At 40.2% G+C, this 1,153,433-nt stretch overlaps 1 protein-coding gene and 1 pseudogene across 1 annotated transcript; one reads left to right on the top strand and one right to left on the bottom strand.

Moving 5' to 3' along the window:
• Positions 1-219,284: 219,284 nt before the first annotated feature.
• CDH18 (cadherin 18) lies at positions 219,285-1,029,455 on the top strand. The gene is made up of 12 exons (XM_088468265.1): positions 219,285-219,348; positions 437,860-438,325; positions 640,834-641,128; positions 678,071-678,190; positions 803,191-803,358; positions 832,166-832,347; positions 924,749-925,002; positions 949,921-950,057; positions 951,523-951,641; positions 1,018,696-1,018,813; positions 1,021,830-1,022,081; positions 1,028,619-1,029,455. The coding sequence occupies exons 2-12, from the start codon at positions 438,098-438,100 to the stop codon at positions 1,029,107-1,029,109; spliced, it is 2,364 nt and encodes a 787-aa protein (XP_088324391.1). The 5' UTR covers positions 219,285-219,348; positions 437,860-438,097; the 3' UTR covers positions 1,029,110-1,029,455.
• On the bottom strand, positions 996,544-1,000,988 carry LOC148532128 (uncharacterized; annotated as a pseudogene).
• Positions 1,029,456-1,153,433: the final 123,978 nt, after the last annotated feature.

The raw sequence follows: 1,153,433 nt of genomic DNA, 5'->3' as shown, positions 1-1,153,433 counted from the left end.
AAATGCTATGTCTGCTCACATTTGACATTGTGTTACTACAGTGGGTATTACAAATATCTGTTCTGTTAAGAATGATCATCATTACCTATTTCCACTGTCATAAATATGAGTATAAAGGGATCTTGTGTAACCTATTTGCCGACTCTCGAGAAATGTCCATGAAACTTCCAAAACAGCATCTGATTTCTCAGTCAATCAAAAAGTTCTAGATAGCTATGTAATCCTGGATAGACAGAGTAGTATTAGGAAGAAAACAATGTGATAATATGACTTGCATATTAATGATCCAGCTATCATTGCATGATGATGCAAGTCACATATATCAAACATCACCCAACCACAATTCTTCTGCATATCCTGGATGGAAAAAATGTAAAGTTGTCAACTATGGTGTAACAAAGTATATTTGGAGAGATGTATGAAAGCTTGGAGAGAGATAAAGTGGAGAGAGATAAATTACCAACCAATCAGCTCCTAACTGTCACTTTACAGGCTGTTTGGTTTGTACTTTATCTCTCTCCACTTTATCTCTCTCCCAGGCTTGATACTGCTCCCCCATTGTGTCTGAACTGAGCTCTCATCAAAACTAGAAATGAGAGTTTCAAATTTTACTTTGTTCTTTTCACCAAACTATCACAGGTCTGGATCTGAAAGTGAGGCAAAGCGTCATCTCTCATGGATGTTTTGGATATCCTGTGGCAGAAAGATGACCTTTTGGCTAATTTTTAGATCTGAATAAACCAAGTCAAATCTGACCCACTCATCTCTACTCACAAACCCTGCTACCCTTTCCTAGCACATTTGGGATCCCACCTTATGGTTTGTACATATCTAAAATGAGTATGGAATAGGCAATGGGCTTAAGTACAGTAGTTTGAAGAATTTATCTAGATGAGCAAAATAATAGGTTTTTATTTGAACAGATAAGAAAATAGCATAAAATCATTTTTATTATTGCAAAAATATAACAAAATTCAATTTTATAAATACAAAGTGACTTTCTGCACACATATAAAAAATGTGTTTACTGAATGATACAATTTTGTATTAAATTTGTGAATCCAGTTAAATAACATGCATTGCATGTGTGACACAGAAGGTCAACAACCAGTGAATTTCCAAACATTATACTAAGAACACCCATTTTAATTTGAATCATTATCCTTTTAATGCATGATTAGAAAGCAAACTTTACATTGCATTGTGCAAAATGTCACTTTGTAGTTATAAAGTTTCATTGTGAATGTTATATTGTTGCAATTATAAATATACTATGAGCCATATTTAATTAGCGGCAAAAACTGCAGTTTTTTTCACCACCCATGAAAATGGTTGTTTTTCACCAAAAAATGCTAAATATTTCCCAAAAAAAGGCAAAAACAGCAAAGAGGTGAAATGGAGAAAAAAACCTGGAAAAAAATTTCTCCATCTCAGACCAGGAGAAAAAAAAATGCAAAATCCCTATTATTGGCTAAAAATATAGGGATTTCTTTCAGAACCCTTTGGACTCCAATTATAAATTACCCCCAATTTTTTGTATGTTGTGTACATTGCCAAAAAACAGCTGCGCAAATTTTGGAAAAAAGGCCATTTTCAATGCCATTTTCAATGCGAATTTATGTCTAAATTAAATTGTATTATTTTGCTTAACTCTTTTAATCCTCAACATCACATACTCTCCATACACCTTTTACAACTACTGTATAGTGTAACAGTTGGACCTACTTTGAGGATCAGATAAGTAGACAGCCAGCATTATGAAATCCCTTTTGTTACCAGTGCATTTGCTCCAGAATGCCTTTCATATTGAGTGCAAAATCAGCAGTCATCTTGCTGTTCAGAAACCACTACATCACAGTTGTTTGGCCAGCTGAGAAAGAGGAAATACATTTGATGGATCTGCAGAACCAACCTCAATGCTGGAGGTTAGAGCAGGACAGCACCAATTACATAGGATGAAACCATGTCAAGGAAAGCCCATCTGGACATGTGACCACTCCAGTTAAGTGGTAAAGTGAACAAACAAAGAAAGGGGTAAACATTTAATTTTTTTTTTAATTTTACATATTAAAATATAATAATCTTACTCCTCTAAATTGTACTTTAATCAGTAGTATATAATAAAATCATAGTGGAAAAGGGCCTGTATACTCATCCAAGTTTATTCACACTTACAGTAACTGTATATGTACTACATGTAGAATTCCCATTGAATTGAATGAGCTATAAAATGAATGACAGAAGCTCTGAACATCAAATAAAATATATACTATACTAACAAATTCCTCAAAGACCATTTGCACTTAATATTCTGATTTAGTTCCCACTAACAATTGGGGAGACAATGAGCATGAGATCCGCCTGATGTAGTGGAAACCAGCCCAAGCTGATAATCATGGTGGATGAAGGATCTATAGTGAAGCCACAAAATAACTGTGAACCCCCCCACACAAACGCACACACACAACCACATAAATAAAACACAGACATTTTTAATATACTTAAATTAGAACTAAAACATCCCAATCTCTCGTTCGCTAATAACAAATTCACTAATGTGATTAGCTGTCCTGGAAGAAGTGCTCATGCAACACAGTGTTGCCATTATGAATCACTGAGTTGAGTTGTATTGTCCTGTGGATTGATACTGTATCTTTAGTAGTGTTATACCACATCCATAGGTTTTGGCATGTTAAAAAATAAAAATAAAATTCTAATAAAGATAGATAAAAATGTGTGAGTTACTTACACTTGCATAGCTTAATATTATATGTTGATGAGTGAAGTATAAAGAGTAGGAGGTGAATAAATAAAATCTGATGAAATAGAATAAAGAATTGCAGCACAATAAGTGAGACAGGGCAAAAAGGAGAGCTAAGAGAAAGAGAAAATAAAAAATGAGATACAGAAGAAACAAGTGTTAAGGAGGGTATAGTAAGGATGAAAACAATTATACATGAGTTTGAAAACTGTTGGTAAGGAGTGTGTTGACCACAACAGTAATACTTACTATAGAGACAGAATGCAGATACAGAAAAAATCAAGAGCAAAAACTATAAAGCATGCATAAACCTACAAGACATTTAGGCACACTGTTTATTCTTCTAGTTCACAGAAAATGTTCTTACATTGTAATCCACAGGATTTGTTTTATAAACTAAGGGAATTTGACAGGAAATAAAAGAAGATAATGTTTTCTCATGTTAGCTATAAAGATATTGAGTGGTGATGTGGGGAATAAGTTATAGCAGAGCTAAGCAACCTGTGGAACTCCAGCTGCTACGGAACTACATATTAGCAAAACTATGGCAGAGCATGCTGGGATGTGAGGTTTCATAGCAACTGGAGTGCCACAGGTTCTCTACACCTGAGCTATAAGAATTTATGGATTATTGACATGAATGTGTAAAATATGGGACAATATTGGTATAACCATTAGTGGATATATAACCAATGCACTGCCATAGATATCAATTTATTTTTTCAGCAGGTGACATGCTTTCAAGTTACTATTATATATAAAACCAACTTCCATCAAAATGCTGCAGTGCAAACACAGTCAGGCACAAGTGCAAATGCAAAAAAGTATGCACTCTTAATAGAATAGAACAGAATATAGTAAACTAGAATAAGTTTTACTTTTCCATACATTTGCATTATTATTTACCTAAATAAATGAAAATACATATATATATATATATATATATATATATATATATATATATATGTTATGTTTGAAATGACATATTTATTTATATTAATTATATTGACATATTCCAATTTTATGGAGGCTTTTGCAAGAACCCCTAACAAAGGCAAAAAAGTTTACAAATAAACTATAAATATATTTTATGTCAATTAAATGTCTTGAACACTGTCATAAACAATTATAGTTATGGTTTATTTTTACATCTTCTTGGTTAAATAAAATAGTTTTGACTGTAAATTGGTATATCACTATGATGTTTATCCATATTAAATGCCTCAACTGTAGAGATCTAGAGATTTGTGTGAGTTCAAAAATTATCTATATCCAAGGTCTCCAGTTTAGTTTAGTTTCTTTTTTCAATTTATTCCATGCGTATAATTTTGTCATGTTATTATCTAAATGTCAAATTGCTGCATAACAGTTTAAATCTAAAACTGTAATGATATTATTTATTCTACTAACTAATCCAAACATAACTAATAATTAACTATATTGCACATTTTAATCATTTCCACACTTGTTTACTGCACAGGAACCACAATTTATTTAGTCTCTTTATTTTATATCTCATCTCTCATTTCTGATAATTTCTCAATGAAAACAGTACATTGCATGTTGTCAAGATTTTTATAAATATCTCTTTATTTTATAATTTAACTTTTGCAATTCACTGCAGCTACTAAAGCTGACTCCAGCTCATAGGCAAAACTGGGAATTGGTCTTAGGGTGGACAGGACCACCCATTAGCCCAGTTCACTTAAAAAAAAGCCCCCTGGGGGAGCTGCTGCACATGCCCAGCAGCAGCTATTCCGTCTTCCCACAAGCAGTAAAACAACAGAGCAGCAGGTAACTGATGGCGACTGCAAGGAGGGGGGATTGGAGCTTTGCACAGTGCTGAGGGGGGAGGGGGGATTGGAGCTGTGCACAGTGCTGAGGGGGATTGGAGCTGACTGCAAAGGGGGCTGGGGAGGAAGGTTGGAGCTAACTGCACAAGCCTGGGGGGGTTGGAGCTGACTGCACAGGGCTGAGGGGGGAGGGGGGATTGGAGATTACTGCACAGTGGACTGGGGGTATGGTTGGAGCTGACTGCACAGGGTGTGGGGGATTGGAGCTGACTGCAAAGGGGGCTGGGGGGTAAGGTTGGAGCTGACTGCAAAGGGCTGGGAGGATTGGAGTTAACACAGGGCTGGGGTGACATGGGTTGGACAGTGACACTGATCCAAACTGTGGCTGGGGGAACTGGGCAGAGAGACACACACTGGGGCCAGAGGAATGGTTCTGAGAGATGCATACTAGGGCTGAGAGATGCACACTATGGCAGGGAGAATGGGGCTTGGATACACACTGGGGCAGAGAGACGCACACTGGGGAATGGGGATGATAAATGCACACTGGACCTGAGAAATGCACACTGGGGTTGGGGAAATGGAGCTTAGAGAAACACTGGGGCAGAGAGATGTACACTGAGGTCAGGGAAATGGGGTTGAGAGACGCACACTGTGGTTGGGGGAATGGGGCTAAGAGACACACTGGGTCAAAGAGCTGCACACTGGGGCTGAAAGATGCACACTGGGGCTGGGGGATTGGGGCTGAGAGACACACTTGGATGTACACTGGGGCTGAGAGACAAACCCTGGGGTCGGGGCAATGGGGCTAAGAGACACACTGGGGTAGAGTGATGCACACTGGGGCTGAGAGGTACACACTGGGGTCGGAGGAGTAAGGCAGAAAGACACACACTGGAGCATGGAGACTGGGGCTGAGAGACTCACTGGGGGAGAGTGATGCACACTGGGGCTGAGATGCACACACTGGGGTTGGGGTAATCTAGCAGAGAGATGCACACTGGGGTTGGGGGAATAAGACTGAGAGAAACACTGGGGCAGAGTGATGCACACTGGGGCTGAGAAGCGCACACTGGGGTCGGGGGAATGGGGCAGAGAGACGCACAGTGGCGCTGGGGGAATGGGGCTGAGAGATTCACTGGGGCAGAGATATGCACACTGAGGCTGAGAGACATACACTAGGGTCGGGGAAATGGGGCTGAGAGACTCACTGGGGCAGAGGGATGCACACTGGGGCTGAGAGGCACACACTGGGGTTGGGTAATCTAGCACAGAGATGCACACTGCTGCTGGGGGAGTGGGACTGAAAGATGCACACTGGGGTTGGGGGAATGGGGCTGAGAGATACACTGGGGCAGAGTGATGCACACTGGGGCTGAGAAGCACACACTGGGGTCAGGGGAATGGGGCAGAGAGATGCACAGTGGCGCCGGGGGAATGGGGCTGAGAGATGCACACTGGGGCTGGGGGAATGGGGATGGGAGATACACTGGGGCACAGAGATGCACACTGGGGCCAGGAGAATGGGGTTGAGAGACTCACTGGGGCAGAGGGATGCACACTGGGGCTGAGAGGCACACACTGGGGTGGGGTAATCTGGCACAGAGATGCACACTGGTGCTGGGGGAATGGGACACAGAGATGCACACTGGGGTTGGGGGAATGGGGCTGAGAGATGCACTGGGGCAGGGATATGCACACTGAGGCTGAGAGACATACACTAGGGTCGTGGAAATGGGGCTGAGTGACACTGGGTCAGAGAGACGCACACTAGGGCTGAGAAATGCACACTGGAGCAGGGGGAATGGGGCTGAGAGACACACCTTGGGGTTGGGGAAATGGGGCTGAGAGACACACTGGGTCAGAGAGACACACACTGGAGTAGAGAGATGCACACTAGGGCCAGGGGAATTGGACTGAGAGATGCACACTGAGGCCAAAGAGATGGGGCTTAGAGACACACTGGGACATACACTGGGGTTGAGAGATGAACACTGGGATCAGGGCAATGGGGCTGAGAGACACACTGGGGCAGAGTGATGCACACTGGGGCTGAGAGGCACACACTGGGGTCAGAGGCATCGGGGAGAGAGATGCACACTGGGGCTGGGGAAATGGGGCTGAGAGACACATTGGGGCAGAGTGATGCACACTGGGGCTGGGGGAATGGGGCTGAGAGATACACTGGGGCAGAAAGGCGCACACTTGGGCAGAGAGATTAACACTGGGGTCAGGGAAATGGAGCTTAGAGACACACTGAGATGCACACTGGGGTTGGGCAATGGGGCTGATAAATGCACACTGGGGTTGGGGGAATGGGACTGAGAAACACATTTGGTCAGAAAGACACACACTAGGGTTGAGAGATGCATACTAGGCCATGAGGAATGGGGCTTAGATACACACTGGGGCAGAGAGATGCACACTGGGGCTGTGAGAATGGGCTGAGAGATGCACTGGGGCAGAGAGACACACACTGGGGCTGAAAGACGCACACTGGGGGTCGAAAAAATGGGGTTTAGAGACTCAGTGGGGCAGAAAGTTGTACACTGGGGCTGAAAGATGCACACTGGGGTTGAGAAAATGGGGCTGAGAGATGCACACTGGGGTTAGGGGAATGGGGCTGAGAGACACACTGGGTAAGAGAGATGCACACTGGGGTTAGGGGAATGGGGCTGAGAGACACACACTGGGACTGGAGAAATGGGGCTTATAGACACACTGGGTTGGAGAGACGCACACTGGGGTTGGGTGAGTGGGATGAAGAGACACACTGAGGCAGAGTGATGCACACTGGGGTTGAGAGGCACACACTGGAGTCAGAGGAATGGGTCAGATAAATGCACACTGGTACAGGGGTAATGGGGCTGAGAGATGCACACTGGGGCCAAGGGAATGGGGCTGAGAGACTCACTGGGGAAGAGGGATGCACACTGGGGCTGAGATGCACACACTGGGGTTGGGGTAATCCAGCAGAGAGATGCACACTGTGGCAGGGGGAATGGGGCTGAGAGATGTACACTGGGGCAGAGTGGTGCACACTAGGGCTGAGAGGTGGACACTGGGGTAAGGTAAATGGGGCAGAAAGATGCACACTGGGGCTGGTGGAATAAGGCTGAGAGCCACAGCTGGGCCTGAGGATGGAAAGATGCAGGGTGTCCTGGGGATGGAGAGGCCCAGGTGGCCTGGAGATGGAGAAAGACATGGAAGCCTGGAGTTAAAGAGATACAGAGAGCCTGGAGAACCACAAAGGGGCCTGAGGATGTAGAAATTGTGGGGTCTGGAGTAACACAGGGGAGCCTGAAGAGACACAGAAGTTTGATCAGGGAAATGCACATTTTTCCTGCACAAAAGCTTCTGTTACTACAGTATATATTATCTGGTAATGATAATGACATGGGTTATATATATCTACATAAACAGACATCTTCCAGACAATGTTATCTCCTACATGAATAGTGAATACTGGCTGAAGACGCTGCCCAGTTAGGCTCAAATTCCTCAGAGGTAACCCGTTGCAGAGAAACCACCATATAGGTAAGAACAGACTTTCAAAATGACTGGGGTCTAAAAAACCCACCTAGGGGTGACACCAAGGTGACAGTAGCCGGATACTGCAGTGTATTATTAAATGCAGCACTCGGCTCCTGACAGTGTGAGGGAGACGGCACTGCACAATGCTCACCCGTACTTCTTCCACACACCAGACCACTGGGGTTCAGGCTGCAAGGCCATTCTCCCTTAAGTGACCACACCCCCTGTTCACAAGTCCTTGCCCCCTTTTTGGTGCTGTGCACACAACATGCCACCCTACACCGGGTGACACTATGGGGATGGACGCCACTGGTGTTTTTCTTCCAATATCTGACATGGTGCTAAAACTGGGAAGCCCATTACCAGATCTCTAGTTTTGCCTATACTCCCACTGCCATAGGGCCAAATGTAATAGACCATGATTTGTGGGTGCTGGCACAATGCCGGCAAGATAGCTATTAGATTTAAAGCGGTATTAGTTTAATGCAAAACCACGTTGGTTTTCCCTTTAAACTTATTCCCGCTTTAAATCTAGTCACTAGTTTAACATATTTGTGACGGCTCTTGAAAATAGTGGGCTTTTACTGAACATTTGACCCATAATCTGTAAATACATCTCTACTGAATTGATCCTGTTGTGCAACATTTGAAATGTTGCCTGAGTTATTAACCTTTCTGCCACCTTGCTTTTTTACATTGGAATTGACTTTTTTTTCTCACTTTAACACTGTTTAATAATTTAGTTTATTTTGAAGATTTTTGGAATTCACATTTTTCAAACAAACTGTATATTTTTAAATGTTTAACATTAATATACAAGTGAACTGTACTCTTAAACATAGGTAATGTAACCAAAGTAAAATTGAATAAAAATGCATTTTAAATCATCTTTATTTTTTTATTTCTACTTATAATTTAAATAAATGTGTGTAAAAGTCTAATCTATCTTGTGCAACTGAAATTCTCTCTGGTGTTACTGAGGCAGAATCCAATATGTGGTTTAGGCAACACTTTCAGTTACTTGAGAACAACACTGTTACTTATTATCTTGCATCACTTTGAAAAATCATAAGCTCAATATTAAACAAAACAATAATAATGTTGGTGGTACTGAGAAATATTGGCAATGTTTTTTATATCCATCCCTTTAGTATGTAAACTCCTATAAGCAGGGTCCTCCTGTATCATCTATGTCCACTCCTGCTCGACAGTGGCACTCTTCACTTCCTTCATGGGCTCTCTGCCCTTTCTTTGTTTTTGAATCACACCTCCTTCATTGGCTCTAAACTTGTTTGCAGTTTGCTCTGAATATTTACCCTTCCTCAGGGGTGGATTGGCCATTTCCTTTAGAGGGGAAAATCCCGGTGGGACAATTTTTTCTGTGGGGCCACTTCTCAACTTTGGCCCTGCACCCCGAATCGCGTCACCCAGCTAACATGCTTTTTTTTCCCTTAGCATCACAGGTAGCCCTGAGCTGTCAGTTGCCGTGGCCCCAGGCCCAGTGACAGGGGTGCAGAAGGGTACACCCCACGCCTCCCACCACCCAAGGTAAACCACTGGGCAATGGCCATGTCATCCCTACTTATTGAGTGTGGCACGGCGCTAGCATGTATCACTTCATAATGACACTGCGCGGCTGTGTAAGCCCTCCTTACCGCATCACTGGCCTGCCCTGCCACTGCGACACCTGGTCCATCTACTGAGGAGCAGGGAGGCCAGTAGGAAGTGTAGTCATCCGCAGCCGAGAACTCAGACAGGCCAGCACACTACTTCAAGCCACTGTCTGTCCCAGCATATGCTTGCGGAGGTAAGTGACACCCATAACAGACAGTGGCCCTGATTCAGACCCACTCGCAAGCGGCTGTCTGCTCGCAAGTGGGTCGATGGTCTGCACTGAGCATGCGCACGATGGAGGGAGCTCCGTCGTGCGCATGTGCCAGACGCGACGAGCGAAGGAAAGTCCTTCGCTCATTGTGTCTGATCAAAGGGGGCGTGCTGTCGATGTTGATTGACAGCACGCCCCCTTTGGTGGGCGTGCTGGGGGCGTGCCTCCCTGACGGCGGCGTTCCCACGGGAACGCCTCCCGTCAGAAGCCGGCCCACTGACATCACTAGTGATGTCAGTGGGAGTGATTTTGGCTCTGATAGAGCCAAAATCACTCCAGGGCTTGCGGTTGAAAACCTCAACCGCAGGCTCCGGCTCGCAGTTTCGATGGTCGCGATGGTCACGACCATCGCGCCCATCAAACTGCACACTCGTATAGGCTGTGGGTGGTGACCCACAGCTTTATGAGCGTCCAGGAGGACGCTCCATTTTTATGGAGGGCGGCCCTCATTCAGAGCGTGCGCTCTGCTCAGAGCGTACGGCTCTGAATGAGGGCCTGTGTTCTTTATATTATTTTTGATTGATATTGACAAAGTGCCCCTCTTCTTACTTTTACATATACCTGTAGCTCTGTTTTTTTTTTAATATATGTGGAAGTGTGTAGGGACAGCGCACAAATACAGTGATTCCCTCAAATGAAATATAAATGAAATGTGATGTGAATGTGATGAAGTCATTGGAAGAAATTATTTTATAAGTCACTGATCCTTGTTTAAAAGGCAGCAGCAGTCTTCTTAGTGTTCTGCTTTGGCCAGCGGATGGGGTGATTCTGAAAAAGGGGGTTAAAGAGACATGCGCCTGGTAGTGTAGTAGATAAATTAAAGTGAAAATTGGTGCTCAAAATTAATGTGCGTACCAAAAAAAAGAACTTTAAAGCTTAAATGGTTTCCATTGATATATGGCTCATATAGGGTGAAATATATGGGATGTCATCTACTGGAACACCTTAAGATGGGCTCATTCTAGCCCAGGAGAAAAAAGGTGATATAGTGTAGTTTGTTTTCACAAAAGTACCAAGACAGAACTACAATTAGCTGCGTACCATATATTGTTGTAAATTAGCACTACAAGAGCCAGCATGCCCTTCATTTGGAGGGCATTCTGGCTCTTGTAGTGCTAATTGGAGTTCCCAGGGGTGACTCCCAGCTTATGCGTATTGCATATTTCTCCAAGAAGCACTAAGGAGAGAAGAATACTGGCAGTTAGCTTGGATATATACTACATGCTTGATTTACAACAATATATGGTATGCAGCTAATTGTAGTCCTGTCTTGGTACTTCTGTAAAAACAAACTACACTATATCACCTTTTTTCTCCTGGGCTTGAATGAGCCCCTCTTAAGGTGTTCCAGTAGATGACATCCCATATATTTCACCCTATATGAGCCATATATCATTGGAAACCAGATAAGCTTTAAAGTTCTTTTTTTGGTACGCACATTAATTTTGGGCACCATTTATCACTTTAATTTATCTACTACACTATCATGCGCATGTCTCTTTAACCCCCTTTTTCATATATATATATATATATATATATATACATGTCTGTATGTATGTATGTATGTATATGTGTGTGTATATATAAATGTATGTATGTATTTGTGTGTATATATAAATGTATGTATGTGTATAAATATATATATATATACGTGTGTGTGTGTGTTTATATATATATGTATGTGTATATATTAATGTCTGTGTGTATGTGTGTATATATGTATGTGTCTGTGTGTATATATATTGTGTGTATATATATATATATATATATATATATATATATATATTAATGTCTATGTATGTATGTGTATGTATATATATATATATATATATATATATATAAAAATATATGTGTGTGTAAATATATATATATATATATATATATATATATATATATATATATGAAAGTGGAATTGGGAAAAGCATGCGCCTAATAGTGTAGTATTTCAAAACAGTGATGTACTTGCTCAAAATAAAATGTGCGTACCAAATAATAAATCTTTAAAGCTTATCTGTGTTGTCTTTACTGGGGTTCCATATGGTGGGGTGTGTATGGTCCTCCAACAAATCAGGAAAACCTTAATAGGAAAGGCTCAACCAGAGCCGGATAGAACACAAATATAGTGTAGTATTTTTGTTTAAATATAGCACATATAATTAAATAATATATATATATGTATCCATGCAGACAGAGTTTGGAAACTACTGGAATAGGAAATCCTCCCGTACACCTCATACAGATACAGAGGAATATAAGGCTAAACCTTATCCACCAGTGCGCAGACCATGAGGTTGTCCATGGGATCCTAGAGGAATATCAGAGTATTACATGCAGATGTCCAAGTATCCTTCTGGTACGCAATATATATTTAATTCCTGGGAATGGCGAGTGCAGGTCTGCACCCCAGATCTAGGAGTGGCGAGTGCAGTGGATTTCTGACTTTGTTTATGCGGTTAATTTTTATTAACCTTTTGTGATCATAGCTTTCTCATGCACTCCATGTGCATACTCGTTTATATTAACCTGTGTCAGCTGACTTTTTGGTAGTGTGATAGAAGCTATGTCAGGAGACTGCCTTACCTTTAAAAGCCATTAGCTGGCTGGTGAGCTTTAAACCAGGTAACATTTTTTCAGTCTAAACTATGTGATAGTAGCTAACAGGTTTCCATCAGTGTGACGGATAGTGTAGGACCTGCAGAAAGTGGGGTCCCGTGATGTGGGCTGCGGGCTTAAATGCATTGATCAATCCATGAACTAAATCCCCATTATTTATTTACTTATTTATACATCATTGTGAGTGTTTAAACATGGTGAGTGCTGGGTTTTCTGTTTTTATTTATTTAAGCAATGTGGTCACAGGCCACTTGCACCCCAGTCCTGGGAATGGCGAGTGCAGGTCTGCACCCCAGATCTAGGAGTGGCGAGTGCAGTGGATTTCTGACTTTGTTTATGCGGTTAATTTATATTAACCTTTTGTGATCATAGCTTTTTCATGCACCCAATGTGCATACTCGTTTATATTAACCTGTGTCAGCTGACTTTTTGGTAGTGTGATAGAAGCTATGTCAGGTTACTGCCTTACCTTTAAAAGCCATTAGCTGGCAGGTGAGCTTTAAACCAGGTAACATTTTTTCAGTCTAAACTATGTGATAGCAGCTAACAGCTTTCCATCAGTGTGACGGATAGTGTTGGACCTGCAGAAAGTGGGGTCCCGTGATGTGGGCTGCGGGCTTAAATGCATTGATCAATCCATGAACTAAATCCCCATTATTTATTTACTTATTTATACATCATTGTGAGTGTTTAAACATGGTGAGTGCTGGGTTTTCTGTTTTTATTTATTTAAGCAATGTGGTCACAGGCCACTTGCACCCCAGTCCTGGGAATGGCGAGTGCAGGTCTGCACCCCAGATCTAGGAGTGGCGAGTGCAGTGGATTTCTGACTTTGTTTATGCGGTTAATTTATATTAACCTTTTGTGATCATAGCTTTTTCATGCACCCAATGTGCATACTCGTTTATATTAACCTGTGTCAGCTGACTTTTTGGTAGTGTGATAGAAGCTATGTCAGGTTACTGCCTTACCTTTAAAAGCCATTAGCTGGCAGGTGAGCTTTAAACCAGGTAACATTTTTTCAGTCTAAACTATGTGATAGCAGCTAACAGCTTTCCATCAGTGTGACGGATAGTGTTGGACCTGCAGAAAGTGGGGTCCCGTGATGTGGGCTGCGGGCTTAAATGCATTGATCAATCCATGAACTAAATCCCCATTATTTATTTACTTATTTATACATCATTGTGAGTGTTTAAACATGGTGAGTGCTGGGTTTTCTGTTTTTATTTATTTAAGCAATGTGGTCACAGGCCACTTGCACCCCAGTCCTGGGAATGGCGAGTGCAGGTCTGCACCCCAGATCTAGGAGTGGCGAGTGCAGTGGATTTCTGACTTTGTTTATGCGGTTAATTTATATTAACCTTTTGTGATCATAGCTTTTTCATGCACCCAATGTGCATACTCGTTTATATTAACCTGTGTCAGCTGACTTTTTGGTAGTGTGATAGAAGCTATGTCAGGTTACTGCCTTACCTTTAAAAGCCATTAGCTGGCAGGTGAGCTTTAAACCAGGTAACATTTTTTCAGTCTAAACTATGTGATAGCAGCTAACAGCTTTCCATCAGTGTGACGGATAGTGTTGGACCTGCAGAAAGTGGGGTCCCGTGATGTGGGCTGCGGGCTTAAATGCATTGATCAATCCATGAACTAAATCCCCATTATTTATTTACTTATTTATACATCATTGTGAGTGTTTAAACATGGTGAGTGCTGGGTTTAGTGGGTGGTCCCAAAGGCATTTGTGTAATGGACCCCAAGATTTCTGTTGCTGGCCCTGTGCGGCCCACCTCTATCGCGAGAAGAGGCTTTCTGAGAACAGCTACGTCAGTCAGATGCCGCACCAGCCCGCGCGCCAGGACCTTGGAGGAAGAGTGCTCAGACGCGGGGGTCTGCATTCAGCAGCAGCAAGTGTGGTAAGTTACAGGGCTGCCCAAGCAGCCAGCCTGATTGTCTCCTCTCCACTCTGTCCCCTCCCCAGGCTGTGAAGTGTGATGTTAAGGTTTAACTTTACAGCCTGGGGAGGGGCAGAGTGGAGAGGAGACAATCAAGGCTGGCTGCCTGGGAGAATCAGGCAGACCTGGGTTTGGTTTAAAATCATGAGAGCCCCGGGGGAGCAGCAGTGCAATGGATACAGACGGGGATGGGCTGGCTGACTGGCTGGCTGCTTGGGAGACTTCCATTGGCACCTGCAGCATGCAGGAGTTGGGTGACATTTGTTTCTTTTAAAGTGACTAATAGGGATATGGGGCCACAAAGAGATTTTTCTCAGGGGGGGATGTGTGTGTGTGCGAGGAGGTGGATAATGATGATTTGAGAGGGGGGTTATTCTGTAATAAGGGGAGATGATCTATCTATGGGGGAGAGAGCTATATTTTACAAAGGGGAGTTGATCTGTCTGTGGGGAGGGGTAATTCTGTGCTAAGGGGAAATGATGATCTGTCTGGTTAGGGCTTATACTGTGCTAAGGGGAGTTGATCTGTCTGAGGGGGGCTATTCTTTGCTAGGGGGAGATGATGATCTGTCTGTGGGAAAGGGCTATTCTATGCTAAGGGAATATGATCTGTTTGTGGAGGAGGTGGGCTATTATGTGCTAGGGCAGGAGGATGGTGCTGGGGAGATGCAGGATCTGGCACTAGGGAGATGCAGGATGATGCCACTGAGGAGACGCAGGATGTTGGCATTGGGGACACCCAAGGCAATGGTGCTGGAGACATACATAGAGGATGGTAGCATCACTGTTACTATTAGATGAAAAGACTGTGGGACAATAATTTTCAGTAAGACAACAATTCTAATTAAACCATATTACTGATGCAAATGCTTGATATGGGAAACTCACATTTGTCCTGCCCCAAAACATCTGTTACTATCTGGTTGAACCTCTCTTCAATGATAATGACATTGGCTTTATTGCAACACAAACAGGTGGCTTTCAGACCATGTAATCTACTGCATGAATAGTACTGAAGACACTGCCTGTCCAGCAAGGATCGATTTCTTCAGAGGTTCCCTCGTAGCAGGGAAATCATATAGGTAAGAAAATACTCATTCACATGCTTTATGTGCTTATTCACTGGAGAGAGGGACTGTGGGCATGGTTATCAGCTCTTGGAACAGTGGGCATGCCCCCAGCATGATGAAAATGGGGGGAGTGGCTTGCGGGCAGAACTTTTCACATTAGGCCACACCCCTAACACAAGGCCACACTCACTTTTCAGGCCTAAGGCGCGTGCACATGGGGCCACTTTCTAAGTATTTTCTAGTGCCACTTTAAATTCCCAATCCTCACCTGCCCTTCCCCCTTGCACCCGTCACTGTCAAGTGTTGTAATACTATCTATTAATTTGTATAGTGTATTGTACTGTTTAATGTATTGTTCTGTCTTGTTGTTTCCCCCTCTATATGGCACTGTGGAACACTTGTAGCAGCCTATAAATAAAGAACAATAATAATAATAATAATAATAATAATAATAATAATAATAATATCTTTATTTTAACACACACTCTCACAAAAATGCACGCATATAGATTTTTAAGGTGGGGGTATTGTCCCATAGTTGATTATTACTTGGGGTCATCAGAATATCAGCACCATTAACGTTTTAGGATCATTTTCTTCAGTGTCCAATGAACCTGGGAGTGTTGTGGGGCCTTCAGCACCAGACAAACATCTATTAATACTGGGCAAATAAGAAGTACTTTGTGTCCAGATCCATTTTATACATGCCACAAAGGTATATCTATCAGCACAGTTTAGTACATATGGGTTTAGTGTAGGCAAAATTGGCCTCATTTAGCGTTAGGAGCAAATCCATCATAAGGGTGCAGGTTACATCTGTTTGAGATTCACAAAGAAGGGGGGGGAAGGAAAAGAAAACTATCATATTAGGGGCACACTATATCAAAAGGTTGAAAGATAGAGTAAAAATTAACTTTTATTCAAAAATAATTAAAATTCTTGATATCCGTTGGGAAGCAGGAAAAACAACAATTGACATGACATGACAAAAAAATATTAAATGAATATATAATAGTAAATTAATTCACAGATCACCTCTATATAAGGACCAATAGATATTCTGAGGTATATAAGAAAATGTTATATTAAAGTGCACTATGCACTCAGGTGTTAGGTGCAAATAAATAAGACCTTAAAATACAGTCCAGTTTCACAATAATACAAGGCGGCTTTAAAGTGCATTCAGCAACCATTGATCACTGCCAAAGATAGACCAATGTTCATAAAGTGACATGTGCAAGTGCAAAATATGATAAATTGTAAATTATTACACCAATGACAGAAATTGAAAAAGCGGCTTTGAAACACATTCAGCAACCATTAATCATTGCCCAAAAATAGACAAATGTCCATAAAGTGACATGTGCACATGCAAAATTTGATAGATAATAGATTGTTACACAAATAAAGAAATTTATTAAAGCACAATAAATAAATATATCAACAAGACTATTATCGATCTCCTATATTAATATAAAACCTCAAATAAATTAAATGGTAAATAGTTTATCATATATATTGAAACCAGATTACCAAAATGTAAATTAATTTATATATACACACGTCACTGTATCAATATTGTGATCATCCGGATACAGTGACTACCACGTATTCTATTAATCTGTCCCTATATGGAAAACAAGCTTGTAAGGCGTCCCTTAGTATATAGACAATTAATTGACATCTCATTTGCATAGATATGATATATATGGTGATAGACAAATCTATCATTGATTTAATGCTGATGCAAGCCGAGTATTTACTATGAATTGTAAATAATGATTGATATTTATTTGACCTGTATTAACTTCGGCCTGAATCTTCCTATTTAACGTTATGAGAGCAATGTTTTTTCAGCTGACGATATGGTAATTGGCTGACTCAACTGCTAATCACATTTGCTGGCCAATCATAAGCGAACCGGGTGTATTTACATCGGGTTTGCTTAGCAACACGTGTGCCTCCTTGAGAAAGCCGCTTGGCAAAACGCGCATCGGGCCACGTCATCAACAGGAGTCCCTAAGCGCACGGGGACTCCTCTCACCACGATCACCAAGAAACAAGCGGGCGCTCTCTCCTTGCTGTCTGCGGTCAGGTATCTCTCTCTTCTATTCACTCACTAGACTCTCATCAGCTGCTGCCTCTGTAAGTCTCACCCTGCAATGCTGATGTAACAGGGTGACTACACTGCCTGCGCTGACAGCAGAGAAAGTACTGCTCTATTCTTTCACTGTGCCGCAAGAAAGGGACTCTCATTACCAGCCCTATGCATTAGTAAGACTGGTAACAGTAGATCTCTGGACTGATAAGTACACAGGTACTATTATTTCTGCCTGCCAGTATCTTTACAATGGAGATGTCAATTAATTGTCTATATACTAAGGGACGCCTTACAAGCTTGTTTTCCATATAGGGACAGATTAATAGAATACGTGGTTGTCACTGTATCCGGATGATCACAATATTGATACAGTGACGTGTGTATATATAAATGAATTTACATTTTGGTAATCTGGTTTCAATATATATGATAAATTATTTACCATTTAATTTATTTGAGGTTTTATATTAATATAGGAGATCAATAATAGTCTTGTTGATATATTTATTTATTGTGCTTTAATAAATTTCTTTATTTGTGTAACAATCTATTATCTATCAAATTTTGCACGTGCACATGTCACTTTATGGACATTTGCCTATTTTTGGGCAATGATTAATGGTTGCTGAATGTGTTTCAAAGCCGCTTTTTCAATTTCTGTCATTGGTGTAATAATTTACAATTTATCATATTTTGCACTTGCACATGTCACTTTATGAACATTGGTCTATCTTTGGCAGTGATCAATGGTTGCTGAATGCACTTTAAAGCCGCCTTGTATTATTGTGAAACTGGACTGTATTTTAAGGTCTTATTTATTTGCACCTAACACCTGAGTGCATAGTGCACTTTAATATAACATTTTCTTATATACCTCAGAATATCTATTGGTCCATATATAGAGGTGATCTGTGAATTAATTTACTATTATATATTCATTTAATATTTTTTTGTCATGTCATGTCAATTGTTGTTTTTCCTGCTTCCCAACGGATATCAAGAATTTTAATTATTTTTGAATAAAAGTTAATTTTTACTCTATCTTTCAACCTTTTGATATAGTGTGCCCCTAATATGAGAGTTTTCTTTTCCTTCCCCCCCCTTCTTTGTGAATCTCAGATTTATTACTCTCAGGGAGCACCTCTGTCTATATAGGTGATTATAACAATAATTCTTTCACCTTCATCCAATCTTCATTATTTTGAATTTATTACACTCATAACAATTAATTGCCTTAGTGCTGCGTCGCTTTTTCCCTCCCCCATTCCTCCCTGTATTCATTACATCTGCTTGAGCACAGGTGACTTAATTAGTACCTCAGACTATTGGATTGAACCATCTGGACTCAAGCATGGATATTCTTAAAACCTGGACTGTTATGGTAGACTTTGGGTGCCTCTGGCATACAACAAACAAATACTCTGGACTGTTATGTCAAGTTCAGCTAGCATGTACAGCCTATATCTTTGTATTTTGAATTAGAAAAATATAGATTAAGTTATTCAACATTTCAGTGTTAAAGTTTCCATTATTTACTCCTCAACGTTATTAATTATTATTTTTAAGGTAGTTTTTGAGGAACAGTACATGCTGATAGATAAGAATGATATAAAAGTTTGTTATGACAAAACATATAAAATTAATTTGCTAACTATTAAATATATTAAACTATAGAATATTAAGTTATTAAGTCAGTTTATATAAATATTAAATGTATGAAAAGATACTGTAATATACTGTATTTCCATAACTATGGAAAAACATGGTAAACATTACAACTTATTTGCTAAGGTTTTTTTAATGAAAATAAGAAAGTAGAAAAAGACGATGGAAATCAGGAAAAAAAGAAAGAGGAATCTTGGAACTGGAAGGTCTTGTCAAAGAAAGTATTTGCCAATTTTGAATAATAGAGAATTAATAATTTCATGCTTTAAAATGTTTTCATAATCATACATGGTTTCTTATGCTATTGTTTGAAAACATCATATTCTGCTAATTGAAGAGGAGCATTCAGGAGATAACTATTTGGAAGCAATTATGCAAGTGGCTGCTGAGTAGATGCGGATCTAGTTTGTTAATGATGTGTATAATTTTTGATTGAGACTAAGAAAACCTTCTGAGAGTGACAAAGTGGCTGATTTACAGTATCAAGCATTTTAAAGAGTGGAGACATGTACCAGTAGAGATGATGCCTAAAGCAACCAATCAACAGAGAACATACAGTACAGAGTGTTGGGCATAGATCAAGAGCTGTGCTTTTTTATTTTCTGTAGACAGGATTCTACTGTACCAGTAGAGTGTGTAGTAAAGGATTACCACAGTCGGTGTGTGAGTACTGTTTTTCTTTATTACTTTACAGTGGAACTATAGGTGCCAGTGGACCTTTACTGTCTGGGCATGCTGGCACGTAGGGTTCTCCAAGCACGGATTCCAGTATATGCTTGCTGGGACCTCTAGGTATGCTGATTGAATCTCCAAGGATTATTTAGAGTAAAATAAACCAAACAATGCACAGCGCTGGGAAGAGTGTGTATCAAGTTATAAATGAGACTTACTGGTAGTCTAAAAGTAAGCTGATTTATTAATAAATCTTATAAAACACATAAAATCAAGTGTTAATGAAGAAGACAGAATACATATACTAATGTATGTATAATAAATAGCAGAGTCTAACCTACATGGAAGAATACAGTGAGGGAATAATAACACTTTATAATAATAACACAATAATGCTATTCATTATATGTACATTGCTATATGTATCCTGCTTTTTTCATTAACACTTGAAGTTATGTGTTTTTATACCATTTATTATTAAATCAGCTTACTTTTAGACTACCTCCCAGTATCATTTATATATACCTCATAGATACACACCTTTACCAGCACTGTGCATTGTTTGGTCCATATAAACAGAGCTGCCTGGGAGCAGCATGTTTGCCCAAAGCACTGCACAGATGCAGGATTATGTATTAATTAAAGGGTTTTACACCACTCCTCAGAGCTGCATCACAAATACAAATAGAACCATTACAAATACAAATATATTTGGTGTGATTTTTATAATTTTGACTAACACAGTTTTTAGTAAATCCGCGATTTATGTTTGAGTCACAGTTAATGATACAATGTGTGGTGAAAGTGATTGTATCTCACCTGAATTACCCACATTCTGGTGGAATCAGATCCCTCCAAGGGAGGCTGGAGTGAAACCTATGCATTCTGCATTAGCAGTGGAGGTGTGGAAGTCCAGAGTTTCACATTTACTCTCACACACCTGATGCTCATCCCCCTGATTCTGATTATCAGCCAGGTTCTATCTAGGGATATAGGACCTCAAGCGGGTCGATGTTTAGGCCCTGCACACGTGCAGCGGCCGCACTGCGCGTGCGCAAGCCCCGGAGCGAGATAAATTCTCTCGCTCCGAAGCTCACTACAAACTGGGCGGCTGTCAATGTTGATCGACAGCTCACCCCATTTTGTAGGCATGGGGGGGTAGTTTCACAAATGGAGCATTCCATAAGGAATGCATGCCATTTTGTGGGTGGCCGCACTGACATCAGCAGTGATGTCAGTGGGGAGCTTCCTGCTCGATCAGAGCAGGAAGCTCCCTGGGGCTTGCGGTTGCCGAGACCCAACCTTAGAGTCTTGTCGCAAGCCCCGATGGTCGCAATGGACTTGACCACCATGACCATCAACCTGGTCGGTCACTAAAGCTGTAGGTGGTAACCCACAGCTTAGCTAGCAACCAAGAGGCCGCACTTCAAAACACAAGTGGCCACCCACATTCAGAATGAGTGCTCGCATTTTGCAAGCGCCTCTGAATGAGGGCCATAATGTTGTAGTGCCTGGGTCCAAGGGCTATGCTGGGAGAGCATGGACAACTGTAGCTGCAAACTACTGATGACTGATTAGTACAAGGAGTGCTGTGACTATCATGTTTGTTTGTTTATTATGTGTTATGTGCCTGTATGCGTGCAGGTATTACTCACGTATGCTAAAGTGCAGTGTCTAGTGCCAATAAAAGAAACAGCTTTACCGAGTACCCGCCTGTCTGGATTCCTCATTTCAATAACCCATGTTACAAATTTTTGGCCAAATTGGTATAAGTCATGTTTAAACTGTGAGTTGCCATTCATTTGGGCTTTAGTAAATCTCTGATTCGTAAAATCACACCCAAATTGCAGAAAAACATGAAATTGACCAAAAATGGATCTTAATAAATGTACCTGCTAGTTTCTATATGCCATACAGCACGAGATACCTGGCACAAAAGAGCAGCTCTGAAAGATGTAGAGCACCACTTTTATATTTAAATGCTGCTCACAGTGTACCAGAGATGCTGGGCTGTGACTTTCACCTCATGGCAATTATTTTTAAACCTGTTCAAAGTTACAGATGAAGCACTAAGGAACTTGACATGAGAGAAAGCCGCAGCTGCTCACATCGTAGCACATTGTATACAAATTTTGACATATGGTTTTTTACAGAGATGGAAGCAATATGATGTTTTCACAAATGGGTGATGGTTTTTCTACTGCACATGCATCAGAGTCGCACTCTACATGTACCAAGATGGTCTAGGGACAGTGGTCGCAGAGTGAATTTATTAGAAAACTGGTTGACAGTTGGACCATTTGTAGGCGATAATGGGGAGTGGCTACTCAAATGTAATGTCGTGACCATTTTGGGTGCATGGCACAGCCTGTAGCTATGATACCATATGTCTTAGTTCCATCTGTCATTCAATGTGACCATAGGATTACTGAGAAGTTCGATTATCGACCGAGATTTGTCCATGGGTTGCCTCTTTGTACACAAAGGCCGACTTGAGATGCCACAAGTGAGCATCTGACTCCAAATCTAGGTGGCTGCAACATTTCCATATTGCTGCATATGGGATGGCAGCAGCAATGGCACTGTGTTAATCTCTTAACCTGGCCTTTTATTCACACACAGATGTACAAATGTTGCACATCAAATTTATCAGTGTCATTTATCAGTGTAGCAAATTAGTTTTGTTACTTCCAGTTGATTTATTTCTGCAAATAAGATGGAGCATTTTGAGCAAAAAAGGGGGTGAGGCTGTTTGGCCTTACTGAAGCCACAGAGTATGAATACCCATCTGTACAGCATGTTGAATACGAAGGCAGTCCTTTTGGGCCACTTTCATCATGTCAGGATTAGAAATGAGGATGATGTCTTAAATTTGTTAAATGCATACACACTATCTACACTTCATCTAAGAGTGCCGTTTTCTAGCCTATTTTATTTAGGAATTTAAAAGCCATGATGGTGTATTTCTCCTAGGTTAATATCTGATCATCAAAACATCTGGGAGATGTCCCTTTCAGTCCATGACAAATGAATGGATAGGTGATTTACAGGCATTTTGTCTTTCATTGTCTTCTATTAGACATGCTCTGTTGTCAGTCCTTTATGTGGTTATTGGATGGTTAGATTTTAGTCCTTACAAACTGTCAACTTCTCATTGGCATTTTAATGTTGCATCCCTTGAAAATGTAAGCTCGTGTCATGTTTTAGAGATTTCTGAATAAAGTTACAAATGTAAGTACAAAATCCAATTCAGAATAAATGTTCATAATATTTTTCTGATATGGATTTTCATTTATTTTCTATTGATCAAAATACAGCTTTTGATCTAATGATACATACATATGTTCTCCTTAATATTGGGTTTCACATTACTTTGGTCAAAGAATATAATTTTCTTCATTGTTAAGTATAATGTTTAGTACAACTTACTGTAACTCATTGATCACTGCACATGTATTATTCTTGAGAGCAGTAAGAAAAAGCTGTCCTTTCCTTTTCTAAAGAGCAATTTGGTGCCATCTTCTTTACAGAATCACTGAACTAATTTTATATAAAACAAAATTGAGGAATGTATTGTCAGTGCACACTGATGGAGCTTTATTGAGACTATAAAGCCAGCTAATTAGACATAGTATTATTTAGGCTCATTTCCTCATATTAAACTGATTTCAGAACAGTAAAAATGCCTACAGTCAAGCAAAAACTAGTGAGACTATACTACAGTTAACCCCTGGAGTTAACCACTGGTGTGCATGTCCAATATTAATAAAAACACAGGAGGTTCAGATGAGAGTTATAAAATCAATACTCACCCCTTTAGAGGAAAGATTCTTGAATAACAGACTTCTGGATGACTGAAAAGGATGGGGAACAGAAAAAATACTAGGCTGAGGAGCTGTTGTGCTGTACAGATCATGTGGCAAAGAATTCCTCAGCAATGAGACAAATCTGAAGTCAGCTGATCAAAATAAAATGGTGGCACCCATGCCACGATGGCATCAGGAGAAATGACAACACACAGATACTATGTTTTCACAACATGTGCACTGTGGTATGTCTTGCCAGTGGGAAAATGCCAGCCAATGAACTGGCAGTGCAGGGTGCAGTGAGAGGGTCTGAGAGCTCGCTGTGTAACACAAGCTTCTTGGAGACCTCAGTCTTGCCCATAATCTCTAGACTGTTATTTTAGACAACATATACCTGGTGGCTAAAACTGGAATTCAGAACTCTCAGACATCTGACAGGATTCCAGATTTCTCTTTGACCACTGGGATAGCCACAAAAACCTGTCAGAACAATGGATTTGTGGCAGATACCTCTAAGAAAATTGAAAAGGAAACAAAAAAATCATCATACCCAAAGGCAAGGGTAGACATGTCCTCATACTTGAAGGCAAGTGCAAAAATGTTCTCATGTCTTAGGGCAAGTGAAAAATTATCCTAATGCTCAAATGAAAGGGCAGAAATGTCCTCATGCATTAAGGCAATGGCAGAAGGTTCTGGTGACTCAAACTTCACTGTCAGCTAGGACATCTCAGGCAAAAAGACACTCAGGATAGGAAGCAGTAACCGAACCCACAGGACAGGAGGCACTAACAGGAACTTTGGTACTGGAGGCATCAACTGAAATTCTGAAATATACACAATGGCTCGCAATCTGGAATGGACACATTTGGGCTGAATCTGAGTTTGGAACAAAGCAGGTAAGAACAAATAACTTTGCACCTTGGCAAAACCATGCTGTATGGTAGGTATGACAGATTGAAAATGCGCAAAGAGGTTTAGATCTAAATTGCAGTATTAAAATAAAGCTGGCCAGCATTCATGGGCTACATCTAAAAGCAGGCAGTATTTATCCTGCATGCAAAAAAAACATTAGCACTACCAACTTACTATCTTCTTCTGCTTTACTCTCAACTCAGAATCAGCCCCATTTACTTCTCACTCTGGAATGGACACATTGGCTTCAGGGCCTGATTCAGAGCCGGACGCTCTGACCAGAGCGCTCGCTCTGAATCAGGGCCCTCCTACCTAAAATTGGAGTGTCCTCCTGGCCGCTCACATAGTGTGGGTGACCACCCACAGCTTATGCGAGTGGCCAGGAAGATGGTCGCGATGGTCAAGACCATCGTGACCATTGGGCTTGCAACGAGACCCTGTGGCAGGGTCTCGCTGCCGCAAGCCCTGGGGTGCTTTTGGCTCTATTAGAGCCAAAAGCATTCCCACTGACATCACTAGTGATGTCAGTGGGGCCGGCCCCAGACGGTAGGCATTCCCATGGGAACACCTCCGTCTGGGCAACAACGCCCCCAGCATGCCCACCAAAGGGGGCGTGCTGTCATTCACAATCGACAGCATGCCCCCTTTGGTGCGAGACCCATAGCGACAGCTTGGCTGTCACTATGCGGGTCTCGCGCATGCGCACTACTGAGCTTCCTCGACCTGCTTGCGAGCGCTCGTGAGCGGGTCTGAATCAGGCCCTCAGTCTCTGGTATAGACACTATGGGCCAAATGTAATAGGGTGAGAATTTAGAAGATGTGAGAGTTTAGCAGTAAGCTCTCACATTGGTAGAGTTTTATCTTCAAAATGGGAAAACGTCTGAATGAGATTTTAAATTGTGAGAGTTTTTTGAGTCTGAAAAACATGCAAGTTTGATCTGTTGATTTGTTCTCAGACTCTATTACATTGGCCGAATTTCAAAAGTGTGAGAAAATGCTCACATTTTCTAAATTCTCACTCTATGACATTTGGCCCATTGGCTTCAGTCTCTGGAATGGACACATTGGCTTCAGTCTCTAAAATGGACACGTTGCCTTCAGCCTTGAAATGGACACATTGGCTACTCACTCTGAAATGGATACATTGGAGTATATTTTCCAAAGTGAGTGTTTTAGAAGTTGAGATGTTGCCCATAGCAACCACTCAGATTCTAGCTATTATCTCCTATAAGGTGCTAAATAAAAGTAGATTCTGATTGTTTGCTATGGGCAACATATCCTCTTCTAAAAACCCAAAATTTAGTAAATATACCCTCCTGACTTCAGACTCTGGAATGGACACATTAGCTTCAGTCACTGGAATGGACACATTGGTTTCTGACTAGCAATGTACATTTGCTTTACACTCTATGTATGAGTATGAGGCTGAATGGGATTATAATGTATTTGATGGAGCAGAAAACCCATTTATGGAGGCTTCAAAAACATGTATTGACTTTTTGAATGGACATTTAAATGAAACATTGGCAAAAAGAGGTGGCAACTCTATGGCTTCTTCTGTGCTCACAAAGTCTTTTGTGGATAGAGTTAGTCATTAAGGCCTTTGAACCAATTATTTCACAGAATATCAAAGTTTTGTGAATTTGATAATCATTAAACTTATTGCCTTTTTAAAATACATGTGAAACCGGATAATTGAAATAACTGAATAGCCCTAACTAAGAAAATAAAGAGTAGTTTTCAGCCAGATTGGTAGCAATGTCAAAAGTGATATAATGCAATGCAACAAAACAATATGCAACTGCAGATAATGTATATTAATACAGATCAGTCTGTTGCAAAATAAGAAATACTACAGTATATACCATAGATTCTAATATCGGACAGCTGATGACCACATGCAGGAAACAAGTTCTCTGCAGCAGGTTCCATATTGGTTAGGCTGGTCATAATGTTAGGCATACAAAAGCATGCAGTCAATCCAAATAGATGTTGTGAAACAATAGTTTTTTTATTATTAAAACACAGACACACTAGAGACATATTAAAATAAATAGAGATATATAAAGAGGATCTAAGAGGATCTAAGTGCGCTGTCACTTTGACCTGGTAAGAGGTGGTTGGCAGTGACGTAACTAGGGTCTTAAGAGCCCAGGGCAAATTTAAGATTGGAGTCCCCCAATACCAAGACCTCACCTAAATTTATCGCACCTTGGGCACGCTGCAAAAAATGGGTGTGGTCAAATGACAAAATGGGTGTGGCTACTGAAAATGGGCCGAGCCAAGATGACACGCCACCAATATCTTGTCAGTCTGGGAACATACCATTCTATTCCATATGCACCTTACCTATACGGTAGTTTCTCACAATGTGGAACCTTTGAAGAAATACATCCTCCCTGGGATGACAGCGTCTTCAGTTGGTATTCACTATTCATGTAGGTCACATCATCCAGAAGAAGCCTGTTTGTGTAGGTATATTAACAAGGTCATCATCATGCGATAGCGGTTAAATGAGACTCTTTCCCCCTGTGTAACTTCCTTCCCTCTGCGTCTCTCAGCCACAACATCATCTTACTGCATCATCTCAGCCAAACCATCATCTACCTCCATGTCATCTCTTATTAGCCACACCATCGTCTCCCCCCCGCGTTGTCTCTCAGCATACCATCATCTCCCCCCTGCATAAACTCTCAGCACACCATCACTCCCCCTGTGTTGTCTCTCAACACACAGACACACGCTGACAAATACACACAGACATATACACACACACTGATACATATACACACACTGCCATAGATACACACTGACACAGATACACAGACATACACAATCTACCATAGATAAACACTAACACATATTCACACACACACTGATGATATACATACATACACACTGACACATGCTGACACACACTGACATATACACACACACTGACATATATATATATATATATATATGTATTCACACATATACATACACACAAACACTGACACATATATACACACACTGATAGATATACACATACACCATGACACATACTCCATGACATATACACACACAAAGCCTATAAAGGCACACACTTACACAGAAAGCCTATACAGACATACACTTACACACACTCAGCCTATACTTACACACACAAAGCCTATACAGACACACTTACACACACACACACTGAAAGCCTATACAGACACCCTTACACACACAAAGCCCATACAGACACACTTACACATACAAAGCCTATACAGAGACACTTACACACACACTGAAAGCCTATACAGACACCCACACACAAATCTAATAGACACCCTTGCACACACACAAAGCCTATACAGACACCCTTACACACAGCCTATACAGAAACTCTTACACACACACACAGCCTATAAAGAGACACTTACACACACAGCTTATACAGAGACACTTACACACACAGAAAGACTATACAGAGACACTTACACACAGCCTATACAGAGACACTTACACACACACAAAGCGTATACAGAGACACTTACACACACAACCTATACAGAGACACTTACACACACACAAAGCCTATACAGAGACACTTACACACACAAAGCCTATACAGAGACACTTACACACACACACAAAGCCTATACAGAGACACTTACACACACACAAAGCGTATACAGAGACACTTACACACACAACCTATACAGAGACACTTACACACACACAAAGCCTATACAGAGACACTTACACACACAAAGCCTATACAGAGACACTTACACACACACACAAAGCCTATACAGAGACACTTACACACACACACACAAAGCATATACAGAGACACACACTTACACACACACAAATGCAGCCAGCAGCCCCCCACATAAAAAATTAACACCCCCCTCCCCTCCAGCAGCAGTTTAGCCATCCAATACAGCCCCCCCAGTGGCAGTTTAGCCATTAGCCACCCCCCCTTCCCCAAAGAACTTACCTGTAGTGAACGCAGGCAGTGGTGATGGAGTGCGCTTGGGAGGAAAGAATCACTCCTCACCCGGCATAGACGGCAGCTTTAGTCCAGGACTCCAGCAGGTCAGGAGGATAGAGCTGGTAGGAAGGCTGCCTAGGAGGGGCTGTGAGCCTCCGCTGTTGCTCCCCCTACAGGCTGCCAAGCCAACAGCAGGCTAGCAGGCACACTTGCCTGCTTGATAAAAACCAGACTCAGGACACAATGGTGGTGCGGGGGAGGACATGAGGGTATGATGCCCTGGCCGGCAGCGCCCACCTCTGCAGGGCTTGCCATGGTGCCCAGGGCACGTACCCCGCTCGCCCTGCCTTAGTTATGCCACTGGTTGTCGGCTTCTAAAATGGCAAAGCTAAATAAATGTCTTAGACCCAGCACTTATTAGTTGCACATTTTATTAAAATAGAGAAACGGATGCATGGAATAACATAACAATTCACATTTAATATAATAAAAATTATTACATACAGTAATATCATAAAAAAGGAGCTCAATACATGGTTATATGTTATTAGCTACTAGGTAGACTCCTTACTGATTGTGTTTAAACTTATGGTAATAATTGCTCTTAGAAAGTCTCTCAGAGTTTATAACCAGCAAATATTTACCAAGTGGTCAATTGATGTTGAACAGTCCTTTTCGTGAAGAATTTGCAGATGGTTGGTCTATAGTAGCAATCCACGTGTAGCTGTATAACTAAATGCAGATAGAACAATACCATCCAAAGTGCACAGTCACATTCCCACAAAAATCAGGTATTGGACCAAGTGTTTAAGCAACAATGTTAACATGTAAAAATTGCTTAATGCATTTTGCTGGATAAGGGACATCCAGCTTCATCAAAAGCATAATTCAAATGCCCCATGGAGACTTCATATATACAGTATCCCTTAGATTGAGGAAATAGAAATCACCTGTACAAACATTGTAAGTACTAATGAACAATTATCCATTTCTCAAAAAAAATATTAATTAATCTGAAGGCAATCGAACCCTATCTCCCTAGCAGGTTAGAGAATCAAAAATAAAAATATAACATACCTGCTTTTCTATGTAGTTCAATGATCAGCATACAAGCCAGGTAGAGCTTATTTCTCCAATGCGCTAGGGCCCTGGAAGTGACGTGAGTGAGGGCGGAAGTACAGTTCCATGCCCATTAAGGCCACCTTAAGAAGAAAGTTGTCCACACACAGGCTCGCTATGCTCATCATTCTTCAGACTCGGTGGTTTGCTACACTCACCACAAGGTTATATCCCCCCTCTATGCCCACTTGGATGGTAGGGAATGACGTTGGAAATTAACTGATGATGTCAGGGTCCTCTCCATGTAGGGGATTTAGGCCCTCATTCAGAGCCGTACGCTCTGAGCAGAGCGCACGCTCTGAATGAGTGCTGGGCTCCATTTTCATGGAGTGTCCTCCTGGATGCTCGTATAGCTGTGGGTCACCACCCACAGGCTATACAAGCGTGCATTGTGATGGTCGCGATGGTTGAGACCATCGCGACCATCGAATTTGCGAGCCGGAGCCTGCGGTTGAGGTTTTCAACCGCAAGCTCCGGAGTGATTTTGGCTCTATCAGAGCCAAAATCACTCCCACTGACATCACTAGTGATGTCAGTGGGCCGGCTTCTGACGGGAGGCGTTCCCGTGGGAACGCCCCCGTCAGGGAGGCACGCCCCCTGCACACCCACCAAAGGGGGCGTGCTGTCAATCAACATTGACAGCACGCCCCCTTTGATCGGACACAACGAGCGAAGGACTTTCCTTCGCTCGTCACGTCTGGCGCATGCGGACGACGGAGCTCCCTCCGTCGTGCGCATGCTCAGTCCATAACATCGACCCACTTGCGAGCGGACAGCCGCTCACGAGTGGGTCTGAATCAGGCCCTTAGACACTACCATATCAGCCATGATTGTGCACTTTCCCAACCATGTGACCCTTGGTCACATGATCGTGAGCAGCCAATCACAAAAACCTTACCATATGTTTATATTGTTGCACGGTAACAGCGAGCTCTCTAGCTACGTTCTGTATGAAAAGTCCCTCTATCTGGCCTATCATGAGCCAATACTCTATGTTTATGTTCATAGTGTTGCCTGGAAATGGTCTGATCTTCAGTACTATTCCACCAAGCAAAATATCTCAGGAATTATTATTACATTTTATTCAGTTTCTTAACTCATTAGTCATAAAGTTCTGATTCCAGCAACATGAGTTTTGTAAGTCCTATCTATCTGCTCCATATAACAGAAAATTATAAATCATATCCAAATACCACACCTTCTCAACTATGGATAGTCTGAAGCTAGACAGACTGATGTACCCATAATTATAGAACCTGTGATCAGGTTGTAATTAGATTTACAATAAAAATGGAAATAAAACAAGTTCCCTGTAAAATATAAACAGTCTTGATCACATTGTCTGTTGTAACCAATCAGAGTATTGTAAATATAATCTAGTCATAAGGGGAAACATATAGTATTTATATTAATCAGTAATTATTTGAAAATTATTCCAGGTAGTGTACATTAGCTAATATTAGATTTTAACAGACTTTAGCCTGGCAGTCTTTTCACAGAAAGAAATAACAACTTAAAAAAAGAAGAAAAAGACAGAAAGTACATTATGTTATGTCAGTGGTCCTCAAGACCCCACACAGTTTACATTTTTCAAGTCACCTAGCAAGTGCACAGGTGTATTCATTAATCACTGACACATTTTAAAGAACCACTGATGGAGCTAAAGATTTCACTTGCGATTCTGTGAGACCTGGAAATCATGCACTGTTTTTGGTTCTGAGGACCAAGTTTGAGAACCTGTGTGTTGTGTGATTATCATAATACTGAGTTTAGTTCTATGGTCTCATTTAGGCCCACTGGATGAAGATAATTAAATTGTAATATCCAATAAACTTCTTGATGACAAAGTATATTGTACCTGTCCCCTCCCCTAGCTGTACAGGGTATTGTTTCAATACCCACAATAGAAAGACAACTAGGGTCTCCTTTATGAACAAGATTATAATACCATGGAATACTGTGGTTTGTATGTCGATTTAGGATATTTTGTCTATGTTACATTAATCGTATCTGTAAAGTTATAATGGTTTGGACTACATAATGTAGGCCACAACCAAAAATAAGTAAATATATGATGAACTGTGTGTATGAAACTTTTCAGAATGCATTTTTCTTCCAGTGTGGGTAAAGAGATTGTGGTAGTCCTTCTGTCCACGTGGGCACATGTTACATCTGAATTTACCACATTTGAAAAAACCAATGGCCTTTGTATAAGCTAATCTGAGCTCCCTTCCTTATTACATCTCTTTATTGTTTTTAAATGACTAGGTGCTAGAATTGTCTTGAGATTTATTCTTTGTGTAAAAGTTTACTAAGTATATGATCTTGTGTCAAAATCTGTTAATTATTAGAATTTTCTTAGTGTCTGTGGCCCGGCTGTTAAATTTGCAGATGAAAGCTAAATATCTGTCATCACCACTAGTTGATCCATCTTTTGGATGGTTTAGGTTGGAGTAGTGTTTCTCTCTCCATTGTTATTACCTCAGTATAGGCCTGTACCAATATGTTTTCATGATACCAACATTTCCTTAAAGAATCTAGCATATCCTGAGCTTGTACCAAGAATGTATTTAATGGTGTACAATTGCCTCTTAAGTGCCTAAATTGGTCTTTCTGGGATGATTTTCTTCCATGAGCCATAGTGTGCACTTTTATAGTGCAAATATGAATAAATATTCACATATTTCACAAAGTTAGAGGTCACAATCTTATTATCAATGATTGTGAGGGTCACATCCAGGAAGTTGATGCTGGTCTTGTGATAACAATGCGTGAATGATAGGTTATAAAGATTAGAATTAAGATAAGTGACTAAAGAAGTGACAGAAGATAGATCCCAATCCCATTTTATTTCATGCATCAGTTTCTCCGTTTTAATAAGATATACTATAAATAAATAACATGAAGCAGGAATGTAGTAGTTAATGTTTGCTCCAGCCCACAGTAGAATGAGTCGAGAGCAAAACAATAATACAAATTCTCTTATACAATTTAATCTGGTAATGTTAAGAATGGTACAAGCAGATAATATGCTGTAGTAACAGTCTAGGTAAAAACATAAAAAAACATTAAAAAAGTCCCAAAAAGATACAAAAAGTTAAAATGGATGCAAACCTGATGTACCAGGACAAAAAGGCTGTTCACACTCATGGTGCTGTCTGTGAACAGCCTTTTTTGTCCTGGTACATCAAGTTTGCATCCATTTTAACTTTTTGTATTTTTGGGGGACTTTTTTAGGTTTTTTATGTTTTTATGGACTTGTATAACTCTTTTTGTGTCTCTCATGTATGATTGACCATTTGTAGGTCATTATACTTTTTAATATATGATCACTCATTGCTGCCATATTCTATGGGCGATCTGTTGCAATAAAATTGGATATTTACACTACTGTTCAAAAGTTTGGGGTCACCCAGACAATTTTGTGTTTTACATGAAAACTGACTTTTATTTATCAAATGAGTTGCAAAATGAATAGAACATATAGTGAAGACATAGGCAAGGTTAGAAGTAATGATTTTTATTTTAAATAATAATTTTGTCCTTCAAACTTTGCTTTGGTCAAAGAATGCTCCTATTGCAGCAATTACAGTATTACAGACCTTTGGCATTCTAGCTGTTAATTTGTTGAGGTAATATGAAGAAATTTCACCCAACACTTCCTGAAGCACCTCCCACTAGTTGGATTGGTTTGATGGGCACTTCTTGCATACCATATTGTCAAGCTGCTTCCACAACAGCTCAATGAGGTTGAGATCTGGTGACTGTGTTGGCCACTCCATTACAGACAGAATACTAGCTGCCTGCTTCTTCCCTAAATAGTTCTTGCTTAATTTGGAGGTCTGCTTTGGGTCATTGTCCTGTTGGAGGTGGAAATTGGCTCCAATCAAGCGCTGTCCTCAGGGTATGGCATGGTATTGCAAAATGGAGTGATAGCCTACCTTATTCAAAATCCTTTTTACCTTGAACAAATCTCCCACTTTACCAGCACCAAAGCAGTCCAAGACCATCACATTACCTCCACCACAGATAGCGTCAGTCACTCTTCCAGCATCTTTTCACTTGTTCTGTGTCTCACAAATGTTCTTCTGTTTCATCCAAACACCTCAAACTTCGATTCGTCTGTCCATAACACTTTTTTCCAATCTTCCTCTGTCCAATGTCTGTGTTATTTTGCCCATATTATTCTTTTCCTTTTTTTGGCCAGTCTCAGATATGGCTTTTCTTTGCCAATCTGCCTAGAAGGCCAGCATCCCAGAGTCAAGTCATCTCTTCACTGTAGACGTTGACACTGGCGTTTTGTGGGTACCATTTAATGAAGCTACCAGTTGAGGACTTGTGAGATGGTTAGAGCTTGTTTGTGCTGTTTTCTGAAGGGAGTAGTACACACCGTTGTAGGAAATGTTTAATTTCTCTCATGGAATAGCCTTCATTTCTAAGAAGAAGAATAGACTGTCGAGTTTCACATGAAATTTCTCTTTTTCTGGCCATTTGGAGATTATAATCAAATCCACTAATGTGATGCTCCAGATACTCAACTAGCTCAAAGGAAGGCCAGTTTAATTGCTTCTCTAATGAGCAAACCCATTTTCAGCTGTGATATCATAATTGCACAAGAGTTTTCAAGGATTTTATAATCATCTATTAGCCTTCTAACGCGCTTAGCAAACACAATGTACCATTAGAACACTGGAGTAATGGTTTCTGGAAATTGGCCTCTATATACCTATGTAGATATTCCTTTAAAAAACAGACATTTGTAGCTAGTATAGTCATTTACCACATTAACAATGTATAGAGTGCATTTCGGAATAATTTAATATTCTCTTCATTGAAAAAAAACAATGATTTTCTTTCAAAAATAAGGAAATTTCTAAGTGACCCCAAACTTTTGAATGGTAGTGTATACTCACTTGGATTTTACAAAAACATTTTTTTCTTGGATTAACATATCATGGAGAGAGTGTCTGTACATGGAGAAAAATTATTAAGGAAATCAATAAAGAAACCTTTATACGTTTGAAGTCTTCCATACTTACTGTGAGTGGGGTATGATTCTCATTTGTGAAGGTTACATAAAGATACCTTGATGCAGCCTACACTCTTATACAGTAGTGAGTACACCACTTTCTCTTTTTTTCTTTCTGGTATGGGCTATATAGCTATTTAACACGGAGGTGAAATTAAAGAAACCTTTTGATGTATGAAACTACACCGAGTGTGAGTTGGGGTATGCCTGCACTCATTTGAATGAACCATTTTCACTATAAAGAATTTTCTAAACACAATTTATTTATATGAAACTGTATTACACATACAGTATGTATATGTTTTTTTGTTTTTTTATGATATCACGTATATACTGGAGGATAAAGAAGGAAGAACTCTCCAGATTTCCATCATGGACACTATTTTCTTCTAAAGAATGTAATATTTCCTACTTTCTACTTTTTTTTTTGCTCTAGCACCTCTACTTTTGAGTCACATAATTTTTGTTCATTTACTTGTATTGAAATTTGGTGAGATTTCATGTTCACTGTATAGGCTGCTTTCTTTTTGTGCCATTCACTAGGGGTTCATCCCATTTTTGATCTTGGAGATGATTATTAGATAATATAAAAAAGTCTAGAATTAATATTGCTGTAATGAGTCACATAGCAAAGAATGCCAAAATGTAACTGAAATATGAAAAAGCCTCTGGAGTTTGCTTAGGTGCTGCAGAGTTCCAGATAGTGAACCAATTATGAAGAGTCATTCAGCAGGGACATAAAAGCACATGTGCTGGAAATGGGTGCAGTGGAGCTAGGGAGTTGATATCTGATATGCACGGTCAAGGTTAAAAAAACATAAGCGGTTCAGACTAGAGTTTTAAAAGTAGAGTTCTTTTAATTCATGTTTTACCTCCTCTATTACCTGTAATTTCCTTCCAGAATACTGGCTACCATTCTACACTACAGATTTCAGTAAAGACAAAGTTGTATTGTCCTCACTGTATTCGATCTAGATACGGAGTACTGTTGCTGATTTTATTTTTGGAGGATTTTACATCTTTCAGTTTTGGTGCATATTGAAAGCATTTTGCACATATCTCTGCTGCTTGCTATTTTCATGACATCCTTTTTTCAAGTTTACTTTCAATAGTATTTATTTTTTAGTTATTTTGTAGTTTACTAGCTGGAGTACCCGGTGTTGCCCAGGAGTTTAAGAATGTTCATTTACACATCATCCTCCAACTAACCTCTCCTTAGGCAGGCCTCACAAAAAGTGTGAAAGACTTCCCCATCAACAGTTCAAAGGTCTTCGAAGGAAGTAGGACCTATAACAGTGTAAAGCAAACTTCAGAGATAGAAGCATTCAAAATTTGTAGGATATACAGTGTAAACACGGCCAAGAGCTTCTGTTGCTCTGATACCAGGATGACCATCTACAGTGACTCCCTGTTTTCTGTGCAGAAAAACTTTGGGAGAAGCATTCCATGTGTAATATTTGGCAGCTCACAGTAGAGCAGTGTCCTTGCAAAGTCATAATTTTGACACAGTTGGAAGAAAGAAGTAAATGTTGTTGCATAATTTGGTATAGTCAGAGAGCTAAGAATGCGGGCAAAGCCTGCTACAGCCCTCTTTGATAAGAAACATTAAGATTGAACAAAACATGACAACACAAAACGCTTGCTCCGAGGCCCTACCCATATGCCGTGAGGCCCCTCAATGAGCGTCCAGCAAAAATTGTGGTTTTAAATTAATTAAAAATTAATACTAATTAAATTTGATTTTAAAAATGCTTTGTTGCCTCCACCATGTTTTAATACGCTCGTATGTAAAATGTCATGATCTTTGCTTGTAAACTGTGGATTTGTATAGAAAGACAGAAGTACAAAATAACAAATTTTCGCTTTGATAAAGTAGAGAAGATAGAAAAGAAAAAATAGTAGATAAGCTAAATCCTCTTCTAATTCCGTACCCAACCTGTAGAGGGTGAATGCTATGCAAAAATTGTGTTTTTTAATTAATTAAAAAGTAACAGTCATTAATTTCTATTTCAATTTTTTTTAGTTTGCCTACGCCGTGTTTTAATACACTTGTATGTAAAATTTCACGATTGTGGCTTGTAAACTGTGGATTTGTATAGAAAGACAGAAGGACAAATGTTCACTTTTATATAGTAGATTGATTGTTTTTGCTGCATTTTAATCTACCTTTTACTCCAAAATACTTTGTCTTAGAATATCTCATTAGAAATTTTAAATTTATCATTACAACTTTATCATTATAAATTCATAAAACAATAGTTAGCAGGAAATTATTTTTGGCTTGTGTTGCAAAGTTTCAAACCCTTGCTCATAAATGAGCTTGATTTTTTGAACACAATATCTACTGGAATTATTATTTCAGAATCAGTGGTCATTGTGGAATGTTTTACGGTTACTGTGACATAAAGATGTAGCCATGCTCATCTAACCTCGTTATGGCTTACAGTGTGATAACTTAGTTGCACTGTGCCTGGTCGCTGGCAAGCATATTACTAGTGTTCATCCACCAGATGTCACTTTTGAAAATCACAACTGCGCGTGCTAGAGTTCTACATTGAAATACTATACAATACAGCTCTATTGCACTGTGCTCCACAGTATGATTTACTGCAACCATACCAGTTAGTATAGTCACTGAGCATCATTTTCTGCAGTCCCAGGACCCCCACTTTATAAAGTCCTCAGCAGCCGAAATAAAAAGATGAACTTCCAAAAATAAAACCTAGCAATCTGTGTTTAAAAGATGCACGGAGTAAAAAAAACATTCATACTCTTCAACCTTACTGAGATTGTATGGCTCACTACATCCCCCACCAACATTCACTTCTATTCAAATTGTCAGGTCTCGAACCTGGGACGCCCACTCTGCAAGGCGCTCACCCAAACTTCTAGCCCATACACGCCACCCTTGTTGAGAGCTGCACCTGTCATGTATGTAAGGTGATGTGTGAATTACAGAAGGAATTTTGTGTACAATGTCAATAGTGGGCTCAGCATACGGTGGCATTGAATAGAAGCAAATGTTGGTGGGGGATGGTGGTAAGCAATACAATTACTGTAACTCAGTGAGGTTGAATAGTAATGCGTGATGGTGGGGTGGTGGTGATGAAGGGACTTGGGTGGCCATACACATAGAGACGGCCCTGTAATGTGTACAATACAATGTCTACTGCATAGTGGTTTAGCGTAAGATGCAGCTACAGGTGGCATACAGTAGCATATAAATGCCAGTTGGTGAGAAGTTGTGGGAAATGTATTCAGTTCAGTAGACTTGGATAAGAATACTGTAATTTAATTGCTCAGGCTTTTGTTCAATGCTGGGTGTGCATCTCCTCATCAACACAGATACTTTACCTGTATATGTGCATATAAATGGCAGAACTCTCACACACCAAGTGATGTATTTTTAATCCTGTAGTGAAGATTTAAAAAAATTAAATAAATAAATAAATTGTCAGGTTTCAAACCCGGGACGCCCACTCTGCAAGGCACTCACCAAAACCTCTAGCACAGAAAAGCCACCTTTGTCAAGATCCGCACCTGTCATGTATGTGATTGAAGCGAATGTTGGTGGGGGATGGTGGTGAGCCATACAATTACTGTAGCTCATTGAGGTTGAATAGTAATGCATGATGGTGGGGGGGAGGTGGTGATGGGCCTTGGGTGGCCATACACACAGAGATGGCCCTGTATTGTGTACAATACAATGTCTACTGCATAACAGTTTAGTGTAAAATGCAGCTACAGTAGGTGCGGTGACTACATTGGAAGTACCCAGACTGGGAAGGTAATGCTCTATAGGGGGAGCAGATTAATAGCCCTATATGCAGAACAGTTTGCCTTGCTTTAAAGGTCTTTTATGTACGCATTCATTTTGTGTGTTTTAAACTTTAAATAAAACTGTAAAGATTTTACAATATTGCGGCAACCCTCTTTTGTCTTGCATGTAAGCACATCTGAAAAATCTGCACAGAGAAGGTTGCAAATTGATGAAGGATTCATATCTAATTGTGGAGTGATGACCTGATATTATTGGAGCCATGGTGAACTATTGGATTAACATTGATACAGGAACATTAGACTACGTCTACTTAGTGGTGCTTTATCACCGGAAATTGACTTTATATCTTCATATATTTGGTTCATAGGGAACTTCTTATCATTTCCCATTAGGTGCGCTCGAGAGCATTCTTTACTATTGTGCATTTTACCTTTGTGACCAGTGAAAGTCACTTTTAATCTCAGGCAACCTATTTAATGTGGATTGCGATTGTGATATATATATATATTTTCATTGTAAAATTAATAACAGAGCAGAATTCTACATGGTTTTAAAAAACTGTACACAAAAGTGACCTTAGCAGGAACTGAACCCTTGGGAAAGGTTATGGCAATCATCGACGATACCTCTAGTTTCCATCAATGGAGCAATCACCACCCAATGGTGTAATTGTGTGCTGTGGATTCTCTTGCAGCTTAGTGTGCCCTAGTCCACTTTAGTTTGCCAACCTGCACTATTTTTATGGCGTGACTAGGCTGTCTGTATGGCATGATAGCAACAACGATTAGTGTGGCTACATCTGTACTAAACTTTATATTTAAAGATTTAATTGTATTTTCTACAACTAATATTAGCAAGCATGTGAATTGACCTATCTGTACTTTATCTCCCTTACTATGAAAGTTGGGTAAAACTACTGTACATTCATCTGTGACATACAGTAACTATGTGCATAAAATTTAGGTAGAACCAGTACCAGTAAACACATTAAGTTATATGGGAAACTGGGCAGTATTTAAAGGTGAATGTAACAAGCCTGGATATCACTGCTGACCTAATGGTGCCACTGTTAACCTTTACAGTCATACACTAGAGCAGATTATCAAAAGATTTAAGCTTTGCTAAAAAATTATATTACTATTACTTCAATTTAGTACAAGTTTCAGAAATATTACATTAACTGTAAATATTTATTTGTCTGTAATACCGAGTTTTGCAAAAAAATTTTATTTAGCTTCCATCCTCCATGCTAAAGAATTAAGAAGTGTTTTAATTTTTTAAATATGAACAAACAACCCAGATAATGAAAATATCAAGAAGAAGAAAGATAATTCAAAATAGTTAAACATATGGGACAAACATGGGGCTATTGTAAGGACTAAATTTGTAAAACAAAATAACATACAGTACATGTAAAAAATTGCTCCACTGTGTACAACATTGACATTGCGTCCATTACTGAATTAGGCCCTTAATTACTATACTGATATTGTGTTCACATTCATAACTTTAGTCAATTACGCTGTCTGGTGTTCAACTTGTTTTATTTAGTTATTTATTTGTTTGTTTGTTAAATTATTTAGGCCCCTATGTATGTTTATCTCACTGTGATGCTAGAACATGTTTTGTCTTAAAAAAAAATATTCAGAGATTTGTTCATAACAATTAACAAAAGAACTATTTCTGAACAGCAGAAATGCCACATAGAAAGGTGCAGTTGCTAATGAGAGGTCAGTACTAATACCACTCTAATCCTAATTAGTTCAACAAATGAGTAACAAAATAATCAAAGGAAGCTATTAAAAGAGCAAATTAAAATGAAAATGTTATTCTTTTTTTATCATATGAGAAATGTGCAGGCCACTAAGTGCAAATACAAGTTATTATTCATTTATGGTTTTCTTTGTGCTTCTGTAAACTGAATTTATATTTACTATACATTAATCAAGAGTAGTAATGTGTGTACAATAGTATCTTACAATAGTATCTTACAATAACTTGAGTGCATTTGTATAGACACTCTAAGAGTATCACATAAGCCATCACTTAATGGATTCAGATCCGAATTAGCATTTTTTTCTTTTTGTACACAGATTGGATATACAATGACACCCTTTATATATATAAGCTGTATAGTGCTGTTTTAATTATAAGCTAATATACATAAGTACATCTGCATTCTATTACATTAATAACTTAATTTAAGGGAATAAAGTTGAATGTGAGAACAGACAGTCCTTCAAAGAATAATTCACATATATGGGGCCAATTTATCAAGTTCTTCTGTTTTGATAATCATGAGGAAACTGTTGTTTTGCATGAAGTAGTCTTGTTTAAGTATATTATGACTCATCAAGCCAACGCAGGAGATATATCCAGTATTACTGTCAGGATCATAGCATACTACTATCCCTACACAATGGATGGGGACATTGTGATTGCAGTAAATTTACTGCTACAAAATTTTAAATTGCAATCATGCAATACAACACAAGCAGTAGCAAGTAAAGGCTTGGACCATGGCCTTTCTTTGCAAAGGGTGATCCTGCTATTACTATTTCATGCACAAGAATGCCTATTATGAAAGCAAGGGCTAAACACAGTCATGCATATTCTGCTACCTTACACAAAACACCTTCTCACGCTGTCTAAATGTGTCATCTTTTAAACAGGCAAATCATGGCATAAAAATTTAAAAACACTAAGGTTAAAAAACAAACTATGTGTCCACAAACTTCACAGATCCTTGAGTAGAGTGTCCATGGGTGCTATGTGTGAGACTGATATTTCTGACACTGTAATCATAGAGGAGCCTCATTTCACCATTTCTGAACACTCTGCAAATGTGAAGATAAGTAGTAATAAAAGTAATGATGATGACATGGAAATTGTGGATGCTACTGTTTACTTAATTGTAAACTGATCTTGTGCGGACTCGACTTTTGTATATGGATGATACCGTATACTGTGGAAGTGCATCAGAATGAGGGGGATATTTATGTATCTCACACTAATGAGGATGTTGATGAATGTGTTAGACAAGAAGAAGTTAATAAAATTCAGGAGTAATGTTGTTTGTGTCAAAGTAAGTCAGCCACCAGTGGCAGCCATTCTTGCCAGTGATAAGAATAATACTTTTTTTCCCAAACCTGACAACATTTGTCAAGGAAGCTGTACTATTTGTAGGGACCTGTATTTTGAGACCTAGTACTGAGGAGTGGAGTCTAATGTGCTGGTGGTACTCACCAGGGACCTCCAACATGCAGTTCATGGCCCTCAGACTTTATTCCCTTATATGGGTGCTGGTGTGCTCTGAATTGGAGTAGAGTATGATGCAGATGTACAACATTGTCAACAAGCCAGATCAGAATGAAATGGACTAGAAGGTACCAGGGAGCAGACGTAAGCAAGTCATGAAGGATAGCCAAGGGTCAAAACTGGAATATCAAATGTAGTACCAGGGATGAGAGAGAATCAGGTTAGTAAAGTTTGGGAGCCTAAACTCTAGCACAGAAATGTCTGCAGGAACTTCCTTATAACTAGTGCTGATTGTCCTGTATGGCCCTATGGCAGCCAAATTTGCTGTCAGGAAGTGAAGAGGCAAGCCGCCGAGACTGCACCACAGCTTACCCCGAGTGGCTGCAGAGAGGATGAGCCAGTCGGACTATATAGCAGTAGGTGCCAGGTACCCTCTGCCCACTGCCTCACAGATTACCAGCACCACCCGGACCCAACACGCTGTGATACAACCTCAAAAATGATCAAAGGTAGTCTTCCTGAATTAAATTTTCAAAAGAAATCTGAATCCTCTTTTATCCAGGGTTTCCAAGAAGTATCCTTTTGTGCTAGGACTGCTGCTGCTGGGGGGGGTGAATCTTCATCACAGAAGGGGACCAAGAATACTAATAGTTTCAAACAACAATTGACTGTGAAACAAGTATTTTCAAGAGGGACCAAGTATGACAGCCTCCATCCTGTTCCACAGTTGTTCACTAAAGCCATGACAACTATTTTAGTATTAGATCTTTCATCCAATATCCACCATCAATGCATCTTGGTGTAGACAATTAGTTGAGGTCATGTGCCCCCGCTACCAAATTCCATCTCAATTCCATTTTTACTAGAATATCAATTCCTCACCAGTACTCAGATGTCAAATAAGTTATTCTTGGCCTAGAAAATACCATTGTAATGACTATACCCTTAACTACAGTTATGTGGACAAGCAGTACTGGTCAAACTAAAGATTTCATGGCAGACAGCCCACTGGGTGCGTGTATCATCTTCAGTAGAGCAGCTGTATCTAACATGCAGTTTATTCACAGGCAGGCTACTTTCTGTATCACCGGTTTCTCAAAGAGTCATACAAATGTCAATCTGTTGGAAAAACCCAGGGATGTGATAGCAAAATGGCTTACCCATTAACATTTTCTTCAGGATTTGTAATTTCCAATAATGCTAGTAACATTGTAAGAGCATTAGAAATGGGTGATTTTGAACGTGTACCATGTTTTGCACATACAATAAACTTGTTGGTTCAGAATTTCTTAAACAATTACAAATGCAAGCAGGATATGCTAACTATGGCTCCACACAAATCTGAGCATTTTGGGCATTCAGCGATTGCAGTGGCTGCAGCAACAGTATAACTTTCCATGCCACAAACTGATGCAAGAGGTAGTAACTAGGTGGAATTCCACCCTTTATATGCTTCTGTGACTGGAAGAACAGAAATAAGCCATCCAAGAGTACATGTTGAACCATGATATAGGGATAGGCGGAGCATGTTACCTTAGCCCAGTACAATGGATACTACTCTGTTTTATGCAAGCTACAGATGCCATTTGAAATTGTAACCAATGAAGTGAGTACAGAAATTGCCAGCCTGAAACAGATCATACCATTAGTTAAACTACTGCAAAAGCAGCAAGAGAAGCTGAAGGAGGAGATGAAACAAATTTATTCTGCTAAGTATGTTGGACTTGTAGATCAAGTTATTTTTTCCTTTATCATGACCAAAGGGTTTGCAACATCTTGCAACTGGATCAGTACATTTTAGCAACCATAATGGAGCCTAGGTTTGTCATATGTAATGTCTTTATTTCTAACTGTCACAGATCTTAAGAAATGCAAAGAGCTCCTGGTGAGCAAGTTGTCAGCTCAAGTTGCCCTGACTCGAAAATTCCTCCTGTATCAGTTTATCTCACAAATACTGATGCCAGAAAAAACTGACCTTTTGCAAGAAAAACAGTGGTGATGATAATGAGTCAACTCAGCACACCACAATAAAACATTATAATATCTGGTCAGGCTTGAAAGAGTTGCCCACAAGTATTCACACCTCTCTGTGACTCAATATGCTACACTAAGCATTAGTAGACTGATGGAGGTTTATTTAATTGATATTGAAAAAAATAGCATGTCACACAGTCCCTTTAAATAATGTGAGGAAACAAAGGCAAAGGCAAAACAAGCTTTGGTTTACTTAAGATATACACCCTCCATGGTGCACTAGTAAAGAGTGTTTAGTACAGCTTGGAACCTCATGACCTACCAGCTACTTACTAAAATTGTGAAAAAAACTGATGCTCATAAAAAAGGAAGACCTTTGCCACCAATTATAATAAAGTAAAGAGACTTCTATAATGGTGGATCTGAGTGAGGTTAAGCTAATATTTTGTGAAGATAATATTCACAACACTGGTGAAGGTGATGGTGACATCTCTCAATTATAACAATGATTAATAAAACTTAGCTTCTTTAAGCCCATTGGTAGCTCCATTTGTGGGAGGACACTACTTTTCAATATGGGCTTTGCCAAGATTGTGTATGTTTGATATGCACTGTACTGTAAATTACTGTATATTACTGGGGCATTCATGTTCCTTTGTATCTTGCAAGGCCATCCATCACCAGCTTCTCATTTAGGCATATAGGTCTAAATTCCTTGAGTCTAGCTGTTATTATAAATTTTAAAGACATCCAAACATTTAAGGACAGGTTTGCCAAAACCAAAATACAAAGATTTAGACTGGAAACAAAACACGGGGGTCCATGCACATCTCTATTTTTAAAGATTTTTGTATGAAACACAATTCAGACCCTTCAAAATTAAAAGTCAATGCAATTTAACATGAAATGCAAAAAGAGGAGGAGTTAGAGATAAATTACTCTCTTAAAGTGAAATGATTTGGATTTATGAGTAAGGATTTATGAGTTATTTTATTTTGGACGTACTGATTTTTTTCGATATAGCTAATTTTTTAAAATAAATTATTTTCTTCTAAGGTTTTTTTAGGAATATCTACTGGTTTATGAATGTATATTTTAAATAATTTGAAGGCATTTTATTAAACTGTTATACTAAATTGATAAAAGGACAATAGTATAATATTTACAGATGTGTACATTTTGATAAACAACTCAATGCTCTTTCTTATATAAGAGAAAATGTGTAATTAACAGGATGTTGTCTTTTAATATATTAAGCTTTCAAAACCCACAAAATGGTGTCTGTAGGAGACTATTTTTAGAAATGGATTATAACTATAGGTCTTAATAACCAACAAAATCACATGCTTTATATAAGGGACAAAATTTTTTTTTCTAGTTTTATAGATTGTATTTTCTAGCCAACATATGAGCTTCTCCAATAAGACTGTTTACAATAACTGATTCTATCTATATGATTTTCATGTATAAAGATTAATATTATTATATGTACATTTTCTGGATATTGGAAATATGTTTATATGTCCTGTATGTTTCACTTTATAAGCTGATTCCGATTAATGGAACAGATGAAAAACAGAAGTGACCTTGCATATGAGAGACTTAAATATGTGAGCTAACATAATTAATAGTTTGCAAATTGGACATTGTCTTATAGCACTGGTGGAAGTAAACTATTTATACCAAGTTCCTCAAATAATAGGTGCCAGGAACTGGAAGTGACTGTTTTTTGCTATTGCAATTGTGTAAAAATTAGGTACAAATTCTTAATTTGATTGGGATGATTATACTAATTAGGTATCACACATGGTATAAAAAGTGTCTCATTTTCTGTTACTTATTTCCCCCTGAGAAAGCTCTACAGACTAAACAAATTGGGGCATATTTAGCGGATACTCAAATTAACACTTATGACAATTCAAATTGTTGAATATTGTTTATTATTTTATGCATATTTTGTTTGGAATATAAAAAAACATGTTTTATTAAAACTGTATTGCAGTATATTTTGCATTTCTTTCTTTTTATATTCTGAGGTATACCAACAATGAGCAATTTAAGAATTTCTGAACACATTAAGAGATACCATTTTAGAAATCTGATTGTCTATCCATCTATCATGAGCAGATAAAGAAATAAAACACATTTTTTTTTCAAAATATTTTATGAACTTTTTTTCTCAGTAAAGAAGTTGAAGAACATTTACAATAATTTGAATGTCAATAATGTTTCACATGTTGGATTTCTTCAAATATAAATTTCAAAAGTATGAGCAAAGATCTGAACATAAATTACAAGTGTGTAATGTTAAATGGGGAGGGTGGGGGCAGACAAAGGAAAACAGAAGAGGATAGAGAGGGCACAAGGAGTTTATACAGAGTCTGTTTTAGTAGTCATCATATTGATTTGGCATATTGTCAGTATAAATATATATGTAAGTTATGAGGATATATTAAAGTTAGGTCAATTGGCGTAGAAGGTCCTAAAATTTAATCCTAAAATTTTGAATCTATTCTAAACTTCCTCCATAGTAACTTTATCAAGGCTATTATCAGTCTCTCCCCTCACTTTTTTTGCCCCGCCCCACCCCAGCATTTTCCTTTAAAAACACTGTTAATGATTACAGAGAGGAGCATTGTGACTCCACTTTATTCTCTAAAACAACAATAATTAAATCTATAAAGAACATTCAGTACTTAGTCATCATCATTTACAAGAAGATAAATTTATAAATGTACTCATTTTCAAGCGCAAGCACATTTTTTCTTGTTGTAAATTATAATCTAGGGGTCTATATTACCCCCAGGTGCCCGCCGCTGATTTACTTCTTACAGAGTAAGCACAGGTTCTTCTCATTTAACGAATCTTCGTAAATTTACCCCTAAAAATCCAAATCTGCCACTTAGTAAATATACCCAATGAAGTTAAAAGTGTAGTGAGAATTATATTAATGCAGAAGGTTGTGGGTTAAATTCAAAGTTTTTTGAAAAGAGGTGCCTCCAATAGCGATCTAAAACAATTGCTTTCAAACCCGTAGATACAGTAATTATGCTTAGTATTACAATGTAAATCTGATATACATTAAAAAGATTTGGTTCAGTTCACAAGTTGCATAAAATATAACTTATCTGAATCAATAAATCAGTTTAAAAAGAATACTTGAAAATTGCATCAGTACCAATTTAAAAAAATTAATAAAAATAATGTTGTGAATGGATATTGTGTTGAAGTTTCTGTGTTGGATCAATGCAGCGCTGTGATCACTACTCCCCTCCAGTTAAGCTCAGGCCAGCAGTGGTGTAGGGTAAGTGTACTGTACTTAGTTTGATGTTTTTCATCTGACACAGCATTGGACTTCATCAGGCTGCAGTTTTTCCAGGTTACAATGTCTCTTAATTAGTGGTTATTTCTCACAGCTGGTTCCTTTTGTTTATCCTTTAGTGGTTCAAGGCTAAAATGTCTCTTTTCTAAGTCTTCTTAGGTATTATGTTGATTCTTCATTATAATCTTCTTATGGTTTGTATCATATAGTATGTTGGAATTTTACATGATGCAACTTTTCGCTTATGAACTTCCAGTCAGTGGAATTGACCAATGACTTGACCAATGATATCACTTCTGGTTGACAAACTTTGGTTAATGTAGCCTTTGTTTAAGTGTGGTAAATGAATTTGCTTTCTGAGCTATTATTATCGATGAGATATTTAGACTTATAATAGAAACCTAGAATTATCTATTGTTTACTGTACTTTATATAGTTTTTTTATGTGTTGCTATTTCCAATATACATTTGAATGTATAGATTCCCTTTGCTTTGCTGATGTATTTACACTTTCTCAAGGGAATCCTGTATAACACACTGGTATTGTTTTTATAGTTGAACATTTGTCAATTTGAAGTAGATCACATTTTCCATTACAACATAATCTGGTGAATGTTTTGATATACATATAAAATATCTGAATCAATAAATCAGATTAAATTGAACATGCATGACAGTAAAATAATTCTTGATCACTACTCCACTCTGGTTAACCTCAGGCTAGCAGTGGTGTTGGGTAAGTGTCCTGTACTTAATTTGATGTTTTTCATCTGATACAGCATTTGACTTCATCAGGCTCTGTGCTGCAGTGTTTCCAGGTTACAAAGTCTCTTAATTAGTGGTTATTTCTCACAGCTGGTTCTTTTTGTTTATCCTTAGTGGATAAAGGCCAAAATGTCTCTTAATTAGTTTCTCACTACTAGCAGGCTTGCTGTTTTATCTTGTTGCTGATTGTATACAGCACTAAGCAGTTTCTAATTGAGGTTTTGAGATGGTACATTGGAGAGGACAGCTGAAAATGGTACATTGGAGAATATTTTTTAAGCATTGATTTGGGTTTTTTGCAATCTGCTGATTTACTAAATGCAAATATTATGTGACCCAGTCAAAAATACAAACCTTAGAACACAATTAAACATCGCCTCTCCATCGGTTTTTAAAGAAAATATTTTCTTTAGTGTGGGTTTAGAACCTGATATAAAGCCAACAGAAAACCTGCCAAAATAAAAGACCTGCCTCTTCCAGGCTAGTTAGTGACAAGCATTGCACAGTGTTTAATGGGTTAAATTGGAAAAAAAAATATTGTGGAGTTCCCCTCCCCAAGAATGATAAGCCCAAGGGCAATTAACCTAGTCCAGTATTAAAAAATAATGGGGACAAATAGGGTTAGGGCTAGGGGGGGAGAGGTGAGGTTAGGGTTAGGCACCCCCCAGGAGAGTTAAGTTTAGGTTGCTGAAAGGGGGAGTTAGGTTTAGGCACCCCCTGGTGGACTTAGGGTTAGGCACCACCCTGGGAGTTTTAGAATCAGGCACCACCAAGGGAGGTTTTGGGGATGGAAAGGGGAATGTTAGCCTACTTACCAGCTGGCGTCGGGATTCTGAAGAGTCAAGCTTCCAGGGTAGGGATTTGTACCGGCGGCTCTTCAGCAACTGTTATTTCATACCCATCCTAGTTTCTTTGATTCACTTATCAGGAATAGGGCTATGTTCTTAGATATCCATCAATCCTCTCTATCAATCATCATCAACCCTCTTTCACACTTTTCTTTAGGAATAACATTTACTTGAAATCAGGTAAAAATGTGCATCAAAAGGTATCTTTGAACATTGATCACCCTTATAACCTATCATGGCAAGTATTTGCTGATGGGTTCCTAAAAATTTAACAGTAAACAGCAACTCCCCTATAAGATTTGCATCCCAAAGCAAAAAAAAATTGCAACGATCCAATTCATCCAGTTAAAAAATAATTTATAATAAAAAGTAGCCCATAAAAAATCCAATGTATGAAATATCCGTTCCTCCAGATAAACAAATATCATGGAGAATTAATCCTCCTTATACTAGGGATGGGTGAGGAGACTGTGACTGCAGAAAGTTGGAAAACTTACCATTTCACCACCTACGTTTCAGATAATAATAATAATAATAATAATAATAATAATAAGAGAATGGATAAGGTTTTATTTTTATCCTGAGTTTAAAAAGGGCACATTCTGGCAGTGCTATTCTGGTATTTATACCCATATGCTGGGTTTGTAGCATTTGAAGATGCATCAAATTATTTTCCAGTTGCATATGCATAAGGTTTATGTTTGGCATACTTGAGTTACTGTACATAACCATTGGAATCTTCCAATGGCTACTATGCTTAATTGAATTGCATTGCATACTTTTACCTCCTCACATGCAAATTGAATCAGGCAAAAAATATTTTTACATACCTATTGGCTTTTGGAAATGAACAAGAGATGAGGGGTTCAGTTTTTGAGTATACTAAACACACTCGAACTTTGGGATTCCGAGTTGAACTGACTCCTAGTTCAGAATCACTTTGGGGTTCTGGGTAAAGCAGAGGTCCGACTTTGGTCTTCTCGCAATTCGGAACTCAGATTTAAAAACTGGATCTCCTGTGTTTTGGATTGCATTTAAGTCATTGTCCCCCTCATGAATTCAGGTGCTGCGCGGTGGTCAAAATTGATTGGACATTAATGCTATTGTTATTAAGTTAATAATGCTATAGGTACAAAAACAGATCCAAATAAAATTATTTTAGCTGTTTTTATGCATTTTTAAAGAAATACAAAACCAAAAAGAATCAAAATACTTGAGGGTGGTTTTGCCAAAACCAAATCCTTTGAAGGTGCTTTTGGTAGAACCAAAACCAAAACACAAGGGTCTTTGCACATATCTACATTCGACCAAACAGAAGTGGATAGCTAGTGCTGGTGACCATCATCATCTTCATCAATATCATTAGTTTGCATTCCCAACAGCTCTCAGGCACAGGGTTGGAACTCCAGAGGCATTTAAGGCTGTTTTCTCCATGCATCAGCCCTGAAGAGGGCACCTCACCTTGATTGTTATAGAGCCCAAAGCCACTGCTCCATTACTGATCTTACAGGAACTCAGTTCAGCTCAGCTTTATTGGTGGCCCCCAATTTTTTATTGAAAGGCAGTCTAGGCACTGGGGTTCACTGTGTCCACTCCAGACATGTCCTTTTACAATCTGACCACCTGACAGTGAGTGGATTGTTTCCTTGGGCAGACCCCCCCTCATGGACCAGTCTCCTGCTTACATTGGATCCATCCCTTTCCTTTCTGTTACTCTCTAACCTCTTCTTTCCAACTCCTCTCCACCCTCAGTTCCCTTTCCTTCCCCACCACTCATGGCAATCTTGACACCACCCTCTCCCACAAAGGTTCCCCTTTCCTGCTATCTCTCACCTCACAGCTCTAACCTCCCCCCAACACCACCACAACTGGCACCCCCTCCCAATATTAATATATGTTATATGTTAATATATTTCAACAATATATTAGAAATGAAGAGCACAGGAGGTCATGTAGTTATCATGTTGACATTTAGAATGTTGATACCATAATGTTGAGATTATTTTGACAGCCAGTCTGTTAACATATTTAGGATTAGGCTTCAGTCAGTGTTAGGCTGCAGTTAGGGTAGAGTTAGGATTAGGCTGTTGTTAATGTTAGTCTGCAGTTAGGGTTAGGCTGCAGTTAGAATATGGTTAGGGTAAGTCTGCACTTATGGTTAGGATGTGGTTAGGGTTAGAATGCTTTTACGGTAGAGTTAGGATGGGCTGCAGTTAGTGTAGGGTTAGAGTTGGGCTGGGGTTTGGGTTTGGCTGCAGTTAGGGTTGGGAACTGGTAGGATTAGGCTCCTATTAGGGTTGGCTGCAGTTAGGCTTCATTCAGGGTTATGATGCAATTGATGTGTGGGTTAGGGTGCAATTTGGGTGAATGTTAGGATAAAATTGCATTGTCAACATTTTGACTGTCGACATCTGAAAGCGATAAGAGGTGGAGCGCTGCAGATAGAGGTGTATCTCTAGAAACATCAGGGGCCTTTAAAAATGTTGCTATGGGGCTGACAGAGTTCTTGTTACACCCCTGCATGGGAGGTCAGACTGACATGTGGGGGGTAGACATTACTGTATGTCTGGAGGGGTATCTAAAGTACTTGAAGTGGCTAGTTATTGATGGGCACAGTGATGTGAGGGGCACATTAAAGAATAAACAGAAGGAAGGGTTGAGTAGCACAAAAAAAGAAAAACAATGGGAGGGGGTGTCAGGAGCTCATTTTGGTAAGCACCAATGGGGGGAACTTACTTATGGGGTAAGGAGTTAATTTTAATAATCACTAATGGTGGAGAAGCACCAAAATCTATCTTGCCTCCAGGCAACTGTAATAAAGTTATGCCACTGCTCAGGCACCCACATTTGATATGGCTACTGACAGGCATCTCTTTGAGGATATGCCTTAGTTTACTCACTTCCTGTACTTGGACAGTGTTTAAACAACCCTTCCCACCTCACTCTGCCTCTCCAAGAATAAGGATGTGCAGGTACCAAATTTCTATCCATGTATAATGTGAACTTTTATTGGTGAGCAGATGCAGTACAAATTTGTGAAACTTAAGATAAGCAAAATAATCAAATAAGCATATGTCCAACTGAGCATATGATCCATAGTATGTAAAACAGTGAGTGTTTATAAAGTATACAATACATTACATAACAGTAAGTTGTTGAATTGGTTATGTGCTTATGATATATAATTTTGCATCTTTCTTTTTCATATAAATTAGGTAGTGTTTACTTATTTCCATAAAGGGGATCTACTATTTAACCTTAGGGCATACTTGTAATTTTAGCAATATTTATTAAATGCACTTAGCAAAGAACTGAAATAGTGAGGGAGTGGCCAAACCTTCTCTGATAAAGTGGAACTAATTAAAATGAAGGCAGGAGGTACGATTTCTGAAGTATCTATTTGACTCATGCTGCATTTAAACACTGTTTAAAATGTAGAAGGCAGACAGAAAAAATCAGAAGGTTATTTTAAGTAGATAAAAATAAAAGTAAATTAAATAGTAAGATAAATCAAACCTTTCTCCTGACATTAAATGATGCATGGATGAGTATTAAAGTTTTCAGTTGGGAGTACAGTATGTTAGATGTTGATTTTTAAAACCTGCTTTATTCCTGGGATTTGTATAATTATAAACATAAAAAGATCTTGAAGTACTAAAGCTGCTACATATAATTGTACTAAGCAATATTTAGTTAACACAATTTTCAAATATATGGATGCATAATAAAATGTTTCTCATGTAATAGACAAATGTATAAAGATCTTGACCTGGCATACATGTATTAAACCAATGAAGTGACCATTGGCAAGAGTTTTATGAGTATATCAAAACTGACCAGCTGTTATACCAACACTACAATGGAATATACAGTATTCAACATTTTCTTGGTAGGATAAATGGCCTTATAATGGTATATTCTTGTAGTGTTTGTCTGGAAAGTAAGGTATTTATGAATATAGGGCCTGATTCAGACCCGGTTGCAAATGCTGAGCACTCGCAAAGGGTCAATGGTGGCCCAGATTGCATGTGCACGATGGAGCCGGCTCCCTCGTGTGCGTGAGTGAGACCTGGATAGCGACGAGCAATCGGTCGCTCTGGGTTTTGTACCAAAGGGAGTGTGCTGTCGATGTTGAGTGACAGCACACCCCCTTTGGTGGGCGGGCCGGGGGAGTGGCTGCCCAAACAGAGGTGTTCCCATGTGAACGCCTCCATCTGGGGGCGGCCCCACTGACATCACGAGTGATGTCAGTGGGAGAGATTTTGTCTCTGTTTGAGCCGAAATCTCTCTGGGGCTTGCGGCAACGAGACCCTACCACAAGGGTCTCATCGCAAGCCCGATGGTTGCGATGATCTTGACCATTGCGACCATCTTCCTGGCCGCTTGCTATAGCTGTGGGTGGGTGTCTATTTACATAAGACTCCTCCCGTGGCTTTTGCATAATTTTGCACAGCTGTTGTTTACACATTTGAAGCAGATGTGCTATTCTGTCTCCCCTTTACACATAAGTGATTCAAAGTTGGCAACATTGTGCTCTGTTGCTGTACTTGTGGCCATTTGCAAAACAGCAATAGTCACTTTGTGCACCTCCCAGATATCTCCCAATGTCACCTTGTCTGAAGCTTTCAATTCAGTGAACTCTTAATTGCCCCTTTAATCTCACTGAATATGGTCTGGTTAAGTAATTGACAGTATTCAAGGCACAAATGGCAACAATGATGTACTGAGTTCATTAAAAATTGCATTATATATATGCCAGAGTGGGCATTTCAGGAATAAATTACAGTACTAGCTGAAGTTACTGTATGGGGGGACTGCTTGGAATCCAGTCCCGGGCCCAGAGAGACATTGGGCCTGGGTGGCAGTGGCGCACAATGCACCAGGTGGCAGACAGTCATAGAAGACAGAGCATCGGTTGTGCTAGAATGAAGTATTGAGACGTCCGCTAGCCAATCATGGCTTGCGGAACAGCAGCCGATCAGGTGGGGCTGGTCCTAATTGGCTCCCATTCCATGAGCTGTGTTTGGCTCACGGCTGGCTCCATATTCCAAATGCTGCTACTTGGTGCATTCTGCACTGCTGCCACCTATGCCCCCTCTCTCTCCAAACAAGGTATGTTAACCATGCCCTGTGCCCCCACCCCAGACCAGCCAGCCTGCTTTCCCTGCCTGCCGCCCCCCCCTGTTTAGCCAGCCCTTTAGTCTGGACAGCCTGCCATCCCTGCACCCAACACAGGTCCAGCCACCCACACTGTCTTCCATGCCCCAGTCCAGCCAGCCTTCCCTGCTCCCCACCCCCAGTCCAGCCATACTTCCCTGCTCCCCACCCCCAGTCCAGCCATACTTCCCTGCTCCCAACGCCCAGTCCATCCAGCATTCCCTGTGTGCCCCAGTCAAATTTGCTTTTCCTGCCCCCACAAGTCCAGCCAGCATTCTAGTCCAGCCAGCCTGTCTTCCCTGCAACCCCCTGTCCAGCCAGCCAGCCAGCCTCTTCCTTGTTCTGGCATAGTCCAGCCCACCTTCCTTGAGCTCCCCCAACAGTCCAGCTAGCATTCCCTGTGCCATTCCCTCTGCCTTCCCTGTGCCCTCCTCCAGTCTAGCCAGACAGCCTGTCTTCCCTGCCCCAGTCTAGCCAACCCTCCCTGCACCCCCCAGTTATAATAACAACTGCCCCCACAGCCCAAATGTTGATAATTTTTAAACTGGTTTATGCACCAGTTGATGCCCCTCCAAAGTAGCTCCACCCACATTATCCACAGCTCCACCCAAATCTGTCACATACCCTGGGGTGGGGCCCTGACTATTTTGTCAGTGCCAGGCCCCACATTTTCTGATGACAGCCCTGGCAGTATGCATGATGCAGAGCTGAGTACAAATTAAAATCTTTATCTGTTGAATTTTGAAGGTGCCAGGTACATAAAGCGCTAAATAGTTAAGGCGGCATTGAGAGAAACCCTTGAGCTTATATGTGGAGAGGGTAAATTTGTCTAATAGTGGGTTTAATATGACAATGAAGTGACTCAATGATCAAATTACCCTGACTCACTCGTTGAAAGGCTTCTGCAAAAAATAGGTCCTGGTTTTCATTTGAAGGATATAGTGTAATCATTTCAGATCAGAGAGTTCTAATAACAGTCAAGAAATGACCCTCAGGGTCAGCATAAAACTTATGACTGAATAAAAGTGGCCCTACTAAACTGAAGTGCTAAAGTCATGGGATAGTGTTATGTAAAGGTAATTGTAGGTGTGATGTCTTGGAAATTCCAAGACCTGCATTAGTTGTAATCTGGCATTTTATGAGTCAGCTTGCAAACTGGCCTGGCTGCTCATGGTAAAGCAAATGTAATTATCAAAGTGTAAACAGGGCATGAGAGTGATTGCCCAATGGATGAGACATTCTATTTCCAAAGTTGTTTGGACATTCAACATTCTTTGATCTATAGAATCACATATGTACCATGAATACCTCATAAAAACATTACCACCCACCATGGACAGCATTACGGCTTACCACGAGTGCTTAATGATCGTCTGGCCAGGATTATCCATGGTAACAGACAAGTGACACTGGCTCAAATCACATCCACATTTAATGCAGGAGATACCAGATACTCTTGTTAACACTATGACACCAGACACATTGCCTTATCTAAGCTTATGAGGTTGCTAATTGGACCCTGGAGGGCTAACAACATGTGTTGTGGTCCACTGAGTTACAGTTACAGTTTTTTGGGGTTTGGGTGTTGTGCAGACAAAATGAGGGACTTCTGTGTATATAGCAGGATCACACACCCTAATTTTTTTAATCAGCAGAAGCAAAAAATGTTTGTGAAAAATGATTACCTTGGAGCCTCGAGTGTCAACCAATGAAATTAATCTCAAGCAAAAAAAAAATATCTGCTTTCTCTCACCTGCAAAAACAAAAACCACCGTCCATTTCCTTGGTGAATTCAAACCATTCATATTAATGGACAGTATTTTCAGGCCATGGGACTTTCAGAGGGGGGTAACTCTGAACAACATGCTGCAGCAGACTAATTGTGGAGAAATTAGCTAAGATCAGCTCATCTGCCATGAGATGGAGAAAGATTAGGAAAGGAAATGTCCACAAAAGAAAAAGCAAAATAAAAATTGTGAGGCATAAACTCTTACATATGCAAATCCAACAAGTTAACATGTTGTGAGGTTTTGAAGTAATCAATAGTACAGTAGTTACAAACTACACAATGATGTGTGGGGGTGGAGCTAACCAAAGGAAAACAAATAAAATGGCAGTAGCACATTAACTATCACCACTGAAAAGTGTGAATAATGTAGGGTGCACAAATGAACCAGAACAATAACATGGGGATATTGGAAACATGGACACATTCACTATGGTTCAGCATCTTGTATCTCCTAGTGTCTCACTTTGGATCACAGTTCAGGCAATGCATGCAAATTTGATTAACAGATGAGAGGACTGCTTGACCTTTATATAATGTTTTGATAAAAGGGGAGTAGACAGCAAGTATTTGGAGCTGAAAAGTGAATCTTAATTTTTTGTGTTGGAAAAGAATTCTGGTGATCAGTTGGTGAAGCCAACATATTGATTGGTAATAGGAGCTAGATCTTGAAAGATCTGTAGGTCTTGGAACAATATATCATGAATGGACTGTGTGATTGCTAGAATATTTTACTAGCTGTGATAATAATGGAGATTAATAATAATGTCTCTGTGACATTAGTCGGTGAATGGATTGGCCTTATGCTTTCTGTTGGCTCTGGCAATCAGTACAGTAGCCCTCAGTTGGACAGATTCAGGAAGATTGCAGATCCGTAGGTTATTTCTGCAACATCTCTTTTCACTGTCTTCCTACTTTTACTTCGGGCCATTTTTTAAACCATTTTTTTATTTTTTATTTTTAACGAACATATTAATCATTAAAACACTAAAATCTCTTTCATACAGGAGATAAAACTCAATGGGATAAATTTACTAAGTGAGAGTTTTTAGAAGTGGAGATGTTGCCCATAGCAACCAATCAGATTCTACTTAACATTAAAGAAGCACCTTCTAGGAGATAATAGCTGGAATCTATTTGATTGCTATGGACAACATCCCCACTTCTAAAAGCTCTCACTTTAGTAAATTTACCCCAATGTCTCTTATGTTGCATACACACATAAAGATTTTTTGTCCAACCATCCAACTAGTTGATTGGTTGGAATGAAAATCTGATAATGTATGAAAGCAAATGACAATCAGCAATTTGCTCCCAAATACCAGAAAATGGATAAAAACTGTTGTTTGAACAAATTGTTTAGATCAAACATTTAACAAACTTGTCTGACGACCATTTTCATCTGTTTTCTGGCATTTAGACCAAATTGCTGATCATCATTTACTCCTATACGTTAACAGTTTTTCATTCCAACCTATCAACTAGTTGGATATTTGGACAGAAAATATTTACATGTGTACTCAGCCTTAGAAAAACCTGTTTTGCTTAAGCTAGCACACAAAAGCATAATATAGTAATATGTGCCCAAGTGATGAAGAGATTACTAACCAGCATCAGTGGAGCTAATGTCTTCATGACCAGAGTTACATTTCTATTACGATATGTATATACAGTATATATATATATATATATATATATATATATATAATGTATCATTTTTATAGTTTATTACATGAAATCATGTTTGTTGCTTTGTTGTTTAAAAAAATTAACCTGCCTTACACTTAGAATGTTACATTTTCTGCCATTACTATTATACTAGGTTTCATTTAGAAGTGCAGCTCTGCTTGATTCTTTGTTTTCAATGTTAGTAGTTTTGGTAGACCTTTCACTTGTTCTCACTTTGGGATTTGCAGCTGTCTTTTTTATTTTATACATTCTGTATTTATTTATATATCTTTGTGAAACATTTATTCTCTTTGTTTCTTTTTTTTTAGCACTTGGGTTTCCTTTGTTTTTATGATTTGCACCTGACTCTAAACACTGTCAATAATTTGACTTTCTCAGGAGAATAAGTGTATTTGAACTTGTCTACATCTGCCCTTACTATACTTGGTCTACTTTAGAATAGAGATGAGCAGTTCGGTTCTGCTGAAATCTGTATACACCCAAATTTTGGGGATCTGACTCTAACGAATCCTGACTTGGATCCTTTTGAGGTTCTGAGGTTCTGTGTAGAATAGAGTCCTGAATTAAGTCTTCCAACCAAGTTTGGAACTCATATCTAAGAACCAGTTCTTGCGTATGTTGGATTGAATTTATCTACGTCCCTTGGGATTTCAATTGCTGTAAAGTACTGGAAATTAATTATATTAATACTATAGAAAAAAAAAGGTCCAAGTTTCATTGAGGGTGGTTTTGCCAAAACCAAAACACAATGATGATTTAAAAATAAAACAAAACACAGGGGTCTGCAAACATCTCTACTTTAGAGTGGCCTGTTCTGCCTATTAAGAATCAACCAACTTACAAGGGAAAATATACAAGTAGAGTGTTTTCTGGCCATGCACAGTATTATTTTAAGAAACTAACACTATACTCTCTGGGCTTAAATTGTGTGCAGTCTCGTACACTAGTTAGAGAATAGTATAACAGTGACCAGCACTCCCGTCTTTGCGTATAGGAGATATATACAGTTCCAGTCTTCTTCTAATTTATTGGTTTATTGTGTAATGTACTGCCTGCACCTATCCCCACACAAATTATGTCGATTGTAAAATACATGTGTACTCACCCCCCTGCATGCTACCACTGTATATCAACAGGTTAACACTGTGATTAACCAATAAAACCCTTTTCTCTATCCATTAGTTAACCCTTCTTACTTATATATACACTCCACACCTGGTTCACCACCACATTCATGCAAAGACAATCATAAATTACATATATAGGGACTGAGTGTGATAACACTTGTTATAATTTGTACTTATTTGGAGGTGTATGGGCTTTCTCCCATATCAGCAGCACAACTTGAAACAAATAGGACATATCCAGTGTATAAGGATTACCTTTATCACTATGCACTTATGCACAAATATGTGGGCAAGTGGACTGGTCAAATAAAAGATTACATGACTGTGACAGCCCACTGGGTGGGTGTTTCACCTTCAGCAGCAGCATCTAACACACAATGCCAGCTCATTTACAGGCAGGCTACTATGTGTTTCACCAGCTTCTCTAAGAGGCATACCAGTGTCAACCTGTTAAAAATACTCAGAGAAATCAAAGAAAAATGACTTAGCCTGCTGGGACTCTGCTAAGGATTTTTCTTTTCTGATAAAGCTTGTAACATTGTGAGAGCATTACAACTGGGTGAATTTGAAATAGTCCCATGTTTTGCCAACACAATAAACTTGGAGGCTGAATTTTTTTTTAAATGAATGAGGTGTGCAGGAGATGCTGTCTGTAGCCAAAAAAAAATCTGGACTGTTTTGACATTCAGCAACTGCATGTAGAAGATTGCATCGACTGCAACAACAGTTCAATTTGCCATGCCACCAAATGAAGCAAGAGGTAGTGACTATGTGGAACTTCACCATTTGTATGCTTCAGCGAATTCAGGAACAGCACCAAGCTATTCAAACTTACACAATAAGCCATTAGATAGGGAGAGGAGGGGAAATGTACCTTGGTCCAGCACACTGGAGAATACTCTCTATTTTATGCAAGCTACTCAAACCATTTGAAGTAGTAACTAATGAAGTGAGTTCAGACACTGCGAGTTTGTGTCAGGTGATTCCCTTAATTAAACTACTATTAAATAAACTAGAGAAACTGAAGGAGGAGATAAAACAAAGTGATTCTGCGAAGTATGTTGGACTTGCAGATCAACTTCTTTATTCATTTAACTAGGACCAAAGGGTTGTCAAGTGTTGCAATTGGATCACTACATTTTGGCAAGCATGCTTGATCCTAGGTTTAAGTCATACATATCGTCTTTTTTCCAACTGACACAGTTCTTAAGAGTTGTAAAGAGTTTCTTGTCAGCAAGTTGTCAGCTCAAAATGCACATGACACAATGACATCTCCTGCATCAGTTTCTCCTATTGCCAGGAAAAACCCTGATCTTTTCCAAGAGACCCACTGTGGATATGGATGACAAGCAAGTCAACTGAGTGCACAAAAGTGAAATACCATTTTGACATTTGTTCTGGCTTAAATGAATTGCCCATAATTATTGTCACATCTATCATGATTCAATCTAATACACTAAGCATCAATAGGATGGTTGAGGTTAATTTTAATTACAAATGTACAAATTAGAACATCACACAGTCCTTTTAATTACTGGGAGTTAAAAAAGGCAATTTTAAGCCCCTTTTGAGCTAGTATAAACTAGCTTTGGCATACTGTACTTAAGCTGGCCACCCTTCATTTTACACTTGGAAAGAGTGTTTAGAACAGCAGGGAACCTTGCGAGTGTTCAGTGTAGACAGCTACTTCCTCAAAATATGGAAAAGTCATGTTCATAAAAATTAACTATAAATTCTATGAGGTATTTTAAACAATTGAAACAATTGTAATGGTGGCTTTAAGTTGGGATGAGCAAATACTCTGTGATGATGATGTTAATACTGATTAGAATGAGGAGGGTGAGCATGATAATGACCCAGTCTAGAGATGATTAACAATGCTTTTAGTTACCTTTATTCTGATAGCTAGTTTTGTGGGGGCCCAAACAAACCAAGCACTTCCACCACAAAGTGGCAGTCCCAGTTGCTGAACAGCTTGGTTTGTTAAACTGTGCATGTCCTTTTTAATATACAACATAAGGGTTGGTGGGAGGGTCCAAGAACAATTACAAGAACAATTACATTGTGGTCCACTTTTATTTTCATTATGGGCAGTTTGGGGGCATTGGTGACAGGCTTTTTTGCATAGTCAAACATTTTAAATGGTTAATGCTCTAAGAAATTACTAATTAATAATGTGGCGCCTCACAAAATATAAAAAAATAGAAATATGAAGCATATTTAGTGTTATTTGTTATTATGAACAAGAAGATACAAGGTAACATCTTTTTTTTTTAAATAATCAATCTTTTTACCTGCCTTCCATTATATACATAATCAACCTCAGTTTCCCTCTGAACTAGTTACCCTCATAAATAGACTCTCTGTAGCACCTCATAAATGTACTATCGGGGTGTGTTACCAAATTAGTAATGAGGAAGGAGGGGGGTAGTATGGCCAGGGGCATAGGGAGGGTGTTTACAGTGGAGCGCAAGCTCCGGGCACCAAAGTTGTCCAAAGGTGCCGCCTGCTGTGTACACAGCAGCTGTCTAAGCTGACAGCCTGCCAGGCAGAGGTGTCCTGGGCCAGGGGGCAGGGTGCCATGTGTCCCCCAATCCACAGTGCCATGTGGGCCACAGGTAGTCTGTGTCTCTGTGATACAGCTGCACCATGCATGACAGTGCTGGCAGCTGTGTGTTTGTTTTAATTAGCAGCCAATGAGAGTCTGTCAGGCTGCGCCCACTGCCAGAGCCGGGCTGGAGCTCACTCATGAGCTCCATTTCCAGCTCCTGCAGTGGGTAATGGGAGATGTACAACTATGGGGGGGCACTGCATAGGGGTACCACTACCGGGGGCACTATATAAGGGTCTTACTACTAGGGACTTTGCACAGGGGGGACAACTACTGGGGGCACTGTATAAGGGGCACTGCATAGGGTGGATAACTACTGGGAGCACTACTGGAGGCCTGCATAAGGGAGACCTGTCCTGGGGCACAAGGGGCACTGCATATGGGCACTACTACAGGGGCATTGCATAAGGGCTCAACTACAGGGGGCACTGCATATGGGCACCACTACAGGGGGCACTTCATATGGGCACCACAACAGAGGGCATTGCATATGGGCACCACTACAGGGGGCATTGCATATGGGCACCACTACAGGGGGTTGCCCCTAATCTTTATTTTTACTTCTCTTTACTTTAGTCCCATATGGACCTGCTTCCTCCCTGGAATACTTGAGGGGGAGGGGTGCTGTAGCACGCACCTGCTCCGGGCACCCTGGCTACATGCTACTCCTCTGAGTATGGCAAGCTTCTTTTGCATGTCAGGAATCCTTGGCTATTAACATTGTATCATTTTATTTATGGCCTTTTCTCTTCTCAAAATTAACTGGAACAGACTACAAATGAATGTTATTAAGGTTAATAATAGTGTAGGAAAAAAACAGGCCTAAATTAAATGATTTAGCTGTTTTTATCGTTTTTAAAAGAAAAGAAAATTCAGATCTAACACCAAAATCAAAGCATGTGAGGGTCGTTCTGGCAAAACAAAAACCAAAACATGACAATGGATTAGAACCAAAACCAAAACACGGGGCACATATCTATTCTAAACTGATGGTCATTGATGGTAGATTTTAAACAATTTTTAACATATTTACTATGCATCAAAAAATTACTTTAGACACTAAACCATACTCAATGCCCGCCAGAATTGAAATGACATCAAAAATGATGCTTAGTAAATTTACCACCAATTCACATTTCAGACAAAGTGATAAGGTACTTTTGCATTATGCTACTAGGCTTGCCACTGAAGTCTAGTATAAAGCATAATTAGGCTTTGGTCTATACATTGAATGTGATACATTTTATTCCTTCCATATGAAATTTATACTAATCATATTTACAGAGACAACAAAAGTAGAATGTGGCAAACACTTACGTAGGAACTACTGTACATGGCCAATAATACATATTTGCACACACCTAAATCAGTTTCCCAATTTCTTCAACTGGTCAATCCACTCTTTATGTACTTATATCATCCTTTAAAATGTCTATAATATTATCATATTTACAGTAGGCATACTGTAGCATATAAGCATCCATTTATTTTCTTTTTTTCTAATTATTTTAAAAATGTAAGCTCTCATCTAAAGAATACAAAATCAAGTGATTTACATCATTCAACAATATAACACACTTGTATATTTGTATTTTTTTAGGAAATGTTTGATATTTATTGAATGTATTACAAAATACAATCAATACTTCTTCCCTATTATGCAGCAGTTCTCTTTCTGTTTATTTGTAATTCATCATATACAGTATCCTCAATAAAACTCAGCACTGAGCTCAGTATATCCAAATCCCTAAATCTAGCTAGAGATGAGTGGGCCTGGTTCCATGAGAACCAGACCCACTCGAACTTCCAGTTCCAAGGCGAGAACTGAGTCTGGCTTGGGTTTTCCTGCCAGATTCAGATCTCAAAGCAAGGCAAAATGTTATCATCCTGCTTTCGGATTCTCGTGGGTTTTGGATTGTATAAAAGTCCCTCCCCATGGCGATCGTCGCATTTACTTGCTGAGTCCCAGGATTTCAGGGCTGTGCTTCATCCAAGTGGGGCTTCAGTGTACATCCAGGGGTTGCTATGTCCATCTAGGGCAGTGGCTTATGTGTCCATCCAGGGGCTGCTGTTTCCATCCAGGGGTTGTTGTGTCCATCAAGGGGTTGTTGTGTCCAGCTAGGGCAGGGGCTGCTGTGTCCATCCAGGGGCTGCTGTCTTCAACCAGGGGTTGTTGTGTCCATCTAGGGCAGGGGTTGCTGTGTCCAACGAGGGTCTGCTATGTCCATCCAGGGGCTTCTATGTCCATCCAGGGGCTGCTGTGTCTGTCCAGGGCTGGGGCTGCTGTGTCCATCCAGGGGTTTCTGTGTCCATCCAGGGGCAGGGGCTGCTGTGTCTAACCAGGGGTGTTCTGTCCATCCAAGGGTGCCCAGTGTATAAAAAAAAGCTAATAATAATATAATCAATAAAAACATAATATATATATTTTTTGTGCTGTACCCCAGTGTACTACTGTATATTATTATTTGTTTTTACTGTGATGCTGCCTGTCAGATTGCAGTGTAATATTCATACATGTATTGTTTGTGACATTGTAAGTGGTAGCACAGTGTATAATAAATATTGTGACATTGTAAGTGGAAAATGCAGTGTATTCATAAGAAAAATTGTCACACTGTGAGTGGAAAACTCAGCGTATTCATAAAAAATATTGTCATACTGTAAGTGAAAAACACAGTGTTTTCGTAAAAAATATTGACACTATTAGTGGAAGCAGTGTAATTGTAAAAAATATTGTCACACTGTAAGTGGAAAATGCAGTGTATTTGTAAAAAATATTGTCACAATGTCAGTGGAAAACACAGTGTATTCATAAAAAATATTGTGACAATGTAAGTGGAAAACGCAGTATATTTTAAAAAAATATTGTCACACTGTAAATGGAAAATGCAGTGTATTCATAAAAAATATTGACACTGTTAGTGGAAACGCAGTGAATTCATTAAAAATGTTGTCACACTGTAAGTGGTAGCGCAGTGTGTTATTCTTTTCTTATTCATAAAAAATCTTGCGACACTGTAGATCATTGACACCACAGTGTAATATTTAAAATTGGTACAAATTGATGTGTGTGCTGTACCCCACTTCATTCATGTTTGTTAATATGTAGAATGATCAGTTGAGAGGAAAGCAGGAACCACATACTAGTGGTGGAGCTGCTGCCAGTGCCAAAGTCATGACGATACTAGTCCAGCTACTAAAGCCGATGACCAAGGGCATACAAGGCTTAAGTCAGGGCATCTAAAATCAAGCAAGCAATGTTTTACGGCATTAAAGAGAAAAAAAATTAAAGCTAAGTTAGCTGCAGAGAAGCAAAAAATTGGCAATATGCCATTTACTACATGAAGTGGCAAGGAAAGGATAAGGCCTTAGCCTTTATTTATGACTGGTGGTTCTGCATCTTATGATGATGTAAGCCCATCTCCCTGTAGTAGTTTAAAAAAAAATTAAAATAGCTAATGCACATGAACCAGCTATGTGCTCAGAAAAGTTACAGATGCCCTAGGAGAGTCCAAGTGTGTCGGCTGTTGCAAAGTGTGAACCTGACCTTTCTAATACTATACTTGAAGAGGATCCTCCATCAACCATATGTGTGCCCTCTGCAAATCTAGGGATGAGCAACACAAGTCAACATGCTGATGTAGAGATCGAGGATGCTTCTATGGAATTGCACCAGGAGGATAAGGAGGATTTTTATGTAGTTGGCGCTAACAAGGATGATGAGGAGGTTGATGATGATGAGGATGTTGATGCCGAGGATGTTGTTCAGGCAACAGTTGTTGCCAATGGTAGAAAAAAACCATTGTTGTCATGCCGGGGCAAAAGAAAAAAAAATTCACTTCTCATGTGTGGAATCATTTCTATCCAAATCCAGACAACATTTGTCAAGCCATCTGTAATGTTTGCCAAACAAAAGTGAGTAGATATTTTGACCTTAATCACCCTGTCACGTCACGCAGCGCATTCATCAAATTGAAAAGTGTTTTTCAAATTCAGAAACTTTGGCTAAAAAAAATTTACAATCAGTCCAGTGTCACCTAGCTGCTCCCTTCTCTTTGCTGGATCCAAGTGCCTGCAATCTCAGCCACCAACACCTCCATCATCATCAACATCCTCAATCATGATCAGAGGTAGTCCTGCATCCAATTTCATAATAATGACTGACTCTTCTCCTATCCCTGATTCTTTACAAGGACTCTTGAGTGCTACGCCTGTTGCTGCTGCTATTGGGAATAGATCTTCATCGCAGAAGAGGACCAGGAAAGAGACTACTTTTAATAGTTTAACAAAATAATTGACTGTCAAACAATCATTTGCAATGGAGAATAAGTATGACTGCAAACACCCAGTTGCACAGTGGATTACTGACACTATAACAGCTATGCTGGTATTAGATGTGTGTCCAGTATTCCCCATTAATGCAGTGGGTTTTAGACAGTTAATTGAGGTCCTGTGTCACCGCTACCATGTCCCTTCTAGATTCCACTTCTCTAGAATAGCAATTTCCTGCCTGTACAAGGACATAAAAAACGTATTAATGTCCTCCAAAATTTAATTGTGCCCACTGTCCACTTAACCACAGATATGTGGACAAGTGGGACAGGGCAAACTAAAAATTACATTACTGTGACAGCCCACTGGGTAGGTGTATTGCCTCCAACAGTGCAAACAGCAGCAGCAACATCTACCAAATGCCAGCTCATTCAGAGGCAGGCTACTCTGTGTATCACCGGTTTCACTAAGAGGCATACCACTGAGAACCTCTAAGATTACCTCAAAAAAATCATTGTAAAATGGCTTTCCCCCACTTGGACTCTTCTCGGGATTTGTGATTTCTGACAATACCACCAATATTGTGCGAGCATTACACGTGGGTGAATTTGAACACATCCCATATGTTGCTAACACAATTAATTTGGTGGTGCAACATTTTTTTTAAATGACAGGGGCATGCAGTAGATGCTCTTGTTGGCACAAAAGATTTTGGGACATTTTTGACATTCAGCAACTGTATGTCAAAGATTGCAGCACCAGCAAGTACTGTTGAATTTGCCCTGGTATCAGCTGAAGCAAGAGGTAGTAACTAGGTGGAATTCTACTCTCTATATGCTTCAGCAGATGGAAGAGCAGTAAAAGGCCATCCAAGGCTACACAATGGCCTATGACATAGGGAAAGGAGTGGGAATGCACCTTAGTCAAGCGCAGTGGAGAATAATTTTTGTGTTGTACAAGGTACTCAAACCCTTTGAACTTGCCACACATGAAGTTAGTTCAGACACTGCCAGCATGAGTCAGGTCATTCCCCTAATCAGACTTTTGCATAAGCAGCTGGAGAAACTGAAGTAGGAGCTGAAATGGAGACATTCCGCTAAGTATGTCAGACTTGTAGATCAAGCCCATAATTCCCTTTGCCAGGATCCAAGGGTCATCAATCTCTTGAAATCAGATCACTATATTTTGAGGTCATACTTGATCCTAGGTTTAAGTCATATCTTGTGTCTTTCTTTCCGATGGATATCAATCTGAAAAGATACAAAGAGCTGTTTGTGAAAAAATTGTCAGCTCAAGCGGTGAAAAAATTGTCAGCTCAAGCGGCACGTGACATGGCAGCATCTCCTCCTTCAGTTTCTGCGGCTGCAAGGAAAAAACAAAATTTTCCTAAGAGACCTACTGCTGATGGTGATGCAGATCAGTCAGTAAAACCTAATGACATCGTGTTGGGTCTAAACAAACTGCCTACAATGAGTGATATGTTTACCATGACTTTGTGTGATATGGTCACTATTCAGAGAATTGTGGATGATTATTTTAGGGATAGCATCTAAATAGGCATGTCAGACAGTCTGTTTCACTACTTGCAGGAAAAAGAGGCAATCTGGAGTTCCTTACACAAACTGGATTTACTTTATTTAAGTTGCCTACTCTCCAGTGTGTACTCTGAAAGAGTTTTCAGCACAACAGGGAACCTTGTCAGTGATTGGCATAGGAGGTTACTTCCCCAAAATGTGGAAAAGATGATGTTCATCAAAATTAATTACTAATTCCGCGAGGAAGACCTTTACCGGCAATTAAGGAAAAACAAAATACAGAGGTGCATGTAATGGTGGATTCCAGCGGGGACTAATTAATAGTGTGTGATGAGGAGGATGTACACACTGATATGGATGATGATGATGATGATGACAATGACATCTGATATAACCTATGTTGTAAAGCCAGTTTGTGTATGGGATCATTGCCACCAATGTCCACTGCGCATTGGCAGCTTGTTTTGTGGGAGGTGCAAACAAACCAATCATTTTAGCCACAAGTGACAGTCTCTGTCGCTGAAGTGATTGGTTTGTTAAACTGTGAATATCCTGTTTTGTATATACAACATAAGGGTGGGTTGGAGAGCCCAAGGACAATTCCATCTTGCATCTCTTTTCTTTGCATAATCTGCTGTTTGGGACATTGCTGCCTGACATTTTTGATTTTACGGTTTATGAATGTCCAGAAATTGTAATGGCCACAGACAGCATCTCCTGCATGCCCCTTTAATTTTTTTAAAGAAAATTCTGAACCACCTATGGATACCTCTTTAAAACCTTTATGCAATCCTGCTATACCTTCTAACATCCTGCCTATACCTTCTAAAATTGTCGCCATTTAGCGTAATGAGTCAAACAGTAAATAAATGCTTTCAGACTTTGAATGTGGTTCCAAAGCACAAAAAGTTACTATTCAATATAAAAACAGGTGGTTACACGCTGTGATCTAAAGACAATTAGCGCACATAAATCATACAGACATCATACAGACCCAAAGTACAGTTGTTACATACGCACGTGCTCTGGGCCCAGATACCGGCATCAGCATTAGAGACCTAAATCAACAGCACAGCAAGAAGACTCAAGACTGGGGTCAGAGAGCATACATATATACTCTTACAGGGATAGGCAATACAATAGACAAGTTTGACATGATTCCATTGGTTCTTCTTAAAGGTGCGCCTGTTACAGGATAGTTCATAGGTCAATTCGAATGGATACAAACAGTCTCTAACAACCCTTTGTGTCCTTTTTCCCGCTGCATGCAAATCTAAGCTGCTAACATTACAGAGTACATTTTAGTGTTTTTACTCTCTATAGTCCATAGTTTGCAGAAACATGTTGCGATCTTCTCACCGATGACACCGGAAATCTGTGGAGACACAGTGGATCAGTACAACACCAAACACGGTCTGCTTACCATGTACTAAACCTTAGATATCAAATAACCTTTATTACACAACATTAATAATTACTGCATAAACCTTGGATTTTACACTTTAATGCTAGGGATCCTTTTATGTAAGTGTGCAGTGTGTAAGTATTGGGGAATTGGGAAAAGACGCTAGTTAGCGCTGTGCGACTATGTGTTTTGTGGAGCACACCATGGAACGTGTTTTGCAGGGTTAATAATTTTATTTGTTTTAGTGGCTGTCTGTATTTGCATGGTGAGGACTTTTAACTTCTTTGTATTGCATGGGAATCGCACAACGCTATATAATAGCATCGCCGTATGTACTTATAATGGTGTGATTCTCTTAAATGGCGCTGAGTGGCCAGTCGCAAAATGGCGTCTTGTTGCCATTCGCAAAATGGCATCATCCCGATCTAATTTTACACCAATCCTGCCAGCCAATTATCCGGCTTCGACAGTCCACCTTTTGAAAGCAAACAACAAGCTATCATACTCTGATTTTAAAATTAATTTAGGCTTACATTATGACATATTATTTAATGTTATATTATGGGATGGCACAAGGTGGTTCTTAATCCATCAATAATGTGTCTCTAGGAGGGGACATAAAACTACCCCTATATGGACACCATGGATCTTGGGAGATCATGGGAAAGATGTGGGGATGCACCAATCCTATAAAGGAAGTCTTGAGGGGGAATAGGGACTTACATTATTTAAGATGTTTTAAAATATCATTTTAATAATACATTTTATGCATGTCTAAATCTTATACATTATACTACTGTACCTTCTAGTTCAGGGTTGTAATGCAGTTCTACAATTACATCAGTATTCACATTGTTACTACTGACCACTATCATAATTTCATTCATCCGGTTTACCTTATCTTTACATTTTCCCCTTTTCAACACAGTAGGAACACACCTGATACATAAGCCAATTACTATGATGACAACCAGTATGAGGATCAGGAGTTTACCTATGCTCGCAATCATTTCCTGGACCCACTCTCCTAAACTTGAGAACCATTTCACTGGGTTCAACCATGAAACCCATTCCTCTGCCGTCTCCTCTACTTCAGCCACTGAAGCATTATGGTTCTTTCGAAATTCCCATTTTAGCTGCATTATTTCATCCATCTTCTGGTCTATCACCTCCTTGGGATATCTGGTATCGTTTGTAATATAAGTGCAACATTTTACACCAAATTGGGTGGCTAAAGATACGCAATACCCTCCAGTGACAGCTGTTAAATAATTTAAGACTAGTCTGTTTTGCACCAATTCTTTCTTGTACGCTTGCAATTCCCTACCTGTGTACCTGAATGTGTCATCATACGGTACATCTCGGTGATATTATCTATTACATTAGCGAGATCTTGGATATATCTAAAATTTAGTGTACCCCGAGCGATCCTGTGGGATCCAATGCTACCAAAACTTGAAATCCAGTTGTCTCTCTAATTAACTGTGTGGCTTTATGCACATCACCAGGTATCATATTTCTTTTGTCTCTGTGTTCATACTGTGTGTGAAGATATGGTGATGGTGTGTCTTTATGAAGACCAAGCATTTCACCATGTGTGAGGGTCACTTATACGCTTTCCTTCCACATATAAAATATACATCATTGGGGAGAATATAAGGAATAGTAAACATCATTATCATCATACACATTTCCCAGGCAAGTGATCCTACTTCAGATTCTCCCATTTGACTCATACAAGTTTTGGTTTGTAATATCTTGGCACAATAATCTTCTGGTACCCTACCAATCATTTCTTTGTTGGGACTCAGTGTATATTTATACTGGAAGTGTCATCCACTCGATCTAATTGTGCGTAACAGTTCATAATTCATAGGCTCATGATCTGCTCTTAGTGAGAAGGTCTTCATCTGATTATTCCCAGTCACCTCCCAACTTCCTGGTTCATTGGAGTTGGTGATGTTTAAACATAAAAGTGATTTATCTTCTTGGTACTGGTGAAGTTTAAAATGGGGTGGTTTGGTATTAAGAAATTTTCAATCTAGTGCATGTCCTCTTTGTGATTCTATAATTTCAGAGACATTTAATGGGAATGGCACTAATCCTACATTGTGCTGTCCTTGGGGTATGTGAGAACACACCCAACAATCAGTTTGGTTTAAAAAATTTTCCCACCATGGTGTGATAGTCCTCTAAAGGATACCCAACCCAATACTTATTATACTTAGGTTGACACAGTTGGATGCAATTCTCATCAATCACGGACCCAGAGAACTCACACATACAATAATCCTCAGACAATAGACCTTCACATTGTCTCCGAGTATCCAAAATAGCAGATCTCTTAACAATTACTGTACTAAGATTGGTCAAACACTCCCCTGATTGGCATAGCACTCCTACTCTCAACTACACTCCATCAATACTGCCATTAGCTCCCATCTCCTCTATCGGTCCCCGTCATAGAATCCAGAGATCCCCGAACAAACCAGTATGATGTAAACTCTGGAAGAGATTACAAAAATGAACACAGCAGACCAGTCCATTGCCGTAGCAAGGACCTGCAAATTTCAGTAGTTCAGATATCTCACAGCAGCCTTTTAACCCTCCCGGAACAAGCTCGCGATCAACAGGTCCACGTTATCAGCCTCATCTCCACCTTGTTTCTCCACTGGTTGGTTGACCTTCTTGCAGTGAGTGGAATGGACCCAGGTATCTCTCTTGGCCACCTTCAAAGATGTAGTACTCATCAGCAACACCTGATACGGACCTTCCCAATGATCAGTCAAACAACCTGAATGCAAGAAATTTCTGATCATAACATATTCTCAAGGTTCAACATCATGACAGTTTGTTTCAGGCATATCATGGGACAACAATTTCAGTTTCTACTGTTGCTGTTTGAACTGTTTACTCCTTGTTGTAAGATACCTTACAGTTAACTCGTTGTTACCTTTCAAATCTTCCTGCGGACTTATAATCAAATGAGGTTGTCTACCAAACAGTATTTAATCTAAGCTGCTAACATTACAGAGTACATTTTAGTGTTTTAACTCTATAGTCTATAGTTTGCAGACACATGTTGTGATCTTCTCACCGATGATACCAGAAATCTGTGGAGACACAGTGGATCAATACAACACCAAACAATGTCTGCTTACCATGTACTAAACCTTAGCTATCAAATAACCTTTATTACACAACATTAATAATTACTGCATAAACCTTGGATATTACACTTTAATGCTAGGGATCCTTTTATGTAAGTGTGCAGTGTGTAAGTATCAGGGAATTGGGAAAAGACACTAGTAAGCACTGTGCGACTATGTGTTTTGTGGAGTACACCATGGTATGTGTTTTGCAGGGTTAATCATTTTATATGTTTTAGTGGCTGTCTGTATTTGCATGGTGAGGACTTTTAACTTCTTTGTATTGCATGGGAATCGCACAATGCTAAATAATAGCAACGCCATATGTACTTATAATGGCGTGATTCTCTAAAATGGTGCTGGGCAGCGTGTCGCAAAATGGCATCTCATTGCCATTCGCAAAATGGCGTCACCCTGATCTACTTTTACACCAATTATCCGGCTTCAACACACCAAATTGATAGGGTGGGCAAATATGAGCAGCAGCAGCACAGAGCATCTTCCTGCCAGGATGTGTGCAATAAAGTGCACTGCAAATATGTTTAATACAAAAATTAGTTGTGTAAATTGGTCACTTACAAATATATTTACATTGCACATACAGTGCGTAAAGCAGGCTGAGGTAACGTGTAGCATGCCACCTGTTGTTGACAAATAACTTCCAGTATGCCCAGAAAACATCACAGTTTCTTGGAGTTCTAATTCAGCCGAAGAACTACAGGCTGCTTTCCTCTGATGTAAACAACAATTCTTGGTCCCATTATCCCTAACAACCTCCCTGAGTACATACTAGTAAACGTCTGTTTACAGTATGTTCTAGTAGCACCTCCACAAGCAAGACCATCTCTTTTTTTATTAGATCATGATGTATAAAAAAATTAAAAAAACCTCCTCCAGATCAAAAATGTCTATTAGATTGGTCTTCCCTCATAATTTTTTTAAGAATCAAAACATTAAATGAATTAAATTAAAAAGTAATCAATAAATTAAAAACTAATCAATAAATTAAAAACTAATCAACTCCGTCGGGCCTCTGACCTAGTTAAGGAAAACATTCTTGGTTTTTAAAATTCCTAGGGGTCATATAGCTTATTTAACTGCCATCCTGTCTACCACTTCAATGACACTCTGTGCCATGTTTGAAGCTGAACCACCACATGTTAGTGCCACCCACTGCTGTTGCTTAGCTTAGTCAGCCAGCCAGCTGGATGCAACCTTTTGGCCCTAAACTAGATGAAAAAAAATCAATATTGTGAGCTGTGATGTGGTCAAAATTAACTGGAAATGTCTGGAGATAAATGTTATTGAGGTTAATAATACCATAGGAACAAAACAGGCCCAAATTATGTGGTTTTAGCTTTTTATGATTTTTTAAAAAAAGTACAGATCCAAAAACAAAAACAAAATACGCAATGGGTGGTTTTGGCAAAACCAATCTAGATCCAAAACATGAGAAGATACAGATCCAAAACCAAAACATGGGGGTCGGCGCACGTCTCGAAATCTAATACACATTATTATCTTATGTAGTAAGCTGCAAAGTCTGAACCTGCTAGCCTCTACAGCATTTCTTAAAACACTGCATGGGATATATATATATAGACTGCCATTAGTTCTTATTTCATTCTTATTAGTTAATGAGAATACTTTCATAAAGACGCAACTTGGAGACATGTCGATTGACAGGAGAAGGTCTGATTTAATTAGGTGGTGTGTTTGGCATGAATAGGGACATAGGGCATGGTTCAGGTCTGGATTCAAAGGTGATTACACAGAGTGCTTAAAGTGGTCCTAGAGAAGTGGTGGAACTCACCGCCCCCCCTTGGTGCTTTTTCAATAAAGGGACAGTGCGTGCTGCAGGTGCATGTTGAAAAAAGGGCATGGTCTCAAGAGAAATGGGCATGGTCATGCAATAGCATTTCCAATTAAAATTATGCCACACAGTAGCACAATCTTGATTCACTTTACACCACAGAGTAGTGTCCCTTATTCATGTATGACACACAGCAGTTACCCTTTTACACAATGCTCACATTTGTGTCCCTTATAAACAATGCCCACATTTGTGCCCCTTATACACAATGCACACAGTAGTAGTGCTTCTTATGCAATGCCCACAGCAGTAGTGCCCCTTACACAAAATGCCCACTGTAGTGGTGCCCCAAATGCAATACTCACTGTAGTTGTGCCCCTTATGCAGTGCCCCCAGTAATGGTAGTGCCACTTATGCAATGCCCATAGTGGTTGTGCCCCTTATGCAGAGCCCATAGTAGTTGTAGTGCCCTTTATGCAGTTGCCTCAGTAGTGGTGCCCCTTATGTAGTGCCCCCTGTAGTAGTGCCCCTTATGCAGTGCCCCCAATAATGGTAGTTCCCCTTATGCAGTGCCCACAGTGGTAGTGCCCCTTATGCTGAACCCACAGTAGTGGTAGTACCCCTGCAGTGCACTCTGTAGTGGTAGTGCCTCTTATACAATGCCCCATTAGTAATCCCCATATAATAGTGCCTCCAATAGTAGTGTAACTTTTGCAGTGCCCTCAGAAGTGGTGCCCTTTATGCAGTGCACCCAGTAGTGGTAGTGTCCCTGCAGTGCCAACAGTGTAGTGCCCCTTATGCAGAGCTCACAGCAGAGGTAGTTCCCATACAGTGCCCACAGTGGCAGTGCCCCTTATGCAGAGCCCACAGTAGTGGTAGTTCCCTGCAGTGCCCACAGTGGCAGTGCCCCTTATGCAGAGCCCACAGTAGTGGTAGTGCCCCTTATGCAGTAGCTCCAGTAGTGGTAGTGCCCCTACAGTGCCCACAGTGGCAGTGCCCCTTATGCAGAACCCACAGTAGTGGTGCCCCTTATGTAGAGCCCCCTAATGCAGTGCCCCCTATGCAATGCCCCCATTAGTAATCCACCTGTAACAGTGCCCTCAATAGTAGTGCATCTAGCAGTAATGCCCCCTTGTACTGTCCCCAGTAGTAGTGCCCCCAATAGTAATACCCCCAATAGTAGTGCCCCCTGTGTAATGCCACCAATAGTTATTCCCCCAGTAGTAGTGCCCCCTGAGTAATGCCCCTAATAGTAATGCCCCACAAGGAATGCCCCCAGTAGTAGTGCCCCCTGAGTAATGCCCCCAATAATAATGCACCCTGAGTAATGCCCCCAGTAGTAGTGCCTCTGAGTAATGCCCCAAGTAATAGTTCCCCCTGACTAATGGCCCCAGTAGTAGTGCCCCTGAATAATTCCCCAATAGTAATGCCCCCAGTTATAGAGCCCCCTGAGTAATGCCCTCTGTAGTAGTGCCCCCTGAGTAATGCCCCCAATAGTAGTGCCCCCTGAGTAATGCCCCCAATATTAAAGTCCTCTGAGTAATGCCCCCAATAGTAAAGTCCCCTGAGTAATGCCCCCAGTAGTAGTTTCCCCTAAGTAGTACCGCCAGTAGTAATGCCCCCTATAGTGAAGCCACTTAAAAAAACAACCTAATAATTACCTTAAGCCCCACTCATGCATCTGCTGCTGTCTGGTCCACGTGGCTGGTCCTCTAGCTATGAGAGAGATGTCATGCACTACGGGAGCTGACGTCTCTCCCATAGTGCACTACGGGAGTCGACATCTCTCCTATAGTGCACTCCAGGAGCTGGAAGCCAGATCTTAGGAGTGAGCTCCAGCCTCCGGCTGCCACTGGTGCTGAGGGGAGGGAGCAGGGTGCCCGCTGGTAACAAAATCTCAGCATGCACCCGGCAAATGGAGCCTCCATGTGGCATCGGGTTAAGGTGGGTTGGAGGAGGCGGAACTTATTCTGTCTCCAATTAGAAGTGACAGAACACAGTTCAACCCCATTCCAGACCACTTTAACCCCTGATTACACACACAGATCAAGAGATTACTTGCTATCTTGCATGCATATAAGCAACACTTTGCATGAGCAGTGATCGCATCATGACTATGGACACACAGAGGAATCCATTGTAGAGTGAGTGAAAGGTCTGTCTGTTTTAATGCCATTTCATGGGTGTGCATACAATAGCCATTGTGATTGCATAAACAGCTCTGCGTTTCAGACCTGCTGCAAGGGCATGATGGCTGCTCGATATCGATGATGTTACCAATATTTATGCAGGTAAGTGACCTTATATGCATATGAGAAGGCAGCAGTGGGTGTCCTTATGCTTGGTTAAGCTCTGCAACCATTAGCTTATTTACGCATATAGATCAGTACGAAATCGCAGCTACGATTGAATTTGTGTGCATCTCTGAATCAGGCCCATATATAATAGCCAAGATACAAAAACATGTCAGTGAGCAGGTAAATGACGACACAATGAAACTCCAGCTTCCTCATAGCCTTTACATAGATATAGTATAAATTACATCTAGCATATGTATGTACTGTATTCCTCTGTACTTCTGAGGATATAAATATATTTTCGAAGTTGGCATGCTTTTAATTTAACTGTTTCTAGACTGAACATTTGTGTTATTTATAAAAAGCAAAGATTACATTTCAGCTATCTTCTATAGCCCACTTCCTCCACACACACACATACATCCCTACCCTTCAGTATTTTTTTTTTACTTTTTTTACTTTTTCTGATAAATTAAATACTGGGCCTTACTGTATTGGAGCACCTTGTTTTTTTAACACTTTTGCTTTTAGAGCTTCACCCACCTCAGTTCTATATGTCTTTTTAGTGAAAGCACATGGAGCTGTCATTAATAGTCTGTGCATGGTTCCTGTTTCCCACAATTATAAATATATTTTACAGTGCTGCTTTAACAATGGAATCTAACAGCCGGTGTCAACGTCAAATGAGATGTGGTATGAAAAGTCAACATTCACAATGTTGATAGTTAGGTTGACAATAGAATGTTGACAGGTTTAGAATGATAATAAAAATGTTGACATACACAAATGGTGACATGGTCTAAATGGCAACATGTTTATGATGTCTACAATTAACATGTTGACACCAGACTATCAACATACAGTTTTTGATTATTTTATCCTAACCCTAACTCGAAATCCAAACCCAAAATATAACACCAAAATTAACTGTCATCATTTTGATCATTACTAGATTATATTATAATAATATATTTTAATATTGATCGATATTAATTCCTGGAAGCACCACCAACAAAGAGGTATTATTAAAGGATAAGAATCCCGATACATTCATTTATTGTTGGTTTTTGTATATCGATTTTCATAATTTTTCCAACTGCAAAGTTCTGTGCAGGAATCAATCCCCTAACACTTTTCCCCAAAAGTTATTTTGATCATGACAACTTTTGTGACTGTCGACATTTTACATTATGATGGTCGATATTCAGAACCTTGCAGGAACAAGAAAATGCAGATGCACACTCTAAGCACTAAGAATACTGGTAATAAAAATCATTTTAATAAACTCTATAATTAATATGGAGTATAAGTGAGTTTCATAAGTGCTGTACATGTTTGGCCAAAAATACTTGCCCATTATGGATTTAGTTTGGAAAATCCAGTGCTATTTAGCCGTTGATAGCAAATGTGATTGAGATATAGGTGAAGACTTACTAAGGAATAGTTTAAAATCCACCACAAATCCTTTTTCACGTTGGTTTTCAGAGCCTATTTGCAGGTTTTTGTAGCCAGTGGTTTGGAGAATGGTAATCACTACACCAATACCTACAGTATTTGGAGAACTGTTTTGGATGGTTGTTGTTATGGTGATGAACCAAATACAGGGTCTGAGGATTATGTATAATGGAATGAGGTAGTTAGTGATTCTGTAGAGAAATGCCACGGGGTGTAGTATGTTGTTTTATGAAGCTATGTAGGTTTGGGCAGATAAGATCAGGATTGTAATAAGTGGGTGTTGGTCATGAAAGAGGTAGGTTTAATAAAAATGAGTCTATTCAGCAATGATTTTCTTACATAAAAAATGCGGAAATCATCATTTCCGCATTTTTTATGTAAATCCACTATTCAGCAATGGGTTAATGGAGAAGATAACTCAATTATCTTTTCCATTAATTCCCATATCATAGCCATTGATCTCTACAGTGTTTTAATGCTTTTTGCTATTCAGCAAAGCAAAAAGCGTTAAATTACTTGAAAAATCCTTACTTTATATAACACCATGTCAGAATGGCATTATATGAAGAAATTACATAAAATTCCATGAAAACTGCAAGGATAGGGGGACATTTTCCCTTAATACCCTGCAGCATCATGTAACTCTGCCCAGTCTTCGTCCCTGATTTGCCGTGGCTGCGGACAGGTAAGTCATTCTAAAACCTGCTAAACCTGCCGAAAGTGATTGATATGTGTATACAGGCTTTGTACTAGCCTGTATACATGTATATTTATGTGATATTATATTTAACATTTATATATAAATGTTAAATATAAAAGCACATAAATATACATGTATACAGGCCAGTATAAAGCCTGTATACACATGTCAATCACTTTGGATAGGCTGGAGATGCACTTACCCCTCTGCGGTCACCTCAAAGCAGGGATGGAGACTTTTCCTGAGTGCATGACTGAGCATGTGCAGCAGTAACAGAAGGTATTGTTTTTGGAAACTAATAACAATGCCTTCTGTAACATCACAGGGACAGCGTGTTACCGCAACTGCTGTCCCTGCAAAATAAATTGCTGAATAACTTCCATAAGTTTCAATAATTGATAAAAAATTGTTATGATGTTGCCCAATAATATTGTGGCAACATCGTCACTATTGCTGAATAGACCCCATAGTGAGTTAAAATTGGAGAACTATTGGACAAATATTTATTATATGTAGTTACTCTTAGCCTTATGTGATACTAGAGAATGGTATATACAGTAGTACATGGATGATGAAAATACACTAGTAGGGAGATGTTGGCAATTATTAATGACAGCTAGGTGAGGGAGAAAATAGTGACAGGTCTTGATTAAAACCAGTGACTGCATAGAAATATAATATCTTAAATATCAAACCATAGTAGGAATCATACAAGGGCTGATTGAAAAATAATGAGACTGCCTCTGCTTTTTCTGTCCCATAGGTAGACGTGGCAACACTATGCTGATTATTGTGAAGCTCATACAGTACATCGATGTGTCTGAACCTGTGGTTGGACTGCCCTAGTCTTTTTTGTTTGGTCACAGCAAGTTAAAGATCTTCGTACATTTCATCATGGCGGATGAGGAAGAAATTTTCTGAGAATACGTCAGAGATTTGTGATTGAATTTTGTGTTATATTTGGAAAAATTGGAAATTATACTCATAAAATGTTACAGCAAGCATTCAGCGGAAAAACAATTAGCTATGCTGCAGTTTTTCGGTTGTGGAAACACTTCAAAGAAGGTAACACGCGAGTGACTGACAAAGCACATTGTGGGAGACCATCCAGAGATGTCAACATTGCCAAAGTTGTGGGAATGTTGCAAAATGACAGAAGGTTAACTTTATGTGAGCTTTCTGCTTCACTTGGCTAATGCGAATGGGTTCAGCATATTGTGAAACAGAAACTGAAAATGAATCATGTGTGTGCCAAGTGGGTACCCAGAAATCTCACAGAAAAGCAGATTTGATGACAAGTTGAATCATGCAAGAACACCATTCAAATGTCGGAGAGCATAACTGATTTCCTGATATCTATTGTGTCGTGTGACAAATCATGGATTCGTCATTATGATCCGGAATCCAAACAACAGTCCTCCACCACATTTGCTGAAGAAACAGTAATTTTTGCTCCAAGACAATGCCCAACCACATAATGAGACAGCACTGGAACACCCTTCATATAGCTTGGACTTAGGACCCCATTCAGACCCAGTCGCAAGCGCTGCGCGCTGGCAACCGGGTCAATGTTTTGGTCCTGCGCACGCGCAGTGGCCACACTGCACGTGCGCAAGCCCTAGAGCGAGAGAGAAACTCTCTCGCTCTGGAGTTCACTACAAAAGGGCCGGCTGTTGATGTTTAATAGTGTTAATATAGGGGAAAGACCAGTAGGTAGTGGATAGAAGAAATGTAAAAATATTTGGAAAGGATATTTTGTTAGATTTTTTTAAATAGTGAGGTAAAATACAGTGGTATAGAAGATTATCATAGAACAATATAAAAAAGATTAAAAATTAAATGAATGGTTAAAATGAAAGTTTAAATATAAATAAATTAAAATGATAAAACTAGATTTTAAAAATATATAAATAAAAAAGTACATATGATAATAAAAATACAAATAGAGATATATATTAAGTACTGTGGATTGTAAATATAATTAAAAGAGCTAGTAGGCACTACTTCAAATATAATTATTAGAGCTACAGTAGTAGGCACTACTACATTATTTATATAAAGGGGTCACTACTCCATATCAATTATATAAAGGGACATTACTACTGTATATACAGTAGTTTAAATAAAAATTGTTCTACTCCTTTATTTATCTAAAGGGGTCTCTACTCTTTATTGTTTATATAAAGGTGTGCTATTGCTTATTCTTAAATCTAAAGAAGACACTACTCTATAAAATATTATTTGGAGCAGCACTTGTAGTGCACAGTATTTACACAAGCATTAGCTTGGAATAACAGTTGTGGGCTGTCAGTTCATGTTAACACATGAACCAAAAGTAGACACAATACATTTTTACTGCATTTTCTTGGTACCCACAATCTAGTGTTACTGGAATGGGTCAATTTATATGCAGCATTGGGCCAGTACGATCTAAATGTTAGGGCCCCAGAGGAACAGGTCTGATGCTGAGTAAAATGAACTGTTAAAGAAGATACATTTTTTATACTTTTTTTATTATTATACAATTATGACAGGAAAGATAGTTTAAACAGCAGGAGGTTATTATATAAAAGAACATGGTCTAAAAAAAGTTTGGAAAAGAGATAAGCTTGCATTGTTATATATACTGTAGGACCAGCTACATAGCATATAAATACCAATATGGATACAAAACAAAAATGCAGTTGTTATCAATTGTGCAATTATGCGTGTTTTGCATATATAAAGTAAAATTAAAGTATTCATATTTTCACTAAAATATTTAAGCACCAACATACCAATGAATGACATTGTCTATAATAGCTTAAATAGAAAATAACATGCTCACACATGGTTAAAATACATTATATAAAAAGACAACACCTAAATGCCCCTTTTATGTAACTATATTAATCTAAAAATAATATTATTCACCAAAGTAGTCCAAACAGACACTTCATCATCATGTAGTGTAAAAAAAAAAAGACAAAGCCTATTAGATGGTCACTGCTTCTTACAAACAAGAGCCTTTATCATTCAGTTAAGGACAAGTAGTTCTCCCTCACTGGTTATTTGTGAGTTATTTGTAGGTTAGTGAGTGGGCGTTGACCCTACTGGTCAGTTCAATGCCATGGTTGGGTCTACGTTTGGTGTTCACTCATTTCTTTTTTTGCACCCCCCCCCGGACATCATTCTTGTACTGAAAAGGATGGAGTTAGTTGTCATTGTGTAAAATGGACTCCACACTGTGTGTTTAAAATATGATTCAGCCCAGCTTGAGAAGCCGTGTGCTAGTTATCACTAGAGCAGAGCAGAGCTATATTCACTGTCTACTACTTTAGTAGGAACTTGCATGTGTGAACCTCTAGGTTCTCTGTTTGTGTCTATTGCTTTCTTTTACCGTTTTCTCTAATTTTGTATGTGCAACTCTGACTTCCCATCTCTCTATCTTAGTGCCGGTTTGTTATGAGAATAGAGTGGGTGGAGCAGGTGAAGCTCATGCTCTGGGTGCCAGAGTCAGCTGAAGGTGCCATCTGTTACTGCTGCAGACACGCTGCATGGATGTCTGCTGCCTTCTGGTGTTCCAGTCAGGTTCAATATCTGACAGCAATTTAGAAAAATCTGGTAAATACTAAATTCATTGCAGGGACTAATCTGGTGTGCAGTGGAGACATGTTGGTGTACAGGTGAGAGGCATGTTGTTACAGGAGGGATGCATGTGTGGTATGCAGGAGGGGAGTTTGTGTGGGGGCTTCAGGTGACAGTCATGTCGCAGGCATACTGGTGTCAAGGCCAATGTTGGAAGATGCAGTTAATCTGACCCAGGCTGACAAATTCCGACAGACATTCTGAGCAACCATAAAATTGATTAAAAGTCCGATGGTGTGACCATTGTACATTTAATGGTGCGAATTTGTGTGCATCACATTGGATTAGAGCTGCAGTTGGTGGGCATCTCATTAGACAGCCCATCAGCTGTAGTATTAACATAATTTTGAAGAAGCAGCTGCAACAAAAGCCACAGTCGCTACTGCCTTGAGTTCATCTATGAATCACCCCCTATAATAGAAATCTTGTCAAATGTGAAACCATACTGTAGGTGTTATAGGAAGAATTAGACAATTATTTCCAGGCATATCCCCACCACAGTAGCATGACTTTTAAACAAATACAATATTAATTTTAAAGGATTAGAATTGTTTTTCTATTACAAAACATTTCACAGCTAACTTGCATTTTTTAAATAGTAGCTTATTTCATTCTTACAGCACTCTGATACATTCTACTCAAAAGCAAAAACTCTGTATAACAGTTAATCAGATATAAAAAAATACTCCTGATAACAGGACGGTTGAAAACCTTTTATTAACCTGTAATCAGCTGTAATGCACACAGTTGTTAGGTTTTGACTGCAGTAATAATTAAGCTTTGATTAGTACCTTTCCAAATACAGGAAGAATCATTTTTCTAAATTTGTTTCAACAGATGTAGGGTGTTGAATATATTTGTATATGACAACATTAAAAATTATCCCTTTTCAAGCATAAAATTAACTACTGTAGGAAAACTGCATGACAGTACTAGCTTACCAAAACATACTAAGGCAGTACTTCCTCACTATAAATTGATGCTGTGCTATCACTGACCATAACTATACAGTCAATATACCGATGGATGGGAAGCCATCTGTCGGAATCCCGCCATCTAAATCCCGACATGGGACTAAAGACAGGCGTCTAAATCCAGACGCCTATCTTTAGCCCGACAATGGAATCCCGACAGGACGGGTTAAGGTAAGCGGGGACACTTAGTCGTTAGCCGCGGCGGGGGGGAGTTAGGTTTAGACACCCCTGGGGGGACTTAGGGTTAGGCAGTGAGAGGGTTAGGGTTAGGCAGTGAAGGGCAGTGAGAGGGTTAGGGTTAATCTAGGGGAAGGGGGGTTTAGGGTTAGGCACCACTGGGGGAGGCTAGGATTAGGCACCCCCCAGGAGGGTTTGGTTTAGGAGAAGGGAGGAGGGTTAGGTTTAGGCACCTCCGGGGGGGACTTAGGGTTAGGCACCACCCTAGGAATTTTAGTGTTAGGCACCATTAAGGGAGGTTTAGGGTTAGGTGGAGAAGGGTACTTACCTGCTCTATCAGGATTATGCATGTTTTGGATTCTGCATTTTACTCGGTGGCTATTCATCCACCGGGATTTTATACCCATCCCATCTTTAGACATCCGATCAAAATTTCAATGGAATTGGCTTCATAAAGTGTAAGTGCTTTAAATGCAACTCAGTTTCTATTATATACGTTTATAAACAGTACATAATATAACAGTAATAAACTGTTATTATTTTGTTTTTGCTTACTTTGAAGTTTATTTCTGTATAACTTCAACTTGAATGCCATGTGAAGTAATGAGGCAGTTTTAAAAAATTGATAACTCATTATATATCAAAAAACTATACATTGCAGGTCAACTGTGAGGTGTCTATGTATTACTAAGTAAAATACAGATAGAGTGGAATATTATGCTATAGAGCAATGGGTTTCATTAGTCAAAATACCTTTTTTGTGTCTGTTCTGTCAATCTATTTTATCTCCCCATAAAACAAGGGTTGGAGCCTGATTCTGATTCAGTCACAACCATGTCCATGTCTGCATCTTTTGCCTATACAAAGCCTTTCCATGGTGTTCAACCGTGTGTCCAAATGTGCAAAGACTGAGATGCCCATTTTCAGCATCCGTAAACACTCTAATAACGTTTGGTGCTTCTTTAGATGCCCCATCAGTTGCACTATAGAAACTTGCACCAGCCCTATTTTCCATCTGAGTATGTCCTCCAATGTAAGAGATTAAGCATCTGTGTATGCAAACTCTTCAGTGACTTGCCTATGACACTCCCATAACACATAAGATGGACCTTGACTGAACATCTGAATAGGCAACTCCCAGACACTGCCCAGGAATGAGCAATACATTTTCAATGTACCTCTCCTTGTTTGCATCTAAAATCAAAACAGCAATTCTGTGTGCATACATTCTGAACCTATGTGAAGTGTGAATTAGACGCATGAGCAGTACAAAAATTGCACAACTACATCCTACATGTACATAGCTTGCAACTCAAAATCAGGCCCTTGGTCTATGCATCTTCTAGTGCTCATTATTAGCAGGTGGATTGTGTGTTCCTGTCACAGCTCAGAGTCAGACAGTCACTCACTTGACCCATAGGTGGGACTTCTGTCCTTGTTACATCTGGTATTTGAGGACAGACTACTGCAGACAGCTCACAGCCATTCAAGTTCTGTGTGCTGCCTGAGCTCTCCACAGTGGTGGGTGCTTGCTGTTGAGTGTTGAATTTGCCTTCTAGTCAGCTGACTAATGACATCAGTTGTGCCATGCCTATTTAAACCCCATCTGTGCACCATACTGGTGCCAGAGTATTAGGTTTTCATTCTATGCTCCAGTGTTTCCTCCAGAATGGCTGATATATTTTCTGTGTACTGACCACAGCTTGTCCCTTTTATTGCTCTTCCCCTTTGGCCCTGACCCCAGCTTGCCTCTTATTTTTCCTCTGCCTGTGACCCTGACATTGGCTCTGTCACTTATAGTCCATCTCTGCCTGTGACTCAGACCTTGGTTTGCTGACCTGCTATTCCACTGAGAGGGACACATCTTTTCCTGGCAGAAAAGTTAATTGTGCCTTGTGGCAGTTTTTGGCTAATACTGGGGGGATTCGTTAGACTCCACTCATTGACTGCGTCATTGTTAACACTGGTATGACTGAATTTTACAGATGTGTCCACATAACCTGTCGTTTTTGCGCTATATGGTGCAAGATGCTTGGTGAGTCTTAGACTCCCCAGGAAAGCTGGGGTTGTACATTTGCATTTTGGCATCTTTTTTTGCACTGCATAGATCTATGTCCCACCACAGCAACATACAAACAGACGTAAGGTGTACCGGAGACTTAGTATTTCCACTTTTCTTTCTATTATTGCTGTGTAAATTTGCATAATGCTGCACGGCAGGATGCATAGCATGATTCAGACATATATCGCTTTCCTGAGTTGTAGATGAGTGTCTTTTTAACACAGCTATAGCACAAAAATACATTATATATAATGGTGTACAAGGATAAAGTAACTTACCTTGCACTTTTATCACATTAGCAATGCATTTTGAATAAAATACTGATTAAAAAATTCCAAAGAGCGGCTGCAGGCTATTTGGCGTGATTTAAGTAGAAGTGCATGTAGACACATCTCTACATCTGTGCAGTGCAATAGTTCCAAAACTTAAAAAAACTATTATGTAGCAAAGTTAGTCCCATCCATACAAAGGCGATATTTCCCTTTTGCCATGGGTTTAGAAAGCTATTGAAACAGCAACACTTGCATTATTATTGACTGCAGCTATTCCATGGCTGCACCATTCATGCTGGGCTTCAGAGGATAATTCCTGCCCAATAATTAACCTTCCACTCAGATTCTGCTCTTGTACCCTTACACTCTAACCATTCTCTCTTATAACTAGAGATGTGCGCCGACCCCCGTGTTTTGATTTTGATTTTGGATCTGTATCTCCCCTGGTTTTGGATCTGGATTGCTTTTGCTAAAACCTCCTTTCTGTGTTTTGTGTTTTGGTTTTGGATCTGGATTTTTTTCTTAAAAAATTATAAAAACTGCTAAGTTCACATAAAATGGGCCTGTTTTTGTTCCTACAATATTTTTAACCTCAATAACTTTTATTTCCACTTGTTTCCAGACAAATTTGACCACCTCACAGTTCACAATATTGTTTTCATCCAGTTTAGGCCCAAAATTTCCACCAAGCTAGCTGGCTGACTAAGCTAAGTGGCAGCAGTGGGTGGCACAAACATGTGGCATTTCAACTTCCAACATGGCACATTAGGAAACAAATTTTTTTATTATTAAAGAGATGCCTGAGGGAGTTGGAGTATGTATGTAGTTGAAGACAGGGATAGGAAGGGTTGATTGGTAGTAAATTGAATTTCATTTTTTGATTCTGAAGTGAATTTATGAGGGTGGAATATTTTACTCATTCACATCAGTCCTTGCCCCAGAAGAATCCTTGAGTGCCATGCCTGTTGCTGCTGCTGCTAGGAGTGGATTTTCTCACCCCAGAATGGAACCAGGAATACTTCTACTAGTGCTTTCCAAAACAATTGACTGTTAAATAATCCTTTGCAAAGCTTCCACATGAAAAAGGATTTCCCAACTTGTACAGGGACATTAAAAATAATATTGTTAGTTAGTGGCCTCCAAACTGACACATAACTAGCACAGATATGTGACAAGCGCAAGATTTAAGACAAAGGGGTACATTTAATTTACTAAAGTGAGAGTTTTTACAAGTGAGTTTTAGAAGTGATGCTGCCCATAGCAACCAACCAGATTCTACTTAACATTTACCTAGCACTTTCTAGAAGATATTAGCTAGAATCTGATTGGTTGCTATGGGCTAGCAACATCACTTCGAAAACTCACTTCTAAAAACTCTCACTTTGGTAAATTACATTTACTACTTAAGTTCTTATGTTGTGTCTTTCTTAAGAATCCTGCACCTGCTTCTGCTGCTAGGAGTGGATTTTCATCCCAGAATGGGACAAGGAAGAGTGCTACTGCTTTCCAAAACAATTGACTGTTAAATAGTCCTTTGCAAAGCTTCCACATGAAAAGCATTTCCCATCCTGTACAGGGACAAAAAAAACTTAGTTATTTATTTATTATTTATTACCAGTTATTTATATACATATACTACAGCACTTTATTTGTCCATTCACATCATTTCCTGCCCTAGTGGATCTCACAATCTATATTCCCTACCACATGCACACATTTAGTGGCATTAAAACTGATGTTATAACACTGGGGGTCATTCAGACCTGTTCGCGAGCAAAGGACGCTCGCAAAAGAGTCGATGTTGCACCACTGCGCATGCGCATGATGGAGGGAGCTACGGGTCTCCTACCAAAGGAGGCGTGCTGTCGATGTTGATTGACAGCACGCCCCCTTTGGTGGGCGTGCCGGGGGCGTGCCTGCCAGCCGGCCCCACTGACATCACTAGTGATGTCAGTAGGAGTGATTTTGGCTCTGATAGAGCCAAAATCACTCCAAGGCTTGCGGCAGAGAGACCCTACCACAGGGTCTCCATCGCAGGCCCTATGGTCATGATGGTCAAGACCATCGCGACCATCATCATGGACGCTCGCTATAGCTGTGGGCCAGCTCCAAAAAAAGGTAAGGGGCCCTGATTCAGAGCGAGCGCTCTGGTCAGAGCGTTCAGCTCTGAATCAGGCCCTCTGTCCACTTAACCAGAGCAGATATGTGGACACATGGAATAGAGCAGCAAATGCAACATTTCAGATTTAACCACTTAACTGACAATTTTTTTGTTCAAAAACCGCTCCGAAATTGTCGTTTTTTTTTTATGATTGAATTAGGTCAGGAACAGTCTTTTAAAACTATTTCAACGCAATTTTTATTTTAAACACTATATACCATAAAAATTTAAATTTTTATGGTATACTGTAGTTCTGGTCATTGACAGCTGTACCATCGATGGCCAATTGGTTCAACCATCGATAGAAACAATTGATTGTTTGACATCAGTTGGGGCCTCCACACACACACATATATATATATATATATATATATATATATATATATACACACACATACTGTATATATATATATATATATATATATATATATATATGTACACTGTGTATGTGTGTATATATATATATATATATATATATACACACTGTATATATGTATATATATATACATATATATATGGTATATATGCGCGCATGCACACACCTATATATACTGTATATACACAGTATATGTATATATCCATGTGTATAGATCACACGTGTGTATGTGTATATATATATATATATATATATATATACACACACACATTATATATATATATATATATATATATATATATATATGTAGAGTCTGTGTGTGTATATATATATATATATATATATATATACACACATACACAGCATGTATATATATATATATATATATATATATATTTATATATATATACAGTGTGTGTATATATATATATATATATATATATATATATATTTATATATATATATATACAGTATGTGTGTGTGTATATATATATATATATATATATATATATATATAATATACATACACATACATCTAAGCCTTTGCATTTATATGTGGGGTGGGGCTTGCAAACATGGAGGAGGGAGAGGAGGGGTTGGCTCTTTGGCCAGCGCCTGCTCCCTCTACTATTTGCAGCCACTGGCTGGTGGGGTGGGGGCAGAGAAAAGGTCAGCGCTGATAGCGCTACCTTCTGTTTGCCCGGTGGCTGCTCTGTCAAGTTTGCAGCTGCCAGGCTGCTGCTAGTGGGGTTGGAGGGAGAGAGAAGGACAACGCTAATAGCGCTGTCCTTCTCTGCCCGGCGGCTGCTCGGCTCTACCATCAGCCACTGGGCTGCTGCTAGTGGTGTTGGAGGGAGAGAAGGACAGCGCAATCAGAGCTGCCTTCTCTGCCCTGTCAGCAGCTGCTGGGCTGCTGCTCTCCGGAGGTGGGAGAGAAGGACAGCACTATCAGCGCTGCCTTCTCTGCCCTGTCAGCAGCCGCTGGGCTGCTGCTAGCTCCGGAGGAGGGAGAGAAGGACAGCGCTATCAGCGCTGCCTTCTCTGCCCTGTCAGCAGCCACTGGGCTGTTGTCGGGGGTGGGTGCACCTTCGTTGGGCTGTCCGATCACTGCTAGCAGTGATCGGCTGGTCCACGGGGAGGGACAGTGTGCAGAGGGACCAGGAGGTCCCTCTGTGATTGGCGGCTGCAAGAAAATTATTTTCCAGCAGCCGCCCACAGAGCTTTCCTGACTGGTCGTATCACATACAACCATGTCATGGAAAGCCCAGTCTGGTATGGTCGTATCTGATACGACCGTGCCAGGCAAGTGGTTAAGGATTGTCTTACATTGTATCTTTCTTGAGAATTCTTGAGTGCCTTGCCTGCTGCTGGGAGTGGATTTTCATCCAAGAAGGGATGAAGATATTGTTTCATCTTCCCAATGGACAAATATCTGAAGAGATGTAAATAACTACTCGAAGGAAAAAGAGGCAATTTGAAGGCCCTTACACAAAACTGCCTTTGCTTTATTTGAGCTGCCCACCTTCCAGTGTGTACTCAGAAAGAGTTTTCAGCACAGCCTGGAACCTTGTCAGCGATCGGCCTGAGACTACTTCCCCAAAATGTGGATAAGATGATGTCCATCAAAACGAAGTACACATTCTACAAGAAAGACCTTTAACGTCAATTATGTGCAAAAATTACAGAGTCACCTGTATTGGTGGATTCCAGCAGGAACAAATTAATATTGTGTAAACAAGATGATGTATACATCACCCCAGATTATACCATTACCCAAGTTTATATCGTCAACCCATCCTGTGTTGTGTATAAATTACAGCTGCGCTCCCTGTTAGATTGGGGATTTATTGTCCACTTTTAGAGGATGTGAGCTCCATTTTATTCCATATTATCACCACACCCCCTGCACATCTTCTGACCTGGGCTATAGGATTAGCAGCTGCACTCTGGAATATGCTTGCATGGAGTTGCCTCTCTGACTCACTGGAATTCAGGTAGAGGGGCCATGAGTAGGGACTGGGAGTAGGGATGCTTCAATCAGAGAATGCAGTTTTAGCTGCTTTATTCTATATTTTAAACCATACCCTCTATTTTCACCTTTATAAAATGTTTATGCAAATCTCAACTGAGGCATTTGTGATGTCATGGCTAATGTGCGCACACACACACAGAAAAAAAAACACATTAATTGATTGTATTCATTTTTTTGGCATTGGGGGAGAGCACCCCTCAACAAGACAGCAGCCCCTTCATAAATGACATATGCAGCACCCCTGTGCAGCTGGTTTGCTGGTGATAAGTGTGGCTAATGTGCACACACACAGAAAAAAATCACACTGATTGATTGGATTAATTCGTTTTTGGCACTTGGGGGCAGAGCACCCCTAAGCGAGGCAGCATCCCCTTGATAAATGACACAGGCAGCACCCCTGTGCAGCTACATTGCTGGTGATAAGTGTGGCTAATGCACACACAAACACAAATAAAAAAAACACATTGATTGATTGAATTAATAATTTTTTGGCTCTTGGGGGGAGAGCACCCCTCAATGAGCCAGCTTCCCTTTGATAAATGACACAGGCCACTCCCCTGCACAGCTACATTGCTGGTGATAAGTGTGGCTAATGCACCCACAAACACTCAGAAAAAAAATACATTGATTGATTGGATTAATTTCGTTTTTGGCACTTGGGGGGGGCACCCATCAACGAGGCAGCAGCCCCTTGATAAACGACACAGACAGCACCTCTGCGCAGCTACATTGCTAGTGATAAGTTTGGCTAATGTGCACACACACAGAAAAAAAAACACATTGATTGATTGATTGGATTAAAAACAATTTGGGCACTTGGGGGGAGAGTACCCCTGAATGAGGCTGCAGCCCCTTGATAAATAACACAGGCAGCACTGTGCAGCTACATTGCTGGTGATAAGTGTGGCTAATACACAAACACACACACAGAAAAAACACATTGAATGATTGATTAGATACATTTTTTGGCACTTGGGGGAGAGCAGCAGCCCCTTGATAAACAACACAGGCAGCACCTCTGCGCAGCTATGTTGCTGGTGATAAGTGTGACTAATGCACACACACACACACAAACAAAACACATTGATTGATTGGAATAAAAAAAATGTGGGCACTTGGGGGGAGAGCACCCCTCAACGAGGCAGCAACCTCTTGATAAATGACACAGGCAGCACTCCTGCGCAGCTACATTGCTGGTGATAAGTGTGGCTAATGTGCAAACACACAGAAAAAAAACACATTGATTGATTGATTTGATTAATTTTTTTTTTGGCACTTGGGGGGAAGAGAACCCCACAATGAGGCAGCAGCCCCATGATAAATAACACAGGCAGCACTCCTGTGCAGCTACATTGCTAATAAGTGTGGCTAACACACAAAACCACATGCGGGACCTTTTATACAATCCAAAACTGACAGTGGGATGACAACTTTTTGCCTTGTTTTGAGATCCGAGTCAGGTGGGAAAATTCGAGTCGACTCGGATCTCGTCTCGGATCGCTAAGTTCAGGTGGGTTTTGATCTCTGAGATCCGAACCCACTCATCTCTACTTATAACCTACTGGTGTCATTTTTATTAAATCCCCATACCTCACTCCTGAATTTGCACTGATCTAAGGCCAGCAAAAATGATCCCAACAACATAGGAATATTTTCAACCTTCAGAAACCTTCAAGATATCTTTTATCTTCCTTTAACCATTTAACTGTCTATTTTTCCCCCAAACTGGTCAGAAATTGTAATTCTTTTTTATTTAATTAAGTTTCAAAAGTATTTTAAAAAATATATTTAATTATTTTATTAAAAAAAATATATGCCCACCATCCCAAGTCCGAAGGCCCTATTGTAAAATTACCTCCCACCCCCATTGACAATAGATCCACCAGTTACAATTGCTATCCATTAGCATTACTCTAAATTCCCCTAGTGATCATAGATACCTATTTGTGTAACCCCCCACCCTCAGTGTAACCCCCTCCACCATCCGTTTAACCCCCTCCACCAGAGTAACCCCCTCCACCCCATGTAAGAGATTCCAATTTTGCATGGCATTTTGAGACGCAATTCCTGCAGTGATGACAGTGGTCACGGACAACCACATCACTGCAGGGGGGGATGAATGAGCAGGAGCAAATTTGTTCTGCAAATGTTTAGAACACATTTCCTTGTTAAAAGCCAGGGAACGCAGTGGGGCATGTAGTCTCATGGGATGCGACCATGTAAGCTGAATCCCACGGGCTGCAGTTGCATCCCATGTGACCATGCTAGTTGAGGGGTGAACAAGATTTGATCAATAACTATGAATAAGACATTTATTTCACATTCCACTAATATATTCTAAAATTGACCCTTAACTCATTTCAACACCAATGCCTGAATTATCTTTCAAATAGAGGCTTCATATCTTCCATATAACATTTAATATATGTAATGGTAACCAAAAAGATTTTCATGAAATAAATAGTTTAAATCAGGGTTTCCCAAATTTAGTCCTCAATGCAGCTTAATAGTCTAGGTTTTAAGGCTATCCATGCTTGTGCACAGCTGGTATAAACAAAATTACTTCGGTACTGTTAAAGTTATCTATGCTTAAGCATGGTCATCCTTAAAACCTGGTCAGTTAGAGTGCTTTGTAGGAACATCCTTTGGAGCCACTGGTCTAAATTAAAGACTTAATTGAGGGTTTGGATGAAGAAGATTTATTAGACATATGGAAAGGATTTACAAAATCTGTGATTAATGTGCATGGGAAATCCATATAAAAACCTTTATACTGGTACTTTGTCCTAGTCAAGTAAAAGAAGAAAATATCCTATTTACACCTCTGTTGGAGAGGCTGTCAAGAACTAGAGTCATTTCTCCACATATTGTTAGCTTGCCTGATCATACAAAGTTTTCGGTTAGAATACAGAAGATATATAGTTTCAACAGATGTCTAATAGCAACCAAAATAAACCTAACTCTCATTATTATTTTTTGACAACCTAAATTTGGTTGGGTATGTGATGCTGGTGCTTGGGATCCTGGTGGTCAGAATTCTGATACCAGCATCCCGACAGGTTTAGGATACCGACACTTCCTCACTGCTGCCTAAACATAACTCTCCTCCTAATGCCAAAACCTAACCTCCCCCCTCCCACATCCTAAACATGACCCTCCACCCCTAGTGCCTAACCCTAATCCTCCCCCTAGGGCCTAACCCTAAGCCCTGTCAAAGATGGATAATTGGCTGAGACATAATCTGTCTAAAATTAAATCTGCACAATACCATTTTGCGAATGGCCGCAAGACGCCATTTTGCGATTGACCGCCCAGCGCCATTTTAGCGAATCTCACACATTATCAGTACATATGAAGATGCTATTATTTAGCGTTGTGCGATTCCCACACAATAGAAACATGTTAAAAGTCTTCATTATATAAATACAGACAGTTACTAAAACATATTATATGAACAACCCTGCAAAACACGTACCATGGTGTACTCCACAAAACACGTAGTTGCACAATGCTAACTAGAGTCTTTTCTTAATACCCCAATACTTACACTCTACACACTTACATAAAAAGGTTCCCTAGCATTAAAGTTAATATTTAAGTTTTTATTAATTATCAGTAATGTTGTGAAATACATGTTATTTGATATCTAAGGTTTAGTGCATGATAAGCAGACCATGTTTGGTGTCATTCTAAACCACTGTGTCTTTGCAGATTTCCGGTTCCATCGGGGAAGAAATCGCAGCATGTGTCTGCAAGTTATGGATCATAGAGAGTTAGGGATTGAAATGTTTCCTGTAATGCAGCCAGTCTAATTTGTTATGCAGTGGGAAAATGGACACAAAGAGCTGTTGGAGGTTTGATTGTAACATACGAACTGACCTATGAACTATACTGTAACAATAGAACCAGGAAGAAGAACCAATGGAATCATGCCAAACTGTTCTATTGCCAAACTGTTCTATTGTATCCCAGTAAGAGTATATATGCAGGCTCTCTGAAACTAGATGCTAGTCTTCTTGCTTTGCTGTTGACAGATGTTTCATCTTTGATGCCGGGATCTGGATCCAGAGCACGTGCATATGTAACGACTGTACCTTGTGACTGTATGATTTATTTGCTCTAATTGTATTTAGATCACAGCGTGTAACTATCTGCTTTTATATTGAATAATAACTTTTATAACACATATTTCTTATGCGACTCATAACGCTAAATAGCGACAATTTTAGAGTGTATAGATAGGTAGGAATCGATAGTTGGGGGCTCGCAGTGTGGAATCACGCTACCAGTCACGCGGTAACACTCGATCAGCGATCTCTCAGCAAAAGGGTGGAGGCACCATAGCGGGAAAGAACGCATTGTGCCTTCGAATACCTGATACCACTTTGATGCTGAGAGTCCGCTACCCGTTATTGTGTGAGTTCAAGAAGTGCTGATTAGAATCCAGGAACAAGGCAGGAAAAAGTATGTTTTCCTTCGTTGATAGAATTTTCATGTTAAAAGGGGAAGTCACACAATAGCATAAGGGTAATAACACATTTTGTGTAGTAGTCACATTAATGTGTTTGCAAAAGGTAGCACAATAGCGTATACGTATTTCCTGTATTGCTGCCACATGTTTTAAACAAAGCCGTTGAGATTGCATTGTGATATTGATAGATAGCATTGTTGTAAATATCTTGATCAGTTTTGCCATAATCTTGGAAAACATTTATTTTTCTGCACAGGAAAAGGGTATGTAACAGTGAACATTTGTTGGTAGGGGTAATATGTTCCCTAGTTAAGGGTATCGTAGGACCCTTAAGTGCTAGGCGCCTGGTTTTGGCCTAGTGGCTCGGTAGTAGATATCGCAGTCTATACACATAAGCAGGTATAGTTGTTGTCTTTGTTGTAGGTATCAGCTCTCAGTGTGATTGCAGTATTCAGTGATCAGTTAGGGTTATTTGAGCATTGTAATTGAACCGCAAAGATGTGGCAAATTGTAATTGTGAACTGAGCAGAGGGTGGACAAAATCACTGAAAAGGGTAGGTGCTATTGGAATGCCAACATCCTAGCAGTGAAAGGTAGTCAAAAAGGGATTAGGTGCATGGAAGCAGCCTGGTTATTCTTCCATAAGTGTGTGGGTGCATCCTGTTAATATCGTCCACAGGTAAGTGAAAGTAGCCTTGGTGTTCTTTCACCGGTCTAAGTCTCTATTGAAAAGTTTACAGTTATTTTCCCAAAGATGGGAGGCAAACAAATGGTAGATATGTTAGATGATGTGCTGCTGTTGGAAGCGCCACTTGGGTTGGCATGGCATATTATGCATACTACGTACGGTGCTTATGCAACTAGGTACTGTGATGTATGGTTTAAAATGATGAGGAAGAGTGTTAATCCATTTCCCAGAATTGGCAGCTTTGATAAGAAGGTATTGAACAATGTCCGAGATAGCATCTGTATGGTGCACTCTTGAATGAAAAAGGTAAAGTAAAACTAGTGTTTAAAGTTGTGGCAGCACGAGCGAGATACGTGGCTTAAGGGTGTTCATGCGATGCAAAGCAGCATCGCGTGCACGATGTAGGAGAGTGCGCACGCAGTGCTAAACTGTGGTGCATGCTTGCCACGAAATAGCACGCATGCACAGCAAGGTAGCGTTGCAGAAGGTATTGCCAGTGGTTCACGCACACCACCCTATACGGATGGGGGTGGAGGTACAGTCAATGTAAAAGCTCATAAAAATGTAACAAGTAACTTGTACCCTCTCTTGAGTAATCACAAAGAAAATGTTTATAATGCAGATGATGAACCTGTCATTATGTCTGCCATTTCCCATGCTGTACACATGTTAGATGCTCCATCACAACAAGCACAAGTGGTGCCGCCATCTTCATCAGTGATAGTACAGGAAGTGCTAGCATCCACTGCACCCGTAGAGGAATTTGTTAACCCTATACGTAGCAGTAATAGGCTAAATCCCCAGCCAGGTAACAAGGTCAAAGGTAACAGTTTGTCTGGTCTCCATCCCATCCAGACAATAACTGTTCCAAATGGGAATGCAGATGCAAATGGGTTAGTGCTCACAAGGGAGGTAGCAATGCATTGTCCTTGGTCAAGAGCTGAGCTAAATTCCATAATGAATGATTTCCCTGATCTTAAAAATGAATTAGCAAAATGTCAAAGATTTTTGAAAAATGTGGGTAATGCTCACGAGCCAACCTATAAAGATTATCGAGTGGTGTTAAGGGCTTGTCTTCCACACAATACCGACATGACAAAATTTATCACGGATTGCGTATTGGATGGAGATGGTCCCTTAACAGACGAGGGTAACCAAGGTAACATTACACGCATAATAACTCAATTGGGTGTATATTTTCCAGTGGTAGTTAACTGGAGTAAAATTTTCACCATAAAACAAAAAGAGAGTGAATCTGCAGTGGATTACTGTACCCGAGCTCTGCAGGCTATCACCCAGTACATTCGGATAGAAGATATTAAAGATATCACTCATTGCAGGGAAATGATCATCACGGTACTTATGGATGGTCTTAAAGACAATCTAAAGACCCGAGTCCAGACCTCACCACCTGGCTGGAGGGGAGTTACTGTAGACACACTCAGGGAATCTGCTATTGAGCATGATAAAAACATCCTTAAGAAGAGAAAGACCCAGAGCAAGAAACTAATGGCTGTTAGTATTCAAGCTCTAGAAGGAATGAATGTAACACCACAACCACCAGACATACCTACACCTGCACCTGCACAGCTACACGCCCTCACCAATCCTGCACCACCACAAACACAGCCCTACCCCACTTATCACACACAGCCACAAAACCCATACTATCCACAGCCACCATATTACCCTCAAAATCCCTATCCACACCTAAAATCTTTCTCTACCACTCAACCCACACCGCAACCCTTTCACCCACCCCACTCATGATGGTGCTTTAACTGCAACCATGTGGGACATGTAAGTAGGAACTGTAGGGTGAAGAAGGTAGGACCCCTTAACCATGGAGTACCTGGATATCCCCATAAGGGATATACACAGAGTACAGGAAACCTACAACAGTCACCAGCTCCAATTGTGGCCATAAATGTTGTATTGGAGAGTGAGAGTCAACGCTTGGGGTCAGGACATACCTGTAGTCTACAGATAGTCAGGTTAACAGGAAGTACTATGGAAGAACCGGTATGATGGTGGATGTAGCTGGTACTAAACATCCTTTTCTTGTAGACACAGGAGTGACCAGATCAGTGATAAAATCTCCAGATAATTTACAGGTGACCAGTGAGACAGTATCAGCAATGGGTGTAATGGGTAAAGTGCAACATTATCCTTTAATCAAATCCACAGAGTTTACTATCGGGCCATTGCATACCGGGATTCTTTTCTCCTGGCAGTGGCTCCTTCTAACCTACTAGGAAGGGATTTGTTATGTAAGATGGGATGTGTCATATATTGTACCCCTGAAGGTATATTTCTAGATATCCCAGAGAGAGTTGCGCATGAGGTGAGGGATATGTTGGACACTACCCAAAGGATAATGTACCACTCTACCGGTTCAGGTAAAAATCCATCTCAGGTAGATCAAATGTTATCCCAAATTCCAGATTCACTTTGGACCAAAGATGGACAGGACACTGGATTAATGGAAAATGTAGCTCCCATAATGGTAAATCTAAAAACTGGTAGGCATGCTCCAAAAATTCCCCAGTACCCATTAAAACAGCAGGTCGAGATAGGGGTGTATCCAATAATTGAGCAATTATTACAGCAGGGAAGTTTAATCCATACAGAAAGTGTAGCCAACAGTCCCATCTTTCCTGTGAAGAAAATTGGTGGGAGGGGTTATAGGCTGGTACAAGACCTTAGAGAGGTTAATAAGGTAGTAGAGAGCCAATTTCCCTTAGTGCCGAATCAGCTGTCATTCTTATGCAGATCCCACCAAATGCAACCCATTTCACTGTCATTGACCTCTCTTCTGCTTTGTTCTCTCTACCTCTTCATCCTGACTGTCAGTACCTATTTGCTTTTACATACAGGGATGTACAATACACATGGACATGATTGCCCCAGGGATTCATAGACAGCCCCAGTATCTTCTCCCAGGCCTTACACGACTATTTACAATCTTTTAAACCTACCAATGGATCTGTTCTAATACCATATGTGGATGATGTTATGTTCTGATTCGTTTATATCATGCTTAAATTATACTAAACTTTTATTGCTTCACCTCTCGCAAACAGGACACAAGGTTGCTAAGGACAAACTACAATCATGACAGTCCACAGTTATATACTTGGGACATTGCCTAACCCAGGAGTTACGACATCTGACCACTGACAGAATCCAAGCCATAGAGACCATGACACTGCCGCAGAACCAACAGCAAATCCATACCTTCTTGGGAATGTGTGGATACTGCAGAATGTGGATCCCAGGTTTTTCTATTTTGGCCTTGCCAGTACAGGACTTAGTCTATTTCTCAAAGCCCGATCGTGTCATACACACAGAGGAATCAGAGCAGGCTTTCCTTAACCTTAAGGATAGTCTGATAAGAGCACCTACATTGGGAATACCTGATTATAAAAAACCTTTTCATTTGGATTGTATGGAAGCTAATGGTTGTGCAGCAGGTGTCCTCACACAAAAACATGGTGATGCTAGTAGGCCTGTAGCATACTACAGTGCACAATTGGACACTGTGGCAAGATCACTCCCAATGTGTTTAAGAAGTGTAGAAGCAACTGCTCTATTGGTCAGTAAGAGTGAGGATGTGGTATTAGGCCATGATATGATTGTCTATACTCCCCATGCTGTATCTGTTTTACTAAAATCTGCCCAAACCAGACATGTCTCCTCAGCTAGGTTCACAAAATGAGAACTAGCCCTAATAGCACCTGCAAACATCACCATCAAAAGGTGCAGTACATTAAACCCAGCAACGTATTTACCATATGTGCATCATGATGCTCAAAGGCTGGAGAGAGGTGAGTCGCATGCGAAAGGTGAGTTCTGCAGGTATATTGATCCACATGATTGTATGGAATATCTGAATCAGACTTTTACTACAAGACCTGACATACGGGATACACCTTTAGAAAATGTAGATGTGACATTTTACATGGATGGGAGTTGTCATAGACAAACTGACACTGGAGAGTTATGTACAGGTTATGCTGTGGTAAATGATGAAGATGTCATAGAGGCCAAACCTTTAGGTACACCACACTCGGCCGAAGTGGCGGAACTGGTGGCATTAAGGAGAGCGTGTGAATCATGCAGACGGTAAATCTGCTAATATCTACACTGACTCTAGGTACGCCTTTCAGGGTGGTACACAATTTCGGGTCTCTATGGCATCTGAGAAATTATATGACAGTAGCAGGCACAACAATCGCACATTCAAGACATATAAAAGGACTACTGACAGCAATCCAATTGCCGAAGACAGTGACAGTAATTAAGTGTAAAGCCCATACATGTGAGGATGACCCAGTGTCACTGGGCAACAACAGGGCAGTTGAAGCTGCCAAATGGTGGCAGGGTTAAAAATTAATGTTCCAATTAAATAAATAATGTTTCAAACGATTAACATGCTGAAATTAATTGAGATGCAAAATTTGTGTTCCCTCCAGGAAAAGGCAGTGTGGAAGTCCAAGGGATGTGGGCAAGAGTCTTCTGGACTCTGGAGAGATGGACAAGGTAAGCCAGTGGCTCCCAAGGCATACTACCCAAGCCTGGTTGAGGCAGCACATGGTCTGACTCACTTGTGAAAGCAAGGTACTGTATGTGCAAATTGGTGAGAGCATACTGGTGTGCACCAGGTTTTTCTTCTCAAGTGGAAAAGAGAGCAATGTCCTGTTTGACCTGCTTGAGGAAAAACATTGGGAAAACATTCCCTACTGAACCATCCTACATTCCTCTGACCGACGGACCTTTTCAGGTAATACAAATTGATTTCATCCAATTACCACCTTGCTGGAATCTCAAGTATGTATTAGTGTGCACTGATATGTTTTCTAATTGGGTTGAGGCATACCCAGCTGCCACTAATACTGCTGCGTTTACTGCTAAGAAACTGGTTCAGGAGTTTGTATGCAGATACGGTATCCCTAGAATCATCAAAAGTGATAGGGGTACTCATTTCACAGGTGATGTCTTCCAAAACATGTGTATGTTGATGGGTATTAATAGTACACTTCATACCCCCTACCGACCGCAAGCAAGTGCCAAGGTGGAGAGGATGAATGGTACTATTAAAAACAAATTAAGTAAAATCATGTCGGAAACTGGACTGGGTTGGTCAGAAGCATTACCACTTGTCCTCTACAGTATCAGGACAACTCCTAGACCCCCTCTCAATCTGTCCCCCTTTGAAATACTGTTTGGTAGACAACCTCATTTGATTTTAAGTCCACAGGAAGATTTGAAAAGTAACAACGAGGTAACTGTAAGGTATCTTATAACAATGAGTTAACAGTTAAAACAGCAACAGCAGAAATTGAAATTGTTGTCACATGATATGCCTGAAACAAACTTTCATGATGTTGAACCTGGAGAAATTGTTATGATCAGAAATTTCATGCATTCAGTTTGTTTTACAGATCGGTGGGAAGGTCTGTATCAGGTGCTGCTGACGAGTACAACTTCATTGAAGGTGGCGGAGAGAGATACCTGGATCCATTCCACTCACTGTAAGAAGGTCAACCAACCGGTGGAGAAACAAGGTGGAATCAAGGCAGATAACATAGACCTGTCAATTGCAAGTCTGTTCTGGGAAGGTTAAAGGTCACAGTGAGATACCTGAGCTAAAGAAATTTGTAGATCAGTGTTTTCAGCAATGGATTGGTCTGCTGTGGTTATCTTTGTGTTTTCTCCCAGAGTCCTCATTGTCTTGGGTTGTTTCGGGATATCTGGTTTCTGTGACGGAGGACAGAGAGGGGAGTTGATGTTGATATCAATGGAGTGGAGTTGGGAGAAGGAGTGCTAAACCAATCAGGGGAGAATCTGACCAAACCCAGTGCAGTAATTGTAAAGAGATCTGCTATAGTGGAAACTCGGAGACAGTGTGAAAGTCTATCATCTGAGGATTATTGTGTGTGTGTGAATCCTGTGGGTCCGTAGTCAATGAGAGATGTATCCAACAGAACCAACCTAAGTATAACCAGTATTGAGGTGGGTATCCTTTAGAGAATTATCATACCATGGTGGGCAAAGCTATAAACCAAACCAACTGTTGGGTGTGCTCTCACGTGCTCCAAGGACAGCATAATGTAGGATTAGTGCCATTTCCATTAAATATCTCTGAGATTTTAGAATTACAAAAAGGGAAGACACTGGATGGAAAATTTCTTAACACCAAACAACCCCATTTTAAACTCCACCTGTACCAGGTAGATAAAACACTTTTATGTTTAAACATCACCAACTCCAATGACCCAGGAAGTTGGGAGGTGACTGGGAATAACCAGACGATGACCTACTCAATAAGAGCTGATCATGAGCCTATGAAATATGAATTGTTACGCACAATTAGGTCAGTTGGAAAACACTTCCGGTATAAATATACATTAAGTAACACCAAATAAATGGTTGGCAGAGTACCAGAAGGGTACTGTGCCAGGGTTATACAACCAGAAACGTGTATTAACAAGATGGGAGAACCTGTGATAGGATCATTTGTGAGGGAAATGTGTTGGATGATCATGATGCATTCTATTCCTTATGTTCTCCCCAATTATGTATATTTTATATGTGGAAGGAAAGCGTATAAGTGGCTCTCTCCAAGTTCCAAAGGTTTGTGTTATCTGGGAAGAGTACTTCCAGAGGTTATGACCCTTACACATGGTGAAATGCTTGGTATTCATAAAGGCACACCATCACCATATCTTCACACACAGTATGAACATAGAGACAAACAAAATATGATACCTGGTGACCTGGTGATGTACATAAAGCCACACAGTTAATTAGTAAAACAACTGGCTTTCAAGTTTTGGTAGCATTGGATCCCACCAGGATCGCTCGGGGTATACTAAATTTTAGATATATCCAAGATCTTGCTAAATTAATAGATAAAATGACCGAGATGCATGATGACACATTTAGGTACACAAGTAAGGAGTTACAAGCTTTAAAGAAAGAACTGGTGTGACACAGACTAGTGTTAAATTATTTAACAACTGTCACAGGAGGGTATTGCGTAACTTTGGCCACCTAATTTTGTATCAAGTGTTGCACATATATTGCAAATAACACTAGTGACCCCAAGGAGGTGATAGACTGGAACATGGACGAAAATCTGCAGTTAAAATGTGAATTCCAGAAGAACCATAATGCTTCAGTGGCTGAAGTAGAGGAGAAGGAAGAGGAATGAGTTTCATGGTTGAACCCAGTAAAGTGGTTCTCCGGTCTAGGAGAGTGGGTCCAGGAAATGGTTGTTAGTATAGGTAAACTCCTGATCCTCATATTGGTTGTCACCATAGTAATTGGATTATGTGTCAGATGTGTTCCTGTTGTGTTGAAATATGGAAAATGTAAAGATAAGGTAAACCGAAAGAATTTAATTTTGATGGTGGTTAGAAGTAACAATATGAATACAGAGGTAAATGTAGGACTGCATTACAACCCTGAACTATAAGGTACCATCATATGATGTATAAGATATAGACATGCATGAAATGTGTTATTAAAATGTTATTTTAAAACATCTTAGATAATGTAAGTCCTTATACCCTTCAAGACTTCCTTTATATGATTGGTGCATCCCCACATCTTTCCCATGATCTCCCAAGATCTGCGGTGTATGTATAAGGGTAGTTTTATGTCCCCTCCTAGAGACACATTATTGATGGTTTAAGAACCATCTTGTGCCATCCCATAATATAACATTAAATAATATGTCATTTTGTAAGCCTAAAATCATTTTTAAAAAGTGTGACAGCATGTTGTTTGCTATCAAAGGGTGGACTATCGAAGCTGGATAATTGGCTGAGACAGAATCTGTTTAAAATTAAATCTGCGGAATTTTGCGAATGGCCACAAGACGCCATTTTGCGATTGGCCACCCAGCGCCAATTTAGCGAATCTCACACATTATTAGTACATACGGTGATGCTATTATTTAGCGTTGTGCAATTCTCATGCAATAGAAACATGTTAAAAGTCCTCATTATATAAATACAGACAGTTACTAAAACATATTATATGATCAACCCTGCAAAACATGTTCCATGGTGTACTCCACAAAACACGTAGTCGCACAATGCTAACTAGCATATTTTCTTAATACCCCAATACTTACACTCTACACACTTACATAAAAAGGTTCCCTAGCATTAAAGTTAATATTTAAGGTTTTATTCATTATCAGTAATGTTGTGAAATACATGTTATTTGATATCTAAGGTTTAGTGCATGATAAGCAGACCGTGCTTGGTGTCATTCTAAACCACATGTCTTTGCAGATTTCAGTTCCATCAGGGAAGAAATCGCAACATGTGTCTGCAAGTTATGGATCATAGAGAGTTGGGGATTGAAATGTTTCCTGTAATGCAGCCAGTCTAATTTGTTATGCAGCAGGAAAATGGACACAAAGAGCTATTGGAGGCTGCAATGTGACCATACGAATTGACCTATGAACTGTACTGTAACAGAAGAACCAGGAAGAAGAACCAATGGAATCATGCCAAACTGTTCTATTGTATTGCCTATCCCAGTAAGAGTATATATGCAGGCTCTCTGAAACTAGATGCTAGTCTTCTTGCTTTGCTGTTGACAGAGGTTTCATCTTTGATGCTGGGATCTGGATCCAGAGCGCATGCGTATGTAATGACTGTACCTTGTGACTGTATGATTTATTTGCTCTAATTGTATTTAGATCACAGCATGTAACCATCTGCTTTTATATTGAATAATAACTTTTTGTGCTTTGGAACCACAAAGTCTGAAAGCAATTTATTCTTGTGCGACTCATAACGCTAAATAACGACAATTTTAGAGTGTATAGATAGGTAGGAATCGATACCCCTAACCAGGGATGTCTTAACAGCAGTGTGGTCCCTGGACAAAGCAATGCACTGGGGCCCCTACCCACCCATTCATGGGAAAAAACTGTAAATGGTCAATAAAATTAAACCCTCCTGCATCCCCATTAGACCTCCCACACATGCAGAGATACTCTGTCTGACTGCTCTGAAACTGGCGGATGAAGTGAAACTGGGACTGAGGTGAGTACTCATCACCAGGGGGATGGGGTGGGGGAGGTTAGAGCAGAATACAGTGCATCGGCAGCAGGCTTATAAAAATATCACAAATTTATCAACTGGTCGCAGCTGTAGGGGGGTGAGTTGGTGGGCCCCTACAAGCTACGAGCCCTTAACTGCCCAACAAGCCCGACGGAAGAGATGCCCAGCCCCTATCCCTCCCCCTAACCCCACTACTTACAATCAGGATGCCGGTGGTCAGGATTCTAATTGGTGTTGGGATTTCGGCACTGTCATTCTGAGCGATGGCATCCCGACAGCCGGAATAGTGACTACATCCCCTGAAACACCTAAATAAATATATCAAATAAATAATTTGAGTGAACCTAAAGGAAGGGGTGTAGGGGAGTATAATTTGAGCACAGGATTTGAAAATATTGTTAGATAATGTTAACATAGGTCTGTCCACAATTGTCATAGTTGAACCCTAAACTGGGTATCGTAAATATCATGCGTGGAGGTGCTCCCCTCGAGAGTATATGTATGTAAGTAGTTGGGAAGAGAAAAGGAAACTCTCTTTTTGGGGGCACTCTAATTGTAGTCATATATGAGTCAAATTAATAATTAACTTTTTTTGAGTATATATTAAAAGATCATACCAGCCGGAATGCATATGTATGGTTAGATCATAAACATAAAATATCAAATATCATAAAATATCAAATATCAAAACACAAACAACATTGAGTTTAATTAATATCACCCATTAAGAGAGCTTCCAGTGAAATATTAACGTTTGTGTTTTGATATTTTTTATGTTTATGATCTAACCATGCATATGCATTGCGGTGGGTATAATCTTTTAATATATACTCAATAAAAGTTAATTATTAATTTGACTCATATATGACTACAATTAGAAATAATGTGAATGGCCAACTATTTAATGATCCTTTAAACATAAAATCCTGGGGAAAAAAAGTCTGTTAAATACTTGGAGCGCATGGCCATCATAGTAAAGAACTGACAAATAAATTATATGCCAGGTTCTTGAAGATTCTGGAAGTACATAATGGCAACTCTGCATTAAAAGGCTGCATTAATAAAATTAAAGTCAAGTACAGGGGGTATATTTACTAAAGTGAGAGTTTTTAGAAGTGATGTTGCCCCTAGCAACCAATCAGATTCTACTTAACATTTAACGAGCACCTTCTTGAAGATAAAAGCTAGAATCTTTTTGGTTAATATGGGCAACATCACTTTTAAAACTCACTTCTAAAAACTCTCACTTCAGTAAATTTACCCCCAAGTCTCCTGAATAGTATGGCAAAATATAAACCACAATTTACAGTACTGTTCCTTTATATCTGTAAGTAGTCTAGATGAACTGTTAAAATGTACAGTAGATATCTGGGATCGGCAGCTTGCTCTGATTTTACCTGCACAAGGGGTTTGTTTCCATACAGGACTAGTTTCATAAGAAATGTTTGTATTGGAAAATATAGGTTTCTAATAATAATGCAATTTAAATTCAGTTGGTGGCTCTCGCTATAGTTAATATGGAGGTCACGATCGCTACTCCATTCATGATGACACTATTTTTACCACTATCAAATATGATTACTATATCTAAAAGTCACACTTAGTGGACCTCATATGTTATAAGTAAACTTGGAAGGATGTTTCTTAAATTGCTATTTTCCAACATATAGTTTAGAAAATGACATTTGATAAACTTATTGATAAAGTTAACATCATATCCTCTCTTTCTCTCGAGTCACTGCTGTATTAACTATTTGCTCACATTATAGTGAGCTGCTCTGTGTGTGTCTGCTACTTTGACCACACTACAGCAAACCAATATGCAATGTTTATATACTGTATATTGATTTTTCATGTCCATGAATCCTACTGGATGATTGATATGTTCTTCATATTGTTGTTATTTTTATATGCTGCTCTGGTAATTTAATTAGTTTGATCACATAACAGGTATCTGCTCTGCCTGTGTTTACACATCATGTAACTCAATGCTCACACTTCTTTGTAGATGCCTTACATTTCCATCATTTGGCTGATATACAACACATACTGTATACCACCACTCTCCCTGATACCCTTCACTACTCGCTATCCCCCAAGAGTATACACTCTCTATCAAGGTCCTTTGTACTTAGCTCTATGCTAGAAGCTTTTCATAATACTATATGACTCATTTATGTTTATAATTCCTGCACACTCTTTGGCATCATAAAACACAGTGTTGTAGCTGATTGGACACATGAGACGTCAATTAACACATAAACTGTCTCCTTTCATACTATCATGCTATTGACCATTTTTTGTCCAGATGATATGACAATTCAGTCATTTGTTGCTCCCTTGAATATTTTTTAACATGGACAACATGGAGACATTATAAGGCTAATTGCTAATTGTGTTCAATTCACATCCAGTCAAATGGGCATACTGTAATCACCAGAGTCCACATGTACATACAAATGGGACCCATGGATCGACTCTATCTGAAATTTCCACCTACAGATTATGGGGGTGACTAAGAGGTGGAAGTAGTTGCAGTAGCACTTGCATCATTTGCCTCAGCTGCTACTGTGTATTTATGGCAATGTTATGGCTGATGGGCACCCTACTGCGTTGCCCACTGGCTGTTTTGAGATTTTGATGATGTGCATACAAAGACGCACTATTGGGGCACCTTTGGCCTGACCATCGGACATTGTAGAATGTCCGACTGACCATGGTCACTGGCATCAGTGCAACTGCATTTTTAGATGCAGTCGCTGACACCAGCACACCAGCTAGTGCTAGATGTAACAAACCTTGGAGAGAGATAAAGTGGAGAGAGATAAAGAGTCTGATACAGATATGTATGTAAAGCCAATGATTTATGTACATCTCCAATGTTTCCGGTTCTGCGCATGCTGTTGTTGTATAGCTATTTGTGTACTGAGCTATTCTTTTAAATTTGGAATGTAGTAAGTTTTATATTTTTTGCTAGTTTTCTCCTCTCTGTTCTTCTTTTTGGTACTATTCCAAAAATGTTGGTCTACCTGAATGTTATATATGTTACTACTATTTTTTTTAAATCCTGGCAAGCTTGAATGGAGCTCATGTGGTACAGTGGAAGCATATTAAAATGACAATTCACCCTCTGCAAAGGGAATCGGTATGATTTACAGCCGGATGCATGCTGCCAACACCAGCATCCCAGCAGCAGTGGAAATCCTGATTGTCCTCAGGTAAGTATTAGCTAACCTAATTCTACCCCCTAACCCTAACTGTCCCTTAGGGGTGCCTAACCCTAACCTCCCCCCAGTACCTAACCCTAATCCCCCCTCTAAGTGCTTAAACCTAACCCCCCCTTCCCCTAGCCTAAACCTAAGTCACCCGGGGGGGTGCCTAACCCTAACCTCCCCCCCGGGGGTTCCTAACCCTAACCCCCCTTCCCTAGCCTAAACCTAACCTCCCAGGGGGTGCCTAACCCTAAATCCCCCCAGGAACCCTAAACCTAACCCTACCCCCCTGCTCGGCTATCCATGCTCGACACCTGGTGTCCCTTTGAACGGGATGCCAGGCGTCGGTCTCCCAGCGTATTTCTAATGGCAGGCGGCATATCGGCTCCTGTCTTTAGACCCTTGCCAGCATATGACTGTCGGGAAGCCGGCTGTCGGCATTAGGTCCGCCGGCTTCCCGTTTGCATACCCTGCAAAGTGATACAATTTTAATTTAAAAATAAAGTTAAATCAAGAAAAAAATAAGATATACTGTTGGTAGCATGTGGCTCTCAATTATTATAGAAATACAAGCCAAACTATACTGATAATTCAACAAAAGCTGAAGCACAGATTGCCTTCTTCTGATTTTAACCCTTGCTCTCAGACTAGTATATCTACTTGCAGGTGTGCCCTTAGGTTGGGGTATGCCCAGCAACCCTGCTTGGTAAGCACATAGCCATCATGTGCTTATTGTCTCCTCTATAACTTCAGGAGGCACCCAGATGCCAGATCCTAACGGGAAAGAGGGTGAGCACCTCCAGTTTGTCTGTCTGACATGTCAGTGTGTCTATATGACCTCTGAGCTTGTCTTCTAGCGCTGTCAGTGTAACTGTACCTCACACCTGTATATTTGTCTGTCCTGTAATTGTGTCTGTCTCTCTGACCTGTGGACCAGTCTTTTAGCACTGTCAGTGAGTATGTCCTTTAGTCATTTTTGTCTTTCTGTCTGTCCTGTCACTGAGTCTGGTTTCCAGTCCTGTCTGTGTGTCCTCCAGTCCTATGTGTAGCCCCTGAACAAGCTAGGTAACTTTTATGATGCAGAGTGGCAGCCTAAGACCAAGCATGGCTATGTGTAATGTAATTTTGGCTGTGATTGTATATTTGTAATTTTATTTAATCATTTATTAACAGTTACTTGTATAATGCAATTTATTTATGCGTGAGTTTTTAGAATCAACATTTAACTAGCACCTTCTAGAAGATAATAGCTAGAATCTGATTGGTTGCTACGGGCAACATCTCCACTTCTAAAAACTCTCACTTTAGCAAATTTACTCTTAAGGGCCCTATTCAATTATGAGCAAAAAGACATTTTTGCGTGTTTTTTTTGTGATATTTCTTTTACTCCGTATTCAATTCCATTCTGTTTTCGCCCATGCGAAAAGTCAAGGCACTGAAATAGGCGCTAATTTTTCTCCATAGAATATCAGGTGAAAAAAAGTGTAAAATCTATATTTTGCGGTGCAGATGTTGGGAAACCACTCAAAACCCTTGGCACACCACCCCAAAGGACAATTCATCCCAAAAAAGATTTAAAAAATACCAGGAACACCCCAATAAATGCCTTTGAAATTTTGGACAAAAATAACAAAAGTGGGGAGACAACTTAAAAAACTAGCAAAATAAGCTTCTGGGGGTGCTCTAAGAAGGGGACAAGTGTTCTTGGGATTGCAGGTGCTTTTATGATGGAGGAATTTAACTTTTCTAAAACTTCACATTAGAGACATTAAAATATGCTAGTACCCATTTTCAAGTACCCCAATTTTGACATGACTACTTATTTTCAACAAATAATACTGCTTAATGCCATTCATCGCCACTTTTACAAGGACGCTAATAACAAGGATTTTAAACAACTTCAGTACCCCAATTAGTTTTATTAGGGCTATTGGCAGGGCCACTGCAGGGTGCCACTGGATTGATGTGTAGTGTGGACTGCACATAAGTGCAGTCCGCACTACACTACTAGTAACATACACTAGTAACTAGTAACATACTAGTGTTTGTTTTAGCAGCAGATGAGAGTCAGACAGACTCTCATCGGCTGCTGTGCCCACTGCAGGAGCCGGGCTGGAGCTCACTCATGAGCTCCATTTTCCGGCTCGCGCAGTGGGTGATGGGAGAGATGTCATGATGTCTCTACCATCATGCAGAGCGGGCTGGTCCGGGAGCATTCCAGACGGAGGAGCAGATGCTACAACGGGAATTACGGTAAGTGGAGGTTTTTTGTTTTTTTCCCGTGTGTGTGTGTCTCTCTAGCCAGGGGGATGACTACTACTATGGCCACTGCTGGGGGGGACTACTGCAGGCACTGCACACTGGTGGGACCACTCACATTGCATAGAGGGAGATTACTACTAGGTGTAATGCTGGGGGGACTACTACTGGGGGCAATGCTGGGGGGACTGCTACTGGGGGCACTGCTACGGGGACTATTACTGGGGCACTGCTGGGGGGGACTGCTACTGGGGGGACTGCTACTGGGGGCACTGCTGGGGGGACTACTCCTGGGGGCACTACATAGGGGGATTACTACTGGGGGCACTACATAGAGGGGACTACTACTAGGGGCATTGCTGGGTGGAGAAGTACTACCAGTAGCCCTGCTGGGGGGGACTGCTGCAGGGGGCACTCCTGGGTGGACTACTACTTGGGGCACTGCACTGGTGGGACACTACTGGGGGCACATCATAGGGAGGGATTACTGCTGGGGCACTGCTGGGGGGGACTACTACTTGAAGCACTTCTGGGGGAGGACTGCTATTGGGGACACTGCTGGGGGGAGACTACTACTGGTAGCACTGCATCGGGGGGGACCACTACTGGGGGCACTGCATAGGGAGGGTTACTACTGGGTGCACTATATAAGGGGCACTGCATAGGTGGGGGACTACTACTGGGGGCACTGTATAAGGGGCACTACTGAGGGCACTGTATAAGTGGCACTATATAAGGGGCATTATATTGGGGCACTGAATGGGGGAACTACTACTGTGGGAACTGCATAGGTGGGACCACTATTAGGGTATTGCAAAGGGGGGACCACTACTGCCAGCACTACTGCTGGCACTGCATAGGGGGCTACTACTGGGGTCACTGTATAAGGGCTTGTGTAGCTATCGAGGGTGGGGGTGGGAGGGGGCATAACCTGAAGAAATGCCTAGTGTGGAAAGAAACCTTGCACCAGCCCTGGCAATTGGGACACTTCTCCAATGATCCCCATTGTTAGTGCATCTTTTTTTGAGGGTAAGGCTGATTTCCCCAAGTCTGACAGTACTTTCCGCCTGTTCTGCATTCTCCACTTGCCATTTTTACCTGATTTGGAATTGAATATGGTGGTTTGCAGGGACACACATAAAAAGTTTTTGCATCCAAAACACACGATGAAGGTGAAAAGTCGGGCAGGCGGATCTTTTTTGCGGATGCAAAACTAATTGAATACGGCCCTAAGTCTGTACAAAGGAACTTGTAGTGAAAAAAAGCTATGGCCCCTGCATCGTAGCACTTCAAATACAAGTGTGGCTTATAAAATTTTGGGAATCGGTTTTGTCACAACATGTTGTGACTAGAGATGTTCGCCGACCCCTGTGTTTTGGTTTTGGATCTGGATCTCCCCTGGTTTTGGATCTGGACTGATTTTGCCAAAACCTCACATCCGTGTTTTGTTTTCGTGTTATGGTTTTGGGTGTGGATTTTTCTTAAAAAAAAAAATAACAGCTAAAATCACATAAAATGGGCCTTTTTTGTTCCTACAGTATTAATAACCTCAATAACATTTATTTCCACTCGTTTCCAGTCAATTTTGACCACCTCACAGATCACAATATTGATTGTTTTCATCTAGTTAAAGAGCCAAAAGGTTGCATCCAGCTTACTGGCTCAAAACTGATTGATATAATTGTTAATAGAGTTGAGGACTGTGAAAAGATGATGGTTGGAATACCCTTGAGGAATGAAGAATTGATAGTTGGTGCAGCCCCTGGCTGTAAAATTGATAATTAATTATTTCATTGGTGCAGCCCCGGGCTGAATAATTGCCTAGGGTGCCAAGAAACCTTGCACCAGCTTTGGCTATTGGAACATTTCTAAAATGATCCCCAATGTTAGTGCATCTTTTTTGGGGGTAAGGCTGATTTCCCCAAGTCTGACAGGACTTTCCACCTGTTCTGCATTCTCCGCTTGCCATTTTCACCTGATTTGGAAATGAATATGGTGGAAAGCGGGGACACGCATAATAAGTTTTTGCATCCAAAACACATGATGGAGGTGAAAAGTCAGGCAGGCAGAACTTTTTTGCGGATGCAAAACTAATTGAATACAACCCTATGTCTGTACAAAGGAACTTGTTGTGAGAAAAAGCAATGGTCCCTGCATCGTAGCACTTCAAATACAAGTGTGGCTTATAAAATTTTGTGAATCGGTTTTGTGCATCACGCTGTGACTAGAGATGTGTGCCGACCCCCATGTTTTGGTTTTGGTTTCAGATCTGGATCTCTCCTGCTGGATTGGTTTTGCCAAAACCTCACCTCCATGTTTTGTTTTCGTGTTTTAGTTTTGGGTCTGGATTTGTTCTTAAAAAATTTAAAAATAGCTAGAATCACATAAAAATGGCATTTTTTTTGTTCCTACAGTATTAATAACCTCAATAACATTTTTTTCCACTCGTTTGCAGTCAATTTTGACCAGCTCACAATATTGATTTTTTTCATCTAGTTAAAGAGCCAAAAGGTTGCATCCAGCTTACTGGCTCAAAACTGATTGAAATAATTGTTAATAGAGTTGAGGACTGTGCAAAGATGATGGTTGGGATACCCTTGAGGATTGAAGAATTGATAGTTGATAGTTGGTGCAGCCCCGGGCTATAAAATTGATAATAAATTGATTAAAAAACAATTAATTGGTGCAGTCTGGGCTGAATAATTAATTATAATTTAATTTAAAAAGTAAAAAATAATTAATTGGGTGCAGCCCCTGGCTGAAAAATTAATAAAAATAAATTCATTGGTGCAGCTCCTGGCTGTAACATTAATAATAAATTAAATAAAGAACACATCATTGGTTCCTAAACCAACCATAACATTAATTTAAAATGTCAGGCAGCAATACCCCAACCAATACATAATGGAAAGGAAAAAGGTGCAAGGTGGAATAGTTCTTGGGCCCTCCCACCCACCCTTATGTTGTAGACGAAATAGAACATTCACAGTTTAACAAACCAATCATTTCAGGGACAAGGACTGCAAATTGTGGCTGAAATTATTGGTTTGTTTGGACCCCCATAAAACAAGTTACCAATGTGCATTGGACATGGAAATGAAAATTATCCCATACACAAACTGGCTTTACATTACAAGTTGTCGTCATCCTTGTCCTCGACATCCCCATCAGTGTGTACATCCTCTTCTTCACACAATATTAATTTGTCCCCGCTGGAATCCACCACAGGCGCCTCTGTAATTTTTTTATGTAAATTTTGGTAGAGGTTTTCCTAGTGGAATTTGTAACTCATTTTAATGAACATCATCTTTTCCACATTTTGAGGAAGTAACCTCATACGCCGATCACTGACAAGGTTGCCAGCTGCACTGAAAACTCTTTTGGAGTACACACTGGAGGGTGGCCAACTTAAGTAATTCAAAGCCAGTTTGTGTATGTGACTCCAAATTGCCTCCTTTTCCTGCCAGTACTGAAAGGGACTGTCTCACATGACTATTAGGATGTTTTCTCTGAAATAGTCCTCCACCATTCTGTGAATGGAGACTGTATCACACATAGTCACGGTAGAAGACATGTCACTAGTAGGCAGTTCTCTCAAGCCCGACCAGATGCCATTTTGTGGTGAACAATCTGCATGACCAGCAGGCATTCTGTAAGGAAAATTTAGTTTTTTCCTGGCAGCTGCAGAAACTGAAGGAGGAGATGATGGCATTTCATGTGCGACTGCAGCTGACAATTTTTTTACAACCAGCTCTTTGCATAGTTTTAGATTTCGGTCTGTTGGAAAAAAACTCACAAGGTAGGACTTAAACCTAGGATCCAGAATGGCCGCCAAAATATATTTTTCAGATTTCAATAGATTGACGATTCTTGGATGCTGGTGAAGTGAATCAAGGGCTCAATCCACCAGTTCGACATACCTTGCGCAATTGCTCCATTTCAGTTCCTCCTTCAATTTCTCCAGCTGTTTTTGCAAAAGTCTGATGAGGGGAATGACCTGACTCAAGCTGGCAGTGTCTTAACTTCACGTGTGGCAAGTTTAAAAGGTTTTGAGAACCTTCCACAACACAGAAATTATTCTCCACTGCACTTGAGAAAGGTGTATTCCCCCTCCATGGTCTATGTCATAGGCCGTTGTATAGCCCTGGATGGCCTTTTGCTGTTCCTCCATCCACTGAAGCATATAGAGGGTAGAATTCCACCGACTTACTACCTCTTGTTTCAGCTGATGGCAGGGCAAATTTAACAGTACTTGTTGGTCATGCAATCTTCGGCAAGCATTTACCAAATGTCTAAAATGTCCAGATATATTTTGCAGGCCACCGAGAGCATCTCCTGCACGCCCCTGTCATTTTTAAAAAAATGTTGCACCACCAAATTAATTGTGTGAGCAAAACATGGGACATGTTGGAATTCGCCCACATGTAATGCTCTCACAATATTGATGGCATTGTCTGAAATCACAAATCCCGAGGACAGTCCAAGTTGGGTAAGCCATTTAGCAATAATTTCCCTGAGTTTTTCTAAGAGGTTCTCAGCAGTATGCCTCTTAGTGAAACCAGTTATACAAAGAGTAACCTGCCTCTGTATCAGTTGTCTTTTTGTAGATGTTTCTGCTGCTGTTGCTGTTGTAGGCAATACCCCTACCCAGTGGGCTGTCACAGTCATGTAATCCTTTAGTTTGTCCTGTCCAACTAGTCCACATATCAGTGGTAAAGTGGAAAGTGGGTACAATGGCATTTTTGAGGACATTAATAATTTTTTTTAATGTCCTTGTACAGACTTGGATTTGCTGTTCTAGCATAGTGGAATCTAGAAAGGATCTGGTAGTGAGGACACAGGACCTGAATTAACTGTTGAAAACCCACTGCAGTAATGGCAGATACTGGATGCACATCTAATATCAGCATAGCTGTTATGGCATCAGTAATCCGCTGTGCAACTGGGTGATTGCTGTCATACTTTTTTGCCCTCGCAAATGATTGTTTGACAGTTAATTGTTTTTTGGAGGATACACTACAAGTAGTCTTCCTCCTGGTCCCCTTCTGGGATGAAGATCCACTCACAGCAGCAGCAACAGGCATAGTCATCGAGGATCCTTCTGAGGAATCACAGATAGGAGAGGAGTCAATCATGCTTTGAATAACAAGACTGGATGCAGCAGGACTACTCCCGATGATGAATGAGAATGCTGATGATGCAGGTGTTGGTGTTGGAGATTGAAGGTGCTTGGATCCCACAGAGAGGGAGCAAGTAGGTGACATTAGACTTGTTATGTTTTGAGTTTTGGAACTTGGCAACATACACTTTGATATTTGATGAATGCGCTCCAAATTATGTAACAAGGAGGAGGTTCCGAGGTGGTTTAGGTCACTCCCTCTACTCACTCTTGCTTGGCAATGGTTACATATGGTTTGACAACTGTTGTCTGGATTGGGGTGGAAATAATTCCACATGTGAAAAGTGGAGTTTTTTGTCTTTTGTCCCGGCATGACAACAATGAGTTTTGGCTTTTTCAATCCATGGGCAACAGCTGTTGCCTATGTTACACAAAGGACATCCTCGGCATCAACATACTCATCACCAACATCTTCATCAGCAACATCCTCATCGCCAACATCTTCATCATCAACATCCTCATCATCCTTAGCATGTTCAACTACCAAAATATCTTCCTCCTCCATGTGCAATTCCACAGAAGCATCCTCACTGACTACGCTTGCAAGATGTTGACTGCCCTTCCCCACATTTACAAAGGGCACACAAATGTTGGAACTTGGAGGATCCTCCAGTACACTAGTATTTAGGTCTGGCTCACACATGGCAACTACTGACACACTTGCACTCTCCTTGGGGATTTGTGATTTTGATTTCTCAGGGCACACAGTTGGTTTTTTCGGAGCTGTCTTATTCTTCTTAACATCTTTCAATTTTTTAATAGTACCACCACCACTACTACTAAAAGTAGAAGGGCCATCAGAACCAGCAGTCATCAAGGCCTTATCCTTTCCTTGCCACTTCATATACTGAATGGCATATTGCCAATTTTTTGTTTATTTAAAGGCAACTTCCATTTCGATTTTTTTTCTGTACTACAGTAAAAGTAGCTTTACCATATCCATGGCATGACTAAAGCCCTTGGGCATGGGCCTTCATAGAGGACAAGAAAGTTTATGGATTTGCATTATCATGATGACTGCTGGCGGCAGCTGCAACATGAGGTTCTTGGCCTTGCTCTCCTGTCATGTGACAGCCCTCTGTATTTTCTGTGGGCTTGACACAGTGTCACAAGCACCAATAGTGTAGCCAAGGTGCAGTTACAAAATCCACACACGTGCAGTCGTGCGCACACAGACAAGAAATTGAATAAAAAATACGCTATTTGTTTTATTTATTTTTTCGGGCCCACAACTTGGGCCCAGAGCACTGATTGATGATGACTGGAGAAGGGCAGCACTATGTTGCTGCTGTGTCTTGTGCTGCTAAGCCTAACATGCACACACAGTAAAAAAATTGACAAAAATGACTTTATTTGTTTTATTTTTTGGGGGTCCACAACTTGGGCCCAGAGCACAGATTGGTGATGACTGGAGTCGGGCCGCACTAGGTTGCAACTTGTGTTGCTGGCTGTATCTTGTGTGGCTAAGCCTAACACGCACACACAGAACAAAATTAGAGCAAAAAAAAATACACTATTTTTAAAAAAAAAATTTCAGGTCCACAACTTGGGCCCAGAGCATCGATTGATGATGACTGGAGTCGGGCAGCACTATGTTGCTGCTGTATCTTGTACGGCTAAGCCTAACATGCACACACAGAAAAAAAATAAAAAGACAATATATATGTTTTTTGGGGGGGGTCCAGAACTTGGACCCAGATGGACGCAGCAGACAGCACAGCACCAGCCCAGATGGATCAGCACAAGCCCAGATGGATGCAGCAGACAGCACAGCAACAGTCAAGATGGATCAGCAACATCCCAGATGGACACAGCAGACAGCACAACAGTGACAGCACCAGATGGATCAGCAGTGCACCAGCCCAGGACACAGCAGACAGCACAGCACCAGCACAGCTCCAGCATATCTCCCAGCCCTATCCTACCATCTCTCCCTGTCCAGTCTACACAGCCAGAGTGAAATGGCTTCCTCCACGTGGTCCCTTATATACAGCATAGATCATAGAGATGAAAGCTCGCGAGCCGCGAGATTTTTGACTATGATTTTGCCTCGGCTTTGGGCCACCGGAGGAACCAAACGCACGTTCGGTACTCGCCCCGGATCTCAAAATTTGGGTGTGTTCGGATCTCTGAGATCCAAACCTGCTCATCTCTAGTTGTGACTATGATGTACATTCAAATGAAATAGTTGCTTGGAGCAAATGGAATAGAGACTTACTTACACTTACACTCACTGAGAAGATGACATGTTGATCAGGAAGATTTTGTCTTTATGATAAAATATAAACAATTTATATTTATATATGTACCTAGTACTTCATTCACCACAGATCGCAAATCTGCAACTGCACGCACCAGCATGCTGCAAAATTATGCAAATGAATGTGATTGCAGCACTATACAAAGATGCTGTAAAAAAGAGGCTTCCCATTACATACATCCGTAAGTCAGCAAAAACATTGGTAACATCGAGTAACATTTGACCCATATGCACAGTTGTGGTTGAGCTGACCCTGGATCACAAACTGCAAAACTTCCTGTCGCCATCTAGACCTCTCGCTGTGTATACAATCACAGAGGCTTAATTATGTATGCCTTTGTAACGGCATTCAAATGCACAGGCACACCTGCGTTCCTTCGACCACCACCACCCTCTCCACCCCCAAACGGTGCTTTATGCTAATCACTCTGTGATGGCTCTGCATTTATCCGCTGTGTTCGTTTTCGTGATCGCAGCAGCCGGTTCGTGCACATACGCTACGGTGCATATGCATGCGCAGAACGCAAACATCGACTGGTTTCTACCTCCGCAGACTTGCGATCCAAGCTGAATAAGGCCCAGTTTTTTTTACAAGTGAATTAAACAGAACATCTATTTCAACTTATCCAAAATGATTTCAGTAGATTTTTTTTTTATATTTGTAAAAATTTATTTTTTCAAACATTGGAACATCGGATCACCACCATCGGAACAATAAGAACATCTGAAACATTGCGACCATTGTGACTTTCCTTTTCACAGAAGCTTCAGGCACCAGGTAAACTATAGGGGGTGAGGGGGTTAATTATCTTTTTCCTAGCAGCTGCTCAACTCTGCACCAGTGATCGGCAGCATGGCAGACACTGGGGGAGGGTGCATGGAAGCAGAGGGACAGGAAGGTCCCTCTGAGAGCAGCATCTGCATAAAGAATCTCTTCCTGCAGCTGCCCACACTGTTTATTTGACTGGTCGCATTATTGTGACCAGATCAGATAATTCACAGCCTGGTGTAGTCTGAAAAATGCGACCATGCCCGGCAAGTTGTTAAAGTGTTGATTCGGATTCCTACTTTTTCGCCGTAAAACTTCACCAATCATTGCTATTTTCTGCTATAGAGCAATTGATGAAATTATGCTGAAATGCTGTGTCTTCATTATCATATTCATTCTAAGCATTGCATATTTAAAATTGAGATAATACTGTACCTTTATTATCATATTGCTATCAAGCACTGCTTAGTGTTTGATACAATTAGTCAATGAATTAACTAGAGTAGTAAGAATGCTCTTTCCATCACTGCTGCAGAGATTCTGGTTGCAGGGTGCCATTTTAGGCTCCCTGCTAGCCATATGCAGGTAGCCATTGGCAGTGGAGGCTATTTGGCACCCAAGGCAAGATGAAAAATGGCTCCCCCCCAAACTGTGTGCGAGTGCCAAAAAAAGTTGGTGAGGCTACCTGCTATGAGGGGCGTGACCACTGAAAAATGGGGAATGTCAACATGACATGCCACCATTTCTCATCACTCTGGGAACATTCCTTTCCATTCCATATGCAACTTATGGCCCCAAGTAGTAGTGCCCCTTATGCAATGGCCACAGTAGTAGTGCCCATTATGCAAAGTACCCTAGAAATAGTGCCCCTTATGTAATGCTCACTGTAGTAGTGCCCCTGCAGTGTCTGCAGTAATAGTGCCCCTTTTGCAATTCCCCCAGTAGCTGTGCCCCTAATGCAGTGTCCCCTTTAGTATGTCCCTTATGCAATGCCCCCAGTAGCAGTGCCCCTTATGCAATTCCCTCAGTACAGTGCCCCTTATGCAACGCCCCATGTAGTAGTGCCCCTTATGCAGTGTTCCCAATAGTAGTGCCCCTTATGCAATTTCCCTCAGTACAGTGCCCCTTATACAATGCCCCATGTAGTAGTGCCTCTTATGCAGTGTCCCCAGTAGTAGTGCCCTTTACACAGTGCCCCCAGTAGTAGTACCCCTTATACAGTATCCCCAATAGTAGTGCCCTTTATACAGTGCCCCAGTAGTAGTGCCCCTTATGCATGCCCCCAGTAAGAGTGCCCTTTATACAGTGCCCCCAGTAGTGCACCTTAGGGGACCAGGGTTGAGCGTTTTTTCTGCTGTGTTGTGCATGTGACTATAGGTGGTGGCATGATATCATAGGTCATGCTGCTGCATGCTATCTCACCCACGTACATGGTGCAATTGCAGCCAGTGCAGCCGATAACACTGAGGTTGCTGCTGCAAGTCGGTGATATGGCAGCCTAAAGGCAAGTCAGTGACCGGATCACTGATCCTATAGATCATCATGGAGCATCTCCTAAAACTTTCCCTGCAGCTTTGTGATGTGAGCTCACTCAGTTTTCTGGAAGGGGTGTGGTGCAATTAATTAATGTATGCTTTATATTTTTTCCTGTGGGGACAATGAATTAATGTATGCTTTATATTTTTTCCTGTGGGGGCAATGAATTAATGTATGCTTTATCATTTTTTTTCTTTGACAGACAGTGGACTTCATTCAGAGTCGATCGCTTACTGCAAGCGATCGCTCTGAATGAGGGCGGCCACTTACTTTTTTAAGTGCCACCTTCTGGTCAATCGCTAGGCTGTGGGTTATTACCACCCACAGCTCAAGCAACCGACCAGGGTGATGGACCATCGTGACCATCGGGGCTTACGACCAGACCCTAAGGTTGGGTCTGGGCTCTCGTAAGCCCCAGGAAACTTCCTGCTCTGTTTTAGAAGGAAGTTCCCCACTGACATCATTGCAGCAAACGGGGCGAGCTGTCACTTAACACCAACAGCTCGCCGCATCTGCTACGAGACCCCTAGTGATGGAGCGCCTGTCGCTAGCTGGGTCTAGCACATGCGCACAATGGAGCCGGCTCCATCATGCGCATGCTCTGTGGGGACCATTGACCTGGTTGCGAGTGCATTGGTGCTTGCGACCAGGTCTGAATGAGACCCAGTGTGTGTGTGTAGATTTCCTGATGGACAATGTGTGTATTTTTTTCTCCTGTGGCGGATATTATGTGTATTATTTTTTCTGTGGCGGACATAGTGTGTATACTTTTTTCCTGTGGTGGACATAGGGCCTGATGGAGCAAGGATTGCAACTGAGATTACATTTGCAATTGGCAGATTGTTGCGTTCGGCACATGTATATGCATCACAGTGCGTGTGTACGAAACAGTTACTGCGTTCGGGAATGTGATCGCAGAGACTTAGCAGACCCATCATAGAGTGATTGACAGGAAGTGAGAATTTGTTGGGTGGTGAAGGGTTTGTGGTCGGAGAATCGCAGATGTGCCAGTGCGTTCGAACACCATTGCAGGAGTGTGCATAAATTAGGCACTGCGATGCCTTACGCAGCTCGAGTGCTCAGTGCATGCAATGAGGTTAGCAATTTCTGAGTAAGGTCAGAGCTTTTGCAAGTGTGCATGAGGCTGTGATTGTACTCGATGTTACTGTTATGGTTTCGCAGTATTGCTAAGTATTACGGATTAGTGTAAGGTAAGGTGGGCATTCTTATGTTGTGCTGTGATGGCATAGTGATCGCATAGGATTAGCATACTATCGCAGTCAGACAGCTTGCGTAATCGCAGCCACGATCCATAGTGGACCAGGCCCATAGTGTGTATATTTTTTTTCCTGTAGCGGAAATAGGGCCTGATTCAGACCCGCTCGTGATCGCATTGCACTCATAAGTGGGTCGATGGTGGGCATATGCATATGTGCAGCATGAGCAATGTGTGTGCGCAAGCACCGTAGCAAGTGAGAAATCACTCGCTCTGGGCCTCACAACAAAATGGGGCAGCTGTCGATGTTGATTGAAAGCTCGCCCCGTGTTGTAGGCAGGGAGTGGGGGTTGCTGTATAAACGGAGGCCATTTGTGGGTGGCCCTACAGACATCACTCGTGATGTCAGTAGTGGACTTCCTGCTCTATTGATAATCGCGACCATCACTAGGACGCTCACAGAAACTGTGGGTGGTCACCCACAGCTGTGCGAGCGGCCTGGAGGCCAGAATTTTATTAAAAAAGGGACACCCTGATTCAGAGCGAGCGCATGCAAACAGCGTGTGCCTCTGAATCAGGCAAATAGTGTGTATTTTTTCTCCTGTGGTGGACATAAGGACTGATATGCTATTTGCGAGCACTCACCCTGAATCAGGGCGGAATTTAAAAAAAAAAAATCCGCCTCCAGGCCGCTATGCGCTTGCGAGCGGGTCGATGTTAGGCCACTATGCTTGCGCACGCCAGAGCCTGCTCTGATGTGCGCATGCGCGGGACCTGGCTAGCGACAGGCGCTCCGTCGCTCTGGGTCTCACACCAAAACGGGGCGGCTGTCGATTTTGATCGACAGCTCACACAGTTTTGGAGGCGTGGCATGGGGGTGGCTTCACAAATGGAAGCATTCCCATGCGAACACCTGCCATTTGTGGACGGCCCCACTGACATCACCAGTGATGTCAGTGGGAGAGCTTCTTGCTCTATTAGAGCCGGAAGCTCTCTGGAGCTTGCGGCCATGAGACCCTACCATAAGGGTCTCATTGCAAGCCCGATGGTCGCGATGGTCTTGACCATCACGACCATCATCCTGGCCGCTTCCGGCTCTGAGTCAGGACAAAAGTGTGTTCAATTTTTTCCTATGGCGGACAATGTTTGTGTTTGTTTTCTGTGGCAGACAATGTTTGTATATTTTTTTTTCTGTGGCAGACAATATGGGTGTATTTTTTTTCCTGAGGTGGAAAATATGTATTGGCTACTTATCTTCTGTGAAATAATTTGTTAAATTTAAAAAAATTGATTGTTTGAGGGAGGGGGTCCTCCCCTGTATCCTGCTTAGGGCCCTATGAGGTCTAAGGACCTCATTCAGAGTCGGTCGAAGCAGCCGCTCGGTCGTACGGGAAAAGGGGCCAGATATGCAAATGATTCCCTCGCAAGTTGCGTCCCTAAGTTCGGATCGATAGCTGGCCGACCAAGAGGAGGAAGCGGCCGCAAGACAAAAAAATACGCCCCCTTCTCGTACGCATTACACATCATCTCCGGGCATATAAGGATTAATCGAGACCATCGGGAACCATCGGAACTGGTCGTAGAGCTTAAGGTTGACCATACCCTCTCTTAAGCTCTACGATCATGTCAGTGTAAAAACCTCCCATGTCACATGTGCCATGATGCTACTTTGTTAATTATGCACTCCCATAAAACGCCGTTCGCATAAATAGGCACGCCTGCGTTTGGATCTCCACTCCCCCGTTTTCAAGCACCTTCCCCTGTTACCACCCACAAATGCCTCAATATGTCACTCAAACTACCGACCTGGCTGTGTTCAAGGAGAGAGAAATTTCTGATCGTAGCGGCTATTTGCGCATGCGCATTGCGAACTTTACGCATGCGCAGTATAGCAAACATCGGTGGCGTACGACCGTGCGGCCGCTTCGACCAACTCTGAATGAGGTCCTAAATCCGTCCCTGGACATGGTTAGCATCGCTGTTGCATATTTGGAAGCTGCAACAATTCTAATATATGCTAATGTTGCAGATTAGTTTAATCGTACTGATATCTTAATTTAAATTGTTAAATTCAGAAAGATATGAAATAAGAAATTGCAACATAATGGAATTAAAAATAAACAAAAACACAAACATATATATATATATATATATATATATATATATATATATTAGGGGTGAGCGGGTTAGGTTTTACTCGGTTTTACTCGGTTCTTATCGCCACTTTACCGCAAATTCGGCTCGATTTTATTCGCTATCCAAAACACGTGTTCGGCGATAGCCAATAAAAAGATCCGAGCAAAACTGAGTAAAACCGAACCCACTCACCCATAATATATATATATATATATATATATATATATATATAGTCATAGGGTATGTCGCAAATTTATATGTGCCACACAACTTTACTGAAATCCCTCTATTGAGATAAATAGTATTTTGCAACTTATATTACAGATTTACACTGGGTGATACTGAATACTGACACCATTATATCAGTCTGAATACATTTTTACTCTGCAGGGCCGTAGCTAGGGTAATGCAACCTGTGCCATGGCAGGGGACACTGTATGGGGCTGTCAAATTTCTGTTTATTATCATTCTCACTTGTAGCTTCCTCTTATTTAATCCCCAGTATCTCCTGGCCTCCCCTATCTCTTCCTTGGCCCTTCCCCAGTAGGCCATGGCCCTTTTTCGGTTGTGTTATCACCCTATTTAAAAAATAGGGTGATAACACAAATAAAAAATCGTACGTATAAATTGCACATTGCTTTCACTTACCCCCAGTGCCATTTGCTCTTAATTTAAACTTTCTACAGTGTACCTTACAGGATGGTAGCCCCTTATAAAAGTAGAGCAATTGGGTTACCCTATAATCAACTCATAATAGGTTGAAACTGTCTACTTGTCCATGATATTTACATGGGATGTTTTTCCTTATGTGTAAATGCCCATACCTTCCCACTGAAACCAGTTCAGCCATGGGCAAGAAGCAAATGACTCAAAATAAGTTATACAGTAGATGCTTTAATTTGCTTTTGTATGCCACAAGACATGCCAAGTTTGCTGCCATATTCTAAATTGCATACTATTCCAAATTAGGTCCTACAGAAAATATTTATAAACATTAAGGAGCTGATGTCAAGTAGTTCTGCCTTCATAACTATAATTTCTTATTGCTATGTATCATGGAATTAAAAAAATAGTTTTTGTTGGGACAGTAATCAAAAAGTCTTTTTTTCAGCACACAATGCTACATTGCCTAACACTATCTACAATTGTTGTTAGCTATCGGGGCCAAGGTCCAAAAAAGAGAAACATGAAAAATGTTGCACTTTCTCAGTCCTTTTAGAGATGTATGTGTAATATTGCTGTCATAAACAGAACTACCACAGCAATTATCTTTACTACTTACTGTACCTGGTACCCTCTTGATAACTAGCCCACTGGATTCATAATAATCAGAATGCAGAACAAGGATCAGGTAGAGATCAGGTCAAAAACAAAGCCTTGTCGATGCATAGGAGTTTATCATGCAACTGAATAGGGACTACTAGGGAATACTGGAGCAAAGCTGAGGAGTTTATTACTCTGAGACATCTTACTGATATCAAAGCAGAGTTTCTGCATGTTTTATTTGAATTTGGTGCTATGATGTAGTCAGTGGTCATGTGACTACAAGTACCAAGTTCAGAGAAAGACATACACCTTCTCTTATTGCAGAGGTTCCCAAACTCCGACATTACAGACCAGGTTTTAAAAATATCCATTCACCAGCTGATTATATCAACAAGAAGCGCAAATATATGTTGTATTCAGTATTTTAATTTCTATATATACACATATACACTCAATTTGTTACTATAAAAGTGCACTTAATATTAGTACAAAACATAAAAAACAACAATGAAAATACATACAAAAAATTCAGATTAAAATCCAACTTTTCCGATAAAGAATTATGCAGCTGATATAATTATTGCAAGATCTCCATCACTTTAGCCTTTTGTCTCCACAATATTTATTGACATGTAAAGCCCACAATCTCAGTTTTAAGCTCACCCAGTTTATGCGGTATATGTTAATTTCAGTCCAAGAGCAATGTCTTTTGAAATCTGCTCTTACCGCTACCGATGCTCAGGCTTTGATCTCTGGGTGTCAGGTACCGATAGCACACTGCGCCATCACTCCATTGAGAGAGGAATTATATCCATTTATACAGACCTCTGTCTGGTATAGCAGCATGCAGGGTACTGGAGTTCTCCGGCTGGTGGACAAGAGGCAGATGTGAATATAATATAGAGCAGCTGCATATTGGTGGAATAGTCCCTGGTCCTTTACGCGTTTCTCCGCCGTGTAGGGTGGCGGTTTCTTCAGAAGGAAAAAAATATCCATGCTCAAGCACACGTAACTAAATTAGTACCTCATTCAATTTGCTTTAACCATCTAGACTCAAGCATGGATATCCTTTAAACCTGGATTGTAATGGTGTCAGTTTGGAACATCTGCTCTTTAGAGAAAAAGAAAGACTCTGACAAAACAGATAAGTTTGTGGGGAGGAGAGTGGATGGAGCAAGAAAGATAAATGATGCCAGTGGACATATGAAGCAGTGCTGAATGACAGTATAATTGATGCATTTGTGCATTAGCAAATAACATAAGGATGCATAATGTAATCAAAATGGCAAAAAAACAAGACTTATGTTTAAACTTCAAATATCTAAAATGATGGAAGAACTTTGTATTTAAGCCATGATTTCATACTGTATGTAACACTGACACACTAATAATTTATGTTTTTCCCTTTCACAGTCTCCATCTACATGGAAAACTGTTTGTTTGGTACTGGTCCAGCCATACCTGGAGGACATCCACCATCACATGAGTGTCATCCAGCCAGAAGGTGAGGTTTATTCATCTACTTCTAAATTTAAAAAATCAAAATGTAAAAATTGAAAATGTATTTAACATATGTTAGGTGAATTTAATTTCATGTGAGTTGTTAGAGGTACAAACTCAATATTAGATATATATATATATATATATATATATATATATATATATATAAATATATATAATGGGGTGGCCATGTTGCTCACAAGACAATAGAATAACCTCCATTATATGAAAAAGTGACTGAAAGTGGAATTAATCATTTGTTTATCAAGTCTGGTAGAGAACAGAAAGACATATAGAAGAGTAGACAAAAGCTGTCTAGGCTTGAGGATAGATAAGAGTACTTTTTTGTTGATTGATTGAGTATGATAGACCCGTTGCTAGGTGGTACACTCTATTTGTTTTGTTTTCAGTTGGGACATTTATAAATTTCATATTTACTACTGCAATTCAATTAATATGTGTGTGTCTGTTTTGTGTGAAAATAAAACATAGGGGGTGCTCCATCGTGCAAAGATGAAATTACCATGGCCACGTATGTCAGGAATGTGACCACCATGTCAGGGTGCAAAGCCCGCTCAGCTGCATTACGTATCTCCGGTCTCTGGTTCTCAGGCGCTAAGTGTGGGACCCTTCATCTCAGATCTTCTCTTCTGTGCTGACTGATGCTTCTCATGCAGTGATGCGTCATCCTCCAATACTATCAGCAGAGACTCTGGTTCATGGGCGTGGCCATCTTGCTTCAGTCATGTGATTCTGGATCTTCCAGTCAGATCAGGTTCTCAGGTCAGCAGGGAATCAGTCACCAATCAGCGACAGGCACTGCCCATATAAACTCTTAAAGGACGTTTATTCAGTGCCTGTACAATGTCTTTTCAAGTCATAGTATTCGGCTCCTGTTACTTTCAAGTCTTGGACTTCCTACGCATATCTGTGTCTTGTCCTTTGTCCAAAGATGCTACCTCGTCTACTATCTCAGAGCACCAAAGACGCTACTTCTTGTACTTTCCCGGGGCACCAAAGATGCTACTTCGTGTTATATCCCGGAGCACCTAAGATGCACACCTGCGTATTAAATCAATATCCAGGGAAGCATCTTGGTGTACTGCATCAGGAGTTACGATGCACCTTTGTGTACTCGAGTTCATACACTTACTACAAGCCAGCATTACCGCACAGTCTATCTGGCTACACTTCAATATCTTTGACCAAGGATCTCCATCTCGTCTATCTGGGTATACCCCGGTGATTATGACCCAGGATTCATTCACCCGTATAACTGAGGATAATTCAGTGTCATCTGACTAGTGTTCTGCTTGTCGCTGTGTTCATGCATCGGTACCAGTTATCCTACTCCTTATTATAGTGTTACCTTCTAGTAACAGATTCTCATTATTTATGTGCTAAAGTAATTCTTTCATTCTGGACTATTAGTTCTGCTTCTACTACTCATCCTTCCAATCAGTTCTCTGTTACTCAATAAAGCTTCGTATTCTTTATCATCAAGTTTGGTTATAATCGTTTTCTTCTATGAGGAAAAGCTATCTGAAACCTCCTCAGTTTCTGTTGCCAGTGTCCAAGCCAGCAGTCTGGTCCATCACAGGAGGCCCCTTTTTCTAGAGTCGTGACAACATATAACCGATAGCGATAACTATTCAAGGGTACAAAGCTGAATGATGTACGTTACCAGTTATACACGGCTGCAGTAATTTACTGTTTGAGAGTGATTACAATACATAAACAGAGGATCCACTGCTGTGAGGTGTGGAGATTGCAGCAAGGTTATTAGACTCCAGAGTGAATGTAGTGATATGTAAATTTACACTGTAATCTTTGGTATGAGTTGAATAGAGAGATAGGGCTTTTAATAGAAACATTATTTGTTAATAAAACTTATGCACAGATTTTTGTGGGCTCTCAGGATTCTTATATATTGAATGAAACTGCAGACCTTATTCTATCGGATTCTGGTGCTATTTTACAGATTACACTTAGTATGTTTTCAAATCGGCTGATCACGGATGATATATTGGATGGCCGATTCGCAAACGATGGCGAAAACTGCCGATTTTGCCTCTACTTAAATACGGCCTAAGTCACAGTAGAAGTGTCAATAATTGTGGACAATTCTTTTAAGCCTGACCAGACGGTATAATGTTGTTTCACTCTGGTGGCAGTGGAGATGACTTATCATCATCAGCTGTGAGTCTCTTGGAAAAGGTATTTTTTTTTCCTGGCAGCCATGTTTGCAGGAGAAACTGAAGCAGGAGATATCATTGTGTCATGTGCTACTTGCCAGGAGCTCTTCAAGGTAGCTTCCCCCCTCTCTCTATGGTTTGTTATGTACAGTACGCTTGGATGGCTTGCTGCTCCTTCTGTAGTTGCTAAAGCATATAAAGGGTGGAATTCCACCTAATTACAACATCTTGAATCAGTTGGTGGCATGGCAAATCTAACTGTTGTTGAAGCCACTGTAATCTTCTACATGCAGTTGCTGAATGCCAAAAATGCCCAGAATTGTTTTGCCCTGCATGCACTTGTCAGTTTTTATGAAATTCTGGACCACCAAGTATATTGTGTGAGCAAAACATGGTATGTGTTCAAAATCACCTAGTTGTAATGCTTGTACATTGTTGCTTGTGTTATCAGAAATGACAAATCCTGGGAAAAGTCTTAGGCCCTCATTCAGAGCCGTACGCTCTGAGCAGAGCGCACGCTCTGAATGAGGGCCGCCCTCCATAATTATGGAGCGTCCTCCTGGACGCTCGTATAGCTGTGGGTCACCACCCACAGCCTATACGAGCGTGCAGTTTGATGGCCGCGATGGTCTTGACCATCGCGACCATCGCCACTGCGAGCCAGAGCCTGCGGTTGAGGTTTTCAACCGCAAGGCCCGGAGTGATTTTGGCTCTATCAGAGCCAAAATCACTCCCACTGACATCACTAGTGATGTCAGTGGGCCGGCTTCTGACGGTAGGCGTTCCCTTGGAAATGCCCCCATCAGGGAGGCACGCCCCCGGCACGCCCACCAAAGGGGGCATGCTGTCAATCAACATCGACAGCATGCCCCCTTTGATCAGACACAACGAGCAAAGGAAAGTCCTCCGCTCGTCGCGTCTGGCGCATGCGCATGACGGAGCTCCCGCCGTCGTGCGCATGCGCAGTGCACAACATCAACCCACTTGCGAGCGGACAGCCGCTTGCGAGTGGGTCTGAATCAGGCCCTTAGTCGGGTAAGCCATGTTGCTATCAAATACCTGATATCTTCCAATATATATGACTCTTAGTGAATCTGGTGATACAAAGAGTAGCCTGCCTTTAAATGAGCTGGCATTATGTATTAGTTACTGCTGCTGCTGCTGCTGCTGCTGCTGAAGGGTTTAAACCCACCCAATGGGCTGCAACAGTCATGTAATCTTTTGTTTAGCCAGTAACTCTTGTCCACATATCGGTAATTACAGTAAGTGGATAGTCAGTATAATAGCATTTTCTAGACCAAGAATAACTTGTTTTTTAACATCCAAGTACAGGAGAGGAATAAATGTTTTGGTAAAATGGAATTGAGATGGAATTTGGTAGCAGGGACATATAACATCAACCAATAATCGTCTAAAACCAGATGCATTGATGGTGGATATTGGATGCATTTCTAATGCTAACATGGCTGTCAGTCTGCTGTTCAACAGGATGTTGGTTGTTTTACTTGGTCCCTTTTCACATGCTTGTTTCTAAGTCAATTGTTGTTTGAAATAACTAGACTTCTTGGAAGACTCACCCCTAGCAGCAGCAACAGTCCTTGTGTGCAGGGAATCTCTATGGGAATCCTGGATAGGAGAGGAGCCATTCAGGCAGAATTGAATGCAGGAGGACTACCTTTGATCAAGCAGGTTGTTGATAAATGTGTTGCTGTAATCTATCCATGCTACTGGCAGATGATTCAGGACTGCTTGTAATTATTTTACTGGATTTTTTAGATTGTGCTAAATAATTTGCATGAACTACTGTAGCTGCAAATGACGTAACAGGGAGGAGATGGCTAGATAGAAACATCACTTACTCTACTTGCTTTGGTCTTACAAATAGTACAGATGACTTGATAAATATTGACAGGATTAATAAAAATGATTACTCGTGAAAGAGGTGGCTTTTTTGGTTTTATGCCCAAGCATGACAATGTCATTTTTCTTATCACTAGTAAGAACTGCTACTTGCTTTGATAAAAAAAAATCCTCCTTCTGAATTTTATCAACTTCTGCTTGTCTAACACCTTCATCATCAACATTTTTGTTAGCATAAGATACACAAATATCCCCTTCTCCCTATGCACTTCCACTGCATCCCCAGTTTCTATTTTGTCATCATTACTTTTACTACTAGTCATCCTAACATTTGCAGAGGGTTCAGAAATGGTAGAAGGTGACTTCTCTACAATTACAGTGTCAGAAATGTCAGACTCGCACATTACATTTCTGGACACCGTTAGGATCTCCTAAGGGTCCTGTACATTTTGTGACCACACTGTTTATTCTTTAGCCTGTCTTGTTTTTGTGCACTGATTTGCCTGCTTTAAAAGTAACACTCATAGGCTCAGAGTGAGAAGGTGTTGCATGCAAGGTTACGCATATGCTGTTGCAAAAAAATCACTCAACTACATCGGTATTGCATGTGGCTCTGAGTCCAGCCTAGAGTGAAATATGTAATTTGATCAGTGATGCCCAGAAAGAAATGGCTAATCAATACTATTATATTTATTCTTAGTAGTAATTTTACTAGTAAAATAGTAGTAGCAGTGCTTATATGGTATAGTGTATATCTTCACATTATTATTAGGAAGTGAAAGAAGCAGATCAGGGATGAGTGAGGGCTTCAGATGTACATGGGAGAGTGGGACTGGGAAGAAGTGCAGGGGCTGAGCTGAGACTAGAGGGATAAGGTCTCTAGTGAGAGAGGACTGGATAGATTGGGGATATGTGCAGAGGGTGATCAAAGACTGAAAGGAGCAGAGTTATTCCAATTCCGCCAAGCATAGCAGACATGCTAATTTGCAACCCTCTGCTGACCAGATTCTTCCTCTGGTGGACCTGATGTTCAGTTCATAATCTGGGCTGCCACCTCTCCTTTACTATACCATCTGTGACTGTTAATCTTAATCAATTGAGTCCCTAATCCACCACCATCCTCTACACTGTCCCTCAGCCCTCCCCCACTAAATCACCATTAAGCCACCACCTTCCTCTACAATGCCCACTGTGCTTCCCTCCTCCTCCCCCACATATATATCTATAATGTCACCTTACCCATATATCTTAAGTGTCCCAAGCCCTGTTATTCATTTTACCCCTTTGTGTCCTTCATCAACAGTCCCCCAAACCCTACTCCCACCACATGGAATTACCCTCTCCCCTCAAGGCTGTCCCTTCCTATAGTGTCCATCAAACTCTATTCTATCCCCCACACTCTCTGCCAACCCTTCCTACCAGTGTACCAGTGTCCCAACACACCTTCATCTTCTAAGTTCCCTGAACCCTCCATAGTACCCTCCAACCATAGTGGACCTCAAATCTCCACCAGTAGTGTCCTTTAATCCTCCTTTTATGCCACATCAGTGTCCCTCAACCAATTACCTGGGGTGCTGTAACCACATAGTGGTAATTCACCAACCAGAGTGTCCCCCTAAGTTTTAGCAAGAAGTGTGTGACAACGTTCAGGTCAGTAAGCTGCATGTGACAGTGACCATATCAGTAAGCTATGTTTGATACAGTACAGCTGTGAGGAGGATGCAGTGGACAATTTCAGGCTGTCTGAAAGCTGCAGGAGCCATGGGAAGGATGTACTTGGTGTGCAAAGAATGCTGTTGTCTGTAGTGTTCAGGAGACAAAGGAAGGCTATTTTTGTGTGCAGGGGTCACTAGAAGGCTCTTGGATGTGTGCAGATGAATTATAATGCTCTCAGCAGGTTGCAGGGGACACAGTTAAGCTGTTTGTAGAGTGCAAGGGCCATGTGAAGGCTCTTGGGTAGAGTGCAGGGCTCACTGGAAGGCTTTCTGCAGTATGCAGTGATGGAAGGCTGTCTATTTGTTGTATGTGACACTGAATGGCTGTTTATATGGTATAGAGGCCACATGAAGACTGTCTGTAGGGTGAAGAGGGCACAAATAGGCTGTGTGAAAGGTGCAGGGATCAATGGAAGGCTCACTGTATAGTGCTTGAGTCACTGGAAAGCTTGTACAGTAACTGAAAGGGTGAAAGGGAAACTGGGAAAGCTCTATGTGGAAAGAAGCGAACACTGGAAGGCTTTTAGTAGGAACCAAGACACTCAGGAAGGCTGTCTGTAGGGTGCAGGGGGCATGGGAAGGCTGTCTGTAGGGTTAGCAAATAGTGGTATATGATAGAAAAGACAGAATGTACTATATATGAATTGAGTCATTGGGCTTTAATTACTGTAACACTGAGTATTAAAATGAGGACTCCAGACAGGCAGGTACTTGGTAAACTAGTGTCTTTTTAATTGTAGCAGACACTGTACCTTAGCATATGTGAGGTTAGGCATGCACACATACAGGCACATAACATAAAATAAACAAACAAACATAAAAGTCTCAGAACACCTTGTGTTAATCAGTCAGCAGTGGTTTGCAGCCACAATTTGGGCATGCTCTCCCAGCATAGTCATTGGACCCTGGCACTACAACACTGTCCTTAGTTCCTGGCTACTACTCAGCATCAGGACAATGAGCATTAGGTGTGTGAGAGTTTTAAACTCTTCCTGTGCTCCAGTGATTATTCCAGCTGGTTGTGTGTACATGTGAAAACCTGGATTTCCACACCCCCACTGCTAATGCAGAATGCACAGGTTTCACTCCAGCCTCCCTTGGAGGAAGCTGATTCTACCAGAATGTGGGTAATTCAGGTGAGAGACAACCCTTCTCACCACATTACTCTTATTTTATTTTAAAACATACACTTAAAAATACCACCTGATCTCAGTAACATCTTGGACATCACTTTTCATGATAGACTGTGGACTGTCTGTTGATTAACTTGAAAAAGCAAAAAATATATACATACTGTTTCAGTCTTGCAGTGCTGAGATCCTAATGTCCAAATAGTCTTAGGCAGTATTATATATATATATATATATATATATATATACATATATATATATATATATATATATATATATATATATATATATATATGAACAAATACTCCTTCTGAACAAATTAAACTTGAAAAAACCCAACGAAAAAAGGATAATGACACCAATATATCTTAAAATCAAGGATGTACATATACTCAAAACTGGAAAGAAAATTCAAGATGATGATATTCAATATAAAATAGACTTTAATAAAACAACCTAAAAATACAATCTTCTTACAAATGATGCTTCTGTTATATCCCAAATGCAAGGATAAAGCTTACTGGACCTGAGAAGACCCAACATACATGACACAAAGAATATCATCTAGCTGTACGAGTGCTTGCACCAGGAGAAATCCTATAGTACCCGGTGGTAACAGGGATGGTATTTCACCTAGATGGTAAATGACCTGTTTGTCACAGCTCTAAAACCTGGGACCTACCAATCACTGCCAGCACTCCCAATGATGCGCACATGGTCTATGTCTATGAAGCTCCTGCTCTGTGTGCAACAGTTAGTATGATGATCCTTCATGCTATGGCTCTCACCCAACAGCTGCCACCTGTCAGTTCTGCCCTTTCTTCCACTGGTCTCCCCTCAGATGATGATCATATGGCAATAAAAGAAAGTTGTGTATAGCCACCGTTCAAGTCAGCTGCATGCCGACGCATTTCTACCCTCCACGAGTCTTTGTCAAGGCACCTATACAGCAATTATGCAGACTGTCTGTGTAGGGGCACAACACATGTAATGATGTAGGGAACAGGAGATAAATCAAGGCAGTTGCATAGATAGGTTGTGTGGAGAGGACAGGAAACACTAGAAGACTGGCTATAGTGAGCAGGGGCCACAAGAAGGCTCTTTGTATGGTGCAGAGGCCACTAAAAGACTCTCAGTAGGGTACAGAGGACATGGTAAATACTCTTGATAGGGCACTGGGGATACAGTAATACTCTACGTTTGCCACAGGGGACATGTTAAGGCTATGTAGGGTACAGTAACTATGGATAAGCTGACAGTAGGATGCATGTGACACAGTAAGGCATTTTGTAGGGACCAGGAATGTAGAAAGGCAGTCTGTAGGAAGCAGGGACAATGTGCAGGCTGTGCACAGGGGCCACTACAAGGCTGTGTGTATGTGCAGGGGACACATGAAGGTCGTGTGTAGTGTGCCAGAGACACATGAAGGCTGTGTGTAGTGTGCAGGGGACACGTGAAGGCTGTATTTAAGTGTGTAGAGGTCACAGTAAGACTATGTGTAGTGTGCAGGGGCTTGGGAATGTTGGGTGTATTCTGCAGTGCACAAAGGAAGGCTTTCAGTAGGGTGCAGGAGTCATTGAATGTCTCTTGGTATTGTATGCAGTGAAGGCAGTTACTGCAAATGTTACCATTCCTGTGAAGCCAAAAGTAGTGTAGGAGATACAGATAAGAGGAAGGGTTAATGGGGGGTTTATTACAAAATGGTAGTGGATATGTAGATTAAGCGAGAAACAGATGTGGTAATGGCAAAGTAACTCATACATGCCTACTCTCCCGATTTGGCCAGGGGCCTCCCGAAAATCAGCTTCTGCTCCCGGCCCTTTGGAAAAGTAGGCAAGTCTCCCAGCCTCTCATCAAATGCAGCCACAAATACCCGCGCGGGAGGGCTGATGACATGATTTCCACTGAATCGCGTCATCATGACCCCACCCCTGCTTCACAATGCCAGATATCTCTGGCCAAAATATTGCAATCATGTGACCACACCCCCATTACTAATTCCAGTGTAATGTGCCCGGCCATGCACCTCTATACTGGCCCCACCCCCTGCTAAGCCAACCTGGCTATTCCCTCCCAGGAGCAACTTAAACTTGCTTGGTTAATTGGGATTAAAATATAGTTCAAACTAGATAGTGTTTCTTATCTGGTGTCATATGTTATGCTTTTAAATGTTAAGCCATAAATAGTTTAACGTTACAGAAAGCTATGAAATGCCATAGGTAACAAACCTTAACATGTACTAGTAAAGCTCCTTAAAGATGATGTCAAATGTCAGATAACTACAGAACCTCTTCTACTCAAACTGAGAAAAGCAAAAAAAATGCACTCATGAAGGCAGAAGCATTAATGGATGTGTCTCTTGTGCCAAACAGTTGTAGTATGCCATACCATCCTTTGTTTAGCTGCCGGTTCAGAACTTTCATGGCATCATTCACAAAATGGTGAAGCTGCTAATTCATAGATTGGTATAGTCATTGGACAAAAAAAAACATTTGAAAATACACTGCTTAGTAAATAGACCATAACCAATAGGTTTTGATGTACTAAACAAAAATCTCTTGTATTACATAGGTACTCTTGAAAGTGCTAAAGTACATAGGCTCTGATTCAGAGCCGGACGCTGTGACAGAGCGCTTGCTATGAATCAGGGCCGTCCTTGATTTTTAGAGCGCCTCCTGGCCTCTCGTATAGCTGTGACCACCTACAGCTATAGCGAGCGGCCAGGAAGATGGTCAAGACCATCGTGACCATCGGGCTTGTGACAAGACCCTTGTGGTAGAGTCTCATTGACGCATGCCCTAGAGTGCTTTCGGCTCAAACAGAGCCGAAAGCACTCCCACTGACATCACATGTGATGTCAATGGGGCCGGCCCCAGACGGTAGGCGTTCCCATGGGAATGCCTCCATCTGGGCAGCCAAAGGGGGCGTGCTGGCACTCAACATCGACAGCAGCTATCTAATCAAGAGAATATGCAAGGACACTTTTTAATTTATGAAAACTGAACAACTGCCACAATTTAACAAGTTGCAAATTAATGCATATGTACTTTATTTTATTGTCCACTCTGCATTTATAAAAACACTCATTTCACCTTGCTAATTTTTAAGTACTTACTTGTGTTAAAAAATCTACAACCTATTTAACGATTGCTGCCTATCTTTATCCAGCCTATTAAGCTTTCATATTTAATGGTATACCTATAAGAGCTAGGATATGCTGTCTGTTTTTCTATTAAAACAGACAGCAAATCCAATGCTACTACTCAATGCTACATTAAGGGTATGCAGTCAGGAAGCCAATGGTTGAAATGCCGGCCGCCGGCTTCCCGACTGTGGAATACTGACAAGGGACTAATGATTTGTGTCGAAATCCCGACGCCTATCATTATCCCTATGCCAGGAGCCTGACGCCCGGCATACCTAACGAAGTTAACCCGGGTGGCGGCCACAGACAGGGGAGGGTTAGGTTAGGGGCTCCCAGGAGGGACTTAGGGTTAAGCACCCCCCAGGATGGTTTGGGTTAGGCTAAGGAAAGGGGGTTTATGGTTAGGCACCCCCGGGGGGAAGTTAGGGTCAGGCACCTCCCTTGGAGGGTTAGGTTTATGCTGCGGTGATGGGGGGTTAGGTTTAGGCACTTATGAGGGGGGTAGGTGCTAGGGGGGAGGTTAGGGTTAGTCATCCATAAGGGAGGGTTAGGGTTAGGGGGATAATGGTTAGCGATAGTGTATTTACTCACCTGTCGGGATTTTCTCTGCTGATGGTCTTCCGGCATTGGGATTTGAACCACCGGACATAGGTCCGGTTGTCATTCATACCAATCCCACTCCAAGTACTGTAAGTACCATAATGATAATGACACCTTTCTACAATGACACCTTTCTTATCTGAGCCTGTCAGTTCCATGTGCTACACAAGAAGCTGGCAGTTTACTCTATCAACCCACATTACCTCATACTGTAAATGGCGTATAACATTTTTTGCACCCACTATTCTTGACAAGAGCTTATTGGTAGCATCAACTGTTCTTTTGGAGAGCCTCATGGTTATTAGGGAAACCTTTTATTATCACTATTATTATTATTATTATTATTATTATTATTATTACCAGTTATTTATATAGCGCACACATATTCCGCTTTACTATACCCAAAGTGGTAGTTGCTCAAATCAATTTGTAAGTGAAGCAGGTGCTAGAAAGAGGTGTTTTCTAGAAAAGAAAAACACAAACTTGAAAATTCCCTCAATGCACTGCTGTTAACCAGTAAAAAAAAATATAACATTCTATTTGTAAAAGCATTGTTATTGGGAAAAAAAAGAAAAGATAAATGCCATTCTCTAAAGTAAATAAAACATGTGCATATTGTGCCAAAAAAAATGTATTCCTTTTCTTCATGGGTATATATATTTTCATAAAAGATGAAGCACTGTCCTTGTTTTGAAAACATATTCACAGTGTCTGTGAATTATATATGTATTATATAAAATTAACGTTCACTCCTTTCCAAGTAAAAGAAACATACACATAGATCTAAATGGAGCTATGCAGAAAAAAGGAGTATATTAAATTGCAGCATAAATACATGCAAACGCTATTTTGTTAATTTGCTTTTTAACTTGGATTTTGCATGAACCTATTATGTAAGTATATAAATATGGTACAGTAAAAATTGTTACTTAGGCATACAATTCTAAATAAAATAATTTTACCCATCACCAAAGCTCATTGAAACCTGGTTAGGTTAGAATCTTGAATCACTTCCCTGAATTTGTTTTATGTTACTTGTCGATTACAAAATTAATGCTCAAGGTTAAACATCCCAATCTGAGTTAACATTCTGCGTACACAATTAGACGTTTTTGTTGTTTTTTAAATAGCATAAAATGTAATGTTGAGTTTATACTGTGCAATGGAGAACAATTATGACATCAAGAATACTCTATTTTTATTGTAATTTGTATGCCATGGTCATCTTACAAATATAAGTATTGCTAACCATATAGTACAGGACAGGTAATGTAAATTTAAATTTAATTTTTACCCTAAAGCAGCCCATCAGATATTTCATTTCATATTGTAAACTGTACTATAAATTTAGGAGCTAATATCTGACTGATTTCTATGGCTTACAATCAGTGATGGTTTAGGAGTGACAGGAACCCTGGGCAGTACAACAACTACTTATACTCCCATGCCTACTTTTGCTTCTGCCTTCTGTATGGATCCCTAATTCCAAAGACATCCACTGTAGAACAGTGTTAGATAAGGATGGCTTGTTATACTGTTAGTTGAAAAGCAAAGCAAACAATTGCATAAACTGTATTGTACTATAAGATACTGTAGTCTTATCCAATTGTCCATATAGTTGTCTTATTCTTGTCATCTGAGAGTTATTGTTTCCTGGGTTACAGAGTGGCAGAATTACTTTTAAGAGTTTTGTTGCAGTACACTCATCGGTAGTCAGGACTCCCACTTTCTATGTATGTGCAGTATAGTTATCATTAGTACCTTAGTGTTTAAAACACTTTCCTTTGAAAGTTCCTTCCAGACAGCTCCCACCATTGATGGCCCAGTAGTGTGATGCACATCCTACAGTGCCAAGGCATTTTGCTAGATGAAATAGAAAGATTATATTTATTTTTGACCCTTTCTGTTCACATCCAGGCATTTGTGCTTATCATGACACAAAGAGGATAGAATGATTACTGCACCAGAAGCAAAATAGTGTTAAAATTATATTTTTGATGAAACCCCATATGACTCAATAGAAAATTCCACCTGAATGTTGTTCTAGAGTAAATATTATACTGGAGGTGCAACCTACTGACAACTAATACAAACATTCATATTTAAAGAGCAAGAAATGGTTGTCTTTTTTATGGCGCACTAATGCGCCATCAAAAAAGACAACCCTTTCTTGCTCTTTAAATATGAATGCTTATCATGAAACAACCCTTCTTGGGATAGAGTGAATGATCATCGCTGGAACACTTGGCCTCAGATCTTGAGGTATTACCTATAGATGTTTGCACATTAGGTGATACTACAAGTATACACTAAAGTGTAAGGTCCACTGGTGCCTGGAAGCAAGAGAGATGGGAAAGAATGACATAACACAGAGTACACTCACCATCAGCCAATCTACCCCTATTATAATCACCAATTGATTACAACTTCTTTTAATAACAGTTACTTGTATGGTTTTCAAACATTTTCTGCAATATATTTTAACTATTCATAAACAGAAATTTGGGAAAACAACCAACAAAACTTGGTCTACTTAGCAGCAAAAGAGTCTTTGGGCCTGATTCAGAGATTTACGGAAATGCATTTGCAACTGAATTCTCTTATGGATCACAGTTGCAAAAATATGCCAAAGCTTAGCCGAACAAAGGGACGCCCACTGCTGCCTTCTCATAGCCGTCAGATGATGTGCAACAGCGTAAACATTGGTACCATCAATGCTCATCATCCAGTCACACAGCATATTAGTTAAGTCTGACCACAAACACAGCAGCTCTCCTGACATGCAGAAAGCTCTAATGTTGCAAAGGTGATCATGTGATCATGCGCAATAGCAAATAATCACTTGCTCTGTGAAAATATCAGCATTGCGTCCATCTCTGAATCAGGCCTTGAGTACAAGTATGCAACTCAGCTTCTTATGGTCTCATTGAGAGCCACTGGTGGTATTGAAGATGGAGGGAGCAATAACAGAGAGACACCAGATGTACGGAAGAAATCCTGTCGGTGGTGTGAAGGGGAAGAGGGAGGGAACTGGCATAATTTCTATATCCCCAAACTAAATCACGTGGACTGTGAAAAGTATTGGGGGAGAATTGTAACAAAAAGATATCTATGATATATCCTGTGTTGCATGAATGATGAATGAGTCTCGCACTTAATTTATAATAAAAGTGGGTGAAAATGTTAATTTAAATGGAATAAATGGAGTCTGGTATGACAGTGAATCAATAAGAATGCAAATCAGTGTGATTCACAGTCCAGCAGGGTCGTTACTATGGCAGAGCTTAGTCTTATGAGTATTACTACAAAGGATATAGGATGCTGTCATACAGTATAGAGATAAAGACAGGAATATGTAACTACAAAGTGACAGAAAGTGAAATGCTACTAAAGTGATAAGGGATGTAATGTGGTGGGGAGAGAAATTAGTAACTATGGAGGTGAGAGAGAGTGACATGTTACTGCATAGGTGATAGAAGGAAATGTATTACTACAGAGGTGAGAGAAGATGTGTTTCTGCAGAGGCTAGGGAGTATATGTCACAGCATGGATAGTGTGTTCCCTATAAAACATAACCACACCCACTACATGCGAAGACCATGCCCCACCTCTGGTAAATCACATTACATTTCCAACTGGGATTTTTTTTATAACAATGTTGAGAGAAATTACATAACTCAGGTACTGAATGATGACATGATATATACCATTGCTAATCTCACAAATAGTTGTGCACCTCAGACATATGCTATCAATTTTGTCCCATATCTATATAATGTCAGGGCTCAGCCGGGGATCGGCTCCCGCTTACCGCGCCGCCGGCATCCCCTATCATCCTGGGTGGTCGGGCAGCTGGCGCGGTGGTGGGGGAGAAGCTGAGCATTCTCCCAGCATGCAGTGGCTTCCTGGTGGGCTGGTGTCTGGCATCGCAATTCCGGACATGGGCGCCGCCATGACAGTCGGCCCATGTGACAGTATCTTCTTCCCAGGATAGGTGAGTGATCAGCTGATGCTGTGCATCTATCAAAGGGTTCCCCTGGGTATATAACTGTTCCACAGGTTACAGGAAGTTGCTTGAACAACGGTTGTCTCCTTGCATGCCTTAGTGAGTTTCCGGTCCAGGTTCCTAACCTTCCTTACAGCAGCCGTGTTACCATTTCTACCTGTGTGCTTCCCGTCTCTAGTGAACATCCATGCAGCAGTGTATACCATCTCTACCTGTGTGCCTCCCGTCTCTGGTGAATATATTCGTGCAGCAGTGTACACCATTCCTACCTGTGTGCCTTCTATCTCTGGTGATTTCTCAAGTAACCGTGAGTCTCTCTCCACTTGAATTTCTTATTGATATTTGATCTACGTGTCAAGGTATAGTTACTGTACGGTTAGGGTATTGCTAGTGCCTATCAAGGCATAACTTCTCTTGGCCATGGGTGTTGTGTCTCTATTCCCGCAGGGCTTGGGTACCTGGTCAAAGGACCATGACCTGCTCATGGGGTGCAGCTAAGCCCAAATCCCAATTGGAGGGGTCACTGGCGAACACCATCCTGTGGGTTAGATTCTGCACCTTTGCCCAGGTCTCACCAACACTCAAGACCTGTGGATGAGGAGAACATATATCCAGGCCCCTCATCTCTGCTTCCTCCCACAACCTAGGCCCACCACGTCTCCTACTCCAGTCTCAGACGTGACAGTTTGTTCAGGCCCAATGGAGACTGCAGGATGCCAAGGTACTGGGTCACTACAAGAGTTGAGCTCTCAGATGGACAACCAAGAGGCGGCCCAACAACAAGTGGCTCAGTATTTACAGGAGCTCTCGAGGCAACTGATTTCTATTCAAACCACGTTGGCTTCTATTCTTCCGGCTCCTCCAGCTGCAGCTCCCGCACCTTCTCCATCAGTCCCTCCACTGGTGGGACCCCTACCCCAAAACCCCTACTCCAGTTAGCTACTCTGGAATAGTTTGATGGTGATCCCAGGCGGTGCCGTGGATTATCAACCAATGTGAGATCCAATTTGAATGCCTTCCCCAGAATTTTCCCACATCTCGGGCGAAAGTGGCATATGTGATATCACTGTTAACAGGAGCAGTGTTAGACTGGGTCTCCCCTCTATGGAAACGGGCTGACCCCATCATATCTACTTATGAGGAATTCGTTATAGCATTTAAGAGAATTTTTGATGAGCCAGGCCGTTCTTCATCTGCATCTTCTGATCTTCTCTGTGTGCGTCAGGGCACACAATCCACAGGGCAGTATGTAGTCCAGTTTCAGACCCTGGCATCGGAATTAAAATGGAGCAAGGAAGCTCTTAAAGCGTCCTTCCTTCATGGACTCTCTGAGAGGATGAAGGATGAACTCACCTCCAGAGATTTGCCAGAATCCTTCGCTGATGTTATCTCTCTCTGCATCAAAATTGACCTTCATCATCGGGAAAGGTGGGCTAGTAGGGGAAGAGGTGAACGTCTACCAGCTCGTTCTTCTGCTGCCAATCCACCTATGCCCACCTCAGCTAGTGAAGAGGAACCGATGCAGGTCAATAGAACCAAACTCACCCCAGCAGAGCGCAATAGATGCTTCCAAAATAAATTGTGTATTTATTGCGCTGCACCTAACCACATTCTGAAGAATTGTCCTCTACTTGCGGGAAATGCGAGACCCTGACTGAAGTAGGGAGCATTCAGTTGGGGGTCATTCTCAAGCCATCCCAATTATCAGAAAGTCTTCTAGTAGTGTCGCTTTCCCATAAGTCCAGGACAAGAAAGGTCCATGCTTTAATTGATTCAGGAGCCGCTGGTAATTTTATTGCAGAAAAATTGATTCACACTTTGGGTGTTCCAGTCGTTCCCCTACCTAATAAATTGTTACTGTCCAGTCTAGATGGTAAAACTCTGGTGGGGCTACCCATTTCTTCGCTCTCTTATCCTGTGACTGTCCGAGTTAGATGCTTACATCAGGAAATGCTGGAATTTTTTGTATTACCCGAATCCTCCTACAAGCTGGTATTAGGATTGCCCTTGTTGAAAAAACACAATCCTGTCTTCGACTGGGATGCTATGCAAATCCTATCCTGGGGCTCACATTGTTTTCAAAATTGTTTGACCAAGGTCATTCCAGTATGTAACCAAGCAACGGTTTCCAACTCAGCTAAGAAGTTCCTCCATTCTGCGTCTCCTAGACACCCCCCCTGCCAGGGTTGCCCGAGGCTTATCAAGAGTTTGCTGACATATTCTGTGAACAAGCCGCAGATGAACTTCCTCCACATCGACCATGGGATTGCGCTATCAATTTACTTCCCGGGAAAAGTCCTCCACGTGGCCGTGTTTACCCCTAATCCGTGCCCGAGATCGCGGCCATGGAAGAGTACATTAAGGAAAACCTTGCTAAAGGGTTCATTCGGCCCTCTTCTTCTCCTGCAGGTCAGGTTTCTTTTTTGTAGGAAAAAGGATGGAGGACTCCATCCTTGCATAGATTACTGAGGCTTAAATCAAATCACCATAAAGAATCAGTACCCCTTACCTTTAATTTCAGAACTTTTTGACAAAGTCCAAGGGGCTCAGGTCTTCACCAAGCTGGATCTACGTGGCGTGTATAATTTGATTCGAATTAAAGCTGGGGATGAGTGGTAGACCGCGTTCAATACCAGAGACGGGCACTTCGAGTACCTTGTAATGCCCTTCGGTCTTTGCAATGCACCAGCTATTTTTCAAGGTTATGTCAATGAAGTCTTCCGGGATATTCTTCATAAATTTGTTGTGATTTATCTCGATGATATCTTAATTTTTTCCAGAGATTTACAGAGCCATCGTCTTCATGTACGGGAGGTATTGTCCCGCCTTCGTGTTCATCACCTCTTTGGAAAACTATCCAAATGTATGTTTAATCAAACTTCGGTATCTTTTTTGGGTCATATAATCTCCGGGAGGAGTCTCCAGATGGATCCTGATAAACTAAAAGCAATCTCTGAGTGGCCCCTGCCTACTTCTTTAAAAGGTACTCAGCGCTTCTTAGGATTCGCAAACTATTATAGGAGATTTATTCCACACTTTTCTACGCTGGTAGCACCCATTACCTCCCTCACAAGGGAAGGAGCCAATCCTTCTAAATGGTCTGTTCCAGCAGTACAAGCCTTTCAAAACCTAAAAAATGCCTTTTCTAGAGCTCCAATCCTCTGCCAGCCTCAAATAGACAAACCATTCATTGTGGAGGTGGATGCATCCTCTGTTGGAGTAGGGCCGGTATTATCTCAGACTGCTGAAGATGGGAAGACTCATCCCTGTGGATTTTTCTCCCATAACTTTTCTCCTGCAGAAAGGAATTATATTTTAGGCGACCAAGAACTTTTAGCTATGCGTTTAGCCTAGCAGGAATGGCGGTATCTTCTTGAAGGGGCTAAATTTCCTGTCACGATTATTACAAACCATAAGAATCTGATCTATCTGCAAACTGCACACCGGTTGAATGCCAGGCAGGCACGATGGTCACTTTTCTTTTCTAGGTTTAATTTAAAACTTCAGTTTCGTCCAGATGTGTTGAACAAAAAAGCTGATGCATTATCTCGCTCCTTTATGACTAAGTTGGAGGAGGAGTGTTCTCAAGTTTGTTCCATTTTGGACCCAATTGTGTTTGCTCCTACTCAAGTAGTGTCTCTACCACCAGGAAAAATTTTTGTACCTCCTAATTTATGCAAAAATCTACTGGTTTGGGCTCATGCTTCCTTGTTCACAGGTCACACTGGAATCACCAAAACCTACAAGTTCTTTCTTCGATCTTACTGGTGGCCTACCATGAAGAAGGATGTTAGGGAGTTTGTCCTGTCCTGTATTAAATGCGCCCAACATAAGACTCCATGTAGAAAGATGGTTGGTCCTCTATGTCCCTTATCTATCCCAGCTGCTCCATGGACCCACATCTCAATGGATTTTATTTCTGAATTACCTTGGTGCAAGGGGCATAACATGGTATGGGTGGTTGTGGATCACTTTTCTAAAATGGCACACTTTATCCTGCCGGTTGCCCTTCCTTCAGCCCCTCAATTAGCAAAAATTTTTATTCGAGACATCTTCAGATTACACGGTCTCCCAAAGGAAATAGTCTCTGATCGAGGTGTTCAATTTATAGCCAAATTCTGGAGAGCCCCATGTAATACTTGTGGATTCAAACTGAACTTTTCCTTGGCCTACCACCCACAGTCGAATGGTCAAACAGAAAGGGTCAATCAAGAGCTGGAGACCTTCATTAGGCTCTTTGTGTCATCCTCCCAGGATGATTGGGTGGACCTCCTACCCTGGGCTGAGTTTTCTCAGAATTTTAAGTACCATTCTTCCTCTAAATCCACTCCTTTTTTTACCGTTTTTGGTAGACACCCACGAGTTTCAGATTTCCAAAAGCTTCCATCTATGGATGTTCCGGCCTTGAACCAAGATATCCAATCCTTTTCAGTTTTGTGGAGTAAAATTCATAAATCATTAAAGCAATCTTCAAAAAATTACAAGAAATTTGTGGACAGGAGACGTTTGGCTGTTCCACTGTTGAGAGTTGGGGGCAGGGTTTGGTTGTCCTCCAAGAATATTCGGTTAAGAGTACCGTCCATGAAACTCGCACTATGTTTTATTGGGCCATATCGTGTCCTTAAGGTAATCTGTCCAGTAACTTATAAATTGGAACTTCCCCCTCAAATGAAGATTTCAAACACTTTTCACGTTTCTCTTTTACGACCTCTGCTGCTCAATCGTTTTCAGAGTTGTTCTCCTAAATTACCTCAAGTTAAGACATTACAAGGCACTGAATTTGAGGTGGAGAGGATCCTAGATTCTCAGCACAGATTTAACACCCTTCAATATCTCATTGATTGGAAGGGCTATGGCCCCAAGGAAAGGGCCTGGATCAAAGTTTTCATAGGAGATTTCCAGATAAGCCTGATGGGTGTTCAGTGCCCACCCTGAAAGGGGGGGTACTGTCAGGGCTCAGCCGGGGATCGGCTCCCGCTTACCTCGCTGCCGGCTTCCCCTGGGTGGTCGGGCAGCTGGCGCGGCGGCGGGGGAGAAGCTGAGCATTCTCCCCGCATGCAGTGGCTTCCTGGTGGGCTGGTGTCTGGCATCGCAATTCCGGACATGGGCGCCGCCATGACAGTCAGCCCATGTGACAGTATCTTCTTCCCAGGATAGGTGAGTGATCAGCTGATGCTGTGCATCTATCAAAGGGTTCCCCAGGGTATATAACTTTTCCACAGGTTACAGGAAGTTGCTTGAACAATGGTTGTCTCCTAGCATGCCTTAGTACAGGTTCCTTACAGCAGCAGTGTTACCATTTCTACCTATGTGCCTCCTGTCTCTGGTGTATATCCGTGCAGCAGTGTATACCATCTCTACCTGTGTGCCTCCTGTCTCTAGTGAACATCCATGCAGCAGTGTATACCATCTCTACCTGTGTGCCTCCCATCTCTAGTGAACATCCATGCAGCAGTGTATACCATCTCTACCTGTGTGCCTCCCGTCTCTGGTGAATATATTCGTGCAGCAGTGTACACCATTCCTACCTGTGTGCCTTCTATCTCTGGTGATTTCTCAAGTAACCGTGAGTCTCTCTCCACTTGAATTTCATATTGATATTTGATCTACGTGTCAAGGTATAATTACTGTACGGTTAAGGTATTGCTAGTGCCTATCCAGGCATAACCTATCTGGGCCACGGTTGTTGTGTCTCTATTCCTGCAGGGCTTGGGTACCTGGTCAAAGGACCGCGACCTGCTCACGGGGTGCAGCTAAGCCCAAATCCCAATTAGAGGGGTCACTGGTGAACACCATCCTGTGGGTTAGATTACGCACCTTTGCCCAGGTCTCACCAACACTCAAGACCTGTGGATGAGGAGAACATATATCCAGGCCCCTCGTCTCTGCTTCCTCCCACAACCTAGGCCCACCACGTCTCCTACTCCAGTCTCAGACGTGACATATAATATCATTTGTCAAAATGAAGCCTGGCACATACACACAGATCTTTGTGAACATGCACATTATGCCATAGCACCATGGTGAGTGTGGTGTGTTCTGTATGAAAGGCAGGCCAATTCATTTATGGGGACACTAGAGGACCTGTTGTGTCATGGTTCCACACAATTATTGTAATGGTTGCCACACCTGTAATCTGGTTCTGGTATGGTACATACAAAATAAATTACCAGTTTTTTATAATACTAGGTTATTGGTGAAATATCTAAATGTCCAACTCAAATACAGTGGGCCTGGTGGTACATACGATCCTAGGAAAGTATGTTTATGTTGAACAGGGATAGAACACTTGTATTGTGATTTATGCATCATAGACTATTGCCTACAACTTTCTTAGCAATATATAATCACAATCTGTAAGCACAAGCCCCATATGATAATCCATCATAAATTTGTGTTAACTACATGTAACTGTTGAGTTTACATTCAACTGGCAAATGCAATTTCAGTGCAAGCTGTGGATATGTGGTGACAGATGGCTAGGAAATCATATACAAATGATGATGATGATGATGATGATGATGATGATGATGATTTACTTATATAGTGCCAGCATATTCCATTGCACTTTACAATGGGGAACACAGTTTAATAAAACAAGACTGAGTAATGACAAACATAGAAGTAAGAGGGCCCTGCTTACAAGCTTACAATCTTTGGAAAGTATATTTCACTTGTATATTATGTTAGGGGGCCTATTCATCATCACTTATTTTTCACAAAAGCATGTAAATGTTCACATACATAATGTCAGGGCCATTCATCAAGTTCCAAAAAAGCATTTTTTTTCAGAACTTGACGGTGTTACTGAACTCCACTCTGGCATTCAACCCCTGATAATCTTCACAGGCTGATGTTTACATGGCAGCCTGTGCAGAAACACCTGCCAGCAACAGCAGAGGGAACAAGTAAGATCCCTCCCTGCTGTGTCTGCACTGCAGAGCCCTGGACACCCATGGGGGGGAGAGGTGGGGGTTCAGGTTGGACACCCACAGGGGGGGAAAGGGGGCTGGGTCGGACACCCACTTGGGGGTAGGGTGCTCTGAGGCACTGGAGGACACAGTTGGGGCAGTGAGGGTGAGACATGCGGTGGTGGTCCGGGCACTGCAGAGACAAGAATAGGAGGTCAGGGCAATGAAGCAGAGACACAGGGAGATGAGGCAGCCAGTGGGAGGGGAGATGCGGGGAGCAAGTGCTAACAGGTGCTGGGAAAGCGGAGAAACTGGGGACAGGCTGCGGGCAGGGGAGCTCAGGGAGAGGTGACACCAGGGGAGAGGAGGGAGGCAGAGGCTTCAGGTTGGCATAGGGGAGACTCAGGGCAGAGGCAGCTCACTGGGAACGGAGACCACACAAATTAATGGGAAAAGTATCACTTTTATGAAAAGCTAACTCTGAAAAAAGAGCAGCTTTTCGGAATGATACTTTTGTCAGGTAGGAATGATGAATGACTACAAAATATATTTTAAACTTGCAGCACATTTAAAACATAATTATCACTAGTGATAATTATGTAATTATGAATAGACCCCTAAGTGTTTGATAATAAAGAAGTTCATTAAAATGTATAATTTAATTCATACATTTTATTAATTTTAAACTATACAATTGTTGGGTCAGTATGATCTATCTATCTATCTATCTATCTATCTATCTATCTATCTATCTATCTATCTATCTATCTATCTATCTATACACTTACTTATGTGTAAAGCAATATAGACAGACAATGATTGTTGCAAATGAGGTAATATGTTATGAATATACAGATCATGTGTTTCAGAATCAGTGTGAGAGAAATAACTGTAATTGCTGGATAATACATTTAGTGAAATTATGCTTTTGCAAAAAAATTCTATATAGAGAGAATGACGTTTAGACAGAACTAGATAATAACATATTGACCTTTTGATCATAGCTAGCGGTGGAAAAAAAATGTTTTAAAGCCATTTAGTTTTACAATTTTTTCTTGTGTGTGTCAAACAAAAGAATTAAAAGGTTGCCATTGTAAATGTATTTTCAGAAATAATTTAGCCTTTTTGTTAAATTTCTTAACAATGGCTTAATAGTAAAGTTGCATTACATTTCTTCATATTGACTCAAGTAAAATAAAATAGTCATTTTGAAAAAGCATTTTTGATCTTTTAATACATTTAAATTTATCTTATAATGCTGATTTTTTTTTTTGCTTGAAAATAGAAAGGATTATTCCAACATTGTTCTTAAATAAAATTAGTTTAGATCATATGTAATTTAATTTCCATTGTCTCTTATTTGGTAAATTATACTTCTGAGCTTGGGGAAGTTTAGACTATATATTGGTTCTAGAATCTCTATTTCTACTAGGAAATTCTTTCTGACCACATGTACAGTAAGGGGAACAATTAAATAATACATAGACTAGGCTACATAGATAAAATACTGACTCTACCCTCACTGTTATTTGATGTGACAAGTTGATCATTTGACAAATTAGACTAAACAATTAAATTAAAACAAAAAAATAGAGAATGACAGGAAGAATTTTATCACAAATCTTTTTTGTAATGCTTCAAATCTCTTAGAGCTATTGCTTTTTTGTTATGCACAATAGCAAAGGAACCACTTTGCTGTTTGACCCTGAAACATAGAATTTAGGACCTCATTCAGAGTTTCTCGCTAGGGCACGCTCACTCACTGGGAGCGATATATGCACATCTGCGCTTGAGTATAATTTACAGTGCGCATGCACAAGTCATTCGTTGCGATCTGATTTTGGCAGCTCGCAAGCCACTTTCAGGTCGCTGCTTTGAGTGACAGATAGTGCCGTTTGTGGGTGGTAACAGGGGAAGGTGCTTGTGAACAGGGGTGTGGATGTGCGAATGCAGGCGTGTCTGACCATTAGAATGGCGTTTAATGGGTGTGCATATTAAGCAAAGTAGCATCATTGCACACGTGACTTGGTTGTTTTTTAGCCTGAACTGCTCACAGTGCTTGGGGTAGGTTAGGTCAACCCCAAGCGCTGCGAGCAGCTCCGATGGCCCTCGATGTTCACGATTAATCAGACTCTTCCCGGAGATGACGTGTGCTGCGAGTGACAGGTGGGAGGTTTTATAGTCCAGCATAAGCTAACTGCCATCGCTCACTGAGACATAGAGGGCGTCCTTACAGCACAAAGAGCGATTGCTTGATTTGCATACCCGTCCCCTTTTTGCAAGCGAGCAATCGCATCTTGCGAGAGACTCTGAATGAGGTCCTTAGAATGGTTGTCCTTTTATCCTGCTAGCATGCACCATAATAAGGGCAATAGATAATCATAATCAAGGATTGGATTCCAAAGTCTGGTTACAATGCATTTGCATTTTGGCAGTTACCACCTGGGTGAAATGTTTAACAAACTCAAAATTGTGACTTACCAAAACAAATGTTATGACTGAATAATATTTTCTGCTTAATTCATATTGTATTTTGTTGTGTATTTTTGGTGCAGAGTATCCCGGTATGGTTCCAAAGAGGAAAGAAGAGACAGTGGATCTGAGTTAAGCAAAACTCTGCTTACAGTAACGATGAACCTGAGTTGCCCAGAGAGTTTGTAGATTAATATACTTTATGCATTTCATTGAATGAGTCAACTTAATCAGAGTCAACTGAGCATTTTTAACAGTCAAAATTGATCCATATACTGTGCATCAAACTAAATTGATTCATTGATTGCACATTAATCTTTAGGAGAAGGGAGAGGTTAGTACTTGCACAGTAGGTTTGCAAAGAGATGTTCTAAGAGCTAAACTTACAGGCAAATTTAGATCTTATGAATTGCACAAAGAGGAGGAGACAAATTTATTTTTGTATAATACAGAAATTATTCATAAACAAAAACATGAATTCATGAAAGGATACATGAGAGGAGAGTGACATGTCTCTGTCAGTGATATATATGTTAAATATAGGTGTGGATGATTGGCGCTACTATCCTTATGTGGTCTTATAAATGAACCAAAAGAAGGTGCAGCCTGGAATAATCGGAATTTTCAACAGAGATCCGGATAAAGATAGTATTTCTGTATAGAAGTATTCCAGCACTCCCAAGGATCAGTGTTATTTTGGGGAAAAAAAAGAGAATGGAAAAAAGTAGTGCAAATCTGTGATAAAAAACAAAAAAGAAAGTATATAGACATATGCTCACCCTTTATAGGTGAGACCAGTACAATGGACACAAATCAACACCGTGGTCCTACGGTGGTTGCAATAGCAATGATGAATCAATCTGGATGGGTCTCAAATCCTGGCAGTAGTTGTTATGTGAAGAAAATAAAACATGCCTCCATAGTGCAAATCAGTTATCATTAATTCAGAATAATAGTAAATAATATCCTGCTCACCTTATTCCAATTGCATAAGCGCCTTAGACATTCATTTTAAATCCTGATGTCCGTCGGTAGTGAAAAAATATATATCTCTTAAAAATTATTTTATTTAACTTCCATTCAAATAAGTTCATATATGGCCATACAAAAAAGAAAATCAATAAAAATATAAAATATAATATAATTATAAATTATAAAATAACTATAAATAGTGCCAAACCATAAGGTAAAAAATGTGAAGAAGGCACCAATAGCTGCAATGAGTTTAATAGACCCTGTGTCTGCTTCCTCAGGCTGAGGATTTAGATTTTCTTTTTTTGTATGGCCATATATGAAATTATTTTAATGGAAGTTAAATAAAATTATTTTTAAGAGATATATATTTTTTCATTACCGACGGACATTGGGATTTAAAATGAATGTCTAAGGCGCTTATGCAATTGGAATAAGGTGAGCAGGATATTATTTACTATTATTCTGACTTAATGATAACCGATTTGCACTATGGAGGCATGTTTTATTTTCTTCACATAACGACTGCTGCCAGGATTTGAGACCCATCCAGATTGATTCATAATTGCTATAGCAACCACCGTAGGACCACAGTGTTGATTTGTGTCCATTGTACTGATCTCACCTATAAAGGGCGAGTATATGTCTACATACTTTCCTTTTTGTTTTTATCACATATTTACACTATATTTTTTTCCATTCTCTCTTTTCCCCAAAATAACACTGATCCTTGGGAGCGCCGGGATACTTCTATACAAAAAGTGATATATATGTAACAACACAATATAAAAGTTAACTATTTGGACCATGCAAATTAGAAATGTCAAAACTTGGAATTAGTTATTACAAATTTGTATGTGAACAAGCCCACTCTCTTAGCGAAACGCACCTCATACCACCGACTTCCGGTGACTCATGGTGCACACACCGGTCCCAGCTTCCATTCACTAAGAAGGGAGCAGCATGTCCTTCCTAACGCAGCACATCACAGATACATATCCTCAGCATCCACTCATCAGGGGGGACACTAACATCCACTCATCAGGGGGGACACTAACACTACCTTGCAATGTCTATTAATACCAAGGCAGCAGTGTAGCGGTAACCCTGACAGCAGCAATGCTATCTTTTTATCAACTCCTTCTGGTCCTATCAACTGTTCTCTCACCTCCTGGTCAATGTGCCCACACAAACGAGAAGGCAGCAGAAGCGGTTGAACTTAATAGCACCAGACTTTCTCTCACATTTGGACTTGTTACACTGAGAATTTTCTAAGTTACATTTTTTGATGAATGCTAAATATTTCCATTTTGGAAGAATACCATTGGATGCCTTGTAATTTCTCACTGATTCTAAAAAGCAATAACTGAGGGACAATGAAGATCATAGTATATGCCAAAGACATCTTAAAATTTAAAGTGACAATTCATATGAAAAATGCTATGTAGATGTGTTATGGATAAAATGCTTATGATACTTCATGTTTAACTCTTATGAGGAAAGTTTATTGGTAGAAATAAGATTACAATATATAGTAAAACATGATTATGAGATGTGATAAAGAGTCCATCAGTGAGTCATCTACCTGGGAGGACTACATATGAGGGGCACTTCTACTTATATAAATCAGATACATTGTTGCTGTCTGCTGCTTCTTAAATAAATGTTATTTGTTATGATGCAATATGCTATGATGTTATGTGATAAGAGATGACTGACCACTATATGCATTTTCTTTGTTTGAGACAAGGATACTCTCCTATCTGAGGATTCATGTATTGCATGAATTGCTTGTCTCAAGGATGTATATGAAAGACAGTTGAAACACTAGCTATCTCCATCTAGAATTCTTAGTGCTTGATTTCTCCACTGCTTATTTGGATGATAATACTTTAGAGTGGTATATAATTAAATTCGAGTATTTTCTCTTTTTATGCTGTATTTCGCCACCATTATAGGTAATTATTCAACATTTAAATGTTTGTTACATACTAATGTAGAAAAGTGCACATTTTCATGGAACAACTTTTTCCTTTTAATATATATATTTTAATTATTAATGATTAAAATTTTAATTTTAAGATTAACCAGGGTGCCCCACAAGGAGGTTGTCTGCATGGTTCTTTCTCTCTTGCAAAAACAAAACTCCCTGGTTATTACAAATATGTAAATCATACAAGTTGTAATATAGAATTATTGTTGACACTTAAGTTGGTAACGAGATACTAAAACTTATTTTTTCAAAAATATTTAACAAAGGTTATGTATAATGTCAATGAGAATACAATGGGACCCTTGATATATTGATGTATAATATAGAAACTTCAGTCATATTTATGTTGTTTTCTCTATTCAGAGTGGACACGTTAAATGTAGGCTTTTATATGAATCAGTTTGTCAACATTCTTGTCAGAAAAATGAATATAGAGTATGTAGAACATTATATCAATTCAACTGATAAAGCAACATGCAATAGTACTATCAGTATAAATGTACTGTACATACAGAATACAGCAGCTTGATTTCAGCTGTATCTCATTAAACCAAAAGATTCAATTCTATATAGCAGGGATGGTAAATGACCAAATAAAAATTATTCTACAGTATATATCATGAAAAGTGGTAAAAGAGGTTTGGAAGATAATTAAGCATTTGTGACATTAATACACGTATCATATTATTGCATAAATATCTATAGCTAAACAATAATAATTCATTCCTCCCTGGGAGGAAAAATAAAATGCAAGAAAAAAGCAAATAATAAAAATAATAAAAAAACCTAGAAAACAGATCTCAAAAGAAATTATCTTTATAAAACTTGATTGTACAGAAATATAAGTATGTTGGTATTTCATAGTTAAAATGTGGAATTATAGTGCATATATCTCAAGATAAAGGGAACAGATAGACACACTGAAACAGATACACACACGCTGAAACAGATACACACATGCTGACACAGATACACACTCTGATACAAATACAGACACACACACTGACACATATACACACACAATGACACAGATACACACACTCTGACACAGATACACACATTGACACATATACTTACACACGATGACACAGATACACACATTCTGACACAGATATACATGCACTGGCACAGATACACACACGCTGACACAGATACACACACTCTGACACAGATACACACATGCTGACACAGATAGATGCATGCAGACACAGATACACACATGCTGACACAGATATACACATGCTGACACAGACACATACACACTGATACAGATATACACATGCTGACACAGATACACACACTGATACAGATACACACACACACTGACATAGAAACACACATGCTGACACAGACACACTCAGACACACATTGACACAGATAGACACATGCTGACACAGATAGACACATGCTGACACAGATACACACACACGCTGACACAGATACACACATGCTGACACAGATACACACACACTGACACAGATACATACATGCTGACACAGACACTCACAGACACACACTGACACAGATACACACATGCTGACACAGATACATACTGTACATACTGACACAGATACACACATGCTGACACAGATAAACACACACTGACACAGATACACACACATTGACACATATACACACACGCTGACACAGATACACACACGCTGACACAGATACACACACTCTGACACGGATACACACACACTGACATAGATACATACACTCTGAAACAGATACACACACGCTGATACAGATATACACACGCTGACACAGATTCACACACTCACACAGATACACACATGCTGACACAGATACACACACACTGACACAGAATCACACATGCTGACACAGACACACACTGACACAGATACACACATGCTGACAAAGATACATACTGTACATACTGACACACATACACACACGCTGACACAGATACACACACGCCGACACAGATACACACATTTTGACACATATACACACACACGCAGACACAGATACACACACTCTGACATAGATAAACACACGCTGACATAGATACATACACTCTGAAACAGATGCACACACACTGACACAGATACATGCATGCAGACAAAAATACACACATTTTGACACAGATAAACACACGCTGACACAGACACACACACTGACACAGATACACACATGCTGACACAGATACACACACACTGACACAGATACACACACACTGACACAGATACACACATGCTGACACAGACACACACTGACACAGATACACACATGCTGACAAAGATACATACTGCACATACTGACACAGATACACACACGCTGACACAGATACACATGCTGACACAGATACACACATATTGACACATATACACAGACACGCTGACACAAATACACAGACTCTGACATAGATACACACACACTGACACAGATACATGCATGCAGACAAAGATAAAAACATTCTGACACAGATAAACACACGCTGACACAGACACACACACGCTGATACAGATACACACATGCTGACACAGACACACACTGACACAGATACACACATGCTGACACAGATACACACACACTGACACAGATACACACATGCTGACACAGATACACACACACTGACACAGATACACACACACTGACACAGATACACACATGCTGACACAGACACACACTGACACAGATACACACATGCTGACAAAGATACATACTGCACATACTGACACAGATACACACACGCTGACACAGATACACATGCTGACACAGATACACACATATTGACACATATACACAGACACTGACACAGATATACACACATGCTGACACAGAAACACACAGACACACTGACACAGATACACACATACTGACACAGACACATACTGTACATACTGACACAGATACACACATACTGACACAGATACACACACATTGACACATATATACACACACACTGACACAGATACATACATACTGACAAAGATACACACGCTGTCACAGATACTCACAAACTGACACAGATACACACACATTGACACATAAACACACACACACTGACACTGATACACAAACACTGACTCAGATACACAAATGCTGATACAGATGCACACAATGACACAGATACACACACTCTGACACAGATACACACATGCTGACACAGATACATGCATGCAGACACAGATATACACATGCTGACACAGATATACACACGCTGACACAGACACACACACACTGATACAGATATACACATGCTGACAGATACACACACTGATACAGATACACACATGCTGACACAGACACACACTGACACAGATACACACATGTTGACACAGATACACACACACTGACACAGATATACACACATGCTGACACAGAAACACACAGACACACACTGACACAGATACACACATGCTGACACAGATACATACTGTACTACATACTGACACAGATACACACATGCTGACACAGATACACACACACTGACACAGATACACACACATTAACACATATACACACACACGCTGACACAGATACACACATGCTGACATATACACACACACTGACACAGATACACACATGCTGACACAGATACATACTGTACATACTGACACAGATAAACACACACTGACACAGATACACACACATTGACACATATACACACAGACGCTGACACAGATACACACACGCTGACACAGATACACACACGCTGACAAAGATGCATACACTCTGAAACAGATACACACACACTGACACAGATATACACATGCTCACACAGATACACACACTCACACAGATACACACATGCTGACACAGATACACACACACTGACACAGATACACACACAGTGACACAGAATCACGCATGCTGACACAGACACACACTGACACAGATACACACATGCTGACAAAGATACATACTGTACATACTGACACACACACACACGCTGACACAGATACACACACGCTGACACAGATACACACATATTGACACAGATACACACACACGCTGACACAGATACACACAATCTGACATAGATACACACACGCTGACATAGATACATACACTCTGAAAAAGATGCACACACACTGACACAGATACATGCATGCAGACAAAGATACACACATTTTGACACAGATAAACACACGCTGACACAGACACACACACTGACACAGATACACACATGCTGACACAGATACACACACACTGACACAGATACACACACACTGACACAGATACACACATGCTGACACAGACACACACTGACACAGATACACACATGCTGACAAAGATACATACTGCACATACTGACACAGATACACACACGCTGACACAGATACACATGCTGACACAGATACACACATATTGACACATATACACAGACACGCTGACACAAATACACAGACTCTGACATAGATACACACACACTGACACAGATACATGCATGCAGACAAAGATAAACACATTCTGACACAGATAAACACACGCTGACACAGACACACACACGCTGATACAGATACACACATGCTGACACAGACACACACTGACACAGATACACACATGCTGACACAGATACACACACACTGACACAGATACACACATGCTGACACAGATACACACACACTGACACAGATACACACACACTGACACAGATACACACATGCTGACACAGACACACACTGACACAGATACACACATGCTGACAAAGATACATACTGCACATACTGACACAGATACACACACGCTGACACAGATACACATGCTGACACAGATACACACATATTGACACATATACACAGACACTGACACAGATATACACACATGCTGACACAGAAACACACAGACACACTGACACAGATACACACATACTGACACAGACACATACTGTACATACTGACACAGATACACACATACTGACACAGATACACACACATTGACACATATATACACACACACTGACACAGATACATACATACTGACAAAGATACACACGCTGTCACAGATACTCACAAACTGACACAGATACACACACATTGACACATAAACACACACACACTGACACTGATACACAAACACTGACTCAGATACACAAATGCTGATACAGATGCACACAATGACACAGATACACACACTCTGACACAGATACACACATGCTGACACAGATACATGCATGCAGACACAGATATACACATGCTGACACAGATATACACACGCTGACACAGACACACACACACTGATACAGATATACACATGCTGAAGATACACACACTGATACAGATACACACATGCTGACACAGACACACACTGACACAGATACACACATGTTGACACAGATACACACACAATGACACAGATATACACACATGCTGACACAGAAACACACAGACACACACTGACACAGATACACACATGCTGACACAGATACATACTGTACTACATACTGACACAGATACACACATGCTGACACAGATACACACACACTGACACAGATACACACACATTAACACATATACACACACACGCTGACACAGATACACACATGCTGACATATACACACACACTGACACAGATACACACATGCTGACACAGATACATACTGTACATACTGACACAGATAAACACACACTGACACAGATACACACACATTGACACATATACACACAGACGCTGACACAGATACACACACGCTGACACAGATACACACACGCTGACAAAGATGCATACACATTGAAACAGATACACACACACTGACACAGATATACACATGCTCACACAGATACACACACTCACACAGATACACACATGCTGACACAGATACACACACACTGACACAGATACACACACAGTGACACAGAATCACGCATGCTGACACAGACACACACTGACACAGATACACACATGCTGACAAAGATACATACTGTACATACTGACACACACACACGCTGACACAGATACACACACGCTGACACAGATACACACATATTGACACATATACACACACACGCTGACACAGATACACACACTCTGACATAGATACACACACGCTGACATAGATACATACACTCTGAAAAAGATGCACACACACTGACACAGATACATGCATGCAGACAAAGATACACACATTTTGACACAGATAAACACACGATGACAGACACACACACTGACACAGATACACACCTGCTGACACAGATACACACACACTGACACAGATACACACACACTGACACAGAATCACACATGCTGACACAGACACACACTGACACAGATACACACATGCTGACAAAGATACATACTGTACATACTGACACACATACACACACGCTGACACAGATACACTCATGCTGACACAGATACACACATATAGACACATATACACACACACGCTGACACAGATACACACACTCTGACATAGATACACACACGCTGACATAGATACATACACTCTGAAACAGATGCACACACACTGACACAGATACATGCATGCAGACAAAGATACACACATTCTGACACAGATAAACACACACTGACACAGACACACACACGCTGATACAGATACACACATGCTGACACAGACACACACTGACACAGATACACACATGCTGACACAGATACACACACATTGACACAGACACACTTACACAGATACACACATACTGACACAGATACATACTGTACATACTGACACAGAGACACACATACTGACACAGATACACACACATTGACACATATACACACACACACTGACACAGATACATACATACTGACACAGATACACACGCTGTCACAGATACACACACACTGACACAGATACACACACATTGACACATATACACACACACACTGACACAGATACACCCACACTGACTCAGATACACAAATGCTGATACAGATGCACACAATAACACAGATACACACACTCTGACACAGATACACAAACGCTGACAAAGATACATACACTCTGACACAGTTACACACACGCTGACACAGATACATGCACGCAGACCAGGGCCATAGCTAGGGTAGTGTGGCCGGTGCTATGGAAACAGGGCACCACAGGTCAGGGGGTGCTGTTCAGACCTGTAAAATTTCAATTTATTATCATTCTTGCTTGTAGCTTTCTCTTATTTCATCCCCAGCATCTCCTGGCCTCTCCTTTCTCATCCCTGGCCCTTCCCCATGAAGTCATTGCCCTTTTTTGGGTGTATTATATCAATTTGAAAAATGAGGGGGGCGCCAATGCTCTTTCTGGCACAGGGCACCAAAAAGTCTAGTTACAGCTCTGACGCTGACACAGATACATAGACTCTGACACAGATACACAAATGTTCACACAGATAGACACACACTGACACAGATACACACACACTGACACAGATACACAAATACTGACAGAGATAGACACACACTAACACAGATAAACACATGCTGACACAGATACACACATGCTGACACAGATATACACATGCTGACACAGACACACTGATACAGATATACACATGCTGACACAGATACACACACTGATACAGATAGACAGACACTGACACAGATACACACGCTGACACAGATACATACATGCTGACACAGATACACACATGATGACACAGGCACACACACACTGATGCCGATACACACATGATGACAAAGATACACACATGCTGACACAGATATAACACGCAGAATAAGACACACACACGCTGACACAGATACACAAATGCTGACACAGAAACACACTGACACAGATACACACATGCCAACACAGATAGACAGACACTGACACAGATACACACACGCTGACACAGATTTATACATGCTTACACAAATACACACATGCTGACAGACACACATATGCTGACACAGATACATCACAGATACACACATTATGACACAGATACAAGAACACTGACACAGAAACACACATGCTGACACAGATTCACACACACTGAAACAGATAGACATACACTGACACAGATACACACACACTGACACAGATACACAAATGCTGACACAGATACACACATGCTGACACAGATATACACATGCTGACACAGACACACACACTGATACAGATATACACACGCTGACACAGATACACACATGCTGACACAGATAGACAGACACTGACATAGATACACACGCTGACACATATACATACATGCTGACACAGATACACACATGCTGACACAGACACACACATGCTGACACAGATACACATACTCTGACAAAGATACCCACACGTTGACACAGATACATCACAGATACCCACACGCTGACACAGATACATCACAGATACACACACGCTAACACAGATACAAACACATTGACACAGAAACACACACGCTGACACAGATTCACACACACTGACACAGATAGACACACACTGACACAGATACACACATGCTGACACAGATACACACATGCTGACACAGATACACACAAACTGACACAGATAGACACATGGTGACACATATACACACACACTGAAACATTTACAAACATGATGACAAAGATACACACATGCTGACACCGATATACACATCTGACACAGATACACACACCATGACAAAGCCTACACACACCATGACAAAGACTACACAGACATACACACATTTCACACCAATGCAGCCATTATTAGACAAATAAATACAACATATGCAAATGTCATCCTCTTCCCTGATCCTCCCTATCCCCCCAATCCCCCCATCAACAGCTTCAACTCCCTCAACCCCCTTCTGGCACCTTCCACCCCCCTGCCAGCACTACACACTAATGCTTAGCTGTGGTGCAGCTACAGAGTGCTAGAAAAGGAGAAATTACTCTCTGCCAGGTATCATCTGGTGCCAGAGACAGCTCTCAGGATCAGCATGCAGAATGATAGGAGGACTGCATTGGAGGGGCTGCACGCTTCTGCTGCAGCTCCCCCTACAGTCAGCCCCAGCAGGCAGAGTTGCTTGCTGCTCAAGTCATTCACTACAGTAGACCTTATTGGTCTGGGTGCAATGGTGTTGGGGGAGAGTGGGCGGTGCGGGTATGCCCCCTTCTGCTTGGCCTGCCATGGTGCCCAGGGCACAAGCCCTGTTCAACCCTCCCTATTTACACCACTGTTTGTGAGAGCAGCACCTTGTGGATTATACATCATTTTGGTAATACCCCCTTTATTTATTTTGTTTATTTATTTAATTTTTGAATGTTTGACTGCTGGGCCAGTGGAATGCAGTACATCTGAACAATTTTCTGAAAAAATTGCATAATACATAATTATTTAAAAAAAAAATAGAAATTGATCTATTTATCCAACAGTATGAGTGGACCAGGCAATAGAAGAGTCAACTCTGACTTGACACTAGAACAGTGGTTTCCAAACTTTTTTGAATTATGGCGCCCTAGAGTATCATTATTGTTTTCACAGCACCCATAAGCCAAAAGTTTTTTATTGGGAAATTCAGAAAAAATTTAGTAAACTAGTAAAGTGAAGTAAATTGAGCTGACCTGTCATCCTTAGATTCATTTATGTGGTTGTGGACAGGTTTGCGCTTCTGTTTGTCCACATATTTACATTACATTGACCAAAAATAATTTGATTTGGTGTTAGACCACCATCCTTAGCACCCCTGCAAGTATCCCAAGGCACCCCAGGGTGCCACAGTGCAGAGTTTGGAAACCACTGCACTAGAATTTGTCACTGTGTTACAGTTATGATCCTACATATGGAGCATTGCAGTATGGAGAAAGTTCAATAACATCATGTGACTGTATTCATCTCAATAGCACAAGATAGTGGTGTCTTTGGTGAGATTTGGGCAAAGTTAAATTAAGACACATATGTATTATTAATTAAATGAATGAACCTTGAAGAATAAAATTACTTCTAGTTCATCTTTATAAAATGTAGTCCCATCTGGTCTTCTTTATCTTACATATCCACACTGTTGATACTCTTCTCTTGCACACTCCCTTGGCCTTTGTAACACAATGTGTTCCTGATTTATGTACCACTTGTCAAATTTCTTTTAGGGGCTGATTCAGAATTGCACACCATCCGCAAACACCACTAACACAAATAATATTATTTTCCCTTGTAAACATAATAATGCCCCAATATTGTGTTTTATTATTATTACCCTTTGTGTTGGAGTCATGTGTTCTGTGAGAAGAATCAGATGAATCTATTGTTTAGGTAGCTATGTAACGGTGCCCATACATGGTGCAATTTGTATACAATGTGATCTCATAAAATTTCCCTTGAAAATTCTTCCCTTGAAGTTCTTTATGATTTGTGACATCAAATGGTACAATTGTACAAGTGAGCATATAATTAGATGTGTCATAAAGTGATTTCAAATCATTTAAGATATATTGTATGCAGCAAACAACCTCATGATGCATCTGATGGAATCTCAATAGGGGAATAGGGGAGGGCTTATATAGGGGGTATAAAAAGCAGCATCCATGTTAGATCTGGCCACAGTCTGCTCTGTGACTAATGAGACTTGGGTTTATACCCTGCTGAATCCTGTACATTGCTATTGTGCTTTGCTTTGTTTTTGTTTTTGGATTGCCTTTAACAAAGTGTGTTCTATACTACATTCTGTGGTGATGGATTCTAATCGCTATAAGCTTCTTCTAGCCTATGGCTATTTGAAGCTCAAATGTAATGGAGTTGAGGAGAGGAAGATGATGTGGTCGAGCTGGACGAAGTAGTGTATGATGAGGAAGGAGGCCCGCTCCCATATGTGCCTGTTGATGTAGATTAGGGAGAACAACCCAGATGATTACCACAAATACCTGCATATGGATGATGCCACCTTCCAGGAGTTGCTGCATCTGGTGACCCCTTATATCCAGAGGCAGGAAACTGGCATGAGGAGGGCCACCCCAACTGAGGAGAGGCTCATTGCTACCCTGAGGTACCTGGCTACAGGAAGGTCCTTTGAAGACCTGAAGTTTGGGACCCTCATTTCCCCCCAGGCTTTGGGGCGCATCCTCCCAGACACCTGTGATGCCACTGTCAATGTCCTTAAGTTCCACTACTTTAAGATGAGTAAAAACACTACACATTTTTTTTCCAGGGGAAAGAAAATGTTTTCTTTACATTTTTATTTCTTCACACTGAGGGGAAAAAAATCTACCAACATGGCTGTAAATATCAACAAACGTTTTTCTACTTAAAAGCAAAACCAACATAGCTGCTCTTTAATGTTTTCCAAAACCAACATGGTTTTTAAATGTATAAAAACTGCTATGTCAACAAGATTTATCTCTCCCAATAGCTATGCAGCTGTATGGTATATGGTGCGTCAGATGATGGATTGAATAGGCCAAGAAGCACATAGCGCAATTCCAGATTGAGGCGCCATCATTCCCCAACCTGTCTTTATGCCATGCATTTAGTGACCCTGTCCAATCCATGTCATCCGAATAATATATACCATGAATTAGCTATTGAGAGAGATAAAACTTGTTGATATTGTAAATTATCATTTTAAAAATTCAAAAACTGGGGTGGCTCATCATCCTCTACTAACATGGCTCTGTAACAAACCTCTGAGGAGAATGTGGAGGGATTGGTGGGTTCAGGAGTAAGGTAAGTGGGATGAGTTGTAGGATGGGATGGGGTTGGCACCAGTTGTGTGGCCTGGTAGCTTGGTGGCGGGTAGGAATGGGATAAGGATGACCCATAGCGCAACTGCACTGTTGTCAGGGACAGAGGCTCATCGGTCAGCCTTGTTGTGGTGCCCATCTTCTTCAATCTCCCCCAGAACACTGTCTAGTAGATGATCCAATGGGCATGGATTTGTTGGCATTCATACATTTCCCAGAGACTACTACTTGTTTAAGGAGTGGATCTGGCTGCGCCTGTGTCTTGCGCTGATACCTACGCCATCTTGAAGCAGGCTAACAAAATTTGGCCTCGCTCTCACTTGGCCATTTGCAGACTAGTGGTGAGTTTGAGGTCTGGTGTTGTAGACTGCTGGAGGAGAGAGATAAAAGAATAATGTTAATAACATGTTTTGTAATGTTTTATTCTAGTTCCCAACAATGATGGAGGAGTGGCAAACCATTGCTAAGGAATTTTAACATAGCTGGAAATTTCCCCAACTTTAATGGAGCCATTGATGGCAAACATATCTGCATTAACCCACCTGCCCACAGCAGATCCTTTTATTACAATTATAAGGTTTTTTTAGCATAGTGCTCATGGCGGTGGTGAACGCCAATTACGAGTTTATTTTTTGTTGATGTGGGCAAAATAGTAATGCTTTTGATGGAGGCTCTTTTAAACAAACCCTCTATCTATGAGAGACTTAACACCAACCATCTGAATTTGCCAACTTCAGTGGCAATGAAGCATGGCCTAAACTACAGTATGTTTTTGTGGCTGATGAGGAATTTGCTCTCCATGAACACTTGCTGAAGCCATATGCGCAAAGGGGCCTGATGAAAGAAAAGTGCATCTTCAATTACCATCTATCCAGGGCACAGAGGATAGTTGAAAATACCTTTGGCATTCTCTGCAACTGATTCTGAATTTTCCATATGGCTATAAATCTTTGTGTGGACAAAACAGATTCAGTCATCTTGGCCTGCTGTGTCATCCTCAATTTCCTCTGCAAAATTGTGTCTATACAACAGAGGACAGTAGACACAGCTATGGCAGACAACCATATGTCATAACATTGGCTGGGACAGTGGGTAAATTGTGTGTGTGGTGGATATTAACCATTGATGGGCTAGTACATTGGCAGCATAGGATACATTGGGGTGCAATGATTAATACACATTAGGGGTGCAGTGGTTAATACACATTGGGGTGCAGTGGTTAATACACAATAGGGGTGTAGTGGATAATATGCATTAGTGGGGCAGGGGTTAATATGCATTGGTGGGGCAGGGGTTAGGATACGTTGGTGGGGCAGTGGTTAATACACATTGGGGTGCAGTGGTTAACATGCATTGGTGGGGCAGTTGTAAATACACACTGGGGTGCAGTGGTTAATATGCATTGGTGGGACAGTGGTTAATACACATTGGGGGTGCAGTGGTTAATAGAATACCATGCAAAGATTGATGTGATTTCTCCTTCTCTGAAATTCACAGGTAAATTATCACTACTGCTCCCATAAGATGCTGTTTTATTGATTGCCTCAGCACAGTTTTGAAACATTCTTACTAGGTAAATTATCACTACTACTATATTAAGAGCAATTTATATAAAGGAAGTTAGGAATATATTGTGAATCTGTGATGGTCCACTCCCTTCTCACAAATTGTTTATCTTAGACTTTTATTGCATCCCAATTTAGTGTGTTGAGCTCTGGGGGTGGGGTCCCAATCAATGAGCACGCAGAGACATGTTTGTAACTTTAGTTATTAGTGCTCACTAAGGCTGCATAGACGTAGGCTGTATTAGATTCAAAGTGTGAGATTATAAGTGTAATTACAATTTGATAACTAAGTCGGAGTTACGTCGGAGTTAAACTGGAGGAAAACTTAGGGCAAACAACCGCAAAACAAGAACACTTTCTGAATGAAATCAAGCAAAATATTTAGGTGAATTACCAAAATCACCATCTTCTGCTTTAAGAATATCCAGGAAACTCCTTACTGTACTCACTGCTTGGACATTGCAAGTACTCCCCTTTCTGTGTGCTGCTATGGTTGATTGATCTTTGTTGATCATAACACTTTGGACTGGATTGGCTTTGTACATTGTAATTTTGCCCTCATACTACATAAATTCTTGTTTGTATTGCCTTTTTCCATTGTGTCACATCTGTCCACTTTAATAATTTGTTTAATAACTAATTCCTGCACACACTACTCACATACCTCTCTTTATATATCACTTTTGGAGCTGCACTCACACATTAGCAGCACTGTTCTTTTATCTCTATTTTTTAACATTTAACAACTTTTATTCACACTGTCCCTACATCACACAGCCTCCACTCCAGTTTTCATCTCCCTTTTTACCTCATCCACAGCATGAACACCCTTACTTCAAACACCCCCCATATTCAGTGCCCACATAATCCTCTACTTTATCCACCCCCATCCTCCCCCTCTTGTCTCCACTTGTTTCCCCTCTTTTCTCTCATCAGTCTCCCTTCCAACCCTTTGCTTCTTTCCTCCCCCTTTCCTGTTCCTCCACTCTCAGCCACCTCCCTCCCTCCATGGACTTGTTTCCCCACCACTATGCCCACGTGGTTCTGCCTGTCACCTCAAGGGCTGCCAAGAGAAATTCTAGACCTGGGTACTGCAACATCCTGTGGGACCACATCATGATGGGCATGGCTGCACCCATTTGTGGGTGGGTCTAGTATTTGAGATGCACCCACTCACAGGAGCATGGCATAGCACCCAGCAGCTGGGACTAAAGTATTTACTACTGTATTAGGATGGCAGGACAGTCCCATAATAGCTGCATTTTTATCAGGATGTATTTAGATGCTAAAATGTAACACAATAATTAAAGCGCTACTACTTTATTTTGTACAACTCTCATGTAAATAACACATAATTAAAATCTATTTTCTGTCATAGAGATAGATGAATGAAGGACTTAATTTTGACATAACATCAGGTCATCTTATACACACACATTCCGCAGCACATATCCTAACCCACTGCTCCATGCTCCTTCCTCACTATCTACCCCATTTGTGTCACCCCTGTCTGTCTGCCCCTCCCCTTTAGAATGTAAGCTCTCATAAGCAGGGCCCTCATCCATCATGTGCTTCTCCTCTCCCTACTTATAATATAATTTACTCCTAACTCCCCACAACGGCACCTAACACCTGGTTGCTCATGTCCTGCTGCTTGTGTTATGCAGCTATGTTTATAAACCATGTCCTTGTCCTGTATTGTTTTGTATTACTTTTAACTGTTTTTCTTGTGTGCTCATTTATGTACTGTGTAAGGCGCTGCGGAACCTTTGTGGCGCCATATAATTAAAGGATAATAATAATAATAATAATAATAATAATAATACACATTGGTGGGGCAGTGTCACAAGCCACAACCACATCTTGTTGGATAATGGTGCTCCTGACAATTTTCTTAGACCTGTTGCTGGGAGATGGAGATGCCACACTGTGAACTCATGAAGTCCTCCCATTTGGCTGTAGGCATTGCTCAGTTTCCAGTGATAGCGTCTTACACATGTTTCTGGTTCCATAGAGTTGGTATCTCTCATTGTGATTGTCAGCGTCTCCAGTCTTGAGTCTGTCATATCTCCTGTTGAATAGCATCTCAGCAGCATTAATTGCACTGCAGCATTTGGTGCTCCAGCATAACATTGCAGCTATCTCCTCTGCAGAGTGCTTCCAGCCTTCCAAGTGCCGTGTCATATTCCGGCAGCACAGTGCGCACTGCTGCTTCTGAGGGTCTCCAGCCTTACATCACAACTACCTCCACCTCATCTCCCAACTGCCACACCATCCCGGTGGCATTAACCACAGTACAGCATCTTCAGTCATCACATTGCTGAACCATCCCGGTGGCAATAACTGCAGTGCAGTATTTGAGTAGATTATATTTTATACCAAGATTATCTCTGCTGCTCTGCCTCTCAGGATATCCCTCAAGGCTACTCCATGACTATCAGGTCACCATCTTGCCAAGTATCTCCAAGCCCTCAAGGCTGTTCCATGACCATCAGTTTACCATATTGCCAAGCACCTCCAGCCCTCAAGGCTACTATGTGACAATCAGATCTCCACCTTTTTCTAGCACCTACAGCTCTGGGTTACAACTGCACTAACCTTCTGAAAAGAATCTCCCTGGGATTCATTACAGGCAGTGGTTAATATGCATTGGTGGGGCAAAGGTTAATACACATTGGGGGTGCAGTGGTTAATATTCATTGGTGAGGCAACGGTTAATACACATTGGGTGTGCAGTTGTTAATACACATTGGGGGGTGCAATGGTTAATACACATTGGTGGTGCAGTGTTTAATACACATTGGTGGGGCAGTGGTTAATATGCATTGGTGGTGCAATGGTTAATATGTATTGGTGGGGCAGGGGTTAATATACATTGGGGAGCAAGGGTTATTATGCATTAGTGTTGCAGGGGGTATATGCTTTGGAGCTGCAGGGGTACATTGATGGTTCAGGGTGTACATAGTCGAATACAGGCAATTACTCACTTTTTATATGCAAACCTCCGCAATGCTGCTGATTCTCTTCACATCACCCATCGTCTGTCACAAAATGGAGGAGGGGAGAGGCCAGTGACATCGTATCACACATCGCAATCATACATCAAGCAAAACATCATACAATGTTTGTCAAATCCTACACAATAGGTCAAAATCTTACTGCAGGTTCGGTTGATCTGCGATGTCGATACACAATGTCATTGCCATCATAATTGTACTGGAATACACCACTTTTTACATGATTGGACATTAGAATGATCAAAAACGGCCAAATCATGTAAAAAATTGCACTGTGTATGGGCACGTTAAGCTGAACACAAAACAGGAAGTTTATGTGTATGGCATCCTGTAGCCAGTGCAATTGAGTGAGACAAGGACCATATGCTCAGACTTTCTGGCACTGCAGAGTTTTGTGGTACCTTAAGATAATTAACTGATCATTAATAGTTTTAACAAGCTAGAAATGGTAGGGTTTCACAATTCAACATGGAGAGCACTGGGAAAATTGAGAAGTAACTAAAATTGAGGTATAAAGTTCTCTCAATTGCATTTGGATATTGTGATTTTGCTTAGGTCAGCAAAGTTAGAAATTGTATGTACAGTAGTCTTGCAGTGAAGGCTTTTCTCACTCACAATAATCATCTAAAACAGAGTTAAAGTGCAATGTTGCTGGTACTGCACCTCAAAAAATGTCAATTTCACAATTCTGAAATGTTATTAAGTAAAAACAGTAATAGCATAAGAAAAGGAAACATTATCATTGTGATGCTTTGCAGTGTCCAACACAGATGTATTTTATTCAAGTGAAGTTTGTGCATTCAACACGTTTCAGGCTTATGTAACGCCTTTCTTAAGGATGTTTCTCAAGCAAAGTTTATTTGATCACATTCTCCATTGTTTGGTACTCTATATTACTAAGTGATAAAGAGTTTTATTTATCATTGTGTATTAAATGTTGCTCATGAAACAAGAGCTGTCAGTTGCTGAAAAAGGAATCACCATGATATATGTTGGCTATACAGAGGGAAGTTGGTATTACACTTTAAAATCAGCTTTCTGTGGCTGGTCATTGACTGTCTAGTGTAGATGGTATGTGTGAAACATTGAAATATAAAGATAACCAGAGAAATGGCAGCTGAAATTTAAAATAGACTAATGTACATTTATCCCCCAAGACCTTGATAATGATTATGCTAATTACACATTAAATGGGATACAAATAAATAAATTGGTGATGGAAAATAACTATTAAATAAATCTAAAAATACATCTGAACAGCAGAACTTACAGTAGTGCCAGGCATTTTCTACATAGACTAATATTTGTATACATGCACATGATGTTTAAGTCACTAGTCAGACCACATATTAAATTTGGAGTACAGTTCTGGTCACCTGTTAAACAGAAATTCATATCACATCTTATTGATTAATATGGTGGAGAGGTTATAACAGAAATAAATACTACATTTTTATTTTTATTTATTAAAGATCATATACAATCATTTAATTAAATTTAAAAATCTTGACTGACTTTCTTTCAACTCATGAGATCATATTTTATGATTATTTTATTTTATGATTATCAGGAGTTGATCCCAATAATTATAATTTCTTATCACTGCCTATTATTCCAATAAGAAATGAAAGAACACATTGATTTGGCATTAATCATATGCAGGAACAGGGACTTCAATAGTAGCCCATTCTTGCAATGTGTTAGTCGTTAAATGATTGCAGATGCTATCACTTTGCTTCTGAGATTGGGTTCCCAGATGCTCTACTGTGCACGAGTGGTCATCAGACTGCCCATGTGTGAGCAGAGGCTGACAGGAAAGGATCCTACAAATTTGTCTTCCAAAAAAACGTTTGCAGAATGTAGCCCATATGCATACAATGGTTAATAGTACCATATGAAGTAAGTAATAGTTGCTAAAGCTTGGTAAATTTGGATTTTAGCAGCCCCCAAACAAACCTATGAGGGCTGCTTTTGTTGTTTAAAATGGGGCAAACTTCATGAAATTTGCTCTTTCTAGAAAAAAACTAACCATGTAACAATCTACATATACTGCAATGAGTTGGTCCAATACTGCAAAGACTACAAGATTTAGTTGAAATTAGATAAATGATGATGAAATATGTGTGTTGAATAGCTGTAAACATATGCAACAGTATTGAGTGGATCAGGGAACAGTGCACTAAATGTAGACTGTAGGCATGATATTACTTTATATTAGCATTTATTATTTCTCTGATTACATTTGTCAAACCGTCTAAAGAGGACAAATGGAGGTGTTACACATAGCAACCAATCAAATCCCTAGTTATCATTTATAGAGTACATTCTGTAAAATGATAGGCAGAAATTCATTGCTTGTTACAGGCAACGCCTCCACTTGTCCTCTTTAAATGGTTGGTAAATTTTTTCCTATAATCACCTAGCAAATTTCATAATTTATAATGTCACATAGAAGAATAACACATAACATATTTAATATGTTGTTACATCACTGATCACTGACATCAAACACCATTCCTCTATAACCTATATGCTTCTGTAATCACCTTCATAAAACAAGACACACTAATAGCATACAGTAAAGTATTGTATCATTCTGTAACCACATCTGGTAGCACAGTATGTTATTTTTATTCATAAATAATCTTGTGACACTAAGTTGTAGCAAGTGTGTTATTTTTATTCATAAATAATCTTGTGACAATGTACGTTTTAGTGCAGGGTGTTATTCTTTTTCATAAATAATTAATCTGTGACACTAAGTGGTGGCGCATTGAGTTATTCTTATTCATAAATAATTAATCTTGTGACACTGTAAGTGGTAGCACATTGTGTTATTCTTATTCATAGATAATTAATCTTGTGATACTAAATGGTATCACAGTGTGTTATTCTTATTCATAAATAATCTTGTGACACTAAGTTGTAATGCAGTGGGGTATTCTTATTCATAAATAATTAATCTTGTTACACTGCAAGTGGTAGTGCAGTGTGTTATACTTACTCATAAATAATTAATCTTGTGACTCTGTAAGTGGAAGCACAGTGTGTTACTCTTATTCATAAATAATCTTGTGACACTGTAAGTGACAGTGCAATGTGTTATTCTTTTCCTATTCATAAAAATTCTTGAGTAACTGTAGCTCAATTATACCGCAGTGTAATATTTAAAATTGGTACAAAAATGATGTGTGTGCTGTAACCCACTTCATTTTTGTTTGATGACATGGAGAACAAACAGTTGAGACTTGAGAGGAGAGCAGAAACCACATACTAGTGCTGGAGCTGCTGCCAGTGCCACCAATCATGACAATACTAGTCCATCTACATTTTCAACTAAAGCCAATGCCCAAGGGCATACAGGGCTTAAGTCAGGGCATCTAAAATCAAGAACCAATCTTTTACAGTGGTAAATAATAAAACATCAAAGGGAAACTTAGCTGCAGAAAAACATAAAATTGGTGATATACCAGTTCCATCACATGAAGTGGCAAGGAAAGGCCTTGGCCTTTATTTATGACTGGTGGTTCTGCCTTTTATCATGATGTAAGCACAAGTGAACATGCTGACATAGAAATTGAGGATGTTTCTGTGGAAGTGCACCAGGATGAGCAGGATATTTGTGTAGCTGATGCTAATGAGGATGTTGAGGATAAGGAAGTTGAGGATGAGGATGTTGAGAATGAGGATGTTGTTTGTGTAAATTAGGCAACAGTGGATGAAACAGTTGTTTCCCATGACAAGGAAAAGCCCATTGTCATACCTGGGCACAAGACAAAAAAACTTGGTTGTGTAGACTCATTTGCATTACCAGTGTTTTTTTTGGGGAACGTTTAGATTTTTCTTGGCAGATGCACTTGCTGGAGAAACTGAAAACGAAGCCACTGCTGTAACACGTGCCACTTGAGCTGACAATTTGCTTACCAACAGCTCTTTGCAACTCTTCAGATCTGTTTCCATTGGGAAGAAAGACACAACATATTAATCTCTACTGGGATGAATATCCACTCCAAGAAGCAGCAGCAAGCATAGCACTCAAGGATTCTCAAAAAAAAACACAATGTAAGACTTAAACCATAAAACTTAAATCTTGCATTTGCTCTTTTCAGCTTGTCCACATTTCTGTGGTTAAGTGGATGGTGGGTACAATGGCATCTGCTTTTCTAGTTAAGTGAAATCTTTGCACATGATTGTTTAACAGTCAATTGTTTTTAAAGCACTACTAGTAGTCTTCCTGGTCCTCTTCTGGGATGAAAATCCACTCCCAGCAGCAGCAGGCATAGTGCTAGAGGTTTCTTCTGGGGCAAGGACTGATGTAAATGAGTAAAATATTTTTTGTAAATGCCTCCCCTCCCATGCTTCCCCTCCTCATTCATAAATTTGCTTCGTAATCAAAAAATGTAATTAAATTTACTACTAATCAAATCTTTTTTCCTTGCCTTCAACTACATACATATTCCAACTCCCTCAGGCCTCTTGAATAATAAAAACATTTGTTTCCTGATGTGCCATGTTGGAAGGTGAACTGCTACTGCTGCTGCAATCTTTGACATGCAGGTACTGAATGTCAAAAATGTCCAGAAATGTTTATGGGCACAGACAGCATCTCCTGCATGCCCCATTAATTAAAAAAAAATTCTGAATCACAATGTTGATTTTGTGGGCAAAACTTGGGATACATTGTTCACCAATGCTCTTCCCTCCGCCCTCAGAAATTTGCTTCAGAATCAAAAAATTTAATAAAATTTACTACCAATCAACCCTTTATGTCCCTTCCTTCAACTACATACATACTCCAACTCCCTCAGGCCTCTTCATTATGAAAACATATGTTTCCTTATGTGGCATATTGGAAGTTGAACTGTCACACGTTGGTGCCGCCTGCAGCTTTAGCTTAGCTTAGTAAGCCAGCTAACTTGGTGCAAAGTTTGGGCCTAAACCAGATGAAAACAATATTGTAGCTGTAAGGTGGTCAAAATTGACTGGAAAGGTGTGGGAATTAATGTTATTGAGGTTAATACTGTAGGAACAAGAAAAAAAACAAAAATTATGTGATTTTAGCAGATTTTATCAATTAAAAAAAAAAATACATATCTAAAACCAAAACCAAAACACTCAAGGGGCAGTTTTAGCAAAACCAAATCCAGATCCAAAACACAAAGAGATATAGATCCAAAGCCAAAATACGGGGGTCAGCGCACATCCCTAATATATATATATATATATATTAGTCAAGAAAGTCCGGCACTCACAAAAGAAGGTATCTTGGCCCGGTGCCCTCACATAGCGATCACGCATGTAGATATATCCAATAGTGCGGCACTCGCAGCGCTTCTCTTACCAAGCGCTGCGAGTGCCGCACTATTGGATATATATATATATATATGTACAGTCCAAATTTAGAACTGGCACTCACTGCAAAAATATCCAATGTGCCATCTGTAAGAATCCAACAGCCAAACAAAAAGGCAGCGGCACTCCCGAACTTAGGTAATAGATAAATGATTAATGCATGTCAATAGCACCGACGTTTCATGGCCACACAGGACCCTTTTATCAAGGCTGGCAATATTACTTAATGCTGATAAAAGAAAAGAAAAAGAAACATGTTCATCTCCTACCTTAAATAGCAGAGTCCTTCCTACATGCTGAAGCAGGCTGGGTCAGGCAGGGGGAGGGGGTTGAATCCAAGAGGCAAACAGCTGTCCTCCTGTGATTACATCACACCAAAGTTAGTGAGTCATCATAGTAACAATTCACGCATTGGCTACACTGTCTCCCCGGCCCAACAACAGCTGCACATAAGGAGAAAAGAATATTGTTTAAAACAATGTAGCAGTCTATAAGAATATAACAATCTATAGAGAAAGACATCGCATACATTTACAAAATATCTAAATATACTGATAACACAGTCATATGTCATTTGTCAAGCCATACACATGGGTTTTGGAAAGGATTTAAATCAAAACACCCATTTAACTAGGGTAATTGCTTATAAATATCCAATGTAGATCCAATGTATATATACAATACTTCCCAATAGAAGGTACAGATATAGATAACTAATTACTACAGGAACACATTTAAAGAAAGTTTTTCATTTAGTCCTGTAGGATGAGTAGCTTCTAAGCGCAGAAGTTGTCCTCCTCTATTTCATCCATGCAAAGAGATGGGAACATGGTCGATGAGTAGATGTTGTAAGGAGGATAAAGAATGTCCTGCTTGTAAAAATTGTCTGGCAACAGGTTGTTCAGAAACTTTTTTAGTAAGTGCTGTTTTTATTGCCGACCGGTGTAAAGCCATTAGTTCCCTGGCTGTTCTGATAGTCTTACCCACGTAGTAATACCCACAAGGGCATGTAATCAGATATACAATGTATGTTGAGGTACAAGTTAAGACATGCTCAATATGGTAAATTTGATCCCAATGCGGATGTTTAAACATGGATCCCGTTAGCATATGCCTACATGTTGTACAGTTAGTGCATTTATAACACCCAGGAGTTTTTGTGCATGAGAACAGGCTCTCCTGAGTAGTTTTATTGAAACCTGCGATGTCTGTATGGACTACAATGTCCTTTATATTTTGGCCTCTAGTATAACTGGCCATTGGTCATATTACCTCTGAAACATTGCAATTCTTTGATGAAAGTAAAGGCCACAGAGCCCATATGGCCCTCTGTATCACAGGGCTGCTAGTTTGATACTCCAATTTCCAAGGGATAATATTCTTATCGTTTTTAATTTTGGACTTTAATAATTCTTCACGCTTAATAGCCAACACCTCATCTCTCTGTTGTCTAAGTAAAGCCAGTGAATATCCTCTTATTACAAATTTATCAATTATTTTTTCCAGTTCCAACTCTGTATGTGTGGGATTGCTTGAAATTCTCGCTTAACATCTGCGATTTTGGAAGACCCTTGACCAGCGATTTAGGATGATGGCTACTTGCTGCTAGTAGCGTATTGCGATCTGTTGGCTTGGAATAAACTCCATTCATGATGTGTCCCTCTTGTATTGTGACTTGAACATCCAGATAATTTAACATAGATGCACTGTATTGGTATGTGAGTTTGATAGGAGACTCACGGTTATTAATTTGTTGAATGAGAGCTTCAAACATCTCCTGTCCTCCAGTCCAAAGCATGAACAGATCATCTATGTATCTCATATAAATCATGATATATTTACTGATATCTTCATTTTCAAAGAATATTTCTCATTCTTCTCTGAACATGTAGACATTTGTGTAGCTCGGGGCTACGTTACTGCCCATGGACACCTGTCTGTAAAAACTTTTCCATTGTACATAAAGTAATTACGAGATAAGGTCAATTCTAATAATTGTAAGATTTTTTTTTTATCCAAGATGGTCAATTGTTGTTGTTCAATGAAGGTCCTCATTGTTTCCATTCCATGATCATGAGGAATGGAAGTGTACAAACTCGAAACATCCATTACACAAATGAGTGTTTCTTGTGGAACCCTTGTAATTGATTGTAAATTCAACAGGAAAGCTGTGGTGTCCTTAATGTAAGACGGCTGGGATGTGACTAATGGTTGGAGCATGGTGTCTAAAAACATGGAGATTGGTTAGTAGAGTGAATTTCTCGCTGAGATGATTGGGCATCCTGGAGGTGTTTGAAGATTTTTGTGAATTTTGGGTACCGTCTAAAGTATAGGCACCACTGGAAATTCCTGAGTCAAGGTTGTCTTTACCTTGTCACTAATTAAGCAGTCAAGTTCTGCCTGGGCAATTATCAAATCTAATTCCCTCTTGTAATCATTAGTAGGGTCTCTACTCAATTGTCTCTCCATCTCGCTCATGTAGTCACTTAGATTCTGGACCACTATGGCACCCCATTATCCGTGGGGCAGATGACAATGTCCCTGTAAGCGCCTAGATCCTTTAATGCAATTTTTTCTTTAAAAGTCAGGTTATGATGTTGTTTAGTCGGTGCACTATTGTATCTGGATACCGAGTCATCCATTAATCGATTAAAGGTCTTCAATGAGGAATTTGTTGACTGAGAGACAAAATTAAACTTACTACGTGCGTGAAGGAATGTGTAAAATGGATCATAACTTTCAATTTGTTCCCTAGATTGAATAAACTCCTTCAATCTAAGGTTGCGAGAGAGCTGGTGTAGGTCGACTTGCCATTTAAGATCACTGTGGACGTTAGTGGGGACAAATGTGAGTCCACTATTTAGGACACTAATCTCCATATCCGATAGTGTCCTGGAGGATAAATTACATATTACATTTTCTTTTTCGAGACTTCTCCTTTTAAGCCTCTCGTTTTGACCCCCGCGATGGGTGGGCATCCTGTTGTAACAGGCACCCTTAGTGCAACTATGCCTGTCCCTGAAGGGATGGCTTGCACCTCCATGTTATCATCCGAGTCTCGAATAGCAAATTCACTATCACTATTTGACGTGTTAGTTTCCACCCATTTGTTCTCACGTCTTGCTCTCCAGCCCTGACGCAGTTTCCTCTGATATTGGGATTGAAACCTGGATTCTCCTCCAGTGAGCCAATGGTACACATGGTTGCTTTCAGAATTTTCACAAACAATAGATCTTTTATTGCGTTTGAATTTAATCAATTCTTGGCGATATATCTCGCTCTGTTTCTGTAATTTATGTATCAATTCTGTATTGCTTTCAAGGTAGCTTTTGAAATAGTAGACAGTGTATCAATTTTAATTTTTGTTTTAGCGAGGTCTTGACCAGCTTCATTGATAACAAGCAGCATGAGATCCATGCTGCATTTGTTGACCACTCCAATCCATTTCCTGCAGAACTCTGGGTTGTGTCTGCCTATTGTAGGGGCATTCTTGATGCGGAAGCCTCGTGGGATCATCTGGTCATGATAGTATTCAGACAGGGCTATACCATGTAACAGGAAATCTGATTCTCTTTTCTTTAATTTCAGAATTTGATGGTAATAATCCTGTGCATCCTCCATTCTGTCTGTAGTGGGCCACTGCTCCTTGAGTAAGATATTTTCAGCTTCCGCGTCAGTAAAGCTGTGTAAAATTCCTTTCGGTAAGGTAATACCTCTATAGCCTGCTGGATCCTCCTGTGAGCTATTCGGGGTATTGGTGGTGTGTTCCATATTAGAAACGGCCTGCTCCCAATGCTTGGAAGGTAATTCTGTAGTAAAAGTGGTTGGTGCCTTGTTCCAAGCAGGGCTTTGCAGTCCCAATCACATGTACAGTCCAAATTTAGAACTGGCACTCACTGAAACAATATCCAATGTGCCAGGGTGCCATGTGTAAGAATCCAACAGCTAAACAAAAAGGCAGCGGTACTCCCGGACTTAGGTAATATATAAATGTTTCATTCATGCAAACAGCACCGATGTTTCAGGGCCACACAGGACCCTTTTATCAAGGCTGACAATATTACTTAATGCTGATAAAAGACAAGAAAAAGAAACATGTTCATTTCCTACCTTAAATAGCAGAGTACTTCCTGCACGCTGAAGCAGGCCGGGTCAGGCAGGGGGAGGGGGTGGAATCCACGTGGCAAAAAGTTGTCCTCCTGTGATGACATCACATCGATGTTAGAGAGTTGTCATAGTAACAATTCATGCATCAGCTACACTGTCTCTTTATGTGCAGCTGTTGGTGGGCCAGGGAGACAGTGTAGCCAATGCATGAATTGTTACTATGACAACTGACTAACATTGGTGTGATGTCATCACAGGAGGACGGCTGTTTGCCATGTGGATTCCACCCCCTCCCCCTGTCTGACCCGGCCTGCTTCAGCATGCAGGAAGGACTCTGCTAATTACAATTGCAATTATTATCTCATAATTACTTAATGTAATGGAAAGTTTTACATACAGGAAAGTTTTACAGACAGGTGTCCGGGTGTGCCATGGGCAGTAACGCAGCCCCGAGCTACACAAACGTCTACATGTTCAGAGAAGAATGAGAAATATTCTTTGAAAATGTAGATATCAGTAAATATATTTTGATTTATATGAGATACATAGACGATCTGTTCATGCTTTGGACTGGAGAACAGGAGATGTCTGAAGCTCTCATTCAACAAATTAATAACCGTGAGTGTCCTATCAAACTCACATACCAATACAGTACATCTATGTTAAATTATATGGATGTTCAATTCACAATACAAGAGGGACGCATCATGACTGGAGTTTATTCCAAGCCAACAGATCGCAATATGCTACTAGCAGCAAGTAGCCATCATCCTAAATCGCTGGTCAAGGGTCTTCCAAAATCGCAGATGTTAAGCGAGAATTTCAAGCAATCCCACACATACAGAGTTGGAACTGGAAAAAATAATTGATAAATTTGTAATAAGAGGATATTCACTAGCTTTACTTAGACAACAGAGAGATGAGGTGTTGGCTATTAAGCGTGAAAATTTTAGTATCAAACTAGCAGCCCTGTGATACAGAGGCCACGTGGGCTCTGTGGCCTTTAGTTTCGTCAGACAAAGAATTGCAATGTTTCAGAGGTAATACGACCAATGGCCAGTTATACTAGAGGCCAAAATATAAAGGACATTGTAGTGCATACGAGCATCGCAGGGTTCAATAAAACTACTCAGGCACCAAAACCCCTGGGTGTTATAAATGCACTAACTGTACAACATGTAGGCATATGCTAATGGGATCCACGTTTAAAAATCCGCATCGGGATCAAATTTACCATATTAAGCATGTCTTTACTTGTACCTCAACATACATTGTATATCTGATTATATGCCCTTGTGGGTATTACTACGTGGGCAAAACTATCAGAACAGCCAGGGATTGAATGTCTTTACACCAGTCGGCAATAAAAACAGCACTTAATAAAAAAGTTTCTGAACAACCTGTTGCCAGATATTTTTTACAAGCAGGACATTCTTTATCCTCCTTACAACAACAACTCATCGACCATGTTCCCATCTCATTGCATGGATGAAATAGAGGAGGACAACTTCTGCACTTAGAAGCTGCTTGGATACACAGATTGAACACAATTCATCCTGCAGGACTAAATGAAACACTTCCTTTAAATGTGTTCCTGTAGTAATTAGTTATCTATGGGCCTGATTCAGAGGCGGACGCAAGTGGACATTCGCTCGTTCGGCATACGAGCGAGAAAATGTAAATTCAAGCGCTCGCTCGTAAGTTAGCTCATAGCTAATCTTCCGCCCCAAAGTCTCACAACCCCTCCTCTAGCTAACGAACTATCAAAATAGTGACCGTCCAAATCCTATTTTGGTTGCAGGGAACGCTCGCCCAAGTTCCAACCGGAAGTGGGCCTGTCATTTATCGTTTGCTTGCTATTTCATTTTGACCACATACTGGAATCGATTCCTAGGAATCAGTATATTAATTAGCTTAATTGTTATTCACATCTTTGCAATCCGTTTTTTTTTTACAATGTCAATAAACTTTATTATTGTTCGTGTGAGTCATTCCTTCCGCAGAATCCGTTCGTTTGTACCAAGGGGTTTGTTTTTCAAAATTCAAAGTTGCTTTGAATGCTACTATTGTTTTGCGTAAGTTGATATGCAGATTTTGCATCTTTATTAATAATATTTAAATTAGCTAACGCATGTCACTGCCTCAAGCCTATAATAATTCACATTGTATTTGTGAGGGTGTAGGTCACATGTCTCATACAATAACCAATCCAATGTTTTCAAAGTACATTAGCCAATCATAATTTTTCTGGGCCCTTTATTAAAACAATTTTTTTACAAAAAAATCATTGCCATCATGAAAGCCGCAGCCTTTACAAGACGAGAATTCCTGGTCCTCACAGATGTGATGGACCGGAGGATCACAGTTCTTCCGGCCCCCATCACAAACCAACGCAAGCAGCTCGCCTATGCGGAGGTGATGCGCCGCCTGCGATCTTTGGGCTACCGGCACAATATCGGGCAGCTGGAAATGCGGTGGTCTGATCTCCACCACAGGTCCCCCCACCTTTTGGCGAATTTGCGTGGGGAAATTCGCTACCGTAAGTTTTATTTGTTTTGGTTTTTAAATGTAAGCCTCCCTGAGTGTGCATGTTTGTCATCTATTCCTGTTTGTTTATATTGTACATCCCTGCGTGTGCATGTTTTCCATCTATCCCTGTTTGTTTATTTTGTACATCCCTGCGTGTGCATGTTTTCCATCTTTCCCTGTTTTTTGGAGGGAACATCCCTGCGTGTGCATGTTTTCCATCTATCCCTGCTTTTTTGGGGGGAACATACCTGCGTGTGCATGTTTTTTGTTTTTGCTATTAAAATTTTGGACTGTGTCAATTGATAAAAAAACAAAATGTAAAAAAAAATAAAAAATTTTATCCATCATTTAGGGGCCGAGCGCAGACTACGACATAGATTCAGACCATGTCATCGCCCTCGTCCCCTATCCCCCAATCCCACCCAATCCTCCTCTCCCCAACCTTCACCAAATTCCCCCTCCACCCCAGACCGCCCAGTGCCTGAGGCCCATCCCTGTCCTATTATTCCCATCCCTCCCAATTCACCCTCCCCTCCCCCCCCTCTCTTTTCATCACCCTCCCCCCCTCTCTTTTCATCACCCTCCCCTCCCCCCCCTCTCTTTTCCTCCCCCTCCACCCAGAGTCAAATATCCCCTCCTCAATCGGACCAGCACTGGCCCACCTCTGTGGAGGACGATGAGGTGCCTACAGGACCCGGCATCAATCTGACCGGTATGTTTGCCTTTTTAACTATGTGGTTTTTTTTACTTTTTGGTTGATGTTGTCCTTTTACCTGTGCATTTCCAATTTGTTAAGTTTTTGGAATGTTTTGGATATATATTTTGGCAAAACAATGTCTGTTTTCCTCTTACACATATCACACATGTCCAAACACTCATACTTGTGTCTATCTATTTTACGGTACCAACAAATGTATTGTTTTTGCCTACTTCAGCTTTTTAATTTTTGTTTTTTTATGTCTAATTTTTAAAGTTAGTATTTTGGGACAAATTTAAATGTTTGTTGAAACTATAGTCTGATTTGTAAGTTGTTTGGTAACATATAAATTAAGGTGTCAGTTTAGTAATCCTTTTTTTAAAAAAAACACAGAGGACCAGAGGCGTTTGCAAACACTGCTTGAGGGATTACAAACCTTAAGGGCCCATCTCGTCAGGATGCTGGTGGTCGTTGATCACATGGTGGCGGTCCTGCGGCACACATTTTTTTTTTTTTGGAACCCCCTTAAAATGTTGGGAACAATAAAGTATATTTTGTTTTATTAAAGTCTCATTCCTTGTCTGTAAATATTAGATTATTTAACCTTACATAAGTCGACTATTGGAGCCTGTTTTTTTAAGTAATGTAAATGTGTTTGTCGAAAGGTCAAGGAAGTATGTAAGCTGGAACATTAAACACCTAACAATACCAATAGGTTTGTCGAATTACTAAATTTTTTTTTTTTTTGGGGTGGGTAATGTAAATTTTCTCTAAAACCTGCTTAGCCCTAGATTAGAAAACATCCTGATTCACCAAAATACCTTTAGTGTTTGTTTTTAGCCACAAAGCATGGTAAAATAATTTACAATTTAACACATTACAGGATTAGCCTTTTTTGGACCAGGTTACACTTGTTTGTAATTTACCAAGGAAAAGTCTTTAAAAGGTTATCCAAAAATTTAATCCACACAAAAAAAATAAACAAAGTGAATTTTGTCAAGCAATTAACACAGTGAAAACACAATCCAAAAAACAACCAACACCAAAAAGAACAAAACAACAGCAACAACAATCAAGAACTGTTTGAAGAAGTAGCAGGCCAACATGAATCCCCAAATGAGGTGAAGAAATAATTGTTCCAGAAGTTATAGCCAATGTGGACACATGAAGACATTTTTTGGGATCAGGTAGTAGGCATCGTTTGTTTGGGTAATTTAATGGAATAAAAGACACCCAAAAAAAAAATAAAAAAAAATTACAATTGGTCATTGAAATCTTACATGTCTACATTGTGTAAATTAACTACATTATTAACAGTAATTACCTAAAATATCTGTCCACCACATCATCGCATATGGCCCCCCCACATACTGACCTCTGACCAACCTCGGGGGGGGCATCCTCAGGCAAGGCATCCTTTGGCTGCATTGGGACACCACTCCTTATGGCAATGTTGTGAAATATCCCACACAGGACCACAATTTTCGAAACCATATCCGGCAAATACATGAGCTCGCCACCAGAGTGGTGGAGGCATCTGAATCGGCCTTTTAAAAGGCCAATACAGCGCTCCACCACCTGCTTGGTGGCTGTAAGTGCGGAATTATACTCACTTTGTGGCCCTGGTGTGGGTGCCAAATAAGGAGGGAGCAGCCAGGGCGTGCAAGGGTAACCACTGTCTCCTGTGAAAAAAAAGAAAACATCAGGACCATTGTGTAACAAGCTTTGCATTGGTTGCTACAGAAGGTGTCAACTTACCCAGAAGCCACGCATCACCAGCTTGTAGGTTGTCTAATTTGTGCCAAATCCCTGATTGCCAGATGACGAAGGAATCATGTGCACTCCCGGGGAATTTGGCATTCAGGGACAGGATCAGGAGGGAGGCATCACATACCACCATTACATTCAGAGAATGAAAGTGTTTTCGGTTCCTAAAAATAGCCTCCAGCCTTGCTGGAGGCTGAAGTGGTATGTGAGTGCCATCCACAACCCCTATGATGTGTGGGAAGCCAGCTATTTGGTAAAAATTGGCCTTCGCTACACTAAGGGAACCCATATCCAATGCATTGTAATAAAATAATGGAGGTGTTTAAAACTGGCCTCCATCACTGCCCTCAGGATCCTTGAAAAAGAGGATTGGGAGATTCCGGCAACTATTCCCACAGTGGTTTGAAAGGATCCTGAGGCATAGAAATGTAACACCGACATTAATTGTGTAAGTGGTGGTATTGCTGTAGGACTGACAATTTGCCATTCAAGATCGCTCTCTATGAATGAGAGAGTGTCTAGGATGATTTGTGGAGGAAGACGGTATCGTCTTAAGACCTCATCATCTGGCATTCCAAAAAGGGTGACATGTGTTCTATATATCTGGGGTCTTGCATGCCTACGAGGCCTACGCCTGGGACGAAGTTGAGGTTGATCGGGTTCTGGATCCAGGGCCAATATAATTCGACCAACATCAACCTGAAAAGGTAAGCCAGGTAGTTATTTTTTTAGACAAATGTGTACAAAAAAATATACTTATCTTTTCTAAGAATTCCAAAGATGCTTAAAGGCCTTGGACGGGTCATGTGCTGAACCACCTACATTTAAAAAGTAGAAATTATATTTAAGATTAATTTAATAAACTATGATTGTAAACACATTTCTGGGGTGAAAAATAGAGAAGGGAGGACACATTAGTTGAGAAAATATTACGCCACATTTCCCAGGGTATTCTATATGGGAGCGTTAACATGTTTTGGGCATTATTTTTGGAGGTAAGACGTCATTATGCCCATTTTTACTTTTACACCCTATTCAATATCAAAGACATATCGCAGTTTGGAAAAGTGTTTGTTAAAAAACGGGGATAACTTGTCACCATTGAATAGGTGTCGGAAAAAAGTGTCAAATTGGTGTTTCGGGGTGCAGGCTTAAAAAAAGTAGCCTGCACCCCTGGGACTGATATTTAACCCCAAAATGTGTGCCCAAAAGTTTTAAAAAACCAAAGAGTGACACCCTTCAAAATGTAGGTATATTTTGCATGAAATCAATAAAAAAGGGACAAAATTATTACACAATATGGAAGTAGGTTCAGGGCTATTCTGAAAGTATACGGCAGGTTTTTTGAAACTTCGAATTATAGCGGCAGGTGTCCAAATGTTGATGTTTACCCAAATTAATTGAGGGACATCAAAATATGCTACTCACCATTTTTAGTTTCTCCATATTTGATGGGCCCACTTAAAAAAATCGCAAAAATAACCTAAGTGCTCTTCTGCATCACTTCTTCAATGTTGGTAACAAAACAAATGCTGCAGCTCTTTTAAACCCCCTCTTTCAAATAAAGGCTTAAACGGGGGTCCCCATAGTGTTCAACCATGTTTTGCCAAATTTAGGGGTGCTCTTACCTTTTTAAATTGGACAAACAAGAAACTTTACGCCAATCCCAAAAAAAGGCTATTAACGAAACACCTTACAAGCAGATTAACAATTAAAAGATGATTGGTTATGTGGCCGCAAATGATACATCGCCACACCATCGATGAGCCCGGAGAAGGCCCAAGAGACCATCGTCATTGCGGTAGACTATACCAGACCACAAGCTGAGCGAGCAGTCTTACAGCCAGTGACGTATGACTTGTTCCGTTCACATTGGCCGCTAGCATCACATAATTTATGTACGCCCAAAAAACGCCTCTACACGCCTGCGTTTTCCCATCTCCACCCCCGTCACTGCCCCCAAAATGGACAGTTCTGTCAATCACATTTGACATGTCACTCCCTGTTCGCTGTTCGACGAACGACTGAAAAATGATCGCAATCAGCCGTACACACATGCGCACTGTTACACCGACGCATGCGTGGTTGTACAACATCGGATCGCTACGAGCGAACGTCCACTTACGAGCAGCTCTGAATGAGGGCCAATATCTGTACCTTCTATTGGGAAGTATTGTATATATACATTGGATCTACATAGGATGTTTATGAGCAATTACCCTAGTTAAATGGGTATTTTGCTTTAAATACAGGCCAAAACCCATGTGTATGGCTTGACAAATGACATATGCCTGTGTTATCAGTATATTTAGATATTTTGTAAATGTATGCGATGTCTTTCTCTATAGATTGTTATATTCTTATAGACTGCTACATTGTTTTAAACTATGTTCTTTTCTCCTGATGTGCAGCTGTTGGTGGGCCAGGAAGACAGTGTAGCCGATGCGTGAAGTGTTACTATGACAACTCACTAACATCGGTGTGATGTTATCACAGGAGGACAGCTGTTTGCCACGTGGATTCTACCCCCTCCCCCTGCCTGACCCGGCCTGCTTCAGCGTGCAGGAAGGACTCTGCTATTTAAGGTAGGAGATGAACATGTTTCTTTTTCTTGTCTTTTATCAGCATTAAGTAATATTGCCAGCCTTGATGAAAGGGTGGCCCTGAAAAGTCAGTGCTATTGGCATGAATTAAACATTTATCTATTGCCTAAGTCCAGGAGTGCCACTGCCTTTTTGTTTGGCTATATATATATATATATATATATATATATATATTTACTTTTTTACCTAAATATTAATTGAATTAACTTTATGTAGGCTCTAAATTAATTTGGAGAGTGAAGGGTTATTTTACAAAGCCATATTAAAACTAGGGGTGTGCACCGGCCCCTTTTCGTGTTTTGTGTTTTGGTTTTGGATCTGGATATTTCTTCGTGTTTTGGATCTGGATTGGTTTTGCCAAAACCACCCTTCTGTGTTTTGGGTTCTGGGTTTTGTGTTTTGGATCTGTATTTTTTTTTTTTAAAAAGCATAAAAACAGCTAAAATCACAGAATGTGTTGGTTTTTCTGCTCCTATGCTATTATTAACCTCAATAACCTTAATTTCTACTAATTTCCAGTCTATTCTGAACACCTCACAATAGTGTTTTTATGTCCAAAAGGTAGCACCGAGGTAGCTGGATGACTATGCTAAGCGACACGAGTGAGCGGCACAAACACGTGACCCATCTAGGAGTGACACTGCAGTGGCAGACAGGATGGCAGTTTGAAAAACTAGGCCCCAAACAGTACATAATTCAAAGAAAAAAAAGAGGTGCAAGATGGAATTGTCCTTGGGCCCTCCCACCCACCCTTATGTTGTATAAACAGGACATGCACACTTTAACAAAGCAATCATTTCAGCACCAGGGTCTGCCACACGACTGTGGCTGAAATGATTGGTTCGTTTGGGCCCCCACAAAATAAGCTGGCAATTAATCTGTCACTGCACAAACTGGCTCTATGGAGGCAAGATGTCGTCCTCATCCTCCTCATCAACCGATTCCTCACCCTCTTCAGTGTTGTGTACATCCTCATCCTCACAGAGTATTAACTCGTCCCCACTGGAATCTACCACCACAGGTCCCTCTGTACGTTCTGGAGGCTGGTCTCCCTGGAAGAGTTGATAATTCATTTTGATGAACATCATCTTCGCCACATTTTGTGGAAGCAACCTCCTACGCCTTTCGCTGACAAGGTTCCCGGCTGCACTAAACACTCTTTCGGAGTACACACTGGAGGGTGGGCAACTCAGGTAAAATAGAGCCAGTTTGTACAGGGGCCTCCAAATTGCCTCTTTTTCCTGCCAGTACAGGTATGGACTGTCTGACATGCCTACAAGGATGCTGTCACTGATGTAATCCTCCAACATTCTGTCAATGGTGATAGTATCATATGTAGTGACAGTAGACATGTCAGAAATTGTTGTCAGGTCCTTCAGTCTGGACCAGATGTCCAAACTTGGCCCTGCCTACCCTGCATCACCGCCAGCGGGTTGCTTAGGATAGCTAAGTTTTTTCCTGGCAGCCCCAGTTGCGGGAGAAAATGAAGAAGGAGCTGTTGACATGTCACGTTCCGCTTCAGCTGACAGTGTGTTCACCAGCAGGTCTTTGCACCTCTGCAGGCTTGTGTCGGCCGGAAAGAGAGACACCACATATGCTCTAAACCTAGGATCGAGCACGGTGGCCAAAATGTAGTGGTCTGATTTCAACAAATTGACCACCCTGGAATCCTGGCAAAGTCCAACATGCTGAGCGGAATCGCTCCGTTTTAGCTCCTCCTTCACTTTCTCCAGCTGCTTCTGCAAAAGCCTGTTGAGGGGAATGACCTGACTCAAGCTGGCAGTGTCTGAACTGACTTCACGTGTGGCAAGTTCGAAGTGCTGGAGAACCTTGCACAACACGGAAATCATTTTCCACTGCGCTTGAGTCAGGTGCATACCCCCTCCTTTGCCTATGTCATAGGTGGATGTATAGGCTTGTATGGCCTTTTGCTGCTCCTCCATCCTCTGAAGCATATAGAGGGTTGAGTTCCACCGTGTCACAACCTCTTGCTTCAGGTGATGGCGGGGCAGGTTCAAGAGTGTTTGCTGGTGCTCCAGTCTTCGGCACGCAGTCACTGAATGACGAAAGTGGCCAGAAATTTTTCGGGCCAACTAAAGCATCTCCTGCACGCCCCTGTCGCTTTTCAGAAAATTCTGCACCACCAAGTTTATTGTGTGAGCAAAACATGGGACGTGCTGGAATTTGCCCAGATGTAATGCCTGCACAATATTGGTGGCGTTGTCAGATATCACAAATCCCCAGGAGAGTCTAAGTGGGGTAAGCCACTGGGCGATGATTTCCCTCAGTTTCTCTAAGAGGTTGTCGGTGGTGTGCCTCTTACTGAAGCCGGTGATACACAGCATAGCCTGCCTTGGAACGAGCTGGCGTTTCTGAGATGCTGCTACTGGTGAAGCTGCTGCTGTTGCTTCGTAAGGTGATACATCTACCCAGTGGGCTGTCACAGTCATATAGTCCTTAGTCTGCCCTGTTCCACTTGTCCACATGTCCGTGGTTAAGTGGACATTGGGTACAGCGGCAGTTTTCAGGACACTGAGGACACTTTTTCTGACGTTTCTGTACAGTCTCGGTATCGCCTGCCTAGTGAAGTGGAATCTAGATGGGATTTGGAACCGGGGACACACTACCTCCATCAATTGTCTAAATCCCACTGCACTAATGGCGGATACCGAACGCATGTCTAACACCAATATAGCAGTCAAGGCCTCAGTTATACGTTTTGCTTCAGGATGACTGCTGTCGTACTTCATCCTCCTCGCTAAGGACTGTTGGAGGGTCAATTGTTTAGTAAAAGTAGTGGTGTTCCTACTTCCTCTCTGGGATGATGAACCACTCCCAGCAGCAGCAACAGCAGCAGTGGCAGCAGGAGGCGTAGCAATGCAGGATCCTCCGGAGGAATCCCGGATAGGAGAGTCAGTCATGCCAGTGACATGGCCTGCAGGACTACTTCCGATCCTGACTAAGGAGGAAATTTGAGGAGGAGGGAGTTGACGGTGTGGTTTCCAGGCACTTGGATACAACAGGACAACGGGATTTAGGTGTCCCTGGACTGCTTACGGTCTTAGCCAAAGTTTCTGAACTTGACAGTAACTTTTTATGAATGCGTTGCAGGTGCCGTATAAGGGAGGATGATCCTAGGTGGTTAACGTCCCTAACCCTACTTATTTCACCTTTACATATGGTACATATAGCAAGACAGTTGTTGTCCGGATTTGGATAGAAATATTGCCAGACCAAAGAGGTGGAATGTTTGGTCTTCTGCCCAGGCATGACCGTGATGGTCTTTTTCTTCCCAAGAACAACAACTGTCTCCCCCGGAGCATGATTTAAACAAACCACATCACCATCAGAATCCTCCTCGCCAACTTCCTCCTCAACGCCAGCTACACCAGTATCCTCATTCTGTTGTACTTCAACAGTGACATCTTCAATTTGCGTTTGAGCAAGTGGACTGTGGGTGCTCCTTTCAGCACTTGCAGGGGGTGTGCAAATGGTGGAAAGAGCCACCTCTTCCCGTCCAGTGCTGGGAAGATCAGGCATCGCAACCACCACCACACTTGGACTCTCCTTGGGGATTTGTGATATCTTCTTAGAACGCACAGTTCTTCGCTGTGCTTTTGCCAGCTTAACTCTTTTGATTTTTTTAGTGGGAGGAGAGCTTCCATTGTCATGTGAAACTGAACCACTAGTCATGAACATAGGGAAATACCTTAGCCATTCCTTGCCACTCCGTGTCATAAATGGCATATTGGCAAGTTTATGTTTCTCTTCAGATGATTTAAATGTTTTTTTCAAGGTCATTTTACTGAACTTTGCCATTTGGGATTGTATGTGCCCTCTACTGTGACATTGGGCATCGGCCTTGGCAGACGACGTTGATTGCATGTTATCATCTATGTCATGACTAGTGGCAGCAGCTTCAGCACTAGGAGGAAGTGGTTCTTGATCTTTCTCTATTTTATTTTTATCGGAGAAAGTTTGGTCCTCCATTTATGTTATATCGATTTGATATATACGTGCGGCTAAGGCGCACACAAACACAGAAAATATTTTTCTATTTTTGCTGGAGAGTAGTGCGCTTTGTGGGTTACACCACCCTTTAAGAAATGAGCCAGCCGGCTCTTTACTTATGGGACACAGGCGCATGCTTGGCGCTGCTCCTTTGTTGATGCACATGCGGCTACTGCGCACACAATTCACAAACACAGAAAAAAAATTTTTATTTGGTTTGGAGTGTACTTTGGGGGTTACAGCACCCTTTAACGGTCAAGCCAGCTGGCCCTTTACTTATGACACAGGTGCACGCTTGGCACTACTTTGTTGATGCACGTGCGGCTACTGCGCACACAGGGCCTGATTCAGAGCCGGATGCAATTAGCGCTCGTTCGTCCAGAAAATAGGGGTGGCTATACAAATGAACCATTCGCTCTTTGCGGTCTGTTCACGCCCCTAGGTCTGAACGAGAGAACAAAACTTGCGGTCCTTTTTTGGATAAATACATCCCCTGGCCGCTCGCATCCTATGTCATGTCCGCTATTTATTAGATTAATCGAGTACATCGACCAGGGTATGAACTGCTCGCTATTCTTGTGGTTGATTTTTGCTACCACAATCTTGCGAGCAGTTCTGGCTATAAAATAACCCAGTGACGTGGTCAATGATGCTGCTGTTTTAATTATGCACACCCATAAAACACCCGTTTTGACCTTTAAGCATGCCTGCGTTCGGATCTCCACTCCCCGTTTTCAAGCACCTTCCACTGTTACCACCCACATACACCTCATTCTGTCACTCTAATCATCAGGCATTCGCTATTTTGCGAGCACATGAATTTTGACCGCACTGACTCTTTCGCGCATGCATATAACGATCCATATGCATGCGCAGTTGGGCAAAAATCGCTTGGAGCGAACGAGCGGCCGCTTACGAGTGGCTCTGAATCAGGCCCACTATTCACAAACACAGAAAATATTTTTTTATTTGGTTTGGAGTGTACTTTGGGGGTTACAGCACCCTTTAAAGGTCAAGCCAGTTGGCCCTTTACTTATGACACAGACGCACGCTTGGCACTACTTTGTTGATGCACGTGCGGCTACTGCGCACACAATTCACAAACACAGAAAATATTTTTTTATTTCGTTTGGAGTGTACTTTGGGGGTTACAGCACCCTTTAATGGTCAAGCCAGCCGGCCCTTTACTTATGACACAGGCGCACGCTTGGCACTACTTTGTTGATGCACGTGCGGCTACTGCGCACACAATTCACAAACACAGAAAATATTTTTTATTTGGTTTGGAGTGTACTTTGCGGGTTACAGCACCCTTTAATGGTCAAGCCAGCCGGCCCTTTACTTATGACACAGGCGCACGCTTGGCACTACTTTGTTGATGCACGTGCGGCTACTGCGCACACAATTCACAAACACAGAAAATATTTTTTTATTTGGTTTGGACTGGAGTGTACTTTGGGGGTTACAGCACCCTTTAATGGTCAAGCCAGCTGGCCCTTTACTTATGACACAGGTGCACGCTTGGCACTACTTTGTTGATGCACGTGCGGCTACTGCGCACACAATTCACAAACACAGAAAATATTTTTTTTTTTGGTTTGGACTGGAGTGTACTTTGGGGGTTACAGCACCCTTTAACGGTCAAGCCAGCCGGCCCTTTACTTATGACACAGGCACACGCTTGGCACTACTTTGTTGATGCACGTGCGGCTACTGCGCACACAATTCACAAACACAGAAAAAAATTTTTTTTAGCACTTGGGGGGAGCACCCCTGATGGACAGAGCACCCCCTGGACAACACTACAGCACCCCTTTAGGACTGGGACACTGCACAGGACTTTGGAGTGGACACAGCCCCTATGGACAACTGACTGCACAACACAGTCCAGCCAGCCCCTATGGACTTTGAAGTAGTGGACACAGCCCCTATTAACAACAGCAGCACAGCACAACACAGCAAGCCCCTATGGACTTTGAAGTAGTGGACACAGCCCCTATGGACAACAGCAGCACAGCGCAGCACAGCACAGCACAACACTACTCTGCACTACACTACACTACACTACACTACACAGCCCAGCCAGCCCTAACTCCCACCCTCCCTCTTCACTGTCCACAGCCGAGTGAGAAAATGGCACCGACGTGGGTACCTTATATAGGATCCAAAACCCGCGAGACCCGGAAGGCGGGATGATGAGGTTTTGCCTCAATTTCAGATCCGAGTCAGGCGGGAAAAGTCGAGCCTGACTCGGATCGGCCTCGGATCGGGGGGGCTCGGGGGGGTTCGGATTTCAGAAATCCGAACCCGCTCACCCCTAATTAAAACCCGCATGTAGTCAAAGGCAACATATTAATTTGTCTATGGGGCTGCTATGCAGTTGGATTTACTATGCTCTGAAATGTGAAGCATTCCGGAACTTAGTTTCAACTGTTCAACCATCTGCAGTGGTGGCTCTAGCCTTTGTAGAGCCCTATCTGAGCATTCATTGGCTGAAAGAGGTCAGCCCCCACCTCTCTCAGCCAATGAATGGCTCCCTCCATTGAAGAACCACAGAGTAAGCTTTAATAACTCTGCAGCTCTCCATTGACTTCAATGGAGGGAGCCGTTAATTGGCTGAGAGGGAGGACTGACCTCTCTCAGCCAATGAACACTCAGACATGGGCCTTCAACGGAAGAAGCCACATCTGAGCGCTTCAGTCGGTAATTAACAACTTTCCTAGTTGTTACTAAGCATGCTGCTTGTTTTTTTCATTTTTTTTTATTTTAAGAAGTCCAGGTAACATAGTTGAGTATGTGTGAGTGTGTATGTATGTATGTATTAAAACATTATTTTCATGGTGTGTGTGTCTTGTTTTTATTTAAACATTTCTTTACAGGTGAACTACAGATACCAGTGGGCCCTTAATGCCCCGAATGCTGGTACTTGTGGTTATCCATGTACAAGCATACGGGGGAGGCTGGCTGGGACCTGCAGTTCTAATGTAAAGACAATGGGCCTGATTCAGACCCGCTCGCAAGGCGCTATGCGCTCGCAAGTTGGTCGATGGTGGGGCATTGCGCAATGCTTGTGCGCAAGCCCCGGAGCAACAGAGAAATTCTCTCGCTCCAGGGCTCGCTACAAATGGGGTGGCTGTTGATGTTGATCAATAGCTCACCCCATTTTGTAGAAGGGGGGGTTGGCTGGACAAACAGGCATTCCTGAAGGAACGCCTGCTGTTTGCGGGCGGCCCTACTGACATCATGAGTGATGTCAGTAGTGAGCTTCCAGCTGTATTAGAGCCAGAAGCTCACTCGGGCTTGTGGCAGATGAGACCCTACCACAAGGGTCTCATCGCAAGCCCAATGGTCGCGATACTCATGACCATCACGACCATCACCTGGCCGCTCGCTAAAGCTGTGGGTGGTCACCCACAGCTTAGCGTGCGGCCAGGAGGCCGGGTTTTTTAAAACCAAGTGGCCGCCCTGATTCAGAGTGAGCATTCGCTTTTTGCAAGCAGCTCTGAACCAGGCCCAAGGTTTACACATCTTTTTTTACACTACACCTACATCATAAACTCCTGGGCTATCAGCCTAGGCTAGAGGTGCCCTGGTAAGGGGGACCCCTTTACTGCGGTGGTCCCCAACTCACCAGGGATCCCTGGCCTGGGCTGACTAGTGGTCACAGCTGATGTTGGTGCTGTGTGGCCCGGTGATAGAGCTCCCCTGGCTGTGGCATCAGCTCCCACTAGAAAGAGGCCGGTACTGGTTCTGGAGATTCCAGGGGACTCTACAAATTTTTTCGCCCTGTAATTCCAAAACCAGGACAGGATTTGAGCCCAGTGCTGGTTGTGATTAGTACATTGCAACCCTATGTAATTTCTTCCCTGTACTTACACACTGTCATGAAAAGCTGATGGTATCCCCTGCTGAGGGGTGCAAGCTGAGGTTCAGGGCTGAAGAAGAAATCAGTGATGTGGGGCCTGTATACAAGACCTCCTTTTCCGTGAGTACCAGTCGTTGGCTAGACCTGACCAAAGGTTCAGAGTCTAACCAGCCAGGAGGTGTTCACCAGTGACCCCTCCAAGCTGGATATGGGTTTAGCTTCACCCAGCTGGCAGGCTGTTGTCTTTTGGTCAGGTTTCTGGTACTCACAGGAATAGAGAATCCTGCTAAAGTGTCCCTAGAGGATATTTCTACCAGAAATATTCTATACCTCTGTATAGCTTCCAATGAATACACCAGAAAATCTATGAGGCTCAATGGCGCTTAGTATTGGCACTTGTAAAGTACACTAATGAGAGGTTCTGGATGCACAGTGGCACAATGGGTAGGCAGGTGTTTGTAATACAGATGATATGTCGGAGGACACACTTAGCGCAACAAAGTGCCAATTGCTCTGTGCACAAGTGAGATATTCAGAATGCACTTTAGCACAATGAGGGGGCAATGGTTCTGCACACAGGTAAGATGTTCTGGGTGCACCTTTGCACTTAATGACTTTGCACACTGGTGGGATGTTCAGGATGCACTGTTGCACAACGAGGTGGCAATGGCTTCACACACAGGTGTGATGTTCAGGATGCACTTTTGCACAATGAGGTGGCAATGTCTTCGCACACAGATGAGATGTTCAGGAAGCACTTTTGCACTATGAGGTGGCAATGGCTTCACACAAAGGTGAGATGTTCAGAATGCACTGTTGCACACTATAGTCAGTACTGGTAAGCACAAGGATAACACAAGTATAGGAGCTGGAACAAGATAGCATCAGTAGACACAGGAAACGACAACATTGCTCCTTCCGTCTGGAGGCAGACTTTATCCCTAAAGGTAGCAGATCATAGGTGGATAGCATCAGCTGACCACTACCATGCTACCATTGGGTAAAGGGCAGTCATGTGATATGAACTGTCATGGCCAAATCCATGACAGCGACCGCAGTAACCAAGGCATGACACAACACCTGAATGTCCACATGGCTCTAGGAATAATGCTCAGCATGTCACCCGCCGCTGCACCAGGCGTCTGACCACTAAAGGGATCAGGGGAAGCCAGCACTGCGGTGAGTAATGGCTGATCTAAGGCCGAAACCTGACAGTACCCCCACTTTTCAGGGTGGACTCCAGACACCACAATGTGCATAAGAAAACAAAAGAATATTTGACTCTGATTAAAGATCTTAGAAGGTCAATTTGTCACAAATAATTCATCGATTTTTCTTCTTCCTATGGGATTGTTGAGGACCATTCAAAGGAGGGCAAGACTTAAGTTGAAAGGGATCCTTAATGGGATCTACTGAAAATTGTATTTCATCATGTTCAGGATCATACTCCGAAACCTTGAGATTTTTCCCTTTGGTCCGATTGTTTTTCACCGGATTATTTTGCGAAGAACTCAAAGAAGTACATCTGAGCTTAATTGTAGAAGATGGTGCCCCAGGGCTAGAGACTTTATTAGGGCAAGCATCTATGATTGGACTTATTGAAGAGAATCTTTTGACAACAGCAGTACTGAAAGTTACCAAATTCATATGGACTGGATCTTTAGATTCCATTAATGGGGTAGCCCATTTCAACGCCTTTCCCCTGAAACTAGACAGAAGGAATTTAATTATGTTAATATGAGTAACACCACTGGAAGGATCGGTTCTCATAATGACCTCAAAATATTGGAGTAACTCAAAATAGTGTGCAAAATTTCCATAAAAAAGAATACACTCAGGAGTACTAGGAGAATTTAGATTTGTTGGTTCATACTCTGCCAGAGGATAGAGATTGGCAGAATTAGGTTCACTAGAAGTCACACAGGTCTTAGTTGAAATTTCCTTTGAAGTGTCTGGAAAAGCTGGACAAAATTCCTTAAATACCGCTTCGCTAAAGGCTGCTAAATCTAAAAGTATCAGATCTTTAGATCCGTAAATAGGTTCAACCCAATTCCATGCTTCACCTTGAAAAGATGAGATGATAAACTTTACGACATTGGCAGACTTGATTCCAAATGACAGAGAAGATTTCACAATAGTAAGGAATTTTTCCACCAAAGCATAATACTGTGCTATGTCTCCATAAAAGCAAATGGGTATAAAAACATCAGATGGATCCTGGGTGATACATACAGGTGTAGCAGTAGCAATATCTTGTGAATTTTTTAACTGAAGGGTTGTTATAAAGATTGACTCAGACAAAACACTGGAAACCTCCTCCGTTGGTGAGGACTCAGAGGCCCCAGTTTGGGGGGTGGGACCTGAGATGAAGTACCTTTCCTGGGGTACAAGGCTTAAATCTTCACCTCATGGTAAGAAACAAGCATTCTCTTCTTGAGAAATGAAACTTAAATTCCCCTCCTGGGGTGCAAAGGTTGAAAACTCCTCCTGGGGTATACAGCTAGAATCACCCTCCAGAGGCACAATACTTAAACCCCCCTCCTGGAGTGTGGGACTTGAAACCCCCTCCTGGAAAGAGAGACTTGAAACCCCCTCCAGTGGTGCGATACTTGGAACATGCTTTTTGAGTATGAGACTGGAAACCCCCTCTTGGTGTATGAGACTGTAAAACTCTTCTTGGGGTGCGAGACTTGAACCCCCTCTTGGGGTGAGAGACTCAAGGCCCTTTCCTGGAGTACAGGACTTGACACTCCCTGTTGGATTAGGGGACGTAAAACCCATTCCTGGGGAAGTTGATTTGACTTTTCCTCTTGGGGCATGGAACATGAAACCCCCTCTTTAATACATGACCAGAGACTCCCTCCTGGTGTGAAAGATCCAAGACCCCCTCCTTTTGGTACAGAACTTGAAATCATCTGCTGGGGTATGGGCCCTAAAACACTCTCCTGGGGAATCTGACCTGGTACTTCCTCCTGGGGTACGGAACATGAAGCACCCTCTAGGAATGCAAGACCACCAACTCCTTCCTTTGGTGATAGACTCAAGACCCCTTTTTTGGGTATATTACTATGAAATTTGAAACCTTCTCTTGGGGTGTGAGACTTGAAATTCCTTTTTGGGTTATTACACCTAAAAACTCCTCTTGGAGTATAAGAGTTGCAACCCCCTCCTGGGGCAAACAACTTGAAATGAAGACCTCTTCTTGAGGCACGAGTCTCAAAATGAAGGCCCCCTCCTGGGGAGCGAAACTTGTAACCCCTTCCTGGGGTACAACACTGGAAAACCCTCCTTGGGTATGAGACTGGAAACCCCCTCTTGGGGTGCAAGACTTGAACCCCCCTCTTGAGATGAGGGACTGAAGACCCCTTTTTGGGGTATAGTACTTGAAAACCCTTCCTGGGACATCAAACTTCAAATGAAGACCTATTTCTTAAGTGTGAAACTCAAAACGAAGGCCCCCTCCTGGAGTGTGAAACTTGTAACCCTTTCCTGGCGTACAACACTGGAAATCTCCTCCTGGGGAATAAGACTTCCAACCCCTTCTGGGGGTGTAACACTTAAAACTTCCTTCTGGGGAACAAAACTTAAAAACCCCGGCTGGGATACGAGACCTGAAACCCTGACTTGGGATGAGAGACTTAAAACCCCCCTCTTGGGTGTAAGACTTGAGACCCCCTCATGGGGTATGAAACGTATTACCCCCTCTTGGGGTGAAAAACTTGAGAACCTCTCCTGGGTATAATACTTGGAAACCCCTCCTGGGGTGTAACACTTGAAATGGAGACCCCCCTCCTGGGGGGACTTGAGACCCCTTGCTGGGATGTGAGACTTGAAACCCCACCTTGTGGTGAGAAACTTAAAACCCCTTCCTGGGGTGTAAAGCTTGAGACCCCCTCTCAAAAAGATAAACTTGAGATCCCCTCCTGGTGTACAGAACTTAAAACTGAAGAGTTTAAATCTGGTTTACCAAAAGAATCTTCTGGAATAACTATTTGGAGACCTCCTATGTCACAGGGAACATCCAAACCGCGACCAATATGATTAGTATGAAGTGTGTCTTCGACTCTAGGAGGATGACCTATTCCTCCTACTTTGCCTAGATGAGGGAAAAAGCATCTCGTAACTGGCCACCAATTGTAAACTTCCTTTTGCTTGGAAAGCATTCCCTCTTTGTTTGAAACTATAGGAGTAGAAATCACTGATGGTGAAGGAGAAGAACTGGAAGCATAATCTTCGAGGAACACACCCTTGCCCCCACTTCTTGAAAAATAAAGAGCACAGTCTTAAATAAAATGGTCATCATACCCACAATATAGGCAATGATGTAGTTCCTGGTGGCACTGACATTTGATCTCAGTATGCTTAGGCCACAGAAAACTTTGATGCCTTACTTTAGCTTGCCTGGGAGTGATGATACACATGCCAGGAGTAGCACCAGAAGACTATGCAATAATTTGAAATATCCTGGGGTGAATACATTGGAGTAATTTCAGAAGCTGGGAAAAACTCATGAGGAGGTTAGGATCACTTGTAATAGTTGTCAATGAAGACAGGGGACACTCGTAAGATGAATTAGAAGATTCAAAACTTTCCCCTGCTGTAGAAGAAAGGGAAATGTGAGACTCAATGGAACCAGGCACAGGCAGTTTTGTTGGTGGCACTTAAAAAGGTAGCTGGAAATGGTGCAGAAGGGGTAGAATTTTTTTTTTAAAACAAGCCAAAAAATTCATGCAGGTGTTGCCCCATGACCCACAGAATTGTCTCATGAGCCTCCACTCAAGAAAGCAACTCCAACACCCCTGCCATATCCTCCGGCTTGCAAATTTTTGGGCCTGAGAAAACTGTCACGTCCGGCTGTATGGTATCCCCTGCTGAGGGGTGCAAGCTGAGGTTCAGGGCTGAAGAAGGAATCAGTGACATGGGGCCTGTACACAAGACCTCTTCTTCCACAAGTACCAGTCATTGGCGAGACCTGACCAAAGGTGCAGAGTCTAACCAGCCGGGAGGTGTTCATAAGTGACCCCTCCAAGTGGGATATGGGTTTAGCTGCACCCAGCAGGCAGGTCGCAGTCCTTTGGTCAGGTGTATGGTACTCATGGGAATAGAGAATCCTGCTACAGTGGCCCTAGAGGATAGTTCTGCCAGAAATATGCTATACTTCTGTATAGCTTCCAATAAATACACCAGAAGATCTTTGAGGCTCAATGGCGCTGAGAATTGGTGCTTGTAAAGTAAACTAATGAGAGGTTCCAGATGCACGGTGGCACAATGGGTAGGCAGGTGTTCGACACACAGACAATATGTCAGAGGACGCACTTAGCGCAACGAAGTGGCAATTGCTCCGTGCACAGGAGATATATTTAGGATGCACTTTAGCAAAATGAGGGGGCAATGGTTATGCACACAGGTGAGATGTTCAGGGCACACCTTTGCACAACGAGGTGGCAATGACTGCATACTGGTGGGATGTTCAGGATGCACTGTTGCTCAACAAGGTGGCAATGTCTTCGCAAACAGGTGAGATGTTCAGGATGCACTTTCGCACAATGAGGTGGCAATGGCTTCACACACAGGTGAGATGTTCAGGACGCACTTTTGCACAATTAGGTGGTAATGGCTTTTCCAACAGGCGAGATGTGGAACAAAATAGCATCAGTAGACTCAGGAAATGACAACATTGCTCAGGCAACTTCCTTCTGTCCGAAGGCAGACTTTATACCCTAAGGTAGCGGATCATAGGTGGACAACGTCAGCTGACCACTACCATGCTACCATTGGGTAAAGGGCAGTCAGGTGATATGAACTGTCATGGCCATGTCCATGACGGTGACCGCAGTAACCAAGGCATGGCGCAACACATGAATGTCCACATGGCTCTAGGAATAATGCTCAGCATCAGGGGAAGCTGGCACTGAAGTAAATAATGGCCAATCCTAGGCCACAACCTGACACATAACCAGGACTGGTTATGAAAAGTCTGGGGCTAGTTGTGTATTTAAGGGGGGACCCCACATCATTTTTATTTTACATTAACTCTTTACAAGCTTGTTACACTGAAATACATGCATGCATCTCACCGATGTATGCATGAATCTGTATCAAATCGAACTGCTCATGCTGAAAATTAATGCATGCAGTTCTTCAATTCATTTGGGGATTTCCTCTTCGAGTTTCATTAGATTTACAAATTGAATGTTAGTAAATGAAGGGATCCTATTGTCCTCTATGTTTAAACATTGATATTTTTCAGGAATTCAATTTCAATTGACATTCATCTTTCTGTTTGATTTGACATTCGATTTGGGCTTTAGTAAATCCTTTAATAAAAAATTTAACCAAAATTGAACCGAAATCGAATGCAAATTTGGACAGAAAATAAAATTTAACTTTTATAAATAAGCCCCCAGGTGACTAGTTCTGCCATATCCAATTTCACAACCTGCAACTTTCTCCTGGAAGACTGTGTGCACATGGACCCTTTGCAGCTGCCACTACAGGTAGACTGTGGCAGTAGGAGATAATAATCAGCACTGTATCAGGACAGCAGTGCACCCTGTGCTGTAATGCTGCCCCTCTTGCTCCCCCGTGCCCCCCTCCTCCCCCTGAGTGCTTAGCTTTTCCTCTATGGATTGGGTGGAGGGCAGGGATCTTCATTGGTGTTGCTTTGATGCCACGCAGCACTGCAGGAGGTCTCTTCCTGCAGACTTCCAGAGCCAGACTGTTCATGACCGGTGACGCTGGAGGATTCCGCCCTGTGCAGAATCACCAGCCGCACCACCCTCCCTGTGGCCCTAATAATAATATTAACATCTTCTAATAATGGGGAATACATTCACTATCTATTTAAGAACTGAAGAGAATTGTCATCTGTTCTACATTATATTTAATTGTTTTCTACAGGACTACCTCCACTAACTAATTATTTGCATGCATAACAATAAACATTAATTGAGGCCACACAGTTATTTGGAGTATTCTCAGAGGAAAAATACAAAAAAAATTCTAAACTTTAAAAAAAAAAATTGTCACTTATGTGTTATATTACTGTTGGTACATCATATTGTACTTTTCCAAATTATTACTTCAATATTTTGATTTCTGGAGATATTAAAGAAATCTATATACTACACAGCGCCTTTACTACTTTTATCAGTAGGTATTATGCACCGGAGGCTCTTTAGTTATGGATGTTATACTAACCATGTTGCTTTCAGACCCCATGGCTGTGGCTAATTAACAATAGCATAGAACATCTCTGAATTCATTACTAAATCTGCTCCTGAGAAAATCTACCCTGAAAAGGTAATTTAGTTTGCTTAAATAGACATTTCTAAAGCTTGCACTATAAACAATTTGCCCATGTTTCTAATATGTTTCTGAGAACTTTCAAGTGAAAATAAGCTTGTAATCAAGATTGAACACTGCAAAATTATATAATAGCAAACTTCTAAATTTAATTTTAACTTACCTAGTTGATGCTGTTTTATCCAGTTCCTGCCAGGACATCTACTGTACCTATATGAGGAGTTTTACCATGGATCTTTCCCGAAACCCGGTCATATTTTGGGACTTTGTGATGTGCCTTTTCTGTGCTTATATTTTATTGGTGGATCACCTAAACCTAACAGAATGTTGACAATCACAAGGCAACATTTCAGATGTCAATATTGTGATCATGTCGACATTTTGAGTACAGTATGTCAACATGGTGCATTTTAAACCTTGTTGATATTCTTGTGTAGACATTGTGGTGTTGACATTATGAATGTTAACATGGTAACTATCAACAATGTGACCGGATATTCCGTTAGCCTGCACAAACTACATTTACCTTCTAATCCACTAAATACTCTCTCTGGTCCACTTTATCATTTGTTTTTCTCTTTAATTATTAATGCAGTTCATGTTTACACCTTCAAACTTTTCCAACATCTCCTTAGCCCCCCAACAGATGTTCCTCTCTATTACTCACTACTATTTACTCCTAACCTCTCCACTGACCTTAGAGTAGAGCCAGAGTCAAGTGACACTCTGTGACATTGCTTACTTTGCACCCAATGCATACTGCTTTTTGTATGCACCCCTCCTCTGAAATAGGTGTCCATTAAAGATCTCAGTACATAAATATCAGAGATTGGGAGACACACTGACCATCTAGAGACCAAGATGAAATAGTTGGTATACTGTCACAATGCCCTGACATAGGCCCATGACACTCTGCAAATCAAAGTTGACTTAGATAAATTATCTAGAAGAAATAACATCAAGATTTGGGTAGCACATACTCTGTGACCAACGTGGAACTCTTGGGTACATTAGGGCCCTGTTTGGAAAACATCTTCCTGATGTGGATTACAAATATCTACTCAAAGACCATATCTACAGATGTCCAAGAACCAAGACCACTTCATATACTCACCCAAAGGATACCATTCTCTGCATACATTTATTACTTACAAATTAGTATCTTTTAGAAAAAGCAAGAGAGGCAGAAAAGTCCAACATCATATGAGGTCAACAATTATTCCCTGACTTCTCTGCAATGGCAAAATAGAGGCTATACCACCCCATCAACTCTGCCGTATAGGACAACGGCCAGTCCTAACACTGTCAAAAAACTAATTCACCAGGAATGTTACACCTATGTGTTATTACCTCCCCTTATAATAATAGCTCTAAAATCTTAGAGCCACAAATTTTGGCTATAATAAAAACGGGTAAAGAAGAATTACAGGCCTATTTTGCACTTTAATGTAGATATATATATATCTATATATATATATATATATATATATATATATATATATATATTAGGGATGTGCAGGCTCGGTTCTACTCGGTTCCGTTCGTTTTTTTTTACCGAATCTTATTGGCTATCCAAAACTCGTGACAGCTGAAACCCAATAAGATTCGGGAAAAAAAACCAAACGGAACCGAGTAGAACCGAGCCTGCACATCCCTAATATATATATATATATATATATATATATATATATATAGTTGTCATTGGTGCTGTATTCCGGACAATCAGTTCGACTCCTCACAGCATCTGGTAGGTCATTGTTTCAATGCTTTAATAATATTTTCATCAGGACCAGGGGCGTAACTAGAACTTTTTGGGCCCCATAGCAACATTTTTAAAGGGCCCCCCTAACTTAGGTCTTAACAATAGCCATAGTAGTTCCCCTAAAACATTAAATGCCCACTGTAATGGTGCCCCTTACGCAGTGCCCCCAGTAGTGAGCCCCCTGTAGTTGCCCCCAGTAATGAGCCCCCTGTAATGCCCCCAGTAGTGAGCCCCCTGTAATGCCCCCAGTAGTGAGCCCCTTGTAGCTGCCCCCAGTAGTGAGCCCCCAGTAATGCCCCCAGTAGTGAGCCCCTTGTAGCTGCCCCCAGTAGTGAGCCCCCAGTAGCGAGATCCCAGTAGTGAGCCACCTGTAGCTGCCATCAGGAGTGAGCCCCCTGTAGCTGCCCCCAGTAGTGAGATCCCTGTAGCTGCCCCCCCTCCCCTGACCCCGAGCGCGCGCATGCACACACACACAAAAAAAACACTTACCTTTAACCCTGCTCCTGTGAAACGAAGCCGCCGTCCGCCGCGGCACCCGCTCCTCGGCACTATGGGAGTGACGTCACGACGTCACTCCCATAGGGCACTGCGGGACCCGGAAGACGGAGTGAGCTCCGTCCTCCGGCTGCCGCCGGAGGTTTGATTAGGAGCTGGGCGCCCGCTGGTAACACAATCTCAATGGAGATTGCAGGGGGTGCGATCGCTGGGCCGGTGGGCCCCTTAAGCCCCGGGTCCCATAGCAACCACACCCCCTGCACCCTCCTTAGTTACGCCACTGATCAGGACATAAAATACAAAACATGAAGTAGCGTTGCCTTAAACCTAGCATCACCCAGTGAAGGCACGTGCTGCAGTGGGGTGGGACTACACACCCGGCCGGCGGCACATACCACTGACATCATCTACAAGTCATCAAGAGGAGGCCAGAGATAACAGCAGAACACCCAATCACCATATTACTAATACACCACAATAGTGAAAACCACCCTAGAGAAGGAATAGTACACTATTATAATGTTACAAACATCTATTACTACTACCTAACAGACATATAATCAGACTCTATTGGGCATAATCACAGAATCATGTCCCTGCACTATATAGCATCTTTATCGCCCTCATATAGGTACTTAACACTAATATTGGGTAGCCTGCTCCTTAAAGAATAGGGGATGAAGAAACACTAAACTCACATAAATAACTATAATAATGAAATTGACCACACCAGAGGCTAAAAGTACAAGTTACATAAAACATTGCAAGCCATGGTGCTCATTGAGCCCCTTGGGTGCAAGGGTCCCCAAACAATGTATCCACCTGGCCTCACACTGTATCAATTTTATTGAGTGATTGCCTCCCCTTATGGACACAGGGATATGGTCAATCATATAATAGTGTAATGATGCCAATGTATGTGGTATTGTGGCAAAATGCCTAGTGACAGGTTGGTCGCTTTTATCCTTATTAAGGACTGTATGAATCGAGAAAGGTTGTGCTGCCATCCTCTCTTTAAAAGGTCTTTCAGTCTTCCCACTATAGGATAAACCATATGGGCACACAATCTGATAAACCACAAAAGGTGTATTACAAGTCAGAGTGTGCCTGATGTTATATTTTTCACCAGAGAGGGGGTGGAAAAAGACATCACCAGCTATTAAGTAGTAGTAGGTCACATAAGTACACTTAACACAGCCCATTTTACATATACCCCCATATGGTTTATCCTATAGTGGGAAGACTGAAAGACCTTTTAAAGAGAGGATGGCAGCACAACCTTTCTCGATTCATACAGTCCTTAATAAGGATAAAAGCGACCAACCTGTCACTAGGCATTTTCCCACAATACCACATACACTGGCATCATTAGGCTACCATATGATTGACCATATCCCTGTGTCCATAAAGGGAGGCAATCGCTCACTAAAATGTATACAGTGCAAGGCCAGGTGGATACATTGTTTGGGGACCCTTGCACCCAAGAGGCTCAATGAGCACCATGGCTTGCAATGTTTTATGTAACTTGTACTTTTGACCTTTGGTGTGGTCAATTTCTTTATTTGAGTTATTTAGGGGGTTTCATTTTTCTTCATCCCCTATTCTTGTAGGAGCAGGCCACACAATATTAGTGTTGAAATACCTATATGAGGGCGATAAAGATGCTATATAGTGCAGGGACATGATTCTGTGATTATGCCCCAAATAGTCTGATTGTATGTCTGTTAGGCAGTAGTAATAGATGTTTGTCACATTCTAATAGTGTACTATTCCTTCTCTAGGGTGGTTGTCGCTATTGTGGTGTATTAGTAATATGGTGATTGGGTGTTCTGCTGTTATCTCTGGCTCCTCTTAATGACCTGTAGATGATGTCAGTGGTATGTGCCACCGGCCGGGTGTGCAGTCCTTCCCCACTGTAGTGCACGCCTTCATTGGGTGATGTCAGGCTTAAAGGTAAGCTACTTCATGTTTTGATTTTATGTCCTGATGAAAATGTTATGATAGCATTGAAATGTTGACCTACCAGATGCTTTGAGGAGTCGAATTGATTGCCCAGAGTGCCACACCTAAGACAACTATATTTATCTACATTGTGAAAGCACCCGACTAAGTAACAGAAAAAGAGGGGGTGCCGGACCACGATCTATATATATATATATATAATTGAGAGCCAATTGCAGAAGTCACTAACCGCCATCTTCTTCTGAATCTAATAGAAATGATTCCTAACACCATGATGAACTTGTTTTGCTTTTACTAGATTCTGATTTTTTTTAATCAGAATACTTACACTGGCTGTACATGAGAAATTTCTTAGCTTCATTTTCATGATCAGATATTTATTTTAAGCTAGTGCACTCTTTGTTGCTGTCCACAGGAGAATTCAGCAATGTTTTTTTTCCCATAGCAAAAGGTGAAGGGGTGGCTCCTCTCCTACATTATCTTGTATTATCAATAAAAACACAGGCTACATCAAGTAATTGAGTTCCTTAAGGGATTTCTATGGAATATGGATTGGATAAAATGCACATAAACTATATCACTTCACTGAATACATTTTGATGTTTGTCTGCAACCTGGAGGCATCATTGTCTCACCTGCATTGGTTGCTAGACCAGAAGAGCTGTGCCTCCCTTTATAAATTAAATAGTTCTCCTGATAAATGTTCCTAATGAAACTTTAACTAGATTATTATCCCAACACAGTATACGTGGAAATCTGGCTCCATCCCCTAACTAGGTATACAGATCCCATCTTCCTTTTCTGAAGAGTTTGAAGCCAATATCCCCCAATTGGTTTTGCAGCTGTCCAGTCTGGCATGGCTGTATTGTAGCTACTCCAATGAGGTTTTCTGGTTGGGACATTGCTTTTAAAATGTTGATGCTCACCAAGCTTATGAATATATCCACGCAATTAAATTGTCACTGCTTAAAAAGTATTTAGACCAACTCCAATATATTATGTCATCATATGATGGAATAAAAAATCCTCAAGATTGCATACTCCCATATGATGCTCCTTAAGTAGAAGTGGAATGTAGCCCTGCCCTATCTCTAGTATTATCTTATCCATTTTGACTCAATTGAGAGACTCAGCTGCATCAGGTTTTAAAATTTGGGTTGATGTAGATTATCCTGATGACCTTACCCTGCCTACCCGCTCACTATCCATGAAGGCTCTTGCCAAGTGCTCTCTCTTGTTCACTTGAAAACCTGCATCTCCAGTGGCATAACACACTAGTACCACTTACTATCCACTGACTGATTCACTCCTTTCACTGTGTATGTGACTTGTACTCACTCCCTAAAATTAACTGCTTAAATATTATCAAATTCAACACTGGCACACAGATTGGACTAGGCTGCCTGGCTCTATTTGGACAATACCAAGTCCAATTCTATCTCAACTTACTACTACTATTGGAAGGGGTGGTATTTATTTCTGGGACTATCTACTCCCTGCCTTAACCACTGACCCTATGACACTCAAATGGGAGATGGAATTTCAGCGGTCACTTTCTGTAGCACAATATACAGTATACTCATATACAGTACACTACCAACAACAGAATGTTTAGATACAACAATCATTGTGAAATGACGGTTAAGCTACATGTCTTTATAGCACCCTAGAGAGACCTGATACGATGTGGCACACTCAGGATAACTTGTGTTGGATGAATTACACAAATAGGGCCATATTTATTAAATTTTCTGGATGTGTCCTATTATAAGTCCCTTTTGGGCAGAGGTCTTCACATTAGCTGATAAGATCCTCCATTGTGACTTCACTCCCACTCCCAAAAAATCAAAGTTTCATCTTTATACTGTACCTCATTACTTCCTAAACAGAACAGATTATATATATTATATATATATATATATTGGGACATATTCTTATCACAGCACATGCTGCTCTAGCCCAAAATGGGAAGGACATTTTTCCCCCATCAGTGGGTATGGTCCAGGCTACTGTAAAGTACACTTTCACTTGCTCTACTGTATAATTTGCCATTTCCTCAAAGTTTCCTCACTTACTGATTATCCATAAGCCATATACAGTAGCACATGACACCTGTCATGACTGAGATGCCAAAAAAAAAATACTGTAAAATGCATACAGTATGACATTTATGTAATTCATTAAATGTGCTTTGTTTGCACTCTGGGGAATGAAGCAGAAATATCGATGGAAGAGGATAAAAATAATGAACCTTGCACTTGTACTAATTATTGGCCCTTGAATGCAGACTATATTATATTTGGTCTATCAAACATTCCATTGAATCAACTTGTGAAAATGAAATGCACCCATGCAGAGGGAAATGATCAAGTGCAGTTTACACATTAGTCACTATGCAGGGAAAATTAACAGTAATATTGGTTGTTTGTATGCCAAAATCTTTACTATATTCAGGGCCTGATTAGAGGTAAGTGTAGTGCCAATATTTGCCCAGTTGAGCAATTATTTGCAACTGGAGTTGCAGTCCCCCAGTAAAATTTGCCACCTCAGTAAGCCAGTTGCCGTTCATGACTTCACTGTCTACACTGTTACTGGGTTTCGACCAGGGGCAGATTGGGATGGAAAACCAGCCCGGGAAATTCATGGAAGCAGCCCTAATGAGGCGGAGTCTGTTGTGGGGGTAGCATCTGTCAAGGGGGTGGAATACCTTCTTATGAGACCTGATTTTGAATTGGATTCAGTTGCATCTTTTCTTTCGTCTTTTGCTGCAGTTGAGTCTGTGACTTTAGGCCAGACTTGACTACCCCCCTGATTTGGTCGGTAGCCTCCCGAATATCTTGTGCCACTCCTGACCCCATGGAAAGGCAGGCAAGCCTCCCGGCTGCCACCTGCCCCGTCCACTAATAGAAATCCCCGCAGCGGCAGGGGGTGATGGCGTGATTCGCTCTGAATTGAGTCATCTCGGCCCTGTCCCCTGCTTCACAATGCCTTTAATTTTGGCATTGTAAAAAGGGGGTGGGGCCATGATGACACAATCATGCAGCCCCAGCCCCTGGTTCCACCCCCAATCCAGTATCAGTGTCTGGCTATGCCCCTCACAGTATGCAGGAATTCAGCTCCCTCCTTCCAGGAGGGAGCTGAATGTCGGCAAGTATGTTTTAGGCTAATGCCACTACAATGCCTTTCACTGGTGTACATTGAAATATGCAAGGACTTTGATGCCCATTGCCAGTGTCTATAGATGCTGCAACCATGCTTTGTGCATGCCCTATCACAGGAGAAAAGTTGGATGCCACTACAAGCCCTGAACACTCTGGAGGACCCCGAGCATAAATCCTGTCTAAACTCCAACAGCAGAAGCAAGGGTTGGAGAAGGCTGGGACCCATGAGCTCCCTGTATAGCTGTACTAAGGCAACAGTGGGTCTCAACAGGGCCTGGCTGGTGGTGCCCTGCTGGGATGGCAACCCAAAAGCCCTGACCAGAAAGTGTCAACCAAGAACAAGAGGCCAAAGTATGTGAGGCCATGGAAGAGGAGCGGTTATGGAGATGGGCAAGTGGCTTTATGTCTGTGATATAGGGCTGTGAGGTAATATGTCCCAGGGGAAAGAAGGATCAAAAATAGAGAAGGGCAACAGAATCAGGGAAGAGTGAAAGAGAGACACAGAGAATGGGGGATAGACAGAAAGGGGGGGCAGAGAGACAGGGGAGAGAAAGGGGCAAGGGCAGATATAGAGAGATTTTGGGTAAGGCAAGGATTTACACAGGAGGAAAGCGATAGCAAATAGCGACCCAGCAAATGACTGGTAGAACATGCTAGATTTATTTAAAAACACATACATACAAACAAGCTAGCATGGTACCTTTTGCATCTATAACTGTACTTATATTTTATATTAAATCAAAATTATACAGCTATGTGGTATATATAAAAATAAAGTACACTTAAAATGTTTGATCTACATGCGGTGCCACAACTCTTTTAATTTTAAACAGTATGGGGAGTAATACAAGACAATTTACATTTTATAGTGAGACAGTTGAGCAGGGGCACATTAAGTGAGGAGGGGGCCTGCGTGCATTACCCGTCCGGGACCCCCTCCTCTCTTCCCAGCATCTGGCAGCACACTAAGTGTAGCTGTAAACTGTGGGAACTAGTCTGTGCCCAGACTCTACTGCGCATGCGCAGGTCACCGGGAAAATTGTGTGGCAACCATTATCCCAGATTTCCCTACTGCATATGCACAAAATGCTGGTAAAATGGCCATGGCAGCCATTTTCCAGGGGTTTTAGGCAGCACTGCTACAGCTGACTCGGGACTACAAACAGAAATATTAATAATATGGGTGCAGGGTGTGCGGTGTGGACCCCCATGGACCCAGGTACCCGTGTGCACTGCACACACTGTAGCCATTATAGATACACCCCTGTGACATTGTAAAATATGTTAAATCACACACACAAAATTGCATAAAATAAATGAAGATAAAAAAAAGGAATACAATGCAGAAAATGTGACCCAGGTCAATATCAGCTACAAGTTCAGAAAATTATTGTATATTGATAGGGCACACTGTCAGTACACCAGGTAGCTATTAATGTAATGCAGATCACATGGCATTGTGATCTGCAGTATACAATTAGTTAAAGAGAATTTCTGATGGCACATGATCCAACATGATCCAGAGTATTAATAATAATACACTATATTATTATTATAGTTATCTAGACACACACTGACATATGACACTCACTAGTGGTGGAGACACACTGAAATGCACATTTTGGACCAGTATCAGGTGCAAGAAGCTTCATGAAACAGGAGACAAACCTTCCTTTAGCAGCAAAAGCTCAGCCACTGAGCTGCAGCCTGCAACTGACCTGCCTGGGGGAGAGTAAGATTAGCACTCAATTGTCAGCATAGGAGGAGGAAGATAAGTTAATATTTCAGCCAAAGAAATGTGATAAGTGTGTGTATTCTGATTCGAGGAGGGAAGAGGGGAGGTTTGCATGCATACCTGTTCCTTCTGCTACGATCTCCGGTGGTCTGATAAAAATTGTACTACAGTATTTCAGACAGGACAGATCCCCCTGTCAAACTCGGCACCCGCGCCAGAGCACTAGTACCTCCACTAACTCAAAGTGGAGGTGGACAGCCGGCGGGGGCCGAGGGAGGGAACACAGGAGCCAGGACTGTACTGATAATGTGGCGGCTGGCCCTGCAGTCATAGGAATCTGCGCTGACCGGCTTGGCTGCGTCAGGCGGCCAGGCAGAGAAGATGGGACTGGCCCAGTGGGAACTTTCCTGCTGTCCCGGTGTCCCAACCCACCCCTGGTTTTGACTGTGATTGTAAGCGCTACCTGCCAGTTACACACAGGACAGGCAGCACCAGGGGGAGGTGTCTCCTCCCCATAGGAATGCCAGTCCGGGTTGCGATTAGAAGAGAGCGGTTACCAGGGGAAGCCACTGCTCTTGCTTTCGGGCAGTCCTACAAAGCTTTTAGGGGCTGCAGCCAATGCCATTCCTAGAAGCCGATGTTATGTGCATGTACGGCATCACCGCCGCATGTGCAAATACTCTGGTAATAGATCTGCTAGAATAGATGGTCCAGTCCGGCTGGCTCATGAGAAAAGTGTATGTCTAACACCAAAATGGCTGCTGTCAGGCTTTCAGGAAATTCGGGGGCCCATGACTACATTACTATGAGTATACCACTAAGCTTACATATGCTTGGATTATTGTGTATCACTCTCAAATGTCATATTCAAATATGGCTATCCCTGTATGCCTCGACTTCCTTTTTGTATCTATTGATATGATGGACTATTTATAAATTCATTAATAAAATGCTGTTTTGACACCTTTGCAAAAGGATGTACTGGCTAATTTTATTTTTTTTCTGAAACTTTAGATGTGCCGTGCACTCTGCCCATTTGAAGGACTAATTGGAGTGTGCTTTTGGCCTCAAGAACTTTATATATATAGAAATCCAGAAAACCCGGCACTCCATGTAATGTACAGCAAACGCTCTGGTGCACTCCAAGATTGTAAATTACAGCCACATGTAGAAAATTCAATTGAGAGGCACTTTGGAGACTTTTCAACAGTAAGTAAAAAAAACCACATTGTTTATTCCTACGTTTCGGGTGTTACCCCATCGTCAGGGACAAGCAGAATGATCATACACATAAAACAACATAATTACAGAAAATACCAACCCCAATATCACATTAGCACCATAGTTGCTCTCACCTGAAGGACACCTGCCGGCAAGACTCCAGGAAGCATGGCCAGCCAGCAAGTTGCTGCCTGGTGACATCATCAGCCCTCGCCCAGTCACATGAGAACAACACCCGGTTGCTAAACAACCAGCAACACAATTAAATAAACAATGTAATAGCAATATGATACACATAATTCTATTAAAAAGTTACATTAAAAAATGCTCTGATCGCCTCTATTACACCCCATACTCATGGCTGCAACAGGAACCAATATTTGTTGCTATATGGACCTCAAATGGAAGTATCAATACCAAGTAGTAAAACATGTATATTCCTCCAATAATTAGACAATAAAAAAAGCAAATAGACAATACAAACAATACAGCAAAATAAACAATATGCACAATGTCTGTCTAAACCACACACTGCCATAAAATGAACCTATAACACTACACACCACTATACATGTATCAATTTTGTCAAATTATAATCATTACCTGTTAATTATATGTTAATTTATTTATATCTGCAACATATAGTGTTATAAAAGAAAAAAAGTAGGTGCAGCTCATAACCCCATAACAAAGTTATAACAACGCTAGTGATAACTGTAGTGTTTACAAAAAACATTGTATCCCCAGGGATTCATTTACATCCCTGGGGGCCAGTGTGCAGAAGGTGTAAATCCACCTCGATTCTTTCTGGAGCAGATGCCTGCCCCTATCACCACCCCGTCTCGAGGCTGGCATATGATCGATAATGATAGCCCTAAGCAGTCCAGCAGCACATTATCCCACAGGAATTACAGAAGGCCCTGACCATAGTACACCCCATGGTGCTGTTATACTACACTTTACCGAAGATACACAAGTGTCTAGTGGAACCACCAGGACATCCAATTATATCAGCTCGGGGATCGCTTTACCAGCCTACATCAGTGTATCTTGATACTAAATTGAATCCCTGTATCCAACAGAAGCCTTCATATTTGAAGGACACTACTACCCTGTTGGTGACACTGGAGTCTGTAGGTCCATTGATTTACATTTGTGTAGTGCTGATGTGACCAGCTTCTACATCTGTATCCCTCATGGTGCAGGTGTGGAGGCAGAAAGAAGGTTAATCACCGATAATCCTTTCTATACAGGTCCACCAGTGGAATTTTTTTAGAAAATTATTGTGGCTTACATTAGAGCAAAGTTCTATTTGTAGAAGGTGGGATGTGCGATGGGGGAGGTTTGATCAAAGAGGTTATCTTGTACTATAGATTTATAGATGACCTGCTTATTGTTTGGCAGGGTTCTGAGGTTGGTCTTTGTACCTTGTTGGACCAACACAACTGCTCTTCCAGTGTTGCGAAATTGACTTACAACATAAGTCATGAAAGTATCAAATTTCTTGATGTAAACATCACCTGCCGGGATGATCGAATAATTACATTATTTTCAAAAAGCACTGACAGGAATACCCTGTTGAAATGTAAAGATTTTCACCCAGCTCCATTACGGGTCTGCCCTATTCACAGTTTTTAAGAGTTTGCTGGATCATTTCTGATCCTGCACAGGTTAAGCCAGCAATACAATCCATGCTAGAAAAATGTGTTGCCCGCGGGTATAATAGGTATAAATTAGAATGTCTAAAAAGAAAGCTATTGAATATCCCGAGAGAGACTACATAGATATTTAAGTAGAAAACTAAAAATTCTGAACAAATAGTCCCTTGGGTGAATAGGTACACCATCAGCAGTGGTAGGATTAATAGAAAAGCTAAGGGTTGGTGGCCTATTGTGAATTCTGATAAGGAACTTCCTATTCTACATGGCTCCAGATTGATGCCATGCCACACGAGGGGTAGAAACTTGAAGTATAGATTGGTTAAACTGGACATCACTGGTATGGATAAGGTTAATCCAACAAACTTTCTGAGCCAATGCATGGGGTGTTTTCACTGTTTGAGTTGTGTGATGTCTCAATCCCTTATGGTGGGTGACACTTTCGTACATCCCCATACAGGCAAAAAATATAAAATCTGCCATGCATTAACATGCACAATGACTTATGTAGTTTACCTCCTATTTTGCCCTTGTGGGTTGAACTACATGGGCAAGACAGAGAGGAAATTTAAAGAAAGGTTGACATGCATAGAAGTGCTATTAGGCAGGCTACTAAATTGGGCCACAGTGATCAGCGAGTAGCCATGCACTTCTTGCAGGCAAGGCATGGGGTGGCCAATTTGAGGGCTATCATTATCGATCATGTGCCAGCTGCAATACGTGGTGGTGATAGAGGCAGGCGTCTGCTCCAGAAAGAATCAAGGTGGATTTACACAGTTTAAATGAATCTCTGATGTTACAAACCTTTTTGTAAACACTACAGTTATCACATGAGTTGTTATCACTTTGTTTTGGGGTTATGATCTGGACCTTCTTTTTTTACTTCTTCTTTTATAACACTATACATTGCAGATATAAATAAATTAAAATATAATTAACAGGTAATGATTATAATTTGACAACATTGATACATGTATGGTGGTGTGTAGTGTTATAGATTTGTGTGTGGTTTAGTAAGATATTGTGCATAGTTTTTTTTGTTGTATTGCTTGTATTGTCTATTTGCTTTGTTTATTGTTTAATTATTGGAGGAATATACTTGTTTTACTATTTGGTATTGACACTTCCGTTTGAGGTCCATATTACTACAAATATTGGTTCCAGTTGCAGCCATGAGCATGGGGTGTAATGGAGGCAATCAGTGCATTTTTTAATGTAATTTTTTAATATAATTATGTTTGTCATATTGCTATTACATTGTTTATATAATTGTGTTGCTGTTTGCATAGCAACCGGGTGTTGTTCTCATGTGACTGGGCGAGGGCTGATGATGTCACCAGGTGGCAATGTGCTGGCTGGCCACGCCTTCTGGAGTCTCATCGGCATGTGTCCTACAGCTGAGAGCAACTATGGTGATAATGTGATAATGGTGGGGGTATTTAAGTATGCTGTTTTATGTGTATGCTCATACTGCTTGTTGCTGACAATGGGGTAACACCCGAAACGTAGGATTAAAGGACATTTTTTACTTACTGTTGAAAAGTCTCCAGAGTGCCTCTCAATTGATTTTTATATATATATATATATATATATATATATATATATATATATATATGTAGAAAGTAGAGACAGGATGGCACTCCATAGACTGAAAGTATGCAGGTTAAAATGGTCCTTTAATGACATTTCGGGGTTTCCCCCTTCCTCAGGGACAGCAATATGAGCATACACATCAGTAAAGGACCATTTTAACCTGCATACTTTCAGTCTATGGAGTGCCATCCTGTCTCTACTTTCTACATAGAGGTAGTGTCTTGCACCTCCGGAAAGGCACCCTAGCAAGTATTTATTTTCATCCCCAATCTGTGAGTGCCGGGTTTTCTGTTTTTTGTATGTGTATATATATATATATATATATATATATATAGTGTATATATATATATATATATATATATATATATATATATGATTCACTTTACATTTTGTAAATTGTTAAAAATAAACTATTTTTCAAATTATTTTTTACTTTGCATCTATTTCCACACTTGCCTAACACTTTTGCACAGTATATATATTTATAATTCATTAAAATAAGTGTATGTAGTTTTTCCCTGATTAAAAATTTGGAGTTATACTGACCTAGTTTTCCAGTGATTTCAAGTCCTGTGAGTGCTGCCATTATTCTTATCTGTACACACAGAGTGGGTTGTTTACCCAGGGAGGGCACCAAAGAAAGTTTTTATATATACTTTGGATGAGTATCAGTCTGTTGGATTACTATATATATATATATATATATATATATATATATAGGATTCAGCTAGGTGGAGCTGGATGGGTGCTAGAGCTTGGGTGCCAGTGTGGTGGCTGACGGCTACCACTAGCAATTACATGTCTGTATATGGGGTATATAGTGCTGCTGCATTAACTGGTACACATATTGAGCAATTCCTTTGAGACTGGGCACCAATTGTCAGAGGAGCATGTGTTGAGCTATGATTGGATGAGATGATCACATGCTTTATGATTCTTATAGATTAGCAGCTTCATGTAAGTGAGCTCATTAGCAGTTTCCTGCTTCTTTGCAAACAGCTGGAGAGCCCATGGACCTTTTTGATATCCTTGTAACTCTTATAAAAACCTTAATTTTGGAAGGTATGACAATAAACAGGTGGGGTTCTGATGGTATGCAGAGGGGGATTGATGGCATAAGGAGGGTGTCTGATAGCATTTGAGTGGGTTTGATGGCATTTGAAGGGAATCTGATGGCATGTGGAAAGGGTTTTGTGGTAAGTAGATGGGGTCGAGAAACATGTGAATGGGTTCTGATGATGTATGGAGGGGATATAATTGAATATGACAGAGGTCTGGTGAAAAGTGGAGGGGTTCTAATGGCAAGTTGAGGTCTGATGGTATTGGCAGTAGCTTAATGGCATGTAAGTCATGTGATGATAATTGAAAGACAATTAAGTTTTATGGGATGGCTGATAGATAGGTAAGGGTCATCAGGGAACATTTGATGGCACTTATAGGGCTTGTGAGGATTGATGGCATGTAAGATCAATGTGAGGAGGTCTTTGGCATGTAATGGACATTTGGGGATGTCTGGTTGCATCTAAAGGGCATGTACGAATGTCTTTGGACTTGTGAGGAGCATGTGGGGATGTCTAATAGCATATAAACGGCATGTAGGGGGATCTCATGGCATGTACCCAGCCTGTGGTGAGGTTTGATGTGCAATTTGGAAGGACTGATGGACATGTGAAAGGGTCTGAATGACATGTAAGTAAATGTAAGAGTCAAGAAAAAAGCTTGTGTGGAGATTTGAGGGGTATGATGGACTTTTACAACTTTTTAATGTATTTAGCAGTTATCTCCATTGTGGATGTGGTAGCAGCATGAATGAACAGGTCTTTGGAAGATTATTTGCACACTAGACATAGCAGTGTGATAAGAGTAGAGCAGATTATTTTTGTGAAAATATTGATCTGTGTGGTGGTCTAGTGGGTGTCTGATAGCATTTGAAGTGGGTTTGATATTGAGGTCTGATGGTATTTGGTGTTAACTTGATAGCATATAAGTCACGTGAGGATGTCTGATGGACATGTACGTGTTATGGGATGTCTCATGTACATGTAAGGGCCATGTGGGAAGGTTTGATGGCATTTAAAAGGCATATGAGTTTTGATGGTATGTAAAAGACATGTGTGGGGAGTTTTGATTGCATGTAAGAGACATTTGGGGAAGTCTATTGGCATATAATGGGCATTTGGGAGTGTCTGGTGGCATGTAAGAGGCCTGCAGAAATGACTTAAGGATTTGTAAGGAGCATGTGGGGATGTCTAATAGCATGTGAGGGGTATTTAGGGGGATCTCGTGGAATGTAAGCAGCCTGTGGTACGGTCTGATGGGCAATTTAGAATGACTGTTCGACATATGAAGGGGTATGATAGGCATGTAAGTAAATGTGAGGGTCATGAAACAAGCATGTGGGAAGGTTTGAGGAGCATGACGGACTTTTACATCTTTTTTTAATGTATTTTAGCAGTTCCCTCCATTGTGGATGTGGTAGCAGCATGAACAAACATGAAGAGTCTATTGAAGACTATTTGCACACTGGAGACAGCAGTTTGGTAAGAGTTGTGCAGATTATTTTTGTTAAAATCTTGATATGTCTGGTGGTCTGATCACCTGCTGACAGTTGTGGGAAAGTCTGTGGGACATATTGGAGAATGTGGATGGGTTGTGTACCCCTTCTTATATATATATAGTTCTCATCATAAATAAAAAATCCTGTAAACATTTGCTTTATAATATGCAGTTCTCATGATCAGTAGTATAGCAATTCATCTATTCTTGCTTGTTATATATATATATATATATATATATATATATCCCTTATCCTATATCTTAGTGATATCATCTGAGTGAGTGCAGTTAAGAAGGAGTACATGGCAACATTCAGAATATAAAAACAAAGACCAAGGACTGTCCGGTGTCCTAGTAAGCCACCCAAAATGACAGATATTTTGACCTTGAAATGATGGACTCTCCTCCTGTGCAGCAACAGTCATTAGTATACAATACCTGCTCACAATCTGGTGGAACAGATTTATGGAATTGTATTATTCATTTAAAACATATATATATATATATATATATATATATATATGTATATATTGTCACTGTCATCCAACAATCCCTATTAACTGTATGTAGGAATCTTTTTTTTTTTTTTACAGAAATTACATTTTTGAAACAGTAATATGTTCATCTATAACAGGAACTGTGTACAGTATATACAAATCAGAATATGTCACTATACAACGACATAAAAGCTCTATTGGCCACCATGAATTGGAAACTCCATGACACAGGTACTGTATGCATGGGTGAAATGATAAAGTATGTTCTCTGTTTCTACCCTGCCTTGTATTTTAACTCATCATACTCTATAATATTTTCTCAATGTAACTCCTTAAACATTTGTCTAAAATAATATTACTCTAATATTAGCTCTTACCTTTGATCTCTTTATTTTACTGGATGACCATCCATTACTGTTAATAGCTGATTTACTGCCTGACCTCGATCCCCATGCTTTGCCTACAGCAGTTCCACATGCTTCTGATCTGGTGGAAGGTCTTAATTTGCTACAGTATTTACAATCCAGATGCCCATTGTTTAGAAAATACCTGAAAACAATGGTTTTCTTTGTATTACTGACAAACTTGCAAATCATCCAGCTGTGCTTATTTATATATCAAATGGAAGTGATGTGACTATTAAAACAACCTTAAAATAACACAAAATGAGTTATGTAATATATTTTGCAATCAAAACACATTGAAAATATAATACAAGAATGTATAAACAGAATATACATGAAAGTTGCAAGTAAATTTGCAATGGAAAACTAACAGCAGCATTATAAAGTATCAATATACTGAAAGACTAGTTTATGCTGCAAACAGCCATACATGACATATGGCAGAAAAGAAAAATACTATACAACAATTCAATATTTATGGGCACTACTGCAACTTTTAATGTTCCATATATACTGATCTCAGCATGAATATGTATGTGTATACTGTCCATTATTGATTGCTATGTGTATATATATATATATATATATATATATATATATATGTTTTTAGTCCCTGCTGCATTTCTTGATTAGATGGGCATGGAATACAATATGTATTTAGTAAAGATGAAAACATCAGTGCCCATTACATTTTCAGGCTCACGACCTAAGTATATCCTACAAAAGTGTAAGCTAAAATGGTCACCAAAGATCTAGTAGTTAGTTGTGGAAATAAGTAGTGCTAAAATGCAAACCTAATAAAAGATAACACGCACATACACATCAGGTAAAACGTACATTGCATGCTGGATAGTGTAGACAAACACATTGCTAATTTATGTAATTATATTTGCAATGATAAAGGAAATACTGTACAATATTTCTCATTACCTAGCCGATTAATGTGAGCATGCTGGGTAAATAACACTGTCTGCAACGTGACACTTAATTAGCTGTGCCATTACGTTAGCACACCTTGTTTTTTCAGAATGGTTTTTATTGGAAAGCGATTTATAAAGTACGGCACTTGCTGCAAGCAGTCCATCAATTCAGGGTCGAAGGGTAAAAAGGACATTTCTCAGCCCCAATCTTCCGTGCAGTATGGGACGGCAGGGGACTGATGGATGAGCTAGCAGCTGGATATTCAGCAGTCCGTGATGAACAGGGAGAATCTAACAACATATTAGCATCTTGTCACACATGTGCCTCCACCTCCTTGCATCTTCGCACACTCGTACACCTCCGACAGCTGCCCCCTTCCAGCCCACTCCCAATTATCAGTGAGCTCTGCTGTCATTCCTTAGGACCTGGAATGCCCTCCTGAAATGCTGGACAGCGACGCATCTGCGCCTTCTGCATAGGTACTCCTGCCCTCCAGAAATGCTGGACAGCGACGCATCTGCGCTTGCTGCATATCCCAGACTGAGAGGAGGATGTGTGCGGTAACACGGGATGCACTGTGCCTGTAAATCCCAAATCTACACAACGCCAAGGGAAAGAAATAGTGTATTGGGAGAACAAGCATAAAAGGAAATAAAAGCAAAGAAGAAAGACTGCTAAGAAAGCAGAAGGGAGGAGGAGAAGAAGGAGGCAGGGCAGTGATCAGTAACCAATCGGAGCAGCCCCAATGAGCTGCAGCAGCTCGGCAGACAAGCTGAGGGTTTTGGAGTTGCACAGTGCTGGAGTCTCTTTCCTCTCTGAGGACATGAGGGCAGCTGTGCTGTGAGCAGGGAGAAACTCCTTATTTTCATCCTCAAACAACTAAGTTCGTTGACACCAGTTAGGGCAAGACAGCTAAGGTAAGGTTAAAATGAGCAGCACTTAATTATTTAAGTATAGGTGATAGGACTGCAGAGCAGCACTGTCACAGCCTAAGCAGAATCATTTGTAACTGGCAAGATATCACCATTGTATCAGCTGTGTCTCTATATGAAATCATCCCGTGTGCAGTATTTAGTTGTATTCATGTTACATTTATTGCTATTTTAAAAGCAGTGGCTGCTTTGATGTCGCTGCATGTATAAGTCTGTATATGTGCAGTGCTATGATGTCTAGTGATATAGTGTAAACAGATATATGTCATGCAGATTAGAGATCTAAAACTGCTAGACTTGCGTCTTATGCAATTCTATCCTGCTGACAGGAAGGTTGACCAAATAATGTAATAAAAGCCGTTGTCTTGTGTCCGGATAGGGTTTCAAGCTTGCAATTCTTTCTCAAACATGATGATAATATTTTTTTTTCATTATGAATATAGGAGGCTTTTGGTGGAAAGTATGCAATACACTTGCTGTGGAATAATACCTTAACAGTGGGCAAACTTCAGCAATTCGCACCTTACCTTGTCAGTACTTGATAAAGATGTGCAGTACATAGGCAGTATCATAGAGTATTCTGTTTGTTCATGCACTGTATCGTTTGTAAAATGTGCATAGAAGCTCACAGATGTAGTGTAAAGATGAAATGTTTTGGTCAAGATGCAAGCCTACACAGGAGGGAAATGTTGACAAGGAAGTACTGCAAATAAGCTGAATACCAAAGGATATCAAGTAGCAGTTCCTGAAATGATACGTGGCATCAAATATTTACAAGATAGATAGATAGATAGATAGATAGATAGATAGATAGATAGATAGATGTGTGTGTGTGTGTGTGTGTGTGTGTGTGTGTGTGTGTGTGTGTGTGTGTGTGTGTGTGTGTATGTTTTATGTGAACAGATTTTTCTTTGCTATAAATTCTTAGAATATATAAGTATATTGCTGTAATGAATAGTATATTACTGGGTGCAAAGTTAAAGTGTACATTCCATTGACATTAAGAAACGTATCCACTGGCATCAATATGTTTTTTTGTAAAATAGCATCAGGGGAATCTCTAAAGCAGGGAGGGTTGCATTATATTGTTTATTATGTCAAATAGAGCTGTATTATGTCAAACTAACCTACACTTACCTACCCCACACTCAAATACTATGTGGAATCCTTCTAAAGGTATATTTACATTTTCAGTAAATACATTATACAGTATAGATTTAAGAATCCTAATATTTTTAAGATATTTATCTGTTGATTGTGATTTTTGATAGTGATACTACAAAATAAACTTATTAAAAATAGAAAATGGCTCATTACACTTTATTTGAAGCACACATCAACATACAGTGAAACCATTTTACAACATTAGATAGATTAGAAAAGTAGATAAATACTTACTCCTGATAATTGAGAAAAAAGGTTTCATACTGTATACACATATTTACACATAGGACATATTCTGTAAATTTGATATGTTTGATATAAATTAATTATTTGTACAGGTCAAAGCTCATAAACTAGCAGTGGGCTTATAGCCTTTATAAGAAGGCCGCCATGTATTCATATATGAAAGAGAAAGACAGAATTTGTCACAATAGTTATTTATAGCTAATCATTAAACTCAATAAAGATATAGAAACTAAGTCATATCAATTCTAAACATATTTACTTTTTGGTATATTGTATTATCCCTGATATAATATTAACAGAAACAAAGTAAAATAACATATTCATGTGGTGCTTTATAATGTATGGTTTACAGGAGTTTAAAATACGTTGATGGTTGACGAATAAATAAACAAAATGAAAACTGATTTATATAACAAAGTTTACTTAAAACCAAATAAGCATTTCACAATATACCAAACACTTTTAGGTATACTATTTACAGTATGCACCAATATAGCTTCAAAGGAATGAAGGATAATTTACTATATGCTTCAGTAATTTGTGAATCATTGTACTATTTTAGTCTTGTTTTAATAGTAATTATACTTAATTCTGCAGCACATTTAAATTGTATCTTTAGAATAGTATAGTTGTGAAATGAAATGACAACTCCCTGTAAGTCCTAGGCAGAAACAGCCTTCAAGAACGTAGTCTTACTGTATAAAAATCCATATTAAATAATGCTTTGAACACTTAATAAGGCACCTATTCAGAGTTGAACATATGTCAGTTTGTGGAACATATATTTTCATGTATTTATACTGCACATTCTCCATAATGGGCAATCAGTTGTATTGTCACTTGTGACTCATGGGTTGTGTCAATGGAATTGCAGGATATGCAAAGTTGTTGGGAAGTACAAATATACCTGTTTCTAGATGTATTGGTTGTACCAAAGATAGCACCTGTTAGAATGTGCACTGATGATGTTGTCAAAACAAGGGTATGTATAGGGAAAGTCCACTCACAAAAAATGCATGCACTTCTGCATATTATGGGAAAGTATATGCAATTAGTATTATGGGTCTGATTCAGACATGGATGCAACTAAAATATTGGGAGCGAGCGCCTGATGTTTTACCTATGCACATGCGTTTTGATGGTCACTGCTGGAGATCCATATAGTTCTGATATGCACTACTCAGTTGTGGCGGGAGGGTGGTTCGAGACAGCTGTCATGTTGGGGGCTTTTTGGTGTAGGGACTTCATTGGATAAGGCAATTCCTCTGAAATTGCAGACCAAATACCGAAAGACATTCTGAGCAACCATAGAGTTGCTCAGAAATCCGATGGTGCAGCCGATGTCCGCACGATAGTGCACATTTGTGCACACCACAGCAAATGAGTTGCAGCCAGTGGGCATCTTAATATACAGCCTGGTGACTGCATAATTAGCACAATTCATAGTAGTGTCTGTTGCTACTGCTTTGTGCCAATCTCTGAATCACTCCCTATGTACACAATGTAGGAGCAATTAAGACAAACTTGCATTTAACTCTGTATCATTATACTCAGTGTAGGTCAAGCAAAAAGCAAGGCCTTGGAAAGCTTCCAATCTCATATGACTATTAAAAGTATTACAGCTTTATTAATTCAATAGTAATATGAATTAAGATACATTTGTTATATAATGTGAGAATTGTGTCATTTCATTTAACACACATTAATAACTAATTCCATTAGATTAATGTGCAATGCATACTGCTGACTTGTGAAAACTGAGTTACAATAAACATCAAATAATTCATATTTATGGATTCTGTACAGTAATTACAAATTCAGCTTTGTGGTTTTATTGCTGCAGTAGAAAAATTTTCAACACATTTTCCAGTTTGGATATATGATACATACAATTTGAGAGTTAACTGTGAAAATAGAGTATTTCAGATTGAACAAATATATGGCATAAATAAGTCTAACATTGTGTTGTTTTAACAATGAAGAAAGATTTGCAGTATCAAGTAATGCAAGCAACAATCATTATTTGTTTTTGTTTTGTTTTATTATAATATGTTGAGTAATGCCAACAAGCTGAAGCTTAGATAAAAGAGTAACATAAGCAAAATAAATGTTTCATTTTACTGAGCTGTGTTCATTTGTTTCTAAGCTGTTGCATTTTTGACACAATATACAAAGCTCCTCAGATGGCATTAAAGGTGTTCTCTAATGTTTCACTTCTATTCCTTTCATGTAATAGGAAATTGGAGTTGCAATCAATAAGCAAACCTGCTAGTGCTTCATCTCCAATGTATTTTTCCTGGAACTTGGATTGTCCAGCAACTCTGGACATAACCATTTGTATTTGTATATTTCTGTGTTATGAGCCTAGAATATCATAATAACTTAAGCTCTGGCATGGTTATTTACAGATGTGTGCACATATGGTACAGTTATCCTCAAATTGCACCAAATGTCCCCATTTGGCATGTTCCATGCTTTGAAACTAAACCATGCCATGCATCTCACTAAAGACTTTCTTACAAAACATGCATCTGATTTGCATCGCTAGTGCATCATAATCACCATGCACACATATAGTGGACACTGGCACTGGCAGTGCATACAGCTTCTGTGTGTGACTCAGGTGCTATGCTATATACAAAGGCAAAAAATGGAGGTCTCATATGACTGGGCTGCGCTGTGCATCATGGCACATATCATTGTTCTTAATCTGTGAAAGAAAAATGCTAATCCCATACTTTACCTCCAAACTGACCCTCTTTCTGTGGGACAGTCCCGCTATTCAGGGACTGTGCCACCATTCCATCCATGGGCCGCAGTGCCCTGTGGTGGGGGGAAGTTGAGGGGGATCACTTTCATGGCTGCTCTGCCACCGCAGCTCTGCATTGCAGAGCAGAGGGTGAATAGATACCATGCGCATGCACACAGCCTTCATGGTGCAGGAAGAGCCCTTGGTAAGGCCATGCCCCATCCACAGTGATGTCATGCCCCCTTTTCGGACATGTACACATTCGGTGCACAGGGGTTCCTATATTAAAATGAATGATGTTGAGAAGTTTGTAATACTAGTGCCTAGTGCACTATATGCCACTTTATATGTGGCTCCGTTACAAATAATTCTAACTTTAGGAAAAAGTTTGAAAGTCCGGGAAGTGCTGCCCATTACAGAGCATATAAGTTTGTGCCATGGTCCTTGCCCCACATAGGATAGTGTATGTGAACACATCTGTATCTATCTCACTATTTTGATTCTAAATCTTTGGAGATGAAGATCCACTGAGCAAGATTACATGGAATTTGCCTTCAAGTTCAATCTACATAGAATTATATAAATAATATTTTGGAATCATCATTCACCAGGTCACGGGCACTCATGACATGAATGTATGAAAAATGTGATTTGCATATCTCTGTCCCTCTTTTCCCCATGGTCATTGGTGGCAGTAGGAGTAGCTGTGAGAGTATGTAGGAGCTTGCACACACCACAGCTTGGCTCTCTCTGTGCAGGACAAGAGCAGACATTATATATGACTTCCCCTTGGAGCCCTACATTTTTTGCTTGCAGGAAAAAAAATCATGCATTCTGTTATATTACTCAGCATTCATTTTTAAAAGTTGTTTTAATCTAAGAGATTTCTCACCATCACAAATACTGTACAAACAACATAGCCAGTCCTGCAATTCTCGAACATTATGTAAAGTTCTTCTTTTATAGAATTAGGCAATCCAACTAGAAATGTATTACAGGTTGAGTCTCCCATATCCAAATATTCCGAAATATGGAATATTCCGAAATACGGAATATTTTCATCATGACTGAGATAATGAAACCTTTGATTTTTGATGGTTTAATGTACATAAACTTTGTCTAAGGCACAAATTATTAAAAAGATTGTATAAAATAACCTTCAGGCTGTGTGCATAAGGTGTATATGAAACATAAATGAATTTCATGTATGTACACAAACTTTTTGTGATGCACAAAATTATAAAAAATATTGTCTAAAATGACCTGCAGGCTGTGTGTATAAGGTGTATATAACACATAAATGCATTCTGTGTGTATATCTGGGTCCCATTTCCAAGACATTTCATTATAATATGAAATAATTCCAAAATACGGAATATTCCGATATCCAAAATACCCCTGGTCCCAATCATTTTGGATATGGGAGACTCAACCTGTATATACTTCAAAAAAACACTTGCAACATATTTATATATAAAAGGCTAATGCTGCTCCTCACCTCCATGAGGGTAATTCAAGTGTGTTGTCCATTGGCAGCCACTAGATAGATTCAAATGTTGCTCCGATTGGGCGAGCACACAGCCGCTGACACTTCTGCTCACAGCCTCCTGAGCTGCCGAGCAGAAATGACCAAAACTGATCCAATTGAGCGCTCAAAATTGACTTTTTTTGGCCGTGACAATGTCCCATCATTTTGACGGGCTGCTAACTAGTTAGTATTATAAAATAGATAGAGAAAAAGTCAGTATAGTTATGTTATTTTGGAACAAATGGTTCAAAAATAAACATTGTAGAAGAACAATTCACTTGTTAAATTATCATGCTATACTTGCTTTTCTTCCAAACTCAGTCAGAAGACTTATTACTGTATATCACACAATAACCTGTAAAATATGTATGTGAGCAAATGTAGTTTACTGCTGACATTTGTAAAACTTTATACTCACACATATGACATTTTTGGGTGGGGAAGAGAAGCCATTGCAAATCCCTGCGCATTGATTATCTTATATTAAACAGACAACAAGAGGTGCTAGCATGAAGACAAGGATGGAACATTAATGATGTCCAATATCTCAGAAAACATATTTTGGGGCAGAAAAATATATATAATTAGAGAGATTGGTTATTGCATTGCTGTTAAGAATTACATTTGTGCTTTATTCCTTTTGGGTGCATCTCAGAAATTAAAAAGACAATATTTTTGTTTTACAATATACACACACTAATATCAATATTCTGAATTTTTTGTATTATTGGTAAAAAAAACATTACAGCTGTTTTATGCCTTCCTTAATATATTGTGTACTGTGCTATTGTATATTGAATCTTAGTATCCTGTGATTATCTCTAATTTGAAATTGTAATGACTTGTTAAATTCCAAAAATTTTGAGAAATTATGAGTGCACCTAAAATGAAAATGTCTAAATAAAATAGTTTACAAATATGTAATTGTAGGGCCTTTTAGTATTTAAATGTTCAGAATGTAATGTCATTTTAAATCTATGGACTAGCCAAATTTATAGAAAAAAAAAAGTACAACATGACTTAATATTTTGATGGCAAATTCAGTAATATAGTACTAAAGCACATACAATCAATGTATATTGTGTAGTAAAGTTGTTTTCTAGAGTAGCTAATTTTCTTTATTTATTTGTGTACATAGCGTAACATCAAAGAGCCATGAAATTTATGGTGCTTACTGGCAAAATGGTTGATCAGTATCATATTGACCAAAACTAGTAAACCTGTATGGTGTGGTGATAAAAAAGGAATATCAGAAGATTTTGTATAACATGCCTTTATTGCTAATGTATTAAATGTGTACTGTACAATACTGTACTTTCCTTGCACATACATATTTATATGGAGAATATATGAAATATGTCATCTTATATATAACATTCATTGGTATGTTTGTTTTGTCTGTCTGGTTATGCATTTGGACACCCTTTCACCAATTGGGTTGAAACCAATGCAAGTGGTCCAATTGGATCCTGGCCAGGTTTTAGAGGGGATTCGGTCCCAGTTGGACCTCACATTGGTGTATGCTGGGCAGAACTATAAACCGGGGAGCTTGATTTGGGCCTTCCACTGGATGGATTTAAATGAAAACTTCACAGAGGGGTGGCAATTGGTCTGGGATGCCTAACTTAATACTGTAACGTGAGAATGTAAAACTGGGCTACACCGGGTACTTCAGCTAGTATTACATATAAACAGCTATTGTTCTAAAACCACTAGTTATGGAACTGAGTGCAAAGGAATTTTAACAACATCCAAATCTACAGTATATAAATTGAATAATGTGATAGAAGACATTTTCACAAACGTTTCTAAATTTTATGAGTAATATGCCCATTGGATAAAAATTCCATTAAGTATATCTGTCAACTGTATAATAAAATCAATATTTTAAAACATAAAATAAGTTTTTTTAAAGAATTCGCTAGCATAGGTTTTTGATGTACCATAAAACTAGGAAATGTTGACTTGTACTGACAGATGCATCTCTGTGGAAATAAGAACAGTTTAAAATTCACAGAGAGCACAATACAGCATAATACAATGTTTTGATTATTGATAATAGATTATCATTTCAGATGAAGAAAGCTGTGGAGGTGTTTTTCTGCAAATATGCCATTTTTTAGAGTTGTAATGTTTCAATACAATCTTCTATCTTTTGTAACTCCATTCCATTGATTTCCATTCTGCACTGTATTTGTAAATACATATTTCATAGAATTTATGGTCTGTAAATAGAGAGGACATGATGGTATTTACTTTGGTCTGCTATGTGCTACAGTATGTCTGCAATTGGAACACTTACAGTCAGGCCTAGTTCAGCTGGCAAACCATGCAGTTTTGCAGACAAACGTGTTAAGAGGCGACCAATATGTACAACAATTTTGAAAACGCATAAATTTGGCAGTGATGAAATTGATGTGATTCAAAGTTAAGCAAATGGTTCTCATAAAATGTGTTATTCTAGGTTCATTTGGTAATTTTTTTTTATTTGGGGGGATTATCAGTGATAATGCGTTTCTAACATGCCCTCAAAATGTTGGTGTCCTAATTTTGTACTTTTTGTTAAGAATTTTGATTTAAAATGTCTTTTTAATTTGTCATGGGATTTTATGTATCTATATGTTTACACATGTACAAGCATCTATTGTATTTTATTACTGCAGTAAGGGTTTACCCACTTTGCAGCATAAGCCTTTATCCACAGTCTGGTTGGTATTGAACACACAGATACAGTATTGATTGAGCCACAACAATTTTGTCTTGTGTTACATAATTCATGTGCATTCAAGTTTACCTCTATCATTATGCATTAAATTATAGTATGTCCTCTAGTATTCATCCTAGCTATCAGGATACATTTAATTAGGTAGGATGAAATTAGGATCGGTTGGGGATGGGATCCCGATGATCAGGATGCCGGCAGTCATAATACCGACATGGGCGTCCTGACAGTCAAAATCCTAACAGATTTTTGGTAAGTATTTTAACCCTTACTTTAACCCTCCTCCTAACCCTAACCCACCCCTCCCACAGCCTAACCCTAACTGTCCAGTTTCACAGCCAATCTCTAACCCTCCCATCCTGCAGCCTCAACCTAACCCTCCCTACAGTGCCTAACCCGGATACTTACCATTGTGATTGTGACAGTCAGGATGCTGCTGTCAGTATTGTGACTGTCGGCATCCTGACTACATACCTTTAGGGCTATTTCTGAGAGATAATACCCAACAGCAAACATGGCATATCTATTGGCAAGTTGTTATAGTAATAATGAGAATTCATTTTTATTCATACAACATGAATCATTAACTCATAGCAATAGTAATTAGTTACAGCTGCTGTACTGTATGTACGACGGCCATCACCAGCCTGTCCCAGCATTGGCCCTGCCACCAAGCTATAATGATTATAGGAAAGAAGGGGACCACTGCTGCAGCACACCTTGCAATGGATGTACAGTACTGTAGTAAGCATTATTTGCTGCAGGAAATAATTATGGGTACAGGCAGTTTTACCAATGACTGCACACAATTATTTCACAGATTGTGCAGTGAAGCCCAAATGATGCAGAAGAGCAAAGAGGACTGTAAAAAAATAAAGATAACATTGTCTTAGCTGTCCCACCCCTCTGGGCCTTAAAGTGTAGTGTTAGTAGAAAAAGGGGTAAATTGACCACCACAGCTTTAATGTTACACTTACTTTACACACTGTAGCAATGAGTGAAATGGCTGTCAGAAAACTGGTTTTTAGATCATTAGTCATTAATGGAACCTGTTCCACTAAAGTGAAAGTGATACGCACCTATCAATTTACCATCTCTTTTAAAGTGTCTCCTTTATATTCCTACATCCTAATCTTTTGCTGCAGACTGTGATAATTGCTTACTTGTTTACCATATGACATATACAGTAACCAGTGTAGATGGTACCAGATAAAAGCACACTTCTGTACTCACATCAGATGCAAAGATGAGGTACAGCAGGAGAGGATCAATCATTTCTGTTATTATATTACATTAGAATTCTATTTTTTATTCAGTTTATCTACTGTGTTTGATTGTGAACTATCTCCATTAAACATAAAAAGGGGCATTTATGTATTTCAAAAGAAAGATTTTATCAATACAAATTATTAAGTGAATTAATTTTGCCCACCAAAAATCGAGCAAAAATTGTTTTAGCTTTGTTAATTACTGAAAAAAATGCTGCCATTTTTTCTCTATTTAGAAACTGTAAGGTTGTTTGTCTTTGTTATATTAAGATTGTATAATTGAAGCAAGAAGATGCTACAATAGATCTAATTAGGACACAATGCCTTTGTAGGTCTTGCTCTTATATATGTGTTGAAGATATTTTAAATGAAGGAAAATTATTATTTTTATTATTTATTTATTTCCTTATTTATTTATTTATTTGTTTATATGTCACCACCATTTGTTTGTAGTGCCACACAGAGAAGTAATTAGATTGAAAACACAACCACTATAAAAAATGTATTAGGGGATAGACTAAACAGTGAAATTTGATGGCTTTGTAAATGTTTGAAATCTATTTCCCACAAAATGTTATTGGTATTATTTTTACATAATTGTATTTATTACTGTTTGTGAATATTTATTAAATTCAATGAAAGCTAAAACTGAATTTTATTTTATAGGTTTAATTATCACTATCACTTTATTACTATTATTGATACTATTATTAATAATACTACTGCCACCACTACTACTGTGTTTCAAGAGTATGTTTGACATTAACCAATGAATATATGTTACATTTAATAAATTCTAAACTCATGTAAAAAATTCACCTATACATTTCATGTATTCAATCCCTTTCAGAATAGTGTCTTAAAAACATATATTCTGCTGTAAAACATAATTTAACTACAAATATGTAATATATAAATATAATCAAAAAGTAATTAAAAGTAATTGCAAATATACAATATTTATACACATTACTCTATCTTAATTGCCTATATTTTTTTGCATACTAAACTCAACTTGGAATACTTAATAAAGAAACAGATATTATTTAGGATGAAAGACTTGTAGTTAAAAGTAGAATTAACCTAAAGCTACAGTACTGTAGTTCACTATAATACAAAAAGTATCCAAGTTTTACCTATTCCTTGCAGCTGGCATTTTACTACTCTGACAACTCTCAGACTTTAAAAGTCAATTTCTGTCATAATCTATCCTATTAATGTTTGCATGATTCATACAGGTTGTGTTGTCAAGCCTGTTCTAATTGAAATTCTCATTCAAGTAATTGAAAATCTTTTGGGGGTGGAACTCTTGACAACACCACCCTCATTCTCCAAGGGAATATCTTGGGGAATATATATTACCATTATTTTGACTAAACTAATGTGAAAATGGGTGTTTTCACACCCTTTTCACATTATTTTACTATCACATGAACTTAATGAAATACAATTGGAGTAGAATTCCCAAAATTCTACTCCAAACCTTTTTATCACATATTTTAGTAAGCAAAGGGAAATGTGATTGCTCAGATTTATTAAAAATATATTGTGAAAAAATATATTATAATAATGCCACCTGGAGATGTTGTTATACAGGATTCCCCAAGTTCCCAGTCTCCTGCTCTGCTCTAACAGGCAGAGCAGAGCTGGGAGCCAGCCCCTTTGATCAGCTGTGTGGTCCCACATAGAGCAGCTGACCAGGGTCACTGTGCAGGAGCCAGGAGACCAGCTGACTAGAGCCCTAGAGGTCATCATTGGAGCACCAATCACTGGAGGTAAGTGTAACCTGAGCAGGTGGGTCATGGTGGGTTCGTGATGGGGGAGGGTGTGAGAGGGGGTTGCAGCATCCAGCAGCGGTGCATGTGCAGACACATTCTCCTTGCATAAATACAGGGATAGGTGTGCAGGCGGGATTCACAGGGACAGAGCTTTATCACAAGTTCTGCAAATTTTGTTGGAAATATCACACTACAAGCACATGCTATTTGTGGATTGTAGTAATAAGGGGCCTAGGAGAAAAGACAATTGGAATTTTTAGGAGTCTCTCCCAGACTTGTGTAATGACCACACCAAAGGTAAAGAACCTTTTTGTACAAGATTGTAACTACTGTAGGTGCAGTGGGTGCAGCTACATGGCACACAGATGTCACTCTATTTGTATATAAGGTAAAAAAATGCTATACTGTTTCTGCTGATATAATAAAATCTGAAACAGTGGAGCCTCACCACAGTTTGAGATTTTTTTTTCCTATTGAAGACTTGAGAGTGCAGTTAGCTGTTACCTAAAGGAGGTTTTTTGGTGTGCATTCGGGTGAGTAAACTGTATCAGTGGAGCGCTTTCCGTGTTGGATGGATGGATGGATAGATAGATAGATAGATAGATAGATAGATAGATAGATAGATAAAGAGATAGATAGATAAATTATAAAATATTCTGGTCTTCACTTTGACAAAGAAATTGAATAAATTGATATTTGAACTCACTTAAGCAAAAAAATACAAAGCATAGTGAAAATGTCTGGGATTATTTGTCATCTTGGATTATGGTATACTTTCTCTATTTACTCTACTGACTGTTTTTCAGCATCTTTCATACAAGCCATATGTGTCAATATGAAGGTGGACTAAAGTATATCCTTAATATACTATTGCCTCTGTAAAAATTATATAAGAAATTTGTAACCATACATGACCTTGCAGAATATTGAGAGTATTACTATGCCTGGAAAATGTATGGTCTTATATGTTTAAATGAGGAAAGAAATTCAGGTGATTTTATCAGTTTTACTATGCAATACCACCAGATAAAATTAGAGTATTGACCAAACTGTAAGCAATTCCCTTGTGTAATGAAAAATTAGCTGTTTTAAGGCTATCATGCACTCTGTGTGGCATTATAGCAATATCTTATCACCTATATACCATAAATGACCTATTTAGTCATTTAGGCATTTTAATGCAGATTATTGACTGGTAGACTGAACTGGTTATATTCTGTATTGTAATGTACAATATCTTTGAACACCAGATGCAGGTCATGTTACTGTACATCAGTCAGTAATAACAATTTAAACATAAATTACAATTTAAATTAGTGTATATTTTGTGTAATTAACATCATACACAGTTTCCTTTTAAGCAGTAACAAAAATAAAATATATTTTACCAATATTCTAGAACTAGAACTGTTGTTTGAAATGTTTTGCATAACATACATATTATATAATTTACTGTACTGTATATATTACTAGCATGAACATATATTTTTATGAAATCAGATACTAAATCACAATAAATCATGTTTGCCATAGAGCTGGTATGTTCTTCAGAACAAGGAAATATATAGATGGCAGTATGCATGGGTTGAATACTACAAGTTGGTAGGCTTTTGCCTTTTAATTCAGTCACATAATTATTTTTTGATTATTTCTTGTTTATAGTCACATATTCTAATTCTTTGATAATTTTATCTTGCATCACCTCTCAATCCTGTTTCACTCAGGTCTTGTCTATACAACAGACTCTTGAATGCTACTGAATTACTGTGTTGCCTTGTTTGTCATTTTTAAACCTTTGTTGTCTGACCTTGGATTTGAAATGTATTCTAATTTTTAAATTCATGGTGCTTCCCTGACCTATGCCTACATTTTTTATGTCGGTATGCAGCTCACAAAACTAAATTGGAGGCCTTACACTCTGAGTTCCCCTCACACTCTCTAGAGCCCTGGTAAAGACCAAGATTCCCTTTATGCTTTCTATATTGCTAGGGAATATCACTAGTGAAATATAGGGTCTATATCTGAAATGTCTCCTGTCAGTTACTGCAAGCCATGAAGATTATAGTATATTTCACAACTCTAAGGTTCAGAGCAAGTTGAGTTGCTTGAAAAGAAATTGGACCATATAATAATTGTATTGCCAATGTTCTCTATAGTATGTGTATATGTTCATACTCATACCCTCTCTGGTTTCTAAACCTAGCACTAAGATTCAAGTGCATCTTCTGTCTGCTCCTGTTGTGCATGTTCCTACACAAACTGTTCCCAACCTATGGATTCCTCCACTTCCTTTGTAGGTGCTTTCTCAACCAGTGCTCAATTAATTTTTAACTACATCCAGGAAAATTTGTCCAAACAGGATAAAATATCTTTGATTATGTCATTACAATGCCTTGCAATGGCCTCTTCCTTGTGGAAATATAGTCACTCTCTACTATATACGTATACTTTAATCTCAATGTTTTGTAAGGTTTTGATTAACCTGGTTGAGTTTCCTTAGCATGTGATTATTCCTTGCATAACATGATGTAGTCATAAATTGAGGTAGAACAATAATCTTTTTATTGCCACCTACTGGCAAAGTCTCTCCAAATGTTTCAAGGATGATCTGGCCTATCAGAGTTTCTTTCCACAACTGATGATTTGTACACATTGCACAATAAGGTGAGTTTTCCTTGTAAGTAATTAAGATAAGTATTGTCTTGGGAAACACACAGTTTGTTTGAAATCTAATTTACTTTAGATTTACTTTACTTTAGATTACTTACTCCACTGTAGAACCTAGTCAAATGCTTTATTCCAGTTCTGAGGAGTACTATACTCACAGATCAACTTTGGCATGTGGTATATTTTCTGAAAGTAATGATGAACTAGTGGTTCTTAAAATAGTTGTCATGGAACCCTTATTAGTCATACCAATAGCTTTCTATACTACAGATAATTAAATCAAAATTACTGCATCTAATTAACTAATTTACTGCTACTCAGGAATAACTGGGCATTTTAGCACATTGTGTGCTCCATAAATAATTAGATTTATGATACATTTAAATATATACATTATTCTAAACTTCTAAATGTTATACCATATCAAATGTATGCCACTTTATTTACTTTGACTGCAATTCAAATTAAGTGCTAATATAATCTAAAATATTTTCTAAATATGTTTATGAACTTTGCAAATTAAGTACACAAATACTCTATTTTTAAAGTGATATGTAAATACAGTATTGGTAAAATGATCTGTAGTCAAGATAAAAAGTCACTTAATATGTTAATGAAAAGTTTATTTCTTACACACAGAACAATGTGTACACAGAACACTGTTTAAAATCTCTTTAGATTACATCATCTAGACATCCTCAATTGTTATCATAATACACACTAGAAGGGCCAATTTATAAAAAAGAGTTTAGTAAAATAAAGTGTATATAATATCTTCCTTTAAGTAAAATCATTCTAAAGGCTCGCATACATGATGAGATTCAAAGTTGGTAAGATCTGTTGTACGATTTCCCTTGAAATTCTTCCCTTGAAATTCTTCATAAGATGAGGTCAAATGGTGTACGATTGATCATTAAGATCATAGGATAAGATGCATAGAAGTATATCACATCGTACACAATCAGTTAAGATCTCTCTGCAAAACCATCTGATCTGCGATCCAACTAGGTGATGGCAGGGATGCACATCGGGGTCGCAGAAGACTCAAAACACAACTATTTGCAAACTATTGGTCTAACCAACCTATAGAAAATGCCAAAATCGTGTTAAAAATCTTCCCGTGTATGCCATCATAACTCTACAAACATCTAATGCCATTTCATGTCAACTAAATAAAAATATACACAACTGATTGGAACATATTGAAGGTTACCTCCAGATTTAATTAAACATTTTGTAAATACAGTGTTAAGTGAAACGTCTTTAAAATGTTAATATCACACAATTGATGTTATTTTTTTTTGCTGTAAATTAAGAGTTGTTAACACCAAATTCACAGAAATTGTTTAGTGTGAATTTGTCTGTTTGTTGGAACAGGCAACAGTTAATTGCAAAGCTGCAGTGGCATTTGTATATTTTAATAAATTGCCATTGCAACATATATTACCTCAACTGTATGTTAATGCATCTCCAGCCTAGAATAATTTTATTAATAACTAGTGTGTACTTAAAAACAATTAAATGCTTACCTTACTCTTGCAATATTTAAAAAAAAATGTTAAGATGCAAACTACCTCTGTTCATTAAGTGTTGCTCATTAAATATTACTAATAATTATTATTAGAAAAGAACATTATAATGGTAACTGCATCTAATGATTTGATGATCAAACCTTGGCTGTGATGTTGCACTTAATGGAATGACTAACACTTTCTCCATATAAATCACACAGTCCATAATAGCTAATGTCCTTTCTTTGATAGCGTCATATGGGGACTATAATTGTATCCATAAGCACTTCTAGGCTAATGCGATAATACTGAGTAAAGCAATGAAGGTCATATATAGAGCTTTCCTGTACCATTTTTGTTTTGCCAGGTCAGTTGTTTTTTTTGTCTGCAAATCTATAAATCAGAATTACATGAAAGGGTTGAAGGGGGTGCTTTGTATGTGAGTGTATATATATATATATATATATATATATATATATATACAGTACGACAGTACGAGACAGCACTCGTAGCAGTGTAACAAGTGTAACAAGAATGGTGTGTGGTCCATAAGCAAGAGTACAGCAACACACACTTCATTCCTCACAGACAAAGTGTACGACCAGAAGTCACAGTTTCAGTAGATAATGGAAAACTTTCTTCAGTATAACATCATAATAAAGGCAATGACAGGAGGGCAGATGCCCAACAGCCATTTCAACTGATCTCTGTCAGTCTTCCTCAAGGGCATGCAGATATAACCACAATCACACACAGAATATAGGCATGCCACATACCACTTTAAATAACATAAGCTGCTTGTGTGTCCTATTTGCTTTGTGATTAAGATTGCTTTCTGATTAAGCTGCATTTTAAGGAAAACATTTGCATAAAAACACATTCGGCACTACCGAGTCATGCCATGGCAAGGCACAACTAGAAGGGCTGTGTAAAGTGCAAAGAGGCTATATGTATGTGGACACATCTGTATGTTGGTGGAATTAGTGTGCCATTGCTATATGTACTACATCACAACACTCTCTCTGCTACAGCTTTAATTTGTGTCTGTTAGTCTGCATCCCTGAAAAAGTACCCATAAACCCCTTGATGGACCAATTTTTTTTTTTGAGATAGAGACACCTTTGTCTTTGTTTCTACATTGGCCGCTGATCCACGGCTCGTAATTGGGACAGCCTTGTGGCATAATGCAACAATTCACAGGTCTTTGAAAAGGCAGCTGGGCTAATCTGACTCATTATTTAAGCCATGCCTCCTCTCCATAGATCCAAAAATTACAGCATTATGCCAAACATCTGTTCCCATCACATACATATATGCATAAAAAAACTCCCTACAAATCCCGCATTTACATCTATAAATGGGCAGCTTTGTTCTGTGGTGGGAAAGATGAAAGTTATGTCCCTTTCAATGCTGCTATGACATGTGAACATGGCATTAAAGAGCTATTTTGAGAGTATCTTGGAAGTTATATACACTCTCTAATGTGTGTCCTGCACACATTATTTTAATACTGTAAAAATGTTGGGACATATGCATATAATAAAATATTTAACCAAGAAACTTCTAAGGTTAATTGGAATAAAAATAATACAAATAAAAATATGCTACTAGTCTGATGTTGCTGCAGTCCTCGCTCTGCTCCTGAAGCTAGCTGACATCAAGGAATTTGAACTCATCTTTTTCTCAGTTGATACATGGCTGGATGAGGAGGAACAACATACAGTATCTCTAATTTGATGACAAACTCCAGTCTGCTCAATGGGTTATCTCTAATCAACTCAAAGCTATTTCCTTCTTAACAGACAAGTCAGATACTTTTCAGAAGCCAGCAGACTGAACAACCAGCAAGTGATTGGTATAACAGAGTCAGTCAAGGGTCATGACTGCTTGACCATTACTGCACAACTGCTAGCTTGAATTACAATGTACACTGCCTACTTACAGTATCTATTAAGGTTTTTCCAGGCTAGGTGTCACTAAATGCCTGGATCTTATTCCGATATACAAGCACCTCTTTGATCACAAGATTAAGTTATCTCTGCCATATATTCTTTGATTGCATATCATTGAGAATGGTTCTCAAAAAAAATGTTGGGATGTTCCAGACAGTGCTTAGGCCCATTTCCATATTCTGGACACCTGAAGATCTCATCTAGACTCTATTTTACCTGCTTCTTTGATCTATCTTATTGAGATGCTGCCACAGAGCAGTGATCCCCTTAATTTAACCTGTAGGCTTCAGGGTTCAATCATAGCCCTAGTAATGAAGGTTAGCTACTCTCTGTACTGGCCACCCGTACTAACTAGCATATGACCTTTAATTGCACACAGCCATACAAACTGCCTCTTCTAATTGATCTTGAGCAGCAGAACACTGCTATAGCTCTGTCAGCTTTTTCTACCTAAAGTCCTGCATAAGAAAGCCGGTCCCCGATTATAGATTCTTGAACTACACCAGCGGTGATCAGCCTGAAGATTACCACGTCTACCTATGCTGGGACCAGGTAGATATTTCTATGAATGAAGACACTCATGGCTCTATTTAAACACTCTGGTACCAGAGAAATCATTAAATATAGTGTGCAGTTTGAAAATGTGTTAGATTTGCCAATAGAGATTAAGTGACTATTTATATTAACTGGATACATTGTTGCTCGAATTAGCCACATTAGACTGATTCCAAACTAGAAACTTTAATCTATATTTCTTCATACTGCAGCTGCAAGTAATACCTCATTACAAACCTAATATCTGAAGATCTGATATTTACGTTTTTAATTAGAAGACTGGGGTGATTCTGTTCCCCTATTTTAATGGTAATTTGCCTTATTGCATTCATTTTATGATAGATAGGTATAAAATTTGGCAATTGCATTGTATGCTGATCTTGTGTTTATGTATTGTCTTACTGTATCTGTTATTGTTTTTTTATATTGTTTTATTAAAGACATTCATGGGTATGTAAAATATTTTTGTTTTTATTTGGATTTGTTGGATTTTGCTGTATAGAGTGTGCAGTCCTTTATTACACCTTATTGTATCATCTTAGTAAAATGGCTGGTTTCCCAAACCTTTTTTATGTTTTACAGACAACTCCCTTCCTTCTTAAATTATACTGATTTGCTCAAACTTAATAAACTTTTCCCCCAATTTATTTTGAATAATAAAACAGCTAGAATTAGCCTCTCTAAATTGCAACAACCTGCTACTAGGAAGGGAATGGGGGTCAATAATATGGCATGCCTGCTTAAACTTGCAGAAGGCTAGGTTAGAGACTCCTTCCTACACACATTTCACTCAGTTACCTTATCCATGCACCAATTGCTATGCTTAGAACTCTCCTCTCAGATGATGTCCTTCCTACCCCATCTGTTTAGCCTGGCATTAAGCAAGAAAATCACTTGCTTTAATCCATAATCCCTCAGTGATTCCTCCCCATTTGGAGAATTTAGAATTTCATTATTTTTCCTTCTGGTAGTCCCTAGACATAACTAATCTTCATCACTTAAAGGGCCCTTCCCATAATTGGCTTACCTTTGGAGAGGCAATTGATAAATATTGTACTCTTACACAGTATAGGTTTTTCTATATTCAGGCCACACATTAGCTAAGGGAAGTTCTATACAAACTTCACATGCCTAATCTAACTAACACCTTAGATACTCTTGTTAGCAATTGAACCTATTATTCCTCTGTTATTAAAATCAGGCCAGAAATTTACCCAAAGAATGAGCGTCCCCTGTATAAAAGTTGGCCATCTGCCTGTCTAGTTCGTCCCCTACTACTATCTTCTCTACCTTTCAACTTATTCTTAAAATGTTATCTTCCATTGTCTACCTAGATATGGCATACAAAATGTTACATCAAAGTTATTTCTCTCCTCAAAGATGATGCCTGATGGGCGTCTCCCAACACTCTAAGGGTTAAATTTACAAAGATTTGATTCTGATCTAATTTATAATTTTTTTAAACTCGATTAGCATTGCCAAAACTTGGGTGATTTGAGGCTCCTGAAACTCACAATTTACCACGAAGTGAGTTTAGCTGAGAGTGAGTTTTCCAATGGTGAAGCAGATTGAGATTTCTCCCCCAAGTAGCAAATTTAGATGAGATTACTCACCTGAGATTGCAGTGTTTTCTCTCTGCCAGACTCTCCTGAACAAGCAGCCTGCACATATCAGTGAGATATGTGAAGTCTGCTTGTCTGATCTACCTGTAAAAAAATAAAAAAAGAGTTAAATGTGTAAAAAAAATACGTAGGGTCCCCCACCCCAAAAGACATACCCAGCCCCGAACTGCTCAGCCAGTCCTGGTTTTTAAAATGACTGGGAGAATAATGTGTAGGATTCCTCCATAATTTAGGAACCAGATTGGCTTCAGGGCCAATCTTGATTTTAAATATAGGGGGGGAAAAATGCATAGGGGTCCCCCTATATTTAAAACAAGCACCGGACCCAAACTGATCGAGGTATAATGCCACAGCCAGGGGGACCCTATCACTTGGTCTCCCCAGCCAAGGCATTAACACCCAAGCCAGTCAGCCCAAGCCAGGGATCTCAGGGGAGGTGGGGACCTCCCCAAGAAGGGGTCCCTCCTCTCCCAAAACCCCAGGTTTAGCCTGAAGCCCGGGGCTCTTCCCGGCACCCCTGGGCTGTGGGTAATTATGTGAGAAATATTCTTAACTATTGTATTTTACAGTGGAACTACAGTTGACAGCATGCCTACCCTTTGGCACTTGTAGAACTACAAGTGCCAGCAGGTTGCCGGCACCCATACCCCCACTATAAAATAAATAGTTAAATAACCACAACACTGAGGCACTGTGTATAGTACAACTTTATTACATTATTACATACCTGCCTACCTCACACATACTTACCTGCCTTGTCCCATATAATCCACTAGGAGTACCTGAAAAAAACAACCAATACTCACCTCCTTCCTGGCGCCAGTCTACGAAGCATCCCCGGGTCTTGTCAAAAAAATAAACAGCAACCCAGACCAGACACTTACATTAGGGTGTATGTGTGTGACCACATCCACCACTAACTGGGTCCTGGCTGCCGGAAGCCAATCAGTGGCTATTAACTGTAGAGCAGCTGCTCTGGCTTCTTACAGTTCCCATGTGGGCTGGTCAGTCAGTCAGGATTTATTTGTTTATTGATGTCTGACTTGCTACTATGTTCTATTATATTGTACTATATGTTTCTATATTCTCTTAGCAAGGCATTATAAAATATGAAAAATGTAATCTGTCTTATCAGTCTTGAGACTTCTCTGCTTGTAATCTTCATTTGTTTTTGTAACAATCATCTCCTGTTGTTCTCTTGACATTTTTATGAGACTATTGTCATGATCTTTTATGTCGCAATAAAGATATTTTGGAAAAAAAAGATATGCTGCCAGGAAAACACTCAGCAACATTCAAATATTACAAAGTGTTTAATATCATCCTGATTACTTATCACAGGTTCTTCATCAGGCATCATCAGAGATGATTGATGTCTCTTATTTATAACTACTCAGCCAGATTACCATAATAGAATGCACCATCACCTCAGAAAACAGATGAACTTGCAGTGTAAAATGTGACCTGATGTGGCTGAGAAAAGCAATTAAATAATAATTACAAACATACATTGAACTTTAACATAATAGAACATGTTGACTCCCTTGTTTCCAAAACTTACTTATTACAAAGCTTAAATATTTTGTATTTACTTGTTAGATTCATTTTATATTGGGGTGTGCAAATAGGATATGTCACGGCCAGGGTATTTCAGCATGGCGCTAGGCGGGTGTTACCTGTGAGGTCGTGGCGTGGGCTGTCTGGTGGCGGAGCTGGTGTCTGGCGGGGGGCTTTGGCTGCACACATTGTTGTGCGGGCCTGTTGTCACTCTGTGCTGGTAAGTCCTGGCAGCATCTCTGTTCCGTTTGGCATGGGCGCCGCCATTTTGCCTTCTGGCCATGTGATGCGGCTGGCCAATCCTGGTGAGTCACATGTTCCCTCCGGCCAGTAACAGCACGGCATGGGGTATTTATAAAGGGTCAGTGCCTTCCTTCTTTGCCAGTGCAACGTGTATCTCAGCCTAGCTGAGAGGGAGTTCTCTGTGCTTATCCTAATCCTGTGTAATTCGCTGTCTGCCAGTCTGCCTGTCAGCTCCTAGCTTCCACTGGACTACCCTGCTTCCTCCACCACCCTTGCCCATACCTGAGTGCCTCAGCCTGCTGACATCCTGCTTAATTGCCTTAGTTCACTACCTGCATACCTGGCTATTATTTTCCTGCATCACTACCTGCATACCTGGTTGATTATTCCAGTCTCACTACCTGCACACCTGGACAGTTCTAATTGTTTCTACTTGGACATTAACCCATTACTCCCACCACAGAATTCTAGTGCACGTTTATATATACCTGGACTTTTATTTACTGCCATATTTTATGTCTGCTCAAGCACATATTACGAAACCTAGTTTTTTATTCAAACCCACTTCTGTGGTCCACAAACAACCCAGAACATAACAGTTTGCACTGGCCCCATGGAGCCGGCCACGAATCAGGAGTCAGGAGTGGATTTATTCCGATGCATTTCTGGTCATTCAGAAAATCTGGAAAACATGCAGCATCAGATGGCTCAATTCCTGCAAGAGATGTCTAAGCAACAGGATAGTTTGCAAACTTCCTTTTCTACCCCAGGAATACCAGCAACTACATACGCATCAGCGTCTGGGAATACAGGAGGCAGATCATCTCTCCGCTTACATCTTCCTTTACCAAGTAAATTTGACGGCAACCCTAAACTCTGCCGAGGATTCCTAAATCAGTGTGACATACATTTTACCCTGCAGCCTGACAACTTTCTAACTGCAAGAACTAAAGTGGCTTATATAGTCTCTCTGTTATCTAGCCAGGCCTTGGAATTGGCTTCCCCACTCTGGGAGTGCTCAGATCTGCTGCTGGATAATTACGCAGGCTTTGTGTCATCCTTCAGGAGGATTTTCGATGAACCTGGCATACTGTATCAGCATCATCAAACATCATGATACTGAGACAAGGGGTCCATCCTGTCAGTCAATATGCCATGCAATTTAAAATTTTAGCATCAGAGCTCAAATGGAATGAGGAAGCCCTCACCTCGGCCTTCTGTCATGAGTTGTCAGACCGACTAAAGGATGATCTAGTCACTCGAGAGCTTCCTACTAATCTGAACGAAATGATTTCATTGTGTATCAAAGTTGACCTACGCTTCAGAGAACATCAGGCTGAAAAACACAGAACTGACCGGCAAAGGTCATTTGCCCCCTCCATTTCTACCCATCCCATTCCTTCTCCTACTGAAGAGGAGCCTATGCAGGTGAATCATACACACCTCTCTAAAGAAGAACGTCAGAGAAGAATGCAAAAGAACCTCTGTCTGTACTGTCCGGTCACCTGCTCATCTCCTGTCCCCGTAAACCGGGAAATGCCAAATCCTAACTGATCCTGGAGACATCGTTAGGAGTTATGAGCCCATCTCCAAAAATTAAAGATTTCACGATTACCATAATTTTGGATCTTAAACCCAAACCTGTCTTTGCTACTGCACTACTTGACTTGGGAGCAGCTGGAAATTTCATAACGTCTAGTTTCAAAGATAAATTTCAGATTCCTTGTTTGTCTCTCAACCATGGCATCTCTCTGACCTCTATAGACGGACGCCCCCTAACTAACGGGATAGTCACCAAGGAGACTCAACCAGTATTGGTCCGAATTGGGGCACTTCATTCTGAGTCCTTAAAATTCCTGGTGATATCAGAGGCCTCTCAAGAAATTGTATTTGGACTACCCTGGTTGTGTCAACATAATCCCAGGATAGATTGGACTTCTATGCAGATTCTGTCATGGGGTATGGACTGTCAGAAATCCTGTCTTCTAAAAATTTGACCAGTAAGAGACTGTCCAGTTGATTTGATTTGATACCTGATAAGATACCTCCTCATGGTCATACCTATCCGCTGTCCTTACCTGAGACTCAAGCCATGACCGAGTACATCCGGGACAACCTGGCAAAGGGGTTCATTCGCCCCTCTACTTCACCTGCCGGAGAAGGGTTTTTCTTTGTTGGCAAGAAGGACGGTGGTTTAAGACCATGTATCGATTATCGAGGCCTTAATGACAAAGAAAACTCCAAATGTCTCTCTGTGGCTGCTTTGAAGTAAAGGGAATGCTTCTGTAACACCCCTAGCTCCCACTCAACTGCTTCTCTCCACATCTGGAGTCTATGTACTAAGCCTTGGAGTGAGATTAAGTGGATGGAGATCAAGTACAAACCAATCAGCTCCTAACTGTCACTTTACAGGTTGTGTTTGAAAAATGGCAGGAGTATCTATGTATCAGTGAATTTAATCTAAATTTCTAACAAATTCCCTGTCAGTGTTATCTTCCAATTCGAAGATGCAGGACAACCACCGTCATTAAAGATAGTCTCATTTCCCACCATGTACCCCCTTGATAAAGTCTTTATTAGATTAAATGCATTGGACTACATGTCACCAGTGGAGTTTGCATTTCTACATGAGCAACATTTGTGACACAAAGGCCACCCACATTCCACCCACCATCAACATCACTCCAGCAACCTCCAGGGCTGCGCACATCAACAACTCCAGACACCAAAACACCCCAGTTGAAGATGTCTCCACCACAATGCAATGTAGAGACTGATGCAGCCGATGATCCCCAACACCGCCTTGAAGAGTGAACATTTTACTGGTAAGATCCAAGTCAGTGCTATTTAAAATAGTGCTGCACACAGACCATCTGTGAGTCACTTAGACCACTGCATACCAAACTGCACAAACTCACCCGTAGAGTCCAGAAGGACAACAGGTAATAACAGACTGGACTCATAGGAGAAGTATAACACAACTATCTGTACCTACAAGGAAGAAGTATAGTAATCACTTACTGCTCTACCATATACAGGATGCTCCCTGAAGAACTACACCTGAAATTCAGTAAATTTGTAGCACTAGGACTATCATGGCAATCAACATACATATTTCCCCATACATCTCACGTCAGTCATTATTTCTTGGTTGCAATCTATGTATTTCACCACATAGCAGCTATAGGGATAACACCACCTCTTCATATACATTTAAGTATATAAACTAGACTTCTAACTGGGAAATATGAAATTGTTGCTTATATCAACCAGTCTATCATTTTCTAGAATGTACTTGATAAATGATAGCCAGAATCTGTATGGTTGCTATGGGCAACTCCTCCACTTTTTCTTTGTAGATGTTTTAGAAATCTACAATATCAAGTTAAATATTTAATAAACTCGAATCAGAGCTTGATTAGAGCTTTGAGGTGCCAGAGCATGTAAGAGAGGGTGCCACTAATTATAAAATAATAGCATCTCATGAGAGAGAGAGTTTCAATTAGATGGTAAAAAGAGGACAATTCCAATCTTAAAAGGAATTGTTTTTGTATTTATCATGTTTATATGTACTGATTTTTGAAAAATAACTAAATAAACTGTTCAGCCTTTTAAACAGCTGCTAAAAATGTAAAAACATTTATTAATAAGTACACAGGTACATCAAAAACTTGTACAACATGTAGCAGATGCAAAATTTTACTATCCATGACATTGGTCCCGCCTTAGTTTTAATTGCCATTGCCAACAAATCTCTATGTATCAGTGAATTCAATCTAAATTTCTAACAAATTCCCCATCTCTCAGTGTCTGTATCTTGCTCCCACCCACACACCATTTGAAAAAAAAACCAATGTGTTTGCTACTATTTTACTTATTCATTCAGTGTATCCATGGCCAAGAAGATGCCCAGTCATTGTGGCATGGCCTGGACTGTGCTCTCTCTCCCAGTATTTCACTCTGAAATATTGGAATTTCCTGGTGCAGATATTTATCCTGGTAATTTCTGGTCGAAATCTCAAAATGCCATTTTTTTTTGTGTCCACTCTTTCTGGTTTAAACACTGCAATATGGCCCTCATTCAGACCCACTTGCGAGCGGCTGTCTGCTCGCATGTGGGTCGATGGTCTGCACTGCGCAAGCGCATGACGGAGGGAGCTCCGTCGTGCGCATGCACGAGACCCGAGGAGCGAAGGACTTTCCTTCGCTCGGAGTGTCTTATCAAAGGGGGCGTGCTGTCGATGTTGACTGACAGCACGCCCCCTTTGGTGGGCGTGTCGGGGGCGTGCCTGCCAGACGGAGGCATTCCCAAGGCAACGCCTACCATCTGAAGCCGGCCCCACTGACATCACTAGTGATGTCAGTAGGAATGATTTTGGCTCTGATAGAGCCAAAATCACTCCTGGCCTTGCGGTTGAAAAACTCAACCGCAGACTTTTGGGTTATTACTGGCAGTGTGAAAGGGGTATATATCAGCATTCCTTACTCTACCTGACCATTATTGCAGCACTTACCTAGATCAGAAGCACAGCTGAAAAGATTGCTGAAATGTTTCTGATATGCTCTTTGGTAGAGGATATAAAAAATAAGCATACATGCATACGGAAATTAAAGATAGATTAGGTGAATCTTGAATAATCATTTTACATTAGAAATAATTTTGAAAAATATTTTAGAAGAAGAGGAAAAATATTTATGATGTGAGCGTCCAGATATCCTAGGATATATAATGACATATCAGTGATTCTTTGCATACCAGATGAGCATTTATTACATATTATAGACTCCCCACATCTAAAGGACATCTGATTATGGGGGTCATTCAGACCCGTTCGCGAGCAAACGATGCTCGCAAACGGGTCGATGTTCCCCTACTGCACATGTGCACGACAGAGGGAGCTCTGTCGTGCGCATGCGCGAGACCTGGACTGCGACAGCCAAACTGTCGCTCTGGGTCTCGCACCAAAGGGGGCGTGCTGTCGATGTTGATTGACAGCACGCCCCCTTTGGTGGGCGTGCCGGAGGCGTGCCTGCCAGACGGAGGCATTCCCAAGGGAACGCCTACCGTCTGAAGTGGGAATGATTTTGGCTCTGTTAGAGCCAAAATCACTCCTGGCCTTGCGGTTGAAAAACTCAACCGCAGGCTTTTGCTCGCAGTTTCGATGGTCGCGATGGTCAAGACCATCGCGACCATCATGCTGCACACTCGTATATGCTGTGGGTGGTGACCCACAGCTATACGAGCGTCCAGTAGGACGCTCCATATTAATGGAGGTGGGCCCTGATTCAGAGCGAGCGCTCTGGTCAGAGCGTCCGGCTCTGAATCAGGGCCAATATGCTTTAAAAGCTAAAGTTAATGCCTAAGTTTACAAAATGAATGTCCCTATATGATTCTCTTTGTTTGTGTAGTGATGAGTCTGCAAAAAAAGCTACAGTGACTAGATTCCTGCTGCTGCTTGCAATGTTCAACTACTCCACCCTTCCCTTTCTCCATTCCCTTCCCCTTTTGTCTCCAGTCTCTACTCTCCAACCACTCCCCTCCTCTGCTTACCTATGCTAAATGGCCATATAGAATGGATTAGAGAAGAGACTGACCCTATTAAAATCAAATTGTTCAGTGAATTTAAAATCCAATACAGATTTTGGTATACAAATATTATTTTTTGATAGACTTGCAGTTGCAAATGCATGTACAGTATAATCTCCAGAATAACATATTACACATAAGTAGGCTTGCCATAATATCAATTTAATCTGGGACACATATGAATTACACAGATTATGTGGCTGGATACATTTAAGCCTGGATTTCACCTGGTTTAATCAGCCACAGAAGCTGTGTAAATTATATGTGTCCCAGATTAAAGGGATAGTAAAGGGATATTATGACAAGCCTACACTTAAGAATATTGTGGCAGTAAATTGTCACTTTGAATACAGTTCTGTTTATCATGTAATGTTGTAGCAAACTCAATTGCATTAGTATAACAGTTTAGTGCTGATTACTTGAAAAGAAAATTGTTAAGGTGGGTATACATCAGACGATCAGCAAACGATACGATAGTCATCAAAATGTCCCTTGAACTCCCAGACAAATGATGTAGTATATAAACACTGTGCAATCTACCAAATGATATATTGTTTATTGACGAAATCCTCAGATTGAGCAACATGTAGGGCCGACCTGCAGATGTGATGGATGACACAGTGGGAGCACGCATAGGGCCTGATTCATTTCAGATCGCTATTGCGGTCACAGCAGTGATTATGCATGCAGTTCAACTGCGATAGTATGCTAATTCATTGTGATTGCTATACTGTTGCAGCACTACACAAGGACGCCCACTTTACCTTACACACATCCGTAATGTTTAGCAAGACTGCGAAACCATCCGTACAATCGAGTACCATCGCAGCCTCATGCACACTTGCTCAAGCCATGATTTTACTCAGAAATTGCTAACTTCATCACACGCTGTGAGACCTCAGGCTGCATATGGCATCACGATGGCTAATTTATGCATGCCCCTGCACCGGCGTTGAAACGCACTGGCACGCCTACAATACTACAACCACCCCCTCATCACCACTGATAAACAGCATTTTCTGTCAATCATTCTGCAATAGGTCTGTGTAGTCACTGTGATCGCAGTCCCCATCACAGTGGCCAGTTTGCGCATGCACACTGAGATGCATACACATGCTTCTTAGTAACTGCGATCCTTGCTGAATCAGGCCCATACTGGATACACATTAACATATGAAGAGTAGACAAAAGCTATTTTGAGATATATTATTTATAGATAAACATTTTGGTTTTAAGAATTATGGCTTAATCACTTAACTGATGTTGTTATATGCGAACGCAGCCTGTAGTGCTTCAGCTGACAAGGTATGGCCACTACACATGTGCAGAGCGGATCTCCTCTGACTCTGAGGACCTGGCAATTTCTGATCGGTTTTGCCGGAAAAATCTTCAGTTAAGTGGTTAATAGCCAACAAAAATTTACAAGTAATATTATCATTAGTCTGCAGCCCATAAGTTATTATAATATAATATATAGGCAGGCTGAACCATGCACTCACTAGATGTGGATACGATGGGTAGCTGCAGATCTAAATAGAGAAGTCCCACTCTCTAATAATAAGTGCAGTATACAAACGTAGAGAAAGATCCTCACTGAAAGGCGAGTATGTCACTATACAGGTCCCTATGATTAATATAGTACAATGTTTCTCAAACATTCCTTAGGGAGCACTAACAGTGCATGTTTTCAAGGACTCCTCACAAAATCACAAGTGAAATAATTAGCTCCATCAGTGGATCTTTTAAAATGTGTCAGCCAGTAATGAATACACCTGTGAACCAACTGGGAAAATGGAAACCATGCACTGTTAGTGCTCCCTGAGGAATGAGTTTGGGAAATGCTGGTATAATAGATGTACAGCAGACAAAATGGTAGTAGATAGAAAGTTATTTATTGAGTGTTCTCTGCGTACATAAATTGTATGTGGAATGCAGCTGCTCAGTATTACCCCAAATGTGCATATAAACCAACAATCTGCATGTTCACACTCAGCCATTATAGATATTCCTAAAAACTAAAAATGTGTGTGGACCCCCATGGTTTGGTTTTGGTTCTAATTCATCATCGTATTTTGATTTTCCAAAACTACCCTCAGGTGTTTTGGTTTTGATACTGATAAATGTTTAAATCATGTTATTTGGGCCTGTTTGTTTCTACAATATTATTACCTCAATAACATTAATTTCCATGGCTGCTCAGATCACTGCTCATCTTCAACATCTGTCATGCCATTATATAAGGCAGTGATAAGGCAGTGATAAGGCAGTGCACCAAACCCAAACCTATTTCTATGACATGACATTATCACCGTACACCTCAAAAAGTTGGCGATGCATTTCATCTGCTGATGTTCACTTCAGAACACAGAAAGCTGATCACACTATACACCTCAATGTTTTACCTTGTTTCAGCCAGCCCCACCATCTTACAACTGATGTTGGTACAGTATGACTGATATGAGGCACAGTCTAATGGCTGTGAGGGGAGGCAGTGGTCTATCTGCTCTAACCTGGTGGGAGATTAGAATGAAATAGAGAACATTACACACATGAGAGGTCTTGTTACCTTACTTATTGAACCACCCTCATAGTTAAAAGGTTTTTTTTTGTTTGGGTGGAGGAATTCACAAACATTGCAATGGTCATATTAATAATACCCTGTGTACTTAACACTATTAGTAACACTTGCTCCAAAATTATTTTCCTTCAGCAGACTAGTTGCTAAAGTGTCTTTCAGATTACTTGACTTTCTAAAATTTAGTTTAGCCCTGTCAAGAAGTTTCTTGCCTAAAACTGGATCCATTTTAAGAAGGTTCCAATGCTTATTCATTACTTTTCTGATTTTCTTTCATTACAATTAAACTGTGTGATATATGGTACAGAATATATCTTTATCTTTCTAGTGTTATTACCTTCCAGGTAGTCATCCCTATTAAGATGCTGACATTTGTCTACAATATAACTAACTGATCTAGAGGAAGGCAAAAGAAAACTGTTTGAAGCATCTACCAATTTTAACTCACAGTTGAAATATTGGTTCTATTTGTTTTGGTAGTAAATTTCACATTTTCACATACTATCAATATTTATTGTCACCTCTGGGGTGAGAAATTAAATGAACAGTGATTTGTCAAGCCAGCATATTTTCTACTATTTTTGCAGCAAAATTTTAATCAGCAATTTTTGTTAAGGTAAAACCAGGTTTCTTCAAATCCCACATTTACTAAAATTCGATTTTAGAAGCATTTTCTAAATCGAATTCGATTTGGATCATTTTTGATCAGTGAATTGCTCTTTGATTTTGAATGTTCATGTACAAATCGAACAGCAAATCCCACTTAAAAATGAAACTTCAAAGCCCCGACTGAATAGAACTGCTTCATGCTTTCATTTTCAGCATGAGCAGTTTGTTTTCACACAGATACATGCATACATCAGTGAGACGCATGCATGTCTCTTACTATAAAAAGCTTATAAATAGTTCAAGTAAAAAAAATTATATGGGGTCACCTCCCTAAATACACAACCAGCCCTGGACTTTTCATAGCCAGTCCTGGTTGTGTAAGTACAGGGAAAAAATTACGTAGGGTTCCACTGTACTTAGCACAACCAGCACCAGACTCTGATCCAGTCCTGTTTCTGGAATTACAGGGGGAAAAATGCATTAGGTTCCCCTGTAATTTCCACAACCAGCACCGGACCCTTTCTAGTGAGGGGGCTGATGCCACAGCCAGGGGAGCCCTTTCACCAGGCCCCCCAGCAGAAGCATCAGACAAATTTATATCTATCGCACTGCGGGGGTGCCAACATTGTCTTAGTGCAGGTTTGCTGGCTGTGTCGGCAGTGCTGGGGTACCAGCGGTGTCTTTAGTGCAGGTTTGCTGGCTGTGTTGGCAGTGCGGGGGTGCTAGTGGTGTCCTCTTTGCAGGTTTGCTGACTGTGTCGACAGTGCAGAGGTGTTCTCAATGCAGGGTGCCGGCGGTGTCGGCAGAGCAGGGGTGCCAGCGGTGTCCTCAGTGCAAGTTTGCTGACTGTGTCGGCAGTGCAGGGGTGCTGGTGGAGTCCTCAGTGTGGGAGTGTTGGCAGTGTGGGGGTCGCTGACGGTATCCTCATTATGTTGGGCAGCAGTGCAAGAGTGTCAGTAGTGGTGGTGTCGGCAGTGGGGGATGCTGCCAGCCTGGGTGCCGATGGTGTTGGCAGCGGGGGTGGGCCGGCAGCGAGGGATGTTGTGCACCATCTTATTTTTCTTTTGTGCTGTTTTCAATGGGCTTAACGCTGATTGTCTGAGAGCCGTGATAGACGGCTCTCTCAGCCAATCAATGTTAAGCCCACTGAAAACAAAACCTCGCGACTCGACAGAGGGGTTGCAAGGTTTTGCCTCGGGTCAGGGATCCGGGGCACGGAGGGAGATCCGAGCTGCGCTCGGATCACCCCGGATCCCCCAAATTTGGGTGGGTTCAGATCTCGTAGATCCGAACCCGCTCATCTCTAGGTAAAACAGTATGTCATGTTTCTTTTACATTCTGTGGGTTATATTTACTAAAGTGCAGGTTTTTAGAAGTGGAGTTGATCCCCATAGCATCCAATCAGATTCTAGATATTATTTTCTAAAAGGTGCTAGATAAATGATAAGTAGAATCTGATTGGTTGCTATATGCAATAACTCCACTGCTATAGTAAATATACCCCATGTGTATATTATGCTTATAAAATAAGCATTATGTCAGTTAAATCATAGTCATGAAAATGTCTTCCATGTAAGTGAAATTAAAAATATTATGCTAGTTTCATGATCTCTAAACCTGGCACAGTTTGAATGGCAAAGCTTAGAAGGTAATGTAGGAAGACGTATTTAACTGCAGCACTTGAGCTCCTATTAAGACGTAGGGGTTTGTTCTCCAAGACTTAAAGCCCATAATTCTGCATACATTTTTTGCCAGTTTATCAAAGCCCCCCTGTAGGTAATGGCAAATAATAGCTGTCACTTGGGGCATTCTAGAATGATTCCAATGATTCCCCATACAATGCATGGAGAATTCATTTATCATGTCCAGCTGAGGTACAAGTACACATGATGGTGTTAGGTAGTAATTTAGAAAAAAAATGTTTTATCTATCTTTATATATTTTAATGGACTTTTCTTTTTTTTACTTTTAACATAATTGCCAGAGTCAGGCTTCTAGTTCCAGTGTGAATGTACTCATTATCACCTAACTGGGCTGAGAAGAAGTAAGACTACTCTTACCACTGCCAGCCAGTGTTGCTGAGGATCTGACAATTGCTTACATGCACTTGGTAATTAGTGATCATAACATTTTTTAATATATAGCCCTAAAAAATATTTCTATAACTGCAATCACTACAAAAAAAATATTACCCTTTTGTGCTACTTGATAAACATTCAGCCACTCCTTATTCATTTAAATAGCCTAATGACCTATGAGTGCTCACACATTTTCAACATGGGAATTCAGGGGTCTGTTCTCTTAAATTCACTGCTTTCTAACTTCTGTGATTTAGCACAGAACATGATGCTTCTGCCTTCTTACAGTGTCTCTGTTATACCACTTTCACATCACAATGCAGTCTTCCACCTGGGACTTTGTACACGGGTTCATTCTGGGTTGCAACCCGGCTGAGACCTTTTTCTGACTGGTGGCCTGACCCGGCTTATTGCTGGGTTAATGACATCACTGCAATCATGTGCTGAGCAGGCAATTGAAGATGAGATCATTTTCAAGCGCCGTCTCTTCCTATGCTGTAAACGGACCCGGGTCGCATCAACCCAGGTTTACACGTTCACATTGCATCAAGAGGTGGGTTGAACCCGTGTTACCATTATTTCAACCTGGCCCTTTCACATTGCACAGTAACCCAGGTTGCTGTGCGTTCATGTGCAATAACCTGGGTTATTACTGGCAGTGTGAAAGGGGTATATATCAGCATTCCTTACTCTACCTGATCATTATTGCAGCACTTACCTAGATCAGAAGAACAGCTGAAAAGATTGCTCAAATGTTTCTGATATGCTCTTTGGTAGAGGATATAAAAAATAAGCATACATGCATACGGAAATTAAAGATAGATTAGGTGAATCTTGAATAATCATTTTACCTTAGAAATAATTTTGAAAAATATTTTTGAAGAAGAGGAAAAATATTTATGATGTGAATGTCCAGATATCCTAGGATATATAATGACATATCAGTGATTCTTTGCATACCAAATGAGCATTTATTACATATTATAGACTCCCCACACCTAAAGGACATCTGATTATGGGGGTCATTCAGACCCGTTCGCGAGCAAAGGATGCTCGCAAACGGGTCGATGTTCCCCCACTGCACATGCGCACGACAGAGGGTGCTCTGTCGTGCGCATGTGCGAGACCTGGACTGCGACAGCCAAACTGTCGCTCTGGGTCTCGCACCAAAGGGGGCGTGCTGTCAATGTTGATTGACAGCACGCCCCCTTTGGTGGGCATGCCGGGGGCGTGCCTGCCAGATGGAGGCATTCCCATGGGAACGCCTACCGTCTGGAGCCGGCCCCACTGACATTACTAGTGATGTCAGTGGGAGTGTCTTTGGCTCTGATATAGCCAAAACCACTCCTGGACTTGTGGCAGCGAGACCCTACCGCAGGGTCTCCGTCGCAAGCCCGATGGTTGTGTTGGTCAAGACCATCACGACCATTATCATGGATGCTCGCATATGCTGTGGGGGGTCACCCACAGCTATGCGAGCGTCCAAGAGGATGCTCCATTTTCAGGGAGGAGGGCCCTGATTCAGAGCGAGTGCTCTGGTCAGAGCGTTCAGCTCTGAATCAGGCCCTATGTCCCAAAGCATGAAATTGCAATGATTCTCTTCTTTTGTGTTAAAGATTCTTTCATGAGAGGGATTACTACCAAGCCTGTATGGAGGACTCTTGTTTGTTTTTACTACAGGAATTACCTTCCAATACAAAGAATTTGCCATTGTCACAGCAGGATTTTGAGAATCCATTCCCTATAGATGCTGATGTCCTGTAAAGCTAATGGTCCTTAAGAATGGTGGTTCAAATACAAGCATGGGTATTTGATGCTGATCCGATTCAACATAAACATATATGAAAGACCGCAAAATCTTTCCCTGAAGAATGGTCTACTGTCACTTCTACTTCAAAAACAGTTATGTACAGCTTGTGACATAAACAGAGATAGGTGGGATAAAGCAAGAGTGATCATTCCCAAATGTGCATCACACATAATATGTTGGATGGGGAGTGCTCTGGCTCTGCTCTTTCCTCAGTGCAGACATATGAGATGAGCAGGTAGTCTATAGTACCTACCAGAGCTCAGTAAGAGGTCTAACCTGGTTAAGCTATACCACATGTGGACTAACTGCCAGCAGCACCAAACAACTGCGCAACATACTCAACATCATATATACTTTGGCCAAGGGTATTCTCTCGGAATACATACGAATTACTGCCGTACACAAGTCCAGCGGTTCAAATGCCAACAGCGGCAGGCCGACATGGCTGAAAATCCCAATCGTCCCCAGGTAAGTATGAACTAACCTATCCCAAACCCCCTAACCCTCCTTTGGGGTGCCTAACCCTAACCTTCCCCCTAGTGCCTAACCCTAATCCCCCCTCTAAGTGCCTAAACCTAAGTCCCCCCAGGGAGCCCTAAACCTAACCCTCCCCACGGCTGTCCGCAGCGGCGCCTGGCATCACTTCGATCTGGATTATTTGTTTACATTGTTCTTGCCTATAAACCCATTCCATTGATCCTGAAAAGCACCCCACTGTTTGCTAACATGCATGCAAACAGTGGCATAAAAAGTGAGGGCTGCACTGGAGTTGAATGAAAGTGTGAAGTCAATTCAAACTGCAATGAAGGATTTTGCCCCTATAAGTCCACTGTACAGCCATGGCCAAAAGTTTTTAGAATGACACAAGTATTGGTTTTCACAAAGTTTGCTTCTTCAGTGTTTTTAGACCTTTTTGTCAAATGTTACTATGGTATACTGAAGTAAAATTACAAGCATTTCATAAGTGTCAAAGGCTTTTATTGACAATTACATTGTTTAAGCAAAGAGCTCTGCAATTTGCCCTGTCATGCTGTCAATCAACTTCTGGGCCACATACTGACTGATGGCCGCCCATTCTTGCCTAATCAATGCTTGGAGTTTAATATGAAGAAAGTAATTAGATAATGGTCAACACTGATGTTTTGTTTGTACGCTGTTATATCTATTCATAAGGACACTGAAGCATGGGTAACCACTGCTGTACCCCTACACACACATATTTATATATATATATATATATATATATATATATAGTCACCTTAAGTCCGGCTCTCCCTGGAGTGAGATGGCTTGGCCCAGTGCCTGCGAGAAATGGATAGGTACTGAGCATGAAGTCGCGGCACTCAGGGTACTTGAAAAAAGGTTTAATGTGACATCTCAATAGTGCAACAATTCTGTGCCAACAACCGGCACTGTCCTCAGGCTAAAGAACACTGGATATCATCTTACCTTAAATAGCACCCGTGCAACATGCAGACGCCCATGCCGGAAGCGGGACCGCTCATCCGGAAACAAATATTTAGTTTTGTTTGGTTGCATTACCTATGTGATGGTCACATGATGTTGTGAGTGATGATGTCACTCTCAAGCACCGCCGGTCCGGGTGAGCAGTCCCGCTTCTGGCATGGGCGTCTGCATGTTGCATGGGTGCTATTTAAAGTAAGATGATTTCCAGTGTTCTTTAGCCTGAGGACAGTGCCGGTTGTTGGCACAGAAATGTTGCACTATTGAGATGTCACATTAAACCTTTTTTCAAGTACCCTGAGTGCCGCGACTTCATGCTCAGTATATATATATATATATATAATGATGTTGTCATCTCACGATGAAACAGAAACACTCTCCAGACTTGGTCAGTAGTTGCAATATTAATCAGTTTTATTAGACATACCAAATTAATTTGCTGACATTTCGGTTCTTGCTGAACCTTTATCACGGCATCAGTATTCTTAACATCAGAATTATTAACTAAATTGTGGGTAGATACAATAGCGTCAGCTTATGGTCTAACTGGTCCTCTTATATGGACCCAATACACATTGATTACATCTACATCTTACTTATAAGGACACTTAGTATATATAGATCATACCTCTAAACATCTGTATGTGTTAGATTTGTGGTATATAGCTGCATCAACTTTTTGATGTGTATATATATATATATATATATATACATATATATGTGGGTTTAACATGGTTACTAGATTTAGATCATTACAACTTTTCCCTTGGTGGTGTGATCATTCCTGTTAAATCTAATACTGGTAATCCTATAACATTTGACTGCTTGGCTGTTGTATAAGGGATGCTATATTATGACCTCATAGGTGAGTGGAACCAAGTTGGGTGTTTCTATGTATATACAGTTAACCATGATACTAAGTGGGCTCCTAGTCTATAGTGGGTATATAAGAGATAGTGTGACACTGTGACTTATAGTCTATTTGCTTGTAGCTGCATCTTACCTGCTTCCAGTAGGTGTGGGATTAAGGCATGCCATCCTGCATTAGCATCAGTGTTGAGGTTTCCGTTGGAAGTATTTATACCTCTTACCCGGAAGTGCGTCATTTGCGGCTGCCCGAAACCGGAAGTGCTAACGCGCACTCCCTGTGTAGTTCTTTGTTATAGTTTGGGCTTTAGCGGGGATGACAGGTATGCTGGGGCCAAGTTCTAAGGCTACTGGGTGACTATGTATAGTCCCCTGTGTATGTGGTTACTTTATTAAGGCACTGGAGAGTGTTTCTGTTTCATCGTGAGATGACAACATAATTATGTATATGGGAAGCTGAAAAAGCTACCCTGGAAAGCACCCCAGCAATAAACGTACACCTGACTGCGAGTGCCGGACAACTATCTATATATTTAGTGCACAGTAAGACTTCTGTGAACTATTCCGGACACCCACCATTTATGAGAAAATATCAATGTACTGGAGTACATACATAACGCAGCACCAGCACAAGGAACAAAATAAATTTTAACCCCACACAACCATAATCCACTGGTCACTTACAAACATGGCACAAGGAGGCGCATCACTACTTGATGAAGCACTATTATCCCTAGCAGAACAAGGAGCATTGTCATTTACAGATGAAGAGGCGGAAAGGGTCTTATTCGACAAATTGGACTTCTCTACACTACCGGCTGAAACAATAGTCACTGTTTATTTGTTATACATTGATTGCTCACATGCTGGTTAGCTGTAGGTTATGGACAGCTGTTTACATGTGTAACTGATCCTATTATCCATAGTTAGTGAGGTAATATATTTAGGTGCATGTGTTTCATAGATTGGATCTATGTAATTTAATGTGGTTTTTTCAGGTGATCTCGATTGGGTGGAGACAGATTGACATTGTTAAAGAAAAAAGAATGATTTACCTCTAACCTGTAGAGACAGGTATTTTCTCCTAGGTATGGGACACATTGTGCATTTATTTATATATGCATTTGTTTCTGTATGTTGATTTAACATTTAGAAGGCGTGTGAATCTAGTTATTGATTGGAATTTCATTTTGCAATATATATAATGGGTCAATACAGAGGTGGGTTCATGTTCCCCCTATAGTCTCTATACCTTCTATTGTTTTAGTATTGGTTATAAGGGTTAATGTGATTATCTAACAGTTTAAGATCTCTCCCGGTTGTTTTTCTTGACTAGATTGGTCTATTTATCAGACACTGGGGACATTGTTAATGTATTTTCCAGTCTATATTAAAAGATTGAAGCTTATTGATCTTTTGCTGTGTTCTATAGAGATCGATTCCCAGTGGTTATCCTATTGCCAGGATTATTGAGTTTGCGTGTCTTATGGTATGTTGGCAATATATGTCCATTGGGGAAATAGAATGTGGCCAGATAGACTTTGTCTTATGATAGTGATTTGTTTTTTTGTCTCTGTTTCTTTTTTAGATGTTTGTATGTGATGTTATGCTACTGACACTTGTCTTGATAAAGGTCTGTTAACAGATCGAAACGTCGACACATATGGAATGGTGTCTGAATATTTAAATAAGATTTTTTCACCCATCATGTCTCAATAAAATGAAAAATTCTTTTAAGTGAGTGCCTTCATCCAACATTTATTGGAGGATACGATTTTTTCTATTTATGGACTTTTCATCTTGAAGTGCACCCTGAACAAAAGTTGTAACAGGTGAGAGTGCAGAACATTCTTGGACTATATATATATATATATATATATACACATCAAAAAGTTGATGCAGCTATATACCACAAATCTAACACATACAGATGTTTAGAGGTATGATCTATATATACTAAGTGTCCTTATAAGTAAGATGTTGATGTAATCAATGTGTATTGGGACCATATAAGAGGACCAGTTAGACCATAAGCTGACGCTATTGTATCTACCTACAATTTAGTTAATAATTCTGATGTTAAGAATACTGATGCCGTGATAAAGGTTCAGCAAGAACCGAAACGTCGGCAAATTAATTTGGTATGTCTAATAAAACTGATTAATATTGCAACTACTGACCAAGTCTGGAGAGTGTTTCCGTTTCATCATGAGATGACAACATAATTATGTATATGGGAAGCTGAAAAAGCTACCCTGGAAAGCACCCCAGCAATAAACGTACACCTGACTGCGAGTGCCGGACAACTATCTATATATTTAGTGCACAGTAAGACTTCTGTGAACTATTCCGGACACCCACCATTTATGAGAAAATATCAATGTACTGGAGTACATACATAACGCAGCACCAGCACAAGGAACAAAATAAATTTTAACCCCACACAACCATAATCCACTGGTCACTTACAAACATGGCACAAGGAGGCGCATCACTACTTGATGAAGCACTATTATCCCAAGCAGAACAAGGAGCATTTTCATTTACGGATGAAGAGGCGGATAGGGTCTTATTCGACAAATTGGACTTCTCTACACTACCGGCTGAAACATCAATAGATGTTTTTCATCAACTACTGAGAATGAGGAGGAGAGAAGTTGATCTCATACTACATGGGCAATTCCTATCGGAGTATCACAGGAATAAACAGATACCAAGAGGTTTTAGAATCAACAACATGCCCACCATTGGCAGGAACAACCCGGTCTTCTGCAGCAGGTGGTGTAGCATTTTAAATAAATGCTCCCTCGACCTGATAGTCCTTGTAGTTGAAGAGGTAGGACAAGAACTTAAAAAAGTTAAATCTGAATTGGAACATTTTCCAGCAGCCAGCATCAACATCTTAAAAGAAGATAAAACAGCGAATTGGATTGAGCGCCTACACACCCAATTGGATAGCTATAGAAGAGAACACATAGCATTCAAAAGAAAGAAACTTGTGACAGTAATCACAGACTATAAAAATCATACAGTTTACAGGTGGCAACTTGGAGATACAACAAGACCAGGAAGATACCAAAGACCCAACAGACAACAACAAAGGAGGTGCAAGCAAGTGTACCCTCTTGATACAGGATCCTCAGGCACCACCTCTGATACAGACAATATTGAAGCAAGACTCCCACCTGGTTTTTTAGAAAGAGGCCAGATGAGAGACGAAAATCCAGTAAATGTACCAGACGCCGACCCCACCTGAGGAGAGGTAGTTAAAACACGCAAAAAGAAGAGGAAGAGGCGGGAGACTATAAATCTAGTCTTTAATCTCTCTGATTACCAACTAACAGATAATGAATACACACTCCTCTCAAAAGGATTGTCGTTTGTACCAACCAACAGGCATGACACCTTTAAGTGGACAATAGATCACTATAAGTTCAGCAGGAAACTTCATTTGAAGGAACACTTCAAGGACACCCATACAGGCCAAGGTCAAATTATAAATCCTTTTAAGAAACCATCCAAGTTTGACCCCCCCTCCAGCAATGCTAGTATAAAAACGTACTTACGGCTCATCACCCAAGATATTACTGAAAAGAAACCACCCAAATATTACAACAATTTTACCAACAGTGAGCTACAAGCACTGAACAGTCTGCGAAGGAACGAGCATTTGGTCATAAGGCCAGCAGACAAAGGGGGAGCAGTAGTGGTCCAGAATTGGAAAGACTATGATGAGGAGATAATGAAACAACTTAGCAATACGAATACCTACAGAAGGATCGGATATAACCCAATGGCAGAGATACAATCAAAAGATGAGGTCACACTTAAACAAGCGCTAGCAGCAAGATGGATTGATGAAGACACATACACCTATCTAATACCAAGTAACCCCAGATGCCCTATCATCTATACAACCCCAAAGATCCATAAAACCCTCGAAAAACCACCTGGTAGACCTATCATATCAGCGCAAGGATCAATACTACAGCCCCTTGCGGTCTATGTAGACTTTCACCTACCACCACTAGTTCAACAAACGGCCAGTTATATCAAGGACACGGGAGATCTCATAACAAACCTGGACAGTATCAACATTGAAGGAGATGTGCTACTAGCAACAATGGACGTTTGCTCCCTTTATACTATTATCCCACACACAGAAGGGCTAGCAGCTATGGAACAAGCATTACAAGCAACCCAAAACCATCAAGTTCCAACTAAGTTACTAATCGACGTGGCAGAACTTGTCCTCCGTAACCATCATTTTAAATATAAAGAAGTGCACTACCTCCAATGCTCTGGCATGGCAATGGGGTCAAACCTTGCACCTGCCTATGCCAACTTATACATGGCCAAGTATGAAAATGAAGAGATAATGCCCAAGTATGGTGAACAAATAGTATTATACTTGAGATTCATAGACGACATTTTCCTGCTCTGGAGGGGGTCAGAAACGGCCTTTACTGGTATGGTTAGACAACTAAATGAACGTGATCACCCTGTGAAATTTACATATCACATAGACACCAACAAAGTTGACTTCCTGGATTTATCAATATATCGTGATGGGGATAAACTAGGTACTACCCTCTTTCGTAAACCTACAGATAGAAACTTGTTTCTAATGTCTTCAAGTCATCACCCACCTGCGCTGAAAAATAGTTTACCAATTTCCCAGTATCTAAGAGTACTACGCAACAATTCAGACATGAGGAACACCAGTATGCAGCTTATAGAGATGACATCTAGGCTCCAAGAAAGAGGATACCCCAAGTCTCTCCTGGACAAATGCCTGGACCACTACTGCTCCACCTTTGTCTGCAGGCCTTATGACCAAATGCTCGTTCCTTCGCAGACTGTTCAGTGCTTGTAGCTCACTGTTGGTCAAATTGTTGTAATGTTTGGGTGGTTTCTTTTCAGTAATATCTTGGGTGATGAGCCGTAAGTACGTTCTTATACTAGCATTGCTGGAGGGGGGGTCAAACTTGGATGGTTTCTTAAAAGGATTTATAATTTGACCTCTGCCTGTATGGGTGTCCTTGAAGTGTTCCTTCAAATGAAGTTTCCTACCGAACTTATAGTGATCTATTGTCCACTTAAAGGTGTCATGCCTGTTGGTTGGTACAAACGACAATCCTTTTGAGAGGAGTGTTTATTCATTATCTGTTAATTGGTAATCAGAGAAATTAAAGACTAGATTTATAGTCTCCTGCCTTTTCCTCTTCTTTTTGCGTGTGTAACTACCTCTCCTCGGGTGGGGTCGGCGTCTGGTACATTTACCGGATTTTAGTCTCTCATCTGGCCTCTTTCTAAAAAAACCAGGTGGGGGTCTTGCTTCAATATTGTCTGTATCAGAGGTGGTGCCTGAGGATCCCGTATCAAGAGGGTACACTTGCTTGCGCCTCCTTTGTTGTTGTCTGTTGGGTCTTTGGTATCTTCCTGGTCTTGATGTATCTCCTAGTAGCCACCTGTATACTGTATGATTTTTATAGTCTGTGGTTACTGTCACAAGTTTCTTTCTTTTGAATGCTATGAGTTCTCTTCTATAGCTATCCACTTGGGTGTGTAGGCGCTCAATCCAATTAACTGTTTTATCTTCTTTTAAGATGTTGATGCTGGCTGCTGGAAATTGTTCCAATTCAGATTTAACTTTTTTAAGTTCTTGTCCTATCTCTTCAACTACAAGGACTATCAGGTCGATGGAGCATTTATTTAAAATGCTACACCACCTGCTGCAGAAGACCGGGTTGTTCCTGCCAATGGTGGGCATGTTGTTGATTCTAAAACCTCTTGGTATCTGTTTATTCCTGTGATACTCCGACAGGAATTGCCCATGTAGCATGAGATCAACTTCTCTCCTCCTCATTCTCAGTAGTTGATGAAAAACATCTATTGATGTTTCAGCCGGTAGTGTAGAGAAGTCCAATTTGTTGAATAAGACCCTATCCGCCTCGTCATCCGTAAATGAAAATGCTCCTTGTTCTGCTTGGGATAATAGTGCTTCATCAAGTAGTGATGCGCCTCCTTGTGCCATGTTCGTAAGTGACCAGTGGATTATGGTTGTGTGGGGTTAAAATTTATTTTGTTCCTTGTGCTGGTGCTGCATTATGTATGTACTCCAGTACATTGATATTTTCTCATAAATGGTGGGGGTCCGGAATAGTTCACAGAAGTCTTACTGTGCACTAAATATATAGATAGTTGTCCGGCACTCGCAGTCAGGTGTACGTTTATTGCTGGGGTGCTTTCCAGGGTCGCTTTTTCAGCTTCCCATATACATAATTATGTTGTCATCTCACGATGAAACAGAAACACTCTCCAGACTTGGTCAGTAGTTGCAATGTTAATCAGTTTTATTAGACATACCAAATTAATTTGCCGACATTTCGGTTCTTGTTGAACCTTGTTCAACAAAAAAGTACAGTGATCATTGTGAATATTACAGCGGCCTGAGGACGGGGTCCAGAGGGTTCCTGAAACGTTGCTCACATGCTGGACCAGTTGTAACATGTACTTATTTATAATTCATATTTCAATATGATATAAACAGTTTTTTTCATAGTAGTGCCGTGCGCGGACCTTGGATTTTTTTGAGGACCAGTATTGTATACATTACAGCACGGGCACACTAGAAGCTGAATCGTAGCTAATGAGTTCCAGATTATTGAGATACTATATATATATATATATATATATATATATACATACACACATTCATATATATATATATGTACATTATATATATATATATACATATAAATATTTACATATATATATATATATATATACATGTATACATACATAGTAATGCCCCTGTAGTTGTGCCCATATACAGTAGTAATACGCCCATAGTAATGCTCCTATAGTAGTGCTCACAAATTAATGCCCCTATAGTAGTGCCCGTATACAGTAGTAATACCCCTTTAGCAGTGGCGTAACTAGGGTCTTCAGAGCCCAGGGCAAGAAGAAGAATGGTGCCTCCCCAAGCCCCCACAACTCACAAACACACACACACATAGACAAGGCAAAAATATTTGCGTGCCCAGGGCATGTGGCAAAAAAATGGGCATGCTCAAATAACAGAAGGGGCATGGTCACTTTAAATGGGGCGTGCAAACATGACATACCAACCATTTCTCATCACTCTGGGAACCTTCCTTTCCATATGCACCTTACCTATATGGTGGTTTCTCACAATGTGGAACCTCTGAAGAAATGTATCCTCCCTGAGAAGACGGCGTCTTCATTCGGTATTCACTATTCATGTAGGTCACATCGCCCTGAAGATGCCTGATTGTGTAGGAATATTAATAAAGTCATCATCATACAACAGCAGTTTACCCAGATGTGTGCCCCTTGTGTAACTTCCTGCACCCTGTGTCTCTCAGCCACACCATCTCCCCCTGAGTCATCTGTTAACACACCATCGCTTCCCCCTCCTTCATCATCTCTCAGTCACACCATCATCTGCCCCCCTTCCTCCCCTCTTCATTTCTCGGTTCTTGTACCCTGTCATCATCAATTACTGTCCAACGTCATTCCCTAATATCCACGTGGCCATAGAAGGGGAATAAAAACCTGTGGCGAGTGAACAAATTTCTTCTTTTTGTGGACTGTATAGGCATGGTACTGTACTTCCACCATCGCTGCACGTCACTCCCAGGTACAAATACTGAAGGGGATCTATACACTACCATGTGTATTTGATGGACACAGACATGCACATAGACACATACTGTACACACACACTGACACAGATACACCCACACTGACATATATGCACACACACTGACACATATACACACACATGCTGACATATATGCACACATGCTGACACAGATGCACCCACTCCGACACAGATGCACCCACTCTGACACAGATGCACACACGCTGACATATACGCACCCATGCTGACATATGCACCCATGCTGACACATATGCACCCACGCTGACACAGATGCACCCATGCTGACATACATGTACACGCTAACACAGATAACCCACGCTGACACAGATGCACCAACGCTGACACATATGCACACACACGTTGACACAGATGCACCCACTCTGACACAGATGCACACACACTGACATATACGCACCCATGTTGACACATATGCACCCATGCTGACACAGATGCACCCATGCTGACATACATGTACACATGCTGACACAGATAACCCACGCTGACACACATGCACACACGCTGACACAGATGCACCCACGCTGACACATACGCACACACACGCTGACACAGATGCACCCACTATGACACAGATGCACCCACACTGACACAGATGCACCCACGCTGACACAGACGCACCCACTCTGACACATATGCCCACATGCTGACACATATGCGCCCACCCTGACAAAGCCTACACAGACACACACATACACCTCTTTCAAATACAGCCAGCCTGAGCCAAATAAAAACAACAGATGCAAAAGTCATCCCCCACCATCACCGGCACCTTCCACCCCCACTGGCACTACACACTGGTACTCACTTGCAGTGCAACTCCAAAGCACGGGGGAAGGAGCCGGCAGCATGCCCTCAGTATCAGCAGCATGCAGAATGATAGGAGGACTGCCTTGGAGGGCTGAGCACTTTTGCTGCAGCTCCCCCTACAGTCATCCCTAGCACTAGCAGGCTGCTTAAGTCATTCACAGTAATTCTCGTTGGTCAGGGAGCAATGGTTCCAGAGTGTGGGGGGAGCGGGTGGTGTGGGTATGATGCAGCAGAGCCGTCGGATGCCCCTGGGATTCCAGTCACCCCTTTGCTTATAATGCCTATGCCTAGGGCCAGCTCTGATTACTGGTGATGTAATTTGCAGCATGTCAAATTAATAAATGCAGCCTTAAGTGGTTTTGTTGCATTTTATTGCAACGCATGAACATTGGATGAAAAGACATGAAAAACAAAAGGCTTAAGTTTAGTCACACAGGACCTGGTGCACCTAGAAAGGCTGTTTGTTAAGAAACTAAAGATTTTCACAGATTCTGTGACTGGATGACAGAGAACAAGGAAGATAATTACCTGAAATCTATATCTCATCTCCACACTTGCATTTATTTAGCCAGAAAAAGAACCTGCAAGTAGAAAAGATCACCCTGGATATGGGATGGTGCTGGTGATGCTGATATTACTAAATATATTATATAATGAACATGACAAAGAAAAAAAATCCTCAATCCTTCTAAAGTTCCTGGAATCAATTATGCTCTTCAAGCTGTAATTTGGTGAATGCACTGTTCCTCCCATATTAATGTAGGAAAATCACATGGGAAAGGAAACAAAAAAATGGAGAAAAAGTACAATCGTGAAAAGACCCAAAAGGAGATGGCATACCCCACTCACAATATAGTGGAGAAATGACATGCAGATCAAGGTATCTTTAGACTAGAATCATTCGGTTTCCATTGAAAACTGTGTATGATACCCCAAGTTGTAAGTGAATAATAATGAGTGAGCATACCCCACTCACAAGGATATAAGTCTTCATAAAGACATCAAGGTTTCTTTTAAAGTAATCCTCCTCTCGACTTCTGGCCTGTTTTCCCTTACTCCAGAATAGATATAATGGGGCATATAAAAGGAAAAAGATGGCCTTATGAATGTAAAATATATATTTAAAACATAACAACAGAATTCATGAATGGACTAATTCAAAGATTTGGAGTAGATGGTAAAAAACACATTTTACCTGTAGTGTGATAAGAGTCCAGATCTCCACATGCAATTTTAAAGCAGTTCCAAAGTCCAGAATAGCAGCATCCAATAAGTCCTGTAATGCCCTCACCAATGAATTTTGATTTTGACAAATCTTTATCCAGGCATAGGGGATAACAAACAGTCTCTCCTATTAATATCCAACTAATTAATCCTAATTACAGTACATCAAACATTCCCTTATTCCTGTAAAAGCACACACGCATAACACATCCCCAATTCAAATTAATACAAAATCCAGATTCCTCCACTGTGTTCTTGGTCCCAGCTGGGTCGCCACTTCTTGCCCACTAACAAGAAGTGAATTCCTACCCAGAATCCACCGGTTCATTGATATGAGGTCAAATGCACACCACGAGTCCGAGGAGTGACGCGGACCCCACATCCTCCATATCCATAATTGCACATAACACATTCAGAGTCCCAAAATGTGATGCACATCAGGTGTCCTCTCTATCTATGGCTACAAATTATGTTAAAAATTATGTTATGTCTGGATTTCTGTCCAGAAGCGATGTCCTTTTTCCAGAGAATCGGCATTCGGTTACAGTATTATGGAAATACCATATACTATAAATAGTGGAAAACACACTAAACCGCAAAATTTAGAAATGAGGAAATGGATAAATATAAAATGGGTATGTTTGATAATATAAAAGATGGCTAAAAGTAATAACCACAATAAATGCAAAAAACTTGTGAAATAAATTCCAGATCTAAAACCCATGACAAAATGTATGTATAATGCAAGAACATGTCATTAAAAAGTATTTGAGGAAAAATAAAACTTTTACAAAAACCACTTAATCTCACAATCTGAGTTTTGACCTATGGGAACAAGAGTTGTATAGTTAACAATATACTTAATTTGTTCATTCGCTAATAAACTCTGATTGTCCTTGAATCTCTATGAATTTTTCACTGCTTTAATTCCATAAAAATTCTTAATCTTATTAGTGGAGCAGCGATGTGTAATCTTACAGTGTGCAGAGAAGGAATGGGATTGAAGACCTTTGCGAATGCTGTGAAGATGTTCCCAATGCATGTTTTTAGATCCCTAGTCATTCTACCAATATTAAATTCTTCACAGCTACATGCCATTGCATAAATTACATTCTGCATACTCCACATCATTGTTTCTAGTGCCTGGATAGGCACTTTTCACCAATTTTGCTTATAGGTTTGCTGAAAGAGAACATGTGTGTTTATTATTAAAAAGAATTTGTTTGCAACATCAGCTTAACACGTATTACAATATGTAGCACAAAGAATGTGTACATATTCTAAAATCTAAAATATCTAAAATTTTGTTAAATATTTTATGCTGGCTAATGTTGACATTTTACTATTTGTCTGTGTTACTAGTGGACATGGGTTTATTATCAGAAACCTAGGGGACCCCCACAGCTTAACCTGTTAGGGCCTCCAAAAGTGTTTGTTTTAGATAACAGAAGAAGTGGTGCAAAGTTGAAAATGTTAGTAGCAAGTATACAGTATAAAACAATGTCCATTTTTGTCCATGTTTGTGGTTAATACACAATATAGAACCCATTTTGGTGGCTACATAAAACAGAGTTTAATGTGCATATACTGATGAATATTTTACACTATTGTAATAACAATTATATAAATGTATAACTTGTAACTAGTACAGCAAGAACTGATTCAGGTAGCAAGTGTGCAATTCAGTGCCCATTCCAATGGCAAATAAGCAAAGCAGATATTACATCTGATGGCTAGTATGTTCAAGATATAAAGAAGTGACCACAATTGAGTACTTCTCATTGTCTGCTAAACTAATTCTGCTGATACCTGGCAATGAGCGGTTTGGTTTCGATTTGTTTTTTTTTGGCTACCCAAAACATGTGAGAGTCGAGTAGCCAATAGAATGCCATTTTTGAGATTTGAACATAACCAAGTAAAACTAAACTGCTCATCTCTACTGATATCTGGCTGATTGGTATTGATTGTCCAGGTTAAATTCTACTGAGAATTACCAATACCATCAAGTTATGTCTTTAGTAACTAGTGGAAACCTACTGGTAATCTTATGGATTACATTTAACTAATAATGTCATGAGCTGTTGGCAAGTTGCACTTCTCAGTAGATTGGAACTTGGGCAAGCACATTGTTCCCTTGAAGCACCAGACTATCTGTTCTCTTGGCAATTGCCGATACACTAAAAATACTTTCCCTTCCCTGGTGGCAGCCCTGCGTGGACTCCCAACTGAATATCCACTAATACAAATGTTGTAATCAAGCATACAGTATATTCAGATATTCTGTTGATAGATTACATCAAGCCTCATGTTTTAGGCATGATCATTTTAATTGATATTTGCTTCCTAAAATGAAGTAGTTCAAAATTAGTATCACTGAAAAAAAGCCATCATAATGTAACTTTAATCTCAAAATGACATTTTGCCTCTGTAAAATTAATTTTAAAATCAGTGAGATGAGGTTGCTTTATTAAACTTACCAAATATATATAATTAATAGAATATACCAGTGGAGAAGGAGTGAAATAGCTTACATTTAATAGTCCATCAATGTGTGAGGCAATAAATGTTTCCCATAAACCAAACATCCATATAATGCTCACTGAGTAAAAGATCTCCAATCACTAAAAATAATAACATCAAACTACCATGAATGCACGGTATGCAAATTTGATTAAGGTGATTGCAGCTCTACCTAAATTGCATCTCTATCTATTGCACATTCTGTAAACATTATGCCTAGAATATAGAGAATTTATTATTTTTTATGATATTATAGTGGATGATATTTTTTTCGAATAGGTACTTAAATGAGTATAAAATTCAGCTCAGTATAAAACTTGAAATTAATTTTGTCATTTAATTAAAGCTATAAAAATATATTGATCATGCAATAAGTCATTTGTGCAGCAATTTCGATTAATTTAGCATTATATGTATTGTAATTAAAACAGGGATTACTTCATGGAAAATGAAACACATATATTCCAGGTACAGTTATACAGTATCCTTTCAATTTGATTTCCATACCTGATAATCAAAGAACTGAACAGAAGAAAAATAAATGTAAAAAGAAATCAGGTTAAGCAAAAGTCTTCCACACTCAACAGAGTTAAAACAGGCTAAAATGACTGAATAACAAGAGTAAATGGCAGAAGTTTATAGATTATGTGAACTAATTAACCTTTAATTGTACATGCAATTTAGTTTTTGTATTCTGATTTAGTTGCCCCTTAATTTCAAACTTTGCTGCAGAATACCATTCATAGTTATCATAAAGACAATGGGGCAATAACAGCCACTGGTCCAATGATAGGCCTATCTTTTGATTAATTTGATTCTTAATTTATACATGAATCTGAAAATGTTATACAATGCAGGATCAATAAAGCATTTCCATGTTTTCAAGGGAAGGAAGTCACAGTGATGTCACCATGTAAGGAATCACTTTAAAATACTGTACAAAAAGAAAAACATATATGCCACAAATAGAAGATTCACTTTGACAAAACCTGTGAAACCAATGCAGAGCTAAAGATTAAAAATAAAATGTGACCATGGAAGTGTAAGCCAGTTAATTATCCATATATTTGTTACTGTACATTATGTAATAGTGAATGATATTAGGATATAGAAATGAAAGAATTTAATTTGGTTTGTCACCAACTTGAATAATTCAAGTTAATAGCCTTAAAGCCTCAAATCAACTCACCAACGCTAAGCAAACACTCAGCTTTGCAACACCTGTAGCATTCTCTATTGTGCACTCAACAGTGGATCACAGGTGCAAGATCAAATATCCAGGCTCTGTACATAGGAAATTCTGAAAATTGTATATTTGTATGACCTATGATGACCACTGAATACATCTAAGGATTTATTGATGGCCACTAAGAATATGTAGATTTTCATTTCATCACACATCCTGAGAATATCCAACAAATCGATACTCTACATGTTTTGTGGAGGTTTGGCTAAAACACCAATAACTTGAAAGCTGATATAACTTAAGGTGTACAGAAAAGTGGAACAAAAACTTCTGAACAGTTATTATGGACATCGTACTATCATTAGGTCAAGACACAGTGGGATTTTTGTATTTCCAACAGTGGAATGTAGGCACTTCTCATTTTGTGTATATCTGAACATTTCCAAATTTGAACTCCCACAAAAGTCTTCTATTTTTGCTTAGTGATAGATCACCAACTGTGGAGTACCTAAGAAATATATCCAACAGGCCACTCCTACTGTTTCGTTTAGTTACACATTTAAGCTGAATCCATTTTCATCTATCACGCCACATACATTTTAATTGGCCTGATTTTATAGCACTAGACCATATTCTGTTATCACTTGCATTACAGGTTGGACACCTTGAGGTCAAAACTACTTAAGGTAAGACAAGACATCACTAACATTAAGAGTGCTAGAATACCCAATTTTTCACCCAGATGTTTTTTCTATTTTGACGTCACATATAGTTTTTTACTTGAATTTCCAAAGCTTAGGGAATATTGCAGACATAGAGTCAGAGAAAAGGAGATTTCCTACAGTGTGTTTGTGTTATTTTTTCTGCAATAAACCATTTATTATGACATCTGTGAGTTAGTCACTGGGTGAAAGGAAGAATATAATTAGTAATATTTCTCTCTTAGATCTCTTGTTAGCAGGACCATAGCTATATCAGCTCAGGTAGCTACAGTATTGACTTTTTGAGCTTCAAATAGCAGTTCATGTGCCATTGCTGTAATTAAGCTTCCTGCTATATAATCTACACTTTCTTCCTAGTCCTTTAGCTGCAGGAATGAATAGACATAAATCAAATCTTGAACATCTGTTATTATGTCTAATACTTTGTAATTTTTATATAATAGTAGCTGACATTTTATATACTATTACAATAGTATCCAGTTAACACAAAATCTATGTGCTGACAATATAGGTGCTCCTAACGATACTACTCTGAATAATAGAGGTCTTCATTATTTTTATTATTAAAATGATAAAAAAGACAATAATTAATAATAAGTAAAGTTTATAAGATATTGGAGAGGAGATAATCTAGTGACATGACAGTGGGGGAGATTGGGGATGATGTCACAGCCAGAATTTGCATTGGAACATAGGCCCTCATTCAGAGCCGTTCGCTATTTGCGGTCGTTCGTTTAAAAACAAGGGGTGGCTATTCAAATGATCCGTACGCACATTGCAGTCTGTTCACACCTCTAAGTCTGAACGAACGAGCAAAACATACGCTCGTTTATTTGTTAAAAACGCCCCCTGGCCGCTCGCACCATACGTCATGTCCGCTATTTATTAGATTAATCGAGTACATCGACCAGCGTATGAACTGCTCGCTATTCTTGTGGTTGGTGTTTGCTACCACAAATTTGCGAGCAGTTCTGGCTATAAAATAACCCAGTGACGTGGACAATGACGCTGCTGTTTTAAATATACACACCCATAAAACGCCCGTTTTGACCTTTAAGCACGCCTGCGTTCGGATCTCCACTCCCCATTTTCAAGCACCTTCCCCTGTTACCACCCACATACGCCTCATTCTGTCACTCAAAATAGCAGGCACTCGCAATATAGCGTACAAACGATTTTCGGCCGCACTGACTGGTTCGCGCATGCGTACTAAAAACCGTACGCATGCGCAGATGTGCAAACATCGCTCGGAACGAGCGTACTGCCGCTAACGTGCGGCTCTGAATGAGGGCCATAGTGTCTCTAGTGTTGACACTAGGTATAGAATGTCAATGTGACAGGAAAAAAATGAATATGCTCAGTGGCAGTCAGCAATGCTCCTCGACTCACTTTCTGCATATATATGTCAGTAGGTTCTGGCACATTTAATATATTTTTTTTTCATAAGCCTATTTTATTGCATAAAGGAAAACCTATGACAGCTTTCAAGGATAGGGTCCTTGAAGAAGTGAAATTTATGTGCAAATTGAGTTGATCTCATTGTTAGCCTGTGGATCATTTGATGCTTTTCATCCTCAAAGGTTTGTACAGAGGTAGAAAGAACAGACAAACTGGAGTACAGTATATTGTTCCCAGGCAAGTTGAGAATTAAAATTAGTTTTTCTTATGCTGCTGAAGCATGGCTTTACTGTACTTAATATGTGTGTTTATGTAGATGTGTTGGTATATAAAGGTAAAAAGTCACCAGTGACAACACTGGGTCTGCCACTATAGCTAGAATACTCATTGTCTATCCCTTTAGCAACTAGCTTTCCCATACTGGATTACTAATATTTGTGTTCCAATACTCCTTTACACAAGGTCTAGCATACAGTGTTCAGCTATTATTATTGACCAATTTTGCTACAAATAGAGATCAGCATCTGTATAAGACAAGTCAGGTAGGCTGACTCAAAGACAAATAGACAGAAGAGGTACAAAATCAGATTCTAAAAACATATTAGTCACAATTTAGAAAGGGACAAAAGTCCACAAAAGGTGAAGGGTAGCATTGGCAACATTAATCCAATAAGGCAATAATACTCAGATCCGAAAACAAACCTATAATGGGGGTATAACTTATCCCCTCCCTTTATCAATCCAGAACTTTTCATGGTCTAAAATAAACATCAAATAAAAGATTACAAATGTTTAGACTTTTATAGCTATAAAAAGTATAACAGTTCCAATTAAGGAATGGCTAAATTATTATGACAAAATTCTGCCAGTCCTATTTGTTTGCCCCAATCAGATATATAACACATTAACAATGTTCCAAAGATTGATTAGTCTTATTAAGGCAGGTAGCTACTTCCCGACAATGAAGGACTGAACTATAATGATATCGTTATCGTTCAGTCGTTCATTATACTGTGCAGGGTCACTTTATATGTCGTTCATCGCAGGCACCCTCCCTCATTTCCGATCATGCTCAACCTGAAAAAATAGTCAGGTTGACTGTTATGTTCGAGGCAATGAGCGATGCCAACAACTACCATCGGGAACGCGCTTCACTAGTCATTGCCAACATTTTTCTGCACGATTAATGAGTGATTGAACGATAATGATGTTTTTCTCATCTATTGGATATGCGCCTTTAGACTAACCATTGCTTTTGAAATTGTGAGATTATGTAAAAAGAAAACTCAATGACTAATAATTTGCAGTAGATAAGTTAGTTTGCAAATTCAATCTGACATGAGAGACCCAAATTAAATTAAAATATGCATAAACTGTAGGGCTGATTCATGTTTGCATGTTTTGGCTAAACATGTGGCAGCTTCCCTTACTGTACTTTGAAATAAATGGGAAACTCCATCTATATTCAAAGATGAATGCACTTATTTGACAACACCATCCCTATTCATCCAAATTGAAAGGAGCCATTATCACTTTCATTCTACACCTGCACCAGTTTTATCCTTGGTGAAAGAGATCCACCAGAAACTAGATAAATCTCTGTGTATGCTCACCTCTGATCTGGCCACAATTCCATCTACACCCCTACAACATCCGCTTGATACACATAGCGTACATGTGATTGTCCATTTGCCACCCAGTTAAACTGATCTACTGTAACTGGAGATGTGGCTGAGTTACAGTACATATGACACTGAATCGCTAGCAGTTGCTTAAAATTGCATATATTCAGCTACAGAACATGCACAGAGTGAAAAATCACAAGATAAATCCAAAAAATAATCAGCCCCACTGAGTTCAATGTAATTTATTCAGACCCACTCCCTAGTTGCGTACGCTCGCACCCAGCGTATGCAAACTAGGCTAAATGATGGCAAGGCAGGTGATCGCATGGCAAGGCATAAGCACGCTCACTATGTCTTGGCGTACGATCACTTTGTATATGTAGATGCCCACCAGCCTGTCTTAAAACACCCACTTGCGCATGTCATCTCCAGGAAGTGTACACAATCATCGGTACATTGGGTACCATCGGAAGCGAAAGTTGCGCTTGAGGTTGACTATACCCTACCGCAAGCACTGTGATCACTTCAGTGTGAAATACAACCAGGTGACGTGTACTAAGATGCTGCCTGTTAATTATGCATGCATTAAGACGCTCAGGCATGCCGGCGTTCTCACCTCCACTCCTCCGTTGTTAATGGCCAGCCTGTCAGCACCCACAAACGGATTCTCCTGTCACTCACTGCGAACGCATCCTAGCGAGCGAGTCTGAATCAGGTCCTATGTCCATTATTGCAGGAAGATAAGAGGAGTCATTTGTTTAATATTGAGATTTGATGTTGCTTAATTGAGAAAAGCTATCTGAACACAAATCTTAATTTGTGCAGGTTTTATTTGTTACCACAGTCTGCATTATGAAAACATCATTTGTTTTCTTGAGCACTATAAAATACAACAAAATGTCAAGTTGATGATTGATGACTGACACAGATTTGAAATTCATCATTCCTGGCATCACTTATCCAAAAATATAATTAACACTACACTATGGTATTTTTGTTTTCATTTTTTTTGTATGTACAGTATACATGGAAATCATGTTCCTCAAACACTGTGGAAAGTATATTTTTGGAGTCCACTGTGCCAGATTTTGGTTGAAAATTATAGAATTTACAGTTCCAAATGGTATGTCTGGAACTGATGGTGTAACATTTTGAAAAATGGTGCAAAGGGAACTAAACGTCGATGATCATGTTTTGTCTTTACTGAGGTATTAAAATTGCCATATGAAAAGCCTTGTGAGTGTCCTCATCTTCTGCAAAATATGTGTGGCATATCCTCAAGCTAATTATTGGACTCTCATGTGGAAGCAACCCAGCGGTTTACTAATTTATATGACTGCAGAATATAATAGTGATAAACGTAGCCCAGATGACACCTCACACTGATATGCTGAAGAACTCTGTTTATTTGTCACGACTAAGACACATTATTAGGTGAACAAAAAAGATGCTTAGTGCAAGCAGATTCACATGGGACCTGGTGCCCCAAGAGGGGTCATTTGACATGACTGTAGCAATAGTGTATGAGGACCCATCTGTACCACACCTGATAAGTCATAGACCACAGAACTACTGCACATATACAAGAGTAATATAGCACAGGATGTAGTCAGCATCCCAGCGTGTGACAGAATAAATACTGGCGCCGGAATCCCAACAGCGTCAGGGTCCCAGCACTAGAATCCTGACAGCCGGCATCCAGAAAGTAAGTACTGGGGGTTAAGGGGAGGAGGATGTCAGGGATACGCACTAAGGGGATGATTCCAACCCACTCGCAAGTGCTATGCACTCACAAGCGGGTCAATGTTTACCCCTTGCGCAAGCGCCACCTCCGGTGTTCGATGGACAAGCCAATACCACAAGGGACTCATCGCAAGCCCGATGGTCACGATGGTCATGACCATCGTGACCACCACTCTAAACCCCTACATGTTTCAGCACTGTTCCTCACCCATTTATGGACAGTACATGTCAGGTTGCTGGCACCATCTGCCCTTGACTATCTTTTCCTGCAGAATGGGTCACGCCTGAATATTACACTGCCAGCCGGCTTTTGTTTATTACACGATCACAGAAGTCTTTAGCACAGCACTTACATTCGTAACAAATTGTCTTTCAACAGGCCTTTGACCTGATCCCCAGACAGTAAGAAACTGGCACACCCTTTATCAGCCTCTCTTGTGTGGTTTGGCAATCAATGCTGCTAATCAGCTTGTTTCTACCAGACAGAAGATAAAAACATGGGGCATATATATCTCCCCTTGACAACCTTTCCAGTGTTTTGTCACTTATCCCCTCTCCTGATTTGACCTGTGAGATGGAACAACTGTAGCACCTAAGCAAAAAACATGGGACAAAACATTTGAATTGGCCAGTTGGCTTATGCACTTTGCTCTACTGAAAACTTAAAATTTTGCAATGCCAAAAATCATCTAGTTATTCTCTTTTTGGTCTCTTAATTCTCAGCAATCCCCTTCCACTTAGGTGCCAATGCTTTTTTTTTTACAACAGTGGCATAATATCCACTACCACCACAATATAGTGATGACCTGGGGCAGACTTTATTAGATGCCCAACCAAATCCATAGCTACATTATTCTCTCAAATGGGGCCTCAATAATGGGCAAAGGGAGAAGATGACTTCTAGAATGTGGCCTGGGAGCATGGTACTAACACCCAGGATGCACAGTAGTCAGATACATCTTTTTGGATCCCTGGCCAAAAAAACACTGCAAAATTTTGTCAGAGATTATCTCTACACCAAGATGTCAAATAGTTATTTGACTATGAGTCAGGTCCGACACCATTATATATGCCGTATGACCTATAAATTGTTACACAATATCTTTTCCATTTTTGGACATTTGATACAAATCTTTATATACTGCCATGTGAGGGTATAGCAACCTACTATCAGTCAACCACTTTGTAATTCTCTCTAGTCTTTACCAGAATAGGATCCTTTAACTGTTCTGAGGCAAAATAATATTTTCTCATTTCAAGATCAGCCATACAGTCTACTGTTTCAACAACATTTTCTACTTCAGTAGAGGATACATCATTCTGCGCTCCACTGCTGCTCTCGTCATTTTGTGACTCCCCATTCATGCTTTGAAAAGGGAACACTTCAGACTTGGGGAACATTCCCACTGCCAGTGTATCAGTAACATAATCAAACAAGTCTGGAATATTTACTTATTACAGATGTGAGTAACCAAGACCTGTTTGATTATGTTACTGATTGAGTAAATAGGTTTTCCCATAGCTTCCAGTAGTGGTAAAAATCCTCAATATAGAATCATACAACAAAGAAGGATCTTATCCCTTAATAACTTCAGTGGGACCACACTGTGTTTCTATATTCACTTTGACAGTAACATATCCCTGTATATACAGGTTACACCAACCATTTTTTTACTTATATTTTGGGGTTCACAGTAACCAGACTACCACAATATTACAGAGCCTTTACCCATTTGCCTTCTGCAGCGATTATACTCATTTGTTTATCTGGCTCAGCCTGTTATCCTGCAGTGCAGTGAGCAAAGACAGATAATTTGAGATTCCTATAAGCAGTATCACATTGCATAGGTTCAGAGGTAAGTGGACAGTTAGCAGCCACATGGTCCAAGCCACTATATCTAAAACATATGATTTACCTTTTATCAAAGGAGAAGAAAAGATTGAGTAAATAGGTTTTCCCATAGCTTCCAATAGTGGGGAAAATCCTTCCTCAATATAGAATCATACAACAATTGTGAAATTAATTTTCTGTGTACCATGGGTTCCTTTGCAATTTTAAATTGTGTTTATTAAAAGTTATATTTTAAATTTATACTTTATGTGAATATCTTATTCAAGAGTGCCCTAGCAATAAGCCCTTCTTTCCTTCTGTTTTGGTGTTTTATATTATACTTTGGGCTTCAGGAGCACAACCAGTGATTACCTATGATCTATTATGATAGAATGATATAACATTGGGCCTGATTCAGAGCCGGATGCTATTTGCGGATGGTTGTTCAGGAAAAGGGGGTGGCTATTCAAATAAACCGTTCGCTCTTTGCGGTCTGTTCACGCCTCTAGGTCTGAATGAGCGAACAAAACTTGCGGTCGTTTTTCTGGCCGCTCGCATCCTACGTCATGTCCGCTATTTATTAGATTAATCGAGTACATCGACCAGGGTATGAACTGCTCGCTATTCTTGGGGTTGGTTTTTGCTACCACAATTTTGCGAGCAGTTCTGGCTATGAAATAACCCAGTGACGTGGTCAATGACGCTGCTGTTTTAATTATGCACACCCATAAAACGCCCGTTTTGACCTTTAAGCACGCCTGCGTTCGGATCTCCACTCCCCGTTTTCATGCACCTTCCCCGTTACCACCCACATACGCCTACTCCTGTCACTCAAATTATCAGGCATTCGCTATTTTGCGAGCACATGAATTTCAAAACTGCCATAAGTCTTTGAAATTGAATACGGTGTAAAAGTAAAACCTGCGATAATGACGTCATACCTCCGATATTAACGCAAAAACAATGTTATCGCACCCATATTGAATACTCCTGTTAATATGAAACAATTACACAATACAGATAATATATAAAAACCAGCACATATGGCTTTAAATACAATTGACAAGTAGTAATATAACAACACTGCTTAATCTCATGCACTATTTACTATGTATTATAATCGATAATAATGTATTGCCCCTTTAATGGCTTCTGATAATATTTTAATACATGTCCTGTAATGAAAAGTGTGAATAAATATACAGTTCCACACACTTACAAACAAAAGGTCCCATTTGCCAGTGAATGACCAGCATACTTGTGTGGAGATGTCTTTAAGAACAAGTGATTGCTGCCCATGTGATATTTTAGCTGCTAGTTTGAATCTAAAAAGCTGCAATTGGTGCTTTCCCAGTATACCAAAGTGGCTGTTTGCTCCTGGGGTTGTTGCCGTATATATTGTTCTGGCAGTTCAATATTCCACTGCTGGGAGGCTGTTCCTGTAGCGTAATGTGAACAGAACAGCTTCCGTGATTGTATTACTGATTGGAGCCATGGAGCAATTAACAGATCCTGTATACAGTGACGCTAGTAGGCAGAAGTGAGGCACAAAAACCGGGAATCCTCTGATGCAGAATTTTGCCCTATTTTTAGGGCATTATCAAGGTGTCTATCTTCATCCTATTCTGAGTCAACAGAAATTGGCTGGATCTGACTTTCTGTAAAACAGAGCATTTGGTGGCATAAACTGAGAAAGGACCTGCAATTACACATAATGACCCTGACTCGTGGCGACTCTGATTCATACTATGGGCAGGGAAACAAGTGAAGATATTAATGATAATGGTTTCTGTGGCTGGCATAAAGGTAAAAGTCAAACACAAAGTAACATTTTTACATTACAAGCAATCACAGGATTTTCTTTGTCCTTTTCTAAACTTTTATCTCACTCTTGTAGACATATATTACAAAATAAATACATAAACTTTAATTATTTCAAAAACATCAGAACAAAGAATCCACAGAAATATGTTGTTGCAGGAATACTGGAGAATATCAGAGAACTGTCTGTCTGAGAATAAAACAAATACGTGACAATATACTCTTTAAAGGAACTTTTTAAAAGAACAAGGATAAATATGAATGCTAAGTCTTTGAATTAACATAAAAAGTATCAGTTGTTATGGTGATGTATAATATTACAATAAAAATTTAAGATTTTAGCAGGCTAAATAGCTAAATCTAAAATGACTGCATTGAAACTGTATGTTATACTACTGAATGATGCTTACATATGGGCTACATCTACTTTAATTTAAACAACTATGATGAATATATTATGTCCATAAAGAGTGGGTCAAATACATTTAGATTCTATATAATTACAATATTCTTCTTTGCAAAACTGTGGGTATTTTGTAAACTTATAATTACTTGTGAACCACTTCACCTGGTAAACAGGGTGCACTCCCATAAGTGTCCTCATTATATGTCTTGAATATTTCATTCTAAACCTTGTGGCATGTGGCCAATTTTTCTCAAGGAATGCCCAGGTCCACTTAGCTACTTTCATTACATGAGGTAAAATGTTGAACCCTGTGCACATGCAAGATTAATGACCAAATACATTTCTAGACAAAATGGCTTCCATACTGAAAATGTAGCCCACAAATTAAACTGCATTATAGTGTGTGGACTGAAAACACACAGTATAATGCAGTAGATTGACACTTTTTTCAAACATTAGAAGAGGTAATACAAAATAGTAGGTGTATATATGAAAATAACAGCAAGCACACACAATGATGGGCTTGATATACAGTTTATCTTATTTCCATTTGAAGTTGTTGTACTTTGTGGCTTTTAGAGGGCACCTAAATCTAATGGTCAAAGCCTTGGTTAGTGCCTGCCTTTGGATTGATAATTATGATACTACTCTCATATGAGAACCATAATACTTGCACCAAGTTTTGGTTGTTGATATTTTTTCAAGACTAGATGTTGCCCCAGACTCTGCCTGTTTTATCTTCTCCTTCTCTCTCTCTCTCTCTCGCATTGCCCAACATTTTTATCTACTTCTCTGTATATCTTCTGTCCTTCTGCTTCTTGCTTTCTACCCTCTCTCCCATAGGGATTTATGTATCAAACAGTGAAAAACGTGGAGGAGTGGACCAGTGCAGAAGTTGCCCATAGCAACCAATCAGCTCCTATTATTTTATAGACTGTACTTGATAAATATTACTTAAAAGCTGATTGATTGCTATGGGCAATTTCGCCACTTCTCCACGCTTTTCCCTGCTTGATACATAAACCCCTTAGTTTTTAGATTTTAGTACCATCTCCTTGGCAGGCCCGTCTTCATTTGTTACAGTTATCACACTGATTTGACACTGATTGCAGCATGTGCTTTTCACATCACTTTGTTGGACCACAAGTGTGCATGGCAGACCTATCACCCCTGCATGTTTGGATTGTATTTTTAAAGTATATATAGGACTCGAGTAATTATTTTATATTTGACTAAAGGGGTAGTGGGGCAGAGTTGTAGGCAGATCAGGGTACTGCAGGCCTGATTTAGATATATACACAATGCTAATTATTACACAGTTCAGTGATTATCGGCCGCAAATAATGCACATGCATTGCGATTGAATTGTGATCAAATGTTACTACAGTTGTAGTGAGGATTTATTCGCAAGTGATCAATTCACAGGGGTCAATTTGTGGGAAGTAACAGTGAGTGGCAGCCAAAATGTGGGCATGTAATGACCGTTTTTTAGGTCATGTATCTGCCTACATCTGCGATCCTGAAAATATGGTGCCATCATCTCAGTTCCCATTGTCATCTGTGTGACCATACGATTCCTCATATGGTATATTATCGAAGGATCTGCGACCACCACTGTGTGTTTGTACACACTGGCCTGGATCTGAGAAGCCACCAGTGGGCAACTCAATACATTTCCAGGTGGCAGCATGCAATAGCATATTTTCGCACAGCAGCTACATAAGGGATCATAGCTATGATTGCATTATTGTACATATCTCAATCAGGCCCTGTGTTAGGCCCTGTATGCGGCAGTTTATTTTAATAAGACTCAGTGCTAGGCATGCGCTGTGCAGTTTAGGCCCAACATGCTTGTGCAAGAACAAACGTGAGGACAGTTTTTTATCAGCACATAACTTTATTATTTAGATTATGCTCAGTGATACCTTTTTTCTTTTCATGTTTACTATGGAACTTTTTTGCATGGCTTTTTAATCTCTGTTTGAAGCCAGTGCATTCCTGGGTGCCTTTCTTTACTCCAATACTGTTATACATTTTTGGTTGTGGATAATGTTGTTGTATTCATTGATTTTCACAGGTGTTTTTGTTTTCACATGAGGTGGTGGTATGTACTGAATAAATATGGGAATTAGAAGAAGTGTTTGGAAACTGTAGATGTGTTTGAAGAATGTAGATGTGTGTTTTTCCTCAACCCCCTAGAATTATTATCACTGGCACTGGTGAGAGATGAATTCACACCAATTGTCATTACTTTCCAATGTGATGGCATCATTTTATCAGCAGTCAAATGTATTATACATATAACTTACTGTAATTACATAATAAATATTGTTTTTTATGTAAATATAAATACATGGATGGGGCTTGGGGCAAGTTTTCAATATATGGAAATCTTCCATTCCTGTCCTATTTGTTAATACAATGGGGAGACAATCATAGCATACAGCTTGTGCTGCTGTGACATATCTGAATTTTGTCTACTTCTAATATTTGTGCATTTCAAAAAGCTTTTATTCTATTAAAACTGAAAATGTCTACTCTGTTTAGGTGCACATTGTCTTTGTTTTATACTAGAAGTACTACAGTAGTATATCAATATTTTGTTTTAAATGTAATGAAATGCTTTATATTTTAGATGAAGATCTGCTTATTCAAAACTATTCTATAGTTTTGCTTTGAAAGTTGCTTGTTCTTCCAAGCAGCAATGAGTTATGTACTCACCATAAATGGAAAAGTGTAAACTGTAGATGATCAGACTGAATTAATGTTAAAAGTCCAAGCTCACACAACCCTTGGGAGTTTATTCAATAACAACATTTCTGAGATGTCCTGGGCAGTAGCACTGTATTTTTTTACAGTTATTTGCACCTCTGAGACCAAGTTGTTAAATCTCAGGTCTATGTGGAAATTAAAGAAAGAACCAGAGAAAAATGATTGTTCCACAGACTAAGACTGATCTGTATACAGAGAAAATATGGAATTGGGAAAAAGTACTTTATTTTACACATTATAATAAGTGGTATTATTTTTCAAATAAAAAAAACACTTGGCATGTGACAAATTTTTTGCACAAATTCTATCTTAGAAAAGAGATATTGTACTTACTGTATGGCCATTGGGTATTTTTGTGTGATAGCAGAAGTTGTTAGTGTTTACAGTAAATGGTAATTAGGTATCAGATTAATGCTGTTCTGCTTAAAGATTAAGTATGTTTTATTTGGTCATTCATTGTTATCTGCTACTACCAAAGTGAGGATAATAAACCACATCACACCACACTAATTCTACCCTACTTCATTGTCAGTGTAGTTAAATAGATATGAACAGCCCATTGATGCACTTTGCAAGGAGTGTTCAAGCATGCTATTCATCTATCATTCATCATATGTAAAAGGTATACATTTCTGCTTGAATCTTTGAAGTATGCCATATAACTATTACCGAAAAAGTTGTACTTTGAATTTAATATTACAAAATATTAACTTTTAGGGGTCCTGTTGGTGTATAGAATTAAACCGCTTTGCATTTATTTGGAAGGCAACATGAGTAAAAGATGAGTAGTATACAGAGGCGTCACCGGGTCACGTGACACCTGCTGTGTACCCCATATCCTCCTTGCATCTGAAAAGGGGGTGTGTCCTTACATAAAAGGGCATGTCCTCATGGAGATTCCCTCTAGGGACATGCCCAGCATCCCCCGTGATGCTGGGCTGACCAGGAGGCTAGTGTCTGCACTGTCAGCGCCTCCTCTGTGACAGGTGCCAAGTGTTGCAGGAGAATGTCACACTGCAGCATCATACTTGCTTTGTTTCTTGTTATAGCTGCAGATAATTTTCACTTGAATTGTTTGTGTGCACTGGCCAATGACTAAATAAGTAATAGAAAAAATGCACAGTATAGTCCGAACATGGGACTGATCTACATCAGAAGCAAATTTTGTGATAAACTTGGTATAAAAGTCACTGCTTGGAATAACACAGACAGTTATCATCTGAGTGTGATCTGTATATTATACACATGCATACCTGTACAGTGTACACACACACACACACACCCTGTTCATTGCTATGACTGTGTCTGTTCATTTGACATGTCAACCTAAGGTTAGCTTGCTTTATCCATATTGTTATATGAAAATAATGTTAAAATTAAATCGGTCACACATTTCCCATTTTTCTGAAGTGTACTTAGCTGAAGGAAAACCACACACCATTATTTTTACCCCAAAGACAGAAAAGGAACAGGGCTCGTGCAAATGCACAGTGTTACTGATGATGGTTAGGAAACTTATTATATGGATAGGGATGGTCATACCAAAGAAATGTGTCCAACACAGCATACTGATTAATTTGTTATTTGGGCAATGTGGGAGGTATTATGACTTGCTTGCATCCAACTCCAGGTTCAGTGTCATGTCATCTGACATTTCTCTATGTAATTGATGATTATGGGCTGATAACAAAACACTAGGCCTAATGTAGAGTTGAACACAACTCAACCCTTAAATGCTATGACATTGTGTGCACAGACCTAAATTTGTAAATTCACCCACATGCATAATTGTTCATATTTATACACGTGGATTGCCCTTATCCATATGCTTTATTTAATTGCTTTCATCATCAGGGCACATGTTCACCATCCTGTACTTGATGCAAATTATACACATGGAAAAAGGTATATTTATGCTTCTATCCCACTCTGCATAGTCCACAGTTCCATCAATATGCCCTCTTTGAAGTTTGCCTACAAGACATTGTCCCTTTACAGCCCATTTACACTTCTTAATTTAAAAGTAGAAATGCAGTGAAAATGTATATGACCATGCATCACTTTTAGTTAATATTTACTAAAGTGAGAGTTTTTAGAAATGGATGTGTTGCTTATAGCAACCAATCAGATTCTACTTAGCATTAAACTAGCATTTTCTAGATGAAATTAGCTAGAATCTGATTGGTTGCTACAGGCAACATCTCCACTTTTATAAACTCTAACTTTAGTAAATATACCCCTTGGAATCTGAAGCACTCACAGTGAGACAGTGCTGTACACAAAATTTGCTCCACATTGCATCAGCCACACCGTGTTTCTCCATTCGTTAATTACAATATATATGTATATATATATATATATATATATATATATATATATATAAATAACATGTGAGGAACCGCACACACTTCATAGATAAAATGTTGAGTGCAAGGTCATTATAAAAACAGATGTGTATAAATCCCTTACAGTATTGAGAAAGGAATCAACTAGCACTCCAAATGTTAAATTGCAAAAATAGAAAAACTGATTTAATGTGCCGTAAGGTCATCATAGAAAAGCCAGAGTGTCAGGACAACGTATCATATCATACTTAGCATCAGACATGAGGTCATGCAATCTGAAGCCGTGACTCTGGAAATCATGTGATATGTGCCATGCCCTTACAGCTGTTTTGGTAACAACCATTTTCAAGAGGGGACATATATATTTATTTATTTATACAAATTATATGAATTATACAGCATGAAAATAAGTTTTCTCAATGATATTTTCTGATATGTTAACTGTTCAACACACTGTTTAAAATAATATAAACAACAATGTTTATTTTTAATTTCACAGTACTTATCAAAGATCTTTGTGTTAATTTTAATAATTAACAGCTTCTCAACTATCATGCACATTCTACACAAAGGAAAAATTCTATTGATACCAAGTGTTATTAATGGATAGCAAACAAACAAAAAAACATATCTTGTAACAATTCCTGAACATTATTTTGAATGCCCAATGTGTACATATACAAGCTTTTTTACTACCCAACTTTACAAAATCTTGCTGACAATTTTTTAGTGAATAAATGAATCAGCGAACTACAGTACATGTAGCAAATTACAATCAAAGAATACAGTTTCAATTGAGAGGAAGAATAGCCACATTACCATAGAGAGAAGACTATCTGGCAAGAATGTCCACAGACCTATATACATTACCATTAGAGAGACCGATCCAAGTCAAAAAAGAGAAATTGCCACCAAGCAAGTGTAGACAGTAATCACACCAGTGGTAAGAATAACACCATAGAGAACAAAACAAAGGACAGCTCCAGTGCACCCCACAGCAGAATTCAAAGTTGATCATCCAATACCATGGAGAAGGTAACACAATTAGAGGGAACTCGAAAAGCAAGCTATACCCACAATAAAAAGACAAGGAGGGTCTAACACAGAACAGCACCAAAAGGACCATAGGAAAAATAAGGAATTTGTCAACACATTTCAGACTAAGGACCCTGGTCCTGTAAATAGAAATATACTGTAGATCTGTCCTCATTCACTTTTGCCTGCCTTTTTCGGCGCTCCAGGTCTCGTGCGACTCAGCTTACGTTTAGTGTATTTTCTGCATCATTTTCACCCACATATGTGTCTTAGTTGCAATGCTATGTGACAAACAGCTTAACGGTATTGTACTGATTAATTTGGTATGCCAAACTTGTGCATCTGTCTGTGAATGAGTCTGAATCTGCATAAGAAGTGATACAATTCAAAGGCAACTGCTTAGTTTGAGCAACAGGTGATGATGTAAACATGTTTCTAGAGAAAGGATGGAGCAGAGCACATGATTTTTAGATAGGGATCATGGAATGTAGAAAATGGCATTACCTTCAAAAACTGACATGGAGAAAATGCCATCTGCTTTAAAATAAAAAAAACTATAAGTTGTACTATTCTGACCCATGTTAAAACTGGGGCATTACATATATATATAGAAGATGATTGATGAAGCTTAGACAATAGTCAGGCCAGCTTTTTAGTCCTATGCACCCAATGTTTATTCATTAAGCCCCAAATTTTAAAGCAGCCCAAACTTTCTAACTAATTCAAATGTTTATTCTTGCCTTGAGGCCCAAAGTTGGCGAATACAGAAATTTAAATTCACTTGAAGGATATATTGTATGAAAATATGAGACTGTGACTGCATTGGGGCCATCAAAGATGGAAACAGAATGGGACATTCATGCTCTGCACACCTATAGTTTTGTAACATAGTAGTACTGCTGCTGCGTATTGTTCAGCTAGTGTGAGGTAGTGCAATGAGACCACTATGGGTTCCCCATTGTCATCTGCTCATAGGTGAATGATGTAAGGTGACATCACCTAACAGAGGAGAGATACCAACATGTGAGTGAAGATCAATAAAAAGGAGTCAGGTAAGTTAACTACTGGTCTAAAGGAGCACAACAAAGAAAATATAAACAGGTAGGGGTAAAAATCAAAGAAATCCTGTTTAAGTTGAAATAGTACACATTGTTCATTAAAACAACTTTATAAAACATTTGTTAGAGCTTAGCACAATTGTGCTGTGTAATTAAGTGTATAGTTTCCAGAACATATTACCAGGGGCACTAAGAGCTGCCACAGCCAAATCATCGGGAGCAGTGGCGGATTTTACCTTGGGGCTGCATGGCTGCAGCCCTCCCAGTAAAATCCTCCACTTCAGTGAGCCAGTGCAGTCCATGACTGCACTGCCAACACTGTGACTGGAGGTGTCTCCTCCCTCTGGGACTGCCAGTCTATGCTGCAATTAGCAGAGAGTGGCTTCAAGTGGAAGCCTCTGCTTTGCCTTTCAGGCAACCCTAAATGGTTTCTTGTGGCTGTAGTGAATGCATCCCCCAGAAGACTGTCATGTGCATGCACAGTACCACCACCAGTCCCAGCACCTGCCATATCTATTGCACATGTGCAGGGACCTGACCAGCCATGGCCCGAGCAGCAGCAATAGTTCCCCTAAGGTAAGATGTCAAGAGCCACTGCTGCTTGGGAGGCACCAGAGAATGCACAGGGGGCACCAATGGCCACATGGACGGGAAGGTGGGGGTGCCATTGGCCACACAAGGGGCACCAATATTTGCACAGGGGGAGTGCTGGTGGCCACACAAGGGGACATTCAGCAGCACTGCAGCAGCACTGCAAAGGGGGATGACACAGACCCAACTTGGCCCCTCCAACAAGCTCAGGCCTGGGTAATTAGTACCTGCTCCCTCTCCTCCTCTCAGCACCCCTACATATTACATATTGAAGTCCAAAATGTCACACCTGAGGGTTGGTTTGGGCTGGAACAGGCGTGGGAGGCTGAAGAGTAGACTTGGGAGATGCGAATAACACACCTGAGGGTTGGTTTGGGCTGGAACAAGTGTGGGAGGCTGATGAGCAGACTTGGGAGGTGCGAAAAAACCTGGGTGGGTTGAGTCAGGACTTCATCATGTATTGCTGTGATGAGGTAGAGGAGCTGCAAACGATGTTTTAACCGAAGGTGAGATCAAGAATGGAATGTCTTTATTAAACAGAAGGTTGGAATGAGAACAGGAGATGATAACACTGAATGAATGAATAAGCATAATCGGATTAGGACCAATGATGCTGGATTGAGTGCTAGATCGGTTTGACACCAATGTTGATGATTTAAAGAACTTGATGAATTTGAATCCGATGTTAAGAGAATTACTGAACTTGATCGGTTTGAGACCGATGCTGAAGAATTAAAGAACTTAATTGATACGAGTCCAATATTAATGAATTGATGAACTTGATCGGTTGGGACTGATGTTGTTGAATTGAAGAACTTAATTGATAGGAATCCGATGTTGATGAATTGATGAATTGATCAGTTGGGACTGATGTTGCTGAATTGAAGAACTTAATTACTATGAGTCCAATGTTGGAAGCATCAGATGAGACCGATGGTTGGCGGTATTGGCTGGAACTGATGGTGGCTGTAAGAACAAGTGTCAGTGGTAAAAATCAGATGGATACTTAAGATGGTATAGGAGACTTGTTTACCAGATATAGGAACTGGATATAATGGACTGGGGGCCTGATTCAGCAGCAATCACAACTGCAATTATGCACACAATCGGGTGATTGTTGCATTCTGTGCATGCGTATGCATCGCAGTGTGCATGCGTGATCACTCCACTGTGGTCAGAACTGCTATCACAGTGACTACCCAGACCAATTGCAGAGTGATTGACAGGAAGTACCATTTGGGAGTGGTGACAGTGGGGTGGTCAGAAAATCGCAGGTGTGCCTGTGTGTTTAAATGCCACTGCTGGGGCATGCATAAATTAGCCACTGCAATGCCATACACAGCTTGGGCTTGCACTGTGTGCAACGAGGTTAGCAATTCCTGAGTAAGGTCAGACCTTGTGCAATTGTGCATGATGCTGCGATTGTACTCTATGTTACCAATGGTTTTGCAGTCTTGCTATATATTACAGATGTGTGTAAGTTAAGGTGAGCATCCTTATGTTAGGCTGCGTATGGCATAGCGATCGCAGACATACCATGTTTTCGCAGTGAGACTGTGTGCATAATCGCTATTGCGATCGCATTTGTGATCTGTACTGATTCAGTCCCAGAGACCATCAGATACAGAGTACCTGGGAGCCCAGCACTGAGCTGTAACTTCAGAAAAAAGTGTCATTGTACTGGTAACAGAGGCCAGTCTCAAAATGGACTTTATAGGGGAGGCTCCCCAGTGATTGGATGTTGTGATCAGCTGGTCTGGGAGCAGCGCTCTGAGTTGAAGAAGAGCGTCAGGTGACAGAGTCCAACATGGCGACACCCATACTGTTGTTTAGGACGGAAGTCTGTCTACAGCCTGTGTGCCATCATGCTGGGAAGACATGCAGTGAGGAAAAGGCTGCGGAGAGCCATCTCCATGCTCAGTAACAGGACACTGAGTGGACAGGGAAAGAGCAGCACAGACAGACCTCAGCACCAGCCGGGAGAGATGTGCAGCATGAGTGGCCTCTTTGCTATCCTGGACAGGCACCAGAGCAGTAAGAAAGGGGTTCTAATAGTCCAAACAAAATGTTAAACCAGAGATTTGTTTTGTTTTTCCAGGTATTGGGGCAGATGTATGAAGCTCTGGAAAGTGATAAAGTGCAGAGTGATAAACGACCAACCAATCAGCTCACAACTGTCATGTTACAGGCTGTGTTTTAAAAATGAGAGGTGGGAGCGGATTGGTTGGTCATTTATCACTCTGCACTTTATCACTTTCCACAGCTTCATACATCTGCCCCAATGTGTGCTGGCTGCAATGCCAGGTGTGCTGCAAACTGTACGCAAGAATAAATTTTTTACAAGGGTCATACGGCCCAAGGAAATGGTGTTGCATTGGACCCAGCAGAAACAAAATCCAGCTCTGGCAATAGCCCACAAGGCATTCCATATAAAGGCTATATGATAGTCAGCTTTGGTCCATCAAACGGGTTGATATGTATAGATGTCAACTATCACACACAACTCATGATCACTTTATTAAAACAAACCTGCTACAGTAGATGCTGACAATAGATAGGCCTGTCTGAAATGACTGATTATATGCAGCTGCTGTACATAAAAGCAGTCTAGACACTGGCCTACCAGTTAAATATTTAATTTATCAGTAATCGATATGTACATAAGTAGATACTTAAAAATTGCAATAAATATGGTACAGTATCCCTAAACAAAACATTCACAGTATGCTGTCATTGCTTCAAGTTGGCAACACTATCACTAACATAGTCAAGCTATTCGGTTCAAGGATAGTATATAAGCAATAAGTAACAAACAAAATGTATTGCATACAGGAACTTTATTAGTCTTAAATCATTTGTTCCTTTACAGCATGGAACTAGAATTACATATATATATATATATATATATATATATGTATATATATATATATATATATATATATATATATATGCAAACAGTAACTCCACATTTTTTTCTTAAAGTCAAAATAATCTTTTTTAAAGCATACGTTACTTTCTCTTAAGTGGGGGAAACTCAGAAGCTTGTAAAGTTCACCTTAGACGTTGCCCTTTAATTTGCTTTGAACAGACATTTCTCAAAGCTTTATCTTCTGTGAAAAAAGGTCTTTTGGGATTTCAACCTCAACATTTTTCCAGGTAAAAAATCTAGTTTGAGTTAAAGTTGCTTCCTTGGGTATAGATAAACCTTCAAATCAATATCAGAACAGGAAAGTAAGGAGCAATTTAACCTTCCAATGAAATGCTGAATGATGAGGGAAAAAATATATTTTATTCTTCTTGAGAAAGAAAATCACATTGCTTATTTAATGTATTTTTCTTTCCAGTTTAATACCTTTACGGGAACATTTGGCAGAAGTTTTTCAACTCCCTGTAGAGCTGAGTGAAGGGTTTAATCACATTTCAAAAATGTTAATGTTGCTGATGTACTGATATAAGTTTGGGGCAAACAGGACTGTAAATAGCCATATATCTACTGTATTTTACCAAAATGATGTACTTAGTCCCACAGTAATGTATTAATGCAGACAATTGCTCCCATGTTGCAAATTCAGAACTAAGGGGAAGATGTAAGAAGAGGTGGTAAGTGTCAAATGCACTATAAGCATTGCTATTTGACACTTACATTGAACATTGGAATGTATGAAAGTAGATAATGTAGAAAAAAAAAGTCACTTTTCTCTATGTTATCTGCATCTAACTATTTTGCTGTTGCCATACTATTTGTATGGCGACAGAAAATCATTGAGATGTTATAAAAAAGATGTTTGGCACACTTTTATTGCTTATCATTCTTTCACATATCGGCAGAGTATCTTCCGGTATGTGGACAACTTGCAGCGGCTCTTGTGGGGTTCGGCTGTGCACAAGATCTTGCATGCACAGTGTGGCAGGCCAGGAGATTAAACACAGGACATCAGTACTGGGCTGATTCACTGTGGGTCTTGCAGAGATTGCTGGAGGGGCAGGGGTGTTTCTAGAGAGGAGGGGGCCCATGTGCAGTCTCCGTCACGGTATCCTCTTCTCCATCGGGCGGCCAGCAGCACTCTGAGCAGTGCGCGGCCAGCACCACACATATAGACTCTGGGCACTAGAGTGTACCCATAGTCTATAGCACATGCACAGGTGCCACTGTGGCCATTTTCCCTCTAGTGCGCATGCATAAACAACGTTTCCGTGGTGGCCATTTTCCAGTAATTTTTTTAAAGCACAGACACCAACGCTGACATGGGACTCCGGAGAGGTAAGTATAATATGAGTGCAGGATGTGCAGTGCAGGCCCCCCTGGACCCAGAGGCCCTTGTGCCTCACACACCCTGCACCCCTTTTAAATATGCCCCTGTGGAGGGAGGAGTTTTCTCTTCCCCACTCTGGTGACCAAAGTGTTAATATATGCTGGCATTATTGTTTCCTGCTTCATCTCAATAAAGAGCTATAGTAGCATAATAAGTGCCACTATAGTACATCTATAAATGTGAATAGTTACTCATATACAGTTATATGCATTTATGAGGTGTGGCTATTAAATAACGAGTCTAATTCTATAATTTATTTTTAATTCTATAAAATACATTTTAACTCTGTTCCCCTTCTATGTACTTCCCTTCTGCATCCACACACCACTGCTGTTTAAAGTTGTGATGTAGCTCATTATCTATCAGCTGTCTCAACAGCTCCATTATTTTCTTCTTTACTTCAGTAACTGATGCAAAACGGGTTCCCTTGAGTAAAGATTTGAGTTTAGGGGAAATTCAAAAATCACACAGTGCTAGGCCATGCAGGGTGTTCTAGCACTGCAATCTGATTCTCGGTCAAAAAATATTTCACAGAGAGAGCTGTGTGGGCTGGTGTGTTGTCCTGATGGAGGATGAAACCATTTATTCACAACTCTGCCCATTTTCTTCTGATTCTTTCTCATAAAGTTACATTTTTGTAGTAATGTTGATCACTGTTGTGCCTTCTGGTACCCACTCTTCCAAAATAACAGCCTTGATGTCAAAGAAAGCAATTAACATGGCTTTGAATTTGGATTTGCTTTGATGTGCTTTCTTCATTATTGGTGATGATGGTGTTTCCCAGGGCGTGGTCTGGCGTTTTGTCTCAGGAATGTACTGGAAGATTCACGTTTCTTAATATATAATAACTTTATCATGCAAATTCACTTGGATTTATTCCAAAACGTCTGTGCAAATTTTCTTTCAATTTTCTTTCTGCTCGGTAAGTAAGTAACCTTGCAACCATTTTAGCACAAACTTTTGTCATATTAAGATCATGATGCAAAACTTGCCTAACAAGTTTCCTTGTCAATTTTTACCATTTCTGCTTTCATTTGGACACTGAGTCGACTGTCAATATGAACAAATTTCTCAGTTTTTTCCACAGTTCCATTTGTTTTTGATGTGCAAGGCCTTCCAGGACATTAATCATCCTCTAAATCCTCACAACCATCACTAAATATGTTGTACCACTCAAACACATGTGCACATGACATACAATCTGCCCTGAAAGCCTTGGTTAGCATAGGGAAAGATTTGGTGGGTATTTTGTTCAATTTAACAAAAAATTTTAGGTTAATATATTGCACTAATTTTGTACTAAGCATTTTTATGATGCTCAGGAAAAACACAACTTCTTCGAATGCCGTTTGATATCAAACTATCTGTGTGAGAGAGACTAAACTTGCAAAACCATTTGGGATAGTACAAGGTCATTATTCCCCACCCCCTTTTAACTCACACAGTATGGTTTATATTTTACAAGTACAGTCTTATTTAATAGCCACACCTTGTATACAACAATACTGCCCACATCCATAGGTTTAGTTTCAAAGGTATTATCAATATCAGCGTGCACTTATACTAGCCCTATTCTTGGTGTAACTCATGTGTTTAACAACAGATGTATTGTTGCACACACAACTCTGCACAGTCCGTAGTTTCATCAACACAACCCACCCTCACTAAACTTAGTCTACATGTGCATGCTCCCATTGCCACCCAGTTACAAATTTTTGGCCACAAGTGCAGATGTGATTGATTTGTGTATGATTCTGAATTGCCATAAATGTGCAGATTGAGCTCAGAAGCATACGCAGTGTGGAACACACAAAATCCATCTGCAAAACTGACATCCATTCAACTCTGCATCTGCCCCTAAATGTTTCAATAATTATATGTAACTTTCAAAGTAAATATTTATCTGTGTTACTGTACATACCACTGTCATATATTATATTATTAGTATATTGGCTTCAATGAACAATGGGTCAAAGGATCTATTTTCCCCCCTTACACTTACCCTGGCTGCAATATTTTTTGGTCGGATTCTGCGCTCACAGCTTCTTGACCTTTCACTCTGGCTCCTGCAGTGGAAGCCATTGACAGGGAGAGGAAGGGGCTGATTTGGGACAGACCTTCTAGAATTTTATATAGATTTAGCATTTTCACTTTGCTTGTTGAAAATTAAGCAGTGCATGGGGGCAGTTGCTGTTAAGCATATTTGGCTAAAACCAAGTTGTCTGTTCTTTACACTACTTTTAGGTTACTAATGTTATATTTAAAACATTTTGATGACTTGGATTTAGATTTTCATGGGCCCAAGTATTTTTTCTTCAAGTAGTCTTTATTTGACTCCTTTCTTCCAAAGCTGGTCTGTTACTCTAGCTGGTCTCACCTTTGTGCATTTGCCCCAACAACCTGGAATGTTCTGTACTGTCCCTCTCCAACATCACACACACAGCATCTTCTCTAACCTTTGCTCCTTTCAATAATGTGCAGAGCCATGCCCTACCTAGCAATGGTGTAGATGTGGTCATGGTCTCAACCCTTTGAGCAATCAGTAGACTTCTATCAACCAATTGGACACCACTGACATAGAAAATAAAGCACAATATTAAAGTTTATTTAATATTACATTTATTTTTTTAAATGTATCTTATTTTGAAGATTTTTTTTCTACAGTAACTATAAAAACTAAATTGCAAGAGACAAAACTGATATAGGTCAAAGAGCTCAAGGGGAAAAAAAGCACAGTGTGACTTTTTCCTTACATCAGCGCTGACTGTTTCTGGCATGATGATATGCGAATTGGATAGTTGTCAAATTGTTATCTCAGGAGTTGTTAATGGATGCTGCACAAAGCTAATAAAAAAACAACATAAATAAATAAACATAGAGCAACCAATTAGTTCAAAAAGTTTCTGGATCTGAATTGTGAGGACACCACAGTCCACAGACCTGTAATGACCTACAGTACTTACAGATGGAAACATTGTAATATGAGGCCTGATCAACATTGTATTGTATTTTATTGTTTTTACCTCCTAACTCTGTAACATACACTGAAGTGCCAAAAGTCATTGGATAGATGCCTAGTATCATGTATGACCCCCTCTAGCCCGGTGAAGTACAGCAACTCAACGCGGTATTGATTCCACAAGTGGACAGAAGACCTCTGGAGAGATGACCCTTGCTATCTGTATAGATTCCCACAGCTCCCTGATATTTGTTGGTGCAGGATCTTGGGTGCAAATGGACATCTCCATCAAGTACCATAAATTCTCGATTGGGTTCATGTCTGGCAAGCATGGTGGGCACACCATTCATCTGAACCAATGATGACATGGTGCATTATCCTGCAAGAATATTCCATTGTTGTATGGGTACATGAAGTCCATGAAGGGCTGCAAAAGTATACAATTGGGAAGCCGGCTGCCTTAATACCGGCAGCAGGCTTCCTGACTGTCATATCCTGGCGAGGGTGAAATGCCGGGCATCTAGATGTAGATGCCTGACATTTCCCCGATGCCGGGAGACTGGCACCTGGCATCCCAATCGAAGGGATGCCGGGTGCTGTGAGCGGACAGCCGCAGGGGGGGAGAGTTAGGTTTAGGGCACTCGGGGGGGACTAAGGGTTAGGCACCCCCTGGGAGGGTTAGGGTTAGGCTATGGGGATGGAGGGTTAGGGTTAGGCACCCCCGGGGGGGACTCAGGGTTAGGCACCCCCCAGGGGACTTAGCTTTAGGCAGCGGGGAAGGGGGGGTTAGGGTTAGGCACATAGAGGGGGGATTAGGGTTAGGCACTTGGGGGGGAGGTTAGGGTTAGGCACCCCTAAGGAGGGTTAGGGTTAGGGATTTAGGTTAGGTTAGTCAATACTTACCTATTGATGATCAGTATTTACAGCGCTGTCGGGCTTCCGCTGCCGGGAACTCTGCTTTGGTTGGCCAGGCGCTGCCGGAAATCGAACCGCCGGCCATGCGGCTGGCAGTATTTCATACCAATTCCACTGCAAATGGTCTCCAAGCAATGCAATGTAGAGGTTACTGTCAATGACAAGTGGAGGAGGACCAGTGGACTGATCCCATGCCACATGAACACATCCCACATCATTATGGAACCAGCACAAGCCTGCATGGTGCCTTGTTGACAACTGTGGTCCATGGCCTCAAGGGGTCTGCGACACACCCAAACCCTACCATCAACCCGTAACAACTGGAACTGTGAATCATCAGACCACGCACCATGTTATCTGTCCTACAGATGCTAATTAGCGGCAGCACAAACCCAGGTAAGACACTTTGTCTGCTGTCATAGTGTTCACAGGGTGAGTCTGGTGGTTATTTTGATCCCATATCCCATGGAAGCTAAATAACGCTGCATGACCTGCTGGATATGTGTATGGTAACTCCTGCAATGAATGTGGATGTGATTTGAGCTAGTGTCACTTGTCTGCTACCACAGAAAATTCTGGCCAGATGCAACTGGTCATGATCATTAAGCACACGTGCTTGGCCACTGCACTGTCCAGAGTGGGTGGTAATGCCATCCATGAGGTATTCCTGCTACAAACATGACTCCATAGATTGAGGAATGTTTAATGTCTGTACAAATTTGGAAATGGAATGTCCCATCCATCTGGCACCTACTATCATTCCTCTTTTGAACTCTGGTAATCCATATCAACTTGCCATGAGCAGCCGAGCCAGTGTTCAAACTGACTCACGAGATGTCAGATTACAACTGGTACAGGTCTGTTATTTCCAAAGCATCACAGTTAGGTGGCAACACCTACTTTTACCTTCACATACTGCTATCTCATTACTTTTTGCACTTCAGTGTATGTATATGTGGTTTAGCAGATATGATGCAACACTGCATCAATGAGTTTGTGTTAGGTTGCCTGTTTGTACAAATAAACAACAGTTTGAGGATATTTGAAGGGATTGTTAAAGCTATATCTGCCATTTTCTGTCATTAACCAGTGCTGCAACATTTACTTGTATTTATGGATTGAGACTTCCAGTTTGATTTGTTAACCAATTTAAAGGTCCCCCATTGTGCACAGAGATCATTAATAACCTGGGTTATTGTAACTATTAAATGGTAGGTTTACCGTTGGACCTACTGTGATATTAGGTATTCTCTAAAGTGCATTACTCATTAAGGATAGGAAATAGTTACTTTCTTTGACCAGAGTATTTAGTAATCAGAGAGCCTTTTTGATTGCTTAGTATTGATCTGTGTAAATTTCTATGTTTAAATTCCACTAGTAGCTGAAAGAGTCAGTTAGGAAGACTTATATATTCTATTATATTGAAAGTCTTGTTTTAATATTGTTTGTTGAACATTGATTATATGTTTGTTTCATTTATTATCAAAAAAGAGTTTGAACCTATGGAACTTTAGTATACAGTAGTGACCAATTTCTTACTTTGATGTTGCCAAAATAAATCTAATTACTTTATGGAAAATACTATCTCCAATTGTTTGTGGCTTCTTGGGAAAACATTGCCCCTTTGCTGGTTTATGGATGAGTCAAGAGTTTCTGCCAAAGAAATGAGCCAAGCTGAAAAAATGGTTTAGGTTACAGCACTACACATAGATATACTAACTCCAGGGCTGCTGAGAGGGTGAAAGAGTGGGTACAAATTACCTGGGCCCGGGCTTGCTGGAGGGGCCCGGCGGGGGCCCAGGTCCGGCACTGCTCCCTCCTCCTCTTACATCACACAACAGCCCAGCACACGCTGCTGTGTGCTGGGCTGCCGTGGAGACTGTTTGCGGCTGCTAAGAAGCAGCCACAGCAGTCTCCTACAGTATGCCTGTGGGGGGAGAGATCAAGCTGACCAGGCCCCCCCACTGGTTATGTGCCAGGCTGAGGGGGCTCACTACGCCCCCCCTCGCCAGCGCGCACACCTAACGGGGCACGGCCACACCGTGAGACACGGCAGTGTCTCATATATTCTGTGTGTGCGGTGTATGCAAAGCAGGGCAGTCAATGAACCAAGATTATATGCAGAAAGTATTTTACTTCTCGATATGATAGCAGTGGGATAATATAACATAACTATATTATAAATGTGGCAACAAAGTTCAGTTGTATGTTATTACAGTGGATGGGTGCTTGTGCCAAAACTACCAGTAATTGTAGGATATGCATCTAAGTGAAATGATAATGAGGAGAATATGCAATTTAATGTTGCGATATGTTCATAGCAGCATCCTGCAGTATAAGAAAAGTAAGTCTTACCGATAAGGCCAATAAAATAATACTTTTCAGTTACTTAAGATGTGAGCTCCAGGCCAGAGGGGTGAAATATGAGGCTTAAATCAGTGGGTTCTCAGTATTTCTTTTTGATGCGGATTTATTTTCACATACGCTATACATTTATTGGGAAGCATCACTTTTGGGGTCCCAGAACAATGGCTCTCACACTTAGGATGTGTAAGATTCCTGTCCATTTTAGCTGCACACAGAGTTAATACCATGCTTCTTATAGGTATATTTGCTGAAGTGTGGGTTTATAGAAATGGAGATGTTGCCCATAGCAGCCAATCAGATTCTAGCTATTATCTTCTAAAAGGTGGTAGATAAATGACACGTAGAATCTAATTGGTTTCTTTGGGAAACATCTCCACTTCTATAAACCCGCACTTTAGTAAATATATCACTTATAGTCTGTGCTTAGTATTGCAAGGCAAGATAGTGAGACAGCATATTTACTCTGCCATCACTTGGACTACAGCTACATGCAAAACACTTATAGAATTGAAAGCAGGTGAGGATCATGTTTAACTTGGCTATAGTAATAGACCTGTTATTTTATATAGTAACATGCCGGGCTCTGATAAGACTCACATACAGTACTTGGGGCCTGATTCAGACCCACTCGCGAGCGGCTGTACGCTCGCAAGTGGGTCGATGGTCTGCACTGAGCATGCACACGACGGAGGGAGCTCCATCGTGCGCATGCGCCAGACACGACGAGCGAAGGACTTTCCTTCGCTCGTTGTGTCCGATCAAAGGGGGCGTGCTGTCAATGTTGATTGACAGCACGCCCCCTTTGGTGGGCGTGCCGGGGGCGTGCCTCCCTGACGGGGGCGTTCCCACGGGAACGCCTCCCGTCAGAAGCCGGCCCACTGACATCACTAGTGATGTCAGTGGGAGTGATTTTGGCTCTGATAGAGCCAAAATCACTCCGGAGCTTGCGGTTGAAAACCTCAACCGCAGGCTCCGGCTCGCAATTTCGATGGTCGCGATGGTCACGACCATCGCGGCCATCAAAACGCACGCTCGTATAGCCTGTGGGTGGTGACCCACAGCTATACGAGCGTCCAGGAGGACGCTCCATGAAAAAGGAGCCCGGCCCTCATGCAGAGCGTGCGCTCTGCTCAGAGCGTACGGCTCTGAATGAGGGCCTTGGTCTCCTCTCAGGTGAAGCAGAGGCATAACTCATGAGATCACAGTGAGGCTGTTGTGTCAGAAGCGGGTGACTCAGTAATAGCAAAGAAAAGGCAGATAGGATATTTACAGAATCTGACTGAGAAGGGAACCTCTGAGTTAAGAAAGATCTTTGTTATCTGTGTGTTTAGCTTCATCAACTAAAGGGGTTAGCAGATTTGATGCACCTTCGGATTTATCTTATTGCCTATCCAAAACACATGACAGCTGTATAGTCAATAAGATGCCACTTTCCAGATTCGAACATAACTGAGTACAACCGAAATGCTCGTCTCTACTAGAAATAGTACTCTTTCCATTAAGGACTTGTTTGTGGGATGTTGTGAAGTTATCAACAATGTTGACAATCACAAGGGAGACAGCATTATGTCTAATCTGGCATGGGCCTGACTCAGAGGTGGATGCAGTGTGGATGTCGTACATAGTTGTCAGATGTTGTACAGTAAGTTTGCACATTCGTCTGAGTCACACAGCGCATGTGTCCCAATTGTTACATAGGGGGCAATGTAATTCAGTGCGATGTTGAATAGCTCCGGGATGAAATTCCTGGAGCTTTTCAATTGACCGTGCTGTAATCTCCAGACTAGAGGATTTCTACTCACACCCTCCTGAGCTGCGAGCAGAAATCTGACTAGACCAGGGCTGCAATGCTGGTTTCCGGCTTAGCGCATGCACACACAGCATCACGGCCAGCACTTGAGTCGGAGAATGCCGGTTGTAACTTAACACCCGGCTTAAAGCGTGGTAACCGGCATCTCCTGTCTGTGTGCAGGGCACAGTGTGGCCAATTGAACAGCTCCAAGAACTCCTTTCTGGTGCTATTCAAATTGTGCTGCATTGAATTGCCCCCATGTGGTCAATGGATTTTAGTGGGCATTTCTTGGAGGTAATGGGGCTAGTGGATAAGTCAATGCAGGTGTGTCACGGGCATGTCACTGAAAGCGGCTTCTTCCAAATACTGACGGCCACTCACACAGGATGTCACACTCAGATGGAGAAACTGGACCTAACCATAGGGCTTGTGTAGGTTTCCATGGTGTCATCAGTGGTGCACTGATAGAGCATCTAAAGGTGTTCTGAGATGGAAAAGTACAATCTCAAGATGCTACAAGTGGGTGTCTCAGCTTAGAAGAAATCGGCCACAGCTTTAGCATAAAATGCAGACGTGGCTGATGCAGTGTAGCGTATAACTCAGAATCAGACCCTGTAACGTTCAGTTTTAGGATTTTAAACAGGATGCTTTACCCCTATGCACCTCATTTCCTTGTTTCCTGTCTGTACACAGGTGTTATATAATATAATTAAATGGTAATACAGTACACTATTGCAACATTTCTGGTTTTATATTTAAGTCCCAATTTCTATGAAGAATTGAAAGAAATTCATACACAGTACTATAAGAATAAATGCAAAAATGTTTTAATTGTTTTGGGTGTATTAAGTTCCACATTTTACTGTGTAGTTGCAGTGGTACAGGTACACTGATATCTTTTTTCACTGTTCTAATTATTGAGGGTAACTCTGAGTCTGTGGGTGCCTGAATGGGGGAGACAGTTCTGCAATGTTTATCCTGGGAGAAAGGAAGTTTAAGACAGCATCGCTGTTCTGACATGATGACATCATTAACCCTGCACCCTCTCCAATCGTTGAAAAAGCCACTGTAAGATGGCATTTCTAGGTAAGATTCCCACCACATTTGAAGCCCCTCAAGTTCTTAGCAGTGATTTGTTAACGCCCAGATTCAAATGTCAACAGCATCCTTTTGCCACTTGCAATCAGAGATCTTATAATACTGCCAAGCACACAACAATACTCAACTGTAATCACTTGGATTTTAACTAGAAAAATATTGTTATATTGTCTTTTGTGGCACTTTAATGAACTTTTACTGATTTATACCAGAGATGTGATGATATCACCCCCCACACAATATTATCCATATGTGATCATTTGGATTTTTACAAGCTATAAATGCTATTGTTGTTCGGATTTTAAAACAATAATGAATTAATAATAATAATAATAATAATAATAATAATAATAATATTATTATTATTATTATTATTATTATTTTTATTATTATTATTGTGGCGTGCTCTTCATGAGCTACTCCATACAAACTGATTGCGCTCAGCCTCTCCATCACTTTGCTACTGAAATTTAACTACTTAAGTGGCTAATTTTTGTTTTCAAAAACCACTCTGGAATTCTCATTTTAAAAAAATGAATTAAGGTTACAACATATTTTTATACATATACTGTATTTAAGAATGTTATTGAAAAAAATGCCCAGCAGATAATTTATATAACACCATGTCCTATTGTAACTGTGCTTCCCATCCCCCTATGCCAGTACATCTCCCAGTGGCAATATGTCCCAGTGGCATTTCCCCCCACCTCCACAACCAACCCTTGTACATATGTTCTTGTGTGAAATGGCAGCATTTTGACTGATTTCGGTTTCTGAGTCCAACCCTCTCTACCTCGCTCTGATCATACACTCTCAACAGGCTTTAAAATGTACATTGACAGCAAGCCAGTACAAAATACGAGTAGACTGCATTCATAATCTCTAACTCTCTCTAGGTATGCTCTCCATCAATGTTGCCATTGGTATTTAACATCAATGGCACTAACAACCAATACAGATGTGTCCACAAACATCTATTCCCCGTGTGCTACAAGTCTCTTTACACATAACACGTGAGTGCAGTGCGACTCGGTAGCCCTGAGTGTCTTTTCGTGCAACCTTTTCCCTTACAGTACATCTTATTCACAAAGTGATGCAAATTATGCTGATTAAAATGATATGCGGTATGCCTATATTCTGTGTGTGACTGCGGTTATAGCTGCATGTGAAATGCTATGTTATAGTATCAGCAGCTATAACAATGTAACATAGCATTTTGCATGCAGATACAGCTGCAGTTGCACACAGAATATAGGCATGCTGCTTTGCAAATAATATACACTGTAAGGGAAAATGTCGCAGGAAAAGATGCTCAGCGCTACCAAGTCACACCATGGTGTGGTGGCATTAGAAGGGCTGTTTAACACACAAGGAGGATAGATGTATGTGGATACATATGTAGAAGGACCAAGTAGGCAGCTGAGTGGTGCAACTGGGGGCAGGGCTAAGTGACAGGCCAATCAATGGCTGGCGCAGGAGTGAGTAGCATGATGTGGGACTAAGCCCTATTCATCAATGCACCAGGAAAAAACTATTAAATGCCATTACTACATCTCTGCCATTGATGAGACAGAATCTTCAGAATTCCATTATATGGCAAAACCATCAACCAATGGTGAAAATTCATCAATTATTGCTAACCACCAATTGTGATCCCTAATTCTCTCCCAATCATGAAAATTAGACCTACTTCCCCAAGCCTTGTAACAACCTCACACAATTTATAGTGTTATATGGAAGCTGTAAGTGAGAAGGAGTGACCTATATGTGATCCAAAACATACATTATCTGAGATTCCTGGCATAATTACATTTTGCCTTATTTTCCCATTCGGATTTGATGAGATGAACAGAGTAGTGACTTAGTATCCTAAAATTTGGTTATACTGGATCCATAGAAATCTGAACTGGTCATGTTATTTTCCTCAAAATATTTTTGGCTAAGTTTTCTGAATTTTTTTATGGTAGGATTAAGTATATGTAACAGTCTAAACTGGAGATTTATCAAAGATTTATTTATCAAAGCTTAGAGCGAGAGATAAGTGGAGAGTTAAAAAGAACCAATCAATCAGCTCCTGTCATTTTTTCAAACACAGCATGTAAAATGACATTTAGAAGCTGATTGGTTAGTACTTTATCTGTATCCACTTTATCTCTCTCCAAGCTTTGATAAATATCCCCTTAACTTGTTGAGTTGACTAAAAACTTCCAATAGATAGCTCTGCTTAAATCAAATATCCTTGTTAATCCTTTATTAGATGGTTTATAGCTATAATTTCCCATTTTCATATTTTGTTTTTAAGTACAACATATTCATTCTATCCAGACAGCTGCTAACAACCTATGGCTTAGTGAAGCTAGTATAAACCTTACTTGTGGACATAAATGTTAATTTTGAAAAATTAAACTTTAGAATTGGAAAGAAACAAAGACATTTGCACAATAAAGTGTCTTGTATTTCCATTAGGGCTTGACTAGATTAAATGTTACTTTCTTCTGTAATGTTTTTCTGTTCTATTTTTTTCTTTTTCACTCCATTATTCTTTGTCCTTGCCTCTGAGATTTTGCCAAACTGAGGAACACATAAGTGAGCATGCACAGCAGTTATAGGTATATAGGGCCTGATTCAGAGCCGCTCGTAAGCGGCAGTACGCTCGTTCCGAGTGATGTTCGCTCATCTGCGCATGCGTACGGTTTTTAATATGCATGCGCGAACCAGTCAGTGTGGCGGAAAATCATTTGTTCGCTATATAGCGAATGCCTGCTATTTTGAATGACATGAGGAGGCATATGTGGGTGGTAACAGGGGAAGGAGCTTGAAAACGGGGAGTGGAGATCAGAACGCATGCGTGCTTAAATGTCAAAACGGGCGTTTTATGGGTGTGCATAATTAATACAGCAGCGTCATTGACCACGTCACCTGGTTGTTTTATAGTCAGAACTGCTCGCAATATAGTGGTAGCAAAAACCAACCACGAGCAGTTCATACGCTGTTCGATGTACTCGATTAATATAATAAATAGCGGACATGACGTATGATGCGAGCGGCCAGGGGGCGTATTTTTAAAATAATTGTCCGCATGTTTTGTTCGCTCGTTCAGACATAGAGGCGGCAACAGACCGCAAAGAGCGAACGGTTCATTTGAATAGCCACCCCCTTTTTCTGAACGAGCGAGCGCTAATTGCGTCCGGCTCTGAATCAGGCCCATAGTGTAGTGATATCATGGTAAGATAGAATGGGAGTGATTGCATAAGAGAACACATTTTAAGGGATGTCATGTTAGGGCATAGATATGGCATGTGGAGCACAGTAATGAATGTAATGCATGTAGGAACACAAGGTGACGTGTTATAGCAACATATTAGAGTGTAAAGCATCATTCATGCTATGTGGGAGTACAGCATAAATAAAGAATATACAATAGATGCATAATTGGGGAAAGGGATTGACAAAATGTAGGGATATTGAATAACATGTGGAGGTATAGTAATGGCACATGGACATACAGTAATGGTATATTGGGGATACAACATTATTCATCACATGTGGGGGTACAGTTATAGCATTTGGGAACACAATGTGACAGTGAGAATATAGAGAACCACATCGTCTGTAATTTTGGGTAAATTGAATCATACTAAGGGCCAAATTTAATAGGTAGTCTGTTTTAGTAACAGTACAAACTCGCACTTTCTCGCACTTTTAAAAAGTGCGAGTTTGTACTGAAACTCGCAAATTCAATAGCCTGCGAACTTTTCAGCTCGAGGCTACTACATTTGCGAGTTTAGGCGAGTTTAGGACTATGTAAACTGACACCTTTTAATGCGAGTAGCATTAAAAGCTGCGAGTTTTAGAGAAGCCATCACAGATCAATGAGATCCGTGATGGCTTCTGTGTGTGTGTAAAAAAAAAAAACGTGCACCCACTCCTCAAAAGCATAACCAGCCCCGGGCTTTATAAAGCCTGTTCTGGTTCTAAAAATACAGGGGCCAAAATGCGTAGGGGGTCCCTGTATATTAAGAACCAGCACAGGGCTTTGTTGAGCTGGTGCTGGTTCTGGAAAATCAGGGGACAAAACGAGTAGGGGTCCCCTGAAAATTCCAGAACCAGCACCGAACTCTTTCTAGCGGGGGGATAATGCCACAACCAGGGAAAACCTTTCACCGGTTTCCCCGGCCAAAGCATTATCCCTGACCGCTAGTCAGTCCAGGCCGGGGATCCCTGGGGAGTTGAGGATCCCCCAATAAAGGGGTACCCCTCTCTAGGGCACCCCAGGCCTAGACTGATAGCCCGGGGCTATCACCGACACCCTATGCCCGTGGGTGCCGGGTTGATAGTGTTAGTGTAAAGTGTAACAATAAAGTTTGCATATTGTCTTTAGTTGTAGAACCACAAGTACCAGCAAGCCTTCCCTGCATGCTGGTATTTGGAGAACCACATATACCAGCATGCGGGGCATTACGGGCCCGCTGGCACTTGTAGTTCCACAACTAAAGAAATACGTAAATAAACAAACATACACCGTGAATGTAAAATTTTATTAAAACATACATGCACACACAACAAAGCCCTGTGCCCGTTCTTAATATACAGGGGCCCCCTACACCCCCCCTGTATTTTTAGAACCAGAACATGCTTTATAAAGCCCTGGGCTGGTTATGCTTTTGGGGAGATGGGTGCACGTCATTTTTTTTATTTAAAAACATTTTACATAAGTACACACAGAAATATGTACATATCTCATGGATATGTGCATGTTTCAGTGTTAATCTGACCTGCTCAGGATGTACTCGCTAGCCTGAAGCAGGTCTATTATTTGGGGACTTTTGGTAATCTTTTTTTTGCGAGTCTGAAACAGACACTCTATTACATTGGGCGAGTTGATTGTTTTCAATGTGAAAACATCTGGATGCGAGTTTGAGAATGTAGAGTTTTAGTAACTCTGAAAAATGCGAGTTTTAGTGAACAGACACCCTATTACATTGGAGAGTTGTGAAAAATTTGCGAGTTTAGCACCAAACTCGCAATTTTCCAAAACAGACTACCTATTACATTTGGCCCTTAGAGTCTCTATTTGTGGATGAAATGCAGCCAGTACATTAACACCTACATTTCACCAACATTTATAGAGCAATGTGGAAAATAAAAAGTAACTAAGTACTCTTAATACAGGCGCTAAGATGAAACATATAAATTAATATATTCTTTAGTATGTAGTTTAATCAAACGTGGTTGTTTGATTCTTTAAAAATTTATGTCCAACCTCAGATAATTACTTTAATACCGAGAAACAGCAAGAGTGTGATATTTGTCAAGTTAGCACCTGTACAAAGAGTGATTCCAGGCAGTCTCCAATGAGCTGGACTTAGTATGCTTTGCTATTTGTTACTGTGTTGCTAGCAATGTCTAATTGTTTGCCCTATATGTGAAGCCCTGCAGAATATGTTGTCGCTACATGCTGTAATGTAGTGATAAAAACAGTTATGTGAAATCAGTAATGTCAGACTGTGAGCCTGATTATTTATATCTCACATTTGGCTGAGTCTTATGTCTGTTAGGAACTTAGGACCCTAGCAATGCCCTTGCAATAGACCAATGAAAGAGAGGAGGAGCCTCTAATATGTGCAGGCTGACAATAGAGCTCCCCAGGAGAGCTGTGTTTGAGCAGCGTTCATTAAAATCTGTTAATAGAAATCTTGACTGTATCATTTCCTGCTGCTGTGGAAACCCTTTCAATCAATGGCCAGTATAAGGACTTGATAGAGGTCTTAATATGCCATTTCTTTTCACCTCCCTAATTATATTTAGCAGTTTATTATATATTATATTATATGAAGTTTTATTTTTAGCTTTGTCTTGAAATTCCCTCTAGAAATCATGTGTTACTTTCACTGCAAATGTTACCACTTTGCGGACCAAATTCTGACATTATCCATTCAAACTAAGCTTACAGATACAGCCAGTTTGGCCATAGATAAGAGAAAGGTACTGTAAGGACCACAAAGCTGTCCTATAATAGGTCCGCATTTGGTGGAAAACGTATAAACTAGAAAATTTTACTGAAACTCATGGAATTGCATAAAAAAACAAAGATCTTTGATCCCAGTTTAAAACAAAAAAAAAACAACAGACAATTATTTGATAATATTTCCTTTATTAGAGCTCAACACACAGGTTTTAATTCATGCTTTTGACTCTAATCTATTAAATATTCTTTATTTATTATAGTCCAAGCAAATACACCTGTGCACACACACATGCTCACTGACAAACATTAATATTCCTTTGAATCAATTAAAACTTTGCCTGCAGTAGTCAGGTGATTTAAGGCTGGGTAAAATGCAACAAAGTTATTTGAGGACACTCTTAGGTACATAGTAAAATATGCTGCAGAGACATTAATGAATGCACTTCTAACACTCATACAAGAAGATGACAGAGTTCAAGATTTTCTATGGACTTTTTAACTGGTGTTTTGTGTATAAATATTTTGATATTATTTATAGATGTAATTAATCTTTAATTAACAACCCCTATTTCACATTGAATCACCTTGTTCCCTGACACATATTAAAACAAATCAAATTAAGGTCTGTGTGTTTATTCTCATATTTCCCTATTCTATGCTGGTTCTCATTTAGTATGGCAACATACAGTATGAACACATTTTCTATCTATTGTTATAAAAAATGACCATTTTATCTACTCATATACCTGGCTAAAGGAATGTGGGACTTGGTTTGGTATTTGGGCAGATCATAACTAGTGCTTTGGGGGTCCTATAGCAAAATCTTGAAAGGGTCCCTAATGCTTCTAGAGAAAAAGGGCAATTGTTTATTTAATGCATTGTATTAGAAAAGCGGGAAAGGGATGAAATAATGTACTGGGTATGTTTGTTCTCCCAGCTGATAAAAATACTTGGAAAAAAAATCACTTTAATATCCTCTTAATATTACTTTTGTAATATGAATAAAAAGAGAATAGTGTACTGTAGAGAGTACTGTACTTACATGAATACATGTAACTGTGTTCTGGTAGCAAGCTTCTGTAGCTTGTAATTGCAAAATATGTTTTTCTCACTTTTCCCCATTAAACACCAGTGTAATTAGTATTACCTAATTAAATAAAATGTTGATATTTATTATACAGATATTAGTATGTGCTTAGTCTTACATGGCTGACTGTGCTAACACTTCCCTAATTCGCTAAGGGGTCTATTTATCAAGCAGTGAAAATTGTGGAGAAGTGGACCAGTGGAGAAGTTGCCCATAGCAACCAATCAGTTCCTAACTATTATTTTATAGACTGTATTTGATAAATGCTACTTGAAAGCTGATTGGTTGCTATGGGCAACTTCTTCACTGGTTCACTTCTCCACCCTTTTCACTGCTTGATAAATAAACCACTGAGGAACATAAAAGTCACTCTCAACCTGTCCCCACTGATTCCTGTCCCCATTGCCACCAATGAGGGCTCCAGAAATGTACTTTCTCTCCACTCCTACTGAAGTGGACAGGGACCTGAGAGCCTCACCAACACAGCTGCCACCCCAAGGAACATTTGTTGGCCGGGGTCTGCTGAAAATGGCAGGAACAGCCATGATGTAGATTCTGGGGCTGGGGGATAGGTGAATGTCCCATCAGCTTAACAAGGTTGATGCATCTTGATCCACTGTAACTGTCCTCCCCACTGGTGGGTATGGTATAATATGTTGACAAGAAAATATCGAAATGGTCATAATGTTGGCGTTGACCAAGACAACATTCATCATGTAGACAGTGATGAAATGGGAGCATGTTAGAATGTAGATATACTGCACCTGGTGGCTCAGCAGTGACTTAGCTTGCTTCCGATGGCTGCAGCGAGTCCAACACAGCTTTCGTGTACCAGCGCTCATGTGTCTGTGACATCAAGGCCTTTGATCCTGCAGCATTTCAGTATTTCTCCCCTAATGCTCCCTCTAGTTCATAACCCTCCCATACAGCCCACCCTAACATCTCCGCACAGTCTAACCCTAACCCTTCCACCTGCAGCCTAACTCTAATGTCCACATTTCACCTCTCAACATTGTGAGAATGTCGACATGCTGCCTGTCAACATTTATACAGTGTTGACATCATAGCTGTTGACATTGTGATGTCACCTTTAAAAATGTCACCATTGTCATTGTTGACCTTTTGACTAAATACCCCACTAGCAATATATTTCAGCATGTCATAGATGTGTAAACATAAATGTGTGTATCAGAACACCGGCAAATATTCGTATGGGACTTCTATAAACCTATACTGATTTATATCACAAGAGACAGATTTGTTTAAACCATATGGAAAGCATGCTAACTGAGCCACTAAATAGTGAATGATATAAGTTAGTGACCTGCTGCTTAATGTCATAGCACTGTATATGGCTCACATTTCACTATTAGCTCAGTATGGATGAAAGGTTTTAGTCTTACAGACTGACTGCTAAATATGTGATGAAGAGCTGACAGATATAGAGTTACAGTGAGCAGATGATTTTATCAACAAAGCGTATCAAAGCTGTGAGTAGTCTCTGAGGCTGGTTATGTGAGTGAGGTCTTCCTTTTATCATGTGGCTCCTGACCTATGGACCTAGGGAATGATTTGATTGCCTGGATGAGTGATATATGAGACATTTATGGGAGTGTATGAATTAACATTGAAGACCTTTATTATGTGTGCTAAGTGTCCCATAGACTTGATTTGGAGAACTGTAAAACAGCAAGAACTGTTCAGTCTCAGATTAAAACACTGATTGAAAAATAATTTGAGCTGAAAGCTAATTAATGCACTGGATTTGGACAAGCTGGACAGACTAATATAGTAGGCTCTTTTTTCAAATTTCATTTTATATGTTTTGACTGTATTAATGTATTCTATTAATTATTTAGAAAGACTGATCTTTTATTATTTGTGTATACTGTCTAAGCAATGTCATATATTTATTGTTAACAAACAAGATTGTTGGGATTCATTTCTGTGCAACTTGTTATATTTATTGTTTATCTGTTAGTAGACAGACTGATGCAGAGTTGTTCACAAAATGGGTGTAAAGTATTTCCCCCCCAAAAAAAAACACAAGCAAAAATAGCATATCTCCATCCAAATGCAACACTGTAACATCTCAGTATGTATCTGGCTCCCTATGAAGAGTTTATATTTAGTATATTTACTAAAGTGAGAGTTTTTAGAAGTGGAGATGTTGCCTATAGCAACCAATCAGATTCTAGCTATTATCTCCTAGAAGGTGCTAGTTAAATGTGAAGTAGAATATGATTGGTTGCTATTGGCAACATCTCCCTTTCTAAAAACTCTCACTTTAGTAATATATACCCCTAAGTCATCATCATCAAATACACACTGTACATGTAACTATAGCAGGTGCAAATGATACAACTCCTAAGCTTAACCTTCATTTGCATTTATATTTGGCCTTTGTCAGACTGACACCCCCCCTCCAACCACAATTTCACTGTTATAGACAGAAGGAGTTGCAAGTGACAGATACATAGAGATCTGAAATCGTACACATGCATACACTGGCATATTAACACCCAAGGGGCCAGTGGGTCGTGGTCCCCCTCCTCTGAGCAATGGGCCCCCTAGCCCCCCATCTTACCTTGCTCCGGCAAGTGAAGCAGGTCCCTCCTTCTCCGAGGCGCCAGTGATATTTGCACAAGAAAGGCTCTGGCACAGTGTCTGAGGCTTTGCTGTCACTGCCCAGCACCATCTTCCCAAAGATGTCACTGGGAAGATGGAGGAGGACATTTGTTATTTTATGATGTGGACACCGTTTATACAGCTATAAAATAATAAATTATGCTCATTATAAAAGTATTCTTAAACACCAATTAAAAACTCATTATTAATGCCCCTTTATTATAATTAACAAATAACATTGTTCTCTTACTGAAATTGTATTTTAATAAAATATTATTTCCCTGTTAAGATAATTATCACTTATACAGTCAGGTGCATAGATATTGGGACATTGACAGAATTTTCATATTTTGGCCTCTATTCACCACCACAATGGCTTTGAAATGAAAGAAACAAGATGTGCTTTAACTGCAGACTTTCAGATTTAATTTGAGGGTAATTACATCCAAATCAGGTGAACGGTGTAGGAATTACAACGGTTTCTATATGTGCCTCCCACTTTTTAAGGGGCCAAAAGTAATGGGACTATCAACTCAAAAGCTATTTCATGGACAGGTGTGGGCTATTCCCTCATTATTTCATTATCAATTAAGCAGTTAAAAGGTCTGGAGCTGATTCTAGGTATGACATTTGCATTTGGAATCAGTTGCTGTCGACTCTCAATATGAGATTCATTCATTCATTATTCATTCATTCATTACCAGTTATTTATATAGCGCACACATTTTCCGCAGCGCTTTACAGAGAATATTTGGCCATTCACATCAGTCCCTGCCCCAGTGGAGCTTACAGTCTATATTCCCTATCACACACACACACATACACACTAGGGGTAATTTAGCTAGGAGCCAATTAACCTACCCATATATTTTTGGAGTGTGGGAGGAAACCGGAGTACCCGGGGGAAACCCATGCAAGCACAGGGAGAATATACAAACTCTACACAGGTAAGGCCGTGGTGGGATTCGAACCAACGACCTCAGTGCTGTGAGGCAGTAACGCTAACCATTACACCGTCTGTGTGATCCAAAGAGCTGTCACTATCAGTGAAGCAAGCCATCATCAGGCTGAAAAATCAAAACAAACCCATCAGAGAGATAGCAAAAACATTAGGTGTGGCCAAATCAACTGTTTGGAACATTCTTAAAAAGAAAGAATGCACCGGAGAGCTCAGCAACACCAAAAGACCAGGAAGACCACGGAAAACAACTGTGGTGGATGACAAAAGAATTATTTCCCTGGTGAAGAAAATCCAAATCAAGAACACTCTCCAAGAGGTAGGTGTATATGTGTCAAAGTCAACAATCAAGAGAAGACTTCACAAGAGTGAATATAGAGGGTTCACCACAAGATGTAAACCATTGGTGAGCCTCAAACACAGGAAGACCAGATTAGAGTTTGCCAAACAACATCTAAAAAAGCCATTACAGTTCTGGAACAACATCCTATGGCCAGATGAGACAAAGTGGACTGTGAGCTATGAGAAGTAAGTGGGCTATGATGGGGTCAGTGTATGCTATTAAGGGGGTTATAATTTACAAGGAGGGACAGCGGGCTAAGACGGCTAACAAAAATATGATGGTATTAGTGTGTGCTATGATAAGGGTCAGTGTGTGCTATTAGGGGGGTTATAAACTGCAAGGGCGTACAGGGGGCTATGAGGGGTAAGTGATCTATGACTGGATCAGTGTGTGCTATGAGTGGGGTCTTAAGCTATGGTGAGCAGTGAGTGCTGCAAGTGGGAACAGTGAACTGAGGAGGACAGTAAGTGCCGCAAGGGATTAGTAAGCTGTGAGGGGCAGTAAGTGCTGCAAGAGGTTAATAAGCTGTGACGAGTGAAGTATTGTGAAGGGGGGCAGTTCTGCAAGGGGGCAGTGAGAGCTGTGAGAGGGCAGTGAGCTTAGAATGAGCAGTGAGAGCTGTGGGGGAGCAGTAAGTTAAGAGGGAGCATGATTGTGCTGCAAGGGGGTCAGTGTGAAATGGAGGGAACTAAAATGGTAGAAAATAATACAGTGCTAATAAAAATATGGATAAATTACATTTGTAATCTCCTGTGACCACAGTTTTTCTTTTGCTTGGTGGGGTGGGGGTGGGGTGCCCAAAGCATATTTTTGCATCTGGGCCCATCACTCTCCTGTTCTGCCACTGATTTAGAGCATGGTCATCAAGTGTGGTTTCCAAGTGGGGGTTTTGAGCTTAGTAAATTGCAAAATGCAATCCCACTGATAAACTGCCACAAAAGCACCAGGTGAATAATTGTTTTCTTAACTTTGAATATTACATGAGGCAAGTGTGTGGTTCCCACATTGGTATACAGCTTTCCCAGGATAAACAGAATGCAGTCAAAAGGTTGACAATCATTATGTCGACACTGCCTATGTCAGCGGCACTTTCCCAGCACCAGTTTTTTTACAAGGTTTAAATGTGAGTTTGGTATATTTTGTCGACATTCATTATGTCAAATTGAAAATGTCAACATGTTCATTATGTCAACATACACCATGATGTTATTCAGCATATTGACACAGACAAATGTTGACATGATGATAGTGTCGACAAGCAGTTTTTTGGCTCCCCTAACTCTAACATTAGGCCCTAATGCTAATATTAACCTTAACACTAACCCCAATGTGAATGTCAACATTTTCACTGAGTCGACATGACATATGTTGATATTCTCTCCATGTTGACATTTTGCAGATGTCAACATGTTAGATGTCAACATTTTTAACCATGACAACATCATAGCTTTCGACATGCTGGTGTGAACACCATAAAAGTGAATGTTGAAAATCTGACTGCAAACCTTAAATGCCGCATCCTGCATTTTAGCATTGTGGTTAGTTTAACTTTAAACATTCTGCTCTAACACTCTCAACTACAATTTCCAACAATTACCATACTGTATGTGCATAGATAAATTAATAATCACTGCTGCTTTAATATACTGTACAGTATATCCTTGCATCATATTCATCATATTCTTATTGAATGTTCAAGTGAATAATTTAGTATAAGAAAATTAAATATTATTCACATGAAATTAAATTATGTATAAAATTATAATATAACATAAAAAAACAGATTCATCTTAGAATTGTCAGTTGAATTGGTTGAAAGTTCTTTCTTTTCTCTATACAGATAATTGACTGTGACATGATCACAATTAATCAATTACTACAGTAATCCAGCATATCTAAGTTATAAATGTATATGGATGTTGTGTACAGTAGTTCAATTGTTGTACAGTAGTGCAGGGGGTTTAGTAGTGGGTGGTCTACTAATGACAGCTGGTTAGTGCTGTCATGTCAATATTTACTCTTAAGAATCTTGCTTAGGAATGGAAAAAGGAGTCTGTCTGGAGAACAATGAGCTGGACCAGCCATGACTCTCTTGTTAAACTCAAGCTGTGGGCACAGTGATGACATGCAACATTGGGAGGGAAAGAGATCGAATAAGGAGCCACATTAGTGATGTCATGTAGGAAGTCACTGTGATTTCAAGTAAGGCCACAGCAATGCATGACTGCATGTTGGTGAACAGAGTAGTATGGGTTGGTGTAGTGATATTAGTGAGGGCACCAATAATGAAATGTATTGTGTATACTATTAGCATATTGAGAACAGGGTTAATGCTGACATTTAATACATTAGGCATATGGGGACACAACTAGTAAAAATATGTAGTGGCACATTGATGGCATGTAACAATACAGTAATGACATGCTGGGTCATATGATGACACAATAATAGCATCTAGTAGTACAGTGTAACACGTAATGGTACAAGGGGACCAGAATCAGGCATGGTATTTGGTGGAAACAGTGTTAGTGACCCCATGTAATGGTACCGTAAAATGGGGGAATCTCTTTTGAGTTTGGTTCTCTCTCCTTATGTTTTATTGTTGTTACTTTGTTATTAGTCATGATATGTCTGATGTTGCCACTAAATTAATAATAATATCAGCAATTAAGTCCTATGTGGGAAGAGTAATGATAGACTGTGAACATAAAATATTATGTGAACAGGATAAGGAAACTACAGTAGTGACACCATTAGTCCACACAGAGATGCATGAACATCCCTGTATAAGATATGTTCATAGAAATGCTGGCTATCCCATCATATCACACAATTAGGAATAGCTAAACATTTCTGTATATGAGTTTCTTATGCATACAACCTACACAGTGTGGGTAATATACAGTATTCAGTATATCTTCAAGCTCAAGCTGTCAATGTTTACCCATACTTGTATAATGTATGCTAAACTAATCAATAAAAAATGATTGTATAGTGTTTTAATATATATGTTGCCTGTAGCTAAAAGATATCACTAATTCATGTATGTAAGGAGTATTTCTGTCTGTTTGTGGTGCTCGCTGCTGCTGGGGAAACCCTCATAAATAATGACCTACACGAGGATATTAAGTATAGTAAATTGTAGGGAATATATCATATTTGCATATACTTTGTTACTATAGTATTTTACTGTCTTAACAATAGTTGTAAAAGGCACTGGGCTTTTTTCCAATAAATCCACAATATCAAGTATGCTGCACCATCATAGCAGAGATTCACCAACACAATAGTCAGTGCTTCCTCAAGGGTGCAACCAAGATAGAAGGCTCACAACAGATCAAATGATGTTTAATAATACTGGAAAAGCTTTAAAAATTGCATGTGCCAATAAAATCACAATTAGATACTGTACCATACTAAGGGCTGTCTCTCACCACATACCACTTACATCAGGCCAATATGTATTTGTAGCCTTCTCTCTTTGGTGTATCCAGCATCCTTTATGTCATCATATATTAATTATTAATAGCTAATTATAGGATATAAAATCAATCTAAGCAAATATATCCAATCTGGTTAAATAATTTCGGAAAGAAATATTATACACATATGCACACTTATAGCATCCAGGGTACTGAAACTTCTATTAATCAACTTGTAATTTTAGGTGAGTGTCCCCACCTTTTTACATAGAAAAACAAAACACTATGTATAAAATTTATGTATATTGCATCTGTCTAATCTGTACTATGCTAACATGCAATCTTACAGTAGATACAGTAATGGAGATACAGTACATTAAATATTTTGTGACCTGCCCTGGATTTCTCAAGACCGTCCTAGATTTTGGCTTTGGATGTTTGTTTATGGTACTTATGGTATTCAAATACTTTTATTGATGTAATGCTTAAATACTAAAGGGGGTAATCTGATAGGTAAAACACTTCAAGTTTAGTGATCACATTTACAAAAGGTCCAACAATACATTTGCTGTTTTAAGCTAACATTTGAGTGTAAAAGTACTCTTGTGATGTAACAACTGGTGGTTTCTTTTGATGCAGCTGGACAGGACTCTTATCATTATTAGTTCTTATAAATATATCACTGAATTTGGCACCCATATTTGCCCAATGAGAGTCTTGCATGGGCTATTGTGCTGTCACAGTTCTTCTAAAGGTTTGTCTAACTAAGAAAATAGGAATGATACACATAGAGTAGTTTCATTGAAGAAAAAAAAATGATGAGTATAATCCGTAGATGGAGATACAGTTAATAGGAAATTAATGGGAATCTACAAAACATTATTTCTGGGTGATCTAAAAATATGCTGGCAAAGGATCAGCACTACTGATTCTTTGCTTTTCAGCTTTTCATCTAATGTGTTCAAATAGTGAGCCTGATAAAAATAGAACTCAACAGAGAATTCTTTGATCATTCAAAAATCAGATCCATGTCTGTGTGTACTGATGGTACAGAGATTTTCTGTTATTGGTATATCATACAACAATGGAATGCTATTCAGTATCACTATTATAAAATAAAATGTATCCATAAAAAATAACCTATATTTAGAAACAATTATATTGGAATATACAGGCATAGTGACAGAAAGCAATTCAAATCAGAGTTATTTTAGAACTTTAACCTATTTCCTTGTATGTTCCCGGATCCGGTGGTGTCACTTGGGGGTTTATTTATTTTACAACCTGACACTTTTGTTTGTGTTCATGCCCAATATTTAAAAGGACAGTGTCTTTACTTGCCATGACTTAGTAAAAGCACTGCCCTTTTAAATATCGGGCATGAACACAAACAAAAGTGTTGGTCTTTGCACCCTGACACTTAGTAAATAAATCCCTTAGTGTCCATTTATACCCCCTCTTCCCACCTTAGACATTCCAAAGTTTCTAAGGGGGATATGTATCAAACCTTGGAGACAGATAAAGTGGAGAGAGATAAAGTAACAACCCATCAGTTACTGTCATTTTTTTAAACACAACCTGTAAACTTACAGTTAGAAGTTGGTTAGTTAGTACCTTATCTCTCCCCACTTCCCCTTGCAGGGAGGGGGGCATGGGAGATAATTCCCGTAACCTGCAGCAGTGTATGCGCAGACACATTCTCCCTGTAATTTTTCCAAAAAATACAGAGAGAAGTGTGTGGACAAGATTCACAGGGACAGAGCTGTATCGCAAGCTCTGTCCCTGCATGAGGAGTTAGTACATCCATGTGATATTTCCTAAATTCTCAATGTGAATTTAGTCAAAAATATCACACTACAACCACATTTTAAATGTGGAATGTAGTAAATAGGGGCCTAGGTTATTTATCTGAAATTTTCTGGTGTCCTCCTGGTGATTCCCAACATTCTCGACTATGGGTGCTGCTCTGCTAATCAACTCTCAGCACACGTGTTCCACTTAGTCTATCAGCACCTAGGGTGCCCTATTTAAACCATGGATTACTGGTCATAAATTGCCAGTAGAACTTCTCTCATAGAGGATCAAGTGCCTTTGCCCCTGTTTCTGCATTGCTCCCAGAATTTTGTTCCAGTATATTCCGGCAACCTGCTTCAGTATTACTTCACAGCATTCCAGTATATTCCAGCAACCTGCTCTAGTATTGCTTTCACAGCATTCTGTTTCAGTATATTCCAGCAACCTGCTCCAGTATTGCTTCACAGCATTCTGTTCCAATACATTATAGCAGCATGCTTCAGTTGTTCTTCCAGTTCCAGCATATATCTTCAGCCTGATGGAGTTGTGCTTCCAGCACCCAGTTCAAGTGTAATCCTGCTGTCTGCTTCAGTTGTGCTCCAGCAATCATTTCCAGTACTGTATATAACTGCAACCTGCATCAGTTGTGCTACAGCGCTCAGTAACAGTATATTTATGCAGCCAGCTTCAGTTGTGCTTCTAGTACCCAGCTTCAGTATGGTCTGCAGTCTGCTCCAGATATCCCAGCATACTGCTTCAGTATATGCCTGTAAAGCTGCACATGCCTATCCTCCAGCTATTGGCAAATCCTGCTAACCTGCTACAGTCACTGGCTATCCCACTAGTCTTCATCTGGTGTCAATTCCTATCTTTCAGACTTCCTCTGCATCATCAGTCTTCTGCTACCACTACCAGTGGCCTGCAAGAGTAGCATTACAAGGCCATCCAGCTTCACTCACACTCCATATACAGGTTGATTCTCCCATATCGAAATGCTCGGGACCGGGAGCATTTCGGATTTTGGATAACTTCGGTTAATAGAATACCTTGCAGGGGGGTCCAGGAGATGTCACAGGAGGCCTGGCATGTGCAGCGGAGGGGTCCGGCAGGTGTCACAGGAGGCCTGGTGTGTGCTGCTGGGGTGTCCGGTGGATGTCGTGAGTGATCAGGCGGGTGTCGGGTGAAGTCCGGCAGGTGTCACGTGAGGCCCGGCATGTGCGGCGGGGGTAGGTCCTGCAATAGGGTACATCAGGTGCTGCGGGGTAGTCCAGCAGGTATCACGAAGTGCCTGGCTTGCGCTGCAGTGGAGGGAGCGCGGCATATAGACCATGCACATGCCGCTAATGATTGGTCATTGATCTGTGATGTCATGACGCCAGGTCACGTCATGACGTCACGGCTGCCCAAGAAAACTTCGTTTTTTGGAATATTTCAGTTAATAGAATTACGGATATGGGAGACTCAACCTGTATATATATATATATATATATATATATATAAAACGCATGGTGCTCAAGTTATGGCTAATCCTGTAACCAGAAAACTCTGCTTCCCAAGCATTCCAGACAATGCATTTCATACCTATATATATATATACAAATTGTTCCAACAATATGCTGACAAAGATTACAGCAATCCTAGTTTTCTTTGCCCATCACATAACATGTTCAGTAATGGATAAGAAATAATGAGCCTGATATAAATAGAATCTTTTTAACTTTGATCATTCAAAAAAGATCTGACTCTACTGTATATTTTGAAAGATCAAAGATGTTCAGAGTTATATATTTGTGACAATGCCATGTTAGTCTATTTTTCTAAAATAATAGTATGTATGTCTGTGTTTGTGTAGAGAGCATATATTCAGAAAGCAAAATTTATACTACTGTACATTTTTAAATGATTTATATACTTTTTGAAATGTGAATTCACATACATTAAAGATAGACCACCCTAGGAAAACTAAACCTGTTCAGTTGATAGCAGAAAGGTGCTCTCTAGAATCCAAACTTATGCTTTGATATTGCTCCTTTAATACCCATTGTAATTGAGATATGCAGGTAGTGGAGAGTTCAGCAAGTCAGGATAGATTTGGTGGATTGAAAAATTATCCAGTTCACATTGCTCGCTTTAGTGGCAATACTGTATTCACAACTTTTTAGGGTGGGAATGACCTTTATTATTCTGCTTCTTGGGAAAGACAGTAATACCCCTTTTCTACCAGAAACCTGACTCTTACTTGGGGCACTGACTACAGACTAAGCACAGATTGGAGTTGGGTTTTGTTTGTACTGTCAGCTGGACTTGGGTTTTTCCCAGGTCCGGCTGTTCACACTGGGCCCGGGTCTTCCGTGACACAGGTCTTCCGGCAATACAGTGGACGCTTGGAGATGATGTCATCTCGAAGTGCTACTTAAGCCAGCCAATCTCTGGTTTGAGTCATTGTGACCCAGGTCATGCCATTTACACCATACTGGTGACAGAATCCCTCTTGTCCAAACCTGCTCCCGACTATAGTCGGATTCCTGGGTCACTGGACCTGGGTTATTTTTCAGGGATCCTTTTCTACTGAGCCACGACCGGAGGAAAAGGATTAGTATTCTTTGGTATTATACTTTTTGGGTTTAACATTTTGTACTGTATTAAACATTACTAATTATTAGATATTTTATAGTGAACTTTATTATTTTGAAAAGTGCATTACAGAATAAAAACAATATTGATTTGTATTATTCAATAATGTAAAATAAGTTTATTTAATAAGTTGCATTGTATAAATGTTTAATATCAAGACATAAATCTAAATCAGCCTATATAAAATTGGGAAAAAAATTGTCTGTTTGTTTATTCACATGTTACAAATGTGTTTGTACAACACTTAAATATGAATGTCTACTGTTAAATAAAAATATCTATCAACACCTTGCAAAAGACACAATGCTTACTTATCTTTGTGACCTACTTTGGATAACAAGCTGTCATTTTATATTCTGTTATGTTTCTGGTATAGTGGTGCAATGGCACCTGTGAGTTAAACAAGTAATTTATTTTATAGAAATACAGTATTTAGGAAATATTAAACAGTAATAAAACATAACCTTGTTATAGTATGCTTGTGCAAACCTTTATTAAAGCTACAGTAATATATTTTTAATAATCTGTTTTTTTTATCATGTTACTGTATATAAACAGCATAATCTTTATAAAATAATATTACATTATTGCAATTGTTAGAAATTGTGTGCAAAATGCGTTAACACAATATATTATACATGTGACAAAGGTGTGTTTTACTGTATCTGTCAGTATATTTTGTAGAAATTGTGCAAGGGGTGGGTCCAAAACAAATTAGCTGGTCCCTATTAGGAAAAAAAGAATGATTAGCGCTAGGTGACTACTATTAGCTTTTGAATGTAAAATCCAATAAAAAATATTAATAAATAATGATTAATAAACAGTTGAGAAGCGGATGTCTAAAAACACAGTATACATTTATTAGAAACAAAAAACACATATAGCTTGAATAAAAAACAATAACTCTATGGGCGTTTATATATGAGTCATATATGAATATACTCTATGGAGGTTCTTATGGGAATTGATGAAGAGTGGATATTATCCAGGTGAATGGTCAATGAGAAATCGATAGTGGTTCAAAGGCAGCAGATATTTACCATGTAGAAACCCTTTGGGATAGAAGTCCAATTAGCAGAATAACTGCAATGGCAATAGTGGTGGTACAGAAGACTGGAATTGAATCGTCAGTCCACAGGAAAGTCTCTCAGGATAAAGTTCCAATTGGCAGTTCACTGCAATGGTGTATGATGTTGTCAGCGGCTGTCTCCTCAGACGTTTGAGGGTGGAACCATGAATGGGAAAGCTGCAGGATATTCTCTTAATAAGCAATAAAGGAGTGTCCCAATGTCCATAGAGTATTAATCCAAATTTTTTTGAATTAATACCATTGTCTTCCACTGGAATATCTTAATGTAGTAAATAATCCAAATTAAATATAAGTATAATGCATTTATCTGCTATACTTTGTGACTATACCCATGAGGCTGATATTTATTGAGAGCCTCATAACAGGGTGTTGTGAAGAGGTTTGTTTACTTGCTATGTACTTTAGTTAATTGAATAGGTAATTGGTCTAGGATTAATGTTTTCTCATATTATTAACAGAGCATAGGGGTTTCAAATTTCTTCATACTGCATTTACAAGTTGGCAGGAGTTAGGAAGGACAAACTTCTATAAATATTTTATAATATCTCCCTACTGTATCTGGACCTTGGAAAGCTGGATATGAAATTAACTACAGATTTTTGTAGAAAACAGTAAATAAAATAAAGACTTATTACATAACTATGTTTAGTGTGTCAAAAATAGATTTAGCCATGATAAAAGTCAGACATCACACACTTCCAAAGGCCAAATGCAGCTTAGTAGTTTAGTCCAGTACTGTAAATGTTTTATTGCAAATGTGAAGTATATTGAGACACACTTATTAGGGTTATGCTGAACTACATATTATTACACTATACAGTATGCTTAGGGTTACACCCCCTTTATTAAATATATGTTATCTAGACATAATATTCTTAATAGACTATCATGGTAACCCTGACAGCTGCAGACTTACCAAGCCAATTATGTTCATTTTGTGAAGTATTACTTAAGATAACTACAAAAACATTACAAGCAAAATTACTATATGCATACTACAAACTAAACATCCATCATATAAACTAAGAAAATAACATTTATTATTAAATCTAAGGAAAACTTCAAACATATATGGTTCATGTTTATTTTGAGAAATTGAATCAGATACATTTTAAAGCAAATTTAAAATAGGTGGAATAAGTTGGAGACATGATAAATACTTATAAAAAATATAAAACTAAAAAATACCAAGTGTATTGACTTCCTATATATTTTGTTTGATAGTAAACTAAATTATTGTACACATACTTGTTAATTGAGACATGCTTAATTTAATTTTGTTTATTAATATTAACTATTTTAATATTTAAATTAATCTAAAATACAAATTTATATTAATGAATATAAACACATTAATATTCAGTAAAGATAATTCATTATACTATATACTGAATTTATTATTAATGTTTAATTGTAACTATTGATATAGCTTCTCTTGGTTTTTTAAAAATATATTTTACTGTAAAAAAATAATGAAAAAATATAAGAACTATAAAAAAGCAACATTCAAGGGACTTCTTTTTGTATATTAAATTTATTATTTGTTAGGCCATCCATCCCCCAGGCAAGTACAGTATAACAAGTTTTCCCCTGGACTGAAAGTTTCTGTAACTTCAGTTGCACTGGCAATTTTCACAAAGTTAATAAAGCATTTTGAAAGGGAGAGATCGACAGGTATGGGGAACACACAACACAGGATACAGAAATGTGTTGGTCACTGCTGGGTGTAATGTGCTGGTAACTGTGATTTAATATGTTACAGTAATATTCTGAAACTGTTTGGCACAGTACATAAAGGTGCCAATTAAATGAGAATTATATTGATTCCAGCTAGCTAAACTACACTGACTAATTTGCAAAGCTATGTTCCCTGAAATGATGTAATTTACACAGCAGGGTATATGCTATGTTTGATTATGGCCCTCCTGTAACATTCACCCTTGACTGGATATGTTATGTTGGCTTATTAGACTATAACTTTTTATACCAGCATACAGTAGCTTGAATTAGCTAATTTTACTTTTATTAATAAATTATCTTTAGATAGATATAATTTAAAACCATATAGTTTGACAAATAGTTTAGATGACGAAACCGACATATACACAGTAAACATTTATGACTATGCAATATACAGGATATGACAGTAATGCCAATTGAAATTGCTGATTATCCATTTCTTCATTTGGAGAAAACTATTTCTGGTATTAAAAAACAATGTTAGAATTGTATTGTTGTGATTTACAGTACATCTGCTTAAATTGTAATGTAGTTGCAACTCTACAACACTCATTTGTTGCAGATTTACACCATGAAGTGCAACAAAAGTCCGTTTATCTTATCTATAGTGGGGGTACTACTCATTGGGACAGGTTGCGAGTTACATAAATATAAATGTAAGATATTTAAACATTATTACATGATATTGCAAACACAATCATGTGCTAAAAGTGATGCATTTTTTTAATAATACATAATTAAACAACTAAACATAATTAGGAAAATCACACAGCTTAACCACCATTTTAAAGAATAATTACTCTAGATATTGCTATGATATTCTTTTCTCTTGTGACCTGTGGTTGCTATTGAGCACAGGGTGCTACATTTACTAACATGTTTTACTGTCATCAACACTACTAATATAAAAAAAAATTCTTAATATTGTTTGAGTATTTATGAAAGAAAAATGTGACCATCTATTATATTTTTATTACTACACTTTAGCTGCTACTAGAATGAATGAAATAGCCACTTGATTTCTAGGATACCATTTTTCCATACCAATCTTTGATATGACAAAACATGCGTACAGTAGGTTTAGTTATTTTATATTGAACTTCCAATATCAGAATAAAAACATAAGAGAGCAATAGGTTTAAACTTACAAAGCAAAATGTAATCTACTGTATGAGGTGCTAGACAGCTCTTTATAGTAGTTTTGTTACTGATTCAATATAATTTATAAAATTATTTTTTTTGCCAGGCAACTATCATGATACCAACCACTGATCATTTGTACAACTTTCTTTAAATCTGTATCCAATGTTGCATAGCACTTAATATTTTTACAATATGCCATTACAAAGGATATCATCTGATACATATTATAATTCATCTACTCCAATAGGTTTACTTAAAACTTTGATGAAGGTTTTACAGGGAAATTATTGAAATAACTGCTTTAGTGCATTCTAATACTAGTGCTGCTTTGTTAGAATTGTTAATTTGAGGAATTCCAATTCCGTTTTTGTTAAACTATTGGAGAATGTTATTAATAAACCCAGTTTTATAGAGAGTTTGATTTGAGATACTGTATGTCAGAATAATGGACCTGATTCATAATTCACACAAAGCCGATATTTATGGAGACTGAGAGCGCAAAGTGAGTGACAGGGAGTCAGCATTTGGGGGAGGTAATAGGAATGGTAGTTACAAGAATGCAAAAGTTTAAACATTACTCCATGAGCATGCATAAATTAGCCATCGCAATCTCCTTCAGAGTATGAGAGCTTTCAGTGTTTCAGGAGAGACGCAGTGTTTGAGACAGGTCAGACTTCACTTCACTGCATGACTGTCCAATGTGCGTCGATGTTACCGATGTTGTACATTGTCGGATGGTTATAAGAAGGCAGCAGTGGGTGTCCCTATGCTTGGGTATTGGAAATCATTAGAATATTTAACTATTGGGATCCATGAGAGATCTCAGTTGTTATTGCATTAGCATAAATCTAAGAAACAGGCCCTTGTTTTTTTATATATAGTTATTGAGAAAACTAATATGCTGTATTGTGTGTGTTTCATTATTATGTAGATTTTAAGCAGTCTTTTCTATTGTATAATCTACGTTCATCTGTCACTGCTGGTTATTTATCAATAATGTCTATCACAACTACTTTCCCGTCTAATTATAGCAGCAAAAGTTTAAACTGCCAATTTCCATATCAGCAGTATTACTGTTAAAGATGTGCGGTTCGGTTCTCCAGAAATTCAAATCCACCCAAATTTTGTGAATCTGGATAGATCGAACTTCTGCATAAGTCAAAGTTTTGTTTCTGATCATTTCACGTTTCGAAATTTGGATTTTAAATCCAAATTTCAGGTTTTGGATTGCATAAATTACATGATTTTACCGGTTTTTAAAAACTTTTAATTATAAAAAAAAAACCCAGATCAAACCAAAACACACAGATGAATCCAGGTCCAAAGCCAAAACCAAAACACGGGGGTCAGCGCACTTCTCTAATTACTGTGCATACATGACCATAGGCCATGCATGTGCACTATGAGAGCCAGAGGAAACAGAGGGATCTTAATAATCTGGTCCTTCTTCCTATTTCAAGCAGTGGGACTAAGCAAGATAATGCAATCTGAAGATGACTAGTTGATTAGTACATAATAATTACTATGTCCAGTGTATGAGGATGGCATTACTGTAGGTTCTTAGTGCACACAGGATATCATCATGATATCTCCTGCATTGCAACTTTGATGAATGGGTCTGTAACTTAAAATATGTTTCCACATGTTTAACAGACCCATTCACGTTGAAGAATTGGCCCCATAGCAGTTTTTTTACTTCAACTAGTGAACTAATCAGGAAATTACTCTGGGGGAATCTCTCTATAACATGCTCCATGTATTTGCTTTGTCGCTGCATAACATGTATGCATAATTGCTTAAATGACTAATTAATTGATTATATCGTGAACTAGCACTATTAATAACAGCTATGTGTCAGATGTTTAGATATCACACCCTCAAGCCCTCCTTGATATTCAGCCTGTATGTATTATCTTATAAATGTTGTCTTCTAATCATTTGTGCATGTACCTAGAGTATTCATATGTAAGTGTTTAAGCACAGTATTAATCTATGTGTATAATTTGACATGCTACTGTCACGACCAGGGTTTCTCAGCATGGTAGTCGATGGGTAATACCTGTGAGGACGCTATGGCGAGGGGCATCAGGCAGTGGCACTGGTGCCTGGCGGGGAGCATTGGCTGTGCGTAGTTCCATGTGGGCATACTGTCACTCTGGTCTAGTTAGGCCTGGTGGTGCTTCTGTTCCGTTCTGGCATGGGCACCGCCATCTTGTCTCCGGTCAGGTGACTTAGTTGCCCTATCCTGTTGTGTCACATGCTCCTCTCTGACCAGTCATGGCTGAGCACTGGGGATTTAAGGGAGTTCTGAGCTCCCTTGCATAGCCAGTGCAACGTGTATCTCAGCCTAGCTGAGAGGGAGTTCTCTGTGCTTATCCTGTTCCTGTGAATTCGCTGTCTGCCAGCTCCTAGCTTCCGCTGGACTACCCTGCTTCCTCCATCACCCTTGCCCATACCTGAGTGCCTGAGCCTGCTGACATCCTGCTCATTTGCCTTAGTTAACTACCTGCATACCTGGCTTATTATTTCCTGCATCACTACCTGCATACCTGCTTGATCATTTTCAGTCTCACTACCTGCACACCGGGACAGCTCTAATTGTTTCTACTTGGACATTAACCCATTGCTCCCACCACAGAACTCTTGTGCACATTTATATATTCCTGGACTTTTATTTACTGCCATAGTTTATGTCTACTCAAGCACATATTAAAAAACCTAGTTTTTTATTCAAACCCGCTTCTGTGATCACTCCTGCTACCACCCGGGTCCACAAACAACCCAGAACATAACAGCTACTATTTCTTGTTTCAGTTTTACTCCAATCCTGTAACTCATTAATAAAGTTGAAGATTGATTCTCCAAAGATGCATTTAACTGCCTTACAATCTATATCTCACTGCATCATGTACAGAGAGCACACAACAGTTACAGATGTGTCCTTAGTAAATGTTGCTAAAATCACATACATCATGAGAAAGGGTGTTTGGAATGTTGAGTTTCTCATAACATTCCTGTTCATCTATATTTAATATTCAAGAAAATAGCATTTTCAATTGCACAAAATTTGCAGAAATTTTGCATAAAAGTAGCACAATATTATTGGAAAAGTAGAATGATATTAGTTAAAAGGTAGCAAAGAGTGTGAAGGTTAATCAACAATGCTATCTATACAGAAGACTAACAATGAGACATAGGGGGTATCCAATAAGCAGCCCTAAAGTAGCACTGCTAATTGATCATGGCAGGGCTCTTCTCTTAGCCCAAAGTACCACCATATGCCGGCACTTATCGTGGATATTTTTCAAGACCTGATGTGTCCCAAAAAATAATCCACAATAAGTGACCATTTTTTCACCAACTAAATGGCGAAAACAAATAGGTCTGTGAGATTATCGCTGGTACTATGTGTTTTCGGGAGAATTATCTTATTATTTGGACCGAAATAATAAGATAGAGTGAAAAAAGGTATGTTCGGAGCTAATTGGATACCGCCCTAAATGTACAAAAATCATATGATACAGTACTTATACTGTAATACAGGGATTACAATATGACAAGACAAGCAACATTGTACTGTACAGTGTGACAAGTTTTTCTTCTGAATACACAGCAATGTTGATTAGTCTTCACACGCTTTGCCAGCTATTGCGATGCCCCCTCCATACAGACACATACTATTATTTTGTGTATATCACCCAAAAAAATTTTTTTCATAGGATATATCACACAAATTTACTTGAGAGAATAAGGCCCTTAAAGTTATAATGGCAAAACTATTAAAATGCGTTAAATAATATTACATCTGTGTCTGCATTGTCCCATTAACATAATGCTGTCATCATTTTAACTGTCAGCATCATTACTGTCGCATAAATATATTATTATTCAAAATACATTACAGTCAACATGTTTATAACAAGTATGAAATACTGGATAAACATCTTAGTCAAGTAAAAAAAACTGTCCTAAATACAAAATATACTGCATGCATATATATTAGTCTTACTGTAAATATACCTGTGGTAAAAAATAATCCATCTTGACAGAACCCATTGTGCTACAGACCACAGTAGCTTACAACCTTGAACATAATGGTATAGCAGAGAGAAAAAAAAAACATGCTCTGAGAAAATGGGTGAAGTATGCTCTTTAATATTTACAAACAAGGTCTTTACACATGTTTCAAAATAAAAGTATACTAAGTAGACAGTTATGCAAAGAAAGCAATTCTGTGGGCTATAGCAAAAGCCACAAACTATATGGAACTCTGCACAAATATGCCTGAATAGGATTGCAATTAGCAGAATCTTGTGATTGACCATGTATCAGGATGATTTCAAGTTGGAAGTAAATTGGGAGTAAATTATTTAAAAGTGTATTACCACTTATGAGATACACGATAGTTGTATTTGCCATAGAATAGGTAGAATATGCATTCATTTTCTAGCAATTCATCATCAGCAATTGTTCTTGAACATCTGTATAGCAGGTAGACACTATAAGCCTTCCAACAGTGCATTTTTAAATATTTTCAGTCAGTATGGCCTGCATTTGCATTAACCTACCCTCAGTGAGTTTTGACTACTTCCAAATGCGTCTTCCCACCCCAGTTCTGTCACAAGAATCATTGATTCCAAATTACATTGCTGCATTTGCACACATTTAGTTTCTGAGTATGCATAGTGCAAAATCACACAGATACCCTATGCAAATGGGAATATTTTCAACCATGCATCGGTCTATTTAAGTAACTCATATGTCGCAAAGTTTTAAATATGGCTTCTACAAAACATTTTAGACAAAGGGTAATATTTATTAAAATAATTTTGTGTGAAATCCATTTAAAATTACAGTTTTTGGGGGATACTTACAAATTGGAAGCATCCCCAGGATGAATGTAAGGGATAGCACAGCACATATCGGAGACATCTGCTGCGGTTCAGTAATTTTTATCATAATATCAGCCCCAATGCGGTTGCATTAGTGATCACTTTACTTTTACATAATGCCACTTTTGCTCTAGTCACTATATATTCAGTAATCTGGTGGATTTAATAGCAGTACAGAAGATAAAAGTGTGATATTGTGAAATCATCAGGGGCATGGCACTTTGTGATTAGCAAAATCTTGCTATAAAAAGTGTACATAAGAAGTGATGCTGATCTTTGTATTTAATCCAAGGTAGTTTAAAGATTAATGTAGTTTAAAAATTTATGAACCTACTCTATGTGGATGATCTGATCGGACAAGGAATACAAAGGAATCAAACTTAAGCAAAGTTCCCAATAAGCACTTTAAAGCTTTAGACATAGAATATGTGAAATGTTACACAAAAATCCAGATTCATAAAGCAGAATGTCTGAGTTTTCAACTAAACAAGAGCTACAATATAACTGTTCTCAACCAGTTTTGCATGAAAGAAAGAAAAAGTATGTCATTACCGATGGATGCAGCCTACCTACCTAAAGTTGGAAGGAAAAGCAAAAATAATGCAGACAATAATTAGTAGTATTATTCTATATAATAACAACTACACGTTAGCAGGACTCACCATAGTGTTTTGAACACAGTCAAGAAAATCATGCAATATCTTAAATAAATAACCAAAATATCAATATAAGGATGCCAGCAAAAAATGTCTTGAAACTCTCAAATTTGGCTGGTAACTATGGTGACTGCAAGTCATCCAACTATTTCTTATTTGTTCACATTAGGGGATAGCCAAGCACAAGGTTAGCAAAAAACAAATGTTTAAGTATCATATGCAGGGGCAGAACATGTTTTAGCAGCATATGTTAGCCAATAATTGTTCTGGTTGTGCTAGCTATTTCAGAGCATTGGAGAGCCAACAACTCCAGCAATGGTAAGGTGACCGAAGTGTATCAACCTTCAAAATAGTGAAAGGATCAATGCTAGAGCCGTGCATTGATTCTTTAGCATCATGAGACATCACCATTTAATGGGACCTACAGTAGTGCAATATTCTGCTAACAAACATGACATTTGTCGAGAAAGTCCCATAAATGTGGAAAAGTATAAAGCATTCTGGTACTGTATCTTGATGGAATTTTGCTTTCTCAATGACAGATATTTCTAAAATTCAGCTTTATATCAGCTTCATGGCTTCATCAAGTTTGGATTAATTTTTTTTTTCAAGATACCTTGTTTGACAGAGAATGTACCACATTAAGTAAGAGCATTGTCCTGAAAATGTTTTGGTGACTGTTGTAAGGTCTTGACTTTCCACAAGCTTCATGCTAAGAGATCTGATAATACAATATTATGATTTGATTTATGTTTTCAAAACGTTGATAAAGGTTTCATAAAAGTGAAATAATGCTGCATCCAAAGAAATATAGCATTTATAGATAAATTTGTACATATTCATTCCTGAGTAGTGTGATATAGAAGCTTTGTATATACTGTAACAGGTCAGCTTCCCTTGTGAAATGTCTTCTGGTATTCCTTTACTTCACATATTGTTTTTGTGAAACCTATCTTCCAGATGAGCCACTTTCAGTGAGAGCCTGTTAACATTTTCTTCCAGGTTCTTGTTGGCACCTAAATACACCATTTTATATGAACATTAGTAGTAATAGCAGTAAGCTTTTATGTCAGATGTGAAGAGTTTAAAGCATTCTCACCTGAAATGCTGTGACTGAAAAGTAGGAGACGAAGGATGTGATTGCATAAGTGCATTGCACCATCCCCAGATCACAGCATGTACTTATCATTAGAAAAAAAAAAAGTTATGCTGGCCTTTTCTTTTTTCATTTTCTAGCATTGGTGGTACTGCAGATTTAACTAGGCGGTCATTTCATGGATAGGGAGGTATAAACTTCACATAAATCACTGCAGACTGAGCTACAAATATACTTTACATGTCTGTTTTCATTAGCCTCCAATACATACTTCACAAATGATTATTATAATACATATTTTGTCAGTATTAATATAACTGATGCTCTGATAGAAGCCACTAGTCTACCTGTTTAGTCATTGTAAAACCCAGAGGAAATACATATGCATGTGCTAAAAAGCTATTTCTGTAACCCAAATCACACCTCAGGTCTTTCTGCACATAATTCCCAAGTATTTCTCACTTCTTTATTCTAGTAAAGGACACATACTAACAACAAAGCCAGTAATATGACCAGAATGTGGCTTATGTTTTAAAAGTATTTTACACTGTAGTATTGAAAACTTTATGTAGCTTATTACATCTAATCTTTTTTTCTCATAATTTTTATTGTGTGAAGAACCATATATAATGATGTGCTATATAATAGACAATATAATGTACACTAGGCCAATGAAATGACATCTTGTAATACTTACAAGCATGTTCTGTATGTGGGCTTTTCATATGACATATATTAATATCTGAAATTATATTTTAAACTATTCATTTTTAAAGAGAAGACAAAAAATTGATTTTTACATAGTAATTAAAACAATATGATGAGTATATTTATTAAAACACAAATTTTATTGGATACTACCCCTTAAAAAAATACCCAATGTGTTAGAAATTGGGGTATATCAAAGAAAATACCATTAAAACAAGTTTTAAATATCGAGGGTTATGCGAAACATCAAATAATATCAAATAAATTCCCTTCTGATACCCAAAAGAGTATGGGTTATATGTATTCAATTAGGCTATTTGCAATAGGTGTGTGATGACAAAAATAAGTCATGAATGTTCATTCTAACACTTATCACCTATGCTCTACCTAAAGAGGGAAATTAAGCAATAAACATCAAGTGATATCATTCCTCTTTGTTACCATGATTCGGATACATAAATGTGCAAAACATATATTAATATAGGGCAGAGTATATTCTACACTCTTGGTATGACAAATGTCTTATCTCCTAGAAATGAAAAACCAGATACAAACTGCTTGGATACAAATTTGATACAATAGTGACCTGTGATCTGTTCTGTGCCAGAATTCAATCGTATACCTCCAACAACATGAACGGCACTAGGACACTGATATATTATAAAATACATTTGTATTGAGAAATTCAACAGTTTTGGAGCTGTCACCCCATCGTTAGGACCATACAATATATATTCCATAGCCAAAAACCTTAAGGTTTCACATGTCCATTAAGGCTTCTTAGAAATTATCTGAAATTTCACAAAACCTACTGAATTTCTGCCACTCAAACTCAAAAAAGCAATGAAGTTCCGATCATTAAGGCTGACGCCTTAATGGACGTGTTCCTTGCGCAGTACAGATATGGTATGGCATCACATTCTGTGGTTAACTACAGATTCAGCACTCTCACAGAGTGAGATTGCTGTCACTCACAAAATGGTAGAGCTGATAATTCACAGAATTGTGTGCTCATATGATTACACACATCCTGTCACCAACACAGCACTACAATCGGTTCCTGCTGCAAATATCTGCACTGCCGCCAGGTCCCGTCATTGACATGAGCACCTAAGCCAGGTCCCAAGCGGCCATTAATGCCCACTACCTATGCTGGGTTCCAGGCCGCAGCTAATGCCCACTACCTTGGCCGGGTCCCAGCGCAGCTAATGGCCACAAAGGACAGCCATCTTTGTGTATACAAGTGAAGTCACAGTGAATACACCACCTGCTGGAGGCCACCTACTGAGGCTGCGCAACAAGTAGAAGCTCCCTATCTATGGGGCATTTGTGAGGTAATAGTTTAAAAACTGTAAATGTCTCAATTACCTGAACCCCAAATGCACCTACCCTGGAACAAGAGCTACCTAATAAAACAAACCTCTAAATTTGTCCTTTACCCAGACTTATGCCTTCCCAAAAATCCCCCATATACTACAGCAGAAAAGTGGTCTTAATTGAAGGCCGCACCATCGTCTCTCAAAGCTGCATCTAAAGTACATCCATTTGTGTACCAGCTCCCTAACCGCACATCAGCTCTCAAAGCCACATCTAAAGTACAACCACTTGTGTACCGACTCCCTTGCTGCACCATTGGTTCTCAAACCATATCTCAAATACACCAAATCCTGCTACTGGCTCAAAGCCACACCACCAGCATCTTATCCGCACTACCAGCACTAAAAGCTGCACCATCAACTCACTTACTTCTGACATCAGCTTCTGTCGCATCACCAGTTCCAAAGCCGCATCATCGACTTCTAAGTCACATCATTGGTTCCCAAGCCGAAACACTGACTGTACCAATTCCTGCTGTTCCTCTCACCATAGGATCCCATAATACATTTGTGTAACAAGGATACTACCCCTAGTATTAAGACCAGGCGGCCACCTAAGTGCCAGTGATCATTTCTAGATCTAAGGGAACAATGGGTGGTTGTTAGTGGCAGAAGAGCTATATACAGTATATATATATATATCCATATTTAGATGTTCAAGTCAAGGAGGGCACTTACCACATTTAGATGAAAAAAATGCTTTTTATATAAATAGTTCATCTCACCAAAGACAGCGTGTTTCAATCGATGTTTCGACCCCACTGGGTCTTTATCAAGATAACTCACCATGTGTCATCCATCCAGCATGCAGTATTGCACATATATTTATATATATATATATATATATATATATATATATAGTTATCTGTGATAGCAGGTTTTCATAAGTATGTGTGATTTTATGATGGTGAGTGCTGAATTTTGTGTTTTTATTTAAGAAATGTGGTCACAAGCCACTTTGGACCCTAGGTCTGGGAATGGTGCGTGCAGGTTTGCACCCCAAATCTGGGAGTGGCAAGTGCAATGCATTTATGACTTTGTATATATAAATATATTTATCTTCAAGTATGTTGAGCTCTTGAAACTTAAAAGGTTAATAAAGTTATCAGCATAAATTTAATTTAAAAGCATTTATATATTAGATGTAATGTCTGCAAAATGTTACAGAAGTTCCATCAGAATACCAAATTGGCTGGTAAACTATTGTATCTACATTGGCCGATAATATTACTCACAATCAATCGCAGCATGTTTCTATGAAGAGTTCGTGTTTCAAACATATAAATGTGCATTAAACATATATCTAAACAGACACCACAGAAATAAACTCATCTTTAATTTACTAAATTCTAAATTATTATTCATATAGTGTGAACATCCCATGTATTATTCAGTCTGCATAAAATTGGCTCTAAATATTCACATGATATCAGTTTAAAAATTATCTCAGCAGCCATTAACAGCTAATCTAATATTATATATAGTATAATTCCTATACTGTATAATACTTGTGAAAATATATATAAATATTACCCAAGAAGTATATATACCGTGAGCATAGATACAGTAAAGCTGTGGTACAACTTTATAACTTATTTTCTCAAAATGGTATATACAGTATGTAATAATATCTTATCAGGTATGGGAGCTGCCATTCTCTGATCAATCAGAACAGCCCAATTAATTCCTAAAAAAGTGTCTCTCATTACCAGTGAGCTCCCAAGTCATGCATCCTTTTAAAGTTTTTTTCCCAAGGACTTGGGATACCTACATAGAATAAATAGGACCTTCCCCAAGGGGATGCGGTTAGGATCCCGACAAGTGGCATAATGTCTGCTGGAACCCCGGCATCAGAATTCCCATTGCCGAGTCAACACCAGTGCAGATATCCTGATATGACTCGAGATGTTGACGTCGGGATCCCGGCAGATGACATCCCGATCTTAAGGACATGGGGCAAAGGTAAGTACCAGCCGCAGGGGGATTGGGACTTAAGTTTAGGCACCCTCGGTGGGAGTTAGCGTTAGGCTGCGGGAAGGGGGAGGTTTGGGTTAGGCTTCGGGCATGGAGGGTGAAGTTCAGGCTCCACCGTGAGGGTTATGGTTAGTGTGTGGTGTAGGGAATTTAGTATAAGGGTGCAGGAAAGGAGGGATAGGGGGCAAATAGGAATGTGGAACATTGCTTACCATTCCCCTGTCAGGGTTTTAACCATCAGGTAGCCACTGTCAGTTTACTGACAGCTGGCATCCCGTCGATCGCTATTTCATACCGATTCCTTCACAAGTGATTTGTATGTAATAAATTGGTGTGGTTCGTTGTTGTATAATTTACTTCATTTTTAAATTTGGTGTCTGTGTACTGTTATTATTAATACATTTTCTTTAGAGGTGCACTATTGGTGCCAACCCTTAAAATTGGCCATGGTAGGGCTTGCTTGGGTTGCGAGTAAAGGACAATTTTAAATCTATTACAAACACTTATTTAACCCCACACACAATGCATTTGGGGAATACACCTCGAGCTTCACAAACTACAGATGATTATTCCCAGAAAGGGGAGCCTGAACATATTTCTTGAGCCTCAACCCTTGGGAGAAGCCAGACAACTGGAATGGGGTTGGTTTTTCAGCAAGGGTGTGAGATCCCCTTTGCAGGTCTCCGCTCTATGGTTCAACCAGTACTGGCTGATAAAGTAGAAAATCAGGAAGGACCCCTGCTCTTTATACCCCTGATTTTTTTCCACTACCAACCTATAGTTAAGCTTAAAGGCCGTGGGCTGGTTATTAATTGGGTGGGGACTCTGACCATTTTTTTATGTTAATTTTTACATTCAGGGATCTGTGCAGTCCTTTGGATAAACATGTAAGTCATTTATTTCAGCAAGTTTGTAGGGGGCTTAGAAGATTTTGGATTACAGTATATTCTTATAATGGGAAAAAAATAATACATTGACTCTATAAGTATATAGGTAGGATGAAATTCCACCAGGAAACCTCAGCAAACTCATTGAGATCTCAAACCCATTGCTTAGTACATTTCTATGAGTGTGACACTTCCTTCAGGAACTGCAAACCACTTTATAAGAAATGGAAAACATAATTTTCTTTTTAACCACTTGCCTGGTGTGGTCACATCAGATGTGACCACGCCAGACTGGGCTTTAATTGACTGGTTGCATCTGATGCGACCAGTCAGAAATGCCCACTAGGTGGCTGTTGGAAGCCAGTCTTCCCTCAGCAACGTATATCAGTGGGGCCTGCTGGTAGTTCTGCTCTCACGGCTCCCCCTCCTTTGTGTCCTGATCCCTGCTAGCAGTGTTTGGGAAGCTAGCTTTACCCCCTCCTGGCAGTTGCTGCTGCAGAGCCTCCCCTGTCATATCCCTCCCCTATAATACTCCCTGTCATGCTCCAGAGTTTTGGTATAAAAACTGTGTTTTTATACATGCGTGCCTCCCCAGCCATTGACCTCACCGCACATCACTCATGTCCAGCCAGTGGCACCCTATTCCTAGCGTGGCTGCAAGGCTGTTTCCTGCCCCTGGGACCTCCCTCTCTTTCCTTTCGGGCAGGATTCTCTGCTGCTGTGTCTGCACTAAAAGCAGACAGCAGCTGTAGCAGCTCTCTGCTACCCATGTACCCAATCACTGAGTTACAATGTGTTTATCTCTAACTCTATATATATATATATATATATATACATACAGTATATGTATTATGTATATATATATATATATATATATATATATATATATATTTGTGTGTGTGTATTATATATATGTATTGGGATACGTTCAGAATCCCGTTACATGGGGTGCCGATGCTTAGAATTCTGGCTCCAGAATTGCAACACCTGTCAGAATCCCGGCGCCGGCATCCCGAAGGTAAGTAGCATGGTTAAGGAGCGGGTTAGGGTTAGGGCTAGGCACTAGGGTGAGGCTTAGGCACTGGGGAGAGGGGTTAGGTTTAGGGTGCAGGGGGGGAATTTTTTTTAAATCAATAATGTATTTTTTTTAGAAACGTCCCTACAATTTTTTAATTATCACATTATGTAATAAATAGCTAATTAAACATGATTTTCCATTTTTGTTAAAAATATATATTGAATCAAGTTTAAATAGCTATTATTAACATAATTTGCTAAACAGTTTTTTTTACTATTTTGGGGACATTTTTTTAAGAAATGTTAGTCAGTTAAGTGGTTAAATTCAAATAAACTGGGATGGTTTTTGATGGATGCACACTGGCCCTGATTCAGAGCCGGACGCTCTGACAGAGCGCTCGCTCTGAATCAGGGCCAGATTGTTTTGTTTTTTAGAACAGCCTCCTGGCCGCTCGCATAGCTGTGGGTGATCTCCCACAGCTATAGCGAGTGGCCAGGAAGATGGTCGCGATGGTCAAGACCATCGCGACCAGCGGGCTTGTGAAGAGACCCTTGTGGTAGGTTCTCGTTGCCGCAAGCCCCAGAGAGATTTCGGCTCTAACAGAGCCGAAATCTCTCCCACTGACATCACTAGTGATGTCAGTGGGGCCACCCCCAGATGGAGAGGTTCACATGGGAATGCCTCCGTTTGTGCATCCACTCCCCCAGCCCGCCCACCAAAGGGGGCTTGCTGTCACTCAACATCGACAGCACGCCCCCTTTGGTACGAGACCCGGAGATACGGATTGCCCGTCGCTATCCGTGTCTCACGCATGCGCACGACGGAGCTGGCTCCAACGTGCGCATGCGCTCTGGGCCACCATCGACCCGGTTGCAAGCGCTCAGCGCTTGCGGCCAGGTCTGAATCAGGCCCACAGTGCAATGATGTGTCCATTTGTGTAACATAAAGGCATCATGGTCAAATTTTAGCATCATGGTCAAACAGTACACATCTCAGGCACTTTATACAGTATGTAGAATTGTGCAAAGTCATGTAATTTGTAAATTGTATCCATTTAATCCAATTAATCATCTTGACCACAGTATTTGATTTAAGGTACCTATTTTTTGATAATGAACTTATTGAAGTCAGGGGACAAAATGATATGTTACACCCATATGTTCATTCATGTGGTTTATTTTTTACTAACATTGTTTTGTAATAGTTACAATTGTGAACCAAAGCAAAAAAATCATCATAAATAGTTAACCAACTTGGAAACAGACATTAAAACATTCCCTATTTGTGCTGTGAAAGTCTCTATGGCACCTTGCACAATACAGATATGGCTCCAAGTCTGTCCACTTAACTCCATATTGTTGAATTAAAATATTGGAGTAGCACATCTGCATTGTTTTTTTAAGTGTTATTTTAATGAATTACGGTAGGTAAACATGTAGTTAGTTAGCTATGATAATGAAATGTGAAAATCCATTATTTAGTTGAAAATGCCATCAATGTATAGACAGTAATAAGTAATTCATAAGTTTGTGCTAAAACATAATGAACCATATGGATATTCTAAATATAGTATGAGTAATATGTCATTTTTAAATATATAAAGTCTTGGAGGTAAATTTACTAAGATGGGAGTTCTATTAAGAAGTGATGTTGCCCATAGCAACCAATAAGATTCCAGGTATTATATTCTAGAAGGTGCTAGATAAATGAGAAGTAGAATCTGATTGGTAGCTATGGTCAACATCACTTTTTAAATAGAACTCCCATCTTAGTAAATTTACCCCATTATCTCGTAAGGTTTACCATTAAATTTGGTGGGCTCTGATATTAGTGGGGTGTAACTATGCTCCATAGCATAAGTTATGTCATCCTGGGGAGTAGTTACACCTTGCTTGCACACCAGGGGCACCAGAAATCACTGTGCCTTTCAACTTTGTACTCCCCCTCCTTTTCTTGGTGCCTCTGCAGGTGTTTCCCTAAGTTGTACACATGTGTAGTTGTGGCACACTGAACAAAGGCTTTGAAAACACACTTCTACAGATCTGCCCAGCTTCACTGTTGTCCATAGAACAGTGAATCGTGCTATGTGTTGCCCAAGATGGACTCCCATGATCAGAGATGTGCATTCACATCTCCATAGGATATAATGGGAGACGCACTCCTGCGACCAAGGATACGCTTTCGCATTTCCATAGGCTTGAATGGAGATGCACTCCCGCAGTCTGGGATGCACCACAGTGTAGCGTGGCACATAGCACAATTCGCAGGCACATTGTTCCGTGATCAGCCACAATGAACGTTGGTGCATCTCTTTATCGGCATTGGAATCATTAAATTTTGTATGCATTCCACATTAAGTTATGTTAAGCTGTAACATAATGTCCAAATGCTGTTGCTATAAGGATAAACAAAATGCCATTGCTCAATGTACATAAAGTATAATGTATGTGAGTTTAATATGATATGACTACACCACAAAGTGCAGTAAAAATTCTGGGTAATTGAACCTTTTGGGGAATCCTGATCATATACACTTCATATTCACATTACTATTAATATGAAACTCCTCCTCCTCCTTCTCCTCTACCTTCTCTACCTCTTCCTCCTCCTCCTCCTCCTTCATCTACTCCATCTCCTCCTCCATCTCCTTCTTCATCTTCTCTATCTCCTCCTCCTTCATCTCCTCCTTCATATTCTCCATCTCCTCCTCCTTCATCTCCTCCTTCATCTTCTCCATCTCGCAAGGGAGAGGGTGATATTATCAACTGTGATAAAAATAAAAGGTCGAGGACATGAAATTGCATGGTGGCAAGTTCAGCATTCGTTTTGTTAAGCTTGAGGAAACATTCAGTCATCCATGTGGAGATTGCAGAGAGGAGAGAACAACTGTAGATAGATCAGATGAGGAAATATAGAGTGTCAACAGCATAGAAGTAAAAATTAAGGCTGAAGTAACACACAAGTTCATCAAGGTAGCAGGTATATAGAGAAAAGCAATAGACCAAAAACAGCATTAGAGAATCCCAAATGATAGTGGGAGAGGAGGAAAGCAGGCACCAGAAGAAAATAAACTCAAAGCTTTGAGGTCATAATTTGCAAAACCATTCCAAAATATCTTGATTGGAGTCTTGAATGCATATCCTTAAATTAAGTTGTGAAAAGTTCATAGATTGGGATGTTACTTAAATATAATTTGTATTGTCAGTAAGCTTTGGTATAAAAGGCACTATTTGGTTTTAAACACTTGTTATTTGCACTTGTGTAATCTGTATAAAATACACCCATGTACATATATACACGTACAGGAATTAATTCAGAGCTGTACACAAGTCAATTTTGTAGATGTATCTGATTTTCAGATGGATCTTTTGCGCCAGGTATAGGGTTGGTGCAAGAACATGCTGATAGTGATTACAAAAACATTGCTAGGGACAGTGAAACCATATAGATCCAAGCAAATCTTTATAAGGGTCAATATCCTCATTTGTTTCTATGCATACAGTGCAAGTGTGATTGAGAGCAACTTGTGTGCAACTCTGCACAATGTTTATTGTTGTGACTGTGTCTGCTGATAAGACATCTCATAATTTAAAGTAAGTTTTTAACCTAAATGTGTGTGTACAGTATGTCTATACAAGGCTGTAGATTGTTGTGGAGGGTCCAGGTACTTTTGGGGGTGTGGCTTTATGTAAGGAGGCGTGGCCACATCTCCTTACATAAAAATATAGTAAAAATGGTATTTGTAGCCACAAGCAAATCCAGGGGCAGGCACAAACAGTGTGAACGCCACTGGACACAGTCAGAGGAGACTGCAGCTGCTGCTGATTAGAGACTGCACAAAAAGAAGATGGGGGTTTCGCAAACATTACTAGACTTATAGCTGATTTCTGGTGCTTCACAGTAAGACAACATGGATAATTTTTATATAAATAAATAACCAGTACTGCTGTTAGTTCAAAAAGCCAGTCACTAATCTGGCAGGTTCAAAAGTTGTAAAAAAGGAGAGAGACTGCGCTAGTTTAGTGTTACAAATAAAAACATTATTTTATAAATGATTGATTGTACTTAGTTATCAGTGGCAGCAGCCTCCATTTTTCCACTGCAGCCCAGATCACAGCAGCGTGTACTGGACTATGGAGACACAGGCTGATTCCCCTGTCAGGTAAGGGAGGGGGGCCTGGTGGTGGACCCAGCAGTGCCTGTCCATCAATCCTGGGCCTGGGTAATTAGTACCCACTCACTCCCCCTTCTCGGCGCTCCTGTGTGTGTGTGCGTATATATATATATATATATATGCATATATTTATGTATATATATACTGTATATATATACTGTGTGTATATGTATATATATATATATATACAGTGGTGCAAAAAAGTATTTGGACAGCCACCGATTGTGCAAGTTGTTGCACTTTAAAAGATGAGGGAGGTCTGTAATTTCCATCATAGGTACACTTCAACTGTGAGAGATAGAATCAGGACAGAAAATTCCGGAAATCACATTGTATGATTTTTAAACAATTTATTTGTATATTCTTGCGGAAAATAAATATTTGGACAGTCAAAAAGTTTAACTCAATACTTTGTAAAGTAACCTCGGTTGGCAATTAGAGAGGTCAAATGTTTACTGTACTCCTTGTCCAGGTTTGCACACACTGCAGCAGGTATTTTGGCCCACGCTTCAATGCAGATCTTCTCTAGATGTGTCATGTTTTGGGGCTGTCACCGGGCAACACGGACTTTCAACTCCCTCCACAGATTTTCTATTGGGTTGAGGTCTGGAGACTGGCTAGGCCAATCCAGGACCTTGAAATGCTTCTTACGGAGCCACTCCTTAGTTGCCCGGGCGGTGTGTTTGGGGTCATTGTCATGCTGGAAGACCCAGTCAAGTTGCATCTTCAATACTCTTACTGAGGGAATGAGGTTTTTCCCCAAAATGTCATGATACATGGCCCCATTCATCCTCTCTGTAATATGGATCAGTCGTCCTGTCCCCTTTGCAGAAAAGCATCCCCAAAGCATGATGTTTCCACCCCATGTTTTACAGTGGGTATTGTATTTTTGGGATGCCACTCATCATTCTTCTCCCTCCAAACACGGCGTGTGGAGTTTATACCAAAATGTTATATTTTGGTCTCATCTGACCACTTGACATTCTCCCAATCCTCCTCTGGATCATCCAGATGGTCAAGGGCAAACTTTAGATGTGCCTGGACATGTGCTGGCTTAAGCAGGGGGACCTTTCGGGCACTGCAGGATTTGAATCCATGACGACGTAGTATGTTACTAATGGTAACCATTGTGACTGTGGTCCCAGCTCTCTTGAGGTAATTGACCAGGTCCCCCCATGTAGTTCTGGTCTGATCCCTCAAGATCATTGATACCCCACGAGGTGAGATCTTGCATGGAACCCCTGGTTGATCGAGATTGTCAGTGATCTTGTATTTCTTCCATTTTTTAATAATTGCACCAACAGTTGATCTCTTCTCACCAAGCTGCTTGCCTATTGTCGAGTAGCTCATCCCAGCCTTGTGCAGGTCTACAATTTTGTCCCTGGTGTCCTTAGACAGCTCTCTGGTCTTGGCCATGATGGAGAGGATGCAGTCTGACTGTTTGAGGGTGTGGACAGGTGTCTTTTATACAGTTAACCAGTTCAAACAGGTGACGAGTGTAGGATAGATGAGCTTCCTAAAGAAAAAGTAACAGGTCTGTGAAAGTCAGAATTCTTGCTGGTTGGTAGGTGTCCAAATATTTATTTTCCGCAAGAATATACAAATAAATTGTTTAAAAATCATACAATGTGATTTCCGGATTTTTTTGTTCTGATTCCGTCTCTCACAGTTAAAGTGTACCTATGATGGAAATTACAGACCTCTCTCATCTATGCACAATCTCAACAACTTGCACAATCGGTGGCTGTCCAAATACTTTTTTGCCCCACTGTGTGTATATATATATATATATATATTAGGGATGTGCAGGCTCGGATAGGTTCGAGTTTGCACGTGGAGTTCGGATTTTTCCCTCCAAAAAAACGGAACTCAGAACGAGGCAAAACGTCATCTTACATGGACGAACATCATCATTCCTGGTCTTTTGTCCAGGAATGATGATGTTCGTCCATGTAAGATGACGTTTTGCCTCGTTCTGAGTTCCGTTTTTTTGGAGGGAAAAATCCGAACTCCACGTGCAAACTCGAACCTATCCGAGCCTGCACATCCCTAATATATATACATAAATATATGCATACATATATACCCTGATCAAAGTGGGAGTTTAGAAGTGGGGATATGGAGAATTGCATAGAATAGCTTGGGGACTGGGGTACAATTAGAAGCCTAGTGTTAAGCCTTTGATATGACTCTACAGGTTATCAGTCCTGCAACAGCCTTCAGGGCTGGTATGGTCTTGGCTAGATGTGGCCGTGGAGCAGCTTTGAGAGCTGAGATGACTTGGCTGACTGTGGCCAGCAAGATGTGCTGTGGCCTTTGAGCCATGCAGCAGCCTTCAGGGCTGGAAGTGCCTTGGCTGGCTATGGCCAGTGGGCCAGTAAGGTGTTATGCAGCCTTTAGGCCGTGTAGCAGCCTTGAGGGCTAGAATTGCCTTGGCTGGCTGTGGCCTGAGGGCCTTTAGATGAGATGTGGCCTTTGGGCCATGTAGCAGCCTTGAGGGCTGTAAGTGCCTTGGCTGGCTGTGGCTTGTGGGCCTTAAGATGAGATGTGGCCTTTTGGCGATGTAGCAGCATTAAGGGCTGGAATTGCCTTGGCTGGCTGTTGCCTGTGGGCCTTAAGATGACATGCGGCCTTTGGGCCATGTAGCAGTCTTGAGGGCTGGAAGTGCCTTGGCTGGCTGAAGCTGAAGTGTGGCCTGTGCCGCTGGGTTGACACAGACATGAGTATGCTGGCTTGTGTACTAAGGACGCTGGAGTGCGACCTGTGCCGCCGTGTTGACACAAGCGGCTGATGCTGGAGTGCGGCCTGTGCTGCCGGGTTGACACAAGCATGGGTATGCTGGCTTGCGCTATGCTGGAATGCGACCTGTGCCACTGGATTGACATAATTAGCTTATGCTGGAGTGCGGCCTGTGCTGCCGGGTTGACACAAGCACGAGTACACTGGCTTGTGTACTGAGGACACTGGAGTGCAGATTTTGTCATCGGGTTGGCACAAGCAGCTAACTCTGGAGTGCGGCCAATGCCGCTGGGTTGAAACAAGCGTGAGTATGCTGTTTCGTGTACTGAAGATGCTGGACAGTGGACTGTGCCACCGGGTTGACACAAGCAGCTGACGTTGGAGTGCGGCCGGTGCCGATGGGTTGCCACAAGCGCAATTATGTTGGCTTGCATACTGAGGACGCTGGAGTGCGGACTGTGCTGCCGGGTTGACACAAGCAGCTGATGCTGGAGTGCGGCCTGTGCCACTGGGTTGACACAAGTGCAAAAAAGATGGCTTGTGTATTGAGGATGCTGGAGTGCGGCCTGTGCTGCCGGGTTGACACAAGAGCGAGTACGCTGGCTTACGTACTGAGAAAGCTGGAGTGCGGACTGTGCCGCCTAAATGACACAAACGACAAATAGATGGTATGCGAACCGTGCCACCCAGATGACACAAACAGCAGGTATACAAGACAGGCAGGAGGACTGGATACTCAACTGGATTACAGGAGACAATGCCAGAACCGGAAACACGTGAAACGCTATCACCGGCATTGGGGCAGCGTTCACAGCAGAAGGACATAGATGCAGGAGCCAATTCGGATTGACCCCAGAATTAAGGACAGGAGGTAGGAGGAGTTTCAGCGAACGCTCACCCGGCGTTCGCTTTGCAAAGCATTTGCAGTGCGGCCGCTTGTGACACCTAGAAGCTTTAAGGATTTTGATAAAGTTAAATCGTTTTTAGATCATTTTTAACACTGTACATTATAAAATAAACCATATTATATTATATACAGTTATGTTACCTGTTTACCCTACCTCCTTTGTGTCCATCCACCTCTTCACCATATCTGTTTTATTTCACCGTTCTTTAATATCTCAAATGTCACCCCTGCTCCTCTCACTTCCTTCACATCCTTGCACCTCTCAATCCCTCTAAACCTCTTTAACCCTGCACCCAGAGCTGGCCCTAGCCAAATTAGTTCCCTAGGCAAGATTTTGGGTGGTGCCCAGGGGTGTGGGCTCACGGAAAGAGCCCTCACACAGCACACCACCGCCCTATGCCAGCACAGCACAGTGTCAGTACCCACTCTTACCCACCACCTCTATCCCAGCAGAGCACCTTTCTCCCAGTAGTGAGCACGACAGCACCCCAGCCCTCTCCCAGTTTCAAACTTACTTTACTTTAGCGCAGCCTGCAAAACTGTCCGCCTCAAGCTACAGCAAGCTGCGGGCGGCGGACCTGCTTTTCCCATCTCAGGCTGGCAGGCCGCCGGTACAGTATGTGTTATGATTGCTGGAGGCGGAGCCCAGAGCTGTGAGGTATGACTCAAGCTCCACAAAGGCCCATGGTGCGGCAGCCCTCCCGCAACCTGAATGAGCCTCTGCCTGTGCAGAAGCTCATTCTGAGTGTGTGACACCCCAGAGCGGGCTGGCACTAAACACTAGCTGCCATCCTGGTGCCCCGCTCCCACAATCTGCCGTTCCGCCACTGCCCGCTCACTGTTTGCTGCTGCCAGGCCCGATCAGAGCTGTCAGGAGAGTTCCAATGGGGAATGCTGAGCAGTCTCTGTCCAGTCGGCAGCAGGTGCCCCTGTCGTGCCTGCACCAAACCTCCACCAGCCCTAGGTGGGTTTGGATGCCCCTAGACATTGCAAATTCCCTAGGCATTAGCTTAGTTTGTCTATGCCTAGGGCCAGCTCTGCCTGCACCTCTCAACCCCTCCTTCTATCTCCCTTACAACTATTTTTTCCTCTCCCACCCTTTGTACCTCTTACTCCCACCTTTAATCTCTCTTCCCTACACCTATCACTCCCTCCTTTCCGCTATCAGCCCTACAAATTTATTTATTTATTTTTATTACAGAACACAGCTATCATCATGATGATACTGATACATGACATGGAGACTATCATCTGTGTGTGTTGGTGTACAGTGACATACTGTACAAAAGTGGCTACATACAGTCAGTGGGGAGACCTGACACTAACAGCACCGAGAGTTTGACTTGTGTAGTTAAGGCAGAGCACCGGAGGGGAGTGGCTGCATTGCAGTCCAGCATCTGGACTGGCAGCGGTAGCTAAGTCCATGCAGGAGCAATTATGATGACTGGCTTTTTAGTAAATAAATAAAGTCACTTTGCAATATTGTATCCCCAGCAGTGGCAGGCCGAAGGAAGCAGCAGCGGTCATGTACAACCATGGTGCCCGCAGCTTACTCACCTTGCCTTGACAGGTGGCTGGGGACAGCTCCCTCCAGGCGGATATCTGTGGAAGTGACCCATGGGAATGGACAAAGATCCCCCAAGCACTGAGCGCAGTCCTGCCAGTCACTGGCCCCCAGGAGATGACAGCTCCAGCAATGCCTCCAGCAGTCACATCCTCTATCAGCCTGGGGAGCCCTGTGCTGTGTGAGTGGGTCCCCGCAAACAGCACCCTGCTGCCCCTACAGTAGCATCATGGTCACACTAGGCTGGCGCCAGGCCCTCTAGGACCATCTGCCCTACAGTAGGTAATCCGGGTCTGGCACCCAGTAATGCATCCGATTCAATGGTGCAGTTCCAGCAGGACAGCACAACCAGCCTGCATGCTGCCTGCTTTAAAATTGTTGCAGATCCCCTTCTCCTCTATACACCAATGAGAAGGAAGGGGGATTGTCAGTATGATCTGCAGACGATGCTCAGGGAAGAAATTAAAGCCCTTAGCAGAACTGCAATTTCTGCACAGCTGTAAGTCAGATTCACAGCTGAGCAGGGAAAATGCTATGTGTCTGACTAAATATTCAGTGAGGGAATAAAGTGGTGGTATGCCATACCGCTGTATACCGCCCCATTTCGAGCAATGCATATAATTAGTGTTAATTAGTATTATTTTCTGGCTGTTCAGATAACTCAAATTTCATGCTGTTTGAGCAATATCACTACTATTGTTTTGCAAAAGTTTTTTGGACGTGTTTGTAGGCAACTTTCTGACTGTACTAGCCTGAAATTGCAGGAAATCCTGGCCTTTCAATCCCAGCGAAAATCACCACACATCAACAGTAGCTTGCATTTTAACATTCCAAATCACTGTCTATTAAATCCATCACTTTTAAAATGACACCAATATGTGTCAAACTATTTGTCAGTTTTAAATTATGAGCAATATATAAGCAGAACCGTAACTGGACTTTTTGGTCCCTTGTGCAAGAAAGAGCATTGGCACCCCCCCCCATTATTTTTCAAATAGGGACATAAGATATGCACCCGATAAAGAGCCATAGCCTCATGGGAAAGAACCAGGGAAGAGATGGGGAGGCCAGGAGATGCTGGGGATAAAAGAAGAGGAAGCTACAAGTGAGAATGATAATAAACAGGAAACTGACAGGTCCGAACAGTACTTCCTGCCCTCCGGTGCCCTGTGCCATGTCACAGGTTACACCACCCTAGTTATGGCCCTGTAAATAAGTATGTTAATAATAAACATGTAAAATGTCAATAAATATATGTAGTATTAATAAACATGTTAATTGCATTAAATGTATGTATGTATTGATTTATAATATCAGTCTGTATTTATGAATGTATTTTTATTTTAATCTAAGCAGAATACTGTAGGTGGACAACATAATGATATTGCATGTGATATAGTGTGAGCATATTTTGCATTACACTGGAAAACTCCTTCCTGTCTTTGGAAACATATAATTTCATCTCTTTGTAGGCCAGATTTAATAACTGAGGCTGTTTTGCAAAACATCAACAGAATATGCAGACTCTTTTTAGCAACTGAAATTGCCAAAGTTTGAAGAGATTATTCCCAGTCTCTTGATTCTCAACACCAGAAACAAAGCTGCAAGTGGCACATTTCTCACAAAGTAATTTTCACCTTGTACTTACTGTATGGTACAAATTTTGAAATATCAATTTAGAAAAAGAACTGTGGCAAAAGTTCAAAGTAGAAAATATAATGCTTATTGCATACTGTAGCTCACATTGCAAACCTACAGTATATAGAAATACTCAATTTACATAAAATAGCAAGAGAATGTTTCTAAATGCATCAATCATTTGCAAGACAGGATGCAGCCAGAGAGGTAAAACTTACAACAGTAACAAATCACTATTTGTAGTCCAATGGCTGTTTTTCCTTCATGTCCAGGTATTTGAATTGAAAAATAATAGCTTGGGCTCTAGGGAAGGGATATAAGAAAATAACTTGGACAGATACTGTAGTATATGGTAGATCTTTACTCTAGGTTGGTTGTTCCCTAATGGCATTAATGAAAACTTTTATTTTCAATTTTTTTTTGCTATTTTGTAATTTAGTTTCTAGCATTTAACTATAGATGATAATGGCTACATACCATTAACCACACTACCTTAATGATGCTGTGACATGATGCAGACCTACAGTAACTCTCAAAATGTTCCCTACATGGGGCCAAATGTAATAGGGTGAGAGTTTAGCAGTAGACTCTCACATTGGTCGAGTTTTATCTTCAGAATGGGAAAACATCTGGATGAGAGTTCAAGGGGCGTATGTATTAAAGCTTGATGTGAGATAAAATTGTGAAATATATATCACCAACCGATCAGCTCAAACTATCATTTCTTAAACACAGCCTGCAAAATGTAAGTTAGAAGCTAATTGGTTGGTGATATATATCTCACAATTTTAACTCACATCAAGCTTTGATACATATGGCCCTCAGACTCTATTACTCTGGCTGAGTTTAAAAAGTATTTACTGCTAAACTCTCACATTTTCTAAACTCTCACACTGTTACATTTGGCTCATGATGTATTGTTATACCAAATCCTTGCTTTTCCAAAGTGATGTATAGAGTTGTATATAACCTTTCTTGAGCAAAATCTGCTGCGCATTATATTACCTTAAAGAGAAGGGCCCACTTAGTGATACTTCACTTAACATACTTTTGGACACCAAATGGATTTTACATTTACCATTTTAAAAATAGTGTTAGCATATTTACTCCCCAATTGCTAATCTAATGTAAATTGTTATATGTTATGTCAATGGTCAGGGAACAGGGGTAAGTTACCCCACATGGGGTACAAATTAAATTCTGGGGGTAATGGATGGACAGCTGGGCATGCATATGAATCATTCTATAATATAGAATGAATCATATGCATGCCCGGCTGTGCCGCAGGGAGGCTGTAAGTCGGACACCCGCTGAGATGTTATTACCAACGGGTGCCCGGCTCCTTCCCTGCAGCGGCACGTTAGCCGGAGGCTGGAGTTCTCTCCATGCGCACTATGAAGTCTCTCCCATAGTTCCGAGGAGCAGCCAGGCAGACAGGACGGCGGCGGATGCAGGAGCGGGGATTAAGGTAAGTGTTTTCTGGGGGTTATTTTTGTACATGCGGCACTACAGGGGCATTATATGGGGCACTACTTCAGGGGCGTTATATGGAAGCACTACTACAGGGGCATTATATGGGGGCACTACTATATGATTTCCTTCCTTTCAAATCAAGAGGGTAACATCAGCGTAACTAAATATATTTTGGGGTAAAAGGTAAAAAAGTTCCCTGACCACTGTGTTATTTCTTTAAAACTTTTACTGGGATATGCAGTGCTTAGTTAAAATAATGCTGAAAAAAATTATGTACTTACTCTTTTCTGAGAATTCCCTTTGTAATTTCAGTTTGTATTGTGGTACTGTATTGAGGGGAATATGTATCAAAGCTGGGAGAGAGATAAAATTGTGATAAATAAATTAGGAACCAATCAGCTCCTAACTATCTTTTTTAAACACAGCCTGCAAAATGTAAATTGGAAGCTGATTGGTTAGTACTTTATCTCTCACAATTTTATCTCTCACCCAGCTTTGATAAATAGGTCCCTTAGTGTTTTCTGATGTCAGTTCTAGCTGTTAGCATGCCTCATTCTGACAGCTGGTTCTTCCTTCTTTACTAAAAATTAATTGTTATACCTCTTATTTAGTCATATCTAACTCTTAGCTCTATGTTTTTGTTTACTTTAATCCAGTGTTTCTCAAACTCGGTCCTTCGGACGTCACACAGTTCACTTTTTCCAGGTCACCAACCAAGTGCACAGGTGTATTCATTAATCACTGACTCATTTTCAAAGATCCACAGGTGTAGCTAATAATTTCACTTGTGATTCTGTGAGAGGACCTGGAAAACTTGCACTCTTTGGGGTCCTGAGGACCGAATTTGAGAACATGTGTTTTTTAATCTACTATGTTTTATTCTTATCTTGTGTTTTAGTTCTGCTAATGAAAAGTGCAATAAACCCTATAAAGCTGTACTGTATATAAATAACTAATATTTTTTTATAAATAATAGCCTACATGCACCTACAAACCGCATTTTACAGAAAACAGTGAATGATTAACTGCATAATGGTAACCGCAATTCATAGCTTCTATACAGGACATTTGGTACATCTATCTGGCCCCAGTACCAGAGGGGGTGTGATCAAGAATGTAATCAAGCATGAAAGAGCATGGCCCTACCCTATTGTTAATGATGGGGTCCTCTTTACATGCTGTGCCACCTTCTAAAGGGTGAATGGTCACAACAACTTAGGGGCACGGCTGTATCTCCTCAGATGTCCTGGCCCCCTGAAAGGCCCAGCTACTTTGTACATGCACCCCTCCCCCTCTTGGTAGTCATTTAGGTATATAAAGCTTCTCTATACTAGTTAGAAAAATCTGCCTGAAATAACAGTTAATTTACCTTTGAGTTGGGGCTATTCAGAAACTTCACATAATTATGATATTTTTTCTCTTCTCTGTTATCACTATTTAATTATACCAAGGAATTAGAATTAATAACACTAATTTATATATTGCCAGCATATTCTGCAATGTTTGTCAGCTGGGTATAAACATAATAATATAACAACACTGGGTATTAATATCTTAACATACAACGAGACATAGAGTATAGATAAAATGGATTCTGCTCACAAGCTAATAATTTGTTAGAAAATAGTTTGATAAATGAGCTTAACCCTGTGTCAGGCACAGCTGGCCTGACAGGCGCCACAAAGTTGTTCTCGCTCACCTCTTCAGCACAAGGGGGCGCAGGGGCCTGCCCCTCATAGTACCTTCCTATCTCTAGGTGCTGTTTGAAACCCCCCTAGTCAGTTTTCCCACCACTTGCGTGGAGTGCAGTAGTGATCTTCCTGGCCTCACAGGCTCATTGCGCCCAAACTCGTCCGACTATTGAAGGTACATATTTCTTTTTATTTTCTCACAATTTTGTGTATTTTCCTCATTTTATGAATGAAAATGACAAAGGTTGTGGTATTTTGCGTAAATATGGAGGTTTGTCCAGGGTGGCCTCTTAGGCACACTGCGCCTCTTAAAATTTAGTATTTTTTGTTTTACTTGCTTTAAGGTTAATAAATGTGGTTTTGTGAATCAGATTTCCATATGTTGGGCCAAATGTAATAGGGTGAGAGTTTAGAAAATGTGAGAGTTTAGCAGTAAACTCTCACATTGGTCGAGATTTATCTTCAAAATGGGAAAACATCTGGATGAGATTTTAAATCGTGAGAGTTTTCTAAGTCTAAAAAAACATGCAAGTTTGCTCTGTTACTTTGTTTTTGGACTCTATTACATTGGCAAAATTTTAAAAGTGTCAGAAACTCTCACTTTTCAAAACTCTCACCCTATTACATTTGGCCCGATGTCTCTTTGTACATCCTAATGAAGGTCACTAATCACTTTAAGAGCATTAGAATTGAGTTAATTAGGTGCTAATGATGATTTTATAACAGGTGCCTGTCAGGCGCACTGCACTCGAACCTGGGAGTCCCAGAGGTGCGCCCGACGCAGGGTAAAAGGGTATATTTACTAAAGTGAGAGTTTTTAGAAGTGGAGATATTGCCCATTGCAACCAATCAGATTCTAGCGATTATCTTCTAGAAGGTACTAGTTAGATTTTAAGTAGAATCTGATTGGTGGCTATGGGCAACATCTCCACTCCTAAAATCTATGACTTTAGTAAATATACCCCTAAGTGTCACAAATGTATTATTATTCTATCCAGATGTTGCTTAGTGTAGCTAGATGACATGTGAGTTTGGTTTTCAGAGAGTTTGAAGGAGAATAAATATAAGTTTCAGTGAACTCTGTAAAGGAGTGGTAGTTGGGGTAAGATAAGCTTTGCAGGTTAAAAGGATGATTCAGGAATTTAATAAGATTATCTAAAAAAGTGAGTTTTTAGGGAACGGCTGAAAGATTGTTGGCTAGGGTAGTGACATTTCTTTGGTCTAATGTAATATACATCTTTTGGAGTTGGGATCTTGGATGGTATTTACTTACCTATTTGATGTCAACATTTCTACATAGGTCAGTAATGTGAGTTATACTGTATAAATGCATCACACTTGGTACAGGACTACATCCAATGTTTAACAACAAATATCCAATGGTGTTGTTTCCCATTTTTAGACAAGTGGCTTTTTAAACTTAATTGAATTATTTGGGGTGTAGAATGTATGCTTAATATAGAGTGTGACTTGTATGTTTTATATTGTATTAGCCTTTTTCTACTTTTTCTCCCATGTGGATTTTAGAACAATATCTTCATTATATTTACAGTAACGACTACACTGAAAACATGTTGGTATCCAGTGACATTTCATACCAGTTATTTAAAACATAATTAAATGACAATACATTACACAAAAAGCAGCAAGCACTATAATGTACTCAATCAAAATTATTAGTACTAGCATTTGAATAATGCACACTCGTTGTTAGACCTGATGTATCATCATTTTGATGATGTGTATATTGATTACTTAGTTACTGATCATTGTTTTTTCGGCCTACTTATTGACATTTATTATAACTTGACATTATGTGACACCAAAGCACAAAGGATACCAAGGCGACTTACTGATTAATCAATAAAATTTTATTACAGTGAACAGTTTAATATTACTATCACAGTTAACATGACATAAAAAAGTTTAGAAATTACAGACTGTAATAAACCTTATTGATTCACCAATCAGACTGAAGTCACAAAGAGACTTGTCTGCATCCTACATCCCAGTATTGTCTATAATTTCTAGTCAAATATACATTTGATGACAGAAATAATACATTTGACCATGAAAATAAAACATGTTATTTGATGTAGACTACTAATTTCCTATTTAATTTTTTTAAAATAATACATATCTGACATACATTATATTTCACAATTTTAAAGTTACAATGTGTCCTGTAAAAAGAGACTTGTATTATTATTTTTAGCTGCCAATCTTTAGACTATTAAGGATCTTTAAAACATTGACTGTAGGTTTTAATAGTAACTTTTCATTCCTAAGCACTAGTTACATTATTGTTTATTATGAATAATAGAAGCAATTGACATTTAGTAAATTAGTAAACAAGATGTTTGCATAAATGCAGCAAAAACTAAGCCCTTGATCCCAGGCCCGCTAAGAGCCAGGGCGGGCCCGGGTAACAGGGGCGAGGCCTAATCGTGGGAGGCATGGCCACGCCCCCTTCCCAAAAAGAAAAAATAGCTTTGCCACCACCGCAAAGCTTAGAATTATCATGTTAAAACACTATAAATAATTTAATTATTATTATTATTCTTATTATTATTATTAATAATAATAATAATAATAATACAATTTTGTATTTTTGCAGTATACATTTTAATTTTGGAATTTATCAAAATTCTGGAATAGCTTGGCACAGTTTTTCTATTAATAAAAAAAATACATATTTGATTCTAAATTTGTTCTGTACTACAGTTGTCTGGGATTTTCACTAAAATCTGACAGATTTGAATTTTCTGAGGCTTTGCTAGCATAGGGATGGGCCTAATCCCCACAGAAGACATTGACCCATACTTTGAGAAGTTAAAGATAAGAAAAGCCTTGACACCAAAATGTGGTTTAAGTCATATGGTGACTATCCCAATAAATGTGCTGGAAGATGGCTATTGTACTGCAGTTCCAATATTTATTTATTTTTTACATGTGCTGTGCTTAAATTTGAGAATTTCATGACATATTGCAAATAATGGGTCTAAGTAATAGAAAAAAATATATAGTTATTTTTATATATTTTAATATGTATATGCACTATTTTTAATCAAATATTGTTTTCAGTATCCTAGCTTTGTGCACTGCACAGAACCACAAAGTTGGAATTTGATTCCATCCCTGAGCATGCCCCCACAGAGCATCTACTTTAGAAAGAGGCCTATAAGCAGAGGTTGAGGGCTGACATGCTATGCTACTCTATGTACATTTATCTCCTTAGAATCAGAGCAGTATTTATTTTTTAGCACTTTGGGGTTAATATTAATTTGGAACTATGTGCATTTATTTAGCATAAAACATATTTCTACTGTTAAAATGCACAAAAAAATTATATGTGCACATCCTAATGCAAATATTGATGCAACTTACACTTGGGCTTTTGACATTATAAAAGGGAAATCCATAAAGTGTTATCCACTACCATGTAGCCCCAGCCTGTTCAGCGTGGGGTTGCAAAACCTAGGGAAATGAAGCTGCAAAACATTGAATGCCCCCTTCCCTAGGAAATAAACAGCCCTGAGCTGAACCCAAGAGTACGCCTCCAACACTCGTTACTGAGTAATCAGCCTTTTTTTTTCCAGGTCTCGGCAACAACTGGCAATCATAAACTGCTTGGGTATGCTGGTTCATATTGATTTATTACTACTGAAGTTCTAGCATCCCCATAGCTGCCAAAGCCACAATATTATTTCAGTGTATGTGTTTGGGCACTGGATGTTAGTACTTGTAAAACTTGTAAAGTTTTACAAGCACTAACATCCAAGGCCCAAACACATACACTGTGAAATAATATTTGTATAAAGTAAAAGCTTTCTGACACCAATTATTTACACCTAAAACCATAGGGAAGGTTATCTTCTTCTTTTATCTTTTAATCCAGTAGGTAAAAAGTTGAAAATCCTATAAAACTGCTCTAGCAAGAACCCCATCACATGAGGTTCAATCACTACTAACTAAACAGAGTGACTTTGAATTAATGCACTACATTGTAAACCCCATGAGAAGCCACTACTAATCAATCAGAGCATTTTTTTCCTGTCACTTTACAGGTCCCAGTCGGTCCTGAATGCCAGCATATTGTTTTAGTTTAACAAGTGCCAGCATTCTCTGTAATTGATGGGTATGCTGTACTTGTACTGCATGTCTACAAGCACTAGTAACGCAAGTCATTTTGGGCTTGCTAAGTCTAGTAGTGCCACAAGAAAAATAATGCTAATTTTTAGCAATATATTACCTCAGCACCCATTGGGCACAATGCACAGAGAAGCTCTAGTGCTTACAGTGCAGGCATTTTTTTTTTTTGTAGGGGTGGGGGCCCAATTATTTTTTGCAAGCTAAATTCCCTTAGCTAATTCAGTTGAATAGGCTGATGCTGTGTGATATAATTTCTTGCGAAAACCATAACGGTGTCAACTTCCAGCTTGTCATACCTTGCAGGTGTCAGATTTTAAGGTACCCTACTTTATTCCTCACCCAAAAATTACTGCAGTAAGCACAGCTAGTGAGTAATAGGGATGGGTGTTGAAATCTGATCTTTCAAAATGAATGATATTTCAGTATACTGTGTCTTTATATTCCATCCGATAAGGTGAACTCAAAATATCATGAAACAATTATGATGCTGTGCAGGGTCGGCTTGAGGGGTCTGAGGGCCTCATTCAGAGGAGGTCGTAGGATGCAAGCGGTGGCTCAGAAGCAGGGCGGCCGCTTGCATCCTAACGGCCGCCTCCATGTTGGTTGTTAGGCTGTGGGTTAACACCGACAGCTCTAACGACTGCTAAGGGAGATGGTCGCGATGGTCAAGACCATCGCGACCATCGGGGCTTACGTCGAGACCCTAGGGTAGGGTCTCGTCAACCTTAAGCCCCAGGGAGCTTCCTGCTCTGTTTGAGCAGGAAGCTCCCCACTGACATCACTGATGATGTCAGTGGGGATGCCCACAAAATGGCAAGCATTCCGAAAGAAATGCCTCCATTTGGCCGGGCATGCCCCCTGCCCGCCCAGCAAACGGAGCAAGCTGTCAATCAACATCCATCTGCTTCGAGCCTGCTAACGACAGGTGATCTGTCGTTAGTGGGGGCACGCGCATGCGCACGACGGAGCAGTCTCCGTCGTGCACATGCCCTGTGGACCAACATCGAGTTGGTTGCGAGCGCTCAGCGCTTGTGACCGACTCTGAATAAGGTCCTGAGTACCCTGTGCTGGCCGGTAGATAGCACCCTTTATTCGCACGTTGCACAGCCGAGCGTGACAGAAACTGGGGGTGTGGCCTCATTTCCATAGGCCACGCCCCCTGTGTGATGTTATTTGGAGGTGTGCATGCATGGCACGCCTCCAAATAATGTCAGGCTAGGGGTAAAGCCCAGCCCGCTGGTCTTCCCCCAGCCCTCTGCCATCAGTGAATGGATGCTGCGTGCCATTCACACACTGGGGGTCCAGCACTGCCGCACAGCTGTCCCGCTGAAATCGGGATGTTGGGGAGGGGTGCGCCCTCTATTGGTGGGGTCCCCCTGTGCAACCGCACTGGTCGAACACCCGTAGAGCCAGCCCTGATGCTATGATATATCTTTCTCTCCTGCATTTATTTTAGTCTGTCCTGAGATTCTCTGAGAGGCTGAGAGAGCACTTCTTGGTGTCTTCTTATAGCCTCCCTGAACCTTTCAAAGAGTCTCAGAGAAGCAGTCCTGCACATTAGACCTGCTGTTGAAAGCAGTTGCACTTGCGCAGCATCTAATATTGATAAATAGAAATATTTATATTATTTTTGAGATATTATTATTCTCTGCAAATCCAGTGAGCCAGTATCGATTATCAATACAGGACCACCGATTGGCCATCCCCAGTGAGCACCACTGCTTAAATCAATTTTGGAAATGGGTATGCAGTTTATAGTTATTTATTTATTTATAAGATTTGTACATTAAACATTAAATCTTAATCAAATTGATAATGATGACTTTTTCTGTAGAACAGTATTTAGTCATCTTGATACCCATCTTAATGTTAACGCATATATTACATTAGGGATGATTCTGAGTTGGGAGCAAAGAAAGTGTTAAAAATAATTACATTTGCACCTTAGCTACAGGTGGAGGAGATTTAAAATGTGCAGAGACGTTTAGGTTTGAGAGTGGCGTGTCTAACTGAAATCTGAATTGAAAAATTTAAAATTAAGCTCTCCAGTATTTGTGGGCTACAGTTCATGCAAACGCAGCCAGTATTTATCTTGAATGTAAAAAAAATAAATAAAGTTGCACTCTTTGAGCAGCAACATGGTTTGTTTTAGGTGCAAAGATAATTGTTTCTGCTTTGCTGAAGGGATATATCTTGAAAGAATACAAGAAAAAGAAAACAACTTTTTTGTGCGGGCACACTTCTTGAATAGATTATTGAAATATAACTTTTAATGAATATGCTTCTCTTTTTTAAATGTGTGGGGGACTTCCTGCAAGGTTGAGTGTCTCTTGCAACTTCCAGGAGAGTAGGCAAGTATGCTATTCTCTATGAAATTACTGGTGTTGCATAAAAGCAAAACCCTAATAGTAAATATTAAATAGAGCAGCTCACATGGATAATAAATCAAAGCATATATATATATATATATATATATATATATATAGAGAGAGAGAGAGAGAGAGAGAGAGAGAGAGAGAGAGGAAGCAAGTGGTGCCCGGCACTCCGGAATAGATCCAATATTGCTGCGGTGCCCTCTCAGGATGATTACACCCAATCTATAGTAGCACAAATGAGCGGCACTCAGCAGACTTGATCATGCAGTGAAGTAAAAGTCCTTTATTCCTATGGTGTTTCGGGGTTATTCCCCCATCTTCAGGGACAGACAGTATAAACAACATGCACAGACAAATATATTTATATATATATATATATATATATATATATATATATATATATCATAAAACACTTGACAATGATGATTAATCATTGTACTCACCTGGATGACGCCGTCCGGTCCTGCCACCACCACACGCGCCGAACAAACACAGCACTGTCGCGATGACGTCACCAGGCAGCGCCACTCCAGGAAACAAACAGGTTAGGAAGTGGATGCGTTGTCAAGGCAACGCGTCTGCTGTTAAACCTAAACAATGAAACATAAAAATGAAACTTAGCATATGATAAGCAGAGGCAAATCACACACTGCCAAATATATTAAAACCTACAAAAACAAATTAATACCTGTCCAGAATTAATGAAATATCATATAATCAAAAAATTATGATTAATGGGGCATCATACTAAACATGCCTAACGGCAAACATGTCAAAAGTAACTGACAGAAAATGGCAAAAAATAACAGAAATGACGATCATTAAAGAAAACATTGTAGTCCTAATGACTCATTAAGCCCTTTAGGTGCCAGCGTATTTAATAAGTGAATCCATTTACTTTCTTTTCATAGAAGTATCTTATTGCGGTTGCCACCCCGCATAGAAGCAGGAACATTGTCAATGATAATTGACCGTATGCTGGCAATATTATGTTTAGCAATGAAACAATGACGTGCCACAGGTTGGTCACTGTGGCCAGATGTCAATGCAATGCGAATGGCACCACGATGTAAGGCCATGCATTCGCAAAATTGGCGTTGGGTCTTCCCAATATAGGACAACCCGCATGGGCAGGTTAACATGTACACGACATATGTAGTAGTACATGTAACCGCATGTTGAATAAAAAATCTCTTGCCAGTGTAGGGGTGACAAAAATAATTCCCCACAGTCAGTGAACGACAGGTGACACACCCCAAACATCGATGACATCCTGTTTTATGGCTAAGAAAGTGGGAAGGGTGAGAACTACCCATTCCAGTGACATCTAGTTTTACTACATGGTCACGTATATTTCTCCCCCTAGTATAACTGGACATTAAACGTTTAATGAGCAGGGAAGGTAGATCAGGATCACTATTTACAACTGGCCACCATTGTTTTGCAAGTTTACTGGTATGTAGACTGTTTGTATTAAACTTTTTGACCCAAGGGATATGATTAAGGGGCAAAGAAGCTCTAGATTTATTATTGGCTTCAAGTGTAGTGGCACGCGGCATGCTCATAACTTTCTTTTTTAATGTATTTAACTCGGTTCTATTATATCCACGAGCCACAAATTTATTAACCATATCATCAAGAGCTGATTCCACTTTGTTGGGGTCAGAGGTGATACATCTAACTCACAACAATTGCGAATACAGGAGGCCCTTGCGTAAAGGAGCTGGGTGGAAACTCTCATTCCTGAGGATGGTATTTCTATCTGTACTTTTGACATATAATGAAGTGGTAATAAGGTGGTTCGACAAATTGATATCAATATCCAGATACTGGATGGACTTAGAATTGATGTGGTTAATGTCAATTTAACCACACCATCCATATGATTAAAGTTATCCAACAAGTCGTGCAGCGTGTTTTCTGAGCCTGACCAAAATATCAGGAGATCATCAATATATCTCCTGTAAAGGATTATATCACTCAAAAGTCTCCCACCTTTATATAATAGATTTTGCTCTACGCAATACATGAATGTGTTGGCATAAGCAGGGGCCACAGCTGACCCCATGGCAAATCCGGAACACTGAATATTTACCATCGTATAGAAAGTAATTTCTAGTAAGAACCAATAACAATAATTGAGCAAACAACTCAATACAAGGCCCCTTATACAGGGGGTTGTCAGTAATCAAAGATCTCACAGCTTCCACACCCTGGTCATGAGGAATGACTGTGTAGAGGCATGTGACATCAGCGCTGCACAATATGGTGGTATTGGGTAAAGACCCCAATGTGTCCAATATTACCAACAAGGATGTAGTATCTTTTACATACGATGGAATGTTCTGAACACAAGGATTCAGCAAGGCATTCAAATATACAGCTACTGGGTGGAATAAAGAGCCTCGTGATGAAATTATGGGGCGCCCAGGGGGATACACCATTGATTTGTTGATCTTGGGTACCACATAAAATAAAGGAACTATAGGGAATTCAACTGATAATGTCTGGCCTAATTCCTTAGAGATCAACTTATCATTAATGGCATTACCGATAACAGTGTACAATTCCAATTTAAACTTGCTAGTCGGGTCATTCAATAATGGGCTGTAAGTGGAAGTGTCTGACAAATGTCTTTGACATTCCTGTCGATACTTAGATAAATCTTGAATAACAGTGGCACCACCCTTATCAGCACCTCTGATAACGATGTCTGTACGTTTTGAAAGTGATTTAAGCGCCATCATCTCATTTTTGGACAAATTCAAAGGATGAGCTGAATTAGAGGAGGGCTCTTGTGTGGGGGTGTGGGGGACCTCCTGCAAGGTTGAGTGTCTCTTGCAACTTCCAGGAGAGTAGGCAAGTATGCTATTCTCTATGAAATTACTGGTGTTGCATAAAAGCAAAACCCTAATAGTAAATATTAAATAGAGCAGCTCACATGGATAATAAATCAAAACATATATATATATATATATTAGGGATGAGCGGGTTCGGTTCCCTGAGAACCGAACCCACCCGAACTTCGGGGATCCGGGGCGATCCGAGCCCAAGCTCGGATCTCCCTGTCTGCCCCGGATCCCTCTCCCGAGGCAAAACCTCGAGATCTGCTGTCGGATCTCGAGGTTTTGCCTCGAGCGGCCATTTAAAAAAAAATGCCTTTGCCTTTAATGGGCAAAGTGCTGATTGGCTGACAGAGCCGTCTGTCACGGCTCTCAGCCAATCAGCATTATGGTGCTCATTTGCATGTAGCACGGACTCGTGAGATCCGTGCTACATGCATCTGTGTGATTGACAGTGACACAGAGCACAGATGGGTCAGTGAGACCCGTCTGTGCTGCTGTGTATTTCAATGACACAGATGCACGCACGGACCAGGAGATCCGTGCTACTTGCATCTGTGTCATTGACACAGAGCACTAACGGGTCCGTGAGACCCGTCTGTGCTGCTGTGGTAAATAAAAAAAAAAAAACCTGTGTAAAAAGAGAAAAAAATGGCGTGCCCCCCCCCCCAAAAAAGAGCAACCAGCCCCGGGCATTAGTGACCCAGTGCTGGGTGTGCTTAAATACAGGGGACAAACGACATAGGGGTCCCCTGTACTTAAACACAACCAGCACCGGGCTAGTCAGAACCAGAGCTGGTTGCCAAAATACGGGGGACAAACGACGTAGGGGTCCCCCGTATTCTGCGCAACCAGCTCTGGGCTCTGATCCGGTCCTGGTTCTGGAAATACAGGGGAAAAAAATGAGTAGGGTTCCCCTGTATGTTCCAGAACCAGCACTGGACTTTTTCTAGCGGGGGGCTGATGCCACAGCCAGGGGAGCCCTTTCACCGGGCCCCCCAGCCGCAGCATCAGCCCTGACCGCTAGTCAGCCCAGGCCGGGGATCCCTGGAGAGCTGGGGACCCCCCCAATAAAGGGGTCACCCTCTCCAGGGCACCCCAGGCCCAGGCTGATAGCCCGGGGCTATCCCCGCCACCCCTGGTGGCGGTGGGTGGCGGGTTGATTGTGTGGTGTGGTGTAAATAAAGAATATCAAACATTGTCTTTACAAGTAGAACTGCAAGTCCCAGCAAGCCTGCCCCGCATGCTGGTACTTGGAGAACCACAAGTACCAGCATGCAGGGCATTAAGGGCCCACTAGTACCTGTAGTTCACCTGTAAAAAAATGTTTAAAAAAAACACAGGACACACACACCGTGACAGTATAAGTTTATTAAACATACATACACACACACACACACACACACACACATGTACACATACTCACCTATGTAACCCTGTAGCATCGGTCCACTTGTCCGGTAAAGTATCCATAGGGGACCTGTGAAAAAAAACATACTCACCATCTCCTATGCGAGGTTCTGTCCTCTTCGTTCCAAAGTAGGCATCCCCGGACTTGGCAAAAAAAAAAACGAAAACGCGATCCACGAACTTAGTACCGTTCTATAGAACGGTACTTCCCGAATGAGAGCTTAGCGGCGGGGTATCACCATGGAAACCCCGCTGCTAAGCGTTCATTGGCTGAGAGAGGCCATCTCCCGTCTCTCTCAGCCAATGAACGGCTCCCTCCATTGTAGTCAATGCTGGGAGCCGCAAGGTTATTAAAGTTTACCCTGCGGTTCCCACCATTGACTACAATGGAGGGAGCCGTTCATTGGCTGAGAGACGGGAGATGACCTCTCTCAGCCAATGAACGCTTAGCAGCGGGGTTTCCATGGTGATACCCCGCCGCTAAGCTCTCATTCGGGAAGTACCGTTCTATAGAACGGTACTAAGTTCGTGGATCGCGTTTTCGTTTTTTTTTTTTGCCAAGTCCGGGGATGCCTACTTTGGAACGAAGAGGACAGAACCTCGCATAGGAGATGGTGAGTATGTTTTTTTTCACAGGTCCCCTAGGGATACTTTACCGGACAAGTGGACCGATGCTACAGGTTACATAGGTGAGTATGTGTACATGTGTGTGTGTGTATGTATGTTTAATAAACTTATACTGTCACGGTGTGTGTGTCCTGTGTTTTTTTAAACATTTTTTTTACAGGTGAACTACAGGTACTAGTGGGCCCTTAATGCCCTGCATGCTGGTACTTGTGGTTCTCCAAGTACCAGCATGCGGGGCAGGCTAGCTGGGACTTGCAGTTCTACTTGTAAAGACAATGTTTGATATTCTTTATTTACACCACACCACACAATCAACCCGCCACCCACCGCCACCAGGGGTGGCGGGGATAGCCTCGGGCTATCAGCCTGGGCCTGGGGTGCCCTGGAGAGGGTGACCCCTTTATTGGGGGGGTCCCCAGCTCTCCAGGGATCCCCGGCCTGGGCTGACTAGCGGTCAGGGTTGATGCTGCGGCTGGGGGGCCCGGTGAAAGGGCTCCCCTGGCTGTGGCATCAGCCCCCCGCTAGAAAAAGTCCAGTGCTGGTTCTGGAACATACAGGGGAACCCTACTCATTTTTTGTCCCCTATATTTCCAGAACCAGGACCGGATCAGAGCCCAGAGCTGGTTGCGCAGAATACAGGGGACCCCTACGTCGTTTGTCCCCCGTATTTTGGCAACCAGCGCTGGTTCTGACTAGCCCGGTGCTGGTTGTGCTTAAGTACAGGGGACCCCTACGTCGTTTGTCCCCTGTATTTAAGCACACCCAGCACTGGGTTACTAATGCCCGGGGCTGGTTGCTCTTTTTTGGGGGGGTGCACGCCATTTTTTTCTTTTTTTACACAGGTTTTTTTTTTTTTTTTTACCACAGCAGCACAGACGGGTCTCACGGACCTGTCATTGCTCTGTGCCAGTCACACAGATGCATGTAGCACGGATCTCCCGGGTTCGTGCTACATGCAAATGGGCACCATAACGCTGATTGGCTTCCTGTCTGCCACTGCAGTGCCACTCCTAGATGGGCCACGTGTTTGTGCCGCCCCCTTGTGTCGCTTAGCATAGTCATCCAGCTTCCTCGGTACAACCTTTTGGCCTAAAAACAATATTGTGAGGTGTGAGGTGTTCAGAATAGAGTGGAAATGAGTGGAAATTAATGTTATTGGGGTTATTAATAGCGTAGGAACAAAAAAAGGCCCATTTATGTGATTTTAGCGTTTTTTTTTTATTTTTTAAGAAAAAATCCAGATCCAAAACACAAAACCCAGAACCCAAAACACGGAAGGGTGGTTTTGGCAAAACCAATCCAGATCCAAAACACGAAGAAAGATCCAGATCCAAAACCAAAACACAAAACACGAAAAGTGTCCGGTGCACACCCCTAATATATATATATATATATATATATATATGTGTGTGTGTTTTGTGGGTGCCTCTTTCATAGTAAGGGTCTCATGGCTGTTATTTTGCATAAATAATAAACAATATCAAAAATAATAGTAAACATTCTGTTCCTTGGACTCCAATATCTATAAGAATATTACCACCCTCAGTAAAACATGCAGCTATGTATTATTCTTCCTAATATCTGAGTTGATCAATAACTGGATAATCACTACTCAAATACATAAAAAATTAAAAAAGACTACATACAATTTTGACACAGGTATAAGACACAGGTAAAAGTTCTTGCAAATATCTTCAGGAGTGACAAGAAAGTCAACTTCCTTTTACACATATTACTTTGTCATCATAAGTGGGTCATATAATATATTATATTTTTTCTTAATTCTGCATCCAATATAAAGGGAGACAGTATATGCTGGTAGTAAAAAGGTACCAGTAATAGTAAACTTGATCCCCCTCTTCACCTTTACTGTTACCAACTACTAATTTGCACAAGAAACTTAAGTGCGTAATGGGCCTATGTATTAATAATCACAGCAGTGCTGTGATTATTAACAGTCCGTCTTGCAACAAACTTTTTAATTTGTTACAAAAATACCCTGGCTATGGACTAAGTATAACAAGCAGGGGCAGCAGAAGCAATAACCAATGTCCCTATGAGTTACAGTAGATTTTCGGCAAATTGGAGGAGTCTTTCACATGCATAATTTTTTGAATAATGGGTTTCATAAATAGGTCCCTCCCTAAAAAAGATACATTTCTTGAATATCCTCCACACAGTATTTTATAACCAGATATTTTCAAACATGCATTCAAATTATTTTGGATTTATTAATACCTGTATGGTTTATGCTCCCTAGAGCATTTATTAAACCAAAAAATATCTCTTACTTCCCTTAATATGAAAATAATCCACAGGGACAAACCCACAATCCCATTTGTATGCCATAAAAAGAGTTGCACAATGTAAAACAATACAGAAAAACCTAATAGAAATACAATGTAAATTATTAAAACAGACCACCCCTAGGTACACAGCAGTAGGTTTGACACTGGCATACTAAATAGATCTATTGAATGAAACTTTAAACATATTTGCCACGTGTGGGAATTTTCTTTTAAAGTATTCTGTCAGTATCTTAAAATATAGTTTTAGTACACTGCTGTAAATAAAATCTAAACAAACAAGTATTTTTAATCAATATTTAATTTAAAGAAAGTGGAAATGTTTTATACCCTTCATCACATATGTATGATACCAACACTCCATACCTTATTGTTACCTTATTTTTTTTTTATAATTGTTATTCTACGTGTGGTGCAATTTAAATATGTATACAACTATAATAATAGTTGGTGAGAAGCGCTGTAGAGATTACTGTATGTTTGTCATACCCCTTTTACACCAGAGCAAAAACCTGGGTTTTTGCTGGGTCTACCCAGGTCGCAGCTCAGTGTAAAAGAGTCCCTGAAAAATAACCCAGGTCAAGTGACCCAGCAATCCAACCCAGGTAGCTACCAGGGTTGGACCCAGGATGGACCAGGGTAATGGCACAGTGTAAACGGTGCAACCCGGGTTATCTGACCTGGGTCATGCCTAAAATGAGCTGATTGGTGGTTGTGGGGCATTCACCTCCCACTTTTTATAATCTCACAGGTTTAGCAGGGCAGACCTGTGCTCAGTGTGAACAGGGCTGACCTGGGAGTAACCCAGATCCAAGGTGCAGTGTAAATGGGTTTAACCTGGGTCTGACCAGGGTTGGAACCATGTCCAAAAACCCAGGTGGGACCTGGGTTTTAGGTGGAAAAGAGGTATTAGTGACAGAAGTTTTATTTAACTATGTACATTTTTCATTCTCAATATGTAAAATATTATATAGTCATAGGTGTATAGCTGTTGAATGAAATCATTATACACTAGCAATAAGCAGAGGAGAGATTATGTGACTGTTAAAGTGTTAGAGGCATTTTGAACCCAAATTTGCAGGTAAAAATTACTGTATGTCAGAAAAATTGTGGTCTTTGGTGTATTTTGAGTAGTTGCATCTTACAGTACATCAATAGCAAGAAGCTTTATAAATTACATATGTATTATCTACAAACTACAACGTTTATCCAGAGATGATGTTGTTTGCTGTTTCAGATGCAATGTCGTCATTCATTAAAGGAGTGTGCCTGATTAATTGATCTTTATGTGACAAATTACAATTTGCGTGACACATTTTTACATACAGTACATCTGCTGACACTGCAATCAACATGAGTACACTATGCTATGTTTCAATCTCCTACAATATAATATCCATCTTGTTTGGATTCAGAGAAGGTTTTAATTCTGGATTTACATATCTGGATAATTAGATACATGTGTTTTGACTTTTGATAGTTGACAGTTGCTATTTTCAATTAGGAGTTTAATTCTTCATTTTTACTGATTTAGGATTCATGCAAATTTCATGGTATGAAAATAAAGTTATATTCACAGTCCATAATTTATGCATATTACTGTCGGGATAGCAGCAGAGGTATTTGGGTTATAGGTGCCAGACATTCCTTCTCCAAGTATTTACCAACACTCACTCTATACCAAACACTCAGGAAACTATTTAGAGGTTTATTATGTGTATAGAATCTGCATTTAAAGGCACAGTGATTAATGATAATACCAAGACTAGAAAACCTGGCACTGCTTAAACTGCAAAAATTTGAGATACAAACTTGTTACCAAAGATAGCCTCTTTTAGGAGTGTTGATAGTATGTACAAAATTTGCATCTGAAGTGTTGTTAATAAGTACAAAATTTGCAATTAAAGGCACAGTGATTATTTACCTAGACCAGAAAACCTGGTACTGCCAATAACTGCAGACTTATCAAACCTGAGATACAGTGTGCCATCATAGACAAATGTTTAGACAAATGACCATCAAGTATGTAGCTAATGTGTTTGGAATTTGCATTTAAAGGTATTGCAATGATTTTTTTAGGTGTTAATCAGGCATGTACAGCCCACAATTGGTTGCACATGACAATATAGCCTAGGACCTAGGCAATGCACAGGAGGCTGTATGTGATAATATCAAGACCAGAAAAAACCTGGCACTGCTTAAACTGCAAAAATCTGAGACACAAGCTTGTTACCAAAGATGGATCATTTCAGGAGTGTTGTCAGTATGTACAAAATTTGTATTTGAAGTGTTGCTAATGTGTACAAAATTTGCATCTAAAATGTACAGTGATTATTTATCTAGACCAGAAAACCTGGTACTGCCAAAAACTGCAGACTTATCAAACCTGAGATACAGTGTGCTATCACAGACAAAATGTGCATCTGAAGTGTTGTTAATATGTACAAAATTTGCATTTAAAGGCACAGCAAAATTTGCATTTAACCACTTAACTGACAAAGGCCCTCATTCAGAGCCGTACGCTCTGAGCAGAGCGCACGCTCTGCATGAGGGCCGGGCTCCATTTTCATGGAGCGTCCTCCTGGACGCTCGTATAGCTGTGGGTCACCACCCACAGGCTATACGAGCGTGCATTTTGATGGCCGCGATGGTCGTGACCATCGCGACCATCGAAATTGCGAGCCGGAGCCTGCGGTTGAGGTTTTCAACCGCAAGCTCCGGAGTGATTTTGGCTCTATCAGAGCCAAAATCACTCCCACTGACATCACTAGTGATGTCAGTGGGCCGGCTTCTGACGGGAGGCGTTCCCGTGGGAACGCCCCCGTCAGGGAGGCACGCCCCCGGCACGCCCACCAAAGGGGGCGTGCTGTCAATCAACATTGACAGCACGCCCCCTTTGATCTAACACAACGAGCGAAGGAAAGTCCTTCGCTCGTCGTGTCTGGCGCATGCGCACGAAGGAGCTCCCTTCGTCGTGCGCATGCTCAGTGCAGACCATCGACCCACTTGCGAGCGGACAGCCGCTCGCGAGTGGGTCTGAATCAGGCCCAAATTCTTTTTCCAAAAACTGCTCCAAAATTGTCGGTTTCTTTTATGATTGAATTAGGTCAAGAACATAATTTTAAACTTATCCATCACTATTTTATTAGAAAATTTTTTTTTTTTAAAACCCAGTATACCATAAAAATAACACTTTTTATGTTATACTGTAGTGGTGGCCATTGACAGCTGTACCATTGATGGTTCAACCATCGTTAGAAGCCATCAATTGTTTAGTGATTGGGCAAGATCTGTGTAGACCACAATTGTCGATGTTTCCTAAACATCGATTGATGGCTACCATCGATGGTGCAACATTGATGGCCACCAGCAATGGCAAACCACTTGTTTTCAGTCAGACCATCGATGTTTGCAAACCATCGATGGTTGGTTGCCATCCCTAAACAGAGGCTCTGCGATATCTATCGAACATATATATGTATATATATATATATGTATATATATATGCATATATATATATATATATATATATATATATAGAACATATATGTGTGTATATATATATATAAATATGTATGTATATATATATATATATATAGAACATATATGTGTGTGTATATATATATATATATATATATATATACACGTATGCATATATATATATATGCGCATATATATACACATATATATATATATATATGCGCATATGCATATATATATATATATGCATATATATATATGCATATTATATATTTTATTATGGCCAGGCCCCTTATATATGTGGGCATTATGGAGGAGCTGAGGCTGGAGGGAGTGGCCCAGATACTTAGAACAGCGGCGGCTACCAGAGCCGCCGCTGCTCTCTATACATGGCCAGTGATCACTGTGTGATCACTGCCGGAGCCGCAGCGGGAGGGTCTCCTGCTGGCGGCCCGGACCCATAGCACAGCGGCGGCTACCAGAGCCGCCGCTGCTGGGTTTGCTCAGCCAGTGATCACTATGTGATCACTACTGTGCCGGAGCCACAGCGGGAGAGTGTCTCGCTGGTGGCCCGGCTACTCAGCAGCAGCGGCGGTGGCTATCAGAGCCGCGCTGCTGCTGCTTCTACACAGTGATCACACTGATCACTGTGTGTTCCCGGAGCCGCAGTGGGAGGGTCTCCCGCTGGCGGCTCCGATACATAGCAGCAGCAGCTACCAGAGCCGCCGCTGCTGCTTCTGCTCAGCCAGTGATCACTATGTGATCACTGCTGTGCCGGAGCCACTGCGGGAGTTAGTCCCTCTGGCGGCCCGGCTACTCAGCAGCAGCGGCGGCGGCTGCCAGAGCCACGCTGCTGCTGCTTCTACACAGTGATCAGTGTGATCACTGTGTGTTCCTGGAGCCGCAGCGGAAAGGTGTTCCGCTGGCGGCTCCGATACATAGCAGCAGCGGCGGCTACCAGAGCCACCGCTGCTGCTTCCCACTGAAGGGTGTGGGGCCGGCTGGGCTGCCAGATCACAGCTGGCCACAGTGATCGGGATATACTGGAGCCTGCAGCCGCACCGGGAGGGGGGTGCCGCCAGATGCCCGATCACTGTGGCCAGCAGTGATCGGGACACAAAGGAGGGGGAGCCGCGGGTGTAGAGGGACCAGAAGGTCCCTCTGATATAGGCGGCAGTGGGAAGATTAACTTCCCATAGCTGCATAGTGGCCATTCCTGATTGGTCGTATCAGATACAACCATGTCAGGGAAAGCCCAGCCTGGTGTGGTCGTATCTGATATGACCATGCCAAGCAAGTGGTTAAAGGCACAACAATTACTTATCTAGACCAGAAAATCTGGTACTGCCAAAATCTGCAGACTTATTAAACCTGAGATATAGGCCCTCATTCAGAGCCGTTCGCTATTTGCGGTCATTTGTTCAAAAACAAGGGGTGGCTATTCAAATGATCCGTTCGCACATTGCAGTCTGTTCACACCTCTAAGTCTGAATGAGCGAGCAAAACATACGCTCGTTTGTTTGATAAAAACGCCACCTGGCCGCTCGCACCATACGTCATGTCCGCAATTTATTAGATTAATCGAGTACATCGTACAGCGTATGAACTGCTCGCTATTCTTGTGGTTGGTTTTTTCAACCGCTATTTTGCGAGCAGTTCTGAGTTTAAAAAAACCAAGTGACGTGGTCAATGACGCTGCTGGATTAATTATGCACACCCTTAAAATGCCCGTTTTGACCTTTAAGCACGCCTGCGTTCGAATTCCACTCCACCGTTTTCAAGCACCTTCCCCTGTTACCACCCACATACGCCTCATTCTGTCACTCAAAATAGCAGGCACTCGCTATATAGCATACAAACGATTTTCGGCCGCACTGACTGGTTCGCGCATGCGTACTAAAAACCGTACGCATGCGCAAATGTGCGACCATCGCTCGGAACGAGCGTACTGCCGCTAACGAGCGGCTCTGAATGAGGGCCATAGTGAGCTATCATAGACAAATGTGTAGATGATCATCAAGAATGTTGCTAATGCGTTTGGAATCTGCATCTAAAGGTATTGCGACCATTGAAATTGCTGAAACCAGAAAATCTGGTATTATAACTATATATATTTAAAGCACATATCTGGCAACTACCTTGGGTCTGTCTCTGATATTCTAGCTACAGTATTTTGGGGAAGCAATCGGGAAGCCGACTGCCTAAATACCGGCAGCCGGCTTCCCGACTGTTTTATCCCATCAAGGGTGAAATGCCGGGCGTCTAGATGTAGACGCCCGCATTTCCCCAATGCCAGGAGACCGGCGCCCGGCATCACGATCGTAGTGATGCTGGGCGCCGCGAGCGGACAGCCGCGGGGGGGAGAGTTAGGTTTAGGGCTCCAGGGGGGGACTTAGGGTTAGGCACCCCTCCGGGAGGGTTAGGGTTACTCTAGGGGGAGGGAGGGTTAGGGTTATGCACCCCCACGGGGGACTTAGGGTTAGGCAAAAAAGTTTGGGAATCACTGTCCTAGCCTAACACCTCCAAACAAGCAGCCTGCACATATCAGTGAGATACGTGGAGGCTGCTTGTGTGTCCTAATGTATAAAATAAAGGGTTATTTGTTTTTTTTTTTAATTATGATATGGAGTTCCCCCCAAAGCTTAACCAGCACCAGGCTCCTGAGCCAGTCCTGGTTCTAAAAGTATTGGGGAAAAACATGTAGGTTTCCCCTGTATTTTATGAATCGGCACTGGACTCAAACTAGCCAGAGTGTAATGCCACAGCCAGGGGACCTTTTAACTGGATCACCCTTACAAAATCATTAACACCCCAAACTACTCAGCCCAAGCTGGGGATTTCCGGGTAGTTGGGAGTCCCCTTCTCCCAATCACCCCAGGCTTAGGCTGAAGCCTAAGGCTCTTCTCTGCACCCCTGTAGGGGTAATAGTGGGATAAATATATGTGTACTATTGTTTTTCACAGTGGGACTACAGGTGCCAGCGTGCCTGCCTTTTGGCACTTGTGGAACTACAAGTGCCAGCAGGCAGCCACCACCAATACTCCCACAGTAAACACATACCATAGAAAATTACATTTAAGTACATACCAAACACACTCACATTTACTTCTCATCTGCCAGGTGATCGGTCCACTTGCCAGTAGAATTCCCATGGTTTTCCTAAAAAAATAAATTCAATACTCACCTATTTCCTGGTGTAGCTTGGTCCACTTCTCATTAGAGTCCCCAGCACTTGGAAAAATAACAAACCGAATAGCCCGTACCATGCAGACACTGTAGAGATGTATATCTTAACACATGCATCTCTACCCCGGTAAATGACAGAGACCATTGTGGTTTCTGTCATTAGAGTAAGTGGACACTGATTGGCTGTAAGCCGCATGGCTGTCAATCAACATCAATGTGGGTCACAGCCAGTCAGCAGACACTCTAGAGTAAGAGGCCGCTGATTTGCTGTGACCCATGTGGCTGTTGATTGACAGCCATGCGGCTTACAACCAATCAATGGCTGCTTACTCTAGAGAAGCCTCTGATTGGCTCGTGGCTTGGCAATTGAAGGAAACTACCCAGTCTCTGTGATTTACTGGGGTAGAGATGTTTGTGTTAACACATATCTCTACAGTGTTTGTGGGTCCGCACTAATTGTTTTTTTATTTTGCCAAGTCCCAGGGGCTCTACTGGACAAGAGGCCTGAGCTGCTCCAGGAGGTAGGTGACTATTGGAATTTTTTTTTTAGGTAAAACGTGGGAATTCTACTAGACAAGTGGACAGAACATCTGGTTGAAGGTAAGTTAATGTGAGTGTGTTTTGTATGTAATAAAACTTTACTTTATCTATGGTGTGTGTACTGTTACTATATTTTTACAGTGTGGGTAAGGGTGTCAACCACCTGCTGGCACTTGTAATCCCACTATAAAAAACAATAGTACACATATATTAATTCCACTATTACACCTGCACCCATGGGCCAGGTGTGCAGGGAAAAGCACTGGGCTTCAGCATAGGCCTGGGGTGCTTAGGAGAGGGGGACCCCTTTATTGGGGGTTCCCCACTTCCCCTGAGATCCATGGCCTGGGCTATCTAGCTTGAGGTGTTAACCCTTTGACCGGAATGACCCAGTGAAAGGGTCCCCTGGCTATGGAATTGCACCCAACTAGTTTAAATCCGGTGCTGATTTTAAAAATTGGGGGAATTCCATGCCATTTTTATACCCTATTGTTAAAACTAGCACTGGCTCACAGAGCCCAGTGCTGGTTCACAAAATACAGGGGAACCAGGATTGCCTCAGGAGCCCGGGGCTGGTTATGCCTGGGGGTGGGGACCCCATGTCATTTTTTTATAATTAACCCTTTATTTTTATATTTATAGGGAGAAACATACACAGATCACATTGATCTGTTTATGTTTCTGCAAGACACGCTGCTCAGGAGGGGCTCTATTTGAAAGTTCTATTATATAACCATGTTTGCTTTTATTACACCTGTGATTATAATCATTATTGTTAGTAAATTCCCATGATGTATTCGTGTCTATGTAAAGTACTGCTGTGTTCAGACGATGGTGTATTCATTTCTAGTTGTATTCACGGGTGCATTTTAACTTTGGAATTGGCCGTGTTCACCTCTAAAAATACAGAAAATACCCGATATTTTTTCTTAGGAAATTTCCATGTTTGTAAAAATGCCAAATTACTCCCGTTTTCGCAATCTTGGGCAAACATGGAGCTTAGTAAATTTACTCCTAGGTGTACAACTTGAAGTGCACTTAGCAACTAGGCAAACTATTGCAAAACCCATGTGTCATACTTGCCTACTTTTCAAAACTAGTTTCAGGGAGACTACAGCCAGGAGTACTTAGCGCCACATGGTGAGTCGTTTAGGAGGTGTGTCATGCTCCACCCAAAGGGCAAATCTAGATCCACCTGTGGGTGTATCTATTGCCATTCAGGGGTGTGTTCTGCAGCGGAAGGTGAAAACTAAAGTACTAAGAGCAGCATGCTGCCAGTGGGGGTTTGTGTATGGATGGATGGCATGTTCAGCCATAAAAAAAAATCGCAAAATTATACGATTATAGACACTGTGGGCCTGATTCTGACCCGCTCGCGAGCGCTCACAAGCGGGTCGATGGTGCCCTAGTGCGCATGCGCACGACAGAGGGAGCTCCGTCGTGTGCATGCGCGAGACCCGAATAGCGATGTTGATTGACAGCACACCCCCTTTGGTGGGCGTGCCGGGGGCGTTGCTGCCCAGACGGAGGCCGGCCCCACTGACATCACTAGTGATGTCAGTGGGAGTGCTTTTGGCTCTGATAGAGCCAAAAGCACTCCTGGGCTTGCGGCAGCGAGACCTTACCGCAGGGTCTCGTCGCAAGCCCAATGGTCGCGATGGTCTTGACCATCGCAACTTTCTTTTCGGCCACTCGCATAAACTGCGGGTGGTCACCCACAGCTATGCGAGCGGCCAGGAGGCCGCTCCAATAAGAGTTGGAGGGCCCTGCTTCAGAGCAAGTGCTCTTATCAGAGCGTCCGGCTCTGAATCAGGCCCTGTGTACAAGTCAGAATCAGCCCCAGTATGTGACACTGATTGACTCAACCAAAATGAGTCCTCTGACATAATATTTTTAAAACATTGAGTGTTTGGGCACACAGAGGGCAGTACCAGCCTATGCACACAGGAGACAATTAAAGCCTATACATACAAGAAGCAGTGCCAGCCTATAGAGCTCCAGACACACCCTGACACCGAGCACTCCTTCTCACAGCTCCAAGCTGCATCCTCGCTGTCACTCTCCATACCAGATCTGCTCTCTGTAACATCTGAGTCAAAGCCTGCTGCTTGCTAGCTAGTCCAGTTCAATGTGCAGGGCCCCAGCATCACTTCCTCTCCGCACCGGGCCAGCAGCTCCACCAGTCCAGACAGCTGCTGCCTGACATGCGGCTCCACCTGCTTGGCCTGGATCAAAGTCTGTGCCCCACCTCCCTCTCACATATATAACCCAGCCACCTACCTCTCACACATATATGCTCCTGCCCCAGCCACGTCACTCTCACATATACCCCAGCCACCTCACTCTCACATATACCCCAGCAATGTCCCAGCCACATCACTCTCATATACCCCAGCAATGTCCCAGCCACCTCACTTTCACATATATACCCCAACAATGCCCCAGCCACCTCATGCTCACATATATACCCCTGAAATGTCCCAGCCACCTCACTCTCACATATATACCCCAGCAATGCCCCAGCCACCTCACTCTCACATATATACCCCAGCAATGCCCCAACCACTTCCCTCACACATATATCCCATCCCTGCCCTCTTACACACATACCCCAGCTCTGCCCTTGCCACTTCCCTCTTACACACATATACCCAGCCCAGCCCTATCCAGCTCTCTCACACATATACCCAGCCCTGCCCAATCCAGCTCTCTCACACATATACCCAGCCCATCCACCTCCCTCTCACACATATACCCAGCCCATCTACCTCCCTCTCACACATATACCCAGCCCATCCACCTCTCTCTCACACATATACCCAGCCCACCCACCTCTCTCTCACACATATACCCAGCCCATCCACCTCCCTCTCACACATATACCCAGCCCATCCACCTCCCTCTCACACATATACCCAGCCTTGTCCCATCCACCTCCCTCTCACAAATATATTGACCCTGCCCCAGCCACCTTCTGCTCACCCACATATGCCCCAGTCACCTCTTGCTCACACACATATACCCCAGTCCTGACCCATTCACTTACCCCACACACATATATGCTCCTGCCCCAGCCACCTCATTCTCACAAATATACCCTAGCCCTGCCTCATGCCTCATTCGGCTACCTCTTACAGATATATGTCAAGTTAATCTCACATGTACCACAGCCGCCCTGTCACCTCTCTCTCTTCATCTCTCTGCCCTACTAGCGCTAAAGGAGGGAGTGCAGCGGCCGGAGGGGTCTGTCCGGCTCCAGTTTTGTGTTGGGGGTGGAGGTGCATGTGGAGCTGCCGGTTAGCGTGGGTCAAGAGGTGAGCAGCAACAAGATCAGGTGCATCGGGACTTAGAGCACAATTACACTGTAGCTATTACACTGTAGCTGGCCCCGCTCTGGCACTTGCGGGGATACACCTCCTCCTTACAGTCACGATACATATTAGCTTGTGTTAGTACTGTAGGGACACTCCCCTCTTCCACTCCCAGCTGGCTGTTATTCTATGCCAGCCGCCGCCCCCATCCCATCTGGACTTGCGCATGCGCAGTCCAGATTCCTGATGGGTTACTGGGGAATCCGGGGGATTTATTTAAGTTTGCGGGGTAGCGGGAGACTGCACAGCGACCCGGGAGTCTCCCGCAGTAATCGGGAGGGTAGGTATCTATGCCATGTGTTTTATGGTACACAGTCATAAATGACTTTAATGTGTTTAATGTGTTTCACACAAGTTTTTCTCTTTACAAATAACCTCCGAAGTTTGTTACCATGTACAATTAAAAAGACAGTAGCATTCGTAATACATGATATTTATACACAGAAAGGCATTTGCCTGTACAGTTAGTTCATGCTTTGTTTTGTCAATCCTTGTGGGTTATTCTCACATCATGATAAACATTCAATCAGACTGCCAGGCACATGATTTGTAGCTGTCACAGAACAGAGGATATAGTTGAGAATAAGATCTTACTCAAGCTGTACTCTGTATTCCAGCAAAGCTTTCTGTGTCCAAAATGAATAGGTACTATTCTGTAAACAGTATATACTGTACTAGGCTATACTGTACCTACACTGTTCCCTTCCTTAACCAAGTTGGCATACAGGACTCCATTAACATTCAACTGGAGAGAAGTTGCTTAAGCCTGCATGGGAATACTGCTTTTCTGCTTTTTAAAGTAGGTCTATGTGGCAGAACTTTCATTGCAGATTAATGAATAGTTTGTAATATTAAAGAAGGTAAAAGGGGAGACTCTGAGCAATGGTGCCAAATAAATTCAGATAAAGGTAGAATTACTCCAAATTCATAAAAATGCTAATGCAGATAGTAGTTTCAGGGATATACTGTATTATCCTTATGGAGGTGCACCCATTAGAGTAATAACAGCATATAGAAAAAGGGAAAGTACTCTCTTTTTTGGTGCAGAAGAAACTACCCTGAATAGAAAAACTTAAATTATAAACATACAATAATATACATACAATAATTGCCCAACGTTATATTAAAAAAATCGAACACTTGTCAAACAGCACATCTCTATTGACAAAGCCACTCTCTGGTGAAATGTGTGTCTTGACCACGGAGCCCCCGCTGTGCACGTGGGGACTCCATTGACAGCAAACCACTGCTATAGCAGACTCAACATCAGGTACCTTTTTCTTTTCAGGGACTTGCTGGGTGCTATCACCTCACTAATTCTGGGCCACCCACTGTGCTGTCTCAGACAACAGTGAGTGAGAGAGACCTGTACACAACAGCTCTCACCCCATATCTTTCTTCTTTTGGGATTGGAGCTTCCTGAACCGTTCACCTCATATTCTCTGAGATTATATACATATTGGGCAGCTGCATTCAGGATTTCCTCCTCATGATTTTCTGTTTATTTCTTATATATATGGCACTCTCATTTACTGGACACTGCACCAGGGAGCCTGCGCTGATATCACCAGACTCCCTGTGAGATAGACTGGATAAATATAATATAAATATCTTTTTTCATACTGCCAGGGTGTAGGAGGGAGGTCCGCTCATGCCCCATTAACTACACCTGTATAAGGGATACAGCAGTCACTTGCTCCATACTTTACTGAACAGTATATTTATTTCACTATCCCTTTTGGTACTCACCTGATACTAATTACTGTGGTATTTAATTACTGGATTTACCACACCTTAAACAATCCAGACTAGTGAAACTACATTGATCCACAATTTGACTCCTATATAAATATTTTGCACCTAGTCTGTCTCTGAAAGCATATTTGCTTTACAGATGCATAAAAAGATACTATGTTGAGATGATTGATATATGAGGAAAAATGCTGTCCTAAATTGTGATCTGAATATTCATTTGTTTACTTTTTTCCTCCTCAGAATATTATAGATTATTAACTGTTAATCATCTACTATTAATTCATATGTGGTTGGATTGTGCTTGTCTTACAGATATTGGGATATTTTTCCCTTGTATACAATATATATACAACCTTAAAACTTCACCTTGGCTACAGCTGCATCAGAACCAATTAGGGGTGGTTTCCCTTACATTTTGTATTGTGGTATTGGTACCTTGGATTATTAAATCTATTTACATAAATCTTGGCCACTTTCTGATGTGCTGTTTGATATGATACAAGTGTTCGCTTTTTTAATATAACGTTGTGCAATTATTGTATGTATATTATTGTATGTTTATAATTTAAGTTTTTTTTTCCGATGATTCTTTTATGACAAAACATTAAAAGTTAAGTTTTACAATCCAAGGTAGAAAAAAGAGAGTACTTTTTTCCCTTTTTCTATAGATTAATGCAGTGGCGGAACTAGAGAGTGTTGGGCCCAGGTGCAAGAATATGCTTTGGGCCCCCCTATATAGTGCCCCCAGTAGTGGGCCCCCTATGCACTGCCCCTGTAGTGGTCCCCCTATGCAGTGCCCCCAGTAGTAATCCCCCCTATGCATTGCCCTCAGTAGAAATCCCCCTGATGCATTGCCCCTGTAGAAGTACCCTCTATGCAGTGCCCCAGTAGTAATCCCCCTATGCAGTGCCCCCCAGTAGGAATTCCCCTATGTAGTGCCCTCAGTAGTAATCCCCCCTAGGCTGTGCCCCCAGTAGTAATCCCCCTGTGCATTGCCCTTAGTAGTAATCCCCCTTATGCATAGCCCCCAGTAGTAGTCCCCCTATGCATTGCCCCCAATAGTAGTCCACCCATACAGTGCCCCCAGTAGTGGCCACCCTTCCTATACAGTGCCCCCAGTAGCGGCCCCCCCTCTACAGTGCCCCTAGTAGTGCCTCCCCCTATACAGTGCTGTTCCAGTCTCCGTGCACCCTTACACACACACGCAAAAAAACGCAACTTTCCTGATCCCCGCTCCTGCCGACAACCACCGATGTCCGCTCCTCCGGGCCCGCTCTCGCTCTGCACTTTGGGGTGGGAGAGACGTTATCATGACATCTCTCCCATCACCCGCTGTGGGGGGAGCCAGAAGGCGGAGCTCATGAGTGAGCTCCTGCCGGCTCTCTCCGTGGATTATACAGCAGCCAATGAGAGTCTGTATGACTCTCATTGGCTGCTATAACAAACACACAGCCACCGCCGGTAGTGCAGACTGCTACTCTCTGTGGTCTGCCCTACACTTGGGGCCCGGGGGACACGAGCGGGTGTGCACCAGCTGCTATTGGCCCCTGCACCACAACGGGCCCCGGTGCAATGCACTGGCTGCACCGCCGCTAGTTCCGCCCCTGGATTAATGAATAGGCTAGTAAGTGTTTTAGGGTAAACTACATCTAATATCAAAAGTAAACTGTATGTGGATAATTGCAACTACTTTTATATTCTATTTCCCTGAATTTATAGTGCAGGATGGCATATGAGCATCCATTCAGATCTGCTGTCACTGCCTAACAATATGTAATGTCAAAAGATTTACTTGGTATGTATTAAATTTTAGTGAGATGGTCAAGATATAGCGTGAACCTGTAAATATCAATCTAGAGAAATTAAAACTCAAATTAACATTTTTAAAAAGCCAAACTGTAAAAAGGGGTAAACAAGTTTAATTCAACTTATGAAAAATCAGTGTTTGCAAACAATGTAAATGCTTTAAAAATATATTTTGTACTGTACAATCCCATTCTAGAGATTTTGATTTACCTGAGCATTTCCACCTCACTGTCTCCTATGTTCTTAAAATTCCCTTTGATAAATAATACAAAGATTTCCAGCAGTGAGTGTCCTGCTGGGAAAAGTGTTGTTTTAGACATTGGGATTTTTTTATATCCTTCTGCCTATTTGAAGAGACTAGAATACATAAAAGTTCATGTGGATATTTTTTGTGTAAATGTGTATACTGTATATAGTAAATTTTCAGTCTGCAGTAAGTTGATATTATGTTGAGTAAGAAGTATTACTTTAATAGTTTTTTCATCCCTTGAAAATAAATGCATGGTATATTTGGTTATATGGAATATGGGTGGAAATGATGACTAGGTGGTAGAAAAAATTAAAACAATAAACAGTAAATTTACTAAAGTGAGAGTTTTTAGAAGTGAGTTTAGAAGAGATGTTACCCATAGCAAGCTATCAGATTCTAGCTATTATCTTCTAGAAGGTGCTAGTTAAATGTTAAGTAGAATCTGATCGGTTGCTATGGGCAACATCTCTTCTAAAACTCACTTCTAAAAACTCTCACTTTAGTATATTTACCACTAAATGTACAAATGGTAATTTATATTTAATGATAATATTATGAATTATGTATCTGAATAAAGGAAAAAGAAAGAAATTAGTGACAGGATATGGTTGTGACTCAGATTAAAGTAGGGAACGGTTGATACACTGACAGGAATCTCTGGTACAGGCTGCCAGCTTCTAACTACAGGTAACCAATGTTAAAACAAATGGTATATCAGTATGGTGCTGTCACTAAGCTGCTGGTTCAAATGGAGGTAGTCAGCCTCCAAAATTGATGAAAACAAAAAGATAAAGTAAGTGAACTGCGCTATAGAGTCCACTATGTATGGCAGTAAACTAATCCATTAAGGAAAAGAGTAGGGTACAGATGTAAAATATAGGCAATAGCAAGTAAAAATGTATATACAAATAATATATAACACAATATACGGTTTGTAATGAAATATAGTCACGGGTCTCAATAACATGAAAATTGGTCCACATGTTAACTATTTATACCACACAACTCGGGACCATAACGCAGTACGATATCCACAATTTAAACACATCGGTATGTCTCTCTTCATGTTTGTTTTTTGACCTGAACTATTATTAAGTTAGTCTATCTACATATACATTGAATGTCCTTTATAACTGTGTTTATTTTTACCTACTGCTTGGTTGATTGTTTAATCAAATTGTATCAGCTGCTCATAATTTTCATCCAAATAAGGGTATTTATAGCTACCATTTTGGACAAGAGGGATACTGCTACTGAAGAAGGTGTGGGTTATTCCACATCAAAACTCTTTTGGCACCCCCATTATACTGACTGTCTTCCAATTGGATCTCACTTTGACTCCTTTCCGGACCGGCAACATTATCTTCACTCCAGCCGACTTCTACTTTTGGAACCACGCCAATTGCACCATTTGCATATTCAAATCTAGGATGTGACCATTGGAAGCTGGCAAATCCCATTTAGGCCCGTATTCAATTTGAGGCGAAAAGCCTTTCCCGCGTGTTTTTTGCGAAAACTTTTCACCGATGACGTCATTTTCGCCTGTTTTGATTTTACTCCGGATTCAATTTGAAAGACTTTCTGCCATGCATTATAACTACCATGGAAAATGGTGCACAATGGTGAAGTTTAAAATATAATTCATAACTAAAAACAATTAAGAACCACTTATATGTAAAATTGTGATATATGGAAATATCAAAAACAGTGCTTAAAGAAAAAGGACCTCCAGTCATCACACATCAGCCGGCACCCCTGGTGTCCTCTCCAATCCATCAGTGCTTCCTGGATTGATGATGTCACAGCGTCTCCATCATAAGATAAACGCAAACATGTTTCATCCCGAAGGACTTCCTCAGTGGGTGTGTCTACTCTCAGCCCTGCCAGTACTTATTAGCCCTTTATCATGCTTTGCTAATCATCTAATCAGTTTAGATCAAGTGACTCATCACCACACAAATGTAATTACAGACACAAGAGGGGCAACATTTAAAATTTTAATGGTACCTAATTCAATCCAAAATTCAGGTGCCATTTTTAAGAAGACTGCCTAATAACATACAGTCACCATTTTGTTGTAGCCTGTCTCATAATGATTATTGTAGAGCTTCTTACACAGACCAGGGGTGCCGGCTGATGAGTGATGACTGGAGGTCCTTTTTCTTTAAGCACTGTTTGTAATACTTCCATATATCCCAATTTTACATATGAGTTTTTCATTGGTATGTCCTTATCTCGAATACAGTGTTCAGTTCTGGAGGCCATATCTCCAGAAGTATATTAATTCATTAGAGACTGTACAAAGAAGGGTAACTAAAATGGTGCAAGGTCTACACCACAAAACATACCAGGAAAGACTAAAAGATCTTAATATGTATAGTTTAGAGCAGAGAAGGGAAAGTGGGGATATGATAGAAACGTAAAAATATTTAAAGGGTCTTTACAGGGTAAAGGAATGAGACATTCTTCAAGCAAAGAGAAGTATTAGAACAAGAGGTTATGTTCTAAAACTGGAAGGTGGCAGGATCAGGGGAAATTTTAGGAAAAATTACTTCACAGAAAGGGTAGTGGACAAGTGGAATAGCCTCCCATCAGAGGTGGTAGAGGCTAAGACAGTAGAGCAATTTAAACATGCATGGGATATACATTAATTGTCATTAATAGTGCAGACAAAGGGGGTGGAGTGTCTATTTTTAACAGGGCAGACTACCTAAAAGAAGCCTGGATAATCTTGGGAGATGAGAATACGTATTTGAAAATAAATGAGGATTTAAGTGATGATTAAGAATGAAGTTATTATTTTGTTTTTGAAAGGATATGAACATAAGTGGATATCCAAGGAAGAGTTTGAATATCTTAAAGTTGACTGTCCTAGAATACCCTTTTTTATTTTCTCCACAAGATTCATAAATGATTGGTGAATCCTCCAGGTCACCTAATCATTTCAGGGCTAAATTCTGCCACCTCCCACCTTTCAGAATTTGTAGCTTTGTACATTAAGAATTATGTGCTGCAGTTGGTCTCCTAGTATTTAAAAGATTCCACTCAGGTGTTAAATATTATAGATGATTTTGAATGGTCTGAGGGATATAATTGGTGTAGCATTGACATTGAATCCCTCTATACTAGAATCCCTCATGATAGGGATTAGAAGCTGTTGATGAGTCTTTAAGAAAGGATTCTAATATTGTTGATATAAAGAGAAAGCACCTGCTGGAGTGTATGAACTATATATTGAAAAATAATGTCTTCAGATTCCAGGACCAGTATGTGGTGCAGCAGTGTGACACTGCTATGGGCACACTGTTTGCAACAAGTTTTGCGTGCTTACTGTATACCTTGGCATATGGGAGAATAAATATGTTCTAGACAGTACAGTGAGTCCCTTCTTTGATCATCTGAAACTTTTTAAACAATATATATATGACGTGTTAATTGTGTGGGACAGGAGTGAGGAAGGTTCATCAGCTTCATGGAGTTTCTGAATAATAATTAGATGAACTTATGGTTCACGCACAATTTTCAAAAAATGAAAATGTAGTTTTTGGACCTGATATTGGATATCTCAGACTGGAAAAATGGGCATTGCAAAACTGTTAACAAATACACCCATATAAAACCTGTAGATAGTAATAGTTATGTCCATTTTGAAAGCTGCCACTTGAATAAGTGGAAGTCCAACATTCCAATGGAAGTACAATGGAATTGTCAGGATGATATGAAATTTGATGAACAAGCCAATATCTACAGTTCGAAGTTTCTGCCAAAAAAAATACCCACAGAAACTTGTTGAAGATAGTATAAGCAGTACTAGTAAAATTCCAAGGCAGGATTTAGTATCCTACAGAGAAAAACAGGACAAGTTTGGGGATAGTGATTTTTTGTGCCATTTGTCACCAAGTATAATAATAAAGAAAGACAGATTAAAGATATATTATATAAATATTGGGACATACTGGTATTAGACCCTGTTAGTTAAGATCTTGCCAGAAAAACCACAGGTTATTTTTAATAAGGGTCAATGCTCTAAAAAGTTATTTAGCTCCTAGTCTGCCTCCTATTTTAAAGAAAAAAATGGGAATTGGATAGAGACTGTAAAAGGTTTTTTCCACTGTACACATTGTAAGGTGTGTACATTCTTAAGCAAAAATAGGACCAAGTTTAGCAGTTCTGATAATCCAAAAACATATAACATAGAAAGCTTGATTAATTGTCAGACCAACTAAGTTGTGTATATGATTGAATGTGAGTGCAGCATGAAGTACATTGGGAAAAGCAAATGCCATCTTAAACTAAGAATGTTTGATCATATAAGAAATATATTAAACAAAGTAACAAACCACAGTGTTCTGAGGCATTTTGCCAGCTGTCAAAGGTCTTCACTTGAAAATGTTAGCTTTAAAGCAATAGAACATGTAAAACATGATGAAAGAAAAGGTGATTTATTGAAAGAATTAGCTAAATGTGAGACCTGGTGGATACATAAGCTAAATACATTAGTCCCATTCGGACTTAATGAAGGCTGTGATATTGTTCCTTTCCTGCTGGACTAATCCGTGTTTTTTATTTTCCTTCGCCTTTTTTTTTTGCAGTCAGGGTTGTTGATGCCGTATGGCTGAACAGTTGTTGGGTGGTAACATCCCTGTTTGACTGTGAGAACACGGTATGAATATCCTTGAAAAAAAAAATATTTTTTCCCCCATACTTAGGTGGTGATGATAACCCTAATAAGATCTATATGAATTGTTTTTATGAAATTTATAAGTGAGTGTGTATGTATAATTATTATTATTATTATTATTATTATTATTAATTGATATATTAGTATTAATTAGCATTTTTATATACTGTATATATTGACAAAAATCTAAAAAGTTTTTATGGAATTAAATTTTATGACAGTCTCCGTCTATCTTTTACTCCATAACCTAACTATTTTTATATTACACCATTGGTATTAAAACTGCCATATTTCATTCTACTTGACATATTATAGTATAATGGGCATTATTATTATCTTATAACACTACTGTACTTGCAATAATTGCTATGTTGTGACTCCTTATTAAACTGTACTTAGTCTTTTTCTGGTATACTACAATATTGGTATATTACATGTCATTGGGGGAGATGTACTGAGCTCTGAAAAGAGATAAACTGGAGAGTGATAAACAACCAGCTAATCAGCTCCCAACTGTCATGTTACAGGCAGTTTGAAAAATGACAGTTGGGAGCTGATTGGCTGGTGGTTTATCACTCTCCAGTTTATCACTTTTCAGAGCCTAGTACATCTAGCCCTTAGTCTTTGCCATCGTGATCTTGTTGGCTGTTACACATTATCTTGCTCGGATTTGATGTGTACCACTATTGGTACTTTATCTTATGTACGTGTAGGCCTACCATCACTTACACATTCATTTATATATAAAACTCCATATTATTGCATTCAGTATATAATATATTGCTGCCAGAAATATCTTTGGTCCTGACTATTGTTCCTTGGTGTCTACCATGACCATTTGCAACTCTATGTTACTTCAAATTCTGCATGCTGATTTTGTCCTTTTTTTGCCTGATCCAACTTACATGAAGACTGTGAGAGAAAAGTATAACTATATTTGGGTGCAGCGTGTGTGGTGTGGGCCCGCCTAGACCCAGTAGCCTGTGTGCACCGCACACCCTGCACCCATTATAGATACTCCATTGGGTGGAAGTTTCAAACCTATTTCTAAACTACACACACTTTTTCAAAACATACATAAAGTCAACAAAAACATGCATAAAAATAAACCCCACCATGTTGTTTTTGCAACTGATGTATTGATAAAAAAAAGTTTATCAGAAGACAATGCCGTGAAAATTAGCATTACTGCCTTACAAAATTGGGGTCATATATATACAGTATAGAGACTCTACAGTTAGGGTTAAAGGGAATTTAGACTGTAAGGGGTAAGTTTACAAAGATGGGAGTTCTATTTAAGAAGTTATGTTGCCCATAGCAACCAATCAGATTCAACTTCTCACTTATCTAGCACCTTCTAGAAGATAATACCTGGAATCTGATTGGTTGCTATGGGCAACCTCACTTCTTAATAGAACTCCTGTGGTAGTAAATTTACCCCTAAGACTGATGTAAATGATTAAATATTCCCTGTAAAGTGCTGCATATTATGGATACATTATATGCAGTAATTATGGTTTATTAATAATATAGCCCAACATAAATAGGATATAAAAAGATAGATGAGAAATTTCCACAACAGATTGCAGTTATTTTTATAAAGCAACTTCTCCATGTATTTTTGCTTAAAAAACACTTTTTTCAAATGACTATTTACTGTACAGTATTTAGTGAAAATAAAATATTCTATGAATACCAACTGTCGTTTTACAATACAGTTTTGAGGCTGTCTACTAATACTTTCATTTTACAGAATATTGTGTCAAATGACAGTAATATTCTGTTAGGTATGATTTATTTAAAATACATACAATAATTTGCAGTTCAATCACACTGTCTGTGCAGCCAGTCTTACTAGGTCTATGCAGTTTCCATTTTGCTATCTTTTACTAGTCATACTCAATTTCAATTTTGACAACTGCATTGGTGCCTGATAAAGGAAACTAATAAATATTTCCCATGCTATCTGTTTTCTCCAGATGTTCTTTGAAACAAGGTATTGGTGACTGCATCAGAAATAGGTGTATATTATGTATATAATATATACACAATTAAATACTGCAGAACAAGGGATGACATGCAAATTGATTAAATAAGAAATATATATATATTATATATATATATATATATATATATATATATATATATATAAATTGTCCAGTGCAAAGTATTGTAGTTCTAATATATTTTAGATTTTAGATCACACAGTACAGCATCATGTCTTTTAAAATCCTTAATTAGTGCTGCTCCACTTTTTTTCTTGATGGTAAATTTGAAAAGTATAAAAAAATGGGGTGCACAATTGTGAAAGTACTTAGTTGTATTCCTCTCACACCAGATTAAAAATCACATACAAGATAAACATCTTGATAAAGTGCACGATTTTCACGTATGTATACTTCATACAGTAGTTGCCAACATTGGAGTTTTCCTCCCCAGGAGAAGCCCAGGGAGGAGAAGCAGATAGGAGATGTTGGGGGCAATTTGCCATGAACCGTGCATATTTAAATAAGGCGCGGGGCCAAAATGATGCGATTCTCATAGAATCGCGTCATAAGGCCACGCCTCCTACTCTCGGACCCGCCAGTCTCCTTATTCTGCCCACTTCACTTGGAAGTGGACAGAATGCGGGAGAAGTGCCTACCGATCCGGATGTGAGGGGGGTTACCCAAAAATTCAGGAGCTTACCACAACTTCCCGGAGGGCAGATATTTATGGTATACTTAGACACCAGCGCTACCAGGGGCGGATTGGGCCGCCGGGACAGTGGGAAAGTTCCCACTGGGCCGACCCCTAAACCCCTTTGCTGGGCTGGCCGATTCTGCTGGTTGGGCAGGGCTGGCACTGACTGCCGGCTGCAGCGCTTCCGAGGTTTATGTTTTGCTATGGAACGCAAACCTGACGCTCCAGGCACCACAATGACGGTGTCCCCTCCCTCACTCTCACACTCTCATACTGCACAGCGATGACTTCTACCTGCTGGCATACTCATCCTCCTCTGCCCACCGTCAGCTCTGTGGGATGTCGGAGCAAGGCTGCGGGAGATGAGCCATGGCCAGGACCATGCCGGGGGGCGGTGTGTATGCAGTGGTCAGTCTGTCTGGGATGGAGGACACACATGGCAGCCGGAGGAGCGGTGCAGGATATGGAGGCTTACTCTGGCTGTGTGTAGCAGCCATCAGTGCAGAGAAAGGGATGGCGGCCAGGAGGACCCATGAGCTGAGGTGACCTATTCCTAACTTACCAGCTTCCCACAACTACTCCCATCCTGCCCTGCTTTACATTATTACTCCATTTCTGTCGCCTGTTTTGAAATATTAATACTCCCTGCCCCACACTACTACTACTCCCTGACTGCCCCACAATACTGCTACTCCCTGACTGCCCCATACTACTACTACTCCCTGCCTACCCCACACTATTACTACTCCCTTTCTGCCCCCACTACTACTGCTCCCTGCCCCACACTACTAATACTACCCCCCGCATGCCCCACACTATTACTACTTCCTGCCCCACACTAGTACTACTCCCCACCTGCCCCCCACTACTAATACTCCCCACCTGCCCCACACTACTACTACTTCCTGCCCCACAATACTACTACTCCCCACCTGCCCCACACTACTAATACTCCCCACCTGTCGCACACTACTAATACTCCCTGCCTGCCCCACACTACTACTACTTCCTGCCCCACACTACCACTACTCCCCACCTGCCCCACACTAATACTCCCCACCTGCCCCACACTACTACTACTCCCCACCTGCCCCACACTACTACTACTCCCCACCTGCCCCACATTACTACTACTCCCCACCTGCCCCACACTACTACTACTCCCTGTCTGCCCCCACTACTACTACTTCTTGCCTGCTCCACACTACAACTACTCCCCACCTGCTCAATGCTACTTATCCAAGCCTGGCCCGCACTACTGCTACTCCCTGTCTGCCCCCACACTACTCCACCTGCCTTCCTGTCCCCACACTACTCCTACTCCCTGCCTGTCCCCACACTACTACTACTCCAAGCTTACACCTGATCTGTGCTTTTATTTTTTTTCCTGCAGGGGCCAATGTGTTTTTTTCCTGTAGGGACCAATGTGTTTTTTGTTCCTGTAGGAACCAATTGTGTTTTTTTCCTGCAGGGTCCAATGTGTTTTTTTTCCTGCAGGGGTTAATGTGTTTTTTTCCTGTAGGGACCAATGTGTTTTTTTCCTGCAGGGTCCAATGTGTTTTTTTCCTGTAGGGACCAATGTGTTTTTTTCCTGTAGGGACCAATGTGTTTTTTTTTCCTGTAGGGACCAATGTGTTTTTTTTCCATTAGGGGCCAATGTTTTTTTTTTAACGTTTCAGGGGTCAATGTATTTTTCTTCATTGTAGGGGCCATTGTGTTTTATTGATTTCTGTAGGGTTGAGCTTATTTCCCCTTCATTGTAAGGACCTGGAAGTGACGTGAGGTGAGGGCGAAAGTGCGGTCCCATACCCGTAAAGGCCACCAAACAAAGAAATTTGTCCCCTCGTGGGCTCGGTTCGCTCACCACGCTTTGGGGACAGTTGCTTGCTTCGCTCGCCACAGGATTATATTCTCTCTCTATGTCCACATGGATAGTAGGGAATTACTGTACATTGGACAGTAACTGATGACGTCAGGGTCCTCTCCATGAAGGGCATCTAGACCCTACAATTTTGGTAGGGTCCAGTGTTTGTTTATCCAGTGGGGACCATTGTGTCTGATTTTTTTCTGTGCGGGCCAATGTGTTTTTTTTTCTTGTGTATTTTGTTTTTTTATTGTTGAGGCTAATGTGTTTTTATGTATTTCTTGGGGGGGCAATGTGTTTTGATTTTTTCCTATGGGGACCAAAGTGTTTTATTTTTTTTCTTGTGCATTGTTTGTCATCTGCGCATGGGTCACAGTGCGGATTTAGACGCATGCATCAAGAAGTGTATTAGAAATGTGTTCGGTATTCCTAGGTAGTTACAAGGGGTTGTCTAAAGACTTAGGGGCCTATGTATCTAGCTATTTGATACATAATATTATGCAAAAACTGCAGTTTCTGCATCATTTTATGTATTATCTGCAGAATTTCACAGAAATCTCCAGTAAAGTGCTAATTACGCTGCAGATCGCAATCCTCATTATTATCAATGGGGACTATGATCTGACCCCTATGTACTGAACTTCAAAAAGCAATGCTATTCAGAGTTTAACCCTGTTAGTTTATACCACCTTCAGATGGTGTAAACTACTGTAAGCCAATGGGGGCTCCAGGGGCAGGAGAGAGATCTTTTGATCTCTCCCCTGCAGCCCCAGCCAGCTCTGGAAGCTTCCGCTGTGCCAGCTTCCCCCAATGAAGTCTTTCACAAACGTGAATTCTTCTATAATTTGCTGGTGATAAAACTTGCAGGAACAGTGGTTACAAACAACCTCTTTCCCTGGGAGCTCCCCTTGGTACATAGCGGGGATATTTTCATTAAAGATGAAAATATCCCCATGCGAGTTGAACTGATAACAATCGCTGCAGTACCGCGATTATTAGTACACTTAGACACTGACAGTTGGCATCTCAGTACTTGCATATTCAAACGCATGGCTATACACCAGGGAAGGGCATTGTAGTGTTTATAGCCTAAAGTCACAGATGCAACTGCAGCAAAAGACACAAGGACAGAGGCTACTGTGTCCATCTCAGAATCAGACCCTATGAGAAGGGATCCCGGCCCTTAGACAGTCCCCACCTCCTCAACAGACCCTGCACCTATTAGAGCTGCTTCAATAAATTTCCCGGGCTGGTTTTCTGTCCCAATCCGCCCCTGAGCGCTACCCTGCTTCCACAGTGTCCGCGCTTCCTGGTCTCCTGATCTCTCGATAGTTCAGGCATCGAGGAACTCTGTGTGCATCACCAGTTTAGCCATGCTTGACCAGTTTCATTGTCTTGGATTTTGTCAGAAGGTGGTGCTCTGTCCTTTAGCATAGTAATAAATACCCTACACATGTCTCTACTTGGTCAGACTTCACATTAACCTATTTCAAGCTAATTAACTTTTTCCACATCAGTAACAATAATATACAAACTAGAAAGTGCTCCATAACACTATTCAATATATTATCATTCTTTCACATAATTGCTATATATAAAAGCATTCTAAAAACCATATATATAAATCCCATAGGTTATAGTGAACATTTCTAGCACACAGAATAATAATAATTCATAAATAACCATGGCTAAAATATTGCAATGCAAAAGGGGAGAATATAGTACAATAGCAGAAAACAGCAGAAAATATCATAAAAAATATAATTATATCAAAGTTACAATATCACACACTTCATTAAGTGTATCTATATATATATATATATATATATATATATATATATATATATTGCACACACACACACACACATATATATTATAAGGGCACAGTTTTGCCCTTATATTAAGGCTGAAAAAAACTACATTCTCCCATAGAGAACTCCTGAGGGGGGGGGGGCATGGTGTTTAAGGGGTTACATCTCAAAAGCTATTGAAGTTACCGAGTTGAACTTTGGCATGAATGGGTAGAACTGTCGCTTGGTGCAGAACACCAAATTTCAGGGCAACAAAATAAAAAATCAAGATTTGGGAGTAATCTAAATTTCCAACTGTCAGTTTTTTCTGACATTCTAAGTTAGGACTACTTTTCTGCTGTTTTCTATGGGGGATTTTTGGGAAGGCATAACTCAGGGTACAAGGCAAATTTAGACTTGAGGTTTGTTTTAATAGGTACTGTAGTTATTGTTCAAGGGTAGATGTTTTTGGGGTTCAGGTAATTGAGAAAGTTACAGTTTTTAAACCATTACCTCACAATTGCACCGTTATGCAGATAGAGAGCCTCAGTAGGTGCCTCCAGCAGGGATGTGTACTCAAAGTGGCTTCACTTGGGTGCACCAAGATGGCTGTCCTTTATGGGCAGTTATGATGGTGGGCATCAGGGGAAGGAAGCGGGTGTTAGCTGCGGCGGTGTGGGCTTCAGGACCCAGGGGAGGTAGTGGGTGTTAGCTGTGGTGGAGCTGGCATTAGCAGCAGTGCAGGCAGCAGTGGTGTGGGCTGCAGGACCCAGGTAGCGGGCAGTAGTGGCAGACAGATGCAGGCTCGGATCAGGAAGATCCATGATGCCTGCATCTCTGTATAAATAAAACACAGAAGCACGGACAGGATCAGTGAGATCTGTCTTTGCTTCTGAATTTAAAAAATTAAAACCTGTGTAAAAAAAAATGTGTGCCCCCCCAAATAACGACCTGCCCCAGGCTTTGAAGACCCAGTACTGGTTGTGCTATAATACAGGGGACAAATGACATAGGGCTCCCCTTATGAAGCACAATCAGCACCAGGCTTTTCAGAACCAGTCCTGGTTGCCAATACAGGGGTCAAATTACATAGGGGTCCCTTGTATTAAGCGCAACAAGCACTGGGCTCTGATCTGGTCCTGTTTCTTGAAATACAGGGGAAAAATGTATTATCCAGAACCAACACCAGGCTTTTTTTAGCAGGGGAGTTAATGCACAGCCAGGGGAACCCATTCACTGGGTTCCCCAGCCGAAGCGTCATGCCTGATTGCTTGTCAGCCCAGGCCAGGGATCCCTGTGGAGCTGGGGATGCTCCCATTATAGAGGTCCCCCTCTCCAGGGCACCCCAGGCCCAAGATGATAGTCCGGGGCTATCCCCGGCACCCCTGGGTGGTGGGTGCTGGGTTGATAGTGTAGTGTGGTGCATTTGTTTATAGTAAATATATTGTCTCTTGCTGTGTAACTGCAGGACCCAGCAAGCCTACCCCCCATGCTGGCATTTGGAGGACCACAAGTACCAGCATGTGGGGCAATACGGGCCTGATGGTACCCGCAGTTCCACAGCAAAATAAATATTAAAATAAACACAATACACACACCGTTGTAAGTAAAATTTTATTAAAACATACATGCACCCACTATCTCACAAACTCAGCTAGTATCCCTGAAGCCATCATGTCCCCTTGTCCAGTAGAATCCATAGGGTACCTGTAATAAAAAATCCATGCTCACCTCCTCCTATGCGTTGATCACGTCCTCCTCATTTCATGTAGTCATATCCGGGCTTGGCAGAAAAACCCGCAAATACCCTGACCCAAGAATTTAGTACTGTCCTCTAAGGACAGTACTACCCGAATGACTGCTGCACAGAAGGATTTCATTGGCTGAGAGAGTTGAGCATTCTGTCTCTCAGCCAATGAAGGGTTCACACAATTGACTTCAATGGTGAGAACTACAAAAGAAAGTTAAGGTTACTTACGTGCTAATTTCAAAAATGGCGCCTAAGTGTCATTTTTTTAATTTAAAGATGGCCACCACGAGCCAATCACGGCTCACAATGTCATTGCCCCGCTCCCTCAGCTGGCTTATATAAACCAGCATGAGGCAATGGCATGGCAGTCCGATGGTGGGGAGGCAGCAGATAAAAGCTGCCAAAGAAAAATGACACCGGGGAAGTCCTAGATGGGCGGCGCCCTCCAGGTGAAGATGCCATGGATGTCCTGGGGGAGGCTGCCACCCTCCCAGGTGAAGGTGCAGGAAAATAAACTGTTACAACATTCAGTGTTCTTATTTTATTTTAATATTTCTTTTACAGGAGTACTATAGGTACTATAGGTTCCAACATTGTTACCTTAAAATAAAGATCTCACCTTGGGGGGTTGCACAAAAAATGCGAGTATAAATATAAATAACGGAATTGCATTTCAACTTTGCAGTGCGAGTTTACCGTAAAAATGACTTGCACAAGCCAACCTATGTGTGGTTGACAGAAGTGACGTCACAAGTAAAGACACATTCCATGCTGCTCTACAATGCCTTGTTATGCCTCTCACACAGACAACTGAACAATGGTGAAATATACAGATGAGCAGAATTTTTAAAAACTAATCTTGAAAATTCTTTACACACACAAAAATGCCACATAAATAAAAAACAGTCCTGTGACTTTCAAAACTACTGAAAGGGTGTAACAGAAAGGTTAAAAGTATCCTTAGCATAAAAAGGACCACGTCAACTCCTCCCTCTGGCACCCCTCTCTCATTCACATGCCCAGAGCCTCTCTGCCACGCTCGGTGGTCATACTGTAACTTAAAGTAAGCTTATGGCATTTTATGCTTCTCTGTATCATACTGGCACTGGCACTGGTTAGTGGCATCATAGTCCAGATCCACATTCCTAGCCCATCATCAACATGGAGGAGCAGCAGCCAACAGCTTGACATGTACTTAGTATGGAGAGTCACAGGAAATGTAATACACTGAATAAGTGACATAATAACACTTATTCAGTCTTTTAGGTGCTCTCTAAACCTACCACCTTTGGTCATCTAGTGGTAGTGCTAAAGTGTTAAGTCAAGGGTGTATCTATAATGGGTGGAGGGTATGCGGGGAACACGGGCCCCTGGGTCCAGGGGGGCCATGAACTGCACACCCTGCACCCATAATAATACTAACCTTTCCAGAGTCCCATGTCGGAGCGACCATTTTCCCGGTGACCTGTGCATATACTATAGACTGTGCGCACACTCTAGTGCCCAGAGTCTAGAACTCCGGCGCTGGCCGCGCACTGCTCAGTGTGCTGCCGGCCGCTGGGCAGAGAGGAGGGGGCCCGTGTCGGAGACTGCACACGGCCCCCTCCTCTCTAGAAACATCCCTGTGTTAAGTAGTTGTACTATCACATATATATTGGATGCCACATTTATACTTCTACACAAAATGTATCTAGAGGTTGTCCTATTGCCCCAGGCACACTTTTAATTCAAGGTTATGTATCCAAAAATGCTGAAGAATATAGAAAAAAATATATTTTTAGTACTTAAAACTGGGTTTGTCCCAGAAAATAGTATGGTTTAAAAGAATAACGAGAATGATTTTAAGTAAATGAAAAATACAATGGGTGTAAAATAATTCAATGTTTATGTTTACTGCATAATACCAGGTAGGCGCTAAGCTACAGCTGTACCGAGAATAGTTTTCTCAGTTTATTCTGAGAAAAGATTATTACAGCTATGAAATCAATTTATAATACAAGGCTGTCAAACCATGTGGCAATGTAAGTGGGAAATTAATAAAAACCCATTTAAAAACAAATAGTTGTATAATAAAGGGAACTCAGTTTTGGGATTAAGGTTATATACAACATAGCTATATGTATTTTTCATTATGATGAATCATCTTCAGGTATTGATGATAGGGATCATGGCAATTAACTAATTACAACAAAGAGAGAAATTAAGGAGATTAGAATAACTTTTATATTGAAAATATTTTGAAAATGTATATTTTCAAAATAATATATTAGCAAAAAATAAACAAAGCCGGGTATTGCATTGCTGTTATTAAAGAATGCTATGCAAATCTTGCTATTTTTCTGGCATTGATGTACTTCAGAAGCAAATCAAGTATACAGTACCTCAATGAAGTACTGTAAGTGCACCAAATTTAGAGTTTAATCATATAACCACTTGCCCAAGCAAGTGTTGGCTGACCTTAACCAGTCTAGTTCCAAATGGTAAGGAGAGAGGAAGAGGTATTATATGGTGATGGAAGCACAATGGTGTCAGGTGAGAAGCATGAAAACTCACAGTCTCTCTGGTAGTGTAGTGTGTGGCACTGAACCCAATTTAATGCACCATGAAATCCTTTACTAATAGAAATTGTCACACAGGTAAATATGTACTAAGCCGTGGAGGGAGATAAAGTACTAATCAATCAGCTCCTGTCATTTCACAAAAAAATTACAGTTAGGAGCTTATTGGTTTGTACTTTACCTCTCTCCACTTTATCTCTCTCCAAGGCTTAGTACATCTACACAACAATGTCTCACAAATAGTTTTGCAGCAAATAGTCAGTTTTGCAGAGGTGTGAAATTTAAAGTTTTACTTTTGCTTACCCATTCCAAGGATAGCTGAATATCCAAATGTGCACGTTGCAGATTTGGAAGTCAATGAATAGAGCTGTGATGACAAAGGTATATTCATTCTGCTGTGTGGTACGGCTGAGTTAGCATTAGGAACATTTATAGCCCAAATGTACAACATTTCAAATGAGGTATGAATTGAGTATTTTGTAGGGGTGAGCGGGTTCGGATTTCTGAAATCCGAGCCCCCCCGATCCGAGGCCGGTCCGAGTCAGGCTCGACTTTTCCCGCCTGACTCGGATCTGAAATCGAGGCAAAACATCATCATCCCGCCTTCCGGGTCTCGCGGGTTTTGTATCCTATATAAGGTACCCGGGTTGGCGCCATTTTCTCACTCGGCAGTGGACAGTGAAGAGGGAGGGTGGGAGTTAGGGCTGGCTGGGCTGTGTAGTGTAGTGCTGTGCTGTGCTGCGCTGTGCTGCTGTTGTCCATAGGGGCTGTGTCCACTCCTCCAAAGTCCATAGGGGCTGGCTGTGTTGTGCTGTGCTGCTGTTGTCCATAGGGGCTGTGTCCACTCCTCCAAAGTCCATAGGGGCTGGCGGGTCATGTCTTGTGCAGTCAGTTGTCCATAGGGGCTGTGTCCACTCCAAAGTCCTGTGCAGTGTCCCAGTCCTAAAGGGGTGCTGTAGTGTTGTCCAGGGGGTGCTCTGTCCATCAGGAGTGTGGCCCCAAGTGCAAAAAAAATAAATATTTTTCTGTGTTTGTGAATTGTGTGCGCAGTAGCCGCACGTGCATCAACAATAAGCGCCAAGCGTGCGCCTGTGTCATAAGTAAAGGGCCGGCTGGCTCGTACGTTAAAGGGTGCTGTAACCCCCAAAGTGCACTCCAAATAATTATAATATATATTTTTTTCTGTGTTTGTGAATTGTGTACGCAGTAGCCACACGTGCATCATCAAAGTAGTGCCAAGCGTGCGCCTGTGTCATAAGTAAAGGGCTGGCTGGCTGGACCGTTAAAAGGTGCTATAACCCCCAAAGTGCACTCCAAACTAAATTAAAAAATATTTTCTGTGTTTGTGAATTGTGTGCCCTGTGGCCGCACGGTTATCAACAAAGTAGCGCCAAGCGTGCCCCTGTGTCATATGTAAAGGGCCAGCTGGCTTGACCATTAAAGGGTGCTGTAACCCCCAAAGTGCACTCCAAACAAAATAAAAAAATATTTTCTGTGTTTGTGAATTATGTGTACTGTGGCCGCACGTGCATCAACAAAGTAGCGCCAAGCGTGCCCCTGTGTCATACGTAAAGGGCCGGCTGGCTTGACCGTTAAAGGGTGCTGTAACCCACAAAGTGCACTCCAAACAAAATAAAAAAATAATAATATATATATTTTTTTGTGTTTGTGAATTGTGTGCGCAGTAGCCGCATGTGCATCAACAAAGTAGTGCCAAGCGTGCACCTGTGTCCCATAAGTAAAGGGCCGGCTGGCTTGTCCATTAAAGGGTGCTGTAACCCCCAAAGTGCACTCAAAAAATTTTTTTAAAACATATTTTTTTGTGTTTGTGAATTGTGTGTGCAGTAGCCGCACGTGCATCAACAAAGTAGCGCCAAGCGTGCTTCTGTGTCATAAGTAAAGGGCCAACTGGCTCATCTGTTAAAGGGTGGTGTAACTCCCAAAGATCAAGAACCACTTCCTCCTAGTGCTGAAGCTGCTGCCACTAGTCATGACATAGACGATAACATGCCATCAACGTCGTCTACCAAGGCCGATGCCTAATGTCATAGTAGAGGGCACATACATTCCCAAATGACAAAGTTCAGGAAAATTACCTTAAAAAAACATTTAAATCATCTGAGGTGAAACGTAAACTTGCCAATATGCCATTTACAACACGGAGTGGCAAGGAATGGCTAAGGTCTTTCCTTATGTTCATGACTAGTGGTTCAGCTTCACATGACGATGGAAGCCCTCCTCCCGCTAAAAAATCAAAAGAGTTAAGCTGGCAAAAGCACAGCGAAGAACTGTGCGTTCTAAGAAGATATCACAAATCCCCAAGGAGAGTCCAAGTGTGGTGGCGGTTGCGATGCCTGACCTTCCCAGCACTGGACGGGAAGAGGTGGTTCTTTCAAACATTTGCCCGCCCCTGCAAGTGCTGAAAGGAGCACCCACAGTCCACTTGCTGATATTCAAATTGAAGATGTCACTGTTGAAGTACAACAGGATGAGGATACTGGTGTAGCTGGCGCTGAGGAGGAAGTTGGCGAGGAGGATTCTGATTGCGATGTGGTTTTTTTAAATCAGGCTCCGGGGGAGACAGTTGTCCGTGGGATGAAAAAGCCCATCACAGTCATGCCTGGGCAGAAGACCAAACATTCCACCTCTTTGGTCTGGCAATATTTCTATCCAAATCCGGACAACAACTGTCTTGCCATATGTACCATATGTAAAGGTGAAATAAGTAGGGATAGGGACGTTAACCACCTAGGAACATCCTCCCTTATACGGCACCTGCAGCGCGTTCATAAAAAGTTACTGTCAAGTTCAGAAACTTTGGCTAAGACCGTAAGCAGTCCAGGGACACCTAAAATCCCATTGTCCTGTTGTATCCAAGCACCTGCAAACCACACCGTCAACTCCCTCCTCGTCAATTTTCTCTTTAGTCAGGATCGGAAGTAGTGCTGCAGGCCATGTCACTGGCATGACTGAATCTCCTATCCTGCATTGCTATGCCTACTGCTGCCGCTGCTGCTGTTGCTGCTGCTGGGAGTGGTTCATCATCCCAGAGAGGAAGTAGGAACACCACTACTTTTACTAAACAATTGACCATCCAAAAGTCCTTAGTGAGGAGGATGAAGTACGACAGCAGTCATCCTGAAGCAAAACATATAACTGAGTCCTTTACTGATATGTTGGTGTTAGACGTGCGTCTGGTATCCACAATTAGTGCAGTGGGATTTAGACAATTGATGGAGGTAGTGTGTCCCCGGTTCCAAATCCCGTCTAGATTCCACTTCACTAGGTAGGCGATACCGAGACTGTACAGAAATGTCAGAAAAAGTGTCCTCAGTGTTCTGAAAAATGCGGTTGTACCCAATGTCCACTTAACCACGGACATGTGGACAAGTGGAACAGGCAGACTCAAAACTATATGACTGTGAAAGCCCACTGGGTAGATGTATCACCTTACGCAGCAACAACAGCAGCGTCACCAGTAGCAGCATCTCAGAAATGCCAGCTCGTTCCAAGGCAGGCTACGCTGTGTATCACCGGTTTCAGTAAGAGGCACACCTCCGACAACCTCTAAGAGAAACTGAGGGAAATCATCGCCCAGTGGCGTACCCCACTTAGACTCTCCTGGGGATTTGTGATATCTGACAATGCCACCAATATTGTGCGGGCATTACATCAGGGCAAATTCCAGCACATCCCATGTTTTGCTCACACAATAAACTTGGTGGTGCAGAATTTTCTGAAAAGCGACAGGGGCATGCAGAAGACGCTTTGGGTGGCCCGAAAAATTTCTGGCCACTTTCGCCATTCAGCGACTGCGTGCCGAAGACTGGAGCACCAGCAAACATTCTTGAACCTGCCCCGCCATCACCTGAAGCAAGAGGTTGTGACACGGTGAAACTCAACCCTCTATATGCTTCAGAGGACGGAGAAGCAGCAAAAGGCCATTCAAGCCTATACATCCACCTATGACATAGGCAAAGGAGGGGGTATGCACCTGACTCAAGCGCAGTGGAGAATGATTTCCATGTTGTGCAAGGTTCTCCAGCCCTTCGAACTTGCCACACGTGAAGTCAGTTCAGACACTGCCAGCTTAAGTCAGGTCATTCCCGTCATTAGGCTTTTGCAGAAGCAGCTGGAGAAAGTGAAGGAGGAGCTAAGATGGAGCGATTCCTCTTGGCATGTAGGACTTGTGGATGATGCCCTTCATTTGCTTTGCCAAGATTCCAGGGTGGTCAATCTGTTGAAATCAGACCACTACATTTTGGCCACCGTGCTCAATCCTAGGTTTAAAGCCTATGTGGTGTCTCTCTTTCCGGCCGACACAAGCCTGCAGAGGTGCAAAGACCTGCTGGTGAAAACACTGTCAGCTGAAGCGGAATGTGATACGCCAACAGCTCCTTCTTCATTTTCTCCCGCAATTGGGGCTGCCAGGAAAAAACTTAGGTATCCTAAGCAACCCGCTGGCGGTGATGCAGGGCAGGCAGGACCAAGTTTGGACATCTGGTCCGGACTGAAGGACTTGGCAACAATTTCTGACATGTCTACTGTCACTACATATGATACTGTCACCACTGACAGAATGGTGGAGGAATTATTTTCTGTGTTCTTTAATTGTGTACACTGTGGCTGCACATGCATCAACAAAGGAGCAGCACCAAGCGTGCGCCTGTGTCATAAGTAAAGGGCCAGCTGGCTTGTCCGTTAAAGGGTGCTGTAACCCCCAAAGTGCACTCCACAAAAAATAAAAAATATTATTTTTTATCTGTCTTTGTGAATTGTGTGGGCTGTAGCCTCACCTGCATCCTCAAAGCAGCAGTGACAAGCGTGCGTCTGTCTGTTAAAGGGTGGTGTAACCCCCAAAGTGTGCTCCAACCAAAATAAAATAATCTTTTTTTCTGTGTTTGTGTGTGAAATGTAGGCACAGTAGCTGCACCTGCATCCTCAAAGCAGCAGCGACAAGAGTGCGTCTGTCTGTTAAAGGGTGGTGTAACCCTCAAAGTGCGCTCCACAAAAAATAAAAATTATTATTTTTTATCTGTCTTTGTGAATTGTGTGGGCTGTAGCCACACCTGCATGCTCAAAGCAGCAGCGACAAGCGTGCGTCTGTCTGTTAAAGGATTACATCAGTGACAGCATCCAAGTAGGCATGTCAGACAGTCCGTACCTGTACTGGCAGGAAAAAGAGGTAATTTGGAGGCCCCTGTACAAACTGGCTCTATTTTACCTGAGTTGTCCCCCCTCAAGTGTGTACTCGAAAGAGTGTTTAGTGCAGCCCGGAACCTTGTCAGCGAAAGGCATAGGAGGTTGCTTCCACAAAATGTGGAGAAGATGATGTCCATAAAAATTAATTATCAACTCTTCCAGGGAGACCAGACTCCAGAACATACAGAGGGACCTGTGGTGGTGGATTCCAGCGGGGACGAATTAATACTCTGTGAGGATAAGGATGTACACAACACTGAAGAGGGTGAGGAATCAGTGGATGAGGAGGATGAGGACAACATCTTGCCTCCGTAGAGCCAGTTTGTGCAGGGACAGATTAATTGAAAGCTTGTTTTGTGGGGGCCCAAACGAACCAATCATTTCAGCCACAGTCATGTGGCAGACCCTGGCGCTGAAATGATTGGTTTATTAAAGTGTGCATATCCTGTTTATACAACATAACGGTGGGAGGGTCCAAGGACAATTCCATCTTGCACCTCTTTTTTTTCTTCGCATTATGTACTGTTTGGGGCCTTGTTTTTCAAACTGCCATCCTGTCTGCCACTGCAGTGTCACTCCTAGATGGGCCACGTGTTTGTGCCGCCCATTCGTGTCGCTTAGCATAGTCATCCAGCTACCTCGGTGCAACCTTTTGGACATAAAAACACTATTGTGAGGTATGAAGTGTTCAGAATAGACTTGAAATGAGTGGCAATTAAGGTTATTGAGGTTAATAATAGCATAGGAGCAGAAAAACCAACACATTCTGTGATTTTAGCTGTTTTTATGCTTTTTTTCAAAAAAATACAGATCCAAAACACAAAACCCAGAACCCTAAACACGGAAGGGTGGTTTTGGCAAAACCAATCCAGATCCAAAACACGAAGAAAGATCCAGATCCAAAACCAAAACACAAAACACTAAAAGTGGCCGGTGCACACCCCTAGTATTTTGTGGAACAAATGTAAAAAATGTTACTTTTATCTAATTAGTGCTGAACTGAGAGGTACAGTAGCTTATATTTAGTAAATTTACACTATTTACTATAGTGAGACTCGGAGAGATTGACACCGCACAGCCTAATTGGATGCTCTCACAACACTGAGGTTGAGGTGGAGATGCAGACGCGATCTACAGGACTCTTTACAGTTGCAAGGTAGTCACGGCCCCTGTTACTCCTGTTGGAGAATTTGCCTCCCGCTACTGCATTTACGTCCAGCTTGAGCGGTTACCACTAGTAACCTAAAAGAACTGTTTCCTGATATCTCCCACCTGAGAAGTGATTAGTGCATTACATCTCTCCTTTGCCTCTCCCTTATGTATGATTACATGTGATTCAGTTTGGAAACTTATCCACTCTACAAATATATATGGTATACAGTGATATACTATCAACTAACATTGAATCTGAACGAGACTGTTGTCATACTGCAGGTGTGGACTATAAATATTGAGTATCTTTTAGTACTGATATTTACCAGATATTTTAGGATCCACCTCCTTTAGATATATTGAAGGATAACTCTGTGATTTTCTACAATTTTTATAATATACTTGATAACTTGATGCTTTTTGTTTTATTATTTTATTGTCTATGTATTTTTTATTTTTGACCGGTCAAATGAATATATTATGTCAATGTTTGTTTTTTATTAAATTAGTTTTGTAATTAGATATTTATTTTTAGCCATATTTTCTTTATTTATTTCATTTAGCGCAGATAATTATATTTGAATTCTGTGTTGCACCCGTTATACAGTTGCTTTGTCTGGTGTGCCATCACAAGCATACTTTGTTTTTCTGCTGCTTCAATTTAAATTCACTCATACATGTGTATATTTATTGGTTCTTTTTTATACACATATTAGCGCTTGGGGTACTTTCTTTCGTTGCACAGTTAAAAAAATTCATATTTTAAGATAAAAATGTTAAGACTTTGGTACAGACCCTGTTATACACACTCTTATAAGTAATTAGTCAAATCTGGTCAATAAATACATGTCATTTTTGAGGCGAGTTTCTCCAAAAGGCTGAATAATGGGTTAAATGAAGGTGGATGGGTATGTTGATGTGTTGTATGGATTCACATGAGATTTTGATGTGTTTTTTAACAATATTTTCAAAGTGGCCTACAAATGCATAACAATGACATTACAGGCTGTTTTATGTACCCCCAATGCATCTAGAGGCTTTATTTTTCCATTGTTTATAAAAAATAATCCTATAAATGACCATTCAACACCTTTTAAGAGCCTAAAATACTTTGTTTATGGCCTCTCCCTGAACTAGATAAACAATAAATGGAGAAAGAGGGATTGTTATTTAAATAAAGGATTTTTTTCCATTATTTTCTTTTTATATTTCTCCTAATGAACTACAGGTCCCCGCATTCTCTGGGTTCCAGAACTGTTGCACTGTCTCCTCGTAGCTGCTGCAGTCCCGATAGTAGCAGAGCTACTGGGCATGCGTGACCTCTGACCCATTTGCATTGCTGTGTATGCACTGCTTATCTTCCTCTATCATCATACATATAGTAAGGAAGTGCCCTGAGTGTCTCCCAAGAGGAGATTGTACCAGACATGGCTGGGTGCACTGTTAAGCAACTGTGTCTCCACCTCTTACTGCCCGGTGTATTTGACTATCATCACTGCATGTATCTACAGGTGAATGCTCCATCCCACTGCAGACTACCTGCATTAACTCACTCCTGGCTGGATCTTTTTTACACTGCATGTTCCTGCATGGTGCTGCATTAACCCTGTGTTGTCTCAAATCCTGTTCTACCTGGTTAGAAACCCAATTCCTGGTTAAGCAATTCATTGTGTAGACTATTCTCCATCACACACATCTGACACCTATCAACATTAAGGGCATGTTGCACTTGTTGTTCCTCAAATGTCAGCATTCTCTGCTATTTAGTGTGGAACACTATTTATTTGTTTTAAATGTATTTCTATTTTTAACAGTTAATGCAAGATCTGTGCTGATGATCATCATCTGTAGCATGGTTTACAAATCAGCCTCCTCCAAACTGAATCATATTCTCCTGATACTCAACACCAAATGCCTCTACTGTATTTAGGCTACATCAAAATGCTCCTCCTCTATCTCCTTCAAACAAGGAGTCAAAGTACTAAATACACCTCACTCTTCATGCATATGGTGATTTCTTGCTCATGCACAATGAGAAAAGAGGCAATTTTGAGATTTAGAAGTAGAACCCCTCCAGGTCCTTCCAAAGATATTCATACCAGAGATCAAAAGCTAAACAACTACATCACCCAAATCCCCAGGTCTTGCACCCCAAAAAGGTCAAGAGACCAAGAGGGAGAAGAGGAAAGGGGTAGATTAAAAAATAGAGCAAGTATACAGTAGACACAAAATGAATTTATAATTTGTCACAGCAGCAAGACCAAATTGAACTTTTACAAAAAGATTTGAGCTATGCACCTATTAAAGAACCTACACTAACTTATTTTCATTATTTCTAGATTTGAATAAATATATTAGAAATACAGTATGTGTATTAAATGATACTTTGCATCTAAAGCATTAAAGAAAGTTGGTAAACATTTATGTCATATTATAGTACATTAGATGATTTTGATCATAGGCTAGTAGAAATCCTAACAGGCCTTCTTACAGAAAGACAAGAAAAATTACTGTAGATCTCGTTCATCTTTATCAAACAATAGTTACCGTCGTTGAATCTTTTCTCATCCAGGACATGGGACTGTTGTAAAGGTGACATGGCTTTGGGGTCTATTCAGCAATGATATTTTACATAAAAAATATGGAAACTATGATTTCCGTGTTTTTTTGTAAATCTTATATTCAGCAATGGGATGAGGAGAAGATAACACAATTATCTTCTCCATTAATTCCCTGATTGCAGAGTACCGCACTGTAGTGATCAGCCACTGATCTCTACAGTGTTTTAATGCTTTTTGCTATTCAGCAAAGCAAAAAGTGTTAAATCACTCGAAAAATATTTACTTTATATAACAGAATGGCGTTATATAAAGAAAATGCTTAAATATCCTGAAAACTACAGTGACAGAGGGAAATTCTCCCATAAGTCCCTGCAGCATCTTGTAATTCTGCCCAGTCTCCATGCCTGGTTTACAGTGACCGCTGACAGGTATGTTCAATTAGAGCATGTTAAACCTGCCAAAAGTGATTGACATGTGTATACAGGCTTTATACTAGCCTGTATATATGTATATTTATTAGGGATGTGTGCTGACCCCCGTGTTTTGGTTTTTGATCTGTATCACCTTCAAGGTTTTGGATCTGGATTTGGTTTTACAAAACCACTATTGCGTGTTTTGGTTTTGGTTTTAGATCTGTAGTTTTTTCCAAAAAATGATATAAACTGCTACAACCCCATTATTTGGGCCTGTTTTTGTTCCTACAGTAAAATTAACCTTAATAACAATCATTTTCAGGCATTTCCAGTCATTTTAACCACCTCACAGCTCACAATATTGATTTCACTGTTTTTCACCAATATAGGCCAAAGGCTGCAGCGAGATTGCTGGCTAAAGTAAGTGACAGAGCTGTGGTACAAACGCAAGGCAGTTTAAAAAAATATAGGACATCTATGAAACATTGCCACACAGCAGTGGCAAACAGGATGGCAGTTTAATAAACTTTAATAATGTCACTTGGCAATGCCCCAAATTGTGCAAAATGTAAAGAAGAGAGGTGCAATATGGAATTGTCCTTGGGCCCTCTAACACACTCTTATGTGGGATATTAAAAATGACATACACAGTTTAACAAACCAAGCACTTTAGCAACAAGGACTGACACTTTTGTGGCTTAAGTAAATGGTTTGTTTGGGCCCTCACAAAACATTTTTGGAAGGCTACCTTCAATTATTAAGGAGGAGGTAGATGATGAGGGTGTTGGTGGTTGAGATTGCATGTGCTGGCCCAAACTGCTGGTAGGTGATACTGGACTGCTTGTTATTAATTTACTTATTATTATAATTTTGTTAAACAAATTGCATATACTCACTGCAAATGATGTAACAAGGAGGAGGTGCCTAAATGGTTAACGTCTCTTCCTTTGCTAATGTTGGCTTTACAAATGGAACAGATACCTCCACAACTGTTGTCAGAATTTAGATTAAAATAATTCCACACCCTAGACGTTGCTTTTCTGGCTTTCTTTTTATCAAAAGCAAGTATTGCTGCCACTTGTGGCTGATTTATGCAAACAACATCCTCATCATCAACATCCTCATTAGTGTCAGATTGGACACAATTTTCCCCCTCATCCTCCTTTTGAACTTCCTCCACACTATCATCCTGATTTTCTATTATTTTACCATCTAATACTAGCACAGCCGTCATGGCGTCAGTGATCCATTGTGCAACTGGGTGACAGCTGTTATACTTACTTCCTCTATGAAAGGACTGTTTATTAGTCAATTGTTTTTTAAATTACTACTAGTAGTAGTCTTCTTGGTCCCTTTCTGGGATGAAGATCCACCCCCAGCAGCAGCAGAAGCAACAGGCATATCATTCAAGGATCCTTCTGAGGAGTCAGTCATGCTTATGATATTGGATGCAGCAGGACTACTTCTGATCACGATTGAGAATGTTGATGATGCAGGTGTTGGTGGTGAAGATTGCGGGCACTTAGATCTAACAAAGAGAAGGGAGCAGCTAGGTGATGCTCGACTTACCTCTACTCACTCTTGCTTGGCAAATGTTACATATGGCTTGACAACTGTTATCCAGATTTGGGTGGAAATATTTCCACACATGAGAAGTGGATCTCTTTGTCTTTTGCCCCGGCATGACAATGATGGGTTTTTTCATACCATGGGCAACAACTGTTGCCTGATTTACACAAATAACATCCTCATCAGCCATGTTAGCGCCAAATACAGAAAAATCCTTCTCATCCTCCTGGTGCAATTCCAAAGAAACATCCTCGAATTCTATGTCAGCATGTTGACTTGTGCTGCTCATCCCCACATTGGCAGAAGGAACACAAATGGTGGAAGGAGGATCCTTTTCAAGTACAGTATTAGAAAGGTCAGGCTCATACATGTCAACCGCAGATACACTTGGACTCTCCTCGGGGATCTGTGACTTTTCTAAGCACACAGTTGGTTCATGTGCCTTAGCGATTTACATTTTTTTGACACTTCTACAGGGAGAAGGGGGTACATCATCATAAGATGCAGAACCACCAGTCATAAATAAAGGCCAAGGCCTTATCCTTTCCTTGCCACTTCATGTAGTAACTGGCATATTGCCAATTTTTTTGTTTCTCTGCCGCTAACTTAGCTTTTATTTTTTTTTCTTTAACACTGTAAAACTAAGCTTGTTTGACTTTGACTTAAGCCCTTGGGCATTGACCTTCATTGAAGACGTTGACGGCCTTGCATCATCATCATGACTGCTGTCAGCAGCTGCAAGACTGGTATGTGGTTCCTGCTCTCCTCTCATTTGATCATCCTCCATATCAACAAAACTTACACTGCAGTCTAACTGGTGGTGTCACCAAATAATATTTTTTTTACACTGGGGAAGAGCACCCCTGAATGAGGCAGCAGCCCCTTGATGAACAACACATACAGCACCCCTTTTCTTTGGACAACAAAGCACCCCTGCCAAGTGCAGACAGACCACCTGCAGAGTCAAAATTATATGGACAATAAACTGCAGCAGTGTCACCATACAATAATAGCACAGCTAAGTTGCTAATGCACGCACACACAAAAAAAGCACTTTAATTTTTTTGGACACTGGGGAAGAGCACCCTTGAATGAGGCAGCAGCCCCTTGATAAACAGCACAGACACACCCCTTTTTTATGGACAACAAAGCACTCCGGCTGCACCATACTGTGACAGTTTATCGTCCACCTATTTGTGACTCTGCAGGTGGTCTGTCTGCACTGGAAAGAAAAAGAAAAGATAAAAAGTACTTTTATTTTTTTTACACTGGGGAAGAGCACTCCTAATTGACAGAGCACCCCCCTGGACAACACAGCACCTCTTTATGGACTGCAGCCCTAGCCTGATGGACAGGACAAAAACACAGCTGCAGCCACAGTTAATTGACAGGACAAATGACACAGCAGCTGCAGCACCCACTGAAGGAAGCCCCCCTTTATATACTGCAGCCTAAGCCCCTTTGTGGACAACACAGCAGCAGCCTTCAGGTCAAGACCCTGACTTGGACATACACACTGAGTTACTGACAGTGACTGACTATGTCTGCTAGAAGAGAGGATAATCTAAGCGCTTAGAGCAAGTGCCTGTAGTGGTAAATGACATAAGGGGAAAATTGCAACCCAACATAAAAATGGTAGGAAAGGACTATGGCGCTGGTAAATCACAACATGTAGTAATATAAGCATAAAAATTTAATAGTTCGAAAATAAAAATAGCATAGAAGGCATATAGAATATACACTAAATCACACAGAAAAATCAGAAATAAAAAGAGTATATATCAAGACAATGTTAGAATCAAATGGAGGTAGAAATAGGCTACTGAAGTGCTGAATAAATCAAATTGTGCTGTATCTGAAGAAACAAACATTCTGTATGTCTGTATAATTGAAAGTCACAGTTCTCAAGCACTGCTATACTACTACAGATGTAAATGCATATAATAGTAGTATTTTATTATGTTATATACAATTTTCTCAAATCATTTGAGCCTCTTGCTATGATATTGATGGCCACATCTCAAACTTATTTTGTAAAATTATGTCATACTATATATTACAAAGTGGGTAATTAAACAGGGTTGTTATTTGACACACTGGAATATGTGGATTTATTGACCAGTACATTTAAGTAGAGAGTGATTGAGCAGCTTTGAGATACAAACCCTTCTCACTTTTAACTATGAAACTTTTTGCATTCCAATAGTGTGAAGTCAGATATCTAAATACTGACTTATTTACTTTTAATTTGAGCATCTTTACTGATACTGACAAAAAATTTTGATACTCTCAATCCTGTTTGGGTGTTTATTCTTCAAACTTAAAGTAGGGTTGAAGAAGCTCCTCTCACATAAGCATCACATTCACATGATGGGAAGGGGATTTAGATATCCTGCTATCAGTTATAAAAAAAAGCTACACCACAAAAAGACAGGAGCTTGGGATTCTTATGGGCATTTGTGGACACACCTATTTGAAAGATAGCAGGAAAACAGGATGAGTATCTTACTTATCTTATTTTACCTAATTATACCTAAAACTAAAAATTTAGGGCCTGATTCAGAGCCGGATGCACTGAAAGAGTGCTCGCTCTGAATCAGGGCATTTTCTTTCTTTTTTGGTGCGTCCTCCTGGCCGCTCGCATAGCTGTGGGTGACCACCCACAGTTATTGTGCGCGGCCAGGTGATGGTCGCGATGGTCTCGACCATCGCGACCATCGGGGCTTGCGATGAGACCCTTGTGGTAGGGTCTCGTTCCCGCAAGCCCCAGTGAGCTTCTGGCTCTTAATAGAGCCAGAAGCTCACCACTGACATCACTCGTGATGTCAGTGGGGCCACCCCCAAACGGCAGGCGTTCTGTCAGGAACGCCTCCGTTTGGCTAGCCACCCCCCCTGTCTGCCTCCAAAATGGGGCGAGCTTTCGATCAACAGCGACAGCCGCCCCCTTTTGGTGCGAGACCCGGAGCGATGGAGTGCCTGTCGCTAGCCGGATCTCGCGCATACGCACGTCAGAGCCGGCTCTGGCGTGCGCATGCGCAGTGGCCAAACATCGACCCGCTCGCGACCACATCTGAATTAAGTCCTTAGTTTGAAGTGAAATTCGTCTTTTAGCTCTATAAATTTGTTTTTATACTGTAAACCTGATGTCATTTGGTTTGTAACCAAGATATATTGGTAAGCAAATCAACAACAAAGAAATGCAATGTGCTTAAGAAAAGAAAACTTAGATATTGCAGAAGGAACAAAAGTAATGTTAGAGAATGTAATGAACCTTAAATATACTGTTAAAAAATATATGAGATATGGATCTGACAGCTGGAGAATTTGGAACAATTTTGTACGTTCAACCTCACTTTATTGAATATAATGCTTCGCTATGGAACTGTGAAACAACATTTGTGCTCACAAAGAGTGCAGAAAATATATTTCCTTAGTAATAGAAATTGTATCTAAAGGTTAGCAAGGTAACTTGTACATGAATCCAGCGAAATGTCAGAAGCAAGCAGAATTTTAAAATTATACCACAGACACTAATAGGCCTAAAGTTATTTTGTGGTTGGGATAAAGCAGTAGCACAGCATCATTGCTAATACCATATGATATCATCTCTAAAGTGAGAGAATGGAAGCTTTTAGGTACTTACAAGGTGTATATGTTCCCTAGTGATCTGCTCTTGTTTCTAAACTTAGCCTTATATTAACAGAGAAAATATGAGCAACAAAGTACTTTAGTTTCTTGACTGTTTAAGTAGCCAGGGGCAGAAAACAGAATCATTTGCTTTATACAATGGCATTGGAAATGAAGCAAGGATTGCATAGTTGCTAGTTGTATCTAATTTTTAATGCTCACAATTTTAAGCTTTTGCCTTGAAAATGTCCCTATTTTCCAGTATTGAGAATATATACAATACACGTCCTATTCAGCATATACTGTGTAATTATCATAATTTTTTTTTATTATTCTGGACTCATAAATTAATGTTTAAATGACAAACGGTTTCACAGCTATATGTGTAGGCTACAATATGATATCACTTTTACATACAACACATATTTAGCTTTCAGAATATGCTAATGGTTAATAAGTTGGGAGCTGGTCAAATGCAATATAAGTAGACAGGTATGCTTTTATTTAAGAGTAATGAGCTACTCTCAGTCAAAGCACAGCTAACAACTGTATACTATTTTTGACTATCAGGCAAACAGTTGCATTTTATTGGTATAGAGACACAAACAATTTCAGTCACATGCAGGTTGTTAATATGAAGTTACTTTGTACATTCCCTAAACATGTCTATATATCACTGTATATTATGGTAACAAAATTGTACTGTGCACCTCTTTGTGGTGAGAGGGAAAATAAGTGATATTACAGCTAGTGAAGTGCCTTTGCCTGCTTCAGAGGCCGTTTGTGGCTATCACACTTAATTGAATTCCCCGCATAGGCTGTAATCCAATAAATATGAGTTCTATTGACAATGACTGCTGCTACTCTGGTGATAGGTGCACCTTGAATTTGAATTTCAAATGAATATTTAAAAACATGGAGAAAACTAATTAGACACATTTGTGCATCTGGTAATTTATTTCACTCCATGCAAAATAGTGAATTATTGGGTGTTGGGTGATATCCAAATAAATGCACTTAGAATTTATATCATATGATTAATCTAAATTATTGCTGTACTGTACAAAGATTATACATGAGTAGAATGAAAATAAAAATTGAAAATTCAGCTGCTTTGAAAGAGATTTCTTTCTCAATTAGGCAAATATTCTGCTTGCTCCAGCTCTACAAGCTTTGTACATCTTTTCAATTTTCCAGTCCATTAAAAAGGGACACAAATTATAAATCTCCTGTATTATTATCACATTTTTCTAAGGTGTTTTTAACAGAAATCAAGAACAGGAATCAGTGAGCAAAAAACTGTCAAATATTGTATTTCTTGATGATTTATATTTAGCAAATTATTTATAGTTAGTAGTACAATTGGTTTTTATTTTTGTATAAAATCTTGCTTGTTGCAATTAAATGTCCTTGCATACGGAATGATTATGCAATGGTTGTTTCCATGGTTCATTTGCCTCATTTTTGCTGTACTGTATGTTAATTAAAGTGTACACTAACTTATTTTGCAATTTTGCGGCCAAAAACTATGTACAAAAATGGCTGCAAAAGTGCATTCTTAAGTGTGTAAACTTGAGTTATCTTAACATAGATGCTGCTGAAAATACTGCAAAGGAATGTGGTCATTTGAGGAAATCCTTCAGGCACATGTTGATGCATGTGAAACATGTCTTGATGCAGTCGCATAGTAATGGATTCTCCAAACATTATCAGCAACTTGACTAGTGATTGACATGTATAAATTGAAAAATGGTAAATAATAAATCTCTAATAAGATAACACAGGACTTGTCCCTGTGGACCTGTGATGCAAATGAAAGCTGAGGGTGAATATTGCTTTTCTTCTAATTGGATACTTGCATATAGACCCCATGTGGGCTATTAATGAAACTTCTCTATATTAATAAAGTTCATAGTGGCAATGTATCAATGATACATTGATACAGAGTAGTTTATTTACAACCTATGGGAATACATGGACAACCAGAACTATTTTAACACACTTCATCCAATAATAGGCATGCTGCTCTCATTGACTATTTTCCGGGAGGCTTCTAATCTCTAATGCAGGGTATCCTATCCTAATTACACAGAGCAATTGTATGATTACGGCATCATAATCGTGCAATCGTTCAGTAATCGGGCACACATTGGGCACACATCGGGGATGTAAGTGACGGAAACGACAAGTGATGCATGCTCCCGCTGAACGTTTCCGAAATCAAACAGCGCTCGAGCATGCTGGTCAACCTGATGATAATGTCAGGTTGAGCATGTTAGGGGATGATTGATGTGCCTACACTGAATGACTGATCGTGCAGTGTAGGCACAGCACCAAACTGTGAAACGACTGCATGATTACAATGTCATAATCGTGCAGTCTTTTTTATGTCTGCTAGTGGATGTGCCCCTTAAGGGTTTGGGAATGCAGTTAAGATGGGTATGAGGGAATTGGAGACTGTTTATTTACAGTTAGGTATTTTTTACTATAATGATGTTGCTATTATTTGCTATTATGTTCCTGAAGGCATTAAATTGCTTTGGCATGCTAGCACTTGCAATTCTAAAAACATCAGCAAGTTGTGACAGCAGATGGGGAAACTCTAGACTGAGCATCAAGAACCAGGCTAGTTAATATTATTATCATTTATTTATATGGCACCACAAGTGTTCCACAGCACCTTACAAAGTACATAAACAAATAGGTTGACCAGTGACTTATAGAACAATACAATACATGACGAGGACAAGGATTATATACACTGCTACATTAGTGACCATAACATCCAGATAAGCAACAGAGCATAAGCAACCAAGTGTTAGGTTCCCTAGTGAGGAGTAAGAAGTAGATGAAAGTAAAGTAAGGAAAAGCACAAGAGGGTAGAGGGCCCTGCTCGTAAGAGCTTACATTCTACAGTTGTGGTCTTCATCTATTTCACTCCCCTTTTCTTAGAGCTACATGTGCTCACCAATGAACAGTTTCATCAAATAGAAGTTTATTCTGCAATAGATGCTGGCAATATAAATACTGAAGACACCAATCCAAATAATGTAGAAAAAAGGGGTTCGATATGTTTTGTCAACATGAGAATGTCAACATGGTTGTGATGTTGATATGCTTACCATGTCAACATTGACCATTTTAACATTCATCCTGTAAACAAAACAGTCCCAGTCAACATTCATCATTTGGACAAAACAGTCTGATGGACAGCTGTCACAGAAGTCCAGTGGAGACATCTGATGAAGCAGTTCTGGCGGTGATTACACAAAATACCTAATCCTAACCCACCCCACAGGCTAGCCCTGACCCTCCCTCCCTTTGTTTATGCCTAACCCTCCACATTTGTCACCATCCCTTCCTGCAACCTAACTCTAATGTCAGCATTGTTCAGAATATTGACGGTTCACATGTCAACATTTTAGATATCGAAATTGTGAAAATGTCAACATTCTGCAGATGTTAACATTGTCCATGTCAACATTTCAAGAATGTCAACATCATAACTATGGACATTATGGTGTCGACAATTTGATTGTCAAAATTGTGTTTGTCAAAATGGTGACTGCATCCCAGGAAAAGTATAGGTACTCAGAAAGGCATGAAAAAGATGCTGCAAGTACCAGTGTCCAAGCAGGTGTCAGGAAATAAACAATCTAGAAATTATCAGGCAAATTGTCAGAACATGTGGCAAACCAGGGAATCATCAAATGTCCTAGCTAAAGGTCAGGTCTTGCGGGAAGCTGGAGAATAGCTAAAGGTTCAAGCAGTAGGTCAGTGCAAGTGATAATCCAGGAAATGTTCAGAATCAGGCAAAATCAGAACCAGAGCTGGAATCAGCACCAGGCAGCAAACAGATCCACAGACTTCATAGGCAGGAAAAATTACAACTATCTACCCTATAAAGTACAGGCAGTCGATGAAACAGCATCCTAGTAGACATACCCAGTGCCGTAACAGGGCTTTTCTGCATCCTGTGCTGGCGACGCCCCCATGTCATGATGTCATGCTGAGGGGGTTGAGTCGGCAGTGCAGGCATTTACAGCACTAACTAGAGCATCTTCAGGATGTTCCAGGGGGCTGTAAGAGATGTAGTGTTTACATTTGGAGCATCCTCAGGTACTAAAGTTGTCACTAAAGAAGTGATTCTGGCTGCAGTGTGCTGTTCCAAGCAACCTGCTAGACAGATGCAGGGGCTATGGGTGTGTGCCGGTGCCTCCCACAGGGTTCTTCATTCTGTGCAGTGACACAGCTCGCACACCCTTAGATATGGCCCTGGCCATACCCCCCACAGATGATTCATATCCAGTATGGTCATTTGAACACATTTTAAATTATCGCCTAATACCTCAGAAGTACCCATAGTAACCAACAGGCCAGCGGGATGAATCTGCATAAAGCAGTAGTTTATGCTTACTGCTCCTGACACAGTTAACACTGCCTAGGATTGCTGGGAAATGTAGTCACACACATTTGTCTATTATTTAAATAAGTTTAATTATTATTACCCAAATCTCTACTACCCAGGGTTTATGAAAGAACCCCAGTGAAATTCAGCATGGGACTGCATTTCTCCAAAGGGGACACATTTCTTTTTTCAAGTCTATATTCTCCAGGAAATTTAGTCAAGCGCTGACATGTCTGGGGCAGGTTCCCAATACTGTATGACACAGGGCCCTTTGTATTAGTGTTAGTAACCACTGCATGGTGCTGGTAGCAGTATTTGAATATGCAGCCTACTCAGAATAGGCTGCAACTCAGTATGCCCTAACTGTAAATCAGTTGAACCATCACTCTAGGTGTAGCTGACGCAATTGCTAGTTGTGCTTTACTCTAAAATCAACAAATCTGAATTCTATGCCTGATTTTACATCCAACCATTTGTCCTGGCTGGAAAAGGAGGTACAGGGCTAGAAATAATCTTTTAGAGGTATGACAATGGCCTCAGAATCAGTATATGTACTGTTAATATACTCTCATATTAAAAATCTATTAAATCTATTAAAACTCATCTGAATGTGAATACTAAATAATTGGTTTGTTTATAAATGTAGTCATTTGTTATTATTAATTTATTGTACCATATTTTCTTAAAAGAAACACATTTTCCAGTTTTGGAATCAGCAGTGCAGCATGAATTATTAATGCCAGTAGTGTTATTTTCGCCAGGAAATCCTCTAACCTTCAATAGCAATACAACTTATATAGGTCAGCATACCTTGCTTTATTTAAACATCTGATTCTTTAAAATGCAGCAAAAGCTAATAATTCTTCCAACCAGCAATCACCTGATCTTTAATCCAACACTACAATTTCACCTAAGGTCTGATAAAATAGGAAATGCTCTAATCCTGCATTAACTAACCAACAGGGTTGCTAGAGTAGGAGGATTATTGCTAGCTGGCATTGCCTATTCATTATTAGAGAAAATAAAATCCTATTGTAGTGAGAGATTAATTTACAAACTGTACAATGTAAAGCATAAAATGTGTGGAAATAGCTAAACTCATTTACAATTCACAATAAAATATAATAATACTTGATAAATAAAGATATGAAAAACAAGGCTCTTAATATAGTGGTGGGTTCACTCAGTGTGTATCAAGATTAATTTATGCCACACAGTCAGATGTGTTTGTTTGATTTACTTACTATTTTGTACTTCATTTATTAATATTTCAGCAGGAGTCAAAAGAATTACATAAACAACAGGGCTCACCAAAAAGAAAACAGCTTGCCACTGAGCAGTAAGCCTAATTTTTGTTCTAACAAACTAATATATAAACAGCAACAGCTAAAGGTTTAGCATGAGCCAGTAACATTTTTTTTTTAAATATTGAATATTTTAGTATGAATATTAAACATAAAATAATGATATTTACATGCTCAATATAAGTAAAATGAACAGTGTGAAACAGACAGATTACATTACAAAAAATATATCAGGCACTCTTTTTCAAATTTACATTATAAATAGAAAATTATTATAAGAGCATTGCTGCCAATATTGCAAAATTTCCATTCACATCTAAGCTTGTCAAAGACTAAGCTTGTCTCAGCAGACCTAAGAGCACTTTAAAATCATAACAAATTTACTGAATTTGATTCCAACATAATTTTTGGCATTTGAAACAATCCTGAATAATAAATATTAACTGATAACATAGGTGAACACAGGGGGGGTTTCCATCTGCCTGGAAAACCCCCCTCCCCAGCACACGCCATGACCACAATAGAAATAGTAATATAATAGAAAGTTACTAGCACTGCATGTTCTTCTCAGTATCGCAAATGAAATGATTAGCACCACCTGTGGATCTTTTAAAATGTGTCAGCTAGTAATAAATATACCTGTGCACCAACTAGAACATGTGGAAAACATGCACTGTTAGGGATGCACTGCTATAGACCATCAATAGGGTTAATTATTAATACTGTATAATAATACACTATCCAGTACATAAGGAGACCAATATGTACATACTGTATATATGTCCAGGGCAGTGCTAGGTTCTTCTGCGGCACCCCCAGACTCCCGGACTTGCTCCAATGCTCTGGAATGATGCCCACATCTGAAGAAAAACATTCTGCTCAGGCAGGATGGCCCTACTGCCACTTCTAATGGCTTACTGTGATCGCTGGTCCTGTATATGATGGAATTATGCAATACAATATACTTTGTATGATGCATATTAAAGCTGGATAAGTACTAATTCTGCCCTCTTCATGGACTGGCCACACTCACTCTAAAATCAAGCATTTGGAAACCCACTTCTAGAAATCCTGAGTTTTCCACTGGATAAGGTCCATATATGGCAAAAAGATTCAAAGAATTGGGCAGCTCTGTTGATGTAGTGGTAAGCATTACTGCCTCATAGTGGTCATGAGCTCAATTCGTGACTAATGCAATATGTGTGTGAAGATTGTATGTTCTTCCTATGTTGACATTGGTTTTCTCTAGTTCAGTGGTTCTCAAAGTTGGTCCTCAGGACCCCACACAGGTCACGTTTTGCATGTAACCCAGCAGGTGCACAGGTGTATTAATTACTCACTGACACATTTTAAAAGATCCACGGGTAGAGCTAACTATTTAACTTGTGATGCTGTGAGGAGATATGGAAAACATGCACTGTTTGGGGTCCTGAGGACCGAGTTTGAGAACCTGTGCTCTAGTTAGTCCTGTTTTCTTCCCAACTCCAAAAACTTACGGGTAGGTTAACTGGCTTCTGACAAAAAAAAAATAACCCTAGTTTGTTTGTGTGTTCATGTAAATCTTAGGTAAATTTGCTTTGTTACTCTTGCTGTTAATAATAATTTTGCAGAGGTTCCACAGTGTGATGTGACTATTATGGCAACAATTACAATCACATGGCACATTATGTATTGTGCAGAGAGGGTTTAGAATGCACCCCTGAGCTCTGTCTGCACTGTGACATCCTATACCTTCTCTTCTTGCTGCTGCAATCACATAATATGGGTATAATTAATGATCCAGTTCCCGTTTAGCAAACTGATTGTTTCTTTAACTGTAAACCATATTTTTTTTTGACCCCACAAGAGATTTTGAAAAAGACATGACTTGTAGAAAATCATAACTATCAAATGCATGCTTAAAAGGTACATAACACTTTTTATTTAAAAAAAAAACCTTCTATGTGATATTGTTGTTTTAAACAAACACGACCTTGATGCCCTCTTACCCTCTTGTTACTAGAACAATGAAAATAATGATGGTGTTTTTTATTATTAGGGTGTATTCCACCATGTATGCAGGAGATTGAGTTTACAATACTTACTGTATGGTACAACACTAATTTCTACCTGCAACTGCAATCATGCAACTAGACAAAGTCTTTGCCTAGTTGCATGATTTCAAAGCAGAGATATGATCCCATATGGTATAGCATGATATGGGCATGTGCCTGTGTCCCTCCAGCAGCCTTTCGCCTCCCCCTGTGTGCCATCAGCAGCCAGCAGGTGTGGATTTGGTGCCAGGATGCCAGATACTGACAGCTGGCACACCTGCAGGCAGCGGCAGACATGGATAGACACCGCCGGTGCAATTTGAATCTGTTGCTGGTCACAAGCCATCAGAGCTCATGGACTGAAAGCCAATCAGGAGTTGCCACTGCTGATTGGCTGCCAGTCCACGAGCTTGCCCTCAGCAGCTGTAATATTTGCCAGGAATAGAAACACAACATGCACTATAATCAAGTAATTTAATACAAATATAATATAACTAGAAAGAGAATGGAAATGGCTTTAAAGAAAGAAAAGAATTGTGAATAGTACAGTATTTGATTCCAGTCTATGGCATTGGTGGATACATGTTGGTATGAAATACTGTATAACATAAATATCATACCACTGAACAAGTTGGTGGAATAAACTGGTGTTCATATAGTAGTGCATTTCACCACTAAAGAAATGTGAGGCAGCTTCTTGGGACAGTTACACATGTGCAGTTAAAAAACAGGGGGAACTAATAATGTCCCAGACCTGAAACTTAAATGTGACAGGTGCATTTATTACTGTGAAACATGCCTAAAAAATACATTTACTTTTTTAATGACCAGAATGTGGCAAAATTATACAGATGGACAAATATACAGAAAGATAGATCATATTTTTTTCCCCAGAGAATTACATCTACAATGATTTTAAAAACAGTGACCTCAAATTTTCGCTCAAATACAGTACATTGTCTGCAACACATATACTTTTCTTTGTTACACCTTCCATTCAGTCAGGAAAATGTGAAAATTGTCAAAGTTCCAGTAATTGTGTAATGGTGTTATATGTTCTACAGTCAATTTAGCCACTAGCAGCAGATATCATTCATCTAAAATCAACTACTAAGCCATGCGGATGGTATAGTAAGAAATATAAACATTCAATAAACAATGTAGAAAAATGAAATAATTCTTTTAATGCTTTGTTCATTAAATGTAAAAATATTTCATCCAGCATTTTGCTTTAATTGATTTACATTTTTTTTTTCATCAAAAAAACACTGAATGGTCAATTATGACCAATCTGCACAACACTAAATATCATGTTTTATTTTTTGCCTTAGCAGTTGAATATGTACCTTTGTTTCCCCTTTGCCTTATTCATGATATGTATCAGTCACATTAGGATACATTGAAATATAAAATGTGGTACAGTGTAATTTACTGTGCTGTGTGTAGGTGCAAGGTTAACACCTTCAAAACCGGTAAGGTACTGTACAAGACCTATTTCCATGATTTTGCTTTTCATCAGTTAGAAAATCTTTTTTAAATAACTTTTCTACTTAAACACACTTTTCCTAAACTAATTAAGATACTTTCTATTTGGATCCCTTTAGCTAGCGATAAACAAAAATCCCCCTAAAAGAAATGTTCCTGTTTCATAGATATTGTAGTTACATATTCCAGTTAATTCCATAAAATTACCATGAAATATTTATATTGTTCTCTCAAGTATATGGTTACCAAATATGTGTATTCTAATTAGGATGCTATAATAAATATTTTTATCAGTTTATTTACTGTTTAGACCTGGGGATCTCAACTCCAGTCTTCAAATCCCACCAACAGGTCAGGTGGATTTCTTTAGGTAATCTATTTTACTGGGTCAGCATTATCCCACCTGCTTCCACAGAGAGGAATCCTCAAAACATGACCTGTTGGGAAAACTTAAGGATTGAGGTAAGACCATATGATACCATTGGTTTAGACCAGGGGTCTTCAAACTTGGCCCTCCAGCTGCTGTGGAACTACACATCCCAGCATGCACTGCTACCTTTTTGATATAACAGCATGCTAAAACTATGTGCAGTGCATGCTGGATGTGTAGTTCCACAGCATCTGGAGGGCCAAGTGTGAAAACCCCTGGTTTAGACCATATGAGATTTTTAGGATTCATCAGAGTTTCTAGTAGGCCTAAAAAATTCCAGTAGATCCACATTAGCATGAATCTAGTTCAGCTGTCCCTAGAAAGGATCCTGAAGAAAGTCCCTTAAATCAGTTAATAATTTACTGTTGTAACCCCTACAGACATTTGTGCTAAAAATCAGCAGTGATGGGGTTAATACAAGTGCACCTAAAGTGATTTGAAGGAGGTTGCCTTGGCAACCCAGAAGGACGTGTGTCATGGCAGTTTCTGGAGTCGTGATACACAGTGACAACAGTTGGTTGGATGTAAAAGCTAAGGAGCTGCAGTGAGAAGTGGGCATGATTGTAACTGGCTAGGAAACATAGAAACATAGAAGGCAGATAAGAACCACTTGGCCCATCTTATCTGCCCGGGTGTTCATGTTAGCCCCCTCTATTAGATGAGGGAAAGTGATCCTGAGGGAGATGACAGAGAGTAAAGGTGAGCTGTGAATGTTCCCAGGGATGTCTGTTGGATTGTTATGGAGAGAGAAAAGATCACCTGCCATTGAGTCAAATGAGGACCAAGAGACAGATCTGTTGCAGGGCTGCTGAGGAGGAGACAGTCAGGCTGTTTGACCTAATGCAGACATTCCTGTAAATGGTGAAGTACAGCTTAGTCCGGACAGGTGAGCAGTACAAGAGATTGCACATACAAAACGCTTGTACAGTTTGCATGTAATAATGAGACAATATATATATATATATATACACATACATACATACATACACACACCCAAGGGAGCGCTGGATTAATTAATAGTAAATTTAATGCATAAATAGCATTACATATAAGTACATCAATAAAATTAAGATAAAATATACTGTATGACTAATATCCTATATCAACATATTCTCATAGAGATATAACTGATAACTGGCAAATTTTGGTCACTTGAAAAATGTCATTCAAAGGATCCTGTGGAAATCCACTAGTGGTATAGAAACTTGATTAGAGCCAGTATGTTAATATGATTTGCATCCATATAGTCTCACCACCCTTAGGGAAATCCTAAGCTAATGGCAAAGTCCCCAGATAGTACCGGTGGTAGGGCAATCTTCTGTGAATTACGTTCCCCCTCTGGTAATCAGAGTCGCCACTTGCCAATGTGATGATGTCAGCGGCAGTGGGAGCAGCACATCAGTGCCCAGATATGAGAAAAAGTCACAGCTCTTGCATAAGACACAGAGGTTTAACATCCATAACACCACACTGTTAAGCAGATCCACTTGTCAAGCAGCCAGTATTAAGTCCTCAAACTTAACGCGCTTCTCTGTTATTAGACCATACAACGGTTTCCTCAGAAGATAAAATTGTGGTTCAGTCAGACCAGATATTTAAATGGTCAGTGTCCAATCACACTAAACTGTCATTTTGCATAACAATTAGTCCCAGGTGATTATAGTTGTTCACATCACCAGCACAGCTAACAATACAATAAATTCATCATAAAAGATATTTATATTCCCATAAATTGTTTTAATAAAATGCAATGGCATCAGAAAGAATGGCATCAGAGAGAACTCAAGATAAATACACTTATTCTAGAATTAGTTAACAATAAACATCATACCAGATCAGAACATGTGTACTTGATTATCACTCACTAAAGATGTCTAGAAAGATGGCATATTTAAAGCTTATAAAGCAAATAAATTCTGTGGCTCAACAGGCTAATAGCATAGATCAGTGACCAAACAACCAGTGTTCAAATCCCACCAGAGGTCTGTTAGCATTTATTTTATATAGAAGTTTATATTTTAAAAGTAGATAGATGTTACAGGTTGTGTCTCCCATATCCAAATATTCCAAAATACGGAATAATTTTGGCATGACTGAGATAATGAAACCTTTGATTTTTGATGGTTCAATGTACACAAACATTGTCTAAGGCACAATTTTTAAAAATATTGTATAAAATTACCTTCAGGCTGTGTATATAAGGTGTATATGAAACATAAATGAATTTCATTTCTCTACACAAACTTTGCTTGAGCCACAAAATTATTGAAAATATTGTATAAAATTACCTTCAGGCTGTGTGTATAAGGTGTATATAACACATAAATGCATTATGTGTGTATATTGGGGTCCCATCCCCAAGATATTTCATTATGATATGCAAATATTCCAAACTACGGAATATTCCATTATCTAAAATGCCCCTGGTTCCAAGCATTTTGGATATGGGAGACTCAACCTGTATTAACTTCTTAGTAACAATAAGCATTATACTAGATGTAGAACTGGTGTATCCGATTGTTGATCAGTAAATGTTAGATAGATGGCATATTTAAATCTTATAAAGCAAATAAGCTCAGTGGCTAAAGAAGCTAATAGCATAGACCAGTGACCAGGCAACCAGTGTTCAAATCCCATTATCAATACTTATTTTGTATAAAAGTTTATATTTTAAAAAGAAATAGATGTTATCATTTATTTAATAACAATTAACATTCTACTCGATGGAAAACTGGTATATCCGATTACTAATCAGTAAATGTTATCAAGCATAACATATTTATTATAACATATATGCATTTTGTGTAGATTTTTTGTGTGAGTTATATATACATTTAGTAATGTAAATAAGAGATTTACTGTAACCTTGTTTTCAAATCTGATATATTTGAGATTTATGTGGAAAGTAGGTTGAGTAGAGACTTTTGTAAATTTCCTGATTAAATTGTGTTTGCTAGTTTGTTGTATTATTTATTAATAAAGTAAACCTCCCCTATATTGACAACTCTACATCCTGTATAAACTGTGTGTTGTGGTACTTTGCTGGGAAGGGAGGGTAGTGTGAGATGACCCATATGTTTTGGATAAGGGGTTTACTGAGCTGACCTCCAGTGCTGCACATCCTCTACAATCAATACATAGAAGAAAACTTGAGTGGAGGCAGGTATAGGAATTGTATCTGCTCACACATCATTCACCGTCACTGAGAAATGATGTGCAGCAGCAATCCTATCCATACAATACTGGGAGAGTCTGTGTCTTACTTACTTACTGTTTTCTAATTTTTGACCTTAGTATACAGTGCATACCACCACATTGTCTTATTCTGCATATAGGAGTAAGAAGTACCTATGAGACTGCTGCTGAGTTAATTCTAAAACACAATTGAGCACCCTGACTAGGGTGCGTTTTATATGTAATTATTACTGTAAATCAGTGATTTTCAACCTTTTTCAAGTCGAGACACACTACGCAAAATTTTAAGATTGCCAAGGCACACCATCCAGCGATATGGCATGCGCTACCTATGAAAGAACAAACCGCACTACATTGGCCCCAGAGGTATAAAAAAATAACATTTACTGGCCCCATAGAAAAAAAAAATCACATTGGCACCCACATAAAAAACCCACAATGCTCTCCACAAAGAAAAAACACAGTGGCCTCCACAGAGAAAAAAAAAACATTGCTCTCCACAAAAAATAAAAGATTGGCTTACCCCACAGGGCTGGATGGCTGCAAGCAGGATGGACTGTCTGGTTCACTGGCGCGGGGCACGTGGGAAGTGCTGACTGCATCACTGGCCCTCGGGAAGAGCTGGCTGGGTAACTGCTGGGCCACTGGCAGGGCGGACAGAGCTGGGTGGGTCACTGGTGGAGCGGGCAGAGCTGGCTTGGCCACTGGCTGGGCGGGCAGAGCTGGGCTGGCTGGGTCACTGGTGGAGTGGGCAGGCAATGCGGCATGCGTGACCTGTGATGTCACACTGCCGCATCTAGGCAGTTCACAGCCCAGGTACACCTGAGGGTTATGACTAGAATAGGGGGCTGCTGGGGACCTGTGACATCACATCCACGTGACTGGCGCTGAAAGGGGGAGGGGCAAGTATGAGAACGGTGGGCCAAAAGTGTCCCCTGGTGGGCTCCCTACGCTTGCCATGCTTTGGGTACGGTGGCTCACTATGCTCGCCACAAATATTTATTCCCCCTCTATGCCCTCGTGGATGGTAATGCAGGAGCGGTCCAGCCTCCTGCTACGGTCATGTGGTTGATACGTCACAGAGGTCCTTTAGCCACATAGGATCTAGCATCAACCCACGCCTGAGGCTCCCAGAGGAGCTCAGCTGCAGCCCGGGCCACGCTATTGTAAAATGTGCCCGGCGATCAGGTGGCGCACTTCACAACCGCTCATGGCACATCAGTATGCCGTGGCACAGTGGTTGAAAACCACTGCTGTGAATGCATCAGATTCTGCTGGTGTGCGCTGAGCATTCAGTATCCTGGGAAAGATCCCAGTCAAATTAACTGTGAAGATATTACAGATTATTCTCGCTGTGGGCTAATATACTGATATTTGACTTAATTATATGATTCATTTTGTGTTATCAGAGAAAACTGCACCATACAGTATGAGTGAAGAATTATATGTATCTGTCTTCTTCCTTTGGACCATACGTCCAAAACTTGGTTTTTATGTCATAGGTTTTTTTTAGGAATTTGAAGGACATATTATTTTGTTTATTCATTTGCTCATATGTTTATATATTTGTCTCAGTCTACGGACTGTTTTAGAGCATATCTATAAAAGTTAAGTTTTAATTAATTAAGGTAGGTTGAGTGCCCCAAAAGGAGAGTACCTTGACTTTCTCTTTCCTTGTATACTATATTTTACCCTCATGGGAGCATCTCCATTTTTGTAATTGTGCAATACATTCGAGTGTCAATTTTTGTGAGATTTTGATTATACCTACAGTACCACTCATATTTATTATTTTTTGTGCCAGTGCTTAAGGTTGTGCCCTTTCCCCCCCATCCCTTGGAGAATAACTTAAATGAATCATCATGCTGGTCAAACTACATGATAGAGATGTTATACTAGATCACCATGAATCTGAGATTATATGAGTGTGTGTGTTGTGTGTGTGTGTGTGTAGTGTGGCCTTTCCAACTTAGGATCCATTATTGCTCTCTAACTCTAGTCTTGGGATCTTTATCCTTGTGGACCATAAGGTATTGGATCTGGATTGGTTTTGCCAGAACCTCACCTCCGTGTTTTGTTTTTCGGGTTTTGGTTTTGGATCTGGATTTTTTCTTAAAAAATAAAAAAAAACAGCTAAAATCACATAAAATGGGCCTTTTTTTTTGTTCCTACAGTATTAATTACCTCAAGAACATTTATTTCCAGTAATTTCCAATCAATTTTGACCACCTCACAATATAATTTTTTTTCATTTAGTTAAAGCCAAAAGGTTGCATCCAGCTAGCTGGCTGACTAAGCTAACTGACACAGTGGGCAGCACTAACATGTGGCAGTTCAGCTTCAATTTTCCAACACAGATACAATGTGTTATAGAGTGTGGGTTGGATACACCAATAGTGCACTTACTGTGACAGCAGTGTCGGCAGAGCGGGATTGTTGACGGTGTCCTCAGTTCATGGAAATGCAGTGCTGCGGTGCTGGCATGTCCTCAGTGAAGGGTATCGGCAGTGTCAACAGAGTGGCGGTGCCAATGGTGTCTTCAGTCCAGGTTCGCTGGCTGTGTCGGCAGTGCAGGGGTTGCTGACGTGTCCTCAGTACATGGAATGGCAGTGCTATGATGCTGGCAGTGTCCTCATTGAAGGGTACCGGCGATATCGGCAGTGCCAGTTGTGTCTTTAGTGCAGGTTTGCTGATGCTGACCGTGTCGGCAGTGCAGGGGTGTTCGAAATGCTGGGTGGCGGTGGTGTTGGCAGAGCGGTGGTGCCAGCAGGGTCCTCAGTGAAGGTTTGCTGACTGTGTCGGCAGTGCAGGGGTGTTCTCAATGCAGGGTGGCGGCGGTGTTGGCAGAGTGGTGGTGCCAGCAGGGTCCTCAGTGAAGGTTTGCTGACTGTGTCGGCAGTGCAGGGTTGTTCTCAATGCAGGGTACCGGTGGAGTCAGCAGAGCATGGGTGCCAGCGGTGTCCTTAGTGCATGTGTGCTGACAGTGTCGGCAGGGCAGGGGTGCTGGTGGTGTACTCAGTGTGGGAGTGATGGCAGTGTCTGCACTGTGGGGGTCACTGACAGTGTCCTCAGCATGTGGGGCAGCATTGCAGGGGTGCTGGCAGCAGTGGTGTCGGCAGTGGGGGATGCTACCAGTGGGGGTGCCTGATGTGTCAGCAGCGGGGGTGCCGGAGGTGTCAGGCAGCGGGGGATGGCGGGCGCCATCTTCTTTTGCTTCCTGACTGTGTGCAACTGTGCATATTAAATGGGCTTTACGCTGATTGGCTGAGAGCCGTGACAGACAGCTCTCTCAGCCAATCAGCGTTAAGCCCGCTCAATACAAAACCGTGTGACCCAACAGCGGGATCGCAAGGTTTTGCCTCGGGTGAGGGATCCAGGGCAGGCAGGGAGATCCGATCTTGGCTCGCATCGCCCCGGATCCCCAAAATTCGGGTGGGTTTGGATCTCTGAGATCCGAACCCGCTCATCTCTAGTATAAAAGATATTCCATATACATGGAACATTAAAAATAATATAATATAATAAATGTATATCTGTAATAACACAGTATTGAATGAGATATTTGTTTTCGTTGTTTGAATTGCACTAGTTACAGTAGATCAAAGTAAAATCTGTTTTCTTGCAATGAGTAACTGTGCATTTGTACTTGCTAGTGACTATCCCATAAGATCTCTTCTTATTTACGTTCTACAATTATCAGCCCAAGAGATTGTAAAGATATTGTGTTAGTATTTGCTATTACTTTTATGAGTTGTAGTTTTTTTCAATCCTGTTCATGACAAAACACATCATAAAATAAACATTGATCCTAGAAGAGCATGTGCTTGACTTTGAGTAAAGTAAGAAAGAATCATCTGTTTTTTTCAATGCAGTTACAATGGAAAAAAAAACATCAGTATCTGTTTTCCCGGTGGAACATATACTCTTATTCCTGAGTTAAAAAGACGTGATAAAAATGAAGGCAAAACTTAATAAATGATGAAGGAAAAACTACTATCATTATAATTATCCACTATGCAAGCAATGTGACTGGGATATGTGAAATCAGGGCTCAGTTTGGCTGAATGGCTGGAGTGCTTCATGTTCCTGTTAGTGATAAACTACCTTAATGATAACCCCACCTCCATAGCCATGTCTCTCATTTATCAACTGTTGATAAGCCAGGACTAAGGATAGCAGCAGTAGCAACAATGCTAGGGCCATGGACTGAGGGCACTGTTGGAATCTTATTTTGGCTCCATGGGCTCAGGGATCCATGGTTATTTTCCTTTTCCTGTAATTACAGATTGTCACACCTATATGACAGAAACAGGGGACCTGACTTTTATGATGCACCAAGGTCCTCAAGCTTTGACCCTGATGATAAACTGAATATGTGGGTAGGATAACTACATTACTCCATTACCACTTGCAATTGTAGAATTAACATTAATAATGACTTAGTAAAATCTACTGCAGAGGTCGTTTACCATTGTTTAGCACTAATGCACGTCTATGATTGACCCAGCAAATATCAAGGTGCATGACTATGTTCCTCTTATGGAAGAGAAAGCTAGTGTATGCAGTGTTAGTATTATATGGTTACTGTACATTATTATGCACAGCTAGTGCATTGTGTTCTGATGACACTCAGTATTACAGTTTTTCATATAATTTATAATCTCTGAACCAGTCCCAGAAACAGAAAGAAATCAATGACAATATCAGATATTAATGAAATAACAGTCTAAAGACGTATCCAGAGAATAGAAGCTACTATAAATCTATTATCAATTTGTAACTTTTAACTGAATGTCGGATATATATACATATATACAGTTCCAAAAGGCAGTACTCCGGAAAAAAATACACTCAAATCACAAAGTAGCGACATTTCAACGCCTATATTAGCGCTTTTATCAAGCTTGGTATAATAAGCTTGATAAAAGCACTAATAACGGCGCTGAAACAACGCTTTGTGTATTTTTTTTCTGGAGTGCAGCCTTTTGGATTTGTATGAGACAGTGAACCTGGATTCAAGTTGCATTGTGGAGGGCACTAGGGAAAGGAATCTTTTTACCCAGCGAGTTCCGGATGGTGGATTCTTATATATATATATATATATATATATATATATATATGTGTGTGTGTGTGTGTGTATATTAGGGGTGTGCACCGGCCACTTTTCGTGTTTTGGTTTTGGATCTGGATCTTTCTTCGTGTTTTGGATCTGGATTGGTTTTGCCAAAACCACCCTTCCGTGTTTTGGGTTCTGGGTTTTGTGTTTTGGATCTGTATTTTTTTTAAAAAAAGCATAAAAACAGCTTAAATCACAGAATTTGTGGGTTTTTCTGCTCCTATGCAATTATTAACCTCAATAACCTTCATTTCCACTCATTTCCAGTCTATTCTGAACACCTCACACCTCACAATATTGTTTTTATGGCCAAAAGATTGCACCGAGGTAGCTGGATGACTATGCTAAGCGACACGAGTGGGCGGCACAAACACGTGGCCCATCTAGGAGTGACACTGCAGTGGCAGACAGGATGGCTGTTTGAAAAACTAGGCCCCCAACAGTACATACCGCAAAGAAAAAAAAGAGGTGCAAGATGGAATTGTCCTTGGGCCCTCCCACCCACCCTTATGTTGTATAAATAGGACATGCACACTTTAACAAACCAATCATTTCAGCGCCAGGGTCTCCCACATGACTGTGGCTGAAATGATTGGATCGTTTGGGCCCCCACAAAACAAGCTGGCAATTAATGTGTCCCTGCACAAACTGGCTCTACGGAGGCAAGATTTCGTCCTCATCCTCCTCATCCACCGATTCCTTGGATAAAACAGGAAAAAGGGATTTAGGTATCCCTGGACTGCTTACGGTCTTAGCCAAAGTTTCTGAACTTGACAGTAACTTTTTATGAACGCGCTGCAGGTGCCGTATAAGGGAGGATGTTCCTAGGTGGTTAAGGTCCCTACCCCTACTTATTTCACCTTTACATATGGTACATATGGCAAGACAGTTGTTGTCCGGATTTGGATAGAAATATTGCCAGACCAAAGAGGTGGAATGTTTGGTCTTCTGCCCAGGCATGACTGTGATGGGCTTTTTCATCCCACGGACAACAACTGTCTCCCCTGGAGCCTGATTTAAACAAACTACATCACCATCAGAATCCTCCTCACCAACTTCCTCCTCAGTGCCAACTACACCAGTATCCTCGTCCTGTTGTACTTCAACAGTGACATCTTCAATTTGCATATCAGCAAGTGGACTGTTGGTGCTCCTTTCAGCACTTGCAGGGGGTGTGCAAATGGTGGAAAGAGCCACCTCTTCCCGTCCAGTGCTGGGAAGGTCAGGCATCGCAACCGCCACCACACTTGGACTCTCCTTGGGGATTTGTGATATCTTCTTAGAACGCACAGTTCTTCGCTGTGCTTTTGCCAGCTTAACTCGTTTGATTTTTTTAGCGGGAGGAGGGCTTCCATCGTCATGTGAAGCTGAACCACTAGTCACTAGTCACTAGAACAGAGGGAAAGACCTAAGCCATTCCTTGCCAGTCCGTGTCGTAAATGGCGGATTGGCAAGTTTACGTTTCTCTTCAGATGATTTAAATGTTTTTTTAAGGTAATTTTCCTGAACTTTGTCATTTGGGATTGTATGTGCCCTCTACTATGACATTGGGCATCGGTCTTGGCAGACGACGTTGATGGCATGTTATCATCTATGTCATGACTAGTGGCAGCAGCTTCAGCACTAGGAGGAAGTGGTTCTTGATCTTTCCCTATTTTATTTTTATCGGAGAAAGTTTGGTCCTCCATTTAAGTTATATTGATATATACGTGCGGCTACGGCGCACACAAACACAGAAAATATTTTTTTATTTTTGTTGGAGACTAGTGCACTTTGTGGGTTACACACCCTTTAAGAAATGAGCCAGCCGGCCCTTTACTTATGGGACACAGGCGCACGCTTGGCGCTGCTCCTTTGTTGATGCACGTGCAGCCACAGTGCACACAATTCACAAACACAGAAAAACATTTTTTATTTTGTTTGGAGTGCCCTTTGGGGTTACAGCACCCTTTAGCGGTCAATCCAGCTGGCCCTTTATTTATGGGACACAGGCGCACGCTTGGCACTACTTTGTTGATGCACGTGCGGCTACTGCGCACACAATTCACAAACACAAAAAAATATTTTTTTTTATTTTGTTTGGAGTGTACTTTGAGGGTTACAGCACCCTTTAACGGTCAAGCCAGCCGGACCTTTACTTATGACACAGGCGCACGCTTGGCACTACTTTGTTGATGCAGGTACGGCTACTGCGCACACAATTCACAAACACAGAAAATATTTTTTGTTATTTGGTCTGGAGTGTACTATGGGGGTTATAGCACCCTTTAATGGTCAAGCCAGCCGGCCCTTTACTTAGGACACAGGCGCACGCTTGGCACTACTTTGTGGATGCACGTGCGGCTACTGCGCACACAATTCACAAACACCGAAAATATTTTTTTATGTGGTTTGGAGTGTACTTTGGGGGTTACAGCACCCTTTAACGGTCAAACCAGCCGGCACTTTACTTATAACACAGGTGCACGCTTGGCACTACTTTGTTGATGCACGTGCGGCTACTGCGCACACAATTCACAAACACAGAAAATATTTTTTTATTTTGTTTGGAGTGTACTTTGGGGGTTACAGCACCCTTTAACGGTCAAGCCAGCCGGCCCTTTACTTATGACACAGGCACACGTTTGGCACTACTTTGTTGATGCACGTGCGGCTACTGCGCACACAATTCACAAACACAGAAAATATATTTTTTTTTGTTTGGAGTGTACTTTGGGGGTTACAGCACCCTTTAACGGACAAGCCAGCCGGCCCTTTACTAATGGGACACAGGCGCACGCTTGGCGCTGCTCCTTTGTTGATGCACATGCAGCCACAGTGCACACAATTCACAAACACAGAAAGAAAATTTTTTTTTTGCACTTGGGGGGAGCACCCCTGATGGACAGAGCACCCCCTGGACAACACTACAGCACCTTTTTAGGACTGGGACACTGCACAGGACTTTGGAGTGGACACAGCACCTATGGACAACTGACTGCACAACACAGTCCAGCCAGCCCCTATGGACTTTGAATTAGTGGACACAGCCCCTATATACAACAGCAGCACAGCACAACACAGCCAGCCCCTATGGACTTTGAAGTAGTGGACACAGCCCCTATGGACAACAGCAGCACAGCACAGCACAACACTACTCTGCACTACACTACACTACACTACACAGCCCAGCCAGCCCTAACTCCCACCCTCCCTCTTCACTGTCCACAGCCGAGTGAGAAAATGGCGCCGACGCGGGTACCTCATATAGGATCCAAAACCCGCGAGACCCGGAAGGCGGGATGATGACGTATTGCCTCGATTTCAGATCCGAGTCAGGTGGGAAAAGTCGAGCCTGACTCGGATTGGCCTCGGATAGGTTCGAGTTTGCACGTTGAGTTCGTATTTTTCCCTCCAAAAAAACGGAACTCAGAAAGAGGCTAAACGTCATCTTACATGGACGATCATCATCATTCCTGGACTTTTGTCCAGGAATGATGATGTTCGTCCATGTAAGATGACGTTTAGCCTCTTTCTGAGTTCAGTTTTTTTGGAGGGAAAAATACGAACTCAACGTGCAAACTCGAACCTATCCGAGCCTGCACATCCCTAATATATATATATATATATATATATATATATATATATATATGTGTGTGTAACGTAGGGTACAAAGGACGGCACTCGGTGAGACTTCACAGCAGAATGAATAACGAAAGCACAACTTTGATTTTTGAGTCAACGTTTCAGTGTAGACACACTTTTATGAAGACATGCAGATTGACATACAGAACATAACTTAGATACAGCTCACCCTGTGTACCTCCACCATGCTGATCCGTCCCAGAGGGGGTGATGACGTCACAGATCGCGCTGTAGCGCCGGAGTTACTGTCATCCCAAAGGGGCATGTCCACCACAGTGTTACTCCATCACCAAGACAACCACTAACATGAACAAATAAACAGAGCAGTAAACAGTAAACCACACGGCTAATCATAGGGGAGCAGCAGCATTAAATAAATATAAGTATGACCAAAAGTGCTGCTGCTCCCACATGATTAGCCGTGTGGTTTACTGTACATTTGTATTTAGGAGATTAGATTTATCCACAGTTACCCCTTGCTGGGTATCATTTTCATTGTTTTCGGCTGTCTGCGGTAATTTTTTTCAGTCCTGCTCTATTTATTTGTTCATGTTAGTGGATGTCTTGGTGACGGAGTAACACTGTGGTGGACATGCCCCTTTGGGATGACGGTGATGCCGGCGCTACAGCGCGATCTGTGATGTCATCAGCCCCGCTGGGATGGATCAGCATGGTGGAGGTACACAGGGTGAGCTGTATTTAAGGTATGTTCTGTATGTCAATCTGTATGTCTTGATAAAAGTGTGTCTACACTGAAACGTTGACTCAAAAGTAAAGTTATGCTATCATTATTCATTCTGCTGTGAAGTCTCACCGAGTGCCGTCCTTTGTACCCTACATTCTATGCTTCTTTTTGGAAGGGCACCGGAGCATTGCTACTTTATTCTGAGTGCCAGGGTGGCTTGGACTCTATATATCTATATATATATAAATATATATAATTCATAGTGACTGGCACTCGTAGTGTATAAAACAACAGCTCCTCCTCAATATAACATATAGGATAGTAATGGACGGCACTCAGAGTCACATATTAGTGAAATATAGTACACCCAGACAAGGGGAAATATATATAGATATATATATATATATATATATATATATATTTATATATTTATATATATATATATATATATATATATATATATTGTATGCAAGCTGTAGCTTCATATAAAGTTATATGTATTTTCATTTAACGGTCAATATTAAATCATCTTTGCATATAATATATAAGTTGGTATATTGTACATGATGTATTATATCTTGGGATACAATACAGTCTGTGTTTATATGTGGGCAGGGAAAATTAGATAAAATTTTTTTGAAGAATGAGCAAAGTGCAGTGTGAGAGTCAGTGTGAATGTATCCCAGCATTCCTTGCCTGGCTACTCTATAGTTCCTCATGTATTATTTTATTTGGAGTATAGATTGAATATGTATCTTATCATATGATGCCATGTATAAATCTGCAATATATACACACCCTCCATTTTGCTTTATACAAAATATTATAGTCAATAACAAATAGATCTATATTATTCAATATTTTTCATCTGGTGACCTGTGTAATTCCTACTGTTCATATCCAATACAGCTAGCAATAAACATATCACTGTTGCTGTACACAAATACACACAGCACCCAGAGGAGTAGCGTGGAACCATGGCACCCAGAGAAAGTGCATGTCATAGTGCTCCCCACCCCCCCATCTTCCCTGTACTGAACTGTGCCAGTAGGGAATGACCAGCCTGCGGGGGAATACTGAAGTGAAGAGAAAAACAAAACAGCAAACAGTGGCATTATCACCCACATTTCTTTAAATAGCAAAGCAGTGACTTTTTTTAAAACTTATACCTTAAAATTGAAGTTTAGGATTGTACCTCAGATGTGTCACTTTTAAGTCCATTGAAGCACAATGAATGAATGAGGAGAGAAGGAGGAAGGGGATCAGAGAGGAAAGTGCTGATCAGAGAGGGGTGGTGACAAAGCCAATAAGAAAGCAGAAGGGAAGGGCGAAGCCAATCAGAGAGGGCTAGTGACAGAAACCAATAACAAAAGGTGTGGCGAGGGGTGGTGACAGAAGCCAATAAGAAAGGAGAGAGGAAAGGCAAAGAGTCAATCAGAAAGGGGTGGTGACAGAAGCCAATAAGAAAGGAGAGGGGATGGGCAAAGAGGCGATCAAAGGGTAGAGAGGGGAGGGAATTAAAGAAGTGAGAAGTGAATGCAATTAATCTGACAGGAAAGGGGAGGTGACAGAAGATGATCACAGAGGAGGGAGGGCTGGAGGGGAGGCAATCTGGGCAGCTTGAGGGAGCATGAAAAGTAGAAAAGGATCTCAGTTTCGCCGATGATGTCATTTCGCCAGACGAAAACTTATCCCCATATTCAATTCTAAAGACTTTTTGCTCACATGGAAAGTCAATGCATTGGTATAGGCAAAGCAGATTCGCCTATGACAGCAGGTGGAAAAAAGTGCAGAATTGTGGTTTTGGGGTGCAATGGTGAGGAAACCACCCTGCACCCTTGGGACAGACCCCCAAAGGTTAACTGCATTAAAAAAAATTGAAGAACACCCCAAAAATTACTTTGAAAAAGGGGGCGAAAAAGTACAAAGTTGGGGTACAAACTTAAAAATAAGCAAAATAAGCTTTTGGGAGGGTCTGCAAGTATGGTGGATGTGTTTTTTTGATTACAGGTGCTTGCTGAAGGTGTGTTTTTAAAAAATTTTAAAACTTCACTTTTGCAATTTTTAACCATGCTTGCACCCATTTTCATGCACCTCAAATTTGCTGGGAATAGTTATTTTCTCAAGAAAAACCTGCTAAATGCTATTCTTCACCACTTGTGCAAAGACGCTAATTAGCAGCTATGGAGAGCATTTAATTACCCCAAATAGCTTCAGTAGGGCTATTCGGGGGCAACTACACTGATCCCCAATGTTAGTGCATCTTGTGGGTGGTGTAAGGCTGATTTCCCAAATCTGACAGCACTTTTCGCCTGTATGAGTTTTGCCGGGTTCCGTTTTCGCGTCCTTTGGAATTGAAAAGGGTGAATAGTGTGGCCGCGCACTAAAAGTTTTTGCCTCCAAAACACGCAAAGTCAGTGAAAATTACGGCAGGTGAAACCTTTCTTACTTTTCGCATCTAATTGAATATACCCACAAGCCATAAAGCCCTTACCATATGCTGTTAATATAAAATATACACAGGTCAAAATCATATCTATTGTAGTCTAACTTTACAGTGAAACTCCATTACAGACCTCCATTATTATGACAAGATAAAACAATCTATTAACTTACACACTAAAATACAAGACATACAGTACAGGCTAAATAAAAGCAAAAACTACAGATTCCACTCCATTAAACAGATAAACAGTCCAGAACCCATAAAAGATATTGTCTCACACCATAAAACAAGACAACATAATTACCTTATTGTTGACTACACAATAACTACTGTGTCACCATGTTCCACAGCTGACCTTGTGTATCAGACAGAGAGAGAGAGAGACAGAGAAACAGAGAGAGAGAGAGAGAGAGAGAGAGAGAGAGAGAAAGAAAGAAAGAGAGAGAGAATATTTCCATAGTGCATTTTAGGCCTTATATAGAACTCATAATGAGGCGGAGATGAAGATGTGTGCTCTCCTGTCCACGGTGTGCAAGCGAAAAGAGACTCATGTGCCTTTGCTATCTTATCAGTTGATATATAAGGGTCTCCTTACTAAGACTTGGTTGGAGATAAAGTGAACAGAGATAAAGTCCAAACCAATCAGCTCCTAAATGTAATTTTTCAAACACAGCCTGTGACATAACAGTTAGAAGCTCATTGGTTTGAACTTTATCTTTGTTCACTTTATTTCCTTCCTAGACTTACTAAATAGACCCCATAGCTATGAACCATATCCATTGTAATGTGATGGCCTTGCGTGTTGTGTGAGGATTCAGCTCACAGTGAAGCCCAGGTGCAGTGAAATAGCATATGATTAAATGCTAATGAAGAACTGCTTCTATTCTCTAAAATGATGGATGATTGAAACTTCTGTAACAAATACATCACTACTGTATATGTATGTCTTATAATTGTTTTTTTTTGGAAGGAGGATAGTAATTATAGCTGTCAATGCACATTTTATATCACTATAACTTTATTAAAAAATACATTATTTTACTGTACTTTGTTTTTTTTCATTATATACCACAGACAACTGTTCAATGTAGTATGATAGTCACATAATGAAATCACCAGCAAGGCACAATTCCTGCTTGTTCACATGGTTCACAAGAAAAGGAAAATTAAATGTTTTCCAAACAATGTCCTTTAACATATTTTTCTAAACTATTTTATTATATTTTTATAATATTGCAATTTACTAAAAAAATAAGAAAATACTACAGAATGTTTATACTTTTAATTCTCCATAATTTTCATCCATCACCAATAGTGTATTTCACATAAAGAATAAAAATGATTACAAGAACTCAACAAAAGTATAAAATAAATACAATCTTTGTTGTACTAGTTTAAATATACAGTAAATGCATAGTGATTGATACTGTACCTTCCATGAAGATTATGACTTACCATAGTTATATATACAGTCAGGTGCATAAATATTGGGATATTGACATATTTTTTATATTTTGGCCTCTATTCGCCACCACAATGGCTTTGAAATGAAACAAACAAAATGTGCTTTAACTGCAGACTTTCAGATTTAATTTGAGAGTAATTACATCCAAACCAGGTGAACGGTGTAGGAATTACAACGGTTTCTATATGTGCCTCAAACTTTTTAAGGGGCCAAAAGTAATGTGACAAACTAAACAATCCTAAATCTAACCTTCAATTTTTAATACTTTAATTACAGCCTGAAGTCTGGAACGCATAGACATCACCAGATGCTGGGTTTCATCCCTGGTGATGCTCTGCCAGGCCTCTACTGCAAATGTCTTCAGTTCCTGCTTGTTCTTGGGGCATTTACCGTCCAGTGTTATCGTCATCAAGTGAAATGCATGCTCAATCGGATTCAGGTCAGGGGATTGACTTGGCCATTGCATAACATTCCACTTTTTAGCCTTAAAAAACTCTTTGGTTGCTTTTGCAGTATGCTTCGGGTCATTGTCCATCTGCGCTGTGAAGCACCGTCCAATGAGTTCTGAAGCATTTGACTGAATATGAGCATATAATATTGCCCAAAACACTTCAGAATTCTTTCTGCTGCCTTTGTCAGCAGTCACATCATCAATAAATACAAGGAAACCAGTTCCATTGGCAGCCATACATGCCCACGCCATGATACTACCACCACCATGCTTCACTGATGAGGTGGTATGTGTTGGATCATGAGCAGTTCCTTTCCTTCTCCATACTCTTCTCTTCCCATCACTCTGGTACAAGTTGATCTTTGTCTCATCTGTCCATAGGATGTTGTTCCAGAACTGTAATGTCTTTTTTAGATGTTGTTTGGCAAACTCTAATCTGGTCTTCCTGTTTTTGTGGCTCACCAATGGTTTACATCTTGTGGTGAACCCTCTATATTCACTCTTGTGAAGTCTTCTCTTGATTGTTGACTTTGACACATATACACCTACCTCCTGGAGAGTGTTCTTGATTTGTCCAACTGTTGTGAAGGGGTTTTTCTTCACCAGGGAAATAATTCTTCTGTCATCCACCACAGTTGTTTTCCGTGGTCTTCCGGGTCTTTTGGTGTTGCTGAGCTCTCTGGTGCATTCTTTCTTTTTGAGAATGTTCCAAACAGTTGATTTGGACACACCTAATGTTTTTGCTATCTCTCTGAGGGGTTTGTTTTGATTTTTCAGCCTAATGATGGCTTGCTTCACTAATAGTGACAGCTCTTTGGATCTCATATTGAGAGTCGACAGCAACTGATTCCAAATGCAAATGTCACACCTAGAATCAACTAAAGACCTTTTACCTGCTTAATTGATAATGAAATAACGAGGGAATAGCGCACACCTGTCCATGAAATAGCTTTTGAGTTGATAGTCCCATTACTTTTGGCCCCTTAAAAAGTGGGAGGCACATATAGAAACCGTTGTAATTCTTACACCGTTCACCAGATTTGGATGTAATTACCCTCAAATTAAATATGAAAGTCTGCAGTTAAAGCACATCTTGTTTGTCTCATTTCAAAGCCATTGTGGTGGTGAATAGAGGCCAAAATATGAAAATTCTGTCAATGTCCCAATATTTATGCACCTGACTGTAAATCTCAGATAACTTTCTAACCTACTATTTATACTTGTAGCTATTAAAATAAAGGTAAGAGATTACCTGACATCCAGACAACTGCATATTAATGGTTTGTTCACACATAGATAATTATTTTAATAGTTTATTCACACAACTTAAGCATATTACATACATTTTTGTTTTAAATAAAATACATATTAAATTCAGTTTTTCAAGAATTAGCTTTTAACAATGCAGCCTCTTTTACTGGTAAACTGAACCACTTTTACAAGATCCAACTCCAAATTGGTGGTTTCCAAGCCAGGTCTACAAATGGACCAATGTTATAATGAGTTTTTCATGTGGGAGGGCCCATCAGTTAAGGAAGCACACTTTAGGTCTGAGTTAAGAGTAAAGCATAAAAGAATTAGTACTGTGCACCTGGACTAACCATGTTGCAATGCAAGCGGTGCAAATACATTTTATTTTGCATGCAAGGTAAATACTGACTGATGTTGCACGTAGCCCACAAATGCTTGACTGCTCTATATTTACACAGCAATTTAGATTTAGAGTTTGGATATCTACAGTATGTGAAAAATATGCTGTATGCATAAATGCCTAATATGAGATGTTCAATAAACAACTATTTAGCATGTTTAATAATGCTTGATACCTAAAATATACTTACTATTGTTCTTAATCTCATTCAAATATAAGTGTATATCCAGACACATTTACAAACATAACTATCAGCAAGTAATGCCATAATTAGACCAGCTTCACACATTATTTTATGCCAAAGTTTGCATACCAATACATTATTTTTCCATGCAAAATCCTTGTAGATTTACTAAAATCTGAGGCATCTGCAGAAACACTGATGCATACAGTCTTTGCACTGCATTTTTTACACTGATTCTTAGTAAGAAGTACCCCTTCAAATATCAAATCAAATAACCCGGGTTACTGCACATGAACGCGCAGCAACCCGGTATACTGTGTACTGTAAAAGGGACCAGTTAAAAACCCGGGTCGAGCGACCCGGCATGTTCAACCTTGAAAATGAGTAAGGTTGAACAACCCAGATCGAGGCGACCCGGGTCCCGTTCACTGCATAGGAAGAGTCAGCGTTTGGAGATTTTCGCATCTCCAAGCGCCGGCTCAGCAGAGATGGCGGTGATGTCATTGACCCGGTAATAATGCCAGGTCGGGTCGCCAGTCTGAAAGGGATTTCAACACGTGTAAAATCCTGAGTGTGACCTGCCAATTGCGATGTGAAAGAGGTATCAGTTACTGTTTAGAAAGTTTATTGTTCAAGATCCAAGAAACGAACATACATATTCATAGTTTGGCTTCTGTTTATGATACTGCCGAAAACTTTACATCATTGCATATATATTTACACAAGGTGATATTTCATGCAAACACCAATAATGTTGATTCCATCTAGAATATTTTTTCTAAGTTCTTTGTCTCCAAGCAAATGTTTCCCCTTTTTACCATGCCCACCAATGACTACTAACTACAGCACTTATCTAAAAGGTGTAACCCAAAAATTGGGTTCTAACTACTCGTATATATAAATAAATTGGTAATGGTATCATGAAAATAAAGGACATAATTTGATTTGAAGTAGATAACCCCTAAAACAGAACAGTTCTTTTTTTTGTAGGAGAACACATCATAATATTGATTTGTCAACTATAAAAGCATAAGTTATGCGTGCCATATATCCATGGGCAAATTTTCTGTTCTGCAGACGCCGATCCGCCAATTGACAATCAAAAATGCTGAATGGCGGGTATCAATGATCAGCGATCCTTTGGTGAATCAAGGAAATTCAACATGTTAAAAATCCCACACTCACCGATTATGGCCATTTTCGGGTTGTAATCAGGCAGTCAGGATTGTCCAATATGTTGGATTTCTCTGATTCCCGGAGTCGGCATATTGGGGAATTGCGATGATAGTGGCTAGATTTATGTGCTCCATTACATATAATTGTGCTTACTATGACATAATATAGTTAGAAAACATGGATCCCCACAAAATTGTATGAAATCCAAGTGTTTGCCCTGTGTAGTTTATTCATAAATGTAGATGGAAGTCTTATCATGTCTAGTTGTCCTCTGCTTGTTGCAAACGTACCACAATAATGTGCACAGAAGTATTGTCAGCATTTGCAATATTCGTAGTGTGCATGAAATGATTATGTGAATTAATTAAGGTTATATCACTACTAATATTGTATGTTTTTATTTTTTAACTATCATTTCCTATTGTGTATTTATGAAGAGTATATAATTGCAAAAACTGTGAAATTACTATTCTGATTTTGATTTTTTTTCCACTGTCTCCTTTAGATTTAAGATGCTTCTCTTCTGGGCAACGTTATAAAGAATTCTACAGAGACACTGGGTAGACATATTTTTCAGGATGTAAATACCTTATTGTTATCTAAACGTCAATAAAAACAATGGATGTACACAGAAGACCATGCTGGACTGTATTACCAGATAGAGTTTAGCTTTATACCAAGCACATCCAGGAACTGTTGGATTAAAAATTTGCAACTCTGTTAAGAAGGGAATATTTCCTACAATGAGATTTACAAGCACATCTGGTATCTGTCCGGTTCTAGTATGTCTCTGTTTTGTGCAGAGATGTTGTGGAGCAACACATCACACCTCCATAAAAGTGACCAGAAATCAAACCAAACACATAGAAGGAGAAACAGAAGTTCACCATCGGCCAAAACGTGGATGGGTATGGAATCAGTTCTTTGTTTTAGAAGAACACATAGGACCTGACCCACAGTATGTCGGCAAGGTAAAACTTTTTCCATCCTTACATGTTTCATGTATTATTATGTTTTATGTTTTTAATGTTTAAATATTCAACTTCTGTAATAAAACATGTGGAGATCAAGACTTTAATGGCTTAGTACAAATATCATATACTGTATATATATTTAGTAATAATTATTTCAAGATCATAACTATGTAAAAATTCTCATAAAATGAAAAATGCAAGAAAATAACCAAAAGAGATGCACACATTTTATGACTGTCTATGTATGGAGATGTTTCACAAGTACGTTGAGCAGTCAATGAATTATGCTATTCAGCAATAGATGTTTCATTTTTATAGAAGATGTGTGTTGGTGCAAATATGTTACATTGCAGTCATTGGTTATAAATACAGGTTATTTCATTTTTAACACATTTAGAGATCAAAGGCACCATTCAAATGATATACAATAGATTCTTGTCTAATATGAACAGTAATTTGAAGCCCATTTGAGAGAATGAATGTTTTCTTTGAAGAGAAAAAAAAAGATACCTATTTAATGAGTTTTGAAATAAATTGCATCTTATAAATCCCAGATACAAAATGTTGGCACAAAGAAAAAAAATAATTTTGGGGTTACTGTACCAGTAATGGCACATTATATAGGCAATAACCAAGGAGTTCTGACACCAATAAATACCCATACCTTAAGCCTTTTTTACAGGTCTGCCAGTTTCCAGGTTTTGGCCGCATTCCCATATGTACCAATCTTCGAAATGCGTTACTTTCTGGATCTTGGACCCAGTGGGCAATGCCATCTATAGATGAAATTGTTCAATAGAAGTTTCTGCTGCATTGTGCTCAAAGAGAGATCCAATCGGATGCCTCCCAGCATGCCATTATAGATGTGTCCAGATACATATATCCTCCGTGCGCTACAAGTTGTGTTTCACATAACGCATGAATGCCCTTTGTTTTGGTAGCGCCAATAGTCTTTTTGTGCAACTTTTTACCTTCCAGTACTGCTTCTGCTTATTAAAATGATATCGGGCATGCCTGTATTCTGTGAGCAACTGAGGGTGTACAGTATCTGCATGCAAAATGTTATGTTACAGTGATAACAATTGTGACACTGTAACGTAACATTTTGAATGCAGATACACCCGAAGTTGCACACAGAATATAGGCATGCTGCATATAATTTTTATCAGCAGAAGCTGCTTGTGCGTCCTGTTCACATCAATGTGCAAATAAGACACACTCAAAGGTAAAAAGTCACTCAGCGCTACCGTGTCACTCCACTGTGTGACTAGAAGGACTGTTTAATGTGCAAGGAGGTTAGATCTATATGGACACATCTGTATGTACCCGATAAGTGGCAGAATGTACCATATTCATAATGCAATGCGTTAGAAAATCCTGCCCATAATGTTTTACATTAGGCAAAATGTGAAACACCATGGCTCAACAAATCAAAAACAACATTGATAATAATAATAATAATAATAATAATAATAATAATAATAATAATAAATGGGCAATATTACATATAATGCATACAGAATCATTAACTGTGATTCATCCTGACATGCAGTGACTTATAGTTGCCCAAAGTTTGTTGTAATAAATTTGTGAGAAGTAATTATGACTGCATGTGAGAGCAGCATCTTCAATATTGGCAATCCAGTTGTATGGGAATCATTCTATACGATAAGATAAAGTAAAGTAAATCCATCTTTTGTGGTGTCGTGTTTTTTAAAGTTACCAAAATAGTACTAAAGACTAGTGATATATTTGGATATATAATCCATAACCATTGACCCTTTTTATATACACATTTTATATTAGAGCAGTGGTTCTCAAAACTCGGTCCTCAGAACCCCAAACAGTTCACATTTTCCAGGTCGCCAGCAGGAGCACAGGTGTAGTCATTACTCACTGACACATTCCACAGGTGGAGCAAATTATTTAACTTGTGATTCCGTGTGGGAGACCTGGAAAACATGCACTGTTTGGGGTCCTGAGGAATGAGTTTGAGAACCTGTGTACTAGAGCATATATAGCATTTACCTTCCAGAAGCTGCTGTTATTTATAGACACCATAGTGAATCATCTATGTAATGCCAGCCTTTTCTGCTACACCAATTTACCAATATAATATTTTTGAACAGAGTAGTATAAAATCTATGTGTGCTACAAAGAACATGATAAGTAGAACAGTTCTTATACTGTATTTTCGAAACACCACCTTCAGAGTCATCATATGGCCATACCCCCTTGTGACATGGGCAGACAAGAATCACTAGGGAGGTTGAAACAAGCAGTGACAGTTAGTGACAAAGCCAGATAATGATCCTGATAGGACCAAAAGTCACTGGATGGCTCTGGGCAGCTCTCTAGGCTGCAGGGTGCCATTCCATTTGGATGCCATAGGGCAGCAATGATGCCACCACCAAGGCCTTGCATCCTGGCTGGCAGCACTGCTCACACACCCCTCTTTAAAGCAGCCTGTACTAACCTACTTTTTTTTTCTTCTCTCTGGGAGAAGCCCGGAGAGGAAATGCAGATGACCATTTTGGAGTGTGGGGCTGGACTCTTAGTCATTTGGCCAAATGGCACAAATTGCAGATCTGTGAGGAAGGGGCAGGTCTAAATTGGTGCTATTCACATCATATTATCCCATATGGAGCCAAGATTTCCGGCATTATCTCCTTATCCTGCCCACTTCACTAGGACATTGGCAGGATGCAGGAAATCCACCCACTCTTCTGGGAGTGTGGGGACTACCCAAGAAATTGGGAGTATCCCACAACTACCAGGTGAGTAGGTAAGTATGAGTTATGGCCCTGTGGATAAGACTTGTAGAGAACTCCCTGATAGTGACAGAAAGTGTTGTGATCTTAGCGCAGGGAAGCTGAGAGCTGCATGTCTAATCGTGTTGTGAGTTACAGTGAAACATTAGTTACAACCTGTCAGACACAGCCCTGATTCAGAGATGGATGCTAATGCAATTTTCTCGCAGATTGAGCGATTGTTTGCCACTGTGCATGCGCTGCGATTGCATTGTGATCTGGCATACATACTGGAATCCATAGCCAAGTGAGCCAAGTGAGTGACAGACTGCCAGCATTTGGGGGTGGTAATGGGGAGTGGCAACAAAAACGCAGGCGTGCCTGTCCACAAACGCCGTTACATGGGCATGCATAAATTAGCCACTGTGATTGCCTATGCAGCTCTGCATGTCAGAAAAGCTCCCATTGGCTGCGGCAGGTCAGACCTGCTCCAAGGGTAAGATGGCCGCCGATGTACTTTGATGTTACCGATATTTACTTAGATATGGGTAGTCACACACAGGTGAGAAGGTAGCAGTGGGCGTCTTAATGCTCAGGTAATCTTTGCTGACATTTGCATATTTTCGCCACTGTATTGCGTACAAATATGTAGTAGTGATCCCATTAGCGTCCGTCTCTGAATCAGGCCCTAAGTAAGGAATAACTGCAAAGCTCAGCTACAAGTGCTGGGAGACAAAACTTTCACTGTGACCAAATGTATTTGCAATTTTCCTACTAGAAATATACAGGAGAATAAAGATGTACATAGTTATGTGATTGCTGCAATTCCAGTGTTGTGCTGAAGTGGAAGAAAAAGGAGTAACCATAAAGTCGCCTTATTGTGAATGAGACATGGGGTCCTATTCATCATCAATAAATGGCCCGGTAACCATGCGTAAACACTACTTTCCGTATATTTTAGTTACCGGGCCATTCATCATCAGGGGTCCGACTGGACACCCTGATATTCAGCAAACTCCGAAAACCAAAAGTTTTTGGAGTTTGCTCACGAGAACAAGGTCTTGCTTTCATAGCTCCTTCATATGGGGATGCGAAGAGTTCTGGGGGAGCGAAGAGGGATCCAAGTGGATTACTCATCCACCTTCTCACGGACTCCCCAGAGGCTGTGCGCATGTGTGACCTTGGGTCACGCATGCGTAGCCACGCCGACGGGGAGGAGCTAAGTAAAGCAGCTGTCCCCACACCAGAACAATGATGACTTGCTCTGGTGTAAACTATCCCCCACTGCAAGTTGGATACTTAAGTATCCCTCACAGCGAGATAAATACTTAATCATCAGAGGCCATACGGCCTTTGATGATGAATAGGCCCCTTGGTCTGTTTCCCATTTTACTGTGACACCTGTTTGCACTGCGCAATCGACATACACCATTTCTGTTCACAAATAAAAGTTGCAGCAAGACATACATGTTGAGGACTTCTCTGTTCCCCTATGCCAACATTCAATGGATTGCCAGGGCAAACAAGAGCATAAAATTGGAGGTGAATCTATAAATTGTACACCCCCTACAGCCAGGACTGGTGCAACCTGCTCAGCAGTTCCTGCCCTGCAGGAAGGCGCCAGGCTGTAGAGGTGCTCTCCCTGCAGCTGATGCTGACTGCTGAGCCAGTTCTTGCTGCTGCCACTGCACCTGTCACATTACTTTATGACAGGCAGTGGCAGCATACTGTAGAGAAGTGTGGCTGAGCCTGAACGGATGTTCACACAGTCCCATTCATCTCCTGTCCTGTCCCTAGCCAAGACCCCACCCCTCTCCCCGAATCTCTGCCCCCTCAGATAACCTGTTTGGCTATTCTAATCCACACCCTCCTGACTAAGACCATGCCCCTCGCCTGAGACCCTGCTCTCTCATACACCATGAATTAATTTTCTAATCTACTCCCTCCTCTACCTTGCCAAGACCCCACCCCCTTGCCCCAAGTCTCCACCCCTTTCCTAGTGTATCCTGGCGTTACTGTTATGCTATATGCATTATTTGGTGTCACTGTTACGCTCTATGCATTATCTTGCATTCACTGTTATGCTCTATGCATTATTTGACTGTCACTGTTACGCTGTATACATTATCTGGCGTCACTGTTATGCTCTATGCATTATGTTGCAGTCACTATTACACTCCATGCATTATTTGGTGGTCACTGTTATGCTCTATACATTATTTGGCGGTCAATGTTATACTCTATGCATTATCTGACGTTCACTGTTACGCTCTATGCATTATTTTACACTGTATGCATTATTTGGCAGTCACTGTTACACTGTATGCATTATTTGGCAGTCACTGTTACACTGTATGCATTATTTGGTAGTCACTGTTACACTGTATGCATTATTTGGCAGTCACTGTTACACTGTATGCATTATTTGGTAGTCACTGTTACACTGTATGCATTATTTGGCAGTCACTGTTACACTGTATGCATTATTTGGCAGTCAGTGTTATGCTCTATGCATTATTTGGCAGTCACTGTTACACTGTATGCATTATTTGGCAGTCACTGTTACACTGTATGCATTATTTGACAGTCACTGTTACGATCTATATGCATTATCTGGCAGTCACTGTTATGCTGTATGCATTATCTGGCTGTCACTGTTACACTCTATGCATTATCTGGCAGTCACTGTTACAATGTATGCATTATCTGGCAGTCACTCTTACGCTGTATGCATTATCTGGCAGTCACTGTTATGCCCTATGCATTATCTGGCGGTCACTATTACGCTGTATGCATTATCTGGCACACTGTTATGCTGTATGCATTATCTGGCAGTCACTGTTATGCTGTATGCATTATCTAGCAGTCACTGTTATGCTGTATGCATTATCTGGCGGTCACTTTTACGCTGTATGCATTATTTGGCAGTCACTGTTACGCTCTATGCATTATTTGGCAGTAACTGTTATGCTGCATGCATTATCTGGCCGTCACTGTTATGCTGTTTGCATTATCTGGCAGTCACTGTTACGCTGTATGCATTATTTGACAGTCACTGTTACGATCTATATGAATTATCTGGCAGTCACTGTTATGCTGTATGCATTATCTGGCAGTCACTGTTACGCTCTATGCATTATCTGGCAGTCACTGTTATGCTGTATGCATTATCTAGCAGTCACTGTTATGCTGTATGCATTATCTGGCGGTCACTTTTACGCTGTATGCATTATTTGGCAGTCACTGTTACGCTCTATGCATTATTTGGCAGTAACTGTTATGCTGCATGCATTATCTGGCAGTCACTGTTATGCTGTTTGCATTATCTGGCAGTCACTGTTACGCTGTATGCATTATTTAACAGTCACTGTTACGATCTATATGAATTATCTGGCAGTCACTGTTATGCTGTATGCATTATCTGGCAGTCACTGTTACGCTCTATGCATTATCTGGCAGTCACTGTTACACTTTACTGTATGTATTGTTTGGTGATCACTGTTCTGCTCTATGTATTATCTGGTGGTCACTGTTACACTCTATGCATTATCTTTCAGTCACTGTTACGCTCTACGTATTATTATGTGGCAGCCACTGTTACGTTCTATCCATTATTTGGCGGTCACTGTTATGCTCTATGCATTATTTTGCAGTCACGGTTACACTGTATGCATTATTTGGAGGTCACTGTTACGCTCTGTGCATTATCTGGCGGTCACTGTTATTCTGTATGCATTATCTGGCAGTCACTGTTACGCTGTATGCATTATCTGGCAGTCACTGTTATGCTGTATGCATTATCTGGCAGTCACTGTTATGCTGTATGCATTATCTGGCTGTCACTGTTATGCTGTATGCATTATCTGGCAGTCATTACTAAGCTATATGCATTATCTGGCAGTCACTGTTACGCTGTATGCATTATCTGACAGTCACTGTTACGCTGTATGCATTATCTGGCAGTCACTGTTACGCTGTATGCATTATCTGGCAGTCACTGTTATGCTGTATGCATTATCTGGCAGTCACTGTTACGATGTATGCATTATCTGGCAGTCACTGTTACGCTGTATGCATTATCTGGCAGTCACTGTTATGCTGTATGCATTATCTGGCAGTCACTGTTACGATGTATGCATTATCTGGCAGTCACTGTTATGCTGTATGCATTATTTGGCAGTCACTGTTACGATGTATGCATTATCTGGCAGTCACTGTTACGCTGTATGCATTATCTGGCAGTCACTGTTATTCTATATGCATTATCTGGCAGACACTGTAATGGGGCCTACACATTAGACAATGAGCTCACAATGCGATTTCGTGAATGATTTCCCTTGAACCCTACCCAGCACTCCAGGACACTATATGGTGCTAAAAAGTGTCCAATGTGACCAACGATCTATTGTGTGCCCTTAACGATTTCCAGTGCATCGTGTATGAGATTGGCATATCTTGCCTGCAGTAGGCAAGATCTGAAGATAAGACGTACGAACCGTGAGTACGCGCATCAGCATCATGAGTGGACAGTCACGATTTGCACACATTTAGCACGATTTGTCTTTCTGATTCGACAAAATTGGGTGAATCGTGCAAAATATCATCAAGTGTGTACGCATCTCTACACTCTATGCATTATCTGGTGGTCACTGTTACACTTTACTGTATGTATTGTTTGGTGATCACTGTTCTGCTCTATGTATTATCTGGTAGTCACTGTTACACTCTATGCATTATCTTTCAGTCACTGTTACGCTCTACGTATTATTATGTGGCAGCAACTGTTACGCTCTATGCATTATTTGGCAGTCACTGTTATGCTCTATGCATTATTTTGCAGTCACTGTTACACTGTATGCATTATTTGGAGGTCACTGTTATGCTCTGTGCATTATCTGGTGGTCACTGTTATGCTCTATGAATTATCTGGCGGTCACTGTTATTCTGTATGCATTATCTGGCGGTCACTGTTACACTATGCATTACCTGGCGGACACTGTTATGATTTATGCACTATCTGGCGGTCAATGTTATGCTCTATGCATTATTTGGCAGTCACTTATATGCTCTATGCATTATTTGTTTGTCACTGTTATGCCCTATCCATTATTATGTAGCGGTCACTGTTACACTCTATGCATTGTCTTGCAGTCACTGCAACGCTCTGTGCATTATTTGGCAGTCACTGTTACACTATGCATTACCTGGCGGTCACTGTTATGCTCTATGCATTATCTGGCGGTCACTGTTACGCTCTTTGCATTGTCTGGCAGTCACTGTTATGCTCTATACATTATCTGTTGGTCACTGTTATGCTGCATGCATTATTTGTTGGTCACTGTTATGCTCAATGCAATATTATGTAGCGGTCACTGTTACACTCTATGCATTATCTGGCAGTCACTGCAATGCTCTGTGCATCTTCTGGTGGTCACTGTTATGCTGCATGCATTATCTGGCGGTCACTTTTACGCTCTATGCATTATCTGGCATCACTGTTATGCTCTATGCATTATTTGGCAGTCACTTTTATGGTCTATGCATTATTTGTTGGTCACTGATACGCTTTATGCATTATTTAGTGGTCACTTTTACACTCTATGCATTATTTAGCCATCACTTTAATGGTCTATGCATTATTTGGCTGTAACTATTACACTCTGTGCATCATCTGGTGGTGGCTACACTCTCTACTTTATCTGGCAGTCATTACAATGTCCCCTGCATTATATGGTGGTCACTGGGATGTTCCCTGTATTACTGTATCTGATGGTCATTTCATTAAATATTTTGTATGTGTTACTGATACAAATGTTCCTGGTAGTTTGTGTTATTCTAGGTAGCAGCCATCCCACAAGGCACAGAGTGAGTGGAAGTCATGTTCTTATAGAAGATCCAAATGGAGACTTTCCCCCATTACCGATTTGTAACCTATTTTACTGATAATGGAAGAAGCTTCCTAGGGGTGTAACTGGAGGTCTATGAGCCCCAGTAAAACTCTACTAGACTGACCACCAAACACCCTGCTCCCACATTTTTATTACCAATGTTACCTAATTGTCCTCCTGTATTGCTTTGACACATTTATTTTAAGTATTTTTATTTGGTAATCTAGACACCATGGGTAACAAACATGTAAATGGTAGGAAAGCTGTGATGCAATGGAAGAACAAGATCACATGACTGAAAGTGCGTGTCACAATATTTGCTTACATTTTGCCCTAGGATGATGCCCCATTGACATCTGAGCCCTCTACAATTATTTGGATGGAGCAGGGAGTCTGGTTTCCTATCAGTACTATTGTGACATGTGTATAAGGGGCACTACTATTGTGGCTGTGTATAATGGGCTCTACTACTGTGGCATGTGTATAATAATGTGGCATTATGTGTATAAGGGGCACAACTGTGTAGCGAAACGTGAATAAGAGACACTACTATGTGGTGTAATGTGAATCAGGCACTGCGGTGTAATGTGAATAAGATTGAACTACTGTGTGGCGAAATATGAATTGGGGGTTCTTATGTGTTGTCAAGCCCCTTACTTATGAGACCACACCTCTTTGGGGTGCACTGTCTCTCTTAATAGAATATTGGTGGGAGGTAGCAAATTTTGAGTTTGCAGTGGGACGCCGGACACCCTAAACCGGCCCAGCCTACAGCCACACATGGTGACAAGGGGCTATATTTGAAAATGGCTTTTACAAAGAGGAAATACCTAGTTTGTGAGAGCACAACTAGAAAACAAAAGCTAGGTAGGGACTTATTTACTCATATGGGGGTCTATTCATCATCACTCAATTTATACAAATGCAGGTGAAAATTAAAATTTTCAACTACTTTTGTATAATTTAAGTGACAGACCCATTCATCATTCATGTAATGCAGGAGATATCATAGATATCTCCTGGTTACAAATGTGCTTTGATCATTTGAAATTGAGCACCAGCATTCTGAGTGCCAGCATTCTGTACCCAACTCATAGACATTATGAAATTCATCAAGTTTCAAAAATGTTTTTTATTTTTATTTGATTGAGAAACTGTACACCACCCTGAGATAGTGTACAGCTCCTGAAAAACTTCAGAGGCTGCTTTTCACATGGCAACCTGTGAATATTTACATGTCAGTCCAGCCACTACATCCATACATCTATTCAGATCCCTCTCTGCTGTGTCTGCACTGCAGAGCTCCAGGAGCTAAACGCTCCAGGGCACTGCAGACATGTGGCCACACTGCTCCTGCTCGACTCAAAGGCAGAATACAGTCAAAAGAAGACAGGTGAGAGGTAGTAGGGGTAAGAGGATGTGGGAGAACAGGGGGGAGGATTGGACACTTGCAGTGGCTGCAGGAGGGGATGCGGATTGGACACCCGCAATGTTGCAGGGGGGGTGAAAAGGGCTTCTGGATCAGACACCTGCCATGGCTGCAGGGGGAGTGTGAGTGGGTACAGAATGGAAACATGTGATGCTGCAGCGGGGGGGAGGGGTCTCCAAATCAAACACCCATGGAGGTCACGGAGAGTTGGTAGGGTTCTGAATTGGATACCCACAATGGCTGCGCTGGGGGGAGGGGGTTCTGGATTGGACACCAGAGGCTGTGGGGGGGGGAGGGGGTGAAGACAGCAGGGGAATTGAGAGGGGGGAAGATGCAATGAGGAAAATCTTTATGGATACCTCGTCTGTAGGGTTAAAGTTTCACTTTTCCGAAAATCTGACGCAAAAAACTCCAGCTTTTCGAAAGTAATATTTTTGTTAGTGAGGCATGATGAATGCCTCCAAAAGATTTTTTAAGCTTGCAGTGAGTTTAAAACATAATTATCATTAGTGATAATTATGTTATGATGAATAGGTCCCTTAGGCATACTGTATAAGATAAATATATATCAGGGACTCATACCAAAGTTGATAAAATGTATAACGTATTTCTGTATTGATGAGCATACAGACCAAGCAAGTGAGATGTCACTGGCAGAAAGCCTTACAATGGAGCAGCAGATGATGAGATGTATCATGAAGTAGAAAGCAGTGAAAGGATACTGCATATGCGTATACAGGTGGTATACTCACAATACTGTATACAAACAAATATCAGAGAGTGCAAGAGTTAGACTAAGCAAAATCCATGAGCAGGCCACAAACACTTTTCAAAATGTAAGTTGGGATCAAGGAGTAGAGAAAATTCAAAGCAGGGTTAATAAATTAAAAATACAATAAATTAGTTGCCTGGTATGGTTTTATTCTGAGAGATATGAATAAATACAGTAGATATTGATCACCAGATGAAGGTGTGGACAAAAACATCAATCATATACCAGAGGAATGTACAGAGAACTTTTTCCCTACAAACAAATGCAACTGAGCATACCCAAGGATACTGATGATTTCCTGTATTGATATCACAACTGGGTATACTAGTATCCTACAACTGGGTATACAAGTATCTAACAACTGGGTATACTACCATCCTGACAATATGTTTTGAAGGTTGAGGTATCCTTTAAATAGAATTCATACTTCACTCTTTAATCAGAAAAAAATATACAAAGTATTATCAACTACTTGCATATCAGAACCAGGTCACCTTGCTCTGCCCCATCCCAGTCCATCCCACCCCCTCCCTCCCATGGCTGTATACTTACACCATTCCTGGGGCATGCATGGCGGAGACGGTACTGACCTTAGATAATCATTATATAGATAAATTATAGCTTTAAATAGATGATTATCCCGTTTAAAGATCTTGAACAATAGCTATAACAAAAAAAACATGTCTCTCGCAATGGTATCATATATTTTATTTTCAAATAGATTTCCCTTGGTTTATCTGTCCACTTTATTGTGTTATTTTGCTGGTTTTATGAAACTGTCACACCACCCAAAATTCAGTATTGTGTATAAGGGGTCATATTCAATAATATACAATAGTCTGTATTAATGTATAATTTCTGACTTATTCAAGCCAAAGCTGAATTGTAGGTTTAAGGGGAATTTATCTATTATTTTTAGAAACTACAGTGAGGTGCAAATGCATTAATTTTATTCTACTAGATTTTTGTGCTATCTTTATTATTTCTCTGTACTATCCATACTTTTTCTTTTTTGAAACATTGTTGAAATGTTCTACTGGGATTCATTCCCTTAAAAATACCATATATTTTATTTTAGTATTGTTTTTATGTTTGTCAGTTCCTACTTTTTTTTCTTTCCATCTTCCCTTGTTTTTTATTACTCTTGTGTTCTATTGATTTTACGATACAGTATGTGCTATGTTTTTGTCACTTTTATGCCTGGATACTGTGTCCCATGCTGTTTTCATGTGTGATTTCAGTTTCATTTTAACCCTGGATTCTTTTCTATACAGAAGCCCTAATGACACATTGTCATGCAAACTATTGTGACCATAAATGCTTTTTTTCATCAGAATTTCTGCTTTTTATAAATACTATAACTAAATCTCTAAATTAAGCTTTTCATTATAATGCAAGTGAAGATGATTATCACCTTTGTTTGTAATGTGTCAGCATTACAAACTGTTTCATTCCCACAATGCAATTTTTTTTTAAGAAAAAATTACACCAGATGAAAGGACTTGCAATTTAATTGGAAGTGGTAAGTAGAAAATTATGGTTGCCACAATATTTCTTGAAAAGTGATACTACATTTATCATTCTAAACAATTTATAAACAGTATCTGTGCTTAAATCTGTTCAGTATTGAGTGCATAAATATTTTCTGGAATTATGTATTAAAGATGTAACTTTCTAGGCCAAATGTATTAGCCTCTGATACGCTGAAAGTGCAATGTTTTTGCAATTTACCCAAAAGATATAAAGCAGCTTTTGTTTTGGTTTTTTTAAGTCAAAGCCAACATTGTTTTACCTTAAAAAAATGTATTTTTAAATCTTGTGGTTAAATTGCTGAAATTGCTCTTTAGGTACCAGTTGTCTATTACATTTGTCTCTCTGTCAGTTTACTGATTACAGGATCTGTGTTTTGATTCCCCATAAAACAACAAGGCTGTTTACTAGACAAAGGTGAAAACAAATCTGACAAGCTCTTATACACAAAACAGCATTACTTCTACTTTACACTTTAGTATAATGATGACTAAATCACTTTGCATTCTAAAGATTAGGACAAGCATGATGACAGTTTCTTATGTAAATGAAATGCAATAAGTACCTGACCATACTTATATAATACTATGGAGCCTATTTATTAACATTATTTTTACTAAAATAATGTGAAAAAGGGTGTTTTCACCCATAAATTTACTACAGGACAATTGGAGTAGACACAATATCAAGAGGCGCTGCTCAAATAAATACCATAATAAATTATCAAAATATATTTTAATTAATAAAAAATGGCCATAATATAGAATAAAAAAACAGATATAAATTCATATAATAGATACACATAAAAATAACCACTTTATATAAGATCGCTATCAGTTGTAAACCCGAAGTTATTATAACTCCAATTTGCACTATCTCCAATATATATAATATTAAAAGATTCTTAGATTAGTAGACATTCATAAGCAGTTTAATTTTTTTCTTCCTTAATAAGGCATTAGTATTGATCTTAATCCACCTTAGAATTATTTGTGAGCCAATCCATTCTTAGTTAGTAAAGTAAATCCAGCAGACATTCAAGCATGCTCCTTTATAATTACCACATATATGGCATTTAGATATTTGCTATCTCCAACCCTCCAATCACGGGATGAAAAAAATAGCACCTCTCCTACTGCCAAGATCTCCACAATGCAGTCCAAGATGGGAGGTTCCGTTTGTTCCAGGTCCACAGCTATACAGTCATTTTGGTATGTAAATATAAATAGCTCTCCTCAATTCCTGCTATTCATTAGCTGGTAAGATAACAAAATGACGTGTTTCCCTGCCTGTACAGAGTCCACTCGGTGGCTTCCTCAGACCATATCATCTAATGCCTTATTGTATGAATTTATATCTGTTTTTATTTTTATTTTATTTTATGGCCATTTTTATTAATTAAAATATATTTTGATCATTTATTATGGTATTTATTTGAGCAGCGCTTCTTGATATTGTGTAAACTCTTTGGTATTGTTAGGGTACAGATAGCAGGTACCCACATTAGAAGCAACATCCTAAATAAAGTTGACATTTAGCAATATAGGCGCCTGGTGAGTGTGGTTATCTATTTATTTTATTAAACAATTGGAGTAGAATTTTACAAATTCGACTCCTAACATTAATTATTACATATTTTTAGTAAGCTAATCGCATTTCCCATAATTGTAATGGGAAATGTGATCTGGACAGATTTACTAAAATAAAATGTGAAAAAATACAGAGGGAAGCCCTGTGATAATAACACCACCTGGAGATGGCATTATCTAGGGTTTCTTACAGTTCCCCGACTCCTTCACTGCTCTAACAGGCAGAACAGGGCTGGTAATCGGGCCCCAGTGGTTAGCAGTGTGGTCTAATTAGACCATAAGCTGATCACTGCAAAATAAAAATAGTTAAACAAAACCACTCACCTGTTTCCATGGACCAGAGATCAATGCTCCAGTGATAATAAATGACAGAAAAAACTGTGATGTCCTCTGGGGCTCCAGTCAGCTGGTCTCCTGGCTCCTGCACTGTGACCCTGGTCAGCTGCTGTATAGAACAGCTGACTAGGGTCACAATGCAGGAGCTGGGAAACTAGCTGAACAGAACCTCAAAGTATATCACCTGAGCACTGATCACTGGAGGTAAGTGCAAGCTAAGAAGGGGGGGACACGGGGGGGTGGCATTATCACGAGAGGGGGTTGCGGTAGCCAGCGGTGGCACATGTGCAGACACAGTCTCCCTGTATTTTTTCTGAGAAATACAGGGAGAAGTGTGCAGAGCGGATTCACAGGGACAGGGGATTCACAGGGATGGAGATTTATCGCAACCTCTGTCCATGCATATGCATGTTAGTACATCCATGTGATATTTCCTAAATTTGCAATGTGAATTTACTTGGAAATATCACACTACAACCCCACTTTAACTTCAGATTTTAGTAAATAAAGCCCTAAAAGTATAACAATACATTTGGATTAGATTGTACTCTTTAATGAGCAGATAGTGTTTCTAAGCAATTGGAAAATAGAAGATATTGGAGGGGAACCACTAGAAAGTGTTCTGATATAATCTACAAAATTAAATGCATGTAAATGGGTTTGTGAATGAAACTTATTAGATTCAATTACTCCATGTGACCTCGCATCAGAGAACAGTGTTGGCATCTTTTGGAGCCTGTAGGGGATGTCCGGGCATTGCCTAATAGGATACCCTTACTGTTACAGCCTAAGGCGATAAAAGGGATTCCCATCTTTTGAAGCCTGCCTTCTCTGTTTATTTTTGCACTGCAAGTGAATTCAAGTGGATCAGTGGAATGTTCTCCATTACTGCAAGTGTAAATATTGGTTTTCACTGCATGTTAACAGTAATTGTGTTGTAGAAAGATACTGTAGGTGTTCTGGATGTAGCTAATGGTAGAAGAATTTGATAATTCCCACTAATTTTTGTCATAGAGTTCAGTGCTTGGCTAAGTACACCTAACATTTCCACAAAAATATGTAAGATGCTAAATATAAAACCTAACAGTAAAATGGTGTTGGAAGGTTTATATTAAGAAAATTAATGTGTTTAATTCCAAATGGTTGATTCTCTGTGTGACACATGGGACATTTACATACATTCAAGTATGTGAACAGTTTCTATACCACAATTTTTTTTCTGGTCTCCAAGGGGTATATTTACTAAGGTGCAGGTTTTTAAAAGTGGAGATGTTGCCCATAGCAGCCAATCAGATTCTAGATATTATCTTCTAGAAGGTGCTAGATAAATGATTAGTAGAATCTGATTAGTTGCTATGGGCAACATCTACACTTCTAAAAACCTGCACTTTGGTAAATACATCCCCAAGTATTAAATACTTTGTTGGTAGAAAACATACACCAGAAAAATGTCACTACAGCAAACTGTTCCTTCCAGAATTTTAAAAAATGATGCGTGATGCACAGGGCTCTCTGAAACAGTTCACATACTTGAATATATGTAAATGTCCCATGCGTCACAATGAGAATCACCCAAATGCACTCTTTACTGGCATAAGAAAACCTTCAGTTGTGCTGTCAATCTACAGACAGACGTACTGATGTGTACCCTATTATGGCGTAGGGGAAGGAGAATTAAAGGAAGTATAACTGTGAATGTCTGTTTATCACACTTCTTCTGCTTTACACATGAATAAATACATTGGGGGGTATTCAATTGAATGTGATGTTGAATAGTGCCGTGAGTGAGTGCTCAGAGCTATTCTACTGTCTGTATTGCATCTGGCACTTAAGTCAGTAGTTTACTGTGCCTAATGCCAAGGGCTAAGGGCCCTATTCATCAAACCAAAAGTTTTGTTTTTAAGCTATTTGTTTCCATAATTATGTATCAGTAGTATTCATGAAAAGACTTAACTCAGGAGATATGGCTAATATCTCCTCTTTAAGTCCAACTCCATTAATTTCCACACTCCCCATATATTAATATGGGGAGTGTGGAAATTACTGTATTCATTAAACACCAAAAATCTAAGTTTTCAGTATTTGATGATGGAAATTTACGCTATCTCTAGAAGGCGTATCGCACCCCGGAAGCGCTAACAAGCTGCCATTAGCATGGCACGGCAGATTGTGTAGCAGATCTACCTGCAGCAGTTGCTGCTGTGCACTCCAATCCCCTCATATCCGGCAGCGGCCGCCCCTCCTTCACTCATCACCCCTTCTGCTGCCTGCTGGTATAGTGTCCTCTTGTCCAATGGTGCCCGCTCCCTCCTCCGGTGTCTCTGTCAGCACAGTTCGGTCCCACAGCTCCATGACTGGTCCCGAGGCTCCATATTCAGTCAGGTCCCTCCAGCTGCCTCCTCCATCCCTAGGCTCCAGCTGCACTGTGTGCTCCCAAGTGCTGTATGCTGTTGCTGCCAGAAAGCGTCTCCCCTCTATTCCCGGTGGCACTTGTATGTAAGCTTAATAATTAACTGTTTATTTACTATAAACAATTAATTGAAGAAGCACTTACAAGTGCCACTGGGAACAGACAGTGGGGAGACACTGCCGGGCAGCAGCAGTATGTGGCTTGGGGAGAACATAGATAAGTTTCTTTATAAAATTAAAAATAAATATATATTAAATTCAATTACAGAACTGCAGCTATAATCAATGGTGAACACGTGCTGCTTCTGTGAATGGAAGCGACGTATTCGCAGAACTGATTACAACTGCTGTAAGTTAGAGTAGATAGGGAAAAGTATCTATTTTCCTAAAAGCTTTCATCACAAAAATTACAGCTTTTCAGAATAGATACTTATGGAGAGGAGGAATGATGAATTCCTCTGGTAACTAGTTAGAACTCCATGCAAGTTCTAAACCTAATTATCTCCATCGATTTTTTATTAATGATGAATAGGCAATAAACTGCATTTTCAGATTTTTTTCTGAGGTGCCATGTGTGTTGCTGTTAGCGCATGTGGTAAGCCTGCAATGAGCACAAGTTTAGTCGGATTTATGTTCGCACCTCTGGAGGGCATGAACAGAAATCCTCTAATCGCTGGTTTTCAGTGCGCCTGTTGAATAGCTTGGGGAACTCATTCCCAGAGCTACAGTATTCAACATCACATTCAATTGAATTCCCCCATTGGTTGTTGCTTATGGATTATCCAGTAAAAGGTGCTGCTTAGAATCAGATTGTTTTAGAAGAAATCCTTTTGCCTAAGTTCAGAACAAACTAAATGCAAGAAGGGTAACTGCCATTCATGTGTGTGCTCTCATTAAACTTATAATGATCATTGAAACACATAAATATGCACTATAAGTTAATAAACAAGCAAATAAAACAAGCAGTTTTACTTTACTCTGTGTACTCTTGGTTAAAAGTTTAATTGTATTACTGGTAAATGACTCAGATACTTGTATCTCATTTCAGATTGTTGTGCAAAATAAATGTTAGATGTGTTCTCAGAATCAGAGAATTTTTAACAGTTGAAAGATGTAAACTAGGAGTAAAGAGCCCCATACACGTTGCAATTCAAAGTTGGTAAGATGTGTAGTACGATTGCCCTTGATATTCTTCATACGATGTGGTCAAATGGTGTACGATTGATCGTTACGATCTTACTATACAATGCATAGCAGTGTATTACATATTGTACTCAAGATCGTAGATATTACTGTTTTGCAGTAAGATCTATGATCCAACTATACAACTGCGGGGACATGCATCTGCATTGTATACACACAGAAACTACATATGAAGTGCACAATTGATTGTTACGATTTATCAAAATAGTGCACATCTTGTAAAAAATTATACCATGTATGTGCCACTTAAGATTTAAGATATTGCTATCTGTGATTGTTGACATTATGTTTGTGAGTGCTATAATGAGCCACATGTTGTTGTTAATGATTATATGTGAACAGGATCAGACTGGCCCATAGGGGTACAGGGGAAATCCTCAGTAGGCCCCACTGCCTGAAAGCCCCATTGTTGAATCAGTTAGTTGGGTAAAGCAAGAACATGGATGAACAGACTATGCAGTATAGTATACATGTTGTCTACAGACTATGGCCCTCATTCAGAGCCGCTCGTTAGCGGCAGTACGCTCGTTCCGAGCGATGTTTGCACATCTGCGCATGCGTACGGTTTTTAGTACGCATGCGCGAACCAGTCAGTGCGGCCGAAAATCGTTGGTACGCAATATAGCGAGGGCCTGCTATTTTGAGTGACAGAATGAGGCGTATGTGGGTGGTAACAGGGGAAGGTGCTTGAAAATGGGGAGTGGAGATCCGAACGCAGGCGTGCTTAAAGGTCAAAACGGGCGTTTTATGGGTGTGCATATTTAAAACAGCAGCGTCATTGACCACGTCACTGGGTTATTTTATAGCCAGAACTGCTCGCAAATTTGTGGTAGCAAACACCAACCACAAGAATAGCGAGCAGTTCATACGCTGGTCGATGTACTCGATTAATCTAATAAATAGCGGACATGACGTAGGATGCGAGCGGCCAGGGGGCGTTTTTAACAAATAAACGAGCGTATGTTTTGCTCGCTCGTTCAGACTTAGAGGTGTGAACAGACTGCAATGTGCGTACGGATCATTTGAATAGCCACCCCTTGTTTTTAAACGAGCGACCACAAATAGCGAACGGCTCTGAATCAGGCCCTATGTCCTCTATAATAGTTAGCCAAGCCTCTGTGGTGGCTGGCCACACCCCTCTGGAGGCTGGCCACACCATTTAAGCATGGGCTCCTACCACTACCTTCCCCGGTAGGCCCTTCATGCCCCAGTCCGACACTGTATGTGAATAATAGAAATGTAAGTGTGTGTTAAAAGTTCTGAATAAATTACAAACAGAAGGATTACTCTGTTTTTTCTAATTAAACCTATTAAAGTTACCAGATAATTTACACATCTATCTGAAAACCTGTACAATCTGCGTTTTGTCAAATGTTAGTCAAATTGCATTGCTGTTTGAAGTGGAACTGATGGTGTCAATTTAAAAGTGTTAAAATTTTTAAGTGTGTTGTAACCAGCTTTGGTACACCTGCGTTTCACTGACCACCCCCCATCTGCTTGCTCCAGGCGATGGCTTCCCAATCACAGTGGCGTATTCCCACACGAGCACTGCGATGTATATGCATGCACAGAAACAAACATCGGCTGGGTGCATGCCACTTCGCGGCTGCATCCCTTGCTGAATCAGGCAGAATGAGATGTAAAACATCACTCCAGTTGAGAAGTCATTTGTCATTGAATTGCATAGGCATTGTCAAATTAAATGGCAAACGAAACTAATAACTAGAGATGTGTGGTTCGGTATTCCTGAAAACTGAACACACCCAAACATTGGGGTTCTAAGTCAAATCAAGTCCTGGCTCAGATCACTTTTCAGGTTATGAGTAGAAACAAGTCCCGACTCAGGTCTGCTGTAAGTTCGGAACGCAGATTTAGAAAACAAAACTTGGGCTTTGCATTGCATGTAAACAGGTCCAAATTACATGAATTTAGCTGTTTTTATCAACTTTAAAATGAAAAACAAAAACCGAATTTGAGCCAAAACCATAACATTTAAAGGTATGTAGTATTGACAACCCCAAAACACAGGGGTCCACGCACATCTCTACTAATACCAAGGGGATACAAAATATGTTTTTTTTTGTTCACACTAGTGAGTGCATTGTAAGAAAAATACACCAGTTTAGACAGTTTGTAATATTGTTTTTAAATATTTTAACACTAATATGGATAATTAATTACATGTACTGTACAGAAACAATGGATTTGGAGTTTCCTAAAGTTTTGGACAAGGTAACGGATACAAGGAGGATGATAATGATATAGTCAATTTGTACAATGCTAAGTAACTATAAACAAATCTATTAAATTCCAATAAATTGTGAATCATCATATTGCTAAGTAGGATGTAAATGTGCCAAGTATTCTGACATGAAGATCATAATTAGAATAGGCAGAGGGTAACTAATGTCAACATCAAGAATATGAATTGTAACAATCACAAATGTATTCCACTATTACAGTACAGGATTGTAAAATGTTATGTGACATGTTGATCCATGCTGATTGGCTTCTTTACATTCCAAGCTCTGTATTGATCTAATTCTCTATAGGCTTAAAATATTTTCAACATTTTTGGATGAGTCTGGACCAATTTGGAAACTTATTTGTTAATTGATTAAATGGTTTGTTGATCTCTAGATACACATAGCGGTTAGAAAGATGCTTTCATTAGTTAGATTTATACAGTGCCATTTCTCTAACTTATTGAATGGCAGTTTCTTGCTTAGTAAATGTTATGATGTACAGTATTTAAGAGGTACAAAAGTAAGAGGTACAAAAGGGAGATGTGTACAGTAGAAGGTGCAAATGGTTGGCTATAGAAAGCAACATTATGTTTCCATTCAGGGGTGTATTAAGAGAGTAGGCTGCCCGTGTGCAGACTCAGTGCATGCACATCTTCTCTCCGGTGGTGCCACGGAGCACTGAGTGCAGTAGATTCTAGATTAGTGCCAGAATCTAATGAGCATGGGCGGGTCACTGGGTAGATGGCACCCACACCTTTTTCCCTGGAACAGCAGTACTGTGCATGTGCAAGTCACCGGGTAAATGTTGCCACCATTTTCCCAGTGATTTTTGCTACACTATGGACAGGTAAGTATAAGACTAATGGGTGCAGGGTGTGCGGTGTGGGCCCCCCTGGACCCAGGGGCCCGTGTGTCCTGCACCCATTATAGATATGCCCACTGTTGTTCTGCTGCTTGCTAGTTACTTGCAAAAGAACTGTCAGTAGCATTCAGCTGATAGTTCCAGAGTTTTTGTTTGCTAAAAGTATTGTCAGTATATTGTAGAACATTTTCTGTCTGACATTATTTCAAATTAACAAAAGCTGGGATCTGTCAAATAGATCAACTATTCTCATCTGGTAGCAAAGTGACCTTAAGATGGGCAGCCAAACTGTATGGGTTTAGTCTTCTCTGTGATAAGGAAATTCCAAAATAAGATCAGCCTGTAAATGACTGCTTGTCTGTCAATCAGCATTGGAGCTTCACATAACACAATGTATACAAGTAGTGTATTCCATAAGATTGTGGTTTATTAAACAGATTATTACCCAATAAATCTTCACCAAACTGAGCAAGTCAAAGTCCCATTAATTGGTGCACTTCCACTAGGCCAGGTCATCTGTATAGGTAAATATCTGTAACAACTAGAATGCAGATAGAGAATAACAGGTACAGTAGGAATTTCTGTAGCTGCAGTACCTGTTGCTCTGCATCAGTTACAAAATAATTTTTCCTTTAGAGAGGAAAAAATATAAATTCTATATTCCACGATGAATATTATAATTATGATATAGCTTTATAAATTAAATCAACAAAGCAAGAACAAATTGTTCCAAAACAAAAAACAGTACGACAGAATGTGATACAAACTCAAATTGGTTTGTGATTATTTTCATTCAATCATAATTTTAATAAGCAACCACATGGTGACTAAGCCCAAGGTGTGAAATATTGATTAAAATCTCACTCACCATGGACCTTGGAGAGCCACTGCCTTAGTCATCTGGGCACAATAGCATTACATTTATGTGAGAGAGGTAAGAATGCATCATAAAATTAAGGTGAAGCTTAATATCAATGCTGTACAAGTAGCTAAAAGCTAATAATCATTGTTGCCAGATCATGATTCATAATAGATAGGATTTCTATAAAAATATGATACAAATAGAGGATATAATTACTGGGGCAAGTGAGGGGTAGAGTATGGATAGTAAATTTAAGTAATGAAAGGGGAGTGGAGAGGTAAGATTAGGAAGTAAATTAACATTCAATGATCCTATACCCAACAAGTGAGCAGTCACACATGATCAGAGTCACTGGTGGGGGATGAGAGACAGGGAAAATAATCTCACTTGTGACAGGCATAGTTTAAGAAGTAGAGAACAGGGGTGGAGAGCCCTGCCTGTGAGGATTTACAGTCTAAAGGAAGGGCCATAACATTAAGGGTGAACTGGGAAAGAGAGTAAGTGGGAGTGACATCCATGGTGAGAAAGGTCTGATTCTAGAGATATTGTGATGGAAGAAGCTGCACTTTTGAAAGATAGACTGGATGTGGGGACTGAAGGACAGGGCAGAATCAAGTATTATGCTCAAGAAGCAGACTTGGTAGACAAAGGTGAGTATGGAGTTATCAACAGATGGAGAGAGGAGACTAGTTGAGGGATCCTGGATGGAGGACTACAATTTGGTTTAATTTTGGACATGTTGAGATTTAGAAAGCAGTGGGACATCCAGGAGGAGATAACTGAAAAAAAAGAAAAATGAGAGAGAAAAGATGGAGAGAAGTCAGAGAAGGAGAGGTACATTTTGGCATCTCCAAGCAAGGAAGTGTATAAAATAAATTGAGTGGGGAAAAACAGAACCTTGGGGAACACCACCAGATGGAGAGGGGAGGTGGAGTTAGAGAAAGAGGCAGAAAATAAATGGTTAGAGAGGTGGGTAGTCAACTATGGGAGTTCAGTGTCATAGAGAACAAACAGGTAGAATGTTTTCAGGAGTAGACAGTGGTCAACAGAATCAAAGACAGCAGACAGGCCAAGAAGGATGAGAAGAGATAAATGAACTTTGAATATAACAGTGAGAAAGTGGTGAGGGCAGTTTGTGTGAGGTAGAGGTAGCAAAAACTAGATCAAAGTGAGATCAGTATAAAGTTGCTGGTGAGCGAAGTGGTGAGGTGGTGATAGAAAAGGGCGTAGAGAGATAACGTGGTAGTTATAGAGAGAATTTGGGTCAGTTGAAAGTTTCTTGTGAGGGAGTGAAAAGGCCATGGATGAAGGAAGGGACAGCACCAGATGAGAGGGCCAGTTTTAAAAAGGATGTGAGGTAGAAGCAGGCATCATGAGAGAATGAACAAATAAAACAAAAGATAATGGGTCAAGGGAGTAGCTAGAAGAAGGAGAGGATAAGAGAACAGTGTATACTTCTTCCCCAGTAGTGGGGGTAAAAGGCAGATTTTGGTGGACAGACAGTTGGGGAGATGTAGAGGTGAGACAGGACGAGAGCAAAAATAAGAGATATCCTTTACTGAAGATATCTCTGTAATAGAGTTATTTTCAACCAATACAATATGAAAAATAATTATATCTATCTCCAGGTTATATCCAGTAAATATTATGTGATAAGTCTCTCTAATATTTTGACCCAGTTAATAAATGTAAAGAATACCTCCCAACCATGGAATAGTCACCATTTTAGAGGACTACTGAATTACAGAAGTGAAGAGGTTACAAACAATCAAATTCTACCTATTATTTTATAGAATGTACATGATAAATAATTGGTAGGAGCTGATTGTTTGCATTTGGCAACTTCTCCACTTTTCCACTCTTTAGGTTGCTTGATACATCTCCCCCTTCTGTCTCATAATGAAGCCCCCACAGATCATAGTGATCTGTTCAGTGCTTCACTCAAGCTCACCTGCCAGAGGCAGGTCTATTGTATGGACAGGTTGCCCATCACTTTATGGTCAGTTTGCAAACCGACTTTTAGTAAAACTGTGGCTTGTGCACCTGACTATAAAAAATAGGCGATAATTAATACGATGCTTTAAAGTCAGTAATTTGGTCCCTTTGCTGTCCGTTTTGCCTTTAGTAAATGGTCAGCTTGCAAAACCGATAGAAAAATTACCAAAACACCAAAAGTGACATTTACTAAATTGACCCCATACTGTCTATCATGCTAAATGTTCAGCTGCCATGCTGCTGCATACAGTAGATGCCTCAAAAGACATTGCTGTGATAAGCTTATATGTGCAGACACTGGCGATGAATGTTTATTATTCACATATGGTTGTAAATGCATTGCTTTTTATTATCTCTAAGCAAAACCAAAACTTTCTTACACTTTGTGAAGTGTTTTATCACCTAAGGTTCATTCTTTATGCAGCGACATGGCAGCTGCAAAAGAATCATCTTCACATCTACAGATTCTTAATGGGAAATGTATCAAACCATTGAAAGAGTCTTAGAAACATACAGTATATTTCATGACGAGTGCATGAACACGATATTCAACAAATTTCATGTACTACACTACTGTGCTTATTTATTTTCTTATATACTGTATAAATCCTTGTGCTTAGCAGCTAACAGTCATAGGATTGATAATTTGTCTTTTATGCCTCCATCGCCCATTGTCTGTCTTCATTCCAAATGTCTTACACAACTGGTACTGTAGCTGCAAACAATACTAGGTGCTAATGGCTGCATAATATTAGTGGCTAATGATGCTTCTGCCTTACAGTAACCACACATAGGGCCATATTCAATTTGAAGCGAAATGTCCGAATTGGTGATAATTTATAGCCGATGACGTCATTTTCGCCTGTTTTAATTATCCCCGTATTCACCGGCAGAAAGTCTTTGAAAAAAAACGGGGATAACTTCTCACCACACAATAGGTGGCTAAAAACAGTGCAGAATTGGGGTTTAGGGGTGCAGGCTTAAAAAAAAAATAGCCTGCACCCCTGGGAATGACCCCTAAAAATGAACTGTGTCAAAAAAAGTTTTTAAAAAAAATCATGACACCTCAAAAAATAAAGTTTAATTTTGGGGTGAAACAAAGGGGGACAAACTTCTAAAGTAGCCAAATTAATACCCGAGGGGTTCCCAAGTATGCTGCAGGTGTTTTCTTCAATGCGGCTGGTAGCGGCTGGTTTCGGCAGGTGCTATTTTGAAGAATTTTTAAAATGCACTTTAGGGACTTAAAAATATGCTTGCACCCATTTTCATGTACCCAAAATTTGATGGGCATAGTTAAATTTTGTCAAAAAAACCCCTAAGTGCAATTCTTCATCACTTCTACATAGTCGGGAAAAATCACCTGCCACGGCTGTTTAAAAACCCTAATTACCTTCTGCTGTGGAAAACGGGGGTACCCATAGGTATCCCCCATGTCAGGACATCTTTAGTGGGGTCCTAGGATGAATTCCCAAAAATTCCCTATTTTTCCGATACTTACCTTTCCACCGCGTCCCGTTTTTGCTGCTATCAAATTGAATGCAGGGATAAAGCAGGCCCGCGCCCGATACTTTATCCCTGCAAAACCTCCAATGTGGAGCAAAAAGTCCAGCACAGACTTTTCACTCCCATATTGAATACCCCCCATAGTTTCACCATGATCATCCATGATTGTTTTTCATTCCCACAGCACTTACGTAGGTTGTAAACAAATTTGGGCAGGGCTATTTTTTCCTTCTGTTTCATTTCATTGTGTATAATTTATTTGTCTTATGATCTCTTTATTACGCAGTGCTTTATAAATAAAAGTTAACAGTAATAATAATGAAAACAATAATAATAATAATATTTTGCCCAGTATTTTTTCTTCAAGTGTATACTTGTAGGGCGATGAGAGGATTGCTTCGATAATCCCAATAAGAAGGTTGACATACTGGTGATTGCCCTATAATCAGAATGAATTACCACACTTTTGGTATTGTCAAGTGAATGATTACTTAAATACTTATAGTAAATTGCATTTCTCATCAATGATCAACAGACACAACATTTCTGTGAATGTAGGAGATCAAATGTTTCATTTTGCTACAAAACAAAAATAAAATAAAACAATAAGCCTGCAACATAGATTGTTTTTGTATTCAAATGATTTTACTGTAAATAACAAGTATTGCTTATTCACAAATGTAATATCTATTAAAATGTTGTAGTTAATATTAGTGACCATTTATGCAGTGAGTAGTATTCACACAAAATCAGCTACTGAGTAGTGTTCATGCCATTCACACCCTGATTCCACTCATGTGCGGGATGGAAACTGTGACATATACTTCACAGTGAAAGTGGGATCATAGCATTAAACAAGCAGCAGTACCTTATTGTAATTCTTATTCTTATTCTAAGTCAGAGCTGCATTTACAGTAGCAGGGACCCAGGTTAATAATGGAGACCCTATAATGTTTATGTCAAGATTGTCTCTGAAGAATCTCCTGCTAAGGAGTTGAAAGCTGAGGTCCGGGGTTGAGGGAGGAATCGGAGGCGAGGGCCTGAATGTATGATCTCCTCATCCACAAGTGTCCAATGTTGACGAGACTTGACCAAAGGCACAGAGTCTAACCTGCTGGGAGGTGTTCACCAGTGACACCTCCAAGCGGGATATGGGTTTAAACAGCACCAAGGTTATGGCCCTTTGGTCAGGTATACGATACCCATGGAAATGGAGACAAACATAAATGATGGCCCAATATATATACTTCAGAAAGAAGCACTAGCTGAGTATCTGTACTGAAGAGTGACTCTGAGTATACAGCCAAGACAATAGATGCACCACGAATATGGAAGAATGACTCAGGAATAATATCCAGTGGAAGTACTGAGTACACAGCCTAAGATGTATTGACGCACTGCTGCACAAGAAGATGGCACTGGTGGTTGCACACAGGCAAGGTGTTCCTGATGCACTGCTGCACAAGGAGATGGCACTTGAAGAGGCTCGAGGGTATAACAACAAGGGAACCTGGAATTAAGTGATGACAAGTAGACATGAGAAGTAACAACATTGTACAGGCAACTTCCTGTTGCCCAGAGCCTGGTTAAATACCCTAAGGTAGCAATCCATTGGAAGGCAGCATCAGCTGACATCAACCATGCTACCATTGGATGGAGGGTCAGTCAGTCAGGTGATACAGACTGTCATAGCTGCGTCCATGACGGAAACCACAGAAACCAAATCATCGAACAGCCACTGACGATAATGCATCTAAGGCATAATTCTCAGTGCGTCACCTGCTGCTGTACCAACGTCTGACTGCACGAGAAGTCAGGGGAAGTCAGCACAGTGGTGAGTAGTGGCCGATCCTAGGCCGGAACCTCACAGTTTACAATGGTATGTAAAAAACTATGCTCACTATATACAAAACAAAGGAAGTGCACTTGTCCACAGCACCATTCCGTGCTCATTTTGATGTCATATTTTTGCCCCATAAATACTTAAGCTCAGATATGTACAGTAGTTTTTTAGCCCTTACAATAGCACTACATGATGATGTGTTGCTAGTAAAAATGGCTTATTTAAAATATTTAATCAGTGAATGAACAAGCTGTATAAAACTATGCAAGGTTGGAGCACTAATTACATTGCACAGTGGGCAACTCAGGTACAATATACACTGTAATTAAATGACAAGTCTGGAAAGTTCATGTGTCTGGGTGCACCAATGATATGGTTACGTTCTTACAGCCTTTTATTCCGGAACAAAACAATCACTTTCCTGTAAATAAATCTCAGGTCACAGGGCATCTATCTGCTCTCCTCAATAAAAAGAAAAGATTTGTTGCTTATTTTCGTGAACTCAATACAGAGAATTCCAATACTAACACGTACTTCCATTTGTTGTGAATATTAAAATGTTTCCTCATCAAGCTGTTGGAAGAGTTCATTAACATTTTAAAAGACAGCTCTGTTCGAACCAAATTCAGTGTATTATTAAATTATACCACTGAAGTTTCTAAAGTATTGAAAGTATTGTTCCTGTTTTGTACCACCAGGGGCGCTTCTAGAGAGGAGGGGGCCCATGTGCAGTCTCCGTCACAGGCCTCCTCCTCTCCAGCCAGCGGCCGGCAGTGCACTGAGCGGTGCGCGGCCATTGCGCACTTATAGACTCTGGGCACTAGAGTGTGTCCAAAGTCTATAGCGCATGTGCAGGTCACCGGGAAAATGGCCGTGGCGGCTATTTTCCTTGTACTGCGCAAGCAAAAACTACAGGAAAATGGCCGTGCCCATTTTCCAGCCGGTTTTACAGTGCAGACACCGGCGCCGATGTGGGACTCCGGAGAGGTAAGTATAATATGGGTGCAGGGTGTGCGGTGCGGGTCCCCCATGGACCCAGGGGCCCACGTGCACTGCTCACCCTGCAAACATTATAAATTCACCCCTGTGTACGACCTAATTAAGTTAAGCTGGATTTCAGGTTTGATACAAATAAAGGTAAGGTAGAGAGCCATAACACACAGCAAAATACACTTGCTGTTTAAAAAACTGTTGGTCAGCATAATGCATAGAGGAGAGAGGGATTTGCTGTGGCCAGGATAAGGAAGACAGGTTTGTTGGTTCAGAGGTAGAGTATAACTGGTGTGAAGGATAGAGATGTAGGTTAGGGTATGTGGCAGATATAAATTTCTTTGATGTGTGTGAAATGTGTGGCATACAATACTGTGTCTGTGTGTTCTGTAACGGTGTGAATGTGCCTTTCCGTAGCTATGTGCTTTGTCACTAATGGGTACAGGAGGACTGTTGATAAGAGGCTTTTGTTCACAGTCAGGTCTACATCACAACAATAATACTATTAGTAGGATACTGTACATACAGTAAGCAGGGCAGTCAAAACATCAGATGGACTCCAGTGCTTGAGTGGAGGTGTGGACAATTGTGGGTACATGGCTTCAGCCCACTCAGCATGTTTTGTGCTGATATAAATCTACATCCCCTAAATGTGGGACATTTCTCTGCCTTGCTAGCTGACCTGGGTACCTGCTGGGTCCCCCAGACAAGCCTGGACAGTCTGTACCTGACTCATCCTGCCCCACCCTATTGGTGCCCCTGTACTTGAGTAGTGTAGGTGGAAAGGGCTAAAAGAGAAAGTTATTAAAGGGCAATACTGTATGTGAAGATATATGATAAATACAAAACACAGTACAAAAGCCACTTAGAACCTGGATTTACAATGTGGACAGTGGGAAATTAATAAACTCTTTCCAGTCTTCCTGTGGCAGAATGGATTAGAACGTTTTGCATTGGTCATTTTGTAATCAGGAATTTGTTACTGAAGATGTAAACTATATGCATCAACACATAATTTGGCATTATTCCCATACTGTATAAATACAAGATATAATAAATTAAGGAAATTTATTAGATTATTTTTTAATTCTGCTAAAAATGATGTAATCTTTAACATAGATAATTTCTTTTACATTTACACATAAAGCCAGATCTTCTAAATGTATTTGTGTGCATTATATGTTCTGCATCCAGAAATGAAATGTTAGCTCTTATTAAATTATTAAAGACTGACTCATACAATGCAATTCACATTTTATAGAAAATTATAATTATTTTCTTCTTCATTGTGTAATCTAGTTTCTATGGTTTCTTAATATTATATTGAGGTACAGATAACTTAATATAAAGTGGATTAATGATGTTTTTAACAGCAGCTCAATCATTGTAGAAGCAAATAAGATATGGATATTTTTTTTTTGATGTGTATAAAATACTTACAGTACATAATATAATAATTCCTATTTTTTCAGCTTTAATGTAGTATTTCTTGGTCAACTACAGTTCACCAATAGCACATTGCTCCTCTCTTCTGTATGAGTCTGCACTGTACACTTTTTTTAAACAACCGATAGTCCTGTGAGAAAGGTGCAGAGCAGAAAAGTTTGGTGACTTTAAAACCAGCTACAGTTGTCAACAGTACTGTTACAAAATAATGGAAAGAGAAAGGGACATAGGGAAGATGTAAATAGATATTAAGAACACATGTACTGTACATAAACAGACAGCATACATAGACATTATGTTAGTTTTGTTAGTGTCATTTTTCAATATAGATGCAAGTTACAGTGTCACGTACAGTATATATATATATATATATATATATATATATCGATCCCTCTGGCGGCACTCCGGAATAACACACTAGAAGCACTTAGCTGTGAATAGCGACGTTTCAGCGCCTTTATTAAGCGCTTTTATCAAGCTTATACATGTATAAGCTTGATAAAAGCGCTTAATAAAGTGCTTCTAGTGTGTTATTCTGGAGTGCCGCCAGATTGATCGATATCTTTCAGTGTGCCTGGGAGTATCAGTTACATTGAGGAGGGCACCCGGGCAAGTATATGATTTATACAGTGAATGCCGGATTGTGGAAGAATATATATATATAATCCAACTGCAGGGAATGCTCTCTGGGAATTGTACGAAACACAGATCAAAACATATTTGCAATGTTTCAGCTTTAATCACAAACCGCCAGCCATCAGGCATGAAAATACAGTAAACAGTCCTACCTTATGTACCCCTTCATCAATAACCCAAGTGGATGCACCTTCCTGTACATGCTGCCAGCACTGACTCCTACATCATCAGGCACCAACGGCGCTGACTGATGACATCACAGGAGGCCCAACTAGCCCATAGCAACATGAGGCAAGTAATTTAAACAATGTACAATGCTGTCAGTAACGACGGTGCACAGAGACACCGCATCCAGGCAAGCTGCAGCTCACCAGCTATGGGGAAATCAGGCTACTTGGCCTGCAATTAACCCCTGTCAAGCTGGACAGAAAATAAGTAATATTGTAAAACAGCATGCAAGCAGAGAAACACATAACAGCGTGCACTGATAAGTACCCTGCACATATCATACCTCCCAACATGACCCTCTCCAGGAGGGACACAATGCTCTGTTCCTGGACTTCCCTGGTAATTTATGATTGCCGTCAGCTGTGGTGAAACACCTTTCTTATCAATGAACTAGTTCAACACATGTGATGGCAATCTAAAGTTACCAGGGAAGTCCAGGAGCAGAGTATTGGGTCCTTCCTGAAGAGGGTCATGTTGGAATGTATGACATATACATAATGCAAATATCAGAAATAAAGCAATGTACACATCCAAAGGAAATAAAATAAAAATGTCATATCTCTAAGTATGTTCATTAATCAATCCTGTACCTTCAAGGAGTATATGTAAGTGCATGCTATAGTTCAACATGGGCATACATAGAGATACACTATAGGGGAGAGAAAATGAATGTTAAGCCAGTGTTTTGTGTGATAGCCAGCAAAAATCAGTAACTCTTCCTGTCAAACACACTTATATGTAAGTTACAATAATGTACCATGAAAAATCACCAGAGCAACCCGTGCTCACCCATACACTATATGGCAATTAACATGAGAAATGGTTTAAAGACAACAATTTAAAGGTAATGTCTCATTGAGACCATTGGGTGACACTGTGTTCAAGGTGTAGATCCATCTAGCTTCAAGACAAAGGAGAGCCTTGGCTCTGTCATCACCTCTTGGCAACAGAAGGACACCATAAATCATTTTATATTTGAGGGTTGCCAACCCATGTCTGGATTCCTTGAAGTGTCTGGCCACCAGTTGGTCTTGCTCTTTCCTTCTAGGGCTGCCCCGATAGCTGATCAGTGCAGTGCCATTCGTTCCTTAAATTGTTTGGTGGTTTTTCCCACGTACAATAGGCTGCACGGGCATCGGATGATATATATGACAAACCTCATGGTGCAGGTAAGCACCCATTTAATGTTGTAATGCTTTCCCGAATGAGGGCGGGCAAAAGTTTTTCCCACCTCCATGTACCTACAGCTCGTGCAATTCACACATTTGTAGCATCCTGGTTTATGACTTAAAAAATGTTCAAGAGTAGAGGCTCCTAAGCATGAAATGTCAGTTTTGACAACCCAATCTTTAATATATTTGGGATGTTTATAGCAAGGCATGGGTGTTGTTTCTGCGATTGCCGGTAATGCCGGGTCTTCTGCGACAATGTGCCAAGGTCCCTTTGCTGACTTAGCAATTTTTTGGCTCAGGTGATTGTACTGGTTCATCCATGTAATGCGGTTTTCTCTTTTGTCATTTGGTTTACTAGTAAGTAAATCTTGCCCAGGGATTTCCAGTACCTTTTTCTTGATACCAGTGAGCTCAATGGCATTATACCCCCTAGTAACAAACTTTCGAATCATGGTATCCATTTCCCTCTGTGCCACTTCAGGGCTATATGTAATCCTGTGAACCTTAAACAACTGGGAAAATGGTAATCCTCACTCTAAGGGCCTAGGCTGATGGCTCTCAGCTCTTAAGAAGGTATTCCTATCTGCAGGTTTCTTATATATAGTGGTATGCAAAAAGGTACCTTCTTTAGTAATGAACACATCTAGGTAGTTAAACTGTGTCTTGTCGATGTTCCAGGTGAATTAAATGTAAGGTTCCTTGTGGTTAATGTAGTTAACTAATCTCACCTCCACGCTATAGCAACCCTGATAATCTCATCCAAATCTCTACAACAAACTCTGTCTTTATATCCTGTGCCCTCTGGAATGCCAGGTCAGTCTGTAATAAACTGGTCCCAACCCATGACCTTTTCATCTCCAACTCCCTGAATCTCTGAGCCATTACTGAAACCTGGATTTTACCCTCTGACACCACTTCTCCTGCAGCTCTCTCCTCTGGGGGCCTCACCTTTTTCCACACCCACGACCTGGGGGTCGCCATGGTGGCAGTGTTGGGGTCCTCCTATCCCCTGGTTACTCATACCAACCCATACCCTCTGAACAATCCCTTACATTCTCTACATTTGAAGTCCATGCTTTACGCCTCTTCCACCCAGTACACCTCTGTCAATTACCGTCCCCCTGGCCCTCCATCCAAGTTCCTTGACAACTTTGCTCCCTGGTTCCCTCACTTTCTCTCCTCAGACCTTCCCTCCATTATCCTAGGTGACTTCAATATTCCAATTGATATCCCCACAGAATCCTCTGCCTCCAAACTCCTCACCCTCACATCTTCAATTGGTATCTCCCAATGGACCTCCTCACCGTCCCATGTGAGTGGCCATTTGCTTGATCTGGTCTTCACTCACCGATGTGATATTTCTGATCACTCCAATTACCCTTTCCCACTTTCTGACCATCACCTTCTCTCTTTTAACCTGTCCCTCTCTCCTTCCCCTTCTCTACCGTCAAAAGCCACCATCACTAAGCGTAACATTGACGCTATCGACACAGTTTCTTTTTCTTCCCTGCTTGACTCTCTTCTCTCCCCTATCCTCTCTCTCCTGTCCTGACCAAACCACTTCCCTATACAATGCCTCCCTTACTTCTGCTATGGACTCTGTTGCTCCGGCGATCACTACTCACACTCGCAGATCTACTCCTCAACCCTGGCAATCCAAATGCACCACATACCTGCAAAAGTGTTCATGAACCGCCGAGCGACAGTAGAGAAGATCACGCTCTATGGCAGATTTTCTCCATTTCAAATTTATGCTCTCATCCTCTAGTGCTGCTCTCTCCCTCTCTAAACAGTCATATTTCAAGTTCCTTATCTCCTCTCAGTCCTCTAATCCCCAGCGTCTCTTCACCACTTTCAACTCCCTCCTTCGCCCACCCCCTCCTCGTCTCCCCTCCTTGCTCTCTGCCCATGACTTTGCTACCTACTTTACATCTAAAATTGATTCCATACATCAGGACATCATATCCAACCAGTCCCCCAGCTCTTCACCTCCTCCTTTCCCAGATCACCCCTCCCAATCAACTTTACCAACTCTAGCATCCTTCTCCCCTGTATCTGGAGAGGAAGTCATGGCCCTCATCCGGTCCTCCCCCCCTTCCACCTCCCCCTTGATCCTATCCCCTTCTGCCTCCTCCACTTCCTCTCTCTTTCTGCCTGCTCCCATCTTGCCCACCTCATTAACCTCTCTCTCTCATCAGGCACTGTTCCTTCTGCATTCAAGCATGCCCTTGTCTCCCCCATTCTTAAAAAACCTACCCTTGATCCTGACCTTCTTTCTAACTATCGACCTATCTCTCTCCTCCCTTTTGCCTCCAAACTCCTTGAGCGGATTGTCTACAAACGCCTTACCACTTTTCTTTCCTCCCACTCCCTCCTTGATCCTTTTCAGTCCGGCTTCCGTTCTCTCCACTCCACTGAAACTGCCCTCATGAAAGTCAGCAACGACCTCCTTGCTGCCAAATCCAAGGGCCACTACTCTCTTCTCATTCTCCTTGATCTCTCTGCTGCTTTTGACACTGTGGACCACCCTCTCCTTCTGCATATCCTTCACTCCCTTGGTCTATGTGACACTGCCCTCTCCTGGCTGTCATCCTACCTCTCTGACCGATCTTTCTCAGTTTCCTCTCATGACTCCTCTTCCCCCCCACAGCCTCTTACAGTAGGTGTACCTCAAGGTTCTGTTCTTGGACCTCTTCTATTCTCCCTCTATACTTCCTCTCTAGGTGAACTCATCAGCTCTTTTGACCTCCATTATCATCTCAATGCTGATGATACTCAAATTTACATTTCCTCCCCTGATCTCTCCCCTTCTCTTCTGACTCGTATCTCCAACTGTCTCTCTGCCATCTCTTCCTGGATGTTCCAGCAATTTCTTAAACTTAATATGTCTAAGACAGAGCTAATCGTCTTCCCACCCTCCCACATAACCTCACTTCCAACTATTTCTTTATCAATTGATGGTATAACTATCTCATCTAGCCCCAAAGTGCACTGTCTTGGAGTTATCCTGGACTCATCCCTCTCCTTCAAACCACATATCCAGAACCTTTCACAGTCCTGTCATTTCCATTTCAAAAATATTTCTAAGATCAGACCCTATCTCACCCAGGATGCTACAAAAACTCTCATACACTCACTGGTCATCTCCAGATTGGACTACTGTAACCTCCTCCTATCTGGCCTCCCCAAATCCCATCTCTCTCCTCTCCAGTCTATCCTTAATACTGCTGCAGGGCTTATATTCCTCTCCAAGCACTCTACATCTGCCACCCCTCTCCTACAAGCCCTCCACTGGCTCCCCTTGTATCTTTTTGTCTCCAAAATATTCCTTCAGTTTCAATTGTCTATTAAGTCTAGTGTTGTCAATCATCCACTAGAATTTGTTAAAGTGGGTGGCGGGTACATAGCCCAGTCCTTTATTAAGGACCCTCTGCTCTGCTTCAGAGAGGTCTTAATGAGAGATTAAACACTACTTCCTCTTGCCCCTGCTACCTCTACTGCCTCTGCCACTGCTTCCCTCACCTGGTACAATTTTTTTTCTATTGGGCCATCCCGCTGAGTGCAGGTTTTTACCCCTAAAGGGGGCTACTTACAGTACATTATATAATTCCTATTTTTTCAGATTTTAATGTAGTATTTCTTGGTCAACTACAGTTCACCAATAGCACATTGCTCCTCTCTTCTGTATGAGTCTGCACTGTACACTTTTGCTAGACAACCGATAGTCCTGTGAGAAAGGTGCAGAGCAGAAAAGTTTGGTGACTTTAACACCAGCTACAGTTCACAATAATGCTGTTATAAAATAAAGGAAAGAGAAAGGGACATAGTGAAGATGTATATAGGTATTAAGAACACATACACTGTACATAAACATAAAACATACATAGACGTTATGTTAGTTTTGTTAATTTTTCAATGTAGATGCATGTCACATTGGCACGTACAGTATATATATATATATATATATAGATATATTCTTTATTTATAGGGCATGAGAAAGATTTGTACAGGTGCTTGGAAAATATGCAATGGAATACATTGAGAGCAACTGATACTATAAGTTCAAATCAAATGATAAATTGATCCATCTCAATTTATGTTTGCCTGTTTCTCTAACTTGGGTTAAGACTTTTTTAGTAAAAGACCTATGCAGCAAGCAAGGATTTAGTAGTAGGCTGTCAAGAGTGCAATAGAGGATCAGAAACCACTAATAATGGGGAAAAATTCAAATACAATTTTAGTATCCTTAATCCCAGTAGAAATCAGCAATGAGCAAACAAAAACTGTTGTAAAATGTATTATTACTATCTAAATCCAGCACAGCAGTGTTAGTTAGCTTTTATATTACACTGACTAGTTGTTAAAGCAATGAGAACCATTACAGTTGTTATTAGCTTCTAGAAGGTTAATTTGTTCAAGAGCAATATAAAATGACCTGGTGGTTTGTGCAACTGGTGATTAAGAACACATCATGCCTATGGTGGCTCTTATAATGTCCAACTTATGGGCTGTTGTAGCTTGAACAAAAAATAATTGGATGAGAGCAAAATGGATGTTAGAAAGCCTGGATAAAATAAATAATTTTCCTTAATCAAAATAATAAACACACTTTGAAACTTGACAAATGAATCCCACTCAATATCCTTGCTTGCTATAAGTGAGCAACACAAACAATAATATAAAAATACATTATTTAGTTAATGCAATATTGATACAATATTTTGCTTATATACAGTACATTATGATATATTTAAACCATTTCATTAACTAACATCACAAGGTTGCCACATGCTGCATTGCATTTTCATAATATTTTACACAATGCTAATAGAATGCATGTGTATAGAAGATTGATGATTTGGTGTCACATATATTTAAGTGTTCTTGGCAAGATTTTACTTAATACAGAGGTTCCCAAACTTTTTTGATTCACGGCGCCCCTAAGCCAAAAGTTAATTATTGAGAAATTCAGAAAAAAATGAATAAAGTAGTAAAGTGAAGTAAATGGTGCTTATCTGTCATCCTTAGGCTCAGTTATGTGGTGGCGGACAGGTTTATGCTTCTGTTTGTCCGCATATTTACATTACAATGACCATAAATAATTTGATTTGGTGCTGGACTACCAACCTGAGGCACCCCTGCAAGTGTCCCAAGGCACCCCAGGGTGCCACGGCACACAGTTTGGGAACCACTGACTTAATACAATGTGGAGATGACAAATATGTCTAGTTGTTATGAATACATCCTCCTTTTTGTGTATATTTGTGTTAAATATTGTGACTTTATTTGCGTATAACATACTGATGTAATCAAACCTTCACATATGTATGTATTTAAGATCACTGAATGTCAGAAATAGACGATACTTCATTTACACATTATGAAATGGACACATTTTATTTTGCTTCTGAATTTTAAATGACAGAGATTCCAGTTGGTATTTTGACAGGATAATAATTTTCAAAAACAGCAGGCAGCTCACTAAGTTGATCTATGGATTTATTAAATACATTATGCTTTGATGTGGTGTCATAAAAAATGTTTACAATGCCAATGTAAACCAAGAGATTATTTTATACATATGATAATACCTTGCCATCTTGAAAAATAAATAACTAATCAACAAATGTGTTTGTGTATCAAATAACACTTACACAGCTTGCTGCTGAAAGTATTTTATCGGAAACCAGTAGACTTTTAAAATTATTGATTTGTAAATTAGTCTTCTCTATATCTGCACTCCCCGAAACTTCCAGTGGCTGCTACAGGCCAATTCCTATATACCAATTGGTGAAGTCTATGTGATAAAATAAAGGTAAAAGGTGCCTCCTAGTGCATTAAATTTAGACTTTCCTAGTGTCAAAAAAATTCTATGGACTCCACATGTACCATATATAAAGCCTTGGGAATACCTTTGGGCTAAAAGCGCTTGTAATAGTGATTAATCCTGGAATCAAATCCCAGCTCCACCTGACTTCCCAGGGACTTTCACAAGAAGTGCAGATATACAAAATAAAACAATATATATAGTGCAATATGTTAAAAAAGGTGATTTATTTAACAAAAATAATTTAAGTTAAGCGTACATAAAAGAATGTGCACAGAGTTTTAAACAGTGCAAAAAAAGCTTCTCTGAGACAGAGGGAACAGCAGCAAACCATACAGGTCCCAGAGCCAGAGTAAATTACAGCCTCAACACGCTTCATCCATCTGTTACTACCAGGAATTCACATCCTGATGAAGGGAGGGTTGGGGTTGTGCAACGGGGAGGGGCAGGTTTGGTTCAGGAACTAGGGGGGATTGTTAGGGTTAGGCACCTAAGAGGGAGGCTTAGGGTAGGGAGAGGGTGAGGGTTAGCATACCGACCAACAACTGTCGGTATGTTAACCTTGTCAGGATCCCGTAATTGCATTCCTATCCCTTTTGCTCCTTCCATCGGTTCTTTAAATTTAATAAGATGTCCAGTCCCCTCTGAGAAAAAGTATCCCCACACCACGATGCTGCCACCATCATACTTTATAATTTGGATACCAAGTACACAGTTTTATTGTACATGTATATTGTACATATATATATATATATATGTATATATTTGTGTGTGTGTATTGCAAAGTTTCCAATAACTTCCAATTTGAAACATTCCCTCATCAAATGCTCTAAACAGTCATTTGTCCAAGATGGAACTGAATATTGTGGAAAATGTATACATGTTATTTTAGTACTGCCTACTATCATTGCTTTCATTTTGCGTAATAAGATAATGCATGAATGAACATTTCATTAATTATCAGTGTAAAGAAACATTGAGACTTTGTTTCATCTTTAACATTTTGCATACTAGTCATTTTATTACATTGGCATTTATGCATATAAAAATACCAGTATAAAATACGTCTGAAGGAGATAGCTGAAAATAATAAACTGCATCCAAGGATGGGTAAATGTATTTCTGCAGTACTCTCCTTCTACATTGAAAATGCCCCATAAATGTGCAGTCTCTTCCCCCATAGTTCAAATATATATTTTAGCCCAGGACAGAAAAAAAATATTTTTTTTTCTCTCAGTCCTAATTGAGGTTCATATGCTAATAGTTAACTTTTTTCAATGATCTCCCAAATTTGCTAATATTTGTAAACTTTTCTTTCATAATTAAAAACATTTACATCCTCTGCAGATGAAATTGCAAGTAAGTGAATGAATAGCAAATGTGTAAATGTGTTTAGTTTTTGTTTCAAAACTCCACTAAGAAATAGCAATATTTCTCAAAACCTATATAATCTAATATTTGCTATTCAAATAAGTTAATGTACTTGGAAGACATTCAATAACTGGTTACTATTCAATACAACCTATCTGTTATAGGCTAACTAAAAAAGTGCATCTCAAGTAAATGACAACTGTCTACTTAATAAAAGCAAACAGATGATCTATAATTTAAGAGTAATTGCCATGTCTTGTGTTCCTCTGTAGTATCACAAGCTTGTATATGCAATGTAAACTTATGCCTAGGTTCGCAATTTGTTACTGACTTACACAATGTCAGGCATTTATGATCCTCCTAATTAAGTACACACAAATTTGTCTCCAGCTGAGTGATCATGAGACAGCCATCTGGACTGTAGCAAAGATGTGCTGTTTGTAAGCAACAATGAGAACTATTGTCTAGTGCAATGGATCTGAAATCAATCTTCACAAAATATCACAGTGTGTTTTGTGGCTCTCCTTTTGATAGCATAGTTAGTTTTAATTGTAAAACAATCTTTAAAGGAGAACTCCAATTTGTATCCCTAGACCAGTGCTCATAGTGGAAATTTAGGGATTTTGATAATATGAGATTCATTTTAGATGCTTTTACCAGTTACCAGTTATTTTTATATAGCGCAAACATATTACGCAGTGCTTTACAGAGAATATTTGGCCATTCACATCAGTCCCTGGCCCAGAAGAGCTTACAATCTATATTCCCTATCACATGCACACACACATACCAACTAGGGTTATTTTGTATGGAGCCAATTAACCTACCAGTATATTTTTGGAATGTGGGAGGAAACTGGAGCACCTGGAGGAAACCCGCGCAAGCACAGGGAGAATATACTTACTCCACACAGTTATATATAACACTATATAGTAGAATCTAAAACATATATGATGTAAAGCTATGCAACCTTTGTTCATCTTTCTTTAATGTCTCAGATGTCCCTACATTATCTCTCCCTTATGTTTCTGTGATACCCAGGTAAATGGTGTCAGAGTAATTTCAAACAGTAATGTTCTCACTTTACCTGGTACTTGAATTTCTCCAGCCGGCACGGGTTCTAATGTGCGGTTCAGAGAGGTAAGGAAGATGGGACTACATGAAAGGTATTTTTAACAGATGCCTTCATTGAAAGCGGATTTATTTGAAGATGTTTGTCTGTAAGAATCAGCAATGGTATACTCTATTTTGTTAATATGCAGATTTCATCATTATTCAATTACACTGGTAGTTTCAGAACAAAACATATACATACATCCTTGCATCAAAGATCAGTAGTGCAAATCAGATTCAGGGGTGAACAAATATATTCTCATTCAAGAATAAGGCACTTTAGTAAATCACAGTAGCAATCACTTTTCAGACATTAGAAAATGTACATAAAAGAGTTCAACAATACTTAATAAGTGAAGCAAATAACCTCAGTTAAATATTTCCTACAAACAACACAACACATTAAATGATTACAGTATGCCTTATAGTATAAGTGCATTTATAACCAACTTTGCATATCTCAAAAAAACATTTATCAAGAAGCTGAATGTTCCCATAAATTGAGTCCTGTAGTAATAAGATGTCTCTTGAATCTTCACTGATCAGCACACAAAAACAAAGGAAGTTGAGGACCCATTAATAAGCGTTTATAATGAAGTCTGTTGCACTTTCCAGAACAATATGGATTCCAATATATATATATATTGATTATTCTTGTATTTGGTCAGTCACTACTGTAATATTACAAATAGAACTAGATACCTTGCTGTAATATTTAATCAGAGTCACTACTGCAGTGATGGAATACTAGCCTTTAATCCTGTGTAAGGTTGCTTGGTAATTATCAGGCTGTAATGTAAGGTTACTGCTGCTTCTCACAGCCCAGTGTTTTACAACTATGGGGGATGTCCCTTGGCAACAGGGGTGATCACAAGCAGAGGGGTGATTGCCTTATCCGAGTCCACAGACGGTCGCTGTATGGCTCCTGTGTGCAGCTTCACGGGACGGGCGTATGCCGGTCTTCCCAGCAGTTGCCTGGACCACTGCTACCCAGCGCTCTCAGGGCTGCTTCGGCCACTTCCACAGGTCTCCCACTGCAGGGATAGTGCCGCTGTGCTGTTGTTCTGGGTGTATGCGGCTGACGCTCTGTCTCCAGAGTCCTTGGTTCGGCTTGCTACACGTCACTCAATGCTGATGTGGAAAGTACAGGCTTCACGCTGAGCTGCTGCCGTGGCTGCATACACCGTCCAATGCTTCACACAAACTCTCCTTCCCAGCACTCCTCGCTGATACACTCCATGCTGGATCTGCACACCTCCCAGCCTATACAGCAGCTGTATATATCCCTTCTGCAGATCCATACTAACATTCTATATCTGTGTTTCCCGCCGATAGGGCACCCAATCAGCTGCAGGCAATATGCAAGGCAACTGGCAACATTGTATTGCCTGGAAGCCACATTAACCCTTGGTATTTCTGAGAGAGTAAAAAAAGCTGTGTTATCCCCTTTTCAGTCTTGGGGTTATTCCAGGGGGGTACATCTCCCCTAGGTGTGTTCACCTCTCTCTTATGTCTTCCATGTGTAATTTCAGCTATCTCTTACAGGCTTATTTACATTTATGTCAAGCTCTGCATAATGCATGATTCAGGGTCATCTTTAGAGAGGAAGAGGCCCGTGTGCATCCCCCGACACCGGCCCACTCCTCTCACTCCGGTGACCGGCAGCCGACTGACATGGCTGTCTGGCCACTGCAGAATCAAGAGACTCTGGGCACTAGAGTGTACCCAGGGTCTATTGTGCATGCACAGATCACTTGGGAAATGGCGAGGCAGCCATTTTATGCACAAAACACCGGAAAAGTGGCCGTGGTGGACATTTTATGGCATTTGAACAGCACTGGGACACCCGATGCGGGACTTCAGAGAGGTAAGTAATACAATGTATGGTTGCAGGGTGTGTGGTGTGGGCCCCCCGGCCCCCCCTAGAACCGGGGGCCCGTGTGTACCACACACCCTGCACCCATTATAGATACGCCCCTGGCATAAATATGCACTTGTGAAAATGCACCATTACAGCATAATTCAGCCTCTTTAGTCATATGTGTAGATGAAATGTGTAGGACACTGCATCACCTAAACTTGTGAACACTCAGCTCCAGAACATGTGCAGCACAAAAACACATGAGGTAAGCTTGGCCAACAAGTGTACTTTCAACTCTGCATTAGTCATTTTATTTGCGAATAGATTGCTTGGATCTATGTTGCACATTTATCCCATGCAATTAAGTAAATTAAAGCAGTCAATATCTATTTGTATCTGCTCTGTGTAAATCACTTTTCCAGTGCTGCCAAAATCAAACAATTGATAGTTGCCTTACTGTATATGCTTACATTAAAACTAGTGAAATATTTGTATTAAGAAAGCACTGTGTAACAAAGTATCCATTGAATGATATAGTGCAGTAAGCACTGTGTAACAAAGCATCCATTGAATGATATAGTGCAGTAAGCACTGTGTAACAAAGCATCCATTGAATGATATAGTGCAGTTGCATAGCACAAGAGTATTGATATTCTGGCTACCAACACAAAATTTGGCAGAAATGGGATGGGTAAGGGATCCCGGCGGTCAAAATCCAGATGGACAAAATCCCGGCGATGGCATCCCAACAGGGTTAGGATACTCTGTCCAGTGCCGGAACCTAACCTTGCCCCCTAGTGCCTAAACCTAACCTCCCCCTCACCGCACCCTAAACCTAACCCTCTCCCCCTAGGGCCCAAACCTAACCCTCCCCTTAGTGCCTATCCCCTACCCCTAACTCTCCCTTCAACCCCGCTACTTATCTTCAGGATGCCGTCGTTTAAATATTAATTTTTAAAAATCCTAATTTATTACTGTTTTTTTTCCATTCTTGCAGAAGCCACTATAAGTCTATCACATACATTTTATATCCTATCTGGAAACATTAAAAATGTGTTTTTAAAACATTTTTGAAATATCTCAGCATTTTAATTTTTTTTTAAACAAGATGTACTATTAACAGCTGTCATCAATAGTGTTGTCTATATAAGATCTTGGCTGTAAATACTGACTGCTTTACAAAACACTTGTAGAAGCACATGGATTTGAACAGAGATCCCAAATCAACAGAAAATAGAAAAAAACATCAGCATGACATTTTATTTTAAACTAATGATTATGGATCTACTATAAATTAAACCATCACCATTTATTTTTGTTCCATCAAAAAGAAATGATTCAAAGCTTCAGTAATAACTAAACTTAAAGCAAAGTAATATTAAAGCATATAATGTTAAACAATCCTGAAAGTACTAGTAAGTTACTCAGCATTTATATTAGTAACAATATGTTTGACTTCTGTTGTAATACGTTTAGTTCTTAGAAATGTGGTACAATACTATGATGAGATCGGATAAAGCTTAAATGTTTGATTGCTGTGTGATAGTTTAGGATTTCATTAAATGGATGTTGCCTTTCAGCAATTGTTTACAATGGGAACATTTCAATCAATATTAAATATCTGAAAGACCATTTTGACTGCAGCCAAAAGGTCATCTGTTATTGCAATATTATATACAGTACCTCTTCTGAATCTAAAGCAATTGCTATATAAGAGATTGTATTATGTTTCAGCATGATAATGATACTATTTTATTTGTATTTATTTGCTTTTACTTAAAAAAAATCCAATTATAATGTAATAAATACTTAAATTCTGTGTTTCCTTTATTTTAGCCTATAAATTGACTACTTTGGCCAATAAAATAAGTATGGAATGCCCCAGTCCAGCTCCTTCCACCAGATGCCAGGATTTTGTGCACCTGCATGATGCCCTGTTCACACAGGCACACTAGTACTGTCGAGTTAGACTCAGCAGTACTAACTTTCACTGCTACGGAAGTAGAAGTTAAAGAGATCATGGAGACAGCAGAATTTCAAATCAGCTGTCTCCACATCAGAGCAATATTTAATTATATGCCCCCCCCCCGATAATTAACATGATGAATGGACCCCTCAATGTGGTTTTTGGGCTCTCAGTCAAGTTTGGGCAGAAAAAAAATGTGCCTAGATTAAAGAAGCAAAGAAGTGCAGGGGATACATGAATAAACACTAATGGATAGCCCAGGCAATAGGGGGTAGATGTACTCAGGGCCATAACTAGCATGGTGCCACCTGTGCCATGGCACAGGGCACTGCAGGGCAGGGGGTGTTGAATGGGTCTGTCAGTTTTCCTGTTTATTATCATTCTCACTTGTAGCTTCCTTTTCTTTTATCCCCAGCATATCCTGGCCTCCCCTATCTCTTCCCTGGCCCTTCCTTTACGGGTGTACTATCCTATGTCCCTATTTGTAAAATGGGGGGGGGCGGGTGCTAATGCTCCTTCTGTTACATGGCACCAAAAAGTCTAGTTACGGCTCTGGATGTGCTAAGCCTTGGAGAGAGATAGAGTGGAGAGAGATAAGGGCCATATTTAATTAGAGGCGAAAAGCCTTTTTTGACAGTATTTTTGCAAAAATTTTGCCTAAAAAAATTTCGCCTGATTCAATTCCAGGACGATTTTGCCTAAGCGGAAATTTGATGCATTGAATTCGCCAAATAAGATTCTCCAATCAATAGAAGGTGAAAAGAAGTGCAAAATTTTTATTTTGGGGTGCAAACATGGGGAAATGACTCATAACCCTTGGGACAGCCCCACAAAAGACAAATCTGCAAAAAAATCAAAAACAAAAACCTAAGAACACCCCAAAAAAGATATGTCATATTTGGGGTGAAAATTTAAAAGTGGGGGGGCAAGCATAAAAACTAGCAAAATAGGCTTCTTGGGGGGCTGCAAGGATAGGTCAGGTGTTTTTGGGATAGCAGGTGCATGCAGCAGGTGGATTTTTCACATTATTAAAAAGTTTACTTTAGAGACATAAAAATATACTAGCACCCCAAATTTGACTGGACTACTTATTTTCACCAAAAAATATTGCTTAATTCTTTACGCAAAATAGTTTTATTAGTGCTATTAGTACACATCTATATTGATTTCCTATGTTAGTGCATCTTTTTCTGGGGTACAGACTGATTTCCCCAATTCTTACAGTACTTTTCGTTTTTTGCCTGTTTTGCAAACTGAATTAGGCAAAAAGCGGGGATGCGCATGGAATGATTTCGCCTCTGAAACAGGCGAATGAGGCGAAGTGCCAACCAATTAGTTCCTAACTGTCATTTTTCAAACACAGCCGGTAATGTGACAGTTAGGAGCTGATCCTGTAGCTACAACCATGTATAAAAATATTATTTCTATATCATATACATTTTCTAAATATGATAAATCTTTGCATAATTGTAAGATTAGGACATCATTTACAGCAGGCCATGGCCAAAAGTTTTGAGAATGACACAAGTATTGGTTTCACAAAGTTTGCTGCTTCAATGTTTTTAGACCTTTTTGTCAGATGTTACTATGGTATACTGAAGTAAAATTACAAGCATTTCATAAGTGTCAAAGGCATTAAGTTTATGCAGAGAGTCAATATTTGCAGAGTTGACCCTTCTTTTTCAAGACCTCTGCAATTTGCCCTGGCATACTGTCAATCAACTTCTGGGCCACATACTGACTGATGGCTGCCCATTCTTGCCTAATCAGTGCTTGGAGTTTGTCAGAATTTGTGGGTTTTTGTTTGCCCACTTGGCTCTTGAGGATTGACCACAAGTTCTCAATGGGCTTAAGATCTGGAGAGTTTCCTGGCCATGGACCCAAACTTTTGATGTTTTGTTCCCCGAGCCACTTAGTTATCACTTTTTCCTTATGGCAAGGTGCTCCATCATGCTGGAAAAGGCATTGCTTATCACCAAACTGTTCTTGGATGGTTGGGAGAAGTTGCTCTTGGAGGATGTTTTGGTACCATTCTTTATTCATGGCTGTGTTCTTAGGCAAAATTGTAAGTGAGCCCACGCCCTTGGCTGAGAAGCAACCTCACACATGAATGGTCTCAGGATGCTTTACTGTTGGCATGACACAGGACTGATGGTAGTGCTCACCTATCCTTCTCCTGACAAGCATTTTTCCAGATGCCCCAAACAAACTGAATGGAGATTCATCAGAGAAAATAACTTTACCCCAGTCCTCAGCAGTCCAATTCCTGTACCTTTTGCATAAAATCAGTCTGTCCCTGATGTTTTTTCTGGAGAGAAGTGGCTTCTTTGCTGCCCTTCTTGACACCAGGCCATCTTCCAAAAGTCTTTGCCTCACTGTGCGTGAAGATGCCACACCTGCCTACTGCTATTCCTAAGCAAGCTCTGTACTGGTGGTGCCCCGATCCCACAGCTGAATAAACTTTAGGAATTTGTCCTGGATGTTCTTGGGCGCACAGAATCCTTCTTCACAACTATTGAACCTCTCTCCTTGAAGTTCTTGATGATCCGATAAATGGTTGATTTAGGTACAATCTTACTAGCAGCAATATCCTTGCCTGTGAAGCCCTTTTTGTGCAAAGCAATGATGACTGCACGTGTTTCCCTGCAGGTAACCATGGTTAACAGAGGAAGAACAATGATTTCAAGCTCCACCCTCCTTTTAAAACTTCCAGTCTGTTATTCTAACTTAATCAGCATGACAGAGTGATCTCCAGCCTTGTCCTCTTCCACACTCTCACCTGTGTTAATGAGAGAATCACTGACATGATGTCAGCTGGCCCTTTTCTGGCAGGGCTGAAATTCATTGGAAATGTTGCTTTTTGGGATTAAGTTCATTGTCATGTTAAAGAGGGACTTTGCAATTAATTGCAATTCATCTGATCACTCTTCATGACATTCTGGAGTATATGCAAATTGCCATTATAAAAACTGAAGCAGCAGACTTTGTGAAAACCAATACTTGTGTCATTCTCAAAACTTTTGGCCTTGGCTGTACAATGCTCACATTTGCCCATTTTATTTCAATGGTCTTGCTTCAGTATGTATATGTATAGCCGGACTTGAGTGCCAAAATGAGGATTTTGTGTAAACATGTAGTTAATATCTATAGAAGAGGACGTTTGGGGTACTCCATATGCATGTCTACATCAGACCTAACTCAGTATAAATGCACAATAAATAAAATAGTGGTTTAGAAAAGGTGGGTTGACTGGGCACTATTTGAACATATTGTGAGATAAAGTCATTTGCCAGCATGCAAACTATCTGGGATATTTTTTGTCTGGTGCTGTTAATGCATTATTTAGTCTTTTACTGGGAAGATGAGTGTGCCCTAATACACACTGGAAAGCATAATGAAAAGGTTAAGATGTAAAAACTTGGATCATATATAATATACTCTTTATTTCCCTAAGCTGAATAACATTAGGGTATAACTTAGCATATATTGTTTAAAAAGGTAGGGTTGGTTGTGCGAATTTAAGTAACTAGTGCTAACTTATTCAATTGCACCTGCCATAAAAGAGTAGCGTTTGTATATCCAGTCTCATACAACAAAAATGCTGAGCAATACGCAACACAAATGAAAGTGCAAAAACAAAAAAATGACATGCAAATTACTATGCACATCTATTACTAGCACATACATGCAATCATATAGTTTTTTAAAATATAGCTTAGTAAATAAAGTTTTATTAATTTAAAGTAATTTTACTATGTACAGATAAAATAACATGAAAATCTATAACTACTGTATGTGAGAACTGTAGAAATATAGGTAGAACTAATGTTTGCACAGTGAAGGTTTACTTATATTATTAGTAGAGATGTGGTGTTCGGTTCTCCAGAAATCCGAATCCACCTGATCTTCATGAATCCGGACAGATCCAAGTTGCGGTTCTAATCTCCTGAGGGGGTCCAGATAAATCTGAGTTGCAGTTCTGATATACCAGCAGTTTGGGATTCTGATTTTTAAACCGAATTTCGTGTTTTGAATCGCAAAAATTACATGATTTTAGGTGTATTTAAAAACTTTTTAGAATTTTTTTAAAATAAAGGGCCTGATTCAGACCCACTCGCGAGCGGCTGTCCGCTCGCAAGTGGGTCGATGTTATGGACTGAGCATGCGCACGACGGAGGGAGCTCCGTCGTGCGCATGCACCAGACGTGACGAGCGAAGGAAAGTCCTTCGCTCGTTGTGTCCGATCAAAGGGGGCGTGCTGTCAATGTTGATTGACAGCATGCCCCCTTTGGTGGGCGTGCCGGGGGCATGCCTCCCTGACGGGGGCGTTCCCACGGGAACGCCTCCCGTCAAAAGCCGGCCCACTGACATCACTAGTGATGTCAGCGGGAGTGATTTTGGCTCTGATAGAGCCAAAATCACTCCGGAGCTTGCGGTTGAAAACCTCAACCGCAGGCTCCGGCACGCAATTTCGATGGTCGCGATGGTCACGACCATCGCGGCCATCACAATGCACGCTCGTATAGCCTGTGGGTGGTGACCCACAGCTATACGAGCGTCCAGGAGGACGCTCCATTTTCATGGAGCCCGGCCCTCATTCAGAGCGTGCGCTCTGCTCAGAGCGTACGGCTCTGAATGAGGGCCAAAATCCAGATCCAGAATCAAAACCAAAACACTTGAGGGTGGTTTGGCAAAACAAAAACCAAAACACGAATATAAATCGAAAACCAAAACCAAAACACAGGAGTCACTGCACATCTCTAATTATTAGAATGTTTTTTATTTCTTGTTTTTCTTTTATGTGTATTATTACATTAATTTACTTATTTCACATATACAGTATGATGTTAACCAGAGAAATGTTTTTCTACACTAACTTGGTGGGAATTATCTTATGACTAATTAACTTCTATAAAACTATTTAAAGTAATGTGACTATATTGTAAAAAAGGCTCATAACACTGATAAAATTTGTTTCTATTTCAATGATGTACTGTATACATCTACTTTTTCTACATTACATCCTAAATCCATATCTGTTTCTATTTTTCCAAGAAACAAACATGTCATTCCCTTAATAGAGTTGTATGAATACAGATGTGTCTTATAGGCAGCTACTATGTGACAGTTACTTCATATAAGGTGACATGCGATTATTTCTGCAGCACAAATAAACACTTAGTAGATTGTCATTTATTTGATATCAGCCAAAGAAAAACTGTGTGTGCTGTATATGATGGCAGGAATAAAGGTTGCGATCGGTGCTTTGACATCACAACAGAAACTGTATCCTAAATAGAGCAGGTAATGAGCCAGGAAGCCTAATTTGCATTTCTTCAGTTCTCTGTTCCTGACAAGTATTTATTTGCACAAGCTTGCTGAGGATCATAGAAACCTGGGAAACGTCATCTGTGATGTGTTGCTGAAAATAGACTCTAATGTTAAGTTTGTATTTTTGCTGCATTAATGTAAAATATTTTACAAGCATTTTCTGAATGTATTCCTCATTTCAAAAAAATGCTACTCAAGAATACTTATTTTAATAGATTGCTACAGTATATATCAATTGAAGTACAGTTAAAAAAGCAACTTTGATCCTACAATGACAGAACACATGATGTGCAACAAAAATATAGCTTTAGCCACAATCCTGGGTTTATAAATTTGCATGTAGCATATGTGAAAGGGCTAATGCACATATTTTAATTTATTTGTCATTTCCTAAATTTACATTGTCACTTGTTATTTAGATCAAATCAATATTCTTTTACAATGCATTTTTTTCCTAATGCACATATTTCTTATCATGTGTAATGGCTCTGATAGGAAGGAATGTACCAAATTCAGATGTACTATAAGTTTACGATTCAACAAAATTTGCTTTGGCCATATCCTAAAGTCAGAGACATGACAACAGAAGCATTTTAGTGCCATGGGCAAAAAATCACAATGGTGCCCTCACTCCATTGTAGTGGTGTTGATAGTTGGCAACCTCATGGGGCCACACATCATGCCACCTAAGTTATGGCAAAGGAATTTGACCACAACTTGTGATTTTCTGCAGCACAAATATACATATTTTGTAGGGACAGGGTAATTTGATACCAAAGCCAGAGGTTGCAAATTAGACAGCTGACTCTAGAACCTTACCCACACCCACAGCATCTTAGAACTGGTTCTAAAATAAATGTATCTTACTAATCATTAATGTCTGTAACAGTAAATTTTCCTGTTCACAACTTAGCATGTGTTCAATCTGATACAGAGGAAACAATTAATTTAGATGTGTTGGACATTAATGTGTGAAAAGCTTTATGGGTAAAAATTAAAAATATACAGTATGGTTTTTACTTGTTTTTTTTTACCAAATTAGTGCAAGGCTGGATTTATCTTATTGGCTATCCAAAACACGTGAGAGCCAGATAGCTAATAAGATGCCATTTTTGAGATCTGAACATAACCGAATAAAACTGAACCGCTCATTTCTAGTAAGAATGTTATTGTAGGTTTTAATAATCACTTGAATTTTGTCATACATGACGTGCTCCACTTCAGGAATTGTGCAGTAAAAGTGCATGAGACTAATCTTTAGTGTAATTCCAGGATGGAGGGAACACATATCATAGAATTAATGAGCGGGTGTATCACAGTCAGGATAGTTGTCAGATTGTGCTGCTCTTTCCTGTAGTTTTGAATTTGAATAGAAGTGGGAGAGGAGAAGATGGAAAATAAAATAAGGAGTGCCATGAAAAAGAGTATAATGAGAAATAAATCTGTACTGTGGGGCAAGAAAGTAATATGTTTGTAGTACCACAGTTGTGCTAAACGATTTGGTAAGAACAACAAGAAAAGAAGGTGGATAATCTTAATGTACTAAGTTTCTATATGTTGAAGGAAGGAAAAAACATGTTGACTGATGGAATGTGATAGCTGAACTTACAGTTCCATTATAGGTTCTGTTGATGTGCTACTAAAAGTGTAGCTACTGTAAAGAGAAAATGTCAATGAATCTACATGTTTGCTATTTTTTTATTAGTCTGGCTCATTATTATATTGCAGCTACTATATGTCTAGCACCCAATCCATGTACTGTATGTCAAACTTGTTTATGTGTTTTTTTATTGTCACTTTGGCAAGCAGTACATTTGAAATGAAGGTTCTGCCAGTGTCACATTTGAGAAGATGAATTCACTAGAGGATTGCTGAGTAAGATTCCCTCGGGAGAACTCTGAGATTCCTTAATGCCTCTTGAAAAAGTCTTAGCACACCCTTTTAAATACTAAAAAGTCTTTATGAGAAAATTTTGCAAGTATTTACATGCTAATCAGCTGTTGCTTCGTGTCATGATGTAAATTGTCTGTATCTGATGCAATCTGTAAAGTCTCTATAAATTAAACATTTTGCAAAAAAATTAATGAATGCATCATAGATTTCATTAACCACTTAACTGACGATTTTTTTTTTCTAAAAACCGCTACGAAATTGTCGGGTTGTTTTAGGAGGGAATTAGGGGAGGAACATCAATTTCAACTTATTCAAAATGATTTAATTAAAAAAAAAAAAAAGATCTTTTTTTTTAAAGCTTTGTAAAAAAATATATTGTTTTTTTGAACATCGGAACCACCATCAGAACATTGGAAACATCGAAAACATTTCAACGTTCAATTTGACACCAGTTTCAGGCACCAGGTACTTAAAGGGAGTGAGGGGGGAGGTTAATTTACTGTTTGCAGGCTGATAATCTTTGCAGTGATTGGCAGCACAGCAGACACAGGTGGAGAGGGTACAAGCAAGCAGAGGGACCTGAAAGCAGTAGCTGCAGGAAGAGAATATTCCTGCAGACGCCCTCATGTTTATCTGACTGGTCGAAATTTTGCAACCCGAGCAGATAAAGAACTGCCTGGTGGCTGGTGTGGTCGGAAACTTGCGACAATGCCAGGCAAGTGGTTAAAGAGGAAATATCTTGCTTATTTTCAGTTAAAACATTTAGATGCTTCTTACTCAGCTGTCATCATTATTAACACATTTAAATATAAAGAATAATCCAGAAAAAAATATAGTAGCACACGGAATCAAACGTTTTTATTAATTTTTGATCAATATAATTAAATTTTTCATGGATTTTCTCAGTGAGGCCTCAAGTAGTTAGGTCCCAATGGTTAGAGGTAAAGTTGTTTACTCAGTTTATGTGTCTTTTTTATTGTAAAATTACTTAAAGTTTGTTAGCTACAATATAGATGTTGGGGAATGTTGTGCTTTAACTTTACTTTAAAATTCTCTTTTTATGCATTTTGTAATGTTATATTAACACTATTTCTGAATTTTCTAGTTATTAAAAAACTTACACTGTTCAGTTAATGCACAATACAGAATATAATTTAGTTGTTTTCATATATTTTTTTACTGAATTTGCACTCATTACTAACTGAGTATTAATTTTGATTGGTCTTTTGATAGTTGAATTACTGATGATATCTATTACTTATCAAAGTAATGTAAAGTATAACACTGACATGACACACTAATGCCAGTCAAAGAAGTTGCTGTTTAAACAATGTTTTTATTAGCAGTGGTAGCAAAAAGTAAACTATCACATATAAAATTGGGTTATCAGGTCAGTTGTCAGCATGTCAAGTATTATGCCTGCAGCAGTACTTTCTTAGGGGCATGAACAATTAACTCATTGTACAGAACATTTTCGTACATGAATAGATAGATAGATAGATAGATAGATAGATAGATAGATAGATAGATAGATAGATAGATAGATAGATAGATAGATAGATACACATGTACTGTATATATTTAAGTAACAGTGATAGGTTCTTAAAAATCTGTGATATGTATATTTCTAATACTGTCTCACAGATTTCATCTGAGAAGTAGTAATGGAGTGAGTATTTGTAGAGGTCACACAAAATATTATGAATAACTATAACTAAGATATAATAATGTACACATAGTTATACTTTCAACATACAGTAAGAAGACTAACAATGGCTTCCAGAAAGTCGTAGGGATTTTAAAATATTAGGCTGACTGCTGTGCTGTAACCAGGGCAATTTTTTTGAAAAATAGGTTTAGGAACTGTTGGTGGAGCTACTGGGGGTAGAGCTATAGAACAACAATTATATAGTTATAGATATATATTAAATATATATATATATATATATATATATATATATAGTATTTAGAATAGAAGGCACTCAAAAGAGACTTTAAAATAAAACTTATCTTATGGAAAATACATATTGTCCTGGTTAATGAGTTCCTGCTGAAAACGAGCACTGGCTGTAACAGAGAGAGAAGAGACAGTACAAATAGGTTATCCAGAGGGTACTCGGACAGAAAGCATAATTGCCTGAGTGATAGGTTGTGAGTGAAAGGAAAAAAGATTCAGAGCAGCAGTGCTGTACTACTTCATAAAGAGAGACCTCATGTGAGAGAGCCTGTTGAAAAAAAAACCTGACCTTTGAAATGAGTAGTTTTAATGCTATCCTATGTAAGAAAACCTGAACTCTATGGGCCATATTCAATTTGAAGCGAAAAGGTTTATCGGTGATTTTCATTATCCCCGTATTCAATTTCAAAGACTTTTTGCTGGTACGTAAAGTCTTTGAAAAAAAATGGGGATAACTTTTCTCCACTGAATAGGTGGTGAAAAAAAGTGCAGAATTGTGGTTTAGGGGTGCAGGCTTAAAAAAAATACCCTGCACCCCTGGGAGAGTCTCTGTGTCAAAAAAAGTTTAAAAAAAATAGGGACACCCCAAAAAATAAAGTTTAAATTTGGGGTGAAAAAAAAAATATGATGAACAAGTTTGAAACTAACAAAATTAATTCAGGGGGGTGGGGGGGTTCCTAAGTATGTGGCAGATGATTTCTTCATTGTGGTCAGTAGCAGCAGATGCATTTTTGAAGACTCTTAAAAATGCACCTTAGGGACTTAAAAATATGCTTGCACCCATTTTCATGTAGCCCAAATTTGATGCACCTAGTATTTTTTTTGTAAAAAAAAAAGCTAAGTGCTCTTCACCCCTTCTTCCCTGTCAGAAAAACACACCTGCCGCGGCTATTTAAAAACCATACTTACCTTCTGCAGGCCAAAATGGGGGTACCCATAATGATCCCCCATGTCAGGACATCATTAGGGGGGGTCACTGGATGCTTTCCCGAAAATTCACTAATTTTTTCCGATACTTACCTTTTCGCCAGGTCCCATTTTCACAGCTTTCAAATTGAATACGGGGATAAAGCGGGCACGTGGCTGATACTTTATCCCCGCAAAACCTCCAATGTGGAGCAAAAAGTCCAGCACGGACTTTTCACTCCAATATTGAATACCACCCTATGTATTGTAGGTGGGGAACAGTCTGCAGATGCACTAGTTTTGTCATCTATATGTAATTATTACTACATTGTATTAATCTGTTTGAGCTATGGGTGGTTTATTTGTCATTTACAATTCCATGTAGCTTTATGTTGATTGTAACTAGGGTGGACCAGTGATTTCACTTCTCCTTTCTATTGGTGCATCTGTACATATTTTAGATGATTTTGGGCTCTATTTACTACAATCCGCATATTGAATGCAGATTGTAGTGTGATACCGAGTGAATTTGCGACCCCCCCTGTGAGCCCCCTTCTCTTAATAGCACTTACCTGCATGCTCCGGGCCTCCGGTGATGTTCTCCATTCCTCCGGTCAGGTGATATCCCATACTGCACTGGGGCCCGATCACCTGATGACCGGGCAGCAGTGCACTATGTGAGACCAGCTCACCAGAGGGGAGTCATCACCGGAGGCCCGATCACCGGTCCCTGGAGTCAGGTAAGTACATTTTTTTTTTTACAATTTTTTTTTTCTTTTTTTACAGTAATCAGCTTGCGGTCTGTTTAGACCACACAGCTGATTACTGGGACCGACTCCTGGCTCTGTTCTCCCCATTAGAGCAGGGCAGGAGGCCGGTAACCGAGGGAGACCCTGGATAACGCCACCTCCAGGTGGCGTTATTATCACAGGGCTTCCCCCGGTATTTTTTCACATTTTATTTTTAGTAACTCTGGTCGGATCACAATTCCCATTACAGTTATGGGAAATGCGATCTGCTTTACTAAAAATAAGTGATACTTAGGGGTTGGAGTAGAATTTTACGAATTCTACTCCAATTGCCCTGTAATAACTATAGGTGATACTAAAATAATGTGAAAAGGGTGTTAAAACACCCTTTTTCACATTATTTTAGTAAAAATAATGTTGATAAATAGAGCCCTTTGTCCTATACCTGATTGTCATTTACTATTGCAAAGGTAGTGATTAACGTGTATTTTGATTTTACTTTATTTTGCAATTTATAACTCTCAAACCATATAAATTACAGATTTTTTTTACACAATTACAGAATAATTTGCAGTATACAGTACCTAGTGCATCTTCTTGATTCTGAATATAGTATGCACTTGTGCTCAAATTTGCACAGAAATAAAGCACAAATAGGTTCTCATATCAATCATTTTCAGTGTTGTATAGAACTTTACCTTACCAAAAGTGACTACCAATAATTCTCCTAATACACTGAACTTACTTTCATAAGCTTTACTTTGGGGTTTGTGTACTAAGCCGTGGAGAGATATAAAATGGATTGAGATAAAGTACCAATGAATCAGCTCCTAACTGTCATTTTTCAAACACGGGGTCTATTTACTAAACCTTGAATAGAGATAAAGTGAACGGAGACAAAGTATCAGACAAACAGCTCCTAATAAAAGAAGCAAACCTAAAAACAATTTTAAGAAAATGCGGCACATGCAATGCAATGTAAATTAACTGGAAAAGTAAAACCAAAAAAGATATCAATGAATAAACAAATAAATAAACAAACAAATTCTGTGTGAGCGACCTATGCAAATATTTAAAAAGCATATCAGCCTGATAACCAGAGATTTGCCATTTATTGGACCTTTTATTACCTACCATCTTGGAATTGAGACTTTGGGGTCTAGTTACTAAGCAGTGTTAGGAGACAGAGTGAAAAGTGATAAGTCTGTGATAAGGTGCCAGCCAATCAGCTCCCAACTGTCATTTTTCAAACAAAGCCTGTGAGATGGCAGTTGGGAGTTGATTGGCTGGCACCTTATCACAGACGTATAACTTTTCACTCTGTCTCATAACATTGCTTAGTAACTAGACCCCTTTGTTCCATCAAATACCGGAGGATTACAAGCAAAGCAAACCCTACCATTTGGGAGCATTCTACAGCCAAGGGACTGCACAAGCTGCAGGTTATTCCAACCCTGCTGGATTTCTATCATTGTACCCTATAGGACTGAGCAGGCACCCGATAATTATATTTAGAGCCCCCACTGACTATTTACAACACTTTAGCAAAAGATGGATGGGTCCTTATCTCTGGTGTTTAAAAACACCCACCTTACAATATTTATTCTGAATACTATGCACATACCGTATAATCGTGTTTGTTATAACATTTGGATTATGCATATTAAACTTGCTTTTTATATATTTGCATAGGTCACTCACACAATATTTATTTATTTATTTACTTGTTTGTTTAATTATTTATTTATTTATTAATTGATATATTTTTTTGGTTTTACTTTTCCAGTTAATTTACGTTGCATTCCATGCGCCAAATTTTCTTAAAATTGTTTTTAGGTTTGTTTCTTTCAATATCTTTCCTGGAAGACTACCCAGGGTATGCGGCAGCATTTTCACTTTATGCGTGTACATTTTAATATGCTGGTTTATTGTTTATTTGTTATGGAACTTTTGAGTATTGTGTACACAACACACAGGGACTGGCCCTAGGCAGCACCTAACATTTGTGGCTTTCACAATTTTTTCTGGTTTCCAAACAGCTCCTAACTGTCATTTTCCAAACACAGCCTTTGGCATGACAGTTAGGAGCTGATTGGCTGGTACTTTATCTCCATTCACTTTATCTCCAACCAAGGCTTAGTAAATAGACCCCACAGCCTGTAAAGTGACATGAACTCATTCAGTATTTACAATATATAATGATGCATAGTGCTCTTTATCGTACAACTCCATGTTCTAAATCCCTCGACAAAATTGTTTTCTTAAATGCAAGCATTAAACCCTCAATCTCAGGGAATGAATAGACTAAACCTGCAGTTCTAATTGTAGAGTAATACAATAGTGAGCTGTCATGACTCTTGATTCCGAAACTATTTTCTTTTGACCAGACATTTATCTGTGGGTACATTTAATTTACTTTACAGGGACTTCAAGAGGCAGCTGATTGGAAGTGAGTATCTGTCTTTGCTAATCTAAGCCTTTTATTAATTCTCCAAATGCTATTATCAGCTGGGCATTGGCGCTCAATAGTGACTAATTCAACTAATGAATCAAAATGAGTATTACTTTCTGATTTAGCCATGTTTACTGTAGACTCTTTAAGATTGCCAATAATTCAGGCAATGAAGAAAGATGAAATTCTTCCAGATCATACATGCGACTCCAAATTTACAGTAAGTCTGCTGAGTAAATGATAGTGTTTACTCATATTTTTTATATTTCCTTTTCTTTAAGCTGCACTAACTATTGAATTACAGTAAGGCTCATTTGGCTTTGATATCTATTATACAAACACTAAATACACAATCCTAAATACATAGGTGCAGTGTCCATGACAACTGGTGTAGCCAGAATATTTTATAATGCCCCTGCATCAATGCTTGTTCATATTATGCCCAATAATAGTGCCCTAGTTAATTTTTGCTCCATAATAGTGCTCTGGTTCATTTAATAAACCAGAGTAGTGCCCTAGTTAATGTTATGCACCATAACATTAACTCCTTCTTCACCAAATACCCCATCTGTGTCACCCTTGTCTGTCTGCCCGTCACCTTTAAAATGTAAGCTCTCATAAGCAGGGAACTTTTCTTGTGTGTTCTTCTCCTTACCCTTACTCATGCTATCATATGCTGTTCTTCTCCTTTCCCTTACTCATACTTTCATATGCTTTCTAGAATGGCACCTAACCCTTGGTTACTGCTGCCCTACTGCTTATTTGAGTGAGGATGTAGTCAGAATTGTGCCGTTCACTATACCAGTTGCAGGATCTTGATTGGTCACAATGCAGACAATTTCAAGAGGTAAGTATTAGAGGTAAATTTACTAAGAATCGAGTCTGGGAGAGTTTGCTTTTTTTTCAACTCGATTAGCTTCACCTAAACTCGGGTGATTTGAAGCTCCTGAGACTCTTAAATTTACAAAGAAGGGAGTTTAACTGAGAGTGAGATGGCCGATGGTGAAGCAGAACGAGATTTCTCTGCCGAGTAGCAGGGTTTGCAGGAGATTTCTCCCCCGAGTAGCAGGTTTTGCATTAGAGGACTCACTCGAGATTGCAATGTCTTCTCTCTGCAAAACTCTCCCGAGCAAGCAGCCCGCACATATCAGTGAGACATGTGTAAGCTGCTTGTGTTGTACCTGTAAAAAACCGGATTAAAAGTGGTTAAAAAAAATGACACAGGGCCCCTTTAACCAGCAAATCAGCTGCCCTGCTGAATGTAGAGCAGCCGCTGATTGGCTCTGGCTACTCACAGTTCCCGCTGATTGTCTGGTGGGACTTACAAAGCCCATGCAGTCCCATCAGCTGGCATTCGGGAGGTATCAGTATGTGTGGCAACACACATACTGATACCGGGTGCGTGGTGCAGTAAGTTTGTTTTTTTGTTTTACAAAGGCTATGGATTACTGCGGAGACCAGCGCCAGGATACAGGTGAGTATGAAATCTTTTTTGCAGGGCCAGTCAACACAGATTCTACTGGACAAGGGGACAGAAACATCTGGTATAGGTAGGTATGTGTGAATGGGTAGGTGTGTGTAATAAAGTTATACTTTGCACGGTGTGTGTGTTTTGTGTTTATTTAACTATTTTACAGTGGGGGTACAGGTGCCACCTGTCTGCTGGCACTGTAGTTCCACAAGTGCTAAAGGGCAGGCATGCTGGCACCTGAAGTCCCACTGTAAAATACAATAGGTTACTTAAATATCCCCACTTTATTACCCCCGTACCCAACGCTCCAGTGGCGTGGGGAAGAGCCCCAGGCTTCAGACCAAGCCTGGGGTTAAGGGAGAGGGGGGACCCCTTTTTGGGGGGTCCCCACCTCCCCTGAGATCCCCGGCTTGGCCTGACTAGCTTGGGCTGCTAATGCTTTGGACCCGGAGCCACAGTGATATAGTCTCAGGGCTGTGGCATTACAGCCTGGCCATTTTGGGTCTGTGGCTGGTTTGAAATATAGGGGGGACCCTACGCAATTTTAACCCCCTATATTTAAAATCAGGACTGTCCCTGCAGCATGGTGTTGGTTTCTAAAGTACGGGGGAACCCTGCACATTTTTTGTTCCCTGTAATCTTAGAAACCAGGACAGGCTGGTAAGGACTGGGGCTGGTTAAGTTTTAGGAGGGGACCCTATGTCATTTTTTTTCTGATATTTAAATTTATTTTCTATATTTACAGGCAGAAACATACATGGATCACAGCAATCTGTGTATGTTTCTGCCAAACTCTCAGATCACAGGCTGGTGTATTTTTTTCACTAGTTTTTACAGGAGAGTTTGCCCATCTCATGAGAGTTTCGAAACTCTCTGCTTGGTGAATTCCAGAATCCTATCTTCACCAGTGAAAAGGTTCTCAAGTTTTGCTGATGGCGAATTGAAGAGAGTTTGCTAACTCTCCAGTATGTTCCCGTAGGAAAGGAGATCTCTCTCCTGAGTTTGACATTAGTAAATTTGAGAGTGGGAAAAAATGCCCAAACTCTCCAGAGTTTGCAAACTCTCCCAAACTCTCTGCTTAGTAAATTTACCCCTTAGAGTGATTACTATGCTGCGTGAGGAGAGGGTTAGGGTGCCGAAGGGAATGGTTAGGGTTAGGCTACTGGGGATTTGTGGCAGTTAGGGTTAGGCTGGGGGATAGGTGGGTTAGCTACATGAAAATCTACAGCATTTTTACCATTGGGATTTCGCTGTCTGCATTCTAACCATCAGGATTCTGACCATCAGGATGCCATACCAATCACTTTGAGTTTTATGATTGTGTCTGCAGCAATGTTTATACACCATGTCCTTGTCCTGCATTGTTTTGTACTGTAAGCCACTGTTTTTTGTTTTTCATATTTGTAAGGCACTGTGGAACCCTTGTGGTGCCTTTAAAAGAAAGAATAATAGTAATAATAATAACAATATTAGTGCCCTAGTTCATTTTATGCTCCATATTATTGCCCTAGTTCATCTGTTGCCACATAATAACAGCTCATTTTGTGTTCATTGTGTCCAGCCTTATCCTCAGGGCCGGATTACTAATGGGGCTGATGGAGCTACAGCTCCAGGCCCACAATCAGAATAGGCCCACACAGAAGGATCTGTGCTGTGCCTGTGTGCGCTGCTGTAGACAGACAGGTTTTTTTTACCCTTCTACAGCAGCCTGCAGTGCTTATACGAGACCCCGCCCCCTGGCCGCGCACCCCACCCGCGGCACCTGTAGCTCAAAGTTGAAAGCAACAACATGATTTAGTAGCCATCAAGTGCCACTATCTCGCAGTCAATCGGCGGTGGCGACGCCTCCGCGCCACGTGACGCACTGCGTGTGACGTTACATACTTGCCGTCCGCCACCACCGCACCAAGAGCCTGAAGCAGCCCAGCCAGCCCCGCCCCCGGTTATGTCCACCAGTATGGCCATGGGCAGACCCAGCAGGCACACACAGCAGCTCAGCATGAAGGTGGTCCGGCAGCCCTCAGGTAAGGTGCATGTCAGTCCTGCTGGCCAGGCTGCCTGGCTGCTGCTGTGTATACTGCAGTAGTATACATTTTACACATAATGCAGGGAGAGCAGAATAATGTGTGTGTATGTATATATATATATATATATATATATATATACACACACACAGACAATGGCAAATAAAAGTGCAATATTTGAGATAGGAAGGGAGGTGAAAGATTAACATTTTTATTAGGTTGCATACAAACACTGGGTCTGGTTCATTACCGATCGCAATTGCGATTACGCACACAATCGGTTGATTGTTGCGTTTTTGCGCATGAGTACGCAACACAGGGCACGAACCGGCCATTGCGAAGGCTACGCAGACCCATTGCAGAGTGATTGACAGGAAGTGCTGTTTGTGGGTGGTGACGGTGGGGTGGTCGGGGAAACGCAGGCATGCCACTGCGTTCACATGCCGTTTCAGGGTCGTGCATAAATTAGTCACTTCGAAGCCATACTCAGTGTGAGGTCTCAGCGTGCGTGGCTGTTAGCATTTCTGAGTAAGATCAGGACTTGTCCTACTGTGCGTGAGGCTGCGATGGTACTTGATTGTACCGATGGCTTCGCTATTCTGCTAAGTATTACAGATGTGCTTATGGTAAAGTGGGCGTCCTTATGTAGTGCTGAGTTTGCATTGTGATCCGCAGTGGTTTGGCTTGCTATCACAGTTGAACTGCATGCGTACGCAATATTGAGATGCAAAGTGAATCAGGCCCATAATAATTACCAAGCTAATTACTGACACTGGGCCAACAATGGTGCAGCAGGATCCCAATCACACTCTTTGTGGAGACTGCGGTCTGACCCCTATGTACAAAATTCCAAAAAGTGTACTTTTTTACAGTTTGGCCCCATATTTATGGAGCCATTTTTGCAGTCACACTTCACATATTTCATATTTATTTAATATTTAATAATGTGCATATTATTTTAGCTTTATTTAATATTTATTTAGTATTATTTATTATGTTTTCATATTCTGCACCTTTTACTTTGTAAATATTGTATAATTGTAAATATTAACGGTAAATATTGGAAAACTAGCAATTCTCACATATGTTTCTGTTAAAACACTTTCTTAGTAAAATTTTTTGTATTTTATTAATAAACCAGGTGGTGTATGCTTCATATAATCAAAGAGGGGAGGGAGATTGAGATAGTTGAATGTAGGTGGGTAGCTATACTTCATGATGCTTGCCACGCCCAGACCACACCCCCACACCACTGGCCACACCCCCATATCAGTAATCACGCCCCCTGCAGCAGCACGCAATAGGCCCTTTGTAAATTTCAGCTCCAGGCCCATGAGGGCCTTAATCTGGCACTGCTTATCCTTCATAGAAGTCTGGTAAGTGATTATATCACATTGACCTCTTATCTCACCTTATATGCTGATGGTGATGATTCAAGTACTCCCTCCCTATTGTCAGAAGTTGAATCTTTCATGGCAGCCTCATGTCTTCAGGGCTGAAAGTTTGCTGGTGAGTGCTGGTAAGGCCCGCTTTTCAGACAGGTCAATGTTTTGGAATCAATTGCTTAACGAGCAGTTCCGGGAACTAAATAGACAACCATATGTCCTTTAGCAGGGGAGCCTGGCCCTCTAAACTTCTGGGGTCCATATAAATAACACCCACGGTACCCTCTATTGCTATGCCCATGTCCATGACAACCCAAAATATGATGAGTAGGTTTAGGAGAACTAACAAACATATTTGAAAACTATGTGTTTGAAACTGGTGCCCCTTACTAACAAAGAGGAAAGCAACTCTAAACAGTATCCTATGAAGATGACCTTCCACACTTAATGAGAACAGAGCAGCAGCCAAAACAACATTCTAAGTGGAGGCACATATTAAAGTATAATTGATATGCTAGTGTATCCCTGGTCTTTTTGTTAGATTTATATTTAAAAATGTTTATAACCTAATATTATTATAACATTATGTTAAGTGCATTCCCAGCTCGAATAATCATCCTTCCAACTGCCTCCCTCCCTGAAGGCCTTCAGGGCTGCCGAATGCAACATTTTTTCCTTGGGCTTCATCTTAGATAAAAGCCAGTCTGTGTGATACTGTTGTGGTGTTTGTGGCTGCACATACCAATATGAAGCAACATTTACAGAGATTATAGTTTTTTATTAATCCTCTAACTCACATTGATCTCAGCAGTCATTTTAAAGCTGTGAATGAAAAGTATTTGCAGATGCAAGGAGAAAATGTAGGATTTCTAGAGGATTTTTTATGGCTATCATTATATCCAGTGTTAGTCTACTCTCCATTCTCTTTCCATTTATTTCAAAGACATGGACAATTCTGTAATCTTCATGCTGAGTGCAGTGTGAAACAGGACAACTGTCCTTGAAAAGACACCTAACACTTGGTACTATACTACTAGAATCTGGACATTTGTCAGACTGTTTTGTTATTTCCTGCCTGATCTTGCAGCTTTTGCTAGCTGCTGCTTGTGTCTTATGCTCAATAGCTGCTTGTCTGGAACCTGGAGTGTTGTGGCCCTGATTGGAAAATCAGATACTTGATCTACGGAAACACTCCAAGCCTCCCTAGACTCACTCTTAAATCAGTGACACCCACAGTTATTTAGTATACCCATAGACACCAGAACAGTGGGGGGTGACAAGGGGGTAGCTCGCCCCCCAACATTTGAGAGAGGTGCCAATTAGAGGTGGAACTAAAGCATTGAAACCAGTACAGTGGGCTGTAATGTAAGGGAGGAAGAGGTGGTCTGGCTTGAGGAAAGGTGGAGTGTGCCCCACCCCTCCATCTCCTCTTCTCTGCCTCTTCTTTGAAGCAGTCCTCTTGATGTTTCTGCCAGGCAGGTTGTGGGCTGGGCCACATGCCCCGGGCCAGTACAATTTAGCTTTAGTGAGGGCCAAAGGCACTGCTGCACATACATTACTAACGGCCAGGTGACAGGTGGAAAGTGCTCTGCAGTCTCTGATTGTGTTTATAGCAACATCATAGTAACTTGGCAGCCTTGTCTGCATGTTGCCCAGCTGTCAATAAAATCCATGCAGCTTATAGCTGCACTGAGCACTCCTTTCAAGTCCACTACATTGCACTGCTTCCTTCTTGAGTCTGAAGCTGCGCTGTGGATGCCAAAGTGATCCCACCCCTCTCTGACTGAGACCCCAAGTCTTCATCCCCTCTTATCTTCCATGTCTGTCACTACCCTGACTCTTTTCTTCTACTGAATCTACTCACTTCTGTTCATGGCCAAGACCCACCCCCTCACACTCTCCTTTTCCCTCTTTTTCCCTGTCAGACTAATCTAATTGACCCCCTCATGTCCCTGGCAAATATCTCTTTCATTCACCCAAGTCTCCACCCCTTCTCCATCCTATCATGTTTCTGTATGCTTTTCCTGTGCCCTGGAGCTCTGCAGGCAGGAACCAGACAGATCCTCCCTCTGGACAGCTAAGTGCCAATGGTGAGAAATGTTTTAATGTTATCTTGTGATGGTGGTATACTTATACAATGGGGAGGGAGGGGTGTATTTGTTTTTTCTTGATGGGTGGTGTTTTTATAATGTCTGTGCCTGGGATGGTGTATTAATGTGTGTGTTTGGGGGGGTATTATTATTATTTTGTGTGTGTGGGAATATTATTGTGTGTGTGTATGTGTGTGAGGGGTTATTCATATTATCTGTTATATGTGTGTCACTGCTGGTCTCTGCATTATCTGTCATTCACTGTGTCTCTATCTGCATTATTTGGTGGTCACTGTGATCCTCTCTGTATTATATGGTGCTCACTGCAATGCTCTCTGCATTGTATGGAGCTCACTGTGATGTTCCCTGAATTAAATGGTGGTCACTGTGATGTTCCCTGTATTATATGGTGGTACTGTGATGCTCTCTGTATTATATTGTGCTGACTGCTGTGTTCTCTGTATTATATGTCTTGTACTGCAATGTTCTCCATATTATATGGCATTCATTGCAGTGCTCTCTGTGTTACATGTCGGTTAATTCAATGCTCTCTGCATTATATGGTGGTCCGTGGAATGCTTTCTGCATTATTTTGTGGTTATGTTATGATCTCTGATTTATATGGTGATAACTAATATTCTCTGAATTATATGGCTGTGACTGCAATGTATTATATGGCAGTCACTGTTATGGTCTATGCATTGAATGACACTAGCAACCTGCCCCATCTTCACACAGGAGAAATGTAATCTCTCCACAGCCCCCTGCATCTCATAACAAACTACACCATGTCACCACAGTCCCCTACATCATACCAAAGCCCTCTGCATGTCACAACAGCCTCCTGCTTCTTACTACTGCTCCCTGCATTTCAATACAAAATTCCTATATTTCACCACAGCACATGCTTCTCACTCCTGCTTCTTACCACAGCCCCCTGCATCACACCACAGACCTCTGCATATCACCACAACCCCCTGTTTCTCAATCTTGCCCCCTGCATCTCACCAGTATCACCACAACTCCCACTGCTGCTGCCTTGCATCTGGCTGGGGCCTGGCCACTGGGATGTGCTGGGAAGGGCAAGAGGATCATGGATGAGAGATTTATATTGCAGCTACTGTAAGCATTATCAGAAGCATGGTGTTCTGATGGTTGTTTGTTTTTATTAAATTCCTGATAGTTATTCCTCCCTTGGCTCCTTCATGGCTAATGTAACTGCATCAGGGCATCTTCATGTGTTCATTGGAGGCTGTATCTCACTCTCTGAGCCTGATTCAGATTTGGGAATAGAGTAAGAGAGCAATTACATCTGTACCTGGACAAACCATGTTACAAAGCAAGGAGCGCAAATGCATACCTTTTTTTTGCATATGGGGTAAATACTGGCTGCTTTTCAATGTAGCCTACAAATGCTGAATAAGTTTATTTTCAAACTGGAATTAACATTTTAGTTTGGACACATCCTTCCGAAATCAAAATTTCTCTGCACATTTTAAATCTACTCCCTGCAGAGCAGCATGGTTTTACCAAGATGCACAGTTACTTGCTCTTTCTTACTCTATTCCCAAATCTGAATCAGGGCCTCTGTCTGCCTCAGACATGATTCAGCTCCAGTCCCTGACACCCTTCCCTCTCTAGGCTGCTGCTAAGCAAAAGGGCACATTGCTAGCTCTGATTGGCTCTCACTTTGCTGTTTCAGCATTATGGACAGCTACTGTATTTCAGCTTGGTGTAAGGTTAGATTTATTTCTGTGACTGCTTAACAAAAATAGTCACTGATTGGCTCTCTTTTGTCAAAGATGAATGGTTCATACACCTAAACATTCCTTGACTAATGCTGTATAGAATAGTAAAAACCACATCAAAATCTGTCCAGTGGACCAAAACATTAGACCCCAGAACTGGGAACTTTATATTATATACTGTATACAGAGATTCACCATAATATTCTCTGCATTATATGGTGGTCATTGCAATGCTCTCTGTATTATATGGCAGTCACTCAAATTTTCTGTACAGAATGATGGATACTACAATGTTCTGCAATGGATGATGTTGTGAAGTACATGCAGCAATACTTAGCCATTGAGTTTAGAAGTAGTTGAACCTTTGAAAAGTGTAGATACCTCAGAACTGTAGCAAAAATGCAGCAGGTGCAGGCAACTTAATGTAACAGAACTAAAAATGTTCTTTTCCCTAAATACATTTCAGTCCTTACAATGATGACAGCTACAGTATTTACACACTGGCCACGGATGACCACTATCTAACATAGGGGGGACTAGCTTTACTCCTGTCTGAACCTCGGTATCTGCTCTGATCCCACGCTACCTGGTACAGTAAGAATGCTGCTGCCATTGTTTGGAAATGAATTACACTGCTTACTGGCTGTTGGAGTTTGATAACTCCTCCACTTGGTGGAACCAAAGTTCTCTCTGGGTTCTTCATTATGCCTGGGCACCAGCCAGCTTTCCTGGCATGTGGGTGCCAGCAGCTGCCTCAGTCCCTGCTCTCTTGGCCTTTGGTAACCAGGGCCATCTCTTTAAGACCTTCGGACACAGGTACTGCCTCTACTGCTGTCCCTGCTTCCTGCGGGCCATCCTGAGTGCCTTGTGGTGCATGATCCCTTCTCACAGATTGGTCACCAATCTAACCAGCTGGTCAGTCCTTCTACATTTCTTAGCTTGGATTGCCTTACAAAGCTTCCCTTCTCCATTTAGGCCCACTACATTTGACAACCTTAATCGGACTCTGAACTTTGCTTAGTTAGCCACTTGGAAAAATGTTTTCTTCAACCATGCTAGTCAATATGCCTTGTAGTACAGCTGTTCTAGGAAATCCCATATTTGTACATGCCCCTGGGTGGTATGCCCATCCTATCGTTGATTAGGACCTATCCTGTTCCCCACTTAATCATAGTAGTTGATTCAATTGCGATCAATGCCTTTGATTAAGTGTGAAAATATTTTAAATTTATGGTAGCCCTTAAATTGCTTTTTTATATGCACCCCTATGGGTCTGCAAACAAAAATATGTGTATGACAGTGCAACTATAACAAGACAAAATACATACAGTAGCGCTGCTAAAGAGCCAGACCCAATTCCAGGACCTCGGGTTGGCTGCCTATATTTGCAAAACTATTTTGTCAGTAAATTAATAAAAACATTTATGTCATACTTTCACTGTTCGCAGCTCTTCGACATAAGAATATTTGATAAATTTCATTTGCTGTTTAAAGCACACCCAAATTAGACAAACCACAGCTACATAAGTGATTATAACGATGTGTCTTTCCTTATTGCAATGAGCTGGAAGAAAAGTAGGGCCACTTACTTGTGTTTGTCACCCAGACTAAAGGTTGCCAGTCAGCCCCTGCTGCCAGGGATCTGATGTTCATGGTGCGAAAACCACGGAGGAGAGGAATCACCCTGCATATCAGGCCTGCACAGTCAGCTGAGCACAAATGTGATTAAGAGCACTATTTTCATGGGTGCTACTTTATGTAACTCCCTGTGAGGAACATTTCTACACAAAGTAAAGGTGTGTCCACGGGATATACCTAGGGGAGAGTGGAGAAACACTAGTTTGCAGGAATCTATGATCTGCAAACTAATTTGCAGATAGGATTGCCACCTAGCAACAGCTGGTGGGTTAGGTGCAAGCCTCTCGACTATGATGAGAAGGTAAAGTGAAAGAAACTTTCACTTACTGTACAGTACCTTCTCACACAGGCTGGGAGAGAGGGCAGCGCTGGTGCTGTGGGTCATTCATGCTTGTTATCACCACACACATGCATGTGTCAGAGCACACAAGCACTAGGCTTCGGCCCCTGAATTAGATTTTTCAGAAGCTTACAAATGGCAATCCTGAGTAGAACAAATGAGAATGAGGTCAACATGATTCCTGTATCCTACCAAGAAAGGAGACATGAGACCATGCAGACACAGAAAAAACTAAGGCCCTCATTCAGAGCCGTACGCTCTAAGCAGAGCGCACGCTCTGAATGAGGGCCGGGCTCCATTTTCATGGAGCGTCCTCCTGGACGCTCGTATAGCTGTGGGTCACCACCCACAGGCTATACGAGCGTGCCTTTTGATGGCCACGATGGTCGAGACCATCGCGACCATCGAAATTGCGAGCCGGAGCCTGCGGTTGAGGTTTTCAACCGCAAGCTCCGGAGTGATTTTGGCTCTATCAGAGCCAAAATCACTCCCACTGACATCACTAGTGATGTCAGTGGGCCGGCTTCTGACGGGAGGCGTTCCCGTGGGAACGCCCCCGTCAGGGAGGCACGCCCCCGGCACGCCCACCAAAGGGGGCGTGCTGTCAATCAACATTGACAGCACGCCCCCTTTGATCGGACACAACGAGCGAAGGACTTTCCTTCGCTCGTCGCGTCTGGCGCATGCGCACGACGGAGCTCCCTCCGTCGTGCGCATGCTCAGTGCATAACATCGACCCACTTGCGAGCGGACAGCCGCTCGCGAGTGGGTCTGAATCAGGCCCTAAGTTTACTCTAAACCATTGTAAATGTGAACATCAACATGTTTAGGAGACCAACTGGGAATGGGTAGAAGGAAGGAATATCATCTTTCCTTGGACCAAGAACATACAGTAACTCAGGTTCCCACGAACTTGGGGAAATTTCTAAAGAGAAGGACAAGGTAATTTCTGTTCTTGAGGCAGTTGGGCCTGCTGCCTCTTCTATCATCTCGGAGCACCTGAAACAGATAGATCAGGTATTAGAGAACACAATCAGCAGACCTAGCAAAGTAACAGTGTGGGTAGGGTGGGAGCTGTTGCTAGGTGGCTATCCAAATCCCTAGAACAAAGAGAGTTTGCAGATTTCGGCAAACTAGTGTTTGTTCATTGGGAGGCTTGCCACCTAGCAACAGCTGATGGGCAGACTACCACATACCTTGTGGCTGCCCTAAGAAATTCTATCAACTGAGTGTCTGAAGGCCTCCAATAATGTTTAACAATGGTATGTGTGGAAGACCAATGTGTATCCTGCATTATGGACTGCAAAGGAAGACCTTTAGCGGCAGCCTAAGTAATGGCTGCTCCACGTAGGGAGTTACCCTTGAATAAAGAGGTTTCTATCCCTGAGCTCTGCATTGCAGAAACAATCCTGCCCCTGAACATAGAATGCCTACCAGGGTGAAAGGGCTTATAACACAAGATGAATAAGTTGAAAATGTTGACTCTAATTTTTGTTGTGAGTGTGATGTAAGTGGATAAAAATTCAACTATGCAGAGGTTGGGATTGTATAGGTCTTTTACCAGGTCAATATTCCACAAGGGGGTTTCAAATAGAACTGGTTTTTGTGTGTCCTTTAAGAATGGCATGAAAACCCTATGGGGTGGGGCCCATCCATGGCTCTGAAGTGTGGATCAATGAAAGCTCTGCAGCAAAAGCCATAGCCAATAAAGAAGCCAACTTCCATGAAAGGCAAAAAATATCAGCCGAGGAAGGAATAGTAGCTAAAAAAGTTTAGGAAAGGCTTAATGTCCCACATGGAAGAGTAGCGTGGGCATGATGGCCTAGAAAATAAATTGCCTTTGAGTAACCTAAGGTATATCTTATTTTCTGAAAGGCCACTGATTAAAAGCTTCAGGGTTGAGCCATATGAGCGTATTGTGGTGGAGGCTATGCCTGTTTTGAACTTAGTGGTAAGAAAATGTATTGCCGAATTGAGTTCAGAATGGGAACCCGAGTTTGGAGCATGTGAGTTCCGCCAGAACACAAACTCATTTATGATGGACTGGTATCTACAACAGACCTTGTTCTTAGCTTGAGGGAAAAATTTATCAAGCCATGGAAAAGGCTGTAAAACTTGTGTGGGCAACACATGCATTGTGGGAGCCTTTGCAGAAGATCTGAAGTCTCCTGAAAGCAGTCCCTGGACAGTCCTAGGCAGGGCCGGATTACTAATGGGGCTGATGGAGCTACAGCTCCAGGCCCACAATCAGAATAGGCCCACACAGAAGGATCTGTGCTGTGCCTGTGTGCGCTGCTGTAGACAGACAGGTTTTTTTTACCCTTCTACAGCAGCCTGCAGTGCTTATATGAGACCCCGCCCCCTGGCCGCGCACCCCACCCGCGGCACCTGTAGCTCAAAGTTGAAAGCAACAACATGATTTAGTAGCCATCAAGTGCCACTATCTCGCAGTCAATCGGCGGTGGCGACGCCTCCGCGCCACATGACGCACTGCGTGTGACGTTACATACTTGCCGTCCGCCACCACCGCACCAAGAGCCTGAAGCAGCCCAGCCAGCCCCGCCCCCGGTTATATCCACCAGTATGGCCATGGGCAGACCCAGCAGGCACACACAGCAGCTCAGCATGAAGGTGGTCCGGCAGCCCTCAGGTAAGGTGCATGTCAGTCCTGCTGGCCAGGCTGCCTGGCTGCTGCTGTGTATACTGCAGTAGTATACATTTTACACATAATGCAGGGAGAGCAGAATTAGTGTACTCAAAATATTTATAATATATACACACACTTATACTAATTAATATATATATATATATATATATATATTTATATATATAATGTGTGTGTGTATGTATTTATATATATATATATATATACACACACAGACAATGGCAAATAAAAGTGCAATATTTGAGATAGGAAGGGAGGTGAAAGATTAACATTTTTATTAGGTTGCATACAAACACTGGGTCTGGTTCATTACCGATCGCAATTGCGATTACGCACACAATCGGTTGATTGTTGCGTTTTTGCGCATGAGTACGCAACACAGGGCACGAACCGGCCATTGCGAAGGCTACGCAGACCCATTGCAGAGTGATTGACAGGAAGTGCTGTTTGTGGGTGGTGACGGTGGGGTGGTCGGGGAAACGCAGGCATGCCACTGCGTTCACATGCCGTTTCAGGGTCGTGCATAAATTAGTCACTTCGAAGCCATACTCAGTGTGAGGTCTCAGCGTGCGTGGCTGTTAGCATTTCTGAGTAAGATCAGGACTTGTCCTACTGTGCGTGAGGCTGCGATGGTACTTGATTGTACCGATGGCTTCGCTATTCTGCTAAGTATTAAAGATGTGCTTATGGTAAAGTGGGCGTCCTTATGTAGTGCTGAGTTTGCATTGTGATCCGCAGTGGTTTGGCTTGCTATCACAGTTGAACTGCATGCGTACGCAATATTGAGATGCAAAGTGAATCAGGCCCATAATAATTACCAAGCTAATTACTGACACTGGGCCAACAATGGTGCAGCAGGATCCCAATCACACTCTTTGTGGAGACTGCGGTCTGACCCCTATGTACAAAATTCCAAAAAGTGTACTTTTTTACAGTTTGGCCCCATATTTATGGAGCCATTTTTGCAGTCACACTTCACATATTTCATATTTATTTAATATTTAATAATGTGCATATTATTTTAGCTTTATTTAATATTTATTTAGTATTATTTATTATGTTTTCATATTCTGCACCTTTTACTTTGTAAATATTGTATAATTGTAAATGTTAACGGTAAATATTGGAAAACTAGCAATTCTCACATATGTTTCTGTTAAAACACTTTCTTAGTAAAATTTTTTGTATTTTATTAATAAACCAGGTGGTGTATGCTTCATATAATCAAAGAGGGGAGGGAGATTGAGATAGTTGAATGTAGGTGGGTAGCTATACTTCATGATGCTTGCCACGCCCAGACCACACCCCCACACCACTGGCCACACCCCCATATCAGTAATCACGCCCCCTGCAGCAGCACGCAATAGGCCCTTTGTAAATTTCAGCTCCAGGCCCATGAGGGCCTTAATCTGGCACTGGTCCTAGGGAAAGTTTGGGTTCCTTCCAAAGTTTGGTGATCAAGGGGAACCAAATTTTGGAAGGCCAGATAGGGTATACAAGAATGAAGTGAGACACTCTGCCCACCTTGACCTTGTGGAGCACTTGCAGTATCATGACAGGAGGAGAAAAATCATATGGAAGGGTGAGATCTGTAAATGGAAATACATGGGAACGCCTCTGTCTGGGCAGCCACGCCCCCAGCACGCCCACCAAAAGGGGGCATGCTGTCACTCACCATCGACAGCACACCCCCTTTGTAGCGAGACCCATAGCAATGGCTTGGCCATCGCTATCTTGGTCTCGCGCATACACACGATGGAGCCGGCTCCCTCGTGTGCATGCGTACTTTGCCAACATCGACCCGCTTGCGAGCACGTCTGAATTAGGCTCTGTGGGCAGTAGGAGAATAGGAGTATAATGTCTGAGCAAACAAACCTTTGTTGAAGGAGATGTGAAAGAAGGTTTTGAGAGTGTTTGCATTTGAGGGGAGCATGGATAAAACCTGGATTCAGTGCTCTCATTTTCCCTATGACCTTGGCTATATCTCTCAGGGAAAGCTTGTGTTGAAAAAACTGGGTTACAAAGTCTTAAATATCTCTAAATTTTTTTGAGGGAACTAAAATTGAGAAAGAAGAGGAATCTATGAGAAACCCCAGAAAAATCATTCATTGGCAATGTGTCAATACTGAATTGTCTAGGTTCACAGAAATACTGAAGGAGAGAAAAAGTGATGTCCCTGTGAGAAAAAAGGACTTCTCTGTCTGGGTGGACAACCAGGAGAACGTCCAAGTAGATGACACAGCAAACGCCCTTTTGATGGAGTTGTTTCACTACTGCCTTCATGAGGCGGGTGAATGTGTAAGGGGCATTGGACAGGCCAAACACCATCACTGTCCACTGATAGAAGGCATCATTCCAGAGGAAGCTCAGGAGTCTGGGAGTTTGGGTGAACTTGGATTGTATGAAAGGCTTCTTTGAGATCTATTTTGATACAAAATTCTATCCTGACGAGCAGGAAAGGCACATCTGCTAGGCCCTCCATACGGAAAGAAAGTGACTTTATGTACTGGTTCAGGAATTTGACATTTAAAACAGGCCTGTAGGAACCATTTTGTCTCTTTACAGGAAAAAGGTGGCTGACTCAATCCTTTTTAGGTGTGTCCGCTAGCTCGATTTTTCTTTGATGTAAAGCTAAGGATAGGACCCCTAGCAGAGCACTCTTTGTGAAGGGGAATACCTGATGTGGAAACCAAAAAAGGGGAAAGGACAGACTTTTTTCTATTATCTTAAGCAACCACTTGTCCGTGGTAATTTGATTCCAGACATCTGTTGCTTAAGAAAGACAGGGAGAAGTGGTTGTACACAAGTGACTTACCATATTCTCTATCTTTTCTGGAGGAATTGGGATTGCCGGACACTGCACCTTTTGCCACTCGTGTCTGAGAGAAAGCTCCTCTTGGTGCTCTTGGGATGCCTCACTGATCTTGGGTCAAACTGCTGGCTCCAACAGCATGACTCTCCTGACGAAAGGGCCGTTTTGGAGGCTGGGACCCTGCAGATCTGCAAAGGATATATGGGCTTTATAGCGGACTTTCACCTCATCTATAAAGTCAGAACCAAAAAGGTTGGAGTCAAGTTGGGAACATCCTCAGGTCTGGGAGCTAGATTGGTCAGACCCACACTAGCTAACCAGCGCATTCTGCGGGTATTGGATATGAAGTCGAAAGTTTGGCCAATCATTAGAGTAGCCCTGCTAATAGCCTTTAAGAGGGCCATATTGCAACTACCAACTAAGGAGCTGCTAGAGACTTATTTTTTCTCCAGCCTTGTCTAAGACAAATAAAAGTGGGCCGGTGGCATCTGATACTTTAAACTGAATCATTCTCAGCAACTTATCTATAGTGTCACTCTGGGATTTATCCCTGACTAGTGATGCTACAGCCGTATCGATCACCAGAGAGAACAGGGCAGGAATATCTGGAATGCCAGTATGGTCCTCCTTAATGAGGGTGTGGGACATATATAATTTAGAAGATGGCATTCTGCCTGCTAAGGCTACCTGGGCCTTCTGCAGGTCACTGTATTTGCCTCTGCGAGAGGACGCACTGGTTCTCGTGACCTCCTCCGACTCCCAGTCCACGGAGGGGTAGCTGTTATCTTTATATGAGTGAGCAGGGGACAATGAACGATGCTTACTAACCCTCTTATGAGAGTGCTGTTGCACATAATACCTGTCGGAAACGGTGTGCTGGCCATGGGCAGGAGAAGGTGGTCTGTTACGGATCTTAGAGGTATTCCAGCTACAGATAATACCTGGGAAAGAGATGTTTTTTTTCCTGAACAGTCATCTCTTGAAGAAACTCTACTTATGTGCTTCTTTTTAGAAGTGCATTTTTCACCACTCTGTGAGAAAATGGGTGAGGGGAAGGAGACTCCACAACCTGACTGACTCCCTCCTCCTCAGAGGTATCCCTGCTGTATCCCAACCTGACAGAGTTAATTAACTTCCTTCTTTTAAACAATATCTCCTCCTGAGAGAGGAGTCTGCTGCTTAAGACAAGCTCTGAGAGGGCTGTCTCACTCTTTTGCTGTGGGATGGAGATAGCACCAAGGTGTCTATGGCAGACACAGACACTGAGTCTTCCATCTTTCATGCTGAGGAAAAATCTGATTCATCGGGCAGGGCCAAGTGCTTGTGCACCCTGTGCACGTGCTCGTGACCAGCGTGCACGCGCACGACTTGCTTAGACCGTGTACGTGACATGCATGAGCATACCGTGGCACAAGTACTGCCTGCTCCCCCAGCTTTTGTGAGAAGGTAAGTGAATGTTTCTTTCACCTTACCTTCTCAGCGTAGTCGGCAGGCTTGCACCTATCCCACCAGCTGTTCCTAGGTGGCATGCCTCCCGACGAACAAAGGTAGGAGCAATCTTAAAGGTGTTTTCTAAAATTTTAGACATGATGCTTTGTATTCAGTTTAAGTAGAAGTGATGTCACAGTGTGTTGCACAGTGATTTGACAGTGGCTCATTGTGAAGGGCACATACAGTAGGTGGGGGACAGATTCTGCACACATACCTGATGCCTGGCAGCTCAGCTCTGCCCCATGGTGCTGCCTGTATGGTATATATAGATGAGATGTGTCTTCTGGAACTGCACCACAATGTTTCATCTGCAGGTTACTCCAGCTGTGACCGTGGTGGTAACATTCAGCAATATAGGGGTGCCAAAATAAAATGATATCTTGCTCACCCCAACCTTAAAATGCTATGGCATCCCTGAGTATACTACTGCAGTAGTCCAATCATAACAACTTATATTCACATTTAATACATAAAAGTATTTAACCTGTCAGGCCTGACATTATAAGAAATAATCCACAATTAATAATTAGATCTATTTTCCCCAAAACAACCCTATCAATAATCGCATTCATATTTAATAAATAATTCTATAAAATCCAAAACAGCCACAACATTAAATAATTAGTAATCATATTGAACAACTGGACACCTCACTAAATGTGTTTGGTTGTTATACTGCAGAAATGGCGGAACCCCTGGAAAAACTATTCCAGCATGCAGTTCTCATGGCTGAGGGGAAACAGATAGTAAATATAAATGTATTGTTAAACTGGAATGCTGCATTAAAATTACCTGTTTTGAAAATGATTCTATAGACTATGATTCTACACTTCAATTACATTTGTTCAAAAGCTTTAGGCTACAAACTTTGTCAGAGACAGATATTATTCGTATGTTACATAAGCTGGGCATACACGTCCAGATAAAATGTCTGTCAGACATTTTATCTGGCAACCTGCCAGCCTCAGATGTCCGCGGAATACACTGTGAGATATCTCACAGTGTATTAGCCCAACACCTGTACTCCGCCTCCCCAGGGGAGGAGACATTTCCATGGGAAGGAACACAGGAAATGTCGGTCTGTCGGCCGCGGCTGGGCATACACTGCCCGATGTGGCCGACAGTTTACCCCCTAAATATTGCATCGGATGGGCATGCTGGACAATCTGGCATGCCCGACCGAGCAATACTTAACCCTCGGTCGCCCGAACACACGCTACAATTATCGGGGCGATCCAAGGATATCGGGCAGATCGCCCCGATAATTGTAGCGTTTATGGCCAGCTTTAGGAACATTATGCATTATATAAGGATGTGCATATGCCTATCAGTAAAGATAAAAAATATTTTCGTCTACAAACCAGAATGTAAATGGGAAAATACACCATGTGGCCCATTACAGCAGGGTTTGTCATCAAATAACAGCAATTTTCTTACTATATTTAGAAAAAATATCCTTCTTGAAAACATATCTAGTGCTGGGCATATACTATACATTTATCTGTCAGATATCTGTCCAATCTGGTTGGTTGGAATGAAAACCTGGTAATGTATGGGAGCAAATGACAGTCAATTATATGGTTTTAAACACTGGAAAATGGACAAAAAAACAATTGTTCAAATTGGTTAAATTTGTGTGTTTTAACCAATTTGTCTGAACGACCATTTTTGTCTGTTTTCCAGTGTTTGTGAGCAAATGGTCGATTGTCATTTGCTCCCATACATTACCAGATTTTCATTCCAACCTGCTCGATTGGGCAGATATCTGACAGATAATTGTATAGTGTATATCCAGCATTAGACATACAGTATGTGCCATCATCCCCAAGTAGAAAATCTGCACTAATAATGTCAACTCCCAGTTCACTAAATCTTCACCAATATCTACTGTAAACAACTTTGCCCAGATCCACCCAGTGTCAAAAATTTGTGCAGAAGCTCTGACCCATGTGTCTCAAAAACCATATCTGCCCCAAGAAAATTAGAAATGATTACAGATATGTCTAGACCAGAGTTTCCCAACTCCAGTCATTAGGGAACCACAACAGTGTTTGGTTTCTATTCTCAGCCTTGGAGCACTTGTGTATTAATTATTGTCTGAGTCATTTTAGAAGCTCCACAGGTTGTACTAATTATTTCACTTGATAGTATGAGAGGCAACCTAGAAAACATGCACTGTTAGGGTTCCCTGAGGACTGGATTTGGAACAAACTGGTGTAAGCCCTGCTTACCTGTGCCCCTTTGTGGCCAACAACTCTTATGCAGAAATGTTTGCCAATTGACATTTTGTTGGAGGTTAGTCAAACTCTCATATCATGCTTCACTATAAATGACACTCTTTTTGCCTTATATTCTTCATGCACAAAATTAATATCTTATATCCAAAAAAGTTAAGTGATCATTTTAAAAATAGTTAATGATGTAAATGTCTTGTGGGTGAAGCTTACATGAGAGACAAATGTATTAATACATTAATTGCAAGAATATGCTGCACACCACAATGCATTAATGATCCAGAGGAATCTCAGCTTTTGTTATAAATGATAAACGCTACACATCTAGATTAAGTTTCCATCATGCAGATTTTAATTACCCAGAAATTGATTTCAGTAATGGAACAACCATCATAGTGATGGGAAGTAGGTATTTACAGAATCCTTACTTAAACAGAGAACATGCCAACAAGATTTTTTTTGTATATGATATAATTCCAAAACATATTTTAAATATTATAACTATAAAATAGTTTATTATGGTCAGAAATGTTATACAGTAATTCAGGATTAGGTTGAAGTAAACAGATGCAGACATTTGTAAACATAATGGGCCTGATTGTGAATAGGACAGATATATTGGTGTGGGTGAAAATGGTAAGTTTTTGCATATAGTTCATGCGCAGATTCAAATTTACACATTTTTGTGTATCTCCATCCTGTCCGAGTCATATGGAACTTGTTTAGAAGTTTTTCCATGAAACTGTACAGTTCAGGCTGGCAACATTGCGAGTGCATAGAACCTCTTTGTCTCATGGGATTGTTGTGGGTGTGTATCAAAAGCCCTGGTAATTTCTTAGTTATGAGTATTCGAAAGGGAAGCCTGTTTTGATGGATCTCTTGCACCTAGCATGGAGCTGGTGCAAATACAGATACTAATTATGACTATTGCAGCAGTGGGTGTACAATCAGTGGGAAGCATTGCTTCCCGCTTGCAGATGCACTGACCTCCGCATTAGCTGAATGAAATCTTGCTTTAGCATAATGTAGTGAATCAGGCCCACAATTACAGCTACTTTGCATGCGACAAAATCAGCCGTAATGTGAGACAGAATAATGTCCACTAAAAAATGTATTGTAGCACTTTTCTATTGAAAACTAAATCCTATAGAAAATGACAATTTTAGCCATTATGCGCTGGTGTGTTTGTATAATACATAATACATAATACATTTATTCAATAATACATGTCCCATAAAATCAAGTATAGACCAACTTGTAAAAAAAGTAGCAACATTAAGTTACATCAGCACAATAGTATATCAATGTAGCACAAACAATTGCAACATTAGAAATAAAAGGAAAATGTAAGTGGTTGTGAATAGCAAAATATCTTGGATGTATTATTAAATGCACAAAGTCCAACCTACTATACCAGTAGTTGTAATTTCATAAGCATGAAAAAATATTTAGGTAAGAAGCGATAGTCTTATATGAAGTTATTTTGTGGCTTGAGGCAATAAATAACCAGTGGAAGTTGCCTCCAGTATAGTGATGCTGGGAGTACACATGTTAGTGAGTCTCTGTAAGTATTTAGTGTATATTGCATTTTAGCCATTATATTTTGATTCAATTTGAGCATCATTGTTCCTCTATTTAGCTCCAAAAAATTGGAACAGTAGGGAGCGGATACAGTGATGTAAGGATATTGCATTAAAAGATGATCCAACTGTAAATATGCCTCTGATGTTTTTATAGGAGGACTTGAAGACAATTAGTATACAGTGGTCATCTGTTCTCTATAATGATGTTGGTTATTTGTTTATACTAGTAAGTTAATAAAAAGAAACATATTGAGATATAATGAACTTAGATGCAATAAGATCATCAAGTTGCCTCTTAACAAATGGTCACTTATCATTCTTTCTCAGCTTAAACATCTATAAATAATGTGTGTTTTGTGTTACATAACATGGTTTAGTGTGAAAGGAAAACAACCCTTTGGCATAGTTGATTAATCAAACAATTTTAACTGAATTTACTAATACTCTATAAATGTAAAACAGAGATACTTATATTAAACCGTATAATTGATGAACAGTATGATTGTATTTCTCTCATCAAGCTGTATCATTCTCTTACCAATCCAAAACTACCTACCCTTCTTCCTCTTAGATAACACACTGATCGACAACCCCCCCACTATCTGACCTTTTTTTTTTAGGGGCATGAACATGTCTCCATGATTAGGCCCCTACAGTGCCCGGGACCAGCCTTGCTCTCTAAGGCCCTGACCGTGTTCACTATTACCTTTATTATCATTTCTGTTTTTATTTTGTTTGCATATATGTCCCCGTTCTATGTACAGTCAGGTGCATAAATATTGGGACATTGACAGAATTTTCATATTTTGGCCTCTTTTCACCACCACAATGGCTTTGAAATGAAACAAACGAGATGTGCTTTAACTGCAGCCTTTAAGATTTAATTTGAAGGTAATTACATCCAAATCAGGTGAACGGTGTAGGAATTTCAATGGTTTCTATATGTGCCTCCCACTTTTTAAGGTGCCAAAAGTAATAGGACTATCAACTCAAAAGCTATTTCATGGACAGGTGTGGGCTATTCCCTCATTATTTCATTATCAATTAAGCAGGTAAAAGGTCTGGAGTTGATTATAGGTGTGACATTTGCATTTGGAATCAGTTGCTGGCGACTCTCAATATGAGATCCAAAGAGCTGCCACTATCAGTGAAGCAAGCCATCATTATGCTGAAAAATCAAAACAAACCCATCATAGAGACAGCAAAAACATTAGGTGTGGCCAAATCAACTGTTTGGAACATTCTTCAAAAGAAAGAATGCACCGGGGAGCTCAGCAACACCAAAAGTCCCGGAAGACCATGGAAAACAACTGTGGTGGATGACAGAAAAATTATTTCCCTGGTGAACAAAAACCCCTTCATCACAGTTGGCCAAATCAAGAACACTTTCCAGGAGGTAGGTGTATATGTGTCAAAGTCAACAATCAAGAGAAGACTTCACAAGAGTGAATATAGTGGGTTCACCACAAGATGTAAACCATTGGTGAGCTACAAAAACAGGAAGACCAGATTAGAGTTTGCCAAACAACATCTAAAAAAGCCATTATGGTTCTGGGAAACATCCTATGGACAGATGAGACAAAGATCAACTTGTACCAGAGTGATGGGAAGAGAAGAGTATGGAGAAGGAAAGGAACTGCTCATGATCCAAAACATACCACCTCATCAGTGAAGCATGTTGGTGGTAGTGTCATGGTGTGGGCATGTATGGCTGCCAATAGAACTGGTTCCCTTGTATTTATTGATGATGTGACTGCTGACAAAAACAGCAGAATGAATTCTGAAGTGTTTCGGGCAATATTATATGCTCATATTCAGTCAAATGCTTCAGAACTCATTAGACGGCACTTCACAGTGCAGATGGACAATGACCCTAAGCATACTGCAAAAGCAACCAAAGAGTTTTTTAAGGCTAAAAAGTGGAATGTTATGCAATGGCCAAGTCAATCCCCTGACCTGAATCCGATTGAGCATGCATTTCACTTGATGAAGACAAAACTGAAGGGAAAATGCCCTAAGAACAAGCAGGAACTGAAGACATTTTCAGTAGAGGCCTGGCAGAGCAACACCAAGAATGAAACCCAGCATCTAGTGATGTCTATGCGTTCCAGACTTCAGGCTGTAATTGCCTGCAAATGATTTGCAACAAAGTATTAAAAAGTGAAAGTTAGATTTAGGATTGTTTAGTTTGTCCCATTACTTTTGGCCCCTTAAAAAGTGGGAGGCACATATAGAATCCGTTGTAATTCCTACACCGTTCACCTGATTTGGATGTAATTACCCTCAAATTAAATCTGAAAGTCTGCAGTTAAAGCACATCTTGTTTGTTTCATTTCAAAGCCATTGTGGTGGTGAATAGAGGCCAAAATATGAAAATTCTGTCAATGTCCCAATATTTATGCACCTGACTGTATATCCAGTTTTCCTCATTATCTGGGGCTGCAGAGCACTGTTGTACCTTACAATCAATGACCTTAATAATAATACAAAAGCTTGTTCTGTGCATTTAGCACAGAATTTGTTCTATTAAAAAGAACACAGACCTTTCTTGACATCACTAATATTCATTGGTTAGAGTTCAGGAATCGCTATACAATAGTAAGCACAGTAGTCAAGCATGTTACTGTATGTGTGATATTTGCCTCAATCATAAGGCAGCAAAGACATGTGTGTCCTTGTGAGATGTAACATTTCCAAACTATAGTTGTATGGAAGAAAACCAGTATTCATTTTTGCGATACAAGCCAGGATTGTGTTAGCTGTATGAAATGTCCAACCTGAGTAAATATAAGCTGTCATGTCAATTCTTCACCTGCTTTTATTTCAAAAGTTGAATATAGGTTTATACTCTGTTACTGTAGTTGACAGACATGATGGAAGGTCATATACAGTAGGGAACAGTGGAAATACAATGTTTCTGTTGCATTCTATGGATGGCAGTTTGCCCTGATAATAAGTTAAACTTAATATCATGAATACAGATTCTGGAAACAGACCATTTTAAAGGCAATGTACTGTAATTGGATACAGTGATGGATATTTTAGTTCTCCATGTGTTCCACAAGTTTTATGTTAATCAAAAATAAATGCTGGAATTAATCCCTATAAAATCAAATTTTGTTGGCTAGTTCTGAATACTATTTATAAATTGATATAGCTTTAAATCACTCAGGCTCTCTCAATTAATAAACTACAAAAATAGGTATCCTCAATGAATAATTATAAATATAAAATAATATAGTTCGTAATGTGCACTGAAAGTTATAAATTGTATATTGATTGGTATTGTTCAACTTAGTCACTATACAACAGGAACTTCTTATGCAATATTATTTACCTTTTATTTGAAACTTAATACATTTAAATTGGTGTTTTAGAGAAACACCTATCAATCATACATAATACAGATTTTATTAGGAGACAAATTCAAGCATTTTATACTTTCTTAGAATTTTATGAATAATAATGATCCATTAAGGACAAATTGCACATTATAGCTAGGGTTCAATATCTGCACATATTAAATTAGTATATTTGATGATATTTGGGGTAGAGAGGTCAGTATTATATAGTTATTATAGTAACTACTTTTGATGTCTGAAAACATTCACTGCTGGATAATTCAAAATACCAACAATAAAGTATGTCCAATATAATGTGGATAGTGATTGATATCATCAGTGCTGCAGTATCTATAGTTTTATTACATCTGAGATTAATTAGATAAAGTGGGTACAATTATAATGTTAATTCCCCAGATATTATACTCTGTAGTCGTTATTTTTAATGATTGCAGGTTTGAATTAGCATTAGTTCCATGCCACTTCTGTTACCTTCAATTGTGCCTTTTTATTTCTCATAAATATAAGATGAATAAATATACTGTATTCAACATACAAAGAGTCATAAGGCAGCATATAATGATTGGCTAACAATTTTATAAAAATGTTTTAATATACTGTATCTATAATAATACTCAAAATAACTATTCATATTAAAATGCAGATAAAGTACAATTCTAACAATGGTCGCATGAAAAAAAACAATATTTTTGTAATAATAGAATTGTTTTACAGTTTGGACAATAAAATAGATTTGGTCAAGATGTGCCACTGTAAGCACAGCTGATTCCACGTGGGTTTACAGTTCAGCTGCTGAAGCACCTGCGAGTTATTGACAGGCACTCTCACAGTAGCCTGTCCTGATGTACTTAGCTGTGCACTCATGGACATGTTTGTAATTTATAGGTCCAATGCATTGCTTGAGATTGGTAGTTGTAGGTTCCTATTTGTGGTGATCCTTATAGCTTCAATGTTTTTTAGATCCTGTCTGACATTTGACCCTGCCTATTGCTTAATTTGAGCTTCACTCTGACCTTGTTAAATTTGGCACTGCTTCTACCAATCTCCTGCTGGACCTCTCCTAACTTTGACCTTGCATAACTTGTTTGAAACTTTAGTGCATATTTAATCCTTTGTATCCTATAAACACAACTGAGCACCAGTAAGTACTGTACAACTTACTTTGGGCTATAATTATTAACATTATTTTTACTAAAATAAAGTGAAAAAGGGTGTTTTCACACCCTTTTCACATTATTTTAGTATCACCTAAAGTTACTACAGGGCAATTGGAGTAGAATTCGTAAAATTTGACTCCAACCCCTAATTATCACTTATTTTTAGTAATCTGATCGCATTTCCCATAATTGTAATGGGAAATGTGATCTGGCCAAAGTTACTGTAAATAAATTGTGAAAAAATACCGGGGAAAGCCCTGTGATAATAACGCCACCTGGAGGTGGCGTTATCCAGGGTTGCCCCCGGTTGCCAGACTCCTGCTCTGCTTTAAGGGGCAGATGAGAACCCGGAGCCTGCCCCAGTGATCAGCTGTGTGGTCTAAACAGACCACATGCTGATCTCTGCTAAAATAAAGAAAAAAAATAGAAAAAATAAAAATTACCTGAGGGACCAGTGGTCGGGGATCTGGGTGATGTCTTCCCTCTGGTCAGCTGGTCTCTCAGCCTGCACTGGTGCCCGGTCATCACCTGACCAGGTCCCAGTGCAATATGGGATGTCAGCTGACCGGAGCTACGGAGAACATCACCGACGCTCCGATGACTGCAGGTAAGTGTAATTAAAAGAGGGAGGGTCACGGAGGGCATCCAGGATCATGGGGGGTGGGGCTTATCACTGGGGGTTGGGCTTAGCAACAGTTGGTCGGCGCATGCTTCGGTACTTGTCACGGTATTTTTTGCTACAATACCCTGATAAGTGTGCGGAGGGGATTCGCAGGGACAGAGCTTTAGCACAAACTCTGTCCCTGCAAGGGATTTGTAGTAAACCCTGTGATATTGCCTGAATTTGCAATGCAAATTCAGTCGGTATTATCACACTACAATCTGCATTGCAAATGCAGATTGTAGTAAATCATAGCCTTTTATGTGAAAAATGGGTGGTACATTCGCTCAGGATAAACTTGTGTTTATCAAATGTAAGTGGACTCAGATGTTTCCTAAAAAATATTGATTTAATATTAAATAATATGTAAATACACACTTAACAAAAAAGATGAGATGATGTGATGTTATCTTACTTTCTATAAAAAAAGAGATTTCGCAACCTTCCCAGACAGGTGTTTATGTTGCTTTTTTTAAATGCTTTGGAGTTTCTTGCTAAAATAAACCAGTTATCTCATATTTATTCTCATTTAAACTGATGTCCACTCTAAATTAGTGAAGACATTAAATAAAAGTAAACTCAAAACTTTAAATTAAATATTGAAGATCAGTATAGTTGTTACTTTTTAGGCCATTGTTTTTTTAAACATATTATTGATAGCTTGCATAAGCAGAGGTACAACATGGTATTTTAAACTATTCATTCAACATAACAAGTGATAAAGAAAACATTTTTAGCATTCAGATGACAGTACTGTATATATATTTTTTTCTACTAAGAGAAAAAATAAAAGTAAAAAATGTTGACCAAAATGTGCACTGTTTAAAAATATCAACGTCAATTAATGTTAATAATTTAATTTGATGTAATTTTCACCTTAGCGTAAAATAAAACTATAATAGGAAACCTAATTGGAAAATGATCAACAATAAGAGCTCAATGAAAGGATTATATAATCAATTTTTAACACATAGGGACCTATTCATCAAAACATAATTATCACTTGTGATAATTATGGCTTGAACTCGCTGCGATCTTTTCCGATCCCTCTGCTGTATCGCATGCTGTATGCCATCTCAGGGTGGAGTTCAGCATCACTATCAAGGTCCAAAAAAAATGCTTTTATGGAACTTGATGAATTTTATAATATCTACATCCCCATTCTATTTTTGATGCACAATTGTAACTAGAAGATATCTGACACTAGCCCTGACACTTAAATTTTACAAAGTTAATTGAAAATGTTATTTTCACCTGCTTTTGTATAAATTAAGTAATGATGATGAATACGCCCCTTATTAACAAAAAAAATACACTTAAAATATTTAATTAAGAAATTAATCACTTAACTAGCATGGTCAAATGGAATGTGATCACAGCCAGCTGGGCTTTGTTGTCAAGGTCACATTGCATGCAACTGTGCCATCCTGCTGAGTCCCCTGATTTTTTAAATGGAAATCTATTCTACACATGTACATAACAGATTTTCTCTGGCTCCCCATCCCCATGGGCAGTGATGTAATGGTTCATGACCTCCGACTTTACTGCCAGAATCGCACATCTGAATGCCATGCAAATGGAATGCTGGAGCACTGGGCACAAAAGTGTGAGGAGGAGAACTTAGACTCTCTCTTAGCACTGTTTAGCTGATCTCTGCATTGAGGGGACTAAACATCTGTCCCTTCTGACAAACTCTCTGCTGCCTTCTGCATGTAGTGGAGGGGGTAGGGTAATACCCATGGGGGTGTAGGATAATACCCCTGGGGAAGCTCTATTTATCATAAGTGGTGGTGGGTAATACCCCATTTAAATCCATTGGCACTGGGACAGGGGGTAAAATAGTAATAAAATGACACCAGTCATGGGGCAGAAGGGACTTATTAGACTGGGGGTTGTAAGATTATGCAACTGGGGATCTATTTCCACAAGGGGAGTGGGGAGTAATGTTAATGGCTATATATTGCCATTGGGAGGTCTATTGCCAATAAGTGGGGAGCTTATGGATACGGGAGGAAAAGTGTGCTGCAAGATACCCCCTAGGCATATTTTTAAACATTTTTAAATAAAATATTTAAATTAATGTTTTGACTTCAGTATTTTGAATTTTATTAATGTTAAAAACAATTCTAATGTGGTCTTTTATTTAAAACAATTTGTCAATAATGTTGTTAGTAATGCTAGCAGCAAAGTGGTAATGGGCAATATATAATATATAGTAATCTCTTGCTATTATGAACATTAATTAGTTCTGCAAAATCCACCTAATGACAGTAACTATCCCTCATTAAAAAATACAGTGATAAAGTGGTGAAAATACAGCTGGAAATACAATAGTATTCTGTATGTGGAGGTAATATGAATGGTGCACAAAATCACTTGCCTTAACCATAATCAGCTGTTTAAGAGAAGTAGTTAGTTTCATTCTCACTACTCCGTAGTTATTACAGTGATCACCAATCTCTGCTGTTTAAGAAGTGACCTGCTGGTGTACAAAATCATTGCTCAGTGTACTGTATGAATTTACAGTATGTGACCAAGACATCCACCACACAAAGCATCAGAGAGAGAACATTAGATATACAGATTAATGATATTATTCAGATTGATGATATTATCAATTATACTACAAGCGTAGTTAAATCCTTACCCATGTCTGCATTATTCTTTCATTGGCTTTGTCAGAGGAATTAGTTGTAATCTGTAGAAGGACTTCTATTTATAGTATATCACAGGTGACCAATAAAGACAAGAAAGATGTCCATAGTAATTAATCAGTATTCTGCACCTGCTAGATCTCAATACAAACCCAGATGAATCACTTACAAACAAAACAATTTTAAATGGAGAGAAAGAGAGAGAGAGAGAGAGAGAGATTGCACTCTATCCTACTGTAGTAGAATATACATCGTGCATGTACCATAAATATTAAAATATAGTTTCAGTCCCAGCAGTCAAGATAAATAGAAGCAGCACTCCAGTTCAGTTGATATACTGTAGCAATTTATTGAAATATCTCAGCAAGTTTACAAAATGTGTAGCCTAACATTCTTTTCAATTACAATGTTGCAATTACAATAATAATTTCTTAGATAGATAGATATTAGGAGATGGCATGGTCAACTCGGGAAGGTGTTGCCAGACCCCCTCCTTGCAAAAAATTTACTATATGTGCAGACACGAAGCAGCCATTTGTGCCGCACAGGGAGGCGCCGGTGGCAGATCTGGTGGGGGTGAGTGCAATTGCTCACATCCCCTCGCACATCACGCAGGGAGAGAGATGAATGGTTGATGCTGCAGCAGCCTTTCTCCCTAGCCCAGCACACAGCAGCGTGTAGTGGGCAGGGCAGACAGGCTGCTGTAGCAGCAGTCTCTTCTCTCTCCCTGCCTGAAGTGCCACATCCTGTGAAAGGGCAGGGGCTGCAGGACCAGGGCCCTTCTAGCCTGGTAAAGAGAACCTTCTACCCATCTCACAGCACACATTTTATTAATAAATCTATGATATGGACTTGCCCTTGGACCTTCCTATGCACCTTTATGTTGTAGTTAAATTAGACATGTGCATACTGTAGCTTAACAAAACCGGTTCTTCAGCAACAAGGAATATCACTTTTATAGCTGAAGTACTTGATTTGTTTGGGCCCTCACAATATAAAGATTATGGATTATGCATTAGAATTCAGGCTCAAAAGGGGCTACGATTGTATGTTATTGTTATAAGTATTATAGTTAAATTATGTCAAGATGATCACCCAATATAACTTCAAACTAGGGATGACCGGGTTCGGATTTCTGAAATCCGAACCCCCCCCGAGCCCCCCGATCCGAGTCGTATCTGAGTCAGGCTCGACTTTACCCGCCTGACTCAGATCTGAAATCGAGGCAAAACGTCATCATCCCGCCTTTCGGATCTCGCGGGTTTTGGATTCTATAAAAGGTCCCCGTGTCGGAGCCATTTCTCACTCCAGCTGTGGACAGTGAAGAGGGAGGGTGGGAGCTAGGGCTGGCTGGGCTGTGTTTTGCTGCTGTTGTCCATAGGGGCTGGCTGGGCTGTGTTGTGCACTCGCTCTGAATCAGGGCGGTCCTATTTAAATTTTGAGCGGCCTTTTGGACGCTCGCATTGCTGTGGGTTACCACCCTCAGCTTATGCGAGAGTCCATGATGATGGTCGCGATGGTCAAGACTATCGCGACCATTGGGCTTGCGACGAGACCCTGCGCTAGGGTCTCGCTGCCGCAAGCCCTGGAGGGATTTTGGCTCTATCAGAGCCAAAATCACTCCCACTGACATCACTAGTGATGTCAGTGGGGCCGGACCCAGACGGTAGGCGTTCCCATGGGAACACCTCTGTCTGGCAGCCACGCCCCTGACACGCCCACCAAAGGGGGCATGCTGTCACTCACCATCGACAGCACGCCCCCTTTGGTGCGAGACCCGGAGCGACAGCTTGGCTGTCGCTATCCGGGTCTCGCGAATGTGCACGATGGAGCTCCCTCCGTTGTGTGCATGCGCATTTGGGTACCATCGACCCGCTTGCGAGCATCCTGCGCTTGCGAGGGATCTGAATGAGACCCTGTGTCCACTCCAAAGTCTATAGGGGCTGGCTGGACTGTGTTGTGCAGTGTCCCATAAAGGCTGTAGTCCTAGATGGGTGCTGTAGTGTTGTCCAGGGGGTGATCTGTGCATCAGGGGTGCTCCCCCAAAGTGCACTCCAAAATTTTTTTTTTTTTCCTGTGTTTGTGAATTGTGTGCGCAGTAGCCGCACGTGCCTCAACAAAGTAGTGCCAAGCGTGCACCTGTGTCATAAATCAAGGGCCGGCTGGCTTGTCCATTAAAGGGTGCTGTAACCCCCAAAGTGCACTACAAAAAAAAAAAGTTTTTGTTTGTGTTTGTGAATTGTGTGCGCGGTAGCCGCACGTGCATCAACAAAGTAACGCCAAGCGTGCGTCTGTGTCATAAGTAAATGGCCAGCTGGATTGACCGTTAAAGGGTGCTGTAACCCCCAAAGTGCACTCCAAACAAAATAAAAAAATATTTTCTGTGTTTGTGAATTGTGTGCACTGTGGCTGTACGTGCATCAACAAAGGAGCAGCACCAAGCGTGCGTCTGTGTCATAAGTAAATTGCCGGCTGGCTTGTCCATTGAAGGGTGCTGTAACCCCCAAAGTGCACTCCAAACAAAATAAAAAATTATTTTCTGTATTTGTGAATTGTGTGCACTGTGGCCGCACGTGCATCAACAAAGTAGCGCCAAGCGTGCGCCTGTGTCATAAGTAAATTGTCGGTTGGCTCATCCATTAAAGGGTGCTGTAACGGCCAAAATGCACTCCAAAAAATATTTTTTTTTTCTTTGTGCATTGTGTGCACTGTACGTGCATCCTCAAAGCAGCAGTGCCAACCGTGCGTCTGTCTGTAAAAGGGTGGTGTAACCCCCAAAGTACACTCCAACATAAAAAAAACATTTTCTTCTGTGTTTGTGAATTGTCTGCACTGTACGTGCATCCTCAAAGCAGCAGCGCCAAGCGTGCGTCTGTCTGTTAAAGGGTGCTGTAACCCTCAAAGTGCGCTCCACAAAAAATAAAAAATTCTTTTTTTTTCTGTCTTTGTGAATTGTGTGCACTGTAGCTGCACGTGCATCAACAAAGGAGCAGCGCCAAGCGTGCGCCTGTGTCCCATAAGTAAAGAGCCTGCTAGCTCATTTCTTAAAGGGTGGTTTAACCCACAATGTTCACTAGTCTCCAACAAAAATAAAAAAATATTTTCTGTGTTTTTGTGCGCCTTAGCCGCACGTATATATCAATATAACATAAATGGAGGACCAAACTTTCTCCGATACAAAATAAAATAGGGATTGATCAAGAACCACTTCCTCCTAGTGCTGAAGCTGCTGCCACTAGTCATGACATAGACGATAACATGCCATCAACGTCGTCTGCCAAGGCCGATGCCCAATGTCATAGTAGAGGGCATATACAATCCCAAATTACAAAGTTCAGGAAAATGACCTTAAAAAAACATTTAAATCATCTGAGGAGAAATGTAAACTTGCCAATATGCCATTTACGACACGGAGTGGCAAGGAATGGCTAAGGTCTTTCCCTATGTTCATGACTAGTGGTTCAGCTTCACATGACAATGGAAGCCCTCATCCTGCTAAAAAAATCAAACGAGTTAACCTGGCAAAAGCACAGCAAAGAACTGTGCATTCTAAGAAGATATCACAAATCCCCAAGGAGAGTCCAAGTGTGGTGGTGGTTGCGAGCCTGACCTTCCCAGTACTAGACGGGAAGAGGTGGCTCTTTCCACCATTTGCACGCCCTCTGCAAGTGCTGAAAGGAGCACCCACAGTCCACTTGCTGATATGCAAATTGAAGATCTCATTGTTTAAGTACAACAGGATGAGGATACTGGTGTAGCTGACGCTGGGGAGGAAGTTGGCGAGGAGGATTCTGATGGTGATGTGGTTTGTTTAAATCAGGCTCCAGGGGAGAGAGTTGTTGTCCGTGGGATGAAAAAGCCCATCACGGTCATGCCTGGACAGAAGACCAAACATTCCACCTCTTTGGTCTGGCAATATTTCAATCCAAATCCGGACAACATCTGTCTTGCCTTATTTACCATATGTAAAGGTGAAATAACTAGGGGTAGGGATGTTAACCACCTAGGAACATCCTCCCTTATACGTCACCTGCAGCGCGTTCATAAAAAGTTACTGTCAAGTTCAGGATCTTTGGCTAAGACCGTAAGCAGTCCAGGGACACCTAAATCCCTTCATCCTGTTGTATCCAAGTGCCTGCAAACCACACCGTCAACTCCCTCCTCGTCAATTTCCTCCTTAGTCAGGACCTGAAGTAGTCCTGCAGGCCATGTCACTGGCATGAATGACTCTCCTATCCAGGATTCCTCCAGAGGATCCTGTATTGCTACGCCTTATACTGCCACTGTTGCTCTTGCTGCTTGGAGTCATTCATCATCCCAGAGAGTAAGTAGGAACACCACTACTTTTACTAAACAATTGACCCTCCAACAGTCCTTAGCGAGGAGGATGAAGTACGACAGCAGTCATCCTGAAGCAAAACGTATAACTGAGGCCTTGACTGCTATGTTGGTGTTAGACGTGCATCCGGTATCCGCCATTAGTGCAGTGGGATTTAGACAATTGATGGAGGTAGTGTGTCCCCGGTTCCAAATCCCATCTAGATTCCACTTCACTAGGCAGGCGATACAGAGACTGTACAGAAACGTCAGAAAAAGTGTACTCAGTGTCCTGAAAAATGCGGTTGTACCCAATGTCCGCTTAACCACGGACATGTGGACAAGTGGAACAGGGCAGGCTAAGGACTATATGACTGTGACAGCCCAGTGGGTAGATGTATCACCTTATGCAGCAACAACAGCAGCATCACCAGTAGGAGCATCTCAGAAACGCCAGCTCATTCCAAGGCAGGCTACGCTGTGTATCACCGGTTTCAGAAAGAGGCACACCGCCGACAACCTCTAAGAGAAACTGAGGGAAATCATCGCCCAGTGGCTTACCCCACTTAGACTCTCCTGGGGATTTGTGATATCTGACAATGCCACCAATATTGTGCGGGCATTACATCTGGGCAAATTCCAGCATGTCCCATGGTTTGCTAACACAATAAATTTGGTGGTGCAGAATTTTCACTGTGGAAATCCTAATGGATTGTCGTTGTTCCACAAAGTGGTAATGCATTATTTCTATATTTCTATTTATTGCCTGAGGGCTCCCTAATGCTTGTAAATATATATATATATATATATATATTTATATAAACACAGTATATTTACACAGTGTATATATATATATATATATATATATCCACATATGGTGCCAACCCAGAGTGCAGCATCACTCAATATATTCATACAAAGTAGTGCGGCACTCAACAGTCTTACAAACAGCTCTTTAGGGTCCTTTGTTCACTCAAAAGTTTTGGGGTTTCCTCCCTTCATAACTGATGTCTCTGACAAAGGAGGGAACCCCGAAAAGTTGGAGTGAATAAAGGACCCTAAAGAGCTGTTTGTTAGTCTATTCAGTGCCACCCTGCTTTGTGTGAATATGTATATATATATTTTTTTTTCTTATACATATACATATATATATATATATACAATCCAATTCTGATTACAGTGCCTTTTGAGCACTGAAACTTTGCTGTATTTGTTGTCCATATTAAAGGATTTTGATTCACGACCCTGAGTACCACTCCATTGGACTTCCAATATACAGTATATATATATACAATCCACCTTGAAGTAGCCAAAAGGCAAACAGCAGGAAACCAGCACACCAACAATACTTTGTAGAAATATCAAACATGCATATTTATTTCAGCATCATAAGAAAAAGCCATCCGTAAAGCGATCATAGGGTATAGGCGATACTTATCAGCATTTGCATTATAAACAAAGAAAACGGGGAGCGCTGCCGCAAAGATACAAATTTATATTTAATAGAAATATTAAAACAGATACATAAATTCAATATATAAATGCTACAATAAAAAGTAACAATGACAACAATCTCTCCTACAGGATAGACATTGAGCTCAAAGGAGTCTACAATCAAAAATCTAGTGTGCACACAGATAAATATTTAAATGAGACCAAGCAGCAATATGATTAAAAAATATATATAAAATTAGGAATATATAGCATGCTTCCAGTGGAAAATGGTTATGGTCGCAAAAATAAGACAAGTAGAGATCATGAGCAAATTTCCATAGTTAGCACAAGTGTTAGTAATCAGTGAGTGTGATAGCAGACCTCGGCAATGGGTTAGTATGGATTAGATGATATTAGTAACATAAAGCAGTTCAGAGTAGCAGGCAGCAGAAAATGGTGACCTCCGAGTAGTCTCAGAATATAATATTGGACACCTCTATTAATGCATAGAATCAATCCACAGACTCCTGGGTGCTTAGAGAAATTAAACTCTTGAGGTGAAAAATATATTTTAATCAGCTGATACCGGCGTCCCGGTCAGCTAATACACAATGCTTCACCAATGAAATCCCTCAATTGGGGTACCTTACTGCTGTCGCTGAAAGGGTATTGTTGAAAATTCCAAATGGCACCAGCGTCAGAATCAGCCGCTCACAACCATGTGCCTAGGCACATAGGGATCCGTTCACCAGCAGAGCTGTTAGGGAGGTCGTGGCCGCCTGAATGGACACGGCTAACCTGCGGGTGTCCAGCCATCCTCACTCACGGTCCCTCAAAGTCAGCTGGTCGAGGCGTGATGACGCAGACGGTGTCTGCTGTCTCGCTGGTTCAGAGGCCCGCTTGTCTGCTTACCACTGAGCTACCACTGTGAGTTAACGTGGGCTCGTATTCATTAAGTGGCCAGCGTCTTCTGTCTCCTGGCTCAATGTTGCACTTCCTGGTGGGGAACACCTGACGCGTTTCTCAGCCAATCAATGGGGCCGTTTCCTCAGAGGCATAAAGCATTTGCATTATGCCATATTTAGTCATAGCTCTCAGCCTCCCCGACAGCCGTTTTGGTCTTAGTCCACCTTTGTTAAGGGTCAGCCACAAAATATGAGCAACTACACAGGCTATATATAATGGATGCAAATATAACCATTAAAAGACACCTGTATAAAAAACCAGCTGGTTGATTATAGGTGCAAAATAATATATACTATGCTCTATCATTATTTGTTTATTTGTACAGTATTATATACAATGATTTGTAATATCTGCTTATGTGTACTACTCATATGACATTTATGTACAATGCAAAATACATTTTCATTCTTTCTAGAGAGGAGACTTTCCTCAAGACATGTGCAGCAAATAAAGGGGATATTATAGGAATACTATATGGCTTGGAAGTCTATTTTTCTACATTTAGCAATTTGATGACAATATAAGCTGTTTATACAGCTTTGAATGACTTTTCATGTTCTTTAAATCACAGTTTACTAAGTTTTGCTGTTAAGTGCCAATGTCTCTCACTAGGACACAGCAGTTATCACTCCTGCTGAGAAACCATTAGCTTTCACATTTCATTAATGTCTATGGGAATACTGTATATCAGTCACAAAACTCTCATATGAAAAAGTCAACCAGACCCCATATATAACTAGATAAAGAAGTTGTCCACTCTGGTATGGAGTACTGGAACAGTACATAGAAAGGACATATTTAGCATGTGTCTTGACAGACTGACCAGAATAGAGATGGAGAAAATTCTGGCACTCAGACTAATGCTAGGGGCCCTACCTAACCTCACCTTGCACTGTAAGGTTCCTGGGTATTATAACTCTATGTACCCTGCAATGAGATGAAACTACTACTACGAGACACCTACAAAGTACAACTCATCAATGCTGAGACAGAGAAGATGGGAAGTGATACCTATAGACAATGAATTCCTAGAGTCTGTGATAATTACATTGAGGCTTATTCCTCTAATCACAGTTATAGTTTCTTGTGCTGCATCCAGCCACTGAGGTTCATTAGTGAATATAAAAACAATATAAACAAGTTGCAAAAACACACATTAGACGTAAATAACGCATTACACTTACAGATGTGCCCAGTTACATCCATGCTGGTTGTGTGGCAAATCGCATCACACATGGCGTCCGCAGCCCTATAGGATTGTATGGTGCGACCTCAGTGTGTGCCAAAGTGTACCATAGCATATGCAGCCACATGGTGTGATGTGTGTGCACGTTTGTAGCGCAATCAGCAACGATGTAAGCAGGTGCATCTTTAGTACTTAATTATTGTTTTATAAACAGAATATGTTGGTGCACACAAATTTCTTTCTTGCTTTTTTTTCTTATGAAAACATAAAACTAACATTGTCTCTTTCTATCACTTGAATAATATGTTTAGTTACAAATGTAATCATGTTTACTGCATTTTAATAGTATTTATTTTAAATATGTAAACATGTTACAGATGTATCCTCATACACCTAGTTAAATGTGCCATCAGGCAGGCGCAAGGTGCCTGGGATGAGTGTGCCGCCAGGTCCCATGCAAATCTGCTTGCAGCGAGCATCTTTTTCACTCAAAAATGCATCTTAGTCACAATGCAGTCACATGCCACCTGGTGTGCTGAGAGGGGCTGTTTGACATGACTGCAGCAATAGTGTATGAGTGCACATCTGTATTTCAATATATTTAAGGACTATCATCTAGTAACATTAATAAATAATGATGATTATTATTGATTATTTCATCACATTTTTACTGCCTGTCCAGAGTAAAAAATATTACTGTACATCTAGTTTAAATGTAAGTGCCCAAAATATCATGCAGTATACAGTACATTTAACAATCTAAGCCTGTACATATTTAATAACTGTGTATTTTTCTACACCAGTTTCCAAAACATTCACCATGTACCATTTTGCTTTTATAGAAACACAATTTACACTTTTGTCAGCCTGCCCTTTTATTTATATATTGTTTGGGAAGCGCTGTCACAAAAAGATGAATGAGTAAACAACCATTGAAAGTAATATACTCTAAGTAGAATATATCTTGAGGAAAGGGCACATCTCAAAAGTTGAAAGCACTGCAGATACTCAAATCTTGCTGTAATTGAAATATGTTATCATTAAAAATGAGCAAGTTTTGTATTTCTCCTCATAATAGGATTCATTCCGAGCTAAGGTGACCGCTATTTGCAAACACACACTAGGTCTAGGCAGGGTAGTATAAAAATTTACACTGCTGTGGAGCCAAGTGTATAAACAGGAATTATGTTCTTTGTCAAACCAAAATCTGAGAGTAATGGTCAAATAATCCTACATATGAATAATTATTTGCATTTGATAAACTGTCCCACAAACAATAGTACATTTGTAATGAACCACTCTGTGCAGATTGTTTGAAGAAGCAAATGTAGCAAAAACTAGAAAGTGCTCATCAGTGAGAACAACGTCTTTTGTTCATACAGATGCAGTCACTATCCTGCGATGTGAGTGCATTGCGGCATGGGTGGCGTGACTAGTGTGCCCACGTCTATGACGTGTGTGTATGCACGCTCACACCATAGACCTCAATGAGGTAATCGCTGGGTGCGAGTGCGGTGCTATGCCGCGATGCGTGCGCATGTGTGGGCGCATTGCGGCAACGATAAGCGTGGCTACCTCTGTATTTGCCTTTTTCCCTCTACTCTATTAAATGCCCTTTGCCCTAAACAGGACCGGCTCAATGCACGTTTGACCAGTGCGGCCGAACAAGGCGCCACCCCAGAGAGAGCGCAACCCTTCCATCCCAATTTCAGTGGGACAGTCCTGTTTTTCGAGCACTGTCCTGCTATTCCACTCATGGGCCGAAGTCTCCCACGGGCAATCAGGAGGTTGGGTACCTTCATCGCCGCAGCTGCAAGGAAGTGCCGGACCCCGGAGAAGCTGAATGGATGCTGGCACGGCATCCATTTAGTGTAGGAAGAGGACTGGGGGCAGCCCAGCTACTGAAGAAGTTCTGGGCTAGTCCCCAGCCTGACTTTAAATGGGAGGTGTCATTCAGGGGGTGTGCCCTATGGTAATTATGCCACACACCTTTTTCAAGGCACAGGGTTAATGGGTGCCTTAGTCCCATTCTGCACAGGTTTTAATATAAGATATATACTGTAAGGCTGATGCAGTGTTGAACACAATTAAGTGCTGTGGACACTTTTTGTATGGTTTCACACTGCACATGCTCTGTAGCTGAGTTTATGCCACTACAGGCAGTAGTGAGTCATATGCAATGCAGTCACATCTCCACTTGTGGCTGAAGGGATGATGCACATAGGCAAAGTTAAATGAGGGTGTATTGAGGACAGATTAACTATCAAAACTAAAAGCTATGCAAAGATGTGTTCACATAATTACACCTGCTTATATATATTTACCAATATATGCAACAAAGATCTCTGGATTTTTATTATCATGTAGTATTAAAATCTTATTGCTGGTCTTTTGCAGTGTGCTGGGGAACATTTTTCTTTTTTTTCTTGTCTAGCTGAAACCCGTCACTTTTCATGCACCTGTGAAAAACCATTAAGTTGATCTGAGCAGCCACCACTTTCTATTACTGGCTTGTTTTACCTTAATCTTACAGAAACACAATACTATTGATGAATCAGCCATCATTCAACCTTGCAGCACACATCACCCTCTCCTGACATTCAATATGAGAGCATACAGATGTGTCCTCATAAATCTAGCCTCAATACGCCACATGGCGCAAGATGCCTATCGCAAGTGAGCTGCCAAGTCCTGTACTACTCTGCTAGCATCAGGTGGTTTTTTTTGCAAGAAATGCATCTTAGTTGCAATATGCCAGGAGACTGTTCTGATCAATTTAATAAGTAACACGTATATCTGTGTGCAGCTGAGTCTGTAGTGTACACAATGCACAGCGGAACTTGGTGTGGAGAAAAGCAGCACCAGCTGCATCATAGCACTTCTTCTATAGACTCAGAAGCACATAAGTGTTGCATATCAAATTAAACAGCACAGTCTCCTGGTGCATTGTAGTCCATCACATTGCAACTAAGAGTAGCATGGGACATGCCGCGCAGAGAGGGGCTGTTTGGCACCATTTCCGCAATGTTGTACAAGGACACATCTGTAAGTCATTATATTATCCTCTTGCTCATATATATATTTGCTTTGCATTATTAATAGATACATAGCTCAGATAACCCCTGCTCCACACTTAAGAACCTCTGAAGCTATGCAAATGCCACAGGACACACATATGCACTCCACAATTATATACCATTGTAGTCTATGACTCCATTTCAAAATGGTTCCTTGATTGCTGTATAAAAAATTAAAGTAACTCCTCAATATATATGTATATATATATATATAATTATATATATATATATAATGTATGCTTATAATGTATTATGTTACTATTTGTTTGGAATTACTCCCAAAAATATTGTACATATTTTCAAACAGTTCAATCAGATCTTTATAGCTTATGTGATCTCTTTTAAGAAATTGCTTCGCTCTCTCCCAATGGCTAAAAGTAAATTTTATCCACTTTTATAGCCCAGCACAAAAAATACAACAGATATTCCTCAGTATGTAGTGTGTGGATACTCAATGTACAAAAGGTACAAGATTAAAAATGCAATCTTAGTAAAGCTGGCCATACATGCTACAATTATCGGGGCTATCTGCCCGATATCCACGGATCGCCCCGACAATTGTAGTGTGTGTGCGGCTGACTGAGGGTTAAATATTGCTGGGTCGGGCAAGCTGGATTGTCCAGCATGCCCGTCCAATGCGATATTTAGGGGGTAACCTGTCGGCCACATCGGGCAGTGTATGCCCAGCCGCGGCCGACAGACTTACATTTCCTGTGTTCCTTCCCATGGAAGGAACAGGGAAATGTCTCCTCCCACCTGAGGCGGAGCGCAGATGTTGGCCAAATACACTGTGAGATATCTCACAGTGTATACCACGGACATCTGCGGCTGACCGGAAGTGAATTTCCCAAGCCAGACACTTCTGCGTGGTAGCCTGACACGCAGACATACGGTGGCCGCAGAAGGGCAAAATTGTACGAAGTGTAGTTGTCCAAATGCTGGCTGACAGCTTGTTAATGAATATATATATATATATATATATATATATATATTACAGATGTAAAAAAAGTTTTATATAGAGATTGTATGTAGCTATAGTAAATAAGTACCTACATAATTAATTCTGACACCCATTATGTTCATAAGCTTTAACTCTGTACCCATTAACTTGTCTCACCCATGTTAACGTCTATTCATTCAAATTAAGACCTGTGCTCATCTTTATTCACACATACTGTACATGTGCAGGAACTCTGTTTGCCTACACTGACCCATACACCCTAGGATAAATCAGAGAGTGAGTGATTGAACTACAGCTCTGCATATGATCTGAGAATAATATCGGGTAGGTGCCAGTGAAAATAGGTAGGCATATCACACATCCACAGGGGCGTATTTATAATAGGTGCAAGGTGTGTGGTACACATGGGCCCCTGGATCGAGACGGGCCCGCACCGCACACCCTGCACCCTTACTTTTTTCTCATACTTACCTCTCCGAAGTCCCATGGAGTAGCGCTGCTGAAAATGCCTGGAAAATGGCAGACTCTGCCATTTTCCAGGCATTTTGTGCATGCGCAGTAGGAAATCACTGGGAAAATGGCTTCCGCACCATTTTCCTGGAGAGCTGCGCATGTGCAGTAGACTTCGGGCACATTCTAGTGCCCGGAGTCTACTGCTGCTGTCAGTTTGCTGACGGCAGCCAGGGAGAGAGGAGGGGGCCCCGGACAGGGAGTGAACACGGGCCCCCTCCTCTCTTAATATGCCCCTGCACATCCATGCATATGGTGGTTACAAAGGCAAATCTTGCAGTAGTTGTGTAGTTCACTCTGTGACATCCCCATCATGCAGATCATGAACACCATGTATATCTTGAATGCAGTAGACCCTATGATTGGCCCTAAAGGAGTGTAAAATATAGTACACTGTGATGTGCTACACATCAAACCTGACAATATTGCATGGGCGCCATTAACGTTAATGCAGAATGAAACGAGTGATCGTTCTGTCCTTCATTAATCGCTGCATTGTGTACCTTCAGTCATGCAATGTCCAGAGTGTCCCTGGACATTGGCACGATTGTCGGTCGCACAAATATTTATCTGGCAATACAGCATATATCTAGTATCTAATAGTGGCTACTGGGACAATTACTCCATTTGGAGCCACTGTCCCTAAGTGCTTATTTTATTTTTAATGCATTTGGGTGAATCTTACATTTCTTATTGCAGTGAATAGCACCAATAAATAATTATAATTATTGGGAATGCAACCAGATACAATGGGGGGAATTCAATTCAGTTTGCTGTTGATAGCACCAAGAGGGAGCTCCTGGAGATATTCAATTCAGTGCACTGTTATGGCCAGAGGCAGGCTGGGCCAGGGGGCAGGGTGACAGATGCCCCCCGGGCCGGTCCCATTTGCAGCACTTTGGGCTGGCCGCTGGTCCCTGCAGAGTTGCAGAATGTGCTGTGCTCAGGGTGGATTGCTTGGTCAGACCCCTGCACATTGCTGCCGGGCCGCCTCATGCTGTTTCAGGGCCAGCTGCCATGATCGGAGCTGAGCTCAGCTCCGATCGGGCAGTGTTCACTGTGGAGCAGTTCTTCTAATTGACTGGCTAGTGGTCACTGCAGCCGGTGCAATAATGTTTTTTTTTTTTTGTCTATTGGAGCAGCGCGCGTGACATCATGACGTCACATGCGCAGCTTCATTGCTGAGCTGAGAAGGAGAGGAGCCGCGGCTGGCAAAGGAGCATACTGAAGAAGCTCAGTATGGTGAGTTTCCCTGCATAATAACAGTTTAGCTCCCCTACACACACAAATAGTACAGGCTTCTTACAGTGTACCTCTCTCGCAACTCTCTGAGCTGGGCACCAGTGGCTGGGCTCCAGAGCCTTCTTCAAGTTGTGATGCTGTGTGTCCATGGTGTTTATGTGTGCCTGCTGGGGGGAATGTACTACTACTCAGAGATGGTGACTCCGCATTATCACCAAAGGCTCAGGCACACCCTATTAGGTAAGGGAATATATATGTGAGTACAGTTTTAATATAGAAGGGGTGTGAGCTTGGTAGTGGATATATCCCCTTCAATTTTTGTAGCCTGATGTCATTACTGTCCAAAGTCATCCCCTACTAACCACAAGGCATAGAGGGGAAATATAAACATGTGAAAACATGGAAAAAAGAAATCATGCCTTACCTTTATGATCACCCTCCTCTGCCGGCTGCTCAGCGATGCATTGGTGGTTTCCAGGCAACCGCCTGACATCATTTTACCAGGCCAGACTCTGTGATGCTGCTGTATGCGATGCTCTCCAGCCGCCAGACGGACTCAGTGTGGCCACATTCCTTACAAACTAGAATTGCACTCATGTTTTCTTTTTCCTTGCTACACATGTCCTGATGAAAAGGTTCAAGAGCCTTGAAGCGTCGATTTGCACATAAAGCTATTGAATTAAACTCATGTTTTTTACCTAAGCAGGAGGGCCGCCTGTCTATCCTTAAACCTGGGGCTGCATAGTGCCTAATAAGAAGGATACTTGATATATATATATATATATATATATAATTAGGACTGCCACTCATGGGCCAGTGCTTTGTGCATATCCTCCAGGCTAAACTTTACCAGCCAGCCCCTGGTTAGGGTGACTAAAGTGCCGGCTGTGAGGCTGTTTTCTGGCTCAGTATGGAGCTAACAGCCTTGTGGCCGGCACTTTAGACAAAGAATGCCGGTTCTCACGACTAAACACCCAGGTTAAGTCACAAGAACAGACATTCTCCAACTTAACTCTAACTGTCAGATTATACATTGCACTGAATTGTACAGCTCCCTCCTGGCACTTTCATCAGCACACTGAATTGTGGGAGACAGAGAGAGGGAGTGTAGCCACACACAGAGAGTGAGTGTGAGTGAGAGATACAGAAAGATAGAATGCACTCAAACACAGAGTGAGTGAGGGCATGAGTGCATGAGTGAGTGAGTGAGTGCGTGCGTGAGTGAGTGAGTGAGTGAGTGACTGAAATAGAGAGAGATGTAGAGAGAGAATGCAAATACAGCCATACACAGAGTAAGGGGTATATTTACTAAAGTTCAGTTTTTAGAAGTGGTGTTGCACATAGCATCAAATAAGATTTTAGCTGTTATCTGCTCTAAGGTGTTAGATAAATGTTAAGTTGAATCTAATTGGTTGCTATGGGCAACACATCCACTTCTAAAATCCTTCACTTTATATATATATATATATATATATATAGTATGTGTGTGTGTGTGTGTGTGTGTGTGTGTGTGTGTGTGTGTGTGTGTGTGTGTGTGTGTGTGTGTGTGAGAAAGAGAGAATGCACAGAGTGTGCAGGTTAGGAAGACCGGGGTGTTTATTTTGAACTGGCAGAAACCCTGGGAGAGGCAATGGGAATAGCTTAAATAATTAACCTATTTATTGGCAGGCAGTATACAGGGTGAAACTGTGCTGTTACTCCAGTTACAGGTAACCAGGTATTTAACGCAGTCTGGACGGCAGAATGAATTAACATTTATGTTGGGTGATCAACCACCCCCCCACCCCAAAAAAAAAATAACATTACTCCATCTTTGCTGTAATAAGCCATGGTAGACCTGGTCCTCAGATAAAGGGCTAAATGTAATAGCCTCCAAACTTCCGATGCTGAGAGGATTTATATGAATCTCCCTATATTCTTGGGTTAGCCTTTAAAAGCATTACACTTTAAAATACAGGGAGACTCGCATAAATCCCTGCAACGTCAGATGTTCGGAGGCTATTACATTTAGCCCAAAGTGTCTGTATGCAATGCTAGCAAGCAGGTAACAATGGGGAGAAGGGGTCCATTTACTCATGAAGTGCTGGTTCTGCACTGGAAGAGGGAATGCTAAGGGTCTGGTTGAAAGCCCCCATTTATTACAGTTCAAAAACATCACATGAAGTTTCATAAAGCAGAGTTCTGGGAGGGGAAGTAAATATAATAATAAAGAATACTTTCATACCCAACACGCCCAGTGACAATTATCACTGTTGGTACAGAACCCAGACTGTAAATGGCCTGTTCATCATCACTTAATTTTCACAAAAGCAGGTGAAAACACACATTTTCACTTGCAATTGTAAAAATTTAGTTATCGACCCATTCATCAAGTGGGTAAAGCAGAAGATATCACAGATATCTCCTACTTACTTTCCTTTTGTGGAATGGCCGGCCATCCCCATACACTAGTATGGGGACAGAATTTCGGAGCTTGACTGCGGGATTATTCGCCATCTTCAAACAGCAAATGCTCCTGCTCTGGGATCGCAACAAGCTCCATCCCTATGGAAAGGAGGTCCGGGTTGCGATGATGGATCGTTTCGGTTCCCTTCGCCCCTGTTTGGCTCCTTCTGCCGGACGTCGGGGCTCTTGTGTAAATGCGTGACCTGTAGGTCGCGCATGCGCAGTCCCATCACTGCTCCGACAGCCGCTCACAAGGACAGCTGATTTTACATCATCTATCACCATGCCGGAGCAATGATGGATTGCTCCGGTAGCCGCAGTGAGTTAGAATGTTAATTAATTAGCATTATGAATTGGCCCCTAATTCTGTTAACACTTCCCAGTCTGAGGGAGCTGCAATATAAAGTCATGTCAAAGGGTAGGAGGGACTTGTTATACCATCCACACAGCACAACTGTGATCCGTATACACACAGATAGGGCAGTGGCATTCATAGCACAAGGGGAGGGGGATATGTACTGTACTGGGCGAAAGAGCTTTCAGTCTGTTACAATCAGTGACTCTACTTTACACACATAAACCATATATATCTGAAAATCCCCACAGCTGCTATCCTACTGCAGCAAGAGGTCATGATAAACAAAGATGAATTGTTCTACATAGGCATAACAGGAAAATGGAGCTTGCACTCTAGATGCCCCTGATTCCTGCAGTCCTCCTCCTCCCCCTGTGAGGAGGCAGACAGGAGTGACAGTTACCTGATCTCAGGCTGCTCTGGTAGTATATGAACTGTATGAAGGAGCCCAGAAATGTACTTGACATGAGCGATGTAGAAAGCACTATTAGTTTAGAAGTTCACTATGCAAGCAGCCAAACATAAGTAACAAGTTCCATCATAATCATCATCAATATCATCATCAGTGTGTATTTGCACAAGCCCTCAGGTAACCATAAGTGATACTTCTGCTTCCATGCATCTATGTGGGGTTTGCCACAGTTGCAATTACTTGAACTTTGGTTGGAAGGAACGACGTGACGTCATGTCACAGTGTGGGCAGGGGCTGGCTGGATACTGCAGTGGGGAGACTGGGAGTTGCGGCAGCCATATTCCTGCTCGGCTCCTCAGTAAAAAAGGGTAACTGAGGATGGATGCTGGAGCAGCCCTGTAGCAGCATGAGGAGCGCAAATGGGGGAGATATGGATGATGGCCAGGACTCCCTCGGAGGTGAAAATGGTACCCCTGTATCTGCAGCATGGAGCTTCAGACATGCAATACACACCTGTCACCTTTATCATCATACTAGGTCTATCACTTCCATGACCATTGTGTATGTGTGTTTGTTTGTGTATATATATATATATATATATATATATATATACACACCTCCCTCCAAACTGTCCTGATTATGGTGGGACAGTCCCACATTTCAGGCATTAAATACTATTCCAAGCTACTGTACTGTAGAATTTTCATTCTTCTGGAGATATACTGTATCCCAGTCAAACTAAGAATACTCAAGACATCCAGGACACTGTTTTAAGAAGAGCCTGGGTTTTATTTTGTTTGGGAAAGCAGATATTGATATTTTCTTAATAATAATTCTAATGCCCTACAGTCTTTTTGGTGTCCCATTTTCCGTCATAGGGTTTATACGTAAGCCTTATTAAAAACTACTTATTTGCATAGAGTAGTATATCTACAGAGTAGTTTTAAGCTCTCCTTAGCCATTTAAATTGCTTCAGCAAAGCATTATCATATATCAAGTTCAGTATGTATTGTTTGCTGATCTATGGAGTAAGTGGTTTGAAAAGAAACATAGTGAAAGATTGTGAAACTGCAAGATTACAGTTTCTGTCTCCATTTGAATTTATTTAATGCAACAGGGAATGAAAAATATGCACAGGTCTCCCTGAAGTACTGTATAATATGCTCAAAAGTGAAACTGCATAAAGCAATTACTGAATAAAAACAAATGCACTACAAACTGGTACCAAACCATGTTTTAAACATCATTTTTTTTTTCACAGCACAATAGCTGCTTATGTGACTAAAGATACCTAAAATATGATTAAACATGGGTGTGTAAATTCAGAAATGTAACATCACAGATCAGACATGATACGGAGGCAGACGTGTACTATATATCATCACTTCATATATAACAAGCATTATGGGCCTGATTTTTGTGGGTAGCCATGGAAGCCTGATTTATTACCTTCTGCCAATGCCAATGCCAATAGGGCTAATGTGGGGATACATACTGCCCCATGTAACAAAATTTTTTTTCCATCCTCAGCTTCAACTATCATGATTATTATCAACAATGTCACCTGCCCTGCAGTATCCTAGGTGCTAGAGTTCCATTAAAAATAGGCTTTCCTCGCTGTAGTCAGAATAGCATGGAAATACATATAGCTGTATTGCTCCTGTACACATCCAGGACACTTCCACATCACTGACCACATGACATATCTTGTGTGTGATTACAGTGTTGCCACCCATTAAAACTCATTGCGTATGATAAATGGTGCTCCAGCCAATCAGCTCCAAACTGTCCTTTTTCAAACAGATGACAGTTGAGAGCTGATTGGCTGGAGCACCATTTTCATATGCAACAAATTTTATTACTCGTTGAGAATGATAAAACTTGTTGATAAATGGGGCCTAAAAAGAGATCTGGCCAAGATCCATCTGACTCAGAATCAGCCAGAGATATGCACAAATGTGTAAATTCATTTCTGCACTTGCACAGTTTGATAAAACTCTGTATTTGCATGCGTCTGACTCAGGTCTTATATTACTGCCTGTTACAATGTACTGCTCACCACTTAGTTTGACAATAAGTAATAGCTTCAGTGTGGTGCTTGTCTCTGGAGTCACCATCATATACAAGGCTTATTTATAACAAATAAAGTTCAAGGAAAGAAATTTGCTGTAGGCAACAATACATGTCATTCATTTTAATAGGTTCAAGTAATTTTACTGTTCTAAACTTGTCTTTAAATGCTGGTCTGCACAATTTATTTTATTACATACCTAACTCATAGAACTGTTATTATTAAATTTTCAGACTCTTCCGGCTTTGAACTAATGGTTCTCTGCAATGCTACTATTTCCTAATACACAAACATTGATTTTCATTGTGCAGACATAGTAATTTAACCAAGTATTTTGGTGTTCATGGGTGTGTAGAAAATCCATCTGTCATTTACAGAAATATACTGTAGTAAATTTCTGGTGTGAATTTAAAATATTTTATTTAATAAAATCAGGCTTCTGTATAGCAAGGAAAACATGTTTCAGATCTGTAAAAGAGCTGAATAGTTTTCCTTTTTTTCTTAAAAAAAAAAAAATTACTTAAATTATTCATGATTGCCAGGGTAGAAATTATAAATTTGTCTTATGCAATAGACTTGACCATTCTATCTCATGTGTGATAAAGCTATTGCAGAAATGTCTATTGGAGATAACATAAAGTGTCATAGAAAAGATTTACTACTGTACTTAATCACTACAATTTACAAATAAAATTTGGGGGGGGCTGCAGCTCAGCGATGCTCAGCTCTGATATGGATACCCGTGCTAAGGATAAACTTGCTGGATGGTGTGGAATCAAATGAGAATGCTTGTCCCAGCTTGCATCTCACTAAAGTACAGTTGATAATAAGCCCAAATCTCGGCTTCCTTTCCCACTTTTCATAAAAAGGAAAATTTTAAAATAAAATGTTTTAAAAAATCAACTTGTACCTGTTTTCAGAAAGCATTTTTTTTATTTCATTTTATTTAACTGTTATGTGCTTAGATATAGGTTAGACGAGAAAAACATAACTGCATAAACCAATTTAACATATTATGAACAAAGTCTAAATACTGTTACAATTAACACATACCTATATGAAACTAAAGGCAACTAATGACACATTGGGGATGATGCAGTGTTGGTTGTGGAGTGTATCTTGCATGTAATTGCACTGCACATGCTCTGAAGCATACACAAGTACAGTATGTAGAGTCATACCCACTTCAGTGGCATCACCAATTGCGACTGAAAAGGCATAACTGGGCAGTAAGGTAAGTTCAGCGATGGCGGGCAATGCAAATTTGGATGGGAGTACTGTATACCCTTATCCATGGAAAGAGCTAGTGCAGCAACTCTGCATACAGGCAAATATGTGCATTTATCTCCATGGACACAGTGTTGGAGTAATTATGGCTAATTTGCATACAACTCTGTCCAGTTGTTCACAAAACAATCAAGTACAGTATATAAGAGAAAAAATAACAAAATCAGAAACCTTTCACTAATACTTTTGCAAAATAGTATCTAACCCTACCAAAAGTAATTTGCAGAAATACACCTATTAAATAAAAATAAATAAAATACCTGTCACAAAAAGAGTATAAACAATACCATAGAATTATGAAGGCAAGCAATAATAATAATGAACCCTCAAAATGTAATCATTTGATAAAGAGTCCTGCAATTTGTGGTCTTCTTCAGAACTATCTTCCCATCCTGCACCTCCGTTGCCAAATCCCGGCCATCTTTTTCTATCAGATTTTAAGAAAAATTCCCCTTAAGAACACGTTATCTAGTGATACATAAATCACTATGACTATTTTTGCATGTTTATGATACTTTTACTTTCTATCACATTCTTTCAATTAGAAAGAAACATCATCCACTCACAATAAGTTCACAAAGCTCTCTTGTTACTGTGAGCCTGATTCTGAGTTACATGAAAGTCAAAAATGTGGATGCATCTAGCAAATATGTGCAAACTGTGCATGCGCTACACAATGCATACTCTCCTTGATGGAGATTACGACTATGACCAGCGATCTGATTCTGTGAATAGGGCATTTCTAGGTAGAAAAGAGTGATGTGGGCATGCTTCCATTAGTGCTGTTCTGAGGCATGCGTATTGTGAATGGATGTCTGTTTTAGACAGATCTCTTGCACCCAGCAAGTGATAGGTGTAAGAGTCCATGTTAATGATGACAGTTGTGGCTGCAGATGGAAAAACTGAGAGTGATGAGGCTATACTCATGAAACCTTGTGGATAATTGCATTAGCATATGGCACTTTGAAATAATAATCTGTAATACTATACAACAACTAAAATCTTTTCCTCACATACGAATGAAAATAGTAGAACAATTATTTTCAATTACATCCACCAAAACATATAATATAAGCACACTTATTAAAGAAAGCATTTTGAATCGGACAGACTGTAGCAGCTAGCTAGTGCTCGCAGTATCATCAGGGTGTATTGCACCAGCTCATGGGCACTTGCTATATATATAAATATATATATATATATATATATATATATGTTTGTTTGCACATCACTTCTCTTCATTTGTTTAACAGATATAGAGGTGTAAATCGGTATATGGCATACTTGCCTGCTTTCCTGGAACCTGTGTGAAACTCCTGATATTTCGGGTAGCCCCCCACACCCCCGGAAAATTAGGCATTCCTCCTGTATCATGCCCACTTCCTAGTAAAGTAGGCAGAATCAGGTGAATTTTACCAGGGAATCTAAAGATCCATGAGGAGGGGGCTGGGCATAATGAAGCAAATAGTTTGGCCCCACCACCATCACCTTCCACCTGCATCTCCTCTCCAGGCTTCTCCCAAAGAGGAAATTAATAAGGTAAGCAAGTATGGTATATGGGCATACATTTATACTTTTTGTGTTGAGAAAGCACAGAACAGCCCAGCCTTATGCTACTGTTAGTAGCTCTAAACAATTTAATGAGGTTAGATATGTCAGAGACAATGTCACAAAGACAAGTGGACATTTTAAATGTATTTATGAAGATTTTATACAAGCGATGTGAAAAACAATATCTTGTAAACCTCAAGTCCCAAACATTTCTAATAATTTATGCCATACCTGTTTTGATTATGGTGATGCAACTTAACACAATTATTTTTCCATGCACAATTAGTATTTTAGTCTAGTCTGAAGTGTTTTCCCAAATTGAGCTGAGCTATTGTGAACCTCTAATTGATAAAAAAAATCATAATCATTTCCTGAATTACACAGCAGAACAATACTTCTACTATATCAAAACATTGGAAGGAGAGGAACTATGAATCAGTCTTGTGTTACAAGGAAATTATTATTTTGTTGAACTGAGGATAAAAATCATAGGATAGGCAGAGGAAATATGTATTTTGCATATTACTTCTATTTTTTTTTTGCAGAACATTGCGGCATACAGTATGGAACCTGAACCTGACATGTAGCTCTCCCCCATTGGGCCCGCATGCAGGGTCACATAACCAGGGATGTCGTGTTGGGTGCACATCATGTAGTGTGTACTCAGCTTAAAAGTGACATCAAGAATTCACTACACTTGGAGGATTGATTATTCTAATCATCTTGTCTTTGATACAGAATATTTTATCTTTATTTGTAAGCTACTTCCATAACTTTCTATCTTTTTCCATAGCAATAACTTTATATTCAGCATTTAGAATACTGGTTACAATTCCTGGATAAAGCTCACTGTCACATCATACACCTCCCTGTTTTTCTACTCCAGCCTTTGCCTTTTTTGCTTCTTTTTTGTCGTATGCCCAGTTACATCACCATTAAGCAGTTCCAAGTGATGAACTTTGTTGATGGCATGAAAAGCTAAGCAATTTTGAACCAATGAAGAAAGTTTACATTTCTTGCTTTTTTGAAGAATACCTTCTTCATTCATGAGAATAGCTGTCACCTTGGAAGTTGGACATATTGCAATTGCAATGTCCATTGCATTAGTTAAGGTATATTTTCTCCTTTTAACAAGAGACCAAACGTGACATTTTGTGGCATCACCAACTCCATCAACAGGCCCCTTACCATGTGATGTGGCAAAGTAATTCCATGTTGTTTTCCTCTTGTGTTTTGTGGTTATAATTCTCAAAGCCTCTGCAACATACCTATTTTTGAATTGAGAAGCAGGACTACCCGACCAAAATATAACTTCTATAACATCTGTTGGCAGTTCTTCAAGAAGTCTGTCTATATATGGGATGACAGTATTTTTGGAGTGATCAAGAACATTGGATACCAAAACTAAAGAATGCATATCTCCTGAATGCCAAATTATAGCAGTAAAGATACTCATTTGATTCTGGTTCCAGTGAGCACTCTGGATTTCATCCTGACTAACACAGATATAAATTTCAGAAAAATCCACCTGCATCATTGCTGTTGGTGGAGCTAATGCCAATTATTCTTTGTCTTCTTGGTAGCTAATTGACTGTAACTCTTGATATAACAATGCTCAATTAACTTAGGAGCTCATTCAGACCCACTCACTAAGATGCAGATGTTCACAGCTGCCGATGGTATGCAGTGTGTGTGCATTGTGTGCATGCATATGCATTGCAGTGAGAGAGAAAGCACAGAACAGCCCAGCCTTATGCTACTGTTAGTAGCTCTAAACAATTTAATGAGGTTAGATATGTCAGAGACAATGTCACAAAGACAAGTGGACATTTTAAATGTATTTATGAAGATTTTATACAAGAGATGTGAAAAACAATATCTTGTAAACCTCAAGTCCCAAACATTTCTAATAATTTATGCCATACCTGTTTTGATTATGGTGATGCAACTTAACACAATTATTTTTCCATGCACAATTAGTATTTTATTCTAGTCTGAAGTGTTTTCTCAAATTGAGCTGAGCAATTGTGAACCTCTAATTGATAAAAAAAAAAATCATAATCATTTCCTGAATTACACAGCAGAACAATACTTCTACTATATAAAAACATTGGAAGGAGAGGAACTATGAATCAGTCTTGTGTTACAAGGAAATTGTTATTTTGTTTATCTGAGAATAAAAATCATAGGATAGGCAGAGGAAATATGTATTTTGCATATTACTTCTATTTTTTTTTGCAGAACATTGCAGCATACAGTATATGCTTTTATTCTGTAATTTTATATACTAACATTCTTTTATAATGTATTTTTGTAAATTCCGAAAAAAAATCCTTCAGTAATTGCAAAGGAAGCATACATACTAGTAATTCCATTTCTTGTTCGTGACTAGATGGATCATCAATCAGGAAGAACAACTATCCGTGTGACACCTTACTAATAGTTTCATTAATGTACATGATTACCTTTGTTTTATTATGGGAATTGTATTGCTTTGGGGATTTCCATGTGCACCTGAACAAAGTTACAGTTAATTGCACTGGTGGATCCCATCACAACCAATAAAACAAATGGCATCTACTATAATGTTGCACATATTTAATATGTATTAAAAAAATACAAGAGCATTTTCAATATAGTTGAAAATAATTTAAATGTTCACAACTGTTTAGCTACAAATTTGATAAATTAAACCACTTAATCTTTAAAATTTCAAACTAGGGCTTTTTTATTCTAGTATTCACATTGCTTTCATTTAAATTACTTTCACATTACTCCCATCATTTTGAGTTCACTGAAATATACATGTATATTAATTTATCTATACACACAGTATATATATATATATATATATATATATATATATATTAATAGTGTGTATATGCATTTATATAGTCTATATGGTCATTCCATGGTAACTCACATTACAAAGTGACTTGGCAAGTACATTCATGACTATCAACAGAAAGATACTCTATGTAAAATTAATTTTATTTATGGAGAAAATAATGACAGGTCATGCTTCACTTTCACATCCTCCTAACCTGAGGCCAAAATTCTTATATGACTGGATCATGCAGTTCACAAAGAACTTCCACAATTTGTCTGGACCAATTTGCAACATGTAGCACCTATCTTTGTGTATCAACACATATTTCCCTGTAAATTGTAAGCTTGCGAGTGGGGCCCTCTGACCTTTAAATCTGACTATTACTATCCAGTTTTGTTCTATTAATGTTGTTTCCAATGGAAATCGCAACAGAATATGCTGCGCTATATAAGTAAATGTTAATAAATAAATAAAATAAATGCTTTCAAAAACTGTATACAGGAATTGCTATTTTTTTATTACCTTACCAAAAACCCTTCATTTTATTCATAGAAATTCAAATTACATTTTAAGCCCAAGTTTTGAATGACATTTAAAAATCATGAAATTCTCTTGTGCCTAAAGTCCAAGTGCTCCTAAAGTTTTCCTCATAACTTACAGGAGTCTAAAAAGCATTTTAATGTGTAACTAAGTTTTTGTGGTTATATAAAACAACTTTTAAAAAAGAAACACTATCAAACTTAAGCTGGGTACTTACTAGATGATATGTCGACCGATATGCAGATCAGAGCGACATATCGGGTGCATTGTCTAGTGTGTACTCATGATAAGCGTTGTCCTGTAGGTCGCTAGCGACATTGTCCATCAGCCCTGCTGCAGGGCTGATGGGGGATATCGCTAACAATGCTATGCTGCAGAATCCAGCATGACATGTACCTCTCCCCCATTGGGCCCGCATGCAGGGTCACATAACCAGGGATGTCGTGTTGGGTGCACATCATGTAGTGTGTACTCAGCTTAAAAGTGACATCAAGAATTCACTACACTTGGAGGATTGATTATTCTAATCATCTTGTCTTTGATACAGAATATTTTATCTTTATTTGTAAGCTACTTCCATAACTTTCTATCTTTTTCCATAGCAATAACTTTATATTCAGCATTTAGAATACTGGTTATAATTCCTGGATAAAGCTCACTGTCACATCATACACCTCCCTGTTTTTCTACTCCAGCCTTTGCTTTTTTTGCTTCTTTTTTGTCGTATGCCCAGTTACATCACCATTAAGCAGTTCCAAGTGATGAACTTTGTTGATGGCAAGAAAAACTAAGCAATTTTGAACCAATGAAGAAAGTTTACATTTCTTGCTTTTTTGAAGAATATCTTCTTCATTCATGAGAATAGCTGTCACCTTGGAAGTTGGACATATTGCAATTGCAATGTCCATTGCATTAGTTAAGGTATATTTTCTCCTTTTAACAAGAGACCAAACGTGACATTTTGTGGCATCACCAACTCCATCAACAGGCCCCTTACCATGTGATGTGGCAAAGTAATTCCATGTTGTTTTCCTCTTGTGTTTTGTGGTTATAATTCTCAAAGCCTCTGCAACATACCTGTTTTTGAATTGAGAAGCAGGACTACCAGAACAAAATATAGCTTCTATAACATCTGTTGGCAGTTCTTCAAGAAGTCTGTCTATATATGGGATGACAGTATTTTTGGAGTGATCAAGAACATTGGATACCAAAACTAAAGAATGCATATCTCCTGAATGCCAAATTATAGCAGTAAAGAAACTCATTTGATTCTGGTTCCAGTGAGCACTCTGGATTTCATCCTGACTAACACAGATATAAATTTCAGAAAAATCCACCTGCATCATTGCTGTTGGTGGAGCTAATGCCAATTATTCTTTGTCTTCTTGGTAGCTAATTGACTGTAACTCTTGATATAACAATGCTCAATTAACTTAGGAGCTCATTCAGACCCACTCACTAAGATGCAGATGTTCACAGCTGCCGATGGTATGCAGTGTGTGTGCATTGTGTGCATGCGTATGCATCGCAGTGCGCGTGCACATACCTTAGCGAAAGTTCACAATGCATTCGCTCGCTACACATAGACAGCCCTGTAGAATTCGTCAATAAACCTTTTAATATATTCCTTCCTATAAACCTCTAAGATTCACCTGCCTAGAACCTCTAAGACAAAACCCTGCCTAAAACCTCTAAACAGAACGCTAATTGCGTACGCAGTTTAACTGCAAATAAAGATAGGAGTGGAATCTGTGTTTCCAACGCACAAGTATTATTCAGGTAAAAGTACAGTCAGTTACACGCAATCTATACATACACAAGTTAGGCGTAAAAGGAAATAATACAGACCCAAGTACGGTTATACATACGCTGCGCCTCTGGACCCAGAGATAGACTTCTGACTAGATATCCTCAGTTCACCCAAAATTCAGCATGAACTGGCAAACCAGTGTTCGGACACATGTATTTATTCCCCCCCAGACTGAAACAGGACAAAGGGGGAACTTCCTGCTGATCTCATTGGTTCCCAGAGGAGAAGCATATGTAACGACACATTTAACAGGTTGTTTCAAATAGACTTTCCCTGCCTCTAACAGCCGGAGTCTTTCTGGTAACGCCTCCTGTAACATTCCATCAACTAAACATTTTGTTGCTTGTAAGTTCTGCGATCCGTAACTTGAGTTTGCATGATGCGATCTCTCCACCGATAACACCGGGATTCTGTAAAAAGCGTACGCATCAGAACAAAACCAAACACAACTTGCTTATCATGTATAATACCTTAGATATCAAAAACCTCTATTTCTTAGCATTTAAACTAACTTAACCAACTTGAATCATACAATTTGATGCTAATGGAACATTGTGTGCGAATATGTAGTGTGTGAGTATTCGGGGTTTGATATAAGGACGCTAGTTATTAATGGGTGAGATTTAAGTGCATAATTTCTCATACAGGAAGTGAACATCCAGCAGTGTGGATGGCTGAGGGTTGTAGTTCTACATGCCCTCTGTCAGCAGGCCCCCACCTGTTGTGTGTTCAAAGGAAAACAAAACCTCTTTTGTTCTCACAGACTCTTGTGTGAAATGCAAATGTATTACCACCTCAAGCTGTGGAATTTGGGGCCATCCTGTCTAGGATTCAGACAAATCCAATTGTGTAGATATTATATTACAATTGCCACAACTATACTTTATCTGCATCCAGGGATTCCCAATTTGTATGTAAAAATACCCATTGTCTCTTCTTATTTACTTTTACTCAGAAAGCTTGTTTTTCCAGTTGCCCTTGGTAGGTTAACAAAAACATTGCCATCTGTTCTTAGCTCCTGAGTTATAACTTGAATTGACGCTGACCACAAAAATTGTGTCTTGCGATCTCATTTCCAAAATGGAGTCTTGCGGCCATTCGCAAAATGGTGTCGCCGCGATTAAATTTTAAACTGAACTTGTCTCAGCCAATTATTCAGCTTCGACAGTCCACCCTTTAATAGCAATCAACATGCTATCACAATCTGCTATAAAAATTTATTTTGGGCTTACATTCACATATTATTTAGTGTTATCATGGGATGGCACAAGGTGGTTCTTAATCCATCAACAATGTGTCTCTAGGCGGGGGCATAAAACTACTATTATACGCACACCGCAGATCTTGGGAGATCATGTGACAGATGTGGGGATGCACCAGTCTTATAACAGTAGTTTTGAAGGGGAATTTGAGACTTTACATTGTCTGGGTGTTCTATAAATAACATTTCAATAATATCTTCTATGCATGTCTAAATATTATACATTTAAATGATGGTACTTCCTAGCTCAGGGTTGTAGTGCAGCTCTGTATCTACCTCGGTATACATATTTTCATTTCTGACCACCATCATAGTTTAATTCCTTCGTTTCACTCTGTTTTCACATTTTCCACACTTCAACACAATAGGAACACACCGGACGCATATGCAAATTACTATGATGACAATCAGTATAAGGATCAAGAATTTGCCTACGCTGGCGACCACTTCCTGGACCCACTCTCCTAGACCCGAGAACCATTTCACTGGGTTCAGCCATGACACCCATCCTTCTATCTTTACCCCTGCTTCAGCCATTGATGCGTTATGGTTCTTACGAAATTCCCACTTTAGCTGCAGAATCTCATCCATCTTCTGGTCTATCACCTCCTTAGGGTCGCTGGTATCATTGGTGACATAAGTGCAACACTTTACTCCAAATTGGGTGGCTAACATTACGCAATACCCTCCAGTAACAGCAGTTAAATAATTCAACACTAGCCTGTGTTGCACTAGTTCTTTCTTGTACGCTTGCAATTCTCTCCCTGTGTACCTGAATGTGTCATCGTACATCTCGGTGATATTATCTATTAATTTAGCAAGTTCCTGGATATATCTAAAATTTTATGTACCCTTAGCAATCCTGGTGGGATCCAGGGCGACTAAAACTTGGAAACCAGTTATCTCACTGATTAACTGAGCGGCTTTATGCATATCACCAGGTATCATATTTCTCTTGCCTCTGTGTTCATATTGTGTGTGAAGATATGGTGACGGTGTGTTTTTATTTATACCCAGCATTTCAACATGTGTGAGGGTCATAACTTTTGGAAGTATTTTTCCCAAATAACATAACAATTACAATACTAAAATTGGTCAGAAACTCCCCTGGTTGGCATTGCACTCCTCCTGACTCCACTCCATCAGCTCCGCCATCAGCTCACATCTCCTTTATCGGTCCCCCATCACAGACACTGAGTAAGAGGGAAAGGTGGTGGGTATGGGTAAGGATAGGGAGGGTAAGGATATTGTGGGGGATATGAGTATGGGACCTGTGGTTGTGTATGATATGTTTGGTAAGGATGTGTTTGCTGTGGTGTGGGATTGGTGAGGATGTGTAATTGTTCAGGTACAGGTGTGTGTGTGGGTGCAGGTGTGTCGGTTGGCTGTAATGTTACCGTCATTCTCTCCAGAGCTTGTATACTGACAGCCATTAATTTTTCGCTCTGGGTCTTCCTCTTTTTTGAGATGTTTTTGTCATGTTCTATGGCAGACTCTATGAGGTTATCTATTGTAAGTCCCCACCAGCCAGGCTGTGAGGTCTGAACCCGAGTCTTTAAATCGTCTTTCAGACCATCCATGAGTACCGTGACTATCATTCTCCTGTGGTGAGTGCTATCTTTAATATCTTCTATCCCAGTGTACTGGGTGATAGCCTGCAGAGCCCGGTCGCAATATTCTTCTGCAGTTTCACTCTCTTTTTGTTTGATTGTGAAGATTTTGTTCCAGTTAACTACTACTGGAAAATATACACACAGTTGAGTCACAATGCAGGAAATGTTACCTTGGTTTACTTGGTCTGTTAAGGGAACATCGCCATCCAATACACAGTCCGTGATAAATTTTGTCACGTCGGTATTGTGTGGCAGGCAGGCCCTTAACACCACACGCCAATCTTTATTAGTGGGCTCATGAGAACTACCCAAATTTCTCAAAAATCTTTGACATTTGGCTAGTTCCCTTTTGGGATTGGGGAAATTATTTATGATGGAATTCAGTTCTGCTCTTGTCCATGGACAATGCATTACTACTTCCCTCGTGGGCACTACACCGTTTGCATCTGCATTTCCATTTGGAACAGTTATTGTCCGAATGGGATGCCGACCGGCAGCGTTGCTACCTTTGACCTGGTTACCTGGCTGGGGATTTAATCTGCTGCTGCTACGTATGGTATTAACAACTAACTCAATGGGTGCCGAGTGTATTAACACTTCCCTTGCTGTTACCGATGGAGATGGCGGCAACACCCATGATTGTGGTGATGCAGCATCTATCATTTGTACAGCATGGGAAATGGCAGACATTACAATAGGCTCATCTTCTACATCATAAACATTTTCTTTATGGTTACTTAAGAGGGGGTAAAAATTACTTGTTACATTTTTATTGGTATTTTTGGTAACCGTACTTGCACCTCCATCCACATAAGGTGGGGGAGGTGAGCGTGAACTGCTGGCAATACTCTCCACGATGCTACTTTGCCACCAGTGCGCGCCAATTTGCGGCTCGCCCGTATTGCAACTCAGCGTCGCGGATGTATTTTCTGGCAATGCGTTCGCAACGCTAGTTTGCGTCATTTGCACATTTTTAAGCCAAGTATCCCCTTCATGCTGCCATATTTTTAAACATTCAAAATACTTAATCTTTTTTTCTTGGGATCGCACCATACTGATGTGATCCTGGACATTATCTAACACATTTTTGTCAAAACTACCAATTCTGGGAAATGGTCTAACACTCTTTCTCGTAATTTTCCTCCATTAGCAGCACATCATTGCTTAACATTTCTACCGTTTGCGTGGCTCCCATTTTGAGACAACTCCTATGCTTTTCAATAAAAATTTAAACTGGTGAAAGACAATCAAGATACTTTCACTTACCTGTGAACGATTTAAGTCGGCGGCGCCCACACACCTGGATAAGGTTTCATAAGGCCACTTCCACACCTAGATAAGTTTTGATACAGGCAACTTCCAGACCCGGATAAGCTTTAGTAAGGTAACTTCCAAACCTATGAGAGTTTGTATGTCGGCCACTCTCACGCACCTCTATACAACAAAGACAACATGTACACCTGCTACTGTGTTTAGAACGGTAAAGCTGCTTACCGAGCAACTAGGCTAACCCTTGCACCTAGCCCTTAAGGATCATATGGTACCCTTAACTTTAGGGAATAAATTACCCCTACCAACAATACACACACTGTTACACACTTTTTCTCAGCGCAGAAAATAAACGTTTAACCCAGATATTGGTAGATATAAAAAAATGTAAACCTCAATGGCTTTGTTCAAACACGTGGCAGCAGAACCGGAAATGCGTATACGCTTATTGTGCGACCGGCCGCATACACAATTATGCGACTACCACACAAGCGTATAATGACTTTTTAACTGTGTACGCAAAAATGCGTCTCAGCCGCATACTCAATACTGCGGCACCCCTCTAAAGGTAAGGTTTTATCAACAGAGAAAAAAAAAATTTTTTTTTCCTCTCTTGTCCCTGGATTCTGATCAGCGCTTCCTCTACACAATAACCGGCAGTATGCTCTCAGCAACACTGTGGTAATGAAAGACTAATGCGTCTCTCAAAAGGCACCTCCACCCTTTTGCAGAGAAAGAACTGACCGAGTGTTATTGTGTATCAGATAGTTTGATAAACCGACGAGCACCCACTGTAGAATTCGTCAATAAACCTTTTAATATATTCCTTCCTATAAACCTCTAAGATTCACCTGCCTAGAACCTCTAAGACAAAACCCTGCCTAAAACCTCTAAACAGAACGCTAATTGCGTACGCAGTTTAACTGCAAATAAAGACAGGAGTGGAATCTGTGTTTCCAACGCACAAGTATTATTCAGGTAAAAGTACAGTCAGTTACACGCAATCTATACATACACAAGTTAGGCGTAAAAGGAAATAATACAGACCCAAGTACGGTTATACATACGCTGCGCCTCTGGACCCAGAGATAGACTTCTGACTAGATATCCTCAGTTCACCCAAAATTCAGCATGAACTGGCAAACCAGTGTTCGGACACATGTATTTATTCCCCCCCAGACTGAAACAGGACAAAGGGGGAACTTCCTGCTGATCTCATTGGTTCCCAGAGAAGCATATGTAACGACACATTTAACAGGTTGTTTCAAATAGACTTTACCTGCCTCTAACAGCCGGAGTCTTTCTGGTAACGCCTCCTGTAACATTCCATCAACTAAACTTTTTGTTGCTTGTAAGTTCTGCGATCCGTAACTTGAGTTTGCATGATGCGTTCTCTCCACCGATAACACCGGGATTCTGTAAAAAGCGTACGCATCAGAACGAAACCAAACTCAACTTGCTTATCATGTATAATACCTTATATATCAAAAACCTCTGTTTCTTAGCATTTAAACTAACTTAACCAACTTGAATCATACAATTTGATGCTAATGGAACCTTGTGTGCGAATATGTAGTGTGTGAGTATTCGAGGTTTGATAAAAGGACGCTAGTTATTAATGGGTGAGATTTAAGTGCATAATTTCTCATACATGAAGTGAACATCCAGCGGTGTGGATGGTTGAGGGTTGTAGTTCTACATGCCCTCTGTCAGCAGGCCCCCACCTGTTGTGTGTTCAAAGGAAAACAAAACCTCTTTTGTTCTCATAGACTCTTGTGTGAAATGCAAATGTATTACCAGCTCAAGCTGTGGAATTTGGGGCCATCCTGTCTAGGATTCAGACAAATCCAATTGTGTAGATATTATATTACAATTGCCACAACTATACTTTATCTGCATCCTGGGATTCCCAATTTGCATGTAAAAATACCCATTGTCTCTTCTTATTTACTTTTACTCAGAAAGCTTGTTTTTCCAGTTGCCCTTGGTAGGTTAACAAAAACATTGCCATCTGTTCTTAGCTCCTGAGTTATAACTTGAATGACGCTGACCACAAAAATGGTGTCTTGCGATCTCATTTCCAAAATGGAGTCTTGCGGCCATTCGCAAAATGGTGTCGCCGCGATTAAATTTTAAACTGAACTTCTCTCAGCCAATTATTCAGCTTCAACAGCCCAGTAGAGTGAGTGACAGAGGAAACCGTTTGTTGGTGGTAACAGAGGCTGACCACTAAAAACAGGGGAGTGGGGGAGTGGAGGTGCAAACGTAGATGTGCCTGAGCATCTCAATAGCATTTTAGAGGTGTGCATAATTAAAAAACAACATCATAGTACACGTCACCTGGCTTGTTATTACACTGAAGTGCTCACAGTGCTCGTGGCAGGGTTTGGTCAACCTCAAGTGCTGCGATCGCATCCGATGTTACCCAATGTACAAATGGTATCATACACTTCCTGGACATGACTTGCACAAGTGGGCGTCTTAAGACAGGCTGGTGAGTGTCTGCATACACTATGTGATTGCTCTCTGAGAAATACTTGGCATGCTAATGCATTGCTCTGTGGTAGCACTGTCTACGCTATTTGCATACACATCTAGCGAGCGATCGCATCTAGCGAGCGGCTCTGAATCAGCTCCTTAGATCCTATAGTGAGGCTGTGATCTTGGAGGGCCCTCTTCCTGTACTTGCACTAGCCTTCCATTATTTTCTTGCCATACAAACTATTTCACAGTATATGTTACTGAATCAGAACATACCTCTTCAAATCTTTTGAAAGTGGTAGTCATTTGTGATAAAATGGTAACTCATGTTACATGAAATAAAACTACCATTACTAATATGAGTTCACAAGATGAGAAGCAATACCATATCTCTAATAAATATACACACACATATTAAGGAGAAAATATGAGATGATTTTCTCTGACCATCATGTAAGTGAATATATTTAAATAGAATGGTGCTGAGTAGCTCATGTTACACATTTTAGGTTAAGTTAAACCAATATGTTCCTCCTTAACACACTTTCAAAATTTACTTGAAAAATCATCATGAAAAAAGAATACAAGCTCTTTCAATTGTATTATAAGGCATATATATATATATATATTTATATATATATATATATATATATATATATATATATATATATATATTAATGTTAGCTTTCTTTACTTTAAAGTTGTTAAAATTCCACCTTTAACAAATTCAGCAGTTCTGTCCATAATCACTCACCAGAAGTAGACAATTTGTATTGGAGGGAAAATTATTGCTGCCAACATGATTATAGGGAAATATGCAGAGACAAAATTCCCAAAGAAAATGTTATTTTTTAACAACCAATTCCTTATTTACATGGAATGACCCTATATATATATAAAAGAACAAATGGAGGTCGAACAAGTTAGTTATAGACTTAAAATAACTTTTACTTATACATTATCAATGCTCACACCCTCTGACAAAGTCCTTGGTTGTGATGAAAAATGTTGGGCATGGCTTATTGGATGGTGGATGTGGTTATGTTATTGGTCCACTCCAGGAATTAACAAATGTTCTACATGCTGCTAAAGCCAGGATAATTTGTCTGCCTGCTGTAATCCGGAAACAACAGTGAGGAAATCCTTAGGCTGAGTTATTTGATGCTGATTACTGCTTCTTTCGGATGTATGTGAGCATTGATATAAGTAAATATTATTTTGATTCTAAAGCTCACTTGTGCACCCTCCATTTGTTCTTTCATACATGTACATTATGCCGGCTGTTCTTGGTGTGAGGAAGGTGCTGCACTAAAGTCACTTAAAGCTGGATTGTTGATTGCTATCAACCTAGAGACTATCTGCGCATAACAAATAACCTTGTGCTTTATATATATATATATATATATATATATATATAAAAAAAACTGCAAGGGCATGATGTTTAAGGGGATACACCTCAGATGCTATTAGAGGTACAGAGCTGAAATTTGGCAAGGACGGGTAAACTGTCGCTCGGTGCTGCATGCCAAATTTCAGTGCATAAACATAAAAAATTAGGATTTGTGAGTAATCTAAATTCCAACTGTCACTTTTTTTCTGACATTCTCAATTAAGACCACTTTTCTGCTGTTCTCTATGTTTTTTTTTTGGGAAGGCATAACTCAGGGTAGGGGGTGAATTTAGACTTGGGGTTTGTTTTATTAGGTAGCTATTGTGCCAGGGTACATGAATTTGGGGTTCAGGTAAATTAGAAAGTTACAGTTTTTAAACTATTACCTCAAGAATGTGCCATTGAATATATAGGACGTTTCAACTTGTTGTGCAGCAGCAGTAGGAGCCTCCACCACTCACTGTGGCTTCACTTGTGAGCACAAAGATGGCCATCGTTTGCGGGCTTTAGCGGTGGTAAGCTCGGGGGAAAGAAGCAGCCATTAGCTGCAGTGGGACCCGGGGGGAAAGGCCCGGGGGTAGCGGGCATTAGCTGCGGCCAGAACCCGGGGATGGTAGTGGGCCTTAGTGGCAGCGGTGTGGGTGGCAGTGTGGTCAGTGGTGGGGCAGGCATTAGGACACGGGGGAGGTAGCAGCACACAGATGCCAGCCCAGATCTGGAAGATCCATGATACCTGCTTCTGTGTTTAAGGAAAAAAATGGCCTGGCCCAGCCCCCCAAAAAACAACCAGCACTGGGATTTGGAGACCCAGTACTGGTTGTGCTAAATACAGGGTACAAATTATTTAGGGGTGCCCCATATTGAGCACAACTAGCACCAGGCTTTTCAGAACCAGTCCTGGCTGCCAAAATACGGAAGGCAAATGACGTAGGGGTCCTCCATATTCAGCGCAACCAGCACTGGGCTCTGAATTGGCCCTGGTTCTGAAAATATAGGGGGAAAAAATGCATAGGGTCCCCCTGTATTTACCAGAACCAGCACCGGACTCTTTCTAGCAGGGGGTGATGCCACAGCCAGGGGATCTATTTCACCTGGCCACCCAGCAGAAGCCATCTTGCACTCTGCACCTCCCAAACCACCTCCTGTGTGCAGTCCCCTCTTCCACTATTTTGTTGGCCTTCTCCCCTGCAGGAGGCCCAGTTTGCTCGTCCAAACCCTGATAGTTAATACATTTTTAAAATAGCTATGAAATTCCATAGACAAAAAACCTTATGGTTTCACATGTCCCTTTAAGACTGCTTAGACGTGATCTGAAAATTCACGAAACCTATTGAATTTCTGCCACTCAAACTCCAAAAAGCAATGAAATTACGATCATTAAGGCTGACACCTTAATGGACGTATTCCTTGTGTAATACAGATATGGTATGCCGTGACACCATGTGGTTAAGTTCAGAATCAGCACTCTCACAGAGTGAGATTGCTGTCACTCACAAAATGGTGGAGCTGCTAATTCACAGAATCGTGTGCTCATTGGAATACACACATGCTGTCTATGCAACTGAGGTCTGAACAGAATATAGAGCTGCACAGATAAGATAAGAGTATGGTGGATGGAGGGGAAATTCAGGGCATTGTGGATGAGGCAGACAGAAAGGTGTGCAGAGGGGAAGACTAAGCAGTACAGAAAATATAATATGCATGTGCACTCACAAATGTGGGGGCAATGGGTCTTTTCCCTCCTGCTAAGTTTATGAGAGCTGATATGTTGGGATATCATGGTGATTTTTGATTACAGGTACAGTATAATACAGCTATGAATGGAGATGTGGGGATGTAGGCAAAATTCAGACAATGAAAACTTAAATCAAAATGTTGACATCAACATGTAGACTGACAAAATTTTGACATGGTCAAAATGTCAACAACCAAAAGGTCAACCTGGCCATAAGGTTGAAAGTGTCATAAGGTTGACAGTTAAATTGTAGACACAGTCAAAATGTCGACAATGAATAACTTGTCAGCAGTTAAAATGTTGACAGGGTCAAAATGTCAACAGCCAAAAGGTTGACATGGACATAAGATTTACAGGGTCATAATGTCAACTGTTAAAATATAGACAGAGTAAATATGTCGATGTTGAAAAAATAAATGTTGACAGTCAAAATGTCAACAGATGACATGTAAACAGTAAAAAATTTCATCAACATAAGGTCCACAATCAAAATACTCATACAAAATGTTAGAATGTCCAAACAGCGTGGACTTAACTTTCAGATGATAATAACATATTGTTGTATTAATGCATTTGTTTATTCTTCTTTTTAAGGTAATGCTACCACATACATCCATATTTGAGTTAGTGAATTGGAGAAGAGGTAATTTTTCATAAGAATTTGTAGTTTCCAGAAGGACTGTGGAATTTATATGGAGTTGAATTGTGGGAATTTGTACTCTCCTTAATTTAGTATTGATATGCAATGTTGCACCCATGCGTTATTTATATCTGAAAGTTAAACACAGCACTGTTTGGACCGTCTTACATTTTCTATGTGTATGTATGTATAAGGCAGAGGAAGCTTTTTTAAGTTGGACCTTTGCAGGTGATTTGAGATGCACTAGCACAGAATACTGTAACTTTATCTTGCAATAGCGACAACCAAAATGACAACAGGGCTATACTAAAATAGCACAGTCGCTGCTGAAAGTTGGCCTGTGGCTAAGACACTGCTAAAAGCCAGCATCTAAGATTCCTGTGAGAAATGTAAGCTAGAAGCAGTGACATAGATAAATTTAAAAAAAATTGTTGGGTCCACCCAAATCCATAGCCAGCCCTTGGATCTCTCGGTCTGGGCTGGCATTGGAAAATGGGAGGAAAATCTATGTGGGGTACCCTATTCTCCAAAAACCATAAGTGGGCTGAACCAGCAGGTGGGTAATGCTATAGCAGGGATGCAGGTCACCCTGTCATATTAACCAGCCCCAAACTGGTCAGTATTGAAGCTCTTACAGGCATCTGAGCCACCAGCTTTTATCAGTATCTGAGTCACAGCCTGGCTTTTAGCAGCATCTGTTACTTTATTATGGTTGTTGACATTCTGACTGTCATCATTTTGGCCCTGTCGACATGTTGGTGTCGATTTTATAATTTGTCTATATATTAAATACTGATATTTTGACTGTGGGCCTGATTCAGTGATGATGGGAATTGCAGCCACACACAAGCGGCTGTGTAATTCCGTCCATTTTAAATGCAAATGCAGAAGGAAGCGTCAGACACCTCCTTGCTGCATCTGCATGATCCCAGTGCATTGACTGAGGTCACAGCCTGGGATCACCATCTGATAGTCATGATTGTAGTTCCTCCAGCCAGCCTGTGGCAGCTGAAGATTACCACAGCCTGACCAGGACCTGTTAGCTTGCGAGGCCAGGAAGTCTGCATTCACTGGCACAGATCAGGCATCGTCCCTCCCAGAAAATGGGGACGACATGCCCCCATTTCCAAAAATGCTACCAGGGATACCCCCACTCTGTCTGCCCAGTCAGACATTAATTAGACATTAACTGCTCTAAAGCAGTTTAGAATCCACTTTAAAGAAAAAATCTGATACACAAACATTTAGGTGTATTTTGTATAGAATAGGTGTTATTTTTCATTAGTTATAGTCTCTTAATAAAACATATTTGAAAAGATATTAGTGCAGTTATATATTATTTCTTTATACTGTCACCCTATATTTCTGGCATAACAAATGAACATTGATCATATTTAGATTTATTTACAGTTACACTTTAAGTGTTAGTTTAAATCGGTGCATAATATTTGAATTTATATGTTTTTATAAAAAAAATATGGTTTATAAATCTTGACTTACATCCCTAATGTCCAGATAATCTCCCAAATGGATCCTTTGCTTAGTACATGATGTCTCTCCTCTCTAATCACCTCTGGTCACCCACGCATCCAGGATTTTGTTTGTGTTGCAACTATTATCTGGAATTTTCTTTATCATGCCTCTTAGCATTGACAGAGTCTGCAAACCTATTGATGCCTCCTTAAAAAATGTCCCCCCAGGCAAGTATGCAACTTGACTCTATGAAAATTATGTAGTTCAAACTATCACAATTTGATTTATAATGAATAAGGCACCCTTGATTTGGTTTGGTGTCCTGGCCAAATCCAGACGTTCCCACAGATCCCATTTTCATACCAATGCTTTGTTAACATGAAACCAAATCTTAGTTTATTTACTTTAAAATAATCCCTTTTCTTCTCACAAGAGCCAAACTAATGGCACAGTTTATACCTCCATCCCAGCTGACCTAACAATGTGGGAAGGATGGAAATGTTGATGAAACATATAAAACTATTGCTGCAGTACATCACTTTCATTACTTCACCAAACTAAACTGGATCAAGGTCATTTAGACCCAGTTTTTGTTTTGTGTTATATGTAGGCATTTTGCTGAGCTGGAATAAATTTAAATTGTCCCTTTGGTATTTATTTAATGGGAAGGGTACAGTAGAGGACATGTTTACAATTATGTAGGTAACTCTGCTGTCAAAGAGTTGCATTTGACAGGGAAATTACAGCAAATTGAAGTTCAAATTGTTTTTCTACCTGACACATGACACCATTGTAACTTGGCACAGGTATAAAATGTGGGTGTGGTATAAGAGATCGACAGACAAAGGTCAACAATGTATAGATCGACATTAAAAGGTCATCAGATGTCAACAGGTATAAAAGGTTGACTGACAAAAGTTTGACATGGGAAACAGTAAACAGGTTTAAAAGGTTGACAGGGAAAAGTGGTCGACACATGTGGCAGACACAAAAATAGTCAACACATTTTTTTGTATTTTAAACCTAATCCTAATTCTCCCCCTAGTGCCTAACACTAACCCTTCCCCTGGTGCCTAACCCTAGTCCTTCCCCAAGTGCCTAAACCTAACCATAGCCTAACCCTAATCCTCCTAGTGCATAACCCTAACCATACCCTCAGGCAGTCTAACCCTAAACCTCTCCCAAGTGCCTAACTCTAACCCTAACCTTATAAATCTTGAAAAAAAACAAAAAAATAATGTGTTAACCTTTTTGTGTCGATCATTGTTGTGCCTATATTTTGAACCTGTCGACCTTTTGTGCCTGTCGACCTTTTGCACTTCCAACCTTTTGTCAGTCGACCTTTTGTACCTTTCAACATTTTGTCTATGTCAACATATTGCCTGTCGACCATTTGGTGTCCAACTATATCTTGTTGACCATTTGTCTGTGGACCCTTCATCCGGATACCATAAAAATGCATTTAAGTATTATATATTAATTTTTAGAGCACATACCTTTTGATATGTGCAATTTGAGATAAACAAGTAGATACATCACATGAAGATACATTTAAGTATATCCTCATGCAGCATATTGGAGACACGATTAATTTTTATAAACTTTTGTGCACACTCACGGATAAAAAAACTACAACATATTTTTTACACATACAGTTTTCATTACTTCCTAATATAGATGAGCTCATACATGTATAACCACAACAATGCTGTAGCTATTTAATCACTAATCCTAGAAAACTATAACACTCCTATATAATGTGTATTGTTTATTAGAATACTTTAAGCTTTCACTAGGATTTGAATTTAGTTCAGGATTAAGCATAATCTATTTCTAAGGTTTGGACAGAACCCTAAATGATTGCATTCACTACATCCATTATCTCCACAGTTTTGTTTAGATTATAGTGCGAAATGCATGTAATGTATGTAGTATTTTTTTGTGAACTGAGGAATTTTGGTGCTTTATAAATCAATAACATAATAATAAAAATACAATAATAATAGTTTTATAGGAAATGTTTTTAACTAGATAAGCTTTATGGATGTGTACAGGTAGTTAATTAAATTTTGTCTTCTGAGTAAATACGTTTATCTTTTTAAATATTTACCAGTAAACCTTTCTTTTCCCTATACTATGTTTTGTTTTCTTTGAGGCAGACACATTAGTTCATTACCTACAGAAAAAGTTGTCCATATGGCAGTCTCACAGTGCTGCTTACCTGCTGTTTCTGGGTTCTGTCTTTCAGTAATACAGACACAAAAAGTACAAAATGTAAAATCTATATAACAAATTATATTGGTCTAGTGGTTTATCTTGCTCTATTCCTGGCTATCTACAAGATGTTCTGTTGCAGTTTGCTTCGTGATTTAAAAAGTGAAAGGAATATCTAGACATTAAGCTTGATTCAGATGCTACAAATGAAAAAAAAATCAAAGTATGAAATACAGTTATGATAACATGCAGCGCCAGGCTTGTCAAATTTAGAATTACATAAATAGACATATCACCCACGCACAGTGGAAACAACTCTCTTGTGGGCTGATCGTGTATTCAGCTTGTAACCAGTGACATCACTAAGGTTCTGATTCAAAGGTGGATTCTATACTGATGTTTACGCAGTTGAGCCTTGTTTTTTTATACTGTGCATAAATCAGGACTGGTTACTGACAGTGGTCACAGACAGAATTTGGATACAGAGTGATTGACAGTCAGTGTGTGTTTATGGTAGGTACTGGGGTGCGGCTGATCCAATGCGGATGTGTCACAAGCCTTTGGTGGCAAGCCACTACCAGATACTGTGTCTGTGTATGCAGTTTCACTGACCCCAGTAACTTAGACCCTGATTCAGAGCCGGACACTCTGACCAGAGCGCTCGCTCTGAATCAGGGCCCACCTCCATTAATATGGAGTGTCCTCCTGGACTCTCGTATAGCTGTGGGTCACAACCCACAGCATATACGAGCGTGCAACAAGATGGTCGTGATGGTCTTGACCATCGCGACCATCAAAACTGCGAGCAAAAGCCTGCGGTTGGGTTTTTCAACCGCAAGGCCAGGAGTGATTTTGGCTCTATCAGAGCCAAAATCACTCCCACTGACATCACTAGTGAGGTCAATGGGGCCGGTTTCATATGGTAGGCATTCCCTTTGGAATGCCTCCGTCTGGCAGGCACGCCCCCGGAATGCCCACCAAAGGGGGCATGCTGTCAGTCACCATCGACAGCATGCCCCCTTTGATGAGACACTCCGAGCGAAGGAAAGTCCATCGCTCATCGGGTCTCGCGCATGCGCACGACGGAGCTCCCTCCGTCGTGCACATGCGCAGTGGGGACCATCGACCCACTTGCGAGCGGACAGCCGCTCACGAGTGGGTCTGAATGAGGGCCTTAGTTCTAACAGACATTCTGAAAAACCATAGGGTTGCTCAGGAGATCAAATGTGCAACCGATGTGAGACCGATGGTGAGTCTTTGTACGCAAGCAATGGATTAGAGTTGCAGTCAGTGGCCATTTCTGTACAAATATTTTTTGGCTGCGGAATTAGAATATATTTGTAGTACAAAGACACATCCACCTCTGAATCAGACCCTAAGGCACTACTTTACTAACAAAACATAAAACATGCTTAGAATTACAATAAACTCATTCTTAGTGAATTGATAGGCTACACCATCAAGCAAATGCTTCTCCTTCTCTTTATTGGACCACCAATTTCTTTAGTATTGTAGTTTTTTTAAAGAGTACAGTATATGCTAACATGTCAGTTAAATTTACTATGAGCCAATTTTAGAACATATTTTCATATGCTATAACATATGCCCTAGGGGCATTATGTGCACAGCTGATCTGGGCATTACTAGGCATAGAGGTTCTGCCTTCTACAAGAAAATTATGGTAATGACATCACCAGTGTTTGCATGTGATGTAGAAGTAGATCAGCAGTTGCACTTAATTAGCGTCCTATTCAGATAATTTATTCTGAATGCCAAATAGTTCTATTGGTCTATTGCATAGCCCTGTTGCTTGGCAGATGGATTTGAAATACAATCAAACTAAGGTGTTCGATGGGCTTATGATTTTTGTCCCAGTTCCATTTTGGTTCGACTGCACTGGTCAAATTTGAAGTTCAAAGATTGAGATTCAATTTCATTTATAAGCACAAATTTTGAACAACAATTATTGAAATAAACTAAACTAAACATTGTCTGCCTAAATGGAAACATTTTAGAATTATTTATTTTTTTATTTTTTTTAAATGTGAGCAGTAAACATTTTTGCATTCATGTGCGAGTTGTAAGTTTTCAACTTTGAGCTCACTGTTTGCATTGAAAACACAAAAACATAATATATACAGTAGCATAGTTTGCTATGCTCAAGTTTAGCTTAAAAGAAACTTTGATAACTCATAGCAAATATTTGAAGCTTACAGTTGAGTTACCCAACTAGTTTGCGAGCCATTTGGAATGAATGTGGTATTGTATTGCAAAAAAATGTTTCAGAACTTTATGTGTTCTTTCATCAGGATATCATGATGAAAGAACACACATACAGTAAATGATGAAAGAACACACATAAAGTTCTGAAACATCGAAGGCAATATTACGTGTTAGAACTGGTTATTGATAAGTCGCTGGAACTATGCTGCCCAGATCAAGGTATCGTTGAAATGTCGGAGCATGAAATAAAGATTGTTGTATATGGAGATGCCGAGTTTCACCATTCTATATTGATACATGTTGGAGCAGGACTCCGAGGAAGGCACCAGCATGAGTAAAAGTCTAATTAGCAGTGAGTGCCGGGAATTTGGAGGAAGTATATATATATATAGTTTGCACTCACCTTTTGCAATATTCTTCTTTAATGAAAATATGATTCACAATGCAATCCAATAATTCCACGTTTCTCAAAGTTCCAGTCGAACATTTGTCAGGATGGCCAACAGTAGTACAAGGCAAACAATAAATACCACATCCAGTTGTGTACCTGGATGAATTATTTATTGTTTGCCTTGGTGTACTGTTGTCGATCCTGACAAAGGTTCGACTGGAACCAAAATTTTAGAGATGTGGCATTAGGATCATATATCATATTTTCATTAAAGAAGAATATTGCAAGTGGTAACTGGCTTTTTTCAAAACTTTGGATTCTACTTTGCATTACGGTGGTTGCTACATTTGGCACCCACTGAGGACACACCACTCCACACCTGAGTTGCGAGTGCAGAACATTATATATATATATATATATATATATATATATATGAGAGGATATAAATTCAAACGCAAAAAGTCCATTGTTATCCTGTTGTATAATCCAGTCCCAGATAAGCGTAATCTTTAGATCTAGTGCAGCTTCATCCAGTATGCCCGTAATCGTGGGCACAAATTTAGTTTATGGAAAGAAGAAGGGGAGCGCACATATACAGTAAATAATTTATAGCAACACTTTACTTATAGATCAAAGCTCACATACATTTAAGAATATAATAATCGGCATATAAACTCAGTCTTCACGATCTGCCGGAGTCTCCACGACATACAGTGTCCACCATAGGACTGATAATATCTCACTGCTGCATGGAAATCAAGCAGGAAAATCCACACTGGGACCAGCGTCTGATGTCACCACATCCTCCGTAAACCAAGCCACGCCCAACGCGTTTCATCACTGTCGGGACTTTGTGACGAAATAGTGACGAAATGTGTTGGGCATGGCTTGGCTTACGGAGGACGTGGTGATGTCAGATGCTGGTCCCAGCATGGATTTTCCTGCTTAATTTCTGTGTGGCAGTGAGATATTATCAGCCCCATGGTGGACACTGTATGTCGTGGAGACACCGGTAGTTCATGAAGGCTGAGTTTATATTCCGATTATTATATTCTGAAATGTATGTGAGCTTTGTTCTTTAAGTAAAGTGTTGCTATAAATTATTTATATGTGCACTCTCCTTCTTTTTTGCATATATATATATATTTGTATATATATATATATATATATATATATATATAAAGATGGTGGTTGCAGGACAGCACGCAGTTAAATGACCCAAATGAAGGATGTGGAAGTTTCAGTTCTGTACACTGATCCTTAGGTGAAGATGGCAGCAGTCTTTTCAATGTTTCCGTGTGGGAAATGGGTTGTAATGATCTGAAAAAGGAGGGTAGAAGACAAGCGCCTAATAGTGTAATAAATTAAGTAATGGGGTGCACGTGCTCCAAAGTGCATGTGCATACCAAATGATACATCTTTAATGCTTATCTGAAAATTCACTCAGGTAGGTCAGCAGATGAGATGGATCCAGGGCTCTTGGTACTTTAGAAACCTTATATGTAGGGGCTCAAAAGAGCCAGATAGAAAAGGACAAATAGTGCAGTACTTCCTGAAATGGGTATATGATGTTGATTGAATATACTATGCGTACCAGATAGCACTTGAATAACAGCATATAGTTGTGAGTTCTGAAAACGCTCTTCCAGTATCCCTTAGCAACCCCAGCAATTTCTCATATGGGTATGTTGTAAGCTTTAATCCAAGCAGAAATGACCCAGTATCAGTAGTGATTTTCCAAAAAGGGGGGTTTATTACAGCATAACAAGGGATATGGAAAGTAGGAACAAAAAACAATTATTAAGACAAAGTAAAAAAATAGTGCTTATCTGCATATATCCAAGATTCTAGAGGAGGCTGGTATAGTGGTCCCACATACACACAGTGCATCCAGAAAGTATTCACAGTGCTTCACTTTTTCCACATTTAGTTATCTTAAAGAGTTAATCCAAAATGGAATAAATTAATTTTTGCCCTCAAAATTCTACACACAATACCCCATAATGACAACATGTAAAAAGTTTTTTGTAATTCTTGCTAATTTAATAAAAAAAAATAAGAAATCACATGTACATAAGTATTCACAGCCTTTGCTCAACACTTTGTTGATGCACCTTTGGCAGCAATTACAGCCTCAAGTCTTTTTGAATATGATGCCACAAGCTTGGCACACCTATCTTTGGGCAGTTTCTCCCATTCCTCTTTACAGCACCTCTCAAGCTTCATCAGGTTGAATGGGAAGCGTCGGTGCACAGCCATTTTCAGATCTCTCCAGAGATGTTCAATCGGATTCAAGTCTGGGCTCTGGCTGGGCAACTCAAGAACATTCACAGAGTTGTCCTGAAGCCACTCATTTGATATCTTGGCTGTGTGCTTAGGGTGGTTGTCCTGTTGAAAGATGATCCGTCACCCCAGTCTGAGGTCAAGAGCACTATGGAGCAGGTTTTCATCCAGGATGTCTCTGTACATTGCTGCATTCATCTTTTCCTTTTTCCTGACTAGTCTCCCCATTCCTTTTGCTGAAAAACATCCCCACAGCATGATGCTGCCACCACCATGCTTCACTGTAGGGATCGTATTGGCCTGGTTATGAGCGGTGCCTGTTTCCTCCAAACATTATGCCTGTCATTCATTCCAAAGAGTTCAATCTTTGCCTGAGAGTCCTTCAGGTGCATTTTGCAAACTCAAGGTGAGCTGCCATGTGCTTTTTACTAAGGAGTGGCTTCCACATGGCCACTCTACCATACAGGCATGATTGGTGGATTACTGCAGAGATGGTTGTCCTTCTGCAAAGTTCTCCTCTCTCCACAGAGGAATGCTGTACAGAGTGGCCATCAAGTTCTTGGTCACCTCTCTGACTAGGGCCCTTCTCCCCCAATCTCTCAGTTTAGATGACCGGCCAGCTCTAGGAAGAGTCCTGGTGGTTCCAAACTCATTCCATTTCCGGATGATGGAGGCCAATATGCTCATTGGAACTTTCAAAGCAGCAGATATTTTTCTGTACCCTTCCCCAGATTTGTGCCTCGAGACAATCCTGTCTCGAAGGTCTACAGACAATTCCTTAGACTTCATGATTGGTTTGTGCTCTGACATGCACTGTCAAGTGTGGGACCTTATATAGACAGGTGTATGCCTCTCAAAATCATGTCCAATCAACTGATTTTAGCACAGGTGGACTCCAATTAAGCTGTAGAAACATCTCAAGGATGATCAGTGAAAACAGGATGCAACTGCGCTCAATTTTGAGCTTCATGGCAAAGGCTGTGAATACTTATGTACATGTGATATCTTAGTTATGTTTTTTATTAAATTTGCAAAAATCTCAAAACAACTTTTTAAAAGTTGTCATTTTGAGGTATTATGTGCAGAATTTTTAGGCCAAAATGTAATTTATTCCATTTTGGAATAAGGCTGTAACTTAACAAATTGTGGAAAAAGTGATGCGCTGTGAATACTTTCCAGATGCACAGTATATATTTATTACAATTTACATTTTACCATACACTTTATATTTTTGCCTTTAATTAAGTTTTTTTTCCCATGTTTTGTATGAACAATCATTTAGTAATTTTTAGCCAGTATTATCACTTCACATTAACCATAAATTATAGGGATTTTTCCATCATACCAGAATTTATAGCTTCAACTAGGCCAGGGGTTCTTAACTCCAGTCCTCAAGTACCACCAACTGGTTATGTTGTTGGTTCTCTTTTACTGGCTCAGTAATTATCTTCCCTGTTTCCACATTTTGAAATTCTCAAAACATTACCTGTTGGGAAAACTTGAGGGTTGTTGTTAAGACACACTGAATTCAGCAAATGTTGAGACTATTTTACAAAATCAGATAAAAGATTACAAACTAATGAAATTTTAAAGGCAGTATGTTTGGAGTGCCAAGCAATGACAAGGTTGTGTCTGTTGTCACAGGACAACAAAAAATAATTATTTTATACAAGCATATTAAATCACAGCCTATTACAATGTAAAATAACTAACACATCAGGGAGATTTCTTATAGATAAAGTTTGGATGTATGTTACTGTATATTAAAGGAAAGATGATTTGATCTTTCATTATCGAATAAGCTATTTGGTGTATTTTTGGTGTTTTTTTTTAAAAAAGGAATTAAACTATTAGTGATGCTATGGACTAAGTTATCATGATATGTGGCTATGGATAATACAGTAGATAGTTTTAAGAAAGTATACAGGAGGCTAGTTTTATTTATTGTTGTACAGGTATTATGTACCTTATGAGCTCATATACCCAGCTTTGCCTGGCTTTTATTTTATTTAGTATCTTTACAAAAATGATGTGTGAAATGGTTGAAAGTAATGCATTTGAACATATATATGATTGAGTGATGGGTGGGATATGCTGTTCAGGAAAGGGAGAGCACTTAGAGACCGCATGGAAGTATATATATAGTCCAACTGTCCTAAGTGTATGGTGAATGGGATCTCTACATGTCCTTATAGACCATCACCATTAGTGTATAGTTACATCTCCTTATTACTCCACTCCCTTTAGTGTATTGTGTCATGATCCCTTTATATCCTTAGTATATCCTTAGTAGCCTACTCCCTCAGTATATGAGTTTTGTAGTTTCTACATCTGCTTATTTTCCCACTCCCCTGAGTGTATGGTGTATGGTGGCATGATCCCTTTATATCCTTAGTGTCAGGTTTGAATTATTTTTTTAATCCAGGGTGGATGCCGGAGAGAAAACTGGAATGGGTTTGCAGTACTGAAATGCAGCAGGTTTTAATAGGAGTATTATGATTCATAAACTGGTGATAAATATATAAACTGGCAGACAATAAACAAGTCCAAGTGATGGGTGGCTGAATAATAAGTGACTGGCAGGAAAGCAAAGTCCAATTAATGAAGCTGGAAACAGGTGTTAGGCAGAGAAAACAAAGTCCAATTAATGAGGCTGGAAACAGGTGTCTGGAAGAGAAAACAAAGTCCAATGGAAGTGTGACTGAGAAAGTGTGACTGAAGTGCTGGAGAACTGGAGGGATCACAAACCGTGGGGTGAGAAATGGGGTATAGCAGTGTAGATACTGGTATATGGGAGGTGGATACAGAGCAGGAAACAGAGCCCTGCTTGGACTGCAATAATCACACTGAACTAAAGAGCACAGATAACTCTCACACAGCTTGTACTATGCACACATTGCACTGGCAACTAGAGGGCATTCTGAACACCCTTAAGTACAATGGGAAAGCGCATGATAGGCTGCTGAGAGTCACATACAGAAACTCCAACCTGATTGGCCCATTCATTTCAAGTGCCAAAAACCAAGATGGCGGCGCCCAGCAGTCCCCAGCATGGCAGCACTGTCAGTCTCACCTCTCACCAGATGGCCTATACTCTTGGAACAACCACATGCACCTCGTGCCAACCTGCACACACATCAGCACCCCCAACCAGTAGGACCACGCCAAAGCACCCACAGGCAGAGACTGCAAACTGTCAGGTACAACAACTCTGGTCATGACTGGACCCCCTCCTTTAAAAGTGGCCTCTGGACACTTCCTAGGCTTGTCTGGGTTGGAGGCATGGAACTTGCGAATGAGGCTAGTAGGATGAACATCCTCTGCTTTAATCCAGCAGGTACTGTAAATGCCCGTGTCAAAAATGAAAGTCCAGAACTTGTTTCACTTCAAATTCCACCCCTTTCTCAGTAAGAGTTTAGGAGGTGATGGTAGGACTTTGAGGAATTTATTGAGGATGAGAGGTTTTAGTAGGGAAATGTGAAACGAATTATGAATCTTGAGGTAAGAAGTGAGTTTTAGTTGGTAAGCCACAGGGTTAATAACCTCAATGATGGAGAAAGGACCAATGAACTGAGGTGCAAATTTCATGGACGAAACCCTGAGGAGTAAGTTGCAGGTGGAAAGCCCAACCTGATCCCCCATTTGGATCTTGGGAACCATTGTACGTGCTGAGAAGTCTTGAGGAGAGTAGCGTGAAATTGTGACCAAATCTGAGCAAATTTACATAGACTAGAACCAACTGCAGGAACATCATGCATTGGTAGATCTTTGAACTCAGGAACTCTAGGATGGAGACCATATACCACATAGAACGGGCACTGACTGGAAGAAGAATGTTAGGAGGAGTTGTGTGCGAATTCTGCCCAAGGGAGAGAGTCAGACCAATTATCTTGGGAGGATGACATGTAGATTCTTAAAAAGGTCTCTAGGTCTTGGTTCACCCTCTGTGTGGATCCATTGCTTTGGGGCTGATAGACTGTAGAGAAGTTTAATTTAATTGTAGAGTAGAACAGAGGGCTCTCCAAAATTTGGCCACGAACTGTACCCCTTGGTCCCATACAATTTCATTTGGGAGTCCGTGCAGGGGAAAAATATGATGTATGAACAAATGAGCAAGTTTGGAAGCAGAGGATAGTTTTTTGACTGGCACATAATGGACCATCTTTGAAAAATGATCGACCACCACCCAGATGGTGGTATAGCCATTGGAAGTCGGCAAGTCCGTCATGAAATCTATGGACAGATGGGTCCATAGACGGGTTGGAATTGGAAGAGGCACCAGATCTCCAGCAGGGGCTTGACTAGATGTCTTATGTTGAGCACACTTGGTGCAAGAGGCAATGAACTCAGCCTTCTCTGATTTCATTGTGGGCCACCAATAGGAGCGTTGCAAAAACTATAATGTTTTCCGAGTACCTGTGTGGCCAGTAAAGCGGGATGAATGAGCCCAAGACAGTAGTTGCTTCCATAACTCCATAACCACAAAGGTTTTTCCAAGCGGAGGTTGTACTTGAATGGTAGCAAAAACCTTAGAGTCAAGGACTGGGGTTTCTCTGAGGACTTCTATACTGTTATCTGAAGAGAAAGAGTGTGACAGAGCATCAGCTTTCTGATTGAGAAATCCAGGATGATAGGTCAGAGTAAAACTAAATCGTGAAAAGAGTATGGCCCAGCAGGCCAACCTAGGACTAATACATTGAATATTTTCTAGAAATAGCATGTTTTGATGGTCGGTGAATACTGTGAAAGGAAACTTGGTATCTTTGAGAAGCAAATTCCACTCCTACAAGGCTAACTTGACCTCCAGTAATTCCTGTTCTCCAATGGCATAGTTCCTTTCTGCTGGATAATTTTTTTTAGAAAGGACCCACATGGATGGATCTTGTTATCCTCAAATTTCTGCGAGAGAACAGCTCCTACTTCCTCAGTGGAAGCATCCACCTCTAATAAAAAAGGCATGTTGGTGTCTGGCTGTCTTAGGACTGGAGCCAATATAAAGGCCTGCATCAACATCTGAAAAGCAATCTCTGCCTCTGGAGGCAACTGGGAGGGAATGGCTCCTTTATGGGTTAAAGCTGTGATGGGAGCCACAAGAGTTGAAAATCCTTTTAGAAACTTCTTGTAATAATTGGAGAACCCAAGATGTCTTTGTACTGCCTTGAGAGAAGTGGGACGAGACCAGTCCAGAATTGCTTGAACTTTTTTGGGGTCCATCTCCAATCCAGAGCCAGAAATAATGTACCCTAAAAATGGAATGGAAGGCACTTTGAAGACACATTTTTCGATTTTGCAGGACAGATTATTTTTTTCTCAGCCGAGTCAGGACTTCTTTAACATGGCATCGATGTCCTTTGAGGTCAGAAGAAAAAATCAAAATGTTGTCCAGATACACAACCACATTAACATAAAGTAAGTCTGTGAATATTTAATTTACAAAGTCCTGGAAGACTGCAGGGGCATTATAGAGCCCAAATGGCATCGCTAAATATTCGAAGTGCCATCTCGAGTATTGAAGGTGGTCTTCCATTCATCAGTATTTAATAACGTAGGAAATTACATCACCCACACAGGTATTTGTATCTCATACAGATCAAGAAAATTACATATATAATGATTATCCCCTTATATATCCGATCAGTTCAACTAAGATAGATAAGTATGATTTGATACTACTGTGTATTGTTATTAAAAATTGGATACTAGGAATATTAAGTATCTATTTGTTAATACATTTGATACTCTGTTCTCCCTTCATATGACAGTTATAAGAAGTACAATTATAGAGCAACAGTATTAAACATAAAATAATTTAATTTCAATAAAACATCTATACAGGACTATTCAGATTAATATACATATCAATTCACCAGTGTAAGAATACGTTAAGCAAGAGCAATATAGGTTAAAAAGTGAGGCTCCTAATGGCCGATAGTTATATGTATTTTATTTACACTATTATTCTTACTTAACACAATTCTATCCTTTAATATTTTCACGGTTTTAATTAATTAAATACCGTTATTTTTACTATACAAATAATAAAGGTTATGTTTTAAATTAAGTGCACCGAACAACAACAATTATTTTCATTTTATTTTTGGTCTTCCATTCATCGCCAGAGCAAATTATAATGAGGTTATAAACCCCTCGTAAGTCCAGTTTAATGAAGACTGTAGCTCCTTTGACACGATCAAACAGGTCTGTAAAGAGTGGGTATTGGTTTTTTATGGTGATATTGTTTAGTTCTCGATAATCAATACAGGGTCAGAGACCCCCATCCTTCTTGGACACAAAAGAGAATCTGGCTCCGGCAGGAGAAGTGGATGGTCTAATAAAGCCTTTTTTCAGATTCTCCAGGATAAATTCTGACATGACCTTGGTTTCATGTACGACCTCGGGGAAGAGTCTTATCCTGCATCAGATCGATTGGACAGTCCCAGTCTCAGTGTGGAGGTAGGATATTAGCCTTACTTTCTGAAAAGATGTCAGAGAAAGACCTGTATGAAATGAGAAGTTACAGATTTTCTGATGTCTGAATTTCTCTTACAGGTTTGATGTGTGGAAGACAAAGACTTTCGACAAGCATTACCCCAGGAGTGGATTTGCATGGAATTCCAATCAATTTTGGGATTGTGTTTGCATAGCAAGGGGTATCCTAGAATCACATCTTGGGATGCCTTGGGTATAATCAGGAAACTGATGATTTCCGAATGAAGGGCTCTTATATGAACCAACACAGGATGAGTCTGCTTGGAGACTATGCCATTGATAATAGGGTTGCCATCGACTGCAGATAGAGTGATTACATGATCGAGGGTAGTACAGGATATTTTAGTTTGTTTGACAAATCCGATCGTGATAAAGTTTTCCGCTGCCCCAGAATCTAGGAGGGAGAAAACAGACACAGGACTTGTTTCAAATCCAGGATTATGGGCAGAACAGACTCAGCACATTTTGGGGATGGAGTCACTACTCCTGAGTGTCCCTGGGACTGGCTAGGAGTGGGGATTCCCGGACAGCGGGAGCAGGAAGCTACAAGATGGCCGGACTACCCACAATACATGCAGAGGTTTTCTCAGCGTCACTTCTGCCATTCTTCTTTAGTGAGGCAAACCCGGTAAACCTGCATAGGTTCATCATCTGTGGATCCAAGGGTTGAAGTGATGGGAGGGATAACAGGATGAAATCTGGAATGATCACAACTACTTTTCTCTGCCTGTCATTCCTGAAAGCATAAACCCATCTTATTACACAAAGAGATGAGGTCATTGAGTTTAGTGGGAAGGTCCCGAGTGGCTAGGTCATCCTTTAGCCAATCAGAAAGGCTGTTCCAGAAGGCCGATGTTAATGCCTCCTTGTTCCATTTAAATTCTGATGCTAACATTTGAAACTGGATAACATACTGACTAACATGACGAATCCCTTGTCTGAGGTGCATAATTTCGGAGGATGCTGAAGTCATCCTTCCGGGTTCATCAAATATTTTTCTGAATGATGCTATAAAGTGTGAATAATTATCCAGTAGAGGATCTGATCATTCCCATAATGGGGAAATCCAATTCAATGCGGATCCAGACAGCAGAGATGCAATATAAGCCCTTTGGTCTTAGAAGTAAGGAGGTTGGAGGGTTGGAGGGTAAAGTGAACATTGCACTGGTTAAGAAAACCACAACACATCTTTGGGCTGCCATCAAATTTACTGGGCATAGGTAAGTACAGATGAGGTGTAGCACTGGGAACCGAGACCATCGGTGTGGACTGATTGGTGTTCGCTGGAATATTAACTGTGATGGCCTTCCAGTCCATTGGCAATACCATGTAGTAAATCCATTCTAGACTCTTGTCCAGTGGCTGAATCCATTGGGTCAGTGCAAACTGTCAGGTTTGTATTATTTTTTGTACCCAGGGTGGATGCAGGAGAGAAAACTGGAATGGGTTTGCAGTATTGAAATGCAGCAGGTTTTAATAGGAGTATTATGATTTATGAAACGGTGATAAATATATAAAGTGGCAGAAAATAAACAACTTTTTTGCTTTCCTCAAAACAATCCTCAACCCCAAAATTTAAGCTACAATGGAATATCTGGGCAGTTCCCTGGAGGAGGACTTGTGTGGTCCATTATAAGAGAAAGGGGTTTGAATTAATTTGTTTACTCATGTTAAAGAGAACTCTTTGAAAATATATTATACATGGCACCCAGCCCATACTAGGCTACTTAAAATGAATGGCCCTGCCTCACTCAATACTCTCCTGTAATTGCAACATTTGGTGATGGAATTTCAGATATCATAATAAAAGTTACCAATATCTCTATTATTAAGAATCCCTGATTCTTTCTTAGATCCCAGTCTGGACAAAAATGCAGACAAATGCCCAGATGCTCCCTCATATTGCACCCAGAAAATGACAGCTTGTCTCAACAATACATCCTTCAAATTCTTCCAAAAAGTGGTCTCTTTAATATTTTTTCAATATACTGTAGTCCCTTTCCAGGGTACCCCCTTAAATGGACTTTCAGTAATGATGTTATAATGTTCCAAAGATTTCATTAGATGACTCCATTAGCACTTTTAGGAGCTGACGCAGAGTTAAATGCAAATCCATTTGGAGAATAATCTTGCAATTTTTGTCACTGCACATGTTCTATCAACTGTATGCAACTATGAGCAAATACGGGTAATTTATACAGATCTCCACTTGTAGCTGAATGGACATAACTCAATAGCAAGTAGACATTTACACTAGGATATGTTTAGTGAAGAGGTATCATTGGCATGTAGTGTAGGCAAAATTCATGCAAAGATGTGTATATACGTAGATCTGTCTGATTTTGGATGGATCTCTTGAGAGAGATATAGGGCTGTGCAAGTGTACACTGATACTACTATCTATGATCTCCTATAAGCCGATGGATAGTGATGTTCACAGTGTAGAGCAATTGCATTCACTTTGGTGCATATTCAATTGGGGGACAGCAAAGAATAGCATAAAAAGAGATAGCAAAAATAGAGATAGCAAATATAGAGAATAGCAAAAATCCTGCACCTGCGAGGTTTTATCTGCAGGTGTGGTATTTTTGCTATTCAATTATGTGCAGGGTTTTTGGGGTATTGAGTGCTGGGAGGTTTATTTTTAAGCACCACCAGAGCAAGTCAGATTCTTCCTAAAATCGTTAAGTTTAGAAAAATCAGCGGAACTTGCTCTGGGACTGCGGCGGCACCCTCTTTGGGGACTAATTAAGCTGATTGTAAGTTTCCAATTAGCATAATTAGTCTTTAATTACTTACCTTCCGCAGCGCTGTCTTCTTCCTCCAGTGTCGGGTCTGCAGCAGCGGTGAATATGTAGTGTGTGTGAGTGTTTGTAAGTGTGTATGAGTGAGTGTGTATGTATGAGTGTTGTGTGTGTAACCCCCAGTGTGTGTGACTCCCCAGTGACAGTATGACCCCTGTATTGGGCGCTGTGAGAATTACATCTCCCAGCAGCCTTTGCTCCTCCCACCAGCCCCTGGAACCTCCCAGCAGCGTCTGAGCCCAGTGACAATATGCAGGGGAGGCCACCGGAAGCCACAGGGACTACCAGAGACTCCAGGGCAGGTAAGTGTCATTTTTTTCTTTTTATTTTTTTTACGCGGTGCAGGGTTTTCATGGCTAAAAAACCCAGCAACTACTTTTTTTAAATTGAATACCATAGGTATCAGGAACATGCTTACCCATGGAAATCCAAAATTGGAGCAAAGGGTGCAAGGTTTTTTACCTCACTAATTCTTGCGCCCAATTGAATATACCTTTTTGTGTGCAACAGTTTACACATTATTCTGAAGATTCAACTTTTCTAAAGTACAGTACACAAATATAATTTGCAATCCTCCAGTGGTCCTATTTTGTCTTACCCCACCCATCCTTCTCATACTCCTACCCCAAATAAACTGAATTTGCAATCTTGATATACCAATATCCATTCAGACATGTGCCATTTTAGTACAGCCCAAATTAAGCTAATATTTGTTTTTAAACTATGTTGTTACTGTAGTGTCATGTCATATTCTGAATATATGACCACTATGACGGTACTTGTCATGTATTTATTACTTAAAAATAATAATAAAAAAGCTGTTCATACAGTGATGTCACTGTGATTGAGAGCTTTAGTTATGTACTATAATGAAACCACAATATTAAAAGACATACTGTATAAACAATTACATAAGCAATTTCATGATTTCTTTCACATAAATAGACTGAATTTTAAACAATTCATGTAATTAATAAAATTATAATACAAGCAACATCATTTTTAGTGGAATATATTTGGAATCTGAAAAAGCTATTTATATTGCAGTCACCATGGTGTCATACAATGATGTCATACAGTATGCCTTGTTATATTAAAGAGTATCACAAATCAATTCTATATAATATATAGTATAAATTCTTAAAGAAGAAATAGCATTTTTAATAAAATAGTGCTCCAAGGAACATAACACTAGCCATGGTCAAAAATAAACATAAAAATTAGATATTTATAAGACATATTTAATTACTACTAAATATAAATATGTTAAAAATCAATTATACTGTGTTGATACTTCCAGATCATCATTATAATGCTGCCATTCTCTAAACTGAGCAACAAGAAGAATCAACTGGGCATTAAAACGGGCTGAAAGTTAGTGTAAAGAATACAGCTGCATTACACCTAAGGGTCTGTGTAAACCCCAAATATAAACTACAAGTTGTAGTCACTAAGTTTATCAAAGAGCTTTGATAAAGCTTCCTGGAACGGAAGAAAAATGCGTCAGCGGTTTGCAATACCTTGCTGGATACTACCTGAGACACTGACATCTGATCCCATGGGAGCTGTTAGATTTATGGAAACAAGGCTCTTTTTGTCACATTGGATATGGATTGATGCGGGGAAAGGTGAAGGCAGTCACAAGCTGACTAAATTATTGTCTCCAGAATTGCCATTCTCTGGATCACCTGGCCATCGGTCTCTATATTGGGGGTCACTTCAATAACAGCTCTTTTTGTACTTCATGGAGCTGACAAGTGCAACATTGTTACAAGACCTGGAGGTTGGATATCGTAGATCAAAGATCACTATTATGTGGATATTGGTCCGGTGAGAACTTTCTGTTTTTGGACAAATTGCTTTTAATAAGCAGGTGGTTCCTATTGGGGACTTTTCATTACATTCAGTTATTTTGTAGAGATCAAGTGGTTTCTTCTACACAAAAATTATACTAGTCTATATGGACTTTCTCCATTAGAAGGAAGCATGTTTAGCACATGTTTTATTGTAACATTGTTTTATTTGAAATATATTACATAAATTGCGGTCTTGATCTGATTTCTGCCATGTCCAGTAATTGCTCATTTCAAAATACAATTTATATTAGTGCAACATCAACATCAGTCTTTTTTATTCTTTAAAAAAAGACTAAAATATATAGAAAAGTAACCATAAAGTACAAGTGACAAGGCTACAGTGCAATGTATCAATATAATACAGTTATCTATTTAAAACTTTATATATAATTGTTTGAAATCAATCACTTTGGTAGGATACTCTCTGTATTCGGCATCTATCAACTTCTTTACAACTTTCTTTAACATGTTCAATCAAACCACTGTTTAAGACAGAATGGGATTGAAATACCAGCAGGTGTTTATTGACAGCAAATGCCTGACAGGATGTAGATCCCGACTTGGGCAGGTAAGTACTCTAACACTCCCCTGTCTCACCCCCTAACCCTAACTCTCCCTTGTGGTGCCTAACCCTAACCTCCCCCCCTAGTGCCTAGCCCGAACCTCCTCCTGGGGGTGCCTAATACTAACCCCTTCTTACTGCTTGGTACAACTAACCCTCCCTGGGTAGTGCCTAACCCATATCTCTCCCTGGGGTGCCTAACCCTAACCCTCCTCCCTAGGGGTGCCTAACCCTAATCCTCCCAAAACCTAATCCTAACTCCACTAAACTCTCTAATCCTAACCCCCCCATGCTGGGATACCGATGTTGGGATTGAGACTCATAACTACATCCCATTTAGGCCAACTGGGTTAATATGATGGCAGTCTCCAAAACAGTGTGAAACAACACTGTAATCTCCAATATGTATCATACTCATATATGCATTTCACCTTAAAATGGTGAATCGTGAAACCTATATAAAAAACTAGAAGAAAGGCACACAAGAAGATTAATTACAATTCATGTACCAAAACTGAGGAAACACTATAAGCTAAATGTAATAGGTGATCTTCTGAAGCTGTGGGGATTTATGAGAGTCTCCCCATAATTTTAAATTGATAATCATTCAAAGATTAAACCAAGCTGGTTTAGCCTTTAAAATGATTGTCACATTAAAAATATGGGGAGACTCGCATAAATCCTCGTAGCATCGGAAGATCACAACCTATTACAGTTAGCCTCAAATCTTGATAAGTCTTAGTTTCCTGGTATCCACATATACTGTATTTATGTCCTAGATGTTATCTGCACTCTTTTAGTAGCTTTCTAATATCATTTTGTCTCATAATCTCATTTCATTAATGAAACTTTCCCAAATTGTTCCCATTAATGGAAAAAATTTAAAGCGCACAAGTGGAGGTGTTGCCCATAGCATTCAATCAACTACTAGCAATCTCTTAGAAAGTACATTCTATAAAATAATATAAAGTGATTGGCTGCCAAAGGCTTCATTTACTTCCTGGTTAAAGTTAGTATATGTAATATAAATCCAACATGATCACTTTATTATGCATCTCTGTGTAAATTATTTGTTCTTTAGAAATTAAAAATAAAAATAAATAATTTTTTATGTCTACAAAAATAATATTAGCTTAAACTTTAGTAACTGTTTTCTAATTGGGCTATTTGATAATCAAACACATTATGTATTGTTATAGCAACTTCACATTATTTGAGTTATTAAAAAATTGTTTCAAAGTGATCCCCAAAACATTTTGGCAAACCCATTCTAAAAGACATAACTTTTCTCTAAATTATCAAATTTTAGATTGATATTAGCTCAGTTTGGGCATAGCAAAAATTCAAACACATTCAAACATCTTTTTTGAGTTAAATGTTTTTTTAACATTTTCCCATTCAAACTTTAAACTTGGACACAGTGATGTTCACTGTTCAAATTAAGAAAATGTTTAACTTTCTAAAATTGTAATATCAAATTAACATCTAAAAAAAGTGATCACATAATTATAAAATACAATCCATGATGGTCTAATACCAAAAATACATTTCAATGTTTTCAATGTTTAAACAAACATTTAAGATCATTGTACCAGACTGATTAGAACACATTTTAAAATTGTTTAAAAGTACAATCAAGTCCAATTAATTATGTTAATATAACTGCATCACAATCTCTTTTGAGTACATTGGTAGTATTAGACTAATGTTACACAGTGACCATAACATTTTTATTGTATGAAGGTATTATCTATACACTACATTGTCATAGTCATAGCAAGGTAGCAATAATATAATGGGTTGGAGCTAAAAAAACAACTGTATTATATAACAATTTTGTAAATAATTTTAATTAAAATGTATATATTTCCTATTTGAGCATTCTAAAGCTTAATATTTGTTGCAAGTCATTAGTCACAGTTTAGCTACTACTGATGTACTACTGCAGACATACATTAGTTATTTCATATGGCGCCATAAACCATAAACTGAACATTACATTACTGACAAAATTGAAAATAATAATACATGCATACATTAGATTAAATTATGAATGAGATCCCTGCACCAAATAGTATATGCTCTAGAATATTATATTGAGCTATAACTCCAGATGTCACTAAATAGAAAAATAGTTAGAGCTACTGTATGAAACTATATATGTACATACTATGCAATCAATTATAACTAATGCAAGAGAAAACATAAAGTATAACACATTATTTTTCTTCTGTTGCAATTTTTCAATATAATAACAGATAAGCCAAATAAACTATGCAACTGCAATTTATTGAAAAACAAGGAAAACCAACAAGATATTTAGAACTGTCAAGCATTAAGAGGAATATTTTTTCTACATACAGTGCTTCAGAATTTTATAATGCCACTGCAGTGACCAATAGAAGTAATGCACAATGTATTTATTATTTTAATATTAAAATATGCATGGATGATGTAAAAAACAAAACAAAATTCAGTTTTAACTTATGTGCTTACTGTTCTAGTTATTGAGAGGACAGTAGCAAATCATATCTACTTCATTCAAGTACTGCATAGCATGCCTATTAACATTATGCAAATTTTATTTAAATTAACAGAAACATCTTATGAATAATAGTACAACTATGATATGGGAGTGGAGGGAAACCACCAGTATGGTGGCCATCTTGAAGTCGGACATCTTGTATGCAGCTCTAATTTTTTTTAAATAGGAAGGTTGTCATGTCACATGTTAAACACATGGAGAATTTCCTACGAAAAAAAGTGGTGGTCTTTGCTTTAAAATATATTTATTCATTCTCAAGTTTTAACTAAGTTTTCTTATGTAGCATTAGGGACACCAATACGTGGCCCGACGCTTAACCATATATTTGCAAATATATGCAACAAAGATCTCTGAATTTCTATTATCATCTAGTAATCATGTATTTTGGCTACTTTTTTTGTAGTGTGTTGGAGGGATTTTTTTCCCTTGCTTTATAGCCTAGAGTAAACCCCTCCCTTTATAAGCACCTGTGAAAAACTATTAAGTTGATCATGAGCAAAAACTATTTTGTATTGCTAGTCTTAATTCTATTCTTTATCCAAGTTATTTTATTTTTATATAAATTGCCATTTTTCTTTGTTACGATGGGCACCACCATTTTTTATTAGTCTTATTTTAATACTTAGTCTCCATTTTACTATACATAATCTAATTTATACCAAACCATGTTTCTCCATCAAACAATCTATACATTTAGAAATGGGTGCGAACAGATGCCATATTCCAATATACATTCATGAATAATCCACCAAATTTCATTAAGATACAGCATAATTATAATCCAAACAAGATACACAATTAAAATATTGTACAATATTTCAAGCTAAAATCTATTAGAAAAGATATATAATGAATAAATATATACTGTATATGTGTGTGTGTGCACTTCATTTCTACACTATGTCATTGCATATAAATGAAGGGTGGGGGAGGTACCAAGCAGTGTAGTGCGGTGAGGTGAACGGCTGGGGAGGCACACATGTATAAGAATACATATCAAAACTCTGGAGCATGACTGGGAGGATGATAGGGGAGGCTCTAGCTCTCCTGCCTACTCTGACTGCATATCCCTGGTACAGAGCTGCAGTACTGTATGCAGTAAGTTAAGCAGTAGTGCCTTACCAATGGAGAATTCCTCTCTTTTTATTGAAAGTTAAGCTGTTAGCGGCAATGTTTAAATTGGTTAGCAGCAAAGTCATTTCTGTGTTATTGCATAGAAATGAAGGCTGTAGGATGGTGCGTAGCTACTGAATTGTACTGTATTTTGCAGAAGTACCCTACCAATTGTTAACATGAATTCCTCTCCTTTTCATGCCACAAATAGTTGCATGGGCAGACCTTGAGCTGTCTGCTGCTGGATAGATTTCATAGGCAGCCTTCACCACCACCACCACCCCCCTAGGAGAGTTGTACATTATATCACTGGTGATTTCATAGACTGGTGTACTACTTAAATAACTATCAAAACATGTATTTTATTATGTAAATGAAAGGCTCATGCTTGCTTTGGAGAAGGGATCTAGAGGGCACACCAAATCTGTAATTTGGCCATGCCGCCTGCTCCAATAGTTTCATACATTAGCCAGTCCCTCAACCACCACCACCATTAATTTATAAAGGATACTATTATATAATATAAAAAAAATAATATTATTTTATTTTGGTGTGTTTCCCAAATCTGCATTTACTTTTCTGTGTCAATTACTTTGTGTGTGACTTTTATTTTTTGCAGTTAGCTAGATATTGCTGCCATAGTAGTGTGCTGCAATAGTTGCACAAGCAGTGCTTAATCTAAATAGACCTTTTTCTGTACTTGTACTTGAGTGGTGATTTAATAGAGTGCTTGTATAACAATGTGCAGATACAGTATGGTAGCAAAGGTTAAATTTAAAAAAATATATACTGTAGATAAAATAATATTAATTACAAAATCTCATTGCTAAATGCCTCTTGCCTTAATGGAATTCGAACCCAAGGTGATGGTTCTGTTAAGCAGTTACTTTAACCACTAACCAATCGAGGGTACTGGCTAGATGTTTCAAACCTATTGTTTATGACTTGCATATTCATCGTACAATATTGTATACAGTAGTGTAGTAGAGCAAGACACACACACACACATTACACCAGGTGCTCCAATGTTGCACAATTACTGTAATTTACTGTAATGTTGCACCTCAGCATGTCATACAATGATAAACTGTTCATGCTTGGACCTGTAGTTCCACCTGATGGTCAATTCTGGAGTAAAATAAAAAGAATGAAAAAAAATAATAATAATGTGTTTAATAAAATTAGGTGTTATTTTGGTGAAATTTACAGATGTTAAAAAATATACAGTATCCTGCATCTGTCCTTAACAGGAATTGTACCTCAGTTGGACATTGTGTTAATCATTGGTCATTCCACTGGCCACATAGTCTGGTGCTGCACACCTGCAGTGACATAGTGATGTCCATGATAGTAGATCATTTCTTTTTTATTTTTTGTGTGTTTCGCAACCGTACATTTACAGTACTTTTCAGTGTTAGATACTCTGTGTGTGCGACTTATTGCTGCTGCTGCACTAGTTGCACAAGCAGTGGTCAATCAATACAGACCTTATTCTGTGCTGAGACTTGATGTTAAGTAATAATTTCAACTCTACCGTTCATTTGTAAGGCATGCCAACACTGTGTGAATGCCACATATAACTGCTGATATTGCCATTTGGAGAACAATGTGCAGGTACAATATTGTAGCAAAGGATTAATTTTAAAAATACATACTGTAGATAAAAAATATTGATTACGAAATCACATTACTAAATGCCCCTTGCCTTAATGGGAATCAAACCCAAGGTGACGGCCCTGTTAAGCAGTCACTTTAACCTCTAACCCATGGAGGGTACTGGCAAAATGCTTCACACATGTTGTCTATGACATGCACATTCACCATATAATACTGTATACATTAGTAGAGCAAACCACATGAACACATACACTGATCATTAACCCTATACACAAGGTGCTCTATCGTTGCACAATTATTATAATGTTGCACCTTCAGCATGTCATATAATGATGGGCTTTTCATGCTGGAACTTGTAGTTCCACCTGGTTGTCAATTCTAAAGCACATATTTACCATATAATATACTGTAAAGCAAGCCACACACACTGAAAATTGATGCTATAGACACTATAGTCACACCTGCCATACTGTATACCATCAAACCCTGTGGTTAACTGCAGATTCAGCATTCTCACAGATGAGATTGATGTCACTCACAAAATGGTGGAGCTGCTAATTCACAGAATTGTGTGCTCATTGGAATACACACATGCAGTCTATTGAGAGTCCTGAATCTATGGTTAACCACAGGGTTTGATGGCATACCATATCTGTATTGCGCAAGGAACACGTCCATTAAGGCATCAGCCTTAATGATCGTAATTTCATTGCCTTTTTAGTTTAAGTGGCACAAATTCAGTAGGTTTTGTGAAATTTCAGATCATGTATAACAAAGCCTTAATGGGACATGTTAAACCATAAGGTTTTTTGTCTATGGAATTTCATAGCTTTTTTATAATTTATTAACCATCAGGGTTTGTAGGAGCAAACAGGGCCACCTGCAGTGAAGAAAGGCCAAAAAAAACACTAGCGCGGGTGGAGGAGGGGACAGCACACAGGTGGTGTTTTGGGGGTGCACTGATCAGGTGCATCAGTGGGCAGAGGGGCTCACTAGCGCTGGGCATGCACCTGAGAAATCAATAAGACACAGATGCATGGACCTATCAGTTAGATCCATCCATGCATCTGTAAAAATTGAATGTGTGACGTGTGCCCACCCCCCAAAGCACAACCAGCCCGGGTTTATTGCCGGTCCTGGTTGTGAAAATACAGGGGACAAAAAGCATAGGGGTAACCTGTATTTAGCACAACCAGCACTGGGATATTCAGAACTAGTCCTGGCTGCCAAATACAGGAGATAAACAATATAAGGGTCTCCTGTATTCAGTGCAACCAGCACTGGGCTCTGAGCCAGTCCTGGTTCTGGAAATACAGGAGGGAAAAAATTAGTAGGCTCTCCCAGTATTTATCAGAACCAGCACTGGACCCTTTCTAGTGGGGGGATGGGGGTAATTGCACAGCCAGGGGAGCCCTTTTCATTGGGTCCCCCAGCGAAAGCATTACCCCTGACCACTAGTCAGCCCATGCTGGGGATCCCTGGGGAGCTATGAACCCTCCCAATAAAGGGGTCCCTCTCTCCAGGACACTCCAGGTCTAGGCAGATAGCTCAGGGCTATCCCCAGCACCCCTGGGTGGTGGGTGCCAGGTTGATTATGTAAGCAAACAGTTGAAATATTGTCTTTTGCAGGTAAACTAGAGGTCCCAGCAAGCCTCCTGTGAATGCTGGTGCTTGGAGAACCACCAGTACCAGCAAGTGGGGCATTAAGGGCCCACTGGTACCTGTAGTACACCTGTAAATAAATATTAAAATAAACACAACATACCAATTTTTATTTAAAACAATTTATTTGGCTGCTCATTCACTTGGGGGGGCAGCAGCCTTTAAGCTATTTTTCATGCCACCGCCCCCCTGGGCTTCATCATCTTCACTTTGGGGCACCAACCCACCAGGTCTTCACCATCTTCACCTCTCCTTGCCACTTACTATCTCTCACTGACACCCTATCTTTTCATGGCCACTGCCACCCAGAGCTTCATTGTTTTCATGCGGTGGGCAACAGAGGGAAAGGGTGACAGGGAGAGGCAGTGGGAGATGCTATGGAATGAGTGATGGGGAAATCAGAAAGTGATGCTAGAGTGTGAGAGTGGGTGATGTAGAGAATTACTGGGAGAGGCAGAAGGTGACAGGAGTGATGATTGACAGGTAGAGATAGTGGGAGGCAGGGAGTCAGTGGGTGACAGGAAAGGATGATGGGGAGAGGCAGTAAGTGATGGGAGGGGGAGACAGGAAGAGGCAGAGGGTGATAATGAGAAGTAGAGGGTGATGCCTTGTAGAGGGCAGAGAGTGAAAGGAGAGTGGGGTTGATGGGGATATAGTGACGCAGGGGAGAGGCATGGTGTAATGGGGTGAGGGAGATAGCGAGAGCCAGTGGGTGATGCTAGAGCGAGGGTAACAGAGAGAGGAAGTGGGTGATGCCAGGGATAGGGTGACAGGGAGAGGCAGTGGGTGATGCCATGGATAGGGTGACTTGCAGTGGGTATCAGGGAGAGGTAGTGGGTGATGCTAGGGAATGAGTGACTGAGAAATCAGAAAGTAAATCAAGGGGGTGGCAGTGGGTATTGTAGAGGATGACTGGGAGAGGCAGTGGGTGACAGGAAAGGGTGACGGGGAAAGGCAGTAAGTGATGGGGAGGTGCAAGGGAGAAGCAGAGGGTGACAGGAGAGAGAGGGTGATGGGAGATAGTGACACAGGGGAGAGGCAATGGGTGAAGCCAGGAATAGGGTGACAGGCAGTGGATGATGCCAGGGATAGGGTTTCAAGGAGAGGCAGTGGGTGATGCCAGGGAATGAGTGATGGGGGAGACAGTAGATGATGCCAGCGGGTGGCAGTGGGTGACATAGAGGATGACTGGGAGAGGCAGTGTGTGACAGGACAGATGGCTGACAGGTAAAGACAGTGGGAGATGGAGAGGCAGTGGATGACAGGAAAGGGAAATGAGGAGAGGCAGTAAATGATGTGGAGTGGGTGACTGGAAGAGGCAGTGGGTGAAATGGAGAAGCAGAGGGTGATGCCTCATAAAGGGCAGAGGGTAACATGAGAGGGAGTGATGGGGAGATATTGACATGGGGAGAGGGTGACAGGGAGAGGCAGTGGGTGATAGGTAGGAGCAGAGTGTGATGGGGAGAGTGTAATGCCTTGTAGAGGGCAGAGAGTGACAAGAAAGAGAGTGTGAAGGGGATATAGTGACAGGGCAGAGGCAGTGGGTGATGCCATGGATAGGGCGACATGCAGTGGGTGACAGGGAGAAGCAGTGGGTGACACCATGGATAGGGTGCCATGCAGTGGGTGTCAGGGAGAGGCATTGGGTGATGCTAGGGAATGAGCGACTGGGAAATCAGAAAGTGAAGCAAGGGGGTGGCAGTGGGCAACAGGAATGGGTTACAGGGAAAGTCAGTAAGTGATGAGGAGGTGCAAGGGAGAAGAAGAGGGTGACATGGGGGTAGGTGATGCATTGTAGGTGACAGGAGAGAGAGGGTGATGGGGAAGATGGTGATGCAGGGGAGAGGCAGTGGGTGAAGCCAGGGATAGGGTGACAGGCAGTGGGTGATGCCGGGGATAGGGTTTCAGGGAAAGGCAGTGGGCGATGCCAGGGAATGAGTGATGGGGGAGTCAATAGATGACACCAGGGGGTGGCAGTTGGTGACAGGACAGATGCGTGACAGGTAGAGACAGTGGGAGATGGAGAGGCAGTGGTTAACAGGAAAGGGAAATGGGGAGAGGCAGTAAGTGATTTGGAGTGGGTGATGGGAAGAGGCAGTGGGTGATATGGAGAAAAAGAGGGTGATACCTTGTAGAGGGCAGAGGGTGATGGGGAGATAGTGACACAGGGGAGAGGCAGAGGGTGATGCCAGAGCGAGGTTAACAGGGAGAGGCAGTGGATGACGCCAGGGATAGGGTGTGAGGAGAGGCAGTTGATGATGCTAGGGAATGAGTAATGGGGAAAACAGAAAGTGATGCTAGGGGGTGGCAGTAGGTATCGTAGAGGATGACTGGGAGAGGCAGTGGGCAACAGAAAAGTGTGATGGGGAAATACAGTAAGTGATGGGGAGATGGTGACGGGAAGGTGATAGGAAGCAGAGGGTGATAGGAGAGAGAGGGTGATAGGGAGATAGTGATGCAGGCGAGAGGCAGTGAAAGAGATTGGTGATAGGTAGAGACAGTAGGTGACAGGAAAGGGAGCCGGGAAGAGGCAGAGGGTGATAGGGAGAAGGGGATGCCTTGTATAGGACAGAGGGTGACATGAGAGAGAGGGTGATGGGTAGGTAGTGACGAGGGGAGAGGGTAACAGGGAGAAGAAGTGGGTGATGGGGAGAGTGTGATGCTTGTATAGGGCAGAAATTAACAGAAGAGAGTGTGATGGGGATATAGTGACACAGGGGAGAGGCAGATGGTAATGCCAGAGCAAGGGTAACAGTGAGAGGCAGTGGGTGACATCATGGATAGGGTGGCATGCAGTGGGTGATGCTAGGGAATAAGTGACAGGTAAATCAGAAAGTGATGCTAGGTGGTGGCAGTGGGTGATGTAAAGTATGACGGGGAGAGGCAGTGGATGGTAGGAGAGATGTGTGATGGGTAGAGACAGCAGGCGACAGGAAAGGGTGATGTGAAGAGGCAGTGGGTGATAGGAAGAAGCAGAGGGTAACAGGAGAGAGAGGGTGATGGGGAGATAGTGACGCAGGGGAGAGGCAGATGGTGATTGGGAGAGGGTGATGGGGATATAGTGACACAGGGGAGAGGCAGAGGGTAATGCAGAGAGGGTGACAATGAGAGCCACTGGGTGATGCCAGAGTGAGGGTAACAGAGGCAGTGGGTGGCACCATAAACAGTAGGGTGATGCCAGGGATTGGGTGTCAGGGAGAGGCAATGGGTGATGCTAAGGAATGAGTGATGGGGAACTCAGAAAGTGACGCTAAGGAGTGGAGGTGGGTGACGTAAAGGATGACTGGGAGAGGCAGTGGGTTATAGGGAGAAGCAGAGGGTGACCCCTTATAGAGGGCAGATCCTCTAATGCATTTCGCTCCGAATCCACAAAGCTTTTTCTCTTTGATAAAGCTTTGTGGATTTGGAGCGAAATGCGTTAGAGGATCAGCATATTGACATATTTGTTCTCAAAGATCAGTGGATACCTGCCAAGTCTATTTAGGAACTTAAAAGCTCACCTGGTGTCGAGTCCCCTGTTACATTTGTGGGACTAGGTTGGCAGCAGAGGAGAGGTAAGGAAGGAGAGCTGGTCACTGGTTGACATTATTACGAGCCTCAGGACTGATTACCCTCCTCAAAGATTCTCCTGTACACCTATTTCTGCCCCTGTTATCTGGGAGCATAATTTCAGCGTCCCCGTACAAACAACCTAAACCAGAGATCGTTTTGTCCAACTAACTGGGGTATCAACAGTATAGCAGCTCATCTGGACCTTGGGAGACACCTGCTGCTGCAGTGTGTTAAGCAGAGCTAACACTCATTCATGAGCTGAGACCCATGACATCGGCTCTGTACACTTTTGTATGGAGATTCTATTAAGGAATATAGTTGAGCAAATAGTGTGGACTTAGAATTTACTCACTATCGCCCTTTTTTTGGATTGCAATCCGGTGAGCTTCATATGATATATATTTACATGTGTTTTTTTTCAGAGTTAAATATAGTAATTGGACCCCAAAATTGGGAGGTCTTTTTTATGAATAGTCTGTTATGACCTCTTAGCTATGTTATATCTTTTTTAACATATGTAATATTGTCACATGACATTATTTAAATTATATAAAGATTGATTATTTTTTATGCTACATTTTGGTGTCCTGAATCTTTTTGTTTCTGCCATATCTGGTTATAATTTTTCCTTACATTAGATTATTAGCGCAACACCTGCAGTAGTTGTTTTGTTGTATTTTTGACCACTTATTGGTGGTTTCTATTGGGTATACACAAACCCATAGGTGAATGCAGCGGTTTATGGTTAAATATCAAACATATATCTATATTAGCGCCAGTCTGATTATTGCTATAATCTTTTTGAAATATGTCTAACGTCTAGAAAATTACTAACGTTTCAAATTAGTCCATTACATTTGCCATTATCAACCATTCAGCTATATATAATTTTAAACTTTAAGTTTCATGCCATGTTTTCATTCCATGTTTAAGACTCCTTATGTCTTATTATAAAAATATACTACAAATTCACATGGTTTTCAGAATACAAAATACTCATAGCTTCCATTTTTATTGCCAATAATTTTCTGTTCCCCAGTCGACTTTTAACAATTAACCAAGGCCAAACTTATCCAACTGTTTTCAGTTAATTTAAAATAAAAATGTTACAGCAATGTTTGTACAGATTGTTTTTCCATGTTCCAGATTCAGTCGAACAATTCTTCACTTCATAAATGCTATACACATTTACTGTAGATCTCTTGCAAGAGTGCTTTCAAAAATAGAAATGCTAGAAATGTTATCGTGTGACCATCCCCTTCAAAACAACATAAATTCTTCAAGGTACACTTGCAAATAGTTTTTGAAGGAACTCGGCAGGGAGGTTGTTCCAAACATCTTAACATCTTGGAGAACTAACCACAGATCTTCAGTGTATGTAGGCTTGCATAAATCCTTCTTTCTCTTCATGTAATCCCAGACAGAATCAATTATGATGAGATCAGAGCTCTGTGGGGGCCATATCAGCACTTCCAGGACTCCTTGTTCTTCTCTACACTGAAGATATTTCTTAATGACATTGGCAGAATGTTTGGGGTCATTTTCCTGCTGCAGAATACGTTTGGAGCCAATCAGATGCCTCCCTGATGGTATTGCATGATGGATAAGTACCTGCCTGTATATATCAGCATTGAGGACAACATTAATCCTGACCTAATCCCCAACTCCATTTGCTGAAATGCAGCCCCAAACTAGCAATGAACCTCCACCATGCTTCACTGTTGCCTGCAGACAGTCATTATTGTACCGCCCTCCAGCACTTCGGTGAACAAAATGCCTTCTGTTAGAGCCAATTATTTAACATTTTGGATGTGGATTAAGAAATAAACAGTAAAATGGTCGACAGTGTCTAAATAGACAACATATGTTAGACAGTAAATAGGTTGACTGAGACAAAAGGTCGACAGTGACAATGTTCGACACACTAATGGTTGACATGTGAGAATATCAACGGGTATACATGGTCAACAGGGTAAAAATGTTGACAGGTTCAAAAGGTAGACACAAAATTGGTCGACATATTATATTTTTTTATTTCTAGCCCTAATCTGCACCCTAACCCTCCCTCCTGGTGCCTAACCCTAACTGTCATGGTAGGTACCTGACCCAAACCATCCCTTCTAGTGCCTAACCCTAACCCTCCAGTAAGTGCCTAATACTAACCCTCCCTCCTGGTGCCTAACCCTAACCATTGGGGTAAGTGCTTAACCCTAATCATTGGGGTAAGTGCCTAACCCTAATCATTGGGGTAAGTGCCTAACCCTAACCCTTTGGTAAGTGCCTAACCCTAATCCTAAACTTAACCCAACCCTAAAAAACAAAATAAAATCATATGTCAACCATTTTTGTGTAGACCTTTGACAATGTTGACCATATGTACCTGTCAACCTTCTTACCTGCTGACCTTTAGTGTGTCAACCTTTTGTCCCAGTCGACCTATTGACTGTCTAACATCTGCTGTCTATCTAGACATTGTCAACCTTTTTCACTGTCTATCTATAGTCTGGAACTCTAACATTTTGATTCATCAGTCCATAGCATCTGCTGCCAATTTTCTTCACCCAGGTTCCTATGTTTTTGTGCATAGTTGAGTTCCTTATCCTTGTTGCTGCATCAAAGGTGTGGCTTTTTCGCTGCAATTCTTCCATGAAGACTACTTATGTCCAGACTACTCCGAACAGTAAATGGATATACCTGCGTCCCACTGGTTTCTGCCAGTTATGAGATAATGGCACTGCTGGACATCTTCTGATTTTGAAGAGAAGTAAGCATGATGTGTCTTTCATCTGATGAACTAAGTTTCCTTGGCTGACCACTGCATCTACGGTCCTCAACATTGCACTTTTCTTTGTGCTTCTTCAAAAGAGCTTGAACAATACATCTTGAAACCCCACTCTGCTTTGAAATATTTGCCTGGGAGAAACCCTGCTGATTCAGTATAACCACCTTGTGTCTTGTTGTTGTGGTCAGTCCTGCCATGGTGTATGAACTGTGACATGCAATTGTCTTTCACAACTTCACCTTTGTAGCATAGTTTGGCTGTTCAATTTTTAAGCCTCCTACACAGCCGTTTCTGTTTTAGTTAATGACTGTGTTTCAGCCTACATATGAAAATGATGATCATTATCACCTGTTTGGTAATATTGGTTATTTATACACCTGACTATAATCCTTCAAAATCCCTGAATATATATAACCTTTTAAAGTGTCCACAGGAGATTTTAATTAAGTTAAGGTGGCGCTGATACAATATGTTAGACAACAGGGGGCACAATACAGTGCCTGCAAATCTGAGGCTGCATAATAATATACCTTGTCTTATGTGTGATGGCCAGGCCCTCAAGTTGATGACCACCCCTACCCAATGGCTGTTCAAACCCCTTAAGCAGACCCTTGACATTGCATGCTCCTGGTGCGACCTTAATGTCCCAGTCTGAGACTGGGTGAGGCAATACAAAAGCCTGCATACAATTCTTTATTGACTTGAGCTTTAGCAAAGTTCTGATTGCAGTAAAGGAAAAGAATGTTCAGTGTTGATGGTGCACTGCCACTTGTCTTCTGTAGCTGGTACTGCAATGGATCCTTTCAGGTCGGACATTTGCAACAGTTTTCTTAATAGCTTCTATACTACTAGTAAAGTATTTGATTTGGAAACTCTGATAAATCTAAGCACCTGGATTGTCATATATATGGTTTAATTAATGATCTCAATTACATAAAAATGCTTAAAGGTCAATTACTAAAATAGAATAAGAGAATATGGTGCTACTAAACATAAAGGAGAAGGAAGCAATAGGTAATATCACATCATATAAAAGAAGTTGATAAACAGTCTTTTGGGATGTCAATCCTCTATTTGTAATTTAAGTTCAACTCACTATCAGGATCTACACACATCTGGAGGACTTCACATTTTAAGGGAAGTATTAATATGCCCTGCAATTTCACACTCACATTTCATAAAAATTATGAGATAAATTTTGTTGTCATATATATGGCTGTAACTAGATGACTATGGGTGTGCGAGCAGTGCTATTCAGGTGGTGGTACTGTCGCTAACACACGGTCCTTGCTTCTTAGCCAGTATCGCTGCTGCAGTGCCGCCTGAATGTCCTTTGGATGCTCCAGGATGCCTGCAGTCTGTACAGCCACTTGGAGCATCCTCAAGAAGCTCTGGGCAGTGCTGCACTTCCCAGTGCTGGCAGCTTCTCCCACTCAGTGCAACATCGTGAGATCATGTGCTCAGGGAGGCGGGTCCAGCACACAGTTCTGTTACACTGCTGGTCCTATATATAGGATTAGTATGTTATAATATGTGTTTGTTTATAGTGGAATAAACAGTGTTCTGTACAGGAAAAGGGAATCTATTTGATTAATTAGGATAAGTGCTATATATTACAAACAGGCCAGCTAAATTTCAGCAGTTCTTGGTTGGCTATATGATCCAGTCACACAGCCATGTTGGCTTGGGGTCAGCTGGTTTGTAAATGTAGACAAAAATTAACCCTAATTTACTTGCTTGTGTATGTCCATGCGATAGAGAACATAGATTGTAAGCTGCACTGGAGCTGGGACTGATGTGAATGACTGAAATATTCTGTGTAAAGTGTTGTGAATAAATAAATCAATAAATCTCTAGATAGGAGTGGTTGTGATGTGGAAACTATCCTAATTTAAATATGTTATACAAAATTGTAATACATACAGTACAGTATGATTTTATAAAAATATCAGGCACAATCAGTGATTGCATATATACAAGTGATATATTTACTTATATATTTACTTGTTGCATATAAATGAATGAATATTTAAGAACAGCTAATCAAGTGATTGTGATTAAATGCCAATAACTTTTTAGAAGGAACATGGAAATTTGACTATGAATACAATATTTGATGTCAGATTTTATTAAATACCAACTTTCCCACTGAATCGCATCATCATAGTCATGCTCCCTGATTTACAGTACAGTGCCACTAATTTCGGCATTGTAAAGCGGGAGCAGGGTCACAATAATGCAATGACACAATAGTGCCGCCACCCAGAGTCGGCAGCCAGAAAGTCGGTAAAAAAAAAGGAAAGCGAGTAAGTTAAGTAGTTTGTATTTTAAGTGTTGTCTGTCAAAGCAGTGAATGGCAGATGGTGAATGCATCATACAGTTTTTAAAAACTACATCACAAGGCATAAGGATCTGTCATTATGCATTTTTTTCATGTTACACTTATGGCTCTTTACTCTTCTAAAGGTGTTATGGGGGATGCAAGTGGTGGACAACTGTAGGCCAAGAACAGTAACGATGTGTTCTCATTAATGAGGTTGAGGTAGACCTGGGCAGTCTCATAAATATTTTTCAGGAGAAATACAACCTTGAAGGCTGGTGCCATTATATGCACTGATGATGATGATGATGATGATGATGATGATGATGATGATGATGACGACAATCAGCAGTATTATCTACCAGCTTCTGCTTATCTGTCTGCATTGTGACCCCTTCCACTGATAGTACTAAAGTTATTAGTGTCCCTGCAATATGTATGAAGTTAAAACCGTCTATTTGCATCACTTTATTAATATTTGAACCGTGGCAGGAAATAATATTCTCATTTGCTTCTCAAAAAGGAAAACAACAGATGTTTGTATTGGATTGTATGTAATTAGCATTTTTGTTTTGTATTCATGTCTGTATTTAATTATATTTTACGGTAAATGTGACTTTCACACTTATTAACAACACTGTCCAGACACTATTATCTCTTCAGTATATGACACTTCATTATAGTATATTGTTATTATATTGTGTAGAAATAGGGTAATGCAAATTTTATATTTACTATTTAAACTGTCAAATCACATCCCTATGCTATCCCTGTCTGTGTGCTTTCTCTATGCTATTGCAGTGCATTAGAATACACACTGCTTACTGCTGGCATGTATATTAGTATTGTAGAACTGCATGCATTAAGACATGTGTAACTGAACATGTGTGTAATTGCTCTTTTTCATGCGTGCATTTTTTCTATTTAGCAGACATGTTACTACATTTTTTGAGCTTGGTGCAGAAACCTGTATTCGATTTAAAATTCACTACAGTCAACCAGCTTGCATTACTTTGCACAACTTTCCCACTTTATACCATTTCAGGAACACACACAAAGGCTTTGTTTCCAGTATTTTAATTTTGTGCAAGTCAAGTTTACTTCTATTCCAAAGTTCATATTGAGTTTTCTCTATGGCCTTTCCAAACAAATAGCTCTGCAGATAGCAGGCTCTTATACTGTAACTGCTTCTTCTCAGTATGTGGTTGGCATTTCTGCATCAAAGAGCATGCTTATTTCCCTTTCACTGAGAGTATGATTCATTCTCTCAGCATTACTATTTTGTTCTGGGTTGTATGGCTCAGTACTATGGGCTATAATTCCATGTTTTCTCATAATTGCTTGTGTATTCTAGTCCATTATTGCAAAACATATTTTGTCATGATACCAAATGTATTACTTATTTGGACTGCTTTGATGGTCTATAAATTTTTCTGGTACTTCACACTTGCTGTGTATCATGGAGAGAATGCTGAACATTAAGTATTCAAGAATGAATGTATGAAAGTACAGTACATATTTTTTTCTGGTGTTTCTGTTTTTATTGGCCCACACAAATATAAATGAATGAGGAACAGAGATGGTTGAGCTATCTTGTTGGTACGTATTTGTTGGGAAATATTCTCTTATCATTTTACCTGTTGTGCAGTTAGTAGTACATTATCATAAGATCAAAGATAAATGCCAATGGAAGGCTGTGCCTCAGCTGTCCTCTTTGTAGCTTTAAAATTATTGTACGATGTTAGTAGGTATGGAAGCAGTTTACAGGCTATTATGCCTTGATTATTTGCTTTAGCTCTGGAACCAGCTATACTGTATACTTAGCAGTAAATTGAAGTTGCACATATAACTGTATAAATAGTACTATATTACTATATCCTAAATTTATTTTAAACTGACCAGTGTCAATTGACAATAATGATGGTAATAACTTACTGAATATGTAATCTTTATTTTTGTGTGGTATTTTATACAGTTGTTAAGTGGGAATACATATTTGTACTTACTTGAGGTACAAAACTTTTCTGCACTTAATAACAGAAAGTAGAGTGGTTGGACACTTAGAGGTATATTTACTAAAGTGTAGGTTTTTAGAAGTGCAGTTGTTGCCCATAACAACCAATCAGATACTACAACTACACGTCTAAAACCCGCACTAAGTAAATATACCACTTAGAGTCTCTGCGAGTCCATCTGACCCAGACAATTCATGGAAACACTGCATTCCAAGTATGTTGAACTATATATATATATCCACACAAAGGGCTAAATGTAATAGGGTAAGAGTTTAGGACATGTGAGAGTCCGAGAACATGCAAACTCACATGTTTTTCAGACTAAAGAAACTCTCACAATTTAGCTCTCATTCATGTTTTCCCATTTTGAAGATACAACTCGACCAATATAATAATGTTTCCTGCTGTGCCACCAGCAGGAAAAGAGGAAGTGGGAAGAAGTGTTTGCTTCTGCTGAGGGATTTCAGGAGGGAGAGAGATCAGGTACTGTAATGTAATCAGTTCCCCGCCATATCATCAACAGTACTTCACTGCAAATAATTTAAAGCTCCAGAATGAAATTCCTGCAAGATGGAAGTCTGGGTCTTTGAAATAAAATTACGCACAGAGAGAAAAGTAACTATGAAGATGTTTTATCTTGGAGTGGAAACTGATTTGATGCTGACCGAAGTGCAATTTGCAAAATATGTGAGTGGAAGGAAAGGTTTTCTATAAATCTTGCAAACCTTCATAACATTGCCATGAATGCACAACAGATTTACTTACACTCCTGCAGTAAGTAGCACTGATTTCAAGATAATGTCTACTTATTTTCCTCTCTGGTCGAAGCCTGGAGAGGAAAAGCAGGTGGGCGGCAATCAGGGGTGGGACCAGACTAACTGCATCATTAGGTACCACCACCTCACAGTAAAATGCTGCGAATCCCACATACTTAATAAAGGGTGGGGCCAAATGACACATTTCACATAGAACTGTATCACTAGGCTTCACCCCCTACTCATTTACCACCGATCCCTGGGAAAATTCTCCATATTCTGCCCACTTCACTGTTTGACATTTGGGGGCAGAGCATGGGTGGCATCAAGCGGTGTCCTATGAACAGGAGCCATGATGGCTCCTATCTTCTGGGCATGCTGAATCCGGTGTTTGTGACTTTGTACACAGCTTCACTGGTTTCTGCTGCATGAAAACTCCGTCCATCCTGAATAACCTGAAGGTTGCTCAGATGACCGATGGTCTCATGGAGCAATCCAATGCTGTGTTCTCAGAGGCAGTAGGTCTCTATTTACACAAGACTCCTCCTGTGGCATTAGCATATTTTAGCATTGCTCCAGTGATGCTAAAAGAGTACAACACTGAATCATGCCCAATGTTCATTAACCCCTTTTCTGCATAATATAAAATCTTTACTATATTTAAAATTCAGTATGTTTCTTTTTAGTGGACTTACATTAATATTGTTAGTTATCATGATTTTAGTTGGTGTTGTCTCTTTCTTTATCATGTTTCAAGGTCCCTAAGATAATGGTAATTAATGGTAATTCAAAAGTGAGCATAGAAAAACAAATATTCTGAAATATGGATTTTATTTAGCATGAGATAGTGATACCATTGCTTTATAATGGTTCAAGGTACACAAGTTTTGTTTGAACTACAAAATTATTGAAAATATTGTTTAAAATGACCAGCAGGCTGTGTGTATAAGATGTATATGAAACATAAATGCTTTCTGTGTTTAGATTTTGGTCCCATTCCCAAAATATCTCATTATGGTATGTAATTATTCCAAAATACAGAATATTCAGATATCCAAAAAACTCCTGGTCCCAAGCATTTTAAATATGTGAGACTCAACCTGTAGCTATATTAATAAAATTTAATGGAGTGATAATGTGATATTTAAAAGGTTATTGTGAAGATATATTTATTATTAATGAGAGTGAGGGAATTTTAAAATTTTATGATTGTATTAGGTCAAGAAGATTTATTTAAAACTTATCCAACATGATTTTATGAATATTTTTTTTATCACAGTATACCATTAAAATAACAATTTGTATGGAATACTGTAGTGATGACCATTGACTGCTGTACCATCAATGTCTGATTGTTTTAAGCCATCAATGTTTCAAAAATTGATGATTGAGTTCTGCATAGAATCAATATTTTTGATGCATCAGGGAAATCGAAAATAGCAATGATCAGGATTGACTGTGGGTGTCCATAAATGGTTACCATTGATGGGTCCATGAGTGACTACCATCGATGGCACCAAAACCATCTATGATGAACCATTGATGGTTTGCACCCCTTGATGGCCACCACTGCTGGGGGCACAGTGGGTTGTGGACCAATCAAAATGGGGGCAGGGCTTAGTAGATGCTGGGGACTGCGCTAAACTCAGTCATGTCATAAAAAATTATCTCCCACTCATCCATCAATGGTGGAGAACCATTGGTTCTCTGCTATTGATGGCAAACCATCAGCCATTGACAGTTAATCATTGATGATTGATAACTATCGATGGTCGATGGCCATCCCTAATAGGGACTAATATTTGTATAGTAAAAATTGGGGTAGGCCAATGCGTTCTAACATCAAATGAAATTGTGACGTTAATGAGAGCAGCTCGCTGGTGAAGATACCACTATCCTTATGGAGTGTATTTAAAACAACACCTGCAGTGTTACCTGTAAGTGTTCGATCATAAAAAGTTTTATTTCCAAATAAAATACGCCTGATCTAATTAATCTATTTAGTAATAGAAATGCCAATCTAATCGTTAAGAAAATGTATATGATAATCGAACAGTAATCTAATTTAGTAAAGATATATACCTCAAATGTTGTATGCCTGATCTATTACCATATATTAAATATTTGAATTAATGTACCGAGTGTTATGGAATTATTAAATAATATGATCACTCTCAGTAATATTACCAATTAGTGCTTATTGGTTTGCTAATGGCAATAATTTGCCGGAGTTGGATAATAAATTAAAAAGTATGTAAGCTTATTTTTATGCTTAATAGTTCTGTTTATTGTGGTATTAAAAACGGAACTTATCACTGACACACAAAGGGAAAAGGGGGGTGGGCATGTGAAGGTAAGGCTATTATTGAATATAATATATTTAACTAAAATTGAAAATAATAATATAATCCAGCGAAATGTTCCAATATCAAGAAAAAAACAAAGAAATTGGTCATTAAAAATAATTGATTAAATTGACAAAAATAAAAATATATTAAGAATATATTATAAATTGAAAAAATTGATTAATAGGTCAAAAAGATTCTAGATGTAAATGGTCCCAAGGGAGTAGTCCCCATATTCCTATATTGAAGTAGCAATGTGTTTTGGCCACACTCGGCCACCCACAAAATGGCAGGCGTTCCTTAAGGAACGCCTCCATTTGTGAAACCACCACCCCGCCCCGCCTACAAAACGGGCCGAGCTGTCGATCAACATCGACAGCCGGCCCTTTTGTAGTGAGCGCCGGAGTGAGAGAGTTTCTCTCTCGCTATGGGGCTTGCGCACGTGCAGTGCGGCCACTGCGCGTGCGCAGGACCAAAACATCGACCCGGTTGTGATCGCTCAGCGCTTGCGACCAGGTCTGAATGAGGTCCTCAGCCCCTAACTAGGCACACCAGTACAGTTATCTGTTTCTTTCTCTTTTGATGTGAGGCTGGCAATCACCTCTTTATTTATCTGCTGCAGGGTGCATTGAACACCTTTGGTTTTCACAGCGCAGAGTACTTTTACTATTGTTTTTAGTTATGTCAATGTGAGTACTAGGTAGTCATATGCTTTCTCCAAGAGAAATGCTTAGGTGATCATACTGCATGATGATTCCATACCGTATGCTGATGTAAGACATGAGAAAAAATAGTTACAAATTAGTAAAAGTGGTTATTTCTGTTATACAGTCTATCATGTATTTTAAGAAGATATAGGATCATATCCAGAGGTGGACGCTATTGCAGTTACAACTGCATCTTTTTGTGCATCAAGACTGCAAATTTATGATAATTCCTCAGTCGATGGTTGTTTAGAATGGTGCCATTGCAACTGTGTTGCTGGCCATGACAGCTTGCAACATGTGCACATCTATGTAGCCACCCCAGTTACCTCCAAAGAACACCCACTGACATTGGCTCTCATTGTAGTGTGACCACTAGCGGTTACTATCAGGATGCATAAAAATCGACTCTTATTCCACTATCAGCCCATAGATCATACTTGAATATTAAGTAGGTACAGAATGTAATTAAGAAGATACAGAAGAACAGCCTTTTTGAGACCTTTATTTGATAGAACATTTATGATAACTTATCCCAACCATGAGTGTAATGACTACATATGCATTATCATATTTCACAGGGAATTGGTCACAGGCATTTCCCCACAAATGTGCCATTACAACTACATACAGCATATGATATAACAGAGCACAGTAACACCAAGACACAACTTTGTTAAAAACTTGGGTACGATGTAGAGATTTACATAACTCTGCTTTTCACATAAACCTCTTATGAATTAAGATCTGCACATACGCAGGAGCCGCACTGCGCATGTGCAAATCAGTTCCTGCGATGTTGATCACAGTGCCCCAAAAGCCACAGCATGATTGACATGCTGCTGGCATTTAGGTGCGGTGACTGGCAGCATTCTAGAATACAGGGGCAAGATGGCCCCATTTTCTTGGTAAGCCAGTGGCTGCATCCTTGCTTGATTTTGCTGGACATCACGAATAACCTGAGAGTTACTCAGATTTTAATGCTCAAGCAATTTATCCAATGGTGGCATCTTTGGATGAAGCTGGCATTGGGCATTTTTTACTTAAGATGCCTTCCGTGGTTTCTTCATATTTTAGTACATCTACTGCCTACAAAGACACAGCACATGGGCTTTAGGGTACATCTCTGAATCAGGCTCTATGATTGAAAGTTTGATCTAATACAGTACAGACCATAAACTACATCTACCTCTGTACAGTATGTACACAACTTTATATATGCACTAGCTGATATATCTGGTTTCATCCAGGTTTCACCCAGGTAGACCTTAGATATTTACTGTTTCTACTTCCATCTCACCACTCCAGTAACACATTAATCCTTCACCTCTGTAGTAATGCATTCCCTCCCTCACTGCAATAGTAATATATTACCCTTCCTCACCTGTGTACTAACACATTCCACTCCCTCACCTCTGTAGTAACACATTTCCCTCCCTTGCCCATGTTGTAACACATATGACATTCCCCTCCCTCACCTGTTTATAAATACAATCCCTCCCTCACAGCTGTAGTAACACATTACCCTCACTCACACCTGTAGTAACTTATTCCCCTCCATCACCTCTGGAGTAACACATTACCCCGCTCACCCCCCTAGTAACACATTTCCCTCCATCTCCTGTGTAGTAAAACATTGTCTTCCCTCACCCAATGGTAACACATTTGACATTCCCCTCCCTCACCTGTGTAGTAAAACATTCTACTCCCATACCTGTGTATTAACACATTCCCTTCCCTCACCTCTATAGTAATACATTCCCTTTCCTCACCTTGATAGTAACACATTGCCCTCTCTCATCTGTGTAGTAACACATTCCCCTTTCATACCTGTGTAGTAAAAAATTCCCCTCCCATACCAGTGTAGTGCCACATTCCTTTTCCTCACCTCTATAGTAAGACATTCCCTTCCCTCACCTCTATAGAAACGCATTCCCCTCTAACTGCTATTGTAAAGCTGGGTACACACTGGCCGTCATATCAACTGATATATCATGTGTGCATCGGCCAGTATATATAGATTATATGTCTGTGAACTATGTAATTCTCAGACATATCACATTGGCCAATGGCAGATATATATGCACATTGTGCTGTGTGTATGGGTGGTAAGCTGACCACTCATACACTTGCTGCAGAGGCCACTGGGGAAGGGGGCACAAAATGACCCCCGGTCAGCGGGACTCCCAGCCATATTGCAGAGATGGTTGTTCAAGGTGTGTGAACAACAATCATCTGCAGACATATATTTTCAAGTGTGTACCCAGCTTTACACATTTTCCTTTCTCAACTCTGTAGTAGCAATTCCATTCCCTAACTATTTAAATAGGGGAGCCAAACCAACTGCCAATAATGTTGATAAGCCCACTTTATCAGTATGCAAATGTAACAGCTATAATCATCTTTGGTGGAAAGATAAGATATATAGCCAGTGGCAAATGCAGGATTTCTAGAGGGGGGTTTCCAAATGCTTGATTTTAGAGCCAGTGTGGCCAATCCATGAAGAGGGTAGAATTAGCACTTAACCAGCTTTAATATGCATCATACAAAGTGTATTGTGTGTCATAAATCCAGCATGTACAGGACCAGCGATCACAATAAGCCATTAAATGCAGCATTATGGTTATCCTTCCTAAGCTGAATGTTTTTATTTTAGATGTGGGCACCATTCCAGAGTATTAGAGGCTAGAGCAAGTCCGGGTGTCTGGGAGCAACCTAGCACTGCCCTAGACATATATGTACATATTGGGCTCTATAGCAGCACATCCCTAACAGTGAATGTTTTTCACATCTCCTAGTTGATGCACAGGTTATTTATTACTAGCTGATACATGTTAAAAGATCCATAGGTAGTGCTAATTATTCCATTTGTGATAGTGAGAATAACATGCAGCACTTGTAAAATTCTATTCTATTACTATTTCTATTGTAGTCATGGTGTGGGCTGGGGAGGGGGGTTTCCAGGCAGATGGAAACCCCCCTGCACTTGCCTATGATAGCAAATCATTCTGTTACACAAAAAGTACAACCTCATCAATGCAGTATTCAATTATTTATTGATGACAGCAAAAAGTTGTTTACTTCAAATTTTCCTTCTTTTGAACACTGTCTACAGTACTTGAATCATTTTAAAACATTTTGCTGAATTTTCTATTTGATCATTATTCTTACTAAAATGTAATAAATGTTAAGTTTTAATAAGTACAACACATTATGACATCCTCTTTTATCTTTCCCATTAAACAACTTCCCTAATATTCCCAGATGTTGCAGTATTAGCTGGAGTATTGCAAACATTATTGGAGCACTGCAATAGCTTAACTTGTTCTGTCCCCTTTTTGCCATCAGGGTAAGTCCCTTTTATACCGTAGCAACAATTTGTAAATAGCTCCAACTTTTGCCATGTCAATTTCACTGCTGCCATCATAGCATGCTACATCAGAGCTACAAATTCATCACTTGATTTATTTTTATATGTATATCTTCTGGGACTCTATTTTTACATATATATACTGTATTAAAAGTTACAGATTTATTTATTAGTTGTTTTCCCTTTACAATACTAAAATTGTATCAACGAGGGCCCAAATATTTTGATTTAATATTAATTAGTTTTCAAAGAAAAAAGTTATGAGGATACATCTAATTTATAACTAGGGATGTGCGTCGACCCCCAAGATTTGGTTTTGGATCTGGATCTCCACTGGTTGTGGATCTGGATTGGTTTTGCCAAAACCTCGCCTCCATATTTTATTTTCAGGTTTTGGTTTCAGATCTGGATTTTTTCTTAAAAAATAAAAAACAGCTAAAATCACATAAAATTGGCCTTTTTTGTTCCTACAGTATTAATAACCTCAATAACATTTATTTCCACTCATTTCCAGTCAATTTTGACAAGTTCACAGCTCACAGCTCACAATATTGATTTTTTTTCATCTAGTTATAGGGCCAAAAGGTTGCATCCAGATTGCTGGCTCAAAACTGTTTGATATAATTATTAATAGAGTTGAGGACTGTGCAAAGATGATGGTTGGGATACCCCTGAGGATTGAATAATTGATATTTGATAGTTGGTGCAGCCCTTGTCTGTAAAATCGATAATAAAATTAATTAAAAAACAATTAATTGGTGCTGCACCTGGCTGTAAAATTGATAATAAATAAAGTAAAAAACAATTCATTGGTGCAGCCCCGGGCTGAATAATGAATAATAAAAAGTAATTCATTGGTGCAGCCCCTGACTGTAAAATTGATAATTAATAAATTAAAAAACAATTAATTGGTGCAGCCCCGGGCTGAATAATTACTAATAAAAAGAAATTCATTGGTGCAGCCCCTGGCTGTAAAATTTAAAATCAATTAATTAAAAAACAATTCATTAGTGTAGCACTAGGCTAAATAATTAATAATAATTTCATTAAAAAAGTAAAAAACAATTAATTGGGTGCAGACCTTGGCAGTAAAATTGATAATAAATTAATTTAATAACAAATCATTGGTTCCTAAACTAACCATAACATTAATTTAAAATGTCAGGCAGCAATGCCCAAACCAGCACATAATGGGAAGAAAAAAGGTGCAAGATGGAATAGTCCTTGGGCCCTCCCACCCACCCTTATATTGTATATGAAACAGAACATTCACAGTTTAACAAACCAATCATTTCAGCGACAAGAACTGCCAATTGTGGCTGAAATGATTGGTTTGTTTGGACCCCCATAAAACAAGCTGCCAATGTGCATTGGACATGGAAATGAAAATTATCCCTTACACAAACTGGCTTTACATTACAAGTTCTCGTCGTCCTCATCCTCATCATCCCCATAAGTGTGTACATCCTCTTTTTCACACAATATTAAATCATCCCCGCTGGAATCCACCATAGGCGCCTCTGTAATTTTTTGATGTAATTGTTGGTAGTGGTCTTCCTCATGGAATTTGTAATTCATTTTAATGAACATCATCTTTTCCACATTTTAGGAAGTAACATCCTCTGCCAATCACTGACAAGGTTGCCAGCTGCACTGAAAACTCTTTTGGAGTACATACTGGAGGGTGCTAGTACTCAAAGGGACTGTCTGACATGCCTATTAGGATGTTATCTCTGAAATAGTCCTCCACCATTCTGTGAATTGAGACCGTATCACACATAGGGGCATATAAAATTGGCCGCGAGGTTTAGCCCAATTCCGGAATACCACGGGTATGTGCGATCCCGCTACCTGTGGTATTCAATAAAAAAAATAGTGGTCATGGGGTTTTCAGCTCTGAAAACCCCGCACCATGTAAAATGAAAAAAAAAAACCTACCTGGAGAGGGGGGTGCTTGGAGTCCCGGGGGCTGATGGGAGGAGCAAGGGTTGCTTGGAGATGTAGTTTTCCCAGCACCCATTCCGGGGGGCCACACACACCACACTGGGGGTCACACACACACACTCATGCACACTGACATACAGCACACACACTGACATACTCACCCTGCTACAGAAGAGCTGGCTCCCGACGCTGGATGCAGAAGAAGATGCAGAAGACAGTGCTGAGGAAGGTGAGTAATTAAGGACTAATTAAGCTAATTGGATACTTCCAATTGCTTAATTAGTCCTCAGGGGGAGTACCGTGGGGGTGTCAGTGCAAGTCCCAGTGATTTTTCCTAAAATCATTGATTTTAGGAAAAATCACGCTTGCTCAGGAGGTGTGTGGAAAAAACCTCTCGGTGCATATTTTTTTAAAAACCACGCACCTAATAGACTAGCAAAAAAAATGCACCTGCAGGAAAAACCTCACAGGTGCGGGTTTTATGCTATTCTCGCACACAATTGAATATGCCCACTAGTCATGGTAGACATGCCACTAGTAAGCAGTTCTCTCAGGCCCGACCAGATGTAATTTTTTGGTGAACGATCTGCATGAACAGCAGGCATTCTGTAAGGATAATTTTGTTTTTTCCTGGCAGCTGCAGAAACTGAAGGAGGAGATGATGGAGTTTCACGTGCGGCTGCAGCTGACATTTTTTTTACAAACAGCTCTTTGCATAGTTTTAGATTTTTGTCTGTTGGAAAAAACTCACAAGGTAGGACTTAAACCTAGGATCCAGAATGGTCACCAAAATATATTTTTCAGATTTCAATAGATTGATGACTCTTGGATCCTGGTTAATTGAATCAAGGGCTTGATCCACCAGTCTGGCATACCTTGTGCAATCGCTCTATTTCAGCTGCTCCTTCAGATTCTCCAGCTGTTTTTGCAAAAGGCTGATAAGGGGAATGACCTGACTCAAGCTGGCAGTGTCTGAACTAACTTCAAGTGTGGCAAGTTTAAAAGGGTTTGAGAAACTTGCACAACACAGAAATTTTTCTCCACTGTGCTTGAGTAAGGTGCATTCCCCCTCCACGGCATATACCATAGGCCGCTGTATAGCCCTGGATGGCCATTTGCTGTTCCTCCATCTGCTGAACCATATAGTGGGTAGAATTCCACCAAGTTACTACCTCTTACTTCATCTGATGGCAGGGCAAATTTAACAGTACTTGCTGGTAAAGTAATCTTCGACAAGTGGTTGCTGAATGCCTAAAATGTCTGGATATTTTGCGGGCCACCAAGAGCATCTCCTTCACACCCCTGTCATTTTTTCAAAAATGTTGCACCGCCAAATTAATTGTGTGAGCAAAACATGGGATATGTTGGAATTCACCCACATGTAATGCTCTCACAATATTGGTGGCAGTGTCTGAAATAACAAATCCTGAGGAGAGTTCAAATGGGGTAAGCCATTTAGCAATCAATTCCCTGAGTTTTTCTAAGAGGTTCTCAGTGGTATGCCTCTTAGTGAAACCAGTTATACAAAAAGTAGCCTGCCTCTGTATCAGCTATCTTTTGGTAGATGTTGCTGCTGCTGTTGCTGTTGTAAGCAATACATCTACCCAGTGGGCTGTCACAGTTATGTAATCCTTAGTTTGCCCTATCCCACTTGTCCACATATCAGTGGTCAAGTGGACAGTGGGTACAATGGCATTTCTGAGGACATTAATAAGGTTTTTTTTAATGTCCTTGTACAGACTTGAAATTGCTGTTCTAGCAAAGTGGAATCTAGAAGGGATCTGGAATTAAGGACACTTAAGTCAATTAACTGTTGAAGACCCACTGCAGCAATGGCGGATAATGGACGCACATCTAATACCAGCATAGCGGTTATGGCATCAGTAATCTGCTGTGCAACTGGGTGATTGCTGTCCTACTTGTTTGCCTTTGCAAATTATTGATTGAAAGTTAATTGTTCTTTGGAGGATACACTACAAGTAGACTTCCTCCTGGTCCCCTTCTGGGATGAAGATCCACTCACAGCAACAGCAGCAGCAACAAGTGTAGTCATTAAGGATCCTTCTGAGGAATCACTGATAGGAGAGTAGTCATTCATGCTTCGAATAACAACATTAGATGCAGCAGGACAACTCCTGATGACGAATGAGGATGTTGATGATCCAAGTGTTGGTGGTAGAGATCGATGGCACTTGGATCCCACAGAGATGAAGCAGGTAGGTGACACTGGACTTGTTACGTTTTGAGTTTTGGAACTTGGCGACATACACTACTTTGATATTTGATGAGTGCGCCCCAAGTGACGTAACAAGGAGGAGGTTCCTAGGTGGTTTAGGTCCCTCCCTCTACTTACTCTTTCTTGGCAATGGTTACATATGGCTTGACAACTGTTGTCTGGATTGGGGTGAAAATAATTCCACACCTGAGAAGTGGATTTTTTGGTCTTTTGCCCCGGCATGACAACAATGGGCTTTGGCTTTTTCAAGCATAGGCAACAGCTGTTGCCTTACTTACACAAAGGACATCCTTGGCATCAACATTCTCATCACCAACATCTTCATCATCAACATCCTCATCATTTTTAGTCCCTTCAACTACCAAAATATCCTCCTCCATGTGCAATTCCACAGAAGCATCCTCACTGACTGCATCTGCAAGATGTTGACTGCCCTTCCCCACAATTACAGAGGGCACACAAATGTTGGAACTTGGAGGATCCTCCAGTAAACTAGTATTTAGGTATGGCTCACACATGGCAACCGCAGACATACTTGCACTCTACTTGGGGATTTGTGATTTCGATTTCTCAGGGCACACAGTTGATTTTTCAGGAGCTGTCTTACTCTTCTTAACAACTTTTAACTTTTTTATGGTAACACCACCACCACTACTAGTACTACAAGCAGAAGGGCTATCAGAACCAGCAATCATCATAAATAAAGGCCATGGCCTTTTCCTTTCCTTGCCACTTTGTGTAATGAATGGCATATTGACAATTTTTTGTTTATCTAAAGGCAACTTGCCTTTAATTTTTTTTCTTTACTACAGTAAAAGTAGCTTTACCATATCCATTGTGTGACTGAAGCCCTGGGGCATGGGGCTTCATAGAGGATGAGGAAGTTGACGGCCTTGCATCATCATGATGACTGCTGGCGGCAGCTACAACATGTGGTTCTTGGCCTTGCTCTCCTGTCATGTGACAACCCTCCATATTTTCTGTGGTCTTGAAACAGTGTCACAAGCACCAATAATGTAGCCAAGGTGCGGTTACAAAATTCACACATGTGAATTTTTGCGCACATAAAAAAAAAATAGACAAAAGACAATTTTTTTCCAGGTCCAGAACTTGTCCGGCAGCACTAGGTGCGTTGCTGCTGTATTTTGTGCGGCTAAGCCTAACACGCACACACTGAAAAAAAATAGACAAAAGACACTATTTTTTTTTTATTATTTTTTTGTGAGTCCAGAACTTGGGTCCAGAGCACAGATTGATGACAACTGGAATCAAGGCAGTACTAGGTTGCAACTTGCATTACTGGCTGTATCTTGTTCTTGTGTGGCTAAGCCTAACACACACACACAGAAAAAAATTAGACAAAAAAAGACACTATTGTTTTTTTTTTTTCAGGTACAGAACTTGGGCCCAGAGCACAGATTGATGATGACTAGATTCGGGCAGCACTAGGTTGCAACCTGCGTTGCTGGCTATATCTTGTTCCTGTGCTGCTAAGCCTAACACGCACACACACACTGAAGAAAATTGGACAAAAATACACTATTTTTTTTTTCAGGTACAGAACTTGGGCCCAGAGCACAGATTGATGATGACTGGAGTCAGGCAGCACTAGGTTGCAACTCACATTGCTGTATATTGTGCAGCTAAGCCTAACATGCACACACAGAAAAAAAAATAGACAAAAGACACTATTCTTTTATTTTTTGGGGGGTCCAGAACTTGTGTCCAGAGCACAGATTGATGATGACTGGAGTCCGGCAGCACTACATTGCAACTTGCATTGCTGTATCTTGTGCAGCTAAGCCTAACATGCGCACACAGAAAAAAAAATAGACAAAAGACACTTTTTTTTTTCTGGGTCCAGAACTTGGGCCCAGAGCACAGATTGATGACTGGAGTTGGGCAGCACTAAGTTGCGGTGCTGTATCTTGTGTGGCTAAGCCTAATATGCACGCACAGAAAAAAAAAGACGATATTTTATTTTTTCCGTGTCCAGAACTTGAGCCCAGATGGATGCAGCAGACAGCACAGCACAGCCCAGATGGATCAGCACCAGCCCAGATGGATGCAGCAGACAGTACAGCACCAGCCCTGATGGTTCAGCAACAGCACCAGCCCAGATGGACAAAGCAGACAGCACAGCACCAGCCCTGATGGTTCAGCAACAGCACCAGCCCAGATGGACAAAGCAGACAGGACAGCACTAGCCCAGATGGATCAGCAACAGCACCAGCCAAGATGGACAAAGCAGACAGCACAGCAGTGACAGCACCAGATGGATCAGCAGTGCACCAGCCCAGGACACAGCAGGCAGCACAGCACAGCACCAGCACAGGTAAGTATTACCTCTCCAGCCCTACACTACCCATGCTCCCTGTTCAGTCTCCACAGCCAGAGTGAAATGGTGGCCACCATGTGGTCCCTTATATACATAGAGACAGAAGCTTGTGAGCCGTGAGATTTTGTCTCTATGGTTTTGCCTTGGTTTGAGATCTGGGGCAGGCGGGGGAACTGAATGCATGTTTGGTTCTCACCCCAGATCTCAAAATTTGGTGGGTTTGGATCTCTGAGATCCGAACCCGCTCATCTCTATTTATAACACAATGGTGCATCAATGAAAAGCAACCATGTAATACCAAAGAAGCACAACCCTGCCCCAAATATATATACTGTAGCTCAGAGGTTCCCAAATGCGGTCCTCAAGGCTCCCCAACAGCTCCGGTTTTAGAAATATCCATGGTCGAGCACCAGTGACTTAATTAGTACCTCAGTCAATTTAATGCTTTTTAAAACCTGAACTGTTGGGGAGCCTTGAGAACTGTGTTTGGAAACCTCTGATATAGCTAGTCGGCCACCTGTAAAGGCCTGGGAATGTAGAATCCTCTACTAGAGCACTAAAAGTTGTGGTTATACCCAATCTGGGGCCCATGGAGACCTAAAAGCCACAAATACCGTAAACAGCTTTTGAAAAGCTAAAGAGAAAGCCTTAGCATGCCTGAAGACAGGAAAGTCCTAAAATGCACTGAGAGAAAAGTGGCCTGGGATAGGCCTGAAAAATAGATAAGCTACTTATGTGTTTTGTGGTTCCAAAAAAATTAGTCAGCACATTCTCTGGGGGCTTACTATTTTTGGTGCGAGTGTACTTTTGTTGCAAGGTACTGTTTTCATATTGATCAGTTTGCTGTTGGAAACCCATAATTGGCAGCCAAGCACAACTGACTAAAAGCTGCTATGAAAGCTTATTCCCCTAGCCAATCCTAATACAATATAGCGGGGCAAAATAATTTCCATGTGAAGATTTATGCAGTTATTATATAGATTTCAGCCACAAAACTTAGATGTTTAAAAAGTACCTGCTACAAGGCCAGGAAAGGTTGAGTTACACAGCTTATAGATACAGTAGTAAGAAAAAAATATTATTGAGTGTGTGATTTACACAGTGTAGCAAAGTTTGGCTTGAAACCTAAATTGTTACAATTGCCAGTGTCAGAGAACATTTTATCTTTGAGAGACAGAAGACAATCAATGTATCTGGGAGTTAATCAAGTTGCATGACTGCTATTTTTCAAAGAAAGCAAACGTTTCAAATCTGGTGAAAGTGAAAAGCTGAAAAGTTTTATGAACTGAGCAGTGTAATTACTGTAGTGCAAAGTGTTTAGTCACAAAGGAGTGGGAAAGAAAAAAAAGCACAAACATGTTTTTGCTGAGAACAAAAGTGAATTTAGGAGTTTGGTGTTGTTCAGAAGCTGTGCCAAGTAAGTTTGTATTTTATTTTGCAAGGAGAATTGTCCATTATAAACAATACTACTTCTCCGAAACTCCTAAACACATGACCTTAATGTTAGGAGTGTTAGGATATGTTCCTAATGCAACTAAATGTTCAGTTGCTTCTTAGAAGTAAACAGATGTTTCTTCTTTACCTGTGGCAGGTTTATCATCTTGAACATATAAATAGTATCTTGCATGACCATCCTAACATATTTTTATTTGTCAGTTTGTCTTGGTTTGATTATCATGAGGCCCCCTCGTAAACTTCTCTGTACTAGTAATTGGCTGCATCTGTCTGTTCCTTAGCAGAGGTCCATCCAGGATTGTGAGTGGGAGTTGTGAGCTACTCACCCGACTCCCCCCTATACCATGTTTTCCCTTTACTAACTTATCCCAATGCCCCTACCCTCCTGTACCTCATTCTCATTACAGGGGTTGCTAATGCTTCTAATGTATGGCACAATAAATGACTAATTACTCTTGCTGGTCTCTGACTATTGCTCAGGATCTTAATTAGTTATGATGCTCATATGTTCTACTGATTTGCTTCTGTGAAACTGTACTATGGTTCCCCCTTCCCCCAATCCCCTTTTTGTTTTTCTCTCTCTGTTTTTTTTTGTATCCATTTCCTATTTCATGTTTGAATGTGTTTTTTTCTCTAAAGTGATTAATCTATGTAAATATAATGTTTGCTGCTGATTAAGTTTCAATAGGGCAAGGGATAGTTGTGTCCTGTGCATATTGTGTTCAGTCCATTAAAAACATGTTAAATAGTAAGAAAATTGTTTTAAAACCAGAAAGATTGTGGGCCTGAATCAGAGGGACATGCAATTTGCTTGCAATGCTGATGTTCACATATAGTGACTATTTGCAACTTCATACACTGCCATTCAAAAGTATGGGGTCACTTAGAAATGTCCTTATTTTTTAAAGAAAAGCACTGTTTTTTTTCAATGAAGATAACAGTAAATGAATCAGAAATACACTCTATACATTGATAATGTGGTAAATGACTATACTAGCTGCAAACATCTGGTTATTGAAGGAATATCTACATAGGTGTATAGAGGCCCATTTCCAGCAACCATCACTCCAGTGTTCTAATGGTACATTGTGTGTGCTAAGCGCGTTAGAAGACTAATGGATGATTAGAAAACCCTTGAGAACCCTTGTGCAATTATGTTAGCATGGCTGAAAATGGGTTTGCTCATTAGAGAGGCTATAAAACTGGCCTTCTTTGAGCTAGTTGAGTATCTGGAGGGTCACATTTGTGGGTTCGATTATACTCTACAAATGGCCAGAAAAAGAGAACTTTAATGTGAAACTTGACAGTCTATTCTTGTTCTTAGAAATGAAGGCTATTCCATGTGAGAAATTGCCAAGAAACTAAACATTTCCTACATCGGTGTGCACTACTCCCTTCAGAGAATAGCACAAACAGGCTCTAACCAGAGTAGAATGAGAAGTGGGTGGCCCTGGTGCACAACAGTGCAAGAATACAAGTACATTAGAGTCTCTAGTTTGAGAAATAGACGCCTCACAAGTCCTCAACTGGCAGCTTCATTAAATGGTACCCGCAAAATGCCAGTATCAACGTCTACAGTGAAGAGGCGACTTCGGATGCTGACCTTCTAGGCAGATTGGCAAAGAAAAAGCCATATATGAGACTGGCCAATAAAAGGAAAAGATTTATATAAGCAAAAGAGCACAGACATTGGACATAGGAAGATTGGAAAAAAGTGTTATGGAAAGACGAATCAAAGTGTGAGGTGTTTGGATCACATAGAAGAACATTTGTGAGATACAGAACAAGTGAAAAGATGCTGGAAGAGTGCCTGATGCCATCTGTCATGCATGGTCGAGTTAATGTGATGGTCTGGGGCTGCTTTGGTGCTGGTAAAGTGGGAGATTTGTACAAGGTAAAAGGGATTTTGAATAAGGAAGGCTATCACTCCATTTTGCAATGCCATGCCATACCCTGTGGACAGCTCTTAATTGGAGCCAATTTCCTCCTCCAACAGGACAATGAACCAAAGCACACCTCCAAATTATGCAAGAACTATTTAGGGAAGAAGCAGGCAGCTGGTATTCTATCTGTAATGGAGTGGCCAGTGCAGTCACCAGATCTCAACCCCATTGAGCTGTTGTGGGAGCAGCTTGACCGTATGGTATGCAAGAAGTGCCCATCAAGCCAATCTAACTTGGGGGAGGTGCTTCAGGAAGCGTGGGGTGAAATTTCTTCAGATTACCTCAACAAATTAACAGCTAGAATGTCAAAGGTCTGCAATGCTGTAATTGCTGCAAAAGGAGCATTCTTTGACAAATGCAAAGTTTGAAGGACAAAATTATTATTTCAAATAAAAATAATTATTTCTAACCTTACCAATGTCTTGACTATATATTCTATTCATTTTGCAACTCATTTGATAAATAAAAGTCAGTTTTCATGTAAAACATGAAATTATCTGGGTGACCCCAAACTTTTGAATGGTGTGAAAAAATGTCAGAAAACCCCTACAGTGCATGCACTACACAGAATGTATGCGCAAAGATGTTGTTGCAATTGGGACAGATGGTTTCAGAGATGGAGCATCAAAGTGATGTGTTAAACAAAACATTTGAAAGAGTCTCTGGAAGGAAAAGAGTGTTAAGGCTATTTGTTGATCCAACAAGAGTACAAGTCAGCTGTTTTTGCTTGTAAGAAGAAGAATTATATATTATAAGTACGTTGAGATTGCACTGATAGCACAACAGTTGTATAATCACAGAGAAGATATGCAAATAGTTGTTGTTTTGAAACAAAAACTTGCATCATTCAGCAAGAAATACAAACATTAAGAAAATATATAAGGAGATCACAGTGAAAAAGAGTGCATATAGGAAAAATGGGATGCATTCGGCATCCCGAAAGTCAGGATGCCGACACTTACATTACAGGCGCTGGTCACAATCCCGGCGCCAACATCCCTACTGCCAGGATGCAGAGGGTAAGTAGCGAGGTTGGAAGGTTAGGGTTAGGGGTTAGGGTTAAGCACTTGGGGGAGGGTTAGGGTTAGGCATTAAGGGGGGAGGGTTAGGGTTAGGAACTAAGAGGGAAGGGTTAGGTTTGGGGTTTGGGGAGGGGGAGATTAGTTTCACGCACTAGAAGAGGATGAGAAGAGCACTATGCAGAGAACATGACCAACGTCACATCTGCATCACGAGCAAAGTTGAACATGCGTTCAACCTTCCTCATGACCAAGGTTGAAATGCCAGGTTACTCGACGCAGCTTATTCCAACTCTGGCCTTTTATAAGGATAGGCACCAGAGAGGGAAGGTTAGGGTTGGGAGAGGGGGAGTGTTAGCATACCAACCAACAAGTGTCAGTATGTTAACCAGCATTGGGATTCTGACTGACAGGATCCCAACTGTTGGTATTTCATACTGATTCTTGCAAACATAGCCCATCAGACTTTGATTTTGAAAAAAAAAAATAGCTTTTAATAGAATCCAGATTAAAATATTTTGTTTATTGTTATACCCCTTTTCCGCTAGCTTTCCAGATAGTATGTTCACAAACCCATCCCCGCGACCCGGCGAACCCATCCCTGTCAGACACAGGTTGATGATGCCATCTGCATCACGTTATGAGCCAGTGCTTGGAGATGATCTCATCTCCAAGCGCCAGCTCTTCCTATGCAGAGAACATGACCCATGTCACATCTGCATCACGAGCAAAGTTGAAAATGCGTTCAACCTTCCTCATGACCAAGGTTGAAATGCCAGGTTACTCGACCCAGCTTATTCCAACTCTGGCCTTTTACACAGCAGAATAATCTTGAACAGGGAATGGGGAAAGTGGAAAAAGACTCTTAAAGCTAGGTGCACTCTGGCAATGTATTGATTGCTAAAATATAACTTTTATTAAATCATATAAAATACTTTATTGTAATAAGCACATGTGAAGCTAGCGAAATAAAAACAAAACAGAAAAGAATGTGAAAAATAATAAATTAATAAACAAGTGTTTAACGTATGATTCCGCTGACATATAAATAAACTGGCATCCAGGATATGTCTGTGCATTCACCATGAAATAATAATTAATTCAAGTTGAGGTAGTGCTGTTCTTAATATATTGTGTGCAGCTGTTTTGTAATAGACCATTGATATAACTCTTACAGAAATTCCTCCTGTAATTGTAACACTATTATGTTACAATTATCACTTTAGTTGCCAAGTATTTTACTGGATGTTTATTATATCCAAAAGCTGATGTTACAGCAATGTTCTGTTGCTCTTGGTATAAATTTCTAACACAGTAATATTATGCACTTATCCCACATATAATATCACCCTTATACCATAATTGTTGGAAGGTTATACATATGGATTAAACACCGCTAATATGAATATGGTCAGGCAATCCTATATATATATATATATATATAATAATCAGTGTTGATTATTTTACATGGCTCCTATGATTACTGCCGTCAGGGACCTGACATCCAGCAGGGTCAGTGTATCACTAGATATGGGTATTATAGTGTAGATATAAAGTGAGGTGGTCTCAGGGAGATTGTCTCCATTTAACATGTGTCTGATAAGCAGCGCTCGCATCTGACAGGATACACATGCAAAATATATCTGGTCTCCCGCAGACCTGCATACACCCCGCACTGCACTAGCTTGGCAGCTCCGTATATGGAGTCAAACAGTGTCTTGTTGCACAGTAATAAATAATTATACAGTGGTGCGCTCCATCAGCTGATGTGTGTTTCGCTATACAATCAGCTTTGTCACAGGCCAACCTGTTTGCTCACAATGAGTGCTCTTTATTCCATCCTGTGTCTCCAGGGGCCAATGGGAATCTCTCTCCTAGTTCAAATGGGTTTGCCCGTTAATGACAGGCATAATGAAACAACCCAGATTTAATTTGTATCCATTTACGATCCCAGGTAAATCCATGTTGTATATGGTTACTAAAGGTAAAGATACCATCCATGTAGCAGATATCAAAAATATATTCCCTAATCAAATACATATTTATTAGTTTGAGATAAAACCGTTATTAATAAATAAAATAAATATAAATAAAAATAAAAAATAAATGTGAAAATAATAATAAAAATAAAATAAATATAGAAATATATATCTATCTCAGTAAATAGCTACTGTATGTGTATAGATCATCCCATACCAATATTATGAAAACAACACCCCTTCCATCACATAATTATCCTTAACTAAATATTATATCATAATAAATTCCTTAACCATATCAAAGATCATCTTTTGGACTATATTAAAAATAAAAAATAAAAAAATAAATAATAAATAAAAAATAAATAATAGAAATAAATAATAAAAGTAAATAAAAAAAAAATATATATAGCTATATTACAAATTCGATCTCAATAACATCAATGTATTCAGGAAGTCGGTTGTATAATAAATCCAAATGCTCATATCTATATATTATCCAAAATAGAGGAATATTTATATAAATAATAATATAATATGTTAGGAATCAAATATAAATGTGAAATAAATGTGAAAACCTGAAAAATCAAAAACTCAAAATGTGATAAAACTATAAGTGTCAAAAAATTGGGATATTGACTCAAAATATTGAGTCCCTATCCCATTAAATATAAAAACTGTGACTGTGAACCCATTAATATATTTAAGTTGTGAAAAGTACCTAAAAAATTATATTAATAAATTTAAATGTTCCAAATTTTAATGGAACCCTGTGAAGAATAGCATGATATATAATTTATATATACATATCAATAACTTATAAATGAACTAAAAGTGTTAGTGAAAGTAATAAGATGAAATGAAAATAGAAAAGAGATATGTAAAAGTATGAGGAGGTAGACAATTACATCTGTCTCACAAGTAACATGACAGTTTTGTTTAAAACGAAGGCATAAGCCAATATTATGATATATTGTGTACTGTGATGTGTAAACAATAGTAAAAAGTGAAAAAGCCTATAATGTAAGTATTCAAAAAACCAAACATGCTGACTTGAACTACAAAACGTGTATATAAGTAAGTGTATACATACAAATAATAAATCATATTTACACTTATTTTAAATATATGTCAATCTCTATTATTCATCTAAATCTCTCAAACATACAGTGATGATATTTATGTATATATTGAAACACATAATACAGTAATAAGATACACACATACAGTATAATTTGGTAATATTTATTTCCAAGAAAAATATATAATAATGATAATAAAAATTATTCCTGTTCTTCATGTACCAAAGGTGGGCATTTTTATATATATACACTCCATGGATTATAAAAAGACTGAAAAATTATTTCCTTTATTGAGGCCATTTGGGTAGAGGCTATCCATCAGGAATATCATCTCTGCCTCTTTTCTCAAAAGTTCTTTATTGAGGTCTCCTCCTCTGATACCTAATCATATTTGTGCCATACCAAAGGCTTGCAGTCCCCTTGGATTACAATCATGGTGTATCAGAAAATGCCTAGCTACAGGTGTTAAATTCCAAAAATTGGATTGATCTCTTTTGGCATTCCTGATTGACCCAATATTTTCTAAGATTCTTTTCTTAAGAGGTCTGATAGTTTTGCCTATATATACTTTGTTACATGGACATTTGAGATGGTATATAATGCCAATAGAATTACAGTTAATCCATTCCTTGATGTACCATTGCCTTTTGAATTTATCAAAATAGATTTTAGTTGGTGTCATAAATTGACATGCTTTGCAAAATCCACATTTGGAGAATCCTTGTTTGTTGAATGTACTCTCTTGTGTATTTTTGAGATGACTCTGAACCAGGTTATCCCTAAGATTATATGATCTCCTCCAGTTCACTTGTGCCTGTTTAGGTAGAATACGAGATCTTTATCTGTTAGTAGAATGATGATATTCCTGATGGATAGCCTCTACCCAAATGGCCTCAATGAAGGAAATAATTTTTCAGTCTTACTATAATCCATGGAGTGTATATATATAAAAATTCCCACCTTTGGTACATGAAGAACAGGAAAAAAATTTATTATCATTATTATATGTTTTTTCTTGGAAATAAATATTACAAAATTATACTGTATGTGTGTATCTTATTACTGTATTATGTGTTTCAATATATATATAAATATAATCACTGTATCTTTGAGAGATTTAGATGAATAATAGAGATTGACATATATTTTAAATAAGTGTAAATATGATTTATTATTTGTATGTATACACTTACTTATTGACATGTTTTGTAGTTCGAGTAAGCACGTTTGGTTTTTTGAATACTTACATTATAGGCTATTTCACTTTTTACTATTGTTTACACATCACAGTACACAATATATCATAATATTGGCTTATGCCTTTGTTTTAATCAAAACTGTCATGTTACTTATGAGACAGATGTAATTGTCTATCTCCTCATATTTTTACATGTCTGTTTTCTATTTCTATTCTATTTTAATTTCATCTTATTACTTTCACTAACACTTTTAGTTCATTTAGAAGTTATTGATATATATAAATTATGTATCATGCTATTCTTCACAGGGTTCCATTAAAATTTGGTACATATAAATGTATTAATCTAATTGTTTAGGTACCTTTCACAATTTATATTTATTAATGTCTTCACAGTCACAGTTTTTATATTTAATGGGATAGGGACTCAATATTTTGAGTCAATATCCCAATTTTTTGACACTTATAGATTTATCACGTTTTGAGTTTTTGATTTTTCAGGTTTTCACATTTATTTCACATTTATATTTGATTCCTAAAATATTATGTTATTATATATATAAATATTCCTCTATTTTGGATAATATATAGATATGAGCATTTGGATTTATTATAAAACCGACTTCCTGAATATATTGATGTTATTGAGATCAAATTTGTAATATAGCTATATATTTTTATTTTTATTTACTTTTATTATTTATTTATATTATTTATTTTTTATTTATTCTTTATTTTTTATTTTTAATATAGTCCAAAAGATGATCTTTGATATGGTTAAGGAATTTATTATGATATAATATTTAGTTAAGGATAATTATTTGATGGAAGGGGTGGTGTATTAATAATATTGGTACAGGATGATCTATACACATAGTAGCTATATACTGAGAGAGATATATATTTCTATATTTATTTTACTTTTATTATTATTTTCACATTTATTTTCTATTTTTATTTATATTTATTTTGTTTATTAATAACGGTTTTATCTCAAGCTAATAAATATGTATTTGATTAGGGAATATATTTTTGATATCTGCTACATGGATGGTATCTTTACCTTTAGAAGCCATATACAACATGGATTTACCTGAGTTCATAAATGGACTGAAATTAAATCTGGGTTGTTTCATTATGCCTGTCATTAACGGGCAAACCCATTTGAACTAGGAGAGAGATTCCCATTGGCCCCTGGAGACACAGGATGGATTAAAGAGAACTCATTGTGAGCAAACAGGTTGGCCTGTGACAAAGCTGTTTGTATAGCGAAATGCGCATTGGAAATTCCGCTGATGGAGTGCACCACTGTATAATTATTTATTACTGTGCAACAAGACACTCTTTGACTCCATATATGGAGCCGCCGAGCTAGTGCAGTTGAGGGTGTTTGCAGGCCTGCAGGAGACCAGATATATTTTGCATGTGTATCCTGTCAGATGTGAGCGCTGCTTGTCAGACACACGTTAAATGGAGACAATCTCCCTGAGACCACCTCACTTTATATCTACACTATAATTCCCATATCTAGTGATACACTGACCCTGCTGGATGTCAGGTCCCTGACGGTAGTAATCATAGGAGCCGTGTAATATAATTGCCACTGATATATATATATATATATATATATATATATACATATACATATAGGATTGACTGACCATATTAGAGGTGTTTAAACCATATGTATAACCATCCAAGAATGATGGTATAAGGGTGATATTATATGTGGGATAAGTGCATAATGTTACTTTGTTAAGTATTTATACCAAGAGCAACAGAACATTGCTGTAACATCAGCTTTTGGATATAATAAACATCCAGTAATATATTTGGCAACTAAAGTGATAATTGTAACATAGTAGTGTTACAATTACAGGAGGAATTTTTGTAAGAGTTATATCAATGGTCTATTACAAAACAGCTACAGACAATATATTAAGAACAGCACTACCTCAACTTGAATTAATTATTATTTCATGGTGAAAAGTATAAGGAAGCTCTTTGCAAGTAACCTCTGTCCTAGTGGTGTAGGACAAAACTGTCTTTGAAAGGCATAAGTTAACTATTGAGGTCAAGGCCATTATCACAGAGAAGAAAATGGTAACTCCAGTGAAACAGTGCAAGCTTATTGTTCCCAAGAAGCTACCAACGAAAAATATTTGTGTAACAAAATATGCAACATTTGTATATTGAATTGTTTTAAATAATTGAAATGCCCCTGATGAGTTAGTGAAAGAGCATTGGACCTCACTCTCCCCATCCACTTGGCTGCAGACAGTTACTCAACACAGCTTGACTTCCACTGAAGTAATTTGAGCTGAAGGCCCAGTCTCTTCATCACCCATGAGAGCATTTCCAGCCATTACCATACTCAGTGCATGACTCAATCAGCTACAAAGAAAACACACAATGGACAGTGGAGGGAGAAAGCAGGCATGCACATTGTGATCTTATATGACTTGGTGAATTGGTAAAGCCATGTACTTCCTCTGGCTTTGTAATCATGCCCTAGGGGTTGGCAGAGGCATACCTGCTTCATCCACATGGAACTTCCCACCTTTAAGATAAAGAAAAAGGTGCACACTGTAAGCACTAAGTATACCGATAGTCAAAATAATTTTGATAAACTCTAAAATTAACATGGATTATAAGTGAGGTTAATAGCACGTTTGGACAAAACTGTGTACCCATCTACCACATCAAGGTAAACCCCATCAGATGGGTTCCTAATATCCCTAATACTACCACTTTATATGAATTTATTATTAGTTCCCATTTTAGTATGTAGACAGCAATGCAGGAACCTGCGCTAAATATAATCACCTAAGGGCAGATGAGAGTGGTGTTTATACCAAACAGAAGGAGTCTCAACCCTCAAGTTTACATGATTATATACAATAATATAGAGGAAAATGATAGGGTTTGGACTGCACACTCTAATTTCAAACATAATAAGAGGTGCTACCATGCTGAGACTTGCAGTACCATGCAGTGAAAAGAGAATACAGGTGCACACTGTAATCATTAAAAATACTGATAATCAAAAGAATTTTGATAAACTCTACACATGGATTATTAGTGAGGTTAATAGCACGTTTGGCCAAAAATGTGTGCCCATCTACCTCTTCAAGTTAAACCCTATCAGATGGGTTCCATATATTCCTAATACTACCACTAAATACATTTCTTAGTAGTGCCCATTTTGTGTTTATGGTCAGTCCAGACTTTTGGTGTGTAGGAAGGGTATTCTTGAAGATCCCAAACTATCCATACTAGAGATGTGCACGGGGCCATTTTAATTGGTTTTTGGTTTGGATATATATCTCCTTCATGTTTTGGATCTGGATTTGTTTTTGCAAAGCCGCCCTTGCAAGGTTTAGCTTTGGTTTTGGATATGTAGTATTTTCTAAAAAAATCATAATAACAGCTGAAATAATATAATCTGGGCCTGTTTTGTTCCTACAGTATTATTAACCTCCAAAATATTTATTTCAGTCAGTTTTGACCACCTCACAATATTGATTTCATCCAGTTTATGCCAAAAAGTTGCACCAAGATAGCTGGCTGACTAAGCTAAGCGACAGTAGTGGGCATCACAAACTTGTTGCAGTTAAGCTTCTAAAATGTCACATCTAGGAAACAGAGTGGAACTGCAGTGGCAGACAGTTTGGCAGTTTAATAAACTATACAATCCCAGAGGGAAACCAAGAATGTTTTCATTAATCAAGAACTAGATCAGAGGCCCAAAGGATATAGAGTATGTTTATGGAGTAGTTGAAAAAAAGGAAAGAAGAAAGGATTGGTTACTGTAGTTTGTAAATTTATTAAAAAATTTTGATTCTGAAAAAAATTTATGAGGGAGGATCAATGTAGGATCACATTCTTCAGTTTCTAAATGACATCTTTGATCTGGAGATGGTTCACTATTTGAGCATGGAGAGTTTGTCAGAAGGTAATATGCATTCCTCACCATTGCACAGAGATGCGTGGAGCGCATATGGGAGCAGGCTTACTGAAGTCCACATGTGTCCAATCCTATGTGAACCAACCACCTAAAACCTGATAAACTGAGTGACACCTGCAGAGCACCTGTTGCTAACACACAGTGAGGGCAGCCATGTTGTGTCACATCCTGAATGAATATTGATTAAACCCATATATGCTGTATATTTTTTAGACATCTAATATAAATGTGCTGGCCTTGCTTGTGGAGGCACTGCTAAATAGTACACACTTTAAACAGACATTTACTTTATGCTCAGGTTATTGGGGATAATGGGACCAAGATTTGCTGTTTACATAAGAGGAAAGCAGCCTTTACCTCTCCAGTTGAATCACAACTTTCAGCATCTGTGCTGTTTGCTGAGACTGCTGGAGGTTGCTTGCCATCAACGGGTGGTGTGCCTCAGGTTACCTCAGCCTGCTTTACACCCGGTATATATCGTGTAAATATGTATGTATGTGAACAATATACACAACTAATTTTTGTATTAAATGTATTTGCACTTTATTGCACACATCCTGGCAGGAAGATGCTCTGTGCTGCTGCTCATATTTCTGGTCTCGCATGACAACAACCATCTACATTATCCAGTTATTCCACTTAGAGACACCTACATAAAAAGAAGGCGTTTATTGAGCTGAATGTTATTTGTAATAGCCTATCAATTTACCAGGGTCCTGGGGAAACTGGTTGGGATGGAGGGGAGGAGCAATTAAAAAAAAGAGTCAATTTGAAAATCTACCATGTTTTGCCTACCCAATCAACTTGGTGGTTTAGATTTTTTTTAAAATGAAAGAGGCATGCAAGAGATGCTGTCTGCGGCCATAACTATTTCTGGACATTTTTGGGATTCATAAACTGCATGTAGAAGATTTCAGCGGCTGTGGCAGTGCAACTTTCAACATGGCACATAAGAGTGGTACTGCAGTGGCAGACAGAATGGAAGTTTAATAAACTTTAAAAATGTTTGTCATCTATGCAAAAAGACAGTTGGAAATGACCCAAACAGCGCACAGTACTGGGTTATGTTCTGCAGCATCACAGTACTTGTATGGAAACACTGGGGTACAGCCTGCAGCATCACAGTATGTGTGTGTTAGGTATACACACTGGGGTATGGTCTGCAGGATCACAGTACTTGTATGGATACACTGGGATATGGTCTGCAGCGTCACAGTACTAGGGTGTTAGGGAAAAACACTGGGATACAGTCTGCAGCATCACAGTATGTGTATGGAAACACTGGGGTACAGCCTGCAGCATCACAGTATTTGTGTGTTAGGGATACCCACTGGGGTATGGTCTGCAGCATCACAGTACTTGTATAGATACACTGGGATATGGTCTGCAGCGTCACAGTACTAGGGTGTTATGGAAGAACACTGGGGTACGGTCTGCAGCATCACAGTTTTTGTATAGATATACTGGCATATGGCCTGCAACATAACAGTACATATATGGATACACTGGGGTATGGCCTGCAGCATCACAGTGCTTGTGTGTTAGGGATGCATACTGGGGTATGGTCTGCAGCGTCACACTACTTGTATGGATACAATGGGGTACAGCATGCAGCATCACAGTACTTATTTGGATACACTGGGTTTGACCTGCAGCGTCACAGTACTTTTTATTAATTTTTTTTAACACTGGAGCAGAGGAACACAGGGCACGTGTATCGGCAGCACTGGAACAGATGGACAATGGACAGGTGCATCGGTAACACTGGATCAGATGGACACTGGACAGGTGCATTGGCAACACTGGAATGGATGGACACCAGAGTGGCCTGCTGCATCACAATTCTTGTGTGTTAGGGATACACACTGGAATACGTTCTGCAGCATCACAGTACATGTACATTAGGGTATGGCCTGCAGCATCATAGTACTTGTGTGTTAGGGATACACACTGGGGTATTGTCTGCAGCATCACAGTACTTGTATGGATACATTGGGGTATGGTCTGCAGGGTTGCAGTACTTGTTTGTTAGGGATAAACACTGGTGTGCAGCCTGCAGAGTCACAGTACTTGTGTAGATACACACTGGGGCTGCCTGCAGCATCAGAGTACTTATATGGATACCCTGGGGTATGACCTCCATCATCACAGTTCTTGTGTTTTAAAGATATGCACTGTGGTATGTACAAATAAAATAATAATGTAAGTGCCCCTATTGGATCTGCTTCTGTGCTTCTTATTAACAAATAGGAAGAATGATGTGTAATATGCGGGAAGCGCTTAGTGAAGGTGTAATGTGATGTAGTGAATAATTACATTGACATGTGTGTTTAAATGCTAAATGGTTGTATATGGTGACTGTAATATATGTGTTCTATGTGTGTAGTAGAATGAAATGAAAACATTCAAACTAAGACCACTAAAACTTAAAATAATAAATAATGATTAAGATAAAGCAACAATGACACAAAAAATAATAATAAATAATAAATAATAATGAAAAATAATAATAGCAAATAATGAAATAATAAAACAAATGAATCAGCAGTAAAATGGTGCACTGTTAAATGTTTAAGCTTATTTACGGGTTGTTGGGGTCCCCGCTGCTATGGTGCAATGCTGCGGGTTGCTGACCCTATAATACCCTAATCCTTTGTGAAAATTTAGAGAGCCTTGCCTGGACCTCCCTCAGGTGCCAGTAAATGTAACAATCTTTTGCCAGCGTGCTGTGGATGGAGGACACTTTAGCGCTGTGTTCTGTCCTCTGCACGGGGGTTGCGGCATGGTTTTAATCCATTTGCTTTTAACTTCGGTGGTCTCCGGCTTGTAGCTATGTGAGGTAAGAGCCATCGGTAGATTGTAGTTTGGGCTCCAATGCATTTCATCTATATGCTGGACTTTTTCAAGGAAGCCGGATCGTTGACAGTTGTTCCTCTTAATAGCCATGAAACTGATCTAATTGACTGACAGGGTTAGTTTCCCAGCTGGTCATTAATTAATTAGTAATTTTGTTCATTTTATTGAAAAAATGTTTTTTTTATTAAAAAGAGGTTTTAGAAGGAGTTTTAAAAGTCTCTGACTTTCGGTGTCCATTTGCTTGTGTTGTACCGTGTGTGTCCCCATGGGGGTGTAAATAAATGATAATAAATATATAGAATGAAAAAATATATATATTATGAAGAATGTATAAAATGGACAAAATCATATAATAAAAAATGAGTATAATGAAGAAAAAATAATAATAAAATATAAAAAATAAATATAAAATAAGTATAATGAAGAAAGAATAAATAAAAATAAAAAATAAAGACGAAAAAATATTGAAGAACAAAATATTAAAGAAAAAAATATATTTTTAGTGGTCATGTTAAATTTTGTGTAGATTCTAATTAAGATACTAATTCAGTGGTATATGTGAGATTATAATTAATGCTGAGATGTTATGTGTACTGTAAACCATGCATAAGGTTTATGGAAGTGTGTTCTTTTTTGATATTATGTTTTTTTTTTAAAGAGCTCAATTCAAAGTCTAAATTGAGACCACCTGGATGTAAGGTTTTCATTTCATAAATTTACTGTGTTTCCTTCCTTGACATTTGTTGTATATAATCACCACCTCTCCAGTCTTTTGTGATTTTTTGTATAACCATGAATTTTAGTCCCTTTGAACTATTTTTGTGATGCAGATGGAAATGAAGTGTTCTTAGTCCTTTTCTGATGTTATTGATATGCTCGCTTATACGAGTCTTGACTTGTCTTTTTGTGCGCCCCATGTACTGTAGTCCACAGTCAAATTGTAATAAATAGATCACTCCTTCAGTGTTGCATGACAGATGTTCTTTCACTGGGTAATCTTTATTGGTAACTTTTGATTGGAATTTTGTAATTCCTTGGTTGGATACTTTTTCTACCATACTTTTGCAATGGTTACAATGATAAAAACCTTTGTTACTCTTGTTGCTTGTCTCTTCCAGTGGGATATAGCTGGAATTTAAAGAGGTCTGTAAAGTGTTTGCTCTCTTATAAATCATAACTGGTTTTGGTGGGATGCTTTCTTTCAGCGGGGGGTCTGTTTTAAGAATGTGCCAGTGTTGATTTAGGATATTCTCTAAAGGTTTTGTGTTGCTGTTGAATTTGGTAATAAATGGTATCTGGGGTGTCCTTTTTTCCGAAGTTTTATTATATTTGATGAGATAATTTCTATTTTTTTGTTTAGTTATTAGTAGGCTCTTCTCCAGTGATTTTTTGTTGTAGCTTCTTTCCTCAAAGCGTGTCTTCAGTTTTTCACTCCACATGGTGAAGTCTGTATCCTTAGAACAATTTATTTTCAATCATTGAAATTGTCCCCCAAGTATATTTTGGATCCATTGGGGGTGGTGAATGCTTGATGCCAATAAATAGTTATTGCAGTCCACTTTCTTTATATATGTTTTTGTTTCTATCCGATTGTTATCTATAAAGATTTCTAAATCCAAAAAATGTATTTTCTTTCTACTGTGCAATGATGTGAATTCCAAGTTGAGGTCGTTCGAATTTATATATAGCAGGAATATATTCAAATCCTCTTCCTTACCATCCCATATTAACAGTACATTGTCTATAAAATGAATCCATAAATGTATGTTTGCTGTGTATGGATTATTGTTCCTGATACAGTCAACTACCCATTTGGATACGAATAAATTAGCATAACTAGGCACAAAGTGACTGCCCATCGCAATCTCGGTGAGTTTTTTCTAATAATGACCCTCATACCAGAAGAAGTTATGTTACAATATATATTCACTGCTGCTCATGATGAAATTAGCCTGACTGTTGGGGATGTCTAACATGTTACCTAAGTAATGGTAAGTGAGGGCGCAACCATCTGCATGTCTTATGCATGTATAAAGTGATTTGATCACAAGTCACTACTAATAACTAAACAGAAAAATAGAAATGATCTAATCAAATATAATAAAACATCAGAAAAAAGGACACATCAGATACCATTTATTACCAAATTCAACAGCAACACAAAACATTTGGAGAATAACCTAAAACAACACTGGCACATTCTTAAAACAGACCCCATGCTGAAGGAAATCATCCCACCAAAACCAGTTATGTTTTATAAGAGAGCAAACACTTTACAGACCTCTCTAACTTCCAGCTATATCCCACTGGAAGAGACAAGCAGCAACAAGAGTAACAAAGGTTTTTATCATTGTAACCATTGCAAAGGATGTAACAATTAGAAAAAGTAACCACCCAATGAATTACAAAATTCCAATCAAAAGTTACCAATAAAGAACATCTGTCAAGAACATATGAAAGAACATCTGTCATGCAACACTGAAGGAGTTATCTATTTATTACAATGTGACTGTGGACTATAATATGTGGGGTGCACGAAAAGACAAGTCAAGACTCGTATAAGCGAGTATATCAATAACATCAGAAAAGGACTAAGAACACATAGCTTCTCAGAACATTTCCATCTGCATTACAAAAATAATCCAAAGGGACTAAAATTCATGGCTATACAAAAAATCGCAAAAGACTGGAGAGGTGGTGATTATATAAAACAAATGTCAAGGAAGGAAACACAGTGAATTTATGAAATGAAAACCTAACATCCAGTGGGTCTCAATTTAGACTTAAAAAACATAATAAAAGAACACACCACCATAAATCTTATGCATAGTTTATATATAACATCTCAGCATTAATTATAATTTCACATATAACACTGAATTCATCTTTTAATTAGAATCTACACAAAATTTAACATGACCACTAAAAATATATATTTTTTCTTTAATATTTTGTTTGTTCTTCAATATTTTTTCTTCTTTATTTTTTTTTCTTCTTTATACTTATTTTTTCTTCAGTATATGTATTTCTTTCATTATATTATTTTGTCCATTTTACACATCTTTATACACTCTTCATAATATATTTATATATATATATATATATATATATATATATTTTCATTCTATATATTTATTATCATTTAATACACCCACACACTGTACACCACAAGCAAATGGACACCAAAAGGCAGAGCCTTTTAAAACTCCTTTTAAAAAAAAGAAAACGACTAATTAACTAATGACCAGCTGGGAAACTAACACTGATCAGTTTCATGGCTATTAAGAGGAACAACGGCCAACAATCTTGCTTCCTTGAAAAAGTCCAGCATATGGATGAAACGCATTGGAGCCCAAACTACAATCTACCGACGGCTCTTACCTAAGCCAAAGAGACTGCCGAAGTTAAAAGCAAACAGATTAGAACCACACCGCAACCCCCATGCAAAGGACGGAACACAGCGCTAAAGTGTCCTCCATCCGCAGCACGCCGGCAAAAGATTGTTACATTTAACGGTACCTGAGGGTGGTCCAGGCAAGGCCCTCTAAAGTTCCACAGAGGATTAGGGCAGAGGTTCCCAAATGTGGTCCTCAAGGCTCCCCAACAGTGCAGGTTTTAGGAATCTCTGGATTAGGGTAAGATAGGGTCAGCCACCCGCAGCATTGCACCATAGCAGCGGCACCCAAACAACCTGTAAGAGATTAAACATTTAACAGTGCACCATTTCACTGCTGATTCATTTGTTTTATTATTTCATTATTTGCTATTATTATTTTTCATTATTATTTATTATTATTTTTTGTTTCATTGTTGCTTTATCTTTATCATTATTTATTATTTTAAGTTTTAGTCATCTTAGTTTGAATGTTTTAATTTAATTCTACAACGCACATAGAACACATATATTACAGTCACCATATACAACCATTTAGCATCAAAACACACATGTCAATGTAATTATTCACTACATCACATAACTCCTTCACTAAGCACTTCCCGCATATTACACATGCACTGGGGTATGGTCTGCAGTGTCACTGTACTAGTATGGATACACTTGGGTATGGCCTGCAGCATCACAGTACTTATATGAATACACTGGGATGTGACTTGCAGCGTCACAGTACTTCTGTGTCTGGATACACGCTGGGTTATGGTCTGTAGCATCACAGTACTAGTAAGGATACTCTGGGGTACATTCTTCAGCATCACAGTACTTATATGTATACACTGGGGTACAGCCTGCACAGTCAAAGTAATTATGTGGATACACTGGGGTACAGTCTGCAGTGTCACAGGACTTGTGTGTTAGGGATACACACAGGGGGATGGACTGCAGCATCACAAAACTTGTATGGATACACTGGGGTATGGCCTGCAGCATCACAATATTTATATGGATACAATGGAGTACGGTCTGCAGCGTCACAGTACTTGTGTTTTACAGATACAAACTGGGGTACAGCCTGCAGTGTCACAGTACTTGTAATGATACACTAATGTACAGGTTCTCAAACTCGGTCCTCAGGACCTCAAACGGTGCATGTTTTTAAGGTCTCCACAAAGAATCAAAAGTTAAACAATTAACTCCACCTGTGGTTCTTTTAAAATGTGTCAGTGAGTAATTATTACACCTGTGCACCTGCTGGGTGACAAGGAAAACATGACCTGTGTGCGGTCCTTAAAACTGAGATTGAGAATCACTGCACTAAGGTATGGCCTGCAGTGTCACAATACTTATATGGACACACTGGAGTATGGCCTGCAGTGTCACAGTACTTGTGTGTTAGGGATACACACTGTGGTATGGTCTGCAGCAACACAGTACTTATGTGGATACACTGGGTTGCGGTCTGTAGCATCACAGTACTTGTGTGTTAGGGATACACAATGGGGAAAGGTCAGCATCATCACAGTACTTATATGGATACAATGGGGTATGGTCTACAGCATCACAGTACTTGTGTGTTAGGGATACACACTAAGGAATGGCCTGCATTGTCCCAGTACTTATATGGATACACTGGGGTATGTCCTGCAGCATCACAGTACTTGTGTTTAGGTATATACACTGGGGTATGTCCTGCAGCATCTCAGTACTTGCATAGATATACTGGGGTATGTCCTGCATCGTCACAGTACTTGCATAGATATACTGGGGTATGGCCTGCAGCATCACAGTACTTATATGGATACACTGGGGTATGACCTGCAGCATCACAGTACTTGTGTGTTAAGGATGCACACTGGGGTATGGTCTGCAGCATCACAGTACTTGTATGGATACAATGGGATATGGCCTGCAGCATCACAGTACTTGTTTGTTAGGGACACACACCAGGGTATGGCCTGCATCATCACATTACTTATATGGATACACTGTGGTATGACCTGCAGTGCAACAGTGCTTGTGAGATAGGGATGCACACAGGGGTGCGGTCTGCCGTGTCACAGTATTTGTATGGATACACTGAGATACAGCCTGCAGCATCGCAGTACTTGTGTGATATGGACAAACATTGGGTTATGGTCTGTAGCATCTCAGTACTTGTATTCATAGACTGGGGTATGGTCTGCAGTGTCACAGTACTTGTATGGATATACTGGTATAGGGCCTGCAACGTCACAATACTTATGTGTTAGAGATACACCCTGGGGCACGGTCTGCATCATCACAGTACTTACGTGGATACACTGGGGTATGGTCTGCAGCATCACAGTACTTGAGTGTCATGAACACACACTGGGGTATGGCCTGCTGTGTCCCAGTACTTATATGTGTATACTGGGGTTCATCCTGCAGCATCACAGTACTTGTGTTTTAGGGATATACACTGGGGTGTGGCCTGCAGCATCACAGTACTTGTATAGATTTACTTGGGTATGGCCGGCAATGTCACAGTACTTATATGGATACACTGGGGTATGGCCTGCAGCATCACAGTACTTGGGTATTAGGGATGCACACTGGGGTATGGTCTGCAGCATCACAGTACTTGTATGGATACAATGGGGTATGGCCTGCAGTGCAACACTGCTTGTGTTATAGGGATACACACAGGGGTACGGTCTGCAGTGTCATAGTATTTGTATGGATACACTGAGGTACAGCCTGCAGCACCACAGTACTTGTGTGATATGGACAAACACTGGGTTACGGTCTGTAGCGTCACAGTACTTGTATGGATACACTGGGGTATGGTCTGCAGCGTCACAGTACTTGTATGGGTAAACTGGGGTAGGACCTGCAGCATCATAGTACTTATGTGGATACACTGAAGTACTGTCTGCAGTGTCACAGTACTTGTGTGTTAGATATACATACTGGAGTGCAGTCTGTGGTGTCACAGTACTTGTATGGATACACTGGGGTGTGGCCTACAGAGTCACAGTACTTATTTGGATACACTGGGGTTTGGCCTGCAGTGTTACAGTACTTATGTTTTAGGGATATATACTGGTGTATGATCTGCAGCACCACAGTACTTGTAGATATATACTGGGGTATGGCCTGCAGCATCACACTACTTATATGGATACACTGGGGTATGACCTGCAGTGCAACAGTGCTTGTGTGATAGGCATGCACACAGGGGTGCCGTCTGCCATGTCACAGTATTTGTATGGATACACTGAGGTACAGCCTGCAGCATCACAGTACTTGTGTGATATGGACAAACATTGGGTTATGGTCTGTAGCATCACAGTACTTGTATTCATACACTGGGGTATGGCCTGCAGCGTCACAGTACTTATTTGGATACACAGGTGTTTGGCCTGCAGTGTCACAGTACTTATGTTTTAAGGATATACACTGGGGTATGATCTGCAGCGCCACAGTACTTGTAGATATATACTGGGGTGTGGCCTGCAGCGTCACAGTACTTATATGGATACACTGGGATATGGCCTGCAGCATCACAGTACTTGTGTGTTTAGGATTCACACTGGGTATGGTCTGCAGCATTACAGTATTTGTATGGATACAATAGGGTATGGCCTGCAGTGCAACAGTGCTTGTGTGATAGGGATTCACACAGGGGTGCGGTCTGCCGTGTCACAGTATTTGTATGGATACACTGAGGTACAGCCTGCAGCATTACAGTACTTGTGTGATACAATGGGGTATGGCCTAAAGCATCACAGTACTTGTGTGTTAGGGATACACACTGGGGTATGGCCTGCAGTGTCACAGTACATGTATGAAAGGATGCACACATGGATATGGCCTGCAGTGTCACAGTATTTGTATGGATACACTGGGGTATGGCCTGCAGCGTCACAGTACTTTACTATACAAAACAGACAAAATAACTCACTATGAGCTGGATTCAGTTAGAGGCAAAAAGTGCCGTTTGGAGATAAGATTCCGCGGATTTGGATTTTCCGCCTGTTTTCAAAGTAACTCCATATTCAATTCCAGGACGATTTCATCCAAAGTGGAAAATCATTGCATTGTAATAGGTGGAAAAGTATCTCCTATGAATAGCAGGTGAAAAATAGTGCAAAATTATTATTTTGGGGTGCAAACTTGGGGAAATGTCTCAGAACCCTTAGGACAGCCACCCAAAGGACAAATCAGCATGTAAACAAATTACCTCAGAACACCCCAAAAAAGTACTTTCATTTGGGGCTGAAATAGTAAAAAGTGGGCGGACAAGCATAAAAACTAGCAAAATAGACTTCTTGGGGGTCTGCAAGGATGGGTCAGGTGTTTTTAGGATTGCAGGTGCATGCTGCAGGTGCGTTTTTGGTGTTTTTTAAAAGTAAACTTTAGAGACATAAAAATATGCTAGCACCCATTTGCAAATACCCCAAATTTGACTGGTCTACTCATTTTCACCAAAAAATACTGCTTTATGCCATTCTTCACCACTTTTGCAAAGACACTAATAAGAAGCACGTTAAACAACTTAAGTACCTCAAACACTTTTATTAGGGCTATTAGTACACATCTATATTGATTCCATATGTAAGTGCATCTTTTTTGGGGGTACAGACTGATTTCCCCAATTCTAAGTACTTTCTGCCTGTTCTGCATTTGACGCTTTCCGGCTTCGCCAGTTTAGGGATTGAATAGGGCAAAATGTGGGGACGCGCACAGAAAGTTTTTGCCTCTAAAACAGGCGAAGGAGGTGGAAAGTCGGACAGGCAAAACTTTTCTGACTTTTGGCCTCTAATTGAGTACGGGCCGATGTATAATATGAACTGTAAAAAATAGACTAATTTTCTCAGCATGAAGGTCATGTTCAGTTAATTAGTTTGGTTTTGATTATTTTATTAAATAAAATTAGATTATATTGTTTATCTGTTATTACTTTATGTAACTTCAGGATAAAAATAGTACCAAATTTTTTATTTTTACCCATTGGGCTACTATATAATTATAACGAAACACTTTAGGAATGAATGAACAGCACATGTAAATATTTTTAGATGTTATTTTCATGCATCAGTACATCATCTGCAAAAAATAAGACACTCTAGGTGTTCCCTTTTGATGGGATTCTTTTAAAATGCATTCAACTAACCTGCATGTCAAATGTATAAGAAACATGTGATTAGTGTATTACTAATACATTATGAAGCATGACAAAGATTTGTAATCATTTAATCATTGCATTTTATTTGTGCAGTGATATAAATTTAATCTAAATAATGTGTGTACTGTACTGTAGCATTGGGAAGTCTTTGTATCCTGCAACTTACGGTATTTTCAATTCAGAGCCCTAACAGGGCATAATTGCGCCATGTGCTGGCCGCAACCCATGAGCGTGCGACATCATTACATCGCACACATGACATCATTACATCACACAGAGGGGATGTGACCAGCAGCTCTGGTAAGTGCATCGCTGACAAGGTGTCCTCGACTGCATATACTGTGCAAGTGCCTGGCTGGAGCATCCACAGAACACTCCGCAGGTTCTGCAGCAGCAATCCTGGCTGTAGGGTGCTGTTCCAGACACCCTGCTAGCCAGGAGCAAGGGTTGTGGAACGGTATCGGTGCCGCCCTCAGAGCTTCTGCGCTCTGTGCGGCAGCACTGGTCACCCATAGCTGGTTACGGCCCTGTCTAATATTGTAAATACTGTTTTATACTAATAATTCATATTGTGATTCACTTCACTCTTCCACAAGCAAGTATACATTCTACCACCAAGTACATAAGATAACTACTCTGCTACGTTCACAACCATGGGTTATTTCCCTCATCCAGTTCCTCTGTATCGTGAACTCTAAGGGTTTCTTCACACACATAAGCTGGAAAATTTGATATAAAGGCATGAAAGCTTACAAAGGCATTTTATCCTGTTTTTCAAAAACTTTTAATTTTGCCATTACCATCTATTTTGTTCTGAAATATTAACTATCATTGTGGGAATGGCACAGTTGACTCATTGACTTATTTGCTGTGTGTGTTTTTGTGCTATTAATATGTTTAATTAACCTGGGACAAAAAGCAATTAAGTACAATTGATCCCTTACAGTAGTCTGCAGCCTGACTCAGAAGACCTAGCCAGCTGCCTGTATAGTGAGCATGTTTGTTTAATGTTTTCCAAACTGGGCAAGAGAGTTACATAGGAATTTTTTTTTTATTATACTGTACTGTATTATTCTTTTATTATACTTTATGCTGGAATCTATCAAACTGCAACTTTGTATAAGGTTTTAAAACCTTTTTTTTTTCATTAAGCTGGCCATACACAGTGCAATATGCACCATGCGATGCGATGGGGGATCCGACGTCCGACATATCAAGCAGTCCCCACTCATGGTGCAATCGGGTGGCCGACCACCCGATATGCCGGCTCCCCCCTCCCCCACCCGCATAGTGCTGCATAGAATCGCACATCGCATCCCAACATCGACTGAACCTGCAGTAAGATCTGGATGTGCAATGTACGACCCCATGGGTGCGCGTGCTATCCGATATCATGCCCATACACGGTAAGATAGAGCAGCCAAATCGTATCAATCCATGGGATCGGATTCTTTATCCCACCGTGTATGGGCACCTTAAGATTTTAAAACACAAACTAAATTTTTAAAACACTTGAAGATTATAGTAATCCACATGCAACGTATTATAAAACGTTGAGTTGCAAACCAACTATCATGCAAGACTACTGTCTGTTGTCTGATGTAGAAAGTTGAACAGACTGTAAGTCAATGTGTGCCACGTAATTATGTATTTCATATCAGTTTTGTCAGACTGCATATGCAAATAATGTGTACACATAATTTGCATTACATTCTGTTTCTCTAACAGTTACAGTGTTCATGTATAAGTATAACTAAGAACAAGCAAAAGTTAACCACGTTCCTCTGCAATACAGAATGTCTATTTTTTTTTCTTACATGTATCTTATCTTAGTGCTACTGTACTTTTGGGCTGCATTTTTTACTGCTAGCTCTGAATATGTTATTACTTTTAAACTGCAATTTGGGCAATCAAGAAAAAAATAAAATAATAAAATACGTATTGCAGTTTTCCATGCACTTTTGCAAACTACAGGCTTGACAAAATGTTCTATTTATATGATTAAGATTGCAAAACTAGCATTGCAATATGCTATCTTAAAAAAATGCATCCTAATATGTGACTTTAACTGTGAAAAATTCTATGGCTTGAAAAATGGACAAAAACACATTTTAAATCATGATTTGGAAAAATATGCTAGCCAAAGAATGTACTAGGCGGAATGGGCAGAAACAGTTTCAGAAAGTTGACCCACAGTACCTGGCATCAAATAGAAACATGAATTGAACTGATAGTGAACTGAACAAAAGTCAGGTAACATGGGTGTCCTAATCTTCTATTCCAGAATGATGGGCCTCCTACAGCTGTAATTCTCTTTTATACATTTTACATTTAAGAATGATGATAATGTGTTCTCTGCAGCTGAAAAAATGTTGCTCAGCCACTATCATTATGTTTTATGAGAGTACTCAGCTTGAATATGAATGATAAAATATTTCAACTTTATTTTAGTAGTATTGCATAATGCCAAATATTATTATTCACTAGGATATAGCCTCATAATACTTTATTTATGAATAGAAAACACCAAAATACCAGCTCGATAAGACAACCTTGACAAACAGCTTCTGAATAATTCAGATAGACTATCTTGCATATTCAGAAAAGCTTTTATTGAGTGTAGAATGCTTCAAGAGTTCAAAATAATCCAGTTTGGTCTACAAGGATATTGGAGAAGCAGACTACTCCTAATGCATGTACTTAATGCATGTAAACTTGACCTATTCTGATCCGAAAACAAATCAGCAATGCTTACTAGAGAATAAAAAAGGATAATAAAATATGGATGAAGCTGCTTACAGTTAGTACTGAATTATAAAGAGGAACAGTCCAGTTAGCATTATGGCTATAAGTTTTATTGAATAATTATTCACAGAGATATTACATTCTGCTATTAGATGTCTAAAAAAATTATGACTGCAGGCAAGATATCAGATTCACTTAATGACTGTGTCTGTCTGTGAAGTACTTTTTGAAAATTCTGCATTAATGTTTTGTATGTACATAGCAGATATCTACATGCAATGATATAAACAATTGTTTCTGTTTGTCTTATAGTTGCACTCAAATTCGGATAAAGGTGATGGATCTGTGAAGTATATATTAACTGGTGAAGGGGCTGGGACTATATTTCTTATCGATGACACAACAGGAGACATTCATGCAACAAAGAGTCTAGATCGTGAACAGAAGTCTCATTATGTTCTACATGCACAAGCAATCGATAGAAGAACCAACAAGCCTCTTGAGCCAGAATCTGAGTTTATTATTAAAGTACAGGATATCAATGACAATGCACCTGAATTTCCTGATGGGCCATATCTAGTCACGGTTCCAGAAATGTCTGATATTGGTAAGTACAGTGTCCTTTATTAAAAAAAAAATGTTTTATTAATAGAGCTAACTGACATAAATTGAACTCACATGGCTTCTTGGGACTGTTTGGTAGCCAGGATATAAGGATAAAACAACAAAAACACCATTTCATCTGACCCAAGCAACTACCAAGAGCTGCTTATATCACTGAGACCTTTTTCACTGAAAGTTTCTACCTACCAGGTAAAGCATGTTAAAGCAAACAATTAAGGACCCTACACACTAGATGATTTTATTAACAATTTGGCCATTTGACGCATCGGAATGACAAATCATTATAATTGTCCAGTGTTTATGCACTACATTGTGTAGTGGGTGCTCCCATGGGGTTGTCAGCCGCATCACTTGATATTTTGTACATGCAGGAAGATCAGGTGATGCAGCTGACAATCCCAAGCAGCACTATGTGGTGGGGGCCGACATATTGGGCGTTCAGACACCGGATCACCCAGTATGTACGGACTGCCCGATATGTTGACCCGTCAGCAAGAAGATCGTGGGTCGCATTGCTGGGTACACAAGTCATTAAGAGTGTACCCAGCTTTAAGCCCAGTTTCCACTTTATACCAACACCATTTAAATCTATTTATGCTATGTTGCTCCGCAGCATACAGTATGTAGGTTATTTCTAAAGCACACCAAGGCGTACCATAAAATACCTTGGTTTCCATCATTAATAGACGACTAACCGCACATGATGGTGTATGCTTACCCTTAGCAGTCGAAAACATACTCTTCAAACTCTGGGCCACATTTAACAATAAATCTAAACACCAGCGGCATATTTCATATAGTGATACAAACAAAATATCCCACTGGTATTCAGCATTACTTACCTTGCCAGTGAGATCCAGCAATGTCCTCCTCATCAGAAGAGTCCTCTGCTCACCTCCTGGCAGCCTAAAGCTGCCAGCGGTGGGCTACTCTGTCATGAGCATGCGCAAAGGTCAGTCTGCATATGTGCATGACTGATTAACCTGGCAAGGACCCAGCAATTCCTGGAATAGCTTTGCTGAAAAGGGCCACTGCCTGGTCTCTATTGCTGGCAATGGAACTGCATCACTCTCACCATCTAAAGATTGCAAAAGCATTGCAGTGACAATCAGCAGTAATCTTAGATTACCGCTGCATGTTAATTACAGAAAGGATGACATAACCCCCTTAGTGAGTTCTAATGGGGTTATGCATCCTTATAAAATGGGGCCCTAAATGTTTACCTCTATATGCAGGGTAATATAAACAAAATTAAAGGAGTGTGAAAATTGTAAGCATAAAAGTCTAAGCTCTGAATGGTTGAGTACAGGATGCTGGTGCTCAGGATCCCGGAGTGTCAGAATCCCAATTTTAGCAACCCGACAGGGTTATGATACTGACACCTCTCAGTAAGTATCCTAGCACTAAACCTAACCCAACCCACCAGCCTAAACCTAACCTCCCCCAACATCCTAACCCCAGCCCTCTCTCCCTGCAGTCTTATCCTAGCCCTCCCCCTAGTGCCTAACCCTAACCCCTATCTCCAATACTTACTGTAAGGATGCATTTTTTAGGATCATTTGCCACCTGTAATAATGTGATGCACTTTATGGTTATCAATATCACCCACATTTTAGACAGAGTGAATGGCTGAAACCCCAAACATGACAAGAACACAATTAATTTGACTAAAAATATTTATCTTTATTAGCAGAATCCAGGTTAGGAATTGACCAAGTGGATGTAGGGACCATCACATGGAAAACATTATTATATAACGTCAAATTATTTACTAAACTATTGTAAAAATAAATCTTTATATACATTTTACTTTTTATGCAATTCTATAAATTACTTTGAAATGTATAAATAATAATGTTTGAGCTATTATAGTAAGTTTATTATTAACTATATCTTGCTATTTAATACCTAGTAGTTTGTAGTCAAATAAATTGCACTGTTTTCATTTAGGAGCACTAGGTTAATTGCAGTCCAGAATACTTTAATATTATCAAAGTTCAGTTTTGATATTCATTTCTCTATACCAGTATAGCTATACATTTTCAGGAGGAGATTTCCCACACAGCTATATTAATAAACAAAAGAGATTTAATAGAGATGTGCGCCAACCCCCGTGTTTTGGTTTTGGTTCTAATTTGTGATTGAGGTTTGGTTTTGCCAAAACTGCCCTTGTGTGTTTTGGTTTTGGTTTAGGATCTGTATTTAAAAAAAAAAATGGTAAAAACAGCTAATATCACATAATCTGGGCCTGTTTTTGTTCATATAGTATTACTAACCTCAATAACATTAATTTCCAGTCATTTCCATTACATTTTGACCACCTCACAAAATATTGTTTTCACTAATTTTCCCCAATATAGGTCAAAGACTGCAGCCAACTGGCTGACTAAACTAAGCGACAGAGCAGCTGCACAAACAAAAGGCAGTTTGAAAGAATTTACTGTAGGACATCTATGAAACATTGCCACATAGCAGTGGCAGACAGGATGCAGTTTAATAAATTATAAAATTGTCAGTCAGCATTGACCCAAAACAGCACATAATGCAAAGAAAAGAGGTGCAGGATGCAAGATGGAAATGTCCTTGGGCCATCTCACCCTTATGTTGTATATTAAACAAGACATGCACAGTTCAACAAACCAATTCTTCAGTGAGATGGACTGCCACTTGAGGCTGAAGTGATTTGTTTGTTTGGACTCCCACAAAATAAGCTACCAATGTGTAGCTGACAGTACAAACTGACTCTATAGAGGCAATATGTAGTCACCATTATCCTCATCACCCTCATCAGTGTGTACATCATCTTCACACAATATTAATTTGTCCCTGCTGGGATCCACCATTAAAGATGCCTCTGGATTTTGACCTAATTGTCGGTAAATGTCTTCCTCATGTAATTTGTAGCTCATTTTGATGAACATCATCTTTTCCACATATTGAGGAAATAGCCTTCTACAATGATTGCTGACAAGGTTCCCGGCTGTGCTGAAAACTCTTTCTAAGTACACACTGGAGGGTGGGTGACTTAAGTAAAGCAAAGCCAGTTTGTGCAAAGGCCTCCAAATTGCCTTTTTTTCCTGCCAGTAGTCAAAGGGACTTTCTGACATGCCTATTTGGATACTGTCATTAAAAAAATCCTTAACCTTTTTTTTAATTGGGGACCATATCAGATGGAGTCATTGCAGAGGTGTCACTAAATTTAGGCAATTCTTTTAGACCCGACCAGATATCAAAATGTTGTGTTGACTTGCATCTTAGTAAAGTTGAGTTTTTTCCTGGCAGACACAGATGATGGAGAAACTGAAGGTTGAGCTAAAAACTTGCTTACCAAGAGAGAGATACGATGTACAACTTAAACCAAGGATTAAGCATGGTCACCAAAATGTATTGATCTGATTTTAAGATTCTGAAAACCCTTTGTTCCTGGCAAAACAAATAAACAACTTGATCTACAAGTCCAGCATACTTAGCAGAATTGCTTCATTTCAGCTCCTCCTTCAGTTCCCAGAGCTGCTTTTCCAAAAGTCTAATTAGGGGAATCAATTGACTCAAGCTGGCAGTGTCTAATCTCACTTCAGAGGTGACTACAGTACTTCAAAGGGTTTTAGCACCTTGCACAATAAAGAAAGTATTATCCACTGCACTGGAGTAAGGTACATTCTCCCTATGTATAGGGTTTAATGTTGGGCTCCTACTCCCTAAAGGTACTGAGGAAAAAATCAGGGTGCTGCCTAGGGTCAACAGGAGGTCTTTAATTCATCCCTGTGGTTATCAATAATTAAAAAATATGTAAACCTACTTTGGCGCTCACCTAATTGTATAAAAAGTGATGTAGGCACTAGAGTATATATATATGAAAATTAGGGATGTACAGGCTCGGATAGGTTCGAGTTTGCACTCCGAGTTCGGATTTTTCCCTCCAAAAAAATGGAACTCAGAAAGAGGCAAAACGTCATCTTGCATGGACAAACATCATCATTCCTGGACTTTGTCCAGGAATGATGATGTTTGTCCATACAAGATGACGTTTTGCCACTTTCTGAGTTCCGTTTTTTTGGAGGGAAAAATCTGAACTCGGCATGCAAACTCGAACCTATCTGAGCCTGCACATCCCTAATGAAAATTATATTTGTTTGCAACTGATACACAATTGAGATTAAATAAAAGGTGGAGATCAATAAAAAATTACACAATGAATAAATTCTCCCTATGTCCAAACTTCCACTGGCATTATGGTAAGCACAAAAACTGTGCAGCAGGAGCTTAATGGAATGTGTTTCCATGGTCAAGTAGCTGCATACAAGCCTCACATCACCAAGTCCAAAGCCAAGCATTGGATGGAATGGTGAAAAGCACGCCAACACTGGACTGTGGAGCAATGGAAACATATAATGTGAAGTGGTGAATTGCTCTTCTCTGTTTGTCAGTCAGATGGGTGAGTTTGGGATTGATGGATGCTGGAAGAACGTTACCTGCCTGCCTGTACTGTGCCAACTGTGAAGTTTGGTGGAGGAGAGATAATGGTATGGAAATGTTTTTCAGGGTTTGGGCTAGGCCATTTATCTCCAGTGAAGGGCAATCTTAATGCTTCAGCATACCAACACATTTTGTACAATGCTATGCTTCCAACTTTGTAGTTTGTAGTTTGGGGAAGGCCCTTTTCTATTCCAACATAACTGTGCCCCAGTGCACAAAGCAAGTACTATAAATACATGGTTTGATGAGATCGGTGTGAAAGAACTTGACTGGCCCACACAGAGCCCTGACATGAACCCCATTGAGCACCTTTGAGATGAACTTGAATGGAGATTGTGAGCCAGGATTTCTCATACAACATCAGTGCCTGACATCATAAATGTTCTACAGAAGGCACACATTCCCACAAAAACACTCCAAAATCTTGTGGAAAGCCTTCCAAGAAGAGTGGGAGCTGTTATAGTTGCAAAAGGGGGGCCAACTCCATATCAAAGTATATGTATTTGAATGCAATATCATTACTGTCCCTGTTGTTGTAATGGTCAGGCATCCAAATGCTTTTTTCCATATAGTGTATCTGTGATATCTCCTGCTTTACCTTTTTGGTGAATGGCTCGAAAACTTAATTTCTATAATTGCAGGTGAAAATGTTCATTTTCATCTGAATTTGTAGAATTTAAGTGATGTTGATGAATAGAGCCCTAAGTATGTTGCAATAACTGCATGCCATTTAATATATGTTATACAGCTTTATTCATTTTTGTAGTCCTTTAAATTTATTAATACAGAAAAAAAGTATTCCCAGTTTATAAAGCACGCCAATAGATACACATTCACAGTCCCAAGGAGTACATTTCTAAATTTAGTGTCCATAATAAGCCAGTACTACTGTAACTGTAGCATGTTCATCAACCTGGAGTGCAACCTCAGTGCGACCACCTAATTTTTGAGGTCTACATGCATAAAAACAAAACTTTGGATGGCACTCACCATTTCAACAGATAAATACTGTATGTCCTTTGTAATTCACATACCACCAGTGTAACAGTAAATTGTCCAATGTTTCAGTCTCATGTCAGACCTTTGTCAAGGCAGAAAAACTCCACAAGATGCCATAGCCATCAGCAATAGTCTGCATTATACAGTACTGTGCAGAAAAATTAGGCAGGTGTGAAAAAATTGCTGCAAATATGGGGGCCATATCATCGTGGGTCAAACCCATGGAGGCTGTGCATTTATTAACATCTAATACAAATTTAACTATCAATAAACAGCACCCCCATGACCATATGAACATTGAGTTTGTTAATATCAGCAGTACGGATATCACAGATTTTCTCTGTTTTCAAGCTACTGTACCTGAGCTGATTACATATTACAACTTATTTTCAACATAGAACAAAGAATCTCTAGTGGTGAGTGCACTGCCAAATCCACTTGTATTATGATATAAGTACTTTAATTTTCTATATCGGGATCCTGTGCTGTCATTTTTATTGAACACTGAGAGCAGCCTGCTGTTCCTCAAATGACATACTGTAGCACAAATTGATATTGCTACATTCAGTTTTACCAGATACAGTTACAATTTTGGAGTAGTTGTTATAATAGTAACATTTATTTGAACAACTTGAAATTATTCATCTTTGTGTCTAAACCAGTGGATTCAGTAGTTAATGGAGTAATTATCATTAGTGTTATTTATTCATATCAACTGTTTTTATTTATAACTTTGGAATAAATGTTTCTATAGTATTTTTTTAATCTATTAGTGCTTTCTCCTTTTTTTATTTCCCCTACCTAATTTCACCATGACCCTACTTGAAACCTAACCCCAACTGCAGCCTAACCCTAGCAGCCATCAAACCCTAACCGCAGCCTAATCCTAATTCATGTGTTGACATTATGGCTGTTGACATTCACAATAAGGACATTATGTCAGTGTCAACATTGTGAATTTCGAAACATTGAATGTCGACATTATGAACATGTTGACATCCCGAATGTTGACAGTATGGAGTCAACATTTTGAATGTCGACATTCTAAATATCAACATGATGATTACGTACTTAATTTCCAATATACAGTTACTACATGTTATTAATAAATCATAAGTGTAACATGTACAGTGACTTACCTTCATTGTGGAATAAAAGGATCCACTGGTAGCTTTCACTGAGGCTGAGGCTGTGGTGGTGTATGGCAGGTCATGATGACACTTGTCTCTTTTCTCTTTCAGTGTTCATTTTTGAACCATTGTGGGGGTAGGGGGTGTTGGGGGTGATGTGGATGAGAGGGAGGGTGGATCTGCAGCTGATGTAAACAGGAGACTGATCCATAGGGAGGGGTCAGCCCAAGGAAACAAACTTCTCACTGTTGGGGGCCAGCTTATAATGGGACAGGTCCAGACACAGTGAGACATGGTGCCCAGACTGCCTCTGTAATTGAATAAATATGAAATGGAGTCCTTAGAGGCTATAGAGCTAGGTGCAGGGCCCATTACATCTGCACCCCTGGACCCATTCTTCCTTTGTGAATAGTCCAGGGCAGCTATGCTCACGTTGGTTCCAAGTACCAATTTTGGTGACCAGGATGTACCCCCACTCTTCTTTTGGTGCCTGGAGCTTTTGCTCCAGTGGCTACGTCCACACTACACCCCTTGGTATAGTGGAAACCAGACAAGAGTTTATAGCACAGTGCGTGATTGTGGTTTGGCCAGGAGGCTCACTGTTATTTTTTATTTGCTTATGTCTATTGTACATAGTTTACTGTACATTTTATAAAAATAAATGGAAATTAAACTGTCTTGTTAAAAGTCTAGGATGAGAATGCAAACTCTGAGCTGGCTCAGAATTATGTGGAGGGGAAAGGGCATGCACTCTCTCTGCATTATAATAATCTTGTTCCACAAACTAAAATTTTGTTTTTACACTGCTGTGCAAATTAAGATGCATCAGTGAATCTACTTTGTCTATCACAAGGAAATCCTTCCCTTACCAAATCCTCCAACTCTTGCACTGTGGCAATGAAGAGTGTTGCTTCTCCAAATGAAGCGATCTTGCTCTGGAAAGTTATGCACCCCAACAAAATGTAGGTGAAGTTATCATTTTGTACTTTTTAAATGATATGTTGTAAGTTTTTCTAGCAAATATCTGATAAAAGAAATACAATTTCTTTCAATACCATTTGTTCTCAAATTTGCAGACTACAGTGTTTGAAATGCATAGAATGCTGCCATTACCAATCATGAGAGCTAAAGCCATGCCAGACAGAGTATAAATTCAACACTTTGATGAATAAAATTTACATATTTATGTGACAGCAGAAATTACATGAAATAGACTTGAAACTTCTTTATTTTTTTCTGGTTTTAGAATTAAACTACCTGAAATGTATATTGCAAGAATTCAAATTATTCACTTTGTCTCATTTGGGTATGGTGGCATATATAAAATAAGCAGTGAACCTGGAATCTTATATTTTTATTACTGTAACCACAAACATTCAAAAAGAAAAAAATATATCAATGACTACAGAAGCAATGTCTTCTTTGTATTTCTACGGAAATGTTCATAATTTCATGTACTTATTAACCAGGGAACAATTAATTCACTTATACTTACCCTAAGACTTTATACTAAATATTTTCATATATCACATTTTGCATAGGTAGTTATATCGCAAGAATTATTAACCTGATTCTCCCTGATTTATGCCTATCTAAGCACCAATCAGAAACTTCAGGGTCTAGACCATAAAGGGAACAAACTATGCACCAATTGTTAATATGTATGTGTCATGACCAGGGTTTCTCGGCATGGTGGTCGACGGGTAATACCTGTGAGATCGCTATGGCGGGGGGCGTCTGGCAGTGGCGCTGGTGTTTGGCGAGGGGCATTGGCTGTGCGTCGTTCTGTGCGGGCACATTGTCACTCTGGGCTGGTGAGGCCTGGCGGTGCTTCCGTTCCACCCAGCATGGGCGCCGCCATTTTGCCTCTGGCCATGTGGTTCAGTTGTCCAATCCTGGTGGGTCACGTGCTCTCTCCGGCCACTCATGGTGCGGCATTTGGAATTTAGAGAGGTCCAGAGCCTCCCTTCATTGCCAGTGCAACGTGTTTCTCAGCGACAGCTGAGAGAGAGTTCCTGTGCTCATTATTTGCCTCCTTGGAAATGCTACCTAGCCTGCTTACCTTGCCTGCTCCAAACCACTGGACTTACCTGCAACCTCCATTTACCTTCCCCCTGCCTGAGTACCTGAGTCTGCTGTCACCCTGCACCTTGCCTCAACTTACACTCTGTTGGATTATAGCTCCTCTGCCTGCATATTATTTCAGCTCACCATACCTGCATACTGGACTGTTTCCTACCTGTCACTATCTGGACTTATTCCCACTTGCTTCACTACAGCTCCCAAGTGCACTTCAGTGCTTTGCCTGGACTTTTACTTTTGCCATATTCATGTCTACTAAACCACTCATTAAAAGTTCCATATTTTCATTTAAATCTGCTTCTGTGTCTGCTCCTATCACCACCCCGGGTCCTCAACAAAACCAGAACCTCACAGTATGGAATTAGGAACCTTCAATGGCTTATTTTTAGCAGCACAAATGATGTGTTTGTATTGGATTAATAATAGAGATAATAAAGTGAAAATAAAGATATGTCAACTTGACTGTAATTGGATTGGGTGATACATATCAATGGCCATGAAACAAACACATTTACAGTATGTACCTGTTTCTTGCTATAGCTATCCAAACTGTCAAACTTTTAAAATAGTTTAAAAAAAATGTTTAAAAGTATGCTCTTAGCATTGTTTCAATGAGAATGGTCTGATATTAATGTGGCAATTGCCCATACTCTTTTATATAGTTTCATTATTAATGGTTTACATCAAGACAAGTTTATTTTTATTCCCTGATTAACAAATAGTACATGAAGTGTGGTACTACAGATCTGGGACAAGATGTAGGCACAATAGGTACATTTCTTAGGAACAAATTAAATTTGAATGGTGAGAAACCCAGAAATCAATGCACCAAAACTTTAAACCCAAGGAAACTTTATCTTACTTTGTCATTCTGTACTGCTACCACTTTATGATAAGTGTTTGCAGTTCTTCAGTGATTCAGCACTTACGATGGGCAGGGTCATTCTCCTGATTTGTTTTTACAATTGTAGTACCCCGGTTTAATGAGGTTTAAATTTCTGAATGCTTTGGCATGCAAACCTTGGCAGTACTATTGCTTCTTCCTTTAAACCACACCAAATGAGAAAGACTAGGGTTATCCCCCACACACAAACATTTCTAAGCAAGCTTTATGCAAGAGCTATTTAGATTTATTTTTAGTAAAAGCTGGAATAAGTTACTGTAAGTCAGTCTGTTTTTTATCAGATATGTTTCAATCAAGATTCAATTGAGATACAGAAATCACAATAATAGCACATATTTTATTACTTTTTAAGTAAATTGAAAATTACTTATCCTAAATAATTACTACAGATACTTAATATTGAATGCTTCAATATTAAGATGTCTTAAGACCTACTGTACTTAACATTGTTTAGCGAAATACCTACAGACCTACTTAATGTGTTACAATGTATACTGAGTTTTTCACACTTCCAGACTAGAACTGAATATTCAAACAGATTTTTTTTACTCATTAAAAATCTATTTACTTTACCAAACGTGTACGTTAAACAGATTTCCTTCACTAAATAAGCAATGTAATTTAGTCAATTTTATAATGCCTCAATGAATGTAGACAGTTGGTTATGTTGGTAACCTGAGCTGCTACTATGCTACTAACTCTGTATCTGCACACAAAAATGGGAATCATTTATTTTAAAACACAATCATTGCAGCAACTCTAGATAGTAGAACAATACAGGTCACATTATCAATTGTCAGCAAATGGTTTATTGATTGTAAAGATATTAGATTGCATTTAAGGAGTATCATATCACAAAATTAGTATGCATCTCATACTGCTTAGGCTGTTCATTTTTGTTACGTTGACACTTTCTCTGACTTCATTGATGCTCAGCTTCTAGGCATTTACATATTATGACTTGAGTTTAGTTAAGGTGCCTGTCAGCAGCACATATTCTTTGTTTGTATTAGAGTTAATATGTTTAGGCTATTGTGCCTTGCAATTTGTGTGAAGTCTTGCTAATTATGACCCTCTTGTTTGTTTACTCTTGTCTGCTACCCTCCTCGTCCTGATCACCTGTGTCTGTACTTATACGGAATTGCACTCATTGCTTGTTATCAGGGCTGGATTAAGTCTTGTTGGGGTCTCAGGGCAACTAAGTTGTGGGGGCCCTTATTCCCCTCCAATACAGCCACAGTTCCCCCCCTGGTAACCCTCTCACACACCCCATCTGTCTCACACTGCATCTACCTCCCCAGTGCCCAGACCCCGCACTTACCTTTTTTGTTTTCTGGCTGCTCACTGCAGCACAGCTTCTCAACTGCCAACTCTCTTTCAATGGGTGCAGTGCTGCATGACGTTATGACGTCATGCACGCTGCACCAATTAAACTAAAGAAACTTTATTGCACCGCCCACTAGCACTGCTGGTTCAATAAAGTTACTGAGAGCCGCAGATCCCCGGACTGTCCATTTACAGATGTCTGTCTGCACCCTCCTGATCATGCAGCAGTGCAGGCAGCAGTCCACCTGTGCCCCTTGTCCCCCTGTCACTGGGTATGTGTGTGGGAGCCTTCCTGTGTGTGGGGGCCCCAGGATGATTGCCCCTGTTGCCCCCCCTTAATCCAGCCCTGTTTGTTATTATTGTTTGCTGCCTGATCCATGGTTTGTGACCTCACTATTCTTACCAACTGTACTTATTTAAGATTGTAGGCTGACCATTCCCTGTTTTATGTGTGGGATTTTGTTGCTTCTAGTATAACTCAGATTACACCAGTGTATTGCTCAGAGATTTTAGACTCCAGTATATTCTTGTATGCACCAACTTCTAGATAATATTATACTGCCAACAGATCTGGAGGCAACCAAGTACCAGTGAGCATACAGCCAGCATTCTATGAAAAATGGGTGGTACAAGCCTGATGCAAGTTCTATTGATTAACTAGCAGATTGGTGGGAACATGTTATTACAGACCATATCTTTTGAAGATTAGCCCTGCCCTGGTATTACATTAGCAAATCAGATATGGGTTTTGAATAGAAATGTGCGCAGACCCCTGTGTTTTTGTTTTTGTTTGGATCTAAATTATCATTATGTTATGATTTTGGTTTTGGCAAAATCACCATCAAGTGTTTTGGTTTGATTTTGGACTTGGAATAACCTATGTTCTCAGTGACAGAAGCATGGACCTGTTGAGGATAAATGTGTTGTGTTTCAGCACAGAATGTGGTTGGAATGATATAGAACTTAGAAATCACAGTAGGTCAATTATATCCTCAGTCAATCCTGCTCTGGAAACCTTTAGGTAGGTATGCATTAAGATTGATTGACACATCAAAGACAAGAAAATATAAGATGATTTCTATAAAACAGCATCTTGTTACAAATCCTATCCAGTTGGTGCTTTCCAGATTTTGACTGAGAAAAAAACAGAAGCAATGAACCTTAGACATCTGTTTTCACTGTGGAAAGATAATCACTAAGCCTTAAGAAGCCAGGAATGGCAGGAACTAGATGTGTCTAAGGAAACACATCTAGGACTACAGGTATTTTCTTACACACATAGCTCAATGGTATTGCCTATCAAGTTAAGCTTTCATGATTTTTCATTTGACAATCTAGCTTTCACTGGCAGTGTTCTTGCAAGAAATTTCAAGGGCATTAAATTAGCACAGATATGAAAGATACTAACTTTAACACTTCAGTAGGTTATTGAAATCTAAGGGTTGGAGAGCAGTCAAATGTATTATGGTTGTATTCATGTTCACATTTCAAATATTATGTTAAATATATATACAATGAAAAATTAATTAATTTTCATTTTCCTCATACATTCCTCCACTTCATGTTGTGCTATGATTGTTTTGTAGCAAAATTATGGGGCACCTCTAATATTGATTACAGAGGGCAAAATAAGATCATAAATTGATCTCAGATGGACAAACAACTTAATTAGGTTCAAAGAGGGCAATAAAGGAAAACAATTATATAAGCCATTATGAATAACTACATTCTTCTAATATGGAACCCAGATATATTGATCCATTCAATATTTCCAGTATTATCAAACTTGTGGCTGTACAATTAGAGCTTCCTCCCTTCATGAGGATATCCAAAATATTCCACATTTCCCTTTTGAAGTCAGTGATTAATTCTAGTTTTTCGAATTGTAATGGAAATCCTGATAGACCTTCACATCATATCATTAGTGCTGAGAAAGAGTATAAAATTGACAGTATTGTAAATGCTAGGTACTGTAGTTATATTTATAGTACATTGTACTGTATGCTGGATAAGCTCCTTTTAGTTTATGCAATGCCCCAGTCATAGTCCAGGATTTTGTCTAGCAAATCTTTAGAGACTTCTTGGGCAAATTAAAATTAGTAATTGATATCACACTCATATTTCATCTTCTCCAAAAGAACATTGCTTACAGGTTAAAATAGTATAGCAAAAAATAATGTTAAAAAAAATCAATTATATTCAAAACCACCGAAATAAGAACTTGAAGTGGATAAAGTAACTTTTTTGTTTTCACCAGTGGTTACTGTATGGATCCGTTTAATGTACGTCATTGTTGTTTGGATGTTTTTGGGGTATATTTCACATGGTGCAAGATCCATTAAATAGGCAGATTTAAAGCATCAATAAATGAAAAGGCAAAATCAACCTGGTTTTTCCATTTAAATTATAGTCACTTTAAATGTACAGCCATAATTGCAGAGAGTGCACAAGTTTTTGGCAAATAATTTACAGCCATCCAGAGATGTTTGGGATTTTAAAATTACCACAGATGCTTTGTTAAATAGTTATTCACAATTGTGGCTCCTATCACAGCCATGATCAAAAGTGGAGTTGCCCCAACACAAAATGCATTTTCACGCCTTAAGCCAGAGGTTCCCAAACGCGGTCCTCAAGGCTACCCAACAGTTCAGACTTTATAGATATCCATGGTTGAGCACAGGTGACATTATTAGTACATCAGTCAATTTTATTTAACCACCTGTGCTCAACCATGGATATCTCTAAAACCTGAACTGTTGGGGAGCCTTGAGGACTGCATTTGGGAACCTCTGCCATAACTGTTAAAAGACAATTTTACCTCAGCACCAATCTTTCAACATATTGATAGCAGTTTACCATTTATGTTTACTTTGATAATCATATGTAGGAGCTGTAACTTTTTAAGTAGTGTGGATGATATATTACACCTATGTGCCTACTTTTCTAGAACATTTGCATCTGAAGAAATAATTAAGATGTGGACAATAGAAAATTAAGTCAGTGTATCTTGAGTAATGGAAAACTGGCAGAGGGTACATTCCATCCTATCATGTTGTACCTGGATCACAAATACATGCAGTATTCAGAGTAAGTTATTAGAGCAAATCTCGCAATGGTTTGCTAGACTCATCTGACTCTGTACAATTTGATATTAACATTTCCTTTAGACAAATGTTAAAGAATACCAAGGCACTTTCCTGCAGTTTTCTTACAGGAGCATGCTGAAGTTTTGGAAATTGTATATCTTATTCTGCATGCTTGTATTATGTCTGCTTTAACTCAAAACCTATCTGTTATTTTACGTGCTGCCCAAGGGCAGGTTCTGGCAGAGATTTTTGAACACTGATTGTTCGTAATTGAAAATCTTATGCTGTCCTGTCTACGATTCACAACAGTAAGACTTCAGGTCACATAGGCATTAGTAATACCATCGATGTTCTCTCTTAAAAATTACTGGTGCTTCCAGTAAAAAGGCTCACAGACCATAAGAACATGTAATGCTTTTGCCTGTGCTATGACTCTACAAAGGGTATAGGGGTACTGTAGATGTAAGAAGCAGTGAAAAGAGTGGTGAAGTGTACCAGTGGAGAAGTTGCCCATGGCAACCAATCAGCTTTGAGGGCATTTATCAAGTACATTATATAAAATGAGAGGTAGGAGCTGATTGGTTGCCATGGGCAACTTCTCCACTGGCACAATTCTCCACACTTTTCACTGCTTCATACATCTACCCCATATTACCATATGGGTCATATTACCATCTGGTAAGGTGTTGTCATCCATATTAGTTGAGAATGTGGTTTTTCTTCATTGGTTTCCTGTATATATAGTGTCTGACAGGCTCTTAGTTTGTCTCCAAACTTAGAGAGATGTATGCATCCAATTAGGTATTGATTTGTATTTTTAATTGGACTATCAACCTAAAACAATAGGCAGATATAATGTACCAATGAGACACTAGAACAATATTGCAGGTGTTTCCTTTCTGGATTACATGGTGATTGGTTTGATTATAGCAGAAATGAATTTGTCCTCTAACAATGTAGCACATTCCTCTCCCAAAGTCTCTATATTTTTATATGTATGTCACTCAAATATGTAAATTCTCTATGCAGTGCTTTTCAAAGCCATCATGTTCTCTGTGGTTTTGGCCGCTGGATATAAAGGGACAAGAATTTGAAGTACAAAACCAGGTGTGTATTGTAAATAATATTATTGGCATTTTAAATCTAGTGGCTGAAACTTTGAAAAGTGCTGCATAGTAAGTTTACGCCAATTTATTTTTCATTTTCATTGATGCAACCTGCAGAAGTGTTAAGGTATGTCATCTTTACCAGTGGTTGTTAACAGTGTGGAGGAATGTTAAAGGTTTCCTGAACCAATACAGTATGTCTCACAATTGAAGAAATTTACTGATTGGCTTAGGGTTCTAGCCTTTAAGATCAAGGTGCTAGGTAAAGTTTGTTTATCTACTATAAAAACAGGCTCAGACAACATTCTACTAATATGGAACCCAGATATATTGATTCATTGCATATCTCCAGTATTATCCAACTTGTGGCTGTACAATTAGAACTTCCTCCCTTCATGAGGATATCCAAAACATTCCACATTTCCCTTTTGAACTCTGATTATTTCTAGTTTTTTTAATTTTAATGGGAATTTTGTTAGAGCTTCACCTAGCATCATTAGTGTTGGGAAAGAGTACAAAATTGTCAGTATTGTAAATGCTAGGTAGTTCTGATTATAGTTATAGTACATTGTAATGTTTGCTGGATAAGCTCCTGAAGAAAGGGTAAAACCCAATTATTTTCATGCAGAAATACTTAAAAAATCCTTCCATTGTAAATTCCTACAAAAATAATTTTCAGGGTTCTACCAGAAGTATTGACATGGTCTGGGATTAGAATTGTGGAAGACCGCTGCTTCTTAGATTAGTCTATTTTTTTTCTTACTACTGCTATGAGTACCGGATTGATTCACTGATTGGGATTGGATACCAAGGAATTTATAAGGCTGTCTCTGCCGCATACTAATTGCTGGTAATAGTATTAGCCTGTCTAATTTAGGATTGTTACATCACATTCCTTGCAGATTTTAATGTCTATTTTACCTGCAGTACACTTCATCTTATACCATGGTTCACTATTCAGACTTGTTCGTCTCCTCTATTTCCTTGTATTGTACAGTTTATAGATAAACCAATACTACCATGCACATATGACCTGGGGGCAAGTGAGTACCAGTGAACTATTTCTGAAGACTGGACACAAGTTCTATAGGATTATTAAAAGACTGATGGCAAAATTTACAGTTGTAAGGGAAAATGGGAAAGTGACATAGGGATAGAGGAAATATTGGATAGAGTAGTGGTAACTTGAAAGAGAATGAGAGAAGTATAAGGCATATATATAAAAAGAAAAGGTTAGTAAGAGAGGAAAGAGGTGAATAATATAATATAAACAATGAGAATAGAAATAGAGACATCAGAGAAGGGGGAAAAGAAACCACTAGAGTGTAAGTTGTACTGCTCAGGGTGATCTAGACAAAATCAGGATGAACAAAGAGGAGAAAAAAATAATATATATGCTCACCATCAAAGACTATTGCTGAAGCCCTACAACCACTGCTCTGTTAACAAATGTATTGTTGATAAAAGCATTGGATTTATTGCTGTTGTTTATAACTTGATAGTTGGACTTAGACCTAACTTATTTAAACTGAGACTTCTGGTAAAGTGAAGTAACAATTTATCTCTTATTCATTGCCCTATTTCGATTACAAGACAGTATATTCTGTCAGATTGATGACTGCAATTCCCTATTTAATGCTCTTTCCCATAGCAGACTTTAATCTCTACAATCTATTTTGATTGGAGCACATAGTCCTTTCAATATGTTCTTCTACTGCTGATCCTTTCTACTGGTCCCTATATTAGTTGCCTCTATTTTACTTAATGCAATATAAAATATGTCTACTAAGACACAAAACTGCCCCAATCTAAATCTCTCCAATTGTCTTATATTATACCCCAACTTGTCAGTCAGTCAGTAATGAATACATCTGTGCTCAAGCAAGGAGTATGGAAAACAGGCACTGTTAGGATTACTGGATTTGGAAACACTGCTGCAAACTGTACCTTTGAATGTTCACCTCTTTCAGGCAAAATTCACCTCTTCGTACAGTCTTACCAAATTTCAAACTATCACTTTAACCCTCCTGAGATACTCTATCACACTAAATTTAACTTTGCATCAAATTTAAATTTTACTCTATTTGTAAGCTTGTGAGCAGTATCTTCTTAACACTTTGCCTGTGCACATTATTTTACTTCTGTATTTGTTGCCAATAGCAAAATAAATGTTAATAATTAAATAGCAATAAATATCAGAAGAACTGTGCTGTAAGAGGTGATTGTATGGAAGTCACTGTGACATGTTTTTTTCATTGCATTTAAATACCAAATTCCAGAAACTCTAATACACTGAGAGTTATTTAGTGGAAGCAATGCATTTTGTTGTTGTTATTTTTTTCTTTTAAATTACATTATTTATTATTTATGTATTGGTTAGTGTAGTAAAATGGCTTTGTGTATTATACCACCTTCTGGAAATAAAAATACGTTGTATGCAGTTTTCTTCATTAGGATATTGGAAATTTTAACACTCTATTCTCAGCTACTCAAAGAGAGACACTGGGGCAAATTCAAGTCTATATTGAGGAAGGATCCTGTGAGTTTTAGGCCTGTACATATTCTGCAGCTGATAAAATGTATCCTGTAGAGAGGTGGGGCTGCAGCAAGGTCCAAAATTCAACTAGGGGAGCCACAACAACTGCCAGTGAGTCCCAGCCAGCGATGTTTGGCAGTAATTTGGATGTCTCCCCTATTTGAATTTTGTACTGGGCTGTAGCCCCAACTCTGGAGCTGCCACTGAATGTATCTATGTAACTCTGTCACATCTCTACTTGCAGCTTTATGGGCGAAACTCTTTGGGAACGGGGTGCTCACATTTCGGATAAATTCACTGTCTACATGTGAAAGGTGTGTAGATAAAACTGTGGGCTATGCAGAGTTCTTTATGTTCAGATGCAGTGCAGAACCGAGGAAAGGGCTGGTTCATGTGCACACTGATAATGATGACAGCTATGAAACCAAGCATATACAGTAGGTAGCAGTGGAACTTTTTATAGATGTTTACAAGTCAGCATTCATGCATTCAGGAAAATGTCTGCACTTAGATCCATGCACGCAATGCAAGTGAAATTGTCCTTGACTTGCAAACAGCCCTGAATAAGCCTTACCCTTTACCAATAGTTGAATTGGATATTTAAGGTGGAGATGTGCAGAGTGTTTTTAGTCTATTAATATAGAAGTTTAGACAGGCAGCATCCTCATTGTTCTGTAAAGGTTTATTTGTTTATAAGACACTAGATTAAAGAAGAGTTATATGGAGGAAGGGTTTGGATTTGTCAGTCTGCACAACAGAGTATGGAAGGGTAAGACAAAGTCACTGCATTCATTCTGGATATGGAGGTTGAGACATGTCAAAATTGGTTATATAAACTGAATAATATGAGCAGAAAACAGCATGTTAGAAAGTGTATTGGTGGTACTTGCAAGATATGCAAAAAGTGGTCTCGATTTAAATGCTCAAAGTTTTAGAAAATTAAATATTTGAACATATTTCAACCACCATGTGATAGGTAAAATCTCGTAGTTAATATTTTATATGATTAATATGACTGGGTCATAATTATTTATGGTTAATCCCTGTTTATAAAAGACAAAGTAGGAACAAAAAGGTAGATGGAGTTGCTCCATTTGTAAATAATGAGATACAAGCAACATTTATAATCGGCACTGAAATTGAATTGCGTTTGGCTAACTCTGGAAACTCATGAGAGATGATTTTTTTTTGATTAGGGACAATTTATAGACCATTAAAAAAAAGAAATCCAAGGTTGTTCTCCAAGGAACTGGTGGTTGTTAGAAGTACTAAGAAAATTGCTTATAAGAAATATAGACAGACCGAATAAGAAAAGGATATATAAGAATATACTGTAAATCTAGTCTACAGGATTTTAGAACTCAATAAATGTACAAAGGCACAAACAGTAGAAGAGATATTAAAGATTGCAAGAGAAATGTCATGGAATGATCTTTAGATAAATTTGCGGACTGATAAAAAAAGAAGGCATTCTAAGGGTAAAACTGAAGAGGTGGATATGTTGAAGGAGACAAGAAGACAGTCTACCCCCCAAATAATCATTATTTCTATTTATTTATATTTATATATTATTAAACATTCAAAAGAGTCACCTACACTAGAGGTGGAAAATATACCCTGCTATACTGTAAACATGCGGGGTGCACATCAGCTGTATGTCCAAAATCCCGGGGTTCACCAGCAGGTATATAGAAGAAAGATGGCACTCACCAGAAAATGCAGCTTAATTTATTAATCAGGTCATAACAGGCTCACATACAAAAGTGATGTTTCGGTCCTCCAATGGACCTTTATCAAGCAGTACAGCCTCATAACTGTGTATCCAGACAACAAGTACAGGTCCCAAGCATAGAAGACACACTTACCTGTAACAACCGGCCACTTATATAGTGTCCTTTGCCACCTTCCTCGCCACATGCATTCCATAGCTGGAACACAAGTACTGGAAGTGATATCACTTCCTTTCCGGCGGTCTCAACTTGGCAATAATCAACAATATTGCATAGTTGCAGACATAGCGGAGATACCTAGCATACATAGCAACTCCCCCTCATCACTGGCTACAGGGTAGACACCCATTCTAGCTTGGAAATAAATGCTATCAAACTTTAGACAAAGCCCACTTAATTTTGCATGAGTCCACATGTGTAATTTTAATACTGCCTTATTAGCAGATTTTTTCAATTTTCCTGGTTTTTAATATATGTAAAAAATCTTTCTCTTGGAAAATATTGGCTATGATTGATATTTCCTTTGAGATATAAAATAAAAATAGTATAACATTTTAAAAAATATAAAAAATAAATGGTGTTTTGATAATAAATATCATATGTTCATGTTGGTATAAGTATAATTTGTATATAGATGATTAAGCTATATTATATTATATAGATTGTAAGATCAGCCGGCTGCCTACATAGTTGTTCCTCTCTAAGCCTTATACTTGTGAACATATACATATGTCTGTGAACATATACGTATGTCTGCTAGTCTAAAAATTTTTTCCCTCCACTACATGATGTACTCATGCTAAATTAAGTGGGCTTTGTCTAAAGTTTGATAGCATTAATTTCCACTCTAGAACGGGTGTCCACCCTTTAGGCAGTGATGAGGGGGAGTTGCTATGTATTCGTGACATTAGCGCAAGGTATCTCCACTATGTCTGCAACTATGCAATATTGTTGATTGTTGCCAAGGTGAGACAGCCAGAGAGGAAGTGATGTCACTTCCGGTACTTGTGTTCCAGATTAAAGATCCATTCCATTAGAATTCATGGGTGTTCTCTACTAATTCCTCCTGACAGGCACCCTGGCATTTGAAAATATATATATATATATTCCATAGACAAAAAACCTTTCAGTTTCACATGTCCCATTAAGGCTTCTTAGACATGATCTGAAATTTCACGAAACCTACTGAATTTGTGCCACTCACACTAAAAAATCAATGCAATTCTGATCATTAAGGCTGATGCCTTAATGGACATGTTCCTTTCGCAATACGAATATGGTATGCCATCACACCCTGTGGTTAACTGCAGATTCAGAACTTTCACAGAGTAAGATTGCTGTCACAAAAAAATGGTGGAGCTGCTAATTCACAGAATTGTGTGCTCATTGGAATACACACATGCACTCTGTGCAACTGAGATCTGAGCAGAAGATAGAGCTGCACAGATGGGATATGAGTGGAGTGGATGGGGGAAGAGACAGAGTGGAGTGGATGGGGAAATGAAGGTGTGTAGAGAGGGGGGACATTAAGCAGCACTGATGGGAAGGAGCCAAAGTGATGCAGATGGGGGAAAACAGTGGTGTGGATGGGAGGACAAAGTGATGCAGATGCATGGAAAACAAAGGTGTGGATGCAGGGGAGACAGAGTGGCACTGTTTGGGAGAACAGAGTGACATGGATGGGGCACACAGTGGCACGGATGCGAGAAGACAGAGCAGCATAGATGGGTAAAGACAGATTGGTACGGATGAGGGAATACAGACTAGCAAAATGGGAGAATACACATCAGTAGAGATAGTGAAAGACAGATTGGTGTGAATAGTGGGGAACACAGATTGCCCCTGTTGGGGGGGCAGAGTGGTGCAGATGGAGGAAGAAAGAGTGGCACAGATGAGGGGAAGACAAAGTGGTGTGACTAGGTGGAAGGTGGTGGTGCAGAAAGAAGTAAACAGAGTGGCATGGATGCAGAGAAAGACAGGATGGTGTAGATGAGGGAATAAAGAACTAGCACAGTTAAGAGACCACACAGCTGTAGGGATTGGGAAAGTTATAGCAGCATGGAGGAAAAGTTGGTGTACATGCATGTACAGAGTACGATAGTTTTAGAAATTAGAGAGGTGAATGAGTATTCTGAATGAGATGGATGTATCAAGTAAGAAGGATGTTGGAACTCAGTGTGATTGTTGTGGTGAACAATTGGGAAGATTGTGGGCACTGAGTGGGATGTGTGTGCCACATAACTGCTCAAACTTCAGTTGCATAGACTGCATGTGTGTATTTCAATGAGCACATAGTTCTGTGAATTAGCAGCTCCACCATTGTTTTGTGACAGCAATCTCACTCTGTGAGAGTGCTGAATCTGCAGTTAACCACAGTTTGTGATGGCATATCATATCTGTACTGTGCAAGGAACATGTCCATTAAGGCATCAGCTTTTTTTAGTTTTAGTGCACAAATTCAGTAGGTTTTGTGAAATTTCAGATCATGTCTAAGAAGCCTTAATGGCACATGTGAAACCATGAGGTTTTTTGTCTATGGAATTTCATTGCTTTTTTATAATTTTTTAACAATGAGGGTTTTGATGACCAGACCGGGCCACCTGCAGGGCAGAAGGACAACAAATAGGTACAATAGCACAGGTGGAGGAGCGGACAGCACACTTGAGGTGTTTTGGGGGTGCAGAGATGGCTGCGGGGGCAGGCTACAAATGTGTGGGACAGTGGCAGCAACAGAGCCATGCACAGAAGCATCAGCGGGTGACAGAGGGACTCACTGGTGCTGGGCATGCACCTAACAAAATCAAATTAATAAGACACAGATGCATTGATGTATCAGTGAGTTCCATTCATGCATCTGTTAAAGTACGAATGTGTAATAATAAAAAAAAAATTACGTGCCCCCACAGCACAACCAGCATCGGGCTTTGGAGCCCCAGTGCTGGTTGTGCTAAATACAGGGGACAAACGACATAGGGGTCACCTGTATTAAGCACAACCACAGCAAGATTCACAGCCTGATGTAGCAAGGATTGCTATTGCAATCGCAGCTGCGATTATGCAATTATGTACGCATTTCAACTGTGATAGTATGCCAATTCATTGCAATTGCTATGCCGCTGCAGCACTACATAAAGATGCCAACATTATCTTGCACACATTAGTAATGTTTAGCAAGACTGCAAAAGCATTGGTAACATTGAGTACCATCGCAGCCTCACACACACCTGCATAAGGTCAGACCTTAATCAGAAATTGCTAACTTCAGAGCACGCTATCAGGCTTCAGGCTATGTAGGGCATCGCAATGGATAATTTATGCATACCCATGCAATGGCATTCAAACGCACTGACACACCTGCGATTCGCTGACCACCCCCTCATCACCACTCACAAATGGTACTTCTTATCAATTACTCTGCAATGGGTATGCATAGTCTCTGTAATTGGTGTCCCGATCGCAGTGGCCGTCTCCCGCACTGCGATGCATATGTATGCGAAGAACACAAAAATCGGCCGATTGTGTGCGTATTAGCAACTGTGATCCAAGCTGAATAAGGCACCGTGCTCCTATGCTCCATCCAGATACACTTCTTGATTTATTAAATTAAGAACACAATTCTAATTTATCAATCTAATTACTATAATAGTAATGCCAGTGCTTTTACCAATGTTTATCTTTCCTAGAGGTCTACAGTTGACATACTGCTGATATGGATTGCAATCCACAGTTCCATCATGATAAGATATTGTTATTAATCTTATAATTAGAATTTATCAGTTAATTCCTAGTGCTCTATTTATTACACTATCAGCGCTCTCCTTCTGTGCATCTATCCCTGTCTACAAATGAATCCTTTGCTGGATGAGGATTGAAGGAAGAGCACCACCTCATATTAGATTTAAATTACACTTTTATATATAACCTATAATAGGCATCAACAGAGTCATATGTTTTGTGGCAATGAACGTTAGATATAATTATTTTCTATAGATCATGTCCAGTTTGGAATACACTGGATTTTCATTGTAAAATAATGAAATGTTAATATGCATGTCAAATTGAAGGCTTTGCACTCTTTGCCTTTATCCTAAATATTGATATGGTTTTATTCAAGTTCAAAGACAGTTTGGAATAAGTTATCCATTATTACTGCTGGAAAACATCCAATTGCTGTACATGTTAAAGGTTTTGAGAAGGTTGTTACTGTTGCATAAGGTTATTTAAAAGCCAGGTTTATACAGTAGAAAATATGTGGAGGGATTTATAAGCCATAGCCAGATAGGGCTAATAAATGTAGGTTGCTGGCTTGGTTACTCATGTTAGATTGAAGCTATTAATGTAGTCCAATAGGGCTTTAATGGATATATAATTGGTGTTTTTTATTAGTTTCTTAGTGTCTGGGTAGATCCAGGTCTTTCTCTTTTTCCACTGACTGTCTAGCAGGAAAGTAGTGTGCCTGGGTACTGGGATTGTATATTGCTGCTGTTTGGGCTTATCTTTTCCACTCTTCTTCTAATTTCTCTCACATTCTTCTTATGTTGCCTTTCTTCCTCCCGGTCCTATTTTCCATTTCTCTTTCTTTCTTTGCTTTTTTTCTTCTCTCGCTGCCTTTTGTATCCCATTGTGAGCGCATTAGTGGTCCCTTTTATAATAATGATAAATTAAGAGAGCTGCTGCAATCAGGTTTTCAAAATTATATTGTCTGGGAATATCCAGTTCTGTCTCTTTTCTTGGTGACTTCCCACCTTCTCTTCCATTTCATGTCTTGTTTTTGGCTTTTTTACTGGTGGGAAAGAGCAGCAGTTCAGCATCCAGTTTGCTACAGTCTGGGGTTTGTACTCCCCTTCGACACACTGGGTAGGCTGTTTTTACCCAACAGGGTTCAATGGCACCTCTCAAGCAAAAGGGCTTTCATAATGTATTGGTATGCGTGTCGAATACCTCACACTTGTTTAAATATACAGTTTACTTTGCTAGTAGTGGTGTTTTTTGCATAAGTCAAGTGGATGTTGAATGCCTGGTAATTCTTTCTTCTACCACCAAACATTTATTAAATAAAGCTGACCATTTTCTGAAAGCCACATTGTTGTCTTGTGTGATTATTTTACATACGTTTTATTAAGGTTAAGGTAAAGTAATTTTTGTATTATCTAACCTGTAAGTTTATAAACAAATATGTTGTTATGTAAAAACTGCTGATTTGGAAGTTAACATATTTTTCATAATGTGAAATAATATGGGCAGTGAAAACAATAGTCTATAGTATTAAATAAGGCTTCTCTCATGTTTGTGGCTGGGCATGAATTCTGCCCTGTTTCATGTCTTGAGAATGGGACAGAAGACATAATGTAATTTAGAAGTGAAGCTGTAGGTTTACTACAGAGGGATAGGAAATTTGAGTGCAACTCATATTGGGTAATTAGTTTGATTGACATAAGCTCATCCATAACCTTCTCTTAACATATTATAATAAATGTGATCTGTAATTATGTTTTGCATGGGCGATGTTTGGTATGACTGTGATTAAACATTTCATCTGACTTACAGTTATTGTTATAAATTGACAATAAAAAAGGGAAGCGACATGTATTCTATCTCTGTATAATAGTATAGTGAAGAGGATATTAGGATTTAATTTTAGAATTTTAAATACTAACACAAGAGGACTGTGGTCTACTGCACACAAAAGAGATAGAAATGTGGGAGGTATTGTACAATTCGAGAGAGAGAATGGCACAACTAACACATGCAGGAGGTGTACTGAAGATGGTCAATGTACAGATCTAGAAGCATAAAATTGTCTAGAATAGGGGTGGGCAATAAGATGACCCCCAGCTGTTTTATAACTACACATCCCAGCTTGCCCTGCCACCAGTGATGTGCAGTAAGATAAGGCAGGTGAGGCAGAGCTATCCTGTCATACTTAGGCAAACGCCACAGTATTTATTATAAAAATTATAAGAAAAATTTAAAGAAATATTATAAATATCTTTAATTTTATACTCAAAACTCTGAAGTAAACAGTGTGTGGCTGGTGAGGCTCTGCCTCCACTGTCTACCTTTTCTGCACATCCCTGATCAAAACACACCAAATTTCCAGCACTAAATACTGCTGCACCTTTGTATAATGCCCACATGAACCTATTGATTCATATATGTATCTGTAAATCTGGCTCTGATACTAACCAGTGCCTCCTCAGCCATTTACCACATTGCATGTCACTACCTGCCACAGCTTTGTTATTTGGCCATGCTAATACTATTGAAAGGCATGCTAGTATTTGTATTTCATCAACAGCTGGAGGACCACTAATTGCTCACCCCTGGTCTATAATATAAACATATCATTGACCATGAACACAAACAAGTGCTTCTTTCTAACTACCGACCCATCTCTCTCATCCCCTTTGCCTCCAAACTTCTTGAGTGGATTGTCTACAAATGCCTCACCACTTTTCTTTCCTCCCACTCCCTTCTTGACCCTTTTCAGTCTGGCTTCTGTTCTCTCCACTCTACTGAAACTGCCCTCACGAAAGTCAGCAATGACCTCCTTGCTGCCAAATCCAAGGGTCACTACTCTCTTCTCATTCTCCTTGATCTCTCTGCTGCTTTTGACACTGTGGACCACCCTCTCCTGCTGCATATCCTTCACTCCCTTGGTCTTCGTGACACTGCCCTCTCCTGTCTGTCATCCTACCTCTCTAACCGATCTTTCTCAGTTTCCTCTCATGACTCCTCTTCCCCCCACACAGACTCTTACAGTAGGTGTTCCCCAAGTTTCTGCTCTTGGACCTCTTCTATTCTCCCTCTATACTTCCTCTCTAGGTGAACTCATCAGCTCTTTTGACCTCCATTATTATCTCTATGCTGATGATACTCAAATCTACATTTCCTCCCCTGATCTCTCCCCCTCTCTTCTGACTCGTATCTCTGCTATCTCTTCCTGGATGTCTCTGCGATTTATTAAACTTAATATGTCTAAGACAGAGCTGATCGTCTTCCCACCCTCCCACATAACCTCACTTCCAACTATTTCTTTATCAATTGATGGTATAACTATCTCATTTAGTCCCAAGGTGTGCTGTCCAGTTATCCTGGACACATCCCTCTCCTTCAAACCACATATTCAAAACCTCTCACAGTCTTGTCATTTCCATCTCAAAAATATTTCTAAGATCAGACCCTATCTCACCCAGCATGCTACAAAAACCCTCATACACTCACTGGTCATCTCCAGATTGGACTACTGTAACCTCCTCCTATCTGGCCTCCCGAAATCCCATCTCTCTCCTCTCCAGTCTATCCTTAATGCTGCTGCGCGGCTTATCTTCCTCTCCAAATGCTCTACAACTGCCTCCCCTCTCCTGCAAGCCCTCCACTGGCTCCCCTTCCCTTTTAGAACCCAATTTAAGGTTCTTACGCTCGCTTACAAAGCCCTCACCCAATCTTCCCCCATATACATCTCTGATCTCATCTCCCTTCACTCTCCTCTCCACTCTTTTCGTTCAACTAATGCATGCCGCCTTTCATTCCAGCTGATTACTTCCTCCCACTCCCACCTCCAAGATTTTGCCCGCACTGCTCCCCACCTCTGGAACTCTCTCCCACTCCCCATCAGACTCTCCACCTCTTTGCAATCCTTCAAACGGGATCTCAAGACCCATTATTTCATCAAAGCCTTCCAGCTATCATTCTAACTCCCTGATACATACACCTTCCTCCCCATCTCTGTCACCCCTGTTTGTCTTCCCCTCCCCTTTTAGAATGTAAGCTCTTATGAGCAGGGCCCTCTACCCTCTTGTACTTCTCCCTACTTTAGTTTCATCTACTTCTTACTCACCACTAGGGCACCTAACACTTGGTTGCTTATGCTCTGTTGCTTATCTGGGTGTTATGGTCACTAATGTAGCAATATATTTTATCCATGTCCTGGTCCTGTATTGTTCTGTAAGTCGCTTGTCTACAATTTGTTTATGTGCTTTGTGAGGTGCTGCGGAACATTTGTGGCACCATATAAATAAATGATAATAATAATAATAATAATAATAATAATAATAAAAATAATAATAATCACTACACACAAATAACAGGTTATGAAAGAGTTGATATTGTGTAGCAGCAAACATGGTATCCATGAATGAGGTTCTTATTCAGAAATCCAGTTCATCAGCTGGGACAAACATTTGTTTTATTCAGAAGAAGGATCTCAAGTATTGCATTGACTATTGAGTGCTCAACAATAACACTTACAAAAATGTGAGCACTTTAAGATTTATCTCCAAAATATTTTGCAGACTCAAACACTTTTTAGATTGTATCTTTTGTTAGAATATGTGTGTACAGGTGGAGGTAGTATGACTGAGTATATATACATACCAGTGGGTGCCCTAAGTCAGCAAACAGCCCTGTTCATAACTAGTGGGGTTGTTTATTCAGCATTAATGTGAATTGTACAGCCATACTCAAAGTTATGCTTACACAGTCTCTTTTGCATGGAGCAGAGCTTTAGCAGGATATACAGGTCACCAACCTGTATCAGGTAGTGGTGGATTGTACAAGCAGCAATAGCAGCTCTGGCAGGATGGATCAGTGGCAATCTCAGGGTCTCTCTGGAGCTAAGTGGAAGACATCTTCCTCCCACTGTAGTGCACTAACACAGTGACATGATGATGCCCCGCATGGGCACAAGTATGGTCAGCAGCAGTAGTGGCTCCAGAGGTGGGGCTGCAGCGCATTCCAAAATTCAAATAGGGGAGCCACACCAACTGTCTCTCCAAATGCTGCCAAACATCACCATTCAGGACTTACTGGCAGTTGGTGTGGCTTCCCTATTTGAATTTTGGACTGTGCTGCAGCCCCACCTCTGGAGCCACCAATGGCCAGTGGCCATCTTAGTTAGGGATTTGTAGCCCCCCTGTAGGAACCTAAACATGGAGTATGCGCTGTAGCACTCTCCAACTTCAACACCTTTGTGGGCTTCATAATTGTATGGATTATTAATCAACAATGTGATGACTTAAAAATGTAATTAAAAACCAGAAAAACTGTGAAAAACTGGGGGCAACCCAGCAAAACGAATCAGGTGTTGTGTATTCCCTCTTGCCTTGACTTTGCTTGGATTTATTGGACTGTGCAGCAATTATGTTACCTATACCTAGACTTGATCTCCAGAAAATTGCGGACTTTGGAGTGAACGTAGACCGAACTTTATTACAACGAGAATTCCGGCTATTAATACCACTCCAAGGGATCTACCTTTCTACATCCGATTTCATCCTCTAAATTATTGTGAGTTGGTAAATATAATACCTGCCGGAATTATCTCCATTTCTTCCCATATGACTGGAGGTCTTTATAGGCACAGAACATTATACAAGCTGCATATCCATATAATTTAAACTATTACCTTCAAGGGGGGGGCATATGTTTTATTGTTATATTTGTTGTATTTGTGTTTTTAATCATAATATGGTTTTTTAGCCATATATTAATATTACTATTAAATTAAATTTAATTTCTTTTTATGTAATAAATTATTGTAAAACTTCATTATTAAAATATCAATTCATTTAATTTAAAATGATCTTTTTCCTCAAATTAGCGCTGTTATCTCATTTTATAATTCAAAACCAGGAATGCCAATTTATGTAGCCAGTGATGAATTTTGGCCTCAATAATTCCCCAGCATTAGTTTTTAAGTCCTATCAGCAACATCTCACAATATCTTCTTACAAAAATATAATCCTCAACCTTAATAATGTCCTGATTTATTCTTTTGAAGTTAATTTATATCATGTTTAAGTGTCCTTCACTGGCAGGTAACCAATGGCTTTTATGCTAAGCTGGAAAAAATTCTATATATCACTTGATTTACTTTATGCAAGTTATTGGTACAGAACATTTTTGCCTTTTTGCTGTTCATAAATTTGAATGCACAGCAAACAATTAAACTATTGTTAAAAGGATTGCCCTTAGGATTTATATACATTTTTATTGTATTGCCACAGAGGGCTGGTGCTAGGTTTCTCAGTACCCTAGACAAAGTTTTGGTCATCGTCCTTCCTGCCTCCCCCCCCATAGCCACTTCCTTACCAGTCACACACTAGACTTTTGTCAAATTAAATAATAACTCTTACCTCCTCCTGTGGCTGTTGAGGTTGCTTTCCAAATGCACTGTTATCTGACGTAGATGATGTGTGTGGTCAAGCTGTCCATTCTCCACTTCTGCCCATGTGACTGCAGAAACTTCAGTAAATCATTTAAAATTGTTTGCTTATGTAATTCTATACACTCTACATTATAATTATCATACTAGACAACTTTTTTAAAATGATTGGGGGTGATCTTGTTACCCCGCCTACCTTACTAGGTATGTCATGCACAGACATGTTTAGTGATATTGGCAGCACAGGTATTGGGAGTGATCAAAAACCACATTTCCCATATAAATACTGTACACATTATAACATATATATAGCAGGGCTAGGTGACCTCTGGCTGCACACCATACTTGCCTACTTTTGAAAAAACATTTGAGGGAGATTGTGAAAACAACACATATGAGCTCAGCGGTAAAGTGGACTGTACTGCTACATTTGAGAGGCATGTTATAAAATTGACTTACATCCAAATGTAAATGAGCCCAAAAGCAGTTAGTAAGATCTATTTGTTGATGACTAATACTTTTTAGAAAATACATGTAGCCATAGGGATCACTGTGCCTTATAACCAATGCAGGGAAATGATACTAATCATCCCATTTGAATGTATATATCTCTGTTTTTTATATAGCAGCCTCATAATAAGAGTAAGGTGCAATCAAGGAGATTGCTGGGCTCTTCAGGGAGACAGGGAAATTGCTGCTATTTCAGGGAGTCTCCCTGACAATGAGGGAGAGTTGGCAAGTATGCTGCCCACTATATAGAAGTGTCTGGCAGCTGAGAGGTAGACAGTGGATACTGTGGCCGAGCAGTATCCTCTGTCTGCTTCTCATGCATAAACATGCAGTGTGTGGCTGTACAGTATAATGTTATGTCTGCTTCCTTCTGCTCCACTCCACTGATGTCCTTTCCTGCACAGCTGGTATTCTGAATTTGAAACTTCAGATGCACAATGCTGTAAAGGATTGATGGCTGAAAGTGCAGTGATTTTAGTGTTAGCAAATATACTGTACACGTTAATTATACAGACCTCTATTAAAACTATCAAGCTGTCTTTATTTATTTATTACCAGTTATTTATATAGCGCACACATATTCCACAGCGCTTTAAAGAGTATATTTGGCCACTCACATCAGTCCCTGCCCCAGTGGAGCTTACAATCTAAATTCCCTACCACATGTACATGCCCACACATACAACTAGGGTAAATTTTTGGTGGGAGCCAATTAACCTACTAGTATATTTTTGGAGTGTGGGTGGAAAAAGGAGCACCTGGAGAAAAACCCTCGCAAGCACAGGGAGAATATACAAACTCCACACAGTTAGGGCCGTGGTGGGAATCGAACCAACGACCTCAGTGTTGTGAGGCAGTAATGCTAGCCATTACACCATCTGTGCTGCCCTAATCTAAATAAACATATATAACTACCATGGTCTATGTATAAACATTTATACACTACAAACATATATATCAGCGAAATGGCACTCACGATTTTGTGATTTTGTAGGATCCTGTTTGTTTGATCCTGTGCCATCCGCAAAGCAAGTAAATAGATGACCAAGGGAAGTGGCACCCAGCTCACAGGAAAACAGTACTTCACAGGCAAGCTTAAGTCCAACATTTCAGCAAGTTTATTGCAACCAATGGACATCTATATACATACACACATATTAATTTAGACATTTTTCATTGATTTATAATTATGAATAAACCACTTTAATTAAAAGGATTCCATTAAACTAAAATTTCCTCGATGCATATGCACATGCATGAACCAGCTTTGCCAGTAAACACATTTGAATGGCCTAAACTTCACAATCTATTTCTAATTTCATAAAAAAATAAACATTTATTAATCTATATATAGTTTTCTTTTTGTTTTTTTAATAATTGATTTTAATAAATCATTTTTTGGGGGTGAAAACTCCTGCTATCGCCAGTGAATGGTTTCTCTGGCAGGGTGCACCCTAAACATTAGAGAGGTGATGAAGATTAGAAGTCTGAATCTGTATACAAAGTGCCACAGCTATTTATCAAGACAAGTTCTATTGGACATATTCAGAGTCAGTCGCACACAAATATACAAGTGTTGCATATCAAATTAAGTAGTTTAGTCTCAAGCGGTTTTGTAGCATCGCGTTGCGACAAAGATGCATTGAGTGAAAAAGCAGCGGAAAAGATTCTACACTGCTCACTTGCTCCAGGTGCAGCTCACTCGCGCCAGGTGTCTCACACTGCATATTAAGGCCAGGTGTATGAAGACACATCTGTATATCCTACTGGTTATTTTTAACATTAATATTATGATGCTTGTTGATATTGTCTTCTTAGTAGATATTTTTTTACTTTTTTCAATAAAGGTTATATTATAAAATGTGTGTGTCCCCACTTCAGAGAACATTTCTACCCCCTTATTTGTATATCTTTTGACTTTAAGGTAACACAAACAGCTCAATAACATCATTATAATGGGATTTCAGAAACCTTCATAATCATATTGCTGATCAGGGTTGGGTATGAGATGCCGGCGGTAGGGATGCCGCTGGTCAGAATATTGACAGCGGCATCCCAACAGTGAAGATACCGACAGCGGTAGGTAAGTATAGTACAACTTACCCTAACCCCTACCCTAACCCGAACCCACCCTCCCTGGTGCCTAAGCCTAAACTCTCTCCTAGTGCCTAAACCTAACCTCCCCCTCACTGCACCCAAATCCTAAATCTCCATCCCCAGTGCCTAAATCTTAGTGCCTAATCCTAAACTCCCCCTCCCTGCACCCTAAACGTAACCCTCTCCCCTTAGTGCCTAAACCTAACCCTCCTCCTAGTGCTTAACCCTAACCCCTATCCCTAAACCTAACTCCCATACTTACCTTAAGGATGCTGATCCCAACTCAGTCGGTATTCTGGCACCGGTATTAAGACCGTCAGCATTCCGAATGCCTGGATGCTGACCACATCCTGCTGATGTATGTGGATTTATCCCTAACACAAAAGGGACATCACACACCTTAATCCAGTACTTCTCTCTACACAATTTTCCCTCTCAATTTATAATCCCTATTACATAGACACATATACAGTACACGGTAGGGTTAATATAATTTCTCAGCATCCAATCATTTAACCTACCAGTATGTTTTTCAAATGTGGTAGGAAACCAGGATACCCAGAGGAAAACTAAGAAACATGGGAGAAGATACAAACTCTGCAAGATTGGCCATTACCAAGAATTGATCTCATAACCTCTGTACTGGGGGGCATTAGTGCCAATATGTCCACTGTGCAGCTCCAGACAATACAGACATGCAGTGCTGCTGTAATATTTATATCATATAGATTTCCTATCTATCTGTTACTTTGTCTACTGAGATTTTGATGTTGCAATTTAGTTTATTTCAAAATTCATAAAGTAGGAATAAAATGATGCTTATTTTCTGTGTATCTTCCTTTGGAATCAGTATTAATTACCGCTGGACGCAAGTCCGGAGATTCAAATCCCGACAGCGGCTGGCTGACATGGCTGAAAATTCTGATCGTCCCAAGGTAAGTATTAAGTAACCTAACTTCCCCCCCTAACCCTAACCTTCCTTAGGGGCACCTAACCCTAACCTTCCCCCCAGTGCCTAACCCTAATCCCCCCTCTAAGTGCCTAAACCTAACCACCTACTTTTCCCGCCGCCTAAACCTAAGTCCCTCTTGGGGGTGCCTTAGCCTAATTCCCCTCCAGGGGTGCCTAACCCTAACCCTCTCTTCCCCTAGGCTAACCCTAACCTCCCAGGGGGTGCCTAATCCTAAATTAGCCCTAAACCTAACCCTAACCCCCACGCAGCTGTCCGCAGCGGCGCCCAGCATCACTTCGATCGTGATGCCGGGCGCCGTTCTTCCGGCATCGGTGAAATGACAGGTGTATAGATTTAGACACCTTTCATTTAACCCTCGCCGGGATAAAGCAGTCAGGAAGCCGGCTGTCGGGATTACATCCGCCGGCTTCCAGACTGCATACCCTTCCTTTTATAACCAATAAATTGAAAGGCTAAAACATATTTTGCAACAGTTCTCTGACATTATATTTCCAGTCATCTGGGTAGGTCTACTTCCCTGGACACAATTTTCTATTAATAATAATATGCATTATATTCCAGTTTGCATCGGCTAATTCTAAAAAAAAAAAAAAAAGCAAAGTTTCATTAAAATATTACCATCAGCGCTAAACATTAAGAATGTCTCCCATGATGCCTGTGGTCTATTAATCACTAGTATTTAGCATAAAGTTCTCTACCTAAGATGGATAATGACTATCATGATTTCAAGATCACGCACAATAAACATCAGATTTCTAATGGACAACTAAATCCCTCATGTTTTAAAAAAATTATGTTCCCCAAGAGTGATATTAGATAAATGCATCTGAATAAAATACTCCACTGCAAGCTTCAATATATAGTAAAGGAGAGAGAAGAAGACTCTATTTGTGGGGAACTCTTCTTTACAAAACTCTTCTTCTTTGCAAAAATAATATGTATTAAACATTTTGATGGCAAGTACATATACACACCAGCAACATAAATACATTTACCAATATATAAGGTCAGTTAAATATTATCACCTACAAGATTCTGATTTACAAATATAGCTGTGAATGCTGATACAGAATATATTTGAATACATTATCACAATAAATTAAAACATTTCACAGTAGTTAAGAGCCAATTAAAGTTTAAACTCCATAAATGTGGTTTCCACACAGGGAAACTTATTATAAGGGATATATTTACTAAAGTGCGGGTTTTTAGAAGTGGAGATGTTGCTCATAGCAACCAATCAGATTCTAGCTATTATCTTCTAGAAGGTGCTAGATATATGTTAAGTAGAATCTGATTGGTTGCTATGGGCAAAATCTACACTTCTAAAAACCCACAGTAAATATACCCCTAAGAGTGAATATCAGCACTGTATTCTTGCAGGGTAATCTTTCTTATTAGTCATCAGACGAGTTATACATCATCAAACAACAACAGAAATGACTAGGAGAAAAGATTTTTCACCTATTTATAGCAATTGGCCAGGGTATCATCACCTACAATGCAGATTGTCCAGTAGAATTGAGTACTTCTAACAGAGTAGCATTTTTTTTTAGACAGGTATGATTTATGAAATTCATATAGTTAAAAGGCATCAGAATAACTAAAAACGGTCTCCTTCACTTATGCAGATATGAACATAGAGAGCCATCTAATATATTATCCAGATGAATGTGTACCCCACTGCTATCTAATATTATTAATCAATGTGAATATAGACATATCTCCCTGGATTGAAACCATAGTCATACTGTTAATAGATCACAAATTTGTAATTGTTTGTATATTTTCTGTTTCATTTACTTCTTGGCATTGGAACATATTTCACTGTTCTACAAAAGCATTTAAATATTTATTTGCAAGGTCTTCAGAGTCTGACATTGACTGCATGTAATTTGTGATCCACCTATCCTTATCTTAACCTGATGACACTGCTTTCTGATCCCAACCTTGGCTTTATTCTTGATTGACTTTTTATTATGTGATTTGCCACTTTGATTCTATTTAGCCAACAGTCTCCTAGTAAGACCCTAGAGCTCAGAGATGGAAGATGTGGTCTCTTTACTACACAGTCCAAATCCACTTGGAAGTCATCAGTTGTAAACTGACTGAATCCTACACCAATGGGTGCAGAGAGGGGCAGGTACTAATTACCCGGGACCAGGCCTGACCACGTCTCCTCTCTTACATGTCAGCATCCCAGCACATGCTGCTGTGTGCTGGGCTGCAGTGGGAGAACAGCAGCTGTCTCCTCTGCCTGTGGGGGGTGTGATGACATTGATTGAGCCCCCCCAGATTTGCGCTGGGCTGAGGATCTCACAGCACAACCCCTCCCCAGTGTGCAATTAGTTTTTTTTTCTGTGATTAGGCCACATCCCCCTAAATAGTACTGGAGCCCGGGCTGGCTCACTGTGGCCCTGCCTGTAACAGTCTAATCTTTAGCTCTGGGCCTTACAATTAATATTTATCTTTATACAAATAACATTTTTGTCATTTAGGCAAATTATGTAATTCAAAGAGGAGAAACCACATTTGATATTGATGCATTAGGATCATCAACTCAAATGCATTTGACTGAGAGATTGATCAACGTAACATATATGGGAGGCCCAATCACAGTACTTTACTAAAAAAAGAAAAAGTACAGTTTTAGATTTTGCTATAACAAAAGCAGCAGCACAATACTTCTCTGTCAAATGACCACAAGAGCAGGAAAGCACAGTATATTAAAATGTCAAACTTTCTGATGAATGATTGCAATGTGAATATTATGTAACTCCACAACTTCCTAAGGAAAACTTGGCTTGTTATTTGCTCAAATCGAAATAACCACCATTGTATGAGGGGAAACAGAATGTGGCACACTGAGAACATGTTCATTTTATAGTGCTTCAGCAGGTGATTTCTTGGGTAAGAGGGTACTGTTTTTATTATAAAGGATATACTGTAGATATGTGTGATGCCCAAATAGTGTATATAAGCTATTACTGTTTTTATATATTGGTAAATTAAGTATGTATGTTTTACTTTAGATTAAGAAATCATACATCACATTATCATGTCTGTATCATAGAATTTTAAAGTTACATTTAATATGTTTGGTATATAAATATATTTTTTGCATTCTGCATTGTAAAGTGGAAGGTAGGCACATACACATAAACTCTGGTACATAAGGTACATAAACATAAGGCACATAAACATATACTCTGCAGTGTCAGTTAAGATTTTTTTTAAAGATGAAAGTGAGTTTGTGCAGATTTTCTGTTAAAGAAGATTTCTACTGAGAATGTCATACTATTGAAATTGCTTTTGAACTATAATTGCAGTACTATCACATGCAGGCACTTTTCAATATAATATAAACAGTTTTTTTTAAATGTTTTAGAACAGTAACCCTTTCCCTAGTTATCAGTACAACTAGATTTTCTCAGTATTAGATGTTGTATAAATGCTTTCATATTTACTAGAAAGCCCTTTATAGGTCAACCATGTGTGTGGTATAAAAATCCCTTTAACAGTAAAACATGTTTAATATGTTTTACTGGTTTACAGCTAACAGCTAGCTGTGCTCTCATCTTATGCAAAATTGCAACCCCCCCACTCTGCCAGAGGTCAGCAGTCAGCATGGCAAGAAATAATATTTTACTAAACAAAGAGAAATTAGCAGTGCACTTCAGGCTAGAAAACATATAATTCAGAACAGAAATCAGGCTGATTGAAGTGCGACTCGCATACAGTATGTATTGATTGTGTAGCAGTTATTTAAAAAAATATATTTAACAGGTTTTTCCCTGTCAAATAGGTACCTCTGTTATTCAGGTGACAGCCACAGATGGAGATGACCCTACATATGGAAATAGCGCCAGAGTTGTTTACAGCATTCTCCAAGGACAACCGTATTTCTCTGTAGATCCAAAAACAGGTAGGAATGTAGAGTGCAACATCTCATTGTCTGCATGTTACATACAGTATGGAAGCTTTTTATTCCACCATAGTGAGAAAACATATTACAGTATGTACTGAAATAGTAACATTTTTATTATTTATACCTGTAATAATAATTGACAATAATAATTTGTGACAGAAATGATCATTTGTGCAAGACCTTCTATTTGTTCTTGTTTTTTAACTGACATTTATTTTAATGATTTTTTTAAAATAAATCGATGTTTACGATATGTACGTGTATGTGTTTGTTAGACTGTTTCCATGGATTAATTTTACATTAAAACTACCTACCAACCAATCAGCTTCTGTCATTTTTAAAACACAGCCTGTAAGATGACAGTTAGGAGCTGAGTGGCCGGTAGTTTAGCACTCCAATTTATCACTTTCTAGAGCTTAGTACATCTCCCCCATATAGATCTTAAATTGATCTTACACAATTTAGACTGTTTATTATTGTATTTTTCTCAATAATTTACTAAATTTATATTTTTTTGCACTGATAATGAGAGAAAAGCGCAATGTATGCTTACTCTGTACACTAGTGCATTTCCATGCTAATAGCAAAGGAGGTGAGACAACAGTTATTAGGGCACTATATGGAAGTCCTTGTGGACTGTGGAGTGTGGTGGTAATTCTTCTTCCGATCACCCTGGCAGCACTGCAGATGCTGTTGGGTGACCTGTTCCAGTGGGGATACTGCGGATAGTGTGCTGAGCTGCCAGGTCCGTTTGATTGCAGCTGTTGTTAATACACAGGTTGCCGGGCACTGCTGAGTGGATGTGGTAGGTGTTGCTTAGCCAACGGGTGCTTCTGGTGTTCAGAGCTGCCCACTGGCTTCTCACAAGGATAGCTGCTGGTGCCATGAGTCGTCGATGTATGTTTGGCTTGTAGATATTAAAACAGCGCTGCTGTGCTTATCCGCCAGGGACGCATATAGTGCAGTATGTTAAAAACACAATGGTTTATTTAGGATAATTCACATACATCAGAAAAGTAAAAAACTGGCATATCAGGGCAAACAAGCCTGTTAGTAGAAAGCGTGTCAAGAGAGTATCGGAAGTTGGTACCCGGTTTGAAAATTGAGCCACGATACACTCTACTAATAGGCTTGGTTACGAGTCTTGTAGAAAGGCCGCACTGCCTCCAACTCAGAATCAGGCCCTATGTGAAGGGAGTAAGCTGCCCCTTCCACAGACCTCGCCCCCCAACTGACCACCTCTATTAGGGCTGCTTTTTCCATCTCAATCTGACCCTGGATGAGCAGCACCATCATGCATATTTACCGTGCAGCGAATGTGATAAAAGTGCACATCCTAATTCTCCAGTACTCTACAAATCTTAAGGTATGTGGCTGCAGTACAAACATGACACTCTGCAGTGTAAAATAGATGCAAAAGTATGATACTCACTATCTACGGCACAGAATCTAAGTTCAGCCAAATGTCTTGCGTATATGGCACAATATCGCTAGGTGAAAGAGGACACATCTGTAGCATGAAATAAAGGTGTTTGTGTAAAATGCATCAGCGGTATAACTGTACAGTATATTACTTTTATGTATTTACTGTAAATCTGTATTTCCAGGATAGTGTAGTTAGATAGTTTGTTATCCTAATATCTGTGCAATTATTTAGTATATTTCTGTTGGGTTTGGTCTTTTCAAAACTGCACAAAGAACCCTCAAATGTAAAGGAAAATGTAATCTCTATAAACAGTAGGTGATTATGTCTCTTTGTTCAACTATGCTACCTGAACATTATTGCAACTGGTTACATAAAGCCAGCATGAACAGTGGTGCTATTAGTGAAAAATATATGTGTTTCAAATAGAATCATGTCACAAAGATATATGTTATGAGTTGTATTGGACAATGGTCTACAGAATATGGACATGTGCTTATCTATAAATAAAATTCTGTTTGAGTTTTAATATACATATGCAATTTAAAGGCACAGTAAAATGTATTGCCCTGTTGGGTTTAGCATTGTGGAATAAATGAAATGTTAAAATACAATACTATCATTTACAAATATTAATGGCCACTGCTCATGCGTGGTCAGCAGTCTGCACATGCACACAACGGCTCCGGCTAACGATAAAGAAGTGAAATTATTGATTTTGTGACCATTTCACTTCTCTACACATAGCAATGATGGGCTCCTTTCAGAGACCCACTGCCTTTATGTGATTTTTAGTACATTTAGGTGAATGTTGATTTCTTAATATTCTAATTATTGTGTCTAAAACCCAATACAGGTTGAGTCTCCCATATCCATAATGCTTGGGACAAGGGGTATTTTGGATATCAGAATATTCCGTATTTTGGAATAATTGCATACCATATTGAAATGTCTAGGAATTGGGCTCAAATGTAAACACAGAATGCATTCATGATTACTATACACATTATACACACAGCCTAAAGGTAATTTTATACATATTTTCAATAATTTTGTAGCTCAAACAAAGTTTGTGTACATACATGAAATTCATTTGTGTCATATACACCTTATGCACACAGCCTATAGGTCATTTTATACTTTATATTTAATAATTTTGTGTCTTAAACAAAGTTTGTGTACATTGAACCATCAAAAATCAAAGTTTTCAGTTTCTCAGTCATGCCAAAAATATTTCTTATTTCGGAATATTCCGTATTTTGGAATATTTGGATATGGGAGACTCAACCTGTAATTTAATTTAAAAAACTGTGTTCAGAATTGACAATTCAGTATTGGTAAGATATGTCAATGTTGGAAACACATATGTACAGTGATCTTACACAATTTGGGGGTCTATTTACTATGCTGTGTTAGGAGACAAAATGAACGGTGATAAGGTACCAGCCAATCAGCACCTAACTGCCATTTTTCAAACATAGCCTGTGACTGTTATCCATTTCAGTTAGGAGCTAATTGGCTGGTACCTTATCACCGTTCACTTTATCTCCTAACACAACTTAGTAAATAGACCCCTCAGACTGTTTATAGCCTGTATCTATGGACAGAGAATTTAATTGTACTGTTGTATGCTGTGTCTGGTTATACCAAAAAAATAAAGTAATTGGCATCTCATATTCCCTGTGCTCTTTTGGGACATTTTTTTTATATGGTGACTTTTTACCATTTCTCTTCATCTGACCAGCACAAAGCACATCACTCTCATATCTTTTTTCATCCATCAGATTATTTGTATAAAAATAAACATAACCATACTGGATGTAGGATCTACAGTGATGCATACAGTGCACCACCAGGTACTGTATTTTCTAGACTTTCTGTATCCAGAACTGAATTAAAAATATTACTTTATATAATATGTATTCTATTTTTCATATAGAAAACTACATTTATGAATTTCACAATATAGTTAATGCAGTGAATAATGCATCATTTAAAGTTTTAGTTTTTCTATCAATGACTGCTCAGTAGATAAAATATTACATTATTGGGCATTCTCTATGTCCTAAGTTAACATATTATGGAAGGACATAGGATATTGTTTGTGTATTAGTTGTGTACCTGCAGTTTGTGATACAGAATGTAACAACATACAAAAAGTTTTATTTGCAAAAACAATGAAAAAGTCTACACCTCGTGGCTGTTGAACTATGGTATTAAAGTTGCTGTGCTGCTTAATAATGCAAATACTTGCAAAGTCTATATTGGAAATTTACTGCATAGTGCAATTAATTTTTTAACAAGTTAATGCCTTCGTGAACTCGCACAACATCTACAAGATAAGGAAAATGTACTTATCTCAAAAAGACTACTTTTTGTACCAAATATTATTTATATTTAAGGTCATTTGTGCAGGGCAATCATTACCTTCTCATTCTACTGTATGTTATTTGTTTGTATCAAGGTTCAATATCCAGTACTAATCAATATGTTGGCATATTATAACAAAATATAATAATTCAAAAAAATCTTTTTCCAAGACCAATACATAGATGGGCAATGACAAAATGAGAACTTTGTTAAATACCCTAAACAAAATAAAACAAAACAAAACAGAAGACTATGAAAAAGCTCTAAAAGTCTGCTATTTATTTACTGAATTTGTCAATATTCCAAAGTCAAGGCTGCATTTCCTAATGGACGTCAACTTGAAATCTGTCACCACAATTGTTCCAGAAGGGGCTGTAGACCATCTGCTGAAAGACAGTAAGAATTGAGTAGCATTTGGCCTGTCAGGTGATAAGATAATTGCAAGTACTTGTGACACAGATATGATAATGGGACATGAACAATTGAGATACAGTATAGGGAAATCTAAATATTATCTTCAGCTTCACTAGCATAATACATATTGTGAATGAGGCTTTTGGCAACGTGACTTTATCTGTCAGTCTAATTCCTCCAAAAGTTCATTTAAATGAGAGTGAAAAAAAGGATTATGCTTTATAAACAACTTCATAGAAACATAGAATTTGACGGCAGATAAGAACCACTTGGTCCATCTAGACTGCCCCATTTTTAAACATATTGTTACCTCAACCTTCATTGATTCTTACTTCTTCTGAAGGATATCCTTATGTCTATCCCATGCATGTTTAAATTGCTCTACTGTCTTAGCCTCTACTACGTCTGATGAGAGGCTACTTGTCCACTACCCTTTCTGTGAATTAATTTTTCCTCAAATTTCCTCTGAACCTACCTCCCTTCAGTTTCAGAATATGTCCTCTTGTTCTAATACTTCTCTTTCTTTGAAGAATGTCGCCTTCATTTACCTTGTTAAAACCCTTTATATATTTGAACATTTCTATCATGTCCCCCCTTTCCCTTCTCTGCTCCAAACTATACATATTAAGATATTTTAGTCTCACCTGTTACGTTTTGTAGTGTAGACCTTGCACCATTTTAGTTGCCCTTCATTGTACAGTTTCTAATGTATTAATATCCTTCTGGAGATGTGGTCTCCAGAACTGAATACAGTATTCAAGATAAGGATGTATTGTAGCAATGACCTATACAGTGGTATTATCACTTATTTCTTTCTACTACTGATTCCTCTCCCTATGCAACCAAGCATCTGACTTGCCTTCCTCATTGCTTTGTTACAATGCTTGCTTGCCTTTAAGTCACCTGAAATAGTGACCTCTAGATCCCTTTCCTCTTCAGTAGTTTCCAGTATAGTGCCATTAATACTATGTTTAGCCTTTGGATTTTTGAGACCCAAGTGCATGATCTTGCATTTTTTGGCATTAAACTGTAGTTGCCACGTTCTTGACCAATCCTCTAGTCTACCTAGATCATCAATCATTTGTTTTACCACTCCTGCTGTGCCTACCCTGTTGTATACTTTTGTGTCATCTGCAAAAAGGCATAGTTTCCTGTCAGTACCTTATGCTATGTCACAAATAAAGATATTTAAAAGCACTGGTCCAAGTACAGATCCCTGAGGTACACCACTGGTAATATTTCCCTCTTGAGACTGCACTCTGTTTACTACAACTTTCTGTTTCCTATCCTGCAGCCATGATCTTATCCATTCAACTATCTCTGTATCCAATCCCATGCTTTCCAGTTTATTTAACAGTCTGCAATGTGGAACAGTGTCAAAAGCCTTACTAAAGTCTAGATAAGCTATATCTATGCCCCCCTTTTTCCTTAGTCACCCAGTCAAAAAAGTAAATAAGATTTGTTTGACATGATCAACCCCCCAGTAAATCCATGCTTTTGGGGATCCTACAAATTGCTGGATTTGAGATGATCTACGACTCTTTTTTTATGAGTGTTTCCATCAATTTCCCAACTACTGATGTACAGTAAGGCTCACTGGTCGGTAGTTGCTTGCCTCTTCCTTGCTTCCACTTTTGTGCAGTAGGACAATGTTTCCTTGTTTTCAATCCTCTGGAATTACTCCAGTAGCTAGTGACTTGTTGAATAATTCTGTTAATGGTGATAACAGCACCGTTTAAGCTCATTTAGTTTCCCTAGTTGTATCCCATTAGGTCCCATTGATTTATCCACTTTCAGTTTTGAGAGTTCAGGTCGGATATTCTCCTCTGTTAATGTACTTGTTCCTACCTCATTTTTCAGATCACACCTGCAACTTAACTGAGGCCCCTTGCCCTCTCTCTCAGTACTGAATACTGAACAAAAATAATTATGAAGATGATCCATTTTCCTGTTGTTTGCACATGCGCAGTACTGGGAAAATTTCAACTGTACCCATTTTCCAGGCGACCTGTGCATACACTATAGACTCTGGGCACACTCTAGTGCTGCCGGCTGCCGGGCGGAGAGCAGGGGTACCGTGTAAGAGACTGCACATGGGGCCCCTCCTCTCTAGAAACACCTCTGCTTAGCCTCCTTCTGTTTTACAAGATACACCTCTTTGTCTTCATTATTTTGCGTCTGCTTGAATTCCCTAAAGGCCATCTCTATTGCATTCACAATACTTGCTATCTCTTTCCCAAACCACACTGGTATCCTTTTCCTTGTTGTTTTCCTAACCCTTTTGATACAAAGGTCTGTTGCCTTTAATATTGCACTTTTAAAAATTTTCCACCTCTCCTGCACTCCTTTCTTCCCATCCTTGCAAAATTAGCCTTCCTAAAATCTAACACCTTTGTTTTTGTATGGGGTCAGTATCTGTCATTATTCTGAACCATACTGCTTGATGATCACTGGATCCCAGGTTTTCACCCATTTTTACATCATATATTCTTTCTCCATTTGTAAGTATCATCTAATATTGCTTCTTTCCGAGTGGGAAAGATTTTCATCAAGCAGTATGGTTCAGAATAAAGACAGTGTACACCTTGAACTGCAACCAACTAGAGGTATAAGTGCAATCAGAGGTGTAGTGTGCAGCCATGGCACCAGGATCAAGTGCATGCTACAGTGCCTTCAATTCCATTTTAGTAGTTACCCTTGGTGGTGTCATATTTCACATTTCCTTAACTATGGCTCAGTATATAGTATTGAAGGTTTAATTTTACTAAGCATTTTAAGTAACGTATAATCATTCTACTTTTTTTTTTAATTAATCTATATTACAAAATGACCATCTTTATCCTATGTTGTTTTCTTCACTCACTACCACTCCCTAATAACATATCTCACCCACAGAAATACCCCCTCACTCACCATCACTCCCTGTCAATTTACCTGTAATTTCCCTCTCACTATCACTCCACTGCACACTGATATACCTCATGTCCACTAACATGCCCCCTGCACACCAACAATCTCCACCAGCACACCGACAATTGCCCTGGCAAACCAAAAAGCCATAACCAGGCAAACCAACATACTACATGTGCACCCCAACATGCTCATCTTGCACACCAAGATGGTTCCATGCAAATCAACATACCCACTGTACACCAACATATTTTTTCTGCACAGTAAAATGCCACCCTGCATAACAAAATACTCTTCCGTCACATCAACATGCCCTCCTGCACAACAACATGCCCCCTGCACACTAACATGCCCTCTGCACACCAACATGCTCTCCTGATACAATAACATGCCCCTCTACATGCCAGTGTGCCCTCAGCCCACCAGCAAGCCAACAAGCACCCCTGCACACTAACCGGCACAGCACACAAACATGCTCCCATGCACACCAACATGCTCTACCAGCACATTAATGTGTTCCCCTGTGCACAACAACAAGCTCCCCCCAGATCAACATCCCCTCCTGCACACCAGCATTTTCCTCCAGCACATCAATATTCCTCCCCCTACACACCAATATGTTCCTATAGTTGCACTTTAATTTACTCCACTCTGTATACCAACATGCCCCCTGTACAACAACATGCCCCCTGCAAACCAACTCCCCCATCACAGTAGCTTGTATAGTGTGCCAAACATTTATGTAATCATGTACATTAATTATTGACCATTATAATGAATTTTTTTAAACTATGGTGCAGGCTATGATTCACTATTAATGTGCAGTTAGTTGGATAGCCATATCATTTGCATGGTATAGTACTGTATTTTATTATCAATAGAATTTTACAATTCCTTGTTCAATTAATTTTTAATTTGTCAAGAGCCAACACTTTAGGCAATGCATTACAAAGGTAGCGTAACAGCTTACACACTCATGGGGTATGTGCTGAGGCAAGCTTTCAGATTTTGGGAGGGTTGTTTCAACCTTTTTTATTTGAAAAAAAAAAGTTGTATTTCCTTTGAAGAAGCAGAATGCATTCATTATTTATTTTGACATCTAAGTGTATTGCAACTATGTATAATATGTTAAAGGCTATATGGAAATTGATCTTGCTCAATTAATTTATCAGTTCATGGCAGGTTTTAGAAAATGAGGCATAATCAAGTAGAGAGTTACACAGAAAAAAAAACACAGCACACCACTGTGAACAAGAAAAAAATCTGGTATTTAATTTGTACATAAGATTCAAGGGTCAGGTACCCATTTGTAAATATGATTGTCACCCACCTAATTAAATAACTGCTATGATATGTTATTCTGCTTACAGGGATGTATCTTACTTCATATAACAGAAGCTGTAGAGGTTGTGAAAAGTGAAAAATAAACAAATTAGTAAATTGGGAAAATTATTTTATAATGACTTGCGAGGGTCTGAAGATACTCACACTAATATAATACATTTTGGAATATTGAATGATGTTAATGTTGATCACACTATGGGCCTGATTCAGACTTGGGAATAGAGTGAGATATCTCTCTCAACTGTGAACCTGAACAAACCATATTGTAATGCAAGGGGTATAAATACATACATTTTATTACATGTAGGTTAAATACTGGCTGCTTTTGCATGTAGCCCACAAATACTGCACAGCTTTATTATTACTCTACAATCAGATGTCAGTTTAGAAACACTCCTCCCAAATCTAAATCTCTCTGCACATTTTAAATCTGCCCCACCTGCAGTGCAGCATGGTTTCACCAAGATGATCAGTTGAGAGAGATATCTCTTTCTATTCCCAAGTCTGAATCAGGCCCTATATTTTTAATACATACTGTTTCAAGGTCCCATGCAGAAACATACCTTGCACCTTCCTAAGTACATTCATTAGTGTAATGAATAAGACGAAAATATTCCACACTGGAACTTTAATATGTGTGCAAGATATTTAGAAAAAACAACAATGTAATAGGGGCTATTGGTGCTCCCTAGATTCAGTATAATTTAACTTTCAGTAGAAAAAAAAACTAGTTTTGGGGGCACACTTTGTTGTGATTATGGGATACCCCAGGTGAGGTGTTGGTGTGGGCACAGATAAGTTAGATTTAGATGGTACATTATAGTTTTTGACAGAATCTCCAGCAGATCCTCCTTTTTATCTGGCAAAAGCTTTATGAGTATATACTTCTCCGGATGTAGCAGAAAGACTAGCCCCATATGCACAGTAAAATGAGTGAAGGGCCTATTCATTTATGGGTGCCGGTTGGCCTCCAATAACAAAGTATTCAACTCACTGCAAGTAGCAGAGGTGGATACTAAAACACCAAAGCAATTCAATATTACTCTTGTGTGGGGACAGTTAATCTGTAAATCAGCTGTCCCCACAATTTATATCACCGTTACTTTTGTAGCAGTGAAAATATCACTGCCGAGTCTGACTTGGCAGTGTTAATGTGCATGCGTGAACTTGGGTTCATGCATGCACACAAAGAGTCATGCGTCCAGTTAAAGGAGCTGAACAGGGGAAAGAGCGGTGGTCCCGGAGCAAATGCCATCTGGAGATGGCAAAGGTTCCCGCAATCAAACTCAGAAAATTTAGAATTTTTCAGAGCTTCATTAATTTTGTTTCCCATACAATAGTGTGGGGACAGCAGGCCAGATCGGTACCGAAAGGTAAGCAGGAGATATCCATTATATCTCCTGCATTACCTTTATAATGAATGGCCTTGATACTTAATATCTACAGAAGGTAAAAAATTATATTTTCATCAACTTTTGTAGAAATTAAGGGATAATGAATAGAACCCCTTAATTTTGACAGCCTTGCTGTAGGGAAATTAAGAGGACATTGGTCCAAGGAAGTCAATAAGGAGAAAATAATAATCAATGTACAAATGGCAGATACAAAATAGTAGTTAGCGATACTGTAGAAAATAGGTAATCATTTTCTCCAATAGTTAAATAGGCTTCTTTATCCTAAGTGCAGCAGCATGTCATTGGCTATAACTTTGTAAAACATGGTTTCTTGATTACTTCAATACACTATACTCTAAATGTGCAATAACCTTCTCAATAACTACTATATGAAGAAATATCTAAACAGATTATTACTCAGCAGACTAGGAAAACCTCAGACTGATCAGTCAATGACTTTTTTTTTGATCATACACAAATATTACATACTGTCTTTTGAAATTACAATCACAAAATATTAAGGACATTCAGAGCAAAATGTCAAAGAGACCACTTATAAGGCTCCAATTGTTTACAGGAGCTATCAATTACATAAATGAGATATTTTATCAAGGATATATATAACATGAATCATTAAACAAAGAGAGTTATCTCTAAATATAATAAAAAATAACTAATATCTAATCTTAAAAGGGTGAACTTCCATCTAAGACCATCATATTGTACCATGTTGTTAACTGGAAGCATTTTCTGAGTGTTTGTTTTAACTCTGGGGATTGGGTCAGTATAAATGGTAACTAAATAGAGAAGAACTTTTCGGCCATACCTTTTCTGTTAGTATACATAGCCGTTCACTCCATTTTGAATAAATATGAAATTCTGGGCAGAAATAGCATAAGGCTGGGTGTCGTGGGTTCTATCCATTGTGACCAAATTGTTTTTTTAGCTGCTCCTGTGATCTTAACCAAGAGCAATTTGTTACCCCTGGTTATATCATAAGAGGGACTTTTAGGGAATTCACCCCAGAATATCCAGTTTTGTGAAAGAGGGATATTTATTTTTAAAGTTTGCTGAATATATCAGTGGATTTTGTTCCAAAACACCACTATTCTTGGGCACAACCACAAGCAATGAAATACTGTATATCTGCCCCTGGTGAGCCACACTTATAACAATTGGAATGATCAGATTGCCCAGCTAAAATTTAAGTTTGGGAGTATAGTATGTCCAGTGTAGAATCTTATAGTTCATTTCTGCATATGATACAGCAATCAGCTGTTTAATTGTTGGGTGGCTACTGTCATGTGGGATAGGGTAAGGTCTGGGAAGACATCTCTCTATTTAGCTAGACCTCCTGAAATAGTCTCCAAATCAATAATAGGAAAAATAAATGTGTAAATATAAAAAAGATGAGAAAGACTCCAGAGGCCTGAGATGCAGCACACCATCCAATCGGAAATGTCTGTCTTCATCAGACATCAATCTAAGTATTGTTTGAAGATAACTCGACATTTAGAAATAAGGAAACAGTGGAATGGCAAGATGTGGAAATTTATCTTGCTCTTGGCTAAGTGTGTAAGGCTTTAGTGTAATGACATCTAGAAAATTGGTATAGATATTTGCCAACCTCTCATATATTGTGATGAACGGCCTCCTGAAAAAGTTGGATTGTTCATTAACGGAAGAAAAAGGGAGTGAGATGAGGAAAGTTTTAAAAGTGATCTGAGCTGTCTCCAAGCCCTGCAAGTGGTGAAAAGAAGTAAGTTGTCTATGATTTGTTTTGGCATCAGGGAAGGCTTGGTGTGTAAAAACACAACGAGGTGTATATCTGGACTAAATGCCTGTTCTAGTGGAAACAAAGAATAGTTGTGGGCCCCGCTAATCCAATTCATAGCAAAAAGATAGTTGGCTGCTATAGAATTACATTTTATATAATGGAGGTTTAAACCTCCCAAGTAATTTATTTATTTATTTGTTGTAATTTAAAGAGAGAGATCCTGGGGTATTTGTTGGCCCATATAAACCATTGCATCTCTTTATTAAGTGTTTGGAAATCTTTTTTTGATATAAGAATGGGTAACATTTGAATCAGATATAGTATACGAGGAAAACTAACCATTTTAATTATGTGGCATTGGCCTATATAAGAAAGGGACAAGGTACTCCATTTCTGAAAATCTTTTAATGTCTGTGTCAGAAGTTTCTTATAGTTCAAGGAGTATAAATTAGAAGGATGTGAGTGAATTAATATGCCAAAGTATTTCAAAGTGGGGTTAGCCCACTTAAATGGAAAGGCACTATTCTTGCCCGTATGAGCATTGGGACAGAATGCTAAAGCTTCTGTTTTGGAGGTATTGAGAATAAATCCCACTATATTGGTAAAAACTCATAATTTATCCATTAATAAAGGGATAGCCTGTTTGGGATTGTGAAAATATAATAGAAGGTCATCTGTGAAAGTGGAGACTTTCATTTCATGGTTAGTGACATGAATACCTTGCCAATCAGATAGCTGTTAAAAATGTTGAATTAACGGATCTATCACTAAATTAAAGAGCAGTGGTGATAACGGGTAGCCCTGCCTAGTCCTCCTGTAAAGAGAAAAATTTCTAGTATTTAGTGTATTAATAGTTAAATATGCAGTTGGGAGTTTGTATAATGTCTGAAAAATATGGACAAATTCAAGACCAAAACCTTGAAAATTAAAAATGCAAATAAGATGGTACCAACTGACCCTATCAAATGCCTTGTCAGTGTCACAACTGACAACTATATTTTGTTTTTCATTCACTTGAAAGGTATGTGCCATTGCAGCTGCAAGCATTCTAATGTTGAGGACAGAGTGTCGTCCTTTTATGAACCCCATTTGTGTCGGGTGATTCAATTTGGCCAGGATCAGTTGCAGTCATTCTGCTATGAGTTTAGAGAAAATTTTTAAGTCTTGGTTAAATAGTGATATGGATGCGATAGGATGTTACAGAGGTAGGGTCTCTGCCCAGTTTTGGCAAAACAATAATAATACGTGCCATGTTAAAGTCCGGGGGTGCTTCCCCTCCCTTCATTATAGAATTATATAGGGCAGTTAATTTAGGGGATTTCTGTGATGACAGTATTTTGTAATAAGCTGCTCCTAGGCCATCTGGCCCTGGTGTCTTGCCGGTAGGTAGAGTGCGAATAATCCCCCATACTTCCTCCTCTGTGATAGGGTTAATTAATTGATCCCGGTTTTCTACCGTAATATGTTGTAGGCCTGCCTGACAGAAGAAATCTGCACCTAAAGCAGAGTCATCAGGAGGAGCAGTGTATAAGGTTTTATAATAATGAAGAAATTCCTCTGCTATCTGGTCGGGACTTGTCAAAGTACCTGAATTTTAAGAGTTGATATTGGTTATATATTTAGGAGTTGTTTTTTGTCGCCACATAGAAGCAAGTATCTTCCCTGATCTATTGCCCCATTTAAAGAATTTATGTTTTTTAAAAGACACGTCTATAAGAGCTTAATCGGAGCACAGAGTGTCAAATAAGGTTTTTGTCTCAATATAGCATTGTTTAGCATCTTCAGATGTTGTGAGAAGATAAGTAGTGTATGCGTCTGACAAATTTTTGCTCAACTTGCATAACTTTGCGTTTATTGGCGACATGTGCTCTTATATGGCCTCTCAGGACAGGCTTGGAGGCAGCCCAGAATAGGTTGATATCTTGTACATTTTGTGTATTGTTGGTCGCATAATTGTTAAAGTGGGATTCCAGCAATTTCTTAAAAACCTCGGAGATAATCAAATAGAAAGGGAACCACCAGTTATAATTACTACAAATGGGGGATTTTAATTGCAATGTGAGCCAGATAGGTGCATGGTCTGAGGGCCTGATTCAGAGCCGGACGCTCTGACTAGAGCACTCGCTCTGAATCAGGGCCCTCCTACATGAAAATGGAGCGTCCTCCTGGACGCTCGCATAGCTGTGGGTGACCACCCACAGCTTATGCGAGCGTCCATGATGATGGTCACGATGGTCAAGACCATCGCGACCATCGGGCTTGCAATGGAGACCCTGCAGTAGGGTTTCACTGCCGCAAGCCCTGGAGTGATTTTGGCTCTATCAGAGCCAAAATCACTCCCACTGACATCACTACTGATGTTAGTGGGGCCGGCTTCAGACGTTAGGCGTTCCCATGGGAACGCCTCCGTCTGGCAGCCACGCCCCCGGCATGCCCATCAAAGGGGGCATGCTGTCAATCAACATCGACAGCACGCCCCCTTTGGTGCGAGATCTGGAGTGACGGCTACCCCGTTGCTAGCCGGGTCTCGTGCGTGCGCATGACGGGGCTCCCTCCATCGTGCGCATGCGCAGTGGGGTAACATTGACCCGCTTGCGAGCGTCCTGCGCTCACGAGCGGGTCTGAATGACCCCCTGAGATCAGTATATTATGTTTACCAGAATCTACTACTCTATGGAGTATTTGTGGGGAAATTAACCAAATATCTATCCTAGCAAAGGTATCATGGGGGTGGGAGTAAAAAGAGTAATCTCTATCAGTGGGATGCCATCATCTCCAGGGGTCAAAAAGGTGTAATGAGTCAGTCATAGGTAAAAAAGAAGATGGCGCTCTACCCCCAGTCCTATCAGAACCTCTTGATCTGTCCAATGTGGAAGACTGTGCTGTGTTGAAGTCTCCTCCCAAAATGAAATGTCCCTCCATCCAGCACTGTAAATTGGTAAACAAATTGGAAAAGAAAGAAGTATTAGGTCTGTTAGGAGCGTATACATTTACCAGTTTGAATTCTCTCCCTCCAATTAGAGCTTGAGAAAATTAAATCACCCTTGAAAATCTAAAACAGTATCTAGGACTTCATAATTCAACGATTTATGGAACAGTGAGTTTCAGTCAGACCCGCTTGCGAGCGCAGGACGCTCGCAAGTGGGTCGATGGTACCCAAATGAGCATGTGCATGACGGAGGGAGCTCTGTCGTGCGCATGCGCGGGACCCGGATAGCGACAGCCAAGCTGTCTCTCCGGGTCTCGCACCAAAACGGGCGTGCTGTCGATATTGATTGACATCAGATATAGACAGCTTAGTAATTATCAAAATAGTTAAGCCAATTTTCAAATTGGCCCAGACATATGACTGACTGGGCCTATACAGCAGCAAGATATTTCCGTCAGTCATCTTGTGTAGTTCTGGCAGGAGATTGAGTGGATTTCAGAAAATGACAAGCATATTTGGTGTTATCAAAGAAATGAGCCTTGCCATTATAAAAAAATATGCAATTAGGATAAAGGAGGGCAAAACGAAAGCCGCCTTCAAACAGTTCTTTGCAGACCGGAGAGAATTCTCCACGTCTCATAGCTACATTGTAGGAGAATTCCTGGAAGAGGAGTAATTTTTCACCTTGATAGTTAAGATCTGAAAGTTTATGGTATGCCTCCATTAGCTTGACCTTGTACATAGTTAAGTATACACATAATGACAGGTCTCGGTCTCCCCTGTTCGACTTGATGTTCAGGACCCACTCTATGGACTCGTTCAACCAGGATTGGGCGTGCGATGACATCCAACCCCAGTTGGTCTGGCAGCCATTCTGAGACCAGGTGCATAAGATCTTTTTGTTTCACTGACTCAGGTAGGCCTATGATATGGAGATTGTTGCGGTGGTTATGATTTTTCAATTTATCCTGAAAGATGGTAATGGTGGATTCATGTTTATGGACTAAAGATTTGGTAGCGGCAAGTTCATCTTGTAAAGTAGAAATTCTTTGCTCTGATTCGTTGAGACGTGTGGAATGTTGTAATAGCTGTGTGAGTGCTGAGTCAACAGAAATCTTTAGCATATCTTCCCTTTGAGTCGAGGAGGGGGGTGGGCGGATTCATTTTCAGAGGGGATTTCTCTTTGTTTTATTTGTGGTGCCAACTCTTGGACCTCTTTGTTGCTTGGCCAAATATTTATCTATGGGCATATCATTTTATAACCCAGGAATAGAGAGTTTTGTGAGTAATAAAAGCTGTGGCAGATGTTGGTATAAAGATATTTGTAACCGTAAAGGTATAGCAATTATTAATGGTGATATGAGGCAGCTGAATAATGTATGCACAGGAGACAACTGAACTAAATATAATCAGAGCAGGGAAGGATAACAGGATTTCCCCAGAGTCCCCTCTTGCAACAGTATATGGTACTGATAATGTATTCACAAGCAGTAGTGAGGTGTTGTAAAAGGTGATCAGCAATTGTTTGAACTAACTCTCCACTTATCAGCATATGGCAGCAGGTGGGGTGGGCTAGTCAGCATGATTCTGCCTCTTTAAGTATGTCACCCAGCTGAGAAGATGGAGGCTATCAGCGTGTGTGGGCTACAGTGTATCTCTATGCCCTGTCTGCACAGCACTTTCCCGGTGATGTTGGAGATGCTGGAGTGATGGCAGAGCAGTGGTGGTACAGCGGGGAATGCCCACGTTCAATGCGAGGTTGCTCTTCACAGCCACAGCAAAGAGGCCAGTCTTAAGAGCAGCAGGGCAGTGAGGTAAGATGGCGGCCGGGTGGGGAAGGAGAGGAGCATCTCCATGTAGAGAGATGCTTGGAGCTGGGTGATGTCAGGCCACTTACATGCTATTATGCCCAGGTGTCCTAGCCGTTATGGGGACACTCCATGGAGGGGTAAAGCCGCCGAGAGTTACAGCACCCGCAGAGTCTTGGAGGAGCTTGGTTAAAATGCAGCCAAAGCATTAGCCCGCCCACTGGAAGTCCCAATGACTTTTAAGAGAACACAATGCTTTTTTGTTGGACTATTCTCTTGCTAGGGTATAACAGACCTATTACATGCATGTACGTGTAATACACAATAGGCCAAGGTAACATAATTAGCATCTAATGCTGGTCTTGATTCAAGAGAATAATAACTTCCACTTTCCAATTATAAAGCACATAAAATACAGTTCAAGTTTAGTAGCACAGTCATATTCAGCACTCATTAGTATTATTATTTGGGGCCTGATTCAGACCCGGTCACTTTCAGCCATCCTCTCACTGCTGCCAATGTTTTCTAATTTGCGCATGCATATGCATCGAAGTGCACGTGTGCAAACTACTCATAGCATTCAGGAAGCGCTCGCTTGCCCGGCAAAGACAGTCCAGTATAATGAGTGCAAGGAGAGGCCATTTGCGGGTGTTAACAGGGGCAGTCCAGTAAAAATGGGGGAGTGGGGGTGCGAACGCAGGCGTGCCTGAGTGTCAAAACGGAGTTTAATGGTAGTGCTTAATTAGCAAAGTAGCGTCATTGTACACGTGACTTGGGTGTATTTCAGGCTGAACTGATTGCACTGTTGCGGTGGGGTAAGGTCTACCACAAGAGCTGCGTGCAGCAATAAAGCCATTTGATGTACTCTATTAATCACTCACTAGCTGGAGATGATATGTACTACGAGTGAGAGGTGGGCGGCTTTATACTACAGAGTGCGTTCGCTCTGCTGTCACACTGTAAGACAGAGGGCATCCTTCAGACAGTGCGATTGCATATTTGCATACCCGATCTCTTTTTTGCTGTGAGAGAGCACAGCATAGCGACTGGGTCTGAATCAGGCCCTTGGTCCCAAGTGCACTCTTTGGGCATGATTCAGTAACGATCACTATTGCATTGCAATAGCCATTATGCACACAGTCTCACTGTGAAAACATGCTAATGATTGCAATCACAATGCCATACGCAACCTAACATAAGGATGCCCCCTTTACCTTACACACATCTGTAATACTTAGCAAGACTGCAAAACCAATGGTAACATTGAGTAACATCACAGCCTCATGCACACTTTCACAAGCTCTGACCTTACTCAGGAATTGCTAACCCCATCGCACGCAGTGAAAGCCCAAGCTACGTATATGCCCCTGTAACAGCATTCAAATGCAGTGGTACACCTGCGTTTTGCTGACCACCCCCCATCACCACCCCCAAAATGTACTTCCTGTCAATTACTCTGCGATGGCTCTACGTCGTCACTTCAATCGCAGTGTAGTCTTCATGCACGCGCATTGCGATGCATACACATGCGCAGAATGCAACAATCAGCCAATTTCATGCTTAATCACAATTGTAATCTGTAGTGAATCGGGCACTTAGGGCCTGATTCAGAGGCGGAGGCTCTTTGAGAGCGCTCGCTCTGAATCAGGGTGTCCCTGTTTCTTTTTAAAGATGGCCTCCTGGCTGCTCGCTAAGCTGTGGGTGACCACCCACAGCTTTAGGGAGTGGCCAGATGATGGTCGCGATGGTCACAACCATCACGACCATCGTGGCTTGTGACGAGACTCTTGTGGTAGGGTCTCATTCCCGCAAGCCCCAGTGAGCTAATAGAGCTGGAAGCACACACACTGACATCACTCGTGATGTCAGTGGGGCCACCCCCAAATGGCAGGTGTTCCTTTGGGAATGCCTCCATTTGGCCAGCCATCCCCCTACCTGCCTCCAAAACGGAGCAAGCTGTCAATCACAGTCAACAGCTGCCCCGCTTTGGTGCGAGACCCGTAGCGACAGAGCACCCGTCACTGGCTCCGGCGTGCGCATGCAGTGGGGGACCATCGACCTGCTTGCGAGCGCTGTGAACTCGCGAGCGGGTCTGAATCAGGCCCTTAATCCGCTCTGATATCAATCTTTCTCACAAAATGGCCTCATCTCTCTTTATACTAATAGACCCAGGGCTTGACTCAGCAAAGATTGCAGTTGCCAGTACGCATGCAATTGGCTGATTGTTTTGCACTGCACATGCATACGCTTCGCAGTGCGTGTGTGCGATCCAGTCTCTGCGATCGGAGTGACACAGACCCATTGCAGAGTAAATGCCATTTGAGGGGGGTGGTCGGGCGCACTAAGGCATTCCAGTGCATTTCAGCAGTGTTGCAAGAGCACACAAATTAGCCACTGTAATACCATACACAGCCTGAGGCCTCATAGCGTGCGATGAAGTTAGTAGTTCCTGTGTGAGGTCTGACCTGCCTTAACTGTGCGTATGGGTTCGATGTTACTTGATGTTACCGATTATTTCTTATTTCCACAGTATATGGATGTGTGTAAGGGGAAGTGGGCATCCTTAAGTTAGGCTGCAATCACAAAGCAAATGCAATTATTTACATATCACTGCTGATATTAGTAACTGCGTTGCGTGTATATTAGCAGAATAGCGATCCATGCTGAATTAGGCCCTCAGTCCACTGATTCAATGGTAGCTCAATCAGCATCTGGCTCTCTATACAGTCATGTGCAAAATGCAAATCCCTTTTTTTTGCTAGCTTGTCAATTTCTGGCACTCCACTGCTCCGCCTAGTGGCAGCTGCCCACAATATAGTGTCCATTGGCTCTTATTGGAGCCAGAGGTATCACACATTTATATGTAATACAAATTACTACAGAATAGCTTTTATTAATTATTAAAATCGTTAGTTCAAGTACCTATATAAACACGTACAGACACACAACTTTTTACAAAATTATTGTTATATAAAAACAAATAGATATGCCATGGACAGGGAATTTTTCCATGGTTATACAAGTTAGGTCTCCATGTGTGGCTATGGTAAATAATTAGGGATGTGCTCCGACCCCATGTTTTGGTTTTGGTTTGGATCTGGATCACCCCTGGTTTTGGATTTGGATTGGTTTTGCTAAAACCTCACCTCCGTGTTTTGTTTTCGGGTTTTGGTTTTGGATCTGTATTTTTTCTTAAAAAATAACAAATCAGCTAAAGTCAAATGGTCCTTTTTTGTTTCCTACAGTATTAATAACCTCAATAACATTTATTTCCAGTCATTTCCAATCAATTTTGACCACCTCACAATATTATATTTTTCATCTTGTTAAGGTAAAAAGGTTGCATCCTGCTAGCTGGCTGACTAAGCTAAGTGACAAAGTGGGTGGCACTAACATGTGGCAGTTCAGTTTCCAATTTGCAACATGGATACAGTGTGTTATACAGTGTGGGTTGGATACACAATAGTGCTCTTACTGTGACAGCAGTGTTGCTAGAGCGGGGTTGCTGATGGTGTCCTCAGTACATGGAATGGCACTGCTGCAGTGCTGGCAGTGTCCTCAGTGCATGATACAGGTGGTGTCAGTAGAGCGGGGGTGCCAGTGGTGTCTTCAGTGCAGGATTGCTGGCTGTGTCGGCAGTGAAGGGGTTGCTGACAGTGTCAGTACATGGAATGACAGTGTTACGGTGCTGGCAGTGTCCTCAGTAAAGGGTACTGGCAATGTCAGCAGTGACAGTAGTGTCTTTAGTGCAGGTTTGGTGGCTGTGTCGGCAGTGTGGGAGTAACTGACAGTGTCCTCAGTACATGGAATGGCAGTGCTGTGGTGCTGGCAGTGTCCTCAGTGAAGGGTACCAGCGATGTCGGCAGTGCGGGGGTGCCAGCTGCATTTGTAGTGCAGGTCTGCTGTCTGTGTCAGCAGTGCAGGGATGCTGACGGTATCCTCAGTACCCGGAATGGCTGTGCTGCGGTGCAGTGAATTGTACCTGCGATGTCAGCAGTGCGGGGGTGCCAACTGTGTCCTGAGTGCATGTTTTTTGACTGTGTTGGCAGTGTAGGGGTGATCTCAATGCAGGGTGCTGGTGATGTTGGCAAAGCGGGGGTACCAGCGGTGTCCTCAGTGCAGGTTTGCTGACAGTGTCGGCAGTGCAGGGGTGCTGGTGGTGTTCTCAGTGTGGGAGTGCCGGCAGTGTCGGCAGTGTGGAGGTCTCTGATGGTGTCCTCAGTATGTGGGGCAGCAGTGCAGGGGTGCCAGCAGTGTCAGCTGCGGTGGTGTTGGCAGCGGGGGATGCTGCCAGTGGGGGTGCCAGCAGTGTCAGCAGCGGGGGTTACTGGCAGTGTCAGGCAGCAGGGGATGGCGGGTGCCATCTTCCTTTGCTTCCTGTGTGCATATTAAATGGGCTTAACACTGATTAGCTGAGAGCCGTGAAAGATGGCTCTCAGCCAATCAGCATTAAGCCCGCTCAATACAAAACCTTGTGACCCGACAGCGGGATCGCGAGGTTTTGCCTTGGGTGATGGATCCGGGGCATGCCGGGAGATCCGAGCTTGGCTCGGATCGCCCCAGATTCCCTAAAATTCGGGTGTGTTTGGTTCTCTGAGAACCGAACCCGCTCATCCCTATAAATAATGTGTGAAATATTAAAGATTTAATTTTGCTTGTCACAGATACTGTATATACTTTCTGGGTTGATGGCAGAACCATAAACTGAACTCTTGCTTATAAAATCGTGAAACTGGTGTGAGCCATGGTGAAATCTTTCATCCATTGGGTGCATAACTACTATATTTAAAATAAACAATTGATTTCAGCATGCCTCGCCCAGTTACATTTTTACCATAGAAGATTTTTTTGATGTTTGCAAGAATATAGCACATGTACAGTGGGGCCAGCCAGTAGGTAAGACACAGTGCATCAGTAGTAGGCTAATGCCCTGTGGGACTTGCATGAATTACTAAAAGGGGGGAGATTTATCTCCCCCATTCTGGCTTAACACATCTCAACATTATTGCTTCCTGCTTTGCCTCGTTAAAGAGGCAAAGCACAAAGAGCTATAGCGACATGATAAGTGCTGCTATAGTACATCTCCTCCATAGTGTAGTACTGGGAAAATTAGCAGTGAACATATAAACAATTGTACTCAGGTTTTTTTTAGTTTGTCTTTATTGTGAAAGTCAAAAGAGACAATAACAGAAGACATGGTATAGCATACATTAAATACTACAGTCATGTACACCATTACACTTCTGCCAAAATAGCAGTAGGTGGGTAAAATAAACAATACACCATCAAAAATTATACAAATAATAATAAATAATACGTAATAATAATACATTATAAAAACCATACAAAATACCATTCCATGAAAAGTCCTCAGTAAGGAAGGTCAACTGATAACCATGGGGAAAATAATATAGAAGGGAAAAGAAAAGTCCATTTGGTCAAATTATCCAACGTTTGGGTGGGATAAACTTAAAATAGAGTTGAGTACTCAGGTTTTTTAAGATAAAAAAAGCTTTTTTTAACGTAAGATAAGGAGTCCATTATTTTCCAAATAGAGAAGCTTGGTTTTGTAATGGTTAGAGAGCTTAGGACTACAGGTTTTATTTTACAAATTAATTAAATCAAACCATATAACTGCTTGCTATATTTCTATTTAAAAAAATCAAATACAACATTGAATACAGCAATTCTTTCACAGTTACTAAACAGTGCTGACTCCTTTAGTAAGTGCTCATTAGGTAGCTCTTTCTCCTAAGTCACGATCAATGAAGAAGGACATTGTACACTGCCGATGCCTTTGCAATTGTAATGACTTATGTCAGCACACTGCAATAATATGTCGCTATTGATCTTTACTACTGCTCTGTATAGTTAAATGTAATTTAATTCTGTTAAATATTCAGATAGGATTTTCACATGTTAACAGCGCGTGTAAAATTGGAATGACATTTTTAAGTCTGTTCTAATATTTGCACATATTGGGGCTGATTCTGTGTTGGGAGCAAAAAAGTGTAGAATCAGGGGGTTGGGGTGATAAGGAAAGATAACAGAGAGGGGAGTGTAATATTGCTGTTTTTGGACATAAGTTGCAGTACAATCCAATGGGGGCAATTAGTTTAACATGGAGACTATTATTTTTTAATGCAAAACTTTTAATTTAATTTGATGTTGATTAATGTTTTTTAAAAGTTAAAAATGTAATATGAGTTCTCTGTATGGGTGCTAGTTTAGCATAAGGATGTATATTTATTAAATGTGGGTGCTATTGAAATGTAAGATGAAGAAGACCTATGATTAAATATTTACTAAAGGTTGATTTTAACAGATTAAATAGATAATTGATTGTTCTCCATATCCCATTATGCCATTTAAATGTGGAACTGTGGTGCATCAGTAAGGAAGAATATTAAATATTTCATTAAAACATATTTTTTAAACTGCCCCCATCCAAGGGGAGTGGGGAATAGCCCTAGAGCTATCAGTACAGGACTAGCTGTCCATTGGGGAAGGCCTGCATTTTTTGGTGGTCCCCCAATATACTAGTGATTCCAGTCATGTACAGACAGTCCCAGAGCTGGTTGGCACAATGCTACGATACAGCCACCAGTCCTGGGTGGTAAAGCCAAGTGCTGGTTGTCCCTCCAATTTTTCCACTATGAGCCTAAGCTTAAAGGCCTAGGGTTGGTTATAAATTTTTTTTTTAGTTTTTGCTTCAAATATTGCTATTGCAGGGCAACTACTGATTAATGTTTCAATGATATTATTTCTGCAAGTGGTATATCTAACATAGGTGCAGGTTGATAATAGCACATGTTCCCACACAAAGCTAAACTATTATATATGGTAGAATCCACTCTATTAAGTGTCTTTCCTTGTATAACAAGATGTTTTCATAGTATCTAAACCTTCAAGAGTTCCAAAAAAAATCCTATAGTTTAGGAAATATTTTCATCCAAACAATCTTGTCAACTTCCCTAGTATATGCTACCCAATCAACCACCCTGCTGCATAGTTTAATGTTTGTCTGACATCATATGATTCCAAATCATCGTTGGTTAGTAACTGGATTATAAAAAGAGAAGAGAGTGGTCAACAGTCTCAAAAGCAGCAGAGAAATCTAGAAGAATTAGAGTGAGTAATGGCCTTTAGCCTTGGCAGTGAACAGATCATTTACTACCTTAGTCAGTGCTGTTTCTGTGGAGTGTTGGGAATGAAAGCCAGACTAAAGTGGGTCCAATACGTTGTGTTAGTTAAAAAAGTGTGTGAGGTGGGTGTAGACAAGTCTCTCAAGTAGCTTGGAGAGGCATGGGAGCTGGGAGATGGGATTGTAATTTGTGAGAGTGTTAGGGTCTGAATTTTTATTTTTTGAACTGGCTTTGCCTTGTAAATGACTGCAACTTTAAAAAACGATCGAGATCAGTCTGCATCTCCCACCTCTGGCAGACTCGATCTCTATAACATCACGCCCTTCATCTTTGTTTGTGGGTTCAAATGAAAAGAATGTGCCAGAGGGTTCAGGTAGGGAATTGAGCAGGTCACTAGCTGAGGAAGATCATACCATTTCATTTTGAATCTTATCAATCTTGTCCTTGAAATAGGAAGCAAGATCTTGTGCACAGATAGTGCTTATAATAACATACAGTACATGTTAATCCTAGTCCTAAATACTTTATATTTCTGCAACTGACTTTCCTGTAACTGCCATTCCTTTTTCCATTCTTCTTCTATTTGCTCTTTAACCATGTCTTTCTAAATATTTTATTTCCATCTTGGTTAAATGTTTAATTTTCACTTAATGCTTTTTGTTCTCACAATAACATTGCTCTTTTTACTATAAATCTATATATAATTGTGCCCCCTGACATGGTTTATTTTGCTCTTGCATATTCCCATGTTTAGGGTTCAATTGCACTGGATGTTATTTTTACATTTAAAAACAAATTTGAAAGGCATTTGTTTTGAGCATATAAGAACCCTCTGAAGATTTCCCCACTGTATTTACCAGTGTTAAACACAAAAAATAAAATAAAACAAAAGCGCTGCTTATAGCTGGAAACTAAATGAAACATGAAGCTATTAAAAATACCAGTGGGTATAGTGACACAAGAAACAGACAGGTTTACAGGCTCATCATTACTTAACTGCATGCAGCAAGGATGACTCAGCCAGTCAGGGGCGTATCTATAATGGGTGCAGGGTGTGCGGGGAACACGGGCCCATGGGTCCAGGAGGGCCCCGCACCGCACACCCTGCACCCATAATATTACTTACCTCTCCGGAGTCCCACATCGGTGCGGGGGTCCGGCGCTGTAAAACGACTGGAAAATGGCCACCGCGGCCATTTTTCTGTCATTTGCGCATGCGCAGTACAGGATAAATGGCCGCCGCGGCCATTTTCCTGGTGACCTGTGCATTCATTATAGACTCTGGGCTCACTCTAGTGCCCAGAGTCTATAACTCTGGCGCTGGCCACGCACAGCTCAGTGCGCTACTGGCAGCCGGACGGAGAGGAGCGGGCCCGTGTTGGAGATTGCACACGGGCCCCCTCCTCTCTAGAAACACCCCTGCAGCCAGTGATTAACTAATTCACAGAACTGTCCTAACTATGCATACCAATATACAGTGGAGTTTGTAGTATGAGTGGGCCACACAGTCACAATGCTGTATAGCAATATATGTTATCCAGAAAACCACTGTTATCCAGAAAACCACACAACAATTTTACTCCAAATAAGATCAGGCTTTGTTGGATCTTATATACTAAGGGGCATATGTGTTAATAATTGCGGCACAGCCACGATTATTAGCACTCTGTATCGTGGCAGATATTTTCATTTTGAATGACACTGTGTACTAAACAGAACATGCAGTGACAGTGGTAGCGATAACTACTGTCCTGCAAGTTACTTCCCCAGAATTTTGGAGGAGTCTTTCACATTTGTGAAAGACTCCTCTGCATACTTTCCCCATCCTGCCCACTTCACTAGGAAGTGGGTGGGATATGGGAGATCCAGACACATCTGGGGCTGCAGGGGGATACCTGAAAATTTGGGAGCCTCTCACAAATTGTGCTGCATCATTTACCGCCAGGTATCACACATATTTTAAACATTAACCTTTATGTGTTGAGGTCTACTAGCTCATAGGGTTAAAGAGACACTACCTCCCTCATGCATTTCAATAATGGACACCTGTGGAATTAGCTGACAAGAATTGTCTTACATATGGAAAAATCGGGTGCAAGAGAAAATGTGACCTCAAAATGTAATAACTGATAGGCTTGAATCCACAAATATCAACTATCTACTGTGCCTGAGGTACTGTATATGACCAAACCATTTAAATAAATAAAAATCATACATGATCTGCACTCACCTAATTACACTTCCATCTGTATTTCATTTAAATTCCAGGAAGGTTTGTTTCATAAAATTGCAATAATTTGTCAAGCCGACCAGCTCTGTCAATCTTCCCTTCTGGCCAATCTGTACACTAAACATGAGAATTGCACTGCATCGGTTACCAACAGGCATCCCACAGATTTATATATACATACATACATACATACAAAAACTATCTACAATCCAGCACAGCATATTAACAATAGGTCCCTGATAGGTTTCTTAACCCGAAACCTCAAAACATCATTGTCATGTCAGGAGATTCTTGTGAACTTCTGAGTGATTCTGGTTGCGGTTTAATTGCAGGAACTATGGCCCTGATTCAGAGACGGACGCTCTGACCAGAGCGCTCGCTCTGAATCATGGCCCTCCTCCATTAAAATGGAGCGTCCTCCTGGATGCTCGTATAGCTGTGGGTCACCACCCACAGCATATATGAGCGTGCAAAAAGATGGTCGCGATGGTCTTGACCATCGCGACCATCAGACTTGCAAGGGAAACCCTGCGGTTGGGTTTCCCAGCCGCAAGGCCAGGAGTGATTTTGGCTCTATCAGAGCCAAAATCACTCCCACGGACATCACTAGTGATGTTAGTGGGGCCAGCTTCAGACGGTAGGCATTCCCATGGGAACGCCTCCGTCTGGCTGGGACGCCCCCGGCACGCCCCGTGCTGTCAATCAACATCGACAGCATGCCCCCTTTGGTGCGAGACCCTGAGCGATGGAAAGCCCGTCGCTCGCCAGGTCTCGCGCATGCGCACGACGGAGCTCCCTCCGTCGTGCGCATGCGCAGTGGGGAACATCGACCCACTTGTGAGCGTACTGCCGCTCGCGAGTGGGTCTGAATGACCCCCTATGTGCAGGAAAATCAGTGGACAAATGTAGGTCTGGCACATGAGGGTATGTTAGGAAGCTGGAAGCAGGCTACAAAGATGGAACCTGACTGGGACCTACTGGAATGAATAAGGAGACAGGACGGGACTTAATTTGCACTTGGACCGAACTGGGACCAGCCATAATGAAGAATGCGTCAGGCTGGAGCTGACTCTGCACCTGGACCATACTTACCTAAAACACGGTGCTTTATATACATTATTACAGAAAACAACACCGTTATTAACACTAGGGTGTTCACATGTACATTGCAATAAAGGTTTGAACAGTTGATGCCTTGGTCAGAATGACCATTAGTAAATGAAATCTTCTCTATAAGCAAATACAATGTTGATTTTGTCTCTTTTAAAGCATATATGAATACAGTCTCACATGTCATTTTTCAGTTTGACATGCATCCAAAGTCACGTAGTCCATGAAAAGTCTCTTTTTAAGCTATTTTTTCTTTTTATTGAAAACATTTTATCCCATAAAATACAGACTCCATTTTGATTTAACCTCAACAATTCCACCGCTTGTTAATGCTAATTAACACCTAAAATATATAAATCAAAACGGTACTAATTACTAAGATCTAAATACCTTCCTCCATTTAGGAGGTGATAAGTGTGATAGAAAAAGGAAATTAGAGTATAGGTATATAGTACATGCTCTGGTTTAATCTCACAGGACTATTGATAATAGCGTGGATCTCACCATCCCCGCCAGAGTTAGTGAAAACCTGGAGAATAGCGACAGTAAAGAAATTATTCAGTCTTTCATTGGATTGAGGCACAAGCCTTGTTACATTATATATTTCAGCAGTTGGTTAGTGTGCATGCAAGTATTTAAGCATAAAATATTGGGAGGAAAAGCCATATGTATATGCTGAATCTATGTTGCAGGTACATACAGAACAGGCTTTACGGTCATTAGATTGGTTGTTGATGATCTTGGTGTTGGGGTACAGATGCTCTTCATACCAATGCCATTGTTGGAAAACATTTTATACACTATAGCAATTATTAACAAACCCATTATAAAAAGTGTGATATTTGCATAAGCCAATTAGTTATACCTTTCCCAATCCATCCAAAAGCATCCCAGCCTTGATATTAGTGCATGCTTTCTTGTATGTCTTGTAAATGCTTTATTTTTGTCTCATTGGATTATAATTATCAAAAATATTAAAACAGCATATGCCTTTGTAGTGTGCACATCCGCTACCTTCTTTTAGTAACAAGTAATCTATGGATACTTTGTTTTCTAACATTCCTTTTCTAACCTCCCTTAATTCATGATTTATCAAAGAAATAGCAGTGCTAGTGGCATTTATAGTTTTAGCCATTTGACAAGCAATATTATGTATTACCCTAGTATTGTACACACTAAGACCTGGGATCCTAGTAAAGAGAAACACAAAGCTTTATACTATGCATCAGATAGTAGAGGCATCTGACATACAATTAGGAGGTAATGACCTTTTCCTTTGTGTTGAAGACATTAAAGAGGTTATGTTGATGTGAGCTGCCAGAAAGGTTGGGTTTCCCTAGATAACAAACCCCTGAATAATTAGATGGAAAGTAAGAATAAGCACTATTCCCACATACTAAAAATATACCCTTCAGTAAATATCGATCAAGATATATTCAATTAACCTGGACCTCTTCTATACAATTATCAGTATTTCCCATTGGCTGAAGTAGAGGTTGCCCTGTAATATTCCAGCAATGTTTCTGGTATGCACCTGGCTGTTCTACTACATTATATCTTCAGTTTTCAGAAGTATCATTCATAGGTTGGGTTTTTTTGTAAGTGATATAGTTAATTCAATATTTACCTATACAATAGGAAACTTCAGATATCCATTGGCACTTATAATGATTATGCCATGTATTATTATTTATTTCATGATGATGGGATAATGGGCAGTGTCACCACTCACATAGGAACCATAGGTGGGTGTTGCTACCTGCTTACCACAGCACTCAATTCCAAATATCCAGCCAGTTGGGGTATTATATTTAACAGGTTAAAATTCCTACCATCCATATTACTAAAATCAACTTTATCAGAAACATTATAAGGTCAAAAGATCTATTATCCTCCTAATTCTTTGTGGGGTTCGGGTTGAGCGGGATAGCCTCACCTTCCCCACTCTCCTCTATTATTCCTTTACCATACCAAGCTATTTCCTTAATCACTGTTGTAACAGTGCCTCTAAAGCTGGGGTCAGATCAGACTCCTTGTTGGTGCCTATTGCTCGAGAGATAGAGGATGCTGGGTTGGCTACTTTCTTATACTGTGAAGCATGGATTCAGTTAGGCTTCTCAACAACCTTTACTGCAGTGGAGGTGGTTAGGAGCACATAGTATGATTTATAAATGATCCTGAGCATAGAAAATTTACTTACTATTTACACACTCACCATGCATCACGTCATGGCAGGTTGTGGTGACCTGGGAGGAGACAATGCTCTGCTGTATCAATAAAACCTGTAAGTTTAACAGTAGTAATAGCGTATCATAGTTGTCCTCTGGACCTAAGGTTAAATGTGGGCATTTCCTGAACAATATCTCATATGGAGACTGATTTTATGGAGACCTGGGAGTAACCCGGATGCTATGCAAGACTTGATTACAGCATTCACCCAATTCATTCCTGTTTCCTACTGTATGTGACCTTTGACAATTTATTTTATGCTTCAGTGGCTTGTAGGTGCAGTAGGTACAGTGCACCCTGAAATACTTGTCCTGTGAAATGTGTACCTTGATCATATTATAGTAAAATTACAATAATTTGAAAACCTTCTTTTGTATAATTAATACTTTACACCACAATACCTAATGCACATTTGACATTTATACTGGGTGGAAGCTGTATGAAGTCAATCTGTGTTGCCAGAAAAGGTCCTTGTGAATGCGGGATATAACAAATACTGTAGGTGCGGGAACCGTTCTTCCTTAGTGCTTCTCCTAAACAAGTGACACAATTGGAATTTTCTCTGCATAGGAGGAGAAGTTTGGAGCACACCAATATAACTCATCATACATTCCCTTACATTGTGAGTAAACCTTTGGGCTGTCTCTGCTAGGCCAGGTAATAGTAGTCAACCCCTTTCATTTTCCCAGATACCTTCCTCAAGGATATTTCCTTCTTAAAACAAGACTAATAAATACATTATTATTTTTTTCACGTTATGGGTGCAAAACCTTGCAGTGACCCAAACATTTTCATTTTCAGGAGTTTAAAATGCTCCTCATTGTAGCCTGCTTTGCCATTTCATCAGACTGGATAATTTCGACAATACATTTCTTTAGGTAGCTTGACATTTTCTTAAGCATTGCATTATGCCTCTCGAGTACAGTAGTGTTGAGTAAGGTTTCAAATGCAGTATACAGTATGAATCAATATCCTTGACCCTAAGCTGTTCTGTGTTACCCACATTCAAACACATTCATATTACATACATCTAAACATATCCAGAATATGCCTATATAAAAGACCCCTCCTCAAAATCAGACTTTCCTCATCATCTCTCCAACTCTTCAAGTGTCCCTGAAAATATACTTTTCTAGGCATTTTATTCAATGCTTTTCACATTCTAGGATCCAATCATCTTCACTCTATACAACATCTCTATACTTCCACATAACATCTCTATACTTCTACATACTTTGCCCTTCTTCATTTTCATATACTTTCTTCACCTCTTCCTCTTTGTAAGTCTTTTATTAGGAATAATCTAATTATTTTCCTTATTTAATCTCTCCCCACCCCTTGTGACAATCCTGTCACACACAAACAAAACAAACATGCAAATAAATTCCCTATCAATCCACATAATATATCATATCCCAAAAAAATATATATATTAAACTACTGGATGCAACATAAAACATAGAAAATATTTCTAAACATCAACTAAGATATTAAAGAATGTCTACACAATATACTATATACTTTTAAGATCAGAGATAATATAAGTACTGTACAATTGTAATACCCCACTATGTAAAGTGTTACGTATAACACTGTACAGTACATGTGTATGTCATTACAGAGACAGACTACAATTCAAAGCAGCCTCTGCAGCTGCTGAAGAATTCAGGAGCAGGTCACATGACCAGAGTCAGGTGGTCATACATGTGACAGTTGGTCAGAGAGAGTCTGAGGTAATGGTCTGAGAGCATCATGCCAGTGCTGGTAAAAGACCCCTGACAGGAATCAGTGGCTATGACAGGTGGCACTGTTAGTGAGCCTGGACATGGAGGTGGAGAGTGGAGCTGCAGACCAGCCCTTGAAGGGGGGATCCTGAGGTGTCCGTGTAGTGAACAGACCTTTGCTGCTGAGGTGACTGCTCCCGGCTGGAGGGTGATTAGTAAGGAGAGAGGCTTGGCTTCCATACACTGACAGCAAGAGCTGCCAACCTGAGAGAGGTGCTGAGCTGCAGCTACACAATATAGGGAGACAGTGAGTACAGCAGATTAATTCCTGTCAGATGAATAAAACAGCAGTTAGTAAATTATATTCGCCTCTGCTTGGAGCATATATAAGAACTAGAGATGTGCACCGACCCCCATGTTTTGATTTTGGTTTTGGATCTGGATCTCCCCTGGTTTTGGTTCTGGATTGGTTTTTCCAAAACCTCCCCTCCGTGTTTTGTTTTGAGGTTTTGGTTTTGGATCTGGATTTTTTCTTAAAAAATAAAAAAAACAGCTAAAATCACATAAAATGGGCCTTTTTTTGCTCCTACGCTATCTAGAACCTCTATAACATTCATTTCCACTTATATCCAGTCTTTTCTGAAAACCTTACAATATTGTTTTTAGGCCAAAAGTTTGTACCAAGGTAGCTGGATGACTATGCTAAGTGACACAAGTGGGTGGAACAAACATGTGGCCCATCTAGGAGTGGCACTGCAGGAAGCCAATCAGCGTTATGGTGCCCATTTGCATGTAGCACAGACCCGATAGATCCATACTACATGCATCTGTGTGATTGACACAGACCTCAGACGGGTCAGGGAGACCCATCTGTGCTGCTGTGTATTTGAATTACACAGATGCACACACGGACCAGGAGATCCATGCTACTTGCATCTGTTTCATTGACACAGAGCAATGACGTGTCCGTGAGACCCATCTGTGCTGCCGCGGTAAAAGAAAAAATAAACTGTGTAAAAAAAAAAGAAAAAAATGGTGTGCCCCCCCAAAAAAAGATCAACCAGCCCCGGGCATTAGTGACCCAGTGCTGGGTGTGCTTAAATACAGGGGACAAACAATGTAGGGGTCCCCTGTACTTAAGCACAACCAGCACAGGGCTAGTCAGAACCAGCCCTGGTTGCCAAAATATGGGGGACAAATGACGTAGGGGTCCCCCATATTCTGCAAAAAAAATAGTAGGGTTCCCCTGTATCTTCCAGTACCAGCACCAAACTTTTCCTAGTGGGGGGCTGATGCCACAGCCTGGGGAGCCCTTTCACCAGGCTCCCCAGCCGCAGCATCAGCCCTGACCACTATTCAGCCAGATCAGAGCCCAGTGCTGGTTGCGCAGAATACAGGGGACCCCTATGTCATTTGTCCCCCATATTTTGGCAACCAGGGCTGGTTCTGACTAGCACGGTGCTGGTTGTGCTTAAGTACGGGGGTCCCCTATGTCATTTGTCCTCTGTATTTAAGCACTAATGCCCAGGGTTGCTCTTTTTTGGTTGGGGGCACGCCATTTTTTTCTTTTCTTTATACAGGTTTTTTTTTTTTTCTTACTGTGGCAGCACAGACGGGTCTCATGGACCCGTCAGTGCTCTGTGTCAATTACACAGATGCAAGTAGAACGGATCTCCTGATCCATCATTGAAATACACAGCAGCACAGACAAGTCTCACTGACCCTTTCATGCTCTGTCAATCACACAGATGCATGTAGCATGGATCTCCCGGGTCTGTGCTACATGCAAATGGCCACCATAGTGCTGATTGGCTGAGAGCCGTGACAGACGGCTCTGTCAGCCAATCAGCGCTTTTCCCAATGAAGGCAAAGGCATTTTTAAAAATGGCCTCTCAAGGCAAAACCTCGAGATCCGACACAGAGTGTCGAGAGGTTTTGCCTCGATTAGGGATCCAAGCAGGAGGAGAGATCCGAGGGGTGCCTCGGATTGTTCCGGATCCCTGAAGTTCGGGTGGGTTCGGTCTCAGGGTTCTGAACCCACTCATCCCTAATAAGAACGCAGTCAGTATACAAGGACGTCAGGAAAGCGAGCTACTAACAAACCCGGGTTTGCACCATTAGCGTGTTCATTTTCACCAGGCAGCCCTCAACTAAGTGTCTGCAGCATCCTTCAGTTACTGCTAACAGCCTGCTTCTATTTTGCCTCTGCTAGGTTACAGTAGTTATTGTGCTTACTAGTGACAATTATAACGTTGCTAATTCTAATTGAATGTTGGTGAGTGACAATTTTAGCAGGGGAGTGTTACACAATATGTAAGACTAAAGGTTTTGGCTGTAATCAAATACAAGAAATAAAAACTTAAATTTAATTTTGAAGAATGTACATTGAAAGAGTTAGAAATCATCCTGCAAAAAGGTAGTGATAGTTACTCCAGTTCTGGGGAAATAAACACTCATGTTATCATCATTTTCAGAAAAGAGATAAATAGAACAAATATATTTCTTCTACATACATTTAGAAAAACTGAGCATTATCATTAAAAGTGCAAAAAAAAGGAAACAAGCGCTTTAAAAAAATAAATAAATACTAATACCCTATGGAGGCTTTTAAATAGTTTTCAACTACAGGTACCTGTGAAATACAAAATACAGTTATTAACATGAGGACATATGATAATAATAATATGAACAAAAATATAAAGACAATATCATGTGCTAATGTGCTAAGGGTTGTTGAGGTGTACTCTTGTTATCTCAACAATGCTGCAAATTAATTTCTGAGGAATATGTTTAATAATTGTATACCAATTAGTCCCATACTAAAATACACTATTAAAAGTTTGTTGTGCTATTTTGGGTTCCACTCTGTAACAGCAGAACTTAGTAGCCCATGGGGTCCCTTATAATAGAACCTTTATTTAGGTGCTGTGCCCCAATATCTAGAGATATGTCGCTGTTTACCACATTTAAAGTACTGAAAAGGTTTTTTTTTCTCCATAAGAGGTTCATGCTCAAGAATGCCTAAGGTGTTGACATGTTGCATTTGTAACTTTAATGTTTCTAATAGTTGAAAATATTCCTGCTCCCTTTGTTTATGCTGCTCCTTGTGTCTGTATCTGCTAATTACATATTGTGTGGTTCTTTCCATAATGTCTGCAACTGAGATTAATTTTAAACTGGCAAGTGGTATGTATGTCACGTGGCATTGTAAATCTACAAGTTCAGTAGTGTCTGTTTGGACAGCATCTATATAAGTAACACATACATTCAGTGCCAAGACATCAGTTTTGGAAGTTTTTAAAGTTGGTATAGATGTCACCTGTGTTACCCAGGTATCATCAATCACTGCTTGGTCATCCAATACTGTCTCTTGATTCTGATCTAGAGTGTCACTTTTAGGTGAAATAGGGGATAATGTATTATGTAGCCTTGGGCTTTCCCTGAAAACAAAATCTTGTTGCCTTTTATCTACTTTCCATTTCCAAAGATGTACAATCTGTAAATGCTTTATCTTATAATTAGACTTAAGTACTTTCAATATCTGAGTTTCTAAGCACTGCATGACTAGTGGATCGAAGCTCCTTGTTTCAGAAAATAGGCATACATTGTCTCCGGTAAAGTCAATCCCCTCACAAAGATATTTCCAACTCTTATCTCCATACATATCCATTATATCCCAATACTTTCATCAATAACACACCATAAACAATAAACTTAACTTAAACATCTTAAACAATAAACTTGATTTCACTGCTTTGTCTTTTTTTTTCTGCTTTGGAGTGTCACTATTCTAAACTCATAAAAAACAATCTTGACTGCGTCACTTTGGCACTGTATCAAACTTTACTATAAACATCTGTGTGTCCACAGGAAACTCACTCTTCAAGACAATAAAAACCCTTCGTACTTTCATATCATAAACCCTAATTTTAAAGCCATTGTTATTACACTTTCCTGCCTGTGTTCATCTTTTCTCACAGAGACTACTCCTAAACCGAAACTTTAAATACAATATCCCAAACTTCATATACTTATTAACTTACTTATACTAATTAACCACAATAATCAATATCTAGCACATCAAATCAAACATGCAATACAAACATCATGGAGAAAGTGAAAAACCTTTCCCTCGTATAAAAAGTGCATAGTAACATCTCAGATACTGAACTCTTATCAGGCTAAAATAATACTAATATATTTCATACATTTACTGCAGTTTGTATATATATATAAATTCAGGTCCCAGTAGCACACTTGAAAATTATCGGGGGGTGCCTGGTACATAAGAAATAATGTAGAAAAAATGAGGAACCGGCACATCCAATGATAAATGCAAAAATACTTTTATAGAAAAAGCAGCATCATATTATAGCAGCAACATAATACAGTGCACATGAGCAATGTGTGCACTATGGTACAGTAGAGAGGCATAACAAATGGAGTGAATACTTAGCAAATGCCAGGGTAGTCATATGAATAATCCTCTCCATGCACACATGTAGCCTTAGGTCCGGCAGCTGTTTCGGGGTGTCATACGCCTTCCTCATGGATGCACAGGCTCAAACAACTAGCACATATATATACCCACAATAATCAGAGACAATGAGGCTCACCTGCACGCACTCATCTCCCCTTCTGCTGACCGCGGCGAAACCGGAAATAGAAGAGCACATGTGCAGTGGACAAAGCAAAAATTCCCTGGAAAACAGATATAATGTACCGGTCGTCATGCCAACCTGGAAAACAGTCAAATAGACTGCTTGTTCCAGAAATGGAAATGACGTTGCCGTCGTCAAGGTAACCCAATACAAACAAAACAGCATTGCGGACACTGGAATAGGGCAAGAATTGTCCCCTGCAGCCATATCAACAAATAGCTTCTATGTGGCTTACAAAACTTACCAATATAATAAAGGGAGTAGCTTGTCAAAGGGGCATAACCAACAGAGTCCCGATAGTGTGGGTACAAATAGTGCCAGAACACTGTAAAACATGGAAAACAAAAGGGTACAGAACCACTACAACACAACAAAAACTGAGTAGAGAAAACTAATAATCAAGGAAAGCACTGTTATCTGACAAAACCAAGGATTATTATAATGTCCAGGTAAGGGATTGTTTCACAAAAAGCAGCCTAGAAATTGTCCCTCATTAAGCCTGTTGGGCACAACAGTGTTTAACTGGTCAATCCAAAAACTTTCTTTCTGAAACAATAAATGAGTCCTATCCCCACCCCGTCTCATATGTATGATGCGATCTATAGGCATACATTTAAAGTCCTTCATAAGGTGTTTGGCGGACGCAAAATGTCTCGCAACAGGTTGCGTATTAACATCAAACATGTTGAGGGCTTTTTTAATTGAGGAACGATGAAGGGCAATTCTCTCCTGTTATGTGTACAACACAATGTCTACTGTATAGCAGAAATGCCAAGTGGTGGTATGTCGATAGAAAGGTCACAGGAGTGCTGTGTGACTCTGTAGTGCAGAGCATCTTTTATGCATCTTTTATGGGTCTTTGTACACTAATATGCATCTTATTAGCACAAGGAGCTTCTGCTGATTAAAACAATATGCACCTTGCTTATGTTCTGTGAGCCAGTATGGGTGTATCTGCAAGCAAATCACTACGTTAAAGTGTTTTAAGTTGCATAAAAGATGCTCGACCTACCGACGCTCGACCTACCTATCATGTCTTAGTGAAAGCTGTGCATGCCTGTGACCCCTGTTTGAGCCCATGAGACAAATCTATATATATATATATATATATATATATAAAATGGTCCATAGAAAATCGCACACCTCATGTCATATAATTGGTGCAAGGTAATTAATCATTCAAAAATTATGCTTAAACTGTATCCAAACAAACAGGCAGCACCAACCAGTACACCTGCTTTGTAGCAATTTTGCTACAAAGCTGGTGTGCTGGTTGGTGCTGCCTGTTTCTTTGGATACAGTTTAAGCATAATTTTATATATACATGTATATATATATATATATATATATATTTATATTTATATATATATATATATATATATTAACAGTAGAGGACTCACACACATACTGTTATTATTTTATACTTTATTACACATTCTTCTACAGCCCTGACTCCATGACCAAATGCTATACTAAAGTGTAACCAATCACAGCTTCTGTCAGTCAATCATCGGGCGGTGATACAGAAAATGCATTGGAATGCTGATGCATGTGCTGTGTAGTTTAGGAAAAGTGACACTTGGTGGACAAAAAGCTGTATTACACAATATGACTTTTTTCCAGTTCTACACTACGTTCCATTAAGAAACATTCTGTGTATCGTGACTCAAGGCTTAAGTGTGGCGCAAGATGCATGGCAAGTTACATGGCTGTATGGTGCAACAAACGAGCTGGGCACATCAGTACAATGATAATTCAAGTAGATTTCTACCAGAAAACACGGTACTTTATACACATAATTACATAAACAACATACTTATTAACAGTAGGGTGCTCACATGTACTTTGCAATAAAGGTTTTTCATTCGAAGTTGTACAGAAAATTGGTTGTGACAATATATAATAATGCATGTAATGGGGTCGGCTTTTTAGTAAATAAGTAAGCAAATCAGGTGATGCATCTGTGTTCTTTGACATTTGATGCCCCGGTCAGAATGAATATTAGTAGATGAAATCTTCTCTTTAAGCAAATACAATGTTGATTTTGTCTCTTTTAAAGCAAATATGAATACAGGCTCATATGTCATTTTCCAGCCTGACATGCATCCAAAATCACATCAATGAAAAGTCTCTTTTTAAGCTATTTTTCCTTTTATTGAAGACATTTTAACCCATATCCACCCGAAACTCTGCAAGAGCTATAAACACAAATATTATAATAAAACATTAATTAATTCCTTAATTCAGACAATACAGGCTCCATTTTGATTAAACCTTAACAGATAGATAGATAGATAGATAGATAGATAGATGTAGAAACCCCCAAGAAAGAGAGAGAGACTATATATATATATATATATATATATATATAAATATAGATAGATGGATAGATAGATAGATAGATAGATAGATAGATAGATAGATAGATAGATATAGAAACCTCCCAGAGAGTGAGAGACTGTGGATAGATAGATAGATAGATAGATAGATAGATAGATGGATAGATAGATAGATAGATAGATGAAAAAAAACCAAGAGAGAGAGACTGTAGATAGATCACTTTCCATACCAAAACTTACTCACTTCCTCTATATTATTCCAGCTATGGATCCCCCTGAGTCAAGTCTCTCCCCCACGCTGCATGCTCCCACCTCTGAGCTTCATGCCATCCCTCAGTCAGATCCACTTTCAATATGTGGTCAGCACTGCAGGGCCAACTTCCAACAGATGCACAGCATAAATGGAGATGGGAGCATCTAGTGGCACCTGACAGTACTGCACTCAGCAGTGACACTGAGAGCAGCTTTCTATTCTGTGCCCGGCTCATAAGAGCCATCCCCTGGTCAGAGCTGCAGATAGTGTCACCCAGCCAGTACTGATCAGAGTGGTCAATATTAAATACTTCAATCCATTGGCTTATGACTCTGTCACTAAAATATCCTTATTTTAATAACACTCACTTAAAAAACTACATTCATTTTGTTGAAAAATTGCTTCAGGGTCCCTCCGGGGTTAGGGGCCTTGAAGCTTAAGCTTCATTAGTTTCACAGTAGATCCACCTCTGGTGATAGGTATGCAGTGTATGCAGTGATAAGTGATATATCTGCATACTTCTCAAAATATTACAATGGTATGACTTGATTTTTATGCTTAGATATTTGCATATTTTTATTAGTAGAACTTCCACACTATTGCAATTTTCCCTCTACCTTGGTTTTTAATTATTATGTGATTTCTACAATACAATCTAATTGTTTTATTGTATTACTAGTATGCCCATGGCGAACATTTCTCCAATTTGAACCCAGAACTTATATACGGAAAATGCTATGCTAGATAATGGCTAGATCAGTCGTAGCCAACCCTCAAGAGCTACCAACGGTGCATGTTTTGCAGGTCTACTCACAGAATCACAAGTGATATAATTAGCACCACCTGTGGATCTTTTCAAATGTGTTAGTTAGTTATGAATACACCTGTGCACCTGCTCGGTGGTCTGGAAAATGTGAGCTGTTGGTAGCTCATGTGGACTGAGGTTGGCTACCCCTGGGCTAGATCATATGTTAATAAGACGGAATCAGGTAATTAAGTGCGATGTTATATTTGGCCATGGGCTTTGAAGCAAAATGGACCATTTCCTTGTGGTATTGCAAGCTGATACCCTATAGATGCAAATTATAATGCACTGTTACTCCGCCTCACCATCTCCCAGTCTCCCGTCAATCAGAGGCTGCCAGCACCTCTCATGGAAAGCAGAGAAAAGAGGCATTGCTTTCGAGGTGCAAACCCGATGCTGATTGGCTGGGAGTTACAAGCCTGGAATCTATGTGTTGATATATTTGGCCATGGACTCTGGAGCAAAATGGATTGTTTCCCGGGGGTCTTACAAGCTGAGCCCCTATAGATGCAATAGATAATGCATTGTTACTCCGCCTCACCATCTCCCTGCCTCCCACCAATCAGCGGCTGCCAGCAGCTCTCGTGGAATGCAGAGAAAAGAGGCATTGCTATTGTGTTGGAGAAAGTAGGTGAGGGAAGCAGCCTCATGTGTTGTGCCACCCATGATCCCTCCCTCATTATGTAATAGCTACGTCACGCAGCCAGGCGGCCAATCAGGAGCCAAACTGGGCAGCAAGTAAATAGTGTCCGACAATTACTAAGGTGTCGGGTCCATGTGAGAGCACAGACCACCAGTATGCATGAGAACAGCAGCCGGGGGCAGTCACCCCTATCCCGCTTCCCCCGGGTCACTGTGCCAGCTGTGTTCTGGTAGTTTTCTTGACATTTTAAGGTTAGCTATACTAAAGCATTTATTATGGTTTTTGTCAATTGTTTTTTTCAGCAAATTTTGTGCAGTTTTATTCCAAATTCTGTAATTTATTGCTGATTGAAATTTGACGCAAAACAATCACATTAATATCTTAATTAGTCTTTGAGATATTCAAATTCAAAGGACAATCCGAACAAAGGGACTAAGCAAACTATATATATAAGAATATGTAACTTTTTCCTGTGTTGTACCTCCAACAAGCAGTGCCTAGAGTTCATCCTACTGTACATCTTTACCAATAAATCACTAAAAGTACTCATTGTGGCTGGTTATGGAAATGTCGGTTAACATGTGAATAAAGTTCCAATGCAGTAATAAGATAGTGTTGTAGCGCTGCAAATTGCACAAAGTGCAATGTGTACACAGTTATTGAGTATAAAGGATACACTAACAGTTAATGGCATCACTACTTGACAACATGGCAAGTCAATGAGAGATTAAGAGAGGAGGGGGACTTGAGCAGATTCCATGCAGGCCCCTTCCTCTCTCTGTAGTGCAGTTGCTAGTAGGTTCTGACAATTAGTTGGATACTTCCATTCTAATTTTCAATATTGAGGCTCAGATAAAAACAAGAACATAAACACATACTGTAGTGCAGTTTACACATGTACAAAAAATGATTACAAGGATAGGAAGTGCATAATTATGATTAAAACAAATTAAATCATTTATTTGATATCCAAATAAGGTAATCAGGAACCATCTTGGTCCAGCAGGAAATGTTTCCTTGTGTTTATTTGAGCCTCTGTTTGTGAAAATGAAAATGGAAGTACAGTGTCTGATTAATCGTGTGCAGATGGAATTTCTCATTTGGTCCTGAAAACCCCTTTTTCTTTATAATTTGGTACGGAGTCATTTCACATCTTTGAAACACATCGTGGGTGTTGTTGCTTACTGTATTGCACTAGGATGCACCCTTTTCTCTATTTTTGTTTTTTTAGATTTATTGGTTATTTGATAGATCCTGGAGAGATGCTGTCACTCTAATTTGAAGGGAGCTCACTTGGCACACATTATTGTTTAAACTTTGAACTTTGTTGTTAAGGACTTTGTATTATTTTCTTTATTGTTGTGAGTTTTTGTATATATATACACATACATACATACATACCATACTTGCCGGCTATCTGGCTGCTCCTTCCGGGAGGGAGCAGCCAGATTGGCAGGGCAGGGGGACGTGGCCGGCAAAAAGTGGGTGTGGCCAGGCGGGCTGATGACATTTGCGGCCTTGATGGGAGTGGAGCTACGCGATTGCGTCATATTGGCCCCGTGCCTCCCTGCTACACAATGCTGATAATACAGGAATTGTGAAGCAGGGGGTGGGGCCAAAATGACACGATTCAGCATGAATAGCATCACAACCCCCCCCCTGCTGTGGGGGGTTTAACAGGTAATTGTGGAGGGGCCAGGGGGGATCGGCGGCATCCGGGAGATGTGGTTGCCTTTCTGGGAGCCGGGAGCTGCACCCGTTTATCGGGAGGCTCCCGGCCAAATCGGGAGGGTAGGCAACCCTGATATATACATACGTACTGTACAGTGTGTGTGTCCTGTAAGGGTCTTGGGCTAAAGGCTGATGCTGTGTTGTCCATAAAGGGGCTTAGGCTGCAGTACATAAAGGTGGGGCTTCCTTCAGTGGGTATTGTTGTACTGTCCACCAGGCTATGGCTGCAGTCCATAAAGGGGTGCTGTGTTGTCCAGAGGGGGTACTCTGTCAATCTGGGTGCTCTTCCCCAGTGTAAAAAAATAAAAGTGCTTTTTATTGTGTGTGCGTTACCAACTTAGCGGCGGTATAATTAGTTTATCATCCACCTATTTGTGACTCTGCACTGCAGGTGGTCTGTCTGCACTCAGCAGGGGTGCTTTGTTGTCCATAAAAAAGGGGTGTTGTCTGTGTTGTTCATCAAGGTGCTGCTGCCTCATTCATGGGTGCTCTTTAATTTTCATGTGTGCATTAGCAACTTAGCTGTGCTATTATTGTTTGGTGACACTGGCAGCCAGACCGCAGTTTATCGTCCTTGGATTGTGACACTATAAGTCATTGCGCAGTGTATTATTCTTGTTTTACTCATAAAAAATCTTGTGACACTGTGGTAGCGCAGTCTAATATTTAACTGTTCACTTCTTTCCTCAAACGTGAATAAATGATTAGTCTACACACCGACTACAAGACCACAACAAAGTGATACAACATAATGACATCACTGTAAGTGGCAGTGCAGTGTGATATTCTTTTCTTATTCATCATTTTTGGTAGTGCAATGTGTTATTCCTTTATTATTCATAAAAAAATCTTGTGACACTGAAGGTTATTGATACAACAATGTAATATTTAAAATTGGTACAAATTGACTACTTGACTACTTCATTCGTGTTTGTTGATATGGAGAATGATCGGTTAAGGGGAGAGCAGGAACCACATACTAGTACTGGAGCTGCTGCCAGTGCCACCAGTCATGACAATACTAGTCCATCTACAGATGTAGCCACGGTCATCATTGCTTCTATCGCACCATACAGGCAGCCTAATCTCGTCATAAAAATAGTGCAGGTTGGCAAGCTAAGGCACACTAAGGGGCACTAATGTGCAAATGAGAATCTACAGCATGCAATTACATAGCTTCACCGCTGGGTGGTGATTGCTCCATTAATGGAAACTAGAGGAATCGTCCATGATTACCATACCCTTTCCTAAGCGTTCAGTTCCTGCTAAGGTAGATTTTGTGTACAGTTTTTAAAAACCATGCAGAATTCTGCTCTGTTATTCATTTTACATCTACTGAAGCTGCATTTTACACTAAACTGCTATGCAGTAGACATTGTATTGTACACATTACAGGGCCGTCTCTGTGTATATGGACACCCAAGTCCCTTCACCACCTCCCCTCATCATCACGCATTACTATTCAACCTCACTGAGGTACAGTAATTGTATGGCTCACCACCATCTCCCACCAACATTCGCGTCTATTCAGTGCCGCCGCATGATGAGCCTGCTAATGACATTGCACACAAAATTCCTGCTGTAATTCACACACATCACATAACATGCAAGACAGGTATGGCTCTCAACAAGGTAGGCATGTGTGGGGTAGAGGTTTGGGTGAGTGCCTTGCAGAGTGGGCATCTCAGGTTTGAGACCTGACAATTTATTTACTTATTTATTTAAATCTTCACTACAGGATTAAAAATAAATCACTTGGTGTGTGACAGTTCTGTCATTTATACAAATAGTACATGTACAAGGACAGTGTCTGTGTTGACCAGAAGACACACACCCAGCATTGCACAAAGACCGAGCAATTAAATTTCAGTATTCTTATCCAAGACTACTGAACTGAATACAGTGCTCACAACTTCCCACCACCTGGTATTTCTATGGTACTGTATGCCACCTGTAGCTCCATTTTACGCTAAACCGCTATTCAGTAGACATTGTATTGTACACATTACAGGGACATCCTGCGTCATGCCGTCCTGATGCTTATTCATTCCTGACAATATGGTGGCTTGTTATAGGCCATATTGCAGGGACAAGCGGCTGATACTTGTGCGTTGGCCGTACAGGCCACTCGCCAACAATAGGGAGAATTGGCGGGTGTACTTGAATGCCCACCGAGACATACACTACAAGTATGGGTGTTAACACATGAAAAATTAAACCTTTGCAATACTAGCACATTTATAATACAATGGGAAATACAGTAAATATTGTAGGCTTACAGTATATACTGTAGTACACTATAAAGTAGTTTACAGTATTAAAGTTTTTTTTAAGGTACAGTAACTAAGAATTAAATAGTGTACCTCGCAGGCTTTTTTTCCCTCCTCCTTCTCTTCCTGTGACCAGCTTGGCGGTGGAATTGCTGTGGAAAAAAAATAGCACTCACTGCTCAGTTCAAGATCAACATTAGAATGCTGTACAGTACTTCACATGTAGACAAAGCTGTAGATTTTGTAGTGTGCTGAGTGCAGGCCCCGCACCCTCCTTATGACATCACAAGGAGGGGTATGGCCCACACACGGCACCAGGAGCGAGTGATTACAGCAATGCCTGCAGCATCCTCAGGATGCTCTGGGGTGCTATAGGGTCAGTGATGTGACCATCTGGAGCATCGTAAGGACACTCCAGGTGGCACTGCTGCAGAGATTCTGGCAGCAGGGTGCCATTACAGGCAACCTGCTAGCCAGAGGCAGAAGTTGTGGGATAGTGGTGATGCTGCCAACAGAGCACTGTACTCTGGGGCTGATTCAGAGCCAGACGCTCTTTCAGTGCCCTTCCTCTCTTTTTTTAGAGCGGCCTCCTGGCCGCTCACATAGCTGTGGGTGGCCACCCACAGCTATAGCGAGCAGCCAAAAAGATGGTCACGATGGTCAAGACCATCGCAACTATCGGGCTTGCGATGAGACCCTTGTGGTAGAGTATCATTGCTGCAAGCCCTGGAGTGCTTTTGGCTCTATCAGAGCCAAAAGCACTCCCACTGACATCATTTGTGATGTCAGTGGGGCCGGCCCCAGATGGTAGGCATTCCCATGGGAATGCCTCCATCTGGGCAGCAATGCCCCCGGCATGCCCACCAAAGGGGGCGTGCTGTCACTCAACATCAACACACGCCCCCTTTGTAGCGACACCCATAGTGATGGCTTGCCCGTCACTATGTGGGTCTCGCGCATGCGCACGATGGAGCCAGCTCCCTCGTGCGCATGCACACTTGGCCAACATCAACCCACTTGTGAGTGCTCAGTGCTCGCGAGTGGGTCTGAATCAGGCCTCTGTACATCCACACTGCTCTCACACCCCTAGTTATGGCTCTGCATGTACTGTAGCATTGTGTTAAAATACTGTACAGCAACTACAGTACAGTATAGTACTGTAGATATTTTTAAAATGAAGAGAAGTACTGTAGTACTTACAGGCTTGTGGAGTTGTGGGAGGCCAATTGCCATTACCCACTGACAGTCAGGGAGAATGTACTTTGAATAAAAACATTGCTCTTTCAATTTGTAAAATAAACATGTGAATACCAATAAAATACTGTAGAAGAATTTGTGTACCCCATAGCTAAATCTCGATAGGGCCACCCCCACCATTACCACTACAATGGCCCTTAGGGGAGCAGGAGTGAGTGAGGGGAGTGAGAGCGAAATGAAGAGAGTATCATGGGGAGAGAGGGTGGAGGAGCATTTGTGTAAGCACTGTATACAGGGTGCAAGGGGTGCACTTGCTATTTGGACCAGTGGCTTAGGGGGCCCACCATCCAAGCAATGGTTGAGGCCAGAGTTGGGGGTGCGCTAAAAATGTTTAATTAGGCCTCCAAAGTTCAAGTTAAAGTATGTTCCTGGGGAGGAGAGCGAGTGTGAGTTAGAGAGAGAGAGAGTGTATGGGAGGGAGGGAGAAAGAAAGAGGAGATCTAGTGTGAGGGAGAGAGAGTGAGGGGCTCAGAAAGAGAGAGGAAGAGAGATAGACAGTGTCAGGGTGAGAAAGTGAAAGAGAAGAGCAATAGACTGTGTTATGAAGAGAGAGGGAAGTACTGTAAGTGCCAAATCATCTGGCATGGGACAAGGGTGGAGGAATAGTGGGACTGTTGTGGATTCAACTGTACACGGGTCCATCCATCAGCCACTGCTATAGTGAGGTACTGTACAGTATGGTTCCAGACCCGTAACTCATTGTGTGCACGGAACCTATAGAAAGACTCATGGGAGAATGATGTCATAATTTTGCAAGTCCTACTGTATGCTCTGTGTACACAATGAATGGAGCTACTGTATAAAGTCCCAGTGACACCCCTTCCACCTCCTTTATTATCACTAAACAGCTGTGCCCAGAGCCTGGTGTACAAGTAATAAAAAATGACAGTGGAATTACTTGCTGGGTCCTAGCCCCCATATCAGTTGCATCTTGAGTACCCTCTATAGTTATGCCACTGTTGGCTAAGTAGAAGAAACAGTAGAAGGAAAAAATGGAGTACAGTACAGTAGTAATGACACTAGTGTCCTGTGCAGGATATGCATTCTATAAGTTGTACAGTACTGGTGGTGGGGTGGTGTGGCAAACAGAGCTGCTACACTCTTCATCCAGGTCCTCCACAATGATGTTTAGATAAGTGTGCAAAAGGTAAAATAAACATTAATGTAAATTTTTAAATTTACAGTAACAGTACACCAGTACAGAGTGTTCATAATATACTGTAATCATTACCACCTGGTGAATAGGTGGCATAGTCCTCCAGTGGGCTGGGAGGGCTGGCTGCCACCTCCTCCTCCTGGTGGGGGGGGGGTTGGGCATGTTGTGTTACTGTGGATAAATAACCCTGTTTGGTAAGTGACACTCTAGTGAGTGAAAAGAGAATGCAGTACCGGTATGTGCAGTACAGTACAGTATGTCACAGGAAATACTGTAAATGGCCACAGTAGTAGCACCTTTAACACCCACCCACCCACCCAAAGTACATGGAGGCTGACCGAAATTTACCAAATCTTGTAAAGTGATTCAGTGGATTGAGATAAAGCACCAACCAACCAGCTCCTACTGTAACTGCCATTTTTGCAAACACAGGCTGTAACATGGCAGTTAGAAGCTTAGTGGTTGGTACTTTATCTTCTGGAACTTTATCACTCCCTGTCCAAGCCTTGATAAATGTGGGTGGCAATTTCCACAGTTCAGTAGTAGCACCATTAACTTAAGATACCTGCATGTATTTGTGTAAATAACAGAACTGTCACACACCAATTGATTTATTATTAATCCTTTAGTGAAGATTAAAATAAATAAATAAAATAAATAATTTGTCAGGTGTCAAACCTGGGATGCCCACTCTTCAAGGCGCTCACCCAAGCCTCTAGCCCACACATGCCACCCTTGTCAAATTCTACACCTGGTGGTGAAGGGACTTGGGTGGTCATACACACAGAGATGGCCCTGTAATGTCTACTGCATAGCGGTGTAGCGTAAAATGCAGCTACAGGTGGCATATGGTAGCATAGAAATGCCAGGTGATGGGAAGTTGTGGGCACTGTACTAAGTTCAGTAGCCTTGGATAAGAATACTGAATTTGAATTGCTCGGTCTTTATGCAATGCTGGATGTGCATCTTCTGGTCCACAAAGATACTGTACCTGTATGTACTATTTGTATAAATGACAGAACTGTCATACACCAAGTGATTTATTTTTAATCCTGTAGTGAAGATTAAAAAAAAAAAAATTGTCAGGTCTCCAACTTGTGATGCCCGCTCTGCAAGGCTCTCTCCCAAACCTCTAGCCACACATGCCACCTTTGTCGAGAGCCTCACCTGTCGTGTATGTGATGTGACATGTGCGAATTACAGCAGGAATTTTGTGTTCAATGTCAATATCGGGCTCAGCATGCGGCGAAATTGAATAGAAGTGAATGTTGGTGGGGGATGGTGGGGATCCATACAATTAGCTCAGTGAGGTTGAATAGTATGAATGTTTTTTTTTACTCCATGCATCTTTTAAGCATGGTTTGCAAGTTTTTTTTTTGAAGTACACCTTTTTACTTCAGCTGATGAGGACTTTCTAATGTGAAGGTTCCTTATGTGAGCGCACTGCAGAAAATGACACTCAGCACCTGTACTAACATTACAGTATGGTTGCAGTAAATCATACTGTAAAGCACAGTACAGTAGAGCTGTAGTGTACAGTATTTCAATGTAGAACTCACGCATGTGCAGTTGTGATTTTCAGACACTAGTATTACACTCACTGGCAACGACATATACCACACTACACCTCAAAGCACCACCTCACACCACCAAGTGCCAGAATATGCTGCCCTGCGATCAGGTGCAGTGTGATTAGGTTATCACACTATATGCCATAATGAGGATAGATGAGCATGGCTACCTCTGTACATCATCTACTAAAACCAATGCCCAAGGGCATACAGTGCTTAAGTCAGGGCATCTAAAATCAAAAACCAATCTTTTACAGTGGTAAAGAAAAAAACATCATAGGGAAATTTAGCTGCAGAAAGACATACAATTGGCAATATGCCTTTCACCACATCAAGTGGGAAGGAAAGGCTATAGCCTTGCCCTTTATTTTTGACATGAGGTTCTGCCTCTTATGAAGATGTAAGCACAAGTGAACATGCTGAAATATAAATTGAGGATGATTTTGTGGAAGTGCACCAGGATGAGCAGGATATTTGTGTAGCTGATGCTAATAAGGATGTTGTTGATGAGGATGTTGTTTGTGTAAATCAGGCACCAGTGAAAGAATCAGTTATTGCCCATGCTAAGGAAAAGCCCATTGTCATGCCTGGGTACAAGTAAAAAAATCCACTTCTTATGTGTGGAATTATTTCTACCCAAATCCAGACAACAATTGTCAAGTCATCTGCATCCTTTGTAAAGCCAAGTAAGTAGAGGTAGGAAACTTAACCATCTAGGAATCTCCTCCCTGTTATGACATCTGCAGCACATCCATCCAAAAAGTTTTTTCAAAATTCAGAAACTTTGGTTAAAATAAAGTACCAACAAGCAGTCCAGTGTCAGTTAACTGCCTTCTCTCTGTTAGATCTAAGAACCAGCCATCTTCACCACCATCAACTTCATTAACAATATCAAACATGAAGCAATTGGTTTGTTTGGGCACCCGCAAAACAAGCTACCAATTGGCAGCTGACATTGCTGGCAATGATATCTATGTACACATTCTAGCTTTACAGAGGCATGATGTTGTCACCATTATCATCTGATTTCTCACCCTCATCGGTGTCTACATAATCTTTCTTCACACAATATTAATTTGTCCCCGCTGGAATCCGCCATTACAGGTGCCTCTGTAATTTTTGGACATAAATGGCAGTAAAGGTCTTCCTCATGGAATTTGTAGTTCATTTTGATGAACATCATCTTTCCCACATTTTGAGGAGTAGTCTCCTATGCCGATCGCTGACAAGGTTCCTGGATGTGCTGAAAACTCTTTCTGAGTACACACTGGAGGGTGGGCAGCTCAAGTAAAGCAAAGCCAGTTTGTGCAAGGGCCTCCAAATTGCCTTTTTTTCCTGCTAGTCATCAAATGGACTCTCTGACATTCCTATTTTTATACTATCATTAAAAATATTTCTCAACCATTCTTTGAATGGTGACCATATCAGATGGGGTCACAGTAGAGGTCTCATTAATTGTAGGCAAGTTTTTTAGATTCAACCCGATGTCAAAACTTGCATCATCCAATTCCTCACCCTCATCAGTGTGTACATTATCTTCATACAATATTAATTTGTCCCCACAGGAATCCACCATTACAGGTGACTCTGTAATTTTTGGATGTAATTGGCATTGAATTTGTAGTTCATTTTGATGGACATCATCATCATCTTTAAGAAAGTAGCCTCCTAGGTCGATCGCTGACAAGGTTCCTGGCTGTGCTGAAAACTCTTTCTGACTACACACTGGAGGCAGCTCAAGTAAAGCAAGCCAATTTGTGCAAGAGTCTATAAATTGCCTTTTTACCTGCCAGTAGTCAAACAGACTGTCTGACATACCTATTTGCCATTGAATGCTATAATGAATTAATGTAAACTAGTCCTCAACCATTCTTTGAATGGGGACTGTATAAGATGGAGTGATGGTAGAGGTCTCATTAAATGTAGGCAATTCCTTTAGACCTGACCAGATGTCAAAACTTGGTTATGTAGGCTCATCTGCATCACCAGTGGGACTTTTGGGAAAGTTTATTTTTTCTCAGCAGATGCACTCGCTGGAGAAACTGAATAAGCATGACAATGTGCTTGCCAACAGCTCTTTGCACCTCTTCAGATCTGTGTCCATTGGGAAGAAAGACACAACATTTGACTTATACCTTAAATCTTAAATCTTGTGTTTGCTCTGTTCAGCTTGTCCACATACCTGTGGTTAAGTGGACAGTGGGTACAACAGCTTTTTGGAGGCCACTAATTAAGTTTTTTTGAATGTTCCTGTACAGGTTGGGAATTGCTTTTCTAGTGAAGTGGAATCTTGATGGGATTTGATACCGGGGACACAGGACCTCAATTAACTGTCTAAAACCCACTGCATTATTGGCAGATATTGACGCACATCTAATACCAGCATAGAAGCTATGACATCAGTGATCCGTTGTGCAACTGGGTGACTGCTGTCATATTTGCTCCCACTTGCAAAGTATTGTTTAACAGACAAATGTTTTTTAAAGGACTACTAGTAGTCTTCCTGGTCCCCTTCTGGGATGAAAATCCACTCCCAGCACCATACATAGCACTCAAGGATTCTTCTGGGGCAAGGACTGATGTTAATGATTTAATTATTTTTTTAAACGCCCCTCCTCCCCTCCTTCCTTATAAATTTGCTTCAGAATCAAAAAATGAAATGACATTTTCTACTAATCAAATCTTTCTTTCCTTGCCTTCAACTGCATACATACTCCAACTCCCTCAGGCCTATTGAATAATAAAAACATTTTTTTCCTGATGTGCCATGTTAGAAGTCGAACTGCCCCAGCTGCTTCAATCTTTGACATGTGGTTGCTGAATGCCAAAAATTACCAGAAATGTTTATGGCCACAGACAGCATCTCCTGCATTCTCCTTTAATTAAAAATAAAATATTCTGAACCACCAACTTGATTTTGTGGGCAAAACATAGGACATATTGTTCACACATACTCTCCCCTCCTCCCTCATAAATTTGCTTTGGAATCAAAAAATTTAATAAAATTTACTACCAATCAACCCTTCCTGTCCCTGCCATCAATTACATACATACTCCACCTTCTTCAGGCTTCTTGATTAATGAAAACATATGTTTCCTAATCAATCCTTCCATCCTTTCCCTGTCTTTACTCCATAAACATATTCCAACTCCCTCGGACCTAGTTCTTGATTAATGAAAACATTTTTGGTTTTTAAACTTCCTATGAGATCATATAGTTTATTAAACTGCCATCCTGTCTACCACTGCAGTGCCACTCTGTGCCATGTTGGAAGTTAAACTGCCACGTGTTTGTGCCGTCCACTGCTGCTGCTTAGCTTAGTCAGCCAGCTACCTTGGTGCAAATTTTGGGCCTAAACCAGATGAAAACAGTATTGTGAGCTGTGAGGTGGTAAGATTTGACTAGAAATTATTGGAAATTAATGTAGGAACAAAAAAGAGCTCAAAGCATGTGATTTTAGCTATTTTTATGATTTTTTAATAAAAAATACAGATCCAAAACCAAAACATGCAAGGGGCTGTTTTGGCAAAATCAAATCCAGATCCAAAACATGAGGAGATGCAGATCCAAAACCAGAACATGGGGTGCGGACATCCCTAACATACATACATACATATATACTAGGGATGTGTGGGCTTAGATTAGTTCTGATTTTCCTGCCAAGTTCAGATTTTTCCCGCCAAAAATCAGGTCTCAGAAAGAAGCAAAACGTCATCTTTCATGGACAAACATCATTTTTAATGGACTTTTATCCAGGAATGATGATGTTTGTCCATGAAAGATGACATTTTGCCTTTTTCTGAGACCAGATTGTTGGCAGGAAAAATCTGAACTTGGCGGGAAAATCCAAACTAATCCGTGCCTGCACATCCCTAATATATACATACATTTCTATATACATACATACATACATGAGTAGGAATGCAGCTAAATAGCAATTCTGAAACTTATTTTTATGCCACCAGAGTTTTTGTGGATATGCTGCCAATTTTACATATCAGGGTACATTTACAATTCATATAGTGTATGTGTTAGGGACAGAGCAGTATATCACTTTTCCACTTCCATATATTTCTTTACATTCTTTGCATAGTATACTATCCATCTCATTGACAACTTTTACCCTTTTCCTCTTTTGTAAATCTTTTCCAGTCCTGAACAAAATGTCAGCTTATCTCATGACTGACTGGTGGCAAGGACAAATGTATATTTTATGGCTATAAAATGTAGGAACTAGACTTCACTCATAATAGAGAAAATATGTTTATGTCCTGCTTCAGCAGTACATCATGTACTTGTACACTATACAATACATATTAAACATATTTGTAAAATAACACATGCATTGTCAAATGAATTGTTCTTTTTGCTAACTAATCTCAAATAGTTTTTCTCTAACAATTTTAAGTAATTCCAATGTGTTGCCGTTCAACATTATTTATTCAGATAACTTTGACCGATATAATTTAAATTATTTCTCAAGACCTGTCTCCAGCTTGTATAGAGCTAGTAGATGTAGATCTCAAAGAATAATTTACCATAGTGTAATCTCTCCTACAATCCTCTGCACAGGACAGTTTATCATAAAGTAGAGTTTCCCAACCTTGTGTCAGAGTAAATGAGAGCACTGGTTGTAGCTATTTTGTTCATACAAATGTACCACTGATGTTTGTAATTTCTAATTTTACTTGCTTTAAAAGACCAAATTACCAAACATATGACCTGCTTCTGAGAAAGCAGACATGGCATCTGCAAAACACATGTGAAGCAAGTTATTTGCTTGCTTTTCCTGTATGCAGTTTCAACATGAAAATGTTTATAAGAAGCATTACTTATCCTGCCATGTTGAACCCCACTGTTAAAAAAGAGCCATTATAATCCATATTTTTAATTAAATAAAGTGAGTATGTACTGTACTAGACATGTGTGTGACCCCATGTTTTGGTTTTGGATCTGGATTAACTTTTGTGTTTGGTTCTGGTTTTGCTAAACCACTCTCACATGTTTTGGATCTGTATTCTTTTTGAAAAATTGATAAAAACAACTAAAATCACATCATTTGGGCCTTTTTTTGTTCCTACAGTATTAATAACCTCAATAACATTAATTTCCAGTAAATTTTGACCACCTTACAGCTCACAATATTGTTCACCAACATAGGCCAAAGGCTGGCCGGCCAAACTAAGCAACCAACAGAGCAGCGGCACAAACACACGGCAGTTATTTATGTTTAATAAAGTTTTGCAAATTAGTAATGTATTAGCAATAACCAATCGAACCAACTCACAATTACTTTCAAGAGAAAACAATACAACACAGAAATTTACTAAAAATCATGCGTGGAATATCCTTACTCAAAACAAATAGTCATAGTTAACAAGCAGCAAACAAAAAAAACCCCTGCACCATGTTTAAATAGCAACAGTAGACATGAATGCTCCCTTTACAAGTGCACATGCCCCCAGCATATACCTATTCTCAGTGCTCAATCTGTATTTCCCTCCTGGGTGTGTTGGGCCACTGATGACTGGCACTCTGTTCCCATGTAAAGCCCTGGTCAATCAGCCTTTTTGTTGAGCATTTTCCCAGAAAACAGCATTTTGTACCTGCGGGTCAGAAACAGTGTGGATTGGATACAGTGCCGGGTAAAGTGCAGGGTACAGTGCGGGACAGATACATAGTGGGTCAGATACAGTGTGGGCATGATACAGTACAGGTTGGATACAATGTGGGTCAGATACAGTGTGGGTCAGATACAGTGTGGGTCGAATACAGTGCAGGATATAATGTGGGTTAGATACAGTACAGGTCAGATACAATGTGGTTTGGATACAGTACAGGTCAGATACAGAGCAGGATACAGTGTGGGTTGAATATAGTGTAAGTTAGCTAAAGTATGGGATACAGTGTGGGTCGGATACAGTGCAGTTTGTGTTGAAGGTCAGAAACAGTGTGGGTTGGATACAGTGCGGTTCAGATTCAGTGTGGGATACAGTACAGGTCTAATATAGTGTGGGATACAGTGTGGGTTAGATGCAGTGCAGGCCGTATACAGTGCAGGGTACAGTGTGAGTTGGTTACAGTGCAGGTCAGATACAGTTCAGTTTATAGTGCAGGTCAGAAACAGTGTGGGATGGATAGAGTGTGGGTTGGATACAGTGTGGGATACTGTAGAGTGTGGGAGACTGTAGAGTGTGGGTTGGATACAGTGCAGGTCAAAAATAGTGTTGGATACAATGTGGGTTTGATACAGTGCAGGTCAGATACAGTATGGGTTGGATACACCAATAGTGCACGTACTGTGACAGTGGTGCCGGCAGTGCAGGGCTGTCAACTGTGATCACATTGTGAGAGTGCAGTGGTGTCCTCAGTGCAGGGGTGCTGGTAGTGTTGGCAGTTCGGGGGTGGCGGTGATGTTCTCAATGGGGGAGTGCTGGCAGTGTAAGCAGTGTGGGGGTGCTGACCTCAGTACATGGGGCAGTAGTGCGGGGGTGCTGTCAGTGTCCTCAGTGCAGGGTGCCGGTGGTGTCAGCAGAGTGGAGGTGAAAATGGTGTTCTCAGTGCGCCGGTGATGTCAGCAGAGAGGAGGTGCCAGTTGACTCCTCAGTGCAGTAGTGTCAGCGAGGTTGCCAGTGTGGGGGTGCCGGTGGTATGTGGGGGTGCCAACCATGTCCCCAGTGCAGAGGTTCTGGCAGTATGGGGGTGCTGATGGTTTCCTCAGTATGTGGGGTGGCAGTGCAGGGATGCTGGCAGTGTCCTCAGTGCAGGGTGCTGGCAGTGTCCTCAGTGCGGGGGTGCCAGCAGTGTGCTCAGTGTGGGGGTGCTGGCAGTGTTCTCCATGCAGGATGCCAATAGTGTCCTAAGTGCATGGGTGCCGGCAGTGTCCTCAGGGCCTGATTCAGAGCCGGACACTCTGGCCAGAGCGCTTGCTCTGAATCAGGGCCCTCCTCCCTCAACTTGTAGCGGCCTCATGGACGCTCACATAGCTGTGGGTTACCACCCACAGCTATAACGAGCGTCTATGATGATGGTCACGATGGTCAAGACCATCGCAACCATCGGGCTTGCGACGAGACCCTGCGGTAGGGTCTCGGGGACCGCAAGCCCTGGAGTGATTTTGGCTCTATCAGAACCACAATCCCTCCCACTGACATCACTAGTGATGTCAGTGGGGCCAGACTCAGACGATAGGCGTTCCCATGGGAACGCCTCCGTCTGGCAGCCACACCCCTGGCACGCCCACCAAAAGGGGCGTGCTGTCACTCACCATCGACAGCACGCCCCCTTTGGTGCGAGACCCATAAAGACAGCTTGGAAGTCGTCGTTATTCAGGTCTCGCGCATGCGCATGTCGGAGCTCCCTCCGTCGTGCGCATGCGCAATTCGGCACCATCGACCCGCTTGCGAGCGTCCTGTGCTCGTGAGCGGGTCTGAATGACCCCCTCAGTGCGGTGGTTCTGGCAGTGTGGGGGTGCTGACGATGTCCTCAGTACAAGGTGCAGCAGTGCAGGGATCCTGGCAGTGTCCTCAAATGCAGGGTGCTGGCGTTGTTGACAGTGCAGGAGTGTTGGTGGTTCCCAGCAGCAGGTGGTTTTGCTAAACCACTCTCACATGTTTTGGATCTGTATTCTTTTTGAAAAATTGATAAAAACAACTAAAATCACATCATTTGGGCCTTTTTTTGTTCCTACAGTATTAATAACCTCAATAACATTCTTTTCCAGTAAATTTTGACCACCTTACAGCTCACAATATTGTTCACCCACATAGGCCAAAGGCTGGCCGGCCAAACTAAGCAACCAACAGAGCAGCGGCACAAACACACGGCAGTTATTTATGTTTAATAAAGTTTTGCAAATTACTAATGTATTAGCAATAACCAATCGAACCAACTCACAATTACTTTCAAGAGAAAACAATTCAACACAGAAATTTACTAAAAATCATGCGTGGAATATCCTTACTCAAAACAAATAGTCATAGTTAACAAGCAGCAAACAAAAAAAAACCCTGCACCATGTTTAAATAGCAACAGTAGACATGAATGCTCCCTTCACAAGTGCACATGCCCCCAGCATATACCTATTCTCAGTGCTCAATCTGTATTTCCCTCCTGGGTGTGTTGGGCCACTGATGACTGGCACTCTGTTCCCATGTAAAGCCCTGGTCAATCAGCCTTTTCCACAATCCCTCCCACTGACATCACTAGTGATGTCAGTGTGGCCAGACTCAGACGATAGGCGTTCCCATGGGAACGCCTCCGTCTGGCAGCCACGCCCCTGGCACACCCACCAAAAGGGGCGTGCTGTCACTCACCTTCGACAGCACGCCCCCTTTGGTGCGAGACCCATAAAGACAGCTTGGCCGTCGTTATTCAGGTCTCGCGCATGCGCATGTCGGAGCTCCCTCCGTCGTGCGCATGCGCAATTCGGCACCATCGACCCGCTTGCGAGCGTCCTGTGCTCGTGAGCGGGTCTGAATGACCCCCTCAGTGCGGTGGTTCTGGCAGTGTGGGGGTGCTGACGATGTCCTCAGTACAAGGTGCAGCAGTGCAGGGATCCTGGCAGTGTCCTCAAATGCAGGGTGCTGGCGTTGTTGACAGTGCAGGAGTGTTGGTGGTTCCCAGCAGCAGGTGGGTGCTGGGGGTATTGGCAGCGGGGGCAGTGGTGTTAGTGTGGGGGGATGGGTGGTATCTTCCTTATCCTGTGCCCATTGAAGTTTGTGGGCATGTACTTATTGGCTGAGAGCCGTGACAGGTGGCTCTATCAGCCAATCAGTGGTAAGCCAATTGAATTCAATGGGACTTTGAAAACAGCCGCTTGAGGTATCCAATGTCAGAACTCGAGGTTTTGCCTCAAATAGAGATCTGGGGCAGGCATGGAGATCCAAACTGTGTCTCGGATCCTCGAAATTCGTGTGGGCTCGGTTCTCTGTATTGTGGCTAAAACCTAATTTCTGAATTTTAGCATTCTTATAATAAACTAAATCTGAAAATGCGCCATTCTAAATAATAATGATGTTTTTATTGAACCACTGTTAAAGAAATGTATTGCAAAAAGTGATATTTATGTTATATACAGACAGGTTCACAAGCCCCCGAGTACCACTCTATTTATTACGGTATGAAAAATGTTCCCATTGCTTTCCTTGACACCTGTCAATAGAAATAAATAAGAAAAGGAAATAAATATTTTTTCATTCTAAATTATACAAAATTTACATACATTGTTTTTGTTGTTGTTTTCATATTCAATTCATTATGTTGAATGTATGTATACTATAAATGTATTCACATTGGATGTGACCCACATGTATACTGTGTGCCGCTCAATTTGTTGTATTAAATGAAGGAGATATATTAATAATTATATTTTAAATTGGATTTTAGTATTTGCACAATTGGATGTAGATTTTATTATCTTTATTGTGATAATTTATTTTTAATAAATGAAGTCAGAAATTATCAGATGTCTTGGTGGTGAGTGAGATGTTTAGGAATATTTTTAAGATTATAGTACACTAGTGATTGACAATAAATTACTATTTATTTTAGTATTGTGTGATAGATAGATAGATAGATAAATATTCTTTACAACAACCTATGAGTACATGGGGTCTGATGCAGAGATGTATGCTAACCAGATGGTTATAGGACTGTGCATGTGCAGGATGTGTACTATATGTGTGCAGCCCTCCATTTGCAATTCTGCTCACAGTAGCTTCTTAGATTAAACATGATTAACAGGCTGTGACATTTGCAAGGCAGAGCTGAGGCATCCCTGCATCAGTGGATGCATATTTCCCGGCCTCACAAGCTGCCAGTATCTGGTCAGGCGGTGGTAATCTTCAGGTCTTGCAGCACGGCCAAAGGGGCAACCATCATCACCAATGGTCATGATGGTTGTGATGTTTTCCCAGGTATCGCAGATGTAGCAAGGAGGTGTCTGTTTCCTACAGGCACCTCATGCTGAATTTGCAGTGTAGTTGGACAGAATTCTACAGCTGCTTGTGTGCGGCTCTGCAATTCCATCCATCTCTGAATCAGGCCCGTAGTCTACATAAGCAGCACTTTATAAATCATTGCTTTTTTTGCTGTTAAACTAATTTGTGAGAGGTGGCTTTATAAGTTAGGTAATGTATTTAAAATAGTATATTAATGGAGGACTTACAGTACAAAAAAGAAGTATATTCTGCATGTAATGGTTATAGTTACAAAAGTATGAATTATATTACAGTTGTAAAAGAATCAGAGAGAAGGAAATATACCTTTTATTACTAGCTCTGCAGCTATTGGAACTTTCAGCTAACTCATTTTGCAACTTTAATTGCAAAGGATTCTATTCTTAATTCGTGTTTATTTTTTCCCTGCAGAAACAACTTTAAAAAGAAAAAAGTTCATTAAAATTGTGCCTAACAGTTACAAGGAAATATGCTTAAATTTAAATCTAGATAAAACACTTTCTGTTTAAATGTTTTATCAGTTATAGTAGCTGCACCATTTAGAGATTTTTTATTTGGTTTATAAAGATAATTGACAATTTTTTGTTTAGTGAAAATAGAAAATGGGTTAAGAGCCAAGAAAGTGACTATTATTTTTTAAACTATCATTATAGTCATATTAAATGTTGTACTTTGGACTAATTTCTGTTTACAAGTCTGGCTTGTACAATAATCTGCAAAAAATCCGGCAAGTGTCCTCTTCTTCCCTGACACTCATATTCTGTATTGCTTATCCTGGTATTTTGAATTACCCTTTATGTCTTTCCTAAATGATACCTAATTAAATGTTAGGTTTATGTTTGGATCCATAAATCCCCTAAAATCTACAATGACACTTTATAAAAAAAGCCCAGGATGGATTGCCATTTCAGACTTGATTCATTATCAGGAGGACTGTCTCATTGACCAGCTTTGGATTGGGCACACCCTCCTGTTGTTAAATGTTGGGTGGCCTTATCTCCACACTGCTAACCTCTCTATATTGGCTATCTCCAAGCTAATGTCTAACTTATACTTAGCATCCTGGCAATCTCTTGTTATTGTGTCCGTGCAGGATCGCATTGTCGGTGGTTCTCTCCATTATGTTGCCTCTCTACAAGATCAGCATTCCCTCCCTCCGATCAGATTAGATATTGGTTTGGTAGAGTTACTTGGACCAGAGCCTTAGCTAGACAGAAAGAGCACCATGGGATGCGATCGCAGAGCTTAAGGTTGCCTATACCCTGCCACAAGCACTGCGATCACTTCAGAGTGAAATCCCACAAAGTGACATGTACTATGATGCTGCCTTTTAATTATGCATGCCATTGAAATGGTGTTGAGACACTCAGGCACGCCTGCGTTCGCACCTCCACTTCCCCCGTTTCCAGTGGTCAGCCCTGTCACCTCCCACAAACAGCCTCTCCTGTCACTCACTCTACTGGGCAGTCTATGCGAGTGAGCAAATGCATCCTGATCTCTCGCATTGGTTCGAGCACATGCATTGTGATGCATGCACAGATAGCGACTACCGGCCAGCTACAAGCATTCACATAATAGCAAACGGGTCTGAATCAGCTCCTGAGTCCTCTTCTTTCCTCTCTGTCTTCTGTCTCCCTCCCTCCTAGTCCATATCTGTGAAGCCTCTGTAGTGATGCTTGCTAGCTCAGCATGTCAAGAGAGAATGTTGAGTTTTTCATCTGTATACTGCTGTTGCAATTATGTGTTTTATGTAACCTTGCTTAAGGCTAGATAAGAGAGATCAGTGTCTGCTTTTATAAATACCATTTGATTTGCATGTAAAAAATACTCACATTCTTTGGTGTGCACAGCCCTGCATTGTTCTTTACTAAAGATAATATACTTGTCCTTTCTATTTTTAAACAGTATTCCTGTCGTTAACCTGTCTAAAACTCTGAATCAGCAAGTGTCTATCATGCACACTGCAGTGCCAATTTTAGAGTGGAGAGCTCACAGGGCCGGATCAAAGTCTGTGGGGGCCCCTGCACAACAAACTTGGTGGGCCCCTATCAATAAAATTATCGAAGCGTTATTTTGCGGATGTTAACAAAAAGCATAATGTACTGTGTAAGTATGTTATATATATATATATATATATATATACACACATATACACACACATATACATATATACACACACACACACACAAGACCAGGGCAAAGGACGGCACTCAGCAACACACCACAACCAACAAATTAAAGCACAGCAATAGTTTGCTATAAGTCATATATTTTATTTATATATATATTTTATTTATATATATATATATATACACTATACATGCACACAGTATACACACACAATTACCTACATACATTCAGTATACACACATAAACAATTACCTTCCTGCATACAGTATACAGTATACACACAATTACCTACATGCATACAGTATACACACAGACACAATTACCTACCTGCATACAGTTACAGTATACACACAATTACCTACATGCATACAGTATACACACACAATTACCTACATGCATACAGTATACAGTATATACACATGCACACAGTTACCTACATGCATACAGTATACAGTATACACACAGACACACAATTACCTAAATACCTACAGTATACACACACAATTACCTACATGCATACAGTATACACATACACACAATTACTTACATGCATACAGTATACACACACAATTACCGACATGCAGACAGTATACACACACACACACACAATTACCTACATGCATACAGTAAACAGTATACACACACAATTACCTACATGCATACAGTATACAAAAACACAATTACCTACATGCATACAGTATACAGTATACACACACAATTACCTACATGCATACAGTATACACACACAATTACCTACATGCAGACAGTATACACACACAATTACCTACATGCATACAGTATACACACACAATTACCTACATGCATACAGTATACACACACACAATTACCTACATGCATACAGTATACACATACACACAATTACCTACATGCAGACAGAATACACACACACAATTACCTACAGTATACACACACAAAATTACCTACATGCATACAGTATACACACACACACACACAATTACCTACATGCATACAGTATACACACAATTACCTACATGCATACAGTATACAGTATACACACACACACAATTACCTACTAGTACACAGGCTCTCTCCTCTTCTGCTCCACGGCAGAAGCAGTGTAACATGACACCTTGGAGTCCAACTCAGCAGCTCTGCCTCACGCTGTCACACACTGCAGCCAGCCTGGCCCCTGGGTAGCTGCTTCCTTGCTTGCTTGGGCTCTGGTCCGATCAGGCACAGTCTTGCGAGAATTTGCATCATAATCTCATGAGACTGTGACTGTAATCAAGCTCCTCGGCGGCTGCTGAAAGGAAACAGCTGAGCTGCCGAAGAGTACCGCACAGGAGACAGCTAAATGCTGTAATCCGGTTTTCAATAGAAGTAGTGGCCAGAGGCAGAGGACAGTGTGTGGGGGCCCCTTATGTGTGGGGGCCTCAGGACGACCGGATATGTCATCCTGCCTTTAATCCGGCCCTGAGAACTCACTACCCTTGAGTAATATTCTTTGCCAATTTAATCTGCAGGCCATATTGTTTTCTAAATAGCTTGTATGTACCAGTCAAACTGCACAACAAGGGATTCTATTATTCCCAGTGACTTCCTGAAATTACTGTATGTTTACAGTATGCAGGAAGCTTGGGTGTGTGTTAGTAAAGAGCTAAGGTACACAAGACTGGTGAGTTGGATTGCCAAAGACATTGAAAGTGGGAAAGAATCATTCAGACAATTTGCTAAACCATCTCTTAGCATATATGTATATGCACAGCAAGCAGTGGCGTAACTACTGCCCCCGCAGTGGCTTGGATGCGCTGGGTAGCTTGGGGGCGACGGGGCAGTAGTAGTAACTACGGAGGGTGCAGGGGGTGCGGTCATACCCCCTGCACCCTCCATCTGCCGGGCACCTGCTGAGTGTGTTACCAGCGGGCGCCTGGCTCCTATTCAAACCGCCGGCGGCAGCCGGAGGACGGAGCTCCCCGTCTTCCGGGTCCTGCAGGGCACTATGGGAGTGATGTCACTCCCATACTGCTGAGGAGCAGATGCCAGGGATGGAGCTCAGGAGTGAGCTCCGTCTTCCGGGTCCCGCAGAGCACTATGGGAGTGACGTCATGACATCACTCCCATAGTGCCGAGGAGCGGATGCCGGGGACAGAGCTCAGGAGTGAGCTCTGTCTTCTGGGTCCCGCAGAGCACTATGGGAGTGACGTAATGACATCACTCCCATAGTGCCGAGGAGCGGACGCCGGGGTATGGATGGCAGCAGCACTGGAGCGGGGATAAAGGTAAGTGTTTGAGTTTTTTTCTTTTGTGTGTGTATTTGTGTGCGCGCGGAGGGGGGGAGCAACTACAGGGGGCTAACTACAGGCTGCTAACTACAGGGGGCTAACTACAGGTGGCTAACTACAGGAGGCTAACTACAGGCGGCTATCTACAGGCGGCTATCTACAGGGGGCAAACTACAGGCGGCTAACTACAGGCGGCTAACTACAGGCAGCTAACTACAGGGGGCTAACTACAGGCGGCTAACTACAGGGGGCTAACTACAGGCGGCTAACTACAGGCGGCTAACTACAGGCGGCTATCTACAGGGGGCTAACTACAGGCAGTTATCTACAGGGGGCTAACTACAGGCGGCTAACTACAGGAGGCTAAATACAGGTGGCTAACTACAGGGGGTTAACTACAGGGGACTAACTACAGGGGGGTAACTACAGGGGGCTAACTACAGGCGGCTAACTACAGGGGGCTAATTACAGGTGGCTAACTACTAGAAGGGGCACTACAGGGGGCTAACTACTAGAAGGGGCACTACAGGGGGCCCTGCATAATGGGCACTACTACAGGGGGCACTACTTTAATGGGCACTACTACAGGGGGCCCTGCATAATGGGTACTACTACAGGGGGCCCTGCATAAGGGGCACTACTACAGGGGGCATTGCATAAGGGGCACTACTACAGGGGGCATTGCATAATGGGCACTACTACAGGGGACATTGCATAATGGGCACTACTACAGGGGGCATTGCATAATGGGCACTACTACAGGGGACATTGCATAATGGGCACTACTACAGGGGACATTGTAAAAGGGGCACTACTACAGGGGGAATTGCATAAGGGGCACTACTACAGGGGGCATTGCATAAGGGGCACTACTACAGGGGGCATTGCATAATGGGCACTACTACAGGGGACATTGCATAATGGGCACTACTACAGGGGGCATTGCATAATGGGCACTACTACAGGGGACATTGCATAATGGGCACTACTACAGGGGACATTGTAAAAGGGGCACTACTACAGGGGGAATTGCATAAGGGGCACTACTATAGGGGGCATTGCATAAGGGGCACTAGTATAGGGGGCATTGCATTTTGAGGCACAACTACAGGGGGCACTGTATAAGGGGCACTAATTTGATACACAGTCTACAGGTTATAAACTATGGGCCTGATTCAGACCCACTCACAAGCGGCTGTCCGCTCGCAAGTGGGTCGATGGTGTGCACTGCGCATGCGCACGACGGAGGGAGCACTGTCGTGCGCATGCGCCAGACGCGACGAGCGAAGGACTTTCCTTCGCTCGTTGTGTCTGATCAAAGGGGGCGTGCTGTCGATGTTGATTGACAGCACGCCCCCTTTGGTGGGCGTGCCGGGGGTGTGCCTCCCAGATGGGGGCGTTCCCAAGGGAATGCCTACCGTCAGAAGCCGGCCCACTGACATCACTAGTGATGTCAGTGGGAGTGATTTTGGCTCTGATAGAGCCAAAATCACTCCGGGCCTTGCGGTTGAGAAACTCAACCGCAGGCTCCGGCTCGCAGTGGCGATGGTCGCGATGGTCAAGACCATCGCAGCCATCAACCTGCACGCTCGTATAGGCTGTGGGTGGTGACCCACAGCTATACGAGCGTCCAGGAGGATGCTCCATAATTATGGAGGACGGCCCTCATTCAGAGCGTGCACTCTGCTCAGAGCGTCCGGCTCTGAATGAGGGCCTATGTTCCCAATAATCTGGTTCTACACGGGCATAAAAACTGTGCAACCTGTCTTGAGCTGAGGTGATGGACTGGCAGGAGCAGAAAGGAGGGTTGGTGAAGTAGATCTGTCAGGGTGGGATGTAATGGGCATTACTGTTTGGCATAATGTGTATTTGGCATTACTGTGTGCACAATGTGTTATTAGGGGCATTACTGTGTGGCATAATGTGTAAGGGGCATTACTGTATGGCATAATGTGTTGTATGTGGCATTACAGTGTGGCATAATGTGAAATAGGGGCATTACATATTACTGTATGTCATTATATGTTATATGTGGCGTTATTGTGTGGGATGCGTAAGGGGCATTGCCGTGTGGCATAATGTGTTGTAAGGGGCACTCCGATGTGGCATAATGTGTTGTAAGGGGCATTCCAGTGTTGCACACTGTGTTATAAGTGGAATTACTTAGTGTGTCATAATGTGTAAGGCACGTTGCTGTATCATGTAACCACACACCTTAAACGTAGTCTTTGGGTGTGTTTGATCTTTGGGTGGGGGGGGCGCCTGAAACTTTTTTGGCATGGGGGAGCAAAATTTATAGTCACGCCACTGACAGCAAGGTGCCACTCAGATGTTGAATTGTTAATCCTGCCATCAGGGTTAACAAAAATATAAAAAATTCTTACCATGTAAATGGAGACATGCTTCTGAACTTCCATCTCTGTGCATGCCGATGAGGACACCCGCCACAAAACCAGTGAACTAGTATAGAAAACTTGCCTTTTTGTAAAATAATAATAGCATGATTAAACGTCATCATCCCGCTTTCGGATTCTCACAGGTTTTGGATTGTATATGAGTCCCTCCCCTCTGTGATCAGCACCATTTGCTTGCTGAGACCCAGGCTGTCAGGGCTGTGCTTTGTCCAAGGCGGGGCTTTGTTGTCCAATACAGGGGTGTACAGAGGTGTGCTGTGCAGGGATGTGTTGTCCAGTACAGGGGTGCTGTGCAAGGCTGTGTTGTCCAATAGAAGGGTGTGCAGTGGTTTGCTGTGCTGGGTTGTGTTGTCCAATACATGCAGGGAATTCTGTGCTCTGTACAGGGGGCTGTGTTATTTTTATTTATTATTGATTTGCTAATCCAGGGGTGTGTTGTGATGTCCATCAAGGGCTGTGCTGTCCAGGGTTGTGCTGTCCGTCCAATGTGCTGTCCATCCACAGGATGTAAAAAAAAAGTAACTAAAAGTAAAAAAAAATTAATAAGTTAAAAAAAGTTTAAAATATTTTTTCTGCTGTATCCCATACTGTGATGTTGTATGCTGTACCCCCCGTTAGTTTATCCAAAACACTGTGATGCTGCTACATTCATCATACTGCAGGGTATAATTAATAAAGTATTGTGAGTGACCCTAAAATTACTAAATAAAAAAGGGTTGTGCTGCTGTATTAAAAGTGCATTAACCAAAATTGATCCACATAGGAAACTTCTCTGAATCAAAAAAAACATTTATTAAACACATACAATAATTGACACTTGTAATTGACTATAGTTATAATCATAAAACTCTCTATAAAAAGTAATAACAGTTCATATAAGAAACAATGATTATAAGCTGCTCTTGAAATTCTGATTATTGTATCCAATGCTGTTTTGGTTCAATTCAAAAGCTCACCACTGAATGTAACATGACAGTGAATATACCAAATAGTGAGCTGAACAAGAGTTATCCTCTTGTGCTTGAATTACATGTGTGTCAGCATTATGCTGGGACTTGTGGTGTGCCGGAGCTACTTAGTATGCAGCCCACTTAGTGTTGTGGGGGAGAGTGAGAATTGCAAGCACTCTGCATACAATGTGAATAATAAAAGTCACTTTGTAGTAGCAGGACCAGTGGCTGTGAGGGAGACACATACCTGGCCGACACCACGGTCTTACAGCGGCCTTGTGTCTCCACTGCTGGTTAGTCCAACGCACTCCTCAGTGTCCTGATTTCCATCTGGCTGCGCTCCAATGAGTGGCACCTTTCTCATGTGATATAAGTTCAAAGCAGAGTTAGATGATGGCAATTGAAAAGTATCCAAATTGTAGCAGCACTGGTCACAATGTATAGAGACCCCTTTCGACACGTTTTGCTCCCGTCTTGGAGCTTTTTCAAGAAATGTTTTTTTTTTATTCAGAGAAGTTTCCTATGTGGATCAATTTTGGTTAATGCACTTTTAATACAGCAGCGCAACCCTTTTTTATTTAGTAATTTTGGTGTTACGTTTTTTATGTCAGACTAGCAACTGACTAATCAGATTTTGCAGCGCTGTATTTGTGCAAAATCTTACTATTTGAATTCAGTATTTACCATCCTACTACTATCCAAGTGCCAGGTGTGAACTAGGGTTTTTTGTGCCTCAGTTTATATTGTGTTTATTGTGAGTGAACCTGTCAGTTAATAATATATTCCTAAAATATATCGTGACACTGTAAGCGGAAATGCAGTGTAATATTAAACACATATTTTGACACTGTAAGTGGTAGCACAGTGTATTCCTAAAAATTATTTTGACACTAAGTGGAAATGCAGTATATTATTAAAAAAAAATATTGTGACACTGTAAGTGGTAGCGCAGTGTGTTAGTCATAAAAAATATTGTGACACTGTAAGTGGAAATGCAGTGTATTATTCATAAAACATATTGTGACACTGTAAGTGGTAGCGCAGTGTTGTCATAAAAAATATTGTGACACTAAGGGGTAAATTTACAAAGATTCGTGTTGATCTGAGATTGCTATCTCAGGTGAATATATTACTTTTGTTCAAATTGGGAATTTACTATAATTAAAGTCGGGTGATTCTTTTGCAGTTGAAATTGTGTGATTTAATGCTGCAAATTCAGCCATTTTTTCCAATAGAAATGAATTCACCATTGGTTCAAATTGGAAGTACTTTTCATTAATTTCTGCCTAAATCGCAAATTTACCATTATTCATTTTGCTACATTCGGCCATTTTACAGCCAAATCGGGGAGTCAATAGAAGTTTCAAATGCACCACCTTCTGATCTGTGAGTTGCCATCAAATATACACAAATCAGTGTGATTGGTGTATGTTTACTAATGATTCGTGGGTTTGTAGGGTTAATTTTTTTGAAAAATATTGATGTGGGGTCCCCACAAAAAGGCTAACCATCCCCAGACTGGTCAGCCAGTCCTAGTTCCTAAAATTGTTGGGAACAAAATGTGTAGGGTTCTACCATAATTTAAATACCAGCACCTGGCTGCAGGGCCATTGCTGGTTTTAAATATAGTGGGGAAAAAATGCATAGAGGTTCCCCTTTATTTAAAACCAGCACCGCACCCAAACCAACCAGGGTGTAATGCCACAGCCAGGAGACTCTATAACCGGGTCTCCGCGGCCAAAGCATTCTCACACCTAGCCGGTCAGGCCAAGCCGGGGATCTCAGGGGAGGTGGGGACCCCTGAAAAAATCCCCCCCCCTCTCCCAAAACCCTAGGCTTGGTCTGAAGCCCTGGGCTCTTCCCTGCACCCCTGGGCTGTGGGTACAGGTGTACTAAAGTATAAGATATAAGTAAACTATTGTATTTTACAGTGGAACTACAGGTGTCAGGCATGCCTGCCCCTTGGCATTTGTGGAACTACAAGTGCCAGCAGGAGGCCGGCACTCGTACCTCCACTGTAAAATAAATAGTTAAATAAAGACACAACACACACCATATATAGTACAAGTTTATTACACACATACTTACCTGTACCAGCCGGTCAGTCCACTTGTCCAATGTAGAAATCCGTGTGGAATGAACTGCAAAAAAGATCCTATACTCACCTACATCCTGGCGCTGTTCTCCGTAGCATTCAGGGTCTTGTTAAAACAACAAACCAACCTACCCGAACTATGCCGAACTTGTGTAAGTATATGCTGTTACATATACTTACACCTCACAAAAAGACAGATGACCAAATTCATCTATAATTTCTAATGGGCCGCTAGCCAATCAGCAGCTGCTTTACATGTAGCTGCTGCTCATTGGCTGGTTCCACATGGGGTGAGAATGCATTGGCCCTGGAGATCCGGTAATTGGGTATCCTGACTGTGGCATTACATCCCAGTTGGTTTGGGTCTGGTGCTGGTTTTAAATATAGGGGGACCCCAATGCAATTTTTACCCCCTATATTTAAAACCCACCCTGGCCCAGCAGCCAGGTGCTGGTTCCTAAATTACAGTGGAAACCTACTGGTTTTGTTCCCTGTAATTTTAGAAACCAGAAATGGCTGACCAGTCCGGGGCTAGTTAGCCGTTTGGAGGGGATCCCACGTCAATATAAAAAAAAAAAAAATAACCCTTAAAATAAATAAAAACAAACAAGCAGCCTGCACATACAGTATTTCACTATGTGCAGGCTGCTTGTTCGGGAGAGAAAGTCGGGTAAGGGATCTCCGGGCTTCAACACGGACAGGATCAATCAAATACACCATCAATCAAAACGATCCTGTAAAAACCAGCAGCTTGGTAATTTCACGATTTTTTTAAATGAAAAAGGCCTTTTTTGATTGATCCTATCCGAATTGAAAAACATGACAAATCGGGAATAAGACAAATGTTAGTAAATTTACAAGGACAGTGTTTAATTCATGAAAAATATTGTGACACTGTAAGTGGTAGGGCAATGTTTAATTCATAAAAAATATTGTGACACTGTAGGTCACTGATACCACAGTGAAATATTTAAAATTGCTACAAATTGATGTGTGCTGTACCCCACTTCATTTGTGTTTGTTGATTTGGAGAATGATCAGTTGAGAGGAGAGCAGGAACCACATACTAGTGCAGGAGCTGCTGCCAGTGCCACCAGTCATGACAATACTAGTCAGTCTATGTCATCTACTTAAGAAGATGCCCAAGGGCATACAGGGTTTAAGTCAGGGCATCTAAACTCAAGGAAGCAATCTTTTACATTGGTAAATAAAAAAACATAAAAGGGAAAGTTAACTGCAGAAAGACATAAAATTGGCAATATGCCTTTCACCACACAAAGTGAGAAGGAAAGACTAAGGGCCTCATTCAGAGGCGGTCGGAGGATGCAAGCGGTCGCTCAGAAACTGGGCAGCCACTTGCATCCTGACCGCCCGCCTCTGTTGCGCTTGTTAGGCTGTGGGTTAACACCCACAGCTCTAACGACCGCTCGGGTGATGTTCGCGATCTTCAGAGACCATCGCGACCATCGGGGCTTACGACAAGACCCTAGGGTAAGGTCTCACTTGTCGTAAGCCCTGGAGAGCTTCTGGCTCTGTCTGAGCTGGAAGCTCTCCACTGACATCACTAGTGATGTCAGTGGGGCCTCCCCCAAATGGCAGGTGTTCCCATAGGAACACCTTCATTTGGGCTGCCACCCCCCCGGCCCACCTTCCAAACGGGGCGAGCTGTCAATCAACATCGACCGCTCGCCCCCTTTGGAAAGATACCCGCTATGACCAGCGCTGTCGGTCATAGTGGGTCTCACGCATGCACACGAGGGAGCCGGCTCCCTCGTGCGCATGCGCACTGGCAAAACATCGAGGCAGCCGTGCGGTTGTAGACCGTATGGCCGCCTCTGAATAAGCTCCGAAGTCCTTGGTCTTTATTTATGACTGGTGGTTCTACCTCTTATGATGATTTAAGCACTAGTGAACATGCTGACATAGAAATCGAGGATGATTCAGTGGAAGTGCACCAGGATGAAGATGATATTTGGGTAGCTGATGCTAATAAGGATTTTTATGATGAGAATGATGATGATGATTTTGTTGAGGATGTTGTTTGTGTAAATCAGGCACAAGTGGACAAAACAGTTGTTGCCCATGATAAGGAAAAGCCCATTGTCATGTCTGGGCAAAAGACAAAAAAATCAATTCCTTATGTGTGGAATTATTTATACCAAAATCCAGACATGTCAAGCCATCTGTACCCTTTTTAAAGCCAGAGTAAGTAGAGGTATGGACCTTAAACATCTAGGAACCTCCTCCCTGTTATGTCATCTGCAGCAGATCCATCCAAAAAGTTCTTGTAAAACTCAGAAACTTTGGCTAAAAAATTAACAACAAACAGTCCAGCGTCATCTAGCTCCCTTCTCTGTGCTAAATCCAAGCACCTGCCATCTTCACCACCAACAAATTCATAACAATATTCACATTCATGAAGCCATTGATTGTTTGAGCACCCAGAAAACAAGCTACCAATGGGCAGCTGACATTGCTGGCAATGATCTCTATGTGCACAAACTGGCTTTACAGAGGCAAGATGTTGTCACCATCATCATCTGATTCCTTAACTTCATCAGTGTCTATAATCATCTTTCTTCACACAATATTAACTTGTCCCCGCTGGAATGCACCTTTTAAGGTGCCTCTGTAATTTTTGGACATAATTTGAGGTAAAGGTCTTCCTTCATATAATTTTTAGTTCATTTTGATGAACATCATCTTGTCCATATTTTAAAAAAGTAGCCTCCTATGCTGATCGCTGACAAGGTTCCCGGTTTTGCTGAAAACTCTTTAGGAGTGTACACTGGAGTGTGGACAGCTCATGTAAAGCAAAGCCAGTTTGTGCAAGGGCCACCAAATTGCCATTTTTTACTGCTAGTAGTCAATCAGACTGTCTGACTTGTCTTTTTGGATGTTATCATTAAAAATAGTCCTCAACCATTCTTTAAATGGTGACAGTATCAGGTGGAGTCATGGTAGAGGGCTCATTAATTTAATTGTAGACAATTCTTTTAGACCTGACTAAATGTCAAAACTTGGTTGTGTTGACTCATCTGCATCACCAGTGAGTCTTTTGGAAAAATTCAATTTTTCCTTGGCAGACGCACTTGCTGAAGAAACTGAAGGAGGAGCCATAATTGCATCACGTGCCACTTTAGCTGACAATTTGCTTACCAACAGGTCTTTGCATCTCTATAGACCTGTGTCCATTGGGAAGAAAGACACAACATATGACTTAAACCTAGGATCCAGCACAGTTGCCAAAATGTATTGAAACGATTGGAAGGTCCTGATAACCCTTGGATCCTGGTGAAGTGAATAAAGGACTTGATCTACAAGCCTAATGTACATTACAAAATCACTTTGTATCAGCTCTTTCTTCACTTTTTCAAGTTGTTTTTCCAACAGTCTAATTAGGGGAATTACGTGACTCGGGCTGGCAGTGTCTAAACTCCACAGGTGACTACTTCTAAGGGTTTCAGCATTTTGCACAACACAGAATTTTTTTTTCACTAAGCTTGAGTATGGTGTATTCCACATCCTCTTCCTATATCATAGTTCGCTATGTAGCTTTGGATGGCTTTTTGCTGTTTCTCCATCCACTGAAGCATATAAAGGGTAAAGTTCCACCTTGTAACTAATGTACGTCTTGCTTCAGCTGGTGGAAGAGCAAATTCAACATTTCTTGCAGGTGCTGCAATCTTCTACATGTGCCTGCTGAAAATATTCAGAAAGTTTTTGGGCCACCGAGAGTATCTTCTACATTGCCCTGTCATTTTTTATGAAATAATTGCACCAGCAAGTTGATTGCATGAGCAAAACACGGAACATGTTTGAATTCACCCATCTTTAATACTCTCACAATATTGGTGGTATTGTCAGAAATCACAAATCTTGAGGAGAGTCCAAGTGGGGTAAGCCATTTTGCAATGACTTCCCTGATTTTTACTGAAAGGTTGTAAGTGGTATGTTTCTTAGTGAAACTGGTGATACCGCTGCTGCTGTTGGTGAAACTGAAGGCAATATACCCACCGAGTGGGCTGTTACAGTCAAGTAATCTTGCATTTGCTCTTTTCCTCTTGTCCACATATCTGTGGCTAGGTGGACAATGGGTACAATGGCATATTGGAGGGCACTAATTAAGTTTTTTTAACGTCCCTGTACAGGCTGGGAAATGCTATTCTAGTGTAAAGAAATCTAGATGGGATTTGGTAGCGGGAACACATGTCCTCAATTAACTGTCTAAAACCCACTGAATATTGGGGGATATTAGATGCACATCTAATACCAGCATAGATGTTATGGCATCAGTTATCCGCTGATCAACTGGGTGACTGCTGTCATACTTGCTCTCCCTTGCAAAGGATTGTTTAACAGTCAATTGTTTTTTTAAACTACTATTAGTAGTCTTCCTGGTCCCCTTCTGGGATGGGATGAAGATCCTCTCCCAGCAGCAGCAGCAGGCATAGCACTAAAGGATTCTTCTCAGGCAAAGACTGATGTGAATGATTTAAAAAATGTTTGTAAATAACTCCCCTCCTTCACTCCGCTCCTCCCTCTTTGCTTTGGAATCAAAAAATGAAGTAAAATGTACTACTATTCAAACATGCTTTCCCTTCCTTCAAATACATACATACTCCAACTCCCTCAGGCCTCTTGAATAATAAAAACATTTGCTTCCTGATGTGCCATGTTGGAAGTTCAACTGCCACAGCCAGTGAAATATTCTACATGTAGTTGCTGAATGCAGAAATTGTCCAGAATTTTTTATGATCACAGACAGCATCCCCTATATGCCCCTTTCATTTTTTTTAAAAAAAAAATTCTAAACCACCAAGTTGATTTGGTGGGCAAAACATGGTAGAATCTCAAATGTACCCAGTTGTTTTCATTGCTTCCAACCCCAACCAGTTGCCCCATGACCCTGATGAATTGATAGGTTGTTATAAATAATGGTTTATCTCAATAAAGGCCTGTAGGTGACTCTAAGCAAAATAACTGGAATATGTAGATTGTAGATGGTGGGTGTCATGATAGGGACCAGAAATATGAGCAGCAGCACAGAGCATCTTCCTGCCAGGATGTATGCAATATTATGCAAATTCATTGAATACAAAAATTAGTTGTGTATATTGGTCACATTGCATACATATTTACATGTTACAATCAGTGCAAAAAGCAGGCTGAGGTAGCCTGAGGCATGCCACCCTTCCAGTAGGCCTGGAAAACAGCACAGATGCTGGGAGTTGTAGTTCACCTGGAGAGCTACAGGCTGCTTTCCTCTGATGTAAACAGCAAGTATTGATCCCATTATCCCTAACATACTCTCTAAGCACAAAGTAAATGTCTGTTTAAACTTTACAGTGTGTTCTATTTAGCAGCACCTCCACAAGTAAGGCCACTACATTTTTATTAGAAGTATTTAAAAAACCTCCTCCAGATCAAACATGTACTTTAGGAACTGAAGAACTTTTCCCTACATTGATCTTCCCTCATAAATTTTCTTAAGAATCAAAATATTAAAATAATAAATAAATTAGAAATTAATCAATCCTTCCATCCTTTCCCTGTCTTTACTCCATAAACATATTCCAACTCCCTCGGGCCTCTGACCTAGTTCTTGATTTTTGGTTTTTAAACTTCCTATGAGATCATATAGTTTATTAAACTGCCATCCTGTCTACCACTGCAGTGCCACTCTGTGTCATGTTGGAAGCTGAACTGCCACATGTTAGTGGAACCCACTGCTGTCGCTTAGCTTAGTCTGCCAGCTAGCTCGATGCAATCTTTTGGCTTAACTGGATGAAATCAATATTGTGAGCTGTGAGCGGATGAAAATTGACTGGAAATGACTGGAAATAAATGTTATTGAGGTTAATAATACCGTAGGAACAAAAACAGGCCCAAATTATGTGATTTCAGCTGTTTTTATAATTTTTTTTAGAAAAAATACAGATCAAAATTCAAAACTAAAACAGGGGGGTGGGTGCATATACCTAAGTAAAATGTAACTTAAAACATTTTAGCAATGTTGGTAATATAACTTTTACATTATAAACATGCTGGGCAAACAATATTTTTTTAAAGCTATACTAGTGGTACTATTAAAATAGGTAAAGTTGCATTTCAACATAATCAGCATACTGGTGCCAAGAACCTTGCTTTGACATATGCAGTGTTCACATAATGATTGGTGAACTGCATACTTCAGTCATATACATTTAAAGAAGCATCTTTATTGAAGTAAAATAATAATAAAAATAATAGTTTTCACTCTGAAGACTCCTTACACTAATTAGCTGTCTCCTGTGAGCAATCCACTTGGCTACTGAATGGTTGGTCAGCATATACTGTAAAAATTTATTTCTGAAAACAGTCCATAGAAATCTAATAGTAAAAGGAAAATAATAATTGAAAAACAAAATGAAGTGCTGAAAGAAGTACAATATATGCGTTAGGTGATACTTTGCCTCATACTTGCTTTAAAACTGCTTATATTAAAACTAGAATATCGAGAGAAAATGATTGAGAATTAATGTCAGTGTGCTGCAAATTACTGTTCAGCTATCATATGTTCTAATGTTTCAAAACCCAGAAGAATTTTTGAAACATTAGTCAAATAACATGATTATATGTATCTATTGTGAAAATTATTTCTGCATTGGACCTCTGTATGTTACCCTTTGATTAATCTATGGTAAAGCTGGGTATCATTTTTATAGCTGAGATACCATCTGCAGATAGCAGAAGAATGATCAGTTTTAAATTCCATAGACAAAAAACCTTACGGTTTCACATGTCCCATTGAGGCTGCTTAGACATGATCTGGAAATTCAGAAAACCTATTTATTTTCTGCCACTCGAACTTCAATAAGCAATGAAATTATGTTCATTAAGGCTGACACCTTAATGGATGTGTTCCTTACGCAATACAGATATGGTATGCCATCACACCCTGTGGTTAACTGCATATTCAGCACTCTCACAGAATGAGATTGCTGTTTCACAAAATGGAGAACCTCAAGTACCAGAAGGCGGGGCACTAAGGGTCTGCTGGTACCTAAAGTATCCCTGCAAAAGAAATATTAAAATAAAACAGACAGACACCATTTTTAAAAATATTTTATTTAGCGGGACCTTCACCTGGGGGGCGGCAGCCTTAAGCTCTTTTACATGGCAGCCACTCCCCCTGGACTTCTATGGTATCTTCAACTGGAGGGCAAAGGCCTTTAAGCTCTTTTTCCTGGCCGTCACCCATCCAGGGCATCTTCTATCTTCTGTCTTCAGCAGCTCTTCTCTGCTGCCTCCCCGCCACCTACTGAGTGCAGGGCAACTGGAGCTGGCAGTATTTAAGCCAGCTGAGGGGGCAGGGCGATGACATTGCAAGCCCTGATTGGCTCACGGCGGCCATCTTTGAATTTTAAAAATGGTGCTGAGGCACCATTTTTGAAAAGGGCATGCTCGGTTCTCACCATTGAATTCAAAGGTGAGAACTGCTCATTGGCTAAGAGGCAGAAGGTTTCCCTCTCTCAGCCAATGAGCACTCCACACCGGGATTTCGGGACTGAAATCCTGCAGCGGAGCTGTCATTTGGGTAGTAGTGTCCATAGAGGACACTACTAATGTCCGTGGGCTCGGGTAATTTCTGTTTTTTTTTTTGCCAAGACCCTGGATTTGTCTACTTTGGAATGAAGAGGACAGATCCACGCATAGGAGGAGGTGAGTATGACATTTTTTATTACAGGTACACCATTGGATTATCTACTGGAGAAGAGGACAGATTGGCTTCAGGTGAGTATGTGAGATTGTGTGTATGCATTTGTGAGTACATGTGTGTGCGCATGTATGTTCCAATAGAATTATACTTTTCTATGGTGTGTGTTGTGTTTTTTAATATAGCTTTTGTTGTAGAACTACAGCTGCCAGGATACCCATAATACCCCGCTTGCTGATACTTGTGGTTCTCCAAGTACCAGCTTGTGGGGCAGACTTGCTGGGAACTGTAGTTCCTCAGCAAAAGACAATATTTTAAATTTAATTGCACCACACTTTACATAGTCATCCCAGCACCCACCGCCCAGAGGTGCCAAGGATAGCCCCAAGCTATCGGCCTGTGCCTGGGGTGCCCTGGCCTGGGCTGGCTAGCAGTCAGGGGTGATGCTGTGGCAGGGGGGCCTGGTGAAAGGGCTCCCCTGGCTGTGGCATCATCCCCCCACTAGAAAGAGTCCGGTGCTGGTTCTTGGAAATACAGGGGTGGCCCTATGCATTTTTTGCGCCTGTATTTCCAGAACCAGGATTGGCACAGAGTCCAGTGCTGGTTGCGCTAAACATGGGGGATCCCTACATCATTTGTTCCCCCATATTTTGGCAACAAGGACTGGTTCTGAAAAGCCTGGTGCTGGTTGTGCTTCATACGGGGGACCCCTACATTGTTTGTCCCCTGTATTTAGCACAACCAGTACTGGGGCTCCATAGCCCAGGGCTGGTTGTTTTTTGGGAAGGGGGCCACACCATTTTTTTTTGTTTTTTAAACTGTTTTAATTTTTAAACATAGAAGCAAAGACGGGTCTCACTGACCCGTCTGTGCTTCTGTGTTTGTTTTTTTTAAACGCAGATGCAGGTATCACGGAATTTTCAGATCTGAGCCTGCATCTGTGTGCTGCTACCTCCCCTGGGTCCTAACGCCTGCACCACCACCGCCGCACCGCTGCCACTAACACCCGCTACCATCCCCGGTTCCTGGCCGCAGCTAATACCCACTAGCCCCTACCCCCTCTCCCCCACATCCCAGCCTCAGCAAATGCCGGCTTACTGCCCCCAGTCCTGGCCCCCACTACCGCGTGCAAATGATGGCCATCTTGCTGCACCCAAGTGAAGCCACTATGACTACACCTGCTGGACGCTCCTACTGAGGCTGTGCAACAAGTTGAAAAGTCCATTCTCTACAATAGCACATTCTTGAGGTAATAGTTTAAAAACTGTAACTTTCTAATTTACCTGAACCACAAAAACACGTACCCTGGCACAATAGCTACCTAATAAAACAAACACCAAGTCTAAATTCGCCACCTACCCTGAGTTTTGCCTTCCCAAAAAACCCCATATACTACAGCAGAAAAGTGCTCCTAACTGAGAATGTTAGAAAAATGTGACAATTGGAGCTTTAGATTACTCCCAAATCCTCATTTTTTATGTTTATGTCCTGAAAATTGGAATGCAGCACTGTGCAACAGTTCTACCCGCCCCTACCAAATTTCAACTCAGTGCCTCCTATAGCTTTTGAGGTGTAGCCCCTTAAACACCCTGCCACCCCTTCAGAATTCTCTATGGAGAAATCTGTTTTCTTAGATGCAGCCTTAGTATAAGAGCACGACTGTGCCCTTAAAATGTCCAAGTGTACAAAGTTAAAACAGTGTTTAGAAGATCTAGTAGGTTTTATTCAAGTAGAATAGGTCAATATTATAGATATTATGGGGTATATTTACTAAAGTGTGGGTTTTAGAAGTGGAGATGTTGCCCATAGCAATCAATCAGATCTAATTAACATTAAACTAGCACCTTCTAGATGATAATAGCTAAAATCTAATCGGTTGTTATGAAATGCAACACTCAAGTTAATATACCCCTAAGTGTCAGAAACAATTTAACCTATTAACCACTTCAATGTTAAGGACAAATTGTATTCATCCTCAACATTTTATATTAAAAGTGAGCCTTTAAGCCCTTTCCCCTTCAGAAACACTGCAGTAAAATGTAAAGTGCCAGGTAATGTGTGGAACACATACAAATTTATCTATTTCCCCAATCATTGCGCATATACGCTCAATGTAACTTTATTTGAAAGAGAATAGTCCCCTTTTTTAAGTCTAGCAATCATTTATGATCACACAATAATAACACCAACACTCCCCCATCCTGACTTCTGTATACTCTGGGTTCTCTCATTTCATAGAGTGGAGTACATTTTAAAAATGATGAGGCCCTTTAGTGTTATCACGTATGATCACCAAACCATATTACCTTACACTACAGTAATACTGATAAAATATGCCTAATCTCACCATCTTGCACTTATACACTTGGGATTACACATCTTTAAAATAGTATAGTCCAATCTTTGATATAATGGCCTCTTTAGGACTTATTGTCTAGTTATCACCAGAGAATAACATCAGAGAAAAGGGGACAAATGTAATAGGGTGAGAGTTTATAAAATGTGAGAGTTTTCTCACACTTTTTAAACATGGCCAATGTAATAGATTATGAGAACAAAGCATCATAGAAAACTTGCATATTTTTCAGACTCAAAAAACTCTCACAATTAAAAATTTCATCCAGATGTTTCCTCATATTGAAGATAAAAATTGACCAATGTGAGAGTTTACTGCTAAACTCTTACATTTTTATAAACTCTCACCCTATTACATTTGGCCCATGATATTTTAATACCAAATGTCCTTCATCCTGCCTTTAATCAACCCAGAAATTCTATGCAGTGGTGTAACTATAAATTTTGCTCCCCCCTGCCAAAACAATTTCTGGCGCACCCCCCCCCATGAATAAACAAACAAACAGACAAACCAAAAAACACCCCAAAAAACAAAGAAGTTGTATTTGTAGTGCGGGTCAAGGGTCAGGATGAGATTAGTAGAAGTGCAGAGCAGGGGGCAGCATGGGAGTAGTAGTGTGGAGCAGGGAGCAGGATGGTAGTAATGGTGGAAAGCAGGGGTCTATGCGACAGGATGGGAGTAGCAGTGGGAAGTAGGAGGTAGGATAGGAGTGGAGGTGGGAAGCAGATGACAGCATTGGAGTGGAAGGACTCACCAGGAAGGCACAGTAAGCTGAAGGAGATTCTATGGGGGTCACCTCATCTCTGCTGCTCCCAGGTCCCAGCCGCTGTCTCTCCATCCATGAACAGCACTGACTGCAGCAGCCTCACACAGAGAAAACAGCAGAGTGTGACTGGAAAGCAGCACCTGGTGTGTCCTGCCCATTCTACTTCCATCCACACCACAACACACTAGCGCCTACCCCTCTCCTGAGTCTCCTCCCCCTCTGCTCCCTACTTGGTTTAGTGGATCTCCAAGGAGCAGCTCCAGGGTACATCGTGACCCATTACATAGAGACAAGGGAGTGGGCAGGCAGTGGAGGTTGACGGAGGGGGACATAGCTTATGACAGCTTTCGGGTTGTGTTCCACAGGGGGATGCTAATCCCCAGAGCAAGGCATCTGGCTGACATATGAATCGGCCTGTGCCATATAGAATGTACAATGCACTGGTGTAGCAATGGGCATTGTGCTTCACCCCCATAATTGCCCACAAGCCACTGCAGGGTCTGCGGGAGCTGTTGTTACCCCACTGGTTCTCTGGTTTGTTATGGTAGGTTTTCTACTATTAAGAATGTATGTCTTATTTCATTTGGCTAGCATACAGTATTATTCTTACACATTTTATGCATAACTAGTAAAATAACAAAAATACATTATCATTTTCAAATGCAGAATATATTCTGAATGCATATAAGTAGAATTCTGTTTTTATTGTTTTGGAGAGGCGAATTAACAATAAAAATCAAAGCTGGGAAAACTCTCAGCAACGGTGGAGTTAATTTAATTTTTTATTCAAGAGGGTTATAAATTATGTTACTTTCCAGTATATTTGAGGTTGTGCTTCATTCTTTAAACTGTAGTCTAGTAATCTACTCTATTTAGACATCAAACATGTTATATAGGAGAGAGAATTCATAACATTTAATTCAATATTATAAAGTTCTATTCTGATTTTTTTTTGTCAAATATCTGTTAGTGATTAATATGATTATATCTTTGAATTTGCTGCACTTAATTTCCACTGATATTGGCTATAATTGCTTATCCCCCATTTTAGAAGTGAATGAGAATGATGGTGACCACAAATGCATTTGTCATTTCTGCTGTAATAAAATGTGAACATTGGCATCCATATATGGGTGTAAAACACTGTGCATGGCTTAGAGGAAATGCTGTCTATAGGGATGGAAGAATAAGAATAAGAACAGTCTTTTGTCTTAAAAAATATATAAACCTATGTGTTCCATGAGTGTCAAATGGACAATATTTCTTTACACTAATCACCTCATTTATGAGATGGATTGTATTTATAAGGTTTCCAAATGCCTCCGTTGCCATGAGTGAAATTTAACTGGGGCTTATTTATGTATATATAAAGTATATAATCATAAAATGCGAGTAATGTTTTATTGTCTGGCCCTGGCATAATTTGGGGGTGGCACAATATAAGTCTTCCTCATAAGCTACTCCCAGATGTTGGCAAGAACTACTCCAAGGCGCAGAGTCTAATCCATTTGATGGTGTTCACCAGTGACCCCTCCAAGCAAGATATTGGTGTACCAAGTGAACAGGTCACGGCCCCTGGAGTAGGTATCTGGGAGTAACAAGAAGACAGGGACAAGATTTCGAATGTACTGGAGGAACTAGATGCTAAATGACTTCTTGGGAAATTTTCTATGGAAGGAATGAATAAGCTGAGGAGCACAGACATCCAAGGTATTGATCCAAGAGCATTCTTCGGAGCCATAACCCTTCCAGTCAATCAAGGATAGGAGCTGTCCCAAACAAAGATGAGAATCCAGAATCTGTTTAACTTCAAATTTGACTCCATGTTGGGTGTGAGCCTGTGAAGTTTTTGGTGGAAATTGCTAAAACTGATTAAGGACCAAAGGATGAAGCAATAAGATATGAAAGGATTTAGATAACTTTAAGTGTGAAGGCAAGTCCAATTGATAAGCCACTGAATTTATGACTTTCAAAATTCGATCAGGCCCAATGAACTGTGGTGCAAAATTTCATGCTTGGCACCTTCATCCTGATGTTTTTTGTAGATAACCAAACATTGTCACCTGGTTTCAACAAAGGAATAACCATACGCTTCCAGTCAGCAAACTTTTTGTAATTACAAGAGGTTTTTTTCAAGGAAGCATGAACTTTCTTTCAAATTCCAGAATATGATTAAAGAAGTTTTGTAACTGCTGGAACTTCTAATGGAGGCAGACCTTGAAATTCCTGTACTTTGGGATGTCTATCAAAAACCTTTGAAGAATGGAGTAGAATTAATAGAAGAATGGTATCGGAAGTTATGGGCAAATTCTGCCCATGGTAGAAGATCCAGGAAATCATCCTGAGAAGAGGACACAAATAACCTTATGAAGGTTAGCAGCTCTTGCTTCGCCCAGTCAGTTTGCCCAGTTGTCTGAGGGCGGTATGTGGAGGAGAATCTTAGCTTGAATCCACATGAGAATCACAATGCTAGCAAAAATTTAGCTACAAACGTCACAACCCTATCGGACACAATTTCAGATGGTAGACCGTGCAGATGAAAGATCTCTCAAATAAAAATTTTGGCTAGTTGAGGTTCTGAAGGCAAACCAAGCAATTTGATAAAATTTGCTATTTTGGAGAAGCGGTCCATGACCACCCAAATAGTGTTGTAGCCTTGGGAGAGAGGCAGGTCAGTGAAAAAATTCATGGAGATATGGGACCATGGTCTAGTAGGAATAAGAAGAGGTTGAAGAAGTCCCAACATTTTCCTTCGAGGAGTCTTATGCTGGACACATTTGACACATGAAGCGACAAACTCCTTTAGATCTTTAGCCATGGTTGGCCACCAGTAAGCACATTGTAGAATTTTTTAGGTTTTTAAAACACCGGAGTGCCCAGAAAACAGAGAAGCAAGAGAACATATAAGCAGCTGTTTTCGGAGAACAGGAACCACAAAGATTTTGCCCGGAGGCATATACCGTAGGAAATAGTATGGTTTTTGAAGGAGAATCAGCCTTCTTACTTAGGTTACCAGGATGAAATCCAACTTTAAAGTCAAAACTGGAAGAAAAGTGACCATCTAAGCTGCCAGGGATCTAGTCTTAGGGTGGTTTTTAAATATAGGAGATTTTTGTGGTCAGAAATTATGTAAATGGCAATTTAGCTCCCTCAAGAAGATGCCTCCATTACTCCAAGGCTAGCTTCATTGCTAAGAGCTCCTGGTGCCCAATGGTGTAGTTTCTCTTTGCAGGAGAGAATTTGCATGAGAAGAATCTGCAAGAATGGTTTCGGCCATATGTACCACTTGAGACAAAATTGCCCCTACTCCAACAGATGAGGTGTCAACTTCTACTGTAAATGATCTTTCTATATCTGGCTGATTGAGAATGGGAGCTGATCCAAAAGCTTTCTTGAGTGTTTGGAAGCTAACATCGCGGGAGGAGGCCAAAAAGTGGTGTTGGCACCCTTTTTAGTGAGTGCTGTAATGGGAGCAGCGATGGAAGAAAAATTGTCGATAAATCTTCTATAATAATTAGAAAAACTCAAAAATCGTTGAAATCCCATCAAAGAACTTGGCTGAGGCTATTCCCTGATGGCATTACATTTTTCAGAATCCATTTGTAAAGATTCCCCCTGGAAATAATGTGACCGAGGAAAGGTAAAGAAGATCTTTCGAAGAGGCATTTAGAGATTTTTCCATATAATTGATGTTTTCAGAGTCGTAAAAGAACGGCCTTGACATGTAGGTGATGAGACTTGAGATCTTTGGAAAAATCAGGATGTTTTCAAGATATACATGAACAAAAAGATAAAGAATGTTTCAAAAAATGTTGTTGACATACCCCTGCAAGACTGCTGGGTGTTACTCAACCCAAAGGGCATTACCAAGTACTTATAGTGCCCATCCCTGGTGTTGAAGGCAATTTTCCACTCAACTCCTTCAAATATTTGATAGAGGTTATATGGACCTTGAAGGTCATGTTTCGGAAAGATCGTGGCTACTCATACCTTATCAAACAATTCTGAAAAGAGGGGAAGAGGCTATCAATTTTTGATATTGATGTTGTTGAGGCCTCTATAGTCTATGAATGGTCTGAGACCCCATCTTTCTTTTTGACAAAGAAGAATCTGGCCCCAGCTGGAGAGGTAAATGGTCTTATAAAACCCTTTGCCAGATGTTCCCTTATGTTAGTAGACATGGCAGTTGTTTCTGGAACAAAAAGAGGGTAGATGTGGCCACAAGGTGGCATTTTCCCAGGCACTAGATCTATACTGCAGTCCCATTTGTAGTGGGGAGCTAACTTGTCTGCAGCCTTCTAACAAAAGACATCTGCAAAATCATGGTACAGTTCAGGTAGTAGCTCAGGACCTAAATCATGTAGAGACACAGATTTCAATTCTTGGGTACAGCTTGGAATGGATTGTAAGGAAGAACTTTAGGAATGCATTTGTTATGACAGTTAGTTTACCATGATAACACATGCATGTTGGTCCAGTCCAAAGTTGGATTATGGATTTTCAACCATGGTAGGCCAAACACTAGATTGTGAGTATCACTAGGTAAATCAAAGAACTCAATAACTTCCTGATGGAGGGCACCAATGAGGAGAACTATAGGCACAGATTTTGTAGATATGATTCCAGATTGAAAGGTATTTCCGTCAACACCACACAAAACTAAATGACACTGAAGAGGCATGGTAGGAATTTGCAGCTCATTGATGATATATTTTAAAATAAAATTCCTGGCTGCTCTTGAATCAATTAAAGCTAGAAGGTCTTTAGAACAAGAATCTACTGAGAGTGAGACTGGTAAGAGAGGCTTGATTAAATGAGACAAATTGGACACAACCCTTAACCGTACTCCTCTATCAATGGTTAAGGCTTCTAATTTCCTGGCAGCAGGGAACATGATTTCAAAAAATGACCTGGCCCAGCACAGTAGATACAGAGTTGGTTACGCATCCGACAACTCCGTTCAGCATGGGTCAACTGACACCTGTTGACTTGCATGGGCTCATCCAGATGAGAAGAAGGGCTATGGGTGGTTTAAGGAGTGGCTGGCCAGGCAGATGTATGGACTTCATGCCCCCAACTGGCTTGTCTTTCACGATGCTGCAGATAAAGTTTGAGATCATCCAGGGTTTCAGGTATACAAACCATGCAAGATGTCTGCTCTGAGAGCTGCATTGTTCCATTGTTCTTCAGCTCCTGTTGTCTGAAATGTCACTACATGTTGGCCTACAGAACGAGAACCCTGTCGAATGTTGTAGAAGATCTGAAGAGGCCGATTTTGATCTTCCAGGTTCATTGAATATATAGTGCATCCAGAAAGTATTCACAACACTTCACATTTTCCACATTTTGTTATGTTAAAGCCTTATTCCAAAATGGGATAAATTCATTTTTGTCCTCAAAATTCTACATACAATACCCCAATGTGTAAAAAAAATTTTGAGATTTTTTCAAATTTAATAAAAAAAATCCACTAAGAAATCACATGTACAAAAATATTCTTGGCCTTTGCCATGAAGCTCAAAATTGAGCTCAGGTGCATCCTGTTTCCACTGATCATCCTTGAGATGTTCCTACAGCTTAATTGGAGTCCACCTATGGTAAATTCAGTTGATTCGACATGCTACTGAAAGGCATACACCTGTCTATATAAGGTCCCACACTTGACAGAGCTTGTCAGAGCACAAACCAAGCATAAAGTCCAAGGAATTGTTTGTAGACCTCCAAGACAGGATTGTCTCGAGGCACAAATCTGGAGATGGGTACAGAAAAATATCTGCTGCTTTGAAGGTCCCAATGAGCACAGTGGCCTCCATCATCATTAAATGGAAGAACTTCACAACCACCAGGACTCTTGCTAGAGTTGGCCACCCATTAAAACGGAGCAATCGGGGGAACCCAATAGTCACTCTGTCAGAGCTACAGCATTCCTCTGTGGAGAGAGGAGAACCTTCCAGAAGGACAACCATCTCTGTAGCAATCCACCAATCAGGCCTGTATAGTAGAGTGGCCAGACGGAAGCCACTCCTTAGTAAAAAGCACATGGTAGCCCACCTGGAGGTTGTCAAAATACACCTGAAGGACTCTCAGACCATGATGAGACAAATATTGAACTCTTTGGTGTGAATGCCAGGTGTTATGTTTGGAGGAAACCAGGCACCGCCCATCTCCAAGCCAATACCATCCCTACAGTGAAGCATGGTGGTGGCAGCATCATGTTGTGGGGATGGTTTTTAGTGGCAGGAACTGGGAGACTAATCAGGATAGAGGGAAAGATGAATGCAGCAATGTACAGAGACATCCTGGATGAAAACCTGCTCCAGAGCGCTCTTAACCTCAGACTGGGGTGACGGTTCATTTTTCAGCAGGACATCAACCCTAAGCACACAGCCAAGATATCAAAGGAGTGGCTTCAGGACAACTCTGTGAATGTCCTTGAGTGGCACAGCCAGAGCTCAGACTTGAATCCAATTGAACATCTCTGGAGATATCTGAAAATGGCTGTGCACCAGTGCTTCCCATCCAACCTGATGGAGCTTGAGAGGTGCTGCAAAGAGGAATGGAAGAAATTGGCCAAAGATAGGTGTGCCAAGCTTGTGGCATCATATTAAAAAAAATTGAGGCTGTAATTGCTGCCAAAAGTGCATCAACAAAATATTGAGCAAAGGTTGTGAATAATTATGTACATGTGATTTCTTAGTTTTTTTTAATTAAATTTGCAAAAATTGCAAAAAAACTTTTTATACATTGTCATTATGGGATATTATGTGTAGAATTTTGAGGACAAAAATTAATTTCTTCAATTTTGAAATAAGGCTGTAACATAACAAAATGTAGAAAAAGTGAAGCGTTGTGAATACTTTCTGGATGTACTGTACATTTGAAAGTTTTAATGAATTCATTGTAGTCAGACACCAAGGGGTCCACCCTCTCCCATAGGGGTGACACCCAATCCAGTGTGGCAGCTGTAAACAAAGAAATAAAGTATGCAATTCAAGATCTCTGGTGGGGAAATTCTGCAACAAGCACTCAAAATGAATTTCGCTTTGGTTGATAAAACCTCTACAATTCTTAGGTTTGCCATTGTAGCGATTAGGGTGGAACAGCTGGAGATGAGATTTGGGGAGCACCAGTACAATTGGAGGATTACTAAGAGTAGCTTGAGAGGGAATCAAAGTGGTAGGCAGGTTTTGAATAGAAGAAAGTTGATGAGAGACATCTTGAAGATGTTGTCCCATATGTTGCTGGGTTGTCTCTAGGCCTCCATACAAGTCAATAAATTTTGGACGATTCCTTGCCCTTGAGACTGGCGGCTTCCATTGGGCTTGTGCAAACTGTCAGGCCCTGGTATAATTTGACCTCAGCTAAGGATTCAGGAATTGGGGGGCTAGGGTGAATTGTAGGCGGTGTGGCAGAATATAAGTCTTCCTCAAAAGCTACTCACAGATGTTGGCGAGACCTACTACAAGGCAATTGTCTGTAAGTTATTAATATGATTATATATTTGAATTTGCTGCACTTAATTTACACTGATATAGGCTATAATTGCATATCCCCCATTTTAGAAGTGAATGACAATGTTGGTGACCACAAGTGCATTTGTCATTTCTGCTGTAATAAGACGTAAACATTGGTATCCATACATGGGTGTAAAACACTGTGCATGGCTTAGAGTAAATGCTGTCTATAGGCATGGAAGAATAAGAATCAGAACACTCAATCTTGGTTTCTTTTGTTTTAAATAATATATAAACCTATGTGTCCCATGAATCTCAAATGGACAATATTCGTTTACATTAATCGCCTCATTTATGAGATGGATTGTATTTAGAAGGTTTCCAAGTGCCTCCGTTGCAATGAGTGAAATTTAACTGGGGCTTATTTATGTATATATAAAATATATAATCATAAAATGCTAGTAACTTTTTATTGTCAGGCCCTGGTATAATTTGACCTCAGCTAAGGATTCAGTATCTGGGGGGTAGGGTGAATTGGAGGTGGGAGATGGGGTGGCATAATATTTCTTCCTCATAAGCCACTCACAGATGTTGGCGAGACCTCCTCCAAGGTGTGGAGTTTAATCCACTGGATGTTATTCACCAGTGACCCCCTCCAAGCAGGATATGGGTTTTGCTGCACCAAGTGAACAGGCTGCAACCCCTGGAGTAGGTATCTGGGAGTAGCAAGAAGACAGGGACAAGATTGCGAATGTACTGGAGGAACTAGACGATAAATGGCAAAGTCGCTGAATGGCAATGGGTAACAGTGTGGAGGTTTTGACAATGTGTTTCTCGGTGGCTGAATATCAGATGCTGAATAGTGATGTTAACTGGTAAGGTATTCAGAAGCTGAATAGCGATGTTAGCTGGTAAGTAATCTAGATGCTGAATAATATTGTTAAACATGAAGGTTGCAAATAAGTGGAGAACACTAGGGAGTAGTGTTGAACCTAGGATGCAGTCTCAGCAAATGAAAACTAGAGAAGCAATTTTGCACAGGCAACTTCCTATTCCAAGAGTCAAATTAAAATACCCTTAGGTCATTGGTCGCATGAGGCAACAGACCAACCGCAGGCTACCAGTGGAGGATATGAGTCAGTTGACTAGAGCCAACATGGTGGCATCCATATCCATGCATGTGGCAACCAAGCTGCACACATGAGGATTCTAGTAGACCCTGGGGAGAATACTCAGCAACTACCAGTTCCCAGGCCTGACATCCACATGTCTCAAAGCATGCAGACGCCAGTGTAGGGTTGAGTAGCGGCCGATCCCAAGCCACATCCTGACATTTATATTTCATTGTGTACATCCTGATCCTGCTGCCTGAGATTGCTGGTATCATTTATTGTTACATAGTCTATGGTGATGTCAAAACTGTAATCATGTATGCAAGACAATTTTAGGGTATAGAGATAAGCTACAATAGGTAGAACAATTGATATATATATTAAAAAACACAAGGTGGAAAAAGGGCACCTCCTAGAGCAGTATCATAAAAAATGAGTGCCATTCACCAGGTATAATCACCCTCTGTTTGATGGAGGTGTGCCCTAAAAAGTGGAGTTCTCCACTTATTTAACAGCATGAACAACCAATAAGATCCTCCATTTCCACTCTCTTGATCCAACTGGATATCTTATATCATACATCACCAACCGTGGTATAAATACATTAGAGAGAAAAGGTGTCACCTTGCGAAAGACTCCAGGAGTTGAAAAGTGTTGGTGGAAGGTGGGAGCTGACTATATCCAGAGAGGCGTGTGAAGGGAAAAGGGTAACGGTAAACTCTGAGCACTGGTACTAGTAAATATTATGGATGCATATCAAAGGCAGATATACCTCCACAAATAAGAAGAACTGGTTACAATGATTGAATATCCTCAAATATAATAGAAAGGAGGGAGGTGCACCCTTGAGAGTAAGATAAAGTTATATAGAAAAAAGGGAAAAAGTACTCTCTAGTGTCGGGGCACAATATCTGCCTAATTAAGTTAAAAGTTAACTTTTAATATATATATATCATAAGACTGGGACTAACAAGACATGACACAACATAAAACATATAAATCCATCGTTAACAGGAACAGGTAATCAAATATTATCCTGTGTAGGTAATGCAACAATTTGATATAGGTAATCAAGTATTGTCCTGTATAGGTAATGCAACAATTAGATATTAATAAAAAGCATTAACAGCATAAAAAATAGATTTCAGACAGACTATGACTAGTCATAAATATATGCTGTTGTCCTTGCTAAATATAATAGGATAGGTGAATATATAATTGAAAATAAGATAAATCAACAGATAGATCCTGAAATAAAAACCGGACCAAAACACCGCTATATCAGTATTAGTAACCAGACATTAATGTACATATGTGGTATCAGCCCTATCAGCAGTATTGACTGGTACTAATGAACACGTCACACACAAGAGAATAAGAGGTGGTACAAAATTAAGTGCAATAAATAAAATAGGCAAGCACTGACTTCCTCACTGTGAATAGAAAATGTGAATAAATCATATACACGTATATATGTGCATTGTATGGGAGTCCATCAAATAGGTCCCATGGTATAGAAAAACACAAATGCAGTCGTGGTTAAGGAAAAGAATATCAAATACTCAGATGAGACACAATTATATAAACAGGTATTAGTGTGTGCAATTATGCACACCATATGAGGTTGATGCACAGAATGTCCACACTTGGGTCTGAGTGATAATGACCCTTTAGAGCACAGTGCAAATGTGAAGCAAAAAATAATCAACAAAACACATAAGTGGTTAATATTGTGTCCATCATATATGGCAATGAAAACAGAAGTAAAGATACCGCTCACTTAAGGTAAGGGGATGAGTAGCTTCTGTATCCCATGTACCAAGGTATTAAATGGGATATGAGCGAACTCTCCACATATACCATGAGGGTATGAAACAATGTGTGATAGGGAATGGACTCTAATTACCTCATTTATGCACCCAGGCTTGATTGCCAGAGGAAATAGAGAAATCTCCAATAAAGTTATAGACAGTAATAAATAAAGACAGTATATGTGTCCAATTCCAATTAGGTCTGAAGAAATAATAATAGTTCTAAGTTGCTGTGAAGTATGGTGTCAGCATCTACAACTGTAAGAGGTAAAGGAGGGACAGCGCCAGTGTCTGCAATGAGCGCACCTCACCCCACTGTTATCAGAGACAGCGCAGTGGGAACAATATATGAAGTGGTGCAGCACCGGATGTCCCTAGAAGTGAGACAGGACAGATACCTGTGTGTGTGTTGCAACGGTGGGTCCAGAAAGCGGGAGTCCCCTCGTGCACTCCGGAGGCTCTCTGCTGTCAAGCAGACACGCGTTTCACCAATGGCCCTGGGCCTACTGACGAAGCCATAGGTGAAACGCGCCATAGGTGATGACTATGATTGATGAAGACTTTGCTGGGAATTGATATTTGACAGATAGAAGGATATACAGAACTGGACAAAGTGAATAAGTAAACTTTATTGACATATATGATGAAGAGGTTACCCATTTGAGAGTGCCTGACCCATTGTTTTCTTGTGTATTTGTATTATAGGAGAGAGTGACCTCCTTTTTTGGGGTTAATTGGTAGCATTCACTGTGAAGCACAATTTGTTTCTGTCTGTATTTTGTACTCAGCATTATGTGTGTCTTGCTCTTGTTCAGTCAACAAGTGAACTTAATTGGACAGCATATTAGCTGGTGAAGATACTAATCAGCATTTGTTATATCTCAAACACCTTAGTAAAACAAAGCAAAGTAACTTTTTTTCCCCTCAGTACACATAAACAGCTTTTGCACAATGCATAGCAAGTTACAGTGTAAAACAGGTTACAGAATGTCCTTAATATAACTGTGTTTTTTCTGGTTCACCAAACATACTCATGTATACTGAACATTTTGCCTTGTCAGTTCCTTTGCTACACCGTAATTGTGTAACGATTGCACTGCAACACAGAAGTGAAGGTTCCTGTATGAGCCACCACATGTAACAAGGGGTATTGAAATGAGGACTCCAGACATGCAGGTATTTGGTAAAGCATTATCTTTTAATGGTAGCCGACATTGCACCTTAGCATACATGAGAATAGGCCTGGATACATTCAGGCACAGAAAATAAACAAGCAAACATAAAAGTCCCCACACTCCCTGTACTAATCAGCTAGCAGCAGCTTGCAGCCACAATTTGGGCATGCTCCTCCACCATAGCCCTTGAAACCTGGCACTACAACTCTGTGTAGCTACTTCCTGGCTGCTACTTAGCATCAGGGTAACAAGCATGAGGTGTGTGAGAGCTTTAAACCCTTTTTGTCTAATATATATATATATATATATATATATATATATATACTACTTTCATTCTGGAAAAGTTTATATTTGTATTTAAAATACCGCTCAGTTTCATTTCATGTGTGGTTCCAATTAATTATTATACTAAAGGGATATATGGACTGTTCATATTGCATGTTTTGCTTTCTGTATTTGAAGACTATTTTCTACAATGGGTAAAGTGAGCCTATAAATGCATTTCTCTGAAGAGCAGCTATATGGTGTCAATTGAGTCCCCCTTAAGAGTTGAGATAGAATTGGGGCTCAAGGAATAACAATGCTTATTTACATCATTGTAGTCATGAGTTCAGTTTTGACCATTGAACTATCTATGTGGGATTTATATGTTTTTCATGTGCTTGCATGGGTATTTTATTCATGCTCCAGTTTCTTTCCACAGTCCTGAAATTTACTGCTAGGTATAACTGTAATGTGAGTTTGTGTGGTAGAGGATTTAGACTGTAATCTCTACTGAGGCAGAGTCTAATGTAATTGATTAACTATTCTATATACAGTAAATGAGACAAGACCTAGAGGTATTTTTAATAAGTGCCAATTTTGATTGATTTTAAATTGATCTAAATCAATGTGGTATTGCTGGGGCTAAATCACACATTTACTTCCAGACATTTTTTTTTTAACTATTAGTAAATGTGAGTTAGCACCAGAAACACAACATCGATTTAGATCAATTTAGATTATTTCTCAAAACACAGAATGCCTCTAAACATACACCATCTATTTTAAAAAAACCTCACTCCATGAAATGAAATCTCATTATACAGTGCTTCACCCAAAACTAAGCAGCCCCTCTTATCAGCTGTTGCTCATCTACAGTACCAGTACAGTGGTGGGCATTTAATTGTAAATATGTTTTCTGTTTTTTTTTCTTTGATGGAGATGGTGTGTTTTTATGAATGCTACCTTGAACTGGTTTATGTCAGTTTAGAGCAGCATTTGGCAAGTGAACATTAATCAGTTTTCAATACACCCAGAATAAGAGTTAAAGTTACAGCTCTTGTAAAGCACACATCAATGACTGTACAGAATAATGCCGATGCTTAACACTCACAGTGAAACTGACTCTGTGTCACTGAAAAGGAAAGAAAAATGTGGATGGAAATGTAAAATTAACAGCCCAAACTGACAAATTATTGATTAGAAATAGTGGTATTTATCTAGATAAAACAAACTATGACTTAAAGAGCAGCAGGTGGTGTACAGTACACTGTATACCAACTGATTCTATAACAGTGTGAGACAAATTTTTAGAGTGCTGAAGAACTGCGAGAAGATTGAAAAAAAATCATTTCCATGCAACTAAAATGAAGACAACTTGATCATAAAGGGGTAAATTTACTAAAGTGAGAGTTTTTAGAAGTGAGTTTTAGAAGAGAAGTTGCACATAGCAACCAATCAGATTCTACTTAACATTTAACTAGCACCTTCTAGAAGATCATACCTAGAATCTGATTGGTTGCTATGAGCAACATCTCTTCTAAAACTCACTTCTAAAAACTCTTACTTTAGTAAATGTACCTCTAATAGTCTAAAAATACAAGAATAAGACCATTGATGATTGAAAAAAGGTTATATTGTATGTATTTGTCTACCAAAAGAATAGAAAATGTGTTGTACAGAGGAGCAACACCGAAATTCTACAACATGCATTAAAAGATGTTTCAATGTCTTACATCTACAGGGACTGAAAACTTTGTTGCCATTGTTCCAATCCAAGAATTTTAAATTTCAGGAAAATAAAATTTGCTCTTAGTAATTGTTCATAAAACACTTGGAAGACTACCGAAGACCTGAAAATAAACTTGGTTCAGTGTTCTGGAACTCTCCTGATTTAAAGCACAATGAGACCATGAAAAGTATGGTAAAGATAATATTTGGGCAAAATGGACTGTTAAACCAAGGAACGATTAATTTCTAAAAGAACATAAGTGTGGTTTTGATGAAATAAGTAATATATGTGAAACAAACTTTTTTTTAGCAAACAGAAAGCAAAACTCAACAAAGCTAAATGTGTCTGAATTAAATTGCACACCACTATATGGGGCCTATTCATCAAATGATAAATGTCCTGCTAACCATGCAGAAATGCCAGTTTTTGATAAAAACTTTGGACCTTTAACAGGGGTATTCAATTTGGAAAGAAAAGTCTGTGCTGGACTTTTTGCTCCACATCGCTGATTGTCCTGGGATAAAGTATCCGGCGCGCACCCCATTTATCCCCGTATTCAATTAAAAAGCTACGAAAATGGGAGCTGGCGAAATAGGATCGGCGAAAAAAAATGGGATTTACCTGGAATAAATTGTAGGACCCCCCTAAAGCTGTGAAAACATGGGGGATCACTATGGGTACCCCCGTTTTAGCCTGCAAATGAAAGCCAGGGTTTTAAATAGCCGCAGCAGGTGTTTTTTTCCAACATTGAAGAAGTGATGCAGAAGAGCACAGGTTTTTTTTTCATTTTTTTAAGTGGTCCCATCAAATTTGGGGTACATGAAAATGGGTACTAGCATATTTTTATGTCCCTAAAGTAATTTTTTTAAAATTCTGCAAAAATGCACCTGCCGCTAATAGCCTATTCTAGAAAACACCTGCCGCATACTTGCAGAATAGCCATGAAACCTATTTCCCTATTTTTAAACACTTTTTTCCATATTTTTTTTCACCCCAATTTTTAAATAATTTTTTGGGATGTCCCTAATTTTTTTTTTTACTTTTTTTGATACAGTTTATTTTTAAATGACATTCCCAGGGTTGCAGGCTATTTTTTTTAAGCTTGCACTCCTAAAACCCAATTCTGCACTTTTTTTCACCACCTATAAAGTGGTGAAAAGTTATCCCCGTTTTTTTTAAAGACTTTTCGAACCTGCGAAAAGTCTTTGAAATTGAATACGGGGATAATTGAAATCAGCGAAAATGACATAATTGGCAATAATTTATCGCCGGTTCCGAAATTTTCACTCCAAATTGAATACCCCTGTAAATCTTCTAACAGACAATTCTATTGATCCTGCAATGCTCTGGGATGATTTTAATTAAATGCTTATGCTGATGCCTACCTAGTGAGCATCAGTCACATGAGATTGAGGGGGTCATTCAGACCCGGTCATTAGCGCCGATGCGCTCGGACCGGGTCGATGGCCCCCCACAGAGCATGCGCACGACAGCGCCGTCGTGCGCATGCGTGAGACCCGCTACAACCGACAGCGCCGGTCATAGCAGGTCTCGATCCAAAGGGTGCGAGCTGTCGATGTTGATTGACAGCTCGCCCCATTTGGAAGGCAGGCCGGGGGGGTGGCAGCCCAAATGGAGGCGTTCCCAGGGGAATGCCTACCATTTGGGGGCGGCCCCACTGACATCACTAGTGATGTCAGTGGAGAGCTTCCGGCTCAGACATAGCCGAAAGCTCTCCGGGGCTTACGACAAGGGAGACCCTACCCTAGGGTCTCGTCGTAAGCCCCGATGGTCGCGAAGGTCTTGACCATCGCGACCATCACCTTAGGCGGTCATAAGGCTGCCACCGCAAAGGAGGACGTCTTGAAAATTCAGCCTTACCACCGCAAAGGAGGACGTCTTGAAAATTCAAGACTTCCTCCCGTCATTCAGACCGACCGCACGCTCTGTGCGACTGGCTCTGAATGAGGTCCTGAATGCCAAACTGCTGCCAAAGGTTGGGTGCTGAGTTCTGAATGGAGGAGCTGTCCACATAGAGAATAAAGCTCCTATTTTTTGCAATCTGCAGTTGTAGTGTCATATTTTGACTAAATTTGATGTACTTAGATGTCCTATCATCCACGTGCAGGGACAGAGCTTGTGATAAAGCTCTGTCCTTGCAAATCATCTTTGCACACTACTCATGGAATTTTTAAAAAATATATATTGTGAGAGGTGTCTGCACATGCACCACTGCCGGCTACCACCTCTCTCCCTGTGGCTGATTCTTCCCTGTGCCCCCCCTTCGTGACCCACTCACCCCCACTGCTAACACTTACTTCTGTGATCAGTGACTTCTCTCCTCTGGTCAGCTACTGATATGTAACCAGAGTCAGCTGTGCTATAAACTGAGATGCCAGTTTCCACATAGCTGACTGGGGTCACAGTGCAGGAGCCCCGGTGACCAGCTGACTGGAGGAGAGAGCTCAGTGGACCCCCAGATGCAGGCAATTGTTTGATTTTTTTTTAAACTATTTTATTTATAGTGAGCAGCTTGTGGTCTATTAAGACCACAAAGGTAATCACAGGGGGAACTGGGGGGGTACCCTGCTTAACATCATCTCCAGATGGCATTGTTATAGCAGAGCTCCATCCCAGTATTTTTTGACAAATAATCCTTAGTAAATTTGGGCAGATCACATTTCCCATTTTAAGTATGTAAAAAGGTGATCTTCTTACTAAGCAAATGTGATTTAAAAGGGCTTGGAGCAGTTTTTCAATAAAACTGCTTCAAAAGCCCTTCAATACATTTGAAATACAGTGAAACAACAATAATGTGATTTTTCACATTATATTAGTAAAAATAAGATTGATAAATAGAGCCCTAAGTGTGGGGATTGTGCAGTGCATGACTGTGGAGAGCCCACAGAATGTGCTATGTTTTTTACTGTAAAGTATTGCCACCAGCAGTGGTAGATTAAGTTAGCAAGGCTCTCTCTTCACTAGCAGAGCAGAGGAACAAACCTCCTGCTTGTCCCTGCAATTTAGACAAAATACTGGCAGTGCAGGAAGTTTTACCAGACTTGGACACTGATAGACTGTGCTACATTTTCATACCTGTTAGTATAGCTTTGACTACCTGCTACTGCTAATGAATAAATGTATTTTGCTGCTTGTCTGGATACTGTAATGTTCGGAAACTGTTTGGAAAATAAATAGATAATAATGAACTTCTGAAAGGCTGATCAATACATGAAAACTCTTCTCTTTAACCAAAATTGACATTAAAACAATAATCCTGAAGTTAAAATAATAATCATCCTTCCAAAAACCTGCACTGGCATAAAATTGATAGCACTTGCATGTAATAAAAATCCTGCATTGTATTAAATACTTATACAGTATATTAATAACCCCACAAAATCCACTCTATATTAGTCCCCACATGTAATAATGTTTCCCCCTATTACATAAATACCATCCACATGCATTATCCCCCACACGACATTGATGACCACAATAGACGCTACATAACATTAATATCACTTTAACACAATCACATTACATACTTTTAAATCCTGTGTTAAGTAGATTTTTCTGTCTACCTCCCATGCAATTTCTTTTCAACCTCAAAGTGTGCAGAGAGATATCAGAAGAAAGTGGAGCAGAAAGAAGGAGAGCTGAAAAGAAGGGCAGAGTATGGGTGCAGTTCATAGATGGCTGATCAATGAGAAAGGACCACCTAAAAGATGACACAGTAAGGTATAGGCCAGCTTCATATACGCTAGGGCTATGGTATTCCTGATGGGATGTAGTTATGAGACCGGAGGCCTCAACTCATTACCGACATTCAAATCCTGACAAGAGACTTAAGATAAGCATCGAAATACTGACACCTACTTTAGTCCCGATGCCGGAATGCCAAAGGATGCCAGCCCTAACAAGGTAAGTCTGGGGTGCCCTTAGCATTAGCCTCAGGGGGGGGGGTTAGGTATAGGGAGTGTAGCGCAATTAGGGTTAGGTTTTGCGGGGAAGTTAGGGTTAGGCACCCCTAGGGCGGAGCATTAGGGTAAGGCACCCCCAGGGGAGGTAAGGGTTAGGCACTAGGGGTGGAGGTTAGGGTTAGGGACCACTAAGGGAGAGTATGGGGAAAGGGGGGTGGAGGGGTAGGGTACTTAACTGCCCTTTTGGGATCTTCTCACTTCAGGCTGCTGGTGTCGGGATATGAACCGGCAGCTATTCAGCCACCAGGAATTCATACTCATTTCATTCCTTATATACTGTATGTATGCTGCTCAGATGAAATCCCAGGTATCCAGACATTGGTTGGGCTTGCGAAAGCACACTGGACACTATGTAAGGTCTAGGTCACATTGCAAGTCATCCAATCCTGGGATAAGGCACTCGGATGCTAATATTGTATTTAAGGTTAATGTTATAATTTTTTCATGTATCCTTTATTTGTCACTTTGTAATATCAAGAACATGATACAAAAAAAAGTTTAATGTGTTTATAGAAGAGAAACTTCAGTGTATTATTCAGTGTTTGTTATTTGGAATGCAACTGAGGACATCTGAATAATGGATTTTATAAATCACATAATAATTGCCTGACAGTATGCAATCCTTATAGATTTATTTATCATTCTATGGCACAGCTTTTCCACGTGCATTCTCTACCCACACTTTATATTTAAAATTTAAATTTTTAGTAACTATTGAATTTTTTTTATATTGAATAGAAGATGTAAAGAATGTGTATTATATTCATTTCTGAATATCAAATACAGGTGTACTATCTGCGTTGGTGTGTATTGATTTATATATTCTGCTTTCTAGTTAGATTAGGGACTGTGATATATCGTAATCAAACTATTAATGGTTCATTCTCAGAGAGGTGCTCTCCAGATAATAGCTATAACACTATAAGAGATATATTTACTAAAGTGGGGGGTTTTAGCAGTGGAGATGTTACCAATAGCAACCAATCAGATTCTTACTATTATATTCTAGAAGGTGCTAGATAAATGTTAAGTAGAATCTGATTGGTTGCTATGGGCAACATCTCCACTTCTAAAAACTCTCACTTTAGTAAATATACCCCTAATACCTCAAGGGAAAAATAATTTCACAACTGGAGTAATCCTATGCACTAGAAATAATAATTGTGTCCATTTATCAAGAAATATTCACAATTCAACTGGAATTCCAGAAGAAGAATAGTAAGGATATGTATTGAAGTTGTAGTATAATTATAATATAATTATAATATCAATTTTGATTTGAATACATTCAAAATCAATAGCCAAAACAAAAACTTATACTAAACTAATAAAATAAAGATTGATGTTTTAATTACCCTGCAACTAGATAACATAGCATTACTATTATTCTTCTGGGATTCCATTTGACTCACACATATTTCTTGATGATTGAATAACATTATTTCTTATATTGCAGAAGAGCCCCAATCCGATATCCTTTTAAATTTTTAAATATGCAATGCTTTTTTGTGCTGCTACATGCCGTTACTATGTAACTCCACCACTGCTGTGGGAGGAGGGGGATCAGCGTGTTTTCTGAGCAGGAAGAAGACACAGCAGCTATAGTTTTTTAAAATACAATATTATGAATATTAAATATATTTGTGTATGGCTACAATGACACTAACCTACTTAGGAGCTATACAGATCCTTATAGTGTAGCTGAATCATCATAGTGCCTTTGTTTTATATGTGCTGAGTTCCTCCAATGAGAGCTCAACATAAACTATTCTGACTACCCACAGCTATAGCGAGCGGCCAAAAAGATGGTCGTGATGGTCAAGACCATCGCAACCATCGGGCTTGCGTCGAGACCCTTGTGGTAGGGTCTCGTTGGCGCAAGCCCTGGACTGCTTTCAGCTCTATCAGAGCTGAAGGCACTCACACTGACATCACTTGTGATGTCAGTGGGGCTGGCCCCAGATGGTAGGCGTTTCCATAGGAACGCCTCCGTCTGGGCAGCCACTCCCCCGGCACGCCCACCAAAGGGGGTGTGCTGTCAGTCACCATCGACAGCATGCCCCCTTTGGTGCGAGACCAATAGCGACAGCTTGGCCATCGCTATCGGGGTCTCGCGCATGCGCACGACGGAGCCAGGTCCATTGTGCGCATGTGCACTGGGCCAACATCGACCCGCTTGCGAGCACTCAGCGTTCGCGAGCGGGTCTGAATTAGGCCCTGAGTGCACTGTGTGGGCTGGAGACTGGACTGGTGTACATCTGTGAGACGTGGGCCGCATCTGAGCCACAAGAAGAACTCATTGCTGCCCGGACCAGAAGAGTAAGTTAGCTGCATGTTCTGCTGCAGAGGCTGACGTGCCCACAGCTTTGACTAATAAAAAAATCCCGGGATAAGTGTCCAATACCAGGATTAAAATGCCAGTATTTTTAGACTAAATCCTGGGATTTCGCCAATCAGGATCCCAGGATTGACTTCCCTACTGAAAGCCTATCTGAGCCCTTTAGCTACTGGATGTAGCTCTAAGGAGTTACTCGCTTCTTTTTTCTACTCTCAGTACATATCAGGCAGCAAGCAAGGAGATTAATGTGCAGACCTTCAAGATATTTAAAAACCCAGAATACCTCTTGTGTATAGACTGACATTCTAGGTTTCTGAATTATATTCTGACCAGAGGGCAAATATTTCCGATGTTCCCTTCATCTGTTAGCAGGAAGCAGAGCAGATGCCAGCCACTGGTCAGCTGACAGAGTAAATTACTGGATGGAATGATGGTTAGCCTTAGAAACCGTGGATTCACCATCTACTTGTTTCTAGTGATACCTCTTAGTGCAGTCAGTCCCTTACAAGTTAAGCCTGACCTAATTGCTAGTGAAGGTGTGTTGGTCCAATGTGACTTATATTGTATCCAGTCTTGTCCACTGCCTGTATTTAAAATAAAAACTAATATTTATTTCCAAAAAACATTAATTTAATTTTTAAATAAAAACTTTGGTATGTAATGCTTATATAAGGCATTTTAAAATGTTCTATAATGCCACAGAACTGGCAATGGAAAAATAGACAAATAAAGCTACTTGTTCATATTACTAGCAGCTTATTTCAGTAGAAAATATCTCTGAAATACATTTGTGCCAGCACTTATATTTGCAAAGCTTTCAAATTATTTTACATGTTTGTATCTAGAAAGCACACCAACATCAAAGGGATTTAGATAAATATGAATGCAATTATTAACAGGTATTTATTTTCAGTCTTGCAGAATAGAAGCGTGATCAGGTTTTATTCTAAATTAAGCCAACATGCAAGCTGAAGTCTTATGTCAAAACTGAAAAGTAATATAAGTACATAAACTTGTTCTTTTTTGGAGACAAATTAGTTATTGTTCACTTGACAAGGTTAACAAAACATTGACTAAGATTTCAAAGTCAAACCAGTTGAGGTAGGAGAGCTGATATACTAGCATTTATGTGCAAAGTTTTAATTGAATAACAACCTAGTGCCAGTTAAACAATTTAAGTATGTGCCTGAATGACTACAATTTAAATTGGTGGCCTCTGTAACAATACAGCTGATTGGATTCTGAGCATGGGATTGTATGGGCCCACCATTTTACAAAACCATGACAAAGTTCTAGTTTTAAATTTGCCAGTCCATGATCTCTGCAAGTCTATTGGACTACTTTTCTGTACAAGTCTACTTCCTGGACAGGGCCATAGCTAGGGTAGTGTGGCAGGTCAGGGGGAGCTGTTTGGGCCTGTCAAATTTCTGTTTTATATCATTCTTGCTTTTAGCTTCTTCTAGTTTCATCCCCAGCATCTCCTGGCCTACCCTATCTCTTCCCTGGCACTTTCCCATGAAGCCATGGCCCTTTTTTGGGTGCATTATGTCCCTTTGAAAAATGAGGGGGCACCAATGCTCTTTCTGGCACAGGGCACCAAAATGTCTAGTTACGGCTCTGTTCCTGGATCATTATACATAATAAAATACCCAGATCCAGGGCTGTTATTTTAAGTCCCTACCTGTGCTTACTGGCCCTACTCCAGTTTATAATAAGCAGCTTTGTACCTATATACAATATTAGTAATTTATTTCTCATTTGTTTGGAATTGGATAAATACAGGTACAGCTTTTATGAGATGTAGTGTCAATAGAAATCAATAAAAAAATGAAGGGTAAAAAAATAGTACTTCCCAAATCTCAACTTAATACCTTCCACTGTAGTGAGGTCCATCAAGAGTCTCTAAGCTTAGAGGGGATGATTCTGAATCGGATGGATATTGTTGCATGGATGCAAATGCTAAGTATTAGTATACAATTCATGTGTAGATGCAGATTTGTGCATTCTTGCATATCTCCATCGCATGTACCTTTGCCAAATCTGTATTTCCATGAAGTAGGCATTTCATGGCAGAATCTGGGCTTTGATATTTGATCACTAGGGAGTATTCTGTCTTAATGAAGTATCATGGGAGTGTTGTAGGCAGAGCAGTATCTAGACTTTTTGGTGCCCTTTGCCAGAGAGAGAATTGGTCTCCCCCATTTTTAAAATAGGGACAAAAGATAGTGCACCTGAAAAAGGGCCATGGCTTCATGGGGAAGGACCAGGGAAGAGATAGGGGAGGCCAGGAGATGCTGTTGATAAAAGAAGAGGAATCTACAAGTAAGAATTATAATACACAGGAAAATTGACAGGCCCAAACAGGTCTCACTACCCTAGTTATGGCCCTGGTTGTAGGTATGTAGCTAGAGCTCAATGCTATTCCTAATTGAGCATATGGAGAAGATAACAGTGGCAGAAATTTATCCCAGACGCCCCGAGACAAGTTATAATTTGGTGCGTCACAGTTGCTGACATTGTAATGTAGCATTTTGCATGCAGATACACCCGCAGTCACACACAGAATATAGGCATGCCCCATTTCATTTTAATCAGCAGAAGCTGCTCGTGCAAATTGGTGTAAATTAATCAAGAATCAGTCTAAAGAAGAACAGGATTATCCCAGTACTAGTGCTGTCAGTAACAGAGCTTCTTCAAAATCTACTTTTAAAGAAAGTAAATGGGTAATAAGAAAAGACACTCCAAATCTAAACAATGTTTTTAAAAGAACATCACCTATAAATTTACTGCCGAAAAACCATAGTGTTTATTTGCGAGTTGTGGTCATGCTACTGGTCTTTCATGCACTAAAATGACTAATGCTAAATCCAGGGCAAAACCCAGTCAGGCAACTTTTGTAACCATGCATGCACCACCTTTTTATTCTAAGTCTACATGTGTCACCTTTAAAATAGGCAACTCAGTTCTCCAAAACAAAACTAAGGCTGAAGAACAAACTGTGTGTTCACTGACTCCACAGATACCTGAGGGTATCTATGAGTGCTATATTTGTGTCTGAAATTTCTGATTCTGACACAGTACTCATAGACAAGCCTCCTACCACCATTTCTGAACCCTTTGCAAATGTGAAAATGATTAGTAGGAAACATAATGATGATGATAGTTTAGACATAGAACTTGACGATGCTACTTTGGAATTTGTAAATGTCCAACAGGATGAAGAGTATAGTTGTGTTTCTTACACTAATGATGATGTTGATAATGAATGTGTTGGACAAGAACAAGTTGATAAAATCCAGGAAGATGATATTTGTGTTGAAGTAAGTCAGCGTTAAATGGCAGCACTTAATGCCAGTGATAAGAAGAAGTGTATTGTCATGCCTGGGGAAAATACAAAAAAAAAAACATTTGCCATGTGGAATTATTTTTACCCAAATCCTGACATTTTTCAAGGCATCTGAGGCTTTGTAGTGCCAAGTAAGTAGGATGATAACCATCTAGGCACCTCCTTCCTGTTACACCATTTGCAGTGAGTTCATTCAAGTTGTTTATGACAATCTGTAAAATTAAATATAATAACAAGCAGTCCAGCATCAGCTATCCGCAGCATGAATAGATATAAGCACATGCAATCTCCACCACCAACACCTTCATCTTCAACCTCCTTGTTAGTGATCAAAGGTAGTCCTGCATCCACTTTGCAAAAGCAAACTGACTCCCCTATACATGATTTCAAAGAAAAATCCTTGTGTGCTAGGGCTGCTAGGGGTGAATCTTCATCACAGCAGGGGACCGAGAAGACTAGTAGTTTTAAAAAACAAATGTCTGTGAACATATATTTGTAATAAGATCCAAGTATTACAGCCATCTTCCTGTTGCACAGTGGATCACTGAAGCCATGATTGCTATATAAGCATTAGATCAGAATCTAATATCAAATATCAATGCTTCTGGTTTTAGCTGATTAGTTGAGGTCATGTATCTATGCTACCAAATTCCATCTCAATTCTATTGTACCAGAACAACAATTTCTCAACTGTACTGGGAGGTTAATGTAATTGTAAAGAGTGTCCACTTAACTACAGATATATGGACAAACAATCCTGGTCAAACTAAAGATTACATAACTGTGACAGCCAACTGGGTGTATTCCCTTCAACAGCAGTATCTAACATACAATGCTAGCTCATTTAAAAGCAGGCTACTCTCTGTGTCACCGGCTTTGCTAAGAAGCATACGGTGTCAATCTGTTGGAAAAACTCAGGGATGTGATAGCAAAACAGCTTACCCCACTAATATATGCCCCAGGAATTGTAATTTCCAATACCATCCAACAAACTGTAAATGCAGCAGGATGTGTCTGTATAAAATAAATACCTCCTTGCTGCATTTGCGATCCGCAGGCACTGCCTCAGATCACCATCACAACCACTGGTTACTCCAAAGGCGAGGCTCTGTAAGCTGAAGCTTACCTCAGCCTGGTGCCTGGTCACTTGCAAGGCAAGGAAATCAGCATCCACTGGCACAGACCCTGGCCTCATTACTCCTGGAAAATGGTGCCAGCCATGCCCCTGCACTACCCCATAAATGCCACAGCATGTCAATCATACTGCAGCTAGGGGGGACTGTGGCCCTGATTCAGAGCCGGACGCTCTGACAGAGTGCTCGCTCTCAATCAGGGCCAGCCTTCTTGTTTTTTAGAGCGGCCTCCTGGCCGCTCTAAAAAACAAGTAATGCGCATGCGCACTGGGCCACCATCGACCCACTTGCGAGCGCATAGTGCTCGTGAGCAAGTCTGAATCAGGCCCTGTGAGCGAGATCGCAGGACCCATTCTGCACAGACCCCTAAACAGGGCATGTACAGTATGCTAACCACTGAATTAACTTACATCTCTGACTCATAGAATAGAACAAAGGCAGCCGTAGTATCTGAGGGTTAGGAAGTGAAAAGCACTCAGAACAGTACTAAAAATAATACAACATTTTTTCCCATGGCTACATCTCTGAATCAGGCCCACAGATCTCAAAAGCAAACAGTTGCCAAATTGTAGCACTGAGTCTCTTTCCTGATTTTCAAATGAGGATATAAAATGTTCCTTTTAAGCAACAATTATTAATCACTTAATTGACAATTTTATTTTCTAAAAACCGCTCAAAAATTGTCAGGGGTTTTTATGAGTGAATTATGTGAAGAACATCTATTTCAACTTACCCAAAATTATTTCATTAAAAAAATATATAGATTTTTTTTAATATTTGTAAAAAATATATTTTTTAAACATCTGGTCACCACCATCGGAACATCGGTAAGATCATAAACATTGCAAACATTGTGATTTTCATTTCCACAGTGGCTTCAGGTATTAGGTACACTTTAGGTGGTGGGGGGGGTTTAATTTACTTTTTCCCAGCGGCTTCTAATCTCTGCAGCTGCTGGGTGGGGGGTCCTGCTGGACTGACCATACAGCACTAATCAGCAGACACTGGTGGAGGGTGTAGACAAGCAGAGGGACCAGACGGTCCCTTTGAGAGCAGCAGCTGTGGGAAGATTTTCTTCCTGAAGCCACACACACTGTTTATCTGATTGGTTGCATTATTACGACCACATCAGATAATACACATCCGTGTGTGTTCGTAAAAATAACACAGTCAATAATTCCTTATTTTTTGCAGTCTACAGGCCAAATGTAATAGGGTTAAAGTTTATAAAATATGAGATTTTAGCAGTAATCTCTCACACTTTTTAAACTCGGCCAATGTAAAAGAGTCCGAGAATATGCAAAATTGCATGTTTTTAGGCTAAAAAAACTCTCACAATTTAAACTCTCATCCAGATATTTACTCAATTTGAGGATAAAACTTGACCAATGTGAGAGTTCACTGCAAAACTCTCACATTTCTAAACTCTCAGCTTATTACATTTGGCACTATATATGACCTTTAATAACTGCAGATAATGAAGAATTGAACTTAAATTTAATTTTTTCCAGATACAGTGACTTTTTCCAGCAAAGATAAAAAAAACTTCCATACATAATTGTAATCCTTATTTCAGAAACTTGGTGCATATCCGAATACTTTCTGATTAAAATATACCATATTATTCGGTTAGCTTTTTAAAAGCCGAATGTGATTAACAAGACTTTGAAGTTAGTGTATTGTAAAGGGGGCAGGTTAGCAGAAATAGTGGTAGGTACATTCAGGGTTTGAATATCTCTTTTTATTTTTTAAAATTTTATTTTAGTGGTTATATTATATTACATTATATTATATATGCTACTAATTTTTGCTATGTTTGATATATAATAATTTTCTTGATATAATACTTAAAAGATATGTTCTGCAGATTGAGTTTGTTTGTGAATTCTCCAGCCAGACCCACCCTCCAACACCTTTAATCTTTCTGTCACATTATTTTAGTGACAGAAGCTCTAGCTCCTCTATGGATGCTATGTCTGTTTATATTCCAGTTATGTTATTTGTTTCCCCCCTTTTTTCTCTGGTTTTTTTATTTTTGTCACACATGTACTCACCCCACGAAGTTTATTTCAATGTGTAAGGTTGATTCTGGATATTTTACATCATATCTTCTGGATTCTACTTCATGGTTAAATTTTTAAGTATTAATGTCAAAGATCTCAACTCACCCCATAAAAGATGTCTTGCTTTAAAATATTTTGTGGTTCAGAAGGCTGATCCAGTAGCAATTCAGGAATCGCATTTCCCATTACATTCTCCACCCAGTTCACTAATAGTAACTTTCCGACCTCTTATGGACCATTTAAAAGAAATGGGGTGGCTATACATCTTAACAGAAATTGCCCTTTTAAATTGAAGAACAAATGGGTGGATTAATAATAATAATAATAATTTTATTTATATAGCACTTTTCTCCTAAAGGACTTAAAGTGTTTTACACTTGCCTTTACAGTACAAAATACAAAATAAGGTTAAACAAGGGGCAATTAGTGAAATGCTTGGGATAAGAGGATTGCAATGGTTGACATCTGATCCTAGTTGGGAAGATAGGTACAAAACACATTACCCTCATGTCATTGTATGTTTCTAACTCAACCTAGATTTCTCAACATAGATTTCTCAAATCACTTTTACAAAAAATCCAGGAGGTTAAAAAAGGAGCTTTGGGGGTCATTCAGACCCGCTCGTGAGCAAAGTTCACTCGCAAGCGGGTCGATGTTGTGAGAATGCGCATGCCCACGACGGAGGGAGCTCCGTCGTGCGCATGCACGAGACCCGGCGAGCGATGAGAAATACATCACTCGGGGTCTCGCACCAAAGGGGGTGTGCTGTCGATGGTGACTGACAGCACGCCCCCTTTGGTAGGCGTGCTGGGGGCGTGGTGGCCAGACGGAGGCGTTCCAATGGGAATGCCTACCATCTGAGTCCGGCCCCACTGACATCAGTAATGATGTCAGTGGGAGTGACTTTGGCTCTGATAGAGCCAAAATCACTCCTGTGCTTGCGGCAGCGAGACCCTACCACAAGGGTCTCATCGCAAGCCCGATGGTTGCGATGGTCTTGACCATCGCGACCATCATCATGGATGCTCGCATAAGCTGTGGGTGGTAACCCACAACTATGCGAGCGTCCATATTGCCGCTCCACATTTAAATAGGACGGCCCTGATTCAGAGTGAGCGTTCTGCTCAGAGCATTCAGCTCTGAATCAGGGCCTTTGAGCCTGATTCAGTGCCGCTCGTAAGCGGCCTCTCGTTCGCTCCGAGCGATATTCGCACAACTGCGCATGCGTATAGGTTGTAATACGCATGCGCGAAACAGTCATTGCGGTCGGAAATTGTGCTTTCGCAAAATAGCGAGTGCCTGCTAATTTGAGTGACAGGATGAGGCGTTTGTGGATGGTAACAGGGGAAGGTGCTTGAAAACGGGAAGTGGTGATCCGAACGCAGGCGTGCCAAACGGTCAAAATGGGCGTTTTAAGGGTATGCATAATTAACAAAGCAGCGTCATCGACCACGTCACTTGGTTCTCTTTTAGCCAGAACTGCTCGCATGATTGCGGTAGGAAAATCCAACCACAAGCACTGCGAGCAGTTCATACGCCTTACGATGTACTCGATTAATCTAATAAATAGCAGAGATGACATAGGATGCGAGCGGCCAGGGGGCGTTTTAAAAAAAATAGCGAGCGCATGTTTTGTTCGCTCGTTCAGACATAGAGGCATCAACAGACCGCAAAGAGCGAGTGCTCTATTTAAATATCCGGCCCCTTTTTCTGACCGAGCGAGCGCAAATAGTGTCCGGCTCTGAATCAGGCCCCTTGTTCCTTATGGGTGATTTCAACCTTGCACCTGAGCCCAAGTTAGATAAATCTTTCTCTATTGACAAGCAGTGATTTAATGCTTGCTTCCTCATTCTCACATTTATTAGCTGAATTTGATCTGTATCACACATGGTGGGTTAAAAACCCGGGATCACATGATTGCACCTTCTGCTCTGCAGTATATAAATGATACTCCAGGATAGATCTCATTTTTGACTGATAAATGGTCTTTACAATTGATTCCTCATGTTGATATATTACCAATCTCCTGGTCTGATCATGCCCCCCTAATTTGGTCCTGGTCGCCTTTTTCTACTAACCCTCCTCTCAGACCTTGGTGTCTGCAGGAATATATTTTAGTAGATAATGAAGGTACACGAATTCTGCAAGAATTTTTGACTTCCTTTATAGAAACAAATATTCCTGAGAATACTACTATACCAAACCATTGGTGTGTCCTTAAGCCGGTTAAGAGAGGGGCCACTATACAAGTGGCAGCCGATATCAGAAAAATTAACCAGGAAGTTCAACTTGCACACCAATCTGAGCTTGTGAAATTAGAAGTTCAACATAAGCGACACCCAAAAGATTCTGTCATTCACTCTGCTCTGCTTGAGGACAGTAAGTAATTAAATAATTTGCACCTCTCTCAGGTTCAACATGCTATCACAAAGCTGAAACAATAATTGCTCAGTTTACGTGCGATTAGATTGCTCACACATAAACTGAGGGCAAAAAATTTTATTAATAGGATCAAATGCCTTTCTAAATATGAAGGAACTTTATTTTCAAATCCCCGGGATATAGCACAACAATTTGTTTCTTATTATGAGAAACTATATAACCTTATTCAGGATTCTTCTATTCTTTAACCTTCTAAAGACTAAATTAATTATTTTTTAGATTCCGTTAATCTGCTGCGTCTTTCTTCTATAGTTGCTGCTGCATTATGTTCCCCTTGGAGTAATGATGAAGTCCAATGAGCTATCAAATATTTGAAAAAAGATAAAGCCCCTGGCCCAGATGGGTTTATTAACAGTTTTTATCTCCATTTTCAGTTTACTATAACCCCTATACTAGTTTATCTTTATAATGATGTATCTAACAACTAATTTCCTAAAGAAATGTTAGAGGCCCAAATCATTACTATACCTAAGTCTGGCAAGGATCCAACATTATACCAAATCTACAGACCAATAGATTTAGTAAATTAGTTTGAATCCTATTCTTCCTGATTTGGTGTCTCACGACCACATTGGCTTTACTGTGGGAAGACAGGCCGCAGATGATACTAGAAGAGTTTTTTCCCTTCATGAAGCTCATCTTGCTCATCCTCTTCCTATGGACCTACTCTCCCTCGACATGGAAATAGCCTTCGATAGGCTACATTGGTTATATATGTCTCTGGTTTTTGCTAGGTTTGGCTTCTCTGGATTATTCCTGAAGGCTATTTTAAATCTATACACTATCCATTCAGCCCATATCTATAGTAATGGTTTTCTCTCAAATAATTTTAATATTACCAATGGGACAAGGCAGGGGTGCCCCCTATCACCATTAATATTTGCCTTAGCTATGGAACCCCTTGTTGAAAAAATTAGATCCTCCCCTCCTTTGAATGTTTCTCTATTGGTTCTACTCAGCATAAGATATGTCTCTTTGCTGATGATTTACTACTTTTTGTAACAAAACCTGAAATTTCTTTACCTGTTCTTCAAACTGTTCTTCAAGGATATTCTGCAGCATCTTACTATAAATTAAATACATCATACATCAAAAACTGAAGCATTGGCATATAATACTGATCAAACCTCCCTACATACACTTCAGACTCAATATCCTTCTGCTTGGCAGACTTCTGATCTTAGATACTTAGAAATTAGAATTAGAATGTTATAGTGTGTAATTATCAGCCACTTCTAGACCAATTTTCTGCACTAACTAGGATGTAGGTAAACTATTAAATCTCCTGGATGGGACATCTATCCTCCGTGAAAATGATGTTGCTACCTAAAATTCTTTATTTTTTTCGAGATCTACTGTACTTGGTCCTGACACGCTTTCTAAATAAATTCTATTCAGTTATTTCCACATTTATTTGGAAAGGTAAATGACCTCATATGGCTAGAGTCTGCCTATTTAGATCTAAAGCTAGAGGTGGTTTAGCTGCACCTAGCCTTGAGTTGTATCAGCATGCCTGTCTTCTAGACCAGGTGAAATATTGGCTTGCTCCTCTGCCTACTAAACCATGGTTGAATATAGAATATTCTATGTGTAAAGCTTTTCCTCTATGAGATATGCTATGGGTTAATGCTGCGGATAGACATTTATATTCTCTTACTCTAAGGAGTGTGTCTGATACCCTCATAGTTTGGGATAAACTGATTGGTTCACATGGTGAGTTTTCTCTTCCATGTTCTAACATTTCCAACAAAATTGATTCCCGACCTATCCCTACTCAATTGGTATGAGCATGGTATTCTAACAGTTAAAGATTTGTACATCGACCAACATCTTAAGTCATTTCAGCAACTCCAAGACCAATATTCTATTTCTATAAATGATTTTTAAATTTTTTTACAAATAAGGCATTGGGTGTTATCCAACACCTTTCTGGCACAACTCCTACCTTCTCCATACATAATGTCTAAATTTTCCACTACTGGCCATGAAAGTGGTATATCTTTGTGGTGCAGAATGCTTTTGTCCCCTTTGGAAGACAAAAAGTTTTCTGTACAAACCAGATGGGAGTCTGAACTAAATATTTTCCTGACAGATGAGGATTGGATTACAATATTTACAAATACCTTTAAAATGTCCAAATGTATGGAAAACTCTGAAATGTTGTTTAAATTAATACACAGTCTATACCACACTCCAGATAAATTGCAAAGAATATGGCCTAAGACTTCTAAATTTTGTTGGAGAGATTGTGGATCCAAGAGCACACTTGTACACACTTTTTGGTCTTGTACTATAATCAATTCTCTCTGGACAGAAGTCGTTCAGTTGATAGCCCAAGTCACTTTATAGGTCATACCACACCTTCCAGAAATTGTTCTTTTACATTATTTTCCCTTATCAGTACAAGCCCATAACAAATACGTCATTGGACATATTTTTATAGCTACAAGAGCAGCCATAGCACAATACTGAAAAAGATCTGAAGAGCTTTGAAATGGAAACTTTTTGATTTAAATATTCCACTTCTACCTCATCCCCACTGATTAAATGGCACCCCTGGTCTGATTTTTATGACACTCATGTCTCGATGAAGACTTTAGCTAGTATTCCATTTACTTAATTTCAGTAATATATTTGTGTTAATTTAAACATTGTTTAGTAGGTGTGTGTACTCTTTATTTTATTTCCCCTTTTTATTTATTATTGTCCTCTATTCATTCATTTATTTCTTCTCTTCTCATATAATTTCATTTTCATTTATGTTATGTTCTATATAATGTATTGCAGATTGTATTACAGAATGTAAAACCATATTGTTACTGCTATAAACTTTTGTTTATTGATGTGTATGATCTGTAATGTAAAATTTTCTTACTTTAATAAAAACTATTTGAGTTAAAAAAATAATGATTAAAGCAGATGTTCAAAAGTCATAAAACTTTTTAGCTTCCTTTAATTCCATAAATACATGCAAAACTGCACTGAAGAAATCCACAATCTTTAAAAGCAATATAGAATGAGGCTGTTTGTCACAGTAAGTGGATGCAAGCATTGCTTACCGGACTTTGGAATTTATAAGCATATCTTAATGAAACCTGGAAGTATGTTATAATCCTGAGACCTCGGTTCACTCAGCCGCTACTTCATTTGCTGTCTGGTTCGGACAAAGATAGAAAGACCCATTGAAGTTGAAACGTGTCAGTGGCAGCAGGTGAAGGTGGTCATCTTTCTGTGGGGTCATGTTTTCCTAATACACCTAACTAGACAAAAGAGGAAATAGTGGCTGTGTGAATGAGGTCCCAGGATTATAACATACTTGCTGTTAAATGAGAAGGTGGGATTTTCAATCTAGGTGCCCTTTCACGGTGATCACCAGGCAATATCCCCTACAGTACATAAAAAATATCCAGGGATGGGGGAAGATTTCCCCAGACTAGGCTTCCATAAATTTCATAAATTATTGGGCCACTTCAGAGGTATTGTCTTGTGTTCACTTATGATCATTACAAAATATTGCCCAGTCTACCAAAAACACATTTTTGGTAAATGATCGGGAAGGCACAACATGCACTTTTCCCCTATAATGATGCCTTTGCCAACATTTAAAAGGACAGTCCCCTCATTCAAATAATGTGGCCCCTTAGCAGCTATTTTCTGTTGGTCACCTGTTAATACCAGACAATTTTACTTTGCACTACAAAGCAAAGATGGGAAAAGGAAACATTGGACTTGATTCTGAGTTGGATACATTTCTCAGCATGGATGCAATATACTAGTTTTTGCATGCAGAACATGTGGAGAAGTGAAATTACTCATTTTTACATAAGTCCATCCTATTCTAAATCTGACGGATCTTGGGTGAATCTGTCTTTCCATAAAATAGGGTGTATTGGGGGCAAAAACTGGACAATGGCAATTTCATAGCATCTAATCTCCTTAACTTATACAATTTTTATGAGCATTTTATGGGAGTGTCACTGGTATGCATCAGAAAGTCAGTGCGATTCTAAGTCATGTACATGGGTAAAGGCCACCTGTTTCTGACATATCTCTTGCACTTGGCATGGGGTGGTGCAAATGCAGATACTAATGATGGCTTTTAGCTGCTCACAGAAAATCAATGGATGTCATGGGTTTCCACTTTAACACACACAAACCACTGATTATTTGAACAGATTTCTACATTAGCATAAGGTAGTAAAAAAAAAAATGAAAGAGACAGATTCTCCTTCAAACTCTCCATGGGCCATATTTAATTAGAGACGAAAAGTCGGAAAAGTTTCACCTGTCCAACTTTCCGTCACCTTCTCCTGTTTCAGAGGCGAAAACTTTTCATGCATGTCCCCGCTTTTCGACCTATTCAGTTACAAACCTTGCGAAAACGGAAAGCGGTGAATGCGGAACAGGCGGAAAGTACTGTCAGAAGTGGGGAAATGAGTCTGTACCCCCAAAAAAGAAGCACTAACATAGGGAATCAATAAATAAGTGTACTAATAGCCCTAATAAAACTGTTTGGGGTACTTAAGTTGTTTAGATTGCTTCTTATTAGCGTCTTTGCAAAAGTGATGAAGAATGGCATAAAGCCGTCTTTTTTGTTAAAAAAAGTAGTCCAGTCAAATTCGGGGTACTTGAAAATGGGTGCAAGCATATTTTAATGTTTTAAAGTAAACTGTAAAATATTTTTAAAAACGCACCTACTATACTACTGTACATGCACCTGCAATTCCAGAAATAAAAACCTGATCCATCCTTAAAGATCCCCAAGAAGTCTATTTTTTTAATTTTTATGCTTGTCCCCCCACTTTTTACTCTTTCGCCCATAAAATGAAAGTATTCTTTTTGGGTGTTCTTAGGGTTTTTCTTTGTTTTTTTTGGCAGATTTGACCTTTGGGGTGACTGTCCCAAGGGTTCTATGTCATTTCCCCAGCTTGACACCCCAATATAAAGAATTTCCACTTCTTTTTACCTGCTATGAATAGACAAACCTTTTTCGCCTATTACATTGCATTGAGTTTCCACTTAGGCAAAATCCAGCTGGAATTGAATTTGGAAATAAGTTCCGACCAGGCAAAAAGTGGCAATACACAAAACTTTTTCACCAATTATGGCTTTTCACCTCTAATTGAATACGGCCCGATATCTTAATTCCTCATAATGCAAGACCCAATGCTAGCCCTCTTTCATAAATTACCAGAGGCAACCTAAAAACCTAAAACTTATTTTACTAACCATATTCTAATTACCACACAAGCTTGGCATCTCCTATGCAAGCCCCCTATCAAAATTGGTCCAATTTATTCAGTCTTCAGAATGCCTTAGCCATAGACAACCTTGGGTTTGTTCCTGACACCTACCATTGTGGAGATAGACATGGTGGAGTGAGGCTAACCCTTATAATAGAAAACAGGATGATCTCTTGCCACCTACTTATAGCACACCAGATAATGCTTTTAGGGTGTGAAAGAAATAGAGCCTAGTTTTATTCTATTGACTATTGAATGTGCTGCATTACTCATTCACTAATACTAAGTTTCTGTGTTAACTTTACCACTGTACCACTGCATTTTCAAGCTTAATTGTACTTCCTGTTGTCAAGCCTCCTCTTTGGTTGTTTTATTATGTATTCCTATTTCCAGGTTGAAGATTGAGAGGGCTACTGCAGAGACTCCATGTTGGAGCCTCCAGGGAGTCTTCTCTCTCTTTCTAAAAAGGCCACCAAACCTATAGTAGTGCTACGAATGTGTTGCACCATCTTGTTCACTGTGTTAGAGTTCTAAAGGGGGAGATACAAGTCTTCCTCTTAGCTTTGTGAGACCTGAGAGTTACTGATTGCACAATACTTTACAGACCCATAATCCTGTTAACACACACTGGCTGATGAGCTGAACAACACCCGCTCCGCTCCACATGACCAGTGTGTATAACTGTGAGAATGGGTGTACTGCATCTACCATCAATAAACCACTCCAATGGTTAAGCATTTAGGCTGTATGTTGTCTTAGGACATTTGCTAGTGTGTGTACTAACTCTTCCATCCAAATGTGTACTCACTTATTCCAACATTGCCAACAAAATGTATAAATTCAAAATGAAGGTAAAACAAATCAATTTTAAAATTTAAATCTCACTTAGAGGTGGTGAGGTTAAAACAACTAGATATAACTTATGGTTTTGAAATCACATAATCTGTATGAAACCCACACAAATATGGGGAGAGCAAATTTTGAACAGATATGTAGCATCTGCTTTGGCACAGTCAGCAAAGTTCTATGATGAGTCTTGAGCGATAGGTCAAATTCAACAAAAGAGAAATTAAAGGATTGCAATCATTTTGACTATTGGATACAACCTGGTGAAACATGTGTAAAGTCATGAAACACATGTACACATGTGTTTACACAACAGTATTCTGTATCATTTAGCATTATATTAGTCTGTTGGAAGTAGTTTTGACAATAAAGCATCTGTTGGAGCAGTTTTTAGAATAGATTAAACCCTCTTTTTATGTAGCCAGAGAGGTGCATCCATAGTTTTCCCCTGTTCAGATTGTGATTTCCAGTACAAATCCCTCCTTTACTTAAGAGCACCATGTATCTATTCAATATGTCCATAACTAACTTTTGGATCAGTTGAATAATATGTCCATAGTGCCATATAAAAAATATAAATGGAAGAAAAGAAGAAGGTATCCAAGAGCACACCTTCTGTGGGTTATGTTAAAATAAAATAGTTTAATGCCCAAACCTTGGTTAATCCATTTACAAGGAATAGCTTTAATCACTTGTTTATATTGAAATACAGTACTATAAGATATTCATACAGTAATTTAAATGCAACAACAATGAATTCTGACAGCTCCCCTGCCAACTCATTGTAACCAGGTTAAAGGCTTAGAGACAAATGTTGCATCAATAAAAATACATATATGAGGTAATCTATTAATAATTAAATTCATAATCTATAGTAAAAATATATATGTATAGCAATTCATGATTTCTATATATGAAATGGTTATTTTGAGCTAAAATGTATGTACAATTTATGAAAAAAGCATATATGTTACATATATATATATATATATATATATATATATATATATATATGACAGTTTATGTGGTACTCTTTTCTCTGTGGTGGAGATGTGCCCAATTGTGTGGGATGCACATGCACAGGAGATGAAGTGGCGGAGTGATATAGCTGAGAGTGGTTGGGTTCCTGTCAGAAAAAGAAGGGCAGGTGGAGATACAGGGATATAACAGCTGTCAGAAGCTGCTAACAGTTAGTCTGGTGTTCCCCTGCTTGAGACCCTGCCTCCCTGTGTCCCAGGCATCGGGTCGCGGTGGGCTGCTGGGCGCAGCGGGGTGGAGCCAGTGAGGATTCATTAGCAGCAGCTGTCAGCGAATGAAGCTTACCACTGACAGCAGAGAGATTATGGTGGCCTGAGGTGCAAGCACTGTTGCAGCATCGGGCAGAGCAGCACTAAAGGCACAGTGGTGGAGGCTAAGTCTGGGCTGTCAGTTTAAATGGCTGAATCAAAGGAAGCCATGATAGCGTTTCCAGAGCACTAGCGCTGTGACAGGCAGCGGAGTCTCATGACTCCTTCAGTGGTGAGCAATACAACAAAGCCATCCTCACCCGATATGAGCAGCTGAGTGGAGGGACAATTATAGTAATAGGGCAGCAGCATTAGTGCTGTGTCCCAGGGTGACTACCTATACTACCTCACTCCGTCATAAGTTCAGCCACAGATATATATATATATATATATATATATATTACACCTGCATGTACTGTATCAGCCCACTCCAGGTAGTTTTTCAGGGTGATAAGGACTTAGCAGGTGCAGAAAGATACTGCTGCACATTACTATATATGATAGGTTGGTGCAGAGATGGTTAGAAGATTGGGGGAGTTTACAGTATGTGCCAGTTTTACAACCACAATGCCAGAGGATAAGCAGTAGGGAGATGCCTTCAGGATTAATTTAGTCTCTCAATGACATTATTGGTCTGAGCAACAAACAACAAGTAATGGAGCTTAGACTGCACTTTGCAGAGGAATACAGAGGAATGCAAAATAGCTATTCTGCCAGAGGGAATATAAGTTATTACTGCATGCTACATTGTAGATTTGCAATATATTTAAGAAATACTGCTACCCTTGGGAACAAAGCATCTGAATATACTAGGAACACAGCCTTACTCTCAGGCTTTTTCAGTAATGTCACCGCAAGATATCTATGGTCTGTAATTGTAAAATGTGAAAAATGTATTTTAAGGACTAGTGTAAAAGGCTTGTCAATATTGTGAGCCTATATATATATATATATATATATATATATATATATATATATATATATATATATATATATTTATCTACTAAGAGAGTATGAAGGACTTCAATTAGCAAAAGCAACATACAGGAGAGTAACTAAAGGAGACAAGGGGAATTCATTTAACTATATTGTCAAGAGAAAGACTAGATCTGGGACTCTGGTGTAATTACACATAATTCAGTATGGACTATACTGCCTATATACTAGGATGGTTTGCTAAGGTTATTGCTTCTCATTCACTGTTACACTAATGGTAATTGTTAAAGTCAAATTGTAATTGCTGTCTGTAGACACAATTATAATATAATTGTGTCTGTAGACACAATTATAATATACTGAAGTTATGTAAAACAAATGTGTATAATGGACCTGTCTTCTATAAAAGTTAACCTGATCTAATACTGTCTATGTATTACTTACCTGGATTTAGCCGAGAAAAAAAAGAAAAGACAGGTGGTATTAACAACTTTGTGTTAAATCCAGCTTATAATTATGCATTGCTGTGCATTATACATCAAACTCATAAGTAATAGGTTTTCCCTAGCAAGCCTTACAATTTAGTTTGGGTGGAGGCACTGGAATAGTAATAGGAGATACACCACTTAACATGAGTTTAATGGTGGGTAAAAAGAGATTACATAAGAGTTAGTAGTAACCTGGTGTCCCTTTAGAGGGTAAAGGGGGGTTAGATGATACAATAAAAATATTGGTTCTGCAAAATATAAATGTCGCTTGCAGAACCATGCAAAACTTTGCAATTCTGTAGTAGTAGTTTATACCTGTGAACACAGTGGAGGTAATTTGTAATGAGCTAAATGTGCACTCAACCTTTTCAAGATTAACTTTAAGACACAGTTTGGATAAAACAAGCAGAATTTAGGACAACACTAAGTACTTACTGAATGGGATAATACTAATTTGATGGGAAACAGAACTTCGGTGTAATGACCCAACTTTGGCAGTAAGTACCTTTTTTTGTGGATTGCATGAAATGGGTATCCAGGAAGACCAATCAAGTGCACTGGTACAAGAAAAATGTACTTGTTTTTTGTTTAAAATGTGCTTCAGAAATGGCCAAAATGTAAACATGTTTTTCTGTTTATTTTTCTTCTGATATATTATATCATTTCATGTCATAGGTTCTACTGAATACTCACCAACTAGTGTTTCCAAGTTCCATCATTGATCACTATGCTGATCTAAGTGCTTTTTACACTTTTATATGACTAATTGAATAAAATAACATGCTTTGTTTTTTTTTCTATGCTTTACACACCTGTCTACATGATTAATAAAACATATATTTGTAGGGAGAGCTCAACATTTACTAGTGACAGCTGGATAACTGATTGAATGTTCTGTAAACCAAAACAAGCAAGCATACATGATTGCTGAAAATGCAGACTGCTGTAATACCACAGTGGAACTTTGTCAGGAATTACCAGGAGAGGGAATTGCATGCTTCACAGACTTTGTGAAATCCTCTTCTAGCTTTATACTTTTTTTTAACCTTTTAGCAATAAATATAGCTTAAATATAGTTTTATTAATGGAAATCAATTTGCTCAAAAATTTTACATATGTGGGTTTATACTTTATACACAGTTAGGTGTAAGCACAAATTGTACAAAACATTTTGTGCAAGTTTTGTTTCCTTGCACATATGTTGATGAGGATGCATTTTTCACTTTCATCCCCTTAAGCTTATAAAAGGAGAGCAAGGAATTGATTGCACAGGAAGAAGGTATTTAGACAAATTGATCTATTGTAGACCACAGGAAAGACAAATGTGTCTGCCACAAGGCATATCACATTTAGGTGCTTGACCCCTGATCCAAAATAGGAACTGATGATGATCAGCAGCCATTTCAGATTTGCTGAGTGCGTCTTGATCCCTCCCACTAATTTGAAAACACAATACCATCTCAGGGTAATGGAATGCTTATTTATGTTGTGGTGCCTGTGCGTGACCTGCACAAAGAAGTGTATGCTAACGATACTGGATTAGAACCTCTATATACCCCTACCTATACCTTCTAATAATCCTACCTATATACCTCTAAGGATGACGCTAATTTGCGTATGCAGTCATACAGTAAATAGAGACTCCAGACTTAGAACATGTGGTTCCAAAGCACAAAGTATTATTCAAGTAAAAGTACAGTCAGTTACACGCTATTGATCAAGACACAATTCGGCGCAAAGGAATTATACAGACCCAAGTACAGTATACATACGTAGCGCTTCCGGACCAGATGTTAGGCATCAACAAGAAACCTCTCGTCTTTCAGCATTCAGCACGAAGACTAAAAACCCAGCGTTTGAGCACACATATTTATACCCCCCAGGAATAGACAAAACAATAGAGACATTTGTTTCTGATGTCATGGGTTCCCAAGGGGGATACATCTATTACAGAGCGTTTCACAGGCTTATTCAAATAGACCCAACCTAGCCTCTAACAACTGGGGGTCTCTGGATTCCCGCCACATGCAACATCCTAACAGTTGTTCATATTATATACATTTTGTTGCTTGAAGTCTCTGCGGTCCATAAGTCGAGAATGCATGATGCATGCATGATGCAATCTCCATACCGAAAATACCGGAATTCTGTTGAAAGAGCACGCATCAGTACAAAACCAAACATGGCTTACTTAGCATGTATAAAACCTTAGTTACCAAATAATCTTTATTTCACAGCATTTATACTAAGTGAACAAACTTAAATCTTATACCTTAAAGCTTATGGAACCTTGTATGTGAATATGTAATGTGTGAGTATATGGGGTTTGATATAAAGATGCTAGTTAACTGGTGACAGATGCGTGCGCATTTTGCTACTAAACAGCGTTTTCATATAGGATCATATGCATTCGCTAATATGCGACTAGTGAACAGCGCAATTGTGCGTATTAATGTGTATATGAGAAATGATGAAAGATGCAATTGCATGGTGCTAATAATAATATCGCCATATGTACTTAATTGTGAGTTTACCTAAAATGGTGCTTGGGCGGCCATTCGCAAAATGGCGCCTTGCGATCTCATTTCCAAGATGGCGTCTTGCAGCCAGTCGCAAGATGGCGTTGCCACGAATCAATTTTAAACTGATCTTGTCTCAGCCAATTATCCAGCTTCGACAATGCATACACAGTACTCTGAATGGAATATGTTCAGTATCACAGCACATAATTTTGTGTTGATGCACTTGATACAGTATGTGGATACTATTTGTGGTGGTATGCAGGTTATAATAGTAAACACCAGAGGAATCCAGATACAGCAGGCAGCCTTAGTACGTAACAACATGTTTGGTTTATATTTGATTTATGGAAAAGTAGTAGAGGTGATTGTGCAGCTGTACTCAAAGTTACACACTTAGGGGTAAATTAGTACAACCAGCACTGGGCTCCGGGAAGCAGTCCTGGTTCTGGAGTTACAGGGGAAAAAATGTGTATGGTCCCCCTGTAATTCCCAGAACCAGCACTGGACCCTTTCTAGTGGGGGGCTGATGCCACAGCCAGGGGAGCCCTTTCACCGGGCCCTCCAGCCGCAGTGTCAGTTCTGACCGCTAGTCAGCCCAGTCCAGGGATCCCTGGGGAGTTGGGGACCCCCCAATAAAGGGGTACCCCTCTCCAGGGCACCCCTGGCCTATGCTGATAGCCCAGGGCTATCCCTGCCACACCTGGGCGGTGGGTGGTGGTTTGATAGTGTAGGTGTTGTGTAAAAAAATAGAAGTATCAACATTGTCTTTATAGTCGAACTGAAGGTCCCAGCATGCCTCCCCTGCATGCTGGTATTTGGAGAAGTACCAGCATGCAGGACATTAAGGGCCCGCTGGTACCTGTAGTTCATCGTTAAAGAAATGTCTAAAAAAACAAAACATACATTCAGTGAAAGTATAGTTTTATTACATACATGCACACACACACACATACCAACCTACATTACCAGAAATGGTCCCCTTGTCCAAAGTAAGCATCCAAGGTCTTCTTAAAACAAAACAACGAAAATCCTGATCCACGGAACAGATAACAACCAGGATGGTTGATCTTAGCGTTCATTGACTGAGAGAGGTGAGCCCCCACCTTTCTCAGCCAATGAATGGCTCCTCCATTGTTTTATGAAAACGTTTCTGTGGTGCAGTTTTCTGTTTTTTTCCTTTTTCATCCTTCCATATGTACAATTTTATCTGGGAGAAAATTATTGTGAATTCATCTGAGCAATATTGAAGGAATATTTCCACATGTGAAAGGATTGAATATTATTTATTGTTATTCTGTTTTCCAGCGCCATCTCATATTTCTAAACATGTTTTATTCATTTGTATTTGTCTAAGAGTGTGCTGTTACTCTATATTGTTTTGAATAGTGAGTAGACAGCAGGTCCCAAGCGCATTGACAAAATACCCCTTTTCTGTGTTCCATTCACATGGAGCACAGTCCCCCCTCCCCGAGGCCCACTATAGTGATCAGCATCACGGACGTGATGTGTTACATGATGCCAATCAGGGGACTTGGGAGCCAGTTTGCACTGTGCTGCTGTATGGAGAAAATATAGCCGCAGCAGCTGAGTCCCCATCCAGGAACTGGTGCAGCTGGATACTTGTTCTCGGCAGGGATACACTAACCCTGAATGGGAGCCACGGGGCAACCATCCCTGTTGCCTGCCACCCTTGCAGAAAACAGAATCATATTTTGACAGTTACTGCTGCTAAAATGTAAATAAACCTCAAAGTCTGTATTATCTTTTTTAACTGTGTTGGATTAATAATGCTGGTAGAGGAAGGGAGAATGATATGAATAGTTTGACAATTTCAGTTTTTGTATGAAAATGTTTTAACATGACACTATGCTGACCAAAAAAAAGTGGAAAAATAGTTATATTATTTTTAACTGATGTTCCTTTTCTATCTATTATTTTTAATTATTGTTTCTCTTATAGCATTTATTATATAACATATACAATTTTGAATGGTGGCACAGTTGATAGCATTGCTGCTTCTCAGTGACAGAATCCTGGGTTCAGAAGGGCAGTATGATATTTTGACTGGCTGCTAACAACACTGTTGTGTTTTGATGTGTTGTAGATAATTTCAATTTAAATTCTCAGCTCCAATTGGACAGTGACTGTTATATTTGAATATTGAATATATATTGAATATTTCAATATATAAATTACCTTATAATATGATACACTGTATACATAAACACATATAATAAATGTGTTTTTTGGAAATTCCAAAAAAAAGTTGTAAAAGTGGAAACTATTAACCTTTTATAGAATTTAATTTGTCATATTTTTCTTTCCAATTTTTACAAATTTTTAAACCACACTGTAGCAATAAATCAAACAAAATCTAACTGCTGATTGATTGCTGTGAAATGTTAGTGAATGTACCTTCATGTTGAAATGTGTTTATCTGAGCTATTAGAGAGTAAACACATGCACTGTTCCATGAGACATTTGATGAAAAATTAAAGAAACTGGAATTGTGACTTTAAACAATATTAATGTCAGGAATGAAGGCTGCATCATTCATCTTTTATTATTCTTCAGATTCTTTGTAATGGGAAAAAAGAGATTACCTACATATATTCTTCCTTACATTGTACTCCTATTATTTAGCCTTTGTAAGTACGCATTTTGAAAATATATTTCAAATTATACCAAGATGTTTAATAGGGGAGAAGATGCAAAGTAGACTGAAACATGTATAAATCAATTTGTTATATCTGACCTATGGAAAGAAATGGTGTAAGAGAAAGGCAAGGAATATTTTAAAATAATGTTTAACACCTCATTACTCAAGAACTGTTGAACCTTTCCAGGGCTTTTTGAGCAAACCTTTGAAAACAGAATTATGGCAAAAATCAGCAGAGCAGGAGATAAAAGGAGAAAATAATTGGTATTTTGCTATCTTTGCAAAAAGCAGAGTTAAACTTAATAACCAAAATGCAGTAGTCAGAATCTACTGCGATATCACTTTTAGATGTCTGCACTGTGCTAGTGTGTGCACATATAGTAAAAAATTAAATGTGAAAAACTTATGAGCGACCAGAAAGCTTCCTTGGGATAAAAAAAGGGAACCCTAAACACTTAAGAAATTGGTGCAATAAATACATAATGGTAAAAAGCCCTTGACATTAAAAACAAGTGGGCATGTTTTTGTTAATATGTTTGAATATTTGTATTTATATTTGAGTATATCCATATTTAACCACTTTTCCCCAAAAAATTTCAGAAAATGTAAGTTTTTTATCATTTTATAAAGTTTGGAATGTAATTTTAAAAATATAATTAAATATTTTATATGAAAACAAAACATTCCAAGGGGGTGTTTTGCACCCCCTTCCTGTGTCCATAGGCCCACATTATTACCTTTTTCATTTAAGCGTTTATGATATCAGTTCACAAGCTTTAGAATCCCTTTTTTTACTGTACTTGACTGCCTCCAGTCCATTGAACCAGTTGTTGACTGCAAGCTTCAGCTCAACATCTCTTCCTTAACATTGTCCATCCAGGAACTCTTTGAGCCTAATGTAAAGGTGAAAATTGCTTACAGCAATGTCTGGACTATTGGCTGAATACCTCACTCCCAAAACTGTGTCAAGTGATGAGCGTCTTGGTCGATCTTTGTCATGCACCTTTGTTCATCCATTATTGAACATTTCACACCACTTTCTCACATCACCATGCACCTTTTTTACTTGACAATAAATTGGGTCAGGTCTCATTTTCTACGCATTAAATAATACAAATAACACTCCACACTTCAAAGTCAGAAGTCTTTTGTATTCTAGGGTTCAATTTAACGGTCTTTACTTTCTGGATTACATACATACTATATATGTATAGTGGAAATTAACTTTAGGGGCACACACATTAAAAATGATTCATTACTTTTAAATAATGCAACATACAGTAATCATCATCACCAACACATAAATTTTCCCAAGAGTTATGCACAGGCAAAACATATGCCTCCTTATTGCCCACCCATGTTGTAGTTAAAAGCCTCCTTATTGCCCACCCCTGTTGTAGTTAAATAAAATATATTTTATATTTAGGTACTGTAGAAGTAATCTCTAATGGGTTTACTTGATGTCTGTGTTTACACAATTACTGATCTCTACCTGTATGTGAATGTGCCTCTCCAAATGAAAGAGATCACAACTGGCAAATGCACAAAATGAGACAGCACATTTTAACATATATTTAATTTATTGTCCCTGTAGAAAATGTAAAACTCTTACATTTGTGTGTGTGAATAAAAAAAGAACATATAAAATTAAATTGCAAGCAACCATATTTAAAAAATAGTCCATACAAATCCATAAGTTCAGGCACCTGGACATTTGAGATTTTCATGGAATATGTAGAACTCTTTACCATAGAAAATAAGAGGGGTCTATTTATTAAATCAGATTTGTGGTCAAACTTCCAAAAAAATATGTTTTCAGAGGTTTGTTTAAGAATTGCATTGCTAAATTATTGAGACCATTTATTATGAGTGTACCACAGATAAATTAGCTTTGCCAGATCCATATCTGGAAATAAAGTGATAGTGTAAGCCATCACTTTATTTTAATTCTGTATGAGGACAGGCTCTAATAAGAGCCTACATCTTGGCAAGAGGGACTTGATAAATGCCATACTAAAATTATTTCTTATCGCTGCATTATGAAAAGATAATTACAATGGGAAAATTAATTCTCTTAATATTTATCCATAATTCTAAGGTAGCAGAGTTGCAACATAATAATTGGCAACATGGTGGCATAGTGGTTAGCGTGGCCTATCTGTGTGGAGGCTGTCCTCTTCATATTTGCATTTGCATGGGTTTCCTCCAGATGATCCAGTATCTTTCAACATTCCAACAAACTAATGGTGGGTTAATTGGATTCTGACAAAATTAATCCTGGTGTGTATGTTAGGGAATTTACAGTGTAAACTCCAATATGGCATAGACTGAGATTAATGACATATATTCTCTGTACAGTATAATAATTCTGAATTATACAATATTATATGGATAAAACTAAGATGTAAATAATTAGAATATTAATTTTTATTTGCTGCTTAATACATTTTTGGTTAAATATATTTTTATGGTGTGGCTTATTATAGTACCTTTAGATGACCAATGATAGTTGCAACATCTGCTTCAAATTTATCAACTTTATTTTTAAAGAGATTATTTTATAAAATATTACCATTTACAATGATAAACCTATACGAGCATATATAATTCTGTATATGATGATCATCTAGCATCATTTGGTGATAACACTATAAACCAATGACCACAGGAAACTGTTGAAATATGCAACACTTATATTAGAATATTTATGAGATATAATATGTAACTATTTGAAGGATAGAATATGCATGCACAATAATCTCATTATGTTGTTGTTCTTTTCCCATAATTTGAATAAAAGATATCCAAAACATCATGGAGTTGGTCAATAAGGTAGATCATTCATAATCACACAAAGTTTAAAATTGCCTATAACATTCACTTTTTGAACAAAATGTAAATAAAATGCTTGTTTGGTACTTCAAAAGATCAGCAGATTAAATGCTAAAATATAAAGCTAATTAAATATAATGCTAATTATTCTAGAAATAAGTTATACTAGTAAAACCGATAACTATACAATATCACATAATGTAGAAAAAATACTGGTGTTATTCTGTGAGTTTAGAGCTACCAATTATACAGTAATTCTGTATGATTCTAGATTATTTACTGCACAATCATGAGTAATATTGAATAATATATTTACTATGACATAAACCTGAAAACCGATTAATACGTGATGCTCACAAATACTGTAGGTGAGAATAATTGACAATTGCTTTGTGTAATTGCTCATATACATATGTAATTATAATTACCATAAACTCATTTGCACATTTTGGAAACTAGTGAAAAAAAATATTTGTGTCAGGTTGTTGATCACTATTGTAGAGGTATTATATCTAGTACCACAAATAGCTACATTTTAGCCAAGGGCACCTGATCTGATGTTGTGCTGGGCATATGTTGACAGATGAAGGGGGTGATTCATCAGAAGGTGGGCAATAAGTATCTAGAGGGTGCTTATTGCCCACCCCTGATCTGATTGAATCCTAATACTGTGAACAAACTGTACTGTACTCAATCAATGCTTGTCAATCCCATCTATGTGCAACAGTAGGGTGACAAATTTTATTTCTGTTTTCATACAGTAACTAATATATACCTCTATGCTTAAGTTTTATTGGATGCTATTCATTATCAGGAACCTATTGGCTTCAAATAAATACATATCCAACTGTCTGCAAGTTGTGGTGGTGTACACTAAATTACCAGAGTAAATCAATATGGTGTGAGGATGGCTGCTAATTAGAAGCAGTGGGATTTTGCACTGTCAGAATTAACCCAGCAGTGTTGATGTGCATGTGTGACTTGAATTCACACATGTGCACAGCTGCAGGGGATGCAGGGCTAGAAGGGGCATTGGTTCCCACAGGCAAACTCTGAAGACTGTGATGTTTTTAAAGTTTGCTGAATACTTTCATGTGTAACATGCCCATTTGTGATCCTAAATAGGCCTACTAGTATGTCATGCATGTCTGCTTTGTACAGTATACCATTATTTTAACATTAATACATTACTCTCTTTCCTTTTTTAGGAGTTATTAGGACAGCACTACCAAATATGGACAGAGAAGCCAGAGAACATTATTCTGTTGTAATTCAAGCCAAGGATATGGCAGGTCAAGTTGGAGGACTATCTGGGTCAACTACTATCAATGTTACACTTATTGATGTCAATGATAACCCACCAAGATTTCCTCAAAGTATGAAGGTCCTTTTTCATTGTTCTACTTAACAATCTTGATATTTAGTTTTAATGTGTAATACATGTCAAGTGCTGTAGTTACTGGATTATAACAGCTTTTATGAAAAACAGTACATACAAGAAGGAAGGGATGAGTCCACACTATTCCTCACCATCTCATTGATTAAAACTGCAGGTATAATAATGAGGGAGATTTTACTAGCCTATATGATAATCACTCATATAATAGTCCTTTGTATTAACAAGGTAGTAGATCCACAAAACATAATGTGTAATTAGGCAGTCCCAATGTACAAACTCTAACATTTAAACTAAAGTCAGAAAGTTCAGTCAGAAAGTTCAGTCAGAAAGTTCAGTAGCAAGTGGCAGTTAATAGTTGAATCCCAGCCTGGGATAATTGTTCAAAGTTTAACTCACCTCTGTTCCCTGCATCCAGGGAAATGTATCTGTGTGTGGCCCTGACAGAATATGTGGGTTCCAATGATCTTTAAATGAGCCTCACTCAGGTGATGGATGTCTCCACGGGGCAGACTCTGATGGGTGAGGGCTATGACAATATGGATCTATTACCACAAGTGGGGTAATGTCACAGGGGATCTGTTGCCACTTGGTGGTGAGAGGGACATTTACAATAAGGGGCCTATGGAGATGGGTGAGTTTGAGACACTCCATATGTATATTTTTTAATAAAATAATGAAATATTTTTTTTAAAATACAATATAAATGTAATCAAATTGAAAAAAAAATTCTGAGCAGTTTTTGTAACACATCAGCTAGTTAGTTGGCTAACAAGAAATAAGAGGCAATTGATAAACTTTCTCTGCTGCTGTTGATACACTCAGCTACATATTGGGCAGAACAGATGGTGTAATGGCCCTAACTGTGTGGAGTTTGTATATTCTTCCTGTGCTTGCGTGTGTTTCCTCCAGGTGCTCTGATTTCCTCCCACAATCCAAAAATATACTGGTAGGTTAATTGGCTTAAAACATAAAATAAAATGACCCTATTGTGTATGTGTATGCATGTACAAGTGGTATAGATTGTAAGCTCCACAGGGGCAGAAACTGATGTGAATGGCCAAATATTTTCTGTAAAATTCTGCGCTATATGTGTGCTCTGCATAAATAACTGGTAATAAATAAATATTCCTATTGTACATACTGTACTTCACTCCTTTAATTTTGGTAACATATAAAATAATTAGTTTAGCACTAAATACTGTACATTTGCTCACTGATTGATGTGAAAAATATTCAGTACTCACCTCACAGTATCAGAGGAAGGGGTAATTCAACCTGTTTGTCCCTGTCTTTAACATCCTTATCATGCCCAGGTGGCCACCACAACAAAGATGTGTTACTTCTTCAGCTGCCATTTGAAACATGAGCAGTGGAGGCTCCTGCCTTCTATAACCCAGGGGGTCTGCTGGTCTGTAGCAAAATGTGCGCATGCACAGGATTGCATTCCTGCACATATGCACAAATCAACAACCAGGCTTATAAAGACTCATTCTGCTCCAGCCACTATAAGCCAGATAGGACTGCCATTATAGCAAGGGAGTGCATTCCCACTGGAAGTGCTCTCTGCTAATTGCAGTCTGGACTAGCAGTTCCATGGGGAGAAAACACCTCCCCCTAAGACTGCTTTTCAGCTGTGATAAGCAGGAAGTCACTGGGAAGCCACTGCTAGGCAATTCATGTGGCTGCTGGATTTTACTGGGGGACTGCAGTCTTGCAGCCCTCAGGTAAAATCTGCCACTGATCATGAGTATTCACTCATCAAATGCTTGAAGTTTTTTTTATTAAACAATGAATTGATCTACTTACTTAACGTATTGTGTCACTAAAGCTCTTCCTGCTTCATCTTTTACCAAGGCAAAGCTGAAAAGTTATATTGCTAAGGTGTAGTGACATCTCGGCCACTGGAGTGGGGGAGAAAACTCCCCCCTCCTGCGATCACTGTAAGTCTCACAATGCATCAGCCTTATAATGCACAGGTGGACCTTTACGGTAGGTAAGTTTGCCAATATGTTAAAAAAGTGTGCCTATCATTTCTTAGTGACATCTGCAAGACTTTAGGCGTTTGCTGATACCATAGAGAAAAGTGATTTGCTCTACATTATCTACTTTCTACACTTTGTTTGCTTTGTTTGGTATGTTAGGTCAACAGTTCTCATTAGATCAACATGAGAATGTCAACATAGTCAAAATGTTATTATGCTTAGCGTGTTAATGGAGAAAATGTCAACATTCATCATGTTTACATGGATGACATGTTAACAACTTTAATGTCAACTGCTTAGTGATTATATACTTGGTCCTGATGGCAGTGGCATCTCCAGCATTTCTTTCAGGGTCCTGGCTTTTTTGTGACCATCCTGACTGGCAGAGTGATCTGATTGCTGGCATTCCAGTAAGCATACTCGCCTATGCCTAATCCTCATCCCTAACCATCTCCCTAGTACCTAACCCCCTCCCCCACAGGAAACTAACCCTAATATCCCTCCTGCAATCTTATCCTAAACGATGTTGCACCTAATTCTAACCATTGGCATTTTAAGAACATTGATTACATGACAACATTTCAGATGTCGACTTTGTAAATATGTCAACATTTTAAGTATGCTGACATGGTGTATGTCAACATGTTAAGCTATGTCAACATTGTGGTGTCAACAGTATTAATGTTGACATGTTACATGTCAACCATGTAACTGGATACTGTAAATGTCAACCATGTGACTGATCAATATAACTGTCAAATAGCACTGGTTTTAGCACAATTGATACTTTCCATTTCTTAGTACATCTCTTCTTAATACACCCCTATTTCACCAGATTGAATTTACTAATAGAAGTGACAGGTTTACTAACCTATACATATAGCAGTACTTGGTTAATATGTTGGGGTTAATCCAATAACAACATCAAATTCCTAATTCAGGAACTGAGTTTAACCGTGAATTAGTGAAAACCTTCATAGTTATGATTGAATCTGGAGAGTGCTGTTTTGTATCTACCCAAAGCAGAGCTATTTTTCTGGAAAAATAGGTTCAGGAACTGTGGGTGGAACTACAGAAAAACAATTATATATATATATATATATATATATATATATATATATATATATATATAGTATTTAGAAAAGAAGACACTCAAAATGGACTTTAAAATAAAAGTTATCTTACAGAAAATACAGTTTAAGCCAAAACATTGTGTCATTTGTGTCATCGTTAATGAGAGATTCAGGTACTGAGTTCTTGCTGAAAAATAGCACTGACTGTAAATGAATTGTCCGTTTGCTTATGTAACTATATGGATTAACTTGTTTTATATGATGTATATATATATATATATATATATATATTATAAATAATAGGCTTAATTCATGGCACTCAACCATCTGCCTTGTCTCTGGTATGCGATCGCACAATTTACATAAAAAAATCATACAAACTCTGCACTCACTCATTTATTTACTTACTTACTAATTAACAGTCAGGAAACTTAATGTATTCATGGGGGAAGATGTAAGAAGCCCTGAAGCGGTATCAGTACATGTTATGTGCTCTGATACCGCTTCTCCCTGATGTATGATCTGGGGGTTGAGCAGTAAATGACAGGGGCGCTATGCACCCCTGTCATTATTGATGCTGCTATCTACAAGATAGCAGCGCTGATAGCGTGGGCCATGTATGAACAGTCAGAGCGCCTGACCGTTTGGCCTGCTGTAGCTGTTGCTATCGACAGCTACAGCCTGGTGCTGCCCTATCCCCACAGCAGGGACAGCGCTGTCCCTGCTGTGGCGGCTGCCGGCTCCAGGCTGCATGCTGGGATCTCGCGATACTTGCGAGATCCCGCAAATGCTCACTGAAGCTGGCCGGGACTGAGACAGAGCGCATCAGCACTAGGTTGATGCGCTGCGGTCTCTAGCGGTTAGTGCCAGAGGGAGGAGTTAACGCTCCCCCTCTCCAGCCGAGGAGATGATCATACATCTCATTGGTAGTGCTTCCTGCTTCGCCTCGGTAAAGCAGGAAGCATTATAGCAGCACGTTAAGCACCCCACAGTTTCCAAACTCTGAAAAACTGCTCTACATTTTTTTCTGGCCTGTATTTGCAAATTGATAATCAGAGCACAGTGCTCTCTTTTTTGCTCTATTTCATGCTGCTTTTGTTTATCCATATCTTATCCAGGGTTTATCATGACAATTTTTTCTTATTCCTTTATTTGCAAGTCAAGTATTCTAATGACATCTGCTTTAAAGTAAGATTACATGAAGTGGAAAGTAAAGTAAATTGATTTGATTTAATTTCCTGCACATTGTCATTAGTTACATATCTGAATGTAGAAATATGCAGGTAAACAATTACTATCTCAACAAGTATATTTGTTGAAAAACACATTTAAGTACAAAATAAAAAAAGATGTTGTGATTGTGATCCACTGGAGTGTTGACAAATGAAGCTGAGGCAGTGGTCAGAATTTTAAATGTATGCCATAAAATGCTTTCCTTCCCATGTTTTAGTGAGCGCATTGTTTGAATGTGTATTCAGTGTTCCAGATGGAAATGTAATCAAAAAGTGGAAATGCTGACATTAAAAAACTCTAACAGTTTACCTGAAAATTGTAATTGCACATTACAACGCATTGGCATATATACACAGAAAAGAGGAACTGCACTGAATAGGGAACTTTTTGCCAAAAATATAACAATTTATTATAACCCATAATACGTTCATAAAACATGTATAAAATTAATCAATTCCAATAATACCATTTATTAGCATATATATATATATATATATATATATATATATATATAAATAAATCTTACAAACTCAGTGATCGCCTACCTTTCAAACTGTAATTACTTTAAATTCAAGGAATGCAAGTTGCAATCATTTGTCCAGCTAACCACCTCCCATTTGGTCAGTCCCTACACTGTCTCTCAAAAATATGGGTATTGCTCTGCCACTTTGGGAAAAAGCATTATTTGTATTTACAACCTGTGATAGCTGGAGCCAAATGTGACAGAGCAATGATTATATTTTTGAATGTCAGTGTAGGGACTGATCAGATGTGAAGACTGAGGCCTGTATCCAATTAGAGGCAAAAAGTCTGAGAAGTTTCGCCTGTCCGACTTTCTGCCTAATTCGCCTGTTTCAGAGGCGAAAACTGTTCGCCCTATCAAATTCCTTAACACGCAAAACGGAAAGCAGCGAATGCGGAACAGGTGGAAAGTACTGTCAGAAGTGGGGAAATCAGTCTGTACCCCCAACAAAGATGCACTATCATAGGGAATCAATGTAGATGTGTACTAATAGCCCTAATAAAAGTGTTTGGGGTACTTAAGTAGTTTAAATTGCTTCTTATTAGTGTCTTTGCAAAAGTGGTGAAGAATGACATAAAGCAGTATTTTTGGGTGAAAATAAGTAGTTCAGTCAAATTTGGGGTACTTGGAAATGGGTGTTAGCATATTTTTATAGCTCTAAAACAAACTTTTAAAAACTTAAAAAACCACCCTCATACATGCACCTGCAATCCCAAAAACACTTGGCCCCTCCTTACAGCACCCCAAGAAGTCTATTTCACTAGCTTTTATGCTTGGCCCCTCAGTTTTTACTTTTTTGCCCCAAAAATGAAAGTAGTTTTTTGGGGTGTTCTTAGGTGTTTTTTTTGGCAAGATTTGTCTTTTGGGGGACTGTCCCACACAAGGGTTCTAGGTCATTTTCCCACGTTTGCACCCCAAAATAAAGATTTTGCACTTCTTTTCACCTGCTATTCTTTGGAGAAACTTTTTCGCCTATTACATTGCATTAAGTTTCCGCTTAGGGGAATTCAGTTTGGAATTGAATTTGGAGATAAGTTCCAAACTAGCGAAAAGCGATAATAGGCAAAACTTTTTCGCTGATTACAGCTTTTCGCCTTTAATTGAATTCTGGTAGGTCAACTGGACAAATTATTGCAATATTTCGGATATAACATTTCCTGTATTTAAATGAATTACAGTTTGAAAAGTAAGTGATTGCCAAGTTTTTATTTCTATTATATATATATATATATATATATATATATATATATATAGGTTAATACATGTTATTATGTTAATTGGAATTTGATTAATTTATTGAATGTTTTATGAAAGCATTGTTGGTTAAATACAGTAAATTGTTATAATTTGCTAAAAGTTCCCTACAGTATTTAGAGCAGTTCCTCTTTTCAGAGTATATATGTCAATGTACTGTAATGTACAATTACAATTAAGGGTAATCCATTATAGTTTTTTAATGTCAGCATTTTAAAATTTTTAGATGACAGCTGATAGCTATTTCAGATTACAATTCCATCAGGAACACTGAACACACATTCAAACAAATGTGCTCACTAGAACACAGGTTCTCAAACTCGGTCCTCAGGACCCCAAACAGTGCATGTTTTCCATCTCTCCTCACAGAATCACAAGTGAAAATATAAGCTCCACTTGTGGATCTTTTAAAATGTGTCAGTGAGTAAAGACTATACCTGCACTAGAACATGGGAAGGAATGTGTTTTAATGGCCTCCCTACTGTATAAAATTCTGACCCCTGTCCCAGCTTGTTTTGTTAACATTCCAGTGGAACACAATAACAACATCTTTTTTTATTTTGTACTTAAATGTGTATTTTAACAAATATACTTGTTTAGATCACAATTGTTTACCTGCATATTTCTACATTCAGATATTTAAAGAACGACAACATCCAGGAAAAAAAATCAAATCAATTAACTCTACTCTATTTTCCACTTCATGTCATTTTATTTTAAAGCAGATGTCATTAGAATACTTGACTTGCAAATAAAGGAATAAAAAAAAATTGGCATGATAAACCGTGGATAAGATATGGATAAACAAAAGCAGCATGAAATAGAGCAAAAAAGAGAGCACTGTGCTCTGATTACCAATTTGCAAATGCAGGCCATAAAAAAATGTAGAACAGCTTTGCAGAGTTTAGAAACCATAAATATAAGGTACCTGATTATTAAATTGAATTGTTTATTTTAATACAGAAGTACAGTACTGTCCAGGAAAGAATAAGTCATCTATTAACTATTATTGACTCAGTGTGATACAATTACACCTGTCATTTACAGCAAACAATTTTTATATTTTGAACCTATAGTTTATTAGTCTTTTGGGTGTGGTATTCAGAATGTTGACATTAATTATGTCAACACCAAAATGTCAACAAAATCTGAATGTTGACATTCAGGATATTGTCATTTTCATAGTGTCAGCATTGTGAATGCCAACAGATAGAAAGTTGACAATTATATTTCAGACTAACCCTAATTGCAGCCTCTCACTACCCCTAATCCTAATTACAGCCTAATCCTAATTGCAGGCTAACCAATGGCAGATTTTACCTAGGGGCTGCAGACCACCCCCACAGGAAAATCCTCCTCTTCAGTGAGCCTGTGCAGTTTGTGACTGCACAGGCTACACTGTGACTGGAGGTGGCTTCCTATTGGAAGTGCCACCTGCCAGTGACACACAGGACAGGTGTCTCTTTACCCTGGACAGGGCTGCCAACAGAAATTGTGGGTCCTGGGACTGATAAAAAAGGCAGGGCCCCTGGGCCCCCTTCCCGCGCTACTGCTAAGTGAGTCATGACTTACTTTATCTTCTTGAAGAATGCGCTTTCCTTCTGGCTTCTTTTCCTCTAGCTCTGGCTGGCGCTGCTCCTCATGCACCACGTGGCTACTCCTCCTTCCAGCAGCGTGTCAAAGGAAAAAATAAATTGTATTGACAAGGGCAGGGGCAAATGCAGGATTTTTTGTGGGGGTTCTAATATATATATATATTTATATATATATATATATATATATATATATATATTCATATTAGGGGTGAGCGGGTTCGGATTTCTGAAATCCGAACCCCCCCGAGCCCCCCCGATCCGAGTCCGATCCGAGTCAGGCTCGACTTTTCCCGCCTGACTCGGATCTGACATCGAGGCAAAACGTCATCATCCCGCCTTCCGAGTCTCGCGGGTTTTGGATCCTATATAAGGTACCCGCGTCGGCGCCATTTTCTCACTCGGCTGTGGACAGTGAAGAGGGAGGGTGGGAGTTAGTGCTGTGTAGTGTAGTGTAGTGTAGTGCTGCTGTTGTCCACTACTTCAAAGTCCATAGGGGCTGGCTGTGTTGTCCTGTGCTGCTGTTGTTAATAGGGGCTGTGTCCACTACTTCAAAGTCCATAGGGGCTGGCTGGACTGTGTTGTGCAGTCAGTTCTCCATAGGGGCTGTGTCCACTCCAAAGTCCTGTGCAGTGTCCCAGTCCTAAAGGGGTGCTGTAGTGTTGTCCAGGGGGTGCTCTGTCCATCAGGGGTGCTCCCCCCAAGTGCTAAAAAAATAATATATTTTCTGTGTTTGTGAATTGTGTGCGCAGTAGCCGCACGTGCATCAACAAAGTAGTGCCAAGCGTGCGCCTGTGTCATAAGTAAAGGGCCGGCTGGCTTGACCGTTAAAGGGTGCTGTAACCCCCGAAAGTACACTCCAGTCCAAACCAAAAAAAAATTATTTTCTGTGTTTGTGAATTGTGTGCGCAGTAGCCGCACGTGCATCAACAAAGTAGTGCCAAGCGTGCGCCTGTGTCATAAGTAAAGGGCCAGCTGGCTTGACCGTTAAGGGTGCTGTAACCCCCGAAAGTACACTCCAGTCCAAACCTAAAAAAAATTTATTTTCTGTGTTTGTGAATTGTGTGCGCAGTAGCCGCACGTGCATCAACAAAGTAGTGCCAAGCGTGCGCCTGTGTCATAAGTAAAGGGCCGGCTGGCTTGACCGTTAAAGGGTGCTGTAACCCCCGAAAGTACACTCCAGTCCAAACCAAAAAAAAATTATTTTCTGTGTTTGTGAATTGTGTGCGCAGTAGCCGCACGTGCATCAACAAAGTAGTGCCAAGCGTGCGCCTGTGTCATAAGTAAAGGGCCAGCTGGCTTGACCGTTAAGGGTGCTGTAACCCCCGAAAGTACACTCCAGTCCAAACCTAAAAAAAATTTATTTTCTGTGTTTGTGAATTGTGTGCGCAGTAGCCGCACGTGCATCAACAAAGTAGTGCCAAGCGTGCGCCTGTGTCATAAGTAAAGGGCCGGCTGGCTTGACCGTTAAAGGGTGCTGTAACCCCCGAAAGTACACTCCAGTCCAAACCAAAAAAAAATTATTTTCTGTGTTTGTGAATTGTGTGCGCAGTAGCCGCACGTGCATCAACAAAGTAGTGCCAAGCGTGCGTCTGTGTCATAAGTAAAGGGCCGGCTGGCTTGACCGTTAAGGGTGCTGTAACCCCCGAAAGTACACTCCAGTCCAAACCTAAAAAAAAATTATTTTCTGTGTTTGTGAATTGTGTGCGCAGTAGCCGCACGTGTATCAACAAAGTAGTGCCAAGCGTGCGCCTGTGTCATAAGTAAAGGGCCGGCTGGCTTGCCCGTTAAAGGGTGCTGTAACCCCTGAAAGTACACTCCAGTCCAAACCAAAAAAAAATTATTTTCTGTGTTTGTGAATTGTGTGCGCAGTAGCCGCACGTGCATCAACAAAGTAGTGCCAAGCGTGCGCCTGTGTCATAAGTAAAGGGCCGGCTGGCTTGACCGTTAAGGGTGCTGTAACCCCCGAAAGTACACTCCAGTCCAAACCAAAAAAAAAATTATTTTCTGTGTTTGTGAATTGTGTGTGCAGTAGCCGCACGTGCATCAACAAAGTAGTGCCAAGCGTGCGCCTGTGTCATAAGTAAAGGGCCGGCTGGCTTGACCGTTAAGGGTGCTGTAACCCCCGAAAGTACACTCCAGTCCAAACCTAAAAAAAAATTATTTTCTGTGTTTAGCCGCACGTATATATCAAATCGATATAACATAAATGGAGGACCAAACTTTCTCCGATAAAAATAAAATAGAGAAAGATCAAGAACCACTTCCTCCTAGTGCTGAAGCTGCTGCCACTAGTCATGACATAGACGATAACATGCCATCAACGTCGTCTGCCAAGGCCGATGCCCAATGTCATAGTAGAGGGCACATACAATCCCAAATGGCAAAGTTCAGGAAAATGACCTTGAAAAAGACATTCAAATCAGCTGAAGAGAAACGTAAACTTGCCAATATGCCATTTACGACACGGAGTGGCAAGGAACGGCTAAGGTCGATCCCTAGTATGTTCATGACTAGTGGTTCAGCTTCACATGACGATGGAAGCACTCCTCCCACTAAAAAAATCAAAAGAGTTAAGCTGGCAAAAGCACAGCGAAGAACTGTGCTTTCTAAGAAGTTATCACAAATCCCCAAGGAGAGTCCAAGTGTGGTGGTGGTTGCGATGCCTGACCTTCCCAGCACTGGACGGGAAGAGGTGGCTCTTTCCACCATTTGCACGCCCCCTGCAAGTGCTGAAAGGAGCACCCACAGTCCACTTGCTGATATGCAAATTGAAGATGTCACTGTTGAAGTACAACAGGATGAGGATACTGGTGTAGCTGGCGCTGAGGAGGAAGTTGGCGAGGAGGATTCTGATGGTGATGTGGTTTGTTTAAATCAGGCTCCGGGGGAGACAGTTGTTGTCCGTGGGATGAAAAAGCCCATCACGGTCATGCCTGGGCAGAAGACCAAACATTCCACCTCTTTGGTCTGGCAATATTTCTATCCAAATCCGGACAACAACTGTCTTGCCATATGTACCATATGTAAAGGTGAAATAAGTAGGGGTAGGGACGTCAACCACCTAGGAACATCCTCCCTTATACGGCACCTGCAGCGCGTTCATAAAAAGTTACTGTCAAGTTCAGAAACTTTGGCTAAGACCGTAAGCAGTCCAGGGACACCTAAATCCCGTTGTCCTGTTGTATCCAAGCGCCTGCAAACCACACCGTCAACTCCCTCCTCGTCAATTTCCTCCTTAGTCAGGATCGGAAGTAGTCCTGCAGGCCATGTCACTGGCATGACTGACTCTCCTATCCGGGATTCCTCTGGAGGATCCTGCATTGCTACGCCTACTGCTGCCGCTGCTGCTGTTGCTGCTGCTGGGAGTCGTTCATCATCCCAGAGAGGAAGTAGGAACACCACTACTTTTACTAAACAATTGACCCTCCAACAGTCCTTAGCGAGGAGGATGAAGTACGACAGCAGTCATCCTGAAGCAAAACGTATAACTGAGGCCTTGACTGCTATGTTGGTGTTAGACGTGCGTCCGGTATCCGCCATTAGTGCAGTGGGATTTAGACAATTGATGGAGGTAGTGTGTCCCCGGTTCCAAATCCCGTCTAGATTCCACTTCACTAGGCAGGCGATACCGAGACTGTACAGAAACGTCAGAAAAAGTGTCCTCAGTGTCCTGAAAAATGCCGTTGTACACAATGTCCACTTAACCACGGACATGTGGACAAGTGGAACAGGGCAGACTAAGGACTATATGACTGTGACAGCCCACTGGGTAGATGTATCACCTTACGCAGCAACAGCAGCAGTGTCACCAGTAGCAGCATCTCAGAAATGCCAGCTCGTTACAAGGCAGGCTACGCTGTGTATCACCGGTTTCAGTAAGAGGCACACCGCCGACAACCTCTTAGAGAAACTGAGGGAAATCATCGCCCAGTGGCTTACCCCACTTAGACTCTCCTGGGGATTTGTGATATCTGACAACGCCACCAATATTGTGCGGGCATTACATCTGGGCAAATTCCAGCACGTCCCATGTTTTGCTCACACAATAAACTTGGTGGTGCAGAATTTTCTGAAAAGCGACAGGGGCGTGCAGGAGACGCTTTGGGTGGCCCGAAAAATTTCTCGCCACTTTCGCCATTCAGCGACTGCGTGCCAAAGACTGGAGCGCCAGCAAACACTCTTGAACCTGCCCCGCCATCACCTGAAGCAAGAGGTTGTGACGCGGTGGAACTCAACCCTCTATATGCTTCAGAGGATGGAGGAGCAGCAAAAGGCCATACAAGCCTATACATCCACCTATGACATAGGCAAAGGAGGGGGTATGCACCTGACTCAAGCGCAGTGGAGAATGATTTCCGTGTTGTGCAAGGTTCTCCAGCCCTTCGAACTTGCCACACGTGAAGTCAGTTCAGACACTGCCAGCTTGAGTCAGGTCATTCCCCTCATCAGGCTTTTGCAGAAGCAGCTGGAGAAAGTGAAGGAGGAGCTAAGACGGAGCGATTCCGCTCGGCATGTGGGACTTGTGGATGAAGCCCTTCATTCGCTTTGCCAGGATTCCAGGGTGGTCAATCTGTTGAAATCAGACCACTACGTTTTGGCCACCGTGCTCGATCCTAGGTTTAAAGCCTATGTGGTGTCTCTCTTTCCGGCCGACACAAGCCTGCAGAGGTGCAAAGACCTGCTGGTGAACACACTGTCAGCTGAAGCGGAATGTGACACGTCAACGGCTCCTTCTTCATTTTCTCCTGCAACTGGGGCTGCCAGGAAAAAACTTAGGTATCCTAAGCAACCCGCTGGCGGTGATGCAGGGCAGGCAGGACCAAGTTTGGACATCTGGTCCGGACTGAAGGACCTGGCAACAATTTCTGACATGTCTACTGTCACTGCATATGATACTGTCACCATTGACAGAATGGTGGAGGATTACATCGGTGACAGCATCCAAGTAGGCATGGCAGACAGTCCATACCTGTACTGGCAGGAAAAAGAGGCAATTTGGAGGCCCCTGTACAAACTGGCTCTATTTTACCTGAGTTGCCCCCCCTCCAGTGTGTACTCCGAAAGAGTGTTTAGTGCAGCCGGGAACCTTGTCAGCGAAAGGCGTAGGAGGTTGCTTCCACAGAATGTGGAGAAGATGATGTTCATCAAAATGAATTATCAGCTCTTCCAGGGAGACCAGCCTCCAGAAGGTACAGAGGGACCTGTGGTGGTGGATTCAAGTGGGGACGAGTTAATACTTTGTGAGGATGAGGATGTACACACTGAAGAGGGTGAGGAATCGGTGGATGAGGAGGATGAGGATGACATCTTGCCTCCATAGAGCCAGTTTGTGCAGGGACACATTAATTGCCAGCTTGTTTTGTGGGGGCCCAAACGAACCAATCATTTCAGCCACTGTTGTGTGGCAGACCCTGGCGCTGAAATGATTGGTTTGTTAAAGTGTGCATGTCCTGTTTATACAACATAAGGGTGGGTGGGAGGGCCCAAGGACAATTCCATCTTGCACCTCTTTTTTTTCTTTGCATTATGTACAGTTTGGGGCCTAGTTTTTCAAACTGCCATCCTGTCTGCCACTGCAGTTTCACGCCTAGATGGGTCACGTGTTTGTGCCGCCCACTCGTGTCGCTTAGCATAGTCATCCAGCTACCTCGGTGCAACGTTTTGGACATAAAAACACTATTGTGAGGTGTGAGGTGTTCAGAATAGACTGGAAATGAGTGGAAATTAAGGTTATTGAGGTTAATAATAGCATAGGAGCAGAAAAACCTACAAATTCTGTGATTTTAGCTGTTTTTATGCTTTTTTAAAAAAAAATACAGATCCAAAACACAAAACCCAGAACCCAAAACACGGAAGGGTGGTTTTGGCAAAACCAATCCAGATCCAAAACACGAAGAAAGATCCAGATCCAAAACCAAAACACAAAACACGAAAAGTGGCCGGTGCACACCCCTAATTCATATACACATATGTGTGTGTCTTTATTAAACACACATACATATATACTTACATACACATATATACACATTAACATAAATATACAGTATACACACTAACACATATACAGTGAGTATACACAAATGCATATATAAACACTAACATACATACATACATATATTCACACCAGCACATACACATATATACTCTAACATTCATACACATATATACATTATAATACTGTAAATACTAGGGATGAGTGGGTTCGGTTCTCAGATGACCGAGCCCACCCAAATTTTGCAGATCCAAGGAGGATCCAAGCAGGCTCGGAGTTTCCTGCCTGACTCGGATCTCGAAACCAATGCAAAACCATTGAGTCAGAAATATTGCGGTTTGCGAGCTTACATCTCTATGATCAATGTAGTATATAGAGACCACGCGGTGGACGCCATTTCATTCTGGCTGTGGAGACTGAACAGGGAGGGTGGGTAGTGTGGGGCTGGAAGAGTAGTGCTGTGCTGTCTGCTGTGTCCTGTGTCCTGGGCTGGTGCACTGCTGATCCATTCTGGGCTGGTGCTGCTGAGTGCTTATCCATTCTGGGCTGGTGCCCTGCTGCCTGCTGTGTAATGGGGTGCTGCAGTCCTGATCCATTCTGGGCTGGTGCTCTGTTGTCTGCTGTGTCCATTTGGGTTGGTGCAGAATACATCTGGGCTGGTGCTGCGTCCATCTGGGCCCAAGTTTTGGACTCCAAACACACACACATATATATATATATATATATATATATATATATATATATATATATATAGTAAAAAAAAAAAAAATAAAGGTGCCTTTTAGTGTAATATTCTTCTGTGTGTTTGTGCATGTTAGGCTTAACCGCACAAGATCCAGCCAGCAACGCAAGTTGCAACCTAGTGCTGCCCGACTCCATTCGCGATCAATCGCTGGTCTAGGCCCAAGTTCTGGAGCATAAAAAAATAAAAATAAATGGTCTTTTTTCTGTCTGTGTGTATGCGTGTATCCAGACAGCAATGCAACTTGCAACCTAGTGCTGCCCGACTCCCAGTGGCGGGCTGGGCCGGGGGGCAGGGGGCCATGTGCCCCCCTGGCTGCAGCGTCATGTGGGCCGGTGCAGTCTGTGTCACTGTGATGGAGTTCGGTCAGCGCTACACTGACAAACACACAGCCGCCGGCCCGGGCAGCTGTGTGTTTGTTGTAAGCAGCTGCCAATGAGAGTCTGTCAGACTCTCATTAGCTGCTGCTGTGCCCACTGCAGGAGCCGCTCCATCTTCCGGCTCCCACAGTGTGCAATGGGAGAGACGTCATGATGTCATATGACGTCTCTCCCATAATGCAGAGCGGCCCGGCCTGGGAGGATAGACGGAGGAGCAGATGGCGGCGGTGGGAGCGGGGATTCAGGTAAGTGGTTTTTTTTATTTTGTTTTTTATATTATGTGTGTCTACTGGGGTTGGGTGTCTGGCACTACTGGGGGCACTACAAAGGGGGGACTACTACTACTGGGGGCATTACAAGGGGGGTGGGGGACTACAACTACTGGGGGCACTACAAGGGGGGGATTACTACTACCGGGGGCACTACAAGTGTGGACTACATCTGGGGGCACTACAAGGGGGAGGGGACTACTACTACTGGGGACTACTACTACTGGGGGCACTATAAGGGGACTACTACTACTACTGGGGACTACTACTACTGGGGACACTACAAGGGGGGGACTACTACTACTGGGGACACTACAAGGGGGGGGGCTACTACTGGGGGCACTACAGGGTGGGACTACTACTACTGGGGGCACTACAAGAGGGGGACTACTACTAATGGGGGCACTACAAAGGGGGGGACTACTACTACTGGGGGCACTGCAAATGGTGGGACTACTACTACTGGTGGCACTACAAAGGGGTGGACTACTACTACTGGGGGCACTACAAGGGGGGCGACTACTACTGGGGGCACTACTGGAGGCCTGCATAAGGGTGTTCTCTCCTGTGGCACACGGGGGCACTGCATATGGGCACTACGACAGGGGGCTGCCCTAATCTTTATTTTTACCTTACATTAATCCCATATGGACCCACCTCCTCCCTTGAACACTGGAGGGGGGTGCGCCGTAGCACGCATATTCTTCGGACACACACGCTACTGCTCTGCCAGGGCTGTCTGCATGCATTTGCCCCCCAGGCTAAAAGTTGCCAGCCAGCCCCTGCCGACTCCAGTCATCATCAATCTGTGCTCTGGGCCCAAGTTCTGGAGCTGGAAAAAAAACAAAAAACATATTGTCTTTTTTTCAAATAATTGTCTGTGTGTCTGTGAGTGTTATGCTTAACCACACAAGATCTAGCAAGTCGCCAATGCAACCTAGTGCTACCCGACTCCAATCATTATCAATCTGTGCTCTGGACCCAAGTCGTGGACCGGCAAAAAAAAAAACATAGTGTATTTTGTTGTCAATTTTTTTTCTGTGTGCGCACGACTGCATGTTTGTGAATTTTTTAACCGCACCTTGGCTACACTATTGGTGCTTGGGACACTGCTTCAAGACCACAGAAAATATGGAGGGCTGTCACATGACAGGAGAGCAAGGCCAAGAACAACATGTTGTAGCTGCCGCCAGCAGTGCAAGCCTATCAACTTCCTTGTCCTCTATGGCCCATGTCCCAGGGCTTAAGTCACGCCATTGATATTGTAAAGCTACTTTTACTGAAGTTAAGAAAAAAAATTTAAATGAAACTTGCCCTTAGATAAACAAAAAATTGGTATATGCCATTCACTACACAAAGTGGCAAGGAAAGGATAAGGCCTTGGCCTTTCTTTATGAAGACTGCTGGTTCTGATTCTGATAGCCCTTCGAAAAAAACAACTCTGTGCCCTGAGAAATAGAAATCACAAATCCCAAGGAGAATGCCATGCTTGAGCCGGACCTAAATACTAGTGTACTGGAGGATCCTCCAAGTTCCAACATTTGTGTGCCCTCTGTAAATGTGGGGAAGGTAGTCAACATCTTGCAGACGTAGTCAGTGAGGATGCTTCTGTGGAATTGCACATGGAGGAGGAGGATATTTTGGTAGTTGAAGGTGCTAAGGGTGATGAGGATGTTGATGATGAAGATGTTGGTGATGAGGATGTTGATACCAAAGATGTCCTTTGTGTAAGTAAGGCAACAGCTGTTGCCCATGGATTGAAAAAGCCAACGCCCATTGTTGTCATGCCGGGGCAAAAGACGAAAAAATCCACTTCTCACATGTGGAATTATTTCCACCACAATCCAGACAACAGTTGTCAAGCCATATGTAACCATTGCAAAGCATGAGTGAGTAGAGGGAGGGACCTAAACCACCTAGGAACCTCCTCCTTGTTACGTCACTTGGAGCACATTCATCAAATATCAAAGTATATGTTGCCAAGTTCCAAAACTCAAAATGTAACAAGTCCAGTGGCACCTACCTGCTCCCTCTCTGTGGGATCCAAGCGCCTTCGATCACCAACACCTGCATTATCATCAACATCCTCATTCGAGATCGGAAGTAATTTAAAAAAACAATTGACTATTAAACAGTCCTTTGATAGAAGAAGTAAGTATAACAGCTGTCACCCAGTTTCACAGCAGATCACTGACGCCATGATGGCTGTGCTAGTATTAGATGGTGAAATAATAAAAAATGAGGATGATAGTGTGGAGGAAGTGCAAAAGGAGGATGAGGGGGAAATTTGTGTCCTATCTGACGCTAATGTGGATGTTGATGATAACGATGTGGTTTGCCTAAATCAGCCACCAGTGGCAGCAGTTCTTGCTAATGATAAAAAGAAAGCCAGAAAAACAACGTCTTGGGTGTGGAATTATTTTAATCTAAATTCAGACAACAGTTGTGAAGACATCTGTTCCATTTGTAAAGCCAAAGTTAGCAGAGGAAGGGACGTTAACCATCTAGGCACCTCCTCCCTGTTACGTTATTTGCAGCGAGTTCATGCAATTTGTTTAACAAACTTATAATTTGTAAAGTAATAACAAGCAGTTCAATATTAGCTACCAGCAGTTTGGACCAGCACATGCAATCTCAACCACCAACACCCTCATCTTCAACCTCCTCCTTAATAATTAAAGGTAGTCCTTCCAAAAAATGTTTTGTGGGGGCCCAAACAAACCAAGGAGTTCAGCCATGAAAGTGTAAATTCTAGTTGCTAAAGTGCTTGGTTTGTTAAACTGTGCATGTCCATTTTAATATCCCACATGAGAGTGGGTGGGAGGGACAATTCCATCTTGCACCTCTTTCCTTTACATTTGGAACAATTTGGGGCATTGCCGACTGACATTATTATAGTTTATTAAACTGCCATCCTGTCGGCCACTGCTGTGTGGCAATGTTTCATAGATATCCTTTTTTTTTTTAAACTGGCGTGCATTTGCGCTGCTGCTCTGTTGCTTACTTTAGCCAGCCATCAATATTGTGAGCTGTGAGGTAGTTAAAAATGCCTAGAAAATGATTATTATTAAGGTTAATAATACTGTAGGAGTGTATGGGGGTGGGGCTTGCTGCATTGGCTCCACCCCATCATGATCATTGATAGAAGAGTGAAATCTGTGCCTTGGGTGAGTGGGTACTGGGTAGTGCACTGTGGGCTATGCATGTGCAGTGGTGGGAGGAGCGTGCGCAGGCCTCCTCCCATTCTGTCAGAACCCGGGCCCAGGACTCTATTGCGACTCTGCCCCTGGGACTGCCAGTCCAGGCTGCGATTAGCAGATAGTGGCTTCCAGTGGAAGCTACTGCTTTGCCCTTCAGGCAGCCCTGCACAGCTTCTTGGAGCTGCAGTGAATGCAGGACCCTAAATCCATTGTCATCCACATGCACGGTGACACCACTGGTCCTGACACCTGACAGATCTATTGCGCAGATGCTGGTACCCAGCTAGCCACACCAGACCAGCAGCAGCACCCTTCAGGTAAGAGGGCAGGAGCAGCTGCTTATTCTGACCCTAATCCTAATTGCAGCCTAACCCTATCCCTGATCTTAATTGCAGTCTAACCCTAATTGCAGCCTAATCCTAATTGTAGTGTAACCCTAACCCTACTTGCAGCCTAACCATACCCTGATTTTAATTGCAGGGTAACCCTAATTGCAGTCTAACCCTAACTGCAGTCTAACCCTGATCCTAATTGCAGGTAAATCCTAAACCTTATTTCATTTTTTATCATTTTGGCAATGACAACATTATGTCTGTGTCAGGGAGAATTTAGAGACCTTGGTGAGATACAAAGCATCCCATTTATCAATCAGTATAGTAGTTTGCCAAACCATGTGCTAAACCACTGCTGAATAGTTGAAAATAAAAGATGTGATCTAAAATTTGAGATAGGTCAAACTACATGCTGTTTAAGCTATTTTCTTTGCCATACTGTAAAAATAAAATCCCTTCCATTCTATAACACCCCAGCCTACGCAGCATGAGGCACAGTGTTCTAGGTAGAAGACCAATGCTGAGTAGGTTAGTGCCCCTCTCAGTATATCTGGCTGGAGACCAGGCTTAAACTGTCAATAAATAGAGTAACCTCACACTATTAATGCCAGTATACACTCACAGCACAGCAGGTGTTTGTAGAACTACATGTCAGTCACCAGAAAAATATATTTTAACACTTTATTCGAGCCTCATTGTTTCACTTGACAGGAAGAAGGACGTGATTTCGTTATGCATTTAAGTGGATATATTTAAATGAAATAGCTTCAAATGTAGTAAGTAAAAAATTTTAATGTGGCATTCATGGTTTTCTGTGTTATAGAAATAGGGTTCCTAACATGCTACTATATATGAATATATTTATTACTTAATTTATGTGTTTTTATAATAAAACCTAAAAATGTGTTATATTCTCATTTACAAACTAATGATGAGTAATGTCCCTTCAATCATCTTTCCCTTCTTCATACTTGTATGCTAGTCTGAAGGTCACTAAGCATTCTAAACAGTGTACATCTGTTATAAATAAAACAAATTGTTTAAAATTATATATATATATATATATATATATATATATATATAAACTATCAATTAAACATTATAACAAACCAAATCATTTAGCACTTATTGATTCCTGTATTACTTATAAGCAATTGGTGCTATCATCCTCAAACTTAATTGGTAGTAATGCAAGAAGTTCACAAATTAAGCCCTCCCATCTCATGATCAAATGTAATTAATTAAATCCGAAAAAGTTAATTACCCAATAAAATCAAAGTGCCAGACAGCACAGTGAAATATTATTATAGTATAGTATTTTTGCATTTTTTATGATTAATAATAATAAAAATAATAATAATAATAATAATAATAATTAGAAAAACATTTTCTATGATGATGCTATAGGGTCTCTAATCCCTAGGCTTACATAACTATACCCAATTCCTTAGTATAAAGAGGAGTTTGAGGACTCTGAAGATGGCCTCAAAATCCAGTGCCATAATTAAGATTAGTATTGTCAGTTCTCCATAGTATTAGGCAAAATGTGGTCCATGTGTGTAATGTCATTCATGTGTTAAGAAAAAAAAATATTATGTTTTGGGTGCAAGCTAAAAAATAGCTGATCTTTTTTTATCTTCTCTTTTCTGTATTGAGTTATCTGGTTCAGTTCTCTTACTTTCCTGGGCTGTAATTGCCAAGCCTTTTGGATACATGCAGACTAGACATATAACACATCATCTCAATACATAATGCCAAACATCAAGCAAGTTTAAAATGTTATATAGTTAAGACTGCTAATATAAGACATAGGGGAAAATGTAATAGAGTGCCATTTTAGCGTCAGGTTCAAACTCACCACAATTCTCCTAATATCACAGATAATTTTAATGCCCAAAACGTAAGATGTGTTAGAATGTGATTTGGAGGGTGGAATAGTAAATCATTGGTTATGTTTGCCAATTTGTTAAAGCTGGAAAAATTCCAGAAATGCTATTTCAGCAAACAGCATAATAAGCACAGATGCTGATTGGCCATTTACATTTTCTGGTAATTTGCAGTGTTAGCTATATGTCTGAGAATGTAATGTTAAACAGACATGCTACTGTAAATGGTAGCAACAAACGAATGTATACATTAGTAGAACTATTTGCAGCACTCATGAATCATGATTTAAAATTTGACAATGTGCATGCTGGTGTGGTTTAAGTGTATTGCACAAGTCTAGTGTGTTTTATTCTTATTTGAAATAAATTCTGGTATTTGTCAGAAGTTATTTTTTGGTTTTGTTCTATATGGTAATTTTGTAGAACTTCTGGACGAGCTTCACTAAGATTTCCACTCCAGATTAAAACATCACCTATAATCTATAACTCACTGTAAAGAAAGACCATGCCTTGTAGGAATAAAAAAAGTGTTACTACTGTAAATATACAAACATTTTAGCTACAGTCTTCCTGGAGTGTAAATAAAAATGTAGTAGTCATTTCTTCAGAGAGTACTCGCAAACAGGACCCATTAATACTTTTCTGATTAACACAATGTACTTGATCAAGATTGCTGAGCACATACAGCCAGGGCAATTAAGGACCAGTCTGGGGGAGGGGTGTGGCCTAATCATGGGAGGCGTAGCCAATCCCCTTATAAAGAAAGGAAATAAAGCAGCGTGCTGGGGAGGAGGGCGCTAATCCAGGGGGGCACGATCAGCCTGTGTAATTAGTACACGCCCCCCCCTCTCAGTGCCCCTGCATATGGTATTGCTCTTTGTGCACAACTTACTCCTGTCTACTTTGTCAGCATCCATCTGGCAGCCAACTTTGCACACACAACAACTGATCTAATTCATCTTCCCTGTAAGAAGCACTTATGTTGTTTGGCATTTTTTCTCGGTATGTTTGCCATCAATTAGTGACCTCCCAAATCTGACAAGCCATATTCAGCACTCTGAAAATTCAAAAAAGTCTGATCTGTGTTGATGTCCATTTTAAAAACAGTTTTCTGGTTATATTTCAGCAATTTTCCCTTTAATACATCTTTTTGATTAGAACTTGTCCAAATAGGCCCAGAAAATCATACATTTGAGGAAATTATACTTTATTACATTATTATTATTATCATTTACTTATATGGCAACACATGTGTTCCGCAGCGCCTTACAAAGTACATACAGTAAGTGAACAAAAAACCAGTGACATACAATGCAGGACAGAGTTACAATGCAGGACAAATACATGGTTTATTTATACACATTACTGCATTAGCGATTATAACACTCAAAATAAGCAGCAGGGAGTCAGCAATCAAGTGTTAGGTGCCCTTGTGGGGAGTAAGGAGTAGTAGAAAGTGTAAATAAGGAGAAGCACATGAGAGTAGAGGGCTCTGCTCATGAGAGCTTACATTTTAAAAGGGGGGGTCAGACCAACAGGAGTGACACAAATGAGGTAGACAGGGAGGAAAGAGCATGTAGTAGCGGGTTAAGATGAGAACTGGAAAGCCTTGATGAAGTAGTGGATCTTGGAAGCCCATTTGAAGATTTGAAGAGGTAGAGATTATGTTAGGGAGAGAGAGTTCCAGAGGTAGGGAGCAGCACAGTCAAAATCTTGGAGGTGGGTGTGAGAGGAAGTAATTAGTTGGCAGCAAAGACGGCATGCATTTCTTGAGTGAAGTGGACAGGTTGAAAAGTGAATGGCGATGAGGTCAGAGATGCAAATGTGGGAGTATTGGGTGAGGGCTTTGTAGGCGAGTGTAAAAACCTTGAATTGGGTTCTGAAGGGGAAGGGGTGCCACTGTAGGGCTTGAAGGAGAGGGAAAGCAGATGTAGAATGTTTGGAGAGGAAGATGAGCCTAACAGCAGAAGTGAGAACAGATTGGAGTGGAGAGAGGTGGGAGTCTGGGAGGCCAGATAGGAGGAGGTTACAGTAATCCAATCTGGAGATGACAAATGAGTGGATGAATGTTTTAGTAGTATCCAGGGTGTGAAAGGGTTTTATCCTGGAAATATTTTTGAGATGGAAAGGGCAAGACTGAAAGAGGTGCTGAATGTGTGGTTTGAAGCAGAGGGAGAAGTCCAGGATAATTCCAAGACAACACACTTTTGGGCAAGAGGAGATAGTTGTGCCATCAATTAATAATGAAATTGTGGGAAGTGAGGTTATGCGGGAGGGTGGGAAGATGATCATCTCAGTCTCAGACATCTTAAGTTTAAGAAAGCAATGATACATCCAGTAATAAGATATAGCAGAGAGACACTTGGAGATATGGGTGAGGAGAGAGGGGAAGAGGTCAGGGGAGGAAAGGTAGATCTGAGTATCATCAGTGTAGAGATGATATTGGAGGTTAAAAGAGTTGATGATTTTACCTAAAGAGGATGTATAAAGGGAGAATAGAAGAGGTACAAGAACAGGACCTTGGGGAACACCTACTGTTATTTGAAGTGGGGAAGAGACAGAGAGGGAATGGTCAGATAGGTAGGAGGACAGTGAGGAGAGAGCAGTGTCATGTAGACCAAAGGAGTGAAGGATTTGCAGGAGTAGAGGGTGGCCCACAGTATAAAAAGGAGTTGAGAGGTCAAGGAGAATGAGCAAATAGTAGTGGCCCTTGGATTTGGCAGTAAGGAGGTCAATGCTGACTTTTCTGAGGGCAGTTTTAGTGGAGTGGATAAAACAGAATCTAGATTGAAATAAGTTAATGAGGGAGTGGTAGGAAAGTAAGGCAGTAAGGTGGTTGTAAACAATATACTCAAGGAGTTTGGAAGCAATAAGGAGGAGATCGATGGGCCGGTATTTGGAGAGTGTGTTAGGATCAAGGACAGGTTTTTTTAAGAATGGAGTAGACAAGGGCATTTTTGAATGCTGAAGAGACAGTGCCAGATAAAAGGGAGAGTTTGAGGAGGTGGGCAAGATGGGAACAGGCAGAAGGAGAGAGGTAGCGGAGGAGGCAGGAAGGGATAGGGTCAAGGGGGAGATGGAAGGGGGGTGGACTGAATGAGGGCCATGACGTCCTCTCCAGATACAGGAAGAAGTATGTCAGAATTGATAAAATGGATGGGGAGGGGTAATCTGGGAAAGGAGGGGTAGAGTGCTGAGGGTCTTGTAGAATATGATGTCCTGACATAAAGTAGATGTAAAGTAGGTGGCAAAGTGAAGGGCAGAGAACAAGGAAGGTAGAGAAGTAGGGGAAGGGCAGAGGAGGGAGTGGCAAAGAGATGTCCAGGGTTTGAGGACTGGGAGGAAATGTGGTTCTTGAAATATGATTGTTTGGAGAGTGACAGGGCAGCACTGTAGGATGACAGCATAAATTTGAAATGGAGGAAGTCTGCCATTGAACATGATTTCCTCCACTCTCGCTCAGCAATTTGTAATAATTTTGCAGGTATCTGGTGCATTTGGAATGCCAGGGTTGAGAAATGGATCTGTGAGAGTGAGTAGTGATCAACGGAGCAATATAGTCAAGAGCATGAAGTATGGGAGTCAATTCCCACAGGGAAGTGGCTTGTTCAGGACAGGAGAAAGAAAGGATAGGGGAAAGAAGCAAGTCAACCAGAGAGTAAAAAGAAACAGTGTTGATAGATTCAATGTTACACTTAGTAATGGTAGCCTTTGGAAGTAAAGGAAAGGAAGGGGATATGGGTGAAGTGACAGGGAGAGTAGTGTAGGAGGAGGAATTAGTGGTGGGGTAGAACAGTATGAGAACTAGAGAGGAGGCGAAGGAAGGCAGACAGAGGAGGGGAGATAAAAGGTGGAGGAGATGGAGGAGACAAGGGGTAAAGGATAAAGGTGGAAGCAGGGGGTAGAACAGATGATTAGGTAGAGACTGTAATTAGTCTAACCAATATACATTTATCAGTGATTTTCTAATTGTGGGGAAGGTCTTGTGATATTTTAAAGAAACATACACTACCCTTATCTTATTACGTGGATGCAAGGATTTTGAGATCTTATTTTGGCTCATTCAACAATGAAAATGTGTTTTTGTCACAGTCAGTTCATAATTCATTTGGTTGATACAAAATGTATACACGTTTTTATTTCTGTCTCATTTTTTGCAAAAGATTACACCAAAGTATGGAATCTGTGAATGCTAACAGTAATCTTTTTGTACTGCATACAGGAATATATGTTTATATAAGGCCTTGTGACTATGGGCAGTATGGAAAACTAAGAATTACTGTACTACAGTACCATGACATGAAAATGTACATCTAGAATTTACCTGGAGATAACTATTTGAATGGTAACCATATATAAAGCAGGTGTTACTGTATATCAACGAAAGATTAGCACACTAAGATAGTGTGATGTTATAGATTCTTTTTGGCCATAACTCCTTGTGCATTCAGCTTCTCTCTGCAATATTTTCCCTGAACAGTTTCTGGATATTACTACAACCCTAATTTATAGAAATAGGACCTGATTCAGAATGTGTATGATATATCGGTAGTTGAATAGCCTAACCCTAACTCTACCCTGGGGTGCCTAACCTTAATCTCCCCCCCGGGGGTGCCTAAACCTAACCCCCCCATCCCCGGGGACAATGCTGTACTCACCAGTGTCTGATGTTCGGTATGCTGATGCCGCAACTTTGATGTCCTTTGGGATATCGGCATCAGCATTTTTGCCAGCAGCAGGGTGCTGGCAGTGGTATTTTGGCATCTTGTCAACCAGCTATTTAACTACATCCCCCTGATGCATTATGGATCGCTATTGTGATTGCAGCTGCAATTGCACACACAGTGCCACTGCAAAAATATGCTAAATTCTGCAACTACTCTCCCAGGATGCCACCAAAACCATCATCCACTCACTGATCATTTCTCATCTCAATTATTGCTACCGTCTCCTTACTTGCCTCCCCTGCTTCTGTCTCACTCCTCTCCTGTCTGTATTTAATGCTGCAACTAAATGTATCTTTCTCTCCTGCCACTCTACATCTGCCTCACCACTTTGCAAACCCTACATTGGCTCCCTCTCCCTTACAGTACCCTATCAAACTCCTCACTGTCATGTATAAGGCCCTCTCCAACTCCACTGCTTCCTACATCTCTTACCTCATCTCCCTACATACTCCCTCCCACCCACTCTTGTTGGCCAATGACCATCACCTTTCCTCCCCTCTGGTTACTACCTCTCACTTCTGTATCCAAGACTTCTCACATGTGCGCCCCCATTACTGCACTGTTCTCTCTCATTCTATCAGACTATCCCCTTGCCTGCATAGCTTCAAATCACTGCTGAAAACCCACTTGTTCATAAAAGCCCATTGCTTAAACATGTTGCCAAAAGTTCACCTCACCCTCTTTTATCTTCCATCTCCCTACTCTTGCTACCTGCCTTCAGCTCCCATATATGATATGTTTGTCTCCCCGTCCCTTAGTATGTAAGCTCCTATGAGCAGTGCCCTCCTGTCTCATCATCTACTACTCTTGCTCACCAGCTACCTCCTCCTTGGACTCTCCGAGTGGGACTCCACTTCATCTTTGTCTTTCCTCCATATCCTCTAGCAGTAGCTCTAAACCTGGTAGTTGTGCCATAGTCTATGGGTACAGGTTTCATCTTGTAATGAATATTCCACTTGCCTCAATGGCATCAGTTGGTATGTTGAGAGTTGTAGTGTTAATGTTATTTGTATACTGCATTGATTATTGTATGCATATGTCATTTGCCCTCTGTATGGCGCAGTGGACCACAAGTGGCAACCTATAAATAAATGTAGAAGCTGTTAAATCCAGGGTAATATAGTATTCTGGTGGAAATGGCTGAATAGTAAACACTTACTAAACAGGTTGCAATCAGCACTCATACATGAAGCACACACATACATTACCTGTATATATGACCCACATGACAAATTATGACTCACACCCTTTATTGAAAGGTCTAAATGTATATACTGTGCACAGCACATAGGTGCAATTATTAATAAAGCCAAGGATGTGAAGTTTTGGAAATCAAAATAGACTGTGTGTGTCAGCAGCTCCTATTGGTGTTATGAAGGTAATGCTGCTACACAATACCAATGAACAATATCTTAACTCTAGGTACTTGACATGGAACTGATTGTCTATGTATTTGATTGGATGTAGGTTTTTCAAATGTAATTTGTATTTTCTCCTCTGTGTATTAGGTATTGTTCATTTGCCACTCGAACAACGTAGAGAGCCCAAAATGGCTGCCTCACCTATTGTGTGTAGGGTGAACAGTATGTAGGACTGATTATCTAGGTATTTCACATGAACTGATTATATATGTACTAGTGATATTGACCAGACATATGCCAGTTCAGCCTAGTTCTGCCCCCACTCCACTATACTTACACTTTGCTGTGCCTGGTGCTGGGCCTTCTCAGTTGCTGCAGATTTAGCAGATGTGACAATTTCACAGTCAATTATTATATAGATTTAATGTAATGTAGTTATTGATGGGTATTTTGTATTACAACAATTGTGAGTTATATGTCTACATATTGCCTATCCTGACCCTGTAGTGTGCCCTAGATTAATTTCTCACCTTTTGTGAATAGGATTAATAATTCAGTGTAAGTATTGGTGGCCTCACCATTGTAGTTTTTGATGTTGCCATCAAGTGTAAAGTGCCTTTGGGTTTTAGGGCTCAATCCAATTGTTTACGAAGGGTGCGGGTTCACATAATTTTGCTCAAAGCCCTATGGAGCTGCTAGCACTTCTATGCGAATTCTGGCTGCCATAAAGTGCGACCATTGCCGCAGTGACTCTCTCTTGCAAGATCATGGCGGCTAATTGGTTTGAGCCCATTTTGTTTAAATAAAATGTAATAATATAATAATAATAATAATAAAAATATCTAATCTTTAACATGTTTCTACACAGCTCTTTTCAAATAAAGCAATAAGAACAAAATCAATGAAAAGTCACTTTAAAACAAATAATATATATATTTTTTTACGTCAGCATTTTTATTTGAAGCACCAGTTCATAACTTACAGTATAGTGTGTGCCAGTAAAGCTAATTTTTCTTTATCAATCAGTAGCTGATCTCTTTGGTACTATATTTTTAGAAAATGGAGCTATAGTTTTTAGTCGGGCCGCAGTACATCAGATCCCAATATGTTGTATGGTATGCAGGAGTAGTGGTAAATGATTTCATCTCATCTTGAGGGGTAATTCCACTGTATACCTCACAAAGACTTAAAGGCTTAAAGTTAATAGTGTGATTTCGATTCATAGCTAGTCACTATTAGAATCAATTCTGATTCTGTACTTTTTTCTTAGTTTAACTGTAAGGAAAGGAAGCTTTCACGCAATATATCAAAATAAAAGTATTACCTAATGGCAGTTTTATTTTTCCTTTGGAAGAATTGGAAATGTAGCAAATAAAGTACAACTTGTATTCAACTAACTGCTTTCCACCAGTGAATGATAAATGATTCATAACAACAAATGCTTTAGCAGTAAGGCAGAAAAATAATTTAGTTTTGTATTATTGTGGTTATAAAGTTAGTTATACTTACTAGGAACATTAATTATTTTATTACAAATTTCATAGTGTTGCAAGTGTAAAGGAGCAATAGAAACAGTCTTCCTTAAAATAATATTTATTATAAAAATGTTATCTTTATGAATAGAGATGTTTAATAAATAAAGACGTAAATCCAGTTTTGAGGTTATTCTCATTTTCCTAAATGTTGAAAAATACATTAGTTGTTGTTATTATTAAGAGTATAGCATAATGTATGGAAGTTCCCATTTGGAGGCGACACTAAGAGAAAAGGAAAGGACAAAGTAGAAGATCATACAATAATTATTCATTTTACTGATTTCTTAAGTTTCATATATTAGTTATATTAAAATCATTTGTATAACAATATGCTATGAACTTGAGATTTTTAATTACTCTGAAATTAATGTGTGTATACATAATGTTGATGGTATAAAAGATGACTCATGGAGATCAATCCTAACTACCATGGCAATACAATTTTGAAAACCAACAATCAGAAAATGTATACATTGTAGATCTTTAAGATTATTAGAAATATCAGTACAACAAACAAAAAAATAAAATGATCATCTGCAAAAAAAATAGGTATTAAAAACTCACTTGTACCATTGTTCATTTATTCGAATTACATATTTATTACATATTCAGTACACATTATTTTAGTGTGATTGTATTTGTTGGCCTTACTGTAGCTCTTATAAAAGTGATCATTAATTTTTTTTTTATATTTTCACAGAACATTACCAGCTATATGTTCCTGAATCAGCGCAAGTTGGCTCAGCTGTTGGCAAAATCAAGGCTAATGATGCAGACATTGGACTAAATGCTGACACCAGGTACTCAATCATCAATGGAGATGGTGTTTTCTCCATATCCACTGATAAAGAAACAAGGGAGGGAATCCTTTTACTTAAAAAGGTAAACTGTCCACTTTGATGTAGATTTAGGTACCATTGATTTAGTTTGCTATAAATATGTACTGTTCAAATCAGAGCTTCTTTTGCCAGAAGAGTTTTGATATACTGTAGCTTTCACCACCATGCAACAAACTAAATAAATACATAAAAACAAAATCATTGTTAAAACATATTTTTTCCATATGTAAAAACAAATAGTGCTGTTTATGTAACCAGTGTTTCCGAACTCCAGTCCTCAGAGACCCCTAAAAGTGCATGTTTTATAGATCTCAGTATCACAATTGAAATAATTACCACCATCTGTGGATCTTTTGAAATGTGTCAGCCAGTAATAAATACACTTGTACACCAACTAGGATATCTGTAAAACATGCCCTGCTAGGGGTCCCTGAGTAATGGACTTGGAAAACATAGATGTAGACAGTCTTTGCCTTGCATTTTAGATCTAGTTAAGGCATATGTACTGTATATTGTTAAACAAAATAATAATTATAATAATATAATTAATTTATTACAAATGTTTAAAAATGATATAATTAAAGTATTCCTACATAGTCTACAAAACATTAAAATGCAAATCAGTTATTTTTTTTTATTTTTATATGCTAGTTAATTAGCTGCTTATTACATAATATTTTTTATAAAACATTAGTATGTCAAGAAACTCTGGCTTGGGCTGCAATGCTTTACTTTAGTTTTAACATTTTAAGTTTACTTGGTTGTTGGATTACATTGAATTACACATTATATTATTATACATTATTTATATTTTAGTATATTATATATTTTAATCTTGCCTTTCTTCATAAGTAAAAGGCAAAATGGTTGAGCTTTGAAAGATTTTGTATGTTTAACTATATGTTTTCACAAAAATCATACCATTAGGTGACAATAAATAATGGGTGCCCAGTGTTGAAATTCACTTGTTCTAGGTGCCCATTAATTATTGCTGTCTTCACACCCTATTAGACCAGGTATAGCCATGTAAAAGAGCTAAACCCATCTAAAGTCTTGGTTAGCACTCTAACCATGGGTTTTTTGCTAATTTTTGCTCGTACCCTCCTGACTATAAACACTTGTGCCAGTGGCTATCATGCCCAAATGGAACAACAATCGAATTGCTCTATTGGGTGCCCTAAAAAAATAACTGCCCTTTAAACATTTGAATTGCCCCCTTGATGTCTAGACTCTGCCAGTTTCATGTCATTAGAGTGTACCAGTTTATAATTATAAATATTACTAATTTTCTGATTAATTATATAATCTCATATTGTATTCTTGTTTTTATCCTTAAAATATACATTACCCAGTGAATCCTGATTGTGTTTTTTATGGTATTGTATTTGTTTTATACCTAGGCTTACCATATTGTCCCTTTAAACTGGGACACTCATGTATTACAGTTCTGTAACTGATTAAAACCAGGTGAAAAGGCAAGCTTGAAGTCAGCCAGCCACGTAACCTGTGTCATTCATGAGTGTGCAGTTTTAAAGGGATAATATAGTAAGCCTATTTATACCTTAAATTTCTGTTGAACAAGTTGCAAATGGGATTGTGTCATGGAGTTACCTGTGCAATCTCATAAGTAAGTCATTATTTGCTTCTGAGTTGTCACAGGCAAAAGGCATACTGTGGCCTTTTAAGTGTCACTTGATGAAATTTTGAGCAGTTTTTGTTACCGTACCTCATTTCCTGTTTATCTGTGTGTACCATGATTTAAAGTGAGCAAGTAAAGAACAGGCTGTAGTTTTTATCTTTGGAATGTTCTCAGCAGCACAAAGCACAGTATGTCTGGAAAGCAGCATGCTACTTTTGTGTTTGTTTATGGCCTATCCACTTGTGAGATTGTGTAAGTAATGTCAGGTTTTCTTGTGGTAAATGCAATGTTGAGAGATGGGGAGGGGTATAAATGGAAGCAGGTAGCTAAAACGAGCTGCTGACTAATTGGATTTGGATTTAACTTTAAAGACCAGGGGATTCATGCCTAATCTGTGGAACAATTGTTTTTGACTTTGGTTGCATGAAAATAAAGGGGAGTTGTAAAATATAAAACAAAAACCTTAATGCATGGTTGGGTTTTTAAATAAGTATCAGAACAACTTAGTACTGGTAGAAGATGTTTGGCAATTATATGTATACAGTAGTTAGGCTTGCCATGTCATCCCTTTAATTTGGGACACATATGAATTACACAGGTTATGTGGCTGGCTGACTTCAAGTCTATATTTCACCTGGTTTTAATCAGCCACAGAATCTGTGTAATTAACATGTGTCCCAAATTATAGAGGTGATATGGCAAGCCTACATATAGTTGACATATACAGGTGTTCTCTGTTTTAAGGCACAGCAATAGACAGGTACTTTTGTGTATGTTTGTGAATTTTATCAATTAGAACCATATGTCAAACAACAAATTATAACCAACGTGCCAGTAAGCATATTGGTTATAGGGTTTGGATACAGGATTCCCATGCACAGGATCCCAGCAGTCAGAATCCTGTAGCCAGCATCCCAACAGGGTTAGGATATCTACATCTGTCCCTAAGTATTCTAACCCTACTCCTACCCCTCCCTCACTGTCCCCTAAACCTAACCTCCCACCTAGTGACTAAACCTAACCCTCATCCTCTAGTGCCTAACCATAACCCTCCCCCCAGTGCCTAACCCTAACCCTTCCCCTAGTGTATAACCCTAACCTTATCCCTCCCCCTAACCCCACTACTTACCTTTGGGATGCTGGTGCCGGGATTCTGACTGAGGTCTGGTTTCTTATGCCGGCTATGTGAGTGCCTGCTTCCCACTGTCGGGATTTCAACTACCGCCCGGTTATAATTATGCTTACAAACTCTACCTTCAGTCAATTTAATATTTTAGTCATGTTTGTTGACATTCATAGCACTTGGATAATTATATTTAGGTCTATTTATTAGATGTACTAGTATGTACACAGCATATGTGACATTTTATGCAAACTGAATTTTATGGCAGAACACACATTTTTGCAGAGATGCAAGTTTTTGCAATCAATCCTCTAGTTCAAATTTTACTTCTTCATTCAGAAGGATGGTCATTTCATACTTAATATTACTGTACAGCGCTGTGGACCACTTGTGGCACCCTATAAGTAAAGTTTAATAATAATAACAATAGTAGCTAGTCTGTCTGTTGGCTAGGTACCAGGGAACTCGGCAAATACTCTGCAGGTTTCCACAAGTCCACTGAACTAGTTAGTGCAGCTAAGGCAATTAGTCCTGTTTTGTTTTTCATTTGGTTCCTTCAATTTAAAAGACAGGAAGTTCCTGAGATCACTGCTGATGATCAAAAAACTGCTGTGATTCTCTGATGCTCACAGATAAGCCTTTTTTACTCTAATGTGATTTGACCTTGACTTGCCTTTGGATTTTGCTTGTTTGCCAATTGCCCTGACCTTTTTGTTATAGCTGTTGAACATGCTACTGTATTTTTTCATCTCTTATATGTTTACTGTTTGTTTAACATCTACTTAACCACCTTATTATATCTGATGTTGTTCCTCATGTGGATGTCTGATGCTGTGCATTTTGCTGGTTATCTGCATTCTGTGCATAATTCAGAAATGTACTCTTTGCCGATGTTCACACAGTTGAGCGGTTATTGACCAAAAATGCCTTTTTCACAGCCACAATTTGAACCTGCAGTGAATGAATTGCAAATATGCTAGTCTAGAGGATTTACTAGCAAGTGATTGACAGGCAGGGGCCATTTTGTGGGAGGTAACAGGGAGTGGGGAGAAAAATAAGAGTGCAGCGTGATAAGTTTTAATACATGTAACAGCCGCCTACTGCAATCCTGTATGTAGAAAATATGGCTTTGGTGTCTCTGTTATCGATGCCATTCTGAGTGACCTTAGACTCACTCAGGAAGTTGATATTTGCCTGACCTTCATCCGATACTGTGTATGTGTACAAAGTTGCGGACAGCTGCGATGGCTCAGGTGGAAGTGTCAGTACAAGTCTTGACCGATGTTGCATTACCATATTTTTCAACATCCACAGCTGCAAAAATCCAATCTGCGGGAGCATAAGTGTACAACTCTGGTCTCTTACTCATTTTATTACTCATATTATTGGGGAAATATGTCTGAGGTGTTTATATTTTGTCCAGTTAGTTTTCCCATTATAACTTAAAGTATATCTGGAATATTATGCTTTAACTATGTTATTAAAGTCCTGGTGGTATGTGAGTACTGGTAAGTACAGTATGTTTTTGCTTAATAGGAAAAATGACTTCTACAGAAGTTATTGGGACTGGTTATGAAAGCTTATCACATGGGAGAAGACTATTCATGACCACTGTATTTGCAGAATGAGTGAAATTTAATGGCCAAGTCCAGAAATAAGTAAACATTAGGTAGTTTTAAAAATTTCACTTATCTCTAGAACAAATCCTTAATATTGTATTTGAAGTTAGAGTCCCTAAATATTGGAATATAGTAACCTAATTATAGAGCAATAGCAGGACATTGCTCTTAACATATCTGCAAAATGTATCTGTTGTAATGAAGAATATATTTTTCCTTATTTCAATTAATTATCTAACTCTCACAACATAAATGGCACATCTCTTAATTTTTAATGTACTGTACTTGGGTTGTAGGAGTTATGCAGTTGCACATTTTTTCTTTTAGAATAATTGCAAAAAAATTATATTAGTTAATTCATTGCATTTCAGTGATACAGAGAGAAGTGAAGTCTAGGAGTAGTAGTGCCATTCAGCTAAAAAAATGTAATACATCAGTATAAAAAATAGCATTTATCTTACCTGTTTCAAAATAACCAACCACATAACCTACATATATCTCTCTTATCAAATGCTGAGCTTTCAGTACAAAATAATTTGGTTTCAAAACAATTCTCATAGATTACAGCCAAGCTATCTAATTTAAAACTAGAATGAGTTTTCCTTTATACAAAGTGACCCTTGGGAACAGAATTTAAACTTTTTGTACATGTTTCTAAAACTATGATTAAAAATATTTCCTAGGATTAAACATTTAGTTTAACAAACCCATATGTCATATCAAGAAGTTAGGCTTTTTCAAAAGTACCTGAATCAGGAAAATTGCAAAAGGAAAATAGGATTTTTTTTATCTCTAAAATATGAAACTGGTTTCTTTGAAGTAAAATGAAAATTTTGTCAATAATTTAAATGTTGGAATTCATTTTAAAATAACAATGTTCTTTTTGACTATTTCCGAATTGATTTTCTTTTTCTAATATAAAAACATTTTTGACTTCATCCTATATTTTAGCAAATCTGGTTTAGTTTTAAGCATTTAGTCTGCAGTGTTGATCCAGTATATTGCTTTGATGATTTACCATTTATTTAAGAAAATAAGTATTTAAATAGGTATTCACAAAATAGATGTATTCCTTCATTTGCACTTGAATTATGGAAAATCAATTTTACATTATTTATATTTTTAAAAATGTACTTGCTCAGTTGATATCATGTTGTATATATAGTGTTAATGTATTCTAAATGTTCAGTTGAAATACCTATGTTTTGCACCTGTGCAGTCTTTCCAGTGAATTTCAAGTTACATACTATAACTTATATTATTGGCCAATATTGGTCAGAGGTTGCAGTGAGCTGACTGACTAAACTAAGTGACAGAGCAGCGACACAAACACATGGCAGTTTAAAATAATATAGCACATCTATGAAATACATAGGCACAGCAATGGTAGACAGGATGGCAGTTTAATAAACTATATGACCCTATAGAATATTTTCATTAACTAAGAGCTAGTAGATTAAAAGTAAGAGTCTAGTAGAAAATATAATATATTACCAACACACTTCTCCTAACTGCAAATCACAGGCCTTAGGACAGTACAGCTGATTTCTGCTGGAGTAAAGTGTATTAGAAAGCTAGACCACCATCAGACTTACTTCAAACATCATTTATCAGGTCCAAGGCCAGTACAATTTATTGTAATTAGAGTGTATACTGAAAGGTAAAGCATTGATTACTTTAAAGAAAAGTAAATATAAAGGCCAATGCAGGTGAATGGATGTGGCTTATTTAGTGGAATGTAAAGTATGGATCACTAAAAATAGAAGTAAACCTGAGAAATGGGACATATTATTAAAAACTAAGCTTCCAAATGTGAGTTTTCAAATGTAGACTAAATCCAAACAGCATATCACAGGCTAGAGGCCAGTACAGGTAAATGAAGATGAAGTAACAGGCTAGCAGTCTTTGCATCTAGTAAATGGCTGTGGTAAACACTATCCGAGTGTATACTTGAGGTTGGGCAGCTAAATTACACCATAGCTATTTTGTACAAGGGGCTAGAAATTGGCTTTTTTCCTCCTAATATTCAAATGGACTGTGAGATGTTTATTTGTACATTATCATTAAAGTAATTCTCCACCGTTTTCTTTTGATGCTTACTGTATCAGATTTAGTCAGGGTAGAGGTATCAATATATGTGGGCATTTATTTTAAGCCTGACCAGATGTCATAATGTTTCACTCTGGTGCACTGAATTAACTCTTCATTATTAGTAGGTACCATATCTTAGAAAAGGTAATTTTTTTCCTGGCAGCAGAATTTGCAGGGGAAACTGAAGCAGGAGTCATGTGCCACTTGAGCTGACAACTTGTTTGCAAAGAGATCTTAGCATCTATAAAGATCAATGTCAGTTGAAAAATAAGACATTACATATGACTTAAACCAAGGATTAGGAATGGTTGCCAAAATGTAGTGATCCAATTTTAAGAATAAAGAACTTGATCTACAAGTCCACCATACTTAGTAGAATTGCTTAGTTTAATTTCCTGCTTCTGCTTCTATAGCTGATTTTCCAGTAGTTTAATTTAGGGTATGACCTGAAAAAGGCTGGCCGGCAGTGTCTTAACTCACTACATACTAGGTTACAATTCCAAATGGTTTCAGAAGCTTGAATAAAATGAAGAGTATTTCCCAGTGTGCTGCGGTAAGATGGTTGCATGTCTCCTCTCTCCCTATCTCATTTGTCTTTTTGCTGTTTCTCTAGTTGCTGAATCAACTAAAGGGTGAAATTCCACATGGTTACTATCTATTGCTTCCATTGATGGCATGGATAATTTAAATATTTGTGCAGCTGCTTCGTGTTTACATGTGGTTGCTGAATGTCAAAAATGCCAAGAAATTTTATGGGCTACAGTCAGCATCTCCTGCACAGACCTATAATTTTTTTAAGAATGTCTGAACCACCAAGTTTATTGTGTGTGCAAAACATGGTACATGTTAAAATTCAGGTTATCGGAAATGACAATTCCTGAGTACAGTCTTAGTGGGGTAAGCCATAGTCAGAGGTGATATTTTCTTAAAGCTTGTCCCATAATGATTAGATTTGGAGTGACCTTTCTTATACCTATTTCTTACTTCTTGACCATTTGTTTAAAACTAACATGTTGAAGAACATGACTACTATGACTGGCAGTACTGGGATCCTCCTATTCTTCTATAGGCTGGTTCATGATTGATTTACATCAGGACATTAGTAAAGCTGCTGTACTTGAACTTTTAGTTGCCACCACACTAATGAATGTACAATAAGATAAGGAAATTAAGGACTGTTACATTTCCCATGGATTTTTATTAATAGACTTGAGAATTTGTTTAAAGCCAGAAAAAAATTTCTTCTTTCAGCTTTTATTATTTTGTAGTTCAGCTGATGGGGCCAAAACACCAAATGAGGACAATAATATACACTGCCTGTCAAATTCACACAGTCTTAACTAGAAATATCTAATTTGAATTAAGAGACATGAGATTTTTTTTTTTAAACTAGAAAAAATTACCTTTTTCATCTTTTTGGTGTGCAGCTAATGGGGCTAAAACACCCAGTAAGTAAACTATTTCACCCCTTCCAAGAATATATACCCTGCCTCTCAAACACACACAATATTCCCTTGAAATACCTCAATTGAATTAAAAACTATATATTTTTTTAAATCAGAAAAAAGTTTATTCTTCTGGGTGCACCTCACTCAGGGCCTGATTCAGAGATGTACGCAATGCCTGTCCCTGCTGTGGTCCTATACATAGAGGACTTGTGAAATTATGCCAATGACTCAGTTGCCATCTTGTGAACTTAGAAACCTACCTCATTCCTCTCACATCTGCCACTTATGTACAGCAAAGAAACATTGGAAACACCAGTCGCACATCAAACCTCTGAGCAAGTCTATGCAACCTCAGAATCAGTGTCCCACCTAGGATGCTAAGGCCTCTCCAGTTGCAAATTAACTCAGTAAAGCATGCACAGAAAACTTTCCTGACATTCCTGCATTTTCCTAACCACCCCCGTTACTTCCCCCAAACACTTACTACCTGTCACTCACTTTGTAAATAAATCCTCTCTGCTACCACCATCAATATTCCACAGTGCAGCATTTATGCATGTGCAGGGTCAAACATTCACTCTATTTCGTCCAACATGGTCAGTGCATGCATCTCTGAATCAGGCCCTCAGACACAACACAGTATTTTTTAGTCATCCAAGCTTGCAATCACAGTACTATCTCTGTCCAGAAGATACTGTTTATACCACTCAAATGTGTACACAGTAAGTGCAGCTCAGCCACTCAGACACAAGCAGAAGGAGCCTGTGCAGATTGCTAGCTATGGTGCATGTCTCTTTATCTCCCCTTGACATGTACAGTTTAAAATACTGTGTTTTTTGTCCACCAAGACACAGCACTCAGCAAACTAGAACTATGTTCAGCTAAGCTTGAAATCACAGTACTGTCTCTGCCCTCAAACACCCTATATTCTGTAGATAAATACCCTTGTGAAAAATATTTTATGTGCATCTCACTTTCAAACAAACATACTGTACAAAGGAGGAGGCTGTATTAAAGATTGCTTGATATTGTGTCTGACCCTTACAGATGCACAGATTAAAGATGCCTTCTTTTCTACTCTTTCCACCAACTCCAACCACCTACAACTTTCTACAATGGCGACTATTGCAGAACAGCCAACAACCATCTCTGTGCACTCTCCTATCCAAAATGGCACCTAAAATCATGAGGGAGCCATGACTTTGTTTGGCTTGATAGCTTGATACCCCAAAATTTGGTTCTGTCTGATTTTTCTGAATCCAAACCACTCATCTCTAGATGGAAGTCTTTCATTTTGTGAAAGTAGTGTGTGAGAACAGCAGCTGGCAGCATTCACCCCTATCCCACTTCCCCCGGGTCACTCTGTGTTCTGGTACCAAAGCATTTATTATGGTTTTTGTCCATTTTTTTCTTTCATCAAATTTTATACAGTTTTATTCCAAATACTGTAATTTATTGCTGATTGAAGTCTGTCGCAAAAGAATCACATTGATATCTCAATTAGTCTTTGAGATATTCAAATTCAAAGAGTGTTGCGGCTTCATCTTTTGGCTGTCTTTGACTTTTTGCAAATGCTACTATATTGTCTTTCCCTGGTGTATACCTGTGTGTCTGACTCTGCAAGGACTGAGACACCCAATGTCAGTGTCTCTAGATGCTGTATTTTCACATGTATCTTTAGATGCCACCATAAGTAGCACCATCAAAACTTGCAACAGCACTGACAGGTGCAGATTATCGTATGACCTCCTATGTGAATGATTGAACATCTGTGTATGCAAACATTTTAGCAACATGCCTGCGACACTCCTGTAACATGCCCATAGAAAATACCATCTCCATGCATCTGTTTAGCCACCCCCAACTGACTGCATGGGAGCAACCAGCACTATTCCAAGACATCTGTGATACTGTGCATCTCAATCACAACAGTGCCTTTGTGCATACACTATGTATAAATAAAACACACTACATTGGCCTCCTCAGGAATAAAACACTACATTGGCCTCCTCAGGAATGAAACACACTACATTGGCCTCCTCAGGAATAAAACACACTACACTGGCCTCCTCAGGAATAAAACACACTACATTGGCCTCCTCAGGAATAAAATACACTACATTGGCCCCCTCAGGAATAAAACACACTACATTGGCCTCCTCAGGAATAAAACACACTACAGTACAAGTGTGCTGAGCTGACCGCCACAGCACACTTGACAACCACTCTGGGCACACTAGTGTGCCTCGGCACAGTGATTGAAAACCGTTGAACTATGTGAGCACTGATATTGTGTGGAACTCTAAATCGGGTCCATCGCAATTTAATTAACCTCAATAACTTGCAAAATCAGAATCACACAAAAAAATTAGTCTATGTGAACAGAGCATAAAGTTCTGCAGTTAATTTTAGTCCAATAATGAATGTAGCATGGTAGAGTTCTATTATACACTGAAATGTTTAGATTCAGCAGTTGTAGTGTATTATGTAGTTTGTAAGTAGAGATGATCTCCAGTTGAATATCTTTTTTATTGGTAGTAACTTGCATTATTATTATTATTATTATTATTATTATTATTAACTCTGAGCTGAATATAGTTTTCATTTTTATGAGTAGACAAAGGAACTTCTTACTGACTCTTATTGAAAACTATCCAAAACAAAATAGCATGTCTCCAAGACTTGGCAGTCAGATCTCCATGTAAATTAAATTAATTAATTTGTTACAGTGCTTGTCAGTTCCTTCAATGTGAGTGCTGAGAAGACAGTGTTCAGCACATCGGTGAAGAAACTCATAAATAAATGTCTTGACATAATCTTATAAATCTATAGAAACAGTAGGATATATTTTATTTGTTTTGACACCTGATATACAACCTGCAACAATGAAATATGTTAATCAATTTTTCGAATGTAACTGTTGTAGCAAATATTTTAAATGCATTAAAATAGCCATGAATGGCAATCTCTCCTCTAACAGTAATACTATTATCTGGCCAAATTTATTATGGATTCATAGTTACATAATTACAGCGTTAGTATGGTTGTGATAAGGCACAAAAACCTACAGAGGGACAATTGCCACGATAGCCTTACTAGGAGCAAATCCATTCCTGTCAATTGGATGCATTATGTGCATCAATCATCCCCACCCCTTCATTATGGTTTGCATTAATTATAGCTACAGGTATATAGAACCATTTCTTGGAAGAAAAGCATAAAAGTATATGTAAACCTCACTTGGCAATAATGTCCAGATTACCACATCTTGAGTGCCCTTACAGGTGAAATCTCACTGAGATGAAAAGCTTCTTTAAATAAAATAATAATCTAAGAAGCCAAATTGTCATGTGTGTACATTCTTTATTTATACAGTACATTCCATAGCCCATAGAACAGTGGTTCTCAAACTCGGTCCTCAGGACCCCACACAGGTCACGTTTTCCAGGTCACTCAGCTGGTGTACAGGTGTATTCATTACTCACTGACACATTTTAAAAGATCCACAGGTGGAGCTAATTATTTAACTGATTCTGTGAGGAGACCTGGAAAACATCCTGAGGACCGAGTTTGAGAACCTGTGCCATAGAACATCAGTTAGCACTAACATATCACAGCATTGATAAAGGTAAAAAAAATATTTAGTAATATTTAGTAAATCACATAAAGCAAGGAAGAATAAAACAAAAACAAATATCTTTCCCAGGAGAACAGAAAGAGTGGGGTTTTGCTCCCTTGAGGAAGGTCTTTGATATATGAACAAAAGAGCTTTCAGACTAGCTGCCCACGACTGGCTATTACTTTTAATTTATCTTTCTCTTTTGGATGTGATTAAAAAATTACCCTTTGCCTTTACCAATTATTTACATAGGCATGTGCAGAAGCTGGCACAGAGGGTGCTGCTTTAGCACTTCCTTCTCTGCCAGGTCATGGACTACTACCCCGCTCCAACTGGGACGTAGAATACTGACCTGTGCAGCCAGGTGATTATAGTACAGTAGGTCCCAGTGGGAAGGGGAATGGGATAGTCCATGAACCGAGGCAAAGGGAAGTGCTGAAGCTGCACCCCTTGGTCCAGCTTCTGCACATGCCTATGTGTATGATTGGTATGCTTATGATGATATGTATATACTGTATATCTATCTATCTATCTACGCACACCCATCATTCATAACATTAAAGCTAACTACCTTCTATTGCAGGCCTGGCCAACCTGTGGCTCTCCAGCTGTTGTGAAACTACAAGTCTCAGCATGCCCTGCAACTGTTTTAGCAGTCCCTAATATCAAAAGTGTAGCAGGGCATGCTGGGACTTGTAGTTTCACAACAGCTGGAGAGCCACAGGTTGGCCATGCCTGTTCAATAGTATGGGCCCTCCTCGTGCCACTAAAATATCTCTAACTCAATGTGGCATGGACTCCACAAGACCTTTGAAGGTGTCCTGTGGCATCTGGCATCAAGACGTTAGCAGCAGATCTTTTAAATCCACTAAGTTGAGAGATGGGGCCTCCATCACTCAGACTTGTTTTTGCAGAACATCCCACAGATGCTCAGCAGGATTGAGATTTGGGGAATGTAGAGGCCAATCAACACTTTGAACTCTTTGTCATGTTCCTGACAGTCAGTGAGCATTTGTGGGAGGTAACGGGGGACAGGAGAAGGAATTAAATACAAGTGTGTCATGTCCATCTGCAGGGAATGTCTCAGCCTGTGACTGCTTACGCAGCTACACTGGTTATGTGGGCCGGCTCCATATGGACATAGGGATGCTCTGAGGATCAATGGTGTGACTCATGGTGCATCTCTGTACTTGAGCAGAAGATCAGAGATGCCGCCAATGAACATCTTTGTACAAATCCTGGTGGCTTCATCATTTGCAAAGGTAATTTAAAAGTTTTTGTTAGGCACAATGGATCCTTCATGAAATCATTCTGAAATTGGGCAATATTAGTGTCCAAAATAGATATTAGAATTGCAATAAATTATTAAGGCATGACATAAGTCAGGCCACAGGCTTATAGTTTCATGGTTCTGAATGTGTTCCCTTTTCAAAAATTCATACCACATCTTCATTCTGACAAATTTATGACACTGACCTGGTTATAATAGAGTCCATAGACATAGCAAATTGTGGTCCATAAATTATAGTAGTTTGTTCCTTTTGAACAATTGGGTGGATATCATATGGGTCAGTACTTTTTATATTCAATCCTCCATATCAACTCTATGAACCTTTTTCTCCAAATAACATTCAGAACATAGCATGATACCCTGATATTTCATCCTGGAGACTGATCTTGAGGACTGCACTCTTAAATCAGTCTTAAATGTATAAAGAGAAATTCAAGTACTGGAATTGGATATTGGACATCCAAATCACCACAATCCATCTTCCATTGTTTATGGCCACAAGGGAAATAAACATCTACTAGGAACCAGCTAATTCTAGCTAATTCCAGATAAGCTTTATATATTTTAACTAATGTGAGCATATTTTTTTGTAAATAATTTGAATACATTTTGTATGCAGTATCATGCTACTGTATGTGTTGTATGTTATTGGAGGTAAAGGTTCATGGAGCTGATATGGAGGATTGAATCCTTAAAAGCTCAACCAACAATCAAGATCCTAAAGTTCTGTTTGAATGATTTCAGAAAAAGACATATTTTTATGTTATAGTGTGCGGCTTGGCACAACGGTATTGTACACTGTATATCATCAACATTGGTGGTTATAGATTAAGAATATATTGATTCAAAACTCTGTAACATTATTATGAAGTACACTGAGCCGTAACTAGACATTTCTGTGCGGTGCCAGAAAGAGCATTGGTGCACCATCACCATATTTTAAATAGGGACATTGCACCCCAAAATGTTCAGATTACAACACACAGTAGAGTTCCTTATTCACATTACACCACACAGTAGTGCCCCTTATTCAGATTACACCACACAGTAGTGTTCCTTATTCACATTACACCACACAGTCGTGCCCCTTATTCATGTTACACCACACTGGAGAGCCCCTTATACACATTATGACACACATTAGTACTCCTTATACACACATGCCACACAGAAGTTCCTCTTACACATTATGCCAGAGAGTAATGCCCCTTACACATTATGCCACACAGTAGTGTATATTACACATTATATCACATATATCACACAGTAATGCCCCCTTCCATAGGATGAGTCACAATGACAACACTCACTTGGCTGCCAATCTGTGAGTTTAGTCAGCCTCACTGTCTGTCACAGATACAGTCACTGCACAAACTGAAGCCACCCTGCTGCTTCTGCCACCCAACCAGAGCCAGATTAAGATGCAGGATACTGATTTGGGGCCCCCACTAGTGGGTGTGTACAGATGTGTACACATACATCTTACCTCAATTCACATAACTTGTGAATGTCATGCGACTCTTGGTTCGAACATCTCTTCATGTGACATTTTACCTCCCAATGCTTCTTATTTGCAAAGCAATGCAAATAGGACACACAAGCAGCTTCTGCTGATTAAAATGATATGTGGCATGTCTATATACTGAATAAAATTAAATGCGGATTATATGTGTGCGACTATGAGTATATCTGCATTCAAAATGCTTCATTACAGTGTCAGCGATTATGACACAATATCATAGCATTTCACATGCATATACCTGCAGTCGCACACATATTGGCTGAATATCATTAATAAGCAGAAGCTGCTTGTTCATCCTATTTGCATCGCTTTGCCAATAAGACTAATTGTAAGGTCAAAATTTGCAAGTAAAGATGCTCAGCGCTACTGAGTCACACCATGGTATGGAGTGACTAGAAGGGTTGTGCAACACTCAAGGAAGTAAGATATATGTGGACACATCTGTATGTAAATAAAATATATATATATATATATATATATATAAAACATATTTATATATAGAAACTAGGGATGTGCAGGCTCGGATAGGTTCGAGTTTGCACGTGGAGTTCGGATTTTTCCCTCCAAAAAAACGGAACTCAGAACGAGGCAAAACGTCATCTTACATGGACGAACATCATCATTCCTGGTCTTTTGTCCAGGAATGATGATGTTCGTCCATGTAAGATGACGTTTTGCCTCGTTCTGAGTTCCGTTTTTTTGGAGGGAAAAATCCGAACTCCACGTGCAAACTCGAACCTATCCGAGCCTGCACATCCCTAATAGAAACACATGTCCATCACAAGAAAAACGCAGGCGGCACTCCGAGACTTGTCAAAACTTATGTATTAAACACCAATGTTTCGAAGCCCCACCGGCTCTTTGGTCAATGTACAAAGTGTAAAAGCATGTTACTCACCTGTTAATTGAATTGGAGAAATTTCCACCACTTAGGGGATTAAATGCAATATTAGCTGTTGGTCAAACACAACCTTCTAGTTACTCTTCAAATCACCCTTTGTTTGTTTGGGATATTATTCATAAAATATAAGCTCTATGGCAGCCCATGATTCTTATACCTGAATATATTGTTTTGAAAAACTTGCACCTACCACATGAGCCTTCTGCACTGGGGCAGGTTTACAAAAAAAGTTTTATGCTATTTATGTATTGATTTGTATTGTAAATTGTTTTATATATTTTTACCTCTGTTGATTTACCAAGAATAAAATATTCAGGTATAAGAACCATGGGCTGCCATAGGGCTTTTATTTTATTAATAATATCCCAAACAATAAGAAAGGGTGATTTGAAAAGTAGCTAGAAGTTTGTGTTTGACCAACAGCTAATATTGCAAATAAATCCCCCTAAGTGGTGGAACTTTCTCCAATTCAATTCATTTTCAAAGTTATAGTGCACTAAATGTACCCCCTTTTTTCCACAAACTGTATATATATATATATATATATATATATATATATATATATGTACATATATATATATATATATATATATATATGTATATATATAGATATATATATATATATATATATAAACACATAAAAATTTCCTAAGTGCGCTATGTGCAATCAAATTAAAACAGTATGAGTTAGCAGGTAGCTTGAATGTGAAAGTCCTTGCTCTAAATGTTTAAATTGGGTATTCTTCTTTTAGACTGTATGACATTAGACCATGAGGGGTCCTGTGGATTTACCCTCCACCAAAAAAAAATCACCCAACAGAAGGCCAATAAGACCAATTACAAAATATACCAAATGTTTATTTTTGATTAAAATATAGGTTCAACATTTAAATGTTCTTGTTCACACAAACAAAGAAAAACACATAACATAGATTCAATAAATCAATGAGCCAAGGCCAGTGTAGAGATGTTTTTTGAGACCCACCCTCACCTTTAAACAGGTGTAGCTCAATAGGGAGGGAATCTTCACGCAACTGGTCAATTGAACCGTAACTGGTAAACCCTACATGGTTTGTCTTTCGATTTCATCAGGGGTAGGTATCAAAAAAAAATATTTTTATTGATAACCCATAGGGGTATGATTTACAGGTACTAATCGATAGTAGGTGGGTAATGTTGTACTTTAGATGGTTAATCACGACCCAATCAGGCCCAAATATGATCCAAGTCTTATAATCAAATATCTACTCCTAATGGGTTCATAGTAACAATCAGAGATAAACTCAAATAGATTTCTAACATTTAGTGAGTCAGCAGTGACTGTCCAAAGCTCCTCAAAATTAATCAAAAGCCGCTAAGGACCTGGGTATTCCCTTCTGTGAGAGCAAACAGATGTGAACCAGTCTCAAGCCACATATATTGTGACAGAGACAGGGAATAGGTACTAGTTCTTAGGGTAAATGGCAATACACATAAATGGCAATACACATCAGGTGAGAGATCACACAAAGTCCATTGGTCTGGTGCAACTGAACTCAGCCAGTTTTTATTATAAAGCAAAAACAAAATTACAAAACTAAACACATTGCCGTCCAGCACTAACTAAACACAGAATGGTCCTAGCTCACTAATAAAATACATTCAGTATTATCAGGCATAGCCCGCTCAATAGATGCATATGCTCGCTCGATGTGTATGCAAATTCGACTAAGTGACAGCAAGGCAGGAGATTGCATGGCAAGTCATAAGCACACCCACTATGTCTTGGCGTGCGATTGCTTTGTGTATGCAGACACCCACCAGCTTGTCTTAAGATGCCCACTTGCACACACCTCCAGGAAGTGTATGCAGCCATTGGTACATTGGGTACCATCGGAAGCGAATGCAGAGCTTACGGTGGCATATACCCTACCACTAGCAATGCGAGCACTTCAGTGTAAAACTGAACTGGGTGACATGTACTATGATGCTGCCTGTTAATTATGCACGCCTCTGAAATGGCATTAAGACTCTCAGGCATGCCTGCGTTCACACCTCCACTCCCCCATTTCTAGTGGCCTGCCCCTGTTACCACCCACAAACGGCTTGCCCTGTCACTCAATCAGTCGGGCTGTCTATGCTTGTCGGATGTTCGCTTCCCGATCGCTCGGACTGGTTTGTGCACGCGCACTGAGATGCATGCACACATTGCGAAACATTGCCAGCTACAAGCGAACGCTTCCTAGCGAGCGGGTCTGATTCAGGTCCTTGGTTTCAGCAGCATGTTTTCTCTCACAGAGACACTATAGACTCTCCTTTCCCCAGGCAGTGTTTCTCCCAATGATCAGCCTCACAATCCTTAAAAAAGTGCTCATCCAGCTGAAAAGCAATAATTGGCCTTTTGTATGATTACCAGCCAACACATAAAAAACCATGACGTGCAGTGAGGTAAATGGCTGGGGAGGCACTTGCTAGTATCAGAGCCAGATTTACAGATACATATTGAATATGAACACAAAGGTTCACTTCATGTGGGCATTATACAAATGTACAGCAGAATATAGTGCTGGAAATTTGGTGTGTTTTTATCAGGGATGTATAGAAAAGGTAGATGGGGAGGCAGTGCCTCACCTGACATACACTTTTTAATCAGATTTTTATAATATTTTCTTTACATTTTTCTCACAATTTTTATAGTAAAAGCTGTGGAGTATACCTAAGTACAACAGGAAAGGATTTGCCTCACCTGCCTCACTTCACCGCATATCACTGGTAAGAAACCTAGGAGAAATGTATCAGCCTTCCACTACTATAGCCGTGAACTTGCTACAATATATATATATTGTGATAGGATCACTGGTAAAGTGGTCTGTGGCAGGTACATTTGTCCCAGATTCCTGTCTTATGTGTTCTAAACCCCCAGGAGAAAGCCTGCAGTGTAGCAGGCTTGAGTCTCGGCTTTTTGAAAAGCCGGTTTGGGACCTGGGGGTTGTGGGTGAGCCACTCCAGGTTTTGGTTCTTGCAGCCTGGTAACAGGCTTGTTAGGGTTCCCACCTGAGAGTGGCCAATATAAGCCTTGTGTGTTTAGGGCTGAGTGTCTCACCTGGGAGAGCAGGCAGGGAGTTTGCTCAGAGACACTTGAAAACCTAACTGTGAGTGTTGTGCTGTGCCTTTGTTGCTGGTGAGGGCATTAGGCCCTGCCAGGTTCTGGTAGTGAGGGAACCACCTGTGAAGTTAGTGCCCCGACAGGGCTAGGATTTATGTTTATGTTTTCTTTATGTTGTTTCTGACATTGTACAATAAAGACTGATGCCGACCAGCTTGTACTCGCATCCAGACTGGTGTGCTGCTTCCCTGCTGCTGTGTGTGTGTGTAAGGAAGGAGACCTCTACCCAGGAGAGGGACCCCTAACCTGACTGTGTCACAATATGGTGGGGAATGCGGGCACCCACACACACTGAAGTTGCAGCAAGAGGAAAACTTTCCGTTTAAAAATTAAAGGGACAGACACCCAATTGGTGAGTGTGGAAATAACACTGTGTCCTTGGAGTCCCATAGAGGAGGCGTTAGCCAATGCTCAGAGAGGCAAGGTTCAGCTTCCAACCTACACCCCAGGACAAAATGGAGGACATTATTAAGGCCTTGCTCCAAGCTACAGCAGCTCAGCAGGAGACAAACAGAGTTCAGCAGGAATCCACCAGGGTGCAACTGTTGGCCTTGGAGACAGCCCAGAGGCAACAACAGGTCGCCGTCGAGGAAACCCGCCAGGCCTTAGCGGAAAACAGCCGGGCCTTAGCAGAAAACAGCCAGGCCATAAAAGAGGTGGTACAGCACCTGGTCGCCCAGCCCAGAGATGTTACTACTGGTCCTCCCACCACCACTCACTCCATACGAGCCAGTCACTTCCTCCAAAAGATGACTTCGAGCGATGATGTGGAGGCCTACCTCACCGCATTTGAAAGAACGGCCAAAAGGGAGAGTTGGCCCAAGGAGCAGTGGGCAAGTCTGGTGGCACCTTTTCTGTCGGGGGAGCCACAAAAGGCCTATTTCATCTTATGCCTGGCTGATGCCAAGGACTATAAAAAACTAAAACAGGAGATCCTAACTCGCTTGGGAGTCACCACCTTTGTTCGTGCCCAACGGGTCCACCACTGGGAGTTCCATATGGATAAGCCTCCTTGTTCACAGATGCATGACCTCGTCCATCTGTCCTCAAAATGGCTACAGCCCGAGACACTGACGGGACCACAGATCGTGGAAAGGGTCATGATGGACTGGTACCTGCGATCATTACCTGTGACTCTGCGCAAGTGGGTGAGCCATGCAGACCCTAAGTCCGCAGACCAGTTGGTCGAACTGGTGGAGAGGTATGTGGTGGCTGAGGAGCTGATGAGTATGCCCCACCAAGCCCCGATGGCGCACCGGCGAACTCCCACAGACACTGGTAAGACTGTTCCAGGGGAGAAGGGTGCTGGGCGTGGAATGTACCTAAGACTGAGGGTGTAGAACCTGGAGACAGGCCTGCCAGGCCGGGAAGGTTCTTGCCCCGTAAACGACTAGACATTAATATGACTCAGTGTTTCCGATGTGGTGGCTTCGGCCATATTGCCGCTAATTGTTCACTTACAACTGAACCTATGCAATGTGATACTGCTCATGTCTACCGCAGGGGGTCTTTCTTTGCACAGATAGCCTGTATGGCTGACTGGCAGGCTGAGACTGATAAGCACATGTGTGTACTCACTGTAGATGGCAACCAAGTAGAGGCACTGTTAGACTCTGGTAGCTTGGTGACACTTATAAAAGCTGAGCTGGTGAACCCCTTGCGGCGTGAGGGGAAAACTGTTGGTGTGACCTGCATACATGGGGATACTCAATATTATGTTACTGCCGAGGTGAACATCGAGACACCATGTGGTTCTGCTATAGTTTCTGTGGGTTTGGTGCATGGTCTGATGTACGATGCAATATTGGGGAGAGACTTTGCTCACTTCTGGAAGTTGTGGGAAAGCCGTTTTGTTCCAGAGGTGAACAACCCTGATCCATTTGAGAAGGTTGTCGATGTAGTGAAGGAGGGAGTTACTTCTGAGTCACAGTTATTCCCTTTTTCTACTATGATTGGCGAACTAGAGAATGCGGAGCATGACGGTAGCCTGCCAACTGATGTGCCTCCCATTGAGGTGGGAAGTGTTGTTGGGCCAGGTGATCGTCTGCCTGATTTAGAGGTCAGAAGAGAGGTCTTTGCCGTGGAGCAGTTGAATGACCCTACTTTGGTAAAAGCCAGGGAGAATGTAAAAGTAGTTGATGGTAAACCCGTAGACCCTGATAGTCCTTTGTCCTATCCCCACATGGCAATGTGGCAGGATTTGTTATATCAGGTGACTAAGAAGGGGGAAGATGTTGTGGAACAACTAATAGTTCCCAAAGCCTACAGAAGAACAGTGTTGGATCTGGCCCATGGTCATATAACGGCAGGCCATCTAGGGGTAGAGAAAACCACTGAGCGAATAATGCAGAGGTTTTTCTGGCCCGGGCTTCATAAAGAGGTATCTGACTTTTGCGCGTCCTGCCCTGAGTGTCAGTATCATGCTCCCAGGCCACATTTTAAGGGTCCACTAGTTCCATTGCCTATTATAGAGGTGCCGTTTGAAAGAATAGTGATGGATTTGGTTGGACCCTTAATGAAGTCTGCCAGTGGACACCAGTATATTCTGGTCATAATCGATTACGCTACCAGGTACCTGGAAGCGATCCCGTTGCGCAATACCTCAACCAAGACCATTGCCAGAGAGCTAGTTTATGTCTTTAGCAGGCTGGGTATACCTAAGGAGATACTAACTGACCAGGGTACACCGTTTATGTCAAAAGTCATGAAAGAGTTATGCCGCCTGTTCAAAATCGAACAATTAAGAACTTCGGTTTATCACCCCAAGACCGATGGGCTGGTCGAGAGGTTTAACAAGACGTTAAAACACATGCTTAGGAAAGTGGTCGACAAGGATGGTAGGGATTGGGATTACTTATTGCCGTATTTATTGTTGACCATAAGAGAAGTTCCCCAGTCCTCCACCGGGTTTTCACCCTTCGAATTGTTGTATGGGAGACACCCAAGGGGGTTACTAGACATTGCCAAAGAGACATGGGAGGGGCAGTCTAGTCCTTACAAAACCGTGATTGAGTATGTTTTTCAAATGCAGGAGAGAATTGCTGTGGTAGTGCCGATAGTGAGAGAGCACCTGGAACAGGCTCAACAGGCACAGCAGAGGGTATACAACCGCAATGCTCGGTTACGCAGCTTTGCTCCTGGGGACAGAGTGTTAGTATTGGTTCCCACTGTGGAAAATAAACTTTTGGCTAAATGGCAAGGGCCCTTTGAAATCTTAGAAAGAGTGGGGCAGGTCAGTTACAAAGTTTTCCAGCCGGGGAAAAGAAAGCCGGAACAGATATACCATATAAATCTGTTAAAGCCCTGGAAAGATAGAACGGTACTGTCGGCCATCCGAGCCCCTCCAGTAAATCCAGGGCCCTTAGTTCCCGAAGTGACAGTGGCAAAAACCCTGTCGGCAATTCAACAACAAGAGGTCAAGGAGTTTCTGATCAGAAATAGGGTGCTGTTATCTGACGTACCTGGGAAAACCTCGGTCATTAAACATGACATCATCACTGACCAAGGGGTTAAAGTTAATCTAAAGCCCTATAGGTTACCAGAAGCACAAAGAGAATCGGTGTCGAAAGAAATGAAAAATATGCTAGAGTTAGGGGTTAATGAAGAATCACATAGTGAATGGTCAAGTCCAATTGTGTTGATTCCAAAGCCCGACGGGAGTGTGCGTTTCTGCAATGACTTCCGAAAGTTGAACAGTGTTTCAAAATTCGATGCCTACCCGATGCCAAGAGTGGATGAACTGATTGAGAGACTAGGGACGGCAAGGTATTTAACCACTCTTGACCTAAATAAAGAGTATTGGCAAGTACCGTTAACCGAGAGTGCCAAACAAAAGATAGCTTTTTCAGCGCCAGAGGGCTTGTTTCAGTACAAGATGTTGCCCTTCGGGCTACATGGGGCACCTGCTACCTTCAAAGAATGATGGACAGGATTCTAAGGCCCCATAGACGGTATGCAGCTGCTTATCTGGATGACGTGGTCATTCATAGCCCTGATTTGCAGTCTCACTTACCCAGGGTACAAGCAGTGTTGGACTCCATCTATAAGGCAGGTTTGACAGCCAACCCAAAAAAGTGTTGTCTAGGCATGGAGGAAGTAAAATATCTGGGATACACCACTGGCAGAGGCCTGATAAAGCCTCAGCTCAATAAAGTTGATGCCATACAAAACTGGCCATGGCCTCTGAATAAGAAGCAGGTGAGAGCCTTCTTGGGAATTACGGGGTACTACAGGAGGTTTATACCCAACTTTGCCACCATGGCAGTCCCACTGACTGACCTGACCAAAGGCAAGCAAAAAGTCATGGTAGAATGGAGTCCTGAGGCAGATAAAGCTTTTCAGGAGTTGAAAGTAGCATTGTGTTCCCAACCAGTCCTGATGACTCCTAATTTTGAAAGGGAATTCATAGTTCAAACTGATGCATCAGAAGTAGGTATAGGAGCGGTCCTGTCCCAGAACAAGGAGGGTGAGGAACACTCTATTTTCTATCTTAGCAGAAAGTTGAATGTACATGAGAGAAACTATGCCACAGTGGAGAAGGAGGCGTTGGCCATAAAGTGGGCGTTAGAGGCTCTCAGGTACTACTTGGTTGGAAGAAAGTTCAAATTGATCACTGACCATGCCCCTTTGAAGTGGATGTCCGAAAATAAGGACAGTAATGCGAGAATTACGAGATGGTTCTTGGCGTTACAAACATTTAAATTTGCAGTGGAACACAGGCCAGGAAGCCAGCTGGCCAATGCAGACGCGTTGTCTCGCGTTCATTGTTTGGAGCTTCAGTTGTTCCGCCCCACAGGTCGAAACAAAGGGGGGGGGATATGTGATAGGATCACTGGTAAAGTGGTCTGTGGCAGGTACATTTGTCCCAGATTCCTGTCTTATGTGTTCTAAACCCCCAGGAGAAAGTCTGCAGTGTAGCAGGCATGAGTCTCGGCTTTATGAAAAGCCGGTTTGGGACCTGGGGGTTGTGGGTGAGAGGAGAGGGAGGGCTCCACACATGGCCACTCCAGGTTTTGGTTCTCGCAGCCTGGTAACAGGCTTGTTAGATTTCCCACATGAGAGTGGCCAATATAAGCCTTGTGTGTTTAGGCTGAGTGTCTCACCTGGGAGAGCAGGCAGGGAGTTTGCTCAGAGACACTTGAAAACCTAACTGTGAGTGTTGTGCTGTGCCTTTGTTGCTGGTGAGGGCATTAGGCCCTGCCAGGTTCTGGTAGTGAGGGAACCACCTGTGAAGTTAGTGCCCCGACAGGGCTAGGATTTATGATTATGTTTTCTTTATGTTGTTTCTGACATTGTACAATAAAGACTGGCGCCGACCAGCTTGTACTCGCATCCAGACTGGTGTGCTGCTTCCCTGCTGCTGTGTGTGTGTGTGTGTGTGTAAGGAAGGAGACCTCTACCCAGGAGAGGGACCCCTAATCTGACTGTGTCACAATATATATATATATATATATATATATATATAATATATATATTCACATATGCATGACATCCAAAATCCAACTCTCCAGTATACTAATTGCATTTTCATCAAGGTGTAAAAAAAGACAAATAGGTTAAACAAAATACTCACTACCTTAAAAAGACACAACACATCTCTGTGTTCAGCACATGGAGTCTAGGCCTTGTGATGTTTCACACATTCACCATGGCAACCTGTTTGTTAGTTCTGGTGCACCGCTGCCATTAACAATCAAAGCTAAAAGAAAAAAAATATGCAAGGAAATAAAAAAATATATAGAAAAAAGAACAAAAATGGATAAAAAACAAAACTTGATTTAATATAGAACCAAACGGAGGACAAAGTATGAACACAGAAAGGCCAGCACGTGGCATTTAACATATAATAGCTGTATGATAATAGGAATAGATCAAAAAAGCATGACCCCAACAAGGGCTATGGTCTCTAAGAAGCAGTTAAAAGCATTAAGACATATAGGGCCCAATTTATCAATGAGACATAACCCCTTTAGCACTCGCTAAAGGGGTCATGTCCTCCTTTCAATATTTTCCAAACAGTGGTAATTTAAGAATACCTCTGTTTGTCACTGTATCACACCATCAATAGAAGGCGAGAGTGATAAAGTCCCCATTGCCGGTATTGGTGACCCAGCAGCAGTCTTTAAGAGTTCAGTGAAGACTTCCAGGCACTGCCGGGTTCCTGCCTGGTGAGTGTCATGCACGTGCACATGGTACAGAAACCCATTGCTGGTAGCTATAGTCTGCCAGCAACAGAGTAGAAGATGCTGTTGTGAGGGGGATTGTCGCTTGACCTCACTGAAGAGGTAAATTGTTGAATACTAGTGGCACATTTATTAGTATCACTGCAATACTAAACAAAATATTCTGCTGGTATTTAGGTACACATTTTTAAATGGAGCCCATAATTTAAAATGTGTGTTTATATATGCCATTGTAACATATAAGTATAACTATTTTCATACCCACAGTGATGGATAGACAGAAATACATAATAAGAAATCTCAAAAACACACATAGACAAATCACATAAAGAAACATAAAAAAGTAAAAAATACATAAATAAACAAGGAAAAGGAAAAAATATATAATGAAAAATCATATAAAGAAAGAAAAGCACACACACATTTAAAAATTTACAAAAGAACAAACACACATACATATATGTGTTTGTCTATACAGATATAACACAAATACCAAGCATTGTTTGTATATATTACTACTCCACACACACACACACACACTTGAATATATCCATCACACAAAAATAAAAATCGATACACCACACAACTGCAGATGTTAATACATTTTCTGCACAGATACTTACCTGCTCTTGAAGCCTTCAAGTTGAAGGTGCCTACCTGGTTATGATTCTTTAAGACTTGTAGAGGAGAGGTGAACAGGAGGGGGTGGGGACTTGTGCAGGAGGAGAACGGGGATGGGGACAGGGAGGTGTGTAGTGCACTGCATGTACAGTCACAGTTAGTTGGCCAGTAACTGAGGGAACATGCATTATTAATAAGTCACTGATGTACCTGCACTGGCAGTGCAGTCTGTGAGCCCTATCAGACATATAGCCCCAACAAAGTATCAGTGCTGCAGGGAACTCCACTGCCAGCATTTGTGCAGTGGCCAGTGCCTCTGCAACATGTATTATGGCACTAGCAGTGTGACCTAAGCACCCAGGTTAAACATCATGCTGGTGGTGAGCCACAGACAGGCCCCCTAGGGTCCCGCCGGGCCCTTGTCAGCCACCTACATTGCTGTGTGGGTGATATGGCCCAACGGCTCCTTGATCAGCACTATGGGGGACACGTCATGACGTCTCTCCCTATACACTGTGCGGGAGCTGGAAGGCTGTGCTACAGAGTAAGCTCTTGAGAGTGCAACTAAGGAATTGGGCGCATTGCTAATAAAAGCATTGCAGCGGGCGCCCGGCAAATGGACAAAAGGCAGTGGCTGGTTATGACCACAGGGCACTCTGCTCTCTGTGCGGCAGCATCATCCACACTGCCCTATTTACGGCCCTGGCATCATATTATTTGTAATAAACATTTTGAATATGTTTAACGACTACAGTGAAATAAAACATCTTCTAATCGGTATGTAAACTAACAGTGTGTTCGTTAAACAGTGAACAACCCTATCTGATTGGCATTTGCCTACATCTTATATATGAATTGCAGCTGTTAATACTGTATGTTATGCTTATTGATCAAAATACACAAAACATGTTATGATTTGTGTGAATGAATACATATTTGTATCACATAGTGGTTGGCCATAAACAGTGACATTAAGAGATTATTTAAATCAATGGTTCTTAACCATTTTTGTCGAGTACCAAATAACCACTATGTGATTAGGTCAAGTATCACTTTGCAGAAGGTATACATTTCTGAACATATAAACATGTGTGACATTCATATATGAATAATGTGGTACTTACAAACTAATCAAAATTAATGCAGTGTTAGCAAAATAAATTCATTATTATTCATAGTCTTTTCTAGTCTGTTCATAATAATATCTTCGCCTCCACATGACACTGTACTTTGCTGTAATATAATTGACTTAGGCAAGCCTAATAGAGGTGGAAAGACCTCATGGTAATGTGAGGATTTCTCCCGTATCTCTCAATGTAACATTGTGTTCATACAGGTTGATAATTTTATGTTATTATACTTTAGTCAGATATGGACAGTAAAACCCGTGGATATCATATCGCCATGGGGATAAAGACTTAAATAGAAAAACATTATACTCTTAATTTTAATATCACGTTCCAACTAAACATACTAAGGCCCTGATTCAGACCCACTCGCGAGCAGCTGTCCGCTCGTGCTGTCGATGTTGATTGACAGCACGCCCCCTTTGGTGGGCGTGCCGGGGGCGTGCCTCCCTGACGGGGGCGTTCCCAAAGGAACGCCTACCGTCAGAAGCCGGCCCACTGACATCACTAGTGATGTCAGTGGGAGTGATTTTGGCTCTGATAGAGCCAAAATCACTCCGGGCCTTGCGGTTGAAAACCTCAACCGCAGGCTCCGGCTCGCAGTTTCGATGGTCGCGATGGTCAAGACCATCGCGGCCATCAAACTGCACGCTCGTATAGGCTGTGGGCGGTGACCCACAGCTATACGAGTGTCCAGGAGGACGCTCCATAATCATGGAGGGCGGCCCTCATTCAGAGCGTGCGCTCTGCTCAGAGCGTACGGCTCTGAATGAGGGCCTAAAAGTTCCAACAGTTCCTGTCCTTCAGCTCTTCCAAAGTCCTGTGGAAGAATGTGTAAGAGGTCTCGAGACAGGCCAGGGATGAGGTCTGTAATGATTGCAAGAATATGACTGCATGTACATCACACATGGGGAAAAACATGCAAACAATCCTGGATGTAGGCTGGATAGGTGGTACTCAAGCTCAAGTACCACCTAGCCTTGCTGGTAATATCACAGTGGTCCTGGTTTGTACTGTATTTAGTCAGTCAAAAATCAATGTAGAATCTTGCAATACATTTAATGAATTAAGATGTTTAGAGTTCTGATTTATAAAAAAATATATATTCTTAAGTTTAAGTATATAATTTTTTTTCAAACAAATTATTGATATTTTTTCACCACCATTTTTTTTTCTATTTAATATGATAATATGTGATCCCGAGCAAAGGAATTAAAATGTGTAATAATGAGCATTACTGTGACATTTTATTTTCACAAGATAGTACTGTACATATAATTAATTATACATACAAAAAAGGTAACCAAAAGACAAGAACAAAGCAATTAGATTTTTTTGTTAAAAACAGCCATTTTCATTGTCCCAACAAATGACATGTTTGCATTGACTTCATTCAATTCATTTGAATGAATGGATCTTCCAGATGCCCTTGCTGTATAAATGAGCAACAATGATTAGAAGAAAATTTGACTTAATCAGCTCTAGAATTTTGTGGAGAATATTATTGTTTTGAGTTGTTGCCATTCACTACTATTCAAAGCAGAGTAGTGATCTCATATGAGCAAGTGGAAATCTAGGGCCCGATTCACTACGGATCGTGACTGCAACAGCGTACGCAGATCGGCCGATGGTGCGCATGTTTTATGCATCGCAGTGTGCATGCCTGAGTTAGCATTACAATCGCACTGCGTTCAACTACGCAGATAGGAATCCATTGCAGAGTTAATGACAGGCTGTGAATGTTTGGGGATGGTAACGGGGGAGTGGTCGGCAAAACGCAGGCGTGCCTGTCCATTTGAACGCCGTTGCATGGGCATGCATAAATTAGCCACTGCCATAGCATACGCAGCTTGAGTACTCAAAGCCTGAGACAAGGTTAGCAATTTATGAGTAAGGTCTACTAAATGTCCCCGATGTATACGCAGGACTGCAAGATATTACGGATGTGAAATAGCAGTAGTGGGAGTTAGTGGGTATCTCCATGCTGGCTGTTCGATGGCATTGCAATAGAATTCATTAGCATATTTTTGCAGCAGATCTGAATGCGTAATCACAGCCGCGATCGCAATAGCGATCCGTAGTGAATCAGTCCCATAGTGCGTGCATTTTACTGTCCTGCAGATGAGTAGTAAAGCACAAATTAATATTAGTGGTAATAAACAGAACAAAGACTGGTGTCTAAGGGCCTTATTTATCAAAAAATATTTGCAGGATATCCCACAAAAACACCTGATTGAGGGGTGTATGTGAAAATATTAAGTATCCCCCAAATGTAACACGGAGGCACCGCAGCAGATAATGTAGAAAAATTGCTTAATGTTAACAATAAGAAATTAATGTTGTTCAGATTTTTTTTGTTTCTTTTATATAGTATTCTGAAATTATTCCAGAAATTAATTCTTCTCTAAAACAATCTGGTAATATGGTTTAATTCTTCATTCTGCAGACAAGTCTATCAAAGGAAAATTATAACAAGATTTGCACTCTATTGTCATCTGTGCAACTGCATGTATTTGTATGTAAGCGGCATATTGTTCCCTGTCATTGCTTTTTAGTGATCTATTTAATTACACATTTATTATCTAGTTTTACTTGATAATTTACAATGTTCCACTTGTAACATCAGAATGATACAGATGTGTGTGGATAGATAGATAGATAGATAGATAGATAGATAGATAGATAGATAGATAGATAGATAGGCTTTAATGAAGCATTCAAAGTAAACACCCTGGGCCTCATTCAGGTGTGGACACAGACATGGACTACTGCTTGTGATCTTTATGCAAATATTGCTACAAATCCCTCTCCTGGTGTATTTATTTACCAGTTATTTATATAGCGCACACATATTCCGCAGCGCTTTACAGAGAATATATTACCATTCACATCTGTCCCTGCCCCAGTGGAGCTTACAATCTATGTTCATTAATTAGGAAGTGGACTGGGAAGATCAATCAAAGCTCTTCTTCTATCAATTTTCTCTAAAAAAATAAAAATTGAAAAATGGAAATATTCAAAAATATTTTTTTCTTTTGTACCATAACCTGTGTGAGTGTGAGTATCATGCATTCCCTCAAAATGCAAATATATCGTTCTGCCAAACCCCTGCAACTTTATTTGTCTTAATTCAAAAACCAGAATGTTATTAGCTAATCTGACTCCTTGGATTGCTGTCTGAGTGATCCGAGGGGATGTCAGGTAGCAATAAAAGCCAGAAACGAAGTGAGTTCTATTACTGACTGAGCAACATAGGAGCTTACAGCCGAGTGACAGCAAATGCATGCAACAACAAAAGGCAACTTTTTGAGAGGAGAATGAAGGAGGCCAAAAAAATATATATGAGGGGGAAACAAGAGGGATATACAGTAGTGTGTAATAAGAGAGCTATGCAGGGGCAATGAGGGAGTTATGGAGGAGGCAATGAGAGATATACAAAGTGGGCAAAGAGAGAAATATGGAGGGGATTGTTTGAGAAATAATAAGAATTACAAAAACATCAGTTCTTGGGGATATGTCATATACACAAAAATAATCAGACAGTGCTTCCTCTTCCTATAATTACATTGAGGAGAATGGCTACATGAGTTCATGAGCAAAGCAAGACTAGAGGCAGCGTAAGAATAGATTGGGTAGAGTGTTTTTAGTAAACTTTTGGAATATTTATGTAATATTATGTAAACAAGGGGCCTATTCATCATAACCTAAAATTCAATGGAGGTAATTAGGCTTAGAACCAGTGGCGTAACTAGGGTATTTGGAGCCCAGGGCAAATTTGAAAAGGGAGCCCCCACCACCACCACCACCCCGATATGTGCGCGCCCAAGGCGTGCGCAGAAAAAAAATGGGCGTGGTCACTTAAAAATGGGGCGTGTCAACATGACACACCCCTTTATTTTCACGCTTAACATTCCTATCCATATGCACCTTAACCCCAGTAGTACCCCTTATACAGTACCCCCAGTATGCAGTTGTGGTCCCTCTTATGCAGGCCCATAGTAGTGCCCCTTATACAGTATCCCCAGTAGTGGTCCCCCTTATACAGCCCCCAATTAGTTCCCCTTACTCAGTGCCCCCAGTAGTGGTCCCCCCAAATGCAGTGCCCTATGTAGTGTTCCCCCTTATGCAGTGCCCGCAGTAGCAGTCCCCACAATGCAGTGCACCCAGTAGTGGTATCCCCTTATGCAGTGCCCTTTATATAGTGCCCCCAGTAGTAGTCCCCCCCTATGCAGTGCCCTTTATATAGTGCCCCCAGCAGTAGTCCCCCCCAAGTAAGGTTTCCCAGTAGTGGTCCCCCTTATGCAGGCACACAGTAGTGATCCCCCCTATCTAGTGCCCCCTGTAGTGGTCCCCGCAGTTCCCCTAGCAGTAAGCCCCTTATATAGTGCCCCAGCAGTAGTCCCCCCCTCCCACGCAGTGCCCCCAGTAGTGGTCCCCCTGATGCAGGCTCCCAGTAGTGACCCCCCTATCCAGTGGTCCCTGTAGTGGTCCTTCCTGTTATTCCCCCCAGTTGTGGTCCCCCCCAGTGCAGTGCCCCTAGTAGTAGGCCCCTTTTATAATGTCCCCAGCAGTAGTCCCCCCCAAGTAGTGGTGCCCAGTTGAGGTTCCCCCTCCCAATTAAGTGCCCCCTGTAATAGCCCCCCCAGTAGAGGTCCTCCTAATAATGGTGCCCCCAGTAGTAGTAGCCCCCCCATTGTGCCCCCACCCCAGTAGAGGTCCCCCCAGTGGTAGCCACCCCCGTTGTGCCCCCAGTAGTGCTGACAGGTTTTTAAAAATATATATATAAAAACATACTTACCTGAATCCACGCTGCTGCTGCTCCTCCAGTCTGCGCCACCGCTCCCACTGCTGCCGCTCGCCAGTCATCCCGGGCTGGCGCGCTCAGCATAATGGGACAGACTTCATGATGTCTGTCCCATTACCCACCGCAGGAGCCGGACGGAAGTCCGGCTCTTGCAGTGGGTGCTGCAGCAGTCAATGAGAGTCTATCTGACTCTCATTGGCTGCTGTTTAACAAACGCATCGCCGCCAGCACTGGCGGCGATGCTTGTGTTATGCACAGCCTGAGCCCGCCTCCTGGCGCTATTGGGCAAGCGCTCAGGGGGAGGGAACGGGCTCAGGCGTGCAGCACAGGACCGGTGCTGGAAGCCTAGCGCCGGTCCTGTGTAAATGTGTAGCGCTGACCGCACTCATTGCAGTCGGCGCTACACTGGTGGCTAACTAGGTCGGGCCGGACCGTGGCCGGTGGCGCCCCCCCCGCGCCGCTGGTCCCACGGCGCCCCCGACCCCCCCTAGTTATGCCACTGCTTAGAACTTGCTTGGAGATCTACCTAATTACCAGTGGAATTCATCATTCTTCCTCTCCTTAACTATCTATACCGTAGAGCTGTCATTTTTGCAATGACAGCTTTTCAGGAAATAGATAGTTTTCCCTCTTTACTCTAACTTAGTACATGGGTACATGAGATCCCTTCAAAAAGGGAGAGCCAGATACTATTGTGCTCTCACTTGTACCATTGCCACAAGCCAGAGCCGAAAAGTCACAGCGAGTGGGAGAGCCTGATCTCCTCTGCTCATCCACACTTACCGCTGCTGGAGCAGCAAGTCATGGCAGCAGAGATGGAGTGTGGCTGTCCAAAATGCTCACCCACCATGGATAGCATGCACTCAGCGGGGATCCACAATGGTACAGGTGAGAGCGCAATAGTAACTGGCTCTCCCTTTTTGAAGGGATCTCATGTATCCATGCATATGGACCCCCTGATTAGAGGTAACAACTAATCCTCTTGAGGGCACGCACTGGGAGACTGATATTTTACAGCTTTACTAATAGCTGGTATGAGACTATGTTTCATTGTCTCCAATACAGGTGGATTGTATTTATGTATCAAGAATATGTTGTTTTTTGTTCTTAAATTTTAAGGTGCACATATTTTCTTATTTATTTATATTTTGACTGCAGTCAATCCATTATTTAGATATTTATCAATAAATCATTTGTAACAGCACATTGGCATTGGTGTACAGGTTGAGTCTCCAATATCCAAAATGCTTGGGACCAGGGGTATTTTGGATAATAGAATATTCCGTATTTTGGAATATTTGCATATCATAATGAAATATCTTGGGAATGGGACTCAAATATACACACTGAATGCATTTATGTGTTATATGCACCTTATACTCACAGCCTGCAGGTAAGTTTATACAATATTTTCAATAATTTTGTGGCTCAAACAAAGTTTGTGTACATACATAAAATTCAGTTCTGTTTCATATACACCTTATACACACAGCCTGAAGGTAATTTTATACAATATTTTTAATAATTTGTGCCTTAGACAAAGTTTGTGTAAATTTAACCATCAAAAATCAAAGGTTTCATTATCTCAGTCATGACAAAATAATTCCGTATTTAGGAATATTCCGTATAACGGAATATTTGGATATGGGAGACTCAACCTGTATTATAATTATTTTATGTTTTTTATATCCTAGCGCAGACCCTATAAACAGTTTATTTTTCTGTGCAACCTATTTGGGGGATATAGGCAGAAATCCAGTTTTTGGGGTCAGCAGCTGAGGATATAGGAGATTCCTACACTCAACTAATTAGCACACCTGGTTTTCTGTATTTAGTCTCTGTGTAAAAGCCCCCATTCATCAGCAATCTGAAAACCACAATTAAACAATTTGAAGATTTATTGCCCGATCTTAGGATTTCCCAATCGAGCAATCTGCGCCCATACACTACAGATCTTTTTCAGTGATTTGCAGATCGATTGCAGCTAACACAGATCTGGCAATCTTGAAAGGCCCATCATTTTGCTAGAAACGGTCTGCAAATCTGCTGATCATGTCCATACACTAGCAATCTACAGCCCCAATCCATCTGTGCAATCCAACATGTTGGACAATCTGATTAAACAATTCCAATCACTTTTTGGTTGCAATCTGCGATCTGTGAAGCCCATACATTGCAGATTTTTATACACAATAGATTGCAAATTGCACAATTGCTGCAATCCATCTCTGATGTTTGGGGGCCTTTAGGTTGAATTCGCTTCAAAGTTTATTTCAAACACAATACAATATATAGTGTATCATATAAGGCACTTTCCTGACTAATGCATATTAACTACAGTTCTATTGTCTAAGCTAACTATTCTGTCTTAGGCCTTATCTTCCTATCAAAAATGTATGCTTATCTATTATTATGCTTTGGGCAGTACTGAAACTAGCTAAAACTCACTAAATTTGCTGAAACAACCTAAAACTTATCTGAACACAAAATACTGATGAGCTGTCCACTTTGTGATCATATGTACACATCAATCTGTACTAACTGCTCTACAGAGAATTTGAACAAATATAAAATGGACTCCATGAGCTATCATGGCTCTGATTTTAATACAAGCAAGATTTCACAGATGAGTCAAGATTTGATAAACACACCCGCAGGTATTCTAGATGAGCACACATAAGAAGACAGGAGGAAAGAGACGCCTGCTTGTGAGGGTTTACCATCCAAACATTGTTATAATGTTGATATTACTGTGTATTTTGTGGACTGCAGTAACAATTCTGTTTTTGTTTACTACTCAATAAATTCCACTTGTTAGGTTTAGGTGTTTGGAGCAGCTTCATAAACTGCTGCTACATTTGTCTACCTCTTAATTCTGTGTAAAATAATAAAAAAAAAAAAATAGGCAAACTAGAATGGTAATTTGGTCTTTATCTGCCATCAAGATTTTATGTTTCTAGAGTTTTCATGGGAGTAGGAACATACCCATCTTCTTGTTATACTCTGTATTTACAAATATCTTTAGAAAGATCTCAATGTACAGTATTCATCACATTTTTATTATAATTGTCTTATTTTAGAAATAATATATTATTACATTAATAAATGCATATTTACCAAAAGCACAGAGTAATACAATGTGATGTTTATATAGTAATGAACATTATCACTGAATTAAATAATAGTATATTAAACTAGCTTTTAAATGACTGTCAGTGTATTGTCATTAAGAGACAAATTCACAGATGTCGACCATATTGGTTTACTAGCTGCAAGGCAAGTGGCACAGAATCAAAGCTTGAATCTCACACATTGTAAAATAAATGATGTGGCTGTAGTTGTACCTACTACAGTGGTGCAGCTGTTTTTTTCATGAACACTTAATAAGTGCTCTGTATCAGAGCCTATTTATAAATTTTTTTGCTAAAATAATGTAAAAATTTGTGTTTTCACACTCAATTGACATTATTTTAGCTTCACCTAAATGTATGAAAGAACATTTGGAGTACTTTCCTTAAAAACTATTCCAAACCCTTAAAATCGCACATTTTTAGGAAGCAGATCGCATTTCCCATACTTGTTATGGGAAATGTGATCTGCTTCAAATTTACCAAAGAGAATTGTGAAAAACTGTCGAGGGACCCCTGTGATAATAACAGCACCTGGAGATGGCATTAAGCAGGCTTCCTTCCCCTGCCTTCCCATTTCCCCTACTGTAACTCAGCCAGGGAAAGCAGAGCAAGGAGTAGGCTTCAGTGACCACCTGCATGTCTGACAGACCGCAGTGTTGATCAAAGTTAACATTTTTTTTTTTTTTTTTTAAACTAACTTTTTACTTGCACTCAGAATAGTGATTGGTGATCCGGTGATTGACTCAGTAACTCGGTCATCTGATCGCTGTGACCCAGTCAGCTGATGCAGTAAACTGTGATGCTGTTCTACATTCTCAGTTTACTGCATAAGATAAACGAGGAAACAGCGATCAGTTAAATGGATCACTGAGGACTTCGCTGAGTCAGCGATCATATGAAGTAAGTGTAAGCTGCGGAGCAGAGAGTAATGGCAGCATATGTGCAGAACTGCTCTGCAAAATATACCCTGAGAAGTGTATGAAGAGGATTTGCAGGGTCAGAGCTTTCCCACAAGCTCTGTCCCTGCATGCAATATTTGATACATCCTGGCAAGTTTAGCACATCAAATGCACATCTGAGATGCGGATTGTGATAAACAGGTCCCATAAATCCTCCAGATCAAAGAACTTGCTCCCCGTTGTAGGTTTAGCACACATTCATCAGAATTAAAGCTGCTCATTGCTTTCAATGAACTCTCATAAAATAGTGAGTAGAAACAAATGAGATAATATATAGCAAAGCATGAATCTTGCAAAGTCATCATTCTTCAATCTAAAATAAAATTCTTTATTTTGTCATTATTTAAGCATCATTTTCAGTTTATTTTCATGGCATGCTAAGTCATATGACCACTGATCTCTGTGGTAAACCTAAATATAAGCAAATAGATGGTGAAAATAGTGTATGTAGATTTTAGTATCTGTCATCCATCAACTGTTTTAAAAATTGTACCCTAATATACTAAGTGCCTGAGTTTGAGTCAGATGTAAAAATGCATACAACAGTGTCTATAGGTGGTCACCCATGCAAGTTTATTTAAATGCCACTACAAACTCCATTCGTTGAGTACTGTACATTCATTCGGCCAAATGTACAATGACTAGGACTACCTACCAGAGACACAGCCATGCCCCAATGATCATGGGACCAAGCTCCCTCTGCAAGGATTAAAATTCACAAAGGCCATGACCATGTCACCACACACTGCGCCACATCCCCATCAACATACCAATTAGTATATACAATATAGACCATGGTCAGTACACCACAGCAAGTAAAAAATAGAACAAACAAAAAAAGGGAAAAGAAAAATGCGGTGTAATTTTTCAGTAGACTTGGATATAATCAACAAGTTTACCCAGTAGGTCACATTATTCCACGCTATAGTACCCACAGTTCACAGTATGCCACATGTAGAGTCCCCAGTGATCACATTATGCAACACAGTAGTACCCAGACGTCTAATCACTCATTAAGGATAGTGTATCAATACAGTGAAACCACATCCAACAAATTGCAGCGCTGTATACATTTAATACATAAAATTAAATTTTAATACATCTCAAATACATACATCATTACATATAATAAGAGAAATTAAATCTCTGCTAGTGTAATACCTAGATCAAAAGAAGTATCTACTAAATAAATTGTAACATATAGCAGCAGATTTTCTTATTGCACCACAAAAAAGTCCGTAGAGACCCATACAATCACAGTCTAAATGTTGTTAACTTATCTCAAAAAGAATATCAGTCACCTTCTAGCCTGTCAGAGTATAAGCATGTAGTGGTCTGGGTCGTCCCTATGCACTGCTATGAGCAAAGTATGCAACTGACATTAGCACAGTAAGGAGAGTAAGGTTGCCAGATGAAAAGTATTACAGAATCCAGTCACTGCCGTTAACCGAGGGGAATGTGTCACCTGCACTGCAAAAAGCTGGCCTCAGATTGCTGTACTCAGATAATGTCCAGAGAATAAACCTGCAGTATAGGGGACTTTGAGTGGCCCTTACACCTGCAGCATGTACCCAGGGGCCTAGCATGGATGGAGCAGATGGAGCTCAAGCTCCGGGTGCGGACTCCATCAAACAGCATCAACCACAGTGGATGCTTTCAGGAGCGCCCCATACCATGCACATATGTCCCTGTCTTCTTATCCTACGGGGTGCAGCCCTTCCTGTACATTAGCTTTGCCCACTGACCTATGCTCCTACTGCATTAGAACTGAAAGCACGGTGAGCAGTGAGCACCCCTCATCCCTACTGCATTCATATTGACACACTCTGTGCAATATCCTCTGTGTAGTGTCACTGTCTACACTGTTATTGCCCTGTTATTCTACTCTTAGTGTTATTGCCCTGTATTCTCTTCTATTGTACTGTATTAGTGCTCCCTCCTCCACATACTGCCCCTGCACTGCCACCAAATCCACATAGTGCCTCAATACTGTCCCCACTTCTCATACTGCTCCAACAATACTCCCATTACTCTTGCTGTCCCAAAACTGTTCCCTCTTCTCATACTGCCAAAAACACTGATCTCGCTCCTCATGCAGGCCAAAGCATCTGCTCCAACTTCTCATACTGCCCAAAACACTGCTCCCTCTCCTCAAATTGCCAAAACACTGCTCCCACTCCTCATACTGCCCAGAGCACTGTCAGAGATTGCACTACTTACCAGCTCTGATGCAGTTATTATTGTCTTAGCAGGGAACTCTGGGCTCGATTCAGAGCCACTTGCTAGATGCGCACGCTCATTCTCAGAGTATGCAAATTCGGCTAAGTAACAGCATGGCAGGCGATTGCACAGCAAGGCATAAGCACACCCACTATGTCTTGGCATGTGATCGCTTTGTGTATGTACATGACCACCAGCTTGTGTTAAGACGCCTACTTGCGCATGTCATCTCCAGGAAGTGTATGTAACCATCGGTACATCGGGTACCATCGGAGGCAAATGCAGCACTTGAGGTTGACTATACCTTACCGCTAGCACTGCGAGCACTTCAGTGTAAAATTCAACCAGGTGACGTGTACAATGATGCTGCCTGTTAATTATGCAAGCCTCTGAAATGGCATTAGTACGCTCAGGCACACCTGTGTTTGCACCACCACTCCCCCGTTTCTAGTGGCTGCCCTTGTTACCACCCACAAATGCCATGTCCTGTCACTCATTCAGTTGGGCTGTCTATGCTTGGTCAGCGTAAACTTCCCGTTCACTCGGACTAGTTCGCGCACGTGCATTGCGATGCATTCACATGCATACAATGTGAAAATCTGCCAGCTACGAGCGAATGCTTCTTAGCGTCCAGGTCTGAATCTGGCCCTCTGTCTCATGAGAGAAGGATTGTATTGTCTCTATAATTATGTTTTCTGGGCTGCTGTGCAATGACAGGCAGGCTGGCAGCCAGTTTGACACACTAGTGTGTGTTACTGCCATTGCCACCTCATGTATCTCAATTTCCAAAATGTCCAGACAACTCCAGCCTTGCAACTCACACAGCCTCCTTGTAAAGAGCTGTACCGTATCATGACACAAACTGGCCAGACTCTTAAAAAAGTAGTTTTACAAATATAAATGTACTTATCTTACAGTTATATAAATAAATCAATCTCCTGGCCCCATTAGGCCACCAGCCCACTGCAAAAATTACCATGAGACCTATGGCCTTTCTGACCCTGGCCATGGTACTTATGAATAAAATACTAACAGCTGTAGATGTCAATGAGCACAGATTCAAATTAGTATAAAAAAAGCACTGTCAAACACTAAATATTTTTTGTCATTTGCATATCAATAAAAACAAATTATAAATAACCACAATATACAGGTCACATGGCCAATGTCTGAAATTATTTATACAAATTAAGGGTGTGCACCCGCCACTTTTTGTGTTTTGGTTTTGGATCTTGATCTTTCTTCGTGTTTTGGATCTGGATTGGTTTTGCAAAAAACCACCCTTCCGTGTTTTGGGTTCTGGGTTTTGTGTTTTGGATCTGGATTTTTTTTAAAAAAAGCATAAAAACAGCTAAAATCACAGAATTTGTGGGTTTTTCTGCTCCTATTCTATTATTAACCTCAATCACATTAATTTCCACTCATTTCCAGTCTATTCTGAACACCTCACAATATTGTTTTTATGTCCAAAACGTTGCACCGAGGTAGCTGGATGACTATGCTAAGCAACACGAGTGAGTGGCACAAACACGTGGCCCATCTAGGAGTGACCCTGCAGTGGCAGACAGGATGGCAGTTTGAAAAACTAGGCCCCAAACAGTAAATAATGCAAAGAAAAAAAGAGGTGCAAGATGGAATTGTCCTTGGGCCCTTCCACCCACCCTTATGTTGTATAAATAGGACATGCACACTTTAACAAACCAATTATTTCAGTACCAGGGTCTGCCACACGACTGTGGCTGAAATGATTGGTTTGTTTGGGCCCCCACAAAACAAGCTGGCAATTAATCTGTCCCTGCACAAACTGGCTCTACGGAGGCAAGATGTCATCCTCATCCTCCTCATCCACTGATTCTTCACCCTCTTCAGTGTTATGTACATCCTCATCCTCACAGAGTATTAATTCGCCCCTGCTGGAATCCACCACCACAGGTCCCTCTGTACGTTCTGGAGGCTGGTCTCCCTGGAAGAGTTGATAATTCATTTTTATGAACATCGTCTTCTCCACATTTTGTGGAAGTAACCTCCTACGCCTTTCGCTGACAAGGTTCCCGGCTGCACTAAACACTTTTTCGGAGTACGCACTGGAGGGGGGGGCAACTCAGGTAAAATAGAGCCAGTTTGTACAGGGGCCTCCAAATTGCCTTTTTTTCCTGCCAGTACAGGTATGGACTGTCTGACATCCCTACTTGGATGCTGTCACCAATATAATCCTCCACCATTCTGTCAGTGGTGACAGTATCATATGCAGTGACAGTAGACAGGTCATAATTTGTTGGCACGTCATTCAGTCTGGACCAGATGTCCAAACCGGCCCTTGACTTATGACACAGGCGCATGCTTGGCACTGCTACTGTGTTGATGCACATGCAGCTGCAGCGCACACAAGTCACAAACACAGAAAAAAATAGTTTTTATTTTTTGGAGCACTTTGGGGGTTACACCACCCTTCAACAGACTTATGGGACACAGGCGCATGCTTGGCGCTGCTCCTTTGTTGATGGACGTTTAGCTACAGTGCACACAATTCACAAAGAAAGAAAAAAAAGAAGAACTTTTTATTTTTTGTGGAGCACACTTTGGGGGTTACACCACCCTTTAACAGACTTATGGAGCACAGGCGCATGCTTGGCGCTGCTCCTTTGTTGATGAATGTGCGGCTACTGCACATACATTTCGCACACAAATACAGCAAAAAAAGAAGAATTGTTTATTTTTTGTGGAGCACACTTTGGGGGTTACACAACCCTTTATCAGACTTATGGGACACAGGTGCACGCTTGGCACTGCTCCTTTGTTGATGCACGTGCAGCTAAAGTGCACACAGTTCACAAAGACAGAAAAAAAGAAGTATTTTAAGTGGAGCGCACTTTGGGGGTTACACCACCCTTTAACAGACAGATGCACGCTTGGCGCTGCTGCTTTAAGGATGCACATACAGTGCAGACAATTTACAAACACAGAAGAAAATATTTTATTTTTGTTGGAGTGCACTTTGGGGGTTACACCACCCTTTAACAGACAGACGCATGCTTGGCGCTGCTGCTTTAAGGATGCACATACAGTGCAGACAATTTACAAACACAGATTAAAATGTTTTATTTTTGTTGGAGTGCACTTTGGGGGTTACACCACCCTTTAACAGACAGACGCATGCTTGGCGCTGCTGCTTTGAGGATGCACGTACAGTGCACACAATTCACAACACAGAAAAGAGGAATTTTTTATTTTTGTTGGAGTGCACTTTGGGGGTTACACCACCCTTTAACGTACAGACGCACGCTTGGCGCTGCTGCTTTGAGGATGTACAGTGCACACAATTCACAAACACAGAAAAAAAATATTTTTTGGAGTGCACTTTGGGGGTTACAGAACCCTTTACCGGACGAGCCAGCCAGCCCTTTACTTATGACACAGGCGCACGCTTGGCGCTACTTTGTTGATGCACGTGCGGCCACAGTGCACACAATTCACAAACAGAAAATATTTTTTTATTTTGTATGGAGTGCACTTTGGGGGTTACAGCACCCTTTATTGGTCAAGCCAGCCGGCCCTTTACTTATGACACATGCGCACGCTTGACGCTACTTTGTTGATGCTCGTACGGCTACTTTGCACACAATTCACAAACAAAAAAATATATTTTTTTATTTTTTTTGGAGTGCACTTTGGGGTTACAGCACCCTTTAATGGACAAGCGAGCCGGCCCTTTACTTATGGGACACAGGCGCATGCTTGGCGCTGCTCCTTTGTTGATGCACGTGCAGCCACAGTGCACACAATTCACAAACACAGAAAATCATTTTTTTTTTGTTTGGAGTGCAGTTTGGGGGTTACAGAAACCTTTAATGGTCAAGCCAGCTGGCCCTTTACTTATGACACAGGCGCTCGCTTGGCGATACTTTGTTGATGCATGAGCAGCTAATGCGCACACAATTCACAAACACAAAAAAATAAAAGAAAATTTTTGGAGTGCACTTTGGGGGAACACCACTGATGCACAGATCACCACCTGGACAACACTACAGCACCCCTCTAGGACTACAGCCTTTATGGGACACTGCACAACACAGTCCAGCCAGCCCCTATAGACTTTGGAGTGGACACAGCCCCTATGGACAACTGACTGCACAACACAGCCCAGCCAGCTATATATATATATATATACATATATATATATATATATATATATATATATATATATGTGTGTGTGTGTATACAGAATTTCTCTAGAACTGGATAAAAAAAAATATAAAACCATTATCTAATATGGAATTTTAGCAAACTGAGCTAACTGCCAATTAATTGCAGCTTCTGTAGATATGTGCTGCTAGTATCATCAGCAATTGTCTTTGCAGCAGGCATCTGTTACCCTACGACTAACAAGTACCGTATATCTGGAGATCCAGCCAAGGCCAATTAGATGTGCTACACTTACAGTATGTGTACTGTACAGTACATGCACTCACACTACTGTCCTCAATTTACTCTTAAAAGACCTAAAGATATAAGATGCTGCAAGATATTTTCGACTCTAAATATGGTCAAATTTTTTTTAACATATGCACAGAAATACATATTTTTATGCTCAAAATAAAAAACTTTATTTATGTTTATTTATTTTCTTGAAGGGTGAGGATCAGAATAGAGGTACCTACTAGTTATAGTATTTTAGATTAGTGCAGTTTAAACACCAGACTGAAATTAAACAAATGTGCCCACACCAGAGCTAATAGAATATTTGCTTATCTGTTTGTAACTTGGTAGTAATTAGCAACCATTGTGCTCCATAATCATCTCTAAACTATGCATATAAAGAAGATAGTAAAACTACCATAAAGGAATATAGTAACACTACAGATAGTATAATAACATTTCAAATGATTTATTAACAAATAAAAAAAACAAAAAATGTGTGCAATGGATAAAAAAAAAATACGCTTATCTGTAGACCCTCAAAAGTGTGCTTTTTGTGGAACCAGAAGTACAGGAAGGTGTCCAGCAACCTCAAAGTGTTTCATGCTCAGAGGACTTCATCAGGAATATATATATATATATATATATATATATATAGCAGCAATGGAGCGGACCGGCACTCTGCTGGACTGCAGATGAGTTGCTCCTGTGCCAGCTACATAAATGCATAGACATACCAGAAGAAAGCGGCACTAGGAGTCTGTCAAAGAAGATTTAATTGTGATCCTTCACAATATCAAAGCCAACGTTTCGGGGCTATATGCGCCCCTTTGTCAAGGTGTAGAAAGAACAGAAACCTGAAAGGTTCTTACCTTATATCCCCAAAGAAGCCCGCCAAAGTGCCCGAATCCAGACGCCACCCGGGACCCCACGTGACACCGGAGTCCCGCTCTGATGATGTAGGCGCGTTGCGTAACCCTGGTAACCTATGCAACCGGGATGTTACAGCAATCCTCTGCCACACCATAAACCAGTGTTAGAAGCCAGAATTGTGTGCAAAAGTATATGGAAACCAACAGGCACAAGACTGCGATCGTACATAGATACAAATGCAAGCAAAATGTAATTCAAGTACACATGCACAAAGGTGAGTTCGGACAAAGGCGCTTGGCTCGTACAAAATTGAGTGCTACACAAAGGTGTCGTGTGCACTAAAGATAAACACATTGACACGTTGGTGTCTTTTTTCACTTGTTTTTTGTCACCCAGATGACCAGCCGCGCTCTTGCGGTAACATCCCGGTTGCCTAGGTTACCAGGGTTACGCAACGCGCCTACGTCATCAGAGCGGGACTCCGGTGTCACGTGGGGTCCCGGGCGGTGTCTGGATTCGGGCACTTCGGCGGGCTTCTTTTGGGATATAAGGTAAGAACCTCTCAGGTTTCTGTTCTTTCTACACCTTGACAAAGGGGCACATATAGCCCCGAAACGTTGGCTTTGATATTGTGAAGGATCACAATTAAATCTGCTTTGACAGACTCCTAGTGCCGCTTTCTTCTGGTACGTCTATATATATATATATATATATATATTTATATATATATATGTAGAGAGCACAAATACATGGTGGCCATCAGAGTCCTAAACTACAGGTAAATAAACACATTGTGAGGAAACAGACATATAATTCATATCTATGAATTATATGTCTACAGTACCAATCAAAAGTTTGGACACACCTTCTCATTCAATGGTTTTTGTTTGTTTAAATTATTTTCAACATAGTGGATTAATACAGAAGACATCAAAACTATGAAATAACACATGTGGAATTATGTTGTAAACAAAAAAGTGTTAAACAAATCAAAATATGTTTTATATTTTAGATTCCTCAAAGTAGCCCCATTTTGCTTTGATGACAGCTTTGCACACTCTTGGCATTCCCTCAATCAGCTTCATGAGGTAGTCTCCTGGAATGGATTTGAATTAACAGGTGTGCCTTGTCAACAGTCAATCTGTGGAATTACTTGCCTTCTTAATGTGTTTGAAACCATCAGTTGTGTTGTGCAGAGGTAGGGTTAGTACAAAGTGGACACCACTATTTGACTACTGTTGTAATCCATATTATGGCACCAACAACTCAACTTAGTAAATAGAAAAAACAGTCCATCATTACTTTAAGACATGAAGGTCAGTTGATACGAAAAATTTCAAGAAGTTTGAATGAATCCTCAAGTGCAGTTGCAAAAACCATCAAACGCTATGATGAAACTGGCTCGCATGACTACCGCCCCAGGAAAGGAAGACCAAGAGTTACCTCTGCTGCAGAGGATAAGTTCATTAGAGTTACCAGCCTCCGAAACCACTACTTAACAGCACATATATATATATATATATATATATATATATAGCGCCAAAATTGATTGCCTAAACAGTAGGGTATATAAGGGTCATCCCCAGAGACCTACCATTACCCATGAGGAAGTTCAACAGGACAAAACGCATTGGTTTGCACCAGACTCTCTCAAGAACATTAGCAACTTGCAGATAAGCACCTTCTTTTATTGTCTTATATTTATTAATCAGTTTTTTTATATATATTCCATATTCCCTTGTTGTATTACAATAAATCCCCCCCTTTGAAAATACCACTACTAATGATGGGTCATTTCTCCTTGGTTTAAAGCCCATCACTGACACGGTTGAAAGTATTTGGGGTTAACAAGGGATAGTGGAGGAGTGGTCGGGATTATATGCTATCTTGCAAGGTTTTTTATGGTACGCACATCTATAAATATTACAATATAATATACAAAGGAAGTACTACACTATATTATTTTATTTTTTTTGCTCTGTTTTGAGCCCCTCCTACAAAGGTTTTCCAGCCTCCGGAACTCCGGGTTCATCTCACCACCTGGAATCACAAGGCAAAGTCTCAGATAAGCTATAAAGATATTTTATTAAGTACACACATTAGTTTTAGAGCATGTGCACAATACTCATAATTTATCACACTATTAGGTGCATGCCCTTTCCAACCCCCCTTTTCCAGATCACACCCATCCTGTTGCCATACAGATGCACAGAAGGACTGCTGCCTCCTATACCAGAAGTGTTGTTTGGATATAAACTCCACACTAAGTTACATACACAAAAAATCATTTGGGGTGGAACCACCACTTGTGTAATATATATATAAGTCAAGTTGATTTTAATTACTTTATGTGGTTTTTAAATTTATGCCCGGACCCTCCTCTAATGTCAGGTTCCAGACCTTGCACTCATATTATACATTGTTACTCTATTAGAGGGTCAGTTACCTGGTAGAGCAAGTACATAGATGAACATGTGTGCTTGGTCTGTGTCTATGTAAACTAGACTAAGATCTGCCCTCCCGCCAATCAAATTTAGCGTTTGGGTTGATATATATTTATATATAGGCAAAGAAACGGCGGCACTCATATATATATATATATATATAGGCAATGGTGGCACTATATATATATTATATATATATATATATATAGAGAGAGATAGATAGATAGATAGGTAAAGAAACGGCAGCACTTGTAGAAAAAGGTATGCAATCGGGAAGCCGATTGCCTAAATACCGGCAACCAGCTTCCCGACTGTCATATCCCGGCAAGGGTGAAATGCCAGGTGTCTAGATGCAGATGCCCGCATTTCCCGGACGCCGAGAGACCAGCGCCCGGCATCCTGATCGTAGTGATGCCGTGTGCCGTGAGCGGACAGCTGCGGGGGGGTAGGGTTAGGTTTAGGGCTCCCGGGGGGGACTTAGGGTTAGGCACCCCCCTGGGAGGGTTATGATTAGGCTAGGGGGAGGGAGGGTTAGGGTTAGGCACCCCCGGGGGGGACTTAGGGTTAGGCACACGCCTGGGGGAGTTAGGTTTAGGCAGCGGGGAAGGGGGTGGTTAGGGTTAGGCACTTAGAGGGGGGATTAGGGTTAGGAACTTGGGGGGGAAGTTAGGGTTAGGCACCCCTTAGGAGGGTTAGGGTTAGGGGTTTAGGTTAGTAGATACTCACTTATCCATGATCGGGATTTCCAGCGCTGTCGGGCTTCCGCTGCTTCGACCTCTGCTCATGTCGGGCTGCCGCTGACGGGAATTGAACCGCTGGCCATGCGGCCGGCGGTATTTCATACCCATTCCACTCTTTAGAGCGGTGTAATGAGTTGAGAGTGCTTTTTTCTACAACTCCTGCTGAGTGCCACCATTTCTTTGCCTACACATGCTGAGTAGTTCATTCTACCCGGGGAGGGCACCAGGCAAGTGAATTGGTTATATTTTCGCATTTTTCAGTGCCAGTTCCGTGGATTCATATACATATATATCTATATATATGGCCAAACTTATGTGGTGGATGGCCACATCCCTTAAGCATGGGCCCCTACTGCTGCAATCCACTGGTGGGCCCTTCATGGCCCAGTCTGACACTGTATATAGCAATCTATGTTGTATGAAATGTATAAAATTGCAATAAATATTCATAATAAGAGCATATTATGGAACATACTGTATCTAGAATATATTTCATGTTAAAAAAATCTCTAATTTTCTTTTTCCGAACATTTTTGAATATGTTAATTAGGAAAAAGCATGTATTCAGTACAGGTATTTAAATTTAGCTTTATTACACCTTGGAGCTTCAGTTTAATGAAAGTAATATACAAGACTAGAAATAGAAAATCTAATTTAATTACTAATTTCCTCAAGCTATGGTATACTGTATGTGAGTAATTGCACAGTGAATGAAGCATGCCATATGTCCATATTTCTAAATGCTAATTAACACTGGAATTCATGGAAGCACATAACTATTACAGTCTTCATCTACTGCAAGCTAGTATTTGTTTTATGCTTCATATAGATGAATGTAGTTATAGTATTTATAAAACATTTGTATTTAATTTTATTTGTAATATTTTAATATATTTTAAAGTATGTATTCTTCAGATACAATTTTAAAAATGGAATGCCTATTGGTTCACTGAATAAATGCAACATATGTGTATTTACATTTTAATTTGTTTTCTTTTATCCATGTATTTTACAAAACATTTGAGTCATTACATTATTGTAAAATTATTATTGCAGTTAAACTAATATTTTTATAGTTCAATAGCAGTATTTTACAGTACCTGATTATCTATCTCTTGTGTAAAGAATATATAAATATAGGTATGTTCATTACCTACTTTGCCTAGGAATTGTTAACAATGCCTAATGTATGTTAGACAATGTGAGAAATTATGTTACTCAAACCTCCCTAGTTGTAACAAGTGATTTTTATTTTGTTTTGTGAGATGCAAATTTGTTTTTGAGGATTTACAGTGTTATTTTGTGCAACATACACAGCTGCCGAGAGCCCTGGTGGGCCCAGGTATTGGAGAGTGAGTCGCTGCTACAGTATACCCCCTGCACTCTAGCACAATATCTATACGTGTTGTGCACGGGAGCAAAACAGCAATGGGTGTTCCTTGCAGTGTTCTTGGGGGGGGGCACATCGGGTAGCAGTCGGGAAGCCAACAGACATAATCCTGACTGCAGGCTTCCCGACTGTCGAATCCCGGCAGGGGTCTAATGACAGTCGTCGAAATCCTGACGCCTTTCATTAGACCTATGTCGGGAGCCCAACACCCGGCTTACTGATTGAAGGTAAGCCGTGCGCCGGGCGCGGACAGCTGTGGGGGGGAAGGGTTAGGTTAGGGGCTCAAAGGGGGGATTTAGGGTTAGGCACCCCCCCGGGAGGTTAGGGCTAGGTTAGGGGAAGTGGGGGTTAGGGCTGGGCACCCCTGGGGGAAGGATAGGGTTAGGCACCCCCCCAGGGAAGACTTAGGTTTAGGGTACAGGGAAGGGGGTGGTTAGGTTTAGGCACTTAGAGGGGGGAGGTTAGGGTTAGGCACCCCAAAGGAAGGGTTAGGGTAAGGGGGTAGAATAGGGTTAGGAAATACTTACCTTGGATGTGCTACAGTATATTCTTTTAAACTGCTGTGTGTTTTTGTAGCTGCTCTCTTGCTTAGTTTAGCCAGCAAGCCTTTTTTCCAGTATTGGAGCACAATATTGTGAGCTGTGAGGTGGCCAAAACTGACTGGAAATTAATTTTATTGATGTTAATAATACAGTAGAAACAAAAACAGGGCCAAATTACATTATTTTAGATGTTTTTATCAATTTAAAAAAAAAAATCCAGATCCAAAACCAAAACACATGACGGTGTTTTTGACAAAACCAAAATCAAAAGACAATGATAAATTAGAACCAAAACCAAAATAAAATACACCGGTCCGTGCACATCTCTACTTTAGATAGCGAGGCTCAACCATCTAGGTTCTTAAATAGACAAAATTCAGAAAAAAAAGTGGGAAAGTACTTTAAGATACTATACCATGAAGATGCAGTAGGTGCACAAGGCTCCTAAAGTAATATTATAAAATATAATTTGTTTTAGTTTTAATTAAAAATAAGTGACATTATTAAAAAAATATATATTATATCAAATGACAATAAACACAATTTATGAAAAGAATATACATATCCAAATATATATCTAATATTAAAATCATCCTACTTCTGATAATACAGTACATATAATCCTTTTGGTAACTAGATATGGTATATGCAGTTTTACCTGGAATACATTGGAAGTTACTGTGATAATATGCTGCTTGTAAATCTTATTTTGAGAACCATATTATTCGTAATCAATGCATAAATTGTTTTGGCTCAGTATGATAGGTAACTGTAATGATTGGTCTCTCAAATGAAGGCTCTACTTGTTAAACTGCAAGTTTGACCTTTTAATCTGATTTTATAAGTATGTATACAGTATATAGGTTTGTTAGCTTTTCTAATTGCATGTAACTCAAAAACCTTACCTGATACAGACATTTTACAAAGAAGTTTGAAGTCTGCACAAAATTACAATAAGGGTCAGTTATTTTCATCCTTCAGACAAAGTGTACCTGATTATGAGATTTACTCTAATGAAATCTCAACTGTAGTCTCTTACAGATCACAATTGCTTAAACATGCTAATGCCTTCCGAAGTTTATCTGAGCATAAGGACACCCACTGCTGCCTTCTCATATCCGTACAACAGAGTAAACATCAGTAACATCGGCACAGATCAGGCAGCCATGTAGCTTGTAAGTCAAGTCTGACCTGCCTCAAACACTGTGGCTCTCCTGACATGCAGAGATCTCATGCTATGAAGGAGATTGCAATGGATAATTTATGCACACCCATGAAACAGAGTTTAAACGGTCCTGACATGCCTGCATTTGCCTAGCCACTCCTTGTTTCCTCCCGTAATTGCTGAGCTATTGTCTCTCTCTCTCTCTCTCTGCGAGTGAATTCTCTGTTCGAGCATGATTGCAATACAATCGCTGCACGTGTACAGTGCAGCATTCATGCATGCACATTCGTTAACAATTGCTCGATCTGCATAAATATCAGCATTGCATAAATCTCAGAATTAGGCCCAATGTTCTTTCAGTGTGTTCTGTCAGAATCAGGCTTATCTGTCAGTGTATGCAGTTAATAATTGGGCTCCTATGATCTGTTTTCTTGATCTTAGGACTAAGCAAATGGATCTCTCCAAATTGATCACCCATCCAAATTGGCCATAGCTAAATTCTGGTTGATTTGCCCATGTATGGACTAAGGGCCTGATTCAGAGCTGAACACTCTGACCAGAGCGCTCGCTCTGAATCAGGGCCCTCCTCCATGTAAATGGAGCGGCCTCCTGGCCGCTCGTATAGCTGTGGGTGACCACCCATAGCATATGTGAGCGGCCAAAAAGATGGTCGCGATGGTATTGACCATCGCAACCATCGGACTTGCGACGGAGACCCTGCGGTAGGGTCTCCCTGCCACAAGCCCTGGAGTGATTTTGGCTCTATCAGAGCCAAAATCACTCCCACTGACATCACTAGTGATGTCAGTGGGGCCGGCTTCAGATGGTAGGCGTTCCCATGGGAACACCTCCGTCTGGCAGGCACACCCCCGGCATGCCCCCCAAAGGGGGCGTGCTGTCAATCAACATCGACAGCACGCCTCCTTTGGTGCGAGACCCGGAGCGATGGAAAGCCCGTCGCTCCCCAGGTCTCGCGCATGCACATGACGGAGCTCCCTCCATCGTGCGCATGTGCAGTGGGGAACATCGACCCACTTGCGAGCGTCCTGATGCTCACGAGCGGGTCTGAATGACCCCCTAAGTTAGAGTATCTATTGTTTGAATAGAATAAAAAATATGCTCTGGCCACCTTATCCTTCTGTGCTTCTCTAATTTGGTTGTAGACCCAATGGTTGACAGATCTTCTCGGTCTGCCACTAATGGGAACTTAACTTGTATGGGGCCTTTTGTGCCATATGGCATACTGCTATTGAAAACTGCTCTTTATGATATTTTTATGCTGCAGTCTCCATTAATAAAGAATTATTGTTAATTTCCCCAGTGCATTACTCTTGTACAGATTTTATACTCTTGGATAAATGGCCCATGCAGCATGTTTGACAGACCCAGATTCTTCCTTTTGTGTGGTTGGACCAATATATTGTAATCTGGTCTTGAGATATTAATTCTAGGTTTGTCCTTCCTAGAACATAGCACATCCCTTCGTATTTGCTTACCTCCTCTGAGCCTCTGCAACACCAGTCAAAGTCATTATGTCTATCAAATGACTAACACATCTCATGAGATGTCCATTTCTATGTACAGTATTGTTGTGACCTTAAGGCTGTTGTTATTGGAGTGAGTATTCAGATGGGGTCTCATTTGAAAAAGCGATGCACAGCCCAGTATGCAGACTTTGTAGGCCCACTCTCTCTAATTTAAATTAGGGTAAAGTATGAACTAGATGTGTAGTTTAAAAGGCCTGCTATGGAAGTTGCAAAACTACATATTTGCTTAGTGTAGTATGAGGGTCTGATTCTGCTGAACGTAGAATCCCGATTGTTGGGAATCTGTGCAGGCAACTGACCCATACTGTGCATGTGCGGGTCCTGCATGTTCGCAAGCAGACTGGTAGAAGACTGTCTGTGATTTACAGTCTGTTGCCATTTGTGAACGGGGAGGGTGCGGCGATGGCCTCCGTTTCCAGAAACTGTTGCTACCATTAGAGGGGAGGGAATAATCCAGGATCTCCGTTGGCCGACGGAGATATTCTGGCCTCTTTCTCTCATCAGCGGCGGCCGGCTTGCCTGACACCATGGGTCACTTAGCCGGCTGATGTTCTTGCAGATTATCCGATGATGCATTGTACAATGCAGCTCGGATAAGTAATGCATGCAGGAAGCATGATGCCACCTGCTGCATTACCATAGTTGCAAGGATGGATTTACTAAGCTGCTGACATTCAGCTTTGCAATTCCATCCTAAACTGAATCAGGCCCTGAATGTATATGCATGTATGTGAGCAGCAAAATCCAGTTCAGGTAAAACAAACATTTTGCAGTATAGTCCTGCTTTCATAATTACAAGCTTTGTTCTTTTGGATCTGCATATTTACCTGCTTTTTGTAATTTATTATGTACTGTTTTTTAATTTTACTGTTATCATTACTATTTTCTTTTCTCTTCCCTCATTTCTCTCATCCACATCATGACCCTCCTTCTTTCAACTCCCCCATCATTTACTCTTTTCTTCTTGAACCTGCTCCCACCTCTTTCTCCTGCCCCTAGTCTCCTCTCCATCCTTTTCTCACTGTATTAACTCTGTATCCCCTCTTCCCACCAGGTACTCTCCTCCACCACTCACCCCTTTTCACTTACAATCACTTCTCACCCACCATGGTACTGCTCCACCTCCACTGAGTCCTGCACACTCTCCTCTATCCCAGTCACTTCTCCCACTTCCGCTCACATCATAATAAACTTCCTCAATTAGCTATTTCCCTTCATGCTCAGGCTCCATCCCCATCCTGACACTATACCAATTTGCTTGACAAATTTGCCCTCTGACTGGGGTGTGTGAGAGATTGTGAGGCTCCCAGAGGAGAGAGCCACCATACAAGATAGAGGGGGTGACCCAGGTTTCAGTGATGGATAGAAGATTCAGGCAGTTGAAGATGAAAAAGGTCATGGGTAGGGACTAGTTTGTTACAGACAGATCAGTCATTCCAGAGGGTACAGGATTAGATTAGTAAATTAAACTATGTTTAAATATCTTGTATACCATGCAGGGCTTTACCCTAATGCTGAAAATGTTTAAGAGTCTATACTGAAGGAGAGGTGGTGTTGGTATGGCAGTTTAAATACATAAAAAATGCATAATTTTGTGAGAAAACTAGAAATACAATTGTAATATTAATGAGTTTTTGCCGACTGTGCGACCTGCTAGGTTGCTGGTCATCATCATGTTACAATGAAGATGGGCCTATTTTTATGTGGAGGCCTGGAGCTGTAGTTCCATCTGCCCCAATGTTAATCTGGTCCTGATCCCATGTTGAATGCTGCTATGTTTGTATTGTAAGTACTGTATATAGCATTGTTTTTCTTCTTGCTTTTTTTGCACTGTTTTGCTGATATAATTCACTGTGAACCTGTTGTGGCACCATATAAATAAAGGATAATAATAATAATAATAATAATAATAATAATAATAATAATAATAATAATAATAATAATAAATAGGTATATTTTATTATGCATTTAGTGTATAATTCAGAGTTGCATGCAACTTGGCCTCAAGTGTGTCTGTGTTGGGTGAATGGTAATAAATGTGGACCTCAGCCTGTATTCAGAGTTATCCGCATCTATGTAGGAGAGCCCTGATGACACCCATTTACCCCCATTCAGCTGCAAGTGGATAAACAATTGAAATCACCCATTATTGCTCATAGGGCCCGATTCAGTGTTTTATGCAAACTCACATGTACAGGTCACCCTCTGCAAGATCACTCGCAGTTCCCCCAAGCAGTGTCGGACTGGGGCATAAAGGGCAAATGAGGGGAATGCGGTAATAAGGGCCCATGTTTAAGGGGTTTGGCCATCCACCAGAAAGGTGTCCTGCCACCACAGTTGCTAGTTGCTTCTCCACAATGTAACTGGCTCTCTAATAGAGTAACAATGTACAGATGAATGGGCCCTCTGGCATTGGTGCCCACTGTGGATTTCCCCTGTACACCTGTGGGCCAGTCCAAACCTGCCTACAAGCCATAGCATGATTGACATGATGCTGTGTTTGAGGGGCAGAACAAGGGAAGTGACTGGGACCATTCTACAAAACAGGGGTGTGTTGCCCCATTTTGTGGTTGCGGCCAGGCAATGGTCTGCATCTTCTGATGCAGACTTCCTGGCCCTAACTGAGCAGTTCTGCTGGTCATTCTGAGCTAAAGCTTACTCAGATGGCTGCTGCCATCACGACCGATGGTAGTAATTGTGATCTGATGCTGCATCTTAGGACGCTGCACTCGGATCTGCAATGATGTGAGGAGGCTTCTATTCACACCAGATGCCTCCTGCTGCTTCAGCATACGATATAATTGCGTGTCTAACTGAGGGGACAGGAAGGGAACCACTTCAATAACTGGTTTCAATAAGACCCCAATATTGACCAATTGAAGCTCACTTTAAGGTCTGGGGGTGCTGCCTAGGGCAAAAATAAGAAGTTCCAAAACAATATTCCAAAAGACTTGGAAAAAGAGACTGTCCTCTGTGGGTGCACAAATACAAATAGGATTATCAATTTATCTGCTTTTTTCAAGGAATTTATTTTCATAAATATTATATTCAACTATATATTAATTCCTTATGCATGGATAGCACACCCGATCGATTAAATCACTAGGAACAAGAGACATGGATACTCAATAATTTAATTTCATTTAATATTGTTTTTGATCAGCAGCATTCAGAGAGTCAGTGTCTCAGTATTTTATTTTCACTTCAATCATTGTTCACTATCATTTCAATCTATACTATTTTAAATATATTTCACTGGATAAGATTTTAATATATATTAATAAAGGTTATATTTTATTGTATCCTAATTGTATATGTGCGCCCACAGAGGACAGTCTTTTTTCCAAGTCATTTGGAATATTAGTATGATATAATCGCTGCTGTGTCCAAGGATGCTGCAGCGATGCTAACATCGTGCAGCTCTGAATCAGGCCCATAGTAAGATATGCTTGGTTTGAATGCTTTCACAAAATGGTCTTGCGTGCAGCTTTGAATCAGCCACTCAGTCTGTTAAAGTAAATAAAAATTTATACAAGATGTAATATGTAAATTTGTTAAATTAATACTTTTCTGATATTAAGTTTCATTTCATCCATTTAAGGCACAATTAAATCACATTTATAATATAAATGAAATAAAAATATTTTTTATTTAAAATAAAGTTAGTCATATAACTAAGGCTGAGCATACAGTATGTCAGAATAGGTTATTGTATGCTTTGCTCATACAGTACATACAGATTGCCTTAGAGTTCTATTTTTAAAACCACATATCTGCAGAGAAGGGCCAGTAACTTGCAGAGTGAAAATGTGTCTATCTACTGTATATGTACAGACATATAAATTAAATATACTTATAACATGCTATGCATTTTACAGTAAGTTTTGCTCTTTGTAATTGACTACTAAAGTATACATTGCCTGTATCTTATAATTGCTCTTAATAAAGTGAACACAAAGACGATGACTGAGTGACCTTTTGAACAATAGCTTGCCAGGATATTATGTTAGTAGCAATGTATTTGAGTTCATGCTGTTGCCTCCCTGTGTCTTTCACAAAAGCATCCAGCCTTCTAATCCTTTGTGTTTCATTTGTTCTTTTGCCCTAATTTTTTGCAACATGCCATTTTATAGGGAATATACTGCTCTTACAATATGGCCAAAATGTTTTAATTTGAGCCTTACAAGAACTACTTCTTTAGACCATTCAGGTTTCACTGATTTACTTGTCTTGCAGAACATTGTGTACAAATAATTTTTTCCCAACACTACAGTTTATTTAAATGAATCTGTTTTTTCTCCTTCTTGTACATGTGCAAACCCATTACCTATTATGAAAAGGAGGTGGCAGTTATGGAGTTTAATGTGTGCCCTGTACTTTGTAAGCATTGTTATTCTATTGTTATGGCAACACTAGAGGGTAAATACTGCATGCTGTAGCTTTGAGACATCAGCAAGTCCCATGCGAGGCACAAGGATATTTTAAAGTAGCAGTCTTTTATTAAGTAAATTCAACCTGCCTGGTTTTGTCTACTAAAAGAATGCTACTTTCAAACATTGGGCAGTCTTGCATGGGACTCTCCAATGTCTCTAAGCCACAGCCTATTAAATTTACCCCCTCTCCTCAGTACTGTGGATAACATCAGATTAATGGCACACACAAAGGAAACACTATTCCCATTCACGCTCACAATAGTCTAATTGTGGCTTGTGGGGGGTGAGAGGTAACATCAGGATTCCTTTCGATTAGATGATAAATATACCAGCAGCTGTCAGTCAGTGTGCAGTAGAGTCAAGTCTGTGTAAGAGTTCAGCCTGACACCTTAATTGTTGTAGTTCATCAAGTGTGCTGGGTCCATGTCTCCAGACATGTGATGTCCTTAAAGCCCAGAGGAGAATGACGAGCAAGACAAGGCCATCATCATAATCATGATATCCTGACTATAGAAAAGGGGTGTTCCAAATTGAAGCAACATGGGTAAGTCAAAAAAAGGGGACATTTGTTCATCACAAATGTTGCAAGCAGAGCATACTAATTGGAAAGCCTCAATCAGACACTTCAGTAATTAAGTATTTGTCACTGCCTACCAACACATTGTTGATTAAGTATACTCAGATGCTTGCTACATCAGAGACTTTACTGAGGAACAGACGCCTCCATTCTGTTGTTGTATTACAGTACTGCTACAAATACTGTATACAGTAATACACTTGCTGAGGGAGACTTTAGTGAGGTACAAAAGCTTCATTCAGCAATCACTTACTTATACTCACATTATACATAAACAGAGAGATTCAGCTAGAGAACAAAACCAGTTGGGGAGTGCTGCGCAGTTTTAATTGTACATGCTATTGCACCAATATAGAAATATTTATTTGCTGCTATAATATAGAGCAGTCTTAAGCTGCATATTGTACAGTACTAAGACTAGAGATGTGCGCCAACCCTTGTGTTTTGGTTTTGGATCTGGATTTCCCCTCATTTTGGATCTGAATCTGGTTTTGGATTTTTTTCCTTGGTGTTTTGTTTTTCGGTTTTGGTTTTGGATCTGGATTTTTTCTTAAAATATCATAAAAACAGCTAAAATCATATAAAATGGGCCTGTTTTTGTTCCTACAGTATTATTAACCTCAATGACATTTATTTCCAGTCATTTCCAATGAATTCTGACCACCTCACAATATTATTTTTTTCATCTAGTTAAGGCCAAAAGGTTGCATCCAGCTAGCTGGCTGACTAAGCTAAGCGACACAGTGGTCGGCACTAACATATGGCAGTTCAGCTTCCAATTTCCAACACGGATACAGTGTGTTACACAGTGTGGGTTGGATACACCAATAGCAGTGTGACAGCAGTGTCGGCAGAGCGGGGTTGCTGACGGTGTCCTCAGTACATGGAGTGGCAGTGCTGTGGTGCTGGCAGTGTCCTCAGCGATGTCAGCAGTGTGGGGTGCCAGCGGTGTCTTTAGTGCAGGTTTGCTGGCTTTGTCAGCAGTGCAGGGGTTGCTGACGGTGTCCTCAGTATGTGAAATGGCAGTGCTGTGGGCCTGGCAGTGTCCTCAGTGAAGGGTTCTGGCGATGTCGGCAGTGCAGGGGTGCCAGTGGTGTCCTCAGCTCAGGTTTGATGACTGTCTCGTCAGTGCAGGGGTGTTCTCAATGCAGGGTGCTGGCAGTTTTGGCAGAGCGGGGGTGCCAGTGGTGTCCTCAGTGCATGTGTGCTGACAGTGTCGGTAGTACAGGGGTGCTGGTGGTGTCCTCGGTGTGGGAGTGCCGGCAGTGACGGCATTGTGGGGGTTGCTGACGGTGTCCTCAGTACATGGGGCAGCATTGCAGGAGTGCTGGCAGTGTCAGCTGCTGTGGTGTCGGCAGCGGGGGTTGTTGCCAGTGTGGGTGCTGGTGGTGTCAGGCAGCAGGGGCTGGCTGACACCACCTGCACCATCTTCTTTTGCTTCCTATGTGCATATTAAATGGGCTTAATGTTGATTGGCTGAGAGCTGTTGCAGACGGCCCTCTCAGCCAATCAGCGCTAAGCCCGCTGAATACAAAACCTTGCGACCAGACAGCAGCATCGTGAGGTTTTGCCTCAGGTGGGGGATCTGGGGCAGGCAGGGAGATCCAAGCTTAGCTAGGATCGCCCTGGATCCCCGAAATTTGGATGGGTTCGGTTCTCTGAGAACCAAACCCACTCATCACTAAGACCTGGGTCAAACAATTCTAATGTGCACCAATGCAATCATGTCTATAAAATAATAAGGTTGAAGTGGACTTTTAATCTTTATAGAGTATAAAAACCGCATTAACAGCTACTGTGAGAGTTGACTGATTGTAGGAGTTGAAGGGGTTTATGGTTTAGGATCCAGTGCTGAAGTTAACTATTAGTCTTTGGGGAAAGAAGTAATGATACTTTAACTAGTTGGGTAGACTGGTTTGTGTACCACATGTGTAGAAGTATGCATGTGAGTGTATTTTTGTATATATATATATATATATATATATATATATATATATATAGCTTTATTATCATCAACAATTCAAATACACGAACAGTTAGCAAAAAAAATTACTTGTACAATCAACAAAGTCATAGCAATCATTATCACCTTAAAAAATTTACTTTGAGAACAGTAAGTGCAATTTAACATACAGTATTTATTGCTGTCGGGAAAAAACTACATCTTTTTTAACTGGTACGACTCAGAATACGGGGTAAATTTACTAAAGTGAGAGTTTTTAGAAGTGATCTTCTAAAAAGAAGGTGCTAGTTAAATGTTAAGTAGAATCTGATTGGTTACTATGGGCAACATCTCTTCTAAAACTCACTTCTAAAAACTCTCACTTTAGTAAATTTACCCCTAGATGTACATCTTTTGTGTGATGGAGACATAACAAACACAGCGTGATTCATGTGAAAGAGAAAATATAGGAACCAGAGCTAATCAATAAATTAAATTACTATAAGTGTATATATGAGAAACGGATGAATATCAATAAATTGTCACAATTATTATAATATTAAAAACAATAAACAATAAAATTGATATACATTAGCAGCATAAGGGAAGCTCAAGGTGCAATTTTATATATAAAACAACTGCTTAGGAGGACTCCTTAGTGTTATTGTAATAATGGATAATTAGGACTTAAGTTTAGGACAGTCACTTAGTTTTGTAGACAGCAAATATTTAGTGGTATTTGTAGGAAAGTGAAGTCTCTTTAGCAAAGATCCTCAGATGGTAGGGTTTAGGAGAAGCAGAAATCCACTTGTAGCTGTATATTGAATACAGGTAAAGCAATAATGTCCACAGATTAAATAAGTTCACAAAAAGTCCAAAATAAAGCAGGAGTCACATCCACAGGCATGCAGTGCTGTTGTATTAAAATCGCTTAATGCATTTCACTGGAACAAACACATCCAGCTTCCTCAGAAGTATGTTTCAAATGTCCACCGAGGTCCCTTTTTATACCCTTTTAATTTAGGGAATACCAACCATCTGTACTCAATTAACGAGTACTCATTAAAAAACATCTGTTTCTCCTATTATACATAGCATTAATCAATCAATGTGAATGAGAAGGCAATCTTATCCCACTTATATCACTCTAAAGAAATGATAATAATTACATTCAAACATACCTAAGTATTCTATTTTAGTAAAAATAGTTAGTCAATAGACTCATTAGGCTTCTGGTCACATGATCGCTAGTCTGGCCATGTGATTGTCAGAGACCAATCATGGCATCCCCTTCTATTGTTTATATGGTTGCCAGGTAACTGCTGTTGTAGGAGTGGTCGATATCTATGACACGCTACTCCCGGTCACATGACCTCTTGTCTTGCCAAGTGATCCTCAGAGGCCAATCATGGCAGCCGCTTCCGATGTTTATATGGTTACCCGGTGACTGCTGTTACGGAAGCAGTCCATCTCTATGACATGCTAGTCAGTCACCTGTTGTCTAGGCAACTCCTAATAAACCCACAGAACTTTCAACCACGTGATAGCTATCTTGGTCACGTGATCGTAAGTGACCAATCTTTATGCCGTATGTGTATTGTTTACATCATTATCAAGACACTGCAAGTGTGGGAATAGTCACTACATTTAGTTAGATTCTTTTTATCAAGTGGTATGTGGCTCAATGATGTAATCTAAGATAACAAATTGGGATCTATTGACATCATAATCAGAAGAATTGTCAAATATTATATTTTAACTGTGTGTTACAATAGTATACTGTACTTTTGGTTTTAATATCCAGACATATAATATAAAGAAACCAATTACAAGTCATCAAAGAGATCGATCCCAAGGTTTACACTATTTAGAAGGAACATTCAATCTTTATAATTAATATGATATAATAATGTGAATGTAATAATATAAAATAAATTGTTATTCATATAAAAGGACAAATAGTACATTAGATACAGTCAGACACATTGAAAATATCTCAATATTTTGTATATATTTGTTATAGTTTATATAGATCTCCCTACATTTTTTACATTTAGCTATTTCTATCGTCATGATATCCATTACAATAATTGTATTTAATAAATGTCTAATCTTAATTTAATAATTAGGCTGTAGCCCATGTTTTAGAACAGCATATCCAAACACAATAAAAAGCATTGGAATTATTTGTACCTACTCATTAATGTAATGGTGGAAATTCATACCATAGTCTTCTATACAGTATTAATAGCTATTCATTCTAATTACATTTAGAACACAATTTATATCCTTTAGACCCTATGTAGATAGTTAAAAAAAATCAATTAATACAAATAACAAGGAGGTATAATGAACCCAATCACCTATTATTTGGCTGTTCTTTATAAGGGATCTTGACCCCATTACCTTCATATTTCATATACAGGTGGGTTAGATTTTATTTATTAAGATACTTTATATAATAATATTTATATTACTGAGTTTAACTCTATGGTATCATTTAGACCAGCTGGATATGATGAGTTATATTGAAGTATCCAAAAGACTTCCTGTCGGCAGAGTTTATTAAATCTATCCTCACCTCTAGCTGTATGGGGTATTGTCTCAATCTCTACAATGGTGAGACAACTAGGATCCCCATTATGAATCTGAGTATAATGATGAGGAACACTATGATTCATATATTTTTTATTATGTTTCGTTTGTGTTCCATAAACCGTATACACAGAGACCTAGTGGTGTGGCCCACATAATGTAGGCCACATCCATAGGTTAGTAAATGTACGTTAAAATTGGTATTACAATTCATGAAACTTCTCAGAGTGTATTTGTCTTCATGTGTAGGTATAGAAATATTGGTAGTTTTTCTGTCCATGTGGGGACACATGTTACATCTTGACTTTCCAAATTTCAAGAAGCTAGGTGGCCTCTGTATTTGCCAATCTGATCCTATTTCTCTGACATCTTTCTTTTCTGTTCTTAATTGGCTAGGTCCTAATAATGTTTTAATAGATCTATATTTTCTATACATGACCTGAGGATTAGAGTGTAACAAATCTCCAGGTATATGATTCTGTTTTAAGATCTGATTGTTATGTTTTAAAATCTCCCTAATCTCTGCGGTTCGAATATTATATTTACAAATGAAAGCTAGATGTTTATTAACTTCATTTTTACTTTCATTTTGTATTTTTATTATATTTTTTAAGAACATTAGATTGTAATAATGTTTCTCTTACCGTCATTGTTACTTCTGTATAAGCTTGATCTAACAATTTGTCAGGATATCCACATTTTGTCAACGCCTGTATCATATCTTGTGCCTTTACTGAAAAGATTTCTAAATGTGTGCAGTTTCGTCCTAGGCGCATAAGTTGCACTTTTGGGATATTTTTCTTCCACGGGCCATAATGCGCACTGGCATAATGCAAATATGAGTTTGTTTTGAAATTTTTCACATAGTTGGAGGTAACAATTGCACTATCAATAATGTTGAGGGTCACATCCAGGAAGTTGACTGTGGACTTATGGAAACAGTGGGTGAAAGATAAATTAAAATGTTTAGTTTAGACCCTTGCTGAGGAGGGATAGTTGAGAATTGTCTAAATTCCTAGATGATATATTATAAACATTCTTATGGTTATTTTTTAGATAGTTGACCGGATTTCTTAAGCTTTTCTTATACTTTTCCTTCCTTTGTTTCCCACCTCTTCCTTTCTTGGCTTATGTCTTTTTGGGGTATATCTGTATCCAAAAGCTTGTGTGTTTGTTAAATCCCAGCTTCTGTGACTGGGTTTGTGTGCCAGGGTGTGTAGAATTTTAAATGCATGTGAGTGTGTGTGTGTGTGTATATGTATGTATGTATATATATATATATATATATATATATACATGCATACATACATGTATATATTTATACATACAAACATACATGTATATATATATATATATATATATATAAAAACAAAAATAAGTTGGCACTCCAAGACTGATACCTTTAGTGAAGCAAATGGTGCATTGTTGCAACATTTCGGGGTCCAGCACCCCATCGTCAGGGGTGCTGGACCCCAAAACATTGCAATAAAGCACCATTTGGTACACTAAAGGTATCAGTCTTGGAGGGCCACCTTATTTTTGTTTTTCTGCATTAGCGGTGTGTTATCGCCAGGAAGGCACCCAAGCAAGGATCAGTAAGGCTTCAGTGGCCTGCAGAGTGCCAGATTTATATATATATATATATATATATATATATATATATGTTATATAGCTTTATTATCATCAACAATTCACCATCAACAATTCACATACATGAACAGTTAGTGAAAAAATGTACTTGTGCAATCAACAAAGTCATAGCAAGCATAAAAAAATAACATTATCACCTTAAAAAAAGTACTTCAAGAGCAATAAGTGCAATTTAACATACAGTATTTATTGCTGTCGGGAAAAAACTAAATTTCGGTCAACTGGTGAGACTCAGACTAGATCTACATCTTTTGTGCGATGGCAGCATAACAAACACTCCGTAATTCAGATGAAACCAATCTAATAATATACTTTGCACCATATTAAAAAAGCCTTTTCTTGTATACCTCCTTTTTGACCACACCTTTCATATGAAGACCCCAAGACAAATAACTAGTAATATTTATATCAAAACATTTTATAGAATTCACTGCCCCCACATTTTGTCCATTCACAACTAACGGGCAATGTTCCTGCACTTTCGATTTCCTAAAATCTACTATGATTTATTTTGGGTTTTTTTCACATTCAAAATTAAGTGAGCTCCATTTCTCCAGTCTACAAACCTCATATTTATATTCGATCTTGTCATTTTCCCTAATTTTACCAATAATGGCAATATAATCTGCAAATTTGGACAGAATCTGAACCTGAACACAATCATGAGTGAAAAAGATAGTATAACAAGGGACTCAACGCACATCCTTGTGGGGGCACTGTATTAATCACAATTTCACTCGAAAGAGAATTGTGGATTCTGACAGTCTCTGGCCTGTACATTAAAAAATCTAAAATACATTTGCAGACAAAGTTGTCCAAACCTAGATTTAGTCACTAAAGACATTGGTACAACAGTGTTAAAAAGCAAACTATTATTCACAAATAGGATTCTTACATAAGAGTCCTTATTCTCCAGATGAAAGAGGGCCTCATCTGTCAATCTATTAGACATATATGCAAACTGACATGGGTCTAAGTTGTTCTGTAGACTTGCCTTTATGTGACTCAACAGTAATCTTGCTAAAGAAGCAATGTCATGGCAACTGGACGTCAGTTCTGCTCACCAGCACTGCTATTTTTTGGTGTCAGAACAAATTCTGTAAGCTTAAAACACTTTGGCACAAAACATTGAGCGATTGAGTAGTTAAACATTACAGTAAAGATTACAGGCAATTGCTCAGAATACTCCTTGAGGACCCTCCTTTGAATTCCATCTGGACCGGGGGCTTTAACTGACTTTGACATAGTCAAACATCTAGCACCAAAGGCCATTTGTCCTCAGAATTTCTTGCAAATATTTGAGGAATCAATGTTCCTGTCAAAATGGGAGTAAAAAGTATTTAATATTTTCCCAAGGGAACTATCTACTTGGTTAAACCAGGGGTCTTCAACCTTGGTCCTCCAGCTGTGGAACTACACATCCCAGCATGCACTGCCACCATTTTGATATAACAGCATGCTAAACTATGGCAGTGCATGCTGGGATGTGTAGCTCCACCGCAGCGGGAGGGTCAAAGTTGAAGACCCCTGGTTTAAACAACTCTTATTTACTTTGTAATCAGTAATATCCTGAATGCCTCTCCATATGCATCTAGCATTATTGTCACTCCTAAACTTACTCTCTAGCCTAGCAGCGTCTGCTCTATTTGCTTCTCTTATACCCTTTTTTAGGTTCAGCCTTGCATCTTTCAAAAGCAATGTTATCATTCAATTTAAATGCCCTATCCCTCCCAGCTAGCAAGGCTCTAACAACTATTCCATTAATACATGGTGTTTTACTAGATGAGCGCCAAACTTACTTTTTCATAGAAAGCTCTCTACACAGAATTTAACATAACACAACACTGTGGAAGCAAGAGTATCAACATTTATATTGTTATTGTACTCAATAAATAGACTCCAGTCAGTACATGCAAAAGTGTCCTGTAATTTCAGCATTGTGCCCTCAGGCCAAGCAGAAATAAGATTATTTGTAGGCTTAAAGCAATTAACCAGGGGCTTGTATGCTGGAACCAAGAACAAAGATATATGATCAAAAAGACCAATATTTGAGCATCTCACAACTCCATAAGTATCTTTTATGTTAGAATATATGTGGACCAACAAGTTGTTCCCTCTAGTAGGAATATTCACATATTGATAACATTTTGGTAAGACAACCTTTAGTCTGGACTGATTCAAATAACCCCTAACTAAAAATACCCCATCCATGTATTTATTTTGCAACTTTGTTATTGCCATATGCATATTTCATATTGGCTGAACAAAAAGTCTCAATAAGTTTAGCATCTGAACACCAATTATTCACGTATATGCACGGCGTTCCCCCTCTTAATTTGCCATTATCCAATATCATTAATTAGGCAGGTTTCCGTAAATGCCATAATAGAACATAAATATCCTGATACATTCTTGAGTGGCCATTCTAGCCTGTGTCTCATACAATTTGACCTGGCAACAAATAAACTATGAAGTAAGGGTCTATAGGTACACAAGGAAGTGTAACCTTGATAACTGCACTATTACCCCTCATCTGCTTATTTCTCTCATGGGATTTCACTTTCATACCAATTTTCAGGCGCTCCATAACCTCCATGTTCTTCCAGCATCTCCATGAGCCATCTGATACTCATGCTCAGGCTCCGGCTCCTGCCTCACCAACTTCATACTCCTCCAACCAGCCGGTAAGCTCCTGCTGAATCTGCTGTGCTAATCTCACAGTGCTGTTGTATCCTCCAGCAGCCCTCTGGCAAGGAGATTCCCCACAATCCTCTTGGCAGCAAGACCTCCTAGCATAACCCAGGCCACAAGACCTCCCAACATCATCTGGGCCAGTGGGACAACATCACCTCCTCCTCGTGGCTGCTTCCACAACCACAGCCATACCAGCAGCAAGGGGCAACCCAGCACCTTCCACTTTCTCCACGCCAACGCAACTGGCTGCTGCATGAGTCGTCAGCCCAGCCAAGCATTCCCGGCATCCAGCACCTGCATCTCAGCTGCAGCCCCATAGATGGTTCCACTGTCCACCGGTAGGTCCTGACCCACCAATAGGTCATGGTCCTTCAACAAGTCCACCCAGGTGTAAACAGTCCTGCAGTCACCGCCACAGAGCAGGGCTCCCAGGACAACCCAAAGCAGCCACCAGGTAAAATTAATATGAGCTTTCCTAGCTCTCCAGAGCTCTGTTGGGCACACAGCTGCAGCAACTATAATATATATATATATATATATATATATATATATATAATTGATATGGGGCCTGATTCAGATACGCACGCAGTGCTGGTATTTATGCACTTTGAGTGATTGTTGGCATTTGCTCATGTTTGAGGGTGACACTGTGCACACACAGCGATTGTTTTGCGACCACACACACAAAGAGGATGCACTCGCAAAGTGAGTGATAGGTATGCAGTGTTTGGGGGAAGCAACAGGGAGTGGTTAGAAAAATGCAGGCATGTCTGACCTATATACATATATACACTGTATATAGGGTGTGCATAAATTAGCCACTGCATCCTTGAATGCAGCAGGAGATCCCTCTTCATGCCTGCAGCACCTTAGACTTAGTAAGAATGCTGATGGCTGACAGATCTGCATTTGATGTATTCGATGTTTCAGGTTTTGTGCATGAGCACTGGATGTGACATGCTCTCAGTAGTTATCTCTAAGCACTTATTATTTGTTTTTACATTGTCTGTATGATATTTGTGTTCCCATTGTATTCTTTAAATTGTATATTCTTACTCTTACTCACCTACCTGTGCGACACAGTTTTTTCCAATAGGTTATTTATCATATATACTATTGCTATATCTATATATGTACGTATCTGTGCAATACAGCTTTCTATAAACAGGTCGTTTATCATACACGCACCATTTGTACTTGCACTTTATACCTGTATGCACTATTTTCTACTGCATGGCACTTTAGGCACTCTAACCCAGTTCTATTGTTTCTATATTATTCTCCCAAGGGGCCAACCACCCCTTGCTTATTACTGGATTGAGCTGACACCCCGTGTACTCGGGGGGTGCTCCTTCACCTGCTTCATCGTGTATACACACATAAGTGTATCCATATGCATTTGTTTTTCCTAGTAATGACAAGGATGAACCACTGATCAACTTAATTTATTTGTACACACTTTTACGGTAAACCACATTTTCTGGCACTCCAAGAATCCACTAGCTACACAAGGGTATACTACCTTTCACTTTTATTTGGGTATAATATTTTATACCTAATAGTTTATATAAATGGACTATCCAATCCAACCTCTTTATTATTCCCCCTGACCCTTTTTACCTTGATGTGTTTTCCTACATCCCTTCTTTCCCTTTCTTGATATTGTTATTTATTTTTATTTCTTTTTTTTGTTATTTTTGAAAAAAAATTATTCACAATGTGTTTGATTTTATATTACTTTTTATGTCATTATTATTTGATTACCTTTGTGATTATTAATAAACATTGAATATACAAAAATAAAATAAAAAGAAATGTCAAAAGTCATGGATTGTTTTTTATTATATTATATTATATTATATTAAACTGAAAAATTGCCAAATTAGGGATTATAAACAAACAATGAAAGTAACAAAATTGAGAAGTGGAGGGACACAGTGGGGGGGCATTGATATACTGCATATGGGCACCCTGATCCCTGAATATGCCCCTGTTGTTACTGTTGTTCACATAAACAGATATTATACTGGTAGCTTCTGGTGACTGGTGAAAAATATTTATATTCAGTATTTGGAATGTTAAGTTTGAGGTTTAGAGAGGACATTAAAAATTAAAATAAATTGTCTGAAAGACATCCAATGATGTGGTTAACACAGATAGCAAAATATCCAGAGAGGATGAATTGTGAAGTGTGGGACTCATTTGGGTGATTCTGAATTACCAAAAAGACTTTTTCAGAAGTGTTATGAATAGAAAAAGAGCAAAGGGCTTAGGAGCAGGCCAGCATAGGACATTGTCCTGAAGACCTAAGGAATGTAGTGTTTGTATGTAAGGGGAATGGGCAACACTGCCAAATGCAGAAAAAAAGTCCAGTAAAATTAGAAGCTAGTAGCAGCCTTTATATTTAGCAGTGATCATATCATTAACCACCTTAGTCTCTGTAGAGTGTTGGTAACAATAGGCTGACTTCGTAGGGTCCAATAGGTTGTGGAAGGATATAAAGTTTGTGATGCAAGCTTAGGCAAACCTCCGAATAAATTTGGAGGGCCATGACAACTGAGAGACAGGATGGTAATCTAAGACAGTTTGGTCCAGAATGTGTTTTTTTACATAATAGGAATAATAACTACATACTTAAATTATGATGGAAAAATTGGGAAGAGAAAGAGAGTGAGAGTGTAGAGATGTGTTGTGAAAATTAAATCAAATGAGAAAAGAACAGAACTGATGGTGTTAGGAGGCATGGTGTTCATATATATATATTACCCATTGACTTTCTAAGCAAACACTAGGCCAAAATTTCATAAAATGCAAAGCAGTATCCTTATATTTGTGCGCAGACATCTGAGTATCCTATCAGGACAGCTCTACATCGTTTTATATATTTTAAGGGTGATTAGGAGGTTAACAAAGGACATTTATTAGCTATTGTAGGTTTGTGAGCTTTTTTCTTGATTCAGTTTTCAATGGCAGATGTGCACTTGGTGTTTGCTGTTGCTTAGAAATCCCACTCATGCTCAGAGATGTCAAGTAGTCAGGGACTAGCAGCAGTAGTTTAGGCCCATCATAGCAGTCTCAATTACTCTATATAGCAGACACATAAACTACCCAGAGTACAGTCTGACACACCTGCAGTGGAGAACCACTTTCTATCAAGTTGATTGCTTCACTGACATGGTGTGATTCTGTGCAGAAGTACAATCCCTAGAATGCAGGAAGTTTCAGGAGAATTAGAGAAGACTGCAGTGTTTGTTATACTCCACTGCCATTTCATTCTTGGAGGTGGAATTTCGGTAGTTTTTAATTGAGTTTGTGCAATGTAAGTGGAAATCATTTTGATGCTCTGTCCAGTTTAGTGCAGGGATTATTTTTTGATAAATGGACTTCAAATGGGATGGAGTCTGTGCAACGGTGGGGAGAAAGGGTTCTACTAAAGGGGGTAGAGAAAAGCGTGTCACAATGTTGTCTGCAATGGGTAAGTAAATGACAATTGCCTGTACAATGGGGTATGTAAATCGTGACCCTCAGTGGATTAATGTTGAGGGCACTGTGGCGACTTCGTTGTGTGAAGAAATCAGTGGGGAAAAAAACATAAAACCACTTTAGTAAGCTTATGATTATACCAATCATGTGGCAAGGAGAAGGTGTAATGGTGTGTGCTACTGTGGGTGCATATGTATGCATGCTGTATATGTGTAATGACTTTTCTATTTTTATATAGTTGGAAAATTTTGTGGGGAGAAGATATAGTAGAGTTAGGAGAAAGAAATAAAAGAAACTGAAGAACAAATAGCCTATAAAAAAATTAAGAGAGAAAATGTTAAGGGTTGAAGGAGAGAACACATGAGGATAAAAAAGAGGTGGGGATTATAGGAGAGAGAAAAGAGATTTAAGAAAGGAGGAACAATTTGGTTGGGAAATGAGTTCAAGGTGAAAAGCAGAGACAGTTTTGCAGAGAAAAGTGTTTTCATTGGCAACAGATGACAGATAGTAGCCCTGGTATAGAGACTAGGTTGGCAGTAGAACAGCAGAGTAAGCACAATTACTTACAGGGCTGAACCATGTGCAGCCTTGAGGCACGAGTGTGTTTTTACAAAAATGCTGCACACATTACAGTAAAATATTTTAAAAACAAAAGTTTAAAATATACTATTAGTCTTAATTTTATTATTAGAAATCTTACATTGTCACTCAACTGCACATTTTATTTAACATGAAACAGTTTCACAGTAGCAGGCTATTTGCAGCAAGATTTATTTTGCTTTGCTTCAATATCAAACCCACTTTTAGAAATTCTGTGTTTGCTCCTGAAGCAAAGAGTAGGAACAGAACCCACCAGCAGTGTGCAATGCACACATACTTCTTCGGGGATTCAGCGGGGATTCAGACATCAACTGATCAGGAGCTGATAGGGAAGACTTCGGCTTTGTGGGCTAAATGTAAATTGCTTTGAGCAGTTAAAATATGTTTATGAACTCAGAAGTTAGAAAAGCTAACATGTCAATCAACTGTGAACAGTGTAGATCTCTTGGAGTTAGATAAAGGTGGGTACACACTTATTATTATTATTATTATTATTATTATTATTATTATTATTATTTATTTATTTATATGGCACCACAAGTGTTCCGCAGCACCTTACAAAGTACATGAATAAATAAGTAACCAGTGACTTACATTACAAAGCAGGACATGGACATGTATAATAAACATTGCTATATTAGCGACCTTTACGACCACATAAGCAGCCGAGTGTTAGTTGCCCTAGTGGGGAGTAAGAGATAAATTAAATTACAGTAGGGATAAGCACAAGAGGGTAGAGGGCCCTGCTCGAAAGAGCTTACATTCTTTAAGGGAGGGGCAGATGAACAGGAGTGACGCAGATGGGGTAGGCGGGGATGGAAGATGTAGCAGCAAGTTAGGATGAGAGCTGGAAGGCTTTAATGAAGTAGTGGGTCTTAAGAGCTCGTTTGAAAGATTGTAGATATGTGCAGAGTCTGATAGGGAGAGGGATCTGCAGATATATCTGCAGATGATGGGTGTTCGTACACACTGAACAACCATCATCTGTGACTGCCCGCAGGTCACGGGGACCAGGGGCGTGTTCCGGCGGTCAGGGGCATGTCCCACCCCCCTGCCCAGCAGCTGCTGCTGTGTGTGTACAGGCGGTCTGTAGACCGCTCGTACACACCTGCCGATCGACAGATATGTCTGCAGACATATCTGCCATTGGCTGTGCAGCACAACCAATGTGATATATCAGTGAACGCCGACGTTCACTGACTTATCGCGGGTACATACTGCCCGACAGGCAGCAGATACTTTGGCCGATCAACTGATTGGCCAATGTATCTGTCAGTGTGTACCAAGATATAGGAAACATTTCAAGCACCTGTGGAAAAGTGCATTAAATGTCCATTAGAGCTGTAATTCATGTGAAGTGCAAAATGTAGGACTCAAAGTGTAAATTCACAACACCACAACAGAGAAGATTTTTACAAATTTGCCTTCTCACTTAATGAAGACTTGAGGGTGAGTTCAGTATATCAGGTCAACAATCAACACTTTTACATTTATGTTGACTCGAGAATATTGACATTGTGAAAATGTCAACAGATATGTAGAAATGCAACATGTTGCCATTCAGCATGTTGACAATGATGAAATATTGACATGGTTACAATGTCAATATGACATTTTTAGATAACCCTAATTCTAACTCCAACGATAATGTTGAGATTTTTACTATATTGACATGTTGACATTTTGTCCACGTCTACATTTGCCAGATGTCAACATGTTAGGCGTAAACATTTTAACCATGTTGACATCATAACTTTCAACATTCTGGTGTCGACACTATGAATAGCAACATCATAATTTTTGACCTTCTGGGGTTATAAATTTAGCTGGTTTTCATGGTAATCCTTTGTCCCTCTTACAGCCCAAACTGAACACTGGGAAGTGCAAGGCCAGACATAAGCAGCAAACTAGAGATTGTGATTAATCCTCCCACACACACAACCACTCAGAACTAACAATTAATTTAGTTATCAACATTAAAATAACATCTATGTTACATAACTGTAATAGCCTTATATCTTTAACCTCTTTGCACTGTAATCCAATTATGTCTGATGAGTGATGCTGCAACTTAGAAAACATATGGGTTAATACAGCATTGCATGCAAGTGCAATGCTGAACGCAGATTCTCGATTATCGGGATCTGCACGTGTACAGGACCTGTTCTGCAAATGTGCAGAATGGGTCCTGCATGATCTTCTATGCCTTCTATGTCGGCCGGCATTCCAGGAAACCGAGGAGTGGCTAAGGGCTACATCCATGGATGCAATTTCCTGGTCTCACAAGCTGGCCAGCCTGAGCAAGCTGAGACTTACTCAGCTGGCTGGCGGCCCGACACCATTTACCATCGTGACCAATGGTTGCAATTGGGATCCCAGCCTGTGACCTCGGTCGCAGTGCTGAGATCGCAAATGCAGCAGGGGGTGTAATACACTTACTGCTGCATTTTCATGTTTGCAAAGACGGAATTGCAAAGCTGCTTGCGTGCAACTTTGCAATTTCATCCCAAGCTGAATCACCCTCATATTTGTCATTCTTTGACTTATATAAAATACTAGCTGTTATCCCCTGCACTGCTTGGGGGTTGTTGTTGTTGTTGGTTTGTGTTTTTTTTTTTTCTTTTTTTTTTTTTTTCTCTCTCTCTCGTTGTGATGTTGGTTTTCATTTATTTTTCAGGACTGTCTTTATTTTCATCATGCAATTGTATTTGAAGTTTAAGTAATGTTAAAAAAATAGAAGATTTTGGAGACTGTGGATGTATATTATGCCACCTAATGACCCACAAAACAATAGAATTAACTATTTATAGCTCATATAGCTAAATTAAATCATTCAATGCATGTGAACTGTAAATAGTTAATTCCTAGCAAACTTACCTTAACAACTGATAAATCATTTTTATAAACAAATAAAAAATTATAAAAATATTTTCTTGACCCTAAAAGCATTCAGAAATTTCATATGGTGCTCAGAGAAAAAATATATATTTAAAATAGCATTCACAATCAGTACCACCATCAAGGGGACTGCCAGGACTGTAGTCCTGGGCCTGGATGTAGATAGGGGCCCACCTGCAATTCAATCTGCCCACAACCCACACCGTGCAATAAAGTTTTTGTTCCTTTGAGAGTCGGCCCAGCATGCAAGTCAAGAGAGGGGGCTGGCTGGGGGTTAGCGGGAGACAAGAGACAGACAAAGCAGGGCAAGAGACAGAAAAGGGGGCTATATACAGTAGTCTGTGACCAGTGGAGGATTTTACCTAGGGGATGCGGGACTGTAGCCCCTCCAGTAAAATCCACCACCTGTAGGCACTGCCTAGGCTAGCAGCAGTGGTAGTGACTTCTCATTGGAAGTACTACCCTGCTTATCACAGCCAGACAAGCAGTCCCATGGGGAGGTGTTTCTCCCCCTGGCACTGCCAGTCTGGCCTGCAATAGCAGAGAGAGTGCTTCCCATGGTAAGCCATTCCCTTGCTATTATGGCAGACTTATCTGACTCACAGTTGCTGCACCTAATGCAGCCCATCAAAGCCAGCCTGTCTGCTAGCCAAGAAGCAGGTCCGGGCTTAGGCCATGCCCCCGCTTTAGGCCCCGCTACCAGAGAGTTAAGCCCCACCTCCCAGTGACATCAGCTGTCAACAGGGGCTGGCTGGCAGACTTAAGACCAGGGGGCAAGCCCACAGCACTGGCCCATGAGCAGCAGCCTGTACAAAGGTGGTTTAACATTATTCCAATTACAGTATTGTGGAAATAAAAAAAATGTCATGCTTGTTGCCAGGGGTCTCATGCTTGTTATCAGGGGTCTCATGTTCGTTGCCAGGGGTTTCATGCTCATTGTCAGGGGTTTGACAGGAGAAGATGTAGCTTTCTACATAGTGGCGTAACTATAAATTTTGCTCCCCCCTGCCAAAAAAGTTTCAGGCGCCTCCCTCCCCATAGAACAAACAACCCTAAGGTGTGTGATTTAATGATACAGTAATGTCCCTTACACATTATGACACACTAAGTACTATCCTGATAAAACAAATTTTGCGAGACCTTAATGCCCCTATAACACATTATGCTCCTTACATAATATGCCGCACAGTAATGCCCCTTACACATTATGCCACACGATAATCCTATGTATAACACATAATGACACACAATAATGCCCTGATATTAAATTATGCCACGCCGTAATGCCCCTATAACACATTATGCCACATTGTAATACTCCTTACAACACATGCCACACAGTAATGCCCCTTACACATTATGTCCCTTATAACACAATGTCACACAGTAATGCCCTTACAACACATTAAGTAATACCCCTACATCCCACCCTGAAAGATCTACTTCACCATAGATAGGTTGCACAGTTTCTATGTCTGTATAGAACCAGATTATTGGTAACAAAAAGTATAACGTGTAAACTGTGTGTATCAAGTTAGTGCCCCTTATACAGTGCCCCTGTAGTAGTCCCCATGTAGTTGTGCCCCTTATGCAGGGTCCCCTATAGCAGTGCTCCTTATGCAATGCTCCTTATGAAATGCCCCCTGTAGCAGTGCTCCTTATGCAATGCCCCTTATGAAATGCCCTCTGTAGCAGCGCCCCTTATTCAATGCCCCTGTAGCAGTGCCCCTTATGCAATGACCCCTGTAGCAAGTCCCTTTTGCAATGTCCCATGTAGCAGCATCCCTTATGAAATGCCTCCTGCAGCAGTGCCCCTTTTTCAACAGCCCCTGTAGCAGTGCCCCTTATGCAATGCCCCCCTGTAGCAGTGCCCCTTATGCAATGCCCCCGATGGAATGCCCCCTGTTGTAGTGCCTCTTATGCAATGACCCCTGTTGTAGTGCCCCTTATGCAGGGCCTTCTGTAGTAGTGCACATATGCAGTGCCCCCTTTAGTTGGGCCCATATACAGTGCCCCCCTGTAGTTATACCCATATGTTGTGCCCCCTGTAGTTGAGCCCATATGAGGTGCCTCCTGTAGCTGTGCCCATATGCAGTTCCCTCTATAGTTGTGCCCATATGATTTGCCCCCTGTAGTTGTGCCCCTTAAAGTAGTGCCCCTGTAGCTGTTTCACACCGCCAGTACTTACCTGATCCCAGTACTTACCTTACTTCTCGCGGCTGTCATCTGGACTGTCTGTTGCTCCTGCTGCCATGCTGACTGGATCAGATTTGATCCAGCAGACGCGGATACGCAGGCTCTTCACGTCGTGGGTGACGTCATGACGTCACCCGCGCACCTCCAGGTATTGCTATACGCTCCCTGACAGATGCTAGAAGTCAAATAGGACATCTAGCATCTGTCTCCTCCTAGGCGGTGGCCATATTTGGGGGGATGTTTCCAGCAGACTCCATGTGGACAGCTAGTCCGCATGGAATCTGAACTGCAGCCCGCAAGCCTCAGCGGGGTCTATTGTTTTCCCCTCACCGCGCCACCAGAGCCTCTTTGCTTCCTGAGGAGGCAGGCCCACAATGCTCAGCAATAGAGCGGCCCAGGAGGCACATGGCACCTTGCCCACTGGCACAGCGCACCACTGGCTGTCAATCACCAGGATGGCAAGGGAGGAGAGGGAGGATGTGCGATGCAGATCCCCTGGCCAGACAGGTAAGGTGCCGCCGCTGTCTGTGACTATATAAACAGTTGGAATAATTTACATGATTTTACACAGAAGGGGGGCTGGGCCATGGTGAAATAAAAACAAAAAGCTGCTGCCATATTCTCCCCAGTACTTGGTATTGTGTCAGTTATTAAAGATGCTATTGTGGTGTGAAGTGAGGGATGGAGGGACAGCTATTTTATACAGTATATGCCTATGATTACATTAACCATTTGAATAATTTACATTTCACACAAAAGGGGGTATGTCAGGGGACACAGAAGGGGGTCTGTCAGGTGAAGTGGATAGATACCCTTGAGTTTTTGTACCCTGATGTCATCAGATACTGTCCACCATCATTCCCTACATGTACACAGAGGGGGAATATAAACCTGTGGCGAGCGGACAAGTTTATTTGTTTGGTGGACTGTATGGGCATGGAACCACACTTCCTCCCTCACTGCACATCACTTCCAGGTATTAATACTGAAGGGGAAATATACCTTTCCTTCTGTCGGGGAGACAGAAGGGCGTCTGGCAGGGGACACAGAAGGGTCTGGCTGGAGATGCAGAAGGGGGTCTGGCTGGAGGCACAGAAGGGGGGCCAGCAGTGAAGACACAGAGGTGGACCAGCAGGAGAGACAGAAGTGGGGCTGGCAGGGGAGACACAGAAGGGGGGCTGGCAGGGGAGACACCGGAGGAGGAGCTGGCAGGGGATACACCAGAGGGGGGCTGGCTGGAGAGATAGAAGGGGGGCTGCCTGGAGAGACAGAAGGGGTTGGCTAGAACTAGAGAAACACTCCAGTGCTGGAGTTGCAAATCCCAGGCCCCACAATTTCTGATGGCAGCCCTGCTCAAAATATAGTACGAAAATTAAATGTATAATTGTATAGTGTTAGATAAACCTTTAAATGTAAATACATTACTTTTCAAAAGTCATCAGTAGAGTCTTCAATGATAGTGAATAAATCTTGTCATTGTAGAATGAGCTAGCCCCTATGAAAATTTGTGCTGCAATATATAATATATTACACTGTGTAATAATTCATAATCTATAATATTTGTGCAACCTAATGGTGGGTGTGAAAACATTTCAAATAAAACTTTTAGGGAAACCTCAAACAGCAATTTACCGAATATTGGAATGTTAAAATAAATATAAACAATAAAGTAATATTGTAACTTAAATATTAACTCTAAATATTTACCAGTAGATCCCTGCACTCTCAACATAGTAATGTTCTCTGTTCTTATTTAAAAAAAATTACAAAATTATAACTTTGCAATTCAGATGTTAACATTTTGTAGTTTAACACCTTTTGTTCTATCTGTGAGCTACAAAACTCAGATGTGAACTGTGCATTTAGAAGTTAAAAACTTGGGTTCCAGTCAATAGATAGACAGTAATTATATAGACAATGTCTAGATAGACAACATATGTTAGATATGCAAAAGGTTGACAAGGACAAAAGGTCGACACAGAGAAGGACAGCATGGATACCATTCAAAAGGTACAAAAGGTTGACATGGTCAAAAGGTTGACACCTTTTTATTGTTTTTTATGGTTAGGGTTAGGCACTAAAAGGGATGGTTAGGCTTAGACACTTACCCCTGTGGTTAGGGTTAGGCACCAGGATGGAAGGTTAGGGTTAGGCACCAAAGGGAGTGTAAGGGTGAAGATTAGGATTAGAAAAAAAAATGTATTGACCTTTTTTGTGTCAACCAGTTTTGTGTTGACCTTTTGAACATGTCGACCTTTTGTACCTGTCAACTTTTATCCCTGTTGACCTTTTCAGTGTCAACCTATTGTCCCTGTCAATCTTTTGTCTCTGTCGACCTTTTGCCTCTCTAACATCTGTTGTCTAACTAGATATTGTCTATCTAATTACTGTCTATCTTTTATACCAAACTCAAAAAACTTATGATTGGAGAGCAAAAAGGTTTGAATCCAATGAACTGGCCAAATTAAATCAAATTTGAAACTGATTTAAATAATTCAAACATCTACACATGTTGTACAGCTGAAGTCATGTATTAGTTTATTATTTATGTGATTAAAGAAGCAATTAATTAAAAAAGACATTCTAGTACATCAGTTAACTCTGGTAAGTCAAACCAGTTTATACTGTATGTTTATGTTACTTAGCTTCAGGCAATGCTTTGAAAAACAAGTAAAGTAAAATGTTATCATTGATTTTTTTTACTTTCAAAGCTTAGTTGCTGTTATCAAATCAAGTCAAATTATGTTCTAATTTCTTTCTTTTCTTTAATCAATATGCAGCATGTAACCATGTTTTTATTGTAGTACAAGAAAATACATACAAAGTTCACTTTGTATTCTGAATACAGATTAGTATATGCTTAGAATAGAATTTGTTATCAGGATGCATTTATTAGATTCCTCTTAATTAAAGTTGTTTCCTGTAAAATTATAATCAATTAGAAAATTAGGTACAGCAGTAAAGGTGATTGGACTGTGTGGCTTTCATCAGCTTTCTATTATTTAAATGAATTAAGCTAAAGTAAAAATAAAAAAATCAAATTTCCATGTTTAATTTGTATGCATGAATATTTATATATGGCACAGTTGTTCATATCATACTTCACACTTTTTTTCTCAATACTAGATAAAGAATTGCTTCTGGTTTGATAAATATACCTATTTATTCAGAATTAGTTTCATGTTTACATGAAAGTGTATCTTTTATATTTTACAAATTAGGTAGACAGTGTGGATTTTATAACATTTATACAGTTTTTTGCACATATGGATAGACTAATTGGTCGCTACTAGAAATAATTTTGGTTTAAAATTTATATTTTTCTGCCATGAGTGATCTCTATGAGTGGATACCAGCAATATAAAGTGTACTCTCCCTATTTTTGTTCTTCAGGAATGATCATTTATATCATGGAGCACATCCTCTTAATTTATATATTAAAGATGAAGGTGGCTATAGAGTCTTGCTTCATAATTCACACCTACTGTAATGTAGCCATTTATACTTAGTAGTCACTTCAGTGATATTTTACGTTGCAATTTTTTCTATGGGAATGGTCATTAATTTCAGAAATGTAGATTAAAAATACATGATGACTTATGGCCTGATTCAGAGACGGACAGTAATGCAAACACAACTGCATAGTCTTACAGATCGCAGGTGCTAAAATATGCTAATGCTTCCAAAGGACAGCCAAACTGAGGGACACCCACTTCTGTCTTCTCATATCTGTACAATGGGCCTGATTCAGACCCAGACACTATTTGCGGCCGCTCGCTGGCTAAAAGGGGCCGGCTATTTAAATCATGTGCTCACACTGTGTCGCGTAAAGCCGCCCACGAAGTAATAGAGAGTGGCCGCACTATGCGATCGCACCTGTATAAAGATGCCCCTTTGCCACTCGCAACACACGTCATCTCCGGCAGTTGTAGGATTAATCGGGAACATCGAGAGCCATCGGAGCTGCTCGCAGCGCTTGTGGTAGCCTTTTCCCACCACAACATTGCAAGCAGTTCAGGCTAAAATACAACCCAGTCACGCTGATTGGCTGGTGCCCCAGCACTAAAGATAGTTCAAGCCCGGAGCTGCAATTAGCGATACTGTAACAATATGCTGTAGCATCTTGTTACACTGTCTCCAGGGCCCTCTTTGGAATACTGCGGAGAACATTGTGGGACAAAAGATGAGTATTGGATCTTTTTTCAGGTACAAACATTGGATACTTTACATGTGTTTTCTTACACATTTCTTTACAGGTGAACTACGTGTACCATTGAGCCCTTAATGCCCTGCATGCTGGTACTTGTGGTTCTCCAAATAGCAGCATGCGGGGGAGGCTTGCTGGGACCTGTAATTCCACTGTAATGACATTGTGAATTATTCTAATTTTTATACACTACACCTACACTATCAACCCACCTCCCACCGCCCAGTGGTGGCGGGATAGCCCCAGGCTATCAGCCTTGCCCAGAGGTGCCCTGGAGAGGGGCACCCCTTTATTGAAGGGGTCCCCAACTCCCCAGGGATCCCTGGCCTGGGCTGGTTAGTGGTCAGGGCTGATGCTGCGGCTGGGGGGCCCGGTGAAAGGACTCCCCTGGCTGTGGCATCAGTCCCACGCTAGAAAGGGTCTGGAGCTGGTTTTATATATAGGGTGAATCTCACACAATTTTTTTTAACCCTATATTTAAAACCTGGTCTGGCCCTGCTGCCTGCTGCTGGTTCCCAAATTATGATAGAACCCTATTCATTATGTTCCCCATACTTTTAGGAACCAGGACTGGCTAGCAAGTCTGGGGCCGGTAATGCTTTTAGGGGGGGGGGAACCTATGTCATTTTTTTTTAACTAAAAACACTTTATATTAGGTATTCAGCCAGAAACATACACAAATCACACTGTTCTATGTATGTTTCTGCCAATCCCGCAGCTCAGGAGGTGAGTGTTAAAAACTTCAATTTAACAGTGAGTTTGCTACAAACTCACCCGAGATTGTAAACTCGATTCTTAGTAAATTTGCGAGTTTCTTCTTTTCCATATAAAGTACTTCCTAGTTTGGCCGATGGTGAGTTTAGTTGAGTTTGCAAACTCGCATGAGTTTTAACAGTGAGAAGAGAAAGCTCACTTCCAAACTCGCACCTGTATGGTCTTAGTAAATTTGCGTGTTTGAAAAAAAAGGCTAAACTCACATGAGTTTGCAAACACAACCAAACTCGATTCTTAGTAAATTTACCCCTTAGTGTATAGTAGACTATCTTTCCTAGTGGAGGAGCGCTTTTTTTGACAACTTTTATTTTGTCTGATTTTCATTTGTGATAGGTGAATATAACATTATAGAGCTGTGTGGACCACAGGTGTTTTATGTTTTTTTTAGATTTTGTATCATACCGATACTACCCATTCCGTCCCCACAGCACTATCTTTGCCACAAGGGTGCCTTTATTCTCCTTCTCCTGTCTCCCACTATCTGATTCTTTCTGTATGCCTTCTTATTGCATTCAGGTTCAATGAGTGTTGACTCTCCCCCCACCTTACATCCTACTACTCCTGCCCCCACCCTACTCCATCCACCTTGCCTATTTTAACTACTTTCTTTTACCAGCTATAGCTACAGTGAGTTGCTATACCCTACCCATCACTCCCTACTCCAGTCCTCCTGACTCAGCCGTTAGTGATGTCATTAATTCCAATATAATCCCATTTTATTAATATAATTGTGTTATTTAATCTCTGATCCTTTTTTTGTCATATAAATAAAAGATAACAATAAAAAGATAATATCAGGTACTCATTTATCAGAATGATACAAAGAGGGTGATACTATAACTAATAATAAATAACTTACAGTTACTGTATAACTGTCTTTCCTGCTCATACTGTATTCAGCATTTTCTGTATCTAGGTATAAGGATGAAGAGCATTATTTCATAGTGATAAGTAAATCTACCCCCCTCCCCCTGCTCAGAACATAGGCTTCCCCATAGTATTTATCACAAAGGGCTTTGTGTTAAGGTTTGGAATTGTGACAATTAAGCTGACATGATGCTATTTTTGTCGCTATCCTTTTAATTAATAATATGCACTGTGATTCCACATCGCTCTTAGCTTACCCCAATCAACGCTCATACTATCTGAGGGATCTTCCACCAATAGCAAGAATATCTGTTGTGGATTGGGCCTGAAATATGTAAAGCCCTACTAAGAATGTGTTTAAAAGGGTTAAAAATTGTGCATCAGTGAAGGAGGGTTAACAATGATATTATAGTAATTGCATGGTGCACTGATAACAATGTAGATGTTTTAAGAGATAATAATAAAGGCAAACATATTATTTACAATAATGAAGGTTGATGCTGTCACCAGACTATATGCAAGATTCATAAATAGCCCAGAATGTGCCGTATATGCTGCTAACAATTAAATGGACATCTAGATATTGTATAATTAACAATATATTTTTATCTTCTCTATTTTCAGTTTTGATAGACCACCTGAATTTTAACTAATTCAAATATGTCAAAACAATTACCAGTGAACATGAGTTAATTACCAACTATTGTGGCTTGAAATATATTTTTGTGCAATTGTATATAATGTAAACATCTGCTTCATTTGAAAAGGTAGCATAAAGGGTAATGTAATGCTAATGAAAACCTAAAGGTCCCACAGTGTGTTATACTGTTCAGAGGCTACAAACCTATATATCTAGCAGATATGAGTAAAATAAAAGCCTAATGAAATTTTCAAGGTTGGGGACAAATTACCAGTCAAAAAACGCATATTTATTTCCATTTTTGCTGAACATACATTTCATGGACCAGCACAGTCACCAAATAACCCTGATTTAACCTATTAAATCTGCCACTGTTGTTTGTTCATCCTGCTCCTTTGTAGCCCAACACAATGAAACATGTTGCTGTTATGAGTTTGAAAACGCTTGGGAAATTTCAGTAGGACATAGAAGTACACACTTGGGAAACATTTGTCTTGGCTGTACCTGTTTAGGAATTTTATTACATCTCTATACTCTCCATAATCTGGATTATCTGTATAAAACAAGAACTCTCTTTCTCAGTTGAACTGAAAAATTTGCTTTTTTTTAAGATACGAAGATTGATGTTTGTAATGTCAATGTTAGGTTACAGAAGAATGCTAGCATGCTATCAGCTGTGCTTTAACAAGGAAAGAAATATATATTTATTATTTAATCTATATAATATATAATATTTTTTCTTGTAATATATGTATATATTGATTTAGGTTTTTTCTTTTTGGAGCTATTTCCTGCCAATATCTATAAATCCATCTCAAAAGCCACTGTCCCACTTTGTGCCTAGGTTTGCGCATGTACACAAAGACTTCTGCCAAAGAGAAGCTGTGCAAAACGACATGGCAGTTTTGGTGGACAAGTTTGTAAAGCCCAAGGTGAAGGTAAAGGGTTGGTTTACAAAACCACATGTTAAACCACATTATGAAGGCAGACTTATTAAGTGTGATTCTAATGGGATGTAGTTATTTTACGGGTGGTTGAAATTCTGGAACCGGAATACTGATCTGCGGCCAGCACACCTGCAACGGAATCCCGACATCAGTTGAGATGCCGAAACCAGAATCTCGACAGCCGGCATCCCAAACATAACTTTAGCAGGCCAGGTTAACTGGTAGGGGAGAGTTAGGTTTAGGCACTATGGGGGAAGTTAGGGTTAGGCTTTGGGAGGGGGGAGGTTAGGGTTAGGTTTAGGTTTAGAAGCTTAAGCAGGTGAGCATTCTGAGTATTCTCTGTCTATATAAGGATTGTAATTTGAGGGAGAAATCTTAGTGTGAATTTGGTTGTGTTTGTATCTGTGTTGTGCATTCTTACTAGGGGCTCTATTTACTACAATCTGCATTTGTAATGTGTGAATTGTGAATTCAGGCAATATCACAGGGATTTACTACAAATCCCTTGCAGGGACAGAGCTTGCGATAAACTCTGTCCCTGCAAATCCCCTCCGCACACTTATTACAGTGACAAGTGCCGACACATGCGCCGACCGACCGTCACTTAGCTCTGCCCCTGGTGCTAAGCCCAGTCCCCTGTGATCACTGACCCCCTTCACCCCACTGCGAACCCCCGTCCTTCAATTACACTTACCTACAGTCATCGGTGCTCCGGGGATGTCCTCCGTGGCTCTGGTCAGCTGACATTCCATACTGCACTGGGACTCAGTCAGGTAATGACCAGGCACCAGAGCAGGATGGGAGACCAGCTGACCGGAGGGAGGACATCACGGAAGCACCGATCACCGGTCCCTGGACTCAGGTAAGTTTTTTTTTTACTATTTTTTTTTTTAGCAGTGATCATCTTGTGGTCTGTTTAGACCACACAGCTGATCACTGGGGCTGGCTCCAGGCTCTGCTCTGCCCGTTAGAGCACAGCAGGAGTCCGGTAACTGGGGGGAGACCCTGGATAACGCCACCTCCAGGGGGCGTTATTATCACAGGGCTTTCACTGGTATTTTTTCACAATTTATTTTTAGTAACTGTGGCCAGATCACATTTCCCATTACAATTGTGGGAAATGTGATCTGCTTACTAAAAATAAGTGATAATTAGGGGTTGGAGTAGAATTTTACGAATTCTACTCCAATTGCCCTTTAGTAACTGTAGATGATACTAAAATAATGTGAAAAGGGTGTGAAAACACCCTTTTTCCCTTTATTTTAGTAAAAATAATGTTAATAAATACAGCCCATAGTGTGAAGTGAAACTAGGAGGAGGGTCTGAATCTAAGGTGAAGTGACACTAGGATGAGGGGCTGAATCTAACAGCAGCCTGGGAGACTATTTAAACAGTGTTCAGACTCATTAGAGCTTGAATACTTAAGTGAATTGTGAGTTAGAATACAGAAAAAGGTGAGTTATTATACACACGCAGTAACATATTTCCGATGCCACTTACATCTGAGACAATGTTTGGCCTAGTGCAGTGCAAGGGATGTAATGCATTTGTTTTACAGGAAGAATTCTGGAGACTCAGCTGATGCCCAATCTGTTAGCAATTTTCTCTGCCACAGGAGGAAATAGCAAAACTGCATGCTGAGATATGTAGGATGTCTGTGTCCTTGAGGTCACCACTGCCTCAGAGAGCCCTCAGAAGACATACTGCCTGAACTACTGTGGGCTCTGAAAGGTAGAGATTTCCAGAGGGACACAGACACCTCCCACAAGCTGTGACACTGCAAAACTCATATGCTGTTCTTGCAGGGCTGGAAGGTACATCTAATATAGGCAATACAGAACAGGAAGATATGGGGTCTTCCACTGACTACAGAATAAGGAATAGGAACATGAAAATTACATCTTCAAAAAAGACTACACTTCTCTTGAGAGCTTCCATTATTAGAGGGGTACATCTAGGAAACACTGCTGAAGTAGAGAGACAAATAAGGTGTTTAACTCGAGCTACAGCTCCAAGGGATAAAGATTGCATGCTGAGAATTGTGAAGGCAGCAAGAAAAGATGGAGAGGTGGATGTCATTGTACACCTAGGGACAAATGACCTGGCCAATGCAGAAGTAATGGCAGTAAAAGATGAATTTAGGAAGTTTGGGACTGCTCTAAAGCAGGCGGCAACCACTGTAACTTTTTCAGAAGTATTGTCAATACATAGAGGGGAAGATAGAAATCATTGCATCAGAAACTTTAATGTTTGGTTATAGAAGTGGTGTTATGAGGAGGGATTTGGATTGACAGTCCATAGCCACGCCATCTGGCAAGATAAAAGCTTATACAAATTTGATGGCCTGCACCCATCTTCAAAAGGAACTAGAACACTGAGTGAAAAGTTTGAAAATGTCACCAATAACTATGTAAACTTGAAGAGGGAGACAGTGAACCAAATAAGAAAAAAGAAATCTACTCCCCCATCCAAGAGGTATTATTTCTGCTGGAACAGGAAGTATATCCACAGCAACAGAAGATAATTCGGAACAAAACCAAATCAACATAGACAGAGAGATGAACATACCTAGGAACAGGAGAAATAAGGAAACAAATAAAACTCTAAGAGCAATGTGTGCAAATATTAGGAGCTTAGGAAATAAAATCCCCGAACTAATTGCAATAATGACAAGGGATGATCTGGATATTGTGGCTTTTACGGAGTCATGAAAAAAATATATATTTACACAGCACCTGTGTAATATTCAAATTGGAACAGCAGCTCATAAAATGTGTATTCTAGGAGGATCCTTTCCATCCAGCATGTCAGTTTACCTTACAGAAACTTTGCTTCTAAAACTTTCACAGTGGTAAGAGTAAAAATATATAGTAGTAAACAAATTTTTTTTTTCTTGTTTAACAACTGCTATGGATTTTTAGTCACTTGGCATTTGTAACCTTATAAACTTTATTTATTTATTTATTTTTTCATATACAATTGTGTCAGTAATATATCTTAAGCTATTAAGAATATAATGTTCTTATCTTATATGTATGATGTTTTATGTGTAATATAAAATTTTAAGTATTAAGAAATCTGGATAATGGTGTTCTGATTGATTGTTCTGCCACATTGGGACCTCTTTTTAATTAGCGCATCACCTATATATGTATTTTTATTACGGAGTCATGGTGCAATGAAAATCATGACTGGGGCATAGCTATACTTTATTTACAAAGGACAGAATGGGAAGAATAGGATGAGGAGTAGCAATATATGTCAAGGTAAGAATAAATACTACATTAATACATAGTATTGAAGAAAAAAACGAGTCCCTTTGGGTGACAATAGAAACAGGGGAGAAAGTGATTCTTTGTATTGGGGTGATTTATAGACCACCAGGTCAGGAAGAGAAACTGCACACTAAACTATTGCAGGACATCACGAAAATGGCATTAAAAGGAGAGGTTATAATCATGGGAGATTTTAATCTACCAGATATAAACTGGGAGGTGTCTGTGGCAAGTTCCACTAGAAGTAGGGACAACCTGAAGTCATTGCAGGGAGCCTCCCTCCAGCAATTGGTGAGGGAGCCCACTCAGAAAGATGCAATTTTAGACTCTATAGGGAGGCAGAATATCTGATGTAAAACAACATCTCCACCTGTTCTCTTTAGAATGTTTGATACATCTCCCCCTAAACATGCTAAAACAAGTGAGTATGGAAGCGTGACCCAACTGGCTGCAAAAATGGTCACACAACAAATTGGAAACCACAACCATTCTACTAAGTGTTTTTCCTAAAATGCAGGCAGTTTGGGAGTATGCACACAGTCACAAATCCCATGCACTTTGTGTTTTGAGCCTTTATTATCTGTTGGTTTGAATCTGAATAACTCACACAATGTGTGGCAAAGTGCAATCTTTCATATGAATAAAGATGCAGGGTGGATTAGCATTTCTCAATGTTTGTAGATATCTATTTTTACATAGTTTCGGGTTTGGTTTTTCGGTGTTTTTTTTGTTGTTGTTTTCTGATGGTTTTGCAAGCTGCAGATTTACTAAACCCCCCAAATCAGTTCAGTGCTGGATCCCCAGGGAATTAATGTCCCTCCCAAAACATGCTCAGGACTATTTCCCACAGCCCAGGTCTTGGCAAAACAAAATTACAAAGCTATTTCAGGAACCCAAAGTTATTGAGTGGTCACTCGTGGATACTCTTATAGGAATGAATGGGGCCACTATGATTGGTCAACTGCTACAGAGGATCTGCTAAACGATCTGTAAGTAACAAATTGGTAAACAAGTGGTGTTGGGACCTTTATTTCTATAAAGAAAAATCAGGGGGACCATATGCCATTTTTCTTTTATTTACTGTATTTTTTTTTACTACCAGCCTCTGCTTAAAGGCTTAGAGCTGATTATCAATTGGGGTGGAACCCCACTCCATTTTATTTGAATGGTGGGATTTTTGCATTTTTTCACAATTTATTTTTACAAAAATCCTGCATGCAATCCTAGGGATCAGTGCAGTACATGAAACCCCCTGTAGATTTATGTCAGTTTGTTGGAATTTTTCCAGCAGATTTCCAGAAGGGGAGTGGCTTAGAAACCAATGGGCATTGTTTATAATTTTAAAATGACAGTCACAACTGATGCTTAGTAAATGCTGTTTTTTGAAGCTCAAAATTGCTGGCTATGCGCATAGATTTTGAATTGACACCAAACCCACCACCTAGTAAATTTTCTACTTAGGTGGAGATTGACTGAGCAGCAATTTGTATGGAGATTACACACTGCCACAGATAGTGTGAATTAATCAGAGCGAAAGGCTGGAAACACAAAGTTTATGGAATGTGTAACTGTTTGCAAAATCCCAAAATGCATGCATTTTAGGTAACAGAACATAATAAAAAAAGTGAATACAGTTTCAACACCTTCATAATCCCAATATCTATTTAATTAACTGTTTTAAAGCAAAGGTATAACATTTGTCATCTTTAAAACTTATGGATGAATTTCCTTGCAGTTTTGAAATTCCAAAATACTAAAGACAAAACCACTGTGTATTCACCATACTGTAAAAACATCATTTTTAAAAATCCAACACGGCACATAACCTTTCCAATTTTTTCATCTGTAAAAATAGAATTAATCATATTTGCAAACTGCTACCAAGACATCTGAACAAAAATTAGCTGTTTCTGTCAGGCGAGATAGATAAACAGCGTGCTATTTCAGCTGTCTGACCAATCAGAAGGTGATTACAGTATATTTATAATGAGGCCTATCATTAAGCATTGCATTAGGAGGCAAATAACATTTCTCTTAAAATTAAATTTTTTAATTAATATATTAGTTTTATTGAGTAAGCAATATTCATGTATTTACTATTTATTATATTAAAAGCGCAATATTAATTTATGTTAATGTTAATTTACTTTTTTAAGTGCCGCTTACTTTTTTAAGTGCCGCCTCCTGGTCGATTGCTAGGCTGTGGGTTACCACCCACAGCTCTTGCGATCGACCAGGGTGATGGTCACGATGGTCAAGACCATCGCGACTATCGGGGCTTGCGACGAGACCCTAAGGTTGGGTCTCGTCAACTGCAAGCCCCAGGGAGCTGATGTCAATGGGGCTGCCCCCAAACAGCAAGCGTTCCATAAGGAACGCCTCCATTTGGCCGGCCATGCCCCCTGCCCGCCTCCCAAATGGGGCAAGACCCGTAGCGATGGAGCGCCCGTCTCTAGCCGGGTCTCGCGCATGTGCGCGTCGGAGCCGGCTCCGACGTGCGCATGCCCAATGGGGAAACATCAACCCGGTTGTGAGCGCTCAGCAATTGCGACCGGGTCTGAATGACCCCCATAGACTTCAAATAGACTAAACCCATTAAATTAGCTGGTATAAGCAATGCAATTCCCTAATATCGGGATGTGTCGGCACAGAGGAGAATGGAGAACAGGCCTATTTGGGGGGAGCAGCACAGTCCCTTAATGGATGCTGGACTGGGTAAAGGCAGAACTGACTCCAGTCATAGAAATAGCTTGTAGCTGCTGATGGAGCTGTGTGGCAGTTGCCGATGGACCAGCTGTGGAGTCTCAATGTATGTCTTGGCTGAGGAGAAGATAATATCTGCTGGATATTCCTTTGTGCTGGCTGGCACGGCAGGCGTTTCCCATACTATCAGTACTTTCTTCAGGAGCATGCTCTTGAAGAAAGCACTGATAGTACAGAAACATGTAGAACACCTACCTCTGTTCATCCACTGGACAATATATGGTTGCAGACCCACAGGAATACCCTGATCCTTGTTACACAAATGCTGGCGGTACACACTGGCTGCTCAGGACTGTGTATTGTGTTTTCAAGCATTTGCCCACCAGCGCCACTCCATTACTGCTCACAAGCCTGTCACAGCTCCCCACCTTGCAGGGGTACATTAATTGGGAGACACAGTCTGCTTTTTGTTTTTTTAAGAATTATTTGTTTGTTAAGAAAATACCGTTATTCTTTGAGTCATTTGTGACATAAAAAGAAATGTAATCCAAATGGCCAAGTAACATGTTTTTTTATTGAAATTTCAAGAAAGGGAACCAAAAGCAAATGTGACCTTATAAACACCACAAATATATAGTAGTGGTTCTTGTTTGCCAATAAGTCACATTTCTAAAATAGTAAAAATCAGGATTCTATGGGGTATATTTACTAAAAAGTGAGAGTTTTTAGAAGTGGAGATGTTGCCCATAGCAACCAATCAGATTGTAGCTATTATCTTCTAGAAGGTGCTAGTGAAATATTACATGTAATGTGATTGGTTGCTATGGGCAACATCTCCATTTATGAAAACTCTCACTTTAGTAAATATACCTTTATGTGTAGGTTTTGACATTTTAAACGCACTTTTTTCATTTTTTGCTGACTCTATTTAAATGCTTGATATGTGTAGGGAGAATATGGTGTCCAATGAAGGCCTACCATACACTTTTTTATTTGACACAAGATGGGGGAGAGAAGGGCTTCATATCCCCAAATCTGTGAAAAATTATATTTTATTGTATACTGTTTCCGGTATGTCTGGTGATCTCCAGCCACAAAATACGTAGGAAAATATTGTTTAAAATAGGTGACTCCTTTTTTTTAAGACATGTGTGTGCTGTCCAGTTTTGGGGATATAAATCATAATGTGTCCTTCCCTATCAATAGAATGCTTTCTCTTTTTCCACAATGCTAGGTTATATTGACAATAGCTGCTAAGGGGGCCAAATTATTTGAAATATGGAACTCTTTCATATGTGAGTGATCCCATATTTACAGGTATAATTATGGACATCATAGGCCTCCAATCTATATATGGTAAACATCTAATTTCTGAAGTGCAAGGTAATATTGTCTGATGATTACAGCTGATCCTACAGAAAAAAGATAATGCATGTGCACATTCTAGTTAATTCTACAATTAACATGGAGTATAAATTAAGTTCTTAGCACTTGCCAAAAATGCATGCCCATCCAACACGTCAAGTTGAGCCTCATCATATGGATCCTTATTATGCCTAATACTAACAAATGATGCAATTTGTTTTAGGAACCTGCCATAATTGTGCCCATTCTAATATGTAGACAGCAATGTAGGAACCTGCGCTAATTAAAATCACCTAAGGGAAGATGGGAGGGGTGATAATACCAAGTAGAAGGTTATATATACAAATAAAGAGCAGGTGGTAGGGGAGCTTGGAGTGCACACCATAATTTTAAACAGCATACGAGGTGCAACCATGCTGAGACTTGTAGTACCATGCACAAAAAATGCATGTGCACACTCTAAGCACTTAGAATACTGATAATCAAAACAATTGTGATGAGCTCTAGAATTAACATTAGATATAAATGAGGTTTTGGGGTACAATGCAGCCACAAATTACAGTATATCAGTTGTAATGTTACACCTGGTAGTCACAGGGAGGTGACCCGAGAGGGAGGGGTGAGTGGGTACAAATTACCCGGGCCCGGGCTTGCTGGCTCTTGATGGGCCTGGTCACAAGGTAAATAGTTCTGTAGTGGAAAGAGTACAATATGCAGATAGTCTCTGCGGGATGACCGTCTTGTCCAGATCTTTTGATAGTCATAAAGCACAATAGTGAACTAGAGTGAATGTCTTTTCTACTTTGATAAATAGTCTCAGTCCTGTATCGATCCCTGTTAGGAATGTGGAAAGTACAGGGTTGAGTGGATTGCTGCGTACCACACTCCTTGTAGTTTCTTTTAAGCTGGATACACACCTTTGCAATCACTCTTTCTTATGCAATGTATCGATTGACTCCCAATCAGATGTCCTGACCACATTCCCGATATGCTCATACACACCTATACAGTCTTACTTGTGACCTTCGATCCCGGACTGACAAAATATTGAAAGAAAATTATTGTACCACCCACAAAGGTGGCACTGCAGCTGGTGTAAAATCGCAAGAATGGTAAAAGGTGTGTACACACTACACGTATTGGTCCAATCAGGCCTGGTCAAATTGGATAAATTTTAAACTGCATATAAGTTCCAATTCTTCAATTCAACCAGTTTTTATCCTACAAAACATGATTGAAGTTGTGTACACACTCTTTTAATATTGAAAGATTTGGTTGAAATCGAAAGCACATACCGATGATTGTATAGGTGTATACCCAGCTTTACCTCACTCTGATTGCAGCTGGTTGTGCAATTTTTTCCCCCTGTCTCAGTTCCAGCTGCTGCTTCTCTGTATCTGTGCTGATGCTGGAGGTGGGGTGGGGAAGGGAGTGTTTGGTTCTTCTCACCCAACCTTGCTGGATATCATCTATCTGACAAGGGGAGTTGTTTCTTTAGTGCACAGGAGTCCTTATAAGAAATAATTTCCTTCATACAAATTTGGCACTTCCAACTTGGGAGGAATATTAAAGTTATTATTAGAACATAACTTTATTATTTATTAATGATATATAAAAATATTGTATAAGCAAAAATGCTAAATATTAAAAGATAGGGAGTTGTGTATAGTAAATTTTGGATATAAATAGTTAATCTAGTCTTATAATAATATTCACTGTCTGTTTTTCATAATGATTTGTGGAAATAGTGGTGGTAATTGTAGGGGAAGTCTCTGAGTTGTAGTTGCTCAGTTGTTGTACTATTTGCCATTCATTAAATTAGACTATGGGCCTGATTCAGATTTGGGCATATAGTAAGATATAGCAAGTAATTGTGGACCTGGAAAAACCATGTTGCAATGCAAGGGGTGCAAAAATAGGTTTTTTGCATGTGGGGTAAATACTGGCTGCTTTTGCATGTAGCCCACAAATGCTGGACAGATTTTTTTTACACTACAAGTTAGATTTCAGTTTGGATACACCCCTCCCAAATCTAAATCTCTGCACATTTTACATCTGCCCCACCTGCAGTGCAGCATGATCTTACTCTATTCCCAAATCTGGATCAGGCCCTATGTGAGACCTATCATGTGATGTTGCAATGTTGCTATTATGTAGTGTTTCAATGTGTCTAGTATGTAATCATCATTTGTATCACATAAGGCTGTTGGACTGCTGAATATATTTCTCTTCTCTGTGTGTATGTGGTATCACTGCACCGATCAAAGGAAAATATAGTGTAAACATTTTTGTTGTTATATTGCAAGGTTTATGTATGTGTGGGACATAGAATTCACCTTTTATTATCCAATGGAACAGTTGAAGCATCCGTCTCAGCTTTAGTTGCATCCCCTCTGTTCACTTTAGATCAACAAATCAGTCATTGACTGTTGTCAAGGTCACTCATGTGTTATGTGGGTTACTCCTTAAGCTATCCCAGTTATGGGCAGTGCAACCCAGAGTTTATTATTACTCTGATCAATAAATCAGTCACTATGCTGTAATTACAGCATATTGTTATATAAAGATGTTCTTTCTTTTTCTAACATATGTCACTAATCGAGCTATTTAATTATGTATGTTGTGTACCCTAGTTCTTATCTGATCGAGGCTCTGGGTCCTCTATTTCCACTAAGGTAGCTGAGGACTGTGGTACCTTTTGTCTCAGTGCTGCTTGAGGGGTGATGGTGTGTCAGGCTTGATCTCGCAGTGGTGTGTGATCTAACTTCTCCAATGTGGTATGGTGCTACAATCATGTGGTGTGCCCAAACTGTTTCAGATACTGAGTAGCCTTTTTAAGGATGTTGAATGCAACCACAAAACACATTTCTAGTGATGTAATATATAGAACATCAGATGATCAATAAAAACCAATAATGTCAGGTTTATATATAATTTAATTACGCATGTGCATGAGACATAGTATAGTATTTCATGTTTGCTGACATTTGTGAGGTTGATTTAATTATTATCCTGTTTAAAGTATGTACTTAATTTATATATTTATTGTGTTAAGATGTATTTATTGTATTTTTTTCCTGCTTTTATTTTGCAATGTACATTTTTAAGTGTTTTGATTATACTTTATCATGTGGCTATCCTCACAATTGGTTTTGTATTGTTCTGTGCTGGGTGGCTCTCACTGTCAGTGCCAGGACAAACAAGTCTAGAGTATAATAATCATTACTGTGGTCTTCCTCTTGTATCTTTTTCTGTAATGTTAATAGTCAGTCTTTTTGGGGAATATTCAATTAGGTGATAGAATAGCAAAAATCCTGCACCTGCAGGGTTTTTCCTGCAGGTGCGGGATTTTGCTATTCAATTATTGTGCAGGGTTTTTAAGCTTTTCGAGTGCCAGTTGGTTTTTTTGAGCATCTACAGAGCACAACCAATTTTTCCTAAAACCCATAGTTTTAGTAAAAATGGTCGGAAAATCCCATGGGATCCTGGTGGCACCCCTCCTAATGACTAATTAAGCAATTGGACGTTTCCATATAGCTTAAGTAGCCAGTAATTACTCACCTTCCAAAGAGCTGTCTTCTCCCAAAGTGCTGAAAACCAGCATGCATTTTTTAAATTGAATATCATGGGTATCGGGTGGCATACCTGCTGTATTCACATATGGGCTTAAGGTTTGTGTGATTTTTTGTGGGGAAAACCTTGTTCCCAATTGTATATGTATATTGTAAATTGTATAAAAATTTATGTGTGTTATCACCAGAGTGAGTTCACTCTATTATTAGTGTATTGCTTCCCAAATCTAGTCTAGGTTAGATCAAGGTTTGATTCTTTTCCTTTGTAGGAATTGGTGAAGTAATTACTTTGTGTGTTCTTAAGGTAATCCTCAAAGTATAGTATGTTGATAACCAGAGTCTAGAATGCCTGATCTAGTCATTCAAATGTACATTATCAAAATTAAATTCTTGTAAGCATATTTTTTTGGATTTCAGTGAATTTTATTTTATTTTGTTATATATAATATTTGTGTATTTATTTTCAGCCATTGAACTATGAAAAAAAGAAATTATATTTACTTAACATTGAAGGTGTAAATACTCATTTGGATTCACAATTTTCTCACCTGGGACCCTTTAAAGATACAACAATGTTAAAAGTCATTGTTGGTGATGTTGATGAAGCACCCTTGTTTACAAAGCCTTATTATGAGTTGGATGTATATGAGAATGCAAATACTGGCACTGTTGTTGGAATGGTAACAGCCTATGATCCGGACAGTGCTAGTAGCTTAGTGAGGTAAGACAATTCTATAATTTCAAATATTTTTTATTTTATTTTTTTACTATGCATTCAGTTATAAACTGTTTTAAAATACAATTTAAAGCAATCAAATGTTGGCTATAGTTGTTTATTTTCAGAAAGTGTTTATATATTTTAGCCTGGGATCCAAGCCCAACCAATCCAGGAATTGTTTAGCATTTGTTAACTTATATGTCCCTCTTCTGTGAAGGATGAAAATACCTAAGGGTTTTTTTTCCCCATGTCAGGCTTCCTCAGCATCTGTCCTCATTATAGAAACTGCAAAAATGAGATAAAAATCTAAAAACAGCTTTAGTAATCTTTAACTCAAGAGCCAAAATTTGTCATTTGACTGTCATTCCTGCCAAGCCACATCTTTGTTTTAGATTACAATTAAGAAATGAAGTTTGAAATGGTCTTAATGCATCAAAATCATCTGGAACTTTCTTCAGCAATAGATGTAAAAGGGATGCTCCTTGCATTCTTAAAGTATAATGGACAGGTGGAATGAAAAGGTAATCAGAGCAGCAACATGTGGAAATGTCTCTTCAGTTGTTCTTGATTAGATATCAGTACCTAGGCATGTTGTCTATTCCTTTGTCTACAATGGATGTTCTCACACTAAGAAAGAACTAATCAGTGATTGCACGTATTCTTTCAGCTCATCAGCTACATCCACAGAAATGTCTCCTTGTTAAGATATATATATATATATATATATATGTGTGTGTTTCAGTATATACATTTATGAATATATATATTGTAAATTGTTTCCTTTAATCCATGTATTTTAAAAACATTTGAATCATTGTGAAGATTGTTAAACTTATTGCAGATAAAACTAATATTTTTATAGGTCTATATGTAAATATATTATATTAACTAAAAAAAACTAAAACATGGAGAATAATTATAATTTTATAGGAACAGAGAATGTATCTAGTGTACAGAGAATATATATATATATATATATATATATATATACTGAAACGAAAAAACTGCGGCACTCCAAGACTGTATAAACAAATGCATATATTGGTGAACAAACCAACTTTTCAAAGCCTCCAGGCTTTTTTGTCAAGGTAACACCATAAGTAATATGCAAAAGTGACGTGCACCTGGCCGGGCACCTCCCTCCTGCCTCCCGGTCTGCGTGAGAGTGGCGTGCGGTTAGGTGGTTTAAAAGGTAAGACGCTTTTGTCACTTTTGTATATTACTTATGGTGTTACCTTGACAAAAAAGCCTGGAGGCTTTGAAACGTTGGTTTGTTCACCAATATATGCATTTGTTTATACAGTCTTGGAGTGCCGCAGTTTTTTCGTTTCAGTGTCTGTGTTTCTCACTGAAGGCACCCAAGCAGCTGCCTATCTAATTGAAGTGCCGGTCCATTTTTGTGATTGTATATATATATATATATATATATATATATATACATACATACATATATAAAATATACATATATGTCTCCTCAGTGTGTAATACTCAATGGAAGATGGGACAGCCTTAGGAGAGGAGGACAGGCTGCCAAATCTGTCAAACTATTTTATATGCAGTGTGTGTATATATAATATATATATATATATATATATAACATTTCAGACACTGTTCACAGCAAATGTAGCCATAATATAGGATGACTAATTATAAGTTGAGATTTTTCTTTGTGGGTGGGACAAGCATTTCTTGATTAACAAGTTGAACTATTTAGAAAGGTTGGAAGGAATTTTATAATGCTTATAAATTAAAGTGTCAATGTAACTCTATTTGCTCAATAGACAATATTGTAAATGCCATAGGCATTATGTGAACTGGATCATAGACTATGATGTTAGGGCAGTCAAACTATGTTTCCTCCTCTTATAGAGAAACTCACCACATTTGTACTTGCTCATTTCATGCACACACATTGTTTAGTTACAAACAACAAATAAAGGTTGTTTTTTTAAGGATTATTTATTAAAATGACTATGGACACTATACTTGATATAATGGGTTTGTTCACAGCAATGCCACTGTCGTGTGCAATGTTAATAAAATGATACAATGCTATATATTTCCCTCTGATGTCCTGTATTACAATAAACTCCTTTGTGATATCATGCATGAATTGGTAGAAGGCGAAGAAGGTCAGGGTTGCAATTGTATTCAGTGCCTTTACTGTGTAGTATAAAATATCCTAACGGTATATTATTAAATGTATTTTGAGTGGAGTTAAATCCATAGTACATATTTTTATAGCATATAGTTCTACATCACCAACAATACATATTTTTATGAGTTTGTGTCAGCCCATTAAATTATGTACAGTAACTGTACCCTACTTGAGAAACATCTGTTTAATCATTAATGTGTCTATAGGGCGTTTAAACCAGGACGTATTGACAAAGGCGAAAATTCCTAATATGCTCATAATATATTGCATGTTGTTTACTACAGTACATTAAGTATGATGTGATGTTATAGTAAAGTAGGTAATGCATTAGGAATTTATCCTTGCTAAAAGTAAATAATGTCAGCAATATCATCAAATCTGAATTCTATGGGGGAAAAAGTAACTAGGGCCCTGATTCAGAGCCGGACGCTCTGACCAGAGCGCTCGCTCTGAATCAGGGCCCACCTCCATAATTATGGAGCGTCCTCCTGGACGCTCGTATAGCTGTGGGTCACCACCCACAGCATTTACGAGCGTGCAGGGTGATGGTCGCGATGGTCTTGACCATCGCGACCATCGCCACTGCGAGCAGAAGCCTGCGGTTGAGTTTCTCAACCGCAAGGCCAGGAGTGATTTTGGCTCTATCAGAGCCAAAATCACTCCCACTGACATCACTAGTGATGTCAGTGGGGCCGGCTTCTGACGGTAGGCGTTCCCTTGGGAACGCCTCCATCTGGGAGGCACGCCCACCAAATGGGGCGTGCTGTCAATCAACATTGACAGCACGCCCCCTTTGATCAGACACTCCGAGCGAAGGAAAGTCCTTTGCTCGGCGCGTCTCACGCATGCGCACGACGGAGCTTCCTCCGTCGTGCGCTTGCGTAGTGCAGACCATCGACCCACTTGCGAGTGGACAGCCGCTCGTGAGTGGGTCTGAATCAGGTAAAACATCTATAATAACCGAGTAGGAGAGTCTGGCAATAAATTGAAGTGCGTACTTCAGCATACAAAAAATTTGGTCGATAAAATGTAGAGTTTAAATGAAAGCAAATAAAAGATAGCAAATCCATTGAACAGTCACTTTATTTACATGGTTGTTGATTTTTTCACACATTCTGGTCAAGTAAACCAGATGAGTGTATTAGCTTTTTATATTTTACACTATATCATTAAAAAATGTAAATCAGAATTTTTTTTGCATTTCCCACCCTCACTCCATCACCTATTTAGCATTGCGGCTTTATTTTCCTGGCAATCTATTTGCATTACTGAATTGACATTTCCATTTGAACTACAGCAGGAAAGAGGACTATCAATTGGAAAAAAAAACAATGTTATTCCGGTTTATTGGATTTGGATTTTGATATTTATATTTTTTATTTATTTTGTTGCATATATTTATATTTTATGTCAAGTGAGTCATTCACATTTTTTTATTAAATAATGTAATATTCTCTCTTGTTTATATGACACTTCATTACATTATAATTTTGTGTGCAAATATGGTGTAATGTGACTGTATATCTTACTAATAGTGTGGAAAGTAATATCTCTACACTATAGTGGGGCATAAGTATACACACTTATTTGCCTGACATATGGATGGCTTGAAGCTCCTGTTTTTGAGCTTGACCATCTTGAGATTTGTCTGACTCAAAATATAAACATACAGTAAATGTCTATTATCATGAGCATCTTTTCCTACATACATTAGAAGAACAAAATAATCTACTTCTAAATGAGCCAGTAGATGTTTAATTTTCTATACAGGTATTACAAAACAATCAGTGATTAGGTAATGCAAATGGGAACCGTTTCATAGTCTGATTTCATGAATTTATGAGCCCTCTGAGTCACTTTTTAATAACATGTCTAAATTGTTCTTTGCACCTTATTGTGTCACTATTTAACAAACAAAAACCACTGTACATAGTGCAGACTACAAATCTCGCTTCTCACACACTACATATAATGTTCTAAACACACTATACATTTCTGCACATACTATACATGCAACACTAAATATTATTCCTTATACTCACAACATATGCTACCATACATATTCCACTCTGAACAGAATGCATAGTCTGGTCTGCAAACATAGGGCCTGATTCAGAGCTGTACTGTATGTACTTTGGCCGCATTGCATGCTTGGAAATAAATGTGTATCTCCATCTGCATATAGAGCTGGCCCCTTTTGACCCTCAATCCACCATTGCTGAGACAGAATCATATACAGTAGCCCACTCAAAACAAGATTTTTTTCCTATTGCAATCCATCTGGTCCAGTATTCAATCTGTGGAAGTGTTCTTTAACCTTTCTGTTTGTTTATATCTTCTCTTGTTTTATTGCTATTACTGTGTTTGTTTCCTATTGTAAGAGGCTGTGGTGTATGCTGACACCTTGCAAATAAATGTTGTTATTATTATTATTATTATTATTATTATTATTATTATTATTATTAATATTAATAATAATAATAATAATAATAATAATAATAATAATAATAATAATAATAATAATAATAAATAGGGATAGCTACATGATCCCCATGCTACACTAAATCCTAGAGATGTGTTATAGACATTCCTATGCTTCAGGAAATCAGAAGCAAGCCACTTTTGAATGACTGTTTTTGCCTTGACTCCTTTCATTTATTTCCATAATGTCGCCTCAAGGACTAAGAGTGTACCTTGATGTAACCTTATATTACAGCAAATTTTGTCTTTCAAGTATCATAAGATAGGGCTGCAATTTTGCACATAATGTTACTGCTAGATTTGGGCAGCAAAATACCCTTAATCAAGCTGGCATGTGCAAATATTTTCATTTTAGCCATGCAAACACTAGCTGAATATATGTAATAATGTCAAGGCAAATGTCTTGATTCAGTGTTACTTATGTCCCTTAGGTGAACTTATAAAGTTTTATGTTAAAATAAAAGAACATAAAACTTGATTTCTAAATATATAATATTACATCTAAAGTATCTTACATAAGGTGGATAAAACTGAATAGTAAGGGATGGAAAATAAAAATATTTGATAAAACAAAATATCTTACCTATAACGTATTTAAGAAGTTTAATTTTACTTAAATTATTATTTTGTTTACCTAAGAATCAAGTACCTCAAAATGCACATAGATAACATTATTGATTGTATTTACACAATAAATTAATTTTTTGTTAGTGTGAGCATACTTAAGGTGGGTACACACCTGACAGATATATCTGCAGATGATGGTCATTCATACACACTGAACTGCCATCATCTGCTTGTGCCCTCGGGTCGAGGCGGCTGGGGGGGCGGGACAGGGGCGTGTCCCGCCCCCCTCCTCGCGGCTGCCGCTGTGTCTGCAGACATATCTGTCCATCGGCTGTGCAGCACAGACAATGCGATATGTCAGTGAACAACGACGTTCACTGACATATCACGCGTACACACTGGCCGACGTGCAGCAGATATTGGCAGATTGATCGGCCAAAGTATCTGTCAGTATTTACCTACCATAACACTCAGGTAAACTGTGAGTGTAATTTCTAGCTGAACTTAAGTGTATCAGTTTAACAATAAATATACCCACCTCCAGGGCAAAGCAGTCCTGTGGTGAATAGCAATAGAGTGTTTGTGTAGATACAAGTCCCAGCGGGATGTATTCAATATCCCAGCAGATGAGATGCCAGCCATCAAAATACCGCTGCCGGTATCCCACTGCCGGGCAAAATGCAGATGCCGCTATCTCTCTTACAATCTAGATACTTGTGTCTGAATCCTGACAGTCAGCATCCTGATCATAAGAGACCGGACCCAGGTAAGTGTTAACCATGGGGGGGTTAGGATTAGGCACTCCCCAGGGATGGTTAGGGTAAGGAGGGGAGAGGGGGGTTAGGGTTAGGCACCACTCAGTGGAGATAAGGGTTAGGCACCCCCCCAGGAGGGTTAGGTCTAATGTGCGGGAAGGGGGCATTAGGTTTAGACATCCCCAGGGGGACTTAGGGTTAGGCACCACCAAGGGAGTTTTAGGGTTAGGCACCACCAAGGGAGGGTTAGGGTTAGGAGGGGCAGGGGAGGGTTAGGATACTTACCACCCAGCATCGGGATTACCTACTGTCGGGCTTCAACTCTCTGGATTTGAACGGGCGGCTGAACAGCCACCGGTGTTTCAATCTCATTCCATCCCAGCCCTGTTAGCCATTGCTTGGACATGCCAGAACTTCTAGAATTACAAGCTCTTTCATTCCATGGCTGCCAGAGCATGCTGGTATTTGTGATTTTACTTGCACTTGCATGCCCTGGCAGTCAGGGCCAACTGAAATTTAAAGTTTCACAATGTACTTAATAAAAAAGCAAAACTCAGTGTTGTATTATTTTGTTTAATATAAGTACTCCCTTTTATTTATTTGCTTTTTTAATTATTGCCTAAACCCATAGGATATATTATTCTTCCATGAAGAGGTAGACCAAATGGATCAAAAATAAATTAGCCTTAGATAGCAAAGAAGATTTTTGTCCTTGCAGAGCTGCAACACAATTAATCACTTTATTGACCTTAGGAGACAATTTTACAATAGTGAATGACATTGTATTTTCCACACTTCAGGCAATCAGGCACAAAACAATATTGAATGACTGTTTGTGTATTGAATCATTTCAATTACAGTTCACAGAATGACAGCCAATCAGGAGTGACTTCCCTGATTGTCTGCCGTTATGCAAGCTGTGATTGGCTCATGGCCAGCTCCATATTTCAAATTATGTGGCACCAATGCTCTTTTCTCTGCCTACTGCCTGGTGCATTCCACACCACTGCAACCTGGGGTCCCCTCTCTCTGAGACAATGCCACTTAAACAGGTTGCTGACCCTGCCCTGTACTTTCTCCCCTCCCAGATTTTTATATGGGTCTGGCTATTTTAATATATTTTATGTGGATCTGGGGCTTTTCCAATGTATTTTATGTATTTCCGACTTTTCTTTTATTTATATATGGAGAGAGAGAGGGAGAGAATTGACATTGCTTTCCCTGTATATGTAGCATAGAGTCTGGTTTTTAGTGTGTGTGTATGAATTTACAGCAGTTTTCTCTCCTATATTGCTGTATATGTAGTTTCATATGTAATATGACAGATTGACATTTTATTATAACAACTACCCCCACAGCCAATACTTTGAGAATTTTTAAACTGGTTTAAGCACCAATTGATTCCCCACCTCAGTAGTAGCTCCACCCACATTATCCACAGCTCCGCCCCCCTCTGCCCCATACCCATGGGGGGGATCCCTGTCTATTGTCAGTACCAGGCCTCACCACTTTGGAAGGCAGCCCTGGTTGCAGGTATCCTGGCTGCTGTAGTGTTACTCTTACATTAGGGCAGCAAAATAATTTAAATCGGGCATATAATGATTTCCTTTCAGACATTGAAAAGTGAACTAACAAGAAGAGTAAAACATTAAGAAAAAAACTAAATATAAAACCAGTTCAATAGAAAATAATAAGCACATTTATGCTGACATGTAAACTTTGCAGTATGTACACAAAGTGGAAAACATGTCTAAAATATATCCCAAATGAGTGGCTGGCTTTGGATACGTCAGAGAATTGAAACTGCCCATTTATTTTGCTGGGGATGTTCAACATAATCAGATAAGCTATTTGAAACAAGTTGGAATAATTTACTTGTATTTATTCAGCTTTTTATACATATGCCTGAAAGGGAATCAGTATGACATACCGCCGGACCTAATCCCGGCGGATGAAATACCAACGCCGGAAGTCCAGCAGATGAAGATCCCGACATCGCCTTGTAAGTATCAAAACTCTCACCTCTGCCCCCTTACCCTAATCCTCACTTAGGGGTGCCTAAAGCTAAACCCTCCTCCCTGCTCCCTAAACCTAACCCTCCCAGGGGGGTGCCTAACCCTAACCTCACCCCGGTGGTGCCTGACCATAACCCCACCTTCCCCTAACCTAATCCTAACTCTCCTGGTGGGGTGCCTTACTCTAAATCCCCATGGGAGTCCTTAAAACTACCCCCCAGCTAACAGGTCCCGACGCCCAGTTTACCTACAGTACGATTGGTATGATGGGCATCTGGATTTCGGCGTGGGACTGATGAAAGGCATCAGTAATTAGATGCCTATCATTAGTCCCATGCTGAGATTTCAAAGTTGGGAAGCTGCTTCCTGACTACATACCCCTGAAAGGTATGGGACACCATTAGTGCTCCCTTGCTTCTTATTTCTAGGTTTTTGTGTATTAATCCTCTGGTTGGTGTGGAGGCAACACACATAAACTTTAATGTAAAGTGGTGCATGATTCATAAATTAGAATGGTTTGGTCAACAGTAATTATTTCACTATTCATCATGTTGACTTGGATGAACTCTCGACTTGCCGTATGTTGACAGTAACAATGTTGACATTCATCATGTCTACATGGACTATATGTCAGCATAATGAAATGTTGACAAATGGTCTCCCTGGTGGTCTAGTGGTTTCTCTCTTTGTCCTGGCAGCTGCAGCAACTCCAACAGTTTCTTCTGGGTCTCGGCGGTCACGTCAGGATCAGTTCCAGTTAGTTCTGGTTAGTTTTTTCCCTGCTATCCATAATCCTAATCTCTACACCTAACCCTCCCCTCAATATCTAAACCTAACTCCCCCAGTCTAACTACAACTTCCCCCCACAGCCTAACCTTAACCCTGCCAGTGGCACCTAACCATAACTATCGACATCCTTAGACTGTCAACATTTCATATGGCACTAGAGAAGAGGGGAGATTTCAACACAAACCAAAATAATAGAAAGTACCACTAGTTTATTTAAGGTCAGGCAAACATGTCCCGTTTATACTCAATGTGGTGATGCTACCAAAGAGTAAGTCAGTTACTGTATGAAAATAATAAAAATAACTATTATGGGTAGGGGCATTCTTATTTGTAATTATTGGATTGTATAGTTACATTATCATAAGAGTTTGCAGAAGCCGGCACAGGGGTAAAGCTTTGCCACTTCTTCCTCTGCCAGATCATGGACTAGCCCATTTCCCCTCCCACTGGTATATACACTACTCACCTGGGCAGCCAGTTGAGTCCAGGTGAGTAATGTATGTCCCAGAGGAAAGGGGTACAGGGTAGCTCATGACCCTTTGGAGGTGGACATGCTGAATTGGTACCCCCTGCAGCGTGATATTCATGGCACGAGTGAACCTCCAAGTCCTGCCAAACTCTGCTAATGTTAGGTGTGTTTTTCTGCCAAAAATGCATCTAAGTCAAAATGTGATGTGACTAGGATGCACCAGGAGACAGTGTTGATTAATTTGTTATGCATCACTTTTATATATCACACACAGGTCACATCAGGGGCAGATTTGGCCACCGGGAAACTAGCCTACTTCCCACTGGGCCAGACACCTCCCATTAGCAGCCCCTTCAATGCCATGGCCATGCTGTGCTTTTACGACCATATGTGCAGGGGTGGGCTGGGCAGGTGGGAATATGCTCCTCTGGGCCAGTCCCCTTTAAGAGGCATTTAATCAAGTATCCTGTGGCCTGGAAGCACTTACTGCAGCCACGCCACATCATTTACAGCTTTCCACTAATTCCATGAAAGGAAGGCATTTATTTTCTTCCAGCCAGGTTCGAACTGGCCCAGTGGGTGGCCCCACTCACTCAGAACCCTGCCCTCTACTAAGGGAGTGCAGGACCCAATATGATGATGCCCTCATCTGTTTAATCCCCCGGGCAGTGGTGCATATTAAAACAGCCACTGCCCAGCCCACCAATGCTCAGCCACTGCAAACCAAATTGCCGGGTGTATGCTGTGATGCATGATATGCTATTGGCATGCCTGGCTGGTCCTGGCAGTAGCTTCTAATTTCATCCTGTCCCCGGTGGTGGCTCTGACCTAAAGAAGGAGTTCAGCTCACTGCAGCACTTTCCAGCACCACTGACTGACCCAGCCTCCCATAGTCACAGCCAGCAGCAGCTTTTGACAATATAAAAGCTTTTACATTATAAAATGGGGTGGTAGGATTGTTATAGGCATGCAATGTATAAGGGGTGGTAATGGCAATACCATGTTATGGAGGAGGCAGGTAATGTAAATACAATGTTTAAGGGGGGTGATGGGCATAAAATATAAGTAATGGTCATACAATATATAAGGGTAGTGATTGGCAATCTCCACATTCCCTAATTATGCCATTAAACCCTTTCACATACCTGTCATTAGTCCCCTTCACATGCCCTTTATGTGCCATAAGACTCCTCCAGGTGCACCTTATGTGCTATCACACTCCTCCGTATGCTCTTTATGTTAGTGTTAATTATCAACTCTCAGCACACACTGAAATAAGGATTATTTTTATTAATTACAGTAGAGGGGACCATACAGTGATAAATTAGGGGGGGGGGATGTAGTCAGCATCCTTGTGTGCAGGATGCCAATGGTTTGAATACAAGTGCCAAAACAGGTCAGGATCCCGGCTTCAGTATCCCGACCCTCGGCAGGAGTAAGTATCTCAAGGTAAGTATCAGGGTGTTAGAGGGAGGTTAGGTATAGGTAGCGGGGTTATGGTTAGGCATTAGGGGGAGGGTTAGGCTAGGCACCGGGTAGGGAGAGTTAGGATTTAGGTGCAGGGAGGGGGAGGTTAGGTTTAGGTAGCTTGGGGGTGTTAGATTTAGGATGTGGAGAGGGGGAGGATAGGTTTAGGCTCTAGGGGGGAGGTTAGGGTTAGGCACAGGGGAGGGTGGGTTAGGGTAGGGGTTAGAAAAATACTTACTGTTACTTGCTATGGCTGTTGGGATGCCACTGTCGGTATTCTGACCAGCAATATCCCGACAGCTAGTATTTCCTACCAAACCCATTAGGAGGAATAACACAGCTCCCAGACCACTGATTTGTGGTATCATTATTAAACAGGGGAGAGGGGACAGTACACTGATATACTGTATGAGGGGGAATAACAGCTCCCAGCCCAGTGATTTGTGGTATTATTATTAAATGGGGTGAGTGTCAGTACACTTACTGTATGAGGGGGAATAACAGTTCCCAGCACACACTTATATGTGGTATTTGTATTATATAGAGGCGAAGGGACTGTACAGTGATATATTGTGGAAAAAAATTGCTCCGGCCTCACACTGATGTCTGGTATTATTATATAGGAGAGAGGGGACCATACAGTGATATATGAGGGGGAATAACACAGCTCCCAGCACAAACTGATATGTATCATTATTATATAGAGGAGAGGGGACTGTTCATTGAATTATGAGGAATAAAACAGCTTTCAGACATCTCTCTTTCTGTTCCTCCTATACCTTTTCCTCTCTCCCTCTCCCATCTAATCCTCATTTATCAAAAACTTTTATCATTCACAACAAGTGATAAAACTTATTGTGTATGATAATTGGTGCTCCAGCCAATCATCTCCCAACTGTCATTTTTCAAACATGACAGTTTGGAGCTGATTGGCTCGAGCACAATTATCGTACACAGCGAGTTTTATCACTCATTGTGAATGATAAAACTAGTTGATAAATGAAACCCTTAGGCCGTCTCTTGCTCTCTCTCCTTTACATAACCCTTATATACAGTAGCATCACCCATTTAGATATGCCATCTGATCCCGCCCCCTGGACAGACTTCACCTCCTCCCATTTAGGGCTGCTTCAGAAATTTCCCAGGCTGGTTTTCCATCGCAATGCGCCCTTGGGTCAATAATAATTTTCAACAAAAAGACGCCTGGTGCTAGCAGAGTCTCACGGGACCAGGTGCACTGGGAGGGAATGTTTGGCATTATTGCAGCAAAGACGAGTGAGGACACAAGTGTATAGACAATATTTACAAAGTACTGGAGTAAGTGACCTGAAATTATATGACAATCAAACTGCATTTCATATGTAATGAACTATTAACATGGTAAAAGAAAGATTCCATACATTGCAGGAACCTTTAACTGTCCAAAAATATAACCATACAGGCAGAAAGAGCGTCACAATTGAACATAATCCATTTCCATTGAAATGTTCATGTATACAGTAGGAAGCGAGCAAAACATACGCTCGTTTATTTGTTAAAAACGCCCCCTGGCCGCTCGCATCCTACGTCATGTCCGCTATTTATTAGATTAATCGAGTACATCGACCAGCTTATGAACTGCTCGCTATTCTTGTGGTTGGTGTTTGCTACCACAAATTTGCGAGCAGTTCTGGCTATAAAATAACCCAGTGACGTGGTCAATGACGCTGCTGTTTTAAATATACACACCCATAAAACGCCCGTTTTGACCTTTAAGCACGCCTGCGTTCGGATCTCCACTCCCCATTTTCAAGCACCTTCCCCTGTTACCACCCACATACGCCTCATTCTGTCACTCAAAATAGCAGGCACTCGCAATATAGCGTACAAACGATTTTCGGCCGCACTGACTGGTTCGCGCATGCGTACTAAAAACCGTACGCATGCGCAGATGTGCAAACATCGCTCGGAACGAGCGTACTGCCGCTAACGAGCGGCTCTGAATGAGGGCCTAAATCCCTTATTATGTAGTACACAACCAGGTCTGAGTGTCAGACACACTGATAGTGCTAGAAGAAAGACTCACAGGTCAGAGAGACACACTGACAGGTTATATACATACTGATTGTGCTCACCATCTACTTCTGCAGATTATGCTTCTACAGACTACCTGGAGGTTGTTCCCTACTCCCAAAGCTGTGTTCTGTGCACCTATATAGATACATAGGCATCAGTGGTCTGTCTTGCTGCTTCCTGAACTAGTTCCACTTCCTCTATGGTGAGATCCTCCTGCAATGTCCAAAACTCTTGATTGACAGGGTAGGTTCCCAATTGTTTTTAGTACCCAGGGCTTTTTCGGGGCAAAGTGATAACCCCCCATTTGGTGCAGCTGGCAGTATAATAAATTAGTCAGGATATTGTAGCCATAGCCCCTTTGTGCAGCTAACGAGTGGAACTTGTTATCCACATACATTATACATAAAAATCACTGCTGATGAGTTCCACTCATCACTTCCAGCAAAGTACTCCCCAGTACTAATTACCAATGGGGGGTTAAAGAGAGCTGAGGAGGTGATGCGGTTGCACCCAAGGGTGATGATCTCACTAATACAAAAAAGTAATGCAGGGGATGGTTAAGGGAGGCTGAAGGTCCTCTATTTCCCTAATCCTGCATCTTCAAAGCACGAGACAACCTTGTTAAAAAGAGAACAAAAAAATCATGGAGTCCATGTATTGGCAAAGATCTCCAACTTTACCTAAATTTATTCAGTTGCATCCAAATATGAAAGTTGGCAGCCTCCTATTTAAACTAGGTGCCCCTGTTTACTTTATTGTCTGGTGATTTCAAAACAATAACTTCTAAACAAAAGAAATATCATTGAGTCCAGGGATTGGAGAAGATCACCCTCATTCTGACTTTCATTCATTCAGGTGCATCAACATTTGAAATAGGAGGTTCCTCTTTTTCAAATGATGTGGCCCTTTCATATTTATTGTCTGTGATCACCAGTCAATATAACCAGCACTATGAAAAACTTAAAAAGACACAATAAGGGCCCTATCACACACACAATGGCTCCTGCACACATGGAGTCCCCATTTTCAAAGTATGTGCTGCCTTAGTAATTGTTTATTGGTAATGACAGGCTATTACCAGACAATGAAGAAAAACATACAGCGGTGTGCAAAAGTATTCAACTCCTATGTCAACAGATTTGTCTGTGTTACAAATAAAGCTTACACTGCTTGTAACTAGGGGTGTGCACCGGCCACTTTTCGTGTTTTGTGTTTTGGTTTTGGATCTGGATCTTTCTTCGTGTTTTGGATCTGGATTGGTTTTGCCAAAACCACCCTTCCGTGTTTTGGGTTCTGGGTTTTGTGTTTTGGATCTGTATTTTTTTGAAAAAAAGCATAAAAACAGCTAAAATCACAGAATTTGTAGGTTTTTCTGCTCCTATGCTATTATTAACCTCAATAACCTTAATTTCCACTCATTTCCAGTCTATTCTGAACACCTCACACATCACAATAGTGTTTTTATGTCCAAAAGGTTGCACCGAGGTAGCTGGATGACTATGCTAAGCGACACGAGTGGGCGGCACAAACACGTGACCCATCTAGGAGTGACACTGCAGTGGCAGACAGGATGGCAGTTAGAAAAACTAGGCCCCAAACTGTACATAATGCAAAGAAAAAAAGAGGTGCAAGATGGAATTGTCCTTGGGCCCTCCCACCCACCCTTATGTTGTATAAACAGGACATGCACACTTTAACAAATCAATCATTTCAGCGCCAGGGTCTGCCACACAACTGTGGCTGAAATGATTGGTTCGTTTGGGCCCCCACAAAACAAGCTGGCAATTAATGTGTCCCTGCACAAACTGGCTCTACGGAGGCAAGATGTCATCCTCATCCTCCTCATCCACCGATTCCTCACCCTCTTCAGTGTGTACATCCTCATCCTCACAAAGTATTAACTCGTCCCCACTTGAATCCACCACCACAGGTCCCTCTGTACCTTCTGGAGGCTGGTCTCCCTGGAAGAGCTGATAATTCATTTTGATGAACATCATCTTCTCCACATTCTGTGGAAGCAACCTCCTACGCCTTTCGCTGACAAGGTTCCCGGCTGCACTAAACACTCTTTCGGAGTACACACTGGAGGGGGGGCAACTCAGGTAAAATAGAGCCAGTTTGTACAGGGGCCTCCAAATTGCCTCTTTTTCCTGCCAGTACAGGTATGGACTGTCTGACATGCCTACTTGGATGCTGTCACCGATGTAATCCTCCACCATTCTGTCAATGGTGACAGTATCATATGCAGTGACAGTAGACATGTCAGAAATTGTTGCCAGGTCCTTCAGTCCGGACCAGATGTCCAAACTTGGTCCTGCCTACCCTGCATCACCGCCAGCGGGTTGCTTAGGATACCTAAGTTTTTTCCTGGCAGCCCCAGTTGCGGGAGAAAATGAAGAAGGAGCCGTTGACGTGTCATGTTCCGCTTCAGCTGACAGTGTGTTCACCAGCAGGTCTTTGCACCTCTGCAGGCTTGTGTCGGCCGGAAAGAGAGACACCACATAGGCTTTAAACCTAGGATCGAGCACGGTGGCCAAAATGTAGTGGTCTGATTTCAACAGATTGACCACCCTGGAATCCTGGCAAAGCGAATGAAGGGCTTCATCCACAAGTCCCACATGCCGAGCGGAATCGCTCTGTCTTAGCTCCTCCTTCACTTTCTCCAGCTGCTTCTGCAAAAGCCTGATGAGGGGAATGACCTGACTCAAGCTGGCAGTGTCTGAACTGACTTCACGTGTGGCAAGTTCGAAGGGCTGAAGAACCTTGCACAACACGGAAATCATTCTCCACTGCGCTTGAGTCAGGTGCATACCCCCTCCTTTGCCTATGTCATAGGTGGATGTATAGGCTTGTATGGCCTTTTGCTGCTCCTCCATCCTCTGAAGCATATAGAGGGTTGAGTTCCACCGCGTCACAACCTCTTGCTTCAGGTGATGGCGGGGCAGGTTCAAGAGTGTTTGCTGGCGCTCCAGTCTTCGGTACGCAGTCGCTGAATGGCGAAAGTGGCCATAAATTTTTCGGGCCACCCAAAGCGTCTCCTGCACGCCCCTGTCGCTTTTCAGAAAATTCTGCACCACCAAGTTTATTGTGTGAGCAAAACATGGGACGTGCTGGAATTTGCCCAGATGTAATGCCCGCACAATATTGGTGGCGTTGTCAGATATCACAAATCCCCAGGAGAGTCTAAGTGGGGTAAGCCACTGGGCGATGATTTCCCTCAGTTTCTCTAAGAGGTTGTCGGCGGTGTGCCTCTTACTGAAACCGGTGATACACAGCGTAGCCTGCCTTGTAACGAGCTGGCGTTTCTGAGATGCTGCTACTGGTGACGCTGCTGCTGTTGCTGCGTAAGGTGATACATCTACCCAGTGGGCTGTCACAGTCATATAGTCCTTAGTCTGCCCTGTTCCACTTGTCCACATGTCCGTGGTTAAGTGGACATTGGGTACAACGGCATTTTTCAGGACACTGAGGACACTTTTTCTGATGTTTCTGTACAGTCTCGGTATCGCCTGCCTAGTGAAGTGGAATCTAGACGGGATTTGGAACCAGGGACACACTACCTCCATCAATTGTCTAAATCCCACTGCACTAATGGCGGATACCGGACGCACGTCTAACACCAACATAGCAGTCAAGGCCTCAGTTATACGTTTTGCTTCAGGATGACTGCTGTCGTACTTCATCCTCCTCGCTAAGGACTGTTGGAGGGTCAATTGTTTAGTAAAAGTAGTGGTGTTCCTACTTCCTCTCTGGGATGATGAACGACTCCCAGCAGCAGCAACAGCAGCAGCGGCAGCAGTAGGCGTAGCAATGCAGGATCCTCCGGAGGAATCCCGGATAGGAGAGTCAGTCATGCCAGTGATATGGCCTGCAGGACTACTTCCGATCCTGACTAAGGAGGAAATTGACGAGGAGGGAGTTGACGGTGTGGTTTGCAGGCGCTTGGATACAACAGGACAACGGGATTTAGGTGTCCCTGGACTGCTTACGGTCTGAGCCAAAGTTTCTGAACTTGACAGTAACTTTTTATGAACGCGCTGCAGGTGCCGTATAAGGGAGGATGTTCCTAGGTGGTTGACGTCCCTACCCCTACTTATTTCACCTTTACATATGGTACATATGGCAAGACAGTTGTTGTCCGGATTTGGATAGAAATATTGCCAGACCAAAGAGGTGGAATGTTTGGTCTTCTGCCCAGGCATGACCGTGATGGGCTTTTTCATCCCACAGACAACAACTGTCTCCCCCCGAGCCTGATTTAAACAAACCACATCACCATCAGAATCCTCCTCGCCAACTTCCTCCTCAGCGCCAGCTACACCAGTATCCTCATCCTGTTGTACAGTGACATCTTCAATTTGCATATCAGCAAGTGGACTGTGGGTGCTCCTTTCAGCACTTGCAGGGGGCGTGCAAATGGTGGAAAGAGCCACCTCTTCCCGTCCAGTGCTGGGAAGGTCAGGCATCGCAACCACCACCACACTTGGACTCTCCTTGGGGATTTGTGATATCTTCTTAGAAAGCACAGTTCTTCACTGTGCTTTTGCCAGCTTAACTCTTTTGATTTTTTTAGTGGGAGGAGTGCTTCCATCGTCATGTGAAGCTGAACCACTAGTCATGAACATACTAGGGATCGACCTTAGCCGTTCCTTGCCACTCCGTGTCGTAAATGGCATATTGGCAAGTTTACGTTTCTCTTCAGCTGATTTAAATGTCTTTTTCAAGGTCATTTTCCTGAACTTTGCCATTTGGGATTGTATGTGCCCTCTACTATGACATTGGGCATCGGCCTTGGCAGACGACGTTGATGGCATGTTATCGTCTATGTCATGACTAGTGGCAGCAGCTTCAGCACTAGGAGGAAGTGGTTCTTGATCTTTCTCTATTTTATTTTTATCGGAGAAAGTTTGGTCCTCCATTTATGTTATATCGATTTGATATATACGTGCGGCTAAACACAGAAAATAATTTTTTTTTTGGTTTGGACTGGAGTGTACTTTGTGGGTTACAGCACCCTTTAACGGTCAAGCCAGCCGGCCCTTTACTTATGACACAGGCGCACTCTTGGCACTACTTTGTTGATGCACGTGCGGCTACTGCGCACACAATTCACAAACACAGAAAATAATTTTTTTTTGCTTTGGACTGGAGTGTACTTTCGGGGGTTACAGCACCCTTTAACGGTCAAGCCAGCCGGCCCTTTACTTATGACACAGGCGCACGCTTGGCACTACTTTGTTGATGCACGTGCGGCTACTGCGCACACAATTCACAAACACAGAAAATAATTTTTTTTTTGGTTTGGACTGGAGTGTACTTTGGGGGTTACAGCACCCTTTAACGGTCAAGCCAGCCGGCCCTTTACTTATGACACAGGCGCACGCTTGGCACTACTTTGTTGATGCACGTGCGGCTACTGCGCACACAATTCACAAACACAGAAAATAATTTTTTTTTGGTTTGGACTGGAGTGTACTTTCGGGGGTTACAGCACCCTTTAACGGTCAAGCCAGCCAGCCCTTTACTTATGACACAGGCGCACGCTTGGCACTACTTTGTTGATGCACGTGCGGCTACTGCGCACACAATTCACAAACACAGAAAATAATTTTTTTTTGGTTTGGACTGGAGTGTACTTTCGGGGGTTACAGCACCCTTTAACGGTCAAGCCAGCCGGCCCTTTACTTATGACACAGGCGCACTCTTGGCACTACTTTGTTGATGCACGTGCGGCTACTGCGCACACAATTCACAAACACAGAAAATAATTTTTTTTTAGGTTTGGACTAGAGTGTACTTTCGGGGGTTACAGCACCCTTTAACGGTCAAGCCAGCCGGCCCTTTACTTATGACACAGGCGCACGCTTCGCACTACTTTGTTGATGCACGTGCGGCTACTGCGCACACAATTCACAAACACAGAAAATAATTTTTTTTTGGTTTGGACTGGAGTGTACTTTCGGGGGTTACAGCACCCTTTAACGGTCAAGCCAGCCGGCCCTTTACTTATGACACAGGCGCACTCTTGGCACTACTTTGTTGATGCACGTGCGGCTACTGCGCACACAATTCACAAACACAGAAAATAATTTTTTTTAGGTTTGGACTGGAGTGTACTTTCGGGGGTTACAGCACCCTTAACGGTCAAGCCAGCCGGCCCTTTACTTATGACACAGGCGCACGCTTGGCACTACTTTGTTGATGCACGTGCGGCTACTGCGCACACAATTCACAAACACAGAAAATAATTTTTTGTTTGGTTTGGACTGGAGTGTACTTTCGGGGGTTACAGCACCCTTTAACGGTCAAGCCAGCCGGCCCTTTACTTATGACACAGGCGCACGCTTGGCACTACTTTGTTGATGCACGTGCGGCTACTGCGCACACAATTCACAAACACAGAAAATAATTTTTTTTTAGGTTTGGACTGGAGTGTACTTTCGGGGGTTACAGCACCCTTAACGGTCAAGCCAGCCGGCCCTTTACTTATGACACAGGCGCACGCTTGGCACTACTTTGTTGATGCACGTGCGGCTACTGCGCACACAATTCACAAACACAGAAAATAATTTTTTTTTTGGTTTGGACTGGAGTGTACTTTCGGGGGTTACAGCACACTTAACGGTCAAGCCAGCCGGCCCTTTACTTATGACACAGGCGCACGCTTGGCACTACTTTGTTGATGCACGTGCGGCTACTGCGCACACAATTCACAAACACAGAAAATTATTTTTTTTTTGGTTTGGACTGGAGTGTACTTTCGGGGGTTACAGCACCCTTAACGGTCAAGCCAGCCGGCCCTTTACTTATGACACAGGCGCACGTTTGGCACTACTTTGTTGATGCACGTGCGGCTACTGCGCACACAATTCACAAACACAGAAAATAATTTTTTTTTTGGTTTGGACTGGAGTGTACTTTGGGGGTTACAGCACCCTTTAACGGTCAAGCCAGCCGGCCCTTTACTTATGACACAGGCGCACGCTTGGCACTACTTTGTTGATGCACGTGCGGCTACTGCGCACACAATTCACAAACACAGAAAATAATTTTTTTTTTGGTTTGGACTGGAGTGTACTTTCGGGGGTTACAGCACCCTTAACGGTCAAGCCAGCCGGCCCTTTACTTATGACACAGGCGTACGCTTGGCACTACTTTGTTGATGCACGTGCGGCTACTGCGCACACAATTCACAAACACAGAAAATAATTTTTTTTTTGGTTTGGACTGGAGTGTACTTTCGGGGGTTACAGCACCCTTAACGGTCAAGCCAGCCGGCCCTTTACTTATGACACAGGCGCACGCTTGGCACTACTTTGTTGATGCACGTGCGGCTACTGCGCACACAATTCACAAACACAGAAAATAATTTTTTTTTTGGTTTGGACTGGAGTGTACTTTCGGGGGTTACAGCACCCTTAACGGTCAAGCCAGCCGGCCCTTTACTTATGACACAGGCGCACGCTTGGCACTACTTTGTTGATGCACGTGCGGCTACTGCGCACACAATTCACAAACACAGAAAATAATTTTTTTTTGGTTTGGACTGGAGTGTACTTTCGGGGGTTACAGCACCCTTTAATGGTCAAGCCAGCCGGCCCTTTACTTATGACACAGGCGCACGCTTGGCACTACTTTGTTGATGCACGTGCGGCTACTGCGCACACAATTCACAAACACAGAAAATATATTATTTTTTTAGCACTTGGGGGGAGCACCCCTGATGGACAGAGCACCCCCTGGACAACACTACAGCACTCCTTTAGGACTGGGACACTGCACAGGACTTTGGAGTGGACACAGCCCCTATGGAGAACTGACTGCACAACACAGTCCAGCCAGCCCCTATGGACTTTGAAGTAGTGGACACAGCCCCTATTAACAACAGCAGCACAGCACAACACAGCCAGCCCCTATGGACTTTGAAGTAGTGGACAACAGCAGCACTACACTACACTACACTACACAGCCCTAACTCCCACCCTCCCTCTTCACTGTCCACAGCCGAGTGAGAAAATGGCACCGACGCGGGTACCTTATATAGGATCCAAAACCCGCGAGACTCGGAAGGCGGGATGATGACGTTTTGCCTCGATTTCAGATCCGAGTCAGGCGGGAAAAGTCGAGCCTGACTCGGATCGGACTCGGATCGGGGGGGCTCGGGGGGGTTCGGATTTCAGAAATCCGAACCCGCTCACCCCTACTTGTAACAGACAGTAATTTTTATTGGGAACCAGTTGGCTCTTAAAATAATCTTTTATACTTCTAATTCATTATTTTTCTGCAGATTTAAAAAATAAAAACTGAAAAATGCTGTTTGCAAAAGTATTTACTGTGGAAGCTTTAAGTTCACACAGATGAAAGCTATTGCCATGACAATTGGCTTTCAATTTGTTTCTGTCTTGTGAAACATTGATAGGGGTCTGTTTTTATGGACAAAAGACCCCCTAATTCAAATAATATTGGTCATACTGTGAATCAGAAGGAAATCTTGGAAAATGAAGACCAAAGAGCATTTCAAGAAAACTAAAGATAAAGTAATAGACAGAAACAGAAAAGAAAAAGCTAGAAAATAATATACAAATGCTACTGTATCTTACGCATACCTTAAAATGTACCTTTTTATCTAAGCTGGACAGCCCTCCCCATTACTTGACACTCACCTCCTTCTCTTTCCTTCATCTCTTCCTCTTTGTACAGTAATCATGAGATACTTCCTATTGTTCCTCCACATTATCTACTGTATATCACCAGTGCTACTCTCTTCTTCAGTGTCTCTGACACTGTTTGCTCTCCTACTTTGGTACAGGATCAATGAGTACTGTATCATCTCTCACCCACCATTCACCTCTGCATTCTCCTGCTAGCTTAAGCGAGTTGCCTAACCCTTGCCAAGGCAGCGACTGTGTACACCTCTGAATTAGGCCCTTTATGTGGAAGGTTTTATAGTTTAAAAATGGTATGCCTTTTTTGGGTACCATATCATTCCTACACATTGTTTAAATCAATATGGCAAAAAAATTGTACAACAAAGGCCTCATTTTCAGTGACAGATTTTATTACAAAAAACCTATGCAAAGAATGCTTCTTTTTACTGGTTTGGAAAGGTTGATTAATACAGTAGAATAAACCACAAAGTTCTATGTTCAGTACTGTATTTGTGAGGTTTATAAAATAAAGAAAACAGAAAGTACACATTTGCTTTTATTCACTTTCCTGCAAGTTCCAGAAAAAAAATTTGGACAATTTTTGGTAAATTTTATTTCAAGTTTTAAAGAGAGCATAAACGAATAATGGTATTTTCTGAAAATTCTAGGTAGAGTAAGCAAAAAGGTAAAATACTCTATGTGAGGGCACGGCATCAAAATTACTGATATTGATGTTGAATTTGGCCAACACAATGAAAGATTGAGAGGTAGTAAAACTGTTATTTTTAAATGCCAAGTAAATGATTTAGAGGATAATGTGATTGTTGCAAAGGAGCACTCAGCTATGTAGTGAAGCCATTAGACAATTGATATATCCAAAAAGACTGCAAACCTGTTTTAGTGCTGATGGTGGAAGGGGGTTCTGAGCATAATATGGTAAGCAGTTTCAGGGCAAATACTGGACAAATGTAATGGGAAATCTGGAGAACAAAGCTGAGTTCTAATAAAAGCAACATCTGATCAGATTAACATTTACATACACTGAGGCTTTAGTCACGTCAAACAGCCCCTCTTGGCACACCAGGTCCCCGTCCGACTTGACCATGCCAAAATTACTCTCTCATTCAAATTGTGCATCTTATTAGCATAAATAAAACAACTGGAAGCAACTACTTTGCTAGATAACACTATTCAATTTGATGTGTGAGAACTTGTACATATGTGTGTGAATGAGTCAAAATCTGTATACAAAGTGCTACGATGCAGCTGCTGTAGCTTTTCCTCATGCCAAGTCACATAGTGCTTCATCTGCTACTTTTTATGTGTTGTTAAAAGTCGCAGCCCAGCATATCTTGTACACTTTGAGTTGTGCTTCGCTGTACTTGCGATGTGAATAAGATTCAAAATTTAAAGAAGTAGTTAGTATGCTAGACCTTTTGGAACAGCTCAATAATGCCGGGCGTCTCATGTTGTATGGCATATTGACTCTAAGGGTTAAATTTACTAAGATTTGAGTTTGGTCGAGTTAGCATTCTCTAGAAAGTTTGTGCATTTTTTTCCAGTCGCAAATTTACTAATGACAAATTTGCAGAGAAATCTCCTTTGCTAAGGGAAAATTCTGGAGAGTTAGCAAGCTCTCTTCACTTCACCATCGGCCAAACTTGAGTAACTTTTCACTAGTGAAGATAGGATTTGGGAATTAACCAAGATGAGAGTTTCAAAAATCTCATGAGAATGGACAATACTCCTGTAAAATTTGTGCAATAAATTCACCTGCCTGTGAGCTGTGTTTGGCAGAAACATACACAGATCAGTGTGGCCCATTTATGTTTCTGCCTGTATATATTAAATGAAGGGTTAACCTGTTAAAAAAAATTACATAGGTTCCCCCCCAAAAGCATAACTAGCCCCGGGCTACTCAGCCAGTTCTGGTTCCTAAAATTACAGGGATAAAAACGAGTAGGGTTCCCCCATAATTTAGGAACAAGCACCTGGCTACAGGGCTAGAGCTGGTTTTAAATATAGGGGGAAAAAATGCTTGGGGTCCCCCTATATTTACAACAAGCACCAGACCCAAACTGACGTGGGTGTAATGCCACAGCCAGGAGACCCTATCATTGGGTCTCCAGAGCCAAAACATTAACATCCATGCCAGTCAGTCCAAGTAAGGGATCTCAGGGGAGGTAGTGACCCCCCAAGAAGGGGTCCCCCCTCTCCCAAAACCCCAGGCTTAGTCTGAAGCCCGGGGATCTTCCCCACACCCCTAAAGTGGTGAGTACTGGGGTAATAATGGGGGAAATAAATCAAACTATTGTATTTTACAGTGGAACTACAGGTGCCAGCAGGCCTGCCCATTGCACTTGTGGAACTACAAGTGCCAGCAGGCGGCCAGCACCTGTGCCCCTACTATAAAATAAATAGTTAAAAAAACACAGTACACACACACCGTATACAGTATAACTTTAATACATACACCTATCCCACTCCCACTTACCTGCTGCCAGATGTTCACATCCGCTTCACCCGTAGATTCCAATAGGAGCACCTGGAATAAAGATCCCATACTCACCTATATCCTGGTGCCGCTCTCCGTAGCATCCACATACTTGGCAAAAAAAAAAAACCACCGGACCAGATACTTACACATACACCACTAACCGGCTCCTGACTGCTCAGTGTGGACTACGGCCGCTAACTGTAGAGTGGCCGCTAATTGGCTCCGTCTCCTGACAGTTCCCACTTGGGCTGGTCAGTCAGTCAGGAGCCGGAGCCAATCAGCGGCTGCTCTACAGTACCTGACAAGAGGTAGAATCCCTGTTAATATAGGATTGCTGGCATCCCTAGGAAAGTGCTCAATAAAAACATATGAGGTTTTACAAACAGTGAGTATGTATGGTCTGTGGAACTCTTTATTATTAATATTAGTAAGGCAGCAATATGGGCGGATGACGCAATAACAGCTATATGAGAACCATTTTTCAGATGTGTCCTCACTTAACTATTCATCTGGCTGGACAAACTAACTGTATTGTAGTTAGAGTGGCATGGAGTCATGCACTTGTTAGTGTAGCAAGCTATTATTATATAGAACTCCATTATACTAGCTTGTGATACATTTCAAGATGCCTAGTATATCACAAATAGGAATGTACTGTACATCAAGCCAGAAGGATAATTAAGTGGGGAAACATCTGTATCATGAGGTCTCTGAAACACACACCATTGAACCCAGAGCTGTCACAGACAGCACTTGTAATAATGATGGTAGTAAGCACAGATGTGCCTCTATTCTATTTATCATGCTTGGCTTCTATCTACATTGTACTGGGCCAGGGTTGTGTCTGAGATGTTATTATTATTCTGTTTTTTCAGCTGCTGAAAAAATATCATGGTTGTATTAGAATTAAAATAATAGACATATTAAAACACATGTTTTCCTATTACAGTATGTATGCCTTGCTAACCTTTACTTATTACATTTACATGTAATAATAATTATTTTATTTCATTGTTACAGATATTTCATTTATAATAATTCGCAAGAAGAGAGCATTTTTGAAATTGACACAAATACTGGAACAATAAGAACAAGAAAACGACTTGACCGGGAGGAAATTCCGTGGTATAATATCACTGTGACCGCTGCTGAGACAGGTAATCTGTTATATATGAACATTGAGCAATACACTGTTTGTGTTATTGTGTTGTTCAGTTTATGATGATATCTAGCAATAAAATGGAAGTTATGGTCATTGTAGCGATACGATAATTGTAAGGGCTTAGTTCTATCCTAATAAACCTGCGTGTAGCCCACTTGTTTATTGATTCACTCACCTTAAGGATTATTATTAAAGAAAGACTGATTACTTGGCACAAATACATTATATTAGGCATTGGTTGTAGGGGCGTAAAATATACAGTATACATTATCTTATAACTTCATGCAATGAACTTGAGAGGAGATTTGCTGACTGGTTGCTATGTAATAAATAACCACAGGGTACTTACTGTCTGCAGCTTACAAATCGGCATACCAGGTAATGCAATTCTTTTCCATTGTGTGTGACAATTCAGATTGTTGACAGATGACACAAAAGAAAACGTGTTTCTTTATATTCTCATATAAATTCATCTTTTAGTCATATTCAGTATTCCTATAGTATACAAATTTAACCCCCCCAGGTACAGTATATATTTAAAATACAGTTGTGATCATTTAAGTATGTGTGAATGGTACAATATTGTTTTTATTCTTTGTACATGTCTCTGCTTTTTGATGAATTATGGCAAAGATAAAACAAATGATACCATAATGAAACACATGTAATCTTCCTATCATGTATATGTTGCTTTTATGTTTCCTGCAAATCGTATTTTATCTTGCGCATCTGTTTTGAAGAAATGTTATTTTATTTTGTCAGCTTTCATATTTTTTAAGCTGCTCCTCTGCTTTTTGCTTTATTTTCTGGGTTTCAGTGTGTCATTTAAACACAAAGCCTGAGCAAGATATCAATTTAATACTGCCAGATACAATGTCTCTGGAGCATTCTTTTATAACTAACATCTAGTATAAAGACTTCTACTTAATTTGGACGAGTCTCTGGATCTGCAGAATTAACCACTCCTATTTAATTAAAGTTTACATTTTATTTGACAAATGTAACTGTTTGATTTAAAGTTAGATTTACAGCACAGTAGCAGCAACTATTATAAAGTTTTTTAAGGATCCTGTTAAACTTCATCTGTAAATAACAATGATGTATTATATTGCCAGTGGGGAAATTATTGCAGAAGAGGCAGATAGTCCTCTAATTCCATAGCTATATTATCTGATTGGGCCCCTATTACTAACTTGGAAAGCTTTAGTGAATCACTCCAGGCACACCAGTGGGGAAGGTACCTGGGGACACAAGATTAAAAACCACAATAAGCCTTAGAGCGTTAATAATATTTTTGGCACTATTATGACACTATTATGTATTATCAGGAGAGTTTGAAATGTCCAAGCATTCTGGACAGCAGATCCCATTACTGCATTGGACAAGTAATATACATATATATATTGAAAATGTAAGCTTTATTTAATTGTTTATTAATGTTTGTATTTCATTTGTTATAGACAACCCTACGCTTCTGAGTCATGTTTCAGTTGGTATCAAGGTTTTAGATGTTAACGACAACCCCCCTTATATTGGAAATGAAGATATAATTGTGTGTGAGAATGGGAGACCTGGACAGGTAATAACCTCCAATGTTCTTTAATGTTCATTGTATTCATTGTTGTTTTTGTGGTGAAGGCCAACCCTTGAGTCTGAAAATAAATATATTATTGAAAAAGCAATGAAAGTATGTGATGCACTCCCTCAACTGGTATTTTTAGATACTGTAGAAGTAACAAAATGAAATTATGCATTTTGAAAAAAAAATTAGTTGCTAAGTGGGTATGATCTGTATTGCAGCTTATTGCAGAGTTACAGCTTCCAACATATCAGTTAACCCTAAGTGGAGATTTCGCCCTCTCACTGGCTGCCCAATACTTTTAGTTAAGGGTCCAAGTAATATGAACATGTGCAGCCAACGCATTGAGATTTGACCTATAGGAGATCCAGAAAAGTCTCTATGGTATCAATAGTCTCTCATTGCTGTGTATTGGATACACCTTCTGTAAGATAGTGTTAACAAGAAACATAAATCTTAGATTTTTGCCGCTTGATAAATTGAGCGATTTTCCTCATCAGTGACAACCCCTTTCTTTTGCAAATAAAGGACTTATCACTGCTTGATAAGTAAACCCTATCACAATATATGTTTATCCAAAATAGGAGCTCATTCAGAGTCGGTCGTGAGCGCTGAGCACTCACAACCGACTCGATGTTGCCCAACAGTGCATGCGCACGACGGAGCCGGCTCCGTCGTGCGTATGCATGAGACCCGGCTAACGACGGGCACTCCGTAGTTAGGGGTCTCGTAGCAGACGGGGCGAGCTGTCGATGTTGAGTGACAGCTTGCCCCATTTGCTGGACGTGCTGGGGGCGTACCTGGCCAAACGGAGGTGTTCCAGTCGGAACGCTTGCCATTTGGTGGCTGCCCCACTGACATCATTGCTGATGTCATTGGGGAACTTCCTGCTCGAACAGAGCAGGAAGCTCCCTGGGGCTTACGAGTGCCCACACCCTACCCTAGGGTCTGGTCATAAGCCCCGATGGTCTTGACCATCGCGACCATCACTCATGTCGGTCGTTAGAGCTGTGGGTGTCAACCCACAGCTTACTGATCGACAAGGAGGCGGCCGTTCAGGATGCAAGCGGCCGCCCTGATTCAGAGCAACCGCTTGCATCTAATACCACCTCTGAATGAGGCCCATAGTACCAATCCAATATGGTAGGAAGAATGTCAGAACAAATTTTGTTTTACTTTTAAGGCAAATAAGACTATGGGTAATAATTTTAGCCTTCATCTGTAGCAACTGGTGTTTTATGTATTAAAATTTAAACTAAATAGGCATATGTCTTTTTTCTATCTATGCAACCATGCAATATGTAATGATATAATTTATTTATCAATATACAGCAACAGTAAAGATTTTCTATTGCCGCTTATCACCATGCTCTGTTACCACAATTTGGCAGAAGAATATTTGCCAGGGTACCTACTGTAAGCAATGAGCAATGTTTAACTCCCCATATATACTGCTTGACAGCAGCAAGAGGATGGTTGCTTCTTCACCAGTCAGTCTTGAGGTATTATGCTCTTGTGTAAGAAGGCAAGCTGGTTTGTACATGTGTAGTGGTGAAATGAGCATCTTTTCTCTACCAATCATCTACTGTAGCCATCCTGAGCTGGTGATACAGTAGCAATGAGATGATTGTAGAAGCACTAGTACAGCTGTGATCCCTCTTAAACATGCTTCCCCAAGTGGAAGTAGATGTTGGAGTTACCCAGTAAAAGCTATAGCTGCAGAGGGACTTCTTAAATAAGGAGAAGTCATATCTCTAGTCCTCCCTAGAACACCACATCACACCCCCTTATATACCCACAATACAACATACATTGATTAAAAAATCATAACACACCTGTAAACCAGCGGGCCAAAAGGTCCTAATGAAGAAAAACACATCACACAGCGCACCATGTGACGTCACTAACCCGTGTCTCCCCCACGTGCAAGACTGCTGTGCGCTGCATAGCAACCAACGCTGTGTGACGGGAATCCCGAAATGTAACGTAGGATTAAAGGACTTTTATCATTACATAGTTCAGTCTCGCTGAGTGCCTCCGTTTTTGGATCTATACGTTTTGGGTCATTGGCCCTGGAGGGCAGCGGAGCAATACACGTTGGTGGTTGGAGTGCCGGGCCAATTTGGATGTTTGTTATGGAGTGCAGCGCTTTTGGAGTGTGAGTACTTCTGCCAAGGCACCCTTTGTTTACATTGTCTGTTTGGAAATACCAACTAGCAGCCACGTTTATGTACCAACATATGGGACTTACGTTTTACCTATCATCTTTACAGTGTGATCTCTTATAAAAGAGTTGTCTGCCATAAGGTGTATATTTTTATCTTGTGGAGTAAAGAATTAATAATTTATTTATTACATAAGTGGCATCATGGATGCGGAAGGTGCCACAGATTTTGCACAAATGAATCCTCAATTACAACACAGTTACTCTGATGTGGAAGCTGAAGACATTCTATACACAAGGGGGCTGGATGATGATGCACCAGCACCCTCATGTGAATCACTTTATAGTCAATGGTTATAAATGCGACAAAGGGAATGTGATTTTTTATACCATGGAATTAGTTTATCAGACTATTACAAAAGCAAACAATTGCCACGTGGATTCAGAATAAAGAACATGCCCACTATTGGGCGGTATAATGTAACTATCTGTCAAAAATGGATTGGAATTTTGAATAAATGCTCGATGGACCTTCTTTTATTGGTTATAGAAGAGTCCACAAAAGAGCTGAATATGGTTAAAGAAAAGTTAACAGCGTTTGAGCAAATCCATAAACCAATCTTACTACAGGATCCCAAGAGCAATTGGTGTGAGAAATTGAATATACAAATGGAGCAATACAAACGAGAATTAATATTGTTAAAAAAAAAAAACGACAGTTGGTTCAGCTCGATTATGAACAACGGAGGGTGTATCCCTGGCTCAGTAGTACTCAGACATATAATGATCGCCCTATTACACTGCGCTTTAGGTGCAATAGATACCAATTTAAAACAATGGAGTGCACTAGCACCTCAGCAAGCGAGACTGAATCATTACCCTTTACTTCCATGGATAATGCAGTCCCTTTAGGACTAAAAACCCGCTCCACTGTCTACAGTCCCGTCATCGGCCAACGCGGCGGGCGCGGCAAAATCAAAGGCAATGCCAACAGCAGAAGACCACCACGCAAGTAACACATTCAGTTATTAATATTTCTACATGTCCCCTTTCGGATATGGAACAAAGAGTGTTATCGAAAGGGCTTTCATTTGTACCAACTGAGCGGCTTGATCCGTTCCACATGTATCGGTTCAACCGTAGTTTACGACTGAAATAATTTTTTGGAAAGTCTCAGAATAACAATGAATCTCCATCCTTAATACCATCACAATTGAAAAAATTGCAGCCACATTCCAATTTTGACCCAACAACGCAGAATGCAGCTATTAAAACGTTTACACGATTATTGGAGGAAGAGGGAGTACAAGAGTACCCTAATGAGTATATCAGAAACAATTTGTCTAAAGGGGAAACATTGGCACTACGAAATCTTACACAGAGGAATGATATCATCATCCACTCCGCTGACAAGGGCGGAGCGGTAGTGGTACAAAGTTTGCCTGTTTATAGAAAAGAGTGTCTACGTCAGCTTCAAGATATCTCGGTTTATACTCTCTTAGATAAAGATCCGACCATGGAATATAAACAGGAGTTGGATGGGATCTTAATGGATGTGGTACAACAGGGAAGCATCACAAAGGAACTATGCTCTGCTTTGACCACAGGTCATACTAGAGTACCAATGTACTATACATTGCCCAAAATTCATAAACAAATGAGGGATACCCCCAGTAGCCCTATTATATCGGCCCGAGGCTCTCTTTATTATCCAATTTCAGTATATTTGGACACTATATTGAATCCGTGTGTTCAAAAAATACCTTCATACCTTAAAGACACTACAGCATTATTGGTGTCTTTGAACGCCATGGGGTTGATGCTGCAGGGGACACTTTTGTGCAGTGCTGATGTGACCAGCCTCTACACCTGCATTCCACATGTTGCAGGTGTGGAGGCTGTTAGATCATTAATCACTGATAATGTTGACTATTTGGGTCCCCGGATTGAATTGTTTCTGAAACTTCTATGTCTTACATTGGAGAGAAATTACTTCTTTTATGATGGGAAATACTATGTGCAGAGGGCGGGCTGTGCGATGAGGTCCAATGTGGCCCCATCGTACGCCAATGCCTTCATGCACAGTGTGGAGCAACGGTTTTTATTCAATGAGGGAACACTTTTGAATAATATCATCTTGTACTTTAGGTACATAGATGATTTGCTCATTTTCTGGCAAGGTTCAGAAACTGACTTGAGAGCCTTGTTGGATAAACATAATGATTCGGCTAGTGTGGTGAAAATAACCTATAACATTAGTAGCACTAATATCCAATATTTAGATGTAAATATATCTCTGCAAAATGGAGTAATTACCACAACTCTATTCTCTAAGAGTATAGATCGCAATACCTTGCTTCAGTTTGATAGCTTCCATCCAAAAGCTTTAAGGAGGGGTTTACAGTACTCTCAATTTTTGAGAGTCCAGAGGATAGTGTCTGACCCCACACAAGTGGAGAGCATTATGCAAGATATGCTAGAGAAGTTTGTGGCAAGGGGATGTAAAAGAACAGAATTGCAACAGATTAAAAGACGGGTTCTTAATATTCCCTGTGAAAAGACCTTATTACCAAAAACAGTATTGGATAAAGAACAAAGTAAAATATTGCCTTGGGTAAATAGGTATTCCACCAGTAGTCAGAGAATTAATAGTAAGGCCAAAAGTTGGTGGCCTGTCATCAGCTCCGATAGAGAATTGTCCATGCTTTGTGACTCTAGACTTATGCCATGTCAGACTAGAAGTAGATATATCAAAGACAGGGTAGTCAAGATTGATATTACTGATATGAACAAAACACCCCTGCTCATTTTTTAAGTCATAAACTGGGATGTTTTCATTGTCTTGGCTGTGTGACCTGCAGATCTTTGCCTGTAGGAGATACATTCTCCCACCCTCACACCGGGAAGAAATTTAAGATACTATATGCTTTAACCTGTACGACAACTCATTATATATATACCTTCTGTCTTGCCCATGTGGGTTAAACTATGTGGGCAAGACAGAAAGGAAGTTTAAAGAGAGGATGGCTCTGCATAGGAGTGCCATCCGACAGGCACTGGATTCAGGCTTCAGTGAACAGCCTGTAGCCAGACATTTTGTACAGGCTAAGCATGGGGTGGCTTGTTTGAGAGCCATCCTGATTGATCATGTGCCTTTGTCCCATTGTGGGGGTGACAGAGGTAAGAAACTGCTGCAGAAGGAGGCTAAGTGGATCTTTCGATTGGGGACACTTGCACCTAGAGGTCTCAATGAGAACTTGGGTTTGAGATGTTACCTATAGGTTCTTTCTTCTAGGTTATGAGATTACTTATGAAGTAGTTATATCTGTTTAAAAAATGGCCTAAACTTTCTGGGAATTAATGATACTGATGTTGTATAGTGCTAGGGAATGATACATTCAATTATTGATCTGTAAAAGTGTTGGTTGGGTGTCTCATTTCCTGACGGAATATATCTTGTATAAATTTGACTGAGTTAGTATAAGATTTAAATTTATCATCTATAATAGGGTTAATGTGTATATGTATTACCTTCCTTTTGCATATTGATATATTATGGTGACAACTTAATTATGCGGATTATCCTGTATTATGAATATGTTTTTACACTGTTTAATCGTACAGCACCTGAGTATTTGGCGTTTGGTTCATTTCTGAGCATGATTAGCTTGTATAATATAAAGCGTGTATCGCTTTCTGTAGTTCTCCCCCGTCTGTGTGGATTTGTTGTTGGTTGCTATGCAACGCTCGGCAGTCTTGCACGTGGGGGAGAAGCGGGTTAGTGACGTCACATAGTGCGCTGTGTGATGTGTTTTTCTTCATTGGGACCTTTTGGCCTGCTGGTTTACAGGTGCGTTCTGATTTTTTAATCAATGTATGTTGTATTGTGGGTATATAAGGGGGTGTGATGTGGTGTTTATTACTGCTGTATGTCCCTGACGACTGGAGGGAATCCCGAAATGTAACGTAGGATTAAAGGACTTTTATCATTACATAGTTCAGTCTCGCTGAGTGCCTCCGTTTTTGGATCTATACGTTTTTGGTCATTGGCCCTGGAGGGCACCGGAGCAATACACGTTGGTGGTTGGAGTGCCGGGCCAATTTGGATGTTTATATATATATATATATATATATATATATATAACGTCCACAGGGTTGGCACTCCCAACAACATGAATTATATTTCCAGGTGCCCTCCAAGTTAGGACTGACAGATGCAGGTCCCCAATACAAATACCAATCCGGCAGTACTCAGTTGAAATTACAGACACAGCACAGGAATGTGATAAATTCATTGACATTTCGGAGCTCTTTATTGCCCCATCATCAAGGTACAAATGACATACATATACATAAAAGATTTTTATACTCACACACCACCATGTGTTGTCTGCGCTGTCCGGTGACCGGATATCGGGCCGCACTATGATGACATCACATCCCCTCATCACATGTTCATCGCATGCAAAGCCGCATCGGTACTAGGAGAGGGGAGGTGTCCACATTGGCATCACCGCTACCTGGGCAACGCACAGCTCCGGACCTGAAATACAATAGGATAAAAATAAACACGTTAAAAACATGTACAGAGGCACAATGTATATACCAATCTAGCTAATGTATAACTGAAGTAAAACAGCTGTGTAATCAAGTTAATGCAGCATTTGATTGCACTTAGCCTATTGTCATCCTCAAAAGTAGCAATCCTTAATGCAAGAATATGAACCAATAGAAATTACTTTCAATAGATATGAATTATTGATTGGTACTATAATTTAAATATAAATAAATTCAGATAAATATGGCCCAACCCACATATATACTCAGGGACGTAATATAACATGACAATATGGAGAGAAAGTATAAACTTTACACAGAAATCAACACAAAAGTTCAGCTAATCACAACACATTAAATATTATAAACCTTCATAACCTAGATCATCTATCATAGAAAACAGTGCAACCCTAAATTCTCATTAAGGCCACGTGGGGCCAGAGAATCTAATCTAAAGATCCAATGACATTTGCATTGTAGTAATTTGCGGGATCTATCTCCTCCTCAAGAGAATTTAGGTATATGATCGATGATCATGTAACATAGTGAGGAAAGATTATGACCATTGGTTGAAAAATGGCGTGCCACTGGCTGGTCACTACCAACCGAGGCAATGGCTGCCCTGATGGCTGACCAGTGCAATGCCATCCGTTCTCTGAGGGTCCTATCCATTTTGCCCACATATATGAGTACACAAGGGCAGGTGATGATATATACAATAAATTTGGTAGTACAAGTCAATTGATGATGAATATAAAACCTATATCCGCAGTATTGGTGACAAAAACTGTTGCCCACAGTTAAGGACCGACATGTTAAGCAATTCAAACATTTAAAACATCCCACATTTGGGCTTAGGAAATTATCTATGTTGTCTACACTCATTTTGCTTATATCTGTTTTCTCAACCCAATTGTGAAAATTACGCCCCCTGGTATAACAGGGCATAATGCGGGTATTCTGGAGGTTCAGATCAGAATCTGTACCTACAATGGGCCACAGTTTCTTGGTAGAGCGTCTAATCCTATTGCTGTGAGTATGGAAATGATTAACCCATGGCAATTTATGCTCATATAATTCTTTAGATTTATTGGATTTTAATAATTCGACTCTGGGTATAGAAAGAGCCTTTATCTTGGCTTGTTCCAACACATCCTCACTGTACTCTCTTTCCCGGAATTTGGACACCATGAGGTCAATCTCCTTCAGCACAACGATTTCATTGCTACAGCGCCGTAATTTCAACTGAGTGCCACCGGATTGGTATATATATATATTAGGGGTGTGCACCGGCCACTTTTCGTGTTTTGTGTTTTGGTTTTGGATCTGGATCTTTCTTCGTGTTTTGGATCTGGATTGGTTTTGCCAAAACCACCCTTCCGTGTTTTGGGTTCTGGGTTTTGTGTTTTGGATCTGTATTTTTTTAAAAAAAGCATAAAAACAGCTAAAATCACAGAATTTGTAGGTTTTTCTGCTCCTATGCTATTATTAACCTCAATAACCTTAATTTCCACTCATTTCCAGTCTATTCTGAATACCTCACACCTCACAATAGTGTTTTTATGTCCAAAAGGTTGCACCGAGGTAGCTGGATGACTATGCTAAGCGACACGAGTGGGCGGCACAAACACGTGACCCATCTAGGCGTGAAACTGCAGTGGCAGACAGGATGGCATTGAAAAACTAGGCCCCAAACTGTACATAATGCAAAGAAAAAAAAGAGGTGCAAGATGGAATTGTCCTTGGGCCCTCCCACCCACCCTTATGTTGTATAAACAGGACATGCACACTTTAACAAACCAATCATTTCAGCGCCAGGGTCTGCCACACAACTGTGGCTGAAATGATTGGTTCGTTTGGGACCGCACAAAACAAGCTGGCAATTAATCTGTCCCTGCACAAACTGGCTCTACGGAGGCAAGAAGTCGTCCTCATCCTCCTCATCCACAGATTCCTCACCCTCTTCAGTGTTATGTACATCCTCATCCTCACAGAGTATTAATTCGTCCCTGCTGGAACCACAGGTCCCTCTGTACGTTCTGGAGGCTGGTCTCCCTGGAAGAGTTGATCATTCATTTTATGAACATCATCTTCTCCACATTTTGTGGAAGCAACCTCCTACGCCTTTCGCTAACAAGGTTCCCGGCTGCACTAAACACTCTTTCGGAGTACACACTGGAGGGGGGGCAACTCAGGTAAAATAGAGCCAGTTTGTACAGGGACCTCCAAATTGCTTCTTTTTCCTGCCAGTACAGGTACGGACTGTCTGACATGCCTACTTGGATGCTGTCACCGATGTAATCCTTTAACAGACAGACGCACGCTTGTCGCTGCTGCTTTGAGGATTCAAGTGCGGCTACAGCCCACACAATTCACAAAGACAGAAAAAAAAAAAGAATATTTTTATTGTTTGTGGAGCACACTTTGAGGGTTACACCACCCTCTAACAGACAGACGCACGCTTGTCGCTGCTGCTTTGAGGATGCAAGTGCGGCTACAGCCCACACAATTCACAAAGACAGAAAAAAGAAGAAGAATATTTTTATTCTTTGTGTAGCACACTTTGAGGGTGTCACCACCCTTTAACAGACAGACGCACGCTTGTCGCTGCTGCTTTAAGGATGCAGGTGCGGCTACAGCCCACACATTTCACAAAGACCGAAAAAAAAAGAACAATATTTTAATTGTTTGTGTAGCACACTTTGAGGGTGTCACCACCCTTTAACAGACAGACGCACGCTTGTCGCTGCTGCTTTAAGGATGCAGGTGCGGCTACAGCCCACACAATTCACAAAGACAGAAAAAAGAAGAATATTTTTATTGTTTGTGTAGCACACTTTGAGGGTGTCACCACCCTTTAACAGACAGACGCACGCTTGTCGCTGCTGCTTTGAGGATGCAAGTGCGGCTACATCGCACACAAGTCACAAACACATAAAAAAAATAGTTTTTTATTTTTTGGAGCACTTCGTGAGTTACACCACCCTTTAACAGACAGAGGCACGCTTGTCGCTGCTGCTTTAAGGATGCAGGTGCGGCTACAGCCCACACAATTCACAAAGACAGAAAAAAGAAGAAGAATATTTTTATTGTTTGTGTAGCACACTTTGAGGGTGTCACCACCCTTTAACAGACAGACGCACGCTTGTCGCTGCTGCTTTGAGGATGCAAGTGTGGCTACATCGCACACAAGTCACAAACACATTAAAAAATTTTTTTTGATTTTTTGGAGCACTTTGAGAGTTACAACACCCTTTAACAGACAGACGCACGCTTGTCGCTGCTGCTTTGAGGATGCAAGTGCGGCTACAGCCCACACAATTCACAAAGACAGAAAAAAAAAGAACAATATTTTAATTGTTTGTGTAGCACACTTTGAGGGTGTCACCACCCTTTAACAGACAGACGCACGCTTGTCGCTGCTGCTTTGAGGATGCAAGTGTGGCTACATCGCACACAAGTCACAAACACATTAAAAAATTTTTTTTGATTTTTTGGAGCACTTTGAGAGTTACAACACCCTTTAACAGACAGACGCATGCTTGTCGCTGCTGCTTTGAGGATGCAAGTGCGGCTACAGCCCACACAATTCACAAAGACAGAAAAAAAAAGAACAATATTTTAATTGTTTGTGTAGCACACTTTGAGGGTGTCACCACCCTTTAACAGACAGACGCACGCATGTCGCTGCTGCTTTAAGGATGCAGGTGTGGCTACAGCCCACACATTTCACAAAGACAGAAAAAAAAAGAACAATATTTTAATTGTTTGTGTAGCACACTTTGAGGGTGTCACCACCCTTTAACAGACAGACGCACGCTTGTCGCTGCTGCTTTGAGGATGCAGGTGGAATCTAGACGGGATTTGGAACCGAGGACACACTACCTCCATCAATTGTCTAAATCCCACTGCACTAATGTCGGATACCGGACGCACGTCTAACACCAACATAGCAGTCAAGGCCTCAGTTATACGTTTTGCTTCAGGATGACTGCTGTCGTACTTCATCCTCATCGCTAGGGACTGTTGGAGGGTCAATTGTTTAGTAAAAGTAGTGATGTTCCTACTTCCTCTCTGGGATGATGAACAACTCCCAGCAGCAGCAACAGCACTAGTAGGAAGTGGTTCTTGATCTTTCCCTATTTTATTTTTATCAGAGAAAGTTTGGTCCTCCATTTATGTTATATTGATATATATACGTGCGGCTAAAGCGCACACAAACACAGAAAATATTTTTTTATTTTTGCTGGAGAGTAGTGCACTTTGTGGGTTACACCACCCTTTAAGAAATGAGCCAGCCGGCTCTTTACTTATGGGACACAGGCGCACGCTTGGCGCTGCTCCTTTGTTGATGCACGTGGAGCCATAGTGCACACAAGTCACAAACACAGAAAATATATATTTTTTTGGTTTGGAGTGTACTTTGGGGGTTACAGAACCCTTTAACGGTCAAGCCAGCCGGCCCTTTACTTATGACACAGGCGCACGCTTGGCACTACTTTGTTGATGCACGTGCGGCTACTGCGCACACAATTCACAAACACAGAAAATAAATTTTTTTTTGGTTTGGACTGGAGTGTACTTTGGGGGTTACAGCACCCTTTAACGGTCAAGCCAGCCGGCCCTTTACTTATGACACAGGCGCACGCTTGGCACTACTTTGTTGATGCATGTGCGGCTACTGCGCACACAATTCACAAACACAGAAAATAAATTTTTTTTTTGGTTTGGACTGGAGTGTACTTTGGGGGTTACAGCACCCTTTAACGGTCAAGCCAGCCGGCCCTTTACTTATGACACAGGCGCACGCTTGGCACTACTTTGTTCATGCACGTGCGGCTACTGCGCACACAATTCACAAACACAGAAAATAATTTTTTTTTTGGTTTGGACTGGAGTGTACTTTTGGGGGTTACAGCACCCTTAACGGTCAAGCCAGCCGGCCCTTTACTTATGACACAGGCGCACGCTTGGCACTACTTTGTTGATGCACGTGCGGCTACTGCGCACACAATTCACAAACACAGAAAATAATTTTTTTTTTGGTTTGGACTGGAGTGTACTTTCGGGGGTTACAGCACCCTTAACGGTCAAGCCAGCCGGCCCTTTACTTATGACACAGGCGCACGCTTGGCACTACTTTGTTGATGCACGTGCGGCTACTGCGCACACAATTCACAAACACAGAAAATAATTTTTTTTTTGGTTTGGACTGGAGTGTACTTTCGGGGGTTACAGCACCCTTAACGGTCAAGCCAGCCGGCCCTTTACTTATGACACAGGCGCACGCTTGGCACTACTTTGTTGATGCACGTGCGGCTACTGCGCACACAATTCACAAACACAGAAAATAATTTTTTTTTTGGTTTGGACTGGAGTGTACTTTCGGGGGTTACAGCACCCTTAACGGTCAAGCCAGCCGGCCCTTTACTTATGACACAGGCGCATGCTTGGCACTACTTTGTTGATGCACGTGCGGCTACTGCGCACACAATTCACAAACACAGAAAATAATTTTTTTTTGGTTTGGACTGGAGTGTACTTTCGGGGGTTACAGCACCCTTTAACGGTCAAGCCAGCCGGCCCTTTACTTATGACACAGGCGCACGCTTGGCACTACTTTGTTGATGCACGTGCGGCTACTGCACACACAATTCACAAACACAGAAAATATATTATTTTTTTAGCACTTGGGGGGAGCACCCCTGATGGACAGAGCACCCCCTGGACAACACTACAGCACCTCTTTAGGACTGGGACACTGCACAGGACTTTGGAGTGGACACAGCCCCTATGGAGAACTGACTGCACAACACAGTCCAGCCAGCCCCTATGGACTTTGAAGTAGTGGACACAGCCCCTATTAACAACAGCAGCACAGCACAACACAGCCAGCCCCTATGGACTTTGAAGTAGTGGACAACAGCAGCACTACACTACACTACACTACACAGCCCTAACTCCCACCCTCCCTCTTCACTGTCCACAGCCGAGTGAGAAAATGGCGCCGACGTGGGTACCTTATATAGGATCCAAAACCCGCGAGACTCGGAAGGCGGGATGATGACGTTTTGCCTCGATTTCAGATCCGAGTCAGGCGGGAAAAGTCGAGCATGACTCGGATCGGACTCGGATCGGGGGGGCTCGGGGGGGTTCGGATTTCAGAAATCCGAACCCGCTCACCCCTAATATATATATATATATATATATATATATATATAAACATCATTCAAGCCTGTCGTTTATATATATATATATATATATATATCAATAAAATACATACAACATACAGTACATATAGCTTAAATAGTTTATTCGTAAAGCCTTAAAGAGTACTCCAATATACAAGATAGATTATACCAGTTATTGTTATAACAAACACAGGATAGAGGATGTATGCGGGATTTAGGTAATAGACTGGCGTCCATACCCTTTAGTCTACTGGTAATTTTTATAACTGGCAGTGTTTGTGTTATAATATTTTCAATATATATTTTTGATTTTTTCCATCTAAATAAAATACAATTTGTGTACCAGAGAGAGTGAGGGTCTGACACTCTACAATATATGATAGCATATACTACTAAGTGATAGCATAGTCCAACAGTAGAAGTACAGGTAGATATATGTATGCATGAATCACTAGATACAGTTGGTAAATGATTTTCATAAAAATAAAAACATTGTTTAAATTTACAATTCAAGATTCTGGTTTAGCTCTGGATTAGTTTTTGGTTGTAATAGTTTTGTACTACTTCTATCAGCTCTGCTTCGAAAAATCTAGATGCCTGCTTCTTTCTATTTGCTTCCTAATCTCTTGAAATGAAAACATTGGTTTAGATTTATTTCACTTTATTTTTTTCCCAATGGAACATGCTGAACCTGTGTTACTACTTACAGCATATCACTACACTACACATCTATTTTCAGTATTGTTGTTGCTAAAATTGTATGCTGTGCCAGACACTTTATTAACTCCATTTACAGATAAAAAAATTCCAGGTCTAATTTTAAGATAAAGATAATTATTTTCCAATACAATTCTTATTAGTATTTGACATGCATCTAACTGTATTTTTAGTTATAAAACATGAAGTTTTAAGATGTATATTTTGAACCTACATAAATCAGGTGCAAATTGGGGCCTATGATGATAATTGTCACATTAGGATGTATCTATATGCATCACTGGCTGCAGTTATTGTTGCAATAGATTTTGTATAATCTCGAGCTACTGTATAGTGACACCTTTTCGTATACTTAATGAGAAAGTCTGTATAAGTCTGACCAATAGTAATACAATCTACAGTATGCTTTACCTTATTGGGACATGACTTCTGATTTGAAGTTGCCATTATTATTTATTTATTTATTTTGTCTTATTTGTTATGGAGTGCTGTTTAGAAGAATATATATAAACATAAACATAGTAGTATACATATCCATAAACATAGTATTTTTTATTTAAGATAATGACTTGAATTTTTGGTGTTCTTGATTTGAAGGCACAATTCCACTTAAGCTTGTACTGTAAACAGTGTAGAAGTGTGTGAGAGATTGGATGGTGAAAATTACTACATTTTACAGCTGCATCCAATTAAGTGTATTCAGATTGTGTGTAACATATTACCTGTGTATGGTTAGGTCCAAACAAATGTACACATTGCAATAATTTGGATGGGCTGCAACATGTAAATTCTACTCTATTTAAATTACCAATGCTATTAACCTATTTACAGAATATGTATAGACAAAAACAGGAATCAGCAGTCTAAGTAGTATTAATACTAATTTAATATGTATGTAGGCTTACTTAGGAGTGCACATATTTTTTTTGCATAATGCAGTGTTTATGCAGAATACATTTAAATACAAGCTGTTAATTTCTAAGATTGACTCTAAATTGGTAAAAGTGTGGTTGACCAAGCAAACTTGCAGATGTGCTTTTAATTTGCAAGGAACTGCAAAGCTGATGTTTTACACCTCCATAGAGAATATGTGTTCTTTTATATTCAGTGCAAATCTTTTGTGCTACAAGAGGGAGACATATTAATCAAACCATAGATATTAACACAAAAGTAATGTAATTAGCAGTTAAAAAAATAGCTAACCAAGTACATTGTGAATACACACTTTTACCAATCACCACCTTATATTGCAGGCATTAACATGTTTGAACTAAATAGCATTAACAGCTTTAAGCACAACTTTGTTTAAATCCAATGGTGTTGGCCTTGTGATGGGCTGGTGTGGGTTATGAGTACAACGAGATCTCAAAAGAGTTGCTGCATCCTCCCAAATATGGAGAAGCAGCTGAATTTATAAGTGCTATAAATAATCTAGTACAGTCGAGCTACAAAGTATGTAAATGGTGTAGAAGTTTCTCCACAAAGCTGACACCATAAATATGTTTAGAACTTCATTTAAACATACATAAACAAAACAAATAGATAAATTAACTCAAAAGTATAAACATTTTTATTCCAACATTACATTTGTGTATCAGAAAAAGAACATAAACCTTTGGGATTCAGTAACTAGTGTGACCCCCTGAGTAGCAAAGTCTACAGTCAAATACTTATGGTAAATGTTCTGCACATTGGCTTGTAGGAATTTTTGCACATTCCTCCTTACAGAACGGATTTAACTCACGGATGTTGGTGAGTTTTCTTTCATGAATACTCTGCTTTAGGTTCTGCCACAACATCAATCCTAATGCAGCAAAACAGCTCAATACTATAATTTTTCCAACATCACATTTCACCGTATGAATAGGGTTTTTATGTTGGAGACAGTGTTTGGTTATGTACATTTAAGCCATTTTATATATTTTATGCTCATTTACAACATTCTTGGCTCAGCTAGGTAATCTATAGCAAACTTTAAATTGGCAGCAGTTTTATTATTGGAGAGTACTGAATTGTTCCTTGCATACATCCCATGCACAATATTCTTGTTCAGTGTTTGTCTGATGGTGCACTGGACTCATGAACACTGACCAGCCATTTCAAGAGAGGCTTGCAGATCCTTTGCAGTTACTTGGGAATAATATACGATATGCCTTGCTAAATAATTAATTATTCTTGGACGACCAGTCCTATGGAGTACAATATTTCCATTATTTGTGTACTATTTGTGTGCAAATTGCTTGCTGAAGGCAAAATTCTTTAGGAATCTATTATTAACGGGGTTTCAAGGCTTGTAAGCATAAACAACCCTCAATTAATTGTGTAGGATCACTCCAAAACACACCTAATTTTCATCCAATTGAATGATACTCGACTAATTATTTCCTTAACTGACCTGATAAAACTAGAGGCTCACATATAGTACTTTCTGATAAATAATTGTAATATTGCAGCATCAACAGTGGCGGAACTCCCGGAGACAATGGAGTCATTTGCCACCGGGCGCCAGCTCTGTAGGGGGCACCTGGCTCCATTGTCACCTGGCCATTTCGGGCACTGCTGAGGAAGAGCTGCATGGAGAAGGAGTGCCACTGATCGGCGCTCCTTCTCTCCGCTCTCCCCCCCCCCAAGGCGCCAGCGGCAGCCGGAGGATGGAGCTCACTCCTGAGCTCTGGCTTCTGGGTCCTGCAGTGTACTACGGGAGTGACATCATGATGTCACTCCCATAGTTCTGAGGAGTGGGCCCCAGGGAAGGACGGAATCAGGCACAGGAGTGGGGTTTAAGGTAAGTGTTTTGTTGTGGTGTATTTGTGTGTGTGCTTGTGCGTGCGAGTGGGGGGGCTTACTACTGGCAGGCACTACAGGGGGCACTACAGGGGACTTACAACTGGGGTCTTCCTATGGGGCTCTACAGCCTCCTTACTACTGGGGGCATCATATGAGGGCACTACATGGGCCCTTACTACTGGTGGCACTTCAAGGGGCATTACTACTGGGGCACTGCAGGGAGTATTAATACTGGGGGCTCTACAAGGGCATTACAATTGGGGGCACTACAGGGGCCCTTACTACTGTGGGCACTTCAGGGGACATTACTACTTTATGCACTACTACAGCGGGCATTACTTTTAGGGGCATTACTACAAGGGGCATTATTACTACTGGGGGCACTGCAAAGGGAGGACACTACTGGAGGCACTGCATATGGGGACCACTACTGAGGGCACTGTATATGGGGCACTGCATGGGGGGGACCAGTACTGAGGGCACTGTATAAGGGGCACTTACTGGAGGCACTGCATAGGGGGACCACTACTGTTGGCACTGCATTTGGGGACCACTACTGGAGGTACTGCATAGGGGGACCACTAATGGAGGCACTGCATAGGGGGACCATTACTGGGGGGTCACTACATAGGTGGGCACTGCATAGGTGCCACTACTGTTGGCACTGCATTTGGGGACCACTACTGGAGGTACTGCATAGGGGGACCACTAATGGAGGCACTGCATAGGGGGACCATTACTGGGGGGTCACTACATAGGTGGGCACTACATAGGTGGGCACTGCATAGGGGGACCTCTACTGAGGGCACTGCATAGGGGGACCACTACTGGGGGCACTATATAAAAGGAACTGCATAGGGGGTGGTGACAGCTGGGGCTGGCATAGGTGCTGGAGGGGTGTAAATTTTAATTTGGGGGGTGGGGGGGGCACCAACATTTATCTTGCCTCCGGGCACCTGGGATGAAGTTATGCCACTGAGCATCAATACTGTCCATTCCAGGCACCCTGCTAACCAGAAACAAGGGCCATAGGGTGGCAACGGTGCCACCCACAGAGTCTGCGCTCTGTATGGCCACACCAGTTGCACACCCCTAGTTATGGCCTTGATCATGCATACAATATCACCTGCAATTATCCTGGTAATCTGCAAGTGCCCATATTAACTGATTGTAATCTGCATTATTATTGTGACTCCTTCACTGCTAAATCTGTTATTCCAAATATTTGTTTATTCCAAGTATCTAAATGGGGGGTGTTCACCTGTGACCCCTCCAAGTGGGATATGGGTTTAAGATGCACCCAGCAGGCAGGTCATGGTCCCTTGGTAAGGTATCCTATATCCACTGGAATAGACAAAATACGCCAATGGCCCAAGAGAAGTACTTCAGAAAAAAGTATATCTGCACCAGGAGATGGTATTTGTAGTTTGTATACAGGTATAGGGTTTTATATGCACTGCTGCACCAAGAGGTTGCACTTGTAACTGTACACAATCAAGGTGTTTTGATGCACTGCTGCACAAGGAGGATGGTACTTGTATGGCACACAGGCAAGGTGTTCTGATGCACTATTGTACAAGAAGATGGCCCTTGTGTAGCACACAGGCAAGGTGTTCGGAAGCACTGTTGCACAAGGAGATGGCACTTCTATAGCACATAGGCAAAGTGGTCGGACAAACTGTTGCACAAGGAGATGGCACTGGAGACTCGAGGGTATCACGTTATGGGAACCTGGAATGAGGTGACGGCAAGAATACACAAGGTAGTGTCATTGTTGCACAGGCAACTTTCTGCTGTCTGGAGACAGGCATTATACCCTGATGTAGCAAATCATTGGTGGACAGCATCAACTGACCACCACCATGCTACCATTAGGTAAAGGGCAGTCAGGTGATGCAGACTGTCAATGCTGTATCCATGATGGCAACCGTAGTAACCAAGGCAAGGCACCTCTCATGGATGTCCACATAGCTCTAGGCATAATGCTCAGCGCATCACACTCCACCACACCTGACATCTGACCACCTGAGGGTTCATGGAAAGTCGGCGCTGGGGTGAGTAACAGTCGATCCTAATCCACAACCTGACAGTAAGCAGGAAATATCTGTGATTTCTCCTGCTTTACCTTCTTGATGAATGTGCATTTTCACCTGCTTTTGTAGAAATTAAGTGATGATGAATAGACCCCTTGGTCTTCCTAGATAAAGCCTGAAGATAAAATCCATCTAACCTTTCATGGACTAAAATGAAAAAGGTTTTCCTTATTTGGTTATTGTTGCCAAATTAGTTAACCAATCATTTTCTGTACATGTCTTCAGAAGAGTTTTCACTTAAGTTTTGATTTATATTTTTTATGAGGTTGTAGAGACACAAGACCCTTTATTTATTACATTTCAATATGAAGGGTTTAAAAGAAGTTTAATTAAATTCTAGCTTATAATGTAAATTACATTACTCACTGTTCTTCTCAACTAAGTCTACAACAATATTGCATTTTGAAACCAAGGTGTCAAAACTTTTGACTTCCAATATAGAAAATGGGAGTAACTAGTTTTTTTTTCATTTCTAATAACAATGACATCCACATTTAATTAAAAAATAATATTTATAGTTATACAAGTAAATAATGCAAATATAAGATAATCCGTTATGCTAATTAAACAAACATAAATATAATTTGCATAGAAAAATAGTTAAAATTAGGTTGACCAATAGCTTTATATGAGAAATTTGAGATGTACATCCAGGGAGAAAAACAAAATTTGGTTAAAAAGTGAAAAAAAAAAGATTACAACACCTACCGGCCAAGTCCAGCAAATGTTATAAATATCAATGCAATTTAAATAGATGTAGCATTCTTGTTCTTCATCAAATATACAGTAACTGCATTTATTTATTTTATTTTATGATTATTTTTTACTTAATAAATGTATTCAACAAACACACAAAACTGGTTGTAACTACTATCAGATACCAGTAATAATTCTGTTTGATTTATGCTATCTCCATAAATCTGTATATTTTGCATTATCATATTGAAAACAATCTATTTTTTGACCCTTAAATATCCAATAAAATGTTTTACATTTTCTTGAATGGAAATTATTATTTATATGCTTTAATTATACTTTTACAGCCATTTTTGTGCTGTTTACTGTACCATCCTTAACATAAATAATGGAGTAAATTGTCATGCTATAAAAGTATTATTACATTATTCAGATGCAATGAATTAAGCTGGGACATACTCTCCGATACATTGGCAGATCAATTGATCAGCCAATATATCTGGTGCCTGTCGGCCTGTGTCTACCAGTGATATGTCTGTGAATGACGTAGTTCACAGACATATTTAATTGGCTTTGCTGCACAGCTGATGGACAGATATATCTACAGACATATCTGTCCATCGTCAAGTGTGTACAGGTGGTCTGCAGACCGACCATACACATGCAGTGGCAGCCACGGTGAGGAGGGTGGACATACCCCGACCTGCCTGCCGGCAAGCAGGACCCACAGCTTCCTGAAAGATGATGGCCATTCAGTTTGTATGAATGATCATCACCTACAGATATATCTGCAGATCACATGATCTGCAGATATATCTGGTCAGTGTGTAACCAACATTACACTTTATTTTTATTGGTTAATGACTCAAATAACTTTAAGAAATATTTTCAACATGCTAGTCCGATGGTACAGACCATAGCCAATGTGGTCAGAGGATCAATCTGCAGGGGCACAGAGTGGGGGGAGCGGGTACTGTTTACCCAGGCCTGGGCTTCATGAGGGGCCCAGCAGGGGCCCGGGTCTGGGTTCGACACCCTTCTCTCTCCCACACAGCAGCCCAGCACACAGTGTGAGCTGAGCTGCAGTGGGAGTCTGCTCATGGCTGCGGCACTGCAAAAGTGTTTATTTTTATTTTTTTTGTTCAAGGGGGTATGGCCATACCTCCCATGATTAGGCCACGCCCCCTCTGTACCTGGGCCCGGCAGAGCTCTCTACGTCCCTGTGAATCTGCACTTGAAATGAGCTGGAGATAGTATCCAGTGGGGATGGGGTGGGACGGAGCAATGAGGGCATTGGTTTGGGGATGGGAGGGATGGTGCCAGAAGAGGGTAGGGGCTGGAAGTGGTTGAGAGGGGGCAAGGTGAGGCAGAGAGTGGACCTTGGTTACACAGTATATGCCAGATTTCTTTACTTAATAATTATACAATAGAAACCTTTTGGAGGACATGTATATTCAAAACAGTATATAGCAATATACTCATATCATATATAATATATTTGCACACCATTTACAGATAGAGTGCCCTATGCTGTAGTTCAAAAACACAAAAATACAGTAAAACATTATTGTAATTGGAATCAGTTAGATGCAACGATAAAATGATATGTGTAAAAGGCAACAGCCAAGCAGCCGAACAGAAATTTCAAGAGAGATTAAAGAAAAATATGAGCTCATAAAAATCTGGCTGCCTTCATTGCTACCTGCTATGAAAAATCTAAATTCTCTCCTCTTTACATGGAATTGATATTTTCCATTACTATTAAGAAGCAATGCTGCAAATGAAATCATACTTTATGTTCAGGTGAAAAATTCCAATTGCATTAAATGCTTACATTTAGTTATAAACTATACATCTCTTCCTTTTTTAATTTGTTCTCTTGTAAGTGAAAGTCTGTGTCAGATGTATTTACAGTATCTTCAGTGACCGCATTCTAAATTTAAATTGCAGAGGTAAACTGTGTCTTGCTCAATTAGCTTTACTAATGGTACGTTTACAATTTGACCTGTCAGTGACCTCTGATAATGAGTATGATTATATGTAAATGTTGTGACTATTGACTTTGATTATCATCGTGATCCTGGATCACACATGTATAAGCAGCATGTATGACCTTCAAAATGAAACTGAAATTCTGTTTTACAAGTGGAACAAACATAAAATGTTTGATATTGCCAGTGACGTTTTAATACTTCATTTGTAAGAGTTTTTGCAAATAAAAATGGCAATATTTATATCATTTGTATTAGCTTTTTACCCTCATTTGTTTATACCTGTTTATACCTGAGACTTGGCCTAGCTGCCAATAATGAGGATATTTGAGATTCCAAAACCAGACAAAAGGTTGCAGAACATCAGATGTACTCTCTAAAAGATACATGATGATGTTTTTATTTTTGGCAAGAATCTCCTAAGATCAAAGCATTGCATGTCTTTCTTAACCAAACTCCAGTTGCTTACCCGAATACCCGAATAAAGAGTTTCAGCAGTAATACTACTTTAGACCTTGATAACATGGAAGATGCTTTTATTGAATAATACAAGTTAATCCTCTGAATTTTGTAGTAGTCCTAGATTAGGGTATATGGATTAGGTATTTAGGATTTTAGATAGCAAAGTAAATATAACAAAATAATATACTTTCTTTGGAGAACATCATAAACAATGTAGTTAGTAATAACTTTTTTAATTCCCAGAAAAATACTAACAAGTGTAAATGTTAATAGTTGTTTATATAAAACTTGTTTTAGCATCAATAGTTTTCTTGAATATGTAATTAAAGACACAATTAATAGTTAATTTATGCTTTCATAAAACATAATTTATTTTATTTCAAATACTATAATAGGACACCACATAAATGGAAGAGTTAATTAAGCTGATGCAGAGATGTTCGCTAAAATAATTGCCCATTGAAAACAGAAAATTTAAAGTCCATAGGCAGAGCTGTGCACATCTCTAGAGATGTCTGGCTCAGTTTTGGCAGGATACAGACTTGGTTTAAGCCAAGTCATCATCATTATCATAATGTCATTGAACCTGTCCTCTAGCAGGTACAAAACATGCTCCACATAACAATAACAAATGTATATGCATGTTTCTGTAGGCAGGGAATGCCAAACACACATGCCTTTACAGTAGACTACTATACATGCTCTTTGTATGCAATCAGATACATTTACATGCCATTTATATAGCATCAAATATCTCCAAATGCCCCGTATATGCCATCAGGTCCAACTACATGCGCTTTATGGGCCAGCAGAACTCTCCACATGCACCTCATTGGCCATCAAATCATTCTACATGCCTCTTATACAGTATCTATCCCTTGACCAAGATGACACATGCCAGGGGCACAGGCCAAGGCAAAGTGCTATCCGGTGGTGCCACCCATAGCCAGGGGGTAGAATCAGGGCTGGACTGGGCAGCCACTGGCAGTTGCCGGTGGCTGCCTATTACAATTAATAAAGTTTTTTTGAAAAAGGTTCACGTGATGTCATTACACTGTCAGAGATTGAGGAGCTGGCCACAGAATGATGGACACAATAGCAGCCAGAGATTCAGATGGTAAATATCTGTGGGCTGCAGAGGCTGGATGTGAGGGACCAGAAGGGTTGCTGGCTAGAGACTTAAGGATGAGCTGGCTGAAGAGACAGAAGGGCTTGCTGGTGAGGCAGAAGTAGATGCTAGCTGAGAATACAGGCTGGTGATACTGAAGGTGGTGCTGGCTGTCGAGACAGAAAGTGGGCTTATTATTATATTCATCATAATTTGTGTTTATATTAAATGAATCTCTATTTTGCCTTTTTTTTGTTCTTAACATTATAAATACAGAGATTAATTATAAATATGGGGGGAGGGGCAGTCCATTACTTTGCCAGGGACACTCAGCACTCCTCAGACCCCTAGCTACACCCCTGCTCTTTTATGTCATATGTCATTTATGTCTTATACATGTCATCAGACCCTAACACGTTCATATATATGTGCCAAAAACCCTCCACAAGCCCATTATATGCATTCAGACCTTTCTACATACCCCTAATATGCCATAAAACCCCTCTATATGCCTCTAACATGCCATCAAACCATTGCACATCCCTCTTATATGTGAGAAGACCCAACCACATGCCCCTTATATGCCTCATACTCTTCCACATACCCCTTCAGAATGGTGGCTGCCATTTAAGTCAGAATTTCAATTCCTTCTTTAGCCACAGTATGAAACACTGTATGTCAGAAAAAAAGATCCATGAGAGAGCCCACCATGTAGTCTGGTACAAGAATAGCTTAGGTAAGCATCTTGGAGCAAGCATTAAAAATATTCATTTACATGAAAACTGCCAGCCTAATAGCATACCTTCAAACAAAAATTGGAACAAAATACAACTGGCGGCTGTTACAATTATTGTTTGAATGTATATTTTCTGAGATCTTGGTGAACTCCCTGTTAACTATGTGCATAGGCTGCATTGTTATTGTGCACTAGACGATACCTTTTAAAATTTGTATTAATAGTATTCCTTATTTTGGTTAATTAAAACTAAAAACTCACATTCAGCATCGTATTCCCATTCCCATGTTGTTCAATTTGGCTAGAAATATGAAATAACAAAATAAATATACAGCCAAACAGTCACCTAATATTCAACATTGCAGACATTGATCTCTAAGTAATCAGTTCAGACATATTTTGTTTTGTTCCTGCTAGCAATATCTTCAAAATAAGTGTGCAGCTTGTGGCAGGTGTGGCACATGCTCAAGGTGATGAATGGGAGATGGGAAACAGCCAACAAGATGGCCCCAGTAGTGATTTAATTAATGTGCTAAGTCTCTATCCTGTAACCAGTTGCCAGTGCCTGTGCTGCATTGTGGAAGGCCAAAGTATTCCTCCCATTCATGCCTGAAACCCTGTCCCCTCCTACTGAGTGTAGTTTATTAATGTAGTGTTTGTGTGTGTGGAAGGGGGAGTCAGGGCAGTAGGGAGGGTGGTGCGGCTGGTGCCTCCGCACAGGGCGGAATCCTCCAGCGGCACCGGCCACACACTTCCCAGCACCGGAGGTCTGCAGGAAGAGAGACCTCCGGCAGTGGTGCATGGCGCACAAGAATGTCAGCACAGGATCCCGCCCGCCCTCCTCCCCCTGGAAGGAAAGGTAAGCATTCAGGGGGAGGAGGGGGGTGGAGAGAGAGTGAGAGGGGCAGCAGTGCTGCACAGGGAGCACTGCCATCCAGCTATGGCACTGGGGGTAGTGTATTAATATTATCTTTGTTATATAGTAATCACTGATGATATGTATTATATGGAGGTCACTGGTATGCTTTGTATTTTATTGTGGTCACTGATGCTCTCTGTATTATATCGTAGTCACTAATGTTCTCTGTGTTATATGGCAGTCACAACTGCTCTCTGTATTTGATGGTGGTTATTAGTGCTCTCTGTAATATATGGTGGTCACTTTGAAGTTTTCTGCATTATATGGCATCAATGGGATGTTCTCTGCATCATATGGTGGTCACTGTAATGCTATATGCATTATATGGTGGTCACTGAAATGATCTCTGTTTTATATGGCAGTCACTTCAATGCTCTATGTAAAGTATGAAAGTCATTGCAATGTTCTATGTAGTAGGTGAAGTAGTGTACTGTAGTAAAGTCAGTGAAACTTACCTTTGAGTCTTCAAACAGTGGAGCATGCATGCTCCAGTCAAAACGAAAACACTCCAGAACCAAAGAATACATTCAGCAGATAGTGACTCTAAAAATTTATTTGGCCTCTGCCTACATACTTTTTCAGACCTCACAATATTGATTAATGTGTCCAAGCTAACCAAGGATGACTAATATAGGGCTGCCCAGCTAAGTGTTTGTCCCAGACAGAAAGCCTACACTAGCTTCACCCCTGTCTAGAAAGATCATATCAACTTATTTGAAATTTGTCACATCGATAACATGGTAAAAGAATAAAACCACACCAATAGGATGCAAAGAAAGTAAAGCTAATTATTCCAGTACTAGTTTAGAAGTTGAGTATTAATATTACTTTATAGGTTAATAATATAACACTAAATCAATGGAGGTATCTGCTAAATTGTTAATAACTTTTTGAAAATTCCAGTTCCCATGCCCGTTCCCTATACATTCAGTCATCCACAGGCCTCCCCCACTCTTGCTCTTTAGTTCCTTTTCTTGCTGTTCACTGCTAAAGCAGCAGCAGGGTACCATCGCAAGGCAGGGCCAGATTAATAATGGGGCTGATGGAGCTTCAGCTCCAGGCCCACCATTAGAATAGGCCCACAGACATCTGAAGTGTGTTTGCTGCTGTAGACAGTCTGCCAGTGGCCAGCCCATCCAGTCCGAGGGCCCATCCCGCTCCCTGTCTCCTGCACGGCTGCGAAGCCAGTGGATGATCAAGATCTGTCAGCACCATACAATGCTTAAACATGATGACAGCAGCAGCAGTGGAGGGCTGGGCCTCACTAGCCCTTCAAGCACCGCTAACACATGATTCAGCAGTGGCGCCGCCTCCACATCACTGCGTGTGGTGTCACATAGGTGCCATCCACCACCACCACCGCAAGCAGCCCACCAGTAGCATAGGCTCACATACAGCAGATCCGTGAAGGCGGTAGCAGCAACAGCAGCCTGGTGTCTGATGAGTTCCCCCGAGGTAAGGTGCTTGTCAGTCCTGCTGGCCAGGCTGCTGCTGTGTAGTAGTAGTATACATTGGCTATATAATGCAGGGCAGCCCAAGTTACTTATATATACTGTGTATAATATATATATATATATATATATATATATACATCAATATTTTTAATATATGTACATATTTATAATATATATATATATATATATATATATATATAAAGTCATCCAGGGTGGCACTCCCATAAATGAAGAATACTGTAGCAGGTGCCCTCCAAAAGAGGTCAGCCAAAGATGACCTCTCATATACACGTCCACATAGGATGCACTCTGTCCTCCAAAAAATAACAATACAAGAGGTGTAATGTATAACACCGACGTTTCGGAGCCTTTAATATAGCCCCTTTATCAAGGTACAACACCACAATACAAATGACACAAACATTTATACTCACTAAATTCCACGTGTGCTGTCCGTGCCGCGCGCTGTCCATGGCCGGGTCCCCCACTGATGACATCACCCTGCCTCTCCTACACACCGGCGCTATAACAGCATCAGCCCCAGGAGAGTGGAGACGCCCACAGCCTGGTCTCCCCTTGTCATGACAATGTGCAGTCTCTGGACCACAATAAAATAAACATGGTATATGTCTTTGTTTATTTTATTGTGGTCCAGTGACTGCGCGTTGTCATGACAAGGGGAGACCAGGCTGTGGGCATCTCCACTCTCCTGGGGCTGATGCTGTTGTAGCGCCGGTGTGTAGGAGAGGCAGGGTGATGTCATCAGCGGGGGACCCGGCCATGGACAGCGCGCGGCACGGACAGCACATGTGGAATTTAGTGAGTATAAATGTTTGTGTCATTTGTATTGTGGTGTTGTAACTTGATAAAGGGGCTATATTAAAGGCTCCGAAACATCGGTGTTATACATTACACCTCTTGTATTGTTATTTTTTGGAGGACAGAGTGCCGCCTATGTGGACGTGTATATGAGAGGTCATCTTTGGCTGACCTTTTTTGGAGGGCACCTGCTACAGTATTCTTCATTTATGGGAGTGCCACCGTGGAGGACTTTATTTGGTGTATGAACAGTTGGACAGGAACTGTGTACACTGGGATTGGCACCCAATATTGGTGATTACTTTGTGTGCTGCACGATATTCAAGGTCCTGCTGTGTTAGCAGAGTGACATATTACATCATGGCGGAGGGTACCAATGAGGATATTGGACCCTTTGAAGCTATTAACATGGCCCTGCTGACACAGGGTAGTACGCTGATGTTTTCTGACTCAGATGCTGAGGCGATCTTATTCAAAGAACAGTTCTGTGATGATGAGGCGACTAAATCATTACAATATTTGTACCATGACTGGCTTAAATTGAAACAGAAAGAGCTTGATTTTCATTATCATGGGATTACTCTTAGTGATTATTTCAAGCAAAAACGGATCCTAAGTGGGTTTCGTATAAAGAACTGTCCCACTATAGGATGACACAATACTAATTTCTGTAAAAGATGGATTGCCATTTTAAATAAATGTAGTTATGATCTCATGTTGCTGGTAATAGAAGAAGCCACACGGGAACTTAGGGTCATTCGTGATAAAATTTCCATCTTTGAGACACTACATAGACCTGCGTTTGAAGCTGATAAAGATACAGCTTGGATGGAGAAATTGGATAAGCAGGTGGCTACGTATAAGCATGAGCTAATCCTCTTTAAAAAATCCAAAATGGTCAAAGTGTCATCAGACTATGATCAGAATCGGGTGTATAATTGGGTCAACAACGGCCGCAGCGAGTTACGCCGACTGGAGAGACGTGGTTACTGTATACTGCATGGTCCCTCTGATTCATCACAATATAACACCAGCGATTCTGAAGTTGGGATGGCTGGAGCCAGTAATCATCTAGTCACTTTAGGGATGAAAGACAGTATGTCTATACCCCCAAGAGGATGAGGAGATTTACCCGTAGGGGTAAACAATGGATGCGATCGTGGCCAAAGAAAAGTGGGGAGACCACCTCTACAGCGGAGACGACGGTGATTAATATTTCATCTCGTATACTTATGGATTTAGAGGCTAAAGTTCTTAGTCGGGGATTGTCTTACATTCCTACTACCAAATTTGATCCAATGAAATGGGAGGTGGAGAAGTATCGCTTAACTAGACAATTAAAATTACATGAATACTATAACAGAGTCAAAGCCATATCTAGGCCATCTACTGATATGGGACATGCAATACCAGCTGCGGTACGGAAGTTTCAGCCTAGATCATGATTTGAGCCGTTGTCAAACAATGCGGCAATCAAAACATATGTACAGATGTTAGATCAAAATGTTTTGGATTCTGTGGTGAAGGGATGTCAGTTACATCGTGATAGTAATTTATCGATTGGTGAATGGAGAGCAGTATAAGATCTATCGGCATATAATGATGTGGTGTTCCGCCCTGCAGATAAGGGCAGAGCAATCATGATTCAAGATCTTCAGGAATACATGTCAGAAATTGACAGACAATTGTCAGACACTACAGTATATAGATTGCTTGAATATGATCCCACCGAGACATTCAGCAGTCAGCTACGGGAGAGACTTGATCTGGCAGTTGCTCAAGGGGTTATTTCCAGCAGTTTGAAAGATGCATTGATTCCCAGTTTTCCATCCATGGCTCTTTTATATACCTTACCCAAAATACATAAACGCCTGGACAATCCCCCGGGGCGACCCATTATATCTGCCAGGGGGTCATTGTTTCAGGCGGTGTCTGTATTTTTGGATGAGGTTTTGCAACCTTGCATCAAGGAACATCCTAGATTGTTGCTTGATACTACTTCCTTTTTGAATAAGATTCATGCATTGCCAGAGATTCCATTGGGAAGTTTTTTATGTAGTATAGACATTAGCAGTCTATACACTGTGATCCCTAATGAGGAGAGCCTGATTGCAGTTAGGAAACTTATTGCTGAAAGTACCATCTATAGTGGCCCTGATGTTGGCTTGGTAGTAGACTTGTTGGACATGATTCTTAACAAAAATGTCTTCATGTATAGTGAGAAGATATACCTACAGCTAATTGGCGTAGCGATGGGGTTGAATGTGGCCCCATCCCACGCCAATGCATTTATGTTCCAAGCGGAACAAGAGATTTTCTTCCAGGATGTCTATGTATCTGGCATGATCTTCTTTTATGCAAGGTACATAGACGACATATTCCTGATTTGGACAGGTACTGAATTACAGTTTAGAGAATTTATTATCCAACACAATCAATCCAACAATCCAATTAAATTCACATTTGATATTAGTGATTTGGGGGTTAATTACCTTGATGTTAAGTTAAAATTTGAGAATGGCAAATTGGTGACGGAATTGTTTAAGAAGCCTACCGACAGGAACACCTTATTACATTTTGGTAGTTGTCATCCTAAAGAATTAAAGTATGGTTTACCATACTCACAATTCCTGCGGGCTCGCAGGATTTGTAGTGATGAAATAATGGCCCGTAAGGAAATCGATTTGATGAAATGTAAGTTCCTTGAGAGGGGATATCCCGTTAATATTCTGAATCAAAGTATTGAGAAAGCTATGAATGTACCCAGAGCTGATCTTCTTAAATCAGGTAAAGTTAAAGAAAGAAATACGGGCAAGTTGCCATGGGTTAACCATTACCATACTCAAAGTAACGAGGTTAGGAATTTAACTAAAAAATTTTGGCCAATTGTTAGGACCGACCCAGATTTAAATTTACAGGACACCAACATCATGCCCTGCTATACTAGAGGTCACAATCTTTGCAATTGGTTGGTTAAAACTGATATTAGCAATATGTATAAGATTGATAGGGGATGCTTTTTACGTCCAAAATTAGGGTGTTTTAGATGTCTTAACTGCATGACCTGCCATTCGTTAACGGTAGGGAATAGCTTTTGTCATCCATATAGTGGGCATAGATATACCATTAGGCACCGTTTGACATGTACCACTAGGTTTATCGTATATGTAATCACTTGCCCTTGTGGGCTCATTTATGTCGGCAAAACTGACAGAACTTTGAGGGAACAAATGGCGTTACACCGTCGGCTATAAGGGCCGCCATTTCTTCTGGGAGCAGTGACCAGTCTGTGGATCGCCATTTTGCCACAAGTGGTCACAGCGTTGCCTCATTAAAATATATGATCATTGATCATATTCCAAAATCTATTAGAGGAGGCGATAGGTCCCGCAGACTACTCCAATGTGAATCCCGTTGGATTTTTACATTGGATGCTTTGGCACCACGCGGGTTAAATGAAAATTTGGGATTACATTGCTATCTCTAGAGCTATAGGTACAATGATACTTTAAAGTTTGTATATTCTCCTCATATTGTCAGTGTGCTCTTTGAGTATGGTTAAGGGTATTTATATATTTTTTCAATATTTTTTCAATATTTTTCCAATTTTGGTTAATCTCTTCAACTTTTTCTACATTATTTTATGATTGTCAATTGTAATGATATGGTCATCTTTTATGATGTTTAGATGACGATGGAAACATCATTAAGCTGCTTCTCCGAGTTCAGTAGGTCTTTTTGCAGTATTTATAAGTAGATCATTGACTGCTTTAACATTGCAGATTTTTTGTGTTAAGTATTATGTGTTGTATTGGTAGTGTAATATATGTATTATTGTGTATGTCTTTGTTTATTTTATTGCGGTCCAGTGACTGCGCATTGTCATGACAAGGGGAGACCAGGCTGTGGGCGTCTCCACTCTCCTGGGGCAGACGCTGTTGTAGCGCCGGTGTGTAGGAGAGGCAGGGTGATGTCAAAAATAACAATACAAAAGGTGTAATGTATAACACCGATGTTTCGGAGCCTTTAATATAGCCCCTTTATCAAGTTACAACACCACAATACAAATGACACAAACATTTATACTCACTAAATTCCACATGTGCTGTCCGTGCCGCGCGCTGTCCATGGCCGGGTCCCCCGCTGATGACATCACCCTGCCTCTCCTACACACCGGCGCTACAACAGCATCAGCCCCAGGAGAGTGGAGATGCCCACAGCCTGGTCTCCCCTTGTCATGACAACGCGCAGTCACTGGACCACAATAAAATAAACAAAGACATATACCATGTTTATTTTATTGTGGTCCAGAGACTGCACGTTGTCATGACAAGGGGAGACCAGGCTGTGGGCGTCTCCACTCTCCTGGGGCAGACGCTGTTGTAGCGCCGGTGTGTAGGAGAGGCAGGGTGATGTCATCAGCAGGGGACCCGGCCATGGACAGCACCCGGCACGGACAGCACATGTGAAATTTAGTTAGTATAAATGTTTGTGTCATTTGTATTGTGGTGTTGTACCTTGATAAAGGGGCTATATTAAAGGCTCCGAAACGTCGGTGTTATACATTACACCTCTTGTATTGTTATTTTTTGGAGGACAGAGTGCTGCCTATGTGGACGTGTATATATATATATATATATATAATGTTAATGTATACACTGTATATATCTATCTATATATATATATATGTATAGATATACACAGTGGCCCTCATTAAGAGGCGCTCGCAAGAAGCGAGCGCTCGTTCTGGATGCGGGTGGCCACTTGTTTTTTTTAGTGCAGCCTCCTGGTTGCTAGCTAAGCTGTGGATTACCATCGCGACCATCGGGGCTTGCGACGAGACCCTAAGGTTGGGTCTCGGCAACCACAAGCCCCAGGGAGCTTCCTTCTCTGATCGAGCAGGAAGCTCCCCACTGACATCACTGCTGATGCCAGTGGAGCCGCCCACAAAACGGCCTCCGTTTGTGTAGCCACCCCCCCGACCCTCCTACAAAACGGGGCAAGTTTTCGATCAACATCGACAGCAGCCCCTTTTGTAGTGTGCTCCAGAGCGAGGGAATTTCTCTCTCGCTTCGGGCTTGCGCACACGCAGTGCGGCCGCTGCGCATGTGCAGGCCTTAACATCAACCCAGTTATGAGTGCTCAGCACTTGCGACCGGGTCTGAATGAGACCCAGTGTGTGTGTGTGTGTACAGATTTGCCAAGCTACATCCTTGGTGCTAGCAAAGCAAATCGCGCCACACATGGCGCGAGATGCATGCCCGAAAGCGTATACATGCACTACAATTGCACCCGCACCTCCATAGGAATGCATGGTGCGATTGCAGTGCGCGCCACAGCATACTGTAGCAGGGAATCGCATGGCACGATGCGTGCGCTCATTTGTGGTGCAGTCTGCCACAATGTAGCTGGGTGCATCTGTATATATATATAATATATATATATATATTTATAAATCCGCAAATCGGCGGCACTCAGACAAGAAAGTGTAGTACAATAGGCAGGTGTAATACAAACGTTTCGATGAATTTAATACATCATCGTCGGGGCCCTGAAGATGATGTATTAAATTCATCAAAACATTGCTATTATGCCTGCCTATTGTACTACACTTTTTTGTCCAATTGCCGCTGGTTTGCAAATTTATGTTTTAGCGCTGTGCTGGGGCTACCTTTTGAAGGCATCGGGAACCTTATTGGAGGGATAACGAGTGTGCCGCCCATCAAGATTACTATCTCTACTTATATGTATGCATATCTTTACGTTGTAATACTATTAAATATTCTAAAAAATATGTGTTTATAAATAATATATGTGTATATATTCTAAATATAGGAAGATGAATATAAGGTTTGCATGCTAAATATTGATGTACAGTAGAAGCAGTACAGTATACAGTAATCCACAGAGTGAGTGCAGCCCAAAGTAGAGTCCTGTAATCAGTAATGGGAACAAGTAATGATTGTGAATGAGAGGAACAGGTCTTGGGCAAAATCCAGGGATTGAGTAGGGAACTATTTTGAAACAAGAAAAAGGCACTCGTATTATTGTGTAGGTTGTTAATGGAAAGGTATGTTAGTAAAAAAATATTTTATACTAAAGTTAGTAAAGTACAGGCAGCATCAGTAGAAGAACAATTTTGTGAAAAAAATTAGCCTATCTGCTGTAATTAAAATATATTGTATAGGTCTTGTTGGGGGTAGACCGTAATGAGAGATTTTACTATAATTTACTTATAGGACACCACATATTCCGTAGTGCAGTGATTCCTAAACTTTCTTGAATCACTGCACCCTAGGGTATCAGAATTTTTTATGTCTTATTAAGAAATTGTGAAAATAATATTAAACTAAGTAAATTGTGCTAACTTGTCATCCCTAGGTTCTGTTGCTTGATGGTGGACAGGGTTGTGCTTCTGTTTGTAAACATAGTTTATGATTGGCAGCCACCAGCACTGGTTTTATATATCACATTGACCATAAATAATTTTATTTAGTCCTGGATCATCAACCAGTGATACCCCTTATAATGCCCTGTGGCACCCCAGGGTGCCACAATACCCAGTTTGGGAACCACTGCCGTAGTGAATGGCAATTTTACATATATAAAATACATTAATGCAATAAAGATCAGATGAATACAATAAATGTGAAAACAGATACAAGAATACACATAAACATAACAAAACATGGTTAGCATGAGATGGCAATACTGGCTAGTACAGATACTGTAAAGACATCATATTAAGTCTGTACAAGGTAAACAAGACAGACTTGAGGAAAAAGTGTGTGAAATTTAAATAGTATGCTTGGGAGAATATGAGAACATGAATTAAAGTTTTGCAGCATATTGTGTGCAATATGGGCATATTCTGGATACACTTCTGAGATATATATATATAACATGATTTGTATGTGATTTGAAAAAAGGAACAAAATATTTTTCTGAGTTCAGGATGACAATTACGTACCTAATTTGAGAGGGTAGTGGTAGGAAAAGAGGTATGTAAGTAGCTTTAGTTGGCTAGTGGAAAGACTAATAGCTTACCTTTTGAAAGATTGAGTTTCAGGTAGCAAGAGGCCTACCCAGATAAAATGGAATAGTGACATTCATCAGCAAGGGCCACCAAGGGTGGTTAGAGATAAAAATATAAAAATAGGAAAGATAATTGTGGTTATCAAGAGTAGAGCTGGCACTAGACCTAGTAGAGCCCAAGGTAAAAAGTACCTTTGGTGCCTCCCTTCCAAAAAAGTACTGTTTTTGTGTGTACTAATTAAAAATAAATTTTGCCTTTCTCTGCAATGTGGAACCTCTGAAGAAATTGATCCTATCTGGGCAGACAGTGTCCTCAGTCAGTATTCACTATTCATGTCGGAGATTACATGGTACTGAAGATGCCTATTTGTGTAGGAATTTAACCAATGTCACACATCATACAACAGATGTTCAACCAGACTCATGCCCCATGTGTCACCTCCTGCCCACGGTGTCCCATGCAAGTTACTGCCCCCTGTCACTCTGGCTTCCTGTGTTTCCAGTCGCCTGCCCCATGTCAGCTAAGCCTCCTGCCCCTGTCACTCCAACCTCCTGTCCTCTGTTACTCCAGCCTGCTGCCCCATGTTTTTCAAGACAGTGAGTTGCCTTACCCTTACCTCGTATCTTCTTCCTGCATAGTTTGTCATTTTATTTTTGTAAGTTGTTCCTAGATACAGTGGGCAGAATTTACAAAGCAGCGGCTTCTATAAGCCACAGCTTCCTGAAGGTTAACAGGCACATATTTAAAACGGCACCCAGAGTCACTGCTTTATTAATTCTGCCCAGTATGTCAATTTGTACTATATTGTATTTAAGATATGTCAAGTTACACTTTTTTTTATCAATATATGTTTATTGGTAGATTTTTCCAAAAACAGTTTGTGACAAAAACAACATACATTTGGTAACATGGCTTGAAATGTAAACCACACATAACAAGTACTAGATATAAAAATAGATCCACACTTTAACAGCAATAATCAAAAACAAAAAAGAAAACACAGATAAAGAGTAATATAAAAAATAGATAAAAAAATGAATACATAAATGAATAACAATATAACACAGAACATAAAAATACAAATAAAGGGGGAAGTAGGGCTAAAAAAAATGAGAGAGGAAGAAAGAGGGGGGTGGATGGGGGGAGAGCTGGTGACTCATAATTAGAAGTAAGTAAATGTTCCATGTAAATGTTAGCAGAATAAAATAAATAAAAATAAATTAGATTAGAGATGACAGAAAAATAATATCAGAGCTCAATCCGTGGATCTTAAATATGTACTAGAAGATTGAAATTCCAACCATGGGTGCCAGGGAGAAATAAACTCCTGATATGTCTCCAAGCCCATTCGAAGATCTTCCATGGACATATATACAGTAAGTATTTATGGGTTAACCACTCCTTAAGCATGGGAGGGGAAGTTGATTGCCAACACACCGGGATCACAGCTTTGGCGGCGCTATTAAGAAACTTTAACAGGGACTTTTTATAGTTTGAAATAGGACCAGGGAATAAATTGAGAAGCCAGAAGGAGGAGTCAGAAGGGGTATCCTCACCCACTATAGTCTTAGTAATAGAAATCACCTGGTTCCAAAAGGGACGTTAGAGACTGCAGTCCCACCAAATATGTAGTGGGGAGCCTGTCTCCATGTCACACCTCCAACATCTGTCCGATAGCCCCTGGAAACATTTTTGCTAGCGTAAGAGGGCATCGGTACCATCGGGACAAAACCTTAAATTGTGTCTCAATCACAGAGTAGCTCTCCGAGCTAGCAAACATGTTTTGAAGAATTTTGTTCCAATCACTCTCCTCTAAATCAAGGTGTAGATCTCACTCCCAATCCTTGGTGTATTTGGGAAGAATTGGGTACAAATGTTCAATCAAAAGTGCATAACCCCATGAGAGAAAATGCACGAGGCGCAAAGGTGTCAGGCACAAATCCTCAAATGGAGTCAAAGATCTAGATCCCAATGTGTGAATATTACTCCTTTGTAGAATGTGCTTGAATTGGAGATACCTCAAAATCTCAGCTGGAGGAAACCCCCATCTTGTCTGCAGAGCAGAGAATGAGAGCACAACTCCCCCCTCGATCAGCTGGCCAACTCACTGCACTCCCTGATGTTTCCAAATAGCAAATGTGACGCCAGCAACACTCAGAGGGAAATCAGGGTTACTGAAAAGGGGGGTCAAGGGGAGAGAGAGTAGAGGACACGCATGTTAGTTTGCGGAATCTATTCCATCAGGTGGGGCCAGTAGTGGGATGGGAGACAACCGGAACCCTGGATCCCCAGGGATACTGTGCAATGGGAATGGGAAGGGAATGATTCTCAAGGTGAACCCACTGTTTGGTGTCAGTTGTCCGAGACCACTCCATTATCCTACCCAACACAATAGCATCATAGTAGACTGAGAAATGGGGCAACTGAAGGCCTCCCATATGTCTATGTCTGAAGAGAACTGCATGTTGAAACTTAGGTCTGTTGTTTCCCCATACAAAGTATCTGACGACATTATGTAGCTTTCAGAACCATGACTTGGGGATATGTATGGGCAGGGTTTGGAGGAAAAACAAAACTCCAGGGAGAACATTCATTTTTATTACACTAATTCTACCGAACCATGATAGCCGCTTGGTACGCCAGTTCCTAAGATTTGAGCAGAGTGTAAGGAGCAACCATTTAAAATTGCCATCAAATAGACGAGAAGAATCAGTATGTAGAGTAACTCCAAGGAACTTGAGACTAGTGGCATGCCATGTGAAGGGGAAGGCATGTTTGAGCCCTGCAATTGAGTGTTGAGGGGTGCCAACACATTCACCACCATGGATGTAGAAAAGTTTAATCTAAATTTGAAAGGGAACCAAAGTGATGAAACTCAGCCATCAGGTTAAGGATCGTGATGACAGGGTTAGATAAGAACACCAATAGGTCATCTGCAAACTTTGCTACTTTATAGTCCATATCACCCACCTTCAATCCTATGATGTTAGGATTAAGTCTAACGGTACACGTGAGAGCCTCTATACATAATATAAAAATGACAGGAGAAAGGGGGCATCCCTGTCTAGTGCCACCATTGCTCTGAACCGGGTCTGAAAGGGTACCATTAATCTCAATCTGAGCAGAAGGGAAGTGATATAGTGCTAATATCCATTAGAGACTTGCAGGACCAGACCCAGGTGTCTCAGAACCACTTCCATGAATATCCAGCTAATTCTATCAAATGCCTTCTTGGCATCTGTTGAAAGCATCACCACATGAACAGGGCCACCTGAAGCCAGTTGAATAAGATCTATATCTTTAGTGGTATTGTCCCATGCTTTTGTCGCAGGTACAAAACCTTCTTGGTCTGTGTGCATTAAATTAGGGAGAAGTGCCTTTATTTTATTAGCAATAAGTTTTGCAAACAATTTCACATCAGTACTGAGGAGGGAGATAGGGCGGTAACTTGCACACTGGGCCGGGTCTTTACACATCTTGGGGATAACAGATGTGGGCCTCTAGTGACTGAGGAGAAAACCCACTCTTGTTTGTAATAGCATTAAAGGCTCAGAGCATTTTAGGCAAAAGGGAATACTTGAAAAGTTTATAATAAATTATAGAAAAGCCATCCGGACCTGGGCTTTTTCCAGAAGGCGTGTCTTTAAGAGCTGTCTCAAGCTCCAAAAGGGAGAAAGGAGAGTCTAACCAGATGTTGTCTACTTCTGATAATCTAGGAAGGCCAGATTCTTGAAGGTATTGGGCCACAAGGTCCTGAGAAGAAGCCAAGGATTCTGGGGACAATGGATCCCGTAGGTTATATAATTTGGTTTAATAAGCATGGAGTGTGTTGGCAATATCCCTAGTAAGAAGAAGCTGGATCCTTGCAGAGTCCTTGACTGTTTGAAGATATAAAGTGGCTCTCTGGGCCCTCAAAGATCTGGCAAGCAATTTGCCCAGCTTATTTTCCTATTGATAGAACCGGTTTCCACAGAGTCAGTAATCTTTTTTAATGTCGTCAAAGAGCAAAGCATTAAGGGCAAACCTAGTCTCAATTAAATCAGATAGGATTTGAGGGGAAGGGGAGGACTTATGTGTTGTTTCCAACACTCTAAGCTGCTGGAATAGGGCAATTTTCCTACTAATTTTTTCATGTTTGAGGATTGAACCCAGTTGGACAAGTTTCCCCCGTAAAACACAATTATGGGCCTCCCACACTGTGACCCCAGAGATCTCAGGTGTCTCATTAAAGGAGAAGTAATCATTAATTGCCTCAACCAATTGAGACTTACATCGTGGGTCAGCTAGAATTTGTTCATTAAGATGCCACACACATTGCTTTGAATAGGCGCATGAGGTCTCAAGGGTCAGAGAAATGGGGGCATGGTCAGACCACGTAATAAGGCCTATGGCAGTGGAATTAATCAAATGTAAAAATCTCTGTGGGAGTAGAAAATAATCTAGTCTGGAGTATACGTCATGGGGTCTGGAATAAAAAGTGTAGTCCCTGTCCCCCAGGTGCTGGAGTCGCCAAGTTTCAACCAACTGGTGGTCATGGAGGGAGCGTCTAACCTTGCGATATGAAGTCAGCGAGAATCTAGCAGGTGTTCCTGAAACATCCACTTCCAGCTGGAGAGACCAATTCAGATCACCGCCAAGAACCGGAATACCTACGACCAGCGGGGCAATCCGATCCAGGACAGTTGAGAGAAAGGATGGCTGATTCTGGTTGGGGACATAAAGTTTAATAAATGTATACAGTTGGCCAAATAACGTGCACTTAACCAAAAGTGTCCTGGCCTCCTCCAAAGCTACTGAGGTCACATTTTGAAATGAGAGGCGCTTAGATAACAGAATGGCAACTCCTAGGTATTTGCCTTTAGTGTTGTTATTATAAAAAGAGACTGGGAAATTGCAATCTTAAGGATAGGGCATCAGCAGACCTAAATTGTGTTTCCTGGAGAAATGCTACATCCGCCTTAGCTGCTAACAGGTCGCGTAGAACCCTAGATCTTTTCTCTGGCAAATTTAGACCCTTTGCATCGAGAAAAAACACTTTAGTGGTTGTAGCTCATGTATCAACCACCATCTCCTATCGTCTGTGACAGTGAACATATATCATGATGGAGCACATCAGCTCTCCCAGGGAGGGAAATCACATTGGGTAATAAAAATAAAAAAAGGAAGAGACAGAAAAAGAAAGGAAACAAAAAACAGACAACACATAATAAGGAACATACAGAACCATAGCTTGTGAACACTACCGCCACTTAGGAGCTCTGGAATGAGAAGCATGACCGAGACCAAGAAAAACCAAGTGGTTAGGGGGCCATTGGGGGTCAGTGACAAACAGCAACCCTAATAAAAAAACAGTGCATACAAAACTTTTTAAATACATTGCATATATATTGCAGACACAATCAAATTGGTGTCTTGTAGTACAAAGAAAGAACATTGAAAAAACATATCTAGATAGATCAAACCAAGGGTTCCCCTTGGGGAATGCTTATTGATAATATCTTACTGGAACATACATGAATAATATAACACAAATTATGCGATAATACATTGAAAAGGATATGCAATCAGAGGACGACGAAAGGGAAGGATTCGGCTCGCCAGTTTCCAAGGGACAAACAAAGAAAATTCTCTCTCGATAGAAATACCTGGAAAAAAATTGAATCCCCTTGTAGGAGTATGGAAGATGGCTCAGAATATATGAAGATCATCACTCAGGAGCCAGGGGTACAGACTTGCGGTAGTTAGTAGGATGTTTTGGGTTGCGACACACCAGGTGCCACTCATTGTTGGGATGAGAAAGCTCTGGCGGGAAAGAACCCAAAAGTGACTTTTGCCAATCAGAAAGAGACACCAAAGGAATGCTCAGGGTGGAACAGAAAGAGGGGAGGTCAGCTGGATCTTTGAAGGTAGACACCTTGCCGTTATGGTAAACTTGAAGGCTGAAAGGGAATCCCCATCTGTATTTAATATCAAGCCTCCACAGTTCAGCAGTAAGAGAATATAAAGCTCTGCATTTTTGGAGTGTCAACCAAGACAAATCCTGAAAGATCTGAATCTGCTGATCGTCAATGTTTATGACATCTAAACAACGAACCTTGCGAAAGATATCTTCCTTCTGGGAATAATAATGGAGCCGACAGATAACATCTCTCGAGCGGTCTGACGTGGCTCCTCTGGGACGCAATGCGCGATGGGCTCTATCAAACTCTACCTGAGAGTTGGGCTCCCGGCCTAGGATGTCATTGAAGACCTTGGTGAGGAAGCCGACAAGACCCTGTATTAAGATATCCTCCTATACCCCTCTGATCTGCAGATTATTTGGCTTCCTTCTATTGTCCAAGTCATCGAGGCGATCTTGAAATTGCTGAAATGCCACCAATTGTCTGAGGACGGATGCACGGAGGGCATTATGTGCAGCCATGGAGTCGGAGGTGAAATCTACTAAGGAGGTAAGACGTTTGCCAAGATGAGATACATCTCCTTGAATCAAAGCAATTCCAGAGCAAACAGTTTAATGAATCCTACATTCCAACTGCTCATAATCTTGTTTAGTTGACATGGACCGCAGAATCTCCAGGATCTGTGAGATCCCACCCAGCCCCGGAGCAGCATCTGGGCCAATGGAAGAATCTTCTGTCCAGGATGGAGAGTCAGAGGCCAGGGAAAGTCTGGGAGATGCCATGACAGATGACTCCCCCATCTGAGCAGAGCCCTGGGATCTTAGATACTGTCGCAAATCTGAAGTAGGTATAAGGTAGGCAGAGTCTTTCTTCTGGGGTCTCTTCTGTTCCATCTGAGAGCTTCTCCTACCTCTTCCTATGAGGCATGTAGCAAAGAAGAATGGGAGGGTAAAAAGGAAAAGATATAAGGGCACTGATGGTTCCAAAAGCGTAGGTAGAGTATATTGCAATCAGGGTTGCCATTGGCCCATCTCCCCTAGAATATGGCTAGGCTGACATCAGCATATGAAAGAGACCATCCCAAGGTTGTGAATGAGAAACAGGAGTGTCTGCACTCCAATCCCTGGCTCATAAAATAATAACTGGAAATAATGGTACACAAGGAAAAGTCAATGACTTCCATAGTATCAAAGAAATCCACCAGGTGTCACTGGTGCACAGGAGTTGACATTCACAGGAAAAACTGGTCTCAATATAATAGATTAGGAATGCCAGGGTCAGTATAGTGAAAGAATATTGGTGAAACCTCCTGTAAAATAAGCAGCACCTTAAAATCTGGAGTAGATGTATGTAAAAATATATTAGGTAGACCTGGAGGATAAGCAGGGCATCTGGGAAGCAGGCATACAGGACAGATATGTAATAGCAGGGATCAGCCTCCCACAGGACTCACTAGGAGCAGGGTTATCAGTCCAGAAGCCAGGCCAGCACAGTCACTTCACAGCGCACACAGGGAGCAGCTGGCATGAGAGACCCTTAGGCAGTTGGAAGCTCAGTTTCTCCAGAGGGCCATCTGAAGTCCAGTGAGAGGCACATCCAGGAGTTGGTCCCGCGGGAGATCACTCTGCCGGCAGACCAACACATTTCCGGCTCTCGGGCAGTGGGGGAATGCTCTGGAGGTCCAGGCACCTGGTAGTGGAATGCGGAGGAGGGAGCCCGGCGAGCAGCTCACCCCCGGAGTCCAGGAGGGAGAGCAGCAGCAGTCGGACAACACGGGAGTCAGACTGCTGGACCTGGTGCACTAATCAAGGCCCTTTCTCCCATGTGCACAGGGTGCAACCCACAGAGACAGCCAGAAATATCTCCAGATTCTGCGGACCTGGGCACAAGGTTTGTTTATGGCAGCGGGGCAGAGGCAGCCAGAAAGGGGGATCCGGGCAGCACTTTAAAAGGGGTCTAGGGTGGGTTATCAGGGATGTCGGGCAGGAGCTTTGGAAAAAGCATGTCTAGCTCCCATGCCAGTCAGGCCAAGTTACACTTTTATTACTGTGTGTATACACTCTGTATGGTGCTTTGGAAAGTTTGACTTATCTTTGAAAAAATATATAATAATAATAATAATAATAATAATAATAATAATAATAATAATAATAAGTTTCTCTGCTATCAATACCTTTGGCATTATTTTCTATTTTTTTCTATTTTTGTAACATTCTTAAAGAAGTTTGAAAGTGCTGTTTTCACCCATAAGTAAGGGTTGGAGAGTTCTTCAAGGGTATAAAAGCTGAATGCAATTTTGACATTTTCTGTGTACTACAGCATATTTTTATTCTAAAGCATAAACAGAAATATGTAAACCATTTGCATAAAAAAAGATAATAATATGCCTAGATTTTGCAAATCTCACATCTCCATATGGTATAATATAGCGGTGATTTATTATTTATATTTTTTTTAATAAGCATTTTTATATTGGTTAATGGATTTTATATTTTTTTAATTATTAATAATACATTATCTTCCGAAACAGTTTTTATATCACAGTATAATGTATAATGTTTTTTTTTCTGGATACTTTTTATCCCAACCAAAGCCCTGTAAAATATAGAATTAAAAACAACTAGAAACTATCATTTATATTGTTTAGTCTACCTATATTAAGTAAAGAAAATAAAAATATATTATTATTATTATTATTATTATTATTATTATTATTTCTAAGAGTCAGTGAAATTTACTCACCAGTCAAAGTAAGAAAGCATAGTCTGGAACAGATGAGCCAATTATCATATTTGGAAATGAAGGTGGTAATAGAAGTCTGTGTAAGTACATTACTGTTGATGGAACAGAAGGGATATGAATTTCCTAGGAAATATTAAAAACATGTGATACTGTACCGTAGTTGTTTAATCTGAAATTAAATTGGCTCAATATGTTATTTGCCATTTAAATATGAAGCAGTAAGCAAAAATGCATTACATTTGTTTCTCAACACCTTATTCAGTTATTTCAACGACATCTGAATGCTGTCACACTATACACTGTAGATACAACACTAACCACAGTAACCTTCAAGTGTTTTCTTCAGGCCACTTCTCATTTTTTTAGCAGTAACAACTCACATGTTTACTTGTCTAGACATGGCAGTATGTGTTCAATATAACAAACTGATTTAGGATTGAGTGCTGTAAGACACACTTTCACAGTTATTTGTCAAAGTACAGTATAGTGATTTGGTTAAGTAGCTCAACAAACTAAATATCTCAAGAGTTAAAATGATGGCCGATTATTTTTCAAAGATTACTGTTGATGAATGTACATATAAAACTACACTTCTATACTACTGCTTAATTATCCATACAGAAAAAAGCTGATTTTCCTTTTTTTATGGAGTGACATTTGATTTATGTCTTGGTCTATATTACTAACTAAAAGACAAAATTAGAAGACAGAATTGAGCACTTTATTAAGTGTACAGTATAGTATCACTGTAAAGTGGACTTAAATATCATTATTCAAACAGCTACCTGTCTACAGTAGCCAGTTACAGCACCAGGGTCTTCTGCTAATTGTTAATAACAGTTCTAAGCATTTTCTGTAAGATATTATAGTAAGTTCCCAGACAAACAGTGGTGACTACTGTAATATCATTGTGATCCAAGTCACTTAAGAATGAAGCATGCTGTAGCCTTCATCTGGTTCCATTAGTCCACTGGTGTGTAGGATTCTTTGTACGATTCTTAAAGGTATATTTACTAAAGGTTTATTTTAATCGATTTTGATCAATTTAAAATCAATGAAAATCTGACAATTTTTTATTTAGTTTTTTTAAGTATTGATCGATTTTGATATATTCATCAATTTTAAATGAATCAAAATCGATGAAAATTCACCTTTAGAATATAAATTTAATCCTTCGTTGATTGAGAACAATTGCACATTTATGCATAGGCACCCAGATTGGGGGGCCTATTCATCATTGGAGGCCATATGGCCCCCGATTATTAAGTAATGGTCTCGCTGTGAGGGATACTTAAGTATCCAACTTGCAGCGGGGGAAACTTGACACCAGAGCAATTCTTCATTGCTCCTCTGAAGGGACAGCTGCTCCAAAAAGCAGCTGTCCCCCTCAGTTAGTATCACAGCTACAGAAGTAGCTGTGTTACTTACCTCTTCCTTGTCGGCCCAACTATGCATGCATGACCCGAGATCATGCATGCACAAAGCCACTTGGGAAGTAGTGAGAGGAGATGGAGAGATATGCTCAGATCCATCTTCGCATACCTGGAACTCCTTCACATAGGAAGATGCGGGGATCTGAGAACAAGTGCTGACATATAAAAAAACAGCATGGTGTCCCCCCAAAAAATAATTAAAAAATCCTTGCCTTTGAGCAGAGTCTGGCATTAGAAAATAGGGGGGAATTGATGTGGGTTCCCCCCTAATTTCCAATAGCCTGCACTAGGCTGAACCAGCTGGGGAAACTGACACTATAATGAGGGCCCCCCTTCTCCATGGACAACCAGTCCTGGTCTGAATGCATGGCTCTTCTCACTCCAGGGGCTTTGGATGCTGAGATTATAGTGTAATAATTGTCCCAGCCAGGTCCCAGCCAGGCTGTCTGGTCATGATAGCACTTGTCAAACCACAAGTGCCAGCATGCCCAGATATCAAGGGCCTGCTGGTACCTGTACTCTACAATACATGTGAGGATACTGGATGACCTGGGTATCCTGGGGTTCAGGGATCACACAGTGGAGCAGGTTATAATGAATGCAAGATGAACTTTACTCATGGAGACACAGAAATCCAGCAAACAGTAAGCAGGGTTATATCATTACAGTCCACTCAGTGTTCAGCAAAGTCTTTTCCAGCTTCTGTATATCTTCTCCCTAACTGGCCAGCAATGGCAGCTGTAACAGGGCACACAGAGCTGCTATATATCTAAAGACACTGAGAGGGACAACACCCAAACCTCCAGAGTCACACACTAACCCACAATTCCCCTTGCTGCACCACCCTACTTCCCTCTCTCTCTCTCTCTCTCTCTCATTGGTGGGCCCTGGTGTCAGTCTTTCCAGAGAGGAAGGAGGAGGGCTTTGTAACAGGAACACTCCCTGCTGTCTGTTGCTGGCAAACTTCCTGTATGAGACATGCAGACTGAGGGCTTCAATTTAAGAACACATAACTGGGTCATGGGGTTAACTCTTTTCAACATGCAGGCAAGTCCTAGAAGTCCATTTCCCTTGTCTCCTCACATACCTTCCCCTTCTTAAATCGAGGAGACAGACATAGTCCCAATGTTGGAGTCCTGACTGTCAACTCAGCCTGAAGGTCTGCGAAGCTTGATATTTGTTTCCTCACATCTGGATAGCCTGTTAGCATTGTGATGTTCTCATCCCTTTTTTGTGAGAAATGGAAAAGTTGAAACTTTGTAACACCAGACTCCACCTCAACAACCTACCGTTTTCCCCCGAGGTTCTATTTAGCCAATACAACGGGTTATGGTCCGTGACAACAGTAAATTCCTTCCCATAAAGATATGGTTGTAGCTTCTTTAAGGCTCAGACTATGGCTAGACATTCTTTTTTGATTGTGGTGAAGGCTATCTCTCAGTCAGCAAGTTTACGGGATAGATACATGATTGGATGTTCTCTACCATCTTCTCACACTTGACTCAACACTGCCCCAAGTCCACACCCTGATGCATCTGTCTGCACAATAAACTTTCTGTTGTAGTCAGGGGCAGCCAACACTGGGGCTCGAGTCAGCAAGTCTTTTAAGGTGTTGAAAGCTTGCTCACATTCAACAATCCATTCAATATTTCGAGCATATCTCTTTTTGGTCAAGTCTGTCAGAGCCTTGGCCACGGTGCTTTAATGTGGTATAAATTTCCTGTACTAGCCAGTGACTCCAATGAATGCCTGCACTTGTTTTTGGTTGACAGGTTGGGGCCACTTGGCAATAGCCTCCACCTTTGCTGGATCAGGTCTGTTAGCACCTCCTCCGACCCGATGTCCTAGGTACTGAACCTCAGCCATCCCCATCTGACACTTATCTGGGCATATAGTGAGACCAGCCTGTCTAATCCTTTTCAGAACTTCTGTCACCTGAATTAAATGCTCCTCCCAGGTATGGCTGAAGATGGCAATGTCATCTAAGTAGGCTTGGGAAAAGTTTTGACACCCCTCCAGGAGGTCATTAACCATTCACTGGAATGTGGCAGGGGCATTCTTCATTTCAAAAGGCATGGTAGTCCACTTAAAGAGTCCTTCTGGTGTGATGAAGGCAGAACGCTCCTGGGCCTCTTTTGTAAGTGGGATTTGCCAGTAGCCTTTGCTCAAGTCCAGCATTGAGACATACTCAGCCCCTCCAATCCAATCCAATCCAGTAGCTCATCAACACGGGGCATAGGGTAAGCATCAGTGGTGGTGACTTCATTCAATTTGCGATAGTCCACACAAAACCATGTAGTCCCATCTTTCTTGGGAGCCAACACAACCCCAGCAGCCCATGGGCTTTTAGGTGGCACTATAACCTCCAAAGCTAGCATCTCCTTGATCTCAGCCTTTACCCTCCTCATAACACCCAGAGTCATCCAGTAAGTGACTTGTCGGATGGGCCTAGCACTCCCAGTGTCCACATGGAGGGTGGTCAGATGAGTTCGACCAGGTAGACAAGAAAACTGGGCCTGTTCAGCCTCTAAGATCCTCCACATCTCCTGCTGATGGGCTGCATTCAACTGTTGTCCCACCTGGACTAATTCCACTCCTTTCTTCTCTTTAGCAGCTCCCAAAAGGTCAAGCAATGGATCAGTTTCTGGTGTCTCCACCGCCATTGTTACTACCTGATGATCACAATAGGCCTTAATTCGATTTATATGGAAGGTACGTAGGTACTTCCCTCCCTTATCCAGGGCAATCATGTAATTGACCGGTCTGGTGTGCCTTACCATGGTATATGGTCCTTCCCACGTGGCCTGCAGTTTGTTTCTTCGCACTGGGATAAGCACCATTACTTTTTGCCCTGGATGCAGCTCTCAGTCTTGAGCATGGGCATCATACCATTCCTTTTGTCTCTCTTGTGTTTCCCTGAGATGCTCTTGGGTGAACTGTAGCAATCTTCTCATGCAGTTCCACATATTCTCTACATATTGTAAAATGGGCTGCTGGTATTCTTGAAAGTTCCCTCCCAGCTCTCTTTGACCAGGTCTAGAGGCCCCCGCACTTTCTGGCCATACAAAAGTTCAAATGGGGAATATCCAGTAGATGCCTGTGGGACTTCCCAATAAGCGAATAGAAGCTGTTGAAGGGCTCTCTCTCAGTCCCTCCCCACGGACTGCATGTAAGCATGTAGAAGTCTTTTAAGAGTTCAATTGAAACCTTCACAGAGTCTGTTGGTCTGTGGATGATAAGAGGTGGTCCCACTTTTCCCACAGGTTTTGCATTAGTTCACCTTGGAATTGGGGCTCTTGATCTGTGACGACTTCCTGCGGGTATCCAAGCCGACTGAAAATGTCCATCAATGTTTGCGCAATGTGTTCTGTGTTAATAGATGATAGGGCCTCAGCCTCAGGATAGTGTTTAGCAAAGTCCACTAGTGTTAGGATGTACTTCTTTACGGTATGACTGGGTATAGCTAATGGTCCATCTAGGTCCAACATGGACAAAGGGCTCCCCTATAATAGGTAATGGGTGCAAAGGAGCTTTTAGCTGGGGCTTCCCCAGTCTCTGACAGGTATCACAGGTATCTCGATACTGCTTAATGTCTCTAGAGATCCATGGCCAGAAGAAATTCCACAACACTCGGGCCAGTGTTTACCGGGTGCCAAAATGCCCGGTCACTGGAATGTTATGAGCAAGGGCTAGTAATTGTGCTCTGTATGGCATAGGTACCATCAACTGTTTAGTAGGTATGTCTGTTTCCTGTCCAGACTGAAGAACGACCACTCAGTACAGCAATTCCTCTTCCCAAACTATCTTGCTCCCATCGGCTGTTTCCAACCCCAGGTCAGCTGCGCTCCTTAATTTACTTAGGGAAGGGCCTATCGAAACTCACTCCGGTCCACCTCCCCCAAGTCTATCTCTAAAGTACTGGACAAGGGACTGGAATCACTCACCATTGTGGTCGGGTAGGTTGGTTCTGTTCTGTATCTGTCACCTGGGTCACTGCTCTTTGGGTTTGGCTCTGGGCCACCACTTGAATGAAGTGTGTCACCAGTCCCTGTCCCAGATCATTCCCGAGAGTGACCTTGGCTGGTAGCCCCTTGAGTACTCCGACCTCCACGATTCCTTGATCGGCTCCCCAGTCAAGATGTATCTTGGTGATGGGGATATCGGTCTGTTGTCCCTCGGGGGTGGCAATTCGTACATACTGTCCAGGAATCACCCGGGAGGTGGCAATCAGTTCTGGCTCAATCAATGTGAGTGAGGGCCCAGAATCTCATAGGCCCTGTACCCGCTGGTCCTCTACCAACACAGGTTGTAAGTGCCCCTGCATATTCTGAGGAGTTGCCTGCTCCTCCCCTGTAACCAGGTCTACAATATACACCCCATCCATCATCTCATCCACATCTGACTGGATGACCTCCTCGCAATAATCCTCCATGGGGTAACATACCACAGAGACTGGGGCCGGTGTAGCCCCAGGGAATGGCCCTCACATATGTGGACAGTTCCTCAACAAGTGTCCTGGTTGATTGCAGCGGTAACACTTCAGAGGTTCTGGGTTAGCCACTTTGAATCTGGGTGGTTGATAAGAGATATTTTTGATAGAGCCTCCTTTACTACTATCATTCATGCGTAGTTCTCTGTTGGGGAACTTCTCCACTCATGGGGCTTTTGTACCACCTGTTGCACTGAAGACTCTCCATTAGGGACGATTAGCTATATATTCATCAGCCCATTCTGCAGCTTGTTCAGGTGTGCTGGGCTTCCGGTCTGCGACCTACTCCCGTACTGCTGGTGCCATGTTAATCATTAGTTATTCTACTACAATTAGGTTGACAATCTGCTCCACAGTAGAAGCCTGTCTACCCTCAAGCCATTCTCCACAGGCTTGCCATAGCTGACTGGCAAACTGTTGGTAAGAAGCAGTCCCACTTTTGCTCAGTGTCCTGAATTTGAGATGATAAGATTCTACAGTGATCTGGAACTTAGCCAGCAATGCCTTCTTTATACAGGTGTAGACTCCACATTCCTGGGGAGTTAGAGCCCTGTAGGCTTCCAGAGCCCTACTGGTGAGACTTGGCCCCAAGTACTTTGGCCATTCAGCTGGCTCTATCCCATCCACTCCCATGAGATTCTGAAAGATCTGGAGGTGAGTGTCAATCTCAGTTTCATTGTCTCGAAATGTGGGAACATCCTTAAATCCCAAGCGCTGCTTCTCTTGTTCAGCCCCTCTGGGCAATAGCTCAGTTTTGCTGCTAGTAGGGATTTGTACCCCTAATATTGCTTTGATCACTCCAGCTCTCTCTGGTGTAGTTGCACTTTTGCCTAGCACCCCCAGGCAGCTCTGTAGTAGGGTGGGAGTAGTGGTGGTTGACTCGGGTAACCGACTGTAAGAAGTGCTTCCACTGCCTGTCAGTCCTTCTTCATCATCACTCAGGTGTTCGGGATCCTCTGGGTGTGCACGATCCCACTCCAACAACTGCAGTACCAGAATCTCCCGCGTGTCAGACCCATTATATGCAATTCCCTTCATCCTGCAAAATCCTTGCAGGTGCACTTTCCAGGCTGTCCGGTAAAACTACTCCTGCTCTCTCATGACATTTTCAATTTGGCCGCCAGTTGCAGCTCCTGACTGACTCTCCATACTGATATTCTCTGGTGTTAGCATTGCTTCTACTAACTCCCCTGGAATTACTGCAGGAACTGTGTGATGTCCACTGCTGCCGCCAAATGTGACGATACCGGGTGACCTGGGTATACTGGTGTTCAGGGATCACACAGTGGAGCAGGTTATAATGAATGCAAGATGAACTTTATTCATGGAGACACAGAAATCCAGCAAACAGTAAGCAGGGTTATATCATTACAGTCCACTCAAAGTTCAGCAAAGTCTTTTCCAGCTGCTGTATATCTCCTACCTAACTGGCCAGCAATGGCAGCTGTAACAGGGCACACAGAGTTGCTATATATCTAAAGACATTGAGAGGGGACAACACCCCAACCTCCAGAGTCACACAGTACTCACACACTAACCCACAATTCCCCTTGCTGCACCACCCTACTTCCCTCTCTCTCTCTCATTGGTGGGCCCTGGTGTCAGTCTTTCCAGAGAGGAAGGAGGAGGGCTTTGTACCAGGAACACTCCCTGCTGTCTGCTGCTGGCAAACTTCCTTTATGAGACATGCAGACTGAGGGCTTCAATTTAAGAACACATAACTGGGTCATGGGGTTAACTCTTTTCAACATGCAGGCAAGTCCTAGAAGTCCTTTTCCCTTGTCTTCTCACAGTACCTGTATAAAAAATATTAAACAACAGTATGCACACACCCAATATTGTAGTATTTTATTAAATAAATACCCTAATTTACCCTTTTATTACTTACAAAATGTAGTGGTTCACATTCTCTTTCATGCATGTAGCAATCCTAAATTTTGGCAAAGCAAAAAAATGCTGCTACTACTCTGGGAGCCCTATCTCAAATGAAATGTCACTCAGGGATGCTCAGTATAGGAATGAATAGGGCTGCGCTGATTGGGAAGATCATGGAAACAGCCCCAAACTGACCAAACAGCATGGCTGGTTGTCCTTAGGGAGGAAGGACCACATTTTGCTGGGGTTACCCACTTCCCTATGGTCTCCAGTTCTTACCTTACCAGTCTGGTTCTGCTTGCCATTATGGCAGTGGGATCTCAAAATGTGTGTACCCAGTGCTGGGTATTGGAAAACTAACCAGGATATTCTCCTAGCCTATTTTTCAATTAAAGTTTTGGCTCAGGGGTCTTGGCATGATTAATAATTTTGGGGAGGGACCACCCAGCATTTTTTATAAAATATATATTTCTACTTTTCAAGCTTTTTAATTAAACAAAGCCTGCATAGATCATAGTGATTGGTGAGGGAAAATTGTTGGAATTGAGGCAGAGTAGGGGTTAAACTCTAATGGGTATTGATGGCGTGTGAAAAATAACATTCCAAACCGATAAGTAGCAAATAGACCGATTATGCCCATTGGTTTCAAATTTACACTAATGTCAATGTTTAATAAATTTACCACTGAATATCCATTTGGAAACAGATCATTGTGGTTGCCATTCCACACCAGCTATAGCATGAACCCAATATGTTTTACTATTTTGAAACAAGAGTTAGCAGAAAAGTGATCCATGTAGTTATCTAAGAAAAATGGTTTAACAGACTTGGTAATGGGGTCTTTTAATTTCTCAAAATCTAAGAAAACATTGCAAGACACAAAATACTATATTTATAATGGTAGTTTGCTGTTAATAACTGATGTGTCCAAATTAGGGGTGAGCGGGTTCGGATTTCTGAAATCCGAACCCCCCCGAGCCCCCCCGATCTGAGGCAGATCCGAGTCAGGCTCGACTTTTCCCACCTGACTCAGATCTGAAATCGAGGCAAAACGTCATCATCCCGCCTTCCGAGTCTCGCGGGTTTTGGAACCTATATAATGTACCCACGTCGGCACCATTTTCTCACTCGGCTGTGGACAGTGAAGAGGGAGGGTGGGAGTTAGGGCTGGCTGGGCTGTGTAGTGTAGTGTAGTGCAGAGTAGTGTTGTGCTGTGCTGTGCTGCGCTGTGCTGCTGTTGTCCACTACTTCAAAGTCCATAGGGGCTGGCTGTGTTGTGCTGTGCTGCTGTTGTTAATAGGGGCTGTGTCCACTACTTCAAAGTCCATAGGGGCTGGCTGGACTGTGTTGTGCAGTCAGTCCTAAAGGGGTGCTGTAGTGTTGTCCAGGGGGTGATCTGTCCATCAGGGGTGCTCCCCCCAAGTGCTAAAAAAATAATACTTTTTGTGTGTTTGTGAATTGTGTGCGCAGTAGCCGCAAGTGCATCAACAAAGTAGTGCCAAGCGTGCGCCTGTGTCATAAGTAAAGGGCCAGCTGGCTTGACCGTTAAAGGGTGCTGTAACCCCCAAAGTACACTCCAGTCCAAACCAAAAAAAAATATATTTTCTGTGTTTGTGAATTGTGTGCGCAGTAGCCGCACGTGCATCAACAAAGTAGTGCCAAGCGTGCGCCTGTGTCATAAGTAAAGAGCCGGCTGGCTTGACCGTTAAAGGGTGCTGTAATCCCCAAAGTACACTCCAGTCCAAACCAAAAAAAAAATTATTTTCTGTGTTTGTGAATTGTGTGCGCAGTAGCCGCACGTGCATCAACAAAGTAGTGCCAAGCGTGCGCCTGTGTCATAAGTAAAGGGCCGGCTTGCTTGACAGTTAAAGGGTGCTGTAACCCCAAAAGTACACTCCAGTCCAAACCAAAAAAATATATATTTTCTGTGTTTGTGATTTGTGTGCGCAGTAGCCGCACGTGCATCAACAAAGTAGTGCCAAGCGTGCACCTGTGTCATAAGTAAAGGGCCGGCTGGCTTGACCATTAAAGGGTGCTGTAACCCCCAAAGTACACTCCAGTCCAAACCAAAAAAAAATTATTTTCTGTGTTTGTGAATTGTGTGCGCAGTAGCCGCACGTGCATCAACAAAGTAGTGCCAAGCGTGCGCCTGTGTCATAAGTAAAAGGGCCAGCTGGCTTGACCATTAAAGGGTGCTGTAACCCCCAAAGTACACTCCAAACCAAAAACAAATAATTTTTAGTGTTTGTGACTTGTGTGCACTGTGGCGGCACGTGCATCAACAAAGGAGCAGCGCCAAGCGTGCGCCTGTGTCCCATAAGTAAAAAGCCGGCTGGCTCATTTCTTAATGGGTGGTGTAACCTACAAAGTGCACTACTCTCCAGCAAAAATAAAAAAATATTTTCTGTGTTTGTGTGCGCTTTAGCCGCACGTATATATCAATTTAACATAAATGGAGGACCAAACTTTCTCTGATAAAAATAAAATAGGGAAAGATCAAGAACCACTTCCTCCTAGTGCTATTGCTGCTGCTGGGAGTTGTTCATCATCCCAGAGAGGAAGTAGGAACATCACTACTTTTACTAAACAATTGACCCTCCAACAGTTCCTAGCGATGAGGATGAAGTACGACAGCTGTCATCCTGAAGCAAAACGTATAACTGAGGCCTTTACTGCTATGTTGGTGTTAGACGTGCGTCCGGTATCCGCCATTAGTGCAGTGGGATTTAGACAATTGATGGAGGTAGTGTGTCCCCGGTTCCAAATCCCGTCTAGATTCCACCTGCATCCTCAAAGCAGCAGCGACAAGCGTGCATCTGTCTGTTAAAGGGTGGTGACACCCTCAAAGTGTGCTACACAAACAATAAAAATATTGTTCTTTTTTTTTTGGTCTTTGTGAAATGTGTGGGCTGTAGCCGCACCTGCATCCTTATAGCAGCAGCGACAAGCGTGCATCTGTCTGTTAAAGGGTGGTGACACCCTCAAAGTGTGCTACACAAACAATAAAAATATTGTTCTTTTTTTTTCTGTCTTTGTGAAACGTGTGGGCTGTAGCTGCACCAGCATCCTTAATGCAGCAGCGACAAGCATGCGTCTGTCTGTTAAAGGGTGGTGACACCCTCAAAGTGTGCTACACAAACAATAAAAATATTGTTCTTTTTTTTTCTGTCTTTGTGAATTGTGTGGGCTGAAGCCGCACTTGCATCCTCAAAGCAGCAGCGTCAAGCGTGCGTCTGTCTGTTAAAGGGTGGTGACACCCTCAAAGTGTGCTACACAAACAATAAAAATATTGTTCTTTTTTTTTCTGTCTTTGTGAATTGTGTGGGCTGTAGCCGCACTTGCATCCTCAAAGCAGCAGCGACAAGCGTGCGTCTGTCTGTTAAAGGGTGGTGTAACCCTCAAAGTGCTCCAAAAAATAAAAAACTATTTTTTTAATGTGTTTGTGACTTGTGTGCGATGTAGCCGCACGTGCATCAACATAGTAGCAGCGCCAAGCGTGCGCCTGTGTCATAAGTCAAGGGCTGGTTTGGACATCTGGTCTGGACAGAAGGACGTGCCAACAATTTCTGACAAGTCTACTGTCACTGCATATGATACTGTCCTCAAAGCAGCAGCGACAAGCGTGCGTCTGTCTGTTAAAGGGTGGTGACACCCTCAAAGTGTGCTACACAAACAATTAAAATATTGTTCTTTTTTTTTTGGTCTTTGTGAAATGTGTGGGCTGTAGCCGCACCTGCATCCTTAAAGCAGCAGTGACAAGCGTGCATCTGTCTGTTAAAGGGTGGTGACACCCTCAAAGTGTGCTACACTAACAATAAAAATATTCTTCTTCTTTTTTCTGTCTTTGTGAATTGTGTGGGCTGTAGCCGCACTTGCATCCTCAAAGCAGCAGTGACAAGCGTGTGTCTGTCTGTTAAAGGGTGGTGTAACCCTCAAAGTGCGCTCCACAAACAATAAAAATATTCTTTTTTTTTTTCTGTCTTTGTGAATTGTGTGGGCTGTAGCCACACTTGCATCCTCAAAGCAGCAGCGACAAGCGTGCGTCTGTCTGTTAAAGGATTACATCGGTGACAGCATCCAAGTAGGCATGTCAGACAGTCCATACCTGTACTGGCAGGAAAAAGAAGCAATTTGGAGGTCCCTGTACAAACTGGCTCTATTTTACCTGAGTTGCCCCCCTCCAGTGTTGTGTACTCCGAAAGAGTGTTTAGTGCAGCCGGGAACCTTGTCAGCGAAAGGCGTAGGAGGTTGCTTCCACAAAATGTGGAGAAAATGATGTTCATAAAATGAATTATCAACTCTTCCAGGGAGACCAGCCTCCAGAACGTACTGAATGGACCTGTGGTTCCAGCGGGGACGAATTAATACTCTGTGAGGATGAGGATGTACACACTGAAGAGGGTGAGGAATCGGTGGATGAGGTGGATGAGGATGACATCTTGCCTCCGTAGAGCCAGTTTGTGCAGGGACAGATTAATTGCCAGCTTGTTTTGTGGGGGCCAAACGAACCAATCATTTCAGCCACAGTTGTGTGGCAGACCCTGGCGCTGAAATGATTGGTTTGTTAAAGTGTGCATGTCCTGTTTATACAACATAAGGGTGGGTGGGAGGGCCCAAGGACAATTCCATCTTGCACCTCTTTTTTTTCTTTGCATTATGTACAGTTTGGGGCCTAGTTTTTCAAACTGCCATCCTGTCTGCCACTGCAGTTTCACGCCTAGATGGGTCACGTGTTTGTGCCGCCCACTCGTGTCGCTTAGCATAGTCATCCAGCTACCTCGGTGCAACCTTTTGGATATAAAAACACTATTGTGAGGTGTGAGGTGTTCAGAATAGACTGGAAATGAGTGAAAATTAAGGTTATTGAGGTTAATAATAGCATAGGAGCAGAAAAACCTACAAATTCTGTGATTTTAGCTGTTTTTATGCTTTTTTTCAAAAAAATACCGATCCAAAACACAAAACCCAGAACCCAAAACACGGAAGGGTGGTTTTGGCAAAACCAATCCAGATCCAAAACACAAAGAAAGATCCAGATCCAAAACCAAAGCACAAAACACGAAAAGTGGCCGGTGCACACCCCTAGTCCAAATACACCTATCCTCAATTGTGCCAAATACTGTGTAGCCCCATTTAATGTACCACAAACTATGCAACTTTTTCTTGAAACATACGTCTTAATCTACAACTTTATACTAACTATTTTGCAAAAGAAATACTAATCCTAAACACATTCAGCAGAGTGCAGTTCAGCATACTAATGCAGATTTCAGATTACCGGGTATCTGCATGTGCGCAGAACCCGTTCTAATTGTCTCAATGGTTGTGATGGTGAACATAGGCTGTGACCACGGTTGCAGCACTGGGATTGCAGATGCAACAAGGAGGTGTCAGACACCCTTTTTCTGTATTTGCAATTTAGCAAGAAGTACAGTAATTGCATAGATGCTTGTGTGCGGCTTTCCAATTATGTCCTCTGCTGAATCAGGCCTTTAGTACACTATTAGTGAATTAAGAAGCAAAAATCAGGAAACAGCACTCATTTTGGGTATACTGTATGAGTAACTAAAACCACCCATAATTATGCTTAATCTGCCAATACTTGCTTTAAGTAAAAAAATACTAATCCTAAATACTAAGTACAATACAGTATTAGCTACAGTATGTAGTGCACTATTAAAAAATTAAGATGCAAATTCAGAAAAAAAACATGCAATCTTGGTAAAAGACAAGTACTGTATAAGAATTTTACTAAAAATTGCATTAGTCACCTCCTGCTTTGCATTGATAACAGTCAAGAGCAGTATTAGCTCCACAATAAGTGGATTTTTAATACATGGACCAATAATTCCTGTTTGGTTAAAGTCGCAGCCCAGTATCTCTAGTTCACTGTGAGTGGTGCTTTGCTGACTCTGTGATGCAAATAAGATGTACCTGTAAAGAAAAAAAATGGTACACTACACCTCTCAGAGCCTCTCTGTCACACTGGGCCACCTGTGTTTATATGATGTATAGCATACCTTCAAATATGACCCATTCCAGAAGGGACAAAATGCTCTGTTCCTGGACTTTCCTTTTAATTTTTTTTTGCCATCAACTGTGTTAAATCTCTTTTCTTATCAATTAGTAACTAATTTAATACAGGTGACAGCAATCACAGATTAAGAGGGCAGTCCAAGAACAAAGCATTTTATCCCTCCTGAAATGGATCATGTTGGGAGGTATGCTATAGATGCTAGGTGTATAAAGGCACATCTGTAGTACACTACTGTATTAGCTAAATAGTATACTATTAGCAAATTAAGTCACAAAATCCAGGAAAAGGGACTCAAGCACAGGAATCACTACCCGTGGCAAAATTGAATGTCTCACACCATATGGCACAAAAAGTATAGGTGTATGATGACATATCTGTAGTTTCAATTACATAATAACTTTTTGAGGGTATGTTGCACAGTGTTGGTTGTCCTATCTGCCTAAACTGCTCTTTTTAAATGACAGCATGTACAGGGTTGCTAAATTTTGTGCATACTGTATACTAGTTTGTTTCTGGGTGCAGAGATTCTTTTTACCTCCAATTACGTTTTGTTTTTCCTTAAAGATGCCAAAATCTGTCCTTTCATGCTTTACATAATAAAATATCAATTCCTATGAATGTAATAACATTTAAATTAGGGATGTGCACCAACCCCCGTGTTTTGTTTTTGGATCTGTATCTCTTTCAAGGTTTTGGATCTGGATTTGGTTTTACAAAACCAGCCTTGCATGTTTTGGTTTTGGTTCTGTATTTTTCTAAAAAATCATAAAAACAGCTGAAATCACATATTTTGTGCCTGTTTTTGTTCCCACAGTATTATTAACCTCAATAACATTTATTTTCAGTCATTTCCAGTCAACTTTTGATCACCTCACAGCTCACAATATTGATTTAATCCAGTGTAGGCCAAAAGGTTGCATCAATATATCTGGCTGACTAAGCTAAGCAACTGCAGTGGGTGGTACTAACATGTGACAGTTCAGCTTCCAACATGGCACAGAGTGGCACTGCACTAGTAGACAGAATGGCAGTTGAATAAACTATATGACCCCATAGGATGTTTAAAAACCAAGAATGTCTTAAGTTTTAAAAACCAAGAACTAGGTCAGAGGCCTGAGGGAGTTGGAAAATGTTTATGGACTGAAGACAGGGAAAGCACAGAAGGATTGATTCGTTTTAAATTTATTTTATTGTTTTGATTCTTGGAAAATTTATGATGAAAGATCAAGTTCTTCTGTTCTTAAAATACATCTTTGATCTGGAGGAGGTTTTCTTTTATACAACCATTAGAAATGCAGTGACCTTGCTTGTGGATGTTCTGCTAAATAGTACACACTGTAAACAGACATTTACTTTGTGCTCAGGGAGGTTGTTAGGGATAATGGGACCAAGACTTGCTGTTTACATCAGAGGAAAGCAGCCTATAGCCATCCAGCTGGACTACAACTCCCATCATGCATGCTGCTTGCAGGGCCTATGGGAAGTTGTTTGTCAACAATGAGTGGCATGCCTCAAGTTATATCAGCCTGCTTATACACTGTATGTAACATGTAAATATGTATGTAATGTGAGTGACCAATATACACAACTATTTTTTTTATTCAACGTATTTACACTTTATTGCACAAAGCCTGGCAGGAAAATGCTCTGTGCTGCTGTTCATATTTCTAGTCTTTCTCATGACACCCACCATCTACAATTTACTTTAACTAGTTATTCCACTTAGAGTCACCTACATACAACGGGGGCAGGAGTTTATTGAGCTGATCCTTTATTTATAACAGTCTATCTATTCTCCAGGGACCTGGGGCAACCAGTTTAGGTTGGAAGCAAAAAAAAAAAAACAGGGTAAAATTGATAATCTTCCATATTTTGTGCACCCAATTCTCTTGGTGGTTCAGATTTTTTAAAAATAATTAAAGGGGCATAAAGGGGATGCTGTCTGTGGCCATAACATTTTCTGGACAATTTTGGCATTCAGCAACAGCATGTAGATGTTTTCAGCAGCTGTGGCAATTCAACTTCCAACATGGCACATCAGGAAACAAATAATTTAATTATTCAATAAGCTTGAGGGATTTGGAGTATGTATCTAGTTGAAGTCAGGGAAAGAAAGGTTTGATTAGTAGTAAATTTTATTTAGTTTTTTGCTTCCAAAGCAAATTTATGAGAAAGGAGGGGAGGGGAGGGGAGGAATTTGCAAAAAAATTTAAATAATTGACATCAGTGCTTGCACCAGAAGAATCCTTGAGTGCTATGCTTGCTTCTGCTGTAACTGATGCTGCTGGGAGTGGCTCTTCATCCCAGAATGGGACCAGGAAAACTATTAGTAGTAGTTTAAAAAAAAACAAAACACTGTTAAACAGTCCTTTGCAATGGGGAGCAAGTATGACAGCTGTCACCCTGTTGCACAGCAGATGACTGATGCCATAACATCTATGCTGGTATTAGATGTGCATCCAAAATCCACCAATAATGCAGTATTTTAGACAGTTAATTGAGGACCTGTGTCCCCGCTACCAAATCCCATCTAGATTCCGCTTCACTAGAAAAGCAAATCCCAGCCTGTACAGGTACATTAATAAAAACATAATTATTGCTCTCCTAAATACCCACTATCCACTTAACCATAAATGTGTGGACAAGCAGAACAGAGCAAATTCCAGATCACATGACTGTAATAGCCCACTGCATGGGAGTATTGCTTTCAGTGGCACTGACAGCAGCAGTATCTAAGAAATAGCAGCTCATTCAGAGGCAGGCTACTCTGTGTATCACTGGCTTCACTAATAGGCATACCGCTGTCAAACTTTTAGAAAAACTCAGGGAAGTCATTGCAAAATGGATTACCCTGCTTGAACTCTTCTTAGGATATTGTGAGAGAATTATAGCTGGGAGAATTCCAACATGTTTTATGTTTTTCTCAAGCAATCAATGTGGTGGTGCAAATTTTTGTTAAAAAATGACAGGGCCATGCAGGAGATGCTCTCTTTGGCCCGAAAATTTGTGGACATTTTCATAATTTGGCTGGCACATGTAGAATATTGCAGCACATGCAAGAAATTTTGAATTTGCCCTGCCACCAGTTGAAGCAAAAGGTAGTTACAAGGTGGAACTCCACCCTTTATAGGCTTCAGCAGATGGAGGAACAGCAAAACTCCATCTAAAGCTACACAGCACACTATAACATAGGAAGAGGAGGGGCAATGCACCTTATTCAAGCTCAGTTGACAATACTTTCCATGTTGTTCAAAGTGCTGAAATCCTTCAAAATAGTCACCTGTGAAGTGAGTTCAGATACTGCCACCTTGAGTCAGGTAATTCCCCTAATTAGACTGTTGGAAAAGCAACTTGAGAAACTGAAGGAGGATCTGAAAGGAAGTGATTCTGCAAAGTATGCTGGACTTGTAGATCAAGTCCTTTATTCACTTCACCAGGATCCAAGGTTTGTCAGGACCTTCCAATTGGATGAATACATTTTGGCAGTCATGCTGGATCCTAGGTTTAAGTCATATGTCATGTCTTTCTTCCCAATTGACACAGATGTGAAGAGATGCAAAGACCTGTTGGTAAGAAAATTGTCATCTAAAGTGGCACATGATGCAATGATGGCTCCTCCTTCAGTTTCTTCAGCAAGCGTGGCTGCAAAGGAAAAATTAAACTTTCCCAAAAGACCCACTCGTGATGCAGATGAGTCAACACAAGCAAGTTTTGACATCTGGTTGGGTCTAAAAGAATTGCCAACAATTACATTAATGAGACCTTTACTGTAACCCCATCTGATATGGTCACCATTCAAAGAATGGTTGAGAACTATTTTTAATGATAGCACCCAAATAGGAATGTCAGACAGTCTGTTTGACTACTAGCAGGAAAAAAAGGCAATTTGGAGGCCCTTGCACAAACTGTCTTTGCTTTACTTGAGCTGCCCACCCTCCTGTGTGTACTCCTAAAGAGTTTTCAGCACATCCAGGAACCTTGTCAGAAATCGGTGTAGGAGGCTACTTTCTCAAAATGTGGACAAGATAATGTGCATCAAAATTGTAGTTCATCAAAAATTATAGTTCATCAAAATTAACTACAAATTTCATGAGGGAGACTTTTACTGCCATTTATGTCCAAAACTTACAGAGGCACCTATAATGGTGGATTCCAGCAGGGATGAATTAATATTGTATGAAGAAAGATGATGTAGACACTGATGAGGGTGAGGAATTGGATGATTATGGTAACAACATCTTGCCTTTGTAAAGCTAGTATGTGCATGTGGGGATCATTGTCTAGGGGCCCAAACAAACCAAACATTTCATCATTGAGGATATTGTTTATGAAGGTGTTGGTGGTGAAGATGGAAAGTGCTTGGTTCTAGCAGAGAGAAGGGAGCAATCTGATGCTGGACTGCTTGTTACTTTTTTAGCCAAAGTTTCTAAATGTTACATAAACGTTTTGGATGGATGCACTGCAGATGACGTAACAGGGAGGAGGTTTCTAGATGTTTAAGGTTCCTATATCTACTAACTCTTGCTTTGCAAACGGTACAGATGGCTTGACAGTTGTTGTCCAGATTTGGGTAGAAATAATTCCACACATAGGAAGTTAATATTTTTGTCTAATGCCCGGCACAATGGGCTTTTTCTTATCATGGGCAAAAACTGTTTCCATTGGTGCCTTATTTATACAAACAACATCTTCATCAACAACAACCTCATCATCAACTTCTTCATCATCATCTGTCCTTATTAACATCAGCTACACAAATATCCTCCTCATCCTGGTGCACTTCCACAGCAGCAACCTCAATTTCTATGTCAGCATGTTGACTTGTGCTGCTAATCCCCACATTTGCAGAGGGTGCACAAATGGTGGAAAAGGCTCCTCTTTGAGTGCAGTATTTGAAAGGTCAGGCTTACACATGGCATCCACAGACACACTTAGACTCTCCTCAGGAATTTGTGATGTTTCTAAGCACACAGTTGGTTTCTGTGCCTTATCAATTTAAATTTTTTTGACACTTCTACAGGGAAAAGGGCTTACATAATCATAAGAGGCAGAACCACCAGTCATAAATAAAGGCCAAGGCTTAGCCGTTCCTTGCCACTTTGTGTGGTGATAGGCATATTGTCTTTCTGCAGCTATCTTTCCCTTTGATGTTTTTATTTATCAATGTAAAAGATTGCTTCTTTGAGTTTCGATGTCTTTATGAATTATACACTGCAGTATGATGAACCTACAGCATCACTCACAACATAGCCAGCAGTGTCACAGTGTTTTGGTTACATGGGGGGTTATGGCAAACAGTGTCACAGTGTGGGGTACAGCACAAAAAATATATATATTTTAATTTTTTTAAAACTTTTAGTTAGTTTTTTTTTACAGCCCATGGACGGATTGCACACTGGATGGACAACACACTAGCTGAAAAGCACAACCCTGGATTAGCAAATTAAATATAAATAATACTGCCCCCTGGACAGAGCACAACACACCCTACCTGGATTAGACAACACATCACAGCACAGCACGCGCCTGTATTGGATAACACAGCCCAGCACAGCACACCCCTGTATTGGACAACACAGCCCAGCACAGCACACCCCTGTATTGGACAACACAGCCCAGCACAGCAGCACACCCCTGTATTGGACAACACAGCACAGCAGCACACCCCTGTATTGGACAACACAGCCCAGCACACTCCTGTATTTGGCAACACAGCCCAGCACAGCACACCCCTATATTGGACACAAAGCCACCCTTGGACGAAACACAGCTCTGACAACCCTGGACTCAGCAAGCAAATGGCACTGATATACAATCCACAACCCGCAAAAATCTGACAGCGGGATGATAATGTTTTGCCTCGTTTTGGGATCTGAGTTAGTGGGAAAACCTGAGCCGGACTCAGATTCCGTTCCCGGATCACGAAATTTGGATGGGTCCAGTTCTCAGAGAACAGGACCCGCTCATCCCTAAATGTATGATAGAGACAGTGGGATTTCTTCACAAAGCATGACTATTGTAAGATGCTGCTTCCTGATGGGTTGTAGGTGAAAATTTAAAATGGCACCTGCAGTAACTATAAAACCTGTTGTGCTTTACATTGACTACACTTGCCATTTTGAATTTTAACCTGCAACCTGCCAGGAAGCAGCAGCTTACAAAAGCCACTACTTCAATAATAAAGTCCAGTGTTTCAACTACTTTTCCCACAGGGAGCACTACAGCTACAGGAACCACAGAAAAGGGCAACTCCAGTTCACCCTCCCAAGGTTCCCTTACCCTCACAAAAGCATTGCAAGATTTTCCAAGCATGTACAGCTAAATTGGCCAAAATTTCTTACATACTAGTAACACAAGGCAATCGTAAGTCCCTTCTTCATATGTGAAATTCTTAGACATTTTGATAATTGCAAGGATTTGTTGACACTCTGGGCTGGCAGTGGGTCTTGGGGCAACTTAAGCAGCACCACCCCCCCTTTTTATTGTGCCTCATCCTGCTGTTTATTAGGTATGTGGAATTTGGCTTTGGCCTTATATACCACTTTCAGACATACGACCCAGGAATTTCCCTGCTCAGACCCGGGTTTTTCACCTCAGCAAAAACCTGGGTTTTTGCTTGAGACCCCCTTTCACACTACACCTGAGACCCAGGAAATTCCAGGGTCGGATACATTCACACTAAACCTGGGTCTGCCCTGGAAATTGGTGTGGATTTAAAGGGGATACATATTTTTTTTTTGTTAACAGTAATTACATAATATAAAAATTAGCATTTTTAGAGCAAATACCAGATAAATGTTTACAGTACAATATAAGAAAATTATGCATATAGCCTCTAGAAAGTTTTGGTCTATACAAAAAGACATTTTCGTCTCTGTATAGTTAAGCGAAAAATAAAACACACTTAAATTCATTTGCTTCGCAGTCATGTGGTCTGGGTGACTGCAGTTGATGTCATCAGCAGGTGCATGGAACAGCCAATGAGAAGGTTTTCTAGAGGCTATCTGGGTTGCACCCAGGAAAAACCCTGGTATAAAGCAGGGTTGTGGACCCGGGACTTTGACCCGGGCCGTTTCTGTTCACACATAGCAAAAACCTGGGTTGATGCATGTTCCCCACCAAAAACCCAGCTTTTTGCTGTATATCTGAAAGGGGTATAAGTCAAGCACCCTACACTCAATCGATCACAGATGCAGCTGACAGCTTCACATGTAAGTAGATGTCCGCTGCTCCGTGTGCTAGTGATATGGGGGAATTAAAAACACTGGATGAGCAATATTATGTCACTCATTCAGTGTTTCCGACATCGACTAACAACTGGCACACTATACTACCGCTTAGGTTGCACAGGCCTATTTTAAAACATGTTTTTGTTGTATACTGCATAATGTGGTTAACTAACATTTATGGTGCTAGGTTAGTAATTTGCTAATTGTATGTGTATATTAATTATAAAATCACAGGGATTAGTCCCCACTAAAAAGCTTTTCCACAAACCAGAAAAGAACAATATTTCTCTAGTATCCTTTCCTCAGTCAATATTAAGGTGGGTGCTTATACCTGTACTACTGTATATCTGTAGTATAGAATGCCTTTCTTTCTTTTAAGACCTTACCGATACAGTATATGACTGACTGTGCAACCTGTTGTCAGATGTGATAAGCAAAAAAATATATAAAAACTTTCAGAGCAAATCTGAGAACCATAATAATATCATGAATGATGACATAACAATAATATTAGGAAAAAAAACTTTAGGTTTAACTGTTATTGGGGCATATGTTTCAAAGCTTGATGTGAGATAAAATTGTGAAATATATATCACCAACCAATCAGCTCCAAACTATCATTTCTTAAACACAGCCTGCAAAATGTAAGTTAGAAGCTGATTGGTTGGTGATATATATCTCTCAATTTTAACTCACATCAAGCTTTGATACATATGCTCCACTGAGACAAGTATTTATGTATTTTGCATAATTTACAACTCAAATGCATAGATAGATTAAAGTTTTCTACTCTTCATCTCACTGCAAATAAAGAGGTATTACATTATTTGTCATTAGGCTAGTGCTGGGTGCCCTAAGAACAATGCCTTTCATGTAGAGGGTTAACAGTTAGCAAATCAATGTCACATTTATAGTATATGGACAGATTTTGTCCCCAGTACTAACCTAGGGTGTAATAAACATATCACCCTCCACCTTGGTGCCAGTAGGTTGTAGGTAGGGATTGGATAACTAAACTGTTACTTTACCTCATACCCCTCCTGAGGTTCTATTCACTAGAATTTACATAGAATCTATTACTCCTTGATTTTTGTCCTTCTCATTAACCATTGCTGTCAAAGTAAAATCTGCCACTTATCATTACTCTTAAGTATTGATTCCAGAGCTGTCAGGTTTTTATTAAACTGCCGTTATGATAACCCCAAAAAAATTGATTAGTTGTGAGATTTATTAGTAGGTCAAACTCATGAGTTAGTAAGAGAAAATCTTAGTTCATTAAGCTCTTTTTTTATAGCTGATGGACATTTATCCAGGCATGTATGGTTGTTTGATATTTCAAGGTTTGCGTTTCAGTAATAACTATGCATGGTTCATTTTTTTCATACTTCTCTTAATACATTTTGCATAATGTCAATTTCAGGCTTTTGAATGATACATTTACAGTATGATGCTTTGAATTGTCCTCTTATCACATTTAACATAAACAGGTACTCTTAGCAGTATGTTGGTTATCTTTAAATTGATATTTGTATTTCATTGATTAAATGATTTTATACCTATTTTTGAGTAAGACCTATTTCTCCCCCAAAAATTATATTGTCTGTGATTATTTCAGATTCCACCATATTTATAAGGATACAAATTTTACTTTGAATGTTATATACTAGGCACACATTGACATGGTTTTGTTTCTGATATTCTATAAGACTAAACAATGTAGCTACATACAATAAATACAATTTAATTTACATTATTTTTTTATTCCTTTTTTCAAGTATCTAAAGCTGGGCACACACCTAACACATACAGTATATCTGCAGATGACGGTTGTTCATAGACACTGAACAATCATCATCTGTCATCTATGCCCCCCACCCTGTGGCATCTGCTGCAAGTTGGCTGACCGACCATACATACAGCACAATGGAAAGATATATCTGCAGCACAGCTGACACAATATGTCTGTGAATGACATCATTCAGACATATCACTGGTACACACTGACCAATATTCAGTATGGTCAATCAATTAAATATATATATATATATATATATATATATATATATATTGGCCAATCAATTAATTGGACAAAATATATGCCAGTGTGTACCCATCTTAAGAAATCATCATGCAATTTCACTGGAATATGTTGACTGTCTGTAGCTATAATTACATTTATACATTTTCCACCAAAACTGAACTTAAGTACAAATATTTTTTAATTCTTGTAGAAATGTACAGTTCTGTGTCCAAAACTGAATAAAGCAGAAAATATCCATTCAATAAGGGTGACAGCCAATAAATAAATATATACATAGAGCGGTATCCAATTTGCCCCAAGCATTGTTTGAGCACTAATGGATCACCTGGGGTTATCCAATTAGCCCCGAAATCCGGCCTGATGTTGGCACTTATCTGGGATTTTTTTTCATTACCTGATGTGTGCCAAAGAATGGTTGCTGCAAAGTGCCAGTTTTCAACAGCGTTTTGGCAAAAACACATAGGTCCATGAACTTATCACAGATCATATGTGTTTTCGGGTGAATAGTCATATTTGTTTGCTCCATACAAATAGGATAAGGTGGAAAAAAATTGGCAAAAAATGAAGATTATCGCTGAAAAAATCCCTGTTTTTCACCCCTCAAAAATATCGGGGCTAATTGGATACTGCCCATAGTAAGAACTTGGCAAAATCTTTAGGACTGGTATAATAAGGTAATGTATTTTTAAGTAGAGATATATTTTTAATAATATAAAGCACTCAGAGCTGCTAGTACATTTCACACTTATGAATTAATTCTTGTGTACAATTCTTTCTAGTGTGAACATTTAATAATACCAAAAATCATTATGAAAAAAATTACCAAATGTTATGAAGTATTCTTTGAAATTTGAAATGCATTCCATTTAGATGCCTAATATTTTGAGTCTTATGCATGGATTGTTAAAAAACATAACTAAAATTACACCACTTAAAAATATGCCAAACTTCTAGAAAAAAGTGTACACTTTAGTAAAGTGTTAGCACAGTCTCCAAATAGTTTGGTTTTGAAGTACCCTAAGCTAATTTTAGATATATTTTCAGTAGTGTGCTGGCTATGCTTACTTTAGAAAGCTTATACATTTTTTTAAGTGTTTTTAGATTTGTATTTCATTTTCTGGGTGGAGTGCCATAAGATATACATTCTAAAAAAGCATATAATTACATGTGATCTGGAGTTCCACCTAACCGATGAGGTTCCCTGATGACTTCCATGTTCCAAAATTTCTCTCTTTATCCTAATGTCAGCCTGTTGTCAATAAAACAATTAATGTAAGAAAATTCTGCATCTTCAAGAGAGAAATGTTTACCAGGACAGGCTTATACCAGGGAATCCACTAAATTAGGTGAAAGGTCAGACACCAGCAAACGTTCTGCAATGATATGCATATTATGGAATTATTTTCAAAACTGAATTAGATATTTTGTGTAGAATCATAGTATTCTCTGCCTAATAGTCTCATGGTTAATACCAGTTGTTGGGTCACACTAATTTTTAATATTTGCTGACTTAAAATTTGCTAAATGCCATGATAGATATAAAATACATATTAAATGTATATTTTCCTTTTTTACTAGGTTATTCATACTTTTACAGCTCTTGATAAAGATGACACTGCAAACGGACAAAGATTTTATTTTTCACTTCGAGAGGGTCAAGTGCAAAATCCAAACTTTACTTTAAGGAACAATGAAGGTATCTGAATTGTCATTTAAAATAACTGATAAGCAATAGCCTGCTGTTTGTAAAGCCCACTGATGATCCATGGCTGTTACAATTGGATTTAAAGTGGCAAGAAAATTAAGTGTTAAACCAGCCTGGTTTCTGATGCCACTTTAAATCCATCGGTCAAAGCTATAGATCATTGATGGCTTCGTAAGACATCAAGGTAGTATATCTAACCCCATGAGGCCATATTGAGGTGTTGGAAAAATTATTACATGATGCTGCTGTCAATTAGTAATAGAAAGCAGCTTTACATTTCAACACCCAAAATTGCAACATAGCTCTTTACCAGAATTATGTTTTATATATTTTCTTCAATTTTGGATCACACTGGGACCTGCATTATTGATGTAGCATAAAGTGGGCTAAATTATACTAAATTAAATTAAAGAAAGTTTCATTATATATTATTGGAAATGTATTATCTCACTTTTTAGGAGCTGTAAACAAAGAGTCTCTAACATTAGTTGCCACTTACAGGTAATTTATTAAGAATTGTGTCTTTCCAAAATGCCATTCATGGGTGTTTGCCCTGTTTTTCAAACATGGAAAGTTAAGTTAAGTCAATACACTATCAGCCAAACTCACAAGTACATTCCATAGACAGGATTACAGTACAGGCATTTACCAAGATTTGTGTTTGCTAATAAGATCATAAATGAAGCAAACTCAGAAATTTAAGCAAAAAATATAAGTTAAATATACATCCCCCCTGAGTAGTGGAATTGATATGTAATGCCGATGGCTGTTTAGCCACTGGATCAAATACCAACAGCGGCAGCCTGGTGAGTTGAAATCCCAAAAGGGAAAGGTAAGTAACCTAACCCTCCCCTCTCCCCTTAACCCTAACCCTCCTTTAGGGGTGCCTAACCCTAACCTCCCCTTAGTACCTTACCCTAACCTCCCCCCAGGGGTGCCTAAACCTAACCCCCTACCTGCACCCTAAACCTAACCCTACCTGGGGTGTGCATAACCCTTCCCCCAGTGCCTAACACTAACCCTTCCCTTTCCCTAGCCTAACACTAATCTTCCCCGGGGGGTGCCTATCCCTAAGTCCCCCCGGGGGTGCCTAAACCCTAACCCCCCCATCCCCAGGCTATGTGTTGTACTTACCCATCAGAGGACGGGATAGCGGGGATTGGTCTTCTGGCATCGGGATTAAGAAAGGCATCAGCATTACAATGCCTATCTTAAGTCCCTTGTTGGGCAGGATGGGTCAGGATTTGGACCAGCAGCTTTGCGTCCATTGGTCTATTGACTACATCCCCTGAGCAGCATATTTAGCAGAAGCATGCACAGATCAGGGTGAGCTGTGTAGGTTTGTGAGTGTAAAACAGGCATTAAATGGTTACAATTAAAAAACTAAATGATGTGGAATCCCCCCTCAAAAAACATAACCAATACTGTGCTCTTTAAGCAAGCCATGGTCTTAATGGGAAAAATTTGCATAGGGGTCCCTGTATTTTAAGAACCAGCACTGGGGTCAACAAGCAGGTGGGTAATGGAACAGCCAGGGGACATACTTGATGGGGTCACCCTGGCCAAAGCATTATCCCCCCAACTAGTCAGCCCAGGCTGAGCATTACTTGGGAAGTGAGGAACCCCCAATTAAGAGTACTGTACCTTCCTTATGAGTATACCCCAAGTATGGGCTTAAGCCTGGGGCTATTCCCTGCACCACTGGGCAGTTTGTACAGTGTTGATAAATGTTAAGATTAGATTTAAACTAATATTGTCCTTTACAGTAGGACTACAGGTCCCAGCAAGCCTGCCCTGCTTTTTGGTACTTGGAGAACCATAAGTGCAGGCAAGCCCAGACATTAAGGGCCCACTGGCACCTTTAATCCCACTGTAAATTAAATATTAAAATAGTGACAGTACACACACTTTAAATGTTTTATAGTTTTATTACATTCAATCACTTAGTCACTCACCCACATTCACACTCACCCCCACCCAAATTGCATGCCTACTTACCTTCTCCCTGGCACCAGTTGGTCCTCTTCTCCAATTAGCATCCTTGGTGCCATTTGGTCCTCTTATCCAGTAGCATCATGAGGGGGGTGAAAAAAAATAAGGTACCTTCTTCCATGTGGACATTGAAGAGCTATATGTGTATACATATAGTTCTTCTCCCAAAAGTGACGGAACCCACATAAGATCCTTCACTTTAATGGCTCTGAGCCAATAAGTGTCCGCTACCATGGGAACAGGCCACTGATTGGTGATTCTGCTTTTGGGGGGGGATCCACATCTTTCTTTTAAAAAATGTAACCATTTAATGCCTGTTTTACATTGAGAACCATGCACATATCAAACTGATCTGTACATGCTTCTTTTAAACACGCTGCTGACACACTTCTATTGTGTTCATGCTAAATATGACTGAACACACACACTTGCAAACATGTTTGCTTAAACCATTATAAAACATGATTCAGTCAAATACTATTCTCAGTAAATTTGTGAGATTGTTTTAAACAAACTGACTGATGTCCCTGCAATGTCCAACATGTTTAATACTCTGAAAAACATGATTCCAAGTAAATCTATATTTTATATTTATTAGTAGTACATAATTTGCAAATAAAATGGAGTGAAACTTATTTAAATAAAAAAAAAATTACACCCTCTAGTAGGACATGAAAAATTATCTTTATACCTATAAGGCTGTGTATTTGCCAAACATCATATTCTGAATTTTCTATGTAAACAAACTTGTTGTGAAATATTAGACAGCACAATTCACCTACTGTTACATTATAGAGGTTGATGATGATGATAATTAATATTTAGTGCAGTATCAGAAAGGTTCAGAGTCTGACATAATATTCAAATGCACAATAAGTCATTCTTCTGCCTGTTCTATATAGAAAAACTGATACAAATGAATACAATATATGATACATTAATGTAAATGTCAGTGTTCCATTGGTCATCAAGCAAAAGTTTCTAAAAAAATAATAATAATTTATTTTATTACTAGATAACTCAGCCAGTATTATAACACGACGCAGAAGATTTAGTAGAACATCTCAAGATCTTTATTATCTTCCAATTATTGTTGCCGATGGTGGTAGCCCATCTTTAAGCAGTACCAGCACCCTCACCATTAGAGTATGTTCATGTGAAAGAGATGGACGAATACGGACATGCCATGCTGAAGCTTTTCTCTCATCTGCTGGACTTAGTACTGGGGCGTTAATTGCAATTCTGCTTTGTGTTGTCATTCTACTTGGTGAGTATTATTTTAATTATGTGCATCCAAAGTAGAACTATATTTAGTAAATATTATTAGACTGAAAATGAATTTACTTGGAAAATAAACTTAGCACCATATGGTCAAAATATATTAAATTGAATAAAGCAAAAGGTTACATATTTCTTAATTAAGCTAGCAACATCTGGGCAATGCTTATATTAATCGCACAGATTTAATCAAATATTACATAATGAATATTAATACAGCAAAGACTAAAGATAAAAACTTGTAAAATACATTTAGTATTTTAGATTTATTTTAATGTCAAATCATATCCAGTGACAAATAACCCTTCTTTCTAAACTGAAAAGAAATGCTCATTAGTCTGCTTGTTTTTCCTTGAGAAAGAATAGTCCAAAGCTTAGTTTTCTGAAAACACTGGGAGGGTTTTAGTAATTCTGTTACATTGGACCTAAAGGCCAGGGAAGTCAATGTTTATGGAAAATTTCATTACTACTGTATACCTAAAAAGCAAAATTGTGCTGAGTGGAAAAGTTAATTCCAAAACATTTATATTTAAATACTGGTACCAGTTAATAATGAACTTCTTATAAATTTCATTAGATATGCATTGTTTGTTTACCTGATTTGTAAAAGTTTACAAATATAAACAATGTATAAAAAGGCGAGATGCTAAGGATAAAAAAAGCCCAAGGCTAGCAGAGTTGCATGGCTCCTGCATCTCATTCACGCCATGATCACGCTGGATGGCATAATAAGGCTAGATGAGGAAGGACACATCTATATATATATATATATATATATATATACATACATACACAGTATATACCACAGACAAATGGCGGCACTCCAAGACTTTCAATTGGTAAAAAAAGGTGTGTCTTATTTCAACCAACATGGACGTGTTCCTTGCGTAATACAGATATGGTATGCCATGACACCATGTGGTTAACTGCAGATTCAGCACTCTCACAGAGTGAGATTGCTGTCACTCACAAAATGGTGGCACACACATCCCCCTTAGTGCCCACAATCTTCCCATTCATTCACCACAACAAACCCACTGGGTTCCAACATCCTTCTCACTCCATACAATCATCTCATTCAGAATACACATTCAGATCCCATATTTAGAAAACTATAATACTCTGTCAATCCATGTACACCATCTGCACCTCCATGCTGCTCTATATTCCCCAATGCCCACAGCTTTGTGGTCTTCTAATTTTGATAGTTCCTTATTCCCTCATCTGCACCAATCTGTCTTTCCCCATCTGCACCACCCTTTCTTCCTGCATCCGTGCCACTCTGTTTTCTTCCATCTTCACCACTACATTCCCTCCAGCCATGCCACTCTGTCTTTCACTCATCTGTGCCACTCTTTCTTTCTCCATCTGCACCATTCTGTCCCCCCAACTGTCGCATTCTGTCTTCCCAGCACATGCACCACTCTGGCTTCCCCCACATTGGTACCTGTCTTCCCCAATCCCTACTGATGTGTGTTCTCCCATTGGTCTAATCTGTATTCCCTCATCCATACCAATCTGTCTTTATCCATCCACACTGCTCTGTCTTCCTGCATCCATGCCACTCTGAACCCCCCTTCCACATCACTCTATTCTCCCTAACTGTGCAACTCTGTCTACCCTGCATCCACAACACTATTTCCCCCATCTGCATCACTTTGTTCCCACATCTGCATCACTTCTGCTCTCCCCCATCTGTGCTGCTTAATCTCCACCCCCTCTACACGCTTTTCTGTCTCCCCCATCCACACCTCTCTGTCTTTTCTCCCATCCATCCCACTCTTATCCCACCTGTGCAGTTCTATTTTCTACTCATTGCAAATTACATAGGGGTCCCCTGTAATAAGCACAATCAGCACCAGGATATTCAGAACCAGTCCTGGTTGCAAAAATACAGGGGAAAAATGATGTACAGTTCCCCAATATTTTGCACAACCAACAATGGACTCTGAGCTGGTCCTGGTTCTGGAATTACAGTTAAAACAAATAAGTAGGGTTCCCCTGTAAATATTAGAACCAGCACCAAACTATTCTAGCGGGGTGTAAAGCCACAGTAAGGGGAACCCTATCACCGGGTCCCCCAGCCAAAGAATTACCCCTGAATGCTTATCAGCCCAGGCCAGGGATACCAGGGAAGTTGGGAACCCCCACCAACAAAGGTTTTTCCCTCTACAGGACACCCCAGGCCTGGACTAATAGCCTGGGTCTATCCCCGGCTCCCCTGGCTCGTGGGTGCCAGGTTGGTTGTGTATAAATGTGGTGCATATGAAAGTTAAAATATTGCCTTTTGCAGTAGAACTACAGGTCCCAGCAAGCCTCCCCAATATGCTAGTACTTTGAGAACCACAAGTACAAGCAAGTGGGGGATTAAGGGCCACTGGTACCTGTAGTATTACTGTAAAAATATATTCAAATAAAACAAGAACACTGATTGTTTCAATATATTTCCTGCACCTTCACCTGGGTGGCAGCAGCCTTTAAACACTTTAACATGGCTGCTACCTCCCCCAGGACTTCCACAGCATCTTCACCTGGAAGGCCACTGCCCATCCAGAACATCCCAACATCTTTGGCAGCTCTTCACTGCTGCCTCCACACCACTGCCTTGTGCTGGCTTATATAAGCAAGCAGAGGGTGCAGGGCAATGAGTCACGACTTGTGATTTGATCATGGCGGCCATCTTAAAATTTCAAAGATGACGCTGAAGAGCCATTTTTGAAATTGGCATAAAAGTAATCTTAAGTTTCTTTCGTGGTTCTCACCATTTAAGTCACTGGTGGAAACTGTTAATGGCTGAGAGGTGGAAGGCCTGCCTTTTCAGCCAATGAGCACTCTGCATCAGGATTTCTAAAGTGCAATCTCACGGCAGAGCCATCATTTGGGTAAAACTGTCCGTAGAGGACAGTACTAAGTTCGCTGATCCACGTAATTTTATTTAATTTTTTTCCAATCCCGGGGAAACTACATGGAATGAAGAGGATGTGATCCACGAATAGGAGGAGGTGAGTATGGATTTTTTATTACAGGTACCCTATGGATTCTTACTGGGCAAGGGGAAATGATGGCTTTGGGGGTACATAGGTGAGTATGGGAGATAGTTTGTGCACATGCGTGTGTACATGTATGTTTTAATAAACTTTTACTTTCAATGGTGTATCTCTTGTGTTTATGTTAATATTTATTTTGCTGTGGAACTACAGGTACAAGCAGGCCCTTAATGCATTGCATGATGGTACTTGTAGTTCTCCAAGTACCAGCAAGCTTGGAAGGCTTGATGGGTCCTGCAGTTCTGCAGCAAAATACAATATTTTTAATATCATCAAATGCACCATTCTATACACAATCAACTTGGCACACACTGTCCTGGGGTGCCAGGGATAGCCTGGGCTTTGGATGCCCTGGAAAGGGGGACCCCTTTATGCTTCGGCTGGGGAAATCCAGTGAAAGGGCATTTCTGGATGTGGCAATACCCCCCACTAGTAACAGTCCTGTATTGATTATGGTAAATGCAGGGAGAACCTACACATTTTTTCCCCTGTATTTCCAGAACCAGGACTGACTCAGAGCCCAGTGCTAGTTGCGCATAATATATTGGAACCCTACATTGTTTGTCCCTGTATTTAGCACAACCAGTACTGGGTCTCCAAAGCCTGGGGCTGGTTGTTCTTTTTAGGGGGGCATAAAAAATTTTTTTTACAGAAGTTTTAATATTTTTTAACCACTTAACTGATGTTGTTGGTTTTGATGCGAATGCAGCCAGCTGTACTTCAGCTGACAAGGTGTGTCCGCACCTCCCGGCTGTGTTTCTGAAGAGAAAATTTGTTCTATACATGTGCAGAATGGATCTTTTCTGACTATCCGGACTTTCCTGTGGACCAGGCAATATCTGACCGTTTTTGCTGGAAAAATCATCAGTTGAGTGGTTAAACACAGAAGCACAGATGGATCTCGCTGATCCTGTACTTGCTTCTTTGTTTGTTTATTTATACACAGATGCAGACATTATGGATCTTCCTGATCTGAGCTTACATCTGTCTGCCGCTAATGTCCGCTACCTCCCCTGGGTTCTACAGCTTGCACCACCGCTGCCTGCACCACCGCTAACACCTGCACTGCTGCCGCTAATGCCCGCTACCTTCCCCGACTCCTGGCCACAGCTAACGCTTGCAACCTCCCCTCCCCCAGGTCCCAGCTGCAGCTAACACCCACTACACACCCTCCCCTTGGTCCCAGCCACAGCTAATTCCCGCTATCTTCACCCAAGTCTCTCCACGACTACCATCTGGAAAGCAAAGCCATCTTTGTGCAACCAAGTGAAGCCACTTTGAGTACACCCCCTTACTGGAGGTACCTACTGAGGCTGCAGAACAAGTTGAAGTTCCCTATCTATATAAAGGCTCCTATGTGAGGTAATAGTTTAAAAACTGTAACTTTCTAATTTACCTGAACCCCAAAAGCTCCTACCCTGGAACAAGAGCTACCTAATAAAACAAACCCAAAGTGTAAATTTGTCCTGTATCCTGACTTATGTCTTCCCCAAAATTCCCCATAGAGAACAGCACAAAAGTGTCCCTAACTGAGAGTGTCAGTAAAAACTGACAGCTGGAATTCTAGATTACTCCCAAATCTTAATTTCTTGTTTTTTTGCCATGAAATTTGGCATACCACATCAAGCAACAGTTCTACCAGTCACTGCCAAATTTCAACTTGTTACCTCTAATAGTTTTTGAGGTGTAGACCGTTAAACACCATGCCCCCCTCGAGAGTTCTCTATGGGAGAATTCAATTTTTTTTTCTATTCAGCCTTAATATACTGTAAGGGCACATCTGTGCCCTTATAATATATATATATATATATATATATATATATATATCCAAATTAGAAAGACAATCTACACTGACAGTCATTAAGAAGGGGGCAATCACAACATTCAGCTTGTAAGAAAAGTTAAAATTGAAACAGGGCACTGACCGGGCTTATATAGTTGAAAACAATTTTTAATCTAAAATATAGTTTCAAAGATACAATACTAAAGACAGGTCAGTCAATGTTTCATCAGACTGGTATAATTTTGGGAAGCATTTTGCCATAATTACGTTCATTGCTGGCATCAAAACAATGGCGGTTTTGGCTGCTCTTTAATATGACACTTTTGTAACCATTTATGGATTAAAAACTAATTCCAATTACATAACCCTGGTGACTGCCCTGTTTCAATTATTTACTATATACAGTATAGAGAGTGAAATAGTGTGTTCATGCCAATAACAGAGTTTTTAGATTAGTAGTGTGCATCTAAATACAAGAAAAATAAATTAGGAAATGATAATCTGAAATATTTTCTCCTCCATATTGTTTAATTGAATTCTTCATGCAAGTTTCTATAACATACTGTAGGCTACTAATAGAAATAGTGATCCAATTATATATCTTTTTGTTGCAAATTATTAATTTGTACAGAACTTGACTTACATTTTGTTGTTGCCATTGGTCACTTTATTTTGCAACTGCATACTCCATTCAACTAATAACTTAGCTCTAAATACTTACAACCCCCATTCCAAATAATATTTTTGAACAACTATACAGAATTGAAATGCATAAACTAATCCCAATGGTTAATAAGTAAATGTACAGCAAATGGACTAAGAAATTTGATAGGGCATAAGATAGGAAAATATGATATGGTAATTGTAAATAAATTAGCCATAAAAAATCAGTGTACTAAGTAAATATAATTTTACATGGAAAGTTGCTCTTTTTGACACGACTTACCTGGACATAATCATGCAATGTGAAAAAACATGAACAATTGTCCTCCAATGGCTCTAAATTATTCCTTGCATTATTCAATTTTCAATCCCATAAATTCAGTGCACTGACAATTGAAATTAATTTGACAAAATTAGGAAGTGACAACATATCAATGGATTAAACAATACATTTTTATACCAATGTTAAATTATTATTCACAATGACAGAACAGGTTAAATGTATCATGTTTTTCTAGTAGATTAGATTTCAGTAAATTAATGTGTTTAATTAATCAAATTAGAAAATCAATAATTTCTAGACTACATTCAATGAAATTGAGCAGTCTTTGAAACCTGGCAGAGAGGTCTTTGTGCATGCATAAATCCATACTGCAGATTCAATTTAAATATCAGACATTTCATATACTTTCAATTCAATGAGAATATACTGTACTGTATAGTTACTAAATATAAAATGTTTGGAAATTGATAATATCCATGTAATATAATGTTTGTAAATCACTAAAACATCTTTCACATAATGTAGAAATTGTTGTTTTTTGTGTGCTTGAATAGACAGTATAGGTTGAAACCACACACATATATGGTTGTTACAGAAGGTTGGGAGGAAGGGGGGAGTTCCAAGTTGCTGAGTAACAGAAGAAGTGACTTTGAAGTGCCAGGGAAGTAAATGATGGTGCAGTAAAATATTTGTTGTATACTATGTATAATTAAACTGGATTTATAAAATAATTGTTATGCTTGTTTGCAGCCATTGTAGTCCTTTTTATAACACTCAGAAGAGGAAAAAAAGAACCTCTTATAATTTCTGAAGAAGATGTTCGTGAAAATGTTGTGACATATGATGATGAAGGTGGTGGAGAAGAAGACACTGAGGCTTTTGACATTTCAGCACTTCGAAACCCATCTGCTGCTGAGGATTTAAAATACAGAAGAGATGTAAGACCAGAAGTAATGTGTACACCAAGACACCAAGATCAGTCTACTATTGATACTATCAATGTTCAGGAATTTCTCAATCAAAAGCTGGCTGAGGCAGACCGTGACCCAAGTGTTCCTCCATATGACTCCTTACAGACATATGCTTATGAGGGTCAAAGATCAGAGGAAGGATCTATCAGCTCTCTAGATTCATTAGGAACACCCTCTGACCAGGATTATACTTATCTTGATGACTGGGGACCAGAGTTTAAAGTATTAGCGGAACTCTATGGAGAAAAGGAGTCTGAAAGAACAACTTAGTTTCTTTATTCAAAAACTGTTTTATTTACAGAACAACCAGAAGCATAACCACAAGAAAACACAATAAATTCATACATGGAACTCAGCAAGTTGTTCAATTTTACTGTAGAAACAAGTGCCATTTTCATATAAAACTGGGTTTCAGATTTTGAAAAATACAGAAGCAAAAACTATTTTCCCTTGTGTATATTTTTTAATTGATCAATAAAGTTGGTGGTGCCACATCCATACAGAAAATTTAAAACAAGCAAAGCATATAGGTTTTACTACACACTTTATTGCAGGAAAAAAAAGCATTGTCTTTCTAGCCTATAGCTATATGTTATGACTCCCCATATTTATTACAGCAACTTTAAAATACTTTTCTTCTGCAAACTACATACACAAGCACATACAAATATATGTAATATATATATTTATGTTTGGTAATAGTTTACAAGTAACTTGATTTGTTTCAAATTGAAACTTATAAATGTTAAGTAATAATATACTCCTTACTGCAAAATTAAAGGGCATTAGAACCTTAAGTTACATAAGATTCTGTGACCTGTTTAAAAGCACTAGTCCAGTGGCTCTTCAGTGGTTTCTAATATCCTAATTGTTTACATTATGAGGTACAATATTATTTGAAATATGTATATTTTATTTTTTTATCAGCAAATATATTAGAGTATACTAAAGAAATAGTGGATGTTGTTCCCAGTGCAATTAGTATTTCAAACACCTTCATGCTCTGCTTTTGATCTATTGTGTGTTTGAATTTCATGATATATCAGTGATATTTCAGGCCTAGAGTCACATAAGGGAACAAAGTCTTTGCTATTGAAGTGATGCTTGAATGTGTAAGTCAAAACTGTAGTGTGTAAGCCACAGTTAGAGTAAGATGAAAAAACTCTACTTCAGAAATAATAATAATAATAATAATAATAATAAACTGTAACAAACGTGTAAGTATTACAAAGCATATAAGGTTTAAAGTAAAAATTGCATGGACCACCGTGTTTTGGTTTTGGCAAACCACCCTTAAATGTTATGGTTTTTGTTTTGGCAAAACCACCTTCAAGTGTTTTGGTTTCGAATTGGTTTTTGGTTTGTGATTTTTTTTAAAATCATGTAACTTTGACCTATTTAAATGTAATCTAAAACCCTAGATTTGGTTTTTAAATCCGAGTTCTGAATTTAAAGCAGACCCGAACCAGGATTCGAATCTACTCGGAACCCCAAAAGTGATCTCAGCTGAGACTCGATTCGACTTGGAACCCCAAAGTTTGGGTGTGTTCAGCTTTCAGGTAAACAGAGCCACACATCTCTAGTTTAAAGTAATTTATGCAATTTACAGTATCAAGTCAAATGATTCACAGCAAGGTAAAACGAGAACATATAATTTCAATTACCTCCCTTTAGTTGGTTTAAGACAATATATAAACACATTTTCCAGTAAGGTTTTTATGCAGAGTATTGCAAGTCTATAAACATGAAAAACAAATGGAATTGATAAAAAAATAAAAATAAATGAATAATAAATCTCTAATTGTAGAGAAAATATTTTTTCCATCAAATTATTATTATTTATAAAAAATATTATATACAACTCTACAAACCTTCACCACCCAGAACCTAACAGAGAAGTTTTTGGTCTTATGCAGTGCATCCACTTTGTACTTAAATATTTTAAAGATTGTTAAGTTATCCATCAGAATGTTTCAGATCATTAATGTTGTGTCTAGATAAATACATTTTTATATATTGTGATAAATATTTTATCATTATAATTCAAATAAATCCTAATATAATTTTCACTTACCAATATAATTTTATCTAAACATATTATACCTGTGTTTAGAAATCTATAAACCTGTACAGGGAAAAAACTGGAAATGAATAAACTCCACAGTAAAATTTTAAACAGGACTCCATTAGCAAATTTTGCTCCTACCCCAAAACTCTCCCTTCCACACTACATCACACTATTAACCATACATTTATAAAAAAAATCCCAATCCAACATTGCACAGCTTGCAATTTTAAATCAAGGCACACATACATTATTTATTTGAAACTAAAAAAGCATACACAGTATATTTTTTATTTTTATTGCTGATTTCTATAAAGCCACAGAGCAAAGAATACATTAAACAAATATATATAGTAAACTAAGATCAAACAGCAAAGATTAGGGAGAATACTGATTGTAAAAGAACTTACAGTCTAATTGAAAAAGGGTTGAGCTGATATAAATTAGAGTTAAGTTTATAAGAGTGTAGACTGGGGCAGTGACAGAAGTGTCACTGTGAATAGTATAGGCATGATCATGGCAAGGGCTAATAAAGAGCTGCAGTGCAGAAATAATTTGAAGTCTGTGGGAAATTCTAATCAGGCATTGTAGAAAATAACATAGGTGGGTAGCAGAAAGGGGTCTTGTATTACAGATGGTTATCATAGAGGTGGTGAGGATCAAGCCAGAGAATGATCTCAGAAGATGTGAACACACCACAGACTATAGTGTGTCTTGATCTAGCTAGCAATTTATGGCTCAGGATTCCATAGCAATCAGATGGCCTGATAAGGCTATAATTCCACCACAGCATATTTAAATAATGTATTATTTTAGGGTGATAAAGTTTATCAATCTTATATTTTACCCCTATTACAGACAAATACTGTGTGTTAAAGCTGGGTACACACTGACAGATATATTGGCAGATAAATTGATCAACCAATATATCTGCTGCCCATCGGCCAGTGTGTACCCACGATATCTCTGTGAATGACGTTGCTCACAGACATATCGCATTGGCTGTGCTGCACAGCCTATGGACAGATATGTCTGCAGATATATCTGTCCATCGGTAAGTGTGAACGGGCAGTCTGCAGACTGACCATACACATACAGCAGCCGCCACGGGGACATGCCCCCAACATGCATTCTGCTCCCCAGGACCTGTGGGCAGAAGCAGATGATGGGCATTCAGTGTGTTTGAGTGACCATCATCTGCAGATATATAGTGTGTACCCAGCATTAATGTAGTTGTTTTCTTGACTTTAAATTAGGGATGTGCACTGACCACTTTTCGTGTTTTGGTTTTGGATCTGGATCTTTCTTCATGTTTTGGATCTGGATTGGTTTTGCCAAAACCACCCTTCCGTGTGGTTCTGGGTTTTGTGTTTTGGATCTGTATTTCTTGGGAAAAAAGCATAAAAACAGCTAAAATCACAGAATTTGTTAGTTTTTCTTTTCTTTTGCAATTATTAACCTCAATAACATTAATTTCCACTAATTTCCAGTCTATTCTGAACACCTCACACCTCACAATATTGTTTTTAGTCCAAAAGGTTGCACCGAGGTAGCTGGATGACTATGCTAAGCTACACAATTGGGCGGCACAAATACGTGGCCCATCTAGGAGTGACACTGCAGTGGCAGTCAGGATGGCAGTTTGAAATTCTAGGCCCCAAACAGTACATAATGCAAAGAAAAAAAGAGGTGCAAGATGGAATTGTCCTTGGGCCCTCCCACCCACCCTTATGTTGTATAAACAGGACATGCACACTTTAACAAAACAATCATTTCAGCGCCAGGGTCTGCCACATGACTGTGGCTGAAATGATTGTTTTGTTTGGGCCCCCACAAAACAATCTGGCAATTAATCTGTCCCTGCACAAACTGGCTCTATGGAGGCAAGATGCCATCCTCATCCTCCTCATCCACTGATTCCTCACCCTCTTTACTGTTGTGTATATCCTCATCCTCACAGAGTATTAATTCATCCCCGCTGGATCCACCACCACAGGTCCCTCTGTACTTTCTGGAGGCTGGTCTACCTGGAAGAATTGATAATTCATTTTGATGAACATCATCTTCTCCATATTTTGTGGAAGCAACAACCTACTCCTTTCGCTGACAAGGTTCATGGCTGCACTAAACACTCTTTCAGAGTACACACTGGAGGGGGGGCAATTTAGGTAAAATAGTGCAAGTTTGTACAGGGGCCTCCAAGTTGCCTCTTTTTCCTGCCAGTACAGGTATGGACTGTCTGACATGCCTACTTGGATGCTGTCACTGATGTGATCCTCCACCATTTTGTCAATGGTGACAGTATCATATGCAGTGACAGTAGACATGTCAGAAATTGTTGGCAGGTCTTTCAGTCCGGATCAGATGTCCAAACTTGGTCCTGCCTGCCCGGTATCACCACCAGCATGTTGCTTAGGATAACTAAGTTGTTTCCTGGCAGCTCCAGTTTTGGGAGAAAATGAAGAAGGAGCTGTTGACGTGTCACGTTCCACTTCAGCTGACAGTGTTTTCACCAGCAGGTCATTGCACCTCTGCAGGCTTGTGTTAGCCAGAAATAGAGACACCATGTAGGCTTTAAACCTAGGATTGAGCATGGTGGCCAAAATGTAGTGGTCTGATTTCAACAGATTGACCACCCTCGAATGCTGGCAAAGTGAATGAAGGGCTTCATCCACAAGTCCCACATGCCAAGCTGAATCGCTCAATCTTAGCTCCTCCTTCACTTTCTCCAGCTGCTTCTGCAAAAGCCTGATGATGGGAATGACCTGACTCAAGCTGGCAGTGTCTGAACTGACTTCACGTGTGGCAAGTTCGAAGTGCTGGAGACCTTGCACAACATGGAAATCATTCTCCACTGCGCTTGAGTCAGGTGCATACCCCCTCCTTTGCCTATGTCATAGGTGGAAGTATAGGCTTGAATGGCCTTTTGCTGCTCCTCCATCCTCTGAAGCATATAGAGGGTTGAGTTCCACTGCGTCACAACCTCTTGCTTCAGGTGATGGCAGGGCAGGTTCATAACTGTTTGCTCATGCTCAAGTCTTCGGCATGCAGTCGCTGAATGGTGAAAGTGGCCAGAAATTTTTCAGCCCACCCAAAGCATCTCCTGCACATCCTTGTTGTGTTTCAGAAAATTCTGCACCATCAAATTTATTGTGTGAGCAAAACATGGGACATGCTGTAATTTGAAAAAATTTAAGGCCCGCACAATATTGGTGGCATTGTCAGATATCACAAATCCCCAGGAGAGTCTAAGTGGTGTAAGCCATTGGGCAATGATTTCCCTCAGTTTCTCTAAGAGGTTGTCAGCGGTGTGCCTCTTACTGAAACTGGTGATACACAGCGTAGCCTGCCTTGGAACGAGCTGGTGTTTCTGAGATGCTGCTACTGGTGATGCTGCTATTGTTGCTGCGTAAGGTGATACATCTACCCAGTGTAGTCTGCCCTGTTCCACTTGTCCACATGTCCATGGTTAAGTGGACATTGGGTACAACTGCATTTTTTAGGACACTGAGGATACTATTTCTGACGTCTCTGTACATTCTCGGTATCACCTGCCTAGTGAAATGGAATCTACATGGGATTTGTTATCGGGGACACACTACCTCCATCAATTGTCTAAATCCCACTGCACTAATGGCATATACTGGACGCACGTCTAACACCAACATAGCAGTCAAGGCCTCAGTTATCCGCTTTGCTTCAGGATGACTGCTGTCGTACTTCATCCTCCTCGCTAAGGACTATTGGAGGGTCAATTGCTTAGTAAAAGAAGTAGTGGTGTTCCTACTTCCTCTTTGGGATGATGAATGACTCCCAGCAGCAACAGCAGCAGCGGCAGCAGTAGGCGAAGCAATGCAGGATCCTCCAGAGGAATCCCTGATAGGAGAGGAGTCAGTCATGCCAGTGACATGGCCTGCAGGACTACTTCTGATCCTGACTGAGGAGGAAATTGATGAGGAGGGAGTTGACGGTGTGGTTTGCAGGCACTTGGATACAACAGGACAAAGGGATTTAGGTGTCCCTGGACTGCTTACGGTCTTAGCCAAAGTTTCTGAACTTGACAGTAATTTATGAATGTGCTGCAATTGACATATAAGGGAGGATGTTCCTAGGTGGTTAACGTCTCTACCCCTACTTATTCCACCTTTACATATGGTACATATGGCAAGACAGTTGTTCTCCGTATTTGGATAGAAATATTTCCAGACCAAATGGGTGGAATGTTTGGTCTTCTGCCCAGGCATGACCATAATGGGCACTTTTCATCCCACGGACAACAACTGTCTCCCCTGGTGCCTGATTTAAACAAACCACATCACCATCCTCGTCAACGTCTTCCTCAGCGCCAGCTACACTAATATCCTCATCCTGTTGTACTTCAACAGTGACATCTTCAATTGAATATCAGCAACTGGACTGTGGGTGCTCCTTCTAGAACTTGCAGATGGCGTGTAAATGGTGGAAAGAGCCACCTCTTCCCATCCAGTGTTGGGAAGGTCCAGTATCGCAACTGCCACCACACTTGGACTCTCCTTGGGGTTTTGTGATACCTTCTTAGAATGCACAGTTCTTTGCTGTGCTTTTGCCAGCTTAACTCGTTTGATTTTTGTAGTGGGAGGAGGGCTTCAGTCGTCATTTGAAGCTGAACCTCTAGTCATGAACATAGGGAAAGAACTTAGCCGTTCCTTGCCACTCCATGTTGTAAATGGCATATTGACAAGTTTACTTTTCTCCTCAGATTATTTAAATTTATTTTTTAAGGTAATTTTCCTGAACTTTGTCATTTGGAATTTTATATGACCTCTGCTATGACATTGGGCATCGGCCTTGGCAGACGACATTGATGGCATTTTATTGTCTATGTTATGACCAGTGGCAGCAGCTTCAGCACTAGGAGGAAGTGGTTCTTTATCTTTCCCTATTTTATTTTTATCGGACAAATTTTTGTCCTCCATTTATGTGATATTGATATATACGTGCAGCTAAGGCACACACAGACACAGAAAAAGATTTTTAATTTTTTTTTTGGATGGAGCGCACATTGGGGGTTACAGCACCATTCAACAGATGAGCCAGCCAGCCCTTTACTTATGACACAGGTGCACACTTGGTGCAACTTTGTTGATGCACGTGCGGCTACAGCGCACACAAGTCACAAACACAGAAAAAGATTGAAAATTTTATTTTTGGATGGAGTGCACTTTGGGGGTTATAGCCGGCCCTCGATTTACAAAACAGGTGCACGCTTGGTGCTGCTACTTTGTTGATGCACATGCGGCTACAGCGCACACAAACAGAAAAAAAATAATTGTTTTTTTGCACTTGGGGGAGCACCCCTGATTGACAGAGCACTCCATGGACAACACTACAGCACCCCTTTAGGACTATAGCCTTCATGGGACACTGCACACAAGTCACAAACACAGAAAAAAAAAATATTTTTTCCCCCACTTTGAGGGTTACACCACCATTCAACAGACGAGCCAGCCGGTCCTTGATTTATGATACAGGTGCATGCTTGGCACTGCTACTTTGTTGATACACGTGTGGCTACAGCGCACACAATTCACAGAGAAAAATATTTTTTTAATTTTTTTGGAGCGCACTTTGGGGGTTACACTACCCTTAAACAGACGAGCCAGCCCTTAACTTATGACACAGGCACATGCTCGGTGCTGCTACTTTGTCGATGCACGTGCAGTTACTGCGCACACAATTCACAAACAGAAAAAAATAAAAAAAAATTTTGGAGCGCACTTTGAGGGTTACACTACCCTTCAACAGATGAGCCAGCTGGCCCTTTACTTATGACACAGGTGCACGCTTGGTGCTGCTACTTTGTTGATGCACATGCGGCTATTGCTACTATTGCACACACAATTAACAAACAGAAAAAATATTTTTACATTTTTTTTGGAGCACACTTTGGGGGTTACACTACCCTCCAACAGGCAAGCAAGCTGGCCCTTTACTTATGACACAGGCACATGCTTTGCACTGCTACTTTGTTGATGCACATGCGGCTACTGCGCACACAATTCACAAACACAGAAAAAAAGAATTGTTTTTTTGCACTTGGGGGGAGCACCCCTGATGGACAGATCACCCTCTGGACAACACTACAGCACCCCTTTAGGTCTACATCCTTTATGGGACATGGCACAACACAGCCCAGCCAGCCCCAATGGACAAAAGCAGCACAACACAGCCCAGCCATACCCTATGAACAACAGCAGCACAACACAGCCTAGCCAGCCAGCCCCTATGGACTTTGGAGTGGACACAGCCCCTATGGACAACGGCAGCACAACACAGCCCAGCCAGCACTAGCTCCCACCCTCCCTCTTCACTGTCCACAGCCGGAGTGAAAAATGTCACTGACACGGGGACCTTTTATAGAATCCAAAACCCACGAGATCCGACAGTGGGATGAGGAAGTTTTGCCTTAATTTCAGATCCGAGTCAGGTGGGAAAACCCGAGCCGGACTCGGTACCCGGCTCGGATCGGGGGTGGGGGTTCGGATTTCATTAATCCGAACCTGCTCATCACTACTTTAAATAATCAATTTCTTATACAGTGCATGTCCATTCCCCTTACTACTAAAAAAATTATAAATTATATAATTGTGAATTAACAAATCATATTTCTTCACATTGTTATGGAGTACAAGAACTACAGTTATTTTAATTTCAATATCACTTTGCAGCCTTTTTTTATTTGTCTACCCCAGAGAGATAACAAATTAGACACACTCGTCTATATTCTAATGCAATATAACAATCCAATAATAGCTGTAATTTTTATTGCTAAATCTATAACTATACTGTATATAAAAATAAGATAATTAACAATAAAGGCAATAAGACTTATACTGTATTTTCAAATGTGGAGATATAAAAATTGAGACAAAAATATATTTTTAAAGAGCTTATGTTATTGTCACTGCAAATAACCAAAAGAGAAGAAGGTATAAAGAAGTTTTAACATATTTGCTTTTACAGGTGGATGTAACTTTTCCTAGTTCCTCAGGTTCTTTGAAAATTAACATTGGTTTGCAAGTTAATTAACTGCATTAACATCCATTACATCTCTAGAAATGATCTTGGTAAATACTGCTTTTGGTAATATACACTCACCTAAGAAACAAATACTAGACTATTTGCACAAACGCTACTTTTATATTCAGTTAGTTGCATTTTATTTGTATTTTCCATCAGACTATTTTTGGCTTTTGAGAATGATCTATGCCAATTTATTTTTTGAATTAACTGTATATATATATATATATATATATATATATTTATATTTACGTATCAGGGAATCCAGTGTTCACAAATTAACCACATGTCTTGTTATGGGTACAATATGATCTCAAGTTCTGGGATGTATAGATGTGTCCTCATACACCTAGCATTTATATGAGGCAAGAGATGCTCGGGAGTTGTAGCGTCATACCACTTAAAGTGTACAAGAGATGCCGGGCTGCAACTTTAACCACACAGGAATTTGTTTTAAATACTTAGAAAGTCACAGATGAAGCACAATGAAAATTGGCATAAGAAAAAGCCGCTGCATCGTTTCACTTCTTACACAGTTTCAGACACAGTCGCACACAGATGTACAAATGTTGTTTTGTTGCTTACAGTTGTTTAATTTATGCAAATAAGATGCACATTAAGTAAGAAAGGCGATCGGCATGGCCCAGTTGACCTGGTGCATTGAGAGGGGCTGTTTGCTGCTACTTTAGCAACAGTGTAAGATGACACATCTGTCCAGGCACCTTCTATGGTCAAGTGAATGCAGCTGTGTCCATTGCTGTGGTTAAATACACATGCTGCATAACTCTCACAAAGCATAATTTGCCAAAAGAGCTAAATGAGGAAAGGTTTCAATGTACCCAACTACATTTACCTAAGTTAGATATTTTGTTAAATTATTGCTATTTTATAACAAAGCCATGGAACTAACTTCTAATTTAGATGGCTATTAGTTAACCAAGTTAAATTCTCGCCAAGGTCCTAATTGTGTGGAGTTTGCATGTTCTATCATGTTGGCATGGTTTTCCTCCAGGTTCTCCAGTTTCCTCCCACAATACCAAAACATACTGGTACTGTAGGTTATTTGGATTCTCAAAAAAATAAATATCCCTACTGTAAATGTGAGTGTACATGTGGTAGGGATTATCGATTTTAAGCTCTGCTGGCCAAATGGCCAAATGATCTCTGTAAAGTGTTGCAGAATGCGTGTGAGCTATTTAAACAACTAGTAGCAAGGGACGTATCTATATTGGGTGCAGGGTGTGCTGTGTACATGTGTCCCTTGGTCCAAGATAGGAATGAGAAGGTTCAGTTCTCAGAGAAGCGAACCCACCTGAATTTTGGGGAACTCCCTGCCTTCCCCAGATCCCTCTCATGAGGCAAAACCTCATGATCTGCTGTTCGATCTCGAGGTTTTACCTCAAGCTGCCATTTTTGAAAATCTCTTTGCCTTCAATGGGCAAAGTGCTGATTGGCTGACAGAGTCATCTGTCATGGCTCTAAAACAATCAGCATTAAGCCCACTGAATGCAGGTAAAAAACAACTAAAACAAGATGGCGGTACCCCCTGCTGCCGAAACACCTGCTGCCAGCAGCTGCAGACACACCAGCTGTCAGCACCCCCACTGCTGACATCGCCGGCTGCCCCTATGCTGCTGACACTGCCGGCACCCTGCAAAGAGAACACTCTGCACTGCCGATACAGTCAGCAAGCCTGCACTGAAGACACAGCTGGCACCCCTGCTAAGCCGACACCACCGGTACCCTGCACTGAGGACACTGCCAGCACTCCCACACTGCCATTCTATGTACTGAGGACACATCAGCAACCCCCTCACTGTAGACACAGCCAGCAAACCTGCACTAAAAACACCACTGGCACTGCCGACATTGCCAATACCATTCACTGCGGACACTGCCAGCACCACGGCACTGCCATTCAATGTACTGAGGACACCATCAGCAACCCATGCGCTGCTGACACAGCCAGCATACCTGCACTGACAACACCGCTGGCAACCCCGCTCTGCTGACACCGCCAGTACCCTGCACTGAGGACACTGCCAGCACCACAGCAAAGCCATTCCATGTACTGAAGACATCATCAGCAACCCCGCTCTGCCAACACTGCTGCCACAGTAAGTTCACTATTGGTGTATCCAACCCACACTGTATAACACACTGTATCCATGTTGGAAATTGGAAGCTGAACTGCCACATGTTAGTGTCACTTACAGTAGCTTAGTCAGCCAGTTAGCTGGATGCAACCTTTTGGCCTTAACTAGATGAAAAAAATATTATTGTGATGTAGTCAAAATTGATTGGAAATGACTGGAAATATATTTTATTGAGGTTAATAATAATGTAGGAACAAAAACAGGACCATTTTATGTGATTTTTAAAATATCTAGATCCAAAACCAAAACCGAAAAATAAAACACCAACGAAAAAAATCCAAAACCAGATTCAGATCCAAAACCAGGGGAGATCCAGATCAAATACCAAAACACGAGGGTCGGCGCACATATCTAGTCCCAAGGGGGCGCACACCACATGCCCTGCATCTATTTATTAAATAATTATCTCTCTGAGTCCTGTGTCGACAGTAGCAGAACTGTGCAAATCACAAATCAACTGCACTCATTGCACTGATGGATGCCGCTTAGAGAGAAGGGGGCCATGGATGGAGACTGCACACAGGCCCACTTCTGTTATAAAACATCCCTGTTTAGAGCCCCATATCACAAAGAGACATATCCCCTTTAGCACTCGCTAAAGGGACTGTGGCCCTGATTCAGAGCCGGAAGCTCTGACAGAGCACTCGCTCTGAATCAGGGCCGGCCCTCTTACTTTCTTGAGCGGCCTTTTGGCTGCTCGCATAGCTGTAGGTGACCACTCACAGCTATAGTGAGTGGCCAATATGATGGTCTCGATTGTCAAGACCGTCGCGACCATCGGGCTTGCGATGAGACCCTTGCAGTAGGGTCTCATGCCGCAAGCCCTGGAGTGATTTTGTCTCTATCAGATCCAAAAGCACTCCCACTGACATCACTAGTGATGTCAGTGGGGCCGGCCCCAGAAGGTAGGCGTTCCCATGGGAATGCCTCCATCTGGGCAGCCACGCCCCCGTCACGCCCACCAAAGGGGGCGTGCTGTCAATCACCATTTACAGCATGCCCCCTTTGGTGCAAGACCCATAACGACGGCATGGCCATCGTTATTCAGGTCTCACGCGTGCGCATGACAGAGCCGCCTCAATCGTGCGCATGCGCACTTGGGCAACATCGACCCACTTGCGAGCGCTCAGCGCTCTAAAGCGGGTCTGAATTAGGCCTTGTGTCCTTTCAGTATTTAACAAAGCTGTTTGTCATTGTACTGCTTACTTACAAAATATGGCAATAGTGATATGATCTCCTTTTCCAGAAATAAGGAACCCAACAACAGCCTCTCTGGCTTCATCGAAGCCTTCCAGGCATTGATGAGTCCCCACCACATGAAAGTGTAATGCACATGCGCAGACTGGCCATTGCACATGCACATGACACATTGGAACAATAGGCTGATGTGTCCTGTGCTAGCAACAGCATAGAGGATGCCGCAGAAGAGAGGGATGTTGCTGGACCTCACTGAAGGGGTAAGTTATGTTAAATACCAACAACATATTCATTAGGATCACTGCGACAATAAATGAAACATGTTGCAGGTAACAAAGATCATTGTTTAATGGGGCCTTTACTAAATAGTCAATGTGGACAGTGAAGACAGAGATAGTTGTGATAGATGGACTCATGAATAAAGTGAGATGATAGTTTCTTACAGAAATAGAGATGTCAGTTGTTAGTAGTGGGGAAGAACACAATGAGTTAAGTCTTAAATTAAGTGTCAGATAGATGGATGATATTACAGAGAAGGCAGCATTGACATATTGAGATGTATTAGTCATAATAGATCAAGAGAACTCACTGTATGATTGTTACTACAGTACCTGCTGTTACTATGATACATGTGTGTTTGTGTGCTTAAACTCCTGATAATTGTTTCTGCTAGTGCTACCTGGTTAAGTTTTATTTATATTTTACTTCTTTTCATGAATACAAGGAAGAAAGAAAACTGCTGGTGGACTGACATGCCTTGTGGTTCTGGATGGCATGCATGGTGCTTCTTGATTAGCTTCAACAAAAGGTGTTTATCACCACTCTTCTATTATAATATGGTGAAATTTTTTGGTGCAACACTTGTTGTTTTGTTTGCATTTATTTATTTAGCTCATTCTGGCTGATCTAAAAGGTTGTAAATTATGATTTTTGGGAATATTATGCCTGTGGGATGTCTCTCTTTATGGTCCAGCAACAGTCAGCCAGCATACTGGAACTCCATTTGCCTTGGTACCTCTTTTCCATAATAGAAATCTGCTGATGGTAATGCTCATCACTGACAGCTGCAAGATTTTCAGGAAAGAAGTCTGTGTGGGAGTCCAAGAAGTGAAGTTTTACAGACATGTTGCATCCAATAGCTTTGTATGAATTCACTAGATCACTCACTATATCACAATAGTTTTCTGCTTTATGATTTCCAAGAAAACAGCATATTTTTGAATGACAACCAGGCTAATTTTTCCTGAAATTTTTCAACATGCTTACTAATTTATTTGTGGCCCTACAAAAATTCCTTTTTTCAGTTTTGTATCACTTACTTTTGGAAATTTAGATTTCAAATGCATAAATGCAGCAGAGTTTTTATCAATTAATATTACAAATAATTTCAACAACCCTAGTTTAATATGCAGTGGCGGTACATACACTTTTTCAGGATCAACTAAAGGGGTATTTATCACATTTTTCTCCCCAGGAATAAGAGACTCACATTTAGGCCATTGTTTTCTAATGTAATGAGACTTCCTATCCATTCTGTCCCATTTACTCAAGAAACAGCAGAATTTACTGTGCCCAAGTTGCAAACCAAGTAATAAAGCAATGACCTACAAATCACCACAGATATTCCAGTTATATTTTGCATACTGGCTTATTTCTAAGAGCAATTTCATGTTTTATATGTCTCTTTCATATCAGTGACATACACTACAGGTATTGATGGGAATTTATTGCTGTTATGTAGCAGCACAGCCTTCAAACTAGCACTTGATGAGTCTATGAACAATCATCACTCATCTGGCTGGTGTTGATGTCCAAGAGCCTCCATAACAGAACAAACATTTTTACAAAAAAGAAACCTTTTTCTTCAGAGAAGTAGTCTGTGAAATCACTGTGGTGGGTACGATAACAGTATATTCTGACTTCTTTAATGAGTAGATTCCATCCATTGAGTCTGGAACTTAAAAGTTCAGATTGTGTTTAGACAAGTTTAAATCCTGAATAAGATCATTAAGCTCTCCTTGAGATAACATGTGAGGTGCTGTTGAACAACTTGCATTGAATGTAGGATCACTTTTCAGATTGCTGTCTGTTTCTTCTTTGGTATGAGTTAGATCAGTCAGAGTTATCACTTAAGGATGTGGCATCACTATGGCGGTGCAGGCCTCCCCAGGGTGTCACTCTCGGAGGGAGTGATACCGAAATGCTGGCTCCTTCTCAGTGGCAGGAGACATGTACTGCAGTGTGACATCCTGCAGCACTTGGCTCCTGTCACAGAGGAGGAGCCGACAGTGCAGGTTCAAGTCTACGGGGGGGAGCCTAGGATGCCTTGCACACCATCGTAGTGATGCACTCGGGAATTCCAGATAAAACACATCCTCTTTTCAGCTGCATGTGGTGTTGTCAGACTCTGTTACGCCTCTGACTTAAGGTTACAAAATCTGGACACTTTGGTACAAGAAACTCTTCTCTATATAAGGCAGGTCTCTTTGCAGATAGCAAGTTAGGATAGTTAACTGTATATTTTGTTTTAGATGTAATTCCTCAATTGTTAGTAAAGCAAAAATCATTTGAATGGTCATTCGGTTTCCTCCAAAACATAGCAATTGCAAGTGGCATATGATGTGAACTGTTTTTCCAACCAGTGGAAATGTCTAACACATGATACACAGCATACAGTATATGCAGGGCCCAGTTCTTAGCCAGATCACAAACTTTACACCTGTAGTACAGATAATAACACTTTTTTACAAGTGGCATGAAATTTCGCCTCTGAGATTTGAATATTAATTCACCACACCCATAACAGAAATTGTCTGGATGATTTCAACACTTTCTTTGCATTATTAAATATATTCAAACAAATAATACAAAAAACACTTGTGCTAACAGCTCCTCTATGGTGAGAGGCACCCAGGGGAATAGGACAATGGGCTGAGCCCTGATTGGAGGAGCCCAGCATACATGCTCCTTTGACCCAACCAGATGGTCGGGGCTACACAGGCAGTTGAGGCTGCATGGAGGAGGAGGAGGAGGAAGCTGCTGTAGGCTCCACATAAAGGTGATAGGGAAGAATGGGGAGGGACTACAAAGGGAGATATTATTTATATGCTAATGTCTGTGTGTGTATGACAGGGCCATAAATAACACTTAAATCTGATAAAAGAAAAGTATCTGCAACAAACACACTATGCCTGGTGGAAAAATTCTGATAACAAATTTCAATTCAGAATTTAAAACTGCACTAGAGTCACTATTCAGTTTTCTTGTGAAAAACAATCATGTTGGCCAGTGTAATTATTATTAATATGACCACCATCAATAGCAATAACTAGTTTTACACAATGAGGCATCAGCATAACACATTTTTTTAAAGATAAGTTTCTTACTTAATCATCATGAAACCACAGTTTTATTTAATCAGAAATTGACTTTTCCTTACTGTAGTTTAACAGTCCTTTTTCCAAACCTTAAATTCACTATACCCCATAAGTTCTCTGTGGGGTTTAAATTAGGGGATGGGGGGGTTCTATGCTGCTGAATGTTTATTTTCAGTAATTACCTAATATTCTTAACTTTTTTTTAATTATGACAAGTAGAAAGGTCATGCTGCAAAAATCCACCAGTGTCTAAGAAATATTTCTTTATAGCTAAAGTAATTATGGTTTAAAATATATCAGTATTTTTCTGAATGCTTTCAAATATAGGCCCTGATTCAGAGCCAGACGCTCTGACCAGAGCGCTCGCTCTGAATCAGGGCCCACCTCCATTAAAATGGAGCATCCTCCTGGATGCTCGTATAGCTGTGGATCACCACCCACAGCATATACGAGCGTCCAACAAGATGGTTGCGATGGACTTGACCATCATGACCATCGGACTTGTGAGAGAAACCCTGTGGTCGGGTTTCTCAACCGCAAGGCCAGGAGTGATTTTGGCTCTATCAGAGCCAAAATCACTCCCACTGACATCACTAGTGATGTCAGTGGGGCCGGCTTCAGATGGTAGGCGTTCCCATAGGAACGCCTCCGTCTGGCAGGCATGCCCCCGGAATGCCCACCAAAGGGGGCATGCTGTCAATCAACATCAACAGCACACCCCCTTTGGTGCGAGACCCGGAGCGATGGAAAGTCCTTCGCTCCTCGGGTCTCGCGCATGCGCACGATGGACCTCCCTCCATCGTGCGCATGTGCAGTGGGGAACATCGACTCACTTGCGAGCCGACTGCCGCTCGCGAGTGGGTCTGAATGACCCCCATAGTTACAGCCACTAAAAAAGGTTAAACATCCCCAAAACATGTTAAAGGCTCTACTTAGCTCTTCTGTATATTGTTTTTTGGACAAAAGAAGAGATTTGATCAAAAAACATAAAGTTTTTCCAATTACACAGCCCAACCAAAAAATGTGTTTAATTGCTATGAATATTGGAATGAATTCAGGGTATTTTATGGTTGCTGAAATTAACTTTATTGAATCAACTCCAGTTCTTGAGGTAATGGATACTCATATTTAATAGGAAACTTAGCTGTAACACATGCATATGAGAATGTTTGGGAACATTCTAGAAGGTTAGACATGCAAATAATCTAGCTATTCACACTGTGATCATTATAGAATATTCTCTCTCCATATATAAGTGATTGGCTATCCAACCTGCAGTCAGTTGACAGTTGCTCTAATATAATTGCCAATAATATTAGTGTTGATCAATGTTATCATAACCTTTGTTCTTATATTTTATTATCCAGTGCAAGTGAGTTCTCTAGTAGGTCTTTTTTTGGTTGTCCCCACTTCTAGAAATGTGTGTCTCATTTTTGATATATGAGTCAGTATACCACTAGTTATTTGTTTCTTTGTAAGTTTTACCTGGACAAATATCACTTTTCAACTCAATAGTTTGAAAGTATAGTTTGTTTATTAATGTTTTGTCTGCATTTTATCTTCCATTTCGGAGACAGACGCATTTTCACAGGAAGGAGTCAGGAAGCCGATGGACGGAATCCCGATCGTTGGCTTCCTGACTGTCTAATCCCAGCAAGGGCTAAATGACAGGTGTCGAAATCCTGATGCCTGTCATTTTACCTATTCCCTTGAGCCCAACACCCGGATTACAAATCAAAAGTAAGCCGGGTGCTGGGCATGGTCAGCTGCAGGGGGGAGGGTTAGGTTTACGGTTCCTGGGGGGGATTTGGGGATAGGCACCCCCCTGGGAGTTTAGGGTTAGGCTAGGGGAAGGTAGGGTTAGGGTTAGGGACCCTTGGGGAGAGATTAGATTTAGGCACCCCCCTGGGGGACTTAGGTTTAGGTGGCGGGGAAGGGGGGGTTAGGTTTAGGCACTTAGAGGGGATTAAGGTTATGCACTTGGGGAGGAGGTCAGGGTTAGCACCTGTAAGGGAGGGTTAGGGGGAAAATAGGTTAGTCAATACTTACCTCTCGATGATCAGGATTTTCACTGCTGCTGGGATGCCACTGTCACGATTTGAACCGCCAGCCATGCTGAATCCATTTTCACTCTGACTTGCAAGAAGCCTTAATACACCTGGGGGTAGATTTACTAAAGCTTCTAAAAATGAAAAGTAGTGTTGTTGCATATAGCAACCAATCAGATTGTACCTATCATTTCTCTATTGTATTCTTGAAAATGATAGACAGAATCTGATTTTGTTCTGATCAACACCACCATGTTTCACTTTTAGAAGCTTTAGTAAATCTACACCTATGTTACCTCATCCATTTAGACACATCAGTATCCCAAACAATAATTGGTGTGTGCTTTTAAAGAGATACAATTTTATCGCTTTTCCTTGGTGTAATAACTACAATACATTGAATAAAGAATGATTAACAATTTGACATTAATGAGAAAAGAGATTAATGTACACTTGTCAACATCTGTTTCTAAACTGATATCACTGCAGGTGGACAGAACCAGCTGAATTCCATTTTATCTTTCAGTAAACACATGCAACATTCGCCACGTACTGTACTGAAAAAAAACATTAATTAGTATTACATACTTTTTTCCAATTATTTTCACACCACTGTAGAAGACTGAAAAATGGAGTATTTTTCTGAGTTCAGCCATCCATCCACTTCCTTTTCATAGCTAATTCCCAGCATCCCAGTGGTATAGCAGTATGGCAGACATTGCACAAATTGACCAAATATTGTACCTACATGCCTTTATCTTGTGTTCTTGTTATTATCTCTGAGTGACAAACTGGGCTCAATTTTGGCATTGTACAACCACCTGTGAATTTAAATACTTGTATTGGGACCGGGTTTATTTATTCTGTTTGGACACTTGGCTAATTATTTGTTTGCTACTGGAATTCATACTTCATTTACAGTGAAGTAAAAAGATAATATATAAAAGGGTCAACCAACTGATAGAGAAAGTAGGATGGAAGTAATGCTGAAGTTTATAAAGATACAGTAGTGTACAAATCATGCTAAAGTGTCTTTAAGACCAAGGGCTCAATTCATCATGTTAATTATTGGGACCCTGATAATTAACTTTTGAACTCACCAGAAGTGCTTGAGCAATTCATCATTGCTCCAGCGTAGAGACAGCTGATCCAAAAATCAGTTGTCTCCCCAAATACTTTCACTGCTCCTTTTGAAGCAGTGACACTAGTGTGCATGCATGACCAGCAGGTCACGCCCGCACACAAGAGCCCCGGTGTCCAAAAGAACAAGTCGGACATGGAGAGAGGGCTCTGAAAGGATCACTCTTTGTGACACGGGACTCCTTCCCACAGAAGATTATGGCAAATGTTCCAACAGTCAAGCTCCGAAAATATTGTATTTTTGGAGCTTGAAGAATTCCTGTCCCCATACTAGTTACTAGTGTATGGGGACAGCGGGCCATTCCGGGAAAGAAAGGTAAGCAGGAGATATCTGTGATATCTCCTGCATTATCTTATTGATGAATGGCCCAAAAACTTAATTTCTACAAAATAAGGTGAAAATGTTAATTTTCACCTGCTTTTGTAGACATAAAATGATGATGAATAAAGCCCCCAAAGAGTTGGAGTTTAATAGATATTGGAGTGATCAACTATATCAAAGGCAGCAGATAAGTTCAGAAAAGTGTACCAGTCCTTGGATCAAGTCGTTAATATATTACTGATCATTTTTGTAACATCTGTGTTAGTGGAATACAGTGCAAACAATCCTGGTTAGGATTGTTCAAAAGAGAGTTAATTGAGAGATATTGAGTTAGGTACTGTAGGTATATTCCAGGCAATAAAGTAGTTTTAATGCAATGGACAGTTTAAAGGTTATGTGGCACTTACAGCAAAAAAATGGTCAATGTATGGATGCTTTAGGATGGGAGTAGTCAATGCATGCTTGAATGGAAAATTAATATTCCAAATATGAGGAGCATATTGAAATGTTTTGTTAAATGGGAGAATGAAGCTGCAGATAATTAAAAAGTGAGGGAATAGGATTGGAATTCCATGTTTCATGGAGAGACTTGTAGAGATTTAGGGGGCATGTATCAAACCTTGGAGAGAGATAAAGTGGAGAGAGATAAAGTACCAAACAATCAACACCTGTCATTTCACAGGCTGCCATTAACAATTGACAGTTAGGAACTGATTGGTTGGTACATGTTAGAGTAAGGAAACATTCAGAGGCTTTTATAATTCTGTTCTGTATTATAGTATTAATGTTGTCCTTGAAATGACAGACAAGATCATGTGTATGTAGAGCAGTTATAGGTGTCTGCACTGCAAATATGAGGAATTAATCAAGGGTATAAAGAGATATTTTTGATTGGACTAAGGAAATAAAATAAATTATAGTATGTGAGGTAGGATTGATTTTCTATGGCAAGTGTATAGGTATAATAGCAATAAATTAATTTTAATTTTATTATGTCTTCAGAGGGATGTGTCATAAGATCAAGAACACCTTTGGAGGTATTTGGTTTTGTTAGCTAAGGTTGTGGAGGGTGGTGCTAAGTGTAGTAAAGGGAGTCAAAGGATAGTTGGTCTGGGGTAGATTTAACAATAACACTGTAGAGTACTAAGATTTAAACATAACACAAATATAAAAGAGAGTTAGAGGTTTATTTTCAAAGCATCAGGTTGTAAAACCTGGCACTTCTGATCATGTTCATGCCCAATATGGAAAGAGGACAATGTTTGACTGGCCAGGTCTTGCTAGTAAAGAATTGGCCTTTTAAATATCAGGCTTAAACACAATCAGAAGTGCCAAGTTTTACATCCCAACACTTAGTAAATAAACCCCTAAGGGTGTTAAAGTGTGGTTAGAGGAAAAAAAGGTTCCATAATAAAATTGGATAAGTGAAAATTGTGAAATTGAGAAAAAGCATATTTTTGAGTAGATAGGATTGAGATAGTGACCATCTCCATGAAAGTGTTAAATAATTAAATTACTAGGGCAGATAAAAATAGGAGGTTAAAGAGAATAATTTAAATTAACAGATGAAAGCAATTTATCTGTGGTCAAGTTAAATAATCTATTATGAAAGTATATATTGTGGGAGGCACTGCTTGTTAGATAACAAATGACTGCAACATGTACTATAAATAAAAATAATGGCACTCTTATATTGTGAATAGAGATGTGCGCCAATCCCTGTGTTTTGGTGTTGGTTTTGGATCTGTATCTCCTTTATTTTTTGGATCTGGATTTGGTTTTGTCTCAACTACCCATGTTTTGGTTTTGATATGTTTTTTTTTTTTTTTTTAAATTAGAAAAACAGCTGATAACACATCACTTTGGCATGTTTTTGTTCCTACAGTATTATTTGCCTCAATAATATTTATTTCCAGTCATTTCCAGTCAATTTTGACAACATCACTGCTCACAATATTGATTTCATCCAGGTTAGGCCAAAAGGTTGCATCGGGCTAGCTGGCTGACTAAGCTATGCTTCCAACATATAACGGAGTGGCACTGCATTCGTAGATAGTTTAATAAACTATTTGACCCCATATGAAGTTTAAAAACCAATAATGTTTTAATTAATCAAGAACTAGTTCAGAGGCCTAAGGGAGTTGAATTATTTTTATGGACTGAAGACAGGGAAAGGATGGAAGGATTGATTAGTTTTTACATTTATTTATTTTAATGTTTTGATTCTGAAGAAAATTTATTTTAGAGGATCAATGTATGATCAAGTTCTTCAGTTTCTAAAACACATATTTGATCTGGAGGAGTTTTTTTGTACATTTAATATAAATGTGATGGACTAGCACACACACTGTAAACAGATATTTACTTTGGGCTCAGGGATAATGGGAACAAGACTTGCTGTTTACATCAGAAAAAAGCAGTCTTTAGCTCTCCGGCTGAACTACAACTCCCAGCATCCAAGCTGTTTTCCAGGCCTGCTGGAGATTGTTTGTCAGCAATGGTGGGAGTGCCTCAGCTTGCTTTACACTGGGTATGTACCATGTAAATATATATGTATATGACCAATATACACAACTAATTAAACATATTTGCACTTTACTGCACACATACTAGCAGGAAGATGCTCTCTACTGCTGCTCATATTTCTGGTCTCTGGCATGACACACACTGTCATGACCAGGGTTTCTCGGCAGGTATTACCTGTGATGATGCTATGGCAAGGGGCGTCTGGTGGTGGTGCTGGTAACTGGTGGGGTGCATTAGCTGTGCATAGTCCTGTGTGGGCATACTGACACTCTGGTCTGGTTAGGCCTGGTGGTGCTTCATTCCATTCTGGCATGGGCACCGCCATCTTGCCTCCGGTCATGTGACCTAGTCACCCGAATCCTGATGTGTCACATGCTCTCCCTGGCCTGTCACAGTCCAGCACTGGGTATTTAAAGGAGTGCCAAGCTTCCTCTCATTGCCAGTGCAACGTGTTTCTCAGCGAGAGCTGAGAGAGTTCCTGTGCTCATTCACCTGTCTGTTGGGATCATTACCTAGCCTGCTTCACCCTGCCTGTTCCAGCCCCACTGGCTCCTGCCTCCTCCTTTGCCTCTCCCTTGCCTGAGTACCTGTGTCAGCTGTTACCCTGCACCTTGACTCCACTTGCAGTTTCCCTGGACATTATTTCTCAGCCTGCAATTCACTTCAGCCTGCGATTCACTTCAGCCTGCCATTCACTTCAGTCTGCAATTCACTTCAGCCTGCAATTCTTTTCAGCCTCACAAACCTCGGAATACTGGGCTACCTTTCGTGTTATCACTAGCTGGACTTTTTCCCATTGCTTCACTACAGTTTCCCAAGTGCATTTTAGTGCTATACCTGGACTTTTTGTTTTTTCACATTCATGTCTGTTAAGCCACTCATTAAAAATTCCACATTTATTTTTAAATCTGCTTCAGTATATGCTCCTTTTACCACCCCGGGCCCACAACAAAACCAGAACCTCACAGTTTGCACTGGCCCCAAGGACCCGGCCACAGGACAGGAGTCTGGAGTGGATTTATTCCAATGTATTGCAGACCACTTGGAAAACCTGGAAGATATGCAACATCAAATGGCTCAGTTTCTAGAAGAAATGTCCAAATGACAGGATAATCTGCAAACCTCCTTGACTACCTCTAATGTATCTATAGTTACCTCTACAACTCCACCTGATAATACCAGTTACAGGGCATCCCCTCGACTACACCTTCCTATGCTGAGTAAATTTGATGGCAACCCCAAGCTCTGCTGCAGATTCCTGAATCAGTTTGATATACATTTCACCCTACAGCCTGACAACTTTCCCACTGCAAGAACCAAAGTGGCCTACCTGGTGTCTCTATCGTCTTGTCCCGCCTTGGATTGGGCTTCCCCACTCAGGGAGCATTCAGATTCTCTACTGGACAACTATACAGACATTGTAACATTATTCAGGAGGATTTTTGATGAACTTGGGAGAACTGCTGTATCAGCCTCATCTAGCATTATGTCACTGAAACAAGAAACCCATCCCGTCAGTCAATATGTAGAACAGTTCCAGATTATGGCATCAGAGCTCAAGTGGAATGAGGAAGCCCTCTCCTCAACTTTCTGGCATGGGCTTTCTGACCGTGTGAAGGATGACTTGGTCTTCCTACTAATCTCAATGATCTGATCTCTCTCTGTAACAAGGTCAATCTCCTGTAACAAGGTCAATCGCTTTAGAGAACGTCAGGCTGAGAAAAAAAGAACTGACTGTACTAAGTCCATCACTCTATCTTCCTCTACCCGTCCATCTCCTCCTCCTACAGATGAAGAGCCAATGCAGGTGAATCATACCCACCTCTCCAGAGAAGAACGCCAGAGAAGAATATCAAAAAACCTCTGCCTATACTGTGGAGAATCGGGTCACCTGGTGGCCTCCTGTACCCACAAGCCAAGAAATGCCTGTTCCTAACTGACCCTGGGGACATCAAGTTAGGAGTAATCTGTCCGTCCCCAACTTCCAAAGACTTTGTCTTTATCTTGGCCATAGATGTCAAGCCTAAACCTGCCTTTGTCACTGCTCTACTATATTCTGGAGCAGCCAGAGACTTTATGACCTCTAGTCTCGTTTATAAATTATGAATTCCCTGTTCTACCCTGGATCATTCAATCTCTCTGACTGCTGTAGATGGACATCTTCTGACTAAAGGATTTGTCACCAAGGAAACTCAACCAGTGCTAGTCCGCATTGGAGCCCTCCATTTTGAGTATCTAAAACTTCTTGTGATTCCTGAAGCTTCCCAAGTCGTCCTAGGGTTACCCTGGTTGCGTCTGCTCAATCCCAGGATAGACTGGTGCTCTATGCAAATTCTTTCATGGGGAGTTGAGTGTCAGCTATCCTGTCTTCAAAAGATATGACCCATGAGGAAAACAGTCTCGTTAGAACCTCCAGCTATTCCCAAAGAGTATCAACTGTTTGCTGACGGTTTTTCTGAACAACAAGCTAATATCTTACCTCCTCACAGGGAATGGGATTGGCCCATCGAATTGCTGCCTGATAAAATATCTCCTCAAGGTTGCACCTATCCTAAATCCTTGCCAGAGACCAAAGCAATGTTCGAGTACATCCGGGAGAATTTAGAGAAAGGGTTCATTCATCCCTCTATGTCTCCTGCTGGTGCTGGATTCTTTTTCATCAAGAAGAAGGATGGTGGGTTAAGACCATGTATAGCTTATCGATGCCTTAATGACAAAACAGTCAAGAATCGATACCCTCTTCTGTTGATTACAGAGCTATTCGACAGAGTCAAGGGATCCATTGTTTTTTCTAAACTAGACCTACGAGGGGCCTATAACCTTATTCGTATCCGTGTGGGAGATGAGCGGAAAACCGCTTTTAATACCAGAGATGGACACTTTGAATATCTAGTGATGCCCTTCAGCTTATGCAATGCTCCTGCTTTCTATCAAGACTTCGTCAATGAGATTTTCCAGGATTTATTGTATGTCTCCGTAGTCGTTCATCTGGATGATATACTGATTTTTTTCCTCCTCTCTAGAGGAGCACCATAAACATGTGAAGGAAGTGATGTCTCATTTAAGAAAAAAAACATCTCTATTGTAATCTAGAGAAATGTGTCTTCAGTGTACCCAGTGTGCCATTCCTTGGTTATGTCATCTCCGGTTCCAGTCTGGAAATGAACCCCCAAAAGGTTCAGACAATTATAGATTGGTCCCGACCCCAGACATTGAAAACCATCCAGAGACTGCTCGGATTTGCCAATTACTATAGTTGCTTTATTAAAGGATTTTCATCCCTGTTGGCTCCCATCACAGCGTTGACTCGTAAAGGCGCTAATCCTACTTTATGGACTCCTGAAGCTGAGACAGCCTTCCAGCTTTTGAAACAAGCTTTTATAACTGCTCCAGTGTTAAGACAACCAGACATGGATAGACCTTTTCTGTTGGAGGTAGATGCATCATCGGTGGCAGTGGGAGCAGTTCTATCTCAATGGTATGAGTATAACCGAGTTCACACTTGTGGCTTCTTCTCCAAGAAGTTTTCTCCTGCTGAAAAAAATTACACTATTGGTGAACAAGAACTTTTGGCAGTTAAGCTGGCATTTAAAGAGTGGCAATACCTGTTGGAAGGAGTTAAATTCCCTTTTACTGTCTTCACCATAGAAACCTCCTCTTCCTCAAAAATATCCAGTGTGTAAGTCCTTGTCTGGCCCTATGGGCAATTTTCTTTGCTCGATTACATTTTACTCTGACCTTTCGCTTTGGAGCCCTCAATCAAAAAGCAGATGCTCTATCTAGATCATTTCCCTGTGACAACAATACTGAAACCTTGTGCAGTTCCCCTGTGCTGGAATCAAGGGTGTTTGCTACCACACAGCTTCAACCTCCTACTGGAAAAACCTTTGTGGCCCCAGATTTAAGGAAGCAGCTGCTCACATGGGCTCACTCCTCACACTTCGCAGGTCATTCTGGTACTCGGAAGACCCTGGAATTTTTGAAAAGGTCCTGCTGGTGGCCCTCAATGAAGCCTGACTTATTGGAGTTTGTCTCTTCATGTACCTCATGTGCCCAGCACAAATCCTCCTGCCAAGCCCCAGCGGGTGAGTTGTTGCCTCTACCCATTCCATCATGTCCATGGAAGCACCTCTCCATGGACTTTGTAATGGACTTACCAAGTTCAGAGGGATACACCACCATCTGGGTCATGGTGGATTGATTTTCAAAGATGGTCCATTATGTCCCTCTAAAGAAATTACCCACAGCTTCTGAATTGTCTCATTTGTTTGTCCAGCACATATTCCGCCTGCATCTACTCCCTGCAGAAATAGACTCGGATCATGGTGTTCAATTTGTGGCAAAGTTTTGAAAAGCCTTATGTTCCATTCTGCAAGTAAAACTCAATTTGTCCACAGCCTACCACCCACAGAGTAATGGATCAACAGAAAGAGTCAAACAGGACCTTGAGACTTTTCTAAGAATATTCATGTCATCATCCCAAGACAATTGGTCCAAGTTACTGCCCTGGGCCAAATTTGCATACTATGCCTCATATTCCTCTATGAATCAAACTCCATTCCAGGTGGTTTGCAGTCTTCACCCTCGAGTACCTGATTTCTGGAGCCTGCCAGCTTTTGATGTTCCAGCCAAAGAGGATACTGTACAGAGATTTGCATCCATATGGGTTCGAATGTGCACTGATTTGGAGAAGATGTCCTCTCGCTTCAAACTACAAGCATACAGGAGGTGAAGGAAGGTACCTTGCATGAAAGATGGAGACCAGGTTTGGTTGTCCACCCAGAACCTATGCCTCAGAGTCCCTTTCATGAAGTTTGCCCCATGCTACATCGGACCCTTCTCCATCACAGAAATCATCAATCCTATGGCTTATCGCCTTCAGCTTCCCTCTTACTTAAGAATTCCAAACTCCTTCAACATTTCCTTACTTAAGCCATTAATCCTAAACAAGTTCCTCAAAGTCCTCCCTGTTCCCCCTCATATCCAGACGGCTAGAGGTGTAGAGTTTGAGGTCTCCCAGGTTGTGGATTCTCGTGTCCGCAGGGGTCAATTACAGTACCTTTTGGATTGGATGGGTTAAGGCCCGGAAGAACGCTGTTGGACTGATGCCCGGGATATCCATGCTCCCGCACCCATCAGGAAATTCCATGCTTTCCATCCTGAAAAGCCTGGTAAGTGTCCTGAGGCCACCCATAAGGGGGGTACTGTCAAGACCAGGGTTTCTCAGCATGATGGCCAGCAGGTATTACCTGTGAGGACACTATGGCAAGGGGTGTCTGGCAGTGGCGCTGGTATCTGCTGGGGTGCATTGGCAGCGCGTAGTCCTGTGTGGGCATACTGTCACTCTGGTCTGGTTAGGCCTGGTTGTGCTTCCATTCCACTCTGGCCTGAGTGCTGCCATTTTGCCTCTGGTCATGTGACTTAGTCACCCTATCCTGGTGTATCACATGCTCTCTCTGGCCTGTCACAGTGCAGCACTGGGTATTTAGGGGAGTGCCGAGCTTCCTCTCCTTGCCAGTCTAACGTGTTTCTCAGCGAGAGCTGAGAGAGAGAGTTCCTGTGCTTATTCACCTGTCTGTTGGGATCATTACCTAGCCTGCTTTACCCTGCCTGTTCCAGCCCCACTGGCTCATGCCTCCTCCTTTGCCTCTCTCTTGCCTGAGTACCTGTCAGTTGTTACCCTGTACCTTGACTCCACTTGCAGTTTCCCTGGACATTATTTCTCAGCCTGCAACTCATTTCAGCAATTAATTTCAGCCTGCCATTCACTTCAGTCTGCAATTCACTTCAGTCTGCAACTCATTTCAGCCTGCAATTCTTTTCAGCCTCACAAACCCTGGAATACTGGACTACCTTCTGTTATCACTACTTGGACTTTTTCCCATTGTTTCACTATAGTTTCCCAAGTGCACTTTAGTGCTGTACCCGGAATTTTTGTTTTTCCACATTTCATGTCTGTTAAGCCACCCATTAAAAACTCCACATTTATATTTAAATCTGCATCAGTGTCTGCTCCTTTTACCACCCCAGGCCCACAATAAAACCAGAACCTCACACCCACCATCTACATTATCCAGTTATTCCACTTAAAGTCACCTACATTTATTATGCTGAACCATTATTTATAACAGCTTTTCAAATTACCAGTGTCCTGGGTCAACAGGTTGGGGGGGAGCAATTAAAAAAAAACTGGGTAAATTTGCAAACCTACCATGTCTTGCCCACCAAATCAACTTGGTGGTTCAGATTTTTTTTAGAAAATGAAAGAGACATACAGGGGTTGCTGTCTGTGGCCATAACAATTTCTGGACACTTTTGGGATTTATCTACTGCATGTAGAAGAATTCAGTGGCTGTGCAACTTCCAACATGGCACATCTAGGAAACAAGTGTTGCACTGCAGTGGCAAACAGGATGGCAGTTAAATAAACTATAAAAAATGTTTGATGTCTACACAAAAAAACAGTCATCAATGCTCAAACAGTGCATAATGCAAAGAAAAGAGGTGCAAGATGGAATTGTTCTTTTGCCTTTCCATCCACTCTTATGTCGTATATATTAATAGGATATGCACAGTTTTACAAACCAATCAATTCAGCGACAGGAACTGCCAATTGTGACTGAAGTGGTTGGTTTGTTTGGGTCCCCACAAACAATTACTTGCAGCTGACATTGCAGGTACACACTGACTACATGCACAAACTGGATTTACAGAGGCAAGATTTTGTCACCATCATAATATGAGTCTTCACCCTCATCAGTGTGTGCATCAACTTCACACAATATTAATTTGTCCCTGCTGTAATCCACCATTACAGGTGCCTCTGTATATGTTTCACATATTTGGTGGTTAAGGTGGAATTTGTAGTTAATTTTCCACATTTTCAGGAATTAGCCTCCTATGCCGATTGCTGACAAGGTTCGCGACTGTTCTGAAAACTTATTCTGAGTACACACTGGAAGGAAGGCAGCTCAAGTATAGCAAGCCAGTTTGTGCAAGGGCCTCCAAATTTACTTTTCCTGCAATTAGTCAAATAGACTGTCTGACATACCTATTTGGATGCTATCATTAAAATAGTCCTCAACCATTCTTTAAATGGTGACCATATCAGATGAAGTCTTTAGACCCAACTAGATGTCAAAGCCAGTGGGTCTTTTGGGACAGTTTAGTTTTTTCTTGGCAGAAGCACTTGCTAGAGAAACTGAAGGAGGAGCCAACACTGCATCACATGCCGCTTGAGCTGATAATTTGCCTACCAACAGTTCTGTGCATCTCTTCAGATCTGTGTCCTTTGGGAAGAAAGAAACAATATATGACTTAAACCTAGGTTCAAGCATGGTCGCCAAAATATATTTAACCAAATGGAAGATCAGTATCATGACAACCCTTGGATCCTAGAGAAGCAAATAAAGGACATGATCTACAATTCTGACATATTTAGTAGAATCACTTAATTTCAGCTCCTCCTTCAGTTTGTTAAGCTGCTTTTCCAAAAGTCTGATTAGTGGATTTTAAAGCGCTTCTCTATAATTTTGATTCTTAATTAAGGGAATTACCTGACTCAAGCTGGCAGTGGCTGAACTCTCTTCACAGGTGACTGTGTTGAAGGGTTTTGAGCACCTTGCACAACTTGGAAAGTATGCTCCACTGATCTTCAGTAAGGAACATTCCTCCTCCTCTTCCTATATCATAGGTTGTTGTGTATATAAAGGGTGGAGTTCCACCTTGCAACTACTTCTTGCTTCAGCTGTTGGCAGGGCAAATTCAACTGGTGATGCAATCTTCTACATGCACCTTCTGAATGGAAAAAATGTCCAGAAATGTTTTCGGGCCACAGAGAGCATCTCCTGCATAGCCCTGTCATTTTTTTTATTTCACCACCAAGTTGAATGTGTGAGCAAAACATGAGATGTGTTGGAATTCACCCAGCTGTAATGCTATCATAATATTGGTGGCATTGCCAGAAATCACAAATTCTAAAGAGAGTCCAAGTGGGGTAAGCCATTTTGCAAAGACTTCCCTGAGTTTTTCTATGAGGTTGTCATTGGTTTACCTATTACTGAAACTAGTGATACACAGACAGGCTTCCTCTAAATGAGCTGCTTTTTCTTAGATGATGCTACTGTTGGTGTTGCTGAAGGCAATACACCCACCCAGTGGGCTGTTACAGTCATGTAATCTTGAGTTTGCCCTGTTCTGCTTGTCCACATTTATGTTCTTCAGTGGACAATGGGTAGAAGGGTATTTTGAAGGACACTAATTACATTTTTTTAATGTCCCTGTACAGGCTGGGAATTGCTTTTCGAGTGAAGTGGAATCTAGATGATATTTGGTACCTCAATTACCTGTGTAAAACCCACTGCATTAATGGCAGATATTGGATGCACATCTAATACCAGGATAGATGTTATGGAGTCAGTGATCTGCTGTGCAACTGGGTGACTACTGTCGTACTTGTTCCCCCTTGCAAAGGATTGTTTAACAGTCAATTGGTTTTTAAACTACTACTAGTAGTCTTTCTGGTCCCCTTCTGGGATGAAGACCCACTCCCAGCATCAGCAGATTTAGGGCTAAATGATTCTTTTGAGGAATCCTGGAAAGGGGAGGACTCAGTTAGCCTTATCAAATTTAATGCAGGACTACTTTTGACAATGATTGAGGATATATTTGATGAAGAAGATGGCAGGTGTTGGATCTAGCAGAAAGAAGGGAGCTAGCTTTTGCTGGACTGTTTGTTGCTACTTTTTTAGCCAAAGTTTTTGAATTTAGCAAAACTTTTGATGGTTGTGCTGCAGATGATGTAACAGGGAAAGTTGCCTAGATGATTAAGGTCCATACCACTGTTTACTCTGGCTTTAAAAAAAGGGTATAGATGGCTTGAATATTGTTGTCTGGATTTGGGTAGAAATAATTCCACACATAAGAAATTATTTTTTGTCTTATGCCCAGGCATGACAATGGGCTTTTTCTTATCATGGGCAACAACTGTTTCCATTGGTGCCTGATTTACATAAACAACATCCTCATCAACAGCATCCTCTTCATCAACATCTTCATAATCAACTATCCTTATTAACATCAGCTACACAATTATCCTTCTCATCCTGGTGCACTTCCACAGCAGCAACCTCAGTTTATATTTCAGCATGTTGACTTGTGTTGCTCATACCCATATTTGCAGAGGGTGCAAAATGGTGAAAGAAGGCTCCTCTTTGAGTACAGTGTTGGAAAGGTCAGGCTCACACATGGCACCCACAGACACACTTAGACTCTCCTCAGGATTTTGTGTTGTTTCTAAGCATACAGTTGGTTTCTATGCCTTAACAATTTTATTTTTTTTGACACTTCTACAGGGAGAAAAGCTTATATCATCATAAGAGGCAGAACCACCAGTCATAAATAAAGGCCAAGGCCTTAGCCTATCCTTGCCACTGCATGTGGTAAATGGAATATTGCCAATTTTATAACTTTCTGCAACTAACTTCCCCTTTGATGTTTTTTCTTTACCACTGTAATACTGTATATTGGTTCTTTGATTTTAGATGCCCAGAATTAAACCTTCCTTGCTCTTTGCCATTGGCTTTAGTAGATCATGTTGACAGACTAGTACTGTCATGACTGGTGCCATCAGCTCCAGCATTAATATTTGTTTCCTGCTCTCCTCTCAACTGATGGTTCTCCATATCAACAAACATGAAAAAAGTGGGGTACAACACACACCACAATTTGTAATTATGTTTAACTTTATTTTAAACTTTGTACACAAATGACACTGCTGAAAGGTAAGTATCAGTGATATATCATGCATTATCTTTATAATGAACAGACCTGATCCTTAGTTTATACAAAAGTATGTGCGGGTGGTAATTTACAGTATATTCCTCAAGGCTCGCCAGGATTGCAGAGGGGTATTTACTTGGAGGACTTTGCCATAAAGGTACGTTTTCCTCAATGGCTGCAAAACATCAATATTAATATTTGCCAGTAGTCATTTCAGAATGTACATGAATAAACTCCCAATTGAAGACACTTTCTGAATGATATGAAGACTCAGCTGTCTCCAGTGGAGTGTAGAAGAAATATCTATTCTTATTACAATTGCAGTGAAATATTATCTTAACACTGAACAACATATTTTGCATTCATGGTTCTTATCTGAAAGTTTTACATATGGAATGGTCTCTAAAGTTCTCAGTTCCATACTCTGGTATAAAACTTACAGATGTCTCCTCATACACTGTGGTTTCAGTCACACCAAATAGCCACTCTGTGCAGCAAGCTTCTTTCTCCCTCAAAATATGCATCTTATTCACCTAAATAAAACAACTGGAAGTGACAAAACTACTTTGTAAGATTTCACTGATCAATTTGATGTGCAACATTTGTACATCTATGTGCTACTGTGTCTGAATCTTTGTGCAAAGTGCTGTGATGCATTGGCATGACTTTTTCTCATGCCACATTCAATTGTGCTTCATCTGCAACTGTGTACTGTATGTGTTTAAAACTAATTCCTGTGTAATTTAAGTTGCAGTCCAGCATCTCTAGTATACTCTGAGTGTACAATTTGTGCCATATGGTGTATAGATGCTAAGAGGTAAATTTACTAAAGGTTGATTTTAATCGATTAACAAAAAATTTATCTAAATCAACCAGTATCAATGTTTTAGGGACCAAATCACACATTTACTAACATGATTTTTAATATCAATTTTTAAGTTAGTAAATGTGTAATTAAGCTCCTGAAACTCATTGATGTTGATGCATTTAGATCAATTTTGATTCATTTAAAAATATTATTATTGACCTTTAGTAAATTTTCCCCCAGGTGTCTGAGGCAGTGGCATTTTAAGAGAGGAGGGGGCCCATGTGCAGCCTCCATTTAGGCCCCCACCTCTCTAACTGTGGCTCAGTGGCACAGAGCACTGTAGATTCTGGCTTCATGCCAGAATCTACAGCGCATGCGCGGGTCTCCGGGAAATGATGCCCATGCCTAATTTCCTGGGAACATTGTTTCTGTGCATGCGCAGATCAATGGGAAAATGTCCGCCTCCATTTTCCCAGTGAGTGTTTGCTGCTCTACAGTGCAGGTCCAGCGCTGTGGAGCAGCACTCCGGGAATCGGCAGAGAGATAAGTATAATAACCTATGGGTGCAGGGTGTGCAGTGTGAGCCCCCTGGACCCCGGGACCCATGTGCCCCACATACCCTTCACCCATTAGATATGCCTCTGGTCTAAGGACACATCTATATACTTTACCACCACATTTACCTGTGCTGAATTTATGAATTGATATTTAAAAATATCCAACATCCTAGGTAGCTAAAAAAAGTACCTATATTATGTTGAAAGTTCAGGAACAGAACACTTTTCTATGGGCAATAGTGGTCATGGATGGTCTAATGATACTGAAATGGATCAGACAAAGTTACTATGCAAAATTCAGTTATACACATAACAAATATTATGCATTTATACTATGAGTGAAATATAAATCAATAGTACATACTATCAAAAGCCCTTATTCAGAGCCGCTCGCTATTTGCGGTCGTTCGTTCTAAAACAAGGGGTGGCTATTCAAATGAACCGTTCGCTAATTGCGGTCTATTCACACCTCTAAGTCTGAACGAGCAAGCAAAACTTGCGGTTGTAATTTTGAAAAATACGCCCCCTTGCCGCTCGCACCATACGTCATGTCCGTTATTTATTAGATTAATCGAGTACATCGAACAGCGTATGAACTGCTCGCTATTCTTGTGGCTGGTTTTTTCAACCGCTATTTTGCGAGCAGTTCTGAGTTAAAAAAAATCAAGTGACGTGGTCAATGACGCTGCTGTATTAATTATGCACTCCCTTAAAACACCCATTTTGACCTTTAAGCACACCTGCGATCTAATTCCACACCCCCGTTTTCAAGCACCTTCCCCTGTTACCACCCACATACGCCTCCTTCTGTCACTCAAAATAGCAGGCATTCGCTATATAGCAAACAAACGATTTTCGGCCGCACTGACTGGTTCGCGCATGCGTATTAAAAACCGTATGCATGCGCAGATGTGCGAACATCGGTCAGAACGAACAAGTGGCCGCTTACGAGCGGCTCTGAATCAGGGCCAAAGTCACTGGGGACTGGATGCTGCACTAACTAAAGTAACCAATGCCTCTACAAAGGGTCAGTTGTAATTTACTTATCCTGGACCTCTCTGTCTCTTTCAATACTATGGGCAACCTGCTCCTCCTGCACACCCTTTGCTCAATTGGCCTTTCAACACCTATATTTCCTGGTTCAATTTTCAGCTCTTCCTCACCTGCTCTCCCTCTTCTCATTGAGGTGACATAGGGAACTGTTTTTAGCCCTTATATATGAGAGTTAATTGCCTTGGTGAATTAATCAATTATTCTGGGCTTCAGCAAACCTCTATGCTAATGACAGCCAAATCTAAAATATCACCTACAGCCTCTCCTTTTCTTTCTTCTCTCACTTGTCAAGCTATCCCTTTCTATCTGCTTATGAATGTCCCAAAGTTATATGAAGCACAACATGTCTAAAACAGAACTCATCAACTTCCCAACCATTCAGCCTACTATATTCTCATTATCAATGGGCTGGGAGGCATAATTGACATCTCCTTCTCTTTCACTCCCCACATCTAATTGCTTTCCTAAGTTTTTTGCTTCCACCTTCAATTCATTGCCAAGAGTATATACTTTCTCTCCAATGATGCTTAAAATCATCTATCCGGTCTCTCTTTATCTACTATCACAACTGCTGCTATCTCCTTCTGTCTGAAATCCCTTTTATCTGTCTATAACACATCAATCCATACTTAACTCCACAATAAGACTGATTATTCTCTTTAGCTAATCTTCTGTGTTCCATCTCTGCCAATGCTGGCACTGGTTTCCCATTACCTATTGATTTCAATTCAAATCCCCACCCTTTTCTACAAGGCCTTCAACTTTTTATCTTTTTTTATATTTCTGACCTCATCTCAGTTCATACTGCCTTTTGAGCTTTATGCTCTTCCAACAATGAGCACCTCAATCCTCCACTGATAGCAACATCACTCTCTCAATTCCAAATCTCCCATGCTGCTTCACACCTACAAAACATATATATGCCTATATTCAAATAGATTGTTCACCAGTTTCAAATGCTTCAAGTAATCCTTAAAACCCACCAAGTCACCTAGTGACTAGTTTTCCTCTGAACATGTTTAGTCCAGTCTCCCTACATACACATTCTCTCTATAGGTCAACCCCTTTTATCTCAGTCTTGCTCATGCCCATGATTCAAATAACTCACAAATTGAAGACTTCTTTCGCTTGTCTTATTTTGTCCAAATGTGTATCATTATCTCTTGCACTTTAGACATTTTTTACAACACCTTTTATATACCATATCTGTCACTAGAGGGTTAAGTACTTGTGGAGGTGAAACTGGGGTGGATTCAGGGGAGTTTATAGGAGCAGACATCTGATATTGAAAGGACGCTGGTCTGAGATATGTGTTGCTCATGAATAGCCCACTAATGAAGAATGGATACTGGAGAAGAGATACACCTGGAGCGGACTGCGGATACACCCAACAGGTAACTGGGATGTCCGGGAGGATCACAGACTGTCAGGATAGCTTAAACAGGGCTCCCTCTGGTGGTGGTACTAGGGAGTAGAACCGCTGGTATGCAGAATGTCTTGGAGGCTGGAACCTGGAGCAGTATACTATATGTGAGAATCAGCAGGAACAAGGAATAGCAGGGAGCTCAGAGAACTAACACCCAGCTAGGCTGGCAACAACGTTGCACTGGCAATGAAAGGACTGCAGATCAGCCCTTAAATACCCGGAGGAAGTGCAGGTTTGGTTGCTAGGGACTCCCAGGAATGCTCTGACTGGATTGGCCGAAAGGAGTCACCTGACTACATCCAAGATGGCAGCGCCCATGTTGTGCTGCAGCACTGCCAAGGTGTGCAATACTCACACTAGAAGCCAGGACACTATGCCTCCAGACCCCTGTAGCATGCAGCGCGGACCTCCATGTGCCTGCACCCATACCAGAAGGACCCCGCCATAGCATCCACACAGGTAAGTGCCGCTGACCCTGACCCCTCACAGCCCTGGTCGTGACAATATCATTGTGTGTTATGCACAATGTTATGCATCCTGGATGTTCAAAACTTTAGCGGTCAGTAACTTTTTGTTATATGCACTACTGTACTTGCCAACTGTACAGCATGGCACCTTATAAATAATTTCTAATATGTATAATTTTACTGATAATGGGGAATCACGTAATTCTTACCCAAAATATTATATTTTGAAATGTTTCTTGTAAGTGCCTAATATAGTTTGTGTCATATAAAGCATTTTTCTGCCTCTTGTTTTTAATATATATATATTGTTTTCATTTTTATGTTTCTTATGTGCAACACTATACTTAACTTGCAAAGAAATATCAAAATATGCAATCATCTAGTTTTGTGAAAAATGGTTTGATGGGATGTAATCACCATTCAGGTGGTTGAGATGCCAATGCTCAGAATGCTGGTGCCAGAGTTCCAATAGTAGTTGTAATCCCAGCTCCAGAATCCCAACCGCTGGTATCCCAAGGTAATTATTAGGGTTAAGGGTTAGTGTTAGGCACTCGAAAGTTAGGGTTAGGCTGCTGGGGGGTGGGTTATGGTTAGGCTGTGAGGGGGAAGGGTTATGGTTAGGCTGTGGGGGGAGGGTTAGGATTAGGGTTAGGATTAGGGTTATTATACTTATATACTTGTGCTCCTTAGTCTGACTGTCAGGATGCCGCTGTTGTTATTCACACCCCTGGCATCCCAACCGCCGAGATCCCATACCCAAACCACTTTGATTACATTGCATTTTTTTAATTTCACATAGACATTCTATTTTTGGAAATCAACAAAAAAAAGTAACTTTTTATCTGGAACAAACTATGGGCCTGATTCAGATTTGGACAGAGTTGGAGAGCAGCACACAAACGACTGTGCAATTCTGCCCATCTAATATTCAAATGCAGGAGGATGTGTCTATAGGAAATAGACATTTGCTTGCTGCATCTGCATTTCCAGCACTGTGAGGTTGCAGCCTGGGATCACCATCATGACAATCATTCACAATGATTGCCCTTTTGGACAGGCTGTGTTAGCTGAATCTTACCGCAGCCTGACTGGGTCCTGACATCTTGTGAGGCCAGGAAATCTGTGTTCCAGAATATGGGGACAATACACCCATTTCTGGGAATGATGCCCAGGAATACCCCTGCATATGCCCCAGAATGTCAGTCATGCTGTGGCTTTGGAGGGTCTGTGGGCAACATTACAGGGCCTATTCTGCACATGCACAGAAGAGGTGCTGTGCATGCGCAGACCACTCATGATCAGAGATGTACACTAACCATCGGGTTAGCATACATCGCTGAATAAGGCCTTATGTTACAAAGCAAGGGTTGCAAATAGTATAATATTATTATTTTTGCATGCATGGTAAATACTGGCTGCTTTTACATGTAGCCCACAAATACTGGACCAAATTGTTTTTATACTGATTCCCACTAAACTCCTAAATGTGTGCTCTCTACAGCTTGATGGTTATTTAATATCACATCCACCATGACAAACTCATTTTTTTTCATTGTGGGTAACTTCAGGAACCAATGAACAAGGCCGAGTGAATACATTTAGACATGTTCCAATGGGTTGGGTATGGGATGCCGGCATTCAGGATCCTGGCAGTCAGAATCCTGATGATGGCATCCTGACTAGGTTACCACCCCAATGGCTCGATGAAAGTATACCAACTCTAACCCCTAACCCTTACCCTCCTTGGTGCCTAAACTTGACCCTCCCCCCTAAGTGCCTAACCCTAACCCTCCTTCTTGTGCCTAACCCTAACTCCTAACTCCTAACCCTAATCCTCCCCCCAACCATGCTACTTACCTACAGGATTCCGGTGGTCGGTATGCCAGTTTTGTTATTTCAATAGGTGTCAGGATTCTGGTGTCAGCATTCTGACCATTGGCATCCCCACTGTTGGGATATTGAACATATCCCATTCCAATCAGTCAGCTTCTTCAATTTAAAGGAGAACATTTTTTTTTCACCAGCAATGTCTCCATTTTAAAGACCAAACTCATGCACTTAACTATTCAAATGAGCATGAAACCAAAACAATAGTTATTCCCAAGAAATGCACTAATTTACAGCAACAGGGTTCTTCAATACCATAAAATTGTGCGATGCTTAAAGATATATGTCATTTTCTGTAGTAGCAAAATAAAACAATTCCATAGGGCAATGTAATTTTTATAGAATAGCTAAGAAGAATAAAAACTCAAAAGTCAATCGATTCACAAATATAATGGTATGAGAAAAGCATCATTGGATAAACTAGTGAATCTTCTCATTCATCCCAAAACAGAACTATTTCACAACAACTCCATGGTACTCCATACAACACTTTAAGGCCTGGGATTTCCTAAGGCGGGTATCAGTTGTTGAATACAATAAATCAAGTAGTGTACACCTCTACATTATGTTAGTATAAGTGTAAATGTTACTGTTTTAAGAGTCTCTATTAGAGCTCATTTACTTTAATGCAGTGACTACAGATCCAAACACCTGCTCTGGGGTGAATTGGGATGGAAAACCAGCCCAGGAAAATTATGGAAGCAGCCCTAATGGGGGTGGGGTCTGTCGAGGGGATGGGATCCCTTCTCATAGGGCCTGATTCTGATTTGGAAATAGTTGCAGCTGTCCTTGTGTCTTTTGCTACAGTTTCATCTGTGACTTTAAGCTAATACTGCTGCAATGTCATTCCCTGGTATACAGTCCAAATATGCAAGGACTGAGACGCCCACTTTCAGTGTCTAAGTGGTCTATTCAATAATCCATGGAGAGCGTTAAAATGGAGAAAGATAAGTTCCAGCCAATCAGCTCCTAACTGTCATGTTGCAGGCTGTTTTTGAAAAATGACAGTTAGGAGCAGTTGGCTGAGACTTATCTTTCTCCATTTATCTCTCTTCATGCATTAGTGAATAGACCCCGAAGACTTTAGACACCACCATCGGTTGCACCATTGGAACTTTCAACAGCCCTATGCTAAGTGCAGATCATTCATGTACAGTAAGTATGGCCTCCATTGTGTGCAATTCAGCATCCCTATAGCCAACCGCCTGTAACTGCCCAGGAACACCCAACACATTTCTCATACACTACTTGGTGCATGCATCTAATCCACACTGCCACTCACACTCATGTGCAAATTAATGCACAAGAAAAAAATAAAACACTTTGGTCCCCACAGGAAAATAATAAAACCACATTATCTCCCACAGGAAAAAATAAAACACACAATGATACCCGACAGAAAAAAAAAAACATTAGCCTCCACAGGAAAGAATAAAACACAATGGCCCCCACATGAAAAAATTAAAACACATTAGCTTCAACAAGAAAAAATTAAAACACACCGGCCCCAAACAGAAAAAAAAAACAAATACATTTGCCCCTACAGAAAACAAATACATTGGCCCACATAGGTAAAAATACAAACACATTGGACCACACAAGAAAAACAACAACACATTGGCCACTGCAGGAAAAATATTAAAACACATTGTGCTCCGCAAGAAAAAAAAATAGGGTGTGCAGTGTACATCCCCACCAGACCCTATAGCACAAACTTCATAAACTCCACCACCACTGGGGTCGGGATGGGAGTAGCAGTAGTGGGAAGCAGGATGTGAGTAGTAATAGTAGTGGGACGCATGGAGCAGGATGAGAGTAGTAGTAGTGAGAAGCAGGGGGTTGTATGGGAGTAGTAGTAGTTTGGTTCTGAGGTTATGATGGGAGTAGTAGTAATGGCAGATCAGGTTTAGGCTAAGAGTAATAATAGTGTGGGTAGGCTGGAAGTAGCTGTAGTTCAGAACAGGGGGCAGGATAGGAGTAATAATGGAAAGAAGGGGGCAGGATAGGAGTAATAATGGAAAGCAGGGGCAGGACAGGAGTAATAGTGGAAAGCAGGGGGCAGGATAGGAGTAATAGTGGATAGAAGGGGGAAGGAAGAGAGTATAGGTGAGAATAAGTGGGCTGGATAGGAGTGAAAGAAACTGAACAATAATCCCCTCCATGGTAGGGTCACCTCAGCTCACCGCCATCGTTCTCTCAGTGATGACATCATCCTTCACCCAGCCAGAGTGTGTTGAAAACCCCCACCATCCGTGTCCCGCTCCTCTCCATCCCATGCACAGCTGCACACACCCGCCTCCCTGCGTGGTGCAGTTTATCATCTCCTGCAGCCCCAGGGGAAAGGATGGGATGGCCCAAAGAAAATGGAGGATGAGGGAAGGAGTTGACACTGCACATTCTGGAGTAGGACAACTTCTGGTTTGCATGCTGACTGTGCTGGAGTCGGGCCGCGGAGGGGCTGCAGGCAGGGCCGTCTGTGTTGACTGATGAACCCGGGCTACGTAAAAGCTGCAGCTCCTCTGTCATTAAGCTTCAGCACTTGTGCAGGAGCTGTGCTGCTCAGCTGCCCGACCGGAGCTAAGCTAAGCTCCAATTGTGGCAGCGGGACAGAGGAGCAGAGACCCGGGGGAGGAGGGGTTAGACTGTTGATGGGGGGGCGCCATCACTAAGCTGCTGCGCTGCCCAATTGAATGATCGCGGTAGTGGGATGTGATTTGGTAATTTAAGAGTGGGTTGGGCCGCCACTGGCCACCAAGGGGACCAGCCCATTGAGAACTGGCCCGGCTTCCCGGCAGCCCAATCCGCCGCTGCACCTGCTTCACAGAAGTGATATTAAGTGCTTATTTTCTATACAAAACATATATTTTTACTTTTATTTGCAAATGAATTTATATTGCAAGTTAATATTGTGTTGTACAAGCTGCAATACAAGTTTTTTGTGTGTATGATATTCATTGACTATTACAGAATACACAATGAATGTTAATGATGGGTCTATCCATATTAGCTACTTCAGCTGTAAAATATTATATGAAAAATCAAGGCCACTAGAAGAGAGGTTCTCAACCCGGTGCTTAAGGGGACCTAAGGACCACATAGTTTACATTTTCCAGGTCTCCTGGCAGGTGCACAGTTGTATTCATTACTCACTGACACATTTTAAAAGATCCACAGGTGGAGCTAATTATTTCACTTCCATTTCTGTGAGGAGACCTGGAAAACGTGTACTGTTTGAGGACTGAGTTTGAGAGCCTGTGCCCTAGACTGTTGCCAACAATTGCAATCATTGCTTCTCTTCATCCTCATATTTTAGACAACTGTAAAAATGTTAGTGATGTAAGTTTTAACAAGTTAGCCACAGAGCAACATTAACATCCCGAAATACTTGGAATAAGAGATAGTACATTATCCAATAATTTTATTGTGGCTGATGGATTAATACTACAAACATGCATAAACATCAATTTGCTACAGTGACACTAAAGAGGGTTAAAAACTTTTCCTCTAAAGATTTACATTAAATATTTTTGTGGAGAAAGTATAATGCTATTGCAAGTCTGAAAACAATGGCATATAATAGTCATGACTTAGCCTATTGAACAATTAGAGTTGTCCCAATATATATATATATATATATATATATATATATATATACAATATATATTTAATGTGCCCTGAAAAAGCCATTAAAAACAGCCATAGTAGAAAACACTGTGTTGTCATATACTTTTCATTAGACTTGCAATCATGCATTCAAAACCATGAGACTGGAAATCATAAAAAGCTGAGCCATGCCCCTAGCTGTTTCAGTCAAAAATATTTTAAAGAGGCAGCATCCACCACAAAGCATAACAAACTGGCATATATACATATAGTTACAAACATGTGTTCACCAAATCTGGCACCATGGCTCCACACGCCCGCGTCTGCCCATCTGTGCTACCCAACATGTCTCCCAGCAGACTGGAACAACCAGGATCTGTCAGACCAGAAGTGACGCTGGAAAGCAGAACCAAGCTGCACCACCACTCAAATTGGGGACAACCAAAGCTAACACACATCCAAAAGCAGCCACATAGTTCCCACGGTGATAAACAAAAGCATATACACACATAGAAATATTATTCTGTAGCATCAAAAAATGGGCAAAAGTAATTAAAGCCACACAAACCAAGTGTAAAACATAGGCTGTAAATATCTAGTATAGATCCAATGAATGTCATATAAGAGTTATCAATGTCTGAAAAAACAGTAATGGGTAAAAATATAAACAACAACATATGTTCACTTATAGATATAAGGACAATATTACAAGTAAGTCCATAGAAATAAGCATAGGTCTATAAAGGCTAATTAACATTCAGAGAGACAAAAATGGAGAATACATACTTTTTAGCAGTAACTAGTACAGAATTAAATAGTTATACAAATAAACTCCAGCATATGTAAACCCATGAGGGTAGCTAGGGGATCATAGGAACACAAGTAGACTGAATTCCAGACCTGTAGGTGCCATACTATTGAGCTTGTAGATCCATTGGCACTCATGTGCAAAAGTAGCTTGTGTCTGTCACCTCCACTGCGCAGGGGTGGGGTGGGACATGATCTAATAATAAAGTGCTTAAGTTTGTGCCCCTTGATGGCAAAATGCTTTGCCACTGGTGGAGTGCTGGGATCCATCTTCATGAATGCCTTTTTGATTGATGACCTGTGCATTGCTATTCATTCATTAATCATATGTACGAATGGTCTTCCCAACATATAAAAGATTGCACGGACACATGATAACATATACTGCATATCTGGTTTCACAGTTCATCTGCAATTGCAATTTGCAATTCATACCAGTGTGAGGGAGGACAAACACATCACCAGTCTTAAAATGTTGACGGTTGACACACCCAGAGCATTTAAAGGCACCTTTTTGCAGTTTAAGGCAACTGCTACTTGTTGGGGCCTTAGAGCTAATATCTGAGGTACTAAAAAGTTGTTTCAAATTCTGGCTTAGTTTATAGGAAAATAGTAGCACATTCTGGCACAACTCACCCATAATTGGGTCAGTGGCAATGATGTGCCAATGTTTTAAAATAGATTTGCACAACAACCCAGAGGTAATGGAGTAAGCGCTGGAAAACACGATCCTCTCCTTATCCACCTTCTTATTATTGGAGTTGAGTAGCTCATCCCTATTGAGACTTAAGCATTTCAGTATTGCTTTCCACACTTCTCCTGGATGGTAGCCTCTCTGAATAAAATTGTATCCCATTATGTCAAGCGTCTCTAGTAATCTCTCACAGTCAGAGGTGATGCGAACCACCCTGACCAACTGGGAAAATGAAAGACCACTTTTTAAAGACTTAGGATGGAAACTGGATGCCAACAATAGTGTGTTTTTGTTGATGGGCTTCTTAAAAATAATAGTGGAAAAACCCTGATCACTAACCATCAACATCACATCAAGAAAATCTATTTGACTGGAGCTACATGTGCTGGAGAACCTAATTGACCCTGGAATCATAATAAGAGCTTCCACAAACTGCCGTAATTAATCTTTGCCTCCAGTCTACACCATGAGAAGGTCAAAAATATACCTGATGTAAAAGGCAATGAATTTTGAATAAACTGGATGGGTTGTGATGTGTTTTCTTTTATATGTATACATGTAAACGATGAGCCCATATTCAACCCCATTGCAGTCCTCCTTAAGGGTAAGTAAAAAGCACTGTCAATTAAAAAGTAATTTTTATGCAGTATAACCTCCATCAAGACCAGCAAAAATTAAATGGGTGGACCATCATAGTGTGGACTGGAGCTCACAACATCACGGACTGCCTGTATGCCCTCTTCATGATCTATATTTATATATAAACTGGTGACATCAAGAGTCACCAGCAGACAACTGGCTCACAGTTGCCCAACTGATGCTAGTTTTTTTTTAAAAAAAGTCTTATATATCTCTCAGAAAATATTCTGTATTCTGGACAATGGGCTGCAAAAAGTAGTCACCATACTGAGAAAGAGTTTGTCCCATATATCCCGTGGAGGATATAAGGGCCACCCTGCTGGTCGAACAAGGGACTTATGGATCTTAGGTAATACATGTAACCAGAGTATCTTGGGGAATTTGCCAGTGAGGAATCTAGTGGTATGTTCATCCATCCAATTACACAGGTCTGCAAAATTTAAGGTATTGAAAGATTTTTTAATAATACTTCCATATTCTTAATTATACTCCTGTGTACATCAAGAAATAGTATATTAAAAAAATGAAAATATCAAATTTACCTATAAGGGGGTTACATAGGTTTTTAAGAAAATCAAGTTTTATTGTTTTTGACATATTTATTGTGAAATATGAAAAAGTGTAGATGATATTATTTTGTCTTAATTACATAATAAAATAACAATGAAAGCAAACAATAATAGAAACAAAACCATAATTATTGAAAAATTTGTTAATATCTTGTTTTTTTGGTCGTCAAACTTCGTTTTGTCACTTTTAGCATATAAGCTTTTTCTGTGACATCTCTGTGTATCATCCAGCAGTAGTCAGCCATCATGCTAATGTCCCAACAACCCTGGTATCTTCTTTATACATCTTTAATGTCTTGGTGGAACCATTCACCCTGTTCTTCACTGAAGTCTCCGAGATTATTTGGGAAATGCTCAATATGGGAATTCAAAAAATGTACCTTTAAACTCATATTGCAGCCAAGGTTTCTGTAACTATTAAGCATTTCCCTGACAATTTTTTTGTAGTTTGGATCCTTGACATTGCCTAAAATTTTTGAAATCACTTGTACTGTATGAGTGGTGTTTACTGTATATGTACTGTGTGTATATGTGGTGGTAGGCAAGGGTTAAAATGAGCCAGCACTGGACAAACTGTGTTGCATCTGTTGGATTTGGTTCCACCTTCGACAGCTCACCTTGCAGTTGTAGTTGTTGTGTGTGTGCAATGTTCCTTTAGACAGTATCGGGTTTAGGCCCTTTGTAAATTTCAGCTCCAGGACCATGTGGACCTTAATCTGGCACTGGGTGGGGGGAACCAAATTGCAACAAGAACTCAATTGCAACATTCTATACTACTGACTGAATACATTTAAGACAATGTTTTATAATAAATGTAGGCAGAATACATTTATTACTTTAAAGCAGGGGTCTTCAACCTTTGGCCCTCCAGCTGCTGTGGAACTACACATCTCAGCATTCCCTGCCACTGTTTTGATATAACAGCATGCTAAAACTGTGGCAGGGCATCCTGGGATCTGTAGTTCCACAGAAGCTGGAGGGCCAAAGGTTGAAGTCCCCTGCTTTAAAGAATATGAATAAAATGACATTCATAAATACATATTTTGCAGAAAGACGAGATGTGAAATGCAAAATCGGGAGTCATTTTCATGTTCAGAAGCCAAAAATCTATGAGTATCACATAAATTCATTAAAAAAGCTTTTTCATCGCAGACCTGTGTTATTAGAGAGACCCATTTTTATGATGGAATCAATCTCTCTTATAATTATCAGTTTAAGCAAACATCAGTTTCTTGAGGCAGGTCTTATCAGACAGCAGCCATATTACCTCCTCCACATAATCAGATTGATGTAATATCACAATACTCCTCTCCTTTGTCGGTGGGGCGAATTACAATATTATTGTTATCTCTTGTTTCACAGCAATGTTGTATTTTAACTTTGTGCATATGAGGTAAAACCTCCACCTTAATCAAACACATGAAAGTCTCAATCGATGCATTAGAAGAGGGCAGATCAAAGGTACTTTGCACTTTGAAGGGAGTCCTATTCCTAAAAACCCCACCTTCCACCTTGTTTTGCAAAATTTTTTTGAAGGCTCATGTGTCTGTCAAACCTGTTAATTTCTACTGTACTTCACAATCAAAAGGCTTCTGTCTATATGCTTGGACAAAAGATAAACCTTTTGACAAAACTGAGGTTTCTGCCTCAGTGGGACAATTAATAGACCATACTTGCTGACCTTAAGGCTGTCCCTTCTGGGAGGGGACAGCCAGGACAACACACTGTACACAGCAGGTGGGTGGAGCGGGGGGCATGGTGGCTCAATCACATCATCGTGGCCCCGCCCCCACTGTGCAGAGCCCATAATACAGGCACTGTACTGCGGGGGGTGGGGCTTCCATGATGCGATTTAATGCAAATTGCATCATCTGATCCCCCAGACTGCATACTAAGTGGCCGTCAATGGGGGGTGTGGGCTGGCTGTGGCTAGTTCCAGGAGACTTGCCTTTTCTTCTGGGTGGTAGGGAGCGTCACCTGATTTTCGGGAGGCTCCTGACCAAATCGGGAGGGTGGGCAAGTATGAATTAGACAAATTGTAAACCACTGTTTACTTGTCTCCTTGGGACCCTTTACACCTTGACCGCCTTTGCCTGATTATCTCTCTACAACCTGCTTTTTTAAATTTTCCCCCTATGGCCTTGCTGCTAGTATAAATTTTCTCATTTTAAAAAACCCTCTGCTGGTACTGGGCTGATCCAAATCACTTTGCGAGGTTTGGGAATCCAAATTCATAAACTGTGGCTCAGGTCTCCTCCTATTTCCCTGTGCAAACCCGCCTACCAGACTGATCACCAAAGATAGACCTCATTTATCTATAATCTTCTTTTACCTTTCTATATTTTGTTTTTTTAAAGGCCAAAAGATCATTTTTAAATGAAATAATTGCCATGCACAGTAAAGTGCCTTACACAGTATGTCTTACACAGTGATGTCCTTTATAACACATTATGCCACACACAGTAATGTCCTTAATAACATATTATGCCACACACAGTAATGGCCTTCATAACACATTATGCTACATACAGTAATGGCCTTTATAACACATTATGCCACATGCAGTAATAACCTGTATAGCACATTATGCTACACACAGTTAACCTGTATAACACATTATGCCACATGCAGTAATGCCCTGTATAATACATTATGCCACACACAGTAATGCCCAATAAAATAAATTGTGCCACACACAGTAATTCCCTTTATAATACATTATCCCCAAATCAAATGATGCCACACAGTAGTCCCTAATTCATGTTATTACAAACAGTGGTGCCCCTTATACACAAGGCCCACAGTAGTAGCACCTCTAATACAATGCCTACAGCAGTGGTGCCCCTTACACAATGGCCCCGGTAGTGGTGCCCCCCATGCAGTGCCCTCATTAATAGTGCTCACAGTGGTAATGCTCACAGTAGTAATGCCCCCATTAGTAGTGCCCCTATTAGTAATGCCCACTATAGTAGTGCCTCCATTGGTAATGTCCCCTATAGTAGTACCCCAAGTAGTAGTGCCCCCAGTAGTAGTGCCCCCATTGGTAATGCCCCCAGTGGTAATGACTCCATTAGTAGTGCCCCCAGTAGTAATGCCCCCTATAGTAGTGATGCCCCCAGTAGTACTGCACCCATTGGTAATGCCCCCAATAGTAGTGTCCCCAGTGGTAATGCCCCCTACAGTTGTGCCCCCAGTGGTAATGCCTCCTATTGTAGTGTCCACAGTAGTAATGCCCCCACTAGTGGTACCCCCAGTAGTAATGCCCCCAATAGTAGGCCCACTTCTGCATCCGCTGCCATCTGGTCTGGCTACTCCATGGATCTATGGGAGAGACATCATGACATCATGACATCCCTCCCATAGTGCTCTCTGCTGTGGCTAGCGGGGGGGGGTTCGGGGACCAGCGCAGATTTTTTTTTCTGGGGACTCATTGGCGCCCTCTAGGTGCTGGCGCTCTGGGTGATGGCCCTGTCAGCCGACACCTAGAACCATCCCTGATATATACTGATGACAGAAAATTTCTGATTGATTATTGTCTCAGTGTTGATTGAGGGAACCTCCAAGGAAAGACCTTTGGCACAGGGTGTTTCAGAAGGCGTTGCATAAGGCTTGGTGGAAGATGACCTTCTCAATTCATTGAAGAAGTGGAAAAAGCAATTTACTTCTGTATAAGTACATGGGTGAGTCTTCTGTCCTCACATTCATTTACCACCAGATAATGCAAAAGTGGAAGTGAATATAGCTTGTGTTTCAGTTTAAAAACTACAAAAATCAAGCTGCAGATTTCACACCGTGTAGGTACTGTAACATGCTGCCTCAACTGAATTGTAACAAAATTTCATTGTAGGAAGGTATCCAACATCTCCATAGAACTCACTATGAAAGTAGGCTTTGATATTGCTGGTGACTTTGCTCATCATACCAAGGGGGTTTTTGTAATAGGGTGCAAACTGGTACTGCTGCGGGAACTTCTTTGAGCCTTTCTGTATTTTTAAAGTGGCTATTACTTTAAAGGCAAACCAATATAGTTTTGCCTTTAAAATGATTGCTACTTTAAAATTACAGGAAGACTCGCAGGAGTTCCCGTAGCAGCAACAGATTTTACCCTATTACATAAGCTCTCAGGTTTTGTTCTTGTTCCTCATTAAACAGAAGCAACATCGCAGACTCCAAAGAAAAGTGAAGCTACCAAGATGGAATGTCATTTGCTCACTTTTTTCTTTTTTCATTATGACCTTCATTAGGTTCATACAACTTAGAGTACACACACCACGCAAATATAGGTGATCCCAAGTAATGATATATACCAAAAAGTAAACAATGTTATCAAATGGAATTTAAAGCTATATAAAACAAATAGTGTGTGATATTGCTTTAATTCTAAATATGAGATGTCTTTGTTAGTCCTACCAAAGGAAAAAATAAAAAAAGTGTAAAACCCTTATACAATATAGGTATGAGCAATCCTTATAAAATCTCTTAGGGCCATATTCAATTTGGAGCGAAAAGTCCATTGCCGGACTTTTCACCATCATCAGAGGTTTTGCCGTCAAAAACTTATCACTCGCATCCCCAAGGAACCCCGTTCTCAATTCCAAATTGCTGAAAAGGGGACCTGGCAAAAAACGAAATCGGCGAAAAGTCCTGTCGTTTTTTGGGGAAATCAACCTGAAACCCCCCTAAAGATGCTCTGACATGGGGGTTCACTATGGGTACCCCCGAATAGCCCTTTAAAAGGTATTTGGGGTCTTTGAATGGTCTCAACAGGAGCTATTTAGCATCTTTGGGAGAGTGGTGAAGAATAGCATTTAGCAACTTTTTTTGGCCAAAATAAGTAGTCCCATCAAATTTGGGGTACATGAAAATGGGTGCAATCATATGTAAAAATTGCTAGCAAAGTGAAGCATTAAAAAGTGCAATAAAAAAACCTCCCCCATACTTGCAGACCCCCCCAAAGGCTATTTCTCTAGTTTTTGAAGTTGTGCCCCCTCTTTCAAATTTTTTACCCGCTTTTTTAAAGTGCTTTTCTGGGGTGTCCTTTGTGTGTGTTTTATTATCATTTTTGACACAGTTAGCGTCAAGGGGGATGTACAAAGGGTGTAGAGTGGTTTCCGTACCTCTGCACCCCAAAACCCCAAATCTGCACTTTTTTCCACAGGGTATTCATAGGCAAAACTATATATAGCCTATTACATTGCATTGCGTTTTCGCACCGGCGAAAATATGCTAAAATTGAATACGTGGATACTGTAAGTGAAATCGGTAAAAATGACATCATCAGCAAAAATGTTTCGGCGAAAACAACATTTCGCTCCAAATTGAATACGGCCCTTAAAGTAAAATTCTTCATTTAAACCATAGGGAAGAGATTTACCAAAGCTTGGAGAGACATGAAATGGAAAAAGATCAAGAACTAAACAATTAACTTTTAACTGTCATCTAACAGTCTGTGTTTGAAAAATGACAGTTAGAATCTGATTGGATAGTACTTGATCTCTGTCAACAATATCTCTCTCCAAGCTTTAATAAATCCCCCCTGGTATTATTTGTTCCCAGCAGATGAGCCAATATTATTCAGACAGCTAAAGAATATGTTTAATATTATTACACTCAGAGCAAAATTTTTCCATAAACAAAACCTTTAACTACTTAGATGTTGATGTATCAAGCTGTGAAAAGAGTAGAGTACTGGACCAGTGGAGAAGTTGCCGATAGCAACGAATCAGCTTTAAGGTAATATTCAGAAAATGAACGTATACCAAGGCGCTTAAATAACACTCGTAATATTTGTAGCTGCAGCAGTTAAGAATAAGGGGAAATTGCAACCCCACACAAAAACAAGAATAAACAAGAAAAACTGTGCTAATATACAGACAGGTATAACATAATAAGTTAATTTATTGGAGTCAAATAAAATACCAAAAAATAAATAAAAATATCAAGAAATATGTATAGATATATAAATGGTGGATGGAATTAGTGAACCACTAAAAATAACCACAGAATATCTAAAAGTAATGGGAATACAGCAATATTTGTGCTACTCTTTATATATATCAGCGAATCAATTTAGCACAGATTTATTTACTGTGGATTACATGTTTTTTATTGTGAAATGTATGTTATTATTTTTATATATGCATTTATTATTTTTTTCAATTAATTTTCATTTTTGATATTCATACATTTCCATTACTTTTAGATATTCTGTGGTTATTTTTAGTGGTTCACTAATTCCATCCACCATTTATATATCTATACATATTTCTTGATATTTTTATTTATTTTTTGGTATTTTATTTGACTCCAATAAATTAACTTATTATTTTATACCTGTCTGTATATTAGTGCAGTTTTTCTTGTTTATTGAGGTAATATTCATCAAGCACATTCTTTAAAATGATAGAAACTGAATGGTTACTATGGGCAACTTCTCCAATTCTCCACTCTTCTTACTGCTTGATACATTAACCCCTAGATGTTAAAAACAGTGCTATACCAGAAAGGAATCTCTTCTGTCCATAAATGAGTTGAATAGAGAACTATGGTATCAGGATTATCTGTCTTTTTTGCACTTGTTTTCTCATGCACAGAACCAGAGTAACATTTGACTAAAAAATTACCTGTGTTATATCACATATATAATAGCTTTTAAAGGGATTTAGGTAGAAATATACAGAATATTCCATCATGCTGCACTACAATTCTGCTAAAACAAGAATAGGAGTGTACTGTTTTGTTTTGGATAAAGAAATGGGTATTAGACCTACATTTCTACCATTATCTCCATTGGTGAGATGGTCACCTTATTTCTTCATTAATATTTATCTACAATACATAATTATTATTATTAACAGTTATTAACAGTTTCTTAATGTCAGCATACTATGCATCACTTTACAATAAAAAAAAATAAGGCTAAGATACTGTATAACATAAAAAAGGTAAAAAGGTCTTGCTCAAAAATATTCAATCATGACACATTACACATTGGTCAAGCCAGATTGGAAAAATGAAAAGTTTTTATATGAAAGCTCAATATTACCTAGTAAAAAGGCTTTAAATTTAAGTGATCAAATCATTTACCATCTTACTGTAGTTAATGTTGTTTGTTGGTGTGTTGGGAATAAAATAGTTATTGAAAAAGCTTAGAAGCTTACAGTAGAGGGTTGTTTATTTTGAGATATAGAATGATTATCTGAGAGTGTTTGGGTCAGAATAATTAATTTTATCAATAAGAATAATGACCAAATGTTTGAATAATGATGAAGAAATCAGTAGAGTTTAGATTTTAGTTGTTAGGTAGATCGATGGTAGCAACGACACAAGCAGGGGTGGTTTCTGAGTATCCATAAACCCTGCCTGATGGACCAAACCTACTTTGGCTACCAAGGGCCGCATTCACTCAAGTCAATCAGTCGGGGCTGGGCCAAGATACCAAGATGATGCAATTAATTCAAAATCAAGTTATTTGGGCCCTGTCTCCTCTTCTTAGATCCATAAATCATAGCATTATGTCATAACAGGACAGGCCCTAATGACATAAAGCACCAAGCTTCACCCCCATCAGGACCTGCTGCAACTACTTTCAGGGTAAATGCATCAAAGTAATTGTCTTATGTACTGTATGTGCTCTATATATATATATATTGATAAATGTGTGTGCTATCTATCATCTATTTGTCTATCTAGCATGTACACATAGCCTCCATCCTTCCTACAAAGCCAGCGTTTGGACTTGTTAGAATGTGAGTAGAATGACAAAATAGATGCTTAGTGTAATATTATTTTTTAAATCAAAGGAAAGAACCAGAGGGTGCATGTAAGGATTTATGACAGTTGTTGCTAGGGATAGAGGATAGCATTTCAAGTTATATATTATCAAAAATGTCCTTTAAATAAGAAACAAGTTCTTGTGCAGTGAAAGGGGATAGATGGATTGGTGTAAAATGTTGATACAGTAAGATATTTAAATATATCAAAGGGGAATCTGGCCTTAGAAGCCTGAATGGAGATAAGAGACTGTAATTATATTTGTTTAGCAGTGCCCAGAGCATTCTTTTAGAAGCAATATATTTACTGAAGTTGTCAGAGGACTGATAGTTTAACCAATGCAGTTATACTTTGTGGGAGACTTTTTGATGGTAGCACCTTTCTTTGTGGCAGAAATATTGATGGATGCTGAGAGGAAAGAGTAAATAGCTTGTTGTTGCTAGGATGAAATTAAGATGTGATTCTGCCAGATCAGCTAAGGAGAGTAAAACAAAATGGGTAGAGAAGGTGGAAAATTGGTGACAATTATAAGAAATTATTCTTATAGTATTCTGCAGATGTGAGGAGGTTTGATTGAATGATGGAGGAAAGCTTGCAAGTGTTCAGGTGATTGTCTGCAAGAGGAAAATATATAGATGTGTCCACATACACCTATTCTCAAATTACACCAAATAGAATAATTTATCATACAGAATTTGCTACTTAGAGGGGTATTCAATATGAAAGGTTAACTTCCCTGGCGAGGTTAACGTTTCATATAGGAGTTTTTTTCTGCGTAAAGGTATGGTGCGCGCTCCCGCTTATCCCCGTATTCAAAATAAAATTAACAAAAATGGGAAACTCTGAAGTTGGATTTGCGTAAAGTTACAAATTTTTCCTTAAAATAATTGTAAGACCCCCTAAAGTTGTAAAAACATGGGGAAACACTATGGGTACCCCCGTTTTAGCCTTTAATTGAAAGTCGGGGATTTAAATATCCGCAGCAGGTGTTTTTTTTCCGACATTTTGAAGAAGTGATGCAGAAGAGCACTTAGGTTATTTTTTTCATTTTTTTAAGTTGTCCCATCAAATTTGGGGTACATTAAAATGGGTACTAGCGTATTTTTAAGTCCCTAAAGTCAGTTTTTAAAAATTCTGCATTTGTGCACCTGTCGCTATAATTCTATTCTAGAAAACATCTGCCGCATACTTGCAGAATAGCCCTGAACCTATTTCCCTATTGTTTCACAATTTTTTCCAATTTTTTTTTTTCACCCCAATTTTTAAATTCATTTTTTGGAGTGTCCTTATTTTTTTTTTAAACTTTTTTTTGACATATTTCTTTTTTAAATGTCAATCTCAGGGTGCAGGCTATTTTTTTTAAGCCTGCACTCCTAAACCCCAATTCTGCACTTTTTTTCGACACCTATTCAATGGTGAAAAGTTATCACCATTTTTTATTAAAGACTTTTCAAAACTGCGATAAGTCTTTGAAATTGAATACGGTGTAAAACTAAAACCAGTGATATTAATGCAAAAAAGTTAAAAAGTGCGATATTAACGCAAAAAACAATGTTATCTCACCCATATTGAATACCCCTATATGCAGCTCTAGAAACACTAATCCTTAGTACCTAGTAAACTATTTGTGAACTAGGATGCCAAATTGAGTAAAATGTAGCACAATAAAAGAAAAAGTAGCAGGGAAAGTAGCAATGTTGTGGAAAAAGTAGGAAAATTTAGGAATTCATATGCAGCATGGGAATCATACCAGGCTTTTCATGTCACATGGCAGAAAAGGGATAGATATATTAGTACACAATTGTAATTAATCAGAATATAAAAAAGCCTGGTGAAAACAATATCTAGACAGTAGTCATCATGATGAGTAGAAGAATCAGTCCAATAGTAGAGGACAAGAGAATAATTTAGAGACACTAGTTGAGAGGCACTGGAAGAAAGTAGTAAAATGATGCGATAGTCAGGAAGTGACAGTATAAAAAATAAGGAAGCCAAACAAAGAAATTTGGATGTGTATTCTAGGGGATTGATAACACACAGCTACATAGAGAAAGGAGGTTGAAAATCAAGAACAGAAATCTTACACATTTCTCCTTGTCTGCTTTCAGGTCTGGAGATGTGGATGAAGTTAATACTGTATCACCATATAAAAGAGTTGAAGTTGAGATAATAACATTTTCTGTGAACCCGGTTTCTGTTTTTGACATATAGTTGAGATGGTGTTAGAGGAATATACTATGGATTGATTTTATTTTGATACCAACAAAGAATGCACTTAATAGGGAACATTTGAAGGATTTTGATGTTATGTGTCAAGTTGATATGTTTACAATAATTGTGGATGTTAAGCCAAATTGAGTAAGGTCATAATTAGCTGCAGTTTAAAATAATTGTTTGTAATGTGTGTGCCATAAACCTTCTTTGTACAGTGATATGTTAGTGCTTTACAAATAAATATATAATAATAAGGGTAATTAAGTGAAAAGACAATAAACAATGTGGTAAATATTTCAAGAGTTGAGAATAGGTAGCCTTGTCTTAGGAAAATTTGAGAATTAAATAAATGGATTGTAATACAATCAACAAGGTGTATTATCCAGGGCAGTGAGGGGAAAAAAGTAATTTATGGATGTATAAGATGAAGACTAATTCTTTTTTCTTCAGATATTGTTCCACTGTATCGTTCAACGTTGATTTTTTTCACCTGTTTGGAAGTTAATCATAGGATGGAAATTACACTCCATATCTACCTAAAATGGTATGGCTTATTTGCAAAAGCAGCTGCATGTGAGCAAATGTGTACACTGATCACAATAATACAAATAAATTAAGAGTTATGGTTAATAAAAATCTAACTATTAAAGTCATACAATTTGCATAATTAAACAGGTAAATTTTGTTGTTGACAAATTTTGGAAAATACATTGTAGGCAGATGATGCTTAGGCACATGTAGATGTTACTACTTGTTGCAATTGTGGTTATGTACAAAAGAAAAGGTGTTGGATCCATACAAAGTACTGTAAGGGAGCCATATTTGATATGAATATATTTTTACTCTGATTCTCCTTTACTTTGGAAGTTAATCACTTACAGTGTTAGGGCTTGATGGGTGTTTCATACTGGATAGGGAGAAGAAGTATCAAACTCTTTCACATTGTAGGATGGTAACGAAATACCAACAGTATGTAAGGTTTTTGAAAATATGTTTATGAGAAATTTTTATGTTTTGGCGTTGCACCTGATGGTTTTAGGTATACAAAGTGCACTTTTTAATTTTCATAATTCAAAGAAACAAAAAGATAAATCCTTTTTGGAGGCATGCTTTAAAAGAAAAAATATTTTTGTATGTAGAATAGTAAGGATATTACAATATATATTTTTAATAATATTTATGTTTAAAATTCTGGCGGAGCAAGTGCTCCAAAAAGATGTGAGTGAACCAAAGGGTTCCTTACTCAGAACACATAGAAAGATAATGTAACATTTTACAAAAAAGTAAGGGTACATATACCTAAAAATAGTACTTCTATCAATAGGACTAATCTATATTAAATAATGCAAATAAATAGCATGTATTAAAGGGAAATATTCAACATATATATATATATATATATATATATATATATATATATAAATATATATATGTGTGTGTCTTAATGTAAAGTACATTATTTGCAGCTTCCAGCAAACTAGCGCACTCTCTCTCTCTCTCTCTCTCTATATATATATATATATATATATATACATATATATATATATATATATATATATATATGTGTAATTTGTCTGAGACTAAAAGTTCAATTTATACAGTCACACCCACATCCAAAAATCATCCAAAAAACATATTTAGTAATCACAAGAAAAATAATAATAATGGCTTGAAGATTTTTGTCAACAGTTATTTAGTAAGCATACAGCATGATGAATGACAGGATATATAGTATAGTTACAATAAAAAGGATAATATTGCAAATTTGCTTATAAGTGATCATTTTATGGTTTAAACATAATCTATTAATCCCTAAAGCAGACATCTCTGAAGAAAGTAAAATAAATAGGTTAAGGACCATTTTCTAAACCACAGGGGGAAAGCTTTGATGCCATTATGTCCATGGCAGTGAATGACTGATGATTGATCCTTGTGGCATTGATTATACATATTTAGGGGCATATTCAATTAGCCGCCGGGTTTACCCCACTGCTAATTGACGTGCTTGACGGGATTCAATTAGCGGGTATTCCACGCGCGGGTGTCCCTGACACCCCGCGTGTGAGTCCCCGCTGTTTGATTTTACCTCGCACCTCATGTAGGTGCGAGGTAAAATCAGTGTGAGGCCGCCCTATTCGGCCTCGCACGAGCAATATTAACACACTGATTCCGCAGTTCTCACGGAATCAGTGTGTTCTCATGTGGAAGTCCTGTTTTTTGGACGCAGGGAAAAAGCTATTCTATTGAATAGCATTACCCCACGCCGCGGGACTTTCACCCATCAATTACTCGCGGGAGAGGTCCCACAGGTAATTGAATATGCCCCTTAATTACTGATCTGGCCCATATCACCTCAAATTTACAATTTTGGCAGAATAAAGGTAAATGTTTTACAATAAATGCTGAGACTGAATCATATTGTAAAAAAAAATCTTTTATATTCAAATATTTAATATGTTTTGAGGTTTTTAGAAAGTATAAGATCATATACTCTAAATCTAAATGTATTGATCAATCTAATCAATCATTTGAATGGGATATGAGCTATCATTAGAAGAAATGTGTTTTGAACCTTACTAGTTGACATTTCAGCAAGCCTTTTATGAGTCCTAGAGGGTGACAGCTGTCAGCTATTAAGATGTTATGGTTGTTAGACTAGCTGTACAAATCTGTTCTGAAGATTCCCTTGTCAAGCATAATCTTACAACATTGAATACCTTACAATCATAATGCAATACACATTTTATTTATTTATTTATGAGCAGCATTCAGATAAGCTATAATATTTAATACCTAAAGTTCAGTACCACACCAAAACAAAGAATGCACAAATATTTGGTATGTACTACAGGACATATTTACAACAGTTTGCATTGTCAAAGAAAATTAACTAAAATAAATCAACAACCACCCTAAATAAATTTGCACACATGAGAGCAGAAGAGGTAACCATTTAAACCAACTGTGTTAACAAAATAAAATATGTCCTCAAAAAACAGTCTACAGAAAACTTAAAAAATATATATCTATATTTCTTGACATATAATCAATTAGCTAGATGTCTATGTATGCTTAGCAGACCCAATGATTGTGTTAGTAATGTATAGTAACATAGTGATAAAGTAGCTAGGGCTGTTCCAATACTGCAGACACTTTTTTTTTTACTGCTACACATTATTTGTTGATATTACAATTTTTTTGTACCCATTGATTATCAGCAATCTAGTTTTGTATGTATATATCAATCACATGCATTGGAATTATATTTTATAGGTATATTTAGCTAACATTGTTTATGTTTCATAAATATTTTTTTAATTTTATCCAGAACTTCCTTGTTTGAATGATTTTTGTACACCTTTGGTGTTCTATATATATTTTCTTTGTACCTGTCTGACAAAAAGCAATTTAAGAGCAGAAATATTGGCTTTTCAAATATTATATTTAGGGATGAGCTGCACAGTTTTGTCTCGTATCCTCCAACCAAGTCCGGCACTCAGAACTAGGCAAAAATTAAATTTCATGGACATCTTGGCACAGATGTCCATGAAAGATGATGTTTTACATTGCTCTGATATCCAAACTTGGTGTTAAGATCCTAGCCAAAACCAAGCATCACTAATTATATCTTTGTCACATCGCTGGGATTTTGTTGATTCAAGTCAGTACTCCTAGGACTAGCTATAGGAGCTGGAGAGTAAACAAAGCTAGATGACCTGATTATGCTTCTCCTCATGCAGGTTTACTAACAGCAGAACACTGTTGCAGGAGATTGGTATTGAGAACAGATGCAGGCTAGTAGCGTAGTAGTATGTTCAATGGCAGATTGTATTGAACTAGAACTGGGTTACAGAAGCACACTTGATGCTGGCTGCAATGTAATATGCTGTGAAGCAATACTAAAACAGGTTTTCTGAATAATAATGGAGCCAAATGCTTGTGAAGTAATTGCTAGAGCAGGTGTACTAGAACAAGAGTAATTACTGGTGAATGTGTGTTTGAACATACTGAGGCAGAATGCTAAGTATCAATGTATCAAGGGTTAAATGACAGGTGTTGAAATCCTGATGCCTGTCATTTTACCTATGCCGGGAGCATGACACCCGGCTTACAGATCAAAGGTAAGCTGGGCGACAGGCGCGAACAGCCGCATGGGGGAGGGTAAGGTTTAGTGTTGCCGAGGGGGACTTAGGGTTAGACACCCCCCAGGAGGTTAGGTTTAGGCTAGGGGAAGGTGGGGTAGGTTTAGGCACCCCCGGGGGGAGGTTAGGGTTAGGCAGCCCCTGGGGGAATTAGGTTTAGGCGGCGGTGAAGGGGGGTTAGATTTAGGCACTTAGAGGGGGTGTTAGGGTTAGGCACTTATGGGGGAAGTTAGGGTTAGGCACCCCTAAGGGAGGGTTAGGTTTAGGGAGAATAGGTTAGAGAATACTTACCTGGGGACGATTGGGATTTTCAGTGATGCCAGGATGCCGCTGTTGGGATTTACGGCCGGCCGGCGGTAAATCATACTGAATCCCTATACAGTATGTATCCAGGATTATGCTTTTGGCCTTTAAGAAACCATTTACTTTGTTCCCATTTTGATACTATTAGGGCAAAATTTACTAAGCAGCGGTTTGATGGCGGTTTCTATTCTATTCTAAACCCTGGTGGTTTGGTGGTGGTTTCTATTCTATTCTAAACCCCGGAGGTTTGGTGGCAGTTTTGCAGTGGTTTCTAAATGACAGCCCTGTTCTATTCTATTCTAAAATGTGTTTTGATGGCAGTTTTGCAGAGGTTTTGGCCTTATTAAATCTGCAGAAAGCAAAAACGCCGTCTAAACCACAGTCAAAACACATTTTTGAATAGAATAGAACAGGGCTGTCATTTAGAAACTGCTGCAAAACCACCACCAAAATCCCGGGATTTAGAATAGATTAGAAACCGCAACCAAACCACAGGTGTTTAGAATAGAATAGAAACAGCAGTCAAACCGCCGCTTAGTAAATTTAGCCCTATGTTTGTTTTCTTTTTTATCATTCCTTTGCAGATGTACAGTATATTTATCATCTTATGATACAGTATGTTCTGCTAACATAAATTATCATACAGTAGATGGACTGTTAGGTATAATGGTAAATCATTCTATTGCAATTAATAAACACTTAACCAATCAAATCTCAGTCAATCTTAAATATATTGACTAATATTAGACATAATCCTGGCAAATAATCTTCAAGTACTGAATGATATTTTTACTAGTTTTTGTACCCTATCTAATAAAGTTAGCATGTAACATGATTTTTTTAAAGATGCTTAATGTTCTACAACTTTCAATTTAGATAGCTGTATTATCACTGCTTCAATATACAAGAATAATTAAACTTTACAAATAATGGAACTGGTGATATACTGTATAAATTCAGGTCTCATTAAATCTCATTTATTCATGAATCTATAATTGTTGAAAGGTGTGTTTCTAAGATAAAGGATAATGTTGTTTCTAGTAAAAGTGTAATGATGACCATGGCTTTCTGTGCAGATTTTCTTATTTTTGTAGATACAATTATAGTTAACCACCATTGACCAATTCTGCCTTGTTTGAGCAATCACTTTATGCTACATATTATAAAAAATAACATTTTCTTGCATATTATTGAATAGAATCATCTTTCTTAGTAAATGTTACTTGCCCTTTCAGCGTCTAAATACTGTAGCTGCTTATTTTACCCTCACTTATGAATCACACAACTTTTAATAGAAAGGAGACAGTTACCAGTACTTCATTGCAATTTTTAATTGAGTTTTAAATTTCATTGGTTCATGTGCAATTAATATTAATTAATTTCTTCTATAAATGTGCCTAGACTGAACACTTTGCATCTCACTGAAAACACTTATTTCTGACGGAAAAACTATAAAATGAGCACTTGAAAATTAAAGTGTGTAAATTGTGTATTAGTGCAATGTCTGTAAAAAAAAAGATTTAAAACAATTTTGAATGTTTAAGCCTCTTTTGCACATGTGGACAGTACATAAAAAAGCAATTATTGGATTCCCAGATATTCCAGTTGCAAATATAGTTAGGTATGGCTGCAGGTTGGTCCATCTTTCTGTATTGTTGGTGTTCAGATGCACTATACAAGCGTGGTAGCGGAGTTTCTGTTTATGATGTCCCAATAATAACTTGCTTCCTACGCGTTTCTTTCAAGGATAACATATAGTGTCTCTAATCTTTCTTATGTAAGAAAAACTTTATTAATTACAGGGGAAGTATGGCTTAGCACTTCCTGTTTAAAAAAATGGGTACCATGCGACTTAATTCTTACATGGTGCTGCCATAAAATGAAAAAATAAATAAAAGATATATTGCGCACAAAATTAATTTAGATTGTAAATTTAAAATGTAACATTAAATTAATTGAAGACTAATATATAAATAGGGTACATGTAAAAATAAGTATGAATAAACTATATGTTAAAAGTATGTTTTTATTTCCAGATGGTCAAATATAACTTGGAAATTATTGAAATTGTATTATCAGTGTTATAAAAATGCATAGATTTTTATGTCTATATTTACACCTTTAGGATTAGGTTGCAGTGAATGCATAGAAAAGATCCATTCTGTTTCTTTCCTTTGTAATATTTCTGCATAATTTCCTCCTCTCCAATTATTTGGAACTTTTTGGATTCCTGTGAATTTCAAATTTGTGGAGTCTTTATTGTGGTGGTCACAAAAATGTTTGGATACACTATGGGATTGTAATCCTTTCTTTATGTTGAAATTATGCTCCACAATTCTTGTTTTTCATTTGCATTTAGTCTGTCCTACATATTGGAGGCCGCAACTGCATTCAAGCAAATATATGACTCCTTGACATGTGATTTCCTGTTTGATTCTATATTCCTTTTCTGTGACTTGCGATTTTAAAGATAAGACTGGTTGAGTGGAGGTTTTTCCTGTAGTTCTACATGGAAGATAGTCCAAATAGTAGAAACATCCCCATTTTTCTGTAATTTTTTGGTTTGATTTTTCTGGTTGAATATACTGTAGCACTTTACTAGTTCTTGTTTTAAGTTTCTTGCTTTTTATATATGATGTGGGGCTTTTCTTGAATAAACATCTTCAATTGATTGTCCAAAAGCAAAATTTGCCAGTGCTTTTTGAGAATTGACTCTAGTGAGTAATTATAGCTGTATGATATTCCTCCTGTGTTGTTTTCTATTTACATTGGATTAGTTATTTTCTGTCCAAACTGAATACTTTATCAATTTCTTTCACTAATTCTGCATTTTCATAGCCTCTTGCTACAAATTTCAAAATCCTATTTTGGAGTTTTTATAGTATCAGTATTTGTGAAAAAATGTTATTACAATCTCAGCAGTAGGACCTTAATGGAACAGATATCCTTGCTTCAGATGGGTTTAAAATTCTCACCCCACTCTAACATTAGTCAATTTGACTTATACATTGACACCCTTACATTTGTCAGGAAACTTTGTATTAAATTTTTTTTCACAAATACAGATACTATAAAAACTTCAAAATAGGATTAATTCACAAACAGCAAGTTCAAACAAAAATCATCAATGCATAAAAATCCAACAAACCCCCAAGGCTGACAATTTGACTCAGGCATTGGGATATTGTCCTCCAATCTATCTAAATACATTGACTCATATCTGAAAGGATTGGAACAGGAACAAAAAAGCTATCAAGAAGATACCTTACATATTCTCCAACTTCTAGAATATATGGAAAGGAGAAATGGTCTCATCCTTTGCACAAGTGATGTCCGGTCACTTTACATCTGCATATCCCATCGTAAAGGATGCAATGCAACAAGACAGTTCTTATCCAATCAAACATTACTACCCAATCCCCAAATTAACTCTATAATGAATTGCATTGAATATATCCTGCATCGGAATTATTTCTGGAACCAAGTGTCAATTTATAACCAGTTCAATGGGACAGCAAAGGGTAGTTCTTTCGCACCTAGTTATGCATACCTCTTTGTAGCTAGCTGAGAGGAAGAGAAAATTTGGAATAACAACCGATTTGCACACAACATCATTTTCTGGAAATGCTACATAGATGACCTGTTCTTCATATGGGATGGAACAGAACAAGCACTAATTGCATTTTTGGAATACATGGGAGACAACACCTTCAGTCTAGAGTTTACAAATACATCAAGTGAAGAACTTATAATTTATTTGGACTTAGAGAGCTTCATATTGGACAACAAGATTCATACAAGAACTCAAACAAAAGAAGTCAGAGGTAACAGCATGCTCCCACACACCAGCAATCATCGCAAACAATGGATCCAGAAAATACCAGGAGGACATTTTAGGAGGATTAAGTGAAACTGTACTCAACAAGAAACTTTCCTGACATAAAGCAAAGACATGAAAGAGAAATTTGTAGCAAGAGGCTATGAAAATGCAGAATTAGAGAAAGAAATTGATAAAGTATTCAGTTTGGACAGAAAAGAACTAATCCAATGTAAATGGAAAACAACACAGGAGGAATATCATACAGCTATAATTACTCAGTAAAGCAGCCAGCATTCCTCACTAGAATCAATTCTCAAAAAACACTCGCACATTTTGCTTTAGGACAATCAATTGAAGATGTTTATTCAAGAAAAGCCCTGCATCATATATAAAAAAGCAATAAACTTAAAACAAGAACTGGTAAATAGCTATAGTCAACCAGAAAAATCAAACCAGAAAATTACAGAAAAATGGGGATGTTTCTACTGTTTGGACTGTCTTCCATATAAAACTACAGGAAAAGCCTCCACTCAACCAGACTTATCTTTTAAATCGCAAGTCATAGAAAAGGAATATAAAATCAAACAGGAAATCACATGTCAAACAGAAGGAGTCATATACTTTACTTGCTTGAATGCAGTTGTGGCCTCTAATATGTAGGACAGACTAAACGTAAATGAAAAACAAGAATCTCAGAGCATATTTTCAACATAAAGGTGATACACATAGTGTATCCAAACATTTTTGTGACCACCACAATAAAGAACCCTCAAATTTGCAATTTACAGGAATCCAAAAAGTTCCAAATAATTGTAGAGGAGGAAATTATTCAGAAATACTACAAAGGAAAGAAACAGAAGGGATCTTTGCTATGCATTCATTCCAACCTAAGGGTCTAAATATAGACATTGAAAATTATAACACTGATGATACAACACCAATAATTTCCAAGTTATATTTGACCATCTGGAAATAACAACATACTTTTAACATATAGTTTATTCATACTTATTTTTACATGTACCTTATATATTAGTCTTCAATTAATTTAATTTTAAATTCACAATCCAAATTAATGTTGTGCGCAATACCTTTTATTTTTTTATTTTTTTTTGTGGGAGCACCATGTAAGAATTATGTCACATGGTAGCCGCCTTTTTAAACAGGAAGTGCTAAGCAGTACTTCCCCTTTAATTAATAAAGTTTTCCTTATATAAAAATGATCAGAGAAAATATTTGCTATCCTTGATAAAGGGCACATAGCCTGAAATGCAAAGTAAGCAAGTTATTTTTTGGAAACCATAAACAGAAACTCCATTACCATGCTTGCATAGTGCGTCTGAACACCAGCAACACAGAAAGATGGAGCTTCTATCTTGGCATGGCTGCACTGTCCCAGTGCAAGAAAATGAAGTGTGTCTTCAGTGCACTGAATACTACAAGCAAGCAGCAACACACCATCGCAGCAGAATCTATCCACCACGGCCAAATGGGGAGTGTACACACCGACGGATCTCTCAAGCAATTCAAGGGGACCAGCCAGCGGCAGCGAACACAATGCAAGAGAAAGGTAGGCAGAGACAGGGAGAGTCAGTTAAACCAAATTGCACCCAAACCTAACTATATATGCAACTGGCATATCTGGGAACCCAATAATTGTTTTTTATGGACTATCCACATGTGCAAAAGAAGCTTAAACATTTAAAATTGTTTTTAATATAATTATTTACAGATATTGCGCTAATACACAATTTACACACTTTCATTATCAAGAACTCATTTTATCGTTTATTGTTCCTGAGATGTTTATTGAATGAGCTGTACACCATTATACTCTATTCAGTAGCACATAACTTATTATTATTTCAGTTTTGTCATATGCAATGTAGTCATCATCCCGACACACACAATACCAGCAGTCTGAATCCCCAAATGATATGTGGATACAGATACACATTCATCAATTATTTCATGAGATTGACACATACATTTGTTTAATTAAAGAAAAGAGTGAAGTGATGAAAACAATTGCAGACTACAAGAGATTAGTAGAAAATCAAACTGTAGAAATCAAACTGTTCACATACTGGATGTCTTGAGGTCTGACAATGGAGTAGAAAATCTCAACAAAGATGTGAAAATCTTCCTAAAGAAGAATAGCATTGAACATCAATTGACCATCACAAATGCACTAGAACAGTATGTTGTAAGTGAGTGTGGATATTGTACATTAGTGTAGAATGCCAGATGTATGCTAAAAGATGCATGATTAAATTACTGTTTTGGGGTGGAAGCAGTGTCTACAGCAGTTTACTTGAAGAATCATACTCCCACAGTTGTCTTAAAATACAAATACCAATAGAGGCATGGTTTGGACGTTTTAAAAATCTCAGAGTTTTTGAGTTTACCGCATATGTACATACACTAATGAAAGATTACATAGTCTGGATCCAAAGTCAATGAAGTGCATCATGATTGGATTTTGCCAATAGGGTAAAGAGTACAGACTCTAGAATCCAATTATTAGAAAGCTTGTCAAGTCAAGATATATTATATAGGCTGTTGGCCATTTAGGCTGCTAGAGCATTTAGTTTCTGGAGTGTTTAGTTCTAAAGTGTATTGAGCATTTAAAATTAATATCAGCATTATACCGGCATTCTTGTTATCTGTGAAGTGACACTGCCATCTTTCATTCCACAGGTAAACTGATCACTGACTACTTCCATCAGATGCAACTGATCTATGTTTTTATAGCATAGCAGCAGTTACATTGCATAGGAAAATTGATAATATTAGTTGCTGTACGTTATTTTAACCTTATACAATGTTTTAAAAATTAAAGGGAATTAGAGTGGCATAATGACATCACTATGCACAGATTTGATTAGCACCTTTTGCTGTGGGTGGAGTGCTGTTTGTAAGGGGGGTAAGTCAGTATGCACACATGTTTGTAGTCTTATATATTTAGTTCAGCATAGGCTGTTTGGCTGTTTAGGCTGTTAGAGCATTTCATGTCTGATGTGTTTAGTTCTAAAGTGCATTGAGCACTTAAAATTAATATCAGCATTATACCGGATGGACTACACTCAAGCACAACAGTGAGTCATCAAAATACCTCCAGCAGTCTGCATAACCTGCTCACTCTACAATGATCACCCTGGTTTGGACACTGCAAAACTTCTCTCCTCAGCAGCAGCTACTTGCATTTGAAATGTCAGTTTCTGAGAAACATCTGAATGCACATCCCAAACAATGTCATTTTGCTTTTTATACACTTGATTACCCTGTCTGAATTTACTTCCTGACAGTTTATTATTTACTACTCTTCATTTGACTTCTATTCCTCCAACACTATTTACCTACTTTCTTCCATTACTTCACCAATGTATTATACTGCATAATTTTCTGCTTACACTCTAAATACCTGCATCCTCTGCTGTGCCTTCCTGCCCTCTACCTATTTGCTCACTTGCCATCCTTTGCTCTCACCTTCCTTCCTCCACCCTGAGTCAGCCACCATGCCCCCTCGCCACTGCCCCATACCAACCATCTCCACCGGCTCACATCTTCCCTGTAGATCTAGCCCACCTCCCCTTACCTGCAACCCAGCCTATCTCATCCACATATTCCCTGTCCCCTCCTTTCCATTCTCCTGTGCTCTCAGGAATACCAAATCCATCTGCAATAAACTGCCCGCTATCCATGACCTCTTATTTCCCACTCTCTAAATATTCTCACCATCACTGAAACCTGGAACTCCTTCTCTGACACAGCTTCCCCTGCTGCCCTCTCCTATGGGGGCCTCTCCTTCACCCACTCTGATAGACCTGACAACCACCAAGGAGGCAGAGTGGGCATCCTATTATCCCCCAACTGTACCTTTCACATTATCCCACCTAAGCCCTCTCTTTATTTCTCCACCTTTGAGGTCCACTCTGTCCATACCTTCTACCCCATTCATCTCTGTGTTGCAGAAATCTACCACCCCCCAGCTTCCCCCACCCAATTCCTCAACAACTTTGCTGACTGGCTTCCCCACTTCCTCTCTGCTGACCTCCCCTCTTCCTCTCTGCTGACCCCCCTCTATAACCCTTGGTGACTTTAACACCCCTATTGACATTATAAATCCTGTATCCAACAATGTTCTTGCCATGTCCTCCTCTCTCTGTCTTTTTCAATGGACCTCCATGCTACCCACTTTCTTAGCCACTCCCTTGACCTTGTCTTCACCCATAAGTGTGCTCTCTCTGACTTCTCCAACTCTCCCTTTCCCCTCTCTGACCACCATCTACTCTCCTTCACTCTCTCCACTCCTCTCCTCATGCAAAGCCACCATCGCCAGGCACAATCTTGAGACTCTTCACTCTGCTGTGCTGTCTTCCTCACTTGACACTCTCCTCTCTCCCCTATCAACCATGGCCTGCCCCAATTAGGCAGCCTCCTTTTACAACATCAGCCTCACTTCTGCACTTGACTCCATTGCCCTCATCTCCTCTGTCCCCCTTCATCAGTCCAAACCCCAAACCTGGCACTCAAAACCAACCTGCTTTCTCCATAAATACTCATGCACCGCCGAGTGCCTCTGGATGAAATCTCACTCTCTATCGGACTTCCTGCACTTCAAGTTCATCTGCTCTTCCTACAGCTCAGCCCTCTCCCTCACCAAGCAATCCTTATTCCAGTTGCTCATCTCCTCTCAGTCTTCCAATCCCTGCTGCCTCTTTGGTACTTTATCAACACTCTCCTTTGACCTCTCTCCAGCCCTCCTATCCTCCCTCACTGCATTTGACTTTGCCTCCTTCTTCTCTTCTAAAATTGAGGCAATCCATCACATTATATCATCCAATCTCCCTGTGGCAGCCCCACCTCCCCCACCAACCATACCTCCCAGCCACCCTACCTTGTGCTACTTCATCTACACAGGGGTGAAGAGGTACACTCCCTCATCTTTTCCTCTCCCCCCTCCACCTGCCCCCTTGACCCCCTCCCTTCTTGCCTTATATGCTCCCTCTTTACCATCTCATGCGCACCTTTTCAATTTATCCACCAGCATCTTTCCCTCATAATTCAATCATGCTCTTGTCACACCTATTCTTAAAAAAACCAACGTCGACCCATTCTCACCCACCAACTACCTCCCCATTTCTCTTCTCCCTTTCACTTCCAAACTACTTGAGTGGTTTGTCTACAGCCACCTCACCAGCTATCTCTCTGACAACTTCATTCTGGCTTTCACCCACATCACTCCACTGAAACTGCCCTGGCCAAAGTCACCAATGACCTGCTTGCAGCAAAATCCAGGGGCCAATTCTCTCTGATTATACTCCTGGACCTCTCTGCAGCATTCAACACCGTGGATTATCCTTTCCTCCTTGTCACAGATGTGGGATTTAGAGGCTGTGTTCCCGGACTGGGCCTAGGACCTGTACTGGTTGGCACAGACGCTCACTGGAGGAGACTTGGCTTAATAAATTTCCTCCGCATGAGAGGGAGCAGTGAACTGATGGGGAGTTTGAGTAGTGTAGAAGTATCATGGTAGCTTGGAAGCCACTTGGAAAGACTGGATAGCCTTGAGTGGACATTAGGAGCTGGGAAGCTATGTGGAGCAGCTGGATAGCCATGGCTAGACGTTGGTAGCTGAGTGGCTATGTGGAGCAGCTGGATAGCCGTGGGTAGACGTTGGTAGCTGAGTGGCTAAGTTGAGCGGCTGGATAGTTGTGAGTAGATGTTGGTAGGTGAGTGGCCACGTGGAGCGGCTGGAGAGACGTGGGTAGACATTGGTAGCTGGGTGGCTACATGGAGTGGCTGGATAGCCAAGTGGAGACGTTGGTAGCTGGGACACTACGTGGAGCAGCAGGGTAGCCGAGTGGAGACATTGGTAGCTGGGATGCTACATGGAGCGGCTGGGTAGCCAAGTGGAGATGTTGGTAGCTGGGATGCTACGTGGAGTGGCTGGGTAGCCGAGTGGAGATGTTGGTAGCTGGGACACTACGTGGAGCAGCTGGGTAGCCGAGTGGAGACGTTGGTAGCTGGGACGCTACGTGGAGCGGCTGGGTAGCTGAGTGGAGATATTGGTAGCTGGGATGCTACGTGGAGCAGCTGGGTAGCCGAGTGGAGACCTTGGTAGCTGGGACACTACGTGGAGTGGCTGGGTAGCCGAGTGGAGACGTTGGTAGCTGGGACGCTACGTGGAGCGGCTGGGTAGCTGAGTGGAGATGTTGGTAGCTGGGACGCTACGTGGAGTGGCTGGATAGCCAAAACACCTTTGGAGCACAGTGAGAAGGCTCACTTAGTAAAACTAAGAGACTGGTTGCACTGGCAACTTGTGTCAGCATTGGGGATCCTTTTATAGTAGATGCTGAGAGCAGACAGGCTGAGAAAGAAGGAGAAGATTCCTCATTGGTGGAATGGAGTCACATGGGCAATCCAAGATGGCCGCACCCATGGACCAGAGGACAGCGCTTCTTGGATGTAACCAGTGGAGACCAGTGATCAGCAGGAGCCGGCGTGGAAGCAGCACAGCAGCGGGACCCCCCAGAGGACAACAGAGGAGACTGCCCTGAGAGAGGAGTACGGCGCGGGAGCCGGAAGACAGCACGGGTCAGCACCCGCAAAGGTAAGCGGCGGGGTCTGATTCTGGGGTCTCCAGGGCAGCGTGTGACAGTACCTCCTTCTTCAAGAGTGGCCACCGGACACTTCCTTGGTTTATGAGGAAATTTCATATGGAACGCTTTGACCAGACGGGGCGAATGGACATCGGAGGCATTTATCCAGATTCGTTCTTCCGGACCATAATTTTTACAGTCGATGAGGTATTGAAGATGATTGTATCGACAACGGGAATCTAAGATTCTGTCAACTTCGAACTCCTCTCCTTGCTGTGTTTGCACACGAGTAGTTTTGGGATGGACATTCTGAAATCGGTTTAAGACCATTGGTTTTAGAAGAGAAATATGGAGAGAGCTTGGAATGCGAAGGAATGGAGGAAGTTTTAGCTTGCAGGCCACAGGATTCAAGATTTTGACGATTGGGAATGGACCAGTGTACTGCGGGGCAAATTTCATTGAGGGTACTCGGAGTCTTAGGTTTCGGGTTGAGAGCCTGACTATATCCCCAGGTTGGAACTTGGGAACCGCTCATCTATGGCGGTCAGCAAATCTCTTGTACCGAGCTGAGGTTTTAGTCAGAGAGGAACGACCCTTTTCCCAGATGTTGGAGAACCGTTGAAGAGACATCTTGGCTGCAGGCACATCTAATGTTGGAAGAAGAGGGAAATATGGCACTCGAGGATGATGACCAAAAACTGTAAAAAAAAGGAGTTGAGTTGGTGGACGTGTGATAATGATTATTGTGAGCAAATTCGGCCCAAGGAAGAAGTTCAATCCAGTCATCTTGGGAGGAGGAGACAAAAGTGCACAGGAACTGTTCCAGGTCTTGATTGACCCTTTCGGTCTGACCATTGGTCTGGGGGTGATAAGCGGTTGAAAATTTGAGTTTTATTTGAAGGGCTGAGCAGAGTGACCTCCAAAACTTCGCTACGAACTGTAATCCCCTGTCAGAGATGATCTCTTGAGGAAGGCCGTGGAGCTTGAAGATCTCTTTTATAAAACTCTGGGCAAGTAGAGGTGCAGACGGAAGCCCAGTAAGAGGTTCAAAATGAGCCATTTTGGAAAAGCGATCCACGATAACCCAAATGGTGTTGTGGCCCCGAGATGGAGGAAGATCAGAGTTGAAATCTATAGAGAGATGAGTCCAAGGCTTAAATGGAATTGCAAGAGGCTGGAGTTAACCGTGTGGAACCTGCCGAGGTATTTTGTGTTGGGCACATTTGATGCATGACGATACGTAAGACCTGACGTCCTTTTTCATTGAAGACCACCAAGAGGACCGCTGGATGAATTCAAGGGTTTTATCCATACCCAAGTGTCCAGAGTACCGGGAAGCATGGGCCCAATGCAGCAACCTCTTGCGGAGTTCTGGAGCAACAAAAGTCTTCCCAACCAGGGGTATAGAAGATAATTTGGTAGAGGTGAAGAAAGCGGGATTTAGGATTGGTTGGTGCTGTTCCATAGGTAGATCAGGGTTGCTTGTCATGGAATGGGAGAGTGTGTCGGCTTTGAGATTTTGTGAGCCGGGGCGATAGGAGAGTTTGAAGTTAAATCTGGAGAAAAACATTGCCCACCGGGCTTGACGAGGGTTCAAGCAATTTGCAGATTTAACATAAAGCAGGTTCTTTTGATCTGTAAAAATGGTAATGGGGTAGTGAGCTCCTTCTAGAAGATATCGCCATTCTTCGAGGGCTAGTTTCATGGCGAGTAGCTCTTGATCTCCGATGGTGTAGTTCTTTTCTGCAGGCAAAAACTTCCGTTAAAAGCAACCACAAGGATGAAGTTTTTCATCTTCAAACTGCTGGGAGAGCACAGCACCAACACCTTCAGAGGATGCGTCCACCTCCAGGATAAATGGCCGGGTGGAATCCGGTTGCTTTAAGATGGGAGCAGAGATGAAGGCTTGCTTAAGAAGCTGAAATGCCGAGGTAGCTTCGACGGGCCACTTAGTTGGATCTGCTCCCTTACGGGTGAGGGCGGTAATAGGAGCTACCAGTGTAAAAAAAACTTTCACAAACTTGCGATAATAGTCGGGAAATCCTAGGAACCTTTGTATGGCTTTTAAGGAAGAAGGAAGAGACCAATCAAGAAAGGCTTGTAGCTTTGAAGAAACCATTTGAAGGCCTGTTCCGGAGATGATGTACCCCAGGAATAGTACAGTTGAGACGTCAAAGAGACACTTCTCTAATTTGCAAAAAAGTTGATTGGACCGCAACCTCAGAAGGACTTCTTTCACCTGATCTCAATGAGTTTGGAGGTCTTGAGAAAAAATCAAAATGTCGTCCAAGTAAACGACCACACACTTGTACAATATCCCGGAAGATTTCGTTGACGAAAAACTGGGCATAACGAGGTATTCGTAGTACCCATCCCTGGTGTTGAAGGCCGTTTTCCATTAATCACCTGGACGGATACAAAATTAAATTATAGGCCCCTCTTAGGTCGAGTTTGGTAAAAACTGTGGATCCCTTGACTCTATCGAATAACTCTGTTATGAGAGGAAGAGGGTAGCAATTCTTAATAGTTATTTCATTAAGACCCCGGTAGTCAATGCACGGGCACTGCCCCCCATCTTTCTTTTTTACGAAGAAGAATCCAGCCCCGGCTGGAGACATGGAAGGTCGAATGAAGCCTTTACTTAAGTTTTCCTTGATGTACTCTGACATGGCTTGAGTCTCAGGGAGAGATAGAGGGTAGGTTCGGCAACTAGGAGGATTCTTTCCGGGAATCAGATCTATGGTACAGTCCCAATCATGATGGGGAGGTAATAGATCCGCGCTCTGTTTGCTGAAGACGTCAAAAAACCCACCATAAGCTTTGGGCAGGTTATTAGAATCCTGTAAGATGGAAGATCGGACAGGTACTACCTGCTGAAGGCAGAATTTGAAACAATTGGAACCCCATGAGGTTATTTCTATGTCGGTCCAATCGATTTGTGGTGAATGTCTCTGTAGCCAGGTTAGTCCGAGGACTACAGAATGAGAGGCTTTGGGAATCACTAGGAAGGACAATTGTTCGGTATGGAGCACTCCAGTGGTAAGTCTAAGTGGTGCTGTATGATGGGTGATGGTTCCAATAGTAATGCGACTACCATCGATGCCGGTTAAAGTGATGACTCGAGGCAACGCTTCTATGGGGATTTGATGTTTCTGGGCAAAGTCCGTAGTGACAAAGTTCTCTGCTGCTCCAGAATCTAAAAGAGCTAATACAGCTTTGGAACCTCGAGGAAGCTTTAAATGAGCCTGGATGGTGGAATCAGACTTCCTATGTGTTTCAATGGCAACTCCTAACTTAACCTCTCTGTCATAAGTTAGGAGGAGGCATTTCCTGGACGAATAGGACGGATGGGACAGGATCTAACTAAATGTTGAGGAGATCCGCAGTACATACAGAGGTTCTGCCTCTGCCTTTTCTGTCATTCCTCAGCCGATGGACGAGAGCGGTTGACCTGCATGGGTTCTTCACCCACAGGAGGAGATGGTAAACGGGAAGCTGGACGTGGCCTTCCGTGATCAAGTCTGCCTCTTTCAAAGGCACGCTCCCTGTGACGAAGATCCACCTTGTTGCAAAGGGAAATTAAATCATCCAAATTGGTTGGAAGGTCACGGGAAGCTAGGTCGTCTTTGAGCCTTTCTGAAAGGCCACTCCAGAAGGCAGCGATGAGAGCATCTTCATTCCAATCGAGTTCTGAAGCCAGAGTTTGGAACTGGACTACATATTGACCGACGGTCCTGCTACCCTGACGGAGGCGTAGAATATCAGCTGATGCGGAAGTGGTTCTTCCGGGTTCGTCAAAGATCTTGCGAAATGTGGAAATAAATTTGGGGTAGTTGGAGAGCAAAGGATCCGACTTCTTCCAAAGGGGCGATACCCAGTCGAGTGCTTGGCAAGAGAGCAGAGAGATGATATATGCCACCCTGGTTCTGGCTGTCAGAAAATTGGCAGATTGTAGCTCGAACTGGATTTCGCATTGGTTTAAAAAACCCCTGCACAATTTGGGGTTGCCATCGAACTTGCTCGGAGGGGAAAGCTGAAGATGAGCAGGAGGTAGAAGCGGAGGAGCAGGTGGCACTACAGGAGGAGAGGCAACTTGGGAGCCAGCGAGAGCGGGATGAGCCAATATGGACTGAATGTTGTCCAAGCGTGACGACATATCTTGGATGTACTGGATCAACTGGGCCTGAGAGGTCTCCTGTCTTTCCAGACGAGATAGTACATCCTGCAAGGGATCTACCCCAGATCCTTGACCACTTGCCGAGTCCATTGGGCCAGTGCAAACTGTCACAGACATGGGATTTAGAGGCTGTGTTCCCGGACTGGGCCTAGGACCTGTACTAGTTGGCGCAGACCCACGCTGGAGGAGACTTGGCTTATAATAGTTCCTCCACATGAGAGGGAGCAGTGAACTGATGGGGAGTTTCAGTAGTGTAAAAGCAGCATGGTAGCCACTTGGAAAGACTGGATAGCCTTGAGTGGACATTAGGAGCTGGAAAGCTATGTGGAGCGGCTGGATAGCCGTGGGTAGACATTGGTAGCTGAGTGGCTACGTGGAGTGGCTGGACAGCCGTGGGTAGATGTTGGTAGATGGGTGGCTACTTGGAGTGGCTGGATAGCCATGGGTAGATGTTGGTAGCTGGGTGGCTATGTGGAGCAGCTGGATAGCCAAGTGCAGACGTTGGTAGCTGGGACGCTACGTGGAGTGGCTGGGTAGCCGAGTGGAGACATTGGTGGCTGGGACGCTACGTGGAGCAGCTGGGTAGCCGAGTGGAGACGTTGGTAGCTGGGACACTACGTGGAGCGGCTGGATAGCCGAAACACCTTTGGAGCACAGTGAGAAGGCTCACTTAGTAAAACTAAGAGACTGGTTGCACTGGCAACTTGTGTCAGCATTGGGGATCCTTTTATAGTAAACGCTGAGAGCTGACAGGCTGAGACAGAAGGAGAAGATTCCTCATTGGTGGAATGGAGTCACATGGGCAATCCAAGATGGCCGCGCCCACGGACCGGAGGACAGCGTTTCTTGGATGTAACCAGCGGAGACCAGCGATCAGCAGGAGCCAGCATGGAAGCAGCACAGCAGCGGGACCCTTCAGAGGACAACAGAGGAGACTGCCCTGAGAGAGGAGTACGGCGCGGGAGCCAGAAGACAGCGTGGGTCAGCACCCACAAAGGTAAGCGGTGGGGTCTGATTCTGGGGTCTCCAGGGCAGCGTGTGACACTCCTCATCAACCTTCAGACCATTGGCATCTGTAACAACATCAATGCCAGTTTCACCTCTTACCTCACCAACCACTCCTATCCAGTGTCTGCCTCGGGCTTCACCTCCCCCTTTCCCATTGATGTCCCACAGGGTTCTGTACTAGGACCCCTGCTCTTCTCCCAGTACACCTTTACACTAGGAGAACTCATCAGCTCCTTCGGTTTCCAATACCCCCTCTATGCCAATGACACACAACTATACCTCTCCTTAATTCTCCCCTTCTGTCCTCTCTTAAGTATCCATCTGCCTCTCTGCCTTCTCTTTATGGATGTCTGAGTGCTCTCTGAAGATCAACTTGGACAAAACTGAACTCATAATTTTTCCCCCTAATAGAGTCTCCACTCCAATCAATCTTGCTATCACTGTTGACAACACCATCATCTCACCTGTCACCCAACTTCACTGCTTGGGTGTCACCCTTGACTCCACACTCTCCTTCAACCCCCACTTTCAATCTCTGACTTAATCCTGTCAGTTCCAGCTATGCAACATTGCTCACATTAGGCCTTTCCTCTCCCAGAATGCTACCAAACTGATTATTCATTCACGAATCATTTCTTGGCTTGACTACTGCAACCTTCTCCTCACTGGCCTCCCATGTTGTCATCTTGCTCCCCTCCTATCTGTTCTCAAAGCTGCAGCTATACTTATCTTCCTCCCACGCCATTTCACTTCTGCTGCTCCCCTCTGCCAAAACTTGCACTGGCTCCCATTCCCTTACAGAATCCTCTTCAAACTTTGCACCTTCAAATACAAGGGCCTTTCTAACTCCACTGCTCCCTACATCTCCAGCCTCCTTAGATACTCCCTCCCGCCCACTCTGGTATGCCAATGACAGTTACCTCTCCTCCACCCTGGTTACTTCCTCTCATCCTCATTTCCAAGATTTTTCCCGTGCAGACCCCCTTCACTGTAATGAACTCCCTTGCTCGATCAGGTTCTCCCTGACCTTGCAGAGCTTCAAATGTGCACTGAAAACCCAATTTTTCATCAAAGCATACCCTTCCACCACATTACTGTGTCACCAGGTCACTCTTCCACCTACCTCAGCCATCTCTAACTTGCCTACTTCCTGCAATGAGGTCCCCTTCTCCACACTCATGCCTCATGTCTTCTGTATGTTTCCGCTCTCCCCTAGATTGTAAGTTGCTAGGAGCAGGGTCCTCCTCCCTACTGTCTCATAGCCCTCTTCTCAAGCACTTCATTGACAGCCTTCACTTACCCAGCTGTATTGTGTATGGAGAAATGTGTTGCTATTTGTTACTTGTGCTCTGTTTATATTTTGGTTACTGTATTGTAGAGTAATGTTCTGTGTACCCTGTACTGTATGTATGGCACTGCGGACCATTTGTGGCGCCCTACAAAAATAAAATGTAAAATGTAATAATAATAATATTCTAAGAGACAGCATCACTTAAAGAAAAGTTGGGGTTGGAAATAGAGAACAAGTATGTGTCATATATCTGAACCAAAAGCTACCAGCATGGACATTTAATAACAGAAAATAATTCCTTCACGGTCAAAAAGTAAAATGGTACATTGTACATTGTGATAACCTCAAGATTTCCAAGAAGTAAAGGCATGAAATGACTGTTGTGAGTGGAAAGAGATTTAGTGAGTTCCATCTCATATAAAGAAAAACAGTCATTAACTAGTGGAGTATCTGTTGGTGTGGTTCACATAGCTAGTGAGAAGAAGTATTCTCCTGAGGGGCTTACTGAAGTAATTAAGTCACAGTCACTGGTGATGTTCCTACAAAAATGTGCACTACAATTACTTGAAATGTTGATATGTTCTTGCTTGTCTAACCCTCAATTTCTACAGGTTGCTGCAATAAAGCTAAAAGTAAAAAAATGTTTTTGTAACATGGAGAAGCTTTCAGCAAGGATAGGTTTTGAAATATGATTTGCTTTACTGTGCTCCCTTAGTGAAGCATTTTCCTGTACCAAGATTGCCTTATGAGCATGTGCATCTTGTAACTGTGTAAGAGCGCCTTAGAAGAAGACAGACTTGCTCTGCTACCCACATACAATCACCAACTGTGAGTTTGGATGTACAAACATACTACTGCACAATAAAACAGTCCAGAGCTGTCTAGTACATCTGGTGAATTCACTGGTGTATATATACTGTTTACTCAAATAGTACACACATATAACCATCTACAGTACTACAAAGCAGAAAAATAATTTTAATGGAAAGCCATTCTGTGCAATTTTTATTTACTTTAGCCCACTTTTCTTGATGCATACCTACTGTATGTTTTCCAAGTCATGTATTGTATGAATGCAGTAAGCATAGATGTAATTTATAATCATAAAGCATTTTCAGTTTGCTGAAGAAGGTATATATGAGCTCTACTTTACCTATCTTAAGAAGTCTATTTATTTCTTCTTCTAAACTACAGTTTAGCTTCAAAACTTCAGCATGATAGTTTGAAATGCAGTTTTAAAGAATATATTTAAAAAAATTGCTTTTTAATTCTGTAGGGTGTGTATTTTCATGAAAGGTATTACCTCTGAGTTAGAAGAACTGTTTTTTTGGAATGATTCAGTTATAATGATTACTTTTGTGTTTGAGGTGTATGTTGGTCATACGTGTTTCTAATTCCCATATACTGCATGTGTCCGTGGATGTATTTTGTGCACATCCAGAACATATCATTTTGAGAAAGCACATTTTAATGTTTTCATTATTTCTAACATAAATTTAAGCACACTATTAGGATGAGTTTTTGTAAGGTATGAATATAAAAATGAGCCTATCTTGAAAAGAACAAAATATAAAAGTTTAGCATTATTTGTATGTTTAAAATAGCGAGATCAATATCTTGACTGTCTATTGTGGAACACACCTTGAGCTGTGCACTTCATTAGTACTACTTTTGATTAGGTGATTCAGGAGCCTATTCTTCATCACTAATTGGTTATTAATGCTGTTTTCCATATATTTTTTGTAATGGGTCCATCCATTATTAGAAGGCCCAATATGGCTGCCTTATAGTCAGCAAATTCATAAAACCAAACATTTTCAGAGTTTGCCTTCGAGAATAAATGCTATTTTCAAATGGCACTGGTTCCCAGAGCTCTGCTCCTTCCTATGAGAAAGAGTTTCAGCATTACAGAGAGCACAACCTTTGGCTGTGTACAAGCGTGACCTGAGGTCATGCATGTACTGATAGCTGCTGCAGTCTTGTAAGTAATGTCCATGCAGCAGAGCACAGCTGAATTGCTCTGGTAATTATGTATCCACTGCTGAAACTCATGGCAATTTGGGGGCAGCACAGATGGTGTAATGGTTACCATTATTGCCTCACAGCACTGAGGTGGTGGGTTTAATTCCCACCATGGCCCTAACTGTGTTGAGTTTGTATATTTTCACTGTGCTTGCTTGGGTTTCCTAGGTAGGTTAATTGGCTCCAAACAAAAAACCCTAACCCTAGTGTGAGTGTGTGTGAGCATATGGTAGGGAATATAGATTGTAAGCTCCACTGGGGCAGGCACTCATGTGAATGGACAAATATTCTCTGGAAAGAGCTGCAGAAAATGTGTGCTATATAAATAGCTCGTAATAAATAATAATATTTAATTATTGGAGGCCAAATGGCCTTAAATGATGAATATGTCACCTTAGTATGATACAATCTGGCATGTACTCTGCAGCTCAGAATTCACTTAATCAATTTTCCAAACTTACCACTCTGTTTATATGTCTGTATATGTATTTACATGTATATTTTGTTTAGTGTTTTTTTCCATGTTTGTGTGTGTTCTTACATATGGTTGATGGATGTGAGAGGAACCCAATTTCAGATCCTGTACTAGTGTTCAGTAACTGGAAGCTATGCTGATATTAGTATAAATATATATATTTTTTCTCTATTGCAAGGAACCCATTTCCTATCTAAGTGCCCCAAAGCAAAGCACAGCTAGTATGTTTTATGAGGACTCAATACATAATGGAAACCAATTTCACATCTTGCACATGTGTTCAAGAACTGTAAAGTATGCTGTTATTGGGATATTTATAACTCTTTTTTCTCTATTGCAGGGAACCCATAATTTTCTAAGTGCCCCAAAGCCCAGCACAGACAATGTTTTATGACAATCCAACACATAATGGTGACTTTTGCTGTGTTAATCTAAAATTAGTCATTTCTTTAAAGTACACTTTAGTGTAAGTAAACATCTACAATATGGAATAGAAAATATCAGTTAGTCTACTAATTAATATTTTACTATTCTAATAGCATTTTTTATTTCCTTACCACTGCCTTACAGTACATTTTAGCTTACTTTAACATTGTTTAAATTCTTATTTGCAGTGTGGCATTAATGACAGTGCTCCGTGAAAGGATTGTTTCTCCCTAAGTGCATTATTTTACACTTCAAAACAATAGATCACAGCTTCCACAGCATTCTCCACTCCATAATTACAGTCAAGTAATTTATTTGTCTCACCTGAAACCTCAAATCTACCTTTGTGTCATCAGCTGAAGAGCATACTAAACTTTCTTCCACATCTTCACAGGCACATTAACTTAATGAATACAATTCATAAGAGGACTTTTATGTTTTTTTGCAGCTTACTCTAAATAAGTATGATACAAAAAAACAGTTATACCAGATCTATGTCATTTTTCAAAATCATATATTTTAGCACTTTTTCTTTGCTATGCATGGATGAACATGCATTTGTGTATGTATATATAGATTCATCTAGGTGCAAAATTGTCACATTACGCATGTTCACAACTTGCATTCAAATATTTATTTACACAGATTATGAAATGTTAACTCCAAGATGATTTTTGACATACATAAAACTGGGTGCAAGTTTTAAAGTTAATGATGATGATTGACCAGTCTTTGTTATGAAAACAGGTTGCACATATTTTAAAATGTGTGCACTATTCCTCCCTCTCCTTCAAACCACACATTCAGTACTGACTTCCCTTCCCTTTAAGATCCTTATTCAAGGTACTTACACTCACTTACAAAGCCCTCACCCAATTCTCTCCCATTTACATCTCAGACCTCATCTCCCTTCACACTCCTGCTGGCCCACTTCACTCAGCAAAAGCATGCCGCCTCTCCTGCCAACTGATTACTTCCTCCCACTCCTGCCTCCAAAATTTTGCCTATGATGCTCCCTACCTCTGGAACCCTTTCCCCCTCCCTATCAGACTCTCCACCTCTCCACAAATCTTCAAATGGGCTATCAAGACTCACTAATTCATCAAAGCCTTTTCATCTGTCTAACCCATCTGTGTCACCCCTGTCAGTCTTTCCCTTCCCTTTAGAATGTAATCTCTCACATGCTTCTGCTTCCTTTACTGATACTATCATCTACTCCTTAGGAAAGTGATAAATTCAAGAGTGATAAACTAAGAGACAATCAGCTCCTAATGGTCATCTTACAAGCTGTGTTTGAAAAATGACAGTTAGGAGCAGATTGGCTGGTAGTTTGTCACTCTCCATTTTATCACTTTCCAGAGCTTAGTAATTTTGCCCCACAAGGGCACCTAATGTGTGGTTGCTAATGTCCTTCTGATTATTTGAGTGTTATGATGGCTAATTCAGCAATGTTTATAAACCATGTCTTTGTCATGCATCATTTTGTACTGTAAGTCGCTATTTTCATTTGTTTATGTGCTTTGTAAGTCACTGCGGAACCCTTGTGCTGCCATATTAATGAAGGATAATAATAATGTGGAAATATGCAAACAGGGTATTTCATGTTAAACTCTAACTCGGGTTTCATATATTAAGTAAGGTAAATAGTCCTTTGCTTCATATACATGTTCTTGTTGGATATTTTTGTAGATTTATCACCCTCTTCTGTTTATTTTGTTGATATTCTTAATTTTATTATATAATTTTAATAATGTGTTTATTTCTAATTGTTCACATACAGAAGAAATATCTTTTCATATTTCCTATTACCCCCATCTGGTAAATCTGGGCAATGAAAATGAAGCATAAGTTTTCATAGCATAATAATTCATAGTAATCTATTGCTGTTTAGCTGGGTTTGCTATACAAGATCCCTATGACAATGCCAGATATACAGTACAAGATCACTATTTCAACAGTGGATAAACACCACAATCACTTCCTTTTGTGAATATAATGACTCTTGGAGCACAATTATTATTTTAAGGGAATTTTGGGGGAACTTTACCAGTGCTTTGCACAATAATGGACATATCTATATACATTTATTGTGGTTTTCAGTGTATTTGTTGAAATTGCAGATGGGTCGACCTTCCGGTCTAGGAAATAATTTCTGGTATAAATATCAGTAGTTTGCACAAGCCCCTCCATACCTTGAAAAAGTTCTCTTCAGTGATCTACCAGGACTATTGAGTGGAAAACACCTGTCGGTGGGATGTGGTCATTATACCAACATTCAATGTGTTGGCACCTAGAATACAGGCACCAGACTCCCAACAGGGTTTTGATTATTCACTAGGGGGAGGGTTAGGGTTAGGCACAAGGCAGGGAGGGTTAGGTCTAAGCACTGGGGGGAGGTTAGGTGTAGGGTGGAGAGACAAAGGATTAGGGTTAGGGGTTAGAGTAGGCATATTTACCTATAGGCATCATAATTGAAACCTAGTCAGAATTCCAGCCTCAGAATTTTGACCGCCGGTATCCCAAGCACCAGCATCCTGTAACAAACCCCTGTGGCGACCTGTGCCTGATCACCTCTGGTTTTCCATGTTTTTCACGATGCTCTAATACATCTTTTTCTGGTAGGCATACTGATTTCCCTTACAAGCAAACAGTACCTAAGCACTCCTCCTTCTGAGGTATATCACATAAAGCTCCGCTCAATTGCAAAAAATGAAAAAAAACAAATTCTATTCACTTTCCAGTGACAATAAAGTCTTAAGTCTTTTATAAACAATCACAAGTGGTGGATATATTTAGCAGTTTCTCCTTTTACTCTGGGTGACAATCTTCAACACACTAGCATGAACCCCTTCAGTGTTAAACAGCATCTCAAAGAAATCACAAAATACAATATCTCATAGTGCAGAGCTGTCAAATTTATTTCCACTTTAAAATATTTGTATAAAATTATAAAAAAGCATAGAATGAATGAAATGGCAACATACCACAAATAACCTTTATAGAAAGGCACAGTAACAGGCATAAGGAGTGATATAGCTACACAAAAAGCAGTTCACCTCTCTGGTACAGGTCCCTCCTAGGATACTAGTTAGTGGCAGCCCCACAGATCAACGTATTTCAGCTAAGAATCCTTTATCAAGATAAACCTATGCTGTTGAATAATGAATATATATGGGGTTTGTTGCTAGTCCCACCCTCCACTGTCTTTCTTGGTGTGGTTCCATGAAACTTAATATATCTAATTCCTATCTCAGGTAAAGCTTATGGGATTCCCTTGCAGGTACATACTTTATGAGACAAAGTTTTTTAACCCACCAGAGTCCTTTAAATATGTCTTTTAGACTTAATTTCTCCATTTGCATTCCATGCATTCCATTCCTTGGAATGCATGTCTCTTCCGCCTGAAGTTGCCAATCTGCAACTCAATGTTAAGTGGCTGCATGCCACATCGCTGGGTGTATATGGTACCTCCGCCAGAAGTTGCCACGGTCATGTGATTCCGCCCTCTCAGAAAATGTATTAACATAGAGGTGGTGCACGTGATGCAGCTTTCTGCCCACAATTTATCACTTCCGCCCACAGAGCTATGCACTTCATCTCCTGGAACGCATAGTTCCCCACAATATTAACCCTTTATAATGGGGCCAACTTTTCAATATATTAAATTATTCTATAAATAGAGCAGCGCTATTAAATGAAACATAAAAAGGTGGACAGGGGAATACCAATGATTACCAAATATCCATAAGTAGCATCCTGTAACATTAATACAATGAAAAATCAAACTTGATTATTAAACCCAATGTCTACTTGTATTATATTGTATTGCAAATACAATATTAACCCTTTAAAATAGGGATGCTATTCCATATGTATAGATAGAACAATGCTATTGAATAGAACATACAAGATAAAAAAGAAGAAAAACATACAAGGTAAAAAAGCATACAAGGTAAAAAAGCATACAGTGTAAAACGAGGGGGGTGGAAATACTGTACCATCAATTACCAAATATACATTAAAAGCAATAATAATCAATAAGTAGCAAACTGTAAAAATTGATGCACTGTCCACAAAATAATAAAAAGAATAATTAATACTAGATTATAAAACCCAACATATACTTTCCTTAAATACCCTGCGGAAATGCTAGTTATATAAAATGGGTATAAATAATTCTATAAAAACCATTTGATTTCAAAATCATTATTCAAACCAAATGGGGTCAGTGTTTTTACTTCATATATCATTTTCATCTCTGCCTTCACTAAAAATATCTCCATACCTTTGGTATGCCATTTACCCTCGACTTTTTTTATTCCTATAATATTCTTGATGTCATTTACTGAACACTTTTGTTTTTCTTTAAAATGATGGGAGAATGAGTGATTTTCAATACCTCTTCTAAAATTACGTAAATGTTCCATCCATTGGTCCCTAAGTCTCCTGATGGTTCTGCCAATATATTGTAGTCCACAGGTACATTCGATCATGTATGCACAGGTTGTAGTGTTGCATGTAATGAATTCATTAATTTTGTATTTTGTAATTCTCTGTTTAGGAGGGTTGATTATTATGTGTTATACATACATTGCATGTGCCAAATCGGTGGAAGCCTTTGGTTTTTATCCTGCCTGTCTTATTTTCTTGTATGGCACTTTTAACTAGATAATTTTTAAAATTCAAAGCCTTTCTGTATATAAAACATGGCATCGGGGGATTTATCTCCTTTAAAATAGGGTCTTTTTTTAAAATGTACCAACTTTTTCTAAAAATATGTAACAGTTTTTTATGCTGATAATTTTATGTAGTGATAAAAGGTACCAAAGGTTTATCAATTTTTCTTTCTTTTTATCTTTATATTCTAATAAACTATCTTGAGGTATATTTCTAAATTCACTCATGGTTTTAATAATTTCTGTTGTATCATAACCTTAATCCTTGAATTAATCTTTTAGTTCGTGTACTTGACCATCAAATATGGCAGTCTCTGTACAATTTCGGCGGATACGTTGAATTTGACCTCTTGGTATATTTTTAAGCCATTTTGGGTGATGACGTTTATTGCTTTTGTATGAATTACTATCTGTTGGTTTTATGTAATTCTTCATGGCTAGTTTATCAGCCATTTTGTAAATGGTTAAACCAAGAAAATGTATCTCCTGTTTGTGTTTGGTAAAAGTGAGAATGATATTAAAATTATTAACATTAAGATTATTACATAATTCACTTAAAATCTCTTCTGAGCCACTCCATATAAAAAAAATTCAAATCCACAATGGTATAAACTCACTAATAGGATTATTGTTCCAGTTTTGCATTGTAGCATGGGTGTATTTAAATATTTTCTTATACTGATTGCCATGTTTTATGATTTTTAGTAAGTTTTCTAAAAAGTGTATTTTTAAATTTATGGGATTTTTATACCATAAAAAACAGTAATACACTATCAAGGCTGATTTTTCATTTCCTGAGCCCAACCTATAAATGTATATGGAGTTGATATCATCAAGCAATTTGATTATTTGAAATATCTCTAAGACCCTAGTGGTTTGTAAGTATATTGCCTAAAGGGACGACAGGGTAAATTTACATAGTGTCAGTTTTAAAACTGATGGTTATAGGCAGCATGTTTGTGTCTAAAACATGTGTATTCACTATCTATTGGTTTTCAGTGTCAAAGTGAGTCGGAGGCGAGTCTAGGGACAATGGGCTGTGTTGTCCTGCAGGCTTACCGAAGCTCTCAGCTCCAGGAAGTATGCTGACACAGCAAGGTGGGACCTGAATAGATCCCTCTGCTGCAATGACTGCTGTATAAATGGCACCCTGTGAAGATTATTGGGGTCTGCATGTCATCTCAGGAAGGCATACAGTAACACCACCAAGTTCCCAAAAAAATGCTTTTTAGGAATTAATTTATAAAAAAAGTAAGTGAAAATCATAATTTTCACCTGCTTTTGTATAAATTAAGAGATGATGAATAGACCCATAAAATATAAATTTACACTGACATAATGGGTTTCCAGACCATGACCAGAATAGAGGTTAATGTGAAAGGACCATGCAAAACAAAATCAGAAACCAGCCCAGGACACTATTCTTAGCAATTGTGTACATATTTTAATTATAGTTAAGCTAAATATGTTTTAAAATATTAAGTTCATGTCTTGTACCAGCAGTATACATAAAACATATTTTGAATTAATTTTAAATATTCAAAATAAAATATTGATATATGTGCTTGATAATTATTCAGTAATGTTTTTAAAAACATTTTAGAACATAATGGGAACAGTACGGTAAACATATTTTTTAGTATTGTTTTCATCTATATGGGTTCCAGCAAGTAACCAAAAAAATAATTGTAATATGAATTATAAATATATCCAATATAGAATAAACTAAGTGATTTAATGAAGTACAGTAAATTTTGCTGCAAACTAGGTTGTATTTGTATTGCTCTTTATTATTATTTAAATTACATTATTATTATTATTATTATTATTATTATTATTGCTTAATTTGAAGATAATTTCAAGCTTCATCAATGTATGAAACATGAGAAAATACTTGCAGTATCACCATATGTGTCTCCAGACACATTAGTGATCTTCGGGGCTGATTCAGCATTGCACTTAATTGATGGTATGTATTAGGTGGAGGGTTAGGGGTTACAATTAGTGTCTGGGTGATGTCTGCACATGTGTAGAATGAGTCCTATGTGATTGCATGCAGCCCCTGCTATTCCTCTGCCTGACTGACTGGCAGATGAATTTATAGGGTGGAGCGGGGGAGGCTTACTCAGCTGGCAGGTGATGCAGTGCTGGGATCGCAAACAGGGACACCAAGAGCCGCACCGGGCCTGGGTATGGGAGGCATGGTCATGCTCCCTTAGGCTTAAAAAAAAATTGCAGCACTGGGGAGGAGGGCGCTGTGAGACCCTCAGCCTAGCACAAAGCCAGTGATGGCACGATCAGCATGATCACTCCCCTCCACAGGCATATGAGACTGCTATGACTACTGCTCTGCAGCCAAAAGAAGTCTTCCCCTTCAGCCTACCACACAGCAGCATGGGGGGCAGTGCCCCCTCTAGCAAGCCTGGACCCAGGTAACTAGTACCCCCCCCTCTCAGCACCCCTGAATTTGCACATGCAGCAGGGGGTGTCAGACATCTCCTGCTGCATTTGCATATTAGCAAGGTTGGAATTGTGAATCTGCTTGTGTGCAACTTTGCATTTATATCCTATGCTGAATCACACCCTTTGACTTAGAAATCACCTGTGTCCATAAAGATTTGGACTAAAGGTGTAAGTAGAATTATAATATTTACCGATAATATCCTTAATAATACTGTCACATTTTGTAGTTTTTAAAAAAAAACAAGACTAGGGACCTATTTATGAAGCTATTTTTTTCATAATATTTTGTAAAAACTGCAGTTTCAGCATAATTTTATAAATGGTTTCTATGTACTAATAGCACAATTCAGAAATTTCTGAAAAAGTGGTAATTAGCACTGCAGATCACAGTAGTCCGCATTATTATCAATGGGGACTACAATCTGACCTCTATGTACCAAACTCCAAAAAGTGAAGCATTTTCAGAATTTGGCCCTGTTAGTTTACACCATGTTCAGATATTGTAAACTGCTTTAAGCCTATGGAGGCTCAAAGCAAGCCTCTGACCGGTGGTGGAACCTGATACTGCACACATGCACAGAGTCAGCTTCCCCTCAGAGAAATCCTTCACCAAAGTGAAAGACTTCTACAAAATGCTGGGGATATAACTTGCAGGAACAGCAGTTACCACAACCACTGTGCATTCCCTTAGTACATAGAGGGGATTTATTTGATATGTGATATGGATCCTTAATAATCACGGCAGTTCCACGATTAGTAATACATAGGCCTCTTAAATTAACAAACTAGCCCCATACCATCTAAAAATATGGCCAGATGATATTTATTTCATCCTAATTATTTGATGCATTTTGATAAAATTGACAGTCTGAATGTGAACATTTTTCAGTTTCTCACACAACTTGTGACATATTCAAAACTTGTAAAATGCAACCAATGTGGAGTAGCGTGGCAGTAAATATGATTTCAATAGTACACATAGTACAATATTCTATGACTAACAAAACATTTTAAATACACAAATGCAAACATAAAGTACCAAATATCAACAGTTTGCATTATAAGTTCACATTTTAAAACTCTACCTTTTCTCTTTTTATATGTGTGAAATGACTGAGAAAATGAAAGCTGTAGGAGTACAGATTAGTCACACATATGGAGCTCTGCTCTCTAAATAATGTCTCACATTTTTCCTTACCAGGAAGCAGCTGTTGTATACAGGAAGAAGTGCAAAGAAGATAATACTGCAACTGAAATCCTGCTACATCTTAAATTCTCAAAGCCTACTGTATATGAAAAAATAAGAAAAATGTTAAAGGGCAAGAGTGGCTGCATCATTTTTATCAGCTCTGTCACTCAAGACAGCATTTTGGACTGATATTATGATTTATTAAACTGTACCTTTCTCTACAGTCTGCATTGCAAACTTGTAGCTAAGAACATGAAAGGAAAATATTAGAAATTGTATAGAATACATCTATAAGTTAGATGAAATTTCACTAGAACATGACAAGACTGAGAAGGCAGCTTCCATCTATTTCTGCTATCAGAAATTAGACCAAGTTTCAGACAAAATGGAAATAATTTTAAAATTATTTGTGGATTGCTGTGTCATTAGCATTGCTATACCCTTTTTATTTCTAAATATTTTTCATTGCTTCCCTTTTTCATTATATTTACAATCTGTAAACAATATATTGGTTCTCCTCTTTATTAGCACATGGATTAAGACAAAACTGAGACTAAGGGGTATATTTACTAAAGTGCAGGTTTTTAGAAGTGGAGATGTTGCCTACAGCAACCAATCATATTCTGTTTAACATTTATCTAGCACCTTATAGAACATAATAGCTAGAATCTGAATTGTTGCTGTGGGCAACGTCTCCAATTCTAAAACTAGCACTTTAGTAAATATACTCCTAATAGTATATACTGGTTACAGTTTTGATTCCTTTTGTTTTACCCAGGGAAAATATCAGAGGGTTTATAAGCATTTTGTTTACAATTCCGTTCAAGCAATGGTGAAGCATTAAGAGTTTATTAAGATGTGTCAGAGCACTTCAACTATGTATAAAAAACATTTCTGATTGATTGGTAACAGTGCATACTTTGGGCCTGATTCAGCACTGCGCATACTTAACTCAGATAACTGCTTGTTGGGAATCTGTGCGTGTGCACAGGAGCCATTCTGCGAATGTGCAGAACAGGTCCTACATGATCGCACACAGCCCATGTTAAGCCTCTGCCTGATTGACAGGATGAGGCATTTATGGGGTGATGCAGGAGTGTTGATGGCTGGTGTTCCCAGAAACTTGGGCATGTTAACCCCATTTTCTGGGAGTGGCAAGGCCATGATCTGCATCCATGGACACAGTTTTCCTGGCCTCGCAAGCTGGACAGCCTGAGTAATTAGGCTTACTCATTTGGCCGGCGCTGTCCACCATCACGACCAATGGTCGCAATGGTTATCTCAGCCGCAATCTCTGTCACAATGCTGGGATTGCAATTGCAGCAGGGGGTGTCGGACACCTTTTGCTGGAGCAAAACTGGTTAGGGCTGGTTAAATGTTGATAGTTTGGAATTTGTATTTATTGGTTGTCAATCAAATTGGCTATCCTATTAGGCCTCCATTTAGGCGGGGTTTAGCATTGCTATATATAGGCTGGAGGAGGGGTTTAGCTTCCTCTTTCCAGATTGTGAAACCCGAATTGGATTGAATTGGTTTATACCAATATGTTATCGTTGGAATGTATTTTTTATGTGATTCTTCCAACAGGTGAGGCGCAGCCCGGCGGAAAGCAGTGCTCATCGGCGGCTCAATTTAGCACGACAGATCTTGGCTAGCATTTCCCCTTTGAGAAAGGTGAGTCGGTCATTACTTTATGAGAGGACCAGGTCATCATCCTAAGGAGGGACCAGCACTGTGCTAGTTAAGGGGAGGTGGTACTACCCAGGTTGGTTTGCGCACGGGGTGGAAACTCCACCCCAATTTTGGTAAATAATACTTATATGGGCTGTAGACCGATTGAGCACTGCTTTTTTCGCCACCAGGCTTAATTTTGATTCTAATTCTAATTCGTAATAATAAATTTGGCTGTGACCTCTTTTTTGCAATTTATACAGTTGTCGCGTCTTTATTTATTATTTAGTTATAGTTTAAGAGTGGTGTGAAAATAATAAAACTATGGGTGACTTATATCCATGCCTTCAAGCACAGTCCAAACCTTTATTTACCCAAAGAATATTCCACATACAGATCACAGTATTAAAATAAGAATCTGCAATAATTTGTAATCAGAACACAACACTTTTTAATGGCATGAGACTGTTTCCTGATATACAAATATGCTATTTAACTACCCATCTAAGGCTCGGTTTGCAAAATCACAAATTCCATGATGAAAAAATCTGGAGACATCCACTGCAAAAAATACTCACTGCTTTGAATTATGGGCATTTCATTGTCTTCTCATATTCCATATGAAATTACAGTAAAGCTGTTATGAGGCCACATCTTCTCTTCCCCCTACTGTTCTATTTTGGAAAAACTCAGACTTTCCTCCAGGACATTGCTTCTCTCATTTTCAGCTGTGGATTGAAAGGTGATATGCTGGGTAGACATTGGACGATCTGTTCAGCGAACTATATCGCTGAACGATCTCCCTTGAAATTCCTAGTGTGCTGGATGAACGATATTGTTAATCCACACTCCAAAGATATCATGAATGACCCATGACCAGTGATTGTTCTCCCATATGGAAAATTAACAACATCATCCAGGTTGGCCTGCATGCATGGACTACGGACTATATCATTATTGACCAGCAGGAGTGCACATCGTTGGTCATTCATTGCATACACACAGAATTATATGAATAATATATAGTTGAACTATATCATTATTGTTCATAACATTCAAAAATATCATCTCGTGCATACTGTATGCACCTTTAGAGTAGTTTCAGTTATCATTGACTCTAATCAATGTGCTTCTCTGGCTACTGTACAAGAAAAAAAAATACCTCCGAACTACAGTATTAGACCATTTTCATATTTACATTTGAGACTCTATTTATATTCCCTTCCCAAACACCATATTATTAGAACCCCTGACTTTACTTGAAAATTTGTATTTTCATATACATTTTTGTTCATTAAACATTTTACTTAGTATCAAGGAGTCCACCATCCTGAACCTTCAGATTAAGTGGGAAACTGATTTGGGGTGATGAGGAAACCTAATCTGCAGTGACCGGAGGGGTCTGAAAATTAAGAAGATATATGGCACTGGGTTGGACACGTGTTTGAAGCAGATGTAGTTATGTAAGTTCATTCCTTTACATCTGGTGCAGTCCTGTCTCAAGAGTGCACATTTATTTTATAAAATTTCTTGCCTAATTAGGGATATACTTCCCCAATCCCCAAGTCTCCCTAAGATTTCAACCTTGATTGCCCTCTGTTGGGTTTAGACAAGTATGCTGATCTTTTCATGAAATTTCTAAATGCTAAACAGGAAATAGTTTTGCAAGAGAACCAAATCAAAAAGAAAAATCTCTTTGTTTGGGCCATACTTTCTTATGATGAGAATATAAAAATTATTTTTAGAACAACAGTGACCAATCAGTTTTTCTCCTGAAATGATTATTAAATTGTAAATAATTGAAATTAACCTTACAAAATTATTAAGACACAAATGTTTTTTGAGTTGGATTCTATTTCTAATACTACTAACATATAGTACCACTTTAACAGTAGGTATGACATAATTGTAATACAGTTCAATATAATGTGTTAAGAGTAACAGGCCCTGAGAGCACAACATGTACAGTTGTGTCTTCATATACTGCGGCTTCATGTTCCCAGTGGGGAAATCTACTTTCAGAGTACAACTTAGCAGCAAAACAGTCAGTGATCACATCCAAGAAATCTAAATTATCATTATCATTGTGCTTAGGAAGAGGTGAGCTGAATGCCATCAGTTCATTATCTATTCATCGGTTCCAGGGTGAGTATAATGTCCTGTCCTACTCAATAAGTTTATATGCACACTTCTAGGAATTGGCTTCCCAAAATACTCACAGTTTACTGTATAAACACCAATAACATTGGTGCAGTGCAACCTACAGTAGCAGTCTTTAAAAGAATGTAACCACTGTATGCACAAGTAATAGCTTTATAAATATATATATATATATATATATATATATATATATATATATATATATATATATGATCTTAAAAGGATATAACCACAGTAAAAAGCATACCATTTTTGGTACCCTTACAATCAAACTCTTTATTTGTACTGTGATTCATGTACAATTGTGGTAATATGAGATTAAGGGGCCTATTCATCATTGAAGGCTGCATGGCCTCCAATGATGAAGTATTGAACTCGCTGCGAGGGCACTTAAGTATCGAACTTGCAGCAGGGGATAGATTACACTTCAGCGATTCATCATTGCTCTGGTGCGGGGACCACTGCTCTGAAAAGCAACTGTCCCCTTGGTTAGTATCATAGCTACAGAAGTAGCTGCGTCACTTTCCTCCACCCCAACATCCCGGCTACGCATGCGTGACCCGAGGTCACTTTTGTTAACAGCCACCGGGGAGGTATTGAGGAGTCGTTGGAGGTGTCCACTCAGATCCCTCTTCACATCCCCAGAATTCCTTCCCACAGGAAGGAGCAGGGATCCAAGAACAAGTGCCGTCTGAAGATGGCGTTTGTTCTCGGAAGCAAACTCCAAAAACTTTCAGTTTTCCGAGTTTGATGAATATCAGGGGTCCTTTTCGGACCCCTGATGATGAATGGCCCAGTAGCTAAAATATGTGGAAACTAGCGTTTCCACATGGTTAACGGGCCATTTATTGGTTGATGAATAGGCCCCAAAATCATTATACGGGCTAACAGTCTTTAAAGGTAGCATTTCTGCTGTTTTAGTACAGCACTTATCTAATAGTAAAAACATAGCTTAATAGTAGTCCAAATCACTAAATAATAATAACATATATAATGCCATGTAGTATACCTGCAAATCATCCTTATTTAAACTGTAGTAGTTAAGCTGGTTGGCATTGTCCAATTTTCACTGTCTAGCAATACCAGTTCTTCCAGCTGACTGTTATGGCTACACAAGGCAATGTTTATGCTGAGATTGGGGAATGGGTAGAGATCCAACAATCTTACCCATTAAATTCATCAAGTAGTTGATAATGCAAGCACATGAATAGATATCTCAACAGCTAGTGCAATGATAATAATAATCACAATAGGCATACCCAGGATTAGGATTCATAGACCTTTGTCCACTCTGGAACCTAGTAAAGCAGTGTAGAAGCCCATGTTCTGTTTGTACCTTTCTAAGGATATAAGCCGGAAGAAGGACATTAAATACTGTAGGGTTAACATTAACATCATTAAGAACATAGTAAGTTTGCCCTAGTCCTAAATCTTCAGCATTCCGCTTTTTATGTTTAGTTTGATTGGCAATATCCAAATATTTGCACCTGGTGACTCATAATCTAATTCATGAAGGATGTACATGGTCTCAAGAATAATTAACATTTTTCCAACCTCATCCCCTTTTTCAAACACATAATATTCATGGAAAAAGAGCTCAACAATATTACCAATGGTGCCTAATACTGACATCAGGGATAAATTACATGGTTTCCTTATGTTTACATTCTAGAATGCAGGTAAGCACCTACAATAATTCTGCCTGGTCTTTGTTTGGATCATACACCAATCTTTCACACACTGTATTGTGTCCTCTCATCACTACTGTGACACTGTGTTTATCAGTTGGAAGACTGTTTTTGGTGCATATAGTGACAGCATGTGGGAACCTAGGTGAAGGGGGCTACAACAAGTGTTGAAAAGGGGTCCAGTCACCAATCACTTATTAATTATTGCTATGTACAGCTTCCTTACAAATTCTATCCCACCCCCTCAAAGTTTGTGTGGGCATTATTTTCCTAAACTGTTCTTCAACAAACCTTTCAATCCCTCAATTAACCAATGCACAAATAAATTGAAGCACTGATGTTTTAAATACCACACAAAATTAATAAAAATGGAAAGTTTATTAAAAACAACAATATATTCAACATATGAGTTTTCAGTACTAAGATGTCACATAGGTGCTCACTCAATATGACTGGGGTAACATACACCGTATATTCATAGATGTTATATGGTTCAATAAAAGTCCCATATAGAAATACTTGTAGATATATAAATGTCACAAGGATGGTTCAGAATGGCCAAATGTTGACCATTCCTTTAATAAATATAAAGGGCTGCTACTGTATATGCAGTATGATTGCACACACAAGTTTGTTCGTTATTTATATTGGGATGCTCACCACTCTGATTGTGTAGAGACACTCGCTGCTCATCAGCGGGGGTCTGTTAGCTGGTCACCATGGTATTTCAGGCATCGGGAGCAAAAGAATAGACCTCCGACTTCTTCGGACAGGTCTCAGACTCCGTACGGCTGCCGGGGCACCAGGATTCGTAAGAATCCACTAATGTGAAGGTCTTTGAAGCATTTCTCCGGGTTCAAGGAAATTCACATTAGTGCTCTTGCTGACTATTTGGTTCACTACTATTTCTTATCTACCCGGTGCCTATTTAGCAAGTTTGTAGACGCAGGATGAGCTCTAATTGGCACACCTTGGATGTGGATCCAGGCTGGACTTACTTTCTACCCAGCACACACAATCATTTGACTGTTACACTGTGGGACACCGCTCCCAGCTATTACACCTTCAGGAGCCAGTATACTATACAAGTGCACCCATAGAAGCTGGAGCGGCTGCTCGCTTCTTACGAATCCAGGTGCCCCGACAGCCATACGGAGTCTGAGACCTGTCCACAGAAGTCGGAGGTCTATTCTTTTGCTCCCGATGCCTGCAACACCTCGTGACCAGCAAACAGACCCTCGCTGATGAGCGGCGAGTGTCTCTATGCAATCGGAGTGGTGAGCATCCCAATATAAGTAACGAACAAACTTGTGTGTGCAATCATACTGCATATAGCAGCCCTTTATATTTATTAAAGGAATGGTCAACATTTGGCCATTGTGAACCATCCTTGTGACATTTATATATCTACAGGTATTTCTATATGGGACTTTTATTGAACCATATAACATCTATGGATGTACGTTGTATGTTACCCCAGTCATATTGAGTGAGCACCTATGTGACATCTTAGTACTGAAAATTCATATGTTGAATATATTGTTGTTTTTAATAAACTTTCCATATTTATTAATTTTGTGTGTTATTTCAAACATCAGCACTTCAATTTATTTGTGCATTTGTTGTTGTTTTTAGTAGGATTTGCAGATCTTGTTTATTGAAGCTGCTTGTTTGAAATTATATTCAACAGGTTGGGAAAGTGCACCTTTTGTTGTCCTCAATTAACCATGCTGCCTGAGGATAATAGGGAATGTGGTACACCCAGTGTACATGTTTGTCTTTGGCACATTTTCAGACATTGGCATCAGTGAAAGAATTCTATTGTTAGTCTGTATTTCCAATGGAGTGCCATAATTTTTGCAAATGACTTCCAACATTTTCAGGGTAGCATTTTGATCAGCATTAACAATTTGTAAGACTAAGAGGATACCTCAGTAGGTGTCAACAGCAACACTACACTTTTCTTCTTCCTGTTGGCAAGGGCTCTATAATTCCATTTATCTTACTTGGCCTGCAAATTTCTACAGTATATGGAGCCTTATGTATGTCTCCAGGCAAAGCTTTCCTGTGGTTGAGCTATTGACAGTTTTCACATTTCTTTACAATGTCTATAGCTGTATCAAAGGAATTCCTTTAGCTTTTGCCCAATCATAGTTGTCTTCTGCTCCCTGATATCCAGATTGGTCATGGGCCCATGCTCCAATGTTGTAAATTTCAGTGTCTTCTCCCAGGGAGAGCTCAACAGCTTTCACCTGCACTAGAGCATCTGCTTTATTATTCTTCTCTAGGCATGTTTGTGGATTTAATGTACATCTCAAATACTGACAGAATGATGGTTGCATTGCTTCCATATTTGCGTCCATAGTTCAAGTCCCCCCAAATGTGTTTTGTGTTCACTCTCTAGTTGTCTTGTTTTCAATTAGGCATCAAAGTTGGCAGGCCTTTGAACACAGCCCAACTGCCAGTACAGATTATAGAGGTACATTCAGTTTCTTCCAAGCACATGTTAACTGCTTTAAATTCAGCATTTTGACTGGAATCTCTTTCTCCACTTTGATGCAGTACCATATTTTGTGTTGGCTGGTATGCTGTAGCTGTCCAGCTCCTGCAACTCTGGGTAAGGACAGCAGAGCCATCAGTTAAACATGCCATATGTCTTTGGAAATCAGACAAAGCTGAATATGGTTCCACAACTGTCATTGTTCCACACCCAGTTTGCAAAGGAGGCAATTTAGTTTCTTCACCTTCAAAGGAGATAATGTCAACCAACTGTGTTCTGATTGCAGAGGGCTCTTGTGAAGATACTCCACCTCTTTCAGACAAATACCACTTTCATTTATGCAGAGTACGTTTCTGGACAATGGCAGTCCTTGACTCAAGTCCTTCTTGGATAACCCACCTTGAAATGAGCAATTCCATTCTCAGTCACTTGTGCTCTTTAGTGGTTATTTGTGCAGGCTGCAAAGCTGCATATGCAGCCAGTAATTGTAATCTGCAAAGATGAGCATTTTATCTACTTTGCACCACAGAGAACTGTTTGGCCCAGAAGCCAATAGGCATTTTCCTTTCACCGAGAATGGGTGATTTCTGCAAAGAACCCAAGACATGCCATGTTGTGTCACAGTGAGATCCAGAAAGAAAGGCTGATCAGGATGTATGGGATTTTAAGCAATATAGGCCTGTATAGATTACTTTGCAGCTTTAAATGTTTCTTCTTGCTCAATGGTCCACACAAATTAAATATGTTTCCTAGTCACATTGCAAATGGGTCTCAAAATCAGTACATAAATGTTCTCCAGTATCCCATAGTCCCCAAGACCTGTTGTGTGTTGGGTGACTTCAATTATTGAATTGTTGCCAACAATGCTTGTGGTATAGTGCACTGTGGTTCTGACCAAATCATGCCCAGAAATGTTACAGTCTATGTTTGGCCTTGAACTTTGTCAGGATTAAACATCCATCCCTTGCTCAGCATGTGCTCAGTAACAGTCTTTAAATCATTTGTCGCTTGTTCTTTTGTTACACCAGGTAGCATAATATTATCAGTATAATGGTATAGCTGCTATATATATAATATAATATATAATATAATAATATACTGTAGGTGCCACCTTGTCATGGTCATGATCCACAAGTTCATGGCAAATTTGAAGGACTATGAATGTGCTCCTGGAGTAACATTGTAGGTATAAATTGTCTTCCATCCCAGGTAAATGCAAACTGATTTTGTGATTTAGCAGCGATTGGAATGTAAAAAAATGTTTAGACCAGATCAACAGTACTGCATGCTGTTTTGTTGCTAATGTAATCTTCTCCACAAGTGTGCTTATATCTGGCACTGCTTCTGCAAGAAGAGGGGCCATTTTGTTTAACCCCCAGTAGTAAATAGTGAGACGTATGAATCATCAGATTTCTTCAAGGGGTATACCGAAGCATTGTAAGGACTGACTGCTTTGTGGAACACCCTGTCCCTCAATAATGCTTGAACAGTCTCACCAATTTCTTTTAAATCTCCTTGAATACGGCACTGTTTATGATTTATTGGTTGTGCAGGAGGAGGAATGTATATCTGTGACCATTTTGCATTCCTCCTAACTACTTGTTTCACTGCAGCCACTGTCAAGGCTCCTACAGAACATCTGAAAACATAAGTGCTGGAAGGTGTGTCTATGGACTTCCCTCTCAAGATATCTATCCAAATTATATTATTGGGTAGTTTAGATACCACAACCTCAGCCAGGAAGATTGGTATCTTCCCTATTTATAGGCTGCATTGAACACAGGCTGTCCATGTCTGTGTACCTCCTACCCTTCTACAGCTACCCATATGTGCTGTGCACTGGAGAGATGTGAGACATGCAATAGTGACACTTCTGCTCCAGTTTCTAACAATGCTGTGCATCTTGTAGGATTTGTGTGTCCTTGCCAATGCATTGCCATGGTTACATAAGGGTGTCAGTCCCTAGGTTTCATAACACAGCTGTCAAAGTGAATGGGTGGCACATGGGACCTGCCTTCCTTTTATAAGGGGTGTGGCACCTTCCATTGTCTTGACCTGATCCCACCCTTTACCTGGTATGATGCAATAATTTCCTGTATTTTTACATAAGGTTTGAATAAGGGCCATGCTGAGAGCTGTACATGCTAAGGAGGAGTTTGCTCCTCCTTCACATCACTCTTGGCAATGTACCTTAGGACAGTATACTTGTATTATTCTTGGAATGCTTTCCACTTTTTAAACAAATAATCAGAGGGTATTCTGTGTATTTCTTCTTTCGGGGCTGCTGCACTCAATAGATCATAAAACATTTGTTTGCCGGTCACGTTATAGTGAGTTCCTGTAGCAGGATCCTTATATTTGGGATAATTATACTGTTGTTGTCACCCCACCCCTCTTGCTACTGGACACTGCTTCATTGTTCTGGCTGTAACTAATTCTGCTAACTGATTCAACATTGTACACAGATCAGACAGTTGTATCTGAAGCTTGTCTCATAGAGAGCATAGCAAACAATGTAGTTTTCAAATATGAGGTAGCCTTGTGTAACAGTTGTATAATTATCCAGGGTGTGACTTTTGCCATATCAGGTCCCATCTACACAACAGCCACATACAAACCAGTGACAGCAAAAGCCACTGGAGTTGCATTACCATGGCTTTCAAGCCCAGTTAAACATGACAATTTTCTTAATCAATGAATTCCTGCACTAAAATCACTATTATGGACACTAAGATAGAACATGTATCTGTGTACCTGGACAAACCCTATTGCAGTGCAAGGGGTGCAAATATTGTCCACACATTTTTTGCATGTGGGGTTAATACTGGCTGCTTTTGCATGTATCCCACAAATGCAGGACAGCTTTATGCTTACACATTTAGCTGTCCATTTGGACACAGCCCTCCCAAATTTAAATCTCTCTGCACATTTTAAATCTTCCCAACCTGCAGTGCAACATAGTTTTACCAAGATGCACAGTTGTTTGCTCTTTCTTACTCTATTCCCAAATCTGAATCAGGCCCTAAATCTCCTGGATGATCATATACTTGCGCAATGGAGTCCCTCACTAAGTTTAACAATGTAAATGACTGATCTGTATTTCTAGCTTTTTGCACATACAACCTCACACGAGGGTCCACAATCACAGACCCTAATCCAACACTCTCTGTGTTTGTCAGCATCACCCCATCTGCTCCAGTCTCCCAAAAATGAAAAAAAAACAACTCAACTAATTTTTGTTCTGCCTTTGTCTATATTTCTTCCATACTTCTGACAACTCAGTAGCTGTATAAGATCATATTTCCTTGGTCCATTGCTATGTAGCCTTAGCAGTGGAATCCTGAGCTGTTTCATTTCTTGTAGTCTATTTTTACTCTCTTTTCTGGTGTTTTGTTATTATTGGTAACAATTGTGCTGCTACACTTGGATTCAGTATTATTTTCAAATCCCGACAGCGGCATCCCGGCAACAGTGAAATTTCTGATCATCGAAAGGTAAGTATTGACTAACCTATTCTACCCCCTAACCCTAACCCTCCCGTAGGGGTGCCTATCCCTAGCCTACCCCCCAAGTGCCTAACACTAATCCCCCCTCCAAGTGCCTAAACCTAACCCCCCCTTCCACTCCTAGCCCACCACCTAAATCCCCCTTAGTACCTAACACTAACCACCCCCCAGGGGTTCCTAACCCTAACCTTCCCTTCCCCTAGCCTAAACCGAACCTCCAGGGGGGGTGCCTAACCCTAAGTCCACCCATGTACCCTAAACCTAACCCCCGTGGCTGTCCGTGCCCGGCTTACTGTACCTTGGATTTTTAAACCGGGTGTCGGGCTCCCAGCGTGGGGAAATGACAGGCGTCGGAATTTCGACACCTGTCATTTAGCCCTTGCTGGGATTAGACAGTCAGGAAGCCGTTGGTCGGGATTCTGTCCATCGGCTTCCCAACTGCTTCCCGCTACCCTTTCTGTGTATTCAATTTCCTCATCCAATAAGCATTCTACCTCAAAATGATTTAAGTCCTTCCAATTCTTTGTCTTTATGAGCGTTTTCACACAGACAAAATTAGCAGTTTTATAACTTTTCTTTCTACATCTGTTTACAACATCTATTATTCTATTCTTCATTCTGTTTTTTTATTATACATATATATTCTAAACAAAGCTAGATGCTCTTTTCATGTAATGTTTTCATCTCTCACATTCACATTCCTGATCTAGTATAACTTGAGTACTTATGTTTAACATACAGAATTAGCAGCCACTTGTTTTGCTCCTCTGTCATATCGTGATAGATCTATGTTTACTATTGCCTGTTGAGTGTCAAACAGGTGTACTGTTGTGACACATTTAACTATCTCACACATGCATGGGGTACATCTGGAACTTGACACTGACAATGTAGGAAATTACCGTTTCTTAACCTCTTTACCACTGCACTGCTGAAACCACTTAAACATTTTTACTGTTTACTATACAAATTAACCCTTTAAATCCTGCTTTGACTTCACCACGTTATGTTTCCAGTGGGAATATGTTCAATATGTTCAATACATGATTACTCTGTATTGTTTTTTATATGTATCTTCTATTGATTGTTTTTAAATTAGTTTGCAGGATCTATTCTTATTTATAACTTTTAATTCTATTATATTATATATTGCAACTCATCATATTAAATTGATATATTTTTAATCAGTGTGGTACTGTTTTTCTATTTGTACTATTATTTTAGCCTTGATACATACAGATGTGTCCTCACTCATTTAGCTTCAATATGCCATGCGGAGCGCAAGAGGTGTAGTTCACCATCTTTTTCTTTGAACATTGAGACTTATTTGCATCTCAGAAGCAGTGAAGCACACCATAAAGTTTACTAGAGATGCTGGACTGTGACTTTAACCACACTGGAATTAGTTTTACACACATACAAAGTTACAGATGAAGCACAACCAAACTTGGCATGAGAAATGTTGCACATCAAATTGATCAGTGCAGTATAGCAAAGTAGTTTTGTTGCTTCCAGTTGTTTTATTTGTGTAAGATGTACATTTGGAGTGCAAAAGACACTTGGCATGGGCGAGTTGCCCAGGACCTGGCACATCAAGAGGGGCAGCTTGGCACAACTGAAGTGTAAAGGTGCTAAACATGGTATGCTTTTGACTTTGCTTATATACTTTTAAGGGCATGACTGTTTGACTGCTGAATTGATCTCCAAAAGCTGAGTGCTCCGAGACATATGCGATATATATCTGCACTCGTAGAGCTGAGTGGGAAGTCACACAGCCACACTGGAATCCGGTAACCTGTGCCCGATACTTACTGAGGGTTAACACAGTCGACCAGGTTATCCGAGGAGCTTTGCAGGGAATCACACAGCCGCAGTGAGATCTAGCCGCTGGAGTCTATTCTGATCACTAGCCCCCCCTGTCAGCTGCTATTCTCAGCTAAACAGCATGGATGTGTCTCTAAGCATACGGTGGACATGTTGTATCTGATCTACAGGTATTACATACATCTTGATGGAAATAATTTGCACCTTATTATATCAAGTCAAACAACATTGCTTTTTTGAACCTGGGTGATAACACTCTTTACACTTTTAAAGAACATTACAACTCTTTAATGAACTACAACTAATTTTTTTTAATTATAATCTTTTTTTATCATTATTAACTTACCGATTCATAGTGTTAGTATGATTAGTCTATATTGTTTTGTTTTTTATGTGTATCTTCTATTGATTGCTTTTAAATTCAGTTGCAGGAGATATCCTTATTTAGAACTTTTCATTCTATTATATTATATATTGCAACTCATCATATTAAATTGATATATATTTAAATAGCGTGGTACTGTTTTTCTATTTATGATTTTTTTGGGGTTGCAGTTTCTACCCTTTTATCTTTGACCGCTGCAGGTTAACTGTGAAGTACCAGTGTAATATTTGAGCGCTGAGGGTTTTTACTTATTTTACTGTTTTGGTTGTTTAAAACTACTAGTACAGTATAAAATATGATGCAGATGACCATAGAATCTCAAGTCAAATGAGGCAGTAATGTCATTATTTTTAATGCATAAAGGTATCAACCAGAAAAATAAACAACATCCTAAATAAGATGAACCACAGTTATGGCTAGAAAACACCATGTATATCATATAAAATCATTGTACTGCCACGCACTAAGTGTCTGACAAATTTGGAGCAGGCAGCATAACCAATATTCTATCTTCCAGTAATCCAGACAGATGTGATCTGAAGAACTTAGTTTATTATTCAATAGAGGAACTTGCTTAGAAATAATAAGTAATGTGATGATATGACAAGTGATGATAAGTAATGTGATGATATGACAAGTGATGATAAGTAACGATAAGTGATGGCAAGTGATGTGGTAATACTGTAAACAAACAATAAAAAGTGATTACTATATTTACATGTGAATGCAAGGCAAACATATACATAGCATGGGATATGCAAACAACATGAAACATACAGTATGCAAAGTACAGGCTGCAATGACACATAGTACAGCTAACATGCATTACTGACTAAGCAGATCTACAATATGATGGCACAGTTGAAGCTTAGAACTCACCATCGGATGCTGTACCAGGTTGAGCATATGTAATGATGACTGTCTGGGACCATGTGAAAAGGAAAATGGCTGCTTACAGCTACTTTGGCCCAGAATGCATTGCTAGACTGCTATGGAATGCTAAGAAGGTCAAAATGGATCAGATTTAAACTGCTGTTATCATGACCACTAGGTGGGGCTGCTAATGTGAACTAGTGCAACATAACAAACCCTATGCTGAAGGCATGACAATCATATAAATCATATTCTAAGAATAAATATAATTATATAAGATGCTTGGTTTCCATATATTGGAAATTCATCTCCCAACCTATGGCAACTCACATAGTTGTAGTGACTGGATAATCTAAAACAGTTTAGAACCTCAAGTAATGAACAAACATACAAATCATAGGGCTGGTGCTCTGCTATGTTCCTGAGGAATAAGATCTTAATAACAAGCAATCCTTAATCCATCCAATTTTTTCTTGAGTGTGTTTTCTGTCCTCCAGTGAAGTCCACTCATGCATAAGAAGAAAAAATGCAGAAAACACTTATAGTGTCATAAGTCTTATAGAAACAGACCACTGATTAGTGTGTAGATTTAAGGATGATGTGTTGATAGAAGTGTCCCTTTAAAGCAATTCATACAAAAATATTAGCATACCCCACTCACAATGCTAAATAGAAAATCATGTGCATAAAAGTTTATTTGTATTTGCCAGCAACCACAACATAGAGAAAACACCTAACACATATCCATGGTATGCTGTTCTTCATGAATGGCAGTGTATACCATACACACACAGAAACAATCATGGTAAATCATGTAGCGGATTCTTTGTGATACTGAAAAGTATCTCCTCCTTTTAAAATGACCCCTCTCTCCCATATACAGGATACAGCATGGAAGCAAAAGGGTGTCCATTTAAAAAGGATGTTTATTAAAATCAATGGGCATACTGATAATATACTGACACAACATGAGGTATAAAATGACTAAAGTATATCACCTGGTCCACAATCCTCAGCCAATGAAAACAGTACCTTGCAATAGTCTCCTCCCAAGAAAGTAAAAGTATCAGTCACCCCTCTCTCTTGTATTTCGATTCTTCTTAAGTCTTTATCAAGGTGAGAGAGTGATTTATACCACTACCATCTTATATAGCATTAAGTGTGCTTACCAGTGTCACTTTCGTATTGCGGAGGCCAGATGTGGTAATCCTCTGCTAAGTCCCGCTATGAGTTTCTGGTTGCTGAGCAATTTCCAGTCAACTATTCAGAAACAGAAGCAGGATAACGAAATTTCTGTTTGGCATCTATATCAATTTCTTTCACCAGACTTAACTGGATCCAACCAGATGCAGAAATGAACTACAACAAGTCTGTGTATTGTCTGTATATACTGATATCATGGTACCCCATATGACAGCCCAAACACATAACCTTAAACTAGGGGCTGAATACCATATAGTAAATAATCCAGACCCAACTCAAAGAGCATTATTATTATGAATTGATATAGTGACACAAGTGAACACGCTTATACAAAATACAAAAATTCTATAGTGTACATGATAACCCATATACCAGACCTAGCATGTGACTTTCAACCCAGGGCTGAAAACTATGCAGTAAATGATCTGAACCCAGCCCAATGAGTATTAGTACCATAAAATAATATAATATAAATACACAAATAAACATATAAAAAACCTCAAGAAATCATATGTTTTAGGCTGCAAATATGTTCTAACATAGATCCAAACATAGTGGTTTGGTTGATGATGCATTTTCCACTAGATATACTAATTCCATTTTTGTGGAAGAGGAGACTCAAGAACATCTCATGCTTAAACTTGAAAATATGTGAGTTAAAAAGAATCTAAGTTGGTTGGAAATTGTCACCTTGGAGAAATATGTAGCTGCCCAGATAATACCAAATGGCCTACAAATACAAAATAAAGCTTCTTTTAGCAATGTGCCTGATATTGTTGTCTCTATATGGAATAAAATTCTCCAAACTTGCTCCTTCTCGCTAATGGATATAATTATCCAAGATAAATGGAGAAGCAAAATTGTTGGATGAGCAAATTAAATGAATGGAACCTCTTATTAGTCCCTTTCATGATTTAGAGGAATTTAAGAATATGGAGGAAAAAAATATTCATAACATCAACATAAATGAAAAGAAAATTATTATAAAGAAACAGAGGAAATTGAATCAAGACATATTAGCTATCTCTACATGGGCAATATGCCTGCTAAAATAATTGTATCAGAAAAGATGAAGGAACATGTACAGGTGAGACCAGGGAGAACTGGTCCCAGATCACCTGGTCTCTCACTTGAGAGACACCCAAAATCTAGGAGGTTTAAAAGAGAAATAAACAACAGCCATCCAATTATAGGGATGGTACTCACCAATGGAATGACAATACATACAGATGTGTCCACATACACCTCCCCTAATATCTAGCCATATGGCCAAATTTGCCATACCTTTGAATATCCGATTAAGCCATGCTTTGTGATTTTATTTACAATTTGGTACTTTAATTTGCTACTTTTTATGAAAACTTTTTAAGGAAAAAAATTTGGATCCACCAAATTGCAACTCGTCGTGGAGCGACTTAACCATGCTGGCATCTCATGCCAACTGAAGCAAAAAAGGAATGATGTAAGAGGACACATTTGTATAATAGGCATCCACAACATGATAGCAGGAGGACTGAGGCCAGACTTTGGAGAATGAATACAAAATATCCCCAAAAAAGATTTTGAAAAGGAATGGTATAGTAGAAAACATCAGATTTCTGAAAAGGATCACTATAGGAATAATACACGCCCCCACGTCATTACACCAATGAGTAAGTGAAATCATTAGTTTCCTAATTGGAAAGAAGGTTTTCCTATGAGAGATAGGTTTTAAACTTTAGTTGATTGTCCAGACACAAGTGATTTTTTTAGATTGCAGAACTGTCTATGTAAAGACTCACAAGATAATCAAAAATGCAGACAAGAAAACAAATGTTAGGGAGGGTCCTACACATGAGAGTACTTAAAATCTAGTGGAAAAAGAGGTCACATTTGAGATAAGATTTGCTTTTGATACATTAATTCATTGACCGGTTCACAAAATAGAAATTAAAGTACACATACTGCCATTTGATATATCCTTGTCAAATATCATTTTATTATTTACATTTCTTCTTTGGAATTTATGATACCAAAACTCATTTGACTTGGCATAAAAACCTGACAACAGTCCCAATTTGCGTGGGACAGTCTACATTTTTACAGGCCAAATCATATTCTTATAAATGGCTGACTCTTTTACATGGCCTGAATTGTCTTGAACATTTTCAAGTAGTCTGATTATTTTTATTACTACAGGTTGAGTCTTCAATATCCAAATATTCTGAAATACGGAATATTCCGAAATATGGAATTATTTTGGCATGACTGAGATAATGAAACCTTTGATTTTTGATGGATCAATGTACAAAAACTTTGTCTAAGGCATAAATTATTAAAACTATGCAGTAAATGATCTGAACCCAGCCCAATGAGTATTAGTACCATAAAATAATATAATATAAATACACAAATCAACATATAAAAAACCTCAAGAAATCATATGTTTTAGGCTGCAAATATGTTCTAACATAGATCCAAACATAGTGGTTTGGTTGATGATGCATTTTCCACTAGATATACTAATTCCATTTTTGTGGAAGAGGAGACTCAAGAACATCTCATGCTTAAACTTGAAAATATGTGAGTTAAAAAGAATCTAAGTTGGTTGGAAATTGTCACCTTGGAGAAATATGTAGCTGCCCAGATAATACCAAATGGCCTACAAATACAAAATAAAGCTTCTTTTAGCAATGTGCCTGATATTGTTGTCTCTATATGGAATAAAATTCTCCAAACTTGCTCCTTCTCGCTAATGGATATAATTATCCAAGATAAATGGAGAAGCAAAATTGTTGGATGAGCAAATTAAATGAATGGAACCTCTTATTAGTCCCTTTCATGATTTAGAGGAATTTAAGAATATGGAGGAAAAAAATATTCATAACATCAACATAAATGAAAAGAAAATTATTATAAAGAAACAGAGGAAATTGAATCAAGACATATTAGCTATCTCTACATGGGCAATATGCCTGCTAAAATAATTGTATCAGAAAAGATGAAGGAACATGTACAGGTGAGACCAGGGAGAACTGGTCCCAGATCACCTGGTCTCTCACTTGAGAGACACCCAAAATCTAGGAGGTTTAAAAGAGAAATAAACAACAGCCATCCAATTATAGGGATGGTACTCACCAATGGAATGACAATACATACAGATGTGTCCACATACACCTCCCCTAATATCTAGCCATATGGCCAAATTTGCCATACCTTTGAATATCCGATTAAGCCATGCTTTGTGATTTTATTTACAATTTGGTACTTTAATTTGCTACTTTTTATGAAAACTTTTTAAGGAAAAAAATTTGGATCCACCAAATTGCAACTCGTCGTGGAGCGACTTAACCATGCTGGCATCTCATGCCAACTGAAGCAAAAAAGGAATGATGTAAGAGGACACATTTGTATAATAGGCATCCACAACATGATAGCAGGAGGACTGAGGCCAGACTTTGGAGAATGAATACAAAATATCCCCAAAAAAGATTTTGAAAAGGAATGGTATAGTAGAAAACATCAGATTTCTGAAAAGGATCACTATAGGAATAATACACGCCCCCACGTCATTACACCAATGAGTAAGTGAAATCATTAGTTTCCTAATTGGAAAGAAGGTTTTCCTATGAGAGATAGGTTTTAAACTTTAGTTGATTGTCCAGACACAAGTGATTTTTTTAGATTGCAGAACTGTCTATGTAAAGACTCACAAGATAATCAAAAATGCAGACAAGAAAACAAATGTTAGGGAGGGTCCTACACATGAGAGTACTTAAAATCTAGTGGAAAAAGAGGTCACATTTGAGATAAGATTTGCTTTTGATACATTAATTCATTGACCGGTTCACAAAATAGAAATTAAAGTACACATACTGCCATTTGATATATCCTTGTCAAATATCATTTTATTATTTACATTTCTTCTTTGGAATTTATGATACCAAAACTCATTTGACTTGGCATAAAAACCTGACAACAGTCCCAATTTGCGTGGGACAGTCTACATTTTTACAGGCCAAATCATATTCTTATAAATGGCTGACTCTTTTACATGGCCTGAATTGTCTTGAACATTTTCAAGTAGTCTGATTATTTTTATTACTACAGGTTGAGTCTTCAATATCCAAATATTCTGAAATACGGAATATTCCGAAATATGGAATTATTTTGGCATGACTGAGATAATGAAACCTTTGATTTTTGATGGATCAATGTACAAAAACTTTGTCTAAGGCATAAATTATTAAAAGTATTATAGAAAATTACCTTCAGGCTGTGTGTATAAGGTGTACATGAAATATAAATAAATTTCAATTTTGTACACAAACTTTGCTTGAGTCACAAAATTATTGAAAATATGGTATAGAATGACCTGCAGGCTGTGTGTATAAGGTGTATATAACACATAAATGCATTCTGTGTATATATTTGGGCCCCATTCCAAAGATATTTCATTATGAAATGCAAATATTCTAAAATACGGACTATTCCGTTATCCAAAATACCCCTAGTCCCAAGCAATTTGGATATGGGAGACTCAACCTGTATATGTTATGTACTTTTAACATATATAGAACACTGTGTTGTAATGTAATCAAATGTAAACTCTTGTTCTCTGTTATTTCACAGATTAAGGGCCTGATTCAATATCAATCGCAACTGCGATTGCAATAGCGATTATGCACGCAATCTCACTGTGATATTATACTAATCCGTTGCGATCGCTATGCTGTTGCAGCATAATATAAGGATGCCCACTTTACCTTACACACATCAGTAATGTTTAGCAAGACTGTGAAACCATCAGTACAAACGAGTAACACTGCAGCCTCATGCACACTTGCACAAGGTCTGACCTTACTGAGGAATTGCTAACTTCATCGCATGCTATGACTCCTCAAGCTGTGTATGGCATAGCAGTGAATAATTTATGCACGTCCATGCAGCGTTTTTCAAACGCTCTGGCACGCCTGTGTTTCCCTGATCACCCCCATCACCACCCCCAAGTGGCATTTCCTGTTAATCACTCTGTGATGGGTCTTTGTAATGAATGCGATTGCAGTCCCGATCGCAGTGTCCAGTTCACGCATGCGCAATGTAATCCATACGCATGCGCAGTAAGCAACAATCAGCCGATTGCGTGCATAATCGCAGTTGTGATCGGTACTGAATTAGGCCCTAAATCTATCCATCTTTGATTGCATTTAGCAGTCCTATAATGAGCAAATCTGGCATGTCCCATGATGCTGTACCAACAATTGGCCCCCAAATTATTTTTGGGATTTACTGCTATTTTTGTTCATTTATAAAATATTATGGATAATTATTACAGTGTTTGCATGACACCCTTGGTCGCCAGGAAAATTACTCTATGAATACCTACTAATCTTTATACCCAAATGTCGCTGTTTAGCGTTGTAAGTCGCAAAATAAATAATTGCTTTCCAGACTTTGAGTGTGGTTCCAAAGCACAAAAAGTTATTATTAACATAAAATAATTTAGTTACATGCCTTGATCTAAAATACAATTATGCAAAAGATTCTACATTCACAAGGTACAGTCAATACATATAAAAGCACTCTGGATCCAGATTTCACAGCATCAAAGGTGAAGCCTCCGTAGAAAAAAATAATATAATGACTAACTACTGGACATAGAGCATAAAAGAAAAAATATGGGGAATAAAATTTGCGCAGTGAACAAATGGGGTGCAGCTTACTTCCTCATAGAAAAAAGATTATACACCATAATCAGTAAAACTAAAAACCAAAAACTATCTATGAGACTGATAGCGCTCCCACTTGATAGATGTATAGTGTGTTGTACCACACAGTATATAACACCTTGGAATCACACATGAGGTATCTCAATAAAAAGGTGTATTTATTTCATGAACTTCGAATATAAAAATGGAATAAAAATAGAATAAAAAACAATTACATATAATGTGCAAAATGAAACAATAAGAGTCCTCCTGGTAGGTTACCGTTTTGGGTGGGTGGTGTGAGAACACGATGGAGATAGTCCTGATGAATTAGGCTAGTATTTCTTCACACCACCAGATATTAAGCCCAAATCTGAAGTTCTCTGGAGTTCTCCAAAATCCTTTCCCAGGAGGTATGACAAAAACACAGCAGGCACAACGCGTTTCGGATCGTCCTGATCCTTTATCAAGTGCAAGATATAGTGACATCTTCATCCCCGCTATTTAAAGGGATAAAACGGAAATTATGCGCTTCCTGCTTCCTGTCTGTTCTCCCGCGGTTTGCGTTCCACTGCGAAACCGGAAGCCGGAAGTGATCATCGTTTTGCGTTCCATTCACCGGAAGTGAGCACGCCTGACTCACCATTGCGGGGCCGGAAATCGGAAGTGGTCATCGTTTTGCATGGCATTCACCGGAAGTGAGCGCATCTAGCTCATTTTCAATATACAGAGACGGGGAAAAGTTTGTTTACATCTGTTTCCTTAGTTACCGATATCCATTTTTTTCTAAAACACATGCTTTATTGATCCCTCCTGCTTAAATGGGTGCCATGCATCTCCTAAGAAACTAATGTGGTACTTTCTGTTCCCACATAGTCCATCCCTACCTTTGAGATGCACGCAGAATATCTCGTTTTTTATGGGAATCCATGGTACATGTAAAAGATGGAAAAAAACACAAGAATTATAATTATATATAGGATGAATATAAGGATACATAATAAAAAGTCAAGATAAAAACAAAAACAAAATTAAACAGAGAAAAGTGTTTGAAATGCTAAAACACAATATAAAGGAGATTACTCAAAATCTGAGTTCAGACCTATTGGGCCTAATGATTCTAGCATGTATATCCATAGCATTTCTTTTTGTGCAAGTCTTTTATCTAGATCACGGGATCTCCAATTTTCTTTGACCTGCTCAATGCCCATAAAACGTTTTATACACATCTCCGATTGATTATGGACATTCTTAAAATGCTCTGAAACAGGGTGTCCTCAAAGTCCCTTCCAAATATTGTACACATGTTCCGCCAGACATGTTTTTAGGTTTCTAGTGGTTTTGCCCACATATATGAAACCACACGTGCACTCTAATAAATAAACAACATTACGAGAATGGCAAGTAATAAAATTATTAATATAAATAGTTTTTTCATTATTCTTCATTTGGAATGTTGTAATTTTTCTTTCATTTCCTTTACTAGTTGTAGTTTTACACATTAAGCAACTTCCACACCTATGGAATCCTTTTATCCTTTCACTGGTGGGTTTGGTATCTATTAAAGTGCTATTAACTAACTTATCTTTTAGGGAATTTGATTTCCTATAAATAAATAAAGGTTTCTTTGGTAAATGTTCCTTTAAAATCGGATCATCTTGCAAAATTCTCCAATTCCTGGATATACTTTTTTCTAGTTGTTTATAATATGATCCATAATTGCTAATAAAGGCCCATTCATATTTTGGATCTCTTGATTTTTTCTGTTTTTCTTGTATGAGGTCCTGCCTTGGAATTGCAGTAGTTTTTTCTTTTGCTTGCCTCAAAATATTAGTTGAATATCCCTTTTCCATGAATCTTAGATTCATATCTTCCAATTCTTTTTCCCAGATATTCTTTTCTGTACAGTTTCTTTTTGTTCGCTGGAACTGACCTAAAGGGATATTTTCCAGCCATCTCATATGATGTTCACTGGAAACATCTATATAAGAATTAGAATCAGTTTCTTTACGGTGGGTTTTCGTACATATTTTGTTGTTGTAAATATAAATATTGAGATCCAAAAAAGTAAGATCTGTACAACTCGTGGTAATTGTTAAAATTATATTAAAATCATTAGAGTTTAGTTCATCGCACCATTTACTTAAAAGATCGCCATCCCCTTTCCAGATAAAAAAGATGTCATCTATAAAACGGAACCAGGTTACCAGGTTTGCCCCTCCTTCTTTAAAATCATCAATATGATTAAGCTCCCAATATGCCATAAATAGATTCGCATAGCTGGGGGCAAACCTGGTACCCATAGCGGTTCCTTAAATTTGTACGTAAAACGATCCATTAAAATAAAAGTAATTATTTTTTAAAATGAATTAAATAGATTCAATAAGGAATTCATTTAATTCCGCAGTATAATCACTTTGATCAAGGAAAAATTTAATAGCTTGCTGGCCTTTATTCCAATCTATTATTGAGTATAAGCTACTTACATCAGCGCTCCCCAAAATATAGTCATTTTCCCATGTAAGATTTTCCAATTTTCTTAGTAAATCTGGTGTATCTTTTAGATAAGACTTTGTTTTGACCTTTGTTTTGATGTTATACTGTTGGATCCCGATATAATTGGTCTCCAGGAAGACCAATTATATCGGGATCCAACAGTATAACATCAAATCTCTCAGCTATAGTTGACCACTATTTGCAACCATTAGTGGTCACTAACCACTAGAAACCTAAAAACACGTATGGCGGAACATGTGTACAATATTTGGAAGGGACTTTTAGGACACCCTCTTTCAGAGCATTTTAAGAATGTCCATAATCAATCGGAGATGTGTATAAAACATTTTATGGGCATTGAGCAGGTCAAAGAAAATTGGAGATCCCGTGATCTAGATAAAAGACTTGCACAAAAAGAAATGCTATGGATATACACGCTAGAATCATTAGGCCCAATAGGTCTGAACTCAGATTTTGAGTTAAAATGGTTTTTAGAGTAATCTCCTTTATATTGTGTTTTAGCATTTCAAGCACTTTTCTCTGTGTAATTTTGTTTTTGTTTTTATCTTGACTTTTTATTATGTATCCTTATATTCATCCTATATATAATTATAATTCTTGTGTTTTTTTCCATCTTTTACATGTACTATGGATTCCCATAAAAAACGAGATATTCTGCGTGCATCTCAAAGGTAGGGATGGACTATGTGGGAACAGAAAGTACCACATTAGTTTCTTAGGAGATGCATGGCACCCATTTAAGCAGGAGGGATCAATAAAGCATGTGTTTTAGAAAAAAATGGATATCGGTAACTAAGGAAACAGATGTAAACAAACTTTTCCCCGTCTCTGTATATTGAAAATGAGCTAGATGCGCTCACTTCCGGTGAATGCCATGCAAAACGATGACCACTTCCGATTTCCGGCCCCGCAATGGTGAGTCAGGCGTGCTCACTTCCGGTGAATGGAACGCAAAACGATGATCACTTCCGGCTTCCGGTTTCGCGGTGGAACGCAAACCGTGGGAGAACAGACAGGAAGCAGGAAGCGCATAATTTCCGTTTTATCCCTTTAAATAGCGGGGATGAAGATGTCACTATATCTTGCACTTGATAAAGGATCAGGACGATCCGAAACGCGTTTTGCCTGCTGTGCTTTTGTCATACCTCCTGGGAAAGGATTTTGGAGAACTCCAGAGAACTTCAGATTTGGGCTTAATATCTGGTGGTGTGAAGAAATACTAGCCTAATTCATCAGGACTATCTCCATCATGTTCTCACACCACCCACCCAAAACGGTAACCTACCAGGAGGACTCTTATTGTTTCATTTTGCACATTATATGTAATTGTTTTTTATTCTATTTTTATTCCATTTTTATATTCGAAGTTCATGAAATAAATACACCTTTTTATTGAGATACCTCATGTGTGATTCCAAGGTGTTATATACTGTGTGGTACAACACACTATACATCTATCAAGTGGGAGCGCTATCAGTCTCATAGATATTTTTTGTTTTTTACTGGACATAGAGCGCTTGAATATATACCGTACAGAGAGTGGGCAATAAAATAGAAATGAGGTGGCATAATCTCATTGGTTCATCCTCTTGGTTCTTCTGTAACGATGCAGTTTATAGGTCAGTTTGTACAGTAGAGGTTCAGCCCTCCAACAGCTATTTGTGTGTGGTTTTCCCACCAAAGAACAAGTCTAACTGGCTACTAAACATTACATTACAGAGTAAATTTCAATACCTAACTTTCTATTATTCATAACTTGCAGACGCATGTTGCGATCTCCTTGATGATGGAACCAGAGATCTGTAAATAAACAGTGGTTTAGAATGGCAGCAAACATGGTCTGCTCATTATGTACTAAACCTTAGATCTCAAATACATTCATTTCACGACCTAATTGATAACGGATAAAACTTTGAATATTAACCTTAATTCTAGGGAACTTTTCAATGTAAGTGTGCAATGTGTAAGTGTAGGGATATTTAAGTAAAGACGCTAGTATGCATTGTGCGTCTACATGTTTGTGGAGTACACCATGGTATGTGCTTTGTGGGGTGTTTCATATTATATGTTTTAATTAATGTATGCATTGTATTGTGAGGACTTTTAATGTAGGGCAGTGGCAGTCTCATGACGCTAATAATCATAACATAGCACAGTACACAAAGGTATCATGTAGGCGCCACAAGATGGCATCATGTGGACAACGCAAAATGGCATCATGCAGATATTAATTTTACAAGTTAGTTCTCAGCCAACCATCCGGCTTTGACAGTCCACCCTTTGATAGCAACAATACGCTATCACACTTTGGTCTTAAAGTTTTATTCAGGCTTACACTATGACATATTATTCAATGTTATATTATGGGATGGCACAATGTGGTCATTTAAACCATCAATAATGTGTCTCTGGGAGGAACACAAAACTACCCTTATACGTACACCGTGGATCTTGGAAGATCATGAGAAAGATGTGGGGATGCATCTAACTTATAAAGGAAGTCTTGAAAGGGATAGGGACTTACATTATTTAGGATGCTTAAAATAACATTAAATAATACATTACATTATGGCTAAATCTATGCATCATCTGATGGTACATTCTAGTTCAGGATTGTAATACAGTTCTTCATTTACCTTGATATTCATACTATCATTTCTTACCACATCATGATTTCATTCTCCCAGTTTGCCTTAGCATTACATTTTCCACACTTCAGCACAGTAGGAACTCACCTGACACATAAGCCAATTACTAAGATGAAAACCAATATGAGGAGCAGGAGCTTACCTACACTAGCAACCATTTCTTGGACCCACGCTCCTAGACCAGAGAACCATTTCACTAGGTTCAACCAAGAGAACCACTCTTCTACCTTTTCCTCTACTTCAGCCACTGAGCATTATGGTTCTTCCGAAATTCCCATTTTAGCTGCAGAAATGTATCCATTTTCTGGTCTATCACCTCCTTGGGGTCACTAGTGTTATTTGTGATTTATGTGTAACACTTCACACCAAATTGGGTGGCTAAAGTCACACAATACCCTCCAGTGACAGCTGTTAAATAATTTAACACTAGCCTATGTTGCACAAGTTCTTTCTTGCAGACCTGTAACTCCTGACCTGTGCACCTAAACGTGTCATCATACATCTCGGTGATATTATCAAATTTAGCAAGATCTTGAATATATCTAAAATTTAAAGTACCCCAAGCGATCCTGTTGGGATCTAATGCTACTAAAACTTGAAAGCCAGTTGTTTCACTAATCAACTGTGTGGCTTTATGTACATCACCAGGTATCATGTTTCTTTTGTTCATACTGTGTGTGAGGATACAGTGATGGTGTGTTTTTATGAATACCAAGCATTTCACCATGTGTAGGGGTCATAACCTCTGGGAGTATACACAAAGATGAAATCCAAGTGCATAACTCCAAATTAACTGATTATATAAAAAGAAATACATTTTACAGTAAATACAATAGAGGTTTTTGGCATGATCTTGGCCAAGATTATGGGCCTGCCCACCATATCCAGGTAACCTATTGTCGGGCAGGTCCCTAACATACTAGGGTTCAAATCCAGAGTGCAGGACACCCTCAAACTAGCCCAGCCAAACCACCCCAAAGCACCGCTCTAATAAGAAAAGTGAAGTGTAAAAGAAATAGTTAGGAACAGCTGCTGGCCGCATATAAAGAATAAAAATAAAAAAGTGAAATACATATATATAAAAGAAACAGACAGTGAAGTATTAAAATGTTTTAAAGGAAAATGTGTTTTACTGCGGTGCCCTGAAGCAGATCAGCAAAGCAATCCAGGGGGACCCACACCCCAAAAATGAACCAAAGCTGCACTACACAGTCTAAATATTAGCAGGACTTACCTATATTGTGCCCTGACTGGTGTGCATATTACATTGCCAGACTCCATGCTATAACCAATGTAGTAAAGGTCCTAGTCTGAGTGGGAAGTGGCTCAGGCTTCCCAGGTGTGCAAATCAATGCACTAATTAGTTTACAAAGAAAAAAGGATCTCAGACTGCACACTCTGGACATATTTTCTTTGTAAACCTCTGGGAGTACCTTTCCCAGGTAACATAAATCTTCTGAACTTGGAGAGAGCCACTTATACGCTTTCCATCCACATATAAAATACACATCATTGGGGAGAAGGTAAGGGAGAGAATGCATCACAATTATCAAACACATTTCCCTAGCAAATGACCCTATCTCAGGTTGTTCTACCTTCTGACTAACACACGTTTCCGGTTGTATAACCCTGGCAGTATCCTTCTGGTACCCTACTGATCATTTCTTTGGAATCACTACGTGTATACCGATACTGGAAGTGTCTCCCACTTAATATAATTGTGCGTAAAAGTTCAAAATTTATAGGTTCATTATCAGCTCTTAGTGAGAAGGTTATCATCTGGTTATTCCCAGTCACCTCCCAACTTCCTGGTTTGTTGAAGTTGGTGATGTTAAACACAAAAGTGTTTTATCTACTTGCTACTGGTGGAGTTTAAAATGAGGTTTTTTGGATATAAGAAGTTTTCCATCCAGCATTTTCCCTTGTTGTAATTCTAAAACCTCAGAGACATTTAATGAAAATGGCACTAACCATACATTATGCTGTCCCTGAGGCACGTGAGAGCACACCCAAGTCAGTTTGGTTTAAAACTTTGCCCACCATGGTATGATAATCCTCTAAAGGATAACCACCCCAATACTGGCTATACTTAGGTTGGCACCATTGGATGCATTTGTCATCAATTAGGGACCCACAAAACTCACAAATACAATATTCCTCAGACAATAAACCTTCACACTGCCTCCGAGTTTCCAGGTTAACAGATCTTTTAACAATTAATGTACTGAGTTTGGTCAGATACTCCCCCGATTGGTTTAGCACTCCTTCTCCCAACTCCACTCCATCGATATTACCACCAGCTCCCCTCTCCATCCTCTGTCCTTCGTCACAGAAACCAGACATCCCAAAACAAACTAAAATGGTGAAAACTATGGAAAAAGACACAAACGTAACCCCAGCACACCACTTCATTGCTGGAACAGTGATCTACAAATTGCTTTAGCTCAGGTGTCTCACTGCATCTTTTAACCCTCCCGAAAATAAACTGGCTCACAATTAACAAGGCTTACTTTATCTGCCTCAACTCCGCCCTGTCTCTCCACCGGTTGGTTGACCTTTCTGCAGTGAGTGAAATGGACCCAGGTATCTCTCTCTGCCACTTTCAAGGAAGTTGTACTCATCAGCAACACTTGACATGGATCTTCCCACCAATCTGTCAGACAAACTGAACGTAAGAAATTTCTGATCATAACAAATTCTCCAGGTTCAACATCATGACAGTTTGCTTATGGCATATCAGGTGACAAAAATTTCAGTTTCTGCTGCTGCTGCTTCAACTCTTTACTCATTGTTATAAGATACCTTACAGTAGCCTCGTTGTTACTCTTCAAATCTTCCTGCAGACTTATAATCAAATGAGGTTGTCTACCAAACAGTATCTCAAAGGGGGACAGATTAAGAGGGGGTCTAGGCATTGTCCTGATGCTATGAAGGACTAGCGGTAATGCCTCTGGCCACCCCAGTCCAGTTTCTGAAATGATCTTACTTAGTTTATTATTAATAGTGCCGTTCACTCTTTCCACCTTTGCACTGGCCTGTAGTCGATAGGGGGTATGAAGTTTACTATTAATACCCATCAACTTATACATGCTCTGGAAGACATCACCTGTGAAATGAGTACCCTTGTCACTTTCAATAATTCTAGGGATACCGTACCTGCATATAAATTCCTGAACAATCTTTTTAGCAGTGAAAACACAGCAGTATTAGCGGCAGCTGGATATGCCTCTACCCAATTAGAAAACACATTTGTAAAAACTAATACATACTTGAGATTCCTGCAGGATGGCAAATTGGATCTAATCAATTTGTATTACCTGAAAAGGTCAGTCTGTCAGAGGGATGTGAGATGGCTTGGTAGGTATTGTTTTCCAAATGTTTTTCCTCAAGCAGCTCAAACAGGACATTGCTCTCTTTTCTGCTTGAGAAGAAAAACCTGGTGCACACCCATATTCTCTCACCAATTTGCACATACCTTGGTTTCCCAGGTGAGTCAGACCATGTGCTGCCTCAACCAGGCTTGTGTAGTATGCCTTGGGAGCCACTGGCTTACCTTGTCCATCTCTCCAGAGAACAGAGGACTCTTGCCCACATCCCTTGGATCTCTAGACTGCCTTTTCCTGGATGGAACACAAATTTTGCATCTCAATTAATTTTTGCATATCAATCATTTGGAAAACCATCATATTATCAACTGGTATGTAAAATTGTAAACCTGCTGCCCATTTGGCACCTTCATCTGCTCTATTATTGCCCAGTGACACTGGATCATCCTCACATGTATGGGCTTTATACTTAATGACGGCCACTGCCTTAGGCAATTGAGTCGCTGTCAATAGTCCTTCTATATGTTTTGAATGTGCGACTGGTGTGTCTGCTGCTGTCATAAAATTTCTTAAATGCCATAGAGCACCAATATCATGTACTATCCCGAAGGCGTACCTAGAGTCATTGTAGATATGAGCAGATTTGCCTTTTGCTAATTCACACACTCTTCTTAGTGCCACCAGCTCCGTCACTTGGTCTGAGTGAGGTGGACCAAGGGGTTTGGCTTCTATGATGTCCTCATCATTTACAACAGCATAACCTGTGCATAATTCTCCTGTGTCAGTTTGCCTATGACAACTCCCATCCGTGTAAAACATCAAATCTGCATTTTCCAATGGTGTATCACATATGTCAGACCTAGCTGTAAAGGTTTGATTCAAATAATCCATACAGTCATGTACATCAGTATACCTGCAAACCTCACCTTCCACCAGCAACTCACCTCTCTCCACCCGTTGTGCATCCTGAGGCACATATGGTAAGTATGTTGCCTGGTTTAATGTATTGCACCATTTAATGGTGATATTTGCAGGTGCTATCAGGGCTAGTTCCCATTTCATGAACCTAGCTGAGACAACATGTCTGATTTGGGCTGAATTTAAAAAAAGCAGATACTGCATGAGGTGTATAGAGAGTTGTATCATGCCCTAACACTACGTCATCGCTCTTGTTTACCAAAAGAGCGGTTGCAGCAACACTTCTTAAACACGTTGGGAGTGATCTTGCCACAGTGTCCACAGTGACCATTTGGGGACTGTAGTATGCTACAGGTCTACTAGCATCACCATGTTTTTGTGTGAGGATACCTGCTGCGCAACCGTCAGTTTCCATACAATATAAATCAAAATGTTTTTCATAATCATGTATTCCAAATGCAGGTGCTCTCGTCAGACTGTCCTTAAGATTAAGGAAAGCCTGCTCTGTTTCCTTAGTGTGTGTGACACGATCGGTTTTGAGGAAGAAACTAAGTGCCTGATTCAGAGCTGGACGCTATTTGCGAACGGTCGTTCAGAAAAAGCGAGCTATTTAAATTGAACGCTTGCTCTTTGCAGTCTGTTGACGCCTCTATGTCTGAGCGAGTGAACAAAACATGCGCTCGCTATTTTGTAAAGACGCCCCCTGGCCATTCGCATCATACATCATCTCCGCTATATATTAGATTAATTGAGACGAAAGGCGTCTGAACTGCTCGCACTGCTTGTGGTTGGATTTTCCTACTGCAATCATGCGAACAGTTCAGGGTAAAAGACATCCAAGTGACGTGGCCGATGACGCTGCTTTGTTAATTATGCACACCCTTAAAATGCCCATTTTGACCATTTGGCATGCCTGCGTTCATATCTCCACTCCCCGTTTTCAAACACCTTCCCCGGTTACCACCCACAAACGCCTCATCCTGTCACTCAAATTAGCCGGCACTCTCTATTTTATGAGTGCACAATTTCCAACCCCAATGACTGGTTGGAGCATGCGCATTATGACCCATACGCATGTGCAGATGTGCGAACTTCGCTCGGAGCGAACGAGCAGCTGCTTACGAGCAGCTCTGAATCAGGCCCTAAGTCCTGCAATGGTAAAGCCAAAATAGAAAAACCTGGGATCCATGATCTGCAGTATCCACACATGCACAAGAAGGTACGGATTTGCTGTTGGTTTTGTGGCAGTGTCATGGTCTGTATGGCCTGGATTCTTTTGGTAGTCAGATGTCGTAACCTCTGGGTTAGACAGTGTCCCAAGTATTTAACCTTAGTCTGGCATGGCTGTAATTTGTCCTTAGCAACCATGTGTCCTGTCTGTGAGAGACAAAGAAACAATAATTTAGTATCATTTAAACATGACATAAACGAATCAGAACACAACAACAAATTGTCAACATATTGTATTAGAACAGATCCATTGGCAGGTTGGAAAGCTTGTAAACAGTCATGTAAGGCCTGGGAGAAGATACTGTGGCTGTCTATAAAGCCCTGGGGCAATTGTGTCCATGTGTATTGTACCCCCTTGTATGTGAATGCAAATAGGTACTGACAGTCAGGATGAAGAGGGACAGAGAAGAAGGCAGAACAGAGGTCAATGACAGTAAAATGGGTTGCATTTGGTGGGATCTGCATGAGAATGACAGCTGGGTTTGGCACTACAGGGAATTGGCTCTCAACTACCTTTTTAAACCCTCTAAAGTCCTGTGCTAGCCTATAACCACTCCCACCACACTTCATCACAGGAAAGATGGGACTGTTGGCTATACTAGTTGTGCAAATTAAAATCCCCTGCCGGAGCAATCTCTCAATTATGGGATACACCCCTAACTCCACCTCTGGTTTTGAAGGGTACTAAGGTATTTTTGGAGCTTGCCTACCACCTTTTAGATTTACCATTATGGGAGCTACATTTGCCATCAATCCAGTGTCCTGTCCATCTTTGGTCCAAAGGGAACCCGGTATTTGAGAAAACATCTCCTTTACCTGTGATGGACTTTGCTCTAGTATGGTAGAGTGAAAAATTATCCTTTGCGGAGTGTCCAATATATCCCTTACCTCGTGCGCAACTCTCTCTGGGATATCTAAAAATATACCATCAGGGGTACAATAAATGACACATCCCATTCTACACAACAAATCACTTCCCATAAAATTAGTAGGAGCCGCCGCTGCCAGGAGAAAGGAATGCCTGGTATGCAATGGCCCAATAGTAATCCCTGCAGATTTGCTTAAAGGATAATGCTGCACTTTACCCATTACACCCATTGCTGGTACTGTCTTGCTGGTCACCTGTAAATTGGATTGAAATTTTAACACTGATCTGGTCGCCCCTGTGTCTACAAGAAAAGAATGTTTGGTACCAGCTACATCAACTATCATTGCAGGTTCTACCCTAGTATCCACAGCTAACCTGACTGATTGAAGACTGCAGGTGTGATCTGACCCCTAGAGCTGACTGTCTTCCTCCAGTAAAGCATTTACTGCCACGATGTGAGCAGGTGATTGTTGGAACTGTCCTGATTGTTGTGGGTGCCCCTTCTGTGGGTATCTCGGTGTTCCCTGGTTTGGCGGTTCCCATTTTCTAGCTTAACAAAACCTACTTATGTGTCCCTCCTTGTTACAAATATAACACCTTCATGATTGACGTGTATTGAAAGGTTGTTGTTGTGTGGGTTGGGTGTGTGGAAAAATTGTGGTTGTGTATGAGGATAAGGGTTTGAAGGTTGTGTGGGATGAGTGTGTTGTGGCTGTGTGTGATAAGAATGCTGTTGTGATAGTTGCATTCCTTCCAGAGCTTGAATACTAACAGCCATTAGTTTCTCGCTCTGCATTTCTCTCTTCCTAAGGATGTTTTTATCATGTTCAATTGCAGATTCCCAGAGTGTGTCTACTGTAACTCCCCTCCATCCAGGAAGTGTGGTCTGAACCCTGGTCTTTATAGTGTCTTTTAGACCATCCATAAGCACAGTTATGGTCATTTCCCTGTGGTGTGTGTTGTCTTTTATGTCTTCTATACCTTTGTATTGGGTAATAGTCTGCAGCGCTCTGGTGAAACAATCTGCTGCAGACTCACTCTCTTTCTGCTTAATTGTAAAATTTTTACTCCAGTTGACTACTACTGGAAAATAAATGGCCAATTGGGTGACAAAGCGGGTTATGTTGTCCTGATTGCCTTCATCAGTTATGGGACTTTCTCCATCCAATACACAGAATGTGATAAACTTTTTCACATTGGTATTGTGTGGATGACAAACCTGTAATACCACTTGCCAATCTTTGTTGGTTGGCTCATGAGCATTACCTAAATCCTTTACAAATCTCTGGCACTTTGCTAGATCTTTCCTAGGGTCAGGGAAATCTGTCATTATAGAATGTAGTTCCGCTCTCATCCATGGACAATGCATCGCTACAACCCCTGTGGTCACTATACCATTTGCATCTGAATTACCATTGGGAAAAGTTATTGTCCAGATGGGATGGAAGCCTGCCACACCACTCACTACCTTTGGCCTTGCTACCTGGTGGAGGGTTCAGCCTATTACTACTATGTATGGTATTAACAACTTCCGCTAGTGTTACAGCGGGTGTTAATACTTCCTGCACCATCAATGGTGGGGCTACCTCTACTACTGGTGCTGGTGGAGCAACTACCTGTGCTTGATGTAGTGGTACATTTACCATTTGGGCAACATGGGAAAGAGCTGACTTTACAATAGGTTCATCATCTGCATTATAAACATGTTCCTTATAGTTACTTAGTTACTTAGGAGAGGGTACAAGTTACTTTTTACATTTTTATGATTTTTGAGATCGACTGTACCTTCACCCCCATCTGCATAAGGCGGAGATGGTGCGCATGCACTACTAACATTCCCTTCGGCAATGCTACCTTGCTGTGCATGCGTGCTCCCTTGTGGCATGCACACAATGCTATTTAGCATTGTGTGCACGCTCCCTTGTGTCATGCGCACGACACTAGTTTGCGTTGCGTGCACACCGCTAAGCCACATGCTCCCCTCATGCTGCCATAACTTTAAACAATCATTAAACTTTGTCCTTTTCTTTAGAGATTTCAGTAAACATATATTATCTCAAACATTATACAGTACTTCCGAATCAAAGCTACCAATCTTAGGAAAAGGTTCTCTACATTATTTGGTCATCTTGACCCATATGTCACAGTACACCATAGCATATGCACCATACTTTTAAACATGACATACCTGGCAAAACTAGTTGGCCCTTCCACCAACAGCACATCATCAACCATTTCCAGAGATTGCTTCGCACCCATCTGAGAAAACGCTTAGCAATTTCTAGAGAATTTCGATTGGTTAACAATTTTCAGTGAGCTACATTCACGCACTCCCTCCCATTATGCACAACTGGCCCATTAAGAGTCTCAGTCAGCTTACATAATGAGGAGCAGAATAACGACCTATGTAATATTTTTTCTACCTGCGGTGAATTCAATCCAAGCTTTGACCACTCACTTCCTCCTGCTATGCACCACCTTCCCCATAAGCGAAATGGTCATCGTGCATAAACGAGTAAAATACCCACCTAGCAGATTATTTTGCTTATGATGAATTCACCTCAAGCTTCACCACTCACTTCCTACTTTGAGTTAACTCCCAGCTGGTAGCATCTAGAAGTTCCAATAACTCCTAACCTTGCCAGCAGTTCACTCCCACAAAAACCCACTTCACAATCACAATTTATATATCCGTGCGGTCCGATCGCATTGCCCAAAGAACCTAATTGATCAACGGACTTTGCGATTAATGGGTTTCGGACCAAGAAACCCCTTAGTTTCTCAATAACCACAATGTACCTGCTTTGCACACTAGCCCAGTAGTTTGTACGGCCCCATCAGACACCTACTGAGTTTCAACCTAGGCTTAATAAACAGTAGCCTCTACTTTATAATCACACATTTCAATTACATACACCCATTTTCAGTGCAGAAAAAAGTAAACCTTTCCCCTAAATATAGTAGTACAATTCAGAGGTTTAATAAGCAATCACTCTATCAATACAATGACCGTTTGAAAACATGGCAGCAATACAGGAAATATGCATACACTGCTGTGTGACTAACCCCCTAACACCAAACCTTAACAATGAAAGAAAACAAACTTTTCCTTACTTGGCCCTAGATTCTAATCAGCGCCCCTTGAACTCACACAATAATGGATATCGGTTTCTCAACATTGAATGGTAGCAGGTTTTTGAACACAGTGCATTCTTTCCAGCTTGTGGCACCGTCCACCCTTTGTTGAGAGATCGATAACCGTGTGTTACTGTGTAAAGTCTGGCATTGTAAGCTCCCGGATGAGCCCCCAACTATGAATACCTACCAATCTTTATACCCAAATGTCGCTGTTTAGCATTGTAAGTCGCACAATAAATAATTGCTGTCCAGACTTTGAGTGTGGTTCCAAAGCACAAAAAGTTATTATTCACGTAAAAGAATTTTGTTACATCCCTTGATCTAAAAAAAAATTAACACAAAAGATTATACATTCACAAGGTACAGTCGATACATACACAAGTGCTCTGGATCCAGATTTTCCAGCATCAAAGGTAAAGCCTTCATCAAAAGAAATAATATAATGACTGACTACTGTACATTGGCCCTCATTCAGAATTGGTCTTAAGATGCAAGCGGTCACTCTGAATGAGGCAAGCCACTTGCATCTTGAAGTGTGGCCTCCTGGTTGCTAGATAAGCTGTGGGTTACCACCCACAGCTTAGCAACTGACCAGGGAGATGGTCGTGATGGTCAAGACCATTGCAACCATCTGGGATTGCAACGAGACCCTAAGGTTGGGTACCAGCAAGTGCAAGCCCCAGGGAGCTCCCTGCTCTGATTGAGCAGGAAGCTTTCCACTGACATCATTGTAGATGTCAGTGGGGCTGCCCCCAAATGGCAAACGTTCCACTGGGAACGCCTCTGTTTGGCCAGCCACCCCCCCGCCAAACTCCCAAATGGGGTGAGCTGTCATTCAACATCGACAGCTCGCCGCCTTTGGTGTGAGACCCGTAGCGACGGAGCGCCCATTGATAGCTGAATGAGACCGATAGAGTGCTTGAATATACCTTACAGAGAGTGCGCAATACAATAGAAATGAGTTGGCATAATCCCATTGGTTCTTCCTCTTGTTTCTTCTGTAACAATGCAGTTCATAGGTCAGTTTGTACAGTAGGGGTTCAGACCTCCAATGGCTCTTTGTGTGTGGTTTTCCCACCAAAGAACAAGTCTAAACTGGCTAATAAACATTACATTACAGAGTATATTTCAATACCTAACTCTCTATGATTCATAACTTGCAGACTCATGTAGCGATCTCCTTGCCGATGGACCCGGAGATCTGCAAATAAACAGTGGTTTAGAATGGCACCAAACATGGTCTGCTCATTATGTACTAAACCTTAGATCTCAAATACATTCATTTCACAACATAATTGATAATGGATAAAACCTTCAAGATTAACCTTTATGCTAGGGAACCTTTCAGTGTAAGTGTGCAATGTGTAAGTGTAGGGATATTTAAGTAAAGATGCTAGTATGCATTGTGTGTCTACGTGTTTGTGTACGTGTTAGGCTCCGATGTGAACAAGCTCTCTATGTGAAACGCGCGTCATCAGCCAGCGCCAGGACTCCGGGCTTCACAGGGCGCCCATGTGACCCGGCTTCCGACGGCGGCAAGGTTACCCAGCGGGACGCTGCTCCCGATCATCCCTCCCCTGCCAGACTTGTATACCAGGCTACCAGGTAATTCCGTCGGCCCCCTCATCCCGCTGTCACCGGTTATACCGCCCTGCGCTGCAATATCTGTAACAGGGGGATACCGGTGT

Source organism: Taudactylus pleione, unplaced genomic scaffold (assembly GCF_031769625.1).
Source record: "Taudactylus pleione unplaced genomic scaffold, aTauple2 ptg000083l, whole genome shotgun sequence".
Lineage (NCBI taxonomy): Eukaryota > Metazoa > Chordata > Amphibia > Anura > Myobatrachidae > Taudactylus > Taudactylus pleione.
This window is presented reverse-complemented; position numbering and strand designations above follow the sequence as displayed.

Coding starts and splice junctions, on each gene's coding strand:
- CDH18 (XM_088468265.1), top strand. CDS start 438,098: ATGAGATTTACAAGCACATCTGGTATCTGTCCGGTTCTAGTATGTCTC. Junction 641,129..678,070: donor TCCAGAAATGTCTGATATTG/GTAAGTACAGTG, acceptor CCTGTCAAATAG/GTACCTCTGTTATTCAGGTG. Junction 803,359..832,165: donor CCCACCAAGATTTCCTCAAA/GTATGAAGGTCC, acceptor ATATTTTCACAG/AACATTACCAGCTATATGTT.